Source organism: Pristis pectinata, chromosome 4, assembly GCF_009764475.1.
Source record: "Pristis pectinata isolate sPriPec2 chromosome 4, sPriPec2.1.pri, whole genome shotgun sequence".
Classification (NCBI taxonomy): domain Eukaryota; kingdom Metazoa; phylum Chordata; class Chondrichthyes; order Rhinopristiformes; family Pristidae; genus Pristis; species Pristis pectinata.
The window spans coordinates 104,224,660-105,343,494 of NC_067408.1; the positions used below are offsets into that span (position 1 = coordinate 104,224,660).

A 1,118,835-nucleotide genomic window follows, 5' to 3' on the forward strand; every position below is an offset into this window, starting at 1 on the left:
TATTCTATGACTCTAACTCTCTGAATGATAAAGATAATATGCAAGATCACAGAAGAAGATTGATTTCGATGGAAAAGGAGGTATGCAGGGACGGTAGTGTAGCGGTTAGTGTAACGCTTTACAGCGCCAGCGACCCGGGTTCAATTCTGGCCGCTGTCTGTAAGGAGTTTGTGCGTTCTCCCCGTGTCTGCATGGGTTTCCTCTGGGTGCTCCAGTTTCCTCCCATATTCCAAAGACGTACGGATTAGGAAGTTGTGGGCATGCTACGTTGGCGCTGGAAGTGTGGCGACACTTGTGGGCTGCCCCCAGAACACTCTATGCAAAAGATGCATTTCACTGTGTGTTTTGATGTACATGTGACTAATAAAGGTATCTTATCTTAAATTAAACTGATTGAGGTGTCCAGGTGTAAACCTACAGTAGAACTGTGGGAGTATTAGCAATACCCGTTGCCAGAGGGAAACAAATTCCTTTTTGTGTAATTACTACGATATGTTAAACGCGGTGAAATATTACATGATATTGTGATGTTAAATATGTTAACAACAAACAATGAAACTTTATCCTGGAGATTTCAGATGCGTTTACCCGGGTCTCCTCTTGCCTTTAAGACTGATTTCACAATCGTTTCCAGAGGAGGATTGGAAAGGTGAGTGTGATGTTCACTACTCCCTCGTGTTTATGTAACCCATACTCTGAATCAGTGCAATGGGGGCTGAGTTTACAGAGAAACGAAACTACACTTGCAAAAATCACGTGATTTTAGTTGATCGCTCATTTAGAAAAAGCGACGGGCGACAAATCGATGGTTGAGAAACACTTGCAGGAGGAAAACTACTTGTGTTGTGCTTTCCACCAGCGAATTTTCAGGGTCATTATCCTTCCTTTCGCTTTGTTGGCTGTCTCACAGCAGAGAGGGCAACTATCGAACCATGCAAGGTATTTCAACCACTACAGGCGAAACCAAATCCCTTCCGATACCGCGGTTTCAAATCCTTCTTAAAGCAAGTAATCTTGCACCTGGTTCCGTAACTAGCGCCCAGCGACGCAAGCTTAATGTTGCCTCTCACCTTGTCCCTCAACCACAGCGGCCTTCCAGCTCTTTGTAGTTTAGTTAATGTAGCTTTTCATTTTTAAGTTAATTTGCAAGTGGCAAAGGGAATTTTCAACTCATGCTTTGATCAGCCTCCCAGTGGGAGAGACTGCTCAGATATTGCATCAAGTGCAACCACTGGTCGGTGCAATGACATGATCCAACCAAGGATAAATGCACAAGTGCGTCTGCTGCCCAGTTCTGGGACATTTGGCTACGCCTGTCGATCCCAGGGACTTGAGTCCACTCAGGTAGAAGGTCAGCCTTGATCTTATTGGCAGGGCAGGTTTGAAAGGCCGGATGGCCAATTCTCTTGTTATTTCCGGAGCTAGGAACCCCTCTCTTCTGGGTCCCCTTGTGGTCGGAACTCGCCTGGACTCCTTGTACCCCCTCCCAATGGTCACAGTCCCAGCTACTGATCTGCTGGCCCAACAGTGGCCCTCCCATTATAGTGCCGATTCCACCCTCCACCCCCCCCCCCACCCCACCCCACCATCGAACCTGGCAGCCGATCCTCACCCTGCACCCCTCCCCCGTCTATCGAATGCCACCGATTAGTGTTTCAAATGATTTTGTCCAATTCAGTCAAAACCCCATTGGTGGCCGCCTTGCCTTCGTAATTTATAACTTCTCTTTTCAGGTTGATGCATTCACTGTCCTAGTTTCTCTGTGCCATAGAGTCCAAAACCAAAACAGGCCCTTCAGCCCAACTCGTTGATGCCAACCATGGTGCCTAGCTGAACTAGTCCCATTTGCCTGCGTTTGGCCCATATCCTAAACCTTTCCTATCCATGTGCCTGTCTAAATGTCTTTTAAACCTCTCTGCCACTTCCTCTAGCAGCTTGTTCCCCATACCCACTGCCCTCTGTGTGGAAAAAGTTGCCCCTCTGGTTCCCTTTAACTGTTTCCCCTCCTATCATAAACAATGCTCTCTAGTTTTAGATTCCTTTACCTGAAGGAAAAGACTCTCTGACCATCCAACTTATCTATGCCCCTCACGATTTTATGTACCTTTACAAGGTCACCACTCTGCCTCCTGTGCTCCAGGGAAAACAGCCACAGTGCATCCAGTCTTCCCTCTAGTTGCCCAGTCCTGGCAACATCCTTGCGAGGGTTTTCTGCACCCTTTCCAGCTTAATAACATCCTTCCAGTGGCTAGGAGACCAGAATGGCACATAATACTCTAACTGCAGTTTCACCAACATCATGTGCCTGTAATGTGAGTCTTGTACTCCCTGACTGATGAAGGCAAGCATGCCAAACAGCTCATTCACCACCCTAGCTACCTGTGTCGCCTCTTTCAGGGAATTATGTACCCATGGGTCTCTCTATTCTACAACACTCCCTAGGGCCCTGCTATTTACGGTGTAAGTCATGCCCATGTTTATCTTCCCAAAATACAACACTTCCCTCTTGCCCGAGTTAAATTCCTTCTGCCAACTCCTTAGCCCACTTTCCCAGTTGGTGTAATTCCTGTTGTAATCTTAGATAATCTTGATCACTGCCCACTATACCACCAATTTTGGTGTCACCCACAAACTTACTAATTATGCTACTTATGTTCTCATCCAAATCATTAATGTGGATGACAAACAACAGTGGACCCAGCACCGATCCCTGTGGAACATCACTGTTCACAGGCTCCAATCTGAAAAACAACCCTCCACTGTCACCCTCTGCCTCCTACCACCAAGCCAATTTCGGTTACTATAGGCGACCAAAGAATCATTAGTCCTTCACTGGGACATGTTTATCATGTCAATGTCATTTTCCTACTAGCTGATTGTAGCTTCCAGTGTACATATTGGGGCTAAAGGAAGTGACTGCAGCTGAGGTTTACAACTTGTGGTAGAACATAGAACATTATAGCACAGTACAGGCCCTTTGGCCCACAATGTTGTGCCGACATTTTGTCCTGCCCTAAGATCCATCTAACCCTTGCCTCCCACGTAGCCCCCCCCCCGCCGTTTCTCTATCATTCACGTGTCTATCTAAGAGTCTCTTAAGTATCTCTAATTTATCTGCCCCCACCACCTCTGCAGGCAGTGCGTTCCACGCACCCACCACTCTCTGTGTAAAAAAAAAACTTACCCCTGACATCCCCCTTATGCCTTCCTCCAATCACCTTAAAATTATGTCCTCTCGTGTTAGCCATTGTCACCCTGGGGAAAAAGTCTCTGACTGTCCACTCGATCTATGCCTCTTATCATCTTGTACACCTCTATTAAGTCACCTATCATCCTCCTTTGCTCCAAAGAGAAAAGCCCTAGCTCACTCAACCTATCCTCATAAGACATGCTCTCCAATCCAGGCAAAATCCTGGTAAATCTCCTCTGCACCCTCTCTAAAGCTTCCACGTCCTTCCTATAATGAGGTGACCAGAACTGAACACAATGCACTTTATGTGGAGCCTCTGGTATTGAATAACGAAACTACTGGATGTCAAGAAGAATGTCTTTGCTCCAGTTAATACCTCCCTGTCTGGGTAATGATCCAGTGGTGTTGGGTCCATAAGTTGATCTCCAGGCAATCACGCATGTCCAGAGAGGTCCTTCCTTCTTTGCTAGCAGTTCTGCTGGTTCCTCAACCTTTTCTGGAGGGTTTCCACCAGCTGCTGAGCCCTCCGAGTGGTGAAAATACAGTGACAGTGGTAAAGTAGGCACCCTTCTCCAGGAAGTAATGTGGAGCATTACTGGTGCAGTACAGATAGAGGAACCACATTGTCAGTGCATTCCCCACAGGGTTCCCTGTGACTGTTACAAGAGCACTAGGTAGCACTGACCTGAACACAGATAAGAATTAGGACTTAAGAAAGGCAGTGCCTCATGTGTCAGGAAAATATCATAAGCCAATTGGACTCGCTAACTATCAATGACATTCCCCACGGACCATGAGAAACTTCTGTCCTGCAAGAGCTGAACATTCAGGAAAGGTGTCAGTCCTTAGGTTAGCCTGAAGTGTCAGATGAGCCTGTCACCCCCTGAATCTCTGAGAAGCCGCCGTCCTTTCTAAACCTCGTGCTCACTCAGCCTGATGATCTTGCCTAATTATTTTCCTTTTATTTTCTTACCTCACTGACTGGTTGACAAAGACTCTCACAGATAAGCATTGGACTGCTTCACAATCACTTGGCTATTATACCTGATTCAAGAACCACCGATCCCACAGGAGCGTCTTCCACCAGCTCCGAGATCGACAGCGAGGTGCGACACTGTAACTTTAAGCATGTTCTCGACTATTGAAAAACGACTGACACAGTTATATTCCAGAGGTTGGTTTGGAGCTGCATCTAAATTCTACAATGTCACCTTTCACTCGACTTGTGTCTCTTAATATAAAAACCCTCTTTATTTGCTATGTAAGCTTTATTTGCTGTCCAAGCCACAAATTTGAATGCCTCAAAGAAAAAAACCTATATATTAGGGGTTGAGTTTGAGGCGCAGCATTTTATGTCTGTTCTGACTGGGAGAAGTGAATGGGGTGGGGGGGGGGAGGGTGCTAAATGATTAAGGGGAAGGATCCAAGTAGCTGAGACATATGGTGTCAATCACTACAAGGACACCAACCGTTGACATAAGCACTATAGATGGAACAAAGGAACAAAGGAAAACATACATGAATTAAAGGATACCCAAACATAATTTACAAGAAGATTTATTTTAGTTTGGACAGTATCCAGTACAGGTCAGGTGCTAATGGACATGCTGAGCATTTCCAGAAAGCTGAAAAAAATGTTGTAAATTATGTTTGCTCTAGTCGCCATGGCAGTATGTACTAAACTGGCAAGTGTGTTGACCATTTGGACAGCAATGCTGTTCTATCCCTGTAAGACATTACCATTCTGATTCTTACCATAGAATAGATACTGTTCAGGGGAAATGTGAATTAAAAATTGCAAGTTCCTTTACATTTACCTGTACTGCCAATGATTGCAGCTTTCTGATTAGTCTTCAAAATAATTGCAAAAGAGTATGCTTAATTGTAGATCCAGCTTTGAAAGCTGTCTGTAACAGGATTCAAAATCCTGATGAAATAACTTTGTGGGAAGTTATTTCACCAAAAATAGATGGACTAGATCTTAATTGCTCATTGCAGCCTGAATTTAATTTGATACCAAAATTGTTAAAGCTTGCAAACATAGTCTGTGTTGTTGGTCTCAATATATATGTGATTGTGAGCTTTCTCTGTTGCACATATGTGTTTATCACAAGGTGAATGAATGAGTATGATCAAGTTTGTGTGTTTGTGTCTGTGAGTGTGTGAACAAGTATGTCAGAATATGAAAGGGTAGAGTGTGTTTGTCTAAAAGTGAGTGCACATCATTTGTGAGTGTGTGTGCTATGTGAATGAGTGTATTGTCTGAGAATGAGTATATGATTGTGTGTCAGTGGATTGGAAGACAAGGAAGAACACCTCACATCATCCACACTAGGACCTGATTGCCCAGAAAATGCCATTGGGAATTAATGGTTCACCATTCTTATTGTCCTCTCACCGTCCCAGCTCAGCAGACTCAGGCCTGGTCAGCACCGGGATGAGAGCAGCTGAGAATACCAGGCCCAGTAGGCTTGCTGCCTGGGGAAAGAAATGATCCATGTTCTGTTTTTTTTTTCAGATATCCAGCATCTGTAATTTTTTGATATTCAATCTTGAAATGTGTGGTCCAGAGACCAAGACGTTTCTACACCAGACAGACCTTGATATAACAAGGCTTCTGGTCAATGCAAGGCAGAGCTTTTACCTGTTTTTCAGAGCATGATGTTTTACTATGAAAGATCGATTTCTGTATTGTTTGACTGCTTAAATCAATCATGAGTTTACCACTGATTAGTAGCAATATTGGGACCTATTTCTGTTGAGGTAGATGAAGACCAAGAGGGTTGAGTTGTTGGGGGGGTGGGATATAGTCAGTGCAGAGATGGATAGGAGTTAGAACTATTTCATCTGAGGTGATGGGGATTTGGAAATCATAGACTGAAAGAATGGAAAGGGGTGAAACACATGATTTATGGTCCGGGCTAGAATCTGGGAAATGGGATTATTCCAAATGGTCCTTTATAGTCCATCGTGGAGTTGATGAGCTGGATGGACTGCTCTAGAAAGTTCTGTGACACTAATTGATGAATGATTCATCATGCTTACATCCAGTGGTTGAAGGGCATTAGCCCATTTATTGAATTGGCCAGGCATCTCCACTACATGTCATCTGTGAAGTATACAGCGTATGAGTATCTGACTGGCTTTAAAGGGTTTAACCTTCCACTATAGTAGCAGACAGAGTAATGTCTTTGCAAACCTAGCACACATAAAAAAGATTTCAATCCTGTGTCAGAGAAATAAAGGGAAAGAGAGAGGATTAAAAGATTCCAAAGTATATTTAAGTTGATCTGAAAGAAATTTCAATAAACTCCAGATATCTGACAAGAGACCTGACTACGGGATGTTAACAAATGAGGTAGAACACAGAACAGTACAGCAAAGGAACGGGCCCTTTGGCTCAAGATGCCTGTGCCAACCTTGATGCCAAATTAAATTAGTCCTATCTGGCTGCACATGGACTAGATCCCTCCATTCCCTGACTTTGCTTGTCGAAATGCCTCTTAATCATTGCTATCATATCTGCTTCTGGCAGTGTGTTCCAGGCAACTACCACTCTGTGTAAAATAACTTGCCTCACAAATCACCTTTAAACTTTCCTCCTCTCATCTTAAAGCTCTGCCTTCCAGTATTTGATATTTCCACTCTGGGAGAAAGACTCTGACCACCTACCCTATCTATTCCTTTCATAATTTTATAAGCTTCAGTGACGCGACTTCTACCATCTCAAAATTAAACCCAGATTCTAGCCCCAGTCACCTTAATTTTCATAACATTGGGGACAGGAAGGGAGAAGAAGACTGATGAGAATTTATGTCTATCAATGTGTGGACAGGGTGTATCTACAGTTCATTGTCTCCAATCATCTTGGATCAAGACCATATGATAGCTGGTTTCCAAGAGCCATCCCACACTGAAAGAATTTACATTCAAACACCTTGCACTTTAAATCATTCTTTACCCCAAGAGACTGCTGAGAAGAAGGTGAGGCTAAGGATAGAAAATATCATTTATTGGTTTCAGTAACTGATTTTAAACTTTGTAGCTGCCAATTGCAGAATTTGACCTTATATCCTAAGGTCACCAGTTCCTGGCTCAGTACACTAGCCACCATGCTAAATGTAATTCTGAACCACTTGCTAATAATTTTGGCATATAATCTTACTTCATCCCCACATTTCTATTAAAAAGAAGAGTGTGGTAACTGTCAGGAATGTTGATTGCCCATGACTATTGTGTTTCCTGTTTGTCTTTCAGGACAAAGCCCAGAGCAAGACACTCTGGCGCAGTATAAGGAAGAGGACTTCTTTCCTGCATTATTGGACCCACATGCCAATACTTCGGTGCGTCTGCAAATATTATTGAGTTTTCACTTAGTGATTAACAAGTGAACATAATGAGGTACCGGTGGCAGGGTCAGCCATAAAGAGTCTGTAGAGTGAGAGGGGACAGTCCTTTCAAGAGCAGCAAGTTATCTCTGGGATCCTAGCCTCTATTTATTCTTCAGTATATATCCCACAAAATTACTATTTGGTCATTATTACATTGGTGTTTCAGGGGCTTGCTGTGCTTAAATAGGATGTAATGTTCCCTGTATCTTTTTTTAAAGGTGTTTGTTTGCGGAATTTGCACTGGCAATGTTGGCATTTATTGTCTACCCTTAATTATCCAGAATGGTACCTGGCACTTATGCAGGTGAGGCAGCACTTCACCTGTGAGTCCGAGGATGTTATTTATTGCAACCAGTGTTCCCAGTGCGGCCTCCTGTACATCGGTGAGACCCGACACAGATTGGGTGACCGCTTTGTCGAGCACCTTTGCTCCGTCCGCTGCAACAGCCAGGACCTCCCAGTGGCCCCCCAGTTCAATTCCACATCCCACTCCCATACTGACATGTCTATCCATGGCCTCCTCTACTGCCACGTTGAGGCCAGGTGCGGGTTGGAGGGACAACACCTCATATTCTGCCTTGGGAGTCTCCAACCTGACGGCCTTATCGATTTCTCCAACTTCTGGTAACCCCACCCTTTCTTTTTTGTCCCCCCCCAACTCCTTTGTTTTCCCTTATTCCTGTGGCTCCCTTCCCCCGCCTTGATGACCTGCCCATCTCCTCTCCTCCATCCTTTATTTCATGGTCCACTGCCCTCTCCTACCGGATTCCTTCTTCAGCCCTTTGCCTCTTCTACCTATCACCTCTCAGCTTATTACATCTTCCCCCTCTCCCCCACCCAACTACCTTCCCCCTCTCACCTGGACTCGCCCATTACCTGGACTCGCCTATCACCTGCCTGCGTGTGCTCCTCCCCCTCCCCTCACCTTAATCCGGTTTCTACCCTCTTCCCTTCCAGTCCTGATGAAGGGTATTGGCCTGAAACGTTGACTGTTTATTTCCCTCCATAGATGCTGCCTGACCTGCTGAGTTCCTCCAGCACTTTTTGTGTATTGCTCCAGATTCCAGCATCTGCAGAATTTCTTGTGTCTCCGTTTTGCTTGTGCTAATGTTGTGAAGAGTTGGAACAGTGTAAGGGGCAAAGAGCCTGAGAGATCAGAGTAGGAATGGAATGGAGAATTAAAGTGATAGGCAACTGGAAACTCAGGGTCATCAATGATCACCAGTCTGTGTTGGTTTCTCCAATGTCAAGGAGATCTTAATGTAATCAATTCAACATTCTTTTATGAAAGGTAAATCCCATCTGACAAACTTACTGAAATTCTTTGAGGATGTAATAAGCAGATATTAGGACTTTGCAGCTGGATGGAGACAGGTTGGGTGAGTGGGTGAGAACTTGGCAAATGGAGTTCAATGTGGGAAAGTGTGAGGTGATGCAGTTCAGTTAGAGGAATCTAAAGGCAGACTGTTATCTCAATGGCGAGGTATTGAAGATGCTTGAAGTGCAGAGGGATTTCAGTGTTCTCATGTACAATTTGCAAGGAATTAGCAGATTGGTGCAGCAAGTGGTTGGGAAGGTAAATGGCGTATTGGCCTTTATTGCAAGTGGGTTGGAGTTTAGAAATCGAGTGGTATTGTTACAGTTCTGTAGGGTACTGGTGAGGCCACGCTTTATTGCCAGTCAAGTGCATTGTGATGACCTGAGGTTATGAATAGCCCTACAGGATAACAAGTTTGCCTTTTGTCACAAGAGAATGAACTATTATACAAAGTGTACATCTCTCTATGGCCCAATGTTTCTTTCCTCAGGCCAGTGATGCAGTGCTGTACGATCATTATGAGGAGAAAGTGCGTCCTTGCATTGACCTCATTGACTCACTCAGAGCGTCGGGTTTGGAACAAGATCTCTCTCTTCCGGCCATCGCAGTGATTGGAGACCAGAGCTCTGGAAAAAGCTCTGTCCTTGAGGCACTATCTGGGATAGCTCTACCCAGGGGCAGTGGTAAGAACATTCCCCCAAACCAATCACCTAAGTCCTTTTCCATCCCAATTTCCCTTCTGTTTATCCCCATTTTTTCCTTATTGGGTATGACATACTGCTTTAGTGCTGATCTAATCTAATGCAGTAGTTATTGAACTTGCCGAATTCCACTAGCTTCACAGATTTTAATTCACGTTTGGTGCAAGTGCTTGGCTGAGGAGCCAATGGTGTGAAGCTACCATCCACCGCATTATGACTGAACGCTCCTAAATCAGAATCCCATCTGTGACAGAAAGGAAGCAGGGAAGTGGCGCTTCTTTTGGAAGGAGTGGCCTACTGATTTGGTAGCACAGATTAGTAAACAATAGACTTTCCACTTTTGCATGCTCTTTCAAATCTAAGTTAAGTAATGAACTTTTTTGTTCTAATTGTTTCTTTCTTGCAAAAATTGTGTTTATGTTTAGTTTATGTTTTTCTTGTGAATGCTGCTTATATGATGCTATGTGCCTGTGATGCTGCTGCAAGTAAGTTTTTCATTGCACCTGTGCATATGTGTACTTGTGCATATGACAATAAACTCGACTTTGACTTTGGTCTTGACATTTTGCTGGAAAGATCCTGGATGACTTGAGTTTGAACAAATTTAATCTAAGCTCACTAAAGCTACCTATAATTGACCACCTTGCTTAAGGCAGAAAGGGTGAGAAGGAAATACTGAGAAGTTGAGGCACTTTAACAGAAAGCTGAGCTTTCAGTGTGATTCAGGACACACCCAAAGTGAGACCTGAGCTTTTACCCAACACTAACATATCTCACTTTAATGAGTGCAAAATTGTTTCCAAGATCATTACATGGTAACAGTGTGGTTTAAAAAAAAATGAGCTGATGGAACATGACTTCCTTTGCAAGTGGACTAGAATATATATAGGAACCTATTTTAAATATTATGTTTAATTCTGGGCACCACACCTTGAGATGAATATCTGGGCCTTGTAGTGGTACTGAGGATTCACTAGTATGGGCTAAAAGTGTTAAATTAAATTTAAATATTTAAAAAAAAAGATTTTTAAATTTATTTACAGCATGGTAATGGGCCCTTCCGGCCCAACGAGTCTGCGCTGCCCATTTAAACCCATGTTACCCTACCCGTACGTCTTTGGAATGTGGGAGGAAACCAGAGCACCCAGAGGAAACCCATGCAGACACGGGGAGAATGTACAAACTCCTTACAGACAGCAATGGGAGTTGAACCCGGGTCTCTGGTGCTGTAATAGTGTCACACTAACTGCTACACTACTGTGATGAGTAGTGGTTACAATGATGAGTATAGGGTTGCATTTACTTTATCGATTCATGGGATGTGATACTGCTGGCATCAGCATTTATTGTCCATCTCCAAGTGCCCCTAAACTGGGATAGATCTGCAGTCACATAAAAGCCAGAACAGGAAAGCACTACAAATTTCCTTCAATGAAGAACGTTAGTGATCCAGATCCTTTTTCTAAAAAAAGTTATTTCGTCCTCCACACAGTCCCCATTGCTGACAATAGCTTTTAAATCCCATATTTTGTTTGACTACTTTAATTTAAATACCTGGTGGTTGTGCTGGGATTTGAAGTCTTGCTTCTGTATTGGAAGTCCAACTCACTGGATGTTAACCTAATAACTTAACCACACTGGGTCTGTTTATTTTTGAATGGGTGATCGTGGATAGGAAAAGTTTAGAGGGATATGGGTCCAATACAGGCAGATGAGACCAGCTCAGAAAGGCACCTTGGTCAGAATGGATGAGTTGGGCCGAAGGGCATGTTTCTGTGCTGCATAACTCTATGACTCTATCTAAACAAGGTGCTGAGTAGGAGACCTGAGGCTAAGCTGAAAGAAATTCCTTCTGCTGGGTGGATGAATTCCAAAACAAGGAGACATAGACAAAATTAGAACCATTTAAGGATAATAAGAAATCTGGAACTCGGTCCTCAGTACCACCTTGCTTAAGGCAGAAAGGGTAGACTCTTGTTGGGGAAAGGTATTAGAGGTGATGGAACCAATGAGGATCAATGGAGGGATGGTGGACATCAGCCATAATCTAACGGATTGGAGGAAAAAGCTTGAGGGGCTGAATGGGCTATGCTTGTATGTTTTTAAAGGAAAATAAGGAATTTGGTCCGTCATTTCATTGTTGGTTAGTGAGCATGAATCCTATTTTAGTGGCAAGAGTGATGATCTTAACTGCAACTCGTCCACTTCCCCCAAAAGACCAAAAGTACCTTTCCACCACCACTTACCCCCCACCCCCCCGCCTCCCCCCCACACACACACACCTGGAGCTCTGTGTGCTCCCAACCCATCCCCTTTCTGATTACTGCGAGACTGACAGCTGTCACTTCTGTTTATTTGGCAGGTATTGTGACGAGATGTCCTTTGGAACTAAAGTTGAAGAATGTCAAAGGGGAGAGTGCATGGAGGGCCTGTATCAGTTACAAGAGCTACAGCAAAGTACTGTCAGACCCATCTGATGTGGACAAAGAAATTGTGAAAGGTAGGGATCACAGTGCTAGATCGCCGTTATGACCTGCCTGCCGTGTTGTGTGTTGGGTCATGATGTACTTCTGAGTTTTGTAATTAGGCCACCAATTCTTCAAGTCCTGCTTATTTTCTCTTATCAGTTTTTTTTCTCTTGCACCCCTTTACTCTTGAAATTGTTGGCCCATTGCTGAATGTGAGTTGTAAAGAAGTTACTTGGCCTTTGATGCTTCAGACCATTAACCTTAACTGGCACAGCAGGTAGCACTGCTGCCTCATTGCTGTAACAACCTGCGTTTGATCCTGACCTCGGGTGCTGTTTGTGTGGAATTTGCATGTTCCCCCTATGAAAATGTGGGTTTCTCTCAGGTGCACCAATTTCCTTCTGCATCCCGCACATGTGCTGACTGCTGGGTTAATGGCTACTGTAAATTACCTGTAATGCTCTTGGTTGGTAGAAGAATCAGAGGGGAGTCAATAGGCATATGAGAGAAAATGTGTTACAGGGAAATAATTTCAGAAACGGGATTGCTTTGAGAGCTGGCATACTTCAAACGGCCTCTTTCTATGTTGTAAAGAGATATGAAGAATGTTAAAGTGCTAATCGACTGTTGCAGCATCAGAGCCTGACCTAGATTTGTTTCTATCAGCCTTCTCTGACTGCAGAAAGATGTGGGAGTGTGGTTGCTCTCATTTCCTGTCCACCCCTTGCTACTTGACTATAGATCACTGACAATTGTCTCCATCAAGATCAGCTAAACAGCACAAAGTAGATAATGAAGTATGTGTTTTTTTGTTGCCATGGGGCACAAATATGCATCATTTTGTGGTCTCTGTTTAACTTCAGCCTGTCATTAGTTATGGAATCTGGTACATTTTAAAATGTAACTTTAAAAATGTAAAAACATCTTAAAAATTCTATGAAATATTTAAGTGACTTGATGAAGTTTAGTAATTGAAACCAAAAGTGGCTTTATTCCAAAAAAATGTTTTAAAATTACAGACCACCAGTGAGAAGTGAAAATAACTTAAAAGCAAACACACGGAGCTGGCTTCCAGTTAGATTGGTGTGCAGCAATAAATTTAAAAATAATCATTCAAAATCTTTGAAAACCTATCTCTCAGTGTTCCTGTGACAAAAGGTCCAAATTATTTAAACTTTTGGAGTCTCTTCAAAAGTCTGAAAATGGCCCCAATGGTTGTCAATTTCTAATGGAGTTTAATGGTGATAAACTCAGTCTGGAGGACAGGGACTACTCCCACAGCAATGTTATTAAATTAACTCAATATATAACAAAGACTTGAGATGCACTGAACAGGGTTTAAGCAGATATCGGGGGAATTTGGTACACATAGCCCAGTCCATCACAGGCTTGTCATTTCTTTCCATCCAGTCCACCTGCATGGTACGTTGCATCAATAGAGCTAATTGTATCATCAAGGATGCCTGCCACCCCGGCCATTCCCTTTTCTCTCTTCTACCTTATAGGAGAAGATACAGGAGCCTGAAAGCCTGGAGGACCAGATACAGCTTCTTCCCCACTGCTATCAGACTTCTGAACCAATCACCCCTTTCACACCCCTTTCCTGGTGGTGCTGCCACATTCTCGAACCCTTAATTCTACCTCTTCTGTTGCTGTCACTTTGGCATTTGTTTTTGCACTATTTCAATTTACACTACTATACTTTGCACCATTCTGTTATTTTTTTGTGCCCATCACTATTTATTGTTGTATTTATTATTACCATGTATTGTATACTATTTATTTGATGTATACAACAATAAATACAGCGACAAGCACAAATCCATTAACAAGATGATTCCACAAATAGTTATGTCACCTGAACAACTATGGTCTCCAGCCTGTCACAGACATTGAATTCTCTTTGTTCTCTCCTCCTCCTTCCCCTTTACATCTTAAACACTTATGTTCTCGTTTTTCTAGTTCTAAAGAAGGTTCATTGACCTGAAACGCTATTTCTGTTTCTCTCTCCACTGATGCTTCCTGACCACATGACTATTCCTGGCATTATCTGTCGTAGTTTCAAGGCTCATAAGAAGTCTGAAAATCAAATAAAATGTGCAGATGCTGTAAACCTGAAATAAAAGCAGAACATGCTGGGAACACTCAGCAGGTCAGGCAGCTGTGGAAAGAGAAAAAGATAAACATTTCAGGTCTGGGATCCTTCATCAGAACTGGGAAAGACAGGAAACAAGTTAGTTTTAGGTAGCTGAGAGGGTGGGGAAGGAATGGTTGGGGGGCGGGGAAGGGAACGTCTCTGATAGGCTGAGGCAAGATGACTTAATGTGGCAGGAAGCAGAAATTAAAGTTAGATTGTGCATCTTTGTTGGTGATCCTGCAGGAAATTTGGCATTCCCTCTTGCATCCTTCTTTGCAAACATGCCGACTTGAAAGCTTCATGCCTGGTAGCACCTTTACACCGGGTCCTGAACTTTCTTTGACTCCGTATGCCAGACCTGAGTCTAGCCAGTTCTGGGGTGGTGCCCTTCCTTTCATTAGTTGAATAATTCTTGAGAGTCAGAATGACAAGGGTGGAGGGTGAGGGAGTGGGGGAGGGATACCCTGAGATCCCCGAGGGGCCACCTGACTCCCAGCAGTGCGAAAGGATGCCTGTGCGTCTAAGAGCAGAGAAAGATGGAGCAACTGGAAAAATTCACCTGAGTGTGATTTTCCATATCAAAGGCCACTTGCTGAAGTTTGGAGCGCCAGTCAATTATGTCGTCCTCTGAGGCACCAGAGTATACACGACAGACTCTTATCTGAAGGGGAAATAATTTGTTTCTATTCATAGGGCGAGGACATCATGGCAAGGACAACATTTATTTCACTACCTTCAACTGTGCAGCTGGATAATCTCAGAGTGCAGTTAGGAATCTATCTTGTCACTATGCCTGGAGTCAGGTACAGAGCCTCATAGCTCCAACAACCCATTTTCAAAGCTGACCTCCAGTGCTGTCTGTGTAGAGTTGCTACATACTCTCTGAGGCTGTATGGGTTTCCTCCCAATCCCAAAAACATGCGGGTTGATTGGCCACTGGAAATTGCCCCAGGTGTGTAGGTGAATGGTAAAACCTGAGGGGAGTTGATGGTAATGTGGGAAAATAAAATGAGATTAGTGTATATAGGTGATTGATGGTCATCATGGACTCATCGAACACAGAACAGTACAGCACAGGAACAGGCCGTTCGGCTCATGACGTTGTGTCAAACTAATTAAGCTAATGACACTTAATCCCTTCTATCTACACATGGCCCATATTCCTCCATTCTCAGCATATTCACGTGCCTATCTATGAGTATTGGTATTGGTCTATTATTGTCACTTGTACCGAGGTAAAGTGAAAAGCTTGTCTTGCATACCATTTGTACAGATCAATTTATTACACGGTGCATTGAGGTAGTACAGGATAAAAACAATAACAGAATACAGAGTAAAGTGTCACAGCTACAGGGAAGTGTATTGCAGGTAGACAATAAGGTGCAGGGTCAAAGAAGGTAGATTGTGAGGTCAAGAATCCATCTCATCATATAAGGGAACCGTTCAATAGTCTTATCACGTGGGATAGAAGCTGTCCTTGAGCCTGGTGGTACGTGCCCTCAAGCTCCTGTATCTTCTGCCTGATGGGAGAGGACAGAAGAGAGAATGACCCGGGTGAATGGGGTCTTTGATTATGCTGGCTGCTTCACCAAGGCAGCGAGAGGTAAAGACAGAGTCCATGGAGGGGAGGCTGGTTTCCATGATGCGCTGGGCTGTGTCCACAACTCTGCAGTTTCTTGCAGTCCTGGGCAGAGCAGTTGCCATACCAAGCCGTGATGCAAACAGATAGGATGCTTTCTATGACGCATCGAATAAAAATTGATGAGTGTCAAAGGTGACATGCCAAGTTTTTTTAGCCTCCTGAGGAAGTAGAGGCGCTGGTGAGCTTTCTTGGCCGTGGAGTCTACGTGGTTAGACCAGGACAGGCTATTGGTGATGCTCACTCCTAGGAACTTCCACTCCTAGAATCTTAAACGCCTCTATCGTATCTGCCTCCACCACCACCCTGGTAATGCATTCCAGGCACCCAGCACTCTGTGTAGAAAAAAAACAACAAACTTGCCCCACCCATCTCCTTTGAACTTACCCCCCTCTCACTTCTAGTGTTAGACATTACAATCCTGGGAAAAAGATACTGGCTGACTACTCTATCGATGCCTCTCATAATTCTATAAGCTTCTATCAGGGCTCCCTGCAGCCTCCGCGACTCCAGAGGAAAAAACCCTAGTTTGTCCAACCTTGACTTTGTGGGCCGAAGGGCCTTTTTCCATGCTGTATGACTCCATGATGCTACGAAGGGCAAACCTGGGTATTCCCTTCCCCTATAAGTGTGGTTGAACCAGGTGGGTTGTGATAGCAATCCCACAGTTTTATGGTCACCAACTGTTTGATTCCTGATTTATTTAATTATCTCCATTTTAAACTCCACAGCTGCTACAGTAGGATTTAAATTCATGCCTCTGCATTATGACTGCGTCTTCGTTACTTGTCGAGTGAGATTGCCACCAGAGTGATGTTTTGCAGGCTTCTTTCATTTGTGCAGTGAAATTGATAACGGATTTGTTTGGGGTTACAGCTCAGAACACCATGGCTGGTGAGGACCTGGGAATCAGCTCTGAGCTGATCAGCCTGGAGGTGGAGTCCGACAATGTCCCTGACCTCACTTTAATCGACCTTCCAGGGATCGCTAGGGTTGCAGTCGGTAACCAGCCACAGGATATTGGAGACCAAGTAAGGCAGAAACCAGCTATGGGGTAGGAAACTATTACTGTGACAGTGTAATCTCTGGATCCCAGCCAGCTCCTTGAAAATTTTTTTTAGACCAAATTAAAGGGAGAGCTTCGCTCACTCCTGGATACATCTATTTTTCTTTCTTCCCACTCTTCCTTGTGTTGTTGGTTCACCTGTCTTCTTCACCTTTTATTTCTCTTCTTTGTCTCAGTCCTACCATTCATCTCTCTCTCGTTCCTCTTGTCTGCTCTCTTTTCATTTCTCTTGTCCATCTCATGTTCTTTACCATATCCGCCTCACTCATGTCTCTCCTCCTTGCTTTTTTCTTCTCTCCTAAATAAAACCGAAAATGCTGGAAGTACTCAGCAGGCAGGAAGACAGCTGTAGAAATAGAATTAACATCCCTTCTCTTATCTGTGTCACTTCTTGTCTCTGCTCTCCTGAACTTGATCTTCTATACTATGTGATCTGCATTTTTTTCATTCACTTTTAGGTCCTTTCTAATGATCTTTCTTACATTTGAGCTGCACTATTATTCCAAAATGGTAGTATCCTGTCCTTCAGTGCAGGAGTGAGGTGCTACGTCAGGGGTGCCTTCTTCAAATCATTCCAGGTGAGCCCAACTGGTCCCAAGTTGGAGGAAAACAGGAAACATTTCCCAATGTGCCAACCAACATTTGAAGATAACAGATTATAAAGTCGTTATTGCATTTCTTCCTACAGGAGCTTGCCATGAGCACGTTGACTGTTGCGTTTTCTGTTTAAAGAGAGAGTGAAAAGTTGTAAATATATCTCTCTATTGAATGAATTAATTTCCCCCTCTATTCATTCAGATTAAGCAGCTGATTGGATCCTACGTTAAGGAAGATAAGACCATTAACCTTGTTGTCATACCATGTAACGTTGACATAGCAACCACAGAGGCCTTGAAAATGGCCCAGGAAGCTGACCCTACAGGAGAGAGGACACTGGGTAAGAAGAAAGCTTCTCATCTTCAGGTGGTTTCTGTGCTAATAGTGCACCAACCCTCTGATTAAACAACAAGAATTTGCACCAACCGTATATGGTGCCTTAACACATTACCATAGAACTTCATCAAAGAAAATGTGACAGTGAGCCAAACAAGGAGATCTCGGGTCACAGAGGTAGGTTCTATGGAACGTCTTAAAGGTGAAATGAGTGATGGAGAGATTCTACAAGGAAATTCCTGAGGATAGGAACCTACAGTTGAAGGAACGAGGGCCAGTGGTGGAGCTAAGAAAGTGGGGCATGTGTGGAAGAGCTAGTATTGGAGAAGTGCAAAAGGTTTGTTCCTGACTTTGGTACTTAGTCTGTGTGAATTGGTTGCCACATATACTACATTGCATCAAAAGTCTTTCATCATCTGTAAGATCTGAGATGTCCAGAAAGGAGCATGAAAATTACTTTTTCAAGGAATTAAAACAGAAAACATTACAGCTGTATAAAACCCTGGTTAGACCACCCTTAGAGTATTATGTTCAGTTCTGGCCACCTCATTGTAGGAAGGATGTGGAAGCTTTAGAGGGGGTGCAGAGGAGATTTACCAGGATGCTGCCTGGATTAGAGAATCTCTTATGAGGAAAGGTTGAGTGAGCTAGGGCTTTTCTCTTTGGAGTGACGCAGGATGAGAGGCGACTTGATAGAGGTGTATAAGATTATGAGGGGCATAGATAGAGTGGACAGCCAGCACCTTTTCCCCAGGGCGGCAATGGCCAATACCAGAGGACATCCATTTAAGGTCAGAGGAGAAATGTTTAGAGGTAGGTTTTTTTTTTACACAGAGTGGTGGGTGTCTGGAACGCACTGCTGGAGGTGGTGGTAGAGGCTGATACAATAGGGACATTTAAAAGGCTCTTGGATGGGCACATTGAAGTAAGAAAATTGGAGGGTTATGGGCTGTGCAGGAGGGAAGGATTAAATTGATCATGGAGTAGGTGTTCATGTAGTCCGGTACAACGTTGTGGGCCAAAGGGCCCATACTGTACTGTACGGTTCTATGTTCTAAAATGCTGAATGCTCTCAGCAGGTCACACACCTGTGGAGAGACCAAATGTTTCGGGTCAATGTTCCTTCATCAGAATGGAGAAAAGTAAGAGAACAAGCATGTTTTAAGGGGGAGGGACAGGAGAACAAAGAGAATGTCTTATGATGACATGAGTCCATTTGGCCCATCTGGTCTAGGCTGGCTCTAAGCAGAACAATTCCATGGGTGGCATGGTGGCACAGCAGTTAGTGCTGCCGTCTCACAGCTCCAGGGTCCGAGCATCAGTTCCGTTTGCATGGAATTTGCACTGGGATATCTCCCTGTCACAGGAAAAACGTACAAACTCCAGACAGCATGCAAGGTTAAGATCTCAGGTCCCATGTGCTGTGAGTCACAATTGCTTTGAGTGGTGTCTAGTTAATCGTTGTTGGTCTGTCTGGAGGCACGTAAATGGAGGGAGATGAATAAGGGAGAGGAAAAGCAACAATAGGCTGGTAATCTGAAATAAAGCAAAATTCTGGAAGTCCTCGGCAGATCAGATAACATCTGTAGAGAGGGAAAAACTGAGTTTATGTCATCACAAGGATGTTGCTGGGCCTGGATAGCTTGAGTTAGAAGGAGAGACTGGATAGGCTGGGACTGTTTTCCCTGGAACGTAGGAAGCTGAGGGGTAACCTGATAGACATACAAAACCATGAGGGGCATAGATAAGGTGAACGGTCACAGTCACCTCCTCAGGGTACGGGAATCTAAAACTAGAGGGCATAGGTTTAAGATGAGAGGGGAAAGATTTAAAGGGGACCTGAGGGGCAAGCTTTTTACACAGAGGATGGTGGGTGTATGGAACGAGCTGCCAGAGGAAGTGGTAGAGGCGGGTACAATTACAATGTTTAAAAGACATTTAGACAGGTATGTGGATTGGAAAAGTTTAAATGGGTATGGGCCAAATGCAAGCAAATGGGACTAGCTCAGGAGGGCTTCTTGGTTGGCATGGATGAGTTGGGCTGAAGGGCCTGTTTCCGTGCTGTATAACTCTATGACTGGTAGGTAGATGACCTCATATCTTGAAAGACTGGTTACATTGGAATCAATTCAATATGGAGACCTGAGGGCTGAACCTCGAGTTTGTATTGGGCATCATTGGAAGCATGTAGGAGCTCAAAGACAGCCTTTCCCCCTTTTTCCTCTTAAGTTCTGATGTAAGCTCGTGCACCTGTAACATTAAGCTCAGCTTTTCTCTCTCCACGGGTGCTGCCTGATCTGCTGTGTATTTCCAACATTCTCCTTCCTTTCAGATGGCCTTATAGAGGTGTATAAAATCATGAGGGGCATAGATAGAGTGCACACTGTCTTTTCCCAAAGGAAAGGGAATCAAAAACTAGAGGGCATAGGTTTAAGGTGAGAGGGGAAAGATTTACAAGGGACCTGCGGGGCAACTTCTTTACACAGAGGGTAGTGCATATATTGAATAAGCTACCAGAGGAAGTAGTTGAGGCAGGTACAATAGAAGACAATTGGACAGGTACATGGATAGGAAAAGTTTTGAGGGCTGTGGGCCAAATGTGGGCAGATGGGATGAGCTTAGATGGGCATTTTGGTCGGCAGGGATGAGTTGGGCTGAAGGTCCTGTTTCCCTCCTGTATTACTCTGACTCTATTTCCAGAAAACGCTGTGTTTTGCATCCCACAGTTCCAGTATGCTTTTCTCCTGCTGCAACTGCCCTTATTCATCTCCGCTAATTTACATCCCTTCAGAAGGATCAGCTGTGATTAGCCAGAGATATTGAAAGCTCTTGTGTGCCTGGGACAACCTCGGCCAACATCCCACCATATTCCCTTTGTTCTCCGCACCCCTCTGTCTTTCTGCCACACGCCTGTTCTCATACTTATTGCAGTTCTGATGAAGGTTAGCGTAACGCTTTACAGCGCCAGCAATCCGGGCTCAAATCCAGCCACTGTCTGTAAGGAGTTTGTACGTTCTCCCCTTGCCTGTGTGGGTTTCCTCCAGGTGCTCCGGTTTCCTCCCACATTTCAAAGATTAGGAAGTTGTGGGCATGCTATGTTGGCGCTGGAAGCGTGGCAACACTTGCGGGCTGCCCCCAGAACACTCTATGCAAAAGATGCATTTCACTGTGTGTTTCGATGTACATGTGACTAATAAAGATATCTTACCTGAAATGTTAACTTATTTTTCTCTCCGCACAGACACTGCCTGACCTGCTATGTATCTCCAGTACTTTCTGTTTTTCACATTTCCCATATCTGTATATGTATATGTGTGTGTGTGTGTGTGTAGCTAGAAATCACATTTAATATTTATTTGGTGCTGATGTACTGCCTTTGCACTAACAACATCCAATAAGAACCATGAAAAGGTTTTGAAATTGGTCAAAAATACGTTTAAAAACCACATGATGGTGTACACCCAGAATCATGCTCTAAAATGGGACCCAGACAGTGGCGATGGGAAATGCAAGGGTGTGGGATTTGACATGTAGAAATGTAGACAGCATTCAGGAATTGACCTGATAGGACAAACTGCCTTTCTCTGCACTGTGACGTTCCATGGTGCTACCGCCCTGAACTGAGGTCTTGCCACTGTTGTTTTTATATGCAGGTATATTAACGAAACCTGACCTGGTTGACAAGGGGACAGAAGTAAACATCCTTAAGGTAGTGAGGAACGAGGTTATTGCCTTGAAGAAAGGTTATCTGGTTGTCAAATGCCGTGGACAACAGGATATTGATGACAAATTGACGCTGGTTGAGGCTTTAGAGAGGGAGAAAGCTTTTTTCAAGCAGAACAAGTATTTCAGGTAAGACAAATGCTGGTTATTGTTCCTTCATTATATTTCCATTGTCGTTGATTGAATAGGAAAGACAACAAAGGATGACAAACAAATTAATAAGGAAGGAAAAAAATAGAGTATTGGACAAAGCTAGTGAGTAATATAAAACCAGATAGTAATAAAAAATAATATTTGAAAAAAAAAGTTAACAAAATGAGTATTAGTCTTATGGAGGTTGAGGATGGAGAATTATTAATGGTGAACAGGAGATGGTAGAAGAATTAACCAGGTATTTTATATCCATCTTCACAAGAGAGGATAAGGGGTAACATTCCCCAAACTACAATCCCAAGGGCAAATTGCTGGAGTAATGAACTGATGGACTTCACCCCAGGATCTGAAACGAGTTGCTAGTAAGGTAGTTGACACATTGATTTTAATTTTCCAAAATTTCCCAGCTTCCAGCTGACATTAGATTTTAAAGTAGCAAGTTTATTCAGAGGGAAGAAGATTGAAAGCAGGAACCTGCAGGCCAGTTAGCTCAACGTCTGACAGAGGGAAATATTCGAAACTTATTTTAAGTGTTATAGGAGGTTACCTTAAAGTTCAAAGTAGACAGGCAAAGCCAGCATGGTTTTGTGAAATGGAATTCATGTTTGACCAACACAGACAAAATGCTGGAGGAACTCAGCAGGGCAGGCAGCATCTATGGAGGGAAATGAACAGTCGACATTTCAGGCCGAGACCCTTCATCAGGACTGGAAAGAAAGAGGGTAGAAGCCAGAATAAAAGGGGAGGGGGAGGAACACAAGCTGGTGGGTGATAGGTGAATCCAGGTGAGAGAGGGATGATAGGTAGGTGGGGGAAGGGGGAGATCTTTGAAAAAATAACGTGCTGTGGATAAAGGGGAATCACTGGACATACTACACTTATATTTCCAGAAGGCATTAGATAAGGTTCCACATCTAAACTTACTGCAAAACATAGATGTTACCAACCCACATATCTATGGAAGGAAACCAGATCCTGATGTTGCACTGGTCCTTTGAATGGGATATCTGTTGTTTGGAATGGGGTCCCCATTAAACATGTACATAGGGATGCGATGACATCAGCAGAACCTGGCTTGCCAGCTGGGCCAGAGATCTGAGCCATGGAGTGAGGTGGATGACAGAGGGCATGCACCCCAACCCCATTCCCCAACACATTTGGACCAGATTTGCCAGGAGACAGGTGGTGAGCCACCAGGATGTGACCAATTTCTCACTGATTCCCACCAGCCAGGCTAGCTAATGCTATAATAACAATGCTCGACCATTAGGTTTGGCTGGTCCATTTCCCCAGGCTTGCCAACCACTCCAGAATCCATATGAACCATATCTACCCATTTCAAGTCCCACGTGCAAAATGGAAGAAGGCTCAACTACTGATGGTCCACAGCTTCTATGGGCTGCATACATAATTCCTCACCAACCCACCACCACCAGTGAACCTGGGAATGTGGAAACCTGTAGCTGACAACTTCCAGGCCATCACGGCAAATGTTCCGTCACGGCAAATGTTCCATCACCACCTTGTGAACATACATACCAGGTATATGTGAAGTAATAGCCATCACTTGCCTGGGACATGGGGAAGGGAGTGGGGGCAGTGCCTACCAGTCACGTGTCCCTTCCAAAGCTACATGACTGGTGGACACCTTCCTATCCTACACACTTCCGTCACTGGGAAGGAGGGGTTCAGGAATATTGGGAATAAACTCTGTGGATGGGTTGGGTGGATCAGTAGTCTTCTGTACCACAGATAATACAGAAGGCTTGCTGAGTGATAAAGTAACAAAACATTTTATGCTTGATTCTCAGTAAGTCTCTCCTGACGACATGACTACTAACCTTAGCTAAACAAGGTCCCTTTGAAGTTCTTTGGCCTTGATGACAGGGTCCTGGTGAACTGCACTTGTCACATAATGCCACTGATTCTCAAGGGCAGAAGAGCAGTGACCATAGTGCTGGGGTGAGGTCTTTTTCCCTAACTCTGACGTTGACACTGTGAAGGAGAATGTTTCTCTCTGCCTTGCGTGTCGTTGACTGGAAACAATGTTGGGTGCTGGTTAACAGGAAGCAGACAGGAATGACAGGAAGCAGAATTGTCCAAAATTTTCTGTTCAAACCTTAATCCAAACCCTTTCTACAACCCATGTAATTCATGAATTTAGGGATGATTTTAACCTTGAAGCAATTTTGGGATTGGCACTTTGTAAATCACTTTGTAACTCCAGGCATTTGACTCTTCTTCCATTTAAGGTTCAGGCACAAGCTTCACTGGCCAGATATGGCAATGTTCACTGAGTTTGGCCATTATCTCACCTAAGTGGTCCCAGGAACCTTAAGGTGATATTTTTGTTCTATGTTCTTGTTTTCACTTAGAACGCTCTTGGATGATAATGTGGCAACAATTCAGTGTGTGGCTGGCAGATTGACTACAGAACTGGTCAATCAGATCCAGGTCAGTGACTCTTTGTTTTTGTACAGTCTGCACACCTGTCTTATACTCAAAGCAGCAACTGCAGAACCCACAATAAGTGCAGTAAGAAGCTCGTTCCACCTCTCGAGCAGAACAATCCCTTCTAATCCTACTTTGGGTGGCATAGTGGCACAGCTGGTAGAAGCACTGCCTCACAACGCCTGAGACCCGGGTTCAATCCTGACCTCTGGTGTTGTCTGCATGGAGTTTGCACGTTCTCCCTGTGTTTTACTCCAAGTGCTCCAGTTTCCTCCCACATCCCAAAGACGTGTGGGTTGGTGGGTTACCTGGCCGCTGTAAATTGCCCCTAGTGTGCCAGTGAGTGGTGAAACCTGGGAGGAGTACACGAGGATAGGGGGAGAATACTAAAAAGGATTGTTCTAGGCTGGTGGTTGATGGTTGGCGTGGACTCTGTGGGCCGAAAGGCCTGTTTATGTGCTGTATCACTCTGTGATTCTGTACTTGCCTCTTATTTCCCTCTTCCCTTTACTATTGTTTCTCTTCCAATTTATAATTCCATTTAATCTATTGTTACTAACCAGTCACCGTTGGTAATCTGAATTTTACTGCGCTGAACCAAGCCATTAGGCCCAAAATGTCTGTGCCAGTCTATATGCTCCTTCCTGACTACTTTCTCAAAGCCTACCAAAGTAACCTTCCTTCCTTCCTACCTCAGGCACCAAGTGGTTATCCCACCAGTACATCCATTGTGTGCATGTGTACGATGGTCAGTACAAACCTGATGGATTGAAGGCCCCGTTTTTGTGCAGTTAGTAGAGCTGCTGGTTCACAGCTTCATGGACCCAGGTTCGATCCCAAGCTTAGATATGGTCTGTGCGGAGTTTGCATGTTCTCCTTTTGATTGTATGGATTTCCTCTAGGTGCTCCGGTTTCTCCCACATTCCAATAATGTGTGGGTTGGTATATTCATTGACCACTGAGCAGATGAACGGTAGAATGTGGAAGAGTTGATGGGAATGTAGGGAGAATAAAATGGGATTAGTGTAGGATAGTGCAAATGGGTGCTGGGACAGCCCGAACTTCATGGGCAGAAGGGCCCATGCTTCTGTATTGTATGATCTTCCGACTCCACTGTTTCTACCTAAGTCTATTGAAGCAGTAGAATATCCTATTTTCTACTTCTTCTTTGAAGACATTTTTGTATTCCTTATTGGATTTATGGTGAAGATCCTAATTAATGGCCTCCAGTACACGTCTCCATCAGCCACCTGTGGGTGTCAACTCCTTCATTCTGTGTGACCTGTTGGAAGTCTCCATTATTATGAAGACCTTAATTGGGGGCGCTCTCTCTCTTTCTCTCTCTCTCTCTTACTTTTTGGTGACGATTGTTCCAATCTGATCAAACTATCCTGATGGTTATATCCCCTCATTACTCATGAAGAGATTCTTTACAATCATGCAGTCTCTGGTATGAATCTTCTGCAGATAGTTCTCTTGCCTTTGGTTGAGAAAGGGGAATGAAGTATGTTTTAGAATCAGTAGTGATGGAAGGCCAGAGGTGAGGGAGCGACATCCCAAGGTAAGTGAAGATCACCCCTGGGTGAAGAAGGAACAGGCCAGAAGTGGCAGAGGACTCATGATGGGGTAAGGAACTTCCCAGGACAATGGAGTGCCCAGGGTGAAGGAGAGCCCAGGGTCAAAAGTTTCTCCAATTGTTTCCCGGTGCCAAAATCCCATGACCAGGATATGAAAGGACTGCACTGTTCATGGAATTATGTCATTTCCTTCCTAAAACAAGGTGAAATAGAGCTGCTTCAGGAGACCAAAAGAGATTTTAGAAGCAAGTTCTCAGTTAGTGAGAGGGCTGTGGGGAAAATCCCACCTGTTCAACACATCTTCCTTGCATATAGTAACATGCTATCAACTTCTTTCCACAACAAAGAAAACCTTACCAACAATTCAGAGTGAAGTTCAACAGAAAATTGCCGAAACCAGTAAAGAATTGGAGAGGATTGGACTGGGAGTGCCCGAGGATAATGAGAGAAAGATGTCCTTCCTCATCGATGTAAGTGTAAGAGAACTCACTGAGAGGTCTTCTCCAAAAGGTTTAGCTTTGTGACAAAAATGTTGGAGCCATTTTGGTTTGATAGAAGTCAGCTTGATAGCAGAGGTCAGGAAGAGCAGGCAATCATTCAGAATTACTCTCAAGACTCAGCTTGTAGTGAGCTCATACAATTTCACTTGTGATAAATTCTTTCACCTCTGATGGATTAAGAGGGACTATACCAACAATGTAGCAAATATTTTTTTAATATTGGGCAGAAGATGGTGATGATTTCACATATTGTTCGGTCATGAAATGAAACAGACGATGGTAGAAACACTCAGCAGGTCAGACAGTATCAGTGGAAGAAGAAACAGCATTATATCAGATATTTCAGGCCAAGGACTCATTGTCAGACCCATTAACTCTGTGTCTGTTTCCACAGATGCTGCCTGATCTGCTGAGTGTTTTCAGCATTTTCTGTTTTTATTTCAGATTTCCAACATCATCATTGTTTTAGATTTTCATTTATTCTTCACTAGTATCCATTTCTGAGCAAAACATCCCAGTAGGATGTCAGAGCATGTGGAAGTGATGAACTAGAGTGGGATTATGAGGAGAAACTAGTGAAAATGGGGTTGTTCTCCATGGAGCAGAGAAGTTTAGAGATTGGGATGGAGGTTTTCCAAGTCACCAATGGTTGTGTTTGAGTATAAAGAGAGAAACTTGCTATTCAGGGGACACAGATTTAAGGTGATTGGCTGAAGAGGCAGCAGGAGGAGAAATATTTCTATGCAGAAGTGTTGTTGTAAACTGGAATACACTGCCAAAAATAGGCTCCACTTCCAAAAGGAAAGAGGATTAAAAGGGGCTTTAGAGAAGGAGTAGGGAGGATTAGGACTATTTGAATTGATTCATCAACGGGCCAATACAATACAGTCAAGTGGTGTTTTCAGTGCTGTAGCATTCCATACTTTAATACAAGTGGCATAATGCAATGTTTGACATTATTAATCTGCAGTGGATAAGTCTGTTAACAGGATCATATTTCAAACTATTTCATGATTCTGTTCACTGGTACCAGCATTTTATTCCCTAAATCGAATTAAGTAAATTCATATTCCCAAAGCCTACTCAGAGCACAGGCTTGGTAACACACCCACTGTGTTAGCATTATCTGCACACAGCTGTAATTTCACCTCTGGTCAGTAGGTGCCATTAGGTCCCTCCACTTTTTAATTATATTGGCCATCTCCCCTCTACCTCTCAGTCCAGATTAAGGGTCTCGACCTGAAAAGTTGACCTGATGTTTCCCTACATAGATGCTACCTGACCCGCTGAGTTCCTCCAGTGTTCTGCGCGTTGCTCCAGATCCCAGCATCTGCAGTCTCTTGTGTCTCCAGGTGCCAATAACTGTCCATTAGCTTCACCACATGACAGCTTCAAGAGAAATACGGCACCGATCTCCAGATGTGGCCTTTTTTTGACCTCGGGAAAAGTCTTTGACTTCATTATCTAGGAGAGGCTGTGGAGTGCTCATTCGGTTTAAAGGGAGCTGGTAATACAAAGGACTCCAGACCCTGGCTCCAGCTGCAAACTTGCCCAGTTCCTGAGCCCTGGTGTCCCAAACTTCAACCCCACTCCAGCTGTACACCCCATCCAGAGTCTAGACTCTGGCCCTGGCCACAGTCTAAACCCTGGTCCTGGCCACACACCTCACTTGCACTGTGGATCCCCGAATCACATTCCAGACCAATGAGTGAGCCAGAGCTGGACCATCAGGATTTCCAAAGAATCGATGCTGGATTAGAGCTTCGCTTCTGTCCCTGGAGTTTATAAGAATGATGGATGCTCTTTGGTTAGGCCACTTTTGGAGCACTGTTTGCAGTTCTGGTTGCCACATTACAGAAAGGATGTGGTGGCTTTGGAGAGGGTGCAGAAGAGGTTCACCAGGATGTTGCCTGGATCAGAGAGTATTAGCTAAAAGGAGAGACTTGGATTGTTTTCTCTGGAGCATTGGAGGCTGAGGTGCGACCTGATAGAAGTTTTCTTTTAAATCATGAGAGGCATAGAAACAGTCTTTTTCCTCAGGGTGGAAATGTCAAATACTAGAGAGCATAACCTTAAGGTGAGAGTGGGAAAATTTAAAAGAGATTTACGAAGCAGTTATTTTTCTTAGAGTGTGGAAGGTGCCTGGAGCAGGCTGCCAGTGGTGGTGGTGGAAGCAGATATGATGTCAATGTTTAAGAGGCATTTAGACAGGTGGATGAATAGGCAGGGAAAGGATGGATATAGACCATGTGTAGGCTGATGGGATTAGTTTAAATTGGTGTTGCAGTTGGCCCAGTCATTATGGGCCAAAAGGCCAGTTCCTATTGCTGTACTGTTCTATGTTCTTATTGAAACATTGGATTCTGGGCAGGCTTGGCAGGGTAGATGCTATGAGGATGTTTCCCCTGATGTGGAAATTTAGAATTTGGGGCACAATCTAAGAATAAGAGGTCATTCATTTAAGACTGGGATAAAGAGGAATTTCTTCACAATGAGGATTGTGAATCTTTGGAATTTCCTGCTGTAAAGTGTTACCTTCTGCTGGGGTGACATGTTTTTCTCAAGCAATAGAATATCACTAAATGCATGTTTTTGAGACGAGTGTTATGAAGCTAGTAATGGGAACGAAAAGTGCTGGTACAAGTGTGGTGACTGACTCTCTGAGAAATTACTTTTTGGATTGATTGCAGAAGATTAGAGCCTACATTGGAGACATTGTTAGCTTAACAAGTGGAGACTATTCAAAAGAATACAATGACAACGATAAACTGTACACCATAGTGCGAAAGATTTTTGGCATTTGGAATGAGCTGCTTAACAAAGACCAGACTGACTGTAAGTATTCATATTGACATCCATTCATGATGTCAGTGGGTGTTGCACTTAATAAAGTGTGTTTTATGAAAGAACTTGCAATTATAATGAGTTTTCTGGGAGCCTAAAGGCTTTTTTTTAAACTACAGTCACTGTTGTAATGTATGGAAAATATGGCTTCCAATTTGTGCTTAGCAAGATCCCACTAGCAGCAATGAGTTGAGTGACCAGACAATCTGATGATGGTCTATTGGTCATCATTGGCCAGGAAAGCGGAACAACTTTCTGCTCTTGGATTTCCTCCCAAGCCAGTGGCTGGATATGCCTCTGAAGGTCAGTAGCCCTGGGAAAGCAGCACTCCCTTGGTACTGTGTGGGTGAGCCAGCCATGTTATGTGCTCAGCCCTCATCAGCAGACTTCAAACCCACAATCCTTTGCGGTATTCACAAGGGGTCTACCACTGAGCCAAGCTGGTAATTCTCTGGCCTTTTTTTTTGCCTCATTTCTCCTTCTATGCCTATAGTCAGTGTATCTTCAGATGCTTGAGCCCATGTCTCTGGAACAGCTTCCAACTCTCCATTTCTCATCCTGAATCCTTGAGCTTCTATTTACAATCACAAGTTCTTTAATTGAGCATGTAATCACCTGTTTCCAGTGGGAAAATCTTTGGCATTTAAAATGAAGTGTAAGGACTGTGCAAATACATGTTGGTTATGCAGGCATAGAACCAGTCTAGTTGTTGTAGAATTGGACACTGTTACTGTCAAATCCCTCAGTGCCCCCTCTGCTTGAGGAATGCCTACTATGCTTGGGACAAGGGTCAGGAACAGAGACCAAGCTCACCAGATTTTTTAAATCAAAAAAAAAAGGACAGAAGGCAAAATATAAAAGTAGGCCACAAGAAGGCTTTATTCTTCAATCTTCCTGTCTTTCCAGTCGAACATATAATAAGAGATAAAGTAACAGAATATACTGAGAAGTCTCGTGGGAGAGAATTACCTGGATTTACCAATTACAAGATCTTTGAGTCACTCGCCAAGAATCAGATCATGAAGCTGGAATCTCCCTCTCTAAACATGCTGAAAGAAATATCAGGTAATGTGTACAACTTGCATAGTAAACTATAACCAGGAAGCAGTAAAGATTCGAGCACTCAAGTAGAGATGCTTTGCTTCATTTAGACAGGCCTCTGTGGATCACATGGGAATTATTGTGTACAAGTCTGATAAGATCTTTATTAGTCACATGTACATCGAAACACACAGTGACATGCATTTTTTGCATAATGTTCTGGGGGGCAGCCCACAAATGTCGCCACACTTCCAGCGCCAACATAGCATGCCCACAACTTCCTAACCTGTATGTCTTTTGAATACAAACTCCTTACAGACAGTCTGGTCTCTTGTTAAGAAAGATATGCCTGCAAAAGAGGGATTACAGCAAAGGTCCACCAGATTGATTCCTGGGGTGAAGAGTTTCTCATCTGAAGATGGATTAAACAGACTGGGCCCGTACTCTCCTGCCGTTGGAAGATTGAGATGTGACCTTACTGAAACATACAAAATTCTTAAGTGTGATAATGTTTCCCCGGCATGGTCTCACACCAGAGGTCGTAGTTTCAAAATAAGGGGTCAGTCAATCAGGACTGAGTTGAGAAGGAATTTCTCCACCCAGTGGGTAGTGAATCTTTGGAATTGTTTGCTCAAGAGGGTTGCGGAGGCTCGGTCACTGGTTAGGGTTAACCACTCGGTCACAATAAAACAGTGCAAACGTTTACATTCGTGTTCGGATCAATCATTGGTGTTACCTTATATAAAAAATAACACAACACCGATGCCACTCATGTGGCTCCCTGGGGTGCTACCCCAATCCCGTATTTACAATATTTAAGGGGCTTTCTCGCCTGACCCCGCCCTTCCCTCTCCAGTGGCAGAAGAACCCTAAGCTCTAGTTCTTCCCCACTGAGCCCTTGTGTTGGCTGCACCCAGCTTCAGTGCGTCCCTCAGCACGTACTCCTGCAGCCTGGAATTTGCCAGTTGGTAGCATTCCTCTACGGATATCTGTGACAGACATTGCCAACACTTTATTCAACTTGATAAATAGGAGCAGGAGCAGCAGCTTGAACCCCTTTGCCCTGCTCTCCATTAAATAGATCATGACTGATTAGCACCTTAACCCCACCTACCTGCTACCTCATAAAGAGCACACCAAACAAGATTCTTTCAAGGTGTTAGGTTGTACTGTTCTGAAAAGATATTTTCTAGAGGGAGAAAGCTTTTGATTGGCTAGAAAAAGTAAATGGTAGGAGACTGGTCCCATTGGTGGATTGCTCAAGGGCCAGGGGTGAGAGATCTTAAGTTATTAAGCTAAAAATCTAAGGGGCAATGTGAGGATTTCTTGTTTTACACAGTGGTTTTGATCTGTCTGTCACTGCCTGTGAAGGTGTCAGTCAGGTTTTTCTGAAGAGAATTGGATAGCCAGTTGAGAGAGAATAATTCACAGAGCTAGAGCGAAAGAGTGGAGAAATGAAACAATAATTTGTCTACTGGGGGCCAGCATAACACTAGCGAAACAAAGGACTGCAGATGCTGGAATCTGGATGAAAAACACAATGATGCTGGAGAAACACAGCAGGCCAGGCACCATCTGTGGAGAAAAGCAGATGGTCAACGTCTTGGGTCAGGACCCTTCTTCAGGACTGAAGATAGGAAAAGGGGAAGCCCAATATACAGGAGGGAAAAGCAGAGCAGTGATAGGTGAACAAAAGGGGGGAGGTGGGGTGGGCCCAGGGTGGTGATAGGTAGATGCAGGTAAAAGGTAGCGATAAGCAGGTGCGGGGGAGGAGGGGAGAGCAGATCCACCAGGGGATGGGTCAAAAGTAAGGAGAGAAAGGAAAACAAAAAGGCGTAGAAAAAAGAGGCTAGGAAAGGGAAGAAGAGATGGTGTGGGGGGGGGGGGGGGGGGGTGGAATGACTTAAAATGGGAGAATTCAATGTTCATGCCGTTAGGCTGCGAGGTTCCAAGATGGAAAATGAGGTGCTGTTCCTCCAGTTTGCGCCTGGAATTCTCCTGGCAGTGGAGGAGGCCGAGGATTGTCATGTCAGTGAATGTGTGGGAGGGGGAGTTGAAGTGACTGGCAACGGGGAGGTGCAGGTCATGGTTATGGTCAGAGCGCAGGTGTTCTGCGAAACGGTCACCTAGTCTGCGTTTGGTCTCACGAATGTGGAGGAGACAGTTACAGACAGGTGAGACAGATTCCCCTGCACCTCCCTTAATATCATCTACTGCATTCAGTGCTCCAAGTATGACCTCCTCTACATTGGTAATCCCCACCCCCCTTCCCCACAACCCCTCCCCCACCATGCTTCTTTTCTTCCCTTTCCTAGCCTATCTCTGTTTTCTACCCCTCTTTTGTTTTTTCCCTTTTTCTCCTTACCTTTGACCCACCCTCAGTGGATCTGCTCTCCCCTCCTCCCCTGCACTGCCTATCACTATCTCTTACCTGCATCTACCTATCACCACCTTGTACCCACCCCACCTCCAATCTTTTGTCCACCTATCACTGCTCTGCTTTTCCCTCCTACATATTGGGCTTCCCCTTTTCCTATCTTCAGTCCTGAAGAAGGGTCCTGACCCGAAATATTGACCGCCTGCTTTTCTCCATGGATGCTGCCTGGCCTGTTGAATTCCTCCAGCATTATTGTGTTTTTTAGCCAGCATAGCACTGATGGGATGAATGGCCTCCTCATAGAATCATACAGCATGGAGATGGACTATGCTAGCCATCAAGTACTGGTCTATAATAATCCCATTATCTAGCACTCTCACTGTAGATTCATATGCCACAGCATTTCAAGTGCTCATCTAAATGCTTGTTAACTGTTGTGAGAATATTTGCTGCTTCCACCCCCTCAGGCAGTGCCATTGCAATTCTTCAGTTCTATTCAGTGATCCTAGTTTGGTCATGTGTATCTCTGGATTTAAGTGCAACAGCCTTTTAAGCAGGATTCGCTTACAAATGAAAGTCATTCAAAACACAATCAAGATATGATGCTCCTCCAAATGACTTGACTCTTATTTTCCTTACAGACCTGGTCCAGTCAGTGCTTAACAATATGGCTTTGCTGCACTTTGAAGGTTTGCCAAATCTAATGAAATCTGTCAAGGTACGTGGATGGTTGATATCTGTTTTTCCATTGGTGAGGGTTTGAGAATGAGTGATGTGTCTGAAATCCATTACAGGAGTCTGACTTTGAATTACAGCATCTCCCAGGGGAAATGACTAGAAGGATTTACCAAGAGCTGAGGAGATCTAGAGGTTGAGATGAGTCACCTAATGGCATGTGTTCAAATCTCAATTCAGCTACTGGAGAAGTTAAACTCAGCTAGTTGGTATTGGTTTATTATTGTCACTTGTACCAAGGTACAGTGAAAAACTTGTCTTGCATACCAATAGTACAGGTCAATTCATTACATAGTGCAGTTATATTGGGTTAGTACAGAGTGCATTAATGTAGTACAGGTAAAAACAATAACAGTACAGAATAAAGTGTCACAACTACAAAGAAAGTGCAGTGCAATAAGATGCAAGGTCATAACAAGGTAGACTGAGGTCACAGTCCATAATTTAAAAAAAATCCAGAATGGTCAAGGCTAGTCGAAGAAATGGTAACAATGAAGCTCTTGGAAAATTGTAAAACTCCATCTGGTGATGTGCCACAGGGATTGGTTCTGGGTCCACTGTTGTTTGTCATCTATTTTAATGATTTAGATGAGAATATAGGTGGCTTGCTTAATAGGTTTGCAAATGACACCAAAGTGGGTGGTATAGTGGACAGTGAAGAAGGTTATGTAAGATTACAGCTGGATCTAGGTCGACTGGGAAAGTGGGTGAAAGAATAACAGATGGAATTTAGCTCAGGTGCGAAATGTTGCACTTTGGTAAGTTAAACCTGGGCAGGACTTTCACAGTAAATGGCAGGGTGTTGTTGAACAGAGAGACCAAGGGGTACAGGTACATAGTTCTCTGAAAGTGGTGATGCAGGTAGACAGGGTGGTGATGAAGGTTTTTGGCACCTTGGCCTTCAGAAGTCAGGCCACTGAGTACAAGAGTTGGGACATCTTGTTACAACTCTGCAAGACGTTGGTGAGACTACACTTGTATATTGTGTGCAGTTTGGGAAGCCTAGCTATAGGAAGGATCATTGAGTTTGAAAGGGGACAGAAAAGATTTACGAGGATGTTACTGGGTCTGGAAGGCATGAGTTATAAAGAGCTTTTTGTTCCTGGAGTGCAGGAGGCTGAGGGGGGACCCTATAGAGGTTTATAAAATCATGAGGGGCATAGATAAGGTGAATGGTCACAGTCATTTTTCCAGAGTAGGGGAGTCTAAAACTAAAGGGCATAAGTTTAAGGTGAGAGGGGAAAGATTTAAAGGGGACCTGAGGGGCAGGTTTTTCACACAGAGGGTGGTGGGTACATGGAACTAGCTGCCAGAGGAAGTGGTAGAGGTGGATACAATTGCAACATTTAGAAGACATTTGACAGGTACATGGATAGGAAAGGTTTGGAGGGATATGGGCCAAACACAGGCAAATGGGACTAACTCAGGTAGGCATCATGGTCAGCATGGATGAGTTGGGCCTGGTTCCATGCAGTTTGACGCTGTCTCCATGAGTTCCTGAATGCCCTTCAGGAAAGGAAATCTGCTGCCCTTTCCCAGTCCAGCCTTTACTCCAGACCTATGACAAGGAGGATGATTCTTAACTGAGAAGCAGCCCAGCAAACTAGTCCTCTCTAGGGACTGGTACTAAATGCTGGTCTTGCCAGAAATGCTCATGTCCATGGATGAATAAAGAAATAAAAAGCTTCCCTGTTCTGTTGGTGTGTTCTTCAGTTTGCAACTAGATTAACTTATAAGAACAACTGTAGCAGCTTTTGAGGAAACACTTGATAGGTGCAGTTTAATGAGGAGGTGTGAAATGATGCACTTTGAGAGAGCAGTATGGAGAGGCAATATAATCTAAAGGGACAGAAAATGGTGGGTCAGTTTGCGTCTGTGGGAAGAGATGCTCATGTGTCAGGTCAAAGACCCTTCGTGAGAACTGGGGAAGGAGACAAAAGAAGCTCGTTTAGCTGCAGGGAGGGTGGGGGAGGGGGAATGTCTCTGATGTGGAAAAACAGGGTGACCATGGGGCTAAGTTGTAAACAAGGTTATTTGGCCAATGAGTGATTGGGAGAAGTTACAGAGAGAGAACATAGACAAGAGGATGTAGGAGTTGTGAAAAGCAGAGCAGGAGGGCATGCTCAGCAGGTCTGTCAAGTTCTATCATGACTTTTTAATGTTGTTAAATTGCTCTGATGTTCAGAGACATTAAAAACTGCAGTAAAGAATTTAAAAAAATAAAACTTTTAAAACACTTAAAATGAGTGGAAAAACATTTAAAATGAGATCAGTTCCAAAAAAAACATTGTACTGACCTTTTCCCATAGCAGTGGCCAGAGTTCCCATTCCTATTACTAGGGAAGCAGTGAGCCTGTTGCCATGCTAGGCTGGCGAGGACTGAGAGGCAGACTTCACTGGGTAATGCAGCATGATCAAACTCAGCTGCTGGACTCCACGTGGTCCAGCAGTGGAACGGAGTAACAGGTGCACCAGCATCTCTCACTCAGCATGTCCCAGATATACACAACTCTGTCCAAGTCCGGGACTTACTTGGATAGGAGCGGTTAATGCTGGCAGTGAGCTTTGACCCGTAACCAAGTCTGGCACTGATGCAAACCACCTGTAGAACCTCAGCAAAGTACTTGAGAACAACCTGTCTTCCACAGAAAAAGATTGATGAACTTCAACAGGAGCAGGAAATGGAAGCAGAGAAAATGCTGAAGACTTTGTTCAAAATGGAGAGCATGATCTACAGTCAGGACTTCATTTACTGCAACAAGCTGAGAGAGATTGAGAACACATATGAGGAACCAGAAGAAGAGGAAACCCCACAGCAGACTAGTGACAACACTGAAATGACCAGCATGTCTGTTCGTCTGGAGGCTTATTTTATGGTGAGCTATCCAACTAGTATGACTCCATTTTTAACAATAAGCTAACAATAGTGTTCTCTTCAGTAGGCCTAGATTGATTGCTCTGTATGTACTCAGCATTCTGGACAGGGAGGAGGGCCAGGGTCTCCTCTGCCTAAGGGTACTGGGCAGCAAGGGTTACCAGGAACAAAATATATTGGTGTCAAAGAGCAGAGGTGCCCAAGTTATTTATAACAGTAACCTCTTCTTCACCCAGCCTAAATGTGGAGCTGGATTGTTGTTGAGGCAGAAGAATTTTTATGGGACACTGTCCTGTTTACCAAAGGAACTAGGACTCTGATGAACTTGATTAATATAGTACAGTGTATTGTCTCCCCTGCCTACCCCCTAGTACCTCATGATACCACAATGGTACTTGCTGTGCACCCAAGGTACTCTTAAACCTTCAGAAGCCTCACTGGCATACAAGCCTCACCTACAGCAAAGACCTGCAGAAGGTTGATGGTGTATTCACTTTATATTTCAGATTGCTTCGAACCGACTGGCTGATATGGTCCCAATGATCCTTAAATTCTACCTGCTGCTGGAGTTCGCAGACAAGCTAGAGCGTGAAATGTTCCAACTGCTGCAAGGCAGTGAGCCGACTGAGAAGTTGCTGGTAGAAGAGGAGAGTATCTTCGAGAGGCGCAGGTTCCTCTACAATCGCCTGAAGAGACTGAAGGATGCTCGGCAGATCTTGGCTAGGTGATAACATAACATGTCCCATTGTTAGATATAATGAACATTCAATAAACTAGAAAATGAATAGCAGTAGATAACCCCACATGTGTAGATCTATATGGAAAGTACATTAATAAAGTGAAAAAAGCATTCTTGACATTTTCCATTGAGTTCAGTGGTTTGCAATTAGGTTAAATTCAGTGTAGGGATGGAAATAGAATGCAACAACATTCATTTATGACATTACAGAACTGTATTTTAACTCCACTCACATACTTGTTTCCATAAGACAAGTTTCTTGCAGGGGAGAACTGCAACTCTTCTGGTATTTCCAAACAATGTTCTTTTTCCAATCTATGTTTAGTGGTGGAGCATATGTATTCAGCGTGACTTTCGTCCCAGTGAACAACCTTGCTGGACTTTAGCACTGGCGATGAGACTTGCCGAACTGAACTGGTTTGCCATCATAAAACTTTGAGAACTATTCCTAGACTGGTTGGTTTGGGAACTAGCCACACACACATACATAGACTTTGGTTTAGTTTAATCAATATCTAATATCTAACATTTTCTTTGTCTTTTTATTACAAGCAGTTATTAATAAATAGATTTTAATGTGGAAACCTGGCTCGTTGTGTTTCTATTGTTGCTGGTACGTAACACTAACTTAAACTAATGCCTAAATATTTCATACATAAAATTTAAAAAATTAGGTGCAGTTTTTGTTGTATTGAAAGTATATTTTGCTATCATAATATTTTTTGAATGTGTGTCTTTGAACCAAGTTATGACCTAATTTCTGTCCAGTGGAGTTCCTTTGGTCCTCACCTACCATCCCGCCAGCCTACGCATCCAACATATCATTCTTTGCAAATTCCACCAGTTGCAATGGGATCCCACCACCGGCCACATCTTCACCCGTCTGCTTTCCACAGGGATCATTCTCTTCGTGACTCCCTGGTCTGCTCATCTCTCCTCGCCCATCCCCCTCCTTCACCAGGCATTGCCCTGTAAACGCAGAAGATAACACTTGTCTCTACACCTCCTCCCTCACCACCATCCAGAGCCCTAAACAGCCCTTCCGGGTGAGGCAGTCTTTCACATGGCAATCCTGCTTCATTATTTACTGCATCCAGAGCTCCTATTGTGGCCTCCTCTACATAGAGTCAGAGTGATACAGCACGGAAACGGGCCCTTCGGCCCAACTGGTCCATGCTGACCAAGATGCCCACCCTAGCTAGTGCCATTTGCCAGCATTTGGCCCATATGCCTCTAAATCTTTCTTATCCATGTACCTGTCCAACCATCTTTTCAAAGTTGTTACTGTACCTGCTTTAACCACTTTCTCTGGCAGCTCATTCCACATACATACCACCCTCTGTGTAAGAAGGTTGCCCCTCAAGTTCCTATTAAATCCTTCACCTCAAACCCACGCCCTTACCCCCGATTCCCCAACCCCAGGAAAAAGACCGAACACATCCACCCCATCCATGCCCCCCACGATTCCACACACCCCAACAAGATCACCCCTCAGTCCCCCACGCTCCAAGGAAAAGCATCCCAGCCTGTCCAACCCAGCCCCTTGAGTCCCGGCAACATCCCGCAAATCCCCCTGCCCGCGCCCCCCCCGTACTCCTTCCAGCCAATAACATCCCTCCCATAGCAGGGTGACCAAAACCGAACACATCAGTGAGACCAGACACAGATTGGGTCACTGCTTCGCCAAACACCTTTGTCCACCATGGCTCTCCTGGTTACCAGCCATTTTAATTCCACTTCGCATTCCCACAGTCTGTCCTCAGCCTCCTCCACAGCCAAGTTGAGGCTAGACGCAAATTAGAGGAACAGCACCTCCTATTCTGCCTGGGCAGTCTCCAGCCTGGCAGTATGAACATTGAATTCTCCAACTTCCGGTAACCACTTCCCTCTGTACCTTTTCTCCCTCTCCTTCTGATCTAACGTGCTCCCATCACCCTCTCTCTTTCCTCTCCCCCACTTTCTCCATCTTCCCATCACCCACACACTCCTCCCACTGGTTCCCCTCCCCACCTCCATCCCTTTATTCCATGCTCCACCTTCCTCTATCTTCCTTTATCAGGTTTCCTCATCTTTAGCCCTTTGTCACTTCCACCTACCACCTCCTGGCTTCTGCCGTCATTTCCAATCTCCCCCCGCCACCCCCACATCTGCCTGTCACCTCCCTTCACCTGGATCCACCTATCACCGACCAGCCCTTGTTCCACCTCTTCCCTCCTGTCATGAACCAGCAACAAAAGAAACACACTGAGCATGTTTCAGTGTTAAAAACTATTTTATTAATCACTACTATTGATAATACGTAAAATAAAAGTAAAAATGTTAGTATGTTAGAATTCAAGAATGTTAAACCTCGAACGTTAACCCCAAAACTAAACTCTTCGTGTGTGTGTGTGACAAAGTCCAAAACTCCCAGTTCCTGAATGGTTCTTAAAGTTCAGTTCCGCAAGCCATAAGGTGAAACATGGGCAAGGGCTTCTTCAACAACCACCGTTGTCTGAAGATAAGATGTAGATGTAGAAAAACATAGAGAGAGAGTACATACGAAATCCAAATGTTCCACGATGGAACCCAAACGACACTTCAGTGTTTACTCGGTAGTGACTTCCTCACCCCGAAAAGCATCCGAACCGTGGTCGTCCACATACAAATACCTGTTTCCTTCTACAGGTCAGCAACAAAGTGAACTCCACCGGATTACTTCCAACTTCCATACATGGATTTCAGTGGCAAACACAGTTATTGTTTCTCATCCATCGATAGAGAAAACAAGCAGGCTGGTGTCTCTCTCCCTTCTCTCTCTCTCCTTCTTCTTCTTCTGACTTCTTCAACAACGTCATTACGTCCTTTATCTTCTATTGACGTAAGCACGCCCCACACACACATACACACACACTCTCTATCTTAAAGGGACTTTCACTGAGTCCGTAACACCTCCCACCTAAAAAAAAAATTTTCCCAAGAAAATTTTAACCGCGCATACAGTTAGTAATGTTAATAATTATCATGTTACACAACTACAGACTATCAGATTAGTACAGATACATGTTTCCCATTTAACATCGGGAAAGACAATCAGCAATCACATTATCTTTGCCTTTAATGTGAGTTATCATGAGATCAAACTCTTGCAAAATTAAACTCCAGTTTAACAGCCTTCTGTTCTTGTTTTTGACTCGGCTCAGAAACACCAATGGGTTATGATCTGTATACACAGTCAATGGTTTCTGAGCGGTGCAAACATATACACTGAAATGTTGCAAGGCTAAAACAAGCGACAGTAATTCTTTCTCTATGGTGGAATAATTCTTTTGATGCTCATTAAATTTCTTTGAAAAGTAAGCTACAGGATGGTCAATATCATCAAGGTCACCCTTCTGCAACAACACAGCTCCTGCAGCTTCATCACTGGCATCTACTGCTAATGAAAATGGCTTTTAAAAGTCAGGTGTTCTGAGCACAGGATGGTAGCATAAAATGGCTTTCAGCTTCTCAAATGCTTCTTGACAAGAATCTGTCCAAACAAACTTTACTCCCTTCTTCAGAAGATTAGTTAGGGGAAGAGCAATATCAGCAAAACTTTTACAAAATTTTCGATAATATCCAACCATTCCCAAAAATCTTCTAACAGTCCTCGTACCTGTGGGAATAGGGAACTCAGATATTGCTTGAACTTTTGCCTGAACAGGAGCTTGCTTGCCTTGACCTACAACATAACCAAGATACGTCACAGTGGCATGGCCAAATTCACTCTTAGCCAAGTTAACTGTAAGGTTAGCCTTGGAAAGTCTTTCAAACAACCTTTCTAACGCAGAGATGTGATCTTCCCAAGTATCATTCCCAGTCACTAAGTCGTCAATGTAGGCATCTGTATGTTTTAACCCATGAATCACTGAATTAATCATTCTTTGAAATGTTGCCGGAGCATTTTTCATTCCAAATGGCAAAACATTGTATTCATACAATCCAGAAGGGGTTACAAAGGCTGAAATCTCCCTTCCTCTTTCTGTTAATGGAACACACCAGTACCCTTTTAATAGGTCAATCTTTGTAAGAAATTTTGCCTTTCCCACTCTGTCTATGCAATCATCCACCCTAGGAATAGGGTAAGCATCTGACTTTGTTACAGCATTCACTTTCCTGTAATCTGTGCAAAATCTAACAGTTCCATCAGGTTTAGGTACAATAACACAGGGCGAACTCCAATTTGAACTAGAATGTCTAATAATATCATTTTCCAACATGTATTTTATTTCCTGATCAACAAGTTTATTTTTTTCCACATTCATTCGATATGGGTGTTGTTTGATTGGTTTTGCATCCCCAACATCAACATCATGGGTAATTATCGATGTTCTGTTTGGAACATCTGGGAACATGTCTGTTGAGGATGCTTTTCGGGGTGAGGAAGTACCATCCACCAAGGCCACAACTGAATCCCTCTCATAATAAGGTTTTAGCATGTTTACGTGACAGAGTTGTGTTTTCTTGCGTCTATCTGGTGTTTTGATTATATATGTTAGATCAGTCACTCGAGATTCAATAACATAGGGTCCAGAAAAGCAAGCTTGCAAGGGATTATTTTGGCTAGGGAAAAATACCAACACCTTTTGCCCCACTGCGAATGTCCTAGGCCGAGCACGTCTATCAAAATATGTCTTCATTCTTATCTGGCTTGTTTTCAAATTCTCTCTCGCTAGCTGGCAGACTCTCTCCAACCGAGTTTTAAATTTTTGGACATAGTCCAACAGACTCAAGTGAACTTCCTCATTAACCCATTGCTCTCTCAACAACTCCAAAGGTCCTCTCACCCTATGTCCAAACACAAGCTCAAAAGGACTAAATCCGATTGACTCCTGGATCGATTCTCTAACGGCAAACAAAAGTAAATGGATACCTTCGTCCCAATCCTTGGTGTTTTCAAAGCAATAAGTCTTCAGCATATTTTTGAGAGTAGAATGAAATCTCTCCAGAGCTCCTTGAGATTCTGGGTGATATGCAGATGATACAATCTGCTTTGCTCCCAGCTCATAGACTATTTGTTGAAAAATTTTTGACATAAAATTACTACCTTGATCAGATTGGATTTCTTTTGGCAAACCAAACAAGGTAAAAAATTTTACAAGAGCCTTTGACACCGTCTTGGCCTTAATATTTCTAAGGGGTATTGCCTCTGGAAATCTAGAAGTGGCACACATGATGGTTAACAAATACTGATTTCCAGTCTTAGACTTTGGTAAGGGGCCAACACAGTCCACAATCACCTTCGAAAAGGGTTCACCAAAAGCAGGAATTGGTTTCAAAGGAGCCACAGGGGGTTTTTGATTTGGTTTACCTACCATCTGACATGTGTGGCAGGTTCGACAAAACATCACCACATCTTTTCTCAAACCAGGCCAATAGAATTGTTTCAAGATCTTCCCTACAGTTTTATTCACACCAAAATGACCACCCAAAGGCATACTATGGGCCAGGTTTAAAATCTCATCCCTATAAACTTTTGGAACAACAACCTGATGAATAACTTCCCATTCCTCAGTAACAGGAACATGAGGAGGTCTCCATTTCCTCATTAACACTCCATTTTTGACATAGTATCCAGTTGGCACCTTTTCAATCTCCTCACATGAGAGAGCTTTTTCTTTCAATTCTGTCAACTCAGGGTCCTTTGTCTGTTCCACCATAAAATCCTTCCTCGACAAAGACAAATCTTTAAATTCAGGCTCACTGTAAGGATGTTGATCCTCCAGTGAAGACAGAAAAGTCTCAGATAAGGCATCAAAATTTTCTTCCTGTTTAGGACTGTCACAAGGAACTACATCAGACTGCACCGGACTGTCTGTCTTGGCTAATTCTTTAGCTCTAGCTCGAGTCACCGCACATGATGGGTAAACATCTGAATCATCCTCAGACTCATCAATCCTTGGTTTGGTTGTTAACCGTACCACAGGATCACTTTCTCCATTTGCAAGGTCATTTCCCAATAACAAAGAAACTCCTTCCACTGGCAAACTAGGTCTTATCCCTATCTCGACTGGTCCTTCTACGAACTTTGACTTTAAAATCACCCTGTGAAAAGGGACAGACATGGTCTCACCTGTAACGCCTCGTACTAGATTTACTTCACCAGTGTCACTTTCTTCACCAAAATTTAAAACACTGTCCAGCAAGAGAGATTGACTAGCCCCAGTATCTCTAAGAATTTTCACTGGCACCTGGGGTGACTCATCATTCAGTGAAACAAAACCCTCTGATACATACGAACGGAATTCCTTTCTCACCTCCTCCAACTTTTCCGCTTTTCCCTCTTGCAAGGACTGATCTTTAACAGCATCTCCTAAACCTTTTTGATTTTTAATTGCCTGAAAGCAAGCATTGGGCCCAGCTTCCTTCTTTTTCTTCAAAAGGGCACAATTAGATATCACGTGGCCAGGTTTCCTACAGTAATAACAAGTACGCTCAACAGGTTTCTCCAGCCCTGGCTTCTTTTCATCCTTTCCTTTTTGATTACCTCCCAATTTAATCTCTGGTTTACCTGGATTGTCTTTGTAACTCTTTTGAAAGGTTTTAGGTTGTCCCCATTTGGATTTATGGGTTAAAGCATAATCATCTGCCAACCTAGCAGTTTCTTGTAAAGTTTCCACTGCCTTTTCATTTAAATACGTTGTTAATTCAGCTGGAACACATCTTTTAAAGTCTTCCACTAGTATCAATTCTTTCAATTTATCAAAATCCCCATCTACATTTTTAGCCATGTACCATCGTTCAAAACATATTCTCTTTCCATTGGCAAATTCCATATAAGTCTGATCTGCAGATTTCCTCAAGTCTCTGAATTTTTGTCTATAAGCCTCAGGGACCAATTCATAGGCCTTCAAAATAGCTTGTTTTACCTTGGTATAATCAGCTGCATCCTCAACAGACAAAGCAGAATAAGCTTTTTGAGCTTTACCTTTAATCACACTCTGTACCATAAGAGCCCATCCTTTCCTTGGCCAGTTTGAACTCACAGCAACCTTTTCAAAATGTTGGAAATACTGATCAACCTGATCTTCTTCAAACGGAGGGACTAATCGAACCTCCCTGCTGGCTGAAAAACCATCATCAGAATCAGATTCCGAACTCCTACGCTTCATTTGTAACTCATGCTGCCTCTGTTTCTCCTTCTCCTCACTATCCAGCTCCATCCTCTTCAATTCCATCTGCTTCATTGCTAGATCAGCCTCTATCTTCATCTGAGTTAGCTTTTGTTCGGCCTCTAATTTCTCTCGCTCGGCCTCTATCTTTAACTGGGTTTGCTCTCGTTCGGCCTCTAATCTCTTTTGTTCTCGTTCAGCTTCTAATTTATTTTGCTCTCGTTCAGCCTCTATCTTCGCCAGCTGCACCTGTGCCTCAGAAATTGCTATTTCACTGCCAGGAAACTGTTTTAACACTTCCTTCTCAAACACTTTCTTTTCCACATAATGGCCAGCTATCAGTCTCTGAATATCTGCCTTTCTCATAGACTGCTTTACTTCTGTAAGGTTTAGCCTTGTAGCAATCTTTATCAAATCATCCTTTTTCGCCACCTCCAATCCCTTTTGGGTTGGTGACTCCAAAAATGCCTTAATATCCATTGCTGCTGGTTTCCACACACACAAGCCAATTAAAAAGAATTTATCAGACCTCCCTCAAAAATCTTTGGATTGAATCTCGAACAAATTTCGTCAATCTGGGGTACAATCCCAGACGACACTCGTTAACCTTGGGAACTATCCCGGACGAGCCCCCAATTTTGTCATGAACCAGCAACAAAAGAAACACACTGAGCATGTTTCAGTGTTAAAAACTATTTTATTAATCACTACTATTGATAATACGTAAAATAAAAGTAAAAATGTTAGTATGTTAGAATTCAAGAATGTTAAACCTCGAACGTTAACCCCAAAACTAAACTCTTCGTGTGTGTGTGTGTGACAAAGTCCAAAACTCCCAGTTCCTGAATGGTTCTTAAAGTTCAGTTCCGCAAGCCATAAGGTGAAACATGGGCAAGGGCTTCTTCAACAACCACCGTTGTCTGAAGATAAGATGTAGATGTAGAAAAACATAGAGAGAGAGTACATACGAAATCCAAATGTTCCACGATGGAACCCAAACGACACTTCAGTGTTTACTCGGTAGTGACTTCCTCACCCCGAAAAGCATCCGAACCGTGGTCGTCCACATACAAATACCTGTTTCCTTCTACAGGTCAGCAACAAAGTGAACTCCACCGGATTACTTCCAACTTCCATACATGGATTTCAGTGGCAAACACAGTTATTGTTTCTCATCCATCGATAGAGAAAACAAGCAGGCTGGTGTCTCTCTCCCTTCTCTCTCTCTCCTTCTTCTTCTTCTGACTTCTTCAACAACGTCATTACGTCCTTTATCTTCTATTGACGTAAGCACGCCCCACACACACATACACACACACTCTCTATCTTAAAGGGACTTTCACTGAGTCCGTAACACCTCCACCTTTTTATATTGGCTGCCTCCGCTCTATCTTTCAGTCCAGATGAAGGGTCTCGATCCTAAACATCAACTGTCCATTTCCCTCTATAGATGCTGCCTGACCTGCTGAGCCCTGTCACACTTTGAGCGTTGCTTCCGTTTAGTTTTATTGAATCCAACAAAGATTTATTTTACATATATTTATTGTGAGTCTTCCACAGCAAAATCCACCTTTAACATTAAGTTCTGATACCAAAAGGCAATGCAAGTAGATAATACAAGGCCCTATCACCCTGGAGTTTAGTTTGCAAAGAGCAGAACCAAATAGTGCATTTAATAGTATCAATATTTTTTTAAAATGCAAGTAGTTTCTACATTTGGTAACAATTCCATGGCAGTCCTTGTAATCATCATTCAGTATGTGGGGCCAAACATTGTAGTTTCTGTATTTCATATAATGATCAATTTACAGGGCAAGCCCCACACCCACTAATCAATATGTGTTAGCTGAGGTAATGTATACACACACACATTCATTCTGTGACATTGATGTGCATGCATCCTTATTTATAGCAGAAAAGAAGGTGATTTAACCCATCAAATTCACTCATCAGTCCCATACACCTCTCCTTATTTCCCTGAACACCTTCAGCTTGTTCTCTCTCACATACTTATCGATGCCGCTCATTATTTTGCTGCTCATCTTACACTAAGTGGTAGTTACGGTAGCCATTTAACCTCCCAGCACATCATTGGGATGTGAGAGGAAACCAGGGCACTCAGGGGAAGGTCATATGGTCATGGGTATCACTTGCAAACTGCAGACAGATAGCACCCGGGGTCAGGATCAAACCCAGTTCCCGGAGCTGTGAGGCAGCAGCACCTCCTGCTGCACCACCGTGCCACCATGCTCCAAGGGCTAAAAAATCTAAAGTCCTATGAATACCTCTGTAGATCTGGGTGCAAATAACAACCCATAACAGCACCAGTTTTAAGTGTTTTGTGTCTACTCATACCAGCAAGACACTGTAAAATTTCTCATGGACCTGTACACTAAACACTGCTAAATGATCCTAATTGGTGATTTTTCTGAAAAGTCTTGGCTTCAAACTATGTTCCCTGATATATTGAGGAATGGTAACCTTTAGCGCAAGAATAAAAACTTCGGAGGCTTCGTGGGCTTTGCTTCGGAGGACTTCAGAGCAGATAAGTTTTTCTTTATCTTTTTTACAACGGTTTTACGTATAAGGCTTAGTTTTTAATAGGGTTGTAATTTATTAGGGTTAGTGTTTTTATAAGGTACTTTTATAAGGGTGTAAAAGTTTTAAGTGGTAGAGTGGGGGCTGGACTGCGCAGGCGCGGCATGGGCAGTTTAAAAAGCAAGTAGCCTATACAGCGGGCAGCGGAGTGAGAGGGAGTAGAGTGTTCTGGGCTTTGGCTCAAGGGGCTTAGGCATAAAGGGGCGAGGAAAGGTAGGCGACTTGAGTTACGAAGGAGTATGAGTGCGGTTTCTTGTACTCAGTGTCAGATGTGGGAGTTCCTGGAGTTTCCCTGCCTCCGGGAGGGCTACATCTGCGCCTGGTGTGTCAAGCTGCAGCTCCTGAGGGACCGTGTTAGGGAACTAGAGATGCAGCTCGATGACCTTCGTCTGGTCAGGGAGAATGAGGGGGTGATAGAGAGGGGTTATAGGTAGGTGGTCACGCCGGGAACGTCAGAATCAGGCAATTGGGTCACAGTCAGGAGGGGGAAGGGGAAGAGTCAGGTACTAGAGAGTACCCCTGTGGCTGTACCCCTTGACAATAAGTACTCCTGCTTGAGTACTGTTGAGGGAGACTGCTTACCTGCAGGAAGCAACAGTGGCAGTGTCTCTGGCACAGAGCCCGGCCCTGTGGCTCAGATGGGTAGGGAAGGAGTGAGGAGGGCACTAGTGATAGGGGACTCTATAGTTAGGTGGGCAGACAAGCGACTCTGTGGATGCAGGAAAGAAACTCGGAAGGTAGTTTGCCTCCCAGGTGCTAGGGTCCGGGATGTTTCGGATCATGTCCAAGATATCCTGAAGGGAGAGGGAAAACAGCTAGAGGTCATGGTACATATTGGTACCAACAACATAGGTAGGGAAAGGAATGAGGTCCTGAAAAGAGACTATAGAGAATTAGGAAGGAAGCTGAGAAGCAGGACCTCAAAGGTAGTAATTTCCGGATTACTGCCTGTGCTAAGTGACAGTGGGTATAGGAACAGAATGAGGAGGAGGTTAAATGCGTGGTTGAGGGATTGGAGTAAGGAGCAGGGATTCAGTTTTCTGGAACATTGGGGCCTCTTCTGGGGCAAGTATGACCTGTTCAAAGAGGACGGGTTGCACTTGAATCCCAGGGGGACCAACATATTGGCGGGGAGGTTTGCTAAGGCTACTGGAGAGAGTTTAAACTAGAATTGTTGGGGGGTGGGATCCGTACTGGAGAGACTGGGGAAGAGGTGTTTGGCTCTCAAATAGAGGAGGCTAGGAGTAAGTACCATAGGCAGATGATAGAGAAGGGACGTGTTCAGACAGGCTTGAGATGTGTCTATTTTAACGCAAGAAGTGTTGTGAACAAGGCGGATGAGCTTAGAGCTTGGATCGATACTTGGAGCTATGATGTGGTGGCCATTACAGAGACTTGGATGGCTCCGGGGCTGGAATGGTTGATTCAAGTGCCAGGTTTTAGATGTTTCAGGAAGGACGGGGAGGGAGGCAAGAGAGGTGGGGGAGTGGCACTGTTGATCAGAGATAGTGTCACGGCTGTGTAAAAGGTGGACGTTGTGGAGGGATTGTCTACGGATTCTCTGTGGGTGGAGGTTAGGAACAGGAAGGGGTTGATAACTGTGCTGGGTGTTTTTTATAGGCCGCCCAATAGTGACAGGGTTATTGAGGAGCAGATAGGGAAGCAGATCCTAGAAAGGTGTGAGAATAACAGAGTTGTTGTGATGGGGGATTTTAATTTCCCAAACATCGATTGGCATCTCCAGACAGTGAGGGGTTTAGGTGGGACGGAGTTTGTTAGGTGTGTTCAGGAACGGTTCTTTTTTTTTGTATAAAACATTTATTAGTTAAAAGCACTACAAAAGACTACAACTATCAAATGTATACACCTAATACAGAAAGGATCATCTAATCAACTACATAACTTCAGAGATTATTGTAATCTGACACCGCAAAAGCACACATATGTCGCTACGTCTGGTACCACAACACTCAATATTTCATATCAAAATCGTATTGGTATCGTCCATGACGCATGCTATCTCTTGAGGAGCCCACCGAGCGTGGAACTCAGCCAAGGTGCCCGTGGAGACCGCGTGCTCCCTCTCCAAAGACACCCGCGCGCACGGAAGCACGGAAGACGGGCAGGCAGGCAGACCGGCCAGGACCCTCGGCCACCCGCCGCCGCGTCCCATGGATGGCCAGCTTGGCCAGGCCCAGCAGAAGTCCCACCAGGAGATCTCCCGCACGCTCAGCCCCGCGCCGCATTGGGTGGCCGTATGCCAACATCATCGGGCTGAAGTGCAGCCAGAACTTAAGCAGCAGCCCCCTCAGATACGCAAAGAGGGGCTGCAGCCTCTCGCATTCTGTGTATGCGTGGTACACCATCTCCTCCCGGCCGCAGAAGTGACAGGCGGCCAGGAAGGGTTCTTGACACAGTATGTAGATAGACCTACAAGAGGAGAGGCTGTGCTTGATTTGATATTGGGTAATGAACCTGGTCAGGTGTCAGATCTCTCAGTGGGTGAACATTTTGGTGATAGTAATCATAATTCTATCTCCTTTACGTTAGCACTGGAGAGGGATTGGAACAGACAGGCTAGAAAGGTGTTTATTTGGAGTAAAGGGAATTATGAGGCTCTCAGGCAGGAAATTGGAGGATTAAATTGGGAACAAATGTTCTCTGGGAAAAGTACGGAAGATATGTGGCAAATATTCGATGAGACAGGGGAGTCATGATAGGATACAGGAACCATGGTGTATGAAGGCTATAATAAATCTAGTCAAAAGCATACAAAAGGTACAGAGAGCTAGGTAATGTTAGAGATCTGGAGGAGTACAAGGCTAAAAGGAAGGAACTTAAGAAAGAGATTAGGAGAGTCAGAAGGGGACATGAGAATGCCTTGGCGGGCAGGATTAAGGAAAACCCCAAGGCGTTCTACAAGTATGTGAAGAGTAAGAGGATGAGATGCGAAAGGATAGGGCCTATCAAGTGCAGCAGTGGGAAAGTGTGTATGGATCTGGAAGAAATAGCAGAGGTACGTAATGAATACTTTACGTCAGTATTCACCACAGAAAAAGATCTGGGGGATTGTAGTGGGGACTTGCAGCAGCCTGAAAAGCTTGAGCATGTAGATATTAGAAAAGAGGTCGTGCTGAAACTTTTGGAAAGCATCAAGTTAGATAAGTTGCCAGGACCGGAAGAGATGTACCCCAGGTTGCTGTGGGAGGCAAGGGAGGAGATTGCGGAGCCTCTGACGATGATCATTGTGTCGACCATGGAGACAGGAGAGGTTCCGGAAGATTGGAGGGCTGCGGATGTTCTCCCCTTATTCAAGACGGGGAGTAGGGATAGCCCAGGAAATTATAGACTGGTGAGTCTTACTTCAGTGGTTGGTAAGCTGATGGAGGAGAACCTGAGAGGCAGGATTTATGAACATTTGGAGAGGTATAATATGATTAGGAATAGTCAGCATGGCTTTGTTAAGGGCAGGTCCTGCCTTACAAGCCTGATTGAATTTTTTGAGGATGTGACTAAGCACATCAATGAAGGGAGAGTAGTAGATGTAGTGTATATGGATTTCAGCAAGGCGTTTGATAAGGTACCCCATGCGAGGCTTATGGAGAAGGTGAGGAGACATGGAATCCAAGAGAACATCTGTTCCCAATTTAATCCTCCAGTTTCCTGCCTGTGAGCCTCATAGTTCCCTTTACTCCAAATAAACACCTTTCTAGGTTGAACTGGCTGGCCCACAGAAGGCAAAGAGTGGTTGTTGAAGGGTTGTATTCTGCGTGGAGGTCGGTGACCAGTGGTGTACCTCAGGGATCTGTACTGGGACCCTTACTCTTTGTGATTTTTATAAACGACCTGGATGAGGAAGTGGAGGGGTGGGTTAGTAAGTTTGCGGATGACATGAAGGTTGGGGGTGTTGTGGATAGTTTGGAGGGCTGTCAGAGGTTACGGAGGGACATAGATAGGATGCAGAGTTGGGCTGAGAAGTGGCAGATGCAGTTCAACCCAGATAAGTGTGAAGTGGTTCATTTTGGTAAGTCAAATATGTTGGCAGAATATAGTATTAATGGTAGGACTCTTGGGCAGTGTGGAGGATCAGAGGGATCTTGGGGTCCGAGTCCATAGGACGCTCAAAGCAGCTGTGCAGGTTGACTCTGTGGTTAAGAAGGCATATGGTGTATTGTCCTTCATCAATCAGGGAATTGAATTTAGGAGCCGTGAGGTATTGTTGCAGCTATATAGGTCCCTGGTCAGACCCCACTTGGAGTATTGTGCTCAATTCTGGTCTCCTTACTACAGGAAAGATGTGGAAGCCATAGAGAGGGTGCAGAGGAGGTTTACAAGGATGCTGCCTGGAATGCGGAGCATGCCTTATGAAAACAGGTTGAGGGAGCTCAACCTTTTCTCCTTGGAGAGACAGAGGATGAGGGGGGGCCTGATAGAGGTGTATAAGATGATGAGAGGTATTGATAGGGTAGATAGTCAGAGGCTTTTCCCCAGGGCTGAATTGGTGGCCACAAGAGGACATAGGTTTAAGGTGCTGGGGAGTAGATATAGAGGAGATGTCAAGGGTAAGTTTTTTTACTCAGAGTGGTGAGTATTCTAATCTCAATCAAGATTTTTGATTGCTGTCTATTCTACGACTGGTGAAAGAGCAATTTTAAATCCCTGAGTAGTCACTTAAAAGCTATTTGTAGCCATTTCCCAGTGATATTGCTGTGGGGTAACCAGTTCTTATTTTTTTACGCAACATATGGTTGGAATCTGAAATGCTTTGCTTGCTGGTCGGGGAAGTAGGGTCTATTGTGACCCTGAGGAGGAAATTGGATAAACATATAGAACATAAAACATAGAACTTGCCCCTTTCAGCCGACGATGTTGTGCCTAACTAATTAAGCTATTGATGCCTAATTAAATTAATCTCTTCATCCTGCACATGGACAATATCCCTCCATTCTCTGCATAGTCATGCACCCATCTAAGAGCGTCTTAAATGCCTCCATTGTACCTGCCCCACTACCACCCCTGGCAGCACATTCCAGGCACCCACCACTCTCTGTGCAAAAAACTTGCCCCTCACATCTCCTTTGAACTTTCCCCCTCTCACCTTAAATGCATGCCCTCTAGTATTAGACATTTCGACCCTAGGAAAAGAGATACTGGCTGTCCATCTATGCATCTCATAATTTTAGAAAGGAAAACTATATATACAGAGGAAAACTTGTAAGGCCACAGAGAAAGAGCTGGTGAGCGGAGCTAGAGAGTTGCTTCAGTAGAGAGCTGGCTCAAACAGGATGGCAGAATGGCCCCAACTGTGCGTTGTAACTACATGTTTCCATGTAAAAGAAAATCATATTTGAAAGCTTTTAATGCATGCCTATTGGTGATTTAAAAAAAAGATATACTTTAGGAATTAGTGGAAATCTGCAATTCTGATTATTTCTGATCTGAAACCATGTTTCATGAACAGATCCAGGGTTCTTGCACAATTATTGTCAGACAAATGCAAAAGCTCACCAAAACTCTGGTTGTGCTGGATGCAACTTGCATGCATAGTTCCCCCACTGTGTTTGCACTGGGTCAATTGATCTCAGACATATTAAGCAGAAAAATAACACTGAAGAACCCTGCTCATGTCAGCTCCAAGTACCACAAGAAGCATTGGAGTCAGCTCAATCTGCTCACATCACTTCTACAAAAACTCCACTTTCCACGTGATTGCTAAAAGGCCAGAATGTAGGCGCAGTGAACAATTCAGAAAGCTGACAGAATGTTACTTCTTACTGCAGGAGGAAGTGAGTACAAAAGCAGGAAGTAGTTATCTAGTGCATTGCAGAGATTGCATTAAGTATACAGTATTGCTTTTCTAATTGAAGGAAGAATGTTAATGCATCGAAAGCAGTTCAGAGTGGGTTTACAAGACTAGTACCTAAAATGGGCAGATTGTCCAACAAGTAAAGGTTTGTCAAGCAAGGCTTGTAAGTATCGGAGTTTAGAAGTGTAAGAGGGTCTTAATTAACACATATCAGATCCTGGGAAGTTTTAACAGGGTGAATGTCAGATAAGATCAGATCAGATATCTCTATTAGTTACATGTACATCATAACACACAGTGAAATGCATCTTTTGCATAGAGCGTTCTAGGGGCAGTCTGTCAACCTTTGTGAGAGAATTTAGAGTCAAGGTTCACCAAAGCATTGCCCATTAAGACAGAGGTGAGGTGAATTTGTTTTCTCTCAGGGTGCTGGAAGTAGTGCCTTTGGATATTGGTATTGGTACTGGTTTATGTGGATCGATGCTTGATGAGTGGGTTGAAGTTTATTGCAGGTAAATGGAAATGTGGAGTCAAGATTATAATCAGATCAGCCATGATCTTTTTAAATGACTACCCTTACACCTAGTCTTACACCTAATTTATATGTTTGCATGTTCTTCTCTTTGGAAGGATCTGTGACTGGCAGTGCTGAAATATCTTGCAGATTGATTGGAAATCAAAGATTTTAAAAAGAACTGGGTTGAGAAAAGACTCCTAAATTAAGCCTAAATTAAATTCTACTGTTTTCTTCACATATCAGAAGATTTCTTGCATTCGTCAAGCGCTGCAGAGTATCATTGAGATCTTTACGCTTCCTCGTTGTACTGTCATCCTCTTGCAGGAAATCTGAGTGACTTTCTTCTTTGAGAATGGTTTGGGTCATTTTCAGCTTGACTTCTTTTGAAAACTCTTGCAGAAGATGATACTTGGTCACCATGGGAATCATTTGAACCAATCGATCTATAACAATCTAAGTAAGTTTAAAAAATGATCAGCATGTGTTTCTAAGGAGAAAGAAAAGTGAGAAGCAGAAAGGAAGGAAGGAAGACAGGGTCAAAGAAAGAAAAGTTGAGGATTGAAAGGGAATTTTAAAAAAATGAAAAATAGAGGGAAAGAAAAATGAAGTAAGAAAGAAAAGAACAAACAGTGAGGGAGGTAGGGAGAGAGAAAGAACGAGGTAGGAAGTAAAGGGTAAAGAAAGAGAAAGGGAAAAGGAGAGTAGGCAAAATAAAAAAATAGAGAAAGAAAGACGGGAATAAAGGGAGAAAGAAGACAAATAGAAAGGAAGAGTGAAAGAAAGAAAGATATTGAAAGAATGGAAGAAACAGAAAGGAAAAGGTGGAAAGGGGGAGAGAAAGAGAGAATAGAAGAGAAGGGGAGGGAGAGAGAGACCAAGAGAGTGAGAGAGACAGTGAGAGAGACAGTGAGAGAGACAGAGAGAGAGACAGGGAGAGGGGGAGAGAAATGAGAGAGGGAGAGAGGGAGAGAAAGAGAGAGAGGGGGAGAGAAAGAGAGAGGGAGAGAGGGAGAGAAAGAGAGAGAGGGGGAGAGAAGGGGGGGAGAGGGAGACAGTGAGAGAGACAGAGAGAGAGAGAGACAGAGACAGAGACAGGGAGGGGGGAGAGAAATGAGAGAGGGAGAGAACGAGAGAGAGGGGGAGAGAAAGAGAGGGGGGGAGAGAGAGACAGTGAGAGAGACAGAGAGAGAGAGACAGAGAGAGAGAGACAGAGACAAGGAGGGGGGAGAGAAATGAGAGAGGGAGAGAGGGAGAGAAAGAGGGGGGGAGAGAGAGAGAGGGGGGGAGAGAGAGAGGGGGGGAGAGAGAGAGAGAGGGGGGAGAGAGAGAGAGACTTAGTTGAAATGTTATGTAAGGTCCAGATAAAGTAAGTAGGAAGGACCTACTTCCACAAGCAGAGGGTCAAAAAAACAGGAGCATAGATTAAGTCATGATAGGATTAAGGGAGAGATAGAAAACTTCTCTTTTGCATCCAATGGCGGTAGAGGCAAAAACATTCATCATACTTAAACAGTACTTAACAAGTCAGGACTCACAGGGCTGAAAGGTGGGGTTGGGTTTGGTCACTCTTATTTTAAGTGACACAGACACAATGGGCTGAATTTATTATGATTCCTGAAAGAGGGGGAGAGAAGGAAAGCAGAAGAGAACGAAAGAGAATAAGAATGGGGGAAAGGAGAGAGGAAAACAGAAAAGAAGGAGTGAAAAAAATAGTGGAAGAAAGAAATAGAGAGGGAGAGAAAGAAAGAGGATATAGATAGAAAGGAAAGGAAATATTTGCATTTATACGACGGTTTTCATGACCCACAGCCCTCCCAAAGTGCTTTACTGTCAATGACATGCAGTCACTATTGTTATGTGAGAATCACAGCACTCCATCTTCACACGGTAGTTAATTGGCACAAAACAAGATCCAACGACAAAAAAACATTTTAATGAGCAGCTGATCTATTTTAGTGAGATATAAACATTGGTTCGAACACCAGCACAAACACTCTTGTTCCTGATGCAGTGATCCACAGCCAGCACAGCTGCTGCCTGACTGTACCAGAGACCCAGGTTCAGTCCTGGTCACAGGTGGTGTATGTGTGGAGTTTGTATGTTCTCCCTATGACCGAGTGAGTTTCCTCTGGGTGCTCCCGTTTCCTCTCCCATCCCTAAGACGTGCAGGTCAACAGGTTAACTGGCCACTGCAAATTGCCCCTAGTGTGGATGAGTGGTAGAATCTGAGAGGAGCTGATAGGATGGAAGGAGAATGGGATGAATGTAGGATTAGTATAAATGTGTGGTTGATGATCCACATGGACTTGGTGGATGAAAGACCCTGTTTCCATGCTGCATCTCTCTATGACTCTGTGAATCGATGAAACTAGGCGACCTTTAATGTCTTGCTGAGGTTGCAGAATGGATTTCAGTTTAATAGCTCATCTGAAGGACAGCATCCCTGTCAATGTAGTGATCCCTCAGTGGTATCCACAACAGTTCAGAATATGTAACCATAAAGTGATAAACCAAATTTTAAATACCCACCTGGTAATAAGTCTGCAAGTGAGAAACCAATATAAGACTTAAATTGCCTGATACTGAATGGTTGGCATTCAGATTGTGCTGGGAGCTTGAATGAGTATTTGTCAGTTTGAAGCTATACATTGCGTCTGGTGCATATACCATGTCCTCCATTTTAAAATGCATCCTTAGCATCTGCTCTGCCCCTTGCTCCTGCATTTGACGGACAACGGCAATTATGTCCTGTGAAAAAGCACATAAGTGAAAATGTGCAGAGGTGTATTGTGGAAGTTTAGTTACCCTCCACGCCCTGCAGTAATCAGTCAAAATTAAAGTTCCTTTAATCACTAATTTACTTGATACAGAGTCCTCAGATGAATGAAACAAAAAAATCGCAATTCATGCAGTGATTATTGTACCTTACGCATAGCTGCATGTGATCTCATTAATACAATTCTGAGGTTACACATCGTAGATAAGTATTTTCTTAACCTAGGTGCAAACATTTGGCTGCTACTTCTTGAAAACCCCATAATGAGACTCCAACCCCGGTCAGTAATTGATTATTCAACTCACTTCTTTGATTAAATCGGTCAATCCCTCCAAAATTCACTTGACTTCAAGAGTAGCCATATTTCCCCTGTATTTATGAACTTATTATCTCTCCCTGCATTTCTGCAGAGATTAATTCATTTAGGAACCACCTGTGGCTCATTTATCTCTTGTACATCTTGTTAATATTCCATAGTCTGTCCCTCTGGAGCCAACAGGGGGTTAATTAAGTCTTACATATCTCTAACTGTGTGTCCTTGCGTGAAGCACTGCTGCTAATTGCCATGAGCTACAACTCTGTGACTTTGTAATCTTCAAGCAAGCATTCTGATTCAATTACAGAGGCCAGTATAATTACATCAGATATATGGTGTGGAAGCAGGCCTTTCATCGCAACCAGTCCATGCTAGCATTTATGCATCACTTGAGCTTTTTCCCATATTTTCTTTATAGATCAGTGCACCCTTCATATTTCTACCTCCCTCATATGCTAAGCCAAACCTCCCTTAAATGTAGCTATGCTATTTACTTCAATCACTCTCCGCAGTAGCAAGTTCCATGTTCCCACCAAGATGTTTCTTCTGAGTTCCCTGTTCCCTGGAAAGAAAGCTAAGGGATACCTCATCCCCGATCATCCTACAACCCTAGCAACCACCTTGTTCCTAAGAGTTTAATGGATAGTTAGTCTCCTATGCCAGGTTAAAAAGGAAACTTTGTGTAAAACACAGCAGAGACAGGAAGTAACAAAATGTAATGGAAGGTATTTTCATATCTTTTATAATTTGTTAACAAAGCAGTGCAATGTTGACAATTTTAAGCACCAGGAACACAACCAACAAAACCATTGTACGGATCATGTACACAGAAATAACCAGGTTACAAAATGGCTAACCATTTACCGTTTATGTGACTAAATAGTCCTAATCACACTTACCCTGTTCCTATATCTCTTTATCCTTTTGCCCAATGTCTTACACTGACATGGTCTCTGCCTCAACCACTAACACTGGAAATGAATGCAAGAACCTTGAAACATTCTCTGTGAAGAAATTTGTTGGTGTTTTGTTCCAACCTACCACACTTCGTCCTGTGCCTAAAGACCTTCATTTTTGACTTTTCAATGTGTGTGGCCCAATCTACTCATCAGTCTAAAATCCTTCTTATCAGCCCTTAATCAACATCATTGTAATGAGAAAAGATGCATACTTTTGAGGCTGTTATCATATTTGCATTTCCTCTATAACAACCTAGTGAATCTGTATTCTATTATCACCAAAGCATCAGCATCTATCTGTAGTGGGGGTCCCATTAATGCACATAGCTTTCTAACCAAGATCTCATTAAAGTTTTATGGAGGCACAATATCTTACGCCTTCAGATTACAATTCATCCACCAGAACTTTATTTTGACCTTGAATGCAAACTCTAGACACTTGCCAGAGTTTGGGTTGTACCTCTGCATTTATGGCTCCTTCATTGTTGAAGTGTGGAACCAAATGAGCAAAGGGTGAGTAACACTGGTGGCTAATAATCTTTACACTAGTTTTATTGCCAGCAACTGAAAATTAACTTCTGTGAACCATGGCTCAGTCCTCAACAGATTAATGTGGACAATTCAAGGCACCAGGAATGATGCTGAAAGAAGAGAAACAAAGGACTGCAGATGCTAGAACCTAGATGAAAAACACGATGCTAAAACATTAGAAAGGACACAAATGGCCTTTCTCATTACTACCATCAGGGAGGAGGTACAGGAGCCTGAAGGCCCACACTCAATGATTTAGGAACAGCTTCTTCCCCTCTGCCGTCAGATTTCTGAATGGTCCATGAACCCATGAACACTACCTTGTTATTCCTTTTTTACTGCACTATTTAATTATTTTTGTAATTTATAGATTTTATGTCTTTGCACTGTACTGCTGCCGCAAAACAACAAATGTCACATCATGTGTCAGTGATAATAAATATGATTCTGATTCTGAAATGTTTACCAGGATGTTATCAGGAATGAAGGACTTCAGCAGTGAGAAGAGTTTAGGAAAAAAGGATTCTTTGCTTTGGAGGTGATCAAATAGAAGTTTTCAAGATGATAGAGAAATTTTTTTCTTCAAAAGTTGGTTCAATAAACAGGAATCATGGATTTAAATCCATCGGCAAAAGATCTAATGGGAGAACGAGAATTGTTTTCAAGCTGACTTGTCATGATCTAGATTGCTTCCTTGTTGGTTGGTGACAGCTAATTCCATGAATCATTTCAGTAGTGATTTGGAACGTAGATTGAGGAGGAATTCAGAGGTGAGACGAAGCTGTTGGTCATCCTATTGAGTACAGACTAAGAATAGCTATTCAGAATTCTAGAACTGGGGTCCCACTCAACACTAGCATCAAACTTATATGAATGACTAATACCTTGGAATCACAAATACAATTTCTAAGTTTGCAGATGACATAAAATGGGTTGTTGATCCTCAATGCCAAGGGGGATTGTGACAACTTCACAGAAAACATTAATAGTCTTGAAGAATGGGTTCATAATTGGCAAATTAATTTCCAAATGAGGATGGTGTGAGTGTGGAACGAGTTGCCAGTGGAAGTGGTAGATGCAGGTTCAATTGTAACATTAAGAGAGGTTTGGATAGGTACTTGGATGGGGGGGGGGGGGGGGGGTGGTTTGGAGGAATATGGTCCAGGTGCAGGTAGATGGGACTAGGCAGAAGATTGGGCTGGCATGGACTAGATGGGCGAAGGGCCTGTTTCTGTGCTGTAGTACTCTATGACTCTCTAAAAGCAAGGATGTACTGCTGAGGCTTTATAAGGCATTGATCAGACCACCCATGGAATATTGTGAACAATTTTTGAGCCTCGTATCTATGAAAGGCTGTGCTGGGCCTGCAGCGGGTCCAGAGGAGGTTCACAAGAATGATTCCCAGAATCAAAGGCTTAACATATGAAGAGAATTTGATGTCTCTGGGCCTGTACTAGATGGAGTTCAGAAGGATGAGGGGGGATCTCATTGAAACCTACCGGATACTGAAAGGCCTGGATAGAGTGGACGTGGAGAGGATGTTTCCATTAGTAGGAGAATCTAGGATCCGAGAGCCAGCCTCAGAATAAAGGGACGTCCCTCTAAACTTAGAGGAATTCCTTCAGCCAGAGGGTGGTGAATCTATGGAATTCGTTGCTACAGAGGGCTGTGGAGGCCAAGTCTTTCGGTGTATTTAAGGCAGAGATTGATAGGTTCTTGATTGGTAAGGGGGTGAAGGCTGGGAGAAGGCTGAAGAATTGGGTTGAAAAAATCAGCCTTGATTGAATGGCGGAGCAGACTCGACAGGCCAAATCACCTAATTCTGCTCCAATATCTTATGGTCTTATGCTAATACCTAAAAATAAAAAACTAAGTGGGGTGGAACATCAAAGGGATCTCAGGGTACAAGTACACAATTCACTAACAGGTTAACAGGTGTCACAGGGTAAGAAGGTCACAAAGGAAGATCAAGTTGAGCACTAGGATTTATATCTGTAGGGATGGATTTGAAAAGTAAATTGGTTATATCGTGTTTTGCCTAAATTACACTTGCAGGGTTGCATTGAGGTCTAGTTGCTGTATTGCAACAGGCACATGAGAAGACTCAGAAAAGATTACCAGAATAATTCTAGAACTGGGAGGTGATACTTTTCAGGAAAGGAAGAACAAGTCAAGTATCTTTTCTCTTGGAAATGGCAGTGGTGAGGAGGTGACCTTATAGACCCCTTAAGATTATGAAAGATTTTGATAAAGAAGATCAGAGAGAATATTTCCACTTCAGGTAAAGAGCAAAATTAGAGTTCTTCAGTCTCAGATGGTATCAAGAATTCAGAGAATGGTGAGAATGTGGAACATAATACAGGGGGCGGCTGAGGCAATTGGCGCTTAGAGTTAACCTACTTAAGAATGAGGGAGAAAGGAACAGAATGCAATACTGATAGAGTTAATTAAAGAAAGATAGGAGGGGTTTAATAGGAAAATATAAACCAGCTTTGGGGCTTAGGGCTGTTTCTCTGCTGAATATTCCAAGTATTAGCCATGGTCCCAAAATCTCCAAGTATAACAACATTTGATACACATACCTTGGTCGTCCTCAATAAATTTGGGAATGCACCAAAATGTTCAAGTCCTATTTTGTTAAAAATTGTGTGGGTTTTGTCTGTGAAAAAAACATGAAAATAGTTTAAATATTCTTATTGTGATAAAGCAGGACTGCCTTTAAATTTCCTTCCGATTATACTGGAGATACTATATCGCAGGAACATTAAAGAACCTGTAACAGCAATTCCACAAGAACAGGCCAGATTGGACAAAAGTCATGCTCTTCACATGCACAATTTCTCATCAGACAGTTTTGGCTTGAATCACGAGAGAGCTAAGTTTGTTTGAAACAAAAGAAGGAATGAACTCTCTTTATTATAACACATTACACACTGGCCAATGATAAGATAAGATAAGATAAAATATCTTTATTAGTCACATGTATATTGAAACATACAGTGGCGATGTAATGTTGATAAAGCTGACAGACCAGTTCAGCACAACAAGATCTTTTAAAGAGGGATATAACCAACTAAATGACCAACGAGTTAGCGTGGGCATTAGAGCAACTGAGCAGTGAAGATATAGACAACCTGGAAGTCCTTAAATGGCCTCTGTGCCCAAGGCCTGATAAGAACTGAGATGGTGAAGTGGGGCTCTGTTACAATGTTGAGACCTGTAACTGTGGCAACAGGTAGACAATGCAACAATTTTTGGTCTGCTCACAGTTTAAGGAAGGACAAAGCACAGTTTTCGGGCCTTGCCAGGGCCAGCTCATGATCCTTGCCCTTTGCCCATCTATGGAAAGATGTGCAACTGTGGAATGCCCCAAGAAATGGAGCAGGGACCTCAAACTCCACTGGATTTTCACACAGAAAAGGTCACAGATCTCAGGCTCTCCAGCATTCCCTCAATGGCCTCCTAGTTGCGGTTCTTTCATGCTTCAGATTTCCATGAAGGCAGATCTTCCCATCCCCCACTTTGCACTGCCTGTCACGTCACTGCCAACCAGATTGAGCATCACTAAGAGAGGTAATGGGAGGTAGCACATGGTAGAGATTGTGAGCTTAAGCGATAGGCATGGCCACTCTTGAGCAGGAAGGTGGGATCTTGAGAGCTTGAGGAAGGGGGCTGTGGAATGAGGGTAGCTCTGGAGTTAGTGGGGTTCAAGAGTCAGAGGGAGGATGATGAGGTGTGAGGGTTGGAGTGGGAAAGCAAAGGAGCTGGTGCGTCAAGAGGTTAGGCTTGTCATGGAATATATTTGGGGATCAGAGTGAAGGTGAGAGTTGGAGTGGGAGTGCTTGGGAGTTGTGGCAGTCAAGGAATCGGGGCTTCAGGAGCTGGTGGTCTCTGGGGTCAGAGGAGGCTTTGGAGGGATGCTGGATTAGGAGCTGTGTGTCTCTCATGATTTCTGTGTTTTTTATACACCAAAGGATAGCTGACCGTTACAACTAGCCCATCATAAGACATAAGATATAGGAGCAGAATTAGGCCATTTGGCCCATTGAGTCTGCTCCACCATTCGTTCATGGCTGATTTATTTTTTCCTCTCAACCCCATTCTCCTGCCTACTCCCAAACCTTTGACGCACTTACTAATCAAGAACCTATAAATATATCCAATGATTTGGCCTCCACAGCTGTCTGTGGCAATGAATTCTACAGATTCACCACCCTCTGGCTAAAGAAATTCCTCCTTATCTCTGTTCTAAAGGGATGTCCTTTTATTCTGAGGCTGTGCCCTCTGGTCCTAGACTCTCCCACTACTGGAAACATTCTCTTCACATCCACTCTATCCAGGCCTTTCAATATTCAGTAGGTAAATATAGTATACTACAGTGTAATGTGAAAAAAAGTGAAATAAAAGTGTGTTTTGGTATTAATAGAAGTAACTCTTTTATTTAATTAAAAGAAGCCTCTATTTTACACTTTATATATCTGAAAAAAACTTTTGGTATCCCCTGTTATATTACTGGTGAGCTTACTTTCATATTTGGTATTGGTTTATTATTTGGTTTCATCTTTTCTCCCCTTATTGCTTTTTTAGTTGCCTTCTGTTGGTTTTTTAAAAGCTTCTTAATCCTCTAGCTTCCCACTAATTTTTGCAATATTGTATGCCCTCTCTTTTACTTTTATGCTGTCTTTCACTTCCCTTGTCAGCCACGGTTGCCTCATCCTCCCTTTAGAATGCTTCTTTTTTGGGATGAACTGATCCTACGTCTTCCAAATTACTCCCAGAAACTCCTACCATTGCTGCTCTACCATTATCCCTGATAGGGTCCCCTTCCAATCAACTTTGGCCAGCTCCTTTCTCATGCCTCTGTGGTTACCTTACTCAACTGTAATACCAATACATCCAATTTCAGCTTCTCCCTCTCAAACTGCAGGGTGAATTCTGTCATACTGTGATCACTGCCTCCCAAGGGTTCCTTTACCTTAAGCTCCCTAATCAAATCTGGTTCATTGCACAACACCAAATCCAGAATTGCCTTTTCCCTAGTCGTTTCGACCATGCTGCTCTAAAAAGCTATTTCATAGGCATTCTACAAATTCCTTCTCTTGGAATCCAGTACCAACCTGATTTTCCCAATCTACCTGCATATTGAAATCCCCCATGACCACCGTAACATTTCCCCTTTTACATGCCTTTTCTACCTCCTGTTGTAATTTGTACCCCACATCCTGGCTACTATTCAGAGGCCTGTATATAATTCCCATCTGGATCTTTTTACCCTTGCAGTTTCTTAACTCGACCCACAAGGATTCTACATTTTCTGATCCTATGTCACTTCTTGCTAAGGATTTGATTTCATTTTTTACCAACAGAGCCACCCCACCCCCTCTGCCCACCTGCCTGTCTTTTCGATAGGATGTGTATCCTTGGATGTTTAGCTCCCGGCTGTGATCTTCTTTCAACCACGACTCTGTGAGGCCCACAACGTCATATCTGCCAATTTCTAACTACGCTATGAGCTCATCTACCTTATTTTGTATACTGCGTGCATTCAAATATAACACCTTCAGTCCTGTATTCACCACCCTTCTTCTCAAATTTGTCTCCATGTTGCCTGAAGTTAAATTCTTATCCCTTTCTAAACTTTCATCATTGCATCATCCAATGACCAGTTCATCTGGAAGATGAACTAAATGGGGCTCAGTCATTTCCTTCCAGTAATCTCCAAGGCCCTGACGAGCACACAAAGCTTAGCAACTGCTGGGCTTTTGAGGGTCCGGAAACCTAGCAACAAGGGGAACAATTGAGTATCGAGTTTACAGGTGAAATAAATATAAATCACAAGATCACAAGACAAGGGAACAGAAGCAGGCCATTCGGCCCATCGAATCTGCTCCAAGGAAAGGGAAATAGAAATGAGAACTGGGGAATGGGGGAAGAAGAAGAAAAAAAACTATTCTAATCCCAATTTCCGGCCTTATCCCCATATCCCTTGATATCCTGACTATTTAGATATCTATCTATCTCCTCCTTGAACGCCCCCACTGATCTGGCCTCCACTGCTGTACGTGGCAAGGAGTTCCACAAATTCACCACCCTCTGGCTAAAGAAATTTTTCCTCATCTCTGTTTTGAAACTGTACCCTCTAATTCTAAGATTGTGCCCTCTGGTCCTGGACTCACCCACCCAGGAAAACAGCCTAGCCATGTTTACTCTGTCCTTTCCTATCAATATTTTAAATGTCGCTATGAGGTCCCCTCTCATTCTTCTGTACTCCAGTGAGTACAGTCCAAGAGCCGACAAACGCTCCTCATACGTAAGCGCTTCCATTCCTGGAATCATCCTCGTAAATCTCCTCTGAACCCTCTCCAACGTCAACACATCCTTCTTAAGATGTGGGGCCCAAAACTGCGCACAATATTCCAAATGAGGCCTCACTAGTGCCCCGTAGAGCCTCATCAACACTTCCTTACTTTTATACACTATACCTCTCGAAATGAATGCCAACATAGCATTCGCTTTCTTTACCACCGATCCGACCTGGTGGTTAACCTTTAAAGTATCCTGCACGAGCACCCCGAAGTCCCTTTGTACTTCCGTGCTTTGGATTTTCTCTCCTCCTAGATAATAATCGGCCCACTTATTTCTGCTTCCAAAGTGTACAACTGCACATTTCTCTACATTGAATCTCATCTGCCATTTCCTTGCCCATTCTCCTAAACTGTCTAGGTCCCTCTGCAACCTTCCTATCTCTTCAATACTCCCTACTCCTCCCCCTATCTTGGTGTCATCCGCAAACTTAGCCACAAAACCATTTATTCCATCATCCAAATCGTTAATGTACAAGGTAAAAAGGAGCAGTCCCAACACCGACCCCTGCAGCACACCACTAGTAACCGGTAACCAACCAGAACAAGATCCTTTTATTTCCACTCTTTGCTTCCTGTCAACCAGCCAATGCTCCACCCATTCTGTTATCCTACCCGTAATTCCATGACCTCTCATCTTATTAATCAGTCTCTTGTGAGGCTCCTTATCAAAGGCCTTTTGAAAGTCTAAATACACAACATCCACCACCTCTCCCTTATCCACCTTACCTCTGACTTCTTCAAAAAACTCCAATAGGTTGGTCAGGCAGGATCTTCCCTTCACAAGAATCAGCCTATTGAAGGCACTGAAAAGAATGAGACTCTAATAGGCCAATGATTTGTAAAAGATCAGGTTTCACAAGTGGAATGGTTTGCATTAACCTCTAATTCTAGAAACATTCATGCTCATCCTGGATTTTCACAGATATCCTTTTTAGTTTAAATTTCATGAGCCATGGGACCAAATAATTAGACAAGGTCACAGCACAGAAGCAGATAGTTTGGCCTAATGTGTCCATGCTGGCTTCGGCTATGGTGAATTATTGGTTAAAGCATTAGTTCCTTCTGTACAGTATGGCACAGCTCTTTTCTACTTTACCTGCAAGTTCTTTCATCAGTTGAAGAGCAGGAGCCAGTAATTTCTGAATATGTTCTCTGACAATAGTTTCAAATATTCGGTACTTTGTGAATCCAGGTAACTCTCTCCCTTTAGAGTTTTTTTCATGGTGTTTGACCTTGGTGATTGCTTCTTCATTAACTGAAAATGAGAACAAACAAAAACAAGTATTTCAGACACTTTGAAACATTGATTGCAACTTCGACTGAAAATAAAATAAGCAACTTCAGCAAATCAGCATCTGGCCATGAGGAGTTGGGCTGATGTGGCCTAATATGCCTACAATTGTTTTGTTTGAAATGAACCCCGGGACACAGGATTTGATCTATATGGAGTGACTCTGAGAAGCCAAGATTGCTGTCTTTAGAACAGAGGAAGTTAAGAGATTTAATATTCAAAGTTACGTGGAATTTTCTTTGAGGAGAAGTTATTTTTATTGGTAGGAAAGTCAGGGAGCAGAGGGCACAGACTGCAGCAGTTAAAGTAATGCTACTACAGCGCCAGCAACCTGGTTTCAATTCCGGCCACTGTCTGTAAGGAATTTATATGTTCTCCCCATGTCTGCGTGGGTTTCCTCCGCGTGCTCCGGTTTCCTCCCACATTCCAAAGACGTACGGGTTAGGAAGTTGTGGGCATGCTATGTTGGCGCCTGAAGCGTGGCAACACTTGCGGGCTGCCCCCAGAACACTCTATGCAAAAAATGCATTTTTTGTGTGTGTTGCGATGTACATATGACTAATAAAGATATCTTATCTTATCTTATCTTAATTAGCCAGAGGGCACATTAGCAACATTTAAAAGCCATCTAGATAAGTATATGGTAAGGACATGTTTACCAGGTACTTATCTAGATACATGGAACTAGCTCGCTGGGGAACAAAGTCAACATGAACAAGTTGGGCCAAATGGCCTATTTCCATGCTGTATGATTCTTTGTCTCTATGATTGGAGAAGAACAGAGGAGAACTGTTTTGATGCGGAGGGCTGCTGTGATCTGTAGGACAGGCTGTTACGAGTTAAAGAGGCAGGGAGCAGATTCATATGGAGAGCAGAGCATGACAGAGAGCTGTTGTGCTGCTTATGTAAGTCTGCGATTCTATGTTCTGGATTTCACAACTGAAAAGATAAAGGAAGCAGATTCAATAGGAGGCAATTTGGTTAGATACTTGGAAAGGAAAATAATTGCAGGGATATAGAGAAAGGAAAAGAGAATGGGGCAAATTTTTTCCCCCAAAATATACTGTGTTCATAAGATATTCAGAGATACAAATGGACATGGAATTACTTTTGTTCACTGTACCAGGCATACCCTTAGAGTAATACAGCTCAAAAAGAGGCCTTTTGTGCCAACTCTTCCATACCGACAAGGTGGCCATCAAAGCTACCCCCATTTGCATGCATTTGACCCATATCCTTACATTGGCTTAGAATATTTAAAATATGTTAACATGCTATGAATATTTTATCTCCAAACATTCTGTCATTGAAACGTTTGTGAGATTATTACACAGGGATCGGCCTCTAGCTACACTTTGACCTTTCCTCGTGAGCCTTTGTTGTGGCTATGCTGAGTTTCAGTGCATCCCTCAGCACGTACACCTGTACTTTGGAACATGCCAGTCGGCAACATTCAGTGGCGGGCATCTCATTGTACAGGAAAACCAACAAGCTTCAGGTAAACCAAAGTGCATCTTCCACCGAGCTGATGATCTTTCAGCAGCAGTTGATGTTTGTCTTGTTTTGTGTTCACGGGAATAACTTCTTGAGGGCAGTCCTATGTTACATAGGTGCTCATTTTGAACCCTGACAAAAACCACTACATCCCTTTCCAAAACTTCTTGCCAAAAATGCACTCCACAAGGAGTATCCCAGAGCAGTGCAACTCAGTTAGAGATTGTCAGATCCAGTTATTTTCGAATCCACAGGTTCTTTCAGGAGTCCAGGAATGAGGAGAAAAGAACTTGGTGCTTCACAAAGTTTTATTGGAAAAGTTTAAAACAAAGAAACAGTCACAGAGCACATGGCACTACCTTAACTACTGGGAGATGAGCTGAGACAAAAGGAACTAAAGATGAGCTCAGGCCAGAGGGGAGGAGAGCAAGAGGGTAATTAACAAAAAGCGACACCTTTTATACCTGAGATAAGAGGTACTTCTTAGCTAACAATAGTCCAATCAGGATACCTATTAGATACTTGTGGCCAAACCAACCAATGAAAAATCCACATATTCACCTGATGGACGAACCAATAAACTAGGAAGCGGCCATTCCTTGTGCAGCCACTTGAGGTGTATTAAACACTATACATGTTAAAAAACTAATTAAAACAGTCAAATCCAACAAGATCTTCCCGCTGTTGTGGTGTTATATTGTTGGTCTGACTGATAGATCAGCTTCCCAAGAGCAGACTGTTAGAATAACTGTCCACTGTAAATGTCCTAGTGTATGTTGGTGTCAAGAGAAACAGTGAGGTGTTAATGGGCATATGTCAGAGAATAGGTTACAGGGAATTAACTGGAGGACTGGGATTGATGGGGTTACTTTGAGAGCTGGCATAGACTCAATGGGCTGAATGGCCTCATTCCATGTTGGAAGGAAATATGATGCATTTGAATTGGTGATGGCCTTGGACAGAAACTTGTAATCCACATTTAACAGTGCGATGAGTTGCCAGTTTTTGATCTTTTCTTCCTCTCACTTCTGCTTGTAGACAAGCAAATGGAACTAGTTGATAACTCAACCGCCTGCTTTTCTCCACCTGAAATATTGACCGCCTGCTTTTCTCCATATATATTGGGCTTCCCCTTTTCCTATCTTCAGTCCCGAAGAAGGGTCCTGACCCAAAACGTTGACCGCCTGTTTTTTTCCAAGAACACCTGTGCTCTGTCCATAACCAAGACCTGCATTTCCCCATTGCCAGTCACTTCAACTCCCCCTCCTACACTATCACTGATATGACAGTCCTTGGCCTCCTCCACTGCCAGGAGAATTCCAAGCGTAAACTGGAGGAACAGCGCCTCATTTCCCATCTTGTAACCTTGCAGCTTAAGGGCATGAACATAGAATTCTCCCACTTTAGGTAATCCCCACCCCCCTTCCCCACAAGCACCCCCCCCCCCGCCACCATACTTCTTCTTTTCTTCCCTTTTCTAGCCTTTTTTCCTCTCTCTTCTTACCTTTTACCCATCCCCCAGTGGATCTGCTCTCCCTTCCTCCCTTGCACCTGCCTATCACTATCTCTTATCTGCATTTATCTATCACCACCTTGTGGCCACCCCACCTCCCCTCTTTTGTCTACCATTCACTGCTCTGCTTTTCCCTTCTCTGTATTGGGCTTCCCCTCTTCCTATCTTCAGTCCTGAAGAAGGGTCCTGACCTGAAACGTTGACCGCCTGCTTTTCACCACAGATGCTGCCTGGCCTGCTGAGTTCCTCCAGCATCATCACAGTTTTCATCTAGATTCCAGCATTTGCAGTCCTTTGTTTCTCTAGTATTACTAATGCCATTGTGTCTTCCTGTATGTTATTCTATACTCACATAATTACAATTTCTCCCTTTCTCGGTGTCAGAACAACTATGGGCTTTTTGTGTCGGTATGAATGGTCTTAGATTTCAATGGGTAATCTAAAATAAAGCACAGGGCATATTCCATTGAGAATAACATAACAACAATTTATGCAAATTCCACTGCTTTCAATATTCAAATAAGCAGTTAGTGTAACACTATTACAGCTCCAGTAACCCTGGTTCAATTCCAGCCGCTGTCTGTAAGGAATTTGTATGTTCTCCCCGTGTCTGCATGGGTTTCCTCCAGGTGCTCCGGTTTCCTCCTACATCCAAAGACGTATGGGTTAGGAAGTTGTGGGCATGCTATGTTGGTGCCGGAAGCGTGGCGACATGTGCAGGCTTGCCCCAGAACACTCTATGCAAAAGATGCATTTTACTGTGTGTTTTGATGTACATGTAATTAATAAAGATTATCTTCTCTTATCTTATCTTATAAATTCTCAAAAACATGTAACAAATCAATATAGGTAACTTTTATGATGGAGATCTGCAGGGTTTTTGCACGTATAGACGACACTGCGTTACGGCCATTCGGGTTAAGAAAATCTGCGCTTACAGAATTCACAAACCACTACCCAAAAATTTGAGATACAGAATAAAATTCATTTTCATGGAATTTATGTGAAAAACGTAAATAAATCAGCACAAATTTCAACTTGCGTTTCTTGACGCATGCACAGGTGAAGTGACTTTGTGTTATGGAAAATCATGATATGGATTGTTTTCCAGGAACACCACCTCCCCACCCCCACACTTCCCCAAATGTGGGGGTTTGCATGAATATGTTATAGGCTCAAGTCAAGGAATCCCTGTTATGCTAGTGTTAAGCACTAGGTTAACATTGTTAACAAGTGATGTATTCTTGAAAGTGATCTATTATAGTGAGTAGCAACTTCATTTGCCTCATATTCTATCTTATCAACACGCATCAATAATGATATTACACATGTAGGGAGTATTGTATTTTAGAAGAAAAACACATGTAAAGAGGGCATTAATTTAAGTCCTCCACCATTGGTGCTAGTGACCTCAGTTCCACAGGCCTGAACTCTGGACTTCTAAACCTAAACCTCTCTGCCTCTCCCTTTCTTTTCTGTTCTTCAAGATGTCCCTTAAACCCATCTCCTTTAACCAGGCTTATCATGTACCGTCATAACTTCTAATGTGTTTCAGTTTTGACTAGATAGGTGGAATAGATGCTGGAAATCTGATACAGAAACAGAAAGTGCACAAGGCACTCAGTAGATCAGGTAGCATCTGTGGAAAGGGAAACAAAGTTAACGTTTCAGGTCAGAAAGAAAATGCCTGAAAAACTCAGTAGGTCAAGCAGCATCCATAGGGAGAGAAATAGAGTCAATGTTTCATTGTAAGAGCCATTCATCAGAACTGGAAAAGTGATTAAACAAGCATGTTTTAAGTGGCAGAGAAGGGAAGGGGTGAAGAGGGAATGTCTGTGATAGGGTGCGGATCAAAATTGTCAAGGAAGTCATTAAAAAATAACAGTTAGAGAAAGAAGAGAACAAAAAAAAATTAAAACAGAAAAATAGTTACATCTTTTCAGAATAAAAAACAATGTAAGTAATACTTACACTTCACTTTCTCACTCTCCAGCCTGCCGTACCACTCTGAAAACAAGTGGCGAGAATAGTCACAAATCTTCAGACCATTTTCATAATCTTTCTGGTAATCTCCTGCTACTAAATTTGCGATCTCTTCACAGTAGGAGAGAACTTTCTGCAAGCAAGTTAGCAAATATCTTAATATTTTAGAATGTGAATTAAATATTAGAACATACAAATGAGAATAAGGTATATATTGAAATATCATAAATATTTCAAGAGATAAAGAGGATGTATTTAACATTTTAAATCCTAATATTTTGAAATATTTACTTGATGGAATTACAATACGCACATATAAAATTAATTTTTAAGAGTTAGAGAGTTGTTATATGGAAATTATGGCTTGATACTTCACTGAAAACTCATGTACTCATGGCACAAAGCATAGCGTTTTCAGGATACTTTATTATGAAATTAATTTATAAATACCTGAAGTTCTTGTTTAATCACTGAATTCTGCTGATTATGCTTGAAAGAGAAGCAATACAGCCAAGAAGGCCTAGGAAATGACTACCAGCAGGCTCTGGAGGACCAGCACCGCACTTTGTGTACTCCAAAAGTTGCTATCAGATTTACCATATGTCAACAAATTCTGACAATAAATAATTTATGAATAACCACTTCTCTATTTAAATTTCAGAAGCAGAGAGTTATAATGAAGCGAGAAAATTATCCACACCATGTGTCCTCAGTTCAAATAATTCCATCAATCTTTCATCCAGATGAGGGAGAGAGAGAGCACCTCTTTACCTTACCAGAGCGGTCCACACATTCTCTGATTCTGCAAAGCGTGGCATCTTTATACACATTTAGAGATGTCAAGGTTCTCTACTACTCCACAGGCTTTCAGCAATTACTTCTTGACCAATCAAAGACAGAGACATGCGTAATCAGACACTTCTGACATCACTGTCCCTGTATGATCACCTCGTGCTTACAATCCCTTGACCTGGTGGTCTCAAGCCTAAGGTATCCCATTGTTCGGATAAGGCCTGACCTCCAGAGATACCTGACCTCCTCAGGTATCTCCAATCACCCCATTCCTTATGGGGGCCTTCTGGTATCTTTTATCTTGTACCACAGACCTGGTTTGACTTATTTGGTGGAGTAGAATTACACTTCAGTCTTGCGTTATTATCTTACAATATGATGTACAAGTTATCCTTCAGGCTATGTCCCTGTATCTGACCACTTCAGTGAGAATTCAGGAAGATGAGAGAATGTAGCTGGCATCCTGTGGGATGGGTACATGTTGAGGATGATTGGAGGAAATCTGAGGCAGAGGGAGATCCAAAGGATCATAGAATCAAACAGCCCAGAAATAGATCTTTTCGGCCCACCTTGTCCGTGCTGGACGTGATGCCTGTCTATGCTGATCCCACTTGCCTGCATTAGGCCCATATCCCTCTATGCCTTTCCTATCCAAGCAACTGCCCAAATGTCTTTTAAATGTTGTAATTGTATCTGCCTCTACCACTTCTTCTGGCAGCTCGTTCCAAAGATTCACCACACTCTGTGTGAAAATCTTATCTCTTAGATCTCCATTAAATGTTCCCCCTCTCATCTTTCACCTGTGCCCTCTAGTTCTAGATTAGACTCTTAAAGCAATACAGCATGAATACAGGCCCTTCAGCCCAACCACGCTCTGCATGAAGAAAATTCCCCTCAGATCCCTTTTAAGTCTTTCTCCTCTCACCCTATGCTCCCTAGTTTTGGACTCCCCTACCCTGGGGAAAAGACTGTTACCATCCACCTTATCTATGCCTCTCATAATTTTAAACAATTCTATAAGGTCGCCCCTCATTCTCCTACATTCCAAGGAATAAAGGCCTAGCCTGGCCAACCTCTCCCTATAACTCAGGCCCTCTAGTCCTGGCAACATCCTCGTAAATCTTTTCTGCACTCTCTCCAGTTTAACCACTCCTTTCCTATAACAGGGTGACCAAAACTATACACCGTACTCCAAGTGTGGCCTCACCAATGACTTCTACAACTGCAATGTGTATTCCCCTGCCCTAGGAAAAACATTCTGGCTACTTATCCTATATATGCCTCACATAATTTTATAAACCTCTTAAACTTCATCTTATATCCCAGGAGGAACTATCTTATTCCCCAGATCACAAGGGTAGCTCAGAACAGAATTTAAAACAGCCTACCTGTCTGAGGCTTTGTCTCCCTCCCAACAATACGAGAGTTGTGGAAGACCTCTCTGCTCTCCCACCCTTTCTTTCAAAGCTCAGGCTATATTGGGTCGCTGTGTAGTTGTTTGATATTGAGCTACATTTTACAAGACCCTGTCAGCTTGGGCATAGCTGTCTAACTTGCTTGCTCACTGGAGAAAGTTACTATCAGGCCACAACAGGATGCAGTGCAATTAGTGGTGGGGTAGGGGAGGGAATGCCTGTAATTGTCCTCAGTTTCATAGTCCACCCTCTCCCCGGTCCTGCAAACTTCGGCCACTTTCTGCCAAGCACTGAGGAATTAAAATAGGGCCCTCTGTGCATGGGAGATCATTCAAAGCATGCTTGCTTCAACTTACATAGTTCAGGATGACCGACTTGGCCTCATCTTCTTCTGGAGTAATGGTGCCCAGTTTCTCCTGCTGAATTTTGACTTCTATGATTTTCTCCCGGATTTCATTCTCAATGACTGGGAGCTGGGTCTTCAAAAACCAAAAGCATTTTAGAAACAATGTACAAGGAAATAAATCTAATGTAACCATTACAAAGAGAACCTACATCAACAGAATTCACAATAATCCATTGAGAAGCTCAAAGCGGACTCCATTTCTTGTTCTCCTGTGTGCCTGAAGGTCCTTATTCTTCCTGAAGCATGAGCTCTGTTTTCCTTCCTACAGATGCAACGTGACCTGCTGAGTATGTCTATCTTTTTCTGTTCCTATTTGTTAAACCAAAGACCTGGTTTGTCCACCAGGGTGAGTGTAAGAGATAGCTTGACAATATTTTGAAGAAGAGCAGTTATAAGTGAAAGGAATGAAAATAGGTCTCATACAGCACAGAAACAGGCTCTTCTGCCTAACTCATCCATGCCAACCAAGATGTCTACCTGAGCTAGTCCCATTTGCCTGAGTTTGGCCCATGTCCCTTTAGCCTTTTCTATCCATGTACCTGTCCAAATGTCTTTGAAACATTGTACCCACCTCTACAACTCCCTCTGGCAGCTCGTTCCATATACCAACCACCTTCTATATGGAAAAAGTTGCCCCAGAGGTCCCTTTTAAATCTTTCCCCTTTCACCTTAAGGGTTTGCCTCCCCTACCCTGGAACAAAGACTGTGCCCCTCATGTTTCTATATACCTCTATATGATCACCCCTCAACTTCTGACACTCCAGGGAAAAAATTCTCAGCCTATCCAACCTCATCTTATAACTCAAGCCCTCCAGTTCCAGTAAGATCCTGGTGAACCTTTTCTGCACCCTTTCCAGCTTAATGACATCCTTCCTATAGATGGGTGACCAGAACTACATACAATATGGCTGGGAAACCAGAACTGCATACAATATCATAATTTGAGGGGACAGACTCTGCATTGTTGCAAATCTGCCTTTCCTTCTTTCTGGACTCTGAGTGGAAATCAGTTCTCTGTGTTGACTCAACTGCATTCCTTCAGGAACATCAGAACAAAAACTGTTGATGCTGGAAATCTGAAAGAAAAGCAGAAAATGCTGAAAACACTCAACAGGTCAGTCAGCATATGGAAAGAGAAACAGAGTTAATATTTCAGGTTGAACACCCTTCAACAGAGCTAAAACTTGTGCTCTTTCTGCAATTGAACAGCCCCTGTTAGTGTCTTTTAATTAATGCTGAATTTGTCCTCAGCCTTCCAGTTAAGATGTATTCCAGTGAGAGTAGCTCACACTGTTCATTGATCTCAATTGCAGAAAGAACACATGTTTTAGTTTTTCAATGTTAGGCGTCAATGCTGTTTCTCTCTCCAAAGACCCGCTGGGTGTTCCCAGAATTGTTGTTTCAATGCCTTCCTTTATCATCTAAACAGGGACCTAATAGCAAATGCTGTTACTTGATCCATGTCCCTCAGCACTCAAATCACTTCTCCTCCTGTAATATTTTACCCAATGAAAATGAGATCGGAATTAAAGTTCTGGGCCATGAAAAGGAAATCTTGTGACTAACCATGATCTGTTGGATAAGCTCAGAGGTGAGTTTGTCTGACAGATGTTTAAATGATGCAAAACCCTTCTCCAGCAGTGGCCTGTGGAACAGGAGAAGCACTGAATTAGTAACATTTGAACATTGGCTTCAGTTAATTACACCCACAATCTTTAATTCATTAAGCCTCCCATCAAATTTGCTCGATGGTCCCCTTTACCACTGTAAATAGCACTGTATATAAAACAATTTATTGTGCTATGAATATACAGGCAACCTCCATATCATGGGGGGCATAGGGGGTTGCGCTCCTAGAAAACAGTTGATATCACAGTTTTCCGTAATGTGAAACTGTGCATGCATCATGAAATGAGATTTGAATAAAAATAAATGTTGTGTTTATTTATTTATATTCTTTCATATAAATTTTGTAATATTTATTCCATATCCCAGATTTTTTGGTAGTGAATTGTGAATTTTGGTAGGGGGAATTTCCATTGCCTGAACTGCTGTAATATAGGGGGGCTAATAAAGATACAGTATATATAAAAAAATTAATAAAGGACTAATAAAGATATCTTATCTTATCTGTGATGAACCTGATTAGATTTGTCCTGCTTCTTGTGGACAGGTCCAGATCAGGATGGTGTATTAAGAGGAGGAAACCCACACAGACACAGGGAGAATATACACACTCCTTACAGGCAGCAGTGGGAATTGAACCCAGGTCGCTGGCGCTGCAATAGCATTACGCTAACCACTATGCTACAGTGCCGCCCTGATATCTTATCTTATCATACTTCCTTACAACATAGAAAGAGGCCATTTGGCCCTTCAGGTCTATTTCAGCTCTCTGTGCATTCCTATTCTCCAATCAATTTGAGGGAACAGATTCTCCTCAACCATGCAGAGATTCTGCCACTCACCTACACACTGGGACCAATTAATCTACCAATCCACACATCTTTGGGATGTGGGAGGAAACCGGAGCAACTGGAGGAAACCCACGCAGTCACGGAGAGAATGTTCAAACTCCACACAGGCAGCACCAGAGGTCAGGATTGAACCTGGGTGCCTAGCAAGTCACAGAAAGGAAAATGTTGTATGGAGGATCACCCACCATAAGCCCTCCATTTGCCCTTCCACTGAAATGAATAGAAATCCAATGGGATTTGAAAGAGCTAGTGAGATCTTCCCACCAGGTCTTCTTTTCAGCCTGAGCAGTTCCAAATCACCAAGCAGTAGAGATGAAAGTCTACCCTGACTATCTGGGCTTAGTCCATGTGCAGTAATCACTGGGTCTAAGAGGGCAGCAGCGCAGCTATTTCTCAGCAAAAATCAGCACCTCTCAGAGTAAGAAAAATAGAGAAAACAAAATCTATTGTATTACTATTGGCTTGTGAAGGAGATTAATACCGGAAAAACTCATTGTTCTGTAAAAATGCTTTCTCTTCTTCCATTGCAGCAGATGCTGTGATATTGAGCTTCTTTTGACCACGACACTTGACAAGGATGTAACCCTTCTTGAGAGGAATGACATTATTTTCAATGATTTTGATAATTTCTTTTTCTGTGCCTTCATCAATCAAATCTGGTTTTGTTAAAACACCTGCAAAATGAAATTCCAGAATTTAGCAACTCAAAGAATGCATGAAGATTTGAAATCTGATTAACTTCCCATCCCATCCCTTCTCACTGTAAGGATCCTCTGCTAAATCACATTACCTGCTGACAATCCCATTTGCAATGACTGTCTTTACCTCAGTCGAAATATCAGTTCCAAATTATGTGACAAGGGTGGAGAAAATGGGATTGTGCTAAGAAGGTTAACGGGTTATTTGTCAAATGCTTTGGTAGACTGAATAAGGTGAAATTAATTCCAGTAGCAAGAGGTTTGGGAATCAAAGGACACAGGTATTAGGTACTTGGCAAATAATCGGAAGGAGGTGAGGAGAATTCTTTCTCATACTGGTCTGAACAGTTGAATAATCCTCAGGCCTGCTACTTTTTCTGGCAACTTTATTTGACTCCTCTTTGGATCTAACACAATACTTAATATCTTCAGTGAGCCAAGGTTGGTTCACTTCTCTTTATGTGTTTCCATACCAGCAAGGAATGTATACTGCATTTGATCCTTAAATATTAGCCATTGGCAGACTACTGTTGGCAGGTTCCCCAACTTATTCCTCAAACCTTTGTAGTTTCTTTTACTTAGATTTGGAATTCTGATTTTAGATTGAACTTCTTCCCTTTCCATCTTAATGAATTCTAACATGTTGTGTCACTCTTCCCTTGAGGAACCCACACAAGATTCATTGTAAAGTGATGCTCTGGAGAAGCTCAAAGAAACAAAAAAAGCTGGGCTGAGTGAGTCAGAGGAACAAAGTTAATTAGCATAGTGTTTTTTTTCCCCCATTCTTGACCTTTGTTGATGTACTTATGCTGAAGAAATGTCTAATACATTGTACACCGCACCAATGTTAGTAATTTACCCAGTGTTCTTTGTCCATCAGGGTCAACCTCTTGCGCGAGCTTCAGTGCCTCAGTGGTTGCAATGTCCACGGTGCATGGGATGACAACCAGAATGATCGTTTCCTTTTTTTCAATGTAGTTTTTGATGAGTTTCCTGGTCTGGAATATAAATATTATTTACTGGCTTTTTTGGGAGGATTATGTTCCAAGTTGGGGCACCTCTTAAGATGGCCAGAAGTAAGACTGAAATACTGAAGGCCCAATTATGGGACTGTACCTTCTACCCAAACACCCTTCCCACCTCTGCTGTCCCATTTACACAAACTTAATACTGAAGAGAATTTGAATATACAATAAAATGATATTGCCCTTATCTGCTCCTGATCAAGAAACAAAGAACCCTGAAGGACTTGCACAAAGATCTGAAGGTCTGATACAGATCTTGAATAGTGGAGAACATTCTGCTAATTCCAATCACGACCCCTGCTGCTATGGAGAAGGATCGTTACCTTCTTTAGGCCCAAACTGGGGCAATAAATCAAAATTAACAAAGAATTCCTGATGCTGGACATCTGAAACAATGTGCAAACTGATGAATTCCGAGCTAATACTTTTGTTACAGGGGTTTATAAAATCATGAGGGGCATAGATAAAGTGAATAGCCACAGCCTTTTCCCCAGGTCAGGGGATTCCATAACTAGAGGGGGTTGGTTTAAAGTGAGAGGGGAAAGATTTAAAAGGGACCTGAGTGGTAACTTTTTCACACTGAGGGTGGTGGGTATATGGAACAAGTTGCCATAGGAGGTGGTAGAGGCGGGTACAATTACAATGTTTAAAAGACATTTGGGCAGGTACACAGATAGGAAAGGTTTAGAGGGAAATGGGCCAAATGCAGGCAAATGGGACTACCTCAGTTTGGCAACTTGGTCGGCATGGATGAGTTGGGCCAAAGGGCCTATTTTCCTTGCTGTGCAGTTCTTTGACTCTAAAAACAGAAAATGTTTGGAACACCCAGCAGGTCAGGCAGCTAATCCACAAAGCTGGTGAAGTTGCTTGGCCCAACAGTGGCCCAGTGTCAACACCAGATTCGTGCCTGGTTAACGCTGCAGTGTGGTTCTACCTTAATACATGATTTATATGTTCATTCACAAACACAGTTATGATGCTTAGCCAGAGTCATCTAATGAACATCTATTCTACAGGGAAATGGAATGCTTTATCAAAGGAACCATGGCTGCTTGCAAGTGTTTACTAATAGGAACATGTTCCTATGTACATTTAAATGTAAAGTAACACTCAAGGCATTTGTCGGCTTTCAGTGGAATTGAGTCCACAATGATAACTATTACTAATAATAATGATGTACTTAGAATACATTTACATTAATGAATTCTTAAACCATCAAATTACTTGAGTACTTAAGGCTGGCCAGGCCTCATCAAAAGTGAGAACATAGAAACCAGGGGAAGCTCATCAAGCCTGTTACGTATCCAATTAGATGATAGCTGAGATGTATCTTTTTTCTGTCCATCTACCTTGGCTCCTGATTCTTTCTTACACTTATCTAAAGAATCTATGATCTCAGCATTTAAAAGGGTTAATTTCTTTTATTCACAGGGTGCGGAACCACAGCCAAGGCTGACAGTTTCAGTTTCATTTCCAGTAGTTGATGCAACCATTGTAATAAAAGAAAGTCTACTCTGCCTGTGCAGAACTCAGGTCACCTCTGGTTCTGTTCTAGTTTAACATTTCACTGGAAATGAAACTTGAGCTGCCACATAAAGCTGATCCTTCCTTTACAAATTAGGATGTCATTTGCACGCAGGGACTTGTTCGTGTGTCTAGACTTCTGAATACTATTTCAATAAATTAGCCAAAAGGTTACCACAAATGCACTGAAAGGAATTTTGTAGCCATTTACCAGATACTACTGTTTACTGCACATAGGCAAATCCAGTTGGGCAGGCCTGTGAAGTGCCTAAATAATATTACAGTACGCATGCATCTTTTGTTGGGGAAATTTACGGATTCTGACAACTCCCTGCCATAGGCTGGGTGGATCCAGATTCATAAGAATCCTGGGTTATACAAAGTAAGGAGTACCTCTCTTACCAGTTTTTATAAATGGCACCCCAGGTAGAAGATACAGGAGCCTGAGGGCACGTACCAACAGACTTAAGGACAGCTTCTGTCAGTTCTCTGTAACCCTGAATTCCTCAATCTTTCAATAAGTTATCTACCTCCAGCTTAAATCTATATGTGACTCCAGTCTCACACCAAAGCATTTAACTCTTGACTGGCCTCTGAACTGCCCTGGTAAGCCAGTTAGTTGCACCATACTGCCACATTGTAGGCACAGCTTCATCACATGCAGTTATGGCATGATACAGACAGAGGGAGCTACTCAGCACATTGAGTTTGCATTAGCTCTTTGAGCCGTCTCATTAATCCAATTACCCTGTTCTTAATCCATTGCCTTATACTTTTATTTATTTCAAGTGCTTATTCAGTTCTCATTTGATTAAATCTGCTTTAGCCTGAACTATGACAACTGGCCATGTGAAAGAAAACCTCAATTGCTCAGTTTCCTTTGTCAATTTGTCTAAACTTGTTTTTCTCTTCCTTCTGCTTACTTGCCATTTTGCTCCTGGAAGCAATTCCCTCCTTGAAAATATCTTTATGATTTTGAACATTTCTGTCAAATTTCCCCTTAAATTTCCCTACTCTAAGGAATGCATCTCCAGCTTGTCCAGTCTCTCCATGGAACTGAATGTAGACTGGAATTTCCAACAGAAAACTCACCACAATTTTTTTTTGTCTAATTGTGTTTGTTCTTGTATAATTTTGTACAGTTTATGTTTTTCTTGTGAATATTCTGTAAATTGTGTAAAGTCGTGCCTATGATGCTGCTGCAAGTAAGTTTTTCATTGTACCTGTGGATACATGTACTTGTGGATATGACAATGAACTCAACATTGACTTTGACTTGAGATCAACTTGGATAACCGTCAAGTGCCAGCCCCTGTTAGCCATGTCCTCATCCTGACAATTAATCACCGTAAAAAATCCAGCACGGATTGCCATCATCAGAACATCTGACTTACCTTTTCTCCAATGTCTTGGGGCTGATTTCCAACTGCAACTCTCACAATTCCGGGCAAGTCAATCAATGTCAGATCAGGAGCAACGGTTGATTCAACCAGCACGCTGATGAGTTCTGAACTAATACTTTTGTTTTCAGCAAGTACATCCTGGGCTGGAGAGAATAGAAGATGTTTGTATCTATTTCCTAGGTTTGGTCCTTCATTTTATTGGAGTGACCAAATAATATCACATCTGATAACTGTCAGTTCTTTATTCTCAGAAGTTAACACATTTCCTTCTGAAGCAGGAAGTTCTGGGTTCAAGAAAACAAAAGACACTACAGATGCTGGAACCTGGAACAAGAAACAGAATTCTGGAAGAACTCACTGGGTCAAGCAGCACACTGTCCACCATCATTCAGGACATTGAGTATAGGAGTTGGGACGTTATGTTGCAGTTGTACCATAACGGTGGTGAGGCCGGACCTGGAGTATTGTGTACCGTTTTGGCTCCCCATTATAGGAAAGACGTCATTACAAGAATGTTGTCAGGACTTGAGGACCTGAGTTATAGGGAGAGGTTGGGCAGGCTAGGATTTTATTCCTTGGAGCGCAGGTGACTGGGGGATGACCTTATAAAGGTGTATAAAACCATGAGGGGCATAGACAGGGAAAATGCACAGTTTTTTTCCCTAGCGAAAAATAAATCAAAAACTAGAGGGCACAGGTTTAAGTTGAGAGAGGAAAGATTTAAAAAGGACCTGAGGGGCAACTTCTTCATGCAGAGGGTGGTGCGTATATGGAATGAGCTGTCAGGGGAAGTGATTGAGGCAGGTACAGTAACAGCATTTAAAAGACATTTGGAGATGTACATAGATAAGAAAGCTTTGGAGGCTTATAGGCCATATCAATCAAATGGAACTAGTTTAGATGGGCATCTTGGTCAGCATAGACGAGTTGAGCCAAAGGGCCTGTATTACTCTATATCTCTATCTGTGGAGACAAAAGGTGAAAGTTGATGTTTCAGGTTGAGACCCTGGGTCTGTCCTGGGTTCAAGTTCCACTCTTTAAAGATGAGCCATGCTGCCATTCCAGTGCAGTACTGAGGGATTGCTGCACCACTGTAGGTGCTCTCTCTCAGAAGGGTCTCCCAGGTGGACATAAAAGATCCCACAGCACTATTTCGAAGAGAACGAGAAATTAAGCTTGATGTATAGGCCATCTCTCATGCAACATCATTTGGTAAAAAAGATTATCTGGTCATCATATTGCAGCTAGTGGGAGCCTGTTGTGTGCAAAATGGCTGGTGTGTTTTTCTACAACACTACCTCACTTTTGTCAGAAGCCTGAAAGGATGTGAAACTTGAGTCCTTCTTTCTTTTGAAAACCAGTGTTCTTCTGTGTCCTTTAACAGGTTAAAAGAAAGATGATTTTATAAAATGTTTTTCATGACCTCAGGAGTTGCCCCAAAGTAATTTAGGATCAATACAATGTTTTTGCAGTGATACTGTTGTTGTAATGGAAGGAGCACAGTATGGAATTTACACACAAGTTCCTTCAAAGACCAGTGAGATGATGAACAGGTAATCATTTTATTGAGGGATAATCATTACTCAGGACACCAAGGATAGCTCCCTTGCTCTTCTTCAAAGCAGTGTTGTGGGACCTTTACATCCATCTGAGAACAGGGCCTCAATTTATCATTTAGTCTGAAAGATGGAAGATTGGTCTACTTTTTGTGCTTCATTTTTTGGCTCAGCATTGACTCTGGTCTTGTGACCGAGAAGCCAGAATTCTGTTACTGAGTCACAGCTGAGAACATTACGAAGGTGGGGACTGCTGATAGAATGTGATTGCATCCTCGTTTTCAATGTCTACTCCTGATTACACAATAGCTACAGATAAAAAAGCTCAGCTTAGCCTATCTGTCCAAAAATAGACCCAAAATGCATTAAAGCGTAATTTATTGCAATGGTTCTTGTACCTTTTAAAATCTCAGCTTCCAGCTGAGTTGGATCATCCAATGTTTTGACAAACTGCTTGTAACTTATTTGTCCCTTCCAAGGTTTACGTCCTTCAACTTTTTTTAGCTTCAACTCCAGAGGACATCTTGTTGCAATACCTGTAACAAAAATGCATTGGCTATTAAATCAATTAATATTAATATTCACTTGTTTGCCATCAGATGTGTATCAGGTGCATTATCATACACATGCATGTCCAAGGTTCACATTGTGGATCTAGCCTTAGAAAATAGTAATTCGATGCAGTAAGGAAGAGTGTGCTAAAGTGATCCAGAAGATACTTGACATTAGTTTGCTGATTGTGGTTAATATGGGATGAGGAATAAAGGATACTAGATGTTTGGCATTGAATTATGTTTCAAATAATAGGTCTCTGGAGGTTCGTGTAGGATAATCCTAGTCACTGGCGAAGAAAATGAAAATATTCCAGTGGCTGGATAGAGTCTTGACAGGACAGTTTGGCTGTGGTTATCTTTACAATCCTAGAGCATCAATGCAAAGGTTCGTCTGTGAACTTTGCCTGACATAACCATGTTTGTCTGTGTCATTAGTGGTCCTCCATCTGACATAAAGCCTGGAATAAGGTAGCTCCCTGGCAATGCAACGGTTTTCTTCTGCATTTACAATTCACCTGATTACAAAGCAGCCAGTGTCACCCCACAGAAGGATTTAAGTTTAGGATGGCAAGTTGTAGGCAACGTTTGCACCACATGGACGACAAATAATAATCACCTTGGCCATTTTTATCCCCTGTCTGTTCAATAGCCTCATCAGCACTGGGTTCCTCTTCATCAAATAGTTTGAGAGGGGAATTTGGTAGATGCTACTTTCTCATGAAGCCACTGGGCCTTTACTCAACTGACTATTGTCTATATCCTAAGCTGTCCTGCACAACACACAATTTGACAACATTAACACCAGAAGCAGTGGTCTCTGCAGAATAATAACAGCAGTCCCATTTAGAAAGGTTGCACTCAAGCTACAATAAATAATAAACTATTTCAAAGGGTAGATCAGAAAATACCTCTCTCTCTCTCACTTAGTGATTCATCTTAGAACATAGAACAGTACGGCTCAGTATGGGCCTTTCAGCCCACGATGTTGTGCCGACTTATCTAAATGCCTACTCCATGATCAATCTAACCCTTCCCTCCTACACAGCCCATAACTCTCCATTTTTCTTACATCCATGTGCCCATCTAAGAGTCTTTTAAAATTTCCTATTGAATCAGCCTCTACTACCACCCCCGGCAGTGTGTTCTAGGCACCCACCTCTCTCTGTGTAAAAAATCTACCTCTGACATTTTCCCTAAACTTTCCTACTTTGATCTTAATCTGATGTCCTCTTGTATTGGCCATTACTGCCCTGGGGAAAAGATGCTGGCTGTCCACTCTGTCTATGATCTTATTCAGGATCATAGAGAAACAGGAAGGTCCATGGACAGACCCACAAATCTGTGTGTTATTATGCTCTGTGAATCAGAGCAATATGTCACAGAAAGCTTCCAATATTTCCTAGTTAAGGGAAATTCTTGGTACAATTAACATGGCCATCATGTGGAATAGGGGTTCCCCTGGCAGTCATTTATTCAAGCAAAGTATTTATGCACTTTTTTTCTTCTTCATTTAATTCAAATAAATTTGAAATAATTCCTTTTAGATAGAAAGCAAAAGAATTTCCTTTTAAATTCAGATTATCACATCTAGATTTTCATATGAAACTGATATAGTTCATAACTGCATGGCTTGAAATAAGAACAGAATATTGAGTTACATGACATTAAGAAATGAGCATGGCAGGCTATATGAATGGTGTTGGATACTGACTGAGTTACCTGAAGTACATCAATCTTGAGAAAGGAAACAAAAAGATAATAAAACATTTTGCAATGAGTTATGTGGGAGACAATAGAAACTGCATGTCAAATATAATAGAGAAGTATTTTTGTTTGGTCCAATTTTGCGAAGTGTAACAGCTCAATATCTGTTGGGGGAGAGGGTCATTCTGGTGGCCACCTATCAGTGGATACAAACAACATGGGGAAAGATGCTAGTTATGATCTAACTTTCACTTCTGCAATGATGGATGCATGTGCAAGAGTCTGGTGTTCATGTGTTGGGCAGAAATTGCCATCACTCCCCCTCATGGAACAATTATAATGAAGTACACCTGATTAGCTGCCCTGGAATCAACAAACTCTGCTATTGGCACAAGGTGACATGAGTTTCTCATGGGACATAAGTTTCCCGGGAGAATATGAGCCCTGCTTTGGTACAGAATGAGATAATTGTATCCTATTGCTTGGTTGACTATCAAGTTGCAAAATGTCAGGAAAACTCCTTGCAATGCATACGAATTATTGGACAGCATTTTAACAGAGGCTGAGTACAAGAATTACATTAAGGCTGGGCTTAAGATATGTTGGAGAGTATGGAGGGCTCTTGGCATTCAAATCACACTGAACCTGGCCTCGGCAGGATCAAAGCCAACATTATGAACAAAAAGAATGGAAAGGGCTCCACCTCTCTGTGATGATCATTTTGTGTGAGGCGATCCGTTTCCCGATATATGGTGTGTGTGTGTGTGTGTGTGTGTGTGTGTGTGTGTGTGTGTGTGTGTGTGTGTGTGTGTGTGTGAGAGAGAGAGAGAGAGAGAGAGAGAGAGAGAGAGAGAGAGAGAGAGAGAGAGAGAATGTTTTTGTTCTTACCATTGCCCCTGGGAAGGCTTATCTCAGAGAGCATCTCCAGCACAGAACTTTTCCCTGAACTTTGGTCTCCAACCACAACGATGGTAGGTAGTGAAACTTCCTTATCTACACCCATGGATCTCATTTCGTCAATGATGTCAATAAAAATACGAACTTTCTCCTCATACAGGGAATGGAAGGCAGCCATTTTGTAAAGAGGAAATATTCTGTAAAGAAAGCAGATTGTTTCACTTAGTGTCTCCAATGCTAAATATACAGCCTCTAAGAGAAATGTGTACAGGACTTGTCAGTGAGTTTAGAAACCCACACTGTCTTCACAATGCAGATACTCCTCAATGAATGTAAACTTTGTTGTTTGACTGAGAGGTCATCTCAGGTCTCTCTCCAAACACTATTGTTGACAATAAAAACTTTTTTCAGCTCCATACTTCACTAGTTTCCACCTTGGTGGATGGAATAGACAGAGAGAAAAGTTTTAGGAAGCTCATCTCAGAGAGCATTTCCAGCAGAGCTTTACCCCGAGCCTGGTTTCCAACCACATTGCTGATGGACATATGGTGTTCACATGCAAAAGCAATTGCTTGAGAAATGTCAGGTCGGAAGTTTCAAGTTAAACCAAATGGTAACCCTCCAGCACTGACGCTATTGTTGTAGGTGAGGTCAGTGGGTGGCCACCCGAAAGAAGGTTTCTTCCCATAGTTACCTTTTAATTAAAGGACCGTCAGTACATGCAATGAAGCCCTCTGTGTGATACTGGCCCAAATGGTTTTCAATGAGACACCATTAATAAAACTTGGTTCTTGTGGGTTTCACACTAATCAGTTGTTCTATCCTGGGAGTTGTAATTATTGGAAAGAATGGTTTATCTTCACTCATTTTCCTGGGAGCTATATTCATGGATCCCTAGCCTTATTATCCATATCCCATGTTGATTCTGTCATCCCTTACTTTGTAGGCATCATACTCTGTGACCACTTCACCTTTATCTCGCTTGTGAACAGTCTGTATGTTCAGGAATATGCACAATTCTATTATCTGAGTATAATCTTATAGCATCCTGTATGATGCTAACACTTCTATTGTCTGAGATGTTTGCAATGTTTTCTTTTCTTTAAGTATGTGGATCTTTTGACACTTTTCCATGTGGAGAGTCTCTTCTTGACTGGAGCACTGTAGGTTTGAAACTTTTGCTTTCTGTGCCATTTAGCTTATCTTAGTTCTAACCTCATTCATTCAGCATTCTGACAATATGCCAGTGTCATGGTGCAAGTGGGAAAGTTTCACAACAGAAATCCTAGGTACCTGTCTGGATCATGGAAGTTTTAGCATCCTGATAAACCTCTCCAAAGCCTCCACATCCTTCCTATAATGGGGCAACCAGAATTGAATGCAATACTCCAGATGCAGCCTAACCAGAGTTTTATAAAGTTGCAACATAACTTCCCAACTCTTGAACTCAATGCTTTGACTAATAAAGGCAAGCATGCCAAACACCTTCTCTACCACCCTATCAACTTGTGTAGCCACTTGCAGGGAACTATGGACTTGGACCCCAAAATCCCTCTGTATAGCAATGCTGTTAAGGGACCTGCCATTAAGGGTGTACTTTCCCTTTGTATTTGACCTCCCAAAGTACAAAACCTTACATATGCCCGGATTAAACTCCATCTGCCATTTCTCCAGCCATTTCTGCAAAGATCTATATTCTGCCACATCCTTCAGTAATCTTCTGCACTATCCACAACACCACTAATCTTTGTGTCACCTGCAAATTTACTAATCCACCCATCCATATTTTCATCCAGGTCATTCATATGAATCACAAACACCAGAAGTCCCAGTATGGATCCTTGCAGAACACCACTAGTCATCGACCTCCAGCAAGGATAATGCCCATGAACCTCTACTCTCTGTCTTCTATGGGTGAGCCAGTTCTGGATCCAAGTGGCCAAGTCACCATGGATCCCATGCATCTTAATCTTCTGGATGAACCTACCATGAGGGACCTTGTTGAGTGCCTTGCTAAAATCCATGTAGAAAACATCCACAGCTCTACCTCCATTGATCACCTTTGTCACCTCCTTGAAAAACTCAATTAAGTGACTTGCCCCACCAAAGCCATGTTGACTGTCCCTAATTAGGCCATGCTTTTCTAAATGCTCATAAATCCTATCCTTAAGAATATTCTCCAGTAGCTTTCCTACCACTGACATGAAATTCACTAGTCTATAATTTCCAGGATTATCCCGATTTCCCTTCTTGAACAAAGGGACAACACTATTCAGTCCTCTGGGACCTCACCTGTGGCTAGAGAGGACACGAAGATCTTGATCAAGGCCCCAGCAATCTCATCCCTTAACGTGACTAGTCAAGAGCTGCAGCTGGGTGCACTTCTCACAGGAGAAATCATCAGGAACTCTGGAAGTTTCCCTGATCGCCTACTTCGTGCAGGAGGAGCACTCCACTGTCATCCCAGCTACACTGATCAAAGGGTAATTTTAAGAAGAACCTCACCTGTCCTTAAGAAGAACCTGTTCTTCTGCTCAGCCTCCTTACCAAAGCCTCTCAATCCAAAGCCTCGGAACTTTGACCTCAAGTACAGCACTTATAACTCAAACAGAGCCACTCTCAAACTGACTGCTCTGTTGGAGCCTGCCCCCTTTTTATGACTGGAAAACAACTTTTCAACAGTGCTGACTCATCTGCTCTGCTGCTAAATCTGCTGAGATTCAAAAACAACAAGTCCTGACTTACAAAACAACTTTTAAGCGGGGCTTACTTCCTCCTCCACTCTTACTGATGGAGCCCTCACTTGCATCTCCTCTATTTCTCACAGTTTTGCCCTTATCCCATTCTTCCCTCTCCCCCAGACAGAACAGGGATAGAGTTCCCTGGTCCTCACCTACCACACCACCAGTCTATGCATCCAGCATATCATTCTTCGCAACTTCCACCAGCTACGACAGGATCCCACCACCAACCACATCTTCCCCTCCCCTCTCTGCTTTCCTCAGGGATCACTCTCTCCGTGACTCCCTGATCTACTCATTCCTCCCCGGGCAACCTCCCCTGTAACCTTAAGAGGTGTAACACCTGCCCCTATACTTCCTCCCTCATCATGTTCCAGGGCTTTAAACAGCCCTTCCAGATGAGGCAGTCTTTCACATTCATATCCCCCGGTGTTATTTTTTGTGTCTGATGCTCCCGCTGTGACCCCCTCTACATCGATGACACCGGATACAGACTGGGCGACCTCTCTGCTAAACACTTTCACCTCATGTCTGTCTGGTCTCCCGGTTGCCAGCCATTGTAATCCTCCTCCCCATTTGCACACCAGCATGTCTGTCCTCAGCCTCCTCCACTGCCAAGTTGAGGCTAAGTGCAAACTATAGGAACAGCATCTCATATTCCGCCTGAGTAGCCTCCATCCTGGTGGCACAAACATTGAATTCTCCACTGTTCCCCCTCTGTCGCTTTTCTCTTTTCTCCCTCCTCCTGATCCACCTGCTCCCCATCACTGGGTCTCCTTTCCCTCCCCCACCCTCTCCATCTGCCCATCAACCACACGCCCCTCCCACTGGTCCCCCTCCCCCACTACTCCCCCCCCCCACTTTTCTCCCTTTATTCCGTGCTCCACCTTCCTCTCCTGTCAGATTCCATCATCCTCAGCCCTTTGTCAGCTCCCAGCTTCTGACATTATTCCCACTCCCCATTCCCCCATCTACCCTTCACCCCTCCTCACCTGGTTCTACCCATTGCCTCCACCCCTTCCCTCTCACCTTTTTATTCTGGCTATCTTCCCCCATACCTTTCAGTCCAGATGAGGCATCTCAATCCGAAACGCTGACTGTCCTTTTACCTCCACAGATGCTGCCTGACCTACTGAGTTCTGCCAGCACTTTGTATGTTGTTCCAGATTCCAGCAACTGCAGTCTTTTGCATATCAATTTTTAAATGGTGCTGTCTTCTCCATTCTGCTGCTAAAGCTGCTGGGACTCAAAGACAAATTTACCTGCAAAACAACTTCTAAGCGGTGCTGAATCCTCCCCCCTGCTGCTGAGGCTGCTGAGACTCCTGAGGCTCAGAAGTAACAACTTGTGGTTTGTCTTTGTGGTGTCCTTCCTATGGACAAGATTCTTCAGGTTCCTTCCACTGCAGTGCCGGAGCTTACTTGATGTATTTCATTTATACTGTGCTGGTTGATTGGGATGGGCTATTGGGCAGGATAAGTCAAAGTTCCATCAATCAAATCACTGTTATGTAGTTCTCTTTTTGATGCTCAGCTACCTAAGGTTACGTTGAACCCGTGGTTGTGCATTAACCCTCTTCCTCATTTTTTTTCCTCCAAAAGTCTTTGTTTAGCATAACTCCTGTCTGATTCACTAACCCACAATTGTACTGCATTAACGATCCGGATGCAACACAGCTTGAGTTGGCAACTGTTCTGCCCAAAACCGCAGACCAGTACATCATGCAAACCAGTCTCCCCTCCACTGGCTCTGTCTACAGTTCTTGCTGCCTCGGGAAAGCAGCTAACATAATCAAGGACCCTTCTCACCCCAGTCATTCTTTCTTATGGGATCATAGAATTGTACAGCATGTAAACAAGCCTCGTGGTCCACCTCATCCATGCCGACAAGTGAGCACCCTTCCATATTAACCCCATCGTCGATAGCCCTTTATACCTAAGCCATCCAAGTGTTCATCCAGGCACAGTAGTGTAGCGGTTAGCATAATGCTTTTACAGCACCAGAGACCCAGGTTCGATTCCGTCCACTGTCTGTGAGGAGTTTGTACATTCTTCCCGTGACTGTGTGGGTTTCCTCCGGGTACTCCGGTTTCCTCCCACATTCCAAAGATGTACGGGTTAGGAAGTTGTGGGCATTCTATGTTGGCGCCAGAAGCGTGGCGACACTTGTGGGCTGCCCCCAGGACGCTCTACGCAAAAAGATGTATTTCATTGTGTGTTTCAATGTTTTGATGTACATGTGACTAATAAAGATATCTTATCTTATTTTGCACTTCTTAAATGCTGTCAGTGACCCAGCTTCAACCACTCTCTCAGACAGTGCATTACAGGTACTTACCATTCTCTGGGTGAAGAGTGTCCCCCTCATATCCTCTTCTAAATCTCTTCCCCCTTACCCTAAACCTATGTCCCCTAGTTTTATCTACCTCTGATATAGAACATAGAACGTAGACTGGTACTCACAACAGTGGTTGCAACAACACAGCCCAGCGCGTTACGGACACCAGCCTCCCCTCCTTGGACTCCTTGACTCTTTACCTCTCGCTGCCTTGGCGAAGCAACCAGCATTATCAAAGACCCCACCTACCTGGGTCATTCTCTCTTCTCTCCTCTTCCATCAGGTAGAAGATACAGGAACCTGAGGGCACGTACCACCAGACTTAAGGACAGCTTCTCCCCCACTGTGATAAGACTATCGAACCCTTACACGATGAGATGGACTCTGACCTCACAATCTACCTTGTTGTGACCTTGCACCTTATTGCACTGCACTTTCTCTGTAGCTGTGACAATTTACTCTGTACTGTTGTTTTTACCTATACTACCTCAATGCACTTGGTACTAACTCAATGTAACTGCACTGTGTAATGAATTAACCTGTACGATCGGTATGCAAAACGAGCTTTTCACTGTACCTCAGTACAAGTGACAATAATAAACCAATAATGAACCAATAGCAATTATGTATGGCGTGATTGGACTAGATGGCATACAGACAAAAGCTTTTCACTGTATCTCGTACATGCGACAATAATAAATCTAGATACCAGAGTAGGTAAATTGAGGGGCAAAAGGAAATAGCCGGATATCACAGACAGATACATGAAAAAGGGGTTGCAGTCCTGCAGTGAAAGGAGGAAATTCAGGAGAAGAGCTTTTGGGATTGCGCCCTGTGCTGTAGACTAATAGGCATAGGAAGAGTAGGATAAAAAAAAGTGGAAGTGATGCAGGAGGATGGAACTTATGCTCCTCAAGCACTGGGACATTCCAGGGCAGGACAACATGCTCAAGAAAGATGGATTGCACCTAAACAGAGCTAATCTCAATATCCTTGAGGGGTGGTTAAGGTGGAGGAGGTACAACATTATTTGGCTTTTGGGGTTCAGGTATTAATACATTATTAGAAGAAATAAAAAAGTGAGATGAATAAGATATTTTCAAACTACAGAGATCTGCACTGCAGAATTTCTATTTCATTAAACTATCAGAAACCGGTCTTGTAGCAAGTGAGAACTGGTACACTTACCTTACCTTATCTTAACTTCCAGTTACAAATTAATTTTTACTTTAGGATATTAATCCTTATGTGATTGTCTTATCCTTGCAACTGTCTGTTAAAGTAGCTCTCCTGCCATTCCTTGCCAAATCCTTCACTCCCTTCTGTTACCCTGTGCTGTGTCAGTCTGAACAAAAACTGAGTGCCTTTTTATATTCATTCAGACGATGAAGATGTCATCAGCAGAATTGCAATTGGTGCTCATGATGAATTGCCTTGAGCTGGTGGCACACCCTGCTCTCTTGAACCTCTGCAGATTTTTTGCCCCTTCACTGCAGTTCTTGACATGATTATCTGATTGTGCAATTTCAAGGAATTGAAAAACAACACACCTTTGCCTGCAAATGTCATCTTTACAAATATGGGTCTGAGTCATCATGAAACTTTGCCAGTTGTTTAGTTCTAAAACCATAAAAAAAAATTGGCTTTAGTTTCCTGAGCCTTGAAAACAACATGATAGGATGCTAAGTGATGATTCTCACCCAAACAATTCATAATAATTATATATGGAGTCATGGGGTCATTCAGCACAGAACTATGCCCTTTGGCCCACCAAATTCATTCTGACCATCAAGTGCCTATCTATAATAATCCACTTACCAGCACCATTTGGTCCTTGGTCTGCCATGCCTTGGTGATTCAAATGTTCACCCAGATGCTTCTTAAATGTTCTGGGAGTACTTGACCTCACCATCTTCTCAGGCAGTGCATTCCAGAAGTGGCTACATAGATAATGGATGCACTGGTTGTAATTATAATGTCCCTTGGATTATGGAAAGGTTCTAGTGGATTGGAAAAGTAATGCCTCCAGTTAAGAAAGGAGGAAAGTAAAATCAGGAAACTGTAGACCACTTAGCCTAACACCATTCACTTGGGAAATTCTGGAACCCCTTATTAAGAAAGTAAAAATTGGACATTTAGAAAATCATAATACATTTGAGTATAGTCACTTAATTTTATGAAATGGAAATCAAGTTCTGCCATATTAGAGTTCCAGAAACAAATCTCTAGATGCAGGAAATCTGAAATAAAAATGTAAAATGGTGAAAATACCCAGCAGGTCAGGCACCAACTGTGGAACGAGAAATCGAGTTGACATTTCCTGTTGATGACTTTTGATCTGGACCATAAAAATGAGAAAACAAATATATTATTTGCTGAAGTTAAGGGATAGAGAAGAGAGAACAACAGGAATGTAGATGATATGTGGAGATAAAGAGAATATATTGACACAGATGTTATTGGTGCAGTTTGAGAGGGGCTGGGTGAAGGCTTGTTAATTACAGCTTATCTGTCCGATGGAGGTGTAAGCAGAGGGAGATGAATGAGGGCGGAGAGGAGAAGGGACATGGAACACAGTAGATGCTGGAAACCTGAAATAACAGAATGCAGAAATGCTCAGTAGATCAGGTAGCATCTGTGGAGAGAAAAATGAGATGCAATTCTTTGGGAATGTAACAAATTTGATTTAAACTTTCCCCTACCCTGATGCCCTGAAACAATGTGTGTACCAAGACCTGATCTGACATCTTGGTGTCAAATTTGTTCCAAAACTGATCATTACAAACCTTAGCTCAATAGAGAAATGGAAGAAGTAATGGTTAGAGAGCCATGTCCCTAACAAACATTTAATCACTGATTTGCTCCAGCAGAGATACATTAAGTGTGTTAGGACAGCTTATGCTAGAACCAGATATTTTAAGCACAAATGGAATATATTAGACAGCCCTAAGTTTGAACACGGAAGAAATTTGAAGATTTCATCACACTCTTTGGAGAAAGTGGAATTGGAATTGGAATTGGTTTATTATTGTCACATGTACCGAGGTACAGTGAAAAACTTGTCCTGCATACCATTCATTCAGATCAATTCATTACACGGTGTATTGAGGTAGTACAAGGTAAAACAATAACAGAATGCAGAATTAAGTGTCACAGCAACAGAGAAAGTGCAGTGCAGGTAGACAATAAGGTGCAAGGTCATAACAAGCTAGATTAAAGAGTCCATCTTATCATTCTAGGGAACAATTCAATCATCTTACAACAGCAGGATAGAAGCTGTCCTTGAGCCTGGTGGTACGTGTTTTCAGGCTTTTGTATCTTCTGCCTGATGGGAGAAAGGAGAAGAGAGGTTGTCTGAGGTCGTTGGGGTCTTTGTTTATGCTGGCTGCTTTACTGAGGCTGTGAGAAGTATAGACAGAGTCCATCGAGGGGAGGCTAGTTTCCATGATGTGCTGAACTGTGTTCACAACTCTCTGCAGTTTCTTGCGGTCACGGGCAGAGCAGTTACCTATAGATGCTTTCTATGATGCATCGATAAAAAGTGGTGAGGGTCAAAGGGGACGTGCCAAATTTCTTTAGCCTCCTGAGGAAGTAGAGGCTCTGGTGAGCTTTCTTGGCCGTGATGTCTACATGGTTGGACCGGGACAGGCTATTGGTGATGTTCACTCCAAGGAATTTGAAGCTCTCAACCCTTTTGACCTCAGCACCGTTGATGTAGACAGGAGCATGTGCACCGCCCCCCTTCCTGAAGTCAATGGCCAGCTCTTTTGTTTTGCTGACATTGAGGGAAAGGTTGTTGTCATGACACCATGTCACTAAGCTCTCTATCTCCTTCCTGTACTCTGACTCATCATTATTTAAGATACGACCCACTACGGTGGTATCATCTGCAAACTTGTAGATGGAGTTAGAGCAGAATCTGGACACACAACCATGAGTGTATAGGGAGTAGTGTAGGGGGCTGAGGATGCAGCCTTGAGGGGCACCAGTGTTGAGAATAATCGTGCCGGAAGTATTGCTGCCTATCCTCACTGATTGCGGTCTGTTGATCAGGAAGTCAAGGATCCAGTTGCAAAGAGTCCTAGGTCTCAGAGTATTTTGATGAGTTTGCTTCGAATTGTAGTATTGAAGGTGGAGCTGTAGTCTGTGATTTACTGAAAATCACGTCACTGTTTCCTTTTCCAAAAAATTGAAACTAATTGAGTGGTTTCACTTTCCAGTTCTGGTTTCCAAAATGCTCAGCCTATCTCCCTACTACCACACCAAGGTATTCAACATCTTTACACAATTTACTTGCTTGCCGACAGCTATGTGACTAACAAAATCTTTCCTTTGGAAATACATGCATGTGGAAATATTAAATGGAAAATTTTGACACTAATACAAAGTGTCAATGAAGTCTGCAAGATAGTAAGCTGTAATATAATTTGTCTCTTTGCAATATATTGGATTTTTAATGTCCATTTTATGCACAAGTCTAAGTATGCAAAACATACAGCACAGAAATAGGCCATTTGGCCCAACCAGTCCACATGGGCATTTATAGCCGACTTGAGCATGCTCCCACCTCTCCTCAGTTAAGTCTATCACTCTGAACCAATATTCCCTTCTCCATTACGTGCTTGTTCAACCTCTTCATTGGCACAAAGGTATTGTTCACTTTACCCATCCCTCCTCAGGTAAAGATGTTTCTTCTAAATTCCTGAATGGACTTTTTGGTGACTATCTTATAATTATGGCCTCTTGTGAAAATGTTCTCTCCATATGCAATTTATCAAAATCTTTCATTCTTTTAAAGGTCCCTATTCTGTCACCCCTTGGTCATTATTTATCTGAGAAAAGACCCCCATTCTGTTGATTCTTTCCTGAAGTGTATACCCTCATTTTTGGTTAATCCTCTCTCCATTGTCTTTGTATCATTTTTAGAATACAGCAACCAGAACTGCTTACAGTACTCTGTGTGGTCTAACTAAGGTTTAATACAGCTTAACATCACTTCCCTACATTTTAGTTCTGTCCCTTTAAAAGAAAACTGATGCTTGGTTTTCTTTCTATATGACATTGCTAATCTGAGCATGTAGTTAAGTGATTGGTACGTTATTGGTATTCCAAGAACCTTTTGTTCCTTTATCCCATCTGGACTCATACCCTCCAGGCACATATAAATGAGGATCAGGAATAGGCCACTTAGCGAAGCTAGAGAAACAAAGCTTACTCAAGTTTGTTCTGCCATTTGAAAGATCATGCATAAACTGATTGTAACTGATTCTGTATTCTCAACTTCACAAGTGTAGTCTGAAAGGTCATGTCTGTCCTGTGACAGTGACAAAACTGACCCCTTTGGTCAGATGACAGCGTTGCTCATTGGGTTGGAAGTGACGCCACTGTCAATCAAGGTTTTGCTCCACCACTGCCCCTCTGGGCACACCTGAACAATTGGCTCATTTCAGCACCTTTGTTCTTGCTGGCACCATGCCATTGGACCTTTTGAATTACCTGGGCGGGCTCCACCCAGCTCTCCAGCAGTATAAAGAGTGCCGCATGTGCTGGTTATCTCTCTTTGTGCCTCTGAGGATGTCGAGGTAAGCTGTTCACTACTTAAGGGTAATTAGTTAAGGATTCCTGGGACCAAAGATCCGATGCTTGCACTGAGTCAAGGAGAGTGGCAGGGGTCATATTGTTTCTTCCCTGATTTGTTTGTACCCAGTTTGGTGTGTGTGTGTGTGTGTGTGTGTGTGTGTGTGTGTGTGTGTGTGTGTGTGTGTGTGTGTGTGTGTGTGTGTGTGTGTGTGTGTGTGTGTGTGTGCACGCGCGCATGCGCGTGGGCAAGTGTGCATCTGTTCCCATTCATTCTGTTCCCGCGTTTGCCTTTGTTAATAAACCATTTTTAAACTATGAAGACTGTGTCTGGAGTCCTCTACCTTTAAAACCTCAAAGAAACATTTCTCACAATATTTGGCACTGTGAGCAAAGCCTTGAAGGTCTTGGCTGGACACAGATGCGGGGAGGATGTTTTGGAACAGGGGGAAGAAGGCCAGTGCAGGCACTGAGAGGATTCCTGGGTGGACCAATGAGAGTGAGGGATTTGGGAGCTTGGTCAGCATGCTGGCAGACCACAGTAAGGCAGAGGACTGGGCTGAGTAGTTAGATCCATGTGGTGAGAAACTGGGGCACCACGTCGTCACCCTCCTCCAGAAGTTGGGGTTCCCCAGGGCCAAAGGGAGTCAAAGGGGTGCCTTCTGGCTGCTTGCGTCCCTCCTGAGACGAGAAGCTGAGATTACTATCCAGATGCAGAGTACATGTCTCCAGAAAGACATGGAGATAAAAGGAGCTCCAGCAGCGCTGCTGTGTGCTGCAGCAGGCAGTCCAGACTGCCCAGACCTGAGCCAATGACCTTGAGGCCAGACGTACTGAGGTCACCTGCAGGCTGATTCAGCTGCAGCAGGCGCGGGCAGCCAACCGGTCTGGCTGGCAGCCAGACCCATTAAAAATTCGAGTCCTGGTCCAGCGCGGCGACAAGCTGGACGCATGGCTGGGGGATGGGGATATATGGATGGATACTGATGAGGAGGGGATGCCCGAGGAGACTGGGTCCCATCATGCCTGCCCTCCCCCTACCCACCCGAACCCCTGCATGCTCGACCTGTCACCGTGTGGTCCCAGGTCTGCCACAGAGGGGAGGGGAGTCAGGATGAGGCCCCCGCAGGGGTAAGTGCCCGTGGTCCCTCCGAGACTATGGAGATTTTTAAAAAAATTTACAGTGTGGTAACAGGCCCTTCCGGCCCAATGAGTCCGCGCCGCCCATTTTAAACCCAAATTAACCTACCCGTATGTCTTTGCAATGTGGGAGGAAACCGGAGCACCCGGAGGAAACCCACGCGGACACGGGAGAACGTACAAACTCCTTACAGACAGCGACGGGAATCGAACCCCGATCATTGGCGCTTTAATAGCGTCGCGCTAACCGCTACACTACCGTGCCGCCCACATCTGGAATTTCTCAGCCAAGGAGCTGACCCAGCTGGTGGACTGGTACCGCCAGCGGCTGGGCGAGCACCTGGCTGCATGGCCGCTCCGACTGTGGGATGAGGGGGCCTCCAACGTGAATGTCTCTCACCAGGAAGCGAGCGCCCTGGGGAGCTTGCCTGACCGACAGAGCATTAACAATGCCCTGCAGGCACCACCGGGAGAGGCTGGGAATGACACTACCCTGTGGGATTGGGTAGTGACCGCAGTGAGTGCCCGGTACCTTACCCTAGGACATATGGGCGACTACAGTGGAGCATGGTCAGTGAGAGCACCAGGGTCGTCAGGGAATGGGTGCTGGTGACTGGCATCTATGAGAGGCCCTGCGGTCGCGAGTTGTTAGAAAACACCAAGGTGACCAGCGTGCTAACGGGATGCCTGGTCACCACCGTGCACCCCAATTTGAGGCCAGTGGTCCTGCATCTCATGGGACCAGCTAACGGGAAGACTGTGCGGGACGCCATCACCCTCCTGGAAGGGTTAGAGCTCTTGCTGTGGGGGAAGCCCACCCAGGTCTGTAGGGCAAAGCTGAGGGCTGCAGACACCATCCCTCATTTTACACGTAAATGGCTATTCTTGGACCTGCTGTGTGCAGGGGTGGACCGCGCCAGCATAGATGGGATCCTGACCTCCACTATTTACGCGCTCTGGAAAGAACGTTGCGGAGGGACATCTGGCCAGGGGAAAACCCATAACCACCCTGGGATCAAGCCCGACACAGGGGGCGCCACCAACCTCCAGGCCACACGGGCTGCCCTGCCAGCGCTGCCTCTGTCCCTCCCCCACTTGAAACAGTCTCTCCTTCCCTCAAGGCTGAGCTCCGGGACCTGCTGAGACAGGAAATAGCTCATCTCCGCCAGCAGGAACCTTCACCCATGGGGTGGCAGACCCCTACCCCCCTCCCACAGGATGAAGGCCAGGGGTCCCGGCACATTTGTTCCACCGCCCTTTCCCGCCCGGGAGACCTGAGGCCACATATACCCGTCGCTGTACATTGGGGAAGGGGGAACATACAGAGGTGGATGGCACTCATCAACACGGGTGCCCAACACATCATCATCCCGGGTAACCCCGCCGCCTGGACGGGGGCACAGATGCAGATAGAGGGGTTGGGGGGGGGTTCCCTTTTGCCTGCGAGGGAGGTCACAGTCTGCATGGCCATCGGACTGTGACCTCCCCCTCGACCCGTAACAGTGCTGATAGCAAGCTCGCCTGATCGCATCCTCAGGATCAATGTCTTAATGGGACAGACCCTTCATACTAACCGGGGCAAGTTTACGTTCGGGGTCGAGTGGGCTACAGTCGTGGTTGGGGTAGCCAAATGGGAACCAGTTGTTGTTCCCCCTCCCTCCAAGGTCGTCTGTAGCCGACAGTCTACATTCATACGAGGACCCGAACAACGGGCTGCTTTTGAAACAGCAAAGCAAGCTGTGGAACAAGCACTGCCTCTTGTTCCCCGCCAGGCAGGTGTCCCTTTTGAATTGCAGGTCTTGGCCAGTGAGACGGTCACCGAATGGAGCCTCTGGCAGAAGATCCAAGGGCGCAGAGTCGCTTATGAATTCACCAGAGCCTCCAATAAATCAGATTGCGGGACTTGTGTCCAAACCCCAGCACACGCCGGTAAAGCTCTACCACTTACACCGATCCCCCTGGATGATCTTTGAATGAACTGTTTACATAGACTTCTTGCGCCTGTCGGGTTCGGTATATCAGTTTGGGGGGGTGGGCAGGATGGCAGTTCCCCACCACTCCCCTCACCACTACAGCACATTCTTTCCAACGATCCCTTATGGGGTACGTGTTTCAGGAACTGGTACTTCCCTCCCTCCAATTTGACCTCCACCCGAGTCCCGTCCCTCCGAGTCATCCCACAGCCACTGGGCAAGCCTGGGGAATGCTGGTGCAGACTCCAGAATGAGCACAGTTCCGCCATTTCAGCGGGCCATAGTGAGTGCGAACGAAACTGGAATCCAGGTGCCTCAGTGACCACTACCGATGGTGCCGCTAAGCTGGAGGCTCCCTGGACTTTGAACGGGACCCACTGGATTTGCGGCTAGCGTGCCTACCCGTGGCTCCCCACCAGTTGGTACGGCTGCTGCTTTCCGATGTTTGTGGTGCCCTATATCCACGCTTTCGATGAACTTGGGGAGCACCCAACATACAGCGGCCACAGGGATGGGAGGGCCATCACGGAGGCAGAGAGCTTCTGGATGACAGCCTTTCCTATGTATGGCATGACCTGACTGTCCTGTAAGGTCATCCAGATGACCAGAGTGCTCCAGACGCTGGCTAACGAATCGGCAGTGGCACTGCAACATACTGAGGATGCCCTGATGAGGATGGCAGCAGAGCTGGCCGCCGTCAAGATGGTAGCCCTGCAGAGTCAAATGGCCCTGGACTACCTACTCGCTGCGGATGGTGGTACCTGTGCAGTGATTAGTAAGGAGTGCTGTACCTTTATCCTTGATAAGTCCAGCAACGCCACCAGCCTGGCTGCTCACATTCAGGACTCGGTGGCTAAAATTCAAAAAGCGAGGGAGCAGCTCCTCTAGCAAGACATCTCATGGGGAAACTGATGGCTGTTTGGGTCAACGGGGGGGATGGTGGGCAACTGTCATCCACTGGGCCACTTCCCTCGTTCTAATTGTGGTAGCTATCTGCATCTTGTGCTGTGCTTGTCAGATTATTAACAGCATGTCTGCCTTCACTAGTACTGTATACTGACATATAGTTTTAACTTTAGAAATAGTTATTTCCATGTAATGAAATGTAGATGCTGTAACTTCCGAGGGGTGGAATGTAGTCTCAAAGGTCATGGCTGCCATGTGACAGTGACAACACTGACCCCTCTGGTCGGATGACAGCATTGCTCATTGGGTTGGAAGTGACACCACTGTCAATCAAGGTTTGGCTCCACCCCTGCCCCTCTGGGCATACTTGAACAATTGGCTCATTTAAGCACCTTTGTCCTTGCTGGCACCGAGCCATTGGATCTTTTGACTTACCTGGGCGGGCTCCACCCAGCTCTCCAGCAGTATAAAAAGTGCCGCATATGCTAGTTCTTTCTTTGTGTCTCCGAGGATGTCGAGGTAAGCTGTGCACTACTTAAGGGTAATTAGTTAAGGATTCCTGGGACCAAAGAGCCAATGCTTGCACTGAGTCAAGGAGAGTGGCAGGGGTCGTATTGTTTCTTCCCTGATTTGTTTGTACCCAGTTTGTTTTTGTGTGTGTGTGTGTGTGTGTGTGTGTGTGTGTGTGTGTCTCACCTCTGTTGTGATTTCCCCCAGGTTTCGCGATCGTGTGTGTGTGTGGGTAAGTGTGCATCCATTCCCATTCATTCTGTTCCCGCATTTGTCTTTGTTAATAAACCATTTTAAACTACAAAGACTGTGTCCAGAGTCCCCTACCTTCAAAACCTCAAAGAACCGTTTCTCACAACAACAAGGTAATCTTTCACTGCCTTTATATTATCTACCACTGATTTCATTGCCTCTTGAGGAAGAGAGGTCCAAAGACTCCCAGCCCTCTGAAAGAAAAGTCTTGCCACATCTATATTAAATTTGCCACACTTTATTTTTAAACAGTGAGCCCTGGTTTTAGATTCTGTCACGAAAAAACATTGTCTCCATATCCATCTAACAAAACTCAGGATCTTCATTGTTTCAATCAATTCCCCTTGCTCTTCTGAACTCCAGCAGATACAAAATACCATCTTATATTTATTTGTGTTGACCCTCATCTGCCAATCAATGTTCCTTTATGTTTTTCTGCTATTTGTTGCAGTCCTTCTCAAGGATTGACTAACCCTCATGTTTTACCACCACTCACCTCCACTCCCTCTAAATTTGAAATTGCGTTCTTGATTCCAAACTCTAAATCATTAATTATGAACATCAGTGATCAGCAGGGGTCACTGTGGAACCCCATCACCTCACCTTCGGACATTGTGAAGAACTACCCTTTCCTCACATTCTCTGCTTTCTTTCCTGAAGCCAGTTGTCAATCCATAATACTAATTATTTCCTGACTCTGCACTCTCTAACCTTGTTCATTAGTCTATCCTGGGTTATTTTATCAAAGGCCTTTCATCAGATAAATTCAGGATAAATTACATCTACTGCATTGCCGTTGTATATTACACCTCTAAAGATTCTATGGTTCCTTTTTGAAATCCATGTTAAATATTACACAGAAAATCTTGACGAATGCAAAATGTTAAAGATTGAAGGTAATATTAAGTTTTTATATGATTTGAAAACATTGCATCCGTTAGCATTCATTTACCGCACTACCCTAAATATGTGGGTTTAAATTGGACTTAAAGTGCAAACATGATTATTCTTTTATTCTCTCCTTTTATAAGGATCATGTTATTTTTCCTACCACTGATTGTGAAATTGACTGTTTCTTAATTCACCAGGCATGTTAACTATGTACATTGTGGTTGCTGTCTGCCACACCCCTGGCACCGCACCTTTTCCTGACAAATCCTAAATACATAATGCAAAGGTTCTGTAAACTCTCCCTGGAATTCCTTTAAAATATGTGTATGCAATCCATCACATAGGGGGTTTGATCCTCTATCAAATATATTCCTTCCCATCTTTTAATTCCTCAACTCAGTACTCATTTCATCATTCAATATCCACCTGTGCTGTCTCAAGTTCAAGTTCAAATTCAAGTTTATTGTCATAGGCATACATACACTGCATATAAATGCCATGAAAATTTGCTCTTTGCAGCAGCAGCACAGTAGGACAGGACATTACAAATCTCCCTACTGAAATTGGAGCAGGAACTTCTGTGTACAGCTTCTGACATTTTCCAACACAAGTCATGCAGCACATGTTTAGACTTCTACCAGCATAAACTGAGCCTCAGGGCACAATCTGCATGCACGCAAAAAAATCAGGAGCACAATGCACTGAGATCACTAACAAGACTCCATTCTGACATCGTCTTCCACATGGCATCTGTCAGCCTCAATTTACATTGTTCAAGTTACCTGAAACATTAACATTGATTCATATTCTATATTATGCCTATCAAACCTACCATACGGTCCCGAGGTTGCAAATGCCTGACTTATGGACATGCCCTAGAGCTCCCATAATGTAATTAAATTCAAAAGTCCAACGTACCTTTGTTCCCACAGACAGCAGAACTGGTTTCCTCTCTCTCTTTCTCTCTCTCTCTCTCCACTTTTCATAACTGTTCTTTCTTATCAGTCTGATGTGCCTTTGATGTCATTCATACAATACTGTGGGGGTATGGATATATGTCGAGTGATTTTTATACGTTTTCTGACTTACGGACAAAATCGACTTATGGACATCTGTTAAACCGAACCTGCTCGTTACCTGGGAACAGCCTGTTTGTGGATTCTGGCATTATGGAGTTATACGTAAATTGCAAGCAGTAATCAGTTTAGTAGGAAAGAGACATCTTTGTAAACAAACAGTACTGTCTGCAGAGCACAGGCTACTCAGAGATATGGTTTACAAACTGACATAGAATCATACAGTCATAGAGTCATACAGCACGGAAACAGGCCCTTTGGCCCAACTTGTCCACACTGAGCAAGGTGCCCCATCAAAGCTAGCCCCATTTGCCAGCATTTGGCCCATAAGCTTCTAAACCTTTCCAATCCACGTATCTGTCCAACTGTCTTTTAAAAGTTGTCACTTAACCAGACCCAACCACTTCCTCTGGCAGCTCATTTTACATACATACTACCCTTTGTGTAAAAAAAGTTGCCCTTCAAGTTCCTATTAAGTCTTTCCCCTCTCACCTTAAACCTGTGCCCTCTAGTTCCTGATCCCCAACCCAGGGAAAAAGACTGAGTTTATTCACCCTATCTGTGCCCCTCATGATTCTATACACCTTTGTAAGATCACCTCTCAGTCTCCTACGGTCTAAGGAATAAAGTCTGAGCCCGTCCAACCTCTCACTATACCTCAGTCCCTCAAGTCCTGTCAACATCTTTGTAAATCATTTCTGCACCCTTTCCAGTTGAATAACATCTTTCCTATAGCAGGACGACAAAAACTGAACACAATACTCTAAATGCAGCCTCACCAGCGTCCTGTACAGCAGCATCATGACTTCACAACTTTCATACCTGGCTGATGAAAGCCAGTGTGCCACAAGTCAACTTCACCACCCTGTCTACCTGTGACTCCACATTCAGTGAACCATATACTTGTACCCCATGGTCCCTCTAACCTACAGTATATTACTTCCCAGGGCCCTAATGTTCACTGTGAAAGTCCTACCTGGATTTGACTTTCCAAAATGCAACACCTCACACATATCCGAATTAAACTCCATTTGCCATTCCTCGGCTCATTTACTCAGCTGCTCAAGATTCTCCCGTGATGTTTGATAACCTTCTTCACTGTCCACTACACCATCTGCAAACTTACTAAACATGCCTTCTGCATTCTTATCCAAATTGTTGATTTAGATGACAAACACCGACCCCTGAGGCATACCACTAGTCACGGGCTTCTAGTCCAAGAAACAACCTTCCACCATCACCCTCTGCTTTCTACCATCAAACCAATTGTGTATCCAATTAGCCAGCTCTCCATGGATTCCATGTGATCTAACCTTCTAGAGCAGCCTAACATGTGGAACCTTATCTAAAGCTTTACTGAAGTCTATAAAATCCATGTCTACTGCCCTGCCGTCATCTACTTTCTTAGTCACTTCATAAAAAACTCAATCAAGTTTGTCAGACATGATCTCCCGCGCACAAAGCCATGCTGACTACCCCTAATCATCCCCTGTCTTTCCAGATGTACGTACAGCTTGTCCCTCAGAATTGTCTCCATAACCTATCTACCACAGATGTTAGGTTTACTGGTCTGTAGTCCAACGTTTTTCTTTGCCACCTTCTTAAATAAAAGCACAACATTCATTACCCTCCAGTCTACCAGCACCTCACCTATGGTTAACGATGATGCAAGTATCTCAGCCAGGGCTCCTGCAATTTCTTCTCTAGCCTCCCACAGTGTTCTTGGAAAAACATGGTCAGGCCCTGGAGATCTGTCTACCTTCATACCTTTTAAGACATCCAGCACCTCCTCTACTGTAATGTGGACTATCCCCAAGACCTCCCCATTTATTTTTCCTAGTTCTGAAGTCTTCATGTCTTTCTCCACAGTAAAATCAGAGGAGAAATATTCATTAAGGACCTTGCCCATCTCCTGCAGCTCCACACAAATGTGTCCCCTTTGGTCTTTCAGGGGGCCCTATTCTCTCTCTAGTTACTCTTTTTCCCTAAACTTACTTATAAAATCTCTTTGGATTTTCCTTAATCTTCTCTGCTAAAGTTATCTTATGCCCCCGTTTTGCCTCCTGATTTCATTCTTTAGTATATTCCTGCATCCGTTATATTCCTCCAAGGATTTGCTTGATCCCAGCTGCCTGTACCTGACCAATGCTTCCTTCTTTTTCCTGGCCAGGGCCTCATTATCCCTCATCATCTAGGGTTCCCTACTCCTACCAGCCCTGCCCTTCAGTCTGACAGGAACATGAAGACCGTGAGCTCTCACTATCTCACTTTAAAAGCCTTCCACTTCCCTTTAGTCTCTTTGCCTGGAAACAACCTACTCCAATCAACCTTTGTAAGCTCCTGTCTCGTACCGTCAAAATTCACCTTGCCCCAATTTAGAACTTGAACCTGTGGACTAGTTCTGTCCCTTTCCACAACTAGTTTAAAACTAACAGAACTAAAGGTTACTGGACCCAAAGTGCCCTCCACTGTCACCTCAGTCACCTGCCCAGCCCTATTGCCCAAGAGTAGGTCGAGCTTTGCCCTCTCCCTAGTAGGGCCTTCTATATAGTGCCCAAAGAAACTTTCCTGAATGCACTTAGCCAATTCCCAAGGGCTTCATCTAAGCCCTTAACAGTATGACAGTCCCAGTATATGTTAGGAAAGTTAAAATCCCCTACTATGACAACCCTATTATTCTTACAATTCTGCAAAATCCTCCTGCATACTTTTTCTTCTGATTCCCGTTGACTATTTGGGGGCTTATAGTACAATCCCAGTAAGGTGATCATCCCCTGCTTATTTCTCAGCTCCACTCAGAAAGCCTCACTGGATGATCCTTCAGTAATTTCATCTGACTACTGCTGTGACATTCCCCTTAGTCAAAAATGCAAGTCCCCCTCCTTGCTTTCCTCCGCCTCTATCCTGCCTAAAGCACCTGTACCCAGGAACATTAAGCTGCCAGTCCTGTCCCTTCCTTAGCCTAGTTTCTGTAATAGCTATAATATCCAGTCCCACATAGCTATCCATGGCCTGAGTTCATCCGCCTTACTTGTCAGACCTCTTGCATTGAAATGAATGCAATTTAATACAATAGGCTTTTCTCACTCCCTACTGTTCCCCTGCCTATCATGCCTATCAAACTTCTTGTCACTCACTTCTGCATCACTTTCCAGCCTCTCATTTGCCTCCCTGCTGCTTTGGATCCCACGCCCCCTGCCAAACTAGTTTAAACCCACCCTAGTAGCACTAGCAAATCTGCCTGCCAGGATATTGGTCTCCCTCCAGTTCAGGTGCAACCCGTCCCTCTTGTACAGGTCACCTCTGCCCTAAAAGAGATCCCATGAGATGTTCTTGTATGCATCAGCCAAACATAAAACAATTACCTTACATTAAACCAGGTGTCAGACACCTTCAGCTGAGTTATTTTGCATCATAGTGACAGGCAGCCTCCAGACCAGCTCATCAAACATGGTCATAGGCATATTTACTCTGTCTATCAATAATTGGGATGTTTGCGTACTCAGAGAGTCAGCCTTCACAGCACTAATGTTGGGTGTCTGGGTTCTCTGTCCTCATAAGCTTTACGAGCATCCATGTGAATTACTTTGTCCCAACAAGGGTGTTTGAACATACAGGGATGTCTTGTCAGTTACAATGTGCTCTCATTGTAAATATGTAATTCATTGGAACTATTTGTCAGACACAAAATATTGAAGTAAACGATGTCATTGTAGCCATTGAAGTTGTATTGAATCACCTGCTGTTATCTTTGTCCTTTCGAGGGCAGGCATGGTAGTGTAGCGGTTAGCATAATGCTATTACAGCACCAGTGACCCGGGTTCAATTCCGACCGCTGTCTGCAAGGAGTTTGTAGGTTCTCCCCATGTCTGCGTGGGTTTCCTCTGGGTGCTCCGGTTTCCTCTCTCATTCCAAAGGCATATGGGTTAGGAAGTTGTGGGCATGCTATGTTGGCGCCGGAAGCGTGGTGACACTTGTGGGCTGCCCCCAGAACACTCTACACAAAAGATGCATTTCACTGTGTGTTTCGATGTGCATGTGACTAATAAAGATATCTTATAAATTCTTCATGCACTTTCAGTTCAGGGAGACTCTACTGAGAGGATCTCCAAGGGAATGCCTGCTTGCCGTAATGAATAAAGACCTCTTATACCAATCAGTTTCAGTCTCTGAGTGACTCACTTCAGCCTGTGCTGTGATCTCTGACTCATTGATCATCCCATAGCTCACAATGACATAAACCAACTCTTTGCATGGGACTTGACTCGGATACAAGAATGCACTTGGTAGAAGGTGCCCGCGCATACTGAAGATCACCATGTGCATCCTCTCCTGCATTTTCCCTCATGTCCACAGCAGCATGTATGCATTTTTATTTATTTCTATGGCTACCAGATATTCCTTGGAGAATTCCTGGCCTTCCCTGTGATTAGCACACAGAGATGTGACAATTGGGATATTTTCATGCATCTCCCATTTTAGCTGATGGTTCTGGAGCAAACCGATATTGCACTGTTTCTAAGGTATTTTCAGACAATTTTAAGATCCTTAGCAGAGGATCTAATTGCACATTTGTTCTGTACTGTTGGTCATGAAGGAATTAAAATATGGAAAAAACATCTAACTGGAATGAGTCAAGGACAGTAGAGGTGGACAAACCAAATGTCTTTGTTCTTGCCGTGTGGTGGAAGGAATGGAGGCTGCCATTTTGTGAGACTGTTCTTGTGACCACCATTTTGTGAACTGTTGTGTGAACTGGTTTTGCTCAGGGATAGCTGGATCAAAGCAATTTAAAGTGGACACAATGAGGCCCCTACTGACAACCTGCTAGAGTTCATTTCCAGATAAGGAGTTGTCTGTGATATGTTCTGTGATAAGATGGAAGATGCAGGCTTATGAAAAGTGCAGTCTGTGTCTGTGACCTGAAGAAACCTGAGTCCAGCAACTGGCTGATTTGGCTAAACTGGTTTGAACCAGTCTGACTCAGGGACAACAAAGAAAGGGGCATGAGGCACAAGTCCTTACTTGGGAGAAGAACAATAAAGTGACGTTGCCTTGGACCAGAGCCAATGAATAGCTGACACACCTTAGCCAGATAGGCCAGCACCAATGACACTGAAACACAACAGCTTGAACTGATAAGGAAAGAGAATAAAAACGAGGGGCTTCGGATGCAAAGAAGTGAGAACTCTGGAGGATAACTATTGCAAGGAAGATTCCATCCCTCCTCCCCCCCATGCCAGGGGCAGGGAGAAGAAGGATCAATTGTTTGGCCAATGGGAGATCCCCTATTTCAGTGTTGGAGTAGTGGTCTGAATGAGCATTGATATGGAAGGAACCCATAGCATTCATGACTTATGTTGTTGGCCTGGGATCAACATAATTCATGCGGATATTTGTATAGAGACAATAAAGTCAGAGTTTTGAATTAATTAAGATTTGTGTAGTGATTTGCCTAACCTAGGTCAGTTTTCTATATGTCCCATGCAAAGAGTTGGTTTATGTCATTGTGAGCTATGGGATGATCAATGAGTCAGAGATCACAGCACAGGCTGAAGTGAGTCACTCAGAGACTGAAACTGATTGGTATAAGAGGTCTTTATTCATTACGGCAAGCAGGCATTCCCTTGGAGATCCTCTCAGTAGAGTCTCCCTGAACCGAAAGTACATGAAGAATTTATAAGATATCTTTATTAGTCACATGCACATCAAAACACACAGTGAAATGCATCTTTTGTGTAGAGTGTTCTGGGAGCAGCCCACAAGTGTCACCACGCTTCCGGCGCCAACATAGCATGCCCACAACTTCCTAACCCATACGCCTTTGGAATGAGAGAGGAAACCGGAGCACCCGGAGGAAACTCACACAGACACGGGGAGAACGGACAAACTCCTTGCAGACAGCGGTCGGAATTGAACCCGGGTCGCTGGTGCTGTAATAGCATTATGCTAACCGCTACACTACCGTGCCTGCCCTCGAAAGGACAAAGATAACAGCAGGTGATTCAATACAACTTCAATGGCTACAATGACATCGTTTACTTCAATACTTTGTGTCTGACAAACAGTACCCAGCATATCTTTCGTACCCCAACAAGTAGGTGAAATCCAGTTTCTAGGCATACGTCTAAAATGTAGGTTTTTCCAAAAAACTTTTGGGGTGAATTCCATTGGCAAGATACCACACAGAACATGCACCATTGCTAGCTCTTTGAAAGTGTAATCTGATTAGTCACTTTCCTCTGAACCTAATGTCCTTGCCAGAGAACATAAAACGCAGAACAGTAGAGCACAGGAACAGGCTCTTTGGCCCACAATATCTGTGCCGAACACAATGCCAAATTAAACTTAATCTCTTCTGCCTGCACGTGATCCATATCCCTCCAATTCCTGTGTATTTATGTGTCTGTCTAAACGCCTCTTAAGCACCACTGTTGTATCTGCTTCCATCACCATCCCTGGCAGCCCGTTCCAGGCACCTACCTCTCTGTGCAAAATATTTGCTCTGCACATCTCCCTTAAACTTTCCCCCTCTCCTTTAATGAATATTCGCTGGCCTTGATCTTCAGGTAAAACAGATATTGGTTCATCACATGAGATGCTGGAGGAACTCAATGGGTCAGGCAGCATCTATGGAAGGAAACGGACAGTTGATGTTTTGGGTCGAGACCCTTCATCTGGACTCATCGATGTTTTGGGTCTGAGTCCGAAATGTCGACTGTCCGTTCCCTTCCATAGACGCTGCCTGACCCTTTGAGTTCCTCCAGCATCTTGTGCGTTGCTAAAGATTCCAGCATCTGCAGTCTCTTGTGTCTCCAGTTATTGGTTCATTGTTGACCAGAAACACACCAAACTGAGTTGGGTAAAGAGCCTTCTCACATGATACCACCTTTTTAAGAATTTGTAACCATTAATTTTGGCCCCTGCTAAACTATGTATCATTCAAATTAAAACAAGTATGTTAATTTTGCATAAATGCTTCAATTGGTATAGTCTGAGGTAAGTGTTTTACCCTGTCATTTTACCTGCCACTGGTGCACATGGGTCCTGAACCCATGGTGGAAGAGTGAATCAGTGAAAGTCCCTTTAAGATAGAGAGTGTGTGTGTATGTGTGTGTGGGGCGTGCTTATGTCGATAGAAGATAAAGGACGTAATGACATTGTTGAAGAAGTTAGAAGAAGGAGAGAGAGAGAGAGAAGGGAGAGAGACACCAGCCTGCTAGTTTTCTCTATCGATGGATGAGAAACAATAACTGTGTCTGCCACTGAAATCCATGTATGGAAGTTGGAAGTAATCCGGTGGAGTTCACTTTGTTGCTGACCTGTAGAAGGAAACAAGTATTTGTGTGGACGACCACGATTCGGATGCTTTTCGGGGTGAGGAAGTCACTACCGAGCAAACACTGAAGTGTCGCTGGGGTTCCATCGTGGAACATTTAGATTTCGTATTTACTCTCTCTATGTTTCTCTACATCTACGTCTTATCTTCAGACAATGGTGGTTGTTGAAGAAGCCCTTGCTCATGTTTCACCTTATGGCTTGCGGAACTGAACTTTAAGAACCATTCCGGAACTGGGAGTTTTGGGACTTTGCCACACACACACGAAGAGTTTAGTTTTGGGGTTAACGTTCAAGGTTTAACATTTTTTGAATTCTAACATACTAACATTTTTACTTTTATTTTACGTATTATCATAAGTAGTGATTAATAAAATAGTTTTTAACAGTGAATCATGCTCAGTGTGTTTCTTTTGTTGCTGGTTCGTGACAAAGAGTGTTTGTACAAGGTGGTTACACCGCATATAACAGTGTTGACATTACATTGCATATCATGTGGTATAATCACATTGGCATAATATCCTTTACTTACCTATGAACATGTCAGACTGAGTCCCACAATTATTGTGACATTTCCAGTCACCACACTATTGAGAGAATGTGATGGCTCTGGAGAGGGTCAAGAGGAAGTCTACACAGATGTGGCCAAGCATGGTGAACTTTGAGGAAAGACTGATACTTTCTTTAGAACAGACGAGGATGAAGAAAACTTAATTGAGATGCAACATAGATGTGAGGTGCTCTTTGATAAGTCATCACTGACAATGACAATGATCTGCTGCAAATCTCATCTGTAGCTGTGCATATGAGTCTGCAATTTGAACTGTGTTGCATAGGGCCATGAGAAACATGTCACCATAACATTTCATGCTGCAGCTCTGTGGTGCCTATAGCACCAGCGACCCAGGTTCAATTCCGGCCATTGTCTGTAAGGAGTTTGTACGTTCTCCCCGTGTCTGCGTGGGTTTCCTCCCACATTCCAAAGATGTACGGGTTAGGAAGTTGTGGGCACGCTATGTTGGCGTCGGAAGCGTGGCGACACTTGCGGGCTGCCCCCAGAACATTCCATGTAAAAAAGATGCCTTTCACTGTGTATTTCGATGTACATGTGACTAATAAAGATATCTTATATACGGTCTGGGGCCAATTTTGTTGATCCAGCTATTGCTTTGTGCACATTGATATTGTTGGAAACCTCCAGTGCAATTTGTCTTGAGCCATTTGCTTGAGATCTTTAGGATTGATGTTCACACTCTAAAGGCATGCACTCTTCTGGTTCTTGTTGAAGCACGTGCATTTGACCCTTCTTCCTCCATTGCCTCAGCTCCTGTAGAAATATTTGGTAGTTGATAGCCTTCCCTGTTAGAATGATGTGTCCACCCAAGGTGTGTGTTTTCCTCAATGTTGGTTGTGTTTGCACTTTCAAGGACCTCAATGTTTGTCATCTGAACCTGCCAGCCAATGTTCCCTTTGATTGACAGGTGTTATAATCAACCTCGACACAATCTGATGAGGTATAAATAGGAAGATTATTTTTTTTTATGTACATGGGAGATATTCCTCCAGCTAGTCCCAGCTGTGCTCTTGGACTCTGCTCACAATGGAGAGACAGAAAGCGTCCTTTTTTATATTTCTCTTTAGGACAAGGAAATACAATTTTGGCAATGCATAATACTTTACATTAGAATCAGAATCAGGTTCATTATCACTGTCTTATATGCCGTGAAACTTGTTGTTTTGCAGCAGCAGTACAGTGCAAAGACATAGAAAACTATAAATTACAAAATAAATAGAGTGCAAACAAAAAAGAACAGTAAGGTAGTGTTCATGGACCATTCAGAAATCTGATGACAGAGGGGAAGAAGCTGCTCCTGAATCATTGAGTGTGGGTCTTCAGGCTCCTGTACATCTTCCCTGACAGTAGTAATGAGAAGGGGGCATGTCCTGAATGGTAAGGGTCCTTGATGATGGATGCCGCTTCCTTGAGCCAATTCCAGGTACAGAGGAGGGTGTGACCGGTCACTTCTGTGCTCTCTCTCCCTCACAGCCAGCCTGTGCAGAGACCTCCTTCACTCACCAGGTCAAGGGGTTTGAAAATTTCCAGGATTTTCCTGTTCCTATTCCCAGAAATGATACATCTCTGAGTGAAACTGAATCTCAGGGTGCAGGGAAAACAAAAGTAATTGTCTACAATCCACTCCACTGGCACCAAGTCACTTGGAGTGATCAGCCTTGTTAGGGAAGAGACCACTTAAATTGATGAACCACTGAAGCTGGTGAAGCCTCTTTTTGAATAGCCAGGTCAATGTTGATGAGATTTGTCACAGACTGTTACAATGGAGGAAGCAAATTCCTTTATCCACTCAAGGGCTGTTACAAAGCATCGCCTGTTTAAAATTCTGCATGTTTTCTAAATGGACAGACCAATTGATTCCCACACATTCTGTTGGGAAGTGGATGCCCTTCTAGTATTGTCCAGCTACGAGGTTGATGGAAGGGGTGGAGGGCTGAACATGCTTCGGTCTCAAAGGTGGGGGAGGGCTTTATTTCAGCCTGGGACACCTCGGAATTTTCAGTGGAATCTGCTGTCCCAATAAACAACTTTTGTCTTCTGTAAGTCACAGTGGTTGATGCAATTCCTATATAGTTGTGAAGCATCATAACTTAGCATTTGTAGCTGACTCCTTCTGTTACAAATTTAGCATAAGGAAATAAAGAACTGGAGGAACTGCAAGTGGAACTGCAACTGCAAGCACCTGTGGAGGGAAACGGATGTTTCGGGTCAAGACCAGATGAAGAGTCTTGACTCGAAATGGCGACTGCCCGTTTCCCTCCACAGAAGCTGTCTGACCCGCTGAGTTCCTCCAGCATCTTGTGTCTTGCTCCAGATTCCAGCATCTGCAGCCTCTTGTGTCTCCATGGAGAAAGTGTCAGTTGCATTAAAGGATTTTAACAAGATGTTGCAACTTTGGTGAATTCTTAAACCTTGCATTTCAATCACATGCATTTCACGTGTGATCCACACTGATAATCCCGCAGAATCTTAAGTTAGACTTGGCCTGCAAAACCGCCAATTTAATGACATTGAAAAATAATATAAAATGTAGTCCAGCTCCAGATAGGTGCATGACCGTGGGTTACACATGACAAGCAGCAGCAACAGCTCTGTTCCCAAACATACTTTGCATCTTATGGCTTCAGGTGGTACAGATGCCTGCTACTGATACAATGGGAGCTATTCACAACACAACCGTACCTTTAAGGCATCAACGTGCTGAACATGTCAGAACAAAGAACAAATGACATCAGAATGCAAATTTAAGCCCTCAACAGATAATAAGAGCAAGGTAACAGGTGCAATCCTCAACAGAATGCTTTTCATGTTAAACATCAGCAGGGAACAGCCAGGATGCAGGTACCACCAGGAGGCGAAGGGATTTTAAAATAACTGTGCAAATCTACAATTGGGTGAAATGCAGACTGACATAGCAGCAGCTGTTTTATTATAAAGAGAGCTCTACAGAAGCACATGCAGCCATTTACCTTTAACCAAAATACGTTCTGGTGGAGTACTGAGGTCAGGTTGTTGATACTGTGTGATACTGTTGAAACTGCCAGTGCTGGTGGCCAACTTCACGGAGCAAACTAGGCAAGGACTGGCTAAGTGAATTTTAGAACAATTGGGAAGAAGAAGTAGACAAGCATCAAAAGAATAGGGTCTGAGTGAAAATGATTCAAAGCAAAGGGGCTCTATGGCTCACAAGATGGTTGAATTATGTGATGGCCATTAAGTGACCATTTAATTATAGGTCAACAATGAAAGGTAACTACTATCAATATCAAGGTTTACACACTTGGCAGGAACCACGTTCTTGAGCTAGACACTTTGTATGCCTAGATGCACTTTATTTCAGACAAAGAGCGTCAATGTTACTTCACCATAAATATGTACAAGAGTCTATACTCTTATATGAAGTTGCAATTGAGTCAGACTATTCCTATCAGTAATAGAAAAGTGCAATAATAGACCATTACCTATACAACCAGGATGACCTTCTCATTGGTCCTCTACATTAGCTATGACAATCTTTATTTATTCACATAATGTAAAAATTAAACAAAATAAGTGAACTTCTGATGAACCAGAGTTTACCTATCTAGGATAGAAAGTGGACACCAGTGGTTAACAGCCTGACAAGGACAATGTTGAAGCTTCTTAAAAGTGAAGAGACCATAGGAAGTGGCAGAGCCAAGATCTTTCCTGGGTCTGCTCCAGTACTATTCAAAATTCTTACTGGATTTAGTAACGATGCCAACACCAACTGCTAAAGGAGAATGAAAAGTGGAGATGGAAAGAGGAGCAACAGTGAACTTATGACTTACGTAAACAAAGCTTGGACAGTGGATTTTAAAGTCACAATGCAAATCTACAATCAATTGGGTGAAATGGATGGCTACACCATTAAGTTTTGTCCTTCTAAGCAAAATACAGTTGATGGTGCTTTACCTAAATTACTACACAAAATTCTGGTGGAGTTAGTGAAAACTCAACTTTTACCTTACAGTTGGTAGATGGTGACCTTTCAATTGCAATTGCACAAAGGAATTATTCCCCTAATGTACTGAAATCTATTTCAAATGAACTTAATGACTGAACCTTCATGGTCCTCTAGGGCAGAGAATTCCAAAGATTCATAACTCCTTCAATGAAGAAATTTCTCCTCATCTCAGTCCCAAATGGCTTATCCCCCCCACCCCCCACCAACCTACCATCCCTCTCTCACCTGGATTCACCTATCACCCATCGGCTCGTGGTGCTCCCCCTCCCTCCACCCTTTTATTCTGGCTTCTGCCCTCTTCCTTTCCACTCCTGATGATGAAGGGTCTCGACCCAAAATGTCGACAGTTCATTTCCCTCCATAGATGCTGCCTGACCTGCTGAGTTCCTCCAGCGTTTTGTGTGTGTTGGTCTGGATTTCCAGCATCTGCAGCCTCTCTTGTGTCTCCCTTATTCTGAGATTGTGAATCCTGGTTCTGACTCCTCAACCAAGAGAAACATGCTCCCTGCTTCCCGTCCGTCAAGCCCTGTAAAAATTCTGTATGCTTCAATGCAATTTCCTGTCATTCTTCTAAGATTTAGAGCCTACACAATCTCTGGCCATACATCCAAACCACCATCCCTGGAACTGATCTAATGAATCTTCTCTGAAGGCAAATCATCCTTTTTTTAGGTAAAGGGATCAAAATGTGCACAATAATCCAGATGTGGTCTCACTAAGGCCCTGTAGACATGCAGTAAGGCATCTTTATGAGAGGATCTGAGTACAGGGGTAATTAAGACATATATACTTCCTGTCTTTCGAATCAGTTGGTTTACCTGTATATTGTCTTTCAATCACTGGTGCATAAGGAGACCTAGGTCCCTTTAAACATCAACAACATGCAATTTTCACCATTTGAAAAAAAAACTTTTCTGTTTTGCACATCAAATAGATAACTTACAGTTCTCCGCATAATAGTGCATGTCATATCCTTGCCCTCTCACTAAGATTCTATGTCCTCTTCAAATTTCTTTACATCCTCCACCTTACTCACAACCCCACTTAGTTTTGCATCACCAACTTAGAAATGTGACAATTATTTTTGTTATTTTCAGCATCATCTGTTTTTTTATTCAACCAATAAATTTGATAAAGTTACTCCACCTCCTCCTGACACTGTTGGGATTTTCCAAAGCAGGTTTATTTTTAAATCCAAACCTCTTGTGAGGTAAGTTTTTGTTTGGAAAGTTATAGTCATAGGGGCAGGCACGGTAGTGTAGCGGTTAGCATAACATTATTACAGCGTCAGCGACCTGGGTTCAATTCTGGCCACTGTCTGTAAGGAGTTTGTACGTTCTCCCTGTGTGTCTGCGTGGGTTTCCTCCGGGTGCTCCGGTTTCCTCCCACATTCCAAAGATGTACGGGTTAGGAAGCTGTGGGCATGCTATGTTGGTGCCGGAAGTGTGGCGACACCTGCAGTCTGCCCCCAGATCACTCTACGCAAAAGATGCATTTCACTGTGTGTTTTGATGTACATGTGACTAGTAAAGAAATCTTATCTTATTTTTTCAGCTGCCTGGTGTAAGTTATGCAGTTTGTAGATATCCCTTGCTTTAAATCCTCAAATATTAGTAAATTGCTTGCATGGTTCCCAAGGTGCCGGAATATTATCTCCTCCAAGAACTCTGACCAGATTAAACTGGAATTCCTCTCAGTAAATGTCATAGACTCATACAGCACGGAGACAGGCCCTTCAGCCCAACTGGTCCATGCCAGCCAAGGTTACCATCTAAGCTAGTCCCATTTGCCTGCATTTGGCCCATATCCCTCTAAACCTTTCCTACCCATGTACCTGTCCAAGTGCCTTTTAAATGTTGTTAGTGTACCTGCCTCAACCACTTCCTCTGCAGCTCATTCCATGTACTGCCCACTCTCTGTGTGAAAATGTTAGCCCTCAGGTTCCTATTAAATCTCTCCCCTCTCACCTTAAACCTATGCCCTCTTGTTCTTGATTCCCCAAACCCATTCACCCTATCTATGCCCCTCTTAATGTTATACAAAGGATTGAAATGATGTCCATATGAGGAGGGAGATAAGGTAGCCAGGATTGGTTGACCAAAGCACTGACCTTGCTCTTGGAAATTCTTTTGAAATTCAGTTTGTGCATCATAAGGCAGAAATATTATTCATAGAACATAGAACAGTACAGCACAGGAACAGGCCCTTCGGCCCACTATGGCTATGCTGAACATGATGCTAAATTAAAATGATCCTTTCTGCCTGCAGAATATCCATATCTCTCCATTCCCTACATATTCATGTGCCTATCTAAGAGCCTCTTAAATGCCACTGCCTCCACCGCCATTCCTGGCAGCGCATTCCAGGCACCTACCACTCTCTGTAAAAAGAACTTGCCCCGCCCATCTCCATTAAACATTCCCCCTCTCACCTTAAAGCAATGCCCTCTACTATTTGACACTTCTGCCCTGGGGAAAAGACTCTGACTGTCTACCCTATCTATGTCTCTGAACTTCTATAAGGTCTCCCCTCAGCCTCCGATGCTCCAGAGACAGCAACCCAAGCTTGCAGGCACACACGGTAGTGTAGCGGTTAGCGTAACGCTTTACAGCTCCAGCGACCTGGGTTCAATTCCTGCCACTGTCTGTAAGGAGTTTGTACGTTCTCCCTGTGTCTATGTGGGTTTCCTCCGGGTGCTCCGGTTTCCTCCCACATCCCAAAGACGGACGGGTTAGGAAGTTGTGGGCATGCTATGTTGGTGCCAGAAGCGTGGTGACACTTGCGGGCTGCCCCCAGAACACTATGCAAAAAGATGCACTTCACTGTGTGTTTCGATGTACACGTGACTAATAAAGATATCTTATCTTATCTTGTCTTGTCCAAGCTCTCCTGATAGCTCATACACTCAAATCCAGGCAGCATCTTCATAAACCTCTTCTGTACCCTTTCTAAAGCTTACACATCCATCCTGTAACGAGGTGGCCAGAATTAGAATGTCCACGTCCCCTTGAAACCTCTTTACACCTTTCACCTTACTCGCAATCCCACTTAGTTTTGCGTCATCAGGAAACAGAAATATGAGAATTATTTTTATTATTTAAGATAAGGTAAGATATCTTTATTAGTCACATGTACATCTAAACACACAGTGAAATGCATCTCTTTGCATAGTGTTATGGGGGCAGCCCGCAAGTGTCGCCATGCTTCCGGTGCCAACATAGCATGCCCACAACTTCCTAACCTGTACGTCTTTTTGGAATGTGGAAGGAAACCGGAGCACCCGGAGGAAACCCACGCAGACACGGGGAGAATGTACAAACTCCTTACAGACAATGGCCAGAATTGAACCTGGGTCGCTGGCACTGTAATAGCATTACGCTAACCGCCACACTACTGTGCGTGTCATAAGGCAGAAATATTATTCCATTTATTTTAGAAATGTTGTATCTGTGAGCAATAAGGTCAGCTCCTGGTGAAAGCTGAGCACCAATTCAGTTGTGGGACCCATCAGTTTCCTTGTGAGGAAAACTGACAGGGACACAGATTTGAGCAACTCAGAAACTTTGGTGGCAACTTTAAGTCTAACTCCCCCATCAGGGATCTGGTGGCATGACACCCAAACTGAATGGAAGGTGATTTTGGATGGGTCTTTATATTTTATACAGGTTAAAATCATGTTCTTGGTACATCCTTTATTTCAGTTCCTTTGAGGGATGACTGATTGTTGACATATTGTTTAACCTACTGCTGTTTTCTTTGGCGGTTTTCAAGCTGCTCAAGTGAATGGAGCAGATAGTCCACCTGACACAGGAACTGAACCAGGCTCTGGGCAGGTTGAGAGGCCAAGGACGTCTCCTACAGGTAGTCTCTCTTTGGTGAAAAGCAGCCAAGAATCTGGATTTCTGATGCCCAGGCGCCATTCCCTTTCACACTGTTGATAACCTGTCCAAACACAAAGGAAAAATGTTTCAGTACAGAAGCGCATCTTCTCTTCCTCCCTAGCCCTTCTCCCTAATAAACAGGAACAGAAAAGGAACCAACGAATCCTTCACTTATCACTCCAGCAAAGAATTACCCACTTTCCTTTAAACAAAAACAGAAAATGCCGGAAGCACTCGGGTAAAATCCCTGGGAAACAAATTTAATGTTTCAGGTCAAGGAACTTCATGATCAGAACTGGAAAAGTGAGAAGACAAATGTATTTTAAGATGCTGAGATGGGGAGAGGAGGAGAGAACAGGGGATGTCTGTGATAGGGCACTGCCCAATGTTATAAATGTAACAATTACTGAAAAACCCTTAAAGGCTCAAAACGCCTTGGCTGATTTAAGATGGAGGCCAGATTCCTTAGCCTAGAGCTTTTGGAAATATGCATATGGTGAGAAGGCGGGGGAGTGGGGCTAAATGGGAGAATGGATCAGCTCATGGTAGAATGGCGGAGCAGACTCGATGGGCCGAATGGCTGACTCCTGCTCCTTTGTCTTATGGTTATAGTAGTTCTCATTATCCCTTAAAGGTGTGGAAATATTATCCACAGAATAAGTATCTTTGGGCTCCTCTCCCTCCCCTAGCAATCTAGACATCTAAATTAGGTATTAGCTTAATAGTTGCTTCCTGCACCTCTTCAAAAATCTACAGTGGTGGGAGTAGGATTTATGTATTGCTCAATGTATCACTTTGCCACTGCCCAAAACTGGCTCCATTGCCTCCTAGGACTTACACCCTTTTCCTCGAACTATACCCTTTACGTTGAGTAGACGACTACTGCACATTGCATCATGGATTCCAGTTGACAGTCTCCCTTTAGCTCTGGGATGTGACGTCTAACCTAGAGTCAACAGTAACCATATTCTCACAGTTTATTTCCCTTTCCAGAAGCCAAAGTACCACCGATTCCGGGAATCAGAGATAGAAGCAGAAAATGCTAAAATACTCAGCTGCTCAGGCAGCACCTGTGGAGAGTGAAACACATTTAAAAGGCTTCAGGTCATCAATGATCACTTCAGGTCAGAACAATGCCACCTTATTTCACCTTCCAGGTCCCAATATCTTGTACTTGCCCATATTAAATGTCAATGCAGCTCAAGTCTCTGCATTCCAGATTCCTACACCATCCACAGCACCGTGCATTTGGCTCAGTGTATTACTTGGTTTGTTATTAGTCCAGCATTCATTGTCATCCTTAGCTCTGTCAAGTTGCGATGCCCCAGTATTTACCCCTGACCTGCTGTTACTGCTCCTCCAACATTCCAAACTTGTGATAGTGATACAGCTTTGTTTACACCACCCTCTGTTTTATCTAATTTTCAGTCTCATACAAGTTTTAAGTCTCTTTTGTAATTTAATCGCTGCCATTCATGACATGAAAGAGTCAGATCTGAATCATCTTCATTGACAACAGCAGATTAAATAGAGTTATTTACAGAGGCTTGATAGAATGCGTCTTTTTGTGTTACTGAGAATGTGGTGGGGCAGGCCGCAAGTGTTGCCACTCTTCCAGCGCCAACATAGCATGTCCACAGCGCCTGACCTGTACGCCTTTTGGAATGTGGGAGGAAACCGGAGCACCCAGAGGAAACCCATGCAGAAACGGGGAGAACGTACAAGCTCATTACAGACAGCGGTGGGAATTGAACCTGGGTCACTGGCGCTGTAATAGCGTTACACTAACCGCTACACTACCGTACCGTGGTCAGACCAAATGGCTTTCTGCTATGTATCTGATATACTGAGTGGCACAGTGACACAGATTGTACGACTGCTGCCTCTTAACTCCAGCAACCTGGATTCAATCCTGACCTCAGGTACAGTTTGTGTGGAGCTGCACATTCTCCATGTGACCACATGGGTTTCCGACAGATGCCCTGGTTTCCTCCATCCCAAAGATGTGCAGATTGGTAAGTTAATTAGCCGGTAATGTGTAGGTAAGTGGTAGAATCTGGGGGAGTTGATGGGAACGTGGGGAGAATAAAATGGGATTAGTGTAGGATTGGGCGCCTGATGTTTGGTGCAAACTTGATGGGCCAAAGGGTCTAGAGTAGTGCTGTCTGGCTCCATAAGTGCATCTTGTTGCACCCACAGTCCAAGAGTCCCTGATGCCCCACTTGTTCAATATGTGAGCCCACTTTACAAGTCCCCATTGAAACCCCTTCCACACTGTCCAATATTTACATTCCTTGTGGAAACGCAGAGTCTTGATGGTTGGAACTTCACCTGACGTTTTGTTGGGCACCTTTTGTAGAATTTGGTTTTAACATCCGGATTGAAATTTGGAGAGCATGTGGCCAGAAAGATTCCATTGAATGCTGCCATAATCAATTCAAAGTCCCACGGTACAGCCGAATCCCTTCTCAGCAGAGGGAGAGATATCCACCAGGCAGCCACAGAAACATCATTCACAAGATAGATTGACACTGCTGTGCCACTACGTACAGGAATGAATGTAAGTAAGTTGGAGGCTGAGAAAGTTTATTGGACAGGTACCTGGAAAGGGTGGGTTGTCTTAACAGGAAAGGTTGAACAGCTGGGCTTGAATCTGCTGGAGTTTAAAAGAGCGAGAGGGGATTTAACTGAAATGTATGAGATCCTGAGGGAACTTGACATGATTGATGCGAGACAGAACACGGCTGATGATGGAGAGAATGTTTCTGCATTTGGGAGAATGTAGAACTCTTTAAAAATAAGGGGTTGCCCAATTAAACAATGTTTAAAAGACATTTGAACAGGTAGATGGATACGAAAGGTTCAGAGGGATATGGGCCAAACGAAGGCAAACGGGACTAGCTTGGTTGGCATGGATGAATTGAGCCAATGGTCTTATTCCTATGCTGTATAACTCTAAGATTCTCAGACAAAGTGCAGGCATTTTTTTTTCCTCTGAGGCTCTTGGGTCTTTGGAACTCTCTTCCTCAAAGGGCAGTGTAAGCAGGGCCCTTGTATACTTTTAAGGCAGAAGAAGAGTGTTACTTGATATAGGTGGGGGTGCAAGGTCACCGCAGATAGACCGGAGTGTGGAGTTGAGGTTACAATCCTATCAGCCATGATCTTAGGGTCAAGGGATGAGCCATCCACTCCTACTTCTAATTTGAATCCATGTTTGTTTGTACGTCTCAAGGTGTGGGATAAATAGACTATTGACAACAAGATCCGTGGCTTTCTTGAAGTGCAAGTGATCTTGCAGGTGAAGGCTCCCTCCCATAAAGACTTGCTGATTTCTTGAAACTTAGCACAGTCTATTTTGAGGAGTTCAACTGACCACTCATTAGTACAACCGATGTTAGCTGCTCAGCTCCAGAGTCTGGGCCATCCCTGCAATCGTTCCGTAGAGTGGCAAAACATTTCCTACATACCATCAGAGAGGTTCCAAATTCAAACAATTCCCTAATAACAAGGCAATAAGCTGGCCAATTTTGCCAGCCAAGTTTTTAGCTTAGGTAGACATCTTGGTTGGCATGGATGAATTGAGCTAATGGTCTTATTTCTATGCTGTATAACTCTAAGATTCTCAGACCTTGAAGTCCAGTTCCAGACTGGTGTCTCCCTTGATTTGGTTTGCTCATTTTATCATTCTTTTCAACATTCTTGTTGAAATTTTTTTCTTTGCTTAAGTACTTCCTCCATCAGATCACAGAAAATTCAACTTATGATCCGGGAAAACCATCCACAGGGGAATTATTTCCTGGATCTGCAATTCCTTGCTCGCTTGATATCTGGGAAGAGGGTGAATGAGAAAGCAGCACAAGTGTCCACACAAAAAAAAAATCAGAATAGATATAAAAGAAATCCAGGGGTGCTAAAAGTCACCTGTGAACCATAGAATCACAGAATCATTATGGCACAGAAGAGGCCATTCAGTCCACAGAGTTTTACCTTGTACTACGTCAATGCACTGTTGTCATGAATTGATCAGTGTGGATGGTACATAAGACAAGTTTTTCACTGCATCTCGGTACATGTGACAATAATAAACTAATTTATCTACTTAGCTCTTAGTAGAGTAATTATGTGTGTTCTATTTGCCTACTCTTTCCCTGTCACCCAGTAAATTATTCCCCTTGAATGCCTGTTCAACTCCCTTTTGAACTATGGTTGACATTGCATCCACCATTCTTATAGGCAGTGAGTTCCAGATAAGTGAATCATAGAAAGTTTACCACACAGAACGAGACCATCGTCCCATTGTGTTTGTGAAGGTCAAAAAGGAGCTATCGTTCTACCCTCTTCACAACCTTGATCAGTAGCCTATCATCACAGCTCTTCAAGTATATAAGCCAGGTGCTTGCTAAATGCACTGCAGCTTTCTGTCTCTACCACCCTTTCGAGCTGTTCATTCCAGCCTTTCAGGTGAGAATAATTCCTCATCTCCCCTCAATGTGATACTTAGTAATTGACCAATAAACTGGGCCCACTGCTGCAAATATCTTATCACTACCTAGCATGCAAACTTCGCTTCCAGAAACTAGGCAGCTTCAGGAAAGGGTGGGTGAGGGAAGAGAAACTCACAGTGATTGGAGGTCCAATCAGATCTTGGGGGGGTGGGGGTAGGGTTTGTCTAGCTGGAAACCAGCACCTGTGGGTGGAGTGCTGGACATCAGGACCTCCGCTGTGGGATTGGCGAGTTGATGGTGAAGGGAGGCCGGGTGAATCAGGAGATTTAAGGCCGGAGGCAATTGGTGGGAGGGTCAAGTGGTGGGAATGGTGGTTGGGAAGATAGTCAGAATCTTTATGTGGAGAGGGATAGAAGGTCAGTGATAGGATTGCCTTACTGGCATCCAACTTCACTGCAATACTGCTAAAATGTTCTCAGACTGCAGAAAATTAGGCACTTAAGATCATAAGATATAGCAGCAGAATTAGGCCATTCAGCCCATCAAGTCTGCTCTGCCATTGAACAATGTCTGATCATTTTTTTCTCAACCCCATTCTCCTGCCTTCTCCCCATAACCCTTAACCCCCTTACCAATCAAGAACTTACCAAATTCTGCCTTAAATATACCCAATGACTTGGCCTCCACAGCCCTCTGTGGCAACAAATTCCATAGATTCAACACCCTCTGGCTGAAGAAATTCCTCCTCATCTCAGTTTTAAAGGGATATCCCTTTATTCTGAGGCTGTGCCCTTGGATCCTAGGCTCTCCTACTAATGGAAACATCCTCTCCACGTCCACTCTATCTAGGCCTTTCAGTATTTTGGTCAGTTTCATCCTTCTGAACTCCAGCGAGTACGGGCCCAGAACCATTAAACACTCCTCTGGGACACTTCCAGGACATTTGGGATTAGTTTCCTCAGTAATGCTACCATATGGGTGCTGCATGGTGAATAACGTCATTTCAAGTAGGTCTGATTCAGCAATGGCTTCAGATATACCACCATGACCTATGCAAGGAAGTGCTCAGCTGAATTTCTAGAGTGATGGGGAAAGCCCCAGAGAAGGTCATCATAGCTTTCCACTCCAAGAAGAGTCCATTTCAGTCCTAACTTTGAGTACAAAAAGCTAATTAGAGATGAGAGCACCTTCCCTGTGAAGGCTTGCAAAATTCCCAAAATGACCTACCTTCTCCCTCTCATAGTCCTTTGGCAGTGTGAACCCCTTTGTGGCAACAAAGACCCAGTTTCCCCGGAAGGCCAATTTCTGGATCTCCTTGCTGCCCAGCCCCTCAATGTATTTCTTGGCATCTTCTGTCAACCTTGAAGTAATGAGGAAAAGCAGTTGTTCAAATATAAATAAAAGTGGAACTTAACAAATTATCTTGTTCAAATCAGATTTCAAGCCTCTTACTTGGCTATGTGCTGCCACTGTTCTTCCATATATCTTTTTGGAACTGGTTTAAAGAAGCATTTTAGTAAAGCAAAATCTGAGCAGGAATGCAGTGGGAAAATCTTATATCAGAATATAAAAAGCTAGAATAAGCCGGGTGATGTTTTTGACTCTGTTCCGCCATTCCATAAGACTACAATCAATCTTCCACCTCACCTACTTTCCCCCTCAACTCCCAACCCCTTGATCTCCTTAGTATCCAAAAATCTAAGAATGTGAATGACTGGGCATCAGAGATGGAGAATTCCAAAGATTTACAACGTCCCAACAAAATTTCTCTGCAGCTCAGTCCTCCATTATCCCAAGGCCAGATCCTTTAGTTTCAGGGAGAGAGGGTGCCTGCAGTTGGAAGTGAAAAGGTTGAGAGAGGGTAAAAGGCCAGAAGGGAGTGTCCAAGAGGAAGAACATAGAACATAGAACAGTACATCACCGAACAGGCCCTTTGGCCCACAATGTTGTGCCGACATAGCTATTCCCTCCTACCTACAGAATGCCCATATCCCTATATTTTCCTCTCATTCATGTGCCCATCCAAGCCCCTTTTAAAAGCCCCCAATGAATTTGCCTCCACCACCCTATCAGGCAACGTATTGCAGGCATCCACCGCTCTCTCAGTAAAAAACGTACCTCTCACGTCTGTTCTGAACCTACCCCCTCTCACCTTAAATGCATGCCCTCTGGTATTGGATCGCTCAATAATGGGAAAAAGATATTGCTTGTCCCCCCCCTATCTATGCCCCTCATAATTTTATACACTTCTAACAAGAATAGGGTTGAAGATTGGAGAAAGGGTCATCAGTAGGGGGGAGGGACTCCTTATCGAAGAAATAGGCACATTGGCAGAAGCGATGGAAGAAGAGCACAATGTCATGGCTGGCCCGGAACTCTTTAAAGTGTGGGCGCAGGGGTACAAAGGTGAGGCCTCTGCTGAGGACAGACCATTCTGCATCAGAGAGGCAGAGTTTCAGAGGGGATGGTAAAGACACCGCAGGGGTTGGAGCTGGGGTCAGGCACAGGATCAGTTGGATGGAGGGCTCAGGGAAGAAGAGGTAGTGGTGGGGGGGGGGGGAGGGGGTTTGAAGGAACGAGTGGAGGGTGAAGGGTTGGGGGTGGCGAATTAGATCAGGGCAGGGTGGGGGTTAGTGGTGCGATCAGTGGCAGAGGAAGAGCAGTGGGACCCAGCGGTGGTATCAGGGATCCTGGCCTGGAGACGGCCATCAGTTTTAGAATCAGCCTCTCTCCAGCTATCCCTGTTAACTCTCCTTTAAAATCTCTTCCTTCAACAAAACTACCATGTGTTCTTCACAACTGGAGTGAGAATGGTCCCATTTCATCTGTTGTCCAGCTCCAAATCCAGTGAACCTACTCTCTATTGACTCCAAGGTACAGAGACCAAACTTTTCCTTAGGCATGGAGGTCATTGATTATTACAGGTTCGGCTTTTTGTTATATTTATTTCTTGCTGGCAAAGGCAGAGTTGGGGTTAGAATGAATAGTGAATTAGGTTCAGCTCAATTATTATGGGGCTTATCAGTGGGTTACATTGATCAAGGTGTTATAGTGACCCAGCCTCATTCTTTAACCTAACCTTGCCTACCTACTAAGTGTCGGATTTACTTATACTCACCTGACAGAACTGTCATCAAATGTTGCCATGAAGATAAGGGAACCATCCGGGGCTTTTTTGAGAAATTCAATCATGGGCCCTGAATTATCTGGCAGTAAAATGAAAAAAGTTACAATAAAGATGATAATTGGGTGAAAACATCAGTTAGCATCTGAAAGGTACAGGGAAGCTTGGTACGGATATGGTTCAGGGCCAGAGATTTCAGAGGAAGGATTAGTTTATTGTTATGTACACCAGGGTGCAACCAAAGGGAGCTCACAGAATAAGCAGTAAACATGGTAATAAACAATACAACAATAAATACAACGATAAGCACAAAACTGCAGAATGGTGCAAAGAATGGTGCAAAAATGGGAAATGAAGAGCATCTAGAAAAGCAGTCAGTAACGCACTTGATGAAGAGCAAGCTCGGGGTGTGAGTAAGGGTCGTGTACGAAGTAACAGAATGGCAACATTTGAATCAATCTCACTCCCAGTCCCTCACTCAACACATTCCGAGATCAATTTCAATGTCCATTATATTGAGGGTCGGCCACAGATAAAAATTGCCATGATAGTTGTTGAATTGTGTGGCGTCGCAACAACAACCTCGCACTCAACGTCAGTAAGACCATGCAATTGATTGTGGGCTTCAGGAAGGGGAAGTCGGGAGAACACACACCAGTCCTCATTGAGGGGTCAGCGGTGGAAAGGGTGAGCGGCTTCAAGTTCCTGGGCGTCAACATCTCAGAGGATCTATCCTGGGCCCAACACATTGATGCAATCACAAAGAAGGCATGTCTGCGGCTCTAGTTCATTAGGAGTTTGAGGAGATTTGGTATGTCACCAGAGACTCTTACAAGTTTCTATAGATGCATGGTGGAGAGCATCCTGACTGGTTGCATCACCGCCTGGTATGGAGGCTCCAATGCACAGGATCACAAGAGGCTGCAGAGGGTTATAGGCTCAGCCAGCTCCATCATGGACACAACCCTCCCTACCATCGAGGACATCTTCAAGAGGCGGTGCCTCAAGAAGGCGGCATCTACCATTAAGAACCCTCACCATCCGCGACATGCTCTCTTCTCATTACTACCGTCAGGGAGGAGGTACAGGAGCCTGAAGACCCAAACTCAACGATTCAGGAACAGCTTCTTCCCCTCTGCCATCAGATTTCTGAACGGTTCATGAACCCATGAACACAACCTCGTTATTCTTTTTTTTGCACTATTTATTTTTTGTAATTTATAGATTTTTATGTCTTTGCAGTGTACTGCTGCCACAAAACAACAAATTTCACGTCACATATCAGTGATAATAAATCTGATTCTGATTGTGAAAGCTTAGTGCTTTGATAAAATACTTCAGGATTGGAAATTTGGCTGGACTAAACTTTGAGACCAATCCCACACCCTCAACATCCAACTGGCATTCCAAGCCACTCATTCATTAGAATGGTTTCCAATGGAATCACAGTGTGCAGAAAGAGGCAATTTGACCCACTGTGCCTGTGTCAGCTCTTTGAAAAAGCTACTTAATTAGAGCCACTGCCTCGTTCTTTCTCCATAGCCAAGCAAGCAATTACCCAACTTCCTTTTAAGTTTTGCTTTCACCAACGTTTCATTCAGTTTATTCCAAATCACAACAACTTTCCACAGAGTAAGAGTAAATAAAAAAAGACTGCAGTTCTTAATTCCCCAACCCTGGGAAAGAGACTGTGCTCATTCACCCTACCTATGCCTCTCATAATTTTATACACTTCTACAAGATCACTCCTTATTTTCCTACACTCCAGTGAATAAAGTTCTAGCCTACTCAACCTCTCACTGTAACTCAGTTCCTCGAGTTCTGGGAACATCCTCATAAATCTTTTCTCACTCTTTCCAGCTTAATGACATCTTTCCTACAGCAGGATGACCAAAACGGAACACAATACTCCAAATGCGGCCTCACCAACATCTTGTGCAACTGCAACATAACATCCCAACTTCTCCACTCAATGCCCTGACTGATGAAGGCCAGCGTGCCAGAAGCTTTCTTCACCACCCTGTCTCCCTCTGATGTCATTTTCAGGAAACCATGTGCTTCTAGATCCCTCCATTCTACATTGGAACAGTATCCCTGGTAAAACTTCACCCCCTTGCTTATCAAGAATCTGTCTACCTCTACCCTAAAAATATTCAAAGCCTCTGCTTGCATCACCCATTGAAGAAGAGAGTACCAAAGAATTTCAAACCTCACAGTAAAGAAACCCACCTAATCTCTGAGCTAAAAAAGTGACTCCTTACTTTTTTTTAAACAGAGAACCCAAGTTCTAGATTCTCCCACAAAAGGAGACATCTTTTCCACATCCACCCTGTCAAGGTCCCTCAGGACCTTATGTGTTTCAATCAATCCAATCTTTTGAAACCTATATCAGTACATATGAAGCCAAAGATCCTGTGGGATCAACAGATTAAAGTTTTATTTTAGTTATAAGGTGGCTACTGTTGATGCCACAGCAGATGCTATACCACTGAGATAATGGAGGGGTTCTTTCTCAGTAGTCTTGCTCTATTAAAATGATGCATGTGAACTTCCAAGAACATTTTTCCACAATTGCTGTTATTATGGATGAAAAGCTGTCGAATTTCTGAAAGAACAGTTTATATACCACTTAAGTTACTTTTCCAGAGTTCCTGTGCTCTTCTGCCATAGGACATCAGACAAGTGGGTCAATCATCAAAGGAAGCTCACCAATCACACACAAGTCACATACAGAATCTGATGAGGGGGAAGTTGTGGAGATCAGAGAAGGGAAAGCTGGATTTAAGTGTTTTTCTTACCTCCTCCCCAGAGATCAAAAGTACCAGAACTTATATGCTTTCCTGTCTTGGCTGGCAGGGATAAATGTGAGGAAAAATGGTTAATTCATGAAGAAAACTGTTCTCAAACAACATCATTTGTAAAAGAGGTCAAGTAGTTCTCCCTTGAATAGTTTTAACCTTGACTCATGTTCTTTGATTTCTGCAATTCCCAATTAAGTGCAGCTCTTTTTGTTAGACAATGAAAGCCAAGAGCGACCCCATGTGTACGTACAGAGTCTGTGTGTGGTCAAATGATAGGTGCTTTTACGTTAGCTCTAAAAAGGGACACACACATGTGCGCACGTGCGCGCGCACACACACAGAGGCACAGGCACACGCACACATAGCGGCACAGGCACACGCACACAGACATAAACACAGGATATACAAGCACACACACACAGACAGCCAGACACACACAAAGGAACACACACACACACACACACACACACACAGGCACACACCCACACGTAGCACACACATACATACACAGACACAGGCACAGACACACAGACACAAACACAGACATATACAAGCACACACACAGACACACACACACACACGCACACAGGCACAGACACATGCACACAGATGCAAACACAGAATATACAAGAACACACACACATACACACACATAGACACACACAAACACACAGACACAGATATACACATATACAAGCGCACACAGACACAGATACACACACACACACACACACACGGATACATGCACGCACGCACACACGCGCGCACACACACACACACACACACACAATCTCACCCACACCATTTTTCTTAGACCCCAACCTCACAGCTTCCACCCTAGTCACCTCCCTCACTCTCCCTACCTGTGCCCTATCCCCTGCCTCTTTTGGTCTAACCCCTCCCTCAGTGTCCCTTCAACTCCTCCCTTATTACCCCTGACTATTTTTGATTCTGCCCCCATTACCACACTCCCACTCTATTCCCACCCCCAACCCCCCGCCACCCCTCCAATGTTCACCCTCCCCCTACTCTCCAGCTCTCAGTTGCTGGTTGTCTCCCAGAGTGAGGCCACTCACCCACCACTTCCGCTTGTCCTCCCCAATTGAAGTCATTGCCCTGGGTCCCAGCACCTACGCTGGCCCCCTGAAGCATGCACACTGGACCGGAAACACTAGGGCTCTCCTGGGAAAGCTTGGGACAATCTGCACCTTCCTGATGTCAGCTGATCGCTGTGTTCCAGCAAGATATTAGAACATAGAACAGTACATCACAGAACAGGCCCTTCGGCCCACAATGTTGTGCCGACATAGCTAATCCCTCCTACCTACAGAATGCCCATATCCCTCTATTTTCCTCTCATTCATGTGCCCATCCAAGACCCTCTTAAAAGCCCCCAACGAGTTTGCCTCCACCACCCTATCAGGCAATGCATTCCAGGCATCCACTACTCTCTCAGTAAAAAATGTACCTCTCACATCTCTTCTGAACCTACCCCCTCTCACCTTAAATGCATGCCCTCTGGTATTGGATCTCTCAATAATGGGAAAAAGATATTGCTTGTTCACCCTATCTATGCCCCTCATAACTTTATACACTTCCAATAGATCACCCCTCAGCCTCTGCCGCTCCAGAGAGAAGAGACAAAGTTTGTCCAGCCTCTCCTGATAGCACATGCCCTCTAATCCAGGCAGCATCCTGGTAAGCCTCCTCTGCACCCTCTCTAAAGCCTCAACATCCTTCCTAGAGTGAGGTGACCAGAACTGCATGCAATACTCTAAATGTGGCCTAACCAGAGTTCTATAGAGATGCATCATAACTTCTTGACTCCTATACTCAATACCCCGATTAATAAATGCAAGCATTCCATAAGCCTTCTCAACCACCCTGTCTACCTGTGTAGCCACTTTCAATGAGTCATGGACTTGCACCCCAAGGTCTCTCTGCTCTTCAACACTACTAAGGGTCTTGCCCTTAAGAGTGTACTGCCTCCTGACATATGTCCTACTAGGGTGCAACACCTCACATTTGTCCTGGTTAAACTCCATCTGCCATTTCTCTGCCCACATCTGCAGCTGATCTATATCACGCTGTATCTGTCGCCAGTCTTCTACACTATTCACAACTCCACCAATATTAGTGCAGTCTCCCGGCCAATGAATGGAGGCGGATCCATCATGAGGGAGCAAGAGCATCTCACTTGGTTGCTTTCATCACGCTGTATGTACAATGACCCTAAACTGATGCGACCTCTGCCTTCCTCTCACATTTTCCAGAGGGCGTCTATCCCCTGTACTTAGAGCCATAGAGACATAGATGAATTTTTTTGTAAATGATCATTGTTGACCCAAATTTAGCCACAAATTATTAAGTTAATGTGTGGATACCATGACATGAAGACATGCATAAATTAAGATAACCAGATGTCCTCTGCTTTGCAATCTTCCCAGTAGTTGCTAGCACATTTCTGCTTTCACCTTTATGGAGTCTGGATTAGTCAAGCTCCAGAAAGAAGTGGGCAGTAGGAAAAGTAGTGAGCGACATACAAAAAGCTGGAGGACCTCAGCGGGCCGGGCAGCATCCATGGAGGGAAATGGACAGTTGACGTTTCAGGTTGAGACCCTTCACCTGGACTCCATGGCTGCTGCCTGACTCAATGAGTTCCTCCAGCTTTTTGTGTGTTGCTCCAAAATCCAGCATCTGCAGAGAAAATAGACCTTGAACTGTTCCAACCAAACAACAAAGTGCTCACAAATTTAGGAATCTCCTTTCAACAGCCCCTGTGGATGAATGAAGTGGGAAATAGGAAATTCAACCCAACACTGCAGGGAATCTCTCCTGATAACCGAAACATTGTTGGGAGGCAGAACAGGCTACTATGCAGCTGAAACAAGAATCCTGAATGCTGCCAAATTGACACATATTAAAGTTTATTTTCTCTCAGACTCTCAACATCCCTGATACATAAATCAACAGATGCCTCACTTTGTGACCTTTTAGGTTAATTCAACTCAATACAGACTCACCTTCCACAACGGCAATATTCATGCCCCTGCCATAATTATCCTTCTCACGACCCAAGAGTCTGGTTAAGAATACATTCAAACATAAGTTGATTATTTTAGAAAGAAAATATTGAATTTATGTAATATATTTTACTTCTCTGTCAGAACATCTTAAAGTGCTTTACAGCTAATGACCTTCTTTCCATCATAAAATTCAAAGTGAGGATGTTTTATACATTTCAATGAGATCACCTCTCATTCTTCTAAACTCAAGAGGGTACAGGCCCATTTCAGTTAGTCTCTCCCCTGTGATCCCAAGACTTAAAAGACCACAAATTGTTGATGCAGGTAATAGAACATACAAAAGCGCAGCAGAGGAACAGGAACTTCAGCCCAAAATGTCTGTGCCGGATATGATGCCAAATTAAACCAAATCTCTTCTGGCTGTACATGATCCATATCGCTCTATTCCCTGCATGTTCAAAGGTCTGCAATGAACACAAAGTACTGGAGATATGAAACAGTCAGGCAGCACCCGTGGAGAAAGAATGTAAGGAACTCCAAAACTGGAGTGGACACAAGTCATCTTCAATCCCGAGGGGCTGCCTATGGGGAGAGAGATGGTTCAGTTCAATGACCTTTCATTGGATGAACGTTTTGATGAAAAGTCATCAGCCTGAAATGTTAGCTCCGTTTCTCTCTCCACTGATGCTGACAGACCTGCTGTATATTTCAAGCATTTTCTGTTTTATATCCAGAACTCAATCTGGTAAACCTTCACAACCATGTCCTTCCTTCAGAAGGGAGACCAGACCTGTACACAGTATTCCAGATGTGGTCTCACCAGAGCCTCATAGAATTAAAGCAAGACATCTGCACTTGTGTATTCAAATCCTCTTGTAACAAAAGCCAACATACATTTTGCCCTCTTATGTTCTCTACCAATGAGGACAAGTGCAGCAGGCTCATGCAAACACCACCATCTGTATGTTCCCCTTCAAGTCACACACCATTGTGACTTGGAAATAAATTGCCATTCTCTTGTCATCCATTGAGTCTAAATCCTGGAATTCCCTCCCCGACAGAACTCCAAGAGCAGTTAAAGAGGGCAGAGAAAATATTATACAGGACATGTTGTTGAGGCCAGAGTGTTTGTATCCCTGGTTCAGTTAAAGTTTATACCCCCAGAACACAGATGAGAGGCGATTCATTGAATGTCAAGGGCAGGTGGTTGGACCCTCATTGGAGATAACTAATGCCTGCCATTTGTGTTTCACAGATGTTATTTTATTTACCAGCCCAATCCTGGATGCAGTCCATGCCCATGCAGCAAATGTGAGCAACTGCAAATGGAACTGGACACTGAGTAATCAGTAGCAAACATCCGCACTTCTGATCTCATTGATGAAGCAGCTGCAAATAGTTATGACAAACCTATGCCTTGAAAAAATCCTTCACTTACGTCCCAGGGCTGAGATTCTGGCTTCTGGTATTAGAGCACAAACATCCACCAGCACAGAGATGTAGTTCAGGTCTTTGTTGTATCCAGTGCACTCTGCATTTTTTATATTAAGTGAAGTGAATTGTTTGAAGACTGATCTCTGTGATAATGAGGACCTCAGGTGGTGGCCAAGGCCACTCAACTTTTCAGGCTGATTAAGGGTTATGGAAGTAAGATGAGTAATAATTCACAGGCAAATTAGATTCCAACTAAAGAGAGGCTAAGTGGTTTATTGCTCCTCTGATCTCTGCAAGTGCAGGTTGAGGGAGAACTGAAATATTCAGCAGACTACAACCCTTTCAGAGGCTGCAAACTAAGGCACATTTCTGGGCCAGTGCCTAAACAAGGGATACTACAATGGGATGAGGGAGGAGTTGGCTAGCATAGACTGGGAACACAGGCTATATGGTGAGACAGCTGAGGAACAGTGGAAGACTTTCAAAGAGATTGTTCACAGTGCTCAACAAAAGTATATTCCAGTTAAAAGCAAGGACAGTAAGGGTGGGGAGACCCAGCCTTGGATAACTAAGGAAATAAAGGAAGGCATCAAACTAAAAGCTCATGCATACAAAGTCACCAAGAGTAGTGGGAAACTGGAAGATTGGGAAGACTTTAAAAAGCAACAAAGAACCACTAACCAAGCTGTAAGGAAAGGGAAGATACATTATGAAAGCAAACTAGCACAAAATATAAAAAACAGAAAGTAAAAGTTTTTATAATTATATAAAGTGGAACAGGATGGCCAAAGTGAGTGTAAATCCCTTGGAAGATGAGAAGGGAGAATCAATATTGGGTAATGCAGAAATGGCCGCAGCTTTGAACGGCTATTTTGTGTCGGTCTTCACGGTGGAGGACACATCTAACATGCCAAAGAGCGATGTTATGATGTGATGGAAGGTGAGGACCTCAATACAATCACTATCACTAAAGAGGTAGTGATGAGCAAACTAGTGGGCATTAAGGTAGACAAGTCCCCTGGTCCCGATGGGATGCATCCCAGGGTACTGAAAGAAATGGCGGAAGCTATTGTAGTGGCATTTGTGATAATTTACCAAAATTCTCTGGACTCTAGACAGGTCCCAGTGGATTGAAAGACAGTGAACGTCACACCACTCTTTAAAAAAGGAATTAGGCAAAAGGCAGATAACTATAGGCCAGTTGGCTTAATGTCTATTGTCAGGAAAATGCTTGAAGCTATCATTAAGGAAGAAATAGTGAGACATCTGGATAGAAGTGGTTCCATCAGGCAGACGCAGTATGGATTCAGGAAGGGCAGGTCCTGTTTGACAAACTTACTGGAGTTCTTTGAGGATATAACAGACGCAGTGGATAGAGGCGAATAAGTGGATGTTGTATACTTGGATTTCTAGAAGGCGTTCAGTAAGGTGCCACATAAAAGACTTATCATAAGATAAGGATGCATGGAGTTGGGGGTAATGTATTAGCATGAAAAGAGGATTGATTAACTAATAGAAGGCAGAGAGTTGGGATAAATAGTGCCGCAGCAGTCGGTGCTGGGCCTGCAACTGTTCACGATATACAGTACATTAACGATTTGAAGGAGGGGACTGAGTGTAGCATATCTACGTTTGCTGATGACACAAAATTGAGTGGAAAAGCAAATTGTGCAGAGGATGCAGAGAGTCTGCAGAGAGATTTAGATAGGTTAAGTGAGTGGGCAAGAGTCTGGCAGATGGAGTACAGTGTTGGTAAATGTGAGGTCATCCACTTTGGAATGAAGAATAGAAGATCAGATTATTATTTAATTTGTGAAAGTTGCAGCATGCTGTTGTGCAGAGGGACTTGGGAGTGTTTGCGCATGAATCGCAAAAGGTTGGTTTGCATGTGCAACAGGTTACCAAGAAGGCAAATGGAATAGAACACAGAACATATAACATTACATCACAGTACAGGCCCTTCGGCCCACAATGTTGTGACGACCCTTTAGCCTACTCTAAGAGCAATCTAACCATTCCCTCCTACATACCCCCCCATTTTTTCTGTCATCCATGTGCCTTTCTAAGAGTCCCTTAAATGTTCCTAATGTATCTGCCCCTACCAGCACTCCTGGCAGCACATTCCACGCACCCACCACTCTCTGTGTAAAAAACTTACCTCTGATATCCCCCTGTACTTTCCTCCAGTCACCTTAAAATCATGCCCCCTCATGCTAGCCATTTCCACCCTGGGAAAAAGTCTCTGACTGTCCACTTGATCTATGCCTCTATCAAGTCACCTCTCATCCTCCTTCTCTCCAAAGAGAAAAGCCTTAGCTTGCTCAACCTATCCTCATAAGATATGATCTCCAATCCAGGCAGCATCCTGGTAAATCTCCTCTGCACCCTTTCTAAAGCTTCCACATCCTTCCTGTAATGAGGTGACCAGAACTGAACACAATATTCTAAGTGTGATCTAACCAAGGTTTTATAGAGCTGCAACATTACCTCGCGGCTCTTGAACTCAATACCCCAACTAATGAAGGCCAACACGCCATACACCTCCTTATCAACTTGCACAGCAACTTTGAGGGATCTATGGGCTTGGACCCCAAGAACCCTCTGTTCCTCCACACTGCCAAGAATCCCGCCATTAATCCAGTATTCTGCCTTCAAATTCAACCTTCCAACGTGTATCACTTCACACTTTTCCAGGTTGAACTCCATCTGCCACTTCTCAGCTCAGCTCTGCATCCTATCAATGTCCTGTTGTAACCCTCAACAATCTTCTATATTATGCACAACACCACCAACCTTCGTGTCATCTGCAAACTTACTTACCCACCCTTCCACATCCTCATCTTAGTAATTTATAAAAATCACAAAGAGCAGGGTTCCCAGAACAGATCCCTGCGGAACACTACTGGTCACCGACTTCCAGTCAGAATACACTCCATCTACAACCACCCTTTGTCTTCTATGGGCAAGCCAATTCTGAACCCACACAGCCAGGTTTCCCTGGATCCCATGCCTCCTGACTTTCTGAGTGAGCCTTCCATGAGGAACCTTATCAAACGCCTTACGAAAAATCCATGTACACCACATCCATTGCTCTACCTTCATCAATGTGCTTTGTCAGATCCTCAAAGAATTCAATCAGGTTCGTGAGACATGACCTGCCCCCCACAAAGCCATGCTAACTATCCCTAATCAGACTATGCTTCTCCAAATGCTTATAAATCCTGTCCCTAAGAATCTTTTCCAATAATTTGCCCACCACTGAAATAAGACTCACTGGTCTATTATTCCCAGGGTTATCCCTACTCCCTTTCTTGAACAAAGGAAAAACATTTGCCACCCTCCATTCATCTGGTACTACTCCTGTGGCCAGTGAGGCCACAAAGATCATCGCCAAGGGTTCAGAAATCTCTCCCCTCGCTTCCCGTAGTGTCCTGGGATATATCCCATCTGGCTCCGGGGACTCATCTATCCTAATGTCTTTTTAAAAGTTCCAGCACATCCTCCTTCTTAATATCGACATGTTCTAGCTTATCAGCCTGTTTTACGCTGTCCTCACAAATGTCAAGTTCTCTCTCACAGGTGAATACTGAAGCAAAGTATTCACTAAGAACCTCCTCTACCTCCTCCGACTCCAGGCACATGTTTCTTCCTCTATTCCTAATCGGTCCTACCTTCACTCTAGTCATCCTCCTGTTCTTCACGTTCCAGTACAATGCCTTGGGGTTTTCCTTAATCCTACTTGCCAAGGCCTTCTCATGCCCCCTTTTAGCTCTCCTAAGTCAATTCTTAAGCTCCATCCTGGCTCCCTTGTAATTCTCTAGAGCCCTGTCTGATCCTTGCTTCCTGAACCTTAAGTAATCTTCTTTCTTCCTCTTCACTAGATATTCCACATCTTATCAACCATGGCTCCTTCACGCTACCATCCTTACCCTGCTTCAGTGGGACAAACCTATCCAGAACCCCATGCAAGTACTCCCTAAACAACCTCCACATTTCCATTGTGCACTTCCCCAAGAACATCTGTTCCCAATTTACGCTCCCAAGTTCCTGCCTAATAGCATCATAACTCCCCCTCCCCCAATTAAATACTTTCCCATATTGTCTGCTCCTATCCATCTCCAAGGCAAGGGTAAAGGTCAGGAAGTTGTGGTCACTGTCTCCGAAATGCTCACGCACCGAGAGATCTGACACCTGACCAGGTTCATTGCCTCGTACCAGATCCAGAATGGCCTCTCCTCTAGTCGGCCTGTCTGCATATTGTATCAGGAATCCTTCCTGGACACACCTAACAAATTCTACCCCATCCAGACCTTTTGCACTAAGGAGGTGCCAATCAATATTAGAGAAGTTGAAATCACCCATGACAACAACCCTGTTATTTTTGCACCTCTCCAAAATCTGCCTCCCTATCTGTTCCTCAGTGTCTCTGTTGCTACTGGGGGGTGGGGGGGGGGGTCTATTGAATACTCCCAATAGAGTGATTGCTCCCTTCCAGTTTCTGACTTCCACCCACACTGACTCAGTGGACGATCCCTCCAGGACGTCTTCCCTTTCTACAGCTGTGACACTGTCCCTGACCAGCAATGCCACTCCCCCACCTCCTTTACCTCCCTCCCTGTCTCTTTTGAAACATCTGAACCCCGGAAAATCCAGCAGCTATTCCTGCCCTTGTGTCAGCCAAGTCTCTGTAATGGCCACAACATCGTAGTTCCATGTACTGACCCATGCTCTAAGTTCATCACCCTTGATCTTGATACTTCTTGCATTAAAATAGACACACTTCAACCCATCCAACTGACCGTAATTTGCCCTTTCAACTGCCTATCCTTTCTCACAGTCTCTCTACATGCTGCATCAACCTGTACACCAACTGCCTATCACTCTGACCTATCACTCGGGTTCCCATCCCCCTGCTAAACTAGTTTAAACCCTCCCCAACAGTTCTAGCAAACCTGCCCGCAAGAATATTGGTCCCCCTCCAATTCAGGTTTAACCTGTTCCTTTTGTACAGGTCGTACCTTTCCCAGAAGAGATCCCAATGAACCACCAATCTGAACCTTGCCCCCTGCACCAATTTCACAGCCACCCATTAATTTGCCAAATCAACCTATTCTTACCCTCATTGACGTGTGGCACAGGCAGCAATCCAGAGATTACTACTCTTGAGGTCCTGCTTTTTAGCTTCCTAGTTCCCCATATTCACCTTCCAGGACCTCATCCTTTTTCCCACCTACGTCATTGGTACCACTGTGTACCACGACTTGTGGTTGCTCACCCTCCCCCTTTCAGAATGCTGTGGACTTGAGCTGAGACGTCCCTGACCCCGGCACCTGGGAGGCAACATACCATCCGGGAGTCCCCATACGTCCATACGTCCACAGAATCTCCTGTATGTTCCCCTAACTATAGAGTCCCTATCACTATTGCTCTCCTCTTCTTCCCCCTTCCCTTCTGAGCCACAGAGCCAGACTCAGTGCCAGCGACCTGACCGCTGCGGCTTTCCCCTGGTATGTCGTACCCCCCAACTTCCAAAGCAGTATACCTGTTATTGAGGGGAACAGCCACTGGGGTACTCTGCACTATCTGCCTATTCCCTTCCCCTCTCCTGATAGTCATCCAGCTATCTGCCTCCTGCAGCTTAGGTGTGGCTACCTCCCTGTAGCTTTTATCTATCATCTCCTCATTTTCCTGTATGAGCCAATGGTCATCCAGGAATGTCAGCCTTCATTGCTAGAGGGATTGAATTTAAGAGCAGGGAGGTTATGCTGCAACTGTACAGGGTACTGGTGAGGCTGCACCTGGAGTACTGCGTGCAGTTCTGGTCTCCTTACTTGAGGAAAGATACAGTATACTGGCTTTGGAGGTGGTGCAGAGCAGGTTTGCAAGTTGATTCTAGGGATGAGAGGGTTAGCCTATGAGGAGAGATTGAGTCGCCTGGGACTATACTCACTGGAATTCAGAAGAATGAGAGGGGATCTTATAGAAACGTATAAAATTATGAAAGGGATAGATAAGTTAGAGGCAGGGAAGTTGTTTCCACTTGTAGGTGAGACTTGAAGTAGGAGACGTAGCCTCAAGATTCGGGGGAGTAGATTTCGGGCGGAGATAAGGAGAAATTGCTTATCCCAGAGAATGGTGAATCTGTGGAATTGTCTGCCCAGCGAAGCAGCAGAGGCTATCTCATTAAATATATTTAAGACACAGTTAGATAGATTTTTGCATAGTAGGGGAATGGGGAAAAGGCAGGTAGGTGGAGCTGAGTCCACGGCCAGATTAGCCGTGATCTTATTGGAAGGCGGAGCAGGCTTGATGGGCCAGATGGTCTACTCCTGCTCCTATTTCTTATGAAACTCTATCAAACGGAGAACAAATGGAACCTGGCCTGGATTCAAGGTATTAAAAAACAAAGATAATTATTCCATTGTTCTACCTGGTAGGCACACATTCACTGTCATTTCCCCTGTGTTATAATTGATTAAAATGGCATTTTATACCATCAGCAATCAAAGCCAAGTTACTCAGGTCTCAATCAAAAGTAGAAAGAAATCACCATTACTTACATTTCACCTTCAAAGCAGATTTTTGGAGGTTTTTCTTTTTTACTGCCACTCAACACAAGGAAGGAGAAGCTTCCAGAAGGGCACGCTGTCCAGTGACCACATTTATGTTGCTTTGGGAAAGGTACTGAAAATATGACAGGGAGTTGTTACGGACTCAGTGAAAGTCCCTTTAAGATAGAGAGTGTGTGTGTATGTGTGTGTGGGGCGTGCTTACGTCAATAGAAGATAAAGGACGTAATGACGTTGTTGAAGAAGTTAGAAGAAGGAGAGAGAGAAGGGAGAGAGACACCAGCCTGCTTGTTTTCTCTATCGATGGATGAGAAACAATAACTGTGTTTGCCATAGAAATCCATGTATGGAAGTTGGAAGTAATCCGGTGGAGTTCACTTTGTTGCTGACCTGTAGAGGGAAACAGGTATTTGTGTGTGGACGTCCACGGTTCGGATGCTTTTCGGAGTGAGGAAGTCACTACCGAGTAAACACTGGAGTGTCGTTTGGGTTCCATCGTGGAACATTTGGATTTCGTATGTACTCTCTCTATGTTTTTCTACATCTACATCTTATCTTCAGACAACGGTGGTTGTTGAAGAAGCCCTTGCTCATGTTTCACCTTATGGCTTGCGGAACTGAACTTTAAGAACCATTCCGGAACTGGGAGTTTTGGACTTTGTCACACACACACACGACGAGTTTAGTTTTGGGGTTAACGTTCGAGGTTTAACATTTTTGAATTCTAACATACTAACATTTTTACTTTTATTTTACGTATTATCATAAGTAGTGATTAATAGTTTTTAACACTAAATCATGCTCAGTGTGTTTCTTTTGTTGCTGGTTCGTGACAGAGTGAAGAGTTAATTCCTTCCTTCCAAACACAAATCCTTTTAAGTTTGAGCTCTGTGTAGCAGTATGTTCATTTTCTGGGGTAGTCATCAACAAGTAGGGAGTATTGCATTCAGGAGAAAAAAAATCAGAAATGGGAGTATTACTTTAATTGGTTCACATTTGGTTAATGTGCCTTCAGCTGCCAAGGTTCGGAGTTCTGGAATTTCTTCCCTAAATCTCTCCATGTCTTATTCCTCCTTTAAGATGCTTTTTAAAATTTACTTCCTTCGTGGGATTGCATACGGAAGCAGAAGAGGGAGGTGGAGAGAAACTCATCTACCCAGGGCAAGTGTGTCTGACGCACATTTGTTTAAAGTACCCCTCTAAAAGAACTGAGGAATAAGAGTAGTGAGGTCATGGACCATATCCAGATTACAGAAGAGAAAGTGCTGGCTGTCTTGAGGTGAATTAGGGTGGATAAATCCCCAGGGCCTTAGGGATAGTCAACATGGCTTTGTGCATTGCAGGTCATGTCTAACCAATCTTATTGAGCTTTTTGAGGAGGCTACCAGGGAAGGTTGATTAAGGGAAGGTGGCAGAAGTTGTCTATTTGGACTTTAGCAAGGCCTTTGACAAGGTGGTCCAGAAGGTTAAGTCGCTTGGTATTCAAGATGAAGTAGTCAATTGGATTCAACATTGGCTTAGTGGGACAAGCCAGAGAGTGGTAGTAAATGATTGCCTCTCTGACTGGAGGTCTGTGACTACTGCTGTGCCGCAAGGGATCAGTGCTGGGCCCATTGTTGTTTATCATCTATATTAATGATTTAGATGATAATGTGGTAAACTGCATCAGCAAATTTGTGGATAACACCAAGATTTAAAGCTGTTACGGGTTAAGTTACTATTGGTGAATGTCCCTTTAAGACATAGCACTCTGTGTGTGTGTGTGTGTGTGTGTGTGTGTGTGTGGCGTGATTATGACAACAATAGGAGATAAAGGACGTGATGACGTTTTTGGAGCAGTCAGTCAGAGTTGGAGAGAAGGAGAGAGAGGGGAGAGAGAGACACTGCCTGCTGGTCTCTGTATCAATGGATGAAAAACAATAACTGTGTCTGTCACTACAATCCACGTATGGATTTTTGGAATAATCCAGTGGAGTCCACTTTGTCGTTAACCTGTAGAAGGAAACAGGTGTTTGTGTGGACGGCCACAATTCGAATACCTTTCGGGGTGGCAGATACTTCAGAACAAAGCAGCAGAGTAGTCACTGCTGAGTAGACACTGAGGTGTCATATGGGTTCCACTGTGGAACATTTGGATTTCGTAATGTCTCTATTTTCTCTCTACGTCTTGCGCAGGATTGAAAGAGGCTGCAGAAGGTTGTAGCCTCAGCCAGCTCCATCACGAGCACAACCCTCCCCACCATCAAGGACATCTTCAAGAGGCGGTGCCTCAAGAAGGCAGCATCCATCATTAAGGACCCTCATCATCTGGGACATGTCCTCTTCACATTACCACCATTGGGGAAGAGGTACAGGAGCCTGAAGACCCACACTCAACACTTCAGGAACAGCTTCTTCCCCTCCACCATCAGATCTCTGAACGATCCATGAACCCATGAACACTACCTCGTTATTCCTCTTTTGCACTATTTATTTTTGTAATTTATAATAATTTTTATGTCTTGCACTGTACTACTACCTTAAAACAACAAATTTCATGTTACATATCAGTGATAATAAACCTGATTCTGATGCCTGACGTTTGGCAAGGACTCAGTGAGCAGATGTTCGTGTCAGAATGGAGTGCCTAGCCCCTCTTTGCCTCTTTTAAATGTCCACCCAGGAGGGAAGATGGGACTTTGATTAACCCGTCAGCCAAAAGGAGGCAGCCTTGACAGTGCAGTACCCCAACAGAGTGTCAGCTGAGATTTTAACCTCGAGTTTACTGAAAAATCCTGGCAGCTCCCTGCAGCACTGCCAGCCATTGCTTGTGTAAGTGCCAGAATGTTGGGAATTTCTGCCAATGCCTACGTGAATGTGGAAGTCCTGAAGTGTTTGTCTGGGTTCTGCTGACTGGGCTGCACCTCTGGCTGCCTGAGGGTACAAGATTCTGACCATCTGCAGCAGTAATGCTGGGAAATCTGGCTTAACCTGGCACGGGAACTGCATTCACACTTTCTTTCAGATGTATAAGATGTTTATTAATTAGTCACATGTACATCAAAACACACAGTGAAATGCGTCTTTTTGCGTTACTGAGAATGTGCTGGGGGCAGCCCGCAAGTGTTGCCACTCTTCCGGTGCCAAAATAACATGCCCACAGCTCCTAACCCGTATGTCTGTGGAATGTGGGAGGAAACTGGAGCACCCGGGGGAAACCTATGCAGACATGGGGAGAACGTACAAACTCCTTACAGACAGCGGCAGGAATTGAACCCAGATCGCTGGCACTGCCACCCTATGGAAAGGAGCAAATGCCAAATACTAAGGTGAGTCTTATCTTGTTTATATTTTTTAACTTTGAATTTATTTAAATGTTTTTTGAATATTTTAGAATTTTTGAAGCATTTTAATACCTTTTAAAAGTTTCTGAATGTTTCTCATTGTCAGAGATGCTCAGGAACAGTCAATGGTTTTGACATTACACTGTAGGGGCTCGTATTGCCTAGTTATTGAAAACTTTTTCAGCATTTTTATGGGCGGGACTTCTTCTGCGACCCCTTGTATGATTCAAATAGGTAATTCCCTGAAAGTACATGTAAAGATAGATAAAAGCACAAACAAAAAGCTGGAAGAATTTTGTATTTTATAGAGTTATAGAGCAATACCGCATGGATACAGGCCCTTTGGTCCAACCAGTCCATGCCGACCACGGTGCCCACCCAGCCAGTCCCAATTTCCTGTGTTCGGCCCATATCCCTCTAAGCCCTGCCCCTCCATGTACCTACCCAAGTGCCTCTAAAATGATAGTGTTATACTTGCCTCAATCACTTCCTCTGGCAGTTCCTTCCATATAATCACCACCCTCTGTGAAAAAGTTGTCCCTCAGGTCCCTTTTAAATCCTTCCCCTCTCACCCTAAACCTATGCCCTGTACTTTTGGACTCTCCTACCTTGGGGAAAAGATTGTTACCATCCACCTTATGTATGCCCCTCATAATTTTAACTATTTCAATAAGGTCGCCCCTCATTCTCCTATGTTCCAAGGAATAATGACCTAGCCTGGCCAACCTCTCCCTATAACTCAGGCCCTCTAGTCCTGGCAACATCAGGAGCATAAAGTGCAAAAGTGAAGAAGCAATGATAAATTGAAACAAGTAATAACCAGATCACAGAGGCTGGAGAGGGACCATATGAGATATGAAGGACCTGATCCACAAGACCTGTTTAATGCTCTCAAGTATAGACTGGGGTTATGCATTCAAATCTGGAATCATGGAAAGTTGATGAAGATTTGCAGAGTAACAGGTTTATCCAGGGGTTCAAGGCATCTGGATATATCAATGACTCCACAATCCCCAAGGTTACTGTTTAGCCACTGTATGATGCAACAGGTTCAATGGACCCAGTGCCCTATCCCACAGCTGCTAGGCCCCATGGAAGCTGAGAAGGCCAAGGAGATAAGGTAAAAACTTTAAAATAATGAACATCTGGAAATAGTGACCGGGAAAAGACTGTTCCTTTGGGCTACAATAAAAGATCTTTAACACTGTTGCAACAAGAATGAAGAGAGGGGTTTTAGAAAGCTTCCTTCTGCAAGGCCAGCTGTGGTATGGAACTCATTCTTACAGGAGGCAGTCGAAGCATTAGTCAGCAGATTTTTTTCAAAACAAAATATTGGTTAAGTATTTGGTTCTGAGGATGAAACAGGAGCAGGGCAGCGGGATTAATCCCACAAATGTGACAAACTCTTCTTTGGCAAGGAATATCCTGACCCTATCCCATCTGCATGCATCAATAGTAAAGGATGTCTAATCACTGGGCACAAAGGCCTTCTCTGAATGCTGGCCAATAAACCTGGAATGTACAATGCTGTAGAAGCTACAGGCTAAACGAGAGTTTTCATTTTACCTCCACTTTGGGATTTCTGTCCTATCTTCTGAATCACGGTGAGGCCACGGGATACGGAACCATCGATTATAGCATCTGCTATTAGCTGGCCAAAGTACCATGCTGCAATGAAACCTGCCATAAGCATTCCAAATTTGATGGGCCCTGTTGAAAACAGAAGTACAGTCAGCAAATTCAAAAGAGGAAGAAACATTATATGAAGAGGGTTTCGATGTACATGTGACTAATAAAGACATCTTATCTATCTTATCTTAACTTATATTTTCTACAAAGACTTATTCCACTATGTAAAAAAACAATGACCTCTAAGCAGCTAAAGCCTTGATTGTAACACACTTGGGGCTGTCTGTGCAGTACACCTGAGGAGGGGTATGGTGGCCTTGAGACTGGAGCACTGTTTAACCAGGATAATATCCAGCCACCAAGGTTAATGTTACGAGGAAATAGTCCAGGATTGTAGCCAATAGATGGAATTGGAATATTATTGCCACTTGTATCGAGGTACAGTGAAAAATGTCTTGCATACCGTTCGCACAGATCAATTCATTGCACAGTGAATGATGAATGGACAGTTCTGATGAAGGGTCTTAAGGCCTGAAACATTGACTTGTTTCCCTCTCCACAGATGCTGCTTGACTGGCTGTGTTCTTCCAGCATTTCTGTTTTTGTTTCAGGTTCCAACATCTGCAGTTTTATTTGTTTTCCATTATAGTCAATGGAATTCAGATTAAGGAGTCATTTGATTTAAGCATTCATGATATAGAAAGAAGTTTATAAGATAGATGGAGAAAAAGTTTTTCCACTGATGGGATTCTGGGTCCAGGAAGTAGGGTCTCTCAATCAGAGGTAGTTCTTTCAAGATTAAGTTTGGAGACACTTATACTTACCAAGGGTGACAGAGATTTGGAATCCTTTTCCATAAATGGCAACTGATGACAGGTCAATTGTTCATTTTGAATTCGAAATTTATAAGAGTTTTGTTATCAAAAGGGATTTGGGGCAAGGGTAGGTTCATGGAATCAGGTTATGTAAGAGACATGGAATTAGGTTTGAGGGATAATGTGGCCGATATTTAGAAAACCTTAATGTAGTATGTGCAATTCCTGACCAAAAACTTGGGTATTTCTTTCACATACATTTTAATTTTTATTTACAGCGTGGTAACAGGCCCTACCGGCCCAATGAGTCCACGCATTTTAAACCCAAATTAACCTACTCATACGTCTTTGCAATGTGGAAGGAAACCGGAGCACCCAGAGGAAACCCACGCAGACACGGGACAACGTACAAACTCCTTACAGACAGCGATGGGAATCGAACCCCGATCGCTGGTGCTGTAATAGCATCACGCTAACTGTACACGCGCCACAATTTTTTGTAAAATATTTCTCTGTTAATATTTGCCATTGAATTTTCCCCAAATTTCTCTGAAGGTCCAAAGTTGTTATTGAACTTCTTGACCAAAAGGTGGCACTCCAACAAATTTCTTAATTTCAAACAAAAAAGTTCATGGGAGTGAGTTACAAGATGGAAGTTTATTTAACTGTCTTTAATTTTATTTTTAAAATGTCTCTCACTCTAGTTTTGCACACCATTTGTCTGCTTTCATTCCTACCTGTGGCTCAACAAGATGCTCCATTGTTAATTGACAGTTCCACATCTTTGAAGGTGTCAGATTCAGATTAGTTTATTGTCATATACACCAGGGTGCAATGAAATTCCTTGCTCACGTGAAGCTCACAGAGAAAAGAGTACACGTGGTAATGATCAATACAACAATAAATACAGTAACAAGCACAAAACAATGGAATAGTACCTTCTCTGCAACTGCCCTACACACAGAAAACGCTTTATAAACCAAAAACAGAAATGAACTTGTACTTCTATAGTAATTTACACAATTTTAGCTTATTCCAAAGCCCACTGCAACAAAGGGGTTATTTTAGAAGCGGTACATAGCAGACAGTATATCTCCATTCCATGTTCTGTACTTATTGTTGTATTTATTATTACCATGTGTACTGTTTACTCTCTGAGCTTCAAGCAAGCAAAGAACGTCATTGCACCCTAGTGTATATGACAATAAAATAATCTGAATCTGATTATCTGATTCCAGGTCTTACTCCAGAGACTCAAGCACAACAATAAAGGTGATCTGACAGGACAACACTACCTCAACAATGCCGTGCAGAATTTGCCTTGACTTTGCATTCAAGTTTTGTGATGGATATTCACTATTCAGGGTCAAGAGGCTTTTTGCTAAACTCAGTTTTTTAGCACAGCAGAAGGAACTGTTCAAGGTTCAAGACATTTATTGTTAATTTTTAACTAGTACTATTTAACCACACAGCAAACAAAATGCTGGAGGAACTCAGCAAGTCAAGGAAATAAACAGTCAACCTTTCGGGTCGAGACCCTTCATCAGGACTGGAAAGGAAGAGGGCAGAAGCTGGAATAAGAAGGTGGGGGAGCGGGGGGGCAGAGTACATGCAGGCAGGGGATAGGTGAGTTCAGGTGACAGGTGAGTCCAGGTGAGAGGGGGAAGGTAGGAGGGTGGGGGAGGGGTGAGAAGTAAGAAGCTGAGAGGTGATAGGTAGAAGAGGCAAAGGGCTGAAGAAGAAGGAATCTGGTAGGAGATGGCTGTGGACCATGGAATAAAGGGAAGAAGGTGGGGAATAGATGGGCAGGTCATGAGGGTGGGGTAAGGGCTGGGCAGGTCACGAGGGTGGGGGAAGGAGAAAGAGAAGGGAAGAGGGGGCCACATCCTTCTTCAGCCCTTTGTCTGTCCTACCTATCACCTCACAGCTTCTTATTTCTCCCCCCCTTCCCCACCCCCACCCTCCTACCTTACATCTCACCTGGACTCACCTATCCCCTGCCTGCGTGTGTTCCTCTCCCTCCCCCCACCTTCTTATTCTGGCTTCTGCCCTCTTCCTTTCCAGTCCTGATGAAGGGTCATGACTCGAAACGTCGATTGTTTATTTCCCTCCACAGATGCTGCCTGACCCGCTGAGTTCCTCCAGCATTTTGTGTGCGTCACTCCAGATTCCAGCATCTGCAGAATCTCTTGTGTCGCTATTTAGTCATCCTCTTGAGAAAGAAATTCTGTCCTGGCTCAGGAAGCCTATTGTTGACTTAACTGAGACTGCAACCTACTCAGAAGAAACAACATTTGTCCATGTTAACCTAAGACTCCAGTCATCTGACCTGATCAATGAAGTTGTGAAAACGTCACATGCAGATGAGGTCCTCCCTTGATAACTGGCAAAAAAAGATATAACATTGGAAGGTAGTAAGGGTGGCGAGGAGTTACAGAGATGAAGACATTGTGTCCGCTCCTCAGCCTCAACCTGAGAAGGATCTCCTCCAGAGCCTTCCTTCTGTGATGGACAACTTGCTCACCTGCAATTCATTGATATGATTTTCTAGTTTGTAAAAAATTGTACTTGTGTTTGGAAATCCTTTGTAGAATTATAATCTCTGTTAGAATTTACTCCTCAGAATAAACATGCTCCATTTAAAATAAAATAACTGTGTTTAATCTGCTTTGTCAGCTGGAAGTATCTCCTCCTTGGATGGGAGGAGAGACCCGCCACTTGAAATAGTGATTATTTAAGATATGATTTCTTTATTGGTCACATGTACATCAAAACAGACAGTGAAATGCACCTTTTGCGTCGAGTGTTCTGGGGGGGAAGCCCGCAAGTGTCGCCACGCTCCCAGTGCCAACATAGCGTGCCCACAACTTCCTAACCCGTACGTCTTTGGAATGTGGGAGGAAACCGGAGCACCCGGAGGAAGCCCACGCAGACACGGGGAGAACGTACAAACTCCTTACAGACAGCGGCCGGAATTGAACCCGGGTCGCTGGCGCTGTAAAGCATATGCTAACCGCTACACTACCCTGCCTGCCCCAATTAACAGCTAATTAACAGCCCCTTCAGAAAAGAGACTCAAATTAAGTAAATTACTCTTTGGATTATAGGTTGATATAGTATAATCTCCCTAAAGCGAGAGTACCGATAGACATACATAACTGTAAGATTTAAGGTCTTGGCTTAAGTCCGGAACGAGTATACTCAATATCATCACAGTTTGTAGAATGGAGTTGAAGCCAGAACTTTACAGAAGTGAGTCCCGTCTGCCACCATTTTGTGGACAATGAAAAACACCCGTGCCAGGATTTCCACTCCCTGATGCAGGGTTTGGGCCTGACATGTCAACAACTGCTTTCCTCCCACAGATGCTGCTCGACCTGTTGAGTTCCTCCCACGGATTGTTGGTTGCTGCAGAATCTAACACCTGCAGGTCTCCCCCGTTTCCACCGCCGGCGCCCTCTCCCATCTCCGAAGCTGAAACTATCCCACTGCCTTTAAGAAAGCAGAGAAACAAAAAGACTGCAGATGCTGGAATCTAGATGAAAAACACGACGATTGCCGGAGGAACTCAGCAGGCCAGGCAGCATCCGTGGAGAAAAGCAGGCGGTCAACACCTGGGGTCAGGACCCTTTCCCAGGACTCAGGATAAAGGCTGCAGGATGTTTTTGGTCGGGTTGACATGTGCGACACGGTGAAATATTTACAGCGTGTCTGTGCGTTGCCATCCAGAGATGCTGGACACCGAAATCCCCAATTCTCAGCCAACGCGGTTACTTGTGAACTTCTGTTGGGGAGACTTGTCAGTCAAACCCTGAATCACTTGAACCAACGTGAGGGGAGGAACGCAAAGCAGCGGGCGAAGTGGTTACTCCGACAATAAGTAACAGAATCAAACGAGAGGGGACCGGCAAAAAAGTTGTAAACTGAACCGATAAACCGCTGGGGGGGGGGGGGGCAGTGGTGCGACTTGCAACTTACCACTGGCTGGAACTCGCTGGAGCGACTTCATCGCCCAGGTTTTCTGCCTCATTCGCTCGGGTGAATGAGGGCGCTTTCCGTTTCTGTTGATGGGGTAGAGTGGGGACCGGAACCCTCCTCCAGGATCTGCTGCTTCCTCGTGGATCCAGCCCTCCACTGCTGGCTGGACGGCGATTGCAAGTTGTTCCAGTGACTCGGCAGATATCCCCGCAGGCTGCCCTCAGTGGGACCGGATTGGCAGGTTAGGCGCCTCCCTGGTTCAGGTATGTTGGGAGGAGAAGGCACTGTTGATGACTATGGGAGCACCAATAAATTATGGGCAGTTAAACCGGGTGATGGAATGGTCCGGGAAAAGGGCGTAGCCGGTGGGCTGAATGGCCGCCTTCTACGTCTGATGCAGGGTGGAGACCTGAAACGTCGATATTTCCTCACCCCCCACCCCCGGCACGTTGCTCCACCCGCTCAGTTCCTCCAGTAGATTGCTTATTGCCGCCTGGGAAATATCATTGGAGTCAGGCCCTTCGGCCCAAATCGTCTATGCCGACCAAGGTGCCTACCCAGGCTAGTCTCACTTGCCTGCGCGTTTGCTCTTTATCTCTCTAAATCGTTCCTATCCGTGTACCTGTCTAAATGTAGGATCATTCAGTAGGGCTTTATGAGTGGAGCTGAGAAATAAGCAGGGGATGATCATCTTGCTGAGATTGTACTATAGGCCCCCCAAATTGTCAATGGGAATTAGAGGAACAAGTATGCAGGGAGATTGTGCAGAGTTGTAAGAATAATAGGGTTGTCATAGTAGGGGATTTCAACTTTCCTAACATAGACAGGCACAGTAGAAGGACAGGCATGGTAGTGTAGCGGTTAGCATAATGCTTTACAGTGCCAGCGACCCAGGTTCAATTCTGGCCACTCTCTGTAAGGAGTTTGTACGTTCTCCCCGTGTCTGCATGGGTTTCCTCTGGGTGCTCCAGTTTCCTCCCATGTTCCAAAAAGAAGACGTACAGGTTAGGAAGTTGTGGGCATGCTATGTTGGCGCCGGAAGCGTGGCAAGACTTGCGGGCTGCCCCCAGAATACTACACAAAAGATACATTTCACTGTGTGCTTCAATGTACATGTGACTGATAAAGATATCTTATCTCTTATACTGTTAAGGGCTGAGATGGTGTGTAATCATTCCTTAAGTGCATTCAGGAAACTTTCCTTGAGCAATATATAGAGAGCTCTATGAGGGAGAGGGCAAAGCTCGACCTACTCTTGGGTAATAGGGTAACTAAGGTGACAGTGGGGGATCCCTTTGGGACCAGTGACCATGGTTCTGTTTGTTTTGAAATAGTTATGGAAAGGGACAGAACTGGTCCACAACTTCAAGTTCTGAATTGGGCCAAGGTGAATTTTGACGGTATGAGACAGGAACTTGCAAAGGTTGATTGGAGTAGGTTGTTTCCGGGCAAAGGGACTACAGGGAAGTGGGAGGCTTTTAAAGGTGAGATAGTGAGAGCTCAAGGTCTTCATGTTCCTGATAGAGTGAAGGGCAAGGCTGGTAGGAGTAGGGAAAACTAGATGACGAGGGATATTGAGGCCCTGGCCAGGGAAAAGAAGGAGGCATGGGTCAGGTACAGGCAGCTGGGATCAAGCGAATCCCTGGAGGAGTACAGGGGATGCAGGCGTGTGTTCAAGAAGGAAATCAGGTGGGCAAAAAGGGTCATAAGATAACTTTGGCAGTGAAGATTAAGGAAAATCCAAAGAGATTTCATAAGTAAGTTGAGGGAAAAAGAGTAACTAGAGAGAGAGTAGGGCCCCTGAAAGACCAAAGGGGACACATTTGTGTGGAGCCGCAGGGAATGGGCAAGGTCCTTAATGAATATGTCCTTAATGAATATTTCTCTTCAGTTTTCACCATGGAGAAAGACATGAAGACTTCAGAACTGGGACAAGTGAATGGGGAGGTCTTGGGGACAGTCCACATTACAGTAGAGGAGGTGCTGCTTGTCTTAAAAAAAGTCTGAAGGTAGACAGATCTCCAGGGCCTGACCATGTATATCCACAAACACTGTGGGAGGCTAGAGAAGAAATTACAGGAGCCCTGCCTGAGATACTTGCATCATCGTTAACCATAGGTGAGGTGCTGGTAGACTGGAGGGTAGCGAATGCTGTGCCTTTATTTAAGAAGGTGGCAAAAAAATACGTGGGAACTATAGACCAGTAAATCTAACATCTGTGGTAGATAAGTTACTGGAGAGGATTCTGAGAGATAAGATATACATACATCTGGAAAGACAGGGGATGATTAGGGGTAGTCAGCATGGCTTTGTGCGCGGGAGATATTGTCTTACGAACTTGAATGAGTTTTTTGATGATGTGACCAAGAAAGTTGATGAGGATAGGGCGATAGACGTGGATTTTATAGACTTCAGTAAGGCCTTTGATAAGGTTCCACATGTTAGGCTGCTCTAGAAGGTTAGATCACATGGAATCCATGGAGAGCTGGCTAATTGGATACACAATTGCCTTGATGGTAGAAAGCAGAGGGTGATGGTGGAAGGTTGTTTCTCAGACTGGAGTTCCGTGACTAGTGGTGTGCCTCAGGGTTTGGTGCTGGGCCAATTGTTGTTTGTCATCTATATCAACGATTTGGATAAAAATGTACAAGGCATGGTTTGTAAGTTTGCAGATGACGCTAAAATCGGTGGCATAATTGGCAATGAAGAAGGTTATCAAAAATTACAGGGTGATCTTGATCAGCTGAGTAAGTGGGCCAAGGAATGGCAAATGGAGTTTAATATGGATGTGCGAGGTGTTGCGTTTTGGAAAGTCAAATCCAGGTAGGACTTTAGCAGTGAATGGTAGGGCTCTAGGGAGTGATGTAGAACAGAGGGACCTTGGAGTAGTAGTACATGGTTCACTGAAAGTGGAGTCACAGGTAGACAGGCTGGTGAGAAAGGCTTTTGGCACACTGGCCTTCATAAGTCGGGGCATTGAATATAAAAGTTGTGAGGTCATGTTGCGGTTGTACAGGATGCTGGTGACGTTGCACTTGGAGTATTGTGCTCACTTTTGGTCATCCTGCTGTAGGAAAGATGTTATTATTCTGAAAGGAGTGCTGAAAAGATTTCCAAAGGTGCTGCCAGGACTTGAGTGACTGAGTTATAGTGAAAGGTTGGTCAGGCTAGGACTTTATACCTTAGAGTGTAGGAGACTGAGAGGTGGTCTTATAGAGGTGTATAAAATCATGAAGGCCATAGATAGGGTGAATGCACTCAGTCTTCTTCACAGAGCTGGGGAACCAAGAACTAGAGGGCATAGGTTTAAGGTGAGAGGGGAAAGATTTAATTGGAACTTGAGGGGTAACTTCTTTACACCTGTGTGGAATCAGCTGCCAGAAGAAGTGGTCAAGGTAGGTACAATAACAACTTTTAAAAGACATTAGAATAGGTACATGGATAAGAAAGGTTTGGAAGGTTATGGGCCAAACACTGGCAAATGGGGCCAGCTTGGATGGGCATCTTGGTCAGCATGGACCAGTTGGGCTGAAGGGCCTGTTTGCATGCTGTGTAACTCTATGACTATGACTCTGTGTCCCCATGATTTTATATTGGTTATTGGTTTATTGTGTCACATGTGCTGACATACTTTGTTTTGCATGCTATCTATACAGGTCATTCCAAAACATAAGCACATGGAGGCATTACAAAGGGGAAAGCAATAACAGAATGCAGAATATCATGTTACAGTTACAGAGAGAGTGCAGTGCACCTCTATAAGGTCACCCCTCAGCCTCCCACACTCCAGGGGTAACTGCCTCAGCCTTTCCTGTCTCTCCTGATAACACAAGCCATTCAGTCCCAGCAACATCCTTGTGAATCTCTTCTGCACCCTTTCCAGCTTAATGATAACCTTCCTATTGTGAGGACAGTTTACACTTTGACAGGATATTGTAGTAAAGCCCTTTTGAGGTATAGCTGGTCTTGGTCAGAGGTTGCTACTTCTCTGAATCTACCCTAACAAATCTATTCTTTTAACATCTCCAGAAGGATGCCTTTAAACCTCCCATCACTGAAGGAGTACCAGCTCATATCTGTTGAACCTATCCCTATATTTTAACCATCTATACTCCTTTGTGACTTTGGTTAATCTGTGCTAGAGTTCCTCCAATGTCAATTTATCCTTCATAAACTGCAGGGTGCAAAACTGGATACATTTCCTCCAAACAATGGGGATAAGGCTTTTTCTCTTTTGCAATCTAGCACTTAACCTCACCCTGAGTAAAAGTCAATGTTTCATTGGAAATATGCCAGCAAAGGAAGGGCCACTCTTTTACAAGGAAGTTCTATATTGTATTACGGTTAATAAATATTTATCCAACACCAGCATGTTGAGGTAAGAAATTAGGCTTTGGTCACTTGCACAAAATGGGGGCATTTGTGGATTGTATCCTTATTCTTAAACTAATCCATCTCTACAACATCCTTATCTCCTGGTTCTTACTGTTAGTTATTTTTTTATATTTCAAAAACGGGTTGAGTGAGCTGGGGCTTTTCTCTTTGGAGAGAAGGAGGGTGAGAGGTGACTTGATAGAGGTGAACAAGATGATAAGAGGCATAGATCGAGTGGACAGTCAGAGACTTTTTCTCAGGGTGAAAATGGCTAACATGAGGGGACATAATTTTAAGGTGATTGGAGGAAGATATAAGGGGGATGTCAGGGGTAAGTTTTTTTACACAAAGAGTGGTGGGTGCATGGAACGCACTGCCGGCAGAGGTTGTGGGGGCACATACATTAGGGACATTTAGGAGACTCTTAGATAGCCACATGAATGATAGAGAAATGGAGGGCTATGAGGGAGGGAAGGGTTAGATAGATCTTAGAGCAGGATAAAATGTCGGCACAACATTGTGGGCCGAAGGGCCTGTACTGTGCTGTAGTGTTCTATGTAAAATAAACTTTATTCATAATAAGAAATCTGGGCAGGTACGGTAGTGTAGCGGTTAGTGTAACGCTATTACAGCGCACGTGACCCGAGTTCAATTCCGGCCGCTGTCCATAAGGAGTTTGTACGTTCTCCCTGTGTCTGCGTGGGTTTCCTCTGGGTGTTCCAGTTTAGAACAGAGAACATTACAGCACAGTACAGGCCCTTTGGCCCACAATGTTGTGCCAACATTTTATCCTGCTGTATATAACCCTTCCTTCCCACATAGCCCTCCATTTCTCTATCATTCATGAGTCTATCTAAGAGTCTCTTAAATGTCCCTAATGTATCTGCCTCCACAACCTCTGCTGGCAGTGAATTCCACATACCTACCACTCTCTGTGTAAAAAAACTTACCCCTGACATCCCCCTTATATCTTCCTCCAATCACCTTAAAATTATACCTCCTCGTGTTAGCCATTGTCGTCCTGGGCAAAAGTCTCTGACTGTCTGTTCGATCTATGCCTCTTATCATCTTGTACATATTACAAAGAAGTACAGGTTAGGAAGTTGTGGGCATGCTCTGTTGGCGCTGGAAGCGTAGCGACACTTGTGGGCTGCCCCCAGAGCATTCTACACAAAAGATGCATTTCACAGTGTGTTTTGATGTACTTGTGACTAATAAAGATATCTTACATAAAAATATACAAAAGAAGAAACAGTGCAAATTTTTTATATTCATGGTCATTACGTTCAATGGTATTAACTTATTTTATTTAAAACCATAACACTGTTGCCACTCATGTAGCCCCCTGTGGTGATACACCCTTTCAATGTTTGAGGAGCATCCTCACTGAACTCAGCCCCTCTTTGTCCTGCAGTGGAAGGAGCCCAGATTGTGGTCCTCCCCCACAGAGCCTTTGCATTGACTGCACCCAGCTTCAGTGCATCCCTCAGCAAGTACTCCTGCAGCCTGGAACGTGCCAGTCAGCAGCATTCCCTCATGGACACCTCGCAGTGCTGGAAGACCAACAAGTTTTGGGCAGACCTAATGGCATCTTTCACTGAACTGATGCCCTTCCAGCAGCACTTGATGTCTGTCTCAGTGTGTGCCCCTGGGAACAGCCTGTAGATCAGAGAGTCCTCTGTTATGCAGATGCTGGGGATGAACTAAGATACGGACCCTTGCATCCTTCTCCACACCTTCTTAGCAAATCCACTCTGCAAAGATGTGAGTGACCATCTCTTCCCCACTGCAGCCATCCCGAGGGCAGTGTGCGTTGGGGATGATATGTCACCTGTACAGGAAGGATCTGACAGTGAGGGCTCTTCTCACCACCAGCCAAGTGAGGTCTTGGTGCTTGTTGGTGAGTTCTGGCAATGAGGCATTCTGCCAGATGATTTGGACAGTTTGCTCAGGGAAACAACCCACAGTATCCATAGAGTCCCTATCCCACAGTGTCTGCAGTACATTCCATTCTGACCACTGCCTAACGAATGTGGTCAAAGGTGCTTGCTTGGAAGAACTCTTCCACAAAGGACAGGTAGTGCGGCAACATCCAGCTGACTGGGTTGTTGTGCGCAACGGGGTCAGAGTTATCCTCTGCAACACCAGCGACAGGTAGAATGTCAGCACGTAGTGACATTTGGTGCCCACATACTTTGGATCCATGCATAGACTGATGCAGCCACATATGAAGGTAGTCATCAGGATGAGGGCAACGCTGGGTACATTTTTGCCCCCATTCTCTGGGGACTTGTGCATCATGACCCTTCGGACTCGCTGCACCTCGGACCCCCAGATAAACTGGAAGACGGCCCAAGAGATTACTGAGGTGGAGGAGTGGGTAATGGGCCACACCTGCACCAAGTACGGCAGCCCTGAGAGCACATCGCACCTGATGACCAAGTTCTTCCCAGTTATTGTCAGACAGCGCCATTTCCACAGACCCAATTTTTATTTGACCTTCCCAATCCACTCCAGCCAATTCTTGTTACATGCCTCAGCCCCTCCGAACCAGATCCCCAGCACCTTCAGGTAGTCCGACTTGATGGTGAAGGGGACATTGGATTGGTCGGGCCAGTTGCCGAAGAGAATGCCCTCACTCTTACTGTGGTATTGTGTTAATTATTGGCAAGATACAAGCTGATGTCAGGAATGGATTCGTTCCTATAATGTGTGTTCAGTGGATACAACAGAGGATGAATTCCTACTCTTGGTTTTTAGTAGTTTGGCCAGTGGTTCCCTTCTCACCTCTTTCCAAACACCAGGGGAACCCCAGCTGTGAGCCCTTCACTCTGAAGACAAATGTAACCACTATTATTATCAGAAGGGAGTTCTGCCAATACAAACAACATTCCGTTCTGTGTGCAAACTTAGGATACCAATGAAATAGGAACCTTAACTGAGTCATTAACATAGGAGGTAGGTGCATAGACTTTCCTGCTGCTGGCAATGCTATATGCAAATATTGAAATATGTAAGGCCCTACCGAAATAGAAGCTAAACTTCAGGAGAGCCTGGCCAGGTTACAGAAAAGAAAGAGGAAATTGTGGAAGTATAATTACTTTTATACTAATTGTTAGAATTTGTAAATGTCAATCGAGATATATATTACTGAACAGAAAAGCAGCTTCAATTTTGTACAGGCCATCCCTGGGTAATGAGTGGGTTACCCATTATTATCCATAATTTGGAAAATACACAAAAATCGGTCAGTACCTCCACAGTTTGTAATGAACGGCATCAAAAGCACGTAAGAGTGATAGGAAAGAACAATTACCAGAAGTGGAGAGAGAGAGAGGAAACTAGTTTTGCCGTTCGTAGGAATGAATGTGTGGGTATACTTCAGACTTCTGAATTTAATAGTATTACGGGAGCTTGTTTATATACGGGGGTGTCCATAAGTTTGTAAACTAGGGACAGCATATAAACATTTCATATACATTCTTAAAACATTTAAATCATGCCATTAAATAATATGTGGGATGTTATCCCTTACCAGCTACTCTTTTGCTTTCCATATTCATTCCCGAGTGTGCTGCAGTTCACTGCTCTGATCCAGGAAGGTGATTTAAAATTGAATTTAACAGTTTCACGTAACCATGTCTTTACTCTCTACAGATGTATCTGTAAGTAAGTTTTTATCCTTTTCAATCTTGCACCACACTCTATCACAAGCATTTCCTCCACACCCCTTTGCTCTGCCTGCCCTCCAGGTTTGTCTGCTTTCTCTGGCAGAAGGCCAAAACCATTGACTCTGACTCTTTCCCCACTGTTGGCACATAGCTATTTTTGTTCAGGAAGGTGATTGGTTTAGCTTGTGGGGTCTGAGGGACAAACATCTGAGTCTGGTGTCTGGGATTCTGTGGGCAGTGACGAACATCGGGATTGGCTGTGGGGGAGGCCAGAAAACCTCGGAGTGGCTGAGATGGAGCTCAGATATTCTCAAAGGGGCCACAAGAGCAGGAGTTAGTGACAGTCCCGCCTATCATGGTCAAGGGTTGCTGTTCCTCCAGTTCGCATTGGGCCTCACCCTGGCACTGGACAAGGTCAAGAACAGACAGGTCAGTGTGGGAATGGGGAGGGAAGTTAAAATGACTTGCAACCGGCAGCTCAAGATGGCCATTGCAGACAGAGTGCGGGTGCTCGGCGAAGCAGATTCCTCTGTAGTTTGATCTAGGGAAGTTTAAACACAGTGAAGAGGGCAGGCACGGTAGTGTAGTGGTTAGCGTAATGCTATTACAGTGCCAGCGACCCGGGTTCAATTCCGGCCACTGTCTGTAAGGAGTTTGTACGTTCTCCCCGTGTCTGCGTGGGTTTCCTCCGGGTGCTCCGGTTTCCTCCCACATTCCAAAGACGTATGGGTTAGGAAATTGTGGGCACACTATGTTGGCACCTGAAGCGTGGCGACACTTGCGGGCTGCCCCCAGAACACTCTATTGCAAAAGATGTATTTCACTGTGTGTTTCGATGTACATGTGACTAATAAAGATATCTTATCCATACCTGCCAGAGTCCCCAGTCAATAAAGAAAACCTATCCTTAATAATTATTAAATATAAGCAAAATAAGAATGGGAAGACATGTCCATACAATACCAAAAATCAAACATCTGTGTAGAAGGCCACGGAACAAGTGCTGATAAATGAGATTAGTATACATAGGTACTTCACATCATGAGTTAACTATCACAGCAGTCGATTTGATTTTATTCAGAAATAGATAAAAGAAGCTAGAGAGGTCCAGGTCATTGGTGTTTGAGGAAGACAGTCTGGACAGTCGTCAGAACCGTACCGAAGGCAGAGTGATTGGAAAGCCAGCAGTATTCAGGAGCAAGCACTGTCATTGTTCCTCCAGAGAGAAGGTGTTTGGCTTGCTGGTAGTACAGTAGCTTGCTTTTCAAAATGACCTGGGTCCCCTTTAATATGCCTATCGCCACAACAGGTCAACAGCAGATGTTATCTCATTGGCTCTCCACTCTGTCTGGACCATCTGGACAACAGTAATGGATATGTCAGGCAGGGGAATGGGAACCCCAGCAGCAGGGCAACAGGTGGTAGGGTTGAGGGCAAGGAAGATGGTACGAAAGGACAGCAAGGGACAGGCTTATAAACATGGTGGGTCTGGTGGGCTGAAATGTGTGTATTTCAATGCTAGGAGTATCATGGGTAAGGGGATGAACTTAGAGCCTGGATCAGTACATGGAATTACAATGTTCTTGCTATTACAGAGACCTGGTTGTGTGAGGGACAGGACTGGCAGCTCAACGTTCAGACGTGATAGAGAGGGGCTTAAAAGAGGTGCAGGGGTTGCACTACTGATAAGGGAAAATGTTACAGCAGTACTCAGGACACACTGGAGGGCTCATCGACAGAGGCAAGTTTGGTGGAGCTCAGAAATAAGAAAGGTGCAATTACACTGATGGGATTATACTACAGGCCCCCCAATAGCTACTGAGAGGTGGAGGAACAGATATGCAGACAGATTATGGAAAGGTGCAGAAACAATAGGGTTGTCATAGTGGGGGACTTTGACTTCCCCAGTATTGATTGGAACTTCCTTAATACAAGAGGCTTAGATGGGGCAAGATTTCTTCAGTGCATTCAAGAGGGGTTCTTGAAACAGTATATGGAAAGTCCAACTAGAGGAGAGAACATACTTGACCTGGTTTTGGGAAACGAGCCAGGCCCAAGTGACAGACCTGATAGTGGGTGAACATTTTGGGAATAGTGACACAACTCATTATGTTTTAAGATAGTTATGAGTAAGGGTAAAATCAGATCTTGCAGGAAGGTACTAAACTGGGGGAGGGCAAATTATGACAGGATAAGACAGGAGCTAAGGGGCATTGATTGGGAGTAGCTGCTGTCGGACAAGTCCACGTCTGACAGGTAGGAGTTGTTTAAAGACCAGCTGATCAGAGTTCAGCATTGGCATGTTTCAGTAAAGAGTAAGGGCAAGGATAGTAAGGTAAGGGAACCTTGGATTACCCGAGAGGTCCTAAATTTAGTCAGGAAGAAAAAGGAAGCGTAGGTAAGGTTCAGGGCCCTTGTAGAATATAAAGATAGCAGAAAAGTGCTCAAGCAGGCGATTAGGAAGGAAAATGTCGTTGGTGAGCAGGATCAAGGAGAATACCAAGGCATTTTATACATATTAAGAAAAAGAGGATAACTAAGGAGAGGGTAGGTCCATTCAAGGATGAAGGAGGGAGTTTGTGCTTGGAATCAGAGGTAGTAAATGAGTATTTTGCATTGGTATTTACCAAGGAGAAGGATTTAGAGGATGGTGAAGGCAGAGTGGAGCATGCTAATATGCTGGGACATTTTGAGATTGAGGAGGAGATAGTGCTGGGTCTTCTGCAAAGCATTAAGGTGGATAAGTCCCCAGGGCATAATGGCATATATCTCAAAATATTGAAAGAAGCAAGTAAGGAGATTGCTGGGGCTTTGACAAAGATCTTTGTGTCCTCAGTAGCAACAGGTGAGGTTCCAGAAGACTGGAGAGTAGCAAATGCTGTGCCTTTGTTCAAGAAGAGAAATAGGAATAATCCAGGTAATTATAAGGCAGTGAGTCTCACGTCAGTGGTAGGGAACCTGTTGGAGAGAATACTGAGGGATAGGATTTATATGCATTTGGAAAGGTATGGCCTGCTTAGGGAGAGTCAGCATGGCTTCATGTGGGGCAGGTCATGCCTTACAAACTTGATTGAGTTTTTTGAGGAGGTGACAAAGGAGCTTGATGAGGGTAAGGCAGTGGACATTATCTACATAGACTTTAGTAAGGCATTTGATAAAGTCTGTCATGGTAGGTTGATTCATGGTAGGGATCCAGAATGAAGTTTGGATTCGGAACTGGCTTCCCCATAGAAGACAGAGAGTAGAGGTGGAAGGCTGTTATTCTGGCTGGAGATCTGTGACCAATGGAGCTCCGCAAGGATCGGTGCTGGGACCTCTGTTGTTTGTGATATAGATCAATGATTTGGATGAAAATGCAGATGGGTGGATTAGCAATTTTGCGGATGACACCAAAACTGGTGGAGTCATGGACAGTATAAAGGACTATCAAAGAATACAGCATGATATAGATCAGTTACAGATATGGGCAGAGAAGTGGCAGATGGAGTTTAATCCGGGCAAGTGTGAGGTGTTGCACTTTAGGAGGTCAAATGAAAGGAGGAAGTTTACAGTTAATGGTAGACCCCTTAACAGCATTGAGGTACAGAGTCCATAGTTCACTGAAAGTGGCTTCGCAAGTGAATAAGGTGGTAAAGAAGGCATATGGCACGCTTGCCTTCATTGGTAGGGGTGTTGAGTATAAGAGTCAGGAAGTCATGCTGCAGCTACAGTATATAAAACTTTAAGTCAGACTGCACTTGGAGTATTGCATGCATTTCTGGTCACCCCATTATAGGAAGGATCTGGAGACTGTAGAGAGGGTGTGGAAGAGATTTGCCAGGATGCTGCCTGGATTATATGATGAGCCAGGATGAGCTATAAGGAAAGGTTGGATAAACTTGGGTTGTTCTCCCTGGAATGTCAGAGGCTGAGGAGAGACCTGATAGAGGTGTTTAAAATTCTGAGAGGCACAGATAGGGTAGACAGTCAGAATCTTTTCCCCAGGGTAGAAATGTCAAAAACCAGAGGAGATGCTTTTAAGGTTGGGGTGGGGGGGGGGGTGGTGGTGGAGTTTAAAGGCAACACGAGGGGCAAAATTTTTTTTACGCAGAGAGTGGTAGGTGCCTGGAATTGGTTATCAGGGTAATAGTGGAAGCAGGCAGTTTGGTGGAGTTTAAGAGGCTTTTGGATAGACACATGAATACAAAGGGAATGGAGGGATATGGATGATACACAGGAAGAATATTTTTAGTATAAATCGACATCAAGATCAGCACAACATTGTGGACTGAATGGCCTGTCCAGTGCTGTACTGTTCCATGTTCTATGTACTGTTGAAAATGTCCTGACTGGTTGCATCATGGTCTGATACAGCAATTCAAATGCACAGGAACGTAAGAAGCTGCAGAGAGTAGTATGCTCAGCCCAATATATCACGGGCACATCCCTCCCCACCATCAGTGGTATCTACAGGAGGCGCTGCCTCGAGAAGGCAACATCCATCATCAAAGATCCCCACCATCCGGGCCATGCCATCTTCTCACAGCTACCATTTGGCAGGAGGTACAGAAGCCTGAAGTCCCACATCACCAGGTTCAAGAACAGCTACTTCACTTCAGCTATTGGGTTCTTGAATCACTGGCACAATCCTATTCACTACCTCATTATAGCAACACTATGACCTCTACATTGGCAAGACCAAATGCAGTCTAGGTGACCATTTCGTAGAACACCTATACTCTGTCCGTAACCGTGATCTGCATCTCCCCATTGCCAGTCACTTCAACTCCCCTTCCCATTCCATCACTGATATGCCTGTCCTCGGCCTCCTCCACTGCCGGGAGAAATCCAAATGCAAACTGGAGGAACAATGTATCACTGTGTGTTTTGATGTACATGCGACTGATATCTATCTATCTATATCTATACCTATCCATCTCCTCCCCTCCCCTCCCAACCGTGCCTCTTCTTTTCTTCATTTCCTAGCCTCTCTCTTTTTTCTCCTCCCCATTTTTTCTCTCTCTCCTTTTCCTTTCCCCCTCCCCCTTCCATGCTGCCTGTCTCCATACCTTTGACCCATCCCCCAGTGGATCTGCTCTCCCCTCCTCTCCCAAATCTGCCCATCACTATCTCTTACCTGCATCTACCTATCACCACCCTGTGCCCACCCCACCTCCCCTCTTTTGTCCACCTATCACTGCCCTGTTTCACCCCCCTATATATTGGGCTTCCCCTTTTCCTATCTTCAGTCCTGAAGAAGGGTCGTGACCCGAAATGTTGACCGTCTGTTTTTCTCCATGGATACTGCCTGGCCTGCTGAGTTCCTCCAACATCTTGTTATTTTTCCAACTATGACCACTTTGATCACTTTGCACTTCAATGGACTTTGTTTTTTTTTGTTCTAATTGTGTTCTTTCTTGTAAAAATTGTGTTTAATTTTTGTTTTTCTTGTGAGTGCTGCTTATATGATGCTATGAGCCTGTGATGCTGCTGCAAGTAAGTTTTTCATTGCACCTGTGCATACACACACACACACACACACAGACACAGAGGAAGTCCCCGACTTACGAATGCCCGACTTACGAACGCCCGTACTTACGAACCGACCTCCGTAAAGCCTATTATTTTAAAAAAATTGAGTTACATACAATGGTTTGTACTAACAAACGGGCAGACTACTTTGCGCGACGCTCAAAACACTGCGCGTTTTAAGCGGTTCATCGGCTCGAGAGAGAACAACGCCACGCTGTAATCATGGCTTCAAAGTGTAAATCTGATGCAAGTGATTATTACTATTATTGCTGCATTATTATATTTCTGACGTTTTAGGTACAATATATACTATATACTAAGACAAAAATTTGACTAATTGACACTAGATGTGAACTGTACGTAACTGTTTCGACTTACAAATTCGAATTACAAACAGACTCAAAAACAGAACTCGTTCGTAATCCAGGGACTTCCTGTACTTGTGCATATGACAATAAACTTGACTTTGGCTTTGACTTTGACAATAAAGCAGCAGCTCCTTGCTAATTTCACAAGTCATTTCCCTCCCTTCTCAACTTTTCCTGGAATTTCAAAAAGCAATGAAAATTACATTAATCAAACAAGAATAGAGAGTTATGTTTCAGGTTGATGATCTTTCACCAGAACTAGAATAGTGAATGGAAATCAAAAAACTGCAGATGCTGTATATCTGAAATAAAGCCAGAAAATGCTGGAAAAACTCAGTAGCTCAGACAGCATCCGTGGAAAGAGAAACAAGAATTAATGTTTCAGGTTGATCCTTTGTCAGTTCTGACCTGAAAAATTAACCATGTTTCTTTTACTACAGTTGTTATATCCCACTGTTTTATAAGACTATTGATCGGTTCCCTAGTATGATAAGATGGACTCTTGACCTCACAATCTACCTCGATATGACTTTGCACCTTACTATCATCATGCATTGCACTTTCCTGTAACTGTAACACTTTATTCTGCATTCTGTTGTTGTTTTACCTTGTACGACCTCAATGCACTGTGTAATGAATTGATCTGAATGAATGAACATGGAACACTACAGCACAGTACAGGCCCTTCAGCCCACGATGTTGTGTCGACATTTTATCCTGCTCTAAGATCTATCTAACCCTTCCCTCCCACACAGCCCTCTATTTTTCTATCATTCATCTGCCTTAGAGAGTCTCTTAAATGTCCCTGATGTATCTGCCTCCACCACCTCTGCTGGGAGTGTGGTCCATGCACCCACCACTCTCTGTATAAAAAAAACTTACCCCTGACGTCCCACCTATACCTTCCTCCAATCACCTTAAAATTATGTCCCCTCGTGTTAGCCATTTTCTCCCTGGGAAAAAGTCTCTGACTGTCCACTTGATCTATGCCTCTATCAAGTCACCTCTCATCTTCCTTCTCTCCAAAGAAAAAAGCCTTAGTTCACTCAACCTATCCTCATAAGACATGCTCTCCAATCCAGGCAGCATCCTGATAAATCTCCTCTCGGTAGTGTAGCGGTTAGCGTGATGCTGTTACAGCGCTAGCAACCGGGGTTCAATTCCCGCCACTGTCTGTAAGGACTTTATACGTTCTCCCCGTGACTATGTGGGTTTCCTCTGGGTGCTCTGGTTTCCTACCACATCCCAAAGGCGTACGGGTTAGGAAGTTGTGGACATGCTATGTTGGTGCCAGAAGCATAGCAACATTTGCAGGCTGTATCCAGAACACTCTACACAAAAGATGTATTTCACTGTGTGTTTCGATGTACATGTGACTAATAAAGATATCTTATCTTATCTAAAGCTTCCACATCCTTCCTATAATGAGGCAACCGAAACTGAATACAATACTCCATGTGTGGTCTAACCAGAGTTTTATAGAGCTGCAACATTACCTCGTAGCTCTTGAACTCAATCCCCTGACTAATGAAGGCCAACACACCAAATGTCTTCTTCACAACCCTATCAAACTGCGCAGCAAATCTTGAGGGATCTATGGACATGGACCCCTAGATCCCTCTGTTCCTCCACACTGCTGAGTCCTGCTATTAACCTTGTATTGTGCCTTCAAATTCAATCTTCCAAAGTGAATCACTTAACACTTTTCTGGGTCGAACTCCCTCTGCCACTTCTCAGCCCAGCTCTGCATCCTATCAATGTCCCGTTGTAACCCTCAACAACCTTCTACAGTATCCACACCACCACCAACCTTTGTGTCATCTGCAAACTTACTAACCCACCCTTCCACATCCTCACCCAAGTCATTTATAAAAATCACAAAGAGCAGGGGTCCCAGAACAGACCCCTGAGGAACACCACTGGTCACCGACCTCCGGTCAGAATACGCTCCATCGACAATCACCCTCTATCTTCTATGGGCGAGCCAATTCTGAATCCACACAGCCGAGTTTCCCTGGATCCCATGCCTCCTGACTTTCTGAGTGAGCCTTCCATGAGGAACCTTATCAAATGCCTTACTAAAAATCCATGTACACCACATCCACTGCTCTACCTTCATCAATGTGCTTTGTCACATCCTCAAAGAATTCAATCAGGCTTGTGAGGCATGACCTTTCCCTCAAAAAGCCACGCTGACTATCCTTAATCAGACTATGCTTCTCTAAATGCCCATAAATCCTTTCTCTAAGAATCTTTTCCAGTAATTTGCCCACCACTGAAGTAAGACTCACTGGCCTGTAATTCCCAGAGTTATCCCTACTCCCTTTCTTGAACAAAGGAACAACATTTGCCACCCTCCAATCATTTGGCACTACTCCTAAGGCCAGTGGATGCAAATATCATCGCAAAACACACAGCAATCTCTTCCCTCACTTCCCATAATAACCTTGGATATATCCTGTCTGGCCTCGGTGACTCATCTATCCTAATGTTTTTCAAAAGTTCCAGCACATCCTCTTTCCTCACATCGACATGCGCTAGCATATCAACCTGTAATACGCCATCCTCACAAACGTCAAGGTCTCTGTTACAGGTGAACACTGAAGCAAAGGACCTCCACTACCTCTTCCAACTCCAGGCACATGTTTCCTCTTTTATCCCTGATCAGTCTTATCCTCCTATTCTTCCCATATGTATAGAACACCTTGGGGTTTTCTTTAATGCTGCTCGCCAAGGCCTTCTCATGTCGTCTTCTAGATCTCCTAAGTCCATTCTTAAGCTCCTTCCTGGTTACCTTGTAACTCTCCAGAACCCTGTTTGATCCATGCTTTCTAAACCTCAGGTAAGCTTCCTTCTTCCTCTTGACAAGATACTCTACATCTCTTGTCACCCATGGTTACTTCACTCTACCATCCTGACCCTGCCTCAATGGGACAAACCTACCAGAACCCCATGCAAGTACTCCTTAAACAACCTCCACATTTCCGTTGTGCACTTCCCCAAGAACATCTGTTCCCAATTTACGATCCCAAGTTCCTACCTAATAGCATCATAATTCCCCCTCCCCCAGTTAAATACTTTCCCATATTATTTGTTCCTATCCCTCTCCAAGGCTATGGTAAAGGTCAAGGAGTTATAGTCACTATCTCCAAAGTGCTCTACCACCAAGCGATCTGAAACCTGAATGGGCTCATTGCCCAGTACCAGGTCCAGAATGGCCTCTCCTCTGGTCAGCCTGTCCACATACTGTGTCAGGGATTCTTCCTGGCCACTCCTAATAAACTCTGTCCCATCTATCCCCTTTACACTAAGGAGGTGCTAATCAATATTAGGGAAGTTGAAATCACCCATGACAACAACCCTGTTATTTTTGCACTTCTCCAAAAGCTGCCTCACGATCTGTTCCTCAGTGTCTCTACTGCCATTGGAGGGGGGGGGGGGGTCTGTAGAATACTCCCAATAGAGTGATCGCTCCCTTCTTGTTTCTTACTTCCACCCACACTGACTCAATGGACGATCCCTCTAGGACATTCTTCCTTTCTACAGCTGTGACACTGTCCCTGATCAGCAAAGCCACTCCCCCACCTCCTTTACCTCCATCCCTGTCCCTTTCGAAACATCTAAACCCCGGAATATCCAGCAGCCATTCCTGCCCTTGTGACAGCCAAGTCTCTGTAATGGCCACCATGTCATAGTTCCATGTACTGACCCATGCTCTAAGTTCATCAACTTTGTTCCTGATACTTCTCGCATTATAGACACACCTCAGTCCATGGTATACAAGTTTTTCATTGTACTTTGGTACGTATGACAATAATAAACCAATTTACCAGTTGCCGCCTGACCTGCTGAGTGTTTCCGGCATTTTCTCTTTTTATTACAGAACTTCAATGAGTTAGTTTTATAATAATGGAACAGGTCCTATTGGGAGATGGCAGGAGCATTGACTCACACTTACGTAGATTTGGTTCAGATTCCAGCACCTGCAGTCTCTTGTGTACACACTTCCAATTCACGTTTTTTTTAAGCTGTTACACAGTATTGTAATAAACTTTCTAGCAAATCCGGTAAGTTTAAAGGTAGCTTGGGAACCAAAGCCCTGGTCAGTTTAAAGAAGGCATTGCTTCACACCTCATCACAGCCCTGGACCAAACATCTGAGTTCCAGAGGTGAGAATGAGAGCAACATCAAGGAAGCATTTGACTGAATGTGATCTCAAAGAGCCCTGGTAAAACTGACGTCAGTGGACATCAGTGACTGGAGTTATTGGATGGAGTTATACCTGACACCAAAGGAAGATGGGTGAGGTTGTTGGATATCAATTATTCCAACCCCAAGACATCATTGCAGGAGTTCCTTGGAGTAGTAGGCCCAAGCATCTTCAAAGATCTTCCATTCATCATGAAGTCAGACATGGGCACATTTGCTGATGACTGCACAGCATTCAATTCTATTTGCATTTCCTCGGTGAATGAAGCATTCTACATCCATGTAACACCTGTGTCTAGTAAGACCAAGACAACATTCAGGGATGGTCTGAGAAGTGGCAAGTAACAGCTGCACTACAGAAGTACCAGACAATTACCATCTTATTAACATCCCTGAAGAGTCTAACCATCTCTGCACGACCTTCAGTGGTATTACCATTGCTGAGTCCTCCACTATAAACGTCCTGGGGATCACCATTGACTACAAACTTACCTGGACCAGCCACAGAAATATAGGAGCTACAAGACCATATCAGAGACCGGGTATCCTGCAGCACCTCCTGTCACGAACCAGCAACAAAAGAAACACACCGAGCATGATTCAGTGTCAAAAACTATTTTATTAATCACTACTTATGATAATACGAAAAATAAAAGTAAAAATGTTAGTATGTTAGAATTCAAAAATGTTAAACCTTGAACGTTAACCCCAAAACTAAACTCTTCGTGTGTGTGTGACAAAGTCCCAAACTCCAAGTTCAGGAATGGTTCTTAAAGTTCAGTTCCGCAAGCCATAAGGTGAAACATGAGCAAGGGCTTCTTCAACAACCACCGTTGTCTGAAGATAAGACGTAGACGTAGAGAAACATAGAGAGAGTAAATACGAAATTCAAATGTTCCACGATGGAACCCAAACGACACTTTAGTGTTTACTCGGTAGTGACTTCCTCACCCCGAAAAGCATCCGAATCGTGGTCGTCCACACACAAATACCTGTTTCCTTCTACAGGTCAGCAACAAAGTGAACTCCACCGGATTACTTCCAACTTCCATACATGGATTTCAGTGGTAGACACGGTTATTGTTTCTCATCCATCGATAGAGAAAACTAGCAGGCTGGTGTCTCTCTCTCCCTTGTTCTCTCTCTCCTTCTGACTTCTTCAACAACGTCATTACGTCCTTTATCTTCTATTGATGTAAGCGCGCCCCACACACACACACACACACACTCTATCTTAAAGGGACATTCACTGAGTCCGTAACACTCCTAACACCCAAAGGTCTTTCCACAATCCGCAAGGCACAGATCAGGAGTGTTGTGGAATGTTCTTCTCTTGCCTTGATGAATCCAGCTCCATCAACACTCAGAAAAATGCACAGCAGTTCCTTGTCTAGGCTATTCCGACAGCACCTCCCAAACTCAGAAGCACCAAGGATAAGGGCAGCAGGTACACACGGGAACACCACTGCCTGCAGGTTTCCTTTCCAGATGCACACAATTCTGACTTGGATACATCATAGCTCCATTATTATTGTTGGGATTAAATCCTGGCACTGCCTCCCAAAAAAGGATTCCAGTGGTTCAAGGCACTACCACCTTCTCAACAGCATTTAGCGACAGGCAATAAATGCTGCCCTTGCCACCAGCACCCAGATCCCCAAAATAAATTTTAAAATGGTAATGTTAAGAAAAAAATATTTATTTTTGACAGTATAATATTAGCTGTTCATTAAGGGATAAAAGTAATCATAGCAGCAATCACAATGAGATTAAGAAAAATGCAATTAAGAAATATTGTGGATAGGAGAAATCTGAGGTCAAAGTCCTGGGAAATACTTCTATTTTCCATTCCACTTTGCATTCACCCAGACAGCAGAACAACCTGGGAAAGGTACATTCAGGTGCATGTTTCTTTCGTTAGCAAATGTTATGATCATTGGCAAACAGAGTGGAACTCATTTTTGAAATTCACCCAGACAGCAGAACAACCTGGGAAAGGTACATTCAGGTGCATGTTTCTTTCGTTAGCAAATGTTATGATCATTGGCAAACAGAGTGGAACTCATTTTTGAAAAGAGGAAGTAATTGTCTTATTGTTTTATACCTAGGGATTGTCAGCTATGACATTATCACAGCAATGCATTTAACCTTGGGCAGAATTATGCGGCACTTTAGCGAAATGCAGGCTTATGCAACATATAATTACTAATAGCTTGTAATAAGATTGGAAACCGAGGAGTGGATATTCACGTGCATGGATTCTTTGAACATGGGCTGGCCGTTGTTTGTGCTTGGCGGAGTGGGAGGCATTGGCCAATGGCAACTGGGTCCAGATGGATCTTATTTCTTTTTCTCTCTGCACTAATGTTATTATGTTTATTTTGTCATGCAAATTATGTATAATTTATGTTAAGTTTATGTTTGCAATGTACTGTGCAGCTGCAAAAAGCTAATTTTCATTAGGATTTATACCCTGCGTATGTATGCCTGTGAAAATAAACTTGAACTTTAAGATGACTGGAGACCAGGCTCCGCTGAATGGATGTTAACTCACACAGGTGGACACATGGACATGCCTCTGGTACTCTCAGACACATGAACAGGCTCAGGCACAGATGCCCTTACCCATTCCCTCCTCTTCGCCACATCCAGCCAACCCTTCCCTTGACCCCCCCCCCCCGCCTGCTCTTGGTTTCTACGGGCAGTTTGTTCAGTTCCAGCTCATTCCGGAGGTTCCAACCAGCAGCCAACTGAAAAACTTACCCAAGGTTCCAACCCACTGCAAACAAAATTCTGTGCTGAGTTTTTGTCCCCAGGGCTGGAAAGTGAGGGAGGGTATGGGGAGGAGAGCGAGGTATCAAAGGGGGAGGAGAGCGAGGTATCAAAGGGGGAGAAGTACCCAGAACACAGCAGGGTTGGAGTGAGGGTGACTGAGAGGGTGTCTGAGAGGGTGTTAGAGGATTGGATGGGGAGGCAGTGTAGGGGAGGAGATTCAGGAACAGATAATAGTAAAGGTGCCAGCTATGACCCAGGTTGGAGTGGCATCACTAGTAGAACTCTGCCTCACAGCTCCAGCAACCTACGTTTGATCCTGACCTCCAGTGCTGTCTGTATGGAGTTTGCATGTGTGTGTGGATGGGTTGGGGGTGTTTAAGGATAAATCGATAGAAGCCCTTGTAATATCATGACAATGACATCACACACAAAACAGCAAGTCACACAATGTTTGGTCATTAATAGAAACAATTCTTGCCCACGATTTTTCCAGTGACAGTGCCTCTTTCTATCATGCGTGGCCTATTAACTTTGTTCAGATTTCCCCAATAAGAATGGTTTCATGATTCTACCCAGCAGATGATGCCCCTGCACACATCCCCCCAATATTAGGCACTTGATATTTTGCCTCGAATGCAATGCTGGATGTCAAGTGGCCATAGGTTGCTCAGCTGTGATGGAGCCCACCTGCCTGTTGACTGATGTGGGCTCCAGCATGTGGTACTGGGTAGCAATCAACAGACTGAAAGGAGTTGGTATTCAAAGAGATCTAGGTGTCCTTCCACATGGATCACTAAAAGTTAACATGCAGCTACAGAAAGTAATTTGGAAAGTTAATGGTATCATGTCCTTTATTACAGGTGCATTTCACTTTTAAGAGCAGAGGCATCTTGCTCCTACTATATAGGACTTCTTAATATTCAAAAATCTTTTGATTTATGTCTTAAGAGAATGAAGGGACAAGGGATTAGTACCAAAAAAATGATACTGAAGTAAAAGATCAGCTAAATAGTGGAGTAGATGCAAGGGGCTGATTGACTTTATCAGTCCTCATCTTTGTCTGGAAGACTTAAGGCCAGTCCTCATTTCCATCCTCTAGTGAGAGAGACCTGCAAAGCTTAGTTGAAGGAAAAGCAGCAAACTTGTGTACTGTGGCACCTTTCATAAGCTCAGGACTTCATTTATGTTTAGTAGACCACCTTCCCCAGGTGAGATGGCTGCTGCTACAGTTAACACTGCAAGATCCTTAGCAACAGAGCCAGTAGCAGTAGCTGTGTGCTTTAAAGTAACAAGCGTAGTCCCTGTTGTAATGTAGGAAATCTGCCAGCCAAACAGTGGCATAATAATGACCACACAATGTACTTCAGTGATATTGGTTCAGGGATATACTGTGGCTAATTCATCTGCTCATCTTCTTCAAACTAAAATACCCTGGGACCGCATATGTCCACCTTGAAAGGGAAGACAGAACCTTAATTTAAATGTCTTAGTAAAAGACAATACCCACAACAGCACCCTCTAGGAGCAGGGGACTAGTGAGTGTTTGGTCCTAGAGCAAGCTTGAACACATGACTGTCAGAAAAGACAGCTACCAGCCACAGTCAACCCTGCAATATCCTTTGCTGCATACCTAGTAGCAGAAGCTACGTGTTTTAAAGAAAACTTCTACCTTCAGTGCATGCCCACTCATCAGTATGGTCAAAGCTATCAATGAATAGACACAAATTTTAAATTTAACAACGAGATTTCTTACCTGGCTAAATTTTTCTTTAATCTTCATATAAGTGTTTTATAAATGCAAAGTAATTTAAGCAAGTTCTTCTACATATGAAATCTATCTTAAATTTAATGTGAACAAAAAAGAAAATTACTGACAGCCTTCATTTTATTTAAGACTTACAAAACCCCTGGAGTTTTACTCATAATTTAATTGCTATTGTGTTAAAGTGACTAGTTTGCCCCTCACATAATCCCAAGATGGCTGTGCTGTAGTAGACTGAAAATTTATAATATATTATAAACCTTTTAATAATCTTTGGAAAATTGCAGGGCTGGACATCTGAAAAGAGGTTTCATCTTTAAGAATGAGGTTACCACAGTATGCTGTGTAATACTGAGCAAATATATCCTTCAAACATCAGAAGCATTTTAAGGTGTCAAGTTTCCACAATTGTTATTTCTCATTTCAGAAATATTTCATTAGGGGAACAAAATAAGTGCTTTTAAGGTCATTATTAAAATGAATCTTTGGCTTTGTTTCTGGCTTGAGCACCTTGATTTCATGGAATGGAGTTTTGACTGATGATAGATTATCTTTATTGGGGTCCTATATGAAATAAGTTGCGCAAGTCTTGAAATCTATTTAAACTTACAAAGCCAAAGAACAACTGGTGTAACAAATGAAAATGCAGGAGTGCATATCTTATTGGGGTCCTATATGAAATAAGTTGCGCAAGTCTTGAAATCTATTTAAACTTACAAAGCCAAAGAACAACTGGTGTAACAAATGAAAATGCAGGAGTGCATATCTCAAGTCTTGGGTAAAACAGAGATATTTACTGCATGCTTGTCTTGATACTACAGACATGTGTTGTTGGCATTGAATGTTCAGTATGGCACATAGTTTGATCTTCAAAATAAACCCATAAGCAGAAAACTTTGTGTTAACTTCACACCTTAGTTAATGCTGGACTTAATAAAGAACTCATATCAACCTTGTTGGCAATTCCCAAGTTGGACAAAAACTCTACTGATGATCAAGATAGACACGACTGTGCTGCAATCATCCCCAACTCCTACTCAAAGTGACAAGGTTTCACTGGATGCAAGAGGAGACATTCGGAGAACAATTTTTACCCAAGTTCAGGAAAACAATGAAAATTTGTTCCGCACCACAAATCCCTCCTCTCGCACAGCTGTGGGACTGGCCTGTGATCATGGACAGGACACGAAGAAATCCCCCCTGCATCTCCTCCCTCCACTCCCCCCTCCCCCAAATCATCCCCCTCCGTCAGCCACATAGATGTTGTAGAATCTGTGGCATCCCACAAGCTGAAATCAACACTGGCATTTTTTTAAGACAGTCTGGAAGTTGAGTGGGATACCCACTTAATTGTTGCAATTATGAGGTGGTGTTTGGTAATGTTAAGCCCTGCAAAGGTACTTCAGAACTGAGACTATGAAATTGGCAATTGACAGTGCTGGTCTTGACAAAGTATGATCAGGAAAGGAACATGTGCACACAGGAGGAACCGTACTTGGAACAAAGATAACTAACTGGGACAAATTACAAGGCTGCAGTTTTGCTTGCTGACTCCAGATGGCACCAGAACCCAAGGATTGTTCAAAATGTCTCTGTTGAACTATGTGAACTACAGCCTTGATCTGCTCAGGATCAGTAGCAACAGGCTGGGTTCAAGTATATGGCTTAGCAAACAGTGGTAAGGCAATTAGAAACAACAAGGCAGTCCTGGGAACATTACAATTATGGCCAGCTGAAAAATGTACTAGGTGGAGGTGCCAAGTAAAAAGCCACACTCTGTGGGTTGCTTTAAAGTGTCAAGAGTTTAAGCATAAAAATATTGGCTTAACCTTGGTAGTTGACAGTAAAAAAAATCACCTTCAAGTAAAAAAAAACAAATTCATTCAATTGAGTTTTCTTGTAATCCAAAAATAGAGAAAACGGATGCATGCCTAGCAATATTGTCCATCCTTCCTTATTCAGTGTTTCAAAATGGTTGTGGGCAAGAATATAGGTGGCATGGGCATTTTGTGTAGCTCTGTCCCTTGTAATGTCATAAGCTAAGGGACAATGATATTGCACATTGAAAATCCACCCACAATCTCACGTCACGCAACTCTTCCTCCAATTCCCCCCCCCCCCACCCCCCAAGAAACCCCCACCCACATCCTTTGTAAGTCAAAGGGGGGGGGGGGGGAGAGGAAGAGACGAAAACACCAAGATCTACATAAAATGCCTGCTTCCAGCATGATTCTCATTCAGTGGATCCAGTCTAAAGACAGGTCGGGCAACTGATTGGTGTAGAGTAAAGCTCACTCCATTGCAGAATGCTTTATGGGATAATACATGTCAACGTCAGCACATATTTAAGGTTCAGTTTCCACCATTGGCACAGCATTAGTCATCTATGTAACATTTTCAAACCGCCATCATTGTTTGTTGGACACCAGGGTACACCAGTGCCATTAGTGCAAATACCACAGCATCTGCTCCAACATGCTCTGCGGATGAAGTGCGTGGCGTTATTTCCAGCGATGCCTAATCAGTGATGAATCATCAGTGAGACCATTGCTGTTGCGCTGGCCACAGGGGAGAACGAGCAGGATGATGGAAATGAAGAGGGTAATGCCACACAGTGCAATGAGAGAGTAGGAAATGATCCAGAGTGCGGGCTCTGTCCTTCGCCTTTCCCTGAAGCAGTTGTTTGAAACATCAGCCACTGAGAACGGACCAGCAATTTCAGACACCGAGGAACCATCAACGACTGCAGGTAGACAAGAAACAAATCTACTTTAGTGTTCAGTGACTTAACTTAGTTGCTCAAAAGAGCTTTCTAGTCTTCCCAAGGACAAAATCCTCAATCCATTCTCTCTTGACATAGCACGTTGGCACTTGGAATATTAGATGTTATATGTACGTCAATGCCCTGCATTGGGGTCTTACTCAACATTTTAGGTTACTGGCAATTAGGGTTTAATAAGAGCTTGACATAACTTACACCCAGCCAGAGTTTTAGTGACCTGCGAGCAACTGCTGGTTTTAACCTTTGTACAACAGAAGACATGTTAAATGTGTGATTTAGGTATCTGCTTACTGAAATTCCCATTGGAAATTGGATTCCATTGGAACTGAATTTCAGAAGCAGAGTTCCTGGTGCATGTTACAATATTACATGAATAGCACATACAACAGGGGTCGAATAGACATTCACAGTAAGTAGCCCATCATTTCAGAGTTAGTCAGAGGGAGGTGGCGAAGACTTGAAGGGCAAGTCACAGAAGTTATAATAGAAGATGAGTCTCCTTTCTGTCAGAAGATGAGTCTCCTTTCTGTCAGAACCTGAGGGAAAGGAAAATGCAGATGCTAAAAATAAACCAGCTACGTGAAGCAACCTTGTTCCATTTATGAAGCTCAGTCGAGGAGAAGTTGAGGCAGAGGTAATTGACTTCAGCATGCCTGAATTGGTATTTAACACATTTAGTCAAATTGCTTTTCCCACTGTATCTACAATTTGGTTCATCTTGATTTCCACTCTAGTTTTGGGGGTTCTGAGGTGACGGTTGAGCCCAGTGTAGGAACCACAGACCCTTACATGGGTGGAGCTCGAGGGAAAATATTAACATTCTGCATTATATAATTCACATTAAAACCCTTTGGTGAATGCTCCTCCCATTTCACCTCTTGCAGTTTTCATTTGTATGAAGACATTCACCAAGATCAGTAGGGAACTGGATGCAGTTGTTCAGAGGGACATGATGAGAAATTGGATAACTGAGATTGATTTAGCAACAGACAGGCTGGTTGGACATAATCTGCTTCTTCTGCTCCATGAAAATTCTAACATTATGTTATAGAATCATGAAATAACATGGCATGCAACTACTTGGCCTACGATGTCTTCTTTGAATGAGCTATTCGTGATTAGTTCTTCTCCCCTGCTCTTTTCTTTATAGCCCAACATCTTCTCCTTTTCCCATTTCAATCACCTATCCCATCTTGCACTATTATTGAACCTGCTTCTACCAACTTTGCAGGCAGAACATTCCAGATCAAATCTTTTCCTCCTGTTTTGGTAAATTATAGGCAGGATTGTACCATTTGGGAGACCATCAACTTAAAAGTTTCTATTTAATAGCAAAATAGAAATTTAACATTTCTCACAACAGAAAAACACAAGATTTATTTCTTTGGAAAGCAAAGCTGGAAGTAAGTACCATGTATTAATAATTGGGAACACCAGATCTCTATTATCGATCTGATCCCTTCCTCCTTGTACAAGAACAAGAGAAAATACTCTCCGGAAAGAAAGGACAAAATAAATTCAAATAGAAAAAAAACATTTCGGTAGCACACTTTGCAGGGTTGGGATGTCTTAAAGCAATTATGTATTTTTGACAAACAATCACCATGTTAATGTATGAAATGCAGCAGCCAATTTGCCAAAAGCAAGCTCCCACACACAGCAATGGGTTAAGAACAGGATGATTGTGTTTTAGCGTCTTCGGTTGAGGGATAATGTCTATGATACAAGCCTGAATACGTGTTCCTGAGCTGCAATCAGGACAACACCTCCCTGGACACGGGCTCACTTTGGAAATGGTGCCAGCTCCAGTAAAAGTTAATGAAGTGTTTGCGTCCAATGAAATTCCTCAAACTTTACAACTTCAGAAAGAGGGAAAAGAAAATGTGGCATGATCTGTCAAGAGTGTCAAAATAACTGTCAAGAGGCAGCCAGGCAGCATCCACGGAGAAAAGCAGGTAGTCAACATTTTGGGTCCTAATCCGAAAAGTTGATCGCCTGCTTTTCTCCATGGATGCTGCCTGGCCTGCTGAGTTCCTCTAGCATTATCATGTTTTTCAACAGATATACAATGAGGAACTAATATGTATTAACCAGTGATTCAGTAGCCTATGGACTTCAGGAGGTGGTACTGCATCAGTCAGTCTGCATCTGATTTCAACAAGGGTGCTAGAGCTGGGGGATCAGCAAGAGACTTGATCACATGGATACTGGTGCACAGACACACTGCGCACACCCAGACACCACGTACACAAAGACTGCTTGGCAAGGAGAGAACCCATACCATTTTGACTCTACGACAGTAGGACCTTTTGACACAATGAAAGACTATGCATGAATAATGGGGACCTAACCACAGGACTGCATGTGGCCAGTTGAAACTAACTCGGCGTGAAGAGGCGTCTTCAAGAGAGAAGGGAGAAAATTGGCAAGAGTTTAAAAAAGTGAAACAAGAGTTTATAACTTCTGTGATCTGACAGAAGCTCCAGCCGTTCCTGGTGATGTTCCAAATGAGGGAGGGGCATTGTCATTTCCTTCAATAACAGGATGGCCTTGAAAGTCAGAGGTTGCAACAACAAGGCTCCACGTCCAGGGAAAGAACAATAATCTTGATCGATTCCAGGTTGGATTCTAAACACTCCATTGAACACAGAACATTAAAGCACAGTACAGGCCCTTCGGCCCACCATGTTGTGCCAACATTTTATCCTGCTCTAAGTTCTGTCTAACCCTTCCCTCCCACATAGCCCTCCATTTCTCTATTATTCAAGTGTCTCTCTAAGAGTCTCCTAAATTTCCCTAATGTGTGTGCCCCCACAACCTCTGCCAGCAGTGTGTTCCACACACCCACCACTCTGTGTAAAAATCTTACCCCTGACATCCCCCTTGTGTCTTCCTCCAATCACCTTAAAATTATGTCCCCTCACGTGAGCCATTGTCACCCTGGGAAAAAGTCTCTGACTGGCCTCTCGATCTGTGCCTGTTATCACCTTGTACACCTCTATCAAGTTACCTCTCATCCTCCTCCTCTCCAAAGAGAAAAGCCCTCACTCACTAGGTAGTTTCTTCCTCTGCCAATAGCCCAAAGTCTCCAAGGCTCCCCACCCTCCCTGCTCGAAGGCCAAACTTCTCGTCAGCCACCCTAATACCCGCTTGCATGGCTCGGTGTTGAGAAATGCCTTGGAATGGTTTACTATGCTAGGGGTGTGTTATAAATTGAAGAGGCAGTCATGCCAAAGCCAGCCTCTAGACCTGAGATGGGCAGAACACGTGGACACGACTCAGAGTCAGACATTTGCCATTCAGTCTGCTCTTTCACCTGATTATACCATTTCTTAAACTATTTTATTTGATCAGCAAATAACGAGGTCTGTAGGAAACTCTACTGCACAAGAGAACAAAAGATTTCCAGTTCATCCTGAAATCAACCTCGTAACTATGGCTGTATCTGCGCAATGTAAAGTCCGCTGACTTGTCCAATCAGTGGCCATATATCAATTTAGTAAGTGTTTAATTTTTTTACTTTAAAAGCGTAAGAAAAAAATGACATCAATTTATTGAAATGTTTGAAGCCAATTTTTTTCTTGGCAGCTTCCAAATTTTAGCTTTGTCATCAGTTATTTTAATAATGGTGGGAAGAGATGTAATCATTTTTCTGTACGTTTTAGGTTCCCCGTACCTCTGTGACACCCACCCCCCCCAACCCCCACCTCAAGGGCTTCTGAATCCACCTCCTGGGGTTTGGCAAGGATGGGATTAGGACTCAAGCAGAGAGCTCAAACAAATGGCATTAGGTCCCCACACTGTACAGCAACAATGCTCAAATCTGCCACAGCGTACCAGGATCCAGGGCACGACAAGGATTGTGAAAGCAGCAGCGCTCAGCTGCCCATTTCCCAAACCGATCTGAATTGTTCTACAACCCATTGGTATGAACATCGAATTTCAGGTAATCCCCACCTCTGTTTCTCTCCCCTCCCCTTCTGATCCTCCTCCGATCCACCTTCACCCTCCCCAACTCCCTCCTGGCTCCACCTTCCTCCATTTTTTTTTGTCTGCCTCCACCCATTATTTCTCCCAACTCCACTCCTCCGCCTTTGACTCAATCTGTCCATCATCCCTTCACACCGCCCCCACCCTGTCTGTCCACCAATCACCTCTGCCTTTGGTCTCCTCTTTATATTAGCTATTTCCCCTCTCCAATCTCAGTACTGATGTAGGATTTCGACCCAAAACATTGACAATTCCTCCTTCCCCAAAAGATGCTGCTTGACCTGCTGAGTTCCTCCAGCAGTTTATTTGTTGCTCCAGATCAGCAGTCTTGTGTGTCACTTCTGATCTGAATCGTGTTCGTTATCAAACCCCACTTGCTTATGCCCAACTGAGGCTCAAAGTTCCACACACGGGATGGAAGCTGGGAAGATTTCTTTGGAGTCTACTCCAACCAGCTGTCATGTTCCAGAAACAAGGGTTGCTGAGCTGAAGGAGTCAAAGGCCTGTTCCTCTACAAAGTCCAAGGCTGATATATCTTTAGCACTTCCCCAAACACCTGGTCAGAAGCAGGAGGAGCCCCACAGAGCTGGGGAAAGTTCTGAGGGACTTCCTCACCCCCCCTTTTCCCAGGGCATCAATGCCAATACCAGAGGACATCCATTAGGTCAGCACAACATCGTGGGCTGAAGGGCCCATACTGTGCTGTACTGTTTTATGTTCTAAACCTTGGGATGATGCAACAACATTGGGAATGGTCAATTAAATAAATTGGGTAATCCTTTTATAGTTTGTAATCTGTGATACAAAAAAGTGACAAACACATTTCATTTGAAATTCGGTCCCTTAACATAATTATGTAAAAATAGCTTGATGTGCAGTTGCCATAGTTTGCAAACACATCAGTCCTTTGAGAAATAGGCTCACTTATGTCTTACAATGTTAATTGCTCCCTTGTTCCAATGTCCTTTATGCATTGCTTATAGCTATAGTTTTACAGAGAGGGCCCAGTTATACAGCACAATAGAAGGACTTTGTCATAACGGAGCACGTTTTGGAAATTTAAGCCAATTCTTCAAATAAAGGCTTGCTTTGCAAAAATAAAACAAGCATCATATTCTTTAAACAAAGTCTGGGGTTGAGGCTCTTCTAGCCTTTGCTTTGAGGACTGCACGCCATTGTTATTTAAACAACGCAACCACATTACAGTGCACAGTCTTTAGCATACCAAAGTATAGAAAACTGATCGAGGGCAAGGACTTACCTGCACATGAGCTGGTAGCAAATCCAACACGTTTCTGTGCTCGATCAAAGATTACGTAGAAACCTTCCATCACTGTGGCACCCAAAACCAACCCATTAGATGATGAAGAGATTCCAAATCTATAGCATTCTACCAGTGCTCCAATATCTGCCATTGGCTGGATGTACAACTGCAAGACAGCATACAATGGTAAGCTCAGCACGAACAGAATATTCCCCGAAGGAGCAACAACAAATTGCTATGGAAGCAACAACAAATTGGTATCCACCATTCTGGACAAGTCTGGTGTATATAAACAATTTATAAATTATTCTACGAGCTCTCCCTATACATTGGTAGCGTCCCCATCTTTATTCGATTGCATGAGAAGGGGACTCAGAGTGGATGAAAACATGCACAGGCTGTTAACTCAGGTCCAGTCTTACCTGTGGCAAGATGGTGATGCGGAAAGACTGCGTAGCATTCTCCCCTCGAAGGTAGATGGAGATTTTGGGGAAGAAAGACCAAGGTTTGGTTCCTTGTGGCCAACAGGCCAGCTGACTTCCTGACCAAAACCCATCAGCAAACTCCTCAACCTGTCGAGAGGAACAAGTTGCAAAAATTAGTTGTGAGAGAAACTGAAGGCTGCAAGGTGAGGCCTTGGCCACGGTGATTAAACAAGCCTAGGCCAACCAAGTTTTAACTCTTCACTCACTGATTGATCGTGCCAGTTTGCTGTGTTGTCCCTTCCTATGGTCAATGTAGATGCAGTAAAACCCATGAGAACACAAAATGAATGTTAATTGGAAGGAATCATTGCACTGAATCTTTTTGTATTCAGTTGCATCTTAAACTGTAATGCTAAATTCTGAAGGTCAATATTTGGATAAGTCAGCAAAAATTCTACAATACGCTGTGCTCTAATGTACAAAGGAAACCTTTTGTTTCACCTATAACTCCTAGGAAATGTAGAACATTTTATAACATGTAATCTGGAGTCACCATTGAATTCCCCAAATCACAGAGTCAATAACATTACAGCTTCAGGGATGAAATATGCAAAAATTGGAGGCTAAATGGAACTGGGAGGTACTGGGCCTTCAAGCGAGGTGTGGCGTATGGCGGGGGATTTGCGGCAGAAAATTTCAGTGCATGTACCTCGATGGCTGGAGTTATTGCAGTGAGAAGGAAAAGAGATATTCCTTCAGAGAAGTCCAGAGTCTGAGGATTGCAGAGAGAGCTTACAATGATGGGATGGAGTAGACCATACAGAGAATTAAATCCAAGGTTTGCAATTTTAATTTGGAAGTGTTGGTGAAGGTAGAGCCAATGTTGTGGTGATAGGTTAGCAGGACTTGACATGGGTTAGGGTGAGGGGGCTTTGGATGAGCCCCGTCATTAGCGAATTGGAAGTCCACGTCACATAACCCTCAGTTTTCTTCCCCATTTCTCACACCACCTTCTTTCAAAAGCCTTCATTAAACCAAGCAGCAACGCCATTCTCCGACTGCCATTTGCAGTTCTAAGGAATATTTCTAAATATGTTTAAGCTCTTACAGGTATCACTGCAGGAAAAAGTGAGTGAATATTGCACTTTATGCTAACAAGAAAACTATTCCTGGAAGGTTGAAAGGTTACATTTGCATAATATGCTAATTATATACATTACAGTTGACCCAGCACTCAGCCAAAGGAGCCATTATGCTAATGAGAAAAACATCATGCAAGTAGGTGGCTCTCAAAAATTTAGTGCTTTAGGAATGGTTTGCTGCAAACGTATGCGTTTCATGATGCTATTGAAGTGATCGGTACAGCTGCACTGTAAATTACCCCTTCCAAAATGCAGGCACATTCAAACAGTATCTGTTCTGATCAAGACAGTGCATTCTTCTGTTTAGGCAAAGTGGTCCTGGGGAACCTCAGCAACAAGAATTTCAGCTGTCAAGCATACACCAGAGGTTCTGTCTATCTCACACATGGTTACATGTGCCAATGTGAGTTCTTCAAGAAGCAGTTAAGCAATAACTAGGGGAGTGGGCAGGAAATTTAAGTTGGGGCATGCTGAACATGCAAACACATGTGACTTCAACAAAGTATCATTTAGTGGGGGATGGGGGTGGGGGTGGGAAGGAAGATGGGTTACTTGTACCCCTGCTCCTCCTCAACTCCCTCCCCATGTGCAAACACTCCTGGGCAACACAAAATACATTAAAAATAGAACAAATGGTGGAACTGCAGTGAAGGAATGAGTCACCTCCACCTGGCCACAATCCATTTCCACCACCTCGCAGACCTTGATTTGGTTCTTTCTACCTTTTCCCTGGTTGTGTATTTCCAGATCCCGGAGAGTCTCACCTTTTCCTAACTCTGATCAAAGGACAGGAACCCAAGAGGTCAGCCTTCCTCATCTGCATCAGAACGGGTTAATTTTGATGAAATGTCACCAACCTATAATGTTCACTCTGCTTCTCTCTCTCCCGACCTACTGAATATCTCATGCACTCTTTTTATTTTCAGATACCCACCAACTACAACGTGTTGCATCATTAAATTCCAACATTATTTTTGTCCATTCTCTCTTTGGTTCTCATTCACCTTCCATGTAACATCTCCTCTGGACAGGTCCACTGGAATTATAAAAACCTTCACCCAACAACGTCACCAACACTTGTGTTGCTCAGTCTATCTTGATCTTCATTCTATCACAGACAATCCCTTTGTTCTCTCTACTCCTCCCCCTTCTCAGCAACCTTGCTTTTCTTCTAGTTCTGAAGATAGATCATTGAACTGAAACATTAACTTTATTTTTCTCTCCACAGGTGCCGGTTGACCTCCAGCTTTGGTTGTTTGCATTTCTGATTTCCAGCATTTGAAGTTTTCAAATTTCTTTCTTTCTTTTTCAATCTTTTTATTAGTTTTCAAATTAATACAGATTAATATATCAATATTTATACATGTAATACAAAGAGATCGGGAGAACAATCATGACATGGATAATCATAAAGAACAATAAAGTATTAAAAAAATCTGTAGATCCAACGATCTGTTAGTGAATGAATATAATAAAAGAAAAAGATTTATTATAAAATATAAAAGAAAGAAAAAATCCCCAAAACAATAAGAAAAATTATAAACAATATATCAAACCAAACTAAGCTAAAGAAAAAAAATTCAAAAAAAACCAGAAAAAAAAACTGGACTAAAATTTCTCAATAGAAACAGAGCAATATTATGTCGTCAACTCCGTTCCTCTAAATTGAAGGGTTATTATAAGGGGATCTATATCACGTGAAAATATTGAATAAATGGACTCCAAACTTCCTCAAATTTAAGCGCAGGATCGACAGTACCACTCCTATATTTTTTCCAAGTTTAAACATGATATAGTTTGAGAGAACCATTGAAAAGTAGTAGGGGGGTATTGGATCCTTCCACTTAAGCAAAATGGATCATTTGGCCATTAATGTAACAAAAGCAATCATACGGTTAGCGGAAGCAGACAGATGGCCAGATTCTATCTTTGGTAAACCAAAAATTGCAGTGATAGGGTGAGGTCGTAAATCAATCTTCAATACATTTGAAATAATGTTAAAAATATCTTTCCAATATTTTTCCAAAAGAGGACAGGACCGAAACATATGTGTCAAAGAAGCCACATTTGATTTACATCTGTCACATATAGGATTTATATGTTGATAAGAACGAGCTAGCTTATCTTTTGACATATGGGTCCTGTGAACTACCTTAAACTGTATCAAAGAGTGTCTGGCACACATTGAAGATGTATTAACTAAATGAGGAATTTTTTTCCAAGTCTCTGTAGGTACAGACGTTTGGAGTTCACTTTCCCATTCGTTCTTAATTTTGTCCAGTGGTTCTGAACGAATTTTCATAATTAAATCATAAATTATTGCTATCAAGCCTTTCTGACGAGGATTAAAACCAAAAATTTCTTCCATAATTTCAGTTTTGGAAGGTGTGGGAGAAGAGAGTATAGTAGCTTTAAAAATTTCTAATTTGCAGATATCGAAAAAAGTGTGATCTAGGCAAATTGTATTTGTTAGACAATTGTTCAAAAGATGAAAAACAGTTATCAATGAATAAATCACGAAAACATACTATTCCCTTCCTTTTCCATATGGAAAAAGCTGAGTCAACTCTGGATGGATGAAAGAAAAAATTAGATTGAATGGGACTTGATAGATTAAATTTATTCAATCCAAAAAATTTACAAAATTGTTAAATTTTTTTTCAATAGTTATTAAATTTCTCCTGGACACTACTGCAGATCTCTTTTGTTCTCACTGCTCATCTCCCCTTTCTTAGCAACTTAAACTTGTTTTATCTTTAATTTTTCCCCAGATCTGACAGAAGATCTTTGACCAGCAACATTAGCTCTGTCCTCTCCACAGCTGCTCCCCGACCTGATGAACACTGCAAACATTTTTTTTATTCCCATCAAAACAAGCCGATAATGAAATCAGCATTTTTTTCCCCCGAAGTATTCAGCACACAATACGTGCCGTTTTACTTGGGAGTTTGTGCCAGTGATAAGGCTTAAAACCATGTGCTCCTGTTTATATTCAGCAGAGCAGAAAATAGTAAGTGGGGAAAGAATATTCAGGACAATTGTTAGCATCAACTCATCACTATCAATGTTCCAGAGAAACAAGGGGAATCATTGAATATTTCAGTGTGAAAATGGCAAAAGGCCCCTCAAGTTGTTCAGTGCTAACTGCAATAATTCGATGAGGCCTTTAAAATTGGAATCTACATTTACCCAGGTTGCAACCCATGAAATGGTTCTGAAGGAATTTCATCCTATGAAGAAAGTTACAAATCATATTTAACTGCAATTGAAATGTGTCAAAATTAATTTCAAACTTTATAATAATCTTGACTAGCAATGGACAATCCAGGTCAAATGGGCCAATGCATCTGTTTCATTTCAAATAGACCTCAAAGGTTAGCTCTCTTTGATCTTCAGTTTCAATTAAAATAATTAATCAGCTTCGATTTACAGCTCCTGATTTGTATACAAGATCCAATGTCTTCATGGTTATCCTCATCTTTCCCCAAGCTGAACATATTGCAACTTCCACAGTTTTCCAGGAGAATCTTGTATCGTTGATCTCACCAAAAGTGAAACAACAACTTGGATTTATATAGCACTTCTAATATAGTAAAATATCCCAATGTGCTTCAGAAGAATGTTTTAAAACAAAATTTGACACCAATGATATATGGCAGCACGGTAGCATGGCGGTTAGTGTAACGCTATTACAGTGCCAGAGAGCCAGGTTCAATTCCGGGCACTGTCTGTAAGGAGTTTGCACATTCTCCCCACGTCTGCGTGGGTTTCCTCCGGGTGCTGTGGTTTCCTCCCACATTCCAAAAGATGTACGGGTTAGGAAGTTGTGGGCATGTTATGTTGGCGCAGGAAGCGTGGCGACACTTGTGGGCTGCCCCCAGAACACTCCACGCAAAAGGTGCATTTCACTGTGTGTTTCGATGTACATGTGACTAATAAAGATCTTACCTTATCTCAGGCAGGGATTGAAAGCTTAGTCATGGAAGCATGTTTTAAGGAGCATCTTAAGAGGAGGAAATGGGGTAGAGGGGCAGGGAGGGAATTGCAGAACTTAGATCTTTGGCAGTTGAAGGCATTGTTGCTGCTGGTCGCTCAGCTTCACCAGTTGAGCAGCTTGTGGCTACCACCAATAGGAAATGGGCAACAAGAGGATTTGAACAACTGCAGCCTTTCCAGTGGACAACAGGGGGATGCAATAAGGAATAGGCGATGGGAAGGGGAGCTCTGTCTTACTCTAATTGTTCTCTGTACTAACTCAATGTAACTGCACTGTGTAATGAATTGACCTGTAGATTGGTATGCAAGACAAGTTTTTCACTGTAACTCAGTACAAGTGACAATAATAAACCAATACCAATAATTCACTTTTCCCCATACTGCCCAGGGCACAACTCAAACTGAAATTAACTCCCAATCCTGTGCTCCAGTTATACTGGTACGGCAACAAGATCATGTTTCTGGAGCAAAGAACAAACCGCTGGAAGAACTCAGCAGGTCAGGCAGCACCTGTTGAGGGAAATGGTGACACTGCCTAACTTGTCAAGTTCCACCAGCAGATTGCTTCTTGCTCCAGGTTCCAGCATCTGCGGCCTCTTGTATCTCCATATCACCATTCTGGAGGCCAATGAACACCGTTAAATTCCTTCCATGGCCGCAACCCAGTCCAATTCAGACTCCTCCATCCGTGTCAGCATCAGACCTCAGTGAGAAGTTGCCCCACTTAATACTGTAATAATGAGGGGCACTACCCCGAGACTTGTTTCTGATTCTTCCAATCTTCACTCACTGGAAAAGTAAAAAAAAACTGCTCGAAATCCAAAACAAAATTGACTTCACTGGAGATGGTGTTCATGGAGGAGATGGGTCACTGAGGAAGATGGGAACTTGCAAGTACAAGCTTCACTTACTTGCAAGGAATCACAGGGGAAAAAAAAAAAATCGAAGGAAGATCGAGTCTTGTCAGCCTGCATGCTCTGCTCAAAATGCAGGTGGAACCAGTTGACTACAATAATGTTTATTCCCTGAGCACTTTTTAGATAAAATATTTGTATAATTGCTTAACATAGCGCTTGGAGCCACATACCTAACAGATGGGAAGGAGAGAAGTGAAAACTGGGGCAGAGGAAGGCAGCCCCAGGTTCTCCCCCCAAGTCTGAAACTCTGCACTGAGGGAGTGCACTGATTTAGGAAGGAGCATTAATAGTCTGGTTCCTTTTTCTTGTTCTTCATCTGGGGGTGACAGTGGATACATTTATTTCCCAGCTGTAGTCACCCTGAGGGTATAAACACCAATAATGTTGTGCAAATTTTAAAAAAGTGCTGGGAATACTCAGCAGGTCAGGCAGCATGGAGAGAGAATGAGAGCTAACCTCTTGGGTCCTTGTCCTTTCATCAGAATTGGGGAAATAGAGACTGTCACCACTGCTTGGAAATACTCAGTCAGGGAAAAGGCGGAAAGCACAAAATCAATAATAAAAACAGAAAATGCTGGAAAAACTCAGCAGCTCGGGGACAAAGGGAAATTTTCCTGATAGGCTGAAATAAAGGAGCAGTTAAGCTTCTTTGTCTGTTGCAGAGTCTGGACTACCAGGACATACCAGCAGGTGAGACTATTCATGTGAAAGAAAGGGGAAAAAGGGATGGCAGGCAAAAACAGTCTGAGTAAGGACTGGATTCAGACCAGACAGTGGAGTCTCGGTCTCAGAGTGTTTCCCATTTTGTAGCTGGTGTCTGCAACAGTCATCCCACAATAAAAAAAAAGTGTCATATGGGGGACCTGTGCTCCTCAAATGTTAAATAAATCTGCCTGACCCTCATTTTGGGTTTTTATTCTCAGACTAGGTCAGGTTACGGATTTTGGCTGGTTGAGTGGAGCAGCTTACTGGTTGGAGACTAGGCCAGGAAAACCAACAAAATGTCGGACAACTTTAACTACATTTCAGAACCTCTAAATTGCTGCCAGTAGCATTAAACTTCACTCGTAATCTGAAGAGAATCGTCCAAGGCGGATAAAGAATTTTCTTCACCAAAAATATAGCACTGTAACAAATGCAGGCTACCCAAAGCCACCTCCTTTAATTAACGACAGGAGGAGTAAATGTCAGGACTGACAGCTCAGCCCACCTAGTACAATTAGTGATACTGCACCATGCTCAAACAATGGGCAATTAACAGAATGACTGCACATGTCTGTGATGAGGCTCTGAGCAAGAATCATAAACAAGGGACAAAAATAATGAAAGCTACGGAACAAGGAAGCAATAAAACAGTCAGAAGAGAACTGGCATTTGTTTGCTAAGCTATACAAAAGTAGTAATGAGTGATTCTAACCATACCCGAGGCCACACCCTGTTGTTCTGTTAAATAATGAGTCACATTCCTACTTCAGAACCCAGCCACCTTCTTACCAGAAGTGCAAGGAGCAGTCATCCTTAAATTACTTACAAATGGCAGGTCCCACGAAAGACCCTATCAAACAAGCTACTGGAGGAATGGCAGCTGTACTATGACAGCAGTGAGCAGGAGGAAGATGAGGGAGAGGTGGTGCCCCGAGAACGGAAGAAAGGAGGGGACTGAGGGCAGGATGCAAGACAGAGAGTGGGGGAGGATGAGATTTCTGGACATGACACTGGCAGATGGGTCAGGGGAGGGGAACCAAGTAGAGTGAGTGGATAAAGGCATCCATGACCTGTGCCCAAGCAAGGGGGAGTGCTTGTATCCAAGCAGCAGAGTCCGGTATCCAATAGTACCCCCATCTTTGCCACTGGACTGAGACCTCACTCGGTCAGGCCTGTGATGACCAGTCCACAGTAAGTCACTGCAAGCAACTTCTGCTCATCAATATTAAGTTAAGGCAGCATGTCTCAGATTGTAGAGTCACCGAGTGGAATGAAGGATGTAGAATCTGTCTTGGATGTCAGTCAACCTGACCTGTAGGGGCTCCTAATGGTTCTGTGATTAAAGTCTGATGCTATGGGCAGACTTCAGAATTAGACCAACATTATTCCACACTCTCGTCCAAGAATAGAGTCTCACAACATATACTTTTTAGTAAAAATAATCTTCTTCCAGTAAACATGGACACAGTCTCAGCAATGGGAATGTCCCACCTTCAGTTTAAAGATTATTAAAAGGGTGAATTTGATCTGATTAATTTACTACCCAATTGAAAATATGCTGTAAAAATCCTCTCATCTGTACCTCACATCCGCATTCCATAGCTTGGAAGGATAATATTCCTGCTTTTCAGGTTTGCTGGCAGTAAATGCCTCATGTTAAATGATATCGTTCACCTGGCAAGTTATCCAGGGGTTTCCCAGCAACAATCTGATACTGTTCTACCATCTCCTTGTGTAGCTCAAATGGTCAAAGGCTTAGTTAGTAGTAGGTTTCAGGGAGTAACTTAGAAATAAGAGAGTTGGAGCAACACACAAGAGCTGGAGGAACTCTGCAGGTCAGGCAGCATCTATGGAGGGAAATGAACAAATCAGCATTTGGGGTTGAGACCCTGCATCCGGACTGGAAGGAGGGGAAATAGCCAGTATACAAAGGTGAGGGGAAGGGGTGGATCAAGAGCTGGTCGATCCAGGTGAGGGGGGTGGTAGGCAGGTGAGGGAGGGAGGAGAGTGGGAAATGATGTGAGAAGCTGGGAGGTGATAGGTGGAACCGACAAAGGGCTAAAGAAGATGGAATCTGATAGGAGAGGATAGTGGACCATGGAATGAAAAGGAGAACCAATGGGAGGGAAGTGTGGGTGATGGGCAGATACAGAGTGTGGGGGAGGGGAAAGAGATAGGGTGATGGGGGCTGGTGGGACCAGAAGTAAAAGGGAAGGGACAGAAAGGAGTAGTTACCAGAAGTTAGAGAAATCGACATTTGTGCCCCATGTTGGAGACTACCAAGGCAGAATACGAGGTGCCATTCCTCTAATCGGTGTCTAGCCTCAACTCGGCAGTGGAGATCAAGCCGTGGACAGACATGTCAATGTGGGAATTGGAAGTGGAATTATAATGGCTGGGCAGCGGGAGAACCCGGCTGGTACAGCGGATGGAGTGAAGGTGCTCGACAAGAGAGCTGGACAGGTTTACGGAAGGATTTCCAGAGCTCAGGGCTGTGGTGGTCAAAAGGCAGGGTCATCCACACTCCCTAATCATGTCTTACTGAGCAGCCACTGTTAACAGGAATGAGGGCAATTTGAGTTATAAATTTGCTGTAATTCTTAATAGTTCAACTTGTTCCTGTGAACTACAGAAATCAACATTGGGGTGGGTGGGGAAAATCAACGTTTATGGCCTCACAAGGCCAGAAGTAGAAGATAATTCTGGGCAGGGAAGGACCTGAAAATACGATGAGAATTTTAAAGATCAAGATGTTGCTTGAAAGGTCATAAGCCAAAGTTATGGGGAATCAACAGTTGGAAAATGGCAGGGGTACCGGTTGTACAGGAGTTATTGCTCTTGACAATACAACAGCCAGTTCAAGGAGCCCACTCACTCTATACCCAGTTCCAACCTCAATGACTAGTTGTTAGTTTTAGTCTGCCTGCTCACTAAGTGGATAGAAAACAGCACGTGGTGCGCATCACAGCTTGCAGGAGTGTTGAATGATAACTTATTGCTCTTCGTTGCATCCAGAGGAACATTTGGTTTCCGTGGGCTGTCAGGCACGCTGCCACTGAAGTGTGCCAACACAATTAGAGAGGAAACCCTGGGAGCCAGGGGCAAGGAAGCTTCTTCACAACAGAATTTAAATTTTACCCTCCTGCTATATGACTGGAAAAAAAATGGAAGAAAAAGGGAAGGGAAAATTTTGTACCATTTCTCTTGTAAAATTAAGTTCATAAGATAAATGCAGCACAGAAAGCACTGTTGATGATGCAAGTATTGCATGGTAAAACAAGAAAGCATCCTAGAAACTAAGATAAGATATCTTAGTCACATGTACATTGAAACACACTGAAATGCATCTTTGCGTAGAGTGTTCTGAGGGCAGCCCACAAGGGTCGTCATGCTTCTGGCGCCAACATAGCATGCCCACAACTTTCTAAACTGTACGTCTTTGGAATGTGGGAGGAAACCAGAGCATCCGGGAGGAAACCCACGGTCTACTGGGAGAACGCATAAACTCCTTATAGGCAGTGGCTGGAATTGAACCCGAGTCGCTGGCACGGTAATAGCATTACGCTAATTGCTACACTACCATGCCTGCCTAACTAAACAGTAATCCCACAGGATTTGAAGTGTTTATGATAAAATGGCTAAGGTGAATCCAAGTGCATTAAAAAGTTGCAATGTTTGATAATAATAGACCATGCCACCTGCACAGTCCCCACTTGTGAAGGGCAAAATCTATCAACGCTCATTAGTGCTCATTATTGTATCACTCTCATGTTCACAGTTGATTAGGGAATCTGGTGCTGACTGTTAACTCTCCATCAAGGAACAAGACTGGCAGAGGTATCAAATATCTGGTAATGTGTATTTGCATGCAAAATTCTTACTACTATGAGTCCCCGAGCTTGATTATGCTATTTTGGGAAATGGAAGGGATAGAAAACTGTACAAAGAGAAGTTTTGACAAACTAAAATGTCCGTTTGGGTAGCTGTTCCTTCAGAAGTTCACAACCTTCAGCACCTTGTGCTTGTTCTGCCATTCAATAAAATTCCCTTAAATTTTCTTAATATTTAAAAAGCTGTCAGTCTCTTTCTTGAATGTACTGATTAACTGAGCCTCTACAGCCCTATTGGGTAGAGAAATTTATTTCTCTGAACTTGCTGGTGAACAAGTTTGTAGTCCATCTCGTCTTATCTCACTCTTCTCTGCTGCAGACTATTCGGACCATGAGGTAATGTCGGCTGATCACTGGCTCCACTCCCTTAATATCTGCTACACTCCCACCCCAAGTTGGGGATTTTGATCTTGCAATGCCCAGAATCTAGGCTCAGACCTGGCCCTGGACACAGCTCAATATTTGAACTTTCATAACTAATCTATAATAATACCATTATAATTGTTATAAAGACAATTCTCGTCTGTTTAAGTACAATTAAAACTGTAACTGATGGGGAGGGCAAAAATCACAGCTTAAAATGCACGGTTCCCACATTTGAGAGCCTGATCAGTTATAATGGTATTGATCTCATTAAATACCCCCATGAACTCCCTGGATTTACCCAGCTCATTAAATGTTGTCTTTGCAGCAGGAGCCTAGGGCCTGGGTGGTCACGTACGCAATGTTGGAGGAACAGACTTATTCAATCACAAGTGGCATCTTCCCAACCGCCAGGGCTTGGGCGAGTCTCTTACCTTTGAGCCTTCTTTAATGGCCATCACAACTGCAAGAAAGACATTCACTGGTAGGCGCAGGAGGGTGGTGCCACTGTCCACGATGGCCTTGTCAGTGTTGTACTAGGGGGAGAGTGAAAACAATGTTAGTTCACACTCTATCCCTACAGCAATGACAGGTGCTGCTGAATACAATACTGGGATACAAATGGGACTAAAGATGAGACGTTAAATTACAGTTACATACCAACCGCTGTATCAACAAGAAGCCAATACAAATCCTAGTCTGGAAATCCACACATCCTTTGCTTTTCATTCATACCAGTGAAGCCAAATCCAAAACCCAAGTCCAAGTACTGGACTAATCTGACAACCTAATATTTACAAAGTTTTGCCCACCAAATACACCAAGTGGGATCATCCCACTTGTGGAATTGCATGCAAATACGAACTGAACTGCTGCTATATTTAAGCTGTTAGCATGGACTCCACAGTAACACACCCAGTTTTTTTGTTTTGCATTGACGGTTGTGGGTTCATATCCCTGTATGGGAATTTCATTTTGGCTGATAGACTCTTCAGGTCAGAAGGCATTCAACAGTTAACCAAACTGGTGGCGTTGAGGCATTCATGGGTCACACAGGGCAAGAACGAGAGATTTCCCTCACTGAAGGACATTGGTGACGTCAGCCAGGAAGCAGGCCCTTTGGTCTACTGTCAAGCTCCCATTTACACTAATCCCATTTTTTAAAAATTCTCTCCACATTCACAGTAATCCCCCCCAGATCCCATCAATTGCCTACAACTGAATCCCCAATACAGCAACTTAACCTCACAGCAAATAATACTGAAGGAGTGCGGCACTGTTTGAGACGCCAGCCGAGAATGGTGTCCGTGCAGACAGAAATCATTGCTAATGTGGGATGAAGCACATTTTTGTCAGAGTTATCACCAGTTGTTAACGTGGAGTCATTTTGAGGTGAGATTTCCTTGTGTCCTGGCACCCAGCTCATCCAAATGCCATTAAGAGTAGCATAACACCTGTTGGATTCGACTGTTTTAAGTAGTTTTTTTAAAAACATGTACAGTGTTTAATACACCTCAAGTGGCTTTACAAGGAATGGTCGGTTGGTGAATACGTGTTTTCTCATTGGTTGGTTTTGCCACAGTATCTAATAGATTTTCTGATTGACTGTTAGCTAAGGAGTACCTCTTATCTCAGGTATAAAAGGTGTGTTTTTGTTTTGTTAATCTCTCTCTTGCTTATCTTGCCTCTCTCTCTCTCCCCACCCTAGCTCATTTTTAGTTCCTTTGTCTTGGCTCATCTCCCACTAGTAAAGCTGGTGCCATGTGCTCTGTGAACGTTTCTTTGTTTTAAACTTTTCCAATAAAACTTTGTGAAGCACCAAGTTGTTTTCAACTCATTCTTGGACTCCTGAAAAATCCTGCAGATTCAAAAGTAACCGGATCTGACACACCCAAAATTCACTTCCAGACAGTTTTTCAACCACACAAAAAAAACTATTGTTCATTTGTGGAAGAACCTAGTTTTCAAAATAGTACTTCATTGTGAGCAAGAAGCATTCCAACACATTTCAAACTCAATATAAACACAAGTTCAACTATTTAAGGTAACTGAATGGTTAAAGAACACCCCAATGTTGATGTTGTTAAATGAATTTTCACGTGCAAATTCCTTCCACTAGCAGAAGTGGATGTGCAACTCAAATGAATCAATACTAAACTCATCTGTCTAATGGCTAACCTCAACAGCAATGTACACTCCTTGCCTCATTCCAGCAACACCCCACGTACATTCCAAGCCCCCATTTAAAGGCTGCTCACAGCAAGAGAAACCGCTCCAATTTAACTTGTGGCCGATCTCACTCACAGAATTTGCAGAGGTAACTGCCTTAATAGGATGCCAGATATTTCACTATCTTCAATCTACATTCCTGTGTCCTTACAGATCTCTTGCACACGTCAGTCACCCGGAACTGCTCAATTTAAAAATCAGACTGGCTGACTGGACTATTTGCCAAGGAACATTCTAGCAAAATTCCCACAGTTGATCAGTCACCTTACCCAGCAGTTGAAGAGATGTGGAGGGGAAGTTGCTATTGGTGTTAGAGCCCAAGCTAATGAAGTTAATGGTATTGTTATTTCTTCGCCCTTCTTTTCTAATGAATCAAACTCATACTGGGGTGTAGTATTGCACACTGGGGTGACTGTTCTTCATAATTAAATCCTCAGCCAGTCTCCAGCTATTCAACTGTGGGGGAATCACAGTCAAGCTTCATTTCATCCATCAGCAATGACTGCACAAGGTTATTTGTCAGTAGGAGTAATGGGATAGCAGCAGTGAGTGTGACCCTTTGCTGCTACTCTTCCGTTCCCCCCTCCCCACGCAACAGAGTACTCCTGGAGCAAAAAACAAACTGCTCGAGGAACTCAGCAGATCAAAAGTCGACGTTTCAGGTTGAGATACTGCATCAGAAACCGGCGCAGGGTCTCACCCGATACACTGATTATCCCTTTGCCTCCACAGGTGCTGCTTGACCTGTTGAGTTCCTCCAGTAGTTTGGTTTTTTGCTCCTCTCTTGCATCTCCAGGGTACTCCTGGAATTGCCGAAGCAAATATGTCAACTCGGACAAAGGTCGTCATTCCCCTTCACAATGGCCAGTTGAGGTCAGTGTGTTAAAAGCTGGCACTTAAGAGACATGCAAGAATGGCTTTAATTAACACGTGACTGGCCGCAATAGATAGCACCCCATAATATACACAGGGAAGATCTTCCACCCATCTCTGGGAAGCAATTATATAAACACAGACAGCACGAACAAGAAGCTGTATCCTTGAAACTTAACAAAAACTTAAAAAAAATTAAAAAAAACCACACTTGCTCAAAACCTATTGTAAAGAAGAGACACGAGTCCGCAGATGCTGGATACACGCTATCTGCTGGAGGAACTCAGTGGGTTGAGCAGCAACTGTGGGGTGAAAAAGTTGTCAGTGCTTCGGGTCGAAACTCTGCATCAGGACTATCGTAAAGAAGTTCCTTTTGGCTCTCCCATCTCTCAAAGGCACACGCTCCACTTAACTTTTGCCAAAGTTTTAAAATATTTCTATGGACTCAGACACACCACTTTTAGCCAGGAAGGAGGAAAAAAAAGAGGTAGGTCATCATCTTTCTGCCCTGTAATTCCCTGCAATCTGGTTTCATGCGTCATACAACCGAGAAGTGCATCCGACAGACAAGCAGGATTGGCCAGTGGTCTGCAAATGTGCTTTAACCATCACTTACTGCACAATGAAAGCAAAACCCAAATTTGCAGATTTCTTTGCACCATTTCAATCTCTAGCATGGATATTTAATCAGTGGGAAAAAAAACAATTCTACTTTGGGAGAGCTTTATCAGTGAAAACCCAAAAAATTCAAGCCCTAATAAGGAGGTTATTAAACAACTACTAGTTGGATTCAAGCTCCTGTCACGTTAATCTAGTTAATGAAGTTACCATCATTAAAATTTCCTCAGCAGGTAGGGAATGATATTCTGCCATATTTTGCTTTAGATGCCTCACCTATAGAGAAACCACACCTCTGCATTAATACCATGCTTACCTCTGTGCAGTCCAAGTTCAGATTTTGTCCTCCCACTTCCAGTTTAAGAACCTCGATTTGGTAGTACCATTCTTCTTTGATAGGGGTGTACCAAGTTTCCCCCTGAGAAAGACTTGGTTCAATTCCACCCATAATCTAAAAGGACAATATAAAAAAATACTATTTCCTGCTTTTGTTTTTAGAAGTACACAATAATTAAAAGAATGCATCCATTTTTTCTGTGACAGCCTCTCCCAAACTCACAACCTGAACTGCAAGGATACTGGGTGCATGAGAACACAGCCACCATCCTGACACATACAGTACAAGGTGATCCACTTTGGGAAGTCAATGGAAGGGCACGAAGAAATGTTGATGAACATTGAGACCCAGAGGTGCAAGCCCATAATTCCCTGAAAGTGGCAACACAGGTAGCGAGTGTGGTGAAGGCGGCATATGGAGAATATAAAAGTTAGGATGTTATGTTGCAAATTTACATGACACTCGGAGTGCTGTGCTCAGTTCTGGTCACCACACTATAGGATGTGGTTGCAGTGGAGAGTGCAAAGGAAATTTACCTGAACGTTGCCTGGATCAGAGGACTTTAGTTAAGGGACGAGATTGGATAGGTTGTGCTCATCTGCCCTGGAGCAAAGGAGGTCGAGGGGCATAGATTAGGTAGATGGCCCTACCATGGGAAAGATTAGGACTATCTAAAATAAGAGGGCATAGGTTTAAGATGAGAAGGAGTTTTTAAACAGTTATCTGAGGTGTAAGGATTTTTGTTTTTACACCAAGAGTGTTTGATATCTGGAATGCACTGCCGAAGGTGGTGGAATCAAAAACAATGACTATGTTTAAAAGGCATTTAGACAGACACTTGTATAGGAAAAGCAGAGAAGGAAACGGATCCAATGCAGGCAAGTGGGATTAGTATAAATGGACAAAAGGTTCAGCATGAACATAATGGGCTGAAGCACACATTTCTGCGCTGTACGATTCATCCTGACTAGGAAATATATCGGTCTTATTCAGGGATGCTTAATAGCCCTGCAGAAGCACCTTCATTATACTGTAGCAAAACTGTGGCTCACCATGACCTTTATGGGGGCATTTAATGAAGGGCAATAAAAACTGAGCTTGCTTCCAAGGCCTTTTCTTGAGGATGAATAAGTAAAAAAATGTTCAGTCACAAGGACTGCAACAAAAATTTGGCGCAGATTGAAATATTCAGCTAGAACCCAGATCATATGGTGGAGAATAAGAATCAGATGGATTAGTTGGAAGATGCTGCTCCAGTTTCAAGTGGACAGAGGAGGATACAGGGAGCTTTGAACTGATGGGAATAAGTGGCTAAGGAACAGCTCCAATCCACAATACAGATATCTGTGTGCAAATGCTTGCTACGACAGCATCAAATTATCCAACACACAACGGAATTGAGATTCCAGTCAGCACCTACAATTTCAATTGCAAGCCTTAACCCAAACAAACTCCAAGTTGCACGATTTTCAATCCGAATAAGAATTCCTTACTTCATAAACAGTATTAGCTCTCAAGGTTTTGTCAACAAGGTCAACATTTACCATCCACTCATAATCGCCCTTGAAGAGAGAGCTTGCTAGGCTATTTCATGGGGTTGTTAAACGTCACGGTGGCACAGCAGTTACTGCTGCTGCTTTACAACGTCAGGTACCAGGGTTTGATTTGGACCTCTGTTGTCATCTGTGTGGAATTTGTATGTTCTCCCTGTGACCACATGCAGTTCCACCAGGGTGCTCTAGTTCCATCCCACATCACAAGCATGTGGTAGGTTAATTGATCACTGCAAATTACTCCTCAATGTCGGTAACTAGCAACATAATCAAAGGGGAATTAACGGCATTAAACAGAGAAGTGGCTGGGCTGCAGAGAAAGAAGAGGGACAGTGGAACTAATAGGTTTACTCTGCTGGGAGCCAGTATGGACCCGATGGTCTGAATGGCATCCTTCTGTGTCATAATATGTAGTTGGTCACAATAGGCCAGGTCAGATGAGGATGACAGATTTTCTCACCTGAAGGCCATCAGTGGGGCACGTGGTTTTATGGTCTTTTTATTCCAATTTATTTTAATACACAAATTAAATTCTGCAGATACAACAGTAGAACTCCTGCTTTCAGACCAGCAGTGAAACCTCTGCACATCTGTTTAGTTTGCCCACTTTTTTTAATATATACATTGGCTTACAAGTTAGCAGCAGGCTGCTCTTCATGCTCTTATCTCACTGGCTGATACATGTCCAGCCAAAATATCAAAAACATGGATTGTTATTGGCACTCTGCGCAATATAACGAGGACAACATTTTATGAACTTCAAGGTTTGGAGCAGACAACCAAGTACATGACCAAGGTCATACATTCTTGGAAAGCAACCAGAGCACCAACATTCCTCCGCACTTACCAAACTCCCTTCCACTGGGCTGGATTGCTCTTCAGCTCTTAGTGACAAGCCTGCACCGCACATCTGGAGTGAGAATACATCTGGAATCCCCAACTGCCTCACTAAGGAGTCAAAGAAAGGCTCCACCGAACTGGATGGCTGCAGAAGGAACAAACAAGGTGGGAATTAAAAGGAACACAGCTAGAAACTGCTTAGCAAATTTCTTGTTTTTTTTGCCTATAGAAATTTTCCGCTGTGTTTTTCTTTCCAATAATACTGATTCAGATATCTTCAGGAAGGCCAAATGAAGAAAAAACATTTTAAAAAAAAAGAAAATAACTGAAACTTACTTTAGCTAACATTCTGTAGGCCAGACCCAGAATCCCTTGCCATTTAATTCCAGGCAAGAAGAAGTCCTCTGATTGAAGGATAGTGGCAATATTGATAGTAACAGTGCCATTGAGACCTTTTGGAATGGTCATGACATCTGTCCCAAGTTGACCCATCCAGCTTCCCTGGGTGTATCTGACGGAGACATCCAAATTTAGAGATTTGTAGGTGGTAGATCTGAGCAAGAAGAAAAAAAAGTGTTTAGAATCCCACTAACATATTATTGAAACTCCTAGTCAGAACTCATTTAACACATAAACAACTTTGTAGTTGAAATTTCAAACTAAGCCAAACAAAAAAAACATGATGATACCCCATATTAGTTCAAGTTCAAGTTACTTTATTGTCATTCACCCTTATGCTATATAAAAACACATGGAGGAACGAAACGTCGTTTCCCCCAGACTCACACATCAGGACATAAATAAAACAGAAGACATACAATAAATGCAAACAAAAAAATTTGTGCAAGTACAAATAGTGCAAAAACCAGTATATACAAAATACAATTTAGTGCAAATTTAGTGCAAAACTGAAATAGACGAAGAAAATACAAAACTCTGTGTTACACTAATTGTATAAACATGTTCAGCAGCAGCCAAAGTTCTTATACGCCGTTGTGCAAACCAGGGCTTTTGACAGGGCATTTGTCTGAAACTGTCTCCAGGGTATTCAGGAGACTGACAGCCTGAGGGGGAAAAAAACTGTTGTACAGTCTAGTAGTTCTGGTCCGAATGCTCCGGTACTGCTCGCCAGACGGCAGTGGGACAAATAGGCCGTGGGAGGGATGAGAAGGGTCATCTATGATTCTGCAGACCTTGTGTGTGCATCGTGTGTTGTAGATATCCAGGATGGAGGGAAGAGGTACTCCAATGATCTTTCCAGCTGTACTCGCAATTCTCTGCAAAGACTTACGGTCAGAGATGTTACAGTTACTGTACCAGGCAGAGATGCAGCTGGTCAGGACACTCTCAATGGTACCCCTGTAGAATGTGGTCAGGGTGGGGGAGGGCAGGTTTGCTCTCTTCAGCCACCGTAAAAATTGGAGACACTGCTGTGCCTTCTTGGCGAGAGAGGAGATGTTGGTTGACCAAGACAGATCGTCTGCTATATGTATTCCCAAGAACTTATAGCAGCTGACTCTCTGTACAATGGTGCCACTGATGCACAGGGGTAAGTGGTCAGCCTGGGCCTTTCTAAAATCCAGTCATCTCCCTTGTTTTGTCCACGTTCAAGGAGAGATTGTTGACTGAGCACCAATCCACCAGCCTCGCCACCTCCTCTCTGTAAGTTGTTTCATCGTTCCTGCTGATGAGGCCCACCACTGTTGTATCATCAGCAAACTTGATGATATGGTTGGAGCTTGAGTTGGCAGAACAGTCATGGGTCAGCAGTGTAACAGCAGTGGACTGAGCACGCAGCCCTGGGGGGCTCCGGTGCTCAGCCTGGTGATATTTGAGATGGTATTTCCAATACGAACTGACTGTGGCCTTTCAGAGAGGAAGTCCAGAATCCAATTGCAGGTGGAGGTGCTAAGGCTCAGTAGGTGTAGCTTCCTTATGAGGTTCTGTGGGATGATAGACTTCAGCTCTGCCTTTAAAACTATGAAGAGCATCCTAACATAAGTGTCCTTTTGATCTAGGTGACACAAGGCCAGGTGGAGGGCAAAGGACACTGCATCTTCGGTTGACCGATTGGGGCGGTATGCAAACTGAAGGGGGTCCAGTAAGGGAGGGAGAATAGATTTGATGTGTTGCAAGACTAACCTCTCGAAGCACTTCATGATGATTGGTGTCAGTGCCACGGGGTGGTAGTCATTTAGTCAGGTTACAGGTGTCTTTTTAGGCACTGGTATGATGGTGGTAGATTTGAAACAATACGGGGACAACTGTTTGGCTCAAAGGGACATTAAATATGTTGGTAAATACATTTGCCAGCTGGTCTGCGCAGTCCCTGAGCACACAGCCAGGTACGTTATCAGGTCCCGCTGATTTCAGAGGGTCAACCCTGGATAATATCTTCCTCACACTAGCTGAGGACAAAGTGCCTGGTCATTGGGCGGTGGAGACATCTTGCTCGCAAGTTCATTGTTAAGGTCATCAAACCGAGCATAAAAGTTGTTCAGCACATCTGGGAGGGGGCGTCATTGTCACAAGTGCGAGGTGGGGGCTTGCAGTCTGTGATAGCCTGGATGCCCTGCCACAGACGTCTTGTGTCCTTGGTATCAGGGAAGTAGCCCTGGATCTTCTGGGCATAACTCCTCTTTGCCTCACTGATGCCGCAGGACAGGTTGGCCCTCGCTGTCCTAAGGGCTGCCACATCACCTGACCTGAAGGCAGTGTCTTGGGTTTTCAACAGTTCATATATCTCTGCTGTCAGCCATAGCTTCTGGTTGGCGCGTGTGGTGATGGTTTTGATGACAGTGACATCATCAATGCACTTGTTGATGTAGTCAGTCACTACAGCTGCGTACTCCTCCAAATTGATGGTATGGTCATAGGTGGCTGCTTCTCTAAACATACTCCAGTCCGTGTTTTCAAAGTAGTCCTGTAAGGCTGACATTGCATTCACAGACCACATTCTTATCTGCTTCTGAAGCAGTTTGTAGTGTCTAAGGAGTGGTTTGCACATCAGGATCAGCACAACAGAGACGTGGTCTGAGTAGCCAAGGTGGGGGTGGGGGACAGCTCTGTATACATTCTTGATATCTGTGAATACCAGATCCAATGTATTCTCTCCCTGGGTTGCAAAGTTAACATGTTGGAAAAATTTTGGAAGCACCGATTTTAAGTTAGCATGGTTATAATCCCCAACGACAATGAAACAGCCATCGGGTTGAGCCGTTTGAAGTTCGTTTATCGCTCCGTAAAGTTCACACAGTGCTTCCCTGGTATTAGCACCTGGGGGGGATGTACGCAGCTACAATAAAAATGGCTGTGAACTCCCTCGGCAGAGAGTATGGCCGGCATTTAACTATGGCAAACTCCGCTAGCGGCAAACAGTGCTTCGAGACCAACACAGCGTTATTGCACCATTCGTTGTTTACAGAGACACACAAACCACCTCCGTGGGTCTTACCGGACACTGATGCTACCCTATCTGCTCGGAAGGAGATCAGCCCATCCAGCTGAATAGCAGCATCGGGAATGCTGTTATTGAGCCACATTTCTGTAAAGATAAAAGCGCAGCAGTTTTTCATCTCCGGGTGGACCGCCCTTCGTAGTTGAATGCAGTCCAACTTATTTTCCAGGGAATGAACATTGGCAAGCAACATCGACGGGAGCGCTGGTCTAACAGGGCGAGCCTTTAGCCTAGAACAGATTCCGCTCCGCTTACCCTGCTTCTGTTTCCTCTCACACCGCCTGTGGCGTCTCCTCACTGGGGCAGCCGAGGAGAGCAGCACCTTGGTGGGGTCAAGCTCAGGTCTGCACAACAAGCCAAGGTTACTCAACTCTGCCGTTGGTATCCAGGCAGAGTAATGTTTTGCTGCTGATGTTCAACAGTATCTGTCGGTTGTATGAGTAATTCCGTACTTTACAAGTGATCTCTTGTAGTTTATCATTGTTGAAAACATCAGGAATGACACTAACATATAAACAATTGTGTGAGTCGGACGAATATGCCGCTGCATCTAAGTGAGCTGCCATATTGAATTCAGTTTGGCTCAGTGGTAGCACTCAGAATCAGGTCTGTGTTAATGTCCGCTTCATGACTCAATTAAATCTCAATTGTTCTGGTGCAATACTGGGAGAGTCCAGTGATTTCAGAGTTGTCCTCCAGTGAACAAGAAAATCCCACGGCACTACCCCTTAGAAGTCTGGGGCAGCACTTCAACAGAGAAGATTCACTGGTTTTAGTGGGATTCTGCGGTAGGCAAAATGGGCATGAATGACTACAGTGCAGAGAGGGGGTGGTTGTTGTTGCTTTACCTACAAGGTTATCCAGAGTGACCACCAATTCCTTGAGGTTCCAAGCCATTGGACGTGTATGAGTGAAAATCTGCAGCCACTGATTGAGGAAAAAAAAACAGTTCCCTGAAACTCAAAGACTTAGCTACGAACAATGAAGTTGAGTAAAGGAATTGCGGAAAGAGAGATGCGGAGGGAAAATTGTCATGACATAGGAAGTGAAATACCTGTCCAGCACAAACCTAGAACTACAACAATAACTATCAGCTGTGTAAAATGAGATCAAGGGGCAAGAGACAAAGCACAGCAAGGAGAAATATTTGAAAAGTGGTACAGCTCCTGGTGGCTGTTCTTCAATCTTCTGCTTACTCCAGTTATAGAGTTATACAGCATGGAAGCAGGACCTTCGGCCCAATTAGTCCGAGCAGACCAAGATTCCCATCTAAGCTAGTCCCATTTGCCTGCATTTGGCCCATATCCCTCTAAACCTTTCCTATCCATGTACCTGCCCAAGTACATTTTAAATGTTGTTAATGAAGCTGCCTCAACCACTTCATCTGGCAGCTCATTCCATATATGCACCACCCTCTTGGTGAAGAAGTTGCTCCTCAGGTTCCTATTAATTCTCTTCCCCCCTCACCCTAAACCTATGCCCTCTCGTTCTTGATACCCCAACCCTGGGGAAAAAAAAGATTGTATACATTCACCCTACCTATGCCCCTTATGATTTTATACACCTCTATAATATCACCCTAATTTTCCCATGTTCCAATGAATAAAGTCCCAAGCTGCTCAACCTTCCTCCATAACTCAGTCCCTCAACTTCCAGGAACATCCTCGTAAATGTCCTCCGCACTCTTTCCAGCTTAATGACATCTTTGGTGACTAAACCTGAACACAATATTCCAAATGCAGCCTCACCAACTTCTTGTACAACTGCAACATAATATCCTAACTTCTATACTCAATGCCCTGACTGATAAAGACCAGCGTGCCAAAATCCTTCGTCACCACCCTGTCTACCCGTGACACCGCTTTCAGGGAACCATGCACTTCTACTCTTAAGTTCCCCTGTTCTACAACACTTCCAAGGGCCCTTCAATTCACTGTGAAAATCCTACCCTCATTTGTCTTCCTAAAACGCAACATCTCGCACTCACGTTCCTTCAAAGGGATCTGCCACTGAAATTCAACAAACACTGAGCTAGCAAGGGAAGGATCACATTCGGAGATAGCCTGGCTGCAGGAAACTAAAAGTGGTATTTGAGCACAACTCCTGGTTGATATTAAACCAGAATATCTCTGCGTCTTCCATGCTCTGCATCTGGAGAGATGGCAGCTCAGTCAGGATAATTTCACTCAGCTATACTTTATCCCTCAACTTGGAACTGTGTAGATTTGACCTGGAGATGCTGGCAACTTACAGGCTTAGGGAGCTGCAGAGTGGACTCCAGGTCACTGCACCACAGGCCCCTAGAGACATGTGTGTGCACCTGATGTCGCTGCAGCAGTTGCACGTAGTTGGAGTCCCGAAAAGGTCAGAAAAGTTCCCAGGTGCCCATTAACCTTAGGCAGCAGGAGACAATTTTACAAAGTGACCCCTTCCATTGGGTTACTGCACAATCATCACTTTGCTCTGCAGACTCTCTCAATGAGGACAGATTCTTAGTATTTTACGCCCCAGCAAGCAATACTTTCCGAGGCTTGCTCAATAATTACCAGATATTAGACCTCCCAAGGAGTCTGGTAGACAGCCAAAAGCCAAGCAAAGACAAAGCTGAAGTTTAAAGCATTAACTGGATTGCAGAGTGGAAATGATTAGTAGCACACAAGAGTCATAAACACCCTAAAAACCAAACACGCTATTTTCATAATAAATAATTCACAAGGCACTGTGATGCATCCACTGTTGTTAGTCTTTGCCATTTATCTAGTGAGGGCCTTGGGACACAGACAAATGATCGAGCAGGAAGCCAGGTGGATGAGAAAACACAAAGAAATAAACCATATAGCAAGTAGTTTCCAGTTAACTCGACAATAACTGAAACTTGCCACAGATCTAACTAATGATCATTGAAAATGACATCAGCCAGTCTTCTCTCCAGGAAAGGCCTTCAAAATTTAAGAAAATTAAAGGCCATGTTTTTAAACACACAGCAGGGGGAGAGTGAATCTAACACTGTCAAATAAATTATAAAGAGATGGATCATACAAGTTATCCGTGTGGCCTCAGTTCAAGACCTGGATCTAGTTTGTAGTGCAGTCAGTTGGATGGACACTCAGTGTCATAAAATTGTGGGTTCAAGTCCCACTCTGGAGACTCAAACACATAATCCAGGCTGACGTTCCTTAATGCAGGCCTGAGGGAGTGCTGCATTGTCCTTTGGAAAAGACATTAGACTGAAACCCTCCCTGGCACGAAGGACATCTTCAAGAGGTGGTGCTTCAAGGCAGTGACATTCATCATTAAGAACCCTCACCACCTGGGACATGCCCTCTTCACGTTACTACCATCGAAGTGGTGGTACAGAAGCCTGGAGACCCACACTCAACATTTCAGGAACAGCTTCTTCCCTTCAGCCATCAGATTTCTGAACAGTCCATGAACCCATGGACTCTACCTTGTTATTCTTCTTTTGCACTATTTATTTATTTTTGTAAAGAGTAGTAATTTTTATGTCTTCATGTCTTACACTGTACTGCTGCTGCAAAACAATTTCAAGACACACGTAAGTGATAATAAATCTGATTCTGAACCCTGCCTTGCAATGTAGAGTCCCATAGCCCATTTTGAGGAGGTGGGATGTACTTGATGTTCTCCTATGCCAAGATTTATTTCTCAACCAATATCACTGAAATAGAGGGGCTGGGTATTATCATATCGGTGCTTTTTACAAACTGGCTGTTACCTCTCCAATACTGCAGTACCTCACTGAGTTTGGTGTTTCCTCAAGTTTATAAAATTGCAACATAAAATAGAGTCATAGAGTTATACAGCCTGGAAACAAGGCCCTTTGGCCCAACTGGTCCATGCCGACCAAGATGCCCCATCAAACTCGTCCCATTTTCTAGCATTTGGCCCGTAACCTTCTAAACCTTTCCAATCCATATACCTGCCCAACTGTCTTTTCAAAGTTGTTATTGTACCTGCCTCAACCACTTCCTCTGGCAACTCACTCCACATACATACCACTCTTTGTGTAAAATAGTTGCCCCTCAAGTTCCTATTAGATCTTTCCCCTCTCACCTTTTCTTTCTGCTCCTTAAACAGAGGACTTGAAACAAGAATTCAAATGCAGCAGAGACAGAAAAAGCATTCAATTCAACAACAAGGTCACCAACTTCACCCGCTTTAGCTTGGTCGATATCGCTGCCAGTCTAATTATATCCATTGTTAGCTCTTCTCATCAGCAAAAAACACTTAGGAATCTCCCTGATCTGACAATAAATGTAACTACAACTGCCAATAGCTAGGAGACTCCTATCAGCATCTACACAGTACTGTAGCAGTTAGCGTAATGCTTTACAGCATCAGTGACCCGGGTTCAAATCCCGCCGCTGTAAGGAGTTTGTATGTTCTCCCCGTGCTCCGGTTTCCTCCCACATTCCAAAGACGTACAGGTTAGGAAGTTGTGGGCATGCTATGTTGGCACCAGAAACGTGGTGACACTTGCAGGCTGCCCCCAGAACACTACGCAAAAAGATGTATTTCACTGTGTGTCTTGATGTACACGTGACTAATAAAGATATCTTAAAAGATATCTTATCTTAAAACTTAAGAGGGCACATATTATGGCTACTCTGGTCATCACAGTACAGAATTTGTCCAGGGAAAGGTATATAGAACAGTACTCCAACATTACATCACTGATGACACTTCAAAATACTTTGCTGGTTGTGCAACACTTTGAGGTGGTGGCTGGTGTTGGAGAAACAAGAGCCTTGCTAACTCAACAGGCAATGCGGGGAACTGAGATTTGTGAAACTACAATTCTGGCTTCGAGATTGTAGGCTGGGGAAGAAAGAAAATAAAGCACTACATGTACAGACATTTTTCAGGCTCAGCTTGTGAATGTTTTGTTTAAAACAAAAAGTACTAGTATTAAGGAAATGAAATTTCCACAATGTGATATTCACCAGAACTATCAGACTGAAAACCAAATTATTTAGAAGCACTGCAAACAGGGAGAATAAATTTATCTAAATGGCTGACAAGAGCTTGTTTTATATAAACCTTTAATGTGGTAGAGACAGCCCCAGCACTTCACAGATTATCAGCAAAATATGACAGTCACATGTAGGCTTATTAGGATACTCGATAATTGTACAAGAGCTAGATGCTCAGATAAGAGACTTAATAAAGCAGAGGTGTTTAATGAGCAAATTTCAGAACTTATGGGGAAGTTAAGGTGTAAAGACAGTGACCAATGACCGATCGATAATATTGAGACATGACAAAGGGGCAGAACTTTAGGGCTGCTAAAGAGATGTTGGGTTGGAAGAGGTTATGGAGATGGGAAGTAACAAGAAGGTAAAAGCATGGAGATCACACCAGAAAGAAAAGAACTGACTGGAAAGCAGAGGAGAGGAAGTGGTCCCAACAGATAAATAAATGTGATTCTGTGAACGCGATGTTCTACAGTTCAACATTCCCAAGTGGTAATCACAGGTGGAAATCTGCGGCCAAGTAAGAGCTACTTAAGTGACATGACCATATTATGAAAACGGCATCAAGGTCACAGTGAACTGAGTGAACACCATGTTCCTCTAAGTCGTGTACATTATAAAGGCATTATAAGCCCAACATTTCAGCATGTAATATCCTTTGAGTCAAGGACATCAGAAGGAAGGAAATGCAAAGCACATATACTCTCATTAGTGGATTAGAGCTCCACCATAATAATTTTGCTTCTCTAATTATGATTTTACTAATACAGGGAAACAAGAAAGACCAAGATCAAGTTTCCTCCATAATTCATCTCAGCCATACCCAGACTCCAGTTAGCACATTGCCTCCTTGGTGCTGGGGTCAGGGATGTTTCAGAGCAGCTGAAGGGCATTCTAGGAGGAGGATAAACAGCCAGAGGTCATGGTACATGTAGGGAGAAGAAGGGATGAGGCCCTCCAACATGAGTTTAGGGAGGTAGGTAGCTATTTAAGGAGCAAGATCTCAAAGGTTGTAATCTCTGGATTGCTTCTGGTTCCACAAGCCAGTGACTATAGGTAAAGAAAGACTGGTTATATGAATGTGTGGTTGAAGAGATGGTGCAGGAGAGTGGGCTTTCAGTTCCTGGATCACTGGGACCATTCCTCAGGAAGGTGGGACCTGTAAAAACGGGATGGGTTGCACCTTGTCCAGAGTGGGACCAACATCCTTGCTGGGAGATTTGCAAGTACTGTTGGGGAAGGTTTAAAATGAGTTGTTGGGGAAGGAGGCTCAGAGTAGTTGTTCAATTGGAGAGGTACAGTCATCTAGAGGAGAAATTGTTCATAAGTTCGGTAGGCAGAACAAGTGAGTTAAGTGAACATCAAGGGAATTCAAAGCCAAAGTGCATCCGTTTTAATGGCAGGAGCGTAACTAGTAAAGTAGATAAACTCAAGGCCTTAATTAACATGGGGGTCTACAATATCGTTGTCATCACTGAGACGCGGTTGAAGGACGGGCAGGACTGGCAACTCAGTATCAAAGGGTATAGAGTTTTCAGGGGAGACAGAGGTGGGGAGTAAAAGGAGAGGGAGTTTTGCACTGTTAGTCAAAACTTGCATTACTTCAATATTGAGGGAGGAGAACCAAGAAGGCTCCTCAAATGAGGCCATATGGGTAGAGATTAGAAACAAAAAGGGCTTCATCATTTTGCTAGGGGTGTATTACAGACCTCTCAATCATCAATAGGAGATAGAGGAACAGATGATGTAGGCAGATATTAGAAAGATGCAATAAAAATAGGGTTACTGTACCAAGGATTTCAATTTCCCAAATATTATCAGGGTTTGCTTTTGTGTTCAAGGCTCTGAAGGGGTGGTATTTTTGAGGTGGTTCCAGGAGAGCTTTTTTTTAAACATAGTGTGTAGTTAGACCAATGAGGTTAGTTACTGGACCTTATCTTAGGGAATGTAGCCAGTTGAGCTGATGGAGTGTCAGTGAGGGATCATTTTGGAGATGGCAACCATAACTCTGTATATTTTAGCGTGGTTATGGAAAAGGATAGGGATGGACCAGCCATAGATGTCTTAAATTAGACAAGGCTGATTTCATTCACATAAGAGATGACCTGGCAAAGGTAGACTGGGAGCATCTCCTTGCAGGCAAATCTACATCTGCACAGTGGGAAGCATTCTTAAGAGAAACAGCAAGTGTTCAGAACCATGTTCCTGCAAGGGTAAAAGCCAGGGGTAACAAGTATAGGGAACACTGGAGGTCAAGGGATATTGAGGGCTGGATAAAGACATAAAAAGCATACAAGTATAGGGAACTAATGACAGGGGAGACCCGTCAAGACTATAATAAATGAGTCACTTAAAAAGGAAATTAGGAAGGCCGAGAGGGATCAAGAGAAATCTCTGGCAGACAGGATCAAGGCAAGTCTGAATGTGTTCTATAAATATATTAAGGACAAAATAACCAGGGAAAAAGTAGGGCCTATTAGGGACGACAGGAGAAATCTGTGGATGGAGCTCGAAGATGTGGGTGTGGTCCTAAATGAATACTTTTCATCGCTATTCATAAAGGAAACAGACTTTGTGATTGGAGAATTCAATGAAGGTCTAGTGCAGTCTAGTCTAATGGTTTGCCCAGGTTTAAAGATGGATAAATCCTCAGGACTGGTTGAGATTTCATTCTATATTGCTCTAGAACCATAGAACACTACAGCAAAGAAAACAGGCCATTCGGCCCTTCTAGTCTGTGCCAAAACAGTATTCTGCTAGTCCCATTTACCTGCACCCAGTCCATAACCCTCCAGACCTCTCCCGTCCATGTATCTATCCAATTTATTCTTAAAACTCAAGAGTGAGCCCACATTTACTACATCAGATGGCAGCCCGTTCCGTACACCCACCACTCGTTGAGTGAAGAAGTTCCCCCTAAACTTTTCCCCTTTCACCCTAAAGCCATGTCCTCTCGTACTTATCTCTCCTAATCTAGGTGGAAGGAGCATACTTGCATTAACTCTGTTTATACCCCTCATAATTTTGTAAACCTCTATCAAATCTCCCCTCATTCCTTTATTCCTCTGCACTCCAAGGAATAAAGTCCTAACCTGTTCAAACTTTCCCTGTAACTCAACTCCTGAAGACCCAGCAACATTCTAGTAAATCTCCTCTGCACTCTTTCAACCTTACAAATATCCTTCCTATAGTTAGGTGACCAGAACTGCACACAATAAAGGAGGCAAGGGAAGAGATTACTGGGGTTCCGGCTGAGAATTTAAAAAATCCGCTAGACACACGAGGTACCAGATGACTGGAGGATAGCAAACGTGGTCCCCCTTTTCAAGAAAGGCAGCAGGGAAAAGCCTGCTAACTAGAAACCTGTGATAACCTGACATCAGTGGTAGAAAAGATACCAGGGAAAAATTCTGAGATAGTGGATTGATGATCACTTGGAAAGGCAGGGACTGATCAATGACAGCCAACATGGCTTCATCAAGGGCACATCCTTTCTGACCAAATTGATTGAATTCTTTAAAAAAGTAACAGTGTATTGATGAGGACAGGGCAGCAGATGCGATTTATGTGGACTTCAGCAAGGTTCTTGACAAGGTTCCACATGGGAGATTGGTTCAATAGATTAGTGCCCACGAGATCCAGGGCAAGTTGGCAAGCTGGATCCAAAATTGACTTGGCAACAGGAGACAGAAGGTAATGGTAGAGGGTAATGGTAGAGGGTGGTTTTTGATATTGGATGCCTGAGACTAGCGGAGTCCCACAAGGACCAGTGCTGGGATCCTTGCTGTTTGTAATATACGTGAATGACTTGAATGTGGATGTGGGAGGCACGAACAGCAAGTCTGCAGATGACACGAAGACTGGCAGAGTTGTTGATAGTGCAGTAGGTTGTCTAAGGCTGCAAACAGACATACGTGTTGGTAAAATGGGCTGTAAAATGGCAGATGGAGTTTAATCCAGACAGGTGTGAGGTGATGCACTTTGGGAGCACTAATGAGGCCAGGACGTATGTCACAAAGAGTCAAGTCTCAGAAAGAATTGAAGAACTGAGGGACCTTGGAGTATAAGTCCAAGATTCTCAAAAGGGGACAACACAGTTAGATAATGTGGTTAGGAAGGCATTTGGGATAATGGTCTTCATTAGTCTTGGCATTGAATACAGAGTTAGGGAGGTTATGCTCCAACTTGATAGAACATTGGTCAGACTTCAGCTGGAGTACTGTGTGCAGTTCCGATCATCAAGGTAGAGGAAATATGTGATAGCACTGGAGAGGGTGCAGAGGAAATTCATCAGAATGTTGCTTGGGATGGAGCAATTCAGTTATGAGGAGAGACTACAGAAGCTATATCCATCCTGCCTGGAACAGAGGAGGTTGAGAGGGGACATGATTGAAGTATATAAAATTATGAGGGATATAGATAGGGTAGACTGCAAGAAACTTAACTCCATATCAGAAGTAAATAAAATTAGAGGACATAGGTTTACAGTAAGGGGCAAAAATTTAGAGGGAATACAAGAGGGACCTACTTCACCCAGAGAGTGGCAAGTACCTGGAATGCACTGCCTGAGAAAGAGATTGAAGCTGGGTCGCTGACAGCCCTTAAGAACAGTCCAGATGAGCATAGTGGGCAAAGGAACAAGTGCTGGGAGATGGTGTTGATCCTGAAGGGTGCTGTGGAGGTGTTGGATTGAATGGCCTGTTTCCACACTGTACAATTCTATACCCAAGGTACAGGGTTATAGAACTGGCCACTGTGTCCATAAAGATTTACATTTACTTTACATTTGCACAAGTTAAGAGTTCATAGCACTGAAGGAAGTGTGTTAGCATGGACTGAAAACTGGTTCACATAAAAACCAAGAGTTGGAATAAATGGGTTGGAACAATGTAACTGGTGGAGCACCCAAGGGATCAGTTCCTAGCCTTCAATTACTCACTAAGTGCTGGAAGAATGCATTTGGGGGTGTGGGGAGGGGGTTTGAATTATAAGGGTTTCAAGTTTAGCAATGGCATGATAATAGGTGGAAGTGCATGATGCAATGAGGATAGTGAGACTTGGCAAAGAGACATAGAGAGATTGAATGAGTAGGCAAATAGAGTTTAACGTCAGAAAGTGTGACATCGTGCACTTCTGCAAGAGGAATCAAAAGGTAGGTTATTATCTAAGTGGAAAGAGACTGCAAGTGAGTGAAGTACAGAGGGATCCAGGCGCTCGCTGCCTGAAATCACAAACAAAAACTGAACAGACAGGTGCAGCAAGTTGGCAAACAGCATACTGGCCTTTATTGCAGAGGGGTTGGGGTTTAGAAACAGATTGTTTGTTACAATTATACTGGGCATTGGCGAGGCTGTATCCATCTAAGAAAGTATGCAGTGGAATTAGATGTAGCTCACAGATTCACCAGGCTAATTTGTGGAATGAAAGGATTGTTCTATCAAGAGACACTGAACAGGTTGGGTCTGTATTCTTTGGAGTTCAGTAGAATGCGTTGTAATCTTATTAAAACATACAGGATGCAGGCACAGCAGATTTTTGAAGGAAGAGGATTGAGGGCTATGGGAACTGGCTTGAGGAGGAGGCATCTCAGCCAAGATGATATTGAATGATGGAGCAGACTTGAGCATCCAGGGGCTCAACTCCTGCTCCTACTTCAGGTTTTTGCTGCTTGTCACAACCCAAAGTGTTTTTTTTCCAATACAGCACCTTTGACAAATAGTCACAGGAAACACAACAGCCAATTTGACTGCATCAAACTCACAAAAAGAGCAATGTGCTAAAATCAGATAAGTGATTTTGACTGAAAGGTAAATACATGTGAGGACCCTGAGATTACTCAAAGAGTCATGCAGCATGGAAACAGGCCCTCCAGCTCACTGAGTCTATGCAGACCACAGAAGACACATTTCCACCAATGCCATTTCTTCCTCTCGCCACAGACACCCCTATTTTTCTTCAGGGCACTTTGAAAAACATAATTCACAGAACACGTGTACCTCATGCCAGTACCTGACAGTCCTCTGAGTGACATGCTGGGCCATTTCAGAGTCAGTTTGCTGGGTGGGGTTCCATGTAGGCCAGACAATTTAGGATGGCAGATCTCCTTCCTTAACTTGGTTCCCAATAAACAAGCAATCTCACAGATTACTAATTAACTGAATTTGAATTCCCACCTGCTTCACTGGAAGTTGAACTAGTGTTTTTGAATCATCACTCCAGACCTGTGGATGATAAGTCCAGTAATTTATGCAGTATTGCTGTGTCTCAGAGGTACTGGTGGGACTTTGGGTTGAGTGCCTCATCCAAAATGTGGACATTGCCCTGGACTTCATCAGCCAATGTGGGTCAGCCAATGTTAAAAGACATTTGGATAAGTATACAGATAGGAAAGGCTTGGAGGGACACAGGCCAAATGGGACTAACTTAGGTGGGTTCTTTGGTCAGCATGGATGAGTTGGGCCAAAAGGCCTGTTCCTGTGCTATGGGGCTCTAGAGGTGTGAAAAGGACTTATGTAGAGCATGTCTACCATGAAGAACCAAATTTACCATATTACCACACTGTATGACTAGCTATACTGTTGTACCAGCCACAGCTTTTTAAATTCAGAATTTACTTACTTCAATAAACAGCATTCTGCAGATAGATCCACTTCTGTTATTTAGCTTTGCAAACATCAACACTACAAAGCCTACAAATACAAGGTTTTGATAAACCCTCTATGATCCCAATCATTGACTCCTTACCCTCCGCCAAGGGAAATGTTAAAAGATGCAAGTGAACACGAAAAGCAACTGAACAACTTAACAGTAACTCAAGCGAACCAGAGGAGCCCTCAAAAGCCTCACATGTGGGCATATTCACTTTTGTTGTTACTGAGCTTTGTACAAGTTGCAAGTCAACCAATGAACAACAGGGTGCTTTTTGGAAAGCATAAAGAACAGAGAATAGACTTCAATGAAAATTTGGAAACAACCTCAAAGAAACACTTATTGACAATACAGAAATAGCTGAACCATAATGTAAACCGAGACAGATTGCAGCCAGTGCTTCTGCCTTACAGCTCCAGTGACCTGGGCTAGATCCTGACCTCTGGTGCTATCCATGTGGAGTTTGCACGTTCTCCCTATGAACGCAGAAGTTCCCAGCACACTCCCCCCACCCCACATTTCAAAGACATGCAGTTAATTGACATTTAAGATTCAAGTTATTTGGCTACTGTAATTGCCCTTGGTGTAGGTGGATGACAGCAGAATGAGTGGGGGAAAATGTTGGAAAGAGGAAATTGAAGGGGGTAACAGGAGTAGGTGGAGGTTTGATGGTCTGTGCGGATGTGCGGGCCACAGGACACATTTCTGCACTGCATGATTCTCTCATGCAAGATCCAAACCCATTAACTTTGGTCAGGACAGATGCCGAGTACTGGTACGAGGCAGCAAAACAAAGCATTTGAAGTAATGAACAGAATTTCCAAACACATCATCTGGCTGCACCGCCTACTATATTAACTGAACAAAGTCCTGTACAAAAAGTCATCCTACTTCAGATCGAGGAAGCACATTCTTCCCCCCCCCCCCCCCCGCACAGGAAAAAATTTGAGTCACTGTACACACTGTCACTTGATAACAAATTGGTTCCATTGTTACAGGCGTCCATAAGTTGAGTTTGTCCTCAAGTCCGAAAATACACAAAAATTGTTCGATATGTAAACGTATCTCCAAAGTATTATAATGAATGGCATCAAAGATACATAACACTTATAAGAAAGTACTGAAAGTGGAGAGAGTAAACTAGTTCTGTTAGGAACAAATGCATGTACCTACGTCAGACTTTTGGAAGCTCGTTCTTACGTGGGGGTGTCCATGTCAGGCATTTGTAAATTGGTATAATATTGTCACACATGCTGAGTTACAGTGAAAAACTTTGTTTTGCATGCCATCTATACAGATCATTACATCACATCAGTGCATTGAGGCAGTACAAGGGAAAACAATAACAGAATACAGAATAAAGTGTTACAGTTACAGAGAAAGAGCAGTGCAGGCAGACAATAAGGTGCAAGGTCAAGGTAGATTGTGAGGCCAAGAGTCCATCTTATTGAACTAGGGGACTGTTCAATAGTCTCAAAACAGCAGGATAGAAGCTGTCCTTGAGCCTGGTGGTATGTGCTTTCAGGCTTTTGTATGTGTTGCCTGATAGGAGAGGAGGGCTGGGAAAAGAGAGAATGTCCGGGGTGAGAGGGGTCTTTGATTATGCTGCCTGCTTTACCAAGGCAGCAGAAAGCGTAGACAGAGTCCATGCAGAGGAGACTGGTTTCTGTGATGTGCTGAGCTGTGTCCACAACTCTCTGCAGCTTCTTGCTGTCTTGGGCAGAGCAGTTGCCATATCAAGCTGTGATGCATCCAGATGGGATGCTTTCTATGGTGAATCTATAAAAATTGGTGAGGCTCAAAGGGGACATGCCAAATTTTTTTAGACTCCTGAGGAAGTAGAAGCACTGGTGTGGTTTTTTGGTCATGGTGTACCATGGTAACCCAGGGATGGTCAATATACAACCTGTATTGTACTTGTGTTCATTCCTGTCCCAGGGTAACGCCATACTTGGCTTCATCATGGCAATTGATAATTTTTAAATTTCCACGATTCACTAAAGGGAGAGGGCCAGAATAGGTGTTCTATGAGGACTCCAGGTGTATATTTGTGTGCCATAGCTCTATACATTTACAGTGCATCTTTAAGTCAAACTTACTGAAAACTGAGACAGTCTTAAACTCAGAGACTACTTTACATTTCCAGAATAGATACCTTCTATGGAATGCAGTATGGAGTTCACGGTACGGTGTCCTCATTACAAGCTTGCACCATACAGTGAACGTCATGTGCCTTTGTACTGGGTTAATGAATTCTCATCAATCTTCTGATTGCTGACAGCTCTGTGGAAATTCCTATCTCCTTGGACCCACTGGTTTAATTTATTTTTGGCTCATGTACAGCTTTAATTTTGAAACGCTGCAGGACTGAAACATACAATTAAAGCACAATTCAATAAGAATAAAACATTTAAAGATTTTAGCCAGATTTTAACCCTTCACACTTTAGAGGGTTGGGGGGGGCAGTGGGAAAGAGGGTGTGGAAATGATTAAAAGGTTGGGCAAGTTTCTTCTGTTGCATTCCTGGCTAGCTGCCATGTGCTGCCAATGCAAAAGGTTCTGAGGCTTTGTGGATGGTGGACAAGATTTTACCCTAGGATGGCAGTGGTGTGCTGCTCCATTCTGAACCTCTGCAGGTGAAGATGTACTACCTCATGTGGTGAAGATGTTCCTTACTGCTGGTGGGTGGAAATTCCAGGAATCTGACCCATCAGTGATGAAGTCCTGACCTCAACAATGTGATTAACTGCCCCTTGAAATGGCCTAACAGAACATACAGTTCAGGGGACAATTAGGGAATGGACAACAAACGACTACCCTGCCAGTATTGCCTGCAACCCATGTTAAATTAAAAAAGGCTTCCAAGTTCAGATACCTCATGATGTGGAGCTAATGATGACCCACATGCTTACTGATGGGCAGTGGAGATTGGGAGAGAAACCTAGCTATGTCGCAGCAGTGTATCCTGTACACAGAATACATGGTGCATTCTCTTTAATGCTCACAGCATCTACTAGATCCAGCTCCCACCTGCTTTCACTGTATCTGAGTGAAGATTAACCCGGCAAAATGGCAACAAGTCCAGGGCTCAACCAGAGATAAAATCAAAGCTTCCAACTCTTTGACTTGGATAGAATTTAAGGCACCAATGCATTCAGTGAGTATTAATGCTCTGCAAAGTCTCTTCCCATTCCTGTCTGTCAGTCTGATCCTATTTCTTTCATGTCCTTATTAGTTTTGCACTGCACACATCCTCATTGTCCACTGTACTTCTTCGCTTGTTGACCAACCCTCCCTTACAAACATTTCACTTGGTACTGGATCACTTGGCTCCTGTTATTTTCCTCACTCCGATTCCCTTTATGCTGCCACTCCAGCAACATCTATCATCGCTCACTTGCACCTACTTAACTCCACTTCTCCTCCCCTCACCCTGCCCCGAGCACTTGGAACTCGGGTCCTTTTCGGCTTTTCCAACCGTGCCTAACCTTTCCTCATTTGCCCACCACTTTGGAGGAAGGACTTTAGAGACTTGGATCAGTGGTTAGCCGAGCCAATAAACAGCATTAATGCAATATAATATTGAGCCATTCGAATGAGCAGCAAGAAATATTTCCTCGCTCAACAGGATTTTTTTTTGTTATACACCAGACCAGGAACTCCTTGTCAAAGGTAAAGGGTAACTCAAGCGTAAAATAAGCTTTCACCTTGCCAAGAGGCAGGTTACGTTGATCTGAAATTGTAAACCACTGTGACAAAAGAGGTTAACTACTCAATGGCGCACAACCACACATGGATTCCAACATTTTATTAGTACGTTGAAGGCAAGTTATATGTGACATTTGCCAGTGATTATAAAATGATATTCCCTCCCCCAATTTATGGCAACTGGTCTTCCTGATCAACCTCACTCATATAACAAACTAAACCACATTCTACCATACTCAAGTAATCTTTGAACCTCCTGTTAATATAGCCGGAGAAATGTCATAAAAGAATTATGACTGGCTCTGCAAAGAAAAGAAACATTCTATTTGCCAATGACAATTCTCACCTGGAGGCAGACAGGTTTGGTGTGCTTGGCACACGACCAGTTATTTTCCTGTTTAGTCCTGCAAAAGTCATTCTATGGGTTTCTTCAAAATGGTAGTGCAGTTCCTGAAGGCAATGCATAAAACCCATTCAGTAGGAACAAACTGACCAGCCATCAGGATGAGGGGGATAAAGAAAAAGGATCAATTTAACAAGGTCACTCCTTTCCTGCCAGGGGCTTATTCATTCTTCACCAACTTTCAGGTCATCCAAGGCTCAGTATAGATGGGAGTCATCAGTGTTGCAACTCTAATCCACAACTATGGGACTTGTCTTATTATCAGCTCAATAGAGAAAGTCTCTGTGATGTAGTGATTAAAATAGGTCATTTGAGAGGATTGTTGTGGGGAAGGTGCCCCAAGTGAGGGTGGGGGTTGTAGACATCTCAGGAAGAGTGTTAATGCTTTCCTGAGCCCCAGAAAGAATCCCCAGTCCCTCTGTTACAGGAAAGGGAATTATTGTGTATTTGCAATTCTGATTTACTAGTACAGTTTCTAGTATTTGTTGTCACAGTTGCTTCAGGCATGCAGTGGTTAAACCCAAAAGTGGAATTTACCACAGGATGGAATTGAACCAAAGGACCATAAAGGAAAAGTAGATAAGTATAGGAGGGATTAGGGAATGGATCAATGCACTGATAAGACAAGAAAGGAGGAAACCTTCGTGGAGCGCAAGCATCAGTTTTAACTTGCATGGCAAATAGCCTTTCTCAATGGTGTAAAATTTTATATTACGTGGGCCATCATTCTCCATCCTCTCTTCAATGAAGCCAGCAGATTTTATGGCAGCAAGATAATTATCTAGGGCTATCTGGTCTACCACCTTCAATCCTTCTCAAAGAAAAAAGAACTGCATCATATAATTGACTTGCAGGACTCTTAAGGTTCCCATGTCATTGCCCAAATACAGTCTCGTCTGTGAGATGATTATCAAGATGGAGGTCATAAAAATCGAAAATCATTTTCTCCAGTCAAAAGGCTGTAGAAATCTGGAATTCTCTCCCTACAAAGCCAATGGACACTGGGACAATTCAAGACCGAGATCCAAAGGCTTCTGTTAGTCAAAAGGCAGTGGAAGCAGAGTCTTGGAATATCTTTAAGGCCGAGGCAGATAGTTGCTGAGAACTTACCATGGGTAGATGGAAATTTGGAATTAAGGTCACAGTTAGATCAGCCAAGCTATTATTAAATGGCAGTGCGGCGTCGAGGGGCTGAATGGCCTACTCCTGCTCCTTATAAGACCATAAGACATAGGAGCAGAATTGCTCCTAAATGGCTCTGCCATTTGCACGTTTGTGTGCTTGGATCAAGGATATAGAGCAAAAGGCAGAGCAATGCTTGAGAGACTGTGTACCCGCTTCCAATTTTAACATTGTTGAGTCAGATGTGCTGTTTTCAAAAGTCATTAAAGCCAGTCCCCATCACGGGTGAACGTAAAAATGCGATATCATCCCATGGGGAAAGAAAAGTAGCAGAGAATGTGCTGATATTAATCCAACACCAGAAGAACATTATCGGCACAGCCAGTTCCACTAATTAATTGATCTTGGTGTGCACAAAGTGCATTCCACAACATTGCAAGCCACAACATTGACTATGACGTACTTTAGTGTGTGAAGGCCCAGAAGGTTTAAAGAAACAGAAAGTTGTTATGGCACCAAAGGAAGTCTTTAAGCCCATCAGGCCCTGGTACAGAGCAGATTGTCGTGTCGGTCCAAATCATGCGAAGAAATCCACAGAGAAGGATTTGAACAACCAACTTCCTGGCCCAGAGTGTGGGAGAGCTAACACTGATCCACAGCTGACATTTAACAAATGCAACTTTTATACTCTTGCTTCAACAGCCCACTGCCTTAAATAAAGTGACTTGAAGGACGATACAATGTGTCAGAAAACAGCTTCCAAGATTTATTTTCCCTGAAATTTAGTTTCTTGTTCATAGTTAGACAACAAATTCAATAACAAGAGGCCCAAATCCTTATATAAACATGCTATCCAATGCATTTAACATTATATATTGTTGTAATTATATATCATTTTAAGTATTGTTTATGTAATATACATATATTAAATATACCTATGTTTAACAATTATTCAACTTCAAAATATTGCCTAATGAAGGTTGATAAGTAACACATTTTTCCTCCCTCCTTATCCCACTGTGAAAAATAACCCAAACTAATAAAATAGTTGTATTTTTCATGCAAAACAATATAAATACTTAACTCCAAGTGGAAGTAGAATGTAAAAGCGAGAGATAAAGCAAAATAATCTTATGGCATACATAAGCCATTTGGAAAAAAGGTCTGGACTCCTTGTATTTCTGTTTGGTGGGAGCAATTCCCTGGAGTACCAATTAATTCAACAACTTCTCACACACAGGAGACACGTCGAGGTGAGATTGAAGACGTGGGATGGTTAGTGAGTTATCAACATCTCTTCCTTTGATTAAAAGCAGATCCTTTGAAGGTCCAGAATACAACTATCTTGGGGATTTTCTCTCTTTCCCTGTGCAATGGTTCAATGCTTTTGAGAAAATAACCTGCTTGAGATTGTTAGTTCACATATTGAAAATTTTAAATAAACTAATGAATTGGAGAAAAGCTGTTTTGACTTAACAAGGGTTTCACTCCACTGTCATTTGAACTTTGTTGCTTCCATTTTAGTATTGTCTTTTTCCAAAATTCTCTGAAGTATTTTACTTAATCAAAAACACAAGGCTGGCTGGAGGAATTGTCTGCCGATCCAGCAAAAACTGAATCAAATTGTCATAGCTCCCTTCCAATGAACCAGAACATATTAAGTAGACATCCATCACTGAAATCATTTGAATCCAACAAATGCAGAGCAGTACTTCAAGTAATACAACTTAAAACAGAAACAGCTATCATCCACTGCGACACAAATAATGGATTTATACAAACATACGGCACCACAAAAACTGGTAAAGAACAAGCCAGTCATGCGTGTGTTAATGCAGTTCCTATCTTGTATTACCACTTGCCCTCACTTACGGTGGAAATTGGATAATTAGGAAGAACCAGCAAGTGAAAACAAAACTCATCCAAATATCAGACTGCTGCAACAGTCCAACATGGAATAAAACTTGCAACTATGAGAATGAAACTATCCAGGAGTTATAACCCCAAACACTAAGATAGTGGCGACAATTCAGTTGGACCCTATGGGAATCAAGGAATCTAACAAAAGGGTGGAATATGTGGATTAACTATGGTAGCTGCTGTTTCTTGTATACACTCTCCTCAGTTACATCGGCCCTTTCACACTGGCAACAGTCTCCTCTGAACCAGCAGATTCCTTGTTTGAAGCCTGCACCAATGACTTGAACTCATCATCTGGCTGCACTGAAGGAGCTGCGTCTTTGAAAGTATCACCTTCATAATGAGGAATCGAACCAAGTGGAAGCAAACAATCCCACCACACCACATGCAGAACAGAAAGCAAATGCACAGGTACAGTTTAACACCTTCAGGAGAGGAGGCAGCAATGGCACGGTATGGATCCCTCCCAGTGTTCTGGACATGAATTTACTGTTGAACAACCATCAGCACCAATGAATTGATTATTTGTTATAAGACTGCTCATGAGACTTTCAGCACACAAATTGAAAGCTGCATTAACCTACCAGATAGCTATTGCAGTTTCAGCGTGGCTGGGACATTCTGTTGGTTTCCTCTCTTTCACCACACACCAATTTGTTTGTAAACCTCTATTATATCAAACTCAATTACATAGCTCTACATTAATGAGATTAAAACAATGAGGCCATTACTCCAGGGTTATGCAATCTTCTCATACAAGACTACTGACTTCACAGAATAGTGACAATTATATTGTCAGATCAGAACTTGCCCCTCCTGTGCACAGGCCCTTACCCCACTCCGGACATAGCCCACCGCCGCTCCCCCCCCCCCCCCCCCCAAACGCAAGGGCACTCACCGTTGTGGGTTAAAGTAGGTCTCCACATTACTAGATGGTGCTCCAGCCACAGCAAAATTACTGCTCCCCGTATCAACCAATATATTCATCTGCAAGTGAAGGAGACATAGCAGACATTAATTGGAAGAAAAAAAAATAAGAGGCAAAGACACTAGAAGAGCTTAACACCTTGGTGCAGCCTACAGCTTTTAGAAGAGAGAGACCAGGAGCAGTAGACCAAATTTCTTCCTTCATTGCTGCCTTGAAACTGTTTACTGAACTGATTCTTGAGAAACAAAGGACTGCACATGCTGGAATCTCAAGGAAAAACACGATGATGCCGGAGGAACTCAGCAGATCAGGCAGCATCCGTGGAGAAAAGCAGGCGGTCAACGTTTCGGGTCAGGACTGAATCTTTCCTGCCTTTAGAATTCCCAGTTCACCTTAACTTTTCCTCTGGCCTCTTACCCTCTAAAGATCTGTTCATCGCCAACTGTTAATGTAATATTGACCATCTCAACTCTTCCACTGCACTTACTCTAACCTACACCCCTCTGAAGCTGCAATGCTCTCACTGATGACTAGTCCCAACTTTGGCATTGAACTTGTTGATGAAGCAGTGTTGTTGTTGTTTGGTGAACGAGTTCTGTCCACAGAGGTTGAGCACTAGTTCTCTGACATCTCCTCATCTCTCCCTCTGGGCTATTATCCCATCATTGGGCATCAGACCATCATCTCCCAGTCACTGATGGATCTTCCAAGGAAATCCTTCACTCTACAATCTCCAGCCTCATGGTCCCCCAACCAAGCACAGCCCATTTCTACCTCCTCCCCAAGATCCACAAGCAGAACTGGCTTGGCAAACCCATTGTTTCAGTAACTTCTTGATGTACAGAAGAGTTTCTTCCTACCTTGACTCTACCATTTCTCCCCTCAACCGGTCTTTTTCTCCCTGACACATCTAGTGCCCTCCACCATCTGACAGTTTCCTGGCAGAAAGAGACTCATTGTCAGCATGGATGTCTTGCCCCACTACACTTCTGACCCATGGCTTAAGTGCCCTTTGCAAAATGTTGGTAGGTAGAGTATTTGGGGAAAATGTGAGATTTATCCACTTTGGAAGGAAGAATACAAAAGCAAACATAATTTAAATGGCACAAGACTGAAATTATTGCAATACAAAGAGGGTTCTATTACATGAAACACAAAAAGTTAGCATATAGGTACAACAAATAATTAGGAAATCTAATGTAATGTTGGCTTTAATTGCAAGGAGTATGGAAGATGGAAGGAGGCAACTTTTGACACAATTTTACAGGACTCTGGTGAGACCACACTTAAATTCTGCATAGAGTTTTGGTCTCCATCTTGAAGGAAAGATGTGCTAACATTGCAGACAGTGCTAAGAAGATTCACTAGGTTGATTCCTGGTAATAAATGGGTTGACAAATGAAGAAAGGTTGAGTTTATACTCATTGGAGTTTAGAAGAATGAGAGGATTTTATTGAAACATACAAGATTATGAAGGGTTTGACAAGGTAGACAGATGAGAAGGAATTTCATCTCTCAGAGGGTTGTGAATCTTTGGAATTGATTAGCTGAGAGAGATGTGCAGGCAAGGTCATTGAATCTGTTCAAAGCTGTGATTGGTAGACATTTCAACTATGAGGAGTCCAGGATTATGGAGAGAGAACAGGAAAGTGGTGTTAAGACTGAATCAGCCCTGATCTTATTGCACAGCTGAATGGGCCAAAGGAATGATTGGCCTATTTATGTTTTTGCCTTCGGAACTTCAGCATCTGCTGTTTTTCTTTTTGCTGTTCAATCCCCAACCAGTTTATCCAATGCTGAAATAAAAACATAAGAACCACCACAGAACCATACAGCACAAAACAGGCCCTTTGGCCCACCATAACGTGCTGGAAAAACTCAGCAGGGCAAGAAGTATCTGTGGAAAGAGAAACAGTCATCATTTCAGATCCGAAGGGCACATAATCTAGGCCGACATGCCAAGATACCATCAAGGAGTGCTGCACTGTTGCTATCCTTTGAAGCATAATTCTGAAGGAGGCCCTCTAGATTGGACACACAGGATCCTTTACCACTATTGAGTAATTTATCCCCAATGTCATAGAGCATGGAAACTGGTCCTTCAGCCCAACCAGTCAATACCGACCAAGATTCCCATTGAAGCTAGTCCCATTTGCCCCATATCCAGTGTCCTGGGCACCATCTATCCCTCAATCAGCACCACTAATACAGTCACTGTCATGTCACTATTTGTGGGAATTAGCTGCAAAATTCCTAAGGGACAATGATGAAAACTTCTCAATAGTACTTTGTCGTAAAGTGTTTCGGGACAGCTCGAGGTCATAAAAGACGCAAGGTCTTTTTCTTCTTCAGAGGATGCAAGAAAAGTGGGACAAGGGATAGGGCTAGTGTCCTCTTAAAGCAATTAAACATCAATGCTATTTATCATTGTCTTCTGTGACAGCACGTAAAATTCTGGTTTCATCAGATGGCCTTCTGTTGCAGAGAATACTCACCTCCTGATTTTCATCAAGGAATGAATCAAGAAACTTGCAGCCTATCTAATGTACAAAAGAGTAGGAGGTCAATCCTTGCACACAAGACATTCCAGTTTTCTTTGAATCTGGAGTTACTTTGCCAGAACCTCCAGCTTAAATACTTTATAAAGAATGATTCTATTTGTAGGAGGCAAAGTAAGGGAATGGGTTCTGAGAAGTGCATTGTGAAAATCCCTGTCACATGAGAAACACCCACTTGAATCATGAGGAGCCATGTGAGGCAAACTTATTGAAAGTGCGCTTTTATTTAGCAAAGCGCTCATCTTAAACTCGAAGCCTGCAGACTCGATTTTATAATGTCTGAAAATCGAACAGAAGCTTCCTACAATACAAGGGAAACAGAAATTCACAGGACAGAGATGCAGATTGGGAATTTTAAACAGGCAATTCAGAGATGTGTTTGAAGGGTTTGGTTGAATTAGATACAGATTGTACTACTACACTATAATTGACTTCCCGTTGTGTCATTCCCTGTGAAACAGAGATTACGCTGCTGCAGACTTGTTTCTTGTGTCATTGTGTCCATAATTAAGTGTAAGAATCATTCAGCTTTAGTTAAAATGTACATTTCAGTCAACTTGTACTCCTATTGTGCATCTAATGTACTAAAACATACTGAGAGACTTCACAAGAGAGCAATCAGTCACATAGGAAAATGCCAGCATGTTAAATACTACAGGGGCACAGTATGATCAAAAATGAAATCTGATTAACATTACTGTGAGCACAAATGCAAAACAGAGTACACATACACAAAAAAAAAGATTTACAGGGAAATTACTGGGACTGGAGGGTTTGAATTACAAGGAGATGCTGGAACTTTTCTTCCTTAGAGTGTAGGAGACTTGAGGGGTGACCTTACAGAGGTTTATACAATCATGAGGGGTATGGATAAGGTGAATAGCCACAGTCTTTTCCCCAGGGTTGGGGAGTCCAAAACTAGAGGGCACAGGTTTAAAGTGGGAGAGGAAAGAATTAAAACGGACCTGAGGTGTAACTTTTTCCACACAGAGGGTGGTGAGTATATGGAATGAGCTACGAAATGAAGTGGTCAAGGCGAGTACAATTTAAAATACATTTGGACAGGTACATGGATAGGAAACGTTTAGAGGGAACATGGGTCAAACACAGGCAAATGGGACTAGCTTAGGTCAGCAACCTGGTCGGCATGGACGAGGTTGGTCGAAGGACTCCTTTTCCATGCCGTTTAATAGCACTAAACTAAATAGTTTGAGACAATGGTACAGCTAGCAGAGCTGTTGCTTCATAGCTCCAGCAACCTTGCCCTTCCGTGGTCCCTGTGTGGAGTTTGCACATTCTCCCTGTGAACACATTGCTTTACTCCAGGTGCTCCAGTTTCCTCCCACGACCAAAAGATGTGCAAATTGATAGGTTAATTGGCCCTGTAAATTGCCCTTAGTGTGTGGCTGACTGGGAGAAAACTGGTGGGAGCTGATGGGAACACAGGGAGAATTAAAAACAAAATGGGATTAGTGTAGAATCAGTGTAAATGGGAGTTTCATGGTCAGCAGAAACTCAGTGAAATGAGGGTCCTGTTTCCATGCTGTACAACTTCACAGGTGCCTTTGCAGCATTGTTCCTACACAAAAGTAGAACTTCTTACTAGAATCAGCTAAGAATATGTTCATTATTTCCATGCTGTAGCACTGAGAGAAAAACATCATTAAAAACAGAGCTCTTAACATCAACTGTAGCTTGCAGGCTAGAACGTGGTTTAAACCAGCAATCTCAGTTTTGATTAGAAATCTTTAACAAGTCTGCTTTCCTCCTGGACCAGTTTTCTTATCGCTTGGTCAGGCCAGATCAGGTTCCGGGTGATGCACATTTTTTTATATATAGAGAAGGGCGTTACATTTATTTACCTGGCCTCCATAAGCAAACATAACTTAATACGTAATGAGAAAAGACAAGAATCTAGGCACACACAAGTTGGCAGGGTGGGTGGGGCAGGTAGAGAACAGTGAAAGACAAACTTAGACTTTTTAGATTACTGGCGAGCTGAACATTTTGAAAAAACACTGAAACAGGTCAAGTTCGAGGAGCCAAAGTCCAACGAGATATGGTCCATCATGCTTATGGCTTGGTTAGTCCTGCCTGGATTTGCATTGTCTGGAATGTTTGTAGAGTAGTAATTTTGGAACTGTTAGTTAAATTGGATCTGTCGGCATTCCACTAATTAAATTTGTGGCACGTTTTCACGTGCTTTCCCACTTGAGGCCTTTTAATTTCACTGGGCTGCACTGATTAGGACAATGGCACACAATCTACACACACTAAATATTAATCAGTGTTTTCAACAAGTGGCATCCATCTCAAGTTTTGGAAGCCCTGGTATCCAACTAAACTATTAGCCCTAAAAATACATCTTTCCAAATTTCCCATACCATGCAAAAGCAAGCAGAATGAGCCAAGACATTAAAATGTGTCATATTGTGTTGGACTGTGGCTTCTCACAGCCTGCCCTGTTTGTGATTTTTGGCCCATCAAGTTGAAGTAGATATTGGCACAGCGAGGATTACAGTGGATCTGTGACTTCAGTGAATTTTAAGTTTAAAGACAAACTTTATTGATAAAATATATACACACACATTATATATATATACACATATACACATACATACATACACACACACACAAATAGAAAAACCCAGTGCTGAAGCCTTTTACATCCTTGGTGTCATTTGGTCAATACATTCAGTAGTGTTAACACTTTTTTAAAAAAACTGCAGCACCATAGCCGCTCATGTGGCCCCCTGGGGTGATAGACCCTTTCAATGTTTGAGGGGCTTTGCACCTGACTCAGCCCTCCACGTGCAGTAGCAGTAGGACCCTAGACCGTGGTCCTGTCCCACAGAGCCTTTGCATTGGCTGCATTGAGCTTCAGCGCATCCCTCAGCCTGTACTCCTGCAGCCTGGAATGTGCCAGCCGGCAGCATTCCCTTACGGGCATCTCACTGCACTGGAAGACCAGCAAGTTTCAGGCAGACCAAAGAGAGTCCTTCAGCAAGTTGATGATCTTCCAGCAGCAACTTTCTCTCACCAATGAGTGGTGTGGAAGGAAGCTAAGGAAGGGTTGAATAGGAAGATGGATTTGAACAGGTTTTATTTTTGAAAACCAATTGTTCACAGAATGTGGTCATTAATGGCAAATTAAATACTTATTGCCCATTTCTAATTGCTGCTTGGTGGCCTAACAGAAACACTCAGTTCATTTCAAAGTCAACCACATTGGTTTAGAACACCTCTAGGCCAGACCAGGTGAGGAAGGCCGATTTCCTTCAAGGGGAGCCACGTGGGGTTTCTAACACAACCCTGGACACCATTACTGAGCTTACCTTTTGACTTTAGATTTATTTAATTACCATCTATGATGGTGGAATGTCTCAAATTCAGTTGTTCAGATCTCTGAATACTACTCAATGTAAAATCTGGCACTGAATGGAAGGAGGAGGGGAAAGGGGAAAAAAAGTGTCAAAGAATAAAAGTGAGGAAAAAAAAATCTGTTGAAATAATTTGCAAATTGAAGGAGTAAATTCATACATAGTTATTTGGTTTCTGGACAAGAAGAGTTGATTAGCAAACAATTATCATACGAAAAGGGCCCTCCCGCTGTTAGTAATTTCATGGCAAATTTAATAGGGAATTGATAGTCATTGCAGCAACTTTACGAAACTAGCTGCAGGTCACGGGACACAAGGCTAATGGCAGAACAGTGAAAATAAACCAGCTAGAGGTGATTTGTAAACCACAGACACCCTCACTACAAGCTGCTGATTTGGATACTAATCATGCTGTCAATCTCAAGCAAAGTTTGTCTCGACATTATGCCTGGGTTTAGAGGGCTAGGATTCCAAGGGGCAAGGACAGTAGATTGGATACAGAAGTTAATCAGAGTGCCAGGAACGGAGGCCATAACTGTATATTTTGGATAAAGTCTTCCATTTAGATAACACCATTCACAGCCACATGTCATCCCAAAGCACCATGGAGTTAATGAAGTACTTTTAACAGAGTCATAGAGCAAGAAACAGGTCCTTCAGCCCAACTAGTCTGTGCCAACCAAGGTGCCCACCAAGCTAGTCCTATTTACCCAAGTTTGGCCCATATCCCTCTAAATCTTTCCTATCCCTCTAAATCTTTCCTATCCCTCTAAATCTTTCCTATCCATGTACTCATCCAAATGTCTGTTAAATGTTGCTATTGTACCTGCCTCAATTACTTTCTCTGTCAGAGAATGCGTGAAGTTGCCCCTCAGGTCCCTTACAAATCTTTCCCTTTCACCTTAAGCACATGTCCTCTAGTTTTTGGTTCCTTTTCCCTGGGGGGGGGCGGAGGAGACAGTGTGCGTTCACCGTATGTAGGAAATGGGGCAGACAACTTACCAAACACTCCCTCTAAAGACCAACACGATGACGACCAGGCTTTTGTGGTGTTGGGCAAACACTACTGTAGATAACTACATTGTTCTTCTGGAATTAAATGCCATGGGTTCTTCTTCCACCCCAAGAGGTCAGAGCAGGGTTTGGTTTAATAGCTCATCCACATACAGCACAGCACTGACTCAGCCCAGATTGTTGTGGGTGTCTGCAGCAGGAGTTGAACCCACAACCATTTGGCATAGGCGGCTGTTACCCTGCCATGATTTATGCACAAATCTTTTCCTACAGGGTAATGAGAAAGTTGCACCCTGTTCATGCGCTCTTTGCTCCTTCAACACTTTTTCTCCCCCACAAAGCTCAGGTAAATAAAGTACGTCTCACCTTCTGTGCAGGCACCCCTATTAGGATTTCCAGGTAATAACCTCTGCCCACGTCTCCTTTCAGGTTGTTGACCATACTTACGAAGCTGACCGAACCCACCGGCTTAGAGGCGAGGGAGATACCCTCCAGTAGCCGGCTCCGCTTTTCCAGCAACTCTCCCGAGGCGTTGTAGGTGGGGGAGACCTTCAGAGGTAGCCGCAAGGAGCCGGCTCGGCAGCAGCCCAGCGCCGAAAGGAACAGCAGTATCCCCGCAAGTAGCTGCATCTCCCGATCGCTCCTCAAAGCCTGCGCCGCAAGACATACAACTTGGCGATTTCAGGAATATTATTTCATCCTCAAAACCCGGCTTGGAATTGACTAATTGCGGCGTTGAAACTTAATTGGAATATTATTTTCCTTGTTTTTCTTTTAAAAGACCCTTTAAAATGCTCGCTAACAGAAATGTCCGACTGGAAACAAACTTTTCTCAACAACGTCCCCTCAAGGACTTGCCCAAACTTCACTTTAAGCGGATATGACGAGCGATTGGAATGAAGGGCTCAAAAGCGCCGGGCAAATACTCAGCGGAAAGCACATGATTAGAAGTCCAGACTGCTCGCTAGTGATTCATGTGCGGAGGGAGTTGAGGGTGTCTCCCGCTACACTAATCAGCTGAGCGGCAGCTTTGTGGTGACTCTTCGGGCAGTGCTGCACTCCCTCAGCACTGCCCTGGGAATGTTGGACTAGACATTTGGTGTTCAGGGCAACACAGAAGATACTGGAGAAACTCAGTAGGTCGGGCTGAGTGCCTCCAGCACGCAGTGTGTTGCTCCAGATTCCAGCATATTCAGACCTCGAGTATAAATCGAGGCGTAGATGAGGTAGATAGTGAGAAACGGTTTCCCATGGCAGCTGTGTCCAAGGTCAGAGAGCATAGGTTTAAGGTGAGGAGTGAAAGGTTTAGAACGGCCCTGAGGAAGATTCTTTTTCACCCAGAGTGTGGTTGGGATCTGGAACTCACTGCCTGAGAAGGTGGTGGAGGCAGGTCCTCTCGCAACATGGAAGAAACGTTGGGACGAGCACTTGACTCGCCAAAGCGTAGTAGGCTGGGGACTAAATGCTGGTTAATAGAACTAGTATGGGAAAGACACGATGGTCGGCATGGACTTGATGGGCCGAAGGTTCTTGCTTCTGTGCTATGACCTCTGGAGCAGGAACTTAAACACACAACCAACTGGCTCAAAAGTGAGTGTTAATCACTGAGTCATGGCCAACCTTTCTGCTTAGGCAGTCGCTCAGGACTGAGGGTGACTACGGGGGGGGGGGGGGGGGGGGGAGGAGTGGGAAGGGGGGTGGGAGGTTCTGAGGAGTTATGTTGGATCCAGGTGGGATAGAGTGGCTGGGTGGGTTGTCTGCCATTTGCGCTCAGTCTCAACATGCTCCCTACTTTTTTCTGGAGCAGTGGAGGCTGAGGGGAGACCTGATAGAAGTGTATAAGAGGTATAGATAGAGTAGACAACCGATATCTTTCTCCCAGGGTCGAAATATCTAATATTAGAGGGCATGCCTTTAAGGAGAGGGGGGGTAGGTTCAAAGGAGATGTGCAGAGAGTGGTGGGTGCCTGGAATGCGCTGCCAAGGGTGGTAGTGGAGGCAAATACGATAGAGGCAATTAAAAGGCTCTTAGATAGGCATATGAATGTGGAGAGAATGGGGGGACATGCACATTGTGTAGGCAGAGGGGATTAGCTTAGTTAGGCATTTAGTTACTAGTTTAATTAGTTCAGCACAACATTGTGGGCTAGAGGGCCTGTACCTGTGCTGTACTGTTCTCTGTTTTATGCTCTCCCAGTGTGCAGACACGGGGTGCTCAGTACCTTCTGGGATGCCCCTTTTACGTTTTGAGCGGTGAGAGGCGGGGACTTGTCATGCTTTCCACCAAGGCTGGTTGAGTGCGAGGAAGCCTTGATCTTGGGGATCTTGGCCTATGAGAAAGACATTGAGATTGATTTCCAACCAGGAGGATGTTGCAGAGTCAATGTTGGTGGCACTAATTCCGATTCTCCATGCTTCCAGGTGCCCTCACTAGGTTGTCCATGTCTCAGCAGTGCACAGAAGGGGTGAGTGGGAATCCAAGGGGGTAACAGGTTGGGGACTGAGGAACTTTTGGAAGGGAAGAGGCTGATGGATGGGAAATGAGGGAGAATTGAGAGAGAGCAAGGGAGAGAAGGATGGGAGAGGGGGGAGGGAGAGGGAATGGTGAGGGCAGAATGGGGAGATAAGGAGGAGAAAGAAAGGATGGAGATGTAGAAGGCACGGTAGTGCAGCGGTTAGCATAATGCTTTACAGCGCCAGCGACCCGGGTTCAAATCCACCCACTGTCTGAAAGGAGTTTGTACGTTCTCCCCGTGTCTGCGTGGGTTTCCTCCGGGTGCTCCGGTTTCCTCCCACATTCCAAAGATGTACGGGTTAGGATGTTGTGGGCACCGGAAGCGTGGCGACACTTGCGGGCTGCCCCCAGAACACGACGCAAAAAGATGTATTTCACTGTGTGTTTCAATGTACATGTGACTAATAAAGAAATCTTATCTTAAATATGGGGAGAGACCAGGATGGAAATATGGGGAGAGAGAAGTTGGGAATAAGGGGGAGAAGGAGAATGAGGATGGGGGAGAGAGAGGATGGGGATTGGAAGTGGGGGAGAAGGGGATAATGGGGGAAGGGAATAACGAAGAAAGGGGAAGAGGGGAGAAAGGGCAGAGGGGACAGGGGAAAGGGGATGAGAAGAAGGGTGAAATACAGAGAGAGGAAATGGTAAGGGTTTGGAGAAGGAGGGATTGTGGAGAACAAGGAAAGAAGGAGAGAGAAAAGGTGAAGGGAGAAGAGGTGGAGCAGAGGGCATGTGAGATTAGAGAGTAGGGATAGCAAAGTGGATGATGACTGAGAGGGAAGGATAGGGTACTAAGGGAGGGGTTCAGTGAGGGAGGAGTGGTTGGGAAGGGTGACTAACGAATAGACTGTGAGCACAAGTGTGAATGTTTTGTATCTCAGTAATTTCTCGTGTTATAACAAATGTCTCGTGATCCCTCAGGTCACCATAATGAAGAACCAGCATACTAAATTCAACGGTACATATATCCCGGGCCCGGAAGCAATGGATGTGGTTAAAGAGGAATTCTGCTCAGACCTTGAAGAAAACCTGGCCTGCCTATCAATGGCCTGCCTATCAATGGAAGGCAATTGGTGACTTCAGTGTCAGAGTCAGATTCACAAGAATGATCCCACGAATGAAAGGCTTAATGTATGAGGAGCATTTGATGGCTCTGAGCCTATACTTGATGGAGTTCAGAAGGATGAGAGAGGAACTCATTAAAACCTACTGGATATTGAAAGGCCTGGATACGGTTGACGTGGAGAGGATGTTTCCATTAGTGGGAGAGTCTAGGATCCGAGGGCATAGCCTCAGAATAAAGGTGCACCCCTTTAAAACTGAAATGATGAGGAATTTCTTCAGCCAGAGGGTGGTGAATTTGTTGCCATAGAGGGCAGTGGAGGCCAAATCATCGGGTGTGTTTAAGGCAGAGGTTGATAGGTTCTTGATTGGTAAGGAGGTTAAGGGTTACGGGGAGAAAGTGGGAGGATGGGGTTGAAGAGAAGAAATAAAGCATGATTGAATGGCGAAGTAGACTCGATGGGCAGAATGGCCTAATTCTGCTCCTATGTCTTACGGTCTTATGGACATGAATCCCTGGAAAAGTGTGGTCGGATAGGAAGAAGCAGGAAAGCCAATTCATAATGAGATGCTTGGAACATGAGCCCTGTAATAACCAGCACCCTGTTTCGACAGAGAAACAAGTGTAAGGCGTCATGGTAACACCCTATTATTTTCATCATGCAAGCGAGGGATCACACAAATGGTTTGCATCACCGACACCACAACAGGTAGTGACACACTGGACTGACCACTGCCTAATCCAAGCTGTCAACTCCATTATCTTGGAGCGTAAGTGGCAACAACAGTAAATGCACTGGCACAGGAATATCAATGTTTAAAGAGCCAAAGATCCTGCAGAGATAGCACTAGTTAGTCATTTCCTCACAGACAATGTGATCAATCCCAAACAGTAGGAGTCACAGTGTGCACAGTGACTTGAAGTCTGCCATAACTGCCATATGCAGAAAGATTCAAGGCTTCCCTATCAGATGATACCAGGACTGATTTGATGGGAATGGTCAGGAAATAATAGAATTAATTAATCATAAACATTATTAAGGGAAAAAAAACAATAGGTCTAGAGCCAACTGAAGGGCAAGGTCCTATAGAAAACTTATAGAAGACTTGACTGTGACTTACACCACTTTAATTGTAAGAAATGTGGGTGCAGTACCCGACTGAGAAGCCTTGACCACTACCTTAAGACCATAGATATAGGAGTAGAATTAGGCCATTCAGCCCATCAACTCTGCTCCACCATTCAATCATGGCTGATTTTCTTTGCAATCCCATTCTCTCACTTTCTCCCTATAACCCTTAACCCACTTACCAATCAAGAAGCTATTAATCTCTGCCTTAACTACACCTAATGACCTGGCTTTCCCATGGGAGTGGTGTTAATCTTCAGAACCAATGGGAAGATAATCATCCTACAGCAACTACACTCAAGAATCATGGTCACCCAGATCTCAGTATGTGAAATGCTGTGTATGATCTCTGAGGTGGTCCAATCTATTGTATCTAAAGGTATGTACATGATAAAATCCTGATAATTGGTGGATATTTCTTTAGCTTATTTCTGTTGTTAAGAAGACGTCCTGTGCATTCAAACATGTAATCCACCAAGATACATCTTGATAACCTGTATATTCTTATCAGAGGACACCAGGGACATTTTGAGGCAGAAGATAAAAGAATTTATTGATAAACTTTGTGTCGTAAAGGAGAACATAGGCTGCGCTGGGGCAGGTGAATGATAACACCTCCTTCAGAAAATGTTTGTACTTCTGCTCCTGGGATTCGAACCTTCAGCCTTCTGGGTCAGAGCCAGAAGTGTTACCAATTGAGCCATGACTGAAAAGGTGCTAATTAGACTGAAAAATACGAATTTATTTTTCAGCCATTAGTTGCTTAGTATTCGGAAATAAAAACAGTAAATTCTGGACAATTCAACAAGGTAGGCAGCATCTGTAGAAAGAGAAACAGAGTTCATATTACAGGTCGAAGATCCTTCATTAGAACTGTTTTAAGTGAGAAAACAAGTTATTTTTAAGTTCCTGAGAAGGTGGGGGAGTAATGGATAGGATAAGACGAATGTCTTTCATAGGGTGATGTCAGGGTTGTTGTGGGAAATAAGCTGTTGATGAAGTAATCTGTTTGATATATTAATGAGGGCAGTCAGAGAATATAGAACATAGAATATGGAACAGGCCCTTTTGCCCACGATGTCCGTGCCTGAGCATGATGCCAAATTAAATTAATCCCTTCTGCCTGAACATGGTCCATATCCTTCCATTCCCTGCATATTCATGTGCCTATCTAAAAGCCTCTTGAACACCACTATTGTATCTGCTTCCACAACCATCCCTGGCAGGGTGTTGCAGGCACTAACCACTCTCTGTTTAAAAAAAACTTGCCCCGCACATCTCCTTGAAACTTTCCCCCTCTCACCTTAGAGCTATGCCCACTAGCTTTTAACATTTCTACACTGGGAAAAAGATTCTGGTTGTCTACCCTATCTATGCCTCTCATGATTCTATCAGGTCTTCTCTCAGTCTCCAATGCTCCAAAGAAAACAATCCAAGTTTGTCCAAACTCTCCTAATAGCTAATATCTTTTAATTCAGGCAGCATCCTGATAAACCTCTTCTGCACCCTTTCCAAAGCCTCCACATCCTTCCTGTAATGGAGTGACCAGAACTGCGCACACTACTCTGAGTGCGGCCTAACTAATGTTTTATGCAACTGCGTCATGACTTACTGACTCTTATACTCTATGCCCCTAGCAATGAAGGTAAGCATGCCACATGACTTCTTTACCACTAACATGAACAAAAAAACTGTGAGATCTGGGCAGATTGAGAAAGAAAACACAAAGGAATATAAAAACTGCAAAATGCAGAGCTGCTAAGCTAGTCAGGCCACATTAGTGGAGAGAGAAAAACTGAACTAATAGAGAGTCATAGAGTAATACAGCACGGAAACAAGTCCTTTGGCATGCCAACCAAGATGCCCATCTAAGCTGATCCTATTTGCCTGCATTTGGCCCATACCCCTCTAAACCTTTCCTATCCCTTTTAAATCTTTCCCCTCTCACTTAGAGAAGATCTGCCCACTTTTGATAGAAACGAGGTGTGGTACCCAGTGGTCTTGAGTCTGGAAAGCTGCTTAGAGATGTAAGATGAAGGGGAAGGGAAGAAGTACAAGGACAGGCGTCGCATCTCTTGCTGTTGCAAGGTACAATGCTGTGAGATGGGAAGTAGTTGGAAGAGGTTGAAGAGTGGACCAGGAAGTCATGAAGGGTCAGTCCCTCCAAAATGCTGAAAGGGAAGATGTGGTGGTGGAATCTTGTTGAAGGTAGTGGAAATTATGGGGCATGTCCTCAAGGGAACCTTGACTCGCCCTTTCAGAGATATTCCTTTAATCCTATCCACCTTCCTGCAGGGTGTTATGGGAACAAGGGAGGAGATTGCTAGGGCTCTAATGGAAATTTTTTGCATTATCTTTAGGTGATGTACCGGAAGACTGGAGATTGGCTAATGTTGTTCTCATATTCAAGAAGGGCAATAGGGATAAGTCAGGAAACTACAGGCCGGTGAGCTTTACATCAGTGGTAGGAAAACTATTGGAAAAAACTCTTCGGGATAGGCTCTACAATCGCTTGGAAAAGCAGGGACTGATTCAGCATGGTTTTGTGCATGGGAAATCCTTCCTCACAAATCTGATATAGTTTTTTGAGGAAGTAAATAAGAAAATTGATGAAGGCAAAGTGGTAGACATGGTATTCATGGATTTAAGCAAGGCTTTTGACAAGGTCCCATACAGTAGGCTGGTCCAGAAAGTTAGGGCACATGAGATCCAAGGTGTTTTGGCAAACTGGGTCCAAAATTGGCTTAGTGAAAGGAGGCAAAGGGTAGTGGTGAAGGGATTTTGCTCTGGCTGGAAGTCTCTAACCAGTCTGTACCACAGGGATTGGTGCTGAGAGGTTTATTGCTTATCATATATGTAAATGACTTGGATGAGTTTGTCTGTGGTCTGATAAGTAAATTTGCTTACGACATGAAGATTAGTGGAGTTGCAGATAGCAAGGATACAGAGGATCATAAATCAGCTGGAAAGTTGGATGGAACAGTGGCAGGTGGAATTTAATCCAGACAAGTGAGAGGCAATGCATTTTGGGTTGTCTAATACTGACCAGACATATATAGTAAATGGCAGGGACCTTAGATGTATTGATGTACAGAAGGACTAAATAGTAGGGGAGTGGGTTCAACAGATTGGAAGAGTATGGATAAAGTGAAAGGGAAGGAGAGTGCAGGAGACGCTACTGAAATCTCCAGAATAAAGAATAAAACGGAAAGGTTGGAGAGGGTTAAGAATTTAACTTCAGGCAACATGGAGACAAATTTGAGAAGAAGGGTGGTGAATACAGGACTGAAGGTGTTATATTTGAATGCACGCAGTATATGAAATAAGGTAGATGAGCTCATAGCGCAGTTAGAAATTGGCAGATATGACGTTGTGGGCATCACAGAGTCGTGGTGGCATGGTAGCGTAGCGGTTAGCGTGACGCTATTACAGCGCCAGCGATCGGGGTTCGATTCCCGTCACTGCCTGTAAGGAGTTTGTACGTTCTCCTGTGTCTGTGTGGGCTTCCGCCGGGTGCTCCAGTTTCCTCCCACATTCTAAAGACGTACGGGTAGGTTAATTTGGGGTTTAAAATGGGCGGCGCGGACTCATTGGGCCGGAAGGGCCTGTTACCACGCTGTAAATAAAATTATAAAAAAAAGGTCACAGCTGGGAGCTTAACATCCAAGGATACACATCCTATCGAAAAGACAGGCAGGTGGGCAGAGGGGGTGGGGTGGCTCTGTTGGTAAAAATATGAAATCAAATCCTTAGCAAAAAGTGACATAGGATCAGAAGACGTAGAATCCTTGTGGGTAGAGTTAAGAAACAGCAAGGGTAAAAAGATCCTGATGGGAATTCTATACAGGCCTCTGAATAGTAGCCAGGATGTGGGGTACAAATTACAACAGGAGATAGAAAAGGCATGTAAAAAGGGCAATGTTATGGTGGTCATGGGGGATTTCAATATGCAGGTAGATTGGGAAAATCAGGTTGGTACTGGATCCCAGGAGAAGGAATTTGTAGAATGCCTATGAAATGGCTTTTTAGAGCAGCTTGTGGTCGAACCCACCAGGGAAAAGGCAATTCTGGATTTGGTGTTATGCAATGTGCTTAAGGTAAAGGAACCCTTAGGAGGCAGTGATCATAATATGATAGAATGCAGGTTGAGAGGGAGAAGCTGAAATCAGGCGTATCAGTATTACAGTTGAGTAATGGTAATGACAGAGGCATGAGAGAGGAGCTGGCCAAAGTTGATTGGAAGGGGATCCTAGCAGGGATGATGGTAGAGCAGCAATGGCAGGAGTTACTGGGAGTAATTCAGAAGACACAGGATCAGTTCATCCCAAAGAAGAAGCATTCTAAAGGGAGGATGAGGCAACCGTGGCTGACAAGGGAAGTCAAAGACAGCATAAAAGCAAAAGAGAGGGCATACACTATTGCAAAAATTAGTGGGAAGCTTGAAGATTGGGAAGCTTTTAAAAACCAACAGAAGGCAACTAAAAAAGCAATAAGGGGAGAAAAGATGAAATATGAAAGTAAGCTAGCCAATAATATTAAAGACGATACAAAAAGTTTTTCAGATATATAAAGAGTAAAAGAGATGCAAGAGTGGACATCGGACCCCTCAAAAATGAAGCTGGAGAGATAATAATGGGGAACAAAGAAATGGTGGACGAACTGAGTCAGTCTTCGCTGTGGAAGGCACCAGCAACATTCCAGAGATTCCAGAGAGTCAGGGGGCAGAAGTGAGTGTAGTTGCTATTACTAAGGAGAAGGTGCTTGGAAAACTGAAAGGTCTGAAGGTGGATAAGTCACCTGCACCAGATGGACTACACCCCAGGGTTCTGAAAGAGGTGGCTGAAGAGATTGTAGAGACATTAGTAGTGATCTTTCAACAACCACTGGAGTCAGGAATGGTTCCAGAAGACTGGAAAATCACAAATGTCACTCCACTCTTTAAGAAGGGAGAGAGGCAAAAGACAGGAAATTATAGGCCAGTTAGCCTGACTTCAGTGATTGGTAAGATGTTAGAGTCTATTATTAAGAATGAGGTTTCAGGGCACTTGGAAGTTCATGATAAAATAGGCCAAAGTCAGCATGGTTTCCTTAAGGGGAGATCTCACCTGACAAATCTGTTGGAATTCTTTGAGGAAGTAACAGGCAGGATAGACAAAGGAGAGTCAGTGGATGTTGTTTACTTGGGTTTTCAGAAGGCCTTTGACAAGGTGCCGCACATGAGGCTGCTAAACAAGATAGGAGCCCATGGTATTACAGGAAAGGTACCAGCATGGATAGAAGATTGGCTGACAGGCAGAAGGCAGAGAGTGGGAATAAAGGGGGCCTTTTCTGGTTGGCTGCCGGTGACTATTGGTGTTCTTCAGGGGTTGGTGTTGGGTCTGCTATTTTTCACATTATATGTTAATGATCTGGATGACGGAATTGATGGCTTTGTGGCCAAGTTTGCAGATGATACAAAGAAAGGTGGAGGGGCAGGTAGTGTTGAGGAAGCAGGGAGTCTGCAGAAGGACTTGGACAGGTTGGGAGAATGGGCAAAGAAGTGGCAGATGGAATACAGCGCAGGGAAGTGTGCAGTCATGCACCTTGGTAGAAGGAATAAAGATGCAGACTATTTTCTAAACAGGGAGCGAATTCAGAAATTGGAGATGCAAAGGGATTTGGGGGTCCTAGTGTGGGATTCCCTCAAGGTTAACTTGCAGGTTGAGTTGGTAGTGAGGAAGGCAAATGCAACGTTAGCATTCATTTCGAGAGGACTAGAATATAAAAGCAAGGATGTAATGCTGAGGCTTTATAAGGAGTTGGTCAGACCACATTTGGAGTATTGTGAGCAGTTTTGGGCCCCATATCTAAGGAAGGATGTGCTGGCATTGGAGAGGGTCCGGAGGGGGTTTACAAGAATGATCCCAGAAATGAAAGGATTAATGTATGAGGAGTGTTTGATAGTTCTGGGCCTGTACTCGCTGTAGTTTAGAAGGGTGAAGGGGGATCTCATTGAAACCTACCAAATATTGAAAGACCTGGATAGAGTGGACGTGGAGAGGATGTTTCCAGTAGTAGGAGAGTCTAGGACCAGAGGGCACAGCCTCAGAATAGGATGTCCCTTTAGAACTGAGATGAGGAGGAATTTCTCTTGCTGGAGGGTGCTGAATCTGTGGAATTCATTGCCACAGATGGCTGTGGAGACCAAGTCATTGGGTATATTTGAAGTGGAGGTTGATAGGTTCATGATTAGTAAGAGCGTCAAAGGTTACGGGGAAAAGGCAGGAGAATGGGGGTTGAGAAGGAAAAATAAATCAGCCATGATTGAATGGTGGAGCAGAATCAAAGGGCTGAATGGCCTAATTCTGCTTCTATGTCTTCTGACCTTGGCATGCAAGTTCATAGCTCCCTGACAATGGTGACACATGTGGGTGTAGAGCAGTGAGAAACCATGCTGCAATTAGAGACTCCTAGGCACAGTCTCCAGCAAACAGAGGAGTGAAGAATGTATTCAGCTTGCTTGACTTCGTAGCAGGGGTATTGAGTGTAAGAATCGGGACACCATGTTGCAGCTGTACAAAGCATTGTTTTGGCCACACGGAATATTACGTGCAATGCTGGTCACCACACTATAGAAAGGATGTGGTAGCACTAGAAAGTATGGAGAAGAGATTCACCAGGATGTTGTCTGGAATGAAGGGCTGTAGTTACAGGGAGAGATTGGATGGCTGGTATTGTTCTCACTGGAGCACAATAGGCTGAGAGGTGACCTTATTAGAGGTTTATAAAATTTAGAAAGGTATAGATAGGGTGGTAGTCATGGTCTTTTTCCGAGGGTAGGGGAGTCTAAAACGAGAGGACATGGGTTTAAGGTGAGAGGGGAAATGTTTAAAGGACATCTGAAGAAATGGGCAACTGCCATCTCCAAATGGCATTCCAGAAACCAGACTCATTTTTCAGAGAGCAACAGGTATAGCCACGCATTGGTACGGGCAATGGACTGGCCTAGAGTGATTCTTCGAGGGGATCGCTCATGTTCTTGTCAAGTGGGCATAAATAAAGCTGAGACCTTCATTCTGGCCTGGAATAGGATAAATGTGGCCTCTCACCCTCTAAGAATTGTCCCACCAGCTGTCACCGATCTTCCTCAAAAGCTTATGATGGTTCATTTACATTGATGCTTGCTTGAAGCTGGTGGAACGAGTCAGGATTTAATCAGTAGTGCAATGTGGAATTAGAGCAGTGAGAAACCACGCTGCAATTAGAGAACCCTAGGCACAGTCTCCAGCAAACAAAGGGTTAGAGGGTGGGGTGAGGGGAATTGGAGGAAGGAGGATATAGTCCTGTGATGGCTTTGTGAGGCCGCAAGCATTCTTGCACATGCCAAACATCAAGGAAGCCTTCAAAATGAAAAGTAGTCCCACCAATGTGGGACCTCTGAGTCATGTTTCTACACACTCTCAGGTTTGGGACTGTGCTGGTTTTAAGCCCACTGCTCCTAACAAATTGGAGGGTTGTCATCTTCCCTAGAGTGTCCAGGTCATGCATTGTTGACTCCTAGTGAGGTTTAGGCAAGCATGAGGTAATACCTCACGGTATAGTTTCCAGGTCATAGTGTCTGGCAGTGTTCTTACATAACAACTTCAAGAAAGAGGAAGGCAGCATTTGAACTATCCTTCATGACTTGAGTCAGGCAGTTTTGGGTTGAAGTTGTGGTCTGGAAACTTGAGCATAAAAATCAAAGTTGATACCCTAGTGTGGTACTGAGGGAGTGCCACACTGTTGGAGGTGTCAGGTGGATGTCAAAGATCCATGTCATTATTTGAAATAAAGCGGATGAGTTTCCCCAAAAAAATGACTCTCAAATAACATACAAAAAGACAATTAATTTATTCATTTATCTCATTGTTGTTTGCCAAAAAAATGAATTCCAACATCTCTACAGAGCCTTCCACAACCTCCAGATGTCCCCAAATCCTTTCCTGTCAATGATGAACTTTAGAACTGTAGTCACTGTTATAATGTAGGAATCATGATGCCAGATTGTACACAGCAAGCTCCTACAAATACCAATTCAATAATGAGCAAATAATCTATTTTAGTGATGTCGATTAAAGAATAAATACAATAAAACTCCGATAATCTGGCATATTCAGGACTTTTGATGGCGCTGGATTGGCAGATTTTCCAATTTATTGCATGTTATTAATAATCCAGAATACATATTATTTACCTTTTTAGATGTTACCCAATATTACAATGAAATTTTGAGTGAACCTGGTAAATTTTAGGGGAGTTCAGGAGCTGGGGCTACGATAAATTTCAGGGGAGTGCAGAAACCTGGGCCCCAATAAGTTTCACGAGAGCACAGGAAACATCACCTGTAAGCATGGTGCTAAACCTTTGGGATTTCTGAATAGTCAGAAAGCAAATTATTGAAGTTTTACTGTAATGTGCAGGATGCCAGGGAAATCGCCTTTGCTCGTCTTTAAAATATTGCCATGAAAGGGCAGAGAGTTTAAGGTCTCCTTTGAAAGACTGGCCGACAGACTTACTTTTTTTTACTTTCCTTGTTTGCTTCTTTATTTCCATTTTTTAAATCTTTTCTTCCTTTCTTTTGGTGGGCTACATTGCAACTGTGAGCTCTTCAGGCCAACCTGAGGTCATGAAACTGCATTGTTATTTTCCTGCACAATTGCACTAACATGAGGTCCAAGGTACCTCTGCTACCATCCATCTAAACCCATATGGATTACTTGGTGGGCCCTTGGTCCAAGTCTTTGTTCATCGTGTTCATGTTCCCTGTTCAATTGAAGTTGCATATCAACCAACATGTCCACATACCAACTCTGTGTAATCCAGAATTTCAATTGTATCATTCAGTTTTGGATGGAATAGCTGACTTCCATTTACTGCATTAAATCAGAGCATCAGAGATATATTAAGTACATAATTCTTTTCTTAGACACTGAACATCTGCTCTCATTTGTGCTTGGTATTGGATTCACTGTAATTACATTCAGAGATAGATGGAAAATCCTGGATTAAAGCAATATTCCTTAATCCCTGACCACATGTTTCTAATTTCAGTGCTCTACAATCTTTTCACGTTGAGGATGGCACCGTGAAGCCCTCAGGACTGTAGTGAAAATGAAACTGGTGCTGTTGATTTGTAGGGATGATAATAAATTATAAATCTGACATAAATATACATTGAACAAATTAGGGAATTAGAAATGGTACAGGCAGTAAATAATCTTTAAGCCTCTGATAGGCCTTGTTGAGACACAATACAATGTAGCATGTTAAACCTTTGTAAGAGGCTCTTTAATATAGTTTTAAATTACCCATTTATATTAAGCGGTACTAAAAGCCTCTCTGGCAGGCCTTAAATTAAATTGTGAGAGTAAAACAAAGGTCTTGGATTCAAGATGGTGCAAGGTAAATTAGGGACTATCAAGAAATTCTCCTCGTATAAAGATTTTTTTTATTTATTTGCAGGATGCAATAATTGCCAGCAAGGTTATTGTTCACTGCTGACCCCTAAGTGTCCTTGAGAAGTTAATAGTGAGCAACCCTCTTGAACCATGGCAGTTTGTATGGCAAAGGTACTCCCAAAGTGCGACTGGGTAGTGAGTAATTATGTTTTAATGTAATGGTTTAGTACAACTGAGTGGCTTGCTAAGAGCACAGGTAAGAGATGGCTATGGGAGTCCTAAAGGACAGATGAGGTCAGGATGGCAGATTTCCAACTCTAATGGGCATTAGGGAACCAGATGGGTTTCTATAATAATCAGGTAATCCAAGGGCACCATTATTAACACTATCTTTTTGCACCTTTATTGCAGATTATTCAATTAACTGAATTTAAATTCCGCAGTTGCTATGGTGAGATTTGAATTTGTGCCTCCTTATCGTTAGTCCAGGCATTTGGATTTGACAGAGAATAAACTTTCAGATTAGTGCGAATAAAAAAAAACCTGGAATCGTCTGTTCCAGTGGATTCTGAAATAGGCTGGGTGGGACAGCTCGCATCTCCCTGGATGATTAAATAAAGATTGTTTGAAGATGCTTCACCTGCAACTACACTATAGGGTTGTGCTTGTAACATGGCACTGTTTCTTATAAAGATGCAAACTCTCTTTATCTCCCTTCCATTCACATTTATGATAGCTATTGTTGAGAGGATGGCAGCCACTCTCCTCACAGACCTTTGAAACATCATACTCTCTCTAAGGAGGGTGATTGTCCCTTTGATTTCCCTCTTTCATCAAGGGAGAAGCACCCACCCCCTTGCTCAGCAATAATACAACAGTGACTGGAATGCAGTATGTTGATGCAGTGTGTTCTTGGACCAACCTACAATGAGGCTATTCACTCCAGTTTGCTGGATTTCCAAAGCATGTCATCCATTCAAGCAATCACTGTAAAACACACCCTCTCCTGTGTTTTTCACACTCTCAAACCATACATCTTTTCTCTGGATTCAGAAATTCTTCCCCATTAAGATTTTTATCCTAACAGAAAGATGATCTAATGGATTTCTTGACCTCATCACCTCAAACCTAAACTCCTCATGCATGCTCCCTGCAATCATGAGTCTAATTTGCCCTCTGTTGCATATGTTAAAACACATTATATTGTGCAAGTTCCACTTTGAACTCTGGTTCTGAAGTTCAGTTTTATTGACTTCAATGGAACTGAATTTTTCAACCAGAGCTCAATGCATCCACACGTCTCTTGCAAACTTGACGTTTGTGATGAAGGACAAACTTCTAGCAGATAGAATTTACCCTTTCATTTTTCTCGCAATACCTCTTCCTGTCCCCCTTTCAATTTTCCTCTTCTCATCTGCAACTTGTATTGCAGTACCGATTTGCAGTCATCAGCAGCCTCTCATCTATTTATGAACTGGATGGCATAAGAGAATGAGATAGTTAGTTCAAGAAGCAAACGTCTGGAAGAACCTATATCCACCTTTAATGCTGTGCTGCTGTTTCTGCTCTTGTGAGGCTGTTAAATTGAATTAAAAAACTTGCATTTATTTAGTGCCTTTAACATAGTAAAACACCCTAAGGTGCTTGAGGAGATGACCATCTCTCAACTGTCTGATGTTAGCCAACCCATCCTTTGTTTTTTTAATGATAGGTGCCTCCAAAGGGTGTACATGGGCTGTTAAATGATTATCTGTCAGATTGATTGATTGCTTGGTGTGTAAATCGAATCTGTGAGTATTAACAGCCCTGGCTGAAGAAATGCAAGGAATGCTATTGATTTGTACTCTGCACCCAATGGCTCATTCTTGACAGGGACAGAACCAGAGATGTGTAACACAAGATTGTAGACTGAGATTCACAACTACAGTTGCATTATCGGAATATTGCGGTGTAAGGGTCACCCAGACGGGAAAGGTTTAATTGGAGATTTAGTCCTTCACATGACATGACCAAATAAGCCTTAGGCCATGCTGAACCTCCAAATCCATGGCACATTGATATCCTTAAAGGAGAATCGACCAAAAGCAAAAGATGGATGGAGTCCAGCAATGAATTGAAAGCCATCCACAATCTTCTCATTTTAAGAGATACGGGCAGGAACCACTGTAGAAACCTCAGCAGGACAGACATCATCTATGGAGCAAAAACAGAATTAACCTTGCAAGCCGAAAGCTTTTCATCAAAGATGCTGCCTGATCCATGGAGTTATAGAGTTGTACAATGTAGAAAGAGGTCCTTTGTCCCACCGTGTCTATACCAGCCATTATGCCTGTCTATTACTAATCCCACTTGTCTGCATTAATTCCATATCCCTCCATTTCTTGCTTATCCAACTACCTCTTGAGATGCCTCTTAAATGTTGCTACTGTTTCTATCTCCACCATCTCCTCTGGCAGCTCACTCCAGACACCCCACCTCACCATTACTTAGATGTTAAACTGCAGAGAACTGCTATTCAGAATTCTTTTAAGGTGACATCGAACAAGTTCCTCGTGTGCTAACGTTAAACTCTTATGACACAGAGGAAGAAAGATCCAACAGAAATGTATCATAGCAGAACCCAGTTCAAAATTACAAAATCACAACTTCAGTCACTTTGAATGTAATACAAACATATGAGTAAAATTCAGTTTCAAGGACAGCAGAGTGTGTTTGATAAAATAAGCTCTTTGTAGTTTGCATAATTGAAGTGAGATCCAGCAGTCATACAGTGCCTATTTAAATCTTAATGACACTAAACATATACAATCTCTTTGATCTGGTGGCTGGTGAAGTATAAATTTACATGAGACGTGAGGTGAGAAACTTGCCTGGACTTTACCGGATAGATCAAACATTGGAGGAAGCAAAGCATGGGTGGTAGGTTAGAGAAGCAAGTGACTGAGCCAGGGATGGAGTTGCAGCCACCACAAGATCATGATTAAAATATATTTTTGGAAAAAAAATATTGTGTTGCCCATACACTGTTCAGCAGCCACCTGAGCCATCTTCCATTTCATCTGGAGATCTGCAATGGATCACTATGTTCTATTATGCAGCGAATGGAGGAATAAGGATCATGTACAGGCAAAAGGGATCAAATTTAATTTGGCATTGTGTTCAGCACAGACATGGTGGGCCGAAGGGTCTGTTCCTGTGCCGTACTGTTCTATGTTCTATCACATCTGTTGGGACATGATGTCCAAGTCTCAAGGAAAAAGGTAGAATAACATACCCAACATAGCCCTAATCCTGATGGCTACCTTGTGTGTGGCTGCATCAAGTGTAAGTACACAAACACCAAGGGTCACTACATACTGAGGTTCTATCCATCCCCGGTGTCGCAAAGGATGGACTGGCTTCATTGTCACGCAATGTTCCATTCAGTTGGACCTTGCCTCACAACCTCTCCTTTTTAGAATTGTTTCTGCGGGAATCACAAGTCCAATGGGCAGTGTTCGGTACAGAATGAACTGGAGGCCCCGAAGGAGAAAGAGATGGAGGCTCCCGTGGGGTGGTTCCCCGAGCAAAAGTCAAAGTCATTTGTCGGAATCATCATCACCAGAAATCATAAGCAAGCACCACGACTTCACATCTGTCATTTCATCTCTCCTGCCTTCCACATGAACAGAGACCTTTCCCCACCTTCCTTCTGCCCCTTCCACCCTAGTCACCTTTCTGCATCCTAAAACTTGTTTATCTATAAACTTTCCCAGTTTTGATGAAAGGACTTAGACCTGAACTAATAACTTTGTTTCTTTCTCCATAGATGTTGCCTGACCTGTTGAGTACAACAAGATCTTTCTTACTGAAGACCGGTGTCAAACAATGCTGTGTGATTGCCCCAACAATTTTCTCAGTCTTTTTTTGCCATAATGCTGCACATATCTCCAACAAACTTACCATGGGAGTGGAGCAAATCCTTCGAACTAATGGGAAGCTGCTCAACTTACGGTGACTATGCTCCAGAACCAAGGTCACTGAATCTGAGCTGCAATATGTAGGTGACCTTGATTAGAAGTTGAGGTCCAAGCCATCTTCAACACTTTCACTGAAGTTAATAAGAGAATGGACCTTGTGGTCGATATCTGCAAGATAATGGTGTTCAATTAGCCTGGCCTTGCTGCACCGCAGTGCTGTCTGATTATAGGAAAATGTGGACCACTTCTCATATTCTGGGAGCCACTTCTTGGCAAAGGCAGGCATTGAGGGAGAAATTCACCACTGCCATCAATGGCCAGAAAAGCCTTTGATTGATTGAGGAAAAAGGTATTTGAAAATCAAAACCTTTGAGCTTCCGCAAAAGCAATGGTCTGTCGGACAGAGTGATCCCTGCCTTCCCATGTAATTTTGAAACCTGGACCACCAACAGCAGGCATCTCGAGGCACTGGAAAAATACCAACAATGCTGTTTCTACAAAGTCCTGCAAGGTCACTGAAAGGACAAGCAGATGAATGTCAGTGTCTTCTCCCAGGCCAATCTCTCCACTATTGAAGCCCTAGTTGAACTCAATCTTTATTGGGCAGGCCACATCATTAACATACCTTATACCAGATTCCCAACATGGGCACCCTATTCTGAGCTCTGTCACAGGAGGAGATCATCAAGTAGACAGAGGATGCGCTCAAAACCTCCTTGGAGAAAAGCAACATGCCTGCCAAGTCCTGGGAACCTCTGGTCTGTGACCACTCAAAATGGAGGAAGAACATTCTGGGTGGTACTGAGAACCTTGAGACCATGTATCGTGAGTGCACAAAGGTCACATGTAAGTGGTGGAAGGAGTGGACCACCCCACAAACCACCCTTCCATCGGCCCCATCTTGGAAGAGCCTGTAGTTCCCTCATTAGGCACCTCAGAATCCACAAAAATGGAGTAGAAGTAAGTCGTTCTTGACCTCAAAGGATTTCCAAAGAAGACAATTTCCAGCAATTGTTTCAGATTTCCAACACTTGGAGTATTTTGCTCATCCTTCATCTTGCCTCTTTCCTTCAACATTTAGGGAGCTCCAGAATTACTTGCTCTCAATTTCCCCTTGTGGCTGTATACTTATCCCAAACCCAAACCACTTCCCCTTTAAAGGACTTCAATTGCTTCGTTATATTCCAACTCTGACTCCAGTCTCTGACTCCAGTGTGCTCCAGATTGCTCCTCAATTAGCTGAAATTAGCCTCTTTTGTCTGTTTAACTGGACCCATTCGTTCAATGCCACAACTGTATTGCTTTGTTTTAGAAATCCTGAGGTTAACGAGATGTTACTTGTGACCAGTGAAGAAAATTTGCAGATTAAATTCAAGTTTATTGTCATGGGCATACATACCCAGGGTATAAATGCTGTGAAGGTTAGAAGATGTGTGTACATTCTGTGCTTCAGGTCAGCAATGAAGTGACTACATTTACTTCCCTTTCTTTTAAACAATTTAAAATGTTAAACTGTGACAAACTCAATACATAGACAGATTGGTAGTCAACTTTTGATTAAATAATTTCTGAGTATACTTTCTGGAGCTGTTTCACCACGTGTGTGCTCAAAGGGAATATTCAGAGTGTAAACATTTAACTTCCATTTCATATCTGTGATATTTGATATGGTTTCCATTCCTGTCATGGATGATACTCTCCTCTGCCACAGGAGAATGAGAGCAATTATACCCATGGCAACAGTGGTCTGAATTGTTGAGCATTCTATTTACTTATTTACTTGATTGCAAGAGGCCTTGCGTTTTGTTTCTGGATTACCCCCTTCCAATAGACTTAATGCTTTTCTTTATTCATAATTTCTTTGTCTGTGCAAACACTTGATACTGTTCAGCAAAACTGAGGCCCACAGAATGAGATGGTCAGTAGCAGTGGGGATAAGAAATTGGCTTAAAGCCAGTAAGCAAAGAGGTTGTCTTTTTTTTTCAGATTGGCACATGAGAGGCTGTGGTGTTCCCCAGGGATTGGTGGTGGAACCACTGCTTTGATCGGTGTGGATTAATGACAGGCGTGGGTTTGTAGGGCAAAACTTCCAAGAGTGTGGATGATTCAAAACTTAGGAGTGTGGTAAAATAGTCATGGTGTGCAAGAGGACATAGATTGGCCGAAAGGGCAGATGAAACAACAGAGAGAAGTGTGAAGCGATACCCTTTGACAGAAAATATAAGGAAAGGCATTACAGATGAAACAGGACAGTTCTAAATTGTGGACAGGTCAGATGGACCTTGGTGCTTTCACTAATTAATTTTTTGGAACTCTGGTCATCATTGGCAAAGTCATCATTTATTGTTCATTCCTAACTGCCCTTGAACAAAGTGGCTTGCTAGTCACTCACAGGGCACTTAAGAACCAACCACACTGGTAGTTCTAAAATCCCAGATTATTAACTGATCATTACTTCCTCTGCTTCCATGATGGGGTTTGAATTTTGGACAGTCAGTCCATGCCTCTGAATTGCAGATCTAGCAACTTAACCACTGCATCTCCACTATGCCTTGCACATGCATAAATCTTTGAAAGTGGGAGGAAATATGGAGAAATTCGCAAAGTGTATGGAATCCTGTTATTTTCCATTTCTTTATGACACAGGAGGAGGCTGTTCGGCCCATTGATTTCATGCCAGCTCACAGAGCAATCCCACATCCACTAATTTTCCCTATAAACCATTCTCCCCATATTCCCAACAATTCCATCACCAACTTACACTAGAGGCAATTTACAGTAGTTAATATACATCAGCTTGCAGGATTTTACATCGTATAATTTTCAGTAATTTCATATAACACCTTCTGTTGAAGTATTTGTAGTGTTTGCATTTATATTTTATTTGAGGTATTTAGTCAACTTTCATAACATTTTAAAGTTCTGGGCTGGATGGCTTCAGGCTGAACTCAGAGAGAATTTGTAAGGGAGCTGGATAGGCTCTTGAGAGAGAATAATTTGAAGGGATATGGGGGAAGGATGGAGCATTTGCTGGAAGTGCTCTCCTAGGTGCCAATGCAAGTTCCATGGGACAAATGGCCTCTTTCTGTGCTGTGACAATTTGAAGTTTGGGCAGTTAGGTAACTTGTCTCACAGTGTATGCCCAGCCTTAGAAGTATGTTAAGCTTGTAAACCCAACATTGATTGAGCGTGGTCATAACAACACCTTAATGACACAAATAAATCACAGAATGGGCAGCTTTATAAGAATCGATTCAGAGACCCATTTAATCATTTAATTCATGAAGTGGCGATGGGTTGGCACTCCCATGAACTAATTGGATAGGAGGGAGTGTGTGTTGCAAGAGAAGCAGAGTTAAGAGATTAAAATTATGTATTTCTTTGAAAAGAATTTAAAACTTTAAGATTGTGATACAGTCTTGCAGAACATCAGAGGCTGAATCATTCATCTGCTTCTTTCAGATTTTGCTGCCCGAGTGTGGCTGGTTATATGGATAATTTTCTCACATCTCTTTGATACGAGAAAAAAATAGGACAAAGGCTGTCTGAAATGTATCTAAGTTATAAGCAGATCTCCTGTGGTGTAAGTCACAGGAAATTTAGCAACGCTGACTTATGCGTATGGAATTTGCCAATCCCACCAACCATCCTTGACATAAGTACCATCCTTTTCTTCATGGCTACATTGCAGGGTCATTGGGGTGGGACACAGGGATACAGTGGCCCGAAATTATGAACACAGTGTCCACTACTGTAGCCAAACTCTTGGCCTGAATGTAAGTACGTTATCATTTGAAGGTATGTTATTGTACTGAAAAGAAGGAAAGGATCATGGTAATGGTTTGAACCCAGAAGTTTGGGTGGCTGCCAGTTCATTAAACAGTGCACCAAATCAAATGTGCCCAGTAATGGGCAGACAGGAAAATCAGTCCAAAGGCATGGACCATTCTCCTCAGAATGGGTTGCTGTGAGACATTATTCTGCAGAGGGCACTATGTAATTCAAAGTTATGGATTTCACTGGAACCAAAGAACAGGAAAAGGCTATCCAATCACTCTGGACCTTGTCCTACCAGTCAAGGAGGTCATTTTGATTTCTATCTTAAATCCACTTATCTGCCTTGGTTCCATTCCTCTTAACACTCTCACCTAAACCAAAATCTACCAGTCAGATTTTGAAATTTCTATTGACTCCTGGATGACAAAAGAGCTTTTGACTATTTTCCTGCTAAACTTCTGAGTGAATTATCATGAATTTTAAAGCGATGTTCGTTGTTCTGGACTCCTCCACAAAGGACTTATTTAAGCTTCTTGAATCTACTTCCAAAGCACATACCTTATGTAGTTTGATAATTTCCAAGATGAGGTCACATACTGCTTTAATTCTACACTCTCACCAATATCAATCAACAGCATCCAAACTCACAGCATAATTTATACATGTTTTGTCAAAGGTTACGTGCTGAATTATTTTGCTATTATTTAATGTCGCTAAAAATCCAAGCTCAGTTTTCATAAATCTATTTCACTAGCCCCAGTCAGGGACATTCTTGAACTGTGAATATTGTTTAAAGGCATACACCATCCTTCCAATCCTGGCTGTGGTGATTTTAATTTGTTACTAACAAAGTTAACATCAAGCAAGGTGCTTTTTTTCCATATTTATTTTTAATGTTCCTTTGCTGCCTTTAGGTTCCAATCCTCTTAGTGTTGTTGGTGGGAAAGAGGTGTGGGGCTCGTGGTGGGTGGTAGGGTTAGGAGCGGTGGTAAGGAGATGCCAACAATCAGGACATAATTTCATAATGTCTTGATTAGTCAGGAGAAGAGTAAACTGATTTTGATTAAACTGTGAGGAAATATTTGAATAGGTGGAAATGTTGGAGTTGAGAGCAAGGACAACCTTAATTTTACATCCCTGATGGATGTTATATCAGTGAACTATAGTTGAGTCATTGGATAAAGCTCATCAGGTATTAGTAGTTCCAGTTAGTTCACTAGAATTACTTTCCCTCTTCACCTTCTAGAATTGATAGCCAGGCAACTAACACAAGAACTTGTATTAAGGAGATTACCGGCTCAAGTACACAAGAAAAAAAGGAGCAGGAGTCAGCCACCAAGCCCTCATCTGCCCTGCCATTCAATATGGTCATGGTTGATCTATGCTGACCTCAACTCCTCTTCTGTGCCAGTTCCTAATAAATTGGTAAATTGGTTTATTATTGTCACATATACCAGGAAACGGTGAAAAACTTTGTTTTGCATGCCATCCATACAGATCATTTCATGGCAATGCAAGATGATACAAGAGTGTGGTGACTTGTTGCAAGCTGTGCTCTGCAGATCTACTCATTACTTCATAACCCTTAATTTCTTGATCTTACAGATATTTATCTCATCATCGTGGCTATCCCTCGAGGTCGAGGATGATGGTCTTCGTTCCATTGATCTATTTATGGGCTCTCAAGTGGCTTATGAGTCCAATCTTGGCTCTGAAAGTTCTTTCACACTCAGGACAGGTAGTTCCAGGTGGCAGATCGGGCTTTGGTTGTTGCTGCCTCACTTTCCATTTTCTTCTCTTTTCCTCTAATTCTGCACATCTGTTGGCTTCGAAGGTTGCTGTTCCTTCTCGGATGATGGTTAGCCAGAGTTTCCTGTCCTTGCCATTGGTTTCCCAATTGTTGATGTCGATATTACATTTCTACATGTTGGCTATTAAGATGTCTTTGAATCTCTTCTGTTGTCCGCCGCTTTTACGTTTGCCTACTTTAAGCTGGGAGTAGAAGATTTGTTTCGGCAGACGTTCGTCTTTCATCCGAACAACATGACCGCTCCATCTTAGTTGGTTCTTGATAACGTAGGCTTCAATGCTTGTTGTTTTTGCTTCATTTAGCATGCTGACGTTGGTTCTTCAATCTTCCCAGCTGATATTTAAGATATTTCGAAGACAGCGTTGATGGAACTTTTCAAGTGCCTTCAGATGTCGTCGGTATGTTGTCCAAGTTTCTGATGCATACAGGAATGTTGGGATCGCCACTGCTTTGTACACTAACATTTTAGTGTCTGTTCGGATGTCATGATCATGAAAGACTCTTGTTCAGAGACGTCCAAAAGCTGTTCCAGCGCATTTAAGACGATGTTGGATCTTGTCATTAAGGTCAACATTGGAGGAGAGGTAACTTCCAAGATATGGAAAGTGATCCACATTTTCCAGGGTTGTTTTGCCAAGTTGGATTGATGGTTCTATCCAATTTGTCTCAGTTGGTGACAGTTGGTAGATAACCTGAGTCTTCTCAGATAAAGATCTGAGATAAATCAGATATTTATCTATCTCCATCTTAAATGTTTCTAATGATCTAACATCCAGGAGGCAGAGAATTCCAGAGATTCACTACTCTCTCAAGCTCTTTCATTATGGCTCCCTATTTTCCCTGACACTGAGCAGTGATGTTTCCATTGTCTGTAAGGGCAGCATAGAAGGGTGAAAATCATGAAGGATGAGTGCTTTGATAATGCAAGCCAATCTATGAGAGGAATTGTCTATCACAAAGCAGTCGCATAATCATGTTCTCCTGCTGGTTTCTCTGTAGTTGCCAATCCTTCCATCTCTCATATCTTGGCTCCACCTGGATAGTTATTATGGCGTAAGGACTTTAACAGCAGCCATTTCTCTATGGCCAGCTCTTCACAAGGGTCAATGTCAACAGTGTACTGCTTCAAGCGGAGGTTCACCTTAAATGTTTTTGCTCTCTACCCTGCTTCATTTACCGTTCACTGGTTCCCCATAAAGCACTACATTCACATGTTGCCCAACCCAGCAATGCTGATGATATCCTAAATTTTACTAAAACCTTTATTATTATGAAACTTGTCCTATAAATTAATATGAAGATTGTGCAAGAGTACTTAGTGTGCCTTTTCAAGAGTGCCTATGTTTCATATCAACACAGGAGAACGGTAAAGGCAACAGCCTTAGAGAGGATGGTTGAAACCTTGATTAGATGCTGATTCCAATCAGTTTATCAAAGGACGTGCCTGCTCTCTGTATGCGAGTCATCACTTCCCTATCAGTATTTGCATTATCAGATAGTGCACTTCCAAAATAGGTGAATTCCTTGGTTTCATTCAATTCAGTTTTGCCGATAGTGATTGATATGGCATCCCAGGAGCTGGTTGATATATTACTTTAGTCTCCTTCAGACTAACCGTAAGTCCATGACTACAATTCATCAGCAGCAGAAGGCCCTCTTCAGAATGCATCATAAGGCTGCAGACATCAGAACATAAAAGCCCTTGTTTAATTTTAGAGACCAGCTGTTGCAGTTGATGGATCAAACCATCTCTCTATTGTACTGATTCCTATTCCATTTCCGGTATAAAGATTCCTCATTACTCCCTGCATGAAAGCTACCTAAAGAAGATAAATGGGACAGAATCTCTTTCTCATCTTTCTTACACATCTGCCATGGTTTTGACAGAATAATGTCAATACTTTTTTAGGTTTATGCATGCAAAGAAAACCAATTACTTCCGGGCATATCTTCTTCTACTGCTACCAACTCACTGATAGCATAAGGCTGTGTTTACATTCCTTCTTTTGAAGGAAATGAATTGTACTCAAGTAACTTGCATTATTGATTCAAATCCATGGCAGCTGGGGAATTTAAGTTCAATTAATCAAATCTGGAAGAGAAAATTAACATCACTAATGGTGACCGTGAAACCATCTGACTGTTGTGGTTCATTAATGTCCTTTAGGAAATATGCTGTAATTCAAAAGCAAACTCCTATAGATGCTGGAAATCTGAAATAGAAACAGGAAATGCTGGAACTGCTCAGTAAGTCAGGCAGCATCTGTGGAGAGACAGAGTTAACAGGTTGATGACCTGGCATTCTTAGATGAGAAGTAGCAGTGAATTAAACAATAATCTAAAAGCATCAGTTGCTTTACTTACCTTGTGTGACCCAAACTTCACTCTAAAATGACCACTCATTTGTATCAAAACACTTTATACTGGGCCTTAACATGAACTGCAGTAATTCAGTAAGACAGATCACCACCACTGAGGGCAATTTGGGTTGGGCAGTTCTTCTGTGTTCTTCAATTATTAGTCTTCACCAGATTTAGTCACTCGGGTATGGTACACTTTGCCTTTGAGAGGTGAACCATCCAAGGACAGTCCTCAGTCTGAAAATGCTGGAAACACTCAGCAGATCAGGCAGTATCTGTGGAAAGACAAACAGAGTTAATATTTCAGGTCCAAGACCCTTCTTCAGAATGTTCAAACCTGAAACGCTAACTCGGTGTTTCTTTCCACAGATGCCACCTGTCTGCTGAGTGGTTCTGAGCAAATGCAACATGATGAAGGATTGGTGTCTCGTGGCGTGCTGGGGAAAAGCTAATGAGCAAAGGCCGTGATTACCAGGAGTCATGGTAGTAACTGTTGGCAAGCCTCCCAAAGATCCAGCCTATTATCTGCACTGACATTTCAAGCAATGTTGAAAGACTCCTGCATCTCCTGAGACACATTCTGTCAGGTGAGATGTTAAACTGATACCTTACCTGCTCCCCTAAATGCATGTGAAAAATCCCATGGCTTTATTTCAATATTTATCCTCTGTGTATTGGTCAATATTTGTTCCTCAGCAATACATTAGTAAAATTAATGGTCTGACTTTTATCACATTTCTATTTATGGGAGTTCGCTGTTCACAAATTGGCAGCTGCATCTCCTTCATTGCAACACTTTAACAATATTTCAACAGCTGTAAATTGCTTTGGGACATATTTTAAAAGAAGGCAATGGAATGTTTACACTTTCACTTATGAGGCAGAAGGTTCTACTCAAGTAACATGAATGCTGCACCAAAATCTGGGCTAATTGTCCTGTGCATTATGAAGGGAATGCACCAATCAGGGGTACCACCTTTTAAATATTGAGTATAAGAGCTGGGATGTAATGTTGCAGCTATACAAAACATTGGTTAGACTGCACATGGAGTACTGTATACTGTTGTGGTCACCACACTACAAAAAAGATGTAACAATAGAGAGAGTGCAGAAGAGATTCACCAGGCTGTTGCTGGAATGGAGGGCTGTAGTTATAGGGAGAGATTGGATAGGTGGGTTTATTCTCACTGGAACATAGGAGGCTGAGGGGTGACTTTATACAGGTTTATCAAATCACGAGGGCCATAGATGGGATAGATAGAATTTTTTTTTCTCCAGGGCAGGGAGTCTAGAACTAGAGGGCACAGGTTTAAGGTGAGAGGGGAGAAATTTAAAGGAGATCTGAGGGGAAAGTTGATCAGACAGAGGGTGGTGGTTAGCTGGAACCAGTTGCTGGAGAAGATGGTGAAGGCAGATACAATTACAATGTTTAAAAAGGCATTTGAACATGTACGTAAATAAGAAATGCGTAGAGGGATATGGACCTAATGGGATTAGCATTTATAGGCATCATAGTCAGCATGGACATGATAGGCCAAAAGAGCCCATTTCTTTGCTGTAGGATTTTATACTTCTATGATTCTGTGATGTTACACCGCACTCTCAGATGGAGGTAAACAATATCATGGCATTATTTTGAAGAGCATAAGAACGTCAGCTTATGGTTGTGCTCTCACCACACGCTTGGTTCCACGGACTTCAATGTTGCTGCTGAGAAAGAAATTCTCCCAGTTTTCCAACTTCAAAACACCAACCACTTGAAAGACAACACCATGGTGAGGTTCAGTCCTAGCCATATACACGCTCCAGACTTATCACAGGAGGTCACCTAAACTGGATAAATAGCACAAACTATTTGACAATGCTTGGTCAATATTCACCCCTCAATCAACATTGGTAGAATAGATTATTTGGCTCCTATCAGCATTCCCATTCTTAGGAGATGGCTAAATACAAATTACCATATTTCCCACACTACAACTGTGACTACTCTTTAAAAGTACTTATTTAGCTGTAAACCACTTTTGGGCATCTGAAAGGAATGTGAAAGGGGCTCTAAAAATTCACATCTCTTTTCTTTTTAAATAAATGCAAGTATTTCATTGACTTTGGAGTATGAACACAACTGGTAACCGTTTAAAGTCACCATTGTTTAAAGTCAGGAGATAGATCAAATGCAAACTGAAACTAACCAACGTGGACTAGATGTCAGCTTGGCTGCCAGGTCAGACTTTCATGAATTCAGGCCCCCTTCATAACTAGAACATGTATCCTAAGATTGACTTCCCAGTACGAAAGAAGGATAACAATGTTGGAGGTACCATTTCTCTGGATGGGACATCGAACCAGGGTCTTGCTGCCTGGTTGTTGATATGTAAATGGTTCCTTGGCACTGCAGATTTTTTCCAGTCCTACCCGATATTTCTTCCTCAGCAGTACCACCCAAACTGATTAACTGATAATTTCCTTATTATAGAGCCATAGAGTCGTACAGCATTGAAACAGTCCCTTTGGCCCTACTTGTCCATACTGACTGAGATGTCCATCTATGCTAATCCCAATTTGCTGCATTTGGTCCATATGCCTTTATTCTTTCCTATCCATGTCCCCATTCAAACACTTTTTAAATGCTGTAATTTACCTGCTTCTACCACCTCTTCTGGCAGCTTGTTCAATATACCCACCACCATCTGTGTGAAAAACTTGTGCCTCAGATCTCCTTTAAACATTTCCCCTCTCACCTTAAACCTATGCCCTCCAGTTTTAGACTCCCCTACCCTTGGAAAAAGACTGTCAATCTACTATATCTCTGTCCCTCATAATTTTATAAACCTTTATAAGGTCACCCCTCAGCCTCCTACACTCCAGTAAGAACAATCCCAATGTATCCAATCTCTCCTTGTAACTAAAGCCTCCCATTCTGAGCAACATCCTGATGAATATTTTCTGCACTCTTTCCAGCGCTACCACATCCTTTCTATAGAGTGGTGATGAGAACTGCACACAATCTTCCAAGTGTGGCCTAACCAACGTCTTGTATAGCTGCAACATGACATCCCGACTCTTGTACTCAATGAACACTTCCATGAAGGCAAGCAAGCTAAACACCTGCTTCACTACCATATCCACCCATGTTGCCATTTTCAGAGAGCTATGAACTTGCATTCCAAGGTCCCTCTGTACATCAACACTGCTAAGGTCCCTGCTGTTTACTGTATGTGTCTGGGTATTATTACACAACCCAAAACATATTGCTTTTCACTTGTCTGGATTAATTTCCTTCTGCCACCATTCCGCCCAACTTTCCAGCTGCTCTATGTCCCTCTGTATCCTTAGGCAACCACTTTACGATATATAACTCCTCCAATCTTCATGTCACCAGCAAACTTACTTATCAGAGCACAGACATTCTCATTGAAGTCATTTATATATATGACAAACAACATAGGTCCCAGCACCAATCCCTGCGGTACGCCAGTGGTTACAGACTTCCAGTCAGAAAAAACATCCCTCCACCACTACCCTCAGGCGTCTATCATTAAGCCAATTTGGGATCCAGTTGCCAAAACACCTTGGATCCCATATGCCTTCGCATTCAGGACCTTGTCAAAAGCCTTGCAAAAGTCCTTGCACACCACATCTACTGCCTTGCCTTCATCAATTTTCTCTGTAACCACTTCAAAATACTTATTGCTATTGGGGAATGCATGAAATAGCTGCTGGACTATCTGGTGTACAAAGCATGACTCAGGGGCTGTCTCTGGTTTTGCAGTATGACTTTCACAGAAGGTCTGCAAATGAGCTCTTAAATGCCATTTATACTATTTTACTAGGAATTTCATTCCCAGGATGTATGGTGGAAAATTGGAAAAACCTGCATTGAAACTCAAATCCCTGGTACTGAAGTGTGTGCAGGTGTTCTGATGATGTGAAAGGTGCTAATAAAATGCAGGTTTTTGTTTCTTCTTTATTTACTGTTCCCTGGTGATCCACCAGGTGGAGCCCTGTGCTCCAACAAAGTGTTCTGTCTCAAGAAGAAGCAGAAGTTCACGGTTCTAATGATATCCCATAAATTATGTAGAGAGAAAACTCATGCGTCATCCTTAACTGTGCCTGCACCAGGACCCAGTGTTGCAGACCCAATTAAATGGGGGAAAAAACACTTAAATTACTACATAATTCTGGATAATATGAAGGAAGGGTTGTGATTATGTTACTATGCTACTTGGGGTGAGGTAGGTAGTGGTAGTGATTCCATGACACCTTTTTCACTGGGGGATGAGTGTCATTTCGTTTGCTGATAGCAGGCTGTATAATCTGATATTTAAGGCAGACAGACCCACAGAATCCATCAGCAGTAGTATGAAGTCAAAAGAGACTGAAGATGACGGAATCTGGAACAAAAAACAGATCACTGGAAGAACTCAGTGAGTTAAGCAGCATCTGTGAAGGCAAAAAGTGTCAGGTGAGGTATCGGGTCGAGATCCCTGTATCAGGTCCTGAAACATTGACACACCTGTTGAATCCATCGGCAATTAGCCAGTCAACCTGATCCATTAATGAATCCTGAAGGGGATATACCCTGCCCAGGGGAAGTGGAACCCTCCCAGTCTGCCGAGAAGTGTTATAGTGTCATAGGATTGTACAGCACAGAAACAGGCTGACTGGCCCAACTCGTCCCTGCTGATCCTGGTGCCTATCTACGCTAATCCCAAGTGTCTGCATTAGGCCTGTATCCCTCTATTCCTTTCCCATCCAAGTACCTGTACAAATGCCTTTTAAGATAAGATCTTTATTAGCCACACGTACATCGAAACACACAGTGAAATACATCTTTTGCGTAGTGATTTTGGGGGGCAGCCCCCAAGTGTCGCCACGCTTCCGGCGCCAACATAGCATGCCCATAACTTCCTGACCTGTACGTCTTTGGAATGTGGGAGGAAACCGGAGCACCCGGAGGAAACCCACACAGACAGGGGGAGAACGTACAAACTCCTTACAGACAGTGGCCGGATTTGAACCCGGGTCGCTGGCGCTGTTAAGCATTGTGCTAACCACTATGCTACCATGGATCTGCTAAGTGACGTTCGGCAAAGGACAGCCCTAACTCTTGCTGCAGAAGAAAAACTTGTACTGGATGTCTTAGCAGAAAGCTAGTTCACTCTAGCAGATGCAGGAGTACTGGCCTCCAGTTGTATCATCCCCAGTTGAATTGAACCTCAATGATAGAACTGAATGTGCAGTGATGAGTGCCACTACTAACCAAATCTCCCACACATGCCTGGGCACTGCTAAGAAAGAAATTCTCCCATCTTCCAATTTTTCACACATAACGTACTTGAAGAGGAGCAATATGGAGAGGCACAGACCCAAGCATTTACACCTTTCAATATATAATGGGCTAGTACCTAGATCAGGCAAATAACACTAACTATTTGCCCACACTGTAAGGCATCAATCAGAAAAAGTATTGCATTCAAGTTGCAGGTAGACATTGTTCTAGCACTTTCTTTTCTTGTTTCTTCACTCCAGACCTCTCCCTTTGGGGTGCATGAGGTGCCTCCATGTGTTTCCCTGCAGTGAAATTGTTCTACTGAAGTTGAACTTCAATAATGCCCTTGGTCCTATTGTCCCAACATCTCCTTTAAAGTCTTTTCTCTCTCCCCTGAGCTGTATGATTGAAAGCAAATGATCAACAACAAAAAAATTGGAGAAGTGGACCCTGCCACTGCCTCAGCTCCTAAGCAACAACGCTACAATGTTCCTGAGAAAAGAATTGGCTGGAGCTGTGGGTCTTTATTGGACAAATTGCTGTGTTGGAATTGCACATCCAACATGGTCTCATGTATCTTTCTAGCTATCACAGAGGACAGGAGTTATTAGTCACACAGTGCCTCCTGCTTCCCTGCTAAATTGTGTACTATCTGCAAACAACAGTGGGCTAATTGTGTAAATGCCAATTCACTCACTAAGTATTGAAGGCTCTACCAGTTAAATTATTGGCATCTCTTTTTATCACCAGCAGAACAACACTGCAATTCAAATAAATGTATTTCTATTTTATGATGAGCAAATGTAGTTGTGAGTAAACCACATGTTCAGGTAATAATTCCAACCATTCAGGATGAAGGGAGGAAAAAAAATTGTGCAGGGATGATGTATGATCCAGAATTCACTGTCTGAAAGTGTGGTGGATGCAGATTCGATTGTGGTTAAATATTTGGAGATCAAACATTTGTAGGACAATGGGGATCAATCAAGGGAATGTGACATCTCTGCTTTAGTGATTCCATGATTAAAGTCAAGTCAAGTTAATTGTCATGTGCGCAAGTAGTCAGGTGCAGGTACGGTGAAAAACTTGCTTGCAGCAGCATCAGGTTCAGAACATACAGAATATGAATTATACAAGAGATAAGATATATTTATTAGTCACATGTACATCGAAACACACAATGAAATGCATCTTTTGCGTAGAGTGTTCTGGGAGCAGCCCGCAAGTGTCGCCACGCTTCCGGCGCCAACATAGCATGCCCACGACTTCCTAACCTGTATGTCTGTGGAATGTGGGAGGAAACCGGAGCACCCAGGGGAAACCCACACAGACATGGGGAGAACGTACAAACTCCTTACAGACAGTGGCTGGAATTGAACCTGAGTCACTGGCGCAGTTGATAGCATTGCGCTAACTGCTGCACTACCGTGCCTGCCTCGCCACTGCAGTGAAAAGAAAAAAAGACTATGTAAAACAAGACATTAGTGCAAAAAAAAATAATCGGAGACAAGTCCATGGTAGTGCAAAAGGTGGTCTGTAGAGTTCTGTTGCTAGATGAGATGGGCTGCATGACTCTATGTTGACATTGGATTAAGGTTGTGCAGGTCGGTTCAAGAACTTGATGGTTGTAGGAAAGTAGCTGTTCCTAAACCTGGTGGTGTGGGACTTCAGGCTTCTGCCTGACGGTAGCAGCGAGAAGAGGGCATGACCCAGGTGGTGGGGATCCTTGATGATAGATGCCACCTTCTTGAGGCAGCGCCTACTGTAGATGCTGTCAATGGTGGGGAGGGCTGTGCCTGTGATGGACCGGGCTGTGTACACTATTCTCTGCAGCCTCTTGCATTCTTGGGGGGGCAGGTCAAAAATGATGACAAGTCGTGTCAGAGTTCAGCCTTGGCCTGAGGCACAGTGTATGAATGATATCTCTAGGGAGCTCATCTTGGTTCAGTACTGACACTGACTCTATGTCTGCGCTCATACATTTCATCAGGAAAGTCCCGGAGAAAGGCCTACAATGGGATTAAAAACAAGGATAAGGACATTTGTTTCCAACTCAGATATGCTGAGTAAGGGAAATTCTAGGTGTCAAAAGATCTAAGTTCTACTTGTTCACCTCCTGCCATCCTGGCTGTCACATGACACAATACTATTGGAATCCTTGACTATTTATGGCAACGATGCTCCAGAAATGACACCTTCAATTTCTGCAAATGAATCATTGGTAGTCTTTAGTCATTCTTGGTATGAATTCATATCTAATTTTGGATGCATTTGATGAGAAAGAGTCTAAGAAAAAAATCAGTTGCAATCTGTATAGTGCTGGGGTGTAGTGATCTCCACTTCACTTTGCCTTATAGTTATTGCTCACACCTACAAGTCTGCGTGCAATGGGTAGCCAATTGTTGTGTTGCTATAAGTCAAAGTCGAGTTTATTGCCATGTGCACAAGTACATGTGTGCACAGGTGCAATGAAAAACTTACTTGCAGCAGCATCACAGGCACATAGCATCAGGTAAGCAGCATTCACAAGAAAATCAAAAATTAAACATAAATTATACACAATTTTTACAAGAAAGAGCACAATTAAAACAAAGAAGTGCACCAGTACAGTGAATTAGCTATAAAGAGGGAGCAAAAAAGGGAAATTGAAAGGTTGAAGTTGGGCAGTGAAATGGATAAAGGAGGGGTACGCTGGAGACTAGTGAACTCATAGGAATAGATCCCATTGCTCCCACACAAGAAGGGAGAAGATAGTTGGGCAATGCGTCAGCAGTCAGCAGGCCACGTCAAATAGTATTGCCTCAGATCCAGGAATGCCACACACTATGGGGAAACAACTGACAGAGGTTTGAGGAAAGCTAGAATTATTATTTATAAGACCAATCAATAAACAGTCAGAGTTCAACATCAAACTGATTCTGCTTAAGCAGAGAAATATTTAAATAACATCTTTCTTCATTGTTTGGATCTTGCATTTGATGTTAAATTATAGATGCTTTTCATTGCTTTCATGCTACATGGAATATTCAACCAAGTTCATAAACGCTGTTATTAACATTGAGCTCCCAAAGGCAGTGTTATCACACAAATGAGCATAGAGTGTGCTTAGTGTTAAGATAGATGAGGGTAGATTCAATGATGAATGAACTGATCTTAGTGCCTTGAGATACATCAGTCCAACTTGGATGAGAAGACAGGTTACATACAAAGCTGAATGAATAGGACCCACAAATAAGAGCACATCTTAGGAAGTATAACAAATGTGGCTTATATAATATTGGTGTGTACCCCCTTTAAGAATTGTAGCATCTGGCCCACTGTTCTCATGATGCTGTTGATACAAATGTTTCAGTGTAGAGGCTTCCTGGGACTCTCTGCCTTTGGAGAGAAGTTATCTGTCTCTGCAGACAAAGCCACTGTAAGAACCATCGCTCTGCACAATGCAGGATCTTTTATAACTAAGATGCTACCTTTGTCTCGTTAGTTTAAATTACTGGATTTCCTCCAGTATGTTAGAGAGAGAGAGAGAGAGAGAGAGAGAGAGAGAGATTCTGAGCCAGGAAGTAGGAGATAGCTGGATCTCTCAAAAGAATCTCTCAAAAGTCCATCTCATTAGAACTGGACAGCTGCAGCAGAATGAATGAGATGAAAATACCATGAAAATGTTAGAGCTTGTATTCATAGACTGACTAACTGGCACGGTAGTGTAGCGGTTAGCATAATGCTTTACAGCGCCAGCGACCCGGGTTCAATTCCGGCCGCTGTCTGTAAGGAGTTTGTATGTTCTCCCAGTGTCTGTGTGGGTTTCCTCCGGGTGCTCCGGTTTCCTCCCACATTCCAAAGACGTACGGGTTAGGAAGTTGTGGGCATGCTATGTTGGTGCCGGAAGCATAGCGACACTTGCGGGCTGCCCCCAGAACACTCTATGCAAAAGATGTATTTCACTGTGTGTTTCAATGTACGTGTGACTAATAAAGATATCTCACTGTGCAACTTTAAGTTAGAATGGAAGGGTCATTGACCTGAAAGATTAACTCTGTTTCTCCCTTGCTGTGGTGAATATTTCCAGCATTTTATTAATCAGAATGTTAAGGTACCATCACAAGTTGAATGGATTGTCCTCCAGGCTGTGTTTTGCGAGGAGGGAGAAAATGGAAGTCAAGTTCAAAGATGGAGGTAAGAAAATGAGAACATCCCACGAGATTGCTTCAGTTTCACTAGGAGTACCGCTGGTAGTGAATTTGAAATGGGATGCTTTCCAGGTTCAATAACCATAGGAGAGACACATTTCCAAGGAAGAGAGGACAAACAAGGAAGCACACTGAGGTCTTGCTTCTTCATTATTTGCAAAATAAAAGGATGGTCATACTGAAAGATCAATCAGAGCTCCTGTACCCCAAGACAAACAATACTAGTGATACCACACTCCTGCTGCCCGGCTTCAGCACCAGTATTGCTTCTGAATTGCATGCTACAGAAATAACCTGCTCATACAGTTAAGTGCTGTGGGGCGCATAACAGGAACCAAGGACAGGAAGATTAGGACAGGGGGTCATGCACCTTAAATGAGTTAAGGGAGGAAGAAGGATGGCTGCAGGCATGACTACTACTAGTGGAGACATTAAAATGGCTTAAAACCTCTGAACGAGTGGAGTGCAGATATCTTGGAGGAGGCTGAAGACACCAGGAGAGGCCAGGGCATGAGAGATTGGAAAACAAGGAAGAGAATTGAAAAATTCCTTAACTGGAGGTCACTGTAGGTCAGAAAGCACAGAAATGTTGGGTGAACAGGACTTGGACCCAATCAAGACAGGAGCAACAGAACTTTGAATGAATTTAGGTTTCTGGAGGATACAATGTGGTAGGCAGGTGAGGAACATGTCGGAAATCTCAAATCTTGCTTGCCAGGTCATTCGTTAAAATGAACAGGTTGCTCTAGAGTATAGGTTGTTTCTCCTGACAATGCAGTAACCCAGAGGGATTGAACTAAGACAGTGGATCTCCACTGTGATACATAAAGTTAAAAATATATTTTTGTCATCATTTCTTTGAACAAAAAGTACCACAGCAAGACTTCCCTTCCTCCTCAAGCCTTGAATGACCATCAGATCAATCAAAAGATGAGCGAGAAATCCAATGAGGGTTTTAACTGTTTCATGAAAGAAATGCACATGGAGCTTTCTCTGCCATTAGTTGTTTAATTGTTCACTACTGTTTATAACTGGATGTGACTTAATTAAGACCATGTCTGTTTGGTTGCTTACGGCATTGCTTAATTCTGAGCTCAGTGAAACATCCGTCAAGACACAGAAAGATTAGGAAGAGGAAAAAGCTGTCCAGCCTCTCAAGTCTGCTCTGCATGGAGTTAGATTCAGGCTGATCTGTACCCAAACTCCATTTCCTGCCTTTGCTTTATATCCCCGATACCCCATAAACAATCGGTTTTTGTCATGCACTGTTCAGGACCGATACAAGCTGAAACAGGCTGGTACAGCTTGTACTGTGTTATTCTATAGTTCTGTGATAAAGTTCTAATTGTCCTTGCGTTCATGGCGTTTACGGGAGAAGGTTCCAGTTTTCCACCAGCTTTAGACAGAAGTATATCCCTGATTTTTCTCCTAAATCCTTCTTAACTTTTAACATTACATCCTTCTGTACCTCGATTCTCCATCAGTGGATATTTTTCTCATTCTGTTATTCTGAACGCCTTAACCATGTAGCCAAAAATTCAATTTACATATATGAAGAATTCCATCACACCCAGAGGATAAGTCCCTGTAAAATTGCTCACCAACCTCTCAGCCCATTTAAGCAAACTTCACACTATTTACACTTTAACTTAATCCTGACCAAATCCTTCCAGTCAATGACAGCAGAAGAAGAGCTTTTGCATTCAAGGGAGCAGTTGATCATTGTGGTCTGTAATTATCTTTCGAATCTTCGGCCCAACCACATATTATCCGGCTCTTGTTTTTCTATTGCATTAATCAGCAGGGCATGAACTCTTTCTGTTGGGTATCCATTGCACTGCTGCCAACTCCCAAGTCGCTACAGGCTACCTTTTGCTCTGAGACATTACGTTGGCTCAGTGTTGCTATAGGGCCTTTTACAGATTGCTTCTTAATTATCCATTGTGCATTCAAGAGAGGCTTATCATTTTGCAGAGTTCCAGACTATAAAATGGGTGGGGCAGCACACAGCTATTGATCATTATGACAGCTGGAGTATTTAAATTTGATTAAATAAATACATCTGTAATAAAATATAAATATCTGTAATGGTGATGATCAAACTATTGAACTGTTGAAAAACACCACTTGAATCTGCTGGCCTCTATGTGACTACAGACCAACCAAAGTGATTGACTCTTAACTGCCCTTTGTAATGAAATGGCCCAGCAACCTGCTCATTGGGGAGCCAGTTAGGGATGGCAATAAATGCTGGCCTTGCCAGTGATATCCACATCCCATGAACGAATATAAAACTCAGCCAATTTCTTCCTCAAATCTCACTTTATGAATTTCTCCAATGAGCAAACTTAAGGAGTGATTTGCTGGGCTACCTTACAGTAATTCTCCCAGAACATTGCTTCCAAATGTCGACAATAACAGGAGTTTGGGCACTTCTGGGATGGAGAAATAAATACTACACATTTGCTAACTATATTCAATAATGCTCGCTTATCAGGATTCTGCTTGCATGTCACAATTAGAATCAACCTGTCTGTTTCTTTCTGTGGCTCAGTTTAATTATAAAAGATCTGATGCACAATAAAGTTCACTCCCTGTCCTGGTCAATATCTGTCTCCCAGCCAACATCACCAGAAGGAGACTATTTGGTCATTAAGAATGTAATAACTGGGAGGGCAGCAGCTTGCCCCACCTAGTCTCATCCCTGAATGTATTTAAAGCTCTCTGAGATAGAGAAATCCAGAGATTCACAACTCAGAGAAGAAATTCTTCCTCAATGCCATTTAAAATGAGCAACCCTTCTCCTGAGACAAGTTCTAGATCCATTCACCATGGGAAATATCATCATTACATCTACCTGACTAGAATCCCTCAATAAGATCACTTCTATTCCTTAAATACATCGGAGAATATAGGCACAACCTACAATCCTTCCTCTGAGGAAAGCCCTTTCATCCCAGAGGTTAGTTTAATGAACCTTATTTGCACTCCATCCAAGCCAAATGTATTCCTCATTAACTTAGGAGCCTCAAACTGTATGTTGTGCTCCAGATATGGTCCCACCAAAGTCCTACAACAAAGTCCTATTTTTGGTCTCCATCTGCATTACAATATCTTCAACATTTCACTTTCTGATCACTTGCAGTACTTTCATTTCAACTCTCTATGTTTATTGTCCAAATAATTCCAGGTCTCTCTAAACACCAGCATTCAATTGGCTCAAACCATTTAATAATATACAACTTTTCTATTCTTCCTAAAAACGTGGATAACCTTACATTTCCCCATATTGTATGCCATCTGCCACCTGGTTAATGTGTCCCCAGCCTCTAAGTCCTCCTCATGACTGGCTATTCCAACCATCTTTATGTCAGGGGCAAACTGGGACACAATATACTTTGTCTCTTCATTCATGTCATAAATGTGGATTGTAAATAGTTGAACACCCAACACTGATCCCTGTCCACCCAACAACTTGCAGATTTCCAACCTGAAAATGACTCCTTCATCCTGACTCTGTTTCGCATGAACGTAAGAACAGGAGGAGTTCACTTGGTTCCTTGAGCATTCAAGGAGATCATGGTTATTATGGTTTATCTGGACCTTGCTCCATTTACTCATCTTTTTCCATTTCCCTTAATAGCTTTGGTTAAGCAAAATCTATCAAGTTCTGATTTAAATTTAACATCAATTACCATTTGAGGAAGAGAGCTTCAAACTTGTACCAATGTGCAAGTTCTTCTGAACCACTTCAGAAAGGCCTAGCTTTAATTTTTAGATTATTCCCCACAATTCTAGACTCATTGAAATAGTTTATCTACTCTATTACACTTATGAAATTTCCCTGAAGATTTTGATTGGAACATCCCCCAACTTTCTAAGTTTGAGGGAAAATAAATTTGAGCCTATGCACTTTCTCCTCATTACTTAACCTTTGGAGTCCAAGTATCATTTTTGGTAAATCTCCTTGATGGCCCCACCTAGGCCAGCATACCCTTCTGGAGGTGTGCTACCAGAACTGCTCACAATGCTCTTGGTGGGGATTAATGAGAGCGTTGTAGAAGTCATCTCACAAATAGTGCGTGAGTGTGTTGTGTACAAAATAGCTCTCACTCTCACATTGGGTGGTTCACTTCAAAGTCATTAATTGGTCCTAATTTTAACCCTCTTCTAATGGGAATAGTTTGTCAGAGTAGTTAAAATTAGTTGAATCCTTCTCCTGACTCAATCTGTTGTGTTCCCCATTGTCTAAATTTGTCAGCATTTATTCAACCACTGATGGGTCTCCTGCAAAAGGGAGATGGGCAATTATCTGGTGGCTTCATTGGCACTTCAACATAAACATAACCAAATGCTAGGGGAGTCCTCCCAGATATCACTTTCAACAGAAGAAGCAAGAACCGGATGATTTAAGTACTAGAAGTCTGCTCCTGTTAGCAACTCTTTGATTCAGACTTGCTACCTTGCTCCTCAGTCCTATATCCCAATTCCTCAAGGAGTCCTTAGGTCACCATGTTGTCTGGCCACCTCTTCCTGATCTTGCTGGAACATCCATCCCAGATCTCGTACTTCTACCAAGGAGCATCTCCACAGCACCCCCTAGGCATGACCTCTGGTTGTTAATTCCTGCTCTCATCTACCAGTCAACCACGTGATTGAAGTGGCCTTGCAAACAGGTCCACCGTCACATTCCAAGCCAACAAAGAGTGTTTGTCTCTGTGAGACCCAAATCCCAACAATGTGGGAAGGTGGGTGCTACTGATACACTGCAGCCATGTACTCAGTGGCATGGTAGGAGACACCAAAGATCCTTGAGTGATTGTGTTGGCTTGCAGTCCCCATCACTCTGCTGTTTGTTTGTAAAAGTCCTGTGTGGACATCTGCTTTGATTAAGACTCAGTGAATTGGATAGATAGAATCATAGAACAGTACAGCACAATACAGGCCCTTCAGCCCACAATGTTGTGCCGACCTTTAAACCTCGCCTAAGACTATCTAACCCCTTCCTCCCACATATCCCTCTATTTTAAATTCCTCCATATGCTTATCTAGCAATCTCTTGAATCTGACCAATGTACCTGCCTCCATCACCGCTCCAGGCAGCGCATTCCATGCTCCAAACACTCTCCGGGTAAAAAACCTCCCTCTGATATCTCCCTTGAACTTTCCACCTATTACTTTAAAGCCATGCCCTCTTGTATTGAGCATTGGTGCCCTGGGAAAGAGGCGCTCGCTGTCTACTCTATCTATTCCTCTTAATATTTTGTACACCTCTATCATGTCTCCTTTCATCCTCCTCTCCAAAGAGTAAAGCCCTAGCTCCCTTAGTCTCTCCTCATAATGCATACTCTCTAAACCAGGCAGCATCCTGGTAAATCTCCTCTGCACCCTTTCCACATCCTTCCTATAATGAGGCAACCAGAACTGGACACAATACTCTAAGTGTGGTCTAACCAGAGTTTTGTAGAGCTGCATCATTACCTCGTGGCTCTTAAACTCGATCCCATGACTTATGAAAGCTAACATCCCATAAGCTTTATTAACTACCCTATCCACCTGTGAGGCAACTTTCAGGGATCTGTGGATATGAACCCCAGATCGTTCTGCTCCTCCACACTGCCCAGAATCCTGCCATTAACTTTGTACTTAAGGAAAATAACTTGCAGGGAAATGGGACTGAATGGATTGCTCTACAAGAACCTGGCATGGGCCTATTGGTCTCCTTGAAGGCTTTCAACAACTATTTCCCTAAGATTCTCCCTGCACAACGTACACCTGGGTTGAGTGGCAGCAGAAAACATGACGGAGCACAGTTTCATCTTTTAGCAACCTGCACCATGCTGACACTGAAATAACTATTATAACAATATAAACAATGTGTGGCAGGAGCTGTGGGCTGAGGTAATCTGTTTCTTACAGATTTATAACTGATTAATTTGAGCAGCATGAACATGGTATAAGGTTGATGTCAGACATCTATATAGACAAAATAAAACCTCACTGAGTAGTTGAAGACCTGAGACACACTTGAATTACCTAAAATACTCACAGATATGGTGGGAATCACAACTCTGTTTTATTTTCATTGTTTAAAGGCCACCAGAGTCCTTTACAAAAATAGAATTATAGACACTTATGAAACAGAAAGAGGCCATTTGGCCCATTGTATCTATGCCAGACAGGAAAGAGCTACTCAGCTTATTCCCACTTTCCAGCTCTTAGTGCAAAGCCTTGGAGATGATAGCACACCAGGTGTTGATCCAGTGTGATGAGCATTTAAATATCTACCATCCTTCTGGTAAATAGAAAGCATTAGTGAAAAAAATGTTCTAATCTTTGTACCAATTACTTTATACCTTTCCCCTTGTTGTTAATCTCCCTGTTAAGGGAACCAGATCACTTGTAACCAGTCCTTCAAGGCCTTTCATAGTTTTAAACACCTCAGTTGAATCTCCCCTTAGCCATCTCTGTTCCAAAATAAAACAACCTAGCCGAGCCAATCATTTCTCATAAGTAAAATTCTCCAATCCTGACCCCATATTATTGTAAATTTCCTCTGTATACCAGTGCAATCGCAGCCTTTCCTTTCTCAAAACTGTCTTAAAGGGATTTATCATTTGAAAATCTCTCTGCATAAATTCAGCTGGTGATCTTTTGAGGGCAACTTCTTAACAAACCCTAGCCCCTTGCAGGGAGACATTTCTCATACAGTACAGCACAAACTCTGCATCTGGTGTAATATGACAAAGAGCTTTAAATTCCTGTATTTTTTTTAAAACCTGCTGGATTATTTACATTTTTCACGTTGCTGCATGAGGTATTTTAATCTCTTGAAATGAATTACACAAACCAATGTACATACCAGAAAGTGATGTAAGCACGTTAACTATAAAATGATTCATATTGCATAGGTGCTTTTTACTCACTAAACAGTTTCCTTTTAATTCTCCTTTGTATCAATCCTCTATGGGTGTCATCTATAACAATTATATGTCAAGAATTTATTGCAATTTGAATTCAATTTTGCTTCAGGTTGAACAGGAAACAGAAAATACGAGAAACAGTCAGTAGATGAGGCAGCATCTGTGGGGAGAGAACCAAAGTTAACGTTTCAAGTTTATAAGATATCTTTATTAGTCACGTGTACATCGAAACACACAGTGAAATGCATCTTTTTGTGCAGAGTGTTCTGGGGGCAGCCCGCAAGTGTCGCCACACTTTCGGCACCAACATTGCATGCCCACAACTTCCTAACCCGTATGTCTTTGGAACGTGGGAGGAAACCGGAGCACCCGGAGGAAACCCACGCAGACACAGGGAGAACGTACAAACTCCTTACAGACAGCGGTGGGAATTGAACCCGGGTTGCTGGCACTGTAAAACGTTACGCTAACTGCTACACTACCGAGGGGCTGATGAACATTCATCAAGCTGAAAGATGAAGTTTCTTTCTCCACAGAAGCTGCCTGACCTGCTAAATATTTCCAGAATTTTGCTTCTGCATTCTCATTTTCCTTCCACTCTTCTCGCCTCCTTTCCTTACCCATGTTGGGGTTGGAATTTGGTGTGTGTTAAGATCCCACAATGTCCATTGCCCTCTGTTACCATGCATGACCCACACACTGAATACCTGGGCTATTGAATTGTAGGGATTGTCACTGGCAAGCGAGGTCCTGCCTCCACCCAACACTCGCATGTTCATTGAAGTCAGCGGAAAGTCTTTGGAAAGAGGGGACGGAGCAATTTCCCTTTCTCCCTGTCCCTAACCCAGGTGTGTTGAGACTCAGTTTATCAATAGCACTATCACTGAGATCTGCTGTTTCAACTTACCTCAGATCTTGTAGTCATGCTGTCTCATATGATCAGATAGAGCAAAAATGATCCGTTTATGAAGAAATAGCATCATTCACATCCTTTTTCAGAACTTTTCAAAGTCCTTTAAAGCCAATGAAAAACTTCTGAAGTGTAGTCACCATTGTAATGTAAAAGCTATGGTGGATAATTAGCGCACAGAAGAAACCCATAACGAGTAAGGAGATAAAGACCACTTTGAGTGAAATTGGTTAATGAATAACTGTTGGTCAGTTCACTGAGAACTCCCCGACCTTTACTCAAAATAGTGCCATGAGATCTTTCACTTTCTCTTGAGAAAGCAGACAAGTTAAAATCTCAAGGTTGGTTAGAGCCCTGAAGGTGACATGAAGGGCTTCATTTATATGGGGAAAATTCTGATGTTATCCTATCAGCTAGACTGAATGAAGGAGTCAACAGGTGGGAACAATAGCACATTGGTGTTGCTAACTCAGAGGCTTGACCTAATATTTGGAAAGCTGAGTTCAAATCCCATCATGGCTCCTGCAAAATTTTAATTTACTCATATAATTTAGTATTGGTGATGGCACTGCCAATGAACAATAGCAGAAACCCATATGATTCATTAATGCCCTTCATGGAAGTAAATCTGTTATCCCTACCAGTCTGACCATAGGTATTTGTTTGAGTCCTATCTCAAACTCTTTCACGCAAAGTGGTCTTTATCTCATTACTCATTGTGGGTTTCTTCTGTGTGCTAATTATCCACCACAGCTTTTACATTACAATAGTGACTACACTTCAAAAGTTTTTCAATGGCTTTAAAGGACTTTGGGAAGGACAAGAGCTGCGAGGTAATGTTGCAGCTCTATAGAACTCTGGTCAGACCACACTTGGAGTATTGTGTTTGTTCTGGTTGCCTCATTATAGGAAGGATGTGGAAGCTTTAGAGAGGGTGCAGAGGAGATTTAACAGCATGCTGCCTGGATTGGAGAGCATGTCTTATGAGGATAGGGTGAGTGAGCTAGGGCTTTTCTCTTTGGAGAGAAGGAGGATGAGAGGTGACTTGATAGAGGTGTACAAGGTGATAAGAGGCATAGATCGAGTGGACAGTCAGAGACTTTTTTTCCAGGGTGACAATGGCTAGCACAAGGGGGCATAATTTTAAGGTGATTGGAGGAAGATATAAGGGGGATGTCAGGGGTAAGTTTTTTTACACAAAGAGTGGTGGGTGCATGGAACGCACTGCCGGCAGAGGTTGCGGGGGCAGATACATCAGGGACATTTAAGAGACTCTTAGATAGACACATGAATGATAGAGAAATGGAGGGTTATGTGAGAGGGAAGGGTTAGATAGATCTTAGAGCAGGATAACATATCGGCACAACATTGTGGGCCGAAGGGCCTGTACTGTGCTGTAATGTTCTACGTCCTCTAAAATGGCACAGAAAACCATTCCATTCAAGGGCTACATGCGATTGGTAATAAATGCTGGATTTGCCACAATCATGAATCAATAACGAACGTAACAACATTAAAAAATAGGCACAGGAGTTGGCCACTCAGCTCTTCAAGACTGCCCCACCATTCAATATGATCATGACTGATCTGTCCTAGGCCTCGATTCCTGTTCTATGCTAGTTCCCCATGGCCCAAAATGCCCTGATCTTTCAAAGATATTTCTATTTCAAATACCCCCCAATGATCTGGGCTCCACAATCTTCCGGTGTAGAGAATTACAAAGGTTCATTGCCCTCTGTGAGAAGAAATTCCTACATATCTCGATTGTAACTGAACACCCCCAATCTAATAACTATGTTCCCCAGTTCGAGGTTGTCCCACTAGTGGAAACATCTCAACATCTACCCTGTCATGCCCCCTAAGGACCTTATATGATTCAATATATAAGTTTTAATAACTAACCCCTTAACAGAGCATTGGGATTGGGTCTGAAGCTAGCTGGGTAACATTGACTGCCAAGGCTTACACATATAGAATGGCATATAGATTGTCAGGGTGGATCACCTGGATCCCATTGAGAATGGCTGCCTTCTGGAGGGGAGGAGGCAAAGCTGGGATTCCTCCAACTGGCCATCATCGAGCAATATATTGAAGAGATAAATTATTGGTGGTTTAAGTAACATGATGGATTTCTGATTACTCCCTTTCTGTCTCAAGTAAGGACTCTGTAGCTCTGTTTATATTACATCTTTTTGACAAGGAATATTTTAGCAAGTTATCAGGGCTGATTTGGAGTAAACACCGACACCATTACATGTGACAGTAAGAATAAACAACTTGCATTTATAAAACACCCTTTACAGTCTCAATCCATCCCAAATCATTTTACAACCAATTAAGTACTTTGGAAGAGCAGGCATAGTTATAATATGGACACTGTAGCAACCAATTTACACATAGCAATGTAAATGGCACTGCAATAATGATCCAAAAATCTGTTTTGGTGAAGTTGGTGAAGGAACAAACATTGTCAAAGACCCTTCTTCACAATGTAGCATGGAATCATATACAACCAGTCCCACCAACTGCCTCATGTGAAAGACAGCACTTCCAACAGTTCTGTGCAATGGGGGCATCAATCTGGATTCTGTGCTCAAGTCACATGCTGGATTTTAACCACAATCTTCAGACTCAGGCAAGTCTACAATCCATTCAAATGTTGCCTTCACCCACAAGAATTCAGAATGGCGAGTTAGCTCAGGCTTAATGCTCATGAAACCTGGATTTAATTTAAATAGAATGAATATTACTAAAGGATAAAACTAAATGACATTTATTCACCAGAAAGGATAGTGTTCTAGCTTCCTTTTCTCCAGATCTATTTTCTATCATTTTTTAAAGAAGAACATGATTATTTCAGATTGAGCTGATTCAAATTACAATTGAACCACTTTGCATTTATATAGTTTTGTTATCTTTTTGGTTCTTTTGTATGCTTACTTGAGATTTTTTTGACCATTTTTAATTATATTCCTAGAAGAATCCTAATTCCTTCTGACATCCAGAGTTTCTTCAATACTCCTGACATTTCAATTCTGTCTTGAATAATAAGCAAACACATTTTGCATTAATTACTCCAGCCACCATAATTATCCTGTGCCTCCACAGCATCTTATTCTCGTTTATAAATAGTGGCAGACTATCACATCAGATCTTGTTTCTGACTTTATTAAGCAAGCACGTTTATTTAAGAGCAAGAGAACAAGCAAATGTATAACAGTGATAAGACAGCAGCTTGGTTTTTGCATTGAAAGATTTGACCATTATTGAAGATTAAATTGGACACAAGTTTCAATAACTGCCCTTAAGCAGTTAATCACAAAAAAGGAAGTTGTTGCTAAATTGCCTTGCTCCTTAGTAAACTTTGCTGTATGAATACCTCACCTATTTGATGTTGAAATGCATGGAAGGACATGAAATTGTGGTAGAGATGTGATAGCCACTAAACTCACTGGAAAAAGTATACTTTTAACAGTATGATGTCTTAATACTGCAAAACAACCTCTCCAGCACTGAAAACCAACTTTACAAGTGTCGAGCCTCAGTTTTTGTAATTATAATTATTTTTAAATATTTAGATAAAATTAAACATTTTCTTTGTGTCTACTTTATTTCACACTCTCTCAGACCAACATTTTTAATTTACAATAAAATGAATCTATCCAACTTCTCAGAAAGGATTTAACAACTTTCTTTCTCCCTCCCTTATTTTGCATGTATGAGTTGACATTGAATTTACTAGTTAAGTTTCTACCAGTTTGATTTAGCATTCCTCTGTCTGATTGATGAATGAAGTGCTCAGTTGCTTGTCCTGCTCACAAAATACCAGGTTGCCTGCAGAGGGAGTCATGCACTTTTAGATTTCTCTGCTCCAGAAGTTTCAATGCAAGTCCCATAGAAAGTCTACATGTCAGTGGAACGAGAAGTTGGTCAGACCAGCAGTTTTAATTAACAGCAAAATGAATCTATCAAGTTTTTCAGAAAGGATGTAACAACACGAAGGCTGAAGGTGTTGTGGATAGTGTAGGAAGTTGTCGTTGGTTACAAGGGGATATAGACGGGATGCAGAGTTGGGCGGAGAAGTGGCGGACGGAGTTCAATCTGGAAAAGTGTGAATTGATACACTTTGGAAGATTGAACTTGAAGGCAGAGTACAAGGTTAATGGCAGGATTCTGAGCAGTGTGGAGGAACAGAGGGATCTTGGGGGTCCAAGTCTATAGATCTCTCAAAGTTGCAGCCATTTGATAGGGTGGTTAAGAAGGTGCATGGTGTGCTGGCCTTCATTAGTCAGGGGGATTGAATTCAAGAGCTGCGAGGTATTGTTGCAGCTCTACAAAACTTTGGTTAGACCACACAGAGTACTGTGTTCAGTTCTGGTCACCTCATTATAGGAAGGATGTGGAAGCTTTAGAGAGGGTGCAGAGAAGATTTACCAGGATGCTGCCTGGATTAGAGAACATGTTCTATGAGGCAAGGTTGAGTCAGCTAGGGCTTTTGTCTTTGGAGCAACGGAGGATGAGAGTCGACTTGATAGAGGTGTATAAGATTATGAGAGGGTTAGATAGAGTGGGCAGCCAGCACCTTTTTCCCCGGCAGCAATGGCCAATACCAGAGGACATCCATTTAAACTGAGTGGAGGAAAGTTTAGAGGAAATGTCAGGGGTAGGTTTTTACACAGAGACTGGTGGGTGCCTGGAATGCACTGCTGGGGGTGGTGGTAGAGGCTGATGCAATAGGAACATTAAAAGACTCTTAGATAGGCACGTGGAAGTAAGAAAAATAGAGGGTTATGGGCCGTGTAGGAGGGAAGGGTTAGGTTGATCGTGGGGTAGGTTTATATAGGTCGGTGTAACATCATGGGCCAAAGGGCCTGTACTGTGCTGTACTGTTCTATAAACATATTTGTAATTTTTCATATTGTTTAGTTTTGGTAGTGCCTTTGGTCGGTTGTCTATCCACTGAGCCAGATGTTGCACTCCAGATACCTGCCCTCTCTTGTAAATGATCCTGAGCCACTATTGTGAAGAAGAGTTATCCTTGGTTTCCTAGTCAGTACTGATCCTTGAATCAGCATTGCGACAGATCCTCTGGTGCTCTGAGATCACAGGCTAACTGCATCATTGACCATTTATCTGTCCCAGCATGGAGTCATTGAGTCATACAGTGCAGAAGCAGGCTCTTTGGCTCAAATTGTCCATGCCGACCAACAAGTACGTATGAATACTAATACCATTTACCAGCACTGATCTGTGCCTTCTGTGCTCTGACGATTGAAGTACTTTAAACATTGTGGGAGTCTCTGCATCCAACACCTTCTCAGACAGTGCATTCCAGATTTCCCTGGGTGAAAAATTGGTACTGGTCTTGGTTTATTATTGCCACTTATACTGAGGTACAGTAAAAAACTTGTCTTGCATACTGATCATGCAGATCAATTCATTACACAGTGCATTGAAGTAGTACAAGGTAAAAACAATAACATAATACAGAGTAAAATGTCACAGCTACAGGGAAGTGCATTGCAGGTGGACAATAAGGGGCAAGGTCATAACAAGGTAGATTGTAAGGTTAAGAGTCCATCTTATCATATAAGGGAACTGTTCAATAGTCTTATCACTGTGGGATGGAAGCTGTCCTTGAGGCTGGTGGTATATGCCCTCAGGCTCCTGTATCTTCTGCCTGATGGAAGAGGGGAGAAGAGAGAATGACCCAGGTGGGTGGGGTCTTCTTCCTCAGATCCCCTCTAAACCTCTTACCACTAAGCCTAAACCTGTGCCCTGTTGTTTTTAGATACCTCTTCTCTGGGGAAATGTTTCCTACTATCGACCCTATTTGTGGCATGCTGGAAGTCTGCCTCCTGGCTCACTAGTGAGGCCCAGGTCAGTTCTGCTCATCCCACTGCGCAAGAGGGCAGCTGCACTCATAGAACGGCTTTGACAGTCGGTGGGGCACTGACTGCTGGCTCATCAACACTGAGTTTTCATTGTTGTGAATGTTTGTAACTATCTTTCCATAAATGTTGCAAATTTTTCAGGACTGTCAAAAGTACAATTATTCAAACTAAAATAATTAAAAAGCTAAACACAGGCACGCATGCACACACATTTGAAATCAATTAATAACTTTCAGATTAACTTAATAAAACCAAATGAAAACCTGTATTCGCCTTTCTCCTGCCAGCTGTTTTCTCCTATCACAGAGTCATGGAGGCATTGAGTCTCTATCATTTTAATTGGTCAACTGTGGTTGCAGCAGGTTAACCTGGCATGAGTTGACTAGGTGGATTTCCCACCCAAAGAATAGCACTGTCCTGTTAAAGTCCATGTACAGTCCACTGGCACAGTGCATGTGTCCTGAACTCTGCTAGAGCAATATTGCTCTACAGTCTCTGCTCAGACGTAGCCAGCCACAGACATATATGTTGGTATATACAGGAGGACGTCAGTGGCAGACCAGCCCCAACGAGGCGGTCATTATCACATTTGTGGGAGCTTGCTGCATGCAAAATGGCTGCCATGTTTCCTGCATTAAAACATTAGTACTACAAAGGTAAGTAACACTCTTTGAGATGTTCTCGAAGGTGTAATTCAAATGCAAGTCTTTCTTTGTAATAATCTTTTAACTCACTGGTTTAAATACACACTATCCCCCACCCTCCTATTTCAGATCTAAAGCTGTTCATGTGAACAATCGTATGGGAACTTCAGCATGCACATACAGATGACATGTGACAACAATAAACATTTATCAAGTGAATCGGTTTAGAAACCTTCCAAATTTGGGCATGAAACTATTACAGAACTTGTGACAATGTGTATACAGTGTTTGTTCTGTTTTCAAATTGTAAATATTATGGGTGTGTATGTTTTTTTATCTCTGTTACACCCTTTCTTAAGGCACTTGCAGTTTATCATGGAGTGTTACTGCTATGTCACAGAGTGATACTTTGGATAGAATACCTTAAAATCCATTATTAATATTTAAAGGTGATTAAAACAAACTAGAGAGGAATGCGTGAACAGTTTGGCTAATAGCAGTCTTACCAAACACACGTCTATGTGCAAACCACACACACACACGCTGGAGTTAATATTCCACATGAGCCTGCTCCCATCCCTCTTCATCACAGCCCATCAATGTACCCAGCTAGTCCTTTCTCCCTCAATACTTTATCAAGATTCCACTTAAGTGAGCATGGGGAACCTGGATGAAAGTCAGCAAAAACTTAGCTGTGAGAAACTAAGTGTTTGCAGACCTGGTAGATTTAAAAATCTAAACTGCATTGTTTAGACATCATTAGCTGTAATCCCATTTGTGATGCTTTGTGCTGACTGCAAGAGTGACCATTGTTCTGGAGACAAGTGAGAAGGATTCCCATCCTCAAAACCAGGCCTATCAACTCAAATCCCATTAATTATTCACATGTGTTGGCCAGTCATCAATACAATTACCACCTGAGGGATTAGGGGGCTTTAGAGGGATATGGGCCAAAGGCAGGCAAATGGGACTAGTTTAGATGGGCATCTTGGTCGATGTGGACTGTTTGGGCTGATGGGCCTGTTTCTGTGCTGTGTTACTCTATGACTCCGGCTGCAACACCAACTTGTTGCCAATCAGCCAGCACAGCTGGTAACCGGGAGCTATTTCAATCAGAAAGAGAAACTACTTAGCCCTTCCCTCTCCCAAAGATATTCATTGGACAGTTATTAGCCCAATGGGTCTGTGCTCTCACCAACTAAGAGAATGAACTTTGAGCAGCAGGGTGATTCAGCATTAAATCTGAAGTGCCTTGTCACCACAGGATGGATGAAGGCCATATCTCATGATGCAGCAGGGTCAATGGAAAGGTTCAGTAGCAACTGCTTACTTCTCTATGGGTAGCCAATGGCATTCTTGTATCTGATTTCCAAGTGATACCTCCCAACAGATGTTGTCCCAAACCTGAGTTTCCTCAAGTAAAACATGGATATGTCTTCTACATTGGAAAGCACCTGCAAAGCCTCATTTTCAACCTCTTAGCAGTCCATGTTTGATGAAATTTTATTGCATACAAAGACTTCCATAAAGCTCTCTCAGTCCACTGCAAGAGCTCATTTTCACCCCGTACCAGCCACCCTGTAACCTCTTGAAGTCATTTCCAATTAATGTCAAAATAGACAGAGTGACGTGCTGTGGGATGCCATCCAGAAGTAACTGAATTAAAGACTGTAAAACTACTTTCAAATTGCACCCTTAGGATCAGCAAACACAAGAGGCTTTGATCCCATCTGTCTGAGCCTGATTCAAACCCAGACCTGGAGCCCAACATTGCAACATCCAGATGCTGCCTAGCCCTTTCACCTGTGGAAGCCTAGACAAGTGAAAGACAATCCAAGTGACTTTGCTGTTGAAATCAGTGCTGTTTCTTAATATTTCACGATAAATATTGTGATTTTAGGTTAGTTCACATCATAAAACAATTTGGCCAGTGATTATTGTTAGTTTGCCAGATAATCACAGTGCAAGGGCCAGTAAATTGCATGTGAGGGAATTGGTTTGACTGCATGGCAAAAACTGGCATATAAATACAGCAATTCATAGAGATGCATTAATCATTAATATTGCAGAACCTTTAATTTTCAGCATGCCAATTCCTTTAAGTTCCATCAATCGATTTTAATGCAATTGATATAAGCTGCTGATGTGTACTATTGACAGCATGGGGAAGTGGAGATTGATGCATAGGGCATTGCCTTGAGGGAGCTTTTAATATTCTCTGCTGAAAACCACAATGCACTATTAATCATTGGATAATATTTTTTATTGTTTATCTTGTGAAGACATTGTTTCAAGTAAGCAAAGCATGGTTTATGGAGAATAAATTTCATTTTTGTTAAAGTGAGCAGTTATTGGACACATCTATCCATGCAATGAAATGATGGAATTAGCTGTCTCCTTGCCTAAATAAGTTAATCTTAGTACACAACTTTTGCATTTGTGTCAAGTGCAATGAGCAGTATACCTTGGAATTAAAGCCAGCGGGATTAAATTGCTGCGGGATTAAAGGTGAATCCCTCTCAAGGGCAATAGTCTCATACTCACTTGGGTTTCGTCTGGACTAAAGGATACTGGAAACAAGGATAACCGATCGTTCCCCTCATCAACCTTGGTCTTCCGGCTACTGTTTGCCAAAAGCACAGTTGTTAATAAACTGAGATACCATGTGCTTCCCAGAGTAATGATAAGAAGCCAAATAAAAGAAGGTGCCTCTAACGTTGCCAAAGCTCTGCTGGTCCAGAGTTCTTGGCTAACGAATGTTTAATTAAATAAAAATCAAAATAATTGCAAATGCTGGAAATCTGAAACAAAGGTTCTTTGGTTTGAACTGTTAACTCTGTCAACAGTTATGCCAGCTGATCTATTGAGTGTTTCCAACATTTTTTGTTTTTGTTTCGATGTATTTAACCAAGCCCTGGAAATAGGAGGAACAGCACAACTCTGAGCAGATATAATATGCTGGCAGCTAGCCAGGGAACATTGGAAAGTAAAGAGTTTAACTCTGTAAACTACATGGCTGGATAGAGGAAGTCTGGGAGGATATATTACCTCTGAAGTGGTAAATAAAAAATCCCTGCCAACATACTCATCATGAAGCGTCTGGGTTGATCTTCAAGAGGCAGTGCCTCAAGGTGGCTTCCATCACTAAGGACCCTCACCATCCGGGACAAGCCCTCTTCTCGCTACTACCATTAGGGAGGAGGTACCGATGGGCTGGAGGTGAGCCTGAAGACCCACACTCAACGGTTCAGGAACAGCTTCTTCCCCTCTGCCATCAGATTTCTGAACAGTCCATGAACCAATAAACACTACCTCATTATTCCTTTTTTTTGCACTATTTATTTATTTTGTAATTTATAGTAATTTTTATGCCTTTGCACTGTACTGCTGCTGCAAAACAACAAAGTTCTCACTTTATAAGTCAGTGATAATAAACCTGATTCTGATAGTTGAGACACATGTAGCACAATAAAAAAATAACTTTCGACATGGCAGCTTAATGTGTTCGCCCCTACCATCAAATTTTACTGGATTACTTTTTTTTTACAACATTTCTCAAATCGGGGAACTCTGTCACCTAGAAGGACAAGGGCAGCTAGTAAAATGGAACACCTGTGCCTGTAAGCTCCCCTTCAAGCCATACATTATCATGTCTCAGAATAATATCACCAATGCTTCATTGTTGCTGGGTTTAAATCCCAAAACTCCCACTAGCACTGTGGGAGTACCTTCACCAGAAGGACCACAGCGGTTCCAGAAAGCAGCTTACCACCACCTTCTCAACGGCAACTAGGGACGGGCAATACTGACTTTGAAAGTGACACCAGTATCCCATAAATTATTTTCTTTCTTTTTGATTACATGAAAGGATGTAGGTAGTCAAAACCATTTTAATGCAGGGTTGAAGTAGGGTTTTGACCCGAAACGTCGACAATTCCTTTTCTCCCACAGATGTTGCTCAGCCCGTTGAGTTCCTCCAGCAGATTGTTTGTTGCTCCAGATTCCAGTGCCTGCAGAGTCTTCTGTCTCCATTTTAATGCAGTTCTGTTTCGTTAGCATCTAAACAGCTAGTCCGAATTGGAAAAAAATGTGTTAAAATAATTACCTCTTTACAACATCATAAAATCGTCTGAAGGCTCTTTACCCAGTGAATTATTTCTATGAAGCTTTCAACGTGCTGTTATGTAGACTGGTGGAGCAGCCTTTTAGCACCAACAGCACCCCATTATCAGCAAGGAGTTTTGTTTCGATTTGGAGACTGAAGCCTCTTTGCGTCTTCATGTCCCACACCCACGTTGTTAGACTGACAGTATTCCATATCTTGATAAGTGTATGTTAGCAAGAGAACTTTTACGATTTTAGAAATAACTATCGGTATTAATTTTACAGTGGAATACTGACACTAGTATCTCTCCTGATCCAGCTTATCCTACCTCCATTCATAGCAGATCCAATGACGCACGTGATTGTAAGCCAGTTATATTCAGTCACTGACCCCTACACTGTTTAAGGAATGGGGTGGAATAGAAAGTAGTTTATAATCCATTGCTGTTCTTGATTTGTAATAAAAGTACAAACATCATAAATTTTAATAGGTGGAAACCAATTAAAACAAATTCCTTAAACCCAACAGATAGCCATTGGTATAACAATATTTAAACATACTGCCTTCAAAAGCCACCTAAAAATGTACCTTCAGTCTTTCATCACAGTCGAATTATTTACTTTCTTCTTTGCTATCTGCCTCTTCTCCTTGAAAAGGTCTCTGGAATGGCCTATTCAGGAGTCAATAGATAACTAAGCTATTGCAGTAACATTGCTTATCATTTCTTGGATCTCTTCATTGTGGAATTCCTTTCTTCCATCTGTTTCTTGGCTACAAGAGAAATTAAATTCAAGCTTGGCGTCACCTCATCCATGTTTTTCCATGCACCTCATCTCCTTTTCTCTTTTGAAACTTGGCAAACTTTTCAAGTTGACTTGACTGTTTACCATAGTGTTCCAATAAAATATATAGGGGCAGGGAAATCAACAGGATCACAGCAACCATCAAACTCCTGCTGTGTTGCTGCTGAAGTTCATGGAATCAGAGGGACAGATCTCCACTAGTGGCCTTTGGGTGGATACTTGGGTACACAAAGAACTTGCCATCCAACTGAAGTCCCCATAAATTGCAAGAGAAAATAGGATGACCTCTGGGTGCTCGCAAATGTCTCTTCCCTTCCTTCTCCATCACCACCACCAACCAACAATGCTTCCTCCATCTCTCAAGAGCACTATACTTTATTCTATGAAAGGATACCACAAAGACATCAGTTCAATTGTTGAAAGGCTCAGATATCATTCTCCAGGGTGAACTTCCTCCTTTTGGGGTTCCTATTGAAAACCACAAGTGCTCTTATGTTAAGAAGTTGCGTTGGGGTTAAGTTGCTGGACTACCACAGTATTCAGAGGTCATGGGGCATGAGTTCAAATTCCATCATGAAGCATGGGGAATTTATATTCAAGTTTTTCTTCTGATCAAGCATTTATCAGCAATATCAGGACTCTATCCACTTTTAATTGTCCCACTACTGAGGAGGTAGTTAATAGTCAATTATAGTGGTGGGTTTGGAGTCAGGATAGGCAAGGATGGCAGATTTCAATCCTTGAAGTACGTAGCGGAACAAATGGGCTTATAATAATTTAGTAGTTTCATGATGGCCATTACTGTGATCAGTGTTTACTTTTGCATATTAATGTAAGTACTTGAAAGTAAACTGCTCAGTTGTCATGTTGGGAATTGAACTCACATCTCTAGACCAGTGGTCAAAGTTTTAGCTGCCAGTAGCAATCACCAAACTGCTGTAATTAAATAACATATGGAATTAAAAAGCTCACAAGATTAAGCGTGACCATAAAACTACTTGATTGTCGTAAAAGCCCATTTGGTTCATTGTTTTCCTTATGGAAAAGAAACCTATTCCCTACCTGTTCTGGCCTGTAGGTAACTCCATATCTATAACAATGTGGTTGATATTCAGCTGAAATGGTTCGGTGAGCCATGAGGGGACAATTAAGAATAATCAATAAATGCTGCTTAGCAAGAGATCTCCTATCCTGTGGCTGAAAAACTTTAATAAATATCTTCATCTATCCAGGCAGGCATAGCTCTTTCCCCATAAGGCTATCCCAGAAACATTAGGTGGTACATTGAGGGCTGTTCTTGGATACTCCTGCCAGATTTTCAACACGGCTCCAAAGGAGTGGCCACACAATACCTCAGCCCCGTTATCTCCATCATCAGAGTCTTGTTTATTGTGCATTGTTCCTGTGTGTGTCACACCTTCCCAAACATTTTCCTGTCACATTTCAACAACCATAAGACAGCATCCTCTGAGACTGCCCGTGTGCAACGTCAGAGGTCTTCTACTTGCATACATTAATGAAGCACACATAAAGCAAAGGAAAATATTGTACATAGAGATTAAAATGTACCCTTGTTTGCAGATTTAAAAGCTGTTTCAGCAAACAATGTTCCTTGATATTAAAATTACCCAATTGTGTAACCAGTCAGAGCTTTTGGAAAGCATTAGGGAAATGGCACTAATTAGATGGGTCTTTCAAAGAGTTAGGATTGTATTAATGGGCTGAATGATCTCCTGTGCTCCAGGCTCCTAGTACAGTTGTTTTGCACATTTGCTAAATGCATAAAATAACTCACTGTCGTTAAAGCTGGGATATTCCACTTTATACAAAGGACAGAATACGTGTAGAAAGATCCTTCTAACACTACTGGTACCAGACTGTGCAACAGTCATTATACTCGACCTCACAGACAATCCCACAGGAATCAATGGATAACTGTTCCTATTTTATAAATACCCTTAAGGATTACTAACCCTTTAATGGAAACCAGAACATATCAATGATATCCTATGTAGTTTATTAAGCAATAATGTACAGCTTTCACTGAACAAATGCTCCATAAAAATCATAACTAAAAATCCCACTTAATAAGCAGGGAATGTAACATATCCAGTCTATTATTATAAATAGTTGGGGTCACACGTATGGATGGGCGAGGGGTGAATTGTAATCGTGAGAAAGCAAAAAATATCCTGAACTCTATATATAATACTCAAGGTGCCCATCTTGTGTACACTCGTCTTTAAAGGAGTAATTTAACTTATCCAGCCTTTTAACTAACATCCTGGCGCGGTAATGGGTTAAGATGCAGCAATCCTTTATGCAAGCCATGTACGAATACTTCGACAGTGCTCCACCGAGAGAAGTGACACAGCCCAAACCGGTAAAGTTGCATGGTGCATGCTAATGTCCGGCCGGACCCGGGAGAATGCCTCTGCTCCACTCAGTGTAGGAAGACGAGACTTGGTTGAGAGTTTCCTTTATTCAACGCGGCGAGATGGTCTTATTTTGGCAAGTTTGGCAACTGGAAATGTCATGCACCGTCAGGAAACGCCCTCAATGCAACCCGAAGAGTGCTGATCGCGGCGGGCAGAGAGAGAGTGAGAACGAATGACATTAACGACACAAAGACATTTCCTGGGAAGAGGTGGGGCTAAAAATGACCAACAGTCTTGTGAAATCCAATTGAAAGCGCAAGTAACGAGGGCTTGGATAAATGGTGGGCGGAGAGACAGGCAGTGTGAAGTGCGGTTGTCTCTAGGACTGGAAGGGTTAATATTAATTGGTTTTTTTATTCGCTCGAGTTCTCATAAGCTGGAAAAGTAAGCTGGAGATCCATTTATAAATACAATATTTAGATAAGAGTTAAATATGATTTAATATTTACACAGGCGCCGTCCATCCACATCACATTATAAATATTAGGTGAGCAGGAGTTGATATTTTTGTATAAATAATTTTAAAAAATACTTCATTTAAAATCACCTTTTAAGGAGAGACAGTGATAATGGTCCACACGTACCGGAGATGTTGGGAGCGGCGTGAAAGTGTTTCATTTTTTTTAAATGTCCAAGTCTATTGCATTCACCCGAGCTTGGTTTCCGGGGAAAGGGGGAACGGATGGGTTCTGAGTGTTTGAGCTGCTGGCGAGTTAAGCGGTGGTTATTCGTTCCAGGTAGTTTATCTCGCCAATTCTATTAATGCTGATCGGATTTCTTACAGCGTGCCGACGGTAGAGAGAGAAAAAAAAATTGGACTCTGCCCCTTTAAAAATCAAGCGAGTTTTTTTTCCCCAGGATAAATATATAGATAGTTAAAGCAATAACCAGAAGATATTCGGTATAGGATGAAGGCGTTCATGTTGTCCTTCACTGTCCTTTCAGCCTGAGGAAGAGAGAGAAAGGGGGAAAATCTGCTGAAAGCCAGTCTGCAGCGAGGAAAGGGTTAAGCTGCTTTGAGACAGGGAATGGGTTAATGGGTTGTGATCTAATGGTATCAGGCGTTGGTTTAGCGCTGGGATCAATGTGATTAAAGCTGTGGGAAGATGTGGATGTGTTGGATGGTGTTGAATTGGGAGGCTGATTGCAGAGCTGACTGTGGTGGTGGAGTGCTGTACCTGCCGACCTGCCTCCGACCTGCTGCTGCCGCCAGTACTGCTGTTGTTGTCAGTGTTCTCCGTGTCCCAGCACACCTGGCTGTCTCCCGGGGCTGCACACACCCTCTGAATCTCTGATCCGGTTTTTTTCTTGCACTCAAGAGAAGAGAAGGGAAGAGAGGAGATCAGGTTTTAAGGACACAGCCAGCAAAGACATATCTTCCAGCCCCAGTATAAAGGGCTACCAAAGCAAGCTGGTTTGATTTCCAGTGCCTGTTGTAACCAAGAGGTTTCTCTCTCTCTCTCTCTCCCCCTCTCCCTCTCCCTCTCTCTCCCTGTGGATGTTAACCTTCATATACAGTAACAAATTTCACATTACAGAAGACGGGGAAGTGCACAGGGATCATTGCAAGAAGGACAAAGCCTAGGGCATGTGGATCGTGGCAACTCTCTTGCTCCACAGCATCCTGAATGGTGAGTTGGTTAATGAAATAGTCCCTTTGCACATTAAGGTTGTGGGATGACAGAGAATGTTTCTTTACGTTTCCTTCTACACAGTGATCAGCAGGAGACAGAAAATTGCACTGTAATCATTTAAAGTAGCTTACCCAGCAGAGTCAGCCCTGTTGCTGTCATACAACAAATGCAGGCATGTATCTTGGCTTTCTTTGCTGTTATCTATATGCCTAGCAATATATGCTGCAATTAATCTACATTTTATATATTTTGTGGGGCATTATGCAAGCATCATTGATGATTTTTATCTATAGAAATGTGATCTCTGACAAAAGAGACAAATAATGAGAAGTGTGAACACTGAAAATTTAGAATGGTGTCTCTCCCTATACATAAGCTTGTATTTTTATGTATAATATGTCATATTCCATATATATTATGGGTATAAAATGTACAGGGTAACTGTAAGATTGTGTTTTAAAAGGTAAAATTGAAACAGCTTCAGATAAGCAAGACGTATATTTCTACTTGGTTCCGATTTAAGGAGGAAAGATTACAAAACATTTTAAAAAGGAAAATTAAATAAATGCAGATTTGACAGGATTGGGGTGTGGGGTTGGAAGGGAGCAGGGTGGGGAAGAGTGGCTTTTTTTTTGGAAAAACTTGGACACATCCATATTGCAAAAGATAGAGATAATAGACAGGCATTTACGGCTGAGGTCCACTTCTGATTTCTTACAACAAAGCACAATTACTAGTTCAATTCAACGCTGATGAGACGGATGAATGAGTGAAGGTAGCTGGCATGGAGGCTGGTTAGATAAATGACCCTCAATTTGTTGCAGCTGAAGTTTATTTTTGACTCCTGGAGCTTGTGAGCAAGATTTAAGTGTGAGACAGCATTGCTATTTATAGAATCCTGTTTTTAAATGCATTGCATTTGAGCAAAGTCACCTCAATACTAAATGCCAACTCTCCAGAGCTTTCCAATAACAGAAGAGCACACATGCACACCACAGCAGCGGCAAACTAGAATCTGTTCCTTTAAATGTCAAGATATTCTGCAAGGATTTGGCTTCCAAAACCCGAATCTAAGGGGTTAAATGTTATTGTAATTTATGACTTTCTCATAGCTTCATCTATAAAGGCAGAATGCAAATAATTTTAGACTGTTATATACCTATGAAACAAAATGACCCATGATGCCTGCCGTTTATAGACACTGGATCATTTTGCTAACAAATTATTTCTAGAAACTGCTGGTTATTTCTTCTCAAAGTCTGCATAGAAAGGCATGAGAATGTGATAGCCAGTCAGTTTATTTAATAGGAATTGATGTCTCTGTTCCCATGAATGGCCTTTTTTTTATTTTGCTGCATTTATTTCAAATTCTCTCTCGAGAAAAATGTTATGTAAAAGCAAAATTGTTCCGTTTAAAAGCTGTCAGCTCTGATTGAAGTAGTTTGACTCTTCCTCGCTCACTTGCTGAGGCTCCCAACAGTTCCCCTCAAGTGATTATGCTAATTGGTGTTTGATCAAATGATTAAATTATAATTCGATTAATCCTGCAAGCTAAATGCTTCAAAGACATTTCCATGCTCCTAGCAGCTTTTTTATTTTACCCCTTTGTTTTTTACATAGGCATAAATTTTAAACCATTGCAAACTAAAGACATTCCCACAAAATAAGCCTGCAGTTGAAGTGGTATTGGATAAGGTTGAAATAAAAACCGCGGAACAAAATTTCACGGTGTTGCAGTTTCATAGTTAAAGACTATTGCAGACTGTAGTGAAAGATGTTAAATTGATTGTCAGGCAATGATTTGATTCCATATACATTTTGAGCTGACTTTGTTTGAGCATTCATCACGTTGTAATGACAGACAGCCTGGATGACTTGTTTAAAAAAAAGAATTCTAATTTTGGATGTTTTGGGTTTATGAAAAATGAATCTTAAGCATTCTATTTGAAACAGGCGGTGGAAGGAAGAGCTTAAAACTGAGGCTGGAAAATGAGCCGGTTAATGGGAAAACTGGCAGTTATTTGTCATAATGAACAATCTGTCCTTTCTGTTATTTTTGGGTCTGTATTTTTGATGTCAGGTTTACATGTCTTTTAGGATGAGGAGAGGATTACAGGGCTGCCGTTTGTAAATGCAGTGGTGAGAATGTGGTATGTGCTGTGGTAGGGAGGCAATGAGTAGGAAACCTGACTTCCTGTTCACCTACCACTTCTGGTACTCTCCTCCCTGAAATCAGGGAGAGAAGACTGTAGGAAGGGTCCATCCTCAGAGCTGAGGTGCATCTCCCAGTGGCATTTTTCAGAGCACCACAGACATGGAAGCAGAAACAGCCCTCTGTCCCCTGTGTGGGTTTATAAAGGTGTGTAGACCTGTGTAAGGGTGTGTGTTGAAGCCTAGGGGGAGGAGCTGTGGGGGGGAAAATGGAGAGAGTGATAATAAAATGCTCTTTATGAGGCTGTTTTACCTAGATAGCCACTTGTTTTGAATGTATTGTGCAGTGAATAAGATAGCTATTGATCCCATGAATATATTATGCTAATGTTATCTCAATTCTTTGACAGCATATATTTCTAGTTAGTTGGGGGGAAACTGTTTTCTTGTATTATTAAATTGCCTGGCTCTGGCACCGGTGAACAATGTAAGATGGAAAGCCTTTTCTTCAAACAAATTATATTTAATGGGTACCCAGTTATGTTTAACTTAGCGTTGAAGCAGAGGTGAGGCACTGTAAAAGATGCATTTTTGTGTCTGGAAGGAGGAGGCCGTTTACTGGTCTTGTCTCTGTTTCTATCCTCGCTTCTCCCAGGAGAGTGTCGGGTTATGAATCTACCCAGTGCCAAAGACGAGAGCCTGTTGCTTGGGGATAAATGAGACGAATGTTTTGGGGTTACAGCAATGACCCCTGGTGTGTTGTCTTGTCAAGGCGATGCAAAAGAAATGCTTGCAAAGTGTACAAGCCTCTAACAACCTGGATAATTCAGTGCCTTTTAGTTTGGCACCTGCACAAAATAATTTCTTATCCACACTCCTTTAACCACCACCTCACACCCCCTCCCAAAAAATTATTGATGGCAACTAATGCGAGCTTGTCCTCTCCACCCTGCTCTCCAAAGAGTAGAGACCCACCAATAAATATTTTTAACAGCAAACAACAACAAATTTCACTCATAGCAACATTCAGTTGTATAGCACCTTTAGATAGTACAAAGTACCAAGATACTCGTCAGGAATTTTGCCAAACAAAATTTGATATTGATCGAAAAATGTGGATATAAAGAAGCTGCTTTAAATGGGGAGAGACAGGTAGAATCTTAGAATTGGAATGGCACAGGAGAAGGCCATTCAACACATCAGATTAATGCTGGTTCTTGGGTAGGCAATCTTTGTCCAATTCCCTTGCTCTTTCCACGTAGCCTTGTAAGTTATTCTCTCGTGTATATCCCATTCCCTTTTGAAGGCATTGATCGATTCTCTTTCCTCCATACTTAGAAGGCAGTGAGTTTCGGATTATAACAATTTGCTGATCATTGAATCTTCCAGGGCACAAGGAAGCCTATTAATCACATTCCCCTCCTCTGGCTCCACAGCCCTGCATATTTTTTCCCCTTTAAGTTTATATCCAGTTCCCTTTTGAAAGTTAATTTTTAATCCACTTTTGTCATCCTTTTGAAGCAGTGCAATTGAAATCATTGCAACTATCTTGAATGAAATAATTTGTCCTCATCTGTCTTTTATTCACTGGTTATAGAGTCATAGAGTTGTACAGCATAGAAACAGGCCCTTTGGCCCACCATGTCTATGCTGACCTCTAAAATCTTTCGGCATTTATTGGCAAATCATCTCCCAGCTTTACCCCATTCCCCATCAAGGGAGGCCATCACACATGTGAGATGAAGTAGGGATCTCGAGTTCAAAGGTTAAAATTAATTTAAATAAATTTAGGATTTAATCCTCTCTCAGGCAGGGAGATGGGATGGATTGTCTAGTCCACCTTAAGAGGCCAAAATGTGGGATCCTTCTCAATGCTAGGGTTCTGTGCTCAGTCTGCTTTAAGATGGTAAGGATATGGTACCCCTGCCCTTCTCCGGTGATGCCACAAATGACATGGAGAGAAGTGGCTATATCAGTTTCCATTATATTGCTATGGATACTTTTTTTTCAGTGTCATTGACATGTTGTTCAAACCCAGTGCAAACAATGATGCAATGTTAAGCAGAAATTTCACTCGCTGAGAGTTTCTGCAATCCTTTTGCACTGGTTTGTAAAAGCTGAACCAGGTTACAAAACCAGCTTCGTCCTGGCTGAATTAATCAGCAAGTTGAGGATTTTGCTATTTGTATCCGTCTACGAGGAAGTTCCAAGATTAAGCTGCTTCCTTTCATGCCCAAGTAGACTAACGTCCATTTTAAAGAAAAAATAAAAAAAGATAAAATTTAACAAAGGAACACAACTACTTTCTAAATAGCAATATTTCCAGCAAATAATTGTGAATCTTTTTTTCACATTGTATTCTGTTCCTTAGCATTGGGTTATTAACGGGTGGTGAATAAGGCTCAAATTAAATGGTTGTTTTTGTGGAAAACCTAATTTTGGTTGCGTTGATAAAGCCGAATATCACCAGCCTGAAATGTATCAAGGCATTGATAGGTAGAATGAGTCCTGCATTTAAAAATTCTGCCGGATTGGGTTGCTTCATGGAAGCTTTTTCTTGCACTTTCCATTTACGAAAAATGAGTTTGAACACAATCTTGAGAAGGAAAAATACTTTGCAAAACAGAGGGTGTTTGGGGTATAATTTGTGGCTGGATCACCAGTTGCCTCTGAGATGCATTGTGGATCACTCCTACTCCTGCACCCCCCCACTCTGATTCCCTGGTCTTAAACTAATGTATCTGGGTATCTAAGGCATTGTCTGTTTCCACTTCTGATGCACCGTCTGCATTGAGTGCTTGTAGACCCTGAACAATTTGGGCTTCCAGACCCAATAACATGAGTTCAGCCGAACTGTGTAATTTTTTTCTTCATATAAAACTTGTAGAAATGTATAAATCCAATATATCTCAATCATTATTCCTAAGGGTCTCAATCCACAATGTCAACTGTCCACTTCCCTCCACAGATGCTGCCTGACCTGCTGAGTTCCTCCAGCATCTTGCTTGTTGCTCCCGATTCCAGCATCTGCAGTCCCTTGTCTCAATTATTATTTTATTTGATTTAAATATTTTTAGAATATCCTGAGGGAGCCAACCTTGATTAAAATTTATCCAACTGCCTCAATGCATTGTTGCCAAATCAGTTGAGGTCTCACTTTTTAGAGATGTTAGCATCATCCACATGACCATCTGAGCCATTATTCCAATGCCAGCCAGAAGAACAGGGTATCAGACTACAAGGAGAATTTGTGGGTTTTCTTGTAATTTAAGATAAGATAATCTTAAATTACAAGAATTTATTTCCCTTGTAGAGATTCTTGGGCAAACTGCAGGCACAGAATGGGCAAAATTGTTCTGGTGCAGAAGGAGGCCATTCTGCCCATTGAATTAATGCTGGCTCCTGGTGAGCAAACCCATCAATTCACACTTTTTCTATAGCCATGCAAATCATTCTCTTTAAGTGCCTATCCAATTTTCTTTTGAAGGCACTACAGGCAGTGAATTTCAGAATTGTTTGTTTACCAGTGCCTTCGGTTGATGCTGCCTTTCATCTGTGTCATGTCACTGGGCTGCAGTGTTGTCACATGGAAGCTGGGGTGGATGTTGGAGGGGGAAGGGTTTGCTCTACACTAGTTGCCTGTTGCATTGTTGGCCTGGGGCATATGCTGATTTGTTCCTTTCCATTGTTTAATGTTAAAATGATTTCCTCTCCTCTGGAAGCTGTAAGCGTTGTTACAATGTTTAAAAGGCATTTGGACAGGTACATGGATAGGAAAGGTTTAGAGGTATGTGGGCCAAATATAGGCAAATGGAACTAGCTTGGGGAGGAAACTTCGTCAGCATGGATGAGTTGGGCCGAAGGGCCTGTTTCCGTGCTGTATAACTCTATGACTCTAAGTAGCTGTTGTATTTTTTCATTTCTACAGATCTTTCATGTGCTCAGGAGATTGGCTGTGAAGCACTTTGCAATAATAATTCTTGAAGTGTAGTTACTATGAGATGCACATTGGCCAATTTGTGCACAGCAAGTTTGCATAAGCAGCAATGTTATAATGAGCAAATCTGATATTAGTGATTTTTGTTTGTGGAATACACATTGAACATCAGAAAGAAATGGCCTGCCTTCTGTGTGATAGTGACAAGGAATTTATTATTCCAACTGAGATCACAAGTTTGGGCCTCAGTTTAATGTGTCCTCCAGAAGATGGCCTCTTAGACAATTTCCTTCAGTATTGCAGGAAGGGTGTGCTTGGATTTTGTGCTCATGTCTGGATTGAGGCTGGAAGCTTTGATTTGCCAACCCAAAGGGGAGCAATGATACTCATTGTGCCACTGCTTAAAAATGAGATGCCAGCCCTCAAGTAACATCAAAGGTATGCTGGCATTTGCAGACATTTTGTTTTGCTTCTCTATTCCAACTTGGTAGTGGGGAACATACTGAGGTCAATTATAATGACTTGTTTTACCAGAATGCAACACCCTATCAATTGCACAGGAAGCAAAAGATAAGGGAAACAGGAAGTTAAGAATTATATCATTCTCTTTGGTTGCATGTAACGCGAGGATGGCAGTACCTGGGCAGAAGAGGAACTGAAGTGTCCATTGTTTGTTTAATACTGAATGACAAACATCCAGTTTCACTGTGCAGGCTGTGTGACTGTGTCACAAGTTATCGGCTGTTCCATGGGAATGTCTGATGGGTTTTGACATTGATTGTCAATTCAAAGGATGGAGAGTTCAATTGGGTATGTGGAGCGGTGGGGAAAAAGTAGTCAATGCGGTCAATCATCAGAGATGGCTTGAAGCTGACTGTTGGCTGGCAGACTAAGTGGGGCCTGAGCAAGTGGTCAATGAAGAACGACTGAAGGGATGGAAAGGGATATGCTCAAATTACTCGGTTGGAGACTTCTCACCTCATTAATGTCGATCAAACTCACACATTCTTCCTTTGAGCTGAGAGTATGGGATTGGTGTATTATCTCCTTGACAATGACCTTTGCTTCATACAGTTAAAGAAAAAAATATAACTGTAATGTTTGGCACGTCCTCCATAGACTATTACAGGGATGGGATGGTGCAGGGGTGTGTCATTGGGGCAAGGCAGTACCTGTCATTGAAAGGATCTTGAAAGCAACTGTGTGAGTAAGACATTGGCATAGGTCTTGTAGTGTGATTTATCACCAAAATTTTCATCGCACTATAAAACTCCTTGGGTGTGGTTATTGGGGTGGGTGGGAGTAGGTTTAATGTATTATAATGAATTGGTGATTGGTTAATAGATGGGAGGAAGAAGGGGTTATTTTCAACAAGGTCAGATGCAACTAGAGGAGTGCCAAAAAGATTGTGCATCACTGAAGCACTAATCTGTCAATGTTCGGATGAGGTGATCCAGGTGATGATATGAAGCTATGTGGGGAAGTGAGGAGGATGCAAAGGAATATAGAATTGCTGAATATTTACTACACAGATATCGGTGGGTTAATGTATTATAACAAATGGGTAAGGAAAGGCTAATGTGGGGATCTGCAAAATTATTCAGTTCTGTAGGAAGAATGGGAAAAAAAATACTTGCCTCAGTTAGTGTGCTCTGTAGTCACATCAACAAGCTGCACTCTGCCTCTGAAAGTCACTCCACTTGCATTAATGGTGCTGCTGGTCCACTAAGCTCCTTTCACCCCTTTTTCTTTTAACTCTATCCTTCAATATCTACCTCTCCATGTATTTTGATGAAATGCCTCCCTTTGAATGCCTCTGTCTTTTACCTCAACTAGCTCTTTGAAAATTCATGCAGGAACCAGGGAAATTAAATATGCACCTGTTGGGATTGCATCTGACTGTCAAGCATCCATTAGGTCAATGTTGGTGGGATGGAGTATGGGGGAGGTTTTTGCTGATCAGAGTAGCTTCCAGCTGCCTTGTGTAGCTTATACCTGCTGGAAAATATCCTGATTTGTGGTCAGGTGGATATCAGTGATGTTTCTGGGGAGAAGGACACTAATATTTCTGCATGACTTGGCCATCAACATCATCTCCTGTTTTGCTGTGGCAGCTCTGTTGCTGTGCTGATGGGTATCAGGGAGACTGGGCCTGTTATTTATTTCAACTTGATTTTAATCTCACGGGAATTATAACACGACAAAAAGGCATGTCGCCACAATAACAGCTTGCGTTCACTCTGCCTGAAAGGAAGTGCCCAAAGGCACCTGACCTAACGAATAACAAGGTGGAGCCGGCAGCAAGGTCTGCTAGATTGGGCCAATGGGTTGGGTGTGAAATTGTGTGCTTGTGAGGGGAATAAATAGCAGGAGGCTCTGACTATGATTCCAAACCAGTAGCAATGTCCTCCCAGTATCAGGAATACTATGACTCTGTGTTTGCGCAATGACTTCAGCTAAAAGTGCCCTTAATTTAGAAGGGAAACATACTGTAAAGAATGAGTGGAATTGGAAAAATTCTGGAGGTGTGTGGCAGATCTGTGGGGAATAATACCAGGTGTGATGATTGCCACGCATCCATCATTGGAAATCGGATTCCGAGCTGCGATTGGGACTGCTTCTCAGAGGAGCAATGTGAAATGCAGGGACCAGTCTTGCACCGTTGAAGTTTGATGACTAGGCTGTGCTTGCATGGTGCTCGGGGTACGGCACTGGGCTTCCTGTTACTTTGAAGAAATGCTTGCTGTCCGGCTGGCAGAAGATATGCAGTCACCTCCACCCTCGCGTCCCTCTGAGTGCTTTATGGCCTATGAGGTTAGGCGGTACATTTGAGTTGCTGTCCCCATTGTAATGGGGAGAAAGAGGCAGCCAGACTGTGCACAGCAAGATCCCACAGTGCAATGAGATAAAGGGCCTTCATTTAGAGCTGAATACTCTGGCACTTTTTTTGCAACAGTATCATGGCTGTCTCTTTACCTAAATTACTCCAAAGGTAACCTTGTTGACTATAAAGCACCTGGGGGTCCTCAACAGCTTTGACAGAGACCAACGTTGCGGAAAAGGCTTAGCCATGTTTCAAAAGCTTCTAGAAATTTGTTTGCTAGAGCTCTGAATGCTGTCAGGGTATCAAATGGTTTGGCTTTTTGTGGGTGGGCTTCTGACAGACAGCTAAGCCCCACCCCCAACTTTGCTTCCTGTCAAGGTTATTCAATGCTTCTGAACATCCCAACATTCAGTAACTTTCACATATTCTTGTATTAATTCATCTTAATAATTTTATTTGTTTTAAATTGCTCTTCATTTGAGGCACTTTTAAATAATTAAACATATGAAATCAAGCACAAATAATTTAAAAGCACGATAATTTCTCTTTTCCTTTGCAATTGCATAATAGTCATTCCAAGTAATGGACTCTTGGATCCCAAACATGGTTTGGTCCGGTGCAGGATTTGAGACCGGATTCCTCAATGTAAACGCCAGGGAATCTTGGCATACTCCATACGGTGTTTCGGACATCGTCAGACTGAATCTTTTAGCCACCCATGCAATTTTTTTTCAGTTCTTTCTTTAGTATGGAGGGCACAGAGAAAGATAATCAGAAAAGACCATGCCACACTCTTTAAATATTTTACTTGGGATATTTCTTTTGTTGAAACAACAAATGTAATTAGTTTGTTTAAATAAAATTGTCCTTCTGATAGGAAATGAGGAAAATTGTGAGACATGTTGAGCAAAATCTGAAGGCTATCTCATTTATGAGAGGCCTAATTAACAAGCTTCAGCCTGCAGCTGACATGAATAATTCAGCCTTTCCCTCAGTTGTGAGGCAGCTTCCACTGGGTTGTTTTGGAATATTCTTACTTTAATTGTCTCAGGAAGTTTTGACTTTCCAAACTTTCCTCTTTTTTTTAAAACCTCATCTATGATAGAAAGAGAAAGAAGAATATGTCTAAAAACCTTGTAGCAGGGCAAAATGAAAATTATACAGGCATATTCCTGTTTCTAGCTGTCAAGAAGTAAAACAAAATGTAGATGCTGGTAATCTGAAATAAAAAAAGGAGAAATATTGGAAATACTCAGCAGATCAGGCAGCATCTGTGGAAGGAAAAAGTGTCAGCATTTTCATAGGTCTTCAGGTGCTCATCCAGCTATGTTTTTTAAAAATAAAAAATGCGATAAGAGTTTCTGCCTCCACCAGAAAGGAAAATGCTACAAAATATTCTAGAAACCGCACTTGTTAGCAGATCCCAATGACGTACAGTGGACCATTTTTATGACATGTTTTGTTTTGAGAGCCTTATTGCTATGCTGTGCTTAATTGAAGATGCTACTGTAGGATAAAAGTTTTGCAGATGCCATGCTTGACAGTTGTGGGCAAGTTTTTGAAGGCTGTGGTCTTTGTGGAACAGCATCTCCTGACAGCTCCTGGAGAATGCCAGAGATGTAAATCCAAGCGGTTTGAGTTTTGTTTATCGCAGTGACATTTATTAGTCTTGCAACCACTTCTTTCTGGAGCAAAACCAGCAATTTTAAACTGTCAGGTGTTGAGTTTCAAAATTTCTTTTATTTAGTGGTTAGATGTCAATGAACTCCTGCAAATGTATTTTTTTTTTGCAAATGCAATTGTCTTATCTATTTTGCCTGTTTCCCATGAGAGTTGGATTCATTCTTCTCTCTTTCTCTTTTTCTCTTTCTTTCTTTCTCTCTCTCTCTCTCTCTCTCTCTCTCTCTACACAAATCTTTTTATGGGGGTTTAAAAAAAATGCACTGGCAAATCTTTCACTGTTTGTTTTTACAGAAACATTACACCCTGAAGTCAATTGCTTCAAAACACATCATTGGATCATTGTGATGGAAATAAGTGGGCTCTTCCTGCTAGACAAACACAAAAAAAAGGCTTGCCAGGGCCTGCTTTCATGAAAACAATATTCCTCTAAAACTGAATGACAGCCCCTTTCCTCTTCACCTGACACCTGAAAGAGTCTGACATTTCAAAAGGATAGGAATAAAGATTAAAAACTGGAAAATCTTTCTTTTTGTACTGAGGCTGATATTTTACTGTTATTATAGACAGGCCTATTCCACCAATCTTTGCTAACAGGAAGGGTACTGTCAATGAGAGTATTGGTGAGCACTTGTAGAATGCTGTCTTGTGAATTAAACCTTACAAATCTGGGGTCTCATTGGTCTTCTGCAGTGAATATCAAAAGATCCCAATGCACTATTTTAAAGAAGAGCAGGTGATCCTGGCCAAGCTATATTCCTCAAACAACGTCATTAATAGTAGGCTAGTCATTTGGAACTTGTGTGTAAGTTAGCAAAAAAGCATGAATTTGGATAACTGACTACTATTGAATGTATTGCCTCCCAGACTTGCCTTGACAAACTATCGAGATGCAATCTTTAAAATATATTTTCCAATATTTTTTATTTTGTTATTGTCTATATTCAGATGACAGGCTAACTAGTTGCATGTCGAACTACTTTTTTTTTGTTGCTCTTTCTGTCTCTCCCCCCTCTGTTTTACAGATCTCAGTTTGTTTAGAATTGGGCCTGCAAATTTCGTTGGGTTATCTAATAACATTCTGACAAGGAATGTAACCTGCAATAAAGCAGTGAGGTTCTTTTTATTTCCTCTCACTGATTTTTTTTAAGAAAAGAGTCTGGCATTCACATTGCTCATGGCCTTTTCCTGTCCCAAAGCAATTTACAGCCAATGAAATATTTTTCAATTGTGGCCTTGATTTTTTTTCTTAAATGTAGGAATGAATCCACGAATTTGTACACGACAAGGTCCTAAAGACACCAAATTGATACTAATGTTCAGGAATATTGATGGAGGAAAAGGATTGGGGTGGGGGGCATTTATTGGGTTAACTTTGTTCTTCAAAATACTGTAAATGTCTTTTAGTTTCATGGAAGCACATTTCCTCTGAAAGACCTGCCTCCAACAGCTTAGCACTGTGTCAGTATTGTGCAGCAGTGTCAGCCTGGATGTTAGTGCTCCTTTGGAATGGATTCAGGGGAGTGTGTGCTGACCACTGAGCCACACCTGACACTGGCCTAGTTTGTAGAATCATACAGCACAGAAATGGGCCCTTTTGGCCCACCTCATCCAGGTCGACAGTGATGCCTGTCTTCTCTAATCCCATTTGCCTGCATTAGGCCTGTATCCCTCTGTGCCTTTCCTATCTAAATACCTGTCCAAATGCCTTTTAAACATTGTAATTGTATCCTTCTCTACCACCTCCTCTGGCACCTTGTTCCAGATAACCACCACCCTGTGGCAAAGCTCCCCCCTCATCTCCTTTCAAATTTCTCCCCTCTTGCCTTAAACCTGTGCCCTCTGGTCCTAGACACACCTGCCCTTAGAAAAAGCCTCTGATTATCTATCCTATCTATGCCCCTCATAATTTTGTAAGGTCACCCCTCTGCCTCCTACATCCCAGTGAGAGTAAGTCCAGTCTCTTGTTATAAATACAGCTCTCCATTCCAGGCAACATCCTGGAAATGTTGCACATCAGGATGCCAAAGGCAAAATCTTGTTGTCCCTACTTTACACCAGGGAAACCTGTGCAACAATATTAAACTGGTACCAAACAGTGCCCATTGTGTTTAATATAAACACAAGGCAACATAATGCTATTATCTGCATGTGAAGTTGTAGACATTTATGCCATGGGAGGCCATTCAGCCCATGTCCATGCCAGTGAAAAGAAAGGTATATTGTCAGCTCTGAATCTATACCCTGGAGATTATAGTTCCTCAAGTCCTCATGCAGGTACATTTTAAACGTGGTGAGGTTTTCTGCCTCCACTAGCCTTTCAAGTAGTGAGTTCCAAACCCCCACTATTAACTGGGTGAATTGAAATTGGGCCAACTGCTTTCTTAAATCTTTGTCCCCTATCTTATGACCCCTCATACTTTTGCATAACTGGGTTGAATCCTTCCTCTGCTTCATTGTGTGAACTTTTTCCCTAATATCCCCTATAATTCTTCTGCTTCCGTAGCGGTTAGCGCGACGCTATTACAGCACCAGCGATTGGGGTTCGATTCCCATCGCTGTCTGTGAGGAGTTTGTGCGTGGGTTTCCTCCGGGTGCTCCGGTTTCCTCCCACATTTCAAAGACGTACGGGTAGGTCAATTTGGGGGTTTAAAATGGGCAGCGCGGACCCGTTGGGCTGGAAAGGCCTGTTACCACGCTATAAGTAAAATTTAAAAAAACAATTTAAGTCAAGTTCCAATGAAAAGTCATTGACCTGAAATGTTAACTTTGCTTCTCACACTGCCTCCCCAGACACTGCATGATCTGCTGAGTGTTTTCCAGCATTTTGTTTTTACTTCAGGTTTCCAGCATCTGCAGTTGTCTCGCTTTCGGATTCAGTCCGTGTCCTCAAGCTACTGATCTGTTTGCTTTCTATTCACCCTGAATGGAACTCAATTAAATCTCCCCTTAACTGCTTCTGTTGCAAAATAGACACCCCTAGCTGAGCCAATCATAAGTTGCCCAGCTCTGGAAATGCTGAATTGCAGCAGGCCTCAAAAATAACTGTGACTCTCAAGTGCAAGGAATTTGGATGTAATTATTTACTCGGTACAATACTGTGAGTAAGGATTCTGGCACAAATACTTCCTTTTCCCTGCAAAAGATATTGTGCAGCTAATATCCTTAGGACATACACTTGTAACTCTCTTTGCATGTTTATCATGTCAATGATGGTAATTTTGCAAAACACACACATTTTTTGAGGTTGTTATGGTCTGTCTAGTGTATTGTTTGCCAGAGGCCAATGCAGAATGTTGTACTCGGGAGAATATATAAACTCCACAGATGCTTCTGTGTAGCTGTTCTTTAATTACAGAGCATTTTGACACACATTGTCATTGCTGCATGCTGTTAAGGAGTTGCCTGTCTGATTGGTGACAGAACAAGAATGGCCTCCCGCGTGTGAGGTGACAAAACTTGCAAATGTTCCTCCTTGACTCTTGAATATTTAAACCACTGGGAGCTACTTAGTGGGGCCTTCTGTTAATGGGGACAGGGCGTCCTGCAAAGCCTTTGCCACTGCTTCAACTTGTCACCTGTGCAGTGTGTTTCAATAGGGACTGTGGATAAAGGGGTTTGTTACGTTGTGTCACAGTGACACTTCATCTCCATGCAAGGAAGGTGATAAAAGCCGGAAGGCCCTAGATTTGAGTCCTGTCCCAGGTTATGCTTGAGGGCATAATCCATTGCAGCACTGAAAGTATATGGCAGAGTGGTGCAGCAGCTACTGCTGTACATCTCCTGTGACCAAAGTTCAATCCTGACCTCCGGTGCTGTCTATGTGGAGTTTACACATTCTCCCCATAACCTCATAGGTTTCCACCAGATGCTTTGGTTTCGTCCCACATCCCAAAGACTTGTTGGTAGGTTTACTGGCCACTGTAAATTGCCTCCACTGTAGTTTCGATGGCAGGACATCAGAAGTGAGTTGATGGGCATGTGTGAGAGAATAGGTTGCAGGGAGATAAGTGAGGGGGTAGGATTGTTCTGAGATGCAGAATAGACTCAATGGGCCGAATATACTCCTTCTCCATCATGGAAAGATGAAGATAAACTGAGGCTGCACCACCGTCTCAGATAGATCCCAGGGATTGTGACGAAGAGCAGGAGAGTTTGCCCTAATATCCAGGCCAATGTTTATTCCTCAGGCAGGAACAAAATGATGAGATAGTCTGGTCACTTATCTTCATTCTATTTCTGAGCGTTTCCTTTACACAGCGACTTCCTCATTTCCTTTATTGCAAAGTGCCTACAGCCTGAAAGTACTTGTTTGTTGTAAAGTGCTTTTGGGTTGTCAAGAGTCCATGAAAGGTGCGATGTAAAAAGTAGCCTTTTGTTTAATAATGGTGCTGCAAGCTTGGACAACAGGTGCTCAAACTTGCTTCCTGTTTAATTAATAATTAACAAAGTCTGATGCTTTCCGCACTCTCCTCTGATTGCTGTGACGCTTTGAAATTGAAATTGTGTGCTCCACCAATTTCACTGCCAAATGAGTTACATTTTGCCTCAACAGTGAACTGTCTTGGCAGGAGGTAGGGGCTTGATGCGCTGGGTAGCAGTTCCACCCACCTTCGGAGAGCACCTCATTACTTCCTTGCTTTGCTGATTTCTCCTCCTCCTGCCAAAGGTCCCAATTCCCTGCTGGGCTTCAGTTCCACAGGCAAGTGAAGAGGCACACTCTCACATCTCAGCCGTGTGGCTACTATTCATGCATGAGTTTCAGTCATAAAGGGAATCGCAGTCAAACAGAATCCTGTCTTCATGCAGCATCCACAGTAAATAATAGGCATGGGATTGGATGTGAACCTCCCTGGGGTGCGTTGCTTAGCTACACATAGTTTAAGCCTGCTAAACCATTAGGGAAACCTCCTTTCCAGATGCAATGAACGCCTAGTCTCAGTTTAGGGTAAGGAGGCACTACCTTCAGTGTAATGCGCACGTTCGTTTTTGACTGTAAAGGAACTGATGACCTTCATGCAAGATCTGGCCACGAAATGTTATTGGAATGAGAAGTTTCACTTAGGCTGGTTGAGAAGGAACTCCTGCTGTGATTTGTGATTGACATTGGCACACATGACAAAATCTACCTGCTGTTTCTTTTTGTACAGGGTTATTTTAAGGGGAACGCATTAGCAATAAGCTATAGGGCAAACTAATGTCATCAGCCAGAGTCAGGAACTGTTGCAACTCCTTTGTTGTGAGTTTACACCTATCAAATTTTTGAGTTCCCACTTTAGGCTTGGTTACTAAAGGTGAAGACCTGCCCTGCGACCCAGCAGAAAGTGAAATAAGTGGTTCCTCTGTGCCTTTCCACCCCCTCCTACCTCACTTCATGCACCTACTTGGTCAGTTTGAGAATGGAATGATTTCCCACGTTCTCAGCTGACTTTTGGGAGACTTCAGTGGTAGTGAGGTGGATGAAATAGCCAAAAGAAGAAAGGGGAACATTAATACACAAGGAAATAATCTGGCTGTAATTTAGGAGGTATTGGCAATCTCACTTGGAGAGGCCATTCAAACAGTGGATGAGGAGGGCCTTGCTCTCTTGGGTGGCGAGCAGGGAGCTCTCTTGGGTTGGGCTGATTCACATTTGAGTCAGATCAGGGGTGCTTTCAGCTGTATGATTCCACTTGCCCTGGGAGTGATTGGTGGTGAAAGTTGCTGCTACAATGGGAAGAGTGTTCCTTTCCCCGTGGTGAGATTCCTTTCCCTTCATGCAGGGCAAAAAGGTCAGACTGACCTGGAGTATCTCCAGCTTCAGCTTCTAACACACTCAATCCTGCTCGCCACTCACACCAAGACAAGTATGCTTTTGCGGCAAATAATCCCCAAGTAAAAGGATGCCATGATGTTAGCACTCTGCATGCATCTATCCGTTTTACAACTAAGCTTGTGTTGCCTTTACATTGAGGTGCAGGAAAACATGAAGAATAGATTTGGTATCCAGATTATTTCAACCTCCCATTCTATCATTGTGCTCCCGAGTTCTCAATGCCCAGTCTTGGCCCTTTCATCACCGATGTCAATATATTTCCCACATCTTCCTCGTCCATGAGTTCCCATCTATCTCAAAGGCTGTTTGCTGTTATTTGTTGATGAATCAAAGTACCCTCCAAAAGGACATTGGAAAGATTTAAAGCCATAATTTTCTATATCTAAAATAAACTCTGTTTGTCCTGGTACCAATTTCTCTTGCTGTCCCAGGCTATTTGCCAAGGCTAAATCAGGCCACGTGAAACCCTGCCATCCTCTGCTTCACTGGCAAATCTAGCATCTCCGTCCTGTCTTTCGCTTTCCCTCCTACCACATTCCCACTGGGCAGAGTTGACATCTGTGCATTTTCTTTTACATTGTAAAGTCCTTGACCATCTTTTTCCTCCACCATCCAACTCATTCCAAGCTCAGCTGCCTTATTCCATCCTGCTTTAATTCCTATTCATCCAAATTTAATCTTTGCTGCCAAACTCTTGCTTTGTGCTCCCAGTATAATTAAAATCCACCTCCTCAGCTTGATGGCTTTGTCCTTTTAATCCTCCCAGCTTTATTTCTATATCTTTCAGCTCCTCTGTGTGTCTTTTCCTCTTTGTCTCAACATTGGTGGACACCAACCATTCTGTTCCACCAGACTTTCTGCATCTAAAATAAATGGCTGCTGCAGGATTTCGACCCAAATTGTCGACAGTTCCTTTCCTCCCACAGATGCTGCTTGACCCGTTGAGTTCCTTTGTTAGATTGTTTGCTACTCAGTTCCACCATCTAGAACTCTCTCTCAAAACTATTCTTCCCTTCTCCTGAAAACCCATAATGCCATTGGGGATTTGCTGTCTTGCTCACTTTTTATTTTCTGCTTTAAAAAGCCTTCTCACCATAGAAAGCATCCTATCTGGATGCATCACGGCAGAGCAACTGCTCTGCCTGTGACCACAAGACACTGCAGAGAGTTGTGGACACAGCTCAGTATATCATGGAAACCAGCCTCCCCTCCATGGACTCCATCTACACTTCTCACTGCCTCAGTAAAGCAGCCAGCATAATCAAAGACCCCACCCACCCGAGACATTCTCTCTTTTCCCCTCTCCCATTGGGCAGAAGATACCAAAGCCTGAAAGCACGTACCACCAGGCTTAAGGACAGCTTCTGCCCTGCTGTTACAAGACTATTGAATAGCTCCCTCAGAAGATAAGATGGACTCTTGACCTCACAATCTACCTTGTTATGACCTTGCACCTTATTATCTACCTGCAATGCACTTTCTCTATAGTTGCTACACTTTATCCTGCATTCTGTATTGTTTTACCTTGTACTACCTCAATGCACTGTGTAATGAATTGATCTGTACGAACAGTATGTAAGACAAGTTTTTCCACTGTACCTTGGTATATGTGACAATAATAAACCAATTCCAATTTGCAGGAATTAAATAAAAAAATCTTGTGTATGGCAAAAAAATCATACATTGCTAACCGTTATACCGTGAGGTGGCCACTTGGAGGGTGGATAAAATAAAGCAACGTCATTAGTTTCTGAAGTAAGGGAGAGAGATTGGGCAGGAGATTTTACTTGGTTGCATGTGCATAACGTGCAATACGATTATGAACACACTGTACTTTCAAAGTTTGACTTCAGTGGAAACAGACTACATTGCATGTAAGTCACAGAATCGCATGTTTGGTGCCTGTGACTAAAAGTTGACCTCGAGTTGCTTTAATGTTGTTTCACTCTTTTGGCGTGGAGGATATTTGAATTATCCAGTGATGTTGACCACGTCAGCAGAGTGAGATTTGAGAAGAGCATCAAGGATAATCCAATGGGGCATAGATAGGGTAAATAGTCCCCAGGGTAGGTTGGGGGTCGGGGGGATGTCTAAAACTAAAGGGCATATGTTTAAGGTGAGAGTGAAAAGATTTAAAAGGGATTGGAGGGAAAAGCTTTTCACATAGAGGGTTGTGGGTGTATGGAATGAGCTGGCAGAGGGGATGGTAGAGGCAGGTACAATTACAATGTTTAAAAGACATTGGGACAGGACATGGAAAGGTTCAGAGGGATATTGGCCAAATGCAGGCAAGTGGATGAGCAAAGTTAGGCACCTTGGTCGGCATGGATGAATTGTATACTCTATGAACCAATGAACAGTGAGCAAAGCAACAGACTGGACTGGCAAGTGGGAGTTGATGTGATCCCAGTCAATAGAACAATGAAAGGTGTGGAGAATGCAAACATTAACAGTGTCTTTAACGATGTAAGTGACCAGTTTATTAAATATGGTCTGTGACAATAGAACTGGAAAATGCAAATACTTATCCATTCCAGCAGATGGAGCTTATTAATTTCTTTTAAGCTGGAGATAGTGACAAATATCAATTGATTAAAGGTTGTAAAAGCTGTACATCAATTGTCTATGGGACATAATGGTTCATTCAACTCAGCCACACCATTTTCCTTGCTGTGACAAAACATTGCGGATCCAAGATTTAGGCTAGCGGCCAAGGCTGATGTTCCGGAGTAACGATGGGAGTGCGGCGTTATTCCCAATGCTACGCTTCCGGCAGTATGTTAGTGTTGGGCAAAAAACATGACGACGCTAGAGGAACTCAGCAGGCCAGGCAGCATCCGTGGAGAAAAGCAGGTGGTCGACATTTCAGGTCAGGACCCTTCTTCAGGACTGAAGATAGGAAAAGGGGAAGCCTAATGTATAGGAGGGAAAAGCAGAGCAGCGATAGGTGGACAAAAGAGAGGAGGCAGGGTGGTGATAGGTAGATGCAGGTAAGAAATAGTGATAGGCAAGTGTGGGAGAGGAGGGGAGAGCAGATCCACTGGGGGATGGGTCATAGGTAAGGAGAGAGAGGGGAGGAGAAAGGTAGAAAAAAAGAGGCTAGGAAAGGGGAGAAGAGAAGCATGGTGGGGTGGGTGGGGATTACCTAAAGTGGGAGAATTCAATATTCATGCCGTTAGGCTGTAAGGAATCTTTCTTATAAACCTATAAATATAAACTGAACCAGCTCACTGTTGTACTCTAAGGAGAAAATCCTGCCACATCTATTCTTGCCACCTTGTAGCTCCAGTTAATAGATTTATTATGAATGGGTTTAACACTTTTGGCCTAATTGGATGACCACAGATAACTGGAGATGAACAATAAATTCTGACTCTGCCAGTGAAAAGAGAATAATTTTCAAACAATGTGTCCTGGCCAACACTTATCCATCCATCACTGCAACCAAATGACTCTTGATGTGGAGGGTTCAATATTAGCATAAAGTAGGGGCCCAGTTGAAAACAATTATTTGGCTTCTGATTCGCTGTGGGGAAAGTTGATGAGAGCCAATATAATTATGGGACTGGGTCTCTGGAAAGAGAGTTCATTAAACAGTGAATGAATGGCATGGATCTTAGGACTAGATTGATGGGCTGAAAATGTACCCATTTACATTCGAGGGCCAGCCAGAAATTTCAAGCAGCATCATGTAAGGAGGCTTTGTATAATGACTTGCAGCTTCAGTTTAAGAATATTGGTGGGAGACCAACTTAAAATTACTGTAAATAAATCCACACTTGCCAGAGGTAGTTGCTAACTTGGACCTGCTATAGATCTGATTCTGTCAAAGAAGAAGGATAATTGTGATAGGTGCATTGTGCACACCTCGCACAAAGGAAGGTGGTTGTGACTGTCAGAGGTCAATCATCTCAGAGCCAGGATATCACTGCAGGAGCTTCACAGGGCAATTACTCGGCCTAACTATCTTTGGCTGATTCATCAATGGCCTTTCTTCAGAAATGGAGATGTATGATGATTGCACAATGTTCAATTACAATTGCAGCTCCTTAACAAATGAAGCAGCCCATGCCTGCATGCAGTAGGATCAAGCATGATAAGTAGCAAGAAACAAGTGCCAGACAAAGACCATCAACAGATAACCTAATCACCTGCGCTTTACATTCTTTAGCTTCACCATCACTGAATCCCCATCATCAACATCCTGGGGGGAGTGACCATTGATCAGAAACACAACTGAACCAGCCACACAAATACCATGGTTGGTGCAGGTGAGTCCCTGCCAGCAGCAAGCAACTCTCCTCCCGATGCCACAAGGCCCTTCCACCATCTACAAGGCACAAACTAAGAGCCTGATAGATGTCTCTCCAATTGCCTGGATGTGTGCAGCTCCAGCAACTCTCAAGAAGCTCAACTGGATTGAGAACAAAGCAGCCCATTTGACTGGGATCCTATTCAGCACCCTCAAAAGTTCATTCCCTCCACCAGTTCACAGTGGCTGCAGTGTGTGTCATCTACAAAATATACTGCAGTTAATTGCCTGGGCTACCCTGACAGCAACCCCCAAACCTGTGGTGTCTACCAGTAAGGGGTGCAAGGGCAAAAGGTGCATTGGAACCCCACCATCTGTAGGTTCCCTTGTAAGTCCCACATGATCCTGATTTGGAAATGTGTCACTGGGTCTAAATCCTGGCTTTCTCTGTTCAAAGGTACTGCAGGAGCACTTCTGTCAGAAAGACTGCAACGGTTTAAGAAGGTTGCTCGCCACCACTCCTCAAGGGCTTTAAACTAGTGACTGAAATCGAATATATGAAGTACAATAGGGCAAAGGGCCAAAATCAATTAGCCCTTTGATTGCCCAGAACCAGAAAGGGTACAAGAGCAGTTAAGCCGACAGCTGTTTCTCCTGTTCAATTACAGACGAGGTGATGGGACCAGCTCAACAGCTACTCCTCCAGTGAGGCCAGTCCCAGCTTCCTGTATCGTAGTGTCCGGAATGTTTCCCTGTATTTATCTTATTACTTTTATCTCCTACCATTGGCATTTGCTATTACTACTATAAAACATAAAACCAAGTTATCGGTGATATACGTTAAATTTGCTTGTTTGTATTGTTTCCATATTTTTGGGCAAGTAGCATTTATTTTTCTCATTCTAGTGGGAGTAGGCAGTAAAACCAATGTTCAGCTTGACCCAAAGATCTCCATGGCCAAATGGTACTTTTAAAGTGCATTTATTTTTGTAGTTTAGAAAATGCAGCAGCCAAATTGTGCACAGTACTGAGATGATGACCAGATAATTTTTTTAGAATGATGGTCTTTGGGCAAAAGTATTGGCCAGGACAGCAGGAAGAATTGTTGAAATGGGATTCAGTGAATATAGTGACTGGTTGGACTGGATGTGACTGCATTTCTACAGGGCAATTCCCAGATGCTATCCAAGAGCCTCATCACCACGGGTGACACTTGTCATAGAGTCGCACAGCATGGAAACACGTCCTTTGGCCTGTTAATTCCATGCCAGGCCTCAAGCATCCATTTACACTAATCCCATTTCTATTCTCCCCACATTCCCATCATACTCCTCCCAGGTTCTGTCACTCATCTACACAATTGGTCACTGTAAGGGGAATTTACAGTGGCCAATTAACCATGTCTGTGGCATGTGGGAGGAAACTGGAGCATCTGGGGGAAGTCAAAGTCAAACGTCAAAGTCGAGTTTATTGTCAAATGCACAAGTACATGTGTGCACAGGTGCAATGAGAAACTTACTTGCAGCAGCATCACAGGTACATAGCAACATACAAACACAAAGAGAACATGCAAATCCAGAAGTCAGGAATGAATCTGGATCACTGGAGTTGTGAGGCAATAATTCTACTAGCTGCATCACTGTGCTACCCACTTGCACATGGGAGGTGTGAGGGGGAATGTAAGTGAGCCATTTGGATTTGTATCTCTCCCTGCTTTTGTATGTTCTTTCTACTGAAATGCTTGTAACTGCACAGCTTGATGATCTCCAACAGAGGGAGTGTTCAGCTTCAGGATTTACTCAATAGATGAAACAGTTATAAAGGAATGTGATTTAATGCCTCTTGATCTCTCTGACCATGCTATTTGTGATTTTTCTAAATTATTTCTGCATTAAAATAGTAACTTGGGCTTTCCATAACCCCCTCTCCCCTCTGGATAGGGGACACTCTTCCTTCTGGAGTAGCAGGAATGCCTGCCCTGGGAATGTACTACTGACGCAGCTTTGCCCATTCCAGAATGAGTAACACACAAAGGAAGCAATGCCAAGCAGCCATGCCTGTGTCAGATGAAGAGCTCAAGCAGCGAACCTTGGTGGTGTGTGGTGAGGGGAGGGTGGTGAGGAAGCATAGTGATCCATGTGCTCCTTTTAACCTGGACAATGCAGAGTATTTAGCGAAACATGGAGAGCTGTTAGAACATGTATGATCAGGTTATTTGCCAACTAACTACATTCTGCACGTGTCTGTATGAAGAATAAGTTATTCGTTCATTTATATACACTATCTTCCCTTTTTTGAAATAAAAGTATGATTCATACTCACATAATTTACAGATTTAACTTACAGGTTTTCTATATCTCTTTGATCTTAAAGGAACTTTCATCATTAGTAATGTTTTGTTACTTTTGCCTCAGTTCAGTAGAACCTTGCAGCACTTGCATGTTCTCTGCTGGGTCAGCTGTTGGAATACATTTCTATTCACATCATTTGTCCATATTCCCTTGTATATTTCTGGCAAGTATTAAATGATTGAAGAACATTAGAAACAAAAGCTCGAGCAAGCCATTCAGCTTTTCTGCTGTTTCATAAAATCATGGTCATTCTCTTGCCTTAGTGCCACATCCCTGCACCATCCCCATAGTTTATTTCCCTTAATATATATAAAAAAAATTTATCAATTTTTTTTTTAAACCTAAAAGAATACTTCTGATTTCCTTGTCTGATTTCAGGAGACACATTTTTACTTCATCAACTTTCACTCCAACGTTCCAGTTCCATATGCCAGGTTGGCTGGGTGGCATTAACACACATCCTGTTATTCCATTGGGATTCCACTGTACCTTCCATTCCCTTCCCCTTGAGCATTCCTAAAGGACTGCTTTCTCCATGACTTCCTGGTTCTCCACCAACAGATTGTCTCCTTGTGGCATTTTCCACACAACTCTAGACTCTTTTACCTCCTTCCCTTCTCATCATTCAGGGACCTAAGTGCTCTTCCAGATGAAGCAGCAATTCACTTGTACTTCTTCCAGCCTAGTACACTGCATTCGGTACCAATGATGCAGTTTCCTCTACAATGAGGAAACCAAACGTGGCTGCTTTGCAGAACACGTCCATTCAGTCTGCAGTGATGATCCTGAGTTTCCAGTTGCCTGTCACTTTAAGTCTTTATCTGCTAAATATTTCCAGCATTTTCTGTGTTAAGACTATGTTTTGAGTCTTCTACAACTTAGTAATTGAGCATTTGCGAAAGAATAAGTTGCAGGGCTGCAGGGAAAGAAGGAGAGGGTAACAGAACTAATGGGAATGTTCTGCTGGGAGCTGACATGGACTCAATGGGTGGAATAGCTTCCATCAGTCATAATAATGAGAAAGTAACTCAACAGAGGTATCATCGGTTAGGGAATGTGTTGTTCTGTAGTTTAGCAAAATGTTTGCTAATCCATGTCTCAAACTTGAGCAACCCAATAATTCCTATTTCTTCCTTGCTTCCAGTGACAAAATCCACTGATCTCCCAGCTATAATATTTGGGACTGGATGACATGGTGTAGTAAATGTTGGTTTGATATTTTTCAAACAAATCGGTGGAACTGAGGACCATCATCTGAGATCAGTTCTTTTGGTAAGCCAGGGCCTGAGAAAGTGGATCTCAGTCCTTCAATAGTGTGCTCTGTTGGGACCCAAAATGTTTCATCTTGAGTGACTATCTGTGCCTGTGACAAATTGTCAATGCGTTCTCTGGGAAAAGTCTCCTTGCCCATTTCCAATTTGTAAAGGTGATTTTACTGGCTGGGCTCTGTAACTTTGACAGTGGATTTATCCATTTAGCTCTTGGAGACCTTTATTTAATCTTGGTTCATAAACAAAATTGTTGCCAATTAGCTTTGTGCTCCAGATACTGGAATATTGATTGTGAAGCTTTTCTAAAATGTATCTCCTCAATACACAGTATGATAGCTCTGTGACAACACTCTTGGCTCCAGTGACAGCTCATATGGTTGGTAATAGTATAGTCTGATGTCTTCAGCTGGATATTTATCTGAAGTAGTCCATCCTTTCTCCATGTAGTGTTCTCCATACAATATGATATGTGTATTCTTGACCACCTCCATTACTACAACCAGAAAATCATCTTTTATGATTTTAAATGTGAAGATCATGTTTTCACCCCATCTTTACTTTCATACGGTAACCTTGACCATGCACCTACAACTACACTTTGTTTCAAAATCTTATATTTGAATGTATAATCGTATTGAGATAAGGGAATGGCCCATCTTTGCACTCTTTTTGGAGCCATTGTTGGGATTATTAACAAAGACTTGTGCAATGTCACCAAATTTAGAGGTTTGTCCATCAGGAACTGATGAATTATCTTGGGAGAGAAAAGATTTCCTGATACCTCTTTCTTATTGAAGTGGAGTCTTTCCTGCTCTCCAATTTATATGATGCAAACACAGTTGTTTTTCTCTTGACAGTCATCCATTTTGTGACCAGTTATTGCTCTTGTTACATAGTTTGAAGCATCATGCTCAAGTTCTCCTGTACATGTTTTATCATTGTGAGCTAACAAACATTTGCTTCCCAGATTCTTATTCCACAAGTCACAAGATAGCTTGAACTGTCAAAGGCCTTTTCACTGTTTTCAAGTGTCTCTGGTGGTAACAGACATTTAGAAACACGTGGAAAAATATTACTTTAAAAAAAACTTTTCAAAACCAGAATTTATTTTAATTGATTTAAACATTAATAAAGTAGGTAAAGTAACCACTTACACTTTATACAGAGGTGGCTGATCCCACACAATGCAAGTCAGTAATGGCTGGTGTAAAGCTGAGAGGCAGGGTATGAAATATATCTGGCCCCTTGGCTCAATAAGTTACAGAACTCTGAGGTAAGTCCAGGGACAGAGTTGGAGCTCGTGCACAGATCTGACCTCCAGCACGTTACCTGCTTTCATGCTGCAGTGCACAGTGGTGAAAGTCCAAAATGTGCAAATGGGCACACTGCAATTAGCTGGTGGTTATGTATGGAACTGCCAGCCAGCTGTCAGCACTATCCAACCCATTGTTGCCTTGTAGTCACCAAATGGTCAGCTTCAGGTATTCTTACAAGTGATGTCACCCAGTCACTCTGACTTGGCTTTACTGGAATGCCATTTCTTTCTAATTTAATTAACTCTTCCCAATCTGTTTCTCCAATGTTTATTGGGCAGGCCAAGGCTTGTAATAATTTGTTTTGCATGTGGAACATCTCCCCTATGGCTAACGGAGATGTTAACATCTCCATCAAAGCTCCCAGCTATCTCCTCCCTTTGGTTTCTAAGGGGACCTACTCTTCCCCTGGTTACACTCTCGCTCCTGATAAACTTAGAATGTCTTGAGATTCTCCTTAATCATACGTGCCAAGGATATTTCATGGTTCCCTTTTTTGCCTTTCTATTTTCTTTAACTTCTCTCCTACACACTCTATATTCCTCAAGACTTTCCTTTGATTCCAGTTGCTTATACCTGCCATATGTTTCCTTTTTGTCATAACCTTGCCAACTTTTCTTTTCATCCTTGCTGGAACGTACTGTCCCAGAATTCCTACTAACTCCCTTTTAAAAGGCTCCCAATTGTCAGCTGTTGTTTTACCCACAAGCATCTGCACCCAATATACTTTCACCTGGTCCTCTCTCATGCAATTAAATCAACCTTTCCCCACGCCCCCCCCACTTCAAGACCTTAACTTGGTGGCCAACCTTATCCCTTTCCATAACTACTTTGAAACTTACAGAATTATGGTCACTGTTCCCAAAGCATTCCCCCACTGACACTTCCACCACATGCCCAGTTTCATTTCCTAAGACAAGGTTAAGCACTGCCCAGTGTCGAGTGGGGCTATATACATACTCTCTCATAAAACTCTCTTGGATGTATTTAACGAATTCTACACCTTGCACTAAAGCAATCCCAGTCAATATTGGGGAAGTTAAAATCCCCCATGACCATAACCCTATTTCTTTTACACCTTTCGATGATTTACTTAATATCCAGTCCTCCAATTCCCACTGACTGTTGGGAGGCCTATAGTATAACCCCAGCAAAGTGATTGCCTGATTGCACCTCACTTATTCCAAAATTCTACCCATATGGCCCCATTGGATGATCCCTCTAGGATATCCCCTTTATGTTCTGTTGTTGTGTTCTCCCTAATCAGTAGTGCAACCCCCCCCCCCCTGCTCTTTTGCATCGTCCTCTATGATGTCTGAAATTTCAAAACCATGGAACATTAAGTGGCCAGTCCTGCCCTTCCCTCAACCATGTTTCCGTAGTTGCAATAATCTCATGATTCCAAGTGCTGATTCATGCTCAAAGCTCATCTGAATTATCTAGAGTGTGGTTGAGGCTACACTCACCCAGACAAGTCGAGAACTTTCCATCTTGCCTTGTAGATGGTGGAAGGACTGGTGTGTCAAAGCATGGGTTATTCACCAAAGGATACCCAGCCTTTGACCTGTGTTGATGGGCACTGTATTTACGTGGTTGCTCCAGTATGAGTTTCTGATCCACATTTCCTCTCAGGGTATTGTTAGTGGGGGACTCAACAGTGGTAGTGCTATGGGGTCTAATCCCACTTATCAGTTACGTCCATTGCCTTAAAGGTGCAGCAATGTGATGAGGTGTCTGCCTTTACCACTCTTTCAGTGTTCCTGTTCCCCACCATCATTTGAGTAAAAGTATATTTTTCCTTGGCTCCCCTTTAATTTGCCTGCTCCACAGTTAATTAACACCTTTCACACCCGTTGCTCCAATCCTACAACCCCTCACCTCTTCTGTGAGAGGGGCTATGCTTGCAGATATTTTCAATGGCTTTAAAAGCAAGGTTTAGTCGTCGGGGAATTATGGTTTGCATTAGCGACGGTAGCATGCGTGCCTGTGTAGAAAACAAGGTCTAAATGGATTTTTACTTTGCAGTTATCAAGTTCATTCCTTGGTCCCATTGCCAAGCTGAGATCCCTTGGGGGTGATGTCTGTTGCCAGTAACTTTCCACTCGGTGTTGAACAGGAGGCTCTGATGGCTCTCTCAGGTGAACGTAGAAGATACCATTTTAAAGAAGAGCGAAGCGGATATCCCTCATGACCCAGTCAATGTTTATCTCTCCATCAACATTTAGCTTTAAGAAAAAAATACAGTGATCTGTTCATTATCATATTGCGAGAACTTTCTCCGTACAAATTGGCTGTCCTATAACTGAAGTTAACTAAAGTAAATGATTTGTTGCAGTATTTGGGGATAATTTGAGGTGGTGGAATATTTGATAGATTTTTATTTCACCATTTCTTTTGGCCACTTTCTGTCTCAGTGCTGTATACACACTAGCCCCAAAACTAGTTCCAAATTTCAAAGGCATTTTTCAGCTCTGAGGAGGATGTTCTGTTAACCAAGAGCATTTTTTATCTCTTTGGCCTGAGCAAATGGCCTTCCTTGGAGGTGCTGATCAGGACTAGGGAGACACTAATTATGCAAAGAAAGTGTGTGCCATCCATTAAAGTCTGCTGATAAAGCCATTGTTTTACAATTAAACAAAGTGTGTGCCTGGGCTGTGTAGGAAAGCAAAAAAAGTGTGATTAATTATAGATGCACTTGGCAAATAATTCATATGTATCACTTATTTGTTCTTTATGGTTCAGTTCATGAAAAATTATGTCAATTAGATTTTATTTTGCAGTTACTGAGCACAAGGACAGTAGAGTGTACTTTATCCCAAGGAAGGGGAAAGGTTGAGTATACTGGATGAGGATGGGAGGAGAAGATGCATTCAACCCTCAGTGCATTAGAAGCTTTTAATGGATTATCAAATGGCCTGTTGACTCCACTTTATGGCACTGTGGGTTCCTTTCACTGGCCTAGACAAAGTATTCTCAGTGGATTTTAGCCATTGCATTGGTTACACTCTACAAGTTGGGAAGTTTGATGTTACACTAGCATGGTGCATAGGGAGTTGAGGAAAACAGTCTGCACTATCCCTTCTTGTATTAGATGGGGTAAAAGGAGGGAGCTGTTCTCCATTGAGCTTGATTATACTGTTAAGATGGATGGGCTTGGTATCCCGTATGCGGATGAGGAGCTGGTCTGGTGAAGTTTCTGTGTCCCACAGAGTGAGGGAGCTGAATTAGCATTAGCTGTAGTGCAATTATACCAGCTGTATTTGTTGGTGATGTGATATTGACATGAGTAGGTTTTCACTGAGGGAAATGGTACAGTTGGAAAGTGATCTGGTTTATGAAGTTGGATAGTTTTCGATCAATATTTGTAATTAAAGTGGAAAATGGAAGAGGTCCCAGGGAAAACAAAATAAATCTCTCTGAAGTGCAATAGACCAAGAAAAGATATTTGGAAACCTCTGCACTAGTGTACAGCCATGCAGACTCCACAGAGGAACAGGAGTCATTATTTAAGGTTCTTAAGGAATTTCAACACCATTGCAAAGTCAGCTTTTATTGTTCATCCCTGTTTGATCTTGGGAAGGTGACAGTGGATCACTTTCTTGAACTATCATAGTCTCTTTGGTGCAGGTACTTCCACATTCTGTTTGCAATGTGATAAAGTCCGTCAGACTCTTTAAAAACTACAGTATGACATTGAGCTCCAGAAAATTTGAATTTTGTGGGTGGAAGTGACATCATGAGATAGGGCTAGCTCAGTAGAGATACCATCACAAGCCCTGGCTCAGATAAGATATCTTTATTAGTTGCATGTACATCGAAACACACAGTGAAATACATCTTTTGCATAGAGTGCTCTGGGGGCAGCCCGCAAGTGTCGCCACACTTCTGGCACCAGCATAGCATGCCCACAAATTCCTAACCTGTATGTCTTTGGAATGTGGGAGGAAACCGGAGCACCCGGAGGAAACCCACGCAGACACGGGGAGAACGTACAAACTCCTTACAGACAGTGGCTGGATTTGAACCCGGATTGCTGGCGCTCTAAAGCGTTATGCTAACCGCTACACGACCGTGACATCATCTAAATTTTCAGAACTGGAAATGTTTGCATGGCATCACCAGTAATTCCCAATTATATGTTATAGGGAGGCTGGCCTCTTGCAAATCATAGCTGAAGTCTAGAATTATAGAATCATAAAATTATTAAGGCACGGAAGGAGATCATTTAGCCATTGAATCTTTGCCACTTCCTAGTGGAGCAATCCCATTCATCTGTCCTTTCTCTATGGCTCTGCAGATTTATTCTCTGTCAAGTGCCTTTCTAATTCTCTTTTGAAGGGACTGGTTGATTCTGATTCTGCCACCCTTATAAGTAACGAGTTTCAGGTTAATAAGTTTTTCCTTGCATTCCCTCTTGTATGCTTTACCTAAAGCTAAATTTGTTTCTCGGTTCTTGAACCATCTGCTAACAGGAAGAGCTTCCTTCTGTTTTACCAGTCACCATTTTCTACATCTCGATCAAATCTCTTCTGAGAACAGCCTTAGCTTTTCCACTCCAACTATGTAGTTGAAACTGTTGATAATCTGTAACAATATTGCTTATAAAATATGGACGTCACTAACCAGATGGCTTTGTGGGCTGGTACATTGAATGGCATGTGAGAAATACCAGCAAAGTAATAAATTTGATTTCCTGGTCTGTGCAAGATTATCATACTCGTGCATGAAAGTTGGCACATGTGCTAGCCCAGACCATGAGTCTTTCACCACTGGATGAATTGCATGAAGGGACCAAATTCTGCCTTGGGCTCTCACCTACCATCTGCTCCCACCTTTCTAGGCCTCTTGGCTAAAGAGATGTTTCTTTTCTCTGACATGTCATCTGTCTCCAGATGGCTCTTGTGTACATGAGTGGGATTTGGATTCCTCAGTCTTTAGTGTCAACTCTTGTACTGTAATGCAGTGGAAATGTATGTGTGTTGGTAAGTCATTGCAACCTATGAGTATACATTGAGGAACATTATTGGACACAATTGGACTGTTTATATTTCTGATTAATGAGCTTCCATAGTAGTGTTTGTTGATGAGACTTGAGCAGATGCATTAATTGTTATTAAATTAGAATTCACAATGGTGGCAGATGGGAGAATGGATGCCGGGCATAACGGAGAACACTCCCCATTATTATTTACTTTGCAGGAACCAACTCTGCAGAAGGAATTGCATGCAAATTTAGAAAAAAGCTAAACACATGTACAATGAAATAAACAGAAAATTCTGGAAATGTATAGCAGGACAGGCAGTAGCTGTGGAGAGAGAAACATATTTAACATTTCATGTGATAACTTTACACTGGACTTTGGAAAAGGGAGAAATAAAAATTCTAAGCAAGTCGGATGATGCAACACATGGAATTCTATCCCTTCCTCATTGTTCAGGGGACCAACTGTTGCAGGTGAAACAACTGGCACTTCTTTTAATTTAGTATTTTCATTATTTTGAAGGCTATGCATAGCCAGTCCTTAAGACTTTCAAGATGGATATCAATTATTTTCTGCACTTGGTGAATCAGGGGTTACGTGGGGAAAAGGCATGAGGTAAAGGATCAGTTCTAATCTTATCAAATGGCAGTGCAGACTCGGGGGCTGCATTGTCTACTGTTGCTCTCATTTCTTAACTCGTATATTTGTTGCTCATGATATGTTCCCTGCTACATTTGGAAGATGAAACAGAGAATAGTTGTGTACACACTTTGTGGAACATCTGTAAGCAAAACCCCAAAGTCACCTGTAACTCCACCTCGACCTCTCTATTCTTGGTTTCCTTTCCATGCAGAACAGCACTTCATATTTCAGTAAGCTTTTTACAGCCCACTTTCACTACAATTTGAGTTTGACATTTTAAGGTTATTCCATTATCATTTTGCTTTACACCGTCATTGATATTTGAAACTCCTGTTCTGCAGTTTATTCCCTTTTTGTTTCTATATTCCCCTCCTCTATCTCTGGACTTGCTTAAAACCTGCTTTATCTCTAACTTTTTCTGGTTCTCATAAAAACAAGGACATCAATTTGGAACATTGAACCAAAAGTGGTGTATTATTTTCTATGTGCATACGTGTGGATGTAGACTTGGCTTCGCTCCGTAGATTCAGTAATTGTGTCTTTGGACTGGTAAACTGCATATGTCACTCAATTAGTGAGAGAAATATGAGCAATTAGAGACTTGACATAAGTTAAGTGTCACATTACTTGGGAGAAAAATAATATCTTTGTACCTGTAGTTTACAAAGCTCCTGACCATTGGGTGTTCATCATGTCATTCCAAGATCCATTATAGACTAATTAACAGAGAATGATTGCTGTGATTAGTTAAGAGCTCCACTGTTGCATTGTGTGATTTCTGGGATGGCAGAAGGTGAATGAAATGGAGTCTGGTCATTACTTTGTCTATCAATTTCAAGGCATCTGGTCAGTTTAACATCAGTCGTGAGGAGGTTGGAAGTGCGTGAGGTGATTAGAAATGATCAGCAGCGTTTGTGACACATGGGTCAGGTTTGGCTAATCTGGTGACATTTTTAGAGGAAGTCAAAGTCCATGAATGTTGTCTATGTGGACTTCTAGTAGCATTTAATTAGGTTATGTGCGAGAAATGATAGATAAAATTAAAAGCTCATGGTGCTGTATCACTGTGTGACATGTGAAAATTGATTTGGAGGTAGGATAAAGGATCAACAGAGCATTTTCTAATTGTGAGGATCAGAAATTGGCAGCACGTAGAACTGAGTAGGGAGCAAGTTTACAGATGAAATGGAATGGGGAGGAACAGCAGTTGGGAGCAGATAGCTAAACTGGACATACATAGAATAGGCATATTGACAAAACTCTGGGGAGGAAGTTATTTGTGAAGCATGAAGGTTTTGGAAATGGAGAGTGCACAGAAGGAGGAAAGTATTTTAAATATTAAAGGAGACTATACAGATGTGGAACAGTACAGCACAGGAACAGCCCCTTTGGCCCACGACATCTGTGCCGACCTTGATGCCAATTTAAACTGCACACCTGCCTACACCTGGTCTATATCTCTCCATTCCCTGCTTGTTCATCTGCCTGTCTAAATGTCTCTTAAGCACTTTTGTACCTGCTTCCACCACCACCTCTGGCAGCACATCTAGCTATCTGCTACCACTCTGTGTAAAAAAAGAATAAAAACTTGCCCAGTAAATCTCCTTTAAACTTTCCCTCTTTCAATTTAAAGCTATGCCATCTAGTATTTGATATGACACCCTGTGGGGAAAAAGATTCTATCTATTCCTCTCATAATTTTATAAACTTCTATCAGGTTGCCCCTCTGCCTCTGACACTCAGAGAAAACAACCCAAGTTTGTCCAACCTCTCCTTATAGCTAATGCCCTCTAATCCAGGCAACATCCTGGTGAACCTCTTCTGCACCCTCTTGAAAGCATCCACATCCTTCCTGTAATGTGGCGACCAGAACTCTGTACAATACTCCAAATATGACCTAACCTATGTTTTATACAGCTGCAACATGACTTTCTGACTGTTATACTCAATGCCCTAACTGATAAAGGCAAGTATGCAGTGTGCCATCTTTGTCACCTTATCTACTTGTGTTGCCACTTTCAGGGAGCTACGGACTTGCACCCCAAATTCCCACTGTATATCCATGCTCCTAAGGTTCCTGCCATTTCTTGTATACTTTCCTCTTGCAGTTGAGCTCCCAAAGTGCAACACCTCACATTTGCCCAGATTAAACTCCATCTGCCACTTCTCTGCCCATATTTCCAACTGGTCTATATCTGCTGAATCCTTTGACAACCTTTCTCATTATCCACAACTCTAGCAATTTTTGGGTCTACAAACTTGCTAATGAGCCGACCTACGTTTTTGATCAAATAATTTAAATATATATCACAAACAACAGAGCTCCCATCATTGATCCTTGCAGAACACCACTGGTCACAGACCTCCAGTCAGAATAACAGCCCTCCACTACTGCCCTCTTCTATGGCCAAGCCAATTTTGAATCCAATCTATCAAGTCTCCATGGATCTCGTGTGCCTTAATCTTCTGAATCAGCCTACCTTGAGGAGCCTTGTTGAAAGTTTTACTAATGTCCTTGTATGCAACGTCCACTACCCTATCCTCATCAATCATCTTTGTCACCTCCTCGATAAAACTCAATCAAGTTTGTAAGATGTGACCTCCTCTGTACAAAGCTACATGACTCTCCCTAATAAGTCCGTGCTTTATGCTAATAGATCCCATCCCTAAGAATCTTCTCCAATCATTTCCCTACCACTGATGTAAGGCTCACCAGCCTATAATTTCCCAGTTTGTTCCTATTGCCCTTCTTAGACAGAGGAACAACACTGGCTATTCTCCAGTCCTCTGGGACCTTGCCTGTGGCTAAAGAGGACACAAAGATTTCTGTGAAGGCCCCAGTGATCTCATCTCTTGCCTCTCTCCATAACCTGGGATATATCCCACCAGGTCCTAAGGAATTATCCATCTTAATGTTCTTCAAGAGCCCCAACATCTCCTCCTCTTTGATATCAACATGTCCAAGAATATCAGTATACCTCTCCGACCTCACTGTCCTCCAAGTTCTTCTCCTTGGTGAATACCAATGCAAAGTACTCATTTAATATCTCACCCACATCTTCTGGCTCCAAGCACAAAGTCCCTCCTTTGTCCTTGAGCGGTCCTACCATCTTCCTAGCTACCATCTTGTTATTAATGTATATATAAAATGCCTTGGGATTCACTTTAATCCTACTCACCAAGTACATTTCAAGGTCCCTTTTAGTTCTCCTGATTCCTTGTTTAAATTCTTTCCTGCTTTCTTTATATTCCTCAAGGGACATGTCCAATTTTAGCTTCCTAAACCTTACATATGCTTCCTTTTCCTATTTGACTAAATTTGCGACATCTCTCGTCATCCAAGGTTCCTGAACCTTGCCACCCTTTCCTCCTCATGGGAACATATTGGTCCTGAATTCTGACCAGCTGGGCTTTAGATGACTCCAATATGTCGGATGCAGACTTGCGCAGTAGCAGTCGCTCCCAATCTATTCTCCCCAGCTTCTGCCTAATACTGTTGTAATTAGCCTTTCCACAATGTAGCACTTTCCCCTGAGGTCCAGTCTCATATTTATCCATAACTATCTGAAAACCGGCAAAGTTATAATCACTGATCCCAAAATACTCTCCCATTGAAACTCTGATCACCTGGCCAGGCTCATGTTCCAAGCTGAGGTCTAGTATGGCCCCTTCCCTGGTTGGACCACCTACATACTGTGTTAAGAAATCCTCCTGGATGCACCTAATAAATTCTACTCCATTTAAGCTTCTGGCACTAGAGGAAGCCAAGTCAATACTGGGGAAATTAAAGTCACCCACTACAACTACCCTGTTGCTTTTACATCATTCCAAAATCTGCCTACATATTTGTTCCCCTATCTCTTGACGCCCATTGGGAAGCCAATGACAGTAATTGCACCTTTCTTATTCCTGAGCTCTACCCATATTGCATCACTGGATGAGCCCTCCAGGATGTCGTCTCTAAGTATTGCTGTGTTATTCTCCCTGATCAGTGGTGTAACTCCCCCAAATCTTCTACATCCCTCTCTATTCGTGTCTGGGGCATCTGAATCCTGGAACATTGAGCTGCCGGTTCTGCCCTTCTCTCAAACAAGTCTCTGTAATGGCTACATCATAGTTCCACGCACTAATCCAGGCTCTAAGCTCATCTGCCTTTCCCGTAATACTACTTGCATTGAAATAAATACACTTCAGCCCATCAGTCCCATGATGTTCATTAACCCAGCCCTGCCTGTCCTTCCTTTCAGACTTACTTGCTTTAACCACTACCTTCCCCTCAACCCTCCGCTTGCTGACCCACTGCTCTTGTTCCCATCCCCTGTCAAACTGGTTTAGAACCCTCCTGAGTAGCACTAGCAAACCTCCCTGCAGGGATGTCTGTGCCCCTCCAATTTAGGTGCAACTTGTCATTGTACAGATCCCACCTGCCCTGGAAGAGAGTCCAAAGATCCGTACACCTGAAGCCCTCCCCTCTGCACCAACTCCTTAGCCATGCATTCTGCTGTACTTTCTTTCTATTTATCACCTCACTAGCATGTGGCACAGGGAGTAATCCCAAGATTACAACCCTGGAGGTTCTGCTTTTTAACTTTCTGCCTAACTCCCTAAATTCTCTTTGCAGGACCTCGTCTCTCTTCCTGCCTATGTCATTGGTACCAATATGCACACCCTTCTATTTCAGAATATTCTGTGCCTGCTCAGAGACATCCTCGATCCTGATCCTGGCACTGGGGGTGGGGGGGGGGGCAATGCGACATCCAGAAATGTCCACCTATGCCTGTGTCACTAGTCTTTGACCTACCCTGCTGTACAACAGTGCTAGTCATGGTGTCACTGATCTGGCTGCTGATGTCATTTTCTCCTGAGAGGCTATTCCACCCCCCCCCCCCCCCCCCCCCCCCCCCCCCCCCCCAACAGTCCCTGTCCACTAACAGCTGGTATACTGGCCTTTTTGAAGAGTAAAACACATGGCTAATAGACCAACAAGGATTAGAATGCTAAAGTCAGGAAGCAGTATTTCACATTGATCACAACTCTTCCTGGAGTACTTCATTCAGTTCTGGGCACCTAGCTTTAGGAAAGATAAGTTGGCCACAGGGAGTACGCAATGCACATCCACTAGGATTTTACCTGGGCTTCAAGGGTTAAATTATGAGGACCTGCTGCGGGAAGTTATTTTAGGAGCAAATTCAGGAATTCCAATTTGTCATCTTTTTGGAGGGTCACTTCCTGTGCCTTTTAATGCAATGTGCGCATGTACCTATTACTTTGAATTTCTTTCACATGAAGGATTCCCACCCCTCCTTTTGCCTTTTCCAAACGTGGCTTATTCGCTCATTTACATAATCACATTAATATAATATTACAGAACTTCATGATTCACGCTATTTACAGTTTCAAATTATAACACAGTCATCAATATCCAGAACGCACTTGAGCCCCTGAGGTGCCCACCGGTCCCAGAAATCACACATTGTACCCATGGATACCGTGTGCTCCTTCTCCAGGGACACACGGGTATGGACATATCCCTGGAAGAGGGGCAGGCAATTGGCTCGGGCAGAATCCTCGACTGCCCGCAAATGGCCACCTTGGCCAGGCCCAGAAGCAAACCGACCAGGAGATCCCCCGACCAACCCACCCCAGGGTTCCCTCCCCTTTCTTTCTACCCTGGGGTGATGTCGTATTCTCAGTTTTGATCTTGATCAGTGTCTTCAAAAAAAAATCGTCAAGAGATACCAAGAAACTTTTCCTCCTGATGGGACCTAGAACAATTGTCACTTGCTCCATTTTGACATTTATTGAATGCATTGAAATTGCTGAATTTAGGCATACATGTAGGTATGAATGAACTAAACTGGCTTCAGATATTTAGGGCCAGTAGGTTGAGTTCTAAGTACCCTTTTAACAATGTGATGTGATCATTTTTAATTTCAACTTCTCCTGGACTGAAAATTAAGTGTGGATTCTCACTCTTTTGGGAACTGAATGTTTTCAGGAGTTTTTAAAGTGTCATTTTAAATTTAATTCTGGGCATGATTGAATTGTTGGCAGTATTTGCAAAGTTTGAGGCAGTGAACAGTATGTAAGGCATGCAGTTATGTAAATGATTATTAAAGATTGCTGGAAGATGGGTTTAATATAGATGGGTGCCCACTGGATGTAATGGACTGAATGGCCTGTTACCATACTCAATGATTCTCTGACCATTTACAGCTTTCCTACATCGTAATAGTGACTATGCTTCACAAGAACTTCATTGCTTGTAAAGAGATTTGAGATAACCTGAAAGGGACGTCATAAGTGTTACATAAATCCAAGTATTGTTCCTTTCAGTTAGTGTTGGCTGGAGCTGAAGTCATTGAACGAGCAGTATTCAGTGGGTCAATGTTAATTCTTTAACCAATTATAGCTCTTGAAATGGGAATATGATGCAGAACCCCAGTCCAACTTGTGAGACATTTCCTTTTAAAGTTCAGAAGAAAATTGCAGTCATTACTAATTTTCTGAAGTTATGTAGCCACTGTGGCTGGATGCAACTGGGCAATTGGAAGGAGACCTTGCTATACCCATCCCTTTCTCCAGACATACTATTTGTTTCTCCAATGTCACCAGCAGTAGCCACCCACGCGGACTCTGTATTGGGAGATTAACCCTAGCTTTCAATTACTTAGAATTAGGCATTGGTTTCCACTAAAAAGCCATATAGAATCTAGATGGAGACGGTGATTTTATGGCAGTTAAAGTTCTGATGCAATTACATTTTCTTTGGATCCCAGTGAAAAGAAAAACTATAAAAAGTGTCAAATAAATCCTCAGATTTAGAACCTTTTATTTACTGGTCCTGATGTCTTGTGAATAGTTTGTTGGTTCACCACAAAATTCTGGGGACCTTTAGGATCGTTATTTGCTTGGTGTGAATCTTTAATCCACCTTTGGTCTGAAGATGCTTTACAAGATAATAATCTGGATTTAATCGTGGGGTAATTAGTAGGAAATTAAGAGATATGTATTTGTATCTGTTGAGAGCTGAAATGCAAAAGAGGCAGATTTATGAGTAATATCCAAAATAAAAGTAGGTAAGTTTGAAGAGAAAATAAAATTATAGATTTGTGGAGCATTGAATTAATTGGACAGTTCGAGCAAAGAGCTAGTCCAGGCATGATGAGCCAAATGGCCTTTCCTTGTGCAGTATGTTTCTGAGGAAAGCTTCTTGGCCCATCCTAGCCCTGAAAATGTGCAACTTCTCCCTCCACACTCTGTGATAACATTATGCATTTCTCGAATAATGCTAGAGTCTTGACTCCATTCCTTGGGTGCTCTTATCAGGATAAATGCTTCTTCCTAAATTGCCTTTTTGCTATTGTTAGCCTTTGCCTTTTCTAGAGATCTTTGCTTTTGTTGCTCACGTAGAGGAATAATATTGAGGGATTTGCTTTTCGATGTCACTGCGTTGCTTCTCTGGCAGAGTTAATGTCTCGGTGACTAAAGCATGCTCAGACACTAGCCTATTTATGATGAATGCCTGTGTAGTTCAAAAGGACGTCAGAAGTGCTGTAAAGTTGAGATATTTATCAATTCTGCACCATATCTAGTTTCTTTAAGATAATGTGTCTGACCATGTAGAGAGAGGGGAAACTTCCTAATGCATATTATATACTTTTTCATCTCCCAGTCAATGAGGGAAGCCTCTTTTGTATCTCTCATTTATACCAGTGTGTTCTTGGTCTATTACAAATGAAGGTTTTATTTTTCCTTCTCCGTAATCTAACTGAGGACAGCTGTTTGCTGTCAGCTTTGTGGTGGATCACTTGTCCCAGTAATACAGAGAGTTATGAGAGAGGAAAGGTAATGGGGTTTAACCTCTTTTACCAATCTTGGCATCAAGGTTTTGGGGTTATACTTAGTTTAGTGCTTCAGTACTAAGTTCCACAAAGGAATGCCGTATCATCGATTTATTTTTCACTTCTCCAGGGAAGGATTTATAGGGCTGTTGCCTTGGCGACTGTTTGATCTACGGGAATGAAGGTTGCATGGTTTATAAATTGTATCTCCCAATGACCCTGATGCTAAAATGAAGCCTAAGTTACTTCACTGATTTCAGATTATTTTGTGTGATGCTAGACTTTTATCTCAGAATTATCTGTGCAATAATTTGACATGAACAGGGATATCCCAAAATATCTCAAATTTGCTTGTGTACAGAAAAGACGGTCAGAGCTGGGTGGATTATAACATACTAATGAGTACCCCATGCTGTTGCTTGCAATACGATTGGGGGAATAGTTGAGTGTGGTATGTGGGTGGGGGATGGACAAGGCGATTGTGGGAAGTGCCGGAGGAGGAGGAGAAGGGAGGTGGGTTAGTGTAGCGGTTAGCATAACGTTTTACAGCGCCAGTGACCCGGGTTCAATTCCAGCCACTGTCTGTAAGGAGTTTGTACGTTCTCCCTGTGTCTGCGTGGGTTTCCTCCGGGTGCTCTGGTTTCCTCCCTCGTTCCAAAGACGTATGTGTTAGGAAGTTGTGGGCATGCTATGTTGGTGCCGGAAGCGTGGTGACACTTGTGGGCTGCCCCCAGCACATTCTATGCAAAAGATGCATTTCACTGTGTGTTTCAATGTACATGTGACTAATAAAGATATCTTATCTTATGAATTGTTCCTGATTTTTGGCTGAACTTATAGTACAATATCAGAAGGAATCTTGCAAAGATTCTCCTCCCTGTTTTATAAGTGCAAGGAGGTACTATGTAATGCCCAATGTGTTGTTCTACTGTTGAAATGCAGCTACATCCTTTCAAGGTCGTGAGCTTCAATTACTGTAAGTGGGTTGTTCTGAGTTCAGTAAGGAGATAATTCCCTCGGACATACTCTGAGACCAATTAAAAGATTTCAATTAGTTGACAGCTAAGATTGACAACTACATGACTCATCCCACAGTCAAAATAAAATTGTCTTGGACAACATTAGTTTAACCCTGGAACCAAGTGTAAGAATTTTTTATTTATTGATATACCAGATAATCTCCTAGGTTTAGTGATACCATCAGTGTCCCTAATGGTCAGGAGTTAAAGTAAACTCCCTAATATCCTGTTATATTTTTACGTAACAAAATCTTGTTACCTCAGTTGGACTTTCCTCACTCTGCAACTCTTCAATATTCTGTAAAGTCTTTTGATTTACCTGGTTGTGAAATACAATGGACTTTGAGTTCAGAAGCAAAATATTGCAGATCTGAAACAAAAACAGAAGATGCTGGAAATACTTGGCAGGTCAGGCAGCATCCATGGAGGGAGAAAAGTTGATGTTCAGGCTGCTGACCTTTTCGCCAGGTCCTTGTGAGTAGTTTGGTTATTTCTCCACTACTATTTATTCAATTTGTCTCTGCTACATCCTGATCCTGAAGTGGTAGAATGTGACCACTATCTCACTCCAGTAACTATTGGTCTTCTGGTGATATCAGCAACCTGCTTCATAAAAGGAACCACTATTGTTTGCCAGAATATGTTAAGCTTCTTTGGATAGTGATTCACAGAGATGTACTGGTGTTGTTTTCATTAAACCCCCTCACACCCCAGCCTGCCTTAAAGAAAGACTTTCATTTAGATATTACCTCCTTTATAGCTTTCAGGACATTGCAAAATACTTTGTAGCCAATTAAGCACTTTTTGCAAAAGAGTCCTGATGAAGGGTCTTGACCGGAAGCGTTGACTGTTTATTTCCCTCCATAGATGCTGCCTGACCTGCTGAGTTCCTCCAGCATTTTGTGTGTGTTGCTCCAGATTCCAGCATTTGCAGAATCTCTTGTGTGTCCAAGTATTTTTGCATAATAGTCACTGCCAGAAATGAAGTCGGCAATTTGTACACTATCATGTCGGAAAACAACTAAGTACTGGTGACTAAATGATCTGCATTTGGAAACATTTGACTGAGGGGTGGTTATTGGACAAGACAATTCCCCTGTTCCCATTCAAAATAGCTCCATGAGATCAACTAGAAAATGCTGGAAGTGCTCAGCAGGTCAGGCAGCATCTGTGGAGAGAGAAATAACATTAACCTTTCAGGTTGAACTTTCATCATAAGTGCCATGGGATCTTTTATACCATCTGAGTGGGTACATGGGCAATGTTTCATCTGAAAGGTGGCATCTCCAACAGTTCCACACTGAATAGTTGGCCTCTATTTTTAAGGTCCAGTATCTAGAGCATTGATTGAAACAACAAGCTTCGGATTGAGAAACCAAGTGTGCCATTTTTGAACCATAAAAGCAGAGGAGGCAAAAAGGATTAAATACTTTTTTTTAAAAAGAACATTGGTGCTTATTTGTACTTCAGTACTACACAGGGCATCAGGTGAGATTTTACATGTGGCATGGAGAGATCTTAAATCTCCTCAATGTTATCTAGGCTGAAATTGTCCGAGTTCACAGAAGGTGGTGAGGGCAACCAGAATATTTCTGCTCTGTGTGGCTCAATAAAACACCTGGTGATCTGGACCTATGGGGAAAATATGTCCTGGGCCATAGTCTCAGGATATGGGATCAATCACCTCAAACTGAGATGAGGAGGAATTTCCTTTCAAAAGGCATATAAATTTATACGAGGCATAGATAGGGTAGATGGTCAGGATCTTTTTTCCCTTGGTAAGGGTATCAAAACAAGAGGACACAGGCTACAGGTGTGAGGAAGGAATTTTAAAGGGGATTTCAGGGGAAGATTTTTCTTTACACAATGTGGTAGATATCTGGAATATGCTGCCAGAGGAAGTGGTGGAGTCAATCATTAAGTTCAAGAAACATTTAGATGGGCACTTAAATAGGTAAGGCATAGAAAGGTACGAATCTAGTGCATGCAAATGGGATTAGTGTAGAAGGCCAGCGTGGACATGATAGGATGACTTCTGTGCTGTAGGACTCTGTGAACCTGTGAGGGTTGTGAATGACTGGAATTTTTTCCCCCCAAGACCTGCGGGCGCTGAATTGCTAAGTGTATTCAAGCTTGAGATGGATGGATTTTTGACGGAGGGGAAATGAGGGTAATGGGTCTCAGGCAGGCAAATGGAGTGGAGGCCAACAATCAGACTGCTGATGGTTTTGTTGAAAGTGGAGCAGGCTCAGCTGATCTCATGGCCTATCCCTGCTGCTGTATCTCTTGTTATATCCAGAATGGAGAAATTCATGGTCTGTGTCAGTTCTGTCTCTGTGTGTCATTCCAAACCTCGATTGTACCAGGAAATAATACCTCTGCCAGGTATATCCATCTTAGAAAGTGATGAACTGCTCTTTTTCCATCCAAAATAGGTAAATCCTGTGTTGTTTGCCTGGCTTCACTCCAAGTACCCAGCTGCTAAGCTGTCTGGACTTGGCACCTAGGAAAAAAAAATCACAGCAATAATATCAGAAATAGATTTACTTTTACAATGAAATATTTATCAGCTTCTCACATATTCATCATTTATTGTCTTAGCAAATAAAATATCTTGAGCGTTATTAATATTTGATGGTTTTAGACTGCAAAGGCTAAATAAAGGTTCCTGAATCTGTCTATCAAAAAGTTCCTCCTGATTGTATTGACACAACTCCTGCTGCTGCAAATCATCTGAAGGGAAAAAGTGGGTTTGCACCAAGACTTCAGTGGAATAATGTGCATTGGTGCACCAGTGAAGAACTGTTGAAGTGGGCTTTTAGCTTGTGCGTTTCGCGGGCTTTTCTTTTACAGAAGCAGCCCGGCAGCCGTTGGAGCAGCAGTTCCCTTTCAGGTACGGTGAGTGTATTTAAAAAGCTTAATAAGTGGAGGGCAACTGAAGGCTTAAACAGAGTGTTGAGTGCTTGATTAGAGGGAGTGTGTACTCAAGGTAATTGGCAGGGACAAATATAAGGAGGGGTAACTAAAGAGGAACGGCCAGTGTGCGAGTGGCTCAGGGCAGGAGTGGAGCTTTGAGGCTTTGGCTCAAGAGGCTTCGGCGAGCTGAGGAAGAGCTTGCTCCCAGAGAGGTAAGGCCGGTAAGTTCCTTTAAGTTAATTAACTTAGGAGTAGGTAGTGATGGCAGCAGTTAGGGCAGTCGTGTGCTCCATATGCAGTATGTGGGAAGTCAGGGACAGCACACTTGTCCCTGATGACTACACCTGTGAAAGGTGCATCCAGCTGCAGCTCCTGACAAACCGAGTTAGGGAACTGGAGCTGAAGCTGGATGAACTTTGGAGCATTTGTGAGGCAGAGTCAGAAATAGACAGGAGTTTCAGGGAGATAGTCACCCCTGAAAGTCAGGAGGCAGGTAGCTGGGTAACTGTCAGGAAAGGGAAGGGGTATAGACAGAGAGCAGAACACCCCTGTGGCTGTTCCCATCAACAATAAGTATACCATTTTGGATACTGCTGGTGGGGACGACCTACCAGGGACAAGTTGCAGTGGTTGCGTCTCTGGCACCGAAACGGGACCCTCTGCTCAGAAAGGAAGGAGGGAAAAGAAGAGAGCAGTAGTGATAGGGGATTCGATAGTTAGGGGGGCAGATAGGAGGTTTTGTGGGAGAGATCGAGAATCCCGGATGGTCTGTTGCCTCCCTGGTGCCAGGGTCCGTGATATCTCAGATCGAGTTATCGATATTCTCAGGAGGGAGGGTGAGCAGCTAGATGTCATGGGCCACGTAGGGACCAATGACATGGATAGGAAAGAGGAGAAAGTCCTGCAAAGAGAGTTTAGAGAATTAGGTGCAAAGTTGAAGGACAGGACCTCCAAGGTTGCAATCTCAGGATTACTACCCATTCCACAAGCTAGTGAGGCTAGAAATAGGAGGATCATGTAGCTAAATATGTGGCTAAGGAGATGGTGCAGGCGGGAGGGCTTCATGTTTCTAGACAATTGGGCTTGGTTCCAGGGAAGGTGGGACCTGTTCTGACAGGACGGTTTGCACCTGAACTGGAGGGGCACTAACATTCTTGTGGGTAGGTTTGCTAGTGCTGCTCTGGGGGGTGGGTTTAAACTAGATTTGCAGGGGGAGGGGAACCAGAGTGTTAGAGCAGATAGTGAGGTGGAGGAGGAAAAAGGTCATGCGAGGACTGCAGGTATCGACAGAAATCAAAGGTTTGTATGCGATAGGAATGTTCTCAAGTGCATCTATTTCAATGCAAGAAGTATTGTAGGTAAGGCAGATAATCTTAGGGCGTGGATTGGCACGTGGGATTACGACATTATTGCTATTAGTGAGACTTGGATGCAGGAAGGGCAGGACTGGCATTTTAGTGTTCTAGGGTTCCGTTGTTTCACACGTGATAGAGGGGGAGGGATGAAAGGGGGAGGAGTGGCATTACTAGTCAGGGGAAACATCACAGCTGTGCATAGACAGGACAGCCCGGAGGGCTCGTCTACTGAGGCCATATGGGTGGAGCTGTGGAATAGGAAAGGTGTGGCCACACTAATAGGGTTGTATTATAGACCGCCCAATAGTCAGAATCGGAGGAACAAATCTGTAGTGAGGTAGCAGACTGATGTAAGAAACAGGAAGTTGTAATAGTAGGGGATTTTAACTTTCCACATATTGACTGGGACTCCCACACTGTGAAAGGGCTGGATGGCTTGGAATTTGTCAAATGTGTTCAGGAAAGTTTTCAAAGTAAATATATAGAGGTACCAGCAAGAGAGAATGCAATACTTGATCTCCTATTAGGGAACCAGACAGGTCAGGTGACAGAAGTATGTGTAGGTGAGCATTTTGGGTCCAGCGACCATAATGTCACTAGTTTCAAGTTAATTATGGATAAGGACAGGTCTGGTCCTCGAGTTGAGGTTCTAAATTGGAGAAAGGCCAATTTTGTGGAAATGAGAAAGGATCTAGGAAGAGTGGATTGGGATAAGTTGTTTTCTGGCAAGGATGTGCTCAGTGAGTGGAAGGCCTTCAAAGGTGAAATTTTGAGAGTGCAGAGTTTGCATGTTCCTGCCAGGATTAAAGGCAAAGTTAACAAGCATAGGGAACCTTGGTTTTCAAGGGATATTGGTGATCTGGTTAAGAAAAAGAGAGGTGTATAGGAGGTGTAGGCAACTAGGAACAAATGAGGTACTTGAAGAGTATAGAAGAAGTAAGAAAATACTAAAAAAGGAAATCAGGAAGGCAAAAAGAAGACATGAGGTTGCTTTGGCAGATAATGTGAAGGTAAACCCAAAGGGTTTCTACAAGTATATTAAGAGTAAAAGGATAGTAAGGGACAAAATTGGTCCCCTAGAAGATCAGAGTGATCGTCTATGTGTGGAGCCTCAGGAGATGGGGGAGATCTTAAACAGTTTTTTTTGCATCAGTATTTACTCAGGAAACTGGCATAGTGTATATGGAAGGAAGGGAAACAAGCAATAGTGTCATGGAACATATAGAGATTAAAGAGGAGGAGGTGCTTGCTGTCTTACAGCGAATAAAGGTAGATAAATCCCCTGGGCCTGATAAGATATTTCCTCAGACATTGAGAGAGACTAGCATAGAAATTGCAGGGGCCCTGGCAGATATATTTAAAATGTCCTTAGCCACTGGTGCGGTGCTGGAGGACTGGAGGGTAGCTCATGTTGTTCTGTTGCTTAAAAGAGGATCTAAAATTAAACCAGGTAATTACAGGCCAGTGAGCCTGACATCAGTAGTGGGTAAATTATTGGAAGGTGTTCTGAGACATCGGATATACAAGTATTTGGACAGCCAAGGGCTGATTAAGGATAGTCAGCATGGCTTTGTGCGTGGTAGATCATGTTTAACGAATCTTGTAGAGTTTTTCAAGGAGGTTACCAAGAAAGTAGATGAAGGAAAGGCTGTGGATGTTGTCTACATGGACTTTAGTAAGGCCTTTGACAAGGTCCCACATGGGAGGTTAGTTCAGAAGGTTCAGACACTAGGTATCCACGGTAAGGTTGTAAACTGGATTTGAAATTGGCTGAGTGGGAGAAGACAGAGAGTGGTAGTGGATGATTGTTTCTCAGACTGGAGGCCTGTGACTAGTGTGCCTCAGGGATCTGTGCTGGGGCCATTGTTGTTTGTTGTCTGTATCAATGATCTAGATGATAATGTGGTAAATTGGATCAGCAGGTTTGCTGAAGACACTAAGATTGGAGGCGTAGTGGACAGCGAGGAAGGCCTTCAAGGCTTGCAGAGGGAGCTGAACCAACTGGAAGAATGGGCCAGAAAATGGCAGATGGAATTTAATGCAGACAAGTGTGTGGTGTTGCATTTTGGAAGGACAAATCAACATAGGACATACACAGTAAATGGTAGGGCACCGAGGAGTGCAGAGGAACAAAGGGATCTGGGAGTTCAGATACATAATTCCCTGAAAGTGGCATCGCATGTAGACAGGGTTGTAAAGAAGGCTTTTGCCATCCTGGCATTCATAAATCAAAGTATTGAGTATAGGAGTTGGGATGTTTTGGTGAGGCCAAATTTGGAGTATTGCGTGCAGTTCTGGTCACCTAACTATAGGAAGGATATTTGTAAGATCTAAAGAGTGCAGAGAAGGTTTACTAGAATGTTGCCAGGTCTTCAGGAGTTGAGTTGCAGGGAAAGATTGAACAGGTCAGGACTTTATTCCTTGGAGCGTAGAAGAATGAGGGGAGATTTGATAGAGGTTTACAAAATTGAGGGGTATAGACAGAGTTAATGCAAATAGGCTCTTTCCACCTAGATTAGGAGAGATAAGTACAAGAGGACATGGCTTTAGGGTAAAAGGGGAAAAGTTTAGGGGGAACTTCTTCACTCAAAGAGTGGTGGGTGTATGGAATGGGCTGCCATTTGATGTAGTAAATGTGGGCTCACTCTTGATTTTTAAGAATAAATTGGATACATGGATGGGAGAGGTCTGGAGGGTTATGGACTGGGTGCAGGTAAATGGGACTAGCAGAATAACGTTTTGGCACAGACTAGAAGGGCCGAATGGCCTGTTTTCTGTGCTGTAGTGTTCTATGGAGTCCCTCCCTGAATATCTCTCCATAATATTTTAAATGTATCTTGCCTGAATGTCTTGGGTCTGTCGCATTTCGAGTTCCAGTTTAAGATTTCTGGATGAAGTATCAAAATAAAGGATGAAGAGAAAGGACATAGAAGAAAAGCAGGTCTTCAGGTCCTCAAGCCTGATGTAATGTCAAAGAGATTATGTCTAACATGTTTTAACACCAATTGGCCACCTTGGCTCCATATCTCTCAATACCCAAATATTGCCATCACAATAGCAGTGGGACTATTGGTGCCCAGTTTTTTTTGTTAAAGGTAATGGCTACAGATGCCTGATGAGACATGGATGTACAGAAGTGCTGTCATAGATGCTTCAGTCTTCTGGTTGTATGCCATTGTCTGGAAACTATGGCCTGATTTCCTTTTGAAATGCACTGAACAGCATGATATTCCAGTACTTGCACTGTATGTGCTATCTAAACTCACTCCAGGAAGTTAAATCAAATCATTTTAAGTGTAATCACTCTCTTAACAGTGCGCTAACTTTAATTACTGCCTGTCCACCACTCTGGCACTGATAATTAAAGAACAAGCTATTAGTCTCATTCTTCCACATTTTCATTATTGTTAGAAATTTAAATGAAAAAGTTTTCTTCTGCATCTTTCTCTTTCTTTTTCTCTCTCTCTCTCTCCCTCTTTCTTTTTCTCTCTCTCTCTCTCCCTCTTTCTTTTTCTCTCTCTCTCTCCCTCTTTTTCTTTCTCTCTCTCTCTCCCTCTCTCCCTCCCTCCTTCTCATCCTGTACTTCATTTGACAGTGAATCACCATTATAACATGCATGTCTTTCTCAGACCTTGCACTGTCAATTTTGTAATTCTTCAGTGTGATTAGTTAAGCAGATACAGTTATATGTCCTGTTCAGTCAGATCCATCTCTCATAGCAGATTTCAAGGCAAAATATTGTCATCACTGAACAGCCAAGGGCAAGGCTGACCATAAGTGGGCACTGTTCAGTATCCTGATTCAATTTTGGGGGAAATAAATTGAACCGGCATCTACTGGATTTTGAGGGAGAGCATTACACATGCCAGTTTTCTCTCTTGAATTATCTTGTTCTGATTTTTATCTTCCTTGTCCTGGATTGCCACATTATTGCCAAAAGTAGTACCCCTGTCTATTCTGTCAATTCTTCTATTTTCTGAAAAGTTCAATAAAATCACCTTTTCACCTCTCCTTAAGTTCCAAGGATACAAGTCTGGTTTCTGGGATCTCATAGCCAGGTCAGAAGGCATTTAATGGCCAAACATATTGATCCCACGTTACTGTCCCATACTGTACCAGCCTATTGGGAGGCAGGATAACTTCCTTCATGCAGTTGGTGCACCCTTTACCATTAATGATGATCTAATAGTTTGATCTAAGTTTTACTCAATCTAGCTGCCAAACTTTTCAAATGAATTTGAACTCTCAAATTGCCATGGTGGGATGTGAAAGTACATTCATATAATCCAGGCCTCTTGGTTGCAAGTGCAGTTGTGTTGCCATAATGCTACTGGACCTTCACTTGATTGTAGAGAATTATAGAACGCTTCATGCTAGGGTCTTGTGCCGGTTAATGGTTTAAGATAGGATGAGATGAAAGCCATTTCGAGCATGAATGCCAGCATGGAACTGGCCCTGTCAACACTATGAGATCCCTCACTGGGAATTAAACTTAAAATTGCCAAACATATGTTACCAGGGCTCTGAGAGGAAGCAGTTTTAGACCGGGAATGTTGAATGGGGAATTTAACCATTGGCTACTCCACTGAGAGTCCAGGTCTATGAATTCTGTTTCTGGATTCTGAACACTCTGATTGATATTTATCAGACATAATGATTGGTGTAAACTCTCTTGGTTTCTCATTATAGATTTAATTAGCTTTTTTAATTTGATCGACTGCTGAGGCTGTGAAGAAAACTGGAGTGATTTGAAGACTTGTTAGAAATTTATGAAGTGCTAAAATGTTTTATTCCCAACGGCTGGTTTAACAGCTGTCACTTTGAGAATCACAGAATGTTGTTAAAGTACGGCTGTGAGTTAGTGAAGCGATGGCAAATTCCTCCCTACACTGATGGTCACCAAACCTTTATAATATAATGAGACAAATTCATAATGTGCATTCATCTTAATTGCACCAATGTATTTGGCTCCTGCATTATATGACTAGAATATTACACCACTACTTTTTAGTGGCAGTTTTAAGAATTTGTAGGACTTGTCAATATTTTCTGACGACAAAAGCCAGCCCAAGAATCTTATTTGCTACAGGGAAAATAACATCCAGCTGTTGTCTAGCTACCACATGAGGCCATTTCTTTCCCAATTCTCGGATGAGCTGTTAAATCGAGGTCTCGTCTGGTCCGCATGTGCAAGTAAATGATCCCATGGCATTATCTTGAATACAAGCAGGGGAGTTCTCCCCAAGGCCCTGGGCAACATTTATCCCCTCAATCAACCTCGGTGGTGGTGGGGGGGGGGGGGGAATGATTTTTGTTATTATCTCATTGCTGTTTTATGGGAGCTTGCTGTGCTCAAGTTGGTAACAGTATTTTCTAACTTGCAGCCAAATCTATGTTTCAGAAGTTCTTAATATAATTTTATTGCAGCTTTTTCTCTCTTGGAAATTGTCTACCCTTTCCCTTAGGGTTGTATAGTGGTTAAGTTACTGGCACAGCCGACGAAGTTCTGGACTATCGATCCTGAGACGTGAGATTGAATCTCGCCATGGTTGCTGGGAAATTTAAATTCAAGTTATTAAATAAGTGTGGAATTATGGAAAAAAAAGGCTTGTAGCAGCTAGCTACACTACGAAATGAAGACACAGAGTCGCTGATTTCGAAATCAGAGGTCGAATGCCGACCGGGGCGTGGTGCACCTTTAATAGCCCAAAACTTCCCGCGCTACAGTTCCCGTGCTGACATCACCCGTGGGTCACCTGACCTTCCTGCACGCAGGCTCTCCCAGCCCAATGCTGGGGAAGGAGGAGGGCCCTGCGCCATCTTGGATAGGGGCCTCCGATGACGTCGTGATGTGGGGAGCCGGTGCGGTGAGTCGCTACAGGCTTACCTTGGTAACTGCATCCATAAAATCCAGATTGTGGTGAGAACCTATTTGGTTCACTTCAGGGAAGGGAATCCGCATTCCTTTGCTGGTCTGACTTACAAGTGACTACAAACCTACCAACATGGTTGACTCTCTCATACTTTGGCCGTTCAGGGCTGGACAATAAATGCAGGAGTTCCTGGTGCTGTTCAGGTCCTGTGAGCAAAGAAATTAAAAGTAGTGGTTTCAGGTGCCAAAGGCAAATAAATTAATAAAAGAATAAAAGTAGCTGCAGACATATCTAATGGCTTATGGTAAGTGGAAACCTCTGAGTAAGATAAGCAAGGCTGTTGCTTTAAGATTTTCAGAGTGAGGGTTTGGACTTTCAGCAAAGGCAGGTGATCCACAGGTTGTGATTCCAATCCTACCATGAGAAGAATTGAAATCTAATTTGGTAATTCCATTGAATTAAGTGGGGAATAATTTGAGATGTGCATGGCAAGTAAGGTATGTAACAGGAGAAGTGTTGGAAGGGATGGATAGGTTTCTGGCAGCTAACTGACAATAACTGGTCACTGCCCAAAGGCAGTGTTTGGAATTGGAATGGCTTGATCAATATTGAAGAGGAGAAAGAGAATTAATGTTGGGCATCTTCCTCCTTCAAACTTTGGTACTGAAACCTTAAATTAATTAATCCTTGATGCCCTCTGTCTTCAGAGTTCTCAGGTGCCAGTGGCTAACTCCTACATGTCAGTGTTGTTTCCACCATATTGGCTTGGGTAGGGGAGTGGCCAACTAACTGAAAGCAGTGAGTTGGGATAAATGGTGATCTATTGCACTGGCAATCAGTAACCAGTGGGGTACCACAGAGATTGATGCCTGGGCCTTAACAACTTACAAGCTATATCAATAACTTGGTTGAAAGGAACAAGTGTATTGAAGCCAAATTTGCTCGTGGTACAAAAATATGTGTGTTAGCAAGTTGTGGAGAGTCTGCAAAGAAATGAGGTTGGTTAAGTGAATGGGCAAAAAGCTAGCAGATGGAGGACAACAAGTTGGGAAGCTGTGAGATTTTCCACTTTGGAGATATAGATGGAAAAGCAAATTGCTATTTAAATGGCGTGCATCTACAACATGAAACAAAAAGTTAGCACTTAGGAACAGCAAATAATTGGGAAGGTGAATGGAATATTGCCCTTTATTGCAAGGGTATGGTGCATGAAAGTAGGGAAGGTTTGAGGCAACTTTTCAGGACACTGGTGAGACCACACCCAGAGTATCGGGTATGGTTTTGGTTTCCATATTTAGGAAGAATCTATTTGCATTGGAGGTGGTGTAGAGTGGGTGCTGTAGATTGATGCCAGGGATGAAGGTTTTGATGTGTGAAGAATAGTTGGGCCAATATTCACTGAGGATTAGAAGAATGAGAGTTGAGTTTATTGAAACATGTAAGATTCTGAAGGGATTGATAAGGTTGATGCTGAGAGGCTGTTTATTCTTGTGGGGTATCTAGAATGAGAGGGCATAGCTTCAGAGTAAAAAAGCATTTAATATGGAGATGAGGAGGAATTTCTCCTGTCAGAGGGTCATGAATCTTTGGAAATCTGTGTGGAGGCAAAATTATTGAATACATTGAAAGTGGGGATGGACAGACAATGGGAGCCAAGGGATGTGGGAAAGTGGTGTTGAGGCCAAGATTGGATCAGCCACGACCTTATTGAATGGGACATCAGTTTGTAGGGGCTGACTGACCTATTCCGGCTGGTTCTTATGTTCTTGTATTCCATATATGGAATACAATGTAATGTAAATGACAAAAATGTAATATATATATGCCATATTTCAACAACATACCATAAAGTAATCCAAGCCTGCTGGAATCTCCTGTGAACTCATATTCTCATTAAGTACTGCCTGTAGGATTATTGTAGCAGTGTGTGGTGAAAAGTTTTGGGTGCATGAACTAACTTGATGGAACTGCAGTTAGATTCACAATGATAAGCTTTGGACGTTGATAAATTTTACTGAAGTTTCTCTTATTCTCATCATCAAAACAGCAATAATTCTTCAGGTGAGATGAAATTGTCGCGGAACCCAGAATTACTGTAATGCTGGCATGTACGTGATTATCAGTGAGAGTGGAGAAACTTGCTCCCCCTTCCACCTCCAGAACTGCTGGAAAATAAATCTGATCCCTTCAATAATTTCTAAATTTACTGCTGCTCTTCCTACTTATTTGTGCCACTGAAGCTTCTCAACCCCTCCAAACAAAACCCCTACCCCTATACAATGAAAGTGACTGAATTTGATCGTAGATTCAGCCCATAAGCCATGTTTTTCTCCATCTGAGTTCTTTCCTTCTCACTTTCAGGTTGAGATTCAAGCCTAATTGATTTGGCATGTTGGATTTTCAAGTGGGTTTGCATTGTCCCCAGTTTGTAGTCATAGAGTCATACAACATGCAAAATGGGCCCTTTGGCCCATCTTGTCCATGCTGAACAAGATGCCTATCTAAGGTAGTTCCATTTGCCCTTGTTTGATCCATATCCCTCTAAACCTTTCCTATCCATGTACCTGTCCAAGTGTCTTTTTAAATGCTATTAATGCACCTGCTTCAACCACTTCTTCTGGCAGCTCATTCCCTATACTGACCATGCTCACTGAAAAGTTGCCCCTCGGGTTCCTATTAAATCTCTCACCTCTCACCTTAAACCTATGCCCTCTAGTTCTTGATTTCTCCAACTGTGTCAGTGTTCGGTATTTATATGCTTTAGTCTCTAAGCAGGTTTTAAAATCTATGTGGACTTAAGTGGGATTTAGTCCAGATCCCCATTGAAGAAAATAGGAATGTTGCTGTTGGCTGATGCCTTGCCACACAGTGGCCTGGAATTCTGTGATCCTGAGTTCTTGCTTTATATTATCCAGTGTCAGCAATAACCCTCTGAACCCTCCAACTCCATTCTTCCCTGGAGGGTCAAGAGATTGGACTCTCTTCTGCATTTATATAGTCTCATCCAGAGCTTTGAGCCACACAAAGTCATTTTGCATGCAATGGAGAACTGTAATAGGAAATATGGCGGCCAATACATGAGGATCTGGATCAACTGGGATCTTAGGCCATGGAATAGCAGATAGAATTTAACTTGGACAGGTGCGAAGTGATGCATTTCGGGAAGTTAAACCGGGATAGGATCTACGCAGTAAATGGCAGGTCACTGGAGAGCATTGTAGAACAGAGACCTCTAGGTACAAGTCCATAGTTCCCTGAAAGTGGCAATGCAGGTAGACAGGGTGATGAAGAAGACATTTGGTATGCTGGCCTTCATCTGTCAGGACACTGAGTACAAGAGTAGGGATATCATGTTATACTTGTACAAGATGTTGATGCAATTGCCCTTGGAGTATTGTGTGTAGTTCTGGTCACCTAGCTATTGGAAGGTTATCGTTAAGCTGGAAAAGGTGCAGAAAAGATTCATGAGGATGTTACCAGGAAAGACTAGTTAGCTGAAGCTTTTTTCCCTGGAGTGTAGGAGGCTGAGGGGTGACCTCATAGAGGTTTATAAAATCATGAGGAGCATAGGAAATGTGGATGGTCACAGTCCTTTTCCCAGGGTAGAGGAGTTTAAAACTGGAGGGCAGAGGTTTAAGGTCAGAGGGGAAAAATTTAGAGGAACTGAGGGGCAAGTTTTTTCCACACAGGGTGGTTGGTATATGGAACAAGTTGCCAAAGGAAGGGGTAGAGGTGAGTACAATTACAATGTTTAGAAGACATTTGGACAGGTACATGGAAAGGAAGGATTTAGAAGGATATGGGCCGAGCACTGGCAGATGGAACTGGCTCAGGTAGGTAAATTGAATGGTATGGATGAGTTGTATTGTATAACTCTGAATGTATGACTCTATATATCTATGCATGGGAAGGTCCCACAAACAAAAACATGATAATGACCAGATAATTTGTTTTAATGTGTTTATTTTTTATTTGTGGGTAAATACTGACTACGCCACCAGGATGACAAGTCAAACTTCCCATATATAAGCAAAAATATGTCACTCCTGTTCAGGGTCTGTAGCGGTCTTATGGTTGCTATGTGACCTGATTTAAATTGAGATTTGGATATGAATTTAACCTTTTATAAATTTTAATTCAAGTCATATCACCTGTTCAGGCTATGGTGTCTTTTATGACATAAATGATATCTGAAGCTTTTTAATCTGTTGGCTGTTAATATCAACTGATTCTGGTTCAGTGATCTCCTAAATTGTTATGGTTTGAAAGGGCATGGAGCAGGATGTCACTCTACAATTCCAAATGTTTGTGTTCCTGGCAAAAAGCTAATTCATACTTGGCCATTGAATTGGACGGAGGCTCAGTTTCATTCAGTATCCGACTAAGAACGGAGAATTCAGAGCTTGGCTTGTATATGAGCAGAGGGTTCAGGAGATCAATGACTCTCCAAGGATTACAAAATTATATAAAGGTGTGAAGAGATGGAGAAGTTGAAACTGAGCGACTTATCATGCAGGAGTGTGAGAGAATTGGGAAGAGAATCTCCTTTTCAGGATTCAAGGATTGAATAGATTTGGTTTTATAAGGGAAGTAAGTGGTGTTCAGGGAAAAATAAATGTTTGGCAGGTACTTTTACAAGGAAACAAAAAGAAAATAACAGGGAGCAAAGATTTCCTTTGGGCATGATAATTTGTGAAACAGTAAAAACACAGCACTCAGATGAAAGCCTCCCCATGGTCAGAAGTGATTGTGGTTTTGATTTGATGAGGAAGAACTCCTGAATTATTTGTCCTTGCCTGCAGCCTTAATTATTTGTACAGTTGTTTTAACTTGCGGGATATAAGTTTGCATTCTGCTTCTGAGAGTATATTTTTACGACTTTCCATCTGTCTGCTGAAATCCTCTCTTTATGATACAGAGAGTTGATGTGGCTGCGTTTCCATTTTAAGATGCCCATTCAAAATAATTCCAGTGCCATAGCTCTCCCTCGGACATTTTGCGTAATAAGTTTTGCTCAAAGTGATAGTTAAAGGGCATTTGTCAGATTTGCCTGTCACAGAATGTTGAGTACGTTGGATGAATTGTCACTCTGCAGTATCTACCCTTGTGCCGTTGTGACTCATCTGTGCATTCTGCAGTGACAATGATATCGCAGGTGCCCTGACAATCTTCACTGCAGTGGTTTCAGCTTAAAGTGGTGATTCTTAAAGAGGCAGTCTCTCTTCACTGAATTGTACTCAACGTGGCACGGACTCAGAGACTTCGGCTTGAAAATGACAACATTGTGTCTGTTCTTCTGCCAAGGCGATGCATGTCTTCCTTGAAAAAGCAGTGGAAAAAGGAATGGCTCCTTTACAACATCATTATGTTGAAACGTTGACTGCCTGCTTTTTTTCCCCACAGATGCTGCCTGGCCTGCTGAGTTCCTCCGGCATCATTGTGTTTTTCATCATTAATACTCAAAATTTCAGAACTCCCCTTGTACCTGCCTCAAGTGATGCTTGAGCCAGAAGGACTTGGGTTCAAATGCCACTTTATAGGTTTAACCTCAGCACTGAAGGAAGTGATTCAGCCCATTGTGTCTACATGGGCTGTTTGTCTGAATTAGTCCCATTCCTCTGCCTTTCCGCATGGCTGTATAAATGTTTCCTTTTCCAGTATTTGTCAAGCTTCATTTTGGAGCTACTTCCATTACTCTTTCAGGCTGTGCATTGCATGTATATCATCTTCTTAAATAGTCCCTGATTTACTACTAGCAATGAAAAGGGAAGCCCATCAGGTCAAGAGTGGTGATTGGAGGTCAATCTCAGCTACAGGACATCTCTGCAGGGCTTCCTTAGGATAGTGTCCTAGACCCAACCGTCTTCAGCTGCTCCATCAATGACTTTACTTCAATCGTAAGGTCAGAGGTAGGGATGTTCGCGGATGACTGCACAATGTTCAGCACCATTCGCAACTCTTTAGATAATGAAGCAGTCCACAACCAGGTGCAGTAAGACCTGGACAATATCCAGGCTAGACTACTGGATTGTAAGTAACATTCCCACCACACAAGTCCCAGACAATGATGATATCCAACAAGGAAATCCAGCCATCACCCCCTGACATTCAGTGGCATTACCATCACTGAATCCCCCACTGTCATTGTCCTGAGGGTTATCATTGATCAGAAACTGGACTGGAGGAGCCATATACACAATGTGGCTACAAGAGCAGGTCAGAGGCTAGGAATCCTATGGTGAGTCACTCACTTCCTAATTTCCCAAAGCCTGTCCACTCTCTACAAGTCTCAAGCCAGGAGTGTGATGGAATACTCTCCATTTGCCTGGATGAGTGCAGCTTCAATAACATTCAAGAAGCTCAATACCATACATGATATAGCAGTCCGCTTGATGGGCACCCCATCCACACCCATTCACTCACTCCAACACTGTCGCACATTAGCAGCAGTTTGTACCATCTACAGGGTGCACTGCAGCAACTCACCAAGACTCCCCAGACACCACCTTCCAAACCCAGGAGGTTTACCAGCTGGAAGGACAAGGGCAGCAAAAGCATGGGGACACCACCCCCTGGAAGTTGCCCTCCAAGCCGCACATCATCCTGGCTTGGAAATATATCGCCGTTCATTCACTGTTGTTGGGCCAAAATCCTGGAACTCCCTCCCTAACAGCACTGTGTATCACCACACCTCAAGGACTGCAGCGAATCGAGAAGGCAGCTTGCCATCACCTCAATGGCAGTTAGGGATGGGCTATCAAATGCTGGATCAGCCTGTGAAGCCCACGTGCCTTGAATGAAATGTACAAAAACATCAGGTACATGCCAGTTCTAAGCAAAGCAGTTCCATCACTCACATTTCCTCTCTTATTTCTTTGTATCATTGCAACTCACTGACCCATCAACTCCTCTTTGATCCTTTTGCCACTTACCTACACTAAGAGGTGACCTAACTGCACATCTTTGGGATTTGGGAAGAAACCAGAACACCTGCACAGTCTTTTGGAGAATCACTCTGCCAGAGATCCTCTCTTTTTGGACAAACTCTTAAACCCAGGCTTCTAGTATTTCTCAAATCCCATGACATAACATAATTGAGAAGCAGGGGAGTTCTCCCCAATATTGTGCCAATATTTATCACCCAAATGGTAAAAAATAGATGATTTATCTAGTTGTGACACAGCTAATTGTGGGAACTTGCTGTGCATAAACTGCTGGGTGCATTTCCTGTATTAACCATACTTCAAAAGTTGCACCTTATTGGTGTATCCTGATATTGTGAAAGATACTATATAAATGGAAGTGGTTTCTGTCTATCTACCTGCTGTTATGTGGTAACTGCATTGTGAGACAAGCGACTGCAAATGCTGGAATTTCTGAAGCAAAAAACAAAATGCTGGAGGAACTTAGCAGGTCAAACAGCATCTGTGGAGGGAAATGGACAATAGGCTTCTCGAGTTTGGACCTTTCATCTGAACTGCCCAAAGCCTGTCCTTTGGATTGATGTTAATTAAAATGTAAAGTCTAACTCTTGGATGGGATCTTATAATTTGATACTTTATGAATAGCATGTTCCCCATTCATAAAGGTCAGTGTTCCAAGGAAATGGCTGACCCCTCATGGTGAAATTCTGGGTGTTTTGTTCAATTGCTTAAACTCTATCATTAACCATACTATGGGGCACAGAATAAGTGCCAGATCCCTGTTCTGTTAAGATGCTGCATCGGTACTCTAAGTATAGTAGCTCAATCAGTCAGACATCAAGTTTGAAAAAGAAAGAACTTTCATTTACATAGTATGTCCTACAACTTTGGGTGTGTTGCAACATTTATTTGAACTGCATTCACTCTAAGCAAATTTGTGTTCAGCAAGATTCTCTGCACATGGATTGAGAGGGAGAGAGACAAGATAATGTGGTTTAATGGTGTTGCTTGTGGGATAAAGATTAGCCAGGGTGATTTGGATAACTCCTTGGCTCATCTTCAAAATAATGCTGTGCATCTTTCATGTTCATCTGGGAGTGTAGACAAGGGCTTGGATTTAATGTCATACCCAAAAGGTGGCACTTGCTAATTTTTCAGCCCTTCACTGAAGGGATTGCTTGGATGATGTGCACTAATCTCTGGAGTGGAACTTGAACCCATGACCTTCTAACACAGAGGGGAGCATGCTACCCACTGAGCCATAGCTGATAGAAAGCATGAGGGATAATAGAAGTTCCACTGTATATTGTCAAGTTAACTTGCAAGCACACTAATCAGATGACGCATATGAACCATAAGTGCTTTACTTGAGCTCCTCCATTGTATTTCACTTTCAGTTTATTGCTAGGATGATGCACAGCAGCTAATAAATCAATCTCCTCCTGACTCGTATTCTTGTACCATCCCCACTTCTCTTATCCCACCATGAATTGTCTCTAAGGGAGTGGAGTGGACTATGCATTAAGTTTGATAAAGGCCAAACAATCTAGTTCAAATCCACCTGGGTATGACAGCATGAAGCCTATTAGACCTAGATGGTCTCAATCCAGTGTGCTGCAGCCACAGGCTCACTGAGCAAATTGACTCCAAATTGGCAATCTCATTCAGAGGCTGCAAGCAAACAGGTGCGGGGAAATGGAAAAATGTAATGCCGATGCAAAGTGGTGGGGGGTGGGAGGGAGAAACTCTTCAAGCTGAATTGAAAGCTGTGACTGCTGCTTTTTAAATATCACAGAACAACCAAATAAGACCTCGGTCAGTGGAATATTTAGATTGTCAGATTTTTGTTTTAAGGGACTTTGTTCATTGACATCTCAAGCAATCAGTCAGACCGACATGCTTTTTATTATCTTGCATTTGGGGCACTTCTGTTTAAGGTTCTGTAGGGGATAAAGAGCAGAAATCAGAGTGAAAGCTCTGGGGAGAGACACCGCTGGGATGCAGTGGTGAAGGGGTGAAGCTGCATAACACATGAGGAAATCTTTCTTAATCGTGCTCCATTTTGACATCAATTCTTTGTTTAAATGCAACACCCCATTTATCCGTTTGTTTGTTACATTGCAGATTATAGCCATTCCCTCCTGAAGTTTCTTGGGTATAGATGATCACACATGGAATTCAAGTCACTTGCAACAGGCTGTTTAACCATGAAAGGAATCATCTAGTCTGTAATCGGTGAACAGTTAGACATGTGCATTTCTATGAAAGAGCTGCCAGAGAAAGCTGTAGAGGCAGGTACAGTTACAAATTTTAAAAGACTTTTGGAAGGCTACATGGATAGGAAAGGTGTAGAGGGATATGGGACTAGCTCAGATGGACATCTTGGTCAGCATGGATGAGTTGGGCTGAAGGGCTTGTTTCCATGCTGTATGACTCCATGTAAGGGTCCTGTCCTGCTGACTGTTTCACCATTTTCTGTTTCATTTCATAAAGGGCTCTTGCATACGAATGAAGAGTACAAGTTCGAGCTAAATTTGCCCTTCCCAGTGAGACGGACCAAACCACTTCATGCTTGGAAATGAACAGGGTTCTTTTGGTTTGGATGGTTGTAGCACCAGTCTGAATCTTGGTGACATCAATTAGTGTGGGGATGGTGATGATTGCACAGGGAAGAAGGGAGATAACCTTTGTGTACATTCTCCTATTGCATTCTCAATGTACTGGATTGTACTCGAATCCCACCTTCCATGTGTGCTTTTCCTGTCCTCTGAATCCACTCAGGCCAGAGACCTCATTGATGTGGCTATTCCCATGAGATGAACCAAGCCACAATTTGCAACTAGGCCTTGGGTCGTGGATCCTGTGGCCACACCCCTCAGTCTGTCCAGTTTGACTTTTGATAGTTGAAGATTTTTGAACAGTTGTGAAACCTACGATGACCTGACTCATTTAAAAACTATTCTAATGGAGTTAAGTAACTAAAGAAAAAATGACTTGATATCACCTTTTAAATATATCAGTACAATGAAGAAAATAAATGCTGGACTTGCCTTCTCAGTCAAGGTCAGTGACCCCATGCAAAGGTTGTGCTGGCATAAAGCTGGCCTCAAGATAAGATATCTTTTATTAGTCACATGTACATTGAAACGCACAGTGAAATGCATCTTTTGCGTCAAGTGTTCTGGGGGTAGCCCGCAAGTGTCGCCACGCTTCCAGTGCCAACATAGCATGCCCACAACTTCCTAACCTGTGTGTCTTTTGGAATATGGGAGGAAACCAGAGCACCCGGAGGAAACCCACGCAGACACGGGGAGAACGTACAAACTCCTTACAGACAGCGGCCAGAATTGAACTGGGGTCGCTGGCGCTGTAAAGCGTTATGCTAGCCACTGCACTACCGTGCCTGCCCTTAGCCTAGCATGTTTGTGCTCCACCAGTGAACTCAGTGTTAAGTCTATCAGCGTCTCACCTTCAGCTTGTGTCTGATATCCACCTTGCAATACGTGAGCTTGGAAATTGGGAATGAGCTGACCATGCACTAGATTATAGAGAACCACCAGGTTGGAACTGCAACTGAAGGTCGGTATGATCCAACCCAATGATTCTGCTCCTTGCCTCTTTCCTGGTACAGCTGCCAGGTGCCCCTTCTAATGGTAAGAATGAGTGCTACTCAGAACCTACCTTAATCTTTTATGATTGGGACATATTGGAGTCAGAGAGTCATATAGCATGGAAACTGGCCCTTTAGCGCACTGACTCCTCTCCAACCATCGAGCAACCGCTAAGGCTAATCCTTCACTAATCTAATTTTATTCTCCCTACATTCCCATCAGTTCTCCCCAGATGCCACCAATCAGCTAGACACCAAGTCTACTTTACAATAGGCAATTTATGTACCAAACTACATGTCTTTGGGATGTGGGAGAAAACTGGAGCACCTGGAGGAATCCCACGTGGTCACAGGGACACAAGCAGCACCAGAACTCTGGATTGAACCCAAGTTGCTGGAGCTGTGAGGCAGCAGCTGTGCCAGTGGACATTCCAAAGGACTGGTGGAAGTTGTCCCTGGCTAGAATGCTGTAGCTGAGGAGGGGAACTTTAGCTCATGGCGTTCTTTCCATTGGACCATGGAAGGCCAAAAGGGTGTCACAGTGGCTCCACAGGTCACCTCACAGCTCCAGGAACCCAGGTTCAATCCTGATGTTTGGTGCCATCTGTGTAGAATTTAGTCTCCCTGTGACCACATGAGTTTCCCCCAGTTCCTCTGGTTTCCTTCCACATCCCAAAGGCCCGCAGGTTGTTAGGTTAATTGGCCACTGTAAATTATTCCTGGTGTTAGGTTTGTAGGAGAATTGGGTGGTTACTAGGCAGGTGAGCAAAGGTGGGTTACAGGGAAATGGGATTGATGGGTTTGCTCCGAGAGTTGGCATAACCTTGTTGGTCCGACTAGCTCCTTCCATGCCGTGAGCAAATATGAGATTTTATTGAGGTTTAAATATGATTTCCTCTGTCTATAGAGTTGAGCTGACAGTGAAATGTTTAAAATTATTTCTGAGAGGCCAGGGAGAAAATTCTTTGCACAGAAAACTGATGGATGAAGGCAGAGACTAGAATGGTGAGGGAGAGATTACCATCAGAGGCTGAAGGTGTGGCAGTCATTCCACACTTCTCTTTCAAAGTGTTGGTATAGATACAGTGGCCTAATCGACTTTTGCACTGATATGAACACCAATAACAATGATTATTGGTATCTGTAGAAGTGCAACGGTTATTTCAAACACCGTTCTACAAAGAGCATGGGGATGAGTGGTCCATTTTTTTGGTAGCAACAACCAGGGCTAGAATGGCCGGAGGAACTCCCATTTTGTGTCAACTGAGGAAGTGGAACCCGTGCTCACTGGAGCCAATGAGCAGCCAAATGTGGTTCAATTTAACAACCCAACTCTACCGCAGTAGTGTGCCCAACCGCCAACCTGTATTGCCAAGAACTAATAGATTTTCTTGGGATGCCTCTCATCAACAGAATTCCTTCCTGCTCCAAACTCAATCCCAGTCTGTGGATACTGCAGTTGTTGAAGCTAATACTTTGTAAATGGTATAGGCTGAAGCTAGTACGTTGTCATCGGTACAGGTTTGCTCAGGCAGTCTCCTTCTCCCTTTTCCCCTTCCACCGTCTTGACCTAATTTTACGTGATTAAGTGTTGGTAAGCATGGTGCATAACCAAGGGTACAAGAAAGTGAAAGCTACCAGAAAATAGCTTTAAAGGAGCTCAGTTCATCAGACTGAATGGAGACATGGTTGTTCAGGAGGGGGAGGGGAGGGAGATGGAGAAAGCCATTCATCATTGTATCATGTCTTTGGGACATGTCATTAACAGTCCCTTGATTATCCTTTCTGTACTGCATAAGCAAACTGCCAACCTATTCTGTGCACGTCTTATGGATTTCTACTTATTACTTTTCAGTGCGCTGTTTCAAGGCCAGAAAGTCAATTGATTTCTCACAAGGCTTTTTAGAATTAAACAAAGGAATGAAACGGCACAGAAGGAGGCCACTCGGCCATCTAGACTAGGTGCTGCCTTGAACAAAGAATTATCTGATATGTTCCACGTTCCCAGTTCATCCTCTTCTACCATGTGTTGTATACTTCTTGAGTATATTTCCAGTTCCCTCTTAAGTTGCTATTGAACCTGCTTTCTTCAGCCCTACAGACACTGTATTCCAGGTGATAATAACTCGCTGCAATATTTTTCGTTTATGTTTTGCTCTTACGGAATGAGAGAAGAACACTCATTTTGTTTTTAACATGATTCTTCTCGCAATGTTGGTCACTATATTGGAGGAATTCCTGGCTGATCCACAGGCAGGTCATTCAAAGAGTTGCGGGCCCTGGGCCTTGATAACCTCTGGTATATGCTCATGGCATCCACTTCTTATGACTGGAAACTTCCTTGGCAGACCTCGCTTCCCTTCACCATTAAGTGAATCAAGCATGGTACAGTCATAAGAAAATAATCCTTATTTGGGCTGGATGATGGGTTTCTACCAGGCTTGTAAGATTGTAACAATTGACATGAGATGATGTGACTGTCATTTGATAGAAAGGTATTGCCTGAAGTGGCTGAGTGAACCTTTTAGATGAAATTAGGAACAAAGCATTGTTTTACAATCAAACTTGTAATCTGCTTGTTGTACCACACTGCTTGGCGCTTACGAGAATGGACATTGTGTTGTACCAGCCCATGACAATGGGCATTTTGCACATTGTGTTTTTGGTGGTGGCTTACACAAAACACACCAATCCTTTACTATGTTAACACTGTTTTTTATCTTTTGCCGGAGATTGCCTATCTGCTTTCGTTATCAAACACAACATTTGAGTTTAGTGACATGAAGCACCCGAGGATGCTCTCGTATATTAATTATCTAACATTCAGTTGCAATAACAAGAAAGAAAGGAAAATTGCTATGTTGCACAAAGTCCACAATTCTTTCTTGGGGGATCTCTGTGAATCTGATGCACTGATATACAGAGTGGCATTTAGAGGCGTGTAGTGACCTGTGACATTAGACCGAAAGAGTGTGGGCCAGAGACAGAAAATGCCTTCACAACGTTTGTGAAACCTGTTTCCTTTTTACTTGAAGGGGACCTGACGGAACCAATCCTAGGCCATGGAAACTTGCACATTAAACCTATCAACTCAATGTATCTGCACTGTGTAATGAATTGATCTGTACGAATGGTACGCAAGACAAGTTTTTCACTGTACAAGTGACAATAATATACCAATATCTTAGGTACGTCATCCTTCAATGAATTAAAAGTCCAGCAACTTCCTTTGGGCCTTTGTCTTGTGACCTAGCATCCTCCAACTTGTGATTCGCACATTACCCCCAACCAGATCGCAACCATTACCTGAGCCTAAAGCTCTTGCCTTAGTCCCACATTTAACACCATTTGACACTTGGCCCCACTGCCAACTGATAGGTTATCTCCCATTATCCCCACCAATCCTCCCACAGATACCCCAGCCACAGCATTTTATGACTTCCCCTCCTTTCCTTCCCTAATTACTATGTCTTATTCCTGAGATCCTAGCTTTTCTTCCTTCTACTTCCCAATCCTTGCCTATTGAATCCCAGCCTGAGAACCAGACACAATAAGTATCTGATCTTTCTTGTGTGTCCTGCAAGCAAAAGAAAAGTTTTGGTCATCATTGACCGCAAAACTTTGCAGCAGCAGACCCTCGAACAAAATGTCCGTTAGCCCAGCGCACACCGTCTTCCTAATTCACCTTTACAGTTGTTGTTCAATTTCTTGTGTGGTATATAATTGTAATTTGATCACTGGAAAAATCTCTATATGTTTTTTAAATCGAAAATCCTGAAATAGTAAATAAGTATTAACTTAAGAAAAACAAGGTGGTAGATTTCCATTAAATAAAAGGCTTTAAAGTGGAAATTGGTAAGGAAACTGCAAACCAGAAATTCTGTTACTTTACCAATTTCATTAGATTTATTGGATGGGCTTTAAATAACATGATTCTCCAGAACGTAAAATGAATGGCTTTTCCCTCTATCTCCTTGGAAGAGGAAAGCATCAGCAAATGTATGTGAACTGACGCAGAAAATGGAAGCACAGTCACTGAGGTCTTGCTTCCATTTCTGGATGCCCCTGAATAAATAGTCAATTCAAAAGGCACCAGCTTGCTGTAGTCTTTATATAAAGGGATTTGATAACAGTTTGAAACTTTTTATCACGTGCTTGGACTGCATCCTCTCAGTATATTCAGTGTCTTCATGTGATAGCAATTTTTCCAATAGTAATTAATTTGCGCTGTCTTAAAAGATGGGGTGTTGACACTAGTCACTCTGCCTGTAGATGTGAGAGCAACAGCAATGTTTGATCTTCTGGCTAACTGTGTTTCTTCAGCCTCCAGGATGCTCTTTCTGTTGGCTGAACAAGATATCCTGTCTACCTGTCTAGCAGCAGTTACAGCTGCACTGGGGTTAAAAGATTAAAAGAGACATTTCCACAAAAGTAGGGCAAACCAGTAGGAGAAACTGCAGCAATTTCCATGCATCATGTGAGGGACCGTCACTAAAAAGTCATAGCTACAGAGGCACCAACAGTCAACTCAATGGTGCACATCAGTCACAAACACTTCCATTCTCATAATATGTAGGAGCTCTGGGACACTTCAAGGAAACAAAATAAATCCTCAGAAGCAAACATAATGTATCCGGGTCCATGAATAAATCATCCTCGTCATGCAGTTGTGTGCATGGGATGAAGAACTACAAGTCTGATGTTTGCAGGTATCGCAGCTACGTTCTGAAGCCAAAGCTCATCTCCCTTGATTTCACTGGACATTCCAAAGAACACCACTGGAAAAATCTGCAATTAGATACATTGCCAGATAAGCAAAGTAAGTCCTAAAGTGAATTAAATTATAATATCCCCAATCTTAATTCATTCGTAGCCTTATTTGTGACTGCAGTTTATATTTTTTCTTAAGGGTGGGTTGATGTAAAAAGACAGAAACCTGTAACACCCTGACTCAGCCTGTCTGCAAGGCCGGGGCATACTTCTAATGGACTCCTACTGACTGGACCCAGCACCAGACTAGTAAAAATTAATTAGATCTACGACTCGACTAGTAAATACAAATAAATTAACAAACTGCAGCCTGTCCTTGCACCAGCCCCACCAATCTACAAGGATTTGGGGCAAGTGCCATTGCTTGGTTCATCCAAATGGCCCTGTTGGCTGTCAATGGCTAATGAAAGAAGGTGAGGTAAAATCTCCATGTCACGTGGAGTTAATCTTGAGTCACTTGATCATTGGTTGCTAGCTGTCCCACTGACCTCTCTGTAACTCTCCTAGATCTCTACAGCAGTTGCAGAATTCTGACAAGCTGGTAGTGGTCCAGCCTACCTGTGACTTGGGGGTCACCCATAACATGAAATGCTGTTGTCAGAGGTCCAATGGATATGGGAGGAGAGGTATTCCTGTTCATTGGCCCTGCAGGTCACTCTGATCCCAGTGATGTGAAGGAATGTGTGTAGAAACCCCTTACATCCCTTTACTGCACAACTGGGACTTTTCTGTCACCCAAATTCTACCTACAGGAGGTGCCAGCCTATCCTAGGAATGGAAGTGAGAGAGTGTGTTCCCATTGTTCCTTCAGTGCAATACTCCAGTGTGCATTCATGGTTCAGTGAAAGCATTGGTGCGTTGGATAGGAGTGGAAGAGTTGCCACGTTGGAGTCTTGGGAACAGGGTGAAATAAGGAGACACGACAGTCTCTGCAACGCCAACCAGAAGGCTCTGACGCTACTAGCCAGAAGGGTAACCACGTTCTTTTTGTCGGCACAGAGGTCCAATGCAAGGTTGTCCTGGGACACTGCCTGAGTCATCTAAGGGACAGGAAAATTGAGTAGACCCCTCGCATTGGCTGCCCAGTGTACAGGCAACGGGAAGCCAAAATGAATGACACCTCCAATATCCGTTGGTCTGTATATGTTATCGCTCCAGACTGGTTGGGTGAATGGTTGGCAGTGCTCTGTGGAGGACTGACTGTAAACGATAGACATTCGTAACTCTTGTGATGTTTCTAAACCCTGGAACAATCAGTCCCTCTAGATGCCTGCTGGTGTCTGGTACAGCAGCGCTTGTTTATCTTGGTTGTGGTTCAGTGCGTCATGCTGTGCATTCTTGAAATCCAGATTCCAGATGGCCCTGGTTTATCTGTGGAGAGAAGGGTCGATATTACTGGTGCATTGCGAAGCATTCATTGTCAATTTCTGCAGTGATTTGCATATCAATGTATGAACAATCGCCCACTGCAAGACAATGCAGTCCTGTTGTCCTGTTATAGTGATAGATGCCAGCAGTATGACTGAGCAGAATATGAAACGACCAGGACAAAACCCTCACCTGAATCAATATAGAAGCCCATGCTGTATCTCCCCGTCCAAATTTGCCCCTGAGAACTGAGGCACACTCTTCTTAACAGTTGCCGGTTAATTCTTGGGAACTGAATGCAATCTTTTCATTTGCACAACATAAGAGTTGTACAGTGTGGAAAGAGGCCCTTTGGCCCAGTGTGTTCATGCTGACCATCAGGTACTATCGATACTTATCCCATTTACCAGCACTTGGTCCGTAACCCACTATACCCTGACGATGCACATACTCATCCAGATGCTTCTTTACTGTTATCAGAGTATCAGCGTCCGCTGCCTTCTCGAGCAATGCATTCCAGACTGCAACCCCCACCAGATCCCACGATTAACCCTCTTGGCCTCCCAGATGGTGACTGGGTTTGTAGCACTGAATTTTGATCCAACTTGCGCCAGCATCCTGGTCAACAGGTGCATCTCTGATCAGAGGTCACCCCCTCGTTTCAGGGGCTGGCAATTGATTTTGATGCCTCTCACTTATTCCAACCCTACCAGACAGAAGCTGCTTGTGCTTTTTGTGATATTATTTAAACTTATGAAGCTATTTGGAAAGATTGTAGGAATGATCCCTGTTGTGAGGGATTCCAAAAACCAAGGCCGCAAACATGAAATCATTATTAAGGATGGAACTTGGGAGTGAAAGAATGTGGAAGCCACTGCCACAGGGAGTTGTTCGGGACAACTGCAGTTGTATTCAAAGGAAAGCTGGAGAAATGCATAGACTAAATGCATAGAGTGTCATGCCACTTAAGGTAAAATTAAATAAATGGCGTGGGATATTGCTGGACTAATAGCCAGAGTTCTGCACCCTGCTCCAGAGACACAAATTTGAATCCCTCCACAACAGCTGGGAAATTTAAATTCTGGTTTAAAAAAAACCAAATAGCTAGTTTCAGAAAAGGAAACCATGAAATGACCACATTGTCATTAAAACTCATCTGGTTCACTAGTATGCTTCAGGCTTGCCCAGTTTGACCTATATATAACTCCAGGTTCACTCTCAATGGCTTCTGGATCAACTAGGGAATGTTAATAAATGCCCACCAAGTCCACAGTGACCATTGTTTAAAAAAGGTAATGGTTATTTGTCTAGGATGCTCTGACGACACCTCCCAACCCCACCATCTCTATCTCCATGAAGTACAAAGGTAGTAGATGTATGGGAACACCACTACGTGCAGGTTCCCCTTCAAATTACACACCATTGTGATCTGGAAGCATATCGTTGGACCTTCATTGTCGCTGGGTCTAACTCCTGGAACTCCTTCCCAACAGCACTGTGGGTGTACCTTCACTGGAAGGACTTCCAAATAGATGGCTCACCACCGTCTTGTCAAAGATAATTCAGCATATCCAATAATGTATGCCTTGCCATTCATGCCTGAAAAATTAATATAGCCACAGATCTTGCCCTGCGTTTGTTGAAACATTTTCACCAGTTGTGCAGTGTTTAAATGCATCATATACCGCGGTGTTGAGTGATGCAGAATCTTATGCCAGTAGTAAAGATAAGCAGTCCAGTGAATGGACAGCTACGATAATCACACTTCATCACCTAAACAAGAAGATGAGGTATCTGTCAGCTGAACGATTGTTATCTGGAGCCCAGCTGCACATCAGACTAAAAGCAAGCTTTGCTTCATGGAGTATTCCTTTAAACTAATGTGTAAACTGGCAAGAAATTTAATTCCAATCGCAGAGAATGTCTTCCCCAGAGGATGCTGTATATTTGAAGTAATCTGTCAGGCAGGACAGCAGGGTCATGAATCTTCAAGTTTTCTAATTGCTAGGCTGGAAGTTTGGCTCTCTGCATGTCCCTTTTCATCTGAGTCAGGGTCCTGCATTTTATTACAATCCTGGACCAGAGCTAATAACTGTCAATGATACTTCAATCCTGTAGGTGGGAACAGCAGAATCAGGATCTGAAATTGTTGAACTCGCTACTGAGTCCAGAATGCTATAATCTGCCCAGTCCAGAGATGACGGCCCTCGTGCTTCCTTTGCAGGTCATCAGATCTGTTTTGGGGTGAGGGAGGGCTGAAGATTTAAAGAGGCAGGCAACTCTAAAGTGTCCACCCAATCTTCCAACCATACACAAAATAAGCCTTCTGACTCCAACAGCTATTTTTGCTACACTTCCTCTCATCCTTCTTCTTTTCGGGACTCCATTTCCTTCTCCATTTACACCTCTAGACCCAACTTTTGTTTCTTTCTGTTCCATTTACCACTCCATTTTTTGCTTTACTGCACCCTTTTATGCCATTGAAACTTACCTGCCTGGTACTCTCACAGGTCTTTTGCTCCTTCCTTTTGCTCTGCATTATAAAACTTTTCCTTTTCTTAACCTTTTCCTATCTGATGGAAGGTCAGTGACATGAAACATTAACTCTGTTTCTCTCTCTGTCATCACTAACCTGTGGAATATTACCAGCAGTTTCTGTTTTGATCACTACAGATGACTTGAAACCCACAATGTGTACTTGCGAGGGAATTTCTCCCTTGGCCAGTTCCTTGGGTTTGAGGATGACTTGCTTCTGTTCCAGTTCTGTAGGTCCTAAGGTGGCTGATGAGGCTAATGTGAGACCTGCAGACTGTCACAGCTGGGGCAGGAGGTGTTTGATGGGATGGGTGGGTGGTTTGGGAGATGATGCGCTCCTTCCACCATTTACGCTGGGTTTCTCTGCACTCCTGATGTGTGGTGTCAAGATTCTTGGTGCTATCGTAAATACTCCTCCTCTGGTTCAAGTGGAATTGGATCAGGAATTCCCATGGATCAGAAGAGAGGTTACAACTTTTTAGGAAGTCTTTGAGAACATCCTTGAATCATTTCCTCTGTCCACCTGAATCTCTTGTCAATATAGAGCTCAGAGCAGAGTATCTGTTTTGGGAATTGGTATTGGGCACACTAGCAACGTGGCCTACTCAGTGGAACCAACTGAGTGTAATTAGGGCCTCAGTTGTTTCTTCCAAGATGGTGGCCTGGGAGAGCAAGTTGATATTGTTTCACATCTCCTGCCACTAAAGTTAGATGATTTTGTGCAGGCAGTGTTTGTAGTGTCTCTCCAGAGCTTTGAGGTCTCTGCTGTAGGTATCCCATATTGCAGGAGTGTTCAGGACGGTAGGGATCACTGTTGGACCATAAGATATAGGATCAAAATCAGGACATTTGGCCCATCAAGTCTGCTCCACCATTCAATCATGGCTGTTTTATTTTTCAACCCCATTCTCCCCATAGTCCTTAACCCACCCCCCCCCACCAATCAAGAACCTATCAATCTCTGCCTTAAATACACCCAATGACTTAGCCTCCACAGCCCTCTGTGGTGACAAATTCCACAGATTCACCGGCCTCTGGCTGAAGAAATTCCTCCTCACTGCTGTTGTCTGATAGATAGGTCGGGTTGGGGGCTTGGTCTTTGAACACTCTCTTCCTCAGATGGTCAAAGGCCGAACACCAATGGCATGATGTGTGGAACGCTATGATAGGCCTTGTCACTATTCCGCAGCCATGAACTTCTGTGAAGCAGCCATTATGCTGCATCGAACTGGAGGAGGGTCAGGTAACCCTGGGGTAACAGTGAATTACCACCGGTCTATTTAATGAATACAGTGAATCAGAAAAGATGATAGAAATAAGTAAATTAGAGGAATTCTATCCTCTTGAGGACAAGAAATGCAACACTCCCATTAATTGGCAGGTGCAGTAATGATGATGATCAACATGCTTTACCACTGTTCGATTAGCTGTATAACTACCATGGCAGGGACTATAAAATTAGTCATAGAAACATACTCTCCTTATCTTTAGTGCACTAAGGTTGTAAATGAATCGATACAGCACTAACTCAGATAAGATGTATATCTAATAAGACAAACAGGGTCTGGCTCTTTCCCTGCCTCTCGCAACTTCTCGACTCAGCGAGGCAAAACCCTCGATGTGGCCTTTGATGTCCCTTCCTCAGGATGAATGAGTTGGGAAGTTGGAGCGATTTATACATCACTAACAATCAACCATTCCGGCCACCTCACAGTCTGGCCAAGTGAGCATGTTCCAAATGCTGATATTTGACGGCACCACTGCCACCTCAAACAAGGGAGATGTGTGCCCCATTTTCTTCAGTGCCACCTGTTAGTATGATACTTCCCTGAGATGTAAATTTGCTGGGAGATTTTTTTGCAAATTCAAATCTCTGACAAACACAATTCACAGCCTGAGCAGTTTACATCAGTCCTTCACCATAATAGGCTCATTTTAAAACAGCACTAATTAGGCAGCTCAAAGCATTAAACTCCATTAAACACAGCCCATTTATTTCAGATTTACCTTGATTCTTGTCCGTGTCACTTAAAGTACTCTTGTGAAATTATTTCTTGTTAAAATAAAGATTGCAAGCCAAGAAGCCTGTTAGCGATCAATACTTCAGGCAATAGTGATTAGACATTGCAAGGCACTGGGCGGGAGCAGGTAGTCAAACTGGTCTCGGTATAGATTCCAAGCCATACTGCCTCTTGGAGAAACCAACCCAAGACTGGCTAAATAAATTGGACATACAAGCAGTTGGAAGTCTTGCTCCATCTTTACATGGTAAGACATTGCACTGGTGCAAAGTAAAATCACTTCAGGTGGATTCCAATTTAAGCAAATTCAATTATCACCATGGTTGCCTTTCAAGCCACAGGGCTTGTCTCTCCCACAGTGCACCTGAACTCACTGGGCCTTTGTCTCCCTCACTGCTCCTAAGCAAGCAGGGGCCTCTGTCACTGATAACTGCAACAGCCACAGGTTGTTCAGCACCATCAGATCCATCTATGGCCCAGACTCCCAAGTGTCCAGTCAGCTGAAAGCAAAGAACAGAGGTGAACGTAGCAAGCACAGAGGGGCAGTCAGTGCGCACTAGTGAAAACCACTTCACGGAGCTCCTCAGTCTTAACCCTGTCCTTGGTGAGAGCACCCTCGATACCATCCCACAGCCAGCTGTGTGGCACAGCCTCACTGCACCCCTGTCCAAAAAGAAGTCAAAAAAAACATTATGACAACTACAAAACAGAGCAGCCTATAGAACAGGTGGAATTCCTGCTAAAGTCCCAAAACTTGGCAGAGGGGGACTTCAGTCATAAATTTTCAACCTTGTCTCCCACAACTTTGTCTCCCTGTCTTATGAGGATAGGTTGAGCGAGCTAGTGCTTTTCTCTTTGGAGAGATGGAGAACGAGAGGTGACTTGATAGAGGCATAGATCAAGTGGACAGTCAGAGACTTTATCCCGGGGTGACAATGGTTAACACGAAGGAACATAATTTTAAGGTGATTGGAAGCAGGTATAAAGGAGATGTCAGAGGTGTTTTTTACACAGAGAGTGGTGGGTGCATGGAACACACTGCTGGCGGAGGTTGTGGGGGCAGATACGTTAGGGACATTGAAGAGACTCTTAGACACATGAATGATAGAGAAATGGGATGCTATGTGGGGGGGGGGGAGGGTTAGATAGGTAGAACATAGAACAATGCAGGCCCTTTGGCCCACCATGTTGTGCTGACCTTCAAACCACTCCTAAGACTATCTAACCCCTTCCTCCCACATATCCCTCTATTTTAAATTCCTCCATATGCTTATCTAACAATCTCTTGAACTTGCCCAACATATCAGCCTCCACCACAACCCCAGGCAGCACGTTCCATCCACCAACCACTCTCTGGGTGAAAAACCTCCCTGTGACGTCTCCCTTGAACTTCCCACCCATTACCTTAAAGCCATGCCCTCTTGTATTGAACATTGGTGCCCTGGGAAAGAGGCGCTGGCTGTCCACTCTATCTATTCCTCTTAATATTTTGTATACCTCTATCATGTCTCCCCTCATCCTCCTCTCCAATGAGTAAAGCCCTAGCTCCTTTAGTCTCTCCTCATAATCCATACTCTCTAATCCAGGCAGCATCCTAGTAAATCTCCTCTGCACCATTTCCAATGCCTCCACATCCTTCCTATAATGAGGTGACCAGAACTGGACACAGTACTCAAAGTGTGGTCTAACCAGAGTTTTGTAAAGCTGCATCATTACTTTGCGGCTCTTAAACTCGATCCCACGACTTATGAAAGCTAACATCCCATAAGCTTTCTTAACTACCCTATTCAACTGTGTGGCAACTTTAAGTGATCTGTGGATATGAACCTCCAGATCCCTCTGCTCCTCTACACTGCCCAGAATCCTGCCATTTACCCTGTACTCTGCCTTGGAGTTTGTCCTTCCAAAGTGTACCACCTCACACTTCTCTGGATTGAACTCCATCTGCCACTTGTCAGCCCAGCTCTGCATCCTATCAATATCCCTTTGTAAGCTTCAACAGCCCTCGACACTATCCACAACACCACCCATCTTTGTGTCATCTGAAAACTTGCTAACCCACCCTTCCACCCCCTCATCTAAGTCATTAATATATATCACAAAAAGTAGAGGTCTCAGAACCGATCTCTGTGAGACACGACTAGTCACAGCCCTCCAATCCGAATGCACCCCCTCCACCACAACCCTCTGCTTTTTACAGGCAAGCCAATTCTGAATCCACACAGCCAAGCCTCCCTGGATCCCTTGGCTTCTGACCTTCTGAAGAAGCCTACCATGCAGAACCTTATGAAATGCCTTACTAAAATCCATGTAGACCGCATCTACTACACTATCCTTATCAACCTTCCTGGTCACCTCCTCAAAGAACCCTATCAGGCTAGTGAGGCAAGATCTTCCCTTCACAAATCCATGCTGGTTGTCCCTAATCAGTCCATGATTCTCTAAATGCTCATAAATCCTATTTCTAAGAATCCTTTCCAACAGCTTGCCCACCACAGACGTAAGGCTCACTGGTCTGTAATTCCCTGGACTATCCCTACTATCTCTTTTGAATAAGGGGACAACATTCGCCACCCTCCAATCCTCCGGTACCATCCCCGTGGACAACGAAGACTCAAAGATCCTAGCCAACGGTTCAGCAATCTCCTCCCTCGACTCACAAAGCAGCCTGGGGAATATTCCATCAGGCCCTGGGGACTTATCTGTCCTAATATTTTCTAACAGCTCCAACACATCCTCTCTCTTGATATCTACATACTCTAGAACATTACCCTTACCAACACTGTCTTCAGCATCATCAAGACCCCTCAAATCTTAGAGATCCACCTCAGATCTTAGAGAAGGATTAAATGTCGGCACAATGTTGTGGGCCGAAGGGCCTATACTGTGCTGTAGTGTACTATGTTCTATTAACTGGGAAGTGGAGGTGGAAGATAATTATGGGGGATTTTAACATGAAGGTGGACTGGGAAATGCAGCAAGGCGGTAGTACTCAGGAGAGTGAGTTTGTGGAATGTCTAAGGGATGTTTTTCTGGAGCAACTTATTGAGGAGCCCACCAGGGGATCGGCTGTTTTGGATTGGGTGCTGTGTAGTGAACCCGAGGTGATTAGGGAACTAAAGGTAAAGGAACCACTGGGAACAAGTGATCACAATATGATTGAGTTTAGTTTCAAGTTTGAGAAGGAGAAGCTGATAACTGGTGTATCGATATTTCAGTGGAATAAGGGAAATTACAAAGGTATGAGAGATGAGTTGGCCCAAATTGATTGGAGGAGTAAGTTAGCTGGAGGGACGGCAGAGGAAAAATGGAAGAAATTTCTACAGGAAATAAGGACAATGCAGGACAGATATATTCCAAGAAAAAAGAAGGTTTTGAATGGAAAAAAGGCACAGATGTGGATAACGAGGGAGGTGAAGGATAAAATAAAAGCAAAAGGGGCGGCGTACAAAGTAGCAAAAATTAGTGGGAAAACAGAAGATTGGAACGATTTTAAAAATCTGCAGAGAGAAACTAAGAAGGTCATTAGGAAAGCAAAGATGAGTTACGAAAGGAAGCTGGCGGACAACATTCGGAAGGATTCTAAGAGTTTTTTTAAATACATAAGGAATAAAAGAGAGACACGGGTTGACATAGGACCAATTGATAACGGTGCAGGAGGTATTATAATGGATGATAGTGAGATGGCAAGGGAATTGAATGAATATTTTGCATCGGTCTTCACCGTGGAGGACATAAGCAATGTGCCCATTAGTCAGGAGTCTCACGAATTGGAGCTGAGTTCAATTGAGATTAATAGGGAGAAGGTGCTTGGAAAACTAAAGGGGCTTAAGGCTGATAAGTCTCCCGGACCGGATGAGGTGCATCCCCGGGTTCTGAAGGAGGTGGCTGTGGAGATAGCGGAGGCGTTGGCGATTATTTTTCAGGAATCGATAGATTCTGGCATGGTTCCGGAGGACTGGAGGGTAGCGAATGTAGTTCCGTTATATAAGAAAGGTGGGAGGCAGCACAAAGGCAATTACAGACCTATTAGTCTGACGTCAGTGGTGGGAAAATTATTGGAGTCTATCCTCAAGGAGGAGGTTACCGAATACCTAGAGGCGCAAGGCAAGATAGGACCTAGTCAACATGGTTTTGTGAAGGGGAGGTCCTGTCTGACCAACCTATTGGAGTTTTTTGAAGAAATCACAGGTAGGGTGGATAAGGGAGAGGCGGTAGATGTTGTGTATTTAGACTTTCAAAAGGCCTTTGATAAGGTGCCTCACAAGAGACTGATTAATAAGATGAGAGGTCATGGAATTATGGGCAGGGTAGCAAAATGGGTGGAGAATTGGCTGGTTGGCAGGAAGCAAAGGGTGGAAATAAAAGGATCTCGTTCTGGTTGGTTACCGGTTACTAGTGGTGTGCCGCAAGGGTCGGTGTTGGGGCCTCTCCTTTTTACCTTGTACATCAATGATTTGGATGATGGAATAAATGGTTGTGTGGCTAAGTTTGCGGATGACACCAAGATAAGTGGAGGAGTAGGGAGCATAGAGGAAATAGAAAGAATGCAGAGGGACCTAGACAGTTTAGGAGAATGGGCAAGAAAATGGCAGATGAGATTCAATGTTGAGAAATGTGCAGTTGTACACTTTGGAAGTAGAAATAAGCGGGTAGATTATTATCTAGAAGGAGAGAAGATTGATAGTGCGGTAGTACAAAGGGACTTGGGGGTACTTATACAAGATACCTTAAAAGTTAACCACCAGGTTGGATCGGTGGTTAAGAAAGCGAATGCTATGTTGGCATTCATCTCGAGAGGTATAGTGTATAAAAGTAAGGAAGTGTTGATGAGGCTCTACGGGGCGCTAGTGAGGCCTCATTTGGAATACTGTGCGCAGTTTTGGGCCCCGCATCTTAGGAAGGATGTGCTGACGTTGGAGAGGGTTCAGAGGAGATTTACGAGAATGATTCCAGGAATGAAAGGGCTTAAGTACGATGAGCGTTTGTCGGCTCTTGGACTGTACTCGCTGGAGTACAGAAGGATGAGAGGGGACCTCGTAGCGACATTTAAAATGTTGACAGGTAAGGATAGAGTAGATGTGGCTAGGCTGTTTCCCTTGGTGGGCGTGTCCAGGACCAGAGGGCACAATCTTAGAATTAGAGGGTACAGTTTCAAGACAGAGATGAGGAGAAGTTTCTTTACCCAGAGGGTGGTGAAATTGTGGAACTCCTTGCCACGCACAGCAGTGGAGGCCAGATCAGTGGGGGTGTTCAAGGAGGAGATAGACAGATATCTAAATAGTCAGGGTATCAAGGGATATGGGGATAAGGCTGGCAAATGGGATTAGAATAGTTTTTTTTTTCTCTCTCTTTTTTTCCCACCCCATTTCTTTTTCCCTTTTCCTTGGAGCAGACTCGATGGGCCGAATGGCCTGCTTCTGCTCCCTTATCTTGTGATCTTGTGATCTTGTGACATTCCAGGGGACGTGCAACCGTGGTAGCTACAAGAGGGGTCTCCCTGCTGCCTGGAACAGGGTAAATCATTGCCAGGGCCCTCTTCAACCAGTAGTTGATGAGCTGCTTCCCAACTTGCAGTGGGGATTCTATCCATCTGGATGTCATCTTCCTTGTGTGACAACTCCAAGAGAAATGTGGGGAACAGCACCAAATGCTATTCTTGGCCTTTTCTCAACTTACAAAAACCTTTGACTCTACCAATGGAGAGATGCTGTGGAGCATCCTTCTGAAATTTGGCTGCTGCCAGAAATCCACCTCAGTTTTACACCCATTTCATTAGGCATGCAAGCTGTGGTCTTGATCAACAGGTCCACAGCAGACCCAATCTCGGTGCAGACTGTGGCCATGTAAGGCTGCATTATCATCTGGACAATTTTCAATGTGATGGCAAGTGTCTTCAGTGCAAAGATAGGAGTGTGTCTCCAGAAGGACTGCGTGTGATAATTCCTACCAATGCAATCACGGGACAGGTGCATCTTCCACAAGTAGGTTGGTGAAGGTGAGGTTAATTAGGTTTAACTCTCGTGTTGGTTCAGGCACTGACTGCTGTAGACCTATCTGGTAGCTACATCCCAACAGCAAATTTGGGGAAAGTACTGGAGTCTTTAGTGCAAGATGTATTCATGGAACATCTTGAAAAGTATAGTATTTATGAAAGGACAATCGTATTTGATTAACCTACTGGAGTTCTTTGGGAATGTGACTAGTGGAATGGATGTGGTGCATTTGGATTTTCAGAAGACTTGATTATGTTCCACTTAGAAGATTGTTCAACAAGGTTGGGGCGCACAGAGATGGAGGCTATGTACTGAACATGGATTGAAAATAAGTTATCAGACAGAAAGTAATGAATGGGAATAAAAAATATTTCTCAATTTGGGAGGCTACGTCTAATGGGTACTGCAGGGATAGGTGCTTGGGTCCTAGATATTCTTGATCTGTGTCACCAATTTGGTTGTGGCGATCAAATGTCATATTTCCAAGTCTGATGATGGAAGGAAGCTAGGTGGGATTGTAAGTGGAAAGGAGGATGTAACGAGGCTTCAGGAGGATATAGATAAGCTGAGTGAGTGGGCAAGAATGTGACAGATCCACGTAATGTGGAAAAATGTGAAGTTTCCCATTTGGTGAGTGATTGGGTTGTGTTGATGTTTAAAAGGACCTGGATGTCTTTGTATACAAGTCATTCAAAGCCAATAAGCATGTACATCTGTGCTGTGAATGCCATGTAATTCAATGCTGTTGGCTCTCTATTCAAGTCTCATTGTGGATGAGAAAGATGAATGGATGGAGGGGTAAATATTGACAAAGGCAGCAGGGAGACTGCTATTGCGCCTCTCTTTAAAACAAAAATACCATGGGATCTTTAAAGCCAATTTGGCAGGACAAGGTGGGTCCTGAAGCACAGTGGGATTGTTCCAGAGTGCAAGGGAATTTGTTGACTTGGTGCATCTTCATGCACTTCCAATTTGTTGTTTAACTTGTTTGGACAAATTTGTGTGGAGACTGTCTCTAAAATGTTTAGCCTGAGTTGCCTTTAACCCTGTAAGGCAGTACATCATTGGTTTCCATTGTTACAGTGCAGAAGTCCTGTACTCAAATCTCAACCTCAACTGCTGGAGTGGGGCTTGAACCCGTAGCTATTTGACTCAGAATGTTACTAGTGAGGCAGGAAATCGTACTTGCTGCTCACAACAGGTACCACCTAACTGCCTATGAAGTTGGAATGAAGCTGTGAGAATTTAATTCCTGGCTAGTTGTAAGTCTTTCAGATACAGGTAATAAATTGTCGTGGGATGAGGGGGAAAAGATGTTTTCTTTGAACTCAAAGGACTCCCACTGAGAAATTGTGCATATTTAAAATGCAAAGATATCATTGGTCATTCCCTACAATTGTTCTGGGAGAAAATATCTAGGCATATGCAGGTTTTTAAAAATAGATGAGAACTTCAAATGAAATCAATGAAATATATAAATTCACTGGCTATTTTTTTTATCAGGTCTTTATCATTTGCGCTTTTCTATGCTGTTATTTTGATAAATCCTAACTTAGACAAGAAATTTCAATTACTGAAGAAAAAGTAGCATTTGAACTGCTACCTGGAGCAATTTGACTTTTGGGATTGTTATTTAAATAAATACTTAGTGATTTTTCATTGCTAATTTTGATTCATACATCCCCTATGACATGTACTCAATTAATAAATATATGTTGAATGGGAAACATGAGACACAATTGAAGGGAGCAAGGATGTATTGCAAGAATTAAATGACATAGGAAGATAACTTTGTGGTCAATGGTAAAGTGATGGTGCTTAACCAGTGAACCTGAAGAAAACTGCCTGCAAAAATCTAACAAAGTCTATGGAACCAACTTCTCCTTTTGTTGTTGGTTGCTGTCAGGCATCAGTTCAAAGAGGTCTCTGGCAGCCAGCAACAGTGATGTTATCAGTCTGGTTGAACAGACAAGCACGTTGAAGAATTCTAACACATAACAAACCAGGAAGGAGAATGTCCATTTTTAATATTTAATTTTTAAGCACATTACAGCATGCAAAGTAATAATTTGATGTTGCACATGTAATTAGGTTGGTAGCTGAAATATGATATACACATTTTAAACAATGAGATTAGTTTAAAATCTAATTTTGAACTGGTTATCTCAGGAAATTACAATCCCCTTGCATAAAATTATTTGGGGGCTAATGAGTTTATTGACAAGTATTTGTGGCTTAATGTGCTTAGAAGCTTACTTAATACCCTATGCAGTGAAGCTTAATGCTCTTGGACATCTAACAGTGATAAAGGTTTGTAAATACCTGAAATTATCATTATTTCAACTTGTGCCCCTGAAAGCAGCACAGAGAAGAATCTTTTGAGTTTTACTGATCACCTGTCCATGAGTAGGAGTGACAAAGTTGCTGTGAGTTTCATGATGTAATGATGCTGGCATTTTCCTGTAGAGACAAATAAATCGATACCAGCATTGACTGTCCATTTTGCTCCACAGATGCTGCCTGACCTGCTGATTTCCTCCAGCAGGTTCCAACATCTGCAGTCTCTGTGTCTCCAAATATGCATCAAAATTTAAATATCTCCTTTTTTTGCATGTAACACAAATATTTACTTAGCTAACAGAGTTGCTGATATAGTTTTGTAAGTTTTATGTTGTGAAATAAAAATTGCAAGTGCACGGCAAATCCAGAGAAGGAAAGCAAAGCTAATGTTTCAGGTAGAATTCTTCAGCAGATGTCCAATATTCCAAAGAAACCGAAAATGCTGGAAATGTTCAGCAAGTCGGGTGGCATCTGTGGCGAGAGAAAGAGAGTTAATGTTTCGGCCTGGTGACCTAATCCTGACCTGAAATGTTAACTCTCTTCTTCTCTTCACAGATGCTGCCTGACCTGCTGAGTACATTTGTAATTCAGACTTTCAAAACCTGCTGGATTTATCTTTTCCAGTTACCAATAAAGTTCAAGGAGATGTTCTCTTAGAGGCTGAACTTTATAGTCAGGATAAAGGGGCAGGCATGGTAGTGTAGCGGTTAGCGTAACACTATTACAACGCCAGCGACTTGGGTTCAATTCTGGCTGCTGTCTGTAAGGAGTTTGTACGTTCTCCCTGTGTCTGCGTGGGCTTCCTCTGGGTGCTCCGGTTTCCTCCCACATTCCAAAGACGTACGGGTTAGGAAGTTGTGGGCATGCTATGTTGGTGCCGGAATCGTGGTGACACTTGTGGGCTGCCCCCAGAACACTCTATGCAAAAGATGCATTTCACTGTGTGTTTTGATGTACATGTGACTAATAAAGATATCTTATCTTATCTTATGTATAGTATTAGTCTACTGAAGAAAGGACGTGTTGCAAGCAGTTCACAGGAATAGATTAATTCTGTTTATGAATAAACCATTACTCATTTAAGGTGGATCTGAGGGGAGACTTTTTCTCTCAGAGGGCTGTGGGTCTTTGGAACTCTCTTCCTCAAAGCACTATGGAAGCAGTCACTGGATGGTTTTTAGGCAGAAGCAGATTCTTGATTAGCAAAAAGGTAAAAGATTGTCTGGAATGTAGAGTTGACGTTACAATCAGATCAGCCATGATGTAATAAGATGATGGAACAGGCTTGAGGAGCCATTTTGCATATTCCTGCTCCTAATTCCTTGTGTTAATGCTATCGTGAAATTTCTCTTACATTTTCCTAATCTTGTCGGTGGGTCTAAATCCTGGAATTTCCTCCCCGATAGCACAGTAAGTGTACTGCCATTGGGAAGGCTACCTCCTTAGTACTCTCATAGCTAACCTTCTCAAGGGGAATTAGGATGGGCAATAAATGCTGAGCATGCCAGCCATGCCCAAAGCCTATAAAACAACAATAAAGTAGTCCTTCCAAATAGATATGCTGCACCAAGCACTATTTCCACGTCTCTTGGCTAGCATGAGATGTCTCAGGCAGGAGAGAGCCTGATTAAAATGTAGGCTACAAGCCAGTGACCTCATTCAGTCGTAGTTTTTATTTTGAACCTGTGCGTAAGGAAACTGTCATGAAGTGAGAATAGAGGTGAAAAAGGGCCAGGAAAGTACAGTTTGTAAATTATTTTGTAGACCAAGAAGCAGCAAGGTGTTTCTCTCTGGTCTAGTGGACAAATGTGGGTCTTTCCTTGCTCTGACCTCTCTCCCACTTCCTCCACCTCAATGGTGTTTTACAACCTCTTCACCATCTCCCTGCCGCAATTTACATCCTGCTGCAGACTGTTCCTGCAAACTTCTGAGTGGCCATCTTCCAACGGAGACACTCAAACAAGGCCTTTGCTGCTTTCTCAGGTGAATGTAAAACATCCCATTTCTGAAGAAAAGAGGGCAGTTGGATATCCTGGCCACTATTTCCCCCTCAATAATAACACATTATGTGGTCAATGTCACATTGGTGTTTGTGGGGGCTCCCTGTGCCTGAATTGGCTGCCACATTTTCTGCAATGCAATGTGACCATACTTTCATCAGCTATAGTTGCTTGGGGTTGTCAAAGCTGCTATAAAAATGCAAGTCTTTATCCATTGGATTTGATGCTGGGCAGCTTTACTTGTACTTCCAATTTCATTCAGATTCACCACCCCTGTATTATTTATGGTACTTCGGTGGAGTGTACATTTTATAATATTCTATTGTTCATCCTCCAAATATTTGCTGAAATATTAATTAAAGGAGAAAGTAACCCTAAGGGGAGAACCTGGAGTACAAAGCACTGCCCAGCATCCATTATTGAACAAAGAATGAAAAATGCAACTTCTCTATTCTAGGATATTTCTTTGATTTAATAAGTTATTCCCCTATCCCCCTTATACACCTCTGAAGTACACATTGCACCTGAATTATGTTATGGGCAAGTCTGAGTGTGTCCTGCAGGAATCCTCTTCAATTCTATGGACATCAGCACTTCAGGGCACCTTACTGGATCATCAAAGCTGAGGGAAAGGTCGTTTCCAAATAGCACTAGGTTCCTCCGGATGTTTTCTGAGTGGTAAAAATTCACCTGGACTGCAGAGGAGAATAAAAAAAACTGCCCTTCGTTCTGCCGAGTTGGTGATAAACATCTAGCAAAATTGGTTTTGTTTATGTTAGGTTAACGTTTTGCAGAGGTACAACCATTCTTTGCTTAACAAAAGGCTTGGGTTTCTGTAAAATGTTCTGTTGAGGGAAGTTTTATAAATTGAATAGGAAGGGTGAAATGTAGTATAGATATTTTTGGACACTATTGGCAAAGAGTGATGCACTATTTGTTATAGCAAGAAATATAATTGTATATCAAGGACTCAAACCTTGAAGGTCAATGGTATTTTGCAAAAATTTATAAATGGAACATCTGTAAATTGAGGGATGCCTGTACATGCCTCCAAGACTTTAGCCATTCCCAGAGTATTGAACAATCCCAGACACACATCAGAAACTGGCCTATTGTTTTCTTTTGTTCTTTGATGTCGCATGGAAACATTTCAAACAGAATCTCATTCAGTCCCCTTTTTGGTGCCAAGCACCAGAGAATGTATGTTGAAGATTATATTAAAAAAATTGCAGGGGCTGGAGGGTTTTACAAACGAGGAAAGATTGGTAAGGCCGGGGTTGGGTTCTTTGAAGCAGAGCCGGCTGTTGGGAGATTTAAATAATGTGTCCAAAGTAATGGGAGGCCTCAATAGAGTGAAGAGATTTGGAACAAAGAATATTACGGAGATTAATGGGAGAGACTCACAGAGTTGTACAGCGCAGAAACTGGCCCTTCGACCCACCAAGGCTGCACTGTCCATCGTGCACCCATTTACGCTGGACTTGTACCAACCCCATTTTGTTCTTTTGGCAGAGAGATCAATAACCTGGGGACGTAGATTTAAGGTATTGGGTGAAAGGACCAGCAGAAGTTCATGGACAACTGTTTCTCACCCAAAGAATGGTGGAGGTCTCGAACTTGCTGTGTGAATGAATGGTTGAGGCAGAAACACTTGTCACAGTTAAAATGTCCCTGTGTAGCAGCATCATCCTGTGTAGCAGCATTCATGAACTCATGGAGCTTTAGATCCAATTAAATGCTTTCGACATGTAGTTATTCTTGTCATGTAAGGCCTCACAAAGAGTAGGGATCAGATCATTGTTTGATTTAGTGATGTTAGTTGAGGCGTAAGTATTGGCCTGGTCAGCAGGAAACTTCCACAGCCACATCTCCTCTTCAAAGGAGCATCTCTAAGCTCAGGACTGAGGAGACTTTCCTTTACTCTGGTTTTGTGGGTTGTGAGGTGGCAGAGGGAACGGGACGTGACAGGCGGGACAATTAGATGTTTAGTTTACATTAGTGTTTGAACACCTTTGTTACTCCTCAGTAAAATGGAGACATGGTTGTTTTGTTTTTTGCTTTGTCTCGGCTATTGCACAGACTCCAACCCAGAGACGGTGTGCTTAAGAGGAAAGCATGTGGCACTTTCAAAGTGGATGATGTAACATAAAGACAGCACAGGATCTTTTACATGTGTTAAAAGATGTCCACAGCTTAACAGGTTCACTGAGAGACTGCACCACCGATTATGTCTACATTTTGTGCTCAAGATTCTGAGCTTGACTGCACAATCTTCTGATTCAATAGCAAGAGTACTAACTAAGCCACATTTGAATAATTAGTAATAGAGTATAATAATACCGATTTAATAATTTAAGCTTGTGAATTTTTTTGTTACATTGTAAAGCAGATTGCATTCCCTTGTCTCGTTACAGTTGCCAGTGAAGATCTGCAGTCCAGCTTGTATTTTGTCAATGGATCTCTGCAAGAGGTAGTCTTCGCCAGTACCATGGGGACACTGTTATCATGCCCTGCATCAGGGAATCCCCCAACAACACTGCGCTGGTACCTTGCAACTGGAGAAGAGATGTACGACGTCCCAGGGATCCGGCAAGTCCATCTGAATGGCACTCTCCAGATCTTCCCCTTCCCCCCTTCGAGTTTTAATAACTTAATCCATGACAGTTTGTACTATTGCACAGCAGAAAATCCTTCAGGGAAAATTAGAAGTCAGGATATTCATATTAAGGCCGGTGAGTAGAGCGAGAGTGTTCTTGATGCAGCTGATGCAAGGTGATTTGACTGGTTCACAGTGTTGGCCATTTCTAGGTTGCTCTTACATTCACATAGGATCACGGATTGGTGCCACTCTGGCCATTTGATCCATTGTGACTGTGCTGGTTCTTTGGATTTAGCTGGTAGAGCTGCTATCTCACTGCTCCAGGACCTGGATTCAATTCTGACCACCGGTGTGGAGTTTGCACATTCTCCCTGTGATCCCCTGGGTGTCCTCTGAATGATTTTGGTTCCCCCGCCCCCCCACATCCCAAAGATGTGTGGGTTGGTAGGATAATTGGTCACGGTAAATTGCCACTGATGTACAGTTGAGCTGCAGGATCTGCAGGGAGATGATGGGACTGGTGTAGGATCATTGTAAATGGGTGCTTGATGGTCAGAGTGGACTCGGTGGATCAAAAGGACATTTTCTGTTCTGTATGACTTGGAGTCAAAGAACAATACAGCATGGATACAGGTCCTTCGGCCCAATGAGTCCATGCCGACCCTGGTGCCCACCTAGCTAGTTCTAATTTCCTGCGTTTCGCCCATGTCCCTCTAAGCCCCGCCCCTCCATGTACCTATGCAAGTGCTTCTTAAATGATACTGTTATACCTGCCTCAACCACTTCCTCTGGCAGCTCGTTCTATTTACTCACCACCCTCTACATGAAAAAGTTGCCCCTCAGGTCCCTTTTTAAATCTTTCTCCTCTCACTCTAAGCCTATACCTACTAGTTTTGGACTGCCCTACCCTGGGGAAAAGACTGTTACCATCCACCTTATCTATGCCTCTCATAATTTTAAAAATTTCTGTAATGTTGCCCCTCATACGTTCCAAGGAATAAAGACCTAGCCTGGCCAACCTCTCCCTATCACTCAGGCCCTCTAGTCCTGGCAACATCGTTGTGAATCTTTTCTGCATTCTATCCCGATTAACCACGTCTTTCCTATAACAGGGTGACCAAAACCGTACACAGTACTCCTAAGTGCGGACTCAGCAACGACTTATACAACTGCAACATAATGTCCCAGCTCCTATACTCAAAGCCCTGAATGATGAAGGCAAGCATGCTAAATGCCTTTTACACTATCTTGTCTACCTGTGACACTGCTTTCAACGAACAATGCACCTGTACTCCTCGGTCCCTCTGTTCCATTACACTCCCTAGTGCCCTACCATTCATAGTATAAGTTATAGACTTTTTCACTTGTTTCCTGTTAGTCCCGTTAATATTTCTCTATCCAAGTTAATATTCAATTCCCCTTTGAAAGCTGCTAATAAGAATCCACCACCTTATCAGAAACTGCATTCCAAACAAAACAACTCGCCACATTAAAAAGATTTTTATTTGTTCCTCTCCTGTTGCCAATTATCTCAAATCAGCGTCCTTGAATCAAAAAATGCACTTGCCAGTGAAAATAAAAATTTTCAGCAAATCAGGCATCTGTGAAAAATGAAACAGAGTTAATGTTTTAGATCAAAGACATTTCACCAGAGTAATTATCACCATGAACTATTAAATCCTCCTTTTTATTCCTTCCTGGTCCAAGACTGTTGCTCTCATTTCTTCACATAATTGAAGTCTCTCATCCCTGGTACCATTCTAATAAATCTCCTCTGTATCCTCTCCAAGAGTTTAAAATCCTTCCTGAGGTATAGTTGATAGAATTGGGCACAATGTTAACCAGAGTTTCATAAAGGTCGAGCATACTCTGTGCATCACTAAATGGTTGTTCAGGTCTACACAGTGTTCTCCAGTCTCTCAGAGATGTTTCAGCAAGCTGGCTTTGTTGCTGGACTACGAAAAAGCCATGAGATCCACTTGAGCGTGCTCTACCATTCCATAAAAATATCGTTGATCCTGACCTCAAGTCTCCTTTCCTGCCAGGTCCCAATGTTGATCTTGGGCTTGAATATTCTTAATGATTGAACATCCTCAGGCCTCTGTGGCTGAGGACACCATGAATTAACAGCCCACTAAGTTGGGAAACTTCTCTTCCTCTCAGTCCAAATTGCCTGACACCTGATGATGCCCCACTGCTCTCGGCCCCAACCACCAGCCCCCCACCCCCACCCCAGTTTGAGGAAACAGCTGCTTGGCATCTACCCTGTGGATCCCTCTCAGAATCTGGTATGTCCAAAAGTGACAGGAGAGTTCAAATCCTACCATGATGATGAAATGATTAGATTGTTATAAAAACCCAACCCATTGACAACTATCCTTTAGTAAAGGAAACCTACTCTTTCTGCCCACATTGGCCTTGCGTGACTCCAGACTACCAGTAATCTTTCATGTGGCTGACTTGGATAAACAATGACAAATCTAATTCTCTTCACCCATGGATATTTAGCAAGCCTCCCAGCTCATGTCTTCCTGAAATCAGAAGCGCTGGAAGTTCACCATAGGTTCTACAGTGATTAAGATTCTGGGAGAGACTCTTTTCTAAATTATGCTTGAGAACTGAGCATTATGAACAAGGCATTTATCATTCACCTTTTGCTGACCTTGAGAATCTTCTTTTAGTGCAGTTAATGACATCAGAATTGGATCTGAACCCATTTTGACAACTTAGCTGGTGCCCCTATGCCAATCCATCATATGGAATCTCCTAAAATAGTTATTCATCTTCTCTTATTTCAGCTCCTTTAAACCTTCCTGTGTATTTCCAGCATTTTCTCTGTTTCCTCGCAGTGAGGAGATGTTCATTCCCATTGACCCACTCCTTGTGCCTCCACGGATGCTGCTTGGCTCACTGAGTTCTGTTTTTGATCAATCCCTCTGCCAGGTCTAATCCACTGGTGAAGGGTCAGTTCACTAAAGTACAGCACCACTGGTATTTCGGTCTCTCAATGCAATGGACCCTGGAATATCCACAGGAAACACAGTGGGAGCAACATGCAAAATGCTGGAGGAACTCAGCAGATCAGGCAGCATCTATGGAGGGAAATGGACAGTCAACATTTCCTCTCAGTCATGTGGGCTTAATGCCCAACACAATAGAGTGTGTGCATATTGCTTCGGTTCTGAAATTCATTTGCATTGGAGTACAATGTGTATCTGCTGTAATAATCATGTGTTTAGCACAAGCCACTTGGAACAAATTTCTGTCTCAGTGACTTTTGTCACTTTAAACTCTGGAATTCCATCCTTAAGCTAGCCTATTCTAACTCAGTTTATACCTCTTTGTACATGCCTCTTTGACCAAGCTTTTGATCACCTATTTCCTCATTTTGCTCAGACTCTGTTATTTAATGTTAAAGAAACTTTACAAGTTGCTGTCGTTTATTGAACATTGTTCCTGTTTGACGATACCAGCTCAATTCTGCTTTCTGTCCCCAGTCTTAAGAGAGCCCTATACGGTCCGTGTGGAGGACCAGAAAGCCATGCGAGGGAACATAGCAGTCTTCAAGTGCATTATCCCCTCCTCTGTGGAGACTTATATCACTGTAGTGTCATGGGAGAAAGACACAGTCTCACTTGTCTCAGGTAAGATCATGTTTGTTTCCTTTACAGCTTTCCATGAGGTAAATAACAGTTAAAAGATTTTCTTTGATTATGGCAAATGCTGCAAGGTTCTTGTCAGGGGATTGATAATGTCCAATTAATGTAGTGGATCTGATTGAAGTTAAAGAACTGCTTTTTCCTGATATTTTGTATTAGTTTCAAGTTTCCATAACCTTTTAAGAGCTAAGTGAGTGTTAATTAATAATACCATTGGTCAGCCCCAAAAATCTGGTTATAGGACATTGCATACTATTCAGTCTCTACTTGGAGAATATGATTGAGGGATTTTTGTCCCATTGACTTATAAAAATGAAGGTTTAGTGCTGGTCATGTTGTGCGATGGGTATCGTTCATCCTTTGTTGAATATTTTTGTGCTGCAGTCAATGATACTTTACCCAGTGTTTGGTATGGATCTGAGTTTTATCTTTGAACTGATACTGCCTCTCTATCACCTTTTTGGTAAATGTTAAGGTGTGGCTGAGGAGAGCAGTATGAACAGTTGGAATGACATGCTGTGCATTGGTTGTAGGACTGAGATATACAACACACTAATTTGCCTGTAATGCATGCTATTTGCTGCCAATTCCTTGCTAATTCAGAATCTATGAGCCTGGGATTGCAGGAGTGGTAGGCAACCTATCACTGCTGCAATCAACCACCTGAAACAATGCGTCAACAACCTCAAGCGCTAGTATAAAATTCTTCTGGATGTCTTTCATGAACGATGGGACTGAATTAGCAGCTAGCATTTGAAAGTGGATGTTTTTATTTGGTTAAAATCTTATTTTGGATACACTGACACATGATTATGGTAAAAAGGGTGAATTTGTTTCCGTCAATTTCTGAATGGAGATGCCAAATACTAAAGCTTTGCATGTGCTCATAAGTTAAACACTGCCTAGAGTCCTGGCTGAATGACTTTCATTTGGCAGAGGAACCAGAAAGTACGGTTTAGTTTCATCAGTTTGTCAGAAGAGGAGTGCTGTTGCGTCATTACATGTTTTCGAGTTTTCTGCACATTTTGGACCTGCAATCAAAAACTTTCTCCAGTTCTTTACTTAAGTGGGCATTGCTTGCCGTGTGTGAGTCTGACTGTGAATGTTGGTCAATCATTTTAAACCATGGGGTATGTGATAACATGCTTAATCCTGTCAGTGCCGAGTGGTTGTCCAAATCCACTTTCCAACCAAGACCACAGCCTCTGAGTGATTGAACATTTCCACCTCTTATCCTAGCAGCAGAAATATAGTTACTAACCTCCCCGATCAATAGGTCTTAATTGCAAGACAAAAACAATACAGAAGATATGAGCCTAGAATTTGATCAGACAATTGTGGGAGAAAAAAACCTCTCATCTACTGGGAAATCCATCTTCTCGTTTGTCAGCAGGGTTTTTGTTTGTGCCACCTCTTTCTTTTCCCCCACTGTAAAACCCATGCAAATGATGTGGAGCAGCAAGTTAAATTTGTCTGCAGTAATTCTTTAGTTTTTCCAATAAACCTTAGTTCTTTACTCTCAAATTTTGCTGGTACTGTTTCCCAGACATTGTGATTTAAAGGGGCAACACTCAAGTTGCATCCTTTGCCCTTGTTGAGATCTCAACCTCAAATGCAAACTCGGGTATGTGTTGATTGTGTTGCCATGGGGGGGGGGGGGGGGTAGGGGGATGATCATTTTCAGCTTTCTGGCCTCAGTATCATTCTTGGAAGCTACTGCAGATCTCTGCAACATCTCACAGTTTGGTTTTCTTTCAGCTCGTCTGAGTGGGCCAGGATATTTACCTCTGGACTGGAGGGCTTGAATTAGGAGAGGCTGGATAGGCTGGGGCTGTTTTCCTTGGAGTGTAGAAGGAACCTTACAGAGGTGTATAAAATCATGAGGGGCATAGATAAGGTGAAAGGTCACAGTCTTTTTCCCAGGGTAGGGGAATCAAAAGCAAGAGGGCATAGGTTTAAGGTGAGAGGGGAAAGACTTCAAGGGGGCCTGAGGACCATGTTTTTCCACACAAAGGGTGGTTGGTATATGGAACGAGCTGCCAGTGGAAGTGGTAGAGGTGATTACAAATATAATGTTTAAGCAACATTTGGACAGGTACATGGATAGGAAAGGTTTAGAGGGGTATACACCAAGTGCATGCAAATAGGACTAGCTCAGATAGGCACCTTGGTCAGCATGGATGAGTTGGGCCGAATGGCCTGTCCCCATGCTGTATGACTCCATTACAGACTTCCTCAAAATGCAGGCATTTCTGGAGGGCAATCACGTCCTTGCAGAGATCTCCCACAAGGAATGCATTGCCACGCCTCTGATGACCCAGAATTAGGTTAGTGTTGAAACCATGGCAATCAGGGGAAAAAAAAGAAGCACTTTCTAACAAGGAATTCTGCTGTATTGATCCCAGCAATTCAGCATTTAAAAGACGGATTCATTGAAAATTGGCCAATATTGCAGACCCAACAATATATGGACCAGTCAATAAAAGCTCTGCTTTTTCCATCACTTCCTCAGTAGATGCTTAGTCTGTTGGGGGGAAAAAAACCCTTTTGTGCAGGGAAAAAAAAACTTCTAATGCCGCTTTGCAGAATCATTCCTGACAACATAATCCCTTTAATTGATCCGCTGCAGATATTTATTGTAGCTGAGGTCCAGTGGTAATGCGGTCAGCAAACAAAATTGAGTTTGATTTAATGGAGGTCATAATCTCTTGCCTGTGATTGAGCGCTATAAATATGACCTACATTTAAGCCCCTTGAGGAAATATTTTAAACAAGCATGTGTCAAGGCAAGCCTTTAAGGGCTTTAAATGCCAGAGGTCAGCGAAGCTGCTGGCATATGTTGTAAAAGGTTAGAAGCTCGTAAGAGTGATTGGTAATTGTTCTATTATTATTATTGTTTTTGATGCATTTTATTCAATTAGCTAATGGGCAGAAGGTTGTGTTAATTTTCTTAATAAATGCAAGCTATAAATTTAGGAGTGTCCACATTTTTTAAAGAGTTGAGGTACCTTTGGGACCATTAAAATGGACATTAGAAAAGCGTTCAAGGGACTTTTTTCTTTTAAATGTTGGCTTGCTCTCCGAATGTAGGCTTGGCCACAACTTCCAGCTTGAACATGTCAAACCAAACACTGAGGATGTTGTTGAATGAGATGAGGGGTGAAGGCCCACATTAACTCTCTCCTCCTTTCTCCAGCTCAAAAGTTTTGGGTTGTTGCAGAGCAGCCCATTTTTGTGCCTGGTGCGAAGTAAGCTGGGTGATGGGGTGAATGAATATGTGTATATTACAAATAGGGGATAATCATTTGGAAATGTCATTCATATAATGCATCTGGATTATTAGATCTGTTGTAGCAATAGAGGCAAGACGTACAAAAACAGAGAGGTAATGTTGAGCCTTTATAAAACGTTGTTTAAGTCAGAATTCGAGCATTGCGTCCAATTCTAGTCACCAGACTTCAGGAAGAATGTGAAGATGCTGGAGAGGGCACAGAAGAGGTTAACTGGAACGTTTCCAGGAATGAAGGATTTCAGCTATGAAGTTACACCGGAGAACCTGTGGCTATTCCCCTTGGAGCAATGAAGATTGTGAGGAGATTTGACAAAGGGTACAAGATCTTGATGGGTTCCTTTTTGGTAGACAGTTCAGGGACCAGGAATTACAGATTTGAAGTGAGGGGCAAGGGACATGGGGGATGTGAGGAATAAGTTCTTTACACTGAAAGATTTGATGAACTCACTGTCTGTGAAGGTGCTCGAAAGAGTCACTCTAGGTTTTCAAAAGAGAATTAGATAGACACTGAATGGAAAATAATTTACAGCGTTACAGAGAAGGAGTGGGGAATGGGATATACTGGATTGATGTAAACATTGACCCAGTGCGATGAATGGCCACCTGTTATGCTGCATCAGAACATAGTTTTAAGGCATTAAATGTTCAGCATGCTTTGGAGACATTTACACTGAAACCTTCTTGTTGAGGCCTGGATGTTCTCTGGGAGCTCATGGGGCAGCTCATTGCCAGAGCTGTGCCCAAGCAATGTACTCAATCAGATAACACAGAATAATCATCAGTGCACAAAGAAAGGATGTCACAGCGATAAGCTTGGAAAGAGCTGACTTATAACAGGCTGCATTGTCTTCACAAAACAATCTTCACCCTGTAGACAGAACATTCTGGGAAAGTGTGTTCAAATTTGGGATTTGTGATCCCAGCCAGTTTGCCAGAGAACAATATTGTTTAGTTTCAATTATAAAAAGTGTCTTTGTTACAATTATAAAAAGTGTCTTTGTTAACTCCAAAATATTAGGAGGTTGCAATCCTTGTTTGGATGTTGGGGTTGGTGGACTTGCAAGCAGTGATCCAACTGGCAATCTCTGAAACCAAATTGACCTCCCAGGGATCCTGCTTATTCATCCTCGGTTGTGAATATTTCTGGGAAGCCCAGAGTTTATTGCCTATCACTAATTGCCCAGAACTTGCTTGTCCATTTCAGAGGGTAGACAGGAGTCAACCATATTACCAAGTTTAGGCCTTCTTGATGTGGCTTGGGCATGTATCACCATCACTTGTCACTGACTTTATCCTTAGCAGTTTCTCTGCAGCTTCTTTTGTATGTGCATCATGTCCAAGAGCCTGCCAGACTGCCAGTTCAATACATACTCAGCAGCTGGGTGACCAGGAGCAGCAACTGAGAGAAAGCACCCGCCTTCTTTCTTCCTTTACTGCACTGTGTTTAGGTAAATCCTTAAATTATTTTATATTTACATCATTGGTATTGTTTCCATTTTCTGCTGCCCGTGATCAGCATCATTACCTGGCTAAAAGCATACGTGTATTATTTTTTATGGGTTTCAGGTCCACGGTAGCCGAATTACAAAGAGCAATCAATACAATCTTAACAGAGCCACTCTGTGAATCTTATTTCATATAGGATTTCAAAATTGGTTGTCCCCAGCAAACTGTCAGTCTGAACATTTCTTTAATTTTATAATGGCCAGAAGAATGTCTTAGATTCTGCCTCTGTCATGATTGGTAACACAATAAGTAAGGGGAACATGAGATGGGTCCCTTGGAATTTGGTGCCTGCTAGTTCGTAGCCATGCAGAGCAGATCTAGGCAATAAAAGACAAGGTGGCAGTAGTGAAGATACCTACCCGTGTGCCAGGAGTGTCAGCATTCAGAGGGTTTATGCAAAATCGATTGAGTACAATTGAAACCCTATCTAAGTATGATGCATAAATGCCCCCTATAAATCTAAATATGATGATACCAAAACTGGGTGCCAGCTTGGTTTGTGGGAGGATGCAGAGAGGGTTCAGAGGGATATAGATGGGCTTAGTGAAGGGGTAAGGACGTGGAATACAATGTGGAAAAATGTGCAGTCATCCAGTTAGATAGAAAAGTGTCGTATTTTTTTAAATGGTGAGAGTATTGAAAGGTGTTGGTGTTCAGAGGGACCTGTGTTTCCTTGAATACAAGTCACTGAAAGTTAATATGCGGTTACAATTAGCAAGAAATGCTATATTGGCCTTTTATTGCAAGAGGATTTGTGTATAAATGTGAAGATATCTTACTGTGATTAAATGGGGCCCTGGTGAGACCACAGTTGGGATATTGTATACAGGCCCTGTCTTCCTACCCAAGTAGAGGGCATGCTGTAAAGGTTCACCATGATGATTCCTGGAATGGCAGGTTTGTTGTATGAAGAGGTATAAAGCACTCTCTTGGGTTTGCGTTCTCTTGAGTTTAGAAGAATAATCTGTGTTCTCATTGAAAATACAAAATTCTTATCGGGCTTGACAGGGCAGATGCAGGGATCATGTATCCTCTGGCTGAGTGACCTCAAAATAAGGTTTGACGATTCAGTGTTGAGTTGAAAAGACATGTCTTCACCCAGAAGGTAGCAATCTTTAGAATTCTCTATCTGAGACGGCTGTAGAGATGGGAATAGCTGGAATTAAAAACTTCTGCTAAACCATTTTTAAATGGAGGTCTTTAAATAAGCATCTGCCTGCACATTCTTCCATCTTTCATTTTTCATTTTTTTCTCACGGCAATTCGGCCAATCAGATCAACGCCATTCTCAGAGCAATCCCATCAGTTCCACTCCCTCACTTATTTCCTCTAACCAGTCCTTTTTCATCAATTTTCTCTTTCTCATCAACTCTACCTGATTGTTGTACTACCCATCTACACCAGGGGTAATGAATAGTAACCAATTAACCTACCAACCAGTGTGTCTTTGGGATGTGAGAGGAAGCTGGAGCACACAGGGAAACCCATTCAGTCAAAGGGAGAATGGGCAACACCACACAACTAATACTGGAGGTCAGAATTGAACCTGGGTCAGTGGATCTGTGCCGTCCATAAATACAGCAAATAGAATTTCATACTTATCATTTGTTAATGGCATGTGTTTAATTTTAAAAGTAAGATACATTAAATAATCCACAATTTTATGCTCAAAATGAGCAAGATTATGGTTGGCCTCAAGAATTTTCACAAGACAGTGGAACAGTGGGAGGAGGCTGAAGATGTAGTTGAGAGAATAAAATCATAAATAGTTTATAAGCATGTGAAGCCTTGTATGTATTACTACAGGAGTTCACCAAAACCTCAAGTAAAGAAGACTTTATTGTAATACTTGGGTATTATCTTGGAGATGTCAGATGATTGATTTCTTCTCTCTGTTATTTTTTACACTGCATTTGAAACAGCTTGAGTAAAGGAAGTGCATTCTACATGTTAGACTTCTTGATTTCTCACTGGGTTGCACTGTTGCCTCTGGAATTGACCATTCCAACAGGTTTTTGATTTACCTCATTCTTTTCTCATAACCTTGAGCTTCCCCACAAATTGGCTGCCTTAATTCACACTAAGTCTCTCACAAGTATATCCTTCCTTAGACAGGCAGTCCAGATGTGTACACAACATTCTAGATGAGGTCCACCAGGACACTAGATAATTTCAGCAAGACCTCTTTACTTTTCCACACAAATCTTCTTTCAGTAAAAGGCCACGGGGTAAGTTACTTTTGCCTTTTGTATTTTCTTCTCAGACACTGTGACCTTGGCCAATATTCTCAAGCAAGTGAGAGTGTGTGGGCGAGAGGGGAAGAGGTCACCTTAAAAAGCTGCTGACTCTTGCTGGATTACCTTGGGCAGTCTGTTATCAGTACAGTTCTATGAGCTGCAGCAGCATATGAGCTGGGGTTGCATGCTGTGGAGACCTTTACTGGTGTGTTAACTTTTACTGGCAAGCATGGCGAATCTCTGCTACTCAGAGCTGTCAAGTTAACCAGATCAGCAGGGCTGAATACGAGAGAGAAAAATCAATAAATCTATGAATTAATAATGTGGCTGCCACAGAGAATCATGGGTAAACAAGATGAAGTACGTTTGTTTCTGGATTTAACTCTTTAATCTCTTCTGCTCTGTTATATCCTGTACTCAAATATTTTGTGCATTTGTGCCATGTATTAGCAACATTTTTTGAAGAAATCATTCTATGTTTTACAGTAGTGGTGATTCAGTGGTTAAATTACCATACTAGGAATCCAGAGGCCCAATTTAACAATCCAGAGAGCTTCCTATGTTCAAATCCCTCCATTTCAGCTGTTGAATTTAAATTCAATTAACAATCTGGAATTATAAGAATTAGTCATTAGCAATGTGACCAGGCTACCACCCAATTTTCATTCACCATTATTCTCTGGGAGGAAATCTACCATCTGTGCCCAGTCTGGCCTATATGTCACTCTAGAGTCATTAACGTGGCTGACTCTGAAATAGCCTCGCAAGTCCGTCTGTTCAAGGGCAGTTAGGAGTAGAAACATTTGACCCAGATAGCCATTGCTGGTGACATTGGAATTGGTTTATTATTGTCACTTGTACCGAGGTACAATGAAAAATCGGTGGTAAAGAAGGCGAATGCTATGTTGGCATTCATTTCAAAAGGTATAGTGTATTAAAAGTAAGGAAGTGTTGATGAGGCTCTACGGGGCACTAGTGAGGCCTCATTTGGAATACTGTGCACAGTTTTGGGCCGCATATCTTAGGAAAGATGTGCTGATGTTGGAGAGGGTTCAGAGGAGATTTACGAGGATGATTCCCGGAATGAAAGGGCTTACGTATGATGAGCGTACTCACTGGAGTACAGAAGAATGAGAGGGGACCTCATAGAGACATTTAAAATGTTGAAAGGACTGGACAGAGTAGATGTGGTCAAGCTGTTTCCCTCGGTGGGTGAGTCCAGGACCAGAGGGCACAATCTTAGAATTAGAGGGTACAGGTTTAAAACAGAGATGAGGAGAAATTTCTTTAGCCAGAGGGTGGTGAATTTGTGGAATTCCTTGCCACATACAGCAGTGGAGGCCAGGTCATTGGTGGTGTTTAAGGAAGGGATAGATAGATATCTAAATAGTCGGGGTATCAAGGGATAGGGGGATAAGGCTGGAAATTGGGGTTAGAATAGTGTGACGTTCCCCCCCCCCCCATATTTCTCATTTCTTTTTCTTTTTTCCCTTTTCTTTGGAGCAGACTCAATGGGCCGAATGGCCTACTTCTGCTCCCTTGTCTTGTGATCTTGTGAAAAACTTGTCTTGCATACCGTTCATACAGATGAATTCATTGCATAGTGCATGAGGTAGTACAAGGTAAAATAATATAGAATGCAAAGTGTCACAGCTACAGAGAAAGTGCAGTGCAGGCAGACAATAAGGTGCAAGGTCACAACAAGGTAGGTTGTGAGCTCAAGAGTCCATCTTATCGTAAAAGGGAACTGTTCAATAGTCTTACAACAGCGGGATAGAAGCTGTCCTTGAGCCTGGTGGTATCTGCTTTCAAGCTTTTATATCTTCTGCCTGATGGGAGAGGGGAGCAGAGAGATTGTCCCAGGTGGGTGGGGTTTTGATTATGCTGGCTGCTTTACTGAGGCAGTGAGAAGTATAGACAGAGTCCATGGAGGGGAGGCTGGTTTCCGTGATGTGCTGAGCTGAGTCCACAACTCTCTGCAGTTTCTTGCGGTCCCAGGCAGAGCAGTTGCCATACCAAGCTGTGGTGCATCCAGATAGGATGCTTTCTGTGGTGCATTGATAAAAGTTGGTGAGTGTCAAAGGGGACATGCCAAATTTCTTTAGCCTCCTGAGGAAGTAGAAGTGCTGGTGAGTTTCCTTGGCCGTGGCATCTACGTGGTTGGACCAGGACAGGCTACTAGTGATGTTCACTCCTAGGAACTTGAAGCTCTCAACCCTCTTGACCTCAGCACTGTTGATGTAGACAGGACCATGTGCACCGCCCCCTTTCCTGAAGTCAATGACCAGCTCTTTTGTTTTGCTGACATTGAGGCAAAGGTTGTTGTCATGATACCATGTCACTAAGCTCTCTATCTCCTTCCTGTACTCTGACTCGTCATTATTTGAGATACAGCTTACTACAGTTGTATCATCTGCAAACCTGTAGATGGAATTACAGCAAAATCTGTCCATGCCATCATGAGTGGATAGGGATTAGAGTAGGGGGCTGAGGATGCAGCCTTATGGGGTACCAATGTTAAGGATAATTGTGGCGGAGGTGTTGCTGGCTATCCTTACTGATTGTGGTCTGTTGGTGAGGAAGTCAAGGACCCAGTTGCAAAGGGAGGTGTTAAGTTCCAGATCTCGGAATTTGGTGACAAGTTTGCTTGGAATTATAGTATTGAAGGTGGAGCCGTAGTAAATAAACAATAGTCTGATGTTGGTGTCTTTACTGTCCAGATGCTCCAGAGATGAGTGTAGAGCCAGGGAGATGGCGTTCGCCATGGACCTGTTTCGGAGATAGCGAATTGCAGTGGGTTGAGGTTTTCTGGGAGGCTGGAGTTGATGCGTGCCATGACCAGCCTCTCAAAGCACTTCATGATGGTGGATGTCAGAGCCACCTGGTGGTAGTCATTAAGGCACGTTACCTTGTTTTTCTTGGGTACCGGGATGATGGTGGTCTTCTTAAAACTGGTGGGAACCTCTGATTGAAGCAGGGAGAGGTTAAAAATGCCTGCAAATACCCCCGCCTTTGTCCAGGTGAGCCTTCTCCCTCCACTCCAGTGAAGATAACGTCTCAGTCTCTGTTTGCTTAGGTGTATTTAAAGAGAACACAACTCTTTCATGTGGCAGGAAGGAAGCACATTATTGCCACTCTTTGGGTTAAGAGGTTTCTAACGGCTTTTATTTTGGATCTTACATTCATGGCCCAGAGTTCTGAGCTCCTTCACAAATGGAAATGTTTGCTCCATGTTTTGGCCCACAGCACTGAGATACAACAACAAATTGATTGCTCTTGTGTGGCTTTGGTTTAGAGTGGGAATGTTGGCCAGGATGCTGGTAGAGTTAATTGAATAGTGCCAATATATAATTGTTTCTACTCTCCCACCTCCTCTGGTAGCTCATTCCATATAAGCATTAACCTCAGGGTAAAAAACTTGCCCCTTAGATCTCCTTTTAAATTTCTCCCCTCTCACTGTAAACCTATGTCCTCTAGTTGTAGACTCCCCCACCCTGGAAAAAAAGCTTTGATATTCTACTCTGTTTATGCCCCTCATAATCTTATAAACCTCCTGTAAGGTCACCCCTCAACCTTGTACACTCCAGTGAGAATAAACCCAGTTGATCCAAACTCTCCTTGTAACTAAAGTGCTCCCTTCCAACATTTTGGTGAATCTCTTCTGCATGCTACCACGTTGTTTCCTGTGGTGTGGTGACCAGGACTGTACACAGTACTCCAAATGCAGCTGAACCATCGTTTTGTCCAGCTGCAACATGATGGCCCAACTCTCATACTCAGTGCCTCAGCCTATGAAGGCAAGCATGCTAAATACCTTCTTCGTGACCCTATCCAGCTGTGTCACCAATAAGAAGCAAAGCATGATGGCTATCTTAAGGACAAATATCTTAAAATACTCTGATTCTTTTCACACCCTCTACTTTACCTTGCTTTTGTCTGTTTGAAATTATTTGATAGAGTAATATAAATGGCATGGTAAAATTCAACTCATCGGATCTATGCTGGCTACTGGTAGAGCAATCCCATCAGTCCCAAATTTCTTGATCTTTCCCATAGTCCTGTCAATTATTCTCTCTCATGTGCCTATTCAACTCCCATTTGAATATACTGATGGATTCTTATAGGCAACGATTTCCAGAATCCGATCCACTCTCTGATTAGTTCTTCCTCTTATCCCCATTGTACCTTTTGCCTCCAGTTTTAAGACTGTGCCTCCTTACCCTTGAACCATTCACTATTAGGCACAGCTTCCCTCTATCTACACAGTCAAGATTTTGTATCACCACTCAACCTTCTTTGCTCCAAGGAAAATAATCTGAGCTTCTCCAGTCTGGCACCATATGAGAATTTCTACATTCCTTGAATTAAATGATAAAATGCTTTCATTCAAGTAAAAATTTATTATGTCCTTAACATATTGCAAGGCACTTCACATAACTGCATTTTTGTGTGCTTGGCCATTGATGTATGGGCAAGTTTAATAAATATCCAATAGAAGAATGAACGGTTAGTTTGTTTTTGTTAGACACAATTGAGGGAGGAAAGCTGGTCAAGGTGTTCTGTGCTTTCTGAAATTCTGCAATCGGATTCTTATTGTTGTTGTCAGATGGTGACATTGTCCACCATTAAGGAGTCTAATAGGAACTCTTAATGGTAGTTCCAGGAATGTGGACACTCCACACTGCAATATCAGCACTCATACTGGGAGCTTTGATTCCAGGCAAAGTTTAGAGCTAACCGAGGCCAATAAATAATTAAGGAGTTTTTTCAATATAATTTTACAGAATGAAGGCTATTAACCAAATAGAGATGACAAGTAATGCTTTTAATTAGTGAGATGGTGCCATCATGTTGTCTTGTGGTAGAAATAGATCGATTAGTCACTTTCAGACAGGAGTTGGAAAACATTTACAGGGCTACAGAATGAAATGGCAGGAGAGTGGAGCTAAATGAATGGTTCTTCCAAATAGCTGGCATAGGTACACTGGGCTGAATGGCCTCGTTCAATGTTGTGAGATTTTATTTTTCCACATCTTTAGGATTGCACATCCTGGATTGGCGTATCTTCTGGCTTGTACGTGGCCCATGGGATTTATCTGGGCACACAGCTCCTAGACTTCCCACCTGCCTCCTTAACCTCTGAAAATCTACAGTGCTTAATGCCAAAGTGTAAGATTTACAGCCTACACTGCCGTTTCAAGCATTATTTGGTATCTTTTTATTCTAAGTGCTTTCTGAGAGAAATCACTGACATCAAAAGCAGAATAAAGATATAAAAAAACCATAAAAACTCATTGTGCATCAAATTGCCATCTCCTGCAGTGACAAGCCCAATCACATCTTCCATTTGTTCCATGCCAGTGATGCCACACAAACTCCAAAGGGAATCATGTTTTGCCTTTCCAGCCGGTAGTTATTTTAAGTATTTTTTTACAAAGTGCATGTTGATTAGAGATTCCTCATTTACTCTCGCGCTCGGGGATGGTGGACAGACTCAGAAATGTACGTTTGCTTTCTTGGTTTCTGGCTTGTGCTCTAGCCAAGACATTGCATGTTTCAGAAGTGCACAGTTGGTTAACCACCACCCAAACACCCTGCTTCGGGCATTCTTTAAAGAAAGTGTAGGAAGCACATCTAATGTTGCCTTCATATTGCAGATATGTCTTAACTCTCCTTAATAGTCCATACCAGAGCCTGTGGTGGAGGCCTAATCCCTTCATCTGTACCGCAATTAACCCAATTTGTGTAGTTGCAAACTTTCTTCTCTAAGCTTTGCAGAACTGAAGCGGTTAAGGTATCTGATCTCGTTTGCATCAACAGGGAAAAATGAGATGGTGCTAGAGCTGCCAAAACCTTCAGATGAAGTGGAGCATCGTACTTAATTGAGTACAGATCTTCTACCAATGCACTTGTGAAAGTGCTTTCACCTGATAGAGGTGGCCACTAGCTGGGTTGCTATCTGGTTGCCTTGGGCTATTTCACCAGTGCCTGTTCCCGACTGTCCAGCTCCTTGTGAATTTGATTTGAGTTGCAGCGAAAGATAGTAGACGAGAAGCCAAAGCCTCTTATTGGGAGTCCACTGGTAAGATCAGGTCTCATTTAGGTGTGATAAATCTGGTGTTCCATTCTCTTTAAAATGCAGTTTTATTCAGCTTTGACTATATCGATGTCTGATTCCCACAGCCCTGTCTGTGGTACATAGACAGCAGGAACTATGGGTTGTTTCCAGAGACACACATTGAGACAGACATCGACTGCTGCAGGAAGGTCAACTCGGTAAAAGATACACTTAGGTCTGCCTGAAACTTGTTGGTCTTCTCAGGCCAAGGAGATGTCCGCAAGCGAATGTTGCTGACTGGCACATTCCAAGGTGGAAGACTACCTGCTGAGGTTCGTGCTGAAACTTGGTGAGGTCACCAGAAATGCTCTGTCAGAAAAGACTGGAATGCGGGATTCTCTCATCGCTGTACACTAAGGGGCTTGGTGCTGTAACAGCCTCTAAAGTATTTCACTGATGGAATGTTTGGACATGAACCAGTTGTGATGTTGACATATTGTAACTGAATAAATCAGATTGTTTGGTACAGTAAATGATAATGTTCCCCTTGTATTGTTATATATTCTTGGAAAAAAAGTAGGCAGCTGGAAAAGATGCAGGAAGCCTGCACCTTTTCAGAAGCTGTTCTGAATTAGTTGGTTGCAAGTCTCACCACTGCAACACACCTTCACTTCCAATTTTCACCCTCACTTGTTTCTTTGGTGATCTTTCTCCTTGGGTGGCAGTTGGTCTGGTTGAGCCTGAGGTCACTCACCAGAGTTGTTTGACAGGCTTTTGGAAAATGACAGAAAAATTCTCTCCCCTGGTGTCTGTCTGGAATGGAGGAAGGAAAGAGGACTGGCCACACAGACAAGGAGAAATCCCCACTCTTCTCTATAGTAGCATCAAAAGACTTGGCATATGAACTTGAGATAGCAGAAGGAGCCTGGGTCTAATGTTATAGTTTAGATTATAGAGTCACATGGGATATAAACCCACAACTTTGTGAGTTACATGCACCATAACACCACACAGCTAACACTTGCCCCATGTTTACCGAAGACCTTGATATTATCTCCTATGAAGCAGAACGGCTCCATTAGATCAGGAGGATTCAATCTGCTGCTTGACCTGCAGAGTATTTCTCACATTTTCTATTTCACCTCAGAAGTTTTGCAATTGAAATCATGAACTTTGAAACTCTTTTAAAAAATATACAGCTTTCAATGATCCTGCTTAGAACTGTACCCTTGAGTTGGATGGATTCAGTGCTCATCGAGATCAGGACATCGGTACTTGAGAGTAAATCATTCTCTCACTTATTGTTCTTCATATCTACTCCAGGCAAATACTTGAAATAATAGAATAGCCCCCACTGCCACACAGAAGGGTAGGTGGGGGGGGAGGGGGCATTTAATGCAGGGCTTTTGAGGTTCCCAAACGTTTTTATCAAACTGAATAAGAAAAGAGGTTTGGACTGTCATCGACAAGGAATAGTCGATTTTAATTTGGCATGAAGAAGAAAGAGTTAGTAGGAAAAAGTCTTTCAGGAAAAGATGCAAGAAGTATGTCCATGTGTAACACCAATCCATCGCTGACTTCCTGACAACCTCTCAGTTGGATCAAGTTGCCACTGATCTTGTGGTTCAAGACGAAGTCCCTCCATGGCTGAGAGTCATAGTCTCGGGGCAACCTGGGATGGCCAGCAACTACCAGCCCAAAGAGCAGTGTCTACGATGGTTGATTAGCAGAAAGTTTTATTTAGGTAAAGTGCTGATGAAATAAACCTTGTCAGCAGTGCTAAATGCACTATGTAGTAGCAACAACATGTTGTACTCTGCCATTGATGGAATGAATTTCAGAGGCAGGGCACAATGCACTGTCACTAAAAGAGGTGTATTATCTAAGTATGAGAGATTGCAGACCTCTGAGATGCAGAAGGATCTGGGTATCCTAGTGCATAATTCATCATAAACTGGAATACAGATACAGCAGGTAATTAGGAAAGCTAACAGAATGTCATTATTTGAGGGGAATTGAATACAAAAGTAGGGAGATTATGTTTCAGTTATATTGGGCATTGATGTGACCACATTTGGAGTATCATGTATAATATTGGTTTCTTTATTTAAGTAATGATATTAAGGCATTAGTGTAAGAAGTGTTTACTGGACTAATACATGGAATGGGTGGATTACTTTATGAGGAAAGGTTGAACAGACCATGCTTGCTTGTATCCATTGGAGTTTAGAAGAGTGAAAAGGGACTTGATGAAAATGTACGAGGTCCTGAGGGTCTTGGCAGGGTGGATGTGCGGAGGATGTTTCTTGTGGAGGAATCTGGAACAAGGAGTCACTGTTTAATTGACAGTGAAAAAAAATTGTTCATTTAAGACAGATGTGAGGTTATTTTTTTTCTTTCAGAGGGTCATGAATCTTTGGAATTCTTCTCAAAGAGTGGTGGAATCAAAGCAGTTGAATATCTTTAAGGCAAAGGTAGGCAGTTACTTGATAAGAGAGGAGACTGAAAGGTTACCGTGCGTGGATGGAAATGCAGAGTTGAAGTTACTGTGATCTGATTAAACGATGAAGCAGGCTTCAGGGGCCAAGTCGACTACTACTACTACTGAGGATTCATTTTTCAAGACAAAAAGGTTTTGCTACAGCAAAGCTGTAATCATATTGGATCTTTTTAAGGAAAAGTGGATAAATAAAGGAAAATCCAGAATCCACAAGAGACTGCAGAATTATTGCTCCATCAGAAAGCTAGTTTGGTTCAATAGGCCAATTGATTTCATTCTGTGCTGTAAAATTCTGTTGTTCTGTTCCTAGGTCAGCTGGAAGATTAGTGCAAGCACGAAGATTCCTTTACTCTTCCCCCCAGCAATATGTGCTGATACTAAAAGGGTCAGATCCTGATATGGAGATACAAGACACTGCAGGGGCTGGAATCTGGAGCAATAAACAACTGCTGGAGGAACTCAATGGGTCAAGCAACATCTGTGGGGGGGGAAGGATTTGTTGAAGTTTCACGTCGAGACCCTGTGTCACTCTCGATGCAGGGCCTCGACCCAAAGTATCGACAATTCCTTTCTCTCCATAGATGCTGCTTGACCCACTGAGTTCTTTGAGCAGTTTGCTTTTTGGCTCAGATCCGTGTATTTACCAGCATATAGCATGGGGCTGGATTGTTGAATCATCCCATCAATGTTCTATCTCTGGATATAGTTGACCACTCAGTGCTCTTGCTGGCACTGAGTAGAAAGTAAAGTCTTTAATACAGTAAGAGCCAAAGATTTAGATATCATTTAATAAAATAAGCATAACCTGTTTTATAATTTCCATCTTTATTACCTTGTAATTTACATCAGCCACATAGTTATGCAGTTTTCATTAGACCGATCCCTTGTACTCCCATAACTATGAAACTGTCAACTTAATGCAGTGTACTGTATATGGTTCCAGTCACCACCTTGCACAGAAGAAGTGAGGGTGCCAGGGAGATTTACCATGGTGTTACCAGGGCTGGAGAATACAAGTTGTGAAGAGAGACCGACAAGGTTGAAGTTAAAATGAGTGGGATATTTATTTGGGATGTGGATAAAAATGAGAGGCCTATAAAGGACCAATTTCTCACAGTAGAAAGGTCAATAACTAGTAGATGCAGATTAAAAGCAACTGAGTGAAGCAAAATTTCTCCAGAGAGCTTGGGGATCTGGAATTTCCTTTGAAATTCCCTTTGTTCCATTATTGCCCTCCTCCATCTCTGCTGCCCAGACTAACTTGTTTTCTATCTCACTTCCGATGAAGGGCCTTTGACCTGAAACACCAACTATTTCTCTTTCCATGGATTATACCTGGCCTGCTGAGTTTTTCTGTTTTTGTTATAGATTTCAAGCACCTGTAGTTTTTTATTGATTTGCATTTATTGGAAATGTTATCATATTGATTGACAGATTTTGCACACAAATATTTTGGGGTTACAGTATGCTAATAATTGGTAATGAACACCTGATGTTGCATTTAAAATATTGACTTAAATGACTCTCCATAAATTTATGATATGAACAGACTCAATTTGATTCAATCCTTCCTCACTTGACTAGTATCTGAAAGCGTGGTCTATTGATCTGGAAGCATCTCATTATTGGAGCCAGGGAAACTAAATTTAATTGGAACTGGTTTATTATTGTCACATGTACCAAGCTACAGTGGAAAAACTTGTCTTGCATACTGTCCATACAGATCAATTCATCACACAGTGCATTGAGGTAGTACAAGGTAAAACAATAACAGAATGCAGAATAAAGTGTAACAGCTACAGAGAAAGTGCGGTGCAGGTAGACAATAAGGTGCAAGGTCATAATGAGGTAGATTATGAGTATCAGAACCGGCCGTAGAACTATCAGATTGTTGTAAAAGCCCATCTCGTACACAAATGTCCTTCAAGAATGGAGATTGGTCATTTTTACCCAGTCTAGCCTAATCGTGACACCAGATTTACAGCAAGATTGTTGATTCTTAACTGCCCACTGAATTGACCAAGAAAACTACTCATTCATGGGTAACTTGGGATGAGCAATAAAGCCTGGACTAGCCACCAAATGCCTGCAACCCATTGAATGGGGAAATTAGAAACAATAATTGTATTCCTTTGACTGGAAAGGTAAAAGTAGGAATCGGAGATGAGTGGTTCAGGCTATAAATGCCGGACATCACAATAGTTGAAAAGTGAAAATGAGGTGAATCAAGTAATATAAATTAGTGACCAGGAAGTAGAAGGGAGAGATGATTGTGGAAGATAAATGATTCTTACAGTTTGGAAGAATCAGTAGAGGAAAATGAGGAATTTTGATTTCAACCTGCTGAAGATCTATACAAGGGGAAAAATGTGTAAGGTATGATTTTCACACATTTTTGCTGTAGAGGATGGGAAGATTGTGGAGAATGCAGTAATTCATCCCATGAAGATATAGGGAAGTGGACTATCTTGTAAGGTTGGGTTCATTCCCTCACGGTTTTAAGACCGTCCTTGAATCTTTAGCTCATTGTCAATCTTTATCTGATTATATCCTCGTGAAGAATCTTGGGCCATCTTACAACATTAATGCTTTGTTGTAAGACCTTGAATTTCCTTTTAACTAAATGTTGAGAAGACCAAAGCGATTATTTTTGGTCTCCTCCACACCCTCCATTCCTGAGCCACATTCCTCTTCCTGATAGCTAGCTGCCTGAGGATAAACCTGATAGTTTGCATCCTCACTTTCACACTTGAGCTTGGATTTATCGAACTGTGTGGATGGAGGTGTTTGACTTCAAAGTATGGATGTAGAGGAAGGAAGAACATTTAGTATGGAATACTTGTGTAAAGTCTTGATACTGAGCCAGTAACATTTCTATTATCGCAGCACAGTTTAGCTGGTTCTGCCGCTTGGGCAGGTTACAAGATTTCTTAACTCTGAAAATGTTTAAAACATGGTCTGCCAGGCACTTAGGGAAATTTACTAAGAACTGCTTTGCTAAGTAGATTGTTGACTGCCTCAGGCAGAAGATACAAGTTAAAAGTGTGCCACACTATCTTTTTGCCTTCATTAAATCCCAACAAATGTAAACCGATGTAACATGTATATTATGTCCAAAAGCAAAATACAATGTGGTCTTCAGGATCCTTGCCCTCTCTTTTGCCATTCATAGCATCTTTTTTTACATAGATTCATTTATATTTGCATCATTTTACTCCCTGCAGGGTAGTTCATGTTAATACTTTAGAATCAATTCTCTATCACATAGTCTCTTCCATGTGCTCCCAGACCCCTGTTTCACCAATGTTTTGGTTTTCGTCCTTGAGTTTGATTCCCTCCATGACCTTGCTCCCTCCCTCTCTCTCTGAACTCCACTAGCCCTACGTTACTCCAACACCTCTTTATTTCTTCAGCTCTGCCCTTTTGTGCCTTTCCCATTTTTTCTCAAAACCGATCAGTTGTATCTTAATCTACCTAGGCTCCAAGCTCTGGAATTCCTTCAGTATCTTTTGCTCCCCCTTTTAAGACCCTCCTCAAATCTTTGGCTCATTGTCAGTCTTTACCTGATTATAACCTTGTGGAGAATCTTGGGCCATCTTATCACATTAATGCTTCATTGCAAGACTCTGTTGAAATTCCCTTTTAACTATATGTTGAGAAGACAAAAACTATTATTTTTGAGCCACATTCCTCTTCCTGATAGCTGCCTGAGGATAAGCCTGATAGTTTGCATCCTCACTTTCATATTTGAGCTTGAGTTGAGCTTCTGTACAATCATGTCCCCTGCTTCCACTACTATGATCACCTCATCTGTGAATAAAACCCTCATTCATGTTTTCATTTCTTCTATTCTGAACTGACCACCTTTTTCATTTTACCCTCTGTAAATCAGGGGTGGTACAAATCTATTGCCTGTTTCCTGATTTGCGCAATGTTTTATTCACCCACTCACCCAGTGCTTACTGATGTGCTATGGTCTGGTTAAGTGACAGAGATCTTAAAAGTTCTCATTCATGATTTCAAATCCTTCCATTGTTTTGCCCTCCCTCTCTTGATGAGCACTTCCAGTGATAAAGTCATATCATCATAGAACATGGAAAGAGGCCATTCAGCCCATCACGTCCACAGTGACTAGTGCGCAGCCATCCGCAATTCAAGTGCTCGTCTAGATACTTCTTATATGCTGTCAACAATTCTGCTTCCACCACTGTCTCTGGCAGTGCATTCCAGGTACTTGCCATTCCCTGAGTGTAAAAGGTCTCCTGAAGATCGTCTCTAAGTCTCATACCACTTACCCAAAATCTATATCTAGTTTTATTCACCTCTGACATTGTGGGCCAAAGGGCCTGTTCCTGTGCTGAACTGCTCTGTGATAAGGAGAAAAGTTTCCTGCAAACCTACAATCTTCCAAGGTATTTAGAGGACATGAGACTGCAGATGCTGGAATCTGGAGCAATACACAAAAAGCTGGAGGAACTCAGCAGGTCAGGCAGCATCTATGGAGGGAAATGGACAGTCGACATTTGGGTCGAGATCCTTCATCTGGGACTCTGAGTGTTTATCTGGACTTCAAATATCCAAGATGTTTACATTGCTCCAATTAATGCTCTCCACCATACATCTATAGAAATTTGCAAGATTCTTTGGTGACATACCAAATCTCCTCAAACTCCTAATTAAGTAAAACCGCTGGCACATCACCTTCATGATTGCATCAATGTGTTGGGCCCAGGATAGGTCCTCTGAGATGTTGATGCCCAGGAACTTGAAGCTGCTCACCCTTTCCACCAACTGACCCCTCGATGACGACTGGTGTTTGTTCTCCTGACTTCCCCTTCCTGAAGTCCACAATCAATTCCTTGGCCTTGCTGATGTTGAGTGCAAGGTTGTTGTTGCGACATCACTCAACCCAGCCGATCTATCTCACTCCTCTACGCCTCCTCATCGCTATGTGAGATTCTGCCAACAACAGTAGTGTCATTGGTGAATTTATAAATGGCACTTGAACTGTACCTAGCCACACAGTCATGAGTGTAGAGAGAGTAGAGCAGTGAGCTAAGTACGCATCCTTGAGGTGCGCCTGTATTGAAAGTCAGGGAGGTGGGGATGTTATTACCAATCCGCACTGACTGTGGTCTCCTGATAAGGAAGTCAAGGATCCAGTTGCAGAGGGAGGTACAGAGGCCCAGATTTTGAAGCTTATTGATTAATACTGAGGGGATGATGGTGTTGAATGCCGAGCTGTAATCGATGAACAGTAGCCCGACATATGTATAAGTTACTTTATCATCTGGAGCCATGACTCTCGCATGAGCACTACCTCGTTATTCCTCTTTTGCACTACTTATCTGAATTTGTAACTTATGGTAATTTTTATGTCTGTACTGTCCTGCTGCCATAAAACAACAAATTTCATGACATATGTCAGTGATAATAAACCTGATTCTGATTCATAGCCATAAACTCTGAATTCTCCCCCTGAAATGCTCCACCTCCCTATCTCTCTCTTCTCCTTCAAGACAGTCCCCAGAGCTCAATTCTTTACCTGGCTTTTTGATCGTCTGCTCTAAAATTTCCTATGTGCCTCACTGTCACATTTTATTTGATGTTGTTACTATGTAGTATTTTGCAAGATGATATTAGCAAAACATATAATTTAAATACAAATGTTATATATTGAATTCCCCCATTTTAACCAGTAAATCTGTTTCCATCGGTCCAGATGATTATAAACTCTCTGTATAAAATAATTTCTCCTGATATCACCTCCATTCCTTTGGCCAATGACCTTCAAAATGTTGCCCTTCAGCGTGTTTGCCCTTCCCCAGCAATTGATTCTGGGCAAAGGCCAAAGGCATTTTATTCTGAAATTGTATTGTGGACTTTATACTCCAGCACAGTCCTAGATTTCACAGCCACTCACTTCATGTCCCTGTAACATTGACAATTAGTGCAACCAGCAGGTGACATCCCCTGTGTACCAAGAAGGAAAATAACTGCAAGAGAAGCATAAATCTAATTTTTCACGTTAGTCTCTGCAGTTCCTCGGGGGAAGATTTGCAAACAGCATTTCTATGACCCTTCCTCAGGGCTTGGAAAGGACAGAATGTGTTTCCAATATCCTGATATTAACAGTAAACTTAATTTTCAGTCTTCACTTGGAGGAAGGAAAAATAAAGTATCCCCACACCCCCACAACTCCATCTCTTCTCACTCTGATAGTGATTTATTATTTCAGACATTGAATTTTCTCATGGCTGTTTTATGGATTTTCTTCGTTTACCAAAAATGTGGCAGTGGTGCAACGTTCTTTGAAGTTTCTTCTTAGCAGGATTAGCACATGTCTCTTTAAGCAGGTTTCAGTGATGTTCTGAAATAAAAACAGAAAATGTTGTAACTATTCGGTGTCTGTGGAGAGACAAATGGAGAGTGACTTGGATCGATGACTTTCCATCAGAACATCAGGGCTGCTTAATTTCAGAGTATCAATAGCAACATTATGAGCCCTCTGGAATGGTCTAGCAGGCAACTGAAGATTTTCCACCAAATTAAGTTTTCCTATAAAATGACACAGTCCATATTTAAAAAAAAAGTCATAACTGAAATAGATTAGTTGTTTATTGGTTTGCAATGAAGGAGTTAGCAAGTGTTCTGAGCAACTCCATGTCTCCAAGAGTTACTTAGAATTCTCATTTAGTTTCACTATTGTAGTATCAGCACCACCAGGCAATCCATAGATAGGGATGGGAATAGTGAGGTGCCCTGGGGCCTTCAGATAGAGCCTGGCTGCTTGCCCTGAGACTGTTGGGACCCAGCTATATGTCAAAGGAGGGGATGTCTCCTGGGCAAGGCCTCACACCTGTTCATTTCAGAGCCAAGCTAGAGCTGGACAGTTGACCTGTTTTTCACATCAGTGAAGCTGCCTCGTGTTGAAGCTGATCTGGCGCAAGAGATTGACTACAATTTTTTTTCCAATGAGCAGAGACTCCTTGGTTCCATATGCACAAACAATTATCTGCCTTTGCTGTGGCCTAGTTCTTGGGCTTTCACTCTGAAAACAAGTGATGTCATGGATAAGCACATAGAGGCAGAGCAGTGGAAAGTACACCGTGTTGACAATAGGCCGATATCACACCCTGCAAGTCTAATTCGACTTGGCATCGGCTGGTGTCAACCAGTGTGTGATTTCAGTCTTTATCAGGACATACTCCCCTGAAAAATATACTGTGAGACTAATAAACAGATATTCATCATTTTTATTTTGAAATGTTATTTTAATTTTTCCTTTGAGCATTGTTGGAACTGTGTAATCTTAATGTTGGGGAAGATATATCCAGCTCTTAACCTGCAGCATTTTAATCTAGGAAGCACAAGAATCTCATCCTGACAGGAAACTAAAGCCTGGAGGCCTTCAGGAAGGGTGATCTTAGGGTCTCAGTAGCTTGTGGTCCTTGTACATGTACAGACAGATAAAAAGGTGAATGCACAAAATGAAGCTTGCATAGCAATACTTCATGTGCATGTATCTTTATATCTTGCAATGCTGTTGGGGAAAAGGGCAATAGTATCGATGGTCTGAATGTTTTTTCTGCATTGTTTGTGAAAACATTGGAGTAGGAGAGACCTCAAATAGTTTTTGAACACTTGCCTTTCCTCAACCAATTTAGACCTGCCCAGATCATGCAATTAACTGCAGGAGTCTGGGGCCATTTGAAATGGTGAGAAGGTTGAGCTGGTGAAGTATTCTCTTTGCATTCTCATAGGCAGTTAATCTCACCGAATGTGCAATCTGATGCTTTTTAAAGTGGGTGGTGTTTGTTGATTTAAGTAGAGAGGCTGTGATATTATTTTAAAACATATAATATCAAGGTCTTTTCCTCCTTGGTTATGGTTTGTCTCTCCTCTGAAAACAGCATTGATTCTGAGGATCTTCTGCATTGTGTTTGAATCAGGAGAGATGTGAATAACTTTGTACACAAGCCAGGCCTTTTCCAGTTTAGCCCTTGACCCAGTCTGGCTCTCTATTGTTAGAGCTTCTGTCAGTTCTCATGTGGAGGCTGTCACCTGCTCTCATTAGACAATACTGAGTAAGTTGTTCTTTGTAGTGACTGTCATCTGAGTGTTGAAACAATCTTGGTAATGGAGAAGGGGTACGTTAAATTACCCAGTACAGGCTGTCCCCAGGTTACGAATACTCGATTTACGGACACCCCTACATACGAACGAGCCTCCATAATATTATTAAACTCAACAGTCTGACATACATATATGTATTTGTTCCTATAAACAGCAAAATTAGTTATGAACGGCAGAATTAGTTTTCTCTCCCTCCACGTTTATTAATTATTCTTTATTATCAGTCTTGTGTGCTTTTGATGCCATTTGTTACAATACTGTGGAAGTGTGGTTATCATATCGAGTGATTTTCCGATAAATGGATAAAATCAACTTATGGACATCTGTAAAAACAGAACCGATTCATTACCCGGGGACAACCTATACCCAGTTGCCTTTGTTGAATGTTATATATAGAGAGTGAATTTGCATTTACATCTTCTCTCTCCTGACCTCAGCATGTCTCAAAATAGTTTATCCCCAAATGAAAAGCTTTTGAAATATGGTGACTTATGTTAAAAGAGTGGCATTAAATTCCACATACAATATTGTGGTTAAAACAGGGTACTTTGTTTCTAATCCTGTTGATTGAGGCATAAGTATAGGGAAGGCACCGGGGAAGTTGTCTAAGCTTTTTGGATAGTGTCATTTTATGTTCACCTGAGAAGGGTTACAATGGGGCCTCGGTTTAATGTCTATTCCAAAAGATGGCACCTCAGCAAGGGGGCACATAACATTGTCCAGGGTGAATTAATTGGTCATCCCTCATTGTCTAGGCCCACACAAAGAAATGCTGGGAGGGGGTCACCAGAAATCATTTAAACTTTACCTGTGGATGGAAAATTGTGCGCCAGCAAACACATAGATGGTTTGACTACACAACATAAAAGGAAATTATATTTGTAAAATGGGCTGCTTTCAGCGGGCTTTCAACAAAAGATCACCCCTGCTGTGTTTACTTTCTAAATTCAGCAGAGCAAAGGGAGAACATTGATGAGAAGGAGGGGCAGAAAAAGATAAAATAAATGTCAAAACCATAATACAACCACTTGATTATAACACAAAGAGACTTTTAATACTGAACGTTTCCTCGGGAGATTGCTAGGTAGGATATAAATCATGACAAACGAGATTTTATGTAGGCTGTGGAAAGAATAGCTTGTAATGGGGGTAGGGGGAGGGGGGAATGAAGAGGGAAAATGCCTCATGGGATTAAGGAAGTTCAGACTGAGAAAATTCTAACTAAATGCCTTCGGAATAGAGGAGGGGGGAGGCACATATTCAGTAGCTGGTGAATAGTGACTAGACAGAGCGGGAGTCATTGACAATTTAGCAGATGTAAAATGGTATTGAAGGAATAGAAATCTTGTGGTGCCATGGTATTTGGGTGGATTTAACTGTGGAGGGTCATAATTGTATGGATTAACTAAGGCATGTGCTGTACAGATTGGCTGGACAGCAGCAATCTACCCTGAGTAGTCTGTGTACATCTCTGTGAATTAATTACAGCACAAAAGGTATCCTTTGTCTAGTTATGGATCCCTTTAGGTATTCTACCACTCTATTAGATCATAGCTATATTATATCTCAATGCAATCGACTCTTCTTGGATCCTTATCAAATTATCCAACTAAGTTCAATCTCAGTCTTGAAAATCTTTGATTGATCCAACACCTAAATCTATTTTCAGGGGGCTACAGGTAGATAATTCCAGATTTTGTAGTAAATAGCAAATGTGATTTCAACCAGATAATCTGTTTTTGTGATGTTGACTGTCAGTTTAATATTGGCCAGGACACTAGGGCTAATTCCCTGCTCTTTTTCAGAATAGTACCATGGGATTTGTCCCTTCCACCCAAGAGAGCAGACCAGGCCTCAGTTCAATGGCTCATCCGAATGTCAGTGATTACAACAAAAACAGAGCTCCCTCAGGGCGGCAGTATTAGCTGTAATTTCGTGCTCAAATCTAGCAATTGAGCCACAGCTGATGGTGTGCTCCATCTGGGTGTTGAGGAAACAGTCAGAGCCACAGGATAGATTCAATGAATCCTTTGAGATTAAAATTACAGTGAATTTGATCTAGTTATTTTACAAAGGATATTCATTTCAGCCTGTGTGCTATGTTCCTTGAACAATGGACCTTAAATCCACAATGTTCTAGGCAGCTTGAGTCTTTGTAGAAAATATCCAACACACAGCTTTGGTGAATATATTCCAATTTTAGAACTATTTTGCTGAAGTCTTACTTTTGTGAACTTGCATTAGCATAACTTGCATTTATATCAATCCCGTTGCACAGAGAAGAAACAGCTATTTAGTAAAAGTGGTGGAGTTATGATAGCATCCCCGGTAAGGTAGGTCATCTGGATGCCTCTTAATTAATTTTATGCAAGACTTTTAGAAGCCTCAAAGTACCTGAAGACACTCCTACCAACAGTGCAGAGAAATACGAGGAAATACACAAGAGGATAGAGCATGAAATTGGAGCCCAAGGACTGAAAGCTTACTTAAACTAAAGAGTTTTCTACTTGATGTGGGGCACAGTAGCTTAATGAGTAAGTTGTTTACACTTGCACTCCAGAGGCCTCAATTAATGATCCAGAGGCATGATCAAATCTCGCTACAGCAGCTAAGAAATTTAATTTCAGTTAATTAAATAAATCTGCAATTAATTGAGAAAGAAAGCCAGTGTCAGTAATGGTGATCACGGAATGATCGAATTGTTATTAAGAAGCCATCTGCTTTGCTTATGGCCTTGGGGGAAGGAAATCTGCTGCCATTTCCCAATTTGGATCGTAGGTAACTCCAGACCCAGAGTAAAATGGTTGATTCTTAATTGTCCACTGAGATGGCCTAGCAATCACTTAGTTCAGGGGAAAGTGGTAATGACCAGTAATTGTTGATCCTCCTGGTGATCCCTACAGCCAGTGAATGAATAAAAAAATAGTCTTGGTTCAGACCCAACATGGCCATCACTTATTGATAGGTCATCCCAACCTCTTGTATCTCCAGTGTCCTCTGTTCAACCAAATAGTGGGAATGTTAATTCAACTGGTATTAAGGTATTGTCTAGCCACAAAACTTTATTATTTTTACATATTTTTACTTTATTGATGCTATCACTGGGAGAAATTGGCTCGAAGCAGATCCTAAACATGATACACAAAAATTCTGAATGAGCATAATATGGTTAGCTATTCATCTTGGTAGGTGAATATCCAACTGTGTTATAAAGTGCCAGTATCACATTCTATTCCACTTTGAAAGTTGGTTCCATTGCTGTCAATGGAACCCAGTTTCTCAAGCAGAGCAGAACAGAATAGATGTGAGATATTTATTTATTAGTCAAATAGGTGTGAGATATTTATATATTAGTCACAGTGAAATGTGTCTTTTTGCTTTACTTAGAATGTGCTGGGGGCAGCCCGCAAGTGTCACCACTCTTTTGGCACCAACATAGCATGCCCACAGCTACTAACCTGTACGTCTTTGGAATGTGGGAGGAAACCGGAGCACCCGGAGGAAACCCACACAGACACACGGAGAGAATGTACAAACTCCTTACAGACAGCGGCGGGAATTGAACCCGGGTTGCTGGCGCTGTAATAACGTTACGCTAACCGCTACACTACCGTGCCACCCAACATTAAAGCGTATTTACTGCTGTGTCTAGGATGACTATCTAGGCTATATCTCTACCAAGGAAAATCCAAACCTTCACACAGCCAGATTCAATATTTCCTCTCTCTCACTTCTTCATGGTGATCCAAACTATATCTGTGTGAGGAGAAACATTGAAACTCATTGTTTCCCATTTTATTTTGTTGTGCTGTATGTTTTTTCTTGACTTGGGCAACTTGCCAAAGGACACAATTAACACAGCGAACTAGACTCTGGGTTCAGATTTGACTATGAGGATTCCAGAGCCAAGTAACTGGTGGCTTTTGGTTTTGTAAAGTAGATCCGTCCATCACAATTTTATGCAGCATTATTATTTTATGTTACAGCTGTACAAGATGCTGGTGAAGCCGTATTTAGAATAATGTGTTCAGTTTTGGTCACCTTGCTAAAGGAAAGATGCCATTAAGCTGGAAAGAGTGCAGATAAGATTTATGGGGATGTTGCCAGGACTCGAGGGACTGTTACAGAGGGAGGTTGAGCAGGCTAGGACTTTACTCATTGGAGTGTAGGAGAATAAGGGGTGATCTTATAGAGGTGTATAAAATCATAAAGGGTATAAACAGGATAAATGCACACCAGTCTTCTTCCCAGGATTAGGGAGTCAAGAACTAGAGGGCATAGATTTAAGGTGAGAGGGGAGAGATTTAATAGGAAGCTGAGGGGCAACTTTTTCACCCAGATGGTCGTCTTTGTATAGAATGAGCTGCCAGAGGAAGTGGTTGAGGCAGGTACATTAACAACATTTAAAAGGCACTTGGACAGGTACATGGCTAGGAAATGTTTAGAGGGATATGGGCCAAACACAGGCAAATGGGGCTAGTTTAGATGGGCAGAGAAACAAAGGACTGCAGATGCTGGAATCTAGATGAAAAACCCGATGATGCTGAGGAACTCAGCAGGCCAGGCAGCATCCGTGGAGAAAAGCAGGCGGTCAATGTTTGGGTCAGGACCCTTCTTCAGGACTGAAGATAGCAAAAGGGGAAGCTCGATATATAGGAGGGAAAGGCAGAGCAGTGATAGGTGGACAAAAGAGGGGAGGTGGGATGGGCACAGAGTGGTGATAGGTAGATGCAGGTAAGAGATAGTGATCGGCAGGTGCAGGGGAGGTGGGGAGAGCAGATCCACCGGGGGATGGGTCAAAGATAAGAAGAGAGAGGAAAAAAGAAAATAAAAGCTTGGAAAAGGAAGAAGAGAAGAAGTATGGTGGGGGGGTGGGTTGCGGTGAAGGGGGATGGGGATTACCTAAAGTGGGAGAATTCAATGTTCATGCCGTTAAGCTGCAAGGTTCCAAGATGGAAAATGAGGTGCTGTCCTCCAGTTTGTGCTTGGAGTTCTCCTGGCAGTGGAGGAGGCCGAGAACTGACGTATCAGTGATTGTGTGGGAGGGGGAGTTGAAGTGACTGGCAGCGGGGAGATGCAGATTGCAGTTACGGACAGAGCGCAGGTGTTCTGCAAAATGATCACCTAGTCTGCTTTGGTCACATCAATGTAGAGGAGGCCACACAATGTAGATGCCCATACTTAGATGGGGATCTAGGTCAGTAAGGACCCATTGCACAGGAGGACCTGCTTCTGTGCTGTATGAATCCATGACTCTATGACTCTGCTCGGTATGTCTGAAAGTGGCCCCAGCCTGCCCTCTTTGTACTGCCTCCCTGCCTTAGTTGCTGCCTTTTAGCGGAGATGTTAAAATGAGGTCCCTCTCAGGTGGACTTCAAAGAACCCATGATGTAATGTTGAAGGTGATCTTCCTGATGTTTGACTGATATTATTCATCAACAAATATCACAGGAAAGAAGATTACCTGGGCATTTATATCAATGCTATTTGTGGGAGCTTGCTGTGCACTAATTGGTTGCCATGACTCCATGCATTACGACAGCGATTTTCCTTCTCAGTTTGTACAATTAAAGCTTTTGCTCGGGACCCCGAGCTGAACTGTAATTGAGATTGATTGAATAATGGTCATCAATATAGAGCAGAGGGAAAATAAACTTAATACGTTTACAGGTGGATTGCCAATAACAAATTACACATCTCCATATATCTGCTGCATGAAAAATAGACACAATCACAGCCAATTTTGCCTTAATTGTTTTGTTATTAGTTTTAAGCACACCGTTGCTTAACAGCGCCAGCATCAGCTAATTGTTTGCTCTGACTTAACTGGATTAGACCCAACGTTTTCATCAGTGATTTTTTTTCAGTTGGAAGGTGAGAGTGCAGCCTGATGTATTTGACCAACAGGAGAACAAATATTGACTCTTGTCAGCAAAATTATTTGTGGCTCGTAAAGTCAAGGGGAGGGGTGCTCACAAGAAGGAGGCAAAACACATCTGAAGGGAAGGTGCTGCTTATTTTTAAAAAATGTGATTGACCAATGGGTGAAGGAATGCTACTGCACTATGTGCCGTGTGATTTTTCACAATCCACAGCCTGAATACAAAGGGCCTAACGATTTGTTAGGGTGGCCTTTGCTAGTTGATATTTAATCGTAGCAATGTTTTGATCGGGGCCATCTCTGTGGAATTCTTTTGAGTGTTAGGTTCTTGGTATCATTGAACTGTTATGGTGGTGAAGGAGGCCATTTGGCCACCCAGTTCTTTCAGTGGTGAAGGTTTCTACAATAGATGAGTGGATGCAGGGACAGTCACTGAGGGGTTACTGAAATGGGATGAGGCAGTCTTGGTAATAGCACAAACATGGGATTGGAATCTCATCTCAAATATAGCTCCAAAGTTGTGAGCAATTGCTTCATTTTCTCACAGTTGCCATATCCTTTGAAGCCCTTTCTGAACAAAACACTATTGGTTCAATCTTACAAGCCATTCATCACGACCTTCTGGGAAGAAAACCCTTGAATTCCCTTTCCTAATACTTTCACAGGAGAACCATTGGAGAATTGGGTAAGGTGACCCAATAAACAATGATTAACGGTCAAGGAGATTTGGGTTCAGTTCCAACTCTAGTGACTAGAGTTCACTGCATTGGTGCACTAAAGGAGTATGTCGTGATAATGCCGCTCGGATCTCTTGAAAGAGTTTACAATACTTGTCAGAAATAGTGCTCTGGCAACAGGGTCTTGTGTAGCTTGTAGTGGAAGGTGCCTGCAGAGCTTGCAGCTGGTCTATCATTACTAACTGGCTGCTGGGATGTGAATTGAACTCTCACTGTGGCAGCCCTAGCTCAGGGACTGAAAAGGCTGCTATGGAAGTGGGGGGGAGAGGGTGGGCAGACAGAACAGTATTCTCCAGAGTATCTGGGTCATCCCTGTCCCCAGTGCAATGAAATGACCCAGTCATCTTCCAAGCTGAGGAGTGATCAATGAGCCAATGATGCTGCACACATCTCTCAAGTGTAAAAAAAAGGCTCCAAGGATTTTCCAGGGAAATATGCAAATGCTACCAATTGAGAAGTCAGGCTTGGAGGTGCTTATGTAGACCTAACTATTGCATCCTCATTTCCGGAACCAACACAACATCCTGTTGGTTTTCATTGTGAGTAACTAATGAAGGCCATTAGTGTGTCCTCTCCAGAAGCTCTGGTTCCCGTTGGCAGTGGGGATAATGTACCCTGAGTGAGTCATGACATCATTAGCTGGGAAAATGTCAACCACGCCAAGGTGAATGTTGTCCAGAAATGCCCAGGCCAATTTCGTGATGGTCATTAATTGACTCAGCTCAACCTAATATGCACAAAATGGCTTTCATGTGAAATTTGGGCATTAAAAATGTGTGCAGATGTGTCTGATTTCGGCACACAAGTTCATATACACAATTGCTGCATTATTAGAAATGAAAACACATGACAGATTTATAGTTGGAAACCTGAAATAGATCTAGGCAGATACCCAAGTACAGTCTGAACTTTGCTGCATTATTAGAAACCGAAACAAATGACAGATTTACAGTTGGAAATCTGAAATAAAAACAGAAATTGTTGGAAACACATGGTAGATGTTGCCTGACCTTCTGAGTGGTTCCAGCATTTTCTGCATTGTTGGAAGTAGTCACTTAAACCTTTGGGTCTGTCTTCCCTTTCAGGAGGTGTAAAAGATCCTGTACCCCATGAAATCTTGGTCAATATTTATTCCTCTTTACCATCACTGAAACAAGTTAGCTCGTCAACATCACATCACTGTTTGTGGGATCTGAAGTGGCTGCTAAATTTCCTGCACACTGCAACTGCACTGAAAAAGTGTTTCATTGGCTGTCACTTCATTGTGACACAATGAGGTTGTGAAAGGTGTGACAGAAATGCACACCTTTAATTATTTCTTCACGTGCCAAGGAAGATTCGGGGAGAAAATATATGATGGTTAAGAATGCCAGTATAAAGAAGCAAACAACAGGAAAACATCAAATACACAGCAATACTGGCATGGCTGCGCTGGCAATTGACTGCTGAATGTATTGCCAACCATAATAGGTACAACAGTAACTGGCACTGTCTCCTGGCTGTGTTGTACTCGCAGATCCCTGCTTGTGGGCTGTTTTACTGAAGTGGCCCCATGCCTACAAGTGTTGAAACTGAAATAACCAAGGAAACTGCAAAACTCAAAGATAAATGGGAGAGAAGTGAATTAATAAATAAGAACATGTTCTGGAAAAGAATATGCAGCAATTTTGATTGCATTTGATAGGTGAATGGACAGCTTAGTCCATTTGGTCCCACATGGGGACCGCTTATCTTTTCTGTTTGTGACAAAGGTATTTTAAAATTGAAGGACAAGCCACAATAAACTACAAGAACCCTTTAATAATGTAAATACAGAGTGATATCTTGCTCAACATGTAATACTGGCACCTGAAATCGTGACCCAGATTATCTCCATGGAGGTCTTGCCTATACTACTGCATTCTTCCTTTCAAGTGACATCACTCCCTCAGCCCACCAGTCATTAATGTCTGCACCATACCTTCATTAAACAGGGGATAATAGTGAACTCAGCCCAATACATCACTGGCACACCCCTCCCCACCATCGGTAGTATCTACACTAGGCGCTGCCTCAGAAGGCAACATCTATCATCAAAGATCCTCACTACCTGGGCCATGCTATCTTCTCACAGTTACGATCGGGCAGGAGGTACAGAAGCCTGAAGTCCCACAACACCAGGTTCAAGAACAGCTATTTCCTTTCAACCATTTGGTTCTTGAACCAACCTGCACAACCCTATTCAGAAAAGCCACACTATGACCACTTTGCACTTTTTTTTTGTTCTAATTGTGTTCTTTCTTGTGTAGTTTTGTATAATTTAGTTTTAATTTATGTTTTTCTTGTGACTTTTGTGTATCTGATGCTATGTGCCTGTGAAGTTGTTGCAAGTGTTTTTCATTGCTCCTGTGTGTACATGTACTTGTGCAAATGACAATAAACTCGACTTTGCCTTTGACTTTGGATACTGGAAATACTCAGAAGATCAGGCAGTCTCTGTGGAGCGAGAAGTGGAATCAATATTTTTGGTTGATGACTCATCAGGTCAGTATCCAGTTAGGGTTAAGGCATAGAAAGTAAAATTGACAAATTTGTTTTTGCTTGTTAGTATGAAGTATTATCTGCTGGTTGGATACACGCTTGCAATTTGCTTCCATTTAATTCAATTTCTCTTCTAATAAGGATGATTCTCAGTAGCATGTTCAGGTATCATTCAATCAAGGCAAAATTTGGCCTTAAGCCGAAACGTTGGTCTGGCCTGAGTTCAGTGCAAGCTGCCATCTGGGTTAAGAAGTTGAAACCTGTGCCAGGTATGGCTGTGCAGTGGCTTGTTAGTGGGCAGATTGCCTCTTCAAATACCTACTAGCACTAATCATGGAGGTCGCATGGGTCTTTGTCAACAAATGTTTATGTAGTGAAGTGGTTTACGTCCCTGTCTGTTTGTTGTGGGGTTTTCTTAACAATGAAGTGGTTTATGTCCCTGACTGTTTGTTGTGGGGTTTTCTTAACAATGAAGAGGTTTATGTCCCTGTCTGTTTGTTGTGGGGTTTTCTTAACAATGAAGTGGTTTATGTCCCTGACTGTTTGCTGTGGGGTTTTTGTAAAAGAACATTCATAAAGGAATATCTGACGATCTTGTTTCATGTTTTGAATGTAGGGTGCTCTAAACACCCTACATTTGGGAACAGATTTTGAACCAAGTCTGGATGGATGGTGTTGGTTGCCTTTAAGACTTACATGTGAAATTGTGTTGTGCAGTTCTTGTTTAGTTCCTAGTTGGGTGGAATTATTTTGTATCAATTGATGTAAGGCTGTTTATAATGATGCAGGCCAAACATGAGGCTGGTGTGCAGTATAGAGTGCACTACGTGTCAATTGTGACTTACGCTTCTGTTAGATGTTCCCCTATTCAAGTCTCTCAGGAGACTCGATCACAAAAAAAATCTGAGCTCGTGCGAGTTCAGCATCAAGGAATGTTACCCTGTTGAAATGGCAGTATGTTGAAACCCTGACAAGTGGTATTCAAAGATCCCATAGGATGATTGATCTAGCCACGCTGTGGTTCTCAAGTAACACCCAAAAACAGATTGTGTAGTTATTATCAGGTTGCTTACCTGCAACGTACTTCCCTGAAGCTGTGACACTTTACTCTGTGTTCTGTTATTGTTTTTACCCTGTACTACCTCAATACACTGTGTAATGAATTGATCTGTACAAACAGTATGCAAGACAAGTTTTTCACTGTACCTCGGTACAAGTGACAATAATAAAGCAATACCAATCTGCTGGAGGAACTTAGTGGGTCAAGCAGTATCTGTAGGGGGAAAGAAATTGTCGACAGCATCTGCGGTCTCTTGCGTCTGCTTAGAGGAAACTGCCTGTACACATTGGCTGCATGTACTTCTTGTATTATAATACCACACTTTGAAATACCTGATTTGTACTGTAAGTGTATTTTATCTATTTTAAAATACTTCGGTGTATTGTGAAAAATGATAGATATTTCACTTGTAAGATTGTGCTTTGGTCATGTAGATGGGGCAGAGGAGAGGCAGTGATAATTTCTATCTACCTGACCTGAAAGTTTATGATGTTGATGCTGACTACCCAAAACTGGAAAATATTCCCAGTCAGGAGCTAGTATTTCCTACCTTGACAAACTCACCTCATCCGTAACTGGAAGCTTCTATTTTGCCTGCAGTCTATTGTAATATATTGGCACAAAGGTGGCAGTGTAAGAGGTTAATCTTGATTGTGTAATGCCTAAAAGACCTTGCAAACCATAAAAGGATCTGTCATCAACTTAGAAACAGCTCTGATGTGCTCTCATAATGTCCTTAAGAATTTAAGATATTTATTTATTAGTCATATGTACATCGAAACACACAGTGAAATGTATCTTTTTGTGTTACTGAGAATGTGCTAGGGAGAGCCCGCAAGTGTTGCCACTCTTCCAGCATAGCATGTCCACAATTCCTAACCTGTACGTCTTTGGAATGTGGGAGGAAACCGAAGCACCCGGAGGAAACCCACGCAGACACACGGGGAGAACGTACAAGCTCCTTACAGACAGCAGAGGGAATTGAACCCGAGTCGCTAGCATTGTAATAGTGTTATGCTAACCACTACACTACCGTGCCGCCCAAAAATTTGGCAGAATTTGCTTGCTAGATCATTGACAGTACCATTGACCTCAATCATAGTCAGCATGGCTTTGTGCATGGGAAATCATGTCTCACAAATTTGATTGAGTTTTTTGAAGAGGTGGTCAAGATGATTGATGAGGGCAGGGCAGTAGATATTTTCTACATGACCTTTAGCAAGGACTTTGACAAGGTCCTGCATGATAGGCTGGTTCGGAAGATTAGAACACATGGGATCCAGGTGTGTTAGCACACTGGATACAAAATTGGCTTGGTGGTAGGAGGCAGAGGGTGGTGGTGGAGGGTTGTTTTTCCGATTTGGAGGCCTGTGACCAGTGTGGTGCCACATGGATCAGTGCTGGGTCCCATATTGTTTGTTATATACAGTATATTGATGATTTGGATGAGAAAGTAAGTGGCGTGATTTATAAGTTTGCAAGTGACACCAAAATTGGTGGTGTGGTGGACAGTGAAGAACGTTGTCTAAGGACACAACAGGATCTAGGTCAACCAGGAAAGTGGGAAAAGGAATGGCAGATGGAATTTAACTCGGACAAGTGCAAAGTGATGCACTTTGGAAAGTTAAACCAGGGCAGGACATATGCTGTGAATGGCAGTGCCATGAGGAGTGTGGTTGAACAGAGAGACCTCAGGGTGCAAGTACATAGTTCCCTGAAAATTGGACTACGGATAGAAAGGGTGGTGAAGAAGGCATATGGCATGTCTTCCTTGATCGGCTGAGGCAGTGAGTATAAGAGTTGAAACATCATGTTGCAATCAAATAAAACATTGGGCTGCACACACAGTCTCGTGTACAGTTCTGATCACCACACTACAGGAAAGATGTGATTAAGCTAGGGAGAGTGCAGAAAACATTCACGAGGATGTTGCCTGGATTGGAGGGCTTGAGCTATCAGGAGAAATTGGATAGACTGGGTCTGTTTTCCCCAGAGTGAGAGGTGACATGATAGAGGTTTATAAAATTATGAGAGACATAGGGGAGATAGCCAGTGTCTGTTTAAGATGGTAAGGGTATCTAAAACTAGAGGGCATAGGTTTAAGGTGAGAGGGCAAAGGTTCAAAGGGAATCTGAGGGCTAAATTTTTCACACAAAGAGTAGTTGGTATATGGAATGAGCTGCCATAGGAGGTGGTAAAGGCAGGAACAGTAACAACATTTAAGTGGCATCCTGACAGGTACTTGAATGATTAGGACTCAGAGGGATATGGAATTAATGCAAATAAGTGGAATTAGACACAATTGTCGGCTTAGATGTAATGGGCTGAAGGGCCTGTTTCTGTGCTGATCAACTCTCTCAGCCTATGAATCAGGGAGCTTGCAAGGCCAATATGATGCCAGGGTTCATAAGCTGATCCATAATATATATATTTTCCCACGCCCCAGCAGTCTCCAGGTGTTAAAAATCCAAGCTTGCTATCAATGGATGATTGTCCGATTTTTGCAGTCATAGAATGATAGAGTTGTATAGCACAGAAACAGGCCTTTCGGCCCAACTCATCCATGCTGACCGTGATGCCTATCTGTGCTAATCCTATTTGCCTGCATTAGGTCCGTATCCCTCTACTCCTTTTCTATTCGAGTATCTGTCCAAATGTCTTTTAAACTTTGAAATTGTACCTGCCTCTACCACCTCCCCTAGCACCTCGTTCCATGCAACTACCACCCCTCTAATGGAAAATCTTACCCCTCAGATCTTCTTTAAGTTTGTCCCCTCTCACCTTAAACCTGTGCTCTCTAGTTTTAGACACCCTCACCCTAGGGAAAAAGACCCTGACTATCTGCCCTACCTACGCCCTTTATAATTTTATCAACTATAAACTCACCTCTCAGTCTCCTATTGTCCAGTGAGAATAAACCCAGTCTATGCAATCTCTCCTTATAAGTAAAGCTCCCCATTTCAGGAAACCATCCTGGTGAATCTTTTCTGAACTCTTTCTAATATTACCATATCCTTCCTGTAGTGTGGAGACCAGAACTTTACACAATGCTTCAAGTGCAGCCCGACCAACATTTTGTGCAGCTGCAACATAACATCCCAACTCTCATACTTAATGCCTAGCCTCTGAAGTCAAACTTGCGAACTGCCTTCTTCGCTACCCCAACCACCTGCTTCACCATTTTCAGGGAGCCTTCGTTGCTCTCAGCTACTCCACCAATTTTTGTGTTGTCAGCAAACTTGCTAATCAGTCCACCTTTCTTTCTCGTCCAAGTTCTTTACATATATGACAAACAAAATGGTCCCGGCACTGATCCCTGCTGTACACCACTGGCTACAGACTGGTTGCATTCAGAAAAACACCCCTCTATCACTCCTCTCTGCCTCCTATCACTGTTTACCTCATCTCCCTTAAATCTGTTGAACCTTAGTATTGCCTTGTACATTCCAGGTACATTAATTTAAAAGTACATGAGAAATGAAGAAGATCATTTGCTGCAAATGGTCACAGCACTTGCAAGACAAAGAAAGAACTGCCATGAAAATGTGGTAGTTGGTAATTGGATAAAATGTATACAAAACAGCCTGAATTTACACAAATAATCCCATCTGTTTATTCCAAGTAGAGATGTATTTGAAGCCTACTGCTTCCTGAAAATAAATATGCCATTTCATTGATGTCACTCCACATGTTGGGCATGGCTAGAGGATAAGTCTGGGGCACATGATCATGAATTCTTCTGAAGTAGTACCAATCTATTTTGGCTGTGTGTGTAATCCTTTAGCCACACTCCCAGCTGCTCAAACTGATACAGGGTTTGGGCCTACACCACTGTGTTGCCAAGCCGACAGTAATGAGAGATAGCATCAGTGCTCTATTAGCATATGTATCGTTAATGAAAAAGAAACTCTGGTTCCAAGAAATCTGTCTAGAATTATTTCTGTAACTGCTCGATTATGATCCCAGCTAATTTGCCAAATAAGAAAGCTATCGATTTTTTTTTCATGTGACTGTTTAATTGAACAGATACTGAATCTGTGCTTATAATTGCCACAGCTCTGTTAGTGGGCAATTCTAGACTGCAAGATTTCAGGGGTTCAGACAGTTCCATAAATCTACCTCTAAACTTGGAAAAGAGATTATGTCCAAAGTCATTACATCCTGTCTTTCTTTAATTGGAACTTTATTGCAGGAAGATCATATTATAAATAAACACTACAAATTGAAACAGGAAAAATTCCTGGCCAGGAATTATAGTCAAACAATAAACATTGTAACTTTATTCTTATATGAATGAACTACTAATGCTTATTTTGACATGGAATCCAATATAAGCCATTCAGCCCTTCAAGTTATTATGTAATTCGGTTGCGTCACGAGTAACCTGTACCTTAATTCTATTTTGTATTCTGACAAAAGCCCATTAATCTCAATGTTCAGTTGATCCCTGCCTTTCCCCACCGACTCCAATAGAGAAGTAAGTTTTAGTGGAGCAAGTTTTTGACCCACATTGCATTCTTATTGCACATTCTTAGCTTGTTGCCTGTAGGTACAGTAACGTAGTGATTATGTTATTGGATTAACATCACTGTTCTGAACCTTCGATCTGGGGCACCAGTTCAAACCCCACCATGGCAGCTTGGGAATTTAAATTCAAATAGTTAAGTAAATATGTAAGTCTCAATATCAATAAGCATGAAATTGCAAGATTATTGGAAAAATCTAATTAGTTTAATACTGTCCTTCAGGAAGGAAGTCTGCACTCTTCATCCTGACAGGACCACATTGGTATTGGTATTGGTTTATTATTGTCACTTGTACTGAGGTACAGTGAAAAACTTGTCTTGCATACCGATTGTACAGGTCAATTCATTACACAGTGCAGTTACATTGAGTTAGTACAGAGTCCATTGATATAGTACAGGTAAAAAACAATAACAGTACAGAGTAAAGTATCACAGCTACAGAGAAAGTGCAGTGCAATAAGATGCAAGGTCACAACAAGGTAGATCGTGAGGTCATAGTCCATCTCATTGTATAAGGGAACCGTTCAATAGTCTTATCACAGTGAGGTAGAAACTGTCCTTCAGTCTGGTGGTACGTGCCCTCAGGCTCTTGTATCTTCTACCTGATGGAAGAGGAGAGAAGAGAGAATGACCCAGGTGGGTGGGGTCTTTGATTATGCTGGCTGCTTCACCAAGACAGTGAGAGGTAAAGACAGAGTCCAAGGAGGGGAGGCTGGTGTCTGTGATGCGCTGGGCTGTGTCCACAACTCTCTGCAGTTTCTTGCGGTCCTGGGCAGAGCAGTTGCCGTACCAAGCCATGATACATTGGATAGGATGCTTTCAATGGTGCATCGGTAAAAGTTGGTGAGAGTCAAAGGGGACAAACCTAATTTCTTTAGCCTCCTGAGGAAGTAGAGGTGCTGGTGAGCTTTCTTGGCCATGGCATCTACGTGATTTGACCAGGACGGGTGATGTTCACTCCCAGGAACTTGTGCCTCCAGACTCATAAATGTCTCAGTTTAGAGGCAAATGGGGAATGGAAAATAAACATCCATGTTGCCTGTGATGTCCACATCCTGTTGAATGAATAAAAAGATGCATGTTATTGCAGGTACCAATATTGTCTTGGAAGCACCACCAAAAATCAGATTGTTGTGAGTCATAATAGACGCTGTGCAGTCAGTGAGTGAGAACGCTGTCATTTTGTAGTGCAGGCCCGTGAGTGTGAAGGACGAGAGAGTCAATAATCAGAAGTCCAATTGACATCGGAGGCAGGTTTGGGATCAGCCATTAGAAAACTTGGGAGAGGTGAGGGAAATGGGCGGTGGCCTCCATCTGGGACTTTGAAGACTCAGAGCATCAAAGGGTCCGGTAATCGAGGGCATCAGGACATTGGAGAACTGAGGCCTTGGGGGAATTGTTTTTGGAGACTCCTGGGCGTTAGATGATTGGTTAATTAGTGCCATCAGAGGCTCTAGATGATCAGGGCCTTAGAGAATAAAAGCTGGAGGGTGATTAGTGATTGGGGATCAGAGCCTGGCCATTTAGGGACTGGGTGTGAGGTTAGTACCATGGGTTGAATGCAAGACTCTTTCTTTAGCTGGCTGCAAGTCCCATGCTGTGTGAGGAAAATGCAGGTTGTGCTGGGACTGACTGTTAATGGTTGTGCCTGGAATTACGCAGCCTACTTTCCCCTGCAATGCTGCACAGCCAGTGATGTCAAATTTCTGCTCATCTGATGCTGAAGTCATGCCAGGCACACATGCAACTCCTGCTGGGCTGTCCTCGCTCAGAATTTCTGAGTGAGACCAGAGGACCCAGAAATGGTTGACGTTACATTTCACTGTGTCCAAAGTGCATTTTCAATCACATACCATTGTATGTCCCCTTTGACATTCACCAACTTTTATGGATGCACCATAGAAAGCATCCTATCTGGAGGCATCACAGCTTGGTATGGCAGCTGCTCTGCCCAGGACCGCAAGAAACGGCAGAGAGTTGTGGACACAGCCCAGCACATCACAGAAAGCAGCCTCCCCTCCATGGACTCTGTCTATACCTCTCGCTGCCTTGGTGAAGCAGCCAGCATAATCAAAGACCCCACCCACCTGGGTCATTCTCTCTTCTCTCCTCTCCCATCAGGCAGAAGATACAGGAGCCTGAGGGCACATACCACAGGCTCAATGACAGCTTCTATCCCACTGTGATAAAACTATTAAATGGTTCCCTTATACGATGAGATGAACTCTTGACCTCACAATCTACCTTGTTGTGACCTTGCACCTTATTGTCTACCTGCACTGCACTTCCTCTGTAGCTGTGACACTTTAATCTGTATTGTTATTGTTTTTACCTGTACTACCTCAATGCACTGTGCACTAACTCAATGTAACTGCGCTGTGTAATGAATTGACTTGTACGATCGGTATGAAAGACAAGTTTTCACTGTACCTCAGTACAAGTGACAATAATAAACCAAAACAAAAAAAAAACAAATGAACTGTGCTACAAGATCAAGATTTTAAGCTGTTAACTGGTCGTTCACATATTATTGCCTGTTTTGTTTTGCGATGGCCTAAGTGGCTGCAATTTTTGCTTATGTCACTTCTAGTTGATTAAATGCCAATAAATTGCTGATACTTTAGGGAGACGTTATACGTATAAATAAATGCTTCCTTCATACCTAAAACTTGCATGTATATTCACATGGAGGCCATGATCTCCCACCTTGGGATCGTGTATACAATGTGCCAGTAATTGCAGCCCCTTCCCTTCCCAGAGGTTTGGTGAAGTGGGGCTCTATCAAATTTAACTGGTGGCATTCAGCGTCTCGAGGGATGCTGAGGTAGCTGGTCCCTCATTACTTTTGCATTTCAACCCAGAGTGGAGGGAGTCCTGCAGCTATGTGGTTCTGTACAGGCAGGGAATAAAAAAAAAGATGGACTAAAAATTGTAGAGATGAATAGCATTACTACTAATTGACTGTCCTCTGTGGCCAATGTGCTAGACACAGCTTGGCTCTTTTGTCTCTATTTATGATCTTAGCCTCAAATTCATGGCTCATAACTGACAGGATCACTGCTGGGATTGGAACAGTGTTGACAGCTCCGTATATAAAGCTTCCAGTACCTCTCTGCAGCGTTCTCTCAAAACAATGTATGTCTAAGATACCCGTTGAATTCAGTAAGAAATCTACTCTTCCTATATTGTCTCCTTTGATGATTGGAAAACTGTGATGCAGCATTCTCAATCCAGAATGACGTTTTTGTTCCAAGAATACTGTGTCCTAGAATGTGTTTTGTATTTACAGCCAATTTTTGTCCCAATATAAGTGTTTGGGATTCTGTTCTTGGTCCAACATAAAAGCTGCTCTTCAGCAAACATACAAAAGTGTGATAATTGCTCCACTTGACATCCAGCTTGATCCCTGCGTTGTCACTAAATTGTTTTGCAGTTTGGCCAGTATCCAACTCAGAGTGAGCAGAAGAGTGTTCCCATGGGCTCAGAGGGACCCAAAGAGACTTGTGAAGAACAGGACCCACTGTTCTTGAGGGCCATGGAGACCTTCCTAGGTTTCAGCCAGGTACTCTTGGCAGGTGGTTATCAGGGAGGGCTCTGTAAGGAGTAATACAATGTGAAGCAACACGCAAAACGCTGGAGGAACTCAGTGGGTCAGGCAGCATCTGAGGAGGGAAATGGACAGTTGACCCTTCATTTGGACTGAAAGATAGAGGGGAGATGGCCAGTATAAAGGGGTGGAGCAAGAGCTGGCAGGCCGAAGATGGATCCAGGTGAGGGGAAGGGGGTGGTGATAGCAGATAGGGGAAGGGGGACAGTGGGAATGTTGTTAGAAGCTGGGAAGTGATAGGTGGAAGTGACAAAGGGCTGAAGATGGTGGAATCTGATAGGAGAAGGAGGTGGAGCATGGAATCAAGGGAGGGAGGTGGGGAGGGGAATCTCCCCAAAAGTCCCTAGTCGACCTGAAACGTTGACTGTCCATTTCCCTCCATAGGTGCTGCCTGAGCTGCTAATTTCCTCCAGTTTTTGTGTGTTGCTCCAGATTCCAGCATCTGCAGTCTCTTGTGTCTCAATACAACATGAATGTTTGTACTTTGGGGAAGCATGCAATGCAGCTAATCCCTGCGACCACTCTACCGGCTCCTATGGGCTGAAGGGAAAATTAATGACATCCCTCCTTCAGCACAGAGTTTGGGTGACCTCTCTATTGCAGCAGTGAGCATCAAATTGAGATGTGGTAGAGATCAGCAACAACAGTCTAGAATGATCCTGAGGCTGAGGGCATAGCTGTCATGGAACATGTGAGGCTGTATTTGAGATCGCAAGAGGTCACAGATCTCGGTGAGGATGAAGAATGCAGCTTGAGCATCAGCCCTTAAAATAGCACTGTTTCAGGGGAAACTGGCAAGTCAAGCCCATTGTTCTGTGGGGAATTAAAACTGTCATTTTTCGTGCAGCGAGGTTGTAAATCACATTAAAGATGAAGTTTGCACTTGCACTACTGTTGACATCATTTGGGGAAATGCTATGCTGTGTAAAAGGGGCTGGGACAAACAAACATCCCACCAAAGATCAGGAGTCAAATTTCCCAACAGCTGAATCATCCTACAACAGACTAAGTGAATTTTCAACTGCACTGCATGGGTTTTGTTTTGGATATATGAATGTTAGGCCATATATTTCTACAAAATTTTCATGACTCTGGAAATGCTCAATTGCTCCACAGTTGATGAATTACTTTGGATGTCCTCTTGCTGCTCTAATGCAGGAAAGGTATTAACAAATTTGTGCACAGCAAGAAAGCACAAGCACCAAACTGACAGAGCAGATGGAGAAATTCATCCTGGGCTGCTGGCGTTAAGTGGAATGAATTTTGAAAGAGAAATACAATGTACAGTCTTCACCATGTAGCACACTTAATGCTGCCAACCAAAGGTAAGTTTCTAGGCAACTCTATTTTAATAATGTTGTTTGAGATATACTGAGGAGAGCTCTCCTATTCCTCTTCAGACCAGTAGGCCTAGTATCTATTATGACCATGTGAAAGGGAGATGGATGGGGGCTCATTTTAAAAGTCTTATCTGAAGGCAGGACTGATGTTGTAGGCTACCCAGGCAACAAGCTGTGCCTTTTCCTATCCTGAACAACTTTACACACTGAATTACTTTGAAATGTATTTGTTATTCACAACAGGAAGCCCTCGTAAAGATCAGTGAGAATGACAAACTCATTTATTGGTTGTATTTATTGAGAGATGATTATTAGCTAGAATGCCTGAGGAATTGCTGCTACTTTCTCCAAAGGATTTAAAATTTTGCTTGAATAAGTATCTAGCTTAATGCCTTATCCTAAGAATGGCACTTCTGGCAAAACAACATGCCCCCAACACTGCAGTGAAATGTCAGCATAGATTGTGTTCAATTCCTGGAGCCAGTTTAGAGCCTGCAACATAACTCAGAGGCAGGAGTGCTACCAACTGAGTATTGCCTCTCTCCTTCAGTGTGATAGTGTGGATAAAATGAGGCTTTGGCTCTTCTCTTCCCCACATAAATCCTTTAAATCTCTTGGCTGGAACTCAGTTTCACAGCAGTCAGTGCAAATGAAAATATTTCTTCATAACCAACAAAATGCTAGGAACTTTTGGAAATGGGCTGTTTCTTAGTATTTAATTGGTTTATTGGTAGTTAACAGGGAAAGTCGGCAATTCTCCTGGGCTTTCTATGTAATTTCCTAGGCCATAGATAGTCTTGAAAGCCACACTGTAGCTGAGGTCTAAGGTCCCAACTTGGAGGGTGGAATGGAAGAAAATTTCAAGGCAGTGGCAGAAAGGGCTCTGCCACCAATTACAAAAATAGGTTGCAGGAGTTGGTATTTCATTAATATTCATCTTCTGGTGGATTAGAAAGCAAATAAACATTGGAGTGGCAAGTATACTCACCAAAGAACTTAGAAAAGGTATGACCATGGCCCCAAAATTTCCATGGTGCAAAGATTTCCTTTTACATATTTGGAAACCCGTTCTTTATCAATGCATTAATTTGTTTGGTACAGTCAGCAAGTTGGTGGCAGATGCATTCAGCACTTGTAGGTGAAACATTTCACTTCAAGCACATTTATGTAAAAGCTCTAACACTGGAAAAATGTTCTGATGCTGTAAATTATTTGAGAATTAAAAAATAAACATGTACTTTTACAAATTCCCCTGTGAATGTTTCTGCCAAGAGTACAAATTCGCTGCATTTTTTGGGCAAGGACCACGATTTTCTCCCCTTACCAGGACCTTGGAGCAGTTATAATATTTTATTAATTCAGATGAAGGGTCTTGATCCAAAATGTCACCTGTTCATTTCCCTCCACAGATACTGCCTGTCCTGTTGAGTCCCTCCAGTATTTTGTTTTTTCTTGCTCCAGATTCCAGTATCTGCAGTCTCTTGTGCATCTTCTTTATTAATGAAAGCTGCCTTGGTTAAAATCAGCAGAGTCAACACTGCAGCCATCTACAATATTCCAATTTTTGATCTTTGACCAGAGCATGTGCTACATTCCTAAACCAGTAAAGTGTGCTCATTGATTTGTTTCCCACCATCCTAGTAAATCATTTAAAAAAGGAAATGGTTGCATTTATATAGCACCTTTTTAAGATAAGATTTCTTTACTAGTCACATGTACATCGAAATACACAGTGAAATGCATCTTTTGCATTGAGTGTTCTGGGGGCAGCCCACAAGTGTTGCCATGCTTCCGGCGCCAACATAGCATGCCCACAACTTCCTAATCTGTATGTCTTTGGAATGTGGGAGGAAACCAGAGCACCCGGAGGAAACCCACTCAGACACACGGGGAGAACGTACAAACTCCTTACAGACAGCAGCTGGAATTGAACCCAGGTCGCTGGCGCTGTAATAGCACCATGTAGAGAGATGTTCGGTCAGATGGCCAAAAGCTTGGGAAAAGAAGCAAGTCTTGAGGAGGATCTGGAAGTAGAGAGGATTAGGGAAGAAATTATAGATGCTGAAACTCTGGTTAAAGAATAAATTTTTAAGAAACATTTTAAACAAGGAAAGAGGATGGAAAGGATTTGGGTAGAATTTAGGATTTTGGCAAGGTTGAAAATATGATCCCCAAAGGTGGAGCAACTAAGTATGATGAAGATCGACTTTATGATGTAGGAGCTTGGGAGAAATAGAAATTGAGCATTATATTGCCAATAATATAAGTGTGACTGCTTTTCAAATGTAATTCACTGCTTGTAAAATTGTTTTAGGATGTCCTGAGATCACGAAGTGGATTGACTGCGAGCTTGAAAGTTGTTTACCCACTCTGTATCACTGTTGTAACCATTGCTGACCTGTCTCCAACCTTTGACACTGTTGGCTGTGCCAGCTTCTGCCAGCTCCTTTCCAATGTTGTCCTGCACTCACCCGGTTCCATTCTTACCTCACCAATTGCAGCCAGACTCACTTGCTGTACCCATGACATCCAGTATCCTTAAGGATCTATCCTTGGCTGCCTCCTAATTCTCATCTACATGCTGCCTCTGGAGAATATTACCAAAAAATTGGATTTGTTTGCACATGAGGACAAATGGCTCAACCTCACCACCATCTCTCTTGACCCCCCTTTACTGTCTCTAAGTTGTAAGATTGTTTGTCTAATTCACTGGGGGCTTTTAAGAGGAGCTTGGATGGGCACATGAATGAGAGGAAAATGGAGGGATTTGGGCATTCTGTAGGTAGGAGGGAATAGCTATGTCGGCACGACATTGTGGGCCGAAGGGCCTGTTCTGTGCTGTACTGATCTATGTCATAACATCTAAGACTGGATGAGCAGAACTTATTCCATTTAAACATTAGGAAGTCTGAAGCTAACATTATTTTTGTCCCCGTTACGAGCTCAGTTTCCTAGCCACAGACTTCATCTCTCTCCCTGCCAGTGGTCAGAAACTAAATGCATGACCTTAGTACCATGTTTAATGCTGAGCATATTTCCAGGCATCTGAACTATCTGTACCTCGTCTGACTCTGCCTCAGCTTATCTATGGTTGAAATCCCCATCCTTACTCTTGTTACCTTTGTGCTTGACCACCCCAGCTTGGTATCACTCATTCCATTGTCTGAAGTCATTCAAAACTTTGCTATTCATGTCCTAACCAGCACCACCTGCCACTTGCCCCACACCTTCTGTGCTCGCCGACCCACTTTGGTGACCAGTTAAGCAATGTTTGATTTCAGATTCTCCTTCTTATTCCTCCATGGTCTCCCAACTCCTTTTTCTGTAATTTTGTCCAACCCTATAACACAGGAACTGAAGAGGCACAATTGGAGGTCATGCCAAGACTCTGAGCCCTGGGATTCCACCTCTAAACCTTGATGCCTCTTCTTCCTACTTTAAAACACACCTTAAAATGTACCTCTTTGATCAAGCATTGGTCATCTAATATAATTCCTCCTTGTGTGATTCAGTGTCAAAATTTGTTTAATAAATCTCCTGAGAAGAGCCCTGGGACCTTCTTGCAACATTAAACATGCCACATAAATTGTTATGGTTGAACTTTACATCCCGTCTGATTGGGACCAGCATAGCCCCTGTGAGTTATGGGTGCATGTAACTACACAATTGCTGGAATTACTAGCATCCTTTTTAGAATGGAGTTCTGTGAAACAATGGTGTGTTGAACTTGCTCTAAAGTCTAAGACTGCTTATGAAATGCTCTGAATATTTTTTTTCTCCCCATTTGCAATGGAGAATACCTTGAAGAGTGTCGATTAAAAAAAATACTAATTTCAGTGCGTTATGGTCAGCAGCTATTGATCTTGTCTGCTAAAAGCAGACCACAGCATAAAGATGTTGAGCCTGTTATCGATCCAGAGCAGATGGCAGCAACAAGGGTCTTACAGGCCAAAGCCAATTTTTTATCCTTTTATAATTTTTCTTTTCCACCAGCCTAACCTGTCAGTCAAACTCAAATATGCTAAGAGCCTATTCCAGCCTGACGACCTGCGAGTTCTGCTGTATCTTGCAGCTGAATAATAAGCTTTCCTTCACGCACATTCATTAACCACCTCAGTGCCTTGTTGTTTTCTTAGTTACAATAGGTCAACATTGAGAGGAGGCACACTGAATCTCATTATGCCACAGTAAAGTTGCTACCAGTCCCTTGCTCTGTTGCTGGGGCAACCCAACCTTGCCTTTATGATCAATAGAAAATAAGCGCAGTCCCTGGCTAACTCTTGTGTGTGCGGCAACCATGTTGAACAAAATGACTCAGATGTGTTTAAGAAGTCCGCTTGACATTACCAAGTGAAGCCAAGGAAAGATCTACCTTAGTATGTGAAAACCCAGTGTCATATTCATATTTTTATAGTACTAACACTTTATCTAACAATAACTTCTATTTATTTAATTCCTTTGGGTGGAAACTGTTTCATGAGGTTTTGGAGATAAAATGATAGAAACTGTTTTGCCAGCTTTCTTGTCATTTTTCTCCATTTTGCAATAAAATTATCTGAATCACAATGATATTATACCCCTGTGATAATTTTTCTGTCTCTTTCTTCCATATCAGAGAACTGCATAGAATATGGAGGACAGGAATGAGCTATTTGACCCAACTACACTATGCTAATTTTACTCTGTCCAAATCACCTCCCATGTACTGTATATCATCAATTGTCTTCATTGTGTTCTACCACTGTATTCTTAAAAGAACTGATGCCAGCATCATTTTTGCACTCTCTCCTGTGCTGCTTTACCCATTTTCTAGTATGGAGACCTGAATCCTACACATTGTGGCCTGATACCAGAGTCCTTTACCAATTTAGTCATCTACGTTGCGCAGGTATAGTAGTTTGCATGCCTCACACCAAAACACTTGAAATGGACACACCATTTCAAGCTCTGCTGTAGAAGGAGGATGCCAGATGGACAGGAGAGAAGGATTCAGGTCATGCTTGAACTTCCTTGATGAAGTGCAATGTCCCCTCTGACTCCTGGGAACCTCTGGTCCATGATTGCTCAAGTGGAGAAGGGCATTCAGGATGGTATCGAGAACATTAAATCCTTGATAGTCAGCACACAGAGACCCTGTAAAAGCTGTGGAAGAAGCAGACATCTCGCAAGGTGCCCACCAACCTGCACCATCTGTAGAAGAGTCTGCGGTACCCTAATTGGTTTTAGCACCCACCCCATTACACACAGTCCAGTCCATTACCGGCTCGTCACTTCCTTCCATCCAGTCCACCTTCATGGTGGTGTTGCTTCAGGAAGGCTAGTAGTATCATCAAGCCTGCCACCCTGTCATTCCCTTTTCTCTCTTCTTTCTGAGAGAAGGTACATGAGCTTGAAAGCCCAGACATCCAGACTTAAGTATAGCTTTTTTCCCCATTGTTATCAGACTCCTGAACCAAGCACCTCTTTCACATCCCTTTCCTGGTGATGCTGTCCCATTCTTGTACTCCTAACTCTACCTCCCTCAGATATTCCACAGTTGTCACTTGCGCATTTTTATTGCATCTCTTCAGATTGCACTACAATCTCTGCATCATTCTGCTGTTTTGCACTCATCATTGTATTTATTGTTGTATTCATTATTATCATGTATACTGTTTACTCTGTGAGCTTCATACGAACAAGGAATTTCATTGCACCTTGGTGTATATGACAATAAACTAATCTAATCAGAAACCCACAAAACTGAGCGGAACTGTTGAAGAAGATAAAAATTTAACATTACTCCACTGCTTTTCAGTTCTACACCCATGGAGATAAATCTAAGTACTTGCATTTTAATTGCTTTGTTAGCCAGTGATGGTGCTTCTAATTAAGGTTTTCCAGTTTGCTTTTTTATGAAAGAAGACTTCCTGATGTAAATTCAGATAAGATAAGATATCTTTATTAGTCACATGTACATCGAAACACAGTGAAATGCATCTTTTGCATAGAGTGTTCTGGGGCAGCCCGCAAGTGTCGCCACGCTTCTGGCGCCAACGTAGCATGCCCACAACTTCCTAACCTGTATGTCTTTGGAATGTGGAGGAAACCGGAGCACCTGGAGGAAACCCACGCAGTCACGGAGAGAACGCACAAACTCCTTACAGACAGCAGTGGGAATTGAACCCAGGGTCGCTGGCGCTGTAATAGCATTGTGTTCATGTTTGCAGTCGAACTTCTATTGCTTTTTCTGCAAAGCCCTATATGGTTCCTTGGGTACGTGTGCTTTCCAGTCCCTCACTCATGCTACAACATGTGAGCTTAGACCATGAATAGCAGAGCCCTACTTGATTGTCAACAGCTACTGGACATCACACTGGCTAATTGCTTCCTGACCCAGTGCTTACACTTGTGTACTGTGCATCACTGAATGGCGATCTGATCATGCAACACTTAATTACTCTATTGTACATGGGAACAGAACCCAATTTAGAATATGATCTTGCCTTGGTCCAAGCCAGCTAATAATATAAGGGACGATGGGTACACAGGGTCTTTTGCTGGCCTGTATGGCTGGTTTACACAATGGTCAATGGACAAATCATCTGAATGAAGACTACTTCTTCCCTTAGATGTACTACTGCAGACAGAAAACTATTTTGTTTTCTGATGTGAATTATGTGCTCTATGTGCAATTGCTGTCTCTTGTTTATGTGGGTAGCCAGTGTTCTGGGGAAGCTGAATGCATTCGAAAGCTGTGCTTTGTGTCAAAATGCTTGCTGTGTGTGCTTTTTAGAAAAAAAGCTAAATGCCTCTCATTGAGTCCACCATCTCGAATATGTGGAGTCCTTGTGAAATCAACAGTTGCGAGCAATAAGGTGATTGCATAGCTTCTAGCAATTGTCTCCTTACATATTCATTGTCAGACCACAGGCTGTTTCAACCCAACCTTGCTCTCACTCAGTAATGATCAGTTCCTCAGAGCTGTGATTTCTGTTAAGGCTTGCAGTCCAAGACATGTATTCATGTTGTCACCATCCCCACTGCCCCCTCAGAGAAAATATCTCCTAGATTTTTTTCAGTGGTCTGCAGACTAAAATGAAAGTTGTTAAGGGGAGGTAGCAGAGCACTGGAGCTTTGTGTTATTTAATTCCCCAAAAAGTATGCATCAAATCACCTTCTGCAATGCTTGTAGAGTCATGCACCATGGAAACAGGCCCTTCTGCCCACTGAGTCCACACTATACTAGCTGTGCCACAATATATAGAATGCACTATGTAAATCTACTTTAAGAATAATAGTATCATGGCTGATCAGTGACCTAACTCCACATACTTGACTATTCCCCATGCCCCTTAATATACGTATTGCATGCTATGCTATGTTGCTACGCTATGTGGCGCTGGAAGAGTGGCGACACTTGCAGGCTGCCCCAGCACATTCTCAGTAACGCAAAAAGATACATTTCACTTGTGTTTTGATGTTCATGTGACTAATAAAGAAATCTTATCTAACTATAATTTGTCAATCATACATTTTTAATTAAGAATTCACCTAACATCAGTTGCCATTTGCAGATGATGGTTCTGAATTCCCCGACCTTCTGCACATTGAACTATTTCCTAACCTAAGTCCTGAAGGCATAGCTTGAAGGAGGGTCATGCACACTCACATGCACCACATTCTTTCAGATATGCCCCTTATTGGGTGAATTATTCCAATGTATCTTTGTTACTTTAAAGGAAGTAACATTGAAACCTCCTTAGAGCAGATTCTACATGATGCTATTCACATGAGAGCTTTGCACCAGGCTGATTCATTCAAATGTTGTTAATTTTCTAACCAAATGATATCTTTTATTTCTATCCTTCTTTTAAGTTCCCCTGATATCTTGAAGATATCAATCAAATTGATATTGGTTTATTATTGTCACATGTACCGAGATACAGTGAAAAAACATATATTGTGCCATCCATACAGATCATTTCAAAACATCAGTACATCGAGGTAGTACAAGGGAAAAAGCAATAACAGATTGCAGAATATGGTGATACAGTTACAGAAAAAGTGCAGTGCAGGTAGGACAATAAGGTGCAAGGGTCAAGACAAGGTAGATTGTAAGGTCAAGAGTCCATCTTATTGTACAAGAGGTCCATTCAATAGTTTTTTATAACAGCAGGATAGAAGCTGTCCTTGGGCCTGGTGGTGCGGGTTTTCAAGCTTTTGTATCTTCTGCTCAATGGAAGGGGGGAGAAGGGAGAATGTCCGGGATGGGAAGGATCTTTGATTATGTGCCCCTTAACTATCTATATTCTAGGAATACAACCTAGTTACTGTAATCGTTCCTTATAATGTTAACCCTTAGAGTCCAAGTATCATTCTGATAAATCAATGACACATGTCTTCTGAGGCCAAACTATCTCCCAAAGGTATAGACCCTGGAACTGCTCACAGTCCTCCAGCTGCGATCTAAGCAATGCTTTATATATTTGTCGTATATCTTTCACCCACTTAAACACCAGTGCTCTGGTATACAGGCTAGTTCTATTCTTTAGGTAAACCACATAAAGTTAATGGTGTAGTGCTTTTGCATGATTGATATAATAGTCAGAGAATACAAATTATTTTTATGGAATCAAGTACTTTGATCCCACAGAACTTTTTTTTCTTTTCAGATATTTTTATGATTTCCTCAATTTTGGAATGTGATTTTACATGTGTGTATATACATGACATAATGTGAAAGAATGTGCCCTGTTATGTAAGACCGAAAACTCTAACATATCTTGCAAGGGATGGTTATTTATCAGGAACAATATCTTATTTCTTGACACCGATTTCTCAATTAATCACGACAATAGAATTATCCTTTACCACATTGTTATATTTGTTTTGAATGCAGACTCTGAGTTGTTCATTCTGAGCCAGTTGACACCTCAGTTAAAATAGCAAAAGGATATCACAGTGAAATATCAAGAGGTGATCCACGGATGTCACTGACAGTATTTTCTAGCCTCTGGTTTCACAATGAATCCTGGGTAGCATGACACAAAAATAGTTCCTTATTACAGCAACTGCCACTGAGGCTTAGTGTTTTCATTAGAAACTGGCTGGCCCCATCACCCTCTCCTCCTATGATTTGCCATCTTCTGCTTCTGAAGTCAGGTCTGATGTACATCTTTGAATGCCACAGAAAGGGAGTCCATTCGCAGTTTTGTGCCTGCCATGTTTGAGGCAGGCTCTTCTATTTTATTTCTGTTCATTCTCCTTCATATCAGAGTTGTTTCTCCCCTTCATTAATAAATGCTTCTGTAAAATTGATCAGAATGGGTAATGTTTCAATGAATTAAATGACCAATGCCATAGATAGTTTCACTTGATCAAATTTTAAATGAGTTGCTTGTATTTCAACAGGGACTGATTGGGTCAAGGATAAGAAGTACTTAAATCATTAATCAGATGAAGGCTTGAGAATGAATCAATTTGTCAACCGCAAACCATCTGTAATTATCCATTTAATAATGGGTTAGGCATTTCTTAACATAAAGTTTTATGAGGGGAAAAGTTTTATGTCATCAATATGTGGTGTAAATGAATCAGAATTAAACATTAGATGTAAGGGTGGGATCTGTATATGAATATGGTTGTGCACTGTGTACAACAACAGAGGGACAAAGTGCATGGACTATTGTCAAGGACTAAGCAGAATGCACTCACTCCAGCAGGATGTGTTCGGCAGGAAGGAGTAAACCCATCTCTTATTCATGTTTCCTTCTAGTACACATTCCTTGGAGCAAGAAACCAGTGGCGGGAGGGGGGATATTTCCTCCTACAAAAGGAGGTGCTACCCTTCATTTTATATTTTCAGAAAACTCGCAAAACTGAAGACTGAGTGTGCCCCAATACACCTATCGCTATCTTTCTCTGATGCATAAGAGAACGTAACTGAGAATAAGTATAAACACCCCTGAGCCCCATCTGTCATTTGATGTTGTGGCTGATCCTGCACTTCATATTCACTTTCCTACCTGATCCCCATATTCCGAAGGTCTGTCGATCACTGCCTTGAATATGCAACTGACCGAGCATCCTCAATCTTAGGTAGAGAATTGCAAAGACTTACAACCCTCTGATTATGGATGTTTCTCCTCATCTCAGTCTTAAATGGCTGCCCCAATACCTCGAGAGTACAGCTCATAATTTTGGAGTCTCTACGTTGTGAAAACAGCCAATCCCTCAACTATTCCCTGGCCTGCCTCAGTGACCAAGAGATCTGTGTTGAATTTTGTTTGTGTCCGCTGTCCATCCATTAAAATGAACTGTGGAAAAGTCCTCCAGTCGCAGCACAAATTCATAAATGTCAATTATTTGGATTGCCAATAGTTCTGTACAAGTACTAACAAAATGTATTCATGTGTGGGGGAAATTACTTAAAGGTCCCTCCTGATGAGAGGAATTTTCTAGGAACTGTACCATACACACTGGCATGGTCCCTGGTTCCATTCTAAGCCAGGATGAACATTGTTCTAATTGGCTGCAATGCCCTTGGATTAGGAAAAGGAAATCTGGCCGAAGTTCTCACTCATCCCCATTGACCAGAGCTCGTTAGGAGGCACATGGATGTGGACAGGATGAGCATTAGTTTATGTTCACTATGGTACAATGGCCTTTGGTCCCTCACTATCTGGGCCCCCTACATGAGAACACCATTATGGTCAGTGAACTCTAGAACATGATCCCAGCTGCTGTTGACATCCAAACCTTGAGGAAGATAAAGAAAGTGAAAGGGGAAGAAACCTTACAGTAAGCAGGTTGATGAGAAGGTTAGGTGCAGGATTGATACATGGGCCATAGTGGGTTAATGCTGATAAAAGTTGTCACTGATAATCTGAGCGCAGATGTAAATCCATCAGAATTACAGCCTTGTCTGGTTTGTATAGCCTGGGCAATCAAGCCCTCTCATCGGAAGGGCTCTCTGGGAGAAAGGACTAATTTATCTGTTCCAAACACAACTGTCAACGGTGATGAATGGCAAAGGACAAAGTCATCATGAGAGACAATAATTTCAGTGTTGAACCTTGGTGTCCCGTCTCAGTGTATTCTTAGCTGTGGTGGGCGGAGGGTGGGGGAGGTGGGAATGGATGAAGGACTATGTGGTTGTTGGTAATGCAATAAAGACACAAATCTTATTCTGTTAATTATCTGTGAATACAAATGAACTCAGAACCTGTGATCATTAGATCCATGGATTCATTGCTTTTGGAACAATTGTTGTTTTGAGTGCGCAACTGAATTGAACTCTTTATTCTGAAGATGTATTTTTGTTGCCTGCTCACTGTGTCATTCATTAATTAAACTTTCCTTCATTGAATAAGCCAGTATCTCAATCATACCTTCTCCAAACAGAAGTCCAGGAATGAATGGGTCCATTGCTAATCCTGGCAATTGGCTTATTCTTTACTTCCTTTGCTGACCTCAACACATCACAGAGAAAGAGAACTTTGAGGCAACAAAAAAGGATTGGCTTCCATCCCTTTTAAATAGAGCAAATATTATTTTTACATTGTTCCAAGGTAATGAATGGAGTATATTTCTTTCCTGATAGAAAATGACTGTGTCCAAACAAGGAAGCCTTGGCATAGAAAGGCATGCTCCCTTTCAGTATGTTATCAAACAGTGTTCACATAACCATATATAAAGAACAAGCCTTTTTTTGTTTGATTGTCTCTTGATCAATGGGTTCTTGTAAGCTGAATTCAGTGAGGCAGGAATCTGGGAGATTCTCTTATGCAAAAGGCCAATTTTGTCCTCATTAAATTTCTTATTCCGTACTGAGCTGCTTGTGCACCTTTCCTTATACTTCCAGGTCTGCCATTTGGAGCCCACTGAACATTTGGTGAAGGGTTTGTGAGACAGAGGTGAAAGAGGAGTAGAAATAAGTTACTGCCCACTCTCTCTTCACTAGACCACAAAAGGGTTGAGAAAGCACCACATGAGACTCTAGAAAAAAAGAGTACAACTCACTTCCAATCTCATTAGGTCAGTAAGGAGCTTGAATAGATATAACCAGATTAAATTCTCCTGAGTTTAATAGCCAGAGGGAAGAAATGCAGTCATGTGGACTCAGAACTATAGAGCAGCAAGGTCACAGTTCATTTAATGGTCATCCCTTAAAGTATCAGAATGACACAGTTAGCCACACTTTTAGCCTTACTCTTGGTCATGTAGGTTGACCTTTGCTATTTTATGGCGAATGAGATCTTGGTGCCTGACATTGTTGGCAGTGGGTAGTCCTTCCATTCCCAATCCCACTCCCACTTTAGTGCTGAGGGTGCAGCTTCGAGATCCACTCCTAAAATATAAGCAGGGAAATCCCTCCACAGTACTGAAGGAATGCTGTACCATCAGACTCAATACATTCAGAAGACCTTGAACTGTTCTCTTGGATAGATGCAAGAGATCTCATTGAAGAAGATCAAGGGAGTTTCCCTGGCATTCAAACCAATACTTCTTCCTCAGCCAGCGTCAGTAGTAAAATGTTTGTAGGATCTTGCTGTGCACAAGCTGGTACTCTAATATAAGTTGTTGTGATGGGTGTATTTTTCCCCCATTAAAGGAATCAGTTGATCTTGCATTACAACAGTGTCTACATATCCTGGATAATTCACGATAAAGCAGTTACGTCACGAAACATTCTAAAGAAGTACGGGTAGGTTAACGTGGGTTTAAAATGGGCGGCGCGGACTCGTTGGGCCAGAAGGGCCTGTTACTAAATAAGATATATATATATAAAAAAACAGGCTCCCCTCCATGGACTCTCTATACTTCTTGCCGCCTAGGTAAAGCTGCCAGCATAATCAAAAATTCCACCCACCCGGGACAGTCTCTCTTCTCCCCTCTCCCATCAAGCAGGAGATACAAAAGCCTGAAAGCACGTACCACCAGGCTCAAGGGCAGCTTCTATCCTGCTCTTATAAGACTACTGAACAGTCCACTAGTGTGATAAGATAGACCCTTGATCTCACAATCTACCTCGTTATGACCTTGCACCTTATTGTCCACCCGCACTGCACTTTCTCTGTAGCTGTGACACTTTACTCTGCATTCTGTATTGTTTTACCCCTTACTACCTCAATGCACTGTGTAATGAATTGATCTGTATGAACGATATGCAAGACAAGTTTTTCACTGTATCTCAGTACATGTGACAATAACAATCCAATACCAATTGGTTGTAGATAAGATATCTTTAATAGTCACATGTGCATCGAAACACACAGTGAAATGCATCTTTTGTGTAGAGTGTTCTGGGGGCAACCTGCAAGTGTCACCACGTTTCCGGCGCCAACATAGCATGCCCACGACTTCCTAACCAGTACGTCTTCAGAACGTGGGAGGAACCCAGAGCGCCCGGAGGCAACCCACGCAGACACGGGGAGAACGTACAAATTCCTTACAGACAGCGGCCGGAATTGAACCCAGGTCACTGGTGCTGTAACAGTGTCACGCTAACCGCTACACTACCGTGCCTGCCTGTGACTAACCCTAATGGGCAATTCTTTTCTTTAAGGTGGGCTGGGTTGTGTTGGACCCTGCCCACCATCCGTGCTGCTCCCATGACATCTCTTACTTATTGCTGTCCCGTGGGGGTAATCGAGCTCCAGGCCTCACTTCCGTTGCCATAACGCAAGGTGAAGCAGCCCGCAGGCCGTCAGCTAAGCCTGAGCTGGCAGATCCTGAGGTCCCACAAACAGGTCACCCTGAGGCCTTTTAATAAGTCACTGCCATCAAAGATCTTTAAAGTGCTTTTAAATCTTTCATGATAAATACAATTAAAAAAAAGAAAATAAATTCAAGTGATAGAAATAAATTTAAGGCATTAAGCTAATACTCAAACTATTTAACTACACTTAACCTTTTCAATCCAGTTTGGTAATTTCATTCAATTGAATGTGGTGGCATGAAATAAAGTAGCTATATGTTATTTTGTTTTCTCACAATATAGGAGGCCATTTGACCCATACAGTTTATGCCAGCTCACTGCAATCCCATTTCCCCCATGTTACCTATTCTCGTCCACATGCCCATCAATACCCTTTACTGGCAGAAATTTAGCACTTCTACCCCCTCAGCTCAGCATGGTTAAGCTGCATCCCTGAATGCAGTGCTGAGTCTGTAACTGTCTGGGAAATCTAATAATGCCAAGGGTGTTCCTGCTGTCAATGATACAATCAGCAGGCACCAAAATCAAGGACACTGTTGCCCACGAAGAAAGCTTACTAGTGGCTCTCTTCCAAATCATCGGCAGAAGCTAAGTATATTTCAGGCTCATTACTTCCAACTCCATTCCCACATTCTGATTCTGGAAAATATTTGCTGCTTTCTGTTTAAAATCCTACTAATCTGTGAATCTGACTCAGTTTTAAATCTCCTGCTGCTAACAAAATGCAAGGGAGTTTTCCAAGCAAACTCCACTGACCACGCTCCCTGGATATAAGGTGTTTATTGATGATCAAGATTTTTATTAATTTACTCACAGCTATGGATGGCACTGGAAATACTGGCCTTTACTGTCAACCCTGTTTAGCCCTGAAATGAACTGGGAGTTGAGAGTCAACCACGTTTGTGGTACCAATATTGGCATTAATTCCAGATTTAATAGTTGATTTTAAATTCCATGGTGGAATTCAAACTCATGTCATTGAATCAATGCTTTAAGCCTTTAGATGTTAATCTCCATAACTCAACTTCTCCTCTACTGAATCCCAAACTCAGATGGAGTAACGACCTATTGATTTTGGTCTTTGGGGAGATATCGGTGCAGTTGAATCTAAACCAGTTTTCATCTTCATTTTTCTTTAACTTTTGAAAATACCGACATTTAAGTGAACCCTTATTTATTCTCTGTTGTGACAGAGCCAAATTACTTAATCCATGCAGAACAGACCTGCTTACTCATCAAAGAACAACTGACCTACTTTGACTGGCAATGCCTCGATTTAAAAAAATATTCACACATCTCTTTTAATCCCTCTATATTCTTGCAACTTACCGTCTCTGTAAATTTCTCCAACCCTTTAACTTTTCCAGATCCCTGTGCTCCAATAAATCTGGGTTCAGGCCCATCACTGAGCTCGTTTCAAGTTTCAACTGCCTCAGCCTTGAGTCTGGAGCTCCCCCAATACCGTTCCACCACTTCTACTCTCTTTCCTGCTTTAAGTCATCCTTTGGAAAGAGACGCACCAAACTGCAGATATATTGCAGAATCGAGGGTCAAGTGAGGATGAGGAACTAAGTCTAATGTGGGGAGAATAAAACTTGGTATCATGTAGAATTAGTGTAAGCGAATGGTTGCTGATTGGAGCAGAGGCAGTGGATTGAAGGGCCTGTTTCTGTGTTGTATCTCTCTATAACTCTAATAGCCGAAAAAGTAGTACTGGAGAAGTTGGTGAGCTTGAAAACTAAAGGACCGATGATTTTACATTCCATAGTTTTGAAAAGGTGACTTAGTGTTGATGGATACGCTGGTTATCATCTCCCAAAGTTCTGTAGATCCTGAAGTTGTTGGAGGGTAGCAAGTATGATGCCTATTATTTTAGAAGGGAGGGAGAGAGAGATAAAGGGGACTACCGACCTGTTACCCCTAACCTCAGTGGTGGGAATGCTGGAATCGATAATGAAGGGTGTAATAACAGAACAACTTGAAAAGAACAATAATATTGAGCAAAGTCACCATGGGTTTTGTGAAAGGAAAATCATGTTTGACCAATCTGGAATTCTAGGACATAGAACATAGAACACAGTACAGGCCCTTCAGCCCACAATGTTGTGTCGACATTTTATCTATCTAACCCTTCCCTCCCACATAGCCCCCTATTTTTCTGTCATTCACGTGTCTATCTAAGAGTCTCTTAAATGTCCCTGTTCTTTGTCAATGTCAATGTTCTTTGAGTATGTAACTAGCAGAATAGATGAGAGGGAACCAGTGGATGTGGTGTATTTGGATCTTTGGAAGGCATTCAATAAAGAGGTTGAACGAGAAGGTTAGAGTACATGGAATTGCAGGTACTACACTGGCATGGATTGAGGATTTGTTACCAGACAGAAAGCAAAGAGTAGGAATGAATGGATTTTTCTCTGGTTGGCAGGCTTAGACTTGGGGTATATCACAGCAATCATAACTTGGGCTCCAGCTTTTCACAATCTAGATCAATAGTTTGGCTGAGGGGACCAAATATTGTATTTCCAAGTTTGCTGTTGGTACTAAACTAGGAGGGGTTGTGAGTAGGAGTGAGGAAAAGAAGCTTTAAGGGGAAATGGACAACCTTAATGAGTGGAGAGAACAAGGCAGGTACTGTAGAATGAGGACAATGTTAAAGTCATCCATTTAGGTGCACATAGCAGAAGTATTTGTTAATTGATGAGAGACTGCCAGTGCTGATGTTCAAAGGGATCCAGATATCCTGCTACACAAGTTGTTTGAAGGCCAACATGCAGGTGCAGCAAGCAATTAAGAGGACAAATGGTACGTTGGCCTTTATTACAAGGGGACTTAAATACAGGAATGAGGAAGTTATGGGGTCTTGCTGAGACTGTACGTGGAGTATTGTATGCAGTTTTGTTTTCCTTACCTGAGAAAGGATGTACAATGAAGATTCACTGACTGGTTCCAGGGGTTTGGGGATATGAGGAGAGATTGTGTAGACAGGGTCTGTATTCTCAAACTTGAGAGCAGAATTTCATAGAGACATACAAAATCCTTAAAGGGCATGACTGTCAAGGCAGATGTTTCCTTTGGTTGTGGTGTCTAGGACAAGGGGGTGCAGTATAAGAATAAAGTCGTCCATGTAGGATTGAAATGAGAAGAAATTTCTTCACTCAGAGAGTGGTGAACTTTTGGAATTCTTTCCGATGGAGGACTCAGTCATTGTGATCCTTCAAAACACAGACTGATAGATTTTTGGGCATTAAGGGAATCGAGGGACATGTGGCTAGTGCTGGAAAATAGTGCTGATGTAAAAAAAATCAATCATGATCTTAATGAATGGTAGAGCAAGTCTCGAAGGGGCCAGGTGACCTAGTCCTGCTCCTATTTCTGATGTTCATTTGTTCTTAAACCTTACCTCCTTGATCACATAGATTTTTATGTCTTTGCACTGTACTGCTGCCGCAAAACAACAAATTTCACGTTTTATGTCAGTGATAATAATCTGATTCTGAAGCTTTCGATGTCCCATCATGATATCTCAATGTGGCTTGGTGACAAATTTCTTGCTTGCTCACCTATTAAGCTCTTTGGGATGTTTTACAATGTTAAAAGCATTATATAAATGCAAACTATTTCAGTCACACTATTAAGGGGATGGAGACCAAAGTGATAACTTTGGTCTCTATCCCCTTACCTGGCCATTCATGTTGTAGCATTTCTTTATTGAATGATGAGTTGGTTATTTTATGTGGGCAATCTGGCTTAGTCCATTCCTAATTTCAATCAAAATCAGTTACAATTATCACATAATCTTCTGAATGTTATGATATCGTTTGAAGTAACCTGACCACAAACATTTGTAATATGATAGTGAGAGAGTGCCATGGGATGGGATTCAGGTTGGCCATTACACGAAGATTCATCTGCTTTCTCAGGTGATTAAGAGTATTCATAGTTCTATTTTAAGAAGACAAGGTTGAACTTTAGTCACATTACATAAACAGATTAATTAACTGACCATCAGTACTTGTTGTTTGTGGAAACTGGCTGTGTGCAAACCTGGTGACCTCATTGCGGCATTAAAACAATGAATGTACTTTTGCAGTAATTCTTTGGAACATCATGAGGCTGTGAAAGGTGCTTTAGAATGGATCTTACTTTTTGAAGCAGTTTTATTTCATACCACTTTTGCCATTTCTACTTTCAGTTGCTTCTTTTACGTCTGGAAAAGCTACATTACTCTAATCTTTCATCATGACCATTATGCTGTGATTCAACAGATGGACAGAACTAAAGGGTTTTCTAGAATAGAAGGCCGTAGGACCAAGTGCTGGTAAATGAATTAGTATAAGTGTGTACTTGATGGTTGCCATGGATGTGGTTTGCTGAAGAACCTGTTATTTGCTGTATGACTCCAACTGTGCTTGCCTTGTGAAATGGGCCATTGTATGGCACTGGTCACCTGAAGAATTTAACCAAAATCCCCACCAGCTGCAAAGCCAACAGTGCTTGTCTGGTATCCCCAGCAAGCAGAAAGGCCATAAAGAAATATTGCTGGGACAAAACTGGCTTCCTGTGAATCATTATCACCAGAGGCAGGCACACTCGGTATAATGGTCTGGAATCTAGTTCCAAAGCATGCTGACATGTTCAGCCGGTACTCAGAAAGTCAAACGCTGGAGCAGGTTGTGCTGAGGGAGGTCTCCAATTACTGTACTTCCTTTAATTTAGAAGACAGCATGTGATTAAACTCTTTAATTGTTTGCTGGGAGGAGGTTGGTTGCATTAGACTTCGTCCAACGAGTAAGTGTCTCTTTTACGTTATTTCTCCCTTTCTCCTTTTCAAGAAAGTGGCAGGCCCTGCTGCTCGAATGTTATGTTACACAAAAGCTTAATAGCAGCTATTTTTAGATGAGTGAGAATCGAAGGGCAGTGCAAACCTTTCATCTTGATGAGATGCCTTAGATTAAAGCTATACCCTGTGCAGTGGAAGGAGTTTTTAATGCCCGATACATCAAGAAATCAATGTTTTCAATCTCAGTACATTTGCTACAAAGGGGCCACTTTCACATTACATAAAATCTAAAAGTTCTCTGTATTTGGTGATAGAATTGATAATGATACATGTTTACTAATGCACACTATTGGTCAGATCTTACATAAGGTCCTTCGAATCAGACGCACTTACAAAACCCAGACTACGTTTCTTAAATTATTTAAAAAAGCTTGCAATCTCTTATTATTTTTACAGTGTTCTCTCCAACTTCAAAAATCAGTAAACTCTGGTGATACAAAAGCATGAAAGAACTACTGATACTGGTCATCTGAAATAAAAAACTGGAAATATTAGAGATAGTCAGCAGGTCAGGCAGCATCTGTGGAGAGAGGAAAGGAGTTAACACTTGATCAGGTCTAGGAAAGGTTAGAAATCATACTTGCTTTAAGGCACAGAGAAGGGGAATGGAATGTTGGTAAAATGGTGGAAAATGGGAGGGTGTGAAACAATAACATGGGTTGTGGTTGAGAGAGGGTGGTGAAGCTTGTTAATCAAAGCTGACTTGTCTGGCAGAGGTATGGATGGAGGGAGATCAATGAGGACCGAAGGAAAACAATGCTGGAACTGTGAGATATAAAACACTGCAGATGCTGGAAATCTGAAATAAAATATGTTGGAAACACTGAGCAGATCAAGCAGTATAGAGAGAGAAAAATTGAATTCACCTTACAGATTGATGACCTTTCATCATAACCAATCTTGGCAGCATGGATCAAAACTAATTCAAAGCCAAAGTCTAAGTCGAGTTTATTGTCATCTGCACAAGTACATGTGTGCACAGGTGCAATGAAAAACTTACTTGCAGCAGCATCACAGGCACATAGCATCTGATACACAACATTCACAAGAAAAACATAAATTAAACATAAGCTATACAAGAAAAACACAATTAGAACAAAGAAAACAAAGTCCATTGTAGTGCAAAGTGATCATAGTGTTGTTGTACTGAGGTGGTGATGAGGGTTGCGCAGGTTAGTTCAAGAACCAAATGGGTGAAGGGACGTAACTGTTCTTGAACCTGGTGGTGTTGGATTCAGACATCTGTACCTCCTGCCTGATGGTAGCTGGGAGAAGATGGCACGGCCCAGATGGTGGGGATCTTTGATGACAGATGTTGTCTTCTTGAGGCAGCACCTCATGTAGATACTTTAGATGGTGGGGAGGGATGAGCCAGTGATGTATTTGTCAGAAATTATAGAATTCAGTGTTGAGTTCTGAGGCCTGTAATCTTCCCAGTCAGAAGAAGAGGTGCTGATCCTTGTTTTGGGCTTTGTTAGAAAATTGTAAGCGCCCAAAACAAGAGAGAGTGCAATTGCATTATGATGTAAAATTCATGTGAAAGACAACTAGAAGCTCAGACTTCACAACTGCAATCACTTTTATGTACAGGTCCTCCCTAGCCTACGAATGCCCGACTCATGTACAGCCTGTACATGAGAGCAAGCATTTTGGAAACCGGTGGGATGGATTTGCTGGCTGTTGCAGGGCTGTAGGCATCTTCTGCTGGGTGGGAACTCTTGTTTGTGGCCGCATTTCCGACTTGTGAACTGGGATAAGAACAATTCATAGGAATGGAACCCTGCTGTAACTTGGGGAGGACCTGTATTTATTTTCTGGGATCTGGACATCCTTAAGAAGGCCAATGTTTATCGCCATCTCTAAATGACTTTGCAAAGGTGGTGGTGAACTTCAGTCCTTCTGGTGAAGGGGCTACTATAGTGCTGTAGGGGCAGGAATTCCAAGGTTCAGATCCAGCCACAATGTAGGAGTGGTGATATATTTCAGAATCAGAATGCTGTACAACTTGGAAGAGAAACGTTCTCATGTTCCGGCTGCCCTTGTCCTCTTTGGTGAGTTGAGGCTGCAGGTTTGGGGAACTGCTTTGGGAGCAGCCTCGGCAAGTAACTGTAGCACATCGTGAAGCTGGTACACACTGCAGTCATTCTGCACTAGTGGTGGAGGGGATGAATGTTTAGGTTGCTAGATGGGATGTTAATTGAGCAGCCTACCTTGACCTGGGCAGTATCCAGCTACTTGAGAGTTGTTGAGCTGCAGCCATGCAGACAAGTGGAGAATATTCCATCATGTTGTGACTTGCGGAGGCTTTGTGGTGTCAGGATACCTAGCCTCTGACAAGAACACAAGAAAGTAAAAGCAGGAGTAGGCCATCAGGCCTGCGCCGCTATTTAACATGATCACGGCTGATCTATTCTGCTTTCTACTCCTCTTCTATGCTATTTTCCATACCCCTCTATTCGTCAATATATCAAATATTCATCCACCTTCACTTTAAATACTTCTAATGATCCAAATTCTACCACATGCTGCAGCAGAGAATTCCAGAGATTCACCTCTCTCTGTGAGAAGAAATTTCTACATACCTCAATTTTAAATGACCTGCCCTTCGTCTTGTAGTTATGTCCCCTTGTTGACCTACTCTTGTAGCCACAGTGCTTATGTGGCTGTTCCACTCGAGTTTCTGGTTATTGGTGACCACCCAGGACATTGATCCTGGGGACCCCAGAGATAGTGATGCCATTGCATGTCAAGAGTAGGTGGTTAGACTCTTTCTAATTGGAGGCGCCCATTGCCTGGCACTTCTGCGGCACGGCTGTAACTTGCCGCTTGCTGGCCCACCAAATAGATGACAGAGCTGTCCTACCACAAGCAGCTAAAGAAATTAGATTTCTATTCGTTGGAGTTTAGAAGAACGAGGTGTGATCTTAATGAAACGTAAAAAGATCCTTAGGGGACATAACAGTGTAAATGTTGAGATTTCTCCATGAGATGGAGAATCTTAAAAGTGGGGACGCAGTTACAAGATAAGGAGGCGGTCATCTAAAACTGAAGTGTGCAGGAGCAACTTCTCATAGAGTGTGGTGAACCTCTGGAGTTCTGAACAGTGGTCGGCAAATCGGCATTGGTTATCCAATGCAGCACAGGTCACATTGTCACCACCCAATGCAGTGGCGGAGTGTCGGGATAAAAGTGGTTGGCCAGTTAAAACTGAGATAAGGGTTGGGGGGGGGGGGGGGATGTTTCCTTCTACCCAGAGTACTGTGAATGCTTGGAATTTTCTACCCCAAGAGCAATGGATGCTAAGTAAATGCAATGCTGGGGTTGATCTTTGGGGAATCAAGGGTAAAATGGACCAGACAGGAAAATGGACAAGATCAGATCCAGCACAATCTTACAGTCAAAGAGATATACAGCACAGAAACAGGCCCTTCAGCCCATCAAGTGTGTGCCGACCATCAACCACCCATTTTGCACTAATCCTACATTAATTCCATCTTTTTTATGCTCCCCATATTCTCTTCAACTTGCCCCAGATTCTACCACTTACCTACACACTGGGGGCAATTTACTGCGGCTAATTAACCTACCAGCCAGCTTCTCTTGGGATGAGGGAGGAAACCAGAGCGGCCAGTGGAAACCCACACAGTCCCTTGGACAACATGCAAACTCCACACAGACACCACCCAAGGTCAGGATTGAACCTATCTCCCTGACACTGTGAGGCAGCCACTCTACTAGCCACACTACTGTGCCATATCGAATGGCAGAATATATTCAAGGGTCTGCGTGTCTTACTCCTGCTTTTACTGTTCGTATATTCTCCATGTGAGATTAGGAAGTTGCTAATCACACAGTAAATACATGTTCCACAAAGCTTGCACATGACACCACTAGGACAGTCCATAGAAAGGCTGCCTTTTAAATGTAAGACCGCTCGGGTGATGGTGAGGTCACTGTTTATCAAGCACTGTTGAAAGAATTTTTCATTGACCCTTGTAGCAGGTAGCCAATAAATGGCTGTACAAAAAGGACTTGTTCCTTAGTGCTTCATGCAAAGGACCAATAATGCTCTCAGAGGAGGGTGCCTTTGTACCTGGTTATTAATTCTGTCAGATGTATTATTTAGAGGAATGGCCATTGTTTTTTTTTATCAAACTAATTACCCCTTTCAACTTAAAAATGGAACATCATTACATTTGCTCACTAATCCTTGCATTGGAAGCATCGTAGAGATTTTCCTGCAGCTTGCAAGTTTATTTTGCATCCTAAAATTAATGAAGAGGAGAAGTTCAATAAAATAAAAATAAAGGCAAAGTGTTAGATCAGGTCAGGCAGAATCTGAGGTAAGAAAGTGAGTTAATGTTTTAGATCAATGACCTTTCCTTGGTTACCTATCGCCTATAAAATTTAAATTTCATATAAAATATAAAACTGAAATTGGATCACATGGGGATTTTTTAAAGTGATAGATGACCCAATTTCAATGTTATCTGGAGGTAAATAATGTCAACAAATCCTTTCAGGTAAAATCCGACTAGTTGTGAAATTGGACCATTGCTTCTGTGCACTCTTCATGTTAGTGCCGATAACATTCTCCCAGCATCAGGTTGGCACCTAATGGTGTAATTATTCACATAATACATGTTTCAGCCCATTCCAGCATCAATTGGAGCTCAAAGCTCCAGATAGTAATCACTGTGGAGTGAACACCATGGAAACAGGAGCAGAGCACACTAGTTTCTTGTTTTCAGGTACGCAGGTACATTCGCAACATTTAAGAAGTGCATAAACGAGCATTTGAAACTCACAATATAGCAAGCTGTGGGCTGAATGACAGAAAATTGGATTAGTATAGGTTAAGTGTGGCTGGATGACTGGCTTGGTCATGGTGGCCTGAAGGTCCTGTTTCCATGCTGTCTGGCTTTAGGACTATGACAATAAGGTGTCCCTAACAAAGGAGAGGCCACACAGAGATTTGGTGACCACTTCACATTTAGACTGAACTTCCAGTTGCCTATCACTTTAATTCTCCACCCCACTCCCAATTTGACCTTTCTGTCTTCAATCTCCACCCTGTTCCAATGAAGTTTAACAAAAGCTTGAGAAGAACATCTTACCATCCAACATTGCAGCCTTCCAGAATTCAGTTTCATTTCTCTCTTCTGGTAATTTCAAATTTCATTAATTTCCTATTTACAGGTCCCCAGAATAGATAAGATATTTATTTATTAGTCACATGTACATCGAAAACACAGTGAAATGCATCTTTTTGCGTTACTGAGAATGTGCTGGGGGCAGCCCTCAAGTGTGGCTTCTCTTCCGATGCCAACATAGCATGCCCACAGCTCCTAACCCGTATATCTTTGGAATGTGGGAGGAAACCAGAGCACTCAGAGGAAACCCATGCAGTCACGGGGAGAATGTACAACCTCCTTAGAGACAGCAGCGGGAATTGAACCCGGGTCACTGGCACTGTAATAGCATTACACTGACCACTACACTACAGTGTAGAGCGACTTCACCACCACTTGTGACATGCCCTCTCTCCTGGTCGCCACCCTACACAGGCCTTTCCTTCTCTAACTTCTCCTGATTCTGATGAGAGGTCATTAACCTGAAACACTAGCTCTGCTTTCCCCTCCATTGCTCTACTCCTTTCCTATCCAAGTACCTGGCCAAGTGCTTTTTAAATGTAATTGGCAGCTTATTCCAGATAACATCACCCTCTGTGTGAAAAACTTACTCCTTTAATTTTTGCCCCTCTTACCTTAAACCTGTGCCCTCTAGTTCTAGACTGCCCTGCCCTGGGAAAAAGATTCTGATTATCTATCCTATCTTTGCCCTTCATAATTTTCTAAACCTCTATAAGGTCAACCCCTCAGTTTCCTACATTCCAGCGAGAATAAACACAGCCTTTTCAATCTCTCCTTATAACTACAGCCCTCCATTAATTCTCCATATAACCACAATCAGCACATCTTTGGGACGTGGGAAGAAACTGGAGCACCTGACAGAAACCCATACACTCAAAGAGACAATGTGCAAGCTCTTCACAAACAGCATCCTGGTCTCTGGAGCTGTGAGGCATAAAAGCACTAACTGCTGCACCACCGTTAGTTTGTCATGTTAGCATGTGGAACGAGCTGTAATGTTGCAAGTTCACCATATCCCTCTTCATTCTAATGTCTATTTTTCCCACTTCACTTAGGAACCATTTGGACACCACCTTTTTTTCCTTTCCTTTTACTTTCCATTGGCTCTTTATGAACAATAGGCACCAATGATATAATTAGAGGAATTCACTCAAGAAAACCATTGAATCAGGTTGTGTGAAGAAGCTGAATTAAAATGCTGTTGAATGGCAGCAGCACCGATCGAACCTCTGGGTTAAAGCTGGCCATTCCGAAGGGACATGATGGTGACATTTCCTTTAATTGGTTCTGAACTTGGCTGATAAATAGTTCATCAGTATGTTAGTTGTGAAAATGTGGCATCAATAGCTCTTTAAAGTCTTGGCATGCATTAAGTGCTGAGCTGTAAACTTCTACTCTGTGGCAAAAACCAATCAATGGGAAGCATCTTACAGGAAGTTTGCTACAGCAAACTAACTTCAAACTCGGACAGTTGTAATGAGGGGAAATGCTGTTGATTTTTCTACTCATTACTCAGTTAACAGGAAGGCAAACTGAATCTAAATGCTTACAGGGAGGAGCTGTCTTTACAAACTGCTTACCACACACTACAGTGTAGCAGAGCAAACCTCAGAGTCATGTTGAATTTGAAAAATTGTCATGTTACGTGGGTGCAGTGATGCACAGCTGCATCAGCTGTTCGCTCTTCCCGGCAATATGTATTGAACGTTAGTTAATTTTTTCAATTAAAATTCCTCCACCCAACACCCCCCCCCCCCCCCCCCACCCTCTCACTCCCCTTGACGTTTATTTGGATCAGCTTAATATGATTGTTCGGTGAACGTGAATAACAACAGAAAATGTTCCTTGCTCCCCTCTCTTACTCGAATGACACTCCTCAATTGTCACCCAGATGGCTCCATAGACATTGGCAGGTTTCCCCTATCAAAGATAGTCTCTTTGTCCCATCCATCCCTCCCCCACTCTCTCTGAATTTAAAACTAACATGCTTTCTCACTTTCTCAGTTCTGATGAAGAATCTTTGACCTGAAGCATTACCTCTGTTTCTCTTTCCACAGATGCTGAATGACCTGCTGAGCGTTTCCAGCGTTTTCTGTTTTTATTTTAGATTTCAAGCATCAGTATTTCATTTTGTCCTTCATTCAGTGAACGTGGCTTTGTTTCCTGCAGTATAAGGACTTCATGTTTTTTTCACAGAGATAATGATGAGCAGACTAGTTGAACTTTAATCTGCTGCAGTTGCATTTTGGTGCAGAGACTTCTTGTAAATACAAGGAGTTGGTAAAACCATATTCACTATTTTGGGGTGCTTTACTGAGGACTGTCATGCTGTTACATTCTATTTCCTTGCATGTACCCTGCCTCAGAAACCTGATCAGGTTGTTCATCTTTTGCAGCTTATTAGCCCTTGGTCAAGCCTCAGTGAGAAAAAAAGCCTCTATCCTTTGATCTCCTCACACCTCCTTCCCAAGGCTTTGATAAATGTACAAAGCCAGTTGATTAATTCCCAGGTTGAACCATCTCTCAGAGAAATGGAATTGCATATTTTAGAGGAGGGAAAAGTTGTGAGAGACCTGGACTGTATCTGACTGGGGAGAACATATTACCACAAAAGGGCAATGTTCCAAAGAATTATGTCAAGTTTACAGCATAAACACAGGCCAGCCACCCCATCAGCTCTGGGTCACTGTCTATTTACCAAGAGAGGCTTCCCTGGAACTTATTTCCCCTCAGTTGTGTTCAGTTTTACCCAATTTTTTGTTTTTTTTTTTGCATTGTTTTAGAATGCCTGTGGCAAGTACATACTTTGAGGTATACCCAAGTACATATTAGAACCCATGCACTGTGTCTGGCTGCATGGAGCAGAGAGCCTTTTTCTATTGGTCTGACATAATTGACTGAGAAAATATTAGTGGGATAAAGTGGTGTCCAGTCCAAGGACTTGTTTAAAAGAAATTCTGACCCACCAAGGTCCTCCAGCAGTTTGTTTTTTGCTCCAGATTCCAGCATATGCAGAGTCTTGTGTCTCTTAAGTTTAAACCTTCCTGGACCTCATTCACAGAAGTGTTTAATAAGTAACTGTACCAACTCATCAGCCTGAGCTCAATGACATGCTTTACAAAATCTGCTTTTGGTGTTGTGGTTATTTCCCACACCACCAGGTTCAGGAACAGCTATGTTCCCACAACCATCGGGTTCCTGAACCAACCTGCACAATCCTAACCCTACCTCAGCAATGGAACACTGCGGGCCACCTCTCGCACTGCCGTGGACTTGTCTCTGAGTGTGCCTTCTTGTTTGCAGTGAGGTTTTGTTTTTGCACATTTTCTCCGTCAGCGTCTTGTATAATTTATGTACAATTTATATTCCGTGTGTTGTCTGTACCTATGTGCCTGTATTGCTGCTGCAAGATTTTCATTGTACCTGTACCTCATCGTACTTGTGCACATGGCAATAAACTGACTTGACTTGAAGGGAGTCAGAAGAGACTGCAGTTGCCGGAATCTGGAGCAGCAAACAATCTGCTGGAGGAACTCAGCGAGGTGAGATGGCCAGTATAAAGAGGAGAAGGGGGGTTGTGAGGAAGGAGTCTGAGGTGATTGGTGGACTGAGGAGAGGTGTAAAGTGACAGGCAGGTAGGGGAGGTGAGTGGGGGTGGAGTTGGGAGACTGTGGCAGGTGAACGATAGCTGGAGGCAGACAGAGAGAGAGAGGAGGGAGGAAAAACAACAGACCGAGCAAGGTGGGGTTGGGGGGGGGGGGGGGGCGGGAGGTGAGTGTGAAGATGGGAGATGGCAGCTGGCCGTCTCCCCTCTCCACTCTCAGTCCTGATGCAGGGTTTCGACCCGAAACGTCGACAATTCCTTTCCTCCCACAGATGCTGCTCGACCTGCTGAGTTCCTCCAGCACATTGTTTGACTTAAAGGGTGCTGAACTAAATGATTGCATTAATGACTCAACAGCTCATCACATGGTCTGCCATCCTCCTCCATTTCAGTGGCAAAGAAAGAAAGGTTTGCATTTATATAGCACTTTTCACGTCCCTTTGGGGAAATCTGAAGTTTCAGTGCTATACCTGCTCAACATGGGGTCCTGTCTTTCAGATTAAGCTTTCAATTGAGGTCCTGTCTGCTCCCTCAGATCCTATAAAAGATCCATAGAGACTACTTCAAGAAGTGGAGAATAGCCATTAAGCATAATACTGAAATGAGTTGTCTGGTCATTATCACATTGTTGTTTTGGGAACTTGCTTTGTGTAAATTGGTACCACATTCCCTCCATTGCAATGGTGATTATAATCTAAAAGTATTAAATTGGTTGTGAAGTGCTTGGGGAAGCACAAAATAGAGGCTTCCCATCAAAATCTCATTAGGAGTTTTAAACTAATAACAGAAAATGAATCTTCATTTTTTTATCATCTGGAAAATAAACACACTCTGCGCAGAATGTAAATCTGCATTCTTGAAGAGCGGGGAACTTATGATTTGGGTGAGGGGTGGGTGTGGAGAAGATAGATTGAATAGGTCAGCTGGGTCTCATAATCTAATGACATCACTTACAAGTCTGACATCTTTAAATATCGTGTCCCTGGATTCTGAGACATTGACGTCAACTAACCTTTGTTATGCAAATAAGATGGAACACAGAGGAACTTGATTGGATGCAGCCTGTCAATAAAACCCTGCCTGTCAAACTCAGGGCTGCTGGTTGACAGAGATGAGCTTCCACTGTGGCCATCTGCAGAATTTATTTAATTTTAGCCTGCAGATTAAAGGTCACAAAGGCTTGGTTGGCATACACTCAGATGTAGTGAAATGCAACATCATCTTAAAGAAGGAATGAAGTCTCCTTACGTATCCTTAATTGGCAAAACAACTAGAGGGAGATAAGAATAATCTTTTTTATTTAAATGCAGTGAGTTGTTTTGCATTGCTGGAACAAGTGGTGGAAGCAGATTTTGGACATAACTTTCAAAAAGGAATTGGGTAAATACTTGAAATGGAGACAATGAATCACTAAGACATAGAAAGCTATGGACCAAGACCCAGTAAATGGGATTAGTTTAGATGGGTGCCTGATGGTCAGCATGGACATGTTGGGCCAAAGGGCCTGTTTCTGTGCTTTGTGACTCGATGATTCTAATTGCAATGCTGTAGAAAACGCTTAAGTTTGGACGAAAGTGATCAGGTGGTTAATCTAAGTACGTGTTGCAGATTGTAAAAAGAATTCCTCCTGGCCTCTGTTGACTCAAGATAGCAATGAAACCATCTTGTCTTTCACTTCAGCTGAACCAATATTATGATTTTTCCAACAGTTGTGACATGGCAAGAAAAGCTTTGCTGTGACAAGGTTCAATCTACCTGAGGAACAATATTATCCAATAAACTATAATCATAACAACATGTTGTGCCTTAACCTGACTGATAACTATTACATCTGATAAACACTCTGTTAATGTAATGGATATTTTTATTTAAGTATCTCTGGAATAATCTTTCCAGTAGGTTCTCGCATTTATCTCACAAGAAACACGAGAGATCCTGGTGTGTAATTGCGACAGCTGCTTAGAAATTCAATGGTTGGAGTGCTAAGTACCCTTTATAGTTGCATCAGTGCATTATATGATGCCTCCAAGATCAATTCTATTGACTTTTAATACTTTTAGTGCTACACCTTAGTGCTACACAGTACATTTAGTGCTACAGCAGTTGATAGCTGGCATAGACTCAAAAGGGCCGAATGCTTACCTTTTGGTGCAGTGGTGACTCTTTGATGCTACTGATTAGAGATGAATTTCCAGGTAAATACATTTACACCTGTCACAAATCTGTCTTATGTTATACTACCAATAATCAAGTACAACTGATTGGAATTTTAGTGTGAAATGGATATCTTGGCTTGAATTCGATGAAGTTGTGGTATATAATGCTGAACCGAGAGGAAAATGCCCAAGAAAAGGTGGCCATATCTTTACTGCAGACATCCTCCTCTCCAATATCAGTTGCTGCTATGTGTCAGTCTTGGCACCAAACAGCAGTTACGAGATTGAGCCAGCAGAGCAACCAATGTCTTTGAAGAATTCTCATGCGCAGCATGCCAGCAAGTAAAAAGCAAAACCTAGAAATTGAACCCTTCTGTGCCTGACTTTTATGGCAGAAAGCACAGAAAATCTGACTTGACGTTTTGACATGATAAAGGCCAGTTGCTGTTGAATTTGGACTTTCAGATGCTGTTCAATTTTGTTGCATCATTTGCTCATCCCCGCCCTACTAAGAGAAACTTGAGCATCCTATCACCTTCACTTTTAACTCTCTTTAAAACAAGCAGCAAACTTTGTGGCAAGTTGGCAAGGAGACCTGAATTAAAGGAGCCCCTCTGCGACATTGATGTGTAGCTGCCTGCTTCTATAACAATAATGATATTTATTTATTAGTCACTCGTACATTGAAACACACGGTGAAATGCGTATTTTTGTATTAACAACCAACACAGTCTGAGAGTGTACTGGGGGCAGCATGCAAGTGTCGCCAAGCTTCTAGCGTCAACATGGCGTGCCCACAACTTCCTAACCCATATGTCTTTTGGAATGTGGGAGGAAACTGGAGCACCTAGAGGAAAACCACACAGTCACAGGGAAAACGCAGAAACTCCTTGCTTGAATTTTCAGTGTTCTGCATTTTTCACGTATCATTGATAAGTTTCAGGACTATGATAACAACGCATGTTCTAAGGTGCAGCACCATGGACTGAGGGATGTACTGAAGCTTTGTGCCACTGCAAAGACCCTGTGGGGACAGACCACAGACTAAGGTCCTGCCACCACTCACCTTGATACCAAGGGCTGGACCCTGTGTAACACCCTCTTAAAAACTTCAATCTTGTGAGTTTTTTTGAACATTAGCACTAAACACTGCATCTATTTCATGCAGCAGTAAGGGTGAACTCCAATTTCTAAGCTCAAAAGCTTTAACCATTTCAATAGTTTACAGAGCACGAAATAAATATTTGGCAAAGCACTTGAAATTAATATAGAAGCTAAAATATCATAATCTTTAAAGGGTAAAGAAATATTTTAATGTTAAATATGATTAAATTATTTCAAAATATTTATCTGACTGAATTACAATGCACACATGTAAAATTAGTTTTTTCAAGGCTAGCGAGGTTGTTAATCAGTACTTATCGCTGTATTTGTCATTGAAAACCTACTTACACTTTAAGCAATGATGTAATATTTTCAGGTACGTTAAGGTCTACAAAAACCTAAACTTTCCATCAATTTCCTTTGTTCTGGAGATTACACATGGGATGGTTCTAATACAATGCAGCCTGTGGAGGGGAAAGGAAAGACTCACAGAAGTTTCCGGACTTCCATGTTTCATTCTGCATTTTGCCTTCTCCAGAATTGTTGGTAGTTTCATGGTGTAATGAGAGTGAATGCCAACAGTTTCATTGTTATTGCAGCTGCAAAATATCCAGTGTAAAGTAAGTTGAGCCAGGAGAGGTAATGAATGCATGTCAGATCAAAGGCAGTCATTGGAAATTAAAGGGCAAAATTGAGGAGCAAACCTCAGAACAAAAGCAGCTGACAGTGGGAAAGTAGAAAGTGGTTCTAGATCTTGTCCCTGGTCTACTGGTTCACTCAAAGCTTTGGAAAGTAACACAAACCCTGTTCACTGTGAACCAGCTGCATAAGGGTTCTTCTAATTCTGGAATTAGAATCTTTGCATTGCTCTAGCATGGAATGCATTTTGTAATTATGGTGGTGAACTACTGTCTTAAGTTGACGTGCTTTGGGGCAGCTTATCACCATACTCAGCAAGTCTGACATTTCACGAAGTATTCACCACAAGCTATTCACAGCTCTTCCACAAGGAATAAATAAATATCTAAGACTGAATAGCATCATTTTAAAATGTTCATTCTTGTTTCCAAGCCCTAGTCTCTTCCATCTCCATAACCCCTTCCGGTCCTCTGAGATTTCTGCACTCCCCTAATTCTGGCCTCTTGTTCAAGTTCAGTTTTGATCATTAAACCATTGCACACGTTACCTTCAACTGCTGAAGTCCTAAGCTCTGGAATTCCTCCCTAAAGCTTTCCACCTTGTTACTTTATTTTCCTCCTGAAAACCTAACTCTAAGAACAAGCCTGTGGTTATCTCCTTTAATCTCTCCAGATACGATTCAGATTAGTTTGTTGTCATCTACACCAGGGTGCAATGAAGTTCCTTGCTTGCATGAAGCTCACAGAGCAAACCGTATACAAGGTAATAGTAAATGCAACAATAACTGCAGTGTCGAACACAAAACAATGGAATGGTGCAAAGTATAGTCCTGCAAACTGAAGTGGTGCAAAAAGAAATGCTAAGGTGACAATAACAGAAGAGGTAAAATTAAGGGTTCGAGAACATGGCAGCACCACCAGGAAGGGGATGTGATAAAGGTGACTGGTTCAGGAGTCTGATAGCAGTGAGGAAGAAGCTGTTCTTGAGTCTGGTTGTCAGGGCGTTCAAGCTCTTCTCCTCAAAGGTGGAGGAGAGAAATGGGAATGGCCAGGGTGGCAGGAATCCTTGACAATACTGTTAGTCTTCCTGATTCAATGCACCATGAAGATGGACTGGATGGAGGGAAGTGATGAGCCTGTGATGGACTGGGTTGTGTTTACCACACTCTGCAGGTTCTGTTGATCCAGAGCATAGAGATTGCCATACCAGGCTGAGATGCAATCCATCAAGATACTTTCTATAGCATATCTGTAGAAATTTGAGAGATTGATAGATTACTGGGCACTAAAGAGATCAAGAAGTCTGATGGCAGATTGGGAAAATAGGATAGAAGATCAGCCCTGATCCTATTGAATGGTGGAGCGTACTTGAGGGGTTCTAAAACCTACTCCTGCTTCTATTTCTTTTGTTCTTATCGCTCAAGAAAACAATGGGGCTGATTTTGCCTAAGCAGGGTATCCCATGGCATCTGTCACACTCCAACTCAAAATGCTTTTGCCCAGATTTGCTTTTAGAGTTCATAATGGCAGAGTGAGGAGAAGATGTCTGGTGCCAGAGTGAACAGGCTATCGGTTTAAACAATGAGATTTGATTGGGGAAAAATTAATCGAAAAATAGGGAATACTTAGGCAAAATTTTGAGAATGCTGGAAATTAGAAATGAAAACAGCAAAGTATGGAAATATTCAACAGGTCAGGCAGCATCTGTAGAGAGAGAAAGAGAATTAAAGTTTCAGATCAGTAACTTTTCATCATAATGAAGTATGTAGGTGAATTAAAGAGGAATGAGCACAATGTTAAATCAGGAACAGAAAGAGAAATAAAGGCAAAAAAAAAACTTTAAGGAGAAAGAGGAGATTTGGTATGTCAGCAAAGAGTCTTGCAAATTTCTATAGATGTACAGTGGAGAGCATTTGGACTGGTTGCATCACAGCCTGGTATGAAGGCTCCAATGTGCAGGATCACAAGAGGCTGCAGAGGGTTGTAGACTCAGCCAGCTCCATCGCGGGCACAACCCGCCCCACCATTGAGGACATCTTTAAGAGGCGGTGCCTCAAGAAGGCGGCATCCATCATTAAAGACCCTCACCATCCGGGACATTCCCTCTTCTCATTATTACCATCAGGGAGGAGGTACAAGAGCCTGAAGAGCCACACTCAATGATTCAGGAGCAGCTTCTTCCCCTCCGCCATCAGATTTCTGAACAATCCATGAACCCACGAACACTCATTGTTCCTTTTTTTTTGCACTATTTATTTATTTTGTAATTTATAGATTTTTATGTCCTTGCACTGTATTGCTGCCGCAAAACACCAGATTTCATGTCACGACAGTGATCATAAAACTGATTCTGATTCTGAAAGTCAGAATGAAAAGGACAAAAAATTACCATGTGACTGTTTTTAAAATCTGAAAAAATATTACAACCTGAAGGAATGAGCCTTCACACTTATCACAGTTAATTTTCAGTGCCAAAGTGGTAGATCAGCAATCATTTACATTTATTACATTGTTAAAAGGGCACCCGTGCCTATAATTAATAGCCCTAATTATACGTGGCAGGTTTATTCGTATCGCAAATCGAGCACGCGCTGAGCACCATCACACCAAGCAGTGCCGCTTTTGTTTGAAGAAGGGTGCAACTGAGCCAGCAACTTTCAGATGTGAGCATCCAACTGAGAATCCAACTCTCCAGCAGACGGTTCTGTATCATTTGCCCATAGATAATTCCCAGTGACATTAGCCTCACTCTTACTCTGACAATAAATTCTAGCCCAATTTATTTGGCATCAAAATATTGAGAAGTACCAGCTCAGCATTCCACGAAGATAGCAGTGAAACGTTTCTGTTGACAATATGTATAGTTAGGTGTTTAACACTTAGCTGTATGCAGTGCAAGTGTGTTGCAGTTTTGTAATCGTTCTCCACATGTCACATAACCTGTGCTTTGCAAAACCAGATGGTTCTGAATACAAGAGGTTGTCAGCTAGCATCTCCAAAGATAAAAGTAAGGCCTTATCTGTAAGAATCTTCCTAACTCCTTCCGGAGGAAGAGACTCACTCCCAAAGTATGAAGTTGTCTTTTCACTCTTTAGGTGTGGACTGAGGTGCTGTGAAAATGTCAGCATTCTTGTGTTATTTCAGATCCCCAGTATTTTCAGATATTTGTTTTGGCAGGATTATAGAGGATGACTGCTCTTCTGTGTATGTGTTGCTCTGTGTTTATTGAGGTTTATTCACACATTGTACACCTGTGATATTACTCCCATATCAAGAGCTAGGCCTATATTTGCTGGTTGCCAACTATACTCCTTTATTCAGATGTTCTGGAGAAACAAATTTTATATTCATTGATTACCTGCCAGTGAAGTACCTAACTCTAACCTTAAAGTCAGATATGGGTAGAATGTAGAATGTTTTTAAAACTAGTAACACTTACTTCAAGTTATACCCTAGAATTTCCGAAACTGGTGGATTGTTGGGTAAGGTGACCTTGCTTCTGCCATGTACCTACCTCTCTCTCTGTCTTCATGTATTCCAAGCCATTTTTTTTCTGACTGCAAAGTCTGTTTCATTATTGAAATACAACTCAGTTGGCAAAGATTGAGTTCAGTTCCAATTGAAGTAACTTCAGTTAATCAACAACTGATGAAGCACCTTTAATGAAGTGAAATATCCCATGAGCAGTTCCTGGAAAAATCTGATGATAACTCAAATAGGGGACACAAAATCATAGAATTGTTCCAGTGCAGAAGGAGGCCATTCAGCCCATTATAGTGATAAAGCACAGGAACAGGCCCTTCGGTCTACCGAGTTCATGCAGATCATTTAGCGCTCATTTATACCAGTCCTGCACTAATCCCATTTTATTCCCCTCACATTCCCATCAACACCTCCCAAGATTCCACCACTCACCTACACACTAGGTGTAGTGCAATTTACAGTGACCAATTAACCAACCGACCCGCACGTCTTTGGAATAAGGGAGGACACTGGAGCACTTCGAGGAAACCCACTTGGTCACAGGGAGAACATACAAACAACATGCCGACAGTAGCCAAGGTCAGGATTGAACCTAGGTTGCTGGACCCATGAGGCAGCAGCTTTACTGGCTGCGCCACCCTTCCACCCATGAGTATGCTGGCTCCTGTCAGTTTGATTAACCCTCTCTTTCTTCTTAGCGCTGACAGTTTTCTTTCTCCAATGACAATACATTTTCCTCTTGAAGGAATAAAACCAGAAAATGCTGATAATACCCAGCAGGTCAGACAGTATCTGTGGATGAACAGGGAACATCCATTTCTCTCTCCACAGATGCAGTACAACCTGTGAGCTCCCCCAACAATTTCTGGTTTTATTTCCCAGTTACAGCACCTGGAGCTTTTTGCTTTCCAATTCCCTTCTGACAGGCAGAGAGTTCCTGATTATATGCTTTATGAATAAAAACATTTCCTCACTTACACCTTGTATCTCTTGCACCAAATCTTTAAACCTATGTTGACTGATCCTTGGGAACTACTTACTAACTTGAACCCAGTGTCTTCCCTCCCAGGTTTAATATTAATCTGGTCTTTTAAATGGGCAAGTAGGTCACAGGTTCAAAGATAGTGTAAAAAAAACTGCTGGAGGAACTCAGTGGGTCAGGCAGCATCTGGAAAAAGAAATGAATGGTCGACATTTCAGGTCAAGACCCTTCATTTGGACCGGTCTGGTCAGCCATTGTCTGAGTGGGGTTACAGGGAATAGTGATGACCTCACCCATGGGATGATGGAGTTTGGGCTAGAAAAGGTCCCGGCAAATAGGTTTGTCATTTTTATCTTGGTTCTACTTATATCCTTGTGCACCTCTGACCATTACAGGGAAGCTTTTGGCAGCTTTTCTTCAGTGCACCTGCCCCTGTTTTATTCTCCCTCCCCTTCACCAGCTGCCACTGGGGGGGAGAACCAATCAGCAATGTGACAGAGCTGATTGGGTTCAGGCAAGACTCTGGTGAAAGTTATGGTGATAAGACCTAGTTTCTTTTTCCCCCCCCCCGAAATATACTGTAGTCATAACATATACGGTAAATACATTCAGGACATGTTTTTCTCCACCATCAATTCAATACATTCTGTTACAATGCATCAGTGTCACTCATGGTTCCTCTCTTAACAATGAATCTATGAAGTGTTTGGGAGATTGATACACAAGGCCCGGTCCCTCAGTGTCCAGTGGCAGGAGAACCCTAGACTGTGATCCTTCCCTAATGAGCCTTTGCGGTGGCTGAACCCAGGTTCAGCACATCCCCCCGCACATTGGAATGTGCCAGTCAGCAGCGTTCACATGCGGACATCTCTGCACATGGGAAGACCAGCAGCTTTTGAGCAGAATAAAACTGATGATCTTACAGCAGCAGGTGATGTTGGTGTCAGAATGCATCTCTGGGAACTGCCCTTGGAGCACTGAGTCCTGTGTTGTGCAGTTGCTCGGGACAAACCTCGACACCCCTTTCCAGAACCAGCTTTTGTCATCAGTTGGGTTTACATGTTTATGCAACCTACTAGTTGACTTCTACTTGAGGCCTGACACAAATCCCACTCACCACTTTTACATTTGTGGCCTAAGTCTCTCTGTCAATGTGTGCCTTTCTCTGACAGTCTACTCCTATCTACTTATTTTTGTCCCACCCCTTGCGTTCTCTGCTCTCCTTGCCTCAGATTCACTCTGCTTCTCGCTGGCTGAGCTGCAGTCTATGTCAAACTTCACTGAAGCCAGCTTGCGCTGAATGAAGACTGAACTTAAACAGGGAGGACAATATAAACTGTTACACAACATAGGAGAGGGAGCAAAAGAGACAGAGAGTAGAATTATTTAAAAAGAAAGATTAAGATTTACTACATGACTTCCAAAATTCTACTGTAAACATATTTTAAATGCTGACAGGATGGAATAGCCTTCTGTGCATACTTCAATTCTCCAAGTTCATTCTCATAGAGGTGATGACTGATATTTCTTCAGAATGGTTATAAAAGTTAATGGAATTAGTGCATTTGCAAAACTTAACCCCTTCAGCAAATGAAATGTTTCATAGAACCTCAACCCAAAAATACTTTGCTCCAAAATGTGCTGAATTGTGCAGTGTGGGCGGAACGAACAGTGTCCCTACAGAAAGGATTCAGGTTAGTCTAGACGCTCATGTCAGCTGATTTTGGGTACATTAATCCTCGTGCTTCAGGATCCCCACATAGAAAAGCCTGTAAACTGATGCAAGGTGAAAACCAGCTGAAGTTTATTGATGCTTTCCTGGACAGCTTCTCACCTTCCATCCTTCGTAGACCAGGCGCACCTGAAACACAGGTGTCCACATCTTAACTCATTTTGTTTGCCTTCATTCCTGTATTGAGTGAACCCCACTGGCTCCTGGGTTGGCAACACCTTGATTTTAACATACATTTCAAATCCCATCCATTACCTTGCCTCTCCTTATGTATGTAACCTGCTCCAGCCCCAGAACTCTCCACGATATCTATGCTCCTCCAATTCTAGCCTCTAGTGCAAACTGAGCCACCATTGGTGGTTGTGTTTTAGGCTGCCAGGTCCCCACACTCTGTAACTCTCTCCTTAAACCCATCTGGTTCTCCATTACTCCATTGATAACCTTTAACCAAGCTTTTGCCTACCTCAACCCAATATCTCTTTCTGTCTCTTCTCACTTTATTTGCTAACGTTCCTGTGAAACACCTTGGTTGATGTTTTTCTACATTAAATACACTATTATATAATCGTAGATTGCTGTTATTGCCAGCTGTAATGTTATCCACATGCAAATGGATTGCTGGTATCCACTATTTGGCTTTAACATCAAGGAAGAGATATTGGATGGCGTCAATTTGAATCAGTGCCTGGAGTGAAAAAGACGCAAAAATAAATAAAACAAAATGATAAAGTTATTGAATGCTTCATTTAATGTCACAACAGTTGATCGAACCCGACAACGATTAGAGCAATCAATTGCCCCAAATACAATTGGTTTGTATAGTTCTTGCTCTTCACTGGGATATTGAGTGTCTGCTGGACGGACTTATCCCAGTTGCATTGCATTTGTACTTTCATCAAAGTTGTGAAATGCCAGTTTAAATAATGCTCTCTTTGTGATCATTGATTCCAATCATTACTATTCTCACTGACCTTGGTCTAGAATGATTTTTCTTTTCTGCCATAAATGCTTAAGCTCCACTTCTCTTTCAGTTGAGTAGTGTGACTATTAACAGTTGAGTTACTGGTGCTTTGCTGCTAAAGCCAACATCACCACTCACCCCACCCACCTCCTCCGCCACCTCGGTTTCCCCACAATGTCCCAGTGACTTTAGCAAAAAAGCAAACTGCTGGAGGAACTCAGCGGGTCAGGCAGCATCTGCGGAAGGAAATGGACAGTCAATGTTTTGGGTCGAGACCCTTTATCTGGACTGACCATTCATTTCCTTCCCCGAGATGATGCCTGACCTGCTCGGTTCCTCCAGCAGTTTGCTATTTTGCTCCAAATTCCAGCATCTTGTGTCCCAGTGACTTTACCTGATAATTTCCTGAGTCATGTACTTGAGGAAGTTCCCCACAGAATTTACTGAAAGAGAAATATATTTAAATGCCTTTTATAACCCCAGGATATCTCAAAGGGCCTAATAGACATTAAGTAATCTTTGGTCGCTATCTCAATGCAGGAAATGTTTCAACCAACCAATTTATGCACAGCAATCTTCTACAGACAATGAGAATAAAATGACCCAGTGATCATCTTTAGTAGTTCTGTACAAGAGAAAATGTTGTCCGTTATACTGGGGAGAACTCCCTTTCCTTTGACATGGTCAGATGGTCATTTACATCTGATGAAGAGGGTAGGTCAGGCTTCTGTTTAATGTCTCAGTAAGTAAATTGGTAAATAGGTTTACTTTTGTCACGTACCAAGGTACAGTGAAAAACTTGCCTTGCATGTCTTGCATACCATTCATACAGATCAATTCATTACGCAGTGAATTGACAAGGTGAAACAAAACAGAATGTAGAATAAAGTGTTACAGTCACAGAGAAAGTGCAGTGCAGGCAGGCAATAAGGTGCAAGACCATGATGAGGTAGATTGTGAGGTCAAGAATCCATCTTATTATAGTAAGGAACTGTTTAATAGCCTTATAAAGTGGGATAGAAGCTGTCCTTGAGCCTGGTGGTACATGCTTTTAGGCTTTTGTATCTTCTGCCCGATGGGAGAGGAGAGAAGAGAGAATATCTGGGGTGGGTGGGGTCTTTGATTATGTTGGCTGCTTTATTAAGGCAGCGAGAAGTATGGACATCTGGCAGTGCAGCACTACCTCAGCACTGTACTACAGTCACACCATTATCTCAGCAAGGAGAGTGCTCTTCACTGAGCCACTGCCTACATCTCAGCAGTAGACTCATCCATAAGGGTTGTTTGTTTGGTCACAGTGGGATACAGCCAGCATTTTCACCGATTATAATGAATGCTAGCCTGCCTCTGTGTCCATTTGTTTCACAATGACAGCTTCTCATGCCTATCCCATGACCTTATCACTTATGCCACTGATTTTGGCAGATCCTTGACCAGGCACCGAGACTAGATCTCCAGAGGCAGCTCCAAGGCCAGCTGCTGACAGATGTGTGAAATAGAGGGAAATGCTATTTCACTGTACACCAGACAATGCAACGGGTAGTATTGTGTCTTTAAAGAAAGAATTATAAAATGATAGCTTGAGATGCTATAGTTGAGTAAATCGGGGTAGGACTGCCCTGAAAATTAGTCCTCAGCCAATAGCAACGAACATGCCACACTTCTGCACCAATGCCTTCTTCTCTGCCTCTGAAATGCAGATATATTGTTACAACATAGAAGGAAGTCATTCAGCCTATTCTATGCCAGCTTATTTCCCTGTAACCTATTCTTTCTCACGTGTCCATCAACTCCATCGTAACATGCAACAATCAGAATAATAGACCAGGAACTCCTTGTAACTGCTGTGTGCCCAAGTGAACAAGTCACTTGTGTGTGTGTGTGTGTGTGTGTGTGTGTGTGTGTGTGTGTGTGTGTGTGTGTGTGTGTGTGTGTGTGTGTGTGTGTGTGTGTGTGTACGTGCAAGAGCTCTGCCCTCTTGTCAATGTCCATGGATACTGGTCATTTCCTCCCCCTTATGCTATAAATACTGAAACTTGCCTGATTTCCACAGCCATAATGAGAATAAATGGGCGTGCACCCAGAAGGTGGCTGAAACTCGGCCGAATTTTAACCTAACTGGCTGTTAGGAAACTGACTGATTCTGTGGACCCCCTGATTTACATTGGATGTGGATAGAAACATAAGAAATGGGAGCAAGGGTAGATCCATCAGCCCCTCAAGCCTGCTCCATCATTCAACAAGATCATGGCTGATCCCGTTGTTGTCTTCAACTTTTCCACTGTCTCCCAGGACCCGTTACTCCCTTGTCGCTCAAATGTCTGTCAATTTCCACCTTCCATATATTCAGTGACACCGCTTCCACAGCTCTGAGGTGGAGAATTCCAAACATTAACAAGACACCCCCTTATTCTGAAACTATGCCCCTGTTCCAGACACTACAACTTGGGGAAACAGCCTCTCAACATCACCCTGAAAATCCTCTCGTATCTTATCTGTTCCAATAAGATCAGTTTTCATTCTTTCACACACTAATGAATGTAGGCCCAAACTGCTCAACCTTCAACACAAGTCAAACTCTTCACCTCAGCAACCAACCTCATGAAAATTCACTGCAAAGCCTTCAATTCAAGTTGTTGCGGTTGCTACCATGGAATAAAAAAAAGACTCTACTCGGAGGGTTGCCAAACAGAACTGTTTTTTTTTCCCGCCTTGCGCGGGCCCTTTAAGGGAGAAAACTCCCGCCCAAAAAAACCGGCAAATGACGTAAGTCCTACGTCATCAGGACTTTCCCGCCGCGCGGGTTTCTCCCCGTCGCTCGGAAAGACGAGGCCCGCGCCATCTTGGGCCTCGTTGCTCTGACACCGCGTGACCCGACTGCCGAGCCGGTTCGCCCGACTAGACGGTGAGTCACCACAAAGTGTTCAAATCTTCCCTAAGTCCAAAGACAAAATTGAATACTGTATACCAGGTGTGGTCTGACCGGTACCATGTAAACTTGCCTGCTGGTATATTCCATATCCCTTTCTATAAAGGCCAACATTCCATTAGCCTTTCTAAGTATTTACTCCACCTGCATGCACTGTTTCATGCACAAGCACTCCAAAGTCCCCTTGTACTGCAACATTTTGTAGTCTTCTCTATTTAAATAATGAGTTGCTTTTTCATTCTTTCTTCCAAGCTAGATAACTTCATGTTTCCCACATTATACTCGATCTGCTAACTCATGCCCACTCACTTAACCTATCAACTTCTCTTTTTAAGGCTCTTTGTTTTGACTTCACAACTTCCTAACCACTGTATTGTCATCAATTTTGGCTACAGGAGACTCACAGTAAGATTAGCAGGGCATAAAACCAGCATTCCAACCAATCCTTTGGGATTTCCCACACCAAGCAAACTCAGGTAAAATTACTGCCATAATCTCCATGAGGAGATTACACGTGGGAGCATTTCTGCAATCACACTACAGTGCCCATCACTTACTTTGCAATTTAAATTCGCAGTGTGGATTTTGTAATTTAATCCACAACCCTGACATTCCTATTGTGTTTTCTGTTTAATACAAGGCTGATGTATCTTACATTTGAACGGAGCCAAGTAGCTCGATTGAAATGTTTTTCTATGAAAGTAAAGAGTCAATGCCCTCAATAATGACCCATTGATCTTCGTTTTTTTTAAAAAATCTCCAATGGCATTGACTTCTTCTTAATAAAACTAGATATAGCTGCTTTCGTGAGCTCGGCCAAATCGATGCAGGGGATTTAAATCTCAGATGCTGACTGACAGCCATCTAGAGTAATTACCACAGGTCTCATTCAGGCAGTCTTTACTGATGGGTGTTAATCTCCCTCAGCATATGGACAAGGAATTAGCAAGGAGGAGTATAAATAAATAAATTAAACTGCACTGAACTGCTTAACCCGATAATATAAATCTTCATTCCTTCAAGAAATCCAAATTGACTTGCTGCATTGGGAATAACATTTATCCAAAGCGTGGCTGGCATTATGGATTTGGCATTTAGTTGCTGAAATGGTATGGAAGGTTGTTGTGCTAGTAACTGCTACATAGGTCTAGGCCAGAGTCCGTATTCTGCAGCAAATTTAATAAGGATTAAGTTATCAGCAAAACGGGGTCTCAACGTAATGGGGAAGCATAGAGAATCATAGAGTCATACAGCACTGAAACAAATCCTCAGACAACCACTTCCAGGCTGATCATTAAATACCCATCTACACCAACACTATGATGCTGGAGGAACTCAGCAGGCCAGGCAGCATCCGTGGAGAAAAATAGGCAGTCAACGTTTCGGGTCCTGACCGAAGAAGGTCAGGACCCTCTCTAAGAAGGGTCCTGACCCGAAACATTGACCGCCTGCTTTTCTCTACTGATGCTGCCTGGCCTGCTGAGTTCCTCCAGCATCATAGTGTCTTTCATCTAGATTCCAGCATCTGCAGTCCTTTGTTTCTCTTTGTTTCTCTACCCATCTACACCAATCCCATTTTTCATCCTGCATCCCCATGAATTTACCATGGTAGTTATCATAATCTTCTTGTGAGCCTTTACAGAAAGATACTGGGTATGTTTCCAGGTCTGAGCTTGAGCTTCACTGGTGGGGGCTATTTGCAATCAGCTACGGCTCTCCCAGGGATCTAATCAGTTCAACACTCCCTGCTTGAAATCTGTGCACACACATGTACCAACATCCATTTTCAAGGCCCAATGAGAACAATTGCCATTTAACTGATGTATTAAAGAAAATCAAAGCCTTTTCCTGGTTCTCTGATTAGGAACTCCTTTTTTATTAGCTCTTGGAGATAAAAGGGGAAGGAAGAATTGAGCTTTTCAAGAAAAAAAATACCTGGGGGGAAAGAATTATTGTGAATCAGCCAGTGTTGTAATCTAAAGAAAGTCCAGCATATTATTTATTCTTTTATTCATTTTTGGTATGTGGGCAATAACAGCAAGGCCAACGTTTGTTTTCCACCCCTAATTGCCCTAAGCAGGTGACAGCGAGGTGTCTTCTTGAACCATGTTTCCCTCTGGTGAAGGCCCCTTCCATAGTGCCATAACATAGAGTGTTCCAGGATTTAGATCCAGCCCGTCAGCACCCAGTCCAATATTTTTGTTTGAGGTTTGACCTGATGACCCTTATTTTATGGTCATTATGAAATTATGAGAGGGAAAGATAGAGTAGACAGCCGATATCTTTTACCCAGGGTTGAAACATTTAATACTAGAGAGCATACATTTAAGGCGAGAGGCGGAAAGTTCAAAGGAGATGTGCGGGGCAAGTTTTTTTACACAGAGAGTGGTGGGTGCCTGGAATGTGCTGCCAGGGTTTGTGGTGGAGGCAGATATGATAGAGGTGTTTAAGAGGCTTTTAGATAGGTACGTTAATATGCAGAGAATGGAGGGATATGGATCATGTGCAGGCAGAAGGGATTAGTGTAAATAGGCATCATTGGCTTAATTACTTTGGCACAATATTGTGGCCTGAAGGACCTGTTCCTGTGCTGTAATGTTCTATGTTCAATCTCAAACCACAAAACAATTTCATATTTCCATAGCATCTTTCCCAACTTCTGGACTCTTCAAAAAGCTTTACAGAGTGTTTTTGAAGTGAAGGTACCATTTCTACTGTAGGATAGGTGGCAGCCAATGTCTTCCCAGCATACTCCCAAAGACAGCATTGGATTATCTGTTGGTTAAAGGGAAAATATTATCCTAACAGTTGGAGAAAAAAACCCTCCTTTTCTTGCAAATAACGCCATGTGATTATTTCATAAAGAGGATGTGTAGCCTTGGTTTAAATCTCATCTGAAAGGCATCATCTCTCACAGTGCTGGACCGTGGCACTAATCTAGATTGTGCGATTAAATCTCTGGAGTGCATCTTGAACCCACAACCTTCTGGCTCAGTAATAGATAGTCAGGCCTTTCAAGTGCTAAAAAGAAATATTCCAGGGTCAGTTCGCAGGAATGTAATGAGACAACATTCGAGATATAATGAGATATTAGGACAGGTGACCTAGAAGTTGCGGTGAGTGAGGTAACATCTTAAAGCAGGAGAGGTTCAAAAGGTTTGTAAGGTTCAAAGGTTCAGCAGCTGAAGGCAGAGCTAATAATGATGGAGAAATGACAACCGCAGACATGCAGGATGTCAGAATTAAAGACGTGCAGAGATCGCAAGAACTGTGAGGAATTTACGGAGATTAAAAGGGACCTGAGGGCAAGTTCTTCACACAGAGGGTGGTGCATATATGGACGAGCTGCCAGAGGAAGTGGTTGAGGCAGGTATAATAACAAGATTTAAAAGACATTTGGATATGTACGTAGACGGGAAAAGTTTGGAGGGATATGGGCCAAACGCGGGCAAATGGGACTAGCTTAGGTAGGCATCTTGGTTGGGATGGACGAGTTGAGCTGAAGGGCCTGTTTCCATGCTGTATAATTAGGTAGAGAGGGTCATTGTACATTGCTACAAAGATGCATTATCTTACAGAATCTCTTGCACTCCACCAACACAGTATGCAGAATTGCTTCTTTCCACAACACCTCTCCCACGTCTCATTCTGACAGTGCCTTCCGTGAGTAAGTTTTGGCTGTATTCTGGAGTATAAAAGATACAAGTCAGGGAGCCTATTGCTTGCAATTGATGGGTTGATGCGACTGCTGACCTGTTTAGCAATAAACCACCATTTAGGTCACTGTCTGCTTTAGGCAGATAACAATGCAACTCTCGATGGAATAAATACTGCAATCAGGCTTTGCTTTACACAGTGGAAACTTGACTCAAAATCCACACCAGGTCACACTTCGTGGTCTCTGTAACAACAGGGAAGGAATGAAAAGGAAGAAATAATAAGATTTTTCTCCAAAGCAAAATGATCACTTACTAATTTGACTGTTGAATGTGCAATCAGTAATATTTGTTTGCCTCCAGGCTCAGAGTCAGCAGGGAAAATTGGACAATTGCAGTCATGATCATTCATTCTTTGTAACATCAGACAAAGATGCATTTATTTCTAATTTATTTATTTTTAACTGGGTTGCTCATAATGGATGCCCACATGGATGGATTGCAATCTTTTTAGTGTCAGCATTGCAGGCAGGTCTTGCAATCTTCCCTTACAATGTTATTTTGTGAAAATTACAGTGCATTTATAGACTCTATCTCCTGAAATTGCACCCACCTCCCCCAATGTTTCATTTATCTGATATAAAACAATAAATGATTTTAATACAATTTGTCTATGATGTGTCTTCTTTTGGAAGAATGCAAATTTAAGTTGCCAAGATCCTAAGCTCTGGACTTCCCCAAGCAAACCTTCACTTTCTTCCTTAATGTTGCTCTTTAAAACTTATGTCTTCAGCCAAGTGTCATGGTCAATGGTTTGTTTGGGAATGCCCAAATGGAGAAGATAAGGAGTCAGTTGCAACACACACAAAATGCTGGAGGAACTCAGCAGGTCAGGCAGCATCTGTGGAGGGAAATGAACAGTCGACGTTTCGGGCCGAGACCCTTCATCAGGACTGAAAAGAAAGAGGGCAGAAGCCAGAATAAAAGGGTTGGGGGAGGGGGAGGAGCACGAGCTGGCAGGTGATAGGTGAATCCAGGTGAAGGGAGGGCAGGTAGGTGGGTGGGGGAGGGAGATGAAAGGGAGTGATGTGAGAAGCTGGGAGGTGATAGGTGGAAGAGGCAAAGGGCTGAACATGATGGAATCTGAGAGGGGAGGACAGTAGACCATGGAATTAAGGGAAGGAGGTAGGGAACCAGAGGGAGGAAGGTGTGGTGATGGGCAGGTCATGAGGGCAAAGCTGGGGAAAGAGAAGGGGTAAAGAGGCAAGAGGCATAAGGGAAAACAAAAAGGGGGAGGGGGCAGGGGGCAGGGGAGTGGTTACTGTAAATTGGAGAAATCGATGTTGATGCCATCAGATTGGAGATCACCAAGACGGAATATGAGGTGTTGTTCCTGTAATCTACGTTTAGCCCCGACTTGGCAATAGAGGAGGCCATGGACAGACATAAGGAGTCAGTCATTTGGCTTGTCCTGACTGTTCCACCATTCATTTAGATCACTGCTGATCTGTTAGCTCACTGTGACTTTCCTGACTAACCCTGTGTCCTTGGTTCCCTTAACATCCAAAGGCCTATTTTGCTTTGCTTTGAATATTTTCAGAACTGAGAGCACAGAGCCCTCCCGGGCAAAGAATTCTGAAGACTTAGTACTCTCAGGTTGAAGAGATCTCTGTTCTCAATGGCTGTCCTCGTACTTTGAGATTACAGCTCCTGGTTCTAGGTAAAACAGCCAGGGGAATTGTTGTCCTTGCATTTACCCTGTCAAGCCAGGTAGAGATTATGTACATTTCAATGAAAGCTCCTCTACTTCTTCTGAACTCAAGAAAGTATTGGCTTAGTCTACTTAATCTTTCCTTTGGACAGATCCTCATCACAAGTCTCAATTTGGTGAGTTTTCATCGCACTAATATATCCTTTTTTAGAGGTCAGACCTGTGCACAGTGTTCCAAGTACAGTTTCAGCAGGACCGATATAATTTTTGTAAGACCTCTTTTGTACTCAAATGCTCTTGGAGAAAAGGCTGGCATTCTACTTGCCTTCCTAACCACTTGCTATACCAGCCTGTTGGCATTCAAGGATTTCTTTACAGGACCCTCTGAACACTAACACTTCAACCTCTTGTCATTTAAAAAAGTTTTTTGCTACTGTAAAGGCTCATTATAAGTGGAAGCTAATGTTGGAGTCCCAGGCAGAGGGCTGCCAGCCAAGAGGGTCCAAATTGTACCTTCCACAAGTTCACCTTGGAATGCTGACGTTGCAGAGGGAGATAATGAGTTTTGATCAGGGGGGGAGCATCTTAGAGTTGAAAGAGACAGTCTCCAAATGAAGGGGCACAAAGGTCCCCCAAAACAGTGATGAGATAGGGATCAGGTAATCTGTTTTATCTATAATGTAGGTTGAGAGATGAATCTTAGTCAGGACCCCAGGAAAATCCCCCTATTCCTCTTTGAAATAATGCCATGGTACCTTATACCTACATCTGTAAGTCTCGACAGGGCTTCAGTTTAACATCTGAAAAATGGCACAGTTGTTTGTGACCTTGTCAAACCAAAATAATCCATTCAGCTTGTTTGGTAACCTGTGTGCAAGCTCATCACCACTTATGAGGTGCCAAGCTGGTGTGATGTCCCATTTAGGCTGCACGATGTGTTGTAAGTACATTATGGAAAGTGATGCGTAAAGTTAAATGATAAATCACTCGACCGTATAATTGTGTTTACCTTCCACCCATGTGAATTATCAAGTTGTCTGGACACTGCAAGTAACATTCAGTCCCAGAGCATTCCCTTCAGTGAGGAACCAATTACCTTACAAACTGCAGCATTAAGTTACAAATTGATATTAATGCTGATATATTTTAAAGTTAATAGAGTTTGGAATCAGTGAGAAATAAATCATTGTCATGAATTTCCAACCCTATGAATTTGCAAACTCCTTACTTCATTCAAGAAAGTGTCACTGTCACAGAAATAATATTACTTTTCCAAACGTTGCTGTTCCTATATTCCAAATAGGTCATTTGCATGATCTTCCTCTTCCCTGGATCCTTTCTGCTGCAATTAGAAGGGCACAAAAATCTAGGTTGCTACCTCAGTGAAGGAGAACCAAGTTGTTGGAAGTGTCTTTTCTCAGATGTTAAACTGAGGCCCTGTTGGCCATTATGAGTGTAGGTATAAAGTCTTGTGGCACTATTTCAAAGAGGAATAAGTGTGTTCTCCATCTGATTATTATCCCATTGCTGTTTACTGGGAGCTTACTATGCATGTATTGGCTGCTGTGTTTCCTTCATTGCAATAGTTACTGCTTTTTGAAAATACCTGTTAACTTACATGCGCTAATTAGGGATTCAGAAGGGTGCTCCATAAAAAGGCAAAGCTATTTTCTCGAGAGCCATGGCCTGAGTATCTCCCATCAACTGGTGGGAGATGTTCTTCTAATGTTGAAATCTCCTGTCCTGGAAGCCTCTCAATTATGTCGAACATGTCAATGCCTGAGGTTCATAATCAGAACCAGTTTTACTATCACTGACCTCAATGATGTGAAATTTGTTGTTTTGCAGCTGCAGTACAGTGCAAAGACATGAAGTTACTATAAAGTACAAAATAAATAAATTGTGCAAAACAAAATGAATAACGAGGTAGTGTTCATGGGTTCATGGACTGTTGAGGAATCTGATGGTGGAGGGGAAGAAGCTGTTTCTGAATCATTGAGTGTGGGTCTTCAGGCTCCTGTATCTCCTCCCTGATGGCAGTAACGAGAAGACGGCATGTCCTGGATGGTGGTGAATGATAGCAATATCACCCTGTCCAACCAATTCTTGACCTTAAGTAAAACCAGGGCCTTCTGACCAATGATTAAATATTTCAATTCACATAGAATTCGAGGGAAGAATGACCTTTGTTTATATATTGTGTTACTGCTGTGTTTCAATGTGCTTGCCACAATTAATCAGACAATGTAGGCAAAGCAGAATTTATTATCCTATTGTAATTATTTAGAAAATTAATTGTATTTATGTAAAACCTTTCCCAACCAAAGTATGCCCCAAAGTGCTTTACATCCATTAAAGAAAGTTTGAAGGGTATTTACTGTTGTCATGTGAGAGACGTGGTTGCCAATTCAGGGACAGCAATCTATCGCCATTAACCAGCTTACAGTGACATCTATTAAGGGGTAAATATTGACCAGGAGACTGGTATCTTTATGCTCATTTGAGAAGGCAAACAGGGCCTTGGTTTAACATTTCATCCAAAGGGTTGGGGAATCAAGAACTAGAGGACAAAGGTTTAGGGTGAAAGGGGAGAGATTTAATAGGAACCTGAGGGGCAACCTTTCCACCCAGAGGGTGGTCAGTACATGGAATGAGCTGCTAGAGAAAGTGGTTGAGGCAGGTACATTAACAATATTTAAAAGACATTTGGACAGGTACATGGATAGGAAAGATTCAGAGGGATATGTGCCAAATGCGGGCAACTGGGACTAGTTTAGATGGGAATCTTGATCAGCATGGACCTGTTGGGTCGAAAGGCCTGTTTCCATGCTGCATGACTCTTTGAAATTTGTCATCTCCAACAGTACAATACTCTTTGGCATTGCACTAAAACATATGTCTAAATTATTCTTCTCTAGAGCAGATCTTAAATCCACAATGGAGGCACAAGAGACTGCAGATGCTGGAATCTGGAGCAAAAAGCAAACTGCTGGACAAACTCAGCAGGTCAGGCAGCATCTGTGAAAGGAAATGAACAGTCGATGTTTCGGGTCAAAACATTGATTGCTCATTTCCCTCCACAGATGCTGCCTGACCCGCTAAGTTCCTCCAGCAGTTTGTTTTTTTTTGCTCTTAAATCCACTACCTTCGGCTTCAGAGACAAGTGTTATCAACTGAAGCATGGCCGACAGGGGTTGGATCAATTTATTTTGAAAATGATATTTTAAAAACCTATAAGTTGCAAATTAAGGAAGGATGCATCGTGTATAACTGTGCTTTGTACCAGGAAAGAGCAGATTATGTATGAAGCTCTTTACACTGGAGTAGAACAACTGTAAAGCTCTGTAGGGGAGCCGTGTTCAAAGCTATAATTACAGTGTGGCTGACGTTTTTATGTATCTTCCCTGTTGCAGCAAGAGCCATAAGCTTAGTGTTAAAAATGAAGTTGAGAATAAATCTTTTTACTTAAAGTTAAGAAATTTTGTGAGGCCATTGTACTCTCAGGCCATGCAGAAAGGGTGCATTGCCTCTCTTGGCACTGAGGTGTCTATCTAAATATTACAGCAATTCATTCAGTTCTTGTCACTAGGATTCAATGGACCAGGGACAAGGAATGATATAAAAAGTGATGTATTTATAGGAGGATGTAGGAATTTTTATGGGGAATTATGATATAAGAGCACTGTCCATTCTATTTTTCTTCTACAATCATGATAATCCCTTGAAGCAAGAATAATGGAGCAACAGAGTAATTATAGGTGTAAATAACCTGCATTTATAGAATCACTTTATTCTTGCAAAATGCCCCAAAGTGGTTCACAAGTATAAAACAACAAAGTTTGACTCCAAGCCATGTAAAGAGATATTAGGACAATTTTTAAGGACCATCTTAAGAGAGCAGAGAGTTTGGTTGTGTAGGGAAATAATTCTGGAATGTAGAGCCTAAATGACCATTTTAATTAGTCTTGACATCGGTTATCTTTTACATCTGTTCTTTGATTTTGGCTGGATCATGGGGTATATGGACTTATTGATCAGTGTAACCCAGAGTACATTTAGAAGCTTATTAAGACTGAGCAATCGCTATAAGTGAACCAATATGAATACAATTACCACAAATAATATATCATAAAGTATTGCAAGAAGTTTGCTAAAGATCATATGATAAAAATATCACAAAATTCCATGCACTAATATGACCTTACACACTTTAACTCTGAACTGCAATTGTAATTTCAACACACACGGATTCCTCTCACTCTGTGCTGAATACATCTCACTCTGCAGTCACTCAAAGCTCATTTCCATCTGTACAGATGATCATCTCTAGCCATCATTTCCTTACAAGCAGCCCTTTAAGTTTCAATCACATGCACAGTTCTCTTTATCTTCAGATGACTGGGTAGCACAGCGGTGCAGCTGGTAGGGCCACTGCCTTACAGCATCAGAGACACAAATTCAATCCTGACCTTGGGTGCTGCCTGTGTAGATTTTGCATGTTTCCCCTGTGACCGCATGAGTATTGGTATTGGTTTATTATTGCCACTTGTACTGAGGTACAGTGAAAATCTTGTCTTGCATACTGATCGCACAGGTCAATTCATTACACAGTGCAGTTACATTGAGCTAGTACAGGGTGCATTGAGGTAGTACAGGTAAAAACAATAACAGTACAGAGTAAAGTGTCACAGCCATAGAGAAAGTGCACTGCATGTAGACAATAAGGTGCAAGGTCACAACAAGGTTGATCATTGTATAAGGGAACCATTCAATAGTCTTATCACAGTGGGGTAGAAGCTGTCCTTAAGCCTGGTGGTACGTGCCCTCAGGCTGAGTTTGCTCCCACATCTCAAAGATGTGCTTGTTGATAGGCTAATTGGCCATTTTAAATTGTCCCAAGTGTGTAGCTGAGTAGTAGAAAATGGGGAGAGTTGATAAGAATGTAGGGAGAATTTAAAAAAATAGGATTAATGTAGCATAAGTGTAAGTGGGTGGTTGATGGTCAGTGCAGACTCGGTGGGCTGAAGGGCCTGTTTCTGCACAGTATCTTTCTGTGACTCTGTGATGTCAAACAAAACTTGTTCAGCTGATCACTTGGGGGAGTCTGTTCACAGATATATAGGGGATCAATTGTATCCCCACCTTCCTTGGGAATTGCTAAAGTTTGACCTGGATCCTCCCACTGTTATAATGCAAAATTCATACCTGTGACAATTTAATTGACTCGACCCCCCCCCCCCCACTGCTTTGATTATAACACCTTTGTCCTTTTGCTGTAACCTGTGAAATCGGTCCTTCTCACTTAGAACATAGAACAGTACAGCACAGGAACAGGCCCTTCAGCCCACGATGTTGTACTGAACCACTCAAACTAGTAAATAAACACCTAACTAAACTGAATGAAAAACACGATGATGCTGGAGGAACTCAGCAGGCCAGGCAGCATCCATGGAGAAAAGCAGGCCATCAACATTTCGGGTCAGGACCCTTCTCCAGGACTGAAAATAGGAAAAGGGGAAGCCCAATGTATAGGAGGGAAAAACAGAGCAGTGATAGGTGGACAAAAGAGAGGAAGCAGGGTTGGCACAAGGTGGTGATAGGTAGATGCAGGTAAGAGATAGTGATAGGCAGGTGCGGGGGAGGAGGGGAGAGCAGATCCACTGGGGGATGGGTGAAAGGTAAGGAGATAGTGGAAAAAAAAGTACAAGAAAAAAGCTAGGAAAGGGAAGAAGAGAAGAAGCATGGTGAGGGGTTGTGGGGAAGGGGGTGGGAATTACCTGAAGTGGGAGGATTCAGTGTTCATGCCGTTAGGCTGCAAGGTTCCAAGATGGAAAATGAGGTGCTGTTCTTCCTAACTAAACTGATCCTTTCACCCTACACAATATCCGTATCCCCCCATTCTTTGCACATATATGTGCCTATCTCAGAGCCTCTTAAACATATCTTAGTCATATTTGCCTCCACTACCAGCCCTGGCAGTACATTCCAGGCACCCACCACACTCTGTGTAAAGAAATTATAATGCTCAGCCACTTCTGGAGCAAAAGAACAAGCTACTGGAGGAACTTAGTAGGTCAGGCAACACCTGTGGAGAGAAATTGACAGTCAAATCGGCAGTCCAGATGAAGGGTCTCGCCCCAAAATGTCAACTGTCCATTCCTCTCCATAGATGCTGACTGACCCATTGAGTTCCTCCAGCAGCTTATATTTTGCTGTAGATTCCAGCATCTGCAGTCTCTTATGGCTCCTTCCCACTTCTGGCTCAGCAAATTGGTCTGTTGATCTCTCAAGGGAAGGTCATGCTCTTTGATGTTTTATTATCAGAGTGTTTTGATGAGGAGGTTCTGCGCTTATCAGTATTTTTAAAAGCTGATGCATGAGTTTTATTCCAGCAACGAGTTGAGCATTAAGATCCCCAAAGTAACTTGATTTGGTAGAACCAAGGTTGTTACTTCTCTGTGGATTTGTCAGTCTTGTGGACAGCCCGATCATAGGGATTCATACAAGGAACAAGGTAATTAATTTCCTACAGCTGATGGCCTATTTTAAAAGCTCCTTGGTCTTCTTGGCCTACTAGAATACACAGCTTTTTCAATTTTTAGTCAAAGTTAATTTATCATGAGTTAGATATGTTCTTGCTGTAAGTTTAGTTACAAGAGTCCACCCCCAAATGACTGATGTTCTGACTCTTAAGGAAATCAGTCATTTTAAAAAAAATCTGTTCTTGCAGAACCAAGGTCTCACACACTAATCTTGCTGTTTTTTATTTTATCATTTGCAACAAAATCAGATGAGATATGAGCTAGCCTCTGTGTGGAGGCCTTTGGGAATCATTACCCAGAAATTTGGTGGCATTTTAAAACATCAATAGGAATATTGGTGTTTTCCAGAATGGAAAATGAATAAGCTTGTTTCCAGAGCAAATCATGCCACTCTGGTAATTTGACCAGGCACTTCCTATCTTGAATTGTCCAGATAAGCCATTTTCTATTTGCTTATAGAAGAGATGGTATCATTCCCACTGTTTAGAATGTTGCAGGGAGAAATTGGGTCATGGTGATCTCTTCTATCAGTGTTCACACACAGTACAACCAGATTTACTATGCAGCTGCATGATTTAAAGGGGGCTTCCTCGAAGAGGTAGGTCCCCTTTAAGCATTTTACTTATTGTCTTCTTCTCTGGACCCTTCACCCATAGAACTGACTGACACCACTCCCTCAAGTTCACAGCCATCAGCAATACTTCCCATCCACTGATTACTCAATGACTCCCCCTTGATCACATGACCTTTCTCATGATGCCAATCACCCAATCCATTGACTGCATGACCACACCCCTTTACCCCTAATGAAGCTTTAATTGACTGAGACAACCTTTTACCCCAAATACTGACTGGAGGTCTCCAAATCACCAAATCCTGCCCCTAACTTGTCCCTAATTTGATATCTGATCCTTACCCCCCAACCACCCACCCTTCCAATCTATCATTGACTTTCCTCCTCGCTCCAGCCTTTCTCTCCCACAGCCCTCAGATCAGACCTGGACTTGCCTGTTTTCCTTTATACTCTGCCATAAGGCACAAAGAGGTCCTTCCCATTTTAGTCTAATACCTAGGGTCTTGAGTGACATGATATTTCAATGGGTTCGCACATAATTGTCAGGGTTGTTGGCACACCCAGTAGTGTCCGATTAATGTGCCATAGCAGGCATTAATAAGTTTGAAGTCCAGTCCATCTTTTCTCCTTCACAGTTTCATTCTCCACAGCATGTGCCTCAAAATAACACAAAAAAAAGATGTGCACCATTGACAATGAACCTTGAGGTACTAAATTAAGGTGGGTGCAGTTTATGACAAAAGCTGTGATAAGTAACCTGTGAAGTCGGAGTTATTTGCGTCTATTTTGCTACCGCCTTGTTGCACTGATGCAAATTATTAGTAAGAAGCTTTTGCTACAAATCCCTGCTGATCGCTGTATAATGTGCTGTTTAAATAATATGTACAGATGGTTTTGGCTGTAATGCTGATAAAGAGGGACATTCGGCCTCATCTAATTTCCAGGTCGGATTTTTGTAGCAATCCGTGCATGGAGTGTACCACAGGACAAAATCCCTTATTCTTTTATCTAGATATGTTAATTCAGTTTACATATAGTGTTTTATTTAGTTATTACAGAATATTTGAATTGGAAGGTTGGGCATTTGCATCTGCAATAAGTATTTAGTAAATTAGAAAATCTTTGAGAACATAAATGTCAGGGTACAAGGATATCCTATATCCCTCTTTTTCTTTCTCTCTCTCTCTCTCTCTCTCTCTCTCTCACACACACACACACACACACACACACACACACACACACAATCATAGTTGCACACAATCACAACCCCACACATGTATGTGCAAATCCCTCACACACAAACACATGCACACATACTCACAAACCTCCCACACTCACACATTTACAAATCTCTTAACTCCTCAGACACACAGTCAGTGCGTACACACACAGAACTCCTTTTACCTTTTATATGCACGTGTGCACACACACTCCCCCCACACACTCCCTCACACACTCTCTCTCACACACAGACATAGACACACACACAAACACACATATGCATGCATATACATAACCTTTATTTATGAGTGACAGGCCATGCAGGTGTGACTTTAAGATATCTTTATTAGTCACATGTACATCGAAACATACAGTGAAATACATCTTTGAGTAGAGTGTTCTGGGGGCAGCCAGCAAGTGTCGCCACACTTCTGGCGCCAACGTAGCGTGCCCACAACTTCCTAACCCGTACGTCTTTGGAATGTGGGAGGAAAGCGGAGCACCGAGAGGAAACCCACACAGACACAGGGACAAGGTACACACTCCTTACAGACAGCAGCTGGAATTGAACCCGGGTCCCTGGCACTGTTATAGTGTTATGCTAACTGCTACACTACCGTGCCTGCCCAGGTTTGGTTGAACCTCTTCAGGACAATGCAAGAATAAGTATGCCATGATGTTTATTTAAGCTCAAAGTGAAAGAATAGCATTTATATCGGGCCTTTCCTTACAGGAGGCTCAGACGTGTTTTCAGTTCTAATCTATTACCTTCAGGTACAATGATGTAAGCATATGATCAATGTATACAGCGCAAGCTTCTACAGACAGCAGAAACGACTAATTTTTAGTGTGGTCGTATGAAGGATAATTGTTTTTCTGGACTGCAAATAGTGCCATGGGATTTTTTACATACAGCTGATTGGGCAACTAAAGCCTCATTTTACCGTCTCTTCTGAAAGGGATAACCACATAATGTACAACACTCTCTCAACACTGCAGTGGAATGTGCCTCAGTTATGTTGTCAAGTCCCTGAGTGTGACGTAAACCCGTGGCCTTCTGAATGAAAGGCAGGAATGTCACCAGCTGAGGGAGATAATCTGTAAATGATTGTTCTAAGGTTGGACATTGCTTTTATGTTTGGAACACAAAGTTGAACAGAAAGATCGTCACAACTAAATCTACATGAGCTGACTTTCCCCAAGGTTTTATCATTGATTTTTCCCAGTACCTAGCAAAGGAATAATAGATGTCAGGGTCTCCCTTCAATCTTGTGCTCACTGAGCTGCATTGACTCCCAGTTCAGCAATGCCTCTGTTTTTTATTTAATTCTCAATCTTGTCTTCAAATCCTTTCATGACCTCATCCATCTCCATCCTTCAAACCCTACTCACACTGAGGGACCTTTGGTGCTCTCCACCATTGTCCAAATCTGGCCCTGGCACATCTGTGGTAAATATAACTTGTTATTACTTTTTCATTTGAGTGAAATAATATTATCCCCATCATTGACAATGCTTGATTTGGTGAGAAGAGTTCTCTCCCATAAGCACTAGTGCCAGTAATTAGAAAAAAAAAACACAATTGTGGGGGGATATCTTTGAACAGAAGATTCTAGTTTGACACCACAGGCCAAATTAACTTTGGAAAATAGTGTCTATATTCAATAAAACTGTTTCAGAGATAATATGGGTGAAACCATGGAGGAATTTTGAACAATTCTGAAAATTTTAAGATGGAATCATTGCTTAGCCAATGGAAGTCAACAGGGGCAGGGATAATTGGTGAATTGGACCTGGGAGTGTAAGTTCGGACAAGGCAGCTTATCCGGATGATATCAAGTTTACGTAGAGCAGAGCAAGGGAAATTGGCAAACCTATCTCTGTAATCTCCTGGAGCCTTCTCAACCCAAGGGATATTTGGTCTCCTCTAATTCTGGCCTCTCAAGCACCTCTGAATGTTATAGCTCTGCCATTGGCAGTGATACCTTCTTCTATAGAGTTCCTGGACTAGCCGATAGTCATAAGATGTGACACACTACCCAAATAGGTGACAGCTGATAAAAACTGATTAAACACACATGTAGTTACAATGACCAGAGGTAGTTTCAAAATACTACAGGTGCAGGAAATCTGAAATAAAAATTGAAGATGCTGGACATACTCATCAAGTCAGGCAGTATCTGTGGAGAGGTTTATGATCTTTAGAACATAAGAACATAAGAAATAGGAGCAGGAGTAGGCCATCTGGCCCATTGAGCCTGCTCCACCATTCAATAAGATCATGACTGATCTGGCCGTGGACTCAGCTCCACCTACCTGCATTTTCCCCATAACCCTTAATTCTCCTACTATGCAAAAATCTATCTAACTGTGTCTTAAATATATTTAATGAGGCAACCTCTACTACTTCCTTGGGCAGAGAATTCCACAGATTCACTATTCTCTGGGAATAGCAGTTTCTCTTCATCTTCGTCCTAAATCTACACCCCCAAATCTTGAGGCTATGTCCTCTAGTTCTAGACTCACCTACCAGTGGAAACAACCTTCCTGCCTCAATCTTATCTATCTCTTTCATAATTTTATATGTTTCCATGAGATCCCCTCTCATTCTTCTGAATTCAAATCTTTCTTTAAAACCAGGGCATTGCTTTCCATGGAGAGAAACAGAGCTGGCTTATCAGGTCAATGGACTTACATTAGAACAGCTCTGATCAAAGGGCATTAATTTGACATACTTTACATTCTTTTATAGTTCAAATGCATCTGTATACACCAACAATGAAAGTAATTATTGTCTAAATGATGCCAGCTCTGTCCTCTAACATCTGGTTGTGACATCCATTGATGTATATCTGGTTATGACGTTAAATGTTTCATGCAGTTATATTACTAATCATTTTCACTGGGATGGAGTATCTTTTTCTCATGAAGCAGTGATGACCTGCGAATTGTGGATGTCAGCTTAAAATTACTGAAGGTTAGCAACATTGTGGCCGGTAACCTTTGGATTATTGGATGGGCATGTGTTGCAAATCCCTTGGTTCCTATGTTGGTGGAGGTGTCTTCTCTACCAACTGGAGATGAAGGTACCACGAGTAACTGAAGCTGACTTCCAGTTATTTTTTTCCTTTCATTGTTTGTCACCAATAAAGAAGTTTTCTCTGCTTCCTGCTTGTCACTTCCAGTCAAGGCCAACAAGCCCAATATTGCAGTCATCTCATGCTCCGTTTCTAATGAGGGGTTGAGAATCTTGGACATCAACTCTGTTTCTCTTTCCACACATGCTGTCTGACCTGGGGAATGTTTCCAGCATTTTCTGTTTTTATCTCTAATATTGGGAGTCAGGCCTGACATTACTCAAGGATTTGAGTGCTTCTTTTGTGATCTGCCCCATTGATCGGAATTCTGAATGTAATTTGTGCAGTTTAAATAAGATTACTTTTGGCCTTTCATTATTGTTATTTCTGCTTCTCGGTTGAGAATCGAGCTAAGTAAACTCAGCAGTTACCTTGAACATCTTTTAAGCAATTTCAATACGAATCCTAAATTTACTCTTATTATTCACTTCCTCTTGTACCTTTTAATTTGCACTTGTCCTTATTACAGAGTTATTTGCAACCAACTTACTGTACAAGGTCTGGAGAAGCTGGCGTTGTCCTCTTCAATGCCCAGCAGGTTAAGGCGAGATTTAATAGAGGTATTGAAAATGTTTGAGGAGACACAGTTAGATAGATTTTTGCAAAGCAGGGGAATTAAAGGTTATGGGAAAAAGGCAGGTAGGTGGAGCTGAGTCTACGGCCAGATCAGCCATGATCTTATTGAATGGTGGAGCAGGCTCGACGGGCTAGATCTTATTTATTATGTTCTTATGTTCTAAAGATCATAAACCTCTCCACAGATACAGCCTGACTTGATGAGTATTTCCAGAATTTTCAATTTTTATTTCAGATTTTAAGATGTTATTTTAACCTGAAGGTTGTCCTGATCTGGAATGCCTACTTGAAATGATGGTGGGGGAGATCCAATAAAACCTTTGAAAAGAGAATTGAATACATGAGGAAGAAAAATTTGCAGGAAAGAGTAGTGATGTGAGACAAACACAATGGGTCGTTCAAAGGACAGAGAACAATGGGCTGAATGGCCTCTTTCTGTGTTATGATTACTTTCCCCCAGTGAAAAAATGCCTGCTCACTCACAGCTCCTGCTTGTTGGTGGTGGTTTTGTGAATGTCTGTCTCCTTATAGTAAATGTATGGGCGTGGAGGGCAAGTGTAAAGCCTGGGTCAAGTCAAGGCCCATTATATATCTTTTACATTTCCAGTGAGAATTGGCTTTGGAGGATGTGGGGTTACCATTCTTCATTTAAAGCAAGCTAAATATAGCATCATAAATACCAAAGTACACAGACATGCACACGCATACATGCACAGACATATAGATTCCGCTGTGTCTGTGTACCCATATATTGTAATTTAACAGGTAACATTTAACACATATTGCATATATAATACAACACATAATAATAATGTTTCCTGCAGTAAGTAAGTAAACATACAGGCCTGTAAATGTACGAGCCATCTGGTGTCTAATATGCATTGCTAGCTAAAGTTGGCTTTAACAGTATAAAATTCAGGCAGGGTTCTGATACAAGTGTGCGGATATAGTATATATGCTATAATGTATACACATAACATTTTATGCATTTGATCCTCTGGTAATGCTTTTCTTATTTACAGTTGTGCACCCGAGAGACCTTTCAATTAAAATGGCTCATTGAGCCTTGATACATATGCTAATTAATGTTCAGTGTGGGTGGTGATGCGGAACCTAAGAGAAGGTTTTTAAATAGGAACTCAGTCAAAATGTATAGAGCCAGGGGCCTGAGGCAATGTGGATGTTCACTTAAGAAGTAGCAATTGTTGTTAGTTAAGTGGAAAGAACAGCAACAGATTCACCTGCATAAAATGATGAAAGGGGTGTTGCATGAGTTGGGAAGAGGGGAGGGTTGGGGTGTGGTTCATGAGCAATCGGGAGCAATTAGCTGACATCTTACTGTTGCGGTGTCACTGAAGACTGCATCACCTGTCGAAGCTGAGAGATTGAGTCAGCATATGCTTCTCTGTATATCCTTAGATCCTATCATCAGTACTGCGTGCTGCCAAGGCAGCTCTTCGCACCGGCACAGATGCCTTTGCTGCTAACACGGCTCGGGTTATTTAGATCTCAGTCAGAAGCTGCCAGGGCTCAGTGAAATGAAAATTAGAACTGCAAAATGGTGTGTCTGCCAAGCAGTGCTTGCCTTGACAGATCTTGTATAAGCCTTCTGCAAAAAGAGCAAGCAAGCTGTCACTGCCACCCGCAGTCCCAAAAGGCGGCTGACGATGGCTTGTTAGCAAAATCACTTTTATTTTTATTTTGCACTGCTACAACAAGGCTCAATGCCAGCTCAAGGAACAACACCTCATCTTCTGTCTGGGCACACTGCAGCCTTCCAAACTCAATGTTGAATTCTCCAACTTTTGCCAGCTCACTCTTCTTGTCCCAATCAAAACTGACCAATTCTGCCTGCAGCAAACAAGTTGCTGGAGGGACTCAGCGGGTCAGGCAGCATCTGTAGAGGGAAATGGACAGTCGACGTTTTGGGACGAGACCCTTCATCAGTCTAGGTGAAGGGTCTTGACTTGAAATGTCGATTGTCCATTTCCTTCCATCGATGCTGCCTGACCTGTGGAGTTCCTCCAGCATCTTGTATGTTGCCTCAGATTCCAGCATCTCTTGTGTCTCAATTTTTCCTGCCATCATTTTGGCTCCATTTTTCTTTTTCTGTTTGTAGTGTCTAGCCTGCTGGGCATGTCCCACAGCGTTACTATTAGCAACCCATAACACAAATAAAGAAGAATCATTTCCATTCCTACTGCGACATTTGCTCACTTTGTCTTGCCCTAACAGAGATATTCCCCTTGCTCTACTCATCCTCCCCTTGCCTCCCATGCTATTGAAAACTAACTTGTTTTCTCTCATCCCCAGTTCTGATGAAGGGCCCTGGACTTGAACCATTTACTGTTTCTCTCTCCACGGATGCTGCCTGACCTACTGAGTGTTTCCAGCATTTTCTGTTTTTATTTCAAATTTCCAGCATCTGCAGTTTTGTGATTTTTTCACTTCACTTTTTCTTGTTTTGCCATTTTTATTTTTGAATGATGGTTTCGCAGATTGTCAGTGTTGCCTTTGTTGTGCACTCTGGCACCATATTATCTTCCACTGATTTCAGGTTTGCAGCAAGGTAAAGCCATTCCTGCTCCAGCAGTTGGGTGCCAAGAACCCCAACACAGCAAAACATCCTCTTCCTGCCCAGCTGGGACACCATCCATTTCATCTAAGATGTCAACACACTGTAGTTGTCCCTTCACTGCATGGAGTGCACAGACTTGAGAAAGTGCTTCATCCCAAGATGGTCAATATGTGGTGGTTTTACCAGCCATGTAGCTCCCCAAGATTGAACCAATAAAAATATAACTTTATCCCATAAGCCTTACTAAAGGACTGTATAGCTCAGATGTAAAAGTTTTCAATGTTATGTGCTTTTTTTGTTTACCCCTCACAGTGGATCTTCCTACCAGCTGATGGCTCATTTAAAAATTGAGGACCCTAATTCCTGCTCTTGTCGAACCTTGATGCCACCAATCGGGGTGATGTTGTTACTGCACGGCTCAGGGCCTTTGGTCAACTCAGGAATATGGTTGTACACAATAATGTAAGGGAGAAGAGCAGGTGTAGGCCATACAGCTTTTTGTATCCACTGCATTCAATAAGCTTATGACTTATCTTCACATTTCCTTGAGTAAGAGAATCCACTTGGACAGTGTCATTGCAAGCTACAAATGCTGCACAATGGCAGCTTTTGTACGATGATATTCCACTGTACTAGCCATCATGTGCAAAGGTAAAATTACATTTCCATGAAAATGTCCATGGTATCTCTGTATCAGAAGTTTTGAAGAGTTGCTGCAAAATATCTCTGCCCCCTGTGGCTTATGCTTGGAGGTACTTCACCACACTGAGTGGGCTGGAGGGTACAGAGGCATGCGGCTCTTGTCTGAGAGGGGATTTGATGGACGTGCCCTTAGAGCAACCCCCAGTCAAGGGTTTTTCCGGGTAAGTATTGGGCACGTATAGTAACCAGAGGAGGTTTTCATTTACATAGCGCAAACCCTCCCTCAAGCCCCACCAATATCATTGTTCAGACATCCATGTGGGTCAACCCATTTAAATTTTTTAAAAAATTTTAAATTTTTATTTACAGCGTGGTAACAGGCCCTTCTGGCCCAACAAGTCCACGCTGCCCATTTTAAACCCAATTAACCTACCCGTATGTCTTTGCAATGTGGGAGGAAACCGGAGCACCCGGAGGAAAGCCACGCAGACACGGGGAGAACATACAAACTCCTTACAGACAGCGACAGGAATTGAACCCCGATCGCTGGCGCTGTAAAAATGTCGTACTCACCACTATGCTACCGTGCCGCCCCATTGTTCCTCTGAATTTCCACATCTCCTCAGCCTCCACATTCTCTCGTTAACAAACAATCTTGGATTCGGTTGGTGGATAAATGGAATGTAGACAAGGGAATGGGGGTCAGACCTTGTCAATGTGATCTGTAGTAGTTGGTGGCTTGGAAAGTAAAGCATGGATTGAATGCACTGAATGGCCTTTTACTGTGTTGTAACTTCCATGAGTTGTTATATCCTTAATCCCATGATTTAATAGGGATTAAAATAGATAGATGGAAGTGATCAATAGTTAGAAGGGGTTGATTTGCAAATTAAGAATACAAGAATATTAGAAATGGGTGTAGTGGTAGGCTGTATGGTCCATAAAGCTTGCTTCACCATTCAATAACAGGTCCTTCAGCCCAACACGTCTGTGCCGACCATCAAGCACCCTCCTCTACTAAACCCATTTTTTCCTCTTGCATCCACCACCCTCCGAACCTCCTGCCACCCACCCACACTAGGGGAAATTTACAGTATTCAATTAATCTACCAACTTGTTGACTGCAGCTCTAGTTTCCTGTCTGATCCCCATAATCCATGATTCCCCTATTGTTCAAAGGTTTATCTATCTCAGCCCTTAAATATAATCAATGACTCGTCTTTTACATTTCTCCAGAGTAAGGGATTCCAAATATTCATTCCTGAGAGAGAATGTTCCTGCTTATCACATCTTAATAGTGGGATCCCTTATTCTGAAATGGTAACCCCTCTAGTTCCAGATTCTCTCATAAAGGAAAGCATCTCCTCAGCATCTTCCCTCCCAGGACCCTCAGAATCTCAGAAGTTTCAATAAGATCATTCTCTTCTAAATTCTGGAGCGTATAAACCCAGTTTGAAATGAAATGGTTATCTTATGAGGAATTAGCTGGTTAAAGATTGTTTGAAGGCAAGACCCAGGATGAGTGTGGGTGAGTTTAATATCCTAGAATGAGGAAATTAAATGGTTTGTAAGTGTACCTTCAATTGTTCCTGTCTTGTGATCTTGTAGCTGCAGTGAATATAATGTTCAGAGGATGGTTCTTAAACCCCGTGATCCTTATGATTTATGACTTCTGACCTTCACAGAGACTCTAATTACTTTATAATTACTCAGAGGTCCTTGTTATTATGTAATTTATTTGATGGAGGATTCAGCAAGTTCTGAGCCATCACTGCAATCTGGCATTGCTGAGTAAGGCTCCTGCGTAAGGCTAGAGCCTGCTCTGTTCTTGGCTCAGAACTTTTTGCAATGCAAGTGAATCAGAAGGGCAGCCTTCTGCAAGATATTTGAAAATGTGGGATTTAATCAGGAGGGCCATAAATTTTGGACTACTGCAGTTTCAAACCTTGGTTCCTCATGATCAATAAAAAAACACATGAGACAATGTGGGGTTGGAAATTTCTTAACAAGTGTCAACCAGAGGTAGTTAACAATGTCTGGAGATGTACCCCCATGAAACATATTAGTGAACTGAGACTAAAGAAGAAAAACAGTAGGCTTCCATTTAGAAGATGAATATCACCTCAAACGATGTGTCCAGGCACACATCCAAAGCAAAAGAACATCTGATGTTGTACATCTTCCCTGAGTGGTGAGTAGTTGGCCCCTTCCTCCATTTGTGACGGTTCATGATACATCTCTGTGGGGTATGGCAGCAAAATGCTGGGCTTCTATCCACCTTCATGGACTGTTGATCCTTAGATGTACATTTCTAGATACAGTTGATTCAGAGACATGAATTTGGATCCAATTCTGCAGCTCATGAATTTAAGTTCAAGTAATTAAATAAAACTGGTAAAGAAAACAGTATCAAGAAGGCTAATCATCAGATTGTTATTAAAAGCATTTTTCGTTCACCAGTATCCCCTAGGGAAAGAAACCTGCCATCGTAACTCACTTTGACCCATATGTGACTCCACACCCATTAGTGTGATAGACTGCCCTCTGAAATGGTCCAGCAAACTCCTCAGCTCAAGGGCAATTAGGAATAGGCAACCAGCACCCAGTGAAGTTAATGTCCCCTGAACAAAGATGAAAAGAAAATTGAAATCATTTTCATCTCTTGAGTTATGGGTTCAAATCCTATGGTTGGATGTAAAAGATTCTTTTATTGTTTTGCAAAGAAGAGTGAAGATATTTCTGCTGTTCTGGTCAATATTAAAGTCTAAATTATCTGGTCATTATCATATTCTTGTTTATGTACACAGTTGGCTGCCTGTATTTCTAACACTTAAACTGTGCTGACACTCCAAAACAATTCCCTTGGTCGTAAGGCATTTCAGGGTACCCCAACCATGCCCTGTCAAAATGTTCCATTCCGAAACATCTGTCCATTCAATTTCTTCTGGTGGTACTTTTAAACTCATGACTTCCATCTAAATATTTGTCTGAACCCACTGCAGTGCGAATAAGTCTCCCCAAGCAAAAGAAGCAAGTGCAGTGAATAACTCAGTGCACTGTTGCCAGCCTTTCTGTGGAAGCTGAACCTCAGTGTGGCCAGACTATTCACCTGAGCCTTTGTGGAGATCCTACTAAAGCAATGTTTATGTGCTTCATGGAATACAATTTCTATGAATAAGCTTCCATTGGAAAAAACAGGCACTTTACTGTGTGGATTGCAATATCTGGACTTTTCCTTCTGGGTCCTTTGTGTGTTGACATGCTAACAACAGATTTCCAGACATGTGTGGGCATGACATGGCATACAGGCCATGTCACGGCAACAGGTCCGTAATATTCCATCCTACGTGTAGAATCCGTGTTGGCACAAGTAAGCCTTAGCAGCATGAGGCCTAGCTTGCAGTTAGTTAAACCTGACTAAGTTCCAGGCCACAGGGTCCTGGAATGGGAACCTAATTCATGTGGGTCCCCTTTGAATTACATACTTCCCCTCCTGATCGATGTCTCTTGGGTGTTACAATGCCTCCCACTAACTAGGACCCCACACCCTCCCCCACACTCAGCAACCAATCTTGACCTCCCCTGATACTTGAGGCCTCAGTTACACCCAGAACAATAACAACCTGCACCTCTGCCCCCCCAAACTCTCTCCCCTATTTACCCAAACCTTATCCTGCAGTCTGTGTCCCAGGCCCTTGAACTACTTTCTTTCCTCTCATGTTTTCCAGAGGTGAAAATCATGAAGGAATGTCCTGTTACCACATTTATCTACCCGACTCTGCACCTTGGGCCTCTGCCCTGTAGAATTTTGTAGTGGAAGGCCTCCAAAAAACATGTCAGCCTGCTACTCACAGCCTGCTCAATCAATGCATTTATCAAGCATCAACGAATTTCTAGGATAAGTCATTTCATTTTCTTCCCCACCAAACCTCACTGTTTCTCTAAAGGAGGAGATAAACTCTACCTCCAGGAACAAGGGACAATCCGTTTCCTGCCCTCAGGGTTTCCTGCAGTGACCTGGCCCAATTAGTGACAAATTCATAAGCAATTCAGTGCCGTGGATTGGAGCCCCTGTGGGGGGAATCACAAGGAAAAGAAAAGGACAGATCAGACAAAGAAAGAAGGACGGACAGGCAGATCAACTGAGGAGAGACACCCAGCAAACAAGACAGGCAGATCAAAGTGGATTTAACCCACTTGACTGAATTTCCATCTCACTACAGCAGTCAAGTTACCTTCCCTACCTCAGTCTTTGGTTTATACATTTTTAATTACATCTACCTGAAAATTGTATAAATAAAGCTGAATTTTAGAAGGTGAAAAAGAAACTCATTAAAGTAGATCATTAAAAAAAATCCTTAGTCTGCATTTATCAGCCAGACAAAGATAACTGGTTCTTTTCTCATCTGACACATTTGTGCTGAGGGAGAGGTAGGGCTGCGTTCAGTGGGTTAACTGACTCCACTCTCCCCGTCTGGAGAGGAATGGTACGCTCACACACAAAGGGATTCTTGGAAATTTGAAAGGTTGCCTTTAACAGCTGGCGTCTAATTAGATTCTGCTTCATTATCCGGTATCGAGGCTTTATCTAATGCGAGCAATCCACAGCTTGACCCGACATGGGTGAAGCCAGCAGCATATGCCAGTCCTCAGCAAATTATTGTCAAGAATCGCATCTCGTGGGCCTCCAGCTCACGTAACATTTCAGCGGTGTAAGTGTGATTATTTTCACCAACACGCCACCACCTCCCCCAACTTCCTCAGCACTCCAACCTCCCTACACCTTCATTCAGTTTTATTTTTAAAAAGACCTTTTTTTTCTCTCCCCCTCCGCTCTCCTCTCTGTGAGTTGAAGTGAGTTGCCTGTGGTGACAGATTTTGCTCTCTCAGACTATGTCATGCAGAGATGATAATTAGTATTGAAAAGGACAGTCGCAGAAAAGCTTTAAATGCAGCTTTTATCTTGGTCACTCAGAGATCTTCCAGCGGATTTGTTGGAAGAAGAAGGTTTTCTCCTCCATTTCTTTTTTTGCTGATGAGGAATGTTTTACAAAGAGATCACTGACCTTCCTTCACCCTCCCCAGCACCCATCACTGAGGCAAACACTCTGTAAACGTAAGAAGCTGAAGAGAGTAGTGGACTCAGCCCAATACATCACGGGCACATCCCGCTCCACCATCGAAAGTTTCAACATGATGTGCTGCCTCAAGGAGGCAGCATCTGTCATCAAAGATCCCCACCATCTGGGCCATGCCATCTTCTCATTGCTACCATCGAGCGGCAGGTACAGAAGCCTGAGTTCCCATGCCACCGGGTTCAAGAATAGCTTCTTACATTCAACCATTCGGTTCTTGAACTAGCCTGCACAACCCTAATCACTACCTCAGTATAGCAAAGTTATGACCTCTTTGATCACTTTGCACTACAATGGACTTTTTTTCTGTTCTACTTGAGTTCTTTCTTGTATAATTTTGTATAGTTTATGTTTAATTTATATTTTTCTTGTGAATGTGTCTCTAATGCCACGTGCCTGTGATGCTGCTGCAAGTAAGTTTTTCATTGCACCAGAGCATACAGTACATATACTTGTGCATATAACAATAAACTCAACCTTGACTTTTGACTTTGACCTATTACTCAATTCAAATAAGTAAAACCAAAATTCAACAATTTGTTGAATTAAAGGATGGTCACTGAGTGCCTTGGGAAAGGATTAAAGCAAAACTGAATAAGAACAGAAAGTGCTTGAAGCATTCAGCAGGTCAGTCAGCGTCTGTGAAGAGAGAAATGGTTAGTATTTCAAATTGATCTTGGAGGAGCTAGAGAGAAAAATTTTAAGACATTGAAGAAGGATGAATGTGAGGGAGGGGAAGAACAAAAAATAGGGTGAGTAATGTGCTGGAAGGCACATGAGATTAAATGGCAAAAGCAATGAAAGTCAAAGGGGAAAAGGGTGCTAATGGGGCAGGGAATAAAAGGTGCATCTTGTTGAGCGGTAAATGGGAGAACAGAACCATTATCTGAAAACACAAAAAGGGAAATCCTGCAGATGCTGAAAATCTGCAACTAAAACAGAACATGCTGGAAATGCTCATTATCTGGGATTGTTGAATGCAACAGCTGTAAACTAGTACATGCACATTAGCATTGAATATAGTTCTTATTCTGAACTTGGTGGGTTCGCTGTCACTTTAAGAAATGTGGCATATAGTTAACCATTGTTACGTTGTGTACAACCCATCCTAGACTGAGTCAGAGACTCAGTGCCACAAGTAAAAGTTCTGCTTCTTTGAACCTGTGTCTAAATGACAGTGGAACTTAGCTCCTGCGACCAATTCAGCAGCATCCATAATGCACTAAATTGAATTTGACTCTGCAGCATGCCAGTAGAAGTTTAAGTGCTATCCTGATATGTAATAAGGAGTAGCATTTATGTAGCTTCACCTAAAAAAGAAGCAAACGTTGGTGCCACATGATCCATCACATATGCCTGGTGTATCCTGAAGGCTGAAGCATTATTAGACATTTCCTATTCATCCTCCACAGTGATATAAACTTCTGAGGCTGATGAAGAAATGCAGGGAAAAACAACCAGGCCAATAAGGGAAAAAAATCCATAGAGTTCCATTTCAAATCCATAAGACCTTAAGATGTAAGAGCAGAATTAGACCATTCGGCCCATCGAGTCTGCTCTGCCATTCAATCACGGCTGATTTTTTTTTCTCTCAACCGCATTCTCCTGCCTACTCCCTATAACCCTTAACCCCCTTACCAATCAAGAACCTATCAATCTCAGCCTCAAATACACCCAATGACTTGGCCTCTGCAGCCCTCCCTGGCAACAAATTCCATAGATTCAACAACCTCTGGCTGAAGAAATTCCACCTCATCTCAGTTCTAAAGGGATGTCCCTTTATTCTGAGGCTGTGCACCTGGATCCCAGACTTTCCTGCTAATGGAAGTATCCTCTCCATCTCCACTATATCCAGGCCTTGCAGTATTTGGTAGGTTTCAGTGAGATTCCCCCCTCATCCTTCTGAGCTCCATCATGTACAAGCCCAGAGCCATCAAATGCTCCTCCATACATTGAGCCTTTCATTCCTAGGATCGTTCTTTTGAACCTCCTCTAGACCCTCTCTAGAGCCAGTACATCTTTCCTTAGACACAGAACCCAGAATTCCTCACAATATTCCAAATGCAGTCTGACCAATACCTTAAAAAACTTCAGGAGTACATCCTTGCAAATCTCTTGACCAATTGGAACCAGTTGATTATATGAGCCAGAACTATTTATGCCATGTTTGACCAACTGATTGGAGTTCTCATGTGCAGTGACAAGGAAAACTGTGTTATGGACTCAGTGAAAGTCCCTTTAAGATAGAGAGTGTGTGTGTATGTGTGTGTGGGGCGTGCTTACGTCAATAGAAGATAAAGGACGTAATGACGTTGTTGAAGAAGTTAGAAGAAGAAGAAGGAGAAGAGAGAGAGAAGGGAGAGAGACACCAGCCTGCTAGTTTTCTCTATCGATGGATGAGAAACTATAACTGTGTTTGCCATAGAAATCCATGTATGAAAGTTGGAAGTAATCCGGTGGAGTTCACTTTGTTGCTGACCTGTAGAAGGAAACAGGTATTTATGTGTGGACGACCACGGTTCGGATGCTTTTCGGGGTGAGGAAGTCACTACTGAGTAAACACTGAAGTGTCGTTTGGGTTCCATCGTGGAACATTTGGATTTCGTATTTACTCTCTCTATGTTTGTCTACGTCTACGTCTTATCTTCAGACAACGATGGTTGTTGAAGAAGCCCTTGCTCATGTTTTACCTTATGGCTTGCGGAACTGAACTTTAAGAACCATTCCGGAACTGGGAGTTTTGGACTTTGTCACACACACACACGACGAGTTTAGTTTTGGGGTTAACGTTCGAGGTTTAACATTTTTGAATTCTAACATACTAACATTTTTACTTTTATTTTACGTATTATCATAAGTAGTGATTAATAAAATAGTTTTTAACACTGAATAATGCTCAGTGTGTTTCTTTTGTTGCTGGTTCGTGACAAAATTGGGGGCTCGTCTGGGATAGCTCCCAAGGTTAACGAGATTCGTCCGGGATCCAACCCAAAGATTAACGAGTGTCGTCCGGGATCCAATCCAAAGATTAACGAGTGTTGTCTGGGATTGTTCCCCAGATTGACGAGATTTGTTCGGGATTCAATCCAAAGATTTTTGAGGGAGGTCTGATAAATTCTTTTTAATTGGCTTGTGTGTGTGGAAACCAGCAGCAATGGATATTAAGGCATTTTTGGAGTCACCAACCCAAAAGGGATTGGAGGTGGTGAAAAAGGATGATCTGATAAAGATTGCTACAAGGCTAAACCTTACAGAAGTAAAGCAGTCTATGAGAAAGGCAGATATTCAGAGACTGATAGCTGGCCATTATGTGGAAAAGAAGGTGTTTAAGAAGGAAGTGTTAAAACAGTTTCCTGGCAGTGAAATAGCAATTTCTGAGGCACAGGTGCAGATAGCAAAGATGGAGTTAGAACAAACACGACTGAAGTTCGAGTTGGGACAAAAGAAATTAGAAGCTGAACGAGAACAAAAGAGATTAGAGGCTGAACGAGAGCAAACCCAGTTAAAGATAGAGGCCGAACAAAAGATAACTCAGATGAAGATAGAGGCTGATCTAGCAATGAAGCAGATGGAATTGAAGAGGATGGAGCTGGATAATGAGGAGAAGGAAAAACAGAGGCAGCATGAGTTACAAATGAAGCGTAGGAGTTTGGAATCTGATTCTGATGATGGTTTTTCAGCCAGCAGGGAGGTTCGATTAGTCCCTCCTTTTGAAGAAGATCAGGTTGATCAGTATTTCCAACATTTTGAAAAGGTTGCTGTGAGTTCAAACTGGCCAAGGAAAGGATGGGCTCTTATGGTACAGAGTGTGATTAAAGGTAAAGCTCAAAAAGCTTATTCTGCTTTGTCTGCTGAGGATGCAGCTGATTATACCAAGGTAAAACAAGCTATATTGAAGGCCTATGAATTGGTACCTGAAGCTTATAGACAAAAATTTAGAGACTTGAGGAAATCTGCAGATCAGACTTATATGGAATTTGCCAATGGAAAGAGAATATGTTTTGAACGATGGTACATGGCTAAAAATGTAGATGGGGATTTTGATAAATTGAAAGAATTGATACTGGTGGAGGACTTTAAAAGATGTGTTCCAGATGAATTAACAACATATTTAAATGAAAAGGCAGTGGAAACTTTACAAGAAACTGCTAGGTTGGCAGATGATTATGCTTTAACCCATAAATCCAAATGGGGACAACCTAAAACCTTTCAAAAGAGTTACAAAGACAATCCAGGTAAACCGGAGATTAAATTCGGAGGTAATCAAAAAGGAAAAGATGAAAAGAAGCCCGTGCTGGAGAAACCTGTTGAGCGTACTTGTTATTACTGTAAGAAACCTGGCCATGTGATAGCTAATTGTGCCCTTTTGAAAAAAAGGAAGGAAGCTGTGCCCAATGCTTGCTTTCAGGCAATTAAAAATCAAAAAGGTTTAGGGGATGCTGTTAAAGATCAGTCCTTGCAAGAGGTAAAAGCGGAAAAGTTGGAGGAGGTGAGAAAGGAATTCCCTTCTTATGTATCAGAGGGTTTTGTTTCACTGAATGATGAGTCACCCCAGGTGCCAGTGAAAATTCTTAGAGATACTGGGGCTTGCCAATCTCTCTTGCTGGACAGTGTTTTAAATTTTGGTGAAGAAACTGACACTGGTGAGGTAAATCTAGTGCGAGGCGTTACAGATGACACCATGTCTGTCCCTTTACACGGGGTGATTTTAAAGTCAAAGTTCGTAGAAGGACCAGTTGAGATAGGGATAAGACCTAGGTTGCCAGTGGAAGGAGTTTCTTTGTTATTGGGAAATGACCTTGCAGATGGAGAAATTGTTCCTGTGGTACGGTTAACAACCAAACCAAGGATTGATGAGTCTGAGAATGATCCAGATGTTTACCCATCATGTGCGGTGACTCGAGCTAGAGCTAAAGAATTAGCCAAGACAGACAGTCCGATGCAGTCTGATGTAGTTCCTTGTGACAGTCCTAAACAGGAAGAAAATTATGATGCCTTATCTGAGACTTTTCTGTCTTCACTGGAGGATCAACATCCTTATAGTGAGCCTGAATTTAAAGATTTGTCTTTGTCGAGGAAGGATTTTATGGTGGAACAGACAAAGGACCCTGAGTTGACAGAATTGAAAGAAAAAGCACTCTCATGTGAGGAGATTGAAAAAGTGCCAACTGGATACTATGTCAAAAATGGAGTGTTAATGAGGAAATGGAGACCTCCTCATGTTCCTGTTACTGAGGAATGGGAAGTTATTCATCAGGTTGTTGTTCCAAAAGTTTATAGGGATGAGATTTTAAACCTGGCCCATAGTATGCCTTTGGGTGGTCATTTTGGGGTGAATAAAACTGTAGGGAAGATCTTGAAACAATTCTATTGGCCTGGTTTGAGAAAAGATGTGGTGATGTTTTGTCGAACCTGCCACACATGTCAGATGGTAGGTAAACCAAATCAAAAACCCCCTGTGGCTCCTTTGAAACCAATTCCTGCTTTTGGTGAACCCTTTTCGAAAGTGATTGTGGACTGTGTTGGCCCATTACCAAAGTCTAAAACTGGAAATCAGTATTTGTTAACCATCATGTGTGCCACTTCTAGATTTCCAGAGGCAATACCCCTTAGAAATATTAAGGCCAAGACGGTGTCAAAGGCTCTTTTAAAATTTTTTACCTTGTTTGGTTTGCCAAAAGAAATCCAATCTGATCAAGGTAGTAATTTTATGTCAAATCTTTTTCAACAACTAGTCTATGAGCTGGGAGCAAAGCAGATTGTATCATCTGCATATCACCCAGAATCTCAAGGAGCTCTGGAGAGATTTCATTCTACTCTCAAAAATATGCTGAAGACTTATTGCTTTGAAAACACAAAGGATTGGGACGAAGGTATTCATTTACTTTTGTTTGCCGTTAGAGAATCAATCCAGGAGTCAATAGGATTTAGTCTGTTTGAGCTTGTATTTGGACATAGGGTGAGAGGACCTTTGGAGTTGTTGAGAGAGCAATGGGTTAATGAGGAAGTGCACTTGAGTCTGTTGGACTATGTCCAAAAATTTAAAACTCGGTTGGAGAGAGTCTGCCAGCTAGCGAGAGAGAATTTGAAAACCAGCCAGATAAGAATGAAGACATATTTTGATATACATGCTCGGCCTAGGACATTCGCAGTGGGGCAAAAGGTGTTGGTATTTTTCCCTAGCCAAAATAATCCCTTGCAATCTCGTTTTTCTGGACCCTATGTTATTGAATCTCGAGTGACTGATTTAACATATATAATCAAAACACCAGATAGACGCAAGAAAACACAACTCTGTCATGTAAACATGCTAAAACCTTATTACGAGAGGGATTCAGTTGTGGCCTTGGTGGATGATGTGAAGGTTGTTTCTAGAATGCCTGATGTTGATGTTGAGGAAGGCCAATTTAGACCAAATATTGTTCCATCGAAACTGAAAAACCAAAATATCATGGAGAACCTTGAAACGAAGTTGGACCATTTACAAGTTTCACAAAAACAACAGATGAGAGAATTAATTTTAAAATTTAAAAATCTGTTCCCAGATGTTCCAAACAGAACATCGATAATTACCCATGATGTTGATGTTGGGGATGCAAAACCAATCAAACAACACCCATATCGAATGAATGTGGAAAAAAGTAAACTTGTTGATCAGGAACTAAAGTACATGTTGGAAAATGATATTATTAGACATTCTACTTCAAATTGGAGTTCGCCCTGTGTTATTGTACCTAAACCTGATGGAACTGTTAGATTTTGCACAGATTACAGGAAAGTGAATGCTGTAACAAAGTCAGATGCTTACCCTATTCCTAGGGTGGATGATTGCATAGACAGAGTGGGAAAGGCAAAATTTCTTACAAAGATTGACCTATTAAAAGGGTACTGGTGTGTTCCATTAACAGATAGAGGAAGGGAGATTTCAGCCTTTGTAACCCCTTCTGGATTGTATGAATACAATGTTTTGCCATTTGGAATGAAAAATGCTCCGGCAACATTTCAAAGAATGATTAATTCGGTGATTCATGGGTTAAAACATACAGATGCCTACATTGACAACTTAGTGACTGGGAATGATACTTGGGAAGATCACATCTCTGCGTTAGAAAGGTTGTTTGAAAGACTTTCCAAGGCTAACCTTACAGTTAACTTGGCTAAAAGTGAATTTGGCCATGCCACTGTGACGTATCTTGGTTATGTTGTAGGTCAAGGCAAGCAAGCTCCTGTTCAGGCAAAAGTTCAAGCAATATCTGAGTTCCCTATTCCCACAGGTACGAGGACTGTTAGAAGATTTTTGGGAATGGTTGGATATTACCGAAAATTTTGTAAAAATTTTGCTGATATTGCTCTTCCCCTAACTAATCTTCTGAAGAAGGGAGTAAAGTTTGTTTGAACAGATTCTTGTCAAGAAGCATTTGAGAAGCTGAAAGCCATTTTATGCTACCACCCTGTGCTCAAAACACCTGACTTTGAAAAGCCATTTTCATTAGCAGTAGATGCCAGTGATGAAGCTGCAGGAGCTGTGTTATTGCAGAAGGGTGATCTTGATGATATTGACCATTCTGTAGCTTACTTTTCAAAGAAATTTAATGAGCATCAAAAGAATTATTCCACCATAGAGAAAGAATTACTGTCGCTTGTTTTAGCCTTGCAACATTTCAGTGTATATGTTTGCACCGCTCAGAAACCATTGACTGTATATACAGATCATAACCCACTGGTGTTTCTGAGCCAAGTCAAAAACAAGAACAAAAGGCTGTTAAACTGGAGTTTAATTTTGCAAGAGTTTGATCTCATGATAACTCACATTAAAGGCAAAGATAATGTGATTGCTGATTGTCTTTCCCGATGTTAAATGGGAAACATGTATCTGTACTAATCTGATAGTCTGTAGTTGTGTAGCATGATAATTATTAACATTACTAACTGTATGCGCGGTTAAATTTTTCTTGGGAAAATTTTTTTTTAGGTGGGAGGTGTTACGGACTCAGTGAAAGTCCCTTTAAGATAGAGAGTGTGTGCGTATGTGTGTGTGGGGCGTGCTTACGTCAATAGAAGATAAAGGACGTAATGACGTTGTTGAAGAAGTTAGAAGAAGAAGAAGGAGAAGAGAGAGAGAAGGGAGAGAGACACCAGCCTGCTAGTTTTCTCTATCGATGGATGAGAAACTATAACTGTGTTTGCCATAGAAATCCATGTATGAAAGTTGGAAGTAATCCGGTGGAGTTCACTTTGTTGCTGACCTGTAGAAGGAAACAGGTATTTATGTGTGGGCGACCACGGTTCGGATGCTTTTCGGGGTGAGGAAGTCACTACCGAGTAAACACTGAAGTGTCGTTTGGGTTCCATCGTGGAACATTTGGATTTCGTATTTACTCTCTCTATGTTTGTCTATGTCTACGTCTTATCTTCAGACAACGATGGTTGTTGAAGAAGCCCTTGCTCATGTTTTACCTTATGGCTTGCGGAACTGAACTTTAAGAACCATTCCGGAACTGGGAGTTTTGGACTTTGTCACACACACACACGACGAGTTTAGTTTTGGGGTTAACGTTCGAGGTTTAACATTTTTGAATTCTAACATACTAACATTTTTACTTTTATTTTACGTATTATCATAAGTAGTGATTAATAAAATAGTTTTTAACACTGAATAATGCTCAGTGTGTTTCTTTTGTTGCTGGTTCGTGACAACTGGTATAAAGACAAAAGAGACTGCAGATGCTGGAAACTGCAACAACAAAAAAACGGAAGGAAAACTGGTGGATGTTATTTACTTAGTTAATGTTCCATGTCAGAGACTTTTCATCAGAACAGGTCTATGATCTGAAATATTATTTCTATCTATCCCTCCACAGATGCTGCCTGACCGATTGAGTATTTCCAGCAGTTCTGCTTTTATTTCATACTTTCTTTGATTTTCAAGGAATTATTCTGAATTGGTGAGGGAGCTGTACACAGGGGAGCATCTTGAAACAGCAGTGATAGACAATATGAGTGAACTGAAACCATACCTCATGTACTACTCCAGAAATAACACCTCTCCATCAGACCCATGGGAAAAGGAGATGACATGCAGTGGACTCCTAAGTTGCACTGTTCTGCGTAGTGACCCTGACAGTCTAGGGTAACTACAGGCTTGCACCAAATAGCCAAATGTATCATAGCATGCAGGCTTTTTTGGGATATTCTGTTATTAGTATTACCAATTTACTTAACAGTTGTTCTTCAGTGGTAAACACCGTTTATCAAACCATTTGTCAAATAACTAGTTTATGATTTGGGGCCTTTGAATTCAGAACCACCTCAATCACTCCACGTAGTCTGAGCTTAACTGAAATTTTGACGGATGGAGAGATCTTATTGTCTCTGTTTTGTGGTCGTGTGAGCTCCATCATTAACTGACTCCAGTATTCAAAACTCTCCAACCTTCACTCTACCCTAAACTAGATCCTGTTTAACCATTAGCCTTAGAAACAGCCACTGGTTTCCTGACCTCCAGAGCACCGAATATTCATTGGCCCTCAGTTGCAACTAGTGACCTCACCTGACATTGTTGTCTCCTGCAACCAGCTTAATTTAGCGTCATAACGTCATACAGCATGGAAGCAGGCCCTTCGGCCCAACTGGTCCATGCCGACCTAGATGCCAATCTAAGCTGGTCCCATAGAAATGCAAATTCTTTTCTCACTTTAACTGTTAATCTTTCCTGAGTCTTTATCTCCTGCTCAATGTTCTCTTCTTCAGGATGCACATTTGGATGATTTATTATCCCGAGGACTTTTTTCCCGCCATCAGATCCATGGGAAAAGGAGATGACATAAGACAAGATTTCTTTATTAGTCACATGTACACCGAAACACACAGTGAAATGCATCTTTTGCATAGATTGTTCTGGGGGCAGCCCGCAAGTGTCGCCACGCTTCCGGTGCCAACATAGCATGCCCACAACTTCCTAACCCATACGTCTTTGGAATGTAGGACGAAACTGGAGCACCCGGAGGAAACCCACACATACACGGGGAGAATGTACAAACTCCTTACAGACAGCGGCCGGAATTAAACCCGGGTCGCTGGTGCTGTAATAGCGTTACGCTAACCGCTACGCTACCGTGCCTGCACACCGTACCGTGCATGCAATGGACTCATAGGTTGCACTCTTCTGTGTAGTGACTCTGACAGTCTAGGGTAATGACAGACTTGCACCAAATAGCCAGATGTATCATAGCATGCAGGGTTTTTAGGATATTCTGTTACTAGTATTACCAACAGGAGCAAGTTGTTCTCCTGTTTCGAACAGATATTGGTTTCACTGAAGTAATAAAAACAGCATGCTGCAAAAATTAAATTGCATTTAAAGGACTAAAATGTGGAAAAAGTTAACCCAGAGGAGGCTCAAGAGAAAAGAACTGAAAATTAAATTGTTCATCATGTTAAGTATAATATAAAAGCCCTCAGAAATATTATTGAGTATAAAGTGAATATTTTCATTCTTTTAAGCGGCCCTTCTTGCTTTCTACTGGAGACAGGTGTTGATGTGCCAATGACTTCATTAGTAAATTTCTCTCTCTGCAAATTAATCTGCCTCTTTGTATGCCTCTGCTACCACCCCTTTTGTCCACTCGGGTTTGTATTCCTGACACACATATTAAAAGTATGAAGCCATCTCATTTACAATATTAAAACAGGAGTTGTGTTGTCAGTCAATGACCTGATGTCCCAGGTCAGCGAGTGACAGTCTTATTGTGACAGAAGGTGCAAAGTCAGTCAGTAGTTGATGCCACTGTTGTGGGAAGTGCAGTACTGGTTAACTAAAGACAGGTCACTGTAATGAACAGCGTGCTGCAGATCAGTGATTGACAGTCCTAATGTTACAAATAGTGTGACTCTGGTCAACAAGTGGTACTCCTACTGCTACAAATGATGCAATGTCAATCATTGCATGACATGCAATAAGTAGGATATAAATGAGAAAATGCTGGAAATACTCAACAGGTCAGGCCGCATCAGTGGAGGGAGAAACAGAGTTAACGTCTCAGGTCACTCCTGAAAGGTTAACTCCCTTTCTTCCCCAACAAATGCTGCTTGCCTTCTGAATATTTGCAACATTTCCTATTTTATTTCAGATTTCCACATCTGTAGTGTTTTGCTTTTAGAGTGTGTATATAAGATTGTATGAGACTGAACCTTAAATGTTGTAGAACTTCCCAAGGCAGTTCTCAGCAGTATTTTCGAAGAAAATTTAACATCAAATCACAAAAGGAAATGGTAGGGCAGATGACCAAAAACTTGGTGGAAGGTGTAGAGTTTAAGGAGTTACTTGGAAGCGGAAAAAGAGGCAGAGATGCTCAGGGCAAGAATTTCAGTGCTTAGAACCTTGGCAGCCAACAGAGGCGTGATTAAACCAAGGGCCAAAATGACAGAGGGCAAAGGGATATCTCAGAGGTTGGATATTTCAGTGGGTTATGGGGAGATTGCAAACATGGAGAGTAATCCTTATCATTTATTTTGTTACTTATAAGCAATGATGAAGCACAGACAGTGTTACCATTTACCTCTCTGGGTAGTGTGGGGAATCTACCTGGCCCTCAATGTTAATTCCACTTTGATGAGTAATCCAAATTATGAAGACCAAACTAAAACCAAATGGAGAAACGTGGTTGAGAAATCCAATTGTAAGGCGCTGTTTCAGTGCTATGCCATTGGATATGCCCTTTTCTCAATGTGAAACATGGGAACCGTTTCTCTGGGTTGTTATGCATCACCCTGGAAATTCAGCTAGACACTTCCTATTATAAGCGACACTGGCTTTTGGAGCATTGCTGGGGAAGTTAGCGCTGGGTATCCTGGGACTTATTGTCATTGATCCTGCCCTAAACACCTCGCACTGGGGCACAACCACAGTGGCTCTCATAGTCCTTTCCCACCACCACAGTGTCAACGGTCCGTGTCTGAGGAGTCCAGAAGTGGATGTCACAATCTCACAGTAATAGGTAGGACATTATAGACTGAAATGAGGAGAAATTTCTTCATTCAGAGGGTGGCGAATCTTTGGATTTCTCTGTCCTGGAGGTTCAGCCATTGAGTTCGCCCAAAGCTGAGATCAATAGATTTTTCAATATTAAAGTAGTCAAGGGATATGGGGATAGTGCAAGAAAATGGGATAAAGGGAGAAGATCTTGTTGAATAGAAGAGAAGGCTAGAGGGACCAAATGACCTACTCCTATTTCCTATGTTCTTACGTTCTTAGACTCTGAGCACTGAGATCCTCCCAATCCACTGTTGGTCCTGAAGCACCAGGCCAGTGATCCCACACCCACTTCCCAATCATCTGACAGTCACCATGTCCATCTGCTGCTGAATCTCCCACCAGAGGCCCTGATCCTCCCATGACCTAACCAAGCCCCATGGCACCCAGTTAGGAATCTAACCACTGGCTCTCTCAGCACCATCCCACACCCTGGACTTGTCCTGGGCCCACTTGACACCTTTTCCTCTGCATACTTTGAAGCTCAGGACAGAAACCATGTCGTGAGAATGCCACTGTGGTTTGCAGCAGTGAGCTTATGACTGATACAGCCACTGGCAGCCTACACAATGCCTGAATCATACATTTTTACTGGTGGACTGTAGCTTAGTGTAGCGGTTAGCGTAACACTATTACAGCGAACCGGGTTCAATTCCCGCCGCTGTCTGTAAGGAGTTTGTACGTTCTCCCCGTGTCTGCGTGGGTTTCCTCCAGGTGCTCCGGTTTCCTCCCACTTTCCAAAGACGTACGGGTTAGGAAGTTGTGGGCATGCTATGTTGGCGCCGGAAGCGTGGCGACACTTACGGGCTGCCCCCAGAACACTCTACGCAAAAGATGTATTTCACTGTGTGTTTCAATGTACATGTGACAAATAAAGATATCTTATCTTCCAGGTGATGTGCTTGCATTGTGCTTTTCATGTCCACTGAACATCCCAAAGTGTTTACAGTCCATGATATACTTTTTGAAATGTAGACATGGATGCAATGTAAGAAACACTGTTGTCATAATCTACACAGCAAGACCCAACAAACCGCGGCATGACTATTACAGGATAAATTGCTGCATTAGTAATGCTATTATTTTATTTATTCATTTTTTCCAGAATCTGGAATTCACTGGCAAAGCCAGCATTTATTGTCCATCACTAATTGCCCTTGAGAAGGTGGGGGTGAGCTACCTTCTTGAACTACTGCAGTCCTTCTGGTGAAGGTGCTCCCACAGCGTTGTTAAAGAAGGAGTTCCAGGACTTAGACCTAACGATGATAAGGGATAAATATTGAATGAAACAACAACTTCCATTTATATTGTCCCTATGCTGTGGCAAAATTGTCCACAGGGGAAAAAAAATGACACTGAGTCACATTAACAGATATTATAGTTGAAGAGAGAAAGCTTGGTCAAAGATGTAGGTTTTAAGGAGAACGTTAAATGGGGAGAGAGAGGTAACAAGGCAGAAAGGTGTAAGGAAGGAATTCCAGAGCTCAGCAGCAGAAGGTCCAGTTGCTGGTGGAAAAAATTGAGATCAAGAAGCCGGAAGTTGTGAGCACCAAATGTGTGGCGATGAGGCTAAACGACATTACAGAGACAGCGAAAGTGATATCCTGGAGTGATTTCTGAAAAAAATGGGTGAATATTTCAAATTAAGGTGTTGCTTAACCAGGAGCTAATGTATGTTTGCAAGTACAGGGATGATCAATGAACAGGGAGTAGTGCAAGTCGGATGAAAAACACGATGATGCTGGAGGAAGTCAGCAGGCCAGGCAGCATCCGTGGAGAAAAGCAGGCGGTCAATGTTTCGGGTCAGGACCCTTCTTCAGTGCAAGTCGGGAGAGGGGACTGAAGAGAGTTTCAGCTATAAATAGCTGAGGTAGCAGGCATGGATATCAAGTCTGAGACTTCTCAGGACTCAGGGTCAAGTAACTACAGAAGAGCTTTGTTCAGACAGTTGCCAGGGAGAATGATGGAGTTGGTGTCCAGAGAATGAGTACTGAATACAGTGGCGATAATTAGGAGGAGGTAATTGCTCTTCATAGAGTTGGTGTTGGCGTGAGTCGGTCTGACAATTTTGGGACAGAGGAGGGATAAAATTGAGGAGATCATCCTGCCCTCCTTCAAATTAATGCCAAGGGAATCTTTTAGACCTTTGAGAAAGCAGAGAGGGTCTCAGTTTAATATCGCCCCCAAAAGCCAACCTCTAACTATGCAGCACTGCCTCAGCGTTGCACATATACAGTGTATCGGCCTGGAATTCTATGCTCAGGTATTTGGATTGCTGATTACATCTGACATCTGAAAGAAAAAAGGAAATTCAATTTGACAAATCTTTATCACTCCAGAATCCCTCTGATCAGCAGAAAGGGACATCGACCACAAACCAGTCATCTTGACTTCACTGAGCTCTCAAGGTGCAAAATTTTATTTTCCAAAGAGAAGTGTCCATTATTTTTCAGACGAACCCTTCCTCCCTCCTATTGTGCTTTCCAATGCATGTTCACATCTAGCTCAGCAATCATTTGGCACTTTTCCAAGTTGATCCATCCTCACACCTTCTGATCTATCGTCTTTCAATTAGTTTGGGACACCTTCATTTTGGTGCATGCGTCAAACTTGAAACAAATAAATACAGCTCCACAGGGAGCAAGTTTTTCCAGGCATCAAGCCAGAGACCTTCGAGAGCCATTCTAAATGATTGCATTTCAGCCAGAGAAACCATGAGGAGAATTTTTTTTTACACGGAGAGTTATTATGTTCTGAAAGGTACTGGCTGAGGAGGTGGGGAAGGTAGGGCTCCGCTGGCTTACTGTGCTGCGGCTTTCTACAGAGGACCCTTGAAGAGCTGGAGCCCTGATGGTGTCCATTGCAGCAAAATGCTGGCAACCATGTTAAAATCAATGCCTTATTGCTGGGACCCATGTTCTCCAACACATCTGCACTCTTAGAGTCATACAACATGGAAACAGACTCTTTGGCCCACTGAGTTCCCGTTGACCATCCACCACCCATTTACACTAATCCCATTTTATTCTCCCCACATTCACCTCAATTCTTTCTCGATTTTACCACTCACCTGCACATTAGGGACAACTTACAGTGGCCAATTTACCTAACAGCCTGCACGTTTTTGGGATGTGGGAGGAAACCGGAGCACCCAGAGGAAACTCATGCAGTCACAAGGAGAACATGCAAACTTCACGCAGACAGCAGCAAAGGGAGGACATGCAAATTCTACACAGACTGGACCAAAATGAGAACATAAAATCTCCACACAGACAGCACCAATGGGAGAACATGCAAACTCCACGCAGACAACACCAATGGGAAAACATGCAAACTCCACACAGACAGCACCAATGGGAGAACATGCAAAATCCACACAGAAAGCACCAAAGGCAATGGCTCTAGATGTTCTACCACTGTGCCACCCCAAGGGACTATTATCCAAACGTGCTTCCCCACAGCTCTGGAATGAATCAGCCCAAGTGAATAGTACAGTGGGGGATAAACACCTTGTACACTGAGAGTTAATTTGCCATGGATCACAGTGGGAATATGTAGCTGTCTTGACCCTTGGCTTAGTACTTGAACTGGCAACTGAAATACTGTCTAGAATTAACTATTCATTATAAAAGAAAAAAAAAGCATCTGCAAGGGATTATTGCTGGGATGCTCTTTAACTAGACAGCATTTTTTTCTCTGAGATATATACAAATGATGTTCCCACACTGGGGAGTCCGAGAGTAGGGGGCATAGCTGGAAGTAGCCATTAATTAATCCAATTAAGATTTCAGGATTTATTATAGAAAGTAGGGAGAAGGTGAACCTTGTTATCAATTGAAAGAGTTAAGGTGATCATCATAGATATATTTACTGGGAAGCTGGATATATGAAGGAGGGAGAAAGGAATAGAAGATACTGCTGAGGGGGTGAGATGAAGCGGGGAAAGAGAAGACTCGTGTGGAACATAAACATTAGTAGAGACCAGTGGGCTGAATGGCCTGTTCTGTCCTGCTCTTCTTTATGGAATACTCAGAGCTGCCTAATAATTGACTTTTTTTCCTTGTTAAAACTGTAGCAGTGCAGATTGCATTCAGACATCCTCTTATGCTGTCACCCATCATCACAAGTAGCATTTTGCACGCTCCACAGGCGTTAAGTATACTATGAAAGCAGAGAGAATTGGCTCCAGTTCTAGTGTACTTAATTCCATTTTGGTGAGTGATTTTTAAAAAAAAGAATCAAGTGGCTGTTCCAAGAGACAAGTGTTGTGTGTGATCCTCCGTTGGCTCACTGGTGAATCAGTTCTGTCACTAGTGTTAACATTACTCTCATTTTCACTGTTTACTGTAACTGAGCCGCAACCCACTCCCACTCACTGTCACTAATGAGCAAAACATTTCCGACCTGCTCTCACCAACAGAAGTGGAAGACTTAACAGGTAGGCTGCCTTCTTTTTGGGGAAAAAAGATAGCTACACAAAAATAATCCTCGCACATACTTCACATTAAGTAGCGTCACAAAAGATTCTCCCCGTGATATACTGCTGCTGCTTACCTGCATTTCTGTTTGGAAGGTGGCTGGGTCAACAGGATGGCTTGCTGATGGTTGGGCTGGCTACTGACACTCTAGTGAGGCCAGTCTCTTGCCTTGATGTTGGGTGGTAAAATATCCTGGACTTTATGTCAGTGGGCAGTTCCCACTGCTTAGTGATCCAGCTCCACTGAGATTCTTTAGAGCAACTGATGGCTAAGTGATGGGAACCCACTGGAAGAGTGAGAACCTCAGAATCAGAATCAGGTTTATTATCACTGACGTATGTCGTGAAATTTGTTGTTTTGTGGCAACAGTACAGTGCAAGACATAAAGACATAAAAATTACTATAAGCTACAAAAATAAATAGATAGTGCAAAAGAGGAATAACGAGGTAGTGTTCATGGGTTCATGGACCGTTCAGAAATCTGATGGTGGAAGGGAAGAAGCTGTACCTGAAATGTTGAGTGTGGGACTTCAGGCTCCTGTACCTCCTCCCCAATGGTAGTAACATGGAGGGCATGTCCCGGGTGGTGATGGATGCCAAGATCTCTGGCTCATTGAGAGACCTTTGGGCTGGGATTTGAGGTGAGGTAGTGGTGAGGGTGGGGATTGCGGTGTGAATTTGGTGAACATTAGCCATATAATCATCTGGCCAAAATACCACCAAGAAATCAGAGGTGGAGACACAAGAGACTGCAGATGATGGAATCTGGAGCAAAAAAAAACGAGCTGCTGGAGAAACCCAGCAGGTCAGGCAGCATCTGTGGAGAGAAATGGTCAATGTTTTGGGCCGAGACCCTTCACCTGGACTGAAAGAGTAGAGGGGAGATAGCCAGTGGCCACCTCTCCTCCCCTCTTGCTGCTATTCTTTCAGTTCAGATAAAGGGTCATGTCATGAAACCCTGACTGTCCATTTCTCTCCACAGATGCTGCCTGACCTGTTGAGTTCCTCCAGCAGCTCATTTTTTGCTCAAGAAGTCAGAGATATTTTTGGTGAATAATTAAGTGAAGGGAGACCTGAATTGTCAATTCCGTTTCCTTTTTCCGTTTTTATTTGAGGCAGAAGCTGGCCCTAATTTTTGTTACACACAACCCCACCAACACCACCCCCCCACCCCCCCCCCCCCCCCACTTCCTCTCAGATGGTTGATGTCAAAACCCCGGTGGCATTTCTCAAGAGTGTCCTCTTTTGGGGTGGGACCAGCCATGAGCCATTCCTCAGCTCAAGGCAGGACATAACTTGGAAACGTCACCAAGGGTTTCCTTGTCAATCACCAGTGAAATGAAGGAAGTGACATCATCAGCAGGTGTAGTGGCTGGTCACCAGACCTCCCCAGAGTGCTGATGCTTGACAAATGGCAGGCAGTTTGTCAGGGACCCAGCCTACTGACTTTAGTGAGGAGTCCAACGATTTAGTCAGTAAATAGTAAGTAACAAACACTGTGACTGCAAACTATTAGAGGTTTAGAGGAGGACATCCAATAGACTGGATGTGCTATGTTTGTCTTCCCTAGAGCAGAGGAGACTGAGTGGTGACCTGATAGAGGTACATAAAATTATGAGGGGCAGAGGTCGGATAGACAGTAAAAATCTTTTACCATGGTGGAGGTGTTGAAGACAAGGGATCAGAGATTAAAGGTGAGAAGTAGGAGGTTTAGAGGGGATCTGAGGGGGAACTTTTCACACAGAGTGTGGTTGGAGACAAGAATGTGCTACTTGAAGCACTGGTGAAGGCGGTACTCTCACGGCATTTAAGAATTATTAGACAAGTACTTGAATCACCAAGACATTGAAGGGTATGGATCTAATGCAGGTAAATGGGATAATTGTAGATATGTGCATTGACACAGTGGGCTGAAGGGCCTTTTTCTGTGCTGTATGACTCTACAACTAGGACAATCAGGCTCAATAGGAATAATTATTATAACGAGTTTGTCCACCACTAAAACTGAAGTTGGTTCCACACTTAGGGTTCAAGATGTGTCAGGATGATTTATTGTCTGTTGTCAGACAGGATGGCTGCTACTCCTATCTCTGCAGCACAGTGTCAGGTTCACCTTTCACGAACCATATCCTTCCAGATCATTAAATCCAGAGGCAGGCTATGGGTGCCCCTTAATGCAGTCCCGGTAACAGAGCTTGAGAGGTAACAGATAGTTTTGAACAAAGGGACATAGTTTTGGGATAAGGAGCTGGTCACGGTTAGCGTAATGCTTTACAGCGACAGCGACTCAGGTTCAAATCCGGCTGCTGTCTATAAGGAGTTTTTACGTTCTTCCCGTGTCTGCGTGGGTTTCCTCGGGGTGCTCCGGTTTCCTCCCACATTCCAAAGACATACAGGTTAGGAAGTTGTGGGCATGCTATGTTGGCACCTGAAGCTTGGCAACACTTGCAGGCTGCCCCCCAGAACAATACGCAAAAGATGTATTTCACTGTGTTTTTCGATGTACATGTGACTAATAAAGATATCTTATCTTATTTAAAACCGAGCTGCATAGAAATTGAGAGGGTACTGAATCTCTAGAATTCTCTGCTCCAGAGAGTTGTGGAGGCCAGCTCGTTATTAAAGTGGGGGTAGGTAAATTTTTGAAAGGCTAGGGGATTCAGGGCTCTGGCGATCTGGCATAGAGGAGGAGTTGAGGCCTGGGGTAGATCTGTCATGATCGTAGTGAATGGCGGGGCAGGCTTGAGAGGTGAGCCTGCCTCTGCTCCTGGTTTCTTGTGTTCTTGTGCTTGGGGCAACTAACCCTTGTGCTGAATTTTTCAGATACACGGAACAGTTGACTGTTGTCCAAAAGTGTGCTGTGTCCGACCCAGGCCATTTGTCTCCATGTTGGTATGGTTTCCATGCTTGGGACAGGTGTTAATCATGGTGTTCAGTCATTGCCAGTTTTTCTCAGGCCACTCTGCTGCAGAGGTGGCAATGCTGCAGGTGGTTGCAGTTTTTGATCTGGTGTTCTTGTGTTATCCCACAACTTAATGAACCAGCAACCCACTGTTTCAGTCAATGAGTCAGTGAATCATTGTTTGTTTCTCTTCTTGGAGCTCTGCCTTACTTTCCCCTCTCATTTTATCCATTTCCTTCTCTCTCTCTAAGAAAACCACATTGACACTGAATTTTGCAGAATGACTGAGCTGTGGATTCCAACTACAGGCAGTACTGATGCCATGATACCGACAACAACAACTGCCTCCACTTATATGTGCAGAAACATAGAGTTATGGAATCATACAGCACAGAAATAGGCCCTTTGGCTCACCATGTCCAAGGTAACCCACCTTTGCTAATCCCATTTACCAGCACTTGGTTTGTACTAGGTCCATTCCTCTGAACTATCCTTATTCCACCTCCCAAAATACATCACCACACTTATCAGGATTAAATTCCATCTGCCATTGCTCTGTCCAACTCACCAGATGATCAATAATGTTCTGTAACCTGACACTATTCTCACTGTCAAGATCACTGCCAATTTTCATGTCATCTGCAAACTTACTAATCGTACCTCCTACATTACATCTAAGGTGTATTACATTCATGTAGCAAATAGCAAGGGTCCCGGCACTGTTCTCTGTTTTACACTGCTGGTCACAGCTTCCAATCGCAAAAGCAATTCTCCACCATTACCCTCTGCATCCTATTATCAAGCCAAATTTGGATCCAATTTGCCAACTTGCTTTGGATCCCATGGGCTCTAATCTTTTGGACTAACGTTCCATGTGGAACCTTGTCAAAGGCCTCACTAAAGTCCACATAGACTACATCAATCACACTGCCCTTATCAATATATTCAAGACACTCAGTCAAATGAATCAAACAGGTTCTCCTACCAGCAAGGTCATGCTGACTATCCCTGATCAACCCCTGCCTTTCTAGCTATAGGTTAGGAGGTTAACGAGGGTGTAATTGGGCGGCATGGGCTCAATGAACCGGGAGGATAGCTCAGATGAATGGACATAGTATGAACCAAGTATGAACCAAGTGCTGTATAAATAAAGTTTAAAGTAGGTTTTGTGGGAAAAAGGAGGAAAGAAGTGCAGAGGCAGAGAGGAACAGAGATGGAATTGTCGAGCTTAGGGTTCTGATAGCTCAAGACATGACAACAAAGGAGGTATGATTAAATTTAGAGATATCCAAGAAGCCAAGATTTTCAGGTATCTCAGAGGACTGGAGGACTATCAAAATCATGGAGGGAGTTTGAAAGCAAGGATGAGAATTTTAAAATTAACTGAAAACTAATATAAATCAGCAAAAACATGAGGAGGATCTCTACTCTTTGGGGTTTAGACGAATGAGGGGTAACCTTATAGAAACATCTAAGATCCTAAGGGAGCATGGCAAGGAAAAGTTGAGGTGTTTGCCCTAGTGGGAGAATCTTGAATAGTGCTAGATTTTCTTCTCACATAGGCTGATGAGTCTTTGGAGTTTTCTGTCCTAGCAGGTTGTGGAGGCTAGATTATTGAAGATATTTAAAGAGGAAATGGATAATTTTTTGAAAGATCAGGAATTGATGGCTATGAGTAACTAGCACAAAAGAATTGAGACTTGGGGCAGATCGGCCATGATTATAATGAATGACAGGTCAGGCGTAAGGGGCAACTTGACCTACTCCTGCTCCTATTTTCTCTTGTTCTTGTGTTGAGGAGCTTTGCCTCCAGCCTAGAATGGTTAACATGGGGCAGGTAAATTGCTGAAATTAATTTTCAGAGTATAGACATATAGTTGTCCTCAATAAGGTGGTGGTGATTCACCTTCCTGAATTACCACTGTCCAATTTGTTTAGGCACGTGTGCAGTACTCTTTGATAGGGAGTTCCAGAATAGCAACATAGCAATGGCCACAGAACTGTGAATATATTTCCAAGTCTGGATGGTGTATGACTTAGAAGGGAAATTGGAGATGATGAGGAGCCTAGCCATTTTGATAGCATAGGTCATGGGTTTGAAGGTGTTGTTTAATTGCAGTGAGCACTGAAAAAATAGAAAAATCCTGGAGTCACTTGCAATTCAGTCAGAAACAATAAGGTAGGGAACTGTTTTCTTTAAATTAGTCAGTAAAAATATGTAGAATTGGCCTCCCTCCTCCTCCATTTGTCTCTTGCTCATACCTTCTGCACACCCAGGATCTGAGCAGGCAGAGAGACCCAGGCTTGTTTCTGAGGAGCTGGTTTGCACGCTTGGCCTGTAATAGGATGAAACTAGATGGAAAATATCTGACTGCAGGCTATTTCATTGAGCTGTGTGTGCCTGAGAATGCTATAAATCGTTACCATCAGACATACTGGTGGAACAAATGTGCCCATTTCTCATGGAAGCAGGCACCGGGTGTGTGATTTTTCCCAAAACGAGTAATAGTTCAGTATATTCTGTAAGATGTTGAATGACAAAAACTGCATGATCTTTGCAAGAAGACAGATTTCCCTGAAAAATACTGTTAAAATAAGGTTGCAATAACATTATAGATCTCACGACCCGGTGCACCTTTCAGTCCCTTATTGTAACAAATAAAAACATTTTGTCCTGCTCAGTATCAATCAGGCCGGAGATCCAATGTTTACTTATTTATTCAACTGTTCTCTCCATCTGCCTCCTCTGTTTTACAGTTATCCTCTTGGTTTATCTCTTTCATTTCCTGTTGCTCTTGGGCTGTCTTTCCATAAGGCTCTCAATCTTTTCTTTCTTCTATTGCTTTCAGCTTTCTTTTTCTCTCAGGATCTTCCAGACATCTATCTTCCAGACAGCTTCTTGGGACTATGAGGCTCATAGTCCCAAGAAGCTGTAGATCTACCAAGAGCCCCAATTGAAGGGAAAGGAATTGCCCAGAGACTTCAGGATGTGCTTGAGTGTTACAGTCTCATATCTCATAGACCCCCCCCCCCCCACCTTCATTTTCAAATAGCATCAATCCATCTTTGTGTTAATTTAAGGCTCCACCACAATGGTGTAAATTCAGAAATCTGGTGTAAAACAAATCTCCACAGGGTAAATGACTGCTGTAACTGATCAGAGATTAAAAAAGTTAGTCAATAAAAAGTAGACTGCCTAAGTTTTAAGAAGTCTTGATATGTGGAGATGACAAAGTTCTAATATATTGTGATTCAAAGAATATGGAATAGGCACTAATTATAGAGATATAAAATCATTCGAACAACAAGAGCAGAAGTCTTGGTGTGATAGTAACCCCAGGCACAAACACAATGCTGCAAAATAATAAAAGTGGCCTGTTTTTCTCAGATCATCCTTCACTACAAACCCCTTTTTTTGTCAGGTAACTTCACTGATGCTACTTGGCTTCTTCCAGGTTATGGTTGGCAAGAGTTACAGGGCTAATTCCAGATGTCTGAGCCGGAATGCATCTAGCTTTTAGAAAGAAAAGGGTAGAACATAGTCTGATTCTCAGCCTAACCACACAGCCACAGTCACATGTACCAAGTTTTTGTCCACAAATGCTAACAATATATAAAGCTTCCCTTCCCTTACTCCTTAAAAATTCCATATTTATTATGACACAGAAGGGGGACATTTGCTTCATCAGCTCACTGCCTGTTCTAGAGGGCAATTGCATCAATCCTATTTCTCCCTCTCCTTGTTATTGTGTAACCTCTGCAATTTATTCCCTGTAACACCCCAAGAAATCCCACTTTGATTCCTTTGCCACTTACCTGCATTTACATGAGCTGACAAACTTATCTTTGGAATGTGGACAGAAACCAGACTGTCTAGCAGAATCCCACATGGAGAACATGTGAACTCCATGAAGTCAGCACCCAAGGTCAGGCTCAAGGCCAGACTGCTTGAGCTTTGAAGCTGTAGCTAAATTGCCAGAGGACCACCTATCGGATTGATGCATTTCTCAAAAGAGTTGTAGTGCTCCACATCAGTTACAGAATTCATATTGTGGATCTCCACATCAGTTAAGCAGCATAGTATTGGGGGACTCCACATGATTTACTCACAAAGCATGAGAAATTAGAAGCAGGAGTAGGCCACTCGGCCCCTTAAGCCTGTCCTGCCCTTTAACACGCTCATGGCTAATGTGCCCCATGCCTCGCTTCTTCATCAAGTCTAGTTCCCTCAATATAACCCATATAACTATCTGAGGGTTCCATATAACCCTCAGTTCCTTGATCTTTCAAAAGTGTTTCTATCTCCTTTTAATACTTCAAATTATCTCACCTCCACAACCCTCTGGGGGAGAGAATTCCAGAGATTCGCTACCCTCTGTGTGAAGAAATAACTACATACTTCAGTTGTAAGTGACCAACCCCTTTTCTTGTAACTGTGCCCCCTCGTTTGACTCTTTCCCACGAGTAAAAACATCTCAACGTCTACCCTACCTATGTTTCAATAAGGTCACGCTTCATTCTTCCAAACTCCAAAGGATACAGAGCCAATTTCTTTGGCTGTTCTGATAAGAAACCCTCTCATCATGGAAATTAGCCTAGCGTATCTCTCAGTCATAGAGCCATACAGCATGGAAACAGGCCCTTCAGCCCAACTGGTCCATGTCAACCAAGATTCCCATCTAAGCTGGGCCCACTTGCCCACATTTGGCCTATATCCCTCTAAGCCTTTCCTATCCATGTACCTGTCCAAGTTCCTTTTAAATGTTGTTAATATACCTGCCTCAACCATTTCCTCTGGCAGCTCATTCCATATACTGACCACTCTCTGGGTGAAATAGTGGCCCCTCAGGTGTTTATTAAATCTCTCCTCTCTCACCTTAAATCTATGCCCTCTAGTTCTTGAGTTCCCCAACCCTGGGAAAAAGACTGAGTGCATTCACCCTACCTATTCCCCTCATGATTTTATGCACCTCTATAAGATCATTCTCCTACACTCCAACGAATAAAGTCCCAACCTGCTCAACCTCTCTCCCGAACTCAGTCCCTTGAGTCCTGGCAACATCTCTCCTGGACAGTCAGAAGAAAATGCCCTTCCTTAAAATGTTACAAACAAATTATAACTGAATGTGGGGATGAAATATTAAAATTATTCAAAATATACCTGAAAACAAGAAAGAGAGTAGGAAACTAGAAGGCTGAGTTTTGGGCTGAATGGCCATTTAAGGTGTTTATTCCATCATGCATGGAATAAATATTAGCTGTAAGCCTGTATATTTCTTATCTTACAAGTGATGTGAGAGGAATAACTCAAGCCCACAGTTCATTTTGCTGATCTTGTTAGGAATAAAATGAAATAACTCAACAGATCATTAAAATACAATTCAATTAGAAAAGGAATTGATAATATCTCTGGCTGCTCATTCCCTCACATGACCTTACACACACACAGACAGACAGACAAACGCACGCACAGACAGACACACGCATGCACACATACACACACACACAGCCGCACATGCACGCGCACACACACACATTTTCCACTGCTCATCAACCTTCCAGTGTCCTCTAAGGGTGACCGTGCATCTAACAGGAGATGGAGATTATCCCTGACAGGACAAAAAGGGGAGTGATTTAATCACCAAAGCAATGTCAGTTCCGATTCTGCAGGTACATCAGCTGTCAGAGACTCTGGCAGTAAGTGAAGGCTCCTGAAGGCTCCTTCCTGAGCTCCACTCAAACAAAAACAGCCACAGTTTTATCTGAAACCCAAGGAGAGAGATGGTTCGGAGTGAATGCAAAGCAAACTGTCATTATTCTTGGTGCTTTACTGTAGAGACAGAGAGAGTGGGAGAAATAACCTGCAGATGGAAATATGCTGCAAGGGAAGAAACAAACATTTTGATTCTGGGTAATTCTAAATTTAAACTACTGCAAAAATTGAGGATTCTTGGCTGTATTTGGACAATTCGCCTTTCTTGACACTTACAGGCTGTAGTAAACTGCCCTTGCAATATTTCCCTTTGTCAAAAATGTGGGCAGGACAGGAAAGGTTGCAGACAACACCTCTTTTCTGCAATACTGTTGTGAGAAGGAATTAAACATTATTTCTACATTTCTCTGGTGTTGAATTTCCATACAGTATTGCAGTACAAAAGGAAACCTTTCAGCCCATATGTCTGTGCCAGCTCTGTGAACTACCTATACAGGTTGGCAGTTTCTTGTGGTCAATAGTCTTCCTGAGGTTATGATAAGGGGAGCTAGTACATGAAAGCTTTATAAAGAAAATATAACGCATAGAATGAGGAGATTCAGAAGAACACATTTAAGCATTAACGGATTAGTGTGTAATTGTGTAATTTTAAGGCTTTTGTGTGTGTGTTGTACATATTGAATCTTTCATCAATGGTGGTCAATATTTCTTCTTTTCTTGGGCTGAGGTAAGGGAAAAATGTCTAATAATATCAAACAGTTGTGCTGGGTGTTGGAAGACCTCATTACACATTGTCACTTCCAGTTGAGGGAGTGCCTCTAATCACAACTGACGTATTGTGCTGCTTAATATTCCTCCGTTGTTTGTTGTGCTGTTATTTATTTTCACCCTTTTTATGATCTGGTTGGCTGTATTATATTGTGGCTGTGCAGAGATTCAGCTTACATTGCTATCTATCAGCACCAGTGCAATCACTTTGACAGGTCCTCATTATGCAGCTGTGTTGAGCTGCCCTGTCCAAACTTTGTAAACACATTTTCAGTAGAAATCAATAGGAAATAAAAATAACCAAATCAAAAGGGAGCTGGAGAAAGATGAAAATGAAATTATTTACCAATGATATAATTTCAAATCCAGCCTAACTAGTTTGTGTTGATTATAGTGATTTACAGGATTGCTTTGGAACATAGGGTTGAAACTTGGGGCATTTGTGAGCCTGGTTAACTTTGATACTTCCTCGGCATCCAAATTTTTGAACTGCATTCCTGGCCTCTCAGGTTTGACGTCAGTGACATAACTTTTCATCTTCCATTTGCTCTTTCTGTACCATTGTATTCATCGCTAGTTCTCTGAGACTGCTGATGCATGCCTGGCCCTCCCTGCATTTCCATTCACTTCCTGGTTACTGGTCTATCCTTCCCTCTTACACCCTCTACACATCTGTGTATCATTATGTAGGGGATCATCTCTTGTGAGATTGTCTGTCTTTTCTTAAATGAGATGTGAGGCTAACAAAGCCATTGCTTATTGTCCTTCCCAGCCATTCTTGTAAAGATGGTGGTGGACTGCCTCCTTGAACTGGAATACTATGAATGTTTTTGTACACCACACCTTGGGAAGGATACATTTTGCAGTTGTAGATTCACTAAAGGGGTGTGCACAAGATGGCAGGAAAGGGATATAAAGGCCCCTGCAAAAATGTTAAAGACGTGTGCGTACGTGTGTGATGGACGGGGTCGTGCTTACTTGTGGCTGGTGAGTTCATGAAGAACCATAGGCCGTGTCCTGTTTGTAATTTGGCTTTGTCTTCTGTGCCTATGTGTTCCAACATGCAAGTCAGTCAGGAGCCGGATGTCAAGTGTGGTGAATTTACCTCTCTACCCAACGCTGAGTTGAGGGCAGAGCGAAAACATGCCAAACTGGGGGAGAGAGGTGGGTTGTTGGATGAACTTTGCATCTAGCCCCTCATCTTTATGCCAGGGATGATCAGTGCAACATGTTCCCTTTCATTTGAAAGGGTTGCTATCCTTGATTAAAAAGTCAAGAGCAGATAGGGGGTGCTGTATTTTGCTTCATCTATTTTGATATTCATTTCCAATAGTTTGTCTTTTTAAGTAAATTTTGCAATTTTTAATTTAATTTTTAAAAATATTTTTAAATCCACTAGAACTGTTTTGCATGCATTGGTGATCACAGAGATTTAAAAACAGTTTAAAGTGCATCAGGCTGGTTCCAAGATGGACCTCAGGATCTTCCACCTGAGGCCTAGTCACTACTTGTGGACTGCTTGCTTTATGGGATGGCTGCGAGTCCCAGGCCTTAAACTCAGTTGTACCAGAGAGTCGCTAAATATAAGCATGGCCACAGGAAACGCACAAAGGGATGAACAAAGGCAGCAAGTTAGGTTGAGCACAGTTCAATCCAACATATGTATTTAAACATGCCCCTCCAAAAGTAGTCACATTTAAATTCCTTGTATACCCCTGCAACAAAATGATAATTGGATTCCAAGGGTCAAATCACTAGGACTATTAAACCTGGAATTTACAAGGTTAATTTATAATTTGATCAAAGCTTTCAGATGTCAAGGTGATCTCAGAGGGTAAATAGAGAGTACCTATTTTGCTGGTTAAGGGTCTAGCTGTAGGTACATAGGTGAAATATCTTTGTCCATATCTTTTAGTCATGATGTTAGAAAACACTTTATGCAAAGACTTTTTGGAACACCCTCCTGCATGTAACAATTTATGTCAGTCATTCATTAATTTTAATTTTATTATTGATAGATTCTTATTAATCAAATAAATTAAGAAATATGGAATGAAGGAAGCTATATGGAGGTAGCTCATAGCTGAGCTGCAATCTCATCAAATGTTAGAGACGTCTCAGAGAGTGGGTAAATATTGCCTACTGCTGGCTCAGTGTTCCTGTGCCATAGCAAATGTGGTGAAGGTGTTCCCAGAGTGCTGTTAGACCAAAGCTTTTGTCCCAGCAAAGATGGACAATGATACACATCAGCATCGAGGGTGTATGTGAATGGGGATTGTTTTCTTATCTGTGGAAGTGTTCCTCTTGTGAGCTAATCTTCTCTATGTGTATCTCCAAGGACATATTTCTCTTTGTGTTGTGTAATATGTGTGAGCTTGTGTCCATCTCCCTGGCACACTATACACGTTCAAATACACACACAGACGACACATCTATCTGACTGCAGTGCTGAAGCAGGACTCTTCTTTGCAAACCGATAGCCATTGTGCCAGTAATTTGCATTTAATTACACAGTGTATCAAACATGGACAGAAGCAATAGAGATTCCAGATGACATCCATTCAAGTTAAATAAATATGTTAAACAAACTGAAATTATTCCCTTTATCGACTGAGTGATGATGTGTTTAATATTGTTTTATGATTATAGTCAACATAAATTAGAATTGAGTAATCACATTCAATCTCAGCTTTGAAAAGTTGAGTTAAAACTGCTATTTGAATTCAACAAAAGGAATAAGATCACTTTGAAAAATATGCTGCTTTTAAAAATTAGCTCCTTTAAATATTATTATTAAAAAGAATTTCTTGGATTTTTTTGGACTTTATGGAGCTTCAGTTCTTATGAAGACGATGGCCATGGTTTTCATTGCCAATGGAATTAGCATTTCTTTAGGTATAAAGCTCACTTGTTACTGCCTTAAAAATCCACCTCTCGCCCCTACCTCTGTTGGGTGGGTGCTAAGCATGAATCAATAGGGTAATCCAAACTCTGAATCCGAAGACAAACGTTCAAGGCCCATTGTAATGACCTGAGAATAAGAATCATGGAGGATCCTGAAAATTCCACTGAGAGCATTGCTGAAGGTTCTTGAGAGAGAATGCTATTGCTGGAAAGACTAGCATCATGTTCCACAGATTGTTTGCACTATTATCATCATCTGGACCTTTGATGCAAACTGTATTCACATCTATCTGCTTTCATCTCAAGTCTTCCTGATGTCAAAATGGTTACTGGCTCATTCTGTGACTCTTCCGAATAACTCAAGCATCATTCCAATCTTTGCCACTCACCATGCAACCCTGTCCTTTCAGGCAACGTCTGCCTTAATCTGGACCTTTACAATTTATTATCAATCTTATGCTTGTGTGAAGGTTCCACTCTATAGTGGTCTATTCAGTAGGACCACTTAGGGACAGTTCCTCATGTGCACACATTGATTGTTTGCGGCAGCAATCTCTTTGATTATGAATAGGATCTCAGATATTCCTAGCTCTGCTAGATGTCCATATGCTCACCCGTTCCAGTTGGGATCATTGTACAGTGATCAGAGCAGCCCTAGTCTGTTCTCCAAATCTGAGCTCATGGGAATTGCATCTGTTTGGAATAAACTTGGTCCATCTCCCAAGTTGAGGCTTGAGGGGTGAAAATTTGTCTTTGGTACTTGGTGCTTGACATGTGAGCATCAGCCAATTACATTGGTGTCAATGGGATTGACTTCAGTCAACCATTGGCCAATATGTGTACAGGTTGTTAGCATTAACAACCAAAGACAAATTTTTCCCCTAGGTATTTGAGCACAGAATGTGGATAGGTCTGTATGGCTCCTTGCTACATTGAAGTACTAAGCCACCAGGACAACTTACTTCTAAGACTTAATTTGGTTTTAAGTAGCATTCCCTAATGGAAAATACCAATTCCTTTATTGATCTGTATGGAATTGATCTTCAACCACTTAAAGCAGGTTATATACTTTCAATTTTACTTCATTAGTTACAGAAGGCAGTACTTTCATTAAGTACTACCTTCATAATCATTTTCATAATCAGTGAATTAAAATTACTGCAAATCTTGGCAATCTTTGTCATATATTGGGGCTAAATACACAAGTTTGGGTATGTTTTAAAAATATGGTTAATGACTAATTGGGTCAGTACAGCCAGCAGAATCATTACATCAGACATCTGCAGAAACATTGTGGTGCTCTGTAACAGGCTGCCTCTGTTGGGATGTTTTGCAGATCTGACCGACATTTTGGTAAAGTACCTCAAGTGCTACTTGCTGCCTTATCAGTGCACATTTTCTGAAGCTTTTCACTGTTAATCTCATTGCTGTCTGCTAGAATGTCACAGAAACAACTACTGCCAACCTGTGTTCAGAATATACCCACTCTGGGTGATGACAGTGCTTCTAGACTGGAGAATGGGTTTGTTTTGGCCCTGAACTGACTGAGTTTTTGGATGAGTTTTCTGTGCAATTCAGTTAGATAAATAGAGCAGCAGATTTAATATATTATAAAGAAATAAAAGACATTCAGCAGGATGGGGGTAAGCTAGTGATTGTCTAGAGTAAACCCATAACCCTTGAAATGAAGGTCAATATGAAGGTCTGTAATTAATATCGGACCGCCGTGCTCTATCATACAGAAAGCTAAAACTACCAAAATTAATCTTGAATTCAGGGGTAATACCACATATTATAATGGTTCATTATAATGTAAAATCAATAGATATTACATTTAGGAAGAGATACTTTGTTTTAAAAAAGATAGTAATATAAAATATTTTATTAAATATGTAATACTTCGATCATTAACTATATTCTCCTGCAACTTAACTGTGGCCAGAGCACCAGGAAAGGACACAAGAATACAAGAACACAAGACCTAAACCTTTCTGCCTCCAGTTTCTCAGAGCTGCTTCGAGACCCAATAATACATGTCGAGAGATCTCGTCTTCAGGCTGAGGCCAGCCTTTAGTTTCTAGTGCACAGCAAGCAGCCAGCACTTCAGAGTATCAAGCCTGATGCCCATCTGTGACCTTGATGCCAATTTGGGAACTAAGGTGCCATGCTAATAACCTTGATATGTCTTAAACTGTCTCTGCTTCATTGCTGGTGGCCAAGCAATAGACTCACAAGCAGCATCTCCAGTGATCAAGATTGAGTGTCATTATTAGCTCTGGAAACTGAGTATTTACCCATTTCTTTAAATAGAGCGATACTGTTATCATTACTGTACCAAAATCCTTTACTCACGAATGTCCACACTGCACCCCATGGAAGTAGTGATCTATTCCCAAGTGTTCCCATATTGGCACCAAGAGGCTACAGTAAGAAGGTGTACAGAAAGAGAATAACTTGCCTCAATTAACCCATTTTTCACTGTACTTGTGGAATAGCCAGGCCTGTGATCCCTGTCTGACCTATTCTCCAGTTTGATAGATGCTGGTGTCCAAATCCACTATTATTCAGATTTCTCAATGTACCATTTATTTCCCTCTTGGTGAAGGGGTCCTGTAACCAACTCCTCACAAAATGGAGCAGTCCATGCCTGCATGCAGCAAAACCTAGATGACATTCAGGCATGTGTCGATAAATGGCAAGTAATATATGTGCCACAGAAGTGCCAGGCAATGACCATCTCCAATGAAAGAGAGTCTGATCACCTACCTTTAGCATTCAATGGCTTTACTATCACTGAGTCCACAACCTTTAAAATTCTGGTAGTCTACAGCATGTATCATATACAAAATGCACTACAACTACTCACCCAGACTACTCTGACAGCATCTCCCAAATCTGTGAGCTCTAACACGAAGTATAGGGTAGCAGGCACAGGTAAATACCACTGCCGATAGGTTTCCTTCCAAGTTGCACACCATCCTGACTTGGAAATATGCTGAATCTACTTCCTCAGAAGGCTAAGAAAATTCAGCACGTCCCCGTTGACCCTCACCCAATTTTTATAGATGCACCATTGAAAGTGTCCTATCCGGTTGCATCACAGCTTAGTTTGGCAACTGCTCTACCCAAGGCTGCAAGAAATTGCTGAGAGTTGTGGACACAGCTCAGTCCATCATGAAAACCAGTGTCCCTGTCAACACTTCCTGCTGCCTCGGTAAAGCAGTCAACACAATCCAGGACCTCTCCCATCCCGAACATTCTCTCTTCTCCCCTCTTCCATCGGGCAGAAGATACAAAAGCTTGAAAACAAGCACCACCAGACTCAAGGACAGTTTCTATTATAAGACTCTTGAACGCACCTCTTTTACATTAAAGTTAAAATCTTTACCTCACAATCTACCTCGTCATGGCCCTTGCACCTTATTGTCTGCCTGCAGTGCACTTTCTCTGTAACTGTAACACTATATTCTGCATTCTGTTATTGTTTTCCCTTGTACTACATCGATGTACTTATATTTTGAAATGATCTGTATGGATGGCTTGCAAAGCTAAGTTTTTCACTGGTACATGCGGCAATAATAAACCAATTCCAATTCCAATCCTCAACAGCATTGTGGGAGTACCTTCACCAGAAGGGCAGCAGCATTTCAGAAGGCAGCCCACCCCCCATCTTCTCAAACTGAAATAATGGTGGGATTACTGTAGTTCTGACAAAAGTAGTTTCAGGCATGAAACGTAACCTGAATCTTTCTGTTTATTTCTACCATGCAACCAGTCAACTTCCTGCATGGGCCTAATCCACATTTTCAGTCAGCAGAGTAAAAGAAATATTACCCTGCAGGTCCAAAAAAAACATTTACATTTTGCAGAGCACAGAGAAAGCAAATTGGAATTAAATGGAAGAAAATCTTATGGCACACAGTGATCATTTGGAAATGTTCTTCATGCAGATCAGAAGGGATTACTCAGACGGATGTTAGAACTCCCACGGCATGATCTGAGGAAGAGCTGGGTAGTTTACCCCGACAGATATTTCTCCTAATCAATATCACCAAAGCAAATTATTCAGTAATTTATCCCCTTGGTGTTCATGGGGCTTTACTGTGTCCAGATCACTTGCTGAACCAGCCTTCAAACATAGTTTAACTTAAATAATTCAAAGGCTGTGAAGAAACTTGGAGTATACAAGTCCACTCTGAACTTTCCACTGCTTCCATTGATCCACCAGGCATTCCACTGGTGCCAGCTTCCTGCTGATTCTCTGCAATTAGAAAACTCTTCCAACTTCTCCCAGATTGAAGTTGCCTTTCAGCCTATTGCACTTATACACACTCATAGAATCACAGAAACTCACAGCATGGAAACAGGTCCTTCAGCCCACCAAGACAGGCCAACCAGCAACCACCTATTTACATTAATACCTTTCTTTCATTCTCCCCACATTCACCTCAGCTACCCCAGATTCTACCACTCATCTACACACTAAGGGCAATTTACAGTGGCCATTTAACCTCCCAACCCACACGTTGTTGGGATGTGGGAGGAAAATGGAGCACCCAGAGAAGAACATGTAAACTCCACACATACAACATCCAAGGTCAGGATTGATCCTGGGTCTCTGAGGCAGGGAATGTATTAGCTGCACCACTGTGCCGCTCTTTGAAACACTTAGTCCAACTCCCCTGGTTGAAAGACACTATGATGCTGGAGGAACTCAGCAGGCCAGGCAGCATCCGTGGACAAAAGCAGGCGGTCAATATTTCGGATCAGGACCCTTCCTCAAGCTCTGAAGAAGGGTTCTGACCCAAAATGTTGACCGCCTGTTTTTCTTCACGGATGCTGCCTGGCTTGCTGAGTTCCTCCAGCATCATAGTGTCTTTCATCTAGATATGCCAGCATCTGCGGTCCTTTGCTTCTCCAACTCCCCTGGTTTTGCCCCATAGCCCTGCATTTTTAAAGTTAGCATTGAATCAGCTGTTCACTGTCATTTCAGGCAGTGCATTCTGGATCCTAACAACTCACTGTGAACTGCAACTCATCTCCCTTGGATATTTTGCCACTCATCTGTCTGTATACTTTGTTTACCTAACTACTTCTTCCTTTCTACTTTGCCAAAAACCCTCATAGTTTCAACAGCTCATATAATTCTCCCTGTCTTAAATTACACCTGTAACCTTAGGATTTGGTGAGGGCCTTAAACAGTTGGAAAATGGAACGTAGATGAGTCTCCCCAGAGACTCATCCCTGGCTGGTCACACTAAATGCTCTGTTATAGAAATGATACCAAAATTCAGAAGTGCTGCATATTGAACTGTAGTTGCTCTCGAGTGCATTAAAAACTGAGAGATAAAGATGAATTTCTGGGCAGTGTCATGCCTTTCTTTGTTATACTGGTAACTTCTTTACCACGGACTTCCTCTGGTTAGTTTTTCAATTCTTTAGTAACCTGTTTACTTTATAAGCTGTTGGGAGCCTTCAGAAAAATTGCTGCTTTGTCACTTCATGTGGTGATTGAAACTGTTCCTCCACATAGTTCTTCCTTAAACTCCACAAATATAACGACATCAGATTATTCATTGAAATTACTTTCTTAAGCCAGAGGCAATTTGCAATCAAATGGTGAAGGAATGAAAGGAACCAACATCTGTATATACAGTACTTACCATGAGGGCTCTGGAGGGTTAGAAGCTGAGTTTATTCAAGACAAATCAATAGATTTTAAATATTTGGGGAATCAAGGAGAGAGATGCTCAAGTAAAAGATCAGCCATGATCCTACTACATAGTGGAGTACGCACAAGAGGCTGAATGGCCTAGTTTTTCCTGTGTTCTTATATGATAATTAAGGAGGATATTGCTAAATTAGCAATGAAATCCTGAGAGATAAAAATCCTTACAAAATGGAGTGATACAACCTTGAAAGTAGTGGCACACTGGGTGATGTTGCAAAGTGTTAAAGAAACCTCCTATGTATTAATTAGATTTTAAGCAATACGATCTGTTTTTGCAGGCACTTTCTGGACTGCAGAATCTTACTGCCTAACTCAAAGCTCTTTACTTCATTAACCCTTTGCCAAGCCAATACTACCAATGTATGTTTACAATTTGTGTCAGGAAATAAGTACTTCAGAGAAAAAAACATTTGGGTGATGGAGGTACGGCTGCAGGGGAAGGGTGACAGCTTAGTTAGTGCCAACATCTGAAGATGGACCATCAACAACAGGATTAATGCGAAGGTTTAGGTGTTCTAATCTAGAAAAAAAGTTCAAAGAGCATTTCAAATATTGCTTGGACGTTTGCCAGGTAGACTTTCTGATTGTGCATTGGTTGATCAGTTCATCATTTTCCCACCTTTGAGCTAAGTCAGCTTCATTCTTTTTTTTCTTGTGTCCATCCATTAAAATCAAGGGTTCTTCCATTTTTGGGCACTAAGGTATGGGTTAATTCAATGAACGGTTACAGCAGGGTCAGCAGTCAGAACGGCTCCCCGGACCAAGAAGTGGACATGTCCTTGTAGCCTCATTGACGTAGCATGGGCAAGCTCCCAATGAGAGAACTTTGTTAGCAATTTATCTCCATGACAACCATGCCTCAACAGAGAGATGTTCCTTTTGTCCTATCCACCCCTCCCCCACGCTCTCTTTAACTTGTTTTTGCTCTTCCCTGGTTCCAATGAAGGGTCTTTGACCTGAAATATTAACTCTGTTTCTCTTTCCACACACACTGCCTGGCTTGCTGAGCATTTCCAGCATTTTCTGATTTTGTTTCATGTTTTTTGCACCTGCAGTCTTTTTTGATTTTCGAACTCGCAGTTAGACCTGACATGAAGAATTTTCTTGACAAATAATATTAAACGCAGCTCTTAAAACAGCTTGAACATCTGTGCACCATGGGGAAACAGAGTGGAAGGAGAGAGAATGGTTTATGCTCACTGTCCTCCCATCTAAACAAAGGAATTCCAGGTACATCTACAGTTTAATATCTGTTCCTTCTCCTGACACTGTAATTATTTACTTTTCATAAAAATGATTATGGATCCAGCACCAACCTTCTCTGACTTTGATCAAGATGATTTATTCAATAATTCAACTGAGGAATGGAAATGATGTTGTGCTGCATGTTGGTCAAACCTTCAGGAACCATCTTATAAATATAATGAAGAAACCTTAATGAACAAACTGGTCTGAAAGGTGTGAAAAATTTTAGTGGGTAAGATCTATTTACATTCCTCCACCACAGATAGGAAGGCATAGTTTGGGGTTCAAAGGAATAAGGTTTTAATAGTTCTTCTGGATTGATCTGTAAGACCCAATGAATGTGCATTGAACAGAACTAAGTGAACCCACACTAACTACCCATAGACCAGCAAGGAGTGTCCTGGGTGTTGACTCTATGTCGACTCCAGTTGCTCTGCTAGCAACCTAGTGGAACATCAATCACTGAAATATTTTGATATTTCCTTCCCTTCACCAACTCTGTTTGTCAGTTCCCTGAATCAGATTGTGAATGATTTATGCTATCCATTTAAAATGTTTAAACAAAAAACGCGATGATACTGGGGGAACTCAACAGGCCAGGCAGCATCCGTGGAGAAAAGCAAGCGGTCAGTGTTTCGGGTCAGGACCCTTCTTCAGGACTGAAGATAGGAAAGTGGGACGGAAAAGCAGAGCAGGGGTAGGTGGACAAAAGAGGGGAGGTGGGGTGGGCACAAGGTGGTGATAGGTAGATGCAGTTAAGAGATAGTGATGGGCTGGTGCGGGGGAGGAGGGGAGAGCAGATCCACCGGGGGATGGGTCAAAGGTAAGGAGCAAAAGGAAAAAAAAGGTAGAAAAAAGGCTAGGAAACGGAAGAAGAGCAGAAGCGTGGTGGTGGGGGGTGGGGGGCGGGGGTTGGAGAGAGGTGTTGTGGGGAAGGGAGGTGGGGATTACCTAAAGTGGGACATTTAAACTATTGTTATGATTGTACAAGGTATTGGTGAGGCCACATCTGGAGTACTATACATAATTTTGATCCCCTTATTTAAGGAAGGATATCCTTGCAATGGAGGCAATCCAAAAGAGATTCATTGAGCTAATTCTTGGAATGAGAGGGTTGTCCTATCAGGAGTGGCTAAAGAAATTAAGTCCATATTCTTTGGAGTGTGGGAGAAAGAGGAGTAATCTTACTGAAACAGCTAAGATCCTTAGGGAGGCAGGAGAGGCTAGATATCAAGATGCTTCCACCAGTGGGATGTAGTTACAAGATGTGCAGAACCTCATCCCACAAAATATGACAAATCCCTGGAACTCAGGAAGTTGTGGGGGCTCGATCATTGGGAGTATTTACAGAGGAAATAGATAATTTTTTGAGCGATCAGGGAATTGAGAGTTATGGGGAACTGGCAAAGAACAGGAGATGATCAGCCCTGATCATAATGAATGGTCGGACAGGCTCACATAGAACAGAACAGCACAGGAACAGGCCCTTTGGCCTACCAAGTCTGCACCAATCTAACTAATCCAATCTGCCTGCCTATGGTCCATATGCCTCCATTCCCTGCCTATTCACGTGCCTGTTGAAATTACTCTTAAACTTTGCTATCATGTCTGTTTGTGGGGCCAAGTGGCCTGTTTCTGCTCCTATTTTTGTTCCATTCTTATTCCCTTCCAAAAAATCAGAGTGAGTTTTGGCAAATATTTTCTCGGTGAACTTTTCAAGTCTTGGGGTCTAAAAGAGTATGTGTCAATGTTTTGAATTCTGACCCAAAGCACCACTGAAGAAATTGTGATTAATTTACCATTCTTGTTTCAGCAAGCAAAATCACTTTGATGACAGGGACCATGTATGTAAACATACATGAAAAGAGAATTTCACATTTTCAAATGAGCTTTTATTATGTTTAAATTGATATTGAGTTTAATTCTTGCTTGGGATGTTAAGTACATGGATTGATAGTGATGCGGTTCCTCTGAAATATTCAAGAGTGTTAATTTATTACATAATCTCATGTTACAGCCTCAGACTGCAGCTTTAAGGTAGGCATGAATACCAGAGTGGCATTTGCACTCATGAACTGGATCAAAGTTGGAATCTCACTGACTCTGGATGAGGGAAAATGGTCCCAAAAGGCAGTTTCCATCAGTCCAAGCCTTGAATATTTCATGATGCTGTATTACCAGGACCTTTCAACCATAATGAAAGAGTAGCAAAACAATTAGGGCAGGAATTGTGTGCATATATGTACATTGCATACTCAACCCCATAAAACAGGGTTTGCTATGCAACATTTTAACCTAAATGTGACCTAAATATTTGCTTGCTGTTTTTAAATAGCCTGTGAAACAGATAGTGAAGTTAATAAATAATAATCTCATCTTCTATTTTTCCTTCCAAAGTTGATGACCTCGCATTTACCAACATTGTACTCCATCTGCCAGACCCTTACCCACTCACTTAACCTATCTATATCTCTCTGTAGACTCTCCGCATCCTTTGCCAAATCTATTTCTTAGTTTATTGCCTGTGCCACTGTAATGTTATTATTTGGTAGCCTATAGACAACTCCCACCAGTTATTTTTTCCCTTTACTGTTCCTAAGGGCAGGCATGGTAGTGTAGCAGTTAGCGTGACGCTATTACAGCGCCAGTGACCCGGGTTCAATTCTGGCCACTGTCTGTAAGGAGTTTGTATGTTCTCCCCATGTGTCTGCATGGGTTTCCTCCGGGAGCTCTGGTTTCCTCCCACATTCCAAAAACGTACGGGTTAGGAAGCTGTGGACATGCTATGCTGGCGCCGGAAGCGTGGCGACACTCGTGGGCTGCCCCCAGAACACTCTACGCAAAAGATGCGTTTTACTGTGTGCTTTGATGTACATGTGACTAATAAAGAAATCTTGTCTTGTCTTGTAATGCAGGCCTCAAGTCCTTCCTTAGCCCAGTTAAGCTGGATCAATTATTTATGCATTTTAATATAAACTATTTGATTTTTAAATTTTTGGGGGGGATTTAAGCTTTGCTGGTAAGGGCAGCATTTATTGCCTATCCGCATTTGCCCTTGAGAAGGTGGTGGTGAGCCAATATCTTGAACCATTTGCAGTCCTTCTGATGAAGGCACTCCTACAGTGTTATTAGGGAGGGAGTTCAGGATTTAAATGCAGTGACAAGAACCAGAGTGATATATTTGCAAATCAGAATGGTATGTGACTTGGAGGGGAACCTACAGAGATCTGCTTCTCATAGGAGTGAAAGGATCAGTGTTAGGGAAAAAGAACACCCACTATTTCAGATATGCAGTGCCAGCAATGGGCATGGTCAAACCTCTTCAGTCTCACCCAATAGAGGCCCAATGGTTCCAGGGGTAATCTCCATGACATTTTGCTAGACGTTCACACAAAGTCACTCAGCAGCTCTGAAGAACCTTGATGTAATCTAGGCATTCTGTTGAACTGGTGCTCCTCCCATGAGGCCTAATCTATAACCCCTTTCCATCATTTCTCCAACAACACCTCTATTTAAAAAGACCAAGGAGTGAAAATCACCAATAGCCTGTCCTGGTCCAACCACATAGATGCCACGACCAAGTAAGCTCACCAGCATCTCTACTTCCTCAGGAGGCTAAAGAAGTTAGGCATGTCCCCTTTGACACTCACCAACTTTTATCGATGCACATAGAAAACATCCTATCTGGATGCATCGCGGCTTGGTATGGCAACTGCTCTGCCCGGGACCGCAAGAAACGGCAGAGAGTTGTGGACACAGCCCAGCACATCACGGAAACCAGCCTCCCTTCCATGGACTCTGTCTATACCTCTCGCTGCCTTGGTGAAGCAGCCAGCATAATCAAAGACCCCATCCACCCGGGTCATTCTCTCTTCTCTCCTCTCCCATTAGATACAGGAGCCTGAGGGCACATACCACCAGGCTCAAGGACAACCTCTATCCCATGGTGATAAGACTATTGAACAGTTCCCTTATATGATGAGATGGACTCTTGACCTCACAATCTACCTTGTTATGACCTTGCACCTTATTGTCTACCTGCAATACACTTCCCTGTAGCTGTGACACTTTACTCTATGTTCTGTTATTGTTTTTACCGTGTACTACCTCAATGCACTGTGCAATGAATTGATCTGTATGAACGGTATGCAAGACAAGTTTTTCACTGTACCTCGGTACAAGTGACAATGATAAACCAATATCAATACCATTTTAAACAGAGACATAGAAAAAATGCTCAAATGTGCTTACCTCCAATCAAGAGCAAATGGACGCCAAGCTGCAGGGGATATTTAGGGAGCTTGGTTAAAGACATTATAGGGAAAGTGTGTATGAGTTTGCACTTGATGAAAGGAATGGGCATTTCCTTCAATCCCAGGATACCAATGGTTATGCCGACATATGACGTGAGACAGAGTGGAGAGCACTAGGCTCCAGCCACAGAAATGCAAGGAAGAGACATACATGGGGTCATGGACAATGTTTTTTGAGAGACGAGAGACCTTGTGGAAGGAAAAGAGAGGGAAGTAGCAGAAGTACATTGCCCGAAACTAGCTTTAGTTGTTCATCCCTATTCACCTTTTAAACTGAGTGAGACGTTGGGGAAGTTTCAGAGGGCCTTAGGAGTTACTTGTTTTGCTGTTGTTCTGTGTGGTCACATATTGGTCGGGTTTCTCTCCCTCTGGGGACACTGTTGAGCTGGATTCATTAAAAAAAATCAGTCCAGTATTACATGGGCACCATTACTGACACCAGTTAATTCATTTCAGATTTATTTAAGTACTTGCATTTCAATTTCTCGGATGTCATGGTAGGATTTGAATTAATGTCTCTTCTACTTGTAACTTAATCACAATGCTGCACTTTAAGAAGCCAAGTATCTTTGAGGTTGCTAGCTGTGGTGTTTCTTTCTTCCAGTGATTAATGCAAGTTGCAAAGAAAAGTGATCAACGCATTTATAGGTCAATAGAGAATAATTTGGCATCAATGTGATACATTTTTTAAGTTAATAATTCCTTGGGTAACAATAGAAAACATTGCAGTTACCATTATAAGATAATCAAGCCTTTCTTTGTGTGTCATGTCTTTTTCTGTAAATATTGTGCTAAAAATCAGAAAAAAACGATGGATTAAAAATGCCAGTTGATGTTTCAATGATGATGGCTCATTCAGGATTTGGTACTCTGGGTACAAGTTACTGCTCCAGTGTGGATTATTTGGGATGACAACCTCTCAAATGAAAAAACAGTTACCAAGCACATTCTTAGAAGGTCAGGATTTCATCAGAAGATTGATGCCTCTCAACCATTCTCAGAAATCTTTTTTCAAAGCAACAACACTTTAATGCCATGGAACATCCCAGGGCATTTCACATGAATGTAATATTAAAATTTGACACAGAGATCTTAAAGGATGAGAATGGGTACAAATGCAGAGTTTGGGAAGGGAATTTCACAGCCAAGGATCATGGTAACAAGGCACAGCCTCTACTCCTGGAGCCATGGAAATTGCAGATGTACAGAACTGGAAAAACAGAGGGATTTAGAGATGGAAGAATTTTCAGTGTTGAGAAGTCCCTGAAAGGAACTGCAAAAAAAGGATGAGTGTTTTATAACTGAGTTATTGCCTTACTACCAGGAGGGGGAGAATTAAAGCTGAACCTATTTTTTTACACTATTTAATGACTATTTATTTCAAAGATATACATTATCATAAAAAATATATATAGGAAATACATCCAATTAGTATACATCTTTCTTTCCATTCATTGTGTATTCAAACCAATACATACTCTTACAATGCACCAATGCCACTAGTGTTTCTATTAACAAGGCTTTCCTTAATATAACATCTGTTATGACATCAGATCATTCTGAAAGTAATGAAGCACTTTTGAAATTTAGCCACTGCTGTTAACCAGGAGACAATTTCCATGAAGCAAACTGCATTGTGGCCAGATAGTACACCGGAGCCTGTTGGACTGTCCACTGCCACACTCTCCACCACTTGCACATACCTTGGTTGGATGTGGAGAGCTCATCTCGCTAAACTCTTGAATTAGGTTGTGAGGCCGTAGCAGAGTCTTGGCCTCCACAGATCCCCTGCTCCAAGAATGTCCAGCAGGTTTTAACAGGAAACAAAAATAGAGAGAGCTTTGCCTTATGACAAATCTGTCAAAGATCTCATTAATTAAGAGGCATTTAAAAACTATTGAAAAAGAAGTTAGTGATTAAAAAAGATTACAATGAAATAAAAAAAGCACAAACAAAAAAACTGAAATATAATAAAAAGCATTACATTAAAGTAAAATATTTTGATCCTCAGACCAAGAATCCCCATTGAAATCAGTTATGTCTCTGATCCTATGCCAGATCAGAACTAGAATAAGAATCAGATTTAGTATCACTGACATATGATGTGACATTTGTTGTTTTGCGGCAGCAGTAGAGTGCAAAGACATAAAATCTATAAATTACAAAAATAAATAAATAGTGCAAGAAAAGGAATAGCGAGGTAGTGTCCGTGGGTTCATGGATCATTCAGGAATCTGATGGCGGAGGGGAAGAAGCTGTTCCCAAATCATTGAGTTTGGGTCTTCAGGCTCCTGTACCTCCTCCTTGATGGTAGTAATGAAAAGAGGGCATGTCCCAGATGGTGAGGGTCCTTGAAGCGTCGCTTCTTGAAGATGTCCTCGATGGCAGGGAGGGTTGTGCCCGTGATGGAGCTGGCTGAGGCTACAACCCTCTTCAGCCTCTTTTGATCCTGCGCATTGAGGCCTCCATACCAGGCAGTGATACAACCAGTCAGGATGGCAGAAGTTTGTAAGAGCCTTTGGTGACATACCAAATATCCTCAAACTCCTAATGAAGTAGAACCACTGGCATGCCTTGTTCATGATTGCATCAATGTGTTGGGGCCAGGATAGATCTTCTGAGATGTTGGCACCCGGAAACTTGAAGCTGCTCACCCTTTCCACTGCTGACCCCTCAATAAGGACTGGTGTGTGTTCTCCCGACTTGCCCTTCCCCTTCCCCTTCCCTAACACTGACACCACTGATGTTGGTAGAATGTCAGATGGTGATGAGGAGACTTACAGGAGATAGATCAGCTGGTTGAGTGGTGTCACGATAACAACCTCGCACTCAACATCAGCAAGACCAAGGAACTGATTGTGGACTTCAGAAAGGGGAATCCTGTACAGGATTGGAGAAAGAAACCAACAACACCGCAGTCCACCATGGATCAGAGTGACAAGACTGACCAACGTTTCAACATCAGAAAGACAGCAGTTAAGATCTGGTCCCAGTGCGACAATGGCTAACACGAGGGGACATAATTTTATGGTGATTGGAGGAATGTATAAGGGGGATGTCAGGGATAAGTTTTTTACACAGAGAGTGGTGGGTGTGTGGAACGCACTGCCAGCAGAGGTTGTGGGGGCAGATACATTAGGGACATTTAAGAGACTCTTAGATAGATGCATGAATGATAGAAAAATAGGGGGCTATGTGGGAGGGAAGGGCTAGATAGATCTTAGAGCAGGATAAAATGTCGGCACAACTTTGTGGGCCGAAGGGTCTGTACTGTTCTGTAGTGTTCTATGTTCTATGTTCTAAGATCAGGGTCCCCTACCTCAGCCCATAAGATTTTCCTCCTTTCTCTGAGCATCAAATTGGCTGCAACCCCAGAAAGAAATCACCACTTCAATTCCTACACTCCACTTAAGCGTTTTTACATCTCACCCCACTCTCATGTCAGTTTAATTTATCCCAAACACAGTGCCCCTGACAGTGCAGCTCACCCTCAATGGTGGACTGGGGTATCATTCCATATCATAATCTTGGGACTCAAACCCAAGGGTGCTTCTTCTGTACCCAAACAGTGAGACACTTTTAAGCTAACAGCTCAAGAGTGCTTGTGTGTATATTAGAAGCGGCGTGACCTTTTACAATGTAAACAATAGGCAAATTAAACATTCTTTCATTTGCATTGGAGGAAATACACATATGTTGTAATCCAAAGATTTTGGAGGGAGAACATCAATATTTATTTCTCAAAGGAAGGATTAAGAGTGGGCCAGGGGTGGGGGAGGTGTTGGGTGGGGGCTGTTTCCCTGCTATAAGACTTTATAACAGTAATGAGATAATAACATATGGCCAGAAAACTAGGATTGTTTTACATTCTGTTTAATTTTAAATACTTCAATACTTAACAATTTTTTTTAAAAAAGGGAAGAATCCTTTAGATATTCAAGGTCAGTTATCCAGCTCCACCTTTCTCCCTCTCTACACCCATTCTGCAATAACTGCAACACTCTTGAGTTTCATTGATCACAAGCGTAAGGGAAAGTGTACCGGCAGGAAATGGTAGAATGTCAATCAGACACGGCAGAGGATGGGTTAATTTTTTATTTCTCCTTCACACATTTGGCTGAGGATCCTTTCTGTACCAAGAGGCCTTGTGAATATTCATGTTGGCTGTGCTGGGGGCTTCGAGATAAGGCAGTCCTGTATGAGAGAAAAGCCATCTCACCACAGTCATCAGTGGTTTAATGAGTTGAATCTAACGTGGGCCAATTAACTGGCATGCACATTCACCGGAGTGGGAATCCATCAATTTCAGGGGAAATTGAGTTTGAAATTATCCATTGTTCAGCCACGTGGTAGAACTAGGAATGGCTTTTCGCCCCGAAGATGTAATTTAATGTTGGAACCAGATGCAGACGCTTTTCTCTCTCTCTCTCTCTCTTTTATGCTTGTGTTGCCAATAAATGCTTCGCTTACATAGGGTCCCAGTGGGCTTATTCAGCCAACTGCAAGATTCCCTTCAGTTGCAAAGTAACATTCACAACTGAATGCACTTGGAAAGTGTATAGTGAAGGCAGAATAAAAAAAATACAAAAGAGCAAGAGAGAGGTGCATTGCTTTTCCACATCCCACTCTCTTTCTTTTCCCTCAATCCAGCAATATACACAGTAAACCTCTGGAAATACAACACTCTTGCAACTTTGAAGGTGCCAGACCAGCAGATTTTCCAGACTGTTGGATGTTACTTCTATTAATACCCAAACACACTTTTATTTCACTTTTTTTTCACATTACACAGTAGTATAGTATATTTACCAATCGAATATTGAAGGGCCTGGATAGAGTGGATATGGAGAGGATGTTTCCAGTAGTGGGTGAGTCTAGGACCAGAGGGCACAGCCTCAGAATAAAGGGACGTCCCTTTAGGACAGAGATGAGGAGATATATCTTTAGCCAGAGGGTGGTGAATGTGGAATTCATTGCCACAGACGGCTGTGGAGGCCAAGTCATTGGGTATAATTAAAGTGGAGGTTGATATGTTCTTGATTAGTAAGGGTGTCAAAGGTTACAGGGAGAAGGCAGGAGAACGAGGTTGAGAGGGAAAAATAAATCAGCCATGATCGAATGGCGGAGCAGACTCGATGGGCGGAATGGCCTAATTCTGCTCCTCTGTCTTATGGTCTTAAAGGGTGTGGAGTTTTTTTAAGCACATCAGGCTCTGCTCCAACCACAACCCACCCATGATCTTCACCCCCAGTGCTCTGGACCACAATCCTGTGTCCGGCCACAATACTGACCTCCGGTTCTGTTCAGCACCCTGTTTGCACTCTGGACCACATGGCACACACTCTGGACTAATGAGTGAGCCAGGTGATGAACCAGTAGGATTTCTGAACCATCGGATATTCAATTATCAGTGTTTTACTGTGATAGGAAGACAACTCAGAGTGTTGTAGAGTTGAGGAAGGAAAACTGGTTGTTATGGGACTCAGCTATCAGCTGAGACCTTTCCTCAAAATTTGTTGGGAAAATGGGGGGAGGAGTTAAGAGCACCACACCATTGATGTTGTCCAGCAACTTATGAGGAAGACATGTAATGCGATACGGCAGAATTTTGAAGATGGCGCCGGAGCATGGCGACTCATTGCAAGCTGCTCTCTACAGATCTACTCATTACCCTTACTATAATCGTTCTACACTTTTAAATTTAAACTCTATGTCATTAACTATTACATCAATGCACTCTGTACTACCTCAATGCACTCTGTACTAGCCCAATGTAACTACACTGTGTAATGAATTGGCCTGTACGATCGGTATACAAGACGAGTTTTTCACTGTACCTCGGTACAAGTGACAATAATAAACGAATACCAATACCAGTGAATCACGAGAAGTTGCTGGGCTGTTACACTGTCTCCGTCTTGGAAATACCAGCTTGTCCACAACCACACTGCTGTATTTTCAGCCACATAAATACTCTGGATACGAGGGGCAGGTCAGAGGATGGGTATCCTTTGACCAGTGACTCCCTCTTGACTTGCCAGTATCTGTCTCTAAAGCACAAGCGCGGAGTGTGAGGAATGCTTCCTACTTGTCTGGATGACTGCAGCTCCAACAGTACTCAAGGAGCTCCGTGCCATCCAGGGCAAAGCAGGCTAACACAAACGTCGACACAACAAATTCTGCAGATGCTGGAATCTGGAGCTATGGACAAAAAGTGCTGGAGGAACTCAGCAGGTCAGGCAGCATCCATGGAGGGAAATAAACAGTCGACGTTTCGGGCCGAGACCCTTCATCAGAACTGGAAAGGAAGAGGGCGGAAGCCAGAATAAGAAGGTGGGGGGAAGGGGAAGAGCACACGTAGGCAGGGGATAGGTGAGTTCAGGTGATAGGCGAGTCCAGTTGAGGGGGGGAAAGTAGTGGGGGAGACAGGTGAGTCCAGGTGAGAGGGGGAAGGTAGGTGGGGGGGGGGGAAGATGTAATCAGCTGAGAGGTGATAGGTAGAAGAGGCAAAGGGCTGAAGCAGTCCAGTAGGAGAGGGCAGTGGACCATAGAATAAAGGACGGAGGAGGGGAGGAGAGGAGATGGGCAGGTCATCGAGGCGGGGGAAGGGAGCCATGGGACAAAGTAGTGGGGGGTGGGCGGGGAAAGGAAAAGAAGGGGTGGGGTTACTGGAAGTTCGAGAAATCGATGTTGAGGCCATCAGGTTGGAGACTCCCAAGGCGGAATATGACGTGCCGTTCCTCCAACCTAAACATTCACTCCTTCCAAAACTGATGGACTGAGGCTGTTGTTTGTATGATCTACAAACTGTTCTGTGATATCTCATTAAATATTCTTTAACAACATCCCCCAGATTTATAACTTTCACCAGCCAAAGGACTGGGGTAGCAGGTACATGGGAAAAACACCAGTTTTAAGTTCTCCTCCAAGTTGACTTACAAATATATCATCATTACCCCGTTGTTGCTGGGTCTAAGTACTGGAATTCACAACCTAAGAACACTGCAAGATTATCTTCACCACACAGACTGCAGTGTCTCACAAAGGTGACCACCACGACATTCTCATGGGTAATTAGGGTTAGGCAATGAATGCTGCTCTTGCCAGCAAACCCTGCATCCTGTAAATGAATTTAGAAAAAAACTACCCTCACAAGCAGTAAATCATTGTTGGAGATTTTTAAAATGTAAGTTATTTCATCATTTTCTTACTTTCCTTTCAATCTATTTTTCTCTGTCCCTCTTACCTACTCCAAGAGGTTTCACAGGGCGGATGCGGAAAGGATGTGTCTATTGTGTCAGACCCCTAGGACTGAAATTCACACAATTATTTCCGATCTGCGGGAATCTGCTTGAACTTTCACGTTGTTTTAAAGTGTTTTACTGGATGTATGTTCTGGTTTTGACACCCCTCTCCTGCCGGGTGGTACCTGTACATCACAATTGAGGGTTTATCACTCTCTCACAGCCATTTCCACCTTCACCCTCCCCTCCCCCCACTCCATCTGCCTCTCTCTTCTTTGGTCTGCCTCCATCTATCATCTTCCTGTCTTGTCTCCCAACTCCACCCCTCTCCCTCCTCTACATGGCTCGATCTTCCCGTTTTTCTTCATTGGTCCACCAATCATCTCTAGCCCCTGTCACAGCACTCCCCCTCTCCTCCTTGTACCAGTTATCTCCCCTCTCCACTCTCAGTCCTGATGCAAGGTTTTGATCTGAAACATGGACAATTCTTAATCCTGCTGCTGAGTTTCTCCAGCAGATTGTTTGATGTTCCAGATTCCAGCATCTGCAGTCTCTTGTGAATCACAGTCGAGGGGATGCTTCCTCATGGGGGAATATAGAATTAGGAGTCACTTTAAAAACTGGAAGTGCCCATTTGAGATGAGGAAAAAAACTTTCTCTAACAGGATCACTGAGTCTTTGCAAGTGTCTTCCTCAGAGGGTGGTGGAAGTAGAGCCTTTGAATATTTTAAGGCAGGGTAGACAGATACTCAATAAACAAGGAGGTGAAAGGATACTGTGGGTAGATGGGAATCCAGAGTTATAATCAGATTGGTCATCATTTTATTAAATGGTTGAGTGCTTACTCCTGCTCCTGATTCACATGTCTGTAATCTTTCCTTCTCTTTCCATTTTCCTCTTACTGATTTGAATCCACTCTGCCCTGTTCACTGCCTGCAGTTTACAGACAAAATTGAGCATGATAGATTTTTGGACACTTACAGGGATCTAGAGATTGAGTGGAAAGGCGGACAGTGAGGCAAAGGACCGACCGTGATGTTTTTGAATAGAGAAGCAAGCTCAAATGTCCTAATGTCCTTCAAGAAAGGAAGTCTGCCACACTGACCCAGACTGGCCCATACATGACTCTAGACCAAGCATTATGGTTGACCTTAACTATCTTCTCATTTTAGGGGCAATTAGGGATGGGCTGTAAGTGCTGGCACTGACAGTGATGTTCACACATGGTAAATGAATAAATAGAACCCCTGCATTTATTTCTTCTCTGCCGGAGTTGCAAAGAGTGGGGCAAAACCAGCAGGAGGCCTGTCCACAGTGGAGCAACCACATGACTTATAAGTGGAACTCCTGATTGAACGGGATGCAATTTTCTCACATCCTGAAACCCCTTCCTGCACCCCGCCCAGTTCCCCACACAAAATGCTGGAGGAACTCAGCAGGTCAGGCAGCATCTATGGAGGGAAATGAACAGTCGATGTTTCAAGTCTGAATTTCTAGCATATGCAGAATATCTTGTGTCTCTGCTCAGTTCCTTCCTGATACCAACAATCAACCTGCGGCAGGACTTATATCCTTGGACCTCTCTCCAGCACCTTCCTGCTAGCCCAGATTAGCAAGGTCTTTAAGCAGTTGCCAGGTTTATGTTTTGCCAGATTTACTGCAACAACCCCCAGCATCTCCCTCACCACCAGTGCTGCCTCCCACACTGAAATCCGGGCCCTGGGTTTTTAGCTGGTTGTGTAAAAAGGGTTTGTTCAGAGGGAAGGATCTTTCTGCACAAGGAAATCAGGCAATTAAATATTACAGCAACATCAAAAATGTTGTCGTCAATTAGCTGTCTCCTGTAATGTTTAACTCACTTAACTGCGGCAGTACGCATTGTGTCAGCCTTTTGCTCAGCTTTAAGATGCAAATGACTTGCAGCCAAATTTGCATAATTATTTCTGAGCTGTGGAACTATGTTTGAACTTTGATGTTGTTTTAAAGTGTTTCACTGGATGCATTTTCTGGTTTTGACACCCCTTCTCTCCTGACACTCAGCCTTCTGTGCATCACACGTGTGAACAGCAAGTCTTGGCAGCTTGAGCAGACGACTATTTTTTCTTCTTCGGTGTTCCCTGGGGATCGAGGATGATTTGCTTCCACTCCGTTCTGTGGGTTCTGAGGCAGTTGATGAGGCCAGTGTGGGATCCACAGCCTCTGCCACAAATGGGTCAGGAAGGGGCTGATTGGCGCAATTGGGTGGGTTGTTGGAACGTAGATCACACAACAGGACAGCACAGTACAGGCCCTTCGGCCCACAATGTTGTGCCAACATAGCTAATCCCTCCTACCTACAGAATGCCCATATCCCTCTATTTTCCTCTCATTCACGTGCCCATCCAAGCCCCTCTTAAAAGCCCCCAATGAATTTGCCTCCACCACCCTATCAGGCAACGCATTCCAGGCATCCACTACTCTCTCAGTAAAAAACATACCCCTGACGTCTGTTCTGAACCCACCTTTAATGCATGCCTTCTGGTATTGGATGCTCGTTGTGTGCTCCTTCCACTCTATCCCTGTGACCTCAGTGTGCTCCCGCTGTGGACACTCAGTGCCTTCCAGGATTCTCCTTCTCCATCTTGAGCAATCACAGTTCCCTCGAGTTGGTGCAGATGCTATTTTTTTTAGGGGGCGTTACAATTCTGAGGTGGCACAGAGAGCAGTGGTCAGCACTGCTGCCTTACACTAGGGTTCGACCCTGACCTCCGGTGCTGTCTGTGTGGAGTTTGCACATTTTCCCTGTGACTATATGGGTTTACTCCGGGTTTTCTCCCACATCCCAAATACGTCCTGGTTAGTAGGTTAATTGACTCCTATAAATTGCCCCTAATTTAGAGGGTGGCAGGAGTGTTGAGTGAGGGGTGGGTGAGTTGATGAGGATGGAGAAAAAGTGGGATTAATGTAATTGGTTTATTATTGTCACATGTACCAAGATACAGTGAAAAACTTTGTTTTTCATGCCATCCAAACAGATCATTCCAAACATAGGTATATTGAGGTAGTACAAAGGGAAAGGCAATAAGAGAATGCAGAATATAGTGTTACAGTTACAGAGAATAGATAGGTGCTTGATGGTCAAGACATGATTGGCTGACAACATGTTTCCATGTCGTATGACTCCATAACTCCAAGAGACTGAGAGCATCCTCAAAGTGTTTTCTCCATCTGCTTTGGAATCTCTTCACATGGTCGAGTTTGAAGTAGACTGCTTGTGTTGGGAGTTTGATTTCAGGCACGTGGAAGATGATGCTGGCCCATTAGAGCTGGATGAATGTGATCAGAGCCACGATATTGGGAAAGTTCGGTACCACCCATAATGCATAAGCACATTCAGCACCGTCTTTTAGATGCCAGATGGATTCTCCTGGTCTCTACCCTACCACAGATGTGTTCTTTCTTCTCTCCAACCCTCTTCCTCCTCTGCAACTTAAAGCACACCTGAGACCAGAACCATGGGTGGTTCTGAATCCTGAAGGGTGGAATTTCAATTGGAATCTATTTGAAATAAAAGGTAACCTATCATTGACAAATCAGCACTCCCCCCCCCCTATTGGCCCAGCACAGCCTCCAGCCAACTGAGGAAAAAAGTATTCAAGGACAAAGATCTGACACCCAATACCAAGCAGGTGGTCTATCAAGCCACAGTGATCCTGACCCTCTCGTTCTCCCTGGAGAAAGAGACAACCTACAGGATTCATCTCAAAGTGCTGGAGATGTACCGTCAATGTTGTCGTCATAAAATCCTCCATTAACAGGATAGATGAATCGATGCCAGTGTCCTCTCCTAGGCCAATAACCCCAACGTCATGACTCTGGTTCTGATGGATCAGCATCATCTACATGAGCTGGAGGAACTCAACGGGTCAGGCAACATCTATGGAGGGAAATGGACGGTCAATGTTTCGGGTCAAGACCCTTCATCTGGAGTGAAAGGTAGAAGGGGGATAGCCAGTATAAAGAGGTGGAGGGAAGGGGTGGAGCAAGAGCTGGTGGATGGTAGGTGGATCCAGGTGAGGAGGGGTGTTAGGCAGATGGTGGAGGGGAGCATGGGAATAGCGTCAGAAGCTGGGAGGTGGTAGGTGGAAGTAACAAAGGGCTGAAGATGATGGAAAGGAAGGTGGAGCATGAAATAAAGGGATGGAGGTGAGTGATGGGTGAATGGAGAGGCTGGAGGAGGGGAAAGAGACATGGTGGAGCATTGTGTGCAGTTCCTGTCACCACATTACAGAATGGATGTGGAGGCTTTGGAGAGGGTGCAAGAGAGATTCACCGGGATATTGCCTGGACAAGAGAATATTAACTGCAAGGAGAGGTTGGACAAACTTGGATTGTTTTCTCTGGAGCGTCAGATAGAAATATGTAAAATTATGAGAGGTATAGACAGAGTAGATGGTCAGAATCCTTTTCCAATGGTGGAACTGTCAAATATTAGAGGGCATAGGGTTTAAGGTGAGAGGAGGGAAGTTTAAAGGAGATTTGTGAGGCAAGTTATGTACATAGAGAGTGGTAGGTACCTGGAACATGCTGCCAGGGGAAGTGATGGAAGCAGATACGATCATTAGGAGGCATTAGTAAAGAGACACGGACCATGGACAAACGGATGGGATTAGTTTAATTTGGCATCATGGTCGGCACAGAAATGGTGAACCAAAGGGCATGTTTCTGTGTTGTAGTGTTCGATGTTCTCTGTACTGTTCTATGTTGTATTCAGCAAGACAAGTCACGTCTGCAGAAAGAAAAAAAAAGTTTATCTTTCAGATTGAAGATCCTTTGTCAGTACTGATAGTTCCCTACTATCAGTAATACTCCCTTATTCTTCCTGGAAGTAGTACTATGGTATATTTAGCATTCTCTTGAGAGAGCAGACAGGACCTCAGTTTAATACCTCATAAAATATCAGTACGTCTAAAAGTAAAGCATGTCCTCAGTAGTACGCAGGAGCCAAACTTAAGTTTGTTGTGCTTAAGACTCTAGAGAGGGATGTAAACCTGCAACCTTCTGATTCAGAGGCAAGAGAGCCACAAAGTGAGCTATTTTTGTGCAATCATTAGTTTGGTCCCTAACAGACATTCCTGGACTACAATGGACCTGAGAGTCACATCAAAGCCCTGTGTGTTTTATTGTATTCCTCGAGCTCAGAGGGATCACCATTAGCACCATAAAATGAATGAGTAATGAAGGCAGAGAAGTCAAAGTAAAAAATAAAACTCTCTCACTATCTTTCTCTGCACTTGAATACCTGGCTAGTGGCACTCCACTGTATCCGTACGAATAATGGACACCGTTGCAACCTGTTCCAATTCAATAAAACATGCAAACGAATGAATAATTTAGTTTGAGAAGCTGGGAGTCATCAGATTAAAAGGAGACTCTGGTGAAGCATCTCTTTTTGTTGACCTACATTCAGTGCTTGCCCAAGTTCAGCCCGCCTGGCGGTCCTGTCAATAATTCAGCCAGGCTTCTTAGAAAAGCATCTGAGTCGATAAGGAAACTTTCAATTAACTTTACCTTGTGGAGTGACAGCTCCAGGCAATGCTATTTTGCTGAGTGTTTAAGATACTGGACCTGTATTATAAATATTGCAAATCAAATGCACTTTTCTTTTTAACTGCACAGATAATTACTTGTGTGATGTCGGTAAGTTAAATTAAACACATTGCTCAAATTCCTGTCGAAAGACTTGTATTCAAGCACCAAAATCTATTGCATAAACACATTGACACAAATTTATTGTGCAAATCCCTTGAGCAAACCCATTGTACAAAACCCAATGGTCAAACGATTACACAAACCCATTGCACTAATCCACTATACAAACCCATTGCACAAACACTTCCTCTATATTGCTTAGACTCACTACATGAGTACCTGTTCAAATATATCGCACAATCTCATTGCACAAGATCTAACTCAAACTGATTTGTTCCCTGGAGCAAAAAACAAATTCCTGGAGGATCTCAGCAGGTCGAGCAGCAACTGTGGAAGCAAAGGGATGGTCAATGTTTTGGGTCAAGACCCTGTATCAGGACTGAGAGTGTAGAGGGAAGATAGCCAGCAGAGAGAGGTGAGGGAGAGATCACTGCTGATAGGTAATAGGTGGGACCAGATGATGCAGGGGATGATGGGCAGATGGAGCCAAATGAAGGAGAAGAGGGGGGAGTTTCGAGACACTGATGGGTGATAGGTGGAAACAGAAAAGGAAGAAAAAGATGGGCAAATGGAGCCAGGTGGGGGAAATAGAAGAGGGAAGGTGGAAGGTAGAGGCTGGAAGGTGATGTGGAACCAGATAAGGGAGATTCTGGGCCGGGGGAACCAGATGGGGAAGGAGATAAGAAGGGTAAGCCAAGGGAGAAGAAACCCAGGTGGATGGGTGTGTGGATGATGGACAGATTGAACCAGGTTGGGGAGGATATTGAATCTAGGTAATGGGTAAGGGGGAAAGGGAAAGGTGAACAAAGGGAGAATCTAGAGAGAATCAAGATGGATTGGTACAAGTGGGGAAGGGTCACCTGAAAATGGAAAATTCAGTGTTCATACTATTGGGTTACAGGCTACCTGAGTGGAATATGAGGCGCTGTTCATTTGTTCCCTGGACTCAAAGCTTCAGAAATCCTTTTCTTGCTCAAGACTTTTCTTCCTCTTTTAAATTACAGGCTTTTAAATCCTGAGCTTGGTGACACCTGATCACATCTTTTATTTGATTTACCACAGCTCAGGCAACCTTTTTGACATTCTGCACTGTGGCATTCTGAGTTAACAGAAAAGATGGGGGTTGGATGGCAGAGGGTTTACTTTTGATGGTTTTAAATGAGGGCACAGTTTTTCAAGAAGGAGACACAAGAGACTGCAGATGCTGGAATCTGGAGCAAGAAACTCCTGCTGGAGGAAATGATGCAGGGTCTCGACCCGAAACGTCAACCATCCCTTTGCCTCCACAGATGCTGCTTGACCCACTGAATTCCTCCAGCAGTTTGGTTTTTCAACAGCTTTTCAAAGCTGAAATGTTTCCTTGGTAAATTAACAAAAGTTAGAACTCTTATACAATCCAGTCCAGATGAAGGGTCTCCATGTAAAACGTTGACTATCCATTTCCCTCCATAGATGCTGCCTGACCTGCTGAGTCCATCCAGAGCTTTTTATGTTGCTCCAGATTCCGGCATCTCCAGTCTCCTGTGTCTCTCTCAACACTTATACAATTATTGGATTATTTCCTTGGCCTCTTCTTAAATTCAAAAGTGGACTCAATATCCATGGCCCTGCACTAATAATCCAGCAAATAAAAACCTGCCTAGCAGTTTCAGAATTTGAAATCAATCCTTCAACTAATTGGGAAATAAGAAAAAAAATGGCATTAGTAAATTTAAAAGTACGTGTTGTTTTAACCAATCTGGTTCATTGATGTCACATAGGGATGGAACCTTGCATCATCACTCGTCCAGCCTGTGTGTCCCACACCAGTATTGTTGTCTCTTAACTAGCCCCTGTAGTGGCCTGGCAAGTTGTCAAGTTGTCCCAACTGGGGCACATGTAGGTGGAACGTAAATACTGATCTTTCTGGCCTGCCCACTTGTGTGAAGTACTTCTAGACAAAATTACATCTTAGTCTGCCCAACAGGCTTTTGGCTCAAGTGCTGACTGCCATATGTAAGCACAAAATAGGAAAAGGTTCCAGTCACTACAAGTTAATCTAAAAATCAAAACAGTAGACAGAGTCAACAATGCACTATCAATAATAAATCACCATATCAATGTTTTACCCTCACAAGCACCGGATGGCTTTACCCTTTCAATCCTCATCCAGTGATTTAGATATTTTCAAGCCTTTATTCGACGCTCAGAGAGCCCTGCGTAGCAACTTCTTGTTCACCCCTGGATCTATCACAAATGTCCCAGAAGTCTGATTGTGGAGCGCTGTTTATTTCAGCACCATGCAGTTGGAAGTGGACTTAGCACAGGTGAAACAAAAAAAGTGAGCAAAGGAATACTGGGTGCTGCTAGTACTTCCCGTCATGCATGTGCTCATGCATATAGAATGATTTCCACATCGCATCAACTTGTGTCATTCACCTTGTGATGCTCAATTTGGAGTGTTGTAGAAGTTTAGACCACATTGTTCCTAAAGCAACTGGTGCAAGGCACTTCTGGGACAGCTAGGTCTTCACAGCACAGTGCTGAACAGGGACTTCACTAAGTCAGGTTCCATAATAAACTTTTAATATCCGTCAAGTTCTTTGCATAATGGTACCACCCACTTCCTCCCTTTGTTGCTCCCACCCTGGTATTTTGATATATTGAGCATCTAATTCATAAGAACAGTTCATCATTGTTGGTTGGCCTATAAATATTGCTTTGAACTTGCATGGTGCTGTTGATGTCTCATCTACAAATAATTTAATACTGTTTCTGCTTTGTCTGCTCTTTTAAGAATTCTGTTTAAAATGGATGATCAATGCCTTCATTTATATACTCTGTAGTCAAATTTTGTACAACATTACGAAGTGATTTGAAGGTATTTTGTTAGTTCCTGCATCTGCCCAGAACCAGATCTCCATTCCTTTCCTGGGAGTGATGGAAGTGGGGATTGACCAATTGCAAGTACAAACCCATGTCTCTGGACCTTCCAGTCCAGGACTCTTCATTCATGAGGTACTAGGCAAAGAGCAGTCTCCATTCATAGGTGGATGAACCCAGAATAGAACTCTCCATTCATGGATTAGTGAAGTACTCTCTATTCATCAGCAGTAGGTGCATAGAGGCTCCCTCTACTCATGGTGTGATGGACCCACAGAAAGATTCGCTGTTTATGGGATCCCAGCTAGGAAAAACTTTGTTTCCACGTAGGAGAAAACCTAACATAGAATATTTCTTCCCTGGCTGGTGTCAACCAGCAGCAGGACAAAGCAAACTGCAGTTACCCCGTGGATGAGTGAGGGACACCAATAAATGCACAGACATTTCTTTTGATAACCCTGGGATTGTTTAATAATTCATGAGATCCTGCTTCCCCTTCCATAAAAACTTGAGGGAAGTAGACTATGAAGAGTAGATTTGTTCTTAAACAGCTGCAGAATCTTTAGTAAACCACACATGCTAAGCAGCAATGTTTCTATTAACATTCTAACATGCATCATTGTTGATTGCATTAGTTATGGAATGAAAGAGCTCCACTTTGTGGGCATATTAGCCATGAACCACCAGATTTATTTCAATATAATGCATCAAACGACTTTGTTATTCAGCTGTGTTGTTACACTCAATGTAACTTTACATTCGTTAATCTCGCAATACTCTACATGAGTTGCAAGGGAACCAAGAGTTTGCATTTACCTAGTGCCTTGCATTACCTCAGGGAGTCCTAAAGCAGTTGCATTTGTGATGTGCAGAAATGCAGCCACCGCATTGCATGCAGAGATCCCATAACTAGCCTCAAGTCACATGACAAGCTAAACTGCTTCTTTACTGACTGTGACTGTAGGATATATATAAACCAAAATGCTGGGAGAATTATCCTGCTCCTCTTCCAGTGGTGTGATGAGATCTCTTATGTCCACCTCAGCAGACAGGCACAGCTTTGGTTTAACATCACCTCTGAAAGACTTGAATACGTGCTCATTTCTCTCGAGTAAGACTTGAGCCATATGGCAGTTCTATCCCATTCTGCATCAGTTCCTTTTAGTTTAATATTCTGCAGTTGAGCTGCCATGTTTTTGGCAAATAAATTGGGTTTATTGGAATAAAATCAAATAATCAAAACAATTTATAGCACAGAAGGAAGCCATTTGGCCCAAATTGTCCAAGCCTGAATGACTCCAGCCCCTTGCCCCTCCATGTTCTTGGTCTGTAGCACGATAGATCAGCATACTTCAGGTACTTATCTCTTAGATGCACCAAAAGTTTCTGCCTCCACCAGTTCTCCGGATGTGTTTTGCTTTCTGGCTGAAAGAAATTCTACTGAGCCTGCCTTCTAATCCTGACACAAAATTCTTTAAATTCGTGCCCTGTGGTTATTGATCTTTCTGCCGGAGTAAATCAGTCTTTCCTCAGAGTATAGAGAAAGGCCATTTTGCTCATCAAGTCCTTGTCAGCTTTCAGAACTATCCCATTCGCCCACTTACTTCCCTGCAACCTATTCACATGCCGTATCTAAGACCTTCATAATGTTCTGCACCTCAGTTAATTCTCTCTCAACCTTCTCTGTTCAAAAGAAATCAGTCCAAGCCGAGCCAATCTCTTCTCCTAGCTAAAATTCTCCAGCCCTGGCAACTTCCTGGTAAACCTCCTCTCTGGTGCAACACTTCCTTTTTGCAATACAGTGACCAAAACATTCACACCTCTGTATGTGGCTGAATCCAAGTTTTAAACATACTCAACATGACTTCCGTGTATTCACCATTCATATGGTCCCAGCTAGGAAACCATGCCACATTGTTGCTACCTAACCAAGTTCCAGGGAAGTTTGCTTATTTGCATATTATTCTGTTTGTTTGCATCTTGGCATTTCACAGCTATATGTGTTTTTCCATGATATGCCTCTCCTGGCCATTTTTGAAGAAAGCCCATTACTCCAGAAATGCTATAAATGAAGGATATTAGAACATTTGGAAAGGTAATTGATAACTCAAAACATCAAACTCATTTCTTCTGGCAGTCACTCATTGAATTCACCCAACACATTCCGGGGGGGGGGGGAGCTTTTGAAATGGTTCTTTTCCTTCCCATCGCAACCCCTGCCTCCCCCAAAGCACTGCCCCCTTCCCTGGCCCACCCTTATCTAACTTCTTGGGTAAGAAATTAATGTCCTAAAATGTTAATAGTTAAGGAATAACTCAGCTGTTTACACATTCAATTTGAGGCTAAGAAGATTTGGAACTGAGTTGTGATCTGGTACATTCAGTGTACTCCAGGTGGATGAGCTAAATGTCATTGGGTTAATAGAAGATTGCAGGATCTGGCCAGAACTTCCCTGCTGTTCCTTATGTTACCTAAAAAGATGGAACTAGTGATTGGGACTGCTCTAAGCAGCTGTTTTACAGCTAATGGATAGAAAAGGCCTTGAAGGATATGGGCCAAACGCAGGCAAATGGGAAAAGCTCAGATAGGCATCTTGGTCAGCATGGATGAGTTCGGCCAAAGGACAACTTTCCATGCTGGATAACTCTCTGACTCCAGAATGTAGATTCACAATGGGGTAGATTCCAGGTATTATCTTCTTCTACTTAAGATTGCTTTCATGCCATTATCATTCCTATCATTCCAGATACTTAACATGTTCCTTGCAGCTTTAACTATCTCCTTCTCTAATGTTGCACCCTTCAAGATTTTCCCTCAGCCACAGGAAACAAACTTGTTTTATTTGGAATTGTATCCTGCATAGCCATCGCCCCACAAGAAGGGTGTTATTTTGATTCATAAAGTGCATCCAGTTTTGGTTTTGCTGCAGGATTATTGCAAATCCTTATAGGGTGAATCCATGCTGTGATGTGCCATTTCACTATTGTCAAAATATATTGTGTAACTAAAGGGCAGAAGCCTCCTCTCCCCCAAATTATCGCAGCGACAGTTGACAGTGCTAAAAATGAAGAGCCGTAGCTTCTGACAGCCTGAAGATCTCCTCCCTAGTGGTAGGATCTCTTATCTGTGCAGCCGACCCTGACTGAATTAACCACACTGCTGTAATTATATTTTCAATATCGTCTAAATCTTCGGGGCCTGAGGATTTTGCCACCTACTACACTGTGGTGGCAGTGTGAGTAGGAATGCATCAGGCTCCCAAGGGATGCAATGCCAGAGCAATTTTCCTCAACATCCTACATTTTGATGGTAATGAAACAATGGATAGGCTTGTTTATGAAGTGATGCCAGTAATAAGATTCTCAGAGCAAAGGAGAAAATACAAAATGCAGACAACTCACGGACTTTGTGTTTGCTGTCTGTTGCCAAGAATGAAACCCAGCTGTAGAGAGTTGTAAAGCAGCCTTATCACTTATGCCTCTTTGATAGTTCAATTAAAAAAATATTCTTACCACCACCACAGCCCCCCACCCCACCTGCCCCACACCTTGAATATTTTTGCCCTGGGAATATGGGTGTAACTGGGTGGCACGGACTCGTTGGGCCAGAAGGGTCTGTTACTGTGCTGTATAAATAAAGTTTAAAGTTTTAAAATATAATGGAGCTGTAGTGGGACTGTGGTATTTCTGTTCTGGAAGCTTTTGGAGCTGTGTTGGGGTATGGTTGAGCCAAACTGGGAATGTGTTTGAACTGTCCTGGGAGTTTCTTTCTTGGAGCTGTCCAGGGATTGCATTGGAACTCTGCTGGGAGTGCACTGAAAATGCATTATGTGTTTTTTGGAGCTGTGCTGGGAGTGTGCTGGACTTCTGCTGGGAGTGTGTTGAAAATCTACTGGAAGAGTGTTAGAGATGTACTGGGAGTGTACAGGAGCTGTACTGGGATTTTTTTTTGAGATGTACTGGGACTGCATTGGAGCTGTACTGGGAGTGCACGGGAGCAATCCTAGAAGTGCACTGGAGCTCTACTGGGTGTTGGCTGGAGGGACTGTGGAACTTTATACCCACTAGAAGGTGCAGTGAATCAAGAAAGCAGGCTGCCATCCCATTTTCAAAAGCAATTGACCCTGTCTGTTATACCCACATCCTGCAAATGAATAACACAATTTGAAAATATTTAAACCAATATGTACACAGCAAAAAGCAATCTGCTGGAGGAACTCAGCAGGTCGAGCAGCATCTGCAGGGGGAAGGAATTGTTAACATTTCCGGTCAAAACCCTGTATCAGGACAGTCCTGATCCCTGATATAGGGATTTGAAAAATGGGAAATGACAACAATTCCTCTCCCCCACACATACTGCTCGACCCACTGAGCTTCTCCAGCAGATTGTGTGTTGGTTCAGATTCTAGTATCTGCAGTCTCTTGTGTTTCCATGTACACAGCATGTTCCCTCAAACACCAACATGATAATGACCAATTTATCTGTTTTACTATGGACTGACTCAGCAATGTATTGGCTAGGGAATCACTCCTCAGTTCTTCAAAATTACCCTGGGGGAATTCCTTGTATTGAACTGAGCCAGGATGAATGCATTATCCAACTCTAAGATCAAGAGAGAGTAGATGCTGAAAGGATATTTCCCTCTTGGGGGAATAGAGTACTAGAGAACATAGTTTCAGAATAAAGGAGCACCCATTTAGGACAAAAATGAGGAGGAATCTTTTCTCTCAGAGGGTTATGAGCCTTTTGAATTCTCTGCCCCAGAGCTATATAGGCTGAGCCATTGAATATACATATTTAAGGTTGAGGCAGCTTTGTGGATTAAAGGTGAATCAAGAGTTAAGGAGAACAGACTGGAAAGTGGAACTGAAACCAAGGTCAGATCAGCCAGGATTTCTTTGAATGGTGGACCAGGTTTGAGTGGCTGTAGGACCTAATCAAGTTCTTATTTGTTTTATATATTTTTATATAAGTAATTGAAACATTGTGTCCTAGATATAAAATATGCACAACATGCACAATTTTAAATATATGGCTAGTAGATTTTGGCACTGTCCACTGTCAGTTAATGAATATTTTCTACATGATGGAATTGGGAGAAATGCACTCCCTCGGCCCCAACCTCTCCAATATATCTGGTCCACTCAGTTTGATCTTAATTCCCATTGAATTTAATTGTTTTATTGTCGGCAGCAGTGCTTTCAGCTACGTAAGGCCTCTCTTCTGGAGTTGCCTCCCTTAACCTCCCTGCCACTCTTCCTCTTGTTCCTCTTTGAAAGCACTCTTAAACTTACAGCTTTGACAAAGCTTTAACCATCTCTCCAATATCATTTTATATGGCTCAATGGCAATTCTTGCATGATAGTACTCCAATGAGGCACTCAATTTTGTTCTATTGAAGGGACTATGTGAATGACGGTGGTTGATAAGATACCAGAATATGCATTTGCATCACAATCATTAATGTATTTCCTTACAATATAGAAGGAGGACATTTCGGCCCATCAAGTCCATGCTAGCTCACATTTCCATTCCCCCATTAATATTGTGTAAACTATTCTCCCCACATGTTCATTAACTCTCCCAGATTCTACCACTCACCTACACACTGGGCGCAATTTACAGTGGGCATTCAACCTACCAACCCTCATGCCTTTGGGATGTGGGAGGAAACCGCAGCACTCAGGGGAAACCCAACTGGTCACACGGAGAACTCCACAAAGACAGCACCAAAGGTCAGGATTGAACCCAACTCACTGGATCTGTCAGGTAGCAGCTCTAATAGCCTCAACAGGGTGAGGCCCCCAAAAAAGTCGATTTCATATTTCCGTACAACACAGAGGGAGGACAGTCTAGTCTGTCGAGTCTATGCTGGCTCTCAGAGTAATCCCATTCCCCCACTCAACAGAATGATAATTGTTGACTGAGTAACATGAGCAAGAATTATGTAAATTGCCCTATTTCTGTGTCATTCCAACCGTCAGAGGAAAACCTGGAAAATCTTTGGGTTTCAAAGAGGTGACCCCAAGAAGGACAGCAAGTCAACAGGTTGCAGGCCTGATGACAGGGTATGTTGGGCGTGTTGGATAGACTTCCAGCAGAGATAAGAATCCTCCAATGGTACGCCAGGCAGACGGTAGGTTCTGTTGTGAATTATTGGACAATGGAAGCATGGTAGTGGTATCATTGAAATAGAACTCTAACTGGCTGGAAGTGTGTTCAAATTCCCACAAGGGTCTGAGGGGTTTAATTTAAATTCATTAATTAAATTTAGTAAGAAAATATTAGCATCGTACATTGCTAGTAGTTGTGGCCATGATACAACAGAAGTATTGTAGCCAATATCATTTAGGGAGAAATTTGCTCGAGCTTGGACTACATGTGACTCCAGACCCACACCATTGTGGTTGCCTCCTTATGTCCGATGAGCTGGCTCAGCAGAGCAACTAGGCTGGGCAATAAATGCTTGCATTGATGCTCATATATTGTGAACAATTAAAATCTGGCTGCATATTTAGATCATATGATTCACATTTGCCAGGACACAAATCTGGAATTGACACTTTGAAACCTATAGGAGAGGCTGCAGCAGGGATTGTATTTACTGCAGTATTACCCTTCCCTTGCAAGCAGCATAGAAGCTAGTTTAATACGTTTTGATGAAGATGGCGTTCATTAAGGATATACTGGAAACAGTTACAAATCTGTTGCACTCTCTACATAGTTCCCTCTCCATGGGACACCAAGCTATAATCTGCAGCACCAACAGATTTATATGATGCTTGTCATGTCTCCTGGAAACCTGGCTATTGCGAGGTCCAGAGACTGTTGGTAAGTAGCTACACGTGGCCTTCATTTTACATAGAGCGTGATCCACTATTGGCATTGAAATGCCAGCTGAAGTGCTTTGTGTGTGTCCTGGATCAAGGAAGAAATGTTTTCATTCACAATTAAGTACTTTATTTTGTGTAAAAAAATACAGAAAGTACATGTACACACAGTTTGTGCAAATATAAGCGCATCTTATACTTAGAGTAAATACATTTATGTCTTATAATCGTACATTAAGCGAGCTCATCCTTTTATGAACACACTGGTATAGGATCCATCTTAACACACATTGTGTGTATAGGAGATTAGATTGAGGACAATAGAGTGGTCGTATCATTGTACATTCGTAGACAACCCCATAGATGTTTTGTATGGGGTTGTATTTTGCTAATGTGCGTTCCACAACACCTATTTCTGGATCTGGAGTGTGTTGGTCAGCAATGTTCAGTCAAGGGTAGTTCATGGAAGCCCGGCAGGTTTTGGTTAGATCACCAGGTCTCAGGTGGACCATAGGGCCTCTGTCACTGCAAATGATGTGTGCTTCCCTGGAAACAGCCATTGGAACATAGAGTCCCATGTCATCAAATTGTTGACGGCGATAACAAGGACACTCTCCACTTTTCCAGGCACACAACTGGACTGCCTTTCAACCATAAAATTACACCTGAGACAGTACACCTCACCCTCAGTAAATCCAATCAGTAAAAGGGAATGGTGGTAGAAACTAAACTGGCTAGGAACACAATACACAGAGCAGGGAATGTTTCCTATAGTCTAAAGTCTTGCAATCTCAGTACATGCCATTCTCTTAGCTCCTTGATTGAATAACAGCCTCATTACCTATTTCTGTAAGCCACTTACAATATCTGCTGGCTGCCCCAGAGGAAGGTCACCTCATCATGAAATAATTGGCTATTTTCACATTCCCATTGGTTTATTTGTGGTTAAGTGGCAGACTGCGGCCTACCGTAATGCTACGAAGCAGGCTCATTTAATCCTGTTTGCAATAATCTTACCAACTCCTGCCATTGGTCCTTTAAATAAAGAAGCTGATTGTGGAAACCCAATAACTTTTTATTTGATTATTCAAACAAGCCGAGCTGCTAACCTTTTAGCGCAGCATCTCCAAGTCTGTGGTTTGTTGCCACAGTGATATGTGAACCCCCCGTTGCTACGGAGATGGCAGGAGCTGTCAGCACCTCGCGCTAATACTGACAAATGGTACTTATTACATCAGGACTAATTTCATCCGATCCCCTTCATATGAAGATACTTAGCCTTGGTTGATCAAATTGTGTCGGAGTAATTACTGGGAACAGAACTTATTAGAAGACAACAGTCCTTATTCATTGCCTTTTTCAATCTCCATACCTCATAACTCATCTTATTTCCCACTCTCAACATTTGCCGAACATTATTTGTGGCAATGCCGTTGGGGTGGTGGGGGTGGAACTCATGGCTCCTCGAGGGTCCAATACAGCTCTTTCCAGACTATTGGTTACTATGCAACCTAGTTTTCCCTTTCACAATTAACTCTTAATGGAAAAAGAAGGTAGAGAGCAGATGGGCTTTAGAATAAATCATTTTCTCTTTATAGAAAAGAAAATCATACGTTACTGGGTGCCTCGTTATTTTTTGGTTTCTTTTCAGATTTTTTGGTTTCTTTGCAGGTTCAAGGAGAATCCCAAGGCATTTTATACTTACATTAAGAAAAAGAGGATAACTAAGGAGAGGGTAGTTCCCCTCAAGGGTAACGGAGGGAATTTTTGGTTGGAGTCAGAGCAAGTGGCTGAGGTACTAAATGAGTACTTTGTGTTGGTATTTGCCGAGGAAAAGGATTTGGAGGATAGTGAAGTCATAGTGGGGCATGCTAATGTGCTGGGACATTTTGAGATTTAAGAAGGAGATAGTGCTGGGTCTCCTGAGAAGCATTAAGGTGGATAAGTCCCCGGGGCCTGATGGCATATATCCCAGAATATTGAAAGAAGCAAGTGAGGAGGTTGCTGGGGCTTTGACAAAGATCTTTGTGTCCTCACAAGCAACGAGCGAGGTCCTGGAGAACTAGAGAGTAGTAAATGTTGTGCCTTTGTTCAAGAAGGGAAATCAGAATAATCCAGGTAACTATGGGCAGGTTAGCCTCACGTCAGTTATAGGGAAGCTATTGGAGAGGATACTGAGGAATAGGAGTTATGTGCATTTGGAAAGGCATGGCCTGTTTAGGGAGATTCAGCATGGCTTCATGTGGGGCAGGTCATGCCTTACAAACTTGATTGAGTTTTTTGAGGAGGTGACAAAGGAGCTTGATGAGGGTAAGGCAGTGGACATTATCGACATAGACTTTAGTAAGGCATTTGATAAGGTTCTTCATAGTAGGTTAATTCAGGAGATAAAGATGCATGGGATCCAGGGTGAATTGCATGTTTGGTTTGAGAACTGGCTTGCCCATAGAAGACAGAGAGTAGGGGTGGAAGGCAGTTATTCTGGCTGGAGATCTGTGATCAATGGTGTTCTGCAAGGATCGGTGCTGGGACCTCCATTGTTTGTGACATATATCAATGATTTGGATGAAAATGTAGATGGGTGGATTTGCAATTTTGCGGATGACACCAAAACTGGTGGAGTTGTGGACAGTGTAAAGGACTATCAAAGAATACAGCAGGATATAGATCAGTTGCAGATATGGGCAGAGAAGTGGCAGATGGAGTTTAATCTGAGCAAGTGTGAGATGTTGCACTTTGGGAGGTCAAATGAAAGGAGAAAGTATACAGTTGATGCTAAACCCTTTAATAGCTTTGAGGTACAGAGGGATCTTGTGGTCCAGGTCCATAGTTCACTGAAAGTGGCTTCACAAGTGGATAAGGAGGTAAAGAAAGCATATGGCACGCTTTTCCTTCATTGGTAGGGGTGTTGAGTGTAAGAGTCAGGAAGTCTTGCTGCTTCAGTCAGACCACACTTGGAGAATTGCATGCAGTTCTGGTCGCCCCATTACAGGAAGGATGTGGAGACTGTAGAGTGGTTGTGGAAGAGGTTTACCAGGATGCTGCCTGGATTAGAGGGTGTGAGCTATAAGGAAAAGTTGGACAAACTTGGGTTGTTCTCCTTGGAGCGTCAGAGGCTGAGGGGAGACCTGATAGAGGTGTTTAAGATTCTGAGAGGCACAGATCGGGTAGACAGTCAGAATCTTTTCCCCAGGGTAGAAATGTCAAACGCCAGAGGACATGCTTTTAAACTTAAGACGGGGGAAGTTTAAAGGCAACACGAGGGGCAAATTTTTTTACGCAGAGAGTGGTAGGTGCCTGGAATTGGTTACTGGGGTAGTGACAGAAGCAGGCAGTTTGGTGGAGTTTAAGAGCCTTTTAGATAGACACATGAATATGAAGGGTATGGAGGGATATGGTTGATACATGGGAGGAGGACATTTAGTATAAATCGGCATCAAGATGAGCACAACATCATGGGTCGAATGGCCTGTCCTGTGCTGTACTGTTCCATGTTCTATAGTCTCCCTCTCAGTTCTTTCGGTTTCTTTCCCTCTCCCACTCTTCCTTTGTCAATCTTTCTCTCCTCTCTCTCTCTCTCTCTCTCTCTCTCTCTCTCTCTCTCTCTCTCTCTCTCTCTCTCTCTCTCTCTCTCTCTCTCTCACACACACACACACACACACCCTTTTTCTTATTCAATCCTGCTCTCTCTCTATCTCTCTTTTGTTTTCCCTCTCTCCCTCTCTTGCCCTCTCATTCATCCTCAGACTGGGCTTCCAAGTCCAATTATCTTCTGCTGCTTCATCAGTGACCTTCCTTTAATTATAAGGATATAAGTGGAGGTGTTTGCCAATTATTGCACCGTGTTCAATTTTGTTTGCAGCTCCACAGTAAATGAAGCATTCCATGCCTGCTTGCAGTAAGACCTCGATGATATTTAGGCAGAAGCTGATTGGTAGCAAGTAAATTGACAGACAAGGACCATTTCCACCAACAGATTCCGATCATTAACCCATGACATTTTATGACATTATCATCATCAAGAACCTCACTATCAACATCCTGGGAGTAACCATTGACTAGAAACTCAGCTGGAATAGTCACTTAAATGAGGGGGTGCTCAAGAGCTGGGTATTCTGCAGCAGTGACTCACCTCCCAACACCTCAAAGTCTATCCACAAGTCAGGAATGTTATGGAATGCTCTCCATTTGCCTGGATGAATGCAGTTCCAACAGCTCTGAGGAAGCTTGATACCATCCAGGACAAAGCAGTCCACTTTATTATTACCCCATCCACACTGGCACACCATGGCTTCAGTGTGTACCGTCCATAAAATGCATTGCAATCCTCACTGGGTGCTCTGAGTGCACTCTCCCACCCAAAACCTCAACCACCATAGTACTGCTGTGTTCACTTGTTTACAAATGGCATGAGGGATCAAACCAAGAGGCATTGGAGGAAAATGGACAGAAATTTAAGAGAAAATTGTTTGCAGGATTACAAGGAGAGAGCAGGGGAATGGGACTGCCTGGAATGATTTACAGGGATCTAGCATAGATTCGATGGACCAAATGGCCTCCTAATGATTTCTATAATTCTGAGATCCTGAGATCAGCTAACCAAGTAGCATTTTCAGTACCTGCTTAATACAAAGGTTACCCTGTCCTACCTCAATGCACTGTGTAATGAATTGATCTGTATGAATGGTATGCAAGACAAGTTTTTCACTGTACCTCGGTACAAGTGACAATAATAAACCAATTCCAATTCCAAAATGTCAACTTTTGACTGTTTACGGCACTTCTAGCTGAGGCATTGATGTAGGAACATCAAAGGGTTAACAGAAAAAGTCACATCAGCACCACTTTGCCCTTTGAAACAAAGGCAGGTGAAGAGACCTGTAATTTTTGCGCCATAAAACTTTTATCTGTGCATCAACTACACCATTTGACAAGCCATTTCTCCAGACTGGTCCCCCATTACCCTGTGAAAATGGGCCACTTTTATGAGAGTGGAAAGTCAGGAAGGAAATGGACAGGGCACCATTAAACAGTAAACTTTGTACTGAAAGGGTAATAAAGAGATGAATTCCAGCCACTGGTTTCTTTTTGTTTAAGACCTTAAGTGGTTACCATAAATTAGTCACCTTGATTTAGATTCCTAAAATGACACTGGATATACCCAAGATTTAGAACTGTTGATACTTTGGTATGAGATTCACAGAAACTTTTTTTTGTAGCAGTGGGTAGGTTTTAGATGCAAAGTAATTTCCTGAGAGAGCCAAGGATGATCATATGCGACACCTCTGTGGCAACAGCATCAGTTTGCACATTACGTATTTCTATTTACGATGTGTTGCACTATGTTTGGTGCAACATTCACTGATAAACTGTGTGATATTTTACATCCCCTGCCTTATTTCTGCACCTTTATATTAAGGAGGTGCTGAAAATGCTACTTGGTTAGCTGATCTTAGAATCTCAGAATCAGAGAATCATTAGGAGGCCGTTTGGCCCATCGAATCTATGCTCAATCCCTGTAAATCATTCCAGGCAGTCCCATTCCCCTGCTCTCCCCTTGTAATCCTGCAAACCGTTCTCTCTCAAATGTCTGTCCAATTCCCTTGAATGACTCTGTTTGTACTGCCCATGCAGGCAGTGAGCTCCAGACCATAACCATTATCTGAAAACAATTTTACATTTCCACTCTATCTTCTGTACATTCATTTGAATTTGTGTTTTTGAACCATTTTGAACCTAGTTTTTGAACCATCTGCTATGGATCTTCTCTCTTTTTACCCTACCTAAGCCTGTCATGATCTTGTACACCTCTATCAGATCCCCTCTCATTCATTCAGAGTTTTGATGGTGGCTGGTCCCTTAAATCTGTGTTGGTTCTGTTGTACAGCAATTAAGTGTGCCCTACTTTTCTGCTCATTCCTCATATCCATTTAATTTTAATTAATCAAAATACCTCTCCCTTCATACATTTCCTCCTCTATTTTTTCCTGAATGCCTTCCACTCAGAAATATTAAATAGTCAGTCCTTGCCATTTTCTGGAGACAGAGTTTATTTATTACCACTACATCCTAATCCTTACATGGAGCTGCCTATCCAACAGCATTGTGGACCTTCCTTCCCATCAATTGACAACAACCTGCCAGCACCTTTGCAAGGGCATAGTCATGAGCAATAAATGCCAGTGCCACTCATACCCTGAGGATGAAATCATCAGGGCATCCAGTGTCTTTTGCAACCAGTCAGATCTTGAAGTGCATCCACCACCATAGGAAGTGCAGCACTCACTTTCAACACAGAAAGCGCATTCAAAAATCAATAGAGAACAAAAATGGCAAGCTCTTCCATTTTATGGTGATAGTGAGCAGTAAGTATTGACCAGAACAATGGCAGAGCTCTGATGAACTTCAAATACTAGGAGCTTTTACTTCCATTGGGACAGATAATGTTTCAGGCATTTCTTGTGAAAAGTGGCCCTCATAATCCAGCACCCCCTCCTTCCTAGAGTGAGGTGTAGGCCTACATAATGTGCTCAAGTCCCTGGAGTATGATGTACTTACAACCATCTGACTGAGGGAATATTGCTCCCCATCGAGCCATGGCTTACAGTAGCAAGAAGCAAGATATACGCAGTATGAAGAATAGTAAGGTATGGCTTTTATATAATGCAAAGGAAAGTGAGGACCATGCAAAGAAAGCACTGTGGAGGAGAGTGTTGCAGCTGGTAATTTGGAGCATGAAAAAGATAACTGCTTCTTCTTAGACAGTCCCTCAGTGTTGAGGACAGCTTGCTTCCACTCCAGTTCTGCTGGGTTCTGAGGTAACTGATGAGGCCAATGTGGGACCCAAGAACTCTTACAGGTGAAGCACAGATGCCTGATGGGAAGGGTGGGTGGGAGCATGGGTGATCCTGCACTCCTGCCATCGTCTAAACAGGGTTTCTGTATATTCGCAATGAATGGACTCGAGGATCTCAATGCCACCTCAAAAGCTCCACTTTGAGCTGTCATGAGCCAGGGATTTTTGGGGTAGCGGTTAGCGTAATGCTATTACAGCACCAGCGACCCGGGGTCAATTCTGGCCGCTGTCTGTAAGGAGTTTGTGCATTCTCCCTGTGTCTGCGTGGGTTTCCTCTGGGTGCTCCAGTTTCCTCCCACATTCCAAAGATGTACGGGTTAGGAAGTTGTGGGCATGCTAGGTTGGCGTTGGAAGCGTGGCGAAACTTGCGGGCTGCCCACAGAACACGCTACACAAAAGATGTATTTCACTATGTGTTTTGATGTACATGTGACTAATAAAGATCTTATCTTATGTTACACTATTTCCAGGAGGCTTCCAAAACATCCTTGAATCATTTCTTTTGCCCAGTTGGTAACCTTTTGCCATGACTAAGCTCAATTGAGTATCTGCTTCAATAATCTGGTGTCAGATATGTGAACAGTGTGGTCCTCCCATAGGACCCAACTGTAACAAAGGCGTGGATGCCTGGGAGAGGACACTGACATTGGCTAATGTTGGTTCGGTCATCCTGCCAGTGGCTTTGGAGAAGCCCAGTGCTGAGGTACCTGCTATGGGTAATCCATGGCTTTGAATTGAGAAGAGGAAGACTTAAAGAGGATCTGAGGGGCAGGTTTTTCAAGCTGAGGGTGGTGGGTATATGGAACAAGCTGCCAGAGGAGGTGGTAGAGGCAGGGATAAATACAACATTTAAAAAACATTTGGACAGGTGCATGGATAGGAAAGATTTAAAGGGATATGAGCCAACCCAGGCAAATGGGATTAGTTTAGATAGACATCTTGGTTGGCATGGATGAGTTGGGATGAAGGGCCTGCTTCCCTGCTGTACAGCTCTATGAAGGAGGACGGGGATCACTACTACCCTGTGGACCATGAGCTTTGCACCAAGTTTAAGAGCTTGGTCTTCAAACAACCCTTTCTTGAAACAATGAAAGATTGTGCTGGTTTGTTGAAGGGAAAGGTGAATTTCATCATCCATGCCTGCCTTGGAAGTGGTTCCTGAGATCTGGGAAGTGGTCCACGTTTTGCAGTGTCTTATCATAGACTTTTATTGTTAGAGGATAGCATTGGGGGGCAAGTCGGAAAACACCTTTATTTAATGAATGTTAAATGTAATCCCATTCTCTTGAGTTCTTCAATGAATGAGTCGACAATGACTTGGAGCTCTGCCTCTGATGTGCATATATTTAAGCGTCATCTACATACTGGGGATTGCTGATTTATTACTGTCTGTTGGAATGGGGTGTGTTACAAGCATAGTAAAAGGCCTCTCAGCTCATGTATTTCATTTGATTGTTCATGATTTGTGGGTGTCAATGCCAATGCTGGTACTTATTGTTCATCCTGAGTTGTCTCTAACAGAGGAGGTGATTAAAAATCAACCACATGAGTTGGTCTGGAGTCACATAGAGACCAGATTTCCCTCTCTGACAGACATTTAGTGAATCAGATGGGTTGTCACAACATGATTTCCTTCATAGACAGATCGTTCCATTTTTTTAGTTGCTTGAATGTAAGTTCCCCACATGCCATGGTGGAGTTCAAATTCAGGTTTCAATGTGAGTGGTCTCCAGGACTCCAGATTCTCATCCTGTAAGGCAGAAGATAATGGACTGAGTGAAATATGTTCCACGGAGATAATGGATAGTAAGGATTGTGTTGGATTCAGAGGAAAGGACAGTAAGAAACAAATTATGTGGAGGGTGAAGGACACCAGGGAACATGTTACATGCAGAGGAGACAACTGCAAGAAGTGGGGAGCAAAGAATACAATATATGCCAAATATCAGGTAGTGAGGAAAGCAACTGCTGCCAGAATTGGTGCTGAATAACCGACATTTTTATTTGAAAACCTGTTTAAATCAACAGAGTGTAAAATAAATTACTGGCAGTAGTATGGGGAGCATGATGGTGAAGCAGTTAGTGCTGCTGCCTCTTGGTTCCATGGGCCCAGGTTCGATCCTGTACCATCTTTGTGGAATCTGAGAGTTCTCCCTGTTACTGTGGGAATCTCTGCTGGGTGCTCTGGTTTCCTCCTACATCCCAAAGACAGCTTCCACAGAAAGTTACCCCTTGGTGTAGCTAAATGATAAAAAACAATCAAAGTGTGCTTGATGGACAAGTGAGAAAGAATAAGTTACAGGACTACAGAAACTGATAGGATTGTTCTTCAGGAAGAGGGCAAAGACCTGCTGGGATGAATGGCCTCCTTCTGTGTTATAACAAGTAAGTAAATACACTGCCATAGAAGCTTTGCATTGGACATTCAAACTCATGGAAACTATTTGCAATAACCAAACAAAACATTTGGGAAAATTGACTGTGATCAACGCAGGCATTAAACTGCCTGGGGTAAATCAAATATGTGTTTTCCACATAAGTGACTTCCATGTCAATCAACAGTGGTTAACTATTGGCCATAAATGTACTATCGCCAATAGCCTGTGTGTACTTTTCATTAGAGTAATCCCAATATCTTACTAAGGCTTCAGTAAATTTCATTGATTGGTGAAAAATGGCAGCATGGTGATAGAGTCATGGAGTCATACAGCATGGAAACAGGCCCTTTGGCCCAATAGGTCCATGCTGACCAAAATGCCCATTTGCCCGCATTTGGCCCATATCCCTCGAAACCTTTCCTATGCATGTACCTGTCCAAGTGTCTTTTAAATATTTGTAATGTACCTGCCTCAACCACTTTCTCTGACAGCTCATTCCATATACGGACCACCCTCTGTGTAAAAAAATTGTATTGCAGGTTCGTATTAAATCTTTCCCGTCTCACCTTAAACCTATGCCCTCTGGATTCTCCAACCCTTGTGAAAAAGACTGAGTGCATTCACCCTATCTATGCCCCTTATGATTTTATATGCCTCCCTCAGTGTCCACCAAGGAAAAAAGTCCTAGCCTGTCCAACCTCTCCCTATAACTCAGTCCCTTGAGTCCTGGCAACATCCTTGCAAATCTTTTCTGCACTCTTTCCAGTTTAATAACATCTTTCCTATGGCAGGGTGATGTCATCACTGCTAATGCCTTTCTATGCCAACCTGCTTTAAATACATGTTTTTTTTAAAGGTTAATGCACATACATAATTACCCAAGAACTGAGTAGCCTAGGTAAAGGCAGTAACTTTATTTTCCTGAGGGACAGGAGTGATCTAAATGTGTCCTTGTGATAGAAGAATATTTTTGTATTATTTGAATTCAGATTCTCCAGCTACCTTAGTGGGTAATGAGTTCATCAACGGTCTAGCCTTTTGGTTGTTAGCCTTCATCACTATGCTATGATACCCAGTCTAATACAATGTACTAATTGGGCATTAATGCATGCAAATTATTCCCAAGATCCCAAAAAATTAACATCACCACTTTTCAGACGAGATCCTTAACTGAGGTACTTCTGCTTGTTAAGATAGACATTAAAGATCCCGTGTGAAGGTTGGGTCTTCACAAAGAGAGAAAGAGGGTAGGCCATTCAACCCCTTTAATCCTGCTCCCCCTTCACATGAACATTGCTGATTTGATTCTTAATTTCCCTTTTCTTCTTTGTTCATAACTCTTAGGGGATAGAACGTAAAATAGTTATGTTCCAAGGAACAGGCCCTTCGGCCCACAATGTCTGTGCTGACCATGATGACAAAGTAAACTTAGATACACTTGCCCCACAAAAAATCTATCAAGTCCAAATGTCACAGGAAAAAATCTGTTCTTCAGTCTGAATCCTGTATGAGTCAGTGTCTGAGACACAAGAGATTCTGCAGATGCTCGAATCTGGAGCAACACACACTAAATGCTGCAGGAACTCAGCAGGTCACGCAGCATCTATGGAAGGAAATCAACAGTCAACGTTTCAGGTTGAGATCCTTCATCAGAACATGGTCTTGACCTGAAACATCGACTGTTCATTTCCCTCCATAGATGCTGCCTGGCCTGCTGAGTTCCTCCAGCATTTTCTGTGTGTTGTGTCAGTGTCTGTCAGTTTTCCTACATCTCATGTTCATGCGCAGACTCCTTTCATAGCCTTGCCTCCAGAGGTTTGCACACATCGTATTTTTGAATGACGCCTTTACCTTCTGCGATCGCTTCTGGCCAGTACAGTGAACTCTGCTCAAATAGTTGCGCTCTCCCAGATTTGAGAAGATTATGCACTTTTCTCTCCTCATGGATTCTGGTACCACCATTCTTTCATCTTTGGAAAGCAATCCCCAGAAGTGCTCAGTTTATCTCGAACATGGAAGGGGCAAGACCGCATGGATCTTCCTGCCATTTGTCTGGCCACAATCACATAACAACCGCAGGCAACTCTTGCAGTGTTGTATAAAGTGATGGGCCTTGCCACAGCTTCTTTGTCAATGGCTTCCCTACAGGCAGATCCTTCAGCATATTCATTTGCTCCAATTCGAAGTATCTGTGATTTGTTTACCTTGTAGGATGATATGCATCACTTGGTGCATTTGCAAGGTATTTCCTGCTCCCAGATGGTGGGCATTATGTGTACGATGTGTCTCCAAGTGCAGAATCAGCCACTGTAGTCACTTTGGGGCTTGGTGGAGATTCTTCATCACAGTCACTTCAAGAAGTTTATGGTCAGTCGTCACATATACACCTCTCCCATAGGTACACTGATGGAACCTCTCAGGTCCAAATGTCACAGCCAATAGCTTCTTCAGTGTGAATGTTGCATGTCTCACTGTCTGTCCGAGCCTTGTTTGTATACGTGATTGGTTGACCACCCTGAATAATCACCGCACTCAGAACTTGTCAGCAACTTAAGCAAATCCCTGGCCATTTAGTGAGATGTTTGAAAAGCTGAGACAACCAACAAGAAATGATGTGGAATTGTGTTGGACGGAACCAGTCCAATAGATCAGAGGGATAGTCACAGCAGGGCCAGCACGGTGCTAATATGATGTCAGAAAAGAATCCACGCTGCTTAATCACCGCACTCAGAACCTATCCTGGGCCTCTGGTAGCAGCGTGGATTCTTTTCTGACATCATATTAGCACCATGCCCTGCTGTGACCATCCCTCTGATCCATTGGACTGGTTCCATCCAACACAATTCCACACCATTCCTGTTGGTTGTCTCAGTTTTTCATCCATCTCACTAAACGGGCAGGGATTTGCTTAAGTTGCTGACAGGTAATAGGAAAGGGTGAACATCTGCTGGGCATGACATTCCCAAACTTTCCTTTGCCTCTATTGGATCTGAGTTGAGACCCGTTTGATTAAGCTTACACTGAAGTTTCTCGGTATGATGCTGTGATCCCAAAAGGCATCCTCAGCCATTGATACCTCCCAAAAGGTGTGTTCAAGGTCCTTAGAAACAACCTCGCCCTGTCAAGCTCTACATAACAAAATCCATTCTTGGCATCCGGCATACTGAAGAGTTTGTTCTGCTCAGATCTAGTAGAATATCCTCAACTGTCTTCATCGGATAATGCCTCCTCTTCAGTGCCTCAGTCAGATCATTTGGATCTAGAACAATCCTCAGTGTGTTTGGTTAATCCACATGCAGCAAGCTTGATATCCAAGATGTAATGATTGCTGCATCTGTTAATCTTTCAAACTCAGCTCTCAGTTTCTCTTTGACAGCTACTGGAACACATATTGGGGAATGTTCTGCCAGCTGCTTCCTCTCATAGAGCTCCATATGGTTCTTTCCCTCCAGGTTTCCACTTCTTCACGCACATCTGCAAGGTCATCTCCCAGCTGTTTCTTGTTGCGCCCAGAACTTGCAAGTGCAGTGGCCCGTGTTCTCTTCAGGCCCTTCGTTTGTGTTGTCGCTGGTTCCATTTTCTGGGCCGCACAGCTACCAAAGACTGGTCCACAGTTCCGTTTAAGTACAGCGAACTCTGTGTTGTCACTCCTTTACATTCTTTGGATTTTTCATTTTCAACTTGCATTTGATCAGTGGTACTGGAATTGTGCTGTTGTATATTGTCAGCATTTGTTTAGTGTATTTTGATGAGCTGTTTACAAGCCTGCAATTTTGTCATCTTCCACCTTGGCAGAGCACTTTGACCCCGACCTCAAAAGTGCATGATGCCTACAGTTGATGTACTAACATAAAATATCACTAGATGAAGATACATCTCTAACAGGAGAGAGAGTTCCAGATTTCAGTATGACAAAGTACTTCCTGTTATCACCTTTAAACAGTCAGCTTGAATTTTTAGATTATGCCACTTTCAATTCATTATTGAATCTTCGAATTATCTTAAACACTTTAACCAAAACATCCCATAATGTCATCCCATAATTGTGCATAAAATCATGAGGGGCATAGATGGGGTGAATTCCCAGGGTTGAGGAATCAAGAACTGGGGGTCATAGGTGTAAGGTGAGAGGGGAGAGATTTAATAGAAACCTGAGGGGCAACTTTTTCACCCAGAGGGTGGTCCATTTGTGGAATGAATTGCCAGAGTAAGTGGTTGGGGCAGGTACACCAACAACATTTAAAAGACACTCGGAAGGTACATGGATAAGAAAGGTTTCAAGAGATATGGGTCAAACACAGGCAAATGGGACGAGCTTAGATGAGTGTCTTGGTCAGCATGGACCAGTCGGATTGAAGGGCCTGTTTCCATGCTGTATGACTTTTTGACTCTATGTCTTAAATACAAGACTAATCTATGCAACCAGCCCTTGTAACTTAATGCCTCTGAAAAATTTTCAAGGCCAGTATATTCTTCCAGAGGTGTGCTCAGTAGTGAACTCTGCTCGAGTTAGAGTCTGACCACTTGAGAAAGGCAGCAGGATGCTACTGCTGCCTCTGGGGAGAAAGGATGCAATGTAGGGAAATTATTTTGATATTTGCCATAAATGTTGCACATTGGGAAAGATATTAAAAAAGTGAAGAGTGCTTCTGATTTTATTAAAGATAGTTCATCTGTGCTGACACCAAACAGCATAATTTACCTGAGAAGAGACAGCTGGTTATGAGACACAAGGATGTAATTCAATCCAGGCAGTCTAACGACGTCATAAAACATGAGAATGAAGCAAGGATGGTCTGCGACTGTCAACAGAACTTTTAAGATTGATTTTGAACCTTAAACTCTCTGCTTGCTGGCTGTTGTTGTTAATAACACAGAACAAATATATTTTTTAATCGGGAAATGTACTCCCCATTCAGAGAGCAAATTAAATATGCAAACATGGATATGGACATTCGAATTAGCAGCAGGAGTAGGCCAATCAGCCTCTCAAGCCTGCTGACCTATTTAATAAGATCCTGAGTTTAATTCTTGTTTCACCATCACTGAGTCTGAACACCCGACTCTCTGCCCAATAGCACTATGGGAGTATCTTCACCAGAAGCACTGCAGTGGTTCAAGAAGGTAGCGCACCACCTCCAAAGGCAATTGCTGGCCTTGGTACTTCCATGCATGAGTAACATGAAGCAGGAAAGTCACAATCATGACTTCTAATGTGAAACACAGCTCTCTTGGTGTTTAATGCTGTGCAGTAGTATTTATGGAGCTGATGATTTCTCATATGCCCAATGTAATTGGCAGCCTTTCACTTTATGGTACTTTATGATCTCTTATCACAAGCTGTAAATGGTTAGAATCCACCAGAAATACAGCAATGGGAAATGATAGATGCTTGAGCTGGTTGCACTACAAAATAAATATTATGCTCATTTGCCGATAATAAGGTTTCATATGGCATCATAGTGCACCAGAGAATATTATATATCTTTCAAATTCATGTTTTTTTGAGATCTGTCATCACCTGCAAAGCCAGCATTTGTGGCCCACCCCGAATTGTCCTTGTGAAGCTGTGGCAAGCATCCTTCTTCAACCACCGCAGCCTGGCTGGTGAAGGTACTCCCACAGTGTTATTGGGTAGGGAGTACCAGGATTTAGACCCAGTGATGAGAAGAAAGAGTGATGTATTTCCAAATCAAGGATGGTGTGTGAGTTGGAAGGAAACATGTCAGTGGTGGTGTTGCCATGCACCTGAAACCCTTGTCCTTCTTGGAGCTGAGGTCACCTGAACAAACATATGAATTTGGAGCATGAGTAAGCCTCTCCATGATTTAATAAAATCAAGTTAGATTTGACTATAATCTCAACTCTGCATTTTGGTCTATCCATGATTTTCTTATCTGGAATATAATCACCTCTGCCTAAAATCTATTCAAAGATTCTTTTTCCACTGTCCTTTGAGGAGGAGAGTTCGAATGACTCTCGATCCTCTGAGGGAAGCATTATCTTCACAGTCACCTGTCAAGACTTGTCAGGATCTTAAATGTTTTAGTCAAGTCGTCCCTCACTCTTCTAAACTCCAGTGGATACAAACCTAACCTGTTTATCCAGTGGTTCAGCTTTATCCACAGCACATGTTATCTCTTCAAAGAGCTCCAGAAAGTTGGTCAAACATGATTTCTCTTTAAGAGAAAGACGTTCAATTTGCCTGATTACCTTGAAATTTTCTAACTGCCTTTCTGTAACATCTTTAATAATAGCTTCCAATATTTTCCTAATGACAATAATTAAGTAACTGGCCTGAAGTTTCCTAACTTATGTCTCTGTCTCTTTTTGAATGAAGTTACATTTACTATTTTCCAACTTAATTTCCCCAAAGCTTTGGGAAGTGCTATTGGAGTAGATGAGCGAAGTAACTACAGTATGATTTTTAAGTGTTACGGACTGCAGCCACAGTGTGCATAGTGGAGGGAATGAATGCTTAGATTCGTGAATGACTTACCAGTTAGTTAGGATGCTTTGTCCTCGAGAATTTTTGAAGCTGCATTCATTCAAATCCATGCAGGGTATTCCATCAGGCTTCTCACTAGTATTTTGTAGTTGGTGGAAAGGCTTTGAACATCAGGGGGTGAGTTACTTATGCAGAATACCCAATCTCTGATCTGCTCTCATAACCATATTATTTGTATGGCTAATCCAGTTTTGTTTCTGGTCAGTAGTGACCCACCCAGAATATTGATGGTGGAGTACCCAGCAATGATAATTCCATTAAATGTCTGGAGTACCTAGTTGGATTCCCTTTTGTTGCAGGTGGTCATTGTCTGACAGTTGGTCACATGAATGTTACTATTTATCATCCCCTGCCTGAATGTTGTTTAGGTCCTGCTGTGTGCAGACAAGATCTGGTTCATTGGCTGAGGAGCTGGAATAGGACATTGTGTGATCATCAGCAAACATCCCCATTTCTGACCTTATGACAGCAGGAAAGAGCTTGGTGAAAAATCTGAGGGCTGAGCCTATGGCAACAACATGAGGAACTCCTGCAGTGATGTCCTGTGTTTGTGATGACTGACCTCCAACAATAACGACCATATTCCTTTGTGGAATGACTCTAACTATTGGTGTGTTTTCCTCCTGCTGATCATTGACTTCAGTTTTACTCGGGCTGCTTGATGCCACTCTCAGTCATTTACTATCTCTGGGATTCAGCTTTTTGACCCATGTTTGGACCAAGGCTGTGATGAGGTCTGGAGAGCAGTGGTCTTGGTGAAACCCAGACTGGACATCAGTGAGCAGGTTATTGGTAAATGCCATTTGATAACACAATTGACAACTCCTTCTTTCACTTACTGATGATTGAAGGTAGACTGATTGGGTGGTAACTAGTCGGATTGAATTTATCCTGCTTTTGGTGAACAGGACACATTTGAGCAATTTTCCACACAACCAGTGTTGTAGCTATACAGGAAGAGCTTTGCTAGAGGCATGGCTAGTTCTGGAGAGATGTTTTCAGTATGACAGTCAGGATGTTGTCTGGTCCTTTCACCTTGGCCACAACCAGTACTGATATCACTTGGTGTGAATTAATTTGCCTGAAGGCTGGCTTCTCTGATGGTAAGTATCTCATGAGGAAGCCAAGCTGGGTCATCCATTCAGCAGTTCAAGTTGAGGGAAAACCCTTCAATCAAAAGGGATTCAATATTCTCACCAAAGGTGAATTCATCCTTTATGGCCAGTAAAACTGTTAACTGATACTGAGAAACATATAAAAAGCATGAAGTCAAATGTAATACAGTTACTGTACGATAAGCATGTTATACCTGTAACAATTTCAGTAGAGCCTCTTTTCCTGTCAGCTGACTGTTATAACTAGCATAATGTTGCAAAATCATCTCATTTCCTGTTACAAGACCAGGAGAAACAATGATAGACATGGTTGCCATTGCAACTAAGGATGATTAACTGCAATAATCATAGTTAGACCAGTGATAAGCTCCAGAAGACACAATAGCCTGAAAACACGTACCACCAGGCTCAAGGACAACCTCTATCCCACTATTATAAGACTCTTGAATGGACCTCTTGTACGATAAAGATGAACCTTTGATCTCTCAATCTCCCTTGTCATGACCCTTGTCTACCTGCACTGCAATTTCTCTATAACTGTAACACTATATTCTGCATTCTGTTATTGTTTTATCTTCCTTTTGTACTACCTCGATGTACTTAAGTTTGGAATAATCTGTCTGGACGGCATAGAAAGCAAAGCTTTTCACTGTATCTTGGTATATGTGACAATAATAAACCAATTACCAATTAACAATTAGTGCAAAAATTCCAAAAGCCTAAACAAAATCAAAGTTAATGCATGGGTAACGGATTTGTAATTGTATGCAAGATGACAATGCAACCACTTGGAATCAAATAGTCATTGGGTATTTTTAAAAGTTCCATCCACCCATCCCCATCTCCAAAAAACAGGTTCCCAATGTATGAGTGAGAGAAGAGCCTTATAATGTGAAGGGCACCTCAGTACTTTCAGGGTTAATTTTATTTTGGAGCTTGTGGATGGTGAATGTGTTGATTTATATGCACTCAGAGAGATACAGCTTTTCGATCCAACTAATGGTGAGAAGTGGTTTCACTGGGCAGCTCCTGATCACGCCTGACGGACTGAATTGATAGCTGATGACATGTAAAGGGCAATGCATTGGACTGACTTCAGGGAGCTTTTTACCACTGCTTCACAAATGATTGCAGAATAGAGTCACTCACTATCTAAGTGCTAAAATTGTTTTTCAAATATTGTTGCATTAGGAACCAGCAAAGCCAGGCTTTGTATTGAGCAGAGACAAAGAATTTGCACTTTGCTTTTGGAAATGATTTTTTATTATTCTGTGACTATTGAATTTTTTGAGTAAACACTGATCAATGAATAGCAAAGTATTCAATTGTTTGTGCTTGGGCATTGGTCTCGTGAGTGCTATATTGCCTCAGTATGTTCTTCATGTGCAAGTTTGTATGGTGAGTAAAGATGGGCTATTTGTTCAGGGAGGGCATCACAACCAAGATCAACTTCATCCACCTACAGTACCCCAACTCATTTTTGAATCATACATTGTAGTTATAAGTGAAACTTAAATGGTTCTCCCAACCCTAATCTCAGTGCAGTTAGAGCAGCCCTATTGACACTTATGAACAGCTAACTTAAAACAGACAAGGAATGAAAACTAGTCAGATACTTGTTAAGGAGGGAAAGATCAGGAGAGATGGGCAGTGGTCAGATGTACAGGTATAGCTTTAAGTGGCAGAGAGAAAACTGATCTTTCAAAGTGGTTGAAGGAAGGATTTTTGAGATTGAGGTCAAGGCTGGACATCCCAAAAGGCCAGAGTTGAAGAGGGGATCGATAAAGATTGGAGATATTTGTAGAGATGGGGAGGGCTAAGACCAAGGATATCTGAAGTTACTGGGTTTATCCCTGCATCCTAGGTGTGACATTTGTGAATTTCTAGCTGTCAGGGACCAGGACTGAATCTATAGATGTATGGAAGATTATGGCCTAATTTCCCTCAGCAATCTTATTGGCATCTTAGCTGGACCAGGAGATTCATGTGCTTTAATGTATCTAGCCTTTTTCATACTTTATCATTTTTAGTCAATTACATCTTCCTTTGCTGTGAGCCCAACAACATCTCCTTCCTCAATGGTGTAAAATACTCATTCAGTTTCTCATCGTGCCCTTTGCCTCAATGAATACATTTCTGTAATTCTCCCATAAATAATGCATCACCAATGTTTATTTGCTTAGACCAATGAGAGAGCCCACCAGTGATGGAACATATCCATGCATTTGAGAAATAGAGATAATAGATCTTGTTTTATTCTTTTCTGGCATTTATTTCATTGAGGAATAGATCTTGTTTTATTCTTTTCTGGCATTTATTTCATTGAGGATGAATAGGTGATTGGAGATTGCAAACCACAAAACCAACTATACCTCAGATGCTGAGCTCTGTGATCTGTTGTATCTTAAATCAGATCTGGGCAGAAAGTGAGCCAGAAGACTGTGGAATCCTTGCCCCACTCCAAAACCTCAGCACACAACTTAGCTGATGTCTCTGTGCAGTGCCAAGGGAGCACTGCACAGTCAGAGGTGCTACCTTTTATTTGTTATGTTATTTAAATCTCCTTCTGCTTTCTCAAGTGAAAGAGTCCATGGCACTAATTTGAAGAAGTGCAGGGTAGGTCTTCCCTGTCTTGATCAATATGTGAATAGGATTTGCATACTGAACTCTACTTTTGAAATTGGGTTCCTGTGAAACCATTGATAAATTGGTAAATTGGTTTATTATTATCACATGTACTGAGGTACAGTGAAAAACTTAGTTTTGCATGCCATCCATACGGATGATTTCATTACAGCATTGCATTGAGAAGAAAACCATAGCAGAATGCAGAATAAAGGGTTACAGTTATAGAGAAAGTGCAGTGCAGACAGACAATAAGGTGCAAGGACATTACAAGGTACATAATGAGGTCAAGAGTCCATCTTATTGTACTAGGGGACCATTTAATAGTCTTATAACAGTGGGATAGAAGCTGTCCTTGAGCCTGGTGGTATGTGCTTTCAGGCTTTTGTATCTTCTGCTTGATGGGAGAGAAGAGAGAGTGTCCAGGGTGGGTGGGGTCTTTGATTATGCTGGCTGCTTTACTGAGGCAAAGAGAAGTGTAGACAGAGTCCACAGAGGGGAGGATGGTTTCTGTGGTGTGCTGGGCTGTGTCTACAACTCTCTGCAGTTTCTAGTGGGCTTGGGTAGAGCAATTGCCATACCAAGCTGTGATGCATCCAGATAGGATGCTTTCTATGGTACATCAATAAAACTTGGTGAGGGTCAAAGGGGACATGCCATATTTCTTTAGCCTCCTGAGGAAGTAGAAGTGCTGGTGAGCTTTCTTGGCTATGGCATCTACTTGATTGAACCAGGACAAGCTATTGGTGATGTTCACTCCTAGGAACATGCAGCTGTCAACCCTCTCGACCTCAGCACCGTTGATGTAAACAGGAGTGTGTGCACCGCCTCCCTTCCTGAAGTCAATGACCAGCTCTTTTGTTTTGTTGATATTGAGGGAAAGGTTTTTGTCATGACACCATGCCACTAGGCTCTTTATCATTGAGCAATCAGTGTTTATTGTACCAATGCTAAATAGTACCTTTAATCTTACATAATGGCTTCAGTATACAAAACAGAGAGAAATGGTGATCACCTTTTGTTGATATTGGATCTTTCATCATTCCTAAGCATATTCTAAACCAGCAGACACTGCCACTTAAACTGGAAAATGGTTGTAGCCAAAGATTGATCAAAACCTCGGAACTCATTGTAGTTTAACACTGGCTGTGACATTAAGGTCCAGAAGTCACTGTTGACAAAAGTAGACTGATATTAATATGTCTGCAATGCTCTTCGTTATCTTCAGGCAGGGGTTTTCACACCTTTATTATTGCTAACTATTTTTATTGGGAGGAACCATTGCTCTGACTGGACAATGTAATCAGAATTGTACTTGGTGCATTGTTTTAAACGCCTCCCAGCGCTGTTCCTCTTGAACTGTTTCCATGTGTCTGGGAGCAGGGTGAGCAGCTCATTACTGCACAACCTCTTCTTACATTCAGCGCACACTCCACTCACTGGCACAGGAGGCTGTTTCCTCAGCCAGGCTCTGGTGGTTTTTGAAGACTCTGTGATGCTTCTCAAATCAGCTGCTCCATAAGAAAAAGATTTCCTCCTCCTTTCCTTCATTTTTCAGAGCTGAAGGAGATTTTACAAATATTCCCAATAACAGACAAAGGAGCTGTGCACAAATTAAACCTGTGGGAAATAGTTTACCACAGATATTTTGTAAATAGGAGGTTATAGAGATGGATGCATTGTAACATAATTCTGGAGAGTGACATGTGTTCTACTTACATTTTATAAACTGAATTTTAGAGAACCTTTAATTGGACTGTACAGTGTGCACCACTTATTGTCCTTGGGCACTACTAAACTACTAATGTACATTTGGTTTTGCACACTGCCGCATGCACAAAGGAATACATTGTGCCTTGTCAAGGGTGGGCAGGTGGTATGGGGACCTTTGGGAGCCTGAGAGGGTGAGGCTTGGGTGGTCGTTAACTAGAGATCAGTACACTTTTTTGAGGGGAGTTGGCATCAGGGGCTTGATTAAATCAAGGAGCTTTTGTAGATTCAGATTGATAAGACATTTGAGATGGGAGATCTAGAAATTTGGGATGTATTGTTGGATCAGGCCAATCAGAGGACAGGGAGTCAAGGAAGTTAGGAGCTGAGATGTCAAGGGAATCAGGTATTGGCCAATCAAGAGGTCAGATTTGTGGTTGAGGGCAGGCTGATATCATGGAGTGTCGAACCAAAGCTGAGCCAGCCAGAATAGCATTATTAAACCTGGTTGCTCCAGAAGTGCATAACAGTGGGCACTCCTTGGAGTGCTGTGGACTAACATCGCACACAATGTTCCAGTGAGAGAGTTACACGGGGAATGATTGAGGCAGAAATCACGTTAGATCTACAAAGGTGATTCATAGCCAGAAGTGATCAGTCAAATTTCTAGAGGACAGAACTCAGCCCAGAAGTGATCACAATCACATTCCACTCTGAAGGAAGTAAATTTTAAAACATATCACCAGCTTTCTAGATCATTATTTGTTAGCTCTAGAGAGAATATTTCCAAATGTCTGAAATCAAATCCTTACATTGACTGCATTAGTTTTCATACTGAATGGTTGGTAGCAAGGATAGTGGACATTGTCTTGTTATGAAGTTCAAACATTGTTATTTAGGTCATAGTCTGTCTTGTCACTGCAATTTCTTTGATCGTGTCAGCATTAGTTTGGAAAAATCAAAGAGTACCGAGGGCGATTGTTAAAGTTGATTGAATTAACAATGCATAAAAAGGTTTAAATAGAGTACTTTTTAAATGGTGAAAAGCTAGAAGCAAGTCCAAAGAGAATTGGGAGTCCATGAAAATGTCATGGTCAAGCCCTGTACTGGAATGCTGGCCTTTACATCTGGAGGACTGGAGTACAAGGAGTTGGTAGTTGCGCTGTTGCTGTACTAAACCCTGGTTTTATCACACCTGGAGCACTGTGAACAGTCCAGGACATCCCACCTTGGGAAGGTTGTATTGGCCTTGGATGGAGTGAGCGAAGATTCACACAGGCAGATTACACATATCAGGCCCATATTCCCTGGAATTTGGAAGCTTATATGGTGATTTGATGAAAGTTTTCAGGATATTGGTGGAAAATGATAAGACAGATGGAGAGAAAAAAATTTCTGCTGCACAATCTAGTACTCACACCAGGCCTTTTCGAAGTGAACTGAGGAAACATTTCTACATGAGGGTGGTAGGAATTTGCAATTCATTTCTACAAATGACAATTGATGCTTCATCAATTATTAACTTTATTATCAAAATAAATTATTATATTAAATATGTGATCAACATGTTATCATTGAACAAATATATTAAGGGAAATGAGGCAAAGATGGATTTGTGGAGTTAGGTCACAGTTCAGCCAGGATCTAATTGATAGTCTTATTGGCCCAAATGCCTACTCTAGCTCTTTTTTTCTATCATTAATTTATAATTTATCCAAAACTTGTGACTTGGACATTCCTCAATAAAATCGTAGAATCATATTTTTTGTCTGTGAATTGATGGAATCATTTACACAGAACTAATTGTTACTGGGCAATTGACTCAGAACTGGTAAAGAGTTTAAAATAGCACATGACGTGGAGATGCTTCCAGTGGGTTGCAGAACACACATCCACTCAGGCATGTCAGGAGGTAACAAAGTGAACATCCAGACCAATGCCTCTGTTAGATCATTAACTTCCAGAATTGCACAGAACTCCACCACTTAGGTCAGTGTCACTGGAAAACTGTTGATACTGTCACATTGGAAGTATGGAGAAGATCCCAAATCCTATGGCTAAAAATCCAGCATCCAAATTTTAAGAGGAAGCTGGTCATTCTAGCTGTGCTCTTCAGAAATCTCTCCCTCAACCACCTTCTACATCTATCACTTCCTTCAAAAACCTCTAAATTTCCATTGGATATGGTGAATAGAGAGGTGTTGTCTCCGTTAGTGGATGTTTCAAGGAACAGGGAACAGATTTTAAATTTTGGGCAAAAGACACAGGGGAATGTGAGGAAATGATTGCCTGTGAAAGTTGGTGGAAACAGGATCAATCAGTTCCTTCAAACGTGAATTGGATAGCACACAAGAGAAAATAATCGGCAGGGCAATCAAGAAATTGAGGGAATTGGAACAAATGTTATTCCTCCAGTAGAAGTGTACATAGATTAAATGGCCGAATGACTTCCTTCTATGCTGTAGTGAGTCTATGATCTTAGTCTAACCCATCCCCTGTTTGCCATTCCCCTCTCCTTCGTCAAGTGTGGTGAGACATTCTTCTCTATCAGTGACAAAGGAATATCCTCAGCACTTTTTAAATCAAAACATCGGAAAGAGATTTGATTTAAGGTTAGTGAGCTGAAACACTAAATGCCATTTGTCTTCTCAACTACAGTGGCTTCCTGGCCTGTGAGTGATCTACAGCATTACCTGCTTTCATTTCAGATCCTCAGCATTTGGGATTCTTTTTTCCATTTCAAGGATAGCTTACTTTATATTACAGAGTGCAAAGCAGTTTGATGGTGGAAGGTGGGAAGATGTGCATGTGTATGGATTCAGTAGTTGTAGCCCTGCTATGACTGACATTACTCTGGCTTCTTTTATCACATTCGGAGCTGTACTGACATGTGAGGTAAGGCAGGAGGATCTGCAGTAAAGATGTACAGGACATGCAATAGGCATTAAATATGCACACAGAATGCCTGTGTATTCTATTTTAAAGGAATGGTTGCAGTCCCCAGTGTGTGACTGAAGTGCTTTAGAGGATGCACCACTTACCTTGCCACTAAAAACACATAAATGATCCAAGACCCCATTGTCATTCATGAAACCTGCTACCTTGCATGGTTTAATAGGAACTTGCATTTCTAAAGCACCTTTCACGGCCTCATTGATGATCCAAGTCACTTTACAGACAATGAGGTACATTGGTGAGTTTTGATGCAAGAAACATGGTGGCTAATTTCTGCACAGCATAAATACTGGAGAAACAAAGGACTGCAGATGCTGGAATCTGGATGAAAAACACAATGATGCTAGAGGAACTCAGCAGGCCAGGCAGCATTTGTGGAGAAAAGCAAGCAGTCAACGTTTCGGGCCTGAACATTGACCGCCCTGCTTTTCTCCATGGATGCTGCCTGGCCTGCTGAGTTCCTCCAGCAGCAGAGTGTTTTTCTGCACAGCAGTGCCTCACGAATAGCAATTTGATGACTGGATAAACTGTTTCTTTGTACTCTTGCTTAAAAGGTATAAAATTAGCTCTTCAAAATAGTGCCGTGTGACCTTATACATGGACCTGAGAGTGGTGATGAGCCTGGGTTCAATGTTTCATCCGACTATCCAATGCTTCCTCAGTACTGCACTGGAAGCGTTAAGCCATCTCAAGAGACTCTGTTCAGCCCTGTTTTGTTCTCAATATCTCTGGGAAAGAAGCCTACCCTTGTCATTCAATGGCATTACCATTGCCACCTCTCCCGCCAGCAACATCCTTGGCGGGTTCACCATTGACCAAGATTCAACTGGACCGACCACAATAATATTGGGCCTACTAGAGCTTGTTTTAGGGGCTGGATATTCTGTGGAAAGAGTCATCTTCTGGTATCCCATGGCCTTTCCGCCATGTACTAGGAACACGTCAGGAACATGAAAGAACACTCTCCACTTGCCAGGAAAAGAGCACTTCCTGGACATAGTACCCCACTTGATCGGTGCCCATTCACTATCCTGAGCATTCATTCCTTCACCACCAGTGCACAGTGGCTGCAGTGTGCAGTTACTCATCCAGGCTACTCCAACAACACCAGACAAACCTACAACCTCTACCACTAAGAAGGACGAGAGCACCAATCACATAGGAACAACACCCACCTGCAAGTTCCCCTCCAAGCTACACACCATTTTAATCTGGAAATATATCACCAGCCCTTCATTGTCACTGGGTCTAAATCCTGGAACATGCTACCCAAAGGCACCATGAGAGAACCTTCACCAGAAGGACTACAATGGTTCAAGGAGGGCAGCTCAGTACTACCTTCTTCAAGGCAGTTAGGGATGCACATTAAATGCTGGCCATGCCTGAGATGTCCAGATCTCAGAAAATGTATGCAAAAGAAATACTGTCAGATCTTTGATTTTGAACTCTCTGTAGAGTTGCACCATTTATTATGTACAGTTTCTTTCATTCCCAAACTGTACCAACTTACTTTTCTGTGTAGAATTCCATCTACCACAAATTTGCTTGTTCCCCCACTCTTTCAATGGCTTCCTGAATCTTATTACAAGCTTGCTTTTTGTCAGAGATAGACAGGCAAAGTGAATGCCTGAAGACATTTAGACTTTCAAAAGGCCTTTGACAAGGTGCCGCATAAGAGGCTGATTAATAAGATGAGAGGTCATGGAATTACTGGTAGGATAACAGAATGGGTGGAGCATTGGCTGGTTGGCAGGAAGCAAAGGGTGGGAATAAAAGGATCTTGTTCTGGTTGGCTACCAGTTACTAGTGGTGTTCCACAGGGGTCGGTGTTGGGGTCGCTTCTTTTTACCTTGTACATTAACGATTTGGATGATGGAGTAAATGGTTTTGTGGCTAAGTTTGCGGATGACACCAAGATAGGTGGAGGAGTAGAGAGTATTGAGGAGACAGGAAGGTTGCAGGGAGACCTAGATAGTTTAGGAGAATGGGCAAGGAAATGGCAGATGAGATTCAATGTTGAGAAATGTGCAGTTGTACACTTTGGAAACAGAAATAAATGAGTAGATTATTATCTAGAAGGAGAGAAAATTCAAAGTACAGAAGTACAAAGGGACTTGGGGGTACTCGTGCAGGATACCTTAAAGGTTAACCACCAGGTCGGATCGGTGGTAAAGAAAGCGAATGCTATGATGGCATTCATTTCTAGACGTATAGTGTATAAAAGTAAGGAAGTGTTGATGAGGCTGTACGGGACACTAGTGAGGCCTCATTTAGAATACTGTGCACAGTTTTGGACCCCATATCTTAGGAAAGATGTGCTGATGTTGGAGAGGGTTCAGAGGAGATTTACGAGGATGATCCCCGGAAATAAAGGGCTTACATATGATGAGCGTTTGTCGGCTTTTGGACTGTACTCACTGGAGTACAGAAGAATGAGAGGGGACCTCATAGAGACATTTAAAACGTTGAAAGGACTGGACAGAGTAGATGTGGTCAAGCTGTTTCCCTCGGTGGGTGAGTCCAGGACCAGAGGGCACAATCTTATAATTAGAGGGTACAGGTTTAAAACAGAGATGAGGAGAAATTTCTTTAGCCAGAGGGTGGTGAATTTGTGGAATTCCTTGCCACGTACAGCAGTAGAGGCCAGATCACTGGAGGCGTTTAAGGAAGAGATAGATATCTAAATAGTCGGGGTATCAAGGGATATGGGGATAAGGCCGGAAATTGGGGTTAGGTTTTTTTTGCCACCCCCCCCCCCAATTTCTCATTTCTTTTTCTTTTTTCCTTTTCTTTGGAGTAGACTCGCTGGGCCGAATGGCCTACTTCTGCTCCCTTGTCTTGTCTTGTGATAGCAGATGGAATATAATGAGGAAAAATGTGAGATTGAAAAAAAAGGAACAAAAAGAGTATGTTTTCAGTGTGAAGGAGCTAAAGGGTTGGTGTTCAGGAGAGACCTGAATAACCTTATAAATTATGCACTGCAAGTTAACCTGAAGGTACAGCAAACAATTAGGAAGGAAAGAAATAAATCACAAAATAATCTTTTTTCCCCAGTTCTGGGTTTGCCCTTTGAATGAGGTGTGGTAACACCATGGAACCTCCAGTCTAGCATGGAATGGGCATTCGAGAGAGGAGGGGAGAAAACTGAGGCAAAAATCTGACAAGATCACATTCTTCTCACTTACTTTATACAGGCCTTTTCTTTATTAAAATATTCTGGTCAGTAAGTATACTTGCAGAACGAGCAGGCATCACAAAAGTGGATGTTTTCTCCCTCTGTCTCCTTCATCCTCTTCGAATTCCATAACCAGCAGGACAAAGGGATTCCATCCTGGTGGATCACACACCTTGTGTCAGGTCAAGTCAGGTGTCTGGTGACAAGATCTCCTCCAACCAGGCCAATTTATTATTAAAAACTCTTCCCTGATCACCTGTCAATTTACATAGCTGTTGCTGAGTTCCTAGGAACAGGGCCAGTTTATAGTAGAAGAACCTTGCATCATTATTATTGAACACTACTCAGCTGGTAGCTAGAAGGTTAGCTGGGTGGCTGGTCCACAGATTAACAGAGGAAATTTCATTTTTAAAACTGCAGTATTGACTTTGCCCAGCACAAATGTCCCACATTTAAAATACAACATTCATAAAGCTTTTCCAGGAAGGTCTTTTTTTAAAAATGGAGGGATTGCAAGTTGCTACGTTTCTCCATATAGCCACTGGCTGTGTTTACACAGTGTACAAATCAAACACCTTTTGTTTAAAAAAAGTGTTGCTGCGACAACATTAGGCTGGAATGTCTGTTCACATATAGTCATAGAGCATAGAACGTAGAAAAGTGCAGTACAGGAACAGGCTCTTCGGACCACCGTGTCTGCACCAACCACAAGGTCAAATTAAACCAATGCCATCTGTCTGCGCATGGTCTGTGTTCCTCCATTTCCTGCATGTGCATGTGTCTAAGTGCCTTTTAAACACTTTGATCATATTGAAATGCATTTAAGGTGAGGGGGGGGACGTTCAGAACAGACGTGAGGAGTACTTTTTTTACTCAGAGTGGTGGATGTCTGGAATGTGTTGCCTGATAGGGTGGTGGAGGCAAATTCATTGGGGGCTTTTAAGAGGGGCTTGGATGGGCACATGAATGAGAGGAATGTAGAGGGATATGGACATTCTGTAGGTAGGAGGGAATAGCTATGTTGGCACAAAATTGTGGGCCGAAGGGCCTGTTCTGTGCTGTACTGTTCTATGTTCTATCCACTCCAACCACCTTTCCTGGCAATGCATATCAGGCACCTACCACTCCCTGTGAAAAACTTGTGTGGCAAATCGCCTTTAAACTTTCCCCCACTTAAATCAATGCTCGCTAGAATTTGATGTTTCCACCCCGGGAATAAGACTCTGTCTATCTACCCTATCTATGCCTTTCATAATTTTATATACTTCTATCAGGTCGCTCCTCAGCCTCCAACACGCCAGGGAAAAGAATGCAAATTTGTCCAACCTCTCCTGATGGCTAATACTCTCTAATCCAGGCAACATCCTGGTGAAACAAACAACCTGCTGGAGGTACTCAGCAGGTCAAGCAGCATCTGTAGGTGGAAAGGAATTGTCGACGTTTCAGAATGAAACACTGCATCAGGACCCTTTCCCTCCACAGATGCTGCTCGACTCACTGGGTTCTTTCAGCAGATTGTTTGTTGCTCCAGATTCCAACGTCTGCAGTCTCTTGTGTCAATATCCCGAAAACCCCTTCTGCATCCTCTCCAAAACCTCCACATCCTTTCTGTGAAGTGGCAACCAAAACTGCACACAATACTCTTTTTTATTCCTGGGTTCTACCCATATGGCTTTGCTGGATGAGCCCTCCAAGATGTCCTCTCTTAGTGCAGCAGTGATATCTCCCTAACAAATAATGCAATTACCCCACCTCTTTTACATTCCTGTCACGTCTAAACATCTGTACACTGGAATGTTGAGCTGCCAGTCCTGCTCTTCTCTCAACTAAGTTTCTGTCATGGCTACAATGTCATAGTTCCATGTACTAATGCAGGTCCTAAGTTCATCTGCTTTACCCATTATCCTACTCCCATTAAAATAAGTACACTTCACACCATTATTTATACTGTGTTCATTATCCTAGCCCTTCCTGTGTTTGCTTTTAGTCTTACTTGACTTAACCACTACCTTCTCCTTAATCAGTCTACCTGCTGACCTACTGCTCTGGTCCCCACTCTCCTGCCACACTAGTTGAAAGCTTCTTCATTGCACCAGCAAACCTCCCTGCTCGGATATTGATGCCCCTCCCAGTTTAGGTGCAACCCATCCTTCTTGTACCGGTCCCACCTGCCCTAGAAGAGACCCCAATAATCCAGGTATCTGAAACCCTCCCTCCTACACCAGCTCTTTAGCCACACGTTCAACTGTACTGCCTTCCTATTGCTGCCCTCATTAGCATGTGGCGTAGGGAGTCAACCCGAGATTACAACCCTAGAGGTCCTGCTTTTTAACTTTCCACCTAACTCCCTAAATTCTCCATGCAGGACTTCATCCCTCTTCCTGCCTATGTTATTGGTACCGATATGGACCACGAACTCTGGCCATTCACCCTCCTCTATCAGAAGGTCCTGCCCTCACTCAGAGTCATCCTTGACCCTCACACCAAGAAGACAACACACCATCCTAGAGTCTCGCTTGCGGCCTATCTGTGCCTCTGATTATAGAGTCCACTATCACTACTGGTCACCTAGACTTTGACCTTTCCTGCTGCACAACAGAGCAGCCATTGTGCCACTGATCTGGCTGCTGGTGTTGCTTGCCCCCAAGGTGCCATCCATCCCAACAATATCCAACTCAGTATACCTGTTAGAGAGGGGAACAGCCACAGAAGATTCCTGCATGACCTGCCTGCCCCTCCTGACAGTCACCCATCCATCTGGCTGATCTCCCACCTATCTAGCTATCTATCTTCCTGTGGTGTGACCACCTCCCCAAAACCCCAATCTATAATGTTCTCTGCCTCCTATGTACTCCTCACTGAGTCCAAGTGCCGGTCCAACCGATCCACACGGTCTAAGAGGAGATGTAGCTGGACACACTTTCTACAAATATAGTCGTCAGGGACAGTCTCCCTGATCTCCTGTATTTCACAGGAGGAGCATATCACTCCATTACTAATGTAGTGACCTGTTCACATCATTGTTTTAGGTTGGATGGTGAGTGGATTGGCAAACTCTTTCAGTTTATGACTGCTTCTATCCTGCTTTTATAAGACTATTGAATGGTTCCTTTATATAATAAGATGGACTCTTGACCTCACAATCTACCTCGTTGTGAGCTTGCACCTTACTGTCTAACTGCACTGAACTTTCTCTGTACTCTGACACTTCATATGTTATTGTTTTTACCTTGTACTGTCTCAATGCAATTTTGTAATGAATTGATCTGTATGAATGGTATGCAAGACAACTTTTTCACTGTACCTTGGTACATATGTCAATAATATACCAATTAATTTACCAATTGAAGGCATATGGACTGCTGAGTGTGCAGAGGCTTCTGGCTGAGGTAGACCCAGGAAGGAACCAGGTCTCTGTCTCTGTTTGACTCTGGGGAACAAGGTGTTTGGCAGGAGTAGAGATTTTTCTGCAAACAAGGACATCAGCAACGGACTGGAGTCAGTGATTGAGCACTCAAGGCTAGGGAGTAGGGATAAGAACAAAAAAACCCACCAGAAATACTCAGGCCAGGCAGCATCATTGGAGAGAGAAACAGAGTTATTGTTTTAGGTCAGTGGCCCTTCATCAGAAACACGGGTGGTTAGCAACGAAACATGGGTAAGTTCAGAGGAGATGTGCGGGGCAAATTTTTTACACAGCGAATGGTGGGTGCCTGGAATGCACTACCTGGGATGGTGCTGGAGGCAAATACGATGGGGCGTTCAAGAAGCTCTTAGATAAGCACATGAATGTGAGGGAAATGATAGGATATGGACATTGTGTAGGCAGAAGAGATTAGTTTAGTTGGGCATTTTATTACTGATGTAATTGGTTCGGCACAACATTGTGGGCTGAAGGACCTGTTCCTGTGCTGTACTGTTCTACGTCCTGTGCTTTAAGTTACAGGAAGGAGAAAAGGTGAAGAGTGTACCCGTGATCGGATTTAAAGACAGACTGGGTTTCACAGGTGGTGACTATGCTGGCTGAGAGAGAGTGGGGAAGTCGAGTTAACCTCAGCTGATCTGTCTGAACGACAAATAAATAAAGGAAAATAAGTTAGACTAGAGAAGAGAGAAAAAGGTTGTGTTTGAAAGTATGGTTCTGAATAAATTGAGGGAGGCATTTATCCAGGAACAGACACCAGAAGCAACTGAGGTAAACATAGAGACTCAGGAATAAGAATCGGCCATTTAGACCAATGTATTCTAAAGAAATGTTTCCTTTTATCATTAAAATGAATTTGTATGTAGAACTACTTAATGGGAAATGTTATAATCTTTATTTTTAGCTGAAAAGTGATCAGTATCATAAGATATAAGATAATGATTGCCCTTCCAATTTCTTAGTTCCGTACACTTTAGTGCTTTTTCATGTGGGGAAGACATTTTAGATAAGATATTTTTATTAGTCACATGTACATTGAAACGCACAGTGAAATACATCTTTTTGCGTAGTGTTCTGCGGGCAGCCCGCAAGTGCCGCCACGCTTCCGGCACCAACATAGCATGCCCACAGCTCCTAACCTGTACGTCTTTGGAACGTGGGAGGAAACCGGAGCACCCAGAGGAAACCCACGCAGACATGGGGAGAACGTAAAAACTCCTTACGGACAGTGGCCGGAATTGAACCCGGGTTGCTGGCGCTGTAAAGCGTTACGCTAACCACTACAGAAATAATCTGTTATTTCGTTGTACTGCTGGCAGCAGAATGTTGTGGTTTGAAAATGCTGCCCTGCTTAATGCAACCCCCTGTCTAAATTCAAGTTCATTGTAGCTCAGGAGTGGTTGTTTCACATATGAGAGTTGATTGAAAGGTCAGTTTGACACATTGGCTGTTGTTAATGGATTCATAAATGCTGGCCAATGTTTCATTGGATGTGAGTTAGTGGTTAATCTTTCCATGGTCCCACACATGATAAATCCCTACCTCCCATGCAAAAGCACTAAAAGCATACAAAATTTAAAAAATGGTCTGGGCAGCCATCATCCATTTCTTAACTATTTCCTCACTTTTTGGCTGAGGTTAAGGATTGTGGTGTGCAATACAAGGAATGAAAATGCTACCGATGTTGGGTACTGACTCCCAGCTGGAGTACTAGATGCCAGAAGCAAAATACCAATTTTGAAAATTAATGACATCTGTGTGTGCAAGATAACAGGCTGTCAGCAGTGAGGTAAATGGCTTTAGCATTAGCACCATCAGCGTGCACACAAAAGCTGGTCAGATGACCTTCTTTCTATTGCTGAGTGGTGTAACCAAGCAATGAGTGACACAAGACATAGTGCTGGGCAGTCCAGCCAATGGTGCAACTGGTATAAAGGGGTATTTTGTAAAGCAAACTCAAGGTATCCTGAAGTAACAGGGTTTTATTTGAGGAGTGTGTGTGTAGTTTTTATATTCCATAGGAATTAATGTAGGGCACACATAGAATAAGGAGGAATGGGAAACATTTCAAACCCTTCACGAAGCCAGCATGGGCTTTGTGTGTGAATAGAGTACTAAATATCTAGCAACCTAGGTTTATAGAAAATAATAGTCATATGATGGGCAAAAAGGTTGGCATGGATATGGTGGGCTGAAGGCCCATTTCTGTGCTGTACAACTCTATAACTGCTTGAAATTCCATGGTCCATCATTTTAACACAGGCACTAATATTGTTCAATATAGTTCCAATCCAACCTACTGGACTAACAGGTGTACATCTATTGCATTCTGACAGTAGCTTAAAGGCAGCAAAGATCCCAAAATAGTTAACAATAATGAAAATCAGAGATCTTTTACTATAAACGATCCCATTTCTGCTTTATTCTGTGGAGGCTTACCTGTCCCAGAATCCGAATCCACTCTACAAATAAGGCAGAGAAAACCATGGAATTGCACCCAAAGTGTCAGTTAAAGTTATTTCATTTAATGCCCCAGATTTTGTGGTCAGTGGTGTGGTGATAATGATTGTCCCTGACCTCACACAAACCTCTCACAGAGATCCATGTATCTCTAAAGCCTGAATTTCACTTTTTCTAATCAAGCACACACAACAAATTAAAGCTGATGCTGAAATATAATAAGGAAAGTTTGATTATGTTAATTAGGTATGAAATTTGTCAATATTAACCTTATGGAATGAAAATCCATATTTATAACATGAATACTTTCAGGACCAGATAAGCAGGAATTATAGTCTGGTACACTATTAAAAACTCAACAACCCAAATGCAACATATTCAAGCTTTTAACCAAGCTGGAATAGTTTGCTAATCTTTGAATCCATTGTCAATGTACTGATATCTGCAGAATGCACTGGAAAAGGATGAAAAATAATTGATCCTCTGTGGGAGGAGAGTAACCTTGACAGCAGCTTCGGGATTTCCACATTTAACTGCAGACGTTGCTGCCGTATTCTGTGCCTTATGACAGTAAGCATTGATGCCTTCAGTATTATTCTCATTGCAAGTCCCAGCCCAGGATGTTTGAATGGGTCTGGTTGCATCTTTGCCTCCTTATCATTGTTATCTGTAGATACAGATGAGGAAAGGAATGGGAACTGCCTTGTGTATGTAGCTGAGATAGAATCTGAGATTGATGATAATTGCTTAAATTAAAATGAGCAAGTTGAAAGTTTGGCAACAAAATCTGCCCCACTATGTATTGATGTTGTACTTGTGCTGACCAGGGCAACCAAAGTATTTTACTCTTTTTAACTACTCATTTGTGAAACAATTTGGCTGTCTCACTGAATAGGAAAACGTGAGTATTCAGATTGCGCATAGATCACTCACAACCTAGATATCATCGGTTTCCTCCAAATCCAGTGCCTGGGAAACCAAAGAGCAAAGAGCAAAGAGCAAAACTGCTGGAGGAACTCAGCGGGTCAGGCAGCATCTGTGGAGGGAAATGGACAGTTGATGTTTGGGGTGTGAGACCCTTCATCTGGACCTCCTAGAAAACCAGACCCTGCCAACTTATCAGATGGAAGAGTGCCAAGGGAGTTCTGGTCAAGCGTCTTCAACCTGAAATGTTGACTCTGTTCCTCTTCCCACAGATGCAGCCTGACCTGTTGAGTGTTTCCAGCATTTTCTGTTTCTATTTTAGAATGCCAAGGGGGTATGTGGTTTCTGTTTTGGTAAATGCTTGGGGAAAAAGGAGTCCATAACTTGCAGCTTCTATTAGTCTGGCCTGAAGGTGGTTAAGCCGACTTGAGCTACATAGCATCAAGGCAGGAGGGAATTCTCTGTTGAATTATTGAGATTGGTGCCTTAACACAGTAAGATTAACAGGTCACCAACATGCTTCCAAGTGATCTGCCTGCATTACTTCCATGTGTGCCCAGTGCCACCAATTATTTTATGTGTTTGGAGATAAATGATGAGACTTAAAGAGGCAGCATCCTCTTTCCTTAATGGTATACACGGCCTATATTTCAAAACCACTTCTGATCAAATTCACTCAGGCGGGAAGCTCAGATTAAATTGCACTGTCCTCTAACAGCTCCTTGCATATGACAGGGTGGTAACCCATTCTTGACAACATAACAGCACTCCCTCGCTGCCCTCAACTCCAACTTCAGAAAGAATGCATTGGGTTGACATGCCAGCTAAAAAAGACCTTTGCCTGTGATCCTGATTTGAAGCCACAGTTCAGGTGAACCTTCCTCTTGTGGCCTGTGTCTGCGAAAATAGGGTCCCTTTACCTTATTATTGTTTCTGGGAATTTATTATGCAAAAGTTGCCTGCTTTGTTTCCCTGCCTGAGGAGTCCGCAGAGGCAGATTCAACAGAAGCCTTTAAAAGAGAATTGGATTAATATTTGGAGTAATAATTGAAGGGCTGTGGGATAGAGAAGTAGTGTGGAACTAACTGTATCTCTCTTCAAGCAAGTTGGAACAGTCTCGATGGGCAGTGGTCTCCAGGCTCCTTGTGCTGAAGTGTTCTATGGTTCAGTGATATAAACAGGCACTGTCCTTCAGAGTAATGTGCTGCATGTGAAACACTGGGAAATTTGTGAGAAATGTGTTTGGTGAAAGCAATACTTTATGTCAAGTTTTTATTTGAAGGTGACCACTCACTTGCAGTATTGAGACAAACTGTAGACAAACACAGTTCTGTAGACAAAGCTCTGTAGACAAGCACAGTACAGGGAGCTCTGCTATAACATGATTGGGAAAACCTGTATAAATCTGTGCTTTGGAGGTAATGATGGCATTTTTCTATAACACAACTTTCTATAAAGTGAGGTTTCTTAGGAATGTAACTATATTCTTATATAGCAGAACTACCTGTGCTAGTTACTCACAAGCACACAAACAATTTGAGCCCAAGAGTCCATTTGTGCTCCATGCTATTCTTTTGTCCTTCCTCTCAATGCAACCTTCGATTCCTTTCTCTCTTGTTGTAGCCTCCCTTGTGATCAAGTCCCACATACTCACCATCTCTGGGAGGAGAATTCCCTATTTGACTTCCTGGTGACAATCTTGCAATCATAGAATCGTAGAAATCTACAGCACAGAAAGAGGCCATTTGGCTCATTGTTCCCACACCAGCCAAAAATGGACATGACATTAATCTCACTTCCTAGATTTTGCACCATTGCCCTGCTGTTTATGACTCTTTGAGTGCTCATTTGGATATTTAACTGTGGGGAGAGTTCCTGCCTTCCTACCCTGACCAGATCCACACCATTTGTTCAGTGAAATAATTTTGTTCTCAGTTCATCTCCTACCTATTATGCGAAGGGTCTCACTTTTCCCTTCCACATAAGGAAATACTGTTTCTCTGTCTACTCTGTAAAAACCCTTAACAACTTAAAAAAAAACCATGAGTCATCCCTCAGCCTTCTCTTTTCTCAGGAATAAAGAGACCAGCCCAGTATGATATATTTTTGGTATCACGTTTACATATCTATTTTGTACTCCCTCTAGCTCCTTTCTGTTGGTTTATAATAAGGTGGCGAGACCTGCATATAAAATACCAATGTTCATGAAAATTTGCAAAGCCTTTAATTTTCTACTCTACCCTTCCAAAAAAAACCTCAAAGCTGTGCTTAATTTTATTTTTAATGGTGTTTTTGACCCATGTCATTTTTCTTACTCCTAATTCGCTTTGGTACTCTGCATCCTTAAGTTCCAGGAAATAAGTCGTATTTTTTCTAATCATTTTCATATTGTTGATACATTCTTCATGATGCCATAACAAACCTATTATTGTAAAACAGTCTGTTCTCCAACCCATTGTGAGCAATAGCATGTGAATTTATTAAACGGTGGCACTGCGGCTCAGCTTGTAGAGCTGCTGTCCCACTGCTCCAGTGATCCAGCTTCAGTCCTGACCTCCAGTGCCATCTGTGTGGAATTTGTATGTTCTGTCTGTGACCATGAAGGTTTCCTCAGGGTTTTAGAACACAGAACATAGAACAGTACAGCACAAGACAGGCCATTCGGCCCATGATGTTGTGCTGATCTTGATGCAAATTTATATTAAACGTCCTCCTCCTGTGTATCATCCATATCCCTCCATTCCCTTCATATTCATGTGTCTATCTGAAAGTCTCTTAAGCTTCACCAAACTGCCTGCTTCCACTGCTACCCCTGGTAACCCATTCCAGGCACCTAGCACTCTCTGTGTAAAAAACTTGCCCCTCACATTGCCTTTAAACTTCCCCCCTCTAACCTTAAAAGCATGTCCTCTGGTGTTTGATTTCTACCCTGGGGAAAAGATTCTGAGTGTCTACCCCATCCATGCCTCTCAAAATTTAAAAAACCTCTATCAGGTCTCCCCTTGGCCTCCAATGCTCCAGGGAGAACAACCCACGTTTATCCAACTTTTCCTTATAGCTCATACCCTCTAATCCAGGCAGAATGCTGGTAAACCTCTTCCACACCCTCTCTACAGCCTCCACATCCTTCCTATAATGGGGCGACCAGCACTGCATGCAATACTTCAAGTGTGGTCTGACTAAAGTTTTATACAGCTGCAGCATGACTTCCTGACTCTTATACTCAACACCCCTACCAATGAAGGTAAGCGTGCCATATGCCTTCTTTACCACCTTATCCACTTGTGCAGCCACTTTCAGTGAACTATGGACCTGGACCCCAAGATCGCTCTGTACCTCAATGCTATTAGGGGGCCTCCCATTAACTGTAAACTTTCTCCTTTCATTTGACCTCCCAAAGTGCAACACCTCAGACTTCCCGGATTAAACTCCATCTGCCACTTTCTGCCCATGTCTGTAATTGATCTAAATCCCACTGTTTCTCCAACATCCCAAAGACATGTGGATTGGTTGGTGAATTGGCCACTATAAATTGCCCCTTGTATGCAACTGAGTGGGGGATGGGGAGTTATTAGGAATGTGGGGAGAATAAAATGAGATTAGTGTAGGTATTGGTATTGGTTTATTATTGTCACTTGTACCGAGGTACAGTGAAAAACTTGTCTTGCAAACCGATCGTACAGGTCAATTCATTGCACAGTGCAGTTACACTGGGTTAGTACAGAATGCATTGATGTAGTACAGGTAAAAACAATAACAGTACAGAGTAAAGTGTCACAGCCTCAGAGAAAGTGCAGTGCAATAAGATGCAAGGTCACAACAAGGTAGATCGTGAGGTCATACTCCATCTCATTGTATAAGGGAACCATTCAATAGTCTTATCACAGTGGGGTAGAAGCTGTCCTTAAGTCTGGTGGTACGTGCCCTCAATTCTACCCGATGGAAGAGGAGAGAAGAGAGAATGTCCCGGGTGGGTGGGGTCTTTGATTATGCTGGCTGCTTCACCAAGACAACGAGAGGTAAAGACAGAGTCCAAGGAAGGGAAGCTGGTGTCCGTGATGCACTGGGCTGTGTCCACAACTCTCTGCAGTTTCTTGCAGTCCTGAGCAGAGCAGTTGCCATACCAAGCCGTGATACATCCAGATAGGATGCTTTCTATGGTGCATCGGTAAAAGTTGGTGAGAGTCAAAGGGGACAAACCTAATTTCTTTAGCCTCCTGAGGAAGTAGAGGCACTGGTGAGCTTTCTTGGCCATGGCATCTACGTGATTTGACCAGGACAGTCTGTTGGTGATGTTCACTCCCAGGAACTTGAAGTTCTCAACCCTCTCGACCTCAGCACCATTGATGTAGACAGGTGCATGTACACCGCCCCCTTTCCTGAAATTAATGACCAGCTCTTTTGTTTTGTTGACATTGTGGGAAAGGTTGTTGTCATGACACCATTCCACTAAACTCTCTATCTCCTTTCTGTACTCCGACTCATTGCTGTTTGAGATACGGCCTACAACAGTGGTATCAGCTGCAAAGTTTTAGTGTAGATGGGTGTGTGTTGGCCACCATGGACTCAGTGGGCCAGAGAACCTGTTGCATGACTCTAGGACTCTAATATAAGTAAGGGAACTAGGCCAGACTGCAAGACCAGTTCATTTTGCATGTACCTTTTAATTGTTTAAGATCTATAAAGTTATGGATGGACGAACTGAAATCTGTCCAGAGTTTATTTGCTGTGACCTTGAGTTAAAGATTCTGTCCAGGTCAACCTTCCTTCTTCAGGCAGAATCTCCCAAAACAGGGTGCCTTTATTCTACTGCCATTTGTAGGAATGTATTATGTGGAAATCATTGCTTTTTTGGCCTGTCTGAAAGGGCCATGGAGGCAGGTTCAACCAAAGCCTTCTAAAGGGAATTAGATTGACTCTTAGAGGAGTAGTAATTGCAGGGATGTTGGGACTGAGTGAGAAAGTGCAAGGGGAAACGTGGACTTAACTAGATTGTTCCTTAAATATGTCTGAACAGACTTGATGGGCAGACCGGCCTCCTGTGATGCTTCATTCTTCAATTCTATGATATGAACAGTCAATGCCCTTCACTGTTTTCCAATGCATATGAAATATAACTAAATGCTGGGAAGAAATTGTGGAGAAAAACAGCCTTTCCTAAATAACCTTTTCCTCTCTATTTAGAAGGAACTTAGATACATGCATTTGCTCCACATTTCATTTCATGGCTCCACCAATGGTGGTCATATCTTCAGTTGCCAAGGCTCTGAGCTATGTGATCCCATCCCTAAACCTCTTTGCCCCAGTCCTTCTCTTTTCTCCTTTAAAAAGAGTCCTTCTCTTTTCCCTTTAAATCCTATCTCTGTGACCAAGCTTTTGGCAATTTGACCTAATGTGGCTCATTGTCAATATTCATTTGATAAGACTCCTGTGAAACACCTTGGGACACATTGATAAAGTTTACAAAGCACTAAAAGTTCTTCCCAAAAAGATTGCAAAGCAACAGATTTGATTTCTTCTGGAAGCTATGCACAATGTTCTGTTAGTTTTCTTGGGGCTATGCTTATTCAGAAGCCTTCTGTGGTATTGATCACTGAGCCAAGACATTGGAGTCTATGGAAGATTATGACACAGAAGAAGGCTATTTGGCCCATCATGTTTGTCCTGGTCAAATGTGAAATACCTCGTTGAATCCTATCTTCCAGCACTAGGTCTGTAGCCCTGCAGGTCACAGCTCTCAATCTATATCCAGATGTCTTTTAAGTCTTTGTGAAATGTTTCTGCTTCTATCAGCCTTTCAGGCAGTGAATTTGAACCCCTGCTGCTCTCCATAAATATTTTTCCTGATCTTCCCTATAATCCTTCCATCAGGTATTTTGATTCTATGCTCCCCTGCTTTTTGACCCCTTTTGCAAGGATGTTTACTCGATCTGGGCCCCTTATGATGATATATATCTCATTTAGGTCTCCCTTCAGACCTTTTTTATTGTATCCCCAACCTATTCCAATATTTCCTCTCAGTGAACATTTTCCAATCCTGGCAGCATCCTTGCAGATCTCCTCTGCACTTGTGTCCAGTGCCCCACATCCATCCTGTAATGTGGTGACCAGAACTGGACATAGTACTCAAGCTGTGGTCCACGTACTGTTGTACACAGTTCCAGCATAACATTCTGCTCTTATACTTCTGTGGCTCAGCAAACTGTTGTGTTACAATTATGTCCACTGTGTCATTTATGCCTGTCTATTAAAGGGTATGAGGCTTCTTCTAGTTATTTTCCTCCTGAAATACTGGCAACCCTGCTTTACTTAACATGGCACAGATCACAACATGAAGAAAAGCATCTCAGATGCCTTTCAAATCACCTTATCGATCTGCCCTGCTATCTTTCTGTGGGCTTACAATCCGAGTTCACTCTGCCCTCCACACCTCACAGTATCATCCAATTTGATGTATTTTCCTTTGCCTTATTGCACCTTCATTTAGCCGGTGCTTTGCAGCATGTTTTTCATTCACAACCTGCTCACGTAGGTCTATTGATGACGACCTTTGTTGGGTCATTGTGGTGTCAGCTCTTAACTACTGCTGTGAGACAGATGAGTGCAGTACGTTAGTTTAATCAGGTGCAAAATGCAAAGTATAGCAAGCAGTCCACATGGAAAATTAAGGCAGGCCGTTCAATTTAACACAGTTGTGAGTGAGATTAAAGCAAACTTCCTTTGACGTTTACATTATGAGTTCCAATGCTCATGCAGGCAGTCTGGGGAACACTATAGAGAGAGAGAGAAAGTCCTCTTTTATGGATGAAATGGAAACATGTTCTTCTTTGGTGTAAGCTCCTATCAGCCAAATCAAAGGAAGAATTGGCAGACACCACTGGTGACTCAGTTGGGTAAATGCACTGTCCAATGTTGGACTGGTGCCCACAAGCCAAGCCCATTGTTATCCTGTGCTGAATTAGCTAGCTTCACCCGAGGTAAAAATTGTGGCAGCACAAGTTGGCCTCAGTGATGCTTGGTCAGGGAAGGGAAAAGTGTCCAGTGTTCCAACTCCCTTTCACAAGAACCAAGTGAATGCTTCTGTCCAGTTTGGACGTAATCCAACCGCATGGTGAGGCCTTGTCTGGTTGAAGAGGATGAAGCAGCGGAAGGTATTGCAGGCTGATTAAGGCAGCTTCCATGGCGCTCTTTATTCTCGTTGTTGTGATGGCTGGTTGGGTATTATTGGATCCCACAACTCAGATGATGAGGTGGGTATCAACCACACTCATTACTGTGATAATATAGAGGTCTGTACTGGACCACTTGCCATGATTGTCTGGAGTAAGATCCATCCCCATCCCTTCTAACACAAAACTGGAATGCTCATTTTTAACCCAGAGATTCACTCTGATCCACTTGGGTGAAGTACCGAATTAGTGCTAGCAACTGTAGTCTTGTTGCCCAATGAGAGAACATTCCCTAAGGAATGGAACAAAGAAATATCCATGACTTTTAAAAGTGCCATTATGCACCATTCTGGTTATTAGCCCCAAACACAGTATGGTGAGGATTGTATTGTGAAATTTTTCACTGTTTAATTTACAATTGGTCATGACACTGCCTCTGGGCTCTTTCAATCCTGAAATGATGATGACCTTCTGCTCTCTTTGAGATGACGCTGGTCAAATGTGAATGAAGTTACCACATCAATCACATCACTGCCAGTTGCCTCAGCCCATACTCAGGTGGTTATAAAAGATCCCAATGCACTAGTTCGAAGAGGGGTAGACAAGTTCTCTCCCTGTGATCTGAGCGATATTAATTCTTCAATCAACATAGGTTAAAATGGTTACCTGGTCATTATCGTACTATTGTTTGAGGGACACTTATTTGCATATATGGACTCTTGTGTGTCTTCCCAGTTACAACAGTGTCTATACTTCGGTGACTGTAAAGTAATGAGAATGTGAAATTCACAACAGAGACACAGGACTTTCTTCCAGGGAAGCCACTACCTGAGAGTCATTGTAAGCTAACAAAAAAGTGTTGGCATGCAAAGGGTTAGTTATTTTCAGTACAAAATGGGTGGAACAATGCTTGTTATAGTCAGCAGTAATGCAGAAAACGTGCTCTATCAGCACTGATAGACTGAACAATCTTCTCTTCAGAAATAAATAATAAATGAAAAACCCAGACTTCTATTATAGATGAATCATGTGTGGAATTTCTCAGAAAACATTGGATTAATAATAACCTGATTTCTTTGCATTTAAGGATGACAGTCAGAAGGAATTAGATTTTTCTGCGGTAAAGTGAGTTTGATTAAATTAATGTGCCTGGAGAAGAGAAGGCTCCCTTGGATCAGCAAGGCAATCAACGCATGTCATTCCTGATGGCGGGAGCTCTTAGAATGCTTTGATGTAGCGCTCTCTGGCTGTTTCGTCTTTGTTGCTGATGACAGGCTGTCTGTATTAATAAAATGTGCACTTTTATATACATATAGAAATTTCTACTGTACATGATTATTTGGAGCTGGCTGTTCGCCACGGTTGGTAAGAAGACAACACACCTCTAGTTTAGTTTAATATCTAACCCATGGAATTCACAGAATCATACACGCTTTTACATGTACATCGACACACATACACACACACACACACACACACACACACACACACACACATGTGCTTAACCATGTATACAAAATCATGTATGCACACTCACACACAAGTACATACTCCTGCACATAAACATAGACAATACGTACACATTCATGCACACAGAACATGCACGTAAAAATTCACACGTGTTCACACAGTGCACCTAGTACATTATGAGCACATACATACTTAAATAAACAAACAAGCACACATACAGAAGCATATTACTTTATTAATTAGGTTTAAAGGTTGGCACAACATTGTGGGCCGAAGGGCCTGTAGAGTGCTGTACTGTTCTATGTTCTATGTTCTAATTGTAATGTGCTTTTGGTTGTCCAGAAGATGCAGATCTTCAACCCCAATAATCTGCTCTCACTGATATAACTTTAGTGAATCACAGAGACAGCGGTCTAAAGAGAGTTGGCTGATCTGCCCATCTCATTCATGAAATGGCATGGAGAAATCCAAATACGTTGATAAAATGGAAGACTTTTGTGAATGGTGTGGTTTAACATTAAGATGGGTAATCTGTGGTTATGCACCCTGCGGGTCAGGCACTGCCTACTGGGAAATTCTCAGTCCTCAGTATCTGCCAACCTGAGGCAATGCTCTGGTCTGACACTGTGAATGGTTTCACCGGTCAACATTCGGAAAAGGAAGTGAATGCTGGTTAATGATCAGTATCAGATGATTGGCACAGTGGCATTATGGGCAGCACAGTAGTGCAGCTAATAAAGCTGCTGCCTCACAACTCCCACAACCTGGGTTCAATCCTGACCTCTGGTGCTACCCCTGTAGAGTTTGCATGTTCTCCCTGCAACTGCATGGGTTTCTTCCCACATCCCTGGGTTGGAGGTTAATTGGCCACTGTAAATTGTGCCTAGTGTGTAGGTGAGCGGTAGAATTCATGGGGAATTGATGGGAATGTAGGGAGAACAAAATGGGTTAAGTGTAGCATTAGTGTAAAAATGAGTGCTAGGTGGTTGGCATGGACTCGATAAGCCAAAGGGCCTGTTTCTGTGCTGTATCTCTCTAGTTATGGAGGTGGAATGGCAACAGGATTGTTCTGGCCATTGATGGATCCCTGATGTCACACAATCTCTTGATAACTCAGGGTTAGGCATGAACAAATAGCTTCTCAACCAGGTGTTAGGACTTATCCATAGAAACCATGTTTGTCATTGAATTCATAGGACAAGAGAATTCACAATTGATTGCTGGGAAATGACAAATAAACCAGAGAATGCTGGAAATGCACAGCAGGTCAGGCAGCATTTGTGGAGAGAGAAACAGCATCAACATTTTCAGATCAGTGACCTTTCATCAGAAATGCTGATTTCCAGCTTTTTGCTTTTGCAACAAAAGTAGCATTGTGTGATAGCAACACACACAAAATGCTGGAGGAACTCAGCAGGTCAGGCAGCATCTGTGGAGAGAAATAAACAGTTGACGTTTCGGGTTGAGACCCTTCATCAGGACTGGAAAGGAAGAGGGCAGAAGCCAGAATAAGAAGGTCAGGGGAAGGGGGGTGGTGGGAGTACATGCAGTCTGGTGATAGGTGAGTCCATGTGATAGGTGAGTCCAGGTGAGAGGGGGAAGGTAGGAGGGTGTGGGAGGGCGGAGATGTAAGAAGCTGAGAGGTGATAGGTTGAAGACGCAAAGGGCTGAAGAAGAAGGAATATGATGGGAGAGGGCAGTGGATCATGGAATAAAGGGAGGGAGGTGGGGAATGGATGGGCAGGTCATGGAAAGAGAAGGGAGGAGGGGGCCACAGGGATGAGGTAACACAAAGGAGAAAAAAAGGGTTGGGGGGAGAAGAGGGGAGGGGTTGCTGGAAGTTATAGAAATCGATGTTGAGGTGGTCAGGTTGGAGACTGCCAAGGTGGACTATGAGGTGTTGTTCCTCCGACCTACGTCTGGCCTCAACATGACAGTAGAGGAGGCCATGGACAGACATGTCAGTATGGGAGCGGGATGTGGAATTGAAGTGGGTGTCCACCAGGAGATCCTGGCTTTTGCGGCAGACAGAATGAAGGTGCTCGACGAAGCGGTCACCCAATCTACGTCGTGTCTCACCAATGTAGAGGAGGCCACACCGGGAGCACCGGATGCAATAAAGGTTTGAGGGTGTCATTTATTGTATCCAGTGCTCCCGGTGCGGCCTCCTGTACATCGGTGAGATACGACGCAGATTGGCTGACCGCTTCGTCAGGCACCTTCGCTTCGTCCACTGCAAAAGCAAGGATCTCCTGGTGGCCACCCACTTCAATTCCACATCCCATTCCCATACTGACATGACTATCCACAGCCTCCTCTGTTGCCAAGTTGAGGCCAGATGTAGGTCGGAGGAACAACACCTCATATTCTGCCTTGCTAGTCTCCAACCTGACCATCTCAACATCGATTTCTCTAACTTCCGGTGACCTCTCCCCTATTCTCCCACTTTTTTTCCCTCCTTTGTCTTCCCTCATTCCCGTGGCCCCCTCCCCCCTTCTCATTCCCCTTTCTCCCGCCCTCATGACCTGTCCATCCCTTCCCCTGCCCTCATGACCTGCTCATCCATTCTCCACCTCCTTCCCTTTATTCCATGGTCCACTGCCCTCTCCCACCAGATTCCTTCTTCTTCAGCCCTTTGCCTCTTCTACCTATCACCTCTCAGCTTACTACATCTCTCCGCTCCCCCCTCCCACCGTCCGCCTCTCACCTGGACTCACCCATCACCTGCCTGCATGTACTCCCAACCACACCCCCCCCCACACCCCCGTCCATCCGTCCATCCCCCCACCTTCTTATACTGGCTTCTGCTTCTTCCTTTCCAGTCCTGATGAAGGGTCTCGATCCAAAACGTCGACTGTTTATTTCCCTCCACAGATGCTGCCTAACCTGCTGAGTTCCTCCAGCATTTTGTCTGTGTTGCTCCAGATTCCGGCATCTGCAGAATCTCTTGTGTCTACATTCTGTGATAGGTTGGAGACCAAGGCAGAGTAAGTGACAGAAGTAGGGGTGATGCCAGCTGAGAAAGGATGGTAAAGGCTTGTGAATTACAAAAGGTGTGTCTGGGATAGTGTAAATGGGAGGAAAAGAGTGAAATCGGAAATTACCTGAAGAAGTAGGAACGCTGGAAATGTGCGTGGAAACAAAATGACAGTGATGGGAAAAGACTAAAAGTGACATGAATAAGTTCTTTTGCACATGAGTGGTTGGAGTATGGAACACACTTGGAAGGGTAGCAGTGGAGGCAACTTCAAATATAGCATTCAAAAAGGATCTGAATCGGTACCTGAAAGGAAAGAATTTGCACGGCTATGGAGAGAGGGCAAGAGAGTGTGACTCGCTGGGTTGCTCTTGCATAGAGTTAGTACAGAATTGACAGGCCAAACGTCATCCTCCTGTGCTATAGTCCTTCTGAATCTGAATATTTATTTGGCCTGAGCTTTCCAGCCAATAAACTGGTCTGCAGTGGCAATCTGTGAATCTGTGCATTTATTCATGTCCTTTCCAGCTGAAATCTGAAGTATTTTATTTGTGTTAATATCAGCTGAAGGAAAAACTCACCCTGCACTCTCAATTTAGAGCTTGCAAGGTCTTTCGTAAGATTTTTTTTCTCTAATTCACTCACAGACTGTAGAGATCTCTGGCAAAATCGGCAGCTGTTGTCCATGTCTAACTGCCCCTGGCTTTATAGGCCCGTTATGGAGGGAGTTGAGAATTGTGTGTGTGCATGCATTCTTTACTTCTAACCTGAGCAATGAAGGCTGTATGGAGAAACAGGAAGAGCTGTCACAACATGTGTAATTCGATTATTCAACCAGCTATACTGCACGTGCATCATGTACCATATACATGTACATATGTCAACCACATACATCACAAGATTCAACTGCCTTATTGTGGGTGGGTAGGCAGGGATAACAGATTTTTGTTGAGGCAGAATATGTGATAAATCCAGCAGCTTCATTATCACTAGCTTTTTAAAAAAATCAATATTTGTTTACTGACTTGAATTTAAATCGTGCAACTGATGTGGTGGGATTTGAATTCATACCTCCAGATGAATAGTCAAGGATTCTGTGTGAAAGTTCAGTAACTAAACCACTGTACCGCTATACTCTGTTTGTCATTGTGCAGCAGATGGAGTCATTAGAGTAATACACCACGGAAACAGGCCCTTCGGCCCAACTGGTCCATGCTGACCACAGCGTCCTCCCTACTAGTCCCAATTGCCCGCATTCAGCCCATAACCTTCCAAGCCCCTCCCCCTCCATGTGCCTATCCAAATGCCTCTTAAATGTTGCAATTGTGCCTGCCTCGACCACTTCCTCTGGCAGCTCATTCCAGGTACTCACCACCCTCTGTGTAAAGAAGGACCTCTCAGGTCTTTTTTTAAATCTTTCCCCTCTTATCTTGTATCTGTGCCCTCTAGTTATGGACTTCCCAACCCTGGGAAAAAACTATGACTGTCGACTTTACCCCTCATGATTTTATAAACTTCTATGAGGTCATCCCTCATTCTCCTACACTCCAAGGAATAAAGATCCAGCGTAGCCAACCTCCCCCTATAACACAGGCCCTCTAGTCCAGGCAGCATCCTCCTAAATCTCTCCTGCACCATCTCTAGCTTGACCATGTCTTTCCTATAACAGGGTGACCAAAACTATAAGCTTAAACAGTTCTCTCGAATCTAGTGAATAACAGTTATGTTGACTACTCATCCTAGTGTCCTTGATTTACAGTAGTTTATTTCATGTATAAACCATATGTGACATCTTCTGTGTCAGGTTGATTTGGCCTTTCTGACACTCACTCAGTGAGATCCTACCCATATTAAAACTATAGAACCATAGAACAATACTGCACAATACAGGCCCTTCGGCCCACCATGTTGTGCCGCCCTTCAAACCACACCTAAGACTATCTAACCCCTTCCATTGTACAATTAGATTGTACAGGATCATTAAGTTACAAAACACTTAATTATTTAATCCACACCAAAACTCAAAGGACTAAAATGGAAGGATTTCAAAGCTCCTGATGTAAAATTGTGAAATATAAATAAACCATTTTAGATGCTTGGGATGCATTTACTCAATATTTGGTTCTGGCCAGCTAACAGAAAGAGTTAGTAATGATAGAAGGGAGAAAAAATTGTTTAGGATGTCAGTTTGATTTTATTTATTGAATTGTCTGTGTAACTCGTTAAATTGCTTGTAATACAGCTTATCAGGATTTGGTTCCAGTGGGTAATTTTGCTGTCAATGTAAAACATGTCTTAAAGAGTACAGTCTTGTCGCAAAGCATCTCCTCATGGCAGGCTTATATTTCAGCCATATTTTCACACCCCTCCACTTCCATTTCCATTCACATTAAATGCAATATTTTTGTGTGGAAAGAAGCCATAAAACCAAGAGCTCCCTCCAGCTCCCAGTATGTTTAATTTCAATGAAGTTCTCAGCTTTCAAAAAAAGAACTATTGCTTCCCACTTTCAGCTTCTTGTCCGATTAATGCATTTGCTTTCTTTTGAGCTACTAGACCACAGGTTTATTGAAATCAATATTACAACTTCCATGATAAAATGCAAGCTTGAGATCACTCAGTTACAAAACCAATACTTAAAATTCCAAATGACTACATGCAGCTTACGAATAGGGAGTGTGAGAATTGTCAGAAGATTCTGGTTTCAAGCAGCAGTTTAATAACAACTTTTAAGAGACAAATAACAACTTTTAAAAGATGGTTGGTCAGGTACATGGATAGGAAAGGTTTAGAAGTTTATGGGCCAAATGCAGGTAAATGGGACTTGCTTGGATGGGCATCTTGGTCAGCATGGACCAGTTGGGCTGAAGGGCTTGTTTCCAGGCTGTATGACTCTATGGCTGTAAGTGCACAGATCGGTTTACTGGCAGTATGCCTGATTGACAGGAGACCATTTGATCATGTCAGCCATCACTGTCAAATCTGATTCCATTATTCTCCAATGACTGAAGCGAAAAACTGCACGTGCTGGAAATCTAAAACAAAAACAGAAAATAACAGAAAATTCAGCAGGTCAGGCAGCATCTATGGATAGAGAAGCAGCGTTAATCTTTCAGGCCAATGACACTTCCTCTCCATTTTTTTGCTTCCATTGCTGTTTTTCCTCATTCCCCAATGACCATATGCACAAATCTCTTTATGGGTGGGTGGGGGTGCTCACTGGATAATAGACATCAGCACAAACCCTGGCTGATTTTATCCCATTCAGCAATTTACCTGAGGATACCATCTGTCACACATAAGTGATCCAATTTACAACTTTAATTGATTTTTTCTCCATTGAACATTGGCCAAAGCAACCAAGTGTACTATCCATTGAAATTAAATACAATGCATATTCTTCGAGATTTAAGCGTGAAACTTCAAAGAAACATACTAAACCAGGACTTGTACTATTTTCATCATGCAATAGTTAACAAACACATTGGAAAGAAATTTTGAGAGTTACTTGTAATTTATAGTCACAAAGAGACCCGATTTAAATGAGGTGGTTGCTGCACACAGTTCACTTTGAGTATAACATTTTATGAAATGTATGCCAACAGCCTGTGTCTGTAGTCTTGAATTTCCCTTACCTGTGTGTTATTTACCTGTTAAGATGTTGGACATTGTATGATGTTCTATGCTATTTGCTGACCATTGGTTAACAAGGATTTATTCTGACACGGTTTGTGAGAACAGGAGAGAGACAGAGAGAAACCATTGCTTTCTTCTCATATAATGATCGTGGTAACACAGAACTGACACAGCTATGCACATCCTGTGGAATGTGCTATTAGGCAGTATTAATAACAATTCAACATTACGTGACATTATGAATAGAGACAGCAGGAGTCAAATGTGATGGGCTTCACAATTGTTTGCAATGAGCCCTGTTTATTTTGTGGTATCTGTATCAAAGATGGATTCCTTTTTATGTGCTTTCCCTCTTTATCCTCTACCTCTTTTGAAATTCCAAGGGAATGCCAATGTTTGTTTTAGCTTCCAAAGAAGGATTCTGATGCAGGGTTTTGATCCGAATCATTGACAGTTCCTTTCCCCCCCACAGATGCTGTTTGACCTGCTGAGTTCCTCCAACAGATTGTTGCTTCAGATTCCAGCATCTGCTGTCTCTGGAGTCCCCAGAATATTTTCTCTATTCATTCACTGAGCAAATTAGACAAAAGTTCTGAAACTGGTGCAGGGGAAGGCACCCGTTGACCTGCTGTGGCAGTTCTTTGTATAAGCCATGTAAACCTTGTCCCCCTCTTCCAGCTGCCTTTCTCTGCTCAGACTGCTTGCATCTCAGTTTGAGTCCTGCTGGCTACGAATGGTGGTTCTTGTGCTCAGCTGCTCCCATGTCACAAACCTGCTGTAATTCCAGGACAATGCTTGTGCTCCTGTCACTCTTCTGTGATGGTGGACTCCACACGGAACCCAACACTGGAGCCCAACCTTATTGGGATTTGCCTCTCTGACCGTACGCCAGACAGACCTGGCACAGGAATGAGGAATGTTACAGGGGATGTTTAGAATGGAGATAATATGTTATTTAATTTTTTAATAATTGTTTTTTTTTATTTCAATGCTCTTAATTACTTCTTTGACTTTTAATGTTTAAGTTTTATTTACAATATTTTAATAAGCTTTGCTCTTCTCACTTACAGCAGTTTAAATAGTTTTTAAATGTCTCTGAGTGTTGGAAGGAAGTTGAATCTCTGTCCCGCCAGCCCGCCAGCCTTGCCAAAGGCCATCAGTCTCTCCTGGAATGTGGAGGGGGAGTGGGGGTTGGGGAGGGGGGGGTGATGTGGGGCAGTGGGTGGGTGGAAGAGGTGGAAGATGAGGACAGCTGGGTCCTCAGCAGTGTGTCTTCTTGCCAATAAGGGTTTGCAACACTTCATTACCTGACCCTAGGGTTGCAGAGGTCCATTTCAATCAGAGCTCTGCATCTGGACCAAATGAGGACCGAGTGTGTGAGTCTGGGCAATGGGCTGTCGCCAGTACGATTTGGCCCAATTTTGCTGGTCTTTTATATGTGTAAGGCTGCCGGGGGCTCAATGTTCTTCCTTACCGTCCCACCACTAACTCCTCAACCTGAGAGACATGTCTGCCTCGATTCAGCCGACAGAAACGCCGGCCCTGAACTCTCCCTGGCAATGTTCTGTGAACTATCGGTGACCTGTGATCGCATCCTGAACCAGGATTACATCCACCTCATTGCACTTACTCTAGATTTTCTTCAAGCGAAAAGAAGTAATGAAAGAAAATTTTAGCAATTCAATAAAACAATATCCTGCAAATTCAAATAAAAAAAAACATTGGTTTCAAACTAAACAAAGCTCAGTTGTAATGAGGGAACTAATAAAAAAAACTGCCTTGGCATAACATTATTTTTAAATCAACTCGACTTTATTGAGCTTTGCTACTCAGGCATTCCGACAAAAGTAATATTGTTTCATAATGAGCCTGGCAGGAAAAGAATTAATCATCTCTCAAATCATTCTGTTTTTCAGGATCTAGATTCCACATCACGCCTACTGGAGCCTTGTATATATTAGACGTACAGAACGAGGATGGCTTATACAATTACCGCTGTATCACACGGCACAGATACACCGGTGAGACGCGGCAGAGCAACAGCGCCAGGCTGTTTGTGTCAGGTATGCCTCTCCCTCACAAATCCCCATGGGCTGATGGTTAATAAGGCCTATTTTGTTTGATATTATTTTGCGAGAAACAACGTAAAAATTGTCAGAATTGCACAGGAGAAAGTGCAAGTGTAGATGGATAAGGAAGATGTCAGAACTGAAAGCAGGGGCATGTGCAGAGACTAGCAGGAGCCTGGTCACCTCCAATAATCATTAACCAGGATGTGCAGGTAGGTTTAATGTGCTGTTTAAAAAGCCATCATATTTAAATTCCTACACATGCCCTTGACTGAGAGCATACAAACATCAGGGAATTACTGAATAGGCTGGGAGTCCTCTCTCTCAAGAAGAGAAGACTGAGAGCTGACCTGATTGGGGTCTTTCAAATCATGAAAGGATTTGGAAGGTTATATATAATTAAAATATTTAACAAAAACTGAAAATGCTAGAAACACTCAGCAACTTTGGCAGCATCTGTGGAAGGAAAAACAGTTAGTGCTTCAGGTCGAATGCCCTTAGTTAGAACCGATAACGATTATAATTAAATTGTTACTTGTCCAAATAAGAGGCAATAAGTGTAAGATAGTTGCTATTAGACATGATAAAGAATTCAGAAGATCTTCCCTCAGTAAGTGGTGGAGATGATCAGCAGAGGTGCATTTAATGAGAAGTAAGAGTGAGAAAGCAATGAAAGGTTCTGGTGAGGTGGATGAAGCCTACTGTTGTAGGGTAGAATGACGGGATTATATGCTGTAAAACCCCATGTAATACATAGTAGCTTTGCCCTGTGCAAGGACTGCTGAGTCTGGCGGTGTTACATCCAAAATATCAGTGCAGCTTTTGTTTTTACAGGTGATGCCTTACCTGTTTAATGTTTCTGGTCATTTTTCTATGCATCAATTCAAGCTTTTGAGATCTTGGCTTGTGGAAAATGGACCCTGGGAATGGATTGAGATTTTTCTTCAACATGTGTCAACCAGAGACGTATGTGAATGAGTGGAAATTCAGCTAATTCTTCACTGAACAAGGACCATGTTGAGTTCAGCTCTTTAGGCAGCAGTGTATTTTGTTAAAAGAATCTGCATGCTTGAAGAATGTCCCATAAAATGCAGAATTATATGAATATTTTATCCAACTAGAAATGTGCTCCACCAATGTTTTCTGAGCCCAGCTGGAAGCATTTCTGATTCTGTCTGAATATAATGTATTCCAGGGTCGAGTTTGAACTCCAGGCTGATGACCTGTTGTAGAAATGAGGGAGTTCCACATTACTGGAGCTCTGGAGACATTGAACCAAGGTTGAGACAAGCATAAAATATCTCATTTGTCGAGATAAAGAGAGTAAAATAGATCAACCAATGATCAAGACAATAGTCAAGGAGAGAGGAACATAATTTTGGATCAGAGCCCTCTCATGAGAACTGACAAAGTCATAGAATTATAGAATTATTACAGCTCAGGTGGAGGCCATTCAGCCCATTGAGTCTATCCCAGCTCCTGGTAGAGTATTGCCATCAGACATATTCCCCCATTTTCCCCATTGCCTTGCAAAGTATCCTGTCAAGTGGCTATGCAATTCCCTTTCGAAGGCACCAATTGGTTCTGTTTACGTCAATCTCATAGATGGTTCTGATGATGTTATTGGATGTTAAATCTGGTCCTCTCCCATAGGATGCTGTCTGAACTGCTGAGTGTTTCCGGTATTTTCTATTTTTATTTCAAATTGCTGGTAACCTTAGCACTTTTCTTTTTGTCCAACCTCTATTTCATATCTATTGCTGTTAGTTGCTTGCGGAACAAAGTCTTCTATTGAAGAGAACGTCAGTGCATGTAATGTTTTGAAAGTTCTGATGATATTTTAAACAATTTCTGATGAATGGCTATTGACCTGAAATATTAACATTCTTTCCCTTTCCTGAGGTGCTGCCTGACCTGCTGAATATCTCCAGCATTTTCTGTTTTTATTTCAGATTTCTAGCATCTGCGGTTTTTTTATTTCTTGATTACATTTATTGTAATGCTTCGACTGTAGAAAACTAGCCTAAGGACCATGTCGAGGCTAGATTGAAGAACATTGGACACTGAATTCACAGAAGAAATCATTAGAAAGGATGACAAAAAGCTTGAGTAAAGAGGGGCTTAAAGAAGGTTTTAAAGGAGAGAAGTGGGAAAGCAGAAAGACTGTGGAAGGATTTAGGATCTAGATGGTGTCAGCATGGATTGTGTGATCAATTCCACTGCATTCTGACTTAGAGGGAAAAGCATCAAGCTTCTATCCAAAAAAGGATTAATAGACCTTATTAAACTGCATAAGTATTGAATGTGAATACTTATGCATTTTAATAACGATGTCACGATTGAATTCAACTATAGTGTCGCAAATAGTAGAGCGACTGCCTCACAGAGCCGTAGACCCAGGTTCAACCTTGGGTGCTGTCTGTGTGGAGTTTCAAACATTTTCCCTGTGACTGGGTGGGTTTCTTTCGGGTGATCTGGCCTCCTCCCACATCCCAAAGACGTGCAGGTCGGGAGGTTAAATGACCACTGTAAATTTCCCCCAGTGTGTCGGTGAGTGGTAGAATTTGAGGGTGTGTTAATGGGAATGGGAGAGGGGAGAATAAAATGGGATTAATGTAATTGTACAATTGACGGTTGACGTGGACTCGATGGGCCAGAGCAATACTCAAGGAGCTGGAGGAACTTAGTAGGTTCCTCCAGTTGCTTCAGATTCTAGCATCTGCAGGCTCTTGAGTCTCGGTGACAATGGCTAACACAAGGGGACATAATTTTAAGGTGATTGGAGGAAGGTATAAAGGGGATATCAGAGTTAAGTTTTTTACACAGAGAGTGGTGGGGGCGTGGAACGCACTGCCAGCAAAGGTTGTGGGGGCAGATACATTATGGACATTTAAGAGACTCTTAGATAGACACATGAATGATAGAGAAATGGGGGGGGGGGCGTATGTGGGAGGGAAGGGTTAGGTAGATCTTAAAGCAGGATAAAATGTTGGCACAACATCATGGGCCAAAGGACCTGTTGTGTTCTATGTTCTATGTTCCATTCAGTGGGCCAGAGGGCCTATTTCCAAGCTGTATCTCTCTATGTTTCTATGACTCTATATGAAGATGAAGGACTTTTGACCTGAAGCATTAACTCATTCTATCTCCACAGAAGATGCCTCCCTTTCCCTTGCTTTGAGTAGAGGTTTGAAGCTTCTCCTTAGCAACTGTTATTTGATAATGAAATTAATATCAATTATAAAATTGCAGCCATGACTTTCCCAACAGATCCAGTCAACTCTGCTCCGACAATTCTGGACGGATTTAGTCACCGGGTGGTCATGGCAGACCAGCGGGTTGTATTGCCTTGTAAAGCCTCTGGCCAGCCTGCGCCCAAGTATCGCTGGGTGAAGGACAACGCCCCCCTGGAACGGGACAGCAGGTTCAGACAGACTGTCACTGGACTGCTCATCGTGAAGGCTGTCCCTGCAGACACCGGGAACTACATCTGCGAGGTCTGGAACAGCTTCGGGAATGCAGAAGTCGTCGGGCGTCTGAATGTCAAACGTAAGTGGATGGCACAGCCTTCCCTCCCTTTGGTTCCCAGCTGCCATCAGTAGAAGAGGCATTTACTGACCTCAGGGAACCCTAGCATGCTGTTCTTAGAGTCGGGTACCCTGACATCAGTTGACATAGCGTCTTCTCTCTCGCAGTGTCTTTTGGTATTGGTATTGGTATTGGTTTATTATTGTCACTTGTACCGAGGTACAGTGAAAAACTTGTCTTGCAAACCGTCCATGGAGGTCAATTCATTACAACAGTGCAGTTACACTGAGTTAGTACAGAGTGCATTGATGTAGTACAGGTAAAAACAATAACAGTACAGAGTAAAGTGTCACAGCTACAGAGAAAGTGCAGTGCAATAAGGTGCAAGGTCACAACAAGGTAAATCATGAGGTCAGAGTCCATCTAATTGTATAAGGGAACCGTTCAATAGTCTTATCACAGTGGGGTAGAAGCTGTCCTTGAACCTGGTGGTATGTGCCCTCAGGCTCCTGTATCTTCTACCCGATGGAAGAGGAGAGAAGAGAAAATGACCCAGGTGGGTGGGGTCTTTGATTATGCTGGCTGCTTCGCCAAGGCAGCAAGGTAAATACAGAGTCCAAGGAGCGGAGGCTGGTTTCCATGACACGTTGGGCTGTGTCCACAACTCCCTGGTTTCTTGCGGTCTTGGGCAGAGCAGTTGCCATACCAAACTGTGATGCATCCAGATAGGATACTTTCTATGGTGCATCGATAAAAGTTAGTGAGAGTCAAAGGGGACAAACCAAATTTCTTTAGCCTCCTGAGGAAGTAGAGGCACTGGTGAGCTTTCTTGGCTGTGGCATCAACGTGGTTTGACCAGGACAGGCTATTGGTGATGTTCACTCCTAGGAACTTGAAGCTCTCAACCCTCTCAACCTCAGCACTGTTGATGTAGACAGTTGTATGTACACCGCCCCCTTTCCTGAAGTCAATAACCAGCTCTTTTGATTTGTTGACATTGAGGGTAAGGTTGTTGTCATGACTCCACGCCACTACCATGAGCCATACGGTAGTGAAGAAGATGTGTGCAGGCTCTTTGAAAATGCAGTCACCACCATTCAGAGCAAAGCAGTCTTCCTGATTGGCACCCCATCTACCAATCACCCCCTCTACCAATTGTGGCTGTGGTTTCAGTGTCTACCATCTATAGAAGGCACTCATGTCAGCCACACCAGTGGAACTTCCCAAACCCACAGCCTCTAGCACCAAGAGCAGGGGCAGCAGACACAATGGGGTACCATGAACTGCACATTCCCCTCCAAGTCACATCATCATTAGTGGGTCCACATCCTGGAAGTCTCTATTATGTGAATACCTCCAATAGATGACTATAGTGCAAAAAATCTGCCCTGCCCCCCCCCCACCCCCGATCTGTGGTAGATAATTAGAGATGGGTAAAGGGTCTATCCCTATATCCTTGCAAGTTTCTCCTTTTAAGGTATTGCTGTCTGGCTCACATTATAGTTCACTGAATGCCAAAAGACACTGTGAGCATGGGGATAATATCTGGCAGTGCAAATCATGCTGAAGAAATGTTTCTCACTTCCTGCCTGGTTGTTTTTCTAAATTAATGAATGAAATTGAGTAATACTCTATCTCTCATGTGACAAAGAATAATGTGTTCAGGAATAGGCCACGTTGAGTAAACGAAACATTACAGACAAAGCCCATAACTAAGTAGACTGAAGGATTTTTTTCATTAATGTCATTAAAATCATCAGAAATAAAATTCAAGCAACAACCAAGACAATCTGCATTTAAAAACATATTTTAACCTCCAATGTGCATCACTGAGGCATTACCTAAGAACATTTGATGTCAAGAATTATTGGGACAAGCATCTTAAAGGAGGAGAAAGACAGATAGGGATATGGAGGCATGGGGAGTGAGGGGATTTCAAAGCTGAGCATTTTGACTGCTGAAGGCACAGCTGCCCATAGTGGGGTGCTCAAGAGGCCAGAACTGGAGGAACTGTACATCTCAGACAGACAAAGAGAGACCAGAACATGAAGGGAATTGAAATAAGAACGAGAACGTTAAAATTGAGGGGTTGCCAGATGAGGAAGCAATAAGCCAGCACGCAGAGGGGTAATGACTTGTCTGTTGAACAGCTGGAGGATGGGAGGCCATTAGAACGTCACTGCTGGGTAAAACACTGAGTCATCAGTCTCAGTTCTTGTGATCTGAAATCTTATTGAAGCAGCATGCCACTTACGATTACCAATTATCTTTTAATAAACATTTTGATGAGTTCTTTGAACAGGACATATTGTTGAAGCATCAAATAAATTGAACTGACTGCTGTGCAAATGTTATCTGAACATCATGCCAATACAGGCTTGCTGTACAACACTTTATCAGCAGACAACTGGGCAGTAAATTAAGACTTTAACCTGATGTTGTGGCTTAAAAGGAAAACACGGGGAAAGTGAAGGATTCTGTTTATCTTATTGGTAAGAGTGACGAGATGATTTAGGGATGGTCTCATCACCTTTGCTGATGAGGTTCAGGAATCAATCAGGCAGGGAAAGAGATATTACAATCTTCCGAGCTGTTGCCAGTGCTAATGTCAGGAACCCTGGTGTCCATTGCTGGCGTTCCATGGCCCGACTGCCACAGACTTCTGAGCTTTCAGCTGGGAAAACTGCCCACCAGGCAAACTGAGTTCAAATTAATGGGAGAAATGATGGTTGGGAGAAAGGTAAGTGGAGCTTTTTTCTAAATTAAACTTGTTGAAATATTTTTAACATTTTTTAAAATCTGTATGTCATTTTTAATCTTCCAAAATTTTTTAAAGATTATTGGACAGGGCACAAGAGGTTTTGAATGTCAGAAAGGTTCACAAATATTGAGTAGCATTGACAGCTTTAACAGTTGATGAACCTTGGGAGTAGGGTTTCACCAGCTATCAAAACCATTCTGAGAGTACAGCAGGCTGTCTGAACCACCACACTTCCAAGGTACGGGGGATCACTGTAGTTGCTATATCAAGGCACAGATGGTCTGCTCTATACCGACAGGCCTGGCTATATAAAAAAAAAGGAAAAAGAAGAAACAAAGGAAAACTGAACCAAAATGATGACAGGCAAAAACACCCTGTTCTGATGGCTTTAGCTTCTTTTCTTTTCCTTCTTTATACTTTTTTTTGCAGTCCGGCCTGCTCAGCTTATTATTAGCAATACATTACTCAGAAAAAGAAGCTTAATCTAATTTTAACTGCCCCTTACAGTCTCACCCTGTCAGAGATATTCTCTTTGCTCTGACCACCCCACTCACCCACCATTTCTGCTACCTAAATTAATTTCTTTTCTCTCTTTCCCAGTCCTGATGGAGGGTCCTGAACCTGAAACGTTAACTGTTCCTCTTTACGTAGACACTGTCTGACCTGCTGAGTGTTTCCAGCATTTTTCTGTTTTTATCGCTGGAGCACAGAAGCCTGGGATGGTATGCACAGTGCAGTGCAGTGCTGTTGGAGTGCTGCACTGTCACAGCAGACGTCTTTTGGATAAGAGACTAAACTGAGACCTTAATTGATTTCTTAGGTGGATGCGAAAGATCCCAGCACACTACTTTGAAAAAAATGAGGAGTTGTCCTCATCGTCCTGGCCAATATTTATCCCTCAGTCAATAGTACCTAAAAAAAGATTATTGGTCATGGTCATATTATCGTTCTGGGGAGCTTGCTGTGTCAAACTGGCTGCTCTGCTTCCTAACAATTACCCTCCAATTGAAGAGGAAGAAAAGACTCATATTTTGACACTATATTACAAGAGTGACTACGCTTCAAGAATATTCAATTGGCTGCAAAGCACTTTGGAACATTCTAAAAGGGATGTGAAAAGGATTGTAGAAATGTGAGTCTTTCTTTCCTCTTCGATTGGAGGGTAATTATTAGCATGTGGAAGGGTAAGTGCCACGGACAGCCCACTGAGGACGTTCTGGGAGTGAGCTAAATGAGTGCGGGAACCAGTTATTTCTCCATCTTTTCCCAATTCTGATGAGAGGTCACTGACCTGAAGTGCTAACTCTGTTTCTCTCAGCGCAGGTGCTGCCTGATCTGATGAATATTTCCAAAGTTTCCAGGAGGTTGCGAGTTTCTCCTCTATCTGGATATATAACTGAGATTTATACAGATGGGATATGATGGAAAGGGTTGGGGAGGGGAGACTCAAAAAGCATAAACACTAAACATGGACCAATTAATCTAGTGGCCTGTTTCCATACTGTAACTTCCTCTTAGTTCTATGTACCCTGTACTACTTCAATGCACTCTGTATTATATTAATGCACTATGTAATGAATTGATCTGTACGAATGGTATGCAAGACAAGTTTATCACTGTACCTGGGTACAAGGGACGATAATAAACCAATACCAATACCAATGTATGCCACAAATTGTACGGTGCTTCATGGAGGTAAAGTGTTTTTATATATGTAGACAGCAACAATCAATAACAATTTAAGGAAGATTTTCCAGGAAGAAGGGGCTCAATTCTCTCTCCCTATATTTCAATGGACAGAGCCACTGAAGGCAACGGTGAGCCCACACAAGGTGAAAACCAGCGTAGGCAGTCGGGTGTCACTCTCCTGCACTGTGACTGGAGCCGAGGAGTACGTGGTCCAGTGGTACCGGAATGGCAAGATAATCACCCCGGGCAAGAACGTCCAAATCACTGGGAGCAACGAGGAGAACCTGGTAATGGATGCAATGGCCAACAGCGACGGAGGAGCCTACCAGTGCTTTGTGAGAAAAGGACGAGTGTCGGCCCAGGACTTGGCACAAGTTATACTTGAAGGTTGGTATAGAAGCCAATGGTTTGGAACCTTTCCTCTGAGAGATGGACTGGGAGTGAGGGGCTCAGGGTTTCATTTATAATTCTGTGCTCATCTGTATGTTCATTGGTATTACCATCTCTTCAATGTCTCAACACTTTCCCCGGCACAGATGTTTTTTTATCATGGGAGTGTTGCCTTACTTTCTCACTTGCTCTCTCTTTTGTGTAATTCAAACACCCCTCTTTTTAACAAACGAGCCCAGTCTTAAGGCTCTCCATAAAACCCATCTCTCTGACCAATTCCTTGTTCATTTGTCCTAATGTCTCTTTATGTGTCTTGGCATCAATTTGTTCATTTCGATGAAGCATCTTGGGATTTTTTTTTCTTATGTAAAGGTGCTATACAAATGGAAACTGTTATTGCTGTTGATGAATTGACCATCACACTCAGTGCAGTGATGGTGGATGGTATCACTGTCTTGGAGGTTGTGGTTCTGAATATGGGAATAAAACACGTACAAACCACACCATAGAACTCAAAGATAAAATCATTATAGAACAGAAGGAGGTCATTCAGCCCATCAAGTCTGTGCCTGTTCCTTGTAAAGCACTTCCACACCCCCACTCTTGTAGTTCTGCAATTTATTGGCCCTTAAGTGCCCATCCAATTCCTTCTGAGAGCACTGATTGACTCTGTTTCCATCTTCTCAAGCAGCGAATCCAGGTAATAACCACTCTCTGTGTAAAAATGGCTTTTCCTCTTGTGCACCTCTTATCCTTCATGATCTTGTACACTACTGTAAAATCTCCTCTCAATCTTCTTTACTCCAGGGAGAACAACCCCAGCTTCTCCAGTCTAATTTTAAAACTGAAATCCCTTGTCCTTTCTACCACTCTGGTAAGTCGCTTCTGCACCCCTTCAGAACTTTCATGTCCTTCCTAAAGTGTAGTAACCAGAATTGGAAGCAATACTTGAGGTCTGGTCTAACTAGTGTTTCAGAAAGATTCAACATAACCTCCCTGCCTTTGTACTGAACACCTCCATTTTGAATTACAGTATCCAACATCTAACTGCTCTCTTAACATATTCTGCCCCTTCACATATTTATGGACATACATAAATGTATGTCCTTGTATGAATGTATGTCCTTTGTCCTTCTACACAGCAGTATACAAGATCATGAAGGAGGCAAAGAGGATGAGAGACAAAACATTTTTACACAGAGAGTGATTATTATTGCTTGTGAAGTTTGAAACAGTTAATCAGTGTTTTCAGAAAGAAATTGGATGGTGACGTGATAAAGGTATATCAAATTATATGAGGCATAGATAGGGTTGATAGCCAGAGCTTGTTTCCCATAGTAGGTGTTTCTAAAGCTAAAGGGCATAGGTTTAAAGTGAGAGGGAGAAGGTTTAAAGGGGATCTGAGGGATAAATTTTTGACATAAAGAGTAGCTGGTGACTTGAGCTTCCAGAGGAGGTGGTGGAGGCAGGAACAGTAATAACATTTAAGAGGCATCTGGACAAGTACTTAAATTAGAAATGCGTGGAGGGATAGGGAATTAATGCAGGCAAGTGGGATTAGTATAGATAGACATGATGGTCAGCATAGACTGTAGAGACATTAGGACTCAATGTACACCCAGCTTCCACTATTCTGGTGTACCATTTAAAACTGTGCCATTTTGTCGGTATTGTTTCTCCTTATTCTTTCTCCAAACATGTATCACTTTATACGTCTCTGTACAAATGTTATTAGCCACCTGGCTTTCCATCTTATCTGTGTCCTATAGATTTTTATTGCTATGACCATCAAGAGGACACAGATAACCTGCAAAAACAACTGGCTGCTCTACTGGCTGACCATGTGGGTTTCCTCTGGATGCTCTGGTTCCCTCCCATATCCTGGTTGGGGATGTTAATTGGACACTGTAAATTGCCCTAGTGTGTAGGTGAGTGTTTGAATCTGGGGCAGGAATTGACAGGAATGTGGGGAGAAAGAAATGGAATGAGTGCAAACCGGTGCTTGATGGTCAGCATGGACTCGATGGGTCGAAGGATCTGTTGCCAAGCTGTATGACCCTATGACCATCTACCTCATTGTTAGCCATGCCTCCAAGTTTCTCTCGTAAACATTTTGAAATTTTATGAAGCAAACCCATGCCCTTGTCATTAATATATGTCAGGAAAGCAGTGACCCCTAGGGAAACACCACATCTCTTCACATTGAAGAACAACATTTCCAAAAATAACCATTCCAACGTGTCCTTAAGCCAAGTGCTTATCCATATCACCACTGACACTTTTATTCTGTGGCTCTTGGGTTTACAAGCCAGCTACTTTATCCCTGCCCTTGTCAAATGGTTGCATTCCTTCAATAAGCTTTCACTGTTGCCCCATTAAAAAACAGTTTGAGTACATTGATAGAGCTTACTCCAAGCAAGAGTGAGGTGTTGCACTTTGGGAGGTCAAATGTAAGGGGAAAGTTTACGGTTAATGGCAGGACCCTTAATTGCATTGACGTGCAAAAGGATTTTGGGGTCCAAGTCCATAGCTCACTGAAAGTGGCCACACAAGTAGGTAGGGTGGTAAAGAAAGCATATGGCATGCTTGCCTTCATTGGTCAGGGCATTGAGTATGAGTAAGGAAGTCATGTTGCGGCTATGTAAAACTACGGTTTGGCCGCACTTAGAGTATTGTGTGCAATTCTGGTCGCCTCATTACAGGAAGGATGTGAAGGCTCTGGAAAGGGTGCAGAAAGGGTTTACCAGGGATGCTGCCTGGATTAGAGGGGATGAGTGATAAGGAGAGGCTGGACAAATTTGGGTTGTTTTCTCTGGAGGCTGAGGGGAGACCTGATAGAAGTTACTAAAATTCTATTTAAAATTATGCAAGGGGTAGAAAGGGTGGACAGTCAGAATCTTTTCCCAGGGTAGAAATGTAAAATGCTAGAGGACACTCATTTAAGATGAGATGGGGAAGGTTTAAAGGAGATGTGCAGGGCAAGCTTTTTTTTTACACTGTGAGTGGTAGGTGCCTGGAATGGGCTGTCTGGGGTGGTGGTGGAGACAGATATGATCATGGGGTTTAAGAGGCTGTTAGATATACACGTAAATATGCAGGAAATGGAGCGATATGGATCACGTGCAGGCAGAGGAGACTTAGTTTAATTTGGTGTCGTGTTGGTGCAGACATAGTGGGCCAAAGGTCCTGTTCCTATGCTGTACTGTTCCATATTGTATGACTTTCCTGGACTTAAATTGAGCACCTTCCAGAAAGGAGGGTGCAGACGAATGGAATGCACATGATGAGAGGAAGGAGTGCCAGGTGGAATCAGGATGGGTTGGGAGGGGTGAGGTAGGTAGATGAATGGAAATGTTCACATTACCAGGAATGCTGTCGGTTCACTAAATTAAGCCCTCCTCTCCTTCCCCATAAAGCTCTGGAAATTCCCCCAAGGCTATGCTTGCCGGGCATGCTCCCTGCTAACCATGTTATGCCTTCCCACAATTCCTGGAAGCTCCTTGAGGAATGGTGTCCTGCATTCCATCGGTAGGCTGGATAATTCACACTCCAGCCCCAGTTTGACCAGGTAGTGTCAGGAAGGATGAGAAAAAAAATGCAAGAAGAAGCGAGGCTTGTGGTGTTCCTTTCCCCCAGTAGAACATGTCACTTTGTCATCCAATAATGTCACGTTTAAATCATCTGATGCTAAATGTGCCATGTGCTGATGAAATTGTAGTTTAATCCTGGCAGAGAGGCTATATTTAGCAAATTTAGAGAACGCTAAGGGTACCTCCTGATCTGGTTGCCATGGTGAAAGTCTCATGTGGCATATTGATAATCCATAATGATGTAAAGGAAGGGGTTTTATCACAGAGTGACAGTAGGAAAGATTTCAAAGACACACAAGTCTCACTGGGAAAATAATGTCTTCTTTCATCTCTGAAAAAGGCTATCACAGAAAAAAAAGGTGGCAGAGCATACGGAGTACACTCACTGATTTATCTACTGTGTGTCAATTTTCATTCAACATACAAAGCCTCAAGCTTCCTTTCTTCTGAGGATTGGCCACATTAAGTGAGAAGAAAGTTAACAGTGGGGCTAAACAGCAATGTTTTATGACAACCTACAGAGAGGATTGTGGCACTGAACACATCCTCCACCCTCACTCGATTTCCTCCCTACCCCATAAAAGGCATCTTAGAATGACTGCACTAGCATAACTTTCAACAATTAATTGTTGCTTTTAAGTATCTGGTTCTGACATTAAAATGCTCATACTGTTCCAAGTTACTCTAGCTGATTTAAGATCGGATTTGTTTCATGCATGGTAACTGTGCAAAGTGATGGGTTCATTGATCAGTATGAAATCTCACAGAGAGCTTTCTCCTCCAGATTTTTTTATCATAATATTTAATTTAAATTATTTAACATACAGGCCTTATTTGAAAATCCCACTAGTGAAATGTAAACCATTTTGGAGGCGTAGGATTGAGCCACATGCTGGTTCCACCACTCAGCTGGATCTTTATTGATCTGCATCCTGGCTCTGTTATTTGCCTCTGCTCCACATCACTTGATTCCCTTGCTCAACAAAAATCTTTCTGTTTCATTCTTAAATGTTTCTGTTGACACAAATTCCACAGCCTTTTGAGGGAGAGACTTCCATATTTCCACTATCTTTTGAGTGAAAATTTGCTTCTTGATTTCACTGATAAACACGCCAGCTCTTCTAGAATTTTTGGGAGGGGTTTTTGGGCAGATTTCCCTCCCGAACCTTACTCCACAAGAGATTATATTTGCCCTATATGGGATCACTCAGCCCACATAATCTGAATGATATCTGGAAAATATCACCGGTTGCCTTGTCAATGAGCATCACAGGTTATAAATCATAGTCATAGGGGGACTTGCTTGATCCCAGCTGCTTGTACCTGACAAATGCCTCCTTTCTCCTGACTAGACCCTTGATATCCCTCGTCAACCAAAGTTCCCTAATCTTGCTGGCCTTGTCTTCACTCTAACATAAACATGTTGGCCTTGAACTCTTCCTACCTTAAAGTCTCCCACTTGCCAGACATCCCTTCACATCCAAACAGCCTCTCCCAGTCTCAACTTTTGCGAGTTCCTGTCTAATGCCATTGAACTTAGCCTTCCCCCAAGTTAGGACTTCAACTGGAAGACCTGTCCTATCTTTTTCCATAACTATCTTGAAACTAATAGAATTATAGTCACTGGTTCCAAAGTGCTCCCCCACTGACACATCAAACACTTGCCCGGCCTCATTTCCTAAGAGGTGAACGAGTGTAGCCCCTACTTTAGTATGGCCATCTACTTATTGCTTCAGAAAACTTTCCTGGATGCACTTGACAAATTCTGCCCCATCTAATCCCTTAGCAGTAAGGCAGACCCAGTCAATAGTAGGGAAATTAAAATCATCTACTATTGCAACCCTTTTGCTCCTACACCTATCTGTGATTTCCTTACATATTTGCTCCTCTAATTCCTGCTGACTATTAAGGGGGCTATAATATAATCCCATCAAAGTGATCCTCCCTTTCTAATTTCTAAATTCTAACTATATGTCCTCACTGAACATTTCTCCCAGGGTATCCTCTCTAAGTTCTGCTGTGCTATACAACTGGAGTTGTACAGTACCAAAGCAGGCCCTTCGGCCCAACTGGTCCATGCTGACCAAGATGGCCCATCCAAGCTAGTCCCATTTGCCAGTGTTTGGCCCATAACCTTCTAAATCTTTTCAATCCATGTATCTGTCCAACTGTCTTTTAAAAGTTGTTATTGTACCTGCCTCAACCACTTCCTCTGGCAGCTCATTCCACATAGATACCACCCTTTGTGTAAAAAGTTGCTCCTCAAATTCCTCTTAAATCTTTCCCCTCTCACCTTAAACCTTAAGCCTTTGCCATCTAGTTCTTGATACCCCAATTCTGGGAAAAAGACAAAGTGCATTCCCCCTATCTATGCCTATCTACGATGTTATACACCTCTATAAAATCACCCCTCAGTCCCCTACGCTCTAAGGAACTCCAAGTCTTTGACTCAATGATACGGAAACAGGCCCTTCAACCCACCAAGTCTGCTCTGGGCATTTAGACTTAGACTAATCCTACACTAATCCCATCCACATTCCCAACAGCTGCTCCCAGATTCTACCAACGGGGGCAATTTATAGTGGCTAATTAACCTATCACACTTCATATCTTTGGGATGTGGGAGGAAACCAGAGCAATCACAGAGAGAACGTGCAAACTGCACACTGACAGCACTGGAGATCAGGGTCAAATCCAAGTCGCTGGAGCTGTGAGGCAGCAGCTCCATCAGCTGCACCACTGCGCTGCGTCCTTGCTGGAGAAGCTAAACCAGGCGAGCTGAAAGGAAACATTATACAGATACGCTTTGTCTCTCATCCTGTGTTGATGCTAAAATGAATAGAGGGCAGAGGTGTAAACTAGGGAGTAAGAGGTTTAGAGGGGATATAAGGAAGGATTTTCTTCAGCCAGAAGGTGGTTGAAATTTGGAACGCACTGCCTGAGATGATGGTGCAGGCAGAGACTCTCACAACATAGAAGAAGTATCTGGATGAACACTTGAATCACCGAGGAACAAAAGGTTGTAGATTAAGTGCTGGTAAATGGGATTAGGTACAGATAGGAACTTGATGGTTGGCATGGACAGGGTGGGTTAGAGGGCCAGTTTCTGTGCTGTAAGACTTTATGACTCTATGAACTAGCCGAAAAAATATCTAAAACTGAGGCAAGTAAAGAATTCATGTCAAAACAAAAAAAAACTGAGTTGCTGGAAATTTGACAAAAATCAGAAGATCTGGAAATACTTAGCAGGCCAAGCAGCATCCATGTGAGAGAAACAAGAGAAATTGGTTCAGTTCAATGACCCTTCATCAGAACTGAGAAAAGTTAGTAATGTAACTTAAGTTGGATTTGTAAGGGTCTGAGTGCTTGCTTTACACAGGTTTTCACTTTACCCTTGCTTGAGAATATTGGGATTTGAATTCTCACAGGACACAGAGATCACTACACCACTGTATATGAGTCATCTAGGGGGCAAAGATTTAAGGTAATAAGTGAATGGATCACCTGCCTCTTCCTTTGTGATGTTTACAAGGCTACATGGTCATCAGAAACGTCAGCGAAAGGTTGGATCGTGCTGCTCCCCTGCATACACAATTCCAGTGGTCAGATAAGCCAGTTTCATCTGTTCCATTCAGATGGGACGTGCTCATTGATGACTGGCAGCTGAGCAAACCCCAGCAAGGAGTCAATGCAGGAAGAGAGAAAAGAAAAAAATAATTGAAAGACGAGATGTGAATTGTGCCTTTTTCAGTTCCATCAGATAGAACTTGCCCTATTTTCCCTGTGTGCTCTCGAGGGACTATTTCAATAAGCAGATTAGTGAAGATGAAAGAAAAGTGACAGAAATTTAAATTAAAACAGCGACTTTCTTTAAAGCTCTGAATCAAGTCTTACCAAGGTACTTAGGAATGTACCAGCTAATAATAACACTTGGAAAGCAGCTGTCACCCTCTGCATTTATTCCTAAAATCAACGGAGCTAACATTTGATTCAAGTCCCCTTCTTCATTACTGTCTCTTTATTGATCATTTCCCTCACCATGTGTTTGATAATACTGGAAGCATGGAAATGGCACCTCCAGTAGATATGAGCTGCTGAACTTGAGAGTGCGAAGGAGCTGAGTTATTATGGGTACAGCAAGAAATTAGAAAGGCAAATGGTATATCCGACTCTGATACAAAGCAGATGGAGAATGATGATAAGGAATTCTTGCTGGAATTGTGGAGAGTTTTGTTTAGACCGTTTTTGTCTCCATACCCAAGAAAGGATATACTTTCCTGTATACCTTCATATAGTTAGTTGGGATGAGAGGTTGATTGGCCTATAATCATTTGAGTTTGAAAGAATGAGTAGTGATTTCAATCAAGCATACATGATTGTGGGAGGAACTGGCAGAATGATTGCAGAGAGGCTGTTTCCTCAGGGAAACAGGGGTTTGATCTCAGAATAAGGTGTTGGCAATTTAGGATTGCAATTGGGAGAGATATTTTAATGTGGAGGTTTCTAAATCTTTGGAATTTTCTATCTTGGGCAGTTGTGCATGCTCAGTTGTTGAGTACATTCAAAGCTGAAAATCAAGGGAAAAGCTGCAGATGCTGGAATTCTGAGATAAAACTAGTAAATACTGGAAACACTCAGCAGGTTAGGCAGCATCTGTGAAAAGAGAAACAGAATTAACATATCAGGTTTGGCTTTGACAAAGGTGTTTGGGTGGTCAGAGTATTTAACAAATGTTAAATAGACCAATAGGGAAATACGGTTGGAAAATGGACGATGAACCATGATCTTGCAAATGGTGGAGCAGACTTGAGGGGTCTCCCCTTATTCCTCATTGTTATGTCCTCAATTAATATCAGAGTGGAGCACTTTCCTTCATTTAGAACGTAGAACAGTACAGAACAGGACCAGGCCTGTGATGTCTGTGCCAAGCATGATGCCAAATTAAACTAATCCCTCCTGCCTGCACATGACCTGTATCCCTCCATTCCCTGCATATTCAAGTGTCTATCTCAAAGACTGTTGAACACCACTATCATATCTGCTCCTTGTTGTCAGGCTCAATGGCAGCATTTTCATTCTCACATGCAGCCAATGGAAAGGTAAGTCAAGTGGGGCCTTACCATCACATTTATATCTGGTGGTACAATTGTCCAGTGGCATAATCAGTATGTTACCACAACCCGTCTATGGAGAGCGACAAAGTGTAGTGCTTCGACCGAGCAGATCACAACTTTTGGAATAATCTCAAAGGACTGATTTTTTTTCCGTTCTGCTTCCAGATGGAACACCCAAGGTGATCTCATCCTTCAGTGAAAAGGTTGTGAATCCCAACGAGCCTATTTCGTTGATGTGCAACGTGAAAGGAACGCCCTCGCCGACCATCACCTGGACCCTGGATGACGATGTAATCTCAAGAGACGGAAGCCACCGCTTCAGCCAGTACATCACAAAGGAGGGCAACATGATCAGCCACCTCAATGTCACCAACACTCAGGTCCGGGATGGCGGAGTCTATCGGTGTGCGGCCAATAACTCTGCTGGAGTCGCCATGTATCAGGCTCGAATAAACGTAAGAGGTGCTTGTCAAATTAGCTCCTCAGAACACATAGTTCATTTCATTAGGATTGTGTATTCCATGCATTATTAAGTTCTGTTTCTGAATTTTAAAATGGTCCTTTTTTCGTTGATGTTTATTTTACAGATAAATTGACTTGCTTGCTACTTCCATTTTTTTTCTCCTTCCACTCTCTCTTGTTGCCTGGGTTATTTATCCTGTTGCTGTGGTTATGAATTCGTTAATTTTTAGTTCATCAGAGGATTGATTTTTTGTCACCATGCAAGCTCTTGCTTTTCGTAGGTCCCATTCGCATGATATCACAGTGTGTTAATTATCGGCCTTATAATTGGTTCGAAGGATGCTCTTGGCACATATCTCCTCCTCCGTGCCCACTGTTCTATAATTTTCTTGGTCACATGGCTTTCAATCAAACCATGTATACTTCTGCTGGTGCTTTGGACTTCCCTGGTGTAACATCAATTGGATCTCATGACTTTGTTTCACTCTTCCAGCCAACTAAATTCCATGTAGGCAACACATTAATTAGCCAAAAGTGAAACCATTCATCTAACATTCCTATTTCTCTTTTGCATTGCTATGATTTTTGAATCTGATTAATTTATTTTGTTTTGTGATGGCATAATGACACTGCTTCTGCCTCCAAAGTTCTGAACAATTTACTGTCCACAAAGACCAGAACTTACAGCTGCTTCATGTAAACAGAAGCACCACTGCATGATAGACAACTATTTCTGAGCATCCAGGGCAGGAGCTTAAAGGTGAATTTGTAGTGGAAATGACCTGTTACCAAAAAGAAAACCGACGAGGCTTCCTGGGCTGACATAAAATTGTAATTCAGTGCCATTTTGAATTTTGGTTGCTTTGTGTTTGTCATTTAAAATGGCCACCATCAAGTCTGGCTGTCATTGGACAGATGTGAGAGAGCACTCTACTGATATAACAACGGAGCACATCTTTGAGAATGACAAAATGTTGTTGCATCCATAATGTGCACAGTCCTCTTGTGGGAAAGGAAGGGAGATACCAATGCCGGTTCCTCTCAAGTACTCCCTCCAGGTCAAAGAGTGATACAAGAGTATTGCAGTCATTGGTCATTTTTGTATATTAGATAGCTTCTCTACTTGCTGTCATTGATTGTACAAAAGCTCTGATCTTCAGCCAATCATTGTGGAAAGCATGGTTCGAACAATATAGCACCGGATACGTGGAGCCGAGTCCTTTCAGGTAAATATGAAAGGGAACTGGTGCATTGATAAGTAAAATCTGATCTCTAAACGAGTCTGTAGATGCAGGCTGGTATGCTCTCTGTGTGGTGAGAATTAAAGAGGCAAGTAGATAATATTTCCATATCGATCCCATTGCATTCTCATTGGGCTCTTTTTCTACAATGTAGCTTTTTCAGCAAAAGTGTTGAAAATTTACCTTTAACAGATTCAAGGAAGTACGGGCTTGTCATTCTTACAATATTGTAATTAAACCAGTGCAGCTTGAACAATGTTATTATATTAATGTTATTACTGTAACATTTCTTTAAGATTCCATTCTCTCTTTTACAGTTTCCATTGTTCCTATTTTTTTGTTTAATTTTTTTTTCTGGTAGGACCTGCCAGTATCCGCTCAATGAAAAATATCACGGCCATAGCAGGTCGTGACACCTACATTCACTGCCGGGTGATCGGTTACCCCTACTATTCAATCAAGTGGTACAAGAACTCCAACCTCCTACCCTTCAATCACCGCCAGGTGGCATTCGGAAACAATGGAACCCTAAAGCTCTCCGATGTCCAGAAGGACACAGATGAGGGGGAATACATCTGCAATGTCCTTGTCCAGCCACAGCTGTCCACCAGCCAAAGTGTTCATGTAGCTGTCAAAGGTAGGTTGGGGCAGGGTCAAAGTACCATGTGGGACGAGATTCACGCTGATGGTACCACAGTGACACATTCTGTTAGGTAATGAGGCAGTGGAGCTACTGGGTTATCAAATGTTGTGGGACCTACAGATTTAACTGGATGGTTTTGCTGTTGTCAGAGACTGAGATTTAATCAGGAGGCATGGGATGGATGACATGCAAATGGACCATTGGAGACATGGCAGCCATAGGAAGAAAACTGAGGTGTTTTAGATCTGCCAACACTCCACAATGGCTGTAAAACTTTGGAGGTTAATCAGACCATCCAACAGGAAACTAAATGTTGATTAACCTGAGGATTATATTTAAACCCCTTGGTGAACACAAGTAGCAGAAAGTTTGCACTTCAGTATATTGTTCCAACATGGCTGTCTATTCATACCCATACTGCCTGTGATTGCATATTGTTTATCCCACGATCCATCCTTTCCATTTAATCAAAATTTTTAGGAACACTTAAGCCATCATTTCATTTTGATAAAGCCATATCTTTTTCTGTTGGCACATTTACCGTCAATGATTTTTTGCATTGTCCTCTCTTTATCTTTCTGTACTCTAAATCACCCTCCTCCTTCCTTCACCAAGAGTTGGTCCACCCTGTTCAATAACCTATCAGTTCTTTGCAGCATTTGAAAGTGAAGAACCCAGTGACTCCTTCAAACTTTCTGCTCTCCAAACAATCGTAATCTTGCTCTTAATGATTCACTCCCAGATTTGATTTGTTTTCATTCTTTCAGCCCTACTAATTTTCTGCACAATGGATTTTCCCTCCTGACCTTTGTTTCTCAGTTACAAATAAACTTGAAACCCTCTAGCTACTCCCTTGTGGTCATTCCAAAATATGTTTCCTATAGTCCCCATCGTGCTCCTTCTTCACCCATCACACACACCCTTCCTTAAGCAGCATGGAAAGCAGATCCTGTCTTTTTCATTGTTCTCATAGATGAGCACAAGTATACTCTTATATCTCACCACAGCACCTTCACAAAGTACTGCAAGAACTCTACATACAAACATGCACACACCAGAGGTAGGAGCTAGAAAGAACCTTTCTCAAAGAAAACAGTTGAATGGGCATCAACCATAAGAACATAAGAAACAGGAGCAACCTTTCTCTTGAGCCTACTCTGCTATTCAATAGAATTAGAGCTGATCCAATCTTTGACTCAGAGCATGTCTGCATCCTTCCTATACCTCTTGACTTCCAGCTCAAATATCTATCAGTCTCCACCTTGAATACGTTCAATACCTCCACAGTTCTCTGGGTTGTAAAATCCCAATGATTCACTAATCCCTGAGGGAAAAAATTGCTTTTCATGTTCATCTTAAAAGCACAATCCCTTTTTCTGAAATGATGCTCCTAGTTCTAGATAGCCCCCAGTCGGGGAAATGTTCTCTCAGCATCCACCCTGTCAATCCTCCTCACAATCTTGTATATTTCCCTCAGGTCACCCCCATTCCTCTATACTCAACCTACTCAACCATTCTTCATATGCCAACCCCTTCACCTCAGGAAGCAACCTACTGAACTTTCTCTGCATCACCTCCAATGCATGTATATCCTTCCTCAAATATGGAGACCAAACGACATATGCGGTCACACCAGCACACTGTGTAGTTGCATCAAAATCTCTCTACTTTTGTACTTCTTACCCCTTCGAATAAAGTCCAATATTCTATTTTCCTTCCTAATTACCTGCTGCACCTGCATGACAATCCTTTCATTTTATGTCCTAGGATCCCCAGGTCCCGTTGTACCAGAACATTTTGTCGTCTCACTCCATTTAAATAATCATTTTCTTTTTTCATTGTTGCCTCCAAACTGGATAACATCATACATTCCCACATTAGATTCCATCTGCCAACTTCTTATCCTGTCAGTTAACCTGTCTATATCCCTTTGCATGCTTTTTATGTCCATCGTCACAACTTGCTAATGCACATATCACAAGCAAATTTGGCAAGGATTCACGTTGTCCCTTAATCTGAATCAGTAATATAGATTGTAAGCAGTTGAGCCCTCAGCACTGCTTCCTGTGGCACCCCGTTTATCCCCACTCTCTGTTTTCCCTTAGTTGGCCAATTGCCATCCATGCCAATATATTAGCCACAGCCCTGTGCTCTCTTGTCCAGTGACCATTTATGTGGCACCCCAATGAATTCCTTCTGGAAATCCATGAGGAAGCACAGCCAAGATTTACCATAAGAATGGGTGTGATGATCTAAACTGTTTTTCTTCAAGGTTTTTCTCAACAGCCAAAAAGAATAAATTTTCAATTTTCAAATTACGCGTTCCTTCACTAAATAATAGCAATAATAATTTTGACACTGCATCATTGCATCCTCTGTTGTTGAGAACTGAGTTGAATAATTTACCCAGATATATTATCTTGATGGCACAAAATCTATTTAATAGTTAACATACCTTGGTAAAGTATTCATCTCAATTCTCAACAGCAGAGTATGCATTGGTACCGTGACCTCAGACCTCATTGCTTTGCTACTTGACTTTATTTCTAAGCTAATTTGAATCAGAAGGATACTTTACCAAAGTCTCTGGATGAATCTGAATGCTGCAGATGCAGTTCCAAGCTGGTGACCATTATGGCAGGACAGTGGCAGGGTTTTAAGTGATGCTTTGGCTTCAGCAACTTCAATCTATTGTAACTCCCATTTCCACTCTCCACACCTAAAGCCCACTCAGTAAGTAACCTAATGGAGAGGACAGAGGAAAATTACAAGAATAATGCTAGGAATGAAGAGCTCCAGTTATGTGGAAGGACTGGAGAACTAGGGTTGTTCTCCCTAGGTCAAAAGAAATTATGGGGAGATTTAAAAGAGGTGTTCAAAATTATGAAGGAACTTGAAAACTAAATTCCTTCCATTAGCAGGAGGTTTGATAACCAAAGGACAAAGATGTAAAAATACAATCAAAAGAACAAGGGTCGGGTAGGAGAGTATATTTTATGCAGCAAGTTGTTATGATCTGGAATATGCAGTGTGTAAGAGCAGTGGAAGCAGATTCAATGATAATTATTAAAAGGAAATCTGAAATATGCTTGAAAAAGAAACGTCCTAAGGGCTAAGAGGAAAGGGAAGGGTAGTAGGACTAACTGGAGAGCTCTTTCAAAGAGCCAATGAGCACAATGAGCAGAATTATTTCTTTCTGCCCCATGTGATTCTATAATTCAAGTGCATGGAGTATCACCCTCAGCTGGTAGTTATATAGTTGTCATTGTGCTGTATTTTCCCACTGAAAGTCACTAACTTGTATGACGTTTGTAGCCAGAGTACAATCGGTGACATGACTATGTAGACCATAGAGCCCTACTGATGCAGGGTATTGATCCTAAACATTAGCAATTCCTTTCCCCTCACAGATGCTGCTTGACCCGCTGAGCTCCTCCAGCAGTTTGTTTTTTGCTCCACTTTCCAGCATCTGTTGTTGGAAACTACTCAGCAATTTAAAATCATTTTGACTGATTGTGCCAATTAAAGGAAAATTGTAATAGTCGTGCATCAATTACTGAGTGTTTTTAGGGGCTTCACTTTATACACTATATTGTTATGTATTTCTGTTCTCACCAACACCCCATAACCACAGGACCATTAAGCAGAGGGACAGGTAACCTACTCAGTGAGCTACTTTGTAAGCTCCATAACCAGTCACTGATGCACCTGAGCCTTGCTGACTCTCCTGCTGACACTGTTTTTGTTTCTCTGATATCTGTTGATTGTCTCTCCAATGACATCCAGGGTATAACTAGAAATTGGTCTTAGAGATGCGAACCAGGGTCCTATTTCTTTGTATGTGCTGCTCAGCAAATTTTGTTGGTCATAGGATTGGTTGAGCAATGTTGAATCTGATAAGGAATAACTTCCTTCAGAAAAGAAAATATTATAATGTTGGTCATGGTTATTTGGATAGTTCACTAACTAATTTCTCTTGTCAGTCCCGCCTTATATTCAGCCCTTCGAATTTCCGAGATTCTCCATTGGACAGCGTGTCTTTGTTCCTTGTGTGGTCATCTCCGGTGACCTACCAATCAGAATCACTTGGCAAAAAGATGGCCGTCCCATCCCTGCGAGCCTGGGAGTTACCATTGACAAAATCGACTTCACCAGCTCTCTGAGGATCTCCAACCTCTCTCTGATGCACAATGGGAACTACACATGCATCGCCAGCAACGATGCAGCAGCAGTGGAGCACCGGAGTGAGCTGATCGTCAGAGGTAACGTGCAATACTGCAGCTCTGATACAGGCTGATTTCCAATGTGCATTGAGTCGCAGGAGGGTGGTTGGCAATCCAACTGCAGAATCTATTCAAAGGCCTGTTTTGTGAGAACACCTGCAATAAATCAGCTCACACTGATTTAGTCCAGATTAACAAGATTAACATTATACAGTGCAGAAATCAACCTTCTGCTGATGTTATGAATGTTAGGAGAGCCAGGCTACTGTAGAGCAAGTTATGATGAGGAGCTGATAGTGTCAGTCAAATTAATGCCAACATGGTTATCCTCAGAGATGGAAACCCAAGCTTGTTTGCCCTCTGAGGAACATCACAGATTGTGTACAAACATTTATTTCCACATCTTCAGTAATTTCCAAACATGTCAGATTTTTCAGCTTCATCACAGATCTCAGATTAAGGAGAAAGGTAGAGATGGAAAAAGATAAAAAGACCAATTTCATGCTCCATGAAGTTCAAACAGAACAAGCTGGCGAACAAGTGCAGATGAAATTGATGTTAACAAGGTTATGAGGACCAGAATTCAGGATTGTAAGCATCTCTACAGTGGATGCTGAAACTGCAGAGTTATTTCCATCACATCCCATCTCACAATTTTCTAGTCCAAATATTTGGAAGAAAAATTCAACTTTAGGTACTAAGGTTAACTACATGCAAGTGTATTGGTTCTAGATATACTCACCTCTGCACCACCACTCGCATTGTAGTCAACGGAAAGGAATGTGATGGAGATGGGTACAATTGATAGCCAGCATTCTCACAGTGTTTGGTGCTGACATTGATAGGTTAATTCCTCCAGCTTCCTATTCTTTGCTGTTGGACAGAATTTTCTGACTTACACTAGCTCTCCGTTAAGCAACATCTTGATTTTAAAACTCTCATACTCTTGAACGTTCCCATCTGAGGTCCCTTCTTGTCTTGTAATCCTTCAGGATATTTGCTCAGCTCTAATTCTACCGTCAAAGCCATCCCTAATTTTCATCACTCCAACAGTGACAACTATGGGTCCCAAGCTCTGGAATTCCCTTCCTAAATCTCTTCACTTCTCTTATCATTTTGATGGTCTTCTCTGATTTTTCCCTAAGCTCTTTTGTCTCTGCAAAGCTCCTTGTGTGATTTCATTATGTTAAGGATACAGTAAGCTGTTATGAGTGTAGACCCAAGTGACCATAAGACCACAGAAATAGGAACAGGAGTAGATCATTCTATTCCTGAAGCCTGCTCTACTATTCAGTAAAGCTGTGGCTGATGCAAATTTCCTCAAGACCACTTTCCTGCTCGGTCTCCATAAACCTTTATTCCCTTACTGATTAAAAGTCGATCTGAACTTCCAATAAATTCAAAGATTCAATGTTACAGCTTGCCTTTCCAACCACCTTTGTAACATCCACAAGTCTAGCTATAGTACATTGGGTTTCTTTCTCTAAGTCATTATCACATAATGGAGACAGCTAAGATCCCAGCAGTGATCGCTGTGGCATCCCACTGGTTAAGGTCACCATCCTTAAGCTGACCCCTTATCCTTGCTGCTTCCTTCTCACCTTGCTTCTATCTGTGCTAAGATATTACATCCAGTGCTATGAGCTCCTTTTGTATGGCACCTTGTTAAATACCTGTTCAAAATCCAAATATTTAAACATATTAAATCCACTTGTTCCCATCTTCCACCCAGGCTGATACTTCCTTATAGAACTCTATTACATTTGTCAGACATGCATTTCCCTGCATGGAACCATGCAACACAAGTTAATTTTATCACAGCAAATGTCCCAAGTTTGGAATTTTCATTCTCTGGGAATTCAGTTTGATATTAAGCTTATTTTTTTCAGTTCCGCCTCGATTTGTGGTGCAGCCCAGTGATCAGGATGGTATTTATGGGAAGTCCGTCACACTGAACTGTTCTGCGGAGGGCTATCCAGTTCCAACCATAGTGTGGAAATATTCCAAAGGTAACACTTCAATCTCAGTTTATCACTATAAGACTATTGAACGGTTCCCTAGTACGATAAGATGGACTCTACCTTATTATAACATTGCACCTTATTGTCTACCTGCACTGCACCTTCTCTGTAGCTGTTACATTTTATTTTGTATTCTGTATTGTTTTACCCTGTACTACCTCAATGCACTGTGTAATGAATTGATCTGTATGAACGGTATGCAAGACAAGTTTTTCATTGTACCTCGGTACAAGTGACAATAATAAACCAATTCCAATTCCAGCTGCAACCTGATTGCAACTCTTTCCGTGTTCTTGTTGGAAACATTAACCTATATTGTAATATTTGACAGCAAAATGTAAAGAACTGAATTCAGGGTTGGAGGGTGTAATGAGCTGCAGGGGTGGGGAGCGCAGTGGTGCAGCAAGTGGTGCTGTTGCCTCACATCTCCAGCAACCTGGGTTCGATCCTGACCTCTGTCACTATCAGTGTGGAGTTTTCTTATTCTCCATGTGACTGTTTCTTTCCCCTGGGTGCTCCAATTGCCTCCGTCCCCAAGGTGTGCTGGTTGTTAGATTAACTGGCCTCTGTTATGGGTGGGTGCTAGGATCATAGGGGGTTGTGGATGGACATGTGAGAGGGAATAGGTTACAAGGAAATAAGTGGGGGAGTGAGATTAATGGGATTGCTCTGAGGGCCGGCATACACTTGATGGGCTGAATGGCCTCCCATTTTGGAAGAAAATACAAAATATTATCTTTGACGTGAAATTTATATTCAGCTCAGACTAATTTAATGGAAGACCACCCTGTTTGTTTCCTGTGTGAATCAGATAGGTTGGTTTTGGTAAAAACACAGAAATGTCAGGCAGCATCTGGAATGGGGAACTGAGTAATGTTTTAGGTCAATAACCTTTCAATGACCTGCTGAGTCCTTCAGTAGTGTCTGTCCAGTCTGTTCCAAGCCTATTCCGGCACATCCGCCACCCAACTCTTTCTCCGCTACATTGATGACTGCAATGATGCTTCTTCCTGCATCTTTGCGACCAAATTCCATCTTGCCCTCAAATGGACCATCTCTGACACTTCTCCCTGTTCTGGATCTCTCTGCCTCTATCTAAGGACTTGCCACTAACATCTTCTATAACCCCACTGACTCCCCCAGCTACATCAACAATATCTCCACCCTCCTTACCTCCTGTCAGGATGCCATTCCTTTTCTGAATTTCTCCGTCTCTACTGCATCTGTTCTCAAGACGAGGCCTTCTGCTTCAGGGCTTCTGAAATGTATTCCTTCTTCAGGAAATGTGGCTTTCCCTCAGCCACAGCTGATAGAGCCCTCACACGCATTTCCTTAATTTGCTACACATCTGCAAAAAGGAACGGAGATAAAAACTTGAGAGGGACCAATATCCTTACAGGCAGGTTTGCTGGAGCTGCTGGGAAGGGTTTCAACTAGGTTGGCAGGGAGATGGGAACCAGAGTGTTAGGTCAAATGATGGAGCAGTTGGTGTAAAGGTAGATGCGATGTGCGGAGAGACTGTGAGGAAGGATAGGCAGTGGACGGGGTGTAAATACAGTCAGTTGAATAGGTTGAAATGTCTTTAATTTAATGCAAGAAATACTAACAATAAGGGTGGTGAACTTAGAGCATGGGTCAGTACATGGAATTACGATGTTGTGGCCATTACAGAGACTTGGCTGTCATAAGGGCAGGATTGACTGCTTGATGTTCCAGGGTTTAGATGTTTCAAAACGGATAGGGAGGGAGGTAAGAGGGGGGGTGGGGGGAAGTGGCATTGCTAATCAGAGCTGCAGAAAGGGAGGACATCGAGGAGGGATCGTCTACTGAGTCAGTGTGGATGGAAGTCAGAAAGAGGAAAGGAGCAATCACTCTATTGAGAGTATTCTATAGGTCCACCAATATCCACCGGGACACTGAGGAGCAGATAAGTAAGCAGATTTTGGAAGGGTGCAAAAATAACAGGGTTGTTGTCATGGGTGACTTCAACTTCCCTAATATCGATTGGCACCTCCTTAGTGCAAAAAGTTTAGGTGGGACAGAATTTGTTAGGTGTGTCCAGGAAGGAGTCCTGACACAGTATGTGGACAGGCCGACTAGAGGAGAGGCCATACTGGACCTGGTACTAGGCAATGATCCTGGTCAGGGGACAGACCTCTTGGTGGGTGAGCATTTCGGAGACAGACCACAACTCCCTGACCTTTAGCATAGCCATCGACAAGGATAGGAGCAGACGATATGGGAAAGTTTTTAATTTGAGGGGAGAGCTAATTATGCTGGTATTAGGCAGGAACTTGGGAGCTTAAATTGGGAACAGATGTTCTCAGGGAAATGCACAGCAGAAATGTGGAGGCTGTTTCGGGACCAGGATAGGTTTGTCCCACTGAGACAGGAATAGGATGGTAGGGTGAAGGGACCATGGTTGACAAGATAGCTGAAACATTTAGTCAAGAGGAAGAAGGAAGCATACTTTAGGAAGCAACAGTCAGGTAGGGCTCTTGAGAATTTTAAGGTAGCCAGGAAGGAGCTTAAGAAGGGATTTAGGAGAGCTTGAAGGGGACATGAGAAGGCCTTGGTGAGTGGAATTAAGGAAATCCCCAAGGCATTCTATGCGTATGTGAAGAACAGGAGGATGACTAGAGTGAGGGTAGGAACGCTCAGGGATAACGGGGGAAACATGTGCCTGGAGGCGGAGGAGGTAGGGGAGGTCCTTAACGAATACTTTGCTTCAGTGTTCACAAGGGAGAGGGACTTTGACAAATGTGAGGTCAGTGTATAACAGACTAATGTGCTGGAGCATGTTGAGGTTAAGAAAGAGGTAGTGTTAGAGCTTCTGAAAAACATTAGGATAGATAACTCCCTGGGGCTGGACGGGATATACCCCAGGTTACTGCAGGAAGTGAGGGAAGAGATTGCTGGGGCGTTGACAATGATATTTGCATCCTTCCTGGCCACGGGATTTGTGCCAGAGGATTGGAGGTTAGCAAATGTTGTTCCCTTGTTCAAGAAAGGTAACAGGGATAATCCTGGGAATTACAGACCAGTGAGTCTTACGTCAGTGGTGGGCATGCTATTGGAGAGGATTCTTAGGGACAGGATTTACGAGCATTATGAAAGCATAGTCTTATTAGCGACAATCAACATGGCTTTGTGAGGGGCAGGTCATGCCTTACGAGCTTTATTGAGTTTTTTGAGGAGATGACAAAACAAATTGATGAAGGTAGAGTGGTGGATGTCGTGTATATGGACTTTAGTAAGGTGTTGGAAAAGGTTTGCCATGGTAGGCTCATCCAGAAAGTCATGAGGCATGTGATCCATGGAGATTTAGCTGCGTGGATTCAGAATTGTCTTGCCTACAGAAAGGCAGAGGGTGGTAGTATGGAGAGTAATCTGTCTGAAGGTCGGTGTTCAGTGGTGTTCTGCAGGGATCTGTTCTGGGACCCCTGCTCTTTGTGATTTTTATGAATGACTTGGATGAGGAAGTAGAGGGATGGTTTAGTAAATTTGCAGATGACACGAAGGTTAGAGGTGTTGTGGATAGCGTAGAAGGTTGTCTAAGATTACAACGGGATATACACAGGATACAGAATTAAGAGGAGAAGTGGCAGATGGAGTTCAATCCAGAAAAATGTGAAGTGATACACTTTGGAAGAATGAACTTGAAGGTGGAGTGCAAGGCTCATGGCATATTCTTAGCAGTGTGGAGGAACAGAAGGATCTTGGGATCCAAGTCCATATATCCCTCAAAGTTGCCGTGCAAATTGATACGGTGGTTAAGTATGTGTATGGTGTTATCACCTTCATTAGTTGTGGGATTGAGTTTGAGCCGCAAGGTAATGTTGCAGCTCTCTAAAACCCTGGTCAGACCACACTTAGAGTTCTGGTCGCCTCATTATAGGAAGGATGTAGAAGCTTTAGAGAGGGGTGCAGAGGAGATTTACCAGGATGCTGCCTGGATTAGAGAACATGTCTTAAGTAGAAAGCTTGAGCGAGCTAGAGCTTTTCTCTTTAGAGCGACGCAGGAAGAGAGGCGATTTGATAGAGGTGTATAAGGTTATGAAGGGCATAGACAGAGTGGACAGCCAGCACCTTTTCCCCAGGGTGGCAATGGCCAATACTAGAGGACATCAGTTTACGGTCAGGGGAGGAAAGTTTAGGGGAGATGTCAGAGGTAGGTTTATTACACAGAGTGTGGTGGGTGCCTGGAACGCACTGCCGGGGGTGGTGGTAGAGGCTGATACAACAGGGAGATTTAAGATACTTAGCTAGGCAGTACATGTAGGAAAAATGGAGAGTTATGGGCTGTGGAGGAGGATTAGATTGATCATGGAGTAAGTTTATATAGGTTGGCACAACATTGTGGGCTGAAGGGCCTGTACTGTGCTGTACTGTTCTATGTTCTTTCTGCTCCTAATCCCCCTCTCACCAGGCAGAACGGTGATAGAGTTCCCTTGGTCCTCACCTTTCACCCCACAAGCCTCCACATCAACACAGCATCTGCCGCCGTTTCCACCAGCTACAATGTGATCCAAGCACTAGTCACATCTTCCCCTCTCCCCCACCTTTCTGCAGAGTCCACTCTCTTCAGGATTCCCTGGTCCTGTCACCACTCCGCACCCACCACGCCCCGTCCTTGGGCACTTTCCCCTGTAACTGTAAGAGGTTAGCACCTGTCCCTTCACCTCCACCCTCACCACCATCCAGGGACCTAAACAGCCCTTACAGGTGAGGCAGAGGTTCACCTGTACCTCTACTAAACTGGTCTATTGCATTCAGTGCTCACGCTGTGGCCTCCTCTCCGTTGGCGAAGCCAAGCTCAGACTAAGCTACTGATCTGTGGAGCACCTGTGCTTTGTCTGCAATGGCCTTCTTGAGCTTCCAGCCGCATGCCATTTTAACTCCCCTTCCCACTCCCACACCAACCTGTCTGTCCTCAACATTCTCCGTTGCTGTGGAGAGGCCAAACACAAAATGGAAGAACATCTCATATTGCACTTGGATAACTTACAACCCAATGGTATGAACATCGGCTTTTCCAATTTCAGGTGACCTACACCGCCCGGTTCCCTCCTCCCATGTAGCTTGTCTACCTCGTTTTCTTCTCCCTTTGTTCACCCTTCCCATAACCCTCCCCACACCAGGTTCCATCTGCCCGTCATCCCCTCCCCATCTGATTCCACCAATCACCGACCGACCTCTGTCCCTCACTGATAAGTATTTATCCTGAGAACTGTGACGTGATGTTATAATGTGCATTATTTTACATTGAGGGTGGATAGTAAGAAAGCCATGTGCTGCTGCAAATAAGTGTACATTTGATACGGCAAATATGAACTACCTGCATATTATTCTCATATATCTTGATCTGTATGATTTTAGATATATTGAACTGGTTTGCATTTTAATGCACTGGGACTTTAAAGAAAGAAGGATGCTGAACGTTTGATGTTAGTTTATGTGGGAGAGTAAAGATAATTTAAGGATGAGTCTACTTCTTCTTGTGAGGCGGTCCCTCAGGATTGAGGATGACTTACTTCCACTTTGGTTCTGTGGGTTTTGAAGTTGCTGTTGAAGCCAATGAGGAAACCACAGACTCTTCCGCAGATGGGGGCAGCAAATGCACAATGAGGCAGACTGGTGAGTGCTGTTGGGAGCTGGTGCACTCCGTTTGCCCTTTTTGCTGGCCTTGTGCATTCTAAGCCAAAGAGACCCGAGGTTCTCAGTGCCGTCCTGAATGTTCCTTCTCCATTTTGGTCAAGGGTTCCCATCAGTCGGTAAAGAAGTGACATTTTCACAGGAACGTCTTTAAGTCATTTCTTCCGTCCTCCTGGTAATTTCTTGCCTTTGTCGAGGCTCGGAGTGGACAAGTGCAAGCTCAGAGAGATCTCACAGTTGTTTCTATGCCTCCCTTCTGCAGGTGCGGGTGTCCCCCAGTTCCAGCCAATCATGCTAAATGGGCGCATCCAGTTACAGGTGAATGGATCCCTCTTAATTAAGCACGTGCTGGAAGAAGACAGTGGCTATTACCTCTGTCAGGTCAGCAATGACGTGGGAGCCGATGTCAGCAAGTCCATGTACCTCACCGTCAAAAGTAAGTCATGATTTAATGCCTATAGTGGTTACAGTCTAGTCACCTAACAAGTAGGGCATGGTAGTGTAACAGTTAGCGCAACGCTATCACAGCACCAGTGACCCGGGTTCAATTCCCGCCACTGTCTGTAAGGAGTTTGTATGTTCTCCCCATGACTGCATGGGTTTCCTCCAGGTGCTCTGGTTTCCTCCCACATTCCTAAGACGTACAGGTTAGGGAGTTGTGGGCATGCTATGTTGGCGCCAGAAGCATGGCGACACTTGTGGGCTGGTCCCTGAACACTCTATGCAAAAGATGCATTTCACTGTGTGTTTCGATGTACATGTGACTAATAAAGATATCTTATGACATGATGCTGGGAGATCTTACTGGAAACAGTGTCACAAGGAGGGAGGGTGGATTGACATTGCTCCATCTTCAAGACTGGCTGATCATTCTTGGCAAAGGGGACTAATGTTTACGTCGCTGAGCCCCACAATGAATGCCCAGAATTTGGGAAATGGCCATTTCCCATTTTCTGCCAAGCCATGAACTGCACATTTCACGTTAAGTGGGACGAAGCATCATCTGTTCCCTTGTCTGTGTTCCCCAGCAAAGTAGTGGTGCAGATGTTTCTGCAAAATGGGTCCAACCATCTTCAGGTTATAGAAGACATCAAAATTTTGTGATGACACAGCACAGGCATGGTAGCGTAGCGGCATCAGCGACCCAGATTCAATTCGAGCCACTGTCTGTAAGGAGTTTGTATGTTCTCCCCATGTCTGCGTGGATTTCCTCCGGGTGCTCTGGTTTCCTCCCACATTCCAAAGATGTACGGGTGAGGAAGTTGTGGGCATGCTATCTTGGCGCCGGAAGCGCGGTGACACTTGCGGGCTGCCCCCAGAACACTCTACACAAAAGATGCATTTCTCTGTGTGTTTCAATGTACATATGACTAATAAAAAATTTCTTATTTTATCTGTAAGAACAGCACAAAACAATTAAATGAATGCATTTTCTCACTGCTGATAGAAACAAAGTATACATTGTCGAACAGCTAGGCTGTGTAGACTGAGGAGTTCCCAGTTTATCTGCAGACTGGGCTGAACTCAGCCAAGAGTGATTGTTGAGATTTTGGTCTGGAACTAGCTGAATGCAAGTCAGCGGCTTTTTTTTATTAATTCACGGGATGTGGGCTTCACAGGCTGAGCCAGCATTTAATTGTCCACTGAGGTGGTGGAGGTGAGCTGTCTTCTTGAACCGATGCAGTCCTTGAGTATACCCACAATGCTGTTAGGGAGAGAGTCCTGTGATTTTGACCCAGCCACAGTGAAGGAACAGCGATATATTTCCAAGTCAGGATGGTATATGGTTTGCAGGGCAACTTCCAGATGGTGGTGCCCTTGTCGTTCTAGCTGGTAGAGGTCATGGGTTTGGAAGGTGCTGTCTAAGGAGTCTCGGTGAGTTGCTGCAGTGCACCTTGTAGATGGTACAAACTGCTGCTACAATGCTTTACAGGGAACCCCTCACATTCCAGGCTTCTGTGTCTGCACACTGCAGTATGGAAGTCAGGAATTTAGATGGGCATGCACCTGTACTGAAACTCTGTCCCATGGAAGCCCAGCATGTTCTATAAGTTGCTGAACCAGGGGCCCGATGCACTTTGCTTTAGGTCCCATTGTTGGCACACCTAGTAAGGCCCAGCTCATTTGAATGAGATCACTGACCTTCATTAAAGATAACTTTATTTTGAAACATTTATGTTTTAATGAATTAATTGTAGTTTCAAACATAGCTATCGATTTTTTAAAATTGTTTTTTTTGCCCCAGTTCTGACAAAAACTCCCAAACCTAACAGATTGCTGCCTGACCTGATGAGTGTTGCCAGCATTTTCTGTTTTTTATTTCCAGCAATCTGCAGTGTTTTTGATTTTCCGAATTTCTTCCTACAGTCTCCAAGTGTCTCTGATCATTGGAAATGTATGAAAATAGTGAAAAGACCCTTGACAGCACAAATGGTCAGGAGGCTATTGGGTGATCCATAGGCAGCGCCTTACTTTGTGCAGCCTTAGGCCTAGCCACAGTGTGCAATCCACTGCCCCCTGTGGTGGTGACGCCATCACATCCTGAGGGGCTATGTGGCCACAGTCGTTTATTTCAGCTACGGGAATGGTGAAAGTAGTGACCATAGGTATGGGGCAGGATCAATGCAATCTGGCCCATCATAACTAGCCTTTGCACTCTAGTATTGTTAATTGGAAGCTACAAACAATCTGCTGGAGGAACTCAGCTGGTCACTTGCAGTCTCTTGTGTCTCCATTGTTAAATGGAAGCGTGTGATTCTTTGTGTGTGTGTCTGTGTATGTGTGTCTGTGTGTGTGCATGTGTGTGTTTGTGCACACACATGCTTGAATCCACATCTTTGTGTTGGTGCACCTCTGAGGGAACACGCGTATGCTTTATTGTGGATGTGCCTTTGCCCAGCTTCCAGAGGAAGGGTGCACACACACACCCTCCGCACCTATTACTTTCTGCGTGAGACAATTGTGAAAGAAAAGCAACGGGAGTTGAGACTTGCTGGTGCAAGAGTTTGGTCTTAAACATCGGTAAGTATTCGCACTTTCAGAAGAAGGACTTGCTGTGCCTCTGAAATACTGAATTGAAGTTTAAAGGAGTAAATAGCACTGAAGGGGATGAAGTGAGAACATGGCTAAAGAGGTGAAGGCATTGCGCCTGTGATCAGGTTGTACAAAGAGGACAGTGATAACGATGCCCACAGATCACTCACAACCCCCGAACTGAAGGTCTGAAATTATAGGCAGTGTAAAATTGCCTCAGTTGGTGACAGTGATATCACTAGACCCTCTGACGAAAGCTTTGAAGTACCAAGCCTACTTAGGATGCATAATCGCGTCCCACTCACTGCCTTTGTTGTTCTGACTTAGAGTTTCTGGCTTATCCAGCAAGCAGAGGGATTGGGTTCATAATGATTCAACACGGTTTGTGGAGTTTAATTCCAAATCACAGGCTTTTTAGAAAGTGCCCATTTACCGATTAGTGTCTGCAGTTTCAGTCTGCACACTAAATGATGGGGAACTCATCCACGTCAATGCCTTGTGCCATTCCACACCACTCAGCATCCACAACCATTCTACTGCAGACTATATTTATTCTTTTCATTCCAGGTGGATGAAACAGTTGGCAACTTTGTCATAAAAATATCGCTCCATACAGTGACGACGCCACAGCCAACCAGTACCAAAATGATCGGGCAATGCCCTTGCCGAGCAAGTTCGGCGACCACACTGCTGCAAGTGACAATGATTGGTTTTATTTGCAACTATCCTCCAACACTGCAACTTTCTTGGGAAAAGCTACCCTGCTCTTCTTGAGAGAAGTTGCTGTAGTTTATATTTGCTCTCATCTTTAAAAAATACTCTGTTTCCTGACAAATTTCATCTTATTTGCTGTTTGAAGGGCTGTTCGATTGTAAGATGTTTGTCTCTATCCACCTCCAGCTCATTGGTTGATGCAGTATTATCAATACACAAAGAAGCCTGAGGAAGCCATTTGGCCTTCTAGCCTTACCTTACCACCATTCAATTGGTTCATAGCTGTACCTGTGCTTCAAGTCCAAATTCCTGCCCCAAGCCATATTCCTGATTGCCTTGGTGTCCAAAAATCTGTCTCAGTCTTGAATACAATAAATGTCTGAGCACGCACAACCTCTTGTATGGAGAAGTCAAAGGATTCACAACTCTTTTCATGAAGAAATTTCTCCTCATCGCAGTCCTAGTGGACAACCTCTTAACTTGAAACTCTGCTGGAGGAACTCAGCAGGTCAAGCAGCATCAATGATTTGAGCACATAAATTTGGGCTAACACTCCAAAATAGCACATGAAATGATCAACTCTTCCCTCCCTCCCAACCCACTTCCTTCCACTCATCCACGCACCCACCCACACAAGTGTATACTCTCCTTAGGTAAGAAGACCAAAATAGTACACAGTACCCCAGGTGTGGTGTATCCAAAGCTCCATATCATTGCAGCAAAACTTCCTTACTCTTATATTCAATCCTCTTGCAGTGCAGACTGAGGTACCATTTGCCTTTGCAACTCCTCATTGAACCTGTGTGATTAACTTTAAACGATTTACGTACAAGGATGCCCAAATCTCACTGAACAACATTTGTGGGCCCCCCTTTTTTAGAAACTAGTTTGCTTTTTCATCCTTCCTACCCAAGTTGGTAACTTCACCCTTCCAACTGCCACCCCCTTGCTCAATCACATAACAGATATATATCTATGTACCCTTGCTGCCTCTTTATGCTTACTTTTCTGACCAGTTTTCTCATTACATCAGAATTAAATACATTAGACTCAATTTCCGTTCCCTCCTCCCATCTGAATTATCAAAACCAGTGGACATCCATACATGGATTCTTGTGGAACAGAAGTGGTTATAGTCTGATGTCCTAAAGAAGACTCATTTGTTCCCACCCTCTGTTTACTGCCCAATAGTTAGTCCTTAAAGCTTGCTGAAATATTTCCCTCTATGTAATGAGCCCTTGTTTTGGCATCGTATCCAATGGCTTCTTGAAATCTGCATGCCAGATAATTGCAAGAATCAACCTGATTACTTGAAAGAAAATGACCAAGTTGTATTTATTTAGCTATCTTCACCTTTTTTGGAACACCTTAAAGTGTCCCATGTGGCAGAAACTAGACCTCTGTCTTGATCAGGCTGAGACCTAACAGAGACAGAGTAACTTGGAGCAGACTCTGTCCATGTCTCCATACAACTGTCACCTACACCAGTAGATGATGTCTGATGGGATTGATTGATGGGCAGCCACTGTGAGTAATGTTGCTGCATGATTCCTATGGCAAGGATGTTTTCAAGGGCTGATGACCTCCTCTGATTGCTGCACAACAATGTGTTGGCACCTATTCTGAATTGAGTGTGATCCCATCAGGATCTAAACAGTTTTCATTTTAAAACTTCCTTCTGAATTTAAAACATTCCAATGCTGTTTCAAACTTGTTTTTGTGAGTTTTTGAGTGGAAGCCGTTTTGGCACTTATACTAAATGCAATGGTTTGCATTTCTGTCTAAAAGTTTACCCCAGTGAATACTCCCCAGTCTAAAGAGCAAAGGCAAAAATCTAAATACTGAACATGCAATAATATTAAAAAGGAAATCTGCACAGCTGACAAATTAATTTCATGGCACTTGGTTAATGTTTGAAGGAGTGTTTTACCAGCAATGCAATGTTGTTATTAAAAGAGGCTTTGCCTGTCTATAATATGATGAAGAGAAGCTTCCCTTATCAAAGCAGAACAGGGGCCTCCCCAGTGAGTAGGCTTCTATTTGAAACTAATGAAAGGCCCTGCAGGCTCAGAGCAGTTATGGCACACTTTGCTTTCCCTGTGAGAGAGGCTTCTTCATGCTGAGTCCCTGTGGCTTAGATCAGAAATGCTAAATCAATGTTTACTGTGAAACCAAGATTTACTGAGTTAGATGGAGGGATGGGGGGTTGGGAATGTTAAGTACTGCAGATCTACACCAGCAAACACAAAATTAGTATTGTTGTAGTTGTAATTTATGCCAAAGTTACCATGTTATCAGTTAATGTGAGAGAGGGTAGGGAAACGCCAGAGACACTCAACCGCTGATGCCCAAAAATTGTGATAACCTGCCCATTCACTATTGCAAATGGCAAAGACTTGACAACCAGCATTTGGACCCACTCACTTTTCATGCCAGGTTTTCTTTGACTGACAGCGAAGAGCTAACAACGGAAATTAGCTTCACTGGTCACTTGGTTTTCTATGATGTCATTCGTAAGGGTTCAGACAGTGGATAACATAGTGCTAACTGAACCACTTGTCACACATTGTATAAAATCATTCACTTTCACAGAATCCATATAAAATATGCGACCTATGACAAATCCTGCAATAGAATATGTTTTCTAACTGTCCATGACATTTTGATAAAGCTCAAATGCAAATTGTATTATGAAATATACATTACGTTCTGTATCCATACTATTACGAACAAGCCAATATATAACATATATATATATATATATATATATTGGAGACAAAGAGACTGCAGATGCTGGAAGTCTGGAGCTACGTACAAAGGAGCTGGAGGAACTCAGCAGGTCAGGCAGCATCCATGGAGGGAATTGAACAGTCGATATTTCAAGTTGAGATCAGGCCAGTCCTGATGAAGGGTCTCGATCTGAAACATTGACTGTTCATTTGCCTCCATAGTTGCTGCCTGACCCGTTGAGTTCCTTCACCTCCTTTGTGTGTTGCAACATATATGTATTGCCTGGTGTGTAGTATTTCCGTATACAATTCTTGAAGCTTCCTACTTGTTCCACTATTTCTTCATATTTAGGTTTTCTTCATTTTACAGAGAGATGGTCCAGGAGTACATCCATTCTGGAAGAAATTTTGTGATATTGATAATGTCCACTACTACTCTTAAATAAAAAACACCCACTCTTCGCTCCTTCCACCACTGATGCTGCTGTGCTGTATTGACTCCACCATTCTGGGAGCTAGCACAGCAGAAAGGTGTCCTCAAATTGTTCAGGGTAATACAGGATGCTCAGGGAGCACAGAAGAGAGAACATAAGAAAGGGGAATTGGAGTAGGTTGTGAACCCTTGGAGCCTGCCCCACCATTCAGTAAGAACATGACCATCTCTTCTCTTGTAATTGCCAAAAACATTGATTTTCCAATAATTCAAAATTCTATCTGTCATGGCCTGAATATATTTAATATTCTGAAGACATGAGACTGCAGCTGCTGGAATCTGGAACAACAAACAATCTGTTGGAGGAACACAGCAGGTAGGCAGCATCTGTGGAGGGAAATGGATAGTCAACATTTTGGGTTGAGACCCTCGATCTGGACCTGAAACGTCGACCGTCCATCTCCCTCCACAGATGCTGCCCGACTCGTTGAGTTCCTCCAGCATCTTGTTTGTTACTTAATATTCTGCTTGGTCTCCAGCTATTGTTTGTCCTTCCTGTTTAAGGACATGTGTTAAATATTACACCTTGCTGCGGTTTATAATTTTTATTTTAAAATAACAAAAAGAGGGATCAATAAGATCATATTTACTACTTATGCCAGGCCCAGAAGATTTCCCAATTCTTTCTCTTTTATATTATTCCTGTTCTAATTCCCACATTATAACAATGAGTCTACTTTTAATAGAAATTAATTTACTTCAACATTGGGGAAACTTAGGTTGAATTTTGTAACCAGAGTTTGCTTGTCTGATTACAACTAAAGAATAGAATCTTACCCTACTTTGTTTGAATTAAAGGCATTACACCATAAAACATAGAACATAGAACACTACAGCACAGTACAGGCCTTTCGGCCCACAATGTTGTGTCGACATTTTATCCTGCTCTAAGATCTATCTAACCTTTCCCTCCCACATAGCCCCCTATTTTTCTATCATTCATGTGTCTACCCAAGAGTCTCTTAAATGTCCCTAATGTATCTGCCCCCACAACCTCTGCCAGCAGTGCATTCCATCCCTCTTATCTCCTTATGTGGCTAGGCATCTTTTTTCGTTTGATAATTCTTTTTGAAGCACCTTGAGAAGATTTTGTAGTGTTAAAGGATCTATATAAATGGAAGTTGTAGTAGTTTTAGTGCAAGCAAACAAGCATGAACCTTCCCTAAAGCGTCCTAGCTCATTACTCCAGAAGCCCTCCCTCTACCACTGCTCCCCCAACCTTCACCTTCACCCTGCACATTTCACAGTCAGAGTCACAGCATGGAAACAGGCCCTTCGGCCCTCTGAGACCAGGGCAACCAGAAATGACCCATTAACACTAATCCTATGTTAATCCTTATTGTTCCCACTTTCTTGTCAACTCCTCCCAGATTCTACCACTCACCTGCACAGTTTGCAGCAGCCAATGAACCTGCCAACCTGCAGGTCTTCGGGACATGAGAGGAAACTGGAGCACCCAAAGGAAACCCATGCGGTCACAGGGGGAACGTGCACACGCCACACGGACAGCACCCGAGGTCAAAATTGAATCAGGGTCTCTGGTTGCTGTGGAGCAGTGTCACCGTGCCATCATTTCCCCTCCCTCCTCCACCTCATCCTCGCACACTCCAAGATTCTTCCGACCTGTGTGCAGATTGAAAAGCCGCCTGGTTCCGTTTCACCAGTCTGCAGCTCCATATAAAGCTTTCCCTTTTTCTCCCAATGTGTGCCTCCTACTACAAGCTGCAGACAAGTGTGACTGCTGTTGGATGCCTCTTCAAACAATCAGTCTCCTTTGATTTAAACGCCTGCACTTTAATCACCCATCATGTGTCATTACTCCGACAAGCAGCAGCAGTCACGAAGACACTGCCACGAATAAATTGTGTTGGAAGTCACTCGTTTTTTTTCCCTCGCATCAAGCCACTCAGTCACAGTTTTGGCAGACACCACCACTGAGCTAGTGGCTGTCTGGGTGGAGGTGGGGGGTGGGGGGGAAGTAAAAGGAGATGTGAGACAAAATGCCTGAGCACTCTCCTGAGTGCAGTATGTACAATGTATGGGAGAAGGGAGGCAATGAATGAAAGGGCTTTCATCAGGAGAAATCTGGTTGGTGCCAGGCCCTGCTGAGGTACAGGAGCTTAGATGAGGCTGTGCTTATACACAATAAAACTTGCGACAGGCTGATTTGATGTGGCATAATTATTTCCAGGTAGACATTGCCCAGATCAAAGTTCTTCCATCAACAAAGACTTTACCACCAACTTCACCTTTTCCACTTCACATCCCCAACCCCTCACCTACATGGCTGTTGTTTCAGAGTGCTTTCATCCTTGGCTGAGCTACCAACCCCTAGAACTCACCTTTACAAAGACCACTTCTGTGACATTGTTCTTCTCTGTTTCCCACCTTGTCCCCTCTAGGAATTGGAATTGTTTTATTATTGTCACATGTACTGAGGTACAGTGAAAAACTTGTCTTGCATACCGTTCATACAGATCAATTCATTACACAGCTCATTGAGGTAGTACAAGGTGAAACAATAACAGAATGCCCAATAAAGTGTTACAGTTACAGACAAAGTGCAATGCAAATAGACAATAAGGTGCAAGGTCATGATGAGGTAGATTGTGAGGTCAAGAGTCTGTCTTATCGTACTAGGGGGCCATTCAGTAGTCTCCTAACGGTGATATATAAGCCGTCCTTGAACCTGGTGGTACGTGCATTCAGGCTTTTGTATCTTCTGTCCAATGGGAGAGGGAAAAGAGAGATTGTCCAGGGTTAGTGGGGTCTTTGATTATGCTGGCTGCTTTATCAAGGCAGTGAGACAGAGTCCATGGAGGGGAGGCTGGTTTCCATGATGTGCTGAGCTGTGTCCACAACTCTCTGCAGTTTCTTGCAGTCACAAACAGAGCAGTTGCCATACCAAGCTGTGATGCATCCAGATAGGATGATTTCTATGGTGCATTGATAAAAATTGGTGAGGGTCAAAGGGGACATGCCAAATTCCTTTAGCTTCATGAGGAAGTAGAGGTTCTGAAGCCAAAACCCTTTTTATCCTTCTGTTCTTCCCAGACTTGACTATTCCATTAGCACTCTTGCCACCCTATGAGTTCTGGAAACTCTGTTCATTTAAAATTAAGTTGCCAATCTAATATCCTCTGCCATCCTACTCAATGGCCACACACTTACTGGCCGATGATCACCCCAAAGGTCTGAACGTCTCCAATTTAATGGTTAAATCCCTTTAGAGCTCCTTTCCTCAGTACCTACTTATGAAACTTCCTTGCCCCTCTTGGATTTCGGAGACGCTCTAGCTCTGGTCTGTTCTATCTCTCCCACCACACCACCCCATCCCTATGAAATCCCTCTCTGCACTGTTCATGTTTTACATGACACTTCTCTCTCCTCTTTTAAAATGCTCCACAGAACCTACCTCTCACTAATGTTTTGCTCATTCATCGGCTAGCTTCCTCTTTAAGCTCAAGTGTCATTTTTGTTTGGTGTCATCACAACAATGTCCTCTAGTTTTACCCTTCTCCACAAGTGAAAACTCTCTTCCACTGTGTGTATAAACCTCCGCAATGCTCACTTCTTAAAAATGAAAAGACAAACCTCTTCATCCTTTCCTAAGACCGCATGCTAGATTGTCTTGAAATCCATTTGACCATAATGTGGCCATTCTGCATGTTTATAGATATCTTCTTGTAAGTTATGGCAGTCCTCTCATTGACCTTCTCTTCCAATTTGGTGCCTTCTGCAAATTTGGAAATTGTGGTTTAGATCCAAAGTGTAAGTTGTTAATATAATTAGTGAAGCGTGGTTTTGCACCGACCCTTGTGGAATCCCACTTCCCAAAGTCCATCACTTGGGATAGCCAAAGTCCCTCATTTCCATTCTCCATTTCCCTGCCTTTGGCCAGCCGGCTATTGACCGGCATATGCTTTCTACGTTGAAGAACCATTTCACTGATTGTCCACCTGTTAAAAATCGAACACCCACACCAGCGTCCAATACGGGAGTAAAATTATTAAGAGTTGCACTACATTGCATTTTCACCAAGGTCTGCTGAGGTGCCCTCTCTGTGCCATTTGCGTTCCCATCCCCTTGCGTGGGTCCACTTGCATCAGCAGTGCTGAGATGAGGCCCGCGAGACTGACATTGCTCAGTGGAGACACAAGTGACTGCAGATCCCGGAATCTGGAGCAACAAACAAACTGCTGGAGGAACTCACCGGGTCGAGCAACATCTGTGGGAGGAAGAGAATGCCTTTCCTCCCACGTATGCTGCTCAACCCGCTGAGTTCTTCCAGCAGATTTTTCGTTGTGACTGATGTTTCTCAATGCTTTCCCCATAATAGGAAGTTAGGGGACCAACTGGATCCCTTGGTCTGCCAGTGTAGATGAGATGATGGTAAATTAACCATTCATTGTCTGTATAAATACCACAATTAGTTTCCAGGGCCACTGGTGCCAATTTTTTTGAAGAACAATTCAGTTGATACCACTTCTGTGTTGAAACCAACCTCCCCTCCATGGACTTTGTCTAAACTTCTCTCTGACTCGATAAAGCAGTCAGCATAATCAAAGACCCACCCACCCGGGACATTCTCTCTTTTCCCCTCTCCCATCAGGCAGAAGATACAAAAGCCTGAATGCATGTACCACCAGGTTCAAGGACAGCTTCTATATCACCGTTATGAGACTACTGAAGGGTCTCCCAGTACGATAAGACGGACTCTTGAACTCACAATCTATCTTGTTATGACCTTGCACCTTATTGTCTGCCTGCACTGCGCTTTCTCTGTAACTGTAACACTTTATTCTGCATTCTGTTATTGTTTCACCTTGTACTACCTCAGTGCACTGTGTAATGAATTGATCTGTATGAACGGTATGCAAGACACGTTTTTCACTGTACCTTAGTACATGTGACGATAAATGTGATCCCCATATTTCTGCTTCTTTTTAACTTTTTTTTGCATTGTCTCTGTTGAATTATATCTACCATCCTATCAGGTAATGAGTTAAAAATCCCAAAGAGCTTTGCTCTTGCCACTGTTACATACCAGCAACAATAGAAACACAACGAGCCATGTATAAATGTTGGAAAATATTTTATTAATAACTACTTATAATAATAAGAAAAGTAAAAATGTTAGATATTAAACATTAACCCCAAAACTAAACTCAAAGTGTGTGTGTGGCAAATTCCCAAACCCCAAGTCGAGGAATAGTTCTCAAAGTTCAGTTCAGCAAGTCATAAGGTAGAACGTGAGCAAAGGCTTTTGTAAAACCACTGTTGACTGAAGAGAAAATGTCGAGAGAATTTACGAAATCCACATGTTCCATGATGGAACTCATACGACACCTCAATCTCTGAAGATCTCCACTGCTTGGTTTCGAAGTATTTGCCACCCTGAAGGCATTCAATACGAGGCCGCCCACAGAAATACCTGCCACCTGTCTTCCAGTACAGGTTAACGACAAAGTGGAGTCCACTTGATTGCTCCAAATTGCTTGAGATATATATAATATATATACACACACACACACACACACACATACATATATATATATATATATATATATATATATATATATATATACACACACACATATCTCTTTCTCTGACTCTCTCTCCCTCTCTCTTCCTCCCTCTCCCCCCCACTTCTCTCTCTCCACAGCCAGTCCAGCTCCAATTATAGTCTTGCCATAATGTAGATAACACCCACACACACACTACTACTCTACTGTCCAGATGCCTTAAAGGGACATTCACCAAGTAGCAACCTGGCTCGTAACACCACAGAATCAGGTTTATTATCACTGACGTATGCCGTGAAATTTGTTGTTTTGTGGCAGCAGTACAGTGCAAGACATAAAAATTACTAACAAGTCACAAAAATAAATACATACATTCATACAGCACAGAAACAGGTCCTTCAGCCCAACAAGTCTACACTGACCACCAAGCACCCAGTTACACTAATCCCAATTTCTTCTTACATTCATGTCAATCCCCCCAAGATTCCACCGCTCAGCTACACTAGAGGCATTTTACAGTGACCAATTAACCTACCGACCCACATATGTGGGAGGGAACCAGAGCACCTGGAGGGAACCCATACAGTCACAGGGTGCGTACGAAAACTCCACATGACAGTACTGGAGGACAGGGTTGCTGGAGCTGAGAAGCTGTGCCACTGTGTTGCTCCGGTACACTAGTCAATCGCCTTAAATCCTTGTCTCTATGGACCTCTCAGTTGTTGGAACAGTTTATTTGTGTTCACTCCTGCCTCCGTCAGGCTTTCTGCCTCTCCACCTCACCTCCCTTTAAGTTGTTTTTGTTCAGCAGCAGTAATGTTTCCTGTAGCTTGGTGTCAACTTTTGTTTTGTAATGCTCCTGTGAAGCAGCTCCTGGCATGTCTTTACACAGTAGGTGCTAGATAAATGTGAGTTGTTGTTTAGACTTGGCTATCAGCCAGGCACACAGTGGCAACCAGGGTAGCTCCCTACGGTTACCCCCCTGCCCTGAGGAAAACTGGCCTTTAATTGCTCTCCTTTTCCAGCCAAGACTGCAGGCATATGGCCTATTCTTGGGTGTCTGCCAACCTGAAACTGGCTTCAGGCAGGCAAGCATGTAAAAGTTGGTTATAAATGGCTTGCTCTCCAATTTTCTCTTCTCTTAGTGGCACGGATGAAATGCACAATTCAGTGTGCAGAGTATCATGGGCTTGACCTATCCTGGTGCAACTGACCTGAAATTAATTCTGTGTTGGGTCTGTCTTTTCGTGCACAATCATTTCATTTTTTTTTTACTGCTTTTGGACACTGATCTTAGAGCCACACTCAGTGATACCAAGTAATGCTTAAATCTCCTGTCTAATGAATACATCCTAATGTAAGAATTCATTCAATTTGCCCACTTTGTCAGTCAGAATTTCTGGCTCACAAATGATAATATCCCAGTTTTATTATCACAATTGCTTGAGCTTGTAAGGTATTAAGCATAAAACCATGCATAATAGCCTGAAAGGTAGATTATTGGTGCAATGAATATTTTACAGCATATATTGGGATGGTGCTTTACAGCTGTCTTCTGCAATACTTGAATATTCACTGTGAATACTTAGACAGTGCCCTTAGTCTTTGTTAGTTGTTGGCTATCCTTCAGTGAGTGAAATAAAACTGCTGTGCTCAGCACAGTGTTTGCAAACTTTTTAACAGATTTGTATAGATCAGCACTGCCACCATGAAGGCAAGCAAAAAAACTGGGTACAAAATCTGCTGCCAAGACTGCCCAGTGGCAAAATTCTCTGGCCCTTAAAAGATCAGTATCTATGTGATCAGCATCATGATATTAGGGGATGCTTTCAGTCTGGTTTCAGTTAAGAGCATTTCAAATTATATAACCCTAGTAGTCTTCCAGATGTTCCATTCTCTAACTTACAGTCTCCAACCTCTGTCTCTCCATCTCGATACTAATTTTAAATGTTTTCCTCCATGGGATGTGTCCGTCCCTATTGCCTCTTTAGTTGATTGCCTTGTTAATCCTTTTCAGAGAGAAGTTAGGAGTCAATCATTTTGGTGAATCTGTTGGATGATATCGGACAAGAAGAGCACATTTCATTCCCTAAATGACATACGTAAATCAAATGGGTTCTTGCGACAATTCAGTTATCATTACTGCTACTAGATTTTTAATTCCACATTTTTACTTAATTGCATGAATTTAAGTATTCCGGCTGCCTTGGTGGGATTTGAACTTATGACTCCAACTCAATGGTTCACGCTTCCGGGTTTAGTGACAGTCACTGTGCCCTGTAAAAGCAACAGTGCTCGGGTTTCCTCCCACATTCCAAAGATGTACCGGTTAGGAGCTGTGGACATGCTGTGTTTGCGCCAGAAGAGTGGCGACACTTGCGGGCTGCCCCTAGCACATTCTCAGAAACACAAAAAGATGCATTTCACTGTGTGTTTCAATGTACGTGTGACTAATAAATAAATATCTTAATATCTGTTTAGGACCTGAAATTCCTTCACTTTGTCACCACCACTCTTTCTTTCTTCAGAGTACTCCTTAAAGCCTACCTTTTAGACTAAGCATTCGTTGACCTATCCTAATTCCTCCTCATTTGCTGGGCATCAATCTTTGTCTGGTTTGTACTTGTGAAGGGGCTTGCTATGTCACAAGCTTTATAAAGAATATTTCTTTTGTCTTCACTAGGTTTCACTGTCAGTTGCACCAGGATAGGTCTTCTTTTATCCTCACTAGGTTTTAATCAGAGAACCAAGTGAGCAGTTGTACAGTTGTGAAAATGGGTGGGTTGGTAAACCTTGGGTGCGAAGCCTATTTTCTGCCCAGTAAAATGAATCCTTACTGGAAGAGTCCAACTCACTTTTCACCCTTACCCAGCATTCTGAAATAGTGGAACTCCATACCTCCCACAACCTTTCATTCCTACAGGAGTCTGAGGCTATTGCTATTTTCCAGCACAGAACAGAGCAAGACATGTAGCATACCTTTCATGTTACTGAATTGAAAAAGACACCATAGAAATGCAAGATATTTTTTAACACTCCGGCGTGCAGGATATAATCTCAGGAATGAGAACGCTCATGGAATTGACATTAACAGAAGTCATTATATAGTTGCATTACTGCCCTGCTTGGGAACCTGGATGAATCCCCGTCCTCCAGAGGTGCTCTTGTTACAGTGATTCACCCAGGGCTCAATGCAGAGAGGCTGCCTGTGATGGTTGGCGTTGGGTAGGCCAGGACGAGCAGTGCGGCCAGTCAACGCTGAGATGTGAGACTGAGGTTGCACACTGTCCGCCATGGTGAATGTGGGCTGTTGCTGGGACTGGCATCACCTGCTCTGTGTTGACAGACACCCAAATCAGAGTGTGTCTCTCATCATTGGAAGGTGCTGGCTCCTTCTCTCTGTTTGTCTGCAGAGATTTCACCTTGGTAACAAGCTCAATGACCGGTGACAACCTTTGAACTTTGTTATGAGCTGTGCAGCCAGACACAGAGAGGGGAACACAACAGTTTCATAGAACATAGAACACTACAGCACAGTGCAGGCCCTTCGGTCCACAATGTTGTGCCGACATTTTATCCTGCTCTAAGATCTATCTAACCCATCCCTCCCAAATAGCTCTCTATTTTTCTATCGTCCATGTGTCTATCTAAGAGCCTGTTAAATGTCCCTAATGTATCTGCCCACAACCTCTGCCAGCAGTGCATTCCACGCACCCACCGCTCTCTGTGTAAAAAACTTACCCCTGATATACACCTTATACCTTCCTCCAATTACCTTAAAGTTATGTCCCCTTGTGTTAGTCATTGCCGCCCTGGGAAAAAGTCTCTGAATGTCCACTCGATCTATGCCTCTTATCATCTTGTACACCTCTATCAAGTCACCTCTCATCCTCCTTCTCTCCAAAGAGAAAGCCCTAGCTCGCTCAACCTATCCTCATAAGACATGCTGTCCAATCTAGGCAAAATCCTGGTAAATCTCCTCTGCATCCTCTCTAAAGCTTCCACATCCTTACTATAATGAGGCAACCAGAACTGAACACAATACTCCAAGTGTGGTCTGACCAGAGTTCTATAGAGCTGCAACATCACCTCATGGTTTTTGAACCCAATACCCCGACTAATGAAGGCCAACACTCCATACACCTTCTTAACAACCCTATCAACCTGTGTGGCAACCTTGAGGGATCTATGTACGTGGACCCCAAGATCCCTCTGTTCCTCCACACTGCTAAGAGTCCTGCCATTAACCTTGTATTCTGCCTTCAGATTTGAGACCCTCCAACAGAAGATAAAGAAAGAGTCTGCAGGATCATACCTGGAGCAGGTGCTGCTAATCCTCTGCAAGTCCACATACACTGTGTTCGCACAGCAGCATGCAAGTAGGCAGGAACTTACTGTGAGTTTTCGAACCTTAAGACCCAGAGTGTGATAACAAATGGGTGTTCTGTGAGAATAGCAGCGCTAATGGGGCACCAGTGTGTGGGACATTTATGTCTAAAATGATCTACAGTCGTACCGTGACCTCTGCGGTATGAGCAGGTGAGAGCCAACATGAGAGAACATCCTCAATAATCATTCAGCATGTTCAGGTTTTCACACAAGTGCACATAGAGTCACAGAGTTATACAGCACAGAAACAGGCCCTTCAGCCGAACTGGTCTATGCTGACTAAGACTCCCATCTAAGTTAGTCCCATTTGGCCATGATTGGCCCATATCCCTCTAAACCTTTCCTGCCCATGTACCGGTCCAGGTATCTTTTAAATGTTGTTAATGTATTGGTATTTGTATTGGTTTATTATTGTCACTTGTACCGAGGTACAGTGAAAAATGTGTCTTGCATATCATTCATACAGATCAATACATTACACAGTGCATTGAGGTAGTACAGAGTAAAACAATTACAGAATACCGAGTAAGGTGTCACAGCTACAGGGAAGTGCATTGCAGGTAGACAATAAAGTACCTGCTTCAACCACTTCTTCTGGCAGCTCATTCCATATGCGGACCATCCTCTGAGTAAAAAAGTTTCCTCTCAGTTTCCTATTAATTTTTTTCCCTCTAACCCTAAACCTATGTCCTGTAATTCTTGATTCCCCAACCCTGGGAAAAAGACTGTGCGCATTCACCCTATCTATGCCCCTCTTGATTTTATACACCTCTGTAATATCACCCCTCATTCTCCTATGTTCCAATGTCCCAACCTGCTCAACCTTTCTCCATAACTTAGTACCTTACATGTCTGTAATCGGTGCACTTAATGATCCCCTCCAAAAGCAGTGACATTTCATTTCCTCAGCATCTCTCCAGTTATGCTGTGGGGACCTGACAGGGGTTTCCTCTCCCTTCAGGGAAGATGCCTGGTAACCCAGCCTCATCCTTATGTCCCAGGCGTATACCCAGAATGTAGACTTGCTTTTAACTGCTGCATAAGGAGGTTCAGGACTTCAATAGAATCCAAAAATTCTTTTAAAGAAGCAATTTGAATTTGCTTTATAAAACTCATGTTAAAGGTCATGGGGAACAAGGTTTAAATGAGGTAGCTCAACTGAAAAAAACTTTGGCATAGAGTTGATGAGTCAATCTGTACTTTAATATAAGTATCACTGTATGGGAAAAACCCTCTTCCCATTCACTCCCATCACATAGAAATGAAAAAGCCTAAATCCTTTGCCTTCCATTCCAAATGAAGGGAATTCCCATCAATCAAATCTTTAATACTCAGTATCATTGTCTAAAACATTAGGTAGCAGAATACACATATTAGTTGATTACTAAGTGTGAAATATGGAGTTGGGCTCTCAATTGCATATTCACATATCCTGTGTCTAAACTTGAATATTTTTGTGCATTTGTTGGTGAACTAGAATGATAACAAGTAAAGTGGTGGGGTGCAAGTATGTGCTTTAAATGGATGACCTCAATGCTGGAGTAGGCCTTTAGGTTTCCAACCTGCTCCAGCTCTCAATATCATGGTTGATCCAGTGCCTTGCACCATATTCTTGTCCCACTCCCATTACCTTTGGTTCTCCTGGTGCTCAAAAAAATCTAATTCAGCTTTGTATGTATTCAGTGATTGAGAATCAACAGACCAGGGTGGAGAGGGCTATGTAGGCTCTACTTCTTCAGCTATTGTACATTTGCAAAAATGTTGAGCAAGATGGATGGCATTGGTGGACCGGACCACAGCACCATGGAAACACCGGATACATTGTACAGAAAAGGAAAGCCTCATCATTGTCAACCTGACCGGGAGAATAACCTCTGTAGGCTAGCTGATGAAGAAAGACGCAACTCACTGAGTCATTCTAACAGAGCTCATCACACCAGATCCATTTGTGTCCCAGGTAGAAAATGGGGGCAGGGTCTAGAAGTGGAATAGAGGCAGCTTCAGGATGGAGTTGAGGGGGATAGGGTTTGGGCAGAGAGTGGGGCAGGGCCTGATGACGGATATAATGAAGAATGGGTTCCGGTCTAGATGGAGAGTGGGAGAATCAGGTGGGTTCTGGATAGTTTCTGGATGGGGAATTAGATGGACAATGAGCAGTTGGGATCTGGATGGAGATTGAGGGCAAAGTCTGGATAGAAAGTAGGTAGGATATGGATGGAGACTGGATTCTGGTGTGGATGGAGAGTTGGGGGGTGGTGATGTGATGTGAGAGAGTCTGAGTCTAAAGTGGGAGCTTGGGGTCTGAATGAGGAATTGGGAATCTAGTCTGGATGGAGAGTGGGAGTTTGGCATTTGATCGGGAATGTGAGGTTCAGGGTTGGGATGGAAAGTGGGAGTCTGGGGTCTGGATGGAGAATGGAAGGGATGGGGGTCTGAACTGACAGCAGGGATCGTTGTTTGGATGGAGCATGTGATGTGGATGAAGAGTGTAGGAGGGGGTAAGAATCTATTTAGACATTTATTAGCTGCATAAAGAAAACTAGAATCACACATTCCAGGCCTTAAGGATGTCCCAAAGTGCCCCATAACAAAGAGAGTGCTTTTGAAGCTTAGTCACTGTTGTAATGCAGTAGAACGAGCCTCCAATTATGTAGATACTGCCACAAAATAAAGTGTAGATGAGCAGATAATTATGTATTAATGATGTTGATTTGGGGATAAATGTTGGCCGGGATTCCAGAGATAACTTTTCTGCTCTACATCGAGCAAGTGCCAGCTGACCTTCCGAGAGAAGACGGGGCCTTTATTCAATGTCTCATCTAAGAAACGCCACCTCTGACAGTGCAGCACTCCTCTCCACTGCATTGGAGCCTCATAATGAAGTTAGTGTCAGTCGAGGACCTATAATTAGTTAATGGGAGTATGATTTTTCTGCAGCTCTGCACATAATTAGCAAAACGAGGAGCAGGCTCAGGTAATTATGTCTCTTCCCATTAGCGCACAAACTAATTAGCAGTTTTTATTTGCTTTCTATGCCTCCTCCCTAATCAAGTTTAACTCATTTTTTGCTTTTTATTTCCTACACGTAATAAAAGGAAGGTTACATTATGACACTAATGACTGCTTAGATAATCCATTTGGCAGTTCAATTTTATATCCACCTGAAGTGAAGATAGTTAATTCAACCGAAAGTTTTTTTTGATGAAATTATCCTGTCATTCAACTTCAATCCAGTCAGCTTCATCGTTGTTTGTTGATGCCAGAGTTTAAGAACCAGCAAACGTGGGATTTGTTTTGTGAGGAATATGATGAACAAATCCTGAAGCAGCTTTGTAATGATCTAAAATATCTCAGGGGTTGGCTGACTTTATCTTCACATGGGGTGATGGGGGAGATGAAGGACAAAGAATTTCATTACTTCCTTTAAGTGATGTTAAAACAGCATTATTGATGAAAGTCACATATAGATCGAGAACTTCAATTGCAAGTTTCTCAGGTCAGCATTGTTGGGTTTCTTTGCATAATGTTGATTTGAAAATGGGATCGCCTCTGCCAATATAATGTTCACGATTGAGTTCTTGAAGTTGCACACCCGTGCAGCAGGTGTAATCGCTGAAGTCAACTCTTAAAGGGATATGCAACACTCTTCCAGCTATCCGGGAGTGTTGTTTCCAAATAAATAGATACTGCAGGTGTGGGAAGAAGGTGGGAGAGTGCTCCATAGAAGTCAGAGGGCTCTTTGTGCAAGGTCATCATGGAGGCCTTCCATGGCTACAGATCGGAGATCCTGACAGGCAGTTGTTAGGGACGTCCCCATAAGGACATGAGTGCTTGGACTTAGAGAAAGCCTGCGATGCAGGTAAAGCTTGCTGCCTGCTCTCCCTGCTCATGTTGGTAGAAGGAATTGATGAAGCCTTCTCTCCTCGAATTTGGAGTGTAGGTGATCTTACTAATACAGCACGAAGCAGCAAGCTGTGCCAGAGATCAGTAGCATTGCCTGGAATGATTCCGAGGCTGGAAAGTTGAGAGTGACCCTGGCCCTTTGGCCTCAATGGGCAAAGCAATATACACACACTTGTGTGAGGTTGTATTTGAGGTTGGAGTGGATCACAGGTCTTACCAAAGATAAAGAATGCAGTTTCAGTGTTGGACCTTTAAAATGAACCCTTTTCAGGAAAATGGGTTGGTAAAAACTGGTTGTCCTGTGAGTAAATAGAACTTCTGTGTTTCAGACCAATGAGATTGAGACCTCTTTTCCTCAATCTGTCTGCCTGTCTAGATTTGTCCTGTACAGTGATATTGAGTCAAGATTTGCTTAAAGCTTCCATGAAGAAGTGCAGCAGTCTTACCATCCCCTGGAAATCTCTGGCCCATAAATGCTCAAAGTGGAGAAGGAGCATTCCTGATGCTATTAAAAACCTCACCGGGACTGACTGCATAGAAGCTCTGCTTAAGCAGTGAAAGGAACACATCACCTCACAAATCACCCACCCACTTGTTCCACCAGGCACCTCCAGCCCCATCTGTGGAAGAGTCTGCATTTCCTCTGTTGACCACATTAGCCACCTCAAAATGCACAAAACCAGAGAGAGAAAAGTCATCCTCAATCCCAAGGGACTGCCTAAGAAAATTATTCCTCTTTCACTTCCATCTGTTGGTATGTCTGCTTCCAAACATCTCTTGCTCCATCTGTCAGGAGGCATCCCTCATTCTCAGCCTCTCTCTCCAACCTTTGTACCTGTCTGCATCCCTTTCTCATTCTTAAGCTGCCTGTAGCCCATATTTACTTCGTCTGTGTGCTTTCCCTTGCTCCTCCATCTGTTCACCAGTCAGTTTCCCTTGCTTGCTTTGTCTGCCTGTCCCAATCACTCTGTCTGGGTTCCTCTTGTCACCTCTGCCTTGTTTTTTATTCTATTCCTATTCTGTCTGTAAATCAGTCTCGTTATCTTTGGCTCTCTGCTTGTCCATCTGTATCCTAACTGCCTGACCGATGCTTAGCATCTGATGCCTGGAATGGATTATCAAAGTCAATGTTCAGTTATAACATTTTCCGAGTTGCTTTTCAAATGCCATGTGAATAAATAAATAAAGGTAAAAAGTGAAGTAATCCCATGGATCAACAGTACAGCATATCTCCAAAGAGAAATGTAAATCCAGGGCTTCCTGCTGAGTTATATTCACATTTACTTATAAAGTGATCTCAGTTTTTTTTAATTCATTTTATCATTGGTATTGCAAGGTGATATTAAATTTAGTAATTTATGTTTTGGCGATGATGGAATATCTTCCTTCTCTTATGAATTTTAATGAATCCAGGGAGTGCTTTGTCAGGTATAGAGCTTAATAGGTTTTAAATTAGTTAATTCATTAATAAACATATTTACTAATGTAATTTTTTAATGCACATTTATCGACCATCTTATTTTAGTAACAGTGGATCATGAGTAATTACTTGAAAGCTTAATCATTTTATCAATGGTGAAAAATTACTGTGGAAGCCAAGGGTAAAGGAGAAATGATTGGATGATTGAATCTGAAATAGCAATGGGTCTTTCCTGTGTTCCTGAACTGTCTCACATTCCTAAGAGAGTAGTTTATATGGTATTAAGGACTCTCGTTCCCTACTACATCCACTGCCACCTGGGTTTAAGAAGATGAAAGTCATAAGGAATTATCATTCTTATTTGAGATAACTTAATTTGTATTTTACCCTTCCCTGCAATTAGTAAGCTGCTTTTTTTATCCTTTTTATTCTTTTTCTAAGAATAAGCTTTATTTGTAACATTTGCAACATATAATTCAATGCATCCATGTGTCTCCATTCATAGCTCAAATCTTTGCTTACAAGATTCACATTACTATCAGGATGACATCAATTGTTCCTTTACATAAATTCCACATTCAAACAATTTGAGGGTTTTTGATGTATGTTTCAGCTCCTCAGTGTGGCAGTGGTGGAAGGGCTTTAAATTGTTGTCTTTCCCAGTGGGGTCTTTGTGGGGAACACATTAATCTTCAGTGTGTCGCATGTAACGCAGTCCTGGACCATGGAATATACCACTCTGCAATATTCAGCATTCCTACTGATAGTGTCCTTACCTTTTAAGGATAGTTTTTATCAGGGATCACCCACCCTTCTATAAAGGCAGATCACTGTCAGGACTTGATGTTCTAGTCTGCACTGGCAGAAGAAAGGCATGGTACCATTGGTGGCAATCTCTCTGCCCAATAGCCTGTCATTACTGGTGACCTCTCAGAATTGAGAATGAGTTATTTCACAGGATTTTGTTTTTAAAACGGGTACTCTGGCATTTGAGTCCAATCCTGGAGCAGCAGATATGTTGGAAGAGGTTACAGGTGGTGTTGGAAGGCAGAATGAGGCCACAATTGCTATGGCATCGTTATCTATCCTTTCTTTCCTGATGTTTATCAATAACCAGAGAGAAATGAATTTCCTATAAGGTGGTCTTACCTTTTCTGACTAGTCTTTGCCAGATAGTTACGTCCAGGGCCACTGTCTGCCAGTGCCACTTCTTTTGATATTTGTCTTGAGGATGTTTTTAGATGGGCTTTTTTGCCTCCACCTTTCCTTCCTCCATTGGCAAATTGGGCATACAGCAGTTGTACTGGTTGGCATGCACCATGCATATGAACACAGGGGCTGCTCCACCTCAATGGATGTCAAATAATTAGTGCCTCAACAATGATGATTTTGGCCTCTAAGGACATTGACATTAGTGCAACAATCTGGCCAGTTTATAGAACATAGAACAGTACAGCACAGTACAGGCCCTTCGGCCCACAATATTGTGCCTTCCCATATAAACCTACTCCATGATCAATTTAACCCTTCCCTCCTACACAGCCCATAACCCTCCATTTTTCTTACATCCATGTGCCTATCTAAGAGTCTTTTAAATGTCCCTATTGTATCAGCCTCTACCATCACCCCCAGCAGTGCGTTCCAGGCACCCACCACTCTCTGTGTAAAATACCTACCTCTGACATCTCCCCTAAACTTTCCTCCTCTGACCATAAACTGATGTCCTCTGGTATTGGCCATTGCCACCTTGGATAAAAGGTGATGGCTGTCCACTCTGTCTATGCCCCTCATAATCTTACACACCTCTATCAAGTTGCCTCTTATCCTGCATCGCTCCAAAGAGAAAATCCCCAGCTCACTCAACCTTTCCTCATAAGACATGCTCTCTAATCTAGGCAGCATCATGGTAAATCTCCTCTGCACCCTCTCGAAAGTTTCCACATCCTTCCTATAATGGGGCAACCAGAACTGAACACAATATTCCAAGTGTAGTCTAACCAGAGTTTTATAGAGCTGCAACATTACCTCGCAGCTCTTGAACAAACTCAATCCCCCGACTGGTGAAGGCCAGCACACCATATGCCTTCTTAACTACCCTATCAACTTGCATGGCAATTTTGAGGGATCTATGGACTTGAACTCCAAGATCCTTCTGTTATTCCACACTGTTAAGAATCCTGTCATTTACCTTGAGCTCCGCCTTCAAGTTCGATCTTCCAAAGTGTATCTCTTCACACCTTTCCGATTGAACTCCATCTGCCATTTGTCCGCCCAACACTTCATCCTGTCTTTATCCCGCTGTAACCTAAAACAATCTTCTACACTATCCACAACACCTCCAACCTTTGTGTCATCTGCAAACTTACTAACCTACTGCTCCACCCAGAACAGATCCCTGCAGAACACCACTAGTCATCGTCCTCCAGACATAATACGCTCCATCTACTACCACCTTCTGTAGGCAAGCCAATTCTGAATCCACACAGCCAAGTTTCCATGAATCCCATGCCTCATGACTTTCTGGATGAGCCTACCATGGGGAACCTTGTCAAACGCCTTACTAAAGTCCATATACGCCACATCCACCACTCTACCTTCAACAATTGCTTTTCACCTCCTTGAAAAACTCTATTAGGCTTGTGAGGCACGACCTGCTCCTCACAAAGCTATGCTGACTATCCCTAATAACGCGATGCTTCTCCAAATGCTCGTAAATTCCTAAGAATCCTCTCCAATAGTTTGGCCACCACTGACGTAAGACTCACTGGTCAAAAGTTCCCAGGATTATCCTTTTACCTTTCTTATATGCGACAGATGTAAATCGAATGGGGCTTCTCTGACACATATGTTTTAGTCCTGTCCTCTTTTGGAAAAATATTGGAAAGACATTTTTAACATTATCTCAACTGTATTGAATATTGATTTACAACCTCACCCTATCACTGCAATTTTTGGATTACCAAGGATAAAGTCTGGCCATTTATCTGCTTCTGCTTACCGTATGATTGCCTTTGTTGCATTAATGGCCAAACGATCCATCTTGCTTAAATGGAAGGATCCAATACCCCCTACTACTTTTCAATGGTTCTCTCAAACTATATCATGTTTAAACTTGGAAAAAATTAGGAGTGGTACTGTTGATCTTTTGCTTAAATTTGAAGACATTTGGAGTCCATTTATTCAATATTTTCATATGATACAGATCTCTTTTCAGTAACTTTTCAATTTAGGGGAATGGAGTTGATGACATAATATTGCTCTGTTTCTATTGAGAAATTTCAGTCCAGTTTTTTTTTTCTTTTTTTTTGTCTTTTTTTTTGAAATTTTCTTTTTAGTTTGGTTTGATTATTTACAATTTTTTTATTGATTTGGGGATTTTCTTTTCTTTTATATACACAATAGATCTTTTCTTTCTTTTCATCTACTAAGAGATCATGAGATCTAAAGATTTTTTTCATATTTTATTATTCTTTATGATATCTATGCCATGATTGTTCTCTTGATCACTTTGTATTACATGTACAATCATTGATATTATATATTAATCTGTATCGATTTGGAAAGTAATAAAAAGATTGAGAAAAAATTTCCCAGGATTATCCCTTTTACCTTTCTTGAACAACGGAGAAGAACATTTGTCATCCTCCAGTCCTCTGGTACCATTCCTGTGGCCAGAGGCACGATAGTGTAGTGGTTAGCATAACACTATTACTGTGCCAGTGACCCGAGTTCAATTCCGGCCACTCTCTGTAAGGAGTATGTACCGTCTCCCCATGTCTGTGTGGGTTTCCTTTGGGTGCTCCGGTTTCCTCCTACATTCCAAAGATGTACGGGTTAGGAAGTTGTGGGCATGCTATGTTGGCGCCAGAATCGTGGGGACACTTGCGAGCTGCCCTCAGAACATTCTATGCAAAAGATGCATTTCACTGTGTTTTGATGTACATGTGACTAATAAAGAAATCTTAATCTTAAACGATCATTGTCAGCACCCCAGCAATCGCTTCCCCCGCTTCTTATAGTAATTTATGTTGAATATCTGAAGAAAGTGCCGGGCGTTTCAGGGTTCTGGGCATTTTTCTATAACTGGAGAAGTGGAGCTACCACTGCTTTGGGAACTAAACTTTAGAAACTAAGCCTGGTATGTATTTTGTTGTGAGACAAAGACAAGGCTGGCACTTCTGATTCTGTGCTGAATCTTGTCATCCATGTCTTCCTTCTGGGAGAGGCGGCAGCCAAGGGAGGCAAAGTGGATAACATTTCCCAGGTCTTCACCATAATGTAAATGTTCTATGCTGGCTCAGATGGCTGACTGGAAGCAGCCTGACAGAGAACTATAGCTTTGCCTACGTTCAGGCTTAGACCAAGACTGTTGTAACCTCCAGAGAAATAGATGGCTGCTTGTTGTTTTTGCTTTGAACATGCAAATACCACACAATCATCTTGTACAATAGTTTACTTATTACTACCGACATTAGTTTGTTCCAGCAATAAGCAGTTCAGCTGGCAAAGGGCTTAGAGGTAGATGCACAGAATGGGATGCAGGCAGTCATGAGATCACAGGGGATTCTTACAAGACTGATACATTTGTTGGGGCAGCCAAACTTCAAAATGACTTTCCAAGGAGCTGCATGTTTGTTCAAGCTGAATACTTCAGTCAGGTCTGTGAAGGCCATATACAGCCCCAGGTGTTGTTCTTGGCACTTTTCCTGCATACAACAGGTGGTGAAATTCATGTTGGTGGTGCCTTGTGATTGCTTGAAACCACACTGGAACGTCCTCTGTTAGGGGAGCATGGCATTCAGTAAGATTCGAGCAAGAAGCTTCGCAGAGATAGAGAAAAAGGCAACAGCCTTCACTTCATTTCTAGGTACAATCAGCCCTATCTCCCCTTAAAAACATCGTGATTCATTTTGGCACATTGTGTAAGTCAGTATACCAGATTATGAGGAACAGTAAAAAAAATCTCATTTGTCAATGTTCTCACACATTCAGTGTTCCAACTGGCACGCCATCAGGACATGGTATTTATTATTCTTCATTTGTTTAATTGCTGGTTGGACCTCCTCAAGTGCAGGTGAATTGTCAAGAGTTTCCCAGACCAAGTGCAAAGGGACAGTATTGATGGTGTCATCAGTCACAGTCAATTCTCAGCTCAGAAGCTTTTTAGAAGTGTGCCTTCTGGCATTCTTTGACAAATTCATTGCCTATAAGAAGGGTTCATTTCCTCTCAACAGTATGGTGCCACTTGAGCTGGAATCGCACAGGGTCTTTGTCTCACAGATGAAGCTCTGCATACTACGTCCACCAGCAAATACTTGAATCTCTTTTGCTTTGTTCATTCATTATTTTGCCTTGGCTCACTGGCCTTATTTTACACCTGATCAAGCAAACTCTCAGTTTAAAATTCTCATGCTTCTTTCCAGTCCTCATCCTGATTTTGTCCCCTCCCTGCCCTTTCAGTCCTACAACCACCATATGCCACCCATACTGGCTTCCTGCCTGTCCTAGGTTTTCACTCCTCTCTTGTTAGAATTCCCCAGGGTCTGGAATCCCCGAACCATCCTTGCATCCCTACCCATCAATCCTGATCTAAGACACTCCTAAAATCTTTTTTGTTAGCCAAGCGTTCCTTCTAATGTGACTGGGTGTCAATTATTATTTGATAATTGCTTCTGTGAAGACCCTTGGGACATTTTACTGGTATTTCAAGTGCAATATCGATGCAAGATATTGCTGGGAAAGACTTGAAAAATGTACTCTTGCACGCCTTTGCACAGCTCAGCAGCTATCAAACCGGGACATGAAATGCACATCTGCTCCACTCACAGAAACGTACATGCAGGGAACACAAACAAGGAAAAACATACCAGCTGCAGTATTTCTCAAATTTTCAGCCAGCAATGAACAGCCTGGCCAAGTGGCAATGGAACAGACTGGGAAAGATTGTAATTACTGAAATGCTCTTCATTTGTTTGCTTAATGCTGTTAATTTGTCTGTTGGTTTATTGCCTGAGTGAGCCCTATAATCTGAAGATTAGTCGAATTGCCATTTTCCAATTTGTGTGATGAACTCTGTTCAATCCTCCTGCCTAGACATTCAGCAAACAATATCACCATCCTATAGGAGATACTTCCTGGGAACTAGCCAATGACTGTGAATTCATGTTTGAATATCCAGAATAAAAAGCTAACAACATCCTTCTCATTATATAGGCCTACTTTGTAAAGTCACTAATGCTTGAATGCAAGTTGCCTACAGGTGAATACCTGATACAGTGGGACTGTTAGCACATTCTTCCCACTGTGTGGACAATATATGGTCTTCAGATGCAAAACCCTGGCTGTTGCCGAGGAAGGTGAAATAGGCTAGCTGGAGGAAGTTGAGAAAGTGAACACCCCAAGTCCCTCAACCTTGTATGATGTCATTCACATAAACTGTATCCTCTAGTGCCCATCCCTATCCACACAGGCCCATGGATGCCTGTTGTTAAGTTTTGAAGTAAACTCATGGGATGGCCTGTTTGTACTTTATGGACCAAAGACCCTTCCAGAAAGCACGATCAGCACCATGTCTTTGCTTTAAAATCCCCGCATGGTCTCAGCTCTTCAGTCCTGTTTCTTTAAATCCCTAGCAGCACTGTAACCCCCATAATTTCAATGTTCTTCCAATCCTGGCACAACTTTCTTCCTCTCCACTCTCTTAAAATGTTTTTTTTAAGTTTATCTCTTTAGTCCTTTGCCTTCAGAATTCTTTATGGGGCAGTCGGATTTTTGATATGTCCATAAAACTAGAAGATATAGTTGCAGAATTAGGCCATTCAGCCCATCGAATCTGCTCCACCATTCAATTATGGTTGATTTTTTTTTCCCAACACCATTCTCCTGCCTTCTCCCCTTAACCCTTTACTGAGGCAGGAACCTATCAATCTTTGCCTTAAATACACCCAATGACTTGGCCTCTATTTGCCCCTCCATGGCAACGAATTCCACAGATTCACCACCTCTGGCTGAAGAAATTCCTCCTCATCTCGTTCTAAAAAGGGATGTCCTCTTTATTCTGAGGCTCTGCCCTCGGATCCTAGACTCTCCTACCAATAGAAACATCCTCTCCACATCCACTCTATCCAGGCCTTTCAGTAGTTCATATACTCCACCTTGGGATATTTTTCTGTGTTGGGATGGTACGTAAATGAAGAAAGTTGTCCTTGTATTTCTGTAGATGTCTATTTTTCCACCTGGGTAACTTTGGTAAGGCCCTCACAGAAGTATTGTGTGCAGTAAAGAGGACCATTTATACCATTTTTCTAGATTCACTAAATATACAGTAGGAGATTAGAGGAATCTTGCAGAAATTCAGGATGGATTATAAAAGTGAAAGGATTTGCATTTTTCTTCAAGCCAAGCCAGCTCAATCAATAAACTACATTTTGAATGTAGTTACTGTTTGGCTGTTATCACTTTGGTGCTTGTGAGAACTAACTCTGCTGCCACTTTCCTTTACAACAGTAACGACATTAAAAATGTAGTTTATTGACTGAGCTGGTTTGGCTTGAAGAAAAATGGATAAGTAATGGCAAAGATACTGAATGTAATTCCCATAGTATTTTATGAAACAGTGCCATGGGACATTTCCCATCCACTTGCTTAAACAGATAAGTTAGCATTTTACCTGCAAAGCAGTATTAAGATAATGCAGAACTTCACCAACATGACAGTGGTCTGACATGAATAGACACTGCAGGGATCAAAAAAAATTATGAGCAGTCAGGCACAAATCTCCTGAATGGAACTTGAACCCACAGGTTTTTGACTGTGGCACAAGCAAGTTACCAAAGCCACAGCTGGAACTCCACTTCTTGTTTTAAAACCCTTAATGGCAGCAATTCCCATCAAGGTATTAGAACAGGGACGAGCCATTCAGCCCCTCGAGCCTGTTCAACCATTCAATTAAGTCTTGATTCATATGTTCTTTAACTCCAACTACCTGCATTGGTTTCAAAGCCCTTAATTCCTTTCGCAATAAAAATCTGTCGACCAGAAAATGATTGCAAAACAGAGCAAATTGTAGAGCTATTTGTCACCTGCATGGCATTGTTCTCTTCCCTATTCTTGAAGGTACTGACTTGCGGTGAGGGACCAGTTCCGCAGATGCCCGTTTTTTTTGGATGATTAGCAGAGGCAACGTCAACAACCCACTCACCCGATGGAAAGCACCCAATGCCAAGCTTCTGTCCTCCAGCTGACAGCAAAGGAGATTATGGCCCAGGTCCCATTAAATCACATCCTGCACATGTCCTGGCTTGCTGCCTGTGATGAGTTAGTCTGATCTGACCAGGAACTCCCTGGCTGACAGGGGTGTGGAGCCGGAAACACTTGTCACAGTGATAAAGGCCCCAGCTGCAGTGGACTGCTCAGATATAGAATTAAAATCCAACTCAATTCATTTACAATAACATGGACTCTTGACCTCACAATCTACCTCATTATGACCTTGCACCTTATTGTTTACCTGCACTGCACTTTCTCTGTAGCTATTGCACTTTATTCTGCATTCTGCTACTTTTTTATCTTGTACTACCTCAATGCACTGTTGTCATGAATTGATCTGTATGAACCGTATACAAGAAAAATTTTTCACTGTACCTCGGCACATGTGACCATAATAAACCAATTCCAATTTATTCATTCCTGTCAGCTTCAAGGAACCAGACTCCAGGTTGCTCACATGCAATAGTGCATTTATATATCGAGCACTAAACTTTGGCTCATGTACTTATGAAGTCCTAGCTTGCCTGATCTGACTCGACCCTGACCATTCATACTGAACCCAACACTGCATTAAGTCCGTGTTATCCACTGTCACTATCCACAGATCTGTGGATGTATTACTAGGAGTTGGTGCTGGGGCCAGGTTCCGGAGTATGGGTTGGGTGTGCAGACAAGGCCGGCGTCTGGACTGTGGGCCAGATGTGCAGCCATGGCTGGGTCTGGACTGTGGACCAGATGTGCAGCCAGAGCCAAGCTCCAGAGTGCTTGTGTGTTTCAGCTTGTATGTCATTGCAGCCTTAACATCATTGCCATTGGCCTTTGTGGATTTCCTTATTGTCCATGGGAAGTCTATTCTCCTCCTTTCCAAGTAAGCAGGTATTAGAGAAGTCCTAGTGTATTAGTTGCGTCCCGATGGGCTTGCGTCGGATAGTCAGGTTGTGCTGGTTGTGCTACAGATGGGGAGCTGGGAAATGAGATCATTCTCAGTAGCTCTGGGCACAATGAGGAAAATGGCCTCCTTCCTTGCTGTAAACCCTTCTGTTCCAAACATGACTGCTTCCTGCTCCTTATAGCTCAGTTCCCCACAGACAAGTTTAAAAGACAGGGTAATGCCAACACAAAATGGACTTTGGACAAATTGCAGAACACTCAAGGAAGAGACCCCAAGTAGTGCAGATGTGGGCTCAGTCACATGACATTAAGCACCATGTGGGAGCATTTTAACCCAACTGCTGGGTGAAAAACCCTTAGGATCAGATGGAATGCCAATTTTACTCCCAACTCAATCTTACTTTCCAATGACATCAATGAGTATAAACAGGCTTGGTGTAATGGCAGCAATGCATATAACCTCATTAGCTTCCAATGGGTGGATCTGGTTAAAATTGCTCCCAGCCTGAGTCTACGTCCAAGTAAATGAAAAGCAAAACAAAATGTAGCTGCTGGAAATCTAAAATAAAAACAGAAAATGCTGGAAGTACTGAGCAGGTCAGGGCAAAGAGTTTTTACTTAAAAAGTTAACTCTATTTCTCTTCGTACATTTGTGGCTTGACCTGCTGAGTATTTCCAGCATTTTCTGTTTTTATTCCACATCCAAGTATGTTTCAGGCAGTTAATGAAATCACAGGCTCTTTATGAATTGATTGCAGAAAATTGCAGCACGGCTGTTGATGATGTTCCTCGCGGCCTAATGCTTTATGGATCACTGATTATTTTCTAATTATAAATAGCACAGTGAGTTTCTGCACAATAATAACCACTATCTGAATGCAGAACTTAGCGGTATAAGTGCAAGGAGATTGATTGCATTGTTCCAGTCTGATTTGTAACACTCAACCTTAATTTTCTTTCGTTAATAAGTAGAATAAACATAAATAACAGATTAATGTTAAATTCTGAATGGCCTTCAGAATAGAAATTTGGAGCGACACCAGTCAGGGCACATTGATTACTGCATTTTGCTTCACAGGTGTGAGGAAGAACCCTATGTGATGCCAACCAATCCAGTGCATTATGCTTTATGGTGTATCTTCTACTAACGAACTCCTGCTCTTTAGTTGTACTCATTAAGACATAGACTATATGAGATATTAATATTAGAGTTGTATAGTCACGCAGCACAGAGACAGGCTGTTCAGCCCACTATGTCGATTGATGCCAACCGTCAAGTACCATCTATGCTAATTCAAGTGCTCATCTTAAGTGTTGTGAGAGTAGCTGCCTCACTTCTAAGGCAGTGTGTTCCAGATTCCAACCACCTTCTGGGTGAAAAATGTTCTTCCTTAGATCCTCTCAAGATTTTCACCCCTTACCCTAAAACCTATGCCCTCTAGTTTTAGATATCTCTGCCATGGGGAAACATTTCCTTCTGCCTACCCTATCTTTGTCCCTCATAATTTTGCGTACCTCGTCAGGTCACCCTTCAGCCTCTTCCACTCCAAAGAAAACAAATCTAGCCGATCCGTCTCTCATAACTGAAATGCTCCATCCCATGAAATAATCTTGTGAATCTCCTTTCAATTGCAATCACATATTTCCTATTGTGTGTCAACCAGAACTGTACACAGTACTCCAGCTGTGGCCTAACCAATGTCTTCTAAAATTGAGCCATAACCCCCCCTGCTCCGATATTCTGTGCCCAGCCTAATGAAGGCAAGTACCCCAAATGTGTCGTTCACCTCCTTCTCTCTCTGTTCTGCCACCTTCAGGGATCTTTGGACATACTCTGAGGCTTCTCTGTCCTCATTGCTCCCTTGGCCCCTACCATTCATTGCTGGTCCTCCCAAAGTGCATCACCTTGCACTACTCTGAATTAATTCCATCTGCCATTACGCTGCTCACCTCACCAACCAATCATGTAGTCCTGTAGCCCACATTCTATGTTGCTAATATTTTTTTCATTTATTCATTTACGGAATGTGGATATCATTCGGAATGCTGACATTCCTGACTAATTACGGTGGTGTAGCGGTTAGCGTAACGCTATTACAGTGCCAGAGATCCGGATTCAATTCCAGCCGCTGCCTGTAAAGAGTTTGTACGTTCTCACTGTGTCTGCATGGGTTTCCTCTGGGTGCTCTGGTTTCCACCCACATTCCAAAGACGTACAGGTTAGGAAGTTGTGAGCATGCTATGTCGGTGCCGGAAGTGTGGCGACACTTGCGGGTTGCCCCCAGAACACTCTATGCAAAAAGATGCATTTCACTGTGTGTTTCAATGTACATGTGACTAATAAAGAAATCCTATAAACTAAGGAGGGTGGGAAGAGTCAACTACATGAATGGGATCTGGAGTCACAAGTAAGTCAGAGCAGTTAAGAATGCTAATGAACCATATGTATTATTCATGACAATCCACCAGTTTAAAAGTCACTATTACTAATTTTAGCTTTATGTTTTCCTTTAATTCCAGATTTATTTCATTACTTAAGTTCCTTAACTGCTCCAGTGGTATTTGACCTCGAGTCAGGAACAATTGTCCGTCCTTCTTGTTGCTAGTTTATTAGATTACGCACTATGCCCTTGTATTCCATATCAAATATAACACAATGAAGTTTATTTCCTTCCATCAGGAGGTGAACTGCCGATGTGGAGCTGACATGCACGTACTAGGAGGGTTTTGTACTTGACTCTATTTAAATTGATTGATTTTAGCTTGTGCATTTATACAGATCCAGGGGTTCCTGTTCACTTATTCCTCCCCAGCTGGGATCATGTAGATGGAATAAATACTCAGCTGAGGTAGCAAGACACATCTTGCAATCTTACCCTAATGAGTCCATGAGGGAGAAATTTGTCATTTGCCAACACTCTTAAGCTCGATGAGAACATCAGTCACTGGTTCTAGGCACTTGACCACACTCCCTTTAGTTACCATGGAATAAGGTGTGTGAGAGGGAAGAAGGGGGAGGACAATTGGTGCCAATGTTTGATCACCTGTTCAGCAATGACCAAAGATATCATTCTCCACCAATGTGCAATGAAACTTTCCAGGATTTACCAATCATTTTTCTATAATAATGATTAGCCTTTAAAAAGAACACACATTTTCAGGTTTTCTGAACCAAAGGCATTGTGTGTTACACTGGAGAAAGGTTGAAAACAGGCAAAAATGAGATACAGTTGTTTTCCTTCTTGCTTGCAAGTTTGATCTTAATTCGTACGACCATAATCTGCAAAGAAACTTCCTGTGCACTCCTTGTTTAACACTCAAGGTTTGGTTCACAGTAAAACCTAGGCTTTCCAGTGTTCAAGTATCCCAATCTTCCATCCTATGGATGACAATTAGATGAGAATCAAAAGAGCTGAAGGGCAGGCCTTCATGGGCTAAAGGCCTTTTCAAACTCTTTGCTCTTATAATCTTGAAAAGATCTCAGTGTTTGGTTTAACAAGCGAGTCAAATCTTGTAGCAAAAACAAATAATGCTAACTTCAGTCTCATGTTTACAGACTCCTGTGGCTGAGCAAATTTCATTGAACAATGTAAATGATCTCCACAACACTCATTTCTACTGAAGGTAGAGAGTGCACTGGTGCGTGTAGCAGTAGTTGTCAGGACTGTAGGTCATACAGCCGGGGCATTGGACAATCCTGGTGAAGTAGGTCCCAGGGAAGGGGAATATCTTTACCCACCACGGAAGGAGCCCCCCTCAGTCCTTTTGTCCCTCATCCCTGCAGTAAGTGATTCTGCTCTGCCTGACCCCTTCTATTGGCATCTAAAGGAGCCCCCCAAATTTCATCCAGAATATAAAGGCAAATTGAGCCAATCCATTCCTACAGAGCAGACTTCAAGAGCGAGTGAACAACTAATTCTACGGCAGGCCTATCTTTGATTATCTGCCGTGAAATTTGCAATGTTGCATTGTTGTTCAAATAACATTGTGTTTTAGCTCTTTGGGGGGGGGGGGAATGGTCAGCTGCCAATAAGAGCAGAGCAGGATTAACATCAGCTGGTGACCATGGCACAATAACATTGTCACACATTTCACTGGAAGGCATTCCAGTAAGGCATTGTTTCTCTCTGGCAAAACAGAAGAATCAGCTTTGTGAAGAAAAGTAAATTATATACAGTATATGCATAAGATTATCAGGAACAAATAGGCAGATTTGAAGACAGATTTGTGAAATGAATTGGTAATTTTTTGGAAGGTTGAAGGGATGAGTAAAAGACAAAGGGATGGGTATGAAGACAGGTATCCCAGAGATCTATCCTGTGCCCCAGAGATTTATCCTGTGCCCCAGAGATCTATCCTGTGCCCCAGAGATTTATCCTGTGCCCCAGTGATCTATCCTGTGCACCAGAGATCTATCCTGTGCACCAGAGATCTATCCTGTGCCCCAGTGATCTATCCTGTGCCCCAGTGATCTATCCTGTGCACCAGAGATCTATCCTGTGCACCAGAGATCTATCCTGTGCACCAGTGATCTATCCTGTGCTATCAGTTTTACTGTATATCAAAAATTTGGATAAAGGGACAGAGAAAGTAGTAATAGGTTTGGAGGAATAGTAAGTTTGGTAAATATGAGTAGGAATTTGCAAAAGGACAAGCAATAAGCATCAGGATGACAGATGGATTGAATGGGTAAAGAAAATTGGCCAAGTGTAGGTCAAAGTGGGTTTGTCCGAGGTCATCCTTCAAGTTGAAGGCAACAACGCAGAATAATTTTTACATGTTGAGAGATTAGAAACCGGGAGCAGATATATGAACTAGAAGCAGGAGTAAGACATTTCTCATCAATAAACTCATGGCAACTCTTTTGCCTCAGAGCCTGTTCTCTGTACTGATCCTGTATCCCCTGATTCTCTTAATCTCTAAAATTCTATCGATCTCTCTTTTGAATGTAAAGACCTAACAGAGTAGAGGCTTTTAAAGATTCACCTCCTTCTGGATGAAAAATCTTCCCTCATCTCTTATTTATACTGTGCCCTCTGGTTCTGGACATCCCAGCCAGGAAAAGTGTCAACCCCATATCTACCTTCTCAAGCCCTGTAAAAATGTGTACATTTTAATGAGATCACCTTCCATTTTCCTGAAAACCAGAGTATAAGCTCAGTCTGCTTGATATTTCCTCAAGCGACAAACCTGCCAATCCAAAAATCATTCTGCTGAACCTTCACTGCATTTCCTGTATTGAAGGAGATCAGACCTGTACACAATATGCCAGATGCAGTCTCACCAGAGGTCTATATAATCAGAGAAAGAGATCATTCTAGTTGTACTCAAATCCTCATGTATTAAAGGCCAAGATACCATTTGCCTTCCCAATTGCTTGCTACACCTGCACGTTAACTTTGATTTGTGTGCAAAGACAGCCAGGTCCCTCTGGTCATCAACATTCAATCTTTCATCATGTAAAAAACAATTAATTTCAGTGCACACGGAAAACCTGAAAAGTAATACGCATGGTAGGGGAATGTGAAAAGAAGTGTATGTGTAAACAAGGAAGGTTTTACTAGATCAGTGGCATAGGTATTGGATATTGATGGAGAGCAGGGAGGATCAATAGAGGTTATAATTCACAGACATCAGGGACATGCAGAGATGGACCTCTTGCATGACAGATTACCATCATAATCTCCATGGACCTCTCGCATGACAGATTACTATCATTTACACCTCAGTTTGATATACTTCCCCACACTGAATGGCACTCCATGAAATTTTCTTCTCTTGTTATCTACAAAGTGTTGTAGCTTTAAAATAATGCAAGAACTACCAAATTGTCGTAAAAGCCCATTCTGGTTCACTAATGTTCTTGAGGGAAGGATATCTGTTAAATAATTGCACTATGGTGGTTCAAGATGGTGGCTCTCCCCATCTTCTCCAGGGCAGTTAGGATGGGGAATAAATGCTGCTTTTGCCACTGAGGTTCATTTTCCAGAAATGATTGTGTTGACAAAAATATCATATAATGGTTTCAGTTTTGCCTTTGGAGACAGTGGCATTCAGCTTCTTTAGCTTTTCATTTCTTAGAAAGTCATAGACTTGAATCTTGACTTCTCATCACCACTCTGTGGGCAGCACAGTGACACATCTAGTGGAACTGCTGCTTGATGGTGCCAAAGGCCTGGGTTCAATTGTGACCTCTGGTGCTATCTGTGAGGAGTTTGCATGTTCTCCCTGTGACTGTCTGGGTTTCCTTCGGGTGTTCCAGTTTTCTCCCCCATCCCAACAAAATGCAGGTTGGTAGGTTGGTAGGCCACCGTAAATTGCCACTAGTGTGTAGGTCAGTGGTAGAATTTGGAAGAGTTGATGATAATGTGGGGAATCGGGCAGGCACGATAGTGTAGCGGTTAGCATAACGCTTTACAGCACCAGTGACCCGCGTTCAATTCCAGCGGCTGTCTGTAAGGAGTTTGTACGTTCTCCCTGTGTCTGCATGGGTTTTCTCCGGGTGCTCCGGTTTCCTCCCACATTCCAAAGATGTAGGGGTTAGGAAGTTGTGGGCATGCTATGTTGGTGCCAGAAGCGTGACAACACTTGCAGGCTGCCCCCAGATCACTCTACGCAAAAAGATGCATTTCACTGTGTGTTTTGATGTACATGTGAATAATAAAGATATCTTAACATAGAATTAGTGTAGGTGGGTGGTTGATGATTGGTGCGGACTTGATGAAGTGAAGACCCTGTTACTGTGCTGCATGACTCTATGACACCAACTTGCTCTCCTATGTCCTTTGTTGGTCTCCTCTCTATGACTCATTCTTCCTTGATGTGTTGTGATTGTCACCTTTCCTTGTTGCTTCCAGAGTTCCACTCCACCCAGATTTCCACAGGATGTGTGGGTTTGCTATTGGTTAAGTATCTAGTTCCAACCAAGCTTTTGGCTACCTATCCTAATATCCACTTTTGAGGCTTAGTGTTTTCATGCATGTTGATATTCCTGTAAAGAACACAGGGACATTTTCTGATGAAAAGACACAACTTAAATACAAAAAGCAAACTGCTGGAAGAACTCAATGGGTCAGGATGCAGGACCTCAACCTGAAACATTGACCATTCCACTAACTCCACAGATACTGCTGAGTTTCTCCAGTAGTTTGTTTCTTGCTCCAGATTCCAGCATCTACAGTCTCTTGTGTCTAGCGCATAAATGTTAAGTGATAAACTAAATGTCATAAGAGGGCAGTAAAAGAAAGATTCAATCAAGACAAAATAAAAGTTCATAAGAAAACATTTTCCCGTGATTAAAACCTTAAGCAATATTTCATTTTAACAGAGTAAACTTTGCTGCAAGTGACATGGAGCAGAAGTGAAATGATTTCAGTTAAATTTATTTCATACCACTTATAAATGCAGGGCATTCATTTCAATGCAGAATTAGACATCTTCACAAAGCTTGCAACTGCAAAGCATCTCTCAAGCAGCACCCTTCGGATTTCCCTGTTTAATTGCACATTTCCCTTTGCTTGAACTTGCTGTGGGATCTGCAGTCAACTATTGGCCACTGCCATTAACCTCAGTGTTACCTCAACAGCAAATTTTGGACCATTGTTTGCACCAAGCAAACTTGGAATCAGAATCAGATTTATTATCACTGACATATGACGTGAAACTTGTTTTGCAGCAGCAGTGCAGTGCAACATAAAAACCTATAAATTACAAAAGTAAATAAATAGTGCAAAAAGGAATAATGAGGTAGTGTTCATGGGTTTTTTTTTTGATAATCCAGTCATGTCATTTTGTTTTTCCAGTTTGCATCAGCAACGGAATAACTTCCACTGGCTGAAGAGCAACATGGATTGTTGTGGGCAGGGGTGCTGGGTTGGATTAGAGTTCCTCTGTGTACTGTGTATTAGGGTGTTGTTTATAAAGAACAGATTTATGATTTCATTACACATGCCAAAGAAAGGTAATCTTCTCTGATGTGATTCTTAGCGAAGCACTGATAGTTTAAATATGGCTGGGGAGTTCTGTGCCACGGTTATATGTGTTCAGTCATAAGACAGAAGAGACACCGCTGTTAATAGCACTGCCACAAGGGGAACAAACACCCGCGTTTCATTTTATTTTACAGTCTGAGTGATTTGGACAATATTCATAACAGTAGAGGGAAATGCAAATAATAGTAATTGTACAAATAAGACTGAGGGTGATCTGGGGTGGTTTGGTGGGAGGGACATCTTGGTAGCCAAATTACCTTCATTTATTATAAAGATCTAATTCCGCTCATTTTCCATCCTTCTGGTATAGCAGCAGGGGTAAGGATTTCCCAGGATGCTGCTCCTCCTGCCTTTATCTGTGCACTCCAGTAAATCTTTGTTTCATTTAAACCCATCAGTATGGTTTAGGACCTGCTACACTTCCCTTGGGAGGAACACAAATTAGGAAAAGGAATAGGCCACTCAGCCCCTCAAACCTGTTCCACCATTTAATAAGATCATGGCTAATTGTAACCTCAACTCCATTTTGCCATCTACTTGTGGTTACCTTGCACCTTCTTACTTATCAAGCATTTATCTATCTCTGCCTTAAGAATATTCAAAGACTCCGCTTCCACCACTCTTTGAGGAAGAGAGTGTCAAAGACTCACAACCATCTGAAAGAAAAATAATGGCTTCATTTCTGTACTAAATGGCAAACCCTTATTTTCAAACAGTGATTCCAAGTTCTAGAGTCTCCCACAAGGAGAAATATTCACTCCATGTCCACCCTGCCTAGACTCCACAGGTTTTTATATGTTTCAATTCAGCCCTCTCTAACCTGCAGCAGGTATGGGCCAAGCCTATCCGACCTTTCCTCATAAGACACCAGCCCATTCCAGGTATTACATAAAACATAGAACAGTGCAGCACAGGAATATTGGTATTGATATTGGTTTATTATTGTCACTTGTACCGAGGTACAGTGAAAAACTTGTCTTACAAACTGATCATACAGGTCAATTCATTACACAGTACGGTTACATTGAGTTAGTACAGAGTGCATTGATGTAGTACAGGTAAAAACAATAACAGTACAGACTAAAGTGTCACAGCTACAGAGAAAGTGCAGTGCAATAAGGTGCAAGGTAGATCGTGAGGGCAGAGCTATCTCATTGTATAAGGGAACCGCTCAATAGTCTTATCACAGTGGGGTAGAAGCTGTCCTTAAGTCTGGTGGTACATGTCCTCAGGCTCCTGTATCTTCTATCTGATGGGAGAGGAGAGAAGAGAGAATGTCCTGGGTGGGTGGGGTCTTTGATTATGCTGGTCGCTTCACCAAGGCAGCGAGATGTAAAGACGGAGTCCATGGAGGTGAGGCTGGTTTCCATGATGCGCTGGGCTGTGTCCACAACTCTCTGCAGTTTCTTGCGGTCCTGGGCAGAGCAGTTGCCGTACCAAGCTGTGATGCATCCAGATAGGATGCTTTCAATGGTGCATTGATAAAAGTTGGTGAGTGTCAAAGGGGACATACTGACTTCCTTTAGCATCCTGAGGAAGTAGAGGTGCTGGTGAACTTTCTTGGCCATGGCATCTACATGATTTGACCAGGGCCCTTCAGCCCTTCATGTCTGTGCTGACCATGTCAATCTAATCTCATCTATGTGCACATAGTCCAGCTCTCTTTATTCCCTGCCTGTTATTGTGTCTGTCTCTTATACATTGCTATCTTATCTGCTTCCACTACCTCCACTGGCATGTAGAAAACCTCTGAATTGTTTGCAACATAATTATATTATTCCTTATATAAGGATATGTTTGGGCACAGTGTGAGAGTTCTGGATTCAATCCTGATGTTGGGTGCTGTGTAGAGTTTGCATCTTCTCCCTAGGACTGTGAGGTATTCCCCCACTTTCCTCCCACACTCCAAAGATGTGCAGATTGGTAAATTGTTCCCACTGTGGTAGAGTCTGGGAGGAGAGGAGTGATGAGAGTATGGGGAAAATAAAACATTAGATTAAGACAAGATAAGCTAAGATTTCTTTATTAGTCACATGTACATCGAAACACACAGTGAAGTGCATCTTTTGTGTAGAGTGTTCTGGGGCAGCCCGCAAGTGTTGCCATGTTTCCGGCGCCCACAACTTCCTCACCCGTACGTCTTTGGAATGCGGGAGGAGACCGAAGCACCCAGAGGAAACCCATGCAGACACAGGGAGAACATACAAACTCCTTAAAGACAGTGGCTGGAATTGAACCCAGGTCACTGATTAATGTGGGAATAGTGTAAATGTGTGGCTGATGGTCACCATGGACTTGGTGGCACAAAGGACCTGCTTCCATGATGCCTGTCTCTGACTCTAAGGAGACCAATACTGTACAGGATACTCCAGATGTATTCTCACCAAAGCCTTATATAACAAAACATAATCTCCTTACTTTTGTGTTCAATTCCCCTAGCAAAAAAGGATAACAATCTGATAATTTAAATATGGCTCGGCTTCCATGCACACATCCGTTTGTTTCTAACTACACCTCAAAGCACTGCATGCTCTAAAATCATTCGGTTTAATACTCAAAGATGCTAAAGGTTAATCTGTTACCCTGTTCTTGTCCACATACCATGCTTGAAACAAACAGAGAGATTTACGCACATAGATTTTGAAGGTAAAACACTACAGCAAAGAATCATTGCTTTTTCCATAAATTTGGTACATAGCAATATTAATGTGGAAAGTATATCAGCGGATAGGTCTAACGTGTTACCTGTTAATGTAATAGTTTTGGCAATAACATACCAAAGACTGATTCACCTAAAAGTTGTGCAGCAGTGTACGTATATGGTGACATCAGTAACATCCCCAGTTAATGGAGCTAACGTACTGGCTTCATTCGGGGCATCAGCAAGCACTTTGCTGAGCACTTCTGTTCAGTCTGCAGGGGTGACCTTCAGCTTCTGGTTGCCTGTCATTTCCATCCCAGTTTCACACTCTCCTCGCTGTCTTTGGCCTACTGTTCCAACAAAGCCCAATGTAAATTCAAGGAACAACCCCTCATCTTCCGTCTATGAATGCAGCAATCCTTAATACTTCCATTCAACAATTTCAGATAACCCCTGGTTTATATCAGAACTGGCCAGTTTTGATGAAGGTGATCAACCTGTAACACTAACTCTCTTTCTCTCTCTCTATGGATACAGCCTGACCTTCTCAATATTTCCAGCATTTTTAATTTTATTTCTGATTTCTAGTGTTTTATATTTCACAGTTACTGTATTTTTCTCTCTCCTTTATTCATCTCTCTCTCTGCTTAAACCTCCTTCAGACAGATTACAGGCCATTAACAAACCATCACCACCCTCCCTCAGACAGCACTACCTCCCCTTGTGTCAGTCAGTCTCACTCAGTTTCCACCCAATTACAGGCATTTCATCTGTCCTCTCTGCCCCTCACTCGCTTCTGCAACTACAAACATATTTTATTTCTAATTTTTTCCCCCCAGGATTGATGGAAGGTCAACTACCTAAAACACCAACTCTATTTCTCTATCCACGGAAGCTGCCTGATCTACTGAGTACCTCCAGCATTTCCTGTTCTTACTTCAGATTTCCAGCATTGCTAGTTTTTGTTGCATTTAAAAGGGAGTTTAGTATGAGGAATTGACAAGGAAATGAACAAGGGTGGGTGTAGGACTAGAAGAGCTAGCAGAGGCACAGTGGGCCAAATGGTCTCTTCTATGCTCCATTTATAGGATTCAATGATATAAATATGTTAGAGTCATAGTGCACTACAGCACAGAAACAGGCCCTTCAGCCCATCTAGTCCATGCTGACCTGATCTTCTGCCTAGTCCCATCTACCTACATTCAGACCATATCCCTCCAAACCTCCCCCCTCCATCATGTACCTATCCAAACTTCTCTTAAGTGTTACAATTGAACCTGCATCTACCACTTCCGCTGGCAGCTTGTCCCACACTCGCAGCACCCTCTGAGTGAAGTAGCTCCCCCTCAGATTCCCCTTAAATATTTCACCTTTCACCCTAAACCTATGTCCTCTAGTTATAGTCTCACCCAACCTTAGGGGAAAAAACCTGTATGCATTGACCCTATCTATACCCCTCATAATTTTGTATACCTCTATAAGATCTCCCCTCATTCTCCTGTGCTCCAGGGAATGAAGTCCTAACTTATTCAACCTTTCCTCATTACTCAGGTCCTCAAGTCCCGGCAACCTCTTTGTAAATTTTCTCTGCATTGTTTCAAGCTTATTGATATCTTTACTGTAGGTAGGTGACCAGAACTGCACACAATACTCCAAATTTGGCCTCACGGATGTCTTGTACAACTCCAACGTAACATCCCAACTCTTGTACACAATGCCCTGACTTATGAAGGCTAAAGTGCCAAAAGGGCAGAACTAGAGCATGTTGAAAGAGCATAACTAAAATCTTGCAGAAGAAGCAACAGATTCTGGTAACGAAGCTGATTCAGATGTTATCGGTCTTCTGTGTCACTCTTGAAGATATGTTACATCATTGAAAATGGTGGTTTGCCTCTCTGCATTTCAACAATGAAATAATTGTACGTTATTAGCTGCAGGAGTTGCAATGGAAGTATAGAGAGAAAGTATCCTCATTTAATCCCTCGTTGTGAGTTTGGGTGATGCTGTGCACTCCGACATTGTCCTTTCATCTCAGAGCTTCAGCCAGGCCAATATGCTGAAATTCTTCTCTGTCTGGTGGTTGGAGCTCCCAAATTATGTTATGTTCAAGTCAAAGTAATGCGAAGAACAGAATGGACAATCTAATGCAATGCTGATGTAGCACTGTAGCAACATGTAGCACTGTTGGACAAAATAGAACAATCTTTTCTCTGGAGATTTTTTGGCCTGATTTGGGAGTGTTTGATTCTGAAAATAGACTCTTGGTATTTTCACCTGATAAACCAGTTCTTGCCCAATATCACCTCAATACTTTGCCAATTCGTTCTTGTCTTTCTCCTTTAGTATTTGGGCTGGGTTCAGATAAACTGCCCTGACTTTGCCATAACCTTGTTCTAGTCTATTGGGTCTCTGGTGAGAGGCTGATTTCTGGTTAATCCCGGGGGGGGGGGGGGGGGGGGGGGGGGGGGGGGGGGGGGGGGGGGGGGGGGGGGGGGAAGTGTTATCAATGCAGCAGCAGAACCAATGTTGAAACCACAACAAGAGTACAATCTCAACGTGAAGCAAGGAGCATTGAGAATGTCAACAGTTCTCCACTTAAGGCCCTGGCTAAGACCGAGGCCTATTGTAGCCACATCCTGGAGGAAAAATGGACAAATAAGACATTGGAAAGCCATCGACCTCCATTTGGATACTTGTCTCTACTACATTAGAGACTACAACCACAATTTATTGATTCATTGAGTTAATAAAAGTATGAGAAAATGGCTTTTCATGGCCAGCATTTATTGTCCAACTCTCATTGCTCTTGAGAAGAACTACCTTCCTGAACTGCTGCAGCCCATGTGGTGATCACATTCTCCCATGCTGCCAGATGGGGGTTTCCACATTCTGACCCAAAGATGACAGAGTGCGGATGCATTTAAGTCCAAATTAAGCAAGATTTGGAGAGAAACTTGGACATGGTTGTGATCCCATGTACCTGCTCACATTATCTTTCCAACTGGTACAGTTTGGGAGTTTGGAAAGTACTGTTGAAGAATCCTTAAGCATTGTTGGAGCTGCATACATTCAGGCAGGCAGACAGTGTCCCCTTACTTTTCTGAGTTGCAGTTTGCGGATGTTGGCAAAGATGTGTGAGTTAGGAGGTGCATCACACACCACAGAAGGTTATAGCCAGAGTCCTCATGTGGCTGATCCAGTTAAGCTTTTGATCAATAGCAGCCCCAAGATAATGGTGACAGAGGATTTGCTGATTCTAATGATATTGCTAGGAGAGGTGGTTAGATTAGTCTTGATGGACATGACTACTGGCCAGGACATGAAATGTGACTATTATTTGCCACTTATCAGTTCATCCCTGAATGTTTTCCATGTTTTGCTGTATGGGTCACTACCTGGGGAGTTGCAGAAAGAATTAACACAGTACAAATAACATGATATTCATCATCAGTAGAAGACCCCATTTTCGAACTTATGATGGAAGAAAAGACATTGAAAGGTGACTGTAGATGGTTGAGCATAGGAAACTGGCTTGAGGAACTCCCTCCTTCCTATGACTGAGATGGCTAAAAAAGTCAAAATCAAAGTCAAGTTTATTGTCATATGAACAAGTACATTAAGGAGAGGTGGTTAGATTAGTCTTGATGGACACGATTATTGGCCAGGACATGTATAACGTGACTATTATAACACAAACATTGTAATAGATAAGTCCCCAGGGCCAGACAGGATATATCCCAGGATATAATGGGAAACAAGGGGAGAGATTTCTGAGCCCTTAGCGATGATCCTGTCATCCTCACTGGCCACAGGAGTAGTGCCAGATTATTGGAGGCTGGCAAATGTTATTCCTTTGTTCAAGAAAGGGGTTAGGGATGACCCTGGGAATTATCGACCAGTGAGCCTTACTTCAGTGGTGGGCAAGTTATTGCAAAAGATTCTTAGGGACAGGACTTATGAGCATTTGGAGAAACATAGTCTGATTAGAGACAGTCATCATGGCTTTGTGAGGGGCAGGTCGTGCCTCATGAGCCTGATTGAATTCTTTAAGGATGTGACAAAGCACATTGAAGAAGGTAGAGCAGTGGATGTGGTGTGCACGGATCTTAGTAAGGTGTTTGATAAGGTTCCCCATGATAGGCTCATTCAGAAGGTCGGGAGGCATGGGATCCAGGGAAGCTTGGCTGTGTGGATTCAGAATTGGCTCGCCCATAGAAGACAGAGGGTGGTTGTAGATGGAGCATATTATGCCTGGAGGTTGGTGACCAGTGGTGTTCTGCAGGGATCTGTTCTGGGACCCCTGGTCTTTGTGATATTTATAAATGACTTGGATGAGGAAGTGGAAGGGTGCGTTAGTAAGTTTGCAGATGACACAAAGTTTAGTGGTGTTGTGGATAGTGTACAAGGTTGTTGAGGGTTACAATGGGACATTGATAGGATGCAAAGCTGGGCTGAGAATTGCCAGATGGAGTTCAGCCCAGAAAAGTGTGAAGTAATTAACTTTGGAAGGTCGAATTTAAAGGCAGAATACAGGGTTACTGGCAGGGTTCTTAGCAGTGTGGAGGAACAGAGGGATCTTGGGGTCCAAGTCTATAGACCCCTCAGAGTTGCCGTGCAAGTTCATAGTGTTGCTAAGAAGGCATATGGTGTGTTGGCCTTCCTTAGACAGGTACTGATTTCAAGAGCCATGAGGTAATGTTGCAGCTCTATAAAACCCTGGTTAGACCACACTTGGAATATTGTGTTCAGTTCTGGTCACCTCATTATAGGAAGGATGTGGAAGCTTTAGAGAGGGTGCAGAAGAGATTTACCAGAATGTTTCCTGGATGGGAGAGCATGTCTTATGAGGATAGGTTGAGTAAGCTAGGGCTTTTCTCTCTGGAGAGAAGGAGGATGAGATGTGACCTGATAGAGGTGTACAAGATGATAGGCATAGATCGAGTGGACAGCCAGAGACTTTATCGCAAAGTGGAAATGGCTAACACAAGGGGGTATAATTTTAAGGTGATTGGAGGAAGGTACAGGGGGGATATCAGAGGTAAGGTTTTTACACAGAGAGTGGTGGGTGTGTGGAATGTGCTGCCAGGAGTGCTGGTAGGGGCAGATACATTAGGGACATTTAAGGGACTCTTAGATAGGCACATGGATGATAGGAAAATGAAGGGATATGTGGAAGGGAATGGTTAGATTCATCTTAGAGTAGGTTAAAATGTCGGCACAACATTGTGGGCCGAAGGGCTTGTTCTATGTTCTATATGTTCTATGTACATGTTTGCAAAGGTGCAATGAAAAAACTTACTTACAGCAGCATCAGAGGCACATAGCATCTGATATACAATATTCAAAAGATAAACATTATTGAAACATAAATTATACAAAAATTATACAAGAAAGAACACAATTCGAACAAAGAAACAAAGTCCATTGTAGTGCAAAGTGTTGCCATGCTAAGGTAGTGATTAGGGTTGTGCAGGTTGGTTCAAGAACCAAATGGTTGAAGGGAAGTAACCGTTTTTGAACCTGGTGGTGTGGGACTTCAGGCTTCTGTACCTCCTGTCTGATGGTAGTTGTGAGAAGGTGGCATGGCCCGGATGGTGGAGATCTTTGATGATAGATGTTGCCCTCTTGAAGGAGTGTCTCATGTAGATGCTACCTATGGTGGGGAGGGATGTGTCTGTGACATACTGGGCTGAGTTCACTACTCTCTGCAGCTCCTTACATCCCTGCGCATTCAAATTGCTGTACCAGACTATGATGCAACCAGTCAGGATACTTTCAACAGTACAACTGTAGAAGTTCATTTTCTTCTTTTGACCAAGGCATGACTTGAACCAGTGAAAAGTCTACCCCAACCAATTGGAAGAATGAAACAGAAGAGTTGATGCTGTGCCCACACTAGTATTTAATTTCAACAGGCAGAGTGGGGAGTGGTGGGAGCAGCATCGTGGTGGGGAGAGAGAAGGAGCTTCAGATCAGATTGATGGTGCTAACCCTCCACAACCAACTTCCCTCCATTTTCCGCTGCTGGTATGAAATCTAGTGCAAGAGCTTTGTTTCTTTGCACTGACGAGCCAGTTCGACCCAAGGCAATATTTTTCATGAGCGTATCTGTTGCCATCCACTTGCAAAGCTGAAAAGACCAGCAGGTAGGATGAGATCGATGGTGAAGCAATGGCAAACTGCTAACAGTGTTGGGAAGTCATCGCAAGTGAGTTGCACAGATTTCAGGAAACAGACAAGCAAAACAGCAAGATATTTTTTTACAGGGTTGAGATCAAAAAAGTCTTCCTTGCAGCCTAGACCCCGACAACCAGAGAAAACTAACAAGCTGTCAGGCCCATAACTGCACGCTTCAAATCTGGAGCTGCAATTTTGTTCAAAGCTCCCACAATGACAAACTCAATGACAGAACAGCTGTAACTATCAGAGTCTTTTATTTTTTCCCTGTTATTCTTTAGAACACACTGGCTAATGCGAAGGCACAAGATGTTTTGCAACTCTGCTCCTGATTACTCGACAGCATCTGACATACAGGATGACTCTTCAGTCCAGCGCCTATGTAGCATTGCTCTTTCGTCGCTGTGGTCTGATGGAGCAGACATTGAATGTGCACCTGGCGTTTAAGTGAATGTTGAGGATTTCATGATACAAGCTGAAGAGATGCAGCAAATTATTTTGGCTGGTGACATTCCCCAGCTAGCACCATACAAACAAAAGATAGACTAACTGCTTGTTCCTTTCCTCTCACTGCTCTTTGAAGGGTCTTGTCACATGCAGCATGGCTGCTATGCAGAACAATTGCAGTTTAAAATAAATAAAATAAAAAAATAAACTGCCAGTGCCAGAAATCTGAAACAAAAATGGGCAATGCTGGAAACACTTAGCAGGTCAGACAGCATCCGTGGAAAGAGAAACAGGGTTAATGTTTTGGGTTGAGGACCCTTCATCAGAACTAGGAAAGAGAAAAAAAACAAAATAGTTTAAAGTTTTAGAGGTGTTGGATATAGAGTGGATGTCAAAAGGGATGTCTCTGATAGGATGAAGCCAGGGTTGCCATTGTGATAAGAATGTAGATTAAGTCATCTGGTTGTTAGGGTAATGGAGGGCAGTGAGAAAGAGAGAATGAACAAATAAAGGAACTTAAAAGCAGTGAAGTGAGTACAGTTGGAGAGAGAGAGAACGCAGACAGAGGAATGTAAAAGCTGTGAAATACAGGGCCATTTTCAACCTGAAACATCGACTGTTTATTTCCCTCCATAGATGCTTCCTGACTTGCTGAGTCCCTCCAGCACTTTGTGTGTGTTGCTCCAGTATGACAGTTGGCTGACTGTCAGCAGAAATTACCAGTTCTTATATGAACAGAGACATTGAGTTACCTGAAACTGTTCAATTCGATACTGAAGCCAGGTTATAATATGCCCAGAAGGAACTTAAATTCCTGTTCTTCAAATTTACATTGGGCATCAGTGTAACACTGCAGAGATTCACTGACAGATAGGTCAGAGTGAGACTTTCATTCTCTGTTCTACTCCCTTTGTTCCATCCAAAGCTCTGCTTTCTCTACAACCTAAAACTAACTTGTTCCTTCTCTTTCCCAGTTCCGATGAAAGGTCTTCAACCTGAAACATTAACTCTGTTACTCTTTCCATAGATGCTGCCTGATCTAATGAGTGTTTATGATTCAAATTCCAGCATTTTCTATCTTCTTGCACTTTTAGGTAATTTGTTACATCTGAAAAGGAGGAAGGGTCAATGGAAAGTCCGGTCTTTCTTGTGGTTGTTATGCAGGCTTGATATAAAACAGCACTGCCCTTTCCAACAGAGGGTCGAACAGAATGAACTCTGGCTGAGATTTCCCTTCTGTCACCCAGAAACAATTACACTGCCCCATCTCCATCTTCCCCCTTGGGTTTTAAGAGGACGTTTGTCACTAATGTTTCTGGAAACTCAGCACTGGCTCTTTTATCACTTATAGCCATGTCAGAATACATCCTCAGAACTTGTCAGTAAACTGCAAAGGATAGAACATTCATTTGGTAAACTGGTAAATTGCTTTCATATTTGTCACATTTGCCAAGGTGCAGTAAAAAACTTTGTTTTGCATGCCATCCACACAGATCACTTCATCACTTCAGTACATCGAGGTAGTGCAAGGGAAAACAATAACAGAATATAGAATAAAGTGTTACAGTTACAGAGAAAGTGCAGTGCAGGCAGACAATAAGGTGCAAAGTCATAACAAGGTAGATTATGAGGTCAAGAGTCCATCTTATCGTACTAGGGAACCGTTCAATAGTCTTATAACAGTGGGATAGAAGATGTAATTGAACCTGGTGTTTTGTGCTTTCTGGCTTTTGTATCTTCTGCCTGATGGGGGGGGGGGGGGAGAAGAGACAATGTCCAGGGTAGGTGTGGTCTTTGATTATGTTGGCTACATTACTGAGTCACCAAGGAGTATAGACAGAGTCCATGGAGGGGAGGCTGGTTTCTGTGATGTGCTGAGCTGTGTCCACAACACTCGGCAATTTTTTGTGGTCCCAGGCAGAGCAGTTGCCGTACCAAGCTGTGATACATCTGGATAGGATGCTTTCTGTGGTGCATCAATAAAAGTTGGTGAGGGTCAAAGGGGACATGCCAAATTTCTTTAGCCTCCCGTGGATGTTGAGGCGCTGATGTGCTTTGTTGGCCATGGCATCTGCGTGGTTGGACCAGGATTGGTGATGTTCACTCTCAGCAACTTGAAGCCTCTCAACCTTAGTGCCATTGGTGTGAACAGGAGCCTGTGAACTGCCCCCCTTCCTCTTGTCAATGACCAGCTCTTTTATTTTGCTGACATTGAGGGAAAGGTTGTTGTCAGGACACCATGTCACTTTCTTATAATGAAAGAAAACTAGAGGAAGAACACCCTGTAGAGAGAGTTTTGGCACTGTTCTTGGTGACCAGACTCAGGGAGCAAATAATCCCACTATCACTTGAACCTATGAATGGGGTCTCTAATTGCCTTTAGCTGTCAAAATGAGAAAGAGCAAGTAAACCTGTGGAACAGTAAATAGAGGATGCTATGCTAATTTTACCTGTTGACAATGAATCCTCATTGTGAATACAAACAATTAGGAGAATCAACATTCAGTGTGAAAAGGTGAAAGCAAACCACTTTTATTGAATGATTTGTAAAGTGATGACATGAATAGGAATTTGCAATGGTCACAATGTGAATGTTTTTCCATAGATTTAAATGTGAACAGAGCTGCAGCTGTTTAAGTATATTTCCTAACAGTTTGGAAGCACCTTGGGATGTGTTTCCAAATTAAAAGCACCACATATGTACAGTTTTTGTGACGATTAGGTGTTTTTTGAACCACTCAAAGGCTGATATTTGCATCCTCCAAGGAAGAATCTCATCCAGCTCAGCATCCTGTCTCAACTCGGATTGACCAAAGTGCGTGTTTCTTGTCTTTGCAGTCCCCGCCATGATCACATCGTACCCAAACACCACTCTGGCAACCCAAGGCCAAAAGAAAGAGGTCAGCTGCACTGCTCATGGAGAAAAGCCCATCATTGTCCGCTGGGAGAAAGAAGACACCATTATTGACCCCGAGCGGATGTTCCGTTACATCGTGTCCACCAAGGAGATTGGAGATGAGGTGGTTTCCACATTACAGGTACTGATTGCAACATTTATAGGGAGCAGATTGTTTTATTATCAATACCTTCTTATGGTTGAACAAATAAACCACTGCAATTTGCAGTTTCTACCCACTAGCCCCTTGTGCACATGCCCGGTGATCCCTGGAAGATATCATAGCGTAGCCACAAGGGTTGAATAAAACAAAATAAACTCAGAACATTGACAGCCAGGAAAAGACCTTACCTGCTGTACATCATAAAATGCACATTCTCACTCAGCACTCAGGGAGGACATTTGACTCCAGTAGCTAGGACTAACCACATATAAGAATATTGGTCCCAATCACACCTATTTTCACCACCCCATTGACAACAAATTTCTCCCCCTTAAACCCTTCTCATCCCTCCTCTGTTAGCCTAAGCTGCATCTGCATGAACTTGAGATTGCAGAATTCAATTGTACCTGGAGCATTCGAGTTCTTTGTGGTCCATACAGAGTCTGCGAAAGGCGAGGATGAGTGTTTTTTGAACACTTGAATTTTCATATAATTTTAGTTACTGATTCAGAATATATCCTTAAAGGACAACAGCTGTAGGAACAGCCCATTCCAGGCTTCCAAACCACAGGTTTTAAACTGAACAAGCCACACTATAGGAAATAGAGATGACTGGGTTACAAAGGTCAGATCATCAGGGTGGAACAGGCCTGAGGGACAGCTCTCATTCCTCAAGTTCTTATCTTTATATAGATCACTGTTAAATTTGTCTGATAACACTCCCTGAGGAACATCAACTACATTAAAAGCACTGTCTGAATGTAGCCAGAGTTGTTAACGATTAAAGCTGTGGACAAGTTGTATTAAAAGTAGGAACAAAACTAGGTTTTGCTTTCTCGCTACATTGATCAAGTAGAAATCACTGGTACTCACATCAGAGCCTGTTGGTACCTTACATCTTCTGTCAGTAAACATTCCTTCTTACCTTGCCAAAAATTCCCTGTCAGCTAAAACTCTCATTGTCCCATTACTGCTGTCTCTCTCATCTGATGTACTCTTTGTTGTAAAGACTCAGGGTTGTAGGAAGCAATGTTCTATGTCATGTCGTTACAGTGACAGATAAAGGAAAATTAGACAAATCGTGAGGCACTTACCAACAGTAAATTGAAGCTCATGAAAGATTATAGCCATGCTGTTTCATTTCATGTATTTAGAGGCATTTGCAGCTGTGAATAGACTGACCTTTCTCTTGTCCATCACAAAAAATATTGAATGCATTATTTTTGCAATGGATTGTTTGAAAGGAACCATTGCAAAGAGCCACTTAGTGAGCATGGCTATATTTTAAAGAGATATTGTCATTATGCAAAAGCTTTCACAGTATTAACAATAACTTGCATTTATATAGTTCCTGGAATATAATCAAACATCCAAAGCATCATGTAAGACATTCGTCAGACAAAAATTGATCTGAAGGGCTTAAGGGGATATTGAGACTGATGTCTGAAAGATTGATCATGGAAGTAAGTTTGCAAGGACTGCTTTAAAGGGGAAAAGAGAAGTAAGGAGTGTTTTGAGGGAAGGATTCCAGTGTTAGGGTCTAGGCAGCTGAAGGTACAGCTGCTAGCAGTGGAGTGATAAAAATCGGGGGTACTTATAAGACCGGAGATTGAAGCTTGCAGAAACCTGGGAGGCCTGGAGGATATTTAGAGACAAAGTATAACAACTCATGGTTAAATTGGTAAGCAAGGATTTAAAAATTGGTGTTTTTCTGGACCAGAAGCAAATGCAGGTTGGTAAGCAGAGAGGTGATGAGCAACAGAGACTGGGTACAAGTTACAAAGTGGGCAGCAGATATTTTTAGATGAGCACAATGTGCAGCTGGTGAAAGGCTATTGAAAAGGCAAAATGTTATCTCTTGATATAATTTGCATTGAATCACAAAAGAGCAAGGCGGTTGAGAAAAAATGATGTGCATTTTCCAAACTTGCCTCCCTTACCTCATGTTGCCAAAAGTATCCTATCTACAACTGCCAGAGGTGAGCTCAACCTTGTGAGCAGAGGGTGACAGCAGAGCTGACTAAACGGAACATAGAACATAGAACATTACAGCACAGTACAGGCTCTTCGGCTCACAATGTTGTGCTGACATTTTATCCTGCTCTAAGATCTATCTAACCCTTTCCTCCCACATAGCCCTCCATTTCTCTATCATTCATGTGTCTATCTAAAAGTCTCTTAAATATCCCTAATGTATCTGCCCCACAACCTCTGCCAGCAGTGCGTTCCACGCACCCACCACTCTCTGTGTAAAAAACTTACCCCTGATATTCCCCTTATATCTTCCTCCAATCACCTTAAAATTATGTCCCTTGTGTTAGCCATTGTCACCCTGGGAAAAAGTCTCTGACTGTCCACTCGATCTGTGCCCCTTATCATCTTGTACACCTCCATCAAGTCACCTCTCATCCTCCTTCTCTCCAAAGAGAAAAGCCCTAACTCACTCAACCTATCCTCATAAGTCATGCTCTCCAATCCAGGCAACATCCTGGTAAATCTCCTCTGCACCCTCTCTAAAGCTTCCACATCCTTCCTATAATGAGGCAACCAGAACTGAACACAATACTCCAAGTGTGGTCTAACCAGAGTTCTATAGAGCTGCGACATTATCTCACGGCTCTTGAACTCAGTACCCTGACTAATGAAGGCCAACACACCTTCTTAACAACCCTATCGACCTGCACGGCAACCTTGAGGGATCTATGGACATGGATCCCTAAGATCCCTCTGTTCCTCTACACTGCTAAGAGTCCTGCTATTAACCTTGTATTCTGCCTTGAAAGTTGACCTCCCGAATGTTGAGATTGTCAGGTTAAAGGCAATTTAACCTCCATTCATTCAACTTCAAAATCTGGATGTTTGATTGTATTCTAGGAAATATATAAATGCAAGTTATTGTTCCTACTGTAAAAAGCTTTTCCATAATGACAATATTCCTTTAAAATATAACCATGTTAATTAAGTGGCTCCTTGCAAATACCTGGGAGTGTTGGGTTGGGCAGGTGGAGAATGGAAGGTGGTTGTGCAGGGGTGTGGGGTGGTTACTGTGATTGGAGGAGGAGGGGACCCTTTAAACTCATTCAGAAGCAAACTCCTGCATGAATACTCCTCGTGTCCCTCTCTGCTCTACGCAGAGCAAACCCAACTTCTCTAGATCACTGGGGGATTTAAAAAAGGAGGCAGGTAAAATTTTCAAAGTTTAGGGAACTGAGGGCTTTGGGAGACTTACATAGAAGAAAAGATAAGGCCTGGGGCAGATCAGCCAGGATGATATTGTATAGTGGGGCAGGCTAAAGGGGGCAGGTAGTCTACTCCTGTTATTATTTTGTTGTGTTCTCAGGTTCACCATTGGAGTTTAGCAAACGTTTAGTCCATGATTAAAGGGCTAGTAAAAAGGCATATTCTCTCTGAGTCATCTGGAGTCTGCCATGTGTATTGGCCACACTGTTAGGAGAACACATTGGTTTGAATCTTATTGTTAAAGTGTGCCTGTCTGTTTAAGATCCACTGCTTCACTGTATATTTATGAACAGAATTAACCTACTCACTTGATCCTGAATGTGTGGCACTTCCTAAAGTGTGGGCATAGTTTCTATTAAAGGAAAGCTGATTGAAGCTTCCAGCCTATCGTTATACAGTAGAGGTTCATTGAATTGATCCTGGGACCAGGGCATAGTCCTGCAAGGAAAGACTGAGGACAATGGGCCTACACTCTCTGGAATTTAGAAGAATATGAGGCAACCTGCTTGAAACATAAGTTTCTGGGAGACTTGGCAGGGTGGATACTATGAATGTTTCTCTTACTGGGAGAATAAAGAACTAAGGGGCATAGTTTCAGAATAAAGGATTGACCATCCAAAACTTTGAGAATAAATGTCTTCCTTCAGAGGGTCATGAATCTGAATTGTTAAGTACTGAGACTGACATTGATTTGGGCAAGAGGAGAATCAAGGATTAGGGGGATCAGACAGGTAAGTAGAGTTGAAGCCAAAAGTCAGATCATCCATGATCTTATTGAATGGCAGAGCAGAGCTAAAGAGCAGGATGGCTAATTCCTGCTCCTATTTCAATTTTGTTCTTAATGCAAAATAGCAGGAGCAGGCTATGGAGGTCTATTGTAGGTGGACCCGCTCAAGATATTCTCATGTTGCTGTATAAATGGGCCATCACAATCCGGTATACATATCATATGTGCCTGTGCATTCCATGAACTGGTATGGTGGACCATATAATTTAACAGAAGTTGGGCTGTTCAGCAGTGTGCCAGGCTTTCACTTGGCAAACACAAGTGTCCGCTGAGGCACTATTTTCTGCTCACTGAAGGTAGTATTTTGGGAAGAGTCATTGTGCTCTGGCCAATGTGTAAAATTTGATTGCTCTGGCAGCCAGTTAGAATCTTAGAATTGTTATGGGACAGAAAGAGACCATTCACCCCATCAATCTATACTGGTTCGTAGCAGGGCAATCTCGTCGGTTCCATTCCCTGTCCTTTCCCCGTTGCCCTGCAGATTATTCTATCTTACACACCCGCCCAATTCCCTTTTGAAGCCACTGATTGAGTCTGTTTCCAGTAACCCTGCAGGTATTGAGTCTTATATCATTAACCTGCCTATGTGAAAACAATTCTCAAACTCCCCTTGCATCTTTTGACCTAAATATTAATTTGTTTTCCCTGCATCTTGACTGATCTGCCGATAGGAACAGGTTCCCTCTATTTGCTCTATCTAAACCAGTCATGATCCTACACCGTGAAACTGGTTGGGGTAGAGAAGCAAGGTGAAGTGAGGACCATGAGTGAGAATGGGAGGAGAAATATGAGGAGGAATTTGTTCAGCCAGAGGGTGGTGAATTTGTGGAATCTGTTGCCACAGAGGGCTGTGGAGGCCAAATCAATGGGTGTATTTAAGGCAGAGATTGATATGTTCAGGGTTAAGGGTTATGAGGAGAAGGCGGGGTTGAAAAATGAAATCAGCCATGATTGAATGGCAGAGCAGGCTCAATGGGCTGAATGGCCTAATTCTGCTCCTATATCTTATGGCCTTACGGTCTTACGGGAGCAGGCTGTCCTACAAATACTCCCAAATCTGAGTACCCATCTAAGCAATCACCTTGCAGACATGCAGAAAACAATGGTCATGGTGTCACAAAGATGATTGACACAGTGCAGCCGTATTTCTAGCACTGTCAGCAGTTACTTCTGTAAGAAACTCCAAACACTGCTCCACTCAATGACATGGAATCAAAGGGTTGCACCTGCTTACATTATGACTGCATCAAGAAGCCAATTCCAAAGAAGTCCAAAGACCAGTCCCAAAGGTACTGTCCCAGTGAGGACACAGTTGACACAAATGAAAGGAGAAAAAAAATCAATGGAAACACATTGAATCTGCTTTAACGTTCACCTATTGAATAATAATTGCTGCACTTCTTTGATCTTTGCTTTTTTTTGTTCTTTCTCTGCACTTGGGTCTTGAAATGTTTCAGAGCTCTGTCAGTATCTTCTTTTTAATCTCTCCTTCCCACCTCAATCACCCAGCCGAGCGAGTGGATTTTTTTTGACATGGTTACTATAACAACATCCCGTCCTGACCCCTATCATTGCTGTTTCAGAAAGTGCCTCAGACCTTCATACTGAAGCCTCTGATAATATTCTCTCAATCACAGAGAAGAGATAGAGAAAGAAAATCAATTTCATTGTGGATGCAATTAAATATCTTGGTTTAAATGAGTTACCCTTCATGGATTTGCCACAAGATTAAAAGCTATTTGAACAATATGTGGGATTTAGATTGCAAGGTTTTTCTTTTGCTTCCACACAAAAAAAAGGAATTTTGGGCTAGAATTCACACACCAAAGTTCACTTGTGCTGCATATGTTTATGAAGCACCTATAAACCACAGTCGATGCCTTTTTATCAAGCATATAAACAATCAGTGAGAAGAATTCATGGTCAGGTTGAAAAAAGCACTGGCGAATATATCTGAGATCACAAGGTTCGACCATTTCTCACTGGGTAAACCATTCACATTGTTCACCAACCACACACTCTGGTTGGCCATTCATGGACACATTGGCAGCTTCCAGAATGCTCCTGTCCCGATCATATTGAATATGAAGCGTCCAAACCGAAAGCCACAGTGGATGCATGATCAATGTTGGCATACAAATGGAGCTAAAAATGGAGAAAAAGCAATATATACCTTACAGATAGTAAAAAAAAAGAGTCTTCTTTTAAAGGCATTGAAGGTAGTGAAAATAGTGCAGAGGGATCCAGTATTAAAGTAAGTAGATGGATATATTTTGAGTGGATGGACTGAGCCAGATGGCTATTCAGATAAGAACATACAGCTTTTCCATCACCGACTTTGTGACCTGTCCAAGAATCAGGGCATCAAAGGGGTCATGGAGTACATATACCCAAAGAACCCAGAGTAGAATAATGGAGGAACTTCACTCCAATCATTTACCCATTGTTAACAGGAAAACAGCAGCTTTAACTTTGTCCGTTGACCCAGCATAAACTAAGATCTGGAAAAGCTAGCAAGTGCACAGTATGATAGGGCTACAGATCACTGCCACTGAAAACATCACTCCAATGAGGCCATTCCAGCATGTCCAGTGAAATTAGTGAGAAATAGCTGTGTAGTAAAGCACATGGGTTCGTGTACCACCACAGAGCGCAATATGGAAAAGGCAATTTTCTTGACACATGATCTTCCAGAGGAGGTTTCACTGGGTTATTGCAGTAAATTCAGTTACTGCAGTATGAAAAGTTTGCAAAATGAAATGGCATCAGACATCGCATTGCATCTCCTTATCATCCAGCCCCCAACAGAGAAGCTGAAAGATTAGTATGTGCACTGAGAGAGGCACTAAAGATCAGATCAAGTAAGGCAGATCAGTGAAGCATCAACTCACAGCTTTTCTACTGAGTTACAAACAAATACACTCCTGCAGAAATGCTGATGCACTGAAGATTTAGGACGTGGCTGAATCTGGTTTAAATGAATCAGGAAGGGAAGGTGAAAGAAAAGCAATTGAACCACATGGTATAAGGAGAAAAGGTTGAGATTATTTGATAAGGTTCATGTGATGAAACCACTCGACTTGTCGGAGATGAGAAAATGAGATATCAGCGAATGTGTCGCGGTATACAGCTCCAAGAATTATCATGATAGAGTAGGAGAGGGATTCAAAAAGCATTACATAGATCACATTATCTCGGTGCATGCATGCAAGAATATAGTGAAGAAGATTATAAGTTTGAACATATCCTTGGAGTCTATAATTGTTAAAGAGTTGAAGCATAACTTGTCAGAAGATATTCAGAATGTGATACTTTGAATGAACCATGGAGGGAGGGATCGGCAGGAACAACACCAGTTGCAATGGATGTTGCTTCTTGTGGGAGAATCTAAAACAGTCACCCATTCGGCTAATGTTGTTCTGTTGTCTAAGAAGGGTAGCCAGGGAACTACAGGCAGGTCCACCTGACATCAGTAGTGGCGAAGTTACAGGAGGAATTCTGAGGGACAGGATCTACCAGCATTTGGATAGACAGAGTCTGATTAGGAGGAGTCAGCATGGCCTTGTGTGTGGAAAGTCATGCTTGATTAACCTTTTGGAGTTTTTTGAAGAGGTAACCAAAAAGGTAGATTGGGGTAGGGCAGTGGATGTTGTCTGTTTGGACTTTAGCAAGGCCTTCGACAAGGTCCCGCATGGTACTCTGGTCTGGAAAGTTAGGTCCCATGGAATCCAGGGAGAGCTAGACAGGTGGATCCAAAACTTCTCAGAGGTAGGAAGCAGAAGGTGGTGGTTGATGGTTGTTTCTCGGAATGGAAGCCCGTGACTAGTGGTGTGGCACATGGGTCGGTGTTGGGATCCTTGTTATTTGTCACTTATATAAATGATTTGGATGCAAATGCACAAGGCTTGATCAGTAAGCTTGCAGATGACACAAACTTAGGAGGTGTTTTTGATAGTGAAGAAGGTTATTGTACATTACAGGGGGATCTTGATCAGTTAGGGAAGTGGACCAAGGAGTGGCAAATGGATTTAAATACAGATAAGTGTGAGGTGATGCATTTTGGAAAGTCAAACCTTGTACTATGAATGGTAGGGCACTAGGGAGTGTAATGGAACAGGAGGACCTAGGAGTATTGGTATTGGTTTTGGTTTATTATTGTCACTTGTACCGAGGTACAGTGAAAAGCTTGTCTTACAAACTGATCGTACAGGTCAATTCATTACACAGTGCAGTTACATTGAGTTAGTACAGAGTGCATTGATGTAGTACTGGTAAAAACAATAACAGTACAGAGTAAAGTGTCACAGTATAAGTGTCACAGTATAAGTATAAGTGCATAGTTCATTGAAAACAGTGTCACAGGTTGACAGGGTGGTGAAAAAGGTGTTTAGCATGCTGGCCTTCATCGGTCAGGGCATAGAGTATTGGAGTTGGGACATTATGTTGCAGTTGTACAAGTCATTGGTGAGGCCGCACTTGGAGTACTGTGTACAGTTTTAGTCACCCTGTTACAAGAAAGATGTGGTTAAACTGGAAAGAATGCAGAAAAGATTTACGAGGATGATGTCAGGACTAGAGGACCTGAGTTATAGGGAGAGGTTGGCCAGGCACCCAGAGTTAAAAACAAGAGCCAGGTCATTTAAACCAGGTCATAAAAAAAAACACTTTAATTTGGTATTGTGTTTGAAATTTGGCAGTGTATTCCACACAGACATCGTGGGTCGAAAGGCCTGTTCCTGTGCGGTATTGTTCTGTATTCAATGTACCTCCTCCATGCAAAGGAGAGTGGAAAAAATCTGGAATTTTCCTCTCTCCACTCCCTTGGCTCCAGCATCTAAAAGGGTGGATGCTGGGACATTTGGAGTAATGGATTTCAAGAGTTAGGGAGCTTATGTGGAAAATGAATTTGTGGCCCCAATCAGCCATGATCTACTTGAAAGGTGGAGAAGGCTGGTGTGACAAAATGGTCACCTCCTGTACCTAGAGTACGTAATAAGTGAAGGAACCCGGCAAGCATTTAGATTCACTTGGATGGGAATTCATGTAGGCTGTGAATTAAGTGATTGTGTTCCTATCTCTGTCTTCTCGAGTCAAATGTCCTCAATGAGTGAGTCAGTACTGAAGACTTACTCCTGTATTCAGTTTATTTGAATAAAATATGGATTTTATAGGGAGTAATTTTCAAGCAACAAGTTACAAATGCAGCACGGTTAATTTTAGAAATATTAATAGATGTTGTCCACGATTAGATGTAATCTAATCTGAGCAGTTAGTCACCATCACTGTCAACCTTTCTGAAGGTGTGTACAGTAGACTGCTCTTTTTTCTTGCAGGCAGGCTATATATACAAAGCTACATACCATTCTGCATTAATCTGCACACTTATGGCTCTAACAAACATAATGAATTCATTGCTTAGGATGGCAATGTGGACTTCTGTCTAAGGTTAAAGAGTCTTAAGCACCGCCTGCTGTTTCACTTAGCAAGCTATTTAATGCAGGCACAGCAACTGTTAGTGTTTCACTCTGGTATCAGTATTGGTATTGGCTTATTATTGTCACTTGTACCGAGGTACAGTGAAAAATTTGTCTTGCATACCGATTGTACAGGTCAATTCATTACACAGTGCAGTTACATTGGGTTAGTACAGAGCGCATTGATGTAGTACAGGTAAAAACAGAGTTCACAGTACAGTAAAAGTGTTTGCTAATAGAACTCACTGTAATCCAACAATGCCTGACCTGGCCACACAGTGCTTTGTTATGTGCCATTTGTGGCCAGGTTGGTATCACACTCCATTGCTCAAAAGAGCTGTGAGTTCAAATCCGACTACAGGGACATGACCACAAAACCTTAGTGGGCACATTAGCACAGTACTGAGGGAATGTTGTTTGGCTGGAGGAACCGCCCTTTGAATGAGACATGGAACCAAGGTCACAAATGCTTTCTCAGCTATACAAATCTCAAGGTACCTGTTTTGAAGCAGGGATGGTACCAGTTCTACCCCTCAAACAATATAATTGGAAAAAGATAATCTGCCATTATCATGTTATTGGTTGTGGGAGCTTTCTATGCACAAATTGGCTGCTATGTCTCCTACATTACCACAGTGGCGACACCAGGCAACACCACACAAGTACTTTATTGGTGATGTCCAATGTTTAGGGTGTCCAGGTTAGCCAAGGGGGGCGTATAAATCCAAGTCTGCCTTTCTTCTTGTGCAGCAATATATACACTGTATCTATTCTCTGTCTTCTCGCCAACATCACCCCTGAGAGTGTGTCTGCAATTTTTTCTATGTTTCATTATTAATTTCCAAATTGCACATATTGGTTGCCTGTCCCTAATTAATCTTGAGAAGTTGGTGGTGAACCACCTTCTTGAACTGCTCTCTTCTTCTGGCAAAGGTACTTCCAGTATTGTTGGGTAGTTCAAGAGTTTAGACCCAGTGATGAGGAAGGAATGGCAATACACTTCCAGGATTGGATGGTGCTTGACTTCGAGGGGAAGCTGCGGGTGATGGTGGTGTTCCCATGCGCCTGGATACACATCCTATCGAAAAGACAGGCAGGTGGGCAGAGGGGATGGGGTGGCTCTGTTAGTAAAAAATGAAATCAAATCCTTAGCTAGAAGTGACATGGAGACATAGAATCCTTGTGGGTAGAGTTAAGAAACAGCAAGGGTAAAAAGACCCTGATGGGAATTCGATATAGGCCTCCGAATAGTAGCCAGAATGTGGGGTATAAATTACAGCAGGAGATAGAAAAGGCATGTAAAAAGGGCAGCGTTACAGTGGCGATGGGGGATTTCAATATGCAGGTAGATTGGGAAAATTAGGTTGGTACCCGATTCCAAGAGAAGGAATTTGTAGAATGCCTATGAAATGGCTTTTTAGAGCAGATTGTGGTCAAGCCCAATAGGGAAAAGGCAAAATTTGATGTTATGCAATGAACCAGATTTGATTAGGGTGCCTAAGGTAAAGGAACCCTTAGGAGGCAGTGATCACATTAGGATAGAATTGATCTTGCAGTTTGAGAGGGGAGAAGCTGAAATTGGATGTATCAGTCTTACAGTTAGTAAAGGTAACTACAGAGGCATGAGAGAGGAGCTGGCCAAAGTTGATTGAAGGGGAACCTATCAGGGATAATGGTAGAGCAGCAATGGCAGGAGTTTCTGGAGTATTTGGAAAATGCAGGATCAGTTCATTCCAAAGAAGAAGAAGCATTCTAAAGGGAGGATGAGGCAACTGTGGCTGATAAGAGAAGTCAAAAGAAAAGCAAAAGAGAATGCATACAATATTGCAAAAATTAGTGGGAAGCTAGAGTATTGGAAAGTCTCTAAAACCAACAGAAGGCAACCTGAAAATGTAATAAGGGGAGAAAAGATGAAATATGAAAGTAAGCTAGCCAATAACATTAAAGAGGATACCAAAAGTTTTTTCAGATATATAAAGATTAAAAGAGAGGCAAGAGTGGACATTGGACCACTGGAAATGACACTGAAGAGGTAGTAATGGGGAACAAAGAAATAGCAGATGAACTGAATAAGTATTTTGTGTCAATCTTCACTGTGGAAGACACCAGCAACAATGCCAGAAATTCGAGAGAGTCAGGGGCAGAAGGGAGTGTCATCACTATTACTAAGGGGAAGGTATTTGGGAACTGAAAGATCTGAAGGTAGATAAGTCACCTGACTGGATGGACTACACCCCAAGGTTCTGAAAGAGTTGGCTGAAGAGATTGTGGAGACATTAGTATGACCTTTCAAGAATCACTAGAGTCAGGAATGGTTCCAGAGGAGTGGAAAATCACAAATGTCACTTCACTCTTTAAGAAGGGAGGGAGGCAAAAGACAGGAAATTATAGGCCGTGAGCCTGACTTCAGCAGTTGGTAAGATGTTAGAGTCCTTTATTTAGGATGAGGTTTCGGGGTACTTGGAAGCACATGATAAAATTGTCCAAAGTCATCATGGTTTCCTTAAGGGGAGATCTTGCCTGACAAATCTATTGGCCTTTTTTGGGGGGAGTAACAGGCAGGATAGACAAAGGACAGTCAGTGGATATTTGTTTACTTGGATTTTCAGAAGGCCTTTGACAAGGGGCCACTCAAGATAGGAGCCCATGGTATTACAGGAAAGGTACCAGCATGGATAGAAGATTGGCTGACAGGCAGAAGGCAAAGAGTGGGAATAAAGGGGACCTTTTCTGGTTGGCTGCTGGTGACTAGTGGTGTTCTGCAGAGGTCATTGTTGGGTCTGCTACTTTTCACGTTATAATATTAATGATCTGGATGCCAGAATTGAGGGCTTTGTGGCCAAGTTTGCAGATGATACAAAGATAGGTGGAGGGGCAGGTAGTGTTGAGGAAGCAGGGAGTCTGCAGAAGGACTTGGACAGGTTGGGAGAATGGGCAAAGAAGTGGCAAATGGAATACAGCGCAGGGAAGTGTACGGTCATGCACTTTAGTAGAAGGAATAAAGGCACAGACTATTTTCTAAATGGGGAGCAAATTCAGAAATTGGAGGTGCAAAGGGACTTGGGAGTCCTAGTGCAGGATTCCTTAAAGGTTAACTTGCAGGTTGAGTCGGTAGTAAGGAAGGTAATGCAATGTTAGCATTCATTTTGAGAGGACTAGAATATAAAAGCAAGGATGTAATGATGAAGCTTTATAAGGCGTTGGTCAGACCACATTTGGAGTATTGTGAGCAGTTTTGGGCCCCATATCTAAAGAAGGATGTGCTGGTGTTGGAGAGGGTTCATAGGATGTTTACCAGAATTATCCCAGGAATGAAGGGTTAATGTATGAGGCCTGTTTTGATGGCTCTGGGCCTGTACTCGCTGGAGTTTAGAAGGATGAGGGGGGATCTCATTGAAACCTACCAAATATTGAAAGGCCTGGATAGAGTGGACGTGGAGAGGATGTTTCCAGTAGTGGAGAGTCTAGGACCAGAGGGCACAGCCTCAGAATAGAAGGGTATCCCTTTAGAACAGAGATGAGATGGAATTTCCTTACCAGAGGGTGGTGAATCTGTGGAATTCATTGTCACAGACAGCTGTGGAGGTCAAGTCATTGGGTATATTTAAAGTGGAAGGTTGACAGGTTCTTGATTAGTCAAGGGTGTCAAAGGTTACGGGGAAAAGGCAGGAGAATGGGGTTGAGAGGAAAAAGTAAATCAGCCATGATCGAATGTCAGAGCAGACTCGAAGGGCCAAATGGCCTAATTCTGTTCCTGTGCTTATGGTCTTGCCCTTCTTTGTTTTGAATCAACTCAATGACAGAGATTCTCTACAGCCTTGCTCAGCTGAGAATTCCAAAGATTCACCACTCTCTACAAGAAGAAATTTCTCCTCATCACAATCCTAAACAGCCTGTCCTTTATTCTGAGACACGATCCCTGGTCCAAGAATTCTCAGCCAGAAGGAAAATCCCCCCTGCATCCAGCCCGTTAAACCATGTAAGGATGTTGTAAGTTTCACTGAAACCTCCATTCAATCTTCCAAACTCTGGAGAATACAGGACTGATCTACTCAATCTCTCTTCATACATCCCTGGAACCAGTCTGATGAATCTTCGCTGCATTCTCTCTATGGCTGGTATATCCCTTCTTGAGTACCAAAACTGTACTCAATACTCCAGGGGCAGTCTCATGACGTGTTGTAATTGTACTGGAATAGTTTAGCTTGAGACATGGCTGTTTCTGGAACACACATCAGCTGAGATATCATCTGATCCAATAATATTTGCTGTATTGGTATTGATATTGGTATTGGTTTATTATTGTCACATACCGAGGTACAGTGAAAAACTTGTCTTGCATACCGATCGCACAGGTCAATTCATTAAACAGTGCAGTTACATTGAGTTAGTACGGAGTGCATTGAGGTAGTACAGGTAAAAAACAATAACAGTACAGAGTAAGTATCACAGCTACCTGTATCGATTGCTCTCAGCTATTGATACCATCCGCAGTGAATCGAATTGCCCAAAGCCAGACTTCTGTGATGGGGACAACCTCAGGAGGAAGTCAAGTTGGATCATCCACTCAGCAGTTCTAGTGGAAATGATTGCAAATGTTTCAGCTATGTCTTTTGCACTCATAAATTGCCATTGTTGAGTGTGGGAATGCTCACTGAGCTTTTTCCTCCCATTACCTGCTTAATTATCCACAACCGTTCCTGAATGGATGTGGTAGGGCTGCAGAGCTCTGATCAGGTTGTTGGGTTATGGCAAGAGAGGTCCTTGCATGCACACACCAACTTGTCAAAGTTGAGTTTATTTTCACATGCGCAAGTACATATATGCACAGATGCAATAAAAAAACTTACTTGCAGCAGCATCACAGGCACATAGAATTAGAGACACAACATTCACAAGAAAAACATAAATTAACAACATAAATTATACAATATTGTACAAGAAAGAACAAATTTAGAACAAAAAAACAAAGCCCATTGTAGTACAAAATGGTCATAGTGTTGCTCTTCTGAGGTAATGATTAGGGTTGTGCTAGTTGGTTCAAGAAGCGAATGGTTGAAGGGAAGTAGCTGTTCTTGAACCTGGTGGTGGGACTTCAGATTTCTGTACCTCCTGCCTGATGGTAGCTGCACGTGTGTGAAGACCCCTAGCCTACATTGACCTGACTTCCACTCAATGTCACCTCAGAATGGCTCACAATGCTCCTCAGAAGCTGACACTCCAGGTATTAGGTGGTTGCAATAAGTTATACAAATTTGACTCTCTTGAAGCATGGGCAAAGGCATTCCTACAATTCAGGGAATGAGTGATATGCATGAAAATATAATCTGCTCATGAAGGAGAAAGTTTACCTGGTTACATGGACTCCAGCTTGCATCAGACAGTCTGGGTGTTGGGAACCAATGGTTTAATAACTGTTCTGCAGCCTCAGCATCCAAAAGTCCTGTGACTGAAAATGAGACCATTGAGCATCTGAATTTCCACCTACAACCTAAATATTGGATGGTACTGAATTTGTAAGAGTGCCTATTTATTGAATATTGACACCACTGACTTGCTGAAAAATGTATGTGATAAGATGTACTCTATGAACGACATGAAGAACTTTCCTTCCTGAACTTGCATATCATGGAAGGAATGAAGCAATTATCTTGGCCAGCCTGGATACCAACAGCTGGCTACCAAGATGAAGGGTCTCGACCCGAAACGTCGACGGTCCATTTCCTTCCACAGGTGCTGCCTGACCTGCTGAGTTCCTCCAGCAGTATGTTTTTAGCTGACTATCAAACCTCAATATGCTACTTTAACATTCACCCTTTCCCCTGGTGTTTGTTCTAATCAATTGGGAGAAAAAGAAGGTAACCATGGCTTGCTTTTACCTTGAGTGTAGAAGATTGGGAGGGCAATATAATGTCAAAAATAAATTATCAGGGTAAATACGAGCCATCGGTTATGGCAAGGGAGTAATTATGAACAAGAGTATATAATGTAAAATTACATAAGATATAAGATTTATTTATTAGTCACACGTACATCGAAACACACAGTGAAATACGTCTTTTTGCATTGCTAAGAATGTGCTGGGGCAGCCCACAAGTGTCGCCACTCTTCCGGTGCCAACATAGCATGCCCACCTGTATACCTTTGGAATGTGGGAGGAAACCAGAGCACCCGGAGGAAACCCATGCAGACACGGGGATAACGTACAAACTCCTTATGGGCAGCAGTGGGAATTGAACCCAGGTCGCTGGCGCTATAATAGCATTACGCTAACCGCTATGCATCTATGCCTAATTTCTCTTTCTTCCCAATCATATTCCTTTAGTCTCTGACCTTTCTCTCCCAACCCTAGATCATTGCCAGTCACATCCCCATTCTGAGACCACCCAATTCCTGGTCGCCCACTTTGCACTATATACCGCTCTCAGCCTTAATCAAAATGCCTTGCCCTTTAGTTCCTGCTGTATTTCCAGATCACCCACAAACATCACCTCCCCACCCCGCCTAACAGCCAACTTCAGTTCTCCCTCTTGTGACGTCCCTTTGCTCAATCTCTCTTCCTCACTTGATTCTCAGCCATTTCCATTAGCAGTCCTCCCTTTTGCTTTAGTATGTGATTGGGGGTCACAGGATGAGGAATAAAGTGCCTGAACAAAAGGTTTCCCTGCAATAATAAGTGGTGACTGAATGTAGTTGCATCTAATTGCCTTTTCTTTCAGCAAAATCAATAGTGGGAGCTCTGAAAAAATTGGTATGAATTGAATTACAAGTAAGAAGAATTCATATAATTATTGACAGAAATGAATAGGTAAGAAGGATTGGAGTGGAGAGACATTACCTCACCTTGAGTGGTGAGGTTTTAAAGCTTACTGCCTGAAGGTTGGTAGAGGCAGAAACCCTCATCATATTTAAGCACTTGATGGATTGTAATTACAGGCCTACAAACCATTAGCTGGAAAATGAGATTAGCCTCAATCACTCTTTCTCAGCCAGTATGAAGAGAATGGGCCAAACTGCCTCCCCCTTTGCCATTAATTTCTGTGAATCTATGACTGTAAGAATCACAGCCTTCCAGAAATGATTAAATGACAAACCCACATGGGGATGCAAAATTAGTACATATAAATTGTTGCCAAAATATTCAAAGTAGTGAAGATACCACAATGTATATTGGCAAAAAGCATATCACAGCCCTGAGGGAGAACTTGTAGTTAGGAATCCTCTCAGAAAGAGTGATCACAGTATGAATGAATTTCTTACACAAATGGAGAATTTGTATTGAATAAATTTGTATTTCTCATTCAAATACTTTGACGTAAAAGATGCCAACGGGATGAGAGAGAAGTTGGCCAGCTAGGTGGGAGAGCATTTTCCAGACAGTGACCATAACACCTTGACCTTTACCATAGCCTTGGAGAGGGATAGGAGCAAACGATATGGGAAAGTATTTAATTGGGGTAGGGGAAATTATGATGCTATTCAGCAGGAACTTGGGAGAATAAATTGGGAACAAATGTTCTTGGGGAAGTGCACAATGGAAATGTGGAGGTTGTTTTAGAACTCCATAGAATATAGAACATAGATATAATGGCACATACATTAGGGACATTTAAGAGACTCTTAGATAGACACATGAATGATAGAGAAATGGGGGAGGTGGCGAGATGGGAGGGAAAGATTAGATAGATCTTAGAGCAGGATAAAATATCGGCACAACATTGTGGGCCATAGGGCCTGTACTGTGCAGTAGTGTTCTAAGTTCTATATGTTTAGGGAATACTTGCATGGAGTTCTGGATAAGTCTCTCCCATTGAGGCAGGGTAAGGATGTTAGAGTGAAGGACAAGAGACATAGAATATCTTGTCAAGAGGAAGAAAGAAGCTTACCTAAGGTTTAGAAAGCATGGATCAGACAGGGCTCTGGAGAGTTACAAGGTTGCCAGGAGGGAGCTTAAGAATGGATTTAGGGGAGCTAGAAGGCGCATGAGAAGGCCTTGGTGACTAGGATTAAGGAAAACCCCAAGGCGTTCTACATGTATGTGAAGAATAGGAGGATGACTAGAGTGAGGGTAGGACCGATTAGCGATAAAAGAGGAAACATGTTCCTGGAGTCGGAAGAGGGAGGGGAGGTCCTTAATGAATACTTTGCTTAAGTATTCACCAGTGAGACAGACCTTGACGTTTGTGAGGATGATGTACAACAGGCTGATACGCTAGGGCATGTCGACGTGAGGAAAGAGGATGTGCTGGAACTTTTGAAAAACACTAGGATAGATAAGTCACCAGGGCCGGATGGGATATAGGGGAAGCGAAGGAAGAGATTGCTGCGCCTTTGGCGATGATTTTTGCATCCTCACTTGTGACAGGAGTAGTGCCAGATGATTGGAAGGTGGGAAATGTTGTTCCTTTGTTTAAGAAAGGGAGGAGGGATAACCCTGGGAATTACAGACCAGTGAGTCTTACTTCAGTGGTGGGCAAATTACTGGGGAAAATTCTTAGAGACGCGATTTATGGGCATTTGGAGAAGCATAATCTGATTAGGGACAGTCAGCATGGCTTTGTGAGGGGCAGGTCATGCCTCATGAGCCTGACTGAATTCTCTGAGGATGTGACAAAGCACATTGATGAAGGTGGATGTGGTGCACATAGATTTTAGTAAGGTTCCTCGTGGAAGGTTGATTCAGAACATCAGGAGACATGGGATCCAGGGAAACTTGGCGGTATGGATTCAGAATTGGCTTACCCATAGAAGACAGAGGGTGGTGGTAGATCGAGTGTATTCTGCCTGGAGGTCGGTGACCAGTGGTGTTCCGCAGGGATCTGTTCTGGGATCTCTGCTCTTTGTGATTTTTATAAATGACTTGGATGAGCACGTGGAAGGGTGGGTTAGTAAGTTTGCAGATGACACTAAGGTTCCTGGTGTTATGGATAGTGTAGCAGGTTGCTGTAGATTACAACTGGACATTGATAGGATGCAGACCTGGGCTGAGAAGTGGCAGATGGAGTTCAACCCGATAAGTGTGAAGTGATACGCTTCGAGAGATCGAATTTGAAGGCAGAATACAAGGCTAATGGCAGGAATCTGAGCAGTGTGGAGGAACAGGGGGATCTTGGGGTCACATCCATAGATCCCTCAAGGTTGCAGCACAAGTCGACAGGGTTGTTAAGAAGGCGTATGTTGTGTTGACCTTTATTAGTCGGGGTATCGAGTTCAAGAGCTGGCAGGTAATGTTGCAGCTCTATAGAACTCTGGTCAGACCACACTTGGAGTATTGCATTCATTTCTGGTTGCCTCATTATAGGAAGGATGTGGAAGCTTTAGAGAGGGTGCAGAGGAGATTTACCAGGATGTTGCCTGGATTGGAGAGCATGACTTATGAGGATAGGTTGAGTGAGTTAGGGCTTTTCTCTTTGGAGAGAAGGAGGATGAGAGGTGACTTGATGGAGGTGTACAAGATGATAAGAGACATAGATCGAGTGGACAGTCAGAGACTTTTTCCCAGGGCGAAAATGACTAACAGGTCGGTGCATAATTTTAAGGTGATTGGAGGAAGATATAGGGGGGCTGTCAGGGATAAGTTTTTTTTTACACAGAGAATGGTGGGTACGTGGAGCACCCTGCCGGCAGAGGTTGTGGGGAGAGATACATTAGGAACATTTAAGAAACTCTTAGATAGACACATGAATGATAGAAAAATGGAGGGCTCTGTGAGAGGGAAGGGTTAGATAGATCTTAGAGCAGGATAAAATGTTGGCACAACATTGTGGGCCGAAGGGCCTGTACTGTGCTGTAATGTTCTATGTAACCGCAGATCCTTACCATCAAACTGAAAAGGAATAAATTTAATTAGGCCTTTGATGATGGTTTTGGGGGAGGTCAAGAGTGAGGGGGCATCATTTAACATATCCATTATGGGTGAGAAGAGAGGCCAGAAGAAATTACTTTGAAGGATCTTTGGGAAATGGAAAATTTTATCAATGAAGTAGTTGAGCCACCCTTTTAGAGCAAAATTGGATAAGTATTCAAGGCAGAGGAAGACACAGACCCACAGAGAGGGTGGGAGCGTGAATTGCATTAAAGTGCTTTCTGAAAGACACAATGAACTGAAAAGTACACAACAGGACAACTGACCAACTACAAGTGTCAAAGCTTGGATGAAGAGCAACACTTCTTGCAAAAAAGGTTAACAAAAGAAAAAGCTGGAAGTGCTCAGTGAGTCAGGCAGCATACATGGGGGAAGGAAACAGAGTTAACTTTTGATGGTCTTTTACCAGAACCTTCTTGTTCTTTTGCACCACCAAATATTAGTTTCGCACTTAAGATGATGATTAATTTGCTGTGTATTAATTTTCAGCGTTGTAGTTGTGCGTTTTAATCTTTCCTATTTGTTCCATCTTTTTTCTCTTCAGATTACCCCAACGGTGAGAGGAGATTCAGGGTTCTTTTCCTGTCATGCTATAAATTCGTATGGAGAGGATCGAGGTTTGATACAGCTCACTGTACAAGGTATGCTCTAATGCTTTGTTAACTGCCTCACCCTTATGCAATGTTGACTTTGGAGATCAGTGGGGACCACGCATTGTGGCATATGCCACTGTGCAGGATAATCTCAGGGAGATTGACAAACTGGATCTGAAATTGGCTTAGTGGCAGGAAGCAAAACGGAACTGGTTGATTGGTGTTTTTGCAACTGGATAGCTATTTCCAATGGGGTTGCATGGGGCTTAATACTTGATTCTTTGCTTTTAGTAATGATATAGACTTAAATATAGGGACATGATAATATGTCTACAGACGATACGAAAATCAGCTGTGAAGCTGACAGTGAGGACAAAAGGTGGAGAGGATCTGGTCAATTGGGCAGGAAAATGGCAAATGGAATTTAATCCAGAGAAATGAGAGGTAACACATTTGGGGAGGTGCTATGAAGTGAGAGAAGCACTATAAGTGGGATGATACTGAGAGATGTAAAGGCTGAAGGACAGGTTGATAAGATGATTACAAAAAGCAAATGGGATGCATTCATTATTAGCTGTGGCATGGAATATTGGACCAAGGAAGTTATGGTCGAACTTAACACAACACACATTAGCCTAGAGCTTGATATTCTGCAGAGTTCTGGTCAACACATCACAGGAAGATGTGATGGCACTGAAGATGGTGCTGAGATTTATGAGGGTGTTACGGGGACTGGAAAATGTTTAGCTATGAGGAACAATTGGATAGATCGGAGATGTTTCCTTTGGAACAGAAGAGTCTGAAGAGAGATTTAATTGAGGGACTTTAAATTATAAGGATCCTAAATGGAATAAGTAGGAAGAATCTATTTCTCTTAGCAGAAGAGTCAATGATCAAGAGGAATCGATTTAAAATGATTGGCAGAAGGATAAAGGAAAGATAAAGAAAAGCAATTTCATTGAGAGGGTAGTGGGGTTTGGAACCCAATGGCTCATAGGAAGGTAGAAGAAGCACACTGATCATATTTAAACCGTATCTGGATTGTAGCTTGGCTAAAGACTGTCAGAAGATGCAATTAGGTGATGCAGTTCTGTTTCAACTGGCACAGACTTAATGGGCCAAATGGTCTCCTTCCATGTTATAACTGTTCTAATGGCTGAGGCCACAGTTGTACATGAGCAATAGTATGGAGGTGGAAGTGGGTGGCTTTTGTAATGATATAAATTCATCTCAGGGTTAAAAAAGGGCATCATGGTTACAAACAGTCCAATTCAGCCTGAGAAAGTGGCCAAGTAGGGTTGGTGAATAAAGAGTTGTAAACTCTTAGGTAAACATTAAAATTCATTTCTAGTGAAGAACTGAACTAACTAGTTTCAACCAAGATCAATATCTGAATGCAATACAACAAATCAGAAATTAGCTGAGGTCAGTAAACTTTTCTTCCTGAAATATTTCATTCTGACATGTTGCAGAACCTCCAGACCCTCCAGAGATTGAGATACGTGAAGTGAGAGCTCGGAGCATTGCTTTGAGGTGGAGCATGGGTTTTGACGGGAACAGTCCCATCACTGGCTTTGACATTGAATGCAAAAACAAATCAGGTGAGTCCCAGAAACCAAAGAGCTTATGTTAACTTCCAGGAGGAGCTGTGAGGAATGGTGCAGATTGGAGGCAGACAGCAAACCTTTCCTGGACCCCCCCCCCCGGAAGTTTAGTTCTTGTGCCTTTTCTGCAAGCGTCCCTTCCAGTCTCGTATTCAAATTTGGCAGCAAAACCCTGGCTAATCAATAGGGACCAGGAAACCTTCACTCAGGCTCCATTCTATTGTGCAGGTAGATAGTACAGTGGTTGGGAGCGAATGGGTGGAAATGAGATTGAGGAGCGAGATTCAGGGAAGGGCAGGTCCAGGGTTTGGTTTAGGAGCATTCCTGCAACCAATTCTACAGCATTGTGATTTCCTAAGGTCCAGAATGTTTTTCAGTCATGAAAGAATCATAGAGTCATAGAGTGATACAGCATGGAAAGAGGCCCTTTGGCCCAACTCATCCATGTTGACCAAGATGCTCATCGAAGCCGGTCCCATTTGGCCCATATCCATCTAAACCTTTCCTATCCATGTACCTGTCCAAGTTGCCAGTGAAAAAAAGAGACAGTTATGTGGTTCTTCAACAGGTGTGGCTGCTAATGTAATATAGAGTGGCTTATCACATCGTCCCCCATTGGCCAGATTTCATGCTGGTCCTTCTGGTCAAAACATTCCTGTGCCGTAGTGTGCTGGAAATGCGAGTTGATAATGGAATTGCAAATGAGTGAGGTACGTGGACTTTGGCGAAAGACAGGACTGGCAGTGGGTCTGAGACCAATGAGATTAAAGGAGTGAGAAAGGTGAAGGAAATGAAATGTATTGGACTCAAATCCACTGCAGCAGTAAAGGGTTGGATTAAGAGAGAAAGAAAAAAAACAGAAAGTAAATTAAAAATTAATGTTTTGACTTTTGAAAAACCACGAGCAACAACTTGTTGCATCTAGGAATGATACTGAACAAGTTAAGCTCTTTTTATTCTGAGCCAGAAAAGCTGAACGAGATTGAACAAGCAATTTTTAAAAATTTTTTTAAAAATTTTTATTTACAGCGTAGTAACAGGCCCTTCCGGCCCAACAAGTCCGCGCTGCCCATTTTAAACCCAAATTAACCTACCCGTATGTCTTTGTAGTGTGGGAGGAAAACGGAGCACCCGGAGGAAACCCACGCAGACACAGGAGAACGTATAAACTCCTTCCAGACAGTGACAGGAATCGAACCCCGATCGCTGGCGCTGTAATAGTGTCGCGCTAACCGCTACGCTATCGTGCCATACAAATCCATCCAGTTTCAGTACTTAAGCTTACCTGCCAAAAGTTCATTGACTGTCCGGCTGGCACAGGAGAAGGGCCCAGGATTGACCTGGCAAGTTGCCAGTGGGAGAAATGTTCAATAGAAAACAAGAGACCACGTGATAACCTTCAGGAAACCATCCCAGCAGAGTCAGCATTCTGAGACAGAGAAGAGGCAGAGACCAACTCTCGGTTCCCAGTTTGCATTTCAGTCAGGGACAAGTTGGCTTTACACCACCTCCTTGCTAATGCAAACTGAAGACCTTCCCAGTTGCCTGCACGACATCAAGACCGATATCCTTCATGTCATTTCAGGGAGACAAATCTGCAGGAATAGTCATCCTTTCATTGTTTTAAATCTGTCACTTCATTGCTTGTATTTGTTTAATTTTCTCATGGAAAGTACATGGTATCATCATTGATTATTCAGTGGGGGTTTTGTTTTAGGCTGTCAGTGCCCTGAGGCTGTAAATACTCAGTGTCAGTTACATTAACCTTATGAATATTATAAAACCCAAGGGCTAATGTAACAGAAGTCGTGTGTTAGCTTGCTTCAGAAGCAATGTTTAGCAATTCAGGTATCACACAGTCATTAGAAAATTACATCCTTTCTGTGGCTTCTGGAAAAGTGTGCTACATGCTGGTTAATTGGTGCACTCAACAGCAAGTGAGTTCTTAACATTTTTATTTCATTTCCTTGAATGTATACTCATATTTGCTTCTGATAGTAATGGCAACATTAATAACACTCTGACAGCAGGCTATCTGTGACAGAAACTGTGGCTGGCACACATGCCCTGTTGGTGGAAATCCAGAGGTTGGGATATGGCACTGATATGCAATGGGACGAGGGAGCATTCTTCTGCCTCCATTGTAATGCTCTGAGCCTTGAGAACCTTTATTTTAAGCTAAGCTGCTGGGCTGCAACAGGCTTGGTCTGGGCCAGATCCACGCTGACTTTAAAATTAGACAGGGGTTTAGGATACACCAACAATCCAAAGTCACCTCTTCCCTGTTAGCTGTAAAAATCAGGACTGTGATGATGGCACTGAGTACAAAAATTATTGGAGAACGTTCCATTTCCCAGCCCAATTAAATCCTTTGACTGGAAAGAGTGCAAAGATTTACGAGAATGTTGCCAGGACCCAAGGGCCTGAGTTATATGAAGAGGTTGGGCACGCAAGGACTTTATTCATTGGAATGTAGGAGAATGGGGGTGACCTTACAGAGGTGTATAAAATCGTGAGGGGTATAGATACGGTGAATGCACACAGTCTTTTCATAGGTGGCATAGTTGAGGCAGGGACAATTACAACATTTAAAAGACATTTGGATAAGTATATTGAGAGGAAAGGTTTAGAAGGATATGGGACAAATGCAAGCAAATGAGACTAGCTTTGGTGGGGACCTTGGTCAGCATGGATGTGTTGGGCTGAAGGGCCTGTTTCTGTGCTGTATTACTCTATGACTCTATGTCTGAAAAGATCCACAATTAAAATGCCTCACCATAACAATACCCAACGGGACCAATGGCTTATGATGGAGTGTGTATTTTGTGCCCTGCAGACTCCTGGGATGCAGTGCAAAGGACAAAAGATGTCTCACCTCAGTTAAACCAGGCCACCATCATTGACCTGCACCCGTCTTCCACCTACAACATCCGCATGTACGCCAAAAATCGCATTGGAAAGAGCGAGGCCAGCAATGAGCTCACGATCACCACGGATGAAGCAGGTAAACGGGCAAAGGTCAAGGGTTGAACAGCTCTCTGCTTTCCCTTTGTCCCCCAGCAGCAAGGTAAAAACCTAGGCCAACTGTGGAGAAAGTCGGCAGAGTTCTCGGCACTGCAGTGAATCAGCACTGGGACAGGAGACCACTGGCCTGATAATAGTATGCTGCATCTTCTTTTTATGAAACTGTGAATATCACTGGATGTGCCATAACTCTTTTACGCTCAGGAATCCAACGTATGCTACCTCTCGTCCTGCAAATTACTAGTTAAGACTTTTGTTATTTTGTTAGAGAAAGACCTAGTTATACACATCAGTAATGCTCTTAATGATCCCCAGGTCACGGTAGTCCTTCCACAGTTCCTTGTTAGGTCTCTGATTGATTGTGTGTGTCTGCCTGTTCAGTACTTTCAATGAAAGTCTTGCTTTCTAATCAATCAAAACCCAATGTATCCATCTGATTGAACCTTATCCCGGTGATTGAAGAGGAATCCAATCACACCGAGCGAGCTGGGACTGTTGCCAGGTGCAAACCTTCAGGTCTCTTCACTGATTAATTACAGAGCAGCTCAGGATGGAGGATTATGTGGCTGAATTTTTCCTAGGTTGTAGTAGATGGAAATACTTCATTTTGTTTCTGCCACCAGATTAGATTTTCTTGAGCATAACATTTGGCCTCACTGTTCAGTCTGACCTTGAGACAGTTTAACTCAAATAGACAGCAATGAGTTTTCAAACTTATATTCCTTTTGCAGAAGATAGAGCAGGTGGAGATGGGAGAAGGATGGGGAGAGATAGGAGAAGAACAATTGCCACATGAGGGAACTTAGAGAAAGGGACTTAATGGACTCAGCGTCAGTTTGAGGAGCAGCCTCCCACGAGGCCCACCATTGCCCTCAATGTTCCATTCAGCCTTTTCAGATTATTAGCCCTAACCACATTTCAATTATCAGATTTACAGCATTCACTTCACAGTCCCTTGGTAACTTCAGACAATTATTCTGCATTAACACCGGGCTGGCCTTGGCTGGCACAGTGGCGCAGCTAGTAGAACCGCTGTCTCACAGCGCCAGAGGCCCAGGTTCAATCCTGACCTCAGGTACTGTCTGTGTGGAGTTTGCATGTTCTCCATATGGATTTCTTCTGGGTGTTCCAGTTTCCCCCCACATCCCAAAGACATGCAGATTGGTAAGTTAATTGGCCACTGTAAATTGCCCTATACGTGTATACGTTAGTAGTAGAATCTAGGGGCAGTTGATGAGAATGTGGAGAGAATTTAAAAAATGGGATTAATATAAGATTAGTATAAATGGGTGGTTGATGGTTGGCATGGACTCAGTGGGCCGAATGGCCTGTATCTCTCCATGACTCTATTCTTCGCACCTTCTGTCAACTTGCACCATCAGTCCTTTCCACCTTCCACAGACCTTCTCTCTTGTTCACTCGGCCCTCCCCACATCCCATCCTCCCTTCTCTCTGCACCTTAAAACTTGTTTACATCTCTAACTTTTACCGATGAAAGTCATCAACCCGAAATATTAACTCTACTTCTCTCTCCACAGGAGCTGCCTAGCCAACTGAGTATTTCCAGCATTCCCTGCTTTTGTTTCAGATTTCCAGCAACCTCACTATTGTACATTTGATAAGTATTATTGTTTGCTTGGTCCATTTTAGGAATGGATAACTATGTTAAAATCACATTGCATTTTCCTTCTTCGACAACAGTACTTACTTATTCATTTCTGGGATGTGGGATTGCTGGTAGGATCAGTGTTTATTGCTCACTTCAAGCTGCCCTTCAGCTGTAGTTGTCTACTTGGTCCACTGTTGTCCTCAGAATTGCTCCCTCAGTAAATGTTTTCCTCTCAGAACCTTGATACAATTGAATGTCCTACTCATCCACTGCGGAAGGCTGTACGAAGTTAGTTTTGTTGGTGTGGGCCTGGAGTCACGTAGAGACCACTTAAGGATGGCCAGATTCTTTCTTGAAGAATTACTAGTGAAACTGTCGGGGTTTTAGGGTTACTGAGACCATAGGTTCTCTAGGACAATCTACATGGAGAAAACACACATCCATAGAAATCAATCATGTTTTTGTCTCACGCAGAGTCATAGAGTTGTACAGCATTGAAGTTGCACTTTCGGCCCATCATGTCCATGCTGATCTTTTTGCCCTTCTGCACTTATCCCATTTGCCTGCATTTAGTTTGTATCCTTCCATTTCTTGCCCATTCAAGTGCCTGTCTAAATGTCTGTTAAATGTGGTGATTGTACCTGACTCCATCACCTTTTCTGGCAGTGAGCTCCAGATATCTACCACTCTCAGTGTAAAAAACCTTTCCCCCCAAATTCCCTTTAAAATTCCTTCCTCTCATAAACCTATGCCCTCTTGCTTTTGATATGCCTACCATAGGGAAAAGATTCTGACCATCTGTGCCTCTGACAATTTTATATACTTCACCCCTCAGCCTCCTTCACTTCAGGGAAAACAAATCCAGCCTATCCAATCTCTCCCCACAACAAATCCTCCAATCCAGGCAACATCCTGGTGAATCTCCTCTGTGCTCCCTCCAACACAACCACATCCTTCCTATAGTGTGGTGACCAGAACTGCAGACAATACTCCAAAAAAAAATAACACAACACTTTATTTACAGCACGGTAACAGGCCCTTCCGGCCCAACAAGTCCACGCCGCCCATTTTAAACCCATGTTAACCTACCCATACATCTTTGGAATGTGGGAGGAAACCGGAGCACCCGGAGGAAACCCATGCAGTCACGGGACGAACATACAAACTCCTTACAGACAGTGATGGGAATTGAACCCCAATCGCTGGCACTGTAATAGCATCACACTAACCGCTACGCTACTGTGCAGTATTATCAGTTTATTTGTTAACTTGCAACAGTGTCCAAACATTTATATTCTATGCCCTGACCTATGAAGGCAAGCACGTCATATGCCTTTTTCACCACCCTATCTACCTGTGTTGCTATTTTCAGGGAACTGTGGACTTGAATCCCAAGGTCCCTCTGTTCATCAACATTCCCTAGCATGCTACCACATACTGTCTATATCATACCTCTCTGCAAAATATATCTGCAATTTTAATGCTGTTTTCTCCATGTTCCTGACCAGCTAACAGAGGAAGGTCCCCAGAGCTGTGAAGTGGTGTGCTACTTCCACAATTATTAGTTGCATGTTGGTCACTCCTGAGAAGCAAGATATGAATTCTGTTTCTGGGCAGTTTAAAGGGAATCTCTGCGTAGTTCCAAGCCAACACGAAGAACCTAAAAAGTAGACACTCTTTCAGCAGCTTTCCCTTGGGTCACTCTCCATTGCCCCATTGTTAAGGCACCAAGTCCCAGAGGATGGTGCAGCAAGCAAAATATGTCCCATGAATGCCATACAGAAACTATTTAATGTCCCTTTCCTGGAGCCAACTAAGCTCCGGGCATGATGATTGGTGGAAGGAGGACAGGTATTATTTCTGGATTCCAAATAATAAAATGGGATCTAGAATCACTGAAGAAATGATTTACAGGGATATTGTGAATTGAGAAGTTACAGTCGTCAGAATGAACAAGCTGAGGACCTTTACCTTCAGAAAATCAAAACATATATGACTTCTTTCTGTAATGGCATGCAGCTCTGTAAACCTCCAAGATTGCTGTGCGCTCCTATTCTCTTGATCATCCCTGAATTTAATCACTCCATCATTGCCTGTTACACCTTCAGCAGCCAAGCTCCTAGACTCCGTAATCCCCAACCTAACAGTCTCCACATCTCCTTCCTTATTTAAAGACACTCATTAAAACACACCTCTTTGGTCATCTGTCTTATTATTCCCCTGTGTGGCTCAGTTAGAAGTTTTTTGATCAGACTCCTCAGAAGCACCTTGAGAAACGTTGCTACATGCAAAGTATGTTTCTGTTGTTGCTTAAAATTGTAAAGCATTCTGATAGGTCAGAGATGCTGGAAGTCCTCAGCAGGTTTGATAAGACCTGTGGGGAAAGACACAGGGTTAATATTTCAAGTCAATGACTTCTCAACAGAATTGACTAAAGTTAGATATCAAACATGTTTTAATTTGTAGAGAAGGGGAGGGTGTAGAGAATGGAGGGAATGTCTGTGATAGGATGGAGACCAGGAGAGACTGAGTGACACAAGTGGTGAGAGAGGGTGGTGAAAGTTTGTTAATCGCAGATGATTTGTCTGAAGGAGCTGTGAATAGAGGCAATGAATGAAAACAGAAGAGAGAAAAAGAAAACAGTGCTGGAATTCTGACACACAATACTCTGCAGGTGCTGGAACCAGAAATAAAAACTGAAAATGCGAGAAATACTCAGTAGGTCAGACAGCATCTGTGGAAAGAGAAATAGAATCAACATCACAGGCTGATAGCCTTTCATTAGAACTGACTGGTTCTGATACAAAATGGACAAGATGATTATGCAAAATTGTTGAAATCAATTTAAATCCTGAGGGCTGTAGTGTATCTGTTTGGATTTCAGATTTCCAGTTTATTGTTTTTTTTTGGAAAGAGAAAATGTTTCCATGTAATATTTACCACCCATTCCTAATTGGCTTTTCCGGGCCATTTAAGAAGTCAGTTGAGAGTCAACAATCTTGCTGTAGATCTGGAGATACGCAAAAGCTAGACCGGAAAAGGACAACCGATTTCTTTTCCAGTTGAACCAGATGGATTTTTACTTCCTCATAACAAACTGGCAGTTTTATTCTTACCATCACTGATATTAGCTTCTTAATTCTGCATCTTTTATCCAGTTGCATCAGCTATCATAGTGTGATTTGAACTCATACCTCCATTTTCTCTGAGATGTATAATTTAACTATTATGCTACAATTACTCGTTGGAAATGAATAATTGGTGAATTTAACCCACGATCTCCTGTATTATATTGCGGACTTGGCGATTTGTACCAGTGTTCCAACCTTGTGTTGCTTTTAATTTTTCATTTTAAAGAAAAGCCTAATTATATTTTTTGTAACTACACATTAAATACTGACAGTGAGAATGCTGCTGGTTTATCAAGTTGACCCCAGAACTCATAATAAAAGGAGCTCCATGACTGTTCATTCCCTGTGAATAATGCTGAATTTATGAATTTATTTAACAAGGAACTGGATAAGTAATCTAGGAAAAAGTGAGATTCAGCCACATTTTCTCATGTTCTTTTGCTACTCCTGTAAAAACACTGAGATTGTAGGAAGATGTGTATAGCTATTTTAATGTCAGCATTGAAAACTATGCAAAGGAAATTGCTAATATGAAGCATATTCGTGTATAATGTTAACACATGTGCTCTGCTGTCTGTATTTTTCAATTGGCCAGAAGGATTAAGTATATGGTGTGAGGGCTCATCATCATATGAAATGAAGATGAAATTGGTGGGGAAGGTTTCATTTCACCCTGGGTCATGGTCTCATTGTTCAAAGGTGCCCAACTTCTCCATTTCATCAGTATGGCTAATGTTTTCTCTTTTATGTTTCAATCCCTTGCTTTAGCTCCAGATGGCCCACCCATCGATGTTGTCCTCGAATCTCTGTCTTCTCAGGTTATCAAAGTGACGTGGAAGGTAACTGAATTATTTCTAACTCATTCATGAGAATAGGAAGGTCAGAGAGCAACTTGCTTATGCCTTAAATTGTCTGGGATCAGAGTTCTTCTGCTCATTGTGTATAGTAACACTGAACAGGGTTTTTTTGTTTGTTTTGCAATACCTGAAGACATGCTGTAAAAGAACAGTTTTAAAGAATATCCACAGTTCCGGTGCATTTATAATCATTAGCTTTCTTGGCTTTATGGTAAAGCAGAATAATCTAGTTAGCTGAATTTAGTCTCATCCTGTTTGTAGACATTTAGTCAGCAGATCAAACAGCATCTATGGAAAGAGAAATAGTTAATGTTACAGGCCCAGGATCCTTCATCAAGGTCCCAGTCCTGAAATATTAACTGTTCCCCTTTCTACAGATGCTAGATGCTGCCTGACCTGATGATTGTTTCCAGCATTTTCTGTTTTTCTTTCAGGTTTCCGGCATCTGCAGTTCTGTAGACTTTCAATGTCTCTTTGAAAGGCTATGGATATAGTAGATCACCAATTTCACTGCAAGAGGAATAAATGTCTGATTTTTCCAGACCATGGCACCCTATCTTTCTATTCTTACACATGGACATCACTGGAAAAGTCAACATTTATTGCCCATCCAAAATTGCCCTTGAGAAAGTGGTGATGAACCACCTTCTTGAAGCATTGTAGTCTGATTGGTAATGGTACTTCCACTGTGCTATTAAGTAGAGTCATAGAGCACTACCACACAGAAACATGCCCTTTTGCCCACCTAGTCCAGGATGACCTGATCTTCTGCTTTGTCCCATCTACCTGTACTCGGACCATATCCCTGCAAACCTCCCCCCCCCCATCCATGTACCTATCCAAACTTCTCTTAAATCTTACAATTGAACCCGCATCCACCACTTCCACTGGCAGCTTGTTCCACACTCGCACCACCGTCCAAGTGAAGAGGTTTCCCCTCAGATTCCCCTTATATATTTCACCTTTCACCCTAAACCTATGTCCTCTAGTTCTAGTCTCACCAAACCTTAAGGGAAAAGCCTACATGGATTCACCCTCATAATTTTGTATACCTCTATAAGGTCTCCCCTCATTCTCCTGCGCTCCAGCGAATAAAGTCCTAACCTATTCAACCTGTCCCTATAACTCAGGTCCTCAAGTCCCAGCAACATCCTTGTACATTTTCTCTGCACTCTTTCAAGCTTATTGATATCTTTGCTATAGGTAGGTGACCAGAACTGTACATAATACTCTCAATTCGGCTTCACCAATGTCTTGTTCAACTTCAAAATAACATCCCAACTCCTGTACTCAATGCCCTGATTCATGAAGACCAAAGTGCCAAAAGCTCTCTTTACGACCCTGTAGCGGTTAGTGTAACGCTATTACAGCGCCAGCGACCCAGGTTCGATTCCGCTGCTGTCTGTAAGGAGTTTGTATATTCTCACTGTGTCTGCGTGGGTTTCCTCCGGGTGCTCCGGTTTCCTCCCACATTCCAAAGACGTACAGGTTAGGAGCTGTGGGCATGCTATGTTGGCACCGGAAGAGTGGCGACACTTGTGGGCTGCCCCCAGCATATTCTCAGGAACGCAAAAAGATGCATTTCACTGTGTGTTTCAATGTACATCTGACTAATAAATAAATATCTTATATCTTATCTTACCTGTGATGCCACTTTCAAGGAACTATGGATCTGTATTCCCAGGTCCCTTTGTTCCACTGCACACCTCAAGTAGGGAGATCCAGGTTTTAGAACCAGCAACAATGAACGAACAGCAATTTATTTCCAAGATGGCATATTGTACATGACATGCAAAGGAACATGCACATGACAGTACTTCTGTGCACTTCCTGTCCATGTCTTTAGGTGATAGAGGACATGGATTCTTTTCATTAAGGGGGATTTGATGCCCAGTATATGATTTACATTGCGATTTCTTCTGAATAGGTGGGGCTTAGTGCCACTGTTTTATCACCTCCATATATCAAACTGAGTGGTGTTATGAGTCATTATATGCTGTTTTATTTCAATTGGCACTTCATTTCTGAAGTTGGTTGCAAGGACATTTATTCTATTATAAATCATACTGGAAGTATCCAGTTTAACTCAGGTGGTGACACTCTTGCCTCTGGGACAGTAGGTTGCGGATTCACTTCAGAGTCTTGAACATAAGTCTCTGTATTGACACTGCAGTGTAGCATTGAAGCACTGAAGTTACTGTCATTTGAAGGAGATTTAAGCCGGGTCCTATTTTCCCTCTCAAGATTAGATAAAAGGACACAAGTAGTTCCGCTTGGTGTTCAACGAATATCTCCAAAAACAGATTTTCCAGTCATTATATATTGCTATTTGTGGGAGTTTGATGTATGCAAATTATTTGAGACATTTTTGATAACAATGATCCTTGTAAATTAATCAAAAAGCAAAAGACTGCATATGCTGAATTCTGAACAGAATATCCAGGAAATACTCAGCAGGTCAGCCATGTAAAGTACTGCATTGGACGTAAGGAGCTTTGGGACTGTGAATAAAGTATTTTTTCACCTCACTTAGAAGTTCTTGATAGTGACACTGGGGGCTTCCTTGAAATAAACACTGAACTTGGCAATTGGGAATAGATTTCAAAAGTGGCTTACAACCACCTTATTATTTCTTTATAAGCTCCCAGATGTTTGCTGCTCAAAGAAATATGATTTATTTTCCACCCCGGAAAGGGAATGGAAGGTTAACATTGTCCATTGAGAATTAGTTTGGAGATTCAATCTTAGGATATATATTCCAGCTCTCAGCACCAGCCAAATGGTTTGATTTAAATTGATATCTTTTCCTGACACCCGCTCTTAGTTTCTTTTTGTTCATCCTCGTTGCTTCATTCTCTCCCTTAAACATTTAACACAACAAATTATATAATCAAAACACCCCCTCAGACCCAAGTATTTTGTATTTATATATCTGTGCCAAGTAACCAAAGATAGTTGTGTGTGTTTGGGTGTGGATGTCTTTGCATGTGTGAACTGTGGGTGTGCAGAGACGTTTGTATTGTGTGTGTGTGTGTGTGTGTGTGTGTGTGTGTGTGTGTGTGTGTGTGTGTGTGTGTGTGTGTAAGGTGTTTAGGAAAGGATGGGTTGTCCACTTCAATGTACCTCTCCCTGCATTGTGTCCATGCCTCTAGTTTTTTTTCAAATTCATTTTTGGATCTAGGCTGTGCCAGCAAGGCCAGCATCTATTGCCCTTCCCCAATTCCCTTTGAGAAGGTGGAGGTGAGCTGCCATCTTGAACCTCTGCAGCCCCTCTTGCTGAAGGTGCTCCCACTGTTCTGTTGGGTAGGGAGTTCCAGCATTTAGATCCAGTGATGATAAAGGAGAGAGATATATTTGCAAGTCAGCATAGTGTGTGACTGGGAGAGGAACCTACATGTGGTGGTTTTACCATGCACCTGCTGCCCTGTCCTACTTGGTGGTGGAGGTTGGGGTTTTGGGAGGAGCCATAGGACTAGCCTGGGCCAGTAACTGCTGCACATTTTGTAGATAACACACTCTATAGCCACTATATGCTGGCAGTTTTCTGTACATTCATGCATTTATGGGGATAATTGTTTCTTCTCAACATATATGAAGATAAGAAAGTAGAAACAGGAGTCCCTCAAGCCTGCCCCACTGTTTAATATAATCATGACTGATCTGTTCCAGGTCTCATTTCCACTTCTGCACCAGTTCCTCATAGCCCTTGATTCCTTGATCTTTCAAAAATGTATCAACTTCCTCTATAAATACTCCCAATGATGTAGCCTCCACAACCGTCCAGGGTAGAGAATTTCATTGATTCACCACCTTTTGAGGGAAGAAGTTTCTACACATTTCAGTTTTATATGACTGCCCCTAATCTTGTTACCATGTTGCCTCGTTTGAGATTCTCCCACTATTGGAAACATCTCAACACTTAACCTATCATTGCCCCCCAGGATCTATATGTTTCAATAAGACCACCCCCCTACCCCCATTCTTCTGAACTCCGAAGAATATAGATCTAATTTCTTTAATTGCTCATGATAGGGCAACCTTCCAATCCTAGAATATGGACCTGGTGTAATAGGCCTGATCTGCAAGTGACCACCATCCCCTCCCTGTTAGTTTGCCACACAAGTAGTCAAGGTGAAAATGACCCCTGTGAGTACATGGTAATAATGACAAGGCCCCTTCTCCTGATTTCTGATGGCAGACACATGTATGTCCATGGAAAGAAAATTATGGCTTATTTCTATACTGGGTCAGGCAGCATCTGTGGGGGGAAATGAACAGTCAATGTTTTAGGTCAGGACCCTTCACCTGGGCAGTCCAGATTCAGGGTCTCGACCTGAAACATCAACTGTCCATTTCCCTCCACAGGTGCTGCCTGACCCATTGAGTTCCTCCAGCTTCTTGTCTGTGGCTCCAGATTCCAGCATCTGCAGTCTCGTCTCCCTTTATTTCCATATTGCTTTGCTAATATTCACCTTATATTACTTATAAAGGACTATTATTTCTGCCAAATTATGCTTATATTTGTGCCATATTTAGAACATCTATTCAGTAAATCTGTGTCACTTTAACACAGGCTATCTGGCCCTTATCTCCTTCCCCTCAGAGGGACATTTTGCACAAATTTGGTCGCATTTCTTCAGAAAGTATGTCAGTGGGTTTGACAACCTGAGGCTCTGAGGGGCGCTTCAGAAATGGAAGTTCTTTCTTCTTTACTGCCTGGAAATGACAGTAAAATTCACTTCATGGAGGGCTCTTGATACTGACAGAAGGGGAAGGATTCCAGTGTTTGCTCTCCACGGTGGCAATGTTAGCTCTTACAGCCATCGATTCATAGAGTTACAACACACAGAAACAGGCCCTTCAGACCACCATGTCCATGCAGATTATCAAGCACCCATCTATACCAATCCTATTTACCAGCACTTGGTCCATAGCCTTTTTTATACCTTGGTGATTCAAGTGCAAAATTAATGTGCAAGTTTGCGATTTTGAGCAGCAAACATAATTACAGCGCCAGTGATCCGGGTTCAATTCCCACCGCTGTCTGTAAGGAGTTTGTACATCTCCCCCTGTGTTTGCATGGATTTCCTCCGGGTGCTCCGGTTTCCTCCCACATTCCAAAGATATACAGGTTAGGAGATGTGGGCATGCTATGTTGGTGCCGGAAGAGTGGCGACACTTACGGGCTGCCCCCAGAACACTCTCAGTAAAGCAAGAAGATGCATTTCACTGTGTATTTTGATGTACGTGTGACAGACAGACAGTCTTGGCAACTTGTCAATGCTGCACGAGAAGATTTTCCAGACTATTGGATGTTACTCCTACGATTACCTAAACACACTTTTATAGAATTATAGAACATTACAGCACAGTACAGGCCCTTCAGCCCACGATGTTGTGCCATTTTATCCTGCTCTAAGATCTATCTAACCCTTCCCTCCCACATAGCCCTCCATTTCTCTATCATTCATGTGTCTATCTAAGAGTCTCTTAAATGTCCCTAATGTATCTGCCCCCACAACCTCTGCTGGTAGTGTGTTCCATGCACCCACCACTCTCTGTGTAAATAACTTACCCCCGAAATCCCCCTTATATCTTTCTCCAATCACCTTAAAATTATGCCCCCTCGTGTTAGCCATTGTCACTGTGGGAATAAGTCTCTGACTGTCCACTCGATCTATGCCTCTTAGCTTGTACACCACTTTCAAGTCACCTCTCATCCTCTTCCTCTCCAAAGAGAAAAACCCTAGCTCACTCAACCTATCCTCATAAGACATACTCTTCAATCCAGGCAGCATCCTGGTAAATCTCTTCTGCACCCTCTCTAAAGCTTCCACATCCTTCCTATCTTGAGGCAACCAGAACTGAACACAATACTCCAAGTGTGGTCTAACCAGAGTTCTATAGAGCTGCAACATTATCTCATGGCTCTTGAACTCAGTACCCTGACTAATGAAGGCCAACACACCTTCTTAACAACCCTATCGACCTGCGCTGCAACCTTGAGGGATCTATGGACATGGACCCCAAAATCCCTCTGTTCCTCCACACTGCTGAGTCCTGCCAGTAACCTTGTATTCTGCCTTCAAATTCAATATCCTGAAGCGTATCACTTCACACTTATCCGGGTTGAACTCCATCTGCCACTTCTTAGCCCAGGTCTGCATTCTATCACTATCCTGTTGTAATCTACAGCAACCTTCTAAACTATCCACAACACCACCAACCTTTGTATCACCAGCAAATTTACTAACCCACCCTTTCCACATCCTCATCCAAATCATTTATAAAAATCACAAAGAGCAGTGGTCCCAGAACAGATCCCTGCAGAACACCACTGGTCACTGACCTCCAGGCAGACTACCCTCCATCCACCACAACCCTCTGTCTTCTATGAGTGAGCCAATTCTGAATCCACAAAGCCAAGTTTCCCTGGATCCCATGCCTCCTGACTCTCTGAATGAGCCTTCCATGAAGAACCTTATCAAATGCCTTACTAAAATTCATGTACACCACATCCACTACTCTTCCTTCATCAGTGTGCTTTGTCACATCCTCAAAGAATTCAATCAGGCTCGTGAGGCATGACCTTCCCCTCACAAAGCCATGCTGACTGTCTCTAATCAGCCTTTGCTTCTCCAAATGCCCGTAAATCCTGTTTCAAAGAATCTTCCCCAGTAATTTGCCCACCACTGAAGTAAGGCTCACTGGTCTGTAATTCCAAGGGTTATCCCTATTTCCTTTCTTAAACAAAGGAACAACGTTTGCCACCCTCCAATCATCTGGCACTACTCTTGGGGCCAGTGAGGATGCAAAGATCATCTCCAAAGGTGCAGCAATCTCTTCCCTCGCTTCCCGTAATGACCTTGGATATATCCCATCCGGCCCCGATGACTTATCTGTCCTAATGTTTTTCAAAAGTTCCAGCACATCCTCTTTCTCATGTCGAAATGCCCTAGCGTATCAGCCTGTTGTACACCATCCTCACAAGCGTCAAGGTCTCTCTCTCCCTGGTAAGCACTGAAGCAAAGTATTCATTAAGGACCTCCCCTACTTCTTCCGACTCCAGGCACAGGTTTCCTCTTTTATTCCTGATCAGTCCTACCCTCACTCTAGTCATCTTCCTATTCTTCATATACATGTAGAATGCCTTGGGGTTTTCCTTGATCCTACTCACCAAGGCCTTCTCATGCCCCCTTCTAGATCTCCCAAGTGCATTCTTAAGCTCCCTCCTGGCTATCTCGTAACTCTCCAGAGCCCTGTCTGATCCATGCTTTCTAAACCTTAGGTAAGCTCCTTTCTTCCTCTTGATAAGATATTCTACATCTCTTGTCACCCATGGTTACTTCACTCTACCATCTTTACCCTGCCTCAGTGAGACAAACCTATCCAGAATGCAATGCAAGTACTCCCTAAACAACCTCCACACTTCCATTGTGTACTTCCCCATGTCACGAACCAGCAACAAAAGAAACACACTGAGCATGATTCAGTGTTAAAAACTATTTTATTAATCACTACTTATGATAATACGTAAAATAAAAGTAAAAATGTTAGTATGTTAGAATTCAAAAATGTTAAACCTCGAACGTTAACCCCAAAACTAAACTCTTCGTGTGTGTGTGTGACAAAGTCCAAAACTCCCAGTTCCTGAATGGTTCTTAAAGTTCAGTTCCGCAAGCCATAAGGTGAAACATGAGCAAGGGCTTCTTCAACAACCACCGTTGTCTGAAGATAAGATGTAGATGTAGAAAAACATAGAGAGAGTACATACGAAATCCAAATGTTCCACGATGGAACCCAAACGACACTTCAGTGTTTACTCGGTAGTGACTTCCTCACCCCGAAAAGCATCCGAACCGTGGTCGTCCACACACAAATACCTGTTTCCTTCTACAGGTCAGCAACAAAGTGAACTCCACCGGATTACTTCCAACTTCCATACATGGATTTCAGTGGCAAACACAGTTATTGTTTCTCATCCATCGATAGAGAAAACAAGCAGGCTGGTGTCTCTCTCCCTTCTCTCTCTCTCTCCTTCTTCTTCTTCTGACTTCTTCAACAACATCATTACGTCCTTTATCTTCTATTGACGTAAGCACGCCCCACACACACATACACACACACTCTCTATCTTAAAGGGACTTTCACTGAGTCCGTAACACCCAAGAACATCTGTTCCCAGTTTACGCTCCCAAGTTCCTGCCTAATAGTATCATATTTCTCTCTCCCTCAGTTAAATACTTTCCCATATCGTCTACTCCTATCCCTCTCCAAGGCTATGGTAAAGGTCAAGGAGTTATGGTCACTATCTCCAAAATCTTATCCCATCGAGAGATCTGAAACCTGATCAGGCTCATTGCCTAGTACTAAGTCCAGAAGATCCTCTCCTCTAGTCGGCCTGTCCACATACTGTGTCAGGAATCCTTCCTGGACACACCTAACAAACTCTGTCCCATCTATCCCCTTTACACTAAGGAGGTCCCAATCAATATTAGGGAAGTTGAAATCACCCATGACAACAACCCTGTTATTTTTGCACCTCTCCAAAATCTGCCTCCCGATCTGCTCCTCAGCATCTCTGCTGCTATTGGGGGGAGGGTGGTGTGGTCTGTAGAATACTCCCAATAGAGTGATCGCTCCCTTCCTGTTTCTGATTTCCACCCACATTGACTCAGTGGATGATCCCTCCAGGACATCCTCCCTTTCTACAGCTATGACACTGTCCCTGATCAGCAAAGCCACTCCCCCACTTCTTTCCCTGTCCCTTCTGAAATATCTAAACTCTGGAATATCCAGCAGCCATTCCTGCCCTTGTGACAGCTAAGTCTCTGTAATGGTCACCATGTCATAGTTCCACATACTTACCCATGCTCTAAATTCATCAGCCTTGTTCCTGATACTTCTCGCATTAAAGTAGATGCACTTCAGCCCATCCAACTGACTACAGTTTTGCCCTTTCAAATACCTATCCTTCCTCACACTCTTTCTACACTCTGCATCTACTTGCACACTAAATGCACCAACCTCTGACCTATCACTCAGGTTCCCACCCCCTGTCAAACTAGTTTAAACCTTCCCGAACAGCTCTCGCAAACCTGCCCGCAAGAATATTGGTCCCCCTCCAGTTCAGGTGTAACCCGTCCCTTTTGTACAGGTCTTACCTCCTCCAGAAGAGATCCCAATGATCAACTAATCTGAAACCCTGTCCCCTGCACCAATTTCTCAGCCACTCATTCATCTGCCAAATCAACCTATTCTTACCCTCCCTAACATGTGGCACAGGCAGCAATCCAGAGATTACTACCCTTGAAGTCCTTCTTTTCAGCTTCCTACCTAGCTCCCTCTTCAGAACCTCATCTCTTTTCTTACCTATGTTATTAGTACCAATTTGTACCACAACCTCTGGCTGTTCGACCTCCCCCTTCAGAATGCTGTGGACCTGATCTGAGATGTCCCTGACCCTGGCACCCAGGAGACAACATACCATCTGGGAGTCTCTTTCACATCCACAGAATCTCCTGTCTGCCTCTCTTACTATTGGAATCCCCTATCACTACCTCTCCCCTCTTCTCCCCCCTTCCCTTTTGCACTACATGACCAGGCTCAGTGCCAGAGACCTGGTCATTGCTGCTTTACCCTGGTAGGTCATCCCCCCCAACAATATCCAAAGCAGTATATGTGTTATTGAGGGGAACAGCCACAGGGCTACTCTGCACTACTTGCCTATTCTCCGTCCTTCTCCTGACAGTCACCCAGATACCTGCCTCCTGTAGCTTAGGAGTGACTGCCTCCCTGAGCTCTTATCTATGTACTCCTTTTTATCCCGTCAGAGCTGAAGGTCATCCAGCTGCAGCTCCAGTTCCAGTTCCAGTTCCCTAACACAGTCTGTAAGGAGCTGCAGCTGAATGCACCTCCTGCAGATGTAGTTATCAGGGAGATTGGATGTCTTCCAGAACTCCCACATCTCACAAGCTGAGCACACCACTGACCCTGGAGCCATTCTCACTGCTCTGGCCCGGCACTAAAGGAAACACCAAAGCAAAGAAAGAAAGGAACTTACCAGAGACTTACCTTCGCCTTTTCTCACCAAAACCTCTTGAGCCAATGCCTGAATGCCCCACTCTAACACTGGCCCACTCAAACAATGGCGGCTCCCAAAATGGCCACTCTGCTTATACCTGCCTTCCCTTTATTTGCTGCTGTTAATAAGCCAATCAACTGGGAACAATCTGCAAATGTGCCTCGTTTAGACTCTTGCAAGGTGAAACTCACAAGCACGGGCACAGAGACTCACCTGTTTTCAAAGGTCCCACTCTAAATCTCGCTCCAACTTTGGTTAACACATTAGACAGCAGTATAATAAATGTTCCAGTGAACCCATTGAGTTTAAAGGACATGGGAAAGATACAAGCACTCAAGTCTACAGCTCCAGCCTCAAACCTACCCACATTCCTGACATTAAACCAAAACTGTGCAAATGAGCCCAATGCATTATAGCGCCAAAACGCTTTGAAACATTCCTCATGCATTCTCAAAAGAAGAATAACGGGTTAGAGAAGGGAAATGTATGATTTGCATCATAATTCTGTGTGCTCTCTCTCCCTTCCCCCACCATCTGCTCAGGCTCCAAAGAAGCACCTGCAGAATGGATTGATTCGTGGCTATCAGATTGGTTATCGGGAGTACAGCACAGGTGGGAACTACCAGTTCAACATCATCAGCATGGAGACCACTGGTGACAGTGAGCTCTACACCCTGGACAACCTGAAGAAGTTTACACAGTACGGAGTGGTGGTCCAGGCATGCAACCGAGCAGGCACTGGGCCATCCTCGCAGGAGATTATTGCCACTACACTGGAAGACGGTAGGTCAACAACAACAACCTACATTTATGTAGTGCTGGAGCATAATCAGAGGAAAGGTGACTCCGAGGCTCATGGGGGGTGTATATTAGTGCTGATTAGTCAAAGAACTAGGTTTTAAGGGGGAAGGAAAGGCAATGGTGTTTAGGGAGAGGATTCGAGACGAGATGTTCTTTGTATCTGATGACAAGATCAGTGGTGATGGAAGGGGATGAGTGATGCTGGAACTTCAGGAGTGTGAAAACCTCAGAGAGATGCAGGGAGAAGATCAGTGACAGAGGGAAGGTCGGTGACGTGGTGAAGGTCGGTGAGGGGGAGAAGGTCAGTGACAGGGAGAAGGTCAATGACAGAGGGAAGGTTGGTGACGTGGCGAAGGTCGGTGAGGGGGAGAAGGTCGGTGACGGGGAGAAGGTCAGTGACGGGGCGAAGGTCGGTGACAGGGAGAAGGTCGGTGACGGGGAGAAGGTTGGTGACGAGGAGAAGGTTGGTGACGGGGCGAAGGTCAGTGACGGGGAGAAGGTCGGTGACGGGGAGAAGGTCGGTGACGGGGAGAAGTTTAGTGACAGGGAGAAGGTTGGTGACGGGGAGAAGGTCGGTGACGGGGAGAAGTTTAGTGACAGGGAGAAGGTCGGTGACGGGGAGAACGTCGGTGACAGGGAGAAGGTCGGTGACGGGGAGAAGTTTAGTGACGGGTAGAAGGTCGGTGACGGGGAGAAGGTCGGTGACGGGGAGAAGTTTAGTGACGGGGAGAAGTTTAGTGACGGGGAGAAGGTCGGTGACGGGGAGAAGTTTAGTGACAGGGAGAAGGTCGGTGACGGGGAGAAGGTCGGTGACGGGGAGAAGGTTGGTGACAGGGAGAAGTTTAGTGACGGGGAGAAGGTCGGTGACGGGGAGAAGTTTAGTGACGGGGAGAAGTTTAGTGACGGGGAGAAGGTCGGTGATGGGGAGAAGTTTAGTGACGGAGAAGGTCGGTGACGGGGAGAAGTTTAGTGACAGGGAGAAGGTTGGTGACGGGGAGAAGTTTAGTGACAGGGAGAAGGTTGGTGACGGGGAGAAGTTTAGTGACAGGGAGAAGGTCGGTGACGGGGAGAGATGAGGTAACAGAGTATAAACTTACAAACAGTGGCACAGCTAGTAGAGCTCCCAACCACAGCCACCTGCATTCATCCTGACCTCTGGTGCTGTCTGTGTGGAGTTGGCACATTCTCCCTGTGACTGTGTGGGTTTCTTCTGGGTGCTCCGGTTTCCTCCCACATCCCAAAGGTGTGCAAGTTGGTAGGTTAATTGGCCACTCTCGTGTGTAGATGAGTGGTGGGGGTTGGAGTTCATGGTGAATAAAGTAGGATTAGTATAAAAATAGGTGCTTGATGGTCAGTGTGGACTCAGTGGGCAAAGAAGCCATTTCTCCATGACAAACTGTTGCTGGAGCAGGAGGAGAGTGCCATGAGGAAAGGAAATTAGCCGAGTCTTGTTTGCAGTTTGGCTCCAGGCCTGTCAATATGGCCGACTCTTAACTGCCTTCTGAAGTAGCCCAGTCAGTGACTGGGCTGAGGGGGAAGTGGGAGAAACAATGAATGCCAGCATTGCCAGTAACATCAACATCCCATAATAAAGGACCCGAGAAGTCCCAGTAAGTGAAGAAATCTTACCCAATCAAGGTAAAAACTACTGAAAGTTAATGTTCAGCTCCCTCCATAGATGCAGCCTGACCTGCTGAGTTCCTCCAGCATTTTGTGTGTTGCTGAAAGTTAATGTTGCTCCCACAAAAGGATTGCCTTAATTATAGGGCAATTTTTTTGCATTCCTCAAATATCTGGAGACCATTGGATTAAATTTTTACAGCTTTATACTTTGCACCTTGCCCCTGTTTCGGATTTGGTTCACTTTCCGTCCTCCACCCAATGCTTTCTCACACCCGACGGCACCCCCCGATTCCACTTCCCAGTTACCTCTCCTCCTTCTTATCTTTTCCCTGCTCACCGTCACCTTTCGCCCTTACTTTACCTCTTCATTTCATTCTCACTCTGCTTCTTTGGTTCCCCCTTTCCTCCTTATCCATGTCGCTCCATCTCTCTCCATTTAGTCCCTTGCCTTTCTTTCCTCTTTTGCCTGTTTTATCTCCGTATCTGCTCCCCTTCACTCTCACCAATCTCTTGCCTTCCTCTCTATTTGATTTCCCCCTTCCCTCCCTACCTTTCACAATCACATCCAACCTTTTCTTTCCATCCCTATCCCTTTTCTTTCTCTATTTCCTCTCTCTCTTCCCACTTCATCCTTTCCTTCTTCTCCTTCCTCTGTCCCAGTCCTCATTGTTTCATTTCCGTTCTTCCCTCTCCTTATTTTGTCAGAGTTCTTCCTTTCTTTTGCCCAGCTCTTTCCCTTCTTTTCTCACCCAACTTTCATTTCTACCTTCTTTCTTTCCTTTTCACTTTCTCCTCGTCTCTCCCTCAGTTTCTCCCCTGTTCTCTTGCTAAGTGAATGGTACAGCTCATGCCTGGAACTAGCACCCACTGGAACACAATAGATAGGACTGGCCTTGTGAGGGAAGTGAAGAGTTCTAAGCTGATTTTAATCCTGCAGCAGGCATCGAGGTATTAATGAGCTAATTGCTCAAGAGACAAAAGGGTGTCACAGAAGGCAAGAAGTAGTTAAGTAACACCCGGTTAAGAATTTGCCAGACACCAGAGTCCTGAAATGGACACTATATTCTGGGTTTTGCCATAAAAAGAGATTACCAGGTGGACAGAGGAACAAATTCAAGACGTGCTCAAAGCCTCCTTTGAGAAATGCAACTTCTCCACTGACCCCTGGGAATCCCTGGCCTCAGAGTGGAGAAGCAGCATTTAGGATGGTGTTGAGAATAGAGGCCCATAAGTGGTGCAAGGATCAGACCATCTTACAAAGTACCCCCACCCCCAACCTCCCCCGTCATCTACCACCTTCCCTATCTGTGGAAGAGTTTGTGGTTCTCATATTGGGCCAACTTAGAACTCACAAAACCAGACTGGGAGTAAGGCCCCCTCAGTCCTTAGAAGAGTTAGGAATTTAAAAGCCTAAGAACATTTTCCGAGAAAATGGTCTGAAGGAAACAATTTTTGGGAAAGGATAAGTACCAATAAAGACTACGTATTGAACGTAGCAAGGCAGAATATAAGACACAAGGGAGACTGCAGATGCTGGAAATCTGGACCAACAGACAGAAAATGCTGGAGGAACTCAGCAGGTCAGGCAGCATCTGTAGAGGGAAATGAATAGTCGATGTTTCAGGCCGAGACCCTTCATCAGGACTCAGTGAAGAACTTCATCATAGTCCTGATGAAGGGTCTCGGCCCGAAATGCCAACTGTTTATCTTCCCTCCATAGATGCTGCCTGACCTGCTGAGTTCCTCCAGCATTTTGTGTTAAGGCAGAATAAGGAGCTTAAAAGGACAAAGTGAGAAAGGTTGAAGGGTCCACGGGATGTCTCAAAGGGCAATGGGGAGAGAGTAAGGCGGTGAGAGTGGTTTGTACCTTTCCTCACAGGCATGAGGTGCAGTGAGCATGGTTTGTTGCGAGATACATCCGCTTGGTGTGATTGTCACAGAGTACATATGCCAGATTCAGTCCACAGAGAGAATAAGTTAAGGTGTTTCATCCTTCCTACAGTGGCCTCTGCTGGTCAGACCCTGGGATAGGCAACAGTTAGAAACAAACTACTTCTGCTTAAATATTGAGAAAACTGTGTCATAAATTAACGGGAAATAAGATGGAAGGTTCATAGTAACCATTCTTAGGGGTACAGATTTGCAATCCAAAAGCATGAATTACAATTACACCACAGCAAGTAAGGATTTTTATTATTATTCATTGAAGGGATGTGGAAGTCACTAGCAATACTGGCATTTTCTGTCCATCCCTAATCAGCCCTGAACTAAGGAGGTGGCTAAGGTACATTTAGATTAAATCAAGTAAGAACATTAGTGAAGCCACTGGGAGCTTCAGGGACCCCAGACAGTCATCAGCTTTATACTGCAGACTTACTTACATACCATGATGGCATTTGAACTCATGTCTCTGGATCATTGGCCCAGGTTGTTAGACAATCATTCAGTAACTTAACCACATTGTTGCCCAGTACAGGATGTAAATCTAGAATAAAATATTATTATCAGTAATGATGACCACAAACTCAGCAGACTGTAGTTCACATTTAGTATCCTGACTTGGTCAGGTCTGAATGTGACTCTAGGGGATCATAGTTGACTATTAACTGCCCTCTAAAATGATCAAACAAGCACTCAGTTCGGGGTCATTTATGGATGGGGAATAAATGCTGTCTTCGCCAACGACACCCTCATCCTGACCTCGGATGCTGTCTGTATGGATTTTGCATGTTCTCCCTGTGAGTGCATGGGTTTCCTTTCACATTCCAAACATATGCTAGTGGGTAGGTTAATTGGCCACTGTAAATTGCCTCTGGTATAGTTGGAGGGTAGGAAAATTAGTGTGGAGTTGGCAGGAATATGAGAGATTTACTGGGGAATAAGTGGAAGAATGGACTAAGTGGCTTCCTTCTATGTTGTAAGGAAATATGAGATTAAAAAAAATCTCTTGATTGCTTCTCTTTAAGTCTAATTTATTATTAATCTTTGATCTTTTCCTTCTAATCATTAAACCAACCTCATTAAAACTTATTTTGGTACCATTACTTTTGCTTGTGTGTGATTGTACAAGTACCACAGATAGATTTCCAACAGGACCCAGCCTCAGGTGACACCCACCCTCCACTCAGCAAGCCACGTACTCTTTCCTTGTACCCGTGTGACATTCTCTCTGTCACGCACCTCTCACCACCCCCCCAAGTGAGCAGGCCAACCAACCTTCTGCTGCAGGAACCCATCAAGAAATGATGAAATTCAGATATTGTACTGGAAATTTGCAAGTGCAGGATGAGCAACAGCAATGGCAGGTGGTCTTTCCTGGATGTTCTAATCCAACTACATAATTGCATAAAGAATACTGTCCTCAGTGCAGGGAAGTTGAAAGTTACCCTCACTAAAAGGATACTTAGTACTCCTGAAGTTGACTTCAGTAGAACAAAATTTCACAAATGGAGTTCACCATTCATGCACCGTGTTTGGCACGTGTAGATAAGGACGAATTCCTATCCCCATTGTCCTTAATTAATTCTCCAAAATTGGCATGACTCTCAGAGCTGGCATTTATTGCTTACCTTGGGAAAGTAATGGCAGATCACGTCCTTGAACCCATGTTGCCTGGTGATCAGGGTGCCAGCAATGGTAGGGGATTGATAAAACCATATGGTTTGCCAGGCTGCTTCAGAGGGTAGCTTGGATGCAGTCATATTGATGTAGGATGGGAGTCACATAGAGGCAAGACTGAGTTAGGGCAGCAGGGTTCCTTCCCCATGAGGAACTCTTGGTGCACTTTAGTGCACTCTAAAAGTGCACGCTTTAGTCTCTATGTTTTGAAACAACTTGTTGTTCAATGTCACGCTTGTATAGTTCTATACACTCATGCATGTAATGGGCTTCATGCATGAACTGGGTGATATTTCTGGTTTTCAGAGTGTTGAAATTCTACTGGATATTTGGAGTCTCCCATAGCAACACACAAAATGCTGGAGGAACTCAGCAGGTCAGGCAGCATCTATGGAGGGAAATAAACAGTCGATGTTTCGAGCTGAGACCCTTCATTAGGACTGGAAAGGAAGAGGACAGAAGCCAGAATAAAAGGGTTGGGGGAGGGGGATGACCACGAACTGGCAGGTGATAGGTGAGTCCAGGTGAGAGGGGGAAGGTAGGTGGTTGGGGTGGGGGTTGAAAGGGACTGATGTGAGAAGCTGGGAGGTGATAGGTGGAAGAGGCAAAGGGCTGAAGAAGAAGGAACCGGTAGGAGAGGACAGTGGACCATGGAATAAAGGGAAGGAGGTGGGGAACCAGAGGGAGGAAGGTGTGGATGATGGGCAGGTTGTGAGGGTGGGGGTGGGGAAAGAGGAGGGGTAATGGGGCCAGTGGGATAAGGGAAAACCAAAAGTGGGGGTAGGGGGGAATGGGGGGAGTGGTTACCAGAAATCAATATTGATGCCGTATCCATTTGGAGGCTCTCACTTGTTTTCTTCTTCATGGCAGTTCCCAGCCGACCACCCGACAACGTCCAAGCCACCGCCATCTCTCCAGAGGTCATCTCACTCTCCTGGTCAATGCCACCAAAGGAGGCACTGAATGGGATTCTACAAGGATACCGGGTTATTTACTGGGCAAATCTGCCAGATGGGGGTAAGTTTGTCAAAGGCTGTGGTTAGGGTTAGTGTCTCCTAAGAATAGGCAGAACAGCATCATTCCATTAGGCTCACCTCATAGAGCCATAGTGTTAGACAGCACGGAAACAGGCCCTTCAGCCTAATGCGTCCATGTTGACCAAACTGCCTCCCTGAGCTGGTTTCACTTGCCTGTGTTTGGCCCATATCCCTCTAAACCCTTCCTAATCCATGAATCTGTCCAACTGTCTTTTAAATCTTGTAATTGTACCCGCCTCTAACACTCCCTCTGATCGCTTGTTCCATACATCCACCACCCTCTGTGTGAAAAACTTGCCCCTCAGGTCCCCCTTATATCCTTCCCCTCTCCTCTTAAACCTGTGCCCTCTAGTTTTAGATTCCTCTACTCTGGGAGAAAGACTGTGACCATTCTCCTTACCTATGATTTTACACACCTCTAAAAGCTCATGCCTTAGACTCCTTCACTCCAGGGAAAACAGTCCAGGTCAATCCAATCTCTCCTTATAACTCAGGACCTCCAGTCCCGGCAATATCTTTGTGAATCACTTAATCATATCTCCTTATAATATGACAACTAGAAATGTGCACGGTATTCCAGGTGTGGTCTCACCAACATCTAGTACACCTGTTGTACTCAATGCCCCCTCCAATGAAGGCAAGCATGCCATGAGCATTCTTCACCACCTTGTTTACCAATGTCGCCACTTTCAGGGAACTATATACCTGTACCCCTAGGTTTCTCTCTGTTCCACAATGCTCCCCAGGGCCCTGCCATTTATTGTGTAAGTCCTGCCCTGGTTTAGCTTCCCATATGTATCACTTCGCACTTGTCTGAGTTCAACTCCATCTGCAGTTTCTTTGCCCACTTTCCCCATTGACCTAGATCCTGTTGTAACCTTAGACAACCTTCTTCACTGTCCACCACACCACCAATTTTGCTGTCATCCGCAAACTTTCTAATCATGCCACCTACATTTTGATCCAAATTGTTAATAGAAATGACAGACAACAGGGATCTTAGCACCGATTTCCGTGGCACACCTCTGGTCACAGGCCTCCAATCTTGAAAAAACAACCTGTCCCTAACATCCTCTGACCTTCCACCAAGCCAATTTTGTATCCAATTGGCTAGCTTACCCTGGATCCCATGTGATCTCATCTTCTGGACCAATCTACCATGTGGGATTTTGTCAAAGGCCTTGCTAAAGTCCATGTAGACAATGTCTACTGCCCTGCCCTCGTCAATCCTCTAGGTCACCTCTTTAAAACACTCAATTAAGTTTGTGAGACACAATTTCCTGCACACAAAGCCACACTGACTATCCCTAATAATTCCTTGCCTTTCAAAATGCAGGTAGATCTTGTCTCTCAGAATCCCCTCCAGTAACTTTCCCACCACTTATGTTGGCTTAACAGTCTGTTGTTCCCTGACTTGTCCTTGCAGCCCTTCTTAAATAAAGGCATAACATTAGCCACCCTCCTGTCTTCCATTACTTCATCCGTGGCTAAAGGGGACACAAAAATCTCTGCAGGGCCACAGCAATTTCTTCCCTTGCTTCCCACAATATCCTAGGATACAGTTGGTCAGGCCCCGGAGATTCATCCACTTTTGTATACTTGAAGACCTCCTTCTCTTCCCTGAATTCCCTAGCTTCCATGAGCTTCTCCACTGTAAATACAGGCAAGATGTATTCATTTAAGACTTCACCCATCTTCCATGGCTCTGCATGTAAACGACCACACTGATCCTTAAGGGGACCTATTCTCTCCCTTGTTGCCCCTTTACTCTTGATATGCTTATAGAGTATCCTGACATTCCCCTTTACCTTATCTGCAAGGATATCTCGTCCCCTTTTTGCTTTCATGATTTCCTTCTTACGTTTACTCATACTTCTCAAGGAATTCGCTAGATCTCAGCTGCCAAAACCTGACATATGTCTCCTCCTTTTTCCTGACCAGAGGCTCCATATCCCTTGTTAATCAGTGTTCCCTAATCCTGCCAGCCTTGCCCTTCACTCTAACAGGAAGATGTTGGCCCTGAGCTCTCCCTATCTCACTTTAAGAAGCCTCCTACTTGCCAGACATCCCTTTAACTGCTAACAGCCTCTCCAAATTAATCTTTGCAAGTCCCTGTTCGATGCCATCAAAATTAGCTTTGCCCCAATTTAGGACTTTAACCTATGGACCAGTCCTATCATTTTACACAATGATCTTAAAACCTATAGAATTATGGTCACTGGTCCCAATGTACACTGATACTTCAGCCACTTGCCCAGCCTCAGTTCTCAAGAGGAGTCAGATGTTGTTCCCACTCTCGTCAGGCCATCTACATATTGCTTGACAAAACTTTCCCGGACACACTTACCAAATTCTGCCTCATCTAATCCCTCTGTCCCAGTCAGTGAACCCGTGAACACGACCTCGTTATTCCTCCTTTGCACTATTTATTTATTTATGTTATTTATAGTAATTTTTATGTCTGGCACTGTACTGCTGCAGCAAAACAACAAATTTCACGACATAGGTCACTGATAATAAACCTGATTTTGTTCTGTGATCACCAACTATTACAACCCTATTATTCCTACACCTGTCTGCCACCTCCCTACATATTTACTCCTCTAATTCCCACTGACTACTTGGGGGTCTTTAGTATCATCTTATCGAAGTAATTACTCCCTTCTTATTTCTGAGATCTACCTGTATAGCCTCACTGGACGTTCCTCCAGGAATATCCTCTCTAAGTACTGCTGTGATGTTCACCCAATGAAAAACACAATTTCCGCTCCTCTCTTACCCCAACAATCTGTCACACCTGTAGCATCTGTACCCCAGAACACTGAGCTGCCAGTCCTGCCCATCCCTCAATCTTGTCTCTGTAATAGCTATAATATCACAATCCCATGTACCTATCCATGCCCTGAGTTCATCTGTCTTACCTGTCAGGCCTCTTGCATTAAAATAAATGCTGTTTTTAGCTTATCAGACCTTCCTCGCTCCCTGCCCTGCCCCTGCCTGTCCTGCCTATTGGACTTGCTTTCTTTAACTGTTTTATTTGCCTCAACTTTCTCATCTTCCACACTACTACTTTGGGTCCCACACTCTTGCCAAACATGTAAAGCCTCCTAAATAGCTCCAGCAAATCTTCCTGCTAGGATATTGGTTCCCCTCAAGTTCAGGTGCAACCCATTCCTCTTATACAAGTCATCTCTGCCACAGAAAAGTTCCCAGTGGTCCAAGAACCTGAATCCCTCCTTCTCACTCCAGCCCCTCAGCCACATATTCATCTGCCCTCTCTGTCTATTCCTACCCTCACTAGCATGTGGCATGGGGAGAAATCCAGAGATTCCAACCCTTGAGGTCCTGCTTTTTATCCTTCTGCCTAACTCCCTATATTCAATCTGCAGGACCTCATCCCTTTTTCTCCTTATATCGTTGGTACCAATATGTACAACAACCTCTGGCTGGTCACCATTCCCCTTGAGAATGTTCTGCAACTGCTCAGATACATCGGCACCCGGAAGGCAACATGCCATCCCGGAGTTAACCAATGGAGAGATGAGATGAGCAGGAAGGGAGACCCAAGATGGGATGTGAGAACATGCCAAGATAAGATGCAGGAGTAGGACAATTGGTACCTTGAGTTCACACCACCATTCAATAGTATAATTTCTGATCCAAGTTCAGCCTCATCACCACTTTACCACTCTCTTCCAATACCCCATGACCCTCTTAGTGTTTACCAGGACCACTTAGCTCCAGATCTCACCACAGCTTTGATCTAAACATGGATAAATGAGCTGAGCTCTGGAGGTGAAGTGAGAGTGACTGCCCTTAACATCCAGGCAGCTTTCCAGTGAGTGGCGTCAAGCCACCCTGGTAAAATTGAAGTCAACAGGCATCAAACAGAATACATCTCAATGGTTGGATCAAACCTCACACAAAGAAAGATGGTTGTGATCACTCCAGAAGTTCTTCAGGGCAGTGTCCTAGGCCCAACCATCTTCAGCTGCTTCATCAATGATTTCCCTTCCATCCTTAGAGCAGAAGTGAAGGTGATCACTGGAGATTGCACAATGTTGAATTCCATTCACAGCTCCTCCGTAAATGAAGGAGCCCAGTAACATTTGTGCCACAACATTGCCAGGCAATGGCCATCTCCAACTTGTCTAAGAACCAGGGCCAGTTGAAGACCCCTCACAGATCTGCCTGGGACTGGGGGAGTGCAGTTCCATCCTTCATTGTATTAATGTTCATTGGCCATCTTCAGTACTTGTTCCTCTCGTTTGTTTCTCATCAGAGCTTGGAGAGATAAGAAACGTCACAACCACCCAGGTTACTCTGGAATTGGACGGACTTGAGAAGTACACCAACTACAGCATACAAGTGCTGGCATTCACCCGGGCAGGTGATGGAGTCAGGAGCGAGCAGATCTTTACACGTACCAAGGAGGATGGTAGGTTAATACTAACATACCTGTTGACCATAACTCATTACTTTCTCTCACTCAGCCAATGTTTAATCCAACTTGGGTTCTGTGGGCTTTAACTTTTCTGATCTATCTGCCATGAGGGAGTTTGTAAAATACCTTACAAAGTCCATGTAGATTACATCAACTTCTCCTCCTTTATCGAACCTCCATGTAATCTCCTCAAAAATTCAATTAAGTCTGTCAGGCATAACCTTTCCTTAACAAATCCACACTGCTCTTGATTAACCTGTGCCTCTCTAAATACTCATTTACACCACCATTCTGGATGTGGGTCACACTGAGTGGCTAGGGATGTAGCAGTGTTTGTGGCTAAGAAAGGGAAAGTTGAACCTTAACTGTTGAACTCACTCTAGAAAGTTGAACTCACAATTCAGCAGTCAAATCATGTGCAGCTCCAGAGAACAAGTCATCTTAAGTGTTTGTGTAGTCATTACTAGAGGACAAGGATAATTAGTCATCGATAATTGCTTTATTATTGTCACATGTACTGAGATACAGTGAAAAGCTATTGCTAGCATGCCATCCAGGCAGATCATTCCATACATTAGTACATCGGGGTAGTACTAAAGGAAAAAATGCACAATATAGTGTTACAGTTACAGAAAAAGTGCAGTGCAGGTAGACAAATAAGGTGCAAGAGCTATGGAGAGGTAGATTGAGAGATCCAGAGTTCATCTTTATCGTATGAAAGGTCCATTCAATATTCTTGTAACAGCAAGACAGAGCTGTCCTTGAGCCTGGTGGTGCATGTCCTCAAACTTTTGTATCTTCTGACCAATAGGAGAGAGGAAAAAGAGACTGACCAGGGTTGGAGGGGTCCTTGATTTAGTTGGCTGGTTTCCCAAGGCAGCGGGAAATGTAAACGGAGTCAATGGACGGAACCTGGATTTCACAGGATCTACATTCCACAAGTTATCACAAGCACTCACTTGCTTTCGCTAAGCTGCCAAAAGATAGCAGTTAGGAGTAGTCTAAGCACACCAAAATTAATTCTCTGTTGCATGCATTATATTAGGTGTGATCAATGAACTCTGCTGAAATATGATGCTATTTGACTTCAGTGAAAGACAATAACCTTTCCCTCAATGTCAGCAAAACAAAAGAGCCGGTAATTGACTTCAGGAAAGGGGGCAGTGCATATGCCCCTGTTTATATCAACAGTGCTGAGGTTGAGAGGGTTGAAAGCTTCGCGTTCTGAGGAGTGAACATCACCAGTAGACTTTCCTGGTCCAACCACATTGACGCCATGACCAAGAAAGCTCACCAGCGCCTCTATGTCCTCAGGAAGCTAAAGAAATTTGGCATGTCCCCTTTGACCCTCACCAATTTTTATCAATGCACCATAGAAAGCATCCTATCTGGATGCATCACGGCTTGGTATGGCAACTGCTCTGCCTAGGACCGCAAGAAACTGCAGGGAGTTGTGGACACAGTTCAGCACATCACGGAAACCAGCCTCCCCTCCGTGGACTCTGTCTATTATTTCTTGCTGCCTCAGTAAGGCAGCCAACATAAACAAACACCTCACCTACCCCAGACTTTCTCTCTTCTCCCCCATCCCATCAGGAAGAAGATACAAAAGCCTGAAAGCACGTACCACCAGGCTCAAGGAAAGATTCCATCCCGCTGTTATAAGACTATTGAACGGTTCCCTAGTTCAACAAGATTGGCTCTTGACCTCACAATCCACCTCGTCATGATCTTGCACCTTATTGTCTGCCTACACTGCACTTTCTTTTTAACTGTAACACTTTATTCTGCATTCTGTTATTGTTTTCCCCTGTACTACCTCAATGCAGTGTGTGATGAAATGATCTGTATGGATTGCAATGTTTTCCACTGTACCTCAGTACATGTGACAATAATAAACCAATTTACTGCATTGCACCCCAAGAAGGATGAATTTCTGCCCGATTCTCTGATTGGTTTTCCTCCGAGCTGCAGTGCCTCCACCTGACCAGGATTAGGAATGGCCACACTGTCAAGCCATCAGACCTCTGCTCTCCGTAGACAGTGTAATTCATTTCAAACAACCATGGAACTGCCAGCTTGCTGACACTTCTTCAGGGAGCTGATACACTTCTAAGAGTTATAAAAAGCTTGATCTTTCTTTCTCTTTGATTTTTCTTTGATTTGTATTAAAAAAAAACTCTTGACTGCTTTGAATTACAGCATGGCTGACGCAGTGAAAGTCTAAAGAGAGAATCTTCATTTAAACCTGCGTCTGTATTTCCATTCAGCAGAGAGGAAGAAGCTTTTATTAAAAAAAAACAAAATCAGCTGAAACTCAAAACGAAGGTGATAAATAAGTTATAAAACAAGCACAGGCCTCATCATCAAGCTATGCTAGGAATCGATTGCGAATTAATGAGAGGGACTGACATTCACTGTCTGAATCAGCATGCAGACCGCTGAAACCTCCTGGGATGTTCCCTGTGGCAGATGGGGCCAGGATTGATCGCCAGTGTATTTCTTCATAGGATTGTTTAATCAATTTCTTCCACCAGGTTTGGAAGGGCTGAGATAAATAATTTTCATACCATTGTTTGTCAAATCGTGGCTGAGTTGCATTTGGCTTCCGTTGTCATTCGAAAGACTACAAGAAGCGTTTCCAGACATTACAGATCAGTGGAGATGCTGCAAGGTGTTGAGGTGCAGCGAGCTAAATGGGCTCTCCAGTGGTTAGTGGGCACATACAGATTCATGGGGAGTGGTGGTTCATTTCCCAGTTTGTGCAGTCAGTTCGGTTCGACCAGGATAGCAGAGTGGTGTTAAAAATATTCTCCATGTTTGTGCTAAAGGTTGGGTGGGAGGAAGAATATCAGACAGGTTTCCTGCCCATCGTCACCAGTGGGAGACTTGTGTTACAAAGGTCAAGTGAAGGCATTGGATGAGCACTGACTGCGACTCAGATTTGATGGCTTGGCAAGCTTTCCCTTCCCTCCTGGACCCACCTACCTGCAGTTCCTCACCCATATGCACTTCTGGAAGTCCTCCAGGTTTGACCTGTAGTTACGGGGCTCCAGAGACTTTTGGACAAACTCTGAATCATCTATGAAACTGTGGTTGTCTTCCCAACCTGTGTCCATCCACGGGAACTCAGCCTGTGGCCCACCCATGAGCACACAACCTCAGGGCCTACCCATTGGAAGTTCACCTTGGGCCTATCCATGTGGAACCGACCCTTGGGCCTATCCATAGGAAATGGGACTGAGCACTACGCATTGCAGGTTCCAGTTGGTGCATGAGCTTCTGACGTTGGGCAGGGTAAGGAGAATGCCTGTAGTATGAAATACCTCAGTGCTGGCTCACTTAAAAAGATCCTGCGTAGACCTATTTGAATTTATGCTATCATGAACCTCAACCCATCCATGCACCTTATCTTCCAACCAGACATATTACAGTCCTCGGACACAGCACTGACTTCAACAGTTGCAGAAAAATCACCCATTCTGACCTTATATCTCATATTCCCTGCAGTCAGTCTTTTTTCTCTTCTTCTTCTTATTCCAGATTTTTTTTGTCAGTCTCCTAGTTACAGCTTCCACAGAAATGTGTTTGGTTGTCTGCTAGCTTTCACCACCCTCTTTTGGCCCTTTCATTTTTATTGTCTCCACTCCTCCCCTTTATCTGCAATTTAATCCTTTTTTCTCATTTTGATTTTTTCCTAATCTGATAAAAGGTCATTGACCTGAAACGTTAACACTGCTTCACTCTCCACAGGTGCTGCCTGACCTTTGAGTATCTCCAGCATTTTCTGTTTTCTTCCACTTTTCCTATCATAGATAGACTTCTGCAAGCATTTTAACATTTGGATGTACATATAGTTTTACCACACCAGTCACCAAAGATCTATCCCTCCTCTTGTTCCTGATCCATATGCTCCTTCTTTATAACATCTAGTGCAGAAATGGTGTCAGTGTAGCGGTTAGCGTAACGCTATTACAGTGGCAGCGACCCGGGTTCAATTCCGGCCACTGTCTGTAAGGAGTTTGTACGTTCTCCCCGTGTCTGTGTGGGTTTCCTCCGGGTGCTCCGGTTTCCTCCCACATTCCAAAAGACGTACAGGTTAGGAGTTGTTGGTACTGGAAGCGTGGCGACACTTGCGGGCTGCCCCCAGAACATTTTACGCAAAGATGCATTTCACTGTGTGTTTCGATGTACATGTGACTAATAAAGAAATCGTATCTTATATCACTTGACACTATGAGCTTTACTTATCCAGTGTTCCTCTGGGCCCTTCAGAGGCCTCCGCCTTTTCAAATTTCTTGTTCAATATAGCCTTGAAGATTAGGAAGGACCCTGATAAGGTAAACACAGAGAAGATGTGAGGAAGACCAAGATTAGGGGTCACTAATGAATCCAGTCACCAGAGAGTGTTAAGAAGGTGGAATTCACAACCACCATGAGTAATAGAACTGAATAACCACAATGTCTTTCAGAGAAGGAAAGATATCACTTGTGTGCTTACATGTATTTATGCGTATGACAATAGACTTTGATAACCAATTGGTAGGGGAGGTGTCAGATTGGGTGGTGGAGGGGGAAGAGAAGGCAGCGCAGATGGAGTTGGACAGAAAACATTGGGAGAAGGCCCATGTGGAGCACAAACTCTTCACGGATCTGTGGGGCTGAAGAGCCTCAGTCTGTACTTTGAACTCATGTAATGATTTCCCTTTTCCGATTTAGTTCCAGGTCCTCCTGGTGGAGTGAAGGCAGCAGCGGCTTCCGCCACAAGTGTGGTAGTTTCATGGCTCCCTCCACTGAAGATGAATGGCATCATTTGGAAGTACACTATATTCTGCTCCCACCCATACCCAACAGTAAGGAATAACTACCTGTGAATGCAGATGCTGTGCCATGCACTAAGTTTGTTCAAATAATTTTGTGGAGTGGTCATTGATTTGATAATGCAAAAGGCCTCTGTGTCTGTGTCTGTCAGTGAGCGCTGGATTGAAATAATCCTGAATTGGCCCTTCAAACCTGTTCTCCCACCTTAAGGTGGATACCAACAGCCTCATCTGCTCTCCTGAGCATCCCCCAACAATAAACATCAGCTCTAGCAAAACTCTGCCACTCATTTTCGTTCATCCAGCATCCTTGTTGGGCAGCATTGGCTCCATGTCCAGAATTACCTTACATTTAAATGCCTCCACGTCCCACCCTTCCCTATCCCTGTATCTCCTCCAGCTTACACCCTCTAAGGTTACTGCCTACCTCCATATCTGCCATATTGTATAGATAAGATCTCCTTCACCCTACCATTGCTGCCTTCAGCTGCCAAGGTCCAAACATCTGGAACTTGCTGCCTAAATGTCTCCACCTCTCTGCCTCTGTTTCCTCCTTTAGAATTGTTCTCCAGATCTACTTCCTCTCATCACTTTCGGTATCCCCTTCTAAGGGGCCACGTCATACTATCACAAGCCCATCACCCACAGTCGATGCTTGTGGGCTCACCCCATTACCTGGTCCAGATGCAGAGATCCTATCTTGTTGGCCCTGAATTCCATCAGTAAGGCCTAAATGGCCACAGGCACCCCAATGAACCCTTGTTGCAAAACTCCCGACAGCTTTGACCGCTGACAAAGCCACATGCACAGCTTTGCTGATTGTCAAAACGTTCAAGAATTTTTAAACATTGAATCTCTCTGATATCCAAAAGTATTTAAACACTATTAATAATGAAACAAAGGATTTTAAAACTTCAGGATTATTAAAAAAATTAGAAAATAAAATCAAATAAAGACACACAAAAATACTTCTAAATAATTAAAATATTAAAAAATGATTAAATAAGAGGAATTTACCTCTTCATTTTTCTCTTCAGTATGACAATCCCTATTGAAGTCAATGGGTTTAAAAGGTCATGATCAGGTCTAACCTGAAGCAGAATGTGAAAGTTGGTTTCTCAGAGTAAATGATGAAGAATCTCATCAATATTGAGTCTGCCGCAGGCCTGAGTGGGAAGTCCAGTAGAAAAATGGATTGAAATATACTGTGCCATCTATTGCTGGGACTTTAGTGTTTGACCATGCATCTTTGGAAGTCCCAGACTTGTGGTATTTAAATAAGTAATTGGTGGTCAATGTTCCAGCAAGATGTGGGTCAAATATTTCCTAACGTGATCATAATCAAATCTTGTCTGTTTGCCTGTGAAGCACCTTGGCATGGTTTAATATCTCTTAGTAAGCCTTTGGTATGAACTATAACATGGCTGCGATTAGAAACTCAATCTGTGAAATATAAATTATTCACTGTGTGATTAAATAACTTGATAAAATATTAAGTTTAGTTAATTTGGCTTTCTCTTTAAAAGAAAATTAAAATGTAAGGAAACTGAGTTGGTTTGGCCAGGGGAGAAGAGCAAGTTAAATGGGAATAAAGATTAATTCCTGCAGCTGAAAGAGATGAGGTGTTGCCTCAGATTTAGAGGTTGGCTGTATTTTGAAATCCAGATCTTAGGAATTTATAGGAGTTGGATATTTGAAATAAAACCAGAAGATGCTGAAAGTACTCAGCAGGAAAGATATTTATCATTTAGGTTGGAGGTGACTGCTTTTGCCACTTTATTGTGCCATATGTGACTGAACATGGGCAGCTAGTGATGAACTTGAATGTGGTTTCATGAATCCCAAACAATCAGATGTTCTCTGACTTGGCATTTCACTGTGATTCCCAGCTGGTTTGCATTGATCCAGCCCTGACTGCATGCATTAAGCATGGAAAGTAAGCAAGTGAATTTATTGACAACTAATCTCATTAGCACAGACTTCGGAATTGCTCAGTTTGACAGGTTATCTGCTCTTTACTTGCTTCAAATATATTCAAATTGAAGTCATTGTCTTGCAGTTCCAACATTAGGTTTAGTATTTGCTACATGATGTCTTCTGACCATGACCTCTCCAAAAAAGCAACAAAATGCCCCAGAAATGATGATCTTATCTCATTTAATACTGTGTATTGTACAGTTGTTTCTAAAATGATTCTAGATCATTACATAGGGCAGTTCCATGGGGAAGACTGTGATTAAGGACTCTTCAGGATGTAATCATTTGAAATATTATTGCAAATTCAATTTTAATGCATTGCAACAGTATAATTTAGAATCCTGTCCTAGAAAAGACAAGAACTGACATTGAGTTAAGGGCGAGTCAGTACTTCAGTATTTTGTTAAATCTGCTCTTGAAGATACCATTAGTTTGGTAGCAACTGCATTTATGAAATATACCGTGCCCGACAAATTCATGCTCTATAGTTAAATTTGGAAAACTACAGGTTTACAATCATAAATAAAAACGTAAGTAAAGAGATTTAGAGCCGCAGAGTCATACAGCAAGAAAACAGGCCCTTTGGCGCAACCGGTCCATGCCAACCAAAATGCTCATCTAAGCTAGTCCCATTGCTCGCTTTTGGCCCATATCCCTCTAAACCTTTCCTATCCACGTACCTGTCCAAGTGCCTTTTAAATGTTGTTTACATGTTGTACCTGCCTCAACCACCTCCTCTGGCAGCTCATTCCATACATGGACCACCCTCTGGACGTAAAAATTGCCCCTCAGGTTCCTATTAAATCTCTCCCCTCTCACCCTAAACCTATGCCCCCTAGTTCTTGATTCCCTGACCCTGGAAAAAAGACCGAGTGCATTCACCCTATCTATGTCTCTTCATGATTTTATACACCTCCATAAGCTCACCTCTCATTCTCCTACGCTCCAAGGAATAAAGTCCTGAACTGCTCAACCTTTCTCTATAACTCAGTCCCTCGAGTCCTGGCAACATAGATTTATAGGATTACAATATTTATTATGTTTATAAAATAGATTTGAAATGAAATACTGGCATCCAATCGACATCAGGCAATGAGTTTCCTATGAGAATACAAAAAATAATGAGTAGGAAAAGTCAGCTGTCCTATTAATCTTGTGCCCAGCTCTCACTTATTTGCAGCTATTAATGATAGCTTGCTCCAGCTATGTAATTCATTATAGATAAATATCATGCTTGTAACACCATGACCATACATTTATTTTACCTCTTCTTAAATAAATAATTCTTCTAATATTTTTGATCATTTAAGAAAGCTGAATGTTGCAATGGGAAGATGTTGTCCAAGAAGGACATTCCTCACCTGAAACAATTGCTTTAATCATCTCACTTCTGTTTCATGGTTCTGTCTCTACAAGTTATTCAAGCAGGAAAGTAAGCAGATAACAAACTCAGCTTGTCCCGTTGTGTCCTGTGTTGACTTGTTTTGAGCACAATGAATGATCAATAGCCAGGGAGCCAAAATCAGTAAGAGTAAGGAGCTGTCTGCAAATAACCACCACAGTGCACATGGGTGCAAGAGGTTGGAGGCAGCACTGTGCATATTAGAGGTATTGGTATTGGTATTGGTTTATTATTGTCACTTGTACCGAGGTACAGTGAAAAACTTGTTCTGCATACTGTTTGTACAGATCAATTCATTACAAAGTGCATTGAGGTAGTACAGAGTGCATTGAGGTAGTACAGGGTAAAAACAATAACAGAGTACAGAGTAAAGTGTCGCAGCTACAGGGAAGTGCATTGCAGGTAGACAATAAGGTGCAAGGTCAAACAAGGTAGATTGTGAGGTCAAGAGTCCATCTCATCGTATAAGGGAACTGGTCAATAGTCTTATCACAGTGGGATAGAAGCTGTCCTTGAGCCTGGTGGTATGTGCCCTCAGGCTCCTGTATCTTCTGCCTAATGGGAGAGGAGAGAAGAGAGAATGACTTGGGTGGGTGTGGTCTTTGATTATGCTGGCTGCTTCACCAAGGCAGCAAGAGGTATAGACAGAGTCCATGGAGGGGAGGCTGCTTTGTCTACAATTCGCAGCTGATTCTGGGTCAATTGTAAATTTTGAATCTGAGAGCAATAGAATTCTGGTACCAAGAAGTTTTAAGAGATATGGAACAATGGTAGGTGGGGATAGATTACTACGCCATTGTTTAGTGGAACAGGCTCAGGAAACTAAATGGCCTGCCACTATTCTTCTTGATGGCTGTCTATCAAACGGGCTCCTTTTTGGAGTTTCTTGAGTGTCAGTGGAGTTGCACTCAAGCAAGTGGAGATCATCCCATCGTACACCTGACTTGTGCCTTGTAGATGACAGAAAGGCTTTGAGACATCCATAGATGAGTCATTCACTGCAGCATATCCAGCCTCTGTCTTGTTCTTGTAACCACAGGTCTTTTGCATTTAATCCAGTTAAATTTCTGGTGATAGAGGGAAGGTTCTTGATGAAGTAACTGAAAATGGTCTTGTCTGGGACAGTAAGGTGCAGAATTCCTGTAACAATGTCCTGGGGCTGGCATAGTTGACATCATACAATTACAACCAGCTCCCTTTGTGCTGGGGTGTGACATGATTATAATAAGATGATTGTAGCAAGGGAAGTTAGCAGTACTGTTTTCTCATAGGGAGTTATTAGGACATGGAATTCCTTATGCTAAGCTGAAAGATATCAACAAGAGTAACGAGATGGATTTAAGGAGAGAGATAAAGGATAAAAAGGGGGACTAAAGTAACTTGCTCTACCATGGATGTGATGGACTGAATCAGTCCATCACAACCTTCTAGGCCTTTTCTCTGTAGAGAGCCTCTCACTTTACTATTTGCTATTGTCTAATTGTTACCAATGCACAGTTTCATAGAGAGGACAATCTATTATCCTTCTTACCCCTTGTACGTTGTCACCAAAACAATTTGGTTCACATTAGTCCAATAATGCTACGTAACTACTTGTCATGCATAAATATTTGTCAATTCTCTGACATTCCTCTTTCAGCAGCGATAGACAGCAAGCAGAGAGTCTGACATACTTACTGTGCAACAGTGCCTAGTTTTACACTAGTTGGACAGCAGAGGGTGCCGGATCCTGTCTAAACAGACATCCTGTCTCGATATAGATAACTGTCTAATCATTCCCCTCCTTCTGCTGTGGCCTTGAGCAATCCTTGGCCCAAGTCCCAATGAAATACATGCCGTCTCTCTTTCACAAGTTCAGTACCAGAGTCCGAAAGGTCTTTTATCTTTGCAAAGGTGTGATTGTAAGGAAGGTGTAGGGAAAGCTAAATCTATCGAGAAGATGCTCGGTTTTGTCATAATCGACATCCTGTTTCATCGGGGAAACAATTACAAAGCCTCCCAATAACCCCCTCGATCCAGGTATTGGCACCTGCTAAATTACATCATCTTTTGAGTGAGGGACCTCATGGACCTGCATCCCTTGCACCACGGCAGGCTTCGACAACTGCTGGACTGTTCACTGCCTGTTCTTTGTTCTGTCATCTCCATCCACTTGGTATTCGACTGGTGTCAGGAACAGAAATGCTGCAGCGGGAAAATCAATGCTGGAGGATTCAAGGACACACAGAGAAAGCTTTGCTCAGTCAGTGCCCCACAACCTGATGATCTCCAATCTCCTGGAACCACTGTTCCGGCACTGCCCTGACGTAATTAGTGTGTATGAGCAGACTCTTGGTTTCTCTACCAGAGAGCATGAGGACTACTTTGAAGTACCAGAATCAGGTTTATTATCACTATGTCATGAAATTTGTCGCTTTGCGGCAACCGTACAGTGCAAAGACATAAAATTAATATAAGTTACAAAATAAATAGATAGATAGATAGATAGATAGATGGATAGATGGATGGATGGATGGATAGATAGATAGATAGATAGATAGATAGATAGATAGATAGATAGATAGATAGATAGATAGATAGATAGATGGATAGATAGATGGATAGATGGATGGATGGATGGATGGATGGATAGATAGATAGATAGATAGATAGATAGATAGATAGATAGATAGATAGATAGATAGATAGATAGATAGATAGATAGATGGATGGATGGATGGATGGATGGATGGATGGATGGATAGATAGATGGATAGATGGATAGATGGATAGATGGATGGATGGATGGATAGATGGATGGATGGATGGATGGATGGATAGATAGATAGATAGATAGATAGATGGATGGATGGATGGATGGATGGATGGATGGATGGATAGATAGATAGATAGATAGATAGATAGATAGATAGATAGATAGATAGATAGATAGATAGATAGATAGATACTGCCAACAAAAAAAAGGGAATAATGAAGTAATGTTCATGGGTTCATGGCCCATTCAGAAATCTGATGGTGGAGAGTAAGAAGCTGTTCTTATATCATTCAGTGTGGGTCTTCAGGCTCCTGTACCTCCTCCCCGATAGTAGTGACGAGAAGAGGCCATGTCCCGGATGGTGAGGGTCCTTAGTGATGGATGCTGCCTTCTTGAGGCACCGCCTCTTGATGTCCTCGATGGTGGGGAGATGGTGGGGTGGCCTGGTGTTTAAAATGAACTAATTCATTTTGTGGATGAAAATTTCTCGCAGAGGGTAGTGAACTTCTAGAATTCTCTGCCCTGGCTGATGGTGGAAGATGGATCATTAGAAGTATTCAAACTGGAGGTGGATAAATATTTGATAGATCGAGCAATAGAGGGGTTTGGAAAATGGCACAAAAGAGGAGTTGAGGCCAGCACTGATGATATTAAATGGCCTGATGGCCTACTCCCACTCCTGTATTCTTGTATGTCAAGAAGAGAGAGGGACTCAGTGCCTGCTGGAAGGAAGACTTTGAAGACCTCCTCAATTGAGACTTTGTCCTCGATACTGAGGTTTGCCAATACAGAGAAAAAGCAGCAGAAATAATGCCTGTGTTTTTATATTTGGGCAGCAGAGGGTGCTAGATCCTATCTAAATGGACCCTGGATTATATCTCCCTTCAAAAATCTGTCCTTGTTTTATCTCAGTTACTCTGTTTCATTTTACAATGTATAACCCAAGCAGAAAACACAGGCGTAAAAATTTAGGTGAAGTTTGAAAGAGAATTCGATGTTACAAGTTGAACCTCTCAATAGCAGTCTTTGCATTTGTTGTAATCCTCCGTCCAACCAGCACACACCAGTATGAATCCTTGAAGCAAGAATTTTATCAGAAGGAAGCAAAAACAGCTTTTGGAGCTAGATTCCCCCTGGAGGCTTTAAAGCATAAAAAAAGAAACAACACATCCCAGAAATCTTCAAAAGATTGGACAGAAGTTTCTGCAGTGTTTTCTGAAATGCTTTTGATCACTAGCAAGCTTGTGAATGCCAAATGGCCTTTAGTACATATACCGTTATCCATCTTTGAATCTCAAGGTAGATCAAACTGAATTGTACGGAACCAGGCATGTGATGGAGTACTCAGCCTTGTAACTTGCTTCAGATGCCGTCTGACAACAATGAGTCTCATGTTCCTCTCCCTCTATGTCAGCAAAACAAAAGAGCTGGTCATTGACTCCAGGAAAGGGGGCGGTGCTCATGCACCTGTCTACATCAATGGTGCTGAGGTCGAGAGAGTTGAGAGCTTCAAGTTCCTAGGAATGCACATCACCAATAGCCTGTCCTGGTCCAACCACGTAGACGCCATGGCCAAGAAAGCTCACTACTGCCTCTATTTCCTCAGGAGGCTAAAGAAATTTGGCATGTCCCCTTTGACCCTCACCAACTTTTATCGATGCACCACAGAAAGCATCTTATCGGGATGCATCACAGCTTGGTATGGCAACTGCTCTGCCCGTGACTGCAAGAAACTGCAGAGAGTTGTGGACACAGCTCAGCACATCATGGAAACGAGCCTCCCCTCCATGGACTCTGTCTCTACTTCTCGCTGCCTCAGTAAAGCAGGCAGCATAATCAAAGACCCCACCCACCCCAGACATTCTCTCTTCTCCCCACCTCCCATGGGGCCAAAGGTACAAAAGCTTGAAAGCACATACCACCAGGCTCAAGGACAGCTTCTATCTTGCTGTTATAAGACTATTGAACGGTTTCCTAGTATGATAAGATGGACTCTTGACCTCACAATCTACCTCTTTATGACCTTACACCTTATTGTCTACCTGCACTGCACTTTCCCTGTAGCTGTGACACTTTATTCTGCATTCTGTTATTGTTTTACCTTGTACTACCTCAATGCACTGTTGTAATGAATTGATCTGTATGAATGGTATGCAAGACAGGTTTTTCATTGTACCTCAGTACACGTGACGTTAATAAACCAATTGACCAATTTAATTGCCTTGTATAGGTGATCACAAGTAAAAGCAAGAGGCAGTGTTCTGAGTTTGAATGCATTGCCTTAAGGGTGCTGAAGGACACTCAATAGTGGTTTTCAAAGGGGAATCAAATATACACTTGAAACTGAAAAACTTGCTTGGATCCAGAGAAAGTGCAGGGTCACAGAACCAGCACAGGTGCAGTGGGCCACCTTTCGTACTGTAGGAACAATGATAGCCCACTGACTAAAGTTGTTCCCAAAAGCAAGACCACTGGGTCAAGGGCAATCCTGTTGTGTTCCCCGCTTGACTCAAGTAGCCAGATGATCACTGGCCATTGGTCAATTGGCCATTTGCGCCATAAACACCAACTTTTCTGGGAGTTTTGCCGGGTTACATGAGCTCATTGAGTTCACGTCAGCACTCAGAGCATTCCTATCTGTCCCATTCCCCCACATATTTCTCTGTCACACTGTATCTCTCATGTGCCCATTAATTTCCTCCTGAACCTTGTACCACCCACCTGCACAAGGACAATTTAACCAACCAACCAGCACATCTTTAGATTGTGGGAGGAAACCAGAGCACCCGAAAGAAGCGTGCACAGTCATAAGGCGAAGGTACAAACTCCATACAGCACCCAAGGTCAGGATTGAACCTGGGTTACTGAAGCTGTGAGGCAACAACACTCCTTGCTGCGTATCCCTACCCTGTCATCAAGTGATGCTGGTAGCAAGAAGAAGTAGATGCTCATAACAGACTGCATCATGTTCACCTTTGTGGTCCATTGAATAGTTACTAATCCATGAGGACATGGTGGAAACCCTGGCTGGACTTCCTGTGCACCAGATAATGACTTTTGCCCATAGGTCAGAGAGTAATGGATGTAAGTCTTGCTCTAGACTTCTGAGTGCAAAGTGCAGTCCATTTTGCGGACTGCTGCACATAGGGGCTGTGGCAAGTGCTTCTTGGGGTGAGATATTAAACTGAAATCCACTCATGTGTACGTACAAGACCTGCACTGTTGTGAAGAAGAGCTGAAGGGTTCTCCCCCTTATCCCAGCCAATATTTAACCCTCAAACAACATCATAAGCACAAAGTAGCTGGTTATTATCACATTACTGCTCGTGTGAAACTTGGTTGCCAATTTCCTACATTACAATTGTAGCTGTAAAGTGTTGGAAGTTGCTATGTATATGTGCACGCCTTCTTTCTCTTTTACTATTATGGTTTTCAGTGGCTAATTTGTTTTCACCAATTCTTCCCACCCAGACAATCACATCATATTAGGAATGCAAGGCTCTTGCTCTATATCAATTTAGCTCCTGGCCATATCTGAGCAAACTTTATGTCCCATTCACTTCATGGCTTCAGTTCCAGTGATACCTTGATTTTTCAATTTTCATCCCTGTTTTCAGGTCCCTCATTTTCTTATCTCCACACTTTCCCCTACAACACTCCCATTGGTTCCTCCAATTCCTCTGTTGTTATTGGTACACCACTGTCAGCTTTGCCTTCAGTCACAGAGCTTGAAAGGTCTGGAAACCTGCCTCTCATCCTCCCCACCAAGAACCCCTTAAAATCTACTGTGTGTTTTGATGTACACATGACTAATAGAGATATCTATATCTTAAATCTACCTCTTTGAGCAGCCCTAGTCACTTTACGTTGTTCTACCTTGAAAATTCTTTGGCAATGCTTATGTGAGGCACCTCAGAGCATTTAACTACATTCAAGACACTAGGTAATTGCAAGTTATTGCTGTCCTATAATTGCTAAATATGTTCTTCATATTACAGCAAAGCCCCAGGGTGTTTTCTCAGTCTACTTGATGAATATAGCTGGACTGAGAGGCCCCAGTGGTGTGCATCAGCTCACCTAAAACCTCAATATAAATCAGTGATGCTGATTAATTATTTACCACTTCATTAACCCTCTGCTCTCCCTTTGAGATGTTGCTGTCAAATGAATTTTGTTCAGTGGTGTTCTAAGGACATAGTGAGTTACCTAATACTGGGCTGAATTGTGTCAAATGTGTTACTGTTTTGTCGAAGTCCCCAGTTACAATCAAAGCTTCAATGGACAAAGAAATGATTCACCATTATCCATCTCCCCACATTGCTTTGGTTTCCTCTCACAATCCAAAGATGTGCTGGTTGGTCGGTCAAATGGCCACTGTAAATTGTCCCCAGTGTAGATGGGTGGCATGAGATTCAGGGAGAAATTCATGGGCACATGACAGAGATTGTGTGACAGGGAAATCGGTGGAGGAAAGGGATGGATAGGAATGCTGACACAATGCTCGGATGTCACAAAGGCTTTTGTTCTCCACACCTAATATGAACATATTGGCTGGAATTTCTAGGGATATGAAAGCAGTTCTTCTCATAACTGCCAGCATTGCCCTCGTAAATGTCAGTCCAGTCAGAGTTTCCTCATATGTACGAACACAGAAGTGCTGAATCTGCTGACTATTGGCTGGCATTTTTCCAGCTGTGCTCCGATGTTGGAATTCTCATGGATTTATGATTCTAATGGAGCGGAGCAGCTGTGAAGGATTAAGATAAGTATTAGTGTGTTGTTTGAGTTCATTTGAATCCTTGAAGTCTTTTAGCATTTATATTTTTTCATTTTAGAGTAATATTTGAAGAAGTGATTTACTTTTAATAACTTTAGAATCTTTCAGAATGTCAGAAATATTTATTGTTTCTGCAGCTTTTGACAACTGGTTAAACCAGGGTTTAGTTCCCTGTCTGGTGATACTTTGCCAGTGGCTTTCTGGGCAGGGCTTATTCTTGCTTCATCACATGATAGGTTTTACACTTTGTAGGCACAGCCACTGTGTGCCAGGACTTCCAGACAGTTTCATCCAGCAGGTTTACACCGTGGGATGCAACTGAAGTTTAGATCCAGCATGTAGCAAGTGTGAAGCAGTTCCCCACACACTGTATCTCGATGAGAAGAAATTCTTTCCGATGTAAATCCTGACTTTTATTTCATTCTTTCATGGGCGTTGCTGGACAGGACATTAATAATACCCATCACTGATTGCGTAGCTTGCTAGTCGGTCAAAGATGCTGGTGCCTCATTTGGCCATTGGTAGGGGGCAGTTGGTTTCCTTCGTTGTGGGTGTTTACACATTCTGCCAGTTTCATCAATACTGGAATAAAAGCTAATTCTCAGATTATTTGATCGTCCGAATTTAAGTTCCCCAGATGCCATGGTGCGATGTCCTGAACCATGAGTCCACACCTCTAGATTGGAATTAGAATTGGTTTATTATTGTCACCTGTACCAAAATACAGTGAAAAACTTAGTGTTGCATGCCATCCATGCAAATCATTTCAAAACATGAGTACATCAAGGCATTACAAGGGAAAGGAAATGACAGAATGCAGAACATAGTGTTACAGTTCCAGAGAAGGTGCAGTGCAGGTAGACAATAAGGTGTAAGGGCCAAGATGAAGTAGAGGTAGAGTTCGTCTTTAACGTACAAGAGGTCTGTTCAAGAGCCTTATAACAGTGGGATAGAAGCTGTCCTTGAGCCTGGTGGTGCATGTTTTCAAGCTTTTGTATCTTCTGCCTGATGGGAGGGGGAAGAAGAGAGAATGTCCAGGGTGGGAGGGGTCTTTGATCAGTTGGCTGCTTTTCTGAGAAGTGTAGACAGAGTCCATGGAGAGGAGGCTGGTTTTCGTGGTGGAGATTCGTGATTACTAGTTCGATAACACAATGCTCCTCTGCCTCCTCCCTTTTCTAAACCCACCCCAACCAACTCCCACCTCCTGTGCTCTCTGCCGTTTAGTTGTCACTTGTGCTGCATTTCCAAGCATTTAAAATTTAATATCATTTGCACTGCTATAAAATCACTTCAGGTAGGTCAAGAAGTTTCTCCCCAGATATTTTATCTGAACCACCGTAATCAATTACCCACTGTTCTTTAACATTAAAACGGTGGACAGTTTTCAGAACCGAAGACATTAAATGTGCTGAGTTCAACTCATTCCCCAATGTTCTCCCCTCATCTCCTGAGGCGTCTGCCTCCTGCTGGCAGATGCTTGCATAGCAGGAGTAGCCCATCGACCAAAGGGAGGACTTCTTCTGTTCCTGCTCCAGAGCTTCTAATACCAGCTGCAGAAGTCCCACCAACAACTGTTCTAGCTGGCACAGAGCAGAAGTCTGTCCTATGTATGGCATGGTCCTACACAGCTTCTGGGTCATCTCAGACTGTCTTTATGGGAATTAGGTAGCATTTACAGCACAGAAACAGGCCCAATTCTCCTGTGTCAATATCTTTGCCTCATGTATGCTTCCAACCAGCTTTAGAACATAGAACATAGAACATAGAAAAACTACAGCACAATTCAGGCCCTTCGGCCCACAAAGCTGTGCCGAACATGCCCCTACCCTAGAAATTACTAGGCTTACCCATAGCCCTCTATTTTACTCAGCTCCATGTACCTATCTAACAGTCTCTTGAAAGAAACCGGTTTTTGGTTGAATTTGGTTTTGGGAATTTGGTTGCCTTCTTCAACCAAATTTACCAGAAAGAACATTTATTCCTTCCTCCCTTGTTTATTTGGTTGAGTTGGTGGAGCTATGGATTGTGAAAAAGGTTGCCAAAGGATACAGCAGGATATAGACCAGTTGCAGAAATGAGCAGAGAAATGGCAGATGGAGTTTAATTCAGGTAAGTATGAGACCAAATGTGAGGGGAAGGTGCACAGTAAATGGCAGGGCCATCAAGAACACTGACGTACAGAGGGATTGGATCCAAGTCCAGAGCTCCCTGAAAGTGCCAACACCAGTAGATAGAGTGGTGAAGAATGTGTGTGGCATGGACTGATGGGCCTGTTCCTGTTTTATGTTCTACTTATGTGGCATATCCATAAATGTCAACGAAACAAAAGCAGAAGTCCCTCAGGCCTGCTGTGCCATTGAATGTCCTCATGGCTGATCTAACCTTGACCTCAATTCCACTTTCCTACTTAATCCCCTTAACCCTTGATTTCTCCAAGGTCTAAAAGTCCGTCTACCTTGGCCTTATTGGCTCCACGGCTCTCTGCATCAGAGAATCCAAAAAACCCCATCTGTGTTGTCCATCCAAACTACCCTTGTGTTAGGCAGTTCCAAGTGCTGGTAAATGGGATAAATGTAGATGGGCATTCAGTGGTCAACACGGACATGGTGGGCCGAAGGGCCTGTTCCTGTGCTACATGCCTCTATGACTCTCTAATATTTTGACATTCTAACCATTGTTATCATAAGGACTTTTCTCCTGAATTCATGACTAGATTTATTGCTTACAACCTTTTCTACGACAACTCTTAAGTTCTGGACTGGCCCAAAATAGAAATATTTTGTTTGTATCCATCATTTAGAACCATTTTTTTAGCTGTGTCTTTTCTAGCATAAAAGAGTTCGGGCCTTTATTAAATTTTGTTCCTTTTCCTTGACGGTCATTCTACTAATCACAAGTTCATGGTCAGAGGACGATGAGCTGGCCCTGCCAGGAATCCAGTGAGACTTTACCACTCGATATGCAGGAACAAAATTGATGACTTGTAAACAACGTGCATGACTGAGCTCTCCCCGCCAATGTTCTTCACTCCGCCAAGTTCAGATCTGATTGCTGCAGGAAGTGGATTGGTTAGCAATGACCTCGGAAAGTCAAAGCCTAATCAAATCTTGGGTTTCGCTATGGCACAGAACGCATCCTTGTTTTCCTTCCCAGGTGATCAGCGAATTTGAAGCCTCACCGGACGTCTTCTACTACCGCATTCCCAACCTCAGTCAGAACCACCAGTACAGCATCTGGGTTGTTGCTATCACTGCAGCTGGGAGGGGCAATTCCAGTGAGATCATCACTGTGGAACCCCTCGCCAAAGGTAAGGTTACAGAGCAGAATTGGTCACTGTTAATCCCACAGCATCTTCACCCCACTTTCCCCTGACCAACTCTCCAATCTTTTTTCCTAATTTGTAAAGGTTTAACGACAACCCCACCCACCCCCTGTTTATGGTCTGTAGATAGTGCATCCTTCACCAACTGAGGTGATTTTCCTCAGTGCCCTTATGAATGTTTAATATCTATAGCCTCTTCCATGTGTTGGGTGCCCTTGGGCATGATGCTCACCTTGCCTTTTGTGTTAGAAGATCTAGGGAAGATTTGAGTCTCTTGGATCCACTTTAAGCTCCAATCCACTTCAATCAGTGCAGCTGATGGTGATAGGATTTTGGGTTGTCCAGAGAGCATATTTTGATCCCCATTCATTTTGCTGATGTTGTTTCCCACTCTGTCCCGTACCATCCTCCTTTGTTCTTTGGCTGGATGATAGTGCGATTTTAACCCCTGCTACTGTGGTTGTCATCAGCACCAGCCCGGATCCTAACATTCAGTGGCACTGTGACCACGCCATGGATGAGAGATATCGTGCTGCCATGCAAAGTGGTTGGAGACCCGACACCTTCAGTCAAATGGATGAAGAACAGGTAAATGGGGAGACTGCACCTTGGTTAGGGAGCTGTAGCTTTAATCAGCTTTAAACTGCACAAAATCAAATCAGATACTGCAACGAAGGAAAAGGGTAAATGGCACAGTTTCCAAGGTGTTAAAGTATTTCTCATTCATTTATGGGAAGTGTGTGTCACTGGCTAGACCAATATTTCTGTCCATCTTAATTACTTGGAGAGGCTGATGGTGAGCCACCTTCTTGAATCCTTGCAGTGAAATTACTTCCATTAGGTATGACTTCCAGGATTTAGTCTCAGCAAGAATAAAGTAATGCCGAGATATTGTCATTTTGCAGCTTTGTAAAGCTTTGGTTCAGCTGCACTTGGAGTATTGTGTGCAATTCTGGTCATCCCATTGCAGGAAGGATGTGGAGACTTTGGAGAGGGTGCAGGAGAGGTTTACCAAGATGCTGCCTAGATTAGAGGGTATGAGTTATAAGGAAGGGCTAGACAAATTGAGGTTGTGTTTTCTGAAGTGTCAGAGGCTGAGGGGAGACCGGAGAGAAGTTTATAAAATTATGAGAGGTATGGATAGGGTAGACAGTCAGAATCTTTTTCCCAGGGTAGAAATGTCAAGTGCTTAAGGACATGCATTTAAGGTGAGAGGGGGAAAGTTTAAAGGAGATGTATGAGACAAGTTTTTACACAGAGGGTGGTAGGTGCCTGGAACTGGCTGCTGGCGTTGGTGGTGGAAGTAGAAAAGATGGTGGCATTTAGGAGGCTGTTAGACACAAGGATATGCAGGGCGTGGAGGGATATGGATCATGTACAGGCAGAAGAGATTTAGTTTAATTCAGCACATATTCGGCACAGACATCATGGGCCAAAGGACTTGTTCCTGGGCTGTACTGTTCTACGTAATAATAGTGTGTGACCTGGAGGGGAACGTGCTGGTGCTGGTATTTCCCTGTGCCCGTTGGCTTGCTGTTTGAGGTGTAGAGGCTTTGGGAAGTGCTGTAGAGAAAGCCTTGGGAAGTTGCTGCCGTGCATTTTAGGATGGTACAGACTGCTGCCATAAGACATTGGTGGAGGAAAGAGTAAACAGTTAAGGTGCCGAATGGTGTACCAATCAAATGTGCGGGTTTATATGGAAGCAAACTATGGACATTTGCATCCTTCAACTGTGAGGCTCCCTCAACCAACTTAGCTGATTGTCCACAGTCAGTAAGATCCCTTTCAGGAATGGTCTGGACTATAGATAAGGAGGGATGACTTAAATTCACCAGGACAACAGCTGCTGAATTTAAACTCAGCTCATTCAGTGAAACTAAAGTAAAAAACTGTGTAATTAATGGTGACAATGAAACTGCTAGATTGCTGTGAAAAACCATTTTGTTCCCAACTCTTCTTCAGGGAAAGAAATCTGCTGCCCTTGTTTCTTCCGCGCTCTATGTGACTGTAAAATTCAAATGGCATTTGAATCTAAAACAGGACTAACCTAGACAATATTGATGCATTCACTTACCAGGGTCCTGAGATACAGTTTATGTAAGAAATTTGATGACCAGAACCAACACTTACTTCATGGTTTGTACTTGTGCCTGTTTGCCTTCTTGTTCTCTTGTCTAGCAACGGAACACCAGTCCCTGTCCTAACTGATGGCCGCAGGAGCATCTTTAACAATGGGAGTTTTGTTATCCGCACGGTAAAAGCAGAGGATTCTGGATACTACAGCTGCATGTCAAGTAACAGCTGGGGATCAGATGAAATTCTCCTCAACCTGCAGGTGCAAGGTGAGCAAATCCCACCAGAGGAGGCACCTGGTGGAAGAGGGAGTGTACTGGCACCTTTATATTATTATTCCTTTCACCTTCCTTTTCTGCATTACAAATGCACTTTTAGAGACCTGTGCTGGAGGCTCTTTTGTCGTGCAGGCCTTATTTATTTATGTTTGTTTAATGGCAAGCTGGATTACTGTGAAGCATGTCACAGCTGAGTATGTGGTGCTCCGGTTTCCTCCCACATTCCAAAGACGTACAGGTTAGGAAGTTGTGGGCATGCTATGTTGGCGCCGGAAGCGTGGCGACACTTGTGGGCTGCCTCCAGAACACTCTATGCAAAAGATGCATTTCACTGTGTGTTTCGATGTACATGTGACTAATAAAGATATCTTATCTTATCTTATCTTATCTTATCTTATCTTATCTTATCTTATCTTATCTTATCTTATCTTATCTGCTGAAGGCCACTTTCCAGAAGGGGCAGATACATAATGAGCAGGAAGTGGGAGCCACTGTTTATTTTTCCTTTCCCAACCTCACTAATACCAAGGACAATTTACAACCTCGGCCCAGTCAACGAGCAAGTAGGGAACAGCCTTAATGCTTCTAGTTAGAACATAGAACATAGAACACTACAGCACAGTACCGGCCCTTCGGCCCACAATGCTGTGTCGACATTTTATCCTGCTCTGACATCTATCTAACCCTTCCCTCCCACATAGCCCTCCATTTCTCGATTATTCATGTGTCTATCTAAGAGTCTCTTAAATGTCCCTAATGTATCTGCCCCCACAACCTCTGACAGCAGTGCGTTCCACGCACCCACCACTCTCTGTGTAAAAAAACTTACCTCCGACATCCCCCTTATATCTTCCTCCAATCACCTTAAAATTATGACCCCTCATGTTAGCCATTGTCACCCTGGGAAAAGTCTCTGACTGTCCACTCGATCTATGCCTCTTGTACACCTCTATCAAGTCACCTCTCATCCTCCTTCTCTCCAAAGAGAAAAGCCCTAGCTCGCTCAACCTATCCTCATAAGACAAATTTGTTTTTTCAATTTATAGCAGCTTTGTGGTGATTAATTTAGGGAATACTGGATGGAATAAGTCATTAGTTGGCTTTAATCCAAATTTTGTGGCCAGTTAGTGGGAAGTTTTGAGACACAAGAGACTGCTTGATGCTGGAATCAGCAGAAGTAGAAGCAGAGTTTTGACCTGAAAGGTCAACAATTCCTTTCCTCCCACTGATGCTGCTTGATCCGCTGAGTTCCTCCAGCAGATTGTTTGTTGCTGCTGGTCGGAAGTTTTTACTCTTTTCAGTTTTACAGAATGTTGTTTCTCTCAGGCTGATGTCTAGTTGACAGTTCCACTAACGATGCAGCTCAATAAGGAGAATGAGGAGAGGGTACACAGAGCCAAGCAACCTTCTGGAGGACAAAAGAGAAGGGCAGGAGGCTGGTCTTGGGTATTCAGAGAGCACTTTTCCCAAATAGACTGAGCACAGGACAATGCTTTGGGAGACCCTTCATCTCTCGAGGAAGGTTCTAATGCAGATACGTCACGTATTGCCGATGAAAGCAAAAGGCAGAGTAGATCCAGTGATTGTCTGTCACCTGCTACACAGCCTTGCAATCAGATGAATGTAGCTGGAATCTGGAGCAACAAACAATCTGCTGGAGGAACTCAGCGGCTCAAGCAGCATCACATCCTCGCAATCAAGTGACCTCAAGCCTCACCAGGAACTAGAGAGCAAGAAAAGGGAGGAGACCACACTAAGAACTTCCTAGTTAGGCTGTCCATGTCTGGACTGAGATTTCAGTGATGACCATCCCCAGTATACTACAGTTCCCATCCTACCTTAGATCTTTTACTTACACTATCCACATTACTGCCACTGCAACACAGGGTCCGCAGCATCGGAATACATGGACAGACAGAGTCATGTGGAAGGAAGGCACTAAGGTTAAGCATCAGGTTAATTAGTTGATGGTAGTGTAGCGGTTAGCGTAATGCTATTACAGTGCCAGCGACCCAGGTTCAATTCCCGCCACTGTCTGTAAGGAGTTTGTACGTTCTCCCCAAGTCTGCTCCGGTTTCCTCCTGCATTCCAAAGACGTATGGGTTAAGAAGTTGTGGGCATACTATGTTGGCGCCGGAAGCATGACGACACTCACGGGCTGCCCCCAGAACACTGTACGCAAAAGATGCATTTCACTGTGTTTCGATGTACATGTGACTAATAAAGATGTCTTATCTTACCTGCAAAAGATGCAATGTACATGTGACTAATAAGGATATCTTATAAAGTCACGGTTGGATATACAGATATGTTTTGAACTGTTGATTTGGTCACTATGGAAATGGACAAACTGCCTGGCCCCCCTGCTTTAAGTTTTATTTAATTCCATTTTATTGCATATTAGCACTTGTTCAGGTCGTATCTGAAAATTTGACTTTCTCTCAATACCATAATGATCAGGAGAGAAAAAAAAGCTTTTGAAGTTTCATTGTCTTTAGCTCTGACATTGTAAATATGATGATATATGTGTGAGAATTTAATAAGAATTGATAGGCAGGTGTTTTCATCCTGCCTTAAACCTCTGAAAAGTCATTGTCACTTTTAATTACTGATGAGCCTACAGTGACATAAAAAAATGAACAGGACCTTGAGGAATAATTCTAAGCTAATATTCTGACACTGATAATTATTATCGTATGACATAGTTGTCTCATGGCAAGAACGATTAGAGATCTGGACAAGTGATGATGGAATTTTAATGTTAAGGTAGCTGGTTAGATTTATTGGTCATATGGTGATTGGATACATAAGTACCTTAGAATCCTCACTTGCTGAGAAGGGGTTGCAAGGAGAGCAGGATGCAGAGCTTGGGTTGAAGACAGATTATTTATGGATACCACAGCATGGGGTGTTTGACGCAAAGATAATCCACAGGCATTAATGTGCAAAGTGGAGGATCATCCATAATGTAGGTGAAGTAATGCATAGATCTGAAATGTGTAGGATATCACACAGGCTGAAGAATATAAAGCAATGGTTATTGCACAATCTGGAGTATGTAAAGTGCACACTAATGTATAGACCAAAGAATGTGTTATATAATGTAATGCATTGGCAGGATGTATAATGCACAGGATAATGCACAGACTGGGGTGTATTAAGTACGATATGGCGTATACTGGACCATGTAATTCACAGGGAACCCATACTGAGGCAACGTACAAAAATGTGAACAAACAGATTACAACAACCAAGTGAAATCATAGCTGTGATCGACTATATGTAATTAAGTGATTTTATTGAGAATACAATGGGATTGGATCAGTGACCCTGTGCACTGATGGTGAGTCGAGGACCACGGGCACTGAGGGTACACCTGAGTGTTCCCAGATATTGACGGTGGGTTGGTCACCCTGGGCACAGAAACCAGATTAGTGACCTCAGGCACTGAGCTGTATCAATAGCCCCAGGCACTTAAGGGTGGATTTCCGACCCAGGCCTTGAGGGCACTGAGGGTCTATCGGTGGCCTGGGTATAGAGGGTGGTCAGTGACCCAGTCTTCGAGGGAACAGGTCAGTGATGCCACACCCTGAGGGTGTATCAGTGACGCCAAGCAAGGAGCTAGGTCAGTGACTATGTTCTGACTTCCAAACTAATTAGTTTCTGGAATGTAAATCATTTGTACGTTGGGGAGTGGAGTGACATATGTAATGGAGATGAAAGTGTACAGACTGGAATATGCAATGTACAGATTATTGCACAGGAGGAAACATGTAAAGTGAAGTGTAATGTTGATAACATTCTCCACCCAAAATTATGTCCACTGCTTCCACCTCCCCACCTCTCCCATCCCCCCCCCACCCCCACCACCACCTTTCTCTTCTCCCTGCATTGCTAATTGTTTTATATTTTGTTTGTAAAACTGTGAATATTGGAGCAGTCCAGCAAATAAGGTCAATAAGAGCCACGGCAACCATAAACATGCGATGGTCAGAAGTCTATTTAGCAAGGTTTACATGGATGGATGGTACATTGTCCCACACGTATCACACTAAATGGTTGGGTATCATTTTTTTTTACTCTTGGATAATGCTTGAGAATTAGAAAAGCACGCACAGGAACCAGTGTACATGTATCTGGATCTAAGATTAACTGAGAAGACCTTGTACGCTTTGTATCATTAACTGAAAGTATTAATATTTTACTAACATAATAAGAAACTTGTCAGTGAAGGGAATATCACCCATTCACTTGTTTAGGAAGGTGGATCCTTTCCTTGCCTACCTTAACCCTGTATCCGCACTTTCTTACCAACAGTTCCCCCAGACCAACCACGTCTAACAGTGTCCAAGACAACCTCGAATTCCATCACGCTTTCCTGGATACCGGGTGACAATGGTGGGAGCTCCATTCGAGGTAGGAAACCCTGAAGAGATCTACCCCAGATCTGTGATGAACACAACCTGGCTTCACTCTTGTTGCACTACAGTATGAGGTGAAGCATGGCAGTTAAGAGACCTGAACCATTGATCTGGAGATGAGTTTGAATCCCACCACAGCGGGTGGGGAATTTAAGATCCAAGTATTTAAATAAATCTGGAATAAGAAGCCAGCATTAGTCAGTGATGGTGACCATGAAACTAGTCGTAAAAATCCACTTAATTTACCAATGTCCTTCAGGGAAGGAAATTTGCTATCTTCACCTCATCTAAATATGATTCCAGAGCCGCCAATGAGACTCAGGAGAAGAGAGAGAGAGAGAGAGAGAGAGAGAGAGAAAGAGGTGGGGGGGGGGAGACACAGAGACAGAGAGGGAGGAAGAGAGAGAGAAAGAGAGAGAGGGAGGGAAAGAGGGAGGGAGGGAGTCCAAGTGCAAGTAGGGATGGACAATACATGGCAGTTTTGCCAGTGACACCAGTGAACTGGGAATTAATTTAAAGAAATAACCAATCACTTAGCAGAAGTCCCCTCCACAATGCCAAGGAATGACCCTGCTAACAAGGGTTAGATAACAAAGAAAAAAGAGACTGCAGGTGCTGAAATCTGGAACAAAAAGAACAAGAACACTGGAAGAACTCATCAGGACAAGCAGCGGCCGTGGAGAAAAAAGGTGTAAGTCAGTGTTTTGGATCAAGACCCTGCATCAGGACTGAGCGGGAACAGGAAAGATTGCTGGTATATAGCAGTAATGAGGGGAGGTGGGTGGGAAAGGGGGTCACAGAGGGGATGGTATAGAGATGTTCATACCATTGGGTTAACATTGAATTTACCAATTTCAGGTAATCCACACACGCACTTCCCTCCCCCAACACACCCACTGACCTTGTTTTCTTTTCCCTTTGTTCATCTCTCCCATCCTTCCTCCCTCACCTGGCTCCATCTGCCCATCATAACCTCCTTATCTGGTTCTATGTATCACCTACCAGCCTCTATGCCAATCCCCACCCCCCCCCCCCCCTCCAGTACCACTATACACTGGCAACCTTTCCTCTTCCCTCTCAATCCTGATGCGGGGTCTCGACCTGAAACACTTTTTGCCTCCACAGCTGTTGCTTGACCTACTGAGTTCTTCCAATGTCCTGTTCTTAGAGAAAGAAGGTTAGGAGAAGGCTAACATCAGCCACCAATACCGACTAGATATATAAGGGGTCTGTTTCTGAGCTATAACTTCCATGTGGGTTCAATGTTAACTTGCTTTAGGAAACAGTCACAAGTTAGTAAAAAAATACTTTTTCTTTATCTTTACTCTCTGGTGAAAAATATGCCTGTGAAAACAGAGTATCAGGAACAGAGGGATCTTGGGGTCCACGTCCATAGATCCCTCAAGGTTGCCATGCAGGTCGATAGGGTTGTTAAGAAGGCATATGGAGTGTTGGCCTTCATTAGTCGGGGGATTGAGTTCAAGAACCGTGAGGTGATGTTGCAGGTCTGTAGAATTCTGGTCAGACCACACTTGGAGTATTGTGTTCAGTTCTGGTCGCCTTATTATAGGAAGGATGTGGAAGCTTTAGATAGGGTACAGAGGAGATTTACCAGGATGTTGCCTGGATTGGAGAGAATGCCTTACGAGGATAGGTTGAGTGAGCTCGGGCTTTTCTCTTTGGAGAGAAGGAGGATGAGAGGTGACTCGATAGAGGTGTACAAGATGATAAGAGGCATAGATCGAGTGGACAGTCAGAGACTTTTTCCCAGGGTAACAATGGCTAACACAAGGGGACATAATTTTAAGGTGATTGGAGGAGGATATAAGGGGGATGTCAGGGGGTAAGTTTTTTACACAGAGAGTGGTGGGTGTGTGGAACACACTGCCGGCAGAGGTTGTGGGGGCAGATACATTAGGGACGTATAAGAGACTCTTAAATACACACAAGGAATAATAGAAAAATAGGAGGCTTTGTGGGAGGGAAGGGTTACATAGATGTTAGACCGGGATAAAATGTCAGCACAACATTGTGGGTTGAAGGGCCTGTACTGTGCTATAAAACATAGATGGGTTAGTACTGTCTCCCAGTGAGGAACACTCCACAGACAAGCTGTGAGTGGAGGCAGGGGTTACATGACAGAACAGGTCCGACTGGGGTACAGAGCGGAAGCTCCCAGAGATGAGCAGGTTATGTAGTAGGTGCCGATCTTCGTCAGACCGTACGGTTGGCCTTCAGACTGAGGTTGGCCAAAGGCATCAATTTTGTTAAACCAGCCCACTTGCAAAGCTGTGGCCTGATCATAAGAATAAAACAAGGGGGGGTGTGGAGCCCTCTGATGAGCTGGAGTTTAATCAACTTATCACAGTTGCTGCCACGACTTCCTGTGATCTTGTGTGCCTGCTGGAATCCTGATTACTTTCCAAATGAATTGATTTGTAGTCACTGATGCAGAGCCGTCTTGTTAACAGATCCAATTTCCCAGCCAAGTTTATCAACTGGAACTCCATTACATGAAATATGATGGAACAGGAAGAAAAATATTTCTTAATAGAGTTAGGCAGTATGAGAATTAATTGCCACAGCACTGTAAGGGAATTGGGAAAACTTTGGCCATTCTCTTTACTGTACCTTGGATTCAGTTGTGGATCTGCTGACAAATGCAATTGATTTTTAATTGCTTACAAGCAATACTCTCAGTTCACTGGTCATGAATGTGTGATGTTTTCTTCTGAAGGTTATATCCTGCAGTACTCAGAGGACAACAGTGAGCAGTGGGGCAGCTTTCCCATCAGCCCCAGTGAGCGCTCATATCGTCTGGAGAACCTGAAGTGCGGGACGTGGTACAAGTTCACCTTGACAGCACAGAATGGAGTGGGACCTGGCCGCATCAGTGAAATCATTGAGGCTAAAACACATGGGAAAGGTACCAGACTCTTTATCAGAATAGGGAAAAATATTCACTTTCTGCATGAAAGGACTTGACAATTCTGGTTCATTCTCTCTCTCTCTCTCTCTCTCTCTCTCTCTCTCTCTCTCTCTCTCTCTCTCTCTCTCTCTCTCTTTCTTCCTCCCTCTCTCTCTCTCTCCCCTCTCTCACTCTTTCTTTCTCTTTCTCTCTCTCTCCCTCCCTCTCTCCCTTCTCTCCCCTCTCTCCCTTTCTCTTTTCCCCCTTTCTCTCTCCCCATCTCACTGCCTTTCTCCTTTCTAGCCCCTACCATCTCCCTAAAATAACTCATTTAAGTCACTCCTCAAAACATTTTCACCAATATGACTACGGGCCCAGCTGTGCTGTTATCATCTTATGTGACCAGGGTAAAATTTTATCTCATAAGATTTGCATCTTGGGAAGCACCCTGGGACATTGTTAATAAATGAAGGGACAATATCAAGTGGCTGTTTCCCCTGGAGCCGTACACCACCAATTCTAGTATGTGGACGGAGCTGCCACTGATTCATCGCCCCGCCATCAGCTAACCTGTTGCCGCTCATCATCAAGAGAGAAATTTGCTTGTTGCTGCCACTGAACACACAGGGAAATGTCAGCTTCCGAATGTACTCATCCTTGTACCTGCAATGAAACTCAATAAAACTGCAGATGCTGGAAATCTGAAATAAAATCAGAAAATGCTGGAAACACTCAGCAGGTCAGGCAGTATCTGTGGAAAGAGTTAATGCTTCATCAGAACCCACTTTTCAATTTTTGTCATAGAGTCATACAGCACTAAAACAAGCCCTTTGGCCCAACTGGTCCACGCCAACCAAGATTCCCATCTGAGCTAGTTCTATTTGCTTGCATTTGGCCCATATCCCTCTAAACCTTTGCTGACAATGTACCTGTCCAAGTGCCTTTTAAATGTTGTTAATTTACCTGCCTCAACCACTTCCTCTGGCAGCTCATTTCCATATACTGGCTATCCTCTGGGTGAAAAAGTTGCCCCTCTGGTTCCCATTAAATCTCTCCCCTCTCAGCTTAAACCTGTGCCCTCTAGTTCTTGATTCCCCAACCTTGGGAAAAAGACTGTGCAGTCGTTTTTATCTCACACATTCAGTTCCATTCACCTCAGTGGATATGGGAGAGGTTAAGCACAATCAGCAGCTGATATAGGTTTGCCATCAGTGAGCAAAGGTAGATTTCTTAGATTCATATGTAAAGAGCAGTAGCTTGGGTAGCCTGTCAGAGGGCAGCTAATACTCAGGGGCCCACAGCTCAGCCGCTGTCAGTGCCTTGAGAAAAGCTGGAGAAGGAAAATGGAAGCCTCTATAAACACTGACACAGCACTGCAGACCTACACTTAAAAATCAGCTGCCACTTACTTCATTTACCTGCTGGAGGCTTCTTGCAGTTTAACTATACACAGTACTTCATTTTGACTGCTGCATTTTGCCTTCAAGCTGTACTCGAGTTTCTATGGTTACTAAAATGTGCAGGCTGTACAGATCGAAAGACTACAAGAGGTCAGTGATTACTTTAACCCTCTCCTTGCTGGAATAGAGATATATTTCCCCCTATATTTTACCTTGTTCTTACTCCTGCAGAAAGTTGGAATTAAAGGAGAATGCACTATTTCCAAGAAATTCATCCCCATCTCTAGCTCTAAGCATGAAGCATTATAGTAGCTGTACTATGTACAGGTCATCCTCAGGTTATGGCAGGGTTCCGTTCCTGTGAACTGTTAGCAATCCAAACAGTTCGCAATTCGGCGCACAGTAGTGCAGGGGTTAGCGTAACACTATTACAGTGCCAGAGACCCGGGTTCAATTCCGGCTGCCGCTGTCTGTAAGGAGTTTGTACGTTCTCCCTGTGTCTGCCTGGGTTTCCTCTGGGTGCTCTGGTTTCCTCCCACATTCCAAAGACGGACGGGTTAGGAGCTGTGGGCATGCTATGTTGGCGCTGGAAGAGTGGCGACACTTGCGGGCTGCCCCTGGCACATTCTCAGTAACGCAAAAAGACGCATTTCACTGTGTGCATCAATGTACATGTGACTGATAAACAATAAATATCTAATAGCTAAAAATGCAGCTGCAAACCTAGTTCCCAGAAGATGCCTGCAGCCCTGCAGCAGCCGACAAATCCATCCTTCCGGTCTCCCAAACACTTGTTCGTATGTACGGGCTGTACATAAGCCAGACGTTCGTAAGCTGGGGAGGACCTGTACTCAGTTTCTGAAATTCACCTCTATTCCAGTCAATAGAAATGAATTTCAGAGGCAGAGTACAAATTCCTGTCACAACAATATGGGCAGCACAGTGGCACAGCAAGTGGAGCTCCAACCTCACACCTTCAAAGAACGGGGTTCAATCCCGACTGCCAGTGCTGTCTATGTACAGTTTACACGCTCCTCCTATGACTATGTTCCCCCTGAATGCTTTGGTTTCCTCCCACATCCTAACCATGTGTGGTCGGTAGGTTAATTGACCACTGTAGATTACCCCCAGGAAAATACAGAGAGGAGTTAATGGGCATCTGAGAGTAATTGGTTAGAAAGGAATAAGTGAGGAAATAAGATTGACAGGCTTGTTCTGGGAGCAGGCATGGACTTGATGGGATGAATGGTCACTTTTTGTTGAAAGAAGATATGAGAATCATATGAAGAGATGGGAATATGGTGCAATTAGCACTACTGACCAAGGGGAAATTCTGAGCAATAGGTTTTAATATTTAATTAACCTTCCATCATTCTTCCTCAGTTTTTTTTGATGGTTCAGTAGCTGAATTTAACAAGCGTTGAGTCATGCATGCTGGAAAATCCTTAGTTAACTCTGGCCTGTGCTGTCTGTGACTTGAGCTGTTGAGTTACCGGGATGAGCGTCAATTCCCCTGTGTTGTGAAAGGGAAAATTATTCCCGGATCTTGATCCTAATTAAATTCCCTTTGATCATCAACTCAGAGCATGTCTGTGACGTTAAGCCTTTGACTGTTACGGTAACCCCTAGCCCAAATTCTTGCCAATTGAGTGCTTCCTGGTGGCTGAGAAACAGAACCGAAGCTGCAGGAATTCCTACTCCTCATGAAGAGTGGTTTCCTTAAAACTGTGTGTCTTGCCTCTGCCTCCGCATGTGCCTATTGCTTCGTAGCATTTGAGGCTTGCTCAGGTTGATCAGTTCTTAAGAGCTTCACCTGGCACTTATTAGTCACTTATTTTGCCGATGGCATCTTTCCCACTTTTAAGAAATGGAGGCAGTTTTCTGGGCTGTGATGTTGGCCGATGACAAAAATTGACGTATCTTTCCTCATTCCCTTCTTTTAACCTTCCCCATAACACATGAGCCATTCAGCCTTCTACCAATATTGTTCAGAAATCAAACTTTTTTTTTCTAGCACCTTCAGCATGGTGAATTGTCCCAGGGCATTTCATTGGAGCATTACCACAGACAATTTTACAGAAGGAGATATTAAGCAGATGAGAAAAATGATGGGCTTCAAGAAACATCTTAAAGGAGAAGAGTGAGACTGGAAAGTTTAAGAAGAGCTTTAGGGTTTTAGTAGCAGAAGGCTTGGCCGCCAATGGAGGAGTGGTTAAAATAAGGAATACTGAATTATTGTGTCCAGTCTTGGACACTTCAGGAAAGGACCATTATAGGAAGGATGTGGAGGTTTTGGAGAGGATGCAGGAGAGGTTTACCAGGATGCTGTCTGGATTAGAGGGCATGTGCTCTAAGCAGAGTTTGGACAAACTGGGGTTGTTTTCTCTGGAGTGTGGAGGCTGAGGGGAGACCTGATAGAAGTTTATAAAATTATGTGAGGCATAGACAGAGTAGACAGCTGGTATCTTCTTTCCCAGGGTCGAAATGTCTAATACTAGAGGGTATGTATTTAAGGTGAGAGGGGGAAAGTTTGAAAGAGATGTGCGGGGTGAGTTTTTTACACAGAGGGCGGTGGGTGCCTGGAATGCACTGTCAGGGGTGGTGGTAGAGGCAGATATGATAGAAGTGTTTAAGAGGATCTTAGACAGGTACGTGAATATGCAGAGAATGGAGGGTGTAGACCTTGTGTAGGCAGAAGGCATTAGAAAGGCATCATTAGCTTAATTAGTTTGACACAACATTGTAGACCTGGTCCTGTGCTGTAATGTTCTATGTTCTAGCTGTGAAGGCTTTTGAGAGGCTGCAAAAGACACTTACCAGAATGTTTCCAGACATGAGGGGCTTTAGTTATGTGTATCGACTGAAAATTGTTCTCATTGGAACAGAGGAGGTTGTGAAGAAATCTGATAGAAGTATTTAAAATTATAAAGAATCTAGACAGAGTGGATGGAGAAAAGCTGTTCTCATTGATGGAATAATCAAGAGGACACAGAATGAAGCTGAAAGGGTCAAAATGACAATATAGGTTTAGGGTGAAAGGTGAAATATATAAAAGGAATCTGAGGGGAAATTTCTTCACTCAGAGGGCAGTGTGAGTGTGGAATGAGCTGCCAATGGAAGTGGTAGATGCGGGTTCAATTGTAACATATAAGAGAAGTTTGGATAGGTACATGGATGGGAGGGGTTTGGAGGGATATGGTCCAGGTGCAGGTAGATGAGACTAGGCAGAAGATCAGGTGGCATGGACTGGATAGGCTGAAGGCCCTGTTTCTGTGCTGTATACTCTGTGACATAAGAAGATGTTTTTTTTACACATCAGGTCTGGAATGCACTGTCAGGAATTGCAATAGAGGTGGATTCAATTGTTGTATTCTAAAGGTTAACTCTCTGAAAGGAAAGAATCTGCAGAGCTATGAAGAGAAGAGAAAGAATCTGCAGAGCTATGAAGAGCTGATGCAGACTCAATGTGCCAAATGGCCTTCTGGTTTATGGTCATACAGAAGGGTAACAGGCCATTCAGCCCACCAAGTTCCTGCTGACCATCAAGCATCAAACACTAATCCCAATTTTTTTAATATATTCTCCCCGCATTCCCACCAACTCCCCCCAGATTCTACCAATCACCTGCACTCTAAGGTCAATTAACCTTTAAACACACACATCTTTGAGATGTTGGAGGAAACTGGAGTACCAAATGAAAACCCATGTGGTCACAAATGGATGTGCAAACTCCCAGCAGACAGCAGCAGAGGTCAGAATTGGACCCAGGTCATTGTAGCTGTGAGCCAACAGCTCTGCAAGACACAAAACTGTGCTGCCCTTATGACTTTCCTGTGATTCTGCTTGAATTAAAGGAGCACAGATGTCCCAAGAGGAGTAGGGGAGAGTACAGAGTTGATAGTGGCAAGACAAGGCAAACACTTCAAAACAAGGATAATATTAGGATTGGTTTATTATTATCACATGTACTGAGATACAGTGAAAAAGTTTTGCAAGCCATCCATACAGATCATTTCAAAACATCAGTACACTGAGGTAGTACAAGGGAAAAGCAATAACAGAATGCAGAATATAGTGTTACAGTTACAGAGAGAGTGCAGTGCAGGTAGACAATACCAATACCAATAAACCAATACCAATACAATAAGGTATAAGGGCCATGACAAGGTAGATTGTGAGGTCAAGAGTTCATCTTTAATGTACAAGAGGTCCATTCAAGAGTCTTATAACAGCGGGATAGAAGCTGTCCTGGAGCCTGGTGGTGTGAATTTTCAAGCTTTTGTATCTTCTACCCAAAGGAGGGGGGGTGGGGAAGAAGAGAGAATGTCCAGGGTGGGTGGGGTCTTCGATTACGCTTTGCTGTCCCGAGGAAACAAGAAGTGTAGACAGAGTCCATGGAGGGAGGCTGGTTTTTGTGATGGACTGAGCAGTGTCCACAACTCTGCAATTTCTTGTGGTCTTGGGCAGAACAGTTGCCAAACCGAGCTGTGATGCGTCCTTTCTATGGTGCATTTATAAACATCGGGGAGGGGCAATGGGGACATGCCGAATATATTTCATGAAAACCAAAAAGAACACAGATGGTGGAAATCTGAAATAAAACAGAACATGTTGGAAACATTCAGCAGATCAGACAGCATCCATTGAAAGTGAAACAGAGTTAATGTTTCAGGCTGAAGATCCTTCATCAGAACATTATATTTTTTTATGATGGGGCAAATGGAGGGGTGATGGGTAAATGGGAATTTGTGCAAATTGGGCCATGGACAGCAGAGCTTTGGATGTTCTTATTTACCAAAGTTAGAATGAGAGACCTTAGCATTACGTATGTTGGAATAGTCAAGTGTAAAGATGGGTTTCATCAGCAGACGAGCTGAGGAAGAGGTGGAGTTTATCATTGATGCAACAATAATGCAGCACAGTGGTGCAGCTAGTAGAGCCAATGCCTCACAGCGCCAGACACCAGGTTCAGTCCTGACCTCAGGAGCTGTCTATGTGGAGTTTGCACGTTCTCCCTGTGACATTGTGGGTTTCTTCCAGGTGCTCTGGTCTCCTCCCACATCCCAAAGACATGTGAGTTTGTGGCTTAATTGGCTGCAGTAAATTGCCCCTAGTGTGTGGGTGAGTGGTAGAATCTGGGAGGAGTTGATGAGAATGTGGGGAGAATAAAAACAGGATTAGTGTGGGATTAGTGTAAATGGGTGGTTGATGGTCGACATGGAGTCCGTGGGCCGAAGGGACTGTTGCCATGGTGTATCTCTCTGTGACTTTAAAGGTGGAAGTAAGTGGTTTTTGTGAGGCATGAAAATATAGGACGAAGTTTATGATGCCAAGAATGACAGTGCTCTCATCAGTCTCTGACAGCTGTGGAGGAGAACAAGGGAGTGTCCAGGGAACAAACTTTATGGTGCAGATAGAAGACAATGATTTCAGCATTCATGACATGTAACTGGAGGAAAATTCTCCTCATCTAATACTGGAAGTCTGGCCAACAACCTGATGACAGAGAGTCCTGAATGTTAGGACCCAAAATACTGTGGAGGATCTTCCAGTCGACCATAGCAATGTCAACAAGAGGTGATGAGGCCACAAGAGGCAGCATGTAAAGAGATAACAGCCAAGGTTCACGATTTAGTGTTTAAGATGTTACAAAATCATTTTTAAAATATATCCAGCAGGGGGAGGCAAAACTCTGATTCATTTGACAATTGCCTGCCTTTGAAAACAGAAACCAGCAAATTAGAGTGCAAAAGCCAGCTCAGAAAAAGATTATGGAAATAGTAAATTTATGAAGGAAATGGGGCCAATAATCAGCAGCGTACTCCAGCTACAGCCCCAGCAGGTATGCATCATTGTGAGCTGTGGAAGAGATGACAGCAGAAGCAGTGCCCTATATTTCTTCCCAACATGTATTATTTTTTAATTAGTAAACAAAAGTATTGAAACAAATATTAAGTACAACCGTCCTCTACTGTGAGAGATGTGATGGGCACTTGGGGACCATCACACCTCTACTCCCCACACACAGCTCCAACCATGGTTAAGTATAGGTACCCCCCACTCCCCTGAATAAAAATAAGGATTTTTTTTATTCCTTCAACAAGGAGGCTGATGGAGATATATGAGATACTTGTGAGGAGAGAGGTCCAAGCTCTCTCTGAAATCCCTCAGATGTCACCACACTTTCCAGTCTCTGCTTGGGAAAGGTGGAGACCTGAAGTTGAGGGTGAGTGGAAGGTCACCAATCATCTAGAATTGTCCCTACCGTCCAGGATTGCCCTGGAGTCACTTCTACAAGGTAATCAGCCCAGCAAGGAAGATACAATAAAAATGTGGGTTTATTTACCATTTCATTAAATATTTTGTTTATTTATTGTAAAATTATTCTCCATAAAAAGATTGACCACTGTTGTGAGAAAGGTTCTTCTGGTATCTTAAAGATAAAGGTCTGGACACACAGTCTTTGTAATTTAAAAATGGTTTATTAACAAAGACAAACGCGGGGACAGAATGAATGGGAACAGATGCACACTCACACACTCTCAAGCAGGAGCACGAATGTGGAGGGAAAATCGCAACAGAGGGTGAGGTGCGCACACACACACACATTCATACACAATAACTGGGTACAAATGATCAAGGAATAAACAGTACAATGTTTGGACACACTGATTCTGGACAAACATTGGCTCTTTGGTCTCGGGAGTCCTTAACTAACTGCCCTGAAGTACTGCACAGCTTACCTCAACATCCTCGGAGACAGAAAAAGAGACGGAAAAACCAAACATGCAGCATTTTTATGCTGCTGGGGGGCTGGGTGGCCCAGCAAGGACAAAGGTGTTTTAAATGGGCCAATAGTAGATGCGCCCAGGAACAAAGGTGCTCGCACAGACCAATCCGAGTGGTCCAGCAAAACAAAGGTGTTTACCTAATGGGGCGGAGCCAGACCCCTGATTGACAGTGGTATAGCTTCCGACCTGATAGGCAATGCTATCATCCAACCATAGGGGTCAGTAGTGTTGTCACTGTCATCTGACCCCTGGCCTTTCATACTACAACCACCCAATAATGTGATGTCTAGTCACTTTCCAGTTGGCCTTGGGAGGTGAGGTACTGTGACAATTAGTACTTTCAGCAACAAAATGATGAGTTTGAGGGGGAAGGAGTATTTGGCATCAGTAGGTCAAATCAGGAAACATCATAAAATGTGACCCAATAGACTTGGCCAAGGGCCACAGACCCCTGGCTCTTTCATCCAAATGAGAGGATCTTCCTTCAATGTCATTATCATTTCCAGATCAGGAAGGCACAGCCGTGGGTCTCTGGCCCTTTGATTTCTGTTTAATTTCATTCAAAATCCTGCTCTTTCACAGCACGCAAGAGATTCATCCTCTGGGTTATTCCTGTCTTTTCTATGCAGAAAACGTACACTTAATCCAGCCCATCAGTAAAGTGGTTCAATGATTATTTGTCGAGGATATATTTGTTACACAAGACTTCATGCTTTAGAAGTGTCAGTTCCTGCTCCTTTTTCCTAAACTTCAAGAGAAACCATTGTTTGATAGCACTCTTGATGCCCAAAAGGAATTGCCCTCTGACTGCCACAGGGAGATTCTGCTCACAGTTATCTCTTCTTAAGGCTTTAAAGGAACTCAAACTAACATTGAAGATAGAAGCAGGATTAGGCCCGCTTCTATGAGCATACTCAGCCATTGAATACAGTCATGGTTTATCATTTACCTCAAGGCCAGATTCCCATAATGCCTTTTGCTTTTAGAAATTTATCTATCTCTTTCTTAAACATATTCGGGAACTTGACCTCTGTAAACCTCTATGGTAGTGAATTCCACAGGTTCACTAGCCCCTGAATGAAGAAATTACTCCTCATTTCAGACCTAAGTGCCTTACCCCTTATCCTGAGATGGTGACCCTTCATTCTAGATCCCCAGCCAGGGGGACATCCACCCCACATTCAGTCTGTCCAGCTCTGTCAAAATTTCATAAATTTTAACTCTCGTTTTTCCAAGTTAGCGAATGCAAACTTATCTACCTAATGCTAATTTTCTTTAGTTCCTCACCATCATCATGTTCTTGGTTCCTTAACATTTGTGGAAAGTTACTTGTATCCTCTTCTTATGAAGACAGAACCGGAGCATCTGTTTAATTGCTCTGCCATTTCCCTGTTCCTTATTATGAATTCTTCCTTTTCTAACTGTAGGGCTCTGCATTTGACGTCACTGATCTTTTCTTTATTTACGTATTTGTAGATACTCTTACAGTCTACTTTTATGTATCCTATGTTTACTCTCATACTCTTGCTTTTGCTCTCTTAATCACTTTCTTTGTCCTTTGCTGAAACCTCAACTCCCCCAGTCTTCAGGTTTGCTTCTTTGTTAGGCATTTTTTATGACTTATGATTTCTTTTGTTTGTTTTGTATGTTTACACCAGACAGAATGTATGACTGTTGAAGCTCTTGCATTTGTTCCATAAATGTTAGCTGTCGTCAACCCACTGTCTGACTTTTAATGAAGTTCCCCAATCTATCACAGCCAGCTCAAATCCTCATACCTTCACAGTTTCTTTTGTTTGGATTTAAGATGATAGTTTAAGTTCAAACTACATTACTTTCTACCTCAATGAAGACCTCTGTCATGCTATGGTGACTCTTCCTTAATGGACTCCACGCTACAATATTATTAATTAATCCTTCTCATTACACAATACCCAGTAAAGAATAACCTGTTCCCTAGTTGGCTGTTCAACATGCTAGTTAGATAGCTCATCGTGGCACTTTCCATGAATTCTTCCTCCATGGTATTTTTGCTGATTTGGTTTGGCCAATCTATATGCAGATTAAAGATGCACATGGTATTTTTGCTTTGTGCAGCTTTAATTTATTGTTTCATGTCATCCCCTACTGTTTAGATACCTACAGACAACTGCCATCAATGTCTTCTGCCTCTCGATACTTCTTAGCTCCACCCAGACTGACTTCACATCTTTTTCTGAACTAACATCCTTTTTTATTTTTGCACTGACTTCATCCTTCACTAACAATATCACCCCAGCTTTTCCATTTTGCCTGTCCTTCCCAAATATCGAATTTACTTGTGTATATATAGCTCCCAGCTTTGATCACCATGCAGCCATGTCTCCTTAATGGCAATCACACTGTATCATCACCTGTTTGTGCTGTTAATTCATCCACCTTATTACAAATGCTTCATGAATTTAGATACAGCAACTTTAAATTAATCTGTTTAATTTTATTAAGCATCTTAACATTTTTATTTTCTACTATAGGCCTATCTGTCTGCCACTTTTTCTTATCTGGACCTAACTGTCCTTGCATTCCATTGCTGATATGCTCAGTAACTTCCTGACACAATGTGATTATCCTTATCCAAGAATGATCCTTTCTCATTTGAGAATTCATTGTTTGTAAAACAGCATGTTGTCTTAACTGACTCCCACTGAGTCCACTGGCGTGATTAAGTAAATAAATTATAACAATGGTCTGTTTTGCAGCAAAACAGATTCCCATGTTTGAGCATTTCCCTTATCTCCAGGGAATGGTAATGCTGAGTTCAGTCTATTAAAATCACGGACTGGTAAATACAGTTATCACTAAGCCTTTGACGTTTTCTAAACGCTGGAAGTAAGAAGATGATCTGAGTAGAAATGTCCCTGAACTGTTGCACTGTTCTTAAAAATTGATAAATTGGTAAATTTGTTTACTATTGTCACATGTACCGAGGTACAGTGAAAAACTTACCTTGCATACCGTTCGTACAGATCAATTCATTACAACAGTACATTGAGGTAGTATAAGGTAAAACAATAACAGAATGCAGAATAAAACGTCACAATTACAGATAAAGTGCAGTACAGGGAGACAATAAGGTGCAAGGTCATAATGAGGTAGATTGTGAGGTTAAGAATCCATTTTATTGTATGAGGGAATCATTCAATAGTCTTATAACAGCAAAATAGAAGCTATCCTTGAACCTAATGGTATGTGCTTTCAGGCTTTTGTATCTTCTACTCAATGGGAGGGGGGAGAGAGAGAAATAACAACTGTCTCAAATAAAGCTAACCCTTTTCCCCTTCCAAGAACTTGTATGTGACTCCAGTCCAATATCACAGTGGATAGGCAATTGATTGCCAGTTGCAGTGGCCATTGAGTCTCCAGCCAACAGAAATAAATATCAGTCCTCACATTGCCCCACATCCCGAAGAAAGGTTGGTGTCAGCTTCAGCAATGAAGTGAAATGATTGATGGCCTCTGGGACTCAAAGGGAAAGATCTAGTGCTGGACTAAGATTCACAAGTACCGAGCTGATGCTGCAATCATCTCTTGCCTGTACACCTCAAATATCCACTCATCGGAAATGACCTTCACGTTGCCTTCAGGCTGCCTTTGAATCGAGATCTTGCAGTTGAAAAACAGCAAATTTAGTTTTTCGCTTGATTTTACAGAAGTGGATATCATAACAAGCAGCAATTTCTGTGAGTCAGTGGAATGGAAACTGAATTCCTTGCACTTATTTGAACAAAATATTTGCTCTAAATACGGGTGAACCCTTTCCCAAAAACTTGACCCTTTTGTAATGTGTGACTGTACAGTAGCATTGAAATGAACCACTGCCACATGATATTCCTGGACTGAGCTCATGGTGGTGGTGAGTTTCCATATTTCTGCATGAAAACTCTAACGATGTTGTTGCTATATTAATAATCAAATGTTTACTGTTCAGTAAAATGGAAATATAATGCTGCTCCTTTATTGCCTGTACATGCCCTAACCTAATAAGAGTGTTTTAAAGAGGACCACATGGTGTGCTTACAAAGGGAAGTATTCTTAAAAGAGCAAGGTACAGTTCTCTTAAATGGGGAATATACAGAGTACTTAAATGCTGAATAAACTGACACCAAAAAGGGAATATACAGTGTTCACAAAAGGGGGAATATACAGCATTCTTAAAAAAAGAATACATGATATTCTTAAATAGAGGATACACAGTCTTCTTAAAAGAGAAACAATGACACAACAGAACAAAACACAGAAGACTTCAGATTTGGAATCCATGGCAGTTTGTTTTAGAACATAGAACATGGAACATTACAGCACAGTACAGGCCCTTCAGCCCACAATGTTGTGCCGACATTTAATCCTATCTAACCTTTCCCTCCCACGTAGCCCCCCCCACCATTTCTCTATCATTCATTTGTCTATCTAAGAGTCTCTTAAATGTCCCTAATATATCTGCCCCCACAACCTCTGCCGGCAGTGCGTTCCACGCACCCACCACTCACTGTGTAAAGAACTCACCCCTGACATCCCCCTTATATCTTCCTGCAATCACCTTAAAATTATGTCCCCTTGTGTTAGCCATTGTTGCCCTGGGAAAAGGGTTTTGTAAAAGGATTCATTTTTAAAAAGTGAATAGAAATAACATAATAATATTAATTATTGCTCCTTGTAGAGCCACAGTTTGCCAAGGAACAGGACCTGTTTTCCAGCATTAACACCACAAGGATCAGGCTGAACCTCATTGGCTGGATTGATGGTGGCTGCCCCATCACCATGTTCACCCTGGAGCACCGGCCTTTTGGGACCACAACCTGGACCACTGCACAGCGCACAACACTGTCAAAAGCCTACATCCTGTACGACCTGCAGGAAGCCACATGGTATGAGCTGCAGATGAAGGTGTGTAATAGTGCTGGCTGTGCGGAGAAGCAGGCAGAGTTTGCAACCCTCAACTACGACGGGAGTAAGTACCTCATGGACGTAAGGAATTTTCTTAGAACTTAATTCAATGATTCCTCATGTAATTCCTCTTGTCCAGAAGCAAGTTTCTTATTCAGACACCAACTATTGCAGTTGGAGAAAAGAATCATACAACCTGATTCTTGGAGACTTACGGTGACGAAACTTGGCTTCTATAGTTGTTGGACTTTGTATTGTCCACTTAAACTTCCCACTGAAGTCCAAAACCTTTTTCTTCCATGTCAAGTCATATGACATAATGCTTATAAATGTGTAATGAAATGAGATCCCTTCAATCAAACCTCCAGGCCGTGATATAATTGGTGTTTCCATGCTACAAAGGAACAAAAGTCATCCCTATTACTGACCCATTAGATCTTCCCCCTCATTATTACAGTTAGATTTTCACACCTACCTGAATATCTCTAAATGAGAGACTGTATCATTTGAGGAAAGCAGAGTATCTTTTGGTTGGGAATGTAACAAGATTCCAACATGATTGAACACAATATTCCAAATGCGGCCTCACCAACATCTTGTACAACTGCAACATAGCATCTCAACTTCTATATTCAATGCCCTGGCTGAAGAAGGCCAGCGGGTCCAAGGCCTTTGTCACCACCCTGTCTACTTGTGACACCACATTCAGGGAATCTTGTACTTGTACACCCAGGTCCCTCTATTCTACAACACACCCCAAGGCCCTACTGTTCACTGTATAAGCCCTACCCTGATTTATCTTCCCAAAATGTGACATCTCGCAGTTATCTGAATTAAATTCAATTTACCATTCCTTGGTCCACTTACCCAGCTGATCAAGATCCCACCGTAATTCATGATAACCATCTTCACTATGACACCACCGATTCTAGTGTCATCTGCAAACTTACTAAACATGCCCTGTACATTCTCATCCAAATTGTTGATATAGATAATAAATAACAATGGGCCCAGCACTGACCCCCGAGGTACACCACTAGTCATGGGCCTCTAGTCCGAAAAATAACCTTCCACCATCACCCTCTGCTTCCTACGTTCAAGCCAATTGTGTATCCAATTGGATAGCTCTCCCTGGATCCCATGTGATCCAACTTTTCATAGCAGCCAACCATGCGGAAACCTTATCAAAGGCCTTAATGAAGTCCAAATGGGCTAAGTTAACAACCCTGCCCTCATCGACCTTCTTGGTTACTTATTCAAAAAACTCAATCAAATTTCTGAGACGTGATCTCCCGCGCACAAAGCCATGCTGACTATTCCTAAACAACTCCTGTCTTTCCAAGTGCATTTATATCTTATCCTTCAGAATCCTACCTACCACAGATGTTAGGCTGACTGGTCTATAGTTCACAGGTTTTTCTTTGCAGCCCTTCTTAAATAAAGGCACAACATTAGCCAAACACCAGTCCTCTGGCACCAGATAATTGCATTGAACAGACAAGAGGTAAGCTTCGACATCTGGCTAGGTACACCCTTCCAATGGGAATAGATGCCCCTCCACCCCTCGCCCACACCCATTCTGTCTCAGTGGTTCTCCATGTGAGGGGGCATCTCATTGAAATCTATTGAATATTGAAAGGCCTGGATAGAGTGGACGTGGAGAGGTTGTTTCCAGTAGGACCAGAGGGCACAGCCTCAGAATAGAAGGACATCCTTTTAGAACAGAAATGAGGAGGAATTTCTCTAGCCAGAGGGTGGTGAATCTGTAGAATTCATTGCCACAGACGGCTGTAGAGGCCAAGTCATTGGGTATAGTTAAAGCAGAGGTTAATAGGTTCTTGATTAGTAAGGGCGTCAAAGGTTTTGGAGAGAAGGCAGGAGAATGGGGTTGAGAGGGAAAAGTAATTCAGCCATGATTGAATGGCAGTGCAGACTTGAAGGGCCGAATGGCCTCATTCTGCTTCTATGTCTTATGGTCTTATGTAAGGGGTTGTTACTAATATCCTTTCCATGTAATCTAGACTCTTCGTGATGTAAGTAACCTAGAGGATGTTGTGGATGGGTAAAACTATATAAGGAATGGATTGTCGTATGTGCCATTAGGCCTGGAAAAGAAGTATTTATTATAATATTTAAATTGTCTTGGATTGCAGCCATCACACTCTACTACAACAGTGCTTTTTATTCTGTGGAAGATCGCTTTACCAACACTCAGTGTCTTGGCAGAAGCACTGATGTTGACGCTGATTCTTCTGCTCCACAGGACTAAAAATCTGTTCTTTTTGGCAGTGCATAAAAATTCACATCCTGATTTAACCATCTTGTTACCTCAAAGAAGCATAGTAGCCTTAAAAATGAGTAGACCTTTGGTCTTGCTGAGAATGAAAGGAGACTTTCCATATTGTGCCATTTGAACTCTGTTATAGCGGTGCTATAATAGTTCACTAGTATAGAACTATTACCAGCACAGATATTACAGGGAAACAACACACCTTGATATATTACAGACTATTGAACTATATATTGCAGCAAAATAACACAGCCTTATATATTACAGATAAATTGCACAACAGTACACAACAGATCAGAATTTCTCAAAGCTATTCATCTTCCATAACTTCGATAGCAGTGCAAAGGAAACTCCACTTATGCACACTAAACAGATTTCTGCTGATGACTTAGGATAGCACACTAGGACAGGTAATGAGGAAATTCATCTCATCCAGTGGTGTCCCAGTGTAAATATTCCTGGGCAGCAGCCTCCAGTAGTCTGGCTAGTAGAAACCTCATGTTTGGACAGGGCCACAACGTTCTTTATGTTATTTGCAGGTTTTGTTGACCATTTTCCCCGCAATCTTATTATTCTTTTTTCTTAGTGAGAGTGGAATGTTAGATCAATGTACGTGAATGGTGCACTGTTCTCATCACTGTAGTTCCACACTCTAATGTTTGACGCTTGCATGACTTTAACTTCTACTGGGGAAATGTGCTGCAAGTTGGTCCAGGCGAGAAGAGGTCCAATTAAGTGAGGTTTAAGTGGTCTCCTTGTGGCCCAGGATAAGTAGGAGAGCGACACCTGGTCCCAAAAGGCTTCTTAGGATCTCCCACTGCCCCAAATTTCCCTTCTCCTTCTCATGGTTGTGAATCACCTCATGTTGGGGATTATTTCCTCAATATGCCAGTCATGGGTTATTGCTGCTCCATTTCCCGTTCTCAACCACTCGTCCGGCAATCTCCACATTCCCCCATTCCCATCATTTCCTCCATTCCCGTCATTTCCCCTCCCACATACTCATCACATCTGAGCTCCCCAGGGTCACTGAAGCCAGGCTCCAGCTAATTTGGTCCACTCCACACAACATCAAAAACCAGTTGCGAGCACTGAATACAGCAAAAGCTTTGGGATCAGACCGTCTCCCAGCTATGGTACTGAAGACCTGAACTCCAGAACTAGCGGCATTCTAACCAACCTGTCTCAATATAGTTATAACACTGGCATCTACCCAACAATTTAGAAAATTGCCCAAGTATGATAAACCCAAAAAGCAGGATAAATCCAGTTTGCCTAATGACCACCCAATCAGTCTACTCTCAATAATCAGCAAATTAATGGTAAGCGTCATCAACAGTGCTATTAATGTCACCGCTAACCTGGTCACCAATGTCTGGTTTGGGTTTTACCAAGACTAGACAGCTCCAGACCTCAACACAGTCTTCATCCAAACATGGACCAAAGAGCTGCATTGTGGAGGTGAGGTGAGAGTGACTGTTCTTGATATCAAGGCAGAACTTGTCTGATTGTGGCAATGAAGATCTTGGTAAAACTAATGGAAATAAGCTTTAAGGGGAAGCATTTCAATGATTAGAGTCGTAGGTTGCAGAAAGGAAAATGGTTGTGGTGTTGGAGACCAACCATCCCAGCCCCAGGATATCACTGCAGGAGTAGCTCAGTGCAGTGTCCTAGGCCAATCGTCTTCAACAGCTACAATGACCTTCCTCCCATCATAAGAACTGAAGTGTGGATGTTTGTGGATGATTGCACAACGTTCAATTCCTTTTGAAACAATTCAGCAAATGAAGCTGTCTCTCCATGCCTACATTCAGCAAGACCTAGACAATATCTTGGCATGGACTGATAAATGGCAGATAACATTCATACCACAGAAGTGCCAAGCAATGGCTATCTGCAACAACAGAGAGTCTAACAACTTACTCTTGAGATTGAGTGACATTATAATGGCTGAGTCCCCCACCATCAACAACCTGGGGGTCAACATTGACCAGAAGCTCAACAGGACCAACCATATAAATAATTAACAATACCCTCTTCTCCTCCTACCCTGACTTCCATCAGTCCCTGCCCCACACACACCCACTGTCCTCCCTCCCACAAGCCCACTCCCAAAATACATCATTGCCTCCCACCCAGCCACCATCTCCTTTCACCTCTATCACCATCTAGAGTTAAAACAAGGGCATTAGCTTAAATTTTTTAAAGCAATTTGTACTATGATGTTACCCTCAATATGCTGCATGTCAATTGCTTATTGGTTGGTATTGGTTGATTATTATTGTCACATGAACTGAGATGCAGTGAAAAATTTAGCTTGGCAAGCCATCCATTTCAAAACTTAAGTAGTTTGAGGTAGTACAAGGGAAAAGCAATAACAGAATGCAGAATATAGTGCTACACTTACAGAGAAAGTGCAATGCAGGTAGACAATATGGTGCAAGGGCAATAACGAGGTAGATTGTGAGGTCAAGAGTTCATCTTTAATGTACAAGGGGTCCATTCAATCGTCTCATAACAGTGCGGTAGAAGCTGTCCCTGAACTTTAGTTGGTTATGATGTAATCAATTGTTTAACCTGTCCGGGCAAATGTTAGATCACCTCACACCCATTGATTTGGAAAGTACTTCCATTCATAGTGAAGAGGAGAGATTTTTGGAATCAGTGAATCTTGGAGGCAAGCCTTCATAATGAAGTTCTGCATATCTTGCTCAAATTTCCACAATACCACCCAGTTTTGCAGGCAACAAGAAATTTGCTCATGTTACAAATACTCTTCATATGAGAAGAGCCAGTGTGATTTGTTTTTAATCTTTGATTTGACCGCAAGAAACTGCAGAGAGTTGTGGACACAGCTCAGCACATCACGGAAACCAGCCTCCCCTCCATGAACTCTGTCAACACTTCTTGCTGCCTCGGTAAAGCAGCCAACATAATCAAAGACCCCATCCACCCAGACATTCTCTCTTCTCCCCCCTTCCATCAGGCAGAAGATACAAAAGCCTGAAAGCGTGTACCACCAGGCTCAAGGACAGCTTCTACCCCACTGCTATAAGACTATTGAATGGTCCACTGGTACGATAAGATGGACTCTTGACCTCACAATCTACCTCGTTATGACCTTGCCCCTTATTGTCTACCTGTACTGCACTTTCTCTGTAGCTGTTACACTTTATTCTGCATTCTGTTATTGTTTTCCTTTGTGCTACCTCAATGCACTGTTGCAATAAAATGATCTGTATGGATGGCATGCAAAACAAAGTTTTTCACTGTATCTCGGTACATGTGACAAAAATAAACCAATTTACCAATTTGGTGGATGGGAAACCACACAGAATTTCACTGCACCAGAGATTAGAAATGATGGAGGATAGTAGGAAGCCATCGAGTTTGACTCAGGTAAGACAATCCACTGATCAGTAAGCTTCTTTAAATTGTTTTGTTGTAGAACAGTAAGATGTGTTGCTTGACTAAGTGAGCTCATGACAGCTGCTGTAGGTATGTGCATCAGACTGAGAAATTAAAGATCTTAAGAATACGCCTGGCATTTGCTTACAGACAGACGGCAGAAATTTAAGAGACATGAATTGAACAGGATGGGTTTATACTCTGGTGCTTAGAAGAATGAAAGGTGATACCATAGAAACATAGCAGATTCTGATGAAGCTTGACAAGCTAGATAGTGTGAGAATATTTCCTCTGATGGGGGAATCTAATACTAAGGAGTCAGCATAAGAGATCAACTACTTAAGAATGAGATGAGAAGGAATTTCTTCCCTCAAAGGGCTTTGCACCTTGGAAATTCTTTACCATAGAGAGCTGTGAATACAAAGTTATTTACATTAATGATCTGATTGGGGGAAAGAAATTTAAAGTTTCTAAGTTTGCCGATGGTACGAAAATAGGTGGAAAGGTATGTTGTGACGAGGACATTGTGATCTGCAACAGGATATAGATAGATAAAGTGACTAGGCAAGGACCTGCCAAATCGAGTTTATTGTGGGGAAGTCTAAAGTCATGCACTTTGGTAAGAGGAATCAAGAGGCAGGTTATTATCTAATGAAGAGAGACTGTAAATGAGTGAAGTTCAGAAGGGTCTGGGTGTTCTAGTGCATGAATCACAAAAAGTTAGCAGGCAAGTCCAACAATTAGTTATGAAGGCAAGTGACATGTTGGTCTTTATTGTGAATGGGGCTGATGTTTAAGAATAAGGAGGTTTTGCTGGAGTTGTACATGGTGTTGGGGAGGCCACATGTGGAAATCCATGCACACTTTTGGTCTCCTTACCTAGAAAAGGGTATAGTAGCATCGGAGGCAGTTCCAAGGAGATTCACTGAGCTCATTCCTGGGATAAGCGGGTTATCCTATCAAGAGGTGCAAGACAGTTTGGGTTTGTATTCCTTGAAGTTTAGAAGAACGAAGGGTGACCTTATTCAAACATATGAGATCCTAAGGGGTTCCAAGAGACTGCAGATGCTGGAATCTGGAGCAGAAAAAAGAAGAAACTGCTGAAGAACTAGGCAGGACAAGCAGCATCTCGGAGGCAAAGAGGTGGTCAACATTTTGGATCAGGTGCCTGCATCAGGACCGCAAATGAAGTCAAGTTCAGAGGGATCTAGGTACTGTCCTGATGTAGGATCCTGATCTAAAACATTGCCTATCCTTTTGCCTCCACAGATACTGCCTGATCCACTGAGTTCTTCCAGCAGTTTGTTTTTTGCTTAAGATCCTAATGGTAGATGTTGAGATGTTTTCACTGGTGGGAGAATCACAAACAAAGGGACATAGTTACAAAATAAAGGGCCAGTCATTTAAAGCTGAGGTGTGTAGAAATTTCTATTCTCAGAAGGTAGTGAATCGCTGGACTTCTCTGCCCCTGACTGTGATGGAGGCTGGATCATTAGATAAATTTACGGTGGAGACACTTAAGTATTTGAAAGATCAAGGAAGTGAGGGTTAAGGGGAACTGGCAGAGAACAGGAGTTGAGGGCCATACAGGTCAGCCATGATCATATTGAATGGCGGAGCAGGCTTGAGAGGCCAAGTGCCCTACTCCTGTGCCTATTTACTTGTGTTGTTATTGTGTTTATTCAAGGCTGAGGCAGACAGATTATTGAACCATAGGAGATCAGGGTTTATAGGTTCAAGCACTAAAATGGAACTGAGGCCAATGATGATATCAACAATGGTCAGTGAACCATTGGCCCCTGTGGAAAACTCCTGCTCCTATTTTTTATCCACTTACATGGTCTGGGTACATCCAATACATTCTGGTTCTTACTTTCATAATAGATGCCAGACTGTGAAAAATTCCCCACGAAAGTTGACACTCAACCACTTCCAGGAACAACTGTAATAACCAAACCTGAGAAGATAGCATCAATGGGTTTGAATTCATTAAGTTTAAGCTATGAGACAGTTTCACATGTTGGATAAATTATTAGGTGAGCAGCATATTCCCTATGGTTGCTACAAGTGCTGCATTTAATAAAATGAAAATAACAAAATGCCATAAATGTAGATCAGTTGGAACCATATGTTTTTTTAAATGTTCAGCATTCAGCACATAAACTGGAGCATTTCAAATGTCCTTTCAATCAAAAGATAATCTCTGTCCAGAACTTAAATACTGTTTATTAGTTTGTGTTTCTATGGTAACTGGGATGAAACTAAATTGTCTTAAATGCCAAAACTACAATGCTCCTTAAGTACAGAGCTCTTGAGAATATGGTTTAATTCCACCTATAAATCATACAACTCACAGATTATTACTTTGCTTGAATCACCCTAACATATTATCTCCATTTTAGAGCACATTCCAAAATCTTTTTCTTAAACAAAACACTGTAATATGGTTAAAATTTTCAGGTGTGGCTAACGGAATGCCACCATAGTGGTCTCTATATATGTCATCCAAAAATTAACCCAAAAAATAATGAATTCTCAAAAATCATATGTGATTGTGGTGCAAAATCACCTCGAGTAAGTTGGCAGCCACTTTAACGCTTCAGTGAACTCCAGTTTGCTCTTACTCATTTTATGTTGGTGATCTGACTTCTGAGCAACCATTGTTTGGAAGCTTTTCTGAAAGGTCTATCAATGTGGAAGTTTAAACCACTAACAGGAATGATTGCAGTGAGTCTTTGTTTACAATGCTTTCGCAAATCCCAGAGTGGTTAGTTGTTTAGCCACTTTGGCGGAGTTGATGGGAGTGTGGGGAGAACAAAATGGGATTTGTGTAGATGGTTCTTTGGTAATGGGTGTGGACATAGTGGGCTGTGAAGACCACTTTCATGCTATATGACCCTATGATGTGACAATTAGTACTTCAGGTTATCCAAAGGGATAAGCATCCTCTCTTCCCAACATGACAGCACAGGGCTGTAAGCCCTTGGATTGGGACATGAACCACCAATCTTCTGACCTATTGGCACAAGAGATGCACACGGAGACACTCTGATGTGTTCCGCCGTTCAGATTAGATCACGCTTGATCTGTTTTTATCGCACCTTGCTTCTGTATCTCTTAATACTCTTAACTGACAAAATTTCAGAGAGATGGTGTTCCGGATTGCCACCACCTGATTTTTAACTCCAAAGACCTGGCTCTCCATTTTAAAGTTAATCTCCACCTCCACAGCCCTTTATTCAGGATTGGACCTCCATTGAAGGAAGTACCTTGAGGTGTTTCAACAGTTCCTAAATGGAACTGTTTCTTCACTGAATTAATCATAAATTGGTCTTTCTAAAAGAAAATTGCTATTTTACACCACAGTGATTAATATTGTGCCTTTAATTACACAGGTACAATTCCACCATTGATTAAGTCAGTGGTCCAGACTGAGGATGGAATGGCTACTAATGAGGAGCTGAAGATGTTGGTGACGATCTCCTGTATCCTGCTGGCTGCCCTGCTCCTTTTTGCCCTGCTCCTTGTGGTCCGAAGGCGCCGGAGGGAGCAACGCCTGAAGAGATTGAGGGGTAAGAAGCCATCCAGAAAGTGCACTGTATAATATGTGATTGAGGATTAGCCCCACACTCCTTATACATGTTTACAAATCTCTGCATAGGATCTTCCCTAACTGTGTAACCTCTACTACTCCTGAGCCCTCTGAGATCTTGGTGCTCCTTCAGTCCTGGGCTCCTGCACAACCCTGAGCCATCCCTTCAGTTACCTGAGCCCTAAGCCTCTCTTCCTCCCAGTCTCCCCCTTTTCATCTCATCTTATGTCTCCTGGCTGCACAGGTTGATTAGGTGGTAAAGAAGGCATATGGCGTGCTTACCTTTATTAATTGAGGCACTGAGTTCAAGGGTCAGGAAGTTATGCTGCAGCTTTATAAAACTCTGGTTAGGCCTCATCGGGAGTATTGCATTCAATTCTGGTCACCCCATTATAGGAAGGATGTGGAGGCTTTGGAGAGGGTGCGGAAGAGTTTTACCAAGATGCTGCCTGGATTAGAGGGCAGATGCTATAAGGAGAGATTGGACAAACTTGGGGTGATTTTTCTGGAGAAGTGAAGGCTAAGTTTATAAGATTATGAGAGGCATAGATAATGTAGACAGCCAGTGTCCTTTTCCTAGGGTCAAAATGTCTACTAGCGGGCACGCATTTAAGGTGATAGGGGGTAAGTTCAAAGGAGATATGTGGGTTTTTTACACAGAGAGTGGTGGGTGCCTGGAATGCTTTGCTGGTTGAGTCGGTAGTCAGGAAGGCAAATGCAATGTTAGCATTCATTCTGAGAGGACTAGAATATAAAAGCAAAGATGTAATGCTGAGGCTATATAAGGAGTTGGTCAGACCACATTTGGAGTATTGTAAGCAGTTTTGGGTCTCATATCTAAGGAAGGATGTGCTGGCGTTACAGAGGATCCAGAGGAGGTTTATGGGAATGATCCCAGGGTGAAAGGGTTAACATAGGAGCATTTGATGGTTCTGGGCCTATATTCCCTGGAGTTTAGAAGGATGAGGGGGGATCTCATTGAAACCTACTGAATATTGAAAGGCCTGGATAGAGTGGATGTTGAGAGGATGTTTCCAGTAGTGGGAGAGTCTAGGACCAGAGGGCACAGCCTCAGAATAGAAGGCCATCCCTTTAGAACAGAGATGAGGAGGAATTTCTTTAAACAGAGGGTGGTGAATCTGTGGAATTCATTGCCACAGACGGCTGTGGAGGCCAAGTCACTGGGTATATTTAAAGTGGAGGTTGATAGGTTCTTGATTAGTAAGAGCATCAAAGGTTACGGGGAAAAGGCAGGAGAATGGGGTTGAGAGGGAAAAGTAAATCAGCCATGATCGAATGGTGGAGCAGACTCGATGGACTGAATGGCCTAATTCTCCTCTTATGTCTTATGGTCTTATGGGTGGTAGTTGAGGCCAATACAATAGAGGCATTTAAAGGATTCTTAGATAGGCACATGAATATATAGAGAATGGAGAGATATGGACATTGTGTAGGCAGAAGGAATTTTTAATTACTAGTTTAATTAGTGTGGCATAACATCATGGGATGAAGGGCCTGTTCCTGTGCTGTACTGTTCTATGTTCTATGTCCATGTCTATGTTCTTAAGTGGCTCTCTACCATACCTCTGACCTTTTAAATCTGTCCTTCTGTATTCCAGGTTTTAATCCCTTCATCATCAATCATGCCTTCAGTCTCAAGGATATTCTACCGCTACCTCCCCACCACCACCGACCCCACTCCCAATCCTCTCCATCTCATTTTCATTCCATTAAATCCCAGCTTTTTGACCAAGTCTTTGGAAGTCTATTCTTATAGCACTTTCTGTGGCTCGGTGTTATATCTGGTTGAATTTTTGTCTGACATTGCCTCCAGCAGAGATGTTTTAGTATTTTAGGGGAGCATTATGAATCACATTGTTGTTGACTTTGTTCATATGGTTTGCATAATTTGAATCTTTTTGTAAGTAAGCTCTTATGTGAGAGAGTGCAACCACCGTATATGGAATGTTTTGTTTTAATTAAGGATTTGAGACCAACAAAATAATAAATATCATCTTTTCTTGTAGATGCCAAAAGTCTTGCTGAGATGTTAATGAGGTAAGGTGTAGTGATTTTCTGGTATTTTCATATGGTTGAACGATATAGGCATCCCCTGCTTTGGCCGGTTTTATGCTAACAGTTGAAGAGTGAATCAGTACTACAAGGGTAACTTTGAACCATGGTGTGAAGTAGACACAGCTGAAAGCAAAGCATTGCTGTCTATGTCAAGCCACAATTACATGGGTGGTAATTAGTTGCAGTCTCTAATAATGAATGGTGGGAGAGCAGGTGAATAGCTGGCTGCCATGTTGAGCTGGCTTATAAGATATGACCTAACATAGCCATGGACTGGGGCTGGCTGAGTTCCCAAACAAGTCACATTATTTTGTGAAGTGGGCACCGGAACTTCCTTCGCCCTTTTGGAAGGAACCTGTAGCTCTTGAGTAAAGGGCCGTTGGCTTGGTTAATCACCACTCAACTGAATTGGGAGGAGTACAGTGTATGTTCTGCCTATTTGAGCCTGAAGCTTACTATTGGGGCCCCAGAACAGGCACTGGACCCCTGTATGCATTCTTAAACCACAGGCCGCTCACCTATTTCAGCTCATCCTGAAAGTTAGATCTTCTGGTCCAGAAGATTAAGTCGCTTGGCATTCAGGATGAAGTGGCCACTTGGATTCAACATTGGCTTAGCAGAAGAAGCCAGGGTGTGGTAGTAGATGGTTGTCTCTCCGACTGGAGGCCTGTGACTAGTGGTGTGCCGCAGGGATCGGTGTTGGGTCCATTGTTGTTTATCATCTATATTAATGATTTAGATGATAAAGTGGTAAACTGGATCAGCAAATTTGCAGATGACACCAAGATTGGGGCCATAGCGGACAGTGAGGAAGGCTATCAAAGCTTGCAACGTAATCTTGACCAGCTAGGAAAATGGGCTGAAAATTGGCAGATGAAATTTAATGCAGACAAGTGTAAGGTGATGCATTTTGGGAGGACAAACCAGGGTAAGACTTACACAGTGAATGGTAGGGCTCTGAGGTATGCAGTAGAACAAAGGGATCTGGTAATACAGGTCCATAGTTCCTTGAAAGTGCATCCTTGAAAGGGTTGTAAAGAGAGCTTTTGGCGCATTGGCCTTCATAAATCAGGGCGTTGAGTACAGGAGTTTGGATGTTATGTTGAAGTTGTACAAGACATTGATGAAGCCGAATTTAGAGTATTGTGTGCAGTTCTGGTCACCTACCTACAGGAAAGATATCAATAAGCTTGAAAGAGTGCAGAGAAAATTTACAAGGATGTTGCCGGGACTTGAGGACCTGAGTTATAGGGAAAGGTTGGATAGGTTAGGACTTTAATCCCTGCAGTGCAGCAGAATGAGGGGTGATCTTATAGAGGTATACGAAATCGTGAGGGGTATAGACAGGATGAATGTATGGAGTCTTTTCCCCTAAGGTTGGGTGAGACTCGAACTAGAGGACATAGGTTTAAGGTGAAAGGTGAAATATTTAAGGAGAATCTGAGGGGAAACTTCACTCAGAGTGTGGTACAAGTGTGGAATGAGCTGCCAGTGGAAGTGGTAGATGAGGGTTCAATTGTAACATTTAAGAGAAGTTTGGATAGGTACATGGATGGAAGGGGTTTGGAGGGATATGGTCCGGGTGCAGATAGATGGGACTAGGAAGAAGATAAGGTCAGAGTGGACTAGATGGGCTGAAGGGCCTGTTTCTGCACTGTAGTGTTCTATGACTCTGTCAGGTGGGTCTTAGGGGCTAATATATGGCCAAGTTGTTCATTCACACAGCCCTACCACTGGAGACTTGAGTGCAAAAATCCAGTTTGATGTTCCAGTGCAGCGTCTTTCGAGGTATTATTCAAAAGTCCCACCTGCTCTCAACTGGATACCAAAGCACTGTTTCAAAAAAGAGCAAAGGAGTCAGCCTTAGCATCTGATTAATACTTATCCCTCGACAAACAACAGGTGGATTAACTGGTCAGTATTGCACTGCAGTTAGTGGGAACATTTTGGGCACAAATTAATTGCCATACTTCAAAAGTGTTTCAGGACTCTCTAATATCATGAAAGGTTCTGAATAAACCCATTGGCATTAGGGTCGGTGTGAATGAGTTGGGCCGAAGGTCCTGCTCCCATGCTGTATATTTCTATCTTTTGTTACTTATGGTTGTTGACACAACTCGGAATGTGGCCATGTACATCTTTGCCAACTGGATAAACATGCTAAATTAGTGAAGTTTGATGACATAAATGTGATGCATGATTCTGTAGTACACGAGACCAAAGTGTTGTTCCTTCAAGACTGAGACTTACCCAGTTAACAAACTGAAAGGTCTTTCCCCTATAGAACATGTGATGGAGGACAGTTGGACATGGAACTGGGTCCCAGATCACAAGATGGACTGAATTGAAAGGAATAGAGGGAGGCAGGATGGGATTGGGATCTTGAAGGCTGGGGTGGAACATTGGAGCAGTGTTGCAATCAATTGCTGAGAAGAAGGAGTCAAAGTTGTAGTGTGTTGTGTCAAGGGTCAGGCTCACAATCAAGGGGATTGATGGTTGCATGTAGTGGCACTTTTCTGAATGCTTTTAAATTGAAATTATATCACTTAGTTCTTGGAAAGGTTGTACAATGCAATAGCACTTCTAGCTCTATGGCTTCTGGATTTTCACATTTAATCATGTTTCTGTCCTTCCCCAAAATTCCTGTAACACATGCAAAATTAACAACAAATTGGCCTTGTTGTTATTTTGACAGTTTATGATGAACGGATATTTTCATGGAACAGAGATTGCTAATACCTTTAGCACTAAATGAAGCAACTTTGATTCATTCTGGGGAATAGCTTGAAAACAGATGCTTTGAGCATTTGTTTTAACATTATTATGCATGCCCATTTTGAAAAAGCAATGTTGAGCTTTCGTAGCAAGTGTATACCAAACCATCCCCTAAATTCAAGAGTCCCTTGTGAATTCTCCTTCTCCATTCCCAAACAGAGGAAATAGCTTACAATTCAAGCTGTTATTTATGAAAATTGTTTCTCCAAATGGATTGTGTCACACTCTCAAGTTTTATTTTGTTTTATTCATCTACGCATTTTAATGCTATTGCAGTGGAGTAGTCCTCCAGGGTTTCTGTGACTGGGTTTGAATCATGGCCACACCAGTGAAGTGAAAGTGTCCTTTGTATTCTTCAAGCTGTAAATGAGTTTAGGGGGTATGACCCAGCTTCTTTTGGGTGTCTTTATAACTCAATCCACCCACACTTTCACACTAAATTCAGTCTCTCTTGAAGTGACCATAATGTGTGAATTGTCTGCCCAGACAGAGGCCTTTTCCTCCAGTCCACCATTCTGGGGTTATTTCTGGATCATCAAGAAAATATCAAACAGAAGTTCCCACTTTATTGACGGAGGGGCATAAATAATAAAGAGTTAAAACCGTAAAGCAAGAGCGGCTTTTAACATGAAATAATATTATTATATGGAAGGTCTCAAACATAGACTCTTGTGAAGAGCCATTTAACGACAAAGGTTTTTCTCTCTGTCTCTTTCAAGTAAAAACACAAGGACATCTGATACACTGAATAAACAGCAGCAAACCCTGAGAATGCACATCGATATCCCTCGAGCTCAGCTTTTGATAGAAGAGAGGGATACCATGGAAACAATCGGTATGGAGTTCACACCTACCTCTCCAGTCATTTATTATATATCAGTGTTGTAAAATGTGTTTCTGCCATTCCACCGTTCATTCCTCATGTTTCTTGACCAGCAATTTGTCTATTTCAGAGCTTTGGAGAAAGCAAAGCACCCCCTCCATATTTTTGAGCAATGTGGAGAGGTTGTAGAGGAGACTATCCTGAATTTACCATAAATTTTGGTGCACAAGTTGAAATTCTAGTTATTTTGAAGGACTTGTGACCACAGGTACGTTTTCCCAAACCTTCGATCGTCGCCTCAGCTGGGAACTCAATCACCAAAATGCCTCAGATATCAAATGCTCTTTCTGCCCACTATTATGCTGACAATCCTGTTCCCAGTGCTGGACGTCGCTCAACCCAACCCCCCACCCCCAAACCCAATGGCATCAAGTCCAATCCTTGGGCCTACATCAGGCCTAGTCCTTGATCCCTGGTCCTCAGTCCTCAGGTCTCCTAGCTATAACAGCACATAACAGCTCTGACTCCTGCTGCCCCTCGATCTTAAAAGCAACTATAGCACCTGTGAAAGGAGATGGGGAGGTAGGAGGATGGAGAGAGATATAGCGGGGGGTGTGGATAAGAGATGAAGAAAGGGGGGAGGAGAGAAAGAGGGCCAGAGGGTGGGAGAGAAAGGGACACAGAGTGGAGGAGGAGGAGAAGGAGGGAGGGAGAAGAACAGAGGTGTGAGAGCGAATGAGCAAACTATCGCCCTCTCACCCCACATACCATCTCTCTCACTGACACTCTCTGTCTCCCTCTTTTTCTCTCTCTCTCTTTCTCCTTCTATCTCCCCCTCTCCCACTTTTCACCACCCTCCACCTTTCTCTTTCCATCTCCATGCTTTTTTCTCCCCTATCAAGACCAGACCCACCTATTTGGCTCCTAATGCCTCGATGTTAACAGCCCACATTACTTTCCTACATCACTGTTATTTGAGGACTGCAGGTAAGGATGCACCTCCAAGCTTTGCATTGTGAGCTTTTCAAACCTTGGAATCCTTGATAGACACGAGTACAATTACAGCATTTAAAAGACATTTGGACAGGTACATTAATAGGAAAGATTTAGAGGAATAGGGCCAAATGCAGGCAAATGGGGTTAGCTCTGTTAGGCAATTTGGTCGGCATGGACAAGTAAGGCTGAAAAGCCTGTTTCCGTTCTATACGGCTCTATAACTCTAGGCCACCAGCTTTTAATACTGTGCATTGCCTGCAAAATGAGGAGCTCTCTTCAGGTGGACAATTTATGCCAAGATGCTGGGAGTTTCAGGAAATGTGTATTCCCAAAACTGAAGTCCCCAGAAGGAGTTGGGTTTGAGGGAGAAGAAGTGGGAGGGGGACTAATATACAGGAGCAACTTGTACACTGGATTTTATTGAACCTTTCTCCTAGCAGCCGATTTCTCCTGTTCACTTCAATAGGCCAACTGTACTTGCACCAGGTTCAGTGAACAGACTTCCCAGCCAGAGAACTAGCAAGTCTGTGGAAATCTGCACTGCTTAGAAGTTGCCCAGTTACAGACATATCCACAGGCAGGTCATTGTGTAGACACAAGAGACAGCAGATGCTGGAATCTGGAGCAAAAAACAAACTGCTGGTGGAACTCAGTGGGTCAGGCAGCATCTGTGGAGGGAAATGGACAGTCGATGTTTTGGGTTGAGACCCTTTTTTGGTGTCTGAGGCATTTGGTGACTGAACGAGTCCCCAGCTGAGGTGACAATCGACATTGGGAAAACTTACCCGTGGGCACAAATGTATCAGCTTTCCCTTTCTAGCTCCTTGAAAATGCATAGAATTTCAACTTATCCACTAGATAAAGGGTCTCAACCTGACAAGCCAACTGTCCATTTCCCTCCACAGATGCTGCCTGACCTGCTGAGTCCCTCCAGAATTTTGTCTTTTGCTGCAGCTCATTGTGAACCTCTGCGAGATAGTTGCCCCTTCAAAGTGACAGTTGCAACCAGTCTGTCTTCACAAAGTGTCTGCATGTGTGTGCATCTTACAAAAAGCACCAGACAGTGATGACTACGTATCACACTTACTCTTGCATAAATTTCCTTTTCAACTTTGCCTATTATAAAATTCCTATCAATATTTATCATGGAAACCAACCATATAATTACATCACAATGTAGTTACCATCACCTACCAAGGGCAATGCTGTAACTTCAGTTCTGCATCTCCTCCCCACATTGGAGTGAGGTTTCACTGAGAAGTACTTCTCCACATCCCAAAGTGTTGTGTCTTGTGTTATTTACTGATAAATAATAATTCAAAATATATTTATATAAAAATAAGAGCTGAATGTATGACTTTGACATGGTCACTGAATTGCATTGTGTTCCAACTTTCCTCTTTGGCTCAGTGCCAAGCTGACTTGAAGGTGACAACTGATTATGATTGTGCAGTGCCACAGGAGGGTAAGTAGTAATGGAAGTAATTAAGTAGTTAAGAATGGAAGTCTTATAAAACTATTGTCTGTCTCTCAAGTGAAGAGGTCGCTTTGGGATTGCTGAAAGCATAATTGGGAGTTGAGGTAGGCAACAGTTAAAGGGACATTGATAAGCAGAAAGAGATTGTATCCATAGCAATCAGTGTGACAGCAGATTACACAATGGAAGGAGCCATTCAGTCCATCATACTCTTCAAATGGAACAATATGCACCAGTCCTCTACTTGTGCCTACCTTGCTTCTGACTCAGAAGGTTATGGGTACAAGCCACAATCCAGAGGTGTAATTACACATTCTAGGCTGAAACTTGATTGTAAAATAAAAGAGTATCGCACTGTTGGAGGTGCAGTTTTACAGGTATATTAACCCAAGGCCCCATCTGCTATGATGTGAACACTCAAGATCCCATGGTATTATACAGAGAGCAGGGGAGTACTGCATGATATCCTGGCCAATCATTACCCTTCAATCAACATCACTTTAGCAGATTAACTGGTCATTTATCTCATTGCTGTTTGTGGGACTTTATTGTGTGCCAATGGGTTGCCATTTACCACACTAACTGCACTTGAAAAATGCTTTGTTGGCCTCTGTGTGACTTACTGAGAATATGAAAGGTGCTATACAAGTGCCAGTTCTTTTTCCTGTGGATGGAATCAAAGAAACAGTTAAACGTTCAGAGTAGAACACTGCAGGAGTTGTTTCCCTGAAATTCCATGACAAAGCAATAATGCCTCCCTCAGATATAAACCATAAGCCGTGCTTTATTAATTCCTCACTTAAATTGAATGGCAGCTCAGTGGCACAGCTAGTGGAGCTACTGCTTCACTGCTCCAGCCACCCGGGTTCAAACCTGATCTCTGGTGCTGTCTGTATTGACTTTGCATGTTCTCCCTGTGACCCGCAGGTTTCTTTCCACATCCCAAAGGTGTGAAGGTTGGTAGGTTAACTGACCACTGTAAATTGCCCCTAGTGTGTAAGTGAACGGCAGGAACTGGGAGGAGTTGATGGGAATATGGGGAGAATAGAATGGGACTAGAATGGGGTTAGTGTAAATGGATAATTGATAATCAACACAGGCTCAGTGGACTGAAGGGCCTATTTCCGTGCTGCAAGATTCTATGACACTATAACTCCATGGTTGATGTATCCAATGGTATACTCTTGCTGTATTTCAGATGACCGATCCACTGTGCTATTGACGGATTCTGACTTTGGCGAGGCTGTGAAACAGAAATCGCTGACGGCAACACACACTGTGCATTACCATTCAGTCTCACAGGCTACCGGACCTCTGGTCGATGTTTCAGATGCCCGGCCAGGAACCAGTGAGTATTTTTGTCTTATGTGTTGTCTTACAGAAGAGAGGTGGTAGGGATGGTTATCACGGTTACAAATGAGCTTGATCGGCTCTTGGCTTCACTCATGGTTGGAACAGGAGTTCTTACTTCATCGGCAATGCCGGTACTCAGGCGAGTTTCAAGATCCCTCTGTAAACCACTTGATTCTGAAATCCCACTGAGTGGATGCTCGTCCCACAACTGGCAGAACCACCAAGACAACAGTCTTGAAGTTATAGCGCCATTTTCTTCCATAGAACTTGAAGGATATTTCAGATATGAATTACTTGCATGGTAAGTAGAACGTGCATTGGATGGAATGTGATCTGTCCCGGGGAGGGGCCCTCTGGATTGCTGTAAAATAAAATTTCCATTTCCTGTACTGCATTCCTGATGATCTTTCTGAGTGACTCTACCAATTGAAACATACTGCTGTCTTACCACTCCACGACCCAGCTTCAATCCTGAACTCGGGTGCTGTCTGGTTGGAGTTTTCACATTCTCCCTGTGACCATGTGGGTTTCCTCTGGGTGCTCCGGTTTCCACCCACATCCTAAAGATGCGTGGCATGCTAGGTTACTTGGCCGCTATAAATTACCTGTAGTGTAGATGAGTGGTAGAATCTGGGGGGGACTGAAAGGAAATGTAGGGAGAATAAAATGAGATTAGTGTAAGTGGACACCTAATGGTGGTTTGGACTCAGTGGGCCGAAGGCCTTGTTTGGTTTGGTTTGGTTTGGTTTATTATTGTCACTTGTACCGAGGTACAGTGAAAAACTTGTCTTGCATACCGTTCATACAGATCAATTCATTATACGGTGCATTAAGGTAGTACAGAGTGCATTGAGGTAGTACAGGATAAAAACAATAACAGAACACAGAGTAAAGTGTCACAACTACAGGGAAGTGCTTTGCAGATAGACAATAAGGTGCAAGGTCAAACAAGGTAGATTGTGAGGTCAAGAGTCCATCTCATCATATAAGGTCGGTGCCGTTCAATAGTCTTATCACTGTGGGATAGAAGCTGTCCTTGAGCCTGGTGGTATGTGCCCTTAGGCTCCTGCACCTTCTGCTTGATGGTAGAGGGGAGAAGAGAGAATGACCCGGGTGGGTGTGGTCTTTGATTATGCTGGCTGCTTCACCAAGGCAGCAAGAGGTATAGACAGAGTCCATGGAGGGCAGGCTGGTTTCCGTGATGTGCTGGGCTGTGTCCACAACTTTCTGAAGTTTCTTGCAGTCCCGGGCAGAGCAGTTGCCATACCAAGCCGTGATGCGTCCAGATAGGATGCCCTCTGTGGTGCATCGATAAAAGTTGGTGAGTGTCAAAGGGGGCATGCCAAATTTCTTTAGCCTCCTGAGGAAGTAGAGGTGCTGTTTCTATATTATATACCTCTAAGACTCTAAACAAGTCTTGGGGCAGATGTAAACTCAGTCTCAATAGAAGTTAACTTGCCAAATCCACCTGACTATAGCATCCATGATGTCAATGAAAGACTATATAAAATCGCATGAGATCTATCATTAATCAGTTCATGCAATCATTTCCCTCCTCAGCCTTCTCCTCACCAATTAAGCAACAGTTAAGATAATCAAATGCAACATCGGACTTTAGAAGTGAGAAACTTCATTATAGAGAAAACCATGTTTTAGTCATGGAGAGATATAAGATAAGATACCTTTATTAGTCACATGTACATCGAAACACACATGTACCTTTTGCGTAGAGTGTTCTGGGGGGCAGCCCGCTAGTGTCGCCATGCTTTTGGCACCAACATAGCATGCCCACAACTTCCTAACCCGTACGTCTTTGGAATGTGGGAGGAAACCGGAGCACCCGGAGGAAACCCATGCAGAAACGGAGAGAACATACAAGCTCCTTACAGACAGTGGTCGGAATTGAACCCGGGTCGCTGGCACTGTAATAGCGTGACGCTAATCGCTACACTACTGTGCCTGCCAGAAATAGAAATAGAGATGGAAATAGACCCTTTGGCCCATCAAGTCCAAGCCGATCATCAATTGCCCATTTACACCAATCCAACATCCACTTTATATTCCCATCAACTCCACCCCCACCCCAACCCCAACCCCACAACCCAGATTCTTCTATTCGCCTACACACTTGGAGCAATTCACAGTGGCCAATTAACCTATCAACCCACACACCTTCGGGATGCCTTTACTCTTTAGCTGAGCTTTTGGCAGGTTTACCATCTGAGGCAAGACTGAGTAGACGAAGCCTATATTCTATATTCTGTATTCCAAGCCTATATGTCCGCTGCATGTATTTTTATTCAAGCCTGCCAGTCACCACAAGTTCTGAAAGAACTGCAGCAGCAGGCTTTTATCTCACCAGCAATTCATGGGAAACTTCCACAGAAATGTGAGTTGAAGATTGATGGGTTTGCCTCAGCCTTAGGGATCAGAAAGAGAAATCAACGCAATTTCTTCCCACGTTTACAACTCACAAGACAAATGTTCTGACTCTTACACTTTGCCTTGCTGGAGGTACCTCTGAGATCAATGGTAGAACATTGCATCTCTTAATTCATTCTCACTGTCCCAGGGGGCAAGGTAGAGTGAGAGAGAGAAAGCTGCATCAATTTTCAGTGAATAATTTGCACTCTATGCTGGTGCTGTGAGAGTGTTAGAGGAAGGAGAGCAGAACTTATTTTTGCTGTTGATGTTTAAAACCTATCCCTCTTCTCCCTGCCTGTCAAAGGAATAAGGTTGCAAAAAAAAAATGACCACTGTTCAGGATTGTGCCTAATTATTCCCTCTTTGTACATGGGTCCAGACAGCAGTAGCAGACCCTCTAATCATTGACAGTCAAAAGACCCTGCCCTCACCCTTGAGAGCAAGGAGAGGGCCTTCACCCTCCCTAGCATTTTATTATGGGGTATAGAAGCGTAGAAAATAGGTGCTGGAGTAGGCCATTAAACCCTTTGGGTCTGTTCACCATCTAATATGATCATAGCTGATCATCCACTTCAGTTCCTGTTCCTGCCTTCTCCTTATAACCCTCAATCCTGTGATCCTTTGTACATGTGTTCATGAGTGTGTGTGTGTGTGTGTGTGTGTGTGTGTGTGTGTGTGTGTGTGTGTGTGTGTGTGTGTGTGTGTGTGTGTGAGAGAGAGAGAGTGCTCACGCATGCTTGAGTATGCATCAGCTGTTTTCACTGGAAGTCTCTGCATCCTCCAGGGCAGAAACAACTTGGTTTCTTTTACCATAGTTTGGTGCATCACAATGTCAAACATCTCACATCTACATCATCAGCACTTCTCAGCACCACTAGGATTTGAACTGCTTTCTCCCTTCCATCACCTTCCTCTCAAAGAGAATCTGTTCTGTTTAATGTTTCTCCTCCTTTGTTTACACTCCCAGCTTTATCTTTGCAAGGCTCCTGTATGATAGGAATTTTCATGGGCACAGGACTACTGAGCCATTTGATGCAATTAACTTAGCTCAGCAACAACAAAAGCTCTTTGGTTGTGAAAAGCTTCTGAAAAGTCATTTTCAGAAGAGAGACCAGTACCATTTTTGAAACCATTTTAATTTTACATTTTTTTGTTATGGCAGCATCATGCTAAGGGATCAGTTAGTGCAGACCAGTACTTGGGGATACCGGCATGGTTTTAAATTATAATCACTGCGGTTTATTTAAATATAAATAATTCAGAATGCTGCAGAAAATAACTTGAGTCCTTTTCATGAAATTTTTATGAGTTTTGTAGGGAAAATTGGTGAAAAACTATACACTTGCATTGGAAGCAATTCAAAAGGATTCACTCAGTTGATTCCTTGGATAAAAGGCCAGACAGTATGATGGCACAGCGGGTAGGGCTGTTGCCTCACAGCTCCATCATCCCAGGTTCAATCCTATCTTGAATGCTGTCTATGGAAGCTTGCACGTTCCCTCTATGATCGAGTGGGCTTTGGCTGACTTCCCAAAGATGTGCTGATGTGTCCATTTTACCAGTCACAGGGGAGTTGATGGACATGTGCTTTATCTTATATTCATTTTCAAGATCTGAGTGCCACTAGCAAGGCCAACATGTATTGTCCATCCCTAATTTGCCTTTGAGAAGGTGGTGGTGAGCTGCCTTCTTAAACCACTACAGTCACAGGGTGAATATGCAAAATCCACACAGACAAAACCCCAAGGTCAGAACGAACCCTATCACAGACATTTCCTCTGCTCTCTCTGCCTTCTCCACTCTGCAACATGCGTGTTTTCTGGTTCTGATGAAGGATCTCCTGTTTCTTTCCTGCTAACACTGCTCGACCTGCTGAGTGTTTGCAGCATTCTCTCTGCTAGCCTGGGATAAAGGAAAGAATGAGCAGGTTAGGCCTATCCTCATTGGAGTTGAGAAGAATCTTGCCCAAACCTATAATATTCAGAGGGGATTTATAAGTTAGATGCTGTTTTTCCTCCTGTCACATCTGGAATGAGGGGATAGAAATTCAAATTAAGGGGTTGTCATTTAAGGCAGAGCTGAGGAGGAACAGCTTGTCTCAAAGGGTCATGACTTTTTAGAACTCTCAACCGCAGAGAGCTGCAGAAGTAGAGTCATTGAACATATTCAAAGCTGAGAGAGTTTTTCCAACTAAAGATGAGTCAAGAGCTGTGGGGCACAGGTAGAAAATGAGTTGAGTCCAGGAGAAAGAGTGCAGAAAAAGATTTATGAGGATGTTGCCAGGACTCGAGGGACAGGGTTACCGGGAGAGGTTGGGCAGGCTAGGACTTTATTCCTTAGTGCATAGAAGACTGAGGGATGGGGTATATAAAATCATGAGGTACATAGACAGGGGAATGCACACAGTCTTTTTCCCAGGGTAGGGGAATCAAGAACTAAAGGGCATAGGTTTAAGATGAGAAGGGGAAGATTTAATGGGAACCTGAGGGGCAACTTTTTCACACAGAGCATGATACGTATTTGGAATGAGCTGCAAAAGGAAGTGGTTGAGGTAAGTACAATAACATTTAAAAGACATTTGGACAGGTTCATGGATAGCAAACGTTTAGAGGGATATGGGTCAAACATGGGTAAGTAAGTCGAGCTTAGATTGCCATCTTGGTTGGCATGGACCTGTTGGGCCGAAGGGCCTGTTTCTGTGCTGGTTAACTATGATGCTATCAAATCAGCCATGATCTTATAGGTGTTTGATGATGCTAGAGGCTGACTCTTGCTCCTATTTCTTATATTCTTATTAGCAATTTCATCAGTTTTCTATGAAATTCAGATTGACATTTCTGCATTATAATTTTCCCTTGTATTATGAGCATGCTTGGTGCCAATTTTCCAAGTGTCAGAGGCCTTCTTTAGCTTTCAGTATAGAAGTTAAAAGGCAATTTTCTGCATACACACGTTCCTGTCATCTAGAGAAACAAAGGACTGCAGATGCTCGAATCTAGATGAAAAACACGATGATGCTGGAGAAACTCAGCAGGCCAGGCAGCATCCGTGGAGAAAAACAGACAGTCTGTAGTCGTCCTCTGCATCTTCCCATTGCCAGTCACTTCAACTCCTCCTCCCACTCCATCACAGATATGTCAGTCCTCGGCCTCCTCCACTGCCAGGAGAATTCCAAGTGCAAACTGGAGGAACAGCACCTCATTTTCCGTCTTGGAACCTTGCAGCCTAATGGCATGAACATTGAATTCACCCACTTTAAGTAACCCCTACCTGTCCCACACCAACTATGCCTCTTCTTTGCTTCCCTTTCCTAACCTATCTTTTTTCTACCCCCCTTTGTTCCTCCTTACCTTTGACCCATCCCCCGGTGGATCTGCTCTCCCCTCCTCCCCCACACCTGCCTATCACTATCTCTTACCTGCATCTACCTATCACCACCCTGTGCCCACCCTGCCTCCCCTCTTTGTCCACCTGTCACTGCTCTTCTTTTCCCTCCTATATGTTGGGCTTCCCCTTTTCCTATCTTCAGTCCTGAAGAAGGGTCCTGACCCAGAACGTTGACCTCCTGCTTTTCTCCATGGATCCTGCCTGGCCTGCTGAGTTCCTCCAGCATCATCGTGTTCCTATCGTCTAGGTGGGGTGAGGTTACTGCTTGATAATAAAGATGATTCTGTAAGATGTATTCACAGTGACACACGCACATGACATCAGAGTGCAGTGGCCCTGAACCTGCACCGTAACTTGCTAAGAAACTTGGTAAGGGTTCAACAGCTGTGCTTTCTGTCTCTAATTACGAGAATGGTGAAGCTGAATTGGGCAGTGTGTGCACAGTGCTAATTACATCCTCAAGCCATAGTCTTTTCAGTCGAAGTTTAAATGGACTGAGGATAAAGGAGATGGATCTACTGTGTAATTACTAAAAGGAGTCATCAATTAATCCCGAAATGCAGGTGACAGATCGCTGATCATGTGTGTCATGATGTGAAACTGCTGTCAGTCATTGGCTATCATTTTATGGGTTTTATGATCTACAGATCCCACAGCTCGCAGGAATGCAAAGGGGGTACCATCAGCTCGCAATAGATACTCCAGCCAGTGGACGTTGAACAGGCCCCACCCCACAATGTCTGCTCACACTCTGACGACTGACTGGAGAATGCCAACGCCACATGTGGCAGGATCTGTCGATAAAGAGAGCGACAGCTACAGTGTCAGCCCATCACAGGACACAGGTAACACAATGTTCTTACACAAGAGCACTCACCGGATGTTATTCCATACTATTCCCAGCCAGAGAAAGGAGCAGATTTCAGAACTCCATTTATACTTGAAAAGGTAAATAATAGTAATAAGACATGGGTATTCTACAGCTGACTATCCTCTATATTCCTGGAATATACAGCCTGCTTCTGCCCTGGCTGAGAAGTCTTCAGAACATGCTGGGATTCATTACTGGGACAGATGTTCAGCCGACCCTGAGTAAGCCAGACCCCTGTCTGTGGACTATGTAAGATGGAGATGAGGAGGAATTTCTTCTCTCATCGGCTTGTAAATCTTTAGGTTTCTCTACATCCCAGAGCTGTGAAGGTTAAATTATTGAATATATTCAAGACAGAGATAAATGGATTTTTGGGCTACAGAGGAACCAGGGGTTTGAGGAACAGGCAGGGAAATGGAGCTCAGGCCAAGATCAGATTGGTCAAGATTTTATTGAATGATAGGACAGTCTCAAGGAGTAGTATGGAACATAGAACCGTACAGTACAGTACAGGCCCTTCGGCCCACGATGTTGTGCCAAACTATATGTACACCTCCTCCATGATCAATCTAACCCTTCCTTCCTGCACAGCCCATAACCCTCCATTTTTCTTACTTCCATGTGCCTATCTAAGAGCCTTTTAAATGTCCCTATCGTATCAGCCTCTACCACCACCCCTGGCAGTGCGTTCCAGGCACCCACCACTCTCTGTGTAAAGAACCTACCTCCGACATCTCCCCTTAACATTCCTCCTCTGACCTTAAATGGGTGTCCTCTGGTATTGGCTATTACCACCATGAGGGAAAGGTGCTAGCTGTCCACTCTATCTATGCCCCTCATAATCTTATACACCTCTATCAAGTTACCTCTCATTCTGCGTTGCTCCAAAGAGTAAAGCCCTAGCTCGCTCGACCTTTCCTCATAAGACATGTTCTCTGGTAAATCTTCTCTGCACTCTCTCTAAAGCTTCCACATCTTTCCTATAATGAGGTGACCAGAACTGAACACAATACTCCAAGTGTAGTCTAACAGTTTTATGGAGTTGTATGACCTACTTCTGCTCCTGTTTCTTACATGTTTATATTTGAATGTAACTTCCAGCATGGTCCCAGGAGCAATCTTCTGCTGTTAGCCCAGTCCCACAGAGTGAAGTGCAGCTGGGGACGTCCCTCAGTATTAGTGGCCTGTTGTACCCACAGGCAGTGAGGGCCCTTCCCCAGGCTCACTGGCTATCAAAGCTGTCACTGGTTTTGAATTTCTTTGTGAATAGTTTGTGAGTTCCTTCGATATGAGCAAACCATTCAAAAACATTTCTTGTAGATAAGCATCATGGTCGACCTGGACGAAATGGCCCAAGTCTGCCTATCTCTGTACTTCCCATTTGTAGGATTTACGACCCGTTAAAAACTAAAACTATTGTTCAAGGTATTTGTTATTTAAAAAGCTAATTACAAAACTAATCACACACCTAAAAATAATTAAAACCTTTTTATTTATTTAAGTTAAAATCAAGTAGAAAGCTCTACTTATCTTCCTTCCAGAGCCATGTTTCTATATTATTTCACAGGCCCATTGCAGGGTCACTAGGCAAGAGTTCCCAGCCTGAGACCTTCAGAGGTTGGTACTGCCCTGTTAGGTGTATGAGGATTCCGCTGGCACAGTGCAGATGCCACACTCTGGAGTAACCCAGTTTTGGGCTTTCCACCACAGGTTTGAGCAGTTCATGGCAGAAGAGCTGCTGTAATATTAACATTGTGCTAGACTGAGAATGTCACCATAATGTTGCATTCTGACAGAAACAAAGGATTTGCAACCATGCAACACATTTTAATCGTTTGAAAATCTTTAATAGCGTTGAAATGCTTTTGAACGTCAGAAATTAAAAGAACTGCACACAGTATTTTGACAGCCTAATAAGATAAGATATCTTTATTAGTCACGTGTACATCGAAACACACAGTGAAATGCATCTTTTGCGTAGAATGTTCTGGGGGCAGCCCACAAGTGTCACCACACTTCCGGCGCCAACATACCATGCCCACAACTTCCTAATCCGTACGTCTTTGGAATGTGGGAGGAAACCAGAGCACCCGGAGGAAACCCACGCAGTCACGGGGAGAACATACAAACTCCTTACAGACAGCAGCTGGAATTGAACCCGGGTCGCTGGCGCTGTAATAGCATTACGCTAACCGCTACACCACCATAATTAGTCAGGAATGTCAGCATTCCCAATGACGTCCACATTCCATAAATGAATAAATGAAAAAAAAATTAGAAACATAGAATGTGGGCTACAGAATTACATTGATTGGCTGGTGAGGTGAGCAGAGTAATGGCAAATGGAATTTAGTTCAGAGTAGTTGCTGGCGCTGTAATAGCGTTACGGTTAAAAATATCAGTAAAATTAAAAAAGAAAAGTACATAAACAGTTATAATAACAACTTTTAAAAGATGGTTGGACAGGTACATGGATAGGAAAGGTTTAGAAGGATATGGGCCAAATGCAGGCAAATGGGACTTGCTTGGATGGGCATCTTGGTTGGCATGGACCAGTTGGGCTGAAGGGCCTGCTTCCGCGCTGTATGACTCTATGACTCTAAATGCACATAAAAAACTTAAATATTAAAATCAAACAATAGCTCCAACTTACCCTGGGTCTTTGCAGCCGTTCTGCTCCATTGAAATGAAAGGAGACATTGTTCCTGTTCCAGGTCTGACCCGGGTAGCTCAGTTACACAGCTAGTTGAGCTGCTGTCTCACAGCTCCAGTGACCCAAGTTCAATCCTGACTTCCAGTGCTGTTTGTATGCAGTTTGCACATTCTCCCTGTCATCATGTGGGTTTTTACCAGGTGCTCCAGTTTCCTTCCACGTCCCAAAAGTGTATGATTGTCAAGTTAACTGGCCACTGTAAATTGCCCCTGATGTGTAGGTGAGTGGTAGAATCTGGGGGGAGCTGATGGGAATGTGGGGAGAGTAGTGTAAAAATGGATGCTTGATGGTTGGCAGGGACTCAGTGGGCCTGTTCATGCTGTATGACTCTATCCTGGAGTACGTGCCTGTGGGTAGATTTCCAGCAGTATTGTCTGCAACTTCACGCTCTGCTGATGGTTTCCAAGAAAAGTGCAATATCCTTCTGGAATATCACAAACAGCTTACTGCAGTCTTCAGCCTCTGTGTCAGCATGAAATCACAAACTCGCTGACCATTATGTGGGGAAATATCAGTGGTTACATGGGTCAATGTAAAAGTATGGAGTATAGAAGTCATTTGGTCCGTCAAATCTTTGCCAACTCTTTAAGAGATAGTCAATTCGTGCCCCTGTTCTGAACTTTCTCCCATAGCTGTATGGAACTTCCCTTTTTAAGCAATTACCTTTGGAATGTCACAATTGGATCTGCTTCCAGCACCTTTTCAGTGAGTGTATTCCAGGTCATTCTAGCTGACTGCATAAAATAAATTCTCCTCTTCTCCACTCTGATTCTTTTAGATACCTTAAATCTCAGGTTTCTGGTCATATAGCCAATGGAACACATTCTTCTTCATTGACACTGTTAACCCCTGGATCAATATTAATATGTCTATTAAATCTCCCCTTTTCTCTTGCCTGCTGTGAGACAATACCTGGAATACTGCATAAGTTTTTGTCTCCATATTTATGAAGGGCATACTTGCTTCCAAGACAATGCTGAGAAGGTTCACTAGGTTAATTTCTGGATGAACAGGTTGTGAATGCTCCTTATATGATGCTATGTGCCTGTGATGCTGCTGCAAGTAAGTTTTTCATTGCACATGTGCACACATGTACAATACTTGTGGATACGACAATAAACTCAACTTTGACTTTGATATATGAAGAGAGACTGAACAGGTTGCACATAAACTCCCTGGAGTTCAGAAGAATAAGATTTACTTGTGTTGAGGGGGATTGACAGGGTGAATGCTGAGAAGATGTTTTCCTTGGTGGGGCTATCTAGAACGGGGAGGCAGAGTTTAAGGCAGACATGAGGAGGACTTTTCTCTCTGGAACTCCCTATTGCAGAGAACTGTACTTGCAGTGTTATTGATTGTATTCAAGGTGAAGCGACTGCCCATTTCAGTCAGAGATGAGGAAGATTTTTTTTCTTGCAGAGGTTCATAAATCTTTGGAAAACTGTGGAGGAGGTCATTGAATATGTTTAAGGCGAAGATTAACAGATATTTGGGCTACAAAGGAATCAAGAGATGTGGTGAGAGGGTAGGAAAGTGGTGCTGAGGCCAAGATTGGTTCTACCAGTCTTATTGAGTGACAGAGCAGGCTCAAGGGGCTGATTGGCTTATTCCTATTCCTGTTTCTAAGTTCTTAGGTTCTTATCTGTTCTAAAAGTAACAATCGATTTTTTATAATCTCTCCACATCATTGTGTCTGTTGCCAATTGGTAATATTCTAGGAAACCGTTCTGCCCTCTACTAGGTCTTCCTCAGGGTTGCACCCAAAACTGTACCCTAAACTCCAGCCAGTGCTTTCTAATACTTTAGCCTTGCTTGTTGTTCTTTGTGCTGTGGCAAAACTTGACAGCAGGCAGAACCGTGAGTATTTGAAGCTTGATTTGTGATGTGTTTTTCCCCGTTAGACAGAGCTCGGAGTAGCATGGTCTCCACTGAGAGTGCCTCCTCTACATACGAGGAGCTGGCAAGAGCCTACGAGCATGCCAAGATGGAGGAGCAGTTACGGCACGCAAAGTTTACAATCACGGAATGCTTCATATCGGACACATCCTCAGAGCAGCTGACAGCCGGGACCAATGAGTACACTGATAGCCTAACATCCAGTACTCCCTCTGAATCAGGAATCTGCAGATTCACTGCGTCACCACCAAAACCTCAAGATGCTGGGAGGGTGGCAAACATGGCAGTCCCAAAAGCACACCGACCAGGTATGGCAAAATGTTACGGGAAAGTATCCAAAATAGCTCATTGTGTCCCAATGGTCAGAGAAGATTCAAGGAAGACAGATATGTCAGCTAATTCTCAGCGCATGATGTAGACCTACAAATTCACCTCTGAAGGGTTAGTGTTGGGATTGCACCTCATCTCTTATGATGTGGTGATGAATGTGGTTCTGTTTCCCAGCTAACTACTGCTGGGCCTAGGTGTGATCCATAGTGAACTAGTGGTGAGCCAGGATGTGATCCATGGTGAACTAGTGGTGAGCCAGGGTGTGATCCATGATGAACTAGTAGTGAGTTAGGGGGTGAACTAGTGGTGAGCATGGATGTGAGCTATGGCAAACTAGAGATATGCAGAGCCATGGTCTACAATGTAACTTCGGATTAATAGCAGATTTAAAATATCGCTAACCATCTTTTATTTGAATGTCCATTATTAGAACATTGTTATGCAGTTGTGCTCTTTCTGTTTATTCATTCATGGGATATGGCTGTTGCTGACAACAGCAGCATTTATTGACCATCCTCAATTATCTCTACAATGCGGAGGCAGTTAATGGATAATCACTATTGTGTTGTTTGGAGTCACGTATAGGTCAGTCCATGTAAGGATTGCAGATTTTGATCCCTGAAAGATGACAATGAACCAAATAGGGCTTTATGCCAATCCAGTGGTTTCATGATTACATTTCCTGAGAGTATTTTATTCAATTTCAATTTAATTAATAATTTTAACTTAAATTTTCCCAGCAGGCATGATGGGATTTGAACTCGCACCTTTGCATCAATGTTCCACAGCTGTCGCTGCCAGCCCAATAACTCAACCACCATGCTATGCTGTACCCCTCAATCCGGCCAAAATGAAGGCAGAATAAATAGAACTCTGCCCTCTGAGGGCTTTGAGCAAACGGAACAGATCAATAAGCCCAATGGGAATTAAATATTTAGCAGGCAGCCACTCAATTAAGCCAAGGACTTATTTTTTTGGAATGTTTCTGAGCAGCGTCACTTGCCAGGGGCAAACGAATGAAGAATAGTTTGCTTTTGCTCAAGCATTTTTCCACTGTTGTCATATTAGTGCTGTTAAACTCAGTCAAGCAGCAGAGACTGTGAACACAACTCCTACCTCAGGCATTCTGTTCTCCGCCTGCGAAACTAATGATAGTTCTTTCTGCGGATCAATGTCCCCGGAGCAGTGGGAATATCTGGGCACAGAGATGTCATTAGTCAGCATGTCACCAGATATTTTGTATCTACTATTAATCTCACTTACTTAACCCCTCCTGGGCTGTTTCCACCCATGTTTTCTGCTGCACTTGTGGCAAATCATGTCCATACACCCATTCCTAGGGCTGGTTACCTTCAATGCACATTGTATCATAGAACTGAACAGAAAATGGGCAATCAGTCCATGTTGGAGACATAGTAGACTGCAGATGCTGGAATCTGGAGTAACACACAATAAGATGTAGGAACTCAGTGGGTCAGGCAGCATCTATGGGGGGAGATGGACAGTCGACATTTCAGGTCGAGACCCTTCAGCTGGACAGTCCAGATGAAGGGTCTCGACCCGAAACGTCGACATTCAGTTCCACTTCATGTCCATCCTAGATGCCTTTGAATGCTACTGCTGAGTTTTCATCCACTGAGTTTTCAGCCTGTGTATTGAAGATCATAACAGGTTTTTTCCATTTACCATAAGTCTGTGCTCTGTGGTCGGTGGCCCTTACGTTAGTGAAACCATTTCTCCTTTCATAGCCTATCAAATTCATTCCTTCTTCTGTTGCAGATGCTTCTCCCCTTTTAGAACTTTTTCCGAGGAAGTATTTCAATTCCAGGGTGAATTCAGGATTGCAATCCTTCAAACTGAATGGAAAGGAATTTCCTTTGGGCAGAATATGCACGATTTTTGCTTCTTAACCCCTTCTGCTCTTTCATCGCAGTCCGGAGTGAGCTCTGCGCTTTCAGAAGAGGTGTCCTTTAAATCAAATTTTAAACCCATGCTGTGGATAATGTCCTACATTCCAGTAATGCAGCACGCAGTGGGGTCATTCAATCTTTCAAGTTTCATATTTCGATTTGACATATAAAGAGGCCATTCAGCCCATTGAGTCTACACCAGATCTCAGAGCAATACCATCAAGCCACATCCATGTATTTTCCTGTAACCTATTCTCTTTCACGTGCCCACTAACTCCCCTCTGATTCTTCCATCACCAAGCTAGACACATGAAGAGTTACTCCCGCTCCCCAGATCCCAACAATTTTTCATGTATTGATCCCATTCCTTTTTGAAGGCTGCTATTGATTTTGCATCCTTCTAAGTCCTGTCTATTCATTGAGTAAGAAATGGCTTTCCTTATGTTAGTTCTAATTCTCCTTGTCACACCAGCTCCCAGGTACTCACTAAAGCTACTTCTACTGCACCTCCCAAATGCATGACCACTGCCACTATGAAGAACAAGAGCACCAGGTTCAGGAAAGAGCACATTCCAAATTTCACACCATCCTGATATTACCGCTCTTCCTTTGTCACTGGGTCTAACTCCTGGAACTCCTTACCCAACAACATGGCAGGAATGTGTTGACCAAATCTCTGTTGTGGTTCAAAGAAATGCCTCACCATCACCTTTTCAGAGGTAAATGGGGATGAGAAATATATGCTGGTTTTGAAAATGACACCCACATCTGAAAAATGATTAACTAAAAACAGCAGAAAGTTTGTTGAAAAATAAGCATTTTAAGATGGTATAAAATCCATTAATGGTGAATGTCCATTGCATCATTCGTTCTGCCGCTGGCTTCATTAAGTAGTCCTGAATCAGAAACTTGATAGGAGCTAGCCTAGATTACCACTGCAATGTTGTACTGGGGAACTGTTGCATTGTTCCATATTACATTTTAGTAAAATCAAAGCCCTACCTATTCCTGTAGATTCTCAGTGAATTAGAAATTTCAATACTGACACCAATAAATTTTGTTCAGCACAGGTGTTCAAGATTATGTAACCAAGTCAAGTTATTATACAAATCAGCCCCGCTCTAGTTGAATGTTTCCATCCTCTATGTTCCTACCCTGGTGGTTGAGATTGTGAAATCCCATAATACTACATGAAATGAGGGCTGAGCATTTTCCCTTTGTTCTAACCAACATTCTACTTGTACTTAAACCACCAAAGGCACATTTGATGGTTGTTTACTTTATCCTTCTTTGTACACAAAATGACTCTGACACTGTTTGTACAAAAATAACCACTTTGTGATATTCATTGCCCAAAGCATCTTGAGACCTTTCTGACATTTGACAAGATGCTTTCTATATCCATATCTGCCCTTTCCTCCAGCACTATGACACATTGCTTCTCACATAACTTGATTCTTTCCACTTTTGTCTATTAACTCAGTTCATATGTCTGCGGTCTAACCCACCAGAGGCAATCAGTAATCATCTGGCATCGTTTTGAGAAAAAGTGTATGGAGAGTCAGAGTTTGTAGCAGAGCTAAGTTGTTCTATTGTTATTGGCTTGTATGAATGTTCTTCAATGTGCTGCTTATCTATGTATTACTTGTTGCTTCAGGGATCAAAGTTCCCTTTCCTTAAACTTTCTTTTAGTTCTAAATCAGATTAACCCTTTCATCACAACTTTAGGTGACAACAGACACATTGCAGCGTTAGAAAAATAAAAGAGAGCAGGTCCAGTTGCCAAACAGGAGCCAATATGAAATAATTCTGCCCTAAAAGCGATCAAGCTGTTTTTCAATGTTAGAGAACACAAAACACTTTTGCCTAGAAATGAAAGAAAAATGCAGGAAATACTCAGCAGGTCAGATAGCAATGAAAGGTAATCGATGTGAAACATTAACTCTGTTTCTCTCTCAACAGATGCTGTCTGACCTGCTGAGTATTTTCAAATTTTCCATATTTTTTTCACAGTTTTCAGCAGCTGTGTCATTCTCAGCCATGGTATCTGGCAGTGTGAGTAGTAAACTGGTAACAGTACAACTGTATATTCTGCCAATTCAATTTCTTTTTCAGTTAGAAAATGTACTTGATATTGTTACTTTTTTCCCCCAGCTGATCTTTTCTCTGAAATAAAGTCCAAAATGAATTCATATAAATCAAGCTAATTACTTCAATAAATCAACAAGTATCCAGGAACACTGCAATGCTAATATTCCGACCCCACCAGAGGCTCTGTAGTCCTGGTCTACTGCAGTTAATCTTTTCTTACATGTACAGGTTCTAATTCACACTGTTCCCAAGATGGATTTCCTCAACCTGGTCTCTGAAGAGCCATTGAAAAGCAAAAAAATATATATGCTTGAAATCTTTAATAAAATCAAAAGAAGCTAGAGTTGTAAATAAAACTATGAGGGGCGTAGCTAGGGTGAATGCACACAGTCTTTTACCCAGGGTTGGGGAATTAAGCACTAGAGAACATGGGGTTAGTGTGAGAGGGGAGAGATTTAATCAGAAAATGAGGGGCAAGTTTTTCACCCAGATGGATTGAGCTGCCAGAGGAAATTGTTGAGACAGGTACATTAACAACATTTAAAAGGCATTTGGACAAGTACATGGATAGGAAAGGTTTAGAGGGAGATGGGTCAAAGGCTGGCAAATGGGACAAGCTTAAATAGGATTCTCAGTTGGCATTGGACCAGTTGGGCCAAAGGGCTTGTTTCCATGCTGTATGGCTCTATGACCCTATTGCACAGGTCAGGCAGCATCTGTATCAAGTGAAACGGATTTAACATTTCAGGTTGATGACCTTTCATCAGGACTGAAAAAGTTTTCTTCCACACTCTCCTAGTTCTGATGAAAGATTATCAACCCAAAACATTAGCACTGTTTCTCTCTCCACAGATGCTGCACGATACCCCTAGCATTTTCTGGTTCTATTTCTGAAGAGCCATAGTTGAGTTTACTTGATTGACCAGTGATTGACTGGTGGACTTGTGCCTGCATCCATCTTCCTAGTCTGGACTTCCACTAGCCAGAAAGATGCTTACAAAGCTGTTCTTTCAGACTGTGGTGATCCAGTTCTTACATAACCTTCAAAATGGATCTCAGAGGAAGAAAAGTTATCATAATATGGCCCATTATCCTCCACCCTGAGCATTCACCTCCAACACTGGTGCATCATAGCTGCTGTGTGCAACGTAGAATGGTGTAGTAACTGGATATGGCTAATATAACACCATCTCCCAAATCACTGATATTCACTGCCTTCAAGGACAAGGGCAGCAGGTTCATGGGATTATCACTACCTGCAAGTTAATCCTGCAAATCACATGTTATCTTGACTTGGTATTGGTATTGGTATTGATTTATTATTGTCGCTTGTACCGAGGTACAATGAAAAGCTTGTCTTACAAACCGATCGTACAGGTCAATTCATTACACAGTGCAGTTACATTGAGTTAGTACAGAGTGCATTGATGTAGTACAGGTAAAAACAATAACAGTACAGAGTAAAGTGTCACAGCTACAGAGAAAGTGCAGTGCAATAAGGTGCGAGGTCACAACAAGGTAGATTGTGAGGTCATAGTCCATCTCATTGTATAAGGGAACCGTTCAATAGTCTTATCACAGTGGGGTAGAAGCTGTCCTTAAGTCTGGTGGTACATGCCCTCAGGCTCCTGTATCTTCTTCCTGATGGAAGAGGAGAGAAGAGAGAATGTCCTGGGTGGGTGGGGTCTTTGATTATGCTGGCTGCTACACCAAGACAACGAGAGGTAAAGACAGAGTCCAAGGAGGGGAGGCTGGTGTCCATAATGCGCTGGGCTGTGTCCACAGCTCTCTGCAGCTTCTTGCGGTCCTGGGCAGAGTAGTTGCCATACCAAGCCGTGGTACATCCAGATAGGATGCTTTCTATGGTGCATCAGTAAAAGTTGGTGAGAGTCAAAGGGGACAAACCAAATTTCTTTAGCCTCCTGAGGAAGTAGAGGCGATGGTGAGCTTTCTTGGCTGTGGCATCTACGTGATTTGACCAGGACAGGCTGTTGTATTACTTTTCCCTGAAAAGGCAGGGATTAATCAAAGACAGCCAACATGGTTTTGTCAAGGGCAGATCCTATTCATTGAATTCTTTTAAGAGGTAACAAAGTGTATTAGTGAGGCTAGGGCAGTAGATGTGATTTAATGGACTTCAGTAAAGCCTTTGACAAGGTCCCACATGGGATAGTAGTTCAAAAGGGTAGGGCTTATGGGATCCAAAGCAAGTTGGCAAACTGGACCCAAAATTGGCTTGGCAATAGGAGACAGAGAGTGATGATAGATGGTCAGTGTTGGGACCCTTCTTGTTTTGTAATATACCTGCATAACTTGGATGTGGGGGGTATGATCAGCAAGTTCACAGGAAGACTGGCAGAGTTGTTGATGGTGTGCAGGGAGATAATGATGTTTTGGTGAAATGGGCTGAAAAATGGAAAATAAAGTTTAATCCAAATAAATGTGAGGTGATGTATTTTGGGAACACTAATGAGGCCAGGACATAGCTATAGGGTCTTGGGGAGTATTAAGGAACAGAGAGGCCATGGAGTACAAGTCCAGATATCCTTGAAGGTGGAAATGCAGGTAGACAATGTGAGCTGAAGGGCTCCCTTCTCTGTCTATATAAAAATTGTAATCATATTTTTTTATATCATTGCTGTAATATTCTTTCCTAAACCTCTCTTCCTTGGTATCTCTCTTCTCCTGCACAAGGCTCTTTAAGCTTGCTCATCACAGAACTCACCAACAACTTGGGATCAAGCTGTGGTCACTTATTTGAATATGTCCTTATACAGCTCACTGTCAAAATAGGTTTGATAATATACCTGTGAGGCACTTTGGAACATTTTTCATTGCTGTGTTAGTCTACAGCACAGCTGGTTTCTTTATTCATGGCCTGGCTTGCACATACTTTCAAGTCATCAGCTGAGTGTTATTTTCCCTTGCCTGTCAGTCATTCTTATTTTTTTCTCAGTCCAGCCCAGCAGTACAGAGGACTTTTATGAAAAGATGGGTTCTTTTAAGGGTACACTTCAGATGAGTGGTTCAAAATGAGAAAACTTTCCTATCAGTATCCTTTCCCTTTAATTCTGAGACAGACAGCAAAGAACTGGTCAGGTTACACTCCTGGAAATTTGACATTGTTCTGAATGTCAGCACTGAGGTGAGGTCTGATGGCTTCTGAGGTGTTTGTGTTCATTTCACAGAAAAGTATCATGTTGGAACAGGGAGGAGAGTGGCAGCTAGAATGGGATCTTCAGCTGTCCTGAAAAATACATGAAGTAGATTGTGTTCAGACATTTTGTGGAGAGCCAGCAGCTCCTATGTCACATCACTAATATCATTCCTTCATCTTTTATTAAGACTATTTCCAAGTTTAAATGTTAGAACTGTTAACAGATGTGTTACCTCCAATTTATTGCAAGTTCAGCAAATGCTATTGTTATTTAATCATGCACCTGGTACATTCAGGGTGTTAAATCCACTAAGTTATAGCCCTTCTCTAATAACCTTTGGTACAATGATATCATAACTAAATTAGAGAAGAGGAAGAAAAGGAATGTTCTTTGGAATAACTGTTTAACTGAAGCCATCCACGTAGCAATTGCTATGAGGTTCAGTGGGATACTAACTTGGAAAGATTTCATAATCTCAGTTAATAACTGACCAATTACTTCAAAATAATTGCATGACCTTGTCATTGTGACAAGTCAGAGAGAACCAGAGATGGCATTAGTTCAGCCTGGACTTGCCTTTGGGATGCAAGAAGAACTTCATCACTGTTGTGAACAAATAGTGTTTAACAGACACTGTTTACCACAAATTCTCATATAACTAAGTTTCCAGTTTTCCCATGATTAAGCGGTTGAGTAATTGTTATTGGAATGTGAGCAAAAGCAGCTACAATGTTTGTACCTTCCCAATTGTTTTCACAGGAAGTGCTGGAATTAGAGTAAAATGGATGCTCAATGGTCAGCACAGACTTGACAGGCTGAAGGGCCTCTTTCCATTGTGTGTGACTCGATGACTCCATGATTCTGTTTCCACCACCATTTAAGGAAGGGAGATCCAAAGACTCATAACCCTCAGAGAGAAAAAATGGTTCATTGCTATCTTAAATGACTAATACCTTATTTTTAAATGGTGGCCCTTAATTCTAGATTCTCCCACAAGATGAAACATCTTCTCCACATCCATCCTGTCAATACCACTCAGGATCTGAAAGTGCTAGTGTTTCTAAAGAATTATAAATTATTTTCATTTTAATTGAGGACAGCTAATTGAATCTTTCATGTAATGTTCATTGCTAACATTAAATAACTAAATCACTGGTTGTTCATCTGGTGAAATATTGTGCCTACAACTTTAAATGGTTAGCAAGATCCTGAAGAGAGTGCAGACCAGATTTTCTGGAACAGTAGCAGGAATGAACTAATGCAGATAGACTGAAGGAACGGAAATTGTTCTCTCAGATTGAGAAGATTAATAGCATTGTTCGAAGCTGCAAAGTATTTTTATTGAGTACAGAAGAAGAAATTGGTGGAAGGGTTACTAGTCAGAGGTCATTGTTGCAGGGTAAATAGTAAAATAACAAGGCACAAGATGATGATTATTCTTACCCAGTGAGTTGTACTAATCCTGAATCTGGAAGCAGTATCATGAGTAACTTTCAAAGAACTGGATAAATACATGTCAATAGTTGATCAGGTGTTTGGAAAGGGATCAATGGGTAGAAGGAGGTGATTGGCATTGTGGGGGTATCCCAAAAAATGAAAGTTAAATATGGGAAGTAGCAGAGTTGGATTCCAGTCTGGCTTCAGCTTGCACTCTTCCGATCTAGTTGTTCCCTATGATGTTGTTCCTGAAACTATTTGGCCAAATTTCCCCCTTATTTCTCTAAGAGGAGTGTTGCATGAGAAATGGCATAACTGACAGGGAAATTGTATCAGACAAGTGAGTGTCAAACAATCTGCTGGAGGAACTCAGTGGGTTGAGCAGCATCTGTGGCACCGATGCAGGGTTTCGACCCGAAATGTTGACAATTTCTCCCCCCCCCCCCCCCCCGATGCTGCTCAACCCACTGAGTTCCTCCAGCAGGTTGTTCATTGCTCCAGGTTCCAATATTGTCTTCAGACAAATGAGTGTGACATGAGCCGGGAAGTGCCCAGTCAAACCTTTGGAGCAATGCAAAACAATCCAGGATTAGTCATCACTGATCCATGGGAAGTCTATTTTCAGTGAGGTAGCTCTGAAGTAAACAGGGCCAAATCATCTAATTATTAGGCATGTGATTGCATGACCGACCTATGTCTGTTTAAGAATGATTCATTTTGGTTGTCTACACAGGTGACCTTATGCATCTTCCGCCATACTTAAGGGTGGACTTCCTGATTCACAGAGGCATAGCGGGTCCAAGCAGAGACCTTGGTCAAGGGCATGCCTGTCTGGAGCCACAGAGAAGGGGCACCATGAAACGCACACAAGTCATGGAGCCAATCCCAATGGAAGCAGCTAGTAGGGACACGCAGCAATGGCAATCAAGCACCACATCGACATTACCTCAGAGGGAGGGAGCAGACCGTGGCAAAGCTCCCAAATTGAGCAGCTCCCAGGAATCACTACTGGACAATCGCGGTCACTTGAAACAAGGGAACAACCCCTACGCAAAATCCTACACACTGGTATAACAAATGCATGTCTGTACAAGGCTGTAAATAGTTCAATTTAAAGCTACCTTTTTTACTGGTTCCAATATTTATAATCAAAGATTTGCCAAAATATTAAAAAAAAATTAGATATTGCAAGGACTTTGTTGTGATCCAGGGTGTGACATGTCTGAGCAAATGAATGTCTGTGCATTTTTTTTAAGAAGCCCTCTGATTGTCTGATATGCACAGATCATGGTGTTTTTACTCATTTCCTATGAAATGCATGGAGGCAGAGTACAGAGACATTGACGTTAGCAAAAAAAAGCGAGAAAAAACATTACAGATTTCTGTCACCTGCTAAATTAAGAAGTAAATAGTTTAAATATCGCACAGATAAAGAAAAGCTACATTTGTGGTTGAAACAGCGATCCCTGATTGATTGAAGAGTTTGCAGCCAAGTACCCTCACCACCTTTCACAGTCAGCTAGAAGCAGAGGCTTAAAGTAACATGGCGTTAAAGATGGCTGATTGGGCCCATTTTGCCGATGTACATCAATTCAAGCTTTTAATTTCTAGTGTTCATTAGGCTAAGGATTAACATTAGTAAATATTTTTTGAAATACAATTATTCTATTTAAAGAACTTTACACCATGAACCCACAAGGTTGGGAATCAAAAAAAAAGCTTGGCATCTATGTTTCCTTGATTTGTTTAATTTACTGACCATATTTATGTGTTATATGTCCATTTATGTATGTGTGCGTGTATGTGTATCTATTTTTATACATACCACACACACATATATATAGGGCATATATAGAATATGTATGTGTGTGCGTGCGCGTGTGTATGTGTGTCTACGTGTAACTGTAAATGGGTTGAAATTTATTTTAGGTAAATAAACATTAAGAGAGAAAGAAAACCCAATAATAACTAATGTTTCAGCTACATGTGTGTCTACCTCCTCAAGCTTGCATTTGTCAGACAGGTTCTGGCTTCAAGCTCTAACCAAAGTTTGGTGACCTTTAATTCTTTACTACATAGCTGTTTGTGTGTATTTTCTGATGTTAAATTTTATCACTTGCCTCATGCAGAACTTTTCAGTCTCGTTGTTATAATAAAAAAATTTTGAACAACAAAGACAAAACAAATATATATACTATATATATATGTATGCACTATTTTACAAAAGAGTGACTGTGGAATGAGGTAATCATGGCTCTGAGGGGTGACCAGTAGTGTTACTTTAGACTAAGAGACTTCCGTATTCTCAAGGTCATTGGTTGGTGCATTTCATGGAAATGGAGCAGGTCACTGTGGTACAGGATTTTGTCTAAAACACAATGTCACAAGAAAAAAAAAGTTTGACTGGTCCTGCATCATGAACCAATCAGAAATGTCCAAAGCATGGAATGTGATCCCCAAAGAACTGGTCCACTCCTGTGCAAGAAAATTTATTTTATTCAAGCATTATAAAACATTAGCCCTGATTCTTGTGCCTCTCAACCAGACATAATTTGGCATGTTTTTCAATGTTTGGACACGTACATACATTGTGTACATTGTGTCTGCTTGTAATGAGGGTGTTTCATCTGTGAAGAGACTTAGATGAAATATTATTGAACATCACTCTTTTTATAATAGGGTTTCACTCCTTTCCAGGTTTAGCCATCCAACTTGCCTTTTTGAATAATCTGCTATTAAAATTGAAGAGAATTGCTTCCAACGTTGTTGATTTTTCTCCTTAATTCAATATCTGATCCCTCAACCTCTCCTCTGTGTCCAGGTTTGGCAATGGAGAGAGGTGACAGTCTATGAAAGTGTTAGCTTCACTCTAAGTTCTACCCAGATAATTAACAAACAGCTTGATTTGTTTTCATTCACCTTGTTTTAATCCTCTGGTAAAACCTCAAGCAAAGACCATTTCTAAGATTCCAGAAGAGGACATTTGTAGAACATTTTTATATGATGAAACTATAGCCATGCACAATATTTCTTTTGGGATGCAATGGAAGGGTCAATTTTAATAGTGTTATAATTAGGCTTATGATGGGAAGGTTGCTGGTTTCTGTATGACATTGAGCTATATGCATCATAATGAACCCCTCTTCTGAATTTATCTCTTGTGAATTCCTGAGGCAATAGGTCACCCTCACAACTGAAGCATCCAGCTCTGCTTGCTGGGGCCATGCATGATCTCACAGTGCAAGGGCATGCATCTGGCTAATAGAGAGATTCGACATGATGAAAACTAACACAGGAATGGTGTCCACTGCCATGAGGAACAAGATGTTCCTTTGGCATCACTGTTGTAAAAGAAAGCAATATATATTTTAGAATTGACAAAACTGAAAATGTTACAATTCTCTGCTTCAATCTCAGGTCTGCAAGGACGACATAAACCCTTTAGTTTTACCTACAATGCACAAGAAGTGGGAAGTCAACCATTTATACAGGTATAACAGTGCAAGAGAGCCATGCTGATTGGTTTGACAGGAGCTGATGCTCATTTGTCTACTGTGGATGGCTAAATAAATGGCTTGTCTCTAGAGGTGACATGTTAGCATTTCACCACATATGTAATGGAATGATAGGGTAAGTGTTTGTGCTCACGATTTCCCAACATGGCAACTTCTGAACCTTGCTTCCATCAATTAGTGAAGAGAAATTGCTTCTTTTCAGGAAGGTGGGCAGTGACTGAATCATCTTTCCCACCTCCTTGTAGGAAATCACAAGCACTATTGGAAGCCACATGATTGGACAGGACCGTATGAAAATGTGAAATGGAAGGGAACATTTCAACAAAACTGGGAAGTGGGAAGTTATTGAGAAAAGCAAATGTATTTCCTGTAAGATACATGTCCATAAAAATGCAAGATAATGCCCTCTTGTGCCATACAAAATGCACATATAAATGCTACCATTTATGCTATGTGTACCGTGCCTTGTACTACATATTGGCTCCCAGTCCTACACTGAGAAGTTCATAGCTGGCTCCTTAATACTGTATTCCCAACAGCAATACACCTCTTGTCACAGGAATGCAACAGTTTCTGAATTGCTAAATGTGTAGATCATTGTTTTGCTACCATTATATTTTCATTAGTTTCCCATCTAACCATTGATAGATGTCACCACTAACCATTATGGGTTTCCAAACCAATTACTGTAAATTCTGATACAAGCCACTGTATAGTCACAATTACTTCTACTGAATCTCAATTTGCACATTACAAAGACTTTTTCTAACTATTGTAAGTTAAAAACAGCAAATGCTCAAATTAGCCACTGTAAGTTTATAATGAATTATAACAAATGCTTAAAGTAACGATTGCAAACACATCAAAGAAATTTTTGCAGATATTCAACAAATCATTACAAGTCCTCAAAACGTCGATGATAGTGGCAATTGCTCAAACTAATCATTGGAAGACTTCGTACTTCAAATAGATGAAACTTGAATGACAATGCAAAGAGGAAAAATGACAGGTCTTCCAAAAGTATTCATTTTGAAGAAGATTTTCTTCTCAAAAGAAAATGAAATAGGTATCACTTTTTCCTACAAAGATTGTATGAGGCTCAGAGATGGAGAACAGAGCAATGCATCCAAGATATTTCCTTCTGCTTAAAATGCATACAGTATTAAGGCTGATGAATTATCATTGAATATCACCCTGTCCAAAACATAACCATCAACAATGCCAATGACTAGAGTCTATCCTATGTTAATGCTTTTTCTATAAAGTACAACTCTATTAGAAAACATTAAATAAAATTAAATAAAACTCACAGCCTTCAGTATTTTTGGAGACAGTGAATACTCACTTGGCACAAAATGCTTGAGCTTACAGTCTGGGAAGGTGTCTCCCGGACTTTCCTCTGTGCCATTGTGCTTCCCTCTCTGAGGGATGGCACGGGAGGGGGAGAGAGAAAACAGGGCTCTGTCAAAATCATCAAATTGAAAATCTACTTTGTACTGCAATTTAGTGGCCCTCTCTCATCTGACCTTGTGTTAATTAATTCCCTTTGTTTCGCCCCATAACTCTCTCATATCAGTCAGTCTGATATCGATCGCTGTTTGATTGCAAATGGTTTTAAAAAGATTCTTTCTTTACTTATTGTTTGTGGGACGTTCCACTGATAATTGTGCAATAAATACATAAATTTTTGATGCACACCAACGCTGAATGTGTATTTTCTTGTGGAACAGGATTCTGAGGCCTAGAAATACATAGTGCATGGTTTGTGTGTACCATGGGATTGGATAATAGGGGAATGTTAAGGCAAGTAGAGAACATGCCTAGAGAACACTGAAACTGTACTTTGTATGTTTCCATGCTCATGATACCTAACAACACACAAGGAACACTAGAAAACGATGCCAACCAATTGTGTAATGCATGTTTGCACTCAACATGCTCTGGAGCTGGAAGGGTTGAATACTGACCCTGGTGACAGAGCCACCAATTAAGGGAATAGCTATTATGAATGTTGTAAGGCTTGTTGAGTATTAAGCTGCATCCACGCAGCCAATTGTAATCAATTACATTCATGACCCAAAACTTGTGGATGGGGAATAACTCTCGGGAGATCTCCCACTCAATCCCTGATCTGCTCTGATAGCTACAATTTTGACAAAGTTAGTCTAGGTAGATTTCTAGCCAATGGGAATTCTTCCTGATGATAGGGGTCTCAGCAATGGTGGTGAAGGCCATGAGGAAATGTGGCTGTACTTTCTCTTATTTGAAGTGGTCTTTACCAGACATAAACATTGCCTAATTTGTTAGCCCGAGGTGTGGTATTATCCAGATTATTCAGTGGGCTGGCCCCATTTACAAAGTGTCACAACTTCATAAGCAGATACTCCTAAGTTTTGGAAAGTAGATAAACAGGATCAGGTGGGCTTTGTGAAATCTTGGAATGTTTCCTGTTCATTTTTGTTGTTAGTCAAAAAATTTCCATGTTGTTTTGAACTGAAGTTTACAACTTGTCATGTTTGGATTTGAGCCTATCTAGTTTCAAACCATGACACAACTGCACCCTTATCTCACTTTAGTTCACTCACTCCCAATCTCACCTGTCTATCCTTTGTCCCCTGCACTGCTCCAATGAAGTTCAACACAAGCTTGGGGAACTACATCAAATCCATCAAGTTGGTCTTCCAATCTAAACAATGAGCTTCAGATATTTAGATAATCAGTCATCACAGCATTTACCTTTAGTAATTTCAGATAATGGTTCTGCTTCTACCAGTTATTCCTCCTCCAGATGAGCCTTTTTGTTTCATTACTTATCCCACTACCATGCACTTTCACCCCTTCTGCCACTTACTCTCTCCCGCCTTCCCGCCTTCCCCCATTTTCCTGCATATTGCAACCTGCTCACCTCCAACTTATCCCAGTTCTGACTAAAAGTCTTTGGTTTGAGACATCATCATTATTCACTCTCTACAGCTGTTTGAACGACACAGCATTTTTAGCATTTTCTGTTTTTATTTTGCATCCATGAGCTCACTATGATATAACTTAGTCACTTATCATATATCTTGCATGAAAGGCTAATGTTATGGGCTGGATTCCATAGGGAAACAGTAGCAGGCATTTCCCTGCCACCCCAGCCCCCATCTCCTCCCACCTCCTTGCAACCTTGGGATTTCTGCATAAACTTGGAAGTCCTGAGTTGTCTGCAGTTGGCAGTAGTTTTGTGAGTGTTCTTCAATGTTGAGTTAATCATTGTGTCCAACATGGCAGTTCAAAATTCCAGCAACTCCCCACCACTTGCAGTGGGGAATCTGCTTGGACAACCTGTTCCAAGTTAGATTTGATGATGGGATGAATTCTGCAGTCAATCTAATAGAGGTGATGGAAGCTAAGGCAAGTTATATTATTTTAGATTGTCTTAAATTTTTGGAACTTTTTAAAATGCTTTTGTGTGTTTTTAATTGTTTTAATTTTTATTTTTTAATTGCCCTTAATATATCTTGAATGTCAGAAATATTCAGAAAGATTTCAAGCATTTGATGGCTTTAACTGCCAGCCTAGGCAGGGACACATTTGTGAAGGAGCCAATAGTTCTTCATGCTCTCAGTGGGGGAGTCACACAAAGCAAGTGGGAACTTAATCCAAGATTGGTGGAGTTGTGAATAGTGTAGAAGACTGGCAATGGATACAGCGTGATATAGGTCAGTTGCAGATGTGGGCAGAGAAATGGCAGATGGAGCTTAACCCGGATAACTGTGGGGTGTTGCACCTTGGTAGGACTAATGTCAAGAGGCAGTACACTCTAAAGGTCTCTCTGCTCTTCAACAGTGTTGAATGCTTGCATTTATTAATCAAGGTATTGAGTATAGAAGTCAAAAAGTTATGATGCATCTCTATAGAACTCTGGTTAGGCTGCATTTAGAATATTGTGTGCAATTCTGGTCACCTCACTGTAGGAAGGATATCGAGGCTTTAGAGAGGGTGCAGAGGAGGTTTACTAGGATGCTGACTGGATTAGAGGGCATGTGCCTTCAGGAGAGGCTGGACAAACTTGGGCTCTTTTCTCTGAAGCGGCGGAGACTGAGGGGTGATCTGTTGGAAGTGTATAAAATTATGAGGGGCATTGATAGGGTGGACAAGCAATATCTTTTTCTCATTATTGAGGGATCCAATACCAGAGGGCATGCATTTAAGGTGAGAGGGGGTAGGTTCAGAACAGACGTGAGGGGTACATTTTTTACTGAGAGAGTGGTGGATGCCTGGAATGTGTTTCCTGATAGGGTGGTGGAGGCAAATTCATTGGGGCTTTTAAGAGGGGCTTGGATGGGCACATGAATGAGAGGAAAATAGAGAGATATGGGCATTCTGTATGCAAGAGGGATTAGCTATGTCGGCACAACATTGTGGGCCGAAAGGCCTGTTCTGAGTTGTACTGTTCTACGTATTGCTCACCACTCAGTGTAGGAGCTGGGGCATTGTCATCCACTTTCCTCAACCTCTCACTGATTTTTTTCGGCTGTGCAGAGTGACAGAAACGAGTGACAACTAAACAGTACACTAGATTCTAATACATCCTTTCTGTCTCTACCCAAGCCAGCTCAAAGTGGAATGAATATATCTTAGTCTGGGTTTTATTTAGTACAGATGTACAATATAAGATAACAATTAACTGGGTCACTGTTTGTCAAGGCACCTTCTGCAGTGTGCAGTAAAATTAACATGACTACAAATGAAGGGGGCATTAGAAATGTTGGTGAATATTACTACTGGTGTTCAGCCATTTAAGCCAAAAGCAAAGAAGGAAATTAGGCACCATCTCCATAGATGCTGCCTGACCTGCTGACTATTTCCATACTGAGTGACAAATGTTGCTGCATCTGTCATGATACATTGTCACTGAACTCCTTTCCAGTGGAGGAGTCTTGTTGGGATTCCCTGGAATTACTTTGGGAATTGCCTCTCTGAGCCGACACCAAGTCTGACCCGTTGCTTTTTCTGGATCCCCACTGCGTCTCATAGGGATTTTGGGCCATTTATTTAGAAGGCAAAGGTAAAGGTAAAGAATTTTTATGTAATTATTTTGCTTTGGCTTGATGTTGTTAATAATTTCTAAATGTTTCTGTGCATAATTGGGTTTATTTTTGATAAGTTTTAATTAGTTTTAATCATGTATTTCAATTTTAATAATTCTTTAATGAGATTTGATGTCAGAGATGTTTAAAAAGTTAAATTGCTCAGCAGCTTTGGCAGAAGGCAAAGCCCTGCCCCGGCATTGACTCCTGTCAAAAATGAAGCAGGAAATGCTGGAAATCCTCTGCAAGTCAACAGTACACATGGAGAGAAACAATAAATGGAAATTTTAAAAAAGCTGTAAGTCTGAAACAAAACCAGAAAATGCTGGATAATCACAGCAGGTCAGAGCATCTGTGGAAAGGGAAACAGTTAATGTTTCAGATCTGGGATCCTTCATCAGAACTAACTTAGTTTAGGTAGCAGAGAAGATGGAGCAAGGGGATGGGGAGAACAAAGAGGAATATCTCTGATAGGGTGAGACTGGATGACCTAATGTGATAGCTAAGGAGCAACTAAGACACATTAAGCCAGTTCTCACAGAATCAGAAAGAGTGTGTTATCTAAAGTTGGAGAATTCAATATTGAGCCCTGAAAGTTGCAGCTTGCCCTGACAGAGATGAAGTGTTGTTCCCTGAGCTTGTGTTGGGCCTCATTGTGAAGGTGCATGAGGTCACAGACAGAAAGGTCAGAGTGGGTGTGGGATAGTGAACTAAACTGGCAGGCAGCTGGATGCTCTGGGTCACCTCTGTACACTGACTGCAGGTGTTGCAGAAAGGGTCCCAAGACCTGAAACATCAACTGTTTCCCTCCATAAATGCTGCCTGACCTACTGAGTTTTTTCAGCAGTTTATTGGAGAAACAGTTTTTGGTTGATGACCTTTCATCAGATCTGAATAAAAATTAAAGGCAAAGCAAACTTTAAGTTACAGAGAAAGGCGAGTGAGGCTGAGAGAATAAAATAGAAGCTCCGTGACAGGTTGGTGAGTAGGAGTGATTGAATGACGCAATTAGTGGTGGTATGACTGAGAGGTTTGTAAAAGTTACTGAATGAGATGTGTGTATGGGGGAGGTAAAAATAAAAGATGAATAAAATCTATTACCAGAAGAAGATCAAAAACCGTGAAGGTTGAAAATGTGAGATACAAGAATGGAATGGTTGATTATCCAAAATTGTTGGATTTAGTGTTGACTCTCTAAGACTGTAAGGTGCCCCATTAGAAGGTGAGCTATTGTTGCTCATGCTTCCACTGGAATAGGCTAGGATCCCAAGGACAGGGAGGTCAGAGTGGAATGGGATGGGGAATTAAAGCAACAGGCAATTGGAAGTTCAGGGCCACCTTTGTGGATTGAATGGAGATGTTCTGCAAAGCACCCACCCAATCTGCATTTCATTTCCCTTACCCACATTGAGAGGACAAAATGCAGTACTCTAGTTTTGCCTCTTGTTGGGGAAAATATGCTAATTCCAGTCTGCTCCATAGGAATTCCAATCCCGTGTAACATGGCTGCCACCCAAAAACAGTGGTGGGTTATCAAAGGCGGATAATGAAAAGGGTTATTTAAAATTACAATGGAATCCAGATCAACTGGGGAAGTGGGCCAAGCAATGGTAAATGGAAATTAACTCAGACAAGTGTGAAGTGTTGTAGTTTGGTGAGTTTGGTGGCACAGTAGTGTAGCAGTTAGCGTAACACTATTACAGCGCCTGCGACCCGGGTTCAATTCCCGCCGCTGTCTATAAGGAGTTTATACGTTCTCCCCATGTGTCTGCGTGGGTTTCCTCCAGGTGCTCCAGTTTCCTCCCACATTCCAAAAGACGTACAGGTTAGCTGTGGGCATGCTATGTTGGCACTGCCCACACTTGTGGGCTGCCCCCAGCACATTCTCAGTAACACAAAAAGATGCATTTCACTGTGTATTTCGATGCACGTGTAACTAATAAATATCTTAATATCTTAAACCAGGACAGGACTTACATAGTAACTGGTAGGGCCCTGGAGATTGTTGTAGACCTGGGGGTACAGGTACATGCTTCCCTGAAAATGGAGACACAGGTAGACAGGGTGGTGCAGAAAGTGTTTGACGTGCTTGCCTTCACAGCTCAGGTCACTGAAGGCAGGATTTGGGAGGTCATGTTACAACTGTGCAAGTCATTGGTGAGACCATGCTTTGAGCATTGTGTGCAGTTCTGGTCACCCAGCTATAGGAAGGATGTCATTAAGCTGGAAAGTGTGCAGAAAAATTCACGAGGATATTACTGGGCTGGAGGGATTTAGTTCTATGATCTCTATGATCTCTATGAATCTCTACGAATCTATGAATTTCAGAAACAAATTTGCTGTTTGTGTTCTAATGAACCTACAAGGCAAATGACTATTATCTGGTAGTTCTGGAAGTTGATCCAGCTCAGAAATTGCCAGCAAAAAAGGATTGTCCGTGGCTGACACTAGAAGCCATCTACACTAATCCCATTTTTCCTCTTGCATCACCGTCAACTCCCCCCATCCCCCTGTGATTCTCCTGCCAACCACCTACACTGCAGGCAATTTGCAACAGCCAATTAACCAACCAACCAGCACATCTGTGGCATGTGGGAGGAAACAAGAACATCTGGAGGAAATCTACATGGGCTCAAGGAAAATGTGCAAACTCCACACAGTCAGCACCCACTGTCAGGATCAAAGCCAGGTTGCTGGAGCTGTGAGGAAGCAGTGTCATCTGCTGCACTACTGTACCACGCACTGTACTGTGAATTTGGAACTGTGTTCCGCTATGGACTGATGACCTGTGATCCTCTGATTTTAACAGACTTGTGAAAATAATTTACATCTACTTCACAGAGCTTCTCCCACTCAACCGATTGAACTTGACTGAAGCTCCAAATAAATGACATAAACAAATTTAGATGAGCAACGCGGTGCTCATTAAAATTGAATAACGAACAGTAGGACATCAATATAATTAGCAGTGTTTCCCAAGTTAATTTCTATTGTGTCTGCTGACATTACTGAGGACTCCTTGTCTTCGTTAGCAGACTTTCCCACCTACCCAGAACTGGATGGAGTTTTGAAGTTAACTAATGAGTTCCCTGGGTTTTCTGAAAGTCAGGGGTTTTAACTCCCCCTCCAGATACTTGTGCATGAGGAGTCAGCCTCACGTTGCACTCTATTGAAGGAGAACTCCATTGTCAGAACTGCCATTTTTTCACATGATGTTAAAGCAAAGCATTTTCTGCCCTCTCCAGCGAATGCAGGAGATCTTGTGGTACTAATTCAACAAGCAGCTCTTTGCCACTGAGGACATTGGACCAGATCGTGCTGACAGCCAGATGATGGATCCATTGAATAGCCCCATTTAGCTGCAGTTCATGTGTCAGCGTATCTCAGACCTCCACACATTCTTACTGCAGCACACAAACACGGAATGTCCTTTAAGTCAGAAGAGACTGCAATCAACCTATCCACCTCCCGCAAAGGCTCACCTTTGTATGTGTTTGTCTTTGACCTATGTGTGATTTTTTTGTGTGCATCTGTATGTGTCATGCCCACTTACATATGTGTATGCACACCCATGTACGTGTGTGTGTATGCCCACATACATACAGGTGCTGAGCCTGTGCAGTAGAACCTGGTCTCCAGCTGTCTTGGACCTCTTTGCCATTGGACCAGGACCTCATTCTGTCAAGACTTGTGTGGTGGCTGGTGTGCAACAGCCACAATATGCCAAAAGAATTCAGGCACAGGCATCTTCCCTTCCTCGAAACTGAAATGGAAGCAATTCATCCTCGATCTCAAGTGACTGCCTATCATGGAAAGACCAAGCATGGTCCAATTCATTTCACTGGGTCTGCCAACCTTCATTGAATTGGTAAGTGAAGAAAGTAGGTCTTATTTTAAAAATTATTTTAATTAATATCAAGGTTTTAATCTCTTAAGTGAGTTCCATCAGGTAAATGTGTTTTAATTGAATTATTTCTGTTTCTTTTTGACTGCCTCTCAATAGAAGCAATGAAGAAGCCTTCTGACAGAATGAGTTCAGGAGGTCAACAGAGCAGTCTGTGAGTGATGCTTCAGCTTCCATTGACCGAGACCATGGCATGATCCAGCATGATGCAGTCCAATGTTATTCTCTCAATCAATATCACAACTACAGAACAGCAGATTATTGAGTGATTACTACAATTCTGTGGCTTTAGATTGTGCAAATTGTCTCCCACGCTTCCACTATTAAAAGATTAGTGACACATCACAAATGGGCAGAAAGTATTTTAGTAGAGGTAGACAGGGTGGTGAAGAAGGTATTTGACATGGTTGCCTTCATCAGTCAAGGCACTGAGTACAGGAGTGGTGACATCATGTTGCAACTGTACAAGTCGTTGACGAGACCACACTTGGAGTATTGTGCTCGATTCTGGTCACCAAGCTGTAGGAAGGATGCCATTAAACTGCAAATGGTACAGAAAAGATCCACGAGGATGTTACTGGGACTCGAGGCTTGAGTTATAAAGAAATGCTGGATAGATTGGGACTTTTTTCTCTGGAGTGTAGATACCTTATAGAGGTATCTAAAATCATGAGGGGCATAGATATAGTGAATGGCCATAGTCTTTTTCACAAGGTAGGGGAGTCTAAAACTAGAGGACATAGATTTAGGAAAGAGAGGGGTAAGATTTAAAAGAAACATAAGGGGAAACTTTTTCACACAGACGGTGGTGGGTCTATGGAATGAGCTGCTGGCAGAAGCCTTCAAGGTGGGTACAATTACAATGTTTAAAGGACATTTAGACAGGTACATGGATAAAAAAGGTTTAGAAGTTATGGGCCAAGTGCTGGCAAATGACACTAGCTTGGATCGACATCTTGGTCAGCATGGACAAGTTGGGCTGAAGGACCTGTTTCCATGCTGTATAACTCTATGAGAAGAGAGTGAGTCTGTGAAACCCACTGTTCGTTTGCAAAAATCATTAGTGGAATTTTTACTTTGTTCTCCTTTCCTTTCAACCTTGATGATGTCCTGTACCATCAGCACTGCGGTTTCTCATGGTTTCCAAATTAAAAAGGAGCCTTCTCCTTACATTCTAAAATGCATTCATATACCCCTGTGTGCACTGCACTGCTCAGCTTTTACAGAGTGTGTAACGATCTATTCATTACTCCCAAGCTGCCTGCTGGTATCAGATGGCCTCTTCTATCAATTCATAGTCTATTGAAATCTTCTGCAGAATGAGATGAGTGCACTTGGTGCTTGCTGCTGACTGGCAGAAATTATAATGTGCTGCTTTTAATAACTGATGGGAGAGGTAACTTAAACAAGGGGAATTCTGCAACCCTACTCAGAAGGGAGATACAAGAGACCGCAGAGGCTGGAACCTGGAGCGAGAAACGAGTGACCGGAGGAACTCAGCGGGTCAGGCAGCATCTGTGGAGGGAAATGGACGATCGATGTTTTGAGACCCTTCATCTGAACTGAAAGAGTAGAGGGGAGATAGCCGGTATAAAGAGGTGAGAGATGGGGTAAGGTCTAACAAGCGACAGATGGATGCAGGTGAGGAGGGGTTGGTTGGCAGATGGAGCCAGGTAAGGAAGGGAAGGGTGGACATAGCGATAGAGGCTGGGAGGTGAAGAGTGAAGGGCAGAACCAAGTAAGGGAGGGAGAGTGGGCAGATGGGAACAGTGGGGGAGGGGATAGGGGACCCAGTAGGAGGAATGTGTGGGTGATGGGCAGATGGAGTAAATGAGGGAGGGAAAAGAAACTGGGTGATTGGGAGCTGAGGGTTGGTAAGAAGGGGGTGTGTAGGAGGACATGGGTAGATCAGAATGAGAGAGAAAGGGATAGAGGGGGAGCAGGTTACCCGAAATTAGAGAATTCAGTGTTCATGCCATTGAGTTGTAGACTTCCCTAGTGGAATATAAGGTGATGTTCTCCTAGTTTGCGTTTGGCTTCACCCTGGCAGTGGAGAAGGCCGAGGACAGACCGGTCACTGTGGAAATGGGAACAGGATTTAACATGGTTTGCAACCGGGAGCTCACAATGGCCATTGTGGACAGAGCGCAGGTGCTTGTCAAACCAGTCACCTGGTCTACGCTTGGTCTCACTGACGTAGAGGAGACCACATTGAGAGCACCGAGTGCAAATCTTGAGATGTTCCTGAGGCTGCTGAAATTTGCTTCTAGTTCAGCTTTATGCTGTGGTTTGACCCATATGGTTTCAAGTCAACTAAAGATTCAGCATAAGCTTTTCTAACAGGTGAACACGTAGCAGAAAGAGATTTTGATTAATGGAGTCAGTCAGGGCCAGCTGAGGGGAGGGGAAGAGGGTTATTTTGAGGAGCATTGGCCCAAGTTGGACAACCTGCAGGAATTAAATTTGAGAGTGAAGGAAACTGGATATAACTCAATGCAGATCCAACAAGGCTGAATTTAGATCTTGATGCACGATCTTGAAGGCAGTGAACAGAGGGATGGTGGATTTGGGTGGGGAGGGGCACCCTGCCTCCCAGGGCTAACTTCTGATAGTCACACTGTTGCAGAAACATTCTCCTGTTCATTTGTTCAGTCAGATTTGTGCACGTTTAAAACAGTATAGAGCTGACAGGCATTAGACAGAGAACAGGTTACAGGGAAATGATTGATGCAATTGATCTGAGAGCTGGCATGGACTCACTGGGTCGAATGGCATCTTTCTATGTTTGAGAAATATGAGAATCACCAGGCCTCTTCAAAACGAGTCTTCAATAAGCTACTCACGGCCTGACCACCTGAAATTTGTTCACCCAGAGTGAAGCAGTAATCAAGTGTACACACTCCAAGGTTACATGCTCCATCCACTCTAAACACGAGACTGACACTAATATACCAAGGAGACAGGAGCCTGGCAACTGAGCATCTTTACATAAGCTGAATCCAAGCCTGAACCCAGTCTACCTGGAAGGATCAGCGCAGGTTTGGATTGGTTGCCAGTTTTACACTCTATTGACTTCGGTGGGTAGGCTTGGTTAATATCAAGGCTCTGGAATCAGAGAGTTACCAGCAGCTTTGTACACCAGGATTTGAACATTTATATCAGCTTCTCATAAAGATCATGTGAACGAAAAACACGGTGATGCTGGAGGAACTCAGCAGGCCAGGCAGCATCCGTGGAGAAAAGCAGGTGGTCAACGTTTCAGGTCAGCACCCTTCTTCAGGACTGCTGAGTTCCTCCAGCATCATTGTGTTTTTCATCTAGATTCCAGCATCTGCAGTCCTTTATTTCTCCAAAATTATGTGAACAGTGTCTTCATGGGACATTTTGGGTGAAATGTTTCATATAAACTATTAAACATTACAACCATGTCTCAAAGTGCACATTTCTCACAAAAAACTCTAAACTCCATGACTAAACGGAATCTTTCAGAATTGTAACAAACACAATTTTGACTTGGTTAAAGGCAAAGCAGAAATGTCAAGATATCTAAATAGAATCGTCCTCATTTAAGAATAGAAGTTTATAAAGGAATTCAATGGGTTATGCGCCCTTTAAAGATTATTGAGAGGCAGACTTCAATAGCGTGAAACTCCTTTGAGATGCTCTTTAAAACTATCTCTTTGGCCAAGCCTTTGATTATGTGGTTGAACAGCACAAATCAAGTTGACTGATACCCAGAGGTTCAAAGGGAACGTCTCTGGAAATGAAATGTCATCAAACAGTTGTTAGTTGCATTGTAAAATGCTACACAAAACTGCCATTTCACTGCATACGATATGGAGCTGAGGGTGAGGGATGGGGGCTGATTATACACAAGAGAAGCAAACTGTTTAATTATAGATTCAGAAATCCGTTAGCCCATTTACATCTCAACTAAATCACCTTCAGCCTGTTCTCATTAAAATGGGAGAATTATCTGATCGATTTCCAGCCTAGGGCCATTGCCAGTTCAAACTGGGAATTAATGCATTAGAAGGGTTACCCTGCCAGGTTCCTTGTCTTTCTAATGTGCTGGATAAATAGCCCCCCTCCGTGGTTTCTTGCACAGTTAGAAACTGACCATCCAGCTCAATCTCTGCTGCTATTCCAGCCTTTTCCCATCCATCCATGCCCAGCTCTTCTAGAATAGCCCTTAATTCCCTTTACAAATTCCATTTGTAGCCCATGGATCCCCGGGTAAGGCTGAGGGCTGGATGTGAAGTGCATCCTCCCCTTCTCCTGCACATTGTTGCCCCATTACCGGGCTCAATGATGAGTTCATCGATGGGGCAGGTGGTCATTTGTGCCACTGTTTGTCTTAATTCCTCCTGGACGTCTGCCTTTCACCATGCACGCACAGAAAAGGAAGCTGTGCTGAGGCCTGAGTAGTTGAAGGTCAGGCATTCTCCTCGAACTTTCAGTCATCAATCAGTTTGATTGGTGCTATTGAGCCAGATGAGCAAAGGCTTGGCCAAAGAGAGAGGTTTTGACAAGTGTTTCAAAGGAGGAGAGAGACTGGCAGAGAGGCAGACAGGTCTTCCTCTCTGGATTCAGAATTGGCTTGTTCATAGAAGACAGAGGGTGGTGGTAGATAGAATATATTCTGCCTGGAGGTCGGTGACCTGTGGTGTTCCGCAGGAATCCATTCTGGGACCTCTGCTCTTTGTGATTTTTATAAATGACTTGGATGAGGATGTGGAAGGGTGGGTTAGTAAGTTTGCTAATGTTGTGGATCGTATAGAAGGTTACTGTAGATTACAACAGGATATTGATAGAATGCAGACCTGGGCTGAGAAGTGGCAGATAGAGTTCAACCCGGATAAGTGTGAAGTGATACATTTTGGGAGATCGAATTTGAAGGCAGAATACAAGGTTAATGGTAGGATTCTTAGCAGTGTGGAGGAAGAGAGGGATCTTGGGGTCCATGTCCATAGATCCCTCAAGGTTGCAGCACAGGTCAACAGGGTAGTTAAGAAGGTGTATGGTGTGTTGGCCTTCATTAGTTAGGGTATTGAGTTCTAGAGCCACAAGGTAATGTTGCAGCTCTATAGAACTCTGGTTAGACCACACTTGGAGGATTGTGTTCTGTTCTGGTCGCCTCATTATGGGAAAGATGTGGAAGCTTTAGATAGGATGCAGAGGAGATTTACCAGGATGTTGCCTGGATTGGAGAGCATGTCTTATGAGGATAGATTTAGTGAGCTAGGGCTTTTCTCTTTTAAGTGAAGGAGGATGAGAGGTGACTTGATAGTGGTGTACAGGATGACAAGAGGAATAAGTCGAGTGGACAGTCAGAGACTTTTTCCCAGGGCGACAATGGCTAACAAGAAGGGACATAATTTTAAGGTGATTGGAGGAAGATATAAGGAGGATGTCAGGGGTAAGTCTTTTACACAGAGAGTGGTGGGTGCATGGAACGCACTGCCGGCAGAGATTGTGGGGGCAGATAAATTAGGGACATTTAAGAGACTCTTAGATAGACACATTAATGATAGAGAAATGGAGGGCTATGTGGGAGGAAAGGGTTAGATAGATCTTAGAGCAGGATAAAGTGTTGGCACAACATTGTGGGTTGAAGGGCCTGTACTCTGCTGTAATGTTCTATGTTCTTTGTCTTGGAGAGAGAATTCCAATGCCTAGGGCCTCAGTGGGAATAACAAAAGAATTTTAAAACATAAGTTGGGAAGTTTAAAATCGAGGCATTGCTGAATCTGGAGCTAATGCAGGTTGGGGAGCAGGATCGGGGAGAACTTGATGTGAGAGAAACCATGGGCACCAGAGTTTTGGACATCCTCATTTGCAGAGAGTAGAATGAAGGAGGCCAAGCACAAGTGCATTGGAACAGTCTGGACTCGCGGTAACAGAAAGGTGGATGAGGGTTTGGGGAGAACATGAGTAGGGGCAGAGTTGCCACGACAGTGTGAACATACGAGGTAATCTCCCAAAATTCCCATGAATTGAATACTGTGGATGAGCTCAAGAGGAAGCTAGCTGTGTGTGCATGGTGAAAGGCAGAAGTCCAGGAGGAATTAAGACAAACAGTCGCACAAGTGACCACCTGCCCCTTCATTTAAATACATCAGCCACCCTGTGAAAAGAGATATGCAAGTGAGCATTTGAGTTATTTCACTTTATTTTCTTTCATTTAGTCTATTTTAGTTATGTATTGGTATTTAATGCATTTTAAATAATATTTAATTGTCTTAATATTTTTTTAAATAATTTAAATCTGCTTGAAAGTGTGTGAATATCTTTTAAAATTGGACATTTAAAAGTGGTTCAACAGCCTTTAACTGTGGCAAGCTGTCAAAGGCCGTTTTGCACTGGAGGCAGGGTCTCTGGAATCAGAATGAACCAGAATCAGATTTATCATCACTGACTTAAATGACGTGAAATGTGTTGTTTTGCAGCAGCAGTACAGTGCAAAAGGCATAAAATGACTATAAATCAGAAAAATAAATAAATAGTGCAAAAAAATAGAATAATGAGGTCATGTTCATGGGTTCATGGAACATTCAGAGATCTGATGGCAGAGGGGAAGAACCTGTTTCTGAATCATTGAGTGTGGGTCTTCAGGCTCCTGTACCTCCTCCCTTATGGTAGTAACAAGAAGAGGGTATGACCTGGGTGGTGAGGGTCCTTAGTGATGGTGGGAGGGTTGTGCCCATGATGGAGCTGGCTGAGTCTATAACCCTTTGCAGCCTCTTGCAATCCTGTACATTGGAGCCTCCATACTAGGCTGTGATGCAACCAGTCAGAATGCCCTCCATCGTACATCTGTAAAATTTGTAAGAGCCTTTGGTTACATACTGAATCTCCTCATACTCCTAACAAAGTGCCTTCTTTTTGATTGCAGAGCATGAGGCCTTCTCACCTTCCTTGTGGCAGGGGGTGGAGAAGAAGGGAATGGGATTGGGAGAGGGGTTGAGGATGATGGTGAGGATGATAATAAGGTCATAGCATGCAGGTCATATTGAGGTAGATTGTGAGGTCAAGAGTCCATCTTATCGTACTAGGCCAACTAGGGGACCATTCAGTAGTATTAGGACAGCAGGATAGAAGCTGTCCTTGAGCCTGGTGGTACGTACTTTTGTATCTTCTGCCTGAGGGGAGAGGGGGCAAGAGAGAATGTCCCAGGTGGGTGGGACCTTTAATTATGCTGGCTGCTTCACCGAGGCAACGAGAAGTATAGACAGAGTCCATGGAGGGGAGGCCTTGCATTCACAGAAGGTAAGTGAGTCAGGGCAGCCTCAGGACAAGCTGTTTTCCAGATGCTATATTATTCCAAGTTGTATTTGTTGCTGTCTTGTGTGATTGTCTTGGTATTTATGAGTTATGAATTCATATTTTCAACTGATTTACATGTTCCAGGACTCTCTTGGCTTCTCTTAAGCATCCAGTACAATCTGTTGAATTGTACAACTTGAAGATTTCAGTGGCATCAAATGAAACTGGAAAGTGAACATCTAATTGAAATGCTAACAATTATCATTCACTGCCAACATAGCAAACCAAAGAACTTAAAACCCAAAACTGCTGACAGCTCAAATAACAGGCTTCACCACAAAGCTATGATGTGTTTTAAAAAAAATTAGTTGTACCGTCATTGCCATGGAACATCGGCTTGCTATGTTGTTGGCTCAGCATCTGATCATTCAGCAGGAAAAAGAGGGAAGTGCAATTTGTAAAAATAACAAAACCATAACGTGGGAAATCATTGCAGCAGTGGTTAGTTTAAAACATTTCTAAAAGTGTGAGGTTTATTTTCAGGTGACAGCGCAATATATCAGAAGTTTTTTTTTTATTTTATTTGGTGCAATTCCATAATGTTGAAACCTGCTAAAATGGAAGAGTGACAGATATTTTAATGGAAATTGTTCCTAGGCTTCAACTGCAGGTTCGCTCTCTGTTATTGATGGTTAACTCAAGATCCACAATGCTGATTCTGATTGGAAAGCCCTTACAACAAGCACATCCGATGACTTCTCTGCTACTGAAAACTAACTTATTTCTCTCTCATTCCTAGTTCTGATAGAGTCATAGAGTATTACAGCAGGGAAACAGGCCCTTCGGCCCAACTAGTCCCTACTTACCAAGGTGCCCACCTAAACTTGTCCCATTGCCCATGTTTGGCCCACATCCCACTAAACCTTTCTTCTCCATGTACTTATCCAAATGTCTTTTAAATGTTGTTATTGTACCTGCCTCAATTACTTTCTCTGGCAGCTTGTACCATATACACACCACTCGCTGCCTCAGTAAAGCAGCCAGCATAATCAAAGATCCCACCCACCCGGGACATTCTCTCTTGTCCCCTCTCCCTTCAGGCAAAAGATACAAAAGCCTGAAAGCACGTACCACCGGGCTCAAGGACAGCTTCTATCCTGCTGTTCTAATACTACTGAATGGTCCCCTTGTACAATAAGATGGACTCTTGACCTCACAATCTACCTCGCTATGACCTTGCACCTTATTGTCTACCTGCACTGCACTTTCTCTGTAGCTGTGACACTTTACCCTGCATTCCATATTGTTTTACATTTACTACCAAAATTCACTGTGTAATGAATTGATCTGTACGAACGGTATGCAAGACAAGTTTTTCACTGTACCTTGGTACAAGTGACAATAATAAACCAATTCCAATTCCAGTTCCAATTCCCCTCTCATCTTAAACCTGTGCCCTCTAGTTTTTGGTTCCTTTTCCCTGGGAAAAAGATTGTATGCATTCACCCAACCAAGCCCCTCATGAAGGGTCTCATACTTGAAAGGTTAACTCTGTTTCTCTTTCCATAGATGCTGCCTGGCCTGCTGAGTGTTTCCAGCATTTTCTGTCTCTACTTCAGGTTTCCAGCATCTGCAGTTTTTGTTTTGGTTTTCGTTCCATCTCTAATGGCTTTAGCTGCTCATCAAGCCCGAAAGCAGGGGCTGACTGACCAAAGCATACCATTCCTCTTTATGCACCCGCCAAATTCAACTCACAGCTATCTATTTCTCCAGCTTGGTCACTTCAAATTTCACAGTGTGATTTAATCCCCTTTGCTGCACAGGATCTGGTGCCTTGGAGTCATCCTCAAAAGTTATCCAAAGCACCTGCTAGAACAGGCAGTAGTTTCATTAATTGGGCCCGTAAAACCACCCAGTGATTTCAGGATCCTGAATATGTGGACCAGAGCTTGCAGTGTACACACACCATCTAGTAATAGCACCAAGCAGAGCTTAGAGACAGCACCTGCATTTTGGCTGGCAAGAATTGGCTGGAAAGGGTACAGAGATGATTCACATGAATGTTACAGGGACTGGAGGGCATGAGTTATACAAAGAGACTTATGAGAGAAGCTGGGGCTTTTTTCTCTGGAGTGTCGGAGGCTAAGGGGTTTATAAAATCATGAGGGGCATGGATAAGGTGAATGGACCTAGGGAGGCATCTTTTTAACACAGAGGGCGGTTGGTATGTGGAACGAGCTGCCAGAGGAGGTGGTAGAGGCAGGCACTATTACAACATTTAAAAGAAATTTGAACAGGTACAAGATTAGTGGCGTTGTGGATAGTGTGGAGGGCTGTCAAAGCTTGCAGAGGGATATTGATAGGTTGCAGAGCTGGGCTGACAAGTGGCAGATAGAGTTCAATCCAGAGAAGTGTGAGGTAGTACACTTTGGAAGGACAAACTCCAAGGCGGAGTACAAGGTAAATGGCAGGATTCTGAGCAGTGTAGAGGAGCAGAGGGATCTGGGGGTCCATATCCACAGATCACTGAAAGTCGCCTCACAGGTAGAAAGGGTAGTTAAGAAAGCTTATGGGATGTTAGCTTTCATAAGTCGGGGGATCGAGTTTAAGAGCCGCGAAGTAATGATGCAGCTTTACAAGACTCTGGTTAGACCACACTTAGAGTACTGTGTCCAGTTCTGGTTGCCTCATTATAGGAAGAATGTGGAAGCATTGGAAAGGGTGCAGAGGAGACTTACCAGGATGCTGCCTGCATTAGAGAGTATGGATTATGAGGAAAGATGAAAGGAGCTTGGGCTTTACTCATTGGAGAGGAGGAGGAGGAGGAGGAGGAGGAGGATGAGGGGAGACATGATAGAGGTATACAAGATATTGAGAGGAATAGATAGCATGGACAGCCAGCACCTCTTTCCCAGGGCACCAATACTCAATACAAGAGGGCATGGCTTTAAAGTAATGGGTGGGAAGCTCAAGGGAGATGTCAGAGGGAGGTTTTTCACCCAGAGAGTGGTTGGTGCATGGAATGCACTGCCTGGGGGGCTGGTGGAGGCTGATACATTGGACAAGTTCAAGAGATTGTTAGATAAGCATATGGAGGAGTTTAAGATAGAGGGATATGTGGGAGGAAGGGGTTAGATAGTCTTAGGTGTGGTTTGAAGGGCGGCACAACATGGTGGGCCGAAGGGCCTGTATTGTGCTGTATTGTTCTATGGTTCTATGGTTCTATGGATTTAGAGGGATATGGGCCAAATGCAGGCAAATGGGACTAGCTGAGCTAGGCAACTTGGTCGACATGTGCTGAAGGGTCTGTTTCCATGCTGTGTAACTCTATGACTCTGTAAGTACATTCATTCCTCTATCGAACTGTGCAAACAAGGCTAAGGAGTGATGTTCAGCCAATGGCACCGCTAATAGAGCTGCTACCTCACAGCTCCAGCAACATGGGTTCAATCCTGACCTCTGCTGCTGTATGAGTGGAGTTTCCATGTTCTCCCTGTCACCACGTGGGTTTCCTCCCGGTGCTCCAGTTTTCTCCCACACTCCAAAGACATATGGGTCAGTAGGTTAATTGGCTGCTATAAATTGCTTCTAGTATGTAGGTGAATGGTAGAATCTGGGAGGCATAATAAAAATGGGATTAATATAAATTGGTAAAGACAGTAGTTGTGGATTTGGTGGGCCTGTTTCTGTTCTATGTGAGATTAAATAGGATCCAGGGAAAGTGATACACCTGAACGTCATGAAATGATTTTGCTTTCTATAAACACATTTTGTTTGGACTCTACCTCCTGGGGAGTCCATTTATTTGTGGTGGCCCAGCCCTTCCCTGAAACGATGACATGCACAAGGGGAAAGCTTTCTGTGTGCGTGTGGGCTTGGCTTTTGCAAATTTCCCAGTGGCAGACGTCCTAAAGGAACACTCATTGGTCAACCACTGAACAAGCCTTCAACAATTTCTAGACCATTGAATTTTATGGTAAAGCTCTCAGAAGGTTGCAAATAGTGAAAGTGTTGGCACAAATCTCCTGACCTCATGTCTCAGACAGGAAACTTGACTCATTCAGTAGCTGTAAATCAGTTGGAGTGCAGTTCCTGGTGGCTTAATTTTGCACTGAGCTACAGGATGTGGAAGTTGGCTGTTTATTTCAGGGTGAATTGTGAGCCCCTCTTGTTTGTTGTGATGATCGGAAATTTAGAGTTTCAAAGCCTGCTGATGTTGCCAGGTCACTCCTGGCTAGCAATTTCCACTGCCACTCAGATAATCACCTTTAATTCCTCGCCCCAAGCACTGTTAACATAAGCAGTGTTTAAAAATATAATTGCAGCCTTTCAAAGATATCTTGATGGGGATTGAAATTAACTGGTAATTAACCTCAATAAGCACATTGTTGTAAAAAAAATCAAATGTAACAAAGTGCAGAAGGTAATAGAAGGAGAAAGACACATTATCCAGGAAATTCAACACTTATTGGTGATCAAGGCTGCGCTATTCAAGGCTACTTTATTCCTGACCAGTTTTTGATCTGAGTTACAGGGCTTGAGCAGATATGACAATTGGTGATGAAGTCGTGTTTTGACTGGAATGAAAGGGCTTTCTGTTGGATAATAAGTTGGGAGGAGGAGTTTGTGGTCAGCAGGTGGCGCTGGCAGACACCAGAGGAAGGAGCAGCGATCAGCTGGTTGCCGAGAGCAAGAGGTGGAGGAGGGTTGGGGAGACTGCAGAGGCAGCAAAGTGGAAGTGTTTGGACGCTGCAGTAAAATGGGCCATGACAGAATCAGACAGTGCAAAGGGCAGGAAGCAGCAGTGGACACTGTATCCACACCTGGAATATGGGCATGGTGGTATATTTACCACCATGGCAATACTGATGCCCAGACTAATTATCATAAAATATCATATGTCCTAACAACATAGCCCCTTCACCCCACCGAGTCTATGCTTGCTCTCGGAGGAATCCCATCAATCCCATCCCACCACTTATATTAGATGGTCTACGTTAAGTTTTAGACATAACTTTGCCAGTTTAAATTCAGCAAATTAAGATGGACTATGACCTCACGATCTACCTTGTTGTGACCTTGCACCTTATTGCACTGCACTTTCCCTGTAGCTGTGACAATTTACTCTGTACTGTTATTGTTTTTACCTGCACTACCTCAATGCACTCTGTACTAACCCAATGTAGCTGCACTGTGTAATGAATTGACCTGTACGATCGGTTTGTAAGACAAGCTTTTCACTGTACCTCGGTACAAGTGACAATAATAAACCAATACCAATACCAAATAAGTAGGAAGTAAAATTAGCTTCAATAATAATGATTGTGAAATTAATAGAATATTTTTAAAAGAACCTCAGGTTCACCATGTTCTTCAGGGAAGGAAACCTGGCTAAATGTGCCTCCAGACCAACATCAAGCCTGAACTGACCCCTGAAATGGCCCAATAAAGTGTCATTTAGGGCTGAGCAATGAAAGCTGACCTTGTCAGTGATACCTACCTCTCACAAGGTAACTGTCAAAGAGATCCAATTGCATTGTTCACAAAGCCTGGAGTGCACATGAAATAGGTTAGTAAAATTAGAAATAGCGTACAATGTCAGTCAGGATCTTTTCACCAAAAGCACAGTGAATTGGGATATGAAAGTACCATGAAAAGTCATTAAAGCAGACAGTATAAATGGGTTCAAGAGATAATTAGAAGTGTTTTGGAAGAGAGGATAGCCTGAGGGAAATAGAAGACAGATCAAAAGATGATAGAAAAGATCTTTAAAAAGGTGTGCATTTAGATGATGCTTCAAATTCACAGCCAGAGGATAGGCCAGCACTTTGGCAGCAATGAATTACTTTGTCCTTGAAGGTTAATCGCTGTACATTTGGAGGGAAGTGTCTCAGCTGGTCTGTGCACAGCAAGATCCCACAAAGGGCAAACAGGTTTAAATCAGCCAATCCCCTTTGGGCTGCTGCTGCCCGTTTCCTGTTTGTGGAGATGGTTTTCATCTGACAATTGGTTGGGGTTAAACAAACTGGTGGCAAAGTGGAACTTGCAAAATAAGTATCAGATTTATTATCACTGGACTAGATGACGTGAAATTTGTCGCTTCATGGCAGTAGTACAGTGCAAAGACGTAAAATTATATAAATCACAAAAATAAACAAATAAATAAATGAATAAATGATGTGGGGAAAGGAAGGAATAATGAGGTAGTGTTCATGGACCGTTCAGAAATCTGATGACGGGGGGAAGGAACTGTTTCTGAATCGTTAAGTGTGGGTCTTCAGGCTCCTGTTCCTCCTCCCTGATGGTAGTAATAAGAAGAGGACATGTCCCGGATAGTGAGCGTCCCTAATGATGGATGCTGCCTCTTGAGGCACCGCCTCTTGAAGATGTCCTTGATGGTGGGAAGAATGGAGCTGGCTGAGTCTACAACCCTCTGCAGCCTCTTGCGATCCTGTGCATTGGATTCTCCATACCAGGCTGTGACGCAACCAGTCAGAATGCTCTCCATTGTACATCTATAGAAATATGTAAGGGTCTTCAGTGACATACTGATTCTCCTCAATTTCCTCAAAATCGAAGTCCGGATCTGATTTAGGACAGATTGAGCGTCACATTGCAGCATTCAAGCAAGACTCCAATGGCAGTATTGAGGATCCCCCTGAACTCCATGATACACAGATTCAGAGGAAGTTTACAGCTCAGAAATACACCAGGCAAACCTATTGCCTTTGGCAGTATTTATGCCCTACGTCACTCTTCAACTTACCCTAAGTGTCCAATCATTTGCTCCTTTTCTTTCTGCTGGGCAGCTGCGCCTTGAAGGTTTATGTTATGACCTCAGCAACTCCTTGTAGTGATGGGTTCCACATTCTAACCCCTCTCTGAATGGCTCCATAATAAAATAATAACAAAAAACATCAAGTGGGATAATGCATCTTGTCATCAAAACAGAAGGGGAGCAGGACGTCAGTGGCTGAGAACTGATAGCTGATCACACATCTGCACCAGTGAACAATGAGGATAAAGACAGTGAGGTTTTCACAATCAGCACCGCTGCAGTCAGCACTCATTTGAACTGCAGTCTGAGGGGGAGTTGATCTAGTCAGTCGATTTAAGAGAGATAAACTCTGAACACAGATTGGCCATCAGAAGAATATATGTACGCAGCACCTATCAGCTAAGTAGGGGACATTAAAAGTGATTTGAAGGTAGAGAAGTGATTTGTCTTAGTGGTATGAGCATTCATTGTGTTTGTAAAAGGTATAGCATCCAACCTCAGTAAAGCTATTTGCTTAAGAGAGCCTAGTCATCAGTTTCGTTGTAAATGGAAAGGTCGAACTCCTATAAGGGATGGAAGGGTTCTTCCACGATGCAAAGCTTTATGGTGTTACTTAACAGGATCATTAATTGCGCTAAGTGAATACTGGAAAACTGAATCACTGGCTTGTGTCCTCCCTCTCTCTCCTCACAATTGCTTATTGCCCTGCTGAGAGCTTCCAGCATTTTCCTTTTCTTATCGTGCATTTCCAGCATCTCATTTGAGGAGTGATTCCATGTATTGAAGTGGGAATCACAAGCTCGCTGGGAACAGCTGCATCACTGGATGGGTAATCTAGGGACACCGGCAAGGGAATAAATTCATCTCCCAATATGGCAGTTAGGAATGTTTAACTTCAGTTAATTAAATAATCTGTATTAAACAGTCATTAATGGTGACAGGGAAAGGCTTTGCCCTTTACAGAAAGGAATCTGCTGTCTCCGACCTGTCTGGTTTAAGTGTGACCCCAAGCCAACAGCAATACAGGAAAGAAGTTCACATGTGACAAATGCAGAAAGTGGCAGCACATGTGGATTGAAGCGAATGTAACAGAGTTTTGGGAGTGGAGTATAATGTGCCTTGCATTAATGTTTGTGAGTGAGGACTGATTTCTTTGCCTGAAGCTAGTAAACTATTTAGTTGTACTGAGCTACACACAAACAATTAACATATCAGGTGTCCTGTCTTGGGTCCAGTATACAGATTCAATTGGAAGGTGTGCCAGCATCTGTGCTTTCTTTTAAGAAGGTTCCATCCGTACTTTCTTAGAAGGTTAAGGAGGTTCGGCATGTCACTGAACATTTGAACAAACTTCCACAGATGTACTATTGAAAGTATCCTGACTGATTGCATCATAGTCTGGTACAGCAATTCAAATGTGCAGGAACGTTAGAAGCTGCAGAGAGTAGTGGACTCAGCCCAATACATCATGGGCACATCCTTCCCCACCATCGATGGTATCTACACGAGGCACTGCCTCAAGAAGGCACCATCTGTTTTCAAAGATCTCCACCATCCAGGCCATGCCATCTTTTCACAGCTACCATCGGGCAGGAGTAGTCCCACAGGTAGTCTCACCTGAAGTCCCACACCACTAAATTCAAGAGCAGCTACTTCCCTTCAAAGATTCAGTCCTTGAGCCAACCTGCACAACTTTAATCACTACCTCAGTATAGCAACACTATGACCACTTTGCACTGCAATGGACTTTTTTTTGTTTTGTGTTCTTTCTTGCATAATTTTGTATAATTTATGTTTAATTCATGTTTTTCTTGTGAATGTTATGCATCAGATGCTATGTGCCTGTGATGCTGCTGCAAGTAAGTTTTTCATTGCACCTGTGCATGCATGTACTTGTGCAGATGACAATAAACTCGACTCTGATTTTGAGCACTGGAGGAACTCAGCAAGTCAGGCAGCGTCTATGGAAGGAAGTGGACAGTGGATTGCAGTCTAGATGAAGGAGCTCAACCCGAAATGTCAACTGTCCACTTCCCTCCATAGATGCTGCCTGACCTGCTGAGTTCCTCCAGCACTGTGTGTGTTGCTCCAGATTGCAGCATCTGCAGTCGCCTGTGGTTTCAGTTCTACTGAGCTACTGTGAAAGAATCTGACCAAGCAGCATGGAGAGCAGTAGATAATACATCTCTTGCAGATTTGAGAAAGAAGTTCATTGGAAATGCATTGAGTACACTACTGATTTTATTAATGTGTGAATGGGTTTACAAGGGAATAACTAAGGGGAGTATTACAGAGGCATTTTCAGGGAGTATATTCAATACACACAAATACCGCAGAGTGTTTTTACTGCATGCACCCACAAAAGAAAGCTTTGAGGGAGTTGTCTGTTCATGTGCTGCCTTCACAGCACCCAACAGAAATCCTAAGAAGGATCCTGTTTCTTCTTCTGAAATTTTCTGAACTGACTCTGTATAGCGACAGCAGCCTTCTCTGTCTCAGGGGCATCCAGGTCAATGTCAAACTCCTCAGCATCCTCCTTTGAAGCTCTGGCCGCATCTAGGAGAAGGAAAGACTGGAAGGTCAGTTCTGGCTGATTGTTGACCCATCATTCCCATTTGCTGCAGTTCAACCCCTCACTGACCTCCTGAGGTCCCTCATCCCCCTCGAGTCACACCGTGATTCCTTCTCACAATGTCCTAAAGTACTTAACAGTCAATGAAATCTTTTTGAAGTTTGGAAACAAGGCTGCCAATTTTTATACTGCAAGATGCCACAAGCAGTGTCGTAATAACCAGATAATCAAAACTAATTTGGATTTTGGTCTGTGAATCAAGTGTAATTTTCCAGCTCTTCTTTTTACATGAATTGACCTGTACGATCGGTAAGCAAGACAATTTTTTCACTGTACCTCAGTACAAGTGACAATAATAAACCAATACCAATACATTAATCTGAGTGGACAGTCAGCACATCCAACAGTGCTCCACTGATGTCTCAACCTGTACTCTCCTCTCGCCTCTCGAGTAGGACTGGAACAGTGGAACCTCATAATTAAGAGGGGGATTCTCCGCTGCTGAGGTACAGCTGTCATACTGCCTTGCACAACTGATCATTAATTGAGCAAGAGGGTATGGATATGGCAGAATTGCCATGAAATTACTGGACTAGTAGCCAGAGGTATGGCTTTCCCATCTGGTCACTAATGTCCTTCAAGGGTAAGAAATAGATATCCTTACACAGTCTGTCCAATATGCAATTTCACACCCACAGTCCCGCCAGCCACTCAGTTTAAAGGAAAGGCTTTAAGTTCTGGTCCTGAATAAAGCAGCAAAGAAGATTTTCAAGAATGTTGCCGGGTCTCGAAGGCCTGAGTTATAGGGAGAGGTTGGGCAGGTTGGGACTTTATTCCTTGGTTGGGGACGGAGGGGTGACCTTATGGAGGTGTATAAAATCATGAGAGGCATAGATAGGGTGAATGCGCACAGTCTTTTTCCCAGGGAAAGGGAACCAAAAACGAGAGGGCATAGGTTTAAGTCGAGAGGAGAAGATTTAAAAGGGAACTGAGGGGCAACTTTTTCACACAGAGGGTGGTACGAATGTGGAACAGGCTGCCAGAGAAAGTGATTGAAGCAGGTACAATAATGACATTTAAAAGACATATTTAGATAAGATTATGAATAGGAAAGGTTTAGAAGGATACGGGCTAAACGTGGGCAAATGGGACGAGCTCAGTTTGGCAACTTGTCCAGCATGGATGAGTGGGCAGAAAAGCCTGTTTACATGCTGTATTATTCTATCACTCTACGACTCTAAATTAGGAGAAAACATAGGCTTATGAACCTAAGCTGTAGAAGCAGAAGTAGGCCACTCACCCCTCTTGTGTCTGTTCCACCACTCATTATGGGTGAGATTGTATCTCAGTGCCACTTGCTCCATCAAAACCATGGTCCTTAATTCCCTTATTAACTAAAAACCTACTGCTCTCTTTCTTGAATATCACAAGAACGTAACTGGTGGAAAGAAGCAGAGCGGACTGAGTCTGACTTGGATTCTTGGCCAGTCTTTACTCTTTCCAGCAGAGCTCACAGGGTAATGACTAAGACTGACTCTGAAGGCTTTCCATGTGGGGCTAGTGTGATGCAGACAACTGCTGGGCAGTGTGCATTGCTTTTAATGAGAGCGCTGACGTCTATCACCTTGAAATTGAAAAAAGAGGATTACTGCAGCTTGGAGCTGGAAATGGAGGGAAGGATGAACCACCAAATCACTGCCAGCCCACAGGCAAAGCAAATTTTTAATTAGGGCGGCTGCATGGGCCACAAGTCTAAGATGTGGGAGTGGGGAGAACTTGAGGCAGGGTGGGCAGGTCAGAGGTGGCATGGTTAGGTGAGGGACAAGGGACGGAGAGTTTGGAGAGGGGAAAAATAACTGGGAGAGGAAAGGGCAGCGATTGGGGGGGGAGGGTCACAGATTGAGTGAGAGAAGGAGGGTCAGTGATTGGCTGGGAGAGGGAGGGTCAGTGATTGGCTGGGAGAGGAAGAACATAAGAAATAGGGGCAGGATAAGACCATTTTGTCCCTGGAGCCTGCTTTGCTCTTCAATGAAATCATTATTGATTTTCTACCTCAATATCATTTTCTTGCCCTAGCTCATAACTCCATTAATATATAGAAATCTATTGATCGGTTTTGAATGAACTCAACAATTGAGTCCCTACTAACTTACTAACCTCCAGCATAGAGAATTCCAACAATTTTCCTCCATATAAAGAAATATCTCCTCATTTCACACCTAAGTAGCCTACCCCTTACTTTGAGACTGTGACCCCTCGTTCTAGACTCCTAAGCCACAGAAAATCTCCCTCTCTACCTACCCCATTGATTAAGAGGGAGGGCAGGGGAAGTTACTGAGAGAGGGAACAGTCACCGGGAGAAGGGAGGGGGGTAGATTGGGGAGGGAGAGGGGAGGGGATGAAGGAGGAAGAGGGGCAGTAACTGGGGGTGGGGGAGGGGGCAGAAGGGGAGGCAGTCACTGTGAGAGGGGGAGAACGGTGGGCTGTTGCTGGGAGAGGGAGAGGGGGCTGTCACTGTATAAGAGAGGAAGATACAGTAATTGGAAGAGAGAAGGTACAACGGTTGTGGGTGAGCAGATATCATGGTGTTTGGCTGTGTATTCAAGTGAAGAGGAGCAATACTGCATCTCTAGACTCAAAACTAAGGTAAGCATTCTTTTTACACAGGATGATGAGTTCCTGTGCTCCCTTTAAGAACTACTGGACAGGCTGCTTGCAGAGAAACATGGAGAACAGAAGCAGGAATAGGGCATTCAGCCCTTTCAGCTTACTCTTCCATTCACTACAATCATGGACAAGCCCCCATCTCAGTACTGTATTCCTGCTCTCTCCCCATAACACTTAGAGTCATAGAGCCATTGAGAGGTACAGCATGGAAACAGGCCCTTCAGCCCACCGAGACTGTGCATTTACACTAATCCTATGCTAATCCCTTTTTTTTATTTTCCCCACATTCTTATCAACTCTACCCCACCACCCCCCCCCCCCCCACTCACCTACACACTTGGGGCAATTTACAGTGGTCATTAACCTACCAATTCACATATCTGGGATGCAGAAGGAAACTGGAGCACCCAAAGGAAACCCACAGGGAGAACATGCAAAGTCCACACAGGCAGCACAGGAGGATAGGATCAAATCCAGGCCTCTGGAACTGTGAGACAGCAGCTCTATTAGCCACACCAGTGTTAGCCGCCCATTCCGGGGAAAGAGCAGTTCCCCCAGAAATGGACTTCATAGAAAGTTTTGGTGTATAACAAGGCATGTGAATCATTCACAAACAGTCTGGCAAAGGTGAAGATCCTTTTCATGGCCAATAGTTATCTTCAGGCAGAATGGTGTTTTTAGCAATTTGGTGGCCAATGCACCTCCAGTTACCCTGAAGTCACCCCTGCCGTTTAAACACTTTACTTGCACCCAAGCATCTCTAGAATGTGGAGAATGTATAGCTGCATAAAAAGTTATTTATAAGCAGAATACAGTCACTTAATCCATCTCCAGCTCCTGATTCGTAGCGGTAGGTATGGCCTGCATCCTCATCGATTGCCTTCTTAGAAGCACTGCTTCAGCAAATTAATCTCCATGTATTGAATAATGATCAGCAAGGAGAAACTGAATTTACTGCTCTGGCTCTGGGGTGAAGGAGCTTTAACACGCTGTGACATTTATTTTTAGAGGGCTCGTGGGGATCTGCCTGCGCACTGACATTGGTTTTCCAATAATGGTTTTAAGTATTTTTTTTCCCACTTCCTCACTCTCAGTCCTGATCTAGTTACATGGTTGGATAACGCCACCTTTACCAGCCCTCTTCATCTTCCAACTACTGAAGGGAGTACACAGCAATTGCTATATCCACCACACCCTTCCTGCATTCTCGTTATGTTATAACTAAGATTTATCACTTTGATCCCAGAACAAATCAATTATTCCTAGAATATCAAATGGCCCATTTCTCAATATCCTCTTTTGCCTACAATCTACAAGAACTCTGTGCCACTCAAAGTTGCTTAATTCCAACTTCTTTGGACATATTTTGTTAATTTTAGCATTAATTCCTAGTTTACTAGGGCCATTCAAAATCTAAAACATTAAATATTTCTATCAGGTAACTGACTGCAGCAGATTAGGTGACAAATAACAGAAGTACTTTTTTTTAAATCTCATTTTGTTGTTTCTTTAATATCGTTTCCAAAAAAGAAGTATTTAGTAAGAGTGGTAGTCCAAAGGGACTTTCTGTTCCATGAACATAGGTCTCTAAGATATCATGAGAGGTCGAGAAAATAATCAAAAGGCTCTCTGGAAAGTTGGCCTTTGTACAAAGGGATGGAAGTTATTTCACACGCAGACAACTGTGAACAGTTTTGGACACAATACTCAGGAATATTGGGCTTTGATGAGTGTGCAACATAAACTGACCAGAATGATATCTGGAACTATATCTGGACTTCAAGGGTTACTGTAAATGGTGAGAAACAAGGGTTATATTCCTGATATTTAGAAGCCCAACATTGATATGATTGATGATTATTAAGGAGAACTAATGGGGAAGCAACGAACAATCTGCTGGAGGAACTCAGCTGGTTCAGCAGCATCTGTGGGGGGTAAAAGGAATTGTTGACGATTCAGGTCGACACCCTGCATCAGGTCTGAATGGAGAGAAGGAAAATAGCCAGTATAACAAGGAGAAGGAGAGGGGTGAGACAAGTGCCAGATGGTGCTTGGTGGCCCAAGGAGAGGTGAAGGATGATGGCCAGATGGAACTAATGGGAAAGATGGAAGGGAACCATTTCTACTGATGGCAGAGTCTAGGACTATGTGGTGTAGAACCAGGCCTTACAAGAATGAAGTTAAAAATCTCAGAGTGGTGGAAAGAACTTTTCTTCTGCAAATGTTGATTAATGGTGGGTCAGATATTAATTTCAAAGCTGAGTTTGGGAGATTTCAGATAGCAAAGGCTTGAAGGAGAAAGGCAGGTGTATATAGCTGGATCACAAATCAGCCATAATTTGGTTCTTTGCTGGAGCATACTGGAAGGATTAAACAGCCTCCACCTATTCTTGTATTTCAAACAGGCACCTTGAAGCAAAAACTGAAAGGAAACCAAGTGATTCATTGCTGGGAGTGCTAAGTATGTATCTCAGGGAAGTCTATGTAGAAGTTAGCTCCTCTGTGAAGCTCCTTGCTTGTGTCTAATTCTGGACACTACACTATGGGAAGGGAGCAAAGGTCCCAGAGAGGGTGCAGAAGAGATTGTGGAATGGTCGTAGTGATGAGGGATTTCTGTTCATTGGAAAGTTTGAGAAAGTTTTGATTCTTCTTGTTGGAGGAGAGAAAGCTGAGATTTGTTTAGACAGAGTGAACCGAGAGAACCCATTTCTTTCAGTGGGAAGGTTGAGCTCCAGATGGTAGGGATTGAAAACGGCTTGCAGAGGAGCCAGGGGTGACCTGAGGAACATTGTTATGCAGTTAATCACCACGATATGGAACTCAAAACCCGAAAGATTGGTGGGAATGTATGTAATTGTCATTTTCAAAAGGAAATTGGATACATTCTTGAGGAAGATACTGCACCATTAAGAGAAAAGAACTTGGGAATAAGACTGACTAGGTTGTCCTTGCAGAGATCTGGAATGGGTTCATTGGATTGAATGACCTCTTTCTGTGTTGTAGCAATTCTATGAATCTGCCTGACAGTGGACTGATACTCACTGTAGACTACAGGAAGTGTTGCCTTTCGATGCAGAAATTGTGGTCCTAATGAACAGAATACCAAATCCCAGTAAGAAGTCAACATCTTCAAGAGAGGAGCAATTGAGGGGAAAAGTTTATCTTTAAGCTGAGGGTTTGATTATACTGAGTATCTGCAGCTCTTTAAGGAAGGTAATGACTAGTTGAGTGGGTGGGTTTGGTCTAGATAAATATGAGGTTTGACTCATTAGAACAGGGAAAATGAATGTGGAAAAACAAGGAAAGGAACAAAAGAGTCAAGGTGAAGCTGTTTGCAACATTGTGTTAAGGAGCTTCCGTGGTGAATTACACAAGTGGTGCTGAGGTATTCTACCCATGTGCACTTTGGTCAGGTCACAGCTGGAATATTTAGGCTGATTGTTAAGCTGCCCACAAGGCAGAAGACAGGAATTTTGCCCCTCAACTGGTGGGGTGTGATATACCCTTCATTCACACCAATAGCACAGTCAGCAAACTCTGATTAGTTTCAGCTGGCAGAAACTCAAACACTCATGACTGCATGGCCAGATTCTGCTCTAACTCCATCTACAAGTTTGCAGATGATGCCACCCTAGTGGGCCGTATCTCAAATAACGATGAGTCGGAGTACAGGAAAGAGATAGAGAGCTCAGTGACATGGTGTCATGACAACAACCTTTCCCTCAATGTCAGCAAAACAAAAGAGCTGGTCATTGACTTCAGGAAGTGGGGCGGTGCACATGCACCTGTCTACATTAATGGTGCTGAGGTTGAGAGGGCTGAGAGCTTCAAGTTCCAAGGAGTGAACAACACCAACAGCCTGTCCTGGTCCAACCACGTAGACACCATGGCCAAGAAAGCTCACCAGCGCCTCTACTTTCTCAGGAGACTAAAGGAATTTGGCATGTCCCTTTTGACACTCACCAGCTTTTATCAATGCAACATAGAAAGCATCCTATCTGGATACATCACAGCTTGGTATGGCAACTGCTCTGCCCGGGACCACAAGAAACTGCAGAGAGTTGTTGGCACACCTCAGCACATCATAGAAACCAGCCTCCCCTCCATGGACTCTGTCTACACTTCTTGCTGCCTCGGTAAAGCAGCCAACATAATGAAAGACCCCACCCACCTGGGACATTCTCTCTTCTCCCCTCTCCCATCAGGCAGAAGATACAAAAGCTTGAAAGCACGTACCACCAGGCTCAGGGACAGCTTCTATCCCACTGTTATAAGACTATTGAACCATTCCCTAGTACGATAAGATGGACTCTTGACCTCACAATCTACCTCGTTATGACCTTGCACCTTACTGTCTGCACTGCACTTTCTCTGTAGCTGTGACACTTTACTCTGCATTCTGTATTGTTTTTTACCTTGTACTAATTCAATGCACTGTGTAATGAATTGATCTGTAGGGACTGTATGCAAGACAAGTTTTTCACTGTACCTCGGTGCAAGTGACAATAGTAAACCAATACCAATACCAATTCCAAAGCAGTCTTTAAAACGCATCTAGATTTGTTGTGTAGCAACTTATTGCTAGGACTAGTAACAAACTCCATTATCCTCGTATGATCCAGAATGTAGGAGACAAATTAGATGTCACCAGGGCTGGAGAGTAATAGTTCTAGCATTTTAGAAGACCTGAGTGGAGATTTCACTGTGAAGAAACCCTTGAAGGAACCATTTCAACATGAAGAAGTTCCTGTGTTGAAGACCTCTCAGCTTCCCCCACGTCTGGTCCCAGTTATGCAAGTGCAGTTAAAAATAGAAAAATAAAGTTGTTTACCTTTGCCATCCGCTGCCTTCTCTTTTCCGTACTTTGCTCCAGTGTTTTTCCTCTGGAAAAGAAAGCAAAATGTCAATGTTTTCTATTCAGCTTCCACGTGCATGGAATTATCCCAACCATTGGAATGCCCTCATTATTGCTGTCGCCTTTTGCCATCCGTTGCACCACATATAGTAAGGACAACATGGCACTTGGCACCTCCCCAGGTGTAGTTAGTTCTTGTACTTAGTTGTCTCATCCTCAAATGCCCAAGAAAAAGTTAGTGTTCAGCATCACCCAACAACAAGAAGATTGCTTTCTCCTAGTCAGGAATGGAAGTAGGCTCAGTGAATATTTAGATCAGAGTACATGATTCAGTCGTGCATCCTTTTTTTGATTCTGTTGAAGTCCACTATTAATAGTGGAAACTGGCTTTGTAAATATTCCTTGCTGCAACCACGCCCTCCCATCAGTGATGTCAGCCGAGTGTGTAATTACAAGGTGACAATTTTGCATAAAGTTGTTTCTCTTCTGTTCTTGATCACTATGCACTGAAGTTTGCTGGAGTATGTTTGCATCTGGAAGTCAGCTATCAGACATGTTTTCTCTTTTTCTTGCTCCCCCCCCCCCCCCCACGCAGTACATTGTTAAAAGGTATGTGTTCTCACTGAGTTTTTAACCTCAAATGAAGCTCAGTGCAAAGCGTATTTGTACTATATGCACACTGTAACACATTCATGGCAAAATGTCAAAACTGATGCCACACATTTACATTGGTAAAATATTTGGCCAACTGTGAAGGCTTGGAAAGAAAATTTAAATGTCATCCCTAAATATTCATTTGAATTTCTGCAGCAATGACTAGCTTCCTTTATTTCCATGTCCTCTGAACTATTCCTTCTAACAATAGCTCAACCATTTTTTTTTCATGGTTAATAAATTGGTCTTACTGCCATTAAAGTGCCAACTGCCATCAAATGCCTCAGATGTCAATTAGTTCACATCCTACCCAGTTGGTCTCCATGGAAACATGACTCATTGACCAGGAGAAGCAATAAAAAGCAAGACTAAGAGGCAAAAATCATACTATTGTCCTGGTAGAAAATATGCTTCTAAACAAGGGGGTTGATTGTGAGGGGAGTAAAAATCAGAGAGAAACCATCTCAGCCCATGTTGATGCTACTTTAAGTGGCTGATCTGAAAGTATTTTTTAAAATTTATTTTTGTAGGATGTGCCCTTGGGAGTGACCTCCTTGACCTGGTAAAATTGCTATTGGGTCAGGAGTTCCAGGATTCGACCTAAAGACAATGAAGGAACGGTGATACATTTCCAAGTCGGGATGGTATGTGACTAGGAGGAGAACCTAATGATGTTCTCATGCATCTGCTGACTTCGTCCTTTTTTTATGGTGGAATTCAGGGATTTGGAAGATGCTGTCAGAATAACCTTGGCAAGTAACTGCAATGCATTTTGTAGATCATACACAGTGGTTAAGGGAATGTTTTAGCATGATGGATAGGGTGTCAATCAAGCAGGGATGCTATTACATTTCTTAAGTGTCATTGGACTATATTCATCCAGGCAAGTGGACATCATTAGAGTTATTTCACACTCCTGTGCCTTGTCAATGATGGAAAGGCTTTAAAGAATCAGGAACCTGGAATCAACTTGCTTATCTGCAGTTCTTACTCGAGAAAATTGTGTGTTTCACGTGGAGACCATAATTTAAAAGTACACTTGAGACTTCCCTGAAAATTGTTTTTGGTGCTGTGTTCAGTAAGAGGGTTAAGAAGTGAGCATTATCCTGAGTGGGAAAAGAGGAAGAGTCTGTGATTGAGGTAACCATGCATGGAATGTGAAATGAATAGCTGCAATGACCTGAAAAGATCTTTCTCTCCTTTCAAGATACCTTTATCCTAAAATGGAATCAAATCAAATCATAGCAAAATGAAATGAATTCCAAACGGCACAGTAGTGAATCACTTTATAGCAACAAAATGTTCTGCTACAGTGAACCATAGTTGTGCAATAGGATCCATTATCTCCCAGATTTACCAATATGAGGAACTCCCCACTAGGAAGTAAAAAGCAATTGACAGAACTAGTTAATTAAAGTTTGACAGGCAGTGGAAGAGAGCTGAATGCAGGTTGCTCGTTCACCTTAACCAAGCTGTGGAGGCTAGCCGTACAATGACGGTTAAGAGGCAAAATTTGTTCTGGCTATCGTTTATCCCTCAATTGAAATATCCGAAACAGACTGTCTGGTCATTCATTTCTGTTTGTGGGAGCTTACTGTGTGTAAACTGTCTGATGCATTTATCCATAGCAGTAACTATATATCAAAGGAACTTAATTGGCTGTAAAGGGTTTAAGGATGTCCCATAGTCATAAAAGGTATTATATAAATTCAAGGGTTTTTGCTTTCCTTCACAAGGATATTGCAATAATAATTCAAACAAAAAGACTGTCACCTTGCAGGGGAACTGAACACAAAATGTGAGTGATGGTAGTGGAACCAGCAATTTCGGCCCCCTACCTATGATTAACTTCACATTCCATACTTAATTTTGTGGGAATTCACAATATATTAGATAGGCCGCCTCTGTAATTCACAATTGATAAGACTTTAATGAGTTATGGTTGTAATAATGGAAGATTGCTGCAAACAGGTACTTAAATTCGCTTTCCATTAACTTGTGTGGAATTGGATTGCTTTATCCCCTGCTGTTAAAAATGTATCTAAGTATAGAAATGATCAGCAGTTCAAACCTCTTATTAGTGAGAGAGAGTGATAATATACTGCCGTGTGTTTCTATAGAGATAGGAGTTCTTGTTCAAACCACTGAGATTTTTAGTGCTTGCTAGAAACTCTTAACTCCTATACCACACTGACATCAAGCTTCTAAACAGAAGCTGTGTTAGGATCTCCACATTTCAATTCTCCTCTACACTTCACAAGATCACAAGACAAGGGAGCAGAAGTAGGCCATTCGGCCCATCGAGTCTGCTCCAAAGAAAAGGGGATAAAGAAAAAAAAAGAGAAAGAGAAAAAGAAAAAAAGAAATGAGAAATGGGGGGGGGGGGGGTCTGCTCCATGAGCAGAAAAGAAAACTATTCCAGCCCCAATTTCCGGCCTTATCCCCATATCTCTTGATACCTTGACTAATTAGATATCTATCTATCTCCTCCTTAAACGCCTCCAATGATCTGGCCTCCACTGCCATACGTGGCAAGGAATTCCATAAATTCTACCCTCTGGCTAAAGAAATTTCTCCTCATCTCTGTTTTAAACCTGTACCCTCTAATTCTAAGATTGTGCCCTCTGGTCCTGGACTCACCCACCAAGGGAAACAGTTTGGCTACATCTACTCTGTCCAGTCCTTTCAACATTTTAAATGTTTCTATGAGGTCCCCTCTCATTCTTCTGTACTCCAGTGAGTACAGTCCAAGAGCAAACAAACGCTCATCATATGTAAGCCCTTTCATTCCAGGAATCATCCTCGTAAATCTCCTCTGAACCCTCTCCAACATCAGCACATCCTTGGATGGGACATGGAGGATGATTTGGGTGTGGGATATCCATCACTATCTAACCAGCTGATTGGCATCTCCCTCCACTGGACTACTGCCACTGGACTCTCCTCCCTTGTCCATCCTAGACAAATGAAGGCATGGTGAATTAGAGCCTTAATCCCAATGGATTTCGATCTCATCTACCTGATATTTTTCAACAGCCATTTCTCAAGGCTGCCTTGGAAATGATGTTAATTAAGAAGGCAGTAACAGCCTTGAGATTTATCCATGGAGAAAGGAGTCCCTTCTGTCACTTCTCTGTTGAATTGCACATGTTGACTACCTGCACAGGTCTCTCTGGGACTAGGGAGACAGCTGTTCTGAAGGTTGCCATGTCTTTTACCTGTTCTACCTCCTTTGCAGCCCTTCAGTGAAAATCTCGGTGCAGCACCACAGACGTTGCCATTGGGACAATGTCCTCAGTGCCCTTATAAACTGGGCTAACCTTTTCAAGCAAAAATCAAACTGCTGGAGGAATTCAGCAGGTCAGTCAGCATCTGTAGGTGAAATGGACCGTCGATGTTTCAGGCCAAGACCCTTCATCTGGACTGAAAGAGAGGAGAGGAGATAGCCAGTATAAAGAGCTGAGGGGAAGGGGTGGAGCAAGAGCTGGGAAGTGATAGGTGGATCCAGGTGAGGAGGGGTGATAGGCAGATGGAAGAGTGGAAGTAGCGACAGAGGCTGGGAGGTGATAGATAGAGGCCACAAAGGGCTGCAGATGATGGAATAGGAAGGCACAGCATTGAACCAAATATGGGAGGTGGAGTGGGCAGATGGGAACATGGGAGAGGGTACCCAGTGGGAGGAGTGTGTGGGTGATGGACAGACCCCAACCAACACCCAGCCCCCTGTTTCTTTCCCCTCCTCCACCCACTCAATCTGCCCATCACCTAGTCACTGCAGACCTAAGGTCACATATACTGTAAGCCACACCAGGTAACGATGGTAGATTTCCTTTGGTTTGGTGAATATGAGAGGTTTTAATGACGAGGAACTGTAACTGGTATTAGCTTTATAGGTCAAAACTTTGAATTAATTTACCAGATGCAACTAAACACATGTCCCCATATTATTAGTCCAGCTCTCTGTATTGTTTGCTCAGTAACTTGCCAGATCCCTGGTTAGTCACTTCATTCTTGGGGATGGGAATTTAATGGACTCTTGATATGCGTTGGAACTCACCCCAATCTGGCTGTAAATTATTGGTCACCGTTAAGTTTTAGGGTGACTCGTCATAATCCTCATGTGGGAGTCCTGATTGTGTCAGAGCTTCTCTGGGAAATGCAATTACCTGGGCAGGAGCATCAGACAGTGTCGCAACAAAAGTGCAACGTGGGGTCAATGTGCTGGAGGGGTGCAACCGAACAGTGCAAACAAGTTTATATTGAATGTCAAATAATCTCAGCAACTTCAGGCACTTGAGCAGTGTTGCTTAAAGACTAGAACAAACAATGATGTCTTAACACCAGATGAATCTCTCTGGTGGCATGAGACAGTGCTTAGTCTGAGAATTCCAAACCACAAATAGCTGAGGTCTGTTTTTACTTGAAATTCTATTGGTTTTTAGAACATTGACAAGGTACCATAGCAGACTGATTGTGTTGCTAGATTAATAACCTTGAGCCAAACCTCAGGCTTAAAGTTAGTTAATTAAATCAATTTGGAATATTTTGAAATTTTGCACTCACACTATGGGCAACATTTAATTTCCAACCTTAATTGTCCTTTGTACTGAATGGTTTATTGGACGTTCAGAGGGCAAGCGAAGAGTCAGCCATTTTGCTGTGTGTCTGGAGTCACCTATGGGCCAAACTGTGCGAGGAAGGCAGATATCCTTCCCTGAAGGAACAGAGGTAAACCAGACAGGTTTTTATAAAAATCCAGTAGTTACTGTACATCAGCTTTACCGATATCTAGAACTAAAAGCCAGTATCAGTTTTTATTTAGTTGTGTGAATTTAAATTCCACTGCTACCATGCTGGAACTTGAACTTGTCTCTTAATCAAGAGTCTAGATCTCTAGATTTTAGTCTAGTAACTTAGCCATCATGCCATCATAACCTCTCTGCTCATCCCCATGAATAAAAAGTTCATCCCAGTAATAGAGACCATGGAAGCGCAGGATTGTCATAAAAACCTCTGTTGCTTGCAGATACTTTTCAGTGAGGGAAGTCAGCTATCCTGGTCAGTCTGGGCTTGTTGTGACCCCAGCCCTGCATCAAAGTGATTGACAGTTGGCTGACCTCTGCAATGGCCCTTGCATCAAGCAGATTGCAGGATGGGCAATAACAACTGGCCTTGCCTATGGTACTGGCGTCCTGTGAATAACAGGAATATGTGAAAAACCTGAACCATATCTGTCTAATGCAAATAATTGTCATGAATATTTGTAGGTTTTTTCTGGCATCTTAGTGCTTTTTTTTAATGAATTAGATTATTTCTAAAATGTTGTGACTTGCTTCACTGAAGTGAAGCCTAATACAGCGTGGTTTAATGGCACAGACATTCTACTTTATAAAGAGTCTTATTCCCAAGAGGCGTATTGCAATGAGGAAACACTGCTGAAGTTCTCCCATACTATTAACACAGAAGGAGGAAATAATAAACTTTGGATAACAGGGTTCTCGCAACCATCAGATGTTAGAAAGGTCCCACGGCCACAGGAGTAATTCTCAAGCACAGTCATGTTGGAACCACAATGCACAGCAAGCTCCCATAAAGATTAGTGAGCAATTAGTTAGTTGAATATTGGCCAGGAAAGTAGTGGTAAGTTCCCTGATCTTCTTGAATGATTATTTGCATCCACCTGAAAGATCAGCCAGAGCTTCAGTTTCATAGTTCAGCTGAATTGTGGCACTCCTAATCATGCAGCACTCTCTCAGGATTGTGTTGGTACACCAGAATAGATTGCATGCTCATGTCCTGAGAGTGGAGCTGCTATCACTGAGCAGAAAATTAGAGTCTGTAGAGTCATAGAGCATTACAGCATGGACACAGGCCCTTCGGCCCAACCAGTTCATTCCAACCATGGTGGCCACCCAGCTAGTCCCAATTTCCTGTGTTGGGCCCATATCCCCCTAAACCCTGCATGTACCTATCCAAATGCTTCTTAAATTATACTATTGTATCTGCCTCTACCACTTCCTCTGGCAGCTCGTTCCATATACTCACCACCCTCTGCGTGAAAAAGTTGCCCCTCAGCTCCCTTTTAAGTCTTTCCCCTCTCACCCTAAACCTATGCCCCTTAGTTTTGGTCTCCCCTACCCTGGGGAAAAGACTGTTACCGTCCACCTTATCTTTGCCTCTCATAATTTTAAACATTTCTATAAGGTCACCCCTCACTCTCCGACATTCCAAGGAATAAAGACTTAGCCTGACCAGCCTCTCCCTATATAGTTGCCATTCAATTTAGCAAACCGGAGATCATGCTACTGAGACCCAAAGCATGTAAAATCATAGAGATATGCTGGTTTGTTAGAGCTAAGCATTTGATGGAAATTGTAAATTGGTCTTATGACCCCAGTGACGGTTCCTGCTCCAGAATTTAATCACTGCTTGTAAGTGATTGAGACTGAGGACAGGCCTAAATTAACCCATGATGTCCTGTACTTTTATTGTACTTGCTAATGCTCACTGTACAGGGAATTTGCATGAGATTATTTTGGAGAGCTGCAAGATAAAGTTGGAACATACCCCTTCACCTTCTGGCACAGAGCTAACCAAACCAGAATAAACATTTGTTCCAGCTATTCTACATTTTTCAATGGATGAGATATCCATGAGTAGAGGAAATGCAAATCAAACACTAATGGCGCTATGACTCACTTGAGCCCTCAGACTCCTAACTAGGTTCCAGTTCAAGTCTCAGGGAGAAAATACCAAGTGGGAATTGAAACATTGCCTCTGGAATGTTACTGAATTTAGCTGAAGGAAAAAAAAACCTTGATAAGTCCTACAAGTTCTCAGAGGGTCTTATTAAGAAATGAGATGGCGTGAATCCATTGGACTATGCAGTTATAATGCTACTGAACATATTGCTACTGCCTCTTCCTGACTGGCGGTGATGCACTTGGCACAAGAAGCTCTCCTTCTAAACACTGCAATAACGATGCTCTGGAACTGGAAACTTTTAATGTCAGAATGAAGCACTACTGATTCATTGCAGACTTCTCAAATGTTACTGAACTAGTTGCCTGAGTTCTGGATCATTGATCCAGAGACATGAGTTCAAATCCTTCCATGGCGAGTTGGGGATTTAAATGAGTACTTAAATCTGGAATTAAAACAGCCTGTCTCAGCAATGGTAAGCATGAAATGGTTGGATTGTTGCAACCTGGCTCATTAATGTCCTTCAGGGAAGGAAATCTGCCTTCTTTAACTGGTTTGGTCTATATGTAACCAGATCCACCAATGTGGATGACTCTTTAAAGCCTTCTTATTTTAGGAGGTGTTAGTGACAGGCAACAAATGTTGGCATTGTCAGTGACATCCATGTCTCTAAAATAAGTTTTTTAAAAATGTTAATCATAGTTTGTGGGCAGCTGTGTGACATTGACTTGCACCAATGAGGAAATAAGCACTTAACACTCAGCAGTGACCCAAGCCAATTCGCTGTGGATGGGCAGCAGGGAAGGAACCTCAAACTCTGCTTGCACTAAACACACTTGGATCCCAGTAACAAAATAGGTCAGCCCACTGCACTGCCACCATTAGAACAACACAGACATCAGCAAGTAAAACTGGAGTACTTTTCAATACAATAATGCTGCTTTACGCAAAGATATATAAGTTTATGTGAAGGTGGAACAAACTGGAAAGATGCAATGGTTTGAAAAATCAAGTGCATTGTGCATTGTTTATGTACTGTGTGACTGATTTGAAGAATAAAATAAATTGCTAAAAGTGATCAGCACACAACATAAATCGGGCTTTGAGTCACAAGATTCAGCACACCCGTTTCTACCTGTGAAAGTCGTCAGGCACATCAGGTGACCTTTAACAGCATGCCACACATGTTTGACATCACTGTTAGAACATGGACATGTGAATGGGAAACACCAGGAGGTTTGGTCCAGGGATATGCATTCTAATGGAAGGAAGCAGGCCCACCTGAGAACTCCATAAAGGGTAGACTTTACCTGCACTGGTAATATGGGCCTTGCATTTTCCATTTTCAAGTAACCTACACCCCCTGTGTTCCTTTCCCACTCCCACCAGTCCACTCAGGGTCTCTCTCCCTATGTAACTTTTCCATCCAGCCCGCCTCATTACCAACCCTCTTTACCCTCTCCCACCTGGTTTCATCTGCCCATCATGCACATAGCTACCTCACCTGGATTTCTTCTCCCTTGGTTCACCTTTCCTACCTCCTCTCCCACATAGTTCCATCTACCCATCATCCCTCCCTTATGTGGTTCCACCTATCACCTCCCAGCCTCTCTACCCTCCTCTCCCCTCCCCCCAACTGGTTCCAAATGCCCATCATCTGGTTCCACCTATCACCTGCTAACCTCTGTCTCATACCTCCCTCTCACTTCTGTAAGTCTGTCAGTCTTAATGCAGAGTCTCGACCAGAATGTCGACTATCCCCTTGCTTCCACAGATACTGCTTGACCCGTTGAGTTCTTCCAGAAGTTTATTTTCAACCTGTTCAGTAGTTGGGAATCTCACCATGGCAAACAACATTGGGGTTCATCACCAAGGACTGACAAGTTAAATTTCTCAGCAATTTCAAGGGGGAGGCCTCCTACTTTTACTAGGTGGGGGAGATCCCAAATGATTCAATCTTCTCCCTGGGTTTGCACATCTGCCACCATGATGCCCTGTAGTGGTCCCAGATAAGAACTGCCACTTTAAGATCTCTGGGTTATATTGTAAATTTGCATAGTTCCTCATATTATGTACCAAAGGTTCAGGTCAAAGAGTGCATAAAATCACTTCCCCTATTGAAACTGGCACAGATTCTTCTGGTAACAGTATTTATCATCGATATTTTCCCACAGCATACAATTTTCAGGTGCTAAGTTCCAACAATGAGTGTAGAGTGTCAGTGTTGTAGATCCAAGATAAAATGTAGGAAATTTAGGACCGAAAGAAAGAGAAACTTCCTATAGATAGTAATGAAGTGCAGCTATGTCCCTTCAGAGTATGTCCAAGAATTTTGAGGTCAAGACTCATATTTAGGTAGGAATTAAATGATATCTAAACAGGTTGGGTAAAAGTAGCTAGGCAAGGACTACCTTGGGCTAATGGTCTCATCATTTATTATTTTATTCTATTTTTGTATGTGGGTGTCACTGTCAAAACCAGCATTTATGACCCATCCCTAATTGATAGTTCTTGAGAAAATGATGGTGAGCCACCTTCTTAAACTCTGTTCTTTCTGACGTTGAGTAGGGAGTTATATTAGAGGCATAAAATCATAGAGTCATACAGCACAAAAACAAGGCCTTCTACTCGCCCTTGTCTTCACTGACGATCAAGTACCTATCTATGCTAATCCTATTTACCAGGATCATGGTAAACGGGATTAGTATAGAAGGGTACTTGATTCTTTGCTCATCTAGATACTTATTGAATTTCGTGAGAGTACCTGCATTTACCACCCACACAGGGAGTGCATTCCAGATTCAAACCATCTTCTGGGTGAAAAACTTCCACCTCAGGTCCCCTCTAAACCTCTTATCCCTTACGTTAAATCTATGCTCTGTAGTTTAGGATTAAGATCCAGTGACAATGAAAGATGAGCAATATCTTTGCAAGTCAAGATAATGGGGCCTCAAGAGCTGGTGTGGGCATATGTTTGCTACCCTTGTCCTTTTTGGTAGACCTCATGGCTTTCAGAAATGCTGTTGGAGCAGCTGAGGTGAGTAACTATAGTTCATTTTGAAGCTCCATCTCATTGTAGCTTCCATGTATTATCCAAAAATTCACTTTGGTGGATTTTTAAGGAAGGAACCCCTGAATAATCAGCAGCTAGCTGATTTTTCTGTAGTTAGGATGAATGGAAACCAATCATGGCAGAAACAAACAGGATTAAGCCATTCAGCCTTTGGGCTTGTTTCAGTTTGATCGTGACGGACTGTATCTTAACAGCAGTTGCAATACAAATGACAAGGTTAATGCAATGGGAAGTATAATACCCAATGGAGTCTTCCATTCAAGGAGGTCATGAGACCTTCTTCATGGGCAAACACCACCCTTCCCCAGCAGGTTGAAACATCTGCCATGAATGCTACCTCTCCTTTTCCAACCTCACCATGTCTGGCAACTCATCTCATCCCCAAGAAATAATGATAAGGTAGTTAAACTCAGAAATAACGATCTCCTCCCTCCTCTGTCTGAAAATCAAAGCATAAGTACATGGACTGAAATGATGACAAACCTGTCAGCTCCATTATGGAGAGGGTTTCCATGGAGACCAAGTAGTCCTGAGTGCCAGTGGCAAGAATGAGAAAGCATGGATTTATTTGACATCTTTTCCACCTCACACTGACCCAGAACACTTCACTATTCAGTGAACAATGAGACAAATCCAACTGTTCAAGGAGCTTTGTCGCCAAACTCACTCTAATGTCACAGATTAATTTCCTCTGTAATGTTCCTACAGAATTTTAGATGTTAACAGGGGTTCTGTGGCATCAAACAATATTAATTTTCAACAAGATCAGGTGGTTTGTGGAGGTGGGGAATTCTGTGTGTCTTCTCAATCCTTATCCCCCCTCCATCTTCTCTCCAGCATCCTCTGCCACTACCTTCCCTCTACACCCTCGCTCTTTCCTCCCTTCCTCTCTCTGCCACAAGGTTTACTCCAGCAATCTCCCTCCGTTCTTGCTCCTCCACCACCCTTCCTCCCTCTCTCCACAAGACTCACTCCCTCCACCACTCCCTTCCCTCCACCATCCTCCACCCTTGCCCCAGTTTCACCATCCTGTTAAACTTCTCACCTTTCCTTCCTTTCCCTTAACCTTCAGTTCCTCTTTTCCTGTTCCCTGCTTGACAGATACACCCTGCCATTACCTTCATGTAACGTCTCATTAATGGGGCTGCAGAAAAAGGATTTGCCTTGATATAGATCACCTTTCACAGGATGTCTAATTTGCTTTACAGTTAATGAACACTTATTGCAATGAAGGAAAGGCAGTCACAAATCCACCCACAGTAATGTTTCATGGTCAGGTAGTGGCCCAGAAATCCTCTCAGGCATCCAGAGGTGCATAAACTTGGCAATGCGCAAGACCTGCCCTGGTCTTATGTGCAGCGCCCCAGGGGCAACATCCAATGAACACAAAGCTGAGGATTTGCAGCCAGTACCGTGCACATTTCTTGTCGATGGCAGATTTGAAGGGCTCACAGGTCACAAGGACTGAGAGAGGGTGAGGGTCAGGAAGGGATCAACCTTGGGGTGCAGGGGGTAGGAGAAATCAGCACTTCGAGGGTTGGGCTGGGATCAATGCTTTGGGAGGGTAGGCTGGAATTTCCAGTAAGGTCAAGGTCTCAAGGGTCAGGAACCTATTTGGGGATCATACCGATGCTCAGGCTGGGGTACAGTTTTGATGGAATGGGGGATAGGGGTGGTGCATCTATTTTAAGCAGTAGGAAGCCTTAATTGTCAAATTAAGACCTTGTTCTGTGGGAGTGGCTATAGAATTATGTGTAATTTTACACAATGCCAGCAAAATGAGCATTACCTGTCAGATTGCATGTGTAGGGCAGCCTATTTGCAATCACATATCAAACTTAGAACCTACTTGGAAAAAACTTAGCAAACTGTGCAACCCATGCATGAGGATCGAGTGAGTTTAACTGTTGGGTTTTGGATTCAGTTCCTATGCAAAGAAGAATATTTTTGATATTATGCAAAGGAAATTCTGGGCCGGTCTGTTTTAAGAACAAGCATTGGACAGAATGCTGTTGTAAAATTATTTGAATGGTGACATGGGTTGTTTTACTTGAAAGGACACACAGGGCTTGGATTGAAATGCCTTGTGACTGGTGATGGCTGACAGTGGAGCACCCTGTTGGTACTGCACCAATCTGGAAAGTGCACAGGTCTCTCGAATATATGCATGCAACCTTCTAAATCAGAAGTGAGAGTGTTAGCACCATGCCACAGCTGGCCTGGATTTTACTGAGTGGAGCCCATCACCCACACACTTTTCTTGGACTGAGGAATATATGAAATAGGACCTGGGGTGGGTCATTTGGCCCCTCAAGCCTGCTCCACCATTTAATAGATCATGGCTGATCTGATCTCAGCCTCAGCTCCACTTTCCTGCCAGTTCCCATAAGCCTCGACCTCCGTATGAGACATTAAACTGGGGCCCTCCTAACAAGCATTCACCTGTCTTACATGAATCTCATGTTTCAATCGTTCTTCTGAACTCCAACATCTTTAGGTCCAACCTGCTCAAATTTGTCCCACGTTCACTACATTCAGCTCCGCAAAGCTGAAATTGCTGATCAAGGAGGTTCTGGGTGATTAACAGTGTGTCACCAGGATTATACATGATGCAACTGGGTCATGTGCAGAACCCACACTGACCATGGCAAAGCCATGGCCCCCACTTTGCCACCTGCATTGGGGTGATTTCATTCATTTTATAAGTTAATTTTTTTAATGTTTAATTTTTTTAATTTATTGATGTCATTTTAAAAGATTTTGAATGGTTGCAAATGTCAGGTGCATTCAGAAACATCTCAGATCCTTGACAGGGTTAACAGATGGCAAAGCTGGGGCCATGGCTTTGCAGTGATTGATGTGTGTTCTGCTAAGTCATTAAAAGCATGATAGCAAACATAAGTAACTTTAAAAATGTCACCTACTTATTGTCAACTCTCATCTTTGCAGCTTCAATATCTCCATTCAAATGTAGTGCTCACTACCTGAAGCGGCGGTGGAGGCAGAAACCTCACCACATTTAAGAGTGCATGAAGGGCTGTAAGTTGGGAACAGCTGGGAAATAGGATTAACCCAAAATCCATTTTCAGCTGTCATGGACATGATGGGCTGATTAGTCTGCCTCTGTGGGGTGAATGTCAATGAATTTAATCCTGACAACTGTGAGGTGATTTTTTTTTGGGAAATCAAATAGGAGTAGGACATATAAAATAAATGGTAGGGTGCTAACAAATGTTGATGAACAGAGGGACCTTGCGTTCAAGTCTATAGTTCCCTGAAAGAGACAACACAGATAGATAGGGTAATGAAGAAGGCATATGACAAGATTCCGAGCATAGAATATGTCAGGACGTTGTATTTAACCTTACAAAACACTGCTTAAACTGTGTGGAGTATTGTGTACAGTTCTGGTTGCCTCATTATCAAAGGGATAGGTTGCATTGGAGAGTGGAGAAGAGATTCATAGGATGTTGCCTGGATTGGAGGACTTTACGTATGGGGACAGATTGGATGCTCTAGAATTGTTTTCCCTGGAACAAAGGAGGTTCAGGAGTGACCTGACAGAGGTAAGTAAAGTGAGAAAAGGCATAGATTGGGTAGATGGTCAAAATCTTTCTCCTATGAAAGGGGTATCAAATAAATAAGATATCTTTATTAGTCACATGTAGATCGAAATACACAGTGAAATGCATCTTTTGCGTAGAATGTTCTGGGGCAGCCCGCAAGTGTTGCCACGCTTCCAGTGCCAACATAGCATGCCCACAACTTCCTAACCCATACGTCTTTGAAATGTGGGAGGAAACCGGAGCACCCAGGGAAAACCCACGCAGACACGGGGAAAACTTACAAACTCCTTACAGACAGCAGCCGGAATTGAACCTAGGTCGCTGGCGCTGTAATGGCATTACGCTAGAGTTATAAAGGGGATTTGAAAGAAAAGTTTTTTTAGACAGAGCGTGGTTGATATCAGGAACTTGCTGCCAGAGGAATGGCTGGAGTCAGATACGATCACTACATTTAAGAGACATTTAGACAGGCTCTCACATAGGCAAGGTATAGAAGGATACAGACCTAACGTTGGCAAATGGGATTAGCGTAAATGGGCAAAAAGGTCAGCATAGACATGGTGGGCTGAAGGGCCTGTTTCTGTGCTGTAGGATTCTGCTTCTCTGATTCTATGAGTAGTTTCATAGATCCTGCACCATATAGAGCAGATTCCCCAGCACAAGGACTGTGGAATGTTAGTAAGTTCATGTTCATTCTGCTGGACTCCATGTGGAAGAATTCACCAGCTGGAATTGGTCTGCAGGCTTAGGACGTTCATGTTGGGTTGAGTGTGTGCTAAGTCTCAAACCAGCTGACATTTACACAGGGTAGACTTGGCTCAATATAACCATAGTCCATTGTTAAATAGGCCCTGGTTTGCTTCCAGACTGGCCGATTATTGCAGGGATCATCCTTCCAGTTTACAGAGGAAGACAATCATATTTATACAACAGCTCAATGAACCACTCTATAATTAACTGCTCTGCCCCCATTTAGGCAAAATTGACATATTTTACCTGTTGTTTGATATTGCAGAAGGTTGAATAATTTTCTTACTGCCATTATTCTGGGTTTTAATGTGCTGCAGCCACAGGCTATGAGGTTATTATATCATCTCACATGGCATGTCATAAAGACATAAACACTGGAAAAATGGAATTTGGCTACAAAATTGTGCAAGGATATCATTTATTCAAAGGTGTGAATTAGGATATTGGATATAATGAAAACCCATTACATGCATCATCAGCATCCAGTTCATTTCATACACCATTGATTGGTTGAATGGTTATTTGAGGCATATTTACTTGTGGAGCTTGTTTGGGGTTTGGTATATGCAATGTGTAATTGCTCCCAATGCAATCACTGTCATGCCAAGGTACTTAGATGTATCTATGTGTTGCGCCCACAGTTTTTGTGAAGGACAATTGTACACACAGAGCCATTAATTGTCAAGAAATAGCCCATGCGGTTTTCCCTGGATAAATAATGGATGGATTTATTCTAATGCCAGCAAGCCAAAAGGCTTACATTTATCTCATGGTTCTCATGATGCCTTCTTCTTTGATATATTGTGACAGTATCTTTCACTTCTGTCTAAAAATGGAAGGAAAGGGAGCTGTGGTTTAATATCTCATTTGAAAGACTGGCCCAATACGGCAATAGGAGTATCAGTGACATTAGAAACCAGGTTCTCCACTGTTCCCTTGGTAGTCATCACCAATCTGATGCCTGCACATACAAGTCTCAGGTTGATAGGCACCTGTGTATTTAACTTCCTGACAACTTATGGGCCAAGTGTGTTTCCAAGTGGTCTGGAAAACCTCCAGATGCTGATATTCTTAACCCCTGGTAGCTTTTTCTCGGTGGAAGCCATATTTCTGTATTGAAGATAAGGACTTCTACAACTTGTTTCAAGCCCTCTCATGATATTGTTCTACCATCCCAGAAGGGAGGATTTGTTTTGTGAGGAAAGTTGAGATTGGCCTATTACCCACTGGAGTTTAATTTAAAAAAAGAAGTAATCTCATTGAAACACATCAGATTCCAAGAGGGATCAACAAGCACCTGAGAGACTGTTTCCTCAGGCTGGAGAGTCTAGAACCAGGGGAACACAAGACATGTAGGTGTTCATTCATTATGCCAGGCTCAAATAAAATTTGAAGGCTTTGGAGAGGCAGGAAAGATTTAACAGAATGATTTTGGGAATGAGGAACTTTATTTATGTGGATAGACTGGAGAAACTGGCATTGCTCTTCTTGGAACAGGGGAGGTTAAGAGGGGATCTGTATAAGATCATGAGGTGGTCTACCTAGAACAGGTAGAAAGAGACTGTTCCATTGGCAGAAGGATTAAAAGCTCGAAGACTTGAATGTAGGGAAATGGCAAAAGAACCAAAAGGGATTGAAAAGACAGGTGAAAAGGAGTAACAGGAGGAAAGGGAAAGGGTGGGAAATGGGGGTGATTGGAGCTGGCACAGACTCAATGGGCTGAATGGAATCCTTCTGTGTTGTAACAATTCTACGATTTTATGGTTTCAGAAGTAAATTATTTAGTTCTGGGATAAGGAGACATTTATCTACTCAATTTGTTTCAAATCCTTGGAATTCTTTTCCTCAAGCTGTGAATGCTCAGTGTTGAGTATATCCAAAAGTTTGCTTTTGGACACTTACAGAGTCAAAGGACATGGGGAATGGCTGGGAAAGTGGACTTGAGGCACAGTATCAGCCATGCTTCTATTTCATATCTTCCGATGTTGGTACTTCCATTATATTGAGGCTTAGGTTAGAAAATTAATGGTGTTATAACTGAAGGATACTCAACTCACTTCCTGACGGATACATATTAACAGCTTTTTTTTCTGCAAAGTGCCTCCACTTGGAATTGAACAGACTGTGATCAAAACAGCATCAACTCCAGATTTCTGGTTACATTGTGTCTTCAGGTCATTGACGACTATGCAGCACTTTGCGAATTAAATGGATATAATCCAAGCAGAGTTTTACAAACATAACAGAAAGGAATTCTCAGCATTAGAAAGCATTCAGGGGCAAATTATTACATCTTATGAGGAGAGGGAGTGTAACCTGAATTTGCATTGAATATAGGAGATTAAAACATCAACAAATTATGTGTTTTAGGAAGATTAAGAAGGAGGTGGTAAGGATTGATAGGGAGCAACTATTCTGGTCAATGTGGTGGGAAGACATTTTGTTTGATTTGCTTCAGTTAGTTTAGATGTATCTAATTGTTTTAAGTGTGTGTGTGCATGTGCGTGAGGGAGAGCTTATAACTCTTAATTTTAAAGAAATTTTAAAAATAAATTATATTTGTAGACACAAGAGACTGCAGATGCTAGAATATGGAACAATAAATAAGATGCTGGAGGAACTCAGCTGGTCAGGCCGCATCTGTGGAGGAAAATGGAGAGTCGACGTTTTGAGTTGAGCCCCTTCATTGCCTTTATTACCTATTAAAATAAAAATTCAAGACCATTCAATAACAGTGGTGGCATTGACAGCCCCTGATCCTGGTGGGGGATCAGGGAAAGATAAGATCTTTATTAGTCACGTGTACATTGAGACACAGTGAAATGCATCTTTTGCGTAGAGTGTCCTGGGGGCAGCCTGCAAGTGTCACCACGCTTCTGGCACCAACATAGCTTGCCCACAACTTCCTAACCCGTACGTCTTTGGAATATGGGAGGAAACTGGAGCACCTGGAGGAAACCCACGCAGACACGGGGAGAATGTACAAACTCTTTACAGACAGAGGCCAGAATTGAACCCAGGTCGCTGGCGCTGTAAAGCGTTACGCTAACCGCCGCACTACCAGGGACCCACCAACTGCCAACATTATTCTATGAGTGCTGTAGGTCAATTGTGCTGGGAGATGCTCTGACCCTCACCAGTGTGTTGGGATCAGAAGACTGCACTCTATGTCATGCTCAATAAAACTGTGTGGTCCAAGGAGTGCAGGGATATGTGGCAATGTTAGGATCTGCAAAAGATCTGCCACAATCTCATCACACAGAGCACAGTGGAAATAGAGCTATGGAGTCATATAATTGTATAGCATAGAAACAGGCCCATTGACCCATCGTGTTCATGCTGACCATCCGGACTATCTATACTAATCCCACTTGCCTGCATTAATTCTATATCCCTCTGTGCCCTGCTTATTCAATTATATGTTCACATACCTCATGAATATTGTTACTGTTCCTGCCTCCCCCACCTCCTCTGGCAGCTCCAGATACCAACTAGGTACGGGATAGGTACACGGAGGGGAAGGTCTTGGAGGGTTATGGGCCATGTGCGGGCAACTGGGACTAGAAAGGAGAATGCTGTAGTCGGCATGGACCACTTGGGCTGAATGGCCTGTTCCCGTGCTGTATGTCTCTAACTACTACTTGTGTGAAAAATGTACTCCACAGATCCCCTTTGAACCTCCTCTCTCTCATCATAAACCCACGCCTCTAGTTTTAGACACAACCCAATGAGAAGCAGACTCTGGCTACCTACCCTACCTATGCCTCTGATTATTTTATATATCTCCGTCACATCACCTCTCAGCCTCCAGCCTATCCAAACTCTCCAGATAACTCAAGCCCTTGTGAATCTTTTCTGCACCCTCTCTAGGTTAATCACATCTTTTCTGCAGTGTGGTGACCAGAACTACACACTATATTCAAAATGCGACCTAACCAATGTTATGTACAACTACAGTATAACTCATATTGTGTTCTGTTCCAACTCTTGTACTCAGTGCCTCAGCCAGTGAAAGCAAACATGCCACATGCCTTCTTCACCACCCTGCCTACTTGTGTTGCTACTTTCATGGAACTGTGCACTTGTACCCCAAGGTCTCTCTGTTACAACACTCCCCAGGGCCCTGCCATTCACTGTGTATGTCCTGGCCTGGTTTAACTTCCCAAAATGCATCACTTATCACTTGTCTGAGTTAAATTCCATCTGCCATTCCCTTGCAGACTTTCCCAGTTGACCTACATCCTGTTGAGGCCTTAGACAACCTTCTTCATAGTCCACTCTACCACCAATTTTGATGTCGTCAACAGTCCTAATGCAGGATCTTGACCCAAAACATCAACAATTCCTTTCCTCGCACAGATGCTGCTTAACCTGCTGAGCTCCTCCAGCAGATTGTTGGAAAGAACGGCAATCTCTTGTTAACTGCCCCTGAAGAATTATACTAAAGGGACTGCCTGAATAATCCAAGACTCCAAGAGGGAGGGTGGGAAGATGTTGGAAGAGGACAGGACATTTTTCTGTACACTCTGAATTATTGTGACCAAGAATTTAAGAACTTACAAGGCAGTGGAAGCAATTTGAATAGCCCTCAGAAGAGAATTGGATGTGCACTTAAAACGAAAAAAAAGTAATAGAGCAACAGATGAAGAACAGGGACATGGAACAGTGCAGCACAGGAACAGACCCTCAACCCACTATCTCATTGCCGAGCATGATGCCAAATTAAACTAATCCCTTCTGCCTGCACATGATCCACACCCCTCCATTCCCTGCATATTCATTTGACTATCTAAAAGCCTTGTGAATGTCACCATCATATCTGTTTCCCCTACCTATCCTGGCAGCACATTCCAGGCACCTACCACTCTCCGTGTAAAAAAATCCTTGTTCTACACATCTCTAAAACTTCCCCTTCTCACCTTAAAGCTATTAGTAGCTTTAGTATTCTAGTATTCTCTGGTATTCAACATTTCTACACTTGGAAAAAGATTCTGGCTGTCTACCCTATCTATGCCTCTCATAATTTTATAAAATGGGAATGATTGAGTGCTTTCTTAAGAGCTGGATCAATCATTATGGGCTGAATGGCTTCCTTCTGCACCATTTATTTCAATGGTCATTATCAAGCTGGTATTCCATGGTTTAAATGCAAAATAAAACTCCCTTAAGAGTATTCCTTAACCCCAAAGGCAGAGAGAATGAATAAGCAAGTGCTTTCGGAGAGCCTGTGACCTTCATCTGTTGATTATAATTGTAAAACAAGAAAAGGATTACATAGCTCAATCCTCCATAAAATCCATTGGGATCGCCAGAGAATATTCCCCTTAAGAGGGATCCATGCTGAAATCTGACAACCCATTTCATTTAGTGGATTTGTTAAAATAGTCTTACAATGAGGAGGAAACATGTTCTAGCAGGTGTTCTATTTAAAGCCCTGGTCAAATGTACCTTCTGAAACACTTCTTAAAAGGCTTACATCAGATAAACCAGGTAGAATATGGGGCACACAAGTGGGTGCTATTAACAGGCAATATTAATCCATCCAGTTTCAATTAAAATCTGTGCCTAAGGAACAGCTCCAATCTTAACTCTTCCTGTAAACCAGGGTCATTTTGTACCAACGTAATGAGGACTGGGCTTTAATCATTCCCCATCAGGAGAATGCTTACTACATACTATACTAAATTAAGAATATTTCCAGTTCTGCTACACGTTGATCACAATGAAGGAACTGCCACCCTCAATTAATGAGATGAACTATTTAAATAGAACATGCACACCAGAGGATCTGTGCTATTTTAAAGGAGTGGTCTACACTAATTCAACAAGGTAATGTTCTGATAAAAAAAGATTAAGATAAAATTGAACAGGTGAAGAGTGTTACAACCAGCATATTTAGTGTCCTCCCTCTGAGTACAATGCTCCATAAGGTGTCAAATTAGTATTTAGTTATCCTAGCACGCTGATGTGCCCCTACGTAATTCTACACTGAAGAAAGGTCATAGAAGCAATCCACTTTGATGCCTGATAGGAATAGTGTTTTTCAGTATATAGGAATAGTGATAATCTTAGAAACACCACAAACTGGAAAGAGATCAAACTGAATTTTTATTCAGTGACAATGGGTGGCAAGAATATTGTTGTTTGGCTCTGAATTGAATCAAGATTCCAATCGATAACTGTATAATCAGATTCAAGTGTGTATGGATGTCTGTGTGTGTGTCTATGTGTGCATCAAAATTGCGTGTGTGCGTGCACACATGCTTGACTGGGAAACAAGCTTAGATTGTCTTGAAGACATTGATTAACATGGTGGCCCCCTTTCAAATGGCTTTTGAGTCACTTTCATGAATTTGTTTTTGTTTGGAATATTATCACCAAAGATTAAACTGATACAGCATATCATTTAATCGTATGTTATCGTAATAATGTCATATTTCACATCTTTTCTGCCTCCAATTTGTGATGTTTTTCTCTTCGAAAACTGAGTATGTTTGCACAGATAACAAATACGCCAACACTCACCACAGTAGTTTACGCCTAAAGAAGCAAGAATTTGTGTTTATGTAGCACCTTTCATGACCCTTTCAGAATCTCCCAAAATACATTAGAGCCTATAAAGTGTTATCACTGTTGTGAAATGTGCAGAAAAGTTGCCCACAGCAGGCACCCACAAACAGCAATGTAATAAAAGCCATGTAACAGTCAAGAAATTGGCCTTTTTTGATGCACTAAAAAAAACTGCTGCATCAAATCCTTATGCAAAATTCAGACCCTTGCAATAGAACCTGATGTGGACAAGCAGACCCCAGTGAGTCTTGGTGTTGCCTTGTGACCTGTCCCAATGTCCATAAAGATCCATTAAATGGTACCAGTCCTCCTTGTAACTTGGGACTGCTGAAAGCAGTCGTGTTTTGGACCTGGGAACTCTAGTTTATGTCACCAAGTGTTGAAATGTGCATTGCACACTTATTGATTTGCTTTGATATCACTTTGCATTAAACATATTGATATCACTTTGCAGTAAAATGGACCTTGCTTTTTTTTTGTTCTAGTTGTGTTCTTTCTTGTAAAAATTGTGTATAATTTATGTTTACGTTTTTCTTGTGAATGCTGCTTATATGATGCTGTGTGCCTGTGATGCTGCTGCAAATAAGTTTTTCATTGCACCTATGCACACATATACTTATGCATGTGACAATAAACTCGACCTTGACTTTGACTTTGATGTTACACAGCATATGCCAGTTGTTGGGAAAATGTCAAACACATTTACATAAACATGATCAGAAGTGCCCAGTCCAATTTCATGATTGCCTCATTTTCACTCAGATATAATTGCTGAACCTACTCACTCCAGGAAAAAGTGGATTGTGGAACATGTTTTTTGCAATGTTAAGCCATCCAATTTCCAGGGAAATATGTTTTAGTGATGTTAATTGGGAGATAAATATTGTTCAGGAAATTAGAGTTATAGAGTTATACAGCACGGAAACAGGTCCTTCAACCCAACTCGTCCATGCTGACCAAGTTGTCTACTTGTTCTAGTCCCACTTCCCTGTGTTTGGCCCATTTCCCTATAAACCCTTCCTATCCATGTATCTGTCCAAATGTCGTAATTGTACCCACCTGTACCACTTCATCTGGCAGCTTGTTCCGTATACCCACCACCCTCTGTGTGAAAAAGTTGCCCCCAGATCCCTTTTTGATCTTTCCCCTCTCATCTTAAACATTCAGAATTAATGTAATTCTCTTCATCAAATAATCTATTCTCTCAGACTGATGTAAGTAGTCCCAAATTGGGACTACTTACATCAATCTGAGAGAACAGGTTCGTTTAAAAGAAGCACCTGTAACAGTGCAGCACTGTACTGGGAATGGGACACATTTGGAAACTTAAAGGGGAACTAGCAAATGATTTCAGCTGATGCTATGATGTCAATCCTCCAGATGGATATTAATTAGTTTTAAATTTAAATAGTTAGCTATCCAATATGATCACAGCTGGGGCTGAATCAGGTCATCTCCAATGTCTGCATGCACACACTTAACAGTCAAGAACAATGCTCACCAGAGACACAGGAAATCATGGACACGTCTTCCTTTTATACAAGAAGATAATTTCACTCAATTGTCTAGAGATAGCCAAAGGAAAAGAACATCAGCTAGCTGAGTGCAACCTGCAGTTGCTCTGATTCTACACTGGGCAGCACTTTTATCCATTTATCTGTTCAAAACTCTGCTATAACTGTCCATGTTGATGGCCCAGGTCAGGTTAGGTGTTGGATCAGAGAGTGTGGGTGATTGCTCTACATCCTTGCTTAATGGTTGCTCCTGCTTTTTACTTCAGAAGTTGTGGGTTCAACCCTTTCCAGAGGATTGAGCACGAAATCAAGTACAGCACATTGAGACTACAGTGCTTTCAAATGGGATGTTAAGCACCTTTACACTCAAGTGGATGAAGAAGGTTGTATTTTACAAAAAGAGGGATTGTTCTTCCAATTTCCTAGCCAATGCAACTCAGGACAAATCACTGAAACAGATTATCTGGTCTTTTATCTCATTGTTGTTATTTGGTATGTTGCTATGTGCAAATTAGATGTTGTATTTCTTGTTTTACCACAACAGGTGCATTTCAAAATTATTTCATTGGTTAAAGCACCATGGGTTAGTCTCAAATTATGAAAGGCGCTACACAAACGTGAGCAATTCTTTACTCCTTCGGATACCAGCGTCAATCGGTAGCTGCAGTGAATCATTCTGTCTATCCTTGTTGCCAGGTTTTCAATTCTTGCCATCATTACGATACAAAAGCAGTGAATTATTTTCCCCTGACACAGTTATCCAAGAGATACCTAATGCAATTGCACAGCACCAATCATTAAAACTCATTTATAAATGTGCAGCAGGCACATCTTCTATAAGAAAAATGATAATTTTGAGCCGTTACAATAAAAAGCAACCACGTACTACATTCATCTTGAAGAAGAATCACGGGCATCATATTAAAGACATTCCTTCTTAATCCATAAAGAAAATGTTTAATCTATTTTTAGATGATGGAATTTACTTTGTATCAAATTATTTTAACTCCCAGCTGCAGCAGTGCAAATATTCTTTTTCAAATGGTTATTGGTTCTCACACAGTTCCAGAAATAACCCTAACCAAAACCTCAGCTACCGATCCATTGTACTAACCATGGAGGAAGCTTAAATTGCAGAGGCTGTTAAGCTAACAATGTTTTTTTTAATTCTTTTACAAGTTGTGAGCATCACTAGCAAGACAAATGCTTATTGCCCATTCCTAATTACTTTTGCAAGAACTGTCTTCAGAGGGCAATTAAGAGTCAACCACATTGCAATAGAACTGGCGTCACATTTCACATAATCATACAATTGTTACAACACAAGAGGCCATTCAGGCCATCTTACGTGTGTCAGCTCCCAGTAGAACAATCTTGTCGGTCCTTTACCTCCAGTCTTTCCCACAGCCCTGCAGTAAGAATGGTAGGTTTTCTTCCCTAGGGAACATTTGGTGAACCAGATAGGTTTTTACAACAATTCACTAGTCACCATTGTTGAAATCAGCTCGGTATTTCAGACTTAAATAGAACTTAAATTCCCTAGCTGCTATTGTAGGATTTGGATCCATGTTTCCATTAGTAAGAGAGCCCAGGATCGATGGCACAGCCTCAGGATAAATGGACGTCCCTTTAAAACTGAGATGAGGAGGAATTTCTTCAACCAGAGTGTGGTGAATCTGTGGAATTTGTTGCCACAGAGGGCTGTGGAGGCCAAGTCTTTGGGTGTATTTAAGGCAGAGATTGATAGGTTCTTGATTGGTAAGAGGGTTAAGGGTTATGGGGAGAAGGCGGGAGAATGGGGTTGAAAGATAAAATCAGCCATGATTGAATGGTGGAGCAGGCTCGATGGGCTGAATGGCCTAATTCTGCTCCTATATCTTATGGTCCAAGTCTGTTTCTTCTTTTGCCTCTCAGGTAGCTACCATTGTGACACCAGCCCTTTTCTCACCAAAATCATGTACAATACTTCCTCAACTAAAATATGCCCAAGTAGAGGCAGGCAGCAACACATTAAAAGCTGGGTCCATTCAGATAAATAGAGCAGCAATTAATTATGCACTGGAAATATTCTGTTGCTAAATCGGGTGTGGATGTGTGAAACCATTGAGCTGAAGTTATGTGGACAATGCTAATGGGTCAGTAACTTCAGTCATCACAGACTCCTAGAAGCTATGGAAAGCATTCACCACCTGGAAGCAGTGTACCGAAGGTCACTAGGATCAATCCCATTATCAGATGACTGAGTTCTGGAGAAAGGTTAAACAAAGTTAAAACCGTTTAGCCCTGAAAGAAAGACAGAGAGGTGACTATTACTTAGCAATTTGTCTATTTTACCCATAGTACTTGATGCTTATCAGTTCCTATGGCCTGGATTGGTAGACACTGTCCATTTTGTGACTATAAAATGGGCACTAAGACAACCTATTTGTGAGCAGTGTACACACCGGCACACTAAATAATCACAATCCTAAATTAATGAAGGCAGGAAAGAGATATCCTGGAATTGGTCTGGAAATGTGCATATCAGGGATCTCATGCAAAATGGGTCTACCTTGAATGGTCCCAGTGTGGGGCTGGCTTTAATCAGGAAATTGTGAACCATGTCTGTCCTAATCAGCCGTGTGCTTCACACCTATGCTGTGGACTGTTCATAAACCCCACTCACCCATCTCCTAATCGTCCCTCCTGCCAGGGCATAAGTCATTGCCAGTGACGTGCCAGCCTGGAGCTAACACTGATTCACTGGCCATCTCCCTAAAGCATCTACAGGTCACCAGGCTTCTTTCAATAAGACCCAAGACCCCATTTTGGGTGTATCTCTGGCCTCTATGTTCTGGTTCAATGTACCCAGTTTGTGTGGCCAATTTCTTTCATGAATTGAGGGGAAATCTTTGGAATTGTACTTAGCCTTGGGTACAGGCTCCCATGTGCTACTTTGACAATAAACATTCAGGTTAAACCATGACCAGAGTTATAGACTACAGAACATGTTAATACAAAGTAACAAATCAGTGGTAAAATCATTCCTACTAATTTTACTGTTTAACTTACAGTCCCTTTTATAATCCAAACTTTAGTTCTCTCTCTGTTTTAAACTAAACCTGAATCAATATCTGTCATATGGGCAAGAACTTTGTTTATCCAGCATGGAATCTCATGGAGTTTAGGATTGCAACTCTTGTCAGACATGTTCATGGAAATATGTTTGTGGAGATATGTTCACATAATCCCAGCCTTCAACAACTCTGCCTCCATGTTCCTACATTGGGTTGCCTAATTTGTCCAGTTTCCACACTAATTGGAAGCAAATAGATTCTTTATTCCCCAACTGATATAGGCAATTTGAAAAGTCTTCCTATGTCTAATGGTTTTATAACCAGTAAAAATCACCAAACTCAAGAACATCTTCAGAAAGTATGGCAACCTTCTCTATTCATCAAAATGTCCTCCCAGAGTACTAGAAAATGTGACAATGGAACTCAATTTTTAGTTAACCTGAACTGTTGGGCAAAGATATACAGGCAGGAATTATCATTTTCAGGCAAAGGATGGTAAAACTTGGAATAGCTTTCTGAGCAGGGAAGGAAAACGATGCTGATTAGATGCTGGACCTAGCCAAATATTCTTCCCTTATCTGTCATACTTTGAAGCACTGACGCAAACTGACCAGAATATTAATGTTCCTTAACCACTGCTCACTTCTGGTGTGCACACTCTGGAACTCATTCTATTCGAAGTGGTTTCATTAACCCATGCTTCCATGGGCTGCACATTAGGAAGAATGAGAAATTTGCTCTGTATTCAATGGGACAGCCAAATGCGCATCTGAGCATAACTGACATGCGGCAAAATACAATTACCATGCTGACAGCACCTCATAGCACATAAAATTGAGAATATTGTTTAATTGGACTGCCACAGTTATAGTCTCAAAAGATATACTAAGGCACACAGGAGCCAGAACCAAGCATTCAAGCAACCACTGGATCAGGCCAAAGTTCTGCCGTCCTGCCACATCCACTCATTAACAGTGACAAGCAATTAAAACAACCAGAGGGTGGGAGACTGCTTGAACAAACCCTTCCTCAGTGTTGGCTGAGGCCAGTGTGAGTGCACTGATGCCCAAAGGAGTTTAAACTTGAACACTTCTAGAGGGGCTGCATTGTTATTTTTGCCCACACCTGCATGAGTTCAACAAACAAAAGTCAGCAGTTCTGAGGCAACGATCCATCTCGACCTTAGCCTGAATCCCCATCATTATTCAGAAGCCAGTTATTATCTAATTTAGTTCACTCCATATACTCGATGTGTAATATACTAGCCATCAATGCATGCATTGAGCTATGATCAACAAAACAAGCACTCAATAAAGAGTCCAATAATGCTGTTCAGGGCATGTTTTCTAAGCATTACGATAGCTGTCTGGATTGCAGTAATCAGGCAGTAATCTACCTGGAATTTGTAACTCACTTTATTATCCCTTATCATCAACTTTTCAATAAGGCCTTTAGGCTTCTCCCCACTGAGACATCAACTATTCTTATCATACAATATATTTGAGCCCAACAGTTTCTATTACAGACAATATTTGGAATTAATTGCTTTAGTCTCAAAATTGGATCTGAGTACTCATTTTTCATGCTCAATTCACAAATAAAAGCAACATATTCTGAGTTTGATTGCACTAGTAATTACTTCCAGGTGAAACTGTGCCTATCGGGGAATTAGCCCAGTAAACCTGCATCTAATGTTTGCCCTGTGCCAGTCGTATCCTTCCTCCATTACTGACATAAATTAGAGTTTTGTGTGCAACTTACGACCATAGAACCATAGAACCATAGAACCATACAGCACAAAACAGGCCCTTCAGCCCACCATGTTGTGCCGTCCATCAAACCACCCTCACACTACCTAACCCCTTCCTCCCGCATATCCCCCCATCCCACACTCCTCCATATGCCTATCCAACAAGCTCTTGAACCTGTCCAATGTATCTGCCTCCACCACCACCCCAGGCAGTGCATTCCATGCACCAACCACTCTCTGGGTGAAAAACCTCCCCCTGACATCTCCCCTGAACCTCCCACCCATAACCTTAAAGCCATGCCCTCTCATCTTGCGCATTGGTGCCCTGTAAGGAGGCGCTGAGGAGGCGCTGACTGTCTACTCTATCTATTCCTCTCAATATTTTATATACCTCTATCATGTCTCCTCTCATCTTCCTCCTTTCCAGTGAATAAAGCCCTAGCACCTTAAGCCTCTCCTCATATTCAATACTCTCTAATCCAGGTAGCATCCTGGTAAATCTCCTCTGCACCCTCTCCAATGCCTCCACATCCTTCCTATAATGAGGTGACCAGAACTGAACACAGTACTCTAAGTGTGGCCTAACTAGAGTTTTGTAAAGCTGCATCATCACCTCGCGGCTCTTAAACTCAATCCCGCGATTTATGAAAGCCAACATCCCATTGGCCTTCTTAACTGCTCTTTCCACCTGTGAGGCAACTTTCAATGAACTGTGAATATGAACCCCCAGATCCCTCTGCTCCTCCACACTGCCAAGTACTTTGCCATTTACCCAGTACTCTGCCCTGGAGTTTGTCCTTCCAAAGTGTACCACCTCACACTTCTCCACATTGAACTCCATCTGCCACTTGTCAGCCCTGCTCTGCATCTTATCAATATCCCTCTGTAAGCTCCGACAGCCCTCCACACTATCCACAACACCGCTGATCTTAGTGTCGTCTGCAAACTTACTAACCCAGCCCTCCACCCCCTCATCTAAGTCATCTATAAATATCACAAAAGGTAGAGGTCCCAGAACCGATCCCTACGGGACACCACTAGTCACTGCCTTCCAATCCGAGGCACTCCTTCCACCACAACCCTCTGCTTTCTACATGCAAGCCAATTCCTAATCCACACAGCCAAGCTTCCTTGGATCCCTTGGCCTCTGACCTTCTGAAGAAGCCTACCATGAGGAACCTTATCAAACGCCTTACTAAAATCCATGCAAACCACATCCACCGCACTGCCCTCATCAATCTTCCTGGTCACCTCCTCAAAGAACTCTATCAGGCTCGTGAGGCAAGATCTTCCCTTCACAAAGCCATGCTGGCTGTCCCTAATCAGTCCCTGATTCCCTAGGTGTTCATAAATCCTATCCCTTAGAATCCTTTCTAACAGCTTTCCCACCACAGACGTGAGACTCACCGGTCTATAATTCCCTGGCCTATCCCTATTACCTTTTTTGAACAAGGGGACAACATTCGCAACCCTCCAATCCTTTGGCACCATCCCCATGGACAACGAGGACTCAAAGATCCTTACCAGCGATTCAACAATCTCCTCCCTAGCCTCTCGAAGCAGCCTGGGGAAAATCCCGTCAGGCCCCGGAGACTTATCTGTCTTAATATTATTTAACAACTTCAACACATCCTCTCTCTTGATATCTACAACCTCGAGAGCATTACCCCTACCAGCGCTCCCTTCCACGTCATCAAGACCCCTCTCTCTGGTGAATACCGAAGAGAAGTACTCATTGAGAACTTCTCCCACTTCCGCCGCCTCCAGGCAAATTCTCCCACCTTTGTCCTTAATCGGACCTACCTTTACCCTAGCCATCCTTCTACCCTTCACGTACTTGAAAAAGGCCTTGGGATTTTCCTTAACCCTACTAGCCAACGCCTTTTCATGTCCCCTTCTAGCTCTCCTCAGCCCTTTCTTAAGTTCCTTCCTCGCTACCCTATATTCCTCACGGGCCCTGTCTGAACCTTGCTGCTTATACCTCATGTACGCTACCTTCTTCTCCCTAACAAGTCGTTCCACCTCTCTCGTCACCCACGGTTCCTTCACCCTGCCATTCCTTCTCTGCCTCACCGGGACATATTTATCCCTAACATCCTGCATAAGACCTTCATTGAACTCCCACAGAACAGCAAGGAACACATTGCACTGCTTTTTTTGCATTTATGTCCGCTTAAAGGGGCAGATCGCAGACTCAACCAGCTCCATCACAGGCACAACTCTCCCCACCATCAAGGACATCTTCAAGAGGCGGTGCCTCAAGAAGGCAGCATCCATCATTAAGGGCTCTCACCACCTGAAACGTGCCCTCTTCTCATTACAACCCTCGGGGAGGAGGTACACCCTGAACACCCCCACTCAACAATTCAGAAACAACTTTTTCCCCTCTGCCATCAGATTTATGGACGGTCCATGAACCCATGAACACTACCTTGTTGTTCCTCTTTTGCACTATTTATTTATTTTTGTAACTTACAGTATTTTTGTCTTTATGTCTTGCCGTAAGACAACAAATTTCATGACATATATCAGTGATTATAAACCTGATTCTGACTCTGAAATGCTTTCCAAACTTCATAGAGTGTGCTCATGCTAACAGTGTGTTCTTTACAGCCTTTTAGCTGCTAATGTACTCATTCAATTCTCGCCTCAGTCATGACCCCACTGGACCTCTCCGATGAATAATATATTCACAGGTCATGCAATATCTGATGGAGGGTCATCCAGCAAAAATATTAATTCTATTCCTCTTTCTGCAGATGTCGCCTGACCTGCTGAGTGTTTCCTGCATTTTCCGTTGTTAATTCAGATGGCCAGCATCTGTAGTTTATGATTTTTCAATGTATTCACAGGCTCAGGTTTCCCAAGGTTTCATCACTGAGATATGGGAAAACCTTCAACCACACTCCTTCCATGTGGTTGCTGCAGATCTCTGCATAGTCATAAATTGCTGCTCATGAGAGCAAGGTAGTGGTAACTCAGACAACGTATTCATACAGGGATGAGTCCATTGAGTGTTATTTCAGTAAAGACCAGGCAGCATTGTGGTCAGTGGTGTTATCCAGGATTGCTGGTTTCCCATGAGCATGGCTAACCATTGACTGCTCCCATTGGCCCATAAGGTTCACCTTTAGCCCACAGCTTTCCATTACCAGGAATCCAGGAATCCAGGAATGGTTTCTGTTCCCTCAATATTTAGTTGATTGTGGATCATCAGTAGAGCATCCTCATGGTGAATGCCATGTTACCAGCAAGTGCACAAGATGTGTTCATCCTCAGGGAAACTAAACTGCCAGAAGCACTGCCCAGAGGGATGGATCACTAAGGACAAGGGCCACTCTATCTTTCCATGGTTCCTGAAACTAATTTGCAGTCGTATCACAGATGCTGAGCACTGATACGATAAGAGCCAGGTAAGCACTAGAATCGTTATGGATTAAGAAAATGAGATGGCAGCATCTGTATCAGGTCAAGGGGTCAAGGGCACCTGGCAGTAAGTGCCCAGTAGGTGCAGAGACTTCACCTACGTGTGCTCTGTGCTTTATGACCTGTAATCAGAAAACAGCGTCCAGTGCCAGAGAGGGAGCACAGTATAGACCCAGAGCCCAAGAGACATGAAGCTCCAGCTGAAGAACAGGAGAAGCAAAAGGAGCAGGAGATTGAGGAAGACCATCAGGAGAAGCCCCAGCAAAACACTAAATAGCTTCATCTCCCAGCACAGCAGAGGGGGGAGGGATTGAGTTCACGAGCAGTAGGATACATCTTTATAGAGAGCTGTTTTCCTTATAATCAGACTGCAAAAGCATAGTCCCTAATCCAGGTAAAGTGACCCTCACCAAATTTAATTCTTCCCCCGTAATTAGCCGACAGACCATTTGACACACTTTGACACACATTTGACCTCTTACCTTCCCCTGCCAGACCACTTGCATTGATCTTAACAGATCAACGAAGCCCTGATCCATTTACTGAAATGATTCACGACAAGTGTGTTCAGGGATCTGCAGCTCACCCTGACATACCTTATGAGGACTTGAAATGAAGTGTTTGAATGAATAGGGATCCCCAGACTTGGAGGGGGACAGCCCACTTCCTGCTGGGCTCTTCCTGTGGTGGTCCTCATGGTTCTGCTGCCCTCGACCCCTACACCCCACCCCCTTGGCCCTCAGCGCACTGGACACCACCCCCCCCCCCCCCGCTAGTTAACTCACTGATGAGTCCGTCACCAAAGCTAAAGACTCCGTCACCCTCCCCTGCAGCTTCTGATTTCTCCCCTGAAGACATTGTGTGTTGCTTCGTGTCTGGCAGTGTGGGGAGTTTGAAGTTAGGGGCTGACACTTTTCTAAGGTTGGTGTGCATCCAGTTGACAGTTCTGCTGTGTTTAATTAAGTGTGGTCCTTTTGGACTACACAGGTCTTGTGTTAGTGCATGATTCTCAATGTAAACTACCATGGTGCTGTTTTTGATGTACTTTAGCCACATTCAAGAATTTTCTGCTGGGTATTCAATTCAGCACTACATGCAGCACCTTGTTAGCACATCAAAGAGGGTGAAATGCAAGTTCTAGGTACTTATTCATAATCCCTGAATGTCAGCCTCTCCATTAATATGCAATCAGTGCATCATCCCCATGATCTGTTCCACCATGTAACTATTCCTGAGTACCCATAATTTTATTGTCGGTATCCAGGAGAGGAACCTGAAGGTGGTGTCCTTGTCCGATTTGGTGGTGGAGATTTTCAAGTAAATTTTGAATGTTGGAACAGAAATGTCTCCAGATCACTCATCCAGCCCCTGGGTCACTAGCCCAGAAACGCAACCACTATATCCTGAGGATGTATGTGACTGGAAAAAGATGCGGTGAGATCAAGGAAGAATTAAAGAGAAGGATGAAGATTTTCATTGAGTCACATTGAGGTTGGGAGTTCAATTTTGTTCAGAAGTCAACTACGTCAGGCTAAATTATAGAATTGAATTGCATACACTTTTTACAGTTGTACAGAGATACAGCATAGGAACAGGCCCTACAGCCCAAGTTCATGCTGACCACCATGTACCCTTTTACTCTAATCCTTCCCTAACCCCAGATTCCCATCAACTTCACCCCCTCTCCACCACCCACATTCTACCACACTAGGAGCAATTTACAGCAGACAATTAAGCTACCAACCTGTGTGTCTTTGGAATGTGGGAGGAAACTGGAGCACCAGGGGGAAACCCACGTGGTCACAGGGAGAACATGCAAACTCCACACAGGCAGTAGTGGAGATCAGAATTGAATCTGAGTGACAGGAGGTGTGAGGCAGCAGCTCTACCAGCTGTATTACTGTGCCTTTTTTTCTTCTATTTGTTTCTATAAAATGCAGATCACAGTTGTCAATTCAATCTCGTCTTGATGTTAAAAAGGGAAATTTGTGAGAAAAAGCTACTATTTCAACAACTTAAAATATCTCATGATTTGTTTCAGATGATAACGATGTGGAGATTAGCAACGATCTACATGAGATTCAAGGCAATTGTAAACAAAATGTTTCTCCAGAAAAGGCCAACAGAGTTGGGTTCAAATCTAGCTCACTAAAGACGGGTCAAAAAACAAATCAATCAGTTGGAAGTGAAGTCAAGAATAGCAATTTCATCCTGAAGGGGATAACCCAATTGCAAAAAAAAATAATTTATTTGCTCATGGGATTTGGGTATCACTGGTATTTTATTATCCATTACTAATCCCCACAAGAACTGAGTGACTTGAAAGGCCATTTATTCCTGAAGGCAGTTAAAAGTCAATCACATTGGTGTGGGTCTGAAGTAACACAATGAACAGATAAGGAAGACAGATTTCCTCCCTTGCAGGTCATTATTAAACTCAATGGGGTATTAATGAGATAAGAATTTCATTATTATCTGTGCTTTGTTCCAGATTTCTTTAAAATTTAGCTGTAGTTGGATTCAAACTCATAGCACTCGATCAATAGGCTAGACCTCTGGATACTAGCCCAGTAACTTAAGCACCATACTACGATGCCCACATTAGATGTTCCTATCCTGTTTCTTTCCCCTCCTCCAGCCGCTCCATCTCTCCATCACCCACACACTCCTCCCATTGGTTCCTCTCCCCCACTGTTCCCATCTGCCCTCCCCACCTCCCTCACGATTCCATGCTCCACCTCCCTCTCCCATCAGATTCCGTCATCTTCAGCCCTTTGTCGCCTCCACCTATCGCCTCCCATCTTCTGTCATGATTTCCACTCTCCCTTCCTCCATCTATCTATCACCCCTCCTCACCTTTTGCTTGCTAGGTCCACTGCTTCCGTCCACCTCTTCATACTGGCTGTCTTCCCTCTACTCTTTCAGACCAGATGAAGGGTCTCGATCTGAAACAGCAACTGTCCACTTCCGTCCATAGATGCTGCCTGACCTGCTGAGTTCCTCCATCATCTTGTTTGTTGCTCCAGATTCCGGCACCTGCAGTCTCTTGTGTCTCCATATTAAAAATTACATTCAGCAGGATCATAGATTGCTCTTTCTCCATATCTCCCAACTTCTCAGGATAAGGAAGAATTTCTTCTTTCAGAGTGTTGTGAATCTTTGGAAGCATCTACCTCAGAAAGCAGTAAATGCCAAGACCTTGAGTATGATCTATCCAAATCTATAATCAGATAAATCCATAAAACGGGGCATTTTCTGCATGGAGGTTGAAGGGAGCCTCCTGCTCAGCAAAGAACCAGCCCTGGCTTAGGATCTCTGCCTCATGGAGCTCAGGCCCATTAAAATTAATGGGAGATATCAGCTGCTGGGAGAAAGGGATCTAAAGCATTTTATTGAATTTGGTTTGGTTTGGTTTAGTTTATTATTATTGTCACATGTACCGAGGTGCTGTGCAAAACTTTGTTTTGCGTACCATTGTACAGATCATTTCATCACGTCAGCACATCGAGGTAGTACAAAGGAAAAGCAATAACATAATGCAGAATATAGTGTTACAGTTACACGGAAAGTGCAGTGCAGACAGACAATAAGAAGCAAGATTGTGGCGAGCTAGATTGTGAGGTCAAGAGTTCATCTTATCATAAAAGAGGTCTGTTCAATTATCATAGCAGCGGGATAGAAGCTGTCCTTGAGCCTGGTGGTACGTGCTTTCAAGCTTTTGTATCTTCTGCCCGATGGGAGGGGGGAGAAGAGAGAATGTCTGGGGTGGGAGGGGTCTTTGATTATGTTGTCTGCTTTACTGAGGCAGTGAGAAGTATAGACAGAGTCCATGGAAGGGAGGCTGGTTTCCGTGATGTGCTGAGCTGTGTCCACAACTCTCTGCAGTTTCTTGCGATCTCGGGCAGAGCAGTTGCCATACCAAGCCGTGATGCATCCTTTTGAATATTATTGTTACTTTTTAACAGGTCTCAAGCATTTACAAATATACAAGAACAATGTTGATAACCCTGAGCCTGAGGGTGGGGTTGTCAAAGCCATTCTCTGAGTGCAGCTGACTGCTTAAGCTAAGACAGATCTTCTGGGAGCTGGGCTCCCAAGGTGAAGTGATCAGCAGCAATCTTGCAGAGGTGGATAAATTGCCCCATTAAGTATGTTCAAGGTTGAGGTACGTTGGTTTTAGGACTCGAGGGGAAACGATGGTTATGGCGATCAAACACAAAAAAATGGAACAGAGACCAAAGATTGGTTCATCTGTCCAAAGGAATAGGAATGTTAGATGGTAATGGAGAACAAAGGAATGCAGTGCTAGATGGGAACTGACTAAGAGAAACTAGGAAGAATACAGAAATGGATTTGGAATGCATGTTTCTAAATGCACAAAGTGTGGTGAGGAAGGTTGATGAACTGTAAGTACAAACTGCAGGGTTATGCTATAGTTGTGATAATTGAAATATGGCTCAACAGAGTACAGTACTGGACACAATATTCCAGGATACAAGATGTACAGAAAAAAAGGGAAAGCAAAACAGGGTTGTGATTGCAGTTCAGATAGATATTGTGGAGAAAGAATGCCTATCACTATCTCTTACCTGCATTTACCTATCATCACCTTGTACCCACCCCGCCTCCCCTCTTTTGTCCACCTATCACTGCTCTGCTTTTCCCTCTTGGGCTTCCCCTTTTCCTATCTTCAGTCCTGAAGAAGGGTCCTGACCCGAAATGTTGACCGCCTGCTTTTCTCCACGGATGCTGCCTGGTCTGCTGAGTTCCTCCAGCATCATAGTGTTTTTTTTCATTCAGAAAGAAGATGTCCTTGAGAGGTCAAATATAGAATCCATTTCATTTGAGTTACAAAACAAGAAGCGAGCTATCACTGGGGCCATTCTACAACCACCAAACAGAAATAGAAGAGCAAATCTTCAGGGTAATTACAGGGACATGCAAAAACATGGGGATTTCAAGTGCTCCAATAAAGAGTGGAACAAGGTTAGAGTAAAGGGTTAGAGTGAAGATTTTCTGAAATTTGTTCAAGAGAACTTCTTTGTTCAATGTGTTTCCAACCCAAGTAGGAAGAAGACACAGATGAGTTGTTCCTGGACAATAAGGTGGGCCAAGTGGGAGAACATTTGGGAAGGAGGGAGCATCAGATCATACAGTTCAGATTAATTATGGAGGAGGGCAGGGAGAAATCTAAATTAGAGCTAAATTATAGGAGAAAGGACCTAAAATAGTCAAATATTGATGGATAAAACTGTTGCAGAACAATGGGTGACTTTTAAAGGGCTGTTTGAGGTTCAGGGTAGGATCATTCCTTCAAGGAAGAAAGGAAGGAGAATCAAAGATGACAAAGGAGAGAGAAAATGATGAAAGGGGAAAGGAAGGTGTATGATGTATGGCAGGTGAATAACTCCAGTGAGCTACAGAGTCATCGAGTTAGACAGCACAGAAAGAGCACCTTCCGCCCAACTTGTCCATGCTGACTAAGATGCCTTCCTGAGCCAGTATTATTTGCCTGTGTTTGGCACATATCCATCGCTCTAAACCCTTCCTGTCCATGAACCTGTCCAAACATCTTTTAAACATTGTAACTGTACCCACCTCCACCACGTCCTGTACCCACCACCCTCTGTGTGAAAAAGTTGCCCCTCAGGACCCCTTTAAATCTTTCCCCTCTCACTTTAAACCTATGTCCTCTAGTTTTAGATTCACTTAACCTGGGAAAAAGACTGTGTGCATCCACCTTGATGCCCTTCGTAATTTTATAAACCTCCATAAGGTCACCCCTCAGCCTCCTTCGCACCAGGAAAAACAGTGCCAGTATATATAATCTCTTCTTATACCTCAAGCACTCCAGTCCTGGCAACATCCTTACATCAAGCTGAATACATCAAACAGAGATGGGAAACGTAAAGGGATGAGCTAAGAAAGAATGAGAAGAAGATGCAGTTAGCATAAAGGGGAATCAAAATGTTTTCTAGGTATGTAAATCATGAGAGGGTGTCCCAGGACCACAAGAAACTGTAGAGAGTTGTGGACACAGCCCAGCGTGTCATGGAAACCAGCCTCCCCTCCACGGACTCTGTCTTTACCTCTAGCTGTCTTGGTGAAGCAGCCATCATAATCAAAGACCCCATTCACCCGGGTCATTCTCTCTTCTCTCCTCTCTCCCTCAGGGCAGAAGATACAGGAGCCTGAGGGCACGTACCACCAGGCTTAAGGACAGCTTCTATCCCACTGTGATAAGACTAGTGAACGGTTCCGTTATACAATGAGATGGACTCTAACCTCACGATCTACCTTGTTGTGACCTTGCACCTTATTGTCTACCTGCACTGCACTTTCTCTGTAGCTGTGACACTTTACTCTGTACTGTTACTGTTTTTACCTGTACTACCTCAATGCAATCTGTACTAACTCAATGTAACTGCATTGTGTAATGAATTGACCTGTACGAACGGTATGCAAGACAAGTTTTTCACTGTACCTTGGTACAAGTGACAATAATAAACCAACACCAATACCAAGAGATGAGTCAGGGCCAGTTAGAGATAAAGAATGTATCTATGCTTCGAAGCAGAAGGTATAGTTGATATATTAAATGTCTTTCTTTACTAAGGAAGAGGTGTTGTCAAAATCTCAGTTGAATTGGAGGTATTGGAGATAATGGGTGGGGTGAAGATTGGACGAGGAGGAGGTGCTGGTGGGATTGGCATTACAGAAAGCAAATAATTCACCATGTCTGGATATCGTTCATTCTAGGTTGTTGAGTGAGGCGGGCTGAAGGTTGCAGAAGGGCTTGTCATAATCTTCCAATCATCCCCAGATACATAGGAGGTGCTAAAGGACAGGTAAATGGCAAATGTAACACCCTTGTTTTGAAAGGATCAAGGACTTGCCCAACAACAAGCCAGTGAGATGAACTTCTTTTGTGAGAAAGATTTCAGAATCTTTGATCGGGTAAACATTAATAGACACTTGGAAAAGCTTGAATTGATAAAGGACAGCCAGCATAAATTGCTTTAAGATCAAATCATCTTTGACTAATCTTATAGCATCTAATCAAAAAATTCAGAGATGTTTGATGAAAGGAATGCTGTAAATATTATTTCCATGGATTTTCAGAAGTGTTTGATGAAGTCCCACACAAAAAGCTGGTTAATAAATCTGAGACCAATTGAATTAAAGGGTCAGACAGGAAATTGGTTTACAAACCAATGGGTCTACAAAGCAAAGAGCAGTTGTAAATGGCTGTTTTTCTGACTGGAGCACGGCAGACAGTGATGTTCCCCATGGATCAGTGCAGGGACCACTGTATGTTTAAAAATTGTCTTTAATGATTTGGACATCAATGTACAACGTAAAATTTCATATTTGCAGATAACGTGGTGCTTAGACGTGAGCAGGATAATAATAGACTGCAAGGTATTCCAGCAGAATGGATAGATAGGTGGCAGATGAAATTTCATACAGAGAAGTGTGAAGTGAATGCTGGCAGGAAGATTAAGGAGATACAATACAGATTAAATGGCACAATTCTAAATGGTGTGGAGAACAGATGACATAGATTTATAACTGTATAAATCGTTGAAAGTAGTTGGGCATGTTGAGAGAGTAGTCAGTAAAGTATATGGGACCCTGGGATTCATAAATGGACGAATGGAATACAAGAGGCAAAGTTATTTGAAACTGTAGAAATCAATTCTGATAGCCACTCAAAAGGCTTGAAGTTCCTAGTGAGGGTTTCTGAAAAAAGATTTATTAGAGCAGTTCCAGAGATGAGGGATTTCAGCTACAAGGTGAGATGGAAAAACTGAAATTATTCTCCTTGGAGTACAGATGATTGAGAGCTTTGATGGGGGTGGACAGGTTGTTGACTGATTTAGGCCAGGGTAGAAAAAGGGAAACTGTTCCCATTGGTGAATGGTGTGAAGACCAGGGGAAACAGATTTAAAATTTTAAGATGTGTGAGGAAAACGTTTTCTGCTCAGAGTGGGTAGGATCTGAAATACAGTGCTTGTAGAGATAGTGGAAATAGAATCAATTGGTGCTTTCAAAAAAAAATTCAATATGTATGAGAGCGAATATTTTGCAGAGTTATGTGGAAAGCATGGAGAATGGAACAGATGGGATCACTCTTCTAAAAATTGGCATAGACTTGATGGGCTGAATGGCCTTTTCCTGTGCTGTAGCAATTCAATGATTCTACAACTCCATGATTCTATCAGCCATGATCTTGCTGAAGGTTGGAGCAGGCTTGAGGAACTGTACGGCTCACTTTTGCTCTTATTTCTTATGTGTTTACTGTCCAAAAATCTTATCAGCCTCTATAATTGAAGACACTTGAGCATTCATAGACCACTGTGATAGAGAATGCCAAAGCTATCAAAAACTCAGCTTGCATACATTTCTCCCCATTTTTAAAGGGGAACCTTGTGGACTAGGTCCCAACTTTCCCAAGTAGATCCTTTTCATTTTATTTCTAAACCTACCTGTTCTCCTTGGGAGCAATCGGCCCCTAACCAGTTCAGATCCTTCAGTTCCGTAATGCCCAAGACAGTTGTCTAAAAATAAAACTCAAGACAAATTGACCAATGACCTTGAATGCATGAGCAGATTGGACATAAACTGTCACGCAGCTACATTCAACATCTCTGTGTCTCCCAAAATCCTTTTGTGCTGAAATTATGCCTCTTGGATCTACTCTATCTAACTAGAGGAATTAATCTCTTAGTATCTACTTTATCAATCTGCATGAATCCTGTATGTTTTATTGAGATTACCAATTCTTCTAAACTCCAATGAGTACACGCCAATCTTATTCAATTTTCCCTTCAAGGACAGATCTTCCATCATCTGAGGGCTATTGTTGTTATTGGAATATTACCGTTTTCTGCCCTTTAACCAATGTGTTAATATGTTACCCACATTATTTTATGTTATCCATACTGCTCAAGGACATTATCATGAGTTCTTCCATGATTTAACAACAAATCACCTTTCTTATTCTTATTCTATCCATTTGATGATTGCTGAGGTTAATAATCCTAAAGGCAATCAAATCATTGAACAACACGGTCATGCCAAGTGAAAATATCCTCTTTCCAGTATTACAATCTTTCCTCAGTAGTTTCGCTCCAATCATTGAGTCAGATAATTCACACTCCACAGAATTAAGTGTATAACACAGGCTCAGATTCCAGTGCAGTACTAAGGGAGTGCCATATTCCCACTTGACAGTAAACCACAATCCTGTCAGCCCTCTTAAGTAATTTAATTCATATTTTTTGGATCTAGGGATTGTTGGCAAGACCAAAATTTATTGCCCAACCTTAAATGCCTTTGATCTGAAATGTCATTTCAGGGTCAACCACTATGGTGGGTCTGGAGTCAGATATCAACCAGACCAGGGAAGGATGGCAGATTTCCTCCCAGGTGGATATTAGTGAACCAGGTGGAAAGTAGGTATTGCAGTCATCATTACTAATGACGAGGTTAATTTAAAAAAAATGATATCCTAAATTATTAACTGCATTAAATTTCATGGTGGGATTTGAACTCAGTCCTCAGGTAATGTAACTACTGCACCAGTGTCAGGCCCTATAAAAGATCTAATGGCACTATCCAAAGAACAGCATATAATCATAGAATCAACAGGAGGTCATTCTGTCCATTGCATTTCTGTTGACTTTGTGCAAGAGCTGTTCTATTAGTTAAGTGCATCTTTACACACACTCACAGCATGGTGTTATTTGCTTTCCAACAACCGGTTCCAACACCAGATGCAGCCTCACTTTCCTTTACCCATCACTGGTAGACTGGTAGGCATGTTTCAGTTGTCCAGTGTGGAATTTTCTCAATATATCCCTCTGCTACCCCTCCTTCACCCCCACCCCCACCCCGTCTCTCTCTCTCTCACTCTCTCTCTCACTCTCTCTCTCTCTCTAAACTGTTCCTTAAAACTTGTCCAATTATCTCTTTGATAATGCTCATGTGAAGCACACTGAATGTTTTGTTGCATTGAAGGCACCGCACAAATGCAGAATGTTGTTCCACATCATGAGAGTTATCATCTATCCTGGAGGGCCACATTGGGTTAAAAAGTTTCATGCTCTGTAGACAGCACTTTATTGATAGAGGAGTGAGCAGTAAGATATTACTTCAGTGCCGAGGATATTGATCTTCCTTTATTAAATCACTGGAACACCTCCTTCATTACTTTTTGAAGTCTCAAATTATCTTTGTTTTATCTCTCACCATAGCAGGCTTGTAGCTAGTGGTGAGGTTAATGAAGGAAAAGAGGAATGGGAGCAAATGGAAACAGGGGGAAAGTAGCAGTGAAATTCAATTTTGTGATGATGGAATGAATTACTACTATACTTGCTGACTGATTTTATAAAGGCTTCACGATAGCATATAAACTGTTACCAAAGTATCTGTTATGCATAATGAAAAAATACTTGTCTTCCTTTCTCTAAAATCTGTGATATATAAAAAAAGATAAGCCCTTTGCTTAGTACTTTGGCTAATGGACAACCCTTTAGCTTTCAAACCAATTATCTGCTTCCATTCATAAATGCTTTTTTCATAAAGTATGACCTGCTTGTGCTTATGTTTAACACCCATCAGATGCTACATGACATGTAGTTTAAAAAGGAAGCTGTCATCAATTTTGCAATATTTTTCCCTGCATTATTTACCATGAATATTTTCACATCTATATTTGCACTTTTCTATATATTATGCTGCATCCTTGAAAGTAGAAGTGGATTTTTTTTTATATTTCACTACACAGTGACTGGTGGTGAGATGCAGTTTCCCCAGTACCAGCAGCTCTCTCACTAAGACCATATACCTGTGGTTAGATCGTGGATAACTACTGATGTGTTTCACTGCATATCATGGGGTAGTTTTGGCCTCAATCATACACACACACACACACACACACACACACACACACGTATAGAAAATGTGGTAGACTTTAGCTCCCATTAATTTGAGAGCTACGTGACATTTTCCAGAGCCTCCACTTACCTCACCCCACCCCTCGAATGTAAAGTCAACCCTTGTGTGATTTTCTTTTCATTTGCTGCTGTGGCTCCTGGCAGATTGTCTATTTGGTTTATATTATAGATTCATATGGCAAAAAATGGATATTTCATGCAGAACCACAAGGTTCTGTTTTGAACATACAATGAATAATGATTTGAATAAGGCTTTCCTGTTCCCCTTCTGACCCTTGAATACAAATTACATCACAATGCAGTTAAGATAATAAGCCCATTTGCTCCTTAACTTGGCTTAGCCAGCAAATGATATTTTAATAGATATAAGGCATGTATATATGATCTATAGGATGATTTTCTTCACCCCATGTATGAAATTTATAACGGTGTCTAAAGATGATGTTATATATGCCACATGAGAAATTCATTCTAAGATTGGTAGCAGTAAATGTGTACTTTGTACTCTGCTTCTAAAATTCATTTCTACTGACTTCAGTGGAACTGAATTTCAGAAGCATTGCACAACAAGCACATATTTCCATCACCAGATAATAGAATTGCATAGCACTTATTTTTCCTTCAGTGTTGATTGATGGAGAATAAATTGTGTTTCTTACCACTTCCAGGCCGAATTGTGTCAATTGCAGATTTTGACTGGGCACTTCTGGTCAGTATCTATGCTAGCATGTCTGGCAGGACACCCAACAACTACTGTCCTTGTGCAGCACCATTTGCCAGCTGTGCCAACATGAATTAAAGTCCCTAGGTACACAAAGCGGCCATTGTCTGACAGTCACACAAAAAAATGTCACTGAGTTCCTCCAGCAGTTTGGTTTTTGCTACAAAGCAAAACAGGTTTGCATACCGCTCTCCATTTAAAAGGTCACTTGGGTAAGTGTGTGTGACCTCAGAAGGTAACTGCAAGCTTCACTGGCCACTTGGAGGTGCCAAAGAGCTCAGAGTTACACCAAGCCATTGCTGTGAAGTTTTATCAAACTACCTACTGACTAACATGTTTAATATCCCCTCTCTTGCCATACCCTGATGATGCTTCAGGGTAGCTGTCACACAGACTAAAGCAAGGTTAGGGATCCCAAGGGGCTGAGATACAATAGTACACTCATGCTAGGACTCCAGAATTTTCAGAGACAGACTATCCTATCCCTAAACAGCAATATCTCCATGAATTCAATTTACACACACACACACACACACACACACACACACACACACACACACACACACACACACACACACACACACACACACACACACACACACACACACAGCCAGACTGCTCTCACCAAAGATGAGTGGTCTGAATGGTCAAGGGTCACGGGAACTGCTTCTCTCTGCTGCATTTCCTTCATTATTACTGTGATTGAACTCCAAAGAAGTGATTCATTGGCCATGCAGCACTTCGGATGTTCTGAAAGGGATGTGAAAGGAACCATCTAATTGCAAGGTTTATTTTCCTACAACGTCAATGGAACCAAATTTGGGAACTGGAGACAAATGCTGCAAAGTTGCATATTTAGCATCAGTGAATGGGAACGCATTTTTTGCCCAGAATTCAGAACCTATTTACTTTAAATAAAAATTCACCAAGGGTAAACATGATTAAGTAATAGCATAGATTAACCAATATTCAATTAACAGTACTTCCTGAGCTTCATTTCCACTGAATTTATTGTTCATTTTCCAATGTCACCCAAAGCCCCTCAGAGCCTAATACTATCTGTGAAGGTGGGAGACAGTACCATCAAATGCAAAAAAGGCAGTTCCATCACCACTTTTCTCATTCAGCTGCTCCACACTGTTGCTCCCTTTTGTTCTAATCATCCTTCATTTTCCCTCCAACATAAAATTTGTGCCACTTCTGACTTTTCCCAGTTCTGGTAAAAAGTCATCCACCTGAAACATAACTGTTTCTCATTCTACAGATGTTGCCTGATCTCCTGAGTTTTTCCAGCATTTTCTGTTTTATTACAGAAAAGTACCTTGTGTACATAGGCGTAATAATGTACAGACAAATTAAACCTTGGCCTGGCTACAATTCTTTGATTACAGCTTGTATTGTGAATCTATAGTGTAAAGAATATAAATTACATTAAGACATGAATGGGCTGAATCTTTTCTTCCCAGATGGCACCTTAGAAAGACTGAAAGGAAAGCTGGAACTAAACCAAATGCAAAGGCATTTTGCTGCAATCACCCAGAGCCCCTGTGAATTCAAGACTGCACTGTACTCAGCCCCAGATGCTGCAGTAGGTGGAGAGTTTTACAATATATCTTTCAGGTAATATTAGAAAAATGAATTTAAGAATTTTGTACTTCATATCGACAACATTATGTTTCTGCTATCTGCAGACATGATCTATTTTGATTTTCAAAACTTGGGAGGTAGACAACAATAACAAGAGCTTTAATGAAGTAAAACATTGCAATATGCTCCCCAGCAGCAATTATGAAATATTGAGCCATGTTAGGGAATAATAGGGTAGATGATCAAACCTTTGAGGTTGTAAGGAGCACCTTTAAGTAGACGGATGCAGATTGGGAACTGTGCAATATGGGTGACATGGTGGCTCAGCCTTATGGCACCAGCAATCCCAATTCAATCCTGACCTCTGCTTCTGTGTGGAGTTTGCATGTTCTCCCTGTGACCACGTGCATTTCCTCTGGATATTCCCCCCCACATGTGTGGGTCAGTAGATTAATTGGCCTGTGTGAATTACCTCTGGTGTGTAGATAAGTGACAGAACTTGAAGGGAGTTGATGGGAATGAAGAGAAAATGTTGTGGGGAAAGTTAGTTGGGGAATGGGATTGCTCTTGAGCTGGTGTGGACTTGATGGGCCAAATTACCTCCTTCCATGACTTAAGGAATATGAAATATTGGTATTGGTATTGGTTTATTATTGTCACTTGTCCTGAGGTACAGTGAAAAACTTGTCTTGCAAACTGATCATACAGTTCAATTCATTACGCAGTGCAGTTACATTGGGTTAGTACAGAGTGCATTGAGGTAGTACAGGTAAAAACAATAACAGTACAGAGTAAAGTGTCACAGCTACAAAGAAAGTGCTGTGCAATAAGGTGCAAGGTCACAACAAGGTAGATCGTGGAATTCCAAACTTGAGGGCTCATGCACCAGGTGAAGTGTTCATCCATCAGTACAAGTTCATAACCTGACTATTTTCCCTCCTGTTTAAATGAATGTTGTATGTTAGATGGAAAAAAAGTTTTATTTATTCATTCATTTATAGGATGCAGGCATCACTGACAAGGTAAATACTTATTGCCTATTGCTAATTACCCTTGAGAAGATGGTGGTGAACATGGTGTGGTCATGAAGGCCTCTAGTCTTCATGACCATCAAGTACCCATTACACTAATCCTACATTATTCCCTACCACTCACCCAGGATTCTACCACCTACCTACATACCTGGGGCAATTTACAGTGGCCAATTAATCTACATCCTGCACACCTTTGGAATGTGGGAGGAGGCCCACACGCCCAGAGGGGGATCACTCATACTCCACACAAACAGAACCAGACGCACGAGAGACTGCAGATGCTGGAAATCTGGAGCAACACACAAAGAAGCTGGAGGAACTCAGCGGGTCAGGCAGCATCTATGGAGGGAAATGAACAGTTGATGTATCGGGTCGAGACCCTTCATTAGGACCCGAGATCAGAACCAGAGGTCAGGATTGAACCTGGTTCACTGGAAGCTGTGAGGCAGCAGCTCTATTAATTGTGACACTGAATCGCCTTAATGAACCACTGCATTCCTCCTGGTTAATGTACTCCTGCAGTGCTGTTGTGTATGGAGTTCCAGAACTTAGACACAGTGGTAATGAAAGATTGGCTGTATACTTCCACATCAAGATAGCATGCGACTTGAAAGGGAACTGACAGGTGATGGTATTCCAATGTGTTTACTGCCCTCGTCCTTTTTGGTGTAGAGGTTGTGGGATGGGGAGGTGCTCTCAAAGTAGCTTGGGAAACCAACTGCACTGCATTTTGCAGCTGGCACCCACTGCAGCCACCGTAAGCTGTGGTAGAGGGAGTGAATGCTTAGAGTGGCTGATGGGGTGGCAAACAAGCCTTATGCTGGATGGCATTGGGTTTTCTGAGAATTGGAGCAGCCCTCATCCAGGCAAGTGTAGAACATTCCAACACACCCTTGGCTTCTGACGTTACATGGTGGAAAGGCTTTGGGGCTCAAGCTACTCAGTCACTAACCTGCTCTTAGAGCCATGCTATTACTTTGACTATTCCAGTTAAATTTTTGGTCAGTGGTAACTCTGGTTGTTGGTAAGGAATTCAATGTTGGCAATGTTGTTGATTGTCAGAGAGAGTAAAACTCTATGTGTTGGAGATGGGCATTGTTACAAACGTTGCTTATCAGTCCCTGCAGAGTGCTGTACAGTCCAGCTAAATGCAAGCAGCAACTTTTTCATTATTGGAAGTGTGTGCCAGTGGAATTAAACAGCAGTGAAAATCCACATTGGATGACAGAAAGAAGGTCGCTGATGAAGCAGCTGAAGATGGCTTGGCCTAGTACATTTTCTTACAGCAACATCTTACGGGTTACTGACATCCGCCTTTCATTATGTGGAATGAGACTGCCTGATGCAGGGTCTCGACCCAAATCGTCAATTCCTTTCCCCCCACAGATGTTGCTCGGCCTGCTGAGTTCCCTCAACAAATTGTTTTTTTAAGATTCAAGCTGAGTTTTAGTGAGCTGTTCGTCAGCAAGAAAGTGCCGATTGATGGCTCTTCATAACTTTCAAAGTTTATTAAAGGTATAGTAATTAACCAGATTGGACTATTCCTGCTGTTGCAATACACCTTCACTTATATAGCACCTTTCATGGCCTTGAACCAAAGATCTTTATGCCAAAAAAACATTTTTAAAGTGTAATTGTCATTGTAACATGCCTGAAGTTTATGTTACAAACCCTCGTTTCCCTGCCTTTTTTTTGTAATTGTTCCTTTTTGGTGGTCTTGCTAGTTTTTAAGGTGTTGACATGTATGACTTCTCACCAACAAAGTGCATCTACCCAGATGTTGCCGATGTGGGCCTGATGCCTCCAGTCACTGCCCGAGGTGAACCCATACCCATAAGTAGCTGCTAGAGAAGCAGAACATCAACCTTGCTGGCCCAAGGCATTCTAGGCTTCAAGTGGTATGGCTGAAATGCTGTCCTGAAACCCCATCACATCTGGCAAAGCCCCATTCCCAGCTGTCAGAACTGTAAAGCTTTACAAATGCTTCATCATAGAATCATAGAAGTGTACAGCACAGAAACAGGCCCTTTCAGCCTACCTCGTCCATGCCGACCATGGTGTCAATCTACGCTAATCCCATTTGCCTTCATGAAGCCCATATCCCTCCACACATTTCTACATACCTGTTCAAATGCCTTTTAAAATGTTGTAATTGCATCTGCCTCTAACATCTCCTGTGGCAGCTCATTCCAGATAGCCATCACTCTCTACCCCTCAGATCTCCTTTAAATTTCTCTCCTCTCACCTTAAACCTGTGCCCTCTAGTTCTAAACTCCCCTGCCCTGGGAAATGTCACCTATCTATCTTATCTATGTCCCTCATAATTTTATAAACCTCTATAAGGTCACCCCTCAGCTTCCTATGTTCCAATGAGAATAAACCCAGCTTATCCAATCTCTCTTTATAACTGCAGCCCTCTATTCCAGGCAGCATCCATGTGAACCTCTTCTACACGCCTGCTATTGTTACCACATCCTTTCTGTAATGTGGCATGTTTCAGCATTTTTCTTTAAACAGGGGCATTTAAAAGCTATTGAAGTTAAGCAAATAATTAAGAACATTTACAAATTATTAAACATTCAAAAAAAAGCTAAAAGTACATAAAACATCATAATCAAGAACACTGAGCAAAACTGATATAATTAGAGTGAAAAACAAAGCTTGCCTTCTATTTAGCCCTGTAATTACCATTGGAGTTGAACTGAGCTGGGTCCAGCACTTCACTCTGATGTGCCACCCAGTGCCCCCACCTTCCCGAACTTACTTGCATTTAGTGTGCAGGGCCAAATGAACCAATCTTCTACCCCCACTCCCAGCAAGGCCAAGTAGGTGATGGAGCCTCGATTTTTTCTGCCAAGGTTTTGCACAGTTTGAATTTCGTGGTCTGTCTGATATAATGTTGGGGAATCCAGCCCTACTATGGACTCCACATATGTATGGGACTTAATTGGGAATTGCCAGCTGCACAAGCTGAATTCAGCCGATTGGAGACACAGTTTCTGCACGAGGTCTAAATTGCGCAGGAGCCAATAACTAATTCTCTGGCTTAGCTGCTGGGGAATCTCAGCAAGACTGAATTCTGCTGCTGGAGTCTGACACTGGAGTGAACTGATAGATCCGACATGCTGAATCAGTCAACGAATTGGTTAATTTTGTGCTTGGCCACGCACGTGCATGCGGAAATCCAAGGCTTCCAGTTAAACCGGCCGATGTCTGCAGTTCCAGACAATCCAGGATGATGATTTGATATTCAAAATGAATCCTGTTGTACAATTGCGAGGTGGTGAAATATGTCGCAGAGCCCTGCTCATGCATCCTAATTCTCAGCATAAACAAAATAAACTGCGTGCCAGAGAGGCAAAAGACAACAGCTGGAAGATTCAGAGCTGCAGTGCCGTCTTCTTCTCTGAGACCCAGATATCATTGCCCGTGGTTGTGGCAGAATTAGAAGCAACATTCCTCTGCATCTACCCCATAAAGATTGCCTCGGTGGGATATAACCCATAAGGTTATGATTATCTATATATGGTGTAAAAAGTCTCAGTAACAGCCTACATACATCAGAATAGTGCCAGGACATTTCCTGCCCCTTTTACAAAGCTGGCTATGAGAACCATACAATATAATAAAGAAAGGGTGAAAAGCCTTATGAAGAAGATTTATATGGGTAACTGTGTTTGTAAAAGCCATAAACTATGTATGAACTGGAAAGCTTTATAAAGATTCTTTAAATTATTCCCTTGCAAGCCATATTTGACTGCTTTCCATTGCTAAGTCCAGCACACATATATGTCCACCCTTTTGCCAAATTAAGTCGAGCTTTTTAATCACAACTTTTTTAGCTGAAGACAAGATTATGAATTGATTCGTTGAAATTACATTAAGAATAAACAATTGGGTCTTATTTACCTTTTATTAAAAATCATTATATTGGTAATGAAAGTCTATTAAGAGCATATCTATATCACAAGAAATGAGAAGTGAAATAAAAGACACAAAGGGCTAGTTAGCCCTTTCTGTAAGCAGGATACTTTCTTGGAAATGAATCCTGCTGTATGAAGTCAGGACATCTTTTCATGTAAACACATTAGATATAAGTGGACAATGTTATTTCTATTCTTCTATTTTTGGCTTTGGCAGAACCCAGTGGGTGGAGGTGGAAAAAGCATGTTTTTCATTTTGCAGTTTGTCATGCTATATGGTGCGATATGTTACACTTGCACATCAAAGCAGACCCACTAAAACTACTTTGATTTCCCTGATTCACTTTTATTGTGTATATAAAAAATATACAAAACTGTTAAGTTTATTCTCTCCTTCTCAATAACTTTGTACCTGGTTTAGTGGATAGAACTCTTACCTCTTGGAGTCAGATGGTCCTAAGTACGTCTCACCCAAAGTCTTGAGCACAAGACAAGTTGACAGTACTGAGGGAAGGCTGCATTGCCAGAGGTGGCAAATTTCAAATGAGTCATTAAACTGAGGACTCATTTGCTCTTTAGATGGTTGTAAACGATCACACTCCCATACTCTGAACAGCAGGAGAGTTATCCCCTACGTCCCATTAGTAATGATTGTCACCACATGTTTAAAACAGTTCATGTGATCATTATCACAGGACTGTCTGTATGAGCACGCCTTGTGCAAATTGGCAACTATGATTCCTACACTGCATCAGTGACCACTCTAGCAAAGAATTTCATTTCCATCTTGTATGGACGTGGAGCAGTGGTTAAATTGTTAGATTAGTTGTCCAAAGACCTGAATTAACACATTATAGTTCAACTCCCACCATGAATCACAATTTAAATACAGTTTAGTATCAGGACATTTTTTTAAACTAGTCATTCTTATAAATGACCACATAGCTACAATAGTCACAAAGCCACCTGGTTCACTAATTCCCTTAAGGGGATGAAATCTGCCATCCTTAGCCAGTCTGGTATCTATATATCCAGAGCCATCAATGTGGTTAATTCTGTAATGTCCTGAAAACCCTCTCAGTTCAAGGGCAATGAATGCCAGTAGCACACAGATCCTGAAAAATGAATTAAAAAAAGAATAAATAAAGCACTTTAGGACTTCATGAAAGGTGCTGTATGAAGAGAAAACCTTTCCTGAAATATGGTCATCTCAGAAGTTAGTGGGAATACCATCAGAACCCCTACTTTTCCCACAGGACTCCTTTTACAATTATCAATGAGAGTCCCCCAGATTCCAACAGGCACTTCATCCACTGGCATATTCTATGCTGTTAAACTGCTAAGGTAGCTGGAGCTGATCTGATGGATCTGCAGTTGCCCATTCCTTTTCTATCATTTAGAGAGTTAAAGTCCCACCTCGAGAGTTTGTGGGTTGAATTCAGTAGGAAGCAGGGCCCCAGTTAGTTATGTCCACCAGATCATCATGGCCCACTGTATAACCCTACAAATGCCCAGATTCAAACTCAAAACAAAACAAAATCCAGACCTGGGTGCTTCTTAGTGCTATACCAAGTAGTCTATTTGTACATTGAATATATTAGTGGAATTCCCAAGTAATATGAAAAACTAAAATCTATTGAAGAATCAGGGTAACATTTCCAGGAGAATGCACTTTGATTCCAGATATCCATCAATGGCATGTGTCATTTTCACACTCTCATAAAACAGGAACACAGAAATGGTTTGTTTCCTGAATAGTAATTCAAGACTCAGCCACTTTCCACTTGATGTTCTTAAGCTAGTCGTCCCAGCAGTGTAGAGTTAATGTGCATTATATTAATGTTCTGGTCTGAGGTGTTTAAATGATTGCAGAGTTGATTCCACAGTTGGTGGTAAAGAAACAGCAGTTGTTGGAAGCATATTACAGAAATTGAGAGCTCAATACATGATTTTTCTGTCTACAAAGGAAGGATTATCATTGGCTGTGAATCTAAGATTTATTTACTTAGTACAATACAAAAAGAGGCTATTTAGCCCATTAGGTGCAACAGAGAAATCCCACCAATCTCAATTCCTCTCTCCTTATTTCTCTGTATCCCTGTAACTTGTTCCCTCTCACATTGCCATCAACTATTATCTACACTAAGGGGTCATTTACAGCAGACAATTAGCCTATCAAAGTGTCTTTGGGATGTGGGGAGAAACAGGAGAACCTGGCAGAAACCCGTGGGGAGAACATGCACAATCTACGCAGACAGCACCCAAGGTCAGGATCGAACCCAGGTCCCTGGAGATATGATGCAGCAGCTGCCATACCTGACTGCCAACCCAAGTTTTACACAAAACTTTTCTATAAGCTTTATTTCTTACTGGAAAGCTAAATCCTTAACGTTAATTGACGGCCTGCTCCCTCATACACTTCTGCAACCCCCACATTTGCCCCTCGTTATTGACAAACAAAAACATGTGAACAATGCACACCCTTATTAATGTGCCCAGAAAAAGAATAAGGGCTGGGTATTGTGAATAGTGACGTGTTGCAAGCTGGCAATTAGCTTTACTCCATTATTAGCCTCCTGAAAACATCTCAACTTCTCCATGATTTTCAAGGAATTGCCACGTTTGCCTCCTAATTACCAATTCAATTTGCTGTGGAATATTAAGTCCAACAGTCAACAGCATAAGTTTCTCCGTAACGGTGTACTTATTGCTAATGATCACCAACCAGTCTTCCTTATCAAGGCGGTCAACAGTTATAAGTATGAAGCCTCATTCTTTCAAGTTGGGAATTGTTTCAGGATATTTTAAAGATGTCAAATTTTTTATTTTACCTTTCTTTCTTTTTGTTTTCTTTTATCTCTTTCTTTCCACTTTTCTTTCTCTTTCCTTCTGCACTTGATTTGACATTGATTCGCCCACTTTGATTCACTTTCCTCCTCCATCAATCTTATTTATTTCCCAACCCATAAATCACAATGGTTAAGAGGACGTGCTGTTTCTCCCTGTTACGCTTGATGCACCACTATAAGTTTGTGCGTCTAGCAATATTGTGGGTGGGTGTTTCAAAACCTAAGCGCGCACAGACAAATATAACAAATGGGGCACACTGCAAGATGCTATACTCTAACAAAATCCGGCCCACTAAATGCGCTGTTGACATCTTCAAATAGACAACAAACATTTCACCCATACTTATCCAGCAATTGTGGTGTTGGTTGATTGTAGTGAGTTACAGAGTATGCATTTTCATGGTGTAACCAACAGCAAATGATCCTTTCACTCCCAACCAAACTAGTAAATTGGTAAATCAGTTTATTACCGAAGTACAGTGAAAAACTGGTAAATTGGTTTATTATTATATTACTGAGGTACAGTGAAAAACTTTGTTTTGCTTGCTATCCATACAAATCATTTCATTACAACAGTGCATTGAAGTAGTACAAGGGAAAACAATAACAGAATGCAGAACAAAGTGTTACAGTTACAGAGAAAGCACAGTGCAGGCAGGCAATAAGGTGCAAGGCTATAACGAGGTAGACTGTGAGGTCAAAGAGTCCAACTTATTGTACAAGAAATCCGTTCAATAGTCTTATAACAGCAGGATAGAAGCTGTCCTTGAGCCTGGTGGTATGTACTTTCAGGCTTTTGTATCTTCTGCCCAATGGGAGAGGGGAGAAGAGAGGGTGGGTGGGGTCTTCGATTATGTTGTCTGCTTTACCAAGGCAATGAGAAGTGTAGAGACTTCGTGAACTTTTCAAACTGGAAATCCCTCCTACAATAGGGTTTTTCAACCTCACTCCATTTCCATCCCCACTCAACAAGATATTCTAATAGGAGCAAGTCCACTCTGTGCCTCCCTCTACAGTATCTCTTCTCATTTGTTTCTTTTCCCTGTGAAAGTATTTAAGCTGAGGTGGGGTTTGGGTAGCAAACATCTTAAGAGATCATTTGATTTGTGGAAGTGTGAGTAGCTGCAGCAACAGAATATAATTGAGGCAAAAGCTTTTGCACAACCCAGCTGATATTTAATAACATTGAAAAATAACCAATTAGACATATTCCATTGGGTTGCCAGCTGTTTCAATCTTAAACAATTTTCTGCTACAAGTGAAGGATAGCAAGCAATATGCCTGCCAGCCCCAAAAATCGGGCTGGTGCTCTATTAACTTTTATCTGCAGTACCTCCTGAGATGTACTTAAGGAGAAACTGGGCAAGTATATGAAGGTAAAGGGAACAAAAGAGTACACTAATAAATTTAGATTCGAGGAGGCTCAAAAGGAGCATAATAAATGCCAAAATGGACTTATAGAGCCAGTGTATCCCATGAAACCTCTTTGCTCTTCCAATGATCTCTTGATCATTTCCAAATTTAATTACTCCATCGTTGGCAGTTATGCTTCCTACGTCTTTTGATCTCTCTTCCTTCCCCTAAGATACTCCTTAAAACCTATCTCTTCATCTAATCTTTAAGGCATCCGTCTTAATATTTCATTATGTGATTGTGTGAAATCTTGTTTGCTAATGCTGTTATGAAACACCTTGGCAAGTTTGATGTTATACTATGTTCAAGTATTATACCAACATAAATTATTCTTATTTTTGTAAAAATTCCATCAAGGAACATTGGAATCAAGAGATGCCTATCCAATGTTCCTTGATGGAATTTCCAGAGAGATAGCATAGAATAAGGTCCTTTGGCCCACCAAGTACATGCCAACCAGGAAGCATTCATTCACACTAACTCTACATTAATCACAATTTTTTAATTCTCCCCAGATTCTAACACTCAACTACACACCAGGGACAACTTACAACAGCGAATTAACCTACAAATCCACCTGTCATTGGGAGCACCTGGAAGAAACCCAGTCACAAGGCGAACATGCAAATTCCACATAGACAGCATCCAATGTCAGGATCGAACCCATGTGTCTGCCACTGTGAGGCAGCGGCTCTAGCCTCCTCTAGTCTATTTAATATTTAAGTGGAAAAAAACCCTCTGCATTCAGTTGGCATGGTGCCAGTATTAACTCTTAAAAAATGGTGAATTATAACTGTAGAGAGACCATTGATCATGTTACTATTGCCACTTGGTGAGGTTGGAAATGGTATCCAGTTGCACCTTCCCCCAGGGGAAGTGGTAGAGAAGAAGAATCAGAAAGCTTCCCTGCTTCACTAAGAAGGCTGCGGTTCCAGGCTCCCTCCAAGATGTCAGTATGTGATCCAGGCTGGCACCACAATGCAGGACTGCCATATCATCAAAAGGTAATAATGCCTTAGTAATGAGACAAAGGATTCTACTGCAAGTAATTAAATATGAGCAGGAAATTCTCCTAGAATCATGGCCAATGTTCATCTCTCAACCAGTGCCGCCAAAAATAAGTGACCTGGATATTCATCCGACAGGAAGCCTGTTTCTGTCTTGTTTCTGTTTCTTTCCTGAAGGGCCTTTTTCTGTGCTGTATGACTCTATGACTCTGCAAGGAAACATTATCTTAAAATGAGAGCCAGGTCATTCCAGGAAGCACTTCTTCACACAAAAAGTGTGGTGGATATCCATCCAATAAGGGGCATCAAATTGAAAATATAAAAACTGGGATCAAAAGATTTATTTTAAGATAAGATACCTTTATTAGTCACATCGAAACTCACAGTGAAATGCATCTTTTGCGTTGAGTGTTCTGGGGGCAGCCCGCAAGTGTCGTCACGCTTCCGACACCAACAAAGCATGCCCACAACTTCCTAACCCGTACATCTTTTGGACTGTGGGAGGAAACCGGAGCACCCGGAGGAAACCCATGCGGACATGGGGAGAACGCACAACCTCCTTACAGACGATACCTAGAATTGAACCCAGGTTGCTGGCGCTGTAATAGCGTTACGTAGAGTCAGAGTGGTTAGATGGAGTTAACAGCCATGATTTAATTAAATAACAGAAATGGCCTGAGGGTCTGTAAAGTCAACTTCTGGCCTATGTTCTTACTCATATGCTATTTATAAACAGACCTGGCTCCTTATTTTCTTACAATATCATAAATTTCACATCAAGAGAAAGTCATTATGTGGGGTGCCTTGAGGATATGAATACGTATTATGTATATGCAATCCCTAAAATTTTTTAAATGATCTAGATTTCTACCTTAAATTGTATTATGATTCTGCATCAATTTATTTTTTAATATTATTTTGTTCTCCTGTAACTGGCTTGCAATTCCATATTTGCTGTTTGCATACAATGTGATTATCCTTTGCTTGTGATTCATATTATAAGTTTTAATATATGCTCGCTGTTGCAAATTCACATTAAATCTTGTACTTAATGTAAGTGGCTGCCTTAACTCAGTGGGTTACACTCTCGCTTCTGAGTGAGACAGTGTGGGCTCAAATTCTGTTCCAGAGACCTGAGAACATGCTCCAGGTTAACACTTCACTGCAGTACAGTCAAAGGTACCATCTCACAGAGAAGGTGTAAAACCAAGGCCCCATCTGCTTTCACAGGTGGATGAATCCAAAGAGGAGAGTGCAAATACCTTTTGAGAATTTGAGAGGGAACAAGTCCAGGGCAAGGTGTGAAATTATTCAAGCTGAATACAGTCTGATTATTTCTGATATTGTTTGCAATTGGTACCACAGGCTGCATTGCAAATTATATTACCAATTTAGTGGTGTAGGGTCTGAAAGCATATTGGATTTGTGATATAATATCAAAGTGTTACAAACTAGACTTGGCATATTACTAGATTATCCTTAATAATGAATTATGCTGGTCTGTATGTGTTATGCCGCAGTACCTGTCACATGATCAGGAATGGCCTTGAGGCCTTCTTTCAATGTCATTAATGTTCCCAATGCCAATCGTAACCTAGTTACTTCCTCCGCTCTTCCTAATTCCTCCAGGCTGTTTTTATTATACTTCTATAGCTTCATGCTGCTCTCCAGGCAGCTTTTGTTTAACATTTACAGCTAAAAATTCTCTGTTTGATTTTTGTGAAATGTTACCAACTTCCATCGAATTCCTCATGGGTGTATTTGTGAACTATTACCGGGATTCATGCAATAGCTTCTACAAATGTTTGTTCTCACTCTGGTCTCTTCTGACATTTTGTTCTTAGCTCAGTGTATTAAGACTCTCTGCTGATTGGAATATTGTAAAGTAGTTGACCAAAGAGAACAAAGAGCTCAAGTTAATTCCATGCCCATCAGGACTTTGGAATGTCTCAATTAAATACTTTGTAAGTTTAGTGATTGTTATAATGTAGGGGATACAGCAACCATTTTCTGCACAACATGCTCTCAAAAATGACAATGAGTCCTGGGGGAGATCATCTGTTGGACATCTATCCATCAGTCTACATCCTAAAACAGACATTGGGTTGCAGCCCTCAGGACTCAATATTGAATACAAAAATTTCACACAACCAGCCTTTCCAACTTGTGTCAGAAATGGACCATTTTGATGAAAGGGCATCAACCTGTAACATTAACTCAGTTTTTCTTTCTTCACAGACGCCACCTGATCTGCTGAGTATTTCCAACATCCCCTTTTATTTCAGCTTTCCAACGACTGCTGTGTTCCGCCTCTTGCAGTTCCAGCATATTGCTTTTCATCAGCCTGAAATTCTAACTTTGTTTCTTTCTCCACAGATGTTCCCTGTCCTGCTGAGTATTTCCAACATCCTTCTGTTTTTATTTTATCCTAAACAGATAATCCATCACTTATTTCATTAACCCGGGGAGCTTGCTGTACACAAATTAGTTGTTCCATTCCTTACATTGCTGCAAGTTTAAATAGCAATGTGGATTTTTTTCTCCATTCACCTCAGAGAACAGAGAATTAATTTGAAGTTTTAATCAAAAAGCTTCAATGGTACACTGGAATGTCATCCTAGATTTTGTAGTCTTGTCTTTATAAAGGGACTTGAAGCCAGAGGCACTAGAATCAAGAGAGTCACAACTGAGCTACAATGGACATTAAGTATTGAAAATTATGCTGATTTATTTACAGTCAACATCAGTGTTTGTACAATTGGCAGCCAATACTCCTATGCCCATTTTGACAGCCAAAGGTAAACTTCTGGCCCAGCCATTGTTCTATTTTCCAAGAAATGGGAATTCAGGAAGCATTTAATTAAGGTTGTGTTAAATAAAGTCTATTAAGCCTCCCTCTTTCACAAATGACAGAGTCCATCAGTTGCAGGTATTACATCAAACATCTAACTGTGGAAAGTACCATCCAAACCCACAGCTGACTATGCCTTGAACTTGTTAATTGAGTTCAGCCGAGATGCCACTGAATGAGAAGTGACTTCAAAGTGACAAAAATAAAGGGAGATAGCAATCCCAAGGATTTCCCCTTCGATAAAATAAATGGGAAGCAAAGGAACTATCATTGAAAATCTATCTTATTCACCATTCCTTCATTTAGGGAGGAAAATCTGCCAACATTACCTGGTCTGGCCTATATTGGACATTGGGGTATGATGTGGTGAACTCTCAACTGCATCCTCAGATTGGAGTCAATCAAAGACCGATACTAAATGTTAGCTTTGCCAGAGACATCCACATAGCGACTGAAAGAAAAATATCTTATGGTCTCATTGGACTAACTTGGATTCTCTTCAGAGTATTATTTACATTTTAGAATGTTCAGCTCCATGTACAGAATGTAAATCTCCTTCAGCGAAGGAAATCTGTCTTACCCAGCACAGCTTATATGTGAATCCCTGATATTTAAACTGCTCCATTTGGGAGCAATTGAAGTTCCAGAATAAATCCTAGACATTCCAAAACAAAAAAAAATCAATCCTTTATGAAAGATTAACAGTTGGAAGGAAACAAATGGATTGTATGTGATTTGGCATTGCGCTTTGGTCTTTGAAGTTACCTTTGGAATCCAAACTGAACACATAATGTGTAGATCTCTGCTCCACCTTCTGTACATGAGTCCTGTGTGACATGAATATAGAGTCCTGTCAGCCAATTCCAAATGTGCCTACCTGCAATTTATTTCAAACCCAAGAGGTGGCTGATTTGGCTATGACAATGCTGAACTAAATAATAGAAGCACATCTAAGGACCTGTGCTCTTCTGTCTCATAGGTGCTATGGAAGCCATGTGTATGCTTAAATTCCTGTACTTACTAATCTTCCCTTGCTACAGTGTTGTGTCAGTATAAGTCAACTTTTATAATGCCTTTAAATCCTAGTTCTGATTAAGATAAGATAAGATATTTATTTATTAGTCACATGAACATCGAAACACACAGTGAAATGTGTCTTTTTGCGTTACTGAGAATATGCTGGGGGCAACCCTCAAGTGTTGCCGCACTTCCAGCGCCAACATAGCATGCCCACAGCTCCTAACCTGTATGTCTTTGGAATGTGGGAGGAAACCGGAGCACCGGGAGGAAACCCACGCAGACACACGGGGAGAACACACAAACTCCTTACAGACAACGGCAGGAATTGAATTTGAGTTGCTGGTGCTGTAATAGTGTTACGCTAACCGCTACACTACCGTGCCTTCTTGCTCTGTCTCTCTCTCTCTCTCTCTCTCTCTCTCTCTCGATTTCAATTTGGAAGCTAATGAGTGTGAGTCCACCTGTTCATTAATCTCCATCATAACCAAATTTCCTAATCTAGTTCAACAGGAACACAGTATTGGCTGGTATACAAAATGGCAATGGAAATGTCATACTGGTTTAGCAGGAAGCATATTCTGAGGCCAGAGGGATAGTCATTCATAATAGACAAAGATACCTTTTGTACACTGACTACACTCAAATAACCTTTTCCTATACCTTTTGTACACTGACTACACTCAAATAACCTTTTCCTATACCCAGCTTAAAGAGGAAGTCGTATCCTATCGGGGCAAAGTTGAAAGAGCGTTTCTCTGCATCTCAACTGAGTGACGGCAAAGAGGATATCATCACTAAGAAATGGGTCTAAAGTGTTTGTGATGTTCGAGGGGGAATGATCTTTTCATACTTTTGATGATTTTTTTTCCTTTTACTATTTTAAGAGGCATTAAACTCAAGTCAGATGCATGCTCCTTAGCTAATAGCTGCAAATTATTTTTAGGTCACCGAGAGTAAAAATGTTCCATTTTACCAATGGGATCATGATCCACATGAGTAAAAAACACTAATCTAAAATAAGATTAATTATCATATCAAGGAATATATTCTACATTATAATCCAGTCTCAGAGTTCAATTGGTAATTTCACTGTACATGTTGTCACCTTGAGTGTGGTACTGAGAGACCACTGAACTGAAGGTGCCACACGTCAGTTGGGACGTTAAACCAAAGGCCGGCTCCCATCCCGGGAATGTCAAAGAGCCCCTGGCACCATTCCAAAAGACAACAGGGGAGTCCCCACCAGTACCTTCATTAATATTTATTCCTCTGCCAACCTCACTGGGAAAGGTTCTGTGGCCATTGCCACAAGCTTTGTGAGATCTTTCTGTGCTCAAATTGATTGCCACACTTCTTCCATTATGTGAATGACTATGCTTCTGAAGCACATTAGATGTAAAGAAGTCGGGGAGGTCCTGGGGTTGTAAATATATGTAAATTCTACTTTTTTATTCATTTTGTTTACATTTCACTTAAAAATCACTCTGGTGTCCCCCTTTCTTCTCCTAACATAGATTATTTATTGATTCATAGAGATATACAGCACAGAAAAGGGCCCTTTGGCCCAACTTGTCCATGCCAACCACGATGCCTATCTAAGCTACTCCCATTTGGCCCTTATCCTTCTAAACCTTTCCTATCCAGGTGTCTTTTAAATGTTTTAGTTGTACCCATCTCTACCACTTCCTCTGGCAGCTCATTCCATATACCCACCACCCTCAGTGTGGAAAAAATAGCCCGTGATCCCCTTTAAATCTTTCCCCTCTCAGCTTAAACCTATGCCCTCTAGTTTTAGACATCCCTCCATGGGAAAACTATCTACCTTATCGATGCACTTCATAATTGTATAAACCTCTATCAGGTCACCACTCAGCCTCCTTTGCTCCAAGGAAAACAGTCCCAGCCTATCCAATATCTGGTTATAAATCAAGCCTTCCAGCCCAAGCAACATCCTTGTGAATCCTTTCTGCACCCTCTCTAGCTTAATCACATCCTTCCTATAGAGCAGTGACCAGAATTGCACTCCAAGTACGATCTAACCAATGCTTTGTACAGCTGTAACATGATGCCCAAACTTTATATTCAATGTCATGGCCAATAAATCCAAGCATTCCATACGCCTTCTTCACCATTCTATTGCCTGCGTTGCCACTTTCAAGGAACAATGTACCTGTACTCCAAGGTGTCTCTGTTCAACAACACAGGGCCCTGTCATTCACTGTGTATGGCCTGGCCTGGTTTAATTTCTCAAATTGCATCACTTTGCACTTGTCTGATTTAAATTCCATCTGTCATTTCTTTGCGCACTTTCCCAGTTGATCAATAACGTACTTCCCTGAGCGACGGTAGCACAGACACTCACCACACTCTGATATCCCTCCCTAATGTTGGTTCTTCATCAGTAAACAAGGACACTACCTTATTGTCCTATGTATAATAGGCTCACAGCACACCTACAAGGAAGCAAATGCCAACAGTTCTCCTCCAACAGGCCATGAGAGATCGAGGCATTCTCCAACTGTAGGGCTATTTCCTTGGAATGATTACATGCCTGTGGAGGAGGTGGAAATAGAAGGCAGCAAAGGCTTTCTCAACCTAGTATCAAACTTGGAGGCAAGGTGCATTTAAAATAGTACCTACATCCCTGATCTTCAACCTGCCTGATTATCCACACAGTCCATCTATTTGGTTGGTGGCCAGAGGTAGGCATGTTATCAGCTCCTGCTTAATGTTCCTCTGCTGGACAGACCCATGGGGCATATTCAAGGAAAAGGTGGCTAAATGCCAAGGATGTTCACCCTATTATTGACTGGAGGCTCAAGGTTCTTCTATATCTAAATGGTCTTTGATTGTAGTTCCGAATAGATTCAACAATGATAATAGGCCCATGAAGGCTCCGTTAACACTATAAAAATTCTCCAATACACTTCAGAGTTTTACCCTCCACTTTTCTGTGCAATTGCCCGTGTTATGTCACATACCCCCATGGAAAGAATGACAACACTGCCTTTCTTATTTATTCTACAGTAAAGGGAAGTAATCTGCCAGAACCATCCAACAATTTTAAAGAATTGCACATCTAGATGGGAAGCTTGGCTTATTGAGTAGGAAATCTCACTGAGTCACAATGAGTCTTCTTGAGTCTCAGACCATGAGCTTGAGCAAGTAACGACAGTGCACTGCAGTACTGAAGTAATATATAATTGTTTGAAGTAATGTCTTCAAATTTTTCAATAAAACATTTGTCCCAGTCGTCCACTAAAGAGCCAATTTCTCCATTCAAAGAAGAGTGCTTTTTTGACCCACTATTCCACCTAAAATATGTCGATCAAAAACAGACTGTTCATTCATTTCACAGCTGCTTGTGTGTGATTACTCTGGAAAAAAATGGCTCATTTGTTCATACTAGATTGCACTTCAAAGTAAATTGTCATTTGTGAAGAGCTTTGTGATGTTTTCAAGTGATGGGATATGGTGCTAGCCTTTTTGCGAATCTTTAACTTCCTCCATGCATGATATTCAGATTTTATTCCAGGATTCTGGAAGGCAGCATTAAAGAATTGAATTAAGGAAAGATGACAGCTCACTTCTGTTCTTACACATGACAATTCCTTTCTTGTCCTGTATACAACTGTACAGAATTATTATTTTGGCTTCTGCTGTTATCACTGTAATAAGAGACATTTGGTTAGAAAGGATTATTAGCAAATGCAAAAGGTTCCAACTTGATTTGTTTTTTTATATTTATTTTTGGAATGTATGCTTTGATTGGAAGTGCCACAGAAATGTGGCAGTGAGCTGCTTTTTGAACCACTGTGATCGTGGTGAATGTACTCCCATGGTGCTGTTGGGGAGTTCCATATTTTAGACCCAGTGACGACAAAGGGATGGCAACGTATCTCTGAGTCAGGATGACGGGTGAATTGGAGGGGAAACTGCAGGTACTGGTTTTCCCAAGTGCCTGCTACGCTTGCCCTTCAAGGTGACAGAGTTCACTGGCAGAGCAACCACTGTGAGTAACTGCACTGCATTTTGTAAGTGGTGCACATTGCAGCCGCAATGCACCAGTGAGAGAAAAAAAGCTGCAGCAGCAGGAAACAACTTCCCCCTCTTTCATGAACGTCAGTCAACTGCTTACACCAACTACACGCCTTATTTGCCTCTATCATTGAACTAGTGACCTGCTAGCTCAGCCCAAATCCCGAAACAAAGATGGGATTCCTTAATCCATTCCTAACATTTTTATTGAAATTGTTATTTTTCTAATTTGACCCCAACATCTCAGCTCTAAACTCTGGAATTCCTTTCGTAAAACACGCCAACTATCTACTTGTCTTCTTTTTGAAGACGCAGTAGAAAATCTTTCTCTTTGACCAAGGTTTCAGTCATCTGTTGTAATATCTCCTTATGTGGCAAATTTTGTTTGGCAAAGCTCCAATGAAGTGTCTTGAGGCATTTTAATATCTTAAATATGCTTTGGAGATGTAAATTACTGATGATACTATTACAATCAGGGTATGGGCATGAGATCCAATGGAAAAGAAGTTTGAATAGAGTCATAAGGTCATACAGCTCAGAAACAGGCCCTTTGGCCCAAAGAGTTTGTACTGACCATTAAGCACCCATTTTACACTTATCCTACACCAACCCCATTTTGTTTTCCCCACATTCCCCTCAACTCCCCTCCAGAGTATACCACTCAGCACAGTCAATTTAAAGCGGCCAATTAATCTGCCAACCTGGACATCTTTGGGACATGGGAGGAAACCAGAGCACCTGGAGGAAACCCACTCAGTCAGAGGGAGAATGTGCAAACTCCAGGTAGTGAGCATCAGAAGTCAGGTTTGAACTTGGGTCACTGGAGCTGTGAGGCAGCAGCTCTACTGGCTGTGTATTCCTCTGTGTGTGGAAGTTGCTGCATTTCTGAATTCATATGACATTTTCATTGCAATGGAAATATCCCAATATGCGGCAGTGATATCAGAGAAACTTGGCACTGAGCCATATAAGAAGATAGTAGAACAGGCAACCAAAATCTTGCTCTAAGAAGTTGGTTTTAAAGAATGCCTTAAAGGAGGAAAGAGTTCTAGAAACACAACCAAAAGCTTGCTCTAAGAAGTTAGTTTTAAAGACCATCTTGAAGGATGAAAGAGTGCTAAAAAAGGAAAGAGGTTTAAGAAGGGAATTCCAGAATTGGGACTGAAGGCATGGTTGCCACAGGTGACGCCAAGGTTGGGGCCAATAATGGTTCATTGGATGATATGAATGTGAGAATGGGAAATAACTACCCCAATTGCTGGGAGAGACTCATTTGTATAGTCACATTAGAAGAATCAAACTTGTAGCATTCAGCTGTACCTACCCTGGGATGCCTGGACCCTCGTTGGAATGGTACTACTCGGCTCCAATGATAAAGAAATATCTTCTCCCTTCAAAGAAAGACTTGCTTTTATATAACGTCTTTCACAGTCAGAGGATCTCCCAACGTAGTTTACAACGGAGGAACTACATTTTGGAAAATAACTATTGTTGTAATACAAGGATGTAAAACTGTCTTGTACAGAAAGATCCCTCAAAGATAATTACTGAGATCTATCCAATGGTATTGGTTGAAGGATAGGCACTGTCCTCCTGAGCTCCAATTCTGCCTTCCACCATACCCCTTACCCCTCCAAAGAATGTTCAAGATGTAATATCTAAATCCAGAGGAGTAGGTAAACGGTAAACATTTATATGAAAAGCATCGTCCCCTCAATGTTATAGTGGATTGTGGTTGTAGATTCCACATTCAAGCCTCCAGAGTGCAACAGCCTCCTGACCAGGAAACAGGAGTGCTACTCACTGAAGCAAGGCAGAAGTCATCACAGTAGTGTAGTGGTTAGCGTAACGCTTTACAGCGCCAGCGACCCGGGTTCAAAACCGGCTACTGTCTGTAAGGAGTTTGTACGTTCTCCCCTTGTCTGCATGAGTTTCCTCCGGGTGCTATGGTTTCCTCTCACATTCCAAAGGCATATGGGTTAGGAAGTTGTGGGCATGCTATGTTGTCACCGGAAGCGTGGCAACACTTGCGGGCTGCCCCCAGAACACTCTACGCAAAAGATGCATTTCACTGTGTGTTTTGATGTACATGTGACTAATAAAGATATCTTATCTTATCTGTCTTAGCTTTCATTGGAAGGGAATGTTTGTCTTTGGCTGGTCAAGGCACAGGGCTTTCTAAAGCCCACAAGGGAACTGACAAGTTTAGAGATCTCCCGACTTTCCCCAAGGCCACATAAGGGCAGAATAGATTAAACCTCCCAGGATCTCCTCTTGACTTAGGAAGGAAATCCACCATCTGTACCATCAAGCAAAAAAAGACCTGGTTAAATCCCGGTCAGATTATATCTTCCTGAACCTCAGGAACTGCAGCCACCTCATATCACCCCCTGCAATTACACCCTTCTCACACCAGGAGATCTCCATGCCACAACCTATTGGATAACTAATGGCACTGAGGCTCAATTGCTTTGTTATAACATTATGGGGGAACTGTGAGAGAACCACAAATGCATTTAAAAAAAAACCTACCTCCTTAATTATGTCTATCATCACCACAATGACAGCTGCCTTGAACCATATCACATTAATATACACTAAACCCTGAGGCAGACATTGGGAACAGCAAGAGCTTTCAAACCTGAGTTGCAACCAAAGCAAATAGTGGGTGAACAGCACGAATAAAACTGCACTTATCTCAAGCATTGCCTGGCTGAATGATAGCAAGATATCTTCAATACTTTCTAAACTGATAATATCCTAGTCTTCCCTCTCAGCTCATTCCCTGAAAGTAAGTACATTTATAATAATACAAGGTTCCTGCAGGTTCACATTCAAAAACACTATCGTAACAAAACCCTCTATTTCCTCCTGTTTCTTACTGCTATATATTTCCCTTTACAGTGGGCAACCGTAATATTCCAGTAGTCAGCTGTGGCTCAGTTGATGGTACTCTTGCCATGAATCCAAAGGTTATTGGTTCAAGTCTCACTCCAGAGACAAGCAAAGGAAAATCTCAGATGACATTCCAGTGTGATTTTAAGAGGATTCTGCACTGTCAACTCTGCCATAAGGTGTTAATGTGTGTCCCATTTGCTCTCTCAGTGGGACTATTCTCTTGAAGAACGGGCGAGCCAGCTATGGCATCGTGGATAAGATTTCTTTATTAGTCACATGTACATTGAAACACACAGTGAAATGCATCTTTTGCACAAAGTGTTCTGGGACCATGCTTCCGGCGCCAACATAGCATGCCCACAACTTCCTAACCCATACATCTTTGGAATGCGGGAGGAAACCGGAGCACCCGGAGGAAACCCACACAAACACGGGGAGAAGGTACAAACTCCTCACAGACAGCGGCTGGAATTGAACCCGGGTTGCTGGCGCTGTAATAGCGTTACGCTAACCGTTACAGTCATCCCTCAAGAGACACATCAAAACCTGGTAGCTGTGGGATCTTGCTGTGAGAAAAATGGTCAGAGTGTTTCCTATATTACAGCTGGAAAGTGCTGGGGATCTGTGCAAAATGTTATTTAAGTGCAAGCTGTGTGGGACGGTGATGCAGCAGTTAGTGCTGCTGCCTCACAGCTCCAGCAAACTGGACTTGATCCTCACCTCAGGTGTTGGATGTGTGGAATTTGCACGTACTCCCTGTGACTGCGTGGGATTTCTGGTTTCCTCCCACATCCCAAAAATATGCTGCTAGGTTAACTGGCTACTGTAAATTATCACATGGTGTAGGTAAGTGGCAAAAAGGAAGCTGATGGGCAACAGAGGGAGAATGAGAACAGAGAGCAATGGGTGCCTGGAACGTGCTGCCAAGGGTGGTACTGGAGGCAGATACGATAGAGGCATTTAAGCTCTTAGATAGGCATGTGAATATGCAGGGAATGGAGGGATATCGATCAAGTGCAGGCAGGAGGTGTCATTAGCTTAAATTAATTGGTTCAGCACAACATTGTGGGCTGAAGGGCCTGTTCCTATGCAGTACTGTTCTATGTTCTAAGTTACAGGGCTACATTGAAAGGGGGAATGGGATTGATGAGATTGTTCTGTTGGGAGCTGGCATGGACCTGATAGGTTGAATGTCCTCCTGTATCTGAGAAGTAAGTAAGCCCCTCCTCTTTTCCACAACGCTTTGTTTGCTTGGCACCAGGAAGCCCAGTAGGGCATCTCCAGTTCCTCCCCATGTGAATCCAAATAGCAGGGCCTCAAAAATCCACAATTTTCTGGGATGCTGGTGGACTTTGGGACAGGTCCCCATCTTAGATATACCTTGAGGTCTGACATTGGCAATAGAGTTTGGCTTTTAGGATTCATGCCCAGCATTCCCACCAGTCCTGCTTCCAGTCCCTGTACTCTGTTCTTTGCGAGTACGCCCTCAAAAGTAGCACACATTCCTTGATGGAAACAGTCTCACAGCAACCAGAAAGGAACAGAAAGGCCAGTTGTCCTGCACTTCAGGCACCTTCTGACAGACCTATAGCCTCTGCACCCAGGCACCAATCAACTGCCCATGCTCCTTGCCAGGCTGAGAGAGAGAGAGGGCCACCTCAGTATACTGGTCTGTTGGCATCAGGAGCTCTGATGGGGTCAGGCACATAAGCCCCATAGTGCAGAGTGAGTGCTACATCTGGACTGGGTCTGGGCCCAGGGCGACATTTTGGGCTTTCAGATCCCTTAGGCCTAATGGTTTTTATCGTGAAGAGTCCAATCCTGTCTAATGTCAAGCCTACCATGCTAATGGGAGATTGCTGGAGATACCAGGTACAAAACACTTATGAAGAGAGGAGAGGAGAGGAGAGGAGAGGAGAGGAGAGGAGAGGAGAGGAGAGGAGAGGAGAGGAGAGGAGAGGAGAGGAGAGGAGAGGAGAGGAGAGGAGAGGAGAGGAGAGGAGAGGAGAGGAGAGGAGAGGAGAGGAGAGGAAGGGAGAGGGGAGGAGAGGGGAGAGGAGAGGAGGGGGAGGGGAGGGGAGGGAAGGAGAGGAGGGGGAGGGAAGGAGAGGAGGGGGAGGGAAGGAGAGGAGAGGAGAGGGGAATGGAGGGGAGGGGAGGGGAGGCGGAGGGGAGGGGAGGCGGAGGGGAGGGGAGGGGGCTTACCTTGTTACTCTGCCTAAAAATCATCAGCGTTGCAAAGTAATCCACAGATCTAAGGTGCCCAAGTGACCTCAAGACTTGGCTTGAGTGTCAGTTAGAAAATCAACTGAGGGAGGAAGCACAGCTGAGGATCCACCACCTGACATTCCAGTGAGCTCTACTGGGTGAAGTCCTCGCTGAGGTCAATCAACTCAACACTGATCCTGTGTCAATTACTGCACATTCCTGTTTATGTTGTTGAATGCTACAGTGCGTGGGGGATGGGGAGGGCCCCCTTCATCCCCTCAGATACCGAAGGGGTTGCAAAACTATTTCGAGTCAACATTTATTATTTGAAATACCAAGTGCACAGACTGTCGTCCATCTCAGTGCTCAGAGCTTCATTTTCAATATTTGCATCACCATCCGAAATGCTCGACTGATATCCACCCTTCTGGCTCCCCCTCATTATTGTCTGAATCCATCTTTTCCCTGGCAGCTGACATTATTCCCTGTTCTTTACTACTAAATACTAATTAAGCAACAATTCTCTGATATCCTGCAGTGTCCTGGAACAACTGAAATATTTACAGATTATAAATGTTTAATTTCTGTGACCATCTGTTGGATTCGTTTTGGGTTGCTGCCTTTAGCATGCACCAGTTTTCTGTATCCTCCTCCAATTTCCACAGCCTCTGTTCCCTTTTCTCTCCCCTTTTCTCTCTGCTTTATGTCTCTCTATTCCTCGCTCATCTCATCTCTTTGTCCTCCTCTCTCCCCTCCTCTTTAACTCCATGTCCCTTCACTTCTTTTTCACCCTTTCCCCCCCACCCACCCCTCCATTCCCCATCATCTCTTTTGTTCTCTTGACTCATATAAGACTCTTATTCACCACTGAAGCAGCCAGAGGTTGTGTGCTATTCTCAGGAGAGTGGGAAAAGTGCTTAATCATGGCAACAGCAGTGTGCATGGTGCTTTCCTAAGTTACGCTCCATGCTGTCCTTTTCATTCGAGGCTCATTGAGTAAAAAGCAAGAACAGGAAAAACTGAAGGTGAGTTTTCTCTTTCCCTGCTCCAACGTAGTGCATTTTTCCCTGGGAAACAAAATGGGTTCAGGCTTTCCCAGAAAAATATGGTGGGAAGACTCTGGGAGAAACACGCCCCTCAATATTTGAGTAACACCTACTCAACACCCAATACCTGGATGAATATGTGGATGGGTGGGTTAGTAAGTTACACAGACAATACAAAGATTGGTGGTGTTGTGGATAGTGTAGAAGATTGCCAAAGGATACAATGGGATATAGATCAGTTGCAGATATGGGCAGAGAAAAGGGCAGATGGAGCTTAATCCGGCCAAATGTGAGGTGTTGCACTTTGGGAGATCAAAGGTAAAGGGACAGTACGCTATTAGTGGCAAGACCCTTAACTGTGTTGAGGTACAGAGGGATTTTGGTGTCCAAGTCCATAGCTCCCTGGAGGTGTCTGCACAGGTTGATAGGGTGGTAAAGAAGGCATATGGCATGCTTGCCTTAATTAATCGAGGCACTGAGCTCAAGGGTCAGGAAGTTATGTTGCAGCTTTATAAAATGCTAGTTAGGCCACATCTGGAGTATTGCATTCAATTCTGGTCGCCCCATTATAGGAAGGATGTGGAGGCTTTGGAGAAGGTGCAGAACAGGTTTACCAGGATGCTGCCTGGATTAGAGGGCATGTGCTATAAGGAGAGGTTGGACAAATTTATGCTGTTTTCTCTGGACTGGTGGAGGATGAATGGAGACCTGATAGAAGTTTATAAGGTTATGAGAGCCATAGATAGGGCAGACAGCCGGTATCTTTTTCCCAGAGTCAAAATGTCTAATACTAGAGGGCATGTATTTAAGGTGAGGGGGGTAAATTCAAAGGAAATGTGTGGGGCAAGTTTTTTACACAATGTTGGGTGTCTGGAATGCGCTGCCAGGGGTGATAATGGAGACAAATATGATAGAGGCATTCAAGAAGCTCTTAGATAGGCACATAAATATGCAGAGAATGGAGGGATATGGACATTGTGTAGGCAGAAGGGATTAGTTTAGTTAGACATTTAATTACTAGTTTAATTAGTTTGATGCAATATCATGGGTCGAAGGGCCTGTTCCTGTGCTGTACTGTTCTGTGTTCTATGTTCAATACTTGGGAACCAAATTGAAGCTGTAAATATAATTGAAGGAAATTGGATAGTAAATTGTGGTTGAGGTCACACCCACTTTCCAACTAACAAGGACAAGGCGTTCAGCTCTGAAATTCTACACCTCTCTTCCGCTCTACCTGTGCTTCCTTTTTTAAGATACTGGTTACAACCTTTCTCTCTGACTATGTCTTTGATCACTGTTACTAACATATGTGTGAAATGCATTCGATTGGCTATATCATCTCAAAAGCACAACAGAATTGTAAGTTGTTGTCATTATCCCATGCTGCCCCCTTCTCCAATCCTCCCTCACCCTCATGCACCCATAACTTGCCCAGTCACAAAATCTCTTATTGATAAAACGGAAGTCTTGGGCCAATATAGGAACCTCTGTGTCAGTTACGAGAAAGAGCTGACATTATAGTGTTAACTTCAGTGAATTCCATGTAAGTGGATTCCCTTTTATCGCAAACACAGAAGCAAAGCTGAGAGTACTTGCAAACCTCATCAACATTTCTTTTAATGCGATTTGATTTGAATCAGATGAAAGAAAGGGAAGCCTCCACCAATCTAGGCTATAACAATCTATTATTCATTACAGATAGCACAACAAGGCATTAACTCTACTGCCTCATCACCACACACAAGCTGACATTGCATGGAGTGAACAAAGTCTGCAGGAGAAGGCACATTTCAAACAATGAGAAATCAAAATTACACACTGCTTGCCTTCTGCACAAAAACTGAATTAGTCAGAGAGAAAATAGCTTTTCTTTATCAAGGCTACATCTTATAGAAACTTGAGCATTGGTTTTTGAGTTCAGTGGACAGAAACAGAAATGAAATGGGAGAGAACAGAATTCATTTTCAGAGCTCTGTTAAAATTAGGAGTTAATTATGAGCATCTACATTTCTGATCTGCTGCCAACATATCAAAGCACACTGGGTCCTGGATGGAGAAGGCTACAAGTGCAGTCGACTCAATGCACTGTACATATATGGTCCTCATGCTTTCTTCTACTATTTATGAATATTTCTACCCTCTTAATGCCAATTTTTTTCTCTTTATATTTGACCTCATGCTGTGTTGACATTATGTTGCGCATTGTGTTTATGTTTGTCTTTTTCCTATCATTGAAGCAAGTTAGCTTCTATTTCAGTGCTTTCCTGCTCCGTGTTTTGCTACTGCTTCTCTCCATCACCGCCCCCCCCGCCCGCCACCTATTTTTTTCTCACTCTCTCCCACTCTGAAAATATCCTCTCTGTGATTCTCTTGCTTTTCGCCTGTCTTTGTCTTTCTTCCTTCTATCCCTTCACTTCACTTTCCTATCGTTTCATTCTTTCTCCATTCCCTTCTGTCTATCTCACTCTCTTTCCTGACTCAATCCCTGTCCGGTTCTCTACAGACACAATGCTACTCATACCTTACTTTCTTGCTACTAGATTCGAACACGGTCTGCCAATTCTACCTCACTTTTTTTTTAAAGATAACACTTCACAGGCTCCTGTGTTCTATCTAAAACTCCACTGTAAAATTCCTCAGAATGCCATGAATGAGCAGCCACTATTATTAACATTTAAAGCCCTGCTAAAATGGAAGTCATAATACAGTTTAGTATTAACCAGAAATGAAGTAGATGAATAATAAATTAACCCATACAAAATAAAATGAAACCAGTACATGCTGGAAATATGCAACAGGTCTGAGTATCCGACAAGAGGTGAAATTGAAACATTTTCTCTCACCCCATTGGGCTCTCCCCACACCCGCTTGAAACAAAAAACCTAATTTGTTTATCCTTCTTTTAAATGTGACAGACCTCCTGGGTAAATATCAAATGTTCTGGTTTTTCTTCAAAACGACTTTAATTATTCACAGTTCTTAGTTAAAAAAAACACGATTAAAAATAATGAGTGGCAACACCATTCAGTTCAAATTTAATCACACAGACAGAACTTGTGAAGCTGCAGAAGGACAGCTGTGCATATTGTACTGGGTTGAAGGCACAATAATTAAGTATGCTTTGCATGCACAGAAAAATAAGCCTCTAGTCATTTTACTTTTAAGCCTCACCTCGCTCATGGTTAGACTGCCAATGTCTCTCTGTGGGGTGTTTTTATTTTGTTGCTTTCTCTCTTCAAGGTAGTTCAGGTTCAGACTCTGCTGGTATCGGGAACTCAGCACCCTGGTCTCTGCGCTGCCGATCTCTGTGAGAAGATCCTTTTAAACTCAGGCAGAAACTAATGTCATCACACCTTCGAGGGAGCCAATGAAAATCGTTGTTCTAAACTTCAGCAACCTTGTCTGGCACGCTCTCATGCCACCCAGTGTTTCAAATATTAATACAACCCTTCAAGGTACTAACTCCAGCTTCTCGCTCATTGTGCTTGTAAAGAAAAGCAAGCCCCATCGATACTTTGAAAGTGCTTTTTATCTGAGGGCTACATTCTGACCTCTTAAGCACAGTAAACAGAGAGATTTTTATTTACATATCCTGCCCTTTACGAGCTCACCCTTCACCGTTTCTGCATCGACCGGTCATTTTTTTATATATTAAACAGGGTGACCAGTTGGCTATCTGCTTCACCCTTTATGTTACTGCAGCTTATGGGTCAGGATGGACTGCACTGTGAGCCTTGCTGAATGCCACGTTAGCTCATTTTAGCCTGATGTTCAAAGCTGAATGTATGATATTCTCTGTTATCATAACCTCAGGATGCCCCATTTACTGAGTTACTTTTGAACACATTGAACATAGCACAGAAACAGGCCATTCGGCCCACAACGCCTGAGCGGAACACAATGCCAAATCAAACTAAATCTCCTCTGCCTGGACATGATCCATATCCCTCCATTCCCTGCATATGTGTCTATCTAAAAGCCTCTTAAATGCCACTATCGTATCTGCTTCCACCACTACCCCTGGCAGCCCGCTCCAGACACCTACCACGCTCTGTGTAAAAAACCTTGCCCACACACCTCCTTTAAACTTTCCCCTTCTATCCTTAACTGTATGTCCTCTAACATTTAAGGTGGTCAACATTTTGCTTCTTTACCCTCTTCTGCAGTTCCTTGGGATATTTTTACTGTATATTAAAGATGCTATATAAATTCAAATCATTGTTGCACTGTCTCTTACTCTAGGACCAGTTCGACCCATTTATCAGCTTTCCTTCACCATCTAATAAGGGTGGGAACAGCATTAATCCACTGTTGCTGGTACCCCCTTCCCCATAGCTGGGAAATGGTCACTCAGCAAAGCTGCCATGGGCAGGCATGAGAGAGCAATGTGGCAGGGCAACTTGGGAGGAGATCTGCTTAACCAATGCACTTCTATGTGAAGTACAACTGATTTAAATGAAACAGAAAATGCTGGAAATACTCAGCAACAATGCACAAAAAAAGTGCCGGAGGAACTCAGCAGGTCAGGCAGCATCCATGGAGGGAAATAAACAGTCGACGTTTCAGGCAGAGACCCTTCATCAGGACTGGAAAGGAAGAGGGCAGAAGCCAGAATAAGAAGGTGGTGGGGAGGGGGAGGAGCACACACAGGCAGGGGATAGGTGAGAGGGGGAAGGTAGGTGGGTGGGGGAGGGGGAGATGTAATAAGCTGAGAGGTGATAGGTAGAAGAGGCAAAAGGGCTGAAGAAGAAGGAATCTGGTCGGAGAGGGCAGTGGACCATGGAATAAAGGATGGGGCAGGGGAGGAGAGGAGATGGGCAGGTCATCAAGGTGGGGGAAGGGAGTCATAGGAATAAGGGAAGACAAAGGAGTGGGGAGGAAGAAAAAGAAGGGGAGGGGTTACCAGAAGTTAGAGAAATCGATGTTGAGGCCATCAGGTTGGAGACTCCCAGGCCGAAATATGTGGTATTGTTCCTCCAACCTGCGCCTGGCCTCAACATGGCAGTAGAGGAGGCCATGGATAGACGTGTCAGTATGGGAGTGGGATGTGGATTTGAAGTGGGTGGCCACCAGGAGGTCCTGGCTGTTGCGGCGGACAGAGCAAAGGTGCTCGGCGAAGCAGTCACCCATTCTGTGTCGGGTTTAACCGATGTACAGGAGGCCGTACCGGGAGCACCGGATGCGATAAATGACACCCTCAGACTCACAGACGAAGCACTGTCTCACCTGGAAGGATTGTCTGGGACCCTGAATGGTGGTGAGGGAGGAGTTGTAGGGACAGGTGTAGCACTTGGTGCAGTTGCAGGGATAAGTTCCGGGGGGTTATCAGTGGGGAGGGACAAGTGGATAAAGGAGTCGCAGAGAGAGTGGTCCCTTCGTAAAGTGGAGAGAAGGGGTGAGGAGAAGATGTGCCTGGTGGTGGGATCCCGTTGGAGGTGACGGAAGTTGCGGAGAATGATGTGTTGGATACAGAGGCTCGTGGGGTGGTGGGTGAGGACAAGGGGAACCCTGTCCCTGTTATGTCGGCAGGGAAAGAGGGTGAGGGCCGACGTGCGGGAAGTGGAGGAGATATGGGTAGGGGCAGCGTTGATGGTGAATACTCAGCAGGTCAGGCAGCAACTATGGAGAAAGAAATAAGTATCAACTTTTCAGAAAAATAACTGGTTTTCAAAATTTTTATCATCACTTTGCATTTGCTAAGTACAGCACTCTTGCCCCCATGTTGAGTTGCTCATATTTAATTGGGGATCATGTGTGACCAAAAATGTTATGTGAAAAATATATGTGCAAAATTTATCTACAATACATCCAATAACCTGAACCAGGGGCACTTTCCCACAAGCCATAAACAGCACTAGAGAAAAAAATTAAAGAGAAGTAATACCTTTGCACCTTTGCTTTGTCCACCGCAACAGCCAGGACCTCCCGGTGGCCACCAACTTCAATTCCACATTTCACTCCCATACTGACATGTCTATCCATGGCCTCCTCTACTGCCACGTTGAGGCTAGATGCAGGTTGGAGGAACAACACTTCATATTCCGCCTTGGGAGTGTCCAACCTGATGGCCTCAACGTTGATTTCTCTAACTTCAAGTAACCCCACCCTTTCTTTCTCTTCACCCCCCCCCCACTCCTTTGTCTTCCCTTATTCCTGTGACTCCCTTCTCCCTCCTTGATGACCTGTCCATCTCCTCTCCTTCCTTCCCTCATTCTTTATTCCATGGTCCACTACCCTGTCCTACTGGATTCTTTATTCTTCAGCCCTTGGCCTCTTCTACCCATCACCTCTCAGCTTATTACATCTTCACCCCCCCCCCTCCCCCACCCACCTACCTTCCCCCTCTCACATGGACTTAGCTATCACCTCAATTCACCTATCCCCTGCCTGCGTGTGCTCCTCCCTCTCCCCCCACCTTCTAATTCTGGCTTCTGCCCTCTTCCTTTCCAGTCCTGATGAAGGGTCTCAGCCCGAAACGTTGAATATTTATTTCCCTGCATGGATGCTGCCTGACCCATTGAGTTCCTCCAGCACTTTTTGTGTATTGCAGCATCCAGTTTCCAGCATCTGCAGAATTTATTGTGTCTCTTAAATATGAGTAAGTTACCATCTTTTCAATATTGAACTAAGTCCAAGGCTTGAGGGCTGACAGAACCTAGAGCTTACCTGAAGATAACCATGCCACTTGTGGAAGATACATTTATCTCACTGCAGGTCCTTTGCATTGCTACAGGGATTCCTGATCCTTGCTATTGAGCATATATTCATTGACCAGCAACAACAAGAATTTACAATTACAAAGTGGCTTTAACTTAAATCCCCAGGCACCAACAACATCAATTGGCACCGTGTCATATGTTCTATTAGAAATAATGATCAATAATTTGGTGGGAAAGCAATATTTGAAGCAGTTTCTTAACAGAGGAAATGGATGAGAGGCTGGTTGGTTTAGAGGTGGAACTCCAGTGCTTTGAGCCTTTGAAGGTGTGGCTGACAATGGTGGAGCCAATAAACCAGAGGATGAGTGAGAGGCAAGATTTAGAGGAACTTCAATGGAGGTTTTAAAGGTCCAGAAGAGATGAGAAAGGGCAAGTTCATGGAGGTATCTGGAACAAAGATGAGAATTTTAAAATTGAGGCTTGCCTAACTGGAAGCCAATGAAGTCAGCAAACACAGGAGTGATAGTGGAGGAGGACCATGTACAGAGGAGGAAGCCGGCAGCTGAGTTTTGGATGGTGACAGTTATATAGGGAGTAGAAGATGAGAAGCCAGTCAAAAGTGCTTTGGAATCAGGTGAGTGGCAAAAAAATTAAATTTGACTGCTTTTGTAGAAGGATGACCTGTCCTTAATGTAATGGGAGCAGAGGTGCATGTGCGCACATGCATAACAACCTGTCCTTAGTTTTTATAAAAGGTTATTCGAAGGTCAATGTTTGTGTCATTGATCACTCCCTTGTTTATGGTCCTGATTGGATTAGTGGTCTTGAGGAAAAGATGGTAATTGGTGAGGGGTCAAGGCAGAGTATAAATATGGTGCCTCTGGTTTCTTATATTTACTTGATAATTTCTGTTATATCTGGTATTGATTTTTATCATATTTTTATTTCATGTATTTTTAGAGACATTCCCTTCCCTTTCAGTATACTATTTATTTTGTTCTTTATCCTCCCTCTCTCTCCCTCTCTCTCTTTCTCTCACTCTTTGTTTACATTTTTGTACTGGGACTGGCTGGTAGAGATGACCTTCAGCTGAAGGGAAACAAGAGACGGTGAAAGAAAATGACGCTGAGGTAAAATATCAGCCATGATCTTATTGAATGGCAGAGAATGTACGATGGGCTGAATGGTCTGCTCCTGGTCATATTTCTCAAACTCATTTTGAGTCCCTAATGACATGAGAGGTACAGAAGAAGCTTAAGTAGGTCCAACTTTAAGATTTTACAATGAACCCTGTTTTAACAGGAGAGAAAGTATGGCAAAATAAATCAAATTAAAATCACTAGAAATCAATTCCCAGCTGCCTCATTTGCAATTAGGACCAAAAATGAGCTGCATGCTGCAAAAATAAGTTGGCAAGTAGAAACACTACTGTCCTTTTTCAAGGAAACAGTGAGTGCCAACTCTAAGAACAACTGTCATAATTTTCCTTGACAGCATCTCCCAAACCTGCAACCTCCACCACCTCAAAGGATGAGGACAGAAGGTAGATGGGAGAAACATGCATTCCAAATGACTTGGCAAGCCACGCACATTCCAACTGGGATGTGTCAGTGCATTTGGGCTTATAATAGAGTCATAGAGTCAGTAAGTTATCAGCACAGAAACAGGCCCTTCAGCCCCACATGACCATACCAACCAAGGTGCCTTACCGAGCCAGTCCCATTTGCCTGCATTTGGCCCATGTTTCTCTAAACTTTTCCGACCAATGAACCTGTCCAAATATCTTTAAACACTACAATTGTACCTGCCTCTGGCAGCACGTTTTATATACCCGCTAGCCTCTGTGAAAAACTTGCTCCTCAGGATCCTTTAAATCTTTCCCCTCTCACCTCAAACTGATGGCCTCTAGTTTTAGACTCCCCTACCCTAAGAAAAAGACCGTGACCATCCACCTTGTCTGTGCCTCTCATGATTTTATAAATCTCGATAAGGTCATCCTTTAGCCTCCTTCGGTCCAGGGAAAACAGTCCCAGCCTATCCAATCTTTCCTTATAGCTCGAGCTCTCCAGTTCTGGCAACATCCTTATGAATCTTTTCTTCACTAGTTTAATCACATTCATCCTATAGAATGGTGACCAGAACTGCACACAATATTCCAGGTGCGGTCTCACCATGGTCTCCTACAGCTGTAACAAGACATCCCAACTGTTGTACTCAGCGCCTCTTCCGATGAAGGCAAGCCTCCCATGTGCTTCCTTCAACACCTTCTCTACCTGTGTCGCCGCTTTCGGGGAGCTATGTACATACCCTATATCTCTCTGTTCTACAACAGCCCTCAGTGCCCGGACATTTACTGTGCAAGTCCTGCCCTGGTTTAACTTCCCAAAATGCATCAATTTGCACTTGCCTGAGTTAAATTCCATCTGCCATTCCTTTGCCCACTTTTCCCACTGACCTAGATCCTGTTGTAACCTTAGTCAACCTTCTTCACTGTCCACCACACCTCCAATTTTGGTATCATTTGCAAACTTACCGATCACACCACTTACATTCTCATCCAAATCATTTATATATATAATAAACAACGGTGGATCCAGCACCAATCCTTGCTACGCACCACCGGTCACAGGCTACCAATCTGAAAAGCAACTGCCACACTCTGCCTCCTTTCACCAAGCTAACTTTGTATCCAGTTGACTAGTTTACCCTGGATCTCACCTTCCGGACCAGTCTACCATGAGCCATCTTGTCCAAACGCTTGCTAGAGTTCTTGTAGACAATATCTACCACCCTTCCCTCATTACTCTTCTTCAGATAGCTCAATTAAACTTGTGAGACATGATTTCCCATGCACAAAACCAGAGCCTCATCATCCCTTGCCAGCCAGGGTTCCCTAATTGTGCCAGCCTTGCCCTTAACTCTAAAAGGAACATGATGGCTCTGAACTCTCCCTGTCTCATTTTTAAAATCCTCCCATTTGCCAGGCATCCCTTTACCTGCTAAAAGTGTAGCAGTTAGCATAATGCTATTACAGCACCAGCGACCCAGGTTCAATTCCGGCCGCTGTCTGTAAGGAATTTGTACGTTCTCCCCGTGTCTGCGTGGGTTTCCTCCTGGTACTCTGGTTTTCTCCCACATTCCAAAGACGTACAGGTTAGGAAGTTGTGAACATGCCATGTTGGCACCGGAAGCGTGGCGACATTTGCGGGCTGCCGCCAGGACACTCTACGCAAAGGATGCATTTCACTATGTGTTTTGATGTACATGTGACTAATAAAGATATCTAACTTATCTTAAATCAACCTTTGCAAGTTCCTGTTTAATGCCATCAAAATCAGCCCTGCCCCAATTTAGGACTTTAACTTGTGGACCAGTCCTGTTTTTTTCTATAACTATTGTAAACTAATGGAATTATGGTCACTGGTCCTAAGGTGCTGTCCCACTGACACATCAGCCACTTGCCCAGCCTCAGTTCCCAATAAGATATCCAGTGTTGCCCCCTCTCTAGTGTTGCTTGAGAAAACTTTTCCTGGAAACACATAACAAATTCTGCCTCATCTAATCCCTTAGCACCGTGGTAGTCCCAGACGGTACTAGGGAAACTAAAGTCATCTACTATTACAAGTTGATCATTCCTACACCAATTTGTGATCTCTCTACATACTTGCTCCTGGGGGGTTGCAGGCTCTAGAGTATAATCCCATCAAAGTGATCACTTCCTTCTTATTTCTAAGTTCTACCCATATAGCCTCACTGGATGTTCCCCCAGGAATATCCTCACTAGGTACTGCCGTGATGTTCTCCCTAATCAAATCGCAAATCTCCTTCCTCTCTTACTTCCACCTCTATCACACCTGTAGCATCTTTACCCCGGAAGGTCGAGTTGTCAGTCCTGCCCATCCCTCAATCATGTTTCTATAATAGCCATAATATCACAATCTCATGTACCTGTCTATGCCCTGAGCTCATCTGCCTTACTTGTCATGCTTCTTGCATTAAAATAAATGCAGTTTAGCCTATCAGACCTTCCTTGCTCCCTGTCCTGCTGCTGCCTGTCCTGCCTACTGGAGTTGCTCACTTTAATTTCCTCCACTTTCTATCTGCCACAGGATAACTTTGGGTCCTGCACCCTTGACAGACTAATTTAAACCCTCCCACCAACACTGGAGCATCTTTGTCTTCTTCATCTTGGGGTTCCCTTGGGGTTCTTCTTCATTCCCTTGGGGTTGACGATGACTTGCTTCCACTCCAATTCCGTGGGATCTAAGGTGGTTGAAGAATCCTGTGCAAGATCCACAGCCTCTGCCACAGGTGGGTCCAGTGAAAGCTGATGAAGAAGGTGGGCGGATTGTTTGGGATGTCCTGTGAGTCCGAGAGGGTCATTTATTGTATCCGGTGCTCCTGGTGTGGCCTCCTGTACATCGGTGAGACCCGACGCAGGTTGGGTTGAGGAAGTAAAGGGTTAAAAACTGTAACCATACCTATAGCTGATAGAAAAAGATACCTCACAAGCAAGAACACACAAGCTGCTGACTCAATGGATAAGGTGTTAATTACTTTGTCCAGAACCTTGGTTTCGGTCCCGTTATGCTAGACAATAGGAGTACTGGGTGCAGCAAACAACGAATGGGAAGCTTGTCCTACACAATGAGGGTGATACCTGTCTTTGAATTTCTTAATTATAACTCAATTATGCTGGACAATAGGAGCGATGTCTGTCTCGGGATCTCTGTGGCTTGACCGAAACTCGCGGCGCCACATGCATTAAGTGTGCATGACAATATCTGTATAAATTTCTGTCTGCTCCTTTGTACAGGGAAACCTCAGGAAGCGACTCTTAACGAGTGCTGAAGAGACCTCTCCTTAGTGGTGCCCTGCTAATAAATGTGTTTTATCGAATCAACCTCGTGGCACTGTGTTACTTTACAGCGGATAGAAGTGAGAACTTAATTTCGAGACGACAGGGTGACCGCTTCGTCAAGCACCTTTGCTCCGTCCGCCGCAACAGCCAGGTCCTCCTGGTGGCCACCCACTTCAATTCCACATCCCACTCCCATACTGACAGGTCTATCCACAGCCTCCTCTACTGCCACATTGAGACCAGGCACAGGTTGGAGGAACAACACCTCATATTCCGCCTTGGGAGTCTCCAACCTGATGGCCTCAACATCGATTTCTCTAACTTCTGGTAACCCCTCCCCTTCTTTTTCTTCCTCCCCACTCCTTTGTCTTCCCTTATTCCTATGACTCCCTTCCCCCACCTTGATGACCTGCCCATCTCCTCTCCTCCCCTGCCCCATCCTTTATTCCATGGTCCACTGCCCTGTCCTACCAGATTCCTCCTTCTTCAGCCCTTTGTCTCTTCCACCTATCACCTGTCAGCTTATTACATCTTCTCCCCCTCCCCCACCCACCTACCTTCCCCCTCTCACCTGGACTCGCCCATCACCTGAACTCACCTATCACCTGCCAACGTGTACTCCTCCCCATCCCCCCACCTTCTTATTCTGGCTTCTGCCCTCTTTGTTTCCAGTCCTGACAAAGGGTCTCGGCCCGAAACGTCGACTGTTTATTTCCATCTATGGATGCTGCCTCACCTGCTGAGTTCCTCCGGCACTTTTTGTGTATTGCTCCAAATACATCCAGCATCTGAAGAATTCCATGTCTTTGTTGGGATGTTGTCAGCACCTTCATTCTTTGCACTTGGTCTCCACGTACTCAGGTTGTGGAGATTTGAGGTGCCCAGTACCTTCATTAAAGTTCCTACTCCATTTTGAGCAATAACAAGCCAGGAATTCCCATGAGTTGGTGAGGATGTTACATTTTGTTTAAGTAGATGTTTTGAACGTCCTTCAAGCAGTTTCTCTGAAATCCTGGGAATCTTTTGCTGTGAAGCATCTCGGAACTGTGTGCCAGTTCTGGAAGTCTGGTGTTGGGAATGCTTATGATGTTCCTCCCTGACCTGAGCAGGCGGAGAAAACACAGACCACTTTCTACAGCTTGGGAGCCATTTCTCAGAACACTGACGATGAAATTCAACACAGCCTCCAGTGCACCAGCCTTCATCTGACTGAGAAAAATAGTCTTTGATGTCCGAGACATCAAACCTGGTTCTGAGTTCATGGCCAAGCAACAGTGACCCCCGTCTTTCTGTATGCTTGGGAGACACGGACAATCTACAGTATGCAGCTCAAAGCACTGGAGAATTACAAATACACCATCTCTGAAAAATCCCCCATATCAACTGGCCTGATGGACAAAGCAATGTTAGAATCCTCTCCCAGGGCAAAGTCCTCACCTTCAAAGCTCTAAGCAACAAACAATCTGCTGGAGGAACCCAGTGGGTCAAGCGGCATCTGTTGGGGGGGGAAGGAATTGTCGGTATTTGGGGTTGAAACCCAAGACTCTGATCTGGATCAAAGCCCTGTGCGTGCTCAGCCGGAAGAACACAAGATAGGAGCAGGATTAGACCACCAGGCCCCTCAAGCCTGCCCTACCATTCAATATAATCATGGCTGATCTGCCCCAGGCCTCATCTCCTCTTCTGTGCCAGTTCCCCATTGCCTTCAATCACCCACTCTTCCAAAAATGTATCTATCACCACCTTAATAACTTCTAATGATCTGGTGTCCACAACCCTCTGGGGTAGGGAATTCAAGAGATTCACCACCCTCTGCATAAAGAAATTTCTACACACCTCAGTTTTCAATAACTAGCTCCTTATCTTATAGCAACATCCCCACATTCAAAACTCTCCAACTAGTGAAAATACGTCGATATCTACCCTATCATGCCCCTCAGGATCTTATATGTCTCAACAGATCATCCCTTGCTTCTAAACTCCAGACCCAACCTATTTAGCTTCTCTTTACAGGATAACCCTTTCATCCCAGGAATCAGCCTGATGAATCTCTGTTGCACTGCCTCTAATGTTACTAAATTTTTTAGGTAAACCCCGTTAACAAAAGTATGCACAACAAATCCTTTGCTAGTAGCAATGTGGGAGTACCTTCAGTCCAGGGACTCCCATTGACCACATTCAGCATCTTGGAAAGGGGAATCAAGCACAGGCTTGCAAATGGAATTAGTTTTAATAAGTATTTATCACTTCTACTGAGTTTTCATTGTAAACTAAATGAGGTATATGTTGCAAAGTTGCTCTGTGCCTTACACAATACAACATTACAATATACTCATGATGGCTCACAGGAGGCAAGAACAAATCATGACCGCAATTGCAAGGGGCAATAAAAAAAACCATGCCAAAAGGCAAGTCCGTTTTAATTTATTAACAGCACTCAGCACAAAACTGGAACATGTATAAATAGAAAGCTGCCCGGGAAGCTGACGCATGCAGGGTTGCTAACACTCAGGAAGGTGACAGGTACAGAGGATAGGAAAGAAGGGAAGACTTAGATTTACCTAGCGCTTTTCAGAATGTCCCATGGGATATTTATTCACTGCACATCAGGTTTCCACATATAGCAGCTGACTATTGATCAGATGAGGTACTTCTTGGATAAACGTCAGGGCAACTACCTTATTCTCCTTCAAAAAAGGCCATAGGACCTTCTAAATCTACCTGAGAGGATAGACGGTGGGGTGCCTCTGTTTAATGTCTTGTCAAGGACTTTATCCCTGTAAATGTAGCACTCCCTCAATACTGGAAGAAATGTCAGTCTGGACTTTGTACACACATCCTGAAATAAGATGGATACTTTGTGTTCTGGTCCTGAGAGAATAGTTTAGACCATAATCAAAGTGCATTAGATTATTTTATACTGGTTTTTCTGGATTTATTCACAAATTACACACAATAATAATGTTTATTCATAGTGCATCTTTATTGTAGCAATTGTCCCAAAACACCTCACACTGGTCTTAACAAGGTTTAGTACTGAGCCACAATATGAAAATATTGGCCTGAACTTCCTAGATTGCAGCCACAGCCTGAAGGTAGTGCCTGTGTTGTCTGTCCACCAGCGCTAACTTGGGCTGGATGTGGAGAGCCGATCTCACTGTCCCTCCACATCCTGGATTCAAGTGCTGAGTTCCAGATGGCAAGGAATCATCAGGCAGTATACAACTGACAAGCACCCCTGACAGGCTTTGACAGAAGGCAAGGGTGGAGGAGGAAATTTAGTATCACTGACATTCAGAATGTCTTGAAAACTATTAAACTGGAGTAAATCATTAGTAAAAGAACCAAAAATGATATAAAAATATAAAAAGTTCATCAAAAGACTTAGATATTAATAAATTGAGATACATTTTAAAAAGTCTTATCTTGCCCATTCTACAACTGAGCTGAATGGGGTCTCCAGTCCTATGCCAAGATTGGAATGGCAGATTTCCAGGGTGATGCTGTCAAGTCCTAGCTAGACCAGTGTCCACTGCTGCATACCCCATGGAGTCCACCAGCAGAGCATATCATCACTTAGTAAGTTCTGGACTGCATAAATCCAGATTCATTGATATACAAATGCCTGAATGGCAGTCATTCTAAGATGAAGCCTACTAAAAGAGATGACCAAGATGGATTCTAAGAAGGAAAGAGAGGAAAGAGACAGAAATATAGATGTGCAGTTATATCTAGTGTCCAGAATTGAGGCAGAACAAATGAAGAGAAATACATTGCAGGATAAACCCTCAAAATCACATGTTGTCCCATGACTGAATAATTGACCTGCACACCTCAGTCATTCCCTAAACACTTTAGAAGGAGTGGGGAACATTGGGTCACAAGGAATTTCTGACTGCATTTCATAGAACAGGGCAAGGAGCCATTGTTTCTCTCACGGAAAACAAAGTTGTTATGACTTTAAGTCCACAAATGGACATTGATTTTTTGAATACTGGATAAGAAATTTCATTGGGCCAATTAACCTACCCATTAATGATAGAGAAAAAAGGAATTCCAGCCCACTAAGTGAGACTGTACGGAAACATAGCCCATTATGTGTTCTTGAGATCCTTTTCACAAATATATTCTGCACCACTCTTAATGGCACCATCTCTCTACTATAGAGGATATAGATGGCCAGCACTTATCAACCATCTTAAGAAATATAATTACCTCAGCATTTTCAGATACAGTAGACCTGTGCAGTCATCCGCACACATTCATTCTAGTTTAGTTTCTCTGTACTCTGATGGAAAATGCCTAATTGACAGCAGAGAAACGTACAGAACATTTCACTGGTAATAGAAAGAAATCCCCGGCTGGTTTCTTATGTTACTCAAAGGGCTTCAGGATAGAGAGAGAAGGTATAACTATTTTTTTGTTGCATTAAGTATAGTTTTTGTGATCATGATTCGTTGGTTATAAACACAGGGAATTTCCTTAAGGTTTTGGGTTCTCCACTGGCAGAACATGTACTGATATACTCGTGACATGGGCTGAGGCACAGATATTAACCAGGACACCAGTGAAGATTAATCCTCCGAAACAGGAATCTTTAATGCCCCCGAGCAGGGATAAGAGGCCTTGGTTTAACATCTCATCTGCACAATAGCGCTTTCAACAGTGCAAATTTGGACTTGATCCCCTGCCATTGAGTTCCCACCCACCCTGTGATGAGGAAGTGGATTAGCTGGGATTGACCTAACATAAGAGTTGGAGTGGACCTGATGGAATAACTGGCTTCTTTTCATACTAAAACGATTCTGCGATTACCATCAATATATTTGAATTGATAAAGCTTCAATGGCATAAATAGAGAGGTTTTCTTTTATTTCCTAAAGTAGGAGATACTCAGAATAAAAAGGGGTAAAATATTAAAAGTTGACGTTCAGGAATATAATTAGGAAGCACTTTTTTTGCACTTAAGTTAGTAGCAATCTGGAACTCTCTTTCCTCAGAAGGCTGTGGATTCAGAATAAATCAAACTTTCAAGTATGTGATTGACAAAGTTATACTGTTAAGGATACTAATGGAAGAAGATCAGAAATGGGTAAATGAACTCGACTAAAGATCAGCCAAATGAACAGGCTCCTGTCACCGTGTTCCTATCAGGCCTTCCGTCACAGAGATCAGTCACAGATGGCTAAACAAAGTTCCAGGAGGCGCTGAAGCTGAAGCTCTCTGTCAACTCCTTCACAAAAAGAGTTCTAAGTGTTTATTATTTACTTCAAGTGTAAAATTTATTCCTGTGCGATTGCATCACTCTTTTCTGTCTGCGAGCCTCAAAATTTGCTCAGAATTTATTTCATCAGTTTCAGTCTGAAGTCTAAACCCAGGAGATAAAAGTAATTATACAGCAAAGTAAATTCCATGCAGCAAGTGTTAATGTGATTTTGTTTTGAGACTGGGCTCAAATCGTGGGATGACGATGGATGCGTGTACTTTCACTCCTGTCATTAACAAATTACTAACTTCAGTACTAATTGGAGGAATACAATGCTTTGCTGAGGGATCATTTATTCAATGAATGAAGGATTAATTAATGTATCTGGTTGTTTTCCTATTTCCTCTTGGGTTTGAACAGACGTAGCTGTGCATGACTCTTTGGGAGATGTGATGACCTCCAGGGTAGATTGTAGCTAGTCAGCTTATCTCATGGTTAGCAGTAATAAAGGGGATCTCGAAAACAATGACTTTGCAAATCAATTTCTCCAAAAGCACAGGACTGATTTTAAATCCGCATCTCAGCCTGAAACATGAATCATTTTGTCAGAGCCTCGGGGCTCTGGGCCACCTCACTGTCAAAGGATCATGTTACAACTGACTAGTGGAGCCAACAGCCATAATGAATATGCTCTCCAAGCACACAGATGCAGGTGAGGGCAAGCTCGTGCAGGGACAACTCTTCTTTCCCTGAGCATCTAGAACTCAGCAGATCAATAACTGCTGAGAACATATAGGAGTTGATTCATTGAAAGCTTGAAAAAGCACAAACTTCTCTTGTTATTTGATTGTACAAACATAAGAGTGATAGTTAGACAAATATCCCAACATCCAAAACACAATTCCAATAAACTCAGTCATACCTCGCAGTCTTTGAAATGTTTATGTGCCTTCTAAGGCTTGTTGGTGCAACTGGCAAAACCACATTTACCCATCCTTAGCTGTTCTGAAGGACTGGTTTTGAACTTTGCTTGAAGTTGCATGGTCCTTTGGTGAAGGCCATGCCTTGAGGCTTCAGTGGAGGGAATTTTGGGATGCTAAGTTAGTATGGTGATAACATTAGATATATAGATTTCCCATACTGTTACCACACCTGAGCTTCTCTTCGGCCCAGGTTGTTGGGAAGAGAGTGCTATCAGGAGAACACTGGTAAGGTATAAGTCCATCCTGTTGATAGTACATCCTACAAATCACAGCATGCTGTTGGTAGGCATTGGATTCAATAGGGAAATAGTTCCGGTAGTGTAGCGGTTAGCATAACGCTATTACAGCGCCAGCGACCTGGGTTCAATTCCGGCCGCTGTCTGTAAGGAATTTGTATGTTCTCCCCGTATCCGCGTGAGTTTCCTCTGGGTGCTCCAGTTTCCTCCCACGTTCCAAAGACGTACAGGTTAGGAAGTTGTGTGCCATGCTATGTTTGCACTGGAAGCGTGGCAACACTTGCGGGCTGCCCCCAGAACACTCTACGCAAAAAGATGCATCTCACTGTGTGTTTTGACGTACATGTGACTAATAAAGATATCTTATCCTTCTCTTCCTTACAATAACAATTTAGAGTATAAGATTCTTTAGCATTAAATGTTTCCAAAATGCTTCATCAAAATACTCTCTGACACAACGACACATGAGGAGATGTGGGGTATGGTTGTATAGTGGTTAAAGTCATGGATGAGCAACCAGAGAGTTGGACCATTGATCTAGGAAAATGCATCCCACCATGGCAGTCAGGGAACTCAAATTCAAGTAATTAAATATATCTGGAGTTAAACAAAAGAGCTTTGTCTCGGTAATGGCAAGTGTGAAACTGCCAGATTATTGTAAGAACTAACCTGGTTCACTAATGTGCTCCTGGGATGGAAATATGCCACCTTTACATTGTCAGGCCTTTACATGGTTCCAGACCCATCAACGTGGTTGACTGTTAACAGCCTCCTTATTTCAGGGGCAATTGATGATACACAATAAATGTTTGCATTACCAGCAACATCCACATCCTCCTAAAAGAATAAATAAAAATACAGAAGATTTTAATGATAATTTGTAGGCAGCAATGTGTTAAGGACTTGCAGCCATGGGGAAGTGAAAACACACTACTGATCTGACACAGCTCTTACTGAATAGGCAGGAGAGAAGAAACCACAGTTACATTAGCCTACACTAAACACACCTAGATCCCAGTGATGTTAACAACATCCCCATCTTGTGAACAAATAAGTTTAAAAAAAAGTTTAATCACAGAAAACAAAGAGTCACATATAAAGTAAATGTGGGGACAGACAGGGAATTCCAGAGTTTAGGCTATTGTTGACATATGGTATTGGTATTGGTTTATTATTGTCACTTGTACCGAGGTACAGTGAAAAACTTGTCTTGCATACCCATCGTACAGGTCAATTCATTACACAGTGCAGTTACTTTGGGTTAGTACAGAATGCATTGAGGTAGTACAGGTAAAAACAATAACAGTACAAAGTGTCACAGCCTCAGAGGAAGTGCAGTGCAATAAGGTGCAAGGTCACAACGAGGTAGATCGTGAGGTCATAGTCCATCTCATCGTATAAGGAAACCATTCAATAGTCTTATCACAGTGGGGTAGAAGCTGTCCTTGAGCCTGGTGGTACATGCCCTCAGGCTCCTGCATCTTCTACCTGATGGAAGAGGAGAGAAGAGAGAATGACCTGGGTGGGTGGGGTCTTTGATTATGCTGGCTGCTTCACCAAGGCAGTGAGAGGTAAAGACAGAGTCCAATGAGGGGAAGTTGGTTTCTGTGACGCCAATGATACCCACCAATCGTTGAGCCTTGAAGTCAGGAATGTACAAGAGGCCACAATTGTTGGAAGCTGAGACTTCAGGGAATTGTAGTGTTGGGGGAGGTTGCAGGAGTAATATTGTCCCACTTGTTTTCTGTCTCTGCACTGAGGGGAAAAAAGACTCTTTTATGCCACTTACAGTAGCTAGGTTAGACATGATAGTAAAAAATCCAAAAGGGCATTCAGGAAAAAGATCTTTACTCACATTATGTGACAATGTGGAACTTGCTAGCTCATGGGAGAGATGAGATATATGGTTGAAAGATACAGTTAAGTGGAAGCTGGGTAGGTGGATGAGTCAAGTTAATTCAAGAGAACTCCTAAAGCCATTGTGACTATTGGGACTCCTGAGATACTACAGCCATGCTCTTGCACAAAGACATTGCTGACCCAGGCCTCAACTAATGAGGTTAATTGCTTTGCATCACGGATAATTATTTGAGCAGAGTGGCGTGGTGACACCCATCTTCTGTCTCTCCATGAGCTAATGAATGGCCATTAGCTCACGGAGAGCTCACTTCTTCTGTGATGGGGCCTGTTCAGTCCTGCTCAGTGTCCACCCACACCCTCCTCACCTTACAGATCCCAGGTGGGTTTAGTTGCCAACAAGCTGACTATGGGATGGTCTGTAATGGTTTACAAGGTGACAAATAGCAGACTGATGGAAGTCTTACCAGACCTGTAGGTACATGAGATAGACAGGAATACAATGCAGATTGAGTTAATTGAAGGGGGTTGGGGTATGCTCACATGGAGTATAAACTCCAGCATGGAGCAATTGACCCATTTCCTTGTCTTTCCCTTGCAGACTCTATATAATAACCATTCTCTCAAATCCCCAGCTTCCTCACCTTGGACCCAGCGCTGAAGAAGAATGTGCACCTGACACATTAACTGGTCGATCTCTGCCAAGATGAATGAGAATCTCTGGCCTTTCTGTATTTTTTTCATTTCCAATTTTCAGCATCTATATTTTCTATCTTGTTTTTTTTCAGTGCTTATTATTTGATTGATCCACCGTTCACACTTCATCCAGGCCTGACATGCCCAATCAATGTCTTGACATGGCCTAATTAGATTAGCCCTGGAACAAAGTGCTTTGTGCCTGACTGATTTGCAAACGAAAGTAGCTGACCTGTATTCTGCAAAATTTATATCTTTCACTGGCTCAAGCAAAAGGGAGTATCAACTGTGTCTGCAAACTCCTAATCTCTGACACCTGCCTGTCTAACAATTCATTAAAAATAGAACAATTATTTCCCTTGAAGGATCCTTATTTAATCAATTATTGTACCAAAAGCCCCTAGGTCAAACACAGGTATGTTCAAAGCCAGATCATTGTATTAAAATGTGGATGTCCCGGAACAGCAAGGAGATGTCTGCAAGTGAATGCTGCTGACTGGAACGTTCCTAGGTGCAGGAGTACGTGCTGGGGGACGCACTGAAACCTGGTGCAATCACTGCAAAGGATCTGTGGGGAAGAACCACAGTGTAGGGTCCTGCGGCCACTGCATACTGAGGGGCTGGATTCTCTGTGATGGCTTCCCAAGCACTTCACTAATGCATTGTTTAAGGAGGAAACATGAGAGCCGGTGACACATTGTAGGAAAGTGTATTGAACTGATGGTGCAATGAACATAGAGAAAGACATGTCCCCATTGTTTTTATTGTGTATATTATGAATAAAATATATTCTTGAGAAAAACATAATTCAGTCTGTGCGTTTTGAATTCTGAACAAAATAGAAGCAAACATCCAAAGGAAAGAATTAAACCTCTTCTGGAAAACAGTGAACAAAAATCAGTTTAGATTTTCCACATCTGACTCAGCAAAAATGCCATTGAAAATATACGTAGAATGAAAACGTTGATTAAAAGAAGAATGAAAAACACGATGATGCTGGAGGAACTCAGAAGGCCAGGCAGCATCCTTGGAGAAAAGCAGGCGGTCAACGTTTCGGGTCAGGACAGATTAAAAGAAGTTAGACTCCTCTCTGCTGATTGTATCTGTGGTGGGAGGCACAGTTGCTGGGATGCCAGCTCCACTCCTAATCCACATCCACACCTCCACCCCAACCCCTAACCACCACGTTCAAAATTGCAGTGCCATATTATGTCTTTCAATTATAACTTTCAAAGGGAATTGGATTGTAGTGTGAACTTCATTGAATCTGTCTCCATCACCTGATCAGGCAGCTTGGGTAGTTAAAAAAGAGCTTTCCTTTGCTTTATTGCCAAACATCTGAAATTAGATTATGGTTATTTATCCCTCAAATTGGAAACATTTTCCTCTGCTAATGTGGTCTGAAATCTTCATGATTTAAAACGCCTTGAACAAATGTCTTCTTAACCTTCTCTGTCCTAGTGAGAAAAATTGCACCTCCTATAAATTCATGAACCTATAATCATCATCCACAAAATTTAATCCTACTACTACTAATTATATTTAAGTTCCTCCATCTCACTCACACAGTCCTTGCATAAATTTCACTTGGATTCTTGAGAGTACAAGGTAATCTGATTGAATTTGTAAACATTTTAATTTCATGTCAATGCAAGAACAAATGCAGATTTATATTATAAAGGCAAGGGTATCAGATCCACTGGTTTGAGGTTCAAAGCCCGAGCCAGAAACTTAGGTGAGCCTGTTGACCCTCAGAAGACTTAGTAACACAACAAGGAAATGCAAGTGCAAGGAAGTGAGTAAAAGATTATGGGGCCAACTCATTTTGGGCTCAGCATATCCTGACATGCAGGAACTCTTGAGCGAGAAGGAACAGCTTAATACAGTACAGACCAGAGATACAGTCAGAGAACCAGAAGGCATGTTAGACTAGTGAAGACACCAATGACACAGATCAGTCCTGGGAAACAACACAGGATTGATGCAGTTAGATAGCAGAGGCAAAAGTATAGAAACTAGAATGAAAGAAGGCTGCAGAGGAGCTGTGAATGACCACAGACAGAAAATACCTGATATACAGATCAAATGCTGAAAGCTCAACCATTGGGGAAGATGTGAAAATTGGAAGTAGAAATGAAGGAAGAGCAAAAGGACCAATGGAAAACATCATAATGTCCATGAAAATAATAAAAAATCTGCAGATGCTGGAAATCTGAAGTAAGACCAGAAAATATTAGAAACACTTTTCGATACAGCCTGACATGCTGAATGTTTCCAGCATTTTCTGTTTTTATATCATAACATCAATACCATGGAGGATCTGGAGGACATATTTGTAATTGGAACCATGCATCTGCATTGAGTGCAGGAATGTGGCAGTGTATAAGGAAATGAAATTCACACTACAATCCAGATCAGAAAAAGGGTGAGAAACGAACCGACAGACATTTACCTCAATGCTGAAACTGGACTGCAAAGTAACATCATTCCACACAGGTTATCTGAAAGATCTTCCCCGAAAGCTTAACAGAAGATGGGCATCTGCAGGAAACTGAAGCAAAGCAATGTGATGCTGACAACGTATAGTTCACTCCTTTCCTTTTCTGTTCCCTCTGATTAAAGTCAAAGTCGAAGTTGAGTTTATTGTCATATACACAAATACATGTATGCACAGGTGCAATGAAAAATTTACTTGCAGGAACATCACAGGTACATAGCATCAGATACACAACATTCACAAGAAAAACATAAATTAAACAAAAATTATACAAAATTATACAAGAAAGAACATAATTAGTACAAAAACAAAACAAAGTCCATTGTAGTGCAAAGTTGTCAAAGTGGTCATAGTGTATACTATGCTGAGGTAGTGATTAGGTTGGTTCAAGAACTGAATGGTTGAAGGGAAGTAGCTGTTCTTGAACCTGGTGGTGTGGGACTTCAGGCTTCTGTATCTCCTCCCGATGGTAGCTGTGAGAAGATGGCATGGCCCAGATGGTGGGGCTCTTTGATGATAGATGTTGCCTTCTTAAGGCAGCGCCTAATGTAGACACTACCAATGGTGTGGAGTGATGTGCCAGTGAAAGTCATTCAAGTCATGATAAAATACCACAACATGAATGCTTTAAATCTGAGGGAAGCACAAGGGAAAAGAAAGCAACTATATGTTGTCTGACACAGAAATGAAAGGACTGGCTGGCCTGGGCCTGGGATGTTGCTAGGAACTACAACTGATTTCAGTTAAGTTAAACCAAGCCAAGAAGTATCCACAGCTGCTGAGAGGGAAGCACTTCAAGACAAGAAATATCTTTGTAGGCTTATCCAATACATGATTTTTTTTCCCTCAAACTGACAAACCCAAGAGAAGTAATGAAAGAAAATGTTGAATACCTTGGTAATAATCCCATGGAACAAATTTTAATCAATCTTAAGTGAAGGCGAGTTCCAAGAAGAGCTTGTCATATGAACAGTAATTTATAGCATATGCTTTAACTAATGAAGTGGGGGTCATCTTAGTACAAAATTACAAGCCAATTATATTATAGCTAAAGCAGAAACAATATGCACCAACATAAAAAAGAGAACCATTAGCAGTCAGATATGGATGTGAAAAGTTGAACATCTATCTCTACAGAAGACAATTCATAATAGATAATGATCACTAACTCTAAGAGCAAATCTACAAGAACTTGTGTTGAGGGCTAATTTACTTTGAGGTTTCAGAGATGACTTCTCTCTGAAATATAAATCAGGAAAAGCAATGGTTCTGTTGGAGGCATGATCTCACATGTCTGATGAGAATGAGATGAGAGATCTAGGTGTGAAGATATGCCACCTAGTAATGTGACTCCAGCAAAGTGGAGTAAAACCAGAGAAGAACAAATAAATGGAACGCTGGAAGAACTCAGGGGATCAAGAAGCAACTGTGGTAGCAAAAGGTGTAACTCGATGTTTCGGGTCGCGAACCCGCATTAGGACTGAGAGGGAAGAGGAAAGATTGCTTGTATAGAGCAGTATGAGTGGGAGTGGGGCAGGATAGGGGCTGGTAGATGATAGGTAGAACCACATGGGGACAGTATGATGAGCAGATGGAAGTAGGTGGAGTAAGAGGGGTGGGAGAGATGAGAAAAAGGAGAAGAAAACTGGGTGAATGTGTGTGTGTGTGTGTGTGTGTGTGTGTGTGTGTGTGTGTGTGTGTGTGTGTGTGTGTGTGTGTGTGTGTGTCTGTGTGTGTGCATGTGTGTGTGCGCATGTGTGGGATGAGAACACCCAGGTGGAAAGGTTTAGAGGGATATGGGCCAAATGCGGTCAAATGGGACTAGCTTAGATGGACATTTTGGTCAGAATGGATGAGTTGGGCCAAAGGGCCTATTCCTGTGCTGTATTACTCCATGATTCTTTGACTCCAAGGCTACTTTTGTATGGAGAAATGCAAAGGGGTTAAATATCGGTTGTGTATTGGATTAACATCTTTAAATTTATAAAGAGAATGCTGTTAACATGCTGTGTGTGAGGGATACAGGAAAGCTCATCAGAAAGTGATGATGACTGCTGAGATCCGATCTAGGCGTTAGTATCCCATAGGAACTCATTTGTTTACACACAAACCCTCATAGTAGTATACTGCGATTCCAAGTTTTCATTCAAAGGAAGGATGAAAGAGTTGAAAGGCACAATAGTTACTATAGCAATTTGAATCCTGTTTGCAGTACAAGGGGTTCCTGAGAAACTGATGGATGACAACAGAACCCAGTTCGGCTCAAACCTATTTGAAGAGCTTGCAGGACTATGCCAGTTCACCACTTTGACCTCGTCCCCATGATATCTAAAAGGACATGGCTTTGTAGAGACATAGTTCCAACCAATCAAGGGGAAAGGTACAGAGACAAAGGAAGATCCAACCCTGCCATATTTCACTCCAGAAAGCATCTCTTAAAGTTTACATGAAGCACCAGCCAAGCTATTGAATGGCAGAAAGTATAAGGCAGCTCTGACAAGCAAATTAGATTCTCTACAAGACCAGGAAGAAGTAAAACAATAATTGCCTGATGCACGATTAAAAGGAAACCAACCCTACAACAACCATGCTAAATCATTTCCTGAGTGGGTAAGCAGTTCACGTGCAAGATGCTGTTATGAAGACGTGGAAAAACAAGAGAAATAAAGGACTGCAGATGCTGGAATCTAGATGAAAAACACGATGATGCTGGAGGAACTCAGCAGGCCAGGCAGCATCCTTGGAGAAAAGCAGGTGGTCAACGTTTCGGGTCAGGACATGAAGACATGGAATGCTGCTAAAGTTATTGATAAAGTTGATACCTCAGACAGGCCAGAAGGTGAGGCAGAACAAAATCTATCTCTGGCTTATACCAGATCTGTTTAAGTAGAGTGTATCAGGACCAACATCAACTGCTATTACATCTGGAGTAATAGGCACACTGAAACAGCATACCAACCCATTACAGAGAGGGACAACTACATCCAAGCACAGGGGACCCGACATGCTACCAACTGAGCAACTTCGTAATAATGTTTTCAGAAATGTGACAATGTTAGAGTTTAAGTTAAATTTTAAAACATCATCAAAAATTTTAAATAAGCAGATATTTAAAAAATTAAGAAAGTGGATGTTCTATATTTGCAAGAATAAACCAGAATCTAAGTGAAAATAGAAAAAAACTGCAAATGTAGTAAATCTTAAATAAAAACAGAAAATGCTGGAAAAACTCAGCATCTGTGGAAAGAGAAACAATAAACTTTTCAAGATGAAGACCCTTGGTCGCCAGAAACAGGACCTATGTTATTATAAGCAGAAGCATACTATTTGTATTTACTGTGCCACAGTGTTCACAGATGCAATATATTCTGTGATTTTTACACAGGATTTGGTGCATTGTGAATTACAAAGCATAATGTTCACTCTTTATGCACAAATCACATATAACATTTATTTCACACATGTTTAAATGTGCTTGCACCCATTTCCAGTTGAAGCCCAGCCCACTGAGAAACTGGTCCAAGCATTTCCGGGTTCAATTCTTTCCAATGTCACTTGTGCATGTGATGATGTGATCAATATGCACGAAACTCATCACTGCCTCAGGAACTCACCAATAGAGCAAACCCCAGAGAAAATGTTCAATCAGGCGTGAATTAAAGTGTGCTGACTGGGACATCGATATTCTGCTCCCTGGAGAGTTTTTACTGCTCTGTACATTGTCATTGTCATTGCTGAGTCTCATAGTTCTTAATGAATATAATCACAGCTCTCATAAATGCTGCAGTCTCTGGGGACCTTGGAGGACAGCCTTGAACGGATCTGTTCACCTCTGAGTGGCCACCAACAAAGAGCAGCATTTCTGCCAGTGCTGCAGTGGTCTGTTCTGGCTAACAACCAGGTAAATGACATGGCATCAATGGAGTGGTAAGTGCAAAAGCACCAATGCTGACTTCCTAAGCACTCCACCTGTCTCTGTGATCTCCAGCCTTGCTACCATCTGAGATCTTTTCTCTCCTCCGATGTAGGCCTTTTGATCTCCCCCAAATTCAATTCCAGACCAATGGGAACAATGTTTACAACTGCCAAGGCCTTAAGAATTCCCCTTTGACCTATCACTAGATGTCACACTTCTCCCCCTACCTCGGCTTAAGCAAATAGGATTTCAGCCTGAACTACCTCCACTTCAACCACGCCCACCTCCTCCACTGGAATTCCCTCCCTAAACCTCTGCACCTCTCTGCCTCTCTTTCCTTCTTTAAGATGCTCCTAGAAACCCAACTCTTTGGTCAACCTTTTGGTCATCAGTCCTGATATGCTTTGCATGGGCTTCAATTTTATTTGATAATGCACCTACCAAGCACTTTACCATGTTTTTTGTAATGTTAGGCTTGCTCTATGAATGGAACATTGTTGTAATTGCAAGACACTATGGACATTTTGCTAAAAGTGTTATTCAAGTTATCACCATTAATGAAGAGACCAAAGAAGTTGATTCAGAAACTACAAAGGAATCTGGCTTGAACTAGGGACACATTACTCACTGCTTAAATCAAAGTGATAACACATTGAAGTTTGAACAGCCTAATGGTTTTGTTAAACGCTTAGACAAAGAAATTTCACACAGGCATGGCATATCCATACTCTTAATATTCCATGCAATCATTTTAAAACCATTCTATTTTTATTGTCATTGACATTATGCTATAACCCATTATTTAGAAACAGCAAGACTCTCAAAGTAATAAAGAAAAGATTTGCATTGATATAGCAATTTCCATAACCTTGGGATGTGCCAGTGAGCTTACTAGGCAATTCATTGAGGTTATTGTCCAAAAGATGAATGTAAAGCTTGAAAACACATACCACCAGGCTCATGGACAGCTTCTATCCCGCTGTTATAAGACTCATGAACAGACCTCTTGTATGATAAAGATAAACTCTTGATCTCGCAATCAACCTCCTCGTGGCCCTTGTACCTTTATTGTCTACCTTCTCTGTAACTGTAAATGTATTCCGAATTCTGCTATTGCTTTTCCCTTTGTACTACCTCAATATACTTATGTTTGGAATGATCTGTACGGACGGCATGCACAACAGAGTTTTTCACTGTACCTCAGTACATGAGACAGTAATAAACAGATTACCAATTACCAATCAAATGTGGAACTCACCACCAGGAGAGGGGGTTGAAGCAAATAATGGCAGGATGGAGCAGTTGTAATAGTTAGTCAGGTAAAGTAGCAGGGGGTAAAATCTGCCGCCCCTGTTCATTATCTTTGGTCGGCGGTGGATGACAGGCAAGAAGGATTGAGAGGTGACTTTAAGAGGTGATTTCCCACCATTGGTACCTGAGATGAAACAATTTCTGACCCTCTTCTTTACCAAGCTATCTGCTTGCATTGTGTAGGTAGGTATCCCCCAGAACACTCGGGAGGAAACCAGATTACGGTCTCGCCTCCCACAAGGTGTGACAAAACCTTCAACATTCTCCCTGAGGAAACTGGGCTTCAGCTTTATGGAAACTAGAACTTTCATAAGTCTTCAGAGTCTAGGGATCAGCAGCCAGCAGCCATATGGACATCAGTTTACCTCATACTAACCCTCTTAAAAAAAGATCTGAAAAACCCAGCTTTTGTTTCCCCAGCAACCCAAAGCAGTTTACAACAAGTTTTATTTTGGACTGTGGACTCTTTTGTGATATTGAAAATGTGCAGGTAACTTATGCACAGGAGGATCCGCCAAAACAATCATCTAATTGATATGCAGTTCAGTTATTCTGCTTTAATTGATGAAGATCAGAGAATAGTTAGCCAGAACACAGGAGAATATTCCCCTGCTTATCACTGAACTGGTTATGTGGCTTCTTTTATGTTCACCTGACAAGGCAAACAAAGGCTTGATTTAAAAACCTCAGGTAAGAAATGGGACCTTCAGCAGTGCAGCACTCCCTTAGTACTGAACTAAGGTCTCAGCCCAGATTCTTGTCTTCAAATTTCCAGATTCTAACTCATTGCAAGAATGACACTGAGCACCATTGATAAGAAGCACTCCAACTGTTAACCAAGCTAACAAAATTGATGTTAATGTGTGATGAAAGGGTAAATAAATTGGGACTTTTAATGTCATTGCTGATATTGGCAACTCAAGCCACCGTGTATAGGGGTGCCAAAACATTGTCTATTGGGGCTTATGGCTATGGCACAACTGGCTGTTGAGCTAGATGTTAGGGCTTATGCACAAATTCTGGGCTGTCACTCTGGTGGAAAACTGTACTGTTGGTGGAGCTCTCTATTGCACTTTTTTTGAAGATGAACCAGGATATTGCGTCTGATGTACCAACCAATATTTATCTCTCAAAGAATGATGAAAAACAATTTGGCAGCTCATTATCTCACAACTTTTTGTGGGAGCTTCCTGTGTGCAAAATTGCAGCCTGTATTTCCTACAACGGTGACTGTATTTTTAAAAAGTACTTCATTGACTGCATATTTCTTTGAGACCTCCTGCAGCTGTGAAAGGTGCTATACAAATGCAAGTCCTTTGTGGCAAAAATCCAGATGTAAAAGTCAAAGAAAACAAATGTGATTGGGTGTATTACTGATGCTGGTTTGGGAGAATTCCATTCTCATCTCTATTTTCAAATGTCCATCACTCATGCATAACTGGTTGGGAAAATAGGGGTTGAAGGGAAAGCAGATTTGGGGTTCCAGTTGAATGGTGGAGCAACTCAAGGGGCTGAGTTACCTACCCCTGGTCCTCACTTGTAGTTTTGTATGATTCACTTTGAAATTAAGGGCTGCCAAGTGCTGATACGTGGAACTAATGCTTCAAGTGGGGATATCTATTCTTCCACATGCATTTCTGATACAGCAGTGCAATCATTAAAATATTGAACTGGACCTCACATAAATTAGATGCCTTTCATCAAAGTGAAACCTGAAACAAACCCATTATAAACCTACAAGAGCACTATTAAATTGAGTAAGGTGTAGATAATCAATTCAGAACAAGGTGCTTGGCTGCTCTACAGCAGCCCTGAGGCACTTTTAATTCTAAACCATTCATTTGTTTCAGGAACCTTAATCCATTGCAACTCGGCAATTTGGGTTTAATTAGGTCATGCAGGTATTTTGAACAGAATGCCTGCAGAATGACTTCAATTAATTTACTGATCTAATTAAGTAGTTCAAATGTGAGGGCTGAGGATCAGGATTTATGCAAAATCTTCCATCTGTAGGTGGCAATGTGGGCCAACTGTGCCCCCTAAGAAACTCCTTAAAATTATACCTGATTGGTTACTGTGCAAAGACTGTGGTGGCTAAACTGAAGAACTATCTTTGAGGAGTAAGGGCCTAAGACTAGAATGGAAAATTGGCCATTTGTTTCTATAAGCAACAACAACAATACAGGTCCTCCCCAGCCTACAAATACCCAACTTGTGTGCAGTCCGTACATGTGAGTAGTTTGGGACACCGATGGGATAGATTTACTTGTTGCTGTGAGGCTGCAGACATCTTCTGCCCCGTGGGAACTTGGTTTGTGACCGTATTTCTGAGTTGCAAACTATTTGGATTAAGAAAAGTTCACAGGGACAGGACCCTGCCTTAACCTGGGTATGACCTGTAAATATGTTGGCTTTCATTGCAAGGAGAATGGAAACAAGAGTAAGATTTCCTGCAATAATACAGAACTTTGTTGAAGCTACAACTGTAAGCAGTTGAGCCTCCGTAGCCAAGGATGCATATATTGCCTGGGAGTCAGTGCAGCATTGACTGACTTGATTGACTGCTGGGGTGACAATGTTGTTCATTGAGGAGAGAGTCCTCATTGACGGGTGCATTCAGAATGGTATTGAGAAAACTCTAACAAACTTCTACAGATGTACTGTTGAAAGTATCCTGACTGGTTGTATCATGGTCTATGGAAATTCAAATGTGCAGGAACATAAGAAGCTGCAGAAAGTAGTGGACTCAGCCCAATACATCATGGGCAAATCCCTCCCCACCATCAGTAATATCTACAGGAGGCGCTGCCTCAAGAAGGCAACATCTATCATCAAAGATCCCCACCATCTGGGCCATGCCATCTTCTCACAGCTACCATCAGGCAGGAGGTACAGAAGCCTGAAGTCCCACACCACCAGGTTCAAGAACAGCCACTTCCCTTCAACCATTCAGTTCTTGAACCAATCAGCAAAACCCTAATCACTACAGTTTAGCAACACTATGACCACTTTGATCACTTTGCACTTTTTTTGTTCAAATTTTGTTCTTTCTTGTAAAAATAGTGTCTAATTTATGTTTTTCTTGTGAATGCTGCTTATATGATGCTATGTGCCTGTGATGCTGCTGCAAGTAAGTTTTTCATTTCAATTGTGCATACATGTATTTGTGCATATGACAATAAACTGACTTTGACTTTGCCTTGCATCAGGACCAGACAGAAATTCCAAGTTACTGGCAGAAGAAGCACACCACCTCATAAACTACCCACCAGCCCATCCCATCAGCCACCTCCTGCCCCACCTGGGGAAGATTCTGCAGTTCCCACATTGGCCCAAAGCCACCTTAGAACCTACAAAGCAAAGGGGAAGCAAGTCACCCTTGATTCCTAGGACTGCCTGAGAAGAAGGAGAGGGTTAGAAAAGAAGAAGGTGATCTGACTGTAACATACATTTTGGAGAGGGATTGACAGGGTAGATCCCAATCAGCTGTTTCCTCTGGCTAGAGAGTCCACCGCAAGGGGTATGGACTCTGGAGAAAAGGTCAGCCACTTGGGACAGCGATGAGGAGAAATATGAGTTTCATGAACTTTTGGAATTACTTCTGCCGGTGGGGAGTGGTTGAATATTTTCCAGAATGAGATTGAAAGATATGGTGGAGGATCCATCATGATCATATTCAGTTGATGAGTGGGCTTGTCAAAGTCAAGTATTCTTATCCTGCTTTCTTTTCTAGTATTATTTAAGATGAAAAGAGGGAGATATTGGGGACTGAAAGTTTCGGCAAAGGAATGGCAATGAAACACACAGTGAAATAAATCTTTTGCGTAGAGTGTTCTGGGGGCAGCCCGCAAGTGTCGCCATGTTTCCGGCGCCAACATAGCATGCCAACAACTTCCGAACCCGTACGTCTTTGGAATGTGGGAGGAAACCGGAGCACCCGGAGGAAACCCACGCAGACACGGGGAGAACATACAAACTCCTTACAGACAGTGGCAGGAATTGAACCTGGGTCGCTGGAGTGATTAGTAATGTATTGAGAAAGTTGTTATCATCACAGAGGCTGAAAAGTGTGGTTACTAGTTCAAGTTTCTTCAAACATACTTCCTGTTGGTTATAAGGGAGTCAGAGCTGGCTCCTCCATCATTAAGCCAGTATGTACAGGAAACCCTGATCTTAACCCTTGCTATTAAAACTCTAATGAGGTGACGCTCACAGTAATTTACAGTTTGTTCTCAATAGCTTCCCAATAGCCTATATGGACTTGCATAGATCTGGGCATTCAAAGACTATAGACCCTAGAGGAGCAGGAACCCAACTTAAATGATGTCATCAAAATTTTCTGCATTCCATTGTAGCCTCAAAGAGGCCAAAGAAAAGTGGTGGAAGGTAGGATCCTGGCTGTTGGAAGATCAAGTAAATTATATATATTTATTTTTCAAAGGTTGATTGTAGATCTGATCTGAAGGACTGCATTCAGTTTTGGGCTTCAAATTCAGAAAAGATATATTGACCTTCAAAAAGGTCCGGGTGCAGATTCACTGGAATGACGTCATGGATTAAAGGCTCAATTTAAGAGGATAGATTTGCAATGTACATCTGTTACCTGCTGAGTGAAGAGCTACCTTAAAGCTAGTGGAATGCTACTACCTTAAGAGACTGTGTCATGTAATTATGTTTTGTTGGTACTATGTTTGCAGATCAGTTGAAAGTTGTGTTAGTGTGAGTAACAGTGATATTCAGCTCCAGAGACCAATTCAAAGGAATGCACAATATACTACAGATGAAGGGTCTCGACCTGAAACGTTGACTGTCCACTTCCCTCCATAGATGCTGCCTGACCTGCAGAGTTCCTCCAGCATTTTGTGTGTTGAATATGTGTTCCCTTGAGTTTTAAAGGTTAAGAGGAGAACTAAAGGAGGTTTTCAAAATAGAAAAGGGATTTTTCCTATTGTAAGTCTATCAAAAGCAAGAGGGCATAGGGTTAAAGTGAGAGGAAGGAGTTTTAAAGGGGATTTGTAGGGAAATCTTTTTACACAGATAGTGTATGATATCTGGTACTCACTGCCACAGGATGTGGTGGAACCAGTTACAGTCACTACATTTAAGAGACATTTAGAAAGGCATTTAAATAGGCAAGGTGCAGAGAGATATGGACCTAGTGCAGGCAAATGACATTAGTGTAGATGGGTAAAATGGTCAGCATGGATGTGGTGGGCTGAAGGGCCCATTTCTGTGCTGTACAACTCTATGACTTTCTCAGCTGGATATAAAAGATGTGACCCTCTTCACAGGTGAGTTCTCCCTGGTGTGGAATTAATATTTATTGGTATTGGTTTATTATTGTCACTTGTACCGAGGTACAGTGAAAAACTTGTCTTGCAAACTGATCATACAGGTCAATTCATTACACACTGCAGTTACTTTGAGTTAGTACAGAGTGCATTGATGTAATACAGGTAAACAATAACAGTACAGAGTAAAGTGTCACAGCTACAGAGAAAATTGCAATGCAATAAGGTGCAAGGTCACAACAAGGTAGATGGTGAGGTCAGAGTTCATCTCATTGTATAAGGGAACCATTCAATAGTCTTGTCACAGTGGGGTAGAAGCTGTCCTTAAGTCTGGTGGTACGTGCCCTCAGGCTCCTGTATCTTCTTCCTGATGGAAGAGTAGAGAAGAGAGAATGACCCGGGTGAGTAGGGTCTTTGATTATGCTGGCTGCTTCACCAAGACAGCGAGAAGGGAAAGACAGAGTCCAAGGAGGGGAGGCTGGTGTCCGTGATGTGCTGGGCTGTGTCCACAACTCTCTGCAGTTTCTTGCAGTCCTGGGCACAGCAGTTGCTGTACCAAGCCATCATACATCCAGATAGGATGTTTTCTATGGTGCATCAATAAAAGTTGATGAGAGTCAAAGGGTACAAACCAAATTTCTTTAGCCTCCTGAGGAAGTAGAGGCGCTGGTGAGCTTTCTTGGCCATGGCATCTACGTGATTGCCAATGGGCTGAGCCTGTGGTTGTTGTGCTTCCTGTATTATAAATGATTACACTTCTAAAGTACGTCATTCTTTTAAGAGCTGAATAAAGATGGTAAACTCTTTCTTTAAGTACCTGAGGTTCTCCAAAAGGAGGCAGCCACACAAAATAAACTGCTGAATAAGTCCTAGTTTGGCCTGTTGACAGGTGAGTGATGAATTGCAGAGAGTAGATGAGCGGTCAGGTTACAACTCTCGGATCAAAGATTCCTGCTGATACCAGTAATTGCGTTTTATATTAATTCTTCGATGGTTTCAATCCTTCTCCATCTGTTTTCAATTGCAGGTGTTCACAATTTGATCCCGAGCAGCAGAGTTCTGTGAAGGCTCCTGAAGCTGATGGAGAATGCAGCAACCACTGGAATTTCCTCTTCACAGGATAAGTTTCTGGATCTCCTCCTGAGTATTTCCTGCACAAATGTCAAACCAATGCAGTGCATGGGGGAGGGCAACCCATTTGAGGACATCTTCTCATCACCTTCCAATCTGCCCTCTCGGATGGCTGTAGAAGATCCCCAAGGCCGTATTTTGAATCAAATCAGATCTGTTCTCATTAGGGTTGTTGGATGCAGCCCAACCATCACTGGCACAGCCCTCCCCACCACTGACAGCATCTACAGGAGTTGCTGCCTCAAGAAGGTGGCATCTATCATCAAGGATCCCCACCATCTGGGTCATGCCTTCTTCTCACTGCTACCATCAGGCAGGAGGTACAGAAACCTGAAGTCCCACACCAGCAGGTTCAGGAGCAGTTACTTTCCTACAGCCATCAGGTTCCTGAACTGACCTGCACGGCCCTAACCCTCCCTCAGCAATGGAACACTACAGACCACCTCTTGCTCTAACACGTGGACCGTTTTTATGCACTAATGTGTTTTGTGTTCTAATCTAATTGTGTTTGAGCTTGCTGTGTTTTTTGTGTTTAATTGTGTTTTTTTGCACTAATGTCTTGTGTTTGCACAGTCTTTTCTCTTCACTGTCTTGTATAATTTATATTCTGTGTGTTGTCTGAACTTACGTGCTTGTGATGCTGCTGTAAGCAAGGTTTTCACTGTACCTGTACCTCACTATACTTGTGCACTTGACAATAAACTTGACTTGAATGGCAGAATGATAGAGCACGGAAGGAAGCCATTCAGTACATCTTGTCTGTGTTGGCTCTTTGAAAGACCTATCTAATTTGTCCTGGTCCTCTGTTCTCATAGCAATATATTTTTCCCTTTGCAGCTGTATATCCAGTTCTCTTACGAAGTTGCTTTGGCCAATACCAGCAGTTCATGGGAGCCTGCTGTGTACAAGTTAACTGCCACACTTCTTGACTTATGACAGTGACTGAACAGCAGAACTCCTTCATTGGTTATAAACCTTTTGGGGACAAACTGAGGTCATGAAAGATGCTTTATAAATGCAAATCAGGCCTCTTGCTTTCTATTGAGCTTAAGTCGAGAGGAAATCATTGTGAACAGAATAATGAGTCGATAATTGAATTTCCTTGAATCACTTGACAAAGGCAAGTTGAAAGTCACTGGACTCACTTTAATGCAGGCCAAGCTTCTAACATATGCCAGTCCTAGTTACTGTGCAGGGGAAGTGGAGACTGTAAAATGTTCATCTCCATCAGATTAAAAGTATACAACCTAAATGTTGGGCCAGAGAAGCCAAGTTATAAATATAGAAAGAAGTCTATTCGCTCTCCTTCATCACTGCCTCAAAATGAGTAACAGAAATCTCCCATTCCCTTGTGGAGAGATCTTTCAATCAACAATAACATTGTAAATGCCTACAGACTATAGGGAGGAATTTCAAAAAGAAGTATGAACAGGCAATATAAAGCAACTGTATATTCATTATAATTTCTCTCTTAAATGAACAGGTGTGTGGAGAAAGCTTATTCTAGAAGTAGAAAGTGCATATTAGAAAGGTCATTTAGCTCACTCCACTGGTGTTGTTAGCTCTTCAGCTAACCCACTTTCCAAGCCATTACAACAGCCATGCTTTCTGAATTTCTTCAGCCTAAATCCTACTTATTGTGCAAAAATACTCATTCAGCTCGCTGCACTTTCCTGCAGTCCTAACAGTTGCCCGGAGTGGGAAGTACCCAAGAACAGGGATTGTGAGATAACCACTCAACTTTAAAAAATATTATAGGGACTTGTGAGGAGGATTTTCTAGAACCATTTATGATTTCATTGAATATCTCAATGATGGGCTAAAGATAGAAATAGGAAATATCAAAGCTTAAAAGCTGCCTTGATTGTGAGAACATGGAAGATGATGCTTTCGGAAAGCCAACATATACACTCATTAGTCGAGGGACCGTCAGGGCCATGAATTCCCTGTTAAATCATGCTGTCTCTTGTAACCAAAGGAGTCTTAGGCTAAAGGTAATGATCTCATGAGTCTCCGTCAATATCGGCTGAGCCCTGTCATTAATTATTTCTTGCTGACTTCAATCCAACAATTGAATGGTAATTCTAGTGTGGGTCAAAAATAGCTGAGATAGGGGTTGAAAAGAATATCTTACATACTCTAGGGTTCAGTTTTCTTGTAACACTTGCATCTGACGCAACTCAACACCTCTGAGATGGTGTAGTGAAAATCAGAAATAGTAGAAATTAGTCAATTGTTTGAGCGAAGCAGAAGGCACAAATTATACTCTGCCTCTGAAATTTTGTTTTATTGCCTTCAATGGATCTGTGTATTGGCAATGGAGTCAACACACATTGATTTTAGTGTTTGTGTATTTAGATTATGGGGCCGAGGATAAATTTCTATTACTGGGAGCAATATCACCAGATTAAATCATAAATCATAATATTTTTTCTTTATTCAACTAAGGTAAACCATTTATTTTAAATATTTTATTAATCCTTCTATTAAAGTGGTGCACAGGGGAACAATAAACAATCAAATTAAGTGTTCATTCGATGGTACTATAGAAAGGAATTTCTAGACCTATTTCTTGTTAGGCTCAGTTCCTTTGGTCTTCACCAAACCTTCACTTAAATGGCACCTGGTTAACTGTTCCGATCAGTCTAAGTTTCCAAGTTAAAGTGGTTCAGTCGAGCAGCTGGCAAAGCATATTGTGAGGTTTCCCCAACAACTATAGAATCAATGGTATGGCATTTATGATAGCCTTCTTATGCAAATAAGTCCTGAATGTAACTACATAAAAAAAACGCTGTGTATCTTGTTCAAAATTCCACAGCTTCTAAAATAGAGGGCATGGGTTTAGGGTAAGAGGTAAGAGATTTAAAGGGGATCCAAGGAGAAATTTCTTTAACTCAAAGGGTGGTTGGAATCTGGAACTTACTGTCTAAGTCGGTGGTACGGGGAGGTACTCTCAACACTTAAGAAGTATTTAGACAACCACCTTAATCACCAAGGCATAGAAGACGATGGACCAAGTGCTGGTAATAGGATTCGTACAGGTGGCTGGGATGGACATAAGAGCTGAAGGGACTACTTCTGTGCTCTTGGATCTATGCCTTTATCTGGGGTTAGTGCAGGATAATGGTGCTGAGGCAAAGGATCAGCCAAAGCTTTTTAAATGGCAGAGCATGTGTGAGTGCTGAATGGTCTACCCCAGCTTCTACTTCTTGTGTTCTAATGTTAATCATGCATTGAAAGTGTTTCACTGAATTTTTTAATTGGTGTTTATCTCTTCAGATCTTTGCAACACTTTCAAATAGAGATTAAAGTTATGGTCTTTAATGAGTTTATTGATGTGACAGGCTGGATAACACAAAATATGAAATGGCTCCAATGATCTCTTCCCAATTTGTTTTCATTATACCCTGTATCCCTTTAATACCGTAACAGGTAACATGGTTTGAAGTCACCTTCTTGTAAACATCTCCAAAAACCTCAATGTGGTTTTGCTAGCAAATAAAATCCAGAATATAACACTTCATTAAAAAAAGAGACTTAATTTTCTCCTCTAGTTATTGGATGTGGGTGCCACTGGCATTTACTAGCCACCTCTAATGTCCCTCGTTGAGCTGCCTTCTTGAACCGCTGCAATCCCTGTACTGAAAGTGCCCCCACTGTGTTGTTGGGTAGAGATTTCCAGTGTTCAGACCCAGTGACGATGATTGAGCAGCTTTAAATTTCAAAGTCAGTATGGTGTGTGATGAGGAGGGGCATTTGCAGATGGTGGTGTTCCCATGTGCAACGGCCAGTGTGTGCACAGCAAGCTCCCGCATATGACAATTTGTGGATGGCTGGCTAACTTGTTTTAGATGTTGTTTTGCTGGTATATTGGGAGTCCTGCTCTATTGAAATCAATATCAGGAAGGACTCCATTCACAAATGCAAAGTGCAGTTGTCCAAAAGCAAAGGAGATAACAAGCTCAAACATATGGGAGTTGCTCCAGAAGAAGTATAACATCAACAGTGGAACAAGTGTCTGTCCATATCAACCACACCATCTGCTGGGTTCTTATTCACCTGTCTGTTTTTCGTTAAGATATGTCCCCCTGATATAAATTTATAAAGTTGTTCAAATCCTTACCAAAGGAGAATATTTTAAAGCACATTTCTTTTTCCCTTTTATGCTGAGAAACAATTTTACTCCACTAATGAGAGATTGCCCGAGAAAGAGTTTAGGTCACCTAATACAGCACAGATTAGAGAATGATTCTGGGGTTTGCCTGCTCTGTGTGGCTTCATTTCACACAGAGCAGCACCAAAACCAATTGGTCCAATAGAAAATCTGCACTCTTTATTGTTGCTAGAGATCCGACATTGCGGTTGTTATGACATAACTCTGAAATGTTACTATCATATTGAAAGGAAATAGTTATTCTATAATCATCCAGTTATTCTGTAGTTGTCTGTCTATATGCTAAGGTACATTGGAAGATCTTCATTAGCTAATTGCAGTAATCCACTTGGCTTTGTCACCTACCAAAGGAAACACTCACCCACCCATCTCCAATTAAATTTGCTTTATTTTATTCCCTTAATATGATTAGACTCAGGAAATATTTCATATTCATAAATCAACATGGTTTATTTGGTGGGTGAAAGCTCCTTCTGTATTCAACGGTATTATTATCCCCAAGTCACTCCACCATTAACATCTTGGGGCTCAATACTGACCTGAAACTCAACTGAAGCAAACACACATATAACATACCTATAAAAGAAAGTAATAAGCTGTGTTTTTTGTTACAAGTGATTCACCTTATCACTGCCCAATCATAAAGTCATAGTCATAGAGAGATAGAACACAGAAACAGACCCTTGAGACCACTAACCCCTCACCAACCATCAACCACACATTTACCTTAATCCCACATTAAACCAATTTATTTTTATTTGCCCTCATTCCCGTCAACTCCCCCCAATTCTACCACTCGTCTACACCATGAGGGGCAATTTAGAGTGGCCAATTAACCTACTGACCTGCACATCTTTGGGAAGTGGGAGGAAACCAGAACACCCATAGGAAACCCATGTGGTCACAAAGAGAACAGGCAAACCCCACACAGATAGCACCTGAGGTCAGGACTGAACCCACTTCTCTGGCACTGTGAGCCAGCAGCTCTACTAGCTGCACCATTGTGCCACCTGACACTGAGCCTTTCCAGAATTTACAAGTCAGAATTTGGTAGAATACTTTCTATCTGCCTTAATGAATGCACCTCCAGCAACTCACCACTGTGCTCTCAAGCAGCATTGATCTTGGGCAATAGTTTCTAGCAATGCCCTCATTTTGTAAATGGATGAAAAACAACAATGGATGTCAGTAATGATGAACAGGGCTTTTTTTTTACAGAAAGTGTTTATAGTGTTTATATCCAGTCTCAGATCTTGGCATTACCCAACCTCCATCAATGTCAGAAACAATGAAAAGCAGCAATATATTTCTAAATCAGGATGATGCATGTCTTGGAGGAGAACCTGCAGATTGAAATGTTCACATGTACCTGTTGTCCTTGTTCTACTTAATGGTAGAGGTTGTAGATTCAGAAGATGCTGTTGAAGTAGCCTAAAATGTCAATGGTAGATAGTAAACAAGGCAGCCACAGTGCACCAGTGGTGAAGGGAATATTGCTTAGTACCGGTTCAAGATGGCATCAAGCTTCTCGGGTGTTGCTAGAGCTGTACTCATTCAAGGAGATGGAATATTCAGGAGTACACTTCTGACTTCTGCCTCGTAGATAGTACAAAAGCTTAGCAGAGGCATAAGGTATGTCACTCACCACTGATTACCCAGCCTCTGGCCTGCTCTTTGTTGGCAGAGCGTTTATATGGCTGTTCTGGTTGCGTTTCTGGTCAATTGTAATCCCCAGTATGTTGATCGTGTGAGACTCAGCAATGGTAATGTTGTGTATCAAGGACAGGTGGTTAGTCTCGCACTTGCTGGAGATGTTAATTGCCTACCAATTGCTTAGCATGAAGGCTACCTGCCACTTCCCAGCCCACCCCTGATTGTTGTCCAGGTCAATTGCTTGCAGGTGTAAGCCGCTTTGTTTTAAGAAGATTTGCAAGTGGAATTGAACATTGTGGTTTAATATGTTTTAAATTAACATTTCTCAATTTAACAAGTAGTTTGAATTATTTACTTTGGTTTTAATAGTCTTTAAACCTCCCTGGATGTCTGGAACATTTAAAAATCATTATAATCCTTCATAATTTTGGCAGAAAGCAAAAATCTTTCCCCAAGCTTTGGAGACCATCAAATCTGTCAGGGATATTCCGTGGGCCAGAATTCTGCTCTACCATACTGAAGGGCAAATCATCGGCCTGATCATGCCACCTGCCCTGAGGGTGTAGAGGGTCACAGAAATCAGGCTTCTAGGTTCAGCTCAGGAAGGTGTGGGCCTGCTGGGGTTCATGGGCAATGATTCTGCGTGGCATGTATGATTGGGCCCAATCAGCTTGGTGATAAGTTTGGAGGGGATCATGTTGAACACTGAACAGTTGTCGGTGAACAGCAGTCTGATATATGCATTAGTGTTGTCCAGATGGTCCAGCATAGAGTGGAAAGCCTGTGAAACAGCATCTACTGCTGCTTTGATAATGTTCTAGTAGTGCTGTTCTGATCAGTGGGCTGTGCTATAAGAGTACAGTAGCATACTGGTTATGTTATGGGATTAGTATCCAGAAGCCTGGATTATCAAAAACCATCAATGGCAGCTGGAGAATTTAAATTCAATTAAACGAAGCTGGGATTAGTGACAGAGAGCAGCAAGTTGCTGGGTTGTTATTAAAACCCATCTGATTCACTACTGTCCTTTAGGGAAGGAAACCTCCCATCCCAACCAAGTCTTGTCTTTTACGTGTCTCCATACTCACCAATGTAGTTGACTCTCAACTTCTCACTTAAATGGTCTAACGTATAATTCAGTTCAAAGGTAGTCAGAAATTGACAATTCTCAGCACCATCCACATTCAATAACCGAATTACCAAAAATTAGTGCTAGCTGATGTCAATAACCTTTGTGAAAGGTAAAATGTCAACTGACTGAAGTGAAAAACCACATGACACATGAAAAAAGTATGTTATGATAAATAAAAGGCCTTAACTCATTAAACTTGTGAGCAAAGGGAAACACGGCTCTTGATGGTTTGAACGTGGCTTATATTCTGTCAAATTTTCAGTCTACGGGGTTATTTTTGCTGACAGTCTAGGTTTAATGTTCATTTGCAAACCTTACCTTGCAGAGTATTGTACAGATTATTGTACAGGGACACCCTGCCGACTAACAAAATGAAATTAATGGGAAATTAGATAATCAGAACATGGAAACCCAGAGACAAAATTGAGCATCTCCACTGACTGAATCATTGCCTAATCGGGACAAATATGGGCAAATGAATTTAAACTCATTGTGGTGCATTTTAAAAATGTTGACTTTCATAAGAAGTTAAAATATTTGTGCTTCATCAACAGATACCATATGATAGCTGTCCTTTCCATGAAGCATGCAGCTTCTGGTCTGGTATCTGGCATGCAGCATCAGCATTTGGTCATCCTGTGATAGGAACAGATGTCATTAAGTTGGAAGGAGTGCAGAGGAGATTTAAAAGATACTTGGACAGGTACATGGATGGGACAAGGTTTAGAAAGATATGGGCCAAATGCAGGCAAATGGACTAGCTTGAATGGGAATCCTGGTTGGCATGGACCAGTTGGGCTGAAGAACGTGTTTCCGTGCTGTATGACTCTTTGACTCTGTGTCTCTATGAGATTTACAAGAATGTTGCCAGGACTTGAGGGACTGAGTTATGGGAAGAGGTTGAGCAGGTTGGGACTTTTTTCATTGGAGTGTAAGAGAATGAGAGGTAATCTTATAGGGGTGTATAAAATCATGAGGGGCATAGATAGGATCAATGCACACAGTCTTTTTCCCAGTGTTGGGGAATTAAGAATTAGAGGGCATAGTTTTAAGGTGAGAGGGGAGAGATTTAATTGGAACCTTGAAGGCAACTTTTTCGCCCAGAAGGTGGTCAGTGTATGGAACGAGCTGCCAAAGAAAGTGGTTGAGGCAGGTACATTAACAACATTTAAAAGGTACATGGACAGGTACATGGATAGAACATAGAACATAGAACAGTACAGCACAATACAGGCCCTTCGGCCCATAATGTTGTGCCAACCTTTAAACCTCACCTGACTATCTAATCCCTTCCTCCCACATATCCCTCTATTTTAAATCCCTCCATTTACCTATCTAGTAATCTCTTGAATTTGACCAATGTACCTGCGTCCACCACTGCCCCAGGCAGCGCATTCCATGCCCCAACCACTCATAGGAATGGTTTTGAGGGATATGGGCCAAACAGGGGAAAATGGAACTAGCTTAGATAGGAATCTTGGTCAGCATGGACCAGTTGGGCCGAAGGGCCTGTTTCCATGTTGTATGACTCTATGGCTCTATCTCAAAGGTCTCCATAGACTTCAGAAATAGTTATTGTAGCCTATCCCATGAAAAACCTCTATTGCTCAATTCAAGTCCTGAATTACCCAAGGCATTGACTTAATGTATAACTTTTCATGACCTCTTAGGTGACTCTTAGCCTGCCTCTGGTATGATCAAGCTTTAGGGTACATTTAGTAATGTTTAATCAATGTGAGTTGTTGCAATGTCCTTATCCTTTGAATGAATAAATGAAAAAATGTCCTCTCTGGTCACCAGCATTAGTGGGGAGAGTTGTGCATGTGCATTTGTTTAGTGATCCTAACCAAAGACAAGTGTCTTAACTACATCTCTAATGTTTTCAGATCTGATAAGAGGTCATCAACCTGAAACATAACTCTGTTTCTCTCTCCACAGATGCTACCTGGCCTGCTATTTCCAACATTTTCTGTTTTTATTATTGATATATTTTCACCTATTTTGCTCTGCCATTGCTATCCCTATTTTGAGTCTATGTAGCAAACCTTTCTCAATAATCCTTCACCCTCTGTCACAAGCACCTGATCCACAATGGATTCTGCTTGCAAACTTCAGTTCTGTTGACTTCAATGGATCTGTATTTCACAAGTGGAGTACACCACACAAACACACATACTGCACAGTTACAATGCAGGCACACAAAGACCAATATCTATCCCTTTTTTCCTAATGTAAAAGCTTTTCACATTAATTTTGATATTCCCTCTCAGTTTCTTTTCATATTCTCTGTTATTAGCTCCTACCATTTTGTTCATCTTTTTCAGATGTATCTCCTCCAGTCCCCTCGATTTTTTTTTACATTATTGCATGTTTCCTTTTAATTTTACGTTGCTCTTATCTCTTTCGTTGTACTTGACTGCTTATTCACAGTGGCCAGCTAATAGAGCTAGAGTCACAGAGTCAGACCCCTCGGCCCAACTTGTCCATGCCGACCAAGTTGGCTAACTGAGGTGTTTGCCTGCATTTGTCCCGCATCCCTTTAAACCTTTCCTATCCATCAGCTTGTCCAAATATCTTTTAAATGTTGTAATTGTACCCGCCTCCACCACTTCCTCTGGCAGCTCGTTCCATATGCGCACCACGCTCTGTGTGAAAATGTTGCCCCTCAGGTCCCTTTAAAATCTTTCCCCTCTCACTTTAAATTTATGCCCTCTAGTTTTGGACTCCCTTCCTCTGGGGAAAAGACTTTGGTTATTCACCTTGTCTATGCCCCTCATGATCTTATAAACCTCTTTAAGGTCACCCCTCAGCCTCATTTGCTCCAGGGAAAACAGTCCCAGCCTATCCAACCTCTCCTTATAACTCAAACCCTCCAATCCTGGTAACATTCTCACAAATCTTTCCAGTTTAATGACACACTTCTCACAGGTGACCAGAACTGTACACAGTACTCCAAATGCAGCTGCAACATGACATCCCAGCTTCTGTACTCAATATCCTGACTGATGAAGGCCAGCAGGCCAGATGCCTCCTTCACCGCCCTGTCTATCTTTGTTGCCACTTTCAAGGAATTACGTACCTGCACCCCTAGGTCTCTATTCTACAACACACCTCATTGCCCTGCCATTTACTGTGTAAGTCCTGCCCTGGTTTGTCTTACCAAAATGCAACCCCTTGCATTTAGTTGGAATTAAATTCCAATTCAGCTACTGCCTCACAGTGCCAGAGAATGGGATTCAATCCTGACCTCAGGTGTGGAGTTTTGTCTATAACCATATGGCTTTTCCAAGATTCAGTAGATTTTATTAAGCTTCCCATGACTGAAAAGTAGCAAATGTAACCCCACTATTTAAAGAAGGGAAAGAGAAAATGGGGAACTACAGATCAACTGGACTGACATCAATATTGGTGAAAAGGCTAGAAACTATTATTACTGAAGTGATCACGGGGTACTTAGAAAATAATAACAAGATTGGGCAGAATCAGCATGGATTTATGGAAGGGAAATTATGTTTGACAAATCTATTTCAGATATCGGGATGCAGCTAGCAGTGGGGACCATTGGAAGTGGTGGTCCGTGGGCACCATGATCAGCATGGACTGGTTGAGCCAAAGGGCCTGTGTCCATGCTGTATTGCTCTATTGACTCTAAGTGGTGCATTTGGACTTTCAGAATGCTTTCAAGAAGGTGCCCTTCAAAGCTTATTAAACAAAATTAGAATGTGTGTTTATGAATGTTATACTGTATATTGGCATCAAATGAGGATTGGTTACATAAACTGGAGTGTAGGAATAGTTGGTTGCTTTAGGGTTGGGAGGTTGTGATTAGTGGAGTGCCATAGGAATTGGTGCTAGGAGCCCAATGGTTCATAATCTGGATCAATGATTTGGTTGAGGGGACCAATGTATTATCTCCAGGTATCACCATTGATAGTATCTACATGAGGCACTTCCTTAAGAAGGCAACATCTATCATCAAAGATCCCCGCCATCCAGGCCATGCCATTTTCTCACAGCTACCATCGGACAGGAGGTACAGAAGCCTGAAGTCCCACATCACCAGGTTCAAGAACTGCTACTTCCCTTGAACCATCCGGTCTTGAACTAACCTGCTCAACCTTAATCACTACCTAGATGTAGCAACACTATGACCACTTTGACCACTTTGCTCTACAATGGACTTTGCTTTTTTTTGCTCTAGTTGTGTCCTTTCTTGTAAAAATTGTGTATAATTTATGCTTAATTTATGTTTTTCTTGTGAACGTTGTGTATCAGATGTTATATGCCTATGATGCTGCTCCATGTATTTCATTACACCTGTACGTACATGTACTTGTGCATATGACAATAAACCTGACTTTGACCTTGAGGTTCTCTGATGATATAAAGCTGCGTGGCACTGTGGTTATGAGGAAGATGCCAAGAATCTTCAAGGGGGTATACACAGACTAGGTAAATGGAATATAGCATGGAAAAATGTGAGGTTATCCACTTTGGTAACAAAAAATAGAAAAAAACAACCTCCCCTCTATTGACTCCATCTACATTTCCCGTTACCTTTGGAAAGCAGCCAATCTAATCAAGGACCCCTCCCACCCTGGTCATTTTCTCTTCTCCCCCCTCCCATCGGGCAGAAGATACAAAAGCTTGAGAACACGTACCAGTAGGCTCAAGGACAGCTTCTATCCCACTGTTATAAGACTCTTGAATGGACCTCTTACACAATAAAGAACTCTTGATCTCTCAATCTACCTCATCAAGACCCTTGCACTGCACTTTCTCTGTAAGTGTAACACTATATTCTGCATTCTGTTTTTTTCCCTTTTATACTACTTTAATGTATTTATGTATGGAATGATCTGCCTGGATGGCATGCATATAAAAGCTTTTCACTGTATCTCAATGCATGAGACAATAATAAAGCAATTCCCGATTATCAAAAGTGGAAATATTTTTTGAATTGTGGGGTCTTGAAAGATCTCAGTGTTCAAAGGAACCCAGGTTTTCTTGTATACGTTCACTGAAAGCTAACAAGCAGGTCCAGTGAGCAATTGGGAAGGCAAACAGCATGTTTGTCTTTATTGCAAATGTCTTACTGGAATTATATAGGGGCTGCAGCTGGAAAATGGTGTCCTGGTCTGGTCTCCCTACCTAAGGCAGAATACGTTTGTGGTGGACAGATTGCAACAGGTTGATTCCTGGGGTGGGGATTGTCCTATGAGGAAAGATTCTCTTGAGTTTAGAAAATGAGAGGTAATCTCATTGAAACTTGCAAAGCTATTATAGCCTTGATAGAGTAATATGCAGGATTGATGTTTCTCCTAGTAGGGGTGGTCCAGAATCATAGGTCATAGTCTCAAAGTAAGTGGTTGAATATTCAGGACAGAAATGAGAAGAAATTACCCAGAGGAGAGTGAATCTTTGGAATTTTCTACTGAAGATCATTGTAGTCACTTATCCAACAGAAAAATCCAACCTATTAATGGAATTAAGGGATATGAGGTTTCTGCAGCAAAGTAGCATAATCTTATTGAATGGTGTAACAGATGCAAGAGGCCAAATGACTCACTCCTGCTTCACTCTTTTATGTTCCTATGTTGTAGGATCACGGTAGTGTAGTGGTTAGTGTAACGCTATTACAGAGCCAACGACCCAGGTTCAATTCTGGCCACTGTCTGTAAAGAGTTTGTACATTTGTACATGTACATGTACATGTAACTAATAAAGATATCTTATATCTTATATGAGGATCTTAGTACTACACGCATTACATATTTGAATTCACCATTGAGCTCAAACTTCCTAAATCCAACTACTTTTCCCCTTGTCCCTTTCAAGCACGATATTCCACCACATTACGTTCTCTCCGTGTCTACGTGGGTTTCCTCTGGGTGCTCCGGTTTCCTCCCACATTCCAAAGACGTACAGGTTAGGAAGTTGTGGGCATGCTATGTTGGCGCCGGAAGTGTGGTGACACTTGCAGGCTGCCCCCAGAACACTCTACGCAAAAGATGCATTTCACTGTGTGTTTCGATGTGCATGTGACTAATAAAGATATCTTATCTTATCTTACTATAAAATCACTGAGACCTGGATCATTATGCATCAATAAACCTAATAAATCATAACAGAAAACAAATAGCAGATTTCACTCTGTTGAGTGTTGCAGTGATTCCTTCATATGGAATTTTTGAGTATGCGATAGAATTTCACCATTGAGACAGGAATGAAATTTGATTTGTCACTTGGAAGAAATTTCAAACTTTCCAACAACTCCAAGAACATAAAAATGTCTGGTACAGAACATTCTCTTCATAGCAGACACTAGATTCATTAACATTATCTCAATTGCATATAAAATAACAGGGCTGGGCTGGTGTCAGCAGTTCCAATCAGAAATATTGGCTTTTAGCTGTTGAAACATCAGTAATCGCTGACTTCATTCGTGCATTGCCAAGTGCACAAGTCCAAGACTTACTGAGTGACAGGTGGAACCACACCTGTTACTGACTGTGGTACTGAACTCCACCGGCACTCCAGTGATGGAGGTGGGTTTCCTCACCGTCGCTCCGAGGAGTCTCCCCTTTGATCCAACCTCAGGTCAGACCTGGCATGGGATTGGAGAGTTCAATGGGGGATTAGGAGCTGAAGGAGAAGGAAAGTTTTTCTTTAATTAATTTATTTTAATTTGATGTTTTTAATTATTTCTAAGTGATTTTATGTGTTTTGATTAACTTTTTTATTTTTGAAACATTGTTGGTAACTTGTGTTTGTAAGTAATAGCTTGTAGGTAATGCCTCACAGAATTTTTAAAATTTATTCAATTCATTTACGACTTTGACAGGAAGCAAAACTCTGCCCCCTGCTTTGCATTCCGTTGAAGTCTGTCGGTGAGGGGGGGGGTGGGGGAGGGTGAGAGCGGGGCAGTATTCTGGGAATGGGGCCCCTGCACTGCCTGACGTTTCGCTGTCTGGCTCAAGGGAGGAAGGAGGTCAGTGAGATTGACCCCAACATTCAGGTGGGCAGGAACCACAGGCTGAGGATTCCAAGCAATGGGCAGATCAGCAAACCAATCCTAATGGAACAAACTTCAGGATTATCTCTCTAACAGGCTGGGACCCAGAGTGTCTAGTGATTTACAATGGCTTCCAGGGGTTCCAGGAACTTCTAGGTCAATTCCGGATCCTTGGTGCCTCCTCCATCAAGTGAAAGCTTGCCTTTAAACAAGTATTGTACAGGCACCCTGCTTCCCACTGAGGATCCCCAATATGTGGGGTGATTTGCCACTTGCTGCTCCCAGTTGTGATTAAAAACAATTATGGTTAAATGTTGCTGTTTAATAGTTTATGCATTTTCCTTGAGAGATCTCAGTTATACCTAAAATTATAATTATATTTAAAATATAATAATTACTTTGTCTTATGATTAAAATAAGACATTTCATTTTTATGAATACTAAAGAATATTTGAAATGGAAAATATATTGAAATGAAATGAGCCAAAGTGCACAAAGGGATTCATATTCTCCAGCTGGTGGTCAAACACAGATTATTCCCTCGATCTCTTCACTGTACTTTTCTAAGTGTGATAGGCATTATTCCAAGGCATCATAAAGATCAGCAACTTTTCTGGAGAGGGGTGAAATCATTGCTCCAACATATAGTGGGACTGGACTCAAAAGATGTTCACAATTAATGCACATGGGAACTCTCATGACTGGCTTCTGATTCATCAAAGGTGCTATATAAATGCAAGTTGTTAGTGCCATTGATGTCGTTGGAGCCGACAGTCTGAAGGCTCTCTAATACAACTAAATGCCAGTTAACAGGGCAGGCACTGAGGAAAGGCACGTCTGACCAGCCTCTTTGAGTCCTTTGGGAAAATGCAATCCAGATGAGTCGACAACACTATTTCTGGAAATGTTAGAAAACTATTCAGTAGTTTACTAATATTTCTAGAAGGCATTTGATGAGGTTTTGTTGAACAGGAGAAAATAATAGCTATAGTTTAGAGAATTAGCAGATAGAAGTGAAATGCCACATATAGTCCTGATGCAGGTTCTTGACCCAAAACATTGACCATCTCTTTGCCTCCACAAATGCTGCTTGACCCATTAAGTTTTGCTGGCAGTTGTTTTTTTACTGTATATAGTTTGCCTAACTTGCATTAGTAACTTTGTAGTATCTGTACATGTAGGGGGTTTTATGGAGGGGGTGAAATTGCAGCTTCAGATATAAAATGTAATCACATAATGCAATCACTAAGTTAGTAAGGTATACACAACAGGTGCACAATACCTCATAAAACTAGGGTGGAAGCAAGTTATCCTTGATCCCGAGCAATTGCTGAAGAAGAAAATATACAAGTTTAATGGAAACTTGTGTGGTATGACTTTGATACATTGATGTACCTGACACTACTGTTTAGTTGAGTTTCAATGCCTCCACTAAAGATTGTTCTGCTGATATCTCCATCTCTGTCTATTGCTTCTGGTGGTGACACTGGAGACATGCATGATATTGGTGAGTCTACCAATGCTACAAACTATACATGAGGTATATGTGGGCAGCATGGTAGTGTAGCAGTTAGCGTTATGCTATTACAGCGCCAGCGACCGGGGTTCAATTCTGCCACTGTCGGTAAGGAGTTTGTACATTTGCACATGTACATGTAACTAATAAAGATATCTTATATCTTATACGAGGATCTTAGTACTACACGCATTACATATTTGAATTCACCATTGAGCTCAAACTTCCTAAATCCAACTACTTTTCCCCTTGTCCCTTTCAAGCACAATATTCCACCACATTACGTTCTCTCCGTGTCTACGTGGGTTTCCTCTGGGTGCTCTGGTTTCCTCCCACATTCCAAAGACGTACGGGTTAGGAGCTGTGGGCATGCTATTTTGGTGCCGGAAGAGTGGCGACATTTGCAGGCTGCCCCCCCCAGCACATTCTCAGTAACGCAAAAAGATGCATTTCACTGTGTGCGTCAATGTACATGTGACTAATAAATATCTTAATATCTTAATATCATAAGGACACAGTGAAAATCTTGTAGGGACATTTTAATCCACAACTGTCAGAAAATTAATAAGAGCTAAACGTTTGACAAATGCAACACGGGCCAGAGGAAATAGTCACTGACTTGATAGTGGCATTGTTGGGTACAAGAACCTCAATCACTTTTATGCAGGAGTCAAGCCTATTTATTGTTACTGAGACCAGTGCCCTCTACCTTTGTGCTGCAGGTAGAAGCAAAGCTGTGCAAATTGGAAATGAATGGGGTATTGGAGAAGGCCCAATACAGTGAGTGGGCAGCCCCATCAGTGATGGTCCTCAAGGCAGATATAATTTGCAATTACTTGGGTACTATAAAGTACCCCTGCAGCTGTAAAAAAAATTTGATTAGGCCGCATTTGGGGTATTGTGTTCAGTCCTAGTCTCTCTATTACAGGAAGGATGTGGAGGCTTTAGAGAGGGTGCAGAGGAGGTTTACCAACATGCTATTTGGATTAGAGAGTTTTACCTATAAAGAGAGGTTGGACAACCTTGACTTGTTTTCTCTGGAGCACTGGTGGCTGAGGGGAGATCTGACAGAAGGTTATAAAATTATGAGAGGCATAGGTAGGGTAGATAGTCAGAGTCCCTTTCCCAGTGTAGAACTGTCAAATACTACAGGGCATAGCTTTAAGGTGAGAGGGGGAAAGTTTAAAGGAGATGTGCGGGGCAAGTTTTTTTACACAGAGAGTGGCAGATGCCTGGAACATGCTGCCAGGGGTGGTGGAAGCAGATACAATAGTGGTGTTTAAGACGCATTTAGACAGGCACATGAACATGAAAGAAATGGAGGGATATGGATCATGTGCAGGCAGATGGGATTAGTTTCATTTGGCATCATAGTTGGCACAGACATCATGCTACGGTTCCAAGTACTAATGGTGAGCTGTACTTTTGTCCATCTCACAAGATTTTTTAACTGAACAGGTGGGCTCTTAACACTTTAGCACACTTTTATTTGACTTATTCCCATGCACTGTTGAATGTGGACTCAGCTACCTAACAATTAATATACGCCAGTGGTAACCTGCCATCACCAAGCTACCAGCTGAGGTTAGGTCAACCCAAAAGATCACGCAGTTGATGATGGAAACCGTAGATGGTAATGCCAATGATACCAAATAAGGAGAGGCAAAGGAATAACAGAAGACAGCCCAGAAACTGCAGAATTGCTTAAACAGAATAAATTGTGAGCAGGCCAAATAACTGTGAAGCTTTAATGCAATCCAATATAAAGTGCTATGTGTAGGACAGTGAAATAACCAGCACGTATGGCTCAGTGGTGGCACTGCAGTCCTTTTACTTTGAAGATTATGGGTTCAAGACCCACTCCAGAGACTTGAGCAAAAATCTCTAAATTCCAGAGCATTACTGAGGGAGTACGGCATGATTGGAAATGCTGCCATTTAGATGAAACATTAAGTTAAGGCCTTCTCAAACAGAAATAAAAAAATCTCACACATTATTTTAAAGAAGAATGAAACGTTCTTTGTACTGCACTGGCCATCAGATATCTTGAGCCAACATTACTATATTGGATTATTTGGTCATTATCTCATTGATATTGACAAAGCATTTGTTGTAAATGTGACTTCCAAACTACTTCAACAAGTTAGTATTAATTGGTTGGCTTGTCCTGATGGATTGGTATTGGTAATGATATTGGTTTATTATTGTCACTTGTACCGAGGCACAGTGAAAAACTTGTCTTGCATACTGATTGTACAGGTCAATTCAGTACACAGTGCAGTTACATTGAGTTAGTACAGAGTGCATTGAGGTAGTACAGGTAAGAACAATAACAGTACAAAGTGTCACAGCTACAGAGAAAATGCAGTGCAATAAGGTGCAAGGTCACAACAAGGTAGGTCGTGAGGTCAGAGTCCATCTCATTGTTCAATAGTCTTATTGAAAGGTACCATGTATGTGCAAATTATTCTTTCATTTTCCCTGTTGAAACAGTTAAAGCTAAAGTTGAAAGAGAAGTCTTCTTGGATTCAAGCTTCAACAACTCCAACCAGTAATCAACAAAGCTATTGGAGTTTGAATTGAGTGATGAAGCAGTTGGACATAAGCCTGGGAAATCCACGATCAAACTCGAAGTATGTCAGGGTCTGAGAAACAACAGAAGCATCAAGGGCTGGATGTAATGAAAAGGGGAACTGGTCCCTTCTGGCAAGTGCCTGAATGATGAGCAAAACCCAGAGAGATTTAGTAGCTTTCACTTGGAGAAAAGGGACCTACTAGTTTGTGGAATAAAGACAACAACCTGAGGGCAAAATTAAACTGTAATGTGAGGCTCAAAGAGGCAGTTGTTCTCTTATTTCCATACTGAAGGGCCTATTGATTGTCAGGCACTTGCCTTGGATACCTATTGTCTACTCACAACACGATGGATGCTCCACACCTATGATTTGTAACATTAGTTAGGAATAACAAAAAAAGCAGAATATTGTTTAAACAGAGAAAACAGAATACTGTTGCACGGAGGATACCGGGAGTCTGTCCTTGGACACAGAAAGTTTGTATTCAGGTATAACAAATACTTAGAAATGCAAAGGAAGTCTCAGGTATTATTGCAAGGAGGAAGAAGTTTAAAATTAGGGAAGTCATGCTATCGCTGTACAGGAATTTGTTGAGACAACTGCACATACTTGCATTGAAAGCACTGCGGAGAAGGTTCACTATAGAACATAGAACAGTACAGCACAATACAGGCCCTTCTACCCCCAATGTTGTGCCAACCTTTAAACCTCACCTTAGACTATCTAACCCCTTCCTCCCACATATCCCTCTATTTTAAATTCCTCCATATGCTTATCTAGCAATCTCTTGAATTTGACCAATGTACCTACCTCCACCACTGCCCCACGCAGCGCAATCCATGCCCCAACCACTCTCTGGGTAAAAAACCTTTCTCTGATATCTCCCTTGATCTTCCCACCCATTACTTTAAAGCCATGCCCTCTTGTATTGAGCATTGGTGCTCTGGGAAAGAGGCGCTGGCTGGCCACTCTATCTATTCCTCTTAATATTTTGTACACCTCTATCATGTCTCCTCTCATCCTCCTTCTCTCCAAAGAGTAAAGCCCTAGCTCCCTTAGTCTCTCCTCATAATGCATACTCTCTAAACCAGGCTGCATCCTGGCAAATCTCCTCTGCACTCTTTCCGATGCTTCCACATCCTTCCTATAATGAGGCAACCAGAACCGGACATAGTACTCTAAGTGTGGTCTAACCAGAGTTTTATAGAGCTGCATTATTACCTCGTGGCTCTTAAACTCGATCCCTCGACTTATGAAGGCTAACACCCCATAAGCTCTCTTAACTACCCTATCCATCTGTGAGGTAACTTTCAGGGATCTGCGGATATGGATCCCCAGATCCCTCTGCTCATCCACACTACCAAGAATCCTGCCATTAACTTTGTACTCTGCCTTGGAGTTTGTCCTTCTGAAGTGTACCACCTCACACTTCTCCGGATTGAACTCTATCTGCCACTTCTCAGCCCAGCTCTGCATCTTATCAATGTCCCTCTGCAATCTTTGACAATCGTCCACACTATCCACAACACCACCAACCTTTGTGTCGTCTGCAAACTTGCCAACCCACCCTTCTACCCCCTCATCCAAGTCATTAATAAAAATCACGAAAAGTTGATGTTGATTACTATGTTGATCTCAGGGATGACAAGGTTGTCTAATGAGGAATTACTGAGTAGTTTAGGTCCATACTCATTGGAGTTTAGAAAAACACAGGATTGAAACATATCCGGTTCTGAGAGGACTTGACAGCATAGATGCTGAGGGGATGTTTTACCTCCAGGCATAGTTTAGGAATAAAAAGTCACCATTTAAGGCAGCATTGAGGAGGAATTTCAGAGGGTCACAACTACTTGGAGTTATCCACTCCAAAGAGCCGAGGATTTTCAGGGTGAAGATGGATAGGGTTATGAACTACAATAGTTCTTGGGGTATAAAGGGTTATGAGCATCAGGAAGGAAAGTGGAGATGAGGCCAATGATCAGACCTACAATGATCGACTCAATGATGGAGCAGGTTTGAGGGAGTGTATCACTCATTCCTGCTTCTATTTCTTATGTACCACCAGCTCCCGGCCATCACATCAGAGGTGTAAGTGTCCACTTAACCTCAGAAACTGCCACAACACCATTAAATTTCTAGACTAGTGTAAACTCAGGCAAAGTGATCCTCTCCTTGAATTCTTTAGTGATGTGTTGTGTTTTTGTTACATTTTCCCATTTCCACAATTCCTCCCAATTGGTTTGAGTTTGACAGGACTGCAGAGCACTTCACAAACACGTCAGGGTCTGCGGCATTGAAGACTGCCAGGAGAAAGTTTACAGTGACTCATCGCTGGCACTTCTAACGACCAAATGGTCAATAATTTCTATCCAGCTCATAATTCCTTTCAATGTCCTATTGAATTTCAACCTACACGGTTGTAAGATTCTATTGCTTTTATATAAACTCTTATTTTCCACCAACCCTATCAATCCTCCACTGGTCTGTGCCCAGTAACATTAGCAGTGTTTACATAACTGATAACAACACTTGGAAAACAAAGAGATATATTCTTACCTTGCACTAAATGTGATCCTGAAATGCAAGGTATTGTCAGACAGTTAATCCATCGTTTACTCCAGTTAACATATTTAAATATTTAGAAACCAAAGAGAAATTAGATCAGGGATTTAAAGCTGAGGCAAACTGGATGAAACGATTTCAGGTGTCAGTACCCTTAATGTAGAGAGTGATGCCTTAAAGACCAGATGGAATTCATTTTCAGACTTTGTGAAAGCAGCTGAAAGACAAAGGTGCAGAAATTTAATATCTGTGCATCTGTGTTTGAGGCACGGAACGTTGATCAGAAGCTCAGCGTTGTCAGATGTACGTATGTGTGCCCAGTAATGGGGTGGCCACATTAGACTCAGTTCCTTCATGCTCCCCCACAGCATGTGCTGCAACCAGTCAGGACCTTCATAAGAGTGTTTAAATACATAACCTGTTCTTCTTACAGGAAACATTTCTACCTTAATCCCAAAGTCAACATTCACCCCAGCCACTCGTGTCTTGTGGGAACTATTCAAACAGGGCCTTGCTGGGAAGACTGGCCTGACGGGCACTGTCAAGGGCACTGGAGGTTTGAATGGTGGAATGGTGCCTTGCAGAGCCCATTCCTGGTCCTGGGCCTCAGCATGCATCCTGCTCCACATGAGATCAGAGTGCAGGAGTGATCGAATGCTCTGGAACCCCTCTGCCTCCATCGCCCTCTCGCCTCCTCCAGCCAGACGGCAGCCATCTAAGCTTGCACAGTAGTGGTGTGGCTGTTGCACAAGCTGTTGGCAAAATCTCCATCATGGTGGGCCACACCTTCATGCCCACGTTAGACAGAAGGGTCTCTGCATACTGTTCAAAGCCCTGATGTGTTGGTCCAGGCCTGCTCCATGCTCTCGTGCTTCATGCAGAAGATCTCTTGCTGACTATCTGGTGCACCTACACACTTCCCCAGCACACACACTCCAGCCTTCATCTGCAGCAGAGCTTGAATGTGTTGTTGTCCCACCAGCAGGCTGCTCCCTCCAGTATCTGGCCTATTGTACAATAGCTCCTGGTGATCCATTACTGTCCAGCCCACGATGTACACATGCCAGATTCCAAGTGAGAGCCTGCCAAGTGTACTCAGTCAGACTGAGTGATTACTCAGGGAAGCTCTTTCCTGCGCAGAGACCAATCCCCCAACAAGAGAAAGTGGGCTACAAATGGGATTTTGGTGTGAAGGCGGAGGGCCTTCTGAAACCAGACATAACTCTTCATGCGTGAGATGGAAAAAAAAGGGAAGGGATGGAAGGGAATGAGGGGTGGGAGTAAGGGGTGAGATGCCCTGTCTGATGTCTCCACTGACACTGCCACTTTCCACACCCATGGCTTCCCCTTGGTTCTTCAACCTATTGATCCAGAAAACCATCAGTTGTACACTCCATAAATTCATCCTCCATACTATTACTATAATTTGGTTTGCTCACTCTATATGTAGATTAAAGTGCCCCATAACTATTCAAGTCATACAGTATGGAAACATGCCCTTTGGCCCAACTCATCCACACCAACCAAGATGCCGAACTATGCCGAATCCATTTTCCTGCATTTGGCCCATATTCCTCTATTCTTTTCTTATCCATCTACCTGTCCAAATGTTTTTTAAATGCTGTGATTGTACCTGTCTCCACACAGGTTGACTCTGTGGTTAAGAAGGCATATGGTGTATTGTCCTTCATCAATCGTGGAATGGAATTTAGGAGCTGGGAGGTATTGTTGCAGCTATATAGGACCCTGGTCAGACCCCACTTGGAGTACTGTGCTCAGTTCTGGTCGCCTCACTACAGGAAGGATGTGGAAGCCATAGGAAGGGTGCAGAGGAGATTAACAAGGATGCTGTCTGGAATGCAGAGCATGCCTCATGAAAGCAGGTTGAGGGAACTCGGCCTTTTCTCCTTGGAGCGACGAAGGATGAGGGGGACCTGATAGAGGTGTATAAGATGATGAGAGGCATTGATCAGGTGGATAGTCAGAGGCTTTTCCCTAGGGCTGAAATGGTGTCCACAAGAGGACATAGGTTTAAGGTACTGGGGAGTAGGTATAGAGGAGATGTCAGGGGTAAGTTTTTTACTCAGAGAGTGGTGAGTGTGTGGAATGGGCTGCTGGCAATGATGGTGGAGGCGGATACAATAGGGTCTTTTAAGAGACTGTTGGATAGGTACATGGAGATGAGAAAAATAGGGGGCTATGGGTAAGCCTCATAATTTCTAGGGTAGGGACATGTTCGGCACAGCTTTGTGGGCCGAAGGGCCTGAATTGTGCTGTAGGTTTTTCTATGTTTCTATCTCCTCCGGCTGTTTGTTCCATATACCCACCACTGTATTTCCATTGTTACATGCACAGCTTATTTCCTGAGGTATACTATGCCCTGCATCATCACTACTGTTCGGGGGCCTATGGACAACTTCCAGCAGTGTTTTCTGCCCCTTGCTGTTTCTTACCTCCACCCGCTTCCTGATGTTGTGAACCATGATCCCTTCTCTGTCCTGCCTTTATCCAATTCTTTATTATCAATGATACCCCTCCTTTTCCATTTTGCCTTCCTCTTCCAAAAGTCAGGTACCTCAGAATATTTAATTCCCAATCTTCTCACCTTGCAACATTGTTTCTGTAATGGCTATTAAATTATGCCCATTTTTATTTGTATCATTAAATTCATCCAGAGTAAAACTATGATAATTCAGCTTCTTTAGGGCTTTGGTCGTGTCGAACTGGCAGACATTTTGGACTATTGGATATTAATCCTATTAATATTCCAACAAACTTTTAATTCTTTTTTTGATGTTACAAAACAATATAATAAATTTTCCAATGAACCCAGTAAGTTTAAAATCACTGTGGGAACCAGTGCACCAGTGAGTTTAAAGGGAGAACAGGAACTGGGGCCCCAGTGAGATTAAAGAGAGCACAGGAATCAGGGCCTTGGTGAGTTTATAGGGAGCACAAAAGCCAGGGCCCTGGTGAGTTTGTAGGGAACACAGGAACGTAGGCCCTGGTGAGTTTATAGGGAGCACAGGAATCAGGGCCCTGGTAAATTTATAGGGAACACAGGAATCAGGACCCTGGGGAGTTTGTAAGGAGCTTGGCAAATAGGGCCTAGAGAGTGCCTGAACCAGGGTCCCGCTGAATTTATGAAGAACACAGGAACCAGGGCCCTGGTGAGTCTATAGGGAGCTCAAAATGAGCGTGGGAAACCAGATAGTGAGATGTCAAAACATTGGGAATTCTGAAGAATGGGATAGCAGATTATCAGAGTTTTAATGCATCTTGTTTGTAACGCTACACGAATTCAGATGAAGAGCCTTCAATTTTATCTTTTTTATTTCCTGCTCAGTCTAATTGCAGTATACCCTTATGTCTGTATGCTTTTTACCTTCCTTATGGTTATCATTACCTACTTTTCCATTGCCTCTTACATTCTCTTCAATTTTCTAAATTTTCCCTCACAGAACCGTCCTTCGCACCTCATTCACCCAACTCTTCAGATTAAAACTTTATCTACATTCCTAGATTTCAATTTTCCAGGCCATTGGTCCCAGCCCAAGTCAAGTGAAGCCCATCCCCACATACAGCCCCCTCTTTCCCCAGTCCAGTACTCCTTGAATTGAAACCCATTTCTCCCACACCAATATTTGTGCCACAAATTCAGCCTTATTGATCCTATGCTGATTTGCACATGGCTCAGCTAATAATTCAGCCTTTTTAACTTGGACCCAGACTGCTCATTCTCTTTCAGCAGAACCACCTTCTTAATGCTATCTAATTGGTTCTCACATTTTTTAAGACTTAATCATTTTTGTAATCTGGTAAGGTCAGCATTCATTACCCATCCCTTATTTCCTTTAAGAAGTTGGTGGTGAACTGCTTTCTTCAGCCACTGCAGTTCTTCCGATGAAAGAGCTCTCACAGGGTTATGGGAAAGATGTTCTAGGACTTAGTCCCAGTGACAATGAAAGACCAGTGATATATTTTAAGTCAAGATGGTGCGTGACTTGGAGGAAAGTCTGAAGGTGGTGAATTTCCCATGTCCCCGATGCCCTTGTCCTTAATGGCAGAGGTTGCTGGCTTGGGAGGCGTTTTCTGAGTAGCCTACATGTATAAGTGCAGTGCATCTTCACTGCAACCACTGTAAGCTGGTGGTTTGAAGCATGATTGTTTAGGGTGGTTAATAGTGTATCAATCAAACAGTCTTATCCTGGAGAGTGTTGAGTTTCCAGAGAGTTAATGGTGTTGCACTCACCCAAGCGAGTAAAGAGTATTCCATCATAAGCCTAACTTGTGCCTTATAGATGGAAGAAAATCTTTGAGTTGAATGTATAAATATGCATTAGATATCAGTCATTACTAATACCATGAGGTGCTACACTCAGAAATGTGCACAAACAGCGGTGATCATGACCACAAGAAGTGTTTATAGTGATGCTGATTAAGGGCCAAGGTGTTGTGGAGAACTTCCATAATGATCTGCTTAACAGCAACATTTGATCCCTTACGTCCACCAGAAAGAGCAGAGATTTGGTTTAAAATCTCATTAAAAAGACAGTACCCAGCATCACCTTAGACTTCTGTACATGAATTTCTGGAGTGGGATTTGAATCCACAGCCCTCTGGCAAAAATGCAAGGATGTACCCTTTAGACCACACTGATATCAAAGAACAAAGCTGAGCCAACTAGATCCGAGCCAACATACAATCAAGTGGACTTCCTATTTATTACGATTTACCAAACTCAGTTGCTGTACTTCAGTACAGGAGGTGATTTTCCATGAATCCCAAAGACAGCCCTTTCAGGATGTCTGCACAGCACGTAAATAAATGATGAATATCTGCTGCTGCACAGTGTTGTTGGAGAGCTAACTACACCACTTGCACAAGTCTTAGCAGTTCCTGGTGTTTCTCCACATTCCCTGCAGTATTCCCTGAGGTAAGGAAAAGCACATACATCACAACAACATTGTTAATGTGGGGAGAACAATTTACCACAGGAGTTTTGGGGGCAAATTAAAGGAGGCATTTTTGTTGGTGAAGTTAATAAAGGAAGTGGATGGCAACATGGTCAGGCAAGGTGGTGGGGTGAGGAAGATGGTTGGGATGGGCTTCATAGGGTGTGAGGAACACAGAAAGGGAAGCAGCATAGGTCAGCTGTCTTTCCCCTCCCAATATCACACAAACAGTTCATTTTTTTTTAATTTACCTTGGATATCACTATGGGGGAAAGATTCTGCTGAGCAGAATGCCCTCTGCCTGATTTCAGATCAAACTCTCTCTGTGTGAAAGCAGCTTCTGTGTCCTCTCTCCATAACAGCATAACATCACAAAGCTTCAGCTGTAGGGCTTTACAACGACCATGGGCCAGGGTTGTAAACAGGCTGCTTTGTCGCTTCCAGTTGGATTTCTATCAGGCCAAGAAGGTTAAAATATCTCCCATTCTCACCACACTAGGTTACACCACTGCGAACCTATTCAGCATAGGGGCCTTGTTATGAACATTCCTTCCAACCATTACTGTCAATCTCAAAAGTTGAGATTTCATTGCCTCTCAGTCCGGGGTGCCACGAAGTGCACACCAAGAAGATATGGGGACTGTGTTCCCATTTGCTGCATGTTGAACAACCTCGCAAATGGAAGGCATGATCAGGTGCCAGAGGGAAAGCAGCAAGGAGACCTGTAGACTGAGGGCCATGAGAAGCTGTAGCTTGAAGTTGGAGGAAGTAGCTGGTTACCAGAGGGATATCTCTGTTCCACATTCAAAAGCTTCTTCTCCCAGCTGAGCAGATGAGGCATGCATTGCCCAGATGAGATAAAAGAGACTCCTGATAGAAAGGTGCTTCTCTTAAGGAGCCTATAAAATTATGTTCCTTCCATAACTCTGTGAGAGTTCTTCCAACCAGAAGAACCACAATGGCTGTAAACATGTGACCCCTTCCACATTTCAGTCATTTTACAGCATTGTTCTTTACTAATCCACCAGACAGGGCTCAGATGACACATAATAATTCCTCACATCGTCCTTTGCAGGACCATCCGCACTGATTATAACACATCAATGAATGAATCCCTGATCCAAGTACTGACACAGCTCACAACTGTTTTCAGTGGTCAAGGCCTCACTCTGATATCTCTTCCCAGGGACATGAAATTTATTTCTGCATCACTTCCTTGATGGAGGGGGAAATGTCTGGAGACACCTCCTGCCAGACTCTTCATGTGGTGGCACTGATGGCTATCTGACCTGTTGACATCTGTCCTATTGACCAGGACTCCATATTCTTTAGAGTGACTGTGGAAGCTCTCCCCCTCACCTCTGTAGCCTCAGTCTCCACCACGACAGTGATAGTGTGTGCTGTGGCTGTCTGGATACCATGGGGAATGTGCTTTTAAGGGAAGATGTCCTTCTTTGATTAGTACCCAGCAGGTTGTCAGAAGGTGCAATCAGCTGAATCTTGTCTCATCAGGAACTGCACAAATCACATTTAATGTATCTTTCTGGGTATTGACCACCATTTCAAATGCCTTTTTGACCAATTTCATGATTTTTGCTGGAGATTTAAATAGAATAGCATAAAATGGATGGATTAATACCCCTAAAATAGGGGAAATCCAATTTTTCAACCATTGTCTATATGCTGAGATAACAACCCAGTTTTGTTCAATGTGCACCATTCTACTATCTAACCTAAGAAAACTTACTCATTCAAGTACCTTTTGAAAACCCCATACAATGACAAACAGTGGGGAATGCAGAACAATCAAGCAACCAGTCCATTGAAAACAGTGTGTGAAGGAGAGAGAGAGAGAGAGAGAGAGAGAGAGAGAGAGAGGGAATGCAGAACAATCAAGCAACCAGTCCATTGAAAACAGTGTGTGAAGGAGAGAGAGAGAGAGAGAGAGAGAGAGAGAGAGAGAGAATGTGTGTGTGAGAGGGAGAGAGTGAGAGAGAGAGTGAGAGAGGGAGAGAGAGAGAGAGAGTGAAAGAGACAGTGAGAGAGAGAACTGAGTGAGCTAGCTGGAGTACTTACTTTAGTTAGCATCCTTCTCAAACTGTACAAACCAGGACTGAAGAGATAATTGGAAGTCAATCTCATGCACATTGCAATTTCAAGATATAAATGCTTCACCGTGACTAGCAGCCTGATTGGTCCACAATATGTCACGGATCCAGGCAGCCCATTGACTGTGTTGTCATAGTGACAGATGAAACTGCTAATGCTGAAGATGAATGCATTCTAGACATTCCTTGTTTGTCAGCTGATGTGCTGCAGCAGAAAGATGTTTGAAGGAGCTTCAAAGGCAGAGACTGGACTGACAGCTTACTTTGGTGATTGCTATGTTTTGCAGGCAACTCGCTATCCAACGGTGAGCTTAATGATTGAAGAGAATGCTCCAGTCCCTGAGGGAGTGTGCAACTGATCATGCAAGGTGCAGGTATAAAGAATAAATTTTTGCTTTGAAACCACGTGCATTCAATGCAGCACACATTATATTCAACACACGTATACTAGGCATGTGAGAGGCATTTCCTAAAAGCATATCAAAACTGTAGTTACTGTGCAAGAAGTGCCTTGTCTCCCCTTGCAGACTGGAAAGATCTCCTCCAACAGCTTTTCAAATCAAAAGACAACACGAGACAATACTGGTCTCCTCTTCCATTCCTAGCAACCACTCCCTGTCCTATGGCACATTATGGTGCTGAGAATCGCAGGAATGTTCAAACTATCCAGCATTTCTTGAGGCAGAGTTCTCAGCACACTCTGAGATCTACACTTCATGCCAAGTGTTGGTACTTGCCTGCTCTTGACCTCTCTCAGCAACCATACTGATTCACTGTATCTCAAAACTGTCACAGTCTGCAGCTCCACGTTGTTCTCTGCCACATTCAGTGCTGCAATGGGCTTTTTTTTCTTTCTATCAGATGTCAAAGATTGCAAACCAACAGGTCTTAGATTCCAATACCTCCCATGACTTTTCTCCCCCTTCACTTTTCCCTGACCCCCATCTCTCCTCGCCCCTCCCACCCACTGCCATGTTCTAAACATCCATCCGATCTTCCCTTCTCTGATCCTAAACTATCAGTCCTGAGCAGCGGTCTCAGCTTCATGCCCCCCCCCCCTCCACATCCCCAAACTAAATGAATTCTAAGTACAACTTGATGTTGAACTTTCCTGCCACATCTCTGCCCACTTTTTCAGCCAGGTGTCTTCAATCCAGATAGCAGATCCTTTCTCCAATCTCCAGAATTCCCAATCTGCCCTGCCTCTAGCCTCTTACCTCCTCTAGATCCTGAAGAAGGGTCCTGACCCGAAACATTGACTGTCTGTTTTACTCCACGGATGCTGCCTGACCTGCTGAGTTTCTCCAGCACCTTGTTTTTTTTTCATCTAGATTCCAGCATCTGTAGTCCTTTGTTTCTCCTCTAGATCTATTCCTTGCTAAATACCGATGGGACATTGGTCGCCTTGATTTTCCCATTCCCTTCACTCACTCTGACCTACCACCCTCTGAACTTGCAGCATTCACAAGTACTAATACCGATACTGTTGTCAAACCTGCCCACGAGGATGGTGGTGTTGTGGTCTGGTGAACTGATCTCCATCTTGCAGAAGCCAAATGTCATCTGTCAGATGCATCTTCATTCATCCCTCTGGACCATGACCCCACCATGCAGTCAGGGACCTCATTTCCTTGGGAGATCTTCTATAGACAGCTTGCAGGCTTGTGGTGCTCCAGCCTCACACAGCCTTCTGCCCAAGATCCAGAAGCAGGACTATCTGAGCAGAGCCATCATTTCAGTCTGCTCTTCCCCATTCAACTTATTTCTTCCTACCTTCAGTCCAGACTACAGGGTCTGTCTGAGTGATAGGCTGAGGTTGACAGTGATGTGTGTCTGCAGCTGGATCACAAGTCTGGGCTGTGAGCCCGGGAGTGGGAGCTGTCGTGGCTAAGCCCAAATAACATTGCAATTGGAATTGGTTTATTATTGTCACATGTACTGAGGTAAAGTGAAAAACTTATCTTGCATACCAATCAATTCATTACACAGTGCATCGAGGTAGTACAAGGTAAAACAGTAACAGAGTGCAGAATAAAGTGTAACAGCTACAGAGAAAGTGCAGTGCAGGCAGACAATAAGGTCCAAGACATGCTGATTGCAAGCTGGCAGATAGAAACTGAATGACCAGGTCTGAGTCCCTGTTGCAGATGAGATTGGCTAAGCCCCAGCCCTGGTTGCATGGCAACAAAGTTGTGGGGGTGGTGGCTGCCTTGATCCTGGTGAACCTGTCCTAGGTAACCCCTCCACAGCTTTGTGCCTGTGCATATATTGGGGATTAGAGGTAGCCCCACACACCATTACCCAACAACCCCCATCTACTACAAGCCCCTGGCTATCCAACTTCAGTCCAATGAGACCCAGCTATATATAAAAAAAACTGCAAGTCCTTGGGCTCGGGTCAGATTCAGGTGGGCTGGAGTCAACCTTGGGCTCATGTGACACCCAGGCAGACTATACTTCACCAGCCAATGGAAAACCTGACATCTTGAGACCTTCAAGAAACTGGGCAAGTTAAAAACCACAGAAAGTAATCTCAGCAACTGGCTTCACAAGAGATTCTGCAGATGCTGGAATCTGGAGCCACTCACACAAAATGCTGGAGGAACTCAGCAGGTCATGCAGCATCTATGGAGAGAAATAATCAGTCGACGTTTCAGGTCAGGACCCTTCATCAGGACTGACATCAACTAGATTCACAGGCCACCTCGATCTATCTGGACAAAAACAAATAACCAACCATGGAAGACCAAAAAGGATATCAACCTTCTTGAATCAATGCTTGTGTCAAGAGGACACACTTTAGAACTCAACCTATATCAGCCCCAGTCATGTAAAGTAAACTGTACACAACATGAATGCCTTTTGGTCTACACCATTATTTATGCTTCTAGAACCTTCTCTTAATGCCAATCATCCAATTCTATCAGTAGGAATGGAGAAGGAGATGGAGAAACTATCGAACTCTAGTGAAGGAGATACTGTCACAATATCCTGCGGTTCCTGTCTCCTTTACGTGTTCTTCTAACATTTCCCTAAATGCATCAATGTTATTTGCCTCCACTACACCTTGTGGTAGCAAGTTCCACATTCTATCTGCTCTGTGTGTAAAGACATTTCTCCTAGAATCTCCACCTCATATCTGACACACATGATTCCTCATTTTGGTGTCTCCCATAATTATAGGTTAAGTGCAGGAAAATGGGGCCAAGGCACTCAATAAAACATCCAGTCAATTCACACTGTATGTGAACATGGTCTGAAATGCAGCATAATGCTGGCAGACAGCCAACCAATACATTTTTTCTTTTCTGTGTGCCAGGTTGCAGTGATGTACTTGAACAAGAATGAGTTCTATGAAACAACCAAAAAAGTCAACACAAGCTGTGTTTCTGTGACCAGCGGAACTATCAATGATTGAGGTATAACCTAGAATTGTCTTTCCCCAATCTGACAGAAGTGGCTGTGTGCTGCCTATGTGATGTCCAGAGCAGTTTTCATGCTGAATTAAATCATTTCAGAAGCTGAAAGGTATTCAGAAAAGCAGCTGCTGCCTTATCAAGAATGGACGAGTTGGACCGAAGGGCCTGTTTCCGTGCTGTATAACTCTATGACTCTAAGAATCTTGGCAGCTAAAGCCAAGGTGAAGCAAACCAGCAGGAATTTGTAGAAGCTTAGAAACGGGCAGCGGTGAAGGGAGGCCATTCTTCCCATAGTGTCCCTGAGTCATGTAGCGCCGAGAACCTTCAGTTCATCTTGTCCATGCAGACGCATCTACACTAATCCTACTTACCGGCACTGGTTGTGTAATTCTTTATACTCAGGTGATTCCAATGCTCACCTGGATAGTTTTTAAATGTTGTGACAGTACTCACCTCCACCAACCACTCTCCAATCTTCATCAGGGAGCTGTAGCAGTTAATTCAGCTGATCACCATCTTGAGGACATTAGGGATGACAATAAATCTCCTGTGATTGAAATAAAACCCCAATTAGCCCCACTTCCTGCTGTTACCTCATTGCTCTGCGAATATATTTTCAATTCTCTTTTGTCATTGATTCTGCTTCCATCGTTTACTCAGCAGTTCAGATCAAAACTCACTCTATATAAAAAAAGATCTATGGATTTCCACTTTGTTCTTTTTTTTGACAATGTTCTTAAAATCTGTCCACTCTGGTTAACAAGTTCCATGCCAACATTTTCTCTCTCCATTGTATCAAAACCCTCCATTGACATAATCTAATTGGGTTTATCTGAAACCCAGTCACTAAGTGCATTGTCCACACATAAGGCACTTCCTTAAAATTGTCCGGTGGCTTCCATCCCTATTTTCACTGAAGCTCCCCCATGGGAAACTGGCTAACAACCAATCCATTTATATCGTTCTGATTTTCCCCCACCCCTCCCCCCAATACATGTTGCCTAGTTTCAAAACTAGTGCCATCCAACCCCACACATGGCCACTTTAACACACATTCACCAGTGCTGTATTATTTCTACTCCATAGTTTTGATCTAAAAACTTATCCAATAATTTGAATTTTCAGGAGCCTCAACCTGCTGCTCAAAAGCACTGGAGTAGAGAGCTTGCCAAGGTGGGTTCATTGGAGCTCCTCAGCCTTGACCTTCAAAGGCTGAGCGGAGTGTTCAACTGAAGTAAAAACCTTTTAAAAATGTTCAGCTCTTTCTGAAGCTTCTCTGATCAACTGCGATCAATTGCTTGACTCTACTACTGAACTAGACGTCACAAAATGTCTCATCAGCAGCAATTAAAAACCTCTGTCTGTTCAAAGTGCAAATTAAAATCTGCAAAGTACATCTTCAAATACATCTTTAACCCCAAAATGTCAGTGAATTCAGTTTATAACTTTGTATAAATCATTGCCTTAGGCCATAAAAAAATGTTAAACAGTTCTTCACTGTATTTCAAAATGAACAGGAATTATCAAACCATACTGTCAGATCTAAGTTTTCTTTTCATTTCTTTTTAAATTTAATACACCAGAGCATTAAAAATACAATTACGGTGTGAGAACTACTGTTATGCATAAACAATGAGTCTGTCAGTCTTCATCAATTTTTAATATCAAGCGTTGCTACAGTAACAACTAATTAAAAAGAGATAAATGTTGTTCCACGTGATTGGGAAATGAGACGATTGGGATTGCTGTGTTTTGCGCACACCACTTTAACTAATGCACATCATATCTCCCACTCCAGTGATCATCAAACTGGCAGCATAAAACCGGGACATAATTGAATCAAAATATAGACACAGAACCAGCCCTTTTTGTTATTTATTCATCCACAGGGCATGGATGTTGCTGGCATTTGTTGCCCCTCTGAAGTGGGTGACTTTTGGGCTGTTTCAAAGGGGTTTTGTTGAGCCTAGAGTCATGTGTAGGCCATAACAGGTAAGGATTACAAATTTAATCTTGCCAGCTAATCTCTCTAAATGTTCCAGCAACAGACCTATATAATGGAGAGCATTGCACTTATTGCATTGCTCAAAATATCAGGATGTACTCTATAGATAATGAGTTACCTTGAGAGTGTGATTACTGTTGTCAAGTATCTGTCTACTCCCTAGTTAGAGAGCAGAAAATTAGCTGCCATCTGGTGTACAGGAACTGCTGATTAAGCACTTGTGATGTAACCAGGTTGACCTTGACACCCTCTGTGATCCAACAATCTCTCCTAAGGGAAGAAATGAATGCAGGAGGAAAACTGAGTTAGAGTTTCCCAGGGATTTCTAGTGAGCAGTAGTGTTTCAATAAAAGCTGCAGCCAAATCCCTTGATTGAGGTATTATGGGAATGTACAGGTACTAACAAAAAGGAAAACATAAAAAAACAGCAATTTACAAGAAAGAAGATAATTTTTCATACCATTAAATATAGAACATTACAGCACAGTACCCACCCTTCGGCCCAAAATGTTGTGCCGACATTTTATCCTGCTCTAAGATCTATCTAACCCTTCCCTCCCACATAGCCCTCCATTTCTCTATCATTCATGTGTCTATCTAAGAGTCTCTTAAATGTCCCAACTGTATCTGCCCCCACAACCTCTGCCAGCAGTGCGTTCCACGCACCCGCCACTCTGTGTAAAAAACTTACCTCTGGCATCCCCCTTATACCTTCCTCCAAACACCTTAAAATTATGTCCCCCGTGTTAGCCATTTTCGCCCTGCGAAAAAGTCTCTGACTGTCCACTCAATCGATGCCTCTTATCATCTTGTACACCTCTATCAAGTCACCTCTCATCCTCCTTCTCTCCAAAGAGAAAAGCCCCAGCTCACTCAATCTATCCTCATAAGACATGCTCTCCAATCCAGGCAGCATATAATGGAGGTTTTTTTGCAGATTAACCCAATGTAATTCCAATAGATATCCTAGATGCAAGGATTGACAACTCTTACTGACTGAGGTATTTTACCATGTGACCTCCAGTGTGTTCTGACATTGGTTACCCCATTACATCATCTTCCAAAGCCAATTAGAGAAAGGACAGGTTCTTCATTACCTGATCCTTGGCCATCAGCCAAGCAACCATTCTCCACCAATCCCATGTCCAATATTCTTTTATTCCACTTTTTTATCTTACTATTTTGTTCACAAGCTATGGACATTGCTGGCACTTATTGTCCCTAAACTAAGACAGTTAAGTATCAACCATACTGGTGAATCTGGAGTCAAGTGTAAGCAAAACTAAGTAGGGATAACAGATTTCCTTCCCTGGAGGACCTCAGTGAAACAGATGGGTTGTTACAACAATCTGGTAGATTTATGATCACTAATACTGAAACTATCTTCTTATTTACTTAATTAGTTGACTTTAAAATCCCTAGCTGCTAGGGTACAATTCAAAGTCATATCTTGGAACAATGGTCTAGAACTCCAACTCTGTCCAATAACTTGATCACTAAGTTACCATACCTATTAATGCAGTGATGTGTAAGAGGTCAATCTTTAATTCCTGATTCCTCCTGGCAACCGGGCTTCTATGAAAGCACAAAAGCAAAAAATGAAAGTAGCAAAATATTTCCCGTGAGTGCTGGGGAGTGCAGGTTGAGCTTTCTTTTAGAGTTGCTGGGTGGCAACGTTCACAACTGCAGTTGTTGAAAGGTTCTCGAGTGCTTATTGTACTCAAGCTGAAATTGATTGTGCTGATTACAATTAAATTGCAGAACGCATTACTTAAAAATGATAATAAAACTCAGGTGGAGGTTAATTTCCAAATCAATCATAAAATCATACACCATCAGTCAAAATGAAAATACACACATGCAGTGCAACAAAAGCAACTGGCAAAAGCCCACAAGTCATTTTTAACATCCCCAAGTTACATATTAAGCAATTGCATTAATGATGCAGATTATGGGAAAGAAAGGAGAAATGACACAGTCTCTCCTGGTGGCTGGCAACACACCTAGATCCTCAAAGGACAGACATATTGTTGGATGTTTTATGTTAGTAATTCAGTTCCTGGTTACTCCCATGGACAAAGCAGAAAGAGAAAGACTGCATTTATGTAGCACATTTTGTGTTCCCAAGGGGCAGGCATGGTAGTGTAGCAGTTAGTGTAACGTTTTACAGCGCCAGAGACCAGGTTCAATTCCAGCCGCTGTCTGTAAGGAGTTTGTACGTTCTCCCCATGTCTGCGTGGGTTTCCTCCGGATTCTCCAGTTTCCTCTCACATTCCAAAGACGTATGGGTTGGGAAGTTCTGGGCATGCTATGTTGGCACTGGAAGCATGGCGACACTTGCGGGCTGCCCCCAGAACACTCTATGCAAAAGGTGCATTTCACTGTGTGTTTTGATGTACATGTGACTAATGAAGATCTTATCTTATTTGCAAGACACTTTGCAGCCAGTGTAGTACTTTTGGCATAGGCACTACTACAATGAAAAAAGCTCAGTGACCGATTTGAACCAACAAACTGCAATATGATAATGCCCAGATAACTGACTAGAAATTGAATGGGGCTGGCTGGTGCAAGGCTGGCCAATGAACCTTTTGATTGCTGGCCCCCATTTGCATTGTCCACATATGACTTGAGGGGGAGGCGCAGGGTCGGCAGAGAGTTGTAATAGGATTGTTCTGATTTTAGCCTGATTGTTTCTGAGTTATTTTCATCTAAAAGATGATATCCCAGCCATTGCAGCACACACTTGCCACTGTACCAGCAGTGTCAAATTATACACTCAGCCCTCTAGAAAAGCATGCATATGTGGTTCAGAAACAGTACATCATGCACTCAGAGAGAAGGTCCACTCTGGAACCTGACCTACAACCTCTGATTCAGAGGTGACAGTGCCAAATGAGGGTTATATAGCAAAATATTTTGTGTGAGTGCATGGGAGTGCATGCTAAGCTTCCTTTCAAAGTTGCAGGGTAGCAATGTTCATAACTGCAGTTGTTGAAGGGTTCTTGGGAACTTATCATACTCAAGCTGAAATGAAGTGATTCAGAGATGCAATGGCAGACAGTCAACTTCCCGCATTTTCCCAGGTTATTCTGGGAATCCTGTCTCCTGAACCTTTGCCATGTTACACCTGGCACAGGTTCAGCTACTCATCTACATCAATGGAGAGGAACTGCTTTGAGGAACCACTTTGAGGAACCACTCTCAGAAGATTTTTTAGCTCTATTCTATTAACTCAAATTAATTTAATTGTTGATTTAAATTACTTGAACATATTTAATTGTTTCTAGTGATTTTAAATATTCTATTTTTAATAATCAAAAATTTTAATTTTTTTCTTGTTTAATAGTATGATTATTTTTTTTAAATTGTCTTGTAATATGTCTAATGTTTGCAATGCTCAGAGCCATTCACGTTTCCAGGACAACTGAGAGGCCTGGGACATGGATCCAACCTTTCTGGGGCCAATCAGGATCCAGCTCCAAAAGCACACACCAGGTAGCTGCGAGAGGGGCAGATGGGTAGCTAGCCACTCTCTCAGGGAGACTGGACAGAACAATCCCACAGACTGTGTGTGCCCCATGGACCATGTGTTCTACACCACTACTTTAATAATGGGGACATTAAATTAGATTATCAGAGGTACTAATAAGCTAGCTCACTGGTATTGGCTCCTCTTAATCATCACTTCATTGGTCTTTGAGCTTTTGGGAAGAAAACTCATCAATTATCTCTACATTACTCTCCAAGTTCTGTGGGCTCATAAGTGTTGGTTAATTACTGCTTCACCCATTCTGAGTTTAAAGGGATCCTGATTACCTGTCTTAAATTAGCCCTTAATGATGTGCCCTGAAGTGTGACCCTGGCTGGTAGCACTAGGTGCAGTTGCAATGCAGTCAATGGAACTGAATTTCAGAAGTGGAATATAATATCCAATGATACATAAAGCACATATACAGAGTTACCAGCCAGGGGATGAATTTCTAGGCAAAAAACTCTGCTGTTTTTACTACTGATATTTTAATGGCAAAGTCAAAATCAAACTTGAGTTTATTGTCATTTGCACAAGTACATTTATGCAGAGGTGTATTGAAATACTTAGTTGCAGCAGCACATAGCATTAGAGACACAACATTCACAAGAAAAACATGAATTAAACATAAATTATTCAAAATTATGCAAGAAAGAACACAATTAGAACATAAAAAAACAAAGTCCATTGTAGTGCAAAGTGGTCATCGTGTTGTTAGATCAAGGCAGTGATTATGGTTGTGCAAGTTAGTTCAAGAGCCAAATGATTGAAGGAAAGCAGCTGTTCTTGAACCTGGTGGTGTGGGACTTCAGGCTTCTGTACTTCCTGCGAGAAGCTGGCATGGCCTGGATGCTGGGGGTCTTTGATGATAGATGTTGCCTTCTTGAGGCAACCTCCTTCCTACAAAGGGAAAGGTTTATACGTTCAACATAAAATTTAGTGTGAAAAATCAATATTATACAGCAACAGGAGAAAGTCAATCAAGTCCTCACACCTATTCCACCATTCACCAATACCTCTGTACCTCAGGTCCATTTACCTGCCCCAGTTCCATATCCCTTAATATGTTCAAATAACAATACAGTATACCACACGTTACAGCAGTTCAGAAATTCAGTTTTACGGAATTCACAAATCACTGCAAAAAAATTTGAGATACAGAATTTATGTGAGAAAAGAATAACTAAATAAATGCAAAATGCAAAAGAAACAACAACTTTTGTCAATTTTTGTCAAGAGTTCACACTGCAGAAAATCACAATACTGATGGTTTTCTAGAAACACAACCCCTCCATAACAAGGGGGTGTATGTAATCAATTAATTTGGTGTTGAAATTTTTGCAGTGACTCTTGTCCTCTCCAACATTTTCAAATAGGCCATTCTTGATTTCCACTTCACTCTGTGTGAAGACTTGTACCTGACATGAAGCCTGCATAGCTTGGTTCAAACATCAAATTAATCTGGAGACACAAGACACTGCAGACAAACAATCTGCTGGAGGATTGTGAGAGCAGCCTCTGTGGGGGGAAAGGAATTGTTGACGTTTCAGGTCAAGACCCTGTAAAACATCAACAATTCTTAGAGACTGCTCAACCCGCTGAGTTAATCAACTTTATCTAAATCAGTCATGGTATTGTACACTCCACAGCAGGTTTCTGCAATGTCTTCTAACTTGCTGCTCACCACAGCATCAGGTGAGGTCACCCAAGCAATCCAGCTACTTTGATTTCGATGAGAAGCAGATGGCATCTCAACCAATGGGATTTCCCAGCATTGCTGACTCCTCACAAGTACAGGCAGCCATCGACTGTACCCACATCCCCATAGGCACTTGTATGTAGAGACCAAACCCCTCAATAGACAGGAAAGGTTTTCACTTGTTAGTGCTCACAGTGGTGAATGCAATGTTTTGGGAAACACCCTTGAAGAATCCTGAGGGAGACTGCAATGCCGGACAATTTCAGCAGCTGATACTGGACCAAGGAATGATTTCTGGGAGGACAAAGACTACTTGCACCAGTGAACTCTCCGATTACAGGAGCTGGGTGTAGATACAATGGCCATGCAAGTATTAAGATAGTAGTGGAAAACACACTGGATTGCCATTAAGTGTCCTGCATTAACTGTATAAACTGGGTTTGCTCCAGCTTCCTCCCACTTCCCAAAGGTGTAGGAGTTGATAGGTTAATTGGCTGCTGTAAATTGTCCTGTGCAAGTGAGTGTTAACATTTGGGAGCAGCTAATGGGAATGAGGTGAGAATAAGTTACGGGAAAAATTAGTGAGGGAATGAGATTGCTCTGTAAAGGGGCATAGACTTGATAGACTGAATATCTTCCTTCTATATTGTCAGAAAATTTGGAATATAAAGTATCTCTGCAACAACACTTCACATAAAAAACTCAAACCTTTCTATAAAATATGCTTCCCTGGAGAACCTCCATTCTGCTGATGTAAACAAAGGTGTGCAGATCACCATGATATACAGTATTTTGCAAGCATGTGAAATTTCCTTATCCATTGCTCTATGTGTGTTGATGCTCACTCCAAGAGGAGACAACTGTAGACACTTCCAGCCAGGTTCTTATAAAGGGCCCAGCATATCTCCTGCCCCTGCCCTCCCAGTTAGCACACTGTATCTCATTGACTTGCACGTCCCTTTGCGTGCTTGTGGAGCTGTTCCCCCTGCAGCCCCTGTCTCCTCGACAGCCACCATTGTGCATTTTGCTGCCATGGAAGCATGTGTCTTTAAGGACTGTGCAACCAAAATGCTGGGAGCTTCATCTAATTGAATGAGGTCCATTCAGGAACCAAACAGGTTTAGACCCAGTGACAATGAAGAAGTGTTGGTGGATTTCCAAGTCAGAAAGGTGTGTGATTTGGAGGGGATCAGCAGCTAGTGGTGTTCCCATGTGCCTGGAGCCCTTGTCCTTCTTGGTGTTAGAGGTTGTAGGTTTGGGAGGAGCTGTCAGAGGAGCCAATAATGATGCACACTGAAGCCACAGTGCTTCAGAGTCATGGATAAGGAGCCAATCAAGCAGCTAATTTGTCACAGGTTGTGTTGAGCATCTTGTGTGTTGTTGGAGCTGCACTTATCCGACTATTCCATCTGTCCAGATGAAGGGTCTCAACCCAAAATGTCAACTGTCCATTTCTCCCCACAGATGTCATCTGTCTCACTGAGTTCCTCCAGCAGTTTATTTTTTGCTCGCTATTCCACCATGGTCTTGGTTTATGCCTCGTAGATGTTGGAAAGACACTGATGTGTCAGGAGGTGAGTTCCTTATTGCAGGCTAACCAGCCTCAGACTCTGGTCTTGCAGCTTCATTACTTATGTGACTATCTCAGCTGAGGTTCTGGTCAATACTGATGGTGAAGTTTCAGTGATTTGGAATACCATTGAATATCATGGTGGTTAAACTCTTTCTCGCTAGTAATGCTCATTACCTGACACTTGAATACACAAATATTATTTTCAAGAAATCAGTCAACTCCCAACCATCAATATCACAAGGCTGGTGCTAGCCTTCCCCTCCCTCTTTCTCCACACTCAGTTTGATATCCATGAATAACAACCTGGATGTAAAATACTATGTTGACTCTTTCATGTGAAAGGTACACAGTACCTACTGTTTCTATTTTTAGATGTTCAAATTGATGCATGGTGTATATTTGGAGAATGAAGAGCAGGGATGTTTATGGAGACACAAAAGAGATTGCAGATGCCAGAAATCTGGAACAATGAACACAAAATGCTGAAGGAACTCAACAGGTCAGGCAGCATCTATGCAGGGAGATGAACAGTCAAGGTTTTGGGCTGAGACCCTTCATCAGATTGGAATAGAAAAGAACAGAAGCCGGAATAAAAGGGTAGGGAGAGGGGGAGGAGCAGGAGCTGGCAGGTGATAGGTGAGTTCAGGTGAAGGGGGGAAGGTAGGTGGGTGGGGGAAGGGGATGAAAGGGAGTGATGTGAGAAACTGGGAGGTGATAGGTGGAAGAGGCAAAGAGCTGAAGAAGAAGGAATCTGATAAGAGAGGACAGTGGACCATGGAATAAAGGGAAGGAGGTGGGAAACCAGAGAGAGAAAGGTAGCGGTGATGGGCTGGTCATGAAGGTGGGTGGGGGAGAAAAAGAAGGGGTGAAGGGGCCACAGGAATGAGGGAAAACAAAGGGAGTTGGAAGGAAAACAGAGGGGAGTGATTGCTGGAAGTTAGAGAAATCGATGTTGATGCCATCAGGTTGGAGACTACCAAGGTGGAGTAAGAGGTGTTGCTCCTCCAGCCTGCGTCTGACCTCAACATGGCAGTAGAGGAGGCCATGAACAGACACGTCAGTGTGGAAATGAAAAGTGGAATTAAAATGGCTGGCCACTGGGAGATCCTGGCTGTTGTGGCAGTCAGAGTAAAGGTGCTCAATGAAGCAGTCCCCCGGTCTGGATCGGGTCTCACTCATATAGAGGAGGCTGCACCAGGAGCACCAGATGCAATAAATGACCCTGATGGGTTCATGTGTGTAACGCTGCCTCACCGGGAAGGACTGTTTAGGGCTTCTGATGTAAAACTACACCATCAATTGGTCCCACAGACCATTCTGAAAATAATTTTATATCTTAAAATTGAGCTTCTCCCATTAGGGAATATGTAATAGTCTCCAAAACAAGCAAATCGGTCTGCCAATAAAGTATAGACAATTATTAAACATATATTCACATTTCCAGTTTCTGGAGAAGGAACTTAAGTTAGCAGGTAAAGTGTTCTTCCAGTCCCCTGCTTCAGCTACATCTGTGGAGTTAAAAACATGAGCTTAGAGAAGCTGCCAATGAATGACATTATTTTATCAGCCATTTCCCAGGACAGAAACAATTTAGCACCTTTATTAAAATAGCATGAATGGTTAAAGTATTTGTACACTAATGTCATATACAGTCATAGCTGGCCTTTGATTGTGACATTTCAGTGCAGCTCTTCTTACCGGAAGGCACACAGCATTTTTAAAGAGAGTTATTGTTTGATCAAATTGCTCTTCTTTTCAGAACGTACATTCAACATTTGTCTTGAAATGAATTTCTCATTTATTATTTAGCTGATATGTCAAATTCGAACTTTGATGCATTGCACCCATCCATAATCATACATAATACAGTTCCCCCTCTATTGTTAATAGTCATGAATGAAGTGAAAAATAACACTGTGTGGATTGAAGAAGCATTTGTTGTATGACAGAAGATGGGCTAAATTATTTTAACTAGTTTGCTCTGAAACTCGTAGCCTGCACTAAATAGGTAAAGCTAGAGGTGGCTCTGATTAAAATGCACTGCTGTCTAATGAAATATTACCACAAATATTATAAGCTCAGCCCACTTAGTTGTAGACTAAGTTAAGTAGCTGATCTTGGTCAGATGGGCTAGACAATTCAGGGGAGAATTAGCCAGGGTCATTAACCAGCAGATCCTGTTGAAAGTCTGTGTGGACTTCTTCAGCCCTGCTCCACCAGAACTGAAATAACTTAAAGCACTTACAATATTTACTTGCAAGTGCAAAAGGATCTTGCATGAGGCTCTGGACTATGACCAAACCCCATTAACTTACTCAATAGGAAGCTAACAAAAAAAGTGCTAAGCATGATATTTGATCCAAAGAGAAGTCATAAAATTGTCAGGAAAAGTAGCAACTCTAAAATTTGGGAGCCATTTAAAATTCAGCCAAAAAAAGTACAAAGAGTTTGATTAAGAGGGTAATAATAGAGTAGGAGAGTAAACTTGCAAGATTCATAAAGGCAGACTGTAGACGCTTCTACAAGTATGTAGAGAGAAACTACATGAGTCTCTTCCAGTCAAAATGGGAAAGTTTTAATGGGGAATAAAGAAGTTTCAGGGCAATTAAATAAATACTTTGGCTCTGTCATCATGGAAGAAGACGCAAATAACTTTCCAGAAATGCTCGGGGGGGGGGGGGGGGGGGGTGGTAGGGGGAAAGAGTCAATGAAAAGGAGAAATAAAGGAAATGAATATTAGTTTTAAAAAAGTGCTGGAGAAAGGGCTTGATAATCTGTCTCTGAGAGTACTAATAAATTCAATATAGAGACAGTGAATGCATTGATTAACATCTTCCACAATTCTATAGTTGATGGAACAGTTTCTACAGAATGGAGGTTAGCAAATGTAACCCCACAATTTAAAAAGGGAGGGAGAGGCAAAGCAGGAAACTACAGGTCAACTAACCTATTATCAGTAATAGGGAAAATGCTGGAGCCTATTATTATCATGAGATACCTAGAAAACATCATCTGGATTAGACTATATCAACATGGATTTATGAAGGGGATATCATGTATATAGTATGACATAGATATGTATAGTATGAGTAGTTACTAGAGTTTCTTGAGGATGTAACTGGTAGAATAGATGTGAGAACTGTAGATGTGATGTATTTGGACTTTCAGAAGGCCTTTAACTAAAGTGCCATACAAGAAATCAGTGGTATTGAGGTAATATACAGGCATGGATTAAAAATTGGTTGACAGACAGGAAGCAGAGACGAGGGATAAGTAGGTCTTTGCTGGGATGGAAAGTGGTGACTGGGGGTACTGCACAGATCAGTCTTCAGCCCAGCTATTCAAAATATGAGTCAATGATTTGGATGAGGGATCGAACGTAATATTTCTAAATTTGTCAATTAAATGAATCTGGGTGAAGTTTATGAATTTTGAGGATGATGCAAAAGAGGTTTCAAGGTCATTTAGACAAGTTGATTCAATAGACAAATATACAGCAGATGCAGTGTAAAATGGATAAATGTGGTAGGAAAAACAAAAAGGCAGAATATTATTTAAATGATGATAGATTGGAAAATGTTGGAGTATAAAGGGATCTGGGTGTCCTTGTACACCAATCACTGAAAGCAAAAATGCAAGAGCAGAAGTAATCAAGAAGGTAAATTGTATGTCAGTCTTCATTGCAAGAGATTTTGAGTAAATTGGTAAATTGGTTTATTATTGTCACATGTACTGAGGTACAATGAAAAACTTGCCTTGCATACCGTCCACACAGATCAATTCATTACACAGTGCATTGAGGTAGCACAAAGCAAAACAATAACAGAATTCAGAATGAAGTGTTACAGTTACAGAGAAACTGTACCAAAGTACCAAAGCAAGGACATATTACCACAATTATACAGAGCCTTGGTGAGACTACACCTAGAGTGTTGTGAGCAATTTTGGTCCCCCTTACCTAACAAAAGATATATTACCATATAAGTGTCCATCAAAGTTTCACCAAACCAATTCCCAGTATGACAGGGACTATCATATGAGGAGACATTGGGTTGACTAGGCCTGTATTCACTAGAGTTTCAAAGAATGAGAGAATATCACGTTGAAACAGATTAAATTTTGACATGACTTCACAGGCTGGGAGTCTAGAACAAGAAGTCACAATCTCAGGATTTGGATCAAACATTTCGGACTGAGATGGAACTCTCTACCCCAGAAGCTGTGGAAGATAAGTCACCGAATATATTTAAGGAGGTGATAAATTTCCCGACAAAGAAAAGTCATCAAGGGATATGGGGAAAGGCAGGAATATGGCCTTGACACACAGGATCAATCACGATCTTATTAAATGAATAGAGCAGGTTTGAAGGGCTGAATGGCCTACTCCTCTGAGCTTTAAATGTTTCCATGTTAACGTATTCAGCAGAGCGGAACATTGGGGTTGATTTGTTGAAAAAAAATAAAAAATCAAATTGTGGCTTTCCAAATTCTTTCTTGTTCAATGCTGTTGAAAATTTGGAAACATTGAAATTACTCACGAGATACATCTCCATAAGATGTCAAATAATCATTAACCGGAACAGGTATACACTGCGAACTTAAAACTGCTCACAGTGTTGGGATGACGCAGGTATGGAATGGAATCCAGCAGTGATAAGCTCAGAGTTCCTCTATGACACAAGCAGAAAGGTTAAATATCTCAGTGCAATGCTGACTAACAGCAACTCGCTGTTTTTGTTAACGTGGTTGATTTCTTGAGCTTAACATAAAGGAACATATGAATGAGGAGTAGGAATAGGCCACTTAGCTCCTTGAGCCTACTCTGCCATTTAATAAGAGTGTGGCCTTATCTGATTTTAATCTCCACTCGACTTTCCCATCCCATCCATGGTGAACTTTCACCCTTTCTTATTAAGTATTGTCTACTTCTGCATTAAATATATTCAAAGCCTTTACTTCCACCACCTTTTTTGGCACAGTAGTGTTGCAGTTAGACCTGCTGCCTCACAACTCCAAAAACCTAGAATCAATCCTGACCTCGAGTGCTGTCCATGTGGAGTTTGCATGTTTTCCCTGTGACTGCGTGGGTTTCCTCCAGGTGCTCCTCCCACATCTCAATGATGCGCTAGTTGTTAGGTGAATTGGCTACTGTGAATTGCCCTAGCAGAGATGATAGAATTGATGGAGACACAAGAGACTGCAGATGCTGGAATCTGGAGCAACAAACAATCTGCTGGAGGACCTCAGCAGGTCAAGCAGCATCTGTGGGGGGAAAGGAACTGTCGACGTTTCGGGTCAAAACGCTGCATTAGGACTGAGAGTGAGGAAGTGAGAAGGCCAGTATAAAGAGGAGAAGGGGAGTGGTGAGAAATGAGTCTGAGGTGATGTTCCCCAGGATAGAGTTGATGTTCCCCAGAGACCATAGTCTCAAAATAAGGGATCAACCATTCAGAACAGAGATGAGAAGAAAATTCTTTACCAAGAGGCTTATGAGTCTTTGGAATTCACTTGTCAAGAGGGCTGTGGAGGTTCAGTCACTGAGTATATTCAAGACAGAGATCAATAAACTGAGGAATCAAGGAAGATGGGGCTTGTACAAGAAAGTGCTACTGAAATAAAAGATCTGCCATGACAGAGTCATGAAGTTACACAGCACAGAAACAAGCCTTTCGGCCCAACTCGTCTATGCCGACCAAGTTGCCTACCTGAGCTGTTCCCATTTGCCTGCATTTGGCCCATATTCCACTCAACCTTTCCTACCCATGTACCTGTATATTGGTATTGCTTTATTATTGTCACTTGTACTGAGGTACAGTGAAAAACTTGTCTTGCATACCAATCTTACAGGTCAAGTCATTACACAGTGCAGTTACATTGGGTTAGTACAGAGTGCATTGATGTAGTACAGGTAAGAACAGTAACAGTACAGAGTAAAGTGTCACAGCTACAGAGAAAGTGCAGTGCAATAAGGTGCAAGGTCACAATAAGGTAGATCGTGAGGTCAGAGTCCATATTATCTTATAAGGGAACCGTTCAATAGTCTTATCACAGTGGGGTAGAAGCTGTCCTTAAGTCTGGTGGTATGTGCCCTCAGGCTGCATTATTGAACAGTGGAGCAGGCGCAAGGGGCTGAATGGTCTTTTCTTTATATTCCTCCAGCTGCATTTCTGACAGTGCAGCAGGCTTCCACAACCGCACTGCCTTTGAATTGTGCTCAAGTCCTTTAGAACAGAACATGAACCCTCAGCCTCCTGGCTCATGGACTAAAATACTACCAACCAAAACTCCTGAAATCTATCCAACACAGCATTCCATGAAGTTGGGATAGGGTATGGGAGGAGGAAGAAGGTAGAAGAGAGGACGTTGGGGAGGACATCGATACAAGGCAATTGCCGATTGAAATGTTACGCTATTATCAAGGCAAGGAATAATAAGACAGGGGATGGAATATTTTTCTACTGAGTTCCAACGTCAGAGTTGAGCAATGTCGATCAGCTATGTGCCTGTTCCACAGTGAAGGTCACAAAAACAATGTGCAGTGGATTCTGGAAATCTGAAATATAAACAGAAAGTGCTGGAAATCCTCCGAGGATCAGGAAGAGTCTTTAGACAGATAAATCAGGTTAATATTTCTGATTGATGATCTTGCATCAGAAAGGTCATTGAACTCTGTTCTGTTCAAATGTATCTGTTCCTCTGTGAGGATTGGCTTCTCTGATATAACGCTGTCCACCCCCTCCAACAGCACCAGAACAGATATTTCTTTTGCTTAATCTCTCACTCTGAAAGTGGAATGCTAATTTAATGCCATTTTGTTCCAGGTTGGCAGTGACCGCCCTACACCACCCTGTGGGTAAAGTACGACTGTGTAAGTTAGGCACAGACTGAGACAGTCTGCTTCAGATTCACAGCCAAATCCCAGTGCCACAGTGAGCTCAGTATGCTCTCAGGCCAGCGGCTGTTGCTGGTGTGTTCAATTAGTTAAAGCAGGCTATTTTTAATTACTTGCTTGTCCCAGTTGAGCATAGAAGATGGTTGGGATGAACTCGGTTTTATTTGTGCCTGTGATGTTTATCTGACAATGATAAATTATAGCAAGTGTTACATGCACTTTGCGAGTATGTTCAAATCTGTTACTGTTTACTCTTTAATAACACAGCCTGATGTCTGAAGCCATTATAGACAACAATAGTACTGTTTCTGTAACAAAAGCTTGCAGAGATGGTAGCACATTAGAATAGATTTTGCAAATGGAAAGCATGGGAATGCCAACAATTCCTTGTGCAAATGCCAGCATCTTCAGGATTACTGTGGATATATGCACAAATACATGAGCTTCATCGATTCACCAACTGTACCCTTGGTTGAGTACAAGATCTTCTCAGCTCCCTGGCACCAATTCTGGGGAATTCACTCCAAAGACCATTGTCAGAATAGGTCTGGATTTCAAAGGACGAGAATAATTGTAAGGGGATTAAGTACAGTTAGTGCCGGTATGCCTACCTAATGGAGATAAATTCAATTATTCTGTTCCATTTCACTCTTGTCTTCCCACTCAGAACAAGGATAGAGTTCCCTATTGTGCTCACCTTCCATCCAACTAGCCTTCGTTCAGTGGGTCATCCTTCATAATTTCCAACAACTCCAATGTAATTCCAATTCCAAACTCATCTTTATCTCCCCTCCCCCCTCCCCCCTTTCACCTTTACCTCCACTCACCTTCCCTTCCCTCCTCTCCCCTCCCCCATTCTGAAGGATCTGTTCCCTCCAGGATGAACTGATGCACTTTTCCAAGGATGTGTTCCCTCCAGGATGAACTTTTCAATCACCACCACTACTCACTTGCTTCTTACTAAACCTTCCTCTGAATACCATAGATAATGCAAAAAGTATCCTTCTCTCCTCCTGCTGTGCAAGCATTCAAACATTCCTTCCAGATGAAGCAGATATTCATATACACTTTGATGAGATAACACTCTCCATTTGGTGCTCACAGTGTGCTTGGTTCATGTTAGGGAAACCAGCTACCTCTGTCTGTAGGTGTGACCCCAAGCTTCTTATTGCCTGGTCCTTCACCATCCCACTTTCACACTGGCCTCTGTGTCTTCAGCTTCCTAACCTGTCAGAGTGAAGCCAAACAGAAATTCGAGGAAAAGCTTCTCATCTTCCAACTAGGCACATTACAGCCTTCAGATCTCAACACTGAATTCAACAATTTCAAATAAGTTGAATTCCAGCCATATATTTAAAGCTTTTTCCCCTTTTTCCTCGATCTCCACCCTATCACAGAGCTTCCCTTTTGTTCTCTTCACTTCACCTTTTCTCTCTGTATTGAATCATAAAATTGTACAGCACAGAAACACACCCATTGTGTCCAGGCCAGCCATCCAGCACCCATTTACCAGCACTTGGCCTGTAGCCTTCAATGCCTTGGCAATTCCAGTGCTCATCTGGATACTTCTTAAATATCGTGAGAGTACCTGCTGCCTCTATCACCGACTCAAGTAGTGTGTTCCAAATTCCAACCACCTTCTTTGTCGAATCACCTCTAAACCATCTGTCCTTTACCTTAAACCTCTAGTTTTAAACACTTCTACTATCTATCTTATATGTGCTCTTCAAAATCCTATCCTCATCCTATCTGGATGCATCACGGCTTGGTACGGCAACTGCTCTGTCCAGGACTGCAAGAAACTGCAGAGGGTTGTAGACACAGCTCTGCACATCACGGAAACCAGCCTCCCCTCCATCGACTCTGTCTCCACTTCTCGCTGCCTTAGTAAAGCAGCCAACATAATCAAAGACCCCATCCACCCCAGAAATTCTCTCTTCTCCCTCCTCCCATCAGGGAGAAGATACAAAAGCCTGAAAGCACATACCACCAGGCTCAAGGACAGCTTCTCTCCCGCTGTTATAAGACTATTGAATGGTACCCTAGTACAATAAAATGGACTCTTGACCTCACAATGTACCTCATTATGACCTTGCAGCTTATTGTCTACCTACACTGCACTTTCTCTGTAACAGTAACACTTTATTCTGCATTCTGTTGTTGTTTTACCTTGTACTACCTTAATGCACTGTGTAATGAATTGATCTGTATGAACAGTATGCAAGACAATTTTTTCTCTGTACCTCGGTACATGTGACAATAGTAAACCAATTTACCAAATCTGCCTACCTCATATCTCCTCCCACCCAGCCTGCTCTGCTCCAAGGAAAACAAACACATGCACCTTAAAAGTTAAAACTATTCGCATCTAAAAAAAATTCTTAACATATCTCAACAAATTTAATATTATCTCTTTTCCCATCCCTAGTTCCTGTTGACTGATCTACTCCTTGTTTGACCCCATTTATCCTGCTGGGAAAATGTTCTTCCCATTTGCGACCACATTTCTTGCCTGATATCCCAACTTCCCTTTTTGCCCTCCTGTGTTCTTTTTGGCCCACTTGCTTCCTCTTTGACCCAGCTACTTGATTGGCTTAATCACCTCCCGCTGGACATCTCCTTTTCTGAACGAATGTGCCTGTTTCATGTTAAACATGCCTATTTCCTGTTATCATGAATTAGTACAATCACGTCACATTTGCTTCTACATACGTTGATGTGCGATAGGCTACACTGTTCAGACTACATAAAATATAGTAAGTAATACGGTGGAAATATATTTTAAAAATTGCTCTAATTTTTTAAATTAATTGTACAAGAAATATGTAAATTAGTTCAAAGGACCCAGATTGGTCCAATGCTCAATGGCTTGGCCCAGCATGATTGGTCTTACCCAACACAATACAGTCAAGAGTAGAGCAAGTCAAGGCTCATTAATAAACAGTTGTAAAAGCTCTTGACAGCTGGCTCAGCATCACACTGCCTTAGTCAATTGTCTAACCTAATAAAATCTGTAAATGTTTTTCAATGTGTTGACTATCAAAAAAAAACTATTAAAAGTAGTGATTGACAAAATATAAAAATGATCAAGACTAAGAAAACAAAAACAGACAAAGGCAGAAAAACAACAAAACCCAGTTTAAAATGTTTCACTAAATGGGGGATCTAAGGAGGACCTTTTCCACCCAGAGAGTGGTGAGTACCTGGAATGCACTAATGGAAAGAGTTGTGGAAGTAAGAGTTGCTGACAGCACTTAAGTGTAGAGACAAGCATTACATTCCCTGGACACAGAAGGGCAACCGCTTATTATTAAACAGTGAATGTCTAGTTGTAAATTCTCCCACAACAGGAAACATAATCACCACATTCATCCTGTCTAGATACCTCACGATCTTATATGTTTCATTCATGTCCCCTCTCGTCCTTCTAAACTCCAATGGATACCAGCCTAGTTCTGCCCAAGACTGCAAGAAAGTTGTGAACCCAGCCCAGTCCGTCAAAAAAAGCCAGCCTCTTCTCCACTGAGTCCATCCACACTTCCCGCTGCCTCAGGAAAACTGCCAACAAATCAAGGACCCCTCCCACCATGGCAATCTCCCCTCCCCCATCAGGTAGGAAATACAAAAGCCTGAGAGCATGAACCACCAGACTCAAGGACATCTTCTATCCTCTGTTATCAGACTCTTGAACGGACTTCTGACATGCTGAAAGATTAACTCTTGAACTCTGATCTCCCAGTCTACCTCGTCAAGGCCCTGGCACTTTATTTGTCTACCTGCACTGGACTTTCTCTGTAATTGCAACACTATATTCTACATTCTGTTTTTCTTTTTACTACCTCAATGTACTTATGTATGGCATGATCTGTCTGGATGGCATGAAACAAAAGCTTTTCACTGTATCTCAGTATATGTGTCAATATTAAACCAATACCAATCTCTAGCCTGTCCAACCATTCCTCATAAAACAATCCAGCCATTCCAAATATTGGTCATAACCTTTCCCCAAATTATTTCCAACATACTGATATCCTTATAAGATCAGTACTGTACACAGTACTCCAGATGTGGTCTCACCGAAGCCTAATGTAACTGAAGAAAAAAACTCCATATTTTTGTATTCAATTCCCATAGCAATAAACAGTAACATTCTGTTAGCTTTCCTAACTACTAACGGCAAATTATAGAGAAGAACACCAGAACCCTCTGCAGTTCAGAGCTCCGCATTCTCTCACCATTTAGAAAATAGCTTTTTTTAATCTGCCAAAGTGGACAATTTAAGAACTTTTCCACATTTTATTTGCCCACTTAATCTATCTATAAACCTTTGTACCCTCCTTATGTCCTCTTCATTTTCCTAAGTATTGCTGTTTTACCAGAAAATTTAGCAACCATGTCTTTGGTGACTGCATCCAAGCAATTTTGATAAATTGTAAAAAGTTGAGGCTCAGCACTGATCACTACAGCACAATACTTGCCAACCAGAAACAGACTCAAGTATTGTTACTTCCTTTCCTGTTACCCAGCCAAAACAAAATGGATCAACAAAGGAGATATTAGGAGGAGCAATCATAGAACATAGTACAGTACAACACAGAAACAGGCCCTTCTGCACACGATGTGCCATACCAATTAAAGGAGTAATTAAACTAAACTAATCCCTTCTGCCTACTCAATGTCCATATCCCTCCATTCTCTGCACATTCGTGTGCCTATCTAAGAGACCCTTGAATGCCTCTATCATATTTGCCTCCACTACTACCCCGGCAGTGCATTCCAGGCACCCACCACTCTCTGTGTAAAAAACTTGCCCCGCACATCTCCTTCGAACTTTCCCCCTCTCACCTTAAGTGCATGTCCTCTAGTATTAGACATTTCAACCCTGGGAAAAAGATACCGACTGTCTACTCTATCTATGCCTCTCATAATCTTATAAACATCTATCAGATCTTCCCCTCAGCCTCCACCGCTCCAGAGAGAACAACCTAAGTTTGTCCAACCTCTCCTTATAGCTCATACCCTCTAATCCAGGCAGCATCCTGGAAAACCTTTTCTGCACCCTCTCCAAAATCTCCACATCCTTCCTGTAATGGGGCGATCAGAACTGAATGCAATACTCCAGATGCGGCTTAACCAGAGTTTTATAAAGCTGCAACATAACTTCCTGATTCTTGAACTCAATGCCTCAACTAATAATGAGAGCATGAAAGTATTTGAATTGTGGGTTTTAAGGATGTTCTTACAGGAGGAGAAGGATGTACAGAGTTGGAGGAGATAGGCAGGGGTATTTCAGAGACCATTGAAGCTACTCCCAGCAGTGTGCACACATTCAATGAGGATTGTGGACAGTACTGTCTGGTAGCTGGCAACCAGTTAGACATGGGGTCACCAGAAAGTGAAGGGAGGAAGAGCAAAATATACACCATGTGCATAAAAATACATTGAAATAAACAACACTTACAAGCAAATTTACTTGTAACTTTTTCTATGTTCTGCTAAAAGTTCAGCAAACGTAGACAGGGTAGACAGAAGTAAACGCTTATCCTGTAATGCAACAAGCATGGACAAACAATCATGAGGAAATCTTCATTCATTCCATAAGGGTGACCCTGAGCTTTTATTTGCTCATCATTTTAATTCTCTGTCCCACTCCTGTTCTGACCTCTCTGCCTTTGGCTTTCAATGTTCCTTCAATGATACCTAATGTAAGCTTGAAGAACAGCACATCTTCTGACCAGGTACATTACAACGCTTTTCACAGATGAGGCTGGTACTTCATTTTAATTTGTTTTCAGTCACATTTTGTTCCAACTGCTAGTTTTAAAGTAGTTGTTTCCCTGACCACTTTGGTGGCTGGTTGATTGGTGTCGCAACAACAACCTCACACTCAGTGTCAGCAAGACCATGGAAATGATTGTGGGCTTCAGGAAGGGGAAGTCAGGAGAACACACACCAGTCCTCATTGAGGGGTCAGCGATGGAAAGGGTGAGCAGCTTCAAGCTCCTGGGTGTCAACATCTCAGAGGGTCTATCGTGGGCCCAACACATTGATGTAATCATGAAGAAGACACGCCAGCAGCTCTACTTCATTAAGAGTTTGAGGAGATTTGTTATGTCACCAAAGACTCTTGCAAATTTTTACAGATGTATGGTGGAGAGTATTCTGACTGGTTACATCACCGCCTCATATGGAGGCTCCAGTGTGCAGGATCGTAAGAGGCTGCAGAGGGTTATAGACTCAGCCAGCTCCATCACGGGCACAACTCTCCTCACCATCAAGGATATCTTCAAGAGGTGGTGCCTCAAGAAGGCAGCATCTATCATTAAGGACCCTAATCATCTGAGACGTGCCCTCTTCACATTACTACCATCAAGGAGGAGGTACAGGAGCCTGAAGACCCATACTCAATGATTCAGGAACAGCTTCTTCCCCTCTGCGATCAGATCTGAATGATCCATGAATGCATGAACACTACCTCATTATTCTTTTTTTTTGCACCATTCATTTATTTTTGCAATTTATAGATTTTATGTCTTTGCACTGTACGGCTGCCGCAAAACAACAAATTTCACATCATCTGTCAGTGATAATAAATCTGATTCTGATTCTGATTTGGCCTACAGCCTATCACAGAGTATCCCTGCGCTGTCTCCAACCCCTCCTCTCTGCAATTTAAAACACACAGGCCTTCTCACTTCTGCATTTGTGATGAAGGGTCCTTGACTTCAGATGTTGACTCTGCTCACATCCCCACTAATGCTGTTGGGCCTGCTGATTGCTCCTGTTATTCTCTGCTTATGTGAAGAAGAAATCTAGCCTCCTCTAGCCTTCCCTACCAAATGCTGTAGGAAGCTGGAGTATTCCTCAGTGGAGTATCTGTAGGGCTTCCCCCATCTCCTTGTCAAATCAAGTTGAGTTTATTGTCATATGTACAAATACAGTGAGGTACAGGTGCAGTGAAAAACTTGCTTGCAGCAGAAAGACAGGCACGTAGTAAAGTACATGTGTATTAATACAAGAGAAACAGTCACTGAGCTCATGTGATCTCATATCCTTTCTGGGAAATCAAAGGGCACATTGATTTTTGCCCTTTAGTCTTCCACAATAATGTTCACGATGCACCTGTCACCAGTTACCTTTCTTTCTCACCTGACCTGCAATGGATTCAGATTAGTGACAGAGCCCCTTATCAGTAAGTGTGGATTTATTTACAATAATTACAAGTTCATACCCTACCAGCACATTCAGCAAACCACTGGTGGTGAGACGGGGTTTAAATTTGAGGTTGAGAATTTGGAGGGTTGAGAATACAATAGACAAAAGGACAATGAGCAAGGGGGCCTTATACCTGGATCTGATGAGAGAAGTCTATGAAAGGACAGGAACAGTGGCAGATGAGGAGATCTCTGGAGTAATTAACTGGAGAAGGCGAAGGTGAGTGAATTTTGTTAGTGTTAGTGCACGGTAGTGTAGTGGTTAGCGTAATGCTTTACAGCGCCAGCGACCTGGGTTCAAATCCGACCGGTGTCTGTAAGGAGTTTGTACGTTCTCCCCGTGTCTGCGTGGGCTTCCTCCAGGTGCTCCGGTTTCCTCCCACATTCCAAAGACGTACGGGTTAGGAAGTTGTGGGCATGCTATGTTGACACCGGAAGTGCATGTGACTAAGATATCTTATCTTATAAAATTGTTTTATGTGAAATCACAGGTATATCAGCTACCTGCTTTATCAATATTTAAAAGGTGTATCTGCAGCTTGCTGCACTAACTCAACCTGACTGCTTGAAAAATAAACTTCACTAACAACTCTCAATGACATAGCAAATCACTAACTAATCAAATTCACATCCAATTGATTAACATTCGGAGGTTCACAGGTAGCAGCAGTTTGCAAGTATATAAAATATATTTATTAACCACTCAATAGCTCAGAAGGAAATACAATGCAATGGGATAAACAATGAAAGTGATTTTTAGGAAACTCGTTGAAGTACTGACAATCAGCATGAGGCCATGCAGATATCTTTCCTTCATCATAGCCCAGCTGTGGTAAGTAATCTGAAGGAACCAGGCACCCACTTTTCAGGCAAGACTTTCTTCCTAATGCCTTGGCCTATTCTTTTCAACAACACTAAGATAGATTTACTAAGAAATCCACCCTTTATCATTGATGCCAACAACTGCGAAGCAGCAGCAGTTCCATGTGGTCCTTTACTTGTGAAATTGTGTTCCATGGACTTCGACAGTGTATAACACCCAGTGTGCTTAGAGCATGTTTAAAGCTGCCGGCCAAGGAAAGATTGTTTTTTCCCCATGCTTTCTGGGTATAGTGGTATTTCTGTTTGCGGGTGCCGACAATACACAAATCAGAGGCTGCATTTCCATCATTGCAAGTGATTGCACTTCAAAAGTTTCTTCACTAGCTCATGTCTTGAGCTTGCGAAAAGCACTATATAAATGGAACTTCTTTAGGAATCTGTTTCAAACGATTGAAAACGCAGTGTGGAGAGGTAGGGGGGGGGGGGGGGGGTCACTTATAGAAAGGCAGTCCCTGCATCAGGTTACTGCTGGCAATGGGAGGGACAGAGGAGTAAGTGCAGCCAAAGTTTGTTGTCATGGTGATAAATAGAACAAGGAGATTGAATGTCAGTGGCAGGGTGACACAGAGACGGAGGGAGTCAACCTGATCTGGAGTGACGTGGAGGCAGGAATAAAAGGCAGAGACGACATTCCTCCTTCCAGTGTTCTGCGGGAGGAGAGACCAAACTGGCAGTGTGACGGTACAAGGGGACCATGCAAGTGAATGCGGAAGTGAAGGTGCCAGGTCGACCTTAATCTCTTTTTCTCAGCACCAGTGCGCAGTGATTTATGAGCAATTTAAATAAATTATACTCCAATGAGTACAAGCAATAAGAAGCAGATTTCATCCTTCATTTGTGAAACTCCTCGTGGGAGAGGAAAGAAATCCCCATCCTTGAGTTTAGTTTCATTTCTATCAAATAGGCATGGCACACAGCTCCTTAATTCATTTTGCACTATTTGGGATTCCATCTGTTTCAACCAATCAATCTTTTCCCAGTAATGAGTGAGTCCTCTGATCAGGGAACATACAAATTCAAAATGCTTCCAATGCAGTTTTGATTTCTATTGCAAAATAAAATACCAATAAAACCATTATATACATAAATTCCTCAAAGGCACAATCCAGCTCATCACACAGCAGTCACATGTCTGGTTTTCCGTGGGGAAGAGGAAAAATCCATAGGTTGATTTGGTGTTTCCTTCTGGATTCCATAATCAACAGCTGGAATCGTAGGGGCCTGTTTGACAATAGAGAAAAGACACAGTAATTAAGGCTTTCCAGACAGTTTATATTGAAGAATGCAGATGATATTTCTCAAGTATGCACCAACTTGTTTTAGAGGGGATGTGATATAGCCTTACTGAATTGATTCTTGGAAAAAGAATGCTGTGTGGATTTGTGTGTGTACGCATGTGTTTGTTTGTGTGTTTGTGCATGCGTGTGTGCGTATGTGTGTATATGTGAGCATATCTATGTGTGCACTTCAGTGCGATATTTGTTCATAGTACTATCAATCCTACAGAAAATAAGTATGCCGGTTAGCCTGTCAGCCCTCTAATGCTTTGCAGGAACTGTCCACTTCAGTCCAACACCACAGCTTGATACGTGTAATGTGGCAAAATAAGTCTTCCTCAATACCTGTCCAATTACTTTTCAGTTGTTACTATGGAATCTATTTCATCAAACTCTTCAGGCAGTACATTCCAGATATTATTAGTGAATGAAAATTAAAAGAAAATCTAAATCTGCAGATCCGGAAGTCTGAAATAAAAACATAAAATGATTGAAACACTCAGCAGGTGTGGAGAAAGAAACAGAGGTGGTGTGTTAGGTTGAAGACCCTTCATCAGAACTGGGAAAGAGAGACTACGTGTTAGTTTTAGGTTGCAGAGAAGGTGTGAGAGATGGACAGGATGAAGAGAACATCTGTAAAAGGGTGAGGTCAGGGTTACAGTGGGGATAGTTTGTTGGGCTGACAGGTTAACAGGGCCAGTTAGAAAGTGAGAATACAAACAAAGATAGGGTTAGAAGACATGGTCAACAGGTCAGGCTGTTATAATTTAGAGAGAAGAACAGCTAATATCACAGATAGATGACTCACAGCAGATATGGCCAGTCCTGGTACAGTTATAGAAAATGAGTTACCTGAAGTTGTAGAATTTCAGAAGGCTGCAATGTGGCTGGATAGAAAATGAGTTGCTATTTTCTCAGGCTTGAATTGGGCCTTATTATAACAATGCAGGAGACTACAAACAGTGTGGAGAGGGATGAGGTATTAAACTGGCAGGCAACCGGAAGTTCAAGGTCACACCATGAGCAGAATGCAATTGTTCCACAAGGTAGTCATCCAATGGAAGGGAGACCACTTTGTGAACACCAAATGCAGTACACCAGATTGGAAGAAGTGCAAGTGAATCGCTACTGCGGTTGGAAGGACTGTTTGGGTCCCTGGGTAGTGGGAAGGAGAGCGGTGAAAGGACAGGTACTGCAGTGGCATGGGAAAGTGCCATAAGACAGAAAGTGCTTGGTGGGGATAGAAGAGTGGATCAGGAATCACAAAGGGAATGGTCCCTCTGGAATGCTGAACGAAGAGAATTTGTCTCGAGATGGAATCTTGTTGAAGCTGGTGGAAATTGCAAAGAATGATCCATTGAATGTGAAAGCTAAATCAAAAAAATACAGATGCTTGAATATTTTCGGATGTTAACAGTCTGCTGTGTGAAAAATCTATTCCTCATTTCCCCTCCTAACAGATTATTTTACATATAAAAACCATGGTTGATAACTCACTTTCCTAAGGAGTTAGTTTCTCTATCAAACACCACATAGTTTCGAATACTTTGATCAGGCCTACCCTTTATATTTTCACTCACCGGAGAATAATCACAACTTCTCCAATCTCCCTCATCCTCATTTTCATGCTGGTAAATCTTCTCTGCACCTCACTTTCATATCCTTCCTGGAGAGGTGTGTCCAGATTCATTCACCACGCTTCAGACGAGGACTAACTAGTAGTTTCCAATAGCTTAGCATGACCTCGTTGTTTATGTTTTCACTAACCCTATTTACAAAGCCAAGTTTCTCATTTTTTAACTACCCAAACACATATCCTGTGCGCAAAATTGTACCGTTCACATTATGGAGCAACACACAAAGCACTAGAGGAACTCAGCAGGTCAGGCAGCATCTATGGAGGGAAAAAAACAATTGACATTTCGGGTCGAGACCCTTCATCAGGCCTTCATTGAGACCCTTCTAGCATTTGCAGAACCTCTTGTGTCACCTTTCACATTTGTTACCTTAAAGTCCATCACTTCATGTTAAATTACTTCCATTTCTTTCCACTTCATCAGTATTTCCCTGAAGTCTGTTGCTATTTTGATCACCATTAATTGCATTGCTGAGTTTTATACCGTCAGCAACCACTGAAGTCATACTTTCACTATCAAAGTCCAGGTCACTTACGTATAGGCTGCAGATGGTGGGAACATGAATTGAAAAGAAAAATAACTGCAGAAGCTGGAAATCTGAAGAAAAAATACATGAAGTCCTGGAAATCCTCAGCAGGTCTACTAGTCTCTGCCCAAGACTGCAAGAATTTGCAGAGAGTTGTGAATGCAGCCTAGTCTATCACAGAAACCAGCCAGCCTTCCACTGTCTACACTTCCCACTGCTTCAGGAAAGCAGTCAACATAAACAAAGACCCCTCCCACCCCAATCATTCTCTCTTCTCCCCCCTCTCCCATCGGGCAGAAGATACAAAAGCTTGAAAGCACATACCACCAGGCTCAAGGACAGCTTGTATCCTGCTGTTATAAGACTCTTGAATAGACCTCTTGAACAATAATCAGAATCAGAATCAGGCTTATTATCACTGACATATGTCGTGAAATTTGTTGTTTAGCGGCAGCAGTACAGTACAAAACATAAAAAATTACTGTATGTTACAAGAATAGATAAATAGTGCAAAAGAGGAATAATGAGGTAGAGTTCATAGGTTCATGGACCATTCAGAAATTTGATGGTGGAGGGGAAGAAGCTGTTCCTGAAACATTGAGTGTGGATCTTCAGGCTCCCGAACCACCTCCCTGATGGTAGTGATGTGAAGAGGGCATGTCCTGGGTGGTGAGGGTCCTTAATGATGGATGCTGCCTTCTTGAGGCACCGTCTCTTGAAGATCTCCATGGTGTGGAGGGTTGTGCCCGTGATGGAGCTGGCTGAGTCTACAACCCTCTGCAGCCTCTTTCGATCCTGCACATTGAAGCCTCCATACCAGGCGGTGATGCAACCAGTCAGAATATTCTCCACTGTACATCTGCAGAAACTTGCAAGAGTCTTGAGTGACATAACAAATCTCCTCAAACTCCTAATGAAGTAGAGCTGCTGGCGTGCCTTCTTCATGATTGTATCTATGTGTTGGGCCCAAGATAGATCTTCTGAGATGTTGATACCCAGGAACTTGAAGCTGCTCACCCTTTCCACCACTGACTCCTCAGTAAAGACTGGTGTGTGTTCTCCCGACTTCCCCTTCCTGAAGTCCACAGTCAACTCCTTGGTCTTGCTGATGTTGAGTGTGAGGTTGTTGTTGCAACACCACTCAGCCAGTAGATCTATCTCACTCCTGTACGCCCCCTCATCGCCATCTGAGATTCTGCCAATAACAGTGGTGTCATTGGTGAATTTATAGATGGCATCTGAGCTGTGCCTAGCCACACAGTCATGAGTGTAGAGAGAATAGAGCTGTGGGCTAAGCACGCATCCTTGAGGTGCGTCTGTGATGATTGTCAGCGAGAAGGAGATGTTACTACAGATCCACACTGACTGTGGTCTCCTGATAAGGACGTCGAGGATGCACTTGCAGAGGGAGGTACAGAGGCCCAGGTTTTGAAGCTTGTTGATTAGTACTGAGGGGATGATGATGTTGAACGCCAAGCTGTAATCGATAAACAGCAGCCTGACATATGTTTTGTTGTTGTCTAGATGAAGCTGAGTGGAGAGCCAGTGAGATTGTGTCTGCTGTAGACCTGTTGTGACAGTAGGCAAATTGCAGCAGGTCCAGGTCCTTGCTCAGGCAGGAGTTAATTCTAGCCATGACCAACCTCTCAAAGTACTTCATCACAGTAGATCTGAGTGCTACCGGGCAATAGTCATTGAGGCAGCTCACCCTGCTCTTCTTGGGCACTGGTATGATTGATGCCCTTTTGAAGCAGGTGGGAACCTCTGACTGCAGCAGTGAGAGGTTGAAGGTGTCCTTGAACAGTCCAGCCAGTTGGTCGGAACAGATTTTCAGTACCCTGCCAGGTACACCGTCGGGGCCTGATGCCTTGCGAGGGTTCACCTTCGACCTCCGTGACAGAGATCACAGGGTCGCCAGATGCCTCGTGATCTCTCCAGTTCCCTTGTCATGGCCCTTTCACGTTATTTGTCTGCCTGCATTGCACTTTCTCTGTAACTGTAACACTATATTCTGCATTCTGTTATTGTTTTTCTTTTGTACTACCTCTATGTGCTTATATGTATGGAATTGAAAAGGAAAAAAAAACTGCAGAAGCTGGAAATCTGAAAAAAAACATAAATTGTTGGAAATCCTCAGCAGGTCAGGCAGCATCTGTGGAGAGAGTAAAAGGTAATATTGCAGGTCAAACCCTGATCAAGGATCATTGAGCTGAAATGTTAACTCTGTTTCTTTCTCCACAGTTGTTGCCTGACCTGCTGAATGCTCCCACTATTTGTTTTATAAGATAAGATATCTTTATTAGTCACATGTACATCGAAACACACAGTGAAATACATCTTTGTGTAGCGTGTTCTGGGGGCAACCCGCAAGTGTTGCCACGCTTCTGGCGCCAACATAGCATGCCCACAACTTCCTAACCTATACGTCTTTGGAATGTGGGAGGAAACTGGAGCACCCGGAGGAAACCCACGCAGACACAGGGACAACATACAAACTCCTTACAAACGGTGGCTGGAATTGAACCCAGGTCGCTGGCGCTGTAAAGCGTTATGCTAACCACTACACTACCGTGCCTGCCCAAACTGGGGACAATATGAGGAGTAACTGCCCTGTCAGTCAAGTTCAGTAAACTCACTGCTGCGAATGATTGAGACTAATTTCATACCTATCTCCCTCTTCCTAGGCAGCCCCTCTGGATTGAGGATGGTTTATTTTCAGTCTGGTTTTATAGGTTCAGAAGTGGTTAATGAGGCCGACGTGGCAACTGCAGATTCTTGTACAAATGGGAAGGTGGGAGCTAGTGAGATGGTGGTGTGTGAGGTGGAGCACTGCTTCCCCTGTTTAAACAGGGTCTCTGTGTGCTCCTGACACATGGCCTCTTGGTTCTTAATCCCATCCTTTAAGCAGTGATGGATCAGAGTTTCCCACAAGTTGCATTTCTTCAAGGAGGCTTTGAGCACATCCTTGAACCATCTCCTCTGTACATTTGGTGATCTCTTCCCATGGCAGAGCTCAAGGTCAAGTGTCTGTTTCTGGATTCAGCTGTCAGGCTAGGGACTTAATACTGAGGATGTGGGTCTGAGAGAGGATGGTGATGTTAGTTCGCTTGTCCTTCCAGTCAATTTGGAAAGTTTTGCAGAGACAGCGCTGATGATATTTTCCCAGTGCCTTGGAATGCTTCACATTATGTCATCCATGTAACTTATTTGTAACCATCTGGTACAATCTTCCAGGGAAATTGCTTTATAACAAGAAAAGCAATAATCCTACTAATCCCATGGGGAGGCCTCACTACCCACATCTCTCCAGGCAGCAAAATATCTGTTCACCAGTGCTCTCCACCACTGCATGTGTGTGTGTGTGTGTCTGTGTGTGTCTGTGTGTGTGTGCATGTGTGTGTGTGCATGTATCTGTGTGTGTATCTGTGTGTGTATCTGTGTGTATCTGTGTGTGTACGTGCCTGTGTGTGTGTGTGTGCACACATATGTGTGTGTGTCTCTGTGTGTGTCAGTGTGTATCTGTCTGTGTGTATGTGTGTGTTTTTGTGTGTGTGTATGTGTGTGCATGTCTGTGTGTGTGTATGTGTGTGTGCATGTCTATGTGTGTGTATCTGTGTGTGTACATGTCTATGTGTGCATGTGTGTGGGTGTGTGTGTGCTTATGTGTATCTCTTTGATCCTTGCATACAAGTGTGTGCATTTTGCAACGTGTCTGGTGCTCAACTCTGTGTGTGTGTAAAGAGACTACTAGATTGCTAGCAGCCACTATTTGGACTCACATATGGAGAAGTGACATTTGTGCGGGGTGATAACATTGCACACTTGCTTATTTACCCATCTCCCAATAGGAATTAGCACCTTCAAGGCAGAAGGGAATAACCTGTATTCACACCCACGTTACTGACCCAGTTACTGCACATTAAAGCTATAATTTCCTGATAGGATGGCCTGCACTGTGATCAAAGCGAGTTGGAGAGAGGACTTTGCCCTCATTGCCTGGGTTCTAATGTAACATGGTGTATCCTCTCTGTCTTTTCATGATCAGCTGGATTCACAATGAGGTGGATACACTCTGCCAGTCTACCCCCTCAGGGGCTGCAGGGGGAAATCTATTTATCAGCCACTTAGCCTGTGGAAAGACAGTGATAATGCATGGGAACAAAATAACTCCCATGTTATTCAGAGTCACTCCAGCCCACAGGACAGAGCTTAGAACAGGGCACTGTGTTTTGGCTCTTCTAATCTGAGCTGTCATAGATTTCTGCAGGGGCTTCAGTAAAGGTGCTGTTATAAACTTGTTACCTAACAGTAGCTTCACAGCCAGTAAATTCAGTGGAGCACTTTACAGTCTGCAGCTGAATCCAAACCTTAGAGAGCAGTGCTTTTCAAGAGGGCTTCCACTGATCTCCACCCACCCCTCACCCTACAACTGGAAAACCTGCATGTCCAGGCACTGGAATGACAGAGACAAGCTCTCTGGTCTCTGCCCAGGACTGCAAGAAATTGCAGAGTTGTGAATGCAGCCCAGTCCGTCACGAGGAACAATCTCCTCTCCATTGACTCTGTCTACACTTCTTGCTGCCTTGGAGAAGCAGCCAAAGACCCCTCCCATTCTGGTTAGTCTCTCTTCTCCCCCTTTCCATCGGGTAGAAGATACAAAAGCTTGAAAGCACATACCACCAGGCTCAAGGACAACTCCTATCCCACTGCTATAAGACTCTTGAACGGATCTGATGTACATCAAGGATGAACTCTTGATCCCTCAATCTACCTCATCATGGCCCTTGCACTTTATCTGTCTATCTACACTGTACTTTCTCTGTAACTGTAACACTATATTCTGCATTCTGTAATTGTTTTACTTTTGTACTACCTCAGTGTATTTACTGTATGTCTGGAATGATCTGTCTGAATGGCATGCAGACAAAAGCTTTTCACTGTATCTCAGTGCATGTGAAAATAATAAATCAGTTACCAATTACCAGTCAAAGAGTCTCCCACCATGGACAGTCTAACGACTAACGAACGGCCACCAGAGTGAGGTGTTTACAGGGACATCCACCAGAATGGACCCATATCCATACCCAGAGGTTCCACTCTACCCACCGTTCTCATGCCACTTCTTTGCAACAGCCCCCCCCCCCATCAGTCTGACTGACTGACCCCTCCCACTTTCCACCCCCCCAGTCTACCACCAACCGGACCACCGTATTGCCCCCCACCCCATTTCCCTCCCCACAACTCCACTTGTTGACAGCGGCAGGCACGTTACTCATTCCCTGAAAGCGCCAGACTGTTTCGTTGCTATGGAAGCGGCTTTGGAACAGAACAGTGTGCAATTGGAGGTGCCTGAGTTCTTCCGAGAATGGATAGGGAAGGAGGGGCTGGCACAGCAGCTGAAGGAGCCCTTTGTGACTCTCCTGTATCAGCAGTGTGCCAAGTGTGAAAAAAAGCCCACAAGCTGCTTGCAGTTTATTCACCAAATGTCACTTTCACATTTGCATATTTGCTTGGTCCTGCTGCAAAAATTATGCACAAAGCAATATCCATTTATTTGCATGTATCGGGCACATCACATATTATGATTTAAAAGGTCATTTTGTATTTCAAAACTGCAGCCAAATTCAATGTTTCTCATTAGGATGCAGAGGTATGAAGAAGGGATGAATTCTCTGGGGTGAAGTACAGCAAAGGCTCATTGTCGGACTTTCCCCCCACTCTGCCCTCGTCAGGATCGAACCGATCCACGCCTTCCCTGCCTACTACCTACAAATAACCTGGGATCCACTAGACATTTCCACCTTTCCACATATTTTGAGTGATTCTGCCAGGATCAAGGTGGTGTTGGGCCCCAAGGAGTAATGATAGTTCCTGAAAAGCAGAGGAGTAAACCACATCTCAGTGTCCACTCCTAGCAGAGATTCACTGCATCTCTTCCCTTCTGGTCCCTTGGGGACACCAACACTGGTTTGACATATTCCTAATACTTGACCATGAGACATTTATGCCTAGGAACTGGGATTTCCTGTGGCCCTCTCCTTTGTCTTCCCTTATTCCTGTAGCTCCCTTCCCTTGCCTTGATGACCTGCCCATCTCCTCTCCTCCACTCCCCCATCCTTTATTACATGGCCCACTGCCCTCTCCTACCGGATTCCTTCTTCTTCAGCCCTTTGCCTCTTCTACCTATCACCTCTCAGCTTCTTACATCTTCTCCCCCCCCCCACCTACCTTCCCCCTCTCACCTGGATTCACCTATCACCTGTCTGTGTGTGCTCCTCCCCCTCCCCCCACCTTCTTATTCTGGCTTCTGCCCTCTTCCTTTCCAGTCCCGATGAAGGGTCTCGACCCGAAACGTCGACTGTTTATTTCCCTCCATGGGTGCTGCCTGACCTGCTGAGTTCCTCCAGCACTTTTTGTATATTGCTCCAGATTCCAGCATCTGCGGAATTTCTTGTGTTTCACCCATACCTGCTCTGCTAAATGGATGCAGCATTTAGCACTAACAGCCAATTGTGTCCAAAATCACAAAATTGACAAAAAAACACGATTGGGAAGGGCATTGGGTGGTTTCACCTTCACTTATATATTAAAATGAGACCAGCATTATTCCCGATGGACCTCACCCAATTTAGTGCACCTGCAGATATCATTCCCTGCACAAATCCCAGAAGGGCAACAATCCTGAAAGGCACACTCCCCATCGGAGGCACCACACAGCAGAGCACGATGATGGCTGCAGTGGATGAGAGAGGGGTAGTAGTAGTGAGGGAGAGGGAGAGGGGAGGGGGAGAAAGAGGGAGAGAGGGCACCCCGCTTCACCCCATCGAAAACTGAGGTGCTAGTGGCAGAGATTGAGGCCAGGAGGAAGGTAAGGTAAGGTAAGATAAGATATCTTTATTAGTCACACAGTGAAATGCATCTTTTGCGTAGAGTGTCCTGGGGACAGCCCACAAGTGTCGCCACGCTTCCGGCACCAACATAGCATGCCCAGAACTTCCTAACCTGTATGTCTTTGGAATGTGGTAGGATACCGGAGCACCAGGAGGAAACCCATGCAGACACGGGGAGAATGTACAAACTCTTTACAGACAGCAGCCAGCATTGAACTCGGGTCACTGGCGCTGTAATAGCGTTACACTAACCGCTACACTACCCTGCCGCCCCCTAAACAACCATGCTTGTGTTTAAGGGGGACCAAGAGATCTTCCAACAAAAAATAGAATGCTGGAAGAACTTAGTGAGTTGAGCAGCATATATGGAGGCAAAAAAATGCAGTTCGTATTGATTACCAAATCCCCTTTGATCAACTGTACATACTGCAATTACCATCTGCGTTGCTGTTTCACTACAAAGGTGGTTCTGTCCCCGCTCACAAGTGCAACCATCCTCTGTTTGTTTTAGCAGGGTAACAGGACGGGTCATCTCTCTGTCACGCCATAGAAAGTTGAGGAGGGGCAGCAGGAGATATCAGAGGGAGAGTGGGAGAGGATGGGGTACTGGGCAGAGGGTGGGGGAGGATGGGGTACTGGGGAGAGGGTGGGGGAGGATGGGGTACTGGGGAGAGGGTGGGGGAGGATGGAGTACTGGGAAGAGGGTGGGGGAGGATGGGGTACTGGGCAGAGGGTGGGGGAGGATGGGGTACTGGAGAGAGGATGGGAGAGGATGGAGTACTGGGGAGAGGGTGGGGGAGGATGGGGTACTGGGGAGAGGGTGGGGGAGGATGGGGTACTGGAGAGAGGGTGGGGGAGGATGGAGTACTGGGAAGAGGGTGGGGGAGGATGGGGTACTGGGGAGAGGGTGGGGGAGGATGGAGTACTGGGAAGAGGGTGGGGGAGGATGGGGTACTGGGCAGAGGGTGGGGGAGGATGGGGTACTGGAGAGAGGATGGGGGAGAGGATGGGGTACTGGAGAGAGGGTGGGGGAGGATGGAGTACTGGGAAGAGGGTGGGGGAGGATGGGGTACTGGGCAGAGGGTGGGGGAGGATGGGGTACTGGAGAGAGGATGGGGGAGAGGATGGGGTACTGGAGAGAGGGTGGGGGAGGATGGGGTACTGGAGAGAGAGTGGGAGAGGATGGGGTACTGGGGAGAGGGTGGGGGAGGATGGGGTACTGGGCAGAGGGTGGGGGAGGATGGGGTACTGGAGAGAGGGTGGGGGAGGATGGAGTACTGGGAAGAGGGTGGGGGAGGATGGGGTACTGGGCAGAGGGTGGGGGAGGATGGGGTACTGGAGAGAGGGTGAGCAAGAGCAGCAAGAGAATGAGGACTTTGATGATGAATATCATACATCATTGAGTTTATCACCCCACAGCCCCACCATTGATACTGGCACTGCAGGAGATAAATCACTGGAGTTAGTAAGGCCACATTTGGACTAGTTTGTACAGTTCTGGTCACCCAGGATGTCATTAAACTGGAGAGGGTACAAAAAAGGTTTACGAGGACTGAAGTGTTTGAGTTATAGGGAGAGGCTGGATAGGCTAGGATTTTTTTCCTCAGAGTGTAGGAGGCTGGGGGCAGGGTGACCTTATAGAGGTTTATAAAATCATGAGGGACATAGAATAAGGTCAATGTCCACAGTCTTTTCCCCAGGGTGGGGGGAGTCCAAAACTAGAGGGCATAGATTTAAAGTGAGAGGGGAAAGATTTACTGGGGACCAGAGGGGCAACTTTTTCACACAGAGGGTGGTGTGTCTATGGAATGAGCCGCCAGAAGAAGTGGTAGACGTGGGTACAATTACTACATTTAAAAGGTATTTGGACAGGTACATGGATAGGAAGGGTTTGGTGTGATGTGGGCCAAATGCAGGTAAATGGGACCAGGTCAGTTAGGCAACTTGGTCAACACAGATAAGTTGGGCCGAAGGGACTGTTTCCGTGCTGTATATCTCTATGACTCTTTAAGATTATAAAGATGACGATCACTGGGAGATACACCAGGCAGCTGTGGGCTGTAATATGGCACCACACATTGGGAATCTGGTGCTGGGGATCGCCAGAGGGGTGGTCTTTCCATTCATATTGCTTCAGAGGACACAGATGTACACATTTATTGGGATACTTTCATGCAGCAATACAGTAAGATAGTTAGTAAGCTGTCACGGCTGCAGGGCTAAATTCTAGGATGACAAGGAGAATCCTTCAGATAATGGGGAGTGTTGCTACTGAGTGAACAATGCTGTAGTGATGCGAGGGGAAGAGAGGGACAGAGGTTGCTCAGAGGGGATCAGGAGGAGGTAGACAGACAGGTGAAGTATTTTTCCCACAGGAAGAATGCTCTTAGTGCAAGGAAGTCATGCAGGATCACACAGGGGTACAGCCCAACTGGTCCTGCCAGGGAGGACTCTGTAAGGCACAAGCATTGTCCATGAATGGGACAGCCTGCAATTCAGGCAAATCCTCATGACTGCCCACACTGCCTGGTCCCTTTAACTGAAGGAAAAGAAGATTAAGTTTCTTCCTCCAGAGTATAGAGTCTGGGTGAGCTCCTTAATGCAGCAGTAAGCAGCAAACTGTGAGGGGAACTCAGCAGGTCAAGCAGCATCTGTGGGGGGGAAAGGAATTGTCGACATTTCAGATCGAAACCCTTCGTCAAATGTTGACAATTCCTTTCCCCCCACAGATGCTGCTCGAACCGTTGAGTTCCTCTAGCAGATAGTTTGTTGCTCCAGATTCCAGCATCTTCAGTCTCATCTGTGGGATGAGACAGATACCTGCAGCAGCCCAGCTGATAACTACAGAGTGACCACCACGTGATCTCCGTGGGCAAAGCAAATGAAGCACTGGTGATCTTGTACGAGATCAGAGATCACAGGGAGGGCTAAGACTGTTTCTTTCACAAGAAACTGGGTTAGTAAAACCCAGTTATTCTCTAACTAATTAACAACAGTCATTTTTCACACCTGTAACGTTCAAAATCTCACTAGACTAATTGGTAGATTGGTTTAATATTGTCACATGTACTGAGATACAGTGAAAAACTTTGTTTTGCATGCCATCTGAACAGATCATTTCATCACATCAGTACATCAAGGTAGTACAAGGGAAAAACAATAACAGAATGCAGGATATAGTGTTACAGTTACAGCGAAAGTGCAGTGCAGGTAGACAATAAAGTGCAAGGGCCATGACAAGGTAGATTGTGAGGTCAAGGATGTCGAGGCTTTAGAGAGGGTGCAGAGGAGGTTTACTAGGATGCTGCCTAGATTAGAGGGCATGTGCTATCAGGAGAGGCTGGACAAACTTGGGCTCTTTTCTCTGGAGCGGCGGGAGGCTGAGGGGTGATCTGTTGGAAGTGTATAAAATTATGAGGGGCATAGATAAGGTGGACAAGCAATATCTTTTTCTCATTATTGAGTGATCTAATACCAAAGGGCATGCATTTAAGGTGAGAGGGGGTAGGTTCAGAACAGATGTGAGGGGTACGTTTTTTACTGAGAGAATGGTGGATGCCTGGAATGAGTTGCCTGATAGGGTGGTGGAGGCAAATTCATTGGGTGCTTTTAAGATGGATTTGGATGGGCACATGAATGAGAGGAAAATAGAGAGATATGGGCGTTCTGTATGTAGGAGGGATTAGTTACGTTGGCACAACATTGAGGGCTGAAGGACCTGTTCTGTGCTGTACTGTTCTATCTTCTATGTTCTATGTTACGAATCCGTCTTAACGTACAAGAGGTCTGTTCTATAGTCTTATAACAGTGGGATAGAAGCTGTCCTTGAGGCTGGTGGTATGTGCTTTCAGATTTTTGTATCTTCTGCCCAATGGGAGAGGGGAAAAGAGAGAATGTCAGGGGTGGGTGGGGTCTTTAGTTATGCCGGCTGCTTTACCGAGGCAGTGAGAAGTGTAGATGGAGTCCATGGAGGGGAGGCTGGTTTCTGTAATGTGCTGAGCTGTGCACATTACACTATGTAGCACCGTATGGAGAATTTTATGCTGGAGAAAAGATGCTTGGGCAAAAGAAAGTATCTCCAAGAAATAGGAAGAATTTGTCAACAGGCACTGAGGCACCCAGAAATGTGAGGAAAATTGCTCTAATCCAGGTTAACATGATTTTCAGAGCACAGTGCTGTTCATTTTGGACGTGTGGATTAATTTCTAGCTTAATGGATGTAAATGTGGCAACAAATCCATTGCAAATGGAGACATCAGCGCAGACAGGCAAAATCAGGCTGCCAGTTTTTGCAAACATTGTGATAAGATTTTGAGTAAAATCACAGCTAACTAATTCACACAGATTGCCATGTCAGCAGCTAGGATCTATGTTGTATGTCACAGAGGAGCTTTACAATCTACAAGTCACGAACTGCAGTTCATCTGATTAACTGCAGCATCAAGAAGATGCTCTACAACTCACACAAACAAATTTGCACATCGGTATTTTAAGTACAAGCGCTTATCAGAACTCACTGCCATTCAAGATAAATTGAAGTATAATGCAAACTTTGCGGATTACTTTCAGAGAAGGGTTTGAGTATCTTGCCTGTACTATAAGCCAACATTCCCCTCTGAAATTCAGGTGCTAATCCATTGTAAACTAAAGGAAGATCTATGTGCTCCCATGCATAGTGGCTCAATCCAGTTCTTTATAGTAAAACAACTTCAAAAAAATGCTCTTCATTCAATATGACTGGGCAAATATGAACAAGCTCACCCTGACAAGCCATTAAACATGTTGAGGCACCAATGCTCAATTCAAGAGGGTATGGCTTTAAAGTAATGGGTGGGAGGTTCAAGGGAGATATCAGAGGGAGGTTTTTCACCCAGAGAGTGGTTGGTGCGTGGAATGCGCTACCTGGGGTAGTGGTGGAGGCAGGTACACTGGTCAAGTTCAAGAGATGGTTAGATAAGCATATGGAGGAATTTGAAATAGAGGGATATGTGGGAGGAAGGGGTTAGATAGTCTTAAGCGAGGTTTAAAGGTCGGCACAACATGGTGGGCCGAAGGGCCTGTATTGTGCTGTATTGTTCTATGGTTCTATGGTTCTATTATTCCTTGCCAAAAATATAGTTGATGGTGGAATTGTACTGGGAGTTCCTGTTGTAGGCGACGAGACTGATTTTATGCGCATTTGCCCAGAGATTGGAGTTCACCCTCTTGTGCTGTGAAAAACATGGGTCATGTACTGAATAGAGCAATGACCACTCCCTCTCTCCAAAAATTCAGAAGATTACCAAAACTATGTGGAAAATAATGCTTTGGTGTTTCATACATAAATCTATGTATTAAAATGGGACCCCTGGAAGTTATTGAACTCACAGCTACAGTGACATTGCTGCACTGACGAAAGGGAAGTGGGTCAGCACTTGAAGAATTCTCTCTGCAGCGCAGTGGTTGTAAAGGCTGCCAAGGAGGAGAGGGAAAAGGTGAGGAAAGCGGGTGGCACTCTCCAGTGTGCCTTGTGCCACTCCTACCTCCCCACCCAATGGGATGGGCAGATCCTATTAACTCCCCTGGTGAGTGTGCCCCAAGTCACTGCAAGCTCAGGACTGATTGACAGACCAATGATCTCTTCTCACAGCTCACACGTGAGAAGGGGCTGGGAACGGTGAAGGGAGTTCCAGCAAATCATGTAACATTACAATGGCTATTGAGAGGTGAAACTGGAAGATGCTGTGTGCAGGACACCAATGACGCAGTGCCGACACATTAATTGGTAAAAGTCATTCCTGTGCCCTGCGCAATGTGCTTCTGCCATTTTTTGTGAGTTAACAACGAAGGTCATAGGTTGCACACAAAAGCTTTTGCCATCGGTGGAGGAAACATGAACTGCATGACCCATGACCAAAGCTGACACCTCCAGGTTGGTTTCCCCCTTCCCAATGGACGCTGGGATCATAAACACAGCGGCACAGTGGCACAGCTAATAAAGCCACTGTCTCATGGTGCCAGAGAACCAGGTTCAATTTTGACGTCCAATGCTGTCTGTGTGAAGTTTGCATGTTCCCCCTGTCACTGCATGAGTTTCCTCTGGGTGCTCTGGGTTCCTCCCACATCCCATTGGTTGCTGTAAATTTCCCCTAGCGTAAAGATGAGTGACAGAATCTGGGGAGAGTTGATGAGAATGTGGGGAGAATTTAAAAAATGAGATTGATGTAGGTTTAGTGTAAATGGACGGTTGATGATTAGCGTTGAAGGGCCTATTTGCAGGCTGTATCTCTCTAACACTGTTTGATTGTTGGATTATAATCTAGGTTTCAAATGCCTATAAAGGCAGCTCAATAATTTGCATAAATTATTCAACTGTGAAGGAACGTCTGTGGAAAACTTTCTGTTCCAAGGCGCAGCAAAGAGGAGAAGGGGGACAAAAACAATTAGCATCAGGTCTCCACCCTCACCAATGCCCAGGTATTATAGAGACTGCCTTACATCGTGTACAAATGCTGGTGATGACAGGAGAAGCAGGTCCAGCGTGAACCTCAGACTGAGAGGGACAAAGTTGCCCTAATTTTGCAAATGGCTCAGACCAAGAAAGCAACAACAACATTGTAGTAACATGTTGCATTGAGCTTCACAAGAGTGTTAACAAACAAAATTTGATACCAAGCCACATAAGAGGATAATACAATAAAGAGCAAATGCTTCATCAGAGATAGCTTTTAACAAAGCTATTAAAAGAAGAGGGAGAGGTAGAGAATTGGAGACTACAGGAAGAGAAATCTCAAATTTAGGAAGGTAGAGTGGATTAGGAAGAGAATTCCATAGTTTGAGCTTGGGCAACTGAGGCATCAGCCACCAATAAAGGAACAACAAAAACCAGAATTGAGGAATGCAGACCTTTGAGGGTGACTGGGCTGGAAGAGATTATAGAGGAGGGAATGATCAGATCATGGCACCATTTGTGGCATTGATTTTACTCTGACATTTCTGACATACAGTTTATCGATTACAGCTCGGCGTTCAATACCATCATTCACTCAATACCAATCAACAAGCTTCAAAACCTGGGCCTCTGTACCTCCGTCTGCAACTGGATCCTCATCTTCCTTATCTGGAGACCACAGTCAGTGCAGATCGGTAGTAAAATCTCCTCCTCGCTGACGATCAACACAGGCGCACATCAAGGGTGCATGCTTAGTCCACTGTTTTACTCTCACTACACTCATGACTGTGTGGCTAGGCACAGCTCAAATCAATACATTCGCCAATGACACCACTGTTATTGATAGAATCTCAGATGGCAATGAAGAGGCATACAGGAGTGAGATAGATCTGCTGGTTGAGTGGTGTCACAACAACAACCTCACACTCAGCGTCAGCAAGACCATGGAACTGATTGTGGACTTCAGGAAGGGGAAGTCAGGAGAACACACACCAGTCCTCATTGAGGGGTCAGTGGTGGAAAGGGTGAGCAGCTTCAAGTTCCTGGGATTCAACATCTCAGAGGATCTATCTTGGGCCCAACACATTGAGACAATCACGAAGAAGGCATGCCAGCAGCTCTACTTCGTTAGGAGTCTCAGGAGATTTGGTATGTCTCCAAAGGCTCCTACAAATTTCTACGGATGTACGGTGGAGAGCATCCTGACTGGTTACATCACTGCCTGGTATGGAGGCTCCAATGCACAGGATCACAAGAGGCTGCAGAGAGTTATAGACTAAGCCAGCTCCATCACGGACACAACCCTCACCACCATCAAGAACATCTACAAGAGGCGGTGCCTCAAGAAGGAGGCGCCTATTATTAAGGACCCTCACCATCCGGGACATGCCCTCTTATCGTTACGACCATCAGGGAGCAGGTACAGGAGCCTGAAGACCCACACTCAATGATTCAGGAACAACTTCTTCCCCTTCGCCATCAGATGCCTAACTGATCCATGAACCCATGAACACTGCCTCATTATTCCTTTTTTTTTGGCACTACTTATTTATTTTTGTAATTTATAGATTCTATGTCTTTGCACTGTACTGCTGCCGCAAAACAACAAATTTCACGTCATGTGTCAGTGATAATAAATCTGATTCTGACGTGCAAGAATGCATGGGCAGGACAAACAGTTGACACATGAAGGAAGATTAACCTAGTATCATTTTAACATTTTCTCTCTGACCTGTTTAGATTCCTATCCTCAGATAAACTAACAGACCTTTTTAATATTTGGCTTCATGCATTTGAGTAAAGTGCTGAGAGTTAATCCAACTGCCAGCAAACAATATTTCTGTTCCAACCATTAAAAAAATTAAATTATAACTTAATAAGCAAAACAGTTCTTTCAATTATTATTGTAGGCCGATGGGCCTTGAAACACTTCACAAAATGAATTGCATTTTGCAATTATGGAGACAATTATGTGGGAAATGTGGGCGCTGTTCCCACCAAAAGGTAAAAGAGATGAACAGGCCAATACTGCTTTTAGATAATATTAACTGAGGGAGGAATTTGGGCCTGGATACTGCAAGAAGTCTCTGCTCTACTTTGAGCAGCATGCTAGAGAAGTTGAACCAAAGAAAATTGTCTTCAGGTTTTCATTTTAAACAAAGAACAGAGGAGATATCCATTTCTTGGTCACCAGCATTAGATGCCTATGCAAGGTTTGGCCACAGATCACCCTTGCTTCTCCACAGTCAGTTCATTAACCAGCAGAACAGGTGAGTACATATGTTTTTGTATCAGTTATTGCTCTCTCCTGTGCAAGCGCTTGTGAATTTCTCCCTCAGATCTTTAAGCAACTGACTGAATCAGTAAATATTTGGAAAATAAAAACAGGAAGTGCTGGGAAATCTCAGCAGGTCAGAGAGCATCTGTGGAAAGAGAACTAGAGTTAATGTTTCAGAAGTGGGAAAGAGAAATCTAGTTATTTATAAGGTGCAGAGGGGGTAGGGGTAGAGATGGACAGGTCAAAGGGAAAATCTCTGGTAAGGTGAGGTCAGGGTTGCCAGAGCATAAGATGCTGACGAAGTAATTGATGGATTGTTGATGGCAGATAGACTTTACTAAAACCACAATCTGTGAGTTGAGGGGCACTTAAAGCAAGAAAACACACACAAAGAAATGTTAAAGCTGTGAAAAGCAGAGCTGTAGGGAATACTAAGCATGCCAGGCTAGGCTAGTGTACTCTTTCTCTCTAATATCCTCACTCACCTATCAACCTTCATCTATAATGTTTCATTGCAGCAACCCTGTGGCCTCAGTCTATCAGAGATATTCCCTTTGTCCTATCCACCCCTCCCTCTCTTCAACTTAACATTGCCTTGTTTTCTCTCTTTCCCACTTCTGGCAAAGGTTTTTCTACTTGAAATGTTTTAACTCTGTTTCTCTTTCCACAGATGCTGCCTGATCTGCTGTGTTTGCAGCATTTTCTGTTTTTATCTCAGGTTTCCAGCATCTCCAGTTTTTTTTATTTTCAGTACTTTAGAAGACACCCACAAGGCAAGCAATTTCTCCAAGAGTTCTTTACAATGGGAATGGATTACTTAGGTAATGCATCTATGACAGCAATCTGTTCACCTGTTCGATACATGCTATAGTGATGTTGTGTTATACAGAGTCATAGAGCCATACAGCATGGAAGCAGGCCCTTCGGCTCAACCTGCCCATGCCATCCAAGTTGCCTACCTGAGCTATCTTGCAGACCACTTTCACACATTGATACCAAATTCATGAACTAATGCCACCAAATGTAAAATAATAGTAAAGATTATAGAAGAAGTAACTGGTCGACATATAACTGTACCATTGTAAAAAGTTAGGTAGGTTGAAGGTTAGTAACTCCGTCACTGAGATCCCATGGCTCTTTGTAATTTACTTGCTCATAGGATGCGGCCGTCACTGACAATGCTGTCACTTATTGTCCATCCCTAACAGCTCCTAAACTGAGGAGGCAGTAAAATGTCAATCACATTTATGGATGGAGTCGTGCACGGACCATACCAGGAAAGGATAGTTTCTTTCCCTGAAGTGCATTAATGATGCAGGCGGATTCTCCAACAACCCAGTGGTTTCATGGTTTCCTTTCCGTCAGTACCAGTTTTATTTGGTTATTTGAATTGAAGTTCCCTGCCCGCCATAGTAATATTCAAACTCATGTCTCTGATTCAATGATCCAGGCCTCATTCTTGTAGCCTAATCACTCTGTTGCTCGAGTCTCTTTGCTTCTCTTTCCATGTTGTTTGCGAGACTTATTTAATAAACCTACAGATTAAGACTCTCATTCCCTGGAACAGGGGGAATAATTTAATAGTCATTGGGTTTTGTAGCACGGTGGTTAAGTTATTGCGCTATTATCCAGAGGTTTGAGCTGTTGAGTTGGAGAAATGAGTTTGAATCAAGTAATTAAATAGATGCTGAATAAAATAGAGGTGTCAGTCACTGTAACTATGAAACTGTTGGACTGTTGTGAAAACCGACCTGATTCACTAATTTCCTTCCAGAAAAGAAATCTGCCACATTTACTGGGTCTCGTCTGTTTGTGATTCTAGACCAAAAAGTGCTTAGAACTCTGGAAATAGTCTAGCAAGCAAGGTAAATAAGGATGGACAATAAATACTGCCATCAATGATCACATCCCGTGAATGAATAAATAAAAATAAGCAACATATCAAATAAGCACCATGGGGTTATTAAGGTTTATCTGGACTTTAACATCTCACTTGAGGAAGGGAAGTCCTGACAACTGCGGTAGATTGTCCAGTTAGACAGCAGGTGTGTTTATGTATCAAGCAGTTCTCACAGTTATTGGGACAGAGACCTAGTTTATTTTGGCAGGGTAAATGATCATACATCACTCATTTGAAAATTCTTCCCTATCAGGTACATCCTTTTTCTGCAATAGCCCTTAATAGGAGCTTTTCCCTTTGTGTCTCTACATTTTCACTCCCATACAAAGCTGGATGAGATCACACCACTAATGGTGACAAATGAATTAGAGTCCTACAGCACAAAAACAGGCCCTTCAGCCCAACTCGACCATGCCGACCAAGTTGCCTACATGACCTAGTTCCATTTGCCTGCATTTGGCCAGTATCCTGCTGAAACCTTCCTATCCGTGTACCTGTCCAAATGTCCTTTAAACATTATAATTATACCCACATCTACCACTTCCTCTAGCAGCTCGTTCCACATACACGCCACTCTCTGTGTGAAAAAGTTACCCCTCAGGTCCCCTTTAAATTGTTCCTCTCTCACCTTAAATCTATGCAGTCTAGTTTTAGACTCCCCTACCCTCCAAAAAAGACTGTGACCATTCACTTTATCTATGCCTCTCATGATTTTATAAACCTCTATGAGATTACACCTCAGCCTCCTACACTCCAGGGAGAAAAGTCCCAGCCTATCCAGTCTCTCCTTATAACTCAAACCCACCAGACCTGGATTTTAGTTTTATTCAACAATGCAGAGGCTACAAGGTCACAAATAGAGTCAGTATGTGTTTGCTGCCACCTCTTCGCGCTCCAATTTGATCTATAATCTTTCTGAGTAGTGGGATGGGTTCATGCCAGCTGTAGGTGAGGACTTTGGTGATATTTAAAGGTTTAGTTCAGATGGTATAATTCAGATTTCAACCTGATTTCAACCCCAAATCATGCAAGTAATAGCTAGTCCCAGGCGCATCTGTGAAAGCAGAGTGCTGGTGTTGTACCTTGACCACCTCTCTGCTCTTTCACCAATTCTGGCCATTTCTACCTCCCAAACAGCATCTGCTTCAAATAATCTGCTGCTGAATCCCTCAGCCAAGATTTTATTAGTTGCAGATATGGCTTTTCCAAAACTGTCCTGGCTGGCTTCCATAAATTTCAGCTCAAGAATCTTTCTATTACCCAATATCCTAGCTGGCTCCATTCATTTACTCCTCACTCCACGCCTTAATGAGCTTTATTGGCTCCTGCATCAACTGCTAAAAAGATTTTGACAACTAGCTAAGCCATGCCTTCTGGTATTCAGAAACATTCAAGAGCTATTAAAAAATCAATTAAAACAGTTATTATTATCATTTTCAAAAATTAAAAGATTAAAGTAAAAATAATTCAAAATTGTGAAGTCACTAATGTTTACACATGTTCGTCATTGCTGCTCCTGTCTGTTGCAAAGAATGGATCTACCACTATTTCTGCATTAGGTGCAACTTGGAACAGTGTCAGAGGGCAGAATGCGGGGGTAGAGGAAGGAATTTGCCAGTGGAGAGTAGCCAGTAAGTTCAGTTTCCAGTGTATGCGTGGGAAACCCACACTTAGTGAGGTGAAACGGCAGCACTTTCACATGGAACTTACACTATTTCCATCAAGTTCCAACTAATATTAACGGTACCTTTTATAAAGTAAGAAGCCACATAAATGTTAGTTGGAATTGATAGTCAAAGCCCAGGTAAGACTATTTCATTATTTTAAGATTTCCCCCTGGGCCACGAGGAACAGGATTCCTCCACTCACTAAGCTGCCCCTCATCTTTCTGCCTCCCCAGTTCCCAGTTTCAGCCAGGGCTCCCCATCTCATCTCCCTCTCCAAAGGCCTAATGCTGAAGACCATTCCCTTAAGTTCCTGACAGCATGTTCCTGTCACACAAAATCTTGCCCTTGCCTAGTGTCCACCTAGGATGGAGTCTGAAATCTAATTAGGTCATGAAATTTGGGATTTCTAATTATCTGAAACATAGGATCCAATCCTAGGCCCGGTATACCTAAAGCCTAATGTCACATCTTCCAAACAATTTGAAACTGTGAACAACCCTACACATTTTTATTACACATACCCAGATATCTTTAATCAGCTTAATTTTCCAATAAATAGATGTGACTGTCAAAAGTTACTGCCATGATCTTTAATGTTTAGCTGACTGATTATGTTCAAAGGCTTCATAAGGTTGACCTGCAACTGTTAACCAGGTGAGGCAGCGCTTCACCTGTGAATCTGAGGGGGTCATTTGTTGCATCCGGTGCTCCCGGTGTGGCCACTTCTAAATCACTGAGACCCGATGCAGATTGGGTGACTGCTTCGTCGAGCACTTTCGTTCCGTCCACCACAAAAGCCAGGATCTCCCGGTGGCCACCCACTTCAATTCCACATCCCACTCCCATACTGACATGTCCATCCTCAGCCTCCTCTACTGCCACATTGAGGCCAGATGCAGGTTGGAGGAACAACACCTCATATTCCGCCTTGGGAGTCTCCAACCTGATGGCCTCAACATCGATTTCTCAAACTTCCAGTAACCCCTCCTCTCTTTTCCCCTCTTCCCGCCCCTTTATCTTTGCTCATTCCTGTGGCCCACTCATCCTTTCTCTTTCCCCTCCACCGCCCTCATGACCTGCCCATCTATTCCCCACCTCCAGCCCTTTATTCCATGATCCACTGTCCTCTCCTACCAGATTCCTTCTTCTTCAGCCCTTTGCCTCTTCTACCTCTCAGCTTCTTACCTCCCTTTCATCCCCCCTCCCCCACCCACCTACCTTCCCCCTCTCGCCTGGGCTCACCTATCACCTGCCAGCCTGTGCTCCTCCCCCTCCCCCCACCTTCTTATTCTGGCGTCTGCCCTCTTCCCTTCCAGTCCTGATGAAGGGTCTCAACCCGAAACGTCGACTGTTTATTTCCCTCCATAGATGCTGCCTGACCTGCTGACTTCCTCCAGCATTTTGTGTGTGTTGCTCCAGATTCCAGCATCTGCAGAATCTCTTGTGTCCCTGTTAACAAAGTCTGCTTTACCTACCTCCACGGTATCGTTGTTCTTTTCTCCAGACCATGTATTAATCCAATAAGGTGAAGTTAAACCTGATCATGAAACAATATCATGAACAACTTAAAACTAGTTAGCATTGTTGCATTTTCACAAGCAACCTAAATAAACTTCACCTTTGCTACACTACAAATTATGAACAGGTACAAATTATGATTTGACTATCATTACTTATTATAATAGTTGCATCTTCATTGTAACCAGGTTTGAATTATCCAGCTTTGAAGAACACCTCCTGCATCAGTCCACAGGGATGACTGCAAACTCCTTGTTGCCTGCTGCTTCAATTTTCCATCCCACCCTCACTCTGACCCATCCATCTATGGCCCCCTACACTAAGATAATGATGCCCAACGTAAGCTTGAGGAACAGCATCTCATCTTCCGCCTGGACATGTTGCAGCCTTTAATACAGAATTCTCCAACTTTCTCTGTCTGCATCGAATCTGGCTATTTCTACTGAAAATTACTATTCTGTAATACTGGCTCAGTTTTCTCTGTTGGCACAGCCGGACCTGTCCTACAATCCAGAATTCTGTAACTTGCTAAATTTCTTTGCTTGTATTATCATTCTCTAGCTGTGCTTATCTCAAGGCTTTTGTTCATTTTCTCTAACTGCCCTCATTAACCCCTGATCGGTGACCTATTGAATTTATCCTTTGTCCTATCCATCCACACCACCAACCCCCCTCACAACCTTCTCTCAACTTAAAACTAAATTGCTTTCCTCTTTCCCAGTTCTGTCGAAGAGTCTTCAACCTTAAATGTTGCTCTTTCCACAGATGCTGCCTGATCTGTTTCCAGTAACTTTTGTTCTTATTTTAGATTTTCAACATCTACAGTTTTCTTGATTTTCATTTACTATTGAATTATCTATTTTGGTTTTGAAGCTGCCTTCTTATTTAGTGTGTTCCTATCCAAATTTGATAGGGGTGAGAGGCAAATCAGTCCTAAACCAATCACTGTTATCTTTGAAATCAACCTATTGAATTGAACAAAGTCAAAGTATAAAGCAGCAGAGAAGGAGATCATTTGATCCATCATCAGTTCCTTGGAAGAACTGTCTTGTTTTTTAATTCATTCACAGACATTATTTATTGGCCCTTGATCTGTGTTATTTACTTTCAGGCATTTTCAAGGGTAGTTATAGGTTATTGTGCGCAGTTCTGTTTGCCCCATTACAGGAAGGATGTGGAGGCTTTGGCAAGGGTGCAGAAGAGGTTCACCAAGCTGCCTGGCTTAGAGGGTATTAGCAATAAGGAGAGGCTGGATACGCTTGGAAGTGTTGGAGGCTGAGAGGAGAACTGATAGAAGTTTATAAGATTATGAGAAGCAGAAATAGGGTAGGTAGTCAAAGTGTTTTTGCCAGGGTAGAACTGTCAAATACTAGAGGACATGCACTTAAGGTGAGAGGGGGAAAGTTTAAAGGAGATGTGCAGTGCAGGTTTTTACTCAGAAAGTGGTTGGTGCCTGGAACGGGCTGCCAGGGGTGGTGGTGGAAGCAGACACGATAGTGGTGCTTAAGAGGCATTTAGACAGGCACAAAAACACGCAGGGAATGGAGGGATATGGATCATGTGCAGGCAGATATGTTTAGTTTAATTTGCATCATGCTAGGCACAGACAGAGTGGGCTGAAGGGCCTTTACCTGTGCTGTTCTGTACTATGGTCTAAGTAACCATAGGTCCTGCAATCACGTATACATGATTAGATCTCCAGAAGAAGGATGTTAATGGACCTGTAGATCCATCCATTCATGCTCTTCTTTAATAATACTGGATTGTAATTCCAGAATATACTTAATTATTTGAATTTTAACATGTTTCTGGGTCATCAATCAGGGTCATCAGTTGCTAGTCCAATAACCTAACCACTCTTCCGCCTTGCTCTTGAGCTGCCCTACTTTGCCCTGCTCTTTCCCTCAATGCTTCCTCTTCACATATTTATCCAATTCCTTTTGAGAGTCACTACTACCTCCACCCTTTCAGCGGTATACTCCAAAAATAACAAAGAGATACTTCTTATCTGACTTCTAGTACTTCTGACCTTAGTACTGTGTCCTCTAATTTATATTATATAATTTATAATATAATTAATTAGAATAACCTTTCCACCACCGGAAACAGCCTCTCTTTATTCACTCAAAGTGAGAATGTTGAGCCCCTCAAGTTGAATCCCTAATGTCGCCAGGTAACTGAAGACCTTCACCCTTGATACCACTCTAGTTAATGTCTTCCCACACTTTCTACCTGAAATGTAATGTGCAGAGTTGGACACAGCTTTTCAAAGGAAGACTAACTGGTAGCTTAACATAAAACATAGAACATAGAACATGCCACACAGGAACAGAACCTTTGGCCCACGATGTCTGTGCCAACCATGATGTCAAATAAAACTAATCCCAGCTGTCTGCACAGGATCCATATCCCTCCAATCCCTTCATGTTCATGTGTCTGTCTAAATACCCCTTAAATGCCACTATCATGTCTGATTTTACACCACCCCCGGTGGTGCGTTCCAGGCACCTACCACTCTCTGTGTAAAAAAACTTGCCCTGCACATTTCCTTTAAACTTTACCCCCCTCACCTTAACACTATGCCCTCTAGTATGTGTCCTGATGAAGGATCTTGGCCCGAAACATCAATTGTTTATTTCCCTCCACGGATGCTGCCTGACCTGCTGAGTTCCTCCAGCACCTTTTGTGTATTGCCCTCTAGTATTTGATGTTTCTACCCTGGGAAGGAGACTCTGACTATCTACTCTATCTATGTGCTTTCATAATTTTATAACCTTCTGTCAGGTCTCCCCTCAGCCTCTGACACTCCATAGAAAACAATCCAAGTCTGTCCAACCTCTCCTTATAGCTAATACCCTCTAATCCAGGCTACATCCTGATGAACCTCCTCTGCACCCTCGCCAAAGCCTCCACATCCCTCCTGTAATGGGGTGACCAGAACTGAACACAGCACTCCAAATGTGGCCTAGCCAAAGTTTTATGCAGCTGCTTTGAAAGCATTGTGTTCTGTTTTGGTTTGGTTTAGCAGGAAGGCTTAGTTTAACTTCCTTGCTTTTGTAAACAATCCTTTTATATGAACGCATTTTGATTTAGTTCTTTTAGTTAAACATTTTCTAACTTGTTAAGAAATGTACTAAATTAGTAACAGCAGGATTACCTTTTTCCTGGATGCAGGTGGAATAATTTAATATAATTCATCTCTCTCCTTCCAGTTTCCACTCCTCCTGAGGGTAGGAGTGGGAACCATCTTGTGTTTTCCACTTCTTTAAATGATTTGTCTATGGCAACAATCCACTTGACTGTGTCATCCAATGTATTGGTAATACCAAACTGGGACCAATATAAGGTCTACAAATCATTGTAGCAGGAGGGGGACAGATTTCCGTATGTGAATATAGCACTTCACTAGTTCAGCACTTACTTGGAGAACGCTGGAGATCATTTACACTTCCAGTAGACATTCCGAGGTTTTCCACACCATCTGTGGTTATCTTGAAAGGTTTCTTCGTTGACATTCTCCTTAGAAATGATAAATGCAGGATGCAATTATTAAACAGGAAATGTTGCTTTAATCTAGGTGAAGGATTTTATGTGGTAAAAGTACATGTGGATTTCTGAGCGACAGGGCGTAAAAATAAAGCCTGTTGTTTTCTCAGTACTGGAAGGAAGCAGATGCAACCAGTGCAAAATCACAGTTTAAGTGTGAAGGACCCAGTGAATCAAAAACCGTTAGAAGAATTTTTATACACCACAAATAGGTAAAAAAAAACAGGGTTCGATTCATAATTTATCCAATGAATTAATTACATAAAACTTACACCACATTAAAGAGCATCCCCGTGGTGGGATTTACACTCCACAGAAGCTTTCTCTCATCCTGCTTCATCTAGTTCCTAACCTTCATATTCTTTCTCATCCAAAGTATTTTATTTTCTACATGACTGTCTGGAGCGGCTGACAGCAGATCAGGTCAAAGCACTGCACTGCTTCCATAGCCACCCATGACTGTGGTGAACAATTAAGCAACTGATGTGAGGAGGTTGTTCCACTTTGTTAGTTCATTGATTGGGCACTGAACATTCCATGACGCTATTCATAAGGGAACAGAGAGATCTCCCAAACTTCTGAGCAATGTTCCTCCCTCAAATTAACAGATCAGTAAAAGGTATCAACTGACTATTTATCTCCTTTCTCGTGGAATCTATTTGCCCTATTTTCTAGCATGGCAATAATCGCACTATTTACATTAAATAGCACTATTTACATTATGTTAAATATCATTATTAGATACAATTTAAATTGAAGAACTGTATTATTACTAGCTGTGTTATTCCTCAGGTTATAGTGGAGGGTGTATCATGATGGAAGATTTGCATTAAAGAATGTTAGGATTTAGAACAAATGCAGCACTATGTGGCACAGATTAATACTGTTTTTAGACTAGTCACAGATTAGCAGAGTTATCAGACTGGTATTCAGAGCCTGGGACAACAGATCTGTGGACATGAGTTCAAATCCCACCATGGGAGCTGGGGAATTTGAATTCAAGTAAATACTAAATACGGAATTGAAAAGTTAGCATTCATGATGAGAAAACTGCTAGATTGTTGCAAAACGTATAGAGTCATAGAACAATACAGCACAGAAACAGGCCCTTTGGCCCAACTTGTCCGTGCCGACCAAGATGCCCAGCTAAGCTCATCTCACACGAGGGAAGAAAATCTGCCATCCTCATCTAGTCTGGTCCATATGTGGCTCCAGACCCTCTCATAAATACCCCCTGGAGTGGCCAAGCAGTTCATTCATTTAGGAAGGGGGAATACATGCAGACCTAACCAATAATACATCTCCCTAAATGAGTACATTTTAAAAGAACTGATACTTCCTTTGTATAGCACCTTTCGTATAATGAAAATATCCCAGGACACTTCATAGGACTATTCTCAATAAAAAAAAAAGCCACTGAGATACCCAAGGAGGCTTTTGGGAAGATGACCAAAAGCAGAGTTAAAGAGTAACAGAGGAAAAGGAGGCAGAGACTTTGGGAGGGATAACCAGAACTAATTCCCTTTCCCAAATGAAGGCATGACCAGCAATGCTGAAGCTATTAAATTCAGGGATGCTCAAGGGACCAGGTTCATAGAGTTATAGAGTCACAGAGTCACAGAGCACGGAAGCGGCCCTTTGGCCCAATCTTGGTCCATGCCGACCAAGATTCCCATCTCAGCTAGTCTCATTTACCCGCATTTGGTTCTTCTCTTTCCCTATCCATGGACCTGTCCAAGTACCTCTTAAATGTTGTTAATGTACCTGCCTCAACCACTTCCTCTGGCAGCTCATTTCATATACCGACCACCCTCTGGGTGAAAAGGTTGCCTCTCAGGTTCCCATTAAATCTCTCCCCTCTCACCTTAAGCCGGAGGAGAGCAGGAATCTCAGAGGGTTTCCCACAGCTGAAGGAAATGCAAGATCGTTAGAAGCATCATCATGGAGAGATAGGAAAACAAAATAGGAATTTTAAAGTCAATGTATTGCTTATATAAAGGAGCTAGAGGCAGCATAGTGTATGAAGCAGAAGGATGGAGGGTGAAAGGACCTTGGTCTGAGTTAGAATACAGACTGCAGCAGAGTGTGCAGTAAGCAGGATAAGACAGACCACCTAGGACTCCGTAGTCAGGTCTGGACGTAACATTGGCAACAATTGAGAATTTCAGCACCAAATGAATTGAGGCAGGATGAAGTCAGACAATGTGGCAGAGAATGAAATACTTGGAGGAGCCTCTGAAAGGAACTCAACACGGCATCAAATATTTCGCCAAGGCTCCCAAGAGCTTTGGTAAGTCTCAGGAAGTTACCAAGGAGAAAGGTGGAATTAGTAGCTGGGGAACAGTTTATATGATGGATACCAAAAATGGGCACACTTCCTTTCAATGGTATCGAGTTATGGTGCAATGGTATCAGATGCCAACCAGCAACTCAATCATATTCATCGGTCATTTTACTCTTATCAATGTCACAGGCCTGCACAACCATAGAGTGCATCACAATTGAGCCTGATCTGTTCCTATCTGACATCCGTTTCAGATAATAACATAAGAACATAATGGAGTCAGGAGTAGGCCATTTGGCCCCTCATGCCTGCTCTACTATTCAATAAGAACATAGCTGCCCTGATACTGCAATATCACTGTTTTGCACTAATCCACCACCCTCGTTTCCTTTAATACCTAAAAACTATCAATATGCCTTCAGTATATTCAGCATCTGAACTTCTACGGCCTTCTTAGATTGAGAATTCCAAAGATTCACCATCCTCTGGGTGAAGAAATTTTCCTTTTTCACCTGAATGACCAATCCCCTACTTTGAGGCTGTGATCCCTAATTCTAGGTTCCACATCCAAGTGCAATTTTAACTCTGCATCAACCCTGTCAAGATCCCTAAGAATTTTATCTGTTGTGATAAGATCACCTCTTATTCATCTATAGACAGTGTAGGTCCAATAGATTGAAGTTCTCCTCAGCTGAAAAACCTGCCATCTCAGAAATCAATCTGGTATCCATTTTCCATCAGGAATTATAGAACAGTGATGAGAAAGAGGAATGCTGACTAATATTTATCCTCCTAATCATAGGGACAATGATACAAGGTAATCTACTGACATCCTAGTTAACACTGTCGAACCCATCACCAAATCTGTGTCTACAAGTCTGCACCACATCAGGTAATCCAGCAAATAAAACATTTCTAAAGATTCTTTACCAATTTTGGAATATACGTAGAGTCATAGAGCAGTACAGCATGGATACAGGTCCTTCGGCCCAATGAGTCCATGCCGACCATGGTGCCCACCCAGCTAGTCCCAATTCCCTGCATTCAGTGCATCTCCCCCTAAGCCCCGCCCTTTCATGTACATACCACAAAAGAAAAAAATAATGCAGGCCTACTTACTTTAACTCATTCCGATAGCTAGTTTCTAAAAAAAAAAGAAAAAGAAATTATTAACGAGAGCAAATTCTTCAACAGTGTTTTTAGCAGTTATTTTTTGTAATAAATGGTGGTATTTTAGCTGTGTATTTATATAACTATGTGTCCATAAGGGCTAGCAGGAGAGGAGAGTAAAGGATCAATCTATCCAGGTGAAGAACCAAAGCCATTAATGCAGGAGATCGTCAGAGCTGAAGAATAAGTGATATCATGATCTAAAGGCTGGAAGTCCAGGAGGTTGAGTCTTAGTAACCTATGGAATGGACACAAATGGTCACCCAGGAGAGGTCCACATATAGGGACAAAACATGTCAGAGGGGAGAGCACACAGTGGGTTTTAAAAGACCTTGGACTGTCGGTAATTGAGGCTTTCAGAAAATGTAATAGACTCAATGAGCTGCACAGAAGTTAGTTCAATCCTTTTTGGTCCATCTTAGAGACTATCTGAAACCCAGGTTATACCTTCTTTTGATGAGATAAACTTGATAAGATATCTTTATTAGTCACATGCACATCGAAACACACAGTGAAATGCATCTTTTGCGTAGAGTGTTCTGGGGGCAGCCCGCAAGTGTCGCCACGCTTCCGGCGCCAACATAGCACGCCCACAACTTCCTAACCCATACGTCTTTGGAACGTGGGAGGAAACCAGAGCACCCAGAGAAAACCCACGCAGACACAGAGAGAAAGTACAAACTCCTTACAGACAGCGGCTGGAATTGAACCCAGGTCGCTGGCGCTGTAACAGCGTTACGCTAACCTGCTACACTACTGTGCCTGCTCTCCTCTTGACAAACCTGAATGTGAATCACATCTAGAATCAAGTGTTTCAACAAGTTCTGGAGAATTTGAACAATCTAGGTTTCATTATTTTACACAGAGAACAGTGAACATGTGAAACATGTTGTCTGCAAAGAAATTAATAGCATTGCAAAGTATTTGGCCTTGGCAAATTCAAGGTAGCTATTTAACAAAGGGATCAATTGAGAATTATTTTTTCAAGGAAATCACAAGGCTTTTTCCTCCCCCATACCCTCGTATGTTACTATCATTGTTAGAATTTAATTTCTTATGGTAAAGTCAAATAATATAGATCATTCCAGTTCACTTGAATAGGATGACTGTCAAAGGCTCTGCTAGCACAGATAAAATGCATCAGGCATTCTCTACAGTAAGACCCTAGGGTAATATACCAATCCACTATGCACATTTATGAATGTAATGCAAAATGTAGCAACTAAAAAACAAGCACAACAAAATGAAAGTAAAGCTGTACATAATTAGTCCTTCAGCTTTTAAAGGACTAAGAGAAAATTGAAACTAACCATGGTGCTTTCTTCGTTTTATGCAGATAATAATCACAATGATGAGTATTATAAGCAGGATGGCCGCAGCGATGGGCACCACAATGGCAATAATTAGCCAGGTCTGATCCTCACTAGCTGTAAAAGTCAAACACTTCAGTGAATTAGTGCACAGCTGATAGCCTGTGGTGCAACCTTTCTGGATAACAGAACATTTTTGAGAGTAATAGAAAAAAATGCACACAGGGGTGGTAATCAGGCAGTGCCAATAAACATGAGAATAAAGTTCAAGTCATTCTCCAATTCTCTCCCTATCTTACCCAAACTATTGGCTCTGACTTGGCTGTGGTTCACAGATGCTAGCGTTTCTCCATTGTGCACTTTTATCTGAGCCTGACTTTTGGTAAGTTGTTTGACTTTGATTTTGCAATGGTAGAGTCCATCCCTGTTGCCACCACATGTCTATATCCATAGCCTTAATATCAGTCAATAGCCAGATTGGTTTTCCACTTTTTCCTTTAAGGAGATTAAGATCAATTCTTGAACCTTCACCATCATACATCTGACATAAGTTGACTCAGCACAGACTGTCGAACAGAATCTAGGAACATCTTGGTCTGACTGTACCTATCCACTGAGCTGCTGGAAGAGTTAATATTACACACTCACTCAGAAATAATCCAGTTTAATTATAAGTAATAATGAACAACCCAAAAAAATCCTCGATTTCAAAAATAACTACAAAGTGCTTTGAAATGTTCTGAAATCTTCAAAGACATTGTATAAAACCTAATATTAATTTTGATTTTGCAACTGGATACTACAGGCCAGGTATGTCTCTCAGTAAAACATTCTGTAGTATCTTTGTTATTTCAGAATGCGAAGAGATGTGTCTGTCAAAGTAAACTATAATATTAGCAATATTTAAAAAAGGAATATGTTGTTAATTAATTTATTCTACTCTCATAAATCTTAAGTTTGGATCAGGGTTACATTGGACTGATATCCTTGCCCCTGCTCCTCCGGAGGCCACTACTGTTATTTTTATCATATCATGCAGAAATATTCTTCATATTTTATCAGACTGCATTGGTTAGTTTTAAAGTTGATCTATAACCAACCCCTTTTATGAGAACATGTTTTATTGGAGAAATAGCAAATTATTGTTAAACACCATTAATTGATTTTAGATTTGGGAAAGGGAGAACAAACCTCAGTATTGCAAGTTTCTAGTACATTAACAGAAAAACCTTGTAAAAATTGTATCTATTCACCAGTGCCATTGAAGGAGAGAGGGCTGACTGTGTCATAAATTCAATGGGGAACAAGATATAGTATATATTTGGTGAGGATGTGACTGAGAGTGTTTTATATGTATTCTTGATTTTAGAGAAGGCCAATGGATTAAACTGACCTTTTCCAGCAACCTTAATTAGCTCTGGTGGTACACACCTCCTTAAGCAATTGCATCAATTGAAAATTAGTTACAGAATGCTTCAAGGCATGAATATCAAACATCACAGGGTAGAATTCATTAAATGGTCACAAATCTAGCAGTGTTTTTGCATTGTACATTTAAGAAATATGGTTCTATTGTCCTCATTATGTGGTTAAGCTTACTTCAAAATATACTATCCTCTATAAATAAATCCAAAGACTAAAATAAGTTTATACAATTGTCTCCTTTGTCACCAAAGTGACAGTTTCATTTTGTGGATTCCTGTGGATTACCAGTGGTCCCTTTCAAGACACAGGGGATAACTATTGTCAGGGGGTTTGGATACACCTGAACCTAATCCAGTCTTCATTTGTTGTGCACTGATATAAACGCTTCAGCAGAATCAAGGGATGATTAATGTTTTTCACCTCCTTGGTCCAGAGACAGTACAGCCAACAAGATTGGTGTTGTTCTCACCAATAGATAAGTCTACTACAGCTTTCTCCAGAAAATAAAATTGAGACATCCTTGCTCAGTATTGCTCCATTCCCTATATGGTAGTCATCCATGTGTAGAGCTTTCCCATAGACTAGGTTTGATATAAATTTTGTCTCTGTGACCAATCAGTAAATCACTGTATTAAATAAACCCTGCTTCACTCCAGTACACAAGGCACTATACTCACGTGACTTCACAGTGATGAATAGTGCAGCAGTTTTAGGCTGAGGAAGAGCTTCAATGTCAGCCAGACACATAATCTCGGCATTGGCACTAAGGGTGAGGTTTAAAGTGCTGATGGTATTGTAGAGATTGTCTGAAGACTGTTCGATGGTAGTGGTGTACATTTTTGAATCCACAACTGTTCGGTTTTTTTTCCACCTGATAGTTGGGACAGGATTCCAGCCTTCTGCCTTGCAGACGATGTCTGTGGCACGGTTTTCCACAACAGACGAAATCTCCTTCACAAAAAATAGTGGTCCATCAACTGTGGGTAGAAGAAGAGCACAGATTTTGTTTGGTGCATTGTCTTAATAGTGATGAACTTGTCATTTAACTTAACTATACATATACATGAATTAAAAAAGCTTCATAATTCATTTCAATGCTATATTTTTCCTTCGTTATTTGTTTTTGTTATCGAACCTCCTGTTCCCCTCCTCACACAGCTGGAATTGTAGTTTTCTTTTATTCCTTCTATCTTAATTGCTGTATGAAGTTGCCGGAGGACTAACTTCCATGTAACTCTGTTTAGTATTAACAAACAACTGAGTGCCAAGGTGGATGTCTTCAAATGGTAGTTTGGAATCAACTTCCTTATTCTGTGCAAGACCAGGAGACCTTGGGGCAGAAGATGATCCTTCCCTAAACAGCTTTGTTGTGCTAGTCAGATTGTTACAATCCAACAGTTTTATGGTCGCATTGCCAGCTTTTTATTTCTAGATATTTAAAAATGCAATCCTAATTCTTAAACTGTTTTGGGAGCTGACACAGATGTACAATGAGATGGTTAATGATTCATCAGGACTGCCTCACTAAATACAGGAGGTGACAAGGAGCATAGAGGAGCCAACCTATATGTTCTCACAGGACGTTCTGCAGAGCTGGGAAACCACGATCTTCACTCTGGAGGTCATGTGTACTTCTTTGTAAGGATTGATCACCAGTCCCACCACACAGCACCCAGTGGTTCAGGTGACAGACAGAGGAGATCCAGACAGAAGCCACAGGAGGTTTTTCTGCTTCCATGTGGTCTCACCATGATCCAGCTAGAGGCTGTGTCTCTGCACAAGTACCAAGTCTGAAAGGATCACTGTGAGGCTACCAGGGAGCTGTTTGACTCTGTCTGAGCAAGGAGATAGCAATCATGAACAAACCACCGTTCTCCTTGAGCAGATCACTGCTCTCATTGCACTCAGGGATGCAAGCCATGAGCAGCTCACAGAGCAAAGAGATGCTGCTCATCGGCAGTGGTTGTTATTGATGGACAAGGAGATGTGGCAGGTCAGCAGATTACCATCTGTGAGCAGATTGCCCTCCAACAGAAGCAGAGCGGCCCCTTTTTGCCCTCCTAATAGAAAAATAGAGCCGTAGATAGGGTAGATAGAATCTTTTTCCATTTTGTAAGGGTATCAAAAGCAAGAGGGCATAGGTTTAGGAATTTTAAAGGGATTTCAGGGGAAAGTGATTTACACAGAGAGTGATTGATATCTGGAATGCGATACAATCACTGTATTTAGACAGGCACGAATAGACAAGGCAGAGACGTATACAGTCCTAATACAGGCAAATTGTATTAGTATAGATTGGCAAAAAGGTAACAACGGAGTCATATTGCTGTGCAACTCATTGGGATGGGGCATATGAAAATTTGTCACCTCCCTACAGATGAAGTGATATAGTAGATTGTGAAACAACATTGAAAGATATGACATAAATAAGGCAGCGTACTAGTGCAGCAGGTAGTGTTACTGCCTCAAGGCTCTATGGACCTATGTCTAATACTGACCTCGTGTGGAGTTTTGGCCAAGCATTCCAGTTTCCACCCACATCCTAAAGGAGTGCTCGTAGGTTGAGTTACCCCTGGTGTAGGTAAGTAGCAAAAATGTGAAAGGGAAGTTGGGAGGCATGTGAAAAAGAATAAGGTGCAAGGCTGCAGGGAAATAAGGGAATGGAACTGACGGGAAAGCTCTATGGGAGCTGGCATGGATCTGATGAGTCAAATAGCCCCATTCTGTGTTGTAGTAATAGCTAGCATTTAAAGAACAAAAGCAGCATTTATTTGTAAGTTATATATACTGATAATCACAACAAAAATCAACAAGAAAAGTGGTCCAACATGTATTTTATCCCTGTGTTCATGGAAGAAAACATACAGAACCTTCTGCAAATAATGGAGAACTGTAGGTCTGCAATGAATGAGAAAGTCAAGGTAAATTTCCAAGCGTAATTGTTCAACTTAAGTTATAAGATAATATATCTTTATTAGTCACATGTACATTGAAACACACAATGAAATGCATCTTTTTGTAGAGTGTTCTGGGGGCAGACCGCAAGTGTCACCACGTTTCCAGCACCAACATAGCATGCCCACAGCTTCCCAACCCATACGTCTTTGGAATGTGGGAGGAAACCAGAGCGACCGGAGGAAACCCACGCAGAGGAGAATGTACAAACTCCTTACAGACAGCAGCTGGAATTGAACCCAGGTTGCTGGCACAGTAATAGCCTTATGCTAACCACTACACTACTGTGCCTGCCTCCTTAACCAGGCTTTATATACTCCTATACAGCTCAGTGTTTAAATGCTTAATAATGTTCTTGCAAAGCATCTTGGAGCACCTTGCTGCATTATAGATAATACATTAATGCAAGCTGCCATTGGAAACATAAATAGAACTGCCTGCATACCTATTCCCCTGGGGAATACATATTTGCGAATGTGTATGTGGGGGTAAATAAAAAGGACTAAACAAGTTAAAAAATTTTCTCATGTGCTTGAAGAGTGTGAACAGAACTGAACACGCACGAAATCAAAGCACACAAGATGAAAAGCAAACCAAGGGGAAGATTGGAAAGGATTGCCTTCAAGTCGAGTAATTGAGAAGTACAGAACACTGTAATAATGCATTTCTTTTGATCTTTCAGATAGCCTTTGTAACCCCCTGTCCTGACTCCCTTCCCTTCCAGATCTCCTGCTCAAAGCTTCTGATCCTATTAGATGAAAGAGTGGTTTGATCATCAGCTCACATACAGACTCCGGTTGGTCACAGCATAAAAATAGAACCTGAAATACCTGGCACCAGGCTCATGTTGCCACTTGTCTTTTAACCATCCTGACACAAATAACGATTAGATGCAGTGAAGGCTTTAAGCAGAAGTTAAAATATTTTATAAAGTGTGAAGAATGCAAGAACCAAAGCTCTATTAGAGATTATCAGCGAGTTGAAAGAAGAGAAAATGTTTTTAAAACCACGAAAAATGTTGCAAAAGTATTCTTAAAACAACAAATGTAACCTTGGTCATTCAGAGTTCCAATTTAGTGTTGTTTTCTGTTGGTCAGTACCAATCAGCCACTATGTTATAAAATGGCTGAGCAGGCGAGAGTCTGAGTATCTCCTGCTCCTTATTCATATGTTCATATCTGATAACAGAAAAGAGGAAAAGGAGACAGATTGGAATGAAATACAAAAGGAAGAAAAATGCTGAATATACCCAGTGGAAGGGAAGCAGAGGCAGCATTTCAGGTTGAGGACTTTTCATCAGAACTAGAGAATTGTACATTTCCAACCTTTGCCTGACTTTCCAAACACTCTGCAATGCTTCTTTAACCATTTTCACCTTCTCTGAACCCATCTTTTGTACCCTTACTTGTTCCTTTATCATTTCCTTTTCTCTGCCACTTTCTCCTGCATCGACATACCATCCGCCACAACAGCCAGGACCTCCCGGTGGCCACCCACTTCAATTCCACATCCCACTCCCATACCCACATGTCTATCCATGGCCTCTTCTACTGCCACGTTCAGGCCAGGCTCCACCCCCTCCCCCCACCTTCTTTTTCTGGCTTCTGCCCCTCTTTCTTTCCAGTCCTGATGAAGGGTCTCGGCCCGAAACGTCGACTGTTTATCTCCCTCCAGAGATGCTGCCTGACCTGCTGAGTTTCTCCAGCACTTTTTGTGTATTACTCCAGATTCCAACATCTGCAGAATTTCTTTTGTCGACATAGCTTTGGTCAGTTAATCACACATTGTCCCTACTCTTCCCTGTTTTCCTTTCGTCCCTTTAAAGAGTGGAGGGAGGAACACCGAAGCTTCAACAACTTCTTGCCATAAAAGCAGAGTACTACTGCCAGAAAATGTGTTGAGAGTAAAGATAGCTACGTAGAAACAATACACATCAAGTTCATTTGAGCCACTTATAGCAGTATGGTCACCACATTTGATTGAAGCAAGAGATAGCAGGTGCTGGAATCTGGAACATAGATTGTCGATTGAAGTGAGAATTACCCAGTCTTCTCCCCTCTGCCAAGCTATAGTGTTTTCACTGCACACAGCCTTGTTGAAACTCTGTTCAAATCAAACATTTTCTATTTCTAATGAAAGGATATTGTCCCCAAACGTGAAACCTGTTTCTTTCCTCCCAATGCTCTCTGACCCCCAAATGTTCCCTTCATTTTCAGTTTTCCATGGAATCATACGACCATACAGCATTTTCCCCAATCGCACTTTGAGGAAAATGTTGTCCCACTCCACTCTTCTTTTCTCCATACCCTGCAAATATTTCCTTTGAATGCTGTTTGGAAATCACTATTGAATTTGTTCCCAACAGCCTTTCAGGTGGTGCCTTTCAGATCAAACAATAAAGATTTTACTCCTATCCCTTCACTAAAATATTCATCATTGATGCCTCCCCTATCTTCCCTGCTGAAAACCCTCACAGTTTGAACAGAGACTGTTAAAAGGGGGTTGAATAGATTATTAATCCTCCTCTTAACTATCTCCACTCAGCAGAGAACAATCCCAGATTCCATATTCTGAATGAAGTCGTTAAGTTTTAAAGAATTATACTGACCCTGTACAAACAAAAATGCCTGTTGATATTCTTCGGTTTGGAGGCTACACCTCACTGTCATGTTTTCTCTCATGGTCACTGGTGAGATGATAAGTTCTGAAGTAAATGTTCTCTTAGTTGTGTAATTCCGTTGATGAAATCGAGAGTCTGTAATAATTGGTCCATCTGGTACAATGGTGAGGATGGGTATTGTATCCATTAACCAGATGATAATTCTCCAAGGTAGTGATACTGTGCAGTTGAACGCGGCATCAGCGTGAAGCAAAGCAAAGGCATTTTTTGGAACTTCTATGATTTTAGTAGATAAACACACACCTGAAAGATAAACAGTTGATATTGGATAAAAGTACCATTGAGTCAAGCTACAGAATGAGTCTTCAAGAAAAGAAAAAATTGGCAATAAAAGTCCTCTTGGCTTTTAAGCCTATAACAGTACTATTGCACTCAAAGCTTTTCCACAGCATCTGGATATCATATAATAGAGACTTCAAAAGCAATGTGAATCTAACTAAGCAGCACTCTACTACTGTGTGCCTCCTGTGAATTGGGGCCAATGTGGGATGTATGATTGTTTACTTTTAATTTTAAAAACCTTATTCAAGCACAGAGGCTGAGAAGTTGGCCTATGGCCATTTTTTGGTGTCCAGGAGCATCTGGTAAAGATTGCATCAACCCAAACACAACTCACACCCCAACATCAAGACTCAAGGCTCCCATGATACTCCTCTCTCATTCTCAATGTTGCCAGACAGGCTGGTGATGTGGGCTCCAGATTTTCACTTCTGCTGGAATTATAGTGGCCTGCCAATATGCACCCCCAAAGGTCAATATCTGGGTCATGTATCGGGACAATGATCACAGTTGGTGGCACCCCTTCCCTACCCTTACCCCATAGAACAAATGACAAATAACCTGTTAGAAGTCTGTGCACTTTCTTCCTGACATTTTGGGACCTGGAGTCTGAATAGCATCTGAAGAAAGGGTGCTGCACAAATCAATTCTAGGCCATTGGTTCTGTTGCAAGACTGAAGCTTAAGCTTCATTATTCTAGTTGAAAATAATTGCTTAGACCTTAAAGAGAAGTGTAAAAAAGTTGATGTATTCTAGTATATGAAGCAGAAGAGAAATAATATCTCAGTTCCAAGTAAATAACGGGATGGCGTTTTGGCCCTTGATGGTAGGAAACTGCAGATTGCTGCTTTACACAACATCCTCATCACATTGTCTCAGAGCTGAAGATCGGAGAATCTGAACTATTAGGACCAGTTGTAGCTCAGTAGGGAACACTCTTGCCTCTGAGTCAGAAAATTTAAAGATTCAAATCTTATTACATGGACATAACCACAGAAATCTAGAGGGACACTTCAGTGCAATTTCTCAGGGATGTGATGCACTGTTGGAAACGCTTACCTGAGGATCCTTGTGCATTGTAAAGGGTGTGATAGATGGATAGATTAACAAGAATTACTGGTTTTGATCCTCTGTTGCAAATGTGCAGCCCAATACTCCATTTGGAGTCTAGGGTCTCTGAAGGAAAGGGGTGGAGGGTTGACAACCATAGGCCCAATAGGGCCTGTGCAGTGGTCAAGGTTAGGGGGGGAGCAGTAGAGCCCAGCATGTGAAGGCGGAGTGGATGAATAAGAGGATATCATGGCAGAAGGGTGGAGGTAGGGGCATCTGAACGCTGCACATCAGGCAGTGGGAGAAGTAGATAGATAAGGGAATGGGGACCAGAATTTCCTATGAGGAGTAATTGCTGGGTTGGGATGGAGGTAGTTCAGTGCAGCCAACAATGAAGGTGTCCCAGTCTGGTGTTGCACTGGTGAGACCATATTGCCCCAGGAGTGCCCAACGAAAATGGTCTGCAAGCATTACTAGATCAGATCATCTGGCCAGTATCACATACGTGTTTGCGGGAGCTTGCAATGCAAAAATTAACTGCTGTAAATTTTGATCCCATTGATCCAATTTGCTTTTATAAAGTATTTCATTGGCTGAAAAATGCTTTGGAAGGACTTGAAAGTGACATGGAAGTTGCTGTAAGAATGGAAATAATATTTTCTTCAGGATATCTGGAGAGGTAAAAAGAACTAGTGTACGGCTTTGTCCAGTTTAGCTGAAGTTTGCATAACATGACAACAACACACAATCAAGGAGAGACTGTATAGTTTCCTCTGCTTCCACAATATCATGACAGTGGAGCTCTGCTAGTACAGTATTTCTAGGAGTCCCATGGCTGGCATGCAGCTTATGCTGGCCTGTGCCTTCGGATGGATATGGACAGACATCTATGGCCATAGTTGTGCAAGTGTAGCTCAACATCTTTCTTTACCCAGGCCTTTACTCTTCCTTCAGTAGCTTCCTGATTTGTGTCTTTTTTTGCTGTGGTTTAAATATTGAAGTAGGTTTTTACTAATGGGTGAAAATTGCTTTCATTATGATATCAAACTCAGTGTTATTAATGTTTTATTGGAGATGAGAATTGGGTGTCAGGTAAACAGGAAAATGGACAATCTTCAATGACAAACATCTCCTCCCACTTAGTGGAGATGAAGGTGTAAGCGAGAAGAGTGCACAAAATGATTTGTAGAGAAAAGAAACCAGGGACTGTATGTTCATTCAAGAACGATCCTGGAAATGAAAGCGGTTTGACGGATGAGAATAGGACTTGAACCTGCGTTATGTGGTCCAACCACATCTCACAATGAATGGCTACATGGGAGACTGATTCAAAAGGTAAGAGCCCTTGAGATCAAGGGTGATTTTGCAGATTGGATTTTAAATTGGCTTGATGGTACGAGGCAGAGAATGATGGTGAAGGGTTGGTTTTGTGCTTGGAAGACTATGACTAATGGCGTATTACAGTGATTGGTGCTGAGATCCTTGCTATTTGTTATATACATTAATGATCTCGATGTCACAGGGAAAGGAACAACATGGAAACAGGCCCTTCAGTCCACCAATTCTACACCAACCATTAACCATCTATTTACACCAATCCTACATTGATCCCATTATTATTCTCCCCACGTTCTCATCAAATTGCCCCAGATTCTACCACTCACCTACACACGAGGAGCAAGTAAAGCCAATTAACCCACCAACCCACACGTCTTTGGGATGTGGGAGGAGACTAGAGCACCAGGAGGAAACCCATGTGGTCATATGTAGAAGGTGCAAACTCCACACACGTAGCACAGAAGTCAGGATTGAACCCGTCTCTCTGGCTGTGAGGAAGCGGCTCTACCATCTGCACCATTTGTCACCCTGTGTGAATATAGGAGGTATGATTACTAAGTTCACGGATGACACAAAAATTGATAATGCGTTTGATAGTGAGGTTATGATACAACTATATAAATCATTGGTTAGGTCACAGTTGGAGTACCATGTGCAGTTCTGGTCACCATATTATAGAAAGGATATGGAAGGGACGCAAAGGAGATTCACCAGGGTGTTGCCTGGGATGGAGTGTTTCAGCTATGAGGAGGGAATGGATAGACTGGGTTTTTTTGAGGCTGAGGGCTGACTTGAATAAAGTAAACAGGATTATAAGGACCACAGATAAAATAGATAGTGAGAAACTTTTCCACTTCGCAGTGGTGTCTATGGCTAGAGGGCACAGGGTTAAGATGAGAGATGGAAAATTTAGAGAGGACTTGAGGAAAAAAAATTCACCCAGAGGGTTGTTGAAGTCTGGCATGCACTGTCTGAGGGGGTGGTGGAGTCACAACATTTAACAAGTATTTAGCTGAGAATTTGAAATGGCATAGCATAACAGGCTATGAGCCAGTTACTGGGATATGTAGAAAAGAGAGGCACTTGATGGCTGACAAGGACCCAATGTGCTGAAGGGCCTGTTTCTGTGCTGTATGACTCTATGATTCTGAGTTGCCCACAATATCCATTCAGATCTGCTTTCCTTGGACTTCAAAAATGTTTTTTTTTCTGGAGACTAGAGCATCAAACATGGAGATTAGCCTTCAGTGGACTAGAGTGGAATCTACAGAAAAGTTGTGGTGAATAAAGGCCAAAGAATAGTCAGCTGGCATTTTAAATGTGTATTACCTTATAACCAGGGAGGGGAGAAATAGATGTTTTCTTTTCTGGTCTTTGTTTGATTGGGATAACTGCATCATTATTTTTTAATTTGCTTGTACGAGGTGAACACCACTGGCAAACCAGTACTTTTTGTCCAGTCCTAACTGAGTAGTTGGAGAACAGTTAAAAGTCAATCACGTTGATGGACCTGGAGTTATATGTAAACCAGGCAAGGTAAGGGCAGCAGATTTCCCTCTCTGAAGGACATTGGTGAGCAGGCAGTATGCTGACCTTCACTATTTCGAGTCACACCTGATGCTATAGCCACTTACATGATGCTTTGGAATTTTTGGAATCTGTAGCACAACAAAGAACTTTGAAGGAATGACTTTGAAGGGAAGGGTAGGATTTATTTCAGTGCAGAAAAATGGACAGGTTACTCACCTAATGATATGCTAAATAATGCTAAAACTGTTGTAATAGCTGCCATGATGAACCAGGAATTTCACGCTAAAGGCTGTACCTGAAATAGGAAACATCTGGATTATTAAAAGAAATATAACAGTAACTCACACTAATGCTCAATTGCATAATATTTTTGACTCCTGCAACAACACCCATGCCTTAAGCTGAAAAAATGCACACAAGAACTCTGGTTTGGACATGTATGGCCAAGAAAGCTCACCAGCGCCTCTATTTCCTCAGGACGCTAAAGAAATTTGGCATGTCCCCTTTGACATTCACCGTTTTTTATCATAGATCATCTGAATGCATCACGGCTTGGTATGGTAACTGCTCTGCCCAGGACCGCAAGAAACTGCAGAGAGTTGTGAACACAGCCCAGTGCGTCACAGAAACCAACCTCCCCTCCATGGACTCTGTCTATACTTCTCACTGCCTTGGTGAAGCAGCCAGCATAATCAAAGACCCCACCCATCTGGGTCATTCTCTCTTCTCTCCTCTCCCATCAGGCAGAAGATACAGGAGCCTGAGGGCACATACCACCAGGCTCAAGGACAGCTTCTATCCCACTATTGAACGATTCCCTTATATGATGAGATGGACTCTTGACCTCACAATCCACCTTGTTATGACCTTGCACCTTATTGTCTACCTATAAAATGCACTTTCCTGTAGCTGTGACACTTTACTTTGTACTCTGTTATTGTTTTTACCTGTACTACCTCAATGCACTCTGTACTAACTCAGTGTATCCGCACTGTGTAATGAATTGATTTGTATGAATGGTGTGCAAGGCAAGTTTTTCACTGTACTTCGGTACAAGTGACAATAATAAACCAATACCAATACCAAAACCAAATGTTAATTTGATAGGACAAATGCCATTCCACAAACAGAGTGGCAGACAAGTAAAGAACAGTGAACTCTGGTGTGCAGGCAAGTCTCCCTACAATAGAAAATAAAGGACCAATTTTGCTGTTTGGCCATACAGGGCATGCGGGTGAGTGGACGTCCAACACGGCGGCAGATAGTACACATTCGTATGACAAAAATCAACAGACAGCCGGTGTTGGAAATAAAAACAGAAAATGCTGGAAACATTCAACACGTCAGCCGGTATCTATAGAAAGAGAAACAGAACTAACATTTCATTTTAAAGACTCTTTATCAGTCAAGGCATTGAGCCTAAAAGTTAGGAAGTCATGGTGCGGATGTACAAGATGCTGGTGAGGCTGCACTTGGAGTATTGTGTTCAGTTTTGTTCACCCTTCTCTAGGAAAGATGTTCTTGAAGTGGAAAGAGTGCAGAAAAGATTTACAGGGATGCTGCCAGGACTTGAGGGACTGAGTTGTTGGGAGAGGTTGGACAGGCTCAGACTTTATTCCTTGAGTGTAAGAGATTGAGAGGTGATCTTATAGAGGTGTATAAAATCATGAGGGGCATAGAGAGCGTGAATAAACACAGTCTTTTTCCCAGGGTTGGAGGATCAAGTGCTAGAGGGCATAGGTTCAGTGTTAGAGGGGAAAGATTTAATAGGAACTTGAGGGGCAACATTTTTACACAAAGGGTGGTGAGTATATGGAATGAGCTGCCAGGGGAAGTGGTTGAGTCAGGTACAGTAACAACTTTTAAAAGACAGTTGGACCGGTACATGGATAGGAAAGGTCTAGAAGGTTATGGGTTAAATGCTGGCAAATGGGACTAGCTTGGATGGGGCATCTTGGTCGACGTGGACCAGTTGGGCTGAAGGGCCTGGTTCCATGCTGTATGACTCTATAACTCTATTTCTCCTTCTGCTGATTTTACCTGACTTGCTGAAATTCCCAACATTTTCCGCTTGCCTTATCTACTCATGCCAAGTTGGAACGCTGTATCTGATCAAGCATCTAAATGGCTTGCCAGAAATCCTAAAAATGTTGATTACAATATCAGAATGAGGGTCCTAAGGTTAACGTAAGACACTTTAGTAAAAGTATTTCTACCCAAGCCCCAGGCCCATCCTGTAATAAACACTCACCAACAGCTGCCATTTGTACAGCAGCTGTGCCATTTAAAAGGCCCATGCAACCATGCAAGTTAGAGCTCCCTGCTGCCTGCCACTTTAATTCTCCATGGCCACCCCCACCAAGACCTATCTGTCTGTGAACTCCTGCACTGTTAAAGTGAAGCCCACAGTAAGCCTGGGAACAGCTTCTTATCTTCCATCAGGTCACATGGCAGCCTTCCGGACTCAGTACCAAATTCTACATGTTTAGGTAACTGGCTTTCTCTGTCTGAATCAGAGCCAATCATTTCTGCTGTAAGTCATCCACTTGCAATATTTGCTCAGTTGCTCTCTCTACATTAGTACAACCTGACCTGCTGGACATGACCTACAGCTGCTGAGTTTGTATTCGAAGTCCTTACTGCCCTCATCTCACAGCCTCTCTCTCTAACTGGCCCCCTTATCCCATCAACTGGGATGATCAGAATTATCTCTGCAACTTATCCCCACAACAATCCTGGCCTCACCCTGTCAGAGATATTCTCTTTGTCCAATCCTCCCTCTCTCATTTTCTTTACACTTAAAACTAAATTACTTTCTCACTTTCCCAGTTCTGACAAAGGACGTTTAATCTGAAACATTAACCCTGTTTCTCTTCCCCAGATGCTGTCTGATCTCCTCAGTGTTTCCAGCATTTGCTGATTTTATTTCAGATTATTACCTGGTTTGATCTCATGGGATATTGCTTCACTGCCATGCGTGTGTTTTGTGCCTTTTTTAATGTAGTCCACAACTGCATTGTGACTTTGTTGGTTAGTTTTTGTTGGTGCTTTGCTCTGAACAGATTTCTTGGGTGGTCCCAATGACATTGCCTATAGGGCAGGAAAACAAGGAGAGGACCATGACAGAGAGAGCAGGGAGCAAATGGGGCAAGGAAGGAATAGAGAACACTGTGTGAGTTCCTGTACAGCAATCAACTGTGAACCAAACCTTAACTCTCAAATATGCATGGATTGTGATAGTGCTTGGGGTTAAAATTCATGAGATGGGCAATTCATAAGACAGAATCTGGCAAATGTAGACTGGGAAAAGTATTTGCAACTAGATCAACGTTGGACAAATGAGTATCATTCGGAAGTGAACTAATGAGAGTTCAGTGCCCACATGTTCCTAAAAGGGTGAAAGGTATGGGTAGTAAATCCAAGGAATCCTTGATGTCAAAGGATATTGAGGGCTGGATAAAGAAAGCATGTTGAAATAGGGGAAGCTCTTCAGGAAGTGTAGGAACATACGTAAAAAGAAAATATGAAGGCAATGAGGGGTTGTGAAATACCACTGATGGATAAGATTAAGGAAAATCATAAAGTTTATTTAGTGCAAGAGGGTAAGAGTAGGGCCCCGTGGGGACCAAAAATGATAATCCGTGCTCACAACCAAAGGACGTAGGTGAGGCCTCATATGAATACTTCTCATCCCATGGGGTCATAGAGTGATACAGCACAGAAACAGGCCCGTCAACCCACCATATCCATGTGGACCATCAAGTAGCTATCTGTACTATTCCTGCTTATCACCACTTGGTCCATGGCCTACTGCACCATGGCAATTCAAATGCTCATCCAGGTAGTGTTTAAATGCTGCACGAGTACCTGCATCGACCACCTTCTGAGGCAGCGAGTTCCAAATTGCAACTACCCTCAGGATGAAAAAAATTCTTCCTCATATACCCTCTAACCCTCTTACTCCTTCAACCCATGGTTTTAGAAATGTTTATTGTAGGGTAAAGTTTCTCATTATCCACCCCTCATTATCCACCCTTCCTAGTATTTTATACTTCTGTCAGGTACCCCGTCAGCTTCCTCTGCTCCAAGGAAAACAAACTCAGCCCATTCTGTCTCTCCTCATAACTGAAACGCTCCATCCCAGGCAACCTCCTGGTAAATCTCAACCAGAACTCCACACAATAATCTAGCTTTAAAATTTATAATAGTAAATTATACTCAAAATTTCATAATGTTGTCCCATGACCTCTATATTCTTCTATCCATGCCCCGGCTAATGAAGGCCAGCATGTTGCACACCTTCTTCACCATCTATCTACTTCTGCTGTCACCTTTAGGAATCTATGGACTTGTAAGCCCACTGTTCCTCAAAACTCCCATGTTGTTTGCCCGACCCCTATTAAACCTCACAAAACGCATCACCTCACACTTAGTAGAATTAAATTCCATCTGCCATTGCCCCACCCAACTTACCAGCCAATCAATGTCATTCCTCACTATCAACAATACTCCGAATTTTAGTGTCATTCGCAAATTTATTAATGATATATCCTTCATTCATATCAGATCATGAATATGTTTGGCTAACAGTAAGGTCCTGGCACCTATCCCTATGGTACACTCCTGGGCTTCCAATCACAAGAGCAATCCACCACCATCTCCCACTGTGTCCTATTACCAAGCCAACTTTGGATCCATGGACTCTAATCTTTTGGACCAGCAGTCTATGCGGGGTTTTATCAAAGACCTTACTGAACTCAATGCCGACTACATTACTGCACTGTCTTCATCAATATACTTTGTTATTTCTTCAGACAAACTCAAAGAAATTACTCAGACAAAATATCCGACCAACAAAGTTGTGCAGATTTTTCCTGATCAACTCCTGCCTTTCCAAGTATAGATTAATCTGTCCCATGGTATGTTTTTCAATAAATCCCTTCCACTGACATTAGACTCACTGGGCTGTGATGACCTGGCATAACCCTACTGCTCTTCTTGAATAAAAGTACTGCATTTGCTGTCCTAAAGTCATCTAGCACCTCACCTACGGCCAGCGAAGATTTAAAAATATCTGTTTGAGTACAGTTACAACACTGGCATCAACCCAACAATTTGGAAAATTGCCGAGGTATCTTCTGTTCCCAAAAAGCAGAACAAATCAAACCTGGCTAATTATCACCTAATCAGTCAACTCTCATTCATCAGCAAGGTGATGGAAAGTGTCATCAGCTGTGCTATCAAATAGCACTTACCAATAACCTGTCCAACAATGCCAACTTTGGGTTTCTCCCGGGCCATAATCCCAGTCTTGCTCCAAACATGGCCCAAAGAGCTGAATTCTAAAGATGAGTAACTGTCCTTGACATAAAACATAGAACATAGAACACTACAGCACAGTACAGGCCCTTCAGCCCACAATATTGTTCCGACATTTTATCCTGCTCTAACATCTATCTAACCCTTCCCTCCCACATAGACCTCCCTATTTCTATCATTCATGTGTCTATCTAAGAGTCTCTTAATTGTCCCTAATGTATCTGCCCCCACAACCTCTGCAGGCAGTGCATTCCACACACCCACCGCTCTCTGTGTAAAAGACTTACCCCTGACATCCCCCTTACACCTTCCTCCAATCACCGTAAAATCACGTCCCCTCGTGTTAGCCATTGTTGCCCTGGGAAAAAGTATCTGACTGTCCACTCGATCTATGCCTCTTATCATCTTGACATCAAGGAAGGATTTGATTGAGCATGGCATCAAGGATCCCTGGTGGAACTGAATTCAATGGGCATCAAGAGGAAAACATCTCAATGAAGGGAGTCATACCTTCCACAAAGGAGAATGGTTATGGTTATTGGAGGTCAATCACATCCCAACCCCAGGACATCATTGCAGGTGTTTCTCAGGGTGGTGTGCTGAGCCCAAACACCTTCAGCTGCTTCTCAATGACCTTTCTTCCATCATCAGGTCAGAAGTGGGGATGTTCGTCGATGATTGTGCAATTTTCAATTCTATTTGCAAACCCTCAGCAAATGAAGCTGTGCATGCTTGCATACAGCATGACCTTGACAACATTCAGGCATAATCCGATAAGTGGCAAGTAATATTTGCAAAGCAAAAGTGCAAGGCAAAGTCTGTCTTTCACAAGATTGAATCTAACCACCTACCTTTAACATTCAATGTCATTACTATCGCCGAGTCCCCCAGCATTGGTGTCTTAGAAGTCACCATTGACTGGCCATTCATTTGGACCAGCCACATAACTATTGTGGCTACAAGAACAGGTCAGAAGCCAGGAATTCTGCAGTGAATGACTCACCTTTAAACACCCCAAAGTTTTTCCATCATCTACAAGGCTCATGTCAGAAATATGAAAACAATTACTCCACTTGGACAGAAGAACACAGCTCCAACAACTCTCAACAAGCTCAACACCATTTAGGACAGCTCAGCCCACATGAGTGGTAACCGATACACCAGCTATAAAATACACTGCTCTTCCTCACCCAGGCTGTTCTGAAAGCACCTCCCAAACCCGTAGTCTCTACCACCAAGAAGGACAAGGGCAGCAGACCCATCCGAACACCACCTCCAAGTCACACACCATCCTGAATTGGAAATATGTAGCTGTTCTTTTACAGTCTTTGGGTCTAAATTCTGGATCTCCCTCCCAAACAACTTTGTGGAAGCACCTACATCTGAAGGACTGCAGTGGGCAATAAATGCGGGCCTTGCCAGTGACACCCAGATTCTAAAAAATAAATACATTAAGAAAAATGCATTTGGGAAGGGAAGTAAGGAAAGATGATATATGATAAATGATAAAATATTCAGTGTAGACAAACAAAGCTGTCCTGTTTAACATCTGGGGACAGCAGGACAGATGGACAAGGCTATAAAGAGGACACACAGGATGCTTGCCTTTACTGGCAATGGAATAGAACGCAAGAGCACAGTGGCATAGCTAGTAAAGCTGCCGCCTCCGTCTGGATTCAATGATGTCTGTGTGGAGTTTGCACGTTCTCCCTGTGGTCACATGAGTTTTCTCGAGGTGCTCCAGCTTCCTCCCACATTCCCACACCAACTTATGACAGAAGGAAGGTCAGTGAGATGATGCTGAAGATGGTCGGCCACTGTAAATTGCTGTCGGCACATAGGTGAGTAGTGGAATCTGGGGGCAGTTGATGTGGGAAGAATAAAATGGGATTAGCGTAGGATTAATGTAAATGGGTGTTTGATGGTTGGCATGGACTCGCTGGGCCAAGGAGACTGTTTGACTCTATGACTTCAAGAGCAGGGAAGTCAAATTAGATCTGTGTGTAATGTTAGCCCACAGCGGAAGTACTGTGTACCATTCTGCATTACGGGGAGGATGTGATAGCACTGGGGAGGGTGCAGAGGAAATTTATCAGGGGTGGCGGAGTCTGGAACTCACTGCCTGAGAGCTTGCTTATGGCCAGAACTGAAGGGTCATGGAGGTGGGGATAAGTTTGGCCTCATTCATTTTTACCAGCATGGGCAAGTTGGGTAGAATGGCCTTTGTGCGCTATAAATTTCCATTGCTCATCTCGAGCTACAATCAGACCTCCCAACTGTGCCTCACAATTTGACACATTCAAACCGCATTCAAGAGCCCACCACAGGCGAGACCTCCCCTCCTACGTACTGCTCACTGTGGCCATGATCCACACTACCCTCTGGGCATCAGATGAGGGTGCAAATAGCCTCCACCTTCCTCCTACCTACCTCCCCTTCCAGCTTTCAGAAGAATGACAAGGTTTCATGCCGGGAAGGTTTCCGGCCCGTCAATCAGCTCCTAATGTTCTTTAAAGGTGCCCTTAATTTAAATCCTGAGGGACTTTCAGAAAATCAGCCCCTCCTCTCCAGCTAAAAATCCAGGCCAAATGTAACCAGTGCTTTTAATTCCTCAGGTGATGTCTCACCGAACTCCCTTCCCCCCACTGCAGACATACCAGGCTAACAGACCAGAGGCTTGACTGAATGCTTCCAGCTGTCAAGGTCACCACAGACCGTAACTTTTAAACTCTTTCCAAGGTGCAGCAGTCAAACTCTGCACACAACGCCGCTGGAGATTCTAACATTTAAATCGGCCCCTCTTTCCTGGAGTGTACATCTGGGGGCCACAGATGAGAGTAAAAGCACTAACAGTTGCTTTTTCCCAGGGCAACAATAGCCAACACGAAGGGACATAATTTTAAGGTGATTGGAGGAAGGGATAAGGGGCATATCAGGGGTAAGTTTTTTTACACAGAGAGTGGCGGGTGCGTGGAACGCACTGCCGGCAGAGGTTGTGGGGGCAGATACGTTAGGGACATTTAGATAGACTCTTAGATAGACACATGAATGATAGAGAAATGGAGGGCTATGTGGGAGGGAAGGGTTAGATAGATCGTAGAGCAGGATAAAATGTCGGCACAACATTGTGGGCTGAAGGGCCTGTACTGTGCTGTATTATTCTGTGTTCTATGTTCTGTGTTCAGTTACTTGCATTTGTATAGCATGGTTAACATAGAAAAATAAAGACTGAGTTTATATGGTTCCTTCAATGAAACTCCCAGGGCTCCCAAATCACTTTAAGTACTTTTTGAAATGTTGTCACTGTTGCAATGTAGGAAACAGAGCAGCCAATGTGTGCACAGCAAGATCCCACAGCTGCAATATATTAATAACGCTGGTATGCTCAACCACGGAGTTTTTGGTAAAGTCAAGAAAGGGCTAAGTATTTGCCAAGTGCAGGGATGACACACCAGCTCCTTTTCAAAAGAGTGCCCAAAGGATTTTTTCACATCCACTTCAGAGTGCATACAGGGCCTTGGTTTAATGTCCCATCTGAAAGATATCACCTCAGTGCTCACTCCAAACCAGGGCATGCTGAGCTAAACAGCAAAGGGCTAGGAGGAATGTCAAAGAGATGAGTCTCAAGGAGGGCCTTAAAGAGGACAGAGATGGGAGGGATAGAGAATTAGGAACAGAACACCAGGGAATGAAAATGATCCCTGAAAACATACCTGCCAATGGCGGAACGTAGAGAGGAGGAGCAAGGTCCACTGGAAATGGAAGTCAAAAGAAGAGAGAAACAAGATTTTGGGCTGGAGAAGCTAAGAGAATGAGGAGAGGAACTAGCCCATTAAGGGATTTAAACAAAGGTGAAGAATCATCTGCAAGTCTGAGCCAATATAAGCCAGCAAGATTGGGACCACAGGGTGAGGAGGCTTTGGTGTAGGATAGAACATGAACTGTAGCTATTTAGCTGAGGTAGTGAATGGAAGGGGGAGCATCACTGGAGTATTTATGTGATATTTTGACACGGTACCTTTGTTGCTTGACACTACATTCTCCTCCCTACAGCTTGCACCTTGTTGTGACCTTGCACCTAATTGCACTGCACTTCCTCTGTAGCTGTGACACTCTACTCTGTGCTGTTACTGTTTTTACCTGTACTACCTCAATCCACTCTGTACTAACTCAATGTAACTGCACTATGTAATGAATTGACCTGTACAATCGGTATGCAAGACAAGTTTTTCACTGTACCTCGGTACAAGTGACAATAATAAACCAATACCAATAACAAGCTGGGTGAGGAACAGCTCGCCAAAGGTTGGTTCAACCTGAGACAATGGCTGTTGGTCAAAGAAAACAATATTGGGACTTGTCGAGATTGATGTATTCCTCTTATTTGAATTTCATTAAAATGCATCTGGATATTGCGAGGCCTGTACCACTGCAAACACTGGATGGTGGAGCATCCATAGAATGGGTCCCAGTCCAGTTATCCTTCCCTACCGGGGAGCAGTTACACTTGGAAGCCAAAGGGCAAATCTGCCCCAATATTCATCCAGCCACGGCGAAACCAAAGCCAAAACTCTTCTAACTCTCCTTTACCTCTAAAATACTCTCCGTGACATATTTACCAAAAAAATGAAACAAGTGCTTGTTGGAACAATGCAAACAAATGCTTAAGTGACCAGTTACTATTTCAAATACAATCTCTTAGATTATTCCGGTGCTGTTATTTTAGGCTTAAACCAATGATGTTCTCTCCTGGTCTTGCAAGCTGACTGACAGCTGGGTAGTATGTGGGGAACAGCCAGCTCTCACCCATTTATGCTCCAACGTTTCAGGGACTTCTGGGACAAAAGCGCAAATCTGAGGAAGGCAGAAATAAAAACAGAAAATGACAGAAACACTTAGCAGGTCAGGTTCCATCCGACAAAGGCTCTCGGACTGGAAATGTTAACTGCTTCTTTTTCTGACCTGCTGAGTTTTTCCAGCATTTCCTGATTTCTTTATTTCAGATTTCCAGCAGCTGCTGTTTCTTTTATAGATACTGTATGTTACAGTGGCACACCTGACCTCGCCTTCTCCCAGTGGGAGCACCAGTGTGGAGGGGCGACGTGCTGCAGAGAGGGTCCGCATGCAATTCACATCAACCCCTCAACTTTCTACCCGGCGTACAAACAGTGAACCATTCACTTGAAGGAGGTCGCCAACCCCAGTGGAAAGAGTCAGTGCTTGACTTACTTAGTTGTATGTTATTTTCTTATTTCTTAATATTTAAATTGCTTTTGCTTTTCGTTTTTGTTATTATTTGCATATTTTTTAGAATATTAAATTATAAACCAGCAGTGAATGAGTGAAGCCTTCCCAGTGCTCAGAACCTGCTGTACAACAGTAGACACCTTGGGCACGGAAGATCAGCAGTTAACCTCACAAAGTTCGTCTGAGTAAAGGCCCAGGACCATCTGGCCCCATGTTCCATCGTTTTTTAAAGAGTTAACTGTGTCCCAAACAAAGAGGTGTTAATGAGAGAATTAAGTGTACCTCTGACCTGTTCAATGGCCTTGCTGAGCAGGAAGTCAAACTTCCCTATTCTCTATTTGCAACGAAGTGTCGGCACAATGTTCCAGCAACTCATTCGCGAGCTTTCCAGTCCACTCCCGATTTTGCAATGAGCAGCGATTACTTTGAGTGAAAAGCCTCGTCTTTTCCAAAGAAAATGTTTACAAGTACAAGCAAGAGCAGCTTTCAGCTACCTGAAAAACGTAGCGGTAGGCCCCTAGAATAAACAAAGTCAATTCACAAGGAAATAAATATCACACAGAGGGAAAAAAACAAGATAAGATAAGACATTTATATATTAGTCACATGTACATTGAAACACACAGTCAAATGCGACTTTTTGCGTTACCGAGAACTTGCTGGGGTACAGCCCACAAGTGTCACCATGCTTCCGGCGCCAAAATCCACAGCTCCTAACCCGTACGTCTTTGGAATGTGGGAGGAAACCGGAGCACCCGGAGGAAACCCACGCAGACACAGGGGGAACGTACAAACTCCTTACAGACAGCGGTCAGAATTGAACCCAGGACGCTGGTGCTGTAATAGCGTTACCCTGACCGCTGCACTACTGTCCCACCCAGAAGACTCAGTACCGGGAAGGAGCTTTGAAAAGTAACAAATTAGCAGGCTTCTCCAGTGACGTATAAAAACTGAATCTTATCATGATCTGATATAAAGTAAGGATCATTTGTATGGCCAAGTTAAAGGCTAAAGTCTGCAGAAAACAAATCGAGGTTTAATGTTTAATAACCACTTACTAACTGCATGACACACCTCATTACCTACTGTCAATACAACCCCTCCCAATGCTGTAATAAACGTTTGAGCTGATGTTATTTTGAAAAATACAGATAATGCATTACTTAGTTTCGATTAGCAACTCACAAATAAAAACTAAGGAATGTGTGCTTTTCAAATGTGCTATTCCCAAGGATACAGATTATGAAATAAAATATCGGTGACTGACAACCGCCTTCAATGATCATCTTTCCTTCCAGTACAACAACGACTACATTTAAAACATGACTAGTTGGTCATAAAATGACTCAAAACATCCTGAAAGAGGTGTGAAGTTGTCAGTTGTTTCGTTTAATCCTTCATGAAGAGCCTCTGCATTAGGTAACTGGATTTGAAATTGGCTTGGTGACAGGAGGTAGAGGGCAGTGGTGGATGAGTGTTATTTTGACTAGAAGTCTGTGACTAGTGATGTACCCGCAGGGATCGGCGCTGGGACCCTTGTTGTTTGTAATGTTGATAAATGCCTCCTCATGCCGGGGCATTGAGTATAAGAGTCAGGACATCATGTTGCAGCTGTAGAAAACATTGGTTAGACAGCATATGTGCACGGTTCTGGTCACCACACTACATGATGGTAGCAATGGAGAGAGTGCAGAAGAGATTCACTGGGGTGTCGACCAGAACAGAGGGCTGTAGTTATAAAGGGAGATTGGGTTTACTCTCACTGAAACCTAGGAGGCCTGTAGAGGTTTATAAAATTATGAGGAGCATGGAGATAATGGACAGTAAAAGTCTTTTTCCTGGGTCAAGGGAGGCTAGATGGAGAGGGCACAGGTTTAAGGCAAGAGGGAAGACATTTAAAGTAGATCTAAGGGATAAATCTTTCACATAGAGGGCGGTGGTTATGTGGAAAGAGCTCCCAGAGGAGGTGGAAGAGGCAGATACAATTACAACATTTAAAAGGCGTTTGGACAGGTTCTCAGATGGGAGAGGCATAGAGGGATATGGTCCGAATGCAGGGAAGTGGGATCAGTGTGGATAGGGATTTAAGGGGGCCAAAAAAAGCCTGTTTCTGTGCTGTATGATTCTGTGCAAATATTGGCAAATATTTTATTGTAGCTGTGAGGTGCACATTTATAGGCAGAGAGGTTTTACCAGTTGGTAAAACAACAGACTGAGGGCGAAGTCCCCTTCAACAGACTGAGGGCGAAGTTCAGGTCCCAGCCGTTCACTTCTATTTTGTACAACTCTATGATTCTATTTCTCACCTGAAAAATAGGCATTGAACCTTTAGAAGTCACAGAAAGACCCGTTGCTGCCCCACTGACACAGAGGCCAAATTCCATGTTTGCCTTCTTTGCACATAATCCGGACACCACAACCATCCCATTACCACACAGGACAAAAACTATAGCCACCCCATTAACACTCAGCCCAAGTACTGTGGTCACCCCTATTAACACTTAGGCCAAGCTCCACTGGCACAAAGGTCAAGTGCTGTACTCATGCTATTAGCAAACAGGCCAGGCCTTGTGATCATCCCATTCTTCCTCTTTAATTTTCTCTGTAACTATAATACGATATTCTGCATTCTGTCATTGCTTTTCCCTTGTACTACCTCAATGTACTTATGTTTTGAAATGATCTGTTCAGATGGCTTGCAAAACTAAGTTTTTCACTATATCTCAGTACATGTGACAATAATAAACCAATTCCAGTAAAAAAACAATTCCAATTCTATTAGCACCCAAGAAAAGAACCATAACTACACTTCATTAGCACACAGGCTGGGCTCTGCAGTCATCCTACTAGCACACAAGCCAGCCCCTGCAGATGCCCCATTAGTGCACAAGGTCCTGTGGGTACAATTTACGGCAGTTCTGTAAATGGCAAGGTAATTGTCCATCTCTGGAATCTGACAGTCAAGGTCTGGAATTCTCTGCCTCACAGGATGGTGGTGGCCAGGTCCTTAGATGTATTTAAGGTGGAGATAGATAAATATTTGAAAGATCAAGGAATTGAGGGTTCTGGGGAACTGGCACAGAAGAGGAGTTGAAGCCAGCATAGATCAGTCATGATTGTATTGAATGGTGGGAATGGAATCACAGTTGTTATGTAGGAAACAAGGTAGCCAATTTCCACACAACCAGCTCTGACAAATTATAATGTGAAATTGGCCAGGAATTCTTTGTGAGTGATCAGTGTAACCCGGGGCAAAGAGGATAATGCCCCTGTTACTTTGCTGCTCTTACAGAATGTAGTCCCAGAAGGAGCAGAAGCTTTCTGGGAGATATGCTAGAAACAGACCGCTCAGACCTTGTGTTCAGACCATTCCCTCTCCTGAAATGACGGGCATTGCACAGCTGAAAAAGATCCCTAAAGGAAGAGGTGTGGCCATGTCACTGAGTTGTAGTAATTCCTTAACGAAACAAGAGAAGGGAGATAGAAAATAGCGGAGACGAAGCAAACAAACAGAAATCCCACCAACGAGAAAAACGGACTTCTTCAAGGTGAGAATGGAGATACTGCTGCTGCTGCTAACAGTCCTCTGCAAGTAGGAGTCCCTTGTAAGTGGGGATTGCTTACTTTTATAGGTTTCTTTTCTAAGAACAAGGGTGAGCTGGACTGCCATGTGGATGATATCAGATGTTAAATCACATCATGCCTGATCTGCACCAAAATTCTATTACTTGCCATATCACTCAATACCACAAAAATCTCAAAAGTCACTGTGTGAGTTGGTCCAGCATCTGTAAGGTTTTGGGCAGCAGCCAAGCCCACATTTCCCCAGCCTATTATGTGGAAAAAGTATTCCCTGATAGTGCTGTTTCATGCACGGATGCCCAAACAACATTGCTCCTCCACAGTTTCTGGTTTCTCACCACATAAAACCTATTCTGACAGAGGAGACCCCAGAGACCACAGCAAGATGACTGGACAGTCATTCTGTTTTTGGTGATATTGCCAAAGGAGGAGTTCTTGATTGGAACATTGGGAAAACCTCCTGTTTCGTTTCAAGAAATTCCCTGAGAATCGGTAACATCTGGCCCTATATCTCTAGTGAAGGATGGCACTTTTCCTTGCTATTACAGGAGAAGTGTTTGAGCAAGTGATATATTGTCCCTTGGAAATGAGAGCCAAACTGGTACTTAATGCCATAAAACTTATGCCATAAAAACTGTCTTCCTTTGTTGAGCTCCTGAGAAAATTCATTATAAATCCACTGCTGCAAAAGTTTGTCACACACTTGTTGCAAAAAAAAAATCACTTTTAAAGAAACTACAGTCATCACACCAGGCATAGGGAAAATATTTCAACTTGTCAGGCAGGTTAGAAATCAGGGCTAGAAATATGATAGTCAATAATAAATTAACTAGGAAATTAAAAAGAAACTTCTTTAGCCAGATAGTAGTCCAAGTATAAGATCTGCTACAACAAATGAGTAAGTCTCATATTTTCTCATGGCTTGGCAGGAGGCCATTTGTCCCATTGAGGCTATACCAACTCTCAGATCAATCCTACTGGAGTCAAAGAGTCACACAGCACAGAAACAGCCTTTTTGGCCCAACATCCAAGGTGTCCATCTATGCTAGTCCCATTTGTCCATGCTTGCCCCAATTCCCTCAAAATCTTTCCTATCCCTGTCCAAATATCTTTTAAATTATGTTATTGTACCAGCCTCAACCATTTCCTCTGTCATCTCATTCCATATATGCACCACCCACTGAGTGAAGCAGTTACCCCTCAAGTCCCTTTTAAATCTTTCCCCTCTCACATTAAACCAATGCCCTCTAGATTTTGATTCCCCTTCCCTGGGAAAAAGACTGTGGGTATTCACCCTGTCTATGCCCATCATGATTTTATACACCTCTATATGGTCACCCCTCAGTCTCCTGCCCTCCAAGGAATAAAGTCCTAGCCTACCCAACTTCTCCTTATAACTCAGGCCCACAAGGCCTGGCAACATTCTTGTAAATCTTGTTTGCACTCTTTCCAGCTTATTGACATCTTTCCTATAACACTCTTTCATATTTCCAATAAGCCTCCAAATTACTTTTTAGATATCTTTATTAGTCACATGTACATCGAAACACACAGTGAAATGCATCTTTTGCGTAGAGTGTTCTGGGGGCAGCCCACAATTGTCACCACACTTCCAGCGCCAACATAGCATGCCCAGAACTTCCTAACCCATACGTCTTTGGAATGTGAGAGGAAACCAGACCACTGGGAGGAAACACACGCAGACATGGGGAGAACATACAAACTCCTTACAGACAGCGGCCAGAATTGAAACCGGGTCGCTGGTGCTGTAAAGCGTTATGCTAACCACTACACTACTGTGGCTGTAACTCGGTAACTTATTCTCTCTCATATGCCCATAACCTTTGTCCTAATTCTACTACCCAGCCAAACTAGGGGTAATTTACTGCAGCCAATTAACCTACCAGCCAGGGTGTCCTTTGGAGGAAACTGGAGCACCTGGGGGAAACCAACGAAGTCACAAGGAGAACATGCAAACTCCACACAGACAGCACCGGAAATCAAGATCTGGTTTCAGGAACTGTGAGGCAGAAGCACTACCACCGTGCTGCCCTAATTAAGTTGAGCTGCACAATCAGAGAAGCTTGGTAAGCTTGCAGGAGAAGGATATGGGAGATAAGATGGAAGGAGGCTCAAATGGAGAATAAACACTGGTATAGAAAACAGAAGCAAGGGTGGGCTATACTGCCCCTCAAGCTCACTTTGCCATTCAGTAAGCAGGGGTAAACTGTGTGGTCAGTCAAGCCTGTTCTGTCAGTCATGCCTGATCTTATCAACTTCAGCTCCACTCTCCTGCCTGCTCCCCATAACCCTTGTAAAAATCTGCCTGTCTTATCATTAAGTATAATTCATGACTCAGCCTCCACAACTCCCTGGAGCAGGGCATTCCAAGGATTCACAACTCTCCGAGAGAAGAAATTCTTCGTCACTGGCATCTTAGATGGGTGACCCTTTTAGCCTGAGGTGATGCCTCCTAATCTTGGACTCACTCGCCAGGGGAAACATCCTCTCCGCACTTACCCTGTCACACCTTCTTGAGAGCTTATATAATTTGATAAGATTTCTCATTTTTCTCAACTCCAGAGAACGTAGGCCCAATCTACACGTTTCTTGTTCCTCATAAGACAACTCTTTCAATCCTAGAATCAATCAGGTGAATATTCTCTGAACTGCCCCCATCCTTCCTCAAATTAAGAAACCAAAATTGTCTGCAGTACTCTAAATGTGAACTCAACAAAATCCTGTAAAACTGCAGCAACACTTCTCTACTTTTGTACTCCATCCCCTCAAAAGAAAGGCCAACATTCCAATTGCTTTCTTACGTACTTGCTGCACCTGCAATGCACAAAGTCATCAGGTCCCTCTGTACAGCAGCACTCTGTAGACTCTCCATTTAAGCAATATTTTGTCTTTCTATTTATTTTACCAAAATAAGTAACCTCGCATTTCTGCACATTATACTCCATCTGCCAGAGTTTGTCTGCTTACTCAACTGTCTATCTCCCTTTATGTGCTGTGTCATCCTCATTACTTTCTGACCTATCTTTGTATTGTGAGCAACCATCAACAATAAACTCTGTCCCTGTCTATAAATCATTAACATAGACTGTAAATCGCACTAATTCCTGTAGCACCTACTAGTTACAGCATGACACTTTTATCCACTTTACTTTCTGTTCATTAACCAATCCTCTATCCCTGTTAACATGTTACCCCCATAATACCCTGCATTTTTATCTTGTGCCATAACCCTCCTTGTGATAGCTTATCCAGTCCCTTTTGAAAACTCCCATTATCCACCATGGACTAATTGGCCTGCATGGAGCTGTACATATAGAGCCAGGACATCACCACAGGGGTGCAGGACATCTGTGGAACATACAGAGGAACAGCCAGAAGTCATAGATCACCATGGAACTACTAACAGAGGTGGGAAAAGTGTTGAAGGTCTGCGGTCCTGGGTGGGTGATGGTCAGCATGGACTCAGTGGGCCAATGGTGTATCTCTCTATGACTGTATGACATTCCTAGATATATTGCTGACTTGGAAATCCAAATTAAGTCCATGTTGTATTCCTTCACCAGCCCGCGTATCTATCCTAATTAATGGGGAACACCATCCTGGGGTTCCCAGTCATGGTTCATTGGCCCACCCAATCAATTATATTGGCAAACTTGCTCTTGCAATACTGCAGTTTGCCTTTTACACTCTGTGGATCACTCCCCCAGCATCCCCCAGTTTAGTTCTGTAGAACCTAGAAAGGTGGCCTTTACTTTATCCCTCTGCAGAGTTATACAGCATAGAAACAGGTCCATCAGTCTACCATGTCAGTGCCAACGTTTCTTCCTTCCCTGCCTTGCTTGTTAGAGTGCATGTCTAAATGTCTCCAAAATGTAGTGCATGCATCTGATTCCACCACCTCCAATGGCAGCAAGTTCTAGATGTCAACCACTTTCCAGTGACTTTCCCCTCAAATCTCCCCTGCATTTTCTCCAGCTCAGCTACACCTTTCCTATTATGTGGCAACCAGAACCACATACTGTTTGCAATCTAACTGGTATTTTGTTTACTTTCAACATAGCATCCCAACATTCATATTCTATGCCCCAACTTATGATGGCAAGTATGCCATATGCCTTCTTCACCACCTAGTTACCTGGGTTACGACTTATAGGGAACTATGGACACAGACCCCTAAGTTTCTCCATTCATCAACATTCCTTAGTGCCCTACCCTTTACTGTATATGTCCTACCTCTGCTTGACTTCCCAAAATGCATTACCTCACACTTGCCGGGGTTAAATTCCACCTGCCAACACTCTGCCCAACTTTCCGTCTGAGCTATATCCTGCTGTACCTTACACAACCTTCCTCGCTATCCACACCACCACCAATTTTCATGTCATCCACGGACACTGATCATTGCTCCTGCATTCACACCCAAGTCATTAATATACATCACAAACAACAAGGAATGCAGCACTGATCCTGTGGCACAGCACTGGCTACAAACGTCCAATCAGAAAAGCAACCCTCCAGCACTCTGCTTCCTATCACCAAACAAATTTTCGATCCAATGGGCCAGCTCACCTTGGATCCCATGTGCCTTAACCTTCTGGACCAGCCTGCCATGTGGTACCTTGTCAAATGTGTTACTAGAACCCATATAAACAATGCCTGAAAAAAAACAATCAAATTGGTGAGCAAGGATTTCCCTCACACAAAATCATGCTGACTTTGCCTGATCAGTCACTACCTTTCCAAATGTACATAAACCCTATCCCTTAGAATTTTGTCCATTAATTTTCTACTATTAACGTAAGGTTCATCAGCCTGTAGTTACTTGGCTTATCCTTGCTGCCCTTAATAAATAAAGGAACAGCATTAGGTATCCTCCAGTCTTCTAGTATTTCACCTATGACTAATGAAGATGTAAAAATCTCCATCAGGACCCCAGCTATCTCCTCTCTTTCTTCCTTTGCACTTTCTGCCCTCTCTTCTATTCTTTCAAGAAGGATTAATTTCTGCATCCCCCTACACGATTCTTTCTCCCAACTCTTGTCAGCTGCTGTACAAGCTCAATAACCATGCTGCCTTTACCTGTTTCTCGCACTTCATAGAGACTTCCAACCATTCAAAAGACTTACGGATGGCATTCTCCAACTTACAAATGTCCTGTTCTCATCCCTTTTCCAACTAACTTCCCTGGCATGATATTCAGTTGTCCACTTAAGAATCAATTTACCCGATTTAGGAGCACTCTTATTCATCATTATTTGTCCTGAAATGCAAAGTCCTAAAGCGGTCACCGAAATTCATAGGAACAAAGTCTTTATGGCAATTTACTCCATTAGGGAGGTTGCCTTTGCAATTATGTCAAAACATATAACTAGAATCCTTTAACAAGAGACTTGATTCAAATTGTTTACTGCATCTTGTGCAAAGGATATTGATGTTCTTGCCACTTTTCCAACTCACTAAAACTATTTCACTCACAGATCTCCAACTTTGCTGATGTTTGCGATAACCAGATATTCCTCAGGTATTCAGTCTGGGCCGAACGTACTTTCTTGAAGTCTACTGACTAGGTCGTCGCCTCCAATTGCAGTAATGATATTCATGCCATCCACTCTTACTCCCCATTGTGCCACCTAGACCATGTTCTCCTTACTGACCAGCCATCAGTGCCATCCTTTGTTGTTACCTTGCCCTGTAGGCCCAGGTGCTATTTGTCTGAGGTACATCAGCAAAGGCCAGAGTTGTCAGTCCACAACTGTAAAATGTCTTTCAGTAGTTAGGCGTTACCACTTCTTGCTGTAGGACAGAACAAAACAGTCCAAAATTTTTGCCTACCAATTTTCCCACAAGATGTATTTAATACTTCAAAAATTATTTTTTCTGCTTAACCCTCTTGGGGATCGGGAAAGCAATTCCACAGTGTACGTTACAAAAAAATCAGTGATTTTACCCACCATTAGGCTCAGCAGCCCAAGCTCTTTTCAAATAAAAAGCCAGGATATCAGACCTTCAAAATAGTGGCAGAAAAATCAATAAAGCTGCATGCAAGAGGGATCAAGGTGACAGTTTGGTGCATACTTTACTTAATAGCAAGGTTGTAGTCCTGTCAGAACATCTGCATTTTGCTTACTATGGTGGATTTAAAGCAGAGGTTAGAGGATTAGCTCTGAAGTTGCAGTGCACACTATTAGCAAAACTTGTATTAATCCTATTCCACCAGCAAATATGCTGAAGGAAATTCTTCTGTCCATTATTTTAACAGCAACATTAATCAGATTTCAAATTGAAAAGGATAAGTCCTTTACTTAATAAAAGTAATTTAGTGCCTGCTATTCGTCCCATTCACTATTAATACCACACAATGCAATTTCAACCTACGTTTCAAGCAAGATGGCAACTTGAAGGTTATTGCTTTTACTGATTTCCTTCCAAAGGTCCCTTCCAAACATGGTTAAACCACCCAGTGCAAACTCACATCACACATTTCTTTGCCTAAAAACAATTTACATTAATCAGGGCTGAATTTCATTTGCAGTTGCTCTGTGCAATTGCTTGCCTGATCTAAATGCGTACGATATCGTGGAAACACATAAGATACGGTAATTATGTTAGGACCAGAAAATATGAATTCAAATCCCCCTATGGCAGAATGAGGAATTTTGTTTCAGTTAATCTGGAATAAGAACTTTTTTTCAGTAATGTTGACTATAAAATTATCAGCTCATCATTTAAAAAGATGTCCATTCCCTCATGGGAATTTCCCTTTGGTGTTGTAAGTTCTTTCCCTTTTGAAAGTTTCTGTGCTTAGCCTGTCTGTCTGTGTATGTAACTCCAAACACACAGCAACTTGGTTGCCTCTTAACTGCCCCCTAAACTGCTACAATAACTTATCCAATTCAGGGCTAAAACCGACAGTCCTTAAATAAAAATTAATTGTAAATGGTGTGACACAAGAAAAGCAAAGATGGTTTTATGGAATCAAAGCACCATTGTTAAATACTGCATGAGAAAAAGTCATTCAACCAGTCTGTGCTGGTTCTCTGGTACAGATTACTCCCATTCCAGAGTTCTTTACTTATATTTCCCTTATATAATTTTTCCTTCAAGTTTTTGTCAAACTTCATTCATTGCTTTTCATTGTATGTGGTGTCCGGAGCTGAAATTCCCCAGGGTCAAAATCACAATGGTTGCACCAACTCAATGGTGCCCTCTGGTGACCATCTTGCTGTAAATTTTTTTAGTTGTCAATGGGGGAGAAGACATAATAACCTTGGGCAGGCAGATACATGTGGCTCCTAGTTTGCATTTCCAATGGCCATCTGTCCTTATTGTGCCCCTGTAGCACCCATAGTAGAACTTGTCATTGGTAATATAGAATATAAGATTAGTGAACTGTCTTCAAACACTCTTTTCCTCAGAAAATGACGGCAGTTTTGACTCTCTGAAGATGGTAGTGGACTTTGTCATCAACGCCTGACCTCCTTGACAGATAGATCCCAAAGTATGGGAAGTGATCCACATTAATCAGGATCTCACCATGATTCTTCGTTATTGGGGACTCCGGTTGCAGATGCTGTAAGCTGGAGAGAAAAACAAACTGCTGGAGGAACTCAGCAGGTTGAGGAGCATCTGTGGAGGCAAAGGGACGGATGACGTTTCGGGGCAAGACCCTGCACCAGGACCAATTATTGTAAGGCTTATCTTCTCATATGCTTCATTGATGGTTTAGAGCTTGGCCCCTGCATGTGCACAAGGGAAGTCTCCATGCTACAACCCTCAGACTGAAGTTGATATCATCTTGGTTCTAGAGTGGAGGTAATAAAAATTCAGAATCAAAATCAGAATCAGATTTATTGTCACTGACTTATATTACATTAAATATGTTGTTTTGAGGCAACAGCACAGTGCAAAGATATAAAATTACTATACTAAAAATAACTAAATAGTGCAAAAACGGAATAACAAAGTAGTGTTCATGGACCATTGAGAAATCTGATGGCAGAGGGGAAGAAGCTGTTTCTGAATCATTGAGTGTGGGTCTTCAGGCTCCTGTACCTCCTTCCCGATAGTAGTAATGAGAAGAGGGCATGTCCCAGGTGGTGAGAGTCCTTAGTGATGGATGCCACCTTCTTGAGGCACCACCTCTTGAAGATGTCCTCGATGGTGGGGAGGGTTGTGCCCGTGATGGAGCTGGCTGAGTCTACAACCCTCTGCAGCCTCTTGCGATCCTGTGCATTGGAGTCTCCATACCAGGCTGTGATGCAACAAGTCAGAATGCCAGTCAGAATACTCTGGTGAAGGCTTGCCGTGAAGAAGATTGAGAAGGAGGTAGGTGCAATAACACAGCCTTGCTTGACCCCAGTATGCACTGAGATCTTGTCTGTGGTAGATCCAGTGGTGAGGATTATACCTTGCATGTTAAATTTTAAAGATGGATCTTCTTTAGTCCTTCTCATTTGTTGACAGCAATAATTTCAGAATTGCCTGGCACAGATCCTGTATGATGGTATACAACACATTAGCTGATAGAACCAGTGAGTAGTATGAGTGACAGTAAGAGAGATGGGTGTGCATGACTTTCTCATCCACCTATAAAAAGAAAAAAAGTCTTGATTTATGTATATCCTTCACAATCTCAAGATGTCTGAAAAGCCTCTTGTGGCCAGTTTTGTACTTTAGAAGTGTTGTCATTCTTGCATTTCAGGAAACAAACACAAACCTTGCAGAGGAAGTACTTAGCTTTGATGGCAGTCCAGCATTTTGATCAGATATTATGGCACCTATTCCTTACACAGGGCTGAACAAAGCACTAGCCAGGAATTAGAATTAGAATGACAAAACCTTGGTAATTTGTTTTTATCTGCGCTTTATGACGTTCTGATAATTCAAGTAGGTTCAAAGTATGTTGAACACTTTCCTCTATCAAGATGAAATTTGCAGTGTTCCTTTTGGATTGCTTCATTGTTTGTCCAGAGATCTTCTTAAATATGCTGTGGCATCCTGGCAGTTTACGCCAGCCTTATCAGTCCTCTATATGATCTCTCCAGACTCGAATTAAGCCCTTTTGGAAAGAACTGTATTTGTAAGTCAATGTCTGTACATAAAGCAGAAAGACACATTCATTATGCAATACCTTTGAAGTGTAGTCTCAAGAGACTGCAGATACTGGAATCTGGAGCAACAAACAATCTGCTAGAGGAACTCAATGGGTGAAGCAGCATCACGTGCGGGGAAAGAAATTGTCCTGGTGCAGTCCTGGTGCAGGGTATCAACCCAAGACATTGACAGTTCCTTTCCCCCCACAGATGCTGCTCAACCCGCCAAGTTCCTCCAGCAGACCATTTGTTGCTACCTTTGAAGTGTAATTGTACTGTTGGGATACACAGTCATCCCGCAAACAGCAATATTATGAAAACAACCAGATAATGCTTTAGTGATTCAGTGGTTCACTGATAAATGTTGGCCAGAACACCAGGGAGAACTACCATGTTCTTCTTTGATCTGTGTCCTGGATTCTTCTCTGTCTACCCAAAATGGCAGAGAATGTCTTAATTTAATTTCCAATTTGAAAGGCAGATTTTCTAAAATTACTACACTCCATCAATGCTCCAGTGATGCATCCAGCTGGCAATGCACAATTCACAGGAAAGGGTCTTTAATGCAGAACCTTCTGACTCAGAGACCAGATTGCCACCACTGAGAAGCAGCCAAAAGCAGCCTGGATTCATTAGTATTATTGGTATTGATGACAGACAACCTAAAAGCAATCAGGACAATTGAGTCTCCCTTCAGCCATCACATCAACCTAACGACAGTGTGCTTTTATTTAATTCCCACCTAGATTCCAAGAATCACTTACCTTCAGCAATAACCTGCTAAACATTCCATCCTGAATAATCCCTCTGGAATAACTGTGGGCATCCAGCCTTCTGTTACCAATTCACTGAGCATAATAATTCCGTACAATCCCTCAGTCAAAGGAAGAGGATGACAGTAAATATAAACAAGTTATTTTCCCTATTGGTACTACGCAACATACATTGTTTAATCAGTTTGGGAAGAGGCATATGCAATGTGGGGTCAACAGGGGTACAGCTGTCCTTCCTGTCACCACGTACGGAGTTGATAAATGCATTTGCATTTATGTATTTCATATGCACCTGTTTAACATACACCTCTGTAAGTGGTCAAATTTAAATCCCTGTGCACATCCTGGAGTCTGGGCTTAGCAGAACAATGTCATATCAGTATAAAAATAGGAGAAATGTTTATTTTTGACTTTTTCCTGAGAAATTTGAACCATTCAACTCAAAGCTTGTGCAATATGCAAGATAAGTAAATAGGCAGAAAACACAGAGAAACAGAAGAGGGGACAGACATAGTTAGATGGATAGATAGACGTATGGACAGACAGAGAAATGCTTTGTTCCTTATTCAGGATCTCCAGCTAGACCAGCATTTATCGCCTATCCCTAATTGCCGCTGTGAAGGCGGAGGTGAGCCAACTTCTTGAACCACAGGGATTCTTCTGGAGGAGGTGCTACGACAATGCTGTGAGGTCAGGAGTTCCAGGATTTAGTGTCAAAAGAATGGCAATATAGTGCAATTTCAGGGTGGTGAGGAACCTGCAGATGAAAGCTCTTGTCCTTCATGGTTATGGCTTTAAGAGATGCTATTGAAGTGGTCTAGGTCTATAACTGCAGTGCATTTTATGGATGGTCCACCATGTAGCTTCAGTGCACCAGTGACAGAGTGAGTGCAAGCTTTGGGCAACAGATGGAGAGCCAGTCAAGCAGGCTGCTTTGTCTTGTATGTTATTGTACTGAAATACCTTAATTGCATGAAGCATTATGTCTGCTGCAGAACAGAAGAGTTGCCTGTGTTAAGCCATTTAATTTTAATTTGAAGTTTTTCAAATTTGAATTGGGGAAGATATGAATAGGAAGTAATTTTCAGCAATCTTGTAGTTAGTAAGGAGCCTCTCCAACAGTAGATTGAGAATACTCCCACTCAGCAATATCAGCAGGCAGAAAAACATGGAAATGGTGCATCTGAATTCCCCCCACATCCCCAGGGAAAAAATTTCATAAACTGACCTCTGGTATAACACAAGCTGGATGCAAAGTTAAACTTCTCCTACTCTGCTACAGTATGGAAAGAATGCCCTCTGCTGTACCAGTATGAATTTCACCACAAACCATACTCAGATTAAATTAAAGAGTTAGTACACTGATCCCCATACTCCCAGTGGAAATTTCTGCTCAAACCGTGCAACACTGTTTTCTATTATATTTCAACCTCCCATTTGGCAGTGTGAACTAATTAAATACCAGCTTATAGGACAGGTTCGGTCCCAGATGTGGTTCATTTTAAGCAGTTATCACTCAGACTCTAAATCAGGCTCCTTCAATCTGAATGTTTTTCATAAATGCTGGTTCACATCTCACAATTTTATCGTAAAAACTGTGCTATCTCCGTGAAATTGTTGATATAAGAACATGAGAAATAGGAGCAGGAATATAATCTCTCAAGCGTGCTCTGCCACTCAATAAAATTTTGGCTGATCTGAAAATTGATCTCAACTCCATTTTCCTACTGATCTCCATGACCCTTGATTCCCCTATAGTCCAAAAATCTATCTATCTCAGCCTTGATTATGCTTCTGGACTTTGCATCAAGGTATGCAGGCACTTTCAGCAGCATAATATACACAAATTCCTGGAAGCAAAAAGCACCCTGGTGATTGGAAACCAAATTGTGGAGAGTTAATGCTGTTTGCTTTTCTGTAATGGCCTTCACATATGAAACATATATTGCAGAAGTACATTCTGCCTCTTAGAGAGGTTCAGGGGAATTGGGAACGTTAGCAATATTTACTTGTTCAAGTGCAAGGGGAAATGTAGAGAACTTGAAATGAAAGTTGTGCGATGGATATGTTAAAAAAAATTGAACATATGAACAATGATGTACAAGTAAAAGATCTCCAATCTCACACAACCTTGGTAAACTTGGGTTGTTTTCTCTGGAGTGGCAGAGGCTGAGGGGAAATCTGATAGAGGTTTATAAGATTATGAGAGGCATAGATGGAGTAGACAGCCAGTATTTTTTTCCCAGGGTTGAAATGTCTACTACCAGGGGGCGTGCATTTAAGGTGATGGGGCTAAGTTCAAAGGAGATGTGCAGGGCAGGTTTTTTACACAGAAAGTGGTGGGTGACTGGAATGTGTTGCCTGGGACAGTGGTGGAGGCAAATATGATAGGGGCGTTCAAGAGACTCTAAGATAGGCGCATGAATGTGAGGGAAATGGGAAGATATGGACATCGTATGGGCAGAAGGGATTAGTTTAGTTGGGCATTTGATTACTAATTTAATTAGTTCAGCACAACATTGTGGGCCGAAGCCTGTTCCTGTGCTGTCCTGTTCTATGTTCTATGTGCACTCTTCAGCTGAATCAAAGCAACGTGACCCTCTTGAAGACAAAACCCCAAGCACTTTGGCAAATAAAAAATCCAGGAAATTCCTATCTGATCCACTCAGGTGATTGAACCTGGTCCAGAAGATCACCGAAATCCCTTTAAAATCTACCTTCTTTTAAATGTTGTCTTCCTCAGTCTGGAGAGAAGTTCAGCTTTAATTTGAAGGAATAAGCCTTCACAATCTGTAGAACAGCTCTTTGTTACTGCTACTGGTGCTTGGTCAACTGCATCGAGGATCAAAGGATCAGAAAGGCACCACTCAGTCCTATGGTCTGATCTGCCACTCAGTTGTCTCCTGGCTGGGCTCTGCCACATCTTCACCTTCTCGCAGTCACAGAGTCATGGAGTTAGACAACACAGAAACAGGCCCTTCGGCCCTGTTCATCCATGCCGACCAAGATGTCTATCTGAGCTAGTTCCATTTACCTGCATTTGGCCCTCTAGACCTTTCCTATCCATGTACCTGCCCCAAATGTCTTTTAAACACTGTAATTGTACCCACCTCTACAGCTTCCACTGGCAACTCATTCCACATACCCACCACCCTCTTTGTGAAAAAGTTGCCCTTCAGGTCCGTTTTAAATCTTTCCCCTCTCATCTTAAATCTTTTTCTTCTTCAGCCCTTTGCCTCTTCTACCTATCACCTCTCAGCTTATTACATCTTCCCCCCTCCCCCACCCACCTACCTTCCCCCTCTCACCTGGACTCGCCTATCCCCTGCCTGCGTGTGTTCCTCCCCCTCCCCCCACCTTCTTATTCTGGCTCCTGCCCTCTTCCTTTCCAGTCCTGATGAAGGGTCTCGACCCAAAACGTCGACTGTTTATTTCCCTCCATGGATGCTGCCTGACCTGCTGAGTTTCTCCAGTGCTTTTTGTGTATTAAACCTATGCCCTCTAGTTTTAGGACACACAAGAGGTTCTGCAGATGCCAGAATCTGGAGCAACACACATAAAATGCTGAAGGAACTCAGCAGGTCAGGCAGTATCTACGAAGGGAAATGGACAGTCAACATCAGCATTCTCTCCCAACCTGACATCTTCCACAATGAGGCCTCATTGTCCACATGCCTGACACCAGACCCATAAAGCAAGCACTCTACCCCGTACTCTTTTTCATCCCCTCCCTCCACCTTTGCCCCTCTTCCCCATCCTTTTTCTCTTGTCCCTTCTTCCCAACCCCTTCCTCAACCCCTCTTTCTTCTCTTGCCCTCATCCCCTCTTTCCCTGCCCCCATTTTCCCATCCCCTTCTGCCCCCACCCTTCCCTTTCCTACCCACACCCTGCATGTCAAACACCTCCCAGGAGGACAGAAAAACACCTCATATCAAATCTCTTTGGACATAGAATTTGTAAATAAGTCTCTTCGGACATAGAATTTCAGTGTCTGAATGCATTCTGAAAACAAGGGACTTGCGACCTCCTCAAAGCATTTAATCCTCACTGACTCATGGGAATCCCTGGCTCAGAGCCATTCCAACAGGTCTTCTTATGTTTGTTCTTCATCAAGAGACAAACTTCACGTGGGTTTAACATCTGAATATTTTTATTATTAATCAACACCAGCGTGGCTTGCTTTCCCTCACTTTTTACAGCCACTTCCTGCTCCCCCATGTGACCCCTTGCATTGCCTACTGGGAACTGTAGTTCTTTATTATAATGACATAATAACACATCTTCCCCCTTTAAAGAAAAACAAACACAATACTTTGTCCTTAAAAACCTGCCAAGAACCCTTGTCCACTCAGCAGCTTTCAATCAGTCTCTGAGGTGGTTTAATGGTCCTTTTTGGTCCAGTACTTGTTTTCACAGGTGTGTTGCTTTCATTTGCTGCATTACTATTGGTGTTTTCCTGGGAACTCTGGTCCACATGCTCATTTTCTCCATATGCTGGCCCCTTTGGTGTACTGACAGGGGACAGGTCACAGCCATGGGTTGGAGCTTGTGGTCGTAGATCCACGCGGTTCCTCCTCAGAGGTGTCCCTCGCTCTGTCTGGATCTGGTATGAATATGGATTTACTTCCTCTTGCACAACTCCTTGCATGGACCATGTGCCAGAATCATGATCTCAGATTCGCACTTGATCCCCAGGCTTCAGGACTGGTAGGATTTTCGCTGTCTTGTCATAATTCTGTTTCTGTTTTTCTTTCCCTTCCTCTTTAGCCTGTTTGACCTTGTGTGCTCCTTCAGGTGTCAACAAGTTTTCATGTATTGGAAGGTTAGTGCGTATGCATCAACTCATCAGCATTTGGGCTGGTGAAAGGCCGTTCTGCAGTGGCGAACTTCTGTAAATCATCAGACTTCTGTGGAAATCCTCTCATCCATCTTGCGCTTTCTTCATGAGGCCTTTCACCACCTTAACTGAACTCTCTGCTAGGCCATTAGATTTTTGGTGATGTGGGTTTGAGGTTATACTGTACGTCGAAACCCCCAAATATTGGCAAAGGATTCAAATTCACAGCTCGAAAACTGTGGACCATTGTCTGATACTAATTCACATGGAACTCCATCCTCCCAAACACAGCTTTCAGGAACGTGATAACTGCTTTGCTGGACATTGATTGCAGGGTCGCAACCTCATGCACCTGTCTACATCAACGGTGCTGAGGTCAAGAGGGTTGAGAGCTTCAAGTTCCCGGGAGTGAACATCACCAACAGCCTGTCCTGGTCAAATCACGTAGATGCCACGGCCAAGAAAGCTCACCAGCACCTCTACTTCCTCAGGATGCTAAAGAAATTTGGTTTGTCCCCTTTGACTCTCACCAACTTTTACCGATGCACCATAGAAAGCACCCTATCTGGATGTATCACGGCTTGGTATGGCAACTGCTCTCCCCAGGACCGCAAGAAACTGCAGAGAGCTGTGGACACAGCCCAGCGCATCACGGACACCAGCCTCCCCTCCTTGGACTCTGTCTTTACCTCTTGTTGTCTTGGTGAAGCATCCAGCATAATCAAAGACCCCACCCACCCGGGACATTCTCTCTTTTCTCCTCTCCCATCGGGTAGCCTGAGGGCACATACCACCAGACTTAAGGACAGCTTCTACCCCACTGTAATAAGACTATTGAACGGTTCCCCTATACGATAAGATGAACTCTGACCTCACGATCTTTCTTGTTCTGACCTTGCACCTTATTGCATTGCACTTTCTCTGTAGCTGTGACACTTTACTCTGTACTGTTATTGTTTTTACCTGTACTACATCAATGCATCTGTACTACCTCAATGCACTCTGTACTAACCCAATGTAACTGCACTGTGTAATGTACGATCAGTATGCAAGACAAGTTTTTCACTGTACCTCAGTACAGGTGACAATAATAAACCAATACCAATACCAATATGGCTCTTCCCATCACAGTCAAACAAATCCACTCCAACTTTGAAATACAGCCTGTCTGGTACAGGGTGCAGTGTAAGTGGTTCTGCTTGCGGCTTTGGTCTGTAGTTAAGGCATATTTCACATGAAGCAATGGTCCGGCTGATGTCTTGGTTCATTCTTGGCCAGTACATCACTTCACATGCTCTACGTTTACATTTTTCCTCCCCAAGATGCCCTTCGTGTATCTTCTGGAGCGTCTCCTTGCGTAGTGACACTGGAATTACAAACCTGTTCCCTTTGAAGACCATATCTTTCACTACTGACAGTTCAGCTCTGCATGCTCTATAATCCCGAATACACATTGGACAGTCATCCTTTGCTGCTGGCCATCCTTTCCGTATTGTATCCTTGAGTACTTTCATTGTTTCATCTGCCTCTGCTGCTTGCCTAATCTGCTCTGTTCTATCCGGAGGTATTGGAAGAGAGGTGACAATCATGTCAACATAGGCCTGTATATCTGCATTAACCTGTTGGTCTCACTTTTCTGTCTTGTTGACTGCTCGAGACAGAACATCAGCAGCAAACAGATATTTTCCCGGTGTGTAGATCATCTTCACATCATATTTCTGCAGCCTTGTCAACATGCACTTAATCCTCATGGAACAGTCATTCAGTGGTTTGGACATAATTGAGACCAATGGTTTATGGTCTGCCTCCACTTCAATAGCTTGCCCATAGGTGTACTGATGGAAGCTTTCACATGCATATGTACTGACGAGAAGCTCTTTCTCTATCGGTGCATAGTTAGCTTCCGCACTTGTTAAAGCCCTTGATGCATAGGCAACGGGTTGCCATTTGCCATCATGCTGCTGCGGTAGTACTGATCCAGGCCGTGCTGGGACGCATCAGCTGATATCCTGATACACCTTTCCGGATCATAAAACTTCAGCACGGGCTCTTCAGTTAGGACCCTTTTCAACATCTGGAAACACTCTTCTTGCTCATGAGACCAAATCCATTCATTTTGTTGTTCAAGGAGTGACCTAAGTGGTGCTGACACTGTTGACAGTTGAGGGATGAACTTAGCCAGGTAAGTCACCATCCCTAAGAAATGTCTCACCTCCTCTTTGTTTTGGGGCCTCTCCATGTTTTCAATGGCTGATGTCTTTCCTGGGTCAGGCTTCACTCCCTCTTCAGATATGACGTCTCCTATGAAGATCAGTGTCTTCACACCAAACTCACATTTCTCGTTATTTAATTTCAAATTGACATTCCTTGTCACGTCAAGCACTTGTCTCAGTCGAGTATCATGTTCCTCCTTGGTGGACCCCCAGACGATGATGTCATCCATCATGGTCTCGACACCAGGTATGCCCTCAAAAATCATGTAGATGGTTTTATGGTAGACTTCTGGTGCGGACAGGCAGCCATAGATAGCAATATCTTCCCTGTGGTGTGTTAAAAGTACACAGTCTCGAACTTGCCTCATCAAGCTTCATCTGCCAAAACCCAGACAATGCACTGAGCTTGCTAAACCATTTGGCACCTGAAAACTGGGACATGATCTCCTCCCCTGTTGGCAATTTAAAATGCTCTCTCTTGATGGCTTTATTGAGATCTCTTGGGTCTAGAAATATCCGCAATGCTCCATTTTTCTTTTGCAGAATGACCGGTGAACTCACCCAATCTGTTGGTTCTTCAATTTTCTGTACGACATTCATTCATTCCATGCATGCTAGTTCTTGTTTGTTTATGTCTAAGTTGAAATGGAACTTTCCTGCATGCATGGACAACAGGAGCCACTGCCTCATCTATGTGAATTTTGTGTACACCAGGTAAGCATCCAAGCCCCTCAAAGACATCTGCATACTCTTCCATGAGTGTTGTGTGGTCATCTTTGGTATGTGAAGCTACTATGAAAACTCTTTTCACTAGGTTGAGCTTTTCACATGCACTCAGACCTAATATTGGCTGTACTCTCTTTTCTACAATCAGTAGCTGTGATGTTAAGTGCTGCCCCTTGTGCTTAAAGGTCACCATACAGCCCCCTTTTACTGGAACTTTCTCTCCAGTATAGCCCGTCACTTTTAGCTTCATAGGGTAAGTCTTACTCTTTACTTTGAGAGTCTTATGATCATCCATGGATAACAGATTCACCTGAGCTCCGGTGTCAAGCTTGAATGGAATTACTGTCTCATTCACAGTTACTGGAACAATCCATTCTGTTTTACCAGCAGTCACAGTCTGTATAGAATCCACAAACAATTCCTCCATTTCCTCATCAACTGTGTGCACCTTTCTCTTGTGAGCCCCAGCTTTGCAGCACCTTGCAAAGTGATTCTTCTTCCCACAGCTATTGCAGGACTTCCCATAAGCAGGACACATCTTTGGAATGTGTCTACCTCCACATCTGCTACATTTGCTGTTTGAGCCTTTCTCTTTGATTTGCTGTGGCTTTCAGAAATGCCTTGTGTGCTGCTTCTCTGTTTTCACGGCATGCACTGATGTGTCTGCCTTGTGCAACTCCTTAGCTTGTGCTTGTGTGGTTTCTGCTGACCTACACATATTCACTGCCTTTTCCAGGGTCAAATCTTTTTCACGCAACAGTCTTTCTCTGAGTCCATTATCTGGAATTCCATAAACTATTCTGTCTTTAACTAGTGAATTTCTCAAATCTCCAAATTCACAAGACTTTCTCAGTGTGTGAAGCTCAGCTAAGTATTGGTCGAAGCTAACGCCTTGTTTCTGGTCACAGGAAAAAAATGTACATCTCTCAGATGTGATATTTTTATTTGGAATAAAATACTCCTCAAATTTTTTCATCTAGGTGCCCAACTCAAAAGCCATCTCATCAACTTGAAAGCTGTTATAGATGTCCAAAGCATCTTCGCCAATCACGTACAGAAAAATAGACGCTTTCAATTTTTCATCGTTCTCTCCCGCTCCATTAGCATCTAAATATATGTTGAATCACTGTTTGAAGTGTTTCCAATTATCGGTTAGATTGCCAGTAAACTGCATAGGCGTGGGAGGACTTAGCTTATCCATAACGGGAACTCTCAGCCTCTCACCTGAATATCTCTTGGCAAATCCAGAGATTGCTGAACTTCAGGAACAATGTGCTCCCTCACCACGCCGGCCGGCTTTTTCTCTGTCTTATTACAGCTTTTCTTTCATACTCACTGAATCTCTTTCTCAATTGCATACAGTATTCATCTACTCTCCCTGTTCAGACCTCACTCCAATTTCTGACACCATGTTATGTTTGTTCTTCATCAAGAGACAAACTTTGCGTGGGTTTAACATCTGAACATTTTTATTATTAACCAACACAAGCATGGCTTGCTTTCCCTCTCTTTTTACAGCCATTACCTGTTCCCCCATGTGACCCCTTGCATTGCCTACTGGAAACTGCAGTTCTTTATTATAACTACATAATAATGCAGGTCTCTCTGATAGGTTCAAGCAGTAGAAGGAAAACACAACCCTCTGAACAACCCTCCACCCATCCTGTCAGGCTCTGAACGTGGTTTGATTTGTGAATCCAACGTTGAACTCTTCCGCCTTTTCTGAACTCACAGAACTGGCCTGGAACCACGTCGTCCTGGAAAGTAAGTAACAACGTAAATTTTGATCTTTAACACTGTTCTAGTTGATATATGTACAGTGTCCAAACTAAGCTGTAATGTTGCCTCTGCTGCACTTTTAAACAAGGAACACACAATTTTTTTCAGCGTCCAAGGGTGTATTTATACATAGAACAGTACAGCATAGGAACAGGCCCTTCAGCCCAACAAGTTATGTCGCAATCCTCTTGGTTAGCAGATGCACCTGCTGTCCTCGCTTCTCAAACAGTTCAGTCATTAAGCTTGCACCATGATCTGAGATTAAATAGTGAGATAATGGACTTGAAATTATTCACATTCTTATCAGATTGCCCTTGAAGGAAAAAACACATAAATACTGTGACACTTCATTGCCTTTCGATTCTGCACGTAGGGAAGCACACTGCAACACAGTTTCTTTATAAGAAGATATCTTCATTAGTCACATGTACATCAAAACACACAGTGAAATGCATCTTTTGCGTAGAGTGTTCTGGGGGCAGCCTGCAAGTGTCGCCACACAGCGGCAGGAATTGAATCTGGGTCGCTGGTGCTGTAAAGCGTTACGCTAACTGCTACACTACCGTGCCTGCCCATCTCTTCTCTTCACCTCTGAATTTTTGATATTAACGCTGCAACAATGGCAAGTATTCTTTTGATAATACATCTACCTATACCTTCCTCTTATCATACTGATTCAGCTTCTCTGTTCACTTTCCATGATCAAGCGTGAGATGAATAACAATGTACCTTTCCTTTTGAGGCCATAGTGAATTCTTCCTGTCAAACTTATGCATTCTATTAACGTATATCATTGACTAAAGACTCAGATTTAAATGATTAATATAGCTAAAGTCAGAAGCTGAAACCCAGCTGCATGCTCCTACCTAGATATGTGCGAAACATGTATTTAATATCTGAAATTAGTTGTCCTTATTCAGATATTAAATACATTTTTTTCTCCAGCATTGTGGTGATATAAACTAGTAATTAAGAGTAGTTAAAGTGCGCGTTTGCTCAGCTATCTTAACATTGTGGTGATGTAAACTAGTAATTAAGAGTAGTTAAAGTGCGCGTTTGCTCAGCTATCTTAACTCTACATTGAAATAAACTGTCAAGGTGCATTAATGTAAATTGCTGCCTGCCATTTTATAACATATTATATACTGGATCATTTCTTTCATTGGTTTTATTTTTCCCATTCTTAAAAGAGTTTTCCTTATTCTCATTTCTGAGGTAATTGGATAACAATCAGTTTCAAAAGTTCTGACCGATGTCAATTCCTTGCCTTGGCCAGAAGTGCAGAAGCAGGCTATCCCATTGTTTGCACTATTCAATTTTTGGCTAACTGAGCTCAAACCAGAGAATGCAATGGTACCTTCCTTACTAGAAAAACAAGTGGTATGTTGGCCTTTATTGCAAGAGGATTTGAGTGCATAATAAAGACATTATATTGAAATTATATAGTGCCTAGTGAGGCTGCACCTAATATGTCATGTGCAGGTCTGGTCTATCGACCTAAAAAAGGACTTCCAGTAAAAATCTATTAATCTGGCATGCTCTAGACCGGCCAATTTTCTAGAATAATGGATGTTATTCCTATTAATACCCCAACACAGTTTTTTTTACATATTACACAGTAGTACAATAAATTTTCTAGTGAACCCAATAAGTTTAAAGGGAATGTGGAAATAGGGCTCCAGTGAGCTTAAAGGGAACAAGGGGAACAAAACCCAATGAGTTTCAAGGGGATGTGGACAACAGAACCAGGTGAATTTTAAAGGAAGGGGGACCCCTGTGAGTTTAAAGGAAGCAGAACCTGAGTTCAAGGGAGCATGTGAACTTGTTCCCCAATGGGTTTAAAGGGAGTGCAGGAACCGGGACCCTGGTGTGTCAAAGACTGGAGGGTGGCTAATGTTATCCCCTTATTCAAAAGGGGCAGTAAGGATAAGTCTGGAAACCAAAGGCCAATGAGTCTTACATCAGAAGTTGTTGGAGGAGATTCTGAGGGACAGGATTTATGTTCACTTGGAAAGGCAGGGATTGATTAGGAAGAGTCAGCATGGTTTTGTGCAGGGGACATCATGCTTCACAAATCTGATTGTGTTTTTTGAGGAGGTAACCATGAAAACTGATGAAGGCAGCGTGGCATGGATTACATGGAGTTCAATAAGGCTTTTGACAAGATCTGGCTTGATAGTCTGGTCCAGAAGGTTAAGGCATGAGTGATCTGAGGCATTTTGGCAAACTGGATCCAAAATTGGCACAGTGGTAAGAGGCAGAGGGTAGTGGTGGAGGGGGTTTTCCTGACTAGTGATGCACTGCAGGGATTGGTGCTGAGACCTTTGTTGTAAATGACCTGGATATAATATAGTTGGTCCGATTAGTAAGTTCACAGATGACACAAAAATTGGCGGAGTCATAGATAGCAAGTAAGATTGTCTATAGATACAACAGGAGATAAATCAGCTGGAAAATTGGACAGAGAAGTGGCAGATGGAATTTAATCCAAACTAGCGTGAGATAATGTATTTGGGAGGTCAAATTCTGGTAGGACATATAAAGTAAATGGCAGCAACCTTAGGAGAGTTGATGTACGGAGTGACTTAGGGGGTGTAAGTCCATAGCTCATTGAAAGTGGCAACACAGGTGGATAGGGTAGTGAAAAAGGCTGTAGGTATTCTTGCCTTCATAGGCTGGGTCATTGAGTATAAGAGTTGGGATGTCATGTTACAGCTGTACAAATTGTTGGTTAGACTTGGCTTTTGGTTTTGGTTTATTATTGTCACTTGTACCGAGGTACAGTGATAAACTTGTTTTGCATACCGTTCGTACAGATCAATTAATTACACAGTACATTGAGGTAGTAACACAGTGCACTGAGGTAGTAAAACATACAAACTCCACACACACACACACACACACACACACACACACACACACACACACACACACACACACACACACACACACACAGACTGCAGCAGAGGTCAGGATCAAACTCAGGTCTCTGGCGTTCTGAGGCAGTGGTTCTACCCGCTACACCACTGGGCTGCCTGGGCAGTCTTCATTTGGAGTATTGTGTAATGGTTCTGATTCCCATAACTACAGGAAGGATGTGGTAGAATTAGAGAGTGTAGAAGAGATACACCAGGAATTTGCCTGGAATGGAGGGCTGCAGTTATAAGGAGAGATTGGATAGGCTGGGTTTATTCTCACTGGAAACTATGAGGCTGAAGGATGACCTTGCAGAAGTTTATAAATTATGAGGGCATAGAGAAGATAGATAGTCAGAGTCTTTTTCCCAGGGCAGTGGAGTCTAGAATTACAGGACATAGGTTTAAGGTGAGAGGAGAGAAATTTAAAGGAGATCTGCGGGGTAAGTTTATTCACACAGAGAATGGTGGTTATATGGAACAGGCTGCCTGATGGGGTGGTAGTGGCAGATACAACTACAGTGTTCAAAAGGCATTTGGACAGATACTTAGATTGAGGAGGTGGGCCATAAAGACCTTCTTCTGTACTATGATTCTGTAACCATTGTCCACAATGTGTCAAAGGGAACACAGGAACTGGGGCCCTAGTGTATCAATGGAAGGTAGGAACTGGGGCTGCCGTATGTCAAAGGATCACAGGAACTGGGGCTTGAAAGGGCTGAAGAAGACCGCTGTAACAGCCACGATCTCCCAGTGGCCAACTATTATAATTCCAGTTCCCATACCCACACTGACATGTCCGTCCACAGCCCCCTCTACTGCCAAGTTGAGGCTAGATGCAGATTAGAGGGACAGCACCTCATATTCCGCCTTGGTAGTGTCCAACCTGACAGCATCAACATCGATTTCTCCAACTTCCAGTAACCACTTTTATTTTCCTTATCCCACTGGCCCTATCACCTCATTTCTTCCCCCTCCCCCACCCTCTCGATCTGCCCAGCACCCACATATTCCTCCATCTTGTTCCCCTCCTCACCTCCTTCCCTTTATTCCATGGTCCACTGTCCTCTCCTATCAGATTCCATCTTCTTCAGCCCTTTGTAACTTCCACCTATCACCTCCCAGCTTCTTACATCATTCCTACTCCCCCTCCCTCACCTGCCTATCATACCCCTCTCATCTGGATAGTGTGGAGGACTGTCGAAGATTGCAGAGAGATATTGATAGGATGCAGAGCTGGGCTGACAAGTGGCAGATGGAGTTCAATCTGGAGAAGTGTGAGGTGGTACACTTTGGAAGGACAAACTCCAAGGTGGAGTACAAAGTTAATGGCAGGATTCTGGGTAGTGTGGAGGAGCAGAGGGATCTGGGGGTTCATATCCACAGATCCCTGAAAGTTGCCTCACAGGTGGATAGGGTAGTTAAGAAAGCTTATGGGATATTAGCATTCATAAGTCGTGGGATCGAGTTTAAGAACTGTGAGGTAATGATGCAGCTCTACAAAACCCTGGTTAGACTGCACTTAGAGTACTGTGTCCAGTTCCGGTCGCCTCATTATAGGAAGGATGTGGAAGCGTTGGAAAGGGTGCAGAGGAGATTTACCAGGACGCTGCCTGGTTTAGAGAGTATGCATTATGAGGAGAGACTAAGGGAGCTAGGGCCTTACTCTTTGGAGAGAAGGAGGATGAGGGGAGACCTGATAGAGGTGCACAAACTATTAAGAGGAATAGATAGAGTAGACAGCCAGCGCCTTTTTCCAAGGGCACCAATGCTCAATACAAGAGGGCATGGCTTTAAAGTAATGGGTGGGAAGTTCAAGGGAGATATCAGAGGAAGGTTTTTTATCCAGAGAGTGGTTGGGGCATGGAATGCGCTGCCTGGGGCAGTGGTGGAGGCAGGTACAGTGGTCAAATTCAAGAGATTGCTAGATAAGCATATGGAGGAATTTAAAATAGAGGGATATGTGGGAGGAAGGGGTTAGATAGTCTTAGGCAAGGTTTAAAGGTCGGCACAACATTGTGGGCTGAAGGGCCTGTATTGTGCTGTACTGTTCTGTGATTCTATGATTCTATGATCTGGATCCACCTATCACTCGCCAGCTCTCTCTCCTCCCCCTCCCCCCACCTTTTTATATTGGCTATCTCCCCTCTTTCTTTCCAATCCTGATGAAAGATCTTGACCTGAAACACCGACTGTCCATTTCCCTCTATAGATGCTGCCTGACCCGCTGAGTTCCTCCAGCATTTTGTGTGTAGTTCTTAGTCTTTATTGCGTAGAAAGAGACAAAAATAGTTTCTTTCAGTTGCATCTGTTAATCATTTCCCTGCAAATTTAATTTAAATTACTCTATGACCTTCTGAATACCAAGAGTCATAGAGCACTACAGCAACGAAACAGGCCCTTCGGCCCATCTAGTCTATGCCGACCTGATCTTCTGCCTAGTTCCATCTACCTGCACCCAGACCATATCCCTCCAAACCCCTCCCATCCATGTACCTATCCAAACTTCTCTTAAATGTTACAATTGAACCCACATCTACCACTTGCGCTGGCAGTTCATTCCACACTCGCACCACCCTCTGAGTGAAGAAGATCCCCCCCCCCCAGATTCCCTTTAAATATTTCTCGTTTATACTATATTTGACTATATGACTCTATATTTAACACATTCCAGTTTCCAAGGGATGAAACAACAGCATTAACACAACATTGCAGTAGATGAAAGTGTTGCCATGGAATTATAAGCCATGTCGATTCTTTTTTTAATTTTACTTTCTAAATGCCAAAATGCAAACAGAACAGCCTTCATTAGCAACTAAGGTCAAACAAATGCCACGTATACACTCATATAATTGTTACTGAGGCCTATTAGATCTCCTACTATATGTATTTTGCGATTTAAATTCTCTGGATTGTATGACTGAAAAATAACATGGGAAAAAAATGAGTAGAAGGAGTTAGAAAAATATAATCACAACACATGAAGAAACAAGAAGATGAGGTAGCAATAGGTGGTCCAAAGGCTGGAGTGTATTATGTTTATAATTAGACTGGAATCCATTATACGTATAAAAGCAAAAGATGCCGGAACTACTCAGCAGGCTCGTTCTGGGAAGAGAAACAGAATTAATGTTTCTGGTCGGAGACCTCTCGTCAGAACTGGGAAGGAGAGATAAGAGCCGCGGGGAGGGTGGGGGAGGGAAAATGTCTCTGATAGAGTAAAACTGGTGTGACCATGGGGATAAACTGTATCAAGATTATCTGGTGAATGAGTGAATGGGGACACACAAAAAATTCTGCAGATGCTGGAATCTGGAGCAATACACAAAAAGTGCTGGAGGAACTCAGCAGGTCAGGCAGCGTGTATGGAGGGAAATACAGTTGACGTTTTGGGCCAAGACCCTTCATCAGGACTGGAAAGGAAGAGGGCAGAAGCCAGAATAAGAAGGTGGGGGGAGGGGGAGGAACACACGCAGGCAGATGATAGGTGAGTTCAGGTGATGGGCGAGTCCAGTTGATAGGGGGAAGGTAGGTGGGTGGGGGAGGGGCAGAAGATGTAATAAGCTGGGAGGTGATAGGTAGAAGAGGCAAAGGGCTGAAGAAGAAGGAATCTGGTCGGAGAGGGCAGTGGACCATGGAATAAAGGATGGAGGAGGGGAGGAGAAGAGATGGGCAGGTCATCAAGGTGAGGGAGGGAGCCACAGGAATAAGGGAAGACAAAGGGGTGGCGGGGGGGGGGAGAAAAAAAAGGGGGTGGGGTTCCTTTCCAGTCCTGATGAAGGGTCTTAGCCAGAAACATCGACTGTTTATTTCCCTCAGTGGATGCTGCCTGACCTGCTGAGTTCCTCCAGCACGTTTTGTGAATGAGTGAATGGGAGCAGTTAGGAAGTGAGAACATAGACAGAAGGACATAGATCAAAAGATTGTAGGAGTTTTGTGAAGCGCAGAGCAGGAAGATATGCCTGGCAGATGCCACCAGACCTGCTGTGTATTTCCAGCATTTCATGTTTTTATTTTAGATTTCCAGCATCTGCACATTTGTTTTATTTTCATCCATTATACATAGTTGCACAGGCTGGAATAAGTTTATGCAGTCACATGCAGGCATTTAAGTGTAATCAGAAGGAGGTCGATTGCATTATGAGTAGTCATGGGCAGGTTATTTTTTTTACTGTAATCAAGTGCTCATGTACCCCTGCCTTCATTCAATTACTTATAGAACCCACATCACCCATACCTCTAAACTCAATGCCTCAAGTGAACCTCTTGCACTCTCCGTTACCTGGAGCTCATCTGAACCTTTACCACTCATAACTTAAATCTCCCTCATTCATCACCCCTGTGCTCACTAACCTATGGTGGGATTTCAAAATCCTCTTCAACATTTTCAAATCACTCCATTGTCTTGACCTTCTCTGTTTTTGTAAGTTCCAACATAAATGTGTGTGCTTTGTACATGTGTACAGTCCATAGGGAGGTGTTTAGCTTCATCAGGCATTGGGGAGAGGATAAAGAAGAGAATAACACAGTGACATTGTGCTGATTGTGGAGAATTTCCACAGGGTTCTCCCAATCTCCATCTGTAGTCTTGGCAGAGGGTTGGGAGAATCCCAAGAGAAATGGTGCAATCAGCAGATTTTAAGACATTAATTCCATTTTGGTAGGTTGAATCACAAGCATGGGAATGATCATAGGATCTTACATACTTTATGAGGTTGAGTTGCACACTATGTTTAAAATGGATGATTGTTTGTGTGTAGTGAGAGCTAACATTTCAGTGCAAAGGTCCATAGACAAGTGTTAGTGTAACTAATTGCATTGAGTGATTGGCGCGAGTTTTTGTTTCACACTGCAGCCTGCAAAATTTAAGGTACTATTTCATGGAGTCTGCAGGTTCCACATGTACACAGAACATGTTATGTATACAAAAGTACAGCATATCATTTAAAAGAAGATAACTTGAATCCTCGCTGCTTGATCAACATGACCTATTGCTTTCATGGAGTTTCTACCAATCCCCTACTGTAACTCTGACAGAAATCTTAGTGAAATGGAATTAATGGCTTAAATTCTGCAGACTGCACCAGTTATATGGGGATTCCCCCAATAAGGAGGTTGGGAGAAACTTGTGGAAATTCTCCACCATCAGAACAATGTCACCACGCAATTCTCTTCTAATGAAGCTTACAAAAACTCCATGAGGGTAGTGTGCATATAGAAACTGTACACATGCATAGATGTATGCATGAGGATCTGGGTCATGTGAAGATACCAATTGTGCTTACAATAACAGAGTACTTAGTTCTTTACCTCACACTATAAAATATTAATTCACTTTTAACTTAGCTGCCTCTCAACTTCCCAAAGTACAAAAGATCCCATAGTCACTTCCTGGTCTGTGATCCAGCCTCACAATATAAACTTTACACACATAGGTACTTTGGAGATTTGAGATAATCCCCAAATCAGTGCAAAACTAATCGCTGTTAGTCCAAACACAGTAAAAGTTGTCTGCAGTCAGACAACACTCCTCCAATGTAGGAAGGTAAGAGCTTCAAATCTTTTAATAACTGCATCATTAGCCTTTGTGTTACAGCTAATCCTTTAAAGCGTAGCTGGAATCAATAGCACTATTTTTTGAGTGGCATGAGTGCCTTTAGTCTTTGAATGTGATGTTCATGGCAGGTTTTCGGAATGTATTAATGCATTATTTATCTGGGCAGAAGTGTTGTCGAGGTAATTTAGTCTGACCAAGAGTGAGGTAATGCATTTTGGAAGAGCAACAAAGTCAGAGGAATGTGCAGTGAATGCTTGGACTCTGCGTGGTGTAGAGGATCAGGGGAACCTTGAATTTTTTATTTATTCATTTTAACAGATGTGGATATCGCTGGCAAGTCCAGCATTTATTGTCCATCCCAATTACTCTTGAGAAGGTGGTGGTGAGCTGCCTTCATGAACACCTGCAGTCCTTCTTGTGAAGGTATTCCCACAACACCACTGAGTAGAGATTTATACTTAGCAATGAGGACTGAATCGTGATGTATCTCCAAGTCTGAATAACGTGTGATCTGAAGGCAAATTGCAAGTGGTAGTGTCCTCATGCGCCTGCTGCCCTTGCCAATCCTGGTGGTGGGGGTCAAGCGTTTTAGAGATGTTGTTGGAGTAGCCTAGCCTTGTAAATACGGGTGCATTTTGGAGATGGCGCAGAATGCAGCTGTGGTGTACTGTCTGTGGAGGCAAGGAATGTTTCGGGGGTTGGATGGGATGCCAGTCAAGTGGGCTGCTTTCTTTTTCAATCTTTTTATTAGTTTTCAAATTAATACAGATTGATATATAGCATCAATATTTATACATGTAATACAAAGAGATCAGGATAACAATCATGGCATAGATAATCATAAAGAACAATGAAATATAAAAAATATCTGTAGATCCAACGATCTCTTCGTAAATGAAAATAATATAAAAGAAAGGAAAGAAAAAGATTTATTATATAAATTTTAAAAAACCCAAATCAATAAGAAAAATTATAAACAATATAAACTAAACAAAAAAAAATTCAAAAAAAAACAAACGAAAAAAAAGAAAGAAAAACTGGGCTAAAATTTCTCAGTAGAAACAGAGCAATATTATGTCGTCAACTCCGTTCCTCCAAGTTGGAAAGTTATTGAAAGGGGATCTACATCATGTGAAAATATTGAATAAATGGACTCCAAATATCTTCAAATTTAAGCGAAGGATCGACAGTACCACTCCTAATTTTTTCCAAGTTTAAACATGATATAGTTTGAGAAAACCATTGAAAAGTAATAGGGGGTATTGGATCCTTCCATTTAAGCAAAATGGATCGTTTGGCCATTAATGTAACAAAAGCAATCATACGGTTAGCGGAAGCAGATAAATGGCCAGACTCTATCCTTGGTATTCCAAAAATTGCAGTGATAGGGTGAGGTTGTAAATCAATCTTCAATACGTTTGAAATAATGTTAAAAATGTCTTTCCAATATTTTTCTAGAAGAGGACAGGACCAAAACATATGTGTCAAAGAAGCCACATTCGATTTACACCTATCACATATAGGATTTATATGGTTATAAAAATGAGCTAACTTATCTTTGGAAGTATGGGTCCTGTGGACTATCTTAAACTGTATCAACGAGTGTCTGGCACACATTGAAGATGTATTAACTAAATGAAGAATTTTCTTCCAAGTCTCTATGGGTATAGATGTCTGGAGTTCACTTTCCCATTCATTCTTAATTTTGTCTAATGATTCTAGACGTATTTTCATAATTAAATCATAAATTATTGCTATCAAGCCCTTCTGATAAGGATTAGGACCTAAAATTTTTTCCATAGTTTCAATTTTGTAAGGTGTCGGAAAAGAGGGTATAGTAGTTTTTAAAAAATTTCTAATCTGCAAATATCGAAAAAAGTGTGATCTAGGCAAATTATGTTTATTAGACAATTGTTCAAAAAATGAAAAACAGTTATCAATGAATAGACCACAAAAACATACTATTCCCTTCCTTTTCCGTATGGAAAAAGCTGAGTCAGCTCTGGATGGATGAAAGAAAAAATTAGATTCAATGGGACTTGACAAATTAAATTTATTCAATCCAAAAAATTTACGAATTTGAAACCATATTCATATTGTATGTTTAACAATTGGGTTAGTCGTATGTTTACTTAATTTGGTAAGTGCAAAAGGGAGTGAAGCACCTAAAATAGAAACTAATGAAAATTCAAGAACTGATTGGTGCTCAGGGTATACCCATTTGGGGCATTGAATTACATCAGAATCTTGTATCCAAAAAATTAAATATCTGATATTAATTGCCCAATAATATAATCTAAAGTTAGGCAAGGCCAAACCACCATCCTTTTTTAGTTTTTGTAAATATTTCTTACTTAACCTTGGGTTTTTATTCTGCCAAATATATGAAAGGATTTTAGAATCAATAGTGTCAAAAAAGGATTTCGGGACAAAAGTTGGAATTGCCTGAAATAAATATAAAAAGTTTGGTAAAATATTCATCTTAATCGCATTAATTCAGCCTACCAATGATAGACAGTGGAGACCACTTAGTAAATAATTGTTTAACATGGTCAAATAAAGGCAATAGATTAGCTTTAAATAAGTCCTTATGTTTCTTGGTAATTTTAACACCTAAATACATAAAATAGTCAGTTACCAATCTAAACTGGAAAGGCTTGGGGGCATTTGGGGTGAGTCACTCATGGCAAAATACCCAGCCCCTCACCTGTGTTTGTAGCCATGATTTTTATGTGGCTGCTGTAGTCGAGCTTCTGGTCAAAGGTGACTCCAAAAATGTTGATAATTTCGGAGACAGTAAAATCTTAGAATATCAAGAGGTGGTGTTGGACCACCTCTTGCTGATGATTGTCAATGTCTGACAATGGTGTCAGATAAATATTATTTTCCACTTATTAGCTCATGACTTAGTGTTGTCTACTGAAAATATGAAATAAAAACAGAAAATACTGGAAATACTTAGCAGGCCAGTTATTATCTGTGGAAAGAGAACAGAGTCAATGTTCCAGGACAATGATTATTCATCTGATAAATGCCCATTGATCTGAAGAGTTTCTCCCTCTGCAAATGCTGCCTGACCTGCTGAGTATTTCCAGAATTTTCTGTTTTTATTTCAGTTTTTCGAGAGGTTGCAAATGGATTTGAATATTGTGCAATCAGCAGCAGACATCCAAATTCATAATGGAAGGAAGCAGCTGATGATGCTTGTGTCCTGCAGTGATATCCTGAGGCTGGGATGATCAATGTCCAACAATTACATCTGCCTTCGTGCTAGTTATGATACCAGCCACTAGAATATTTTCCCCTTGATGCTCATTGACATCAATTTGACCAGGATTTCTTTGTCATACTTGGTCTCTCACCTCACCATTGGAATTCAGCTCTTTGGTTCACACTTGGACCAAAGATTTCATAAGGTCTTACAGTGCAGTGCTGCATTGTAAGACCTTAAGGTCAAGTGGTTCTGGTGAAACCCAACTAGGTGTCAGTGAACAGGTCATTTTTTCATTGTAATAGTGGGCATTGCCCAACAGGTTATTTCTGAGCAAGAGCTGCTTGATAGCACTGCCTGTGACATGTTTAATCAGTGTGTTAATGGCTGAAAGTAAATCAATTGGGTGGTAGTTTGCTTGGATTTGTCCTGATTTTGTGAACAGGGCCTATCTGGTAATTTTCCAGTTTGCTGGGTAGGTGTCAGTGTTGTAACTGTACATGTCCACAGATCCCTAAAGTTACCAAAACCAAGTAGCTACAACTGTGAAAAATGCACAAAAATACTTGCATTATGAATTGACATATGGAATATTTTTCTTTATTTTACAACTTATAGTCTGGAAAAGCTCAGGCACACCAATGGGTGGCAAAAAGGGGAGAGATGCAGAATGATAACAGCTGCACCGAAATTCATTTGTGGGACAAGGCCCAAGGGCTCATCGGCAAAACAACTGAGCGATGCACACTATTACAATCACAAAATTGTGCCTCAGTCCTCCCCTCCTAAATCTAGGCTTGAGTTGAGCGGTAATGGATCAAGAAGCTGCTGGCATTCTTCTTAAGGAGATGCTCCAGCACTGATATATGACATGGGGTGGTAGTGATAGTGATATAGGTACAATAGTGATCAGGTACTCTTGTGTGTGGAGGGGTGGGGGGGCAGAGTGAGGGATCAGGGCATTATGGACTGGCGTTGGCGTGTGGGAGGAAGGGATTGCACCAGCATTGGTGTTGTGATATGGGGGAGGATGGATTTAGGGGTTTGGTCAGTGGGAGGGATTGGGGCCCAGATGATCATCAGCTTGGAGTTTGGGGATAAGGGATGGGATGCAGACTGAGGGGAGGTCATGGACTCTCAAGATCTGGGGATTTGGGGGAAATTGATTTAACACTGGTGAGGGAATGGGGCAAGAAGTTGGATAAGTAGTCTAGTTCTGCACAGTAAGACCACATTGTCCCTGGAGTGTCCAATGGCAGGTGCCCTCGGGACAATGTTTCCATCTTCTCCAACAGTGCTCACTTTCCCATCTTCTCTGCCTCATGAAAGGAAGCTTGCAGTTGAATTTTCCAAGCGAATTAAGTGAAATGACCTAGAAATAGCCATATTGTGTTTCACTCATGAAAAAAATCAATTTTGAGTTGCTTTATCCTGAAAAATGCAATTGAAGTTCCAGTCAACTGTACCTTGTTTCATTAAATATTTATACATTCAAACACTTCAACAAGAAAAGCCAAAACAGAGGGCAAGACAACCTAGTTCCAATCAATGCCTTGCTAGTTACACACAGTATAATCTCATTTTTACTACACCAGAACATAGGCTATGTCCTCTAATATAAAACTGGAATGTTGGTGTGAATTGTGTGCACTCAATGAATTCTTAATGTCTGATAAAATCCATTACAGATTGTACAGACGTATATACAGAGGGCATGTGGAGCTCAAACAAAGTATATTCAAGGATTTCCAACCTGTCTCTGGATGTTGTTACAGTAATTGGATGGGTGCACAGTAGCGCTGCTAGTAGGGCTGCTACCTCACAGCTCTAGTGACTAAAGTTCAATCCCAACCTCTGCTGCTGTCTGTGTGGAGTTTGCACGTTCTCTTGTGTCCATGTCTATTTCTTCCGGACGTTCCTCCTTCCTCTCACATCCCAAAGACATGCAGATTAGTAGATTAGTAGGATGTCAAGAAGGGCAAGACCCTTAATGGTGTTGAACAGCAGAGAGACCTTTGCGGTGCAAGTCCATAGCTCATTGAAAGTGGCTACACAGGTAGACAGGGTAGTTAAGAAGGCTTATGGAATGCTTGCATTTATTAATCGAGGTATTGAGGCAGTCAAGAAGTTATAACGCATCTCTATAGAACTCTGGTTAGGCTGCATTTACAGTATTGCATGCATTTCTGGTCACCTCACTATAAGAAGGATGTCGAGGCTTTAGAGATGGTGCAGAGGAGGTTTACTAGGATGCTGGCTGGATTAGAGGGCATGTGCTATCAGGAGAGGCTGGACAAGCTTGGGATCTTTTCTCTGGAGCAGCGGAGGCTGAGAGGTGATCTGTGGAAATGTATAAAATTATGATGGGCATAGATGGGGTGGACAAGCAATATCTTTTTTCCATTATTCAGTGATCCAATACCAGAGGGCATGCATTTAAGGTGAGAGGGGGTAGGTTCAGAGCAGACGTGAGGGGTACATTCTTTACTGAGGGAGGTGGTGGATGCCTGGATGCGTTGCCTGATAGGGTGGTGGAGGCAAATTCATTGGGGGCTTTTAAGTGGGGCTGGGATGGGCACGTGAATGAGAGGAAAATAGAGGGATAGGGGCATTCTGTAGGTAGGAGGGATTAGCTATGTCAGCACAACATTGTGGGCTGAAGGGCCTGTTCTGTGCTGTACTGTTCTATGTTCTTGATTAATTGGCCACTGTAAATTGCCCCAACTATAGGTGAGTGGTAGAATCTGAAGTAGGTTGTTGGGAATGTGGGGAGAATAAGTTACAGAGATAATTAGTGAGGGAATGGAATTGCTCTGTGAGTTGGCATAGACTTGGATGGAAAATATGGAAATATGGATGGGTACTTGATGTGGCCTAAGCTACAAGTTATAGATCAAGAGCTGGAAATTGTGATTGGCCTAAATAATTCATGTGGGCAAGTATGAGTTATATAGCTGCCTTCTGTACTGTAACTTTCCGTTCATGCCAGGTGCCATTTTGCTAAGGGTACAAACAGCCATGAGATTAAGCAAAGATGGGTGCAGGTCAAAAGACCAGATAGAAAATGAAAAACAGCAAGGAATGTCTGAAAGATTCATCAGGAAAAAACAGAGTACGAGGTAAATTTTGCCATTTATGTAATAACTGTTTCTATGGATTTTTTTAAAGAAAAGCTAACAAAACAAGTCTTGGGAATTAATAATGAAAAACAAGGGGAAAGCAGATGAGAAAAACAGGTATTTAATGTCAGTCTTTACCATAGAAAATATAAATAACATTCTAGAATAAGGAGGTGGAAAGGAGAGAGGAACTCAGGAAAAGTACAATCAGCAGGGAAGTGGCACTGAGTAAATCATTGAAACTGCCTTGTTTCTGGGTCCTGAATGGTGACAGAAAGCAGGAAACTACAGATCAGTTAGCTTGACGCCAGTCATAAAAAAAATATGCCAGAAGCAATTACTAAAGTTGTTATAGAAGGGTTCTTTAAAAAGTTCATGTTAATCATGGGAAGTCTACATGGTTTTATAAAAGTAAAATTACGTTTGACCAATTTATTGGGAGTTCTTTAAAGAAGTAACATGTGCTGTGGATAAAGGGGAACCACTGGATGTACTACACTTAGATTTCCAGATATCATTTGATTAAATACTGCATTGAAATGTATTGTGGAAAATAAAAACTCATAGTGTAGGAGGTAATATGTGGCAGAGCAGACTCGATGGGCCGAATGGCCTACTTCTGCTCCTTTGTCTTGTGATCTTGTGAATATATCAGAATCAGAATCAGGTTTATTAACACTTACATATGTCATGAAATTTGTTGTTTTGAAGCAGCAGTACAGTACATAAAGACATATAATTGCTATAAGTTACAAAAATAAATAAATAGTGCAAAAGAGGAATAATGAGGTACTGTTCATGGGTTCATGGACCGTTCAGAAATCTGATGGCGGAGGGGAAGAAGCTGTTCCTGAAATGTTGAGTGTGGGTCTTCAGGCTCCTGTATCTCCTCCCCAATGGTAGCAATGTGAAGTGGGCATGTCCCAGGTGGTGAGGGTCCTTAATGATGGATGCCGCCTTCTTGAGGCACCGCCTCTTGAAGATGTCCTCCATGATGGGGAGGGTTGTGCCCGTGATGGAGGTGGCTGAGTCTACAACCCTCTGCAGTCTCTTTCGATCCTGCGCATTGGAGCCTCCATACCAGGCGGTGATGCAACCAGTCAGAATGCTCTCCACAGTACAGCTGTAGAAATTTGCAAGAGTCTTTGCTAACATACCAAATCTTCTCAAACTCCTAATGAAGTAGAGCCACTGGCGTGTCTTCTTCATGATTGCATCAATGTGTAGATCCTCTGAGATGTTAGCATAGGTTGAAGATTGTCTGGCAAACAACCAGAGAGTATATAGTAAATAGGTCTTTTTCTGATTGTCAAGATATTACAAATGTTGTGGCATAGGCGTGGAGCTGGGGCCTCAACTTTTGCAATTGATATAAATAACAAGGATGAAAGCACCAAATGTGTGGTTGCTAAGTTTGCTGATGATACATGAAGGAAAGTAAGTTGTGAAGAAGGCACAAAGAGGCGAAAAGGGATATAGATATGATCCCTTGTCATGGCCCTGCACTGGACTTTCTCTGTAACTGTAACACTTTACTCTGCATTCTTTTATTGCTTTTCCTTTTGTACTACTTATATGTACTTACGTTTGGAATGATCAGTCTGGATGGCATGCAAAACAAAGCTTTTCACTGTATCTCGGTACAATACATACGACAATAATAAACCAATTACCAATTAATTGAGTGGGCAAAGATCTGGCAAATGGAGTATAATGGTGAAAAATGTGGAATTGTATATTTTGGCAAGAAAAATAAAAAAAAAATGCATGTTATCTGAATGGTGTGAAATCGCAGGAGCTCTGAGATGCAGAAGGATCTGTGTGCCCTATTGCATGATTCACAAAAGGTTTGCATGCAGGTACAGAATATAACTAGGAAAGCTAACTGAATCTTATTGCTTATTGCCAGGGAAAATGAGCTTAAAATAGGGAGGTAATTCTTCGGTTGTTTGGGGTATTGGTGAGACTGCATCTGGTGCAGTATTGGTCTCATTATTTAAGCAATTCAGAGGAGGGTTATTAGTCTGATACCTTGGATGGGCAGATTGCCATATGGGGAGTGATTGTTCAGACTAAGGAACCTTGACAGGGTGTATGTGGAAAGGATGTTTCCTTGTAGGAGAACCTAAGTCCAGGGGTCACCAGGTAAAAATAAAGCATTGCCAATTTAAGACAGAGATGTGGTGATTTCTTTTCACTCTCGGAGGGTTGTGAGTCTTTGGAACACTTCTTCAAAGAATGTTGGAAGCAGAGTCTCTGAATATTTTTAAAGCAGAGGTAAATTGATGCTGAATACACAAGGTGGGGGGGGGGCGCGTTGAAACACTACCATGGGTAGAGAAGACTGTGAAGTTGAAGTTACAAACAATTCAGCCATAATCTTATTAACTGGTAGAGCAGGCTTGAGAGGCCTAGTGGTCTGCTTCTGCTCCTAACTTACAAGTTGTGTGTTCATTCTAAATGCCTGCTCAGAAAACATTATCTACCTCTAGTCTATTTTATCTTTCAAACTAGGTTTGTTCAACTCTACTTTTAGATTTTTTGTGAGCTGTGTAGGAATTAGGGACTATTAGTTTTGCAATCATTTGCCCTCAGGCACTCAGGAATTAAACAATCAAAATTCTTACTTTGTTTCTGGTTAGATGATGTGTCTTCTTAATAATTATAGAGAAATATCGAGAAAGTCTCTGTACCAGAATAATGTTTGTATTGACCGTCAAAGGAATCAAAGGTTGAAAGAAATCTTTCTGCAATTTTCAATATTCAGTTCTGGGTTTGATTTCTCAAGTATTCAAAATGATAGGCTGATGTATCTCCAATGTTTAGCATTTTCTTTCCTTATATAAAATGCTTTGGGTTGTACAAGTCTAATTTAATATGTAATTTCTGTCATTTAATGGACTGATGGAAAGTCCCACATGATTTACTGTAATCCTTGTTAACTAATGGCTGCCGCATTGCTTGGAAATAGAGTATGAAAGACCCAACTTTCAGATTGAAAAGAACATGGCCTGCTAGCAAAACTGCCATCAGATTAATCACAAGAAAACCAAAGTTTAAAATGTCCAGAGCAACTAACCATTTATTGAATTAAACACATTGATCCATTTTGGAAAACCAGATTTCAAATTTGGAACGTATGCAAAATATAAACAAAAAGTGCTGGAAACAAATTGGCAGGTCAGGCAGCATCTGTGAAGAGAGAAAGAGTCAAAATTTCAGATCAATAACCATTCATCAGAATTATCCCTTACTTCCATGAAATGCCTTGGAATATTTCCCTATATTACAGGTTAATTATAAATACAATGAACTAAGGAATTCCACGCACTGAATCATCTTAAAACAATGATCTTTTATGACACCAATGGATTAACTTTAACTTCTGCTGCCAGTGGCAACGTCACCTATAATATAATTATGACTTTAACTACAGATGTAGGTGAACTTCTTATAGGATGCAAAGAGAAAACTCCAGACACAAACATTTCAATCTTCAATTTATAATAAAATTACATCAAAGATACATAAAATAACATTGCCCAATAAACGTGTGTGCTAATTGTTCTGATGAGTAGTATGACTTTCTGGCTCAACCATTTTGGCACAGCTGAAATAGAGAAAAGTGCAGGACTCAACTAACTGCAGGCTGAGAAACTGAAATTTATTATTGGACTCACCATTACGCCCTATGAACATATGTCAAAACCAGACTGAGAAAAGACCTTTGAGGAAGTGCTTTTTTTAATCCAGGTTACTATCTCCAATGCTGAAAACACTCAGCAGGTCAGACAACTGCTGTGAAGAAAGAAATGGAGTTAACTTTTCAGTTAGCTGATCAGAACCCTATCTTAATCCTAATGTTAATCTTTCTCTTATAGAACTTCATGTACCTAGCCTTGAGAAAAAGGCAAACGGTTATTTCTAGACCTGTGTTAAAGTCCAGTAACTAGGAAAGGCATATGTTACCTGGAATGAGTGGGTTGCCTTATGACAAAAGGATGGACAAGGTAGGCTTGTATCCACTGTTTAGGAGAGTGAAAGAGGATTTGATTGAAACATGTATGATCCTGATGGAATCTGACAGCTTGAATGTGGGGAGCATGTTTCCTTTTGAGAAATATTCTAGAACTCAGGCTCACCATTTAAAAATAAGACGAAACCCAATTAAGACAGGGATGCGGTTAAAAAAAACTTCAAAGCCTGATGGAGGCAGGGTCTTTGAAAATGCTTAAGATAAAGATAAAAAAAATCTTGAGAAGCAAGTCAGTGAGAGGTTATTGCAAACAGATGGGAATGTGGTGTTAAAGAGCAGGCTGAAGGGGTTGTGTGACTGACTCCTGCCACTAGTTCATGTGTTCATATGTACAAAGGATGTGGTGGTGGCACTGTGATAAAATTACTGGACTATTAACCCAGTAAGTACTGAGCTAGCAGAGTACAGACTTCAAATCCCACCACAGCTGCTGAGGAATTTAAAATCACAAAAATTATCTGAAATTTAAAAGGAAAAAGTTTTATTACAGACCTTAGTATTGGTATTGGTTTATTATTGTCACTTGTACCGAGGTACAGTGAAAAGCTTGTCTTACAAACCGATCGTACAGGTCAATTCATTACACAGTGCAGTTACATTGAGTTAGTACAAAGTGCATTGATGCAGTACAGGTAAAAACAGTAACAGTACAGAGTAAAGTGTCACAACTACAGACAAAGTGCAGTGCAATAAGGTGCAAGGTCACAACAAGGTAGATCGTGAGGTCATAGTCCATCTCATTGTATAAAGGAACCATTCAATAGTCTTATCACAGTGGGGTAGAAGCTGTCCTTAAGTTTGATGGTACATGCCCTCAGGCTCCTGTATCTTCTACCCGATGGAAGAGGAGAGAAGAGAGAATGTCCCGGGTGGGTGGGGTCTTTGATTATGTTGGCTGCTACACCAAGACAACGAGAGGTAAAGACAGAGTCCAAGGAGGGGAGGCTGGTGTCCGTGATGCGCTGGGCTGTGTCCATAACTTTCTGCAGCTTCTTGCGGTCCTGGGCAGAGCAGTTGTACCAAGCTGTGATACATCCAGATAGGATGTTTTCTATGGTGCATCGGTAAAAGTTGGTGAGAATCAAATGGGACAAACCAAATTTCTTTAGCCTCCTGAGGAAGTAGAGGCACTGGTGAGCATTCCTGGCCGTGGCATCTACATGATTTGACAGGACAGGCTGTTGGTGATGTTCACTCCTAGGAACTTGAAGCTCTCAACCCTATTGACCTCAGCACCATTGATGTAGACAGGTCCATGTACACCGCCCCCATTCCTGAAGTCAATGACCAACTCTTTTGTTTTGTTGACATTGAGGGAAAGGTTGTTGTCATGACACCATTCCACTAAGCTCTCTATCTCCTTCCTGTACTCCAACTCATCGCTGTTTGAGATATGGCCTACAACGGTGATATCATCTGCAAACTTGTAGATGGAGTTAGAGCAGAATCTGGCCACACAGTCATGAGTGTATAGGGAGTAGAGGGCTGAAGATGCAGCCTTGTGGGGCACCAGTGTTGAGAATAATCGTGCCGGAGGTATTGCTGCCTATCCTCACTGATTGCGGTCTGTTTGTTAGAAAGTCAAGGATCCAGTTACAGAGGGAGGTGTTGAGTCCTAGGTCTCGGAGTTTGGTGACAAGCTTGCTCGGAATTATTGTATTGAAGGCAGAGCTGTAGTCAATAAACAATAGTCAAACGTATGTGTCTTTACTGTCCAGATTCTCCAGAGCTGAGTGTAGGGCTAACGTATGTGGATGTACACATGCACATTGTAATGAAATTCCAAACTAATATCTTAATGCTGAATTTAATCGAATTAAAGTACACTTTTAATTCCTTGCACTAAATGGTAAGCAGAAGAATAATATATAAATTTATTTCCATCCTTTATCTGCAGCAACACATTCATTGTAAATTGATCTAGATACTCCTGCCCTGTGCATGATCCATTTTAGTCCCAAAAAGTTGACCCAGTTCACACCAGACAAGGTAAACCTTATTAATTGTATTTGTTTTTTTTCAGAATTCAGTGAAAAGCACAGTTAATTTGTTCAATTAATAACATATATTTAATAACAATTTATACAGCAATTTTAATGCGACAAAATATCCCAAGGGGAATTATTAAACAAAATTTGACTCTGTTGTTAGATGTTTAGCAGGTTGAACACAAGCTTGTCAAAAAGGAAAGACAGAGTCTCAAAGGTTTCGGGAAAGAATTCCTGAGCTCAGAACCTAGAAACTGAAGGTCAGCCACAAGATGGATTAAATTTGAGGACTGATGCAGGGTCTGAACCCAAACCGTCAACAATTCTTACCCCCCCCCACCCCAAAAAAGCTGCTCAACCTCAATTAAATTTGGGATTGATTAAGAGTCAAGAATTGGAGGAGCATAGACTTCTCAAAGGATAATTGGGCTGATACTAAAATAAAATGAATTGCACCTTTTATTGTAATAGCAACACTATTACAGCACCAGCGACCGGGGTTCAATTCCAGCCACTGTCTGTAAGGAGTTTGTACGCTCTCCCCGTGTCTGCATGGGTTTCCTCCGGGTGCTCCCACATTCCAAAGACATACAGATTATGAAGTTGTGGGCATGTTATGTTGATGCCGGAAGCGTGGCAACACTTGCGGGCTGCCCCCAGAACATTCTATGCAAGGATGCATTTCACTGTGTGTTTCGATGTACATGTGACTAATAAAGCTATCTTCTTATCGCAAAAGATCTTCCTATTTATTTGTACTAATCTTTGTGTCCTTTTTTTCAGATGGTCAAAAACAAAATTGTGCCTTTTCTATTTGCATTCTGTGTAACTTGCACACTTTTACTGTGTTTTTTTATACAAACTCATTCAAAATCTACAATACCAATAAACGACTGATCGCAAAGGAAAAGAATGGGTTCCTTATTATTCCACAGTCAAATTGTGATGAAGATCCTCCCTTCCTGGTCTTTCTGGTGATGGTCTCCCACCACCTGTCGAAAGAACGCAATGCCATCTGGCATACCTGAGGCAGAGATCAGCATGTGGCTGAAAAAAGGATGGTTGCTCATTTCCTCCTGGGTTATAATATGAGGTACCAGTCCACCATTTTAAATGAAAGCCTCTATTATGGGGACATCATACAACAAAACTTCACACATACTATAACCTCACACTGAAAGTGCTGATGGGCATCAAGTGGGTGCACGAATTTTGCCTTTCAGCTACCTTTGTGATGAAAACAGACTCCGAAATGTTTGTAAACACTTATTACCTGACTGAGCTTTTTTTGAGGAAGAACTAGGCTCTCCTGTACATGGGGTTTATCAAAGTAAAGGAGAAGCCCATCAGGTACCCAGAAAGCAAGTGGTATATGCCCAAGAAGAATTATCTGCACAGCACCTACCCTCCCTTTTGTTCAGGTACAGGATATATTTTCTCTGGGGACCTTGCAGGGAAAATCATCACTGTTTCTAAGCACATTCTGATCCTCAGACTGCAAGATGTATACATTGGGCTGTGCCTTGCAAAGCTAAATGTAACTCCAGTGGAACTGTACTCTAGCCAGGTTTTTCACACCAGCAAGGTGGAATTCTCCATTTGTAATTTTCAGAAGCCTGTAACCTCGCATAAAGTCACCCCAACTGAGCTGCTAATTTACTGGAAAGCACTGGGAGAAATCAGCAAAGAGGAATGTTGGGAAAAAAAGTGAAGAATTCCAATGGACGTAATTAAGTAATCATAGGGCATATCAGAGCCGAAAACAAAAGGAAAATCCTTTTAATATCGAGTTGCAAATCATAATTAAATTCACTGCATTTTCAGCCTGAGTTATCCGCGGTAAAACCCTTCACTCCCAATTATTGCCAAGGCCACCAATTTGAAGCTGGAGCTGGATAGTTAGGCGAGACCATAATGCATTTCATGAGTGATCAGGTAAATATGTACAATTACAGGAAACATTCAGCGGGTCGGACAGTGTTTGTGGAAAGAGAAACAGAGTTAACATTTCAGATTGAAGGACCTTCCTTAGATTGAGCCAAAACATTAACCTACCTAACCTACTAGCGTTTCCAACAATTTCTGTTTTTAATTCAGATTTCCACCAGCTGCATTTTCTTTGATTTTCAGATAGAAGAATACATTATTTAGAGTTTAACGATAATGTATTATCATTGGATTATCAGTGGAATAAAGATATTTGTACAACATTTTCTTCCCTTTTATAGCATACAGGCAATTAAAAGCATATCTTTAATTGGATTAAATTTTATATTAAAATATTATCCCATGCAATCTGCATGTTCTCAACTAATACCTGTAATTGATACTGCTGATCTTCTTACTGTATCTGGACAAGCACTTAGATCAACAAGGCAGAGATGGCTATGGATCAAGTGCTAGTAAATGGGATTACTATGGACAGGAGACTGATGGCTGTCATGGACATGGTGGGCCAAAGGGCCAGTTTCGGTGCTGTAGAATATCAAGCAGCCTTTTTCAATGCTGGAGTGCAAAGAATATTTAACAGTGAGGAGGACTACAGAAAATTAACAAAATATATCAATAAACCTGCAGAACTAGCAGTGTTATTGAAAAACGTCAATGTAGCTTAGCAGAGGTAAGAAAGATAAAATGGTTGCATTTTACTTGGGCAACAAGAATCCAAAACTTGTACAAGAGCAAAGGGATCTTGTACAAATTCAAAAATCACTAGAGGTAGTAATGCAGGTTAATAACATCATGCTAAGACAAATCAATGATGAGAGTTTATTTCAGGTGGAATTAAACTAATAAGTAGAGAAGTTAAATTTGTGTCATGACATGGTTAGAGCACACAGAGAATTATGTAGAACTCTGGCCTCTATATTTTAAAAAGGATATGAAAGCACAAGAGAAGATACAAAAAAAAAGGACTTAAGAAGATGATACAAGAACTGAGAGTTATACCTATCCAAAAGTGTTGACCAGACTGGGAGTCTTTTCTCTGGAAAAGAGGTGTATCTCATAAAACCTCAAACATTGTCAAAGTTTTGTTTAAGGCATGAAGAGTGTTACCATTTACAGGGCAGAGCAAGACCAGAGGGCCTCGATATGAAGCAGTCACTGAGAAATTAAACAGTGAATTTGAAAGAATCTTCAATTCCGAGAGAGTAGCAAGAACACAGAACTCATGCTGAAACTACCACAGGAAATGATTAAGTTGAATAGGATAGACATGAAATCTAGGTGTGAGGGAGAAAGAAATTATGCTGGCAAAGTTAGGTAAGGAGTGGCAGTTCAAGAGGAACATAAATTGGGCCGAACAGTTTGTTTCTGTGTTGTTTCTAAGTCATTCACTAATGTGCAACTTTTAAGAGTAACTACAAAAATCCAAGCAAATTGATAGATGATTTTTTAAAGGGTATTTGAAGCCACTCTGGGGTCTCCAGGACCAGCGGCCATAATTGTTACACAGTATTACTGAGATGAAGGAGAATCGGTCCCCGAGCCTGCCTCCCCTCTTTTGTCCACCTATCACTGCTCTGCTTATCCCTCTTATATATTGGGCTTCCCCTTTTCCTATCTTCAGTCCTGAAGAAGGGTCCTGCCCCGAAACGTTGACCGCCTGCTTTTCTCCAGAGATGCTGCCTGGCCTGCTGAGTTCCTCCAGCATCATGGTGTTTTTCTTCTTCAAGGAGAATCGGTCAGTTGCATTCAAACTCACAAAATTCACTAAACATGGTTCTGGCATTGGCAACATTTTCCCGCCAGTCATGACTGGACTGGAAAAGTCTGATCCTTGTCACAGAACCACAGAATATCCTTGAAATATCAAGCATATACCATACTGAGTTGATTTCTGATCCTGTGGTCATAAGGACTCAATTTTGTATTAAATTTTTATTGGCCAAAAAGTAAACAATCAAGGACAAAAAAAACTAAAAATTAAACTCACAAGATTTTTAAAAATTATTTCTTAATTAAGTAGGTTTCGGGGTGGGGGGAGAAATTAGATTTAGAGATGTAATGAATGACATTTAAAGGAGAATTGGCTAGATCAATTTCATAACATGTAAACATTTTTACCATATAGGGCAGTGACTGGATAGCCGTCTGTGAGCTACAAAATCTAAGTCAAACACAATTGTTTCAATTGCATCTGATGCTAGAACTTTATTCCTTAGACCATAGGAGAATGTATATAGAGTGTATAAAATCATGAGGGGCATAGATAGGGTGAATGTACTGAGGATAGATTGAATGAGCTAGGGCTTTTATCTTTGGAGAGAAGGAGGATGAGAGGTGACTTTATAGCAGTGTACAAGATGATAAGAGGCATCGATCAAGTGGACAGTCAGAGACCTTTTTCCCAGGGCAAAAATGACTAACATGAGGGGGCATAGTTTTAAGGTGATTGGAGGAAGGTATAAGGGGGATGTCAGAGGTAAGTTTTTTACACAGAGAATGATGGGTGCATGGAACACACTGCTGGCAGAGATTGTGGGGGCAGATACATTAGGGACATTTAAGAGGCTCTTAGATAGCCATATGAATGATATAAAAATGGAGGGCTATGTGGGAGGGAAGGGTTAGATAGATATTAGAGCAGGATAAAATGTCGGCACAACATCATGGGCCAAAGGGTCTGTACTGTGCTATAATGTTCTATGTTCTTTTTCCCAGAGTTGGGGTATCAAGAATTAGAGGGCATAGGTTTAAGTGAGAGGAGAAAGATTTAAAGAGGAACATGAGGGGCAACGTTTTTTTACACAAAAGGTGGTATTCATGTGGAATGAGCTGCCAGAGGAAGTGGTTGAGGCAAGTACAATAACAATTTTTAAAAGACAGTTGGACAGGTACATGGATTGTAAAGGCTTAGAAGGTTATGGGCCAAATGCTGGCAAATGGGACTAACTTGGATGGGGCATTTTGGTCAGCATGGACCAGTTGGGCCGAAGGGCCTGTTTCCATGCTGTATAACTCTATGCCTTGTGGAAATACTGTTTCATTAATTTTTAAATAAACTACAATATTACCTTTGTTATGTGCGAAGGGAATTTGAAGTATTGAGGCACTTGCTTAAATTGCTTTTGGTATTATATTTAAACTGTTCTAAGTTACGAGTACTCTGTATAATTATTTACTGTATTTACATGTCTCAATATTGCTGAGCTAAACCCCCTCAAAAATGAGCTTTCATTTCTTTCTGGCACCTTCTTGATTCTGGTTTTCAGATCCTTTAGTTTTTACATAATGTACTATTGTACAACATAGCTCACACAATGATTCCCATATACTGCCATTGATGTCATTGTCGTAACCACCTCCACTAACACCACTGTTATGAGTTGTAAAATGCTGCCTCAGTGATATTTAATCAAAAAACTACAAAATAACTAACTCTCAATCAAATTAGACTTCAGGAGTTAGTTTTACTGTTTAGCAAGATGGTAATAGGCTATTCATTCAGACAGAGAAGGTTCAGGACTGAGGTATTCAGTATTATGAGGGGTTTTAATGTATTAAATCAGGGAAAGTTATCTCCGCTGAGAATAAATTTAAAATCATCAGCAAAAGAATGAAAGGGATGTGAGGAGAAATTTATTTATGCAGAGAATTGTTGCAGACTGAAAGATGACAAGAATTTATGATGTTACTTTCCTAAAGGCAAGTCAATAAATATTTGATAAAAAAGACATTAAAGGATACTTGGAAATGCCAGGAATAATGGGATGAGCAGCCAATGTTCTCAGAGAGGTGGTACAGGCACTATTGTTTTAAATTCAATATTTCTATGATATTGACAGAAATCAAGATTGAAAGTAATAAATTCCTCATCCCATTTTCTTAGATTATTTCTGTAACTTTAAGATGTAAAATGTTAAAGACTGCTGCTGCCAGACGTCTCACCCATACCTTACCTACTGTAGGCTTAATGATTCGAACACCATCTGGTTCGCATCCCACTTTGCATTCTCTGTCACCTTTTGTGTATTCATATCTTTGTTGCCAGCATTTGAACTTGTATCAAACCCTATTCACTAATTACATCTTTGCTCACTGACTTAAATTTACTGCCAGTCTAACAACGGCTCTGTTTTAAAATTCTCCCCATGGCTTCACCCCTTCTCCATTGCTGCAACTTCCAGCAGCTTTACAAAGCTTGGACATGACTGCACTCCTACGATTCTGGCCTTTTGTTCATTTCCAGTTGAATCACTCTACCATATTAAAGGATACCACCACATTAAAGGAGACCATGCCTTCAGCTGTCAGGACATTAAGCTATGGAGTTCTCTCCCTAAACCAATCTGCCTCTCTCTCCTCTGTTAAGACCCCTTTTAAAAGCAAACTCTTTGCTCAAACATTTTGGTTACTTTTTTGGATATAGCTCTTGTGGATTGTTGAAATGCTGCATTACAATAAAGATGCTACATAAGTGCTGATGTTGTTGTAATATGTGTACGGCGGACCACACGCAGCCCATTATAATAAAGATATCTTATTCCAAGTCTGCCTTTGTTTATTAACTCAGTTTGGGGACTCAATATTGTTTTCAAATCATGGCTCATTTTGTGTCAAAATGATCTTAAAAGATCAGTATTTTTCTGTACAACTCGGCAGCATAAGGTGCAGGAATGGACGGCGAGAGTAAGAGAATGATGGTGGCATGTCCTTTCATTAAAGCTTAAAACATGAACACTGTATTGTCAGTTGGAAGATGAAGAAGGGGGCCATCAGTAGAGTCAGACTCAAATTTCTCTGGAGAAGCATTTTTGTGTGGTTTTGCTGTGATTATAAATGTAGTACAAGTTTCAAGCATTTAACTACTTGATTGTACTTTTTCTCACTATTTCATAGTGCAGCTTAAACCTTCTTCTTGAGCTGTTTCCTATTGGCTACCTCCACTCCCAAACTCTGAGCTTTCATTTTACCTTCCTGTTCCACCTGATGACACATCAAGCTCTTTCGCAGAATGGAAGCTTTATCTGTCAGCCCTGTTTCCTGTAATTCCTGAATTATGCATTTCACTTGTTAAACTGCTACACTGCAATTTTTCAGTTTCTTTTTCTTTCTTATCTCAGATAGGATTTGGTTTACTTCATACATGGTAGGTGCATTGTTTGAAACCAAAACAAACAATTCTGATTTTGTAGGCACTTATTTTCATTCTTTAGGTTGCATATAGCATCAAGTTTTCTGCTGGCTTTATCCTTATGGCTCAATTCTCATGGAACAACAGTGGCTCTTATACCTACTGTTGCAAAGCCTCAGAGTATTTCCTTCTGGAATGACTATTCACTATTTCTACACTGTCTGCAGGTCATTGCATTGTAGCCAGTGATTTACTGGTTTCTATAGCTCATCCATTCAGTGCTGCCTAGACCCATTGTATCACTGTGCCCATCAGCTGAAGACTTCTTTTCTCCATGCAAGCCCAATCAACAGCTGCCTGCTCAAGTTGGGCCAATGCACCCTGGAGTGTGATTAGCTTCTGGATTTCTTCCCTACCCCAGGCTGCGATGCTTTCAAATACATCGTCTCATAATCTAAAATATTTAATCTGAGCTTCTTCCAAGAGTGCCATTTGCATTTGTAGCCCATGATTAACAACATTTAAAAGGCACTTGGACAGGTACATGGATAGGAAAGGTGTACAGGCATATGGGTCTAGCTTAGATGGGAATCTTGGTCAGCAGGGACCAGTTGGTCCTAATGGCCTGTTTCCATGTTGTATGACTCTATTACGCGACAAGATAGGTGGCTGGACCCTGTCAGACACTCTGCACTCCATCTCATCCAGGATGAGGGTCTTTCCCAGGTAAGTGCACAACACCATCTCAGACTGCTTCAGTAGAAAGTGGTGAAAGAATCTCAAATACACATCTGTTCCATCACAGAACAGACTTGCCACCATGTCTATGCTCACGTCAAGTGAAGATCAGAATGTTCAATGGCCTTTTCAATCACCCCAGTAGATCAGAAAATGCCATTGAACATTCTGATCTTCGCTTCTTCATCTTCTGACTTCACAGAATTAACAATACCCTAGTGGGTCTTTTCCACACACTTGCCTCTTTGCTTCCAAATCAAATGGACTACCATCTTTATTCGCTGCTGGTTTCTTCAAGGACTTGCATCCTTGTGCAATGTGCCTTATCCTATGGTGACTGTAAGATCAGACCACTTTCAGTGAGTATTCTGAGGCCAAGTGGCTCCCAGAACATCGATGGTAAGGTCTTCCGCTTTATCCATGCATGTGGCCAGTGGCCTTCTAGCCTTTAGAAGTCATATGAGCTGCTGATTTCTCAACAAAGTAGAATGCAGTGTCCAAGTGACCGGGCATTGATGAGGCAAACCTCACCACTATTACCAAATGTGTGTGCCAGTTCTTAACTTGCAATTTAGAATTACACTACAAGCAAAACTGCCTCACATTCTCACTTGCCATCTCCATGCTAGTGGCAATACTGAATGTTTCCTCGAATATTAGGTTCCCCCTATCAAGCTGCTTCACCTGAATACTCTCAAACATATCCAGTCACTTTGGACTGAAATCTCCCTTAATGGTCTGCACTATTTTACCAAATGATACCTCAACTAACCAACATATCAGTGGTTAAAACATAGAACAGCACAGTACAGGCCCTTCAGCCCACGATGTTGTGCCGACATTTTATCCTGCTCTAAGATCTATCTAACCCTTCCCTCCCACATAGCCCTCCATTCTTCTATCATTCATGTGGGTATCTAAGTCTCTTAAATGTCCCTAATGTATCTGCCTCCACCACCTCTGCCAGCAGTGCGTTCCACGCACCCACCACTGTCTGTGTAAAAAAACTTACCTCTGATGTCCCCCCTATACCTTCGTCCAGTCACCTTAAAATTACGCCCCCTCGTGTTAGTCATTGTCGCCCTGGGAAAAAGCCTCTGACTGTCCACACAATCTATGCCTCTTATCATCCTGTACACCTCCATCAAGTTTCCTCTCATCCTCCTTAACTCCAAAGAGAAAAGCCCTAGCTCGCTCAACTTATCCTCATAAGACATGCTCTCCGATCCAGGGAACATCCTGGTAATTCTCCTCTGTACCCTCTCTAAAGCTTCTACATCCTTCCTAATAATGAGGCGACCAGAACTGAACACAATATTCCAAGTGTGGCCTAAACAGAGTTTTATAGAGCTGCAACATTACCTCGCGGCTCTTGAACTCAATACCCTGGCTAATGAAGGCCAACACACCATACGCCTTAACAACCCTATCAATCTGCGCAGCAACCTTGAAGGATCTATGGACGTGGACCCCAAGATCCCTCTGTTCCTCCATACTGCTAAGAGTCTTGCCATTAACCTTGAATTCTGCTTTCAAATTCAATCTTCCAAAGTGTGTCACTTGACACTTTTCTGGGTTAAGCTCCATCTGCCACTTCTCAGCCCAGCTCTACGTCCTATCAATGTCCTGTTGTAACCTACAGCAACCTTCTACACTATCCACAACAGCACCAACCTTCGGGTCATCTTCAAACTTACTAACCCACCCTTCCACATCCTCATCCAAGTCATTTATAAAAATCACAAACAGCAGGGGTCCCAGAACAGATCCCTGCAAAACACCACTGGTCACTGACCTCCAGGCAGAATATACTCCACCTACCACCACCCTCTGTCTTCTATGGGCAAACCAATTTTGAATCCACACAGCCAAGTTTCCCTGGATCCCATGCCTCCTGACTTTCTGAATGAGCCTTCCATGAGGAACCTTATCAAACACCTTACTAAAATCCATGCACACCACATCCACTGCTCTACCTTCATCCATGTGCTTTGTCACATCCTCAAAGAATTCAATCAGGCTCATGAGGCACGACCTGCCTCTCACAAAGCCATGATGACTGTCCTTAATCAGCCTATGCTTCTCCAAATGCACATAAATACTGTCTCTAAGAATTCTCCAGTAATTTGCCCACCACTGAAGCTTGGTTCGGCTCACCAACACTTCCTAAGTCTCTGACCCACAGGTCTGCAATAACACCACTTTCCTCTCCTCTTGCATTGTCCTGTGTCTGGGACCTCAAGAGTGTCCTTCACACTTCTCAAGCTTCACCTCTTATCTCACATGTCAGTTTCCTGCCACTGTCAGAAGTGTGCACAAAGAGAATTGGGCCTGAAAAGGGCCTGTTTCAGTGCTGTATAACTCTCTTGACTCCATAACATTTATCTGTGGACACACCATCTAATTTACAATCCCATTGCAAACTCAGAAATTTTGAACCCGCTGGCTGCTCTGTTCTGCATCTTTGCTAATCGTGTTGGACTCTGATGGCACAGCACAAAGTTGTTGTAATTCTTAGCATGCATCTGCCTACTGAATCTGGGCCTGGTGCAGGGACAAGGATAAGTGCTGGGATGAATTTAGCTGACAGATATCAGGTGATTCAAATGAGAACTGACAGCTTCCAGTCATTCACAGCTTAGCCAATCATAGAACCCAGTACCGGAGCAGAGTGAACTTCAATTCCAGCCCCTCAACATTTCACCAGGGACTACTGCTGTACAGGTGGCAACTCCATTCATTTAATGGGATTCAGAGACCTATGGAAAAGATTGAGGTAAATATAGAGCTGTATTGTATGAAAACATGCCCACCATGACCATCACAACATGAATACTATGCTACTTCCATTTTTATTCTCTCCAAGTGGTACATTCACAGATAAATGCCAGCAGCCTGACGTGGAACTATATGCTTTTCTCATAAGGTTTTCCCCCAGGGTCTGTCCTGTGCTGTCATGTTCTATGTATTAATTTTGGTTTCACACAAACATCTGAGTTAGCATCAGCTGTTGTTCACATGTCATTCCCAACTTTAACCACCCTTTATAGATCAAAATATTTGAATTATTTTCTACTCTTTCCTTAATCTTGATGTTTCTGATTATTTGGCCATATTGTAAGGTGCTGTCAAAGGCAGCCAGGCATTTGTTTGTGTGTGTGTAACCTCAGAGGTATGCCACCTGATGCCTTGTCATTACTCTGCCTTCAACAGGACAGTTCTTGGGCCTGGAAGATCCTCTCTGGCATCGTCTTACCTCATTTATCTTTGAAATCTGCCACAGAATGGGCTTTTAACCAATTGCAAATCAGTCCTGATGTTGCAGTA

The 1,118,835-nt window shown here is 42.7% G+C and overlaps 7 protein-coding genes, 1 long non-coding RNA gene and 1 pseudogene across 18 annotated transcripts; 4 read left to right on the forward strand and 5 right to left on the reverse strand.

The window, feature by feature from the left end:
• Positions 1-787: 787 nt before the first annotated feature.
• On the forward strand, positions 788-37,438 carry LOC127569935 (interferon-induced GTP-binding protein Mx3-like). 2 transcript variants are annotated; one of them, XM_052015015.1, is made up of 15 exons: positions 788-939; positions 4,185-4,364; positions 7,448-7,533; positions 9,390-9,582; positions 11,963-12,100; positions 16,721-16,875; positions 17,709-17,847; positions 21,497-21,695; positions 24,095-24,173; positions 26,095-26,217; positions 28,938-29,082; positions 29,998-30,156; positions 33,151-33,227; positions 35,893-36,120; positions 36,626-37,386. In XM_052015015.1, exons 2-15 carry the CDS (start codon positions 4,319-4,321, stop codon positions 36,845-36,847), a joined length of 1,989 nt encoding a protein of 662 aa, XP_051870975.1. In that variant the 5' UTR covers positions 788-939; positions 4,185-4,318; the 3' UTR covers positions 36,848-37,386. The 2 variants fall into 2 exon arrangements, with proteins under 2 accessions (XP_051870975.1, XP_051870976.1); XM_052015016.1 differs by lacking the exon at positions 4,185-4,364 and having other exon boundaries at positions 36,626-37,438.
• An 11,000-nt stretch (positions 37,439-48,438) lies between these two features.
• Positions 48,439-90,987, reverse strand: LOC127569057 (interferon-induced GTP-binding protein Mx3-like). 4 transcript variants are annotated; one of them, XM_052013342.1, is made up of 13 exons: positions 90,858-90,987; positions 84,583-84,788; positions 81,835-81,972; positions 79,872-80,023; positions 76,788-76,926; positions 75,712-75,904; positions 74,320-74,398; positions 72,704-72,826; positions 70,129-70,273; positions 64,956-65,114; positions 60,077-60,153; positions 55,442-55,660; positions 48,439-53,365 (listed from the first exon to the last, which is right to left on the reverse strand). In XM_052013342.1, the coding sequence occupies exons 2-13, from the start codon at positions 84,767-84,769 to the stop codon at positions 53,126-53,128; spliced, it is 1,851 nt and encodes a 616-aa protein (XP_051869302.1). In that variant the 5' UTR covers positions 84,770-84,788; positions 90,858-90,987; the 3' UTR covers positions 48,439-53,125. The 4 variants fall into 4 exon arrangements, with proteins under 4 accessions (XP_051869302.1, XP_051869303.1, XP_051869304.1 ...); XM_052013343.1 differs by having other exon boundaries at positions 90,863-90,983; XM_052013344.1 differs by lacking the exon at positions 90,858-90,987 and adding an exon at positions 88,595-88,736.
• Positions 90,988-116,717: 25,730 nt separating this feature from the next.
• On the reverse strand, positions 116,718-156,960 carry LOC127569024 (protein FAM3B-like). Of its 3 annotated transcripts, XM_052013284.1 has the most exons (9): positions 156,826-156,960; positions 148,917-149,210; positions 144,061-144,204; positions 139,163-139,286; positions 131,166-131,224; positions 128,140-128,190; positions 125,336-125,423; positions 123,445-123,577; positions 116,718-117,833 (listed from the first exon to the last, which is right to left on the reverse strand). In XM_052013284.1, the coding sequence occupies exons 2-9, from the start codon at positions 148,966-148,968 to the stop codon at positions 117,747-117,749; spliced, it is 738 nt and encodes a 245-aa protein (XP_051869244.1). In that variant the 5' UTR covers positions 148,969-149,210; positions 156,826-156,960; the 3' UTR covers positions 116,718-117,746. The 3 variants fall into 3 exon arrangements, with proteins under 3 accessions (XP_051869244.1, XP_051869245.1, XP_051869243.1); XM_052013285.1 differs by lacking the exon at positions 148,917-149,210; XM_052013283.1 differs by lacking the exon at positions 156,826-156,960 and having other exon boundaries at positions 148,917-149,229.
• Positions 156,961-168,779: 11,819 nt separating this feature from the next.
• bace2 (beta-secretase 2) lies at positions 168,780-228,495 on the reverse strand. 2 transcript variants are annotated; one of them, XR_007956129.1, is made up of 10 exons: positions 228,009-228,495; positions 220,661-220,749; positions 197,847-198,063; positions 197,518-197,655; positions 195,097-195,231; positions 191,495-191,596; positions 180,045-180,194; positions 179,620-179,788; positions 169,039-174,329; positions 168,780-168,931 (listed from the first exon to the last, which is right to left on the reverse strand). XR_007956129.1 is itself a non-coding variant. In XM_052013278.1 (9 exons), exons 1-9 carry the CDS (start codon positions 228,270-228,272, stop codon positions 174,088-174,090), a joined length of 1,506 nt encoding a protein of 501 aa, XP_051869238.1. In that variant the 5' UTR covers positions 228,273-228,495; the 3' UTR covers positions 168,780-174,087. The 2 variants fall into 2 exon arrangements, 1 of the variants encoding a protein (XP_051869238.1); XM_052013278.1 differs by having other exon boundaries at positions 168,780-174,329.
• A 638-nt stretch (positions 228,496-229,133) lies between these two features.
• Positions 229,134-231,094, forward strand: LOC127569027 (uncharacterized). The gene is made up of 3 exons (XR_007956131.1): positions 229,134-229,232; positions 230,063-230,106; positions 231,078-231,094. It is a non-coding gene; the product is annotated as an uncharacterized LOC127569027 (long non-coding RNA).
• Positions 231,095-286,291: 55,197 nt separating this feature from the next.
• LOC127569020 (cell adhesion molecule DSCAM) lies at positions 286,292-816,746 on the forward strand. Its single transcript, XM_052013277.1, has 33 exons — positions 286,292-286,480; positions 370,686-371,003; positions 374,368-374,514; positions 598,996-599,142; positions 602,419-602,697; positions 607,238-607,513; positions 616,386-616,682; positions 618,285-618,560; positions 622,550-622,828; positions 624,679-624,798; positions 630,728-630,901; positions 681,925-682,124; positions 702,056-702,152; positions 703,577-703,705; positions 706,545-706,712; positions 712,241-712,311; positions 722,956-723,196; positions 729,326-729,472; positions 733,775-733,930; positions 738,656-738,789; positions 752,821-752,974; positions 753,460-753,577; positions 755,168-755,331; positions 759,658-759,756; positions 762,499-762,687; positions 775,557-775,847; positions 784,877-785,053; positions 787,101-787,131; positions 790,644-790,759; positions 794,419-794,568; positions 801,032-801,229; positions 805,870-806,172; positions 815,524-816,746. Exons 1-33 carry the CDS (start codon positions 286,438-286,440, stop codon positions 815,862-815,864), a joined length of 6,030 nt encoding a protein of 2,009 aa, XP_051869237.1. The 5' UTR covers positions 286,292-286,437; the 3' UTR covers positions 815,865-816,746.
• Positions 816,747-843,548: 26,802 nt separating this feature from the next.
• Positions 843,549-923,338, reverse strand: LOC127569025 (calmodulin regulator protein PCP4-like). The gene is made up of 3 exons (XM_052013286.1): positions 923,208-923,338; positions 851,396-851,447; positions 843,549-843,881 (listed from the first exon to the last, which is right to left on the reverse strand). Exons 1-3 carry the CDS (start codon positions 923,214-923,216, stop codon positions 843,748-843,750), a joined length of 195 nt encoding a protein of 64 aa, XP_051869246.1. The 5' UTR covers positions 923,217-923,338; the 3' UTR covers positions 843,549-843,747.
• An 86,682-nt stretch (positions 923,339-1,010,020) lies between these two features.
• igsf5b (immunoglobulin superfamily, member 5b) lies at positions 1,010,021-1,064,695 on the reverse strand. 4 transcript variants are annotated; one of them, XM_052013280.1, is made up of 10 exons: positions 1,064,493-1,064,695; positions 1,064,133-1,064,360; positions 1,053,494-1,053,572; positions 1,049,009-1,049,323; positions 1,044,123-1,044,422; positions 1,042,021-1,042,137; positions 1,040,660-1,040,684; positions 1,037,132-1,037,229; positions 1,033,668-1,033,729; positions 1,010,021-1,010,808 (listed from the first exon to the last, which is right to left on the reverse strand). In XM_052013280.1, exons 3-10 carry the CDS (start codon positions 1,053,537-1,053,539, stop codon positions 1,010,701-1,010,703), a joined length of 1,071 nt encoding a protein of 356 aa, XP_051869240.1. In that variant the 5' UTR covers positions 1,053,540-1,053,572; positions 1,064,133-1,064,360; positions 1,064,493-1,064,695; the 3' UTR covers positions 1,010,021-1,010,700. The 4 variants fall into 4 exon arrangements, with proteins under 4 accessions (XP_051869240.1, XP_051869241.1, XP_051869239.1 ...); XM_052013281.1 differs by having other exon boundaries at positions 1,064,468-1,064,523; XM_052013279.1 differs by lacking the exons at positions 1,053,494-1,053,572; positions 1,064,133-1,064,360; positions 1,064,493-1,064,695 and adding an exon at positions 1,052,074-1,052,178.
• A 34,524-nt stretch (positions 1,064,696-1,099,219) lies between these two features.
• Positions 1,099,220-1,109,516, forward strand: LOC127569688 (beta-1,3-galactosyltransferase 5-like; annotated as a pseudogene).
• Positions 1,109,517-1,118,835: the final 9,319 nt, after the last annotated feature.

What these genes read in the sequence shown, in the direction of transcription:
- LOC127569935 (XM_052015015.1), top strand. Translation starts at nt 4,319, where the DNA reads ATGTTCTCGACTATTGAAAAACGACTGACACAGTTATATTCCAGAG. An exon ending in AGCTCTACCCAGGGGCAGTG is followed by an intron (nt 9,583 to 11,962) that starts GTAAGAACATTC and finishes TTTATTTGGCAG; the next exon opens with GTATTGTGACGAGATGTCCT. An exon ending in TACAGGAGAGAGGACACTGG is followed by an intron (nt 17,848 to 21,496) that starts GTAAGAAGAAAG and finishes TTTTATATGCAG; the next exon opens with GTATATTAACGAAACCTGAC.
- LOC127569057 (XM_052013342.1), bottom strand. Translation starts at nt 84,769, where the DNA reads ATGGCTGCCTTCCATTCCCTGTATGAGGAGAAAGTTCGTATTTTTATT. An exon ending in AGTCGGTCATCCTGAACTAT is followed by an intron (nt 70,274 to 72,703) that starts GTAAGTTGAAGC and finishes ACTTGCTTGCAG; the next exon opens with AAAGTTCTCTCCTACTGTGA. An exon ending in ATTTATTGAGGACGACCAAG is followed by an intron (nt 55,661 to 60,076) that starts GTATGTGTATCA and finishes GCTTTTTCACAG; the next exon opens with GACATAATTGCCGTTGTCCG.
- LOC127569024 (XM_052013284.1), bottom strand. Translation starts at nt 148,968, where the DNA reads ATGAGGCAGAAAACCTGGGCGATGAAGTCGCTCCAGCGAGTTCCAGCC. An exon ending in ACAGAAATCCCAAAGTGGAG is followed by an intron (nt 139,287 to 144,060) that starts GTAAAATGAAAA and finishes TCATATTTTCAG; the next exon opens with TACCTTTCCCAAAGCAACAT. An exon ending in TTTGATGACAGTTCTGTCAG is followed by an intron (nt 123,578 to 125,335) that starts GTGAGTATAAGT and finishes CATTACTTCAAG; the next exon opens with GTTGACAGAAGATGCCAAGA.
- bace2 (XM_052013278.1), bottom strand. Translation starts at nt 228,272, where the DNA reads ATGCAGCTACTTGCGGGGATACTGCTGTTCCTTTCGGCGCTGGGCTGC. An exon ending in TAGGGGTGCCTGCACAGAAG is followed by an intron (nt 220,750 to 228,008) that starts GTGAGACGTACT and finishes CTTCACTTGCAG; the next exon opens with ATGAATATATTGGTTGATAC. An exon ending in TGAACTTGGACTGCACAGAG is followed by an intron (nt 191,597 to 195,096) that starts GTAAGCATGGTA and finishes CTCTCCCCCTAG; the next exon opens with TACAACACTGACAAGGCCAT.
- LOC127569020 (XM_052013277.1), top strand. Translation starts at nt 286,438, where the DNA reads ATGTGGATCGTGGCAACTCTCTTGCTCCACAGCATCCTGAATG. An exon ending in ACGCCTGAAGAGATTGAGGG is followed by an intron (nt 785,054 to 787,100) that starts GTAAGAAGCCAT and finishes CTTTTCTTGTAG; the next exon opens with ATGCCAAAAGTCTTGCTGAG. An exon ending in CAGCCCATCACAGGACACAG is followed by an intron (nt 801,230 to 805,869) that starts GTAACACAATGT and finishes TTTCCCCGTTAG; the next exon opens with ACAGAGCTCGGAGTAGCATG.
- LOC127569025 (XM_052013286.1), bottom strand. An exon ending in GAAGGCAGCGGATGGCAAAG is followed by an intron (nt 843,882 to 851,395) that starts GTAAACAACTTT and finishes TCCTTCTCCTAG; the next exon opens with ATGCGGCCAGAGCTTCAAAG.
- igsf5b (XM_052013279.1), bottom strand. Translation starts at nt 1,052,173, where the DNA reads ATGACCACATGGGTTTCCTCCTGGTGCTCTAGTCTCCTCCCACATCCC. An exon ending in GGCATTTTTGTTTGTACAGG is followed by an intron (nt 1,044,423 to 1,049,008) that starts GTCAGTATAATT and finishes TTCTACCCACAG; the next exon opens with TTGATGGACCACTATTTTTT. An exon ending in ATTCATCACTGTGAAGTCAC is followed by an intron (nt 1,042,138 to 1,044,122) that starts GTGAGTATAGTG and finishes TGACTTTTACAG; the next exon opens with CTAGTGAGGATCAGACCTGG.